Source organism: Schistocerca serialis, chromosome 4, assembly GCF_023864345.2.
Source record: "Schistocerca serialis cubense isolate TAMUIC-IGC-003099 chromosome 4, iqSchSeri2.2, whole genome shotgun sequence".
Taxonomy (NCBI): domain Eukaryota; kingdom Metazoa; phylum Arthropoda; class Insecta; order Orthoptera; family Acrididae; genus Schistocerca; species Schistocerca serialis.
The window spans coordinates 493,906,698-495,060,130 of NC_064641.1; the positions used below are offsets into that span (position 1 = coordinate 493,906,698).

The 1,153,433-nt window shown below is 44.2% G+C and overlaps 2 protein-coding genes and 2 non-coding genes across 5 annotated transcripts; all 4 read right to left on the reverse strand.

The window, feature by feature from the left end:
- Positions 1–167,294: 167,294 nt before the first annotated feature.
- LOC126474571 (tRNA dimethylallyltransferase-like) lies at positions 167,295–794,800 on the reverse strand. Its single transcript, XM_050102048.1, has 5 exons — positions 794,657–794,800; positions 479,110–479,247; positions 292,160–292,313; positions 265,848–266,016; positions 167,295–167,598 (listed from the first exon to the last, which is right to left on the reverse strand). Exons 1-5 carry the CDS (start codon positions 794,798–794,800, stop codon positions 167,295–167,297), a joined length of 909 nt encoding a protein of 302 aa, XP_049958005.1.
- Trnat-ugu (transfer RNA threonine (anticodon UGU)) lies at positions 439,485–439,559 on the reverse strand. The gene has a single exon. It is a non-coding gene; the product is annotated as a tRNA-Thr (tRNA).
- Positions 794,801–817,579: 22,779 nt separating the features above from the next.
- On the reverse strand, positions 817,580–817,654 carry Trnas-cga (transfer RNA serine (anticodon CGA)). The gene has a single exon. It is a non-coding gene; the product is annotated as a tRNA-Ser (tRNA).
- Positions 817,655–1,058,371: 240,717 nt separating this feature from the next.
- LOC126475216 (uncharacterized) lies at positions 1,058,372–1,075,071 on the reverse strand. Of its 2 annotated transcripts, XM_050102876.1 has the most exons (4): positions 1,074,657–1,075,071; positions 1,072,258–1,073,671; positions 1,071,752–1,071,829; positions 1,058,372–1,061,105 (listed from the first exon to the last, which is right to left on the reverse strand). In XM_050102876.1, exons 1-4 carry the CDS (start codon positions 1,074,720–1,074,722, stop codon positions 1,060,402–1,060,404), a joined length of 2,262 nt encoding a protein of 753 aa, XP_049958833.1. In that variant the 5' UTR covers positions 1,074,723–1,075,071; the 3' UTR covers positions 1,058,372–1,060,401. The 2 variants fall into 2 exon arrangements, with proteins under 2 accessions (XP_049958833.1, XP_049958834.1); XM_050102877.1 differs by lacking the exon at positions 1,071,752–1,071,829 and having other exon boundaries at positions 1,058,373–1,061,105.
- Positions 1,075,072–1,153,433: the final 78,362 nt, after the last annotated feature.

Here is a 1,153,433-nt window from a genome sequence, read left to right on the forward strand (position 1 = left end):
AAGTGCTCCTACAGTGGAGGAAGATAAGCCTCATCTTCCGAAGCTCATCAAACACAGAAGGGACACATGGGGCGGCCATCTCCTTAGACATGATGGTATCATCAAAAGTATCATTAAAGGAGCAGTAGAAGGGCAAGACTCAAAAGCAGACCAAGACTAGAATACATTAACCGGGTCATGGAGGATACCAGACGCACCACATATACCGTTCTCATGAGAAGAAGACAGAAATGCATTGCGAGCTGCTGCTAACCAATCTGATGACAGAAGAAGAACAAAATGATTTAAGTAGCGCCACTAAAGTTCTCAGGAGGCATGGATGTTGTCTATTCCATATCCAACTGACGTCTGGAGTGACATCTCGTGGCAATGATGGGAAATGCGCCGCCTCATCTGCCAGACTGCAATGGAATTCAGCGTGAGCTACTGGCACTTGCCAGCTGCCCAACTCCAAGCATCAGTAAGGCGCGACCTACATTTACTATGTCATATTTTCCCATGTTTCCTCTCACGCTCCTTAAACGTTCACTCTGTACCAAAAAGATCCATTTTATCTGCTTAACATCTGATGCGTCCCGCATGACAGGTCACCTAGCTTGTCGGTAGTAGTTCGCATAGGCCTCCCTGTAGCGGAACTTCACAGCGGCCTCGCTCTGGAGTCAGCGTGCAGTGCCTCATGTCACCTTGCCGCTGTAGTCGGACGACCTTGCGCCTATCGCCTGTGCCCAGGCACGCGGGAAAAACGAGCAATTAAATTTTTCCGCGCGAGCCCCGATTTCTCTTATTTTATCGTGATGATCATTTCTCCCTATGTAGTTGGGTGCCAACAGAATGTTTTCGCAATCGGAGGAGAAAACTGGTGATTGAAATTTCATGAGAAGATCCCGTCGCAACTAAATACGCCTTTCTTTTAATGATTGCCACTCCAATTCATGTATCATGTCTGTGACACTATCTCCACTATTTCGCTATAATACAAAACGAGCTGCCCTTCTTTGTACTTTTTCGATGTCATCCGTCAGTCCCACCTTATGCGGATCCCACACCGCTCAGCAGTACTCCAGAATACGGTGGACAAGCGTAGTGTAAGCAGTCTCTTTGGTAAACCTGTTGCACCGTACTGCAGCTGCAGTTTTACCAGTAGTTGGCACCACAGTGCTACAACGAACTGTCACAACAGGTTACTTCAAAGATAGTTCCCAGCCAGACGCCCCATACTGGCTCCAAACCACCGCCATTTGCGACCTCAGGAGTGTCAACCGAGAGCTTATTGGAGGGCAGGGTGGAGGTCCGTTGTGTTTTCTGATGAAAAGTGGCTGTCCCTTGGTGCTAGAGATGACCGTGTGTTGGTAACAACGGTGCTAGTAGAGGGCCTGCAACCAACCTGTCTGCGTTCTAGACACACTGAACCTACAGCTGGAGTTATGGTCTGGGGTGCGATTTCGTGTGACAGCAGGAGCACTCTTGTGGTTATCCCACGCACTCTGACTGCAAATCTGTACGTCAGTCTGGTGATTCGACCTGTTGTGCTGCCATTCACGAACAGCATTCCAAAAAAATGGTTCAAATGGCTCTGAGCACTATGGGACTTAACTTCTGAGGTCATCAGTCCCCTAGAGCTTAGAACTACTTAAACTTAACAAACCAAAGGACATCACACACATCCATGCCCGAGGCAGGATTCGAACCTGCGACCGTAGCGGTCGCGTGGTTCCAGACTAAAGCGCCTAGAACCGCTCGGCCACACCGGCCGGCCAAACGGTGTTAACCGTCCCTGTACTGACCAACCAAATGCAACAGGCATGGAATTCCATCCCACAAACTGACATCCGGCACCTGTAAAAAATCAACGCATCTACGTTTACATGCTTGCATTCGACATTCTGGCGGTTACACCCCTTATTAATGTACCTGCATTTCACATTTCCAATGGCTTATCTCTCAGTTACAGTAACCCGTGATCTTACAATGTTAAGCACTTAAATATAAAAAATAGACAAACGTATTCCTGAAATTTGAATACTCTACATAATTTTTTTTTTTTTTTTTTTTTTTTTTTTTTTTTTTTTTTTTTTTTTTTTTTTTTTTTTTGGTGTTGCGATTTTTTTCCCGTCAGTGTATATGTACACAATATATATAAGAAAGAAGAAGATTATACACTGTGGGTTTCATTCCGTACTTTTTCCACCGATGTATCCATGGATAATCCTTACGTCAGATAATCGGGATCTCACTGTCCTGTAAGGTCACTTCCGGCGCAGTATCGTGTAGCCTGCGCCCGGAAGTGCGTCACCAGTGGCTTAAGTGCGGTCGTTCGGGGCGCCATCTGTGGCGAGCACAGTAGGCGCCGGCTGCGGCCGCGCGCCGCCCACGCGAAGCCTCCGGCGTCAGCGCCCCCGCGGGGGCGGACTTGATATGCGGGGCACGCCGGCTGATCGTCACGAGGAAAATGGGCGCCCGGGCGCGGCGGCAGCGACAGCGGCACTTCCTGATAAAAAGACGGCGCGGCGCCGCCTTCTCAATAGAAGTAATAGACGGTGACGTCAGCGGGTAATCGCGGCCAGCCCGGCTGCTCTCACGGCGGACACGACGCGGCCGGAAGTCGGCGGTCCCACGGAGCCGAGGAGGAGGCCGCGGCGGCACCAAGTGTCGTGGAACTTGGGCTGCGTTCACAGCGGCACCGTCAGCGGTCGCCAGAGGTCGCCCGATAACATCGGCCGACAGCCTGGTCACGGTGCGTCCGGTCTCCTCCGTCGCTTTTTGGCGGGATCAAGGGAGTTAGAATCTATTCCACCACGGAGGTACCAATATACACTACTGGCCATTAAAATTGCTACACCACGAAGATGACGTGCTACAGACGCGAAATTTAACCGACAGGAAGAAGATGCTGTGATACGCAAATGATTAGCTTTTCAGAGCATTCACACAAGGTTGGCGCCGGTGGCGACACCTACAACGTACTGACATCAGGAAAGTTTCCAACCGATTTCTCATACACAAACAGCAGTTCACCGGCGTTACCTGGTGAAACGTTGTTGAGATGCCGCGTGTAAGGAGGAGAAATGCGTACCATCACGTTTCCGACTTTGATAATGGTCGGATTGTAGTCTATCGCGATTGCGGTTTGTCGTGTCGCGATATTGCTGCTTGCATTGGTGGAGATCCAAAGACTGTTAGCAGAATATGGAATCGGTGGGTTCAGGAGGGTAATACCGAACGCCGTGCAGGATCCCAACGGCCTCGTATCACTAGCAGTCGAGATGACAGGCATCTTATCCGCATGGCTGTAACGGATCGTGCAGCCACGTCTCGATCCCTGACTCAACAGGTGGGGACGATGGCAAGACAACAACCATTTGCACGAACAGTTCGACGACGTTTCCAGCAGCATGGACTATCAGCTCGGAGACCATGGCTGCTGTTACCCTTGACGCTGCATCACAGACAGGAGCGCCTGCGATGGTGTACTCAACGACGAACCTGGGTGCACGAATGGCAAAACGTCATTTTTTCGGATGAATCCAGGTTCTGTTTACAGCATCACGAGGGTCGCATCCGCGTTTGGCGACATCGCGGTGAACGCACATTGGAAGCGTGTGTTCGTCACCGCCATACTGGCGTATCACCCGGCGTGATGGTATGGGGTGCCACTGGTTACACGTCTCGGTCACCTCTTGTTCCCATTGACGGCACTTTGAACAGTGGACGTTACATGTCAGATGTGTAACGACCCGTGGCTCTACCCTTCATTCGATCCCTGCGAAACCCTATATTTCGGCAGGGTAATGCACGACCGCATGTTGCAGGTCCTGTACGGACCTTTCTGGATACAGAAAATGCCCGACTGCTGTCCTGGCCAGCACATTCTCCAGATCTCTCACCAATTGAAAACGTCTGGTCAATGGTGGCTGAGCAACTGGCTCGTCACAATACGCCAGTCATTACTCTTGATGAACTGTGGTATCGTGTTGAAGCTGCATGGGCAGCTGTACCTGTACATGCCATCCAAGCTCTGTTTGCCTCAATGCCCAAGCGTATCAAGGCCGTTATTACGGCCAGAGGTGGTTGTTCTGGGTACTGATTTCTCAGGATCTATGCACCCAAATTGCGTGAAAGCGTAATCACATGTCAGTTGTAGTATAATATATTTGTCCAATGAATACCCGTTTATCATCTGCATTTCTTCTTGGTGTAGCAATTTTAATGGCCAGTAGTGTATTTTAACCTCCTTGGGCTGGAAACGATAGGTGCACTGCGGTTTTTGCTGTTAAAAAGACGCCGAGTACACGTGAGTGAGCTGTACCTCTCTCTAAAATTACATGGCGAGTATCGTACACTCTTGCCTTAGCTACTGTAAGAACCAGACAAGTATTACGAATATATATAAGATAAAGGCTCTGCTACATACTCGAGACGATTCGCAGTGACACTGAAAAGCAAGATTACAAACTATTTCCACAACTTCAGATAAATTAGGAACAACAGACACACATCAATTAACCTTCAATGGTTTCATTCGGAATACGTCTGAAAGACAAACATAAATTTTAGAATGCGATATTCTCAAAATATAAAGCAGAGGGAAGTTAAAACACGTACAGTCCCATTTGGCACGTCTATATTTCTGAAACTAATAAACATATACAGTGAGTTTTGTTTTTTGATGAACAGGAAACTCAGAAAGATACCTTTGCATAGGTATGCCCCCTTGAGATGCACGGCATACGTCAATGCGGTATTCAAATTGTTCCCACACTGCAGCGAGCATGTCTTGGGTCACAGCTTACACAGCTGCTGTTATACGATGTCTCAGTTCATTCATTGTTGCTGGTAAAGGAGGCACATAAACAGAGTCTTTTATAAACCCCCTCACGAAATAATCACATACAGGCAGGTCCGGTGGCCCTGGAGGTCAGAAATGTAAGGCTGAATCATTTGGTACAGTGCGACCGATCCGTCGTTCAGTAGTCCTTTGATTTAAAAATTCACCCCTTTCCATACGCCAGTGTGGCGGAGCTCCATCCTGTTGGTAAATCAAGTCGTTCGAATCAGTCCCCAAGTGAGCTGTCTAGCTGAACGGCGAACGGATTTCTGCCGACTCCTTTTGAAAGTATGACGGATGTGTTCGACGTCTGTGTTAAGACACTGGGGGAATGGACGGCCCGGTAACCTGCCTTTACACAAACAACCTGTTTCTAAAAAAAATGGCTCTGAGCACTATGGGACTCAACTGCTGAGGTCATTAGTCCCCTAGAACTTAGAACTAGTTAAACCTAACTAACCTAAGGACATCACACACATCCATGCCCGAGGCAGGATTCGAACCTGCGACCGTAGCGGTCTCGCGGTTCCAGACTGCAGCGCCAGAACCGCGCGGCCACTTCGGCCGGCACAACCTGTTTCTCGGAATTGTTCATTCCATTGTCTAATGCTCTGTGCTGTAGGAGGATCCACACCATATCTACCTAGAACAAAAGTCACGCTGAACAGTTGTTACTGCCCGCACTGCGCAAAACGTAAAACACAAAACGCTTTCTGTTGTCCCGACACCATTTTTATTAGAACTGAAATAGGCGCACTGCTACCTAACGGAAACCATGTAAAACTAGAGAGTTTGCTCTTTCCAACAGTACGTTGTTGACGCACGTATCTCAGCTAACATAATAGTTACGATTTTTTTAATCTGATGATTCTTTTTTAATACAACCTGTACATTTGCAAAGCATCTCAAACAACAGAACTATCACCCACCTAGCACAGAAACATCACGGAGCAGTAATACTAACTCCTAGACAGGTAATGCCCACCTACCGCAACTAAAAAAAGTTCCACTATAGCACGTTCCTCACTTGGAAACATAATTTTGTGAGGTTATAATCGCCGGCCGGTGTGGCTGAGCGGTTCTAGGCGCTTCGGTCGCAGGTTCGATTCCTGCCTCGGGCATGGATGTGCGTAATGTCATTAGATTAGTTAGGTTTAAGTAGTTCTAAGTTCTAGGGGACTGATGACCTCAGATGCTAAGTCCCACAGTGCACAGAGCCTTTTTTTTAGGTTATAATCTACGCCTAAAATTTCCGATAGGCATTTTGCCTCTGTTGCAGATGACATGCTGCGTTAAGTATACAGACAGCTGACTGAAAAGGCTACACAACCACAGAAAATGCATAATGTAATACAATATGAGGTTCAAATAATTGCAAGGCCTTGCTGAAAACTAATTCCTGTGAACTTTTATATGAAAATTCTTAAAGCCTTTTTACTAAAACAATATGTTAATAACGTTCTACATCTCTATTCTCCATATCTACATATCTGTCGCTGTCTGCCTCTAGGGAGTTCTGTATTGTAGCGTGTAATACGGCGCTGTGTAAGGTAACTATGTTGGTGTGTGACAAACAATGTGTTGTATGCGAGCTTCAAGTTCGAAGAGTTCATTCACACATGGAGCACCTTCTCCTTAAGCATGACAATGCCAGACCACACATGAGCGCCGCGACGCCTGCAACAGTCCGACGCCTTGACTTCACTGCCATCGGTCATCCCCCACACAGTCGCGACTTGGCTGCATTCGATTTTCATCTGTTTCCAAAACTTACAGAACACCTTCGTGGACTTCACTTTGATACGGTGAAGCGGTGCAAGCAGACGGTAGTTGTGGCTCCGTCAAATGGTTCAAATGGCTCTGAGCACTATGGGACTTAACATCTGAGGTCATCAGTCCCCTAGAACTTAGCACTACTTAAACCTAACTAACTTAAGGAAATCACACACATCCATGCCCGAGGCAGGATTCGAACCTGCGACCGTAGCGGTCGCGCGGTTCCAGACTGAAGCGCCTAGAACTGCTCGGCCACACCGTGTGGCTCCGTCAAGGAAGTCAACCACTCTACACTGACGGTATCGACAAACTGGTGTCTTGTTAGGAAAAACGAATTCGTCGTCAGCTTGACTATACTGAGAAATAAATATGTAGATATGAAGAATAAAGGTGCACAATGTTAATAACGTTGGTGTTCTTAACAGGTTTTAGAGTTTTCACGTAAAAGCTGCGGAGGAAGTGCTTTTCACCACGCAGTCGGATTATTAAATTTTTAAGTCGTTTCGAAACTTGTGGTTTCCAATAAAGCAGCGATTTCAGACTACAAATTGGGAGACGTATCACTGTTACTGTATTTCTCATCCTCGGAAAATTTCTCACAAGACGTGTTTTGCGTATGGGGACGTCGTCCGAAGTCTGTTCGTTCGGGAGATGAGATCGGTGACACTGAAGCAGCGCCCGTACTGGTGTACCGATTTGAAAAGATCGGCCGTCTTCGGCCGACGTCGGTCGTCGGCGGAGTGTCGCGGCTCTGAGCGACAGTCGTACTGGACTGGGCGTCTTCTGCAAGCGACACTCGTCTGATCAGATCTGGAATGTAACGAAAATGCTTCAATCGAAACCCAGTGCATTTACAGATCATTTGCTTCGTCTGTTCTGTTATACAGTCGTGCCACAAACTTCTCTGAGTTGCTTACTGCTCTTTCACCTTGGCCTCTTCTGTTATTTGTATCAACTGTTCTGTTGCTTTTTTCCTGATACAGATAATCCCAATGCCGGGATGGTTCCTTTCAAAGGGCACGGCCGACTTCCTCCCCCGTCCTTCCCTAAACCGATGAGACCGATGACCTCGCTGTCTGGTCTCCTTCCCCGACCAACCAACCAACCAGATAATCCCAAGTACCTAAAAGCGTCACGTTCATACAATTTTATCATTTTCGTCTCTATATGTTCTAATTTGATTCTCCAGCTGCTAAATATTCAGTTTTCTGCGTGTTAATTGTCAGTCGCCATTCTTCTTACCCTTCCTTTGGCTTTCGCAGTATGCATCTTGCCTAATGTTGTGAACTGGTTGGGCATTTATACGTTGGGGCAAATGCCCAAAATTCATGAATGGCCGGGCATTTATGTATTTCAAGGATTAACTGATAAGCGGCACGTCTAAAAAAATTTTAAACTGATATTTTGTGTTCGAAAAGGTGTCTTGCAATACTCTTTCTGTAGTGGTTGGGTAACGAAGTTGAAAAAGCTGCTTAAGAGTTAGGGAAAAGTTATTAGGGGAAGTGAATTGCACTGCAAACGTAACTATACCTTTCTTGGGGTAGTACATAATAAAAAAGAAAATAAAACTCAAGTTTACAAATAATTCCTGGAATAAAGTACAGTTTATATTAACTAGATAGAATGTAGATAGTATTTCTACTATACTATACTATACTATACTGCTGAAAAAATATTAGAGTACAAAAAGTTTATCCACAATGATTTAGGGATGAGTCACGTGCCGGTTTCGATTAGAGGAGTCCAAGAATCGCAGATTCTTTACGAATCGACTTGTATAGGAATCGAATGATTCCAGCGTCTTCCACATCGACTATTTGTTATTAAATCTTTTTTATGTCAGCGTTCTCATTTTATCTCCACAGCAGTGCAGTCATACGAAAGTAGATAAAGAAAGGAGCAGAAAAGAAATTGGAAATTTGTGGTAAGTTCTATGGGACCAAACCGCTGCGGTCATCGGTACCTAGGCTTACACACTACTTAAACTAACTTACGCTAAGGTCAAAACACAAACACTCATGCCCGAGAGAGGACTCGAAACTTCGACGGGCGGAGTCGCGCGAACCGTGGCAACGCGCCTGAGACAGCACTGCTACCCCGCGCGGCAACAGGAAACTATAGTCTGTCTCAAATGTCACTACATCTGCCTGTAAACCATTTTTCTCCCATCATTAAAAACAGTTTAACACTTAAGAATAAAAACACATGTCAGCTGTTTAATAAACTCAGTAATAATTTTGATATCAATAATCATTCTTCGGTAATATTCAGAGCTTTGACACGGGTTGTAAAGTGTGTTAAATTACAAACCGATAACCTAAGGATAATGTCCATTACACCGGCTATCACTACACAACTATTCGACGCGGTGTGTGTGTGTGTGTGTGTGTGTGTGTGTGTGTGTGTGTGTGTGTGTGTGTGAGAGAGAGAGAGAGAGAGAGAGAGAGAGAGAGGAGAAGCAAAGAAGAAGAGAAGACTAGAGATGGGAAAGATAAAAAGGACATCGTAAATGATAAGCAGCTCGGTACAGAAAGTTGGAACTCTAGTATAAAAGAAATTGCTTCTCTCTTCTTTCCGTTTTTCTTAGTAATATAGGCAATGAACGACATATGTAACATTTACTAACATATGTAACATTTACTAACTTCTAATATCGTGAATATCGTCCCATCCCTTATTTTAATTGGTGAGTTATACATTCTAGCAATAAAATCTTTAAAAAGTACTTTATTTCATAAATGCCCAGGTTTTGGGCAGAACTCCGGGCAAATGATCATTTACAAATGCCCTACCCACTGAACATTTTACCGGCCAACATCACTAATCTTGCCTCACCCATATCTGCAATTACAACTACCTGATGGTCAGTCAAAAGAGGAGTGTACTAAATTCTGTCTCCTGTGGGTATTCCCAGTGTGCTGTAATCTTTTCTCCATTTCTGAAGGGCTTCCTCGAAGCAGATTTTAAGGGTCACGCCATACAGCATTATTCTCTACGTCTCCAACTGTATGAGTACCCAGCATGCCACCGTACGCCGGGCGTTACCTCGTACCACTACAAGTCATTCTCTTCCCTGTACTTCCGAATCACTCTTCTCCTGTCTTCGCCATCCTTACGTGAAATGTACGCTGGCAGCAGTAGAATCGTTCTGCTGTCAGCTCCATGTGCCGCTCCTGTAAACCTTCTTAATAATGCTTCGCGAAAACGTCGTCGTCTTCTGTCCAGGGATTCCCATTTGACTTCACGAAGCACCTCCTCAACATTGCGTACTGATCGAATCTGGCGGTAACAAATCTAGCACCACGCCTCTGAACTGTTTAGTCCCACCTGGTGGGTATCAAAAGCACACGAGCAGTACTCACGTATAGGTCGCACTTGTGTTCTATAGCCGGTCTCCTATATACACCAATTACACATTCCTACAATTCTCCCACTAAAGCGAAGTCGACCATTCGCCTTCCCTGCTGCCTATCTAACGTGCTCATTCCATTCCCTACCGCTTCGTAGCATTACTTCCCGATATCTAATCGACATGACTGTGTCAAGCAGCGCACCGCTAGTACTGTAATCGAACATGACAGGATTGTTTTTCCCGCTCATCTGAATTAAACTACTTTTCTCTAAATTTATTGCAAGCTGCTATTCATTAGACCAAACAGACAGTCCTAGTCATCCCGTATCCTCCTATACTCTCTGCAGCGTCATCAGCCAACAGTTGCAAATTATTACCCAACCTACCCGCAGATCGTTTAAGTACAAAGAGAATAATAGTGGTCCTATCACAGTTCCCTGCGGTACTCCTGAAGATACTGTTGTCGCAGTCGTTTAGATGTTGCAATCTTTTGGAGACTGGAAAAGCTAAGAAACTAAGTTTCGCACATTAACCCCATTATGAGGGCAGTCAAATGAAAATCTAAAACCCGCCCTGGAATGGTTTCATTCAAAAGTAATGTTCACACGCGTTAAGACTTTTATCCCACTGGCTGGGAGACGAGACGACAAGCGCCTATACTGTAGAACGCAGCCGGTCACTGACGGATCCACAACCGCTCCCAATGTTGTACTTCCTCGTCCGACTGAAACCGACGTTAAAGCATGTCTTTCTTCAGGTCGCCAAAGATGTGAAGATCACATGGTGAGAGATCCAGGCTGTACGGAGGATGTTGCAGTGATTCTCTACCAAGTCGCTGAGGCGTAGCGTTTGTGCGATTGGGAGTTTGGGGGCGGGCGTTGTCACGCAACGGGATGATTCCGTCCGACAGCATTCCGACAGCCCGAGGGGAAACGGCAAAGCCAACAGTGGAAAGACCCCACAGTTCCTCCGCCGAAGAAAACCAAAGCTGTCCACACAAGTTTCGGCATGGTTATGATGACCTCCTTCGTCGACTACTGGGGCCGTCAGCTCGTGGAGTTCATCAAGCGTGGAACCACAATCAATTCGCAGCGCTATGAGGAGACTGCAGAAACAGCGACGCGCCGTAAAGTAAACCGCATAGAGTTCTGTCGGACGAAGGCTACTCTTCAGCGATTTGGTTGCGAAACACTGCAACATCCTCCTTAGAGCTCGGATCTTCCACCGTGAGACTTTCACATCTTTGGCGACCTGAAGAAAGACATGAGATGAAGTCGGATTCAGTCAGATGAGGAAGTTCAGTAGTAGGTGCGGTTGTGGATCCGTCAGCGATACAGGAATTGATCGCCTCGTATCCCAATGGGACAAACGTCTTAACGCGTGTGGTGGTCACTACTGAATGCAATCATTACATGTTCCCGTCGTGGCGGGTGTTCGGCTTTCGTTTCACTGCCTTTTCTAATACCTCGTAGCCCAGTATAGATACTTAACACCCTACAGACAGTTGTGAAAATGTGTGATACTGATATTTTAATGTGTTAGAAAATACTTATAATATGTAAAATGAAAGACGTGGGCACATGCAATACGTAACACTATGCTGAATTTTAAAACTATTGGACGATGTTTTACGAGTGTAAGATGATTTTTAAGGTATTTTTCATTCTGATCCGCTTTCTCCGTATCACGTCAGATTCTTGTAGAAAGTATGTCTGAAGTTTCAGCTGAAGCCGCATCTTTTTGTAACTGGGATCCTTTTTTTTGCATTAAAAATAAATTAGTTATTTTTAACCTTGTATAGAATCACTTCACACTTCAGCATTAGAGAAGATAATCGTGTATGTTCACTTAAAAATGCTAATAACTGTTACAAAAATATGTGTACGGCAGTTTAACATTCCTTCGCGCATTTCACCGAATCGTGTCCTTTCCGACATGGTATGAAACTTCTCTCTCGTTGATTGTCTGTTTTCACTGGTGCCATCTCTCTGTAATATAAAACAGTGGTCAGCTATCATTTTAAAAATATTAGCATTCCACCTTCCCTAATATCTCACTACCATCTCCTTTATGTCCTGATGGAATCGTCCATCAAGATTCGCAGTGGAAAAAATCAATATGTTAACGTAGTGAATGAAGCTTCACACTCATGTTACATCCTAATTTCATGAAGCTATGTAAAACTGTTTAACCATCGTTTAATAATTTGGGTGTTTGTGTTGTCTAAAAAGTAGGCCACTATTTCTGTAAACCAGGGCTTAACAACTGGCCGGTTTTGAGCGCGAGTACTCGCGTCTGCTCAGGCACGTGCTCGCGAACAGGTGCAAGGTCGCGGAGTAGGGAGGGAGGGGAGGGAGGGGAAATGCGCGCGCACGTTTGAATGTGATCTCGCGTTCTTAGCAGATTTAACTAGCCATCTGAATGCTTTGAACATTTTACTACAAGGTAAAGATCTGCTAATTACTCATTTCATAGATCGAATACGAGCTTTTAAAATGAAATTGACACTTTGGGTGAGTCAGCTGGAAACAGGAAACCTAGCTCATTTTCCTAAATTATCATCCATGCAAGATGTTCACAAAGACTCTGAACGTTATTCACATAGTTTAGTTGATCAGCGCTTTCAAGATCTGACAGCACTAGACAGTGTGTTTGATCTGTTCTCTCCATATTCAGCGAATATTTAAGAGATTTGTCCTGAGCTGCAGCAAGAAATTATTGACCTGCAATGTGATAGAGAATACAGAGACAAATTTCAGAACAAGAAAAACATTTTGAAATTCTACAGACACTTCCCTCAGGATAGATTTCCTCGTTTGCACAAACTGGCGGCTACAATAATATCAATGTTCGGTTCCACGTATGTTTGTGAACAACTGTTCTCTGCAATGAAATGTAACAAGACGCGCCTGAGAAACGCATTGTCTGATCGAAATTTAAACTGCACGCTGCGCCTAAAATGCACAAGGGCAATTATTCCGAACATAGACGCAATTGTAAAGCGCAAAAAGTACAAGATAACCGAGAATCCCACACTTCAGTGACACCTTTTATTGTGTAACAGTTCACAAATTAATGCGAATGTAGAGGCATACACTAAGCTAATAAAATTATGTGGCATGTGTACATTCTCCTTTATTTGTTTCATTTGTCGCAGTAATAATTCGTGAGTGATATCCCTGCAGGTGGCCGCGGATTTACATTGACTGGCGGCAGCTGTTGTGTGCCCCACGTGACTTTCCCCACTCTCCGCTCTGGTCAGGTAGTGGGGGTAGCGTGCTCGCGCTGCTCCGTGCTCGCGCCTTGCTGCTCACAGCTTGCTCCGCGAGCACGTTTGTTGCGAAGCCCTGCTTTAAACCAAACCCAAGCCGTTTATACCACTGAATTCCTTGTACTTCCAAACAAACTGTCTTTCATTAAATTTCTGATCTGCGGCCCCGCAAGGACCCCTTCTTTCAGTTTCTCATAAGATACTTTGCAAACTTGTTACTAAGTGCAGAAAGCAATAACCATTTTTTGGAAATGTTTCAGCGGGAAATTCCATTAACCAAAGCCTCATGTGAAGAGGAAGTAATGGTACCTTGCTTGGTTTAAAAATTGGTTGATTTATCGTATTCTGCGAAGTACGTTGTAGAGTTTTTCTTTCCGAACGATTAGTTGCCTTCCTATTCTTTTCTTTGACTCGGTTGTCCCACTCACAAATGTAACATGTCATTTTCGTGCAACTGGATTGTTTAAGTAGTAATATGAAAACTGCTTTCAAACATCCACATATTGTTCAAGAATGTTTTTCATAGTTCACGTACTTCAACAAAGCTTTGAGGTCTTCATATTGCATGTACTGAATGGACAACAGGTATTGAGCCAAACAAATTTCCATTACGTGAAAGTATACCTTTCAGGCTATATTTTCAAGAGTTTATAAACAACTCCTATTGACTTGGATCGTAATTGACCTTAAAGAAATTCAATAAACTATCAACATAACAACAAAAAACCATGTGTTCTTCTTCTTTAAACAATTTTTACAATTCCTTTTATCTGTACCTGTATCAACAGAATGAACTCCGTTTAGCGGAACATTTTTGATTTCACTCTTGACCCAAGTAATTCGCCGTCATCTTTTCTCAGATTCAAGTTGCGAGTTAAATCATTTAGTTCGTTTTGACTACACAATTCTGGTGTGCAGAATCTCCTTCCGGCTTGTGATCATCACCATCATATCACTGTATTCACATTCTGAGCTACTCTTTCATCACTAATGTTCAAAAATTGTACGTAGAATTCGAACGGGGACAGATTCATTATGCATAGGGCCAACGAAATATTAGGGTTTTCTTATATCCTCCTTACTTTTTGCGTTGTGACCTTCAACATTAACCACATGAGAACAATATCACATACATAATCTTGGGGCTCTCTCCAAACGATGGGAATTGCGAAACACACTGATTTCCTCTTCCCATTATTTCACTGTCTCAGTTCCTCAACACATGTATGATATACGTTGTGTGGTGCCTAGCTTTTGTCTAGATCACCAAGCAGACATGAAAAATCATGTTGTAATGTGTAATTGGCGCATGAATAGTTCATGTCTTTACTATTACACTACTTACTAATTTGTGCATCGACAGTTCATCTCATTATTATCTATTGCATGCGTCCCACGTTTCTCGTTTTAAATCTTTCAATTCACAATCACACATTTCGACGGTTAGAAATCAGTATGGCGCTAGAATAAATTATTTTATACTTTTTAATCCTATTTCAAAAATGGTATATTGAGAATTCGTTTTTATGTAAGTAATTAATGACCAGTGAGTTTCTACATTCCGCACGCCACTGTACAGAGCATGGCGAAGGGTAAATTCTACGAACATTCACTTTTTTTTAACAAATTTCCTACATTAACATTTCTAGAGTATACTGCTACTTCAGTAAACATGTGTACTGATATACACTTCTTTCGCAAGTTGGAGCTAAGTGTTTCATATATTTTTCATTGTATTATCTCTAAATAAATGAAGAAACCCTGGATATAATTTGCAAATTTTCAGTGAAACAGTGCAACCGAAACCTTCAACCCGCACGCCACTGACAGCATTTGGATTTCAGATTCTATTTCTAACCTTTCAAACAAACACTGGCACGCTACACAGAATTAAGATACCATGACGTGATTCCTGAAGTTCGTTTGATTTGGTGTGAATAAAATTTCTTAATTCGTAGTATCTCATCATTCTAACCGTGTAAGTTATGCATAATTCAGAGGAGATATAAAGGAGACCAAAAATATTTAATTCAATTGGAACGCTAACTATTAATGAATTCTTCCAAATGCAGAATCTGACGATATTCAAACCGGTATCCTATCACCGAAAAAATACATGATCTGCATGTAGCAAAATACGTGTAGTCCCTTCTTACAGTATACAGCAACTTGTGTTGTCAAACGTAGGCAATTTATAGGATGGCAACTGTCTCTCACAGACTTTAGTCTCAGCTTCTTGGAGAGACCTGCAAGTACAATTCTAAAGGAACTATTGTAATATGAAATGTGTGATAACAAGTGATGAGAGTTTCGGAAGAGGCAATAGTTGTATACGTTATTGAATACGAGTAAATCTTCGCTCCTTTTAAGCATGATTATTGACCTCTTACGTTTTTCCACTGATAGAATGAGCCAGAAACCTGGATCCGTTAGCTTAGCGAGCATTAGAGGCGGAATATTTCAGCCAGTATCAGTCTTGTCAGAACAGGAGACCGGTCAAGGCCACTGTTACGGAAAAATACGTAAGACACTGGCTGGAATGTGCTGGCCGCTTTCCGGTAAAAATAGAGGGCTCTTCATTTTGAAGACTGTTATTTAATACAACGAGGTAAAAAAAAAAAAAATCTGCGTCCCCTACGATATCCCTTGCATTGCACAATATACGAATTGGAATGTGGTGCCACGTAGCACGCAAGTGCTTGATCCTTGAAACTAATACCACGAAGATTTAGATTCAAGTTTTTAGATCCAGAAAATTTTCCCATATTCATCTACGGCACACAGACACAGGCATCGGCGTTGGGGACTGACAAATAACTCCTACCTACCTGAGTAACTTTCACTTGGTCCCCGTTTTCATTTTTTTCTGAGAATATTCCAAATCAGTGAAAACTTTTGAAAATACCGTATAAATGAACATTCAAAAATCATAATACTGATAGTATTTCGCGCTCAAAAATTCTCTTCAGTAAATCCAATTAAGTATTCAACAATACCATCTACCGCTTTCACTTTTCCTTCATCCGGTAATCGATTTCCGAAACCATATCGACGCATGCTTCTGGGCATTGGCTATAAAGACCATTCTGACCTGGAACGCATCCCCACAACAGCTGGGTTATGGAACATTCCAGAACATTGTCGGACATCCTGGAACATTCTGAAAATTATGGATCATTTTAGAAAATTCTCTCTGCAATATTATAGAACTTTCTGGCAGTTTGGGCCATTTCAGCACTCGATTCCCACTTGCATCGCCTACTCCCCATAAGAAGTCCACTGCTGCGATGCCACCTTTAAGCAACTGTACCTTCGAACCGAACGCCTGCAGTTCCAAACCCAAAACTACTTCACAGCTGGAGGACTTCCATACCACATTGGCCCCCTTGAGGACTGAGCGAGGTAGCGCAGTGGTTAGTACAACGGACTCGCATTCGGGAGGACGACGGTTCAAAACCGCGTCTGCCTATCCTGATTCAGGTTTTCCGTGATTTTACTGAATCGTTAAAGGCAAATGCCGGGATGGTTGATTTCCTCCTCCATCCCTCCCTAATCCGAGCTAATGACCTCGTTGTCGACGAGACGTTAAACACGAATCTCCTCCTTCCCCCTTGGGGCTGCGGGGCTGGGTTGTACAGGGTGTTACAAAAAGGTACGGCCAAACTTTCAGGAAACATTCCTCACACACAAATAAAGAAAAGATGTTATGTGGACATGTATTCGGAAACGCTTAATTTCCATGTTAGAGCTCATTTTAGTTTCGTAGAGGCGGACCAATTCCATGGCCTCCACGCTCTCCTGACCTCAACTCTCTTGACTTTCATTTATCGGGGCATTTGAAAGCTCTTGTCTACGGAACCCCGGTACCAAATGTAGAGACTCTTCGTGCTCGTATTGTGGACGGCTGTGATACGATACGCCATTCTCCAGGGCTGCATCAGCGCATCAGGGATTCCATGCGACGGAGGGTGAATGCATGTATCCTCGCTAACGGAGGACATTTTGAAGATTTCCTGTAACAAAGTGTTTGAAGTCACGCTGGTAAGTTCTGTTGCTGTGTGTTTCCATTCCATGATTAATGTGATTTGAAGAGAAGTAATAAAATGAGCTCTAACATGGAAAGTAAGCGTTTCCGGACACATGTCCTCATAACATATTTTCTTTCTTTGTGTGTGAGGAATGTTTCCTGAAAGTTTGGCCGTACCTTTTTGTAACACCCTGTAGAGTTGCAGCGGCACGCGCGGACAGATAGCGCTTACAATTTATTATACATACTGCTGATTCACCAGCAAACATTAATCCGCTTTGGAAAACGTGCTACGAAATTAGTGTGGAATGTTCATGACAGTTACCGGTGGCGGGTGCACAGGTACTAAAAATGGTTCAAATGGCTCTGAACACTATGGGACTTAACTTCTGAGGTCATCAGTCCCTTAGAACTTAGAACTACTAAAAACCTAAACTAACCTAAGGACATCACACATACCCAATCCCGAGGCAGGATTCGAGCCTGTAGCGCCTAGAACTGCTTGGCCACCCCGGCCGGCTGCACAGGTATCATCTAGGCCTCTAGGAAACGTTTCGTTAACTTTTCTAGGACCGGTAATATACGCGGAAGGCTTTTTCAACCAATATTTTTATGAGTGTGTTCTCCAAGCTCCTTCCCACGCTATTTATCTCCCCAGCCGAGCTGAAAGCATCTCTCACAGTTGCAATTCATCTTGCCAGACGGTCAGAATCGACGGCACTTTAGCAGAGGGGCACGGCCGTATGCAAAGTACTTTCTTGGTCCCAAACTTTCCTGAATCACATTCCCATTGTTACGACCTTGTGGGACGACCTTGATCGTTGTTTCAAACTTCAACAGTAGGCATCCATGGATACTTGCCTATGTCAACGTAGTTATTCCCAATTCATTTAGCTACGGTCCGCACGATGGACGATGAATTCTACGTATTTTGGTGAAAACGTCAATCGTGTATAGTGTTTTGAAGCAAAAATTAATATTTGAGAGTACTAGTTGTCCATGGTACAAGTTCGATTTTGGACCCTGCCGCCACACTGACTATGCCAAGTAGATCCGATGTGAATACTATCATTTCAGTAGCACTTTCCATACCCTCACCAACGAAATCCAGATGGATACTGGAAATAGGAACGTAAGATACCAGATGTGTTGTCCGATCAACTTACTATTCCGCACTGGTTTTGGGTGCCATCCGGTATTTTATCGATTACGCTGTTCAGGATACTGTGCTCTAAGCAATGCTCTCAGGTTTTCATAAAACTGTAAAATTTTGCACTTCTTTTTTAAATTCACAGCGGCCTACCTTTCTTGAATTTTAGAGATACTGACTTGGAATGCCAGATCATCGTAATACATATATTCCTCTTCGAAACCACCTTCGTTCACTCGGATTGAATACTTAGTCTTTGAGATACGATCTGGTTTATCTAGATTCTAGACGCATCGAACACGTGAAGCCGAAAGTGGTGGGTACACTTCGCGCGAGCGACATCTAGCTGCCAGGAATGAATGAGTTGTCCATGCACAAATTTACATCACTCCGCTTTAAAAAGAGACCACTGTGAATGAGCAGTGATCATTTTTATCTGGGTTAGTATAAAGTTTGAAATTAATTCGTCAGAAAATTTCGATCAATTGGGAGCTAACGCTGTTCCACATTCGGCATCGATTTTAAAGACGTTTTGAAGTCGAAAGCAAAGCCATTAGTCTGTACAAGGGATCTTTGCCATTTAGCGTAATACTATTTCTTTTCGTGCCCGACGGTAATAAGAGCTATGGATGGTAGTTGTGAAAACGGACAATAAACCGTCTTCACTTCCGGAAATGTCTCCGAGACCTGCGATAGCTATAAGTGTAATATTAATAATAATAGTAATAATAATAATAAATATATACAACGTCTTTAATAATAATTTGGTTACATTAGCGCTTAGTGCTTCACGTTAATACATAAAGGGCACTCAAAAACTTTCCACTCGAAAGCTGTACAGTCCAGAATCGGTATGCCAATCAGCCGAAGTCGCCGTGAATATTGAGGCAGTCATTCCACCCGTTTCATAAAACACTGTGTCCTGATGCCTGAAGAAGTCTGTAACTACATGCAGCACATCCTTGTCCGACAAGAATCGTCGACTCTTATAGGCCTTTATTTAAAGGACCGAAGGTGTGGTAATTGCATGGGGAGACATCAGGACTGTAGGCCGGGTACTCGAGTATTTCCCACTTGAGGCTGGCCTCTCAGATCGACCGGCGTCTAGCGTGGAATAGCGACCAGCACGGAAATTAACGCACCATTCCACATCGGTGGTTTCCGACGGACATATGTTTGTCCTTCGGCAGCCAAGAACAGAATAACAGCACTTTGGTCCTGTTTGGACACATTTAGTAGTAACATCGCCATAGTTCACGTTTCCGCATTTACCCCACGCACGTCGGAAACCACGAATGCCACACTAATCCCTCGACATGTCGGTGCTTATGTAACAGCATCTGAGTCGCGCTACGTTGCATACAGGCTGCTGCAACGCCCTCAGATGGCAATTTATTGATCGCCCCGTTACAACTTCTAATAAATCGGAGTTCAATAATTCGAAACGCATTCGACTGAAAATTTGAACTTTAAAAGTGTCAGGTAACTGATTTGAGATCCGTACTAGCAAGAATCTCAACTGATGACGATACTTGTCTTGATCGCCATAAACAGATTATTTCTTTATTTTTCACTTGCCAAGACGCGTTTCGGTGTCACAATCACTGTTTTACATATCTTTTGGCGACTAAGACAAATGTAATCATTAATACCAAACATGGTCACACACCCCATGAAAGACTACAGCGATGAAATATGTGCTTGTCGGTCATTTGGGGATGTAAAACTGAGATCTGATGAGAGATGATGGCGATACCGAAATGCGTCATCAGAAGTGACAAATAATGAGAATTTTCTTCTCTCTTTTTTTTTTTTTTTTTTTTTTTTTTTTTTTTGGCTACCAAGACAAGTGTAATCATTAGTGCCAAACGTGGTTCCAGCCCCATGAAAGACTTCTTGTTCACGGTGATGATGAATCTAAACTTTGACAACGCAATAATTTACACTAGGCTACATCAGACCGAAATGCACACTCAGCATCAGGCATATTCTGTCTCAGGTCTGCAGTTTAAGGTTACTGGAGTGTGTAACTGGGGACTGCTGTTTCGTTCCGTTATTTTGAACTACGCTCGGTAAAGCCAATCTATCTGCTAGATTGACCTTGATAGAGTGTCTGCCTTGCTCATTTTCATGTTGTTCGCCGGCTACACCTGTGGACTGCAGATATTCAGTTATTGTTGGTAGCGCATATTTTCAGTTTGTAATTGGGCGTCTTTACCCTGCCTTTCAGGCCGAAATACCATCCACGTGGGCAAGTACTCAGCCAAGAGACTGGAAAGCATCGTGTGTTAGACATAACTTTTAATTTTCTACTCTCGTGTCCAACTGAAAAGTTTCGAAATTGATACAGATAAAAAATGATCTTTTTCGGTAGAATGTTCTTTTTTTAGGGAGGGCGGAGACGCGACGGATAGCCGGCCGGTGTGGCCGAGCGGTTAAAGGCGCTACAGTCTGGAACCGCACGACCGCTACGGTCGCAGGTTCGAATCCTGCCTCGGGCATGGATGTGTGTGATGTCCTTAGGTTAGTTAGGTCTAAGTAGTTCTAAGTTGTAGGGGACTTATGACCACAGCAGTTGAGTCCCATAGTGCTCAGAGCCATTTGAACGCGACGGATATCATAAACCTCATGACCCCCCGCTCCCCCCCCCCCCCTTCGCCTTGTATCTGCGCATGCTATTCGGCAGGTATCCTTATGACAGTTGCTGCCCATGTTGTCGATTTGCACGACTCTCAGCTGACCGCGTAACGGTGCGGCGCGGGCGCGCCCGTCCCGCATGTGTGGCACAATGATAGTAGGCCAGCACAGCGCGTGCCAACAGTGACGCAGCGTTCCAGCTCCGACCTTTGTTTACGATGCATTCTTTGTTTGCGACGAGGCTCGCTGTGAATCAAGGAGCACTCCCTTAGTGTGAGAACTCACCTGTCACTGCCTGTCGCTTCACCCCTAACAACACTGAGTCACGTTTCCGGCCCTCAGACGTTGCTGTTGCTCAACAACGTGAACAGTTGTAACGGACACTCACACGGATATCTTAATGGCGCATTCTCGTCGTCGTTGGCGTCATCCCATCATCCCCATCACGCATTAGGCACTATTCCCCGCACCAGTCCATCCTTGCGTTCGTCGCCTCACACGACTTGATTCTACCCGATTGCACGTGAGCACTATCTTTGGCGACAACTAGTGCTAGGATATAAAAATGCGAGTAATGTCCTGCATAACGTTGCACCTGATGTATTTAAAAAGCGTTACCTCCTCTGTTATGGCGTTAAAAAGATCTCTGTAGATCACTTTCAAGAAGATCAGCGAATAGGACTTCATTTTTTTTTTTTTTTTTTAATCCATGAATGTCGGTGTTTCCAGCACTATTCAGGAGGAGTCGGACAACATACTACTTTCCCCCACACACATCTCGACTAATCACCACGCGAAAGAACTTCTAGCAATTAGAGCCAATACAGAGGCTTACCGACAATCATTATTCCCACGCACTATTCGCGAGTGAAACTGGATTGGAGGGATCAGATAGCGGTACCAAAAGTACCCTCTGCCGCACACCATTAGATGGCTTGCGGAGTATGATGTACATGTAGAAGAAAAGAAAACCTGAAAGACGTCTTAACGTCATACCTTTCTAGATATACCACCACATCCTGCTCCATTTCCTCGTCGTTTATTCAAAAATGGTTCAAATGGCTCTGAACACTATGGGACTTAACTTCTGAGGTCATCAGTCCCCCAGAACTTAGAACTACTTAAGCCTAACTAACCTACGGACATCACACACATCCATGCCCGAGGCAGGATTCGAACCTGCGACCGTACAGGTCGCGCGGTTTCAGACGGTAGTGCCTAGAAACGACCACGGCGAGAAAATTCGATAAATTAGAACTAATACAGAGGCTTACCGACAATCATTCTTCCCATGTGCCTTTCGCAAGTGGAACAGCGAAGGGAGGATCAGTTGGTGGTACCATAAGTACCCTCCGCCACATGCCATTAGGTGGTTTGCGGAGATGATGTAGATGTAGATTTCTACGCCTTTGTTAGAGAGAATTTCTTCGTCGATAGTTCCTGTTGATGCTAGACGTCCTTTTGACCTGGTTATGTCCCTGAGAGTCAGCAGGGCTTTGGCACTGTGCGGTGTCTATATGCCTTGTGCGTTGCCTACATTCCAGTCATCTGCTCTGTATCAAGGAAGGTAGCCTCAGCAAAACTGAAGTTTCTGATTCGCTTCTAAATTAGTCTTCTCCACACTGTCTTACCTACTGGGGTAGATGGTATGCAGCACACCTGGTTACTAGACCCTACTAGTTCAGCGAAATCTTGCCATCCCAGGGCCAGCGAATCCTGAACAACGAATAGCGTCGCCAGGAAGCTAGTACGAAAATTTTGTCTCTGACATAAGTTGTTCACCATCACGTCATCTATCACCCATAGTCGCTTGAAACATACCGTATTCAGAATCTACAGGTAGCTTTGACACCCGCCCTATGAAATTCACCCTTAAGGATCTCGTTCTTCTGGATGTAATTTTTGCAAACGGTGCTGTAATCCTACTCGATAGTAGTCCATACTTGTACGCTTTTTGTTCAAACGTAGCATCCCTGATGCACCTGGAACTGCGATAAGGTCTAGGCAACTACAGAACAGCCCGCATCTCGTGGTCGTGCGGTAGCGTTCTCGCTTCCCACGCCCGGGTTCCCGGGTTCGATTCCCGGGGGGGTCAGGGATTTTCTCTGCCTCGTGATGGCTGGGTGTTGTGTGCTGTCCTTAGGTTAGTTAGGTTTAAGTAGTTCTAAGTTCTAGGGGACTGATGACCATAGATGTTAAGTCCCATAGTGCTCAGAGCCATTTGAGCCATTTTGAACTACAGAACATCCCTATGGATGGAACTAAATTCCTGGTCTTAATATGGGCTATTCATTACTGGAGCATAGACTCGAGCTGAGAAGCAGTATACTTTCAGTACTTTTGGATGTTGCGGCTCTTTATCTCCAGAGGAACCGTTACGTAAATTCTGCTTTATGCAAGATACCACTGTTTTATTTTTGTTTCACCCATTAATATTTCAGTATGTCACTTGGTGCCTCCAGTGGATTTATAATTACTAATATCTTTTAAAACTCTGAAGATATTTCGTGCAAGTGAGACAACAATTATAATTCTACAAATAATTCAAATACTGTTTATAAGAACTACTTCAAGATCTGTCATCATTTGAAAGTAATTTTCACACTGTCATAAAAGTCATTAATTCACAGTAGGTAGCATTTGTGCTGAAACATCTTGTGATAAAGAAGTCAGTAGTGTCCTGTGCATCTGGTATTTCTGTACTGCTTACGCCGGCCGGTGTGGCCGAGCGGTTCTAGGCGCTTCAGACTGGAACCACGCGACCGCTACGGTCGCAGGTTCGAATCCTGCCTCGGGCATGGATGTTTGTGATGTCCATAGGTTAGTTAAGTTTAAGTATTTCTAAGTTCTAGGGAACTGATGACCTCAGACGTTAAGTCCCATAGTGCTCCGAGCCATTTGAACCATTTGTACTGGTTTCATCAATTTATTCACTACGTAAACTGGCTCACTAATCCCCGATGTCTGGTTAGGAAAATAAGTTGTCGGCAAGACTTAATCTGCCCGAGACGCGAGGACAGCAATATCTGCGACACGATGCGCACAATCTATGCAGCAAGCTGGTCCCAGACACAACAGCAGCTGAGCGTGTGACAAGTTAATGCTCATTCTCGGAGGCGACAATGTGGAGTACGCAGCGCCGTTATTAAACCGGTGTCGTTAGTGTTGCGACACGACTGAGATAAGATAGGGCGGCCTCTGCCTATGAAGCATGTTATCGTCGCGTCGCTGCGAGCAGCCGGAGACTGTCATTAGACGTGGGAAACTGTGTCACGCGTACTTACCGCAAAGTGCCTTCCTCCATTACCGTAAGGCGGCGCGTTGCAAGGTAGAGCTGGACTACACACTGTCAGGTACCACACTGTAGGGGTAATTATGACATAGTAATTACACATAGCACAGGAGGGAACTGTTACACAAGGGTATCATCCGGGTGGAATCGACGGACGTGATGACGTTAACGCAATGGACTCACAAAGGGCGACCTGAGAAGGTATTCCAGATTTCAAAATTAAATATCTTGAAAACTATGATCGATAGATCCGTGTATGCTTATTGGGAACGCTGTACGAATTTTATGCAGAGGTTTCGAAATAGTTCGAAAATCTGCTGACGGATGGTGCTGTAACCGCAATAAACAGTGCGTAAAGAAAGTGTGCCGCAGCTCAGAGCGATCAGTTCCACCACTAAAACGTGAAATGAGGTTAGAGTACAAAAGGGAGAGAGTGAAATCATATACACGAAGCTGACAGAAGTCACGGGATACCTTCTAATACCGTGTCGGACCTCCGTTTGCCCGGAGTAGTGCAGCAACTGGATGTTACATGGACTCAACAACTCGTTGGAAGTCCCTTGCAGAAATGTTGAGCCATGCTGCCTCTATAGCCGTCTGGAACTGCGAAAGGATTGCCGGTGCAGGATTTTGTGTACAAAATGACCTGTGGATTATGTCCCACGAATATTCGACGGGATTCATGTAAGGTGATCTGGATATTCAATTCATTCGCGAACAATTGTGGCCTGGTGGCATGGTGGATTGTCATCGATAATAATTCCGTCGCTGTTTGGGAACATGAATTCCGTAAATGGCTGTAGATGGTTCCCAATGATCATTCCAAACACAGCCCAAACCACTATCGAGCCACCGCCAACTTTTACAGAGCCTTGTTGACTTCTTGAGTCCAAAGCTTCGTTGGGTCTGTTCCACACTCGACCGCTACCACAAGCTCCTATGAGCCCAGTAGAGGCATTGCAGGCGAGATTGTGCTGTTTAAGTAGGCCGGTTTGTCCGCCAGAATTTGGAGTCTAGGCTTATTTTACTACTGTCATTACTTCGATACAACTGAATCTCATTAATCCGGCCTAGTTGGGATCATAGGTCCCACCGATAATCCGAAACAAACTGTTGTTTGTATTTAATATCGCCACCAGCCCTAATAGCAGGCCCGGCCAAACGCTGCACAGTGTGCAGAGGTGCGGAAGTGCTGCACATGTCCGCACGTGTGCGACAGCGAGCGACAGCGACATCTGTTGTTAGACCTGTGTCCTAAATGAAAGGCGGCGGCTCCACTTCCCTGTGGTACAAGCAAGAGCGCAACATACCCAGTCTCGTTTACCCCTGGTGACCGTAACCTTAACAGAGAAGTACTGAGAAATGGCAAGTACTGTGAAAAAGCAAAGGACGGGAGATCTATGTTCTCAGTCGTTTAAAAATGGCTGGGAACTGCAATTCTTTTTTGTAGCCGTTGGTGAAAACTCATAGTGTTTGCTGTGCCGCCGAATAATAGGCGTCCAGCGTAAGTTTTCAATTGAAAGACATTACAATACATATCACAAAGACGAGTGCAATGTACTCAACAGTGAAGAACGGCAAGCAAAATTAAATGTCCTTCAGAAAATGGATGAGACACATCAACTCGATTTTACTGTACGTCAAAGTAACTGATCCTTCTTGAACTCTTAGTTTCTTGTGTTACATTTATGTCTGTTTTACTGTACGCTGTACAATGTACTGTTTTCAATTTTACAGAATAACAACCACACTAAATCTTCACTGCGAGCAAGTTTTAAAATCGCATTAAGAATTGCAAAATCTGGGAAATCCATTTCCGAAGGGGAGTTTGTGAAAGGGTGTCTGATTGATGCTGCAGAACTTGAGTGTCCTACGAACGTTAGCAGATTTCAAGAAATCAGTCTGTCCAAACAAACAGTGACAAGTCGTATCAGTGCTATGGCCGGCGATCTGCACAGACAGCTAATAAATAAGGCTAAATACTTTGTTGCTTTCGCTGTTGCGCTCGATGAAGCAACAGATCTTACTGATACAGCCCAGGTTGTGATATACATACGAGGTGTCGATAACGCACTTTGTGTAACAGAGGAGCGACATCTGTGCGTAGAAACAGGCACTACATGAACGCTGACGGCTGCGGCGTGCACGCTGTGACCCGGAAGTCGCACATGTGCAGGAGCACCGCACGCGTACAGAATTTCTGGCCGGCCCTGCCTAATAGGGTGTACAGGGTGAACATTAATAAAACCGACAAACTGCGGGGACGTATTCCTGGCTGGAAATGGAGGAAGAAAGGTCCTATGATCGTGTGTCCGAAGATGTACCATTGCCACGGTAGATGGCGCTGAAGAATGAAGTTCCTCTGACCACGTGCCGTGTGTTCCTTGTGTGTTGCAGGCTGTGTGATTAACGCAGCGTACTGTAAGCAGCAGAACAGTTCGCCAGTAAATAGGACTGGTGACGGAAATCCTTTAATAGGTATAGTATGGTGCAAAAGCCATTGACAAAATCCTTCACTTAGAGGGGAATCTGGTGCTGATAATCCTTGCGCCCGTTGCAGGCCATGCAGGATACACACAACCGTACTTTGGCTTACACCTTGTTGGCGGGCTACTTGCCTGGAGATTGTACAAGCTTTCGTCCCAATATCCAATAGAACCCGATCATCCAAATCTGGTGAACGCACAGTCTGCCACCTCCCTGCACATTCGTCTATCTGAAAGGAACCATGATCACACAATCACCAAAAAAGAGCTTGAAATGTTGCTTGATGTGGTTGGTGTCTGTGAGGGTACTTGTTTTGGTACGGCTGTGCTGCCTATCGACCGTTCCCATCTGCCTGGCAGTGCAAAAACACCATCTCGTCCAGTTCCCGACATGAATACCGAACCATTCCGCTGCTTACAGCACGCTGCGTGAACCAAACAGCCTGCAACACACAAGGAACACGCGGCAATTTGTCAGAGCACCTCTCATTCGTCGGCGCCATCCACTGTGGCAACGATACATTTCCGGACACATGTTCGAAGGACCTTTTTTTCTCGATTTCCAGTCAGCGATCTGGCCCTGCTGTTTATCAGTTTTATTAAAGTTAACCCAGTATAAAGGCCATGACCAACGTCCTATGCTGAGTGATCACAGAAGCACACAAAGATGCTGCGTACCAGCGGACGATAGTGTTGTCAGCATCTGACAGAGTTCCAAATGGGGCCTCATTGTGGGACTCCTTTCACCAGCTTGTCAAACTGTGCAGTATCTAGATTTGTGGGGCATTCTGATGTGACAGGGGCCCAATGCTGGACTGTACGGAAACTTGAGGCCTGGTATACTAGCCGTCAAGCTTCCACTCAACCACGGCTGACCACCACAAGGGATAATCGCCGCACTGGGCACCAAGCACACCACACCACCATCACATCTGCGCCTGCCGTAACAAAACAAGTAAAGGACACCCTGCGCCATTCCGTTCCACTGGTCGGAGACTAACAGCAGCTGGACCTGGGAATAACCATCTCATGCGTAGGCTATAGCTAACACCAAAACGGAAACGACTGTGTTTGGATTGGAGCCGTGAAGGCATGCACGGACTGCTGATGAATGGCCCTGCATTGCTTTCAGCGATCAGTCGCGTTTCGGCACCACCCCGCACAACCATAATCGGCGAGTACAGTTGCTGTATGGGGAGACGTCGCTATCTTCCAATGTTTTGAGGAGGGACTGCTGTAGCACTGTTGGCGTCATGGTGTGGGGGCCGTCTGGTATGATTTCAGGTCACGGCTCGTGTTGACTGACGGTACTCTGCCGGAACAACGGACATTCTGTGTCCTCGTGTGTTACCTCTCATGCGAAATTATTGTGATGCCATTGTTCAACAGATGCTCGCCCACACATGGCATGTGTCTCTATGAACTATCTGCGTGATGTTGAACAGTTATGGACCAGCTTGACACAGGTGACGATACTATGACCTTGTGACACCGTTCCCAACCGAATCAGCGCATACGTCTGGGCCAGAGGGTGTGCGGTGTGCAGCGTCATACTGAAAAGTAGGTTCATATTACCAAGTTATTTATAAATTTGACTCGCTGTTGTAATTACTGAAAGTGTATCACATACCCTCTGAACCCGTAAAGTTTTATTTAGTTTCCTCTTCCCTTTCTGCATGTTTCACATTTTGTCGTGCAGTGTTTTTATTTTCCGTACACAGGCAAATTAAACATTTTTACGTAAATATTGACGGGCATCGGAAAAAAACGACCAGTGAGTTTTACACGCTCAAATAACCAGTAAGTTTCCTTTGAGCCACCCATGTGCAGCACAATCACGCGGGCATTTCACCAGCATGAATTCAACCGAAGTTGTTTCTGTCTCACGATCCAGATAAATCCTTACTTTGTCACACTACTTCCTTGCTTCTGTATGTGTCATAATGCCTTCAGAGCAAGCGCCAGCTTCGACAACTAATCCATGACAACTATCTTCAGACAAACAGACAGCGTCTACAGAAAAACAGATAATTTCGTCTTGTCTCCGGTTAATCTTCCATTGTGCACGCATTGAAGTTGCACCAGCAAATTAAACGGCAAGATTTCGAATAATTCTCTTACATTCACACTGTCCGGTGCATCTTACTTCTTGCCCACGGGCTCCCATCAAACAGGGCAATACAGTATTGCACAACTCTTATCTTGCTATCTGACACCGTGAGAAGATCCGTGTATGGCCTTTGCCCGAATTTAATTTTAATATACTATCTTTGTGCATTGTTGGCAAACGGCCTTGCCGAACTGTTGACATCAGTGCCTGTCAGATCACCGTAGTTAAGCGCTGTCGGGCTTGGTTAGCACTTGGATGGGTCACCGTTCGGATCTACCGAGCGCTGTTTGTAAACCGGGTACACTCAGTCCTTATGAGGCTCCTGTCACGAAAACTGACAACGGCCAGAGGAGCGATATGCAGACCACATGTCCCTCCATAGCCGCATTCACTGACTCCTATCGGTTAAGGATAACACAGAGGTCGATAGATACTGTTGGAGCTCCCACGGCCTCTTCGGACGGAGTTTTGCGCATTGTTGTCGGCACTTCTAAAAATCCGATCGCAGGAACTGCAGGTCCGGATTTCTGAGGACCGGATAAACGAGATTCTACATTACTATATCGGTAAAACAATCAAGTTACGCTTGAACACCGTTACCGAGCCCCGAAGACAAGGAACAGAAATTCCTTTTTCCCTTTTTCGACCTCTAGAAATTGTCTACTTCACAACTCGAGGATACCACTGCAATGAAAATTAGCTTTTTCACTAAAGTAATCTAAGTCAGGAAAACAAATACTACGTAAACTTTTAGTACCTTTGCATCAGCAACTAAAGGTGGAGTATCGGTGGATGAAGCATTAGGAATCCAACAACAAACCACGTTTTTTCAAGTTATCGGTATGCTATCCGGGGCTTGTATGCAACAAGACTTACTAACCATGTACGAACGTTGGCATTCACGTGCGCAGATCTTCGTAATGCGTAATATAGACTACGAAGAAAGGGTGGTATGTACTGTAGTGGTGGTTCAAAATGGTTCAAATGGCTCTGAGCACTATGGGACTCAACTGCTGAGGTTATTAGTCCCCTAGAACTTAGAACTAGTTAAACCTAACTAACCTAAGGACATCACACACATCCATGCCCGAGGCAGGATTCGAACCTGCGACCGTAGCGGTCTCGCGGTTCCAGACTGCAGTGCCAGAACAGCGCGGCCACTTCGGCCGGCTGTAGTGATGGACGCCGTCTTATTGAGATGCGTCCCTTCCTGATGTGCCGCTCTTGGAATGAGGAAAAGCACGCGCTGGAGTACAAACAACAGATTAAGCCGCCGCGGCGGTTGAAAGAATGTCCCGGTTGTGTAAGCGACTTGGGGCTACCAGCACGGCTGCAGGGCAACCTTCAGACTGCCGAAGATCCTTAAATGCCATAAATAATGACGGCGGATGTCTGTTATGAAAAAAATAAAACAAAATCCCGTTCGTCTTCCTGGAGCTCCGACCGGCAAAAGTCATCCTTGATGGCGGCGAGCGCGTATAACGTAAACTAGTCAGCGCAAGGTGTCTGCCGCTAAGTGGCGTAGCTGCGAACATCCTTCCAACTGCGAACATCCTTCCTTCTAAACGAAAGAGCGTGGACTTCCGTAGCATACGCTGAAACGGGAGCAGAGCAAAGTGAAGTAACGATTAGAGACTGTAAATTAATGCAAATGGTGCGAAGAGCCACTAAATCCTTTAATAAAATTAGAAATCCCACATATCTGTGCTGATAAACACAAGTACACTCACGAAATAAGAGAATATGGAGTGTCACGTGGACATCAGTTTCCAAAATATCACTTGTGGCGGAATATGGCTGATTCCGGCACATAAATTAAAGACGTTGCAGCCCCTAGAAAATGCCATTCCGGTCAAGAGAGAGACGCTAAAAGCGCTATAGATTGGAAAACGTGACAGTCACCTTGTTGTAGGTACTTCAGACAACTTCCACCATACGCGTGAATTAGTCAGATCGAACATTAAAATAATAAAGATAAGGGCGAATTTCATGTCTTCGCAACAGAAAAGTGTATTGGACACAAATTCTTCATCTGCGATTTCGAAAGAGGTTACGTACATTGTGGAGATACATACTGCTCAAAAGAATTAGGGGAACATGACTTTCGGCGTCTGTCGTACTCACTTAAACAATAACTGTGGACTGGGTATGTTTCCAAATTATACCTTTATCTTTCATGAATTAAGTGCACAACAAAACATCACTACATCCTCGATAATTTACATAAAAAGAACTGAAATGTCCGACTGGTTGCAAGATCCCCTCGCTTCTAAACTGATACTGTTATTACTCAGCTTACCCGCGAGTCCGTAGAGGGTGGTATATGTGACGTACAGTATAACTGGTCAGCATTTCCACCCGGAGTTTGCGAGTGTAAGTCGGACCTTCCTTGATCCGCCTTGGTGGGTCGTGTCCTCGGATTTCCTCCTACCTGTGCGCGGGGCTGCTATCGTAAATGTCGTCCCGTGCAGATTCTTCATTGGCGCATTGGATGTCTCTGTCAGTGGAAGCTAATTATCTGAAATTGCTGCCGATCAGCTTTGGGGTATCTATTTACTCGAAATTAACATTCAGAATACCGTAATATCACTTTTATTCCTATTAGATCAATAATGAAACACTCCTGTCACAAACTACTCGTAACCGAGAGCATGGCTACCATCGAACAAGACAGGAAGAGCTCTTAACGCCGACTGCCGACTTTGGCGCGCAGTCCGTATCTCTTGCTAGTTTCGTCACAGTTCGTGGATTTCCGATCAAGTTCGTACTTACTAAGATATGCATTTGTTAATGAGCGGGTGTGAATTTTAACGAGGCAAAATTATGATAAATAGTTTTAAACATCCAGAGTCTCCTCCTAGTATTAATGTTGTCATAAATGACTTTAATTATTAAATATAAATAAACAAAATCGGTGACTTTGGAACCAAGATGGCGGTACTTCCCGTCATGCATATTTCCCAGGCTGACGCTTGTTGCCACTGTTCATCGCCGAGCCCCACCTCACTACACGCGACATATGGTCGCTTCGTCACCTATAAAGCCAGCATGGGAAATGTTCTCCGACTCATGGCCGGCTACGGACTACAGCACTTCCTAACTATCGTGAATACATCAGTAAGAGACAATAATTTATTAAAACTGGTAAAAATATCTTCCTCGCGTAAGAGGCACCTTACATGGTGTCGGAAACAAAGTGGAAACAATCGCTCACCCCCTCGGACTGGTTGATTTACACATATGCCCTCCATGAGAATATATCACCGCCTGACATCTACGTGGCACGCTCCATACGGACGTCACACTGTGGTATGCGTTCCCTATTTTCAATTAGAGCCCTTGAGAATTCTTGGAGAGTCTGTGGTGGAACAGGACGACGACGAACACGTCTGTCAACGTTGTCCCACGTATGCACGATAGAGTTTAGGTCGGGACTCACCGCTGGCCATTCCATTACTGCAATGTCCAGGCGTCACCAGACACCCCTGGTCGCGCCCGCCACATGGGCTCTGGCATTATCGTGCATACTAAGGAATTCAGGGTCACCAGCGATGCAGCACCCACCACGGTCCAACGGGATCTGTTCGACGTTCTGGCTCGCGGTAAGATGATCATGGAGAACACTGACGCCTCCCCACAGAGTAACAGAATCTTGGACGAACCTGTGTATTTCCTAGGTTCCGTTCACCACCTCTTTCGCGTGCTGATAACGCTGTACCACACGAAACTGTGCCATCTCCATCTCCCTCAAAGTAATCACTCAACATCTGACGCTGTTTACACCCTTTATATACACCCTACCAAGCCTGGTAACAACACTAAATACATACACCACTAATACACTGCGGTGGCACTTCTACCTGCCACATTGCAACTCTAAATCAATTACATACCGGGCGATGCTGTCTAAGTGTACGAAGTATATTGACATCCTGCCATGTCTTCAGGGTAATTCACTTTTTTGTCAGGTGGTGTATGCTCCAAAGATTACTGTATGAACGATGCTGCACTGGGAGCACTAGAAGAACATTTACAAAAACAACGTAGAAAACGCCGTAAGTATCATTGATTGCAAATATGTCCACGTCACTCCGCTGTGTCTCAGCATCTAATATGAAGGGGAAAAAACATCAAAATAAATGTAGCTTTGGCCTAACAACACAGTGACCTCGTCTGCATCAATCAGACAAGCGTTTCCCACTACATTCCTCGAAGTCATACTGCCGTAATAAATCCTTATCAACTTGAGTCGTCGGCTGCCTAACAAATTTATGCTCTTGGAGTGTCACGGAGGTCATTCTGAATTAGCCTCTTAACATTCTGCATGTTCACCTCAATATCTGCTGTCAAAGGTTGTCCAAGTCTTTCTTTGTCACGCAAGGCAGACTTCACGGCCTCGACATCATTACACGTATTGGAGCAAGAACGCACAGCGATCACCCGAACACATTCATCACAAACAGCTTGCGTTCCGTGCTGATATTCCTTTGTGGAGGCACCTCCTGCTGTCTAGATTCAATTACAGCACATTCCGTTAATCGCACTGACCTACCATATGCGCACGGTTTCATTCCTGACATCCCACAACATAACCGTTAACTGCTAAGGCTTCCTGCCAACTGGAGCAGCAGAGGAGAGTCTACTGAACAGCGCAGATCCTGCCACAATGCAGTGCTGCCGTCTACTGAGAAATTGCGAAGGTCGAGGCATTACTTTTCATTCAACCATTGCAAATACAAATGTTGTCTCCGAAGCTGCGCAAAGACCTTTAGGAACAAGACAATTATCGCCCTAAGCTAAGTACCCTAACATTCGCCGAGAATACTTTGCCCAGTAGAAATCTTCAATAAAACTAGTTGGTGACCGACATGCTTTCAATTTACTTATAAGAAAACATAAGGGTAAAGCAATATTAGAGGATGGATTTCTTGCAGGTGGTAAGGAAAGACAGGCTTGTGAGGCAATTCTGAACACATTTCCCGAAGACGCTCTTGAGCAGCTAGTTCGTCAACCTATACGTAGTGGAGATATTTTAAACCTTCTAGCTACAGACAAGCCTGACTTTAGCAACAGGGTCAGTATGGGGACGGGGATTAGTCATCATGATATCACAGTAACGCAGGTTATTAAAGTTAATACATGTATCAACAAGGCTCGTGCAGTTTTTCGTGCTAGAAAAGCAGATAAGCAGTTGGTAGCTTCCCACTTAGACAATGAACGGACATCACGTGTTTACGGTATGCTGGACGTAGAGGTATTACGTGCAACGTTTGAGTTTGCTGTAAATCGCGTTCTGGAGAAGTATGTGCCGGGTAGGTGGATTAAAAGCAAACAGAGATTGTTGAACTCTAACATCAAAACAGAACGCGGAAATGTCTACAAGCAAAAGTTAGAAGAAATTAGTGCGTTTATAAACAGATCGATGACCGAAGTATGCAGTAACTTCACTGCATAGCGAAAGCTCTTGCCGAGAAAGTAGTAGTGCGTAAAATCACTAAGCTGGTGGCTTCTGTCCGGTCACTCGTCTGCTACTCTGGTATAGCAATAGAAAACAACAAAAGCGCAGTTGAAGTTTTAAATTTCGTTTTTACGAAATCATTCACGCAAGAGGATCGTCAGACATACCGTAGTTTTGACTACCGCACAGACTCACGTTTTGAGGGGCATAGTAATAGGCGTCCCTGACATCGAGAACCAACTGGAGGAGGTGAAAACAAGTCAGTCGCCAGATCTGGATCGATTCCGAATTTGGCTTTACAGAGAGTATTCTTCGACATTGGTCTCTTATGTAAGTTGCGATTACCGTGCGTCTCTCGCCCAGCGGAAAGTCGCAAGCGACTGAATAAAAATGCAGGTGACTCCTGTATATATGAAGAGTAAAGGAGCGGACCCACAAAATTACAGACCATTATCCCTAAGATAGATTTCTTGCAATATTCTGGAAGACACTCAGAGTTCGTATAAAACGGAATACCTTGAGGCGGAAACGCTTCTGTTCACAAATTAGCACGGCTTCAGAAATCGCTCGTGCGAAACTCAGTTTGTCCTTTTCTCGTACGATATCCTGCGAACCATGGATGAAGATCAACAGGCATATTCGTTATACATAGATTTCCGGCAAGCGTTTCACAAAGTGCCCCTCTAAAGAGTATTAAGGAAAGTCCGAGCTTGCGGATTAAGTTCCCAGATAAGTAGGAAGGTCGAAGACTTCTTAAATAATATATCGCAATACTTTGATTTGGACGACCAGTGTTCATGAGAGACAAGGTTTTGTGGTAGAACCATTCTTGTTCTCTACATATGGACATGGTGAGCAGTAATCTGCGACTGTTTGTTGATGACGCGCTATAGTAAACGGGAACGTAAGATCGTTGGGTGACTGTTGCTGGGTACAGAATGCCTTAGAGGGAATTGCTACACGGAGAGGTGAATGGGAGCATGCTCTAAATGTAGCAGAATGTAAGCTAATGCAGATGAATAGGAAAAACAATCCTTTAATTGCCGAATACAGACAGTATTAGTCATTCGCTACTTTACACAGTCACGTCGATCAAACATCTAGGTGCAACGTTGCAAAGCGATATTAAGTGGAACGAGCACGCAAGAACGCTGGAAGAAAAGGCGAGTGGTCGACTTCGGTTTATTGGGAGAGTTCTAGGAAAGCACAGTTGATCTACAAAGGAGACTGCCTGTATAAAACTTACGCTATCCATTCTTCAGCTATGCTCGAGTTATTGGGCCACCCACCATGCTGGATTAAATGAAGACATCGAAGCAATTACGAGAAGAGCTGCTCGATTTGTTACCGCCAGCTTCCACCGATACTTCGTTAACTCAAACATTAATCTCTGGAGGGACGACGACGTTCTTTTCGAGAAACACTGTTGAGAAAGTTTAGAGAACAGGCACCACCAGGACAAGGTAAGAATAATTAGCGCTAATACGGAGACATGCAGACAATTTTTCCCCCGTTTCATTTGCGTTTGGAACACGAAAGCAAACGATTAGTAGTGGTACAAGATATCCTCGGCCATACACAGTGAGGTGGTTTGCGAATTAAGGACACATGTTGATATAGGGCGTCGTTCGAGAACAGACTAGAACACCTCGGACTAACGCTTGATCGCCAACCAACATGGAAACCCCACCATTCAACAGAAAGTCCACCATAGACTAAAACTAGGCTACTAATTGGCCTAGCAGGAGGACTACACCTGTATAAACCCGGGAAATGTGTTCAGAATTGCCTCACAAGCCTGTCTTTCCTTACCACCTGCAGCCTTTTTTATGCAAATGTAGCATGGATTTCCACTCCTCCAAATTTCTATCAAGCCTTACACTATCCTAGAACGCCACAGCGTGCGTCTAGCCTTTTGGATCAGCTTACTTTCCCTTACACGAATCCTGTATCAGCTTATAAAGTTCTCCACCATTCTCACCTACGGATATTCTTCATTAGCAGCAGACTTGACACTACCGACACTCTAGCCCCCCCCCCTCGCCCCTCTCTGATCGTGGTACTCTGCCGCGCACTTACCACCACATTCCCCTAATACTAAACCTCCGCGTCCTCTAAGTCTTCTCCGCAAAGAAACTTCAGTCACCTGCCCTTACCCGACCGTGAAAGTCGCCCAGGTGTTAGACCCGTCCTACCGTACCAAGTAGAACCCGGACCTCTTCTGCATCTTCAGCACTCCCCTCTATTCACATCCTAAGGCTCGGTTCGGAACCTCATGCCTCATTATCTTCTTAAATTCCTGTCACCAACAGGCACTCACATAAAATCCATATCAGCGATTCTCAACCTGTGGGACGCGCCCTGCAAGGTTCAAATGGTTCAAATGGCTCTGAGCACTATGGGACTCAACTGCTGAGGTCATCAGTCCCCTAGAACTTAGAACTAGTTAAACCTAACTAACCTAAGGACATCACAAACATCCATGCCCGAGCCAGGATTCGAACCTGCGACCGTAGCGGTCTTGCGGTTCCAGACTGCAGCGCCTTTAACCGCACGGCCACTTCGGCCGGCTGCCCTGCAAGGGGCTGTGGAAACACTAAATAGGAGGCGTGAGCTTATTCAGAAGAAAAAAAAAAGAGTGAACTGAAAAACGTATTAATTCGCCGAAAAGAAAACAAAGAAAAATACATTCTGGCAAAATGAGAAATTAAAACTCTGATTTATGCTGATAATAATGCACTTGCAGATAACGGCTGTATCAATAGAGCACCATGCATTTAATTGTTAAGTACTAAATTAATAACAAGGTCAGTAATTATTAATGACTCCCTTCGGTTCAGGTTGAAGAGCAAAGTTTTTCAAAACTTTTCGCGCGCGACCTGTAAGACAGAGAGCAACAGAGGGCTTTCGATTCTGGTTTTGTCAATGTAGCTGGTCGGTGTTGCGAAATAGCGATAAAGTCTTGGTAATTCGTAAAGTTTGTAACTTCGCAGCTTTGCCGTCGAAATACTCAAAAAACTTTATATATGTTATTATCGAACGAGTAAAGAGAGGGGGGGGGGGGGGGGGCGCCACGAAAATTTTTATTGAAACTGGGGACGTGAATACAAAAATACTGAGAAACACTGATCCGTACTATACGATACACAAAAACCTACAAACTCCATAATACTCTTCCACCTGGAAGTCTACAAAAAGCCATCATTTCATTCGCCTCTCAGAAAAAATTTTAAACAATCAGCAAATCAGCGTTTCGCCTTTTAAGGAACGCAACTCGTCATTTATGTTTTATTTTGTGAATTTTTTTAAGTTTTTCAAAACTTTGACTGAAGAGCAGCGAAATATAACACCGGACAGCCCCCCTTCCCCTTCTGCCGCCCGTGTCGCGGAAGGCTCTAAGTATCACTAAAGAAAATAAGTCGTTGGAGACGAAGTTTTGCATCTCAGTGACTTCGAAAAACTGTTTCCAACCACTCTGCTGCAACTTTTCATTGTCACGTCGCACTGTTGCAAACAGCGCCCGCCGCCTTGGCAGAGTCAGTCTCGATTATCAGCATGAGAATGTACAGTAGCCTTATCTCCAGACGTCCCTGAACTACTGCCGAGAGCATTTGGCGTATTTTAATCGAAAGCTAACTCCCATCACTATTGCGTAATCCCACCCGAGAGATAAAAAGGCATGGTACGACAGACTCTAAAACAATACAAACTTATCTGCTACATCTACTCACTCAGCGGAATTTTAATTCACGCAAAGATGTTTTTCCCGAGATAATGCCGGTTAATGGCAACTCTTAATGTGCGATTGTTAACGCTGAGCAAGCTCCTGGGAAGGGGGCGGCGGCGATTCGCGAAATGCGCGCGCCACACGGCCAGGCGCCGCCAGCGGCAGCCAGAATGGGGGCGATCGTTCTGCCCGCTGGCTTCGCACTACTGCCCGGGAAATTGCAGAGCGGCCCGAAAACACGACTGCACGGCGAGCGAGCCAGCGAGCAATTACAAGCGCACGCCCAAAAATGCGGCTAGTATGCGGCGGAAACCGGTTTACTCAGCGCGCCGTCGGATGAAATAGCTGCAGACATTTAAATCGCTTTCCGCGGTGCGGCATTACTCAAGAGAACCGAGAATAAGCCGAAGAGTTTGGTGGAGTAACAGCACAGACGATCCGGAAGCTGTGGCGGGCTTTAAACTACGTCACTGCCTTTTTTTTTTTTTCTTTTTTATTCCTTCGACTTTTCTTTGTCAGGCGGATAAGAAGAGGAAAGACTTTGCGGAAAGAAGGCCAACAGAATAATTTCTTTTAGAGCGATTGATTTTTTTCCTCACTTATACAAAACGTTGTCAGTGTCCATTTACTCAATTAATTAATAACACACCTGCCTGACTTCCATATATCATAATTTTGTTCTACTTAGGAATGACATACTTCATTACGCAGCAAAACCGATCGAAACGTATAAATACAAGGTCTCGTCACATTAACGTGATCACCGCCTAAGTTCGACATCATCTTGCAATAACCATTGACAGACGGCAGTAGGCAGCATTAGGAGGGAAGGGTATGCAAAGAGTTCCAGGTGGGAGGGGGGTCAAACAGTGTGGTCGTCGTAATGCGGAACCGAAACGATTTATATGACATCCAACAGGGAAAGTAGTTGGCTTTCAGAGCGAAGGGTGGAAGCATTTTCGAAAGGACTAAGTTTGTAAAACGTTCGCGTGCCATCGTACTTAAGTTACACCGCTCATGGAAAAATGGTGCAATACAAAAAACTTTCCCCGAGGCAACTACGGTGCACCACAGGTCGTACATGACAGGGGTGAACAACAACTGCGGTGATATGTATGGGGCAGTAGGCTAATGGAGGTGTCACCCCACCCTGCGGGCTGCATACATTCGGCAGCAAACTTGATTGATTTATGACCTTAACCTATTGTTATGCTAACTTAACTTATTGTTATGCTAATTGATTTATAGCCACCTGTGGGTTGATTTATGATCCCCTGGGGATCCCTCCCTACCATACCCTCCTGGCCACCAAACTCCCCCAACCCAAGTGAAAAGCTGTGGAATCACATTGATGAGATTAGATTGGTACTTGTTCCATACATCATGAATACGAAACTTCTTAATAATGTGGAACGTGTCAGGTAAATGCGGAATGTGTCAGGCTGTTCACACCATGGCTCCTCAACCGAGAAACATAGCGCCGCTGGCCACAGCATTGGAGTCGGCATGGCTCGACATACCTGTCGGTACGTTTCAGAACCTCACTAACACTCTTCCTGCACATCTCGCCGTAGTCCACGCTGCAGAAGATGGTTGTTCAGCCTTGTGACAGGTGGTTTCATTAATGTGACTGGACACTGTGAACATATGATGAACATATGGTCTCTATGTACTGAGACCATACGTCCATTATATATACACTCCTGGAAATGGAAAAAAGAACACATTGACACCGGTGTGTCAGACCCACCATACTTGCTCCGGACACTGCGAGAGGGCTGTACAAGCAATGATCACACGCACGGCACAGCGGACACACCAGGAACCGCGGTGTTGGCCGTCGAATGGCGCTAGCTGCGCAGCATTTGTGCACCGCCGCCGTCAGTGTCAGCTAGTTTGCCGTGGCATACGGAGCTCCATCGCAGTCTTTAACACTGGTAGCATGCCGCGACAGCGTGGACGTGAACCGTATGTGCAGTTGACGGACTTTGAGCGAGGGCGTATAGTGGGCATGCGGGAGGCCGGGTGGACGTACCGCCGAATTGCTCAACACGTGGGGCGTGAGGTCTCCACAGTACATCGATGTTGTCGCCAGTGGTCGGCGGAAGGTGCACGTGCCCGTCGACCTGGGACCGGACCGCAGCGACGCACGGATGCACGCCAAGACCGTAGGATCCTACGCAGTGCCGTAGGGGACCGCACCGCCACTTCCCAGCAAATTAGGGACACTGTTGCTCCTGGGGTATCGGCGAGGACCATTCGCAACCGTCTCCATGAAGCTGGGCTACGGTCCCGCACACCGTTAGGCCGTCTTCCGCTTACGCCCCAACATCGTGCAGCCCGCCTCCAGTGGTGTCGCGACAGGCGTGAATGGAGGGACGAATGGAGACGTGTCGTCTTCAGCGATGAGAGTCGCTTCTGCCTTGGTGCCAATGATGGTCGTATGCGTGTTTGGCGCCGTGCAGGTGAGCGCCACAATCAGGACTGCATACGACCGAGGCACACAGGGCCAACATCCGGCATCATGGTGTGGGGAGCGATCTCCTACACTGGCCGTACACCACTGGTGATCGTCGAGGGGACACTGAATAGTGCACGGTACATCCAAACCGTCATCGAACCCATCGTTCTACCATTCCTAGACCGGCAAGGGAACTTGCTGTTCCAACAGGACAATGCACGTCCGCATGTATCCCGTGCCACCCAACGTGCTCTAGAAGGTGTAAGTCAACTACCCTGGCCAGCAAGATCTCCGGATCTGTCCCCCATTGAGCATGTTTGGGACTGGATGAAGCGTCGTCTCACGCGGTCTGCACGTCCAGCACGAACGCTGGTCCAACTGAGGCGCCAGGTGGAAATGGCATGGCAAGCCGTTCCACAGCACTACATCCAGCATCTCTGCGATCGTCTCCATGGGAGAATAGCAGCCTGCATTGCTGCGAAAGGTGGATATACACTGTACTAGTGCCGACATTGTGCATGCTCTGTTGCCTGTGTCTATGTGCCTGTGGTTCTGTCAGTGTGATCATGTGATGTATCTGACCCCAGGAATGTGTCAATAAAGTTTCCCCTTCCTGGGACAATGAATTCACGGTGTTCTTATTTCAATTTCCAGGAGTGTATAAATGAATTTATTTCGTCTGAAACATGGAGTAATTAGCAGCAACTAAATAGTGGATAATTTAACAAGGGAGGCTACTACATCCCTGACACCTCAAAATATCGCAAGTCCCTTTACGGATCTGCTGCAGTGCATACAGGCCAATGTTAAAAAGATACGGCAGGAAAACTAGGTGATGCCCAACACAAGTAAATACAAAGGACAATACTAAGCTTCGATTCAATCTTACATTCCTCTATGGTCCTGCTACTGCAATTCAGCAGCACGTCGATAAGTCGTCATCTCAGTCATTCCAGCATCCTCATCATCTAATCCAAAGTCACATTCACATTGCGACGACATGTAAACGCATGTCTTAAACGACACACTTCCCCTAAATATTTATAATCTGATTATTATCAGAATGTTGTCCAGTTTCAATCATATCACTTAAATTATTTGTAGTTGTCACAAGTAAATGTTAGAGCTATGTGACACGGGAAGGAAAACTTGCTGTGGCAAGATTATTATTTATGTCTTTAACAGTTGCAGTGTTTATTATACAATGTGATGGCGGTACGATGCAGCATCTCCTATGGCCAAATAAAATAAAATAAAACTTATTTACCAGAAAGTTTGAATTACTGTTTTTTGTTGTTTTTTTTTGTTTTGTTTTGTTCATATGACTTTGTCCTCCCTGATAGCGGAGTGGCCAGCGCGGCGGTCTGTCACGTCAATGGGCCCGGGTTTGATTCCCGCTCAGGGACTGGGTGTTGTGTTCTCCTCATTATCATTTCATCATCATCAGTGGAAGGCAACGGGAAACTATCACTGGAGTTACTTCCCTAAAAGCTCATGCGGTGGACCTCTCCGACGAGGCTTTCCCCATGACAAGACCTTACGTAAGGCAGAACACAAAAGATTTTTCATATGACTTTGGGGCATATATTGTGAGTCTCTATAATAGCGTGTGGTATGTTAGAATAGAACATATGACATCATTATCAAATGAACTGCACATATATATACATCTAGCGTTCGTGTACAAAAACACATTCTGAATATTCAATTCAAACCGAAAACTGAGCACAGAGCGATGCTTCAACAAAAGATTTAAACAGTAACAACCATCTGAAGATGAGGATTTCCAAATACGAAACCGGTTACAGTGACATTGGTATAGATGCTCCGTGTCGTACTTGTGGCTGGCTGCTGTCCTTAAGTTACCAGCTTGATAGTAAAAATAAACTACAGCACCGTTTTCTCAATACACGTGTGTCTTTACGAGATAATGGTACGTATTAATACTTTTTAATCGTTCACGACATTCAGCCACTCCTCTTACACTGTTTTAACTTTTTCATATACATATGGGAGAAATAAAAAAAAATAAGCAAAATTTCTGAGGTTATCAGGATATATTTTATGAGTATTTCGGTGTAAGAGTCCCGCGGATACTCTAATCAGCATTTTCACGGAAGGGCAGCTCGATTCATCGTGGGTCACGTAAGACATCATCCCAAAGACACTCAACAAACTCCACAGTGAGACGCAACTGACAAGGCGCCACGTATCACGGACACGCACGTTCGCAGACGTTGACACTTTACAGTTTCTACATAACTGCACAGACAGAAGCTCTTCCTGTGGAGCAAGTGTATGGATGGGCGATAATAACGTTGACGTTTTAAAGGAAGTTCGAAAAGTAAGATTCTTGGAAAATACGCAAATCACCTAAGTTGTTACAAGTGGCCACCGTTACATGATTCATGTAAGTGAATATAGCGTTGCATGTTCTTAAATACATTTTGTTACGTTTGTTGAGGAATCGCAGCAACACAGTGTCCAGTTTCTTTCTGCAATTCTTACGTACCGCAAGGGTGAGTTTTATAACAAGTATTGTTACGGTATGCCACAAAAACAAAGTCATAAGGACCTCTGCGACATCACCTCTACATGAAAACACTGATTCAAGAACGTCAGTGATGGCTGTAATATTCGTACAGTTATCCGGGTGAAAGCATATGTGGTGTAGCTGATATGTAGATCTCTCTCTCTCTCTCTCTCTCTCTCTCTCTCTCTCTCTCTCTCTCTCTCTCTCTCTCTCTCTCCCCGAACAGGCCATGAAAGCCCAAGGGCACCGACCGGCCGCCGTGTCATCCTCAGCCCACAGGCGCCACTGGATGCGGACACGGAGGGGCATGTGGTCAGCCCACCACTCTCCCGGCCTCATGTCAATTTCCGAGACCGGAGCCGCTACTTGTCAATCAAGTAGCTCCTCAGTTTGCCTCACAAGGGCTGAGCGCACCCCACTTGCCTACGGCGTTCGAGAGACCGGATGGTCACCCATCCAAACGCTAGCCCAGCCCGACGGCGCTTAACTTAGGTGATCTGATGCGCACCGGTGTTACCACTGTGGCAAGGCAGTTGGCATATGTAGATATAGTCTTTATAAATTGTCGAATCCTCTGTGCGTAGCGTTCAGTGTACACAGTGCCATGAAAGAATGTAATGGAAATTCGCCTACCTGATACTACGTACCAAACAGCGGGGCTGGGGGGTACTCTTGTAGCTAATTAGGATTTTCCGCTGTCCAAACGCGTGAATTCTGTGCAGTCACATAGCCACCTAAGTGGGAACATGTTTCGTCAAATCTGAAGAACTCACGAAATCTGTAACGATGTACGCTGGCGTGCTGAAAAGTATATGTATCTGATTTTTTTTTTTTTTTAAATTCTGAAAGGCTTTTAGATAAAACTGACTTGACTAACATTCTACGTCTTTATTCTTAATGTCTGCACACTTAATTCTCAACACAGTCATCCTGGCGACGAACCCGTTTCTCCCGACCCATTTCTCCCAACGAAAGACCAGTTGGCTGACACCGTCACTGTGGAATGTTTGACTTTGTTGACGCAGCTACAACTTCACCTCTGCTTGCACCGCTTCATCACTATCAACGTGTAGACACGAAGAATAAAGAAGTTGAATGCTAATAACATGTGTTTTAATGTAAAAAAACTTTAACAGTTTTCACATAAAGAATTCGGAGGCATTACTATTCAGTACGCCCTCGTTTCTTTAAACACTTTTATCTAAACAGACCACACTTGCTAGACAGACGTCGCACAGTGTTCGCAGGATTCAAACAATATGTCCTTTGCACATCGATCAACTTATTCGGTGTCAGCTCTTTCGGCCGACCGTTTTGGCTGCATCTGCCACATTTTCTGTCTTCTGGAACTTTCCTACAGTTACTGTCAGCGCGAACTTGTTTGGCGCAGCCTTGTGTAATTTTTTCTGAAGGCCTTCTGAGCCACGGCGTAACATGCACATACAATATACTGTGTGACAATCAATACTCACTGCTGTAAGATCCAACCCATTTCTTCCTCGATTAAGAATGGACCATACCTGCAACAAAAAAGGAACATTCCGCTGTAAAGTTAGATCACTTTTTGAACACCTGTAATAAAAAGAACGGGTGTTTAGGAAGTGCATACAGGAAACACATAACTGCTACACAAGGGTTAAATGAAATGCAGTAATTGAATACAACACAAAAGTAAATTTCACCCCTGCAATTATGACGGTAAAACTATTTACAACAATGTACCAATTCACCAGCGCCTGCGAATAATTTTTAATTAAGATGAAAACCTCCAGAAATGTTGAAATGATAGTTTTGTTTGGGTCTGAAAGGGGTAACGAATTGTGATGGGACGCGTGTCCCTAACAAACCCATTATCCAACTGGGGAAAGGGGAAAACGGTTTAAAGTGGAATCGGAACCACGTGTCGTCTCTGGCGACTTCTCCAATCGTTGACAAGTGAAGACTAGATTAAAACGCTGGCTGAAAAATCCAAGGGCCGACAGGGATTCGATCACGCGATCTCCTGGCTTCGAGTAACGCGTCTTACGGCCTCTTTTCTCCTTTCTTTTCTTTTTTTGGAAACGGTACGTTTATTGCCAACTCTACAAAAACAGTTCATCGAAAACTGTTGCAACTGACAGTGGAATAACGCTGGCAAATTTAGCGCGAGGTACTTCTGGATGTACAGAACAATGAATCCGTCTGTCGACCATTGTAATTTATTACTCTTTCATTGTCAACTAAATATTTAAATTCTTTCTGCATAGTACTGCAATGTCATTTCATAGCATATCTGCAGTACTTGTCAATTCTGCGACTGCATAATACGAGGCCTGTTCAGAAAGTAAGCTCCGATTGATTGCCAAATTGAAACCACAGTGAACATCAGAAATGTTTTACTTGTAACAATTAGCTACACCTTTCAGCTACTTCTCTATGTAGTCGCCGTTCTGACTTAGACTTTTGTCATAGCGTTGTACCAACTTTTCAATAGCCTCATCATAGAAGGCAGCCGCCAGTGCTTTCCGCCAATTCTCCACGCTGGCCTACACCTCGTTGTCTTTGTCAAAATGTTGTCTTCAAAGACAGCGGTTCATGTGACCAGAGATGAAACTCAGGGGGAGACAATTGCGGACTGTATTGTGGGTAATCTCACATTTCCATTTGAAAACGATGCAGGAGCATCTTCATTGCCCCTGGAGAATGCGGCTGAGAATTGTCTTGAAGACGAAACAGCACGACAGTTATGTAATGTTAGCTGCATAGCTTCAGGCGAAATTTCTCACCAGGCCCTCGTACTTGGCGGCAGACACTATTTTCTAGACATCTTTACGCACTCACTGCGAGCTCAGAAATGAGAAGAGCGACGTGATGCTAACTGGGGTTATACTAGAGACACTACCCAACACATCTGTGCAAAGCTTTATCGGATTTTCATAGTCGTTTCCATTTCGCGACCGATCGGAGCTTACTTTCTGAACGCCCCTCGTAGATACTGAGGATTCTCATCTCTCTCCGATCTCATTCCCATTCTCGCAAAAAGTGAAGGTAATTTGCCCCAGTAAGTCGAGGACGTAGACGGACCGTTCTAATCATGTGCTCACCCACAATGCCTCCCAAATGTTGAACGAAAACCGTTCCTGGTGTCCGTGGACGTGCGTTACGTGAGGATTTCGCCTTGTCAAGTAATGAACGTTTCGAGTGTTGTAAAGGCCATCCCGATGAAAGGTGCACTCCTCAGTAAACAACACAGTGGCGGAGAAGTCGGGATCTCGTTCAACACGTCGCAGAAACCACCGGCAAAACCCTAGCCTGTGTTCATAGCCCACCACAGGATTTAGGTCTTGACAGGGTGGAAACTAAATGGACGCTGGCCGTCAGCATTCCTCAAAACCTCCCAGACTAACGGATGAGTGACCCCCCCTGACGTGTCCAACCGCTCGAGTACTTGTCGTAGGTGCTTCCTCGAAGACCTCGAGAACAGTCTCTTCAAATGCAGCATCCCGTCGTGTTCGAGGTCTTCCAGCGTCACCATGATATCCCGCTAACGAGCCTGTTTCGCCAAGTCGCCGGTGAATCGCTGTAAACGTTTACAGGTGTGGAGGACGTCTTGCTGGGTACCATTCCTCTATAAACAAAAACCATATCAAATTGTTCTTCAGAGACTACTGTGCCGACATGCTTACTCTATGACTAAATCGCAGGTGACGTGTGTGTGCTCCGAAGGGAAGCTTATGTGTGAATGGCTCAGACGTGAGGTAGAGACAAACAGCAAGACCAGTTCGACACGTCCGCGTATCACGTTGGGGCAGTGACGGGGCGACGGACGTTAATATGTGTGAACCGAAAACCACAGCGCTGCCCGTCAACCGACGAACTGCAACAGGGCAACCCCACGGCCAATCGGAGGGTGTGGTGCCAAGTTTCTGTAGTTCAAAAATGGTGTGTTGTCGACTTGCACCACATTAGGAATTTTGGTTCCTACTGGCATCAGCCATTCACGGTTAAAATTTCGTCACACAATTTTTCTCCAACCTATATAGCGCTGCCACCTATCGGAACTTCATGAAGTTATAGGGGCTGAAGCGGGAATATTCCACAATGTCCCACAACAGATTCCGCATTTTTTCAACCGAAACTGGCATTACTTCCTGAGAGCCCCTTCCAAGCCATTACAATTGTCTGTAGCAAAGTAACATTCTGCCACAGTCACAGTCTGATGTCTTTGGGTTTACATGGGTCACATTTACTATTTGAATAATACTCGTAACTTCAGCCCACATTTAATTTATTTTCAAATTTTATACCATAGTAGAGGGCATAAGTGGAGCGTCCATGAAGAAATTTACACTACTGGCCATTAAAATTGCTACACCACGAAGATGACGTGCTACAGACGCGAAATTTAACCGACAGGAAGAAGATGCTGTGACATGCAAATGATTAGCTTTTCAGAGCATTCGCACAAAGATGGCGCCGGTGGCGACACATACAACATGCTGACATGAGGAAAATTTCCAACCGATTTCTCATACACAAACAGCAGTTGACCGGCGTTGCCTGGTGAAACGTTGTTGTGATGCCTCGTGTAAGGAGGAGAAATGCGTAACATAACGTTTCCGACATTGATAAAGGTCGGATTGTAGCCGATCGCGATTGCAGTTTATCGTATCGCGATATTGCTGCTCGCGTTGGTCGGGATCCAATGACTGTTACCAGAATATGGAATCGGTGGGTTCAGAAGAGTAATACGGAACGCCGTGCTGGATCCCAACGGCCTCGTATCACTAGCAGTCGAGATGACAGGCATCTTACCCGCATGGCTGTAACGGATCCTGTAGCCACGTTGCGATCCCTGAGTCAACAGATGGGGACGTTTGCAAGACAACAACCATCAGCAGGAACAGTTCGACGACGTTTGCAGCAGCATGGACTATCAGCTCGGAGACCATGGCTGCGATTACCCTTGACGCTGCATCACAAACAGGAGCGCCTGCGATGGTGTACTCGACGACGAATCTGGGTGCACGAATGGCAAAACGTTATTTTTTCGGATGAATCCAGGTTCTGTTTACAGCATCATGAGGGTCGCATTCGTGTTTGGAGACATCGCGGTGAACGCACATTGGAAGCGTGTATTTGTCATCGCCACACTGGCGTATCACCTGGCGTGATGGTATGGGGTGGCATTGGTTACACGTCTCGGTCACCTCTTGTTCGCATTGACGGCACTTTGAACAGTGGACGTTACATTTCAGATGTGTTACGACCCGTGGCTCTACCCTTCATTCGACCCCTGCGAAACCCTGGCTCGTGACAATACGCCAGTCACTACTCTTGATGAACTGTGGTATCGTGTTGAAGATGGATGGGCAGCTGTACCTGTACACGCCATCCAAGTTCAGTTTGACTCAATGCCCAGGCGTATCAAGGCCGTTATTACGGCCAGAGGTGGTTGTTCTGGGTACTGTTTTCTCAGGATACATTCACTCATATTACGTGAAAATGTAATCACATGTCAGTTGTAGTGTAATATATTTGTCCAATGAACACCCGTTTATCATCTGCATTTCTTCTTGGTGTAGCAATTTTAATGGCCTGTAGTGTATGAACCCTGTTCCCTGCTGAACTCAGACCCTGATCAGTGCTGGAGGCGATATCACGGGGTATTAGTGTGACGTCTCTTGGGGGTTGTATGATTTTTTTGTGTCGTGTTCTTACTTAAAACGGTTTCCGGAATAGTAAAGGAGCCAGTAGTGTTCAGTTGGTGGTGGACTTCTGAGAGCCAACGTAAACTGGCACAGCGCTGCTGGAGATGGTGCGGCAGTTTCCCTGTCGGGCGGTGCGCGCTGTTATCGGCGCGAGTGGCGACAGTGGGTGCACAGTGTGGAAGGTGGCACGCGCGGAGGGGCGGCCGGGAGCGTGGTGACCCGCCGCTGGTGTGTGCCACACCAAGGCCGCCGGCTTATCGGCGAGCCAGTCGCCGGGTCACGCCCCAGTCACTCACTCCGCCAGCACGGACCGGCGCCATATGTAGCGATCACTGCTCAACTGGAACACTCTCCTCAACACTGCCCACTCGGCATCTCGCACCGTAACACGCACTATCTGAGCAATAGTACCCGGACACCTACTAGTGGACATTAATACGTGGTGCGCCCACCTTCACCTTTATCAAGCTTTGAACTCCGCTAGGGACACTTGTAGGCGTGTAGGAATGTCTGTGGAGTAACGCAGACTGCTCTGCCTCAAGAGCGGAAACCTGAGGAGTTGGAGATGTTGGATGCTGAGGTACGGAGCGAAATCGACATTCTAACTCTCCCAGAAGTGTTCCACTGGGTACAGGTCGGGATGCTGGCCAAGCCACTACATTTCAGGAATGTTATCGTCCACAAACCATTGCCTCACAGAGTACACTGTCATGCTGATACACACTGTCGTCATATCCGAACTGTTCTTCTACTATACACAGCGCACATTGCTGTAAATTGTGTTCATATCCTTACGTATTTAGTGTTTTCTTATGTGCAATAAGGGGACCACACCCTAACCACGAAAAACAAACCCCATACCGTGACACCACCACCTCCGTACTAATCTGTAGGCAATACAAGTGAAGGCCGGTAACAGCCTCCAAGGATTTTCCGAACACAAACCCTTCTATCGGATTGGCACAGGGCACATCGTGACTCATCACCCAAAAGTCATCACGCATTGCTTAGCATTAACTACAGAAATGTGTGACTTATGAGGAGCTGCTCAACTATTGTACATCACTCTATTTAACTCCGTACACACAGTCATTGTGATAGCTGGACTGCTCGGAGCACTGTGGAACTCACGACCAATTCCTTCCCCCAATTTCACGTTATTTTTTACAACCACTCTCCGCAATGCTCGATAGTCCCTGTTGGTCAGTACATGAGGTCTGCCTCCTCTTGCTATTGCTGTGGTTGTTCCTTTCCGTACCCACAGCACAATCACACTACCAACAATCGACTTGGGCTTCTTTGGAAGAGTTGAAAAGTCCCTCATGTGATGGATTTGTTAGTCAAGTGACATCAGATGATTAGTCCACGTTCGAAGACACCGAGACCTGTTGATTTATCCATTCGGCTGTTACTGCTTCGCTACTGACAACACAATACCTCCTCCTCCCCCCCCCCCCCCCTCCTTCCATTTATACTGATGTCTCCGCTGCTCGTGACATCTAGTGGTCAATTCTGCGTTACACGGGGGAGACCAGGTACCTTTCAGCAGATAGTACAATGGTAGTATTACGGTTACGTATATGACGCCAGTCTGTCTACCATTAACTGTAAATACTGTACCAACAATATAATCTTCCACCCTCCCTCCCATTTCATTGTATGAAAGATTGCCCCTGTATCAAATGTCTACGTTTACCACTGTAGTTAACACTCGAGAATTACGACGGTAGAGGTAATTTTTCATAGCTTGAAACGTGAGATATTGTGATGTGTAAGGTTTGGCTGTAGCGTCACCATCTGGAGTTTAATCAGCCGTTCTGACATGTTACCGTCTCGACTGAACAAAACAGTAACGAATGGTGGAGCTCTTCTTTGATTGTCATCCACCCCTCCTGCGAATCACAGTTGACAATTGACTGACCAACGTAGCAAAGGAATCTTAGTCTCTGTGTTAGATCCCTCGTGATAAGACCTGGAGGAGAACCTAATGGAATACTGATTGAGGAGATAAAGAAATGACCACGGCAAGATTGGATGCGAAAGATGAAATTTTTATTATGCGGAGAAGTGTGCACAAACCCAGTAATGAGTGACAAATCGCTGCCGATGATGATGAACAATATACTACCACTGTATAACAATGTACCGGCTCCAGTGAATAGCTCTTTATTTACCAAGAGATCCACGACAAATAGGTAGGATATGAAGTATAGCCTTTCTCTAGCTCTCAAACAAGCAACACGATTGGTAACGCGCAGTTGCGGGAATGGAGTTGTCTTCAAATGCCTTCTGAAGAGCGCCTCCTACCACTTATGGTGTTAAGCTTTCATTTAATTCCGACGTTTGATGTACGTTATTCTTATTAAGTGCTTCTCTAAATCCATCACGGTAACCTACACTGTGTGATCAAACGTATCCAGACACTCCCAAAAACATACGTTTCTCCTATTACGTGCATTGTGCTGCCACCTACTGCCAGGTTCTACACATCAGCGACCTCAGTACTCATTAGACATCGTGAGAGAGCAGAATGGGGCGCTCCACGGAACTCAAGGACTTCAAACATGGTCAGGTGATTGGGTGTCACTTGTGTCTTACGTCTCTGCGCTAGAATTCCACACTCCTAAACATCCCTAGGTCTAGTGTTTCCGATGTGATAGTGACGTGGAACCGTGAAGGAACACGTACAGCACCAAAGCGTACAGGCCGGCCTCATCTGTTAACTGACAGAGCTCGCCGACAGTTGAAGGGGGTCGTAATGTGTAACAGGCAGACATCTATACAGACAATCACACAGGAATTCCAAACTGAATCTGCATCCAGCACAAGTACTATGAGAGTTAGGCGGGAGGTCAGAAAACTTGGATTCCGTGGTCGAGCGGCTGCTCATAAGCCACACATCTAACCGGTAAACGCCAAACGACGCCTTGCTTGGTGTAAGGAGCGTAAACTTTGGACGATTGAACAGTGGAAAAACGTTGTGTGGAGTGACGAATCACGATACGCAATGTGGGAGTCCGATAGCAGGGTGTGGGATGGCGAATGCCCGGTGAAGACCATCTGCCAGCGTGTGTAAAATTCGGAGGCGGTGATGTTAAGGCGTGGTCGTGTTTTTCATGGAGGAGGCTTGCAACCCTTGTTGTTTTGCGTGGCACTATTACGGCACAGGCCTACATTAATGTTTTAAGCACCTTCTTGCTTCCCACTGTTGAAGAGGAATTTGGGGATGGCGATTGCATCTCTCAACACTATCGCACACCTGTTCATAAAGCACGGCCTGTGGCGGGGGGAGTGGTTACACGACAATACAAAAGCATCCTTGTAATGGACTGGCCTACACAGAGTCCTAATATGAATCCTATAGAACACCTTTGGGATGTTTTGGAACGTCGATTTCGTGCCAGGCCTCATCGACCGACATCGATGCCTTTCCTCAGTGCAGCACTCCGTGAAGAATGGGCTGCCATTCCCCAAGAAACCTTCCAGCACCTAATTGAACGTATGCCTGCGACAGTGGAATCTGTCATCAAGGCTAAGGGTGGGTCAACACCATGCTAAATTCCAGCATTACTGATGGAGGGCGCTACGAACTTTTAAGTCATTTTCAGCAAGTTGTCCGGATACCTTTGATCACATAGTTTAGCTCATCAAACTAGTTCAATGCGCCTTAGTCAAACTAACCGGTTCAAATCCTACCAATAAAAAAAATTCTTTGCCAGTGCTTAGTCAGCCTGTGGAGGGTGTCGTGTCGTTAACTATGCGTCCTGGATTAATCGCGAAGTGACTCACGAGGTGACGATATGCAACGTTGATGGCAATCTGGCCGTCGCGTCGGCTGGAGTTAATTTAAGCGGCTTTCTTGGAACTGAGGAAGAGAAACAGGCTATGAGTCATCACGTGTAGAATCTGCGGTAATGCACCACAACGACAAGTAGTAAACCAGAGAGCGAGAGGGAGAGGGAGAGATAGTGATACATACATGCGTATAATAAATCCCTTCCCTCAAAAACATTTCTCTCCTTCATACCTTATCTGTGTTACCACAGGTGACCTGTCCATGACCTCATTTATACTAAGATTTCAGTGCACGCGAGGTGCCTATTTGCTTCCACCGCGCTGAGTGGAATGCATAACTTCTAATAACTGTTCACCAACATGCAGTTTTCAGCAGTAGTTGTCCCCTGCGCAAAAAAACAGCACGTAAGTCGTGAATCGTTATCTTGAGGCTGTAAAAAGCTCTTAGCGAGGAAGTGTTATTTTAGAAATAATTAAATTTTTCATTCAGTTTGTTTATACGGGATGCCACTCGCTTTTTATTGGCAGAACACGAGAAACTGCAGAACTGCATTATACATTAGAGTCACAGATAATCTATTCTTCAACAAATTAATGAACTGCGTATTTCCGTAATTACAGCTCTGGCGTTTACAAACTAAACATTGCAAATTAAGTCCTAACTGATACCGCGGCAGAGATTGCCGAACCAGCTACAATCTTGCAGCCGAACCACTTTACCCGTCATTCAAGTTAAGCGCGATCCCTAGACCACCGAAGTGCTTCGTCTGCCTTTTCGTTTAGCACTTGTATATTATTCTGCTTGTTACTAATACTTGTGCAATAAGGAACGATACTACGCTATTGAGAGATGCTTTAATTGGAAATGTAAGTAAATACGTTGATTAGTTTGTCTGACAATAATAACAGAATATTATCATTTTGGCGCGCAGCTTCCGAACGCAGCAGCCAATCGCGGAGGAAGACCACAATTTAGGCGGTCTTTCTCACGATACCCATACCGAATGAACAATCTGTCATCGGTATATCACATCATCTTGCCACTGCTGCCTTCTCAACTACTATAAGACCAGCTTCTTGTAGCCGAATATAATGGCTGTAAAGCCACAAATATTACAAACGACTAAGTAAGAATTATCTCCATCTGAATCACGACGAGGAATCTAAATGGAAATGAATAAAATCTAAAAAGCCCTGTAGGTCTAGCTTCAGATGGAATGAGTGAAACAATCCAATCTTCGCCGGCCGGTGTGGCCGTGCGGTTCTAAGCGCGTCAGTTTGGAAACGCGTGACCGCTACGGTCGCAGGTTCGAATCCTGCCTCGGGCATGGATGTGTGTGATGTGCTTAGGTTAGTTAGGTTTAAGTAGTTCTAAGTTCTAGGGGACTGATGACCTCAGTAGTTAAGTCCCATAGTACTCAGAGTCATTTGAACCAAGCCAATCCAATCTTCAAAACTAATAAGCTACATAAGATGGACAAATAGCCACCCAATATTGAACTCAATTTTTTTTGTCTCAATCATGAAAGAATGAATGACATAGGTAGCACAGGTGGCTGGCGCGCCGAGTTTCATCTCTCCCACGCATGCCTGCAAGGCGTTAAGACGCGCCCTGCAAACACGTGACGCAACTGTTTTTGAGACAGTGACGCATCATTTTTAACGCTCTGGTGCACCTGTCAAGTTTGCGGCCGTGCAGTTTTACGTCTCAAGTGTGTTGTTTACTAATCGCGACAACGGCGCTCAAGATTCACGTGCACATGACAAGCGCGCGATTGCACACACATGCACTTCTTAAATCCCGTCTTGTTTGTATACAAAACAGTCCAGACATAAACAAAACATTTGACGGAAAATTTTTGTGGGTGAACAACAAACAGAGCAGAAATTTGAAACTCAGAACTGACATATCAGCAGGGAGCAAAAAAAACAGGCTTATCATCGACCTCATTTAGCCGCGTAGAATACGCTCTATTAACAATACACTAGCCATGAGCTGTCGGAAGACCATCTCATTGTACAGAAAGGGTGCCCGCGGAGGTGAACCTTGTCGGCAGCGTCTAAGCCAGACGGCTACGTACTGCGCCTGTTTAAGTGCTGGGGAAGAAAGATCAGCCACTCATCTGCGCTTCTCCTGTGACCTCCCCACTGACAGCACAAGGATGGTCTCACATATCTTATTTGACAGATGTAAAGTTACAGCTACAGGAAATAGACTACCAATATAAAAAAATATCAACAGTCACAAGCAGTGGTGCGCCCTTAACTATAACTACACGTACAACTCACCAACTGGAAAACCAAATTTTCAGTTTCATTCTTGAGTAGCGTCACTGAAATGCATAGATAGTGCTCATTGTCACATCCTCGTGCGTAAGAAAAGTCGTGCGAGCTGCTGGAAAAAGAGTACATGTATACGACGTGAAGCTCGGTATGCCCTGGAGTCCAACCAGAGGAGACGACTTAGATGTATGTAATTATGCCTACAGGGACGTCACACGTCAAATACACCACACAATCCGCGATCTTCACCCCGCCCCTCGCGCCATCTCACAAAAAATAAGCACACCTACACTGATCGTCAGAAAGAGAGCTCAACCCAGATGAGTCCGACCCATCCCCTTGAAACTGGGTAAATATGTTGCAGACAGTCAGCTTTGCCAACGAATATTTTTGCAAGGTCTATATCGGTTGAGGGTTATCACTTCTGGAAACTGCGATAAGGACTCAACGACAGCAGCGGATCTTAACCACGCCATATTCGCATGTTCCAAGTATACAGCTGCACAATCAGTCTTGCATAAGAAGCTGGTTGCGAGAGGTTACCCCCTCCCCACCAGTGTTCCTGTTTTAGTCCACCGTTCTGATAAATATAATTCGCTCAGAGACTATTTGAAAGCCACCGGCATCCAAACTTAATTTATGAGTTGCCGGGGTCTTCATTTTCACTTGGCATCCGCCCAGTTCGGAATCGGGTGCGTAATTTTGTGTTTTAATTTGCGTACAGACCTCTATTTGTACATTAAATTATTATTATTGCTCTCTTGTGCATTTTATGTCTACTGGCGCTAATGCACATACGGTTGGTTGTATTGTGTTTGCCATTTTGGTTTGTTTTTTTCACTTTAATTACGTCAATCAAAAATGTTCAGATGTGTGTGAAATCTTATGGGACTTAACTGCTAAGGTCATCAGTCCCTAAGCTTACACACTTCTTAACCTAAATTATCCTAAGGACAAACACACACACACACACACACACACAACCATGCCCGAGGGAGGACTCGAACCTCCGCAGGGGACCAGGCGCACAGTCCACGACTGCAGCGCCTCAGACCGCTCGGCTTACGTCAATCGGTATGCTACATTTCTTATATTCTTATATGATATCTTCTGCAATTTCGTTCTTCCGCTATTGTTGTTTTTATTGTATGATGTATGGTGTCTGCCCTTTCATGTTTTATCTTTTACTTTAAGAGCATATACTTGTTTGTCATAATGTCTTTGTGTAGTGCTGTTTGTAATTCTGCTCCACTGTCTTTGTTATCACTGCCGCTGGCTGTCTGGTGTTTGTCTAACTGCGCTTTTATATTACTTTAAGGGTAATGCAGTATGTAAAGGGGGACAAAAATCTAATAGTCATGGGCGACTGGAATGCAGTTGTAGGGGAAGGAGTAGAAGAAAAGGTTACTGGAGAATATGGGCTTGGGACAAGGAATGAAAGAGGAGAAAGACTAATTGAGTTCTGTAACAAGTTTCAGCTAGTAATAGCGAATACCCTGTTCAAGAATCACAAGAGGAGGAGGTATACTTGGAAAAGGCCGGGAGATACGGGAAGATTTCAATTAGATTACATCATGGTCAGACAGAGATTCCGAAATCAGATACTGGATTGTAAGGCGTACACAGGAGCAGATATAGACTCAGATCACAATATAGTAGTGATGAAGAGTAGGCTGAAGTTCAAGACATTAGTCAGGAAGAATCAATACGCAAAAAAGTGAGATACGGAAGTACTAAGGAATGACGAGATACGTTTGAAGTTCTCTAACGCTATAGATACAGCAATAAGGAATAGTGCAGTAGGCAGTACAGTTGAAGAGGAATGGACATCTCTAAAAAGGGCCATCACAGAAGTTGGGAGGGAAAACATAGGTACAAAGTCGCTGAGGAATGAAATAAACAGGAAGTGCAGGGAAGCTAAGACGAAATGGCTGCAGGAAAAATGATATGATTGTCGGAAGGACAGACTCAGCATACAGGAAAGTCAAAACAACCTTTGGTGACATTAAAAGCAACGGTGGTAACATTAAGAGTGCAAGAGCAGATAGGTGGAAAGAATACACTGAAAGCCTCTATGAGGGTGAAGATTTGTCTGATGTGATAGAAGAAGAAACAGGAGTCGATATAGAAGAGATAGGGGATCCAGTATTAGAATCGGAATTTAAAAGAGCTTTGGAGGACTTACGGTCAAATAAGGCAGAAGGGATAGATAATATTCCATCAGAATTTCTAAAATCATTGGGGGAAGTGGCAACAAAACGACTATTCACGTTGGTGTGTAGAATATATGAGTCTGGCGATATACCATCTGACTTTCGGAAAAGCATCATCCACACAATTCCGAAGACGGCAAGAGCTGACAAGTGCGAGAATTATCGCACAATCAGCTTAACAGCTCATGCATCGAAGCTGCTTACAAGAATAATATGCAGAAGAATGGAAAAGAAAATTTAGAATGCGCTAGGTGACGATCAGTTTGGCTTTAGGATAAGTAAAGGGACGAGAGAGGCAATTCTGACGTTACGGCTAATAATGGAAGCAAGGCTAAAGAAAAATCAAGACACTTTCATAGGATTTGTCGACCTGGAAAAAGCGTTCGACAATATGAAATGGTGCAAGCTGTTCGAGATTCTGAAAAAAGTAGGGGTAAGCTATAGGGAGAGACGGGTCATATACAATATGTACAACAACCAAGAGGATAAATAAGAGTGGACGATCAAGAACGAAGTGCTCGTATTAAGAAGGGTGTAAGACAAGGCTGTAGCCTTTCGCCCCTACTCTTCAATCTGTACATCGAGGAAGCAATGATGGAAATAAAAGAAAGGTTCAGGAGTGGAATTAAAATACACGGTGAAAGGATATCAATGATACGATTCGCTGATGACATTGCTATCCTGAGTGAAAGTGAAGAAGAATTAAATGATCTGCTGAATGGAATGAACAGTCTAATGAGTACACAGTATGGTTTGAGAGTAAATCGGAGAAAGACGAAGGTAATGAGAAGTAGTAGAAATGAGAACAGCGAGAAACTTAACATCAGGATTGATGGTCACGAAGTCAATGAAGTTAAGGAATTCTGCTAACTAGGCAGTAAAATAACCAATGACGGACGGACCAAGGAGGAAATCAAAAGCAGACTCGCTATGGCAAAAAAGGCATTTCTGGCCAAGAGAAGTCTACTAATATCAAATACCGGCCTTAATTTGAGGAAGAAATTTCTGAGGATGTACGTCTTGAGTACAGTATGGTAGTGAAACATGGACTGTGGGAAAACCGGAACAGAAGAGAATCGAAGCATTTGAGATGTGGTGCCATAGACGAATGTTGAAAATTAGGTGGACTGATAAGGTAAGGAATGAGGAGGTTCTACGCAGAATCGGAGAGGAAAGGAATATGTGGAAAACACTGATAAGGAGAAGGGACAGGACGATAGGACATCTGCTAATACATGAGATACTAGAGGGTACTAGAGGGAGCTGTAGAGGGCAAAAACTGTAGAGGAAGACAGAGATTGGAATACGTCAAGCAAATAATTGAGGACGTAGGTTGCAAGTGCTACTCTGAGATGAAGAGGTTAGCACAGGAAAGGAATTCGTGGCGGGCCGCATCAAACCAGTCAGTAGACTGACGAAAAAAAAAAAAAAAAAAAAAACAAAAAAAACCCTTTAAGAGTGCGCTTGTATGCCAAACTCCTAATTTTGTTCTACTCTGCTTTTTTGCAATTATGTTTCTTTGGCAATTTATAACTGTTGTTGGCTGTATGGCCCTTGTAACCCAAAGCCAAAATAAAGAAATTAATCATAAAAAAATTGCACGGTCGGCCGCACTGTCGCGAAGCACGAATGAGTCCGTGATGTCGTGCCCATTGGTTGGTACAAGAGGGGCCACAAACGACCACGACCGCCATTGCGATGAGGTTAGCGCCACTAGAGCATGACCGCAACATGCGCTATACCTGTCTGTTGCATGGTGCTCCCACGCTTCTTCTGCTCTGACATTTGCAATTATTCGTTTTATATAAAATAGTCGTACAAACGACGAAATTTCAAATACAGCTGGTGTATTCGCTATGGCGAGTTTCTACAGTATGACGCTTTAAATCTGTATTTCGTGCATCTAGAACTAGCAGTTTGGAGAAGTACAACTGTGTCCCACACAAAGCAATAAAAAACGGTTAGCTCCGAGTGCGTTACTCTTTTTTTATCATCTATGACTCGCTCCGACTGTTTTCACTCTCACATACAAATGTATGCAATAGATTTCTAGTTGTGTGGTGATGTGTACGAGAGTATTTCAGCTGGTTGTAATAAGTCCCTAATGCAGCCGTTATCAAAATGCGGGGTGCGCCTTCCTGGAGAGGTGAGGGTGGGCAGCTTTGATTGGAATATTTAGTTTCATATTGTGTAAGAAAAAGACTTCCCGTGAACAAACTAACATTGCTAGCGTCTGAGTCTCATTTCAACGAACCAAGTTAGGAAATTCCCCCGCGTTAATTTGCTGTCTTATTTCACAGGAACTGAATAGTAGATCCTGTCTGCAGGAATGCTAAGAAAAATTGAGAGTAATATTTCATCACACAGCCCCGTCACCGATCACCCGCAGTGTTAGCTACTTACCGAACAAATATTGATGACAATAACCCGCTTGAAAATGTGACCGCCACTTCCTTGTAACACTGACTACAAGAATAGCGTGCTAATCACAGCCATTGTCACTGTCCTCTCGATTTCAGCCACGCTTCCGGAGTTCAAAGTAGTGAGTTAGCTAGAAGTTGAATTCTACAGGCCGGCCGGTGTGGCCGTGCGGTTCTAAGCGCTTCAGTTTGGAACCGCGTGACCGCTACGGTCGCAGGTTCGAATCCTGCCTCGGGCATGGATGTGTGTGATGTCCTTAGGTTAGTTAGGTTTAGGTAGTTCTAAGTTCTAGGGGACTGATGACCTCAGAAGTTAAGTCCCATAGTGCTCAGAGCGATTTGAATTCTACACAGTGTTTAGTGGAAGCAGTTAACCGGATTTAAAAGAGAGTGACAGAAGTCCTGCGATTCCCATGAATAAGCGGATGATTCTCAGTGGGCACAAGATAACCCGCGCAAGAGATTCACCGAGTATCTCTTCTCCTTCGAAAGTATGAATTTCTAGTAAGTAAAAAGGTTCGAATTTAATCAAAGCAGATTTTTCTTTCGGATCTTCCTATGTTCCTATCAGCAAAATTACTTCTAAACGCAATACCGAAGCGTGTAAATGTCAAGTTGATTATCTAACATTACGTTATACCAGGATTCATTTAAACAATGTTTTCTTTGTTTGGAGATTTTAATCAACGATAGCCAGAATGCTATAAAAAAGGAAATGTCAGATTCCTCAAAAAATAGGTATCAGGTACTAAGAGATCCGTAGGGTCTGTAGATTAGAGGTACCCAACTTAACTGAAAAATCCAAATCACCACATATTACTGATGAGAAATTTATTCTTCCCACAACCGCCAAAATGTACGAAATCATGCATGGAGAAGGTTTTGGTGGGTGTCTGAAGTCGATACCACTCTCAGGTGATGAAAAATCAGTTGCCACCACGTCTTCATGATAGCCCAAAATTCGATCTGCAACTTGATGTCAGTAGTGATATTTGCAATCTTTTCTAGCCTCATGTTTTTCATGCAACTTGTATGAAACTGAAATGCACGAGGAGTGCCTATTTTGTAAAGCTCTGGAGAGAGGACTTGAGGCGTCGGCATTTTCTTTCAACGGAATTCCTTTCCTGCTGACAACGGACAAACTTTGCTGGTACCGACTGGGCGGCAGCATTTACTGGAACTAAAAAGGGGTTCATGACAGGTGTGTGTGCTCTTTCTCCACCTGTGAAATTCACACAATGCACGATACGCAGTGAGGCATTGGCTTCTAAAGTAGTGCAACCGGAAGTCAAAAAAGTGCTGAACGATGCAGTCAGCTCACAAATTTGGTGAAAGCGCGAGCTGCAAATAGTAGATTGTTCTTTGCGAGGAGATCTGTTGTACTCCTGATTCACTTCTACTTCACACGGACGTACACTGGTTGTGCCGTGGTAGTAAAGTTCTTCGTAACTAATTTCCGTACGAGAACCAAACTTGGTAGCATTAATGTCAAGGACATGGGAAAGAGAAATAATGTAGAATCAATTCAAATGACACACTTTTAATGTACTGCTACGGTACATCATACGACATACCATCACATACCTGTACCATTACTGCTACAAAAGGGGCTCAATATGACGCCCATCAGTGTCTAGAAGAATCTGAAAGCGCAGGATTGCATTCTGCACAGCAGAAAGACGGATATCTGTAGGTATGCTAGCTACCTCTCTTAATATGCTGCGCTTCAGATCAGCAGATGTGTGAATGTTCCCCTGGTACACCCTGTCCTTCAGGCAGCCCCACAACCACAAGTCACAGGTTGTGAGATCAGGATATCGTGCCGGCCAAGCATTTGGAAGCGACTGGCGGATAATTCGATCGTTTCCAAATGTGTTTCGGAGAAGCAGGCGAACTTGAAGAGCCATGTGCGGTGGGGCACCATCCTGCATGAAAACTGTTGAGTTCTATGTGTCTCTGTCCTCTAGGCCGGGTATGACATGCTGGCGAAGCATATCGCAGTAACGCTGGCCAGTCACACTGCACGTCTTCGGTTCTTGGACGCCAATCTATTCAAAAACGAATGGGCGAATGATGGACGTAACCGTGAAGTCAAACCATACGGTATCGCGTTCACCATACTGAGGATCTTCATGCACAGTGACTGGAGGTGAAGATCCCCACACTCGGCAATTTTGTGTGTTCTCTTCGCCCGTCAGAGAAAAATGAGCTTCGTCTGTTCGTAGGATGGACCATGGGCAGCTCTCGTCAATCTCAGTCAAATGGCTCTGAGCACTATGGGACTTAACTTCTGAGGTCATCAGTCCCCTAGAACTTAGAACTACTTAAACCTAACTAACCTAAGGACAACACACGTCCATGCCCGAGGCAGGATTCGAACCTGCGACCGTAGCGGTCGCGCGGGTCCAGACGTTGCGCCTAGAACCACTCGGCCACTCCGGCCGGCGAATATCAGTCCTTGCGAGGAAGTCGAGAGCGGAGTCAACACTCGTTGTGCTTGGTGCAAGGTGCTTTACGATATGGATCTTGTACGGATACCTTTCGAGAATGGTTCGAAGCACCTTCCGTACAGTGGACAACGGGATGTTCAACTGTCATGACAGCACGCGCACTGCCTGACGATCGAGAATTGAGGGCAGCGTTGCCTGCCATAGCAACCTGTGGTGCAACCAGTCGTCGACCTCTTCCAGGAGCGACGCCCAGTTCTCCAGTTGGTTCGAACTTCTTAATCATGCTCTGCGCAGCAGGTGGAGAAAGAGGACTCTTCCGTAATCCTTTCAGCCGGCTATATTCTCAAACTGCAGTTGCAACATTACTGTTGTATTGATAATAGAACTTCGCCAATAATGCCCCGCTCCTTCTGTCCAAGCTCGTGTTGACACGTCAACAAGTGCACTGCAACTGGTCAGGTGTGTGAAACTACGAATCACGATGACTAATCACGGCACCTTGTGGCCATAGTTGTAACGAGACAATGGCGTTGCGACGCATGGAAATCATGCACCCCATACTCTGGAGATTAATGCTACCAAGTTCGCTACTCGTACGGTGATTAGTTTCCGTGTTATAACGTGTAAAGTAGGGAAAGTTTAATTACAACCACCCGGTAGTTTGTAGGTCGATGGGAAGCCTACGCTGTATGACGTTGCCGGAAAGAAAGCATTAAGCTGTCTGCAGTTAACGGCCACAGACGTGGCCGGAATGCAACCAGCACAGGGCTAGCTAGGTACACTAGACTTCAGAGGCCGTCCGCTAGTAGAGAGCTTAATGCTCATGTCGTGCCGGGCATGTCCGTGTAATTACTGACCGCGCTCTAAGCGAACACCCGCAAGGCGAGACGTCTCCGACACAGAGGCTCGTTCCAACAAGCTACCGTTCTAAGCTCATGTTCTCCACTTGCTGACAAGACAGCAAACGGAATGCTCAACACGAAGGAAGAAAGAATGGCGTTTAACGTCTGTTGAAGTCGAGCATATTACAGACGGAGCACCGACTCGGATTACATAAGGATGGCGAAGGCAATCGGTACGTCCTTTTTACAGGAACGACAGAAGCGTTCGCCTTTACCGATTCAGACAAACTACAGTAAACCAAAATCCTGGATAGCCGAGTAAGCAATTGAAGTCCGCCCCTCCCGACTGCGAGATACTATGGCCAACACTGCGACGACTTGTTTTATCTTCAGTTAATATTCTAGTATTTTGTGTGTTTTCACCTTGAAGTGATAAGGACAATATTTTAGTGTTGCAGACTGACTCTGTTCATTTTAAGCGTTATTATGCGTTATGCACGAACATTATACAGTGTGGTCAGAAACAGTCTGAAAAGCTTGTAAGAGAGTTGCACGGTAGGTTGTGCGGCGAAATAACTGTTAAGAGCAATTAGCTGAGCAGTCTTGTGCGCCATCATGTACGCTATGAGAACCACTGATACTAACTGTATCTAGCTGGCCATTTTAATTTGCACTCGCAATTCGGAGAAAGCATATGACAGAGTCCCAAGGGACGAAATATGGAGAAGCATGAGAGAGCAGTGCGTGCCAGAGAAGTATGTGACGTTAGTGAAGGAAATGTACAGAGGAGCAATGACACAGGCGAGAAGTAGTGTGGGCATGACAAAGGAGTTTCCAGTATAAGTAGGGTTACATCAAGGGTCTGCGCTTAGTCCCTACCTCTTTCACCTGATTATGGATGTGCTGGTGAAATATGTGAAGAAGGAAGCACCGTGGAATATGATGTTTGCGGATGATGTGGTTCTTTGTGAGAAGAGCATCGACAGACTTGAGGAAAAGCTGGAGGATTGGAGGAACGCACTAGAAGAAAGAGGGATAAAATTAGCAGGACGAAGTCAGAATATTTAGCACTGAAGGATGTGCAGATGACGTCTTGCAAGATCCAGGATGATGAGCTGAAATCGGTCTGCAAATCTAAATACCTGGGGTCGTACATACAGAGGGATCGAGGACTGGAAAGCGAGATACAACACCGAATAAATTGCGGTTGGAACAACTGGAGGAAAATGAGTGGAGTGTTGTGTGACAATAAGGTGAGCATTGGGTTGAAAGGGAAAGTGTACAAGTCGGTGGTAAGGCCTGCTATGATATACGGGGCAGAGACATGGCCAATCACAGTAGCCCAGGAAAGGAAGATGGAAGTGGCGGAAATGAGGATGCTGAGGTGAATGTGTGGGGTAACAAGGAAGGACAGGATTAGAAATGAATCTCTTAGAGGAGCTGTGAAAGTGGGACCCATGGGGAAAAAGATACAAGAGAGCAGACTAAGGTGGTATGGACACTTACAGAGAAAAGGGGAGGAGTATATTGGAAACACAGTTGAAGATATAAAGATTGAAGGAGCGAGAAGGGGAGGAAGACCGAAGATGAGGTGGAAGGATAAGATATCTGGGGACCTAAGGGAGAAGGAATGGAAGAAGGAAGAGGCAATGGATAGAGAACTATGGAGGAGAAGGATCCAGAAGAGCAACGCCGATCCTACGTGACGTGGGACAAGGCGACGATAAAGAAAGAAAGAAAGAGAGAGAAAGCAATATTAGACACGTGTCGCCGTTCCCGAGTTAATTAACATTGAAGTTAGCCAGGCAGATTCAAGTATACTTCGTTTGGTTTCCTAAACCCAAACAAGAGAGTGATTCAAAAATTGGAACTGGAATGATAATTACGACTGAACCCGAGCCAAAAGCTGAGCAGTCTTGTGCGCCATCATGTACGCTATGAGAACCACTGATATTAGCTGTATCTGGCAGGCCACTTGAATCTGCGCTCGCAGTGGCCTCACAAGATAATTTTAATGTCAATTAACTCCAAAATGGCGCAACTTACCGAATTTTTTTCCATAACAATAATCAACACGGTACTCCAGCGGTGAAGGCACCGCCCTGGCCCTCACCAGCTGCTTCTGCCCTGCAGCAGCGCTTGCAGTCGCTTCTAGAGTACCGAAGAATAACCGGTACTCCAGGAGTGATCGACTAGCATGGCAGAAGCAGCCAGCGAGGGCTAGGGTGATTCCTTCACCGCTGGAGTACCATACCGATTAGTTTTCGTGTTTCACTGTGGCTGGTAATACATACCGATAAAACGAATATCGTATTGGATTAATCTGGGACCATTCTACCAGATGGGCACGTAAAACTCCCATTTAAAATTATTTTGTTGCTAACGGGAAACAAACCGACGCATTCCGCAGAAAAGGCACCTGACGACAGTTAGGAGGGACACCCTATAAGAGCCAAAGAAACTGCTACAGACATGCATCTTCAAATACAGGGATATGTAAACAGGCAGAATACGGCGCTACGGTCGGCAATGCCATATTTAAGAGAACAAGTGTCTGCGGAGTTGTTAGATCTGTTACCGCTGCTACAATGGCAGGTTATCAAGATTTAAGTGAGTTTGATCGTGGTGTTATAGTCCGTGCACGAGCATTGGGACACAGCATCTGCGAGGCAGCGATGAAGCGCGGATTTTCCCGTACGACCATTTCAGAAGTTTACCGTGAAATCAGGAATCCGGCAAATCAACAAATTTCCGACATTGCTGCGGATACAAAAAATCTTGCAACAGCGGGACCAACGACGAGTGAAGAGTATCGTTCAACGTTACAAAAGTGCAACCCTTTCGCAAATTGCTGCAGATTTCAACGCTGGGCCACCAACAAGTGTCAGTGTGCGAACCATTCAACGAAACATCATCGATATGGGCTTTGCAGCCGAAGGCCCACACGCGTAACCTTGGTAACTGCACGACACAAAGCTTTAAGCCTCGCCTGGGCCTGTCAACACCAACAATGGAACGTTGATGATTGGAAACATGTTGCCTGGTCGGACGAGTCTCGTTTCAAATTGTACCATGTGGATGGACGAGTACGGGTATGGAGACAATCTCATGAGTCCATGGTCGCTACATGTCAGCAGCGAATTTTTCAAGCTGGTGGAGGCTCTCTAATGGTGTGGGTCGTGTGCGGCGTGTGCAGTTGGAGTGATATGGGACTTCTTAATATACATCTACATATATAATAGGCAGGAACATCCCGAAAGGCTTGTAAGGGTGTTGCACAGTAGCTTGTACTGAGAAATACACATCAAAAAAAGTTTTGCATCACCCCAGTTCCCAGAACTCCTGAAGATAGACGTTGACTGTGGACATTGTATCACAGAAATAGTCCCTTTGACTGTTCAAGAATGTCACTAAACCCGCCCAAAGATGTAAACAACCATGCATGAGCAGCGCCTATGAGAAGGAAGGGGTTCCACAGTCGATCAGTTCCAGTCATTCCACCAGGAAGGAGGTACACGGCTCGTGCTGTCTGTAGTTCAACCATGCCTAAACGGTCAATACCGTGGTACGATTGGGTCTGCATTGTTACTTTGTGCTAGGAAGGGCTCTCAATAAGGGAAGCGTCCAGGCGTCTCGGAGTGAACCAAAGCAATGTTGTTTGGGCATCGAGGAGATAGAGAGAGACGGAGCTGTCGATGACATGTCTCGCTCAAGCCATCCAAGGGCTACTACTGCAGTGGATGACCGCTACCTACGGATTATGGCTCGGAGGAACCCTGACAGTAACGCCACCATGTTTAATAATGCTTTTCGTACAGCCACAGGACGTCGTGCTACGACTCAAACTATGCGCAATAGGCTGCATGATGCGCAACTTCACTCCCAACATCCATGGCGAGGTCCATCTTTGCAACTACGACACCATGCAGCGCGGTACAGATGGACACAGCAAAATACCGAATGGACCACTCAGGATTGGCCTCACGATCCCTTCAGTGATGAGTGTCGCATATGCCTTCAACCAGACAATCTTCGGAGAATTGTTTGGAGACAACCCCGTCAGGCTGAACACCTTAGACACACTGTCCAGCGAGCGCAGCAAGGTGGAGGTTCCCTGATGTTCTGGGGTGGCATTATGTGGGGCCGACGTACGCCGCTGGTGGTCATCGAAGGCGCCGTAACGGCTGTACGATACGTGGATGCCATCCTTCGAACGATAGTGCAACCATAGTGGCCGCTTATTGGCGAGGCATTCGCCTTCATGGACGACAGTTCGCGCCGATCGTGCACATCTTGCGAATCCTTCAGGATAAAGACATCGCTCGACTAGAGGGGCCAGCATGTTCTCCAGACATGAATCCTATCGAATATGCCTGGGATTGATTCAAAAGGGCTGTTTATGGACGACATGACCTACCCACCTGAGGGATCTACGCCGAATCGCCCTTGAGGAGTGGGACAATCTGGACCAACAGTGCCTTTATGAACTTGTGGATAGTATGCCACGAAGAATATTGGCATGCATCAGTGCAAGAGGACGTGTTACTGGGTATTAGAAGTACCGGTGTGTACAGCAATCTGGACCACCACCTCTGAAGATCTGGGTGCATGATGGTACCACATGCAATGTGTGGTTTCCATGAGCAATAAAAAGGGCGGAAATGATGTTTATGTTGATCTCTATTCCAGTTTTCTGCACAGTTTCGGAAACTCTCGGAACCTAGGTGGTGCAAAACTTTTTTTGATGTGTGTACTTATTACGAAAAAAATCGACACGTTGCGCCGTTTCCGATTTTATTAGCATTGAAGTTAGGCATTGTGGACGTTGCGCGTCCAGATTCAAGCTGCCCGCTACATACAATTAGTTGTTCTCATAGATTAGATGATAGCGCACGAGGTTGCGCAGCCTTACCCTCTGGTTCGATCCCTACTGCCCTCCCAGGTCCAATTTTTGTATCGCTCTCTTATTTGGTTCTAGGGCACCAAACGAAGAACACGTTTGGCGATACCGTCTCTGGCAGGTGTAGATATGATGGGCTTGTGAAGTGTTTGACGCAAAAATGGCTCTGAGCACTATGGGACTCAACTGCTGTGGTCATTAGTCCCCTAGAACTTAGAACTAGTTAAACCTAACTAACCTAAGGACATCACAAACATCCATGCCCGAGGCAGGATTCGAACCTGCGACCGTAGCGGTCTTGCGGTTCCAGACTGCAGCGCCTTTAACCGCACGGCCACTTCGGCCGGCTGTTTGACGCACAGTACGGCGATCCTTCATTGGGGTTGTCAGACGTAGTGGACCGAAACCTGATCGAGTATGCTCAACTGTAAGTCTCCGTTAAGCTCAGGATGGGTCACTGAGTGTCCCACAAATTTGGAAACTGCCTGCCAGTGATTCGTACTCACTTTTTTTGGCAGGCAGTATAGAGGATTTCCCCAAGTCAGATGGTCAGTATTCAGAGATATGGGACGAATGATCATTTGAAGCACACCGGCTAGAGACGTGGGCTCTAAAATGCATACATTTAGAGCTATGAGCACGTGTTCATTTTCGCTACCTGCGAGACACGTCTCTTCTACTGAACAAGCGATCGTTGCTCTTACTGTATACATTTTAGAGCCTGTGTTTAACAGACTTTTATTTTTGGCTCATACTGCCTGCTCCCAAAATATGAAAATCAACGAGCTTGCAGCAGACGAGATTTGTTTCACAGTAGTGAAGACGAGCAAGTGTTCATAGCTCTGAAGACATGCATTTTAGAACCCATGCCCGTAGACTTTTTTGCTTCAAATGATCATTCGTGCCGTATCCCTGAATACTGATCATTCCTCTTGGGAAATTCTGGATACTGTCTGTCTAAAAAAGGTGAGTACACATCACCGGCATGCGATTTCGTAATTTTTGAGACATTCAGATATGACATTGGCCCGATGTTGAACTTTATGGGGTCGTGTGGGCTGGCATACTCGTCGTCGAGATTCCCCGCGACCACGTCTGACAACCATAAAGAAGGATCGCCGTACTCTGCACCAAGCACTTCATAGCACCTTCACATCACCGACCGCCATCCGAGAACAAGTAAGGGACTACCAACAACATTCTATGCCATCCGGCAACACTGGTCGGACACTATCAGCAGTCAGATTGGAAAATTACCGCCCAGGCTACGACGTAAGCTGCTGTTAACAATGCAACACAAACACCTGTGTTTGGAGAGGGGCCTGATCGGGAGTGGACCCACTGACGATTGGGATATTGAAAACCTTGTGCAACGTATGTGGGCCGGCCGCGGTGGTCTCGCAGTTCTAGGCGCTCAGTCCGGAACCGCGCGACTGCTACGGTCGTAGGTTCTAATCCTGCCTCGGGCATGGATGTGTGTGATGTCCTTAGGTTAGTTAGGTTTAAGTAGTTCTAAGTTCTAGGGGACTGATGACCACAGATGTTAAGTCCCATAGTGCTCAGAGCCATTTGAACCATTTTGAACCAACGTATGTGGTTCTTGTAGGATAATTTGAGACTGTTTACCAGCATGATGGGTCGCAAGTGTCCTTTATCAAATTGTTCGTTTCGACTCTCCTTACACCAATGTGGTACGTTGTACATCGTTAGCGTTTACATCGCCTCCGTAGTCTTTCCGGTAGTGCCGCAGCTTTCTGTACCGAAGGTACCTCATCTGAATTTTTCCGAGGTAGTGACGTTTGGTGCGGGGTCCACTAAGCCGATGAGAGGCCAAATGAGGAGCTGCTTGAATAAAGACGCAGGAGAACCAGCACTCATCTCATAGCCATAACGGCTGGAGGTATAGGAGACGTGCTGCTCAAATGACCCACGGTCATGGACTGTTCTTCGTACTGGCTTGTAGGCATCAGTTGGCCTGTCCGAATACGCCTAAAGCGTTCGTATTTTTGGTGAATGCTAAATGTGCTACTGCCGTGAAACGGCATACTTTCATAATGCACAAGTCGCAATAATTCTTTAACCAGCATTGCGTTTCATGTCATTTTATTATAACAAATCGTACAATTAACGACGCATTTTGAGAGATCCTCAGTTTGCTGGTGCTTAGACAGGATTGTATACAGGCTAAAGTGCCAAAGAAACTGGTACAGCCGCCTAATATAACGTAGGGCACCCGCGAGCACGCGGAAGTGCCGCAACACGACGTGGTACGGACTCAGCTAATGTCTGAGATAGTGCTAGAGGGAATTGACACCATGAATACTGCAGTGCTGTCCATAAATCTGTAAGAGTAAGAGGGGGTGGAGATCTCTTCTGAACAGCACGTTGCAAGGCATCCCAGATACGCTCAATAATGTTCATACCTGGGGAGTTGGGTGGCTAGCGGAAGTATTTAAACTCAGAAGAGTGTCCCTGGAGCCACTCTGTAGCAATTCAGGACGTGTGGGGGTGTCGCATTGTCTTGTTGGAATTGATTAAGTCCGTCGGAATGCACAACGGACAAGAGTGGATGTATGTGATCAGACAGGATGATTACGTACGTGTCAGCTATCAGAGTCGTATCTAGACGTATCAGGGGTCCCATATCACTCCAACTGCACGCGGCCCACACCTTTACAGAGCTTCCACCAGCTTGAACAGTCCCGTGCTGACATGCTGGGTCCATGCATTCATGAAGGTGTCTCCATACCCGTACATCTCCATCTGCACGGTACAATTTGAAACGAGACTCGTCCGATCAGGCAACATATTTCCAGTCATCGACAGTACAATGTCGGTGTTGACAGGCCCAGGCGAGGCAAAAGCTTTGTGTTGTGCAGTCATCAAGGGTACACGAGTAGGCCTTCCGCTCCAAAAGCCCATACCGACGATGTTTTGTTGAGTGGTTCGCACGCTGACACTTGTCGATGGCACAGCGTTGAAATTTGAAGCAATTTGCGGAAGGGTTGAACTTGTCTCACGTTGAACGATTCACTTCATTCATCGTTGGTCACGTTCTTCTAGCATCTTTCTCCGGCAGCAGCGACGTCTAAGATGGGTTGTTTTACCAGATTCCTGATATTCACGGTTCTGTCGTGAAATAGTCGTACGGAAAAACCCGCACTCCATCGCTGCCTCGGAGATGCTGTGGCCCATCGCTCGTGCGCCGACACGTTCAAACTCACTTAAATCTTGATAACCTGCCATTGTAGCAGCAGTAACCGATCTAACAACTGCGCCAGACACTTGTTGTCTTATATGGGAGCTGACGACCACAGCGCCGTATTCTGCCTGTTTACATATCCCTGTATTTGAATACGCCTACTTATACCAGGTTTTATGGAGCTTCAGTTTATATGAAACCACCAAATATGGAATTCAACTGAAATCCCAACTCTGTACTGAGGAGAGATGGCGTCAGATGACGTAGGTGGCCTTCTTCCATCTCACTGAGCAACGTTCAAACGCATGTTCAGAATACCTGACATTGTAGATATCTCTGCACGTACGGAAAGACTCCCCAACTTGATTTTTCCACGCTATGAGGTTAGAAGCTCGGCAAGCTCAACTTAGACGTTCGAATGCACGGTCCGACTGAAAGCCTAATTCGTGAGTGAATTTTACGAAGTGTAAAGGCCTACTGTGTTCCACAAGTTCCACAATTATAACAGAAAAATCTTAACCCACAAGGCATGTCGTAAGGTAGCGAAGCCAACGTCCGCCGGAGAACGGATTATCGTGTTCCCTCAGTTCCCGTGGAGCGAGACGCTTCTGCCAGCTGGCGGAAGAGTCATCGCGAGGAGTCCAGCTGGCTCAAGGCGCGGCCGAGCGGAACCCGGCGCGCGGATGAAGAGAGCAACTGCGCCCGCCGTGGGCCCGGCCCTACGACGACGCGATAGCAGCGGCTGAGGTCCACTCTGGGTGGCACCTGCGAGTCTCCGTTGCACAACTGACTGCAAGCGCGGGCGCCGGAATGCACGCTTGCAGCTACTGATAAGAAAAAAAGAGTCAGAAAGTCCCGGTACAGAGTACTTTCAACTCGATACCGATCTTTTTTAGTCGACACTTTTATCCGATACTTTTACTCATATCAGTACTTTATTGTAGATATCGTATCGATACATCCTAGTTACGATTGGTCACATCTTTATTATCAAAACCTACCTAAAATTTTGGCCGTGTAGCTCAGTTCGAACACTTTCAACACTTCTACTCGTGAGCACAAGTTAACAATCTACACTACTGGCCATTACAAATTGCTACACCACGAAGATGACGTGCTACAGACGCGATATTCAACCGACCGGACGAAGATGCTGTGATATGCAAATGATTAGCTTTTCAGAACATTCACACAAGGTTGGCGCTGATATGAGGAAAGTTTCCAACCGATTTCTCATACACAAACAGCAGTTGACCGGCGTTGCCTGGTGAAACGTTGTTGTGATGCCTCGTGTAAGGAGGAGAAATTTGTACCATCACGTTTCAGACTTTGATAAAGGTCGGATTGTAGCCGATCGCAATTGCGGTTTATCGTATCGCGACATTGCTGCTCGCGTTGGTCGAGATCCAATGACTCTAAGCAGAATATGGAATCGGTGGGTTCAGGAGGGTAATACGGAACGCCGTGCTGGATCCCAACGGCATCGTACCACTAGCAGTCGAGATGACAGGCATCTTATCCGCTTGGCTGTAACGGATCGTGCAGCCACGTCTCGATCCCTGAGTCAACAAATGGGGACGTTTGCAAGACAACAACCATCTGCACGAACAGTTTGACGACGTTTTCAGCAGCATCGACTATCACCTCGGAGACCATGGCTGCGGCTACCCTTGACGCTGCATCACAGACAGTGTGATGGTGTACTCAACGACGAACCTGGGTGCACGAATGGCAAAACGTTTTTCTTTCGTATGAATCCAGGTTCTGTTTACAGCATCATGATAGTCGCATCCGTGTTTGGCGACATCGCGGTGAACGCACGTTGGAAGCGTGTATTCGTCATCGCCATACTGGCGTATCATCCGACGTGATGGTATGGGATGCCATTGGTTACGCGTCTCGGTCACCTCTTGTTCGCATTGACGGCACTTTGAACAGTGGACATTGCATTTCAGATGTGTTACGACCCGTGGTTTACCCTTCATTCGATCCCTGCGAAACCCTACATTTCAGCAGCATAATGCACGACTGCATGTTGCAGGTCCTGTACGGGCCTTTCTGGATACAGAAAATGTTCGACTGCTGCCCTGGCCAGCACATTCTCCAGATCACTCACCAATTGAAAACGTCTGGTCACTGGTGGCCGATCAATTGGCTCGTCACAATACGCCAGTCACTACTCTTGATGAAGTGTGGTATCGTGTTGAAGCTGCATGAGCAGTTGTACCTGTACACGCCATCCAAGTTCTGTTTGACTCAATGCGCAGGCGTATCAAGGCCGTTATTACGGCCAGAGGTGGTTGTTCTGGGTACTGATTTCTCAGGATCTAAGCACCCAACTTGCGTGAAGATGTAATAACATGTCAGTTCTAGTATAATTTATTTGTCCAACGAATACCCGTTTATCATCTGCATTTATTCTTGGTGTAGCAATTTTAATGGCCAGCAGTGTAGTAAGCTGTGTGCATGCCAGAAACAGAGTGAATGTTGGAAAACATTTCCGACGCACCGCCAACTTTGGCAGTGTTTCGTTCACATTGCATTTACATGGAATCCTCGTCTTTTCATGAGTCAACTTGCTTGCTTAACAGTTTAGGCGCAAGAATTACTGAATCAGCCGACTGAGCGGCTGAGACGTTACTTGTCGTTTGTCCTCGAAGCCTCCGTGCGTGATGCGAAATCACACTCGCAGTCGCGGCCCAGAACCCACGCCGCCTTGGCGGTGTGCGATGAGCCAGCTAGTGCGCCACCAATTAACAGGAAACGTTTAAAGGAGGCGGACCCACATTAACTTACTACACCGCTGTATTCGTAAAATCAGCCTAAGGGTCCCCAGCCTCGATCTGACCCGCGAGGCAGGGTTAAACCTCACAGCTGAAACGTCAGTAATTAAAACCCCAGTAGGTATATAACTGATTTCTAGAAAGATTCCCAGAGTCGCCCACTGGATTGCAATGATTCGCTGCTGCAGTTCAATACAACGCCTTCAACTGGCCACTCGTAACTGCCGTTGATCACCACTACAACAACAAAACAGGAACACAGTTTATAACACTACTAAACTGTCTTCGTATTTTTCACATTTTTTTCTTTTCACATTTTTTATACTAATTTCGCATGATTAATATGTATTTTGTCATTTTATGGCCAATACTAATATATTGTAGCACAAAATCATTACAAACCATTTAAAAACAATGAAGAAAAGAATGCAGTAGACACGTTGGCAAAGCAACGGGTTTTGTTGTGTGTAATAACGATCTCCGTCCCCCCCCCCCCCCCCCCGAACTATGGACCTCGCCGTTGGTGGGGAGGCTTGCGTGCCTCAGCGATACAGATAGCCGTACCGTAGGTACAACCACAACGGAGGGGTATCTGTTGAGAGGCCAGACAAACGTGTGGTTCCTGAAGAGGGGCAGCAGCCTTTTCAGTAGTTGCAAGGGCAACAGTCTGGTTGATTGACTGATCTGGCCTTGCAACATTAACCAAAACGGCCTTGCTGTGCTGGTACTCCGAATGCCTAAAAACAAGGGGGGAACTACAGCCGTAATTTTTCCTGAGGGCATGCAGCTTTATGGTTAACATGATGATGGCGTCCCCCTGGGTAAAACATTCCGGAGGTAAAATAGTCCCCCGTTCGGATCTCCAGGCGGGGACTACTCAGGAGGACGTTGTTATCAGGAGAAACAAAAATGGCGTTCTACGGATCGGAATGTCAGATCGCTTAATCGAGTAGGTAGGCTAGAAAATTTAAAAACAGAAATGGATAGGTTAAAGTTAGATATAGTGGGAATTAGTGAAGTTCGGTGGCAGAAGGAATAAGACTTCTGGTCAGGTGAATACAGGGTTATAAATACAAAATCAAACAGGGATAACGCAGGAGTAGGTTTAATAACGAATAAAAAATAAGAGTGTGGGTAAGCTACTACGATCAGTATAGTGAACGCATTATCGTAGCCAAGAACAGACGAAGCCCATGCCTACCACAGTAGTACAGGTTTATATGCCAACTAGCTCCGCAGATGACGAAGAGATTGAAAAATGTATGAAGAGATAAAACAAATTATTCAGATAGTGAAGGGAGATGAACATTTAATAGTAATGGGTGACTGGAATTCGATAGTAGGAAAAGGAAGAGAAGCGAACGTAGTAGTAGGTGAATATGGATTGGGGGGAAGAAATGAAAGAGGAAGCCACCTCCTAGAATTTTGCACAGAGCATAACTTAATCATAGCTAACACTTGGTTCAAGAATCATGAAAGAATGTTGTATACATGGAAGAGGCCTGGAGACAATGGAAGGTTTCAGATAGATTATATAAGGGTAAGACAAAGATTTAGGAACCATGTTTTAAATTGTAAGACATTTCCAGGGGCAGATGTGCACTCTGACCACAATCTATTGGTTATGAACTGCAGATTGAAACTGAAGAAACTGCAAAAACGTGGGAATTTAAGAAGATGGGACCTGGATAAACCAGACGTTATGGAGACTTTCAGAGAGAGAATTAGGGAACGATTGACAAGAATTGGGGAAAGAAATACAGTAGAAGGAAAATGGGTATCTCTGAGAGATGAAACAGTGAAGGCAGCAGAGGATCAAGTAGGTAAAAAGACCAGAGCTAATAGAAATCATTGGGTAACAGAAGAGATATTGAATTTAATTAATGAAAGGAGAAAATACAAAAATGCAGTAAATGAAGCAGGCAAGAAGGAATACAAACGTCTCAAAAATGAGGTCGACAGGAAGTACAAAATGGCTAAGCAGGGATGGCTAGAGGACAAATCTCAGGATGTAGAAGCATGTATCACTAGGGGTAAGATACATACCGCCTACAGGAAAATTAAAGAGACCTTTGGAGAAAAGAGAACCACTTGTATGAAAATCAAGAGCTCAGGTGGAAACCCAGTTCTAAGCAAAGAAGGGAATGCAGAAATGTGGAAGGAGTATATAGAGGGTCTATACAAGGGCGATGTACTTGAGGACAATATTATGGAAATGGAAGAGGGTGTAGATGAAGATGAAACGGGAGATAAGATACTGCGTGAAGAGTTTGACAGAACACTGAAAGCCCTAAGTCTAAACAAGGCCACGAGAGTAGACAACATTCCATTAGAACTACAGACAGCCTTGGGAGAGCCGCCCCTGACAAAACTCTACCATCTGGTGACCAAGATGTATGAGATAGGCGAAATACCCTCGGACGTCAACAAGAATATAATAATTCCAATCCCAAAGAAATCAGGTGTTGACAGATGTGAAAATTACAGAACTGTCAGTTTAATAAGTCACGGCTGAAAAATACTAACGCGAATTCTTTACAGACGATTGGAAAAACTGGTAGAAGCCGACCTCGGAGAAGATCAGTTTGGATTCCGTAGAAATGTTGGAACACGTGAGGTAATACTGACCTTACGACTTATCTTAGAAACTAGATTAAGGAAAGGCAAACCTACGTTTCTAGCATTTGTAGACTTAGAGAAAGCTTTTGACAATATTGACTGGAATACTCTCTTTCAAATTCTGAAGGTGGCAGGGGTAAAATACAGGGAGCGAAAGGCTATGAAAAATTCGGAGTAGGTATTAAAATCCATGGAGAAGAAATAAAAACTCTGAGGTTCGCTGATGACATTCTAATTCTGTCAGAGACAGCAAAGGACCTGGAAGAGCAATTGAACGGAATGGATAGTGTCTTGAAAGGAGGATATAAGATGAACATCAACAAAAGCAAAACGAGGATAATGGAATGTAGTCGAGTTAACTCGGGTGATGCTGAGGAATTAGATTAGGGAATGAGACACTTAAAGTAGTAAAGGAGTTTTGCTATTTGGGGAGCAAAATAACTGATGACGGTCGAAGTAGAGAGGATATAAAATGTAGACTGGCAATGGCAAGGAAAGCGTTTCTGACGAAGAGAAATTTGTTAACATCGAGTATAGATTTACGCGTCAGGAAGTCGTTTCTGAAAGTACTTGTATGGAGTGTAGCCATGTGTGGGAGTGAAACATGCGCGATAAATAGTTTAGACAAGAAGAGAATAGAAGCTTTCGAAATTTGGTGCTACAGAAGAATGCAGATGGGTAGATCACATAACTAATGCGGAAGTATTGAGTAGAATTGGCGAGAAGAGAAATTTGTAACACAACTTGACTAGAAGAAGGGATCGGTTGGTAGGACATGTTCTGAGGCATCAAGGGATCACCAATTTAGTTGGGTAGTTGGTTGGTTGTCTGGGGAAGGAGACCAGACAGCGTGGTCATCTGTCTCATCGAATTAGGGAAGGAAGTCGGCCGTGCCCTTTCAGAGGAACCATCCCGGCATTTGCCTGGAGTGATTTAGGGAAATCACCACCAATTTAGTACTGGAGGCCAGTGTGGAGGGTAAAAATCGTAGAGGGATACCAAGATATGATGACACTAAGCTGATTCAGAAGGATGTTGGTTGCAGTAGGTAGTGGGATATGAAGAAGCTTGCACAGAATAGAGTAGCACGGAGAACTGCATGAAACCAGTCTCCGGACTGAAGACCACAACAACAACAAATAACGATCTCTAACCAAAAATGATGTTGGCATGGCACTAACATCGTTGATAGGTGGGAGCGCTCCCATAGAGAGTTGCCAGTTGTTCAGTAAGTGAGAAAGGATATGAGTAACTACGAAGGCGTTCGCAAAACTTGGATTGTAAACTTCATAATGATAAAATGTTAGGCAAGGCAGTATGAAGGTTACGACGAATATTATGGACCACAGTACAATAATCATTTGGGAAGAATTTCAAGAATACTAATGCAAGGAAAGTGTTTGGTGGCCAAATATATTTAATTCTCCTCATAAGAATAAAAAAAAGCCTTTTTGCCTAATAATCGTCGTCAACAAATCCTCACACCATGCTTACAGCAGCTCCACCACAAGACATTAGATTGTGCCATCGAGAAAAATTAGAAATTTAAAAGACTTGTCAGCCAATTAAAATCAGCAAATGAACATTACAGATGTCTTGTTATCATTAAATTGTTAGTGTCAATAATTATCTCAAGTCAGGGTTAACAGTGGGATCCTGCTCCTTTAATTATAATACAAAGTTATAAAATGTTTGTTGCTGAAGGGGTGGCCTTGAGCAGGTTCCGCCGCCTATAACTTCGACGCTATCTAGCGTCGTTGGACGACGTTTCCGGACACGGGTTCCTATCCTCAATTTGCTCCTCAAGACACCTTCTACAACTCCTCGAAGTCAGTCGGTATCATTTTGTAACACCCCGATATATTCACAGTTAATTTCAATTAATGACAGTTACTGAATTCTGGCTTTTCCATTGATCCTTTTCTTTAGTCAGAGTGGAATTTCCTGGCTGACAGGGAAACAGTGATAGGCAGTAAATTCCCCGTTTCTATTCACTGTCGCTACAGACGTGAGCACACGCAAGGAACCGTAACTACCCCAGTGGCTGCAGATGGGACTGATGGAGGACATCGAAGAAGTTCAGAGAAGGTTAGCTCGTTTTGTACTATCGCGAAATAGGGGAGAGAATGCCACGGACGTGATACGTGAACTGGGGTGGCAATCTCTAAAACAAAGCGGTTTTTCGTTGCGGCAGGACCTTCTCGTGAAATTTCAACCACCAATCTGATTGCGAAAACACTCTGTTCGTGCCCACCTACATTAGAAGAAATGATCATCATGATAAAATAAGAGAAATTAGAGATCGCACAGAAAGATTTAAGTGCTCGTTTTTCTCCGAGCGCCTTTCTCGAGGATGGAACGGTACAAAAATAGCTTAAAGGTGAAACTTCCTGGCAGATTAAGAATGTGTGCCGGACCGAGAATCGAACTCGGGACCTTTGCCTTTGCTCTAGAACACTTGCCCGCGAAAGGCAAAGGCTCCGAGTTCGAGTCTCCGCGCGGCACACAGTTTTAATCTGCCAGGAAGTTTCATAACAGCGCACACTCCACTGCAGAGTGAAAATCTAATGCCGCGTGGGATTAGCCGAGCGGTCTCAGGTGCTGCAGTCATGGACTGTGTGGCTGGAGGTTCGAGTCCTCCCTCGGGCATGGGTGTGTGTGTGTGTGTGTGTGTGTGTGTGTGTGTGTGTGTGTGTGTGTGTGTGTGTGGGTGTGTGTTTGTCCTTAGGATAATTTAAGTTAAGTAGTGTGTAAGCTTAGGTACTGATGACCTTCGCAGTTAAGTCCCATAAGATTTCACACACATTTTTTTTTAAATCTCATTCTGGAAACATCCCCCAGGCTGTGGCTAAGCCATGTCTCCGCAATATCCTTTCTTCCAAGAGTGCTAGTTCTGCTAGGTTGGCAGGAGAGCTTCTGTGAAGTTTGGAAAGTAGGAGACGAGGTACTGGCGGAAGTAAAGCTGTGAGGACGGGGCGTGAGTCGTGCTTGGGTAGGTCAGTTGGTAAAGCACTTGCCCGCGAAATGCAAAGATCCCGAGTTCGAGTCTCGGTCCGGCACACAGTTTTAATCTGCCAGGGAGTTTCATATCAGCGCACACTCCACTTCAGAGTGAAAATCTAATTCTGGAAGCTTAAAGGTGGTTCAATGAACCCTCTGCCAGGCACTTCAGGCTGAATTGCGCAGTAATCATAAACATGTCGAGTACTATACTGTATGCGCATAATAAGTAAAGTTTTGTTATTTGGTATACTTCCTGATTCTGCAGTTTCGATAGCCAGCACTGTACAAGAAGAGATGCTCGCGCCGGAAAGCGGACGGGGTGCCACGGTAGGCGGACAGAGGGCATCCACTGTGCGGCGCGAACTGTGCGGGGAGCCGCAACAAGTGCGACCGCGGCGACGGACTCCGGCACGCCCTGGCCACACCGCACCGTGCCACGCCACGCCCAGCCCACATTCCTCCGCGGAGCGGCGCTGCCAACTTTTTTTAATTACGCGCCTTCGTTAACGGGTCCTCGCCGTGCCGACGGCCGACTATCTCCGCCGGAGATGGACAGGCGCACTCCCTGACTCTGTGAGCAATTAAGGAGGCTTTCCGCCCCCCTGCTGCACGCCAGATTGATATCGTGGCCTCCGCGGAATGGCCAAGCTCCTCCGTCCTCTCTCTCTCCCTCTCTGAACTTGAGCACTCCCATTGACTAGCACCACCGCACGGGCGAATCGTGCGAAGGCATGGGAGCGACGCCGTGGAAGACATGCGCGGACAGCCTAGTCTGATAATTGAACACTGAACGGCGCTGCTCGCAGACGTGTGTGTCTGTGTGTGTGTGTGTGAAACGGTGCTTGGCTTTCTCTCCGTAGAAAGCGCGCAGTAATACCGGTATGTGTTTTACTCCGCTCTCGTGTGTGGGTGCGTGTGTGCACGTGTTTTATTGCGCGCGCTGTAAAGCGCTTGAGAGACGTAAGTGCAGTCAAAGCGGCCGCCGTGATTAACGTTCAAACTTTAAGCGGTACGTGCATATATGTGTGTGTGTGTGTGTGTGTGTGCGTGTGTGTTGCAACCTCGATTTCGACGTACTAACGGCACCAATTCTTGATTCAGAGCCGTTCTATTTGTGCCAGCAGTGGATCAGGGATATTTAATACGACCTTAGAAGAGGAGCAGAAACGAGTCGTTCAGCCGCCACTACCTCAGCTGGAAAATAATAAGGGAAGTACACGTCGCGGTCGTCTTGAAGGCACTATTTCAGCATTTAAATCTGATTGTTTAAGTAAACGGAAAAAAAGCTCTGTGATAAGGCTAACAGAAAGACGCAATGCTGAGCTGTAGACGTGTCTTCCTCGGCCACAGGGCGTCAGTTGGATACGGTATGAATGGGCAGGAAGTCAGCACATCGCTCTCAGGGCCTTTGTAGGCTTTGATGGCCCTGGAGCTGCTATTCACAAGGACACCAGACGGCAGTCGGATTTTCCAATTTTTTATATTTATGGTGCGTGAAGTACAGAACTATAATATCAATCCACCAAAGCCGTTCGATGGAACTCTCAAAAATTCTCGAGAAAATCGGCTCCGTCGTTTTCCGAAGATCTTTAACACTCTAAAGAGAGGTAGTCTTTCCGATTGTCCGTGTGGCCCTGTGCTAAAATGCTCGTCTGCCATGAGGGTGTCCGAGCGAAAATTTTAAACAATGGTGCGTGTTTCATGAGCATTTCTGTGAACGCTTAAATACATAAGAATGAGCCAAAAATTGTTTCTAAAATTTAAAGAACCTTTACTAACAATCTGTTATAAAAGATCGGTAATTAGGAATTAATATTTGCAATGAAAACAGCATGCTTGTGTGCGACGTGTAACTAGAAACAGGAATCCGTCCAATTTTCATGAAAATGACAGACATATAAATGAATCTTATATTTAAATTACGTAGCTTTTCGAATTGAAAAGGGGGGGGGGGGGGAGAAATGAAAAAAAAACGACTAAAACGAAACTCGAACCAGCTATTATGTCATAAGTCTTGAGCAGTAATGACTTTACCCTTCACCGAGATGCTAGTAGAAAATGCACCTCTGTTTAAAAATTTGCATTACCTGAGATCGAGCCTGCGATCTCAAAGTGGCAGACGAGCATTCTACCACAGAGCCTCACTGCCTGTGGACAAAATCAACCGCGCTTTAGCTTATTCAAAATGGCTGAAAATTTCAGAGTCGATTATCTCGAGTATTTTTGAGAGTTGCATCGATATCCTTTGCTTACGCACCCTAAATACAAAAAGTTACGAAAATCCGATTTCCATGTCGTCCCCCTGTCAGTTGGACTCGTGAGAGTGAGTGCACCGCAGATCGATTAAATAAACCGTTAAAAAACATAAAACGGTGTGGAACAAGGGCTGAGCCGCGCTGCGCTCCGCTGGGAGGTCGTTCCACACGTTTATGAACCAATAAAAACCCACAACAACAAGATGTGACAATGTGGGTGATCAGTGTCTCATTGGTGTGGCTATCGGAAATCGCACTGCCCTGTGCGGGGTCCTGCTACGTCCGTATTCTGGCCACTGACAAGAAAATTTTGAGTACTTGACTTGTAAATGATTTCAGGTTACTTGACATACCCAGTGACTTGTGCGCCCAGAGTTTGCTAAATTGCGACTGGTTAAATAATCAATAATGTTATAAAACTAAGTGCTTCTACTATTCTTTCTTTAGGACAAAACCCCGAGGTATTTTAGGATATGGATATAGGTTAATGGAGTGTTAAGAGAAGCTAAAAAAGATCAAAGGGAACAAACAGGATGGGAAAAATAAGATGGGTTGATTTGGGGGAGGGGACCAAACAGCGAGGTTATCGGTCCCATCGGGTTAGTGGAGGATGAAGAAGGAAGTCGGCCGTGCCCTTTCAAAGGAACCATCCCGGCATTTGCCAGAAGCGATTTAGGGAAATCACGGGAAACCTAAATCAGGATGGCCGGGCATGGTTTAAACGGTCGTCCTCCCGAGTGTGAGTCCAGCTGGTTGGTTGGTTGATTTGGGGAAGAGGACCAAACAACGAGGACATCGGTCCCATCGGATTAGAGAAGGAAGCCGGCCGTACTTTTCGAGGGACCATCCCGGTATTTGCCTAAAGCGATTTAGGGAAATCACGGGAACCGTCATTCTCCTGCATGCGAGTCCAGTGTGAAATGGCCATCACAGAAAATTCTGGTTACTGTCACATGTCTGCGCACGCGCTTCCCCTACTCGCTCTGTTCTGAGTTCTTCGCTGTCACTGCGCTGGAGTGAGTGAGACGAGGAGACTTGTTTAGTGAGCGGTAGAATGCAGGACAAAATTGTGCTCACGATAAAACAGCGCGTGAACACTGTCGACTGTAACGCGAATCACAATTCGTGGAAAACATGTGGAGGACTGTTTGCCCAACAGTTTATTACTGGAAGTGGTTTGGCGAAACCTTTCTCAAAGTCTCTCTGTTTGATTCACTGAGCATGGCGCTGCATAGACGAAACAGTTGGACGTTCCCAGCATCACCTGCGATGCTCTATAACAAGAGTCAATTCCGCGCAAGCGTTATTCTAAGTATTTTCCGGGCCGGGCAGAAAAAAAAAGCATAGCTATAAGAGAACTAAATTCGGAATGTATGTTTTACTATGAAACAACACAGGAGGAAGAAAATGCAGGTGTGGGTTTAACCCAAACAAAAAAGCTAAAAACAATACTATAGCCACTGAAAAAATTTCGGACACAATAGTATGACTTGCTTTCCAAACAAATAAAAATATATTCCTCGGGAAACAAAATGGTTCAAAAGGCTCTGAGCACTATGGGACTTAACATCTGAGATCATCAGTCCCCTAGAACTTAGAACTACTTAAACCTAACTAACCTAAGGACACCACACACATCCATACCCGATGCAGAATTCGAACCTGCGACCGTAGCGGTCGCGCGGTTCCAGTCTGTAGCGCCTAGAACCACTCGGCCAACCCGGCCGGCCAATATAGAAAATGGACTTGGTGATGACTAAAAGGTATTAAAAAATGAAATTCGTGGTATTTATCAAACAATAAAGATACTTGTTTACGATGAGAAAATCTTAAGCTATTTCCAACCAGTAAGATTAAGAGTAAAGGTAGGAGCAGAGTTAGAAAGAAACACACCCACCATGCCGGAAATCAGAAATGTAAATCACGAGAATTTACTTCAGAATAGGGAGGTATAACGAATTACATGAAGTAACAGGTTTATCATGTCAGTAAATTAAAAGCAGACTATACATATATAGACGAAGGAACAATTACTTCAAAATTTAGTTACGCGAACAGCAAATGTATTTGGTATGGAAAAGGCAAAAGGGAAAGAAAATTTTAAATGGAGAAAAGCAGCTATTAAAGAGAAGCCAGAATTTCGAGTGAATTATAATTGGAACAAGGCAGAAAACGCTGAATTAAGCCCAATCACAAGGCACTGTCTACGAGAGAATATGAGAAAGTCGAAAATTTGATAAGAGACATTATAGAAAACAGTAAGAGGATGAAAAGATAAATAAAAAAATGAATCTTCAGCTTGAAGTAGTTAGACACACCATTTCATGAATTAAAGAGGCAGAAGGAACAGTAACCAATAAAAGCGGGAACATTACACAACCATTTTGAAGATTTCCTTAAATGTTCGCATAGTTCGAGAGACGAAGGACAAACGCATGTAGTTAATATTCAAAAATTATGAAATTCATGGAGTGAAGCCTGAAACGGCGTATAAAGTTAGTCGAGGTTATGAAAAAACGAGAGGCAATTGGAAATTGTCATTTTTTATTACAAAAGATTGAAGATGATGAAGAACCAATACAAAGAAATGCCAAATTTTTATACAATGTTTCGGGAGAAATTCGATTTCCCATAATTGCAACAATGCTGCAATTATTCTACATAACGAGAAATCAAGAAATAAGAAGTAGAGAAGCATCAGAATACTTGTAAAAATTGTCAATAATTTTAATCAGGGGAAGCCATTAGATATGTAGAGAAATTAAAAGAGGATAATGGATCGTTTGCTGGCTAATGAAATGAAGAATTGGAGCAATGAGTATGAAATACCACACTGCCTGTAGGATTCAAATATTGTGACAAAGCTACTGATCGAATTTCAATCAGATGAGTTCCAAAGCACTTGCGAGTCAAGGCACTGATTCGTACATTGAAGGTTATATACAACACTTCAGCTTCTACTAAGTTTCATCAGGATACTGTGAAATTCAGGACTGAAAGATGAGCCACAGAAGCAAATTTAGTATCATCAAAAGTATTCTCTAGAGTCTAGGGGAGTATTCAGGTCCCTGAACTGGGAAAAAAAGGGGTGCCTGTTTACGTAACATATCTGAACCCCGCTTATTGTACTAATGACATTTGAAAGTGAACCCCAAAATAAATCATAATTCAATTGAAGAATAGTGCAGTAATGTAGTATGACTTGATGAGATTTTATTTTTTATTTAGAGGTGTTGAAGACAGTGCCTGGATGGGTTGTTAAAGAAATAAACAGAAGCACAAAAATGGTCTCGAGTGCTTTTGGTAAAATTAATACAGTTTTCAAAACTAAGCTTTCGGTTTTTCTGAAAATCATTGTGTAAAACCTATTGCAATGAAACATGGACATTTAATGCCAAAACTATTAAAAAACGAAGAGAAGCCCGGAGAGCATGATAAAACATCAGGAGAAAGTATTCTAAAACTCGAAAATTTGTGCATGGGGACTGCACACTGAGGTAGGATATCACCCACTTGGACACACATGCACTGATGCCAGGAAAAAAGTTAAACATGGCTACCGAAACTGCTGATGCTGCTGATTGAAGGTTTAAGGAAACCAAACATCTAAGGTCATCAGTCTTCCATTCACTCTGCAGAACAAAATCACTGTACCCCGCCTGTGTCTAAAGTAAATTCTGTGTGTGAACGGGAGAAAGGTTCCTAAATGTTTGTGTAGCTTGTATCAGAGGTGGGATACGGGTACTAGCCCGGCATTCACCTAGTGGGATGTGGGAAACCACTTAAAAACCACATACAGACTGGCTGGCACACTGACCCTCGACGTTAATCCGCCGGGTCAGCGCTTGTCCCCGGACCGGTAGGGTAGCAGGCAGCTCAATACATACGGCCTTTTGGAGTGCTACTGAAACGTTAAGTTTGCACAACCCGGAAACAGAGAGCCTGGTGGGGAGCGAATTGCTAAGCCTTGTTGTGCTATAGTGTATTAAGAGAAAAACGAGAAATGTAACAAGTTTTTTTCGCACTTGACTTCATTTGGGCGAATATGCACTTTAGGCCAAATCACACACTTTAGTTGACTGTGCTATAGTAACTCAATACAAGTGTAGTTTACAAATGCGAAGGGTCTGGCAGAATAAGTAGTAGGATATAGAAAGGACAGAACTTCAAAACAAATTGACAAATTTATTGAAACACACTTTGAAAACGAAGTAAACCATATTCTATTTCATATCACATGCGCTCTTTACTTGTGGTAAAGTGTTTGCCTACCATACAATTGTAGGTATAATTTCTTGATTTCGAATGGTATGAGGATATGTAGCACACACTTGGCTCTTCAGTTATCCTCACAAGAAAAAGCCAATGGCAATTAAATCAGAAGACTTTCAATGTCCTCCCCGATACCTGAGTGGTCAGCGTGACGGATTGCCGTCCTACGGGCCCGGGTTCGATTCCCGGCTGGGTCGGAGATTTTCTCCGCTCAGGGACTGGGTGTTGTGTTGTCTTCATCATCATTTCATCCCCATCCAGCGCAGGTCGCTCAATGTCGAATGTAATAAGACCTGCACCATGAATGCCTCCAAATCTGGAAAGCAATCGATTAAGAAAATGACGCAAGACATTCATGGACTGGCGTGCTTATGAGCTGTTGCACCATCCTGTTGGAGCCATACATCGTTGTTCCAGGTTGGAAGGAGGGAGCAATGCAACATCTGAACACAGCGATCGCTGGTAAGCTTTACTGCTTGGCCACGAAGTTTCTAAAGAAATGTAGACCGATAAAGTAAAACGAAGCCAACCCATAGGTGCGAAACAGCATACTTGTGCCGTTGACACCGAAAGTCATCATGTCGCCTCAACTCGAAATAACGACGAAAGATTCGCTGAATCGTGACGGGTAGCTCGTTATTCTTCAGATATGTGCTGATGACGAATGCTTGATGCTCTGAAGTTCATAGGGGCGTAATGCCACCTCTCCATCCACCCTCAACACAGCGGACGCGTACTTACTCGCGCAGATGCAACAGCGATACCGTACTACGTGACTCAAATCCTACTATTCATTTTGCTGGACCCTGTATAATCACACTCTAACATAATACTTACTCAACACGGTCACACCATCACAGCTGCAGGGATTTCTCATGCAGCCAACGAGGATTACCTCGGTTACGTGGCGGAGCGTACCTGTAATTCTGTTTATCTGCACCACCCTATCTATACATGAAAATGGGCCTCGTGCGGCACAAGTATGCTGTTTCGCACCTGTGGGTTGGCTGCTTAAAGTTACGGGAAGCTCTAGGCGAAGGTTGGTCCGGCAACTTTACCTTGCTCGTTAATTTCTGTACGACCTGCCTTTGTGTGGGAAGTGCAGGTTATCACGAATGAAGGTGTACAGGGAACGCTTTGTCAGTGTTAGGACCAACACACGTCTGGCAACAGAACGGCGGAGACTTGGATGAGCGCAAGGACGCGCCTTCTCCACTCGTTTCGCGGTCCTCTCGGGTTTCTTCGTCGCCCTGGATTTTTCTTCTTTGCAACGATGCAGTAGTCCGGAAGTGTTACATCCGCCGTACAATCGTCCGTTGACACCGGAAGTCATCATGTCGCTTCAACTCGAAATAGCGACGAAAGAGTCGCTGAATCGTGACGGGCAGCTCGTTATTTTTCAGATATGTGCTGATGACGAATGCTCGATGCTCTGAAGTTCATAGGGCCGTAATGCCAACTCTCCATCCATCCTCAACACAGCGGACGCGTACTTACTCGCGCAGATGCAACAGCGATACCGTACTACGTGACTCAAACCCTACTATTCATTTTGCTGGACCCTGTATAATCACACTCTAACATAATACTGACTCAACATGCTCCGCTGTGAAAAGTGTTACCGTCTGACAATTGGAACGATACTAGCGCCCCTAGCGTCGAGAAAGACAGCCCGAGAGGTTAAGTTTAGTTTATAATTATATTTATAATTAATTAAAGAAACATATTAAAATCTTGCGTTCCTTTGTAAATTATTAAGACACATGCATGATGTATTTCAAAACAGCCAAATCTCAGTGATTCACTGACATGAGCTAGAGCACATTCGTGAAAAAATACTTTCAGATATGTGTATAGTTGCAGCTTGCTCCGCTGAAAGCAAGAAAAAATAAAGACGTATTTTATGCATGAGAAGCATAATTTCTGTTGGTGTCTGTTCTTATTATGATAGGCACTTTCCTAGATACACAACAGTTTTGTATGGAGCGCAATACTTCGCACATTCTAGCACTTCGCTCGACTTTCTAATGAAGGAATAATTTTGTATATATAACTGCTTTTGCTTTCAAAGGGAATGTATTGAAGATTCTCGCAGTTTTTGGCTCAGATGTAGCAACAATTGTTGGAGTGGTTTTTTCTGTGTTGAGAAGCAATTTTATTGCTTTTGACTTTATAACGTCTGCCTGATTTCCCTTCAGCTATAGCTATGGTGCTTTATTTGGTACGTTAAATAGTGTAGGTATAACGTGCCTTACAAGTTTCCTATGTTCCACATACGCCGATTTGACTGGAAGTGTAGCGAAGAAAACTTTTCATTGTTGAACATATATAGCTGTCTTTCAGCAAAAGGTCAGGTCTTCTGCTATTCGCAAGCAGTTTCTTGTTCTTAAAATAAAACATAATTCTTCAGTAAATATCTGTACCTTACAAGAGAACCGTGAATAAACTTTCTTGTAATGTAACGTTTCACACCTACCACCGTCCTTAGGAAACCAAAGAAAGACAAGTGTGGAGTCATTTTCAGTAAGTGACGATTTTTGAGGCAGTACATACTCTTCCTTACCGTAAAAACGTCACAAATGAGTATAAACGCTACTATGCTTACGCATCCCATATCGTATTCAGAAACGTAACTTTCCGTCCGCTTGGAGCGCTTCTGTCGCACCGTGTAACAATTATAAGCAGGAGTGTCGTGAATATACACTGAAGCGTCAAAGAAACTGGTATAGGCATACTTATTTAAATATAGAGAATACAGGCAGAATACGGTGCCAACTGAACGGCGAAGTTGTTAGATCGGTTACTGCAGCTACAATGGGAGGTGTTATAGACGATGGGACACTGCTTTTCCGTGGTAGCGATGAAGTGGAGGTTTTCCCGTACGACCATTTCAGAAGTTTTCCGTGAATATCAGCAATCCGGTAAAACATCAAATCTCCGACATCACTGCGCCGGAAAAAGATCGTGCAAGAACGGGACCAATGACGACTGAAGAGAATCGTTCAACACGACCGAAGTGCAACCCCTCCTACAATTGCTGCAGACTTCAGTGGCGGGCCACCAGCAAGTGTCAGCGTGCGAATCATTCAATGAAACAGCGATAGGGACTTCCGGAGCCGAGGGCCCACTCGTGTACCCCTGATGATTGCACGATACAAAGCTTTCGCCTCGCCTGAGCCCGTCAACAACGACATTGGACTCTTGATGACTGTAAACATGATGCCTGGTCGGACGAGTCTCGTTTCAAATTGTATCGCGCGGTGGGCATGTACGGGTATGGAGACAGCCTCATGAATCCATGGACCCTGCATGCCAGCAGGGAACTGTTCAAGATTGAGGAGTATCTGTACTGGTGTGGAGCGTCTGTAGTTGGAGTGATATGGGACCTCTGATACGTCTAGATACGAGTGACAGGTGACACGTAAGTAAGCATCCTGTCTGATCACCTGCACCCATCTCCATTGTGCTTTCCGCCGGACTTGGCCAATTCCAGCAGGACAATGCGACTTCCCACACGTCCAGAATTGCTGGAGAGTGGCTCCAGAAACATTCATATGAGTTTAAAAACCTTCGCTGGTCACTAAACCTCTCCAGACATGAACATTATTGAGCATATCTCGGGTGCCTTTCAACGTGCTGTTCAGAGGAGATCTAGCCTTGCAGGATTAATGGTGTCAGTTCCCTCCGGCACTATCTCAGACCTTAGTCGAGTCCATGCCACGTCTCGTTGCGGCATTTCTGCGCGCTCGCAGGTACCCTACACGATATTAGGCAGGAGTACTAGTTTTTTTGACTCTTCGGTGTAGTTTTTAGCCTATGGTATAGTACTCTACAGAGATAGCCAAATGTGATTAAGTAGTGAAAGTAAGAATTAAGAACCTACGAATTTAATAGGAAAAGATAAAGCCGGCCCGTGTGGCCGTGCGGTTCTAGGCGCTTCAGTCTGGAACCGCGTGACCGCTATGGCCGCAGGTTCGAATCCTGCCTCGGGCATGGGTGTGTGTGATGTCCTTAGGTTAGTTAGGTTTAAGTAGTTCTAAGTTCTAGGGGACTGATGACCACAGATGTTAAGTTCCATAGTGCTCAGAGCCATTTGAACCATTTTTGAAAAGATAAAGGAACACGGTGCAACATAGCGGTAGCTATCAAACTATACGAACGAGCGAGTACCTCCGGCCAATGTGCACGCGAGCCGCCACTGCACCGGCGTCCCTTGTGGGAGCAGTTGAGCCTGGCCAAACTGCATAGCAGGAATGCGCGGCTGTGGGGGCACCGAACCCCGCTGGCCTTGATCGCGTTCTCGGCGTGAACGGTCGAGGACAGGGCCAGGACGAGGCCCGGCGAGGCGCCGGCCCGGCTTAGGAACCAGCAAGTTGGCGGGGGCCGCGGCCCTGCAAGTGTCGACGCCGAAAGCTGCAACGTCTGCTGTGCCGACAACGAGCAGACGTGGTATCTCCTCGGACGGTTTACTTCAGCACGTTTATTATTTATTTTATTTGCCACTTACAAATGACCACCTATTTACTACGACAGGTCGTATTTTCCTACATGAACCTGTACATGTACAGAATGCGAAACTTATTTGATGTTTCTTGGTTGTAACAAGAACAAATAATATTGCAGCTTTAAATACAATAGACTCAGGAGTAATTAAGAAATGAAAATCTTAAAATAATTGGTTTATGGGCAGAAGATAGAAATTTGGGAAGATGGAAAGACGTTATGACAAATGGCTCTGAGCACTATGGGACTTAACTTCTGAGGTCATCAGTCCCCTAGAACTTAGAACTACTTAAACATAACAAACCTAAGGACATCACACACATCCATGCCCGAGGGAGGATTTGAACCTGCGACCATAGTGGTCGCGCGGTTCCAAACTGAAACGCCTAGAACCGCTCAGCCACACCGGCCGGCGATATTGCTGCAGTCTGACTTCTTTTTCTTGTGTTGTCTCTGCTCGTTCGTAGTATCGTCTTTTGTCCGTGAGTCCTTCCTTAGTTTTGTTAATAACGGCGACCACGGTAACTTTGTTTACGTATGTCATCCATCTGTGCGATTGCAGCGATTAGAAGTCTCTGTAGTAGGTCAGTTAACACATGTATTCTGTAATAAATAATTCCTCGGGTGGTGTGCAAGGGGAATTTTTCTATAGTATCTTTTTAGTGTCTACCAGTTTGCCCCGTTCAGCAGCAATCGCGGATCTTGCTGAGTGAATGTGTTTGTACTTGTGTGTGTAGCAGTGTGCACAGTTATTGCATTGTGATCTCTGTGTGTTGCTGTCATCTACTTCCCACTCAGAGATATGTGGTGCAGTTATTCCGTTTGCTTTTTAAATGTCTATGTTACTATGCCTCCGGCATTTCCTGTGTTATTGAGTACAAAAAGGCCGCTCTTATTTATGATGTCCGTTATTATTTGTCCTTTGGCACCTGTCCTTTAGCATACCAGAGTGTTGAGCGTGCGTTAATATCCGCGAGGATGAGTAGTCTTTTGCCACTGGAGAAACCTGCTATTTCCCTATTGAGTTTGCAAAAGGTTCAATGTAATACGAGTACTGTGCATATAATGATGTGACTATCCATAATCTCCATCCCAATGCAATTTCTGCTGTTACGAAGTGTTCAGTATGTAGTCGTGTTATTTTTTTGTGACGTTGATTCGTGTGTTTGTTGCCAAAACTGTTGCTTTGGGGTCCTTTACCCCAGTTACTATCATATATTGTGCTCCAAGACCAGATGAACTTTGACAGTCGTGGACCCATTGGTGACAGTGAGGGTAGCCTTACTTTTTTTAAAGACATATATTTCATTAACAATTAGTGCCTCATGCATGCTACCCTGATAGGCAACTGAATCAGAGACACCTATCTAGGAGTGTATAGCACCCCCTTACGTCCCAATGTTAGGAGCTGCACTTCTTGGCGTGGACTCCACAAGACACCAACAGCGCTGGGGAGCCATCCTGATCCACGAGCGCTCAAATGCCTCCCATAACTCACCAAGAAATGACGGAGCAAGGCAAGCACGTCTCGCTCGATGGCATCCCAATGTGGTCAATGGGATAGCGCCAGCTGACTTGGGAGAGCAAACGAGTACCTTCGTAAGGTGTTCCTCAACTTCTTCTGAAACAATTCGGGATTAATGCAGTGGTGCATTCTTTTTTCTGAAAGGTGTCTGCAAGAAACGACGCGCGAAAGTTCATGAATATACACGATAGGACAGTAGGTTCCTACATAGTTAGGCGATGAGAAATGATGTGGCATATATGTAGGAAGTAATAATTCCAGATCGAAAGAAGGCAGGTAATGATAGATGTGAGTCACGGTTGTGTAATACCAACATGAATTTCTTAAAATAAGTAGAAGATTGATAGAACCTGACTCGAGAATATCATTTGGGGCTGCGAAGAAATGGATAAATATTCAGGACAATACTGGATATCCGGCTTGAAAGAAGGTAACCAAAGTTTACAGAAATCGTAGATTTAGAGAAGGTTTTGGCAATGTTGACTGGAATACTCTATTTGAAATTCTGAAGATGGTGGTTCCTGTTGTGCCACTCCGTCCAAATACTGCTTTGATGCAATCCATCAGTCTTCACCTAAAAATAACTACGACAGTCAACATCCATTTGAGTCTTTCTGCTCGTCTGGTCACCTTCTACAGTTAACTCTAGCTCACTCTCTTCTCAACGATTACTTCTCTTTTATGTCCTCCAACTTGCTATCGCAGGCTGGTTTCTGTACAGCTGTTAAATAACCTTTCGCTCCCTGTGCTTTACCCCTGCCGTAATCAGAATTTCAAATAGTGTAGTGTAGGTAACAATTTCAAAAGGTTTTTGTCAATGTAAAAATGCTATAAACGTAGAATTGCCTTTGCTTCAAGTGTCTTCGATAATAAGTCGTAGGTTCAGTATAGCCGCGCGTTTTCCTACGATTCTCCAGAAACCAAACAGATCTTCCCCGAGATCGGCGTATAAGAGGTTTTCCCATTCTTCTTTGTTAAACTGATTGTTCGGTTGTGTTCACACCAATCAACAACTGCCTTTTTTCGATTACAATAATTATCTTCTTCTCGAAATCTGAAGGTATTTCGCCTGCCCCATATATCTTGAATGCATGGTCGAATAACATGTCGTGGTTGACTCTCCAGTCTCTGCAACTAGAATCTGTCTAATTCTACTCCACGGGCATCGTTTATCTTTAGGTCTTTCAGTCCTACACCAAATTTTTCTCGCAATATTTTATCTCTTATCTGTCCGCCCCGGCAGCTAAATGGTCAGCGTGACGGACTGCCGTCCTAAGGGGCCTGGGTACGATTCCCGACTGGATCGGGGATTTTCTCCGCTCAGGGACTGGGTGCTGTGTTGTCTTCATCATCATTCCATCCCCATCCGGGGTGCAGGTCGTCGAATGTGGCATCGAATGTAAGAATACCTGCACCAATGCGACCGGACCTGCACCATAAGGAGCCTCTCGGCCAATGACGCCAAATGCTCATTTCCATTTCCATTTCCATCTCCCATCTGACCTTCATTTACTTGCTGTTGCGTTTCTATAATACTATCTACGAGTTAATTCACTTGCACAGCCTTTCTGTGCACATCTTAAAATTTTCATCTTCAAAAATCGTTCAAATGGCTCTGAGTACTATGGGACTTAACATCTGAGGTCATCAGTCCCCTAGAACTTAGAACTACTTAAACATAACTAACCTAAGGACATCACACACATCCATGCCCGAGGCAGGATTCGAACCTGCGACCGTAACGGTCGCGAGGTTCCAGACTGTAGCGCGTAGAACCGCTCGGCCACTCCGGCCGGCAATTTTCATCTTCCCCTTGTTTGTTTAGTTCTGGTTTTCCGTGTGAGTTCTTGATATTCAGGGAACTTCCTCTATTTCTCGTGAACGATAAACTGTTGAGAGCAGTAGACATTAGAAGCTCTCGAAATCTCATGTTACAAAAGAATGCTGAAGATCGGATGAGTATATTGGACAACCAATCCGAGCGAAGAGGCACGTCACACTGGACTCGCATTCGGGAGGGCAACGATTCAAATCCGCGCCCGGCCATCCTGATTTACGTTTTCCACGATTTCCCTGAATCACTCCAGACAAATGCCAGAATGGTCGCTTTGAAAGAGCACTGCCGATTTCCTTCCCCATCCACGAAATAATCCGAGCTTGTTCTCCGTCTCTAACGACCTCGTCGACGTCGACAGGACTTTAAACCATAATCTCCTTCCTTCCTCCATACTTCGGATAATCAATGAAAAGGTACTGAATCTAACCGGAAAGAAAACAACATAACTAAATCGAGGCGTCGATTGATAGGACACAACCAGAGGCATCAAATACTCAATTTGGTAATGGAGGAAAGTGAAATGGGGAAGAAGGGTGGTTGGGGGGGGGGGGGGGGAATCTGAAGAGAGAGACCAATCCTTGACTACAGTAAGCAAATCTGAAGCAGATGTATGTCACAATAATTACGCGGAGGTGAAGAGGATTACACAGGATAGCCTACTTTAGAGAGCTGCAACTTACCAATCTTGGGATTGGAGACACAACATTCGGAGACGTCGCCCAACGGCTAAAATGTAGTTCTCCGCGAGAAGCCAATAACGGAGACAAGTCAGCGACAAGAAGCTGTCACGATTCGCGCTTTTCGTTTTCCGCTTCAGATCCTCCGACGAACACTGACACGGTAGCTTCATTTCGATCAGGGTCGGTTTTTTTCCGACAGCCGATGAGATCAGCGCCACGACAGGAGCCTGTTACCCGCTGTCAACGACCTGGAGGACAGGAGCCCGCTGCCGCCGCCGCCGCCGCCACCGCCGCAACCACACGTCGCTCCGGCGTCGCCCCTGAATTATGTTCGTCGCTAACGACAGACGCCGGCGCAACATAAAACCTTGGGCGCTACGTGGACCGCCCCGCTCACCGTAAAGGAAAAATATGCGAGGGGAATGCAGGCTAGTGTGAGTCAACGGCATGTTGGGACTGTCGTCCTGAGAGATAGTGGCTGCCTTTCATGGCGAGACCCCGCACACCGCCGTGCGATATGCAAAGGCCGCACTGTGCTCAAGTCCGAGCAACGGGACCGAGCCGTACGTCAGTGCCGTGGTGTTCACCTTTGCCCATTCCAAACGACAGCATGAGTCACAACAGCGTTATAATTCCTGTAACGACATGGCACGAGCCGTACCTTTAGTAACTACAACTCCATAAGAGGAAGCGACTAGTACCCTTCTACAGCTTTCATTCCTGCACTTCTCTAGTGACATCCGGCACAACTACACTACCGGTGTTTATCACTCATGATAAAAACTAAATACTTTATTTCATTGCATGAACAGATCTAAAAACTAAACAGACCAACAAACTAAACTTTTTTCTCCCTGTCATTCAGTACAATAAAATATGGTTTATATTTCAGCCTCTTCAATGTACCCACCCTATGCCCTCAGAACAGCTACATTAACACTTCGCAGTCCGGATATACACTACTGGTCATTAAAATTGCTACACCAAGAAGAAATGCAGATGATAAATGGGTATTCATTGGACAAATATATCGTCGCGTCGCTGCGAGCAGCCGAAGACGTGGGAAACTGTGTCACGCGTACTTACCGCGAAGTGCCTTCGCTCCATTACCGTAAGGCGGCGCGTTGCAAGGTAGAGATGGACTACACGCTATCAGGTACCACACTGTAGGGGCGATGTATGACATAGTACAATACTGGCCATTCAAATTGCTACACCAAGAAGAAATGCAGACGGGTATTCATTGGACAAATATATATTATACTAGAACTGACATGTGATTACATTTTCACGCAATTTGGATGCATAGATCCTGAGAAATCAGTACCCAGAACAACCATCTCTGGCCGTAATAACGGCCTTGATACGCCTGGGCATTGAGTCAAACAGAGCTGGGATGGCGTGTACAAGTACAGCTGCCCATGCAGCTTCAACAAGATACCACACTTCATCAAGAGTAGTGACTGGCGTATTGGGACGAGCCAGTTGCTCGGCCACCATTGACCAGACGTTTTTAGTTGGTGAGAGATCTGGAGAATGTGCTGGCCAGGGCAGCAGTCGAACAGTTTCTGTATCCAGAAAGGCCCGTACAGGACCTGCCAACATGCGGTCGTGCATTATCCTGCTGAAATGTAGGGTTCCGCAGGGATCTAATCAAGGGTAGATCCACGGGTCGTAACACATCTGAAATGTAATGTCCACTGTTCAAAGTGGCGCCAATGCGAACAAGAGGTGACCGAGACGTGTAACCAATGGCACCCCGTACCATCACGCCGGGTGATACGCCAGTATGGCGATGACGAATACTCGCTTCCAGTGTGCGTTCACCGCGATGTCGCCAAACACGGATGCGACCATCATGATCCTGTAAACAGAATCTGGATTCATCCGAAAAAAAAGACGTTTTGGCATTTGTACACCCAGGTTCATCGTTGAGTACACCATCGCAGGCGCTCCTGTCTGTGATGCAGTGTCAAGGGTAACCGCAGCCACGGTCTCCGAGCTGATAGTCCATGCTGCTGCAAACGTCGTCCAGCTGTTAGTGCAGATGGTTGTTGTCTTGCAAACGTCCCGATCTGTTGACTCAGGGATCGAGAAGTGGCTGCACGATCCGTTACAGCCATGCGGATAAGGTATCTGTCATCTCCACTGCTAGTGATACGAGGTCGTTGGATCCAGCACGGCGTTCCATATTACCCTCCTGAACCCACCGATTCCATATTCTGCTAACAGACATTGGATCTCGACCAACGCGAGCAGCAATGTCGCGATACGATAAACCGCAATCGTGATAGGCTACAATCCGACCTTTATCAAAGTCGGAAACGTGATGGTACGCATTTCTCCGTGATGGTACGCATTTCTCCTCCTTACACGAGGCATCACAACAACGTTTCACCAGGCAACGCCGGTCAACTGCTGTTTGTGTATGGGAAATCGGTTGGAAACTTTCCTCATGTCTGCACGTTGTGGGTGTCGCCACCGGCGCCAACATTTTGTGAATGCTCTGAAAAGCTAATCATTTCCATATCACAGCATCTTCTTCCTGTCGGTTAAATTTCGCGACTGTAGCACGTCATCTTCGTGGTGTAGCAATTTTAATGGCCAGTAGTGTAACATATCCTAGCCTTTTTTGCTGATACTGCAGTCCACACACGTCTGTAGATTATTCCACAGATCTTTAACATTTAGGTGACCCCCATTTTCTGACGCCGTGTCAACTTCGCCGCATAAGGGTTCAGTGGGATTTAAGTCAGGCGACTGACTCGTCCAAATCATATTCTTCAGTGCCCCATATTTCTCTTTTCTATTCAAATACCATCCGCACAATTTAGAAGCACGCTTGGAGTCATTTTTGTTCTGTTGCAGGACAAAACCACAATCACCAAGTCTCTTGCCAGATGGAACTGTACTGTCGATCATTATCCTTCTTTAATGCTCCACTACTTCACTAGATCACAGACTTGGACACCGGCAAAGCATCTGCACGACCGGTTGTCCACAATGCCTCACAGTTGGCGTCACACACTGACTCTTCATACGTTCTCCACAGGAAGTCAACGAACAAACATTCGAGAATGGCTTCCAGATACTTCCAACTTCGATTCGTCCGTGAGTAACAACTTGGACCATCGCTGCACGCTCCAGTTTTTATGTTGCTGTGTCACTGCGATCTTATCTTTTTACCTGGTTTGTGTAATAAAGGTTTTTTCGTCCGCCACGCACCCCTTTCAACCTCGTTCGCGGAGACCGCGTTGTACTGTAAAGACACTGACTGTAGCTGCTTGCATACTACTTACTTTCTCGCCAATTTCAGGTGCAGTACCAGTCCTCTGACCTTTACTCTGCACACATATGAACTGATCTTCCAATGTACACCACTGTACACTGGGCTATGCCAACGTTTGTTGCTACTGTCCTACTAGAATAGTCTTCCTGATGCAGAGTTACAATTACAGCACGTTTTCCAATTCCAGCCTCCTGTTTCCGTCCCATTATGAGGTAATATGGTATGAATCTGATCAGGTATACAGGGTGGTCCATTGATAGTGACTGGGCCAAATATCTAACGAAATAAGCATCAAACGAAAAAACTACAAAGAACGAAACTCGTCTAGCTTGAAGAGGGAAACCAGATGGCGCTATGGTTGGCCCGCTAGATGGCGCTGCCATAGGTCAAACGGATATCAACTGTCTTTTTTTATATAGGAACCCTCATTTTTTACAACATATTCGTGTAGTACGTAAGGAAAGATGGATGTTTTAGTTGGATCACCTTTTTCCCTTTGTGACAGATGTCGCTGTAATAGTCACAAACGTGTTAAGTACGCGGTATCACATAACATTCCACCAGTGCGGACGGTATATTCTTCGTGATACATTGCCCGTGTTAAAATGGACCGTTTACCAATTGCGGAAAAGGTCGATATCGTGTTTATGTATGGTTATTGTGGCCGGACGGAGTGGCCGTGCGGTTCTAGGCGCTGCAGTCTGGAGCCGAGCGACCGCTACGGTCGCAGGTTCGAATCCTGCCTCGGGCATGGATGTGTGTGATGTCCTTAGGTTAGTTAGGTTTAATTAGTTCTAAGTTCTAGGCGACTGATGACCTCTGAATTTAAGTCGCATAGTGCTCAGAGCCATTTGAACCATATGGCTATTGTGATCAATACGCCGAACGGGCGTGTGCTATGTGTGCTACTCGGTATCCTGGACTACATCATCCAAGTGTCCGGACCGTTCGTCGGATAGTTACGTTATTTAAGGAAACAGGAAGTGTTCAGCCACATGTAAACATCAACCACGACCTGCGACATATAGTCCATAAGCTAAGTAACGAGCCGTCGTGTTTCACAGCAGTTACTCATTTCTCTCAGCTCCCTCTCTCGCTCGCCTAAACCCCATAATACCCTTTTAAATATCAAGAGATTCCCATTTTGTAAATGCTTCTCGCTTGACTTGTGCCTAAACCTAGTTTTCGTTCCGCGCCCATGCTGCGAGCGCAGTGGCCAAGTGCGCGTATCAGACCAGTTGCAGGGGCTGGGGTGGGGTGGGAGAAAGCTTCGTCCCCCGCGGGCTGCGACGGCCGCGGGTCTGAAACATGTGTAATGGCGCGCACTGGAAACGTTACGACCCAACGGCAGCGCATCCGCCGACAGCGAAACTGCCGAGCGAGCAACGAGAATGTACCTCATACTGCAGTCTCACAGCCGGCTAGTCTCGACCTGCTCTCGCTGCTTCCGAGGGCGCTGTGCAGTAGTTCAGCCGATTACCGTTTCCGCTCCTTAGTAGGTTCTGTTTGTGGTGGTAGTAACCTTATTACGACGGTCACTCCAAAAGAAATGCACACTATTTTTTTATATCTATTTTTATTCTACATGTTTGAAAGTTTCACAGTGTGTAGATACATCCTTTAGGAACAATATTTTCATTTCTCCACATAATTTCCATCCCTCTCAACTGCCTTACGTAATTTTGGAACCAGCGCCTGTATACCCGCACGGTAAAATTCTGGACCAACCTGTTGGAGCCACTGTTTGGCAGCGTGCACAAGGGAGTCATCATCTTCAAACCCTGTTACACGAAGAGAGTCTTTCAGTTTCCAAAAATGGTTCAAATGGCTCTGAGCACTATGGGACTTAACATCTGTGGTCATCAGTCCCCTAGAACTTAGAACTAATTAAACCTAACTAACCTAAGGACATCACCCACATCCATGCCCGAGGTAGGATTCGAACCTGCGACCGTTGCGGTCACGCGGTTCCACACTGAAGCGCCTAGAACCGCACGGCCACACCGGCCGGCTTTCAGTTTCCCAAAGAGATGATAGTCACATGGAGCCAGGTCAGGACAGTAAGGCGGGTGTCTCAGTGTTGTCCATCCTAGTTATGCGATCGCTTCCATGGTTTTTTGACTGACATATGGCCGTTCATTGTCGTGCAACAGCAAAACATCCTGCTTTTGCCGATGTGGTCGAACACGACTGAGTCGCGCTTGAAGTTTCTTCAGTGTCGTCACATAACCATCAAAATTTATGGTGGATCCGCGTGGCATGATGTCCACAAGCAAGAGTCCTTCGGAATCGACAAACACTGTAGCGATAACGTTTCCAGCAGAAGCTGTTTTTTTTTCTTTTTTTTTCCTTGGGGTGAATCTGCATGATGCCACTCCATTGATTGACTTTTCGTCTCTGCTGGAAAATGATGGAGCCATGTTTATCACCTGTCACAATTCTTCCAAGAAATTCGTCTCCACCATTCTCGTACTGTTCCAAAAGTTCGCTGCATACCGTTTTTCTTGTTTCTTTGTGAGCGACTGTCAACATCCTGGGAACCCACCAGGCTCCGTGCACTTTGGGACTTAACTTCTGACGTCATCAGTCCCCTAGATCTTAGAACTACTTAAACCTAACCAACCTAAGGACATCACACACATCCATGCCCGAGGCAGAATTCGAACCTGCGACCGTAGCGGTCGCGCGGTTCCAGACTGTAGCGCCTAGAACCGCTCGGCCACTACGGCCGGCGAACCCACCTGGCACAAACCTTTTTTAACGCCAACACTTTCACTATTCTGCAAACACTTCCTTCCCCTGTCCCAACGTAGCATGACAATTCGTTCACTGTGATGCGTCTGTCAGCCGTCACCAATTCGTTAACTCTATGCACATTGTCTGGAATGTGTGCAGTACAAGGCCTGCTGCTGCGAGGACAATCCTCAATATTGCCGTGCCCGCTTTCATCTCGTAATCTCCTTGTCCACCGACTAACTATATTGCTATCGAAAGCAGCATTTTTTTCAACCTCTTGTGGATGTTTCCCATTGTCTCGTTTTCACAGCACAGGAATTCTGTGACAGCACGTTGCTTCTGACGAACGTCAAGCGTAACAGCCATCTTGAAGACATGCTGCGACGGCGCCACTCACGGGAAGAGGTTGAACTAAGTTTGAAAACAAGCGGGAAGGATGTATCTACGCACTGTAAAACTTTCACACACGCAGAATGAAAACTGTATTTTTACAAAAGTAGTGTGCATTTCTTTTGGAGTGTCCCTCGTAGTTCTCACCTACCCATCAAAGATTGACAATGCACCCCAATAAACGAATGTGTTGCACTTTTAACGATAATTAAAAATAAAGAGTCAAATGTGTCGTGAAAAGATCTGTCTAAAAGTAAGAAATAAGCCAGACCTGAGAAACGTTTGAGGCGCATTTGAATTACCTCTAAATCGTGTACAGCAAATGAGAGTGTATCATATATATTGAACTTCAAATTCTCAATAGGCACCACATTTGCCGTATATGATTTACAGCATCGTTCATAGGAGCGCCAAATGTTTCTCCAATCCGTTTCATCTCTTACTTCTAAGCAAATAACTTCATAAATATTGACCCGTCGATTTTTTTTATTTTTGTATTTCAAAATTTGTTATTGACAGTTAAATATCACACAAATGTAACCTGAAAAGAAATGGCACCCCAAACTGTCACCCCTGGTTGTCGGGCCGTATGGCAGGAGATAGTCCGGCTGGTATCCCACCGCATTTCGGGGTATCTCTACACGCGTCTTCGGCCTGCGGTTTAATTGAATGGAGTATAATTGCCTTTGGCGTTGAGTCTCGTTTCCAACTCAGCCACGATAACGAGCAAAGACGTGTCTGAGAACGTTCTGGGATCATAACCCGACTGTCGCCCTCCATACGGCCTGTCATAAAGGGGTGATGGCGTAAAAAAAAAGAGTTCAAATGGCTCTGAGCACTATGGGACTTAACAGCAGAGGTCATCAGTCCCCTAGAACTTGTGAAGCTCTTGCTCTTGAATAATGCACCCAGTTTTTCTGAAACACTCATCATTTTTCTGTACATGTACATTACTTCTACCGATTTCGGTCCAATTCGGATAATTCCTTTGTAGTAGATCAACATAAACATTGCTCATGAAAACCACACGTTGCATGTTGTAGCACTATACAGCGAGACCTTCAGAGGTGGTGGTCCAGATTGCTGTACACACTGGTACCTCTAATACCCAGTAGCACGTCCTCTTGCATTGATGCATGCCTGTATTCGTCGTAGCATACTATCCACAAGTTCATCAAGGCACTGTTGGTCCAGATTGTCACACACCTCAACGGCGATTCGGCGTAGATCCCAAAGAGTGGTTGGTGGTTCACGTCGCCCATAAACAGCCCTTTTAAATCTATCCCAGGTATGTTCCATTGGGTTCATATCTGGAGAACATGCTGGCCACTCTAGTGGAGCGATGTCGTTATCCTTAAGGAAGTCATTCACAAGATGTGCACGATGGGGGCGAACGCCTCGGCAATATGCGGCCGCTATGGTTGTACTATCGGTCAGAGGACGGCATTCACGTATCGTACAGCGGTTACGACGCCTTCCGTGACCACCAGCGGCGTACGTCGGCCCCACATAATGCCACCCCAAAACAGCAGGTAACCTCCACCTTGCTGCGCTCGCTGGAAAGTGTGTCTAAGGCGTTCAGCCTTATCGGGTTGTCTCCAAACACTTCTCCGACGACTGTCTGGTTGAAGGCATATGCGACACTCATCGGTGAAGAGAACGTGATGTCAATCCTGAGCGGTGCATTCGACATGTTGTTTGACCCATCTGTACCGCGCTGCATGGTGTCGTAGTTGCTAAGATGGATCTCGCCATGGACGTCGGGAGTGAAGCTGCGCGTCATGCAGCCTATTGCGCACAGTTTGAGCCGTAACACGACGTCCTGTGGCTGCACGGAAAGCATTATTCAACACAATGGCGTTGTTGTCAAGTGTTCCTCCGAGCCATAATCGGTAGGTAGCGGTCATCCACTGCAGTAGTAGCACTTGGGCGGACTGAGCGAGGCATGTCATCGACACTTCCTGTCTCTCTGTATCTCCTCCATGACCGAACACCATCGCTTTGGTTCACTCCTAGACGCCTGGACACTTCCCTTGTTGAGAACCCTTCCTGGCACAAAGAAACATTGCAGACGCGTTCGAACCGCGGTATCGACCGTCTAGGTACGGTTGAATTACGGGCAACACGAGCCATTTATCTCCTTCCTGGTTCAAAAATGGTTCAAATGGCTCTGAGCACTATGGGACTTGACATCTGAGGTCATCAGTCCCCTAGAACTTAGAACTACTTAAACCTAACTAACCTAAGGACATCACACACATCCATGCCCAAGAATTCGAACCTGCGACCGCAGCAGTCGCGCGGTTCCGAACTGAAGCGCCTAGAACCGCTCGGCTACAACGGCCGGCTCTCCTCCCTGATGGAATGACTGGAACTGATAGGCTGTCGGACCCCCTCCGTCTAATAGGCGCTGCTCATGCATGGTTGTTTACATCTTTGGGTGGGTTTGGGTGACATCTCTGAACAGTCAAAGGGACTGTGTCTGTGATACGTCTATCTTCAGGAGTTCTCGGAACCGGGGTGCTACAAAACTTTATTTGATATGTGTATTTACAAAAAATGTGAGTGTAGCCTTCAATTTAGAACGGCACTTCCCCTCCGGCGCTCGGCATTTCCCATACAGCGCTTGCCCGCAACCCTCACCCATCGACAGCGCATCTACCGGCGCGAGCTGTAACTCAGTTTCGAGTTGCCGAGAAATCCATAAACATCCTCATTTACAACCATATTTATTTTGTCAACCCTACGTGCCCCCGCCCCTCCCCCCAGTACACACTTCGCCGGCCGTTGTGGCCGAGCGGTTCTAGGCGCTTCAGTCTGGAACCGCGCTGCTGCTACGATCGCAGGTTCGAGGGGTTGGTTGGGTTGTTTGGGGAAGGAGACCAGACAGCGAAGTCATCGGTCTCATCGGATTAGAGAAGGAAGTCGGCCATGCCCTTCCACAGGAACCATCCCGGCATTTGCCTGGAACGATTTAGGGAAATCACGGGAAACCTAAATCAGGATGGCAGGTTCGAATCCTGCCTCGGGCATGGATGTATGTGGTGTCCTTAGGTTAGTTAGGTTTAAGTAGTTCTAAGTCTAGGGGACTGATGACCTCAGATGTTAAGTTCCAGAGTGCTCAGAGCCATTTGAACCATTTTAGCTTCGGAGCGACATCCTTGTGGGATTGGAGACCGCGAGGGAGTATAAGAAGGCAGTGCGAGGGGGGTGGCGGGAGGGAGAGGTGGCTTCCGCGTGAGGTGCAGGATGCGCAAGCAGCGCCGGTCCCCGCGCTGTCGCGGACGCTCCACAAATAGCTCGAGTCCCGGCGCCCGAGCGCTATTCCGGGGCTCGCATTAACTGTGCACGCAACCGCTCTCCCCCCCTCACGCCAAACTCAGCCGATGCTGGCAGCGTCTCGCCGCGTCATCGCCGTCTGCTACATCCTCGGCACGCGACATAGGCACACACCAGCGCACACGCTCCTCACGAGCCAACCCTCGCCCACCAGCTCGGACAATCAACAACTAGGTGTGCCCCACCTGTCTGCTCACACTTACGGCTACCTGACAGTAGAACATTCATAAGAGCGCCATCTCACTGACCTCTTACTAAATTTAATAGCGCGCGGCCGTGCAGTGTTCAGCGCGCTGCACTCGGAAGGCGTTGTCCAGAGTTTACAATTATCATTTCGAAAAAATCAAATACAGAATCCGACAACGTAACTTCCTGACTTCAAAATGCAATAAAACCCATTTTATGAATCACAAATTTTTGTATATTTTTAATAATGCAGGTACATACCAGAAGTTTTAAAAATCTATCAGGTAGGTGATGCCCCCCATTGCCCAGACACTTAATGAGCCGATTTCTTGCGTTTCTCATGACCTTTACCAGCACAGTAGCGGGTATGTTAGCCTTAAGGTCTTGTGGGTCCTTGAATGGCTGACATAAGCGCAGGATTTAAAAAGACACAAAAACGGGGCCAAATCGGGGATCAGCCTGGGCACGCCAAATCACCTCTTACTGAGTTGAAGTGTTCCGGGTAGGGCTCCATCAAACAGCTGTTGACGTCTTTGAAGTGTGAGCCGCTGCTCCATCCTTTTGGAACCAAATGTCCCAAAAGTCCAATTCATCAGATCATGGAAAAAAAATCCTCAAATATGCTCATATGCTGGTCTGAATTCGCTGTCACTATGACCTCATTTTCTTCATAAAACCAGGGGCCAACAATCCCAAGTGAGGAAACTGCTTACCACACTGTGACTTCAGATGACTGCAGAGGTCTTTGATGCAATTCTCGGTGAGCGGTGTCAGCCAAGCAGCGCATCTTCTGTCTGTTGACGCATCCAATTCAAAAATGGTTCAAATGGCTCTGAGCACTATGGGACTTAACATCTGTGGTCATCAGTCCCCTAGTACTTAGAACCACTTAAACCTAACTAACCTAAGGACACCACGCACATCCATGCCCGAAGCAGGATTCGAATCTGCGACCGTAGCGGTCGCGCGGTTCCAGACTGAAGCGCGTAGAACCGCTCGGCCACACCGGGCGGCTGACGCATCCAGTGAAATGAAAATGGACTCCATCACTGGAAAAAAAATGTATCCTCAGGAAAGATTTCAAGAAGTGTCTCACATGAGTTCATCCGAGAACTGAACTCGGAGTGGCCAGTATGCCCTACGCTCCGCCGATATGGCCACTTGCGATTACTTTGTGGGGTGTTTCTAAACTGTCCAGGAACCCTACAAGACTTGAAGGCCAACATCCGGGTAGAAACAGTCAACATACTCGCTGCTACGCTGGTAAGGGTCATGAGAAACGCAAAAAATCGGCTCATTCTGTTTATGGGCAATCCGATTAAATTAGGAAGTTGCTATACCCTGTATAAATAGTACGAATACTGCTTACGAAATCTACAGCAAATTAATACCGAGGTCAAAATAAGTGTATATTGACGAAATTTCAATACTGAATGTTGTGATTCAGAAATACATTATGATATCAATACTGGTTTGTTTGTACTGTAATTTTAGCGGAAAAAGACCATGTGAGGTGGCTAGTATGTGCAGTCTATGGCAACCGCCGCGTCACCTGTAAACATCGCAAATTCGTTACGAGAGCCGTGTTGCTTCAGGACGGTTCGGACAACAACAACGTACGATCGTAGGCTCCGTACAGTCACTCGAGGGGAGCAGTGAATGAGACAGGTGGACATTGCTGCGAATGTAGCTAAGAATCACGAATCTGGAACAGACAAGGATTCTGACAGAACTGCTTACGGGAGAAAAACAACGGGTGTGCAGGACCGACATCTGAGTTTAACCGCTTGCAGAATCCCTCAACACAATTCCACACGTCTACGGCGGCAGTCACAATCAGCTATACGAGTGCAACTGTCAACACAAAGGATGCGAAATAGGCTGGATGAGCAGGCATTACGTGCCGGAACACCTTTGAAGGCTGCTTCTCTAAATCGGGTTCGGAAAGGGGCTCGTCTCGCATGGACAAAGAACCACTCTTTCTGGATTGGGCAGCAGTGGGACACAACGCTCTCTTCTGACGAGCCCCGTATCAGTCTCCACCCTGACAATGTTGATATTCGTGTGTAGAGGCAACGAGTACTACTTTTACAACTTAACTTTATCGTATACCGCCACCTTTATCAAGGCGGTTCACTCGTGTTTTTGGTCGCAGGACACTCCAGTACATGGGAGGATGACTGATGTGAAGTACCGGGAGGCGTCTTAGTGCGCACTGTGGCTCCGTACGGCGAACATATTAGAGTGGGATTCACGCTGGTAGACGACAATGCACTCTCCCATCATCAGAGTCTTGTGAGCACCTTCGTAGTGGAAAACAGAATCAGTCGGATGGAATGGCCTCCGTAATTTTCCAGATCCCAGCTGCACTGAGAATGCATGGTCCATGGTAAAACGAGCGGTTTGAAACCGTCCAGTCCCACCAGAGACCTTATAGCGATAGCTGTGGAGGAATGGGGCATTCAAAAGCCAATTACGAGGAGGGCCAATTGGTTCATATACAATGCCTTATGCAAGATGACAGTGAGAAGATACTGTATCGTTTTCGGTAGAATCTTTGTAAAATATTGTTCTTGTTTGTATGTTTTCAACAAGTGGAAATGTATTTAACTTCTTTATTTTTGTTTTGTTATGATTGTACCTGGCAGAGCAAAATCAGTTTTGTTTCGTATTATGTGCAATACTGACAAAAAAGCACTACGCAACTTTCATTTTGACCACTATAAATGGAAGGCTACGAAATATCTCGGATGTAACTTTAACGGAGAAACGAGCAGGTTTCGGAAAGCGAAATCATGCACATACGACGTTTAAATAATTTAAAACAGACGAGAATTTCATCTCGGAATTCACTTACCAAGTTTGTATTACGAAAAGCATTTGACAGGATTCACAGAGATAATCTATGGGCAACAATGGGAAATAGAGGAATCCCTAAACATCTGATACAAGCCGCAAAAAAACTTGTATATGAACACCAGAATTAGAACTGACACGGGTAAAGATAACACCTGAAACACAAACAAATCTACGGATTAAAGACAGGCGTAGCTTGTCACCAACATTATGGCTCACTGGATTCATCTTTTCAACAGTTCTCGGATGCTGTAAGAAAAGCGTATAGGAACATTAAAACAAGTCGTAGATGATTCAGCAGTCATGGTAGATTAATACAAGGCAAGCTACTATGTCGTTTGCGTAGCATCGCTAGTTGCAAGTCTAATGTCGATAACTCGAACAATTAATGAGATCTGAAAGGGGTGTGTGTTACATGTCGCAGCTAATACAAATAGTTATAATACTTTTGCCGAGGTTTAACAGCCCTGCAAACAAAACTGCCGATCAAGGAAGTCATTTTCATGCAAGAAACAATTTGTGTCACTTGTTCTCAGAGTGTAGATAACAGCGCACGTGACTGCTGAGACTTTAGCTCGGTCTCGTTCACGATCCTTACTATCGTCCCATGTCCAATTTTCTATCTCTCTCTTGTTAGAGTTTAGGAAACCAAACGAAAAAGAAACATGTCTAGCGACACCACATCTGGCGGCTCGCTTGAGTTAGCGCGAAACGGCCTGATATGCTAACTTCAATGCTAATTAACTCGGAATCGACGAAACGTATGGATTTTTTTACGCTTATTTCTCAGCAAAACCTATTCTTTAGCACCATTACAAGCTTTTCAGACATTTTCTCACTACCCTGCATATGTGTTTTATACAGGGCGTTTCACAGTCCAGGTTACGCATTTCTCGAGGCTGTAGGAAGGACTTAGTAGATAAAGTATTACAAAGAAACCCATGTCCGGAAACGTCATTCAATGACGCTACAGAGCATCAGAGTTGTAGGAGCCTGCGCCTGTAAATGCATGTACGAAGGTTTGGAACTTAAACAGTGGCAACTATTTATTCATAACCGATAGAAAAGAGTCACATGTTTGCACCTGTTACTGTCCTTCAAAGTACTCACCAGCGTCGTGTAGAACCAGTTGTCAGCGATGAGGAAGACGTAGTATACCGTTAGCAGAGACTGTTCTGTTGATGGTGCGAATGGAGGGGTCTGATGTTATGGTGATTCTCGTGTACGACTGTGATGGTGTTACCGTAACGCATTACGTTCCTCTACGGCAGACCGTCAATTCACAGTATTACTGTTCGTTTTTCGAGCATCGTTTGCGACCAGCTTTGCGAAAGAAGCGGCGACACTTTCCGCGCAACCCATCCATCATTTTGCATGACAATGCGCGGGGGCATACAGCGCAAGCTGTGGCTGCTCTGGTCGGTCGATGGGATTGGGAAGTACTGTACCATCCACCATACTCACCGGACTTAAGTCCTTGTGACTTTGATGTGGTTCCGAAGATGAAGGAACCTCTTCGTGACATTCGCTTCAGAACTGTTGCAGAGATTCGACAGGCAGTAGACCGCTCCATTAGCACCATCAACATTTATGCTGTTCATTTTTGGAACTCAACCCACGACCAGCTTAGAAACAGAAGTGAAGACACATTCTGACCATCATTTTGCAGGACAATGCTCAAGCACGTACAGTGCAAGCTGTTACTGATTTGTTCGACTGATGGGGCTGCTAAGTGCTATACCACCTACTGCACTACCCTGACTTAAGCCCTCGTACGTTCAACTCGATTTCTAAACTGAAGGAAACACTTCACGGCATTCGCTCCAGAACTGCTACAAATTCTTCGGTCAACAGACCGCGCCGCTCGAACTGTCAATACAACTGGCAATGCTAAGAGTATCCTACGACTTCCACATCGCTAATAATAATAATAATAATAATAATAATGTCGTGTGGATAGGGCCTCCCGCCGGGTAGACTGTTCGCCTGGTGCAAGATTTTCGATCTGACGCCACTTCGGCGACCTGTGCGTCGATGGGGATGAAATGATTAGGACAACACAACACCCAGTCCCTGAGCGGAGAAAATCTCCGACCCAGCCGGGAATCGAACCCGGGCCCTTCGGATTGACATTCTGTCGCGCTGACTACTCAGCTACCGGGGCATCGCTGGAAACGGGTTATACACAACGCTGGTGACTACTTTGAAGGTCAGTAAAACTTTGAAACACGTATCTATTTTGTACGAGCTGTAAATAAATAGTTGCCACTTTTAAAGTTCTAACTCTCGTATGACCACAGAAGACGTTGACGACAGGCTGTACAGCGCCAGATTTGCACCTGGTGGCCCAAATTGGAACTATTTTTTCCAGCGTAAATTGGTTCCCCATTAACTCATTAGCATATATAGCAAGTATCGCTGCCATACGATAATTACAACCCACAACTGGTCGTGCGCGAGTAGCTGCGCTTTAACTACAACCACCCGATACAACAGACTAGGCGTGCCTCAAATATGTTAATGGTAAGAAATGCAGGGGACGGCAGGTGCAAATTGACATCCAAAAGGAAGTAGGTACGTCGACGGCGTCCTTTAATGAGGGGACGAAAGGAGGCGCGGAGGGCACGGAATGGGAACCAGGTCTGGTGAGCTGGCGGGGCGCCACGGGACTCGGCGGCAGAAGCGACACCTGCACGTGGCGTTACGCAGACCGCCTCTCCGCGAAAAACAAGCGGCACGTGGGGGCGCCATCGATCACGGCGGCGCAGTGCGTGCTGTTTTGCCCTGACGACAAACACCGGGCGACCACCCTGGCGGAGGTGCGCCATATGCCGGCGCAAACACGCCCGTGCCGTGGGTGCTGCTACCTGCCCGTGTGTTTGTCCTGGGACGCAAACTTATGCGGAAGAGGCTTATTCAGTTAAGTCAGCCACGAGGAAAGTATGGTAACTACCGGCGATACGACGGGTCAAAACAAATTTCACTGCTTCCGCAAACTGGAACTGTATTTGGGAAGAGAACAAGAGCCACAGGACCTGTTGAGTGCAATGAACAGTCTAAGGAGAACATACAGTACTCGCCATTAAAATTGCTACACCAGGAAGAAATGCAGATAATAAACGGGTATTCATTACACAAATATATTATATTAGACCTGACATGTGAATACATTTTCACGCAATTTGGGTGCATAGATCCTGAGAAATCAGTACCCAGAACAACCACCTCTGGCCCTAATAACGGCCTTGATACACCAGGGCACTGAGTCAAACAGAGCTGGATGGCGTGCACAGGTACAGCTGCTAATGCAGCTTCAACACGATACCACACTTCATCAAGAGTAGTGACTGACGTATTGTGACGAGCCAGTTGTTCGGCCACCATTGACCTGACGTTTTCAATTGGTGAGAGATCTGGAGAACGTGCTGGCCAGGGCAGCAGTCGAAAATTTTCTGTGTCCAGAAAGGTCCGTACAGGACCTGCAACACGCGGTCGTGAATAATCCTGCTGAAATGTAGGGTTTCGCAGGGATCGAATGAAGGGTAGAGCCATGGGTCGTAAGACATCTGAAATGTAACGTCCACTGTTCAAAGTGCCGTCAATGCGAACAAGAGGTGACCGAGACGTGTAACCAATGCCACCCGATACCATCACGCCGGGTGATATGCCAGTATGGCGATGACGAATACACTCTTCCAATGTGCGTTCACCGCGATGTCGCCAAACACGGATGCGACCATCATGATGCTGTAAACAGAACCTGGATTCATTCGAAAAAATGACGTTTTGCCATTCGTGCACCCAGGTTCGTCGTTGAGTACACCATCGCAGGCGCTCCTGTCTGTGACGCAGCGTCAAAGGTAACCGCAGTCATGGTCTCCGAGCTGATAGTCCATGCTGCTGCAAACGTCGTCGAACTGTTCGTGCAGATCGTTGTTGTCTTGCAAACGTCCCTATCTGTTGACTCAGGGATCGAGACGTGGCTGCACGATCCGTTACAGCCACGCGGATAAAATGCGTGTCATCTCGACTGCTAGTGATACGAGGCCGTTGGGATCCAGCATGGCGTTCCGTATGACCCTCCTGAACCCATTGCTTCCATATTCTGCTTAGAGTCATTGGATCTCGACCAACGCGAGCAGCATTGTCGTGATACGATAAACCGCAATCGCGATAGGCTACAATGCGACCTTTATCAAATTCGGAAACGTGATGGTATGCATTTCTCTCCTTACACGAGACATCACAACAACGTTTCACCAGGCAACGCCGGTCAACTGCTGTTTGTGTATGAGAAATCGGTTGGAAACTTTCCTCACGTCAGCCACCAGCGCCAACCTTGTGTGAATGCTCTGAAGGGCTAATTATTTGCATATCACAGCATCTCCTTCCTGTTCGTTAAATTTCGCGTCTGTAGCACGTGATCTTTGTGGTGTAGCAATTTTAATGGCCAGTAGTGTAGTTTACGTTTTTTTTCGCTTAGTTCAATAATTTTCACCCTATAGTACTGTCTCTGGTTTCGGCCCTCGGGGAATAATGGCCTGCCGTTCATCCACAGATACTCAGACAACTGACTGAAAGTGCCTCCAGCAGAATTCAAGCCGACATAAAGGCGAAGGGTGGACAAACCCCATACTAATGTGCACTAAGAGGTGTCCGAGTACTGTTGATCAGACAGTGTACGTTAATAGGCTACTCGAATGATAATGGGTTGTTAACAAAAAGTGACAAGCAAATATACGGTGATACAAACGATGACGTAGCAAGTAAGACAGCAACAAAACTGAACTCTTCCGCCCTCGTTGCTTCGCGGCATCATCTGTTGCCTGCTCGCAGTTCGAACTGTTCAGCGCCAGCCACCGCACCAGCCACGTGGCACCGCGCAGTTCAGAAGTTCGCCTCGGTGACGGCGCGTGCTCACTTGCCTGCTGTTAGCTACCCCGCTGCTCACCACTGTGGGCAGGTGCCGGGTAGCAGACAGGGAGCGCCCCTAGCGGAGCAGGGCGGCATCCGGCAGCAGCCGCTATCAGGCCGCGAGACAAAACAGCGCCGCTGACAGCTGCCACAATGGCGGTGCCGGGACGCACGCTGTCAAGATACGGCAGTGGGAGGGCGAGGGGGGTGCTGTCAGCGGCGCCAGGGGGGCAAATCGCGCAGGGCGGCCGATCCGCGCAAATTCCCCCTGACGCACGCGCCGCGCCGCCAGCCGCCACTTCCCAAAAACCGCGCGGCCGAAGAAGGCGGTTTGACGGCCCCACCGCCGCGTCCCCGTGGCTACGAACAATGGCTCTCGCCGCTCGAGCATGAAGATTACAGTGGCAAGCGGCGCAGGCGCAGTTTACGTTCCGCGAAAGCGGCAGTAGCAGCGCCAGGGGTGGCCACTCGAGACGACGTAGTAATATCTTCACACATTTTATCAAATCCTTCATTTAATAACCTAAAGCTTGCACCGGAAATATTGCGGAAATAGAAAGTATACATATTCGGTGATTCGAAAGTCCGTTGCAATTTCAAAATGCACTACTTCACGGAATAATGTAGGTAGAGAGGTAAAAATTGACAAACATGTCTGAGATGACGTGAGGCTTTATTGGAACCAAAAACTAGTGCAAGAAATGGCAACAGATGGCGCTGCATAGCAACACTTCAGTGACGCCTCATGAGAATCGTGTGCAAAATGAGCTCTAGTGAAAAAAGGGTGTCAGATGCGCCAGCAGTCGCGGCATGCTGGCTTTACCAGGAAAGACATAGTTAGTGAAGCTTTACTATCAGAATGGAGAATTCGATACTGCAGCTATACAACCCTGTCGCCATAGGAAGGGTGAAGGTCCTGTGACAGGTGTAGCTTTGAAGAAGATGATTACGAAGTTCCAAGCTATGGGTTATTTAGGCGATCGTCCCTGTACTGAACGTACCATCACCGAAACTTTTCTTCTAGATTTCACTGATACCATCTCATGAAGGAATATTGGCCCTTTTTTATGCTTTTGTATACTTGATATATATGTTCAGGGTGTGGTCAAATATGTCAAAATGCCAAAAACACAGTATATTACCGTGCCTAATACGGCATAGAAAACCCACAAGCATGCAAAACAGCTTCCAGTCGTCTTGGAATGGATAAATGTCCTGTATGGTTTTCAAGGCAATGTTATACCATGCTTCCTGCAAAATGGAGGGAAATTCAGGAAGCGATGATGGAGATGGCTAGCCATCATGCACCCTCCTCTCCAAAGCAGACCACAAAGGCTCAATAATATTGATATCAGATGACCGAGGTGGCCCAGGGACATACGAAAATCCATGCTCGTGCTCACGAAACTAGTCTTGGGCAATGCAAGCTGTGTGAACAGGGGCCTCTCTCTTGGAACACTGAACCACCATTGGGGAACAAACACTGTACCATGGGATATACCTGATCAGCCTAAAGACCACATAATCTTTGGCGGTAATGCGACCTTACCGAGTGACCCTGATGCCAATGGAATTCCACGATGGCTGCCCAAATCATCACCGAACACACGCTATGTTTCACTCTCACAAGGGAACCTCCCCATCGCACCCCCCTCATATTTAGTTATAAGTTGCACAGTGGATAGGCCTTGAAAAACTGAACACAGATCAATCGAGAAAACAGGAAGAAGTTGTGTGGAACTATGAAAAAATAAGTAAATATGCAAACTGAGTAGTCCATGCGCAAGATAGGCAACATCAAGGGCAGACTGAACTCAGGAGCGCCGTGGTCCCGTGGTTAGCGTGAGCAGCTGCGGAACGAGAGGTCCTTGGTTTAAGTCTTTCTTCGAGGGAAAAGTTTAATTTTTATTTTCAGCCAATTATCAAAGTTCAGACACTCACACATAATCAACTTCGCTCTCCAAAATTCCAGGACATGTTCAGATTTGCTTGGACATATGCAGGATTTGACGGTCTACACATGGAAAAATTTGAAAACGTTAGAAACATATGTTTTGACAGAGCACAGGGAAAAGTGTGCGACTGTGAAACTGTTGGATTCATTTGTTGCAGTTTATGTGACAAACTCTTATGTTTTCATCTCTTTTTTGGGAGTAATTATCACATCCACAAGAAAACCTAAATTGGGCAACGTAGAAGAATCTTTTTACCCATTCGCCAAGTGTACAAGTTAGGTGGGTCGACAACACATTCCTGTCATGTGACGCACATGCCGTCACCAGTGTCGTGTAGAATATATCAGACGTGTTTTCCTGTGGAGGAATCGGTTGACCTATGACCTTGCGATCAAATGTTTTCGGTTCCCATTGGAGAGGCACGTCCTTTCGTCTACTAATCGCACGGTTTTGCGGTGCGGTCGCAAAACGCAGACACTAAACTTATTACAGTGAACAGAGACGTCAATGAACGAATGGACATATCATAACTTTGCGAAAATAAAGAAATTAAAATGTTCACACGAGGGAGGACTCGAACCAAGAACCTCTCGCTCCGCAGCTGCTCACGCTAACCACGGGACCACAACGCTCCTGAGCTCAGAGTATCCTTGATGTTGCCTATCTTCGCATGGACTACTCAGTTTGTATATTTTGCTTATTTTTTCATAGTTCCACTCAACTTCTTCCTGTTTTCTCGATTGATCTGTGTTCAGTTTTTCAAGGCCTATCCACTGTGCCAACTTATAACTAAATCTGAGGGGGGTGCGATGGGGAGGTTCCCTTGTCAGGACGTAAACTCGGCCAGAAGTTGGAAACAGTGTGAAACAAGACTCATTCGACCAAATGACTTTCTTCCACCGCTCCATAGTCCAGATTTTATGACACCGACACCATGTTTTTCTGTCACCGACATTTGCAACACTGACGAGTGGTTCTGAAAATTTTTTTTATGATGACAGGGTTCGCGAGTGCGACATCCAGTTCTACAGTGACTCTCGCAGCTATCGTTCTCTTAACTTTTCGTCACAGTCCTCTTCACTGAGCGTCCGCTACGAAAACTCAACGAACTCTTCCATGCGCGTTGTGTCTCATCAGATGGAGTTCCTCTGCTTTCCGGCTTGCGATCTTCGATACGGTGCCTCTTGAAACAACAAACACTTCGGCTCCCTTGGTTACGGAAGCACCAACTAGGCGCGCCTACCATTTGCTCAAGTTCGAATTCACTTAGTTCCAACATAATGGACTCACAGCAACACAGACTTCTGTCCTGACTACCGCTGACAGTTGCAAGGTATTGAGGAATTGAGGGACATTGGACAGGTGCCGATCGTGGTCAAATACAATAGAGCAACCTGTGGGCTTGTATAGCATCTGCATTTATGTGCATTTCTTCCGGCGTTTCCATGCTTTTGGTCAACTCCCGTACTGCGAGGCCCTGGAAAATTACATTAAAATCTCTAACCCTCTGAAGCGCGGCACTAGATACCTGACAAATGTGTATCTGGTGTAGGATTTGCATGCTGCCGGTAGCAACTGTGACACGGCACAGTACCCGATCTGAAAGTGAGTGGGAATCTTATTGACTGGAGTAGAATTGTCTTCAGTGATAGGTCCCGGTTTGAACTGTGCCCCCATGCAGTGGGATGCCGATCTGGCTTTCGCCCGCCATACAACTCGACAACCAGCATTGGTGGTCTGGGGTATCATTTCCTTTCAGAGCAGGGCTCCTTTGGCTGTCACCCGCGTCACCATTACGGCGAAGTGGTACGTCGACGATATTCTACACTCCGTTTTGTTGACCTTCACGACAAGCCTCCTGGGCATACATTTCAGCAGGATAATGCCCGCCCGCACACGGCTAGAGCTCTACTGCTTGTCTTCGTGCTTGCCAAACCCTACCTTGGCCAGCAAGATCGCCCCCAACTGAGAACGTTTGGAGCATTATGGACATGGCCGCCCAACGAGCTATGGGTTTTGACGATTTAATGCACGATATCCCTCGGGAGGACATCCAATAACTCTGCCAACCAATGCCAAGCCGAATAACCGCTTGCATAAAGGCCAGTGGTGGACTAACGTTTTATTAACTTGTTCAATTTGTGAAGCTCTTTGTCTTGAATAAATCATCCATTTTTTTCGGCTAATTCCTTCGTGGTGCGTCCTGTAGAGGAGAAACAAAACCTCTGAGGTTTTCCGGCGGCTTTGTAATTCTGACGGCAAAGGACTTCCAAAAACAGTTGAGAAGAATGAAGAGCGTCTTGAAAAGAGGCTACAAGAGGCTTACTGGCTCTTCTCGGAATGTGGATTATTCAAACTGTAACAGTAAGTCTCTCCATGGCCCAGGACGCACATCTTTTTATTTATGTCATTAGAGTTGTCTATCTTGACTTCAAACCCTACCTCATAAGAACCCCAATCAGACGAGCAATGCTGGAGAATAATGCGAAAGATTGAAAAGCACCACTTGTAACAGCAACTTCCTGTAAGTAATAAAAAGTGGAAGACGCTGTTACTTCAGTTACTATTACAGTGCTAGTTGCTTGGGTACACTGCTGGTATCCTACTGTTACAGTTGTAATAAACGCGCGCGAATGTAGAGCACTCGAGGAGCTGGTAAGGAATAAAACGACGACGATAGAAGATGTAGGACGAGCATGAACGTCGACGACAGGCGAGATACGAAGTGGGCGTCCCGGCCTTGGTCTGGGCCGCAAGTCCCGGGAAAGAAATGTGGTGTGCAGGGCAGACGTCTGCTGCGGGGGCGGGGGCGGGCTCGGGGAAGGGAGCCGGCGGCTCTCAGAGAAAGTTACGCGGCAGCTCTTTTTGCGCGACTCGTTTTATTCTACGGCGGAACTGCGGGTTTTCGGTTCGCGACGCACCCAATGGGGCGCCGTCACCGCCGCCGCCAGCGCCGCCTTCGGGTTTTGCGGACGTCTGGCAAAACAGTGAGCAGTGGCAACATTACTGCAAGAAAGTATCAAAACGGTCCGTCACGCGTTGCCTCGCCCATAAAAAACAAAAAAAAGGCAACCGCGTAAAAACACTGGGGCGATATTCCCCGTCTGGAACACCTCTTTTGTTTTTCCGTTACTTCATCACTTTCCCTTTACTACTCGATGTTGGAGTTTCCGTGTGGCAATATACACCACTTCGGTTTGTCTCACAATTTCGCGACCGCTTGTTAAGTACTCATCAATCCAAGAACGTTACTGGTTACATTACAGCCGAAAAGATACTTGGAATAGTAACTACAACAAAGTAACTAAGGGTAACCGTACGGGACTACCCAAGCTAGACAGATCATATTAAACAAAATAGTAGGCTGAGATTGAGACACTCTTAAACCAACTGAAAAATGCTCTAATTGGAGTACAAAATAGGCAAATATATTCGTGTTTTAAAAGATTGACTCAAAAGTGGGGTACCAGCTGCCTCTTTTTACCTTCGTCAGCACATTTTTAAAAAAATTCCAAAAATTTTGGCCTGCGAACGTATCTGCACTATTTTTTTTTTTTAACATGCAATTCACCTCAAACTCCCAGAAGCTTCCCTAACTGTAATATCGTTACATCCACTAGCCCATCGTTGTTAAGTCACACGTGCACATTCTCACTCACTCATCCGTCCCAACTCATCGCCGTTATCTAGCTGTCGCTGTCACTGTCCCTTAAAACACAGACACATTCTTTTTCGTTCTGTCCTGCTACTACTGTCTCCCCTCTCTGTCACTGTCCCCCTCTTGTTCTCTCTTACTGCTACTAATTCCGTCCTTCCCGCTGCTACTCTTGCACTCTCTCTCTCTTTCTCGCTGTCATTGTCATAGACACCCTCTATTATTATCACTGCCTGTTACCAACTTCCACTTTCCCCTTTTCTTTATTTCCTCCCACTGCCTCGGTATCCGTGTCTCTCATCATAAAAAAGCGCGAATATGTTCAAATGCCAAAAATGTTTTGGAAACTTTTTAAATGTGCCTGGGAAGGGTTAGGCAGCTGTTACACCACTTTTCCGTCAGCGTCTTTTAAAACAGGAGCATAAAAATTAAAACTTCACCCGAACAGGCCATTAAGGCCCAACGGTACTGACCGGCCATCCTCAGCCCACGGGCATCACTGGATGCGGATACGGCAGAGCAAATGGTCAGCACACCGCTCTCCCGGCCGTATATCCGTTTACGAGACCGGAGCCGCTACTTCTTAATCAAGTAGAAAACCGGAACGTATTGGCCATTTTTTGTTTCAATAGGAGCGTTCTTCCGCTGGTCCCCTTCTTTTCCCTGCCTCAGCAGGGTATGTCAGTCACACGGAAAGATCTTTATGGATCAGTAAAATCTTGATAGTTTTCTTATGTGAAGTTAAAATAGCGCAAAACGAATTGTATACCTCACCTGAATAAGCGTGCACAAAAATTCTGCATCTCCTACAGTAAAACAACAACATAGTGTTTCCAGAACCCTTGTGATGATAACGGAGACGTTTTACAGCGTATTTCTCCATGTTATGTCACTTTATAAACCACATTTTCGCTAATAATTGGAAACCAATGCTGTACAATCGCAATGAAGCCATAAGATGTTCAATTGTCTCTTTTATTAGAACAAGTTACGCGTTTCGGAATTACACCCATCTTCAGACATCACAAACTTCAACTCCTTCCTAACCAACCAGGCGTAACAGCCTTGACAAATCAAAAAAAGTGTCCAATAACATATGACTATAACTGCGTCACAAGCAGTCTTGAAGCAGAGCTCTGAGCCTGTGCAGAGGGTAGTTACAGTAAGATGATCCTCCTGTCGGATATACAAATTGTCCTTAGCCCAAGGACCATCTAAAACACTTCCGTTCTGTCACCACTAGAATCCGGGGTATGAGCCACGGAAAAATCACATTTTTATGCGCGGCGTTTCGGAACATTCTTAAATAAATGTAACTCACCCACAGAACAAGTGGTTACAAATCGATTTTTCAGTGTTGCTCATCTGTCTAGGTGTCTTACGAAGTCGGATTAACAGAAGAGATATAGGAGATCCAATGAAGAACGGCACGTTTCTTCACGGAACATTTAGAGCGCTATGAAGATGCCCGACGAACTCTCGTGGCAGAGCTACAACAGAGTCGTTCCTATAGCAGAGAGGGTTACAACCGTCGAAATTCCAGCATCGCAAGATACAAGGAGAGTCGGGTAACATACGACTCGAGAAATGGCCTGACTAGGAAATCATAGAAATTTGCGCTCATATAATGATTGCGATGTGGTGGGGGCGGTGTAGTGGTACCATAAGAACCCATCACCACCGTACATGCAGTAGGGTGGCTTGCAGAGCGTAGATGTAGATGATACTTTCCGCGCAGCCTTCAATTGTTCGGATGTGTAGAATGCAGTCCATGGATCCTCATAGATCAGATGAGAAGCTGCTTTAAGAAATAAGGGGATAAACTGTCAGAACAGGAATCTAATGCAATGGCCTGCACCAGGTTAGGCGGCATGGGAGTACGTATTCCGTATTAAGGAACAGTATCAGAAAGATGGAGCAGTGGAGCTGATTCATTCAAAAAGATCCTAAATTATTTTTATTTTCTCTTTTGCGACTGAGTACTTCAATACGACCGCGCTATTCATCGAATCCTTCAAACACATTTAAGCTGGCCTGTGAAACCGTTCTCTAAACATTCATACTTCTTAACATCATCGCCTGGTACCCATTAAGCTACAGAAACGATGGTAACTTTTAATACTTAGTACACTGTTGCCGTCCAGTTTTGTGTCACTTCAAGCGTTTACTCCCTCCACAGAGAATTAGTTTCTAATTCCACGAAACACGTACAAGAAAAGATGAAGCTGGCTGTCCCATTAGTGATCGTACCCATGTATTGTCAGCCATGTTCCTCCATCCTCTGCATTATTTCACTATTATTTTCGAGCGAAGTATCAACGTACGTAAGGCACAGTAAAACAGGCGGTGACTTCCCGAGGAAAAACATTTTCTACAGAGAAATCAACCAACGTCCTACTGGCGCTCTTATTTCTACAGTAGAAACCAAGAAATGTTTACAATCGGATTAAGCTCATTCTTACGTTTCTCTCGACGTGTCAACGTTTAAAATGTGTACCGTAAATGAATGATTGAACAATTGATTTTAATGCAAACCGTTGCTAGAAAGCGGAACCATAAGGGCCATTTCGATTTTCGCCTATTCCGATATAAGACATAGAGAATGATTATACTGAAAAATAATTAGGTTCAATACGAGCTACAGATCGCAAAATATACAGTTACGCCCAAATCGTGTTGCATTCAGATTGTTAAGGTAAACAAGCGTCGGAAACGTGCATCACAAGCGGTGTAACAACAATATTTTTATTCACCAAAGATTTTGTATAGAGCACAGGTGCAAAACTGACAACTCAATGAAAAATTTTAAGGTATCTGCGATTACCATAACTCTCCATATTAGGATGTAAATTTCTCTTCTAGTACTTCCACTAACACATTCTGTGCACAGTGGTATCTATACCTGCATCTATATCTACGTCTACATCCATACTCCGCAACCCATTGTACGGTGCATGGCGTAGAGTAGCCTGTACCAATAGTAACTCGTCATTTCCTTTTCTGTTCTACTCGCAAAAAGAGCGAGCGAAGACAACTATCTACATGCCTCTGGAGGAGCCCTAATTTTCTTATGTTGTCTTCGTGGTCTTTATGCGAAATGTACTTTGGCGACAATAGCTTCCGATACCTGTTCTCTAAATTTTCGCAATGGAGTTTCTCGAAATGAGCTTTCCCTACCGTTCAGGGATTCTTATTTGAGTTCCTGCAGCATCTCCATAATACTTGCATGTCGTTCGAACCTATAGGTAAAAAACCCAGCAGCCCGCCTCTGAATTGCTTCGATGCTTCCAATAACCTGACATATTGGGTATCCCAAACACACGAGCAGTACACTAGAATGGGTCGCACTAGTGCCCCATATGTTGTCTCGTTTACAGAGACTTTTCTAAAATTCTCCCAATAAACCGAAATAGACCATACGCCGTCTCTACTTACAATCCTTACATGCTCGTTCCATTTCAAGTCTCTTTGCAACGGTATGTCTCGATATTTAATCGACGTGACTTTGTCAAGCACACCACACTACTAATACTTCATTTGAACACCGTTGGTTTGTTCTTACTACTGATCTGGAATAACTTACATTTTTCTGCACAGTTTTCTAACATATTTGCGCCGGCGGCTGAGTAATTATGAAGAGCTCTCGTATCAAAGACTCAGTGAATTTGAAATCAACCATCGTACGCTATTTGATGACCAAGGAATCCTCAAAATTGAATATCCTGCAACGAAACGACTATTCCCGGTCAAAAACCGTAAAATACGAATGTATGTATTAGACATTAACGTCTCCTGGCTACTACGAACAGCTTTTACTAATAGAGCATGCATCTGATTTTCCTAACTAAAGATACTGATTCAAATTAAACAAATGTAAGCTTAACAACGAAACAGTTATTTTGATGGGGAGTGACTGAGTTACTATGAAGATGAGAGCGATCTAATGTTACGAAATTTTGCAAATACCACAACAGTCCATGATTACAAATATTTGTTTCTTCATTCAGCTGTTTCAGTTATTACGATCATCTTCAGATTGATATATTTTGACGCAGTTAACACAGTAAGCAAATAAAATGAATAGCTATAAATGGCTTACTATGTTAACTTCATGAAGACAGATGAATCTGAAGATGATCGTAATCATTCAATGTACAGCCATTTATTTGCGATCAGTGTGGTATTTAAAAAATTTCAAAACAGTTTTCTTCTCAGACAATGCACAGGAGACGACATGAAGCTAACAGCATGCACTGCTTAATTCACTGAGGAGCCAAGCCATTGTGACCGCTGCCAACGGCGAGATTTAATGCCAGCTGGTGGCTTTACGGGCGTGCGACGCGCTAAGGAGACGAATAGGACATCACTGAGATACTATATGAGCTGCAAATAGGGAAATACACTGACTTAAGCAATTTCGACAAAGGGCAGATTGTTATGGCCCGGCACCCGGGAACGAATAGCCCACAAATGGTGAAACTGGTCGGCTATTCGGGTAATTCTATCTTGAGCAATGGCGGAAGATGAAGTAAAGCGAAATCTGGAATAGGCGACAAGCTCCGTGCTACATAACGGAACGTGGAGGTCGGAGGTTTGCCCGATCTGTAAATGACGATGTTCTAGAGCAGATGTGGCGATAGAGTTCAGTAATGGTACAGACACAAGTGTTTCGGTCCAAATCGTTCAGCCCACATTCTTAAACATGCTAATCGACAGACTATTTCTCCGTAATTCCATGTTGACGTAACGACACCGTCAGTTAGCGTTACAGTAGGCTCGGGGTCATCAATTTTAGACACTGGACCAAAGGAAATGTGTCGCCTGGTGGGATAGATCACACAAAGTCTATGGTCGTGTCTGGATACGTCATCATCGAGGCGAATGGCTGATCGAAACATGCACCAAGCCACCGGCGGGAGGCCTGTGGGAGCAGTATTATGCTATGGGAGACATTCACCTCGGTTTCCATGGGTCCTGGCGGCAGTCGAAGACACCCTGACAGTTGTGCACTATCACTCTATCTCTTCATGCTTGTAGTCTTCCCCGACGGTGTTGGCATCTTCCAGCAGGATAAGTGTCCGAGTCACAAGGCCAGAAGAATGTGATAGGGAACTCACGTTTATGTTTTGGCCACTAAGTTCACTTGATCTGAAGCCGATGCAACACATCAGGAGGTCCCAACAGTGCGCCCAGAACCACGGCCCGTAATTAACGGGCACCGCGTGACTTGTGCTTCGACATCTTGTGGTACGCACCTCCGTAGACTTACAAAGGTCTTGTCGAATCCAAGTCACGCTCTTTTATTATCATTTATTTAGCAGTGGATATACACATACAATCTGCAGCAATATTTACACAAAAAAGAGCAAATGGAACAAATGGAATGTAAAAGAGCTGAGGTCTCAATTGGTCTTATAGAGTAATGTCATGAGAGTATATCTATTGCGGTGTTGTTGGAGAAGCACTGATATATCCCTCCAGTCTCCAATGAAACATCTCTTCTACATTGTTGTCAGTGATCTGCTGTGAAGCTTCACTGTCACACACTGGGGAGTCTGCAGCCCCATTCGTACATGTAGGTCTTAGTTCGTAATCACATCAGATTCTGTTCAGCTGACACTAGGTTCAAATGGCTCCAAGCACTATAGGACTTAACATCTGAGGTCATCAGTCCCCTAAATTTTTTTTTTTTCATCAGTCTACTGACTGGTTTGATGCGGCCCGCCACGAATTCCTTTCCTGTGCTAACCTCTTCATCTCAGAGTAGCACTTGCAACCTACGTCCTCAATTATTTGCTTGACGTATTCCAATCTCTTTCTTCCTCTACAGTTTTTGCCCTCTACAGCTCCCTCTAGTACCATGGAAGTCATTCCCTCATGTCTTAGCAGATGTCCTATCATCCTGTCCGTTCTCCTTATCAGTGTTTTCCACATATTCCTTTCCTCTCCGATTCTGCGTAGAACCTCCTCATTCCTTACCTTATCAGTCCCCCTAATTTTCAACATTCGTCTATAGCACCACATCTCAAATGCTTCGATTATCTTCTGTTCCGGTTTTCCCACAGTCCATGTTTCACTACCATCCAATGCTGTACTCCAGACGTACATCCTCAGAAATTTCTTCCTCAAATTAAGGCCGGTATTTGATATTAGTAGACTTCTCTTGGCCAGAAATGCCTTTTTTGCCATAGCGAGTCTGCTTTTGATGTCCTCCTTGCTCCGTCCGTCATTGGTTACTTTACTGCCTAGGTAGCAGAATTCCTTAACTTCACTGACTTCGTGACCATCAAACCTGATGTTAAGTTTCTCGCTGTTCTCATTTCTACTACTTCTCATTACCTTCGTCTTTCTCCGATTTACTCTCAAACCATACTGTGTACTCACTAGACTGTGCATTCCGTTCAGCAGATCATTTAATTCTTCTTCACTTTCACTCAGGATAGCAATGTCATCAGCGAATCGTATCATTGATATCCTTTCACCTTGTATTTTAATTCCACTCCTGAACCTTTCTTTTATTTCCATCATTGCTTCCTCGATGTACAGATTGAAGAGTAGGGGCGAAAGGCTACAGCCTTGTCTTACACCCTTCTTAATACGAGCACTTCGTTCTTGATCGTCCACTCTTATTATTCCCTCTTGGTTGTTGTACATATTGTATATGGCCCGTCTCTCCCTATAGCTTATCCCTACTTTTTTCAGAATCTCTAACAGCTTGCACCATTTTATATTGTCGAACGCTTCTTCCAGGTCGACAAATCCTATGAAAGTGTATTGATTTTTCTGTAGCCTTGCTTCCATTATTAGCCGTAACGTCAGAATTGCCTCTCTCGTCCCTTTACTTTTCCTAAAGCCAAACTGATCGTCACCTAGCGCATTCTCAATTTTCTTTTCCATTCTTCTGTATATTATTCTTGTAAGCAGCTTTGATGCATGAGCTGTTAAGCTGATTGTGCGATAACTCTCGCACTTGTCAGCTCTTGCCGTCTTCGGAATTGTGTGGATGATGCTTTTCCGAAAGTCAGATGGTATATCGCCAGACTCATATATTCTACACACCAACGTGAATAGTCGTTTTGTTGCCACTTCCCCCAATGATTTTAGAAATTCTGATGGATTGTTATCTATCCCTTCTGCCTTATTTGACCGCAAGTCCTCCAAAGCTCTTTTAAATTCCGATTCTAATACTGGATCCCCTATCTCTTCTAAATCGACTCCTGTTTCTTCTTCTATCACATCAGACAAATCTTCACCCTCATAGAGGCTTTCAATGTATTCTTTCCACCTACCTGCTCTCTCCTCTGCATTTAACAGTGGAATTCCCGTTGCACTCTTAATGTTACCACCGTTGCTTTTAATGTCACCAAAGGTTGTTTTGACTTTCCTGCATGCTGAGTCTGACCTTCCGACAATGATATCTTTTTCGATGTCTTCACATTTTTCCTGCAGCCATTTCGGCTTAGCTTCCCTGCACTTCCTATTTATTTCATTCCTCAGCGACTTGTATTTCTGTATTCCTGATTTTCCCGGAACATGTTTGTACTTCCTCCTTTCATCAATCAACTGAAGTATTTCTTCTGTTACCCATGGTTTCTTCGCAGCTGCCTTCTTTGTACCTATGTTTTCCTTCCCAACTTCTGTGATGGCCCTTTTTAGAGATGTCCATTCCTCTTCAACTGTACTGCCTACTGCACTATTCCTTATTGCTGTATCTATAGCGTTAGAGAACTTCAAACGTATCTCGTCATTGCTTAGTACTTCCGTATCCCACTTCTTTGCGAATTGATTCTTCCTGACTAATGTCTTGAACTTCAGCCTACTCTTCATCACTACTATATTGTGATCTGAGTCTATATCTGCTCCTGGGTACGCCTTACAATCCAGTATCTGATTTCGGAATCTCTGTCTGACCATGATGTAATCTAATTGAAATCTTCCCGTATCTCCCGGCGTTTTCCAAGTATACCTCCTCCTCTTGTGATTCTTGAACAGGGTATTCGCTATTACTAGCTGAAACTTGTTACAGAACTCAATTAGTCTTTCTCCTCTTTCATTCCTTGTCCCAAGCCCATTTTCTCCTGTAACCTTTTCTTCTACTCCTTCCCCTACAACTGCATTCCAGTCGCCCATGACTATTAGATTTTCGTCCCCCTTTACATAATGCATTACCCTTTCAATATCCTCATACACTTTCTCTATCTGTTCATCTTCAGCTTACGACGTCGGCATGTATACCTGAACTATCGTTGTTGGTGTTGGTCTGCTGTCGATTCTCATTAGAACAACCCGGTCACTGAACTGTTCACAGTAACACACCCTCTGCCCTACCTTCCTATTCATAACGAATCCTACACCTGTTATACCATTATCTGCTGCTGTTGATATTACCCGATACTCATCTGACCACAAATCCTTGTCTTCCCTCCACTTCACTTCACTGACCCCTACTATATCTAGATTGAGCCTTTGCATTTCCCTTTTCAGATTTTCTAGTTTCCCTACCACGTTCAAGCTTCTGACATTCCACGCCCCGACTCGTAGAACGTTATCCTTTCGTAGATTATTCAATCTTTTTCTCATGGTAACCTCCCCCTTAGCAGTCCCCTCCCGGACATCCGAATGGGGGACTATTTCGGAATCTTTTGCCAATGGAGAGATCATCATGACACTTGTTCAATTACAGGCCACATGTCCTGTGGATACACGTTACCTGTCTTTAATGCAGTGGTTTCCATTGCCTTCTGCATCCTCATGTCGTTGATCATTGCTGATTCTTCCGCCTTTAGGGGCAATTTCCCACCCCTAGGACAAGAGAGTGCCTCCGCCCTCTTTGACAAGACCGTTGGCAGAATAAGGCTGACTTCTTATGCCGGAAGTCTTCGGCCGCCAATGCTGATTATTTATCAAAATTTAGGCAGTGGCGGGGATCGAACCCGGGACCGAAGACGTTTTGATTATGAATCAAAGACGGGTTCAAACATCCCCTAGACTTAGAACTACTTAAACCTAACTAACCTAAGGACATCACACAAATCCACGCCCGAGGCAGGATTCGAGCCTGCGATCATAGCAGCAGCGCGGTTCCGGACTGAAGCACCTAGAACCGCCCAGCCACAGCGGCCGGCACTAGTTTCTTCTAGGCAGTTGCAAACCTGACATATGTGAGGGGTCTTCGAGGCCATGACTACGTATGCTCGTGTTGTTTCTCCAAATACCTTGAATATCGAGTGGCGGATTTCACGAGCTGTCCAGAATGGTTTCCTTGACTTGAGACGTATGCTGAGTGGACTGTGCGCAATTTCCTGGATAGGTGGACTACGGGAAAACTAAATTAGCAATCTTTTCCCATTCAGGGGTTAGTGCTTCTTGTCGTCTTGTTGAGGAGCAATGTTACCGAGAGCACACAGCCAAGTTGGAGGAGATGATCTCAAGGTGCCGGCCGTGGTGGCCGGTTCTAGGCGCTACAGCCTGGAACCGCGCGACCGCTACGGTCGCTGGTTTGATTCCTGCCTCGGGCATGGATGTGCGTGATGTCCTTAGGTTAGTTAGGTTTAATTAGTTCTAAGTTCTAGGGGTCTGATGACCTTAGAAGTTAAGTCCCATAGTGCTCAGAGCCATTTGAAGCATTTGAACCATGATCTCAAGGTTCCCGTTATGATCCTCATGCTATCGTTCAAATAAACATCCACCTCGCTAACATCCACACCTTTGTACTATACTGATGCGCAATATCTAGCACAGAATGTACAACAGACGAGGCCGTTGTGCAGAGACTGTCAGCTTGAGGCAGCCAGGAAGTTGCAGTTAGTTTCCAGATAATGTCGTTCCTGGTCTTCAACGTGTCTGCTGTATTGCGTTCATGAGGTGGACTAACATGCTATTAAGCGGGTGGTGATAATGTTTTGGCTCATCGGTGTACGTGAACGCAGCAATCTGAAGATGGGGATATATGTCTGAGGACTTACCGATTAAACAGTGTAGCGACTGTTCGCTCTTAAATTTATCCCAATATATGACAGACATGGAGACTTACATTGAAATTAATGTATAAAATTATTGAGTTGGTCTAGAAGTTGACAGAGTTTTTGTTTTGCATGTTGGTATTCCGGTTGCTAAGGGTTTATTTACCGATTGTCAGTTTTTATTTGTAACTGTTGCTATTTGAGTTTATACATCGTCATTTGGAGATAGTGAGTGGAGCTATGGACGTTAGAAAATGGATTGCAAGTGGAGTAATCGGAACGTTTCCGATTTATTCATCTGTTTGAGTTCAATAGAGGGGTGAAAACAGCAAAAGACAGACAGAAACATTTGTGCTGTGTAAGAGGATGACGCCACTGGACAGAGCACAGCAAGAAAATGGTTTTCTCGTTTAGCGGAAGATCGTTCAGACGTTAGTGACCCTCCAGGTTTACGAAGAGCTTCAGGGTTTGATGAAGATTGTTTTGAAAGGATTAATCCACAATAATCCACGACAGTGTTCAAGAACTGTGTGTGAAATCTTATGGGACTTAACTGCTAAGGTCATCAGTACCTAAGCTTACACACTACTTAACCTAAATTATCCTAAGGACAAACACACACACCCATGCCCGAGGGAAGACTCGAACCTCCGCCGGGACGAGCCGAGTGTTCAAGAACTGGTAACTGTGATGAGCTGTGAGCATTTCACCGTCGTGCGACATTGCCTTGCAATGGGGAAAGTTCAAAAGCCGGGTGTATGGGTGTATGCTGTAAGCCAAAATCCCAGAAATCTGCGGTTGCTATATGTGCATCTCTGTTGGCTCGTCATCAAATGGCTTGTGAAAAAGACTGGCCATTCCTATCATGTATCGTTACTGGTGACGAAAAGCGGTGTCTTTATGCTGACACAGGAAAAGGAAGTAATGGTTGAGCCCAAACAAAGCAGCAACTCCTCATACAAAGACCCGCGCGCTTGCACAAAAGATAATATTATGCATCTGGTGGAATAGAGACGGCGGACTGTACTACGAATTGCTTCCCCGAGGTGTAACCATCACTGCTGCCATTTATTCTCAACAACTCAGTATTCCTGCAGACGCAGTCCAAGAACGACGATAGGAAGACTGCGTGAAGTGTTCCTACACCACAATAACGTCCTTCTGCCTTCTGCTAGACTGACCAAAAAACACTATGCACGAGTTGGGTTGGGAAGTAGATCCGTACCCACCTTATCCAGCCGATCTTGTGCACTCTAAATTTCACCTTTCGCGTTCTCTATCGAATAACCTTCTAGAAACATCCTTTTCGGAGAAAAATGCTCTCCGAACATTGCTCGACGAGTTCTTCGTCTCAAAACCGCATGATTTCTACGTTACCCCAAGGTTGCAGACTGTTCTAAACAGTTAAGAGAATATATTATGTTATCTGTTGTGGCTATTAAACGTTAAGAACTTATGCAGCAACCCAATATGTAGCATCCTGTTTCTAGGACGGGGACAAAAGTCGTAGGATGACTTGACCGGGAGGGATAAGTGGGGAGAGAACGTGGCTGTTTCTATTTCGACGCCCCCTGACAAACACAAAAACACACGCAGAGGCGTGGGCGGACAGAAAGAGCCGGCCAGGAAGTGGGCCAAGGCGGCCGTAGCGGAGCCGAGCGCGTGTGCCGCCGACGCGAGCAGTGTGCCGTGACGTGACGTGACAGGGACAGGGACAGGGACAGGGTTGGTTGGCGTGGGGGGCGGCGAGCGCGACACCGACCTGTTGCTTCCGGAACCTCCGATACCCGCACACGAACAGCTGTTCCGACTTTTTTTATTTTTTATTTTTTTCGCTCAGCTGCGAAAGACGATGCAGTGTAGTTTATCCTAGTCTGTTTTCGCCGTCAGAAGTCAGAGCTGAAACTGGACTAAAGCCAACGAAGAGACAATAGATAGTACCATGTTATTCGTCGTCGCTCGATAAGAATGCATCAGATGTTCTGGGCCACGCGTGGGTAACTGGCGGCCCGCGGGTCGGATGGTTTTAATCCGGCCATCGAAGGAAGTTCGTGGGGGAGAGAGCGAGGTGCTTGCAGTGGACTCTGCCCAGTACGCATTTTCGAATATTACCACCGACGCTCAGCTCGACTTGAGTATGCAGCTCAAGACGCAGACCAGTCAAAGTTTTACTTACTCAGCGCATGTGCAGTCCCATTTCACCAGTCTTGGATTTTAACAACGAAGACAAACGGCTTTCTTGTCGGAGCTCAAACTTAAGGGCCACATACTAACGTGTATGCGGGGAGTCAGGGAAACAGCTCCCTGCCCTCCAAGGCTGCGGCGAGAAATATTATCGCCTCTGGATCAGCGCTGACAACCCATGCGGGTTATTTACCGCTTACTCACTACGTCTGTGGTAAAAAATGATACATCACAAATGTTGGTAGTAGGCGACCATGGTACGAACATTAGGGACTCTTCGCGAAATATGGCTAATGGCTGTAGGGGCCTTAACACGAGTTAGTTACCTGTCGTCGGTTCACGCTGTAGGGGGCTGTAGGAGCCATAACACGGTGAACGAGTGAGTTGCATGTCGTTGGTTCACGCTGTAGGGGTCATAACACGGTGAACGATTTAGTTACCTGTTGTCGGTTCGGGCTGTAGGGGCCAAAACACGATGAACGAGTTAGTTAGTTACCTATGGTCAGTTCACGCTGTAGGGGGCATAACACGGTGAACGAGTTAGTTACCTTTCGTCAGTTCACGCTGTAGGGGCCTGTAGGGGGCATAACACGGTGAACGAGTTAGTCACCTGTCGTCGGTTCACGCGTTAAGTTCTCTGTCAGCTGTTTGATAACTGTGTGCAGATGCTTAGGTGCGTCTTTACTGTGTTGATACACAAAATGTGTGACATGAAGAAGAGAAAAATAGATGCTGAATGTCATAAATTCTAGGAGAAATGGACGGAGGATTTTTCTTTACCGTGTACAAAGACAAATTTGTTTGACTGTTGTGTAATGAATCAGTATCTGCTGTGACAGAATATAATACGAAAAGGTACTTTTCTACGAAACACGTACTCAACAGCAGCTTACAGGGTAATTCCAGACAGATGAAGTTAAAATATTAATTTCCAGTCTTGGCAAGCAACGGCAAATGTTTGCCAAACTGAGAACACAGAGCGGCAGTTCGATTTAAGTCACTTTTATAATAAGTAGAATAACTGCCAAATAGTTAAAGCCTGTTGCCGCTGAAGGTGACTTCGTGCTGCAGATGTACTATGTCCCGATAAAGAGAAAGAGTCCCAGCATATAATTTTATCGAAACGAACAGTTTTTCGACGAATTGGTAGAATGGCTGATGACATTTTAAAAAATGTGTGACTGTGCTGGCAAATTCGAAGAGTTTGAAACCACTTCCGACGAGAGAACTGATTTGTCAAACATAGCTCAGTTAGCAATTGTTGTTCGTGCTGTAGGTCAAAAGTGCACTACAGCGGAAGAATTATTAGCACTACAGCCATTAAAAGGAACCACTACTGGTTAAGACATTTCTGAAGAAGTGAAAAAAAAATCATCGAAACGTTCATTCTGCAGTGGAGTCAACTCGATGGAGTTTTTTCCGGAGTAGCACCTGCGATGGTCGGTTTAGGAAAGGTTTTATTAGCAGATTAAATACAAAATCGCCTCAATTAAATGCTGAGAAAGCCAATTTAACAATTCTTCGTTGTATTATTAACCAACAAAGTTTGTAAGTGGCTCGTAAGCTTAAGTATGTGAAACAGACTCGTGGCTCAGCAAATGTTGACCATACCTGATCAAGGCTGATGCAGCATGTGGTTAAAAACACTCACACGGTGGTATGCAGAAGAATGGAAGGGCAAGATTTGGAGAGGGTCATTTCAAAAAGTGGTTCAAATGGCTCTAAGCACTATGGGACTTAACATCTGAGGTCATCAGTCCCCTAGACTTAGAACTACTTAAACCTAACTAACCTAAGGACATCCCACACATTCATGCACGAGGCAGAATTCGAACCTGTGGCCGTAGCAGCCGCGTGGTTCCGGACGGAAGCGCCTAGAACCGCTCGGTCACAGCGGCAGGCAGAGAGACAGTTGTGTTTTAGGAGAGGCAGAGTCGGCCACTCCAGAAAAAACTGAAGCACTGCGACTACTGACAGAGGTCTCTTTCAGGAAAGAATAAAACTTGCACTTGCAGGATACCATAATGTGGAACTGAATACAATGTTTCCCATTCTTCGCTAGTAAGTATGACGGAAGGGTAATCCATTCTCTTAGTGGCAAATAGCAGGTACTGACAGAACGACACAAGATCAAAATCAGGAAATATGTAAGGCAGCACTGCTCATTGTCGCCACTGATATCTGATTTCCATGGTGAAGAGGCAATAAGGAAAGTGAAGAACTATGTCATTGTACTAGTCTTTGCCCAGCGTGACATTTTGACAGCACCCTTCTCTCGGTCCCTCCTGAGATTTGTTAACTGCCCACGACTCACTATTACAAGCGATGGCTAGCTGAAGTAACTGAATAAAGTACGGACGCCAGATGAATGTTATAGCACGATTTCTCTGGAAGAGTAACAACACACATTAATAGAAATACTACGGATCAGAGGGCATCGGTTCGAACCTACATGCAGGTTTGACAGCAATATTGTGGCCGTAAACCGATTTCAGAGCTGCATAATGTGTGGGGATAGCAACACACACACTGTTACTTGGTGTGTTCACGAGAAGAATTTTTGTACAGGAGAATACTGTTAAATACTGCATATACAGGGTGTCCCAGATGGAATGGTCAATATTCAGCGACATGGCAGGAACGTTCATTTGAAGCAAAAAACTTCATATAGACTTACGGGCTGCTCCAAATGGTTTCCGAGATGGAACACATTTCATGTGTGGGAGAGCCGGGCAAAGTCGCCAGGCTAAGGTATTCCTACTTCTTAAGCTGAGTAACAATTGCCGGAAGTGCCTAGAAACGAGTCATTATAATCTCCAACTACTGAAGTATAATGCAGAACAGTTTAATAGCCTTAGGATCAAATTAAGTACGTCAAGCAAATAAATTTTCACATAGTGGCAAAAGACCACTCTGAGTTTTAAATTCAAAAATAAGGCATTAAAAACAGTACTGATTAAGAAGTATACATCTTTTATTGTGATACAGGATTCGAATTTACGCTTTTCACAAATAAACGTGAGACTATGTTCCTCAGCTCCTGTACGTGAGTCCAGAGGGAGCACCATTGGAACCACTGCTCTCCTTGCCTGTGAGTTAGGCAAGCCGTTTCACCCTCCTCAGGTGATGTTTGCCTGCCTTCAGGTACTAGAGCAGTCGCACGACTTTGTATCGAAATTTCAGACAGGTACATTTGTAATTTGTTCAGCTAAGGTGCTTGGGTAGCACACATGGTGTTGCCGAACTTAGGGGTCTTAGAGCGGCCCTTTGAAATTTTATTCACTCACGTCTTAATGTTACAGCCCCACTCCTCTCCCACCGCGATCACACCATAGGAAGGCGCGAAAAAGAAGGGATGAAATTGCTGAAGTACCCTTTCCTGCCACAGATCACATTCGTATTTCGTCCAATGGTTTTGAACGGTCCCTAGTGGTTTCATCATGAACACAAAAGCAAAAATTTGCTCACGCTGCCCTCCATAGATGTGTTGAAAAGTCGGAGGGAGTCCGCAGTGTCAGAGGTTGTCAAGAACCTCTCCCTGTTGCTCGTCGCTCTGCCAACTGTAGTTTTCCCACCGCGAAATGTGTGGGAACCAACGCCCCACGGAGAGGGATGGTTTCATTGAGGCTCTTTATACCTCCCTTGAGGCCTTTTCGTGCCGACTGTGAGCTGCGGTGTGTTCATAAGATAACAGCGTGACTTCAGCCCTGGGCGTTGTGTTTCTAACTTCCATCGCGGAGGTGTCAAAAGAAAGGGTAAAATTTAGGTAAGAGGGGCTCTGATGACCTTCCCATCATGTGACACTTCCACGGTGGTGTTCGGCACAATTGTAATGTAGTTTGGTGCCGATGTGACATCACTGACTCACCTTACGAGCTGTAAATAAATACTTGCCACTATTATATATATCAATCATCTTGTGTGACATCATCGTGATCCAGGTCATCATGCTGACGATTGAACAAAGAGTGTTTCTCGTGGAACAATGGACACAAATTTACCTCAGCGGCAGAAGCTGCATTTGCAGCAAAGTTCCCAGGGGTGAAGATGCCTATCCGCAGTGCTGTACGGAACCTTATCACCAAGTTTAGAAAGATCGGAAGCGTTCATAATGCTCCAAAATCAGGTAGGCCGTCCACATCCGAAGAGAAGGTGGCGGAGGAGCAAGACCTGATGCTGGAAAGTCCAAAAAGAATCGGTTAGACGACTAGCTCAGCAGGCCCACGTATCCGTGGGTTCCGCTCACAAGTTTCTCTGGAATCACTGTCCATGTACCCCTACAAAATGTCGGTTGTGCATGAAGTGAGACACCGATCGCCCGGCGCGTGTGAACTTTTGTAACTGGTTCCTGTCCTTCCTGCAGGACAATGGTGAGGGGATTCCTGACCAACGTTTTTTTACGGATGAGGCGTGGTTTCACCTCTCCGGTTATGTGAATAGCCAGAATAGTCGTGTGTGGACTACGCAGAATCCACATGAATTTAAGGTGTCCCCACTGCTTTATCAAAAGGTTGGTGTTGCCGTGACTCGTCAACACATGATTTGGCCGATCTTCTTCCAGGACACCATAAATGCATAACGGTACTGCGCCTGCATACCGGAGCCCTTCCTAGGTGAACTCAATGATGAGGCGACTGCACATACAGCCCACAAGGCCATGAACTTTTTAAAGGACACATCCGGTGACCGCATCATCTCTCGAGAAGTTTGGCCTCCGTGTTCACCCGACTTGGCTCCAACGTATTACTTTATATGGAGTACGTTGAAGGGAAAGGCCTATGAAGGCAATCCGCACACCATATATGAACTCCAAGCGGTACTGACACGTCACATTATGAACACCACTCCCGATGTTCTGCGCAGAGTCTTCAAGAAAATGCAGAAACGTGTGCAACTGTATCTTCAAGTTCAAGGGAATCTCCACCAGTATCTCTTTATAAATCTCATGACTTTAATACGGCAGGTTATGAACTGCATAGTTACTTATCTTAGAAGAAAGATTAAGGAAAGGCAAACCTACGTTTCTAGCATTTGTAGACTTAGAGAAAGCTTTTGACAATGTTGATTGGAACACACTCTTTCAAATTCTGAAGGTGGCAGCGAAGGTGGGAGTGAACGGCTATTTACAATTTGTACAGAAACCAGATGGCAGTTACAAGAGTCGAGGGACATGAAAGGGAAGCAGTGGTTGGGAAGGGAATGAGACAGGGCTGTAGCCTATCCCCGATGTTATTCAATCTGTATATTGAGCAAGCAATAAAGGAAACAAAAGAAAAGATCGGAGTAGGTATTAAAATCCATGGAGAAGAAATAAAAACTTTGAGGTTCGTCGATGACATTGTAATTGTGTCAGAGACAGCAAAGGACTTGCAAGAGCAGTTGAACGGAATGGACAGGGTCTTGAAAGGAGGATATAAGATGAACATCAACAAAAGCAAAACGAGGATAATGGAATGTAGTCGAATTAAGTCAGGTGATGCTGAGGGAATTAGATTAGGAAATGAGACACTTAAAGTAGTAAAGGAGTTTTGCTATTTGGGGAGCAAAATAACTGATTATGGTCGAAGTAGAGAGGATATAAAATGTAGACTGGCAATGGCAAGGAAAGTTAACATCGAGTATAGATTTAAATGTCAGGAAGTCGTTTCTGAAAGTATTTGTATGGAGTGTAGCCATGTATGGAAGTGAAACGTGGACGATAAATAGTTTACAAGAAGAGAATAGAAGATTTCGAAATGTGGTGCTACAGAAGAATGCTGAAGATTAGATGGGTAGATCACATAAGTAATGAGGAGGTACTGAATAGAATTGGGGAGAAGAGGAGTTTGTGGCACAACTTGACTAGAAGAAGGGATCGGTTGGTAGGACATGTTCTGAGGCATCGAGGGATCACCAATTTAGTATTGGAGGGCAGCGTGGAGGGTAAAAATCGTAGAGGGAGACCAAGAGATGAATACACTAAGCAGATTCAGAAGGATGTAGGCTGCAGTAGGTACTGGGAGATGAAGAAGCTTGCACAGGATAGAGTAGCATGGAGAGCTGCATCAAACCAGTCTCAGGACTGAAGAGCACAACAACAACAACAACAGTTACTTATTGAACAAACTGTATCCAGTATACATGAGAAAGATAGAGAGAGAGAGAGAGAGAGAGAGATGCCAGTGGCCTGAGTTGGGCAGGCGAGCGCCGCTGCCTGAGAGTCAAACAGTGCAGTACGTTTAGACTGGAGGTGCGTTATCAGGGCCGCCACTCCCCCAGGCCGGCCAGCCGGTCAGCACGTGACACGCCACGTGCCGCGCACACACACCAGAGAGGCGCTCTGCTATCGCAGGTGCCGACAGCGGCGGCACGGAACAGTTGGCAGCGGCGGCACTGCGCTAGCACAGTGGGAATGGGGCCACCGGTGGGCGACGGCGGGAAGCAGCCGCGCCACGCCGCCCACGCTGATAGCGCACGCCGTCTACCTTCCCGGTAATGAGGCCGCCGTTTGGGGGGGGGGGGGCACGCACTTATTACTGGCAAACGTTACTTCACTCTCCACTGCGTCTCTAACGGCCCCGTTGCCGAAGAATAAAGTCGACTTTGTACCCACTCTTGCCAGATTTCGATCCTTAGAGTTACAGGGTGAACACAAAGTAGAAATAACAGAATTTCGCTGGAAGACTGAAACTGTGTGCCAAACGGCGACACGATCCAGTAAACTTGCCTGTCGTGGGAAAAGTGCTTACCTACTCAGTTACCCCGACACGGCCCAAGACCCACCCTCACAGCGTAACTTCTGCTTCAGTATGTCTTTCCAACGTCCCTTGCAGCACTAGCAGCGACGTTTTCTTCCGATGTTGTGTGTGTTATACCTAGTTAAAAATATGCAGTATGATTTCGGGACGACTACAAGAATAGTCACATAGGAGAACCGCAAATCACACAGACAACATTTCAGAGGGTATCCAAAATATCTTCCGAGTATTTTGGTTAAGAGACCCACAGTCAGAGCTGCCTTTTTACAGAGTAAAAGTGTTATTATAATTCATTTGGTTTGTTGCACAGTTACCTACATTTCAACGAAAATTCACTATCTTATCAAAAACAGTAGGATATCTATTGGCAGAGACAGCAAGATTTCGCGAAAATGATCAAGTAAAACATAATGCGAATTTAATCGTTTTTAGCGAAATAATGCGAAATCTGCTATTTCTACGACATATTGCGAAGTTTGTAATTTTCCCACATAAAAATGTTGTACACCTGAGGACGGCAGTTTACCAACACAATTTACTAGCTGATAGTTACTGAATGTTAAAATTCCAATTTGACTTCTAATCTGCTTAAGGTTGATGTTCGAGCATAATCTTGAGATGACAGTTGATCTCCAGCGTAACGAAATTTGTTGTGACGGCGAACATGACATAGAAACTGACAGAAAAAATAACGATTTTCGCAAAAAATTATATCGAATTTGGAGAAACATCGAATTTTTCCATAAATGATCCGTAATTTGGTTGAATATAACACCGAATTTGAAAAAATAAAAGCACTGAAATCGGCAAAAAAACACAGAATGTAATAAATAGTAACACAGAATTTTAGGAATACTAACAGCGAATCTGGCAAAAACATCAAAATGGGCTACAAGACACCAAATTCGTCAAAGAATATCATTGAATTTGGCCAAAACATGGCAAAAAATAGACTGGATTTTCCATAAACGACACCAACTATAGCCAAAAAAAAAGACACTGAATTTGGCAAAAAAATAAATCGGAGCTTGGCAAAAAGTAACACCTAATATGGCCATAAAATGAAACAATTTATTCCTGTCCGTATCAACGAGTGAACATCAATACAGAGTGTGTCAACCCGTCGCCTCTATACCACCTTGAACTCCGCTGAGAACACCTTCAACGAGATGTTTGAATGTCTGGGCAGGAACGGTGCCCATTCTTCTTCTTCAACAGACTAAACAGGACTGTGGCCGAGCGGTTCTAAGCGCTTCAGTCCGGAACCGCGCTGCTGCTACGGTCGCAGGTTCGAATCCTGCCTCGGGCATGGATGTGTGTGATGTCCTTAGGTTAGTTGGGTTTAAGCAGTTCTAACTCTAGGAGACTGATGACCTCAGATGTCAAGTCCCATAATGCTCAAAGCCATTTAGACCAAACAGGAGTGTCTGAAGCGTAGTCGACATTTTAATTCACCCCGTAGGTGTTCCTCTGGGTTCAGGCCGCGACTCGGGGCAGGCCAGTACATTTCAGGACTATTACTCTCCACAAACCATTGCCTCAATGATGCTGCTTTATGACACGGTGCACTACCACGAGCATACAAAGAAACATCGCCTTCGAACTGTTCCTGTAGTGTACGCAGAACGCAATCCCGTAAGATGTGTTCATACCATTCCGCAGTAAGCGTTTTCTGAAGTGTAATAGGGACACCACAATATCAAAAAACACCCTATACGCTAACAACACATCCTCCCTATTTCACTGTAGGCACTAAAAACGATGGCCAGGAACGTTTCCCAAGCATTCGCCAAACCCAGACCTATCTGTCAGATTGTCGTAGGGCATAGCAACAAATGTTCAAATGTGTGTGGAATCTTGTGGGACTTAACTGCTGAGGTTATCAGTCCCTAAGCTTACACACTACGTAACCTAAATTATCCTAAGGACAAACACACACACCCATGCCCGAGGAAGGACTCGAACCTCCGCCGGGACCAGCCGCACAGTCCATGAATGCAGCGCCTGACCGCTCAGCTAATCCCGCGCGGCTAGGGCATAGAGTAATTCATCAATCCAAATCACTCGTTTCCTGCCATCCACAGACCAATGGCGTCGCTTTTTACGGCAACTCACTTGTCGCACAGCATTGACTAACTGCAGGTATGTGTGGCCTATGGTGAGCTCTGTGTTCGATACCTTGTTTACCCAGAGAATCTTTAGCATTATGTGGCAGCACCATATCTCGAAGGCTACTAAACTAGAATTGAGGGACCTGTTTAGGATTAAAGTGTGTAAGCGTTTTATCATAAGCGGCTTTTTAAACTGCAGTATGGCTGTAGCTTTGGAAGGCTTTAGGTCTTTAAATAAGCAGTACCATTGTAGATACCAGTTGTAACAATAAAAGGCCGCAATAGCTCCTAATCCCCAACCAAAGAAGTGTACTAAACCTGTGGAATGTAGGCAAAGCAAGGCAGTGAAGATTGTAGCTTCGTGCAGGTGACAAATAGTATGAGATAACAACAAAGCAATTTACGTATCGTGCACCGACTATAACCAGACTGAAGAAGGAATACTGAATGCAAACACAGTATCGTTAATCATTTATACTGCATCAGTAATTTCCTACTATCGACGGTATGTCGTGCAAATAACATCCGGTAGAGAAAAATTACCATATGGGCGCAGTCAGTAACCTATCTCTCAAGCTTCATTCATACACCCAACTGTTCTTCGTACCTGCAGCACAGCCTTGTTCCTTGGTTGACAGACATCTTGTATTGTAGTTGTTGAGGTCCTCAGTCCAAAGACTGGTTTAATGCAGCTCTCCACGCAACTCTATACTGTGCAAGTCTCTTCATCCCCGATTAATTACTGCAACCTACATTCCTCTGAATTCGCTTACTGTATTCATCTCTTGATCTCCCACAACGATTTTTTTTACCCCCCTCCCCCCAGTTCTAAACTGGTAAACTGGTGATCACTTGATGCCTCAGAATGTGTCCTACCAACCGATCCCTTCTTTTAGTCAGGTTACACCACAAATTTCTCTCCTCCCAAATTCTATTCAGTTCCTCCTCATTGGTTACGTGACCTACACATATAATCTTCAGCATTCTTCTCTAGCACCACATTTCAAAAGCATCTATTCTCTTCTTGTCCAAACTATTTATCGTTCATGTTTCACTTCCATTAGTGGCTACACTCCATACAAATACTTTCAGAAAGGACTTCTTGACATTTAAATCTATATTCGATGTTAACAGATTCCTATTTTCCAGAAATGCTTTTCTTGCCATTTCCAGTGTACATTTTATATCCTCCCTACTGCAGTTATTTTGCTTTCCCAACGGCAAAACTCATTTACTATTTCAAGCGTCTTTAGAACGCATATTTCGGCGCAGGCCATCAACACGCCTGCACCAAACAGTAGTGTCCACTGTCTTTTAGGTGACCCTTGGCATAGAATAAGGACACCGGCGACGGTCGAAGAAACGTTGCACACCAATACGCCGAGATAAGGAGTTCCTCAGTGTCGAGAACAGCCTCGGTTCGCTGCTTTTGTAGATTGCTACGTTACACTTCAGAGTGACACAAATATAAGGCACTATTTCTGAACATCGTCACCAAGTGTCTGTAAACAACGTTGGAACGTTTTAGCAGTCGTTCAATTCCTCGACGATAGAAATCCGCTTCTTGGACACGTTGCCTGTGCCGCAGCAAAACTGTGTATACGGAAACCTGGAGCACGTTGTCTCTTCTGGCAATGAGCACCAGTTGCCCAAAGGTCATGGCGTGGTACAACATGTGTAACTCCCTGTCACAACTCCGTATGTAGTTTACGTCAGGAAACAGAGCCGCTGTAGAATATTTATTGATACATTGTATTCCTCAGAAGAGTGAAACCAAGTTCTGATTAAAACTGTCATAACAAAAGTTTACGCCTCATTTTCGCTTCTCTCATTATCTGCACCAACATGCTGGACAACCGAAAATGAGCCAACCTCCATCAGCTCATTTCGAACTAGATCTGTAAGGGGTTAATCAATCAGTGCTCGCTGCAGCTTTAATAATATGGCGTAAGTGAAGAGCCCCAGAGCTTTGCGTTTCTTGCGCCCATCTGCAAGCAGAAGTAATTGACACACATCGGACCATTATCTTCGTCACTCAACATCACGCTAATTACTGCAGACTGATAAAAACCCAGGTCAAGCACAAGGATAAGCCCCATTTTTAATCAAAACAGCTGCGCTCATCGCGTTCAGAGCTGCGATATCGTCGGAGATCCGGTCGTGAAAGAAGCGCCCACTAACTTGAGACGTTAATATCAGCTGTCGCGTCCACAAATAAAACATATAGGTCGCGACGGCGCCACCAGTGATAACATCTCAATCTCTCCACAGATAACAGCGCAGCATTATTCCCAGAAATTTGTGTAACAGAGTAGCTGTAATTGTTCTGTGGCAATCTTTCATTGTACCGGGTGAGCAAGAATTCCACCGACGGACGTTCAGAGGTGGTAGTGTGGACCACAACAAGAAAAATGTCCAGTAACCATGGGTTCTGAATTGCATACGAGAAATTGTTCACCTTCGATACTATGAAACACAACTCTTGTGCTGCAGACTCTTTGCTTTCCATAATTTGGGATACTATCGAGCAAAACAAGACAAAAATGTCCAGTAAACATGGGCTACGCACACCTTAAGAGCTAAGAGTACTTTCTCAGTAGAAGCTATGTTCTTCAAAGAACCGATAATGAACATGTGCTCGTAGCTGCTAAGGTATGTGCTTTAGACCCCGTGTTTACTGAACACTTATTTTGATCCATACTAACACTTGCCCAACCATGAAAACCGAAAAGCTTTCAGTAGAAGAGGTGTGTCCCACAGTAGCGAAAATGAACAAGTGCTCATAGCCCTTAAGGTATCCATTTTAGAGCCCATCTTTATTACACTTTTTCGTTGTTTTGGTCCATACTGTCAAAAAAATGGTTCAAATGGCTCTGAGCACTATGGGCCTTAACATCTGAGGTCATCAGTCCCCTATAACTTAGAACTACTTAAACCTAACATCACACACATGCATGCCCGAGGCAGGATTCGAACCTGCGATCGTAGTGGTCGCGCGGTTCCAGACTGAAGCGCCTAGAACCGCTCCGCCACACCGGCCGGCTCATACTATCAACTATCAAAGCTTGTCGGTGCAGTTCTGGTTCACCCTGTATACTTTGTCAGCAGCTTCTATAGAGGAACTTTATCTCCAATTCCGGTTTTCGTTAAGCTGAAGGTAGTGAAATCCTTGTGTTGCCAAGATGCTACGTTCATTCAAGTTGTAGAACCTAGTTTCTACATCTCAAATGTCTTCCGATGCGAAAAGATATATGTGATCCCACATCATCCAATCGAGATCACAAGACGCTCGTAAAGTAATGACGGAGTAATTCTCGTAATTAATTACTTACAGAGACGTCAACATTGTTTTTATTAAATTGAACTGTGCTCTATAGTAGCAGTTATCGACGATAAAAATTCAGCACCACAGATTTTTGCAGATATTACAAGAAAGTCACGATCAGCGTAATTCACAAGTGTTCCCCCACCGAATACTTTGTTAGTTCTCAGTTTTCACTTTTCATTGCTCGAAATCTTTAATACCCCACAGTTATCTTCAGATCTTCGAAGAATTGTTTACTGGGTATACTTCGGTCTCTGTTAAGCAGTGTTTCGTCTTCAAAATATTACAGAGAACGACATTAATTTTTAACTTAAATACAATACTTCGTTGGAAGTTTTGAGATTCATAGCCACATAATAATAGAAACTTCTCGCTTACATGTCAGGTAGCTAAATGCAGAAACCGTAAGCAGTTCATTTCGCTACGTAATCGCCAGTTAAATATGCGGTAGTGCAGTTATACTCGTAATAGTGGGAAACGGGGCTACTGCCAAGTCCGGTAATCCTGACTTGCTTGATGATTTCCGCGTCTGTTAATAAAATCTCCGAAAAAATTTAGCAACCAGGCAGCTGTGGGGACTTTATTCTGTCAAGGCGCACTGCGGGCTTTTTCCACCTTGAATCGGTTTCATCCAGTCACAGGTTTACCGATTGCCGTTTGAGTGTTGCATCGGTCAAGAACGGACTTACAGTTTCATTGCTCATCGTTTTTTCAAACGCGAAGGACCGGAATATATGTTTCTCCTTGACAGAATATACTGCAAAATATTGACTGGTCACATTATGTCTTCAAGATATTTTTATTTATTATGTGTCGCTATAGTCTAGTGTAATCCTTTCCATCTGAGGTGGCTACAGCAATTTGTGTGTCGGCTGCCTGAAGTACACAAGTTTCCGAGGGGGTTATTAGTATGTGAGTGGTTCAAATGGCTCTAAGCACTATGGGACTTAACATCTGAGGTCATCAGTCCCCTAGACTTAGAACTACTTAAACCTAACTAACCTAAGGACATCGCACACAGCCATGCCCGAGGGTGATTCGAATCTGCGACCGTAGCAGCAGCGCGGTTCCGCTCGGCCTCAGCGGCAGGCAGTATGTGAGTGTAGTGTGTGATGTTTGTATTGTGGTTGCCAAATTCTCAGAGAGGTGAAGGAAGGGGATATATGAATTACTACTACGGAACAGATCTTTTACAGAATTCTGCCATGTACACTCCTGGAAATGGAAAAAAGAACACATTGACACCGGTGTGTCAGACCCACCATACTTGCTCCGGACACTGCGAGAGGGCTGTACAAGCAATGATCACACGCCCGGCACAGCGGACACACCAGGAACCGCGGTGTTGGCCGTCGAATGGCGCTAGCTGCGCAGCATTTGTGCATCGCCGCCGTCAGTGTCAGCCAGTTTGCCGTGGCATACGGAGCTCCATCGCAGTCTTTAACACTGGTAGCATGCCGCGACAGCGTGGACGTGAACCGTATGTGCAGTTGACGGACTTTGAGCGAGGGCGTATAGTGGGCATGCGGGAGGCCGGGTGGACGTACCGCCGAATTGCTCAACACGTGGGGCGTGAGGTCTCCACAGTACATCGATGTTGTCGCCAGTGGTCGGCGGAAGGTGCACGTGCCCGTCGACCTGGGACCGGACTGCAGCGACGCACGGATGCACGCCAAGACCGTAGGATCCTACGCAGTGCCGTAGGGGACCGCACCGCCACTTCCCAGCAAATTAGGGACACTGTTGCTCCTGGGGTATCGGCGAGGACCATTCACAACCGTCTCCATGAAGGTGGGCTACGGTCCCGCACACCGTTAGGCCGTCTTCCGCTCACGCCCCAACAGCGTGCAGCCCGCCTCCAGTGGTGTCGCGACAGGCGTGAATGGAGGGACGAATGGAGACGTGTCGTCTTCAGCGATGAGAGTCGCTTCTGCCTTGGTGCCAATGATGGTCGTATGCGTGTTTGGCGCCGTGCAGGTGAGCGCCACAATCAGGACTGCATACGACCGAGGCACACAGGGCCAACACCCGGCATCATGGTGTGGGGAGCGATCTCCTACACTCGCTGTACACCACTGGAGATCGTCGAAGGGACACTGAACAGTGCACGGTACATCGAAACCGTCATCGAACCCATCGTTCTACCATTCCTAGACCGGCAAGGGAACTTGCTGTTCCAACAGGACAATGCACGTCCGCATGTATCCCGTGCCACCCAACGTGCTCTAGAAGGTGTAAGTCAACTACCCTGGCCAGCAAGATCTCCGGATCTGTCCCCCATTGAGCATGTTTGGGACTGGATGAAGCGTCGTCTCACGCGGTCTGCACGTCCAGCACGAACGCTGGTCCAACTGAGGCGCCAGGTGGAAATGGCATGGCAAGCCGTTCCACAGGACTACATCCAGCATCTCTACGATCGTCTCCATGGGAGAATAGCAGCCTGCATTGCTGGGAAAGGTGGATATACACTGTACTAGTGCCGACATTGTGCATGCTCTGTTGCCTGTGTCTATGTGCCTGTGGTTCTGTCAGTGTGATCATGTGATGTATCTGACCCCAGGAATGTGTCAATAAAGTTTCCCCTTCCTGGGACAATGAATTCACGGTGTTCTTATTTCAATTTCCAGGAGTGTATATACAGAAGATGACCGAACGCATCGAAAAAATTCCAAACGGGAAGGTTTAAAGCTATTTTCCCCCGGAGGAGCGATAAAATAAACGATGTTTTAAGGTAGATGAATGACCAACTATAACCACTACAAAGTGCTGAAATGTACTAAATTAGGTGCAAGTGAATAAAGTATGCGCAGGAGAAATAGGACGTGCAGTTACAGGACGCCTAAAAGAACACAGACGACATACACGCTTCAAGTACTGTAAGAGGACAGCCGCAGATTAACATTGTGAAAAATGTGGTCGGGATGTAGACCTCCGTAAGGTTCGAGTTTTAACAAAAGCACCAGATCATTATAAACGAAAAGTCGTAGTGCCTGAACAGTTTTAATCGTGATGATGTCAAATTACCGGCGGCATGGCTGCCTGCCCTCCGTGAAATGGGGACACCGTCGACGCTCGCAAACATACATGTCGCCGTTTTGTTTTTGAAACTTGCCTCCGTTCCGTATTTTGCGAGTGTAATAAAGTCTTACGTGGAGCAGACGCATTTAGAATTATTAAAAGCATCCTCAGTGGTCATTGTAACAATTCTTATTTTCCTTACAAATTGGTTTTACGGTACCAAAAACGGTTGCAATTTTCAAAATTACTTGAGTTACTTACGTTTCTTTAGGCTCCTCCATTATTTACGTGGGGTGTTTTACTCACAGGCGGTCGGTTTTTAGAACACTGCACGGCAATGTCAAAGCATGTTTTCTCGTTTGCATGTTTTTATAGATCCACAATTATCCCGTGATCGCTGAATGCGATCGTCTTTTCTTTAGTTTTTGTGGCTGAGACAGCGGCAGTATCTTCTATTCTTCAAGGTGTTTGTGTAGCGCGCTTCAGACTTTTTGCATCAAGGTCTAGGGGCGCTAGTTCACGTCATGGGGAACAGCTTCCTTTAGAGAGAAAATGTTCGCTAAATATTCCTGGCGACACTAGGAGAACTTTTGTATTGATTATGCTCCTGACAATGAGAGGCTATGGGAATTACGCACTCTGCGACATGCAAATGCTTTGTGTGTTGCATATAATCCAGTTTGTATGGAAATGGATAGGCTCAACAAAATTAAAATTTTTGATTTGCTTCTAAAAATCTTTCTCCGCTTGGAGACGTTGATTCTTAAGGTTTTCTTGTTGGAAATTGCTCTATCATTTGACTAGAATACGTATAATGAGCACACCTGGATAGCAGACCCTACTAGTTCGGTGAACTCTCGTCGTCTCGGGGCCGGTGAATGGTAAAGGACGCTGGGAAGCGTCAGCGAACACATTCTCTCTAACAAAAGTTGTTCGCAATGACGAGATCTATCAGGCCTAGAAGTTTGATATAAAGACATTGAAGCATCCTGCATATGCATACAGAAGAATAGCACACGCTGCCACAAAAACTAAACAAAAGACGATCGCATTCAACGCGATCCAAACAACGCACAGGAGGTACACATGGACCTGTAACAACATGTAAACGAGAAAATATTGTACACCAGTGTTGTGCAGTGCGCTAAAAATCAGACGCTTGTATGTCGAAAAAAACTGCTTATGGTGTCGTGAAACCGACTTGCATGGAAAACCACATCTGTTACTGTGACCACCGTAGATGCCTTCTATAAGGTGAATCGCTTTAAAGCATATTAAATAAATGGTATTTTGAGGCAAGCGAAGACCAGACACAATCACTTTACACCAGGGCTTCCCAAAATTTTCCTCTGACGGCACTCGTTGAGAATCCCGGAAATGTGATGGGACACCTTCACTTAGAAGGTTAATAAAATTTTAAGGAATATGAAAAATTTGTTTCACTCAGTGATTGCTGCAATTTTAAATCATAAGTAACACTGAAATCACAATAAAATTTAAAAAATAATTAGTATCGTCAAAATAACGAAAAGAAAACCGCCAGGTTAGCGCCAGTTTCTCGCTTCCCACGGTACACCAATGTTCCAGGGAACACAATCTGGGAAACCCTGTTAAAGACGGCCGAAGTGTACTAAATTAGATGCCCGTGTAACAAACAGTACCCAAGAGAGATAGGTCGTGCAATCAGTGCCCTCTTGAAATAAATTGGACGACACATACGCTTCAAGCAACAAAAGTCAGTCGTAGTTAAAAGGAGTGTAAATGCAAATAAGACTTTATTACAGTCGAAAATAGCGGAATAACTATGAAATTGATCTTATGCCAAAATTAACACAAAAAGGTGTCACACACGTCCTGTCTTGCAATCAGCAGTACAACTACGCCGTTGAAAGATCCCACCAATCACGGCCTCGTCGTTCGATATTTATTTTATTTATTTCTGGGCTTTCACTTTTCACTTGCTGCCTGTGTAACATAGCAGATCTCGTTACGTTTATCATTACAAGTTTTAATTGGTTCTACACGTATTTCGGTTAGCAAAGTGAGGATACTATCCTACTATCGCGATATGTTATACAGTTCACTACATCTTTTTCTCTTCAGGTAATACATTTGTATCTTGGTACATTACAACTGACATAGAAAAACTATTAAAGCCAAAACTATGTCAATCCGATTAAATTCTCGGAGCTCAGAAGTTACTATGTAGACCCACCGCATTAAATTACTACATTTATGTGACCATGCAGCCGAACGCGTGGTATGTGAAAGGCTATACAGACGTTTCTACATATCTCACACACTTTCAGTCTTTAATTGGCTGCCGGCCGCGGTGGTCTAGCGGTTCTAGGCGCGCAGTCCGGAACCGCGCGACTGCTACGGTCGCAGGTTCGAATCCTGCCTCGGGCATGGATGTATGTGATGTCCTTAGGTTAGTTAGGTTTAAGTAGTTCTAAGTTCTAGGGGACTGATGACCACAGATGTTAAGCCCCATAGTGTTCAGAACCATTTGAACCATTTTAATTGGCTGACACGGTATCCTAGATCCCACGTACTTTGTTATACTGTTGCATTAAACTGTGAGGCTATCTGATTAGGATGTGTACATCTGGCACACAGCCACTTCTCTCCTCGCAACCTTCCCAACCCCATTGCCAGTTCGATCCAAACGGCCTCCCCATGTGGCCACTGCCATTCAATAACCAATCATCAACACCTGCGCTGGCCCGGGTGGCTGAGCGGTTCTAGGCGCTACAGTATGGAACCGCGCGACCGCTACGGTCGCAGGTTCGAATCCTGTCTCGGGCATGGATGTGTGTAATGTCCTAGGTTAGTTAGGTTTAACTAGTTCTAGGGGACTGATGACCTCAGAAGTTGAGTCTCAAAGTGCTCAGTGCCATTTGAACCATCAACACCTGCGGTTTACGGTAACAGACGCCGGAAAAACCTGTTCTTAATTTACGGCAAGTTTGACAGAGCGCCACAGAGTGTGCAGCCTGAAAACCGAATTGTCGGATCCGAAGATTCTACAGGAATGATGCAGTACCAGCTCTTATCATCAACAACATCTCAAAAGTCCGTCTAGGTAGCTGCGCGGCCAGCGCGGCAGGATTGTTAATAGAAGGAGTCCGGGTTCGATTCCCGGCCGGGTCGGAGATTTTCTCCGGTCGTAGATAGGCTGTTGTGTCGTCCTTACTCACATATAATCATACCTGAAATTTCACACTTGAGATGGGCTGTATGGTTACGTTCTATAAGCCAGTAAATTAAAAAAAAATTCAAGAAGTTAATAAGCCAGCACCTCCGCCTGCCGCGGTGAAACCTATTTCCGTCTGCAGCACTCCAACCGTTTGCCTTCAAACTCAAAATGCAACCCTATATCTCTCTACAGGTAAGTGCCTGGAATTCTCGTAAACATTAGCATAGAAATGACATCAGAGGATAAGGTAGTTCGCCTGTGAGCGAGAACATGAAAACAAGGCTGTAGCGACACGTACAGCTCGTGCGAGTTTCCCGAGTCGCCGGTTTGGGGCCGGAAAACTGGCCGTGTGCGAGCCAAGCGCGCCCCAACGTGTCGGCTTATCGCACACTACACTTGGCCGCCGTCTGCAAATACGTGACAGAGGCGCGCACCAGACGGCGGCACGTGCGCCAGCCGCGACACGTGCGGAAGGTCGCGCCGACACCGGCGCATGCCGCGAGATGCACCGCGCGAGCGCGCTGCAACGCACTGCGCAAGCGCGGACATGTGGCTGGCTCTCGATCCGGTTGTTCCACGTTCTCTGGCGCCTGGCGCTACTACCAGTGTATTCACTAGGGAAGCGCGCACTCGGCGCGTCTACATCTCCGCTCTGCAAGCCAGCTCACAGTGCGGGGCGTAGGGTACTTTGTGTACCACTGACACTTCCTCCCTTTCCTGTCCCCAGTCGCGAATGCTTAACACTCTGTGCGAACTCATATCTCTCTAATTTTATCTTCCTATTTTTTTTCGCTAGATATACGTACGAGGAATCAATATGCAGGGTTTCCAGAATGAGATTCTCACTCTGCAGCGGAGTGTGCGCTGATATGAAACTTCCCGGCAGATTAAAACTGTGTGCCGGATCGAGACTCGAACTCGGGACCTTTGCCTTTCGCGGGCAAGTGCTCTACCAACTGAGCTACCCAAGCACTACTCACGCCCCGTCCCCACAGCTATACTTCTGCCAGTACCTCGTCTCCTATCTTCCAAACTTTACAGAAGCTCTCCTGCGAATCTTGCAGAACTAACACCCCTGAAAGAAAGGATATTGCGGAGACATGGCTTAGCCACAGCCTGAGGGATGTTTCCAGAATCAGATTTTGACTCTGCAGCGGAGTGTGCGCCGATATGAAACTTCCTGGTAGATTAAAACTGTGTGCCGGACCTAGACTCGAACTCGGGACCTCTCCCTTTCGCGAGCAAGTGCTCTACCAACTGAGCTACCCAAGCACGACTCACGCCCCGTTCCCACAGATTCGCAGGAGAGCTTCTGTAAAGTTTGGAAGGTAGGAGACGAGGTACTGGCAGAAGTAAAGCTGTGGGGACGGCGCGTGAGTCATGCTTGGGTAGCTCAGTTGGTACAGCACTTGCCCGCGAAAGGCAGAGGTCCCAAGTTCGAGTCTCGGTCAGGCACACAGATTTAATCAGCCAGGAAGTTTCATTTTTAACATGCAGGGTGTTTCCATAAGAGTGCGCAAAAAAGGAACAGGACATAGAGAATGCTCCACTGAACAATTTGAGGTACGGAACCTGGGGTCGGAGAAGCCAGTTTAAGGGAGATACGAAAGCAAACTTGTCTACCGTTTTGTCTAGCATTACTGTTTTACAGCTTATTTACAACTAACATGCGTACAAGTTTACACGTACTGTGCTGTTTATTTACAAGTACATTCTGTATTTCCTGCAAGGAAGGGAGGACGAGTCTGGTTACTAGGAAGATACTGACGCACCCTGACAGATATCTATTGTGTGTTTCGGATTACATCACAGGCAGCTACAATTCTGGCAACCAATCCCGTCCCCGTATCCACTGCGGTCTCATACACTAGTGAGTTTAAATATCCCCATAGGAAATAGTCAAGGAGATTCAGGTCAGGTGACCTCGCAGGCCATGGAATAGCACCTTCGCTTCCAATCCAGCGACCACGAAACTAGTGTGGACACACTAGTTACTGCCCGCCATCCATATGGATAACGTGTTGGTCTCATCGCGGACTTCTAGCCACGCACAATTGATTTCATCAAAGTCTACGGGCCTGAAGATGGAGTTGACGCAACGTCGAAACTAGTAGCCAAGTAAATATAAAATCTTAAAAACAGGTGGAGGAGTATTATTTTTAATAAAAAAATATATTTAATATGGCCTGATTAGCTATTTTATCTACAACAGTGCAAAGAAATCCACTTCAGGATGCAATCTTCGCGAAACGACTAATTCTATTATTTTAGCACCTTGCTAATCTCATTCCGAACGAAACTGTTATGAATGATCGTGTAACATGTTAGAAGTACAAAGGAAAGGGAGATTCTGTACTTATTCTTTTTAGAAGAAACGCGCTGAAAGCGTGGCTGAGCACCGCTAAGTGCGTGTCGCAGGATTGTATTATTCAGAACACCTGCCGCGTCTCGTCATTGTGCCACGGTATCTCCTGCGGCTAATGATGCAAGCGGCGGGCTCTCGTCTAGTGTCAGACGTTCGTGTCTACCGCGTCTGCAGATTCGTACAGCGTATCAAAAGGAACTTGCAAACAGAGCAACAGGTAACACACAGTGTTCCACTTCCACTGAGCCAACGCTTTGTTGCGATATTTATATAGATTTGGATCACACTCGCTGATCAGACGACACGTATGTAGTACAGAAACAGCTCATTGTGTCTCTTACGTGTCGTATCTATATGTGAATGTAGGTTTCGGAAGACAATGGACAAAAATCTGGAGGACATGTTGTTTTCGCCGGCCGCTGTGGCCACGCGGTTCTAGGCACTTCAGTCCGGAACCGCGCTGCTGCTACGGTCGCAGGTTGGAATCCTGCCTCGGGCATGGTGTGTGTGATGTCCTTAGGTTAGTTAGGTTTAAGTAGTTCTAAGTCTAGGGGACTGATGACCTCAGATGTTAAGTCCCATAGTGCTTAGAGCCATTTGAACCATATTTTGTTGTTTTCACAATTATGGTCAGTAGGTTCTGAGCTTCTTCGTGACTGTTTTTAGCGCGGGCAAGGTACTGTCAACGGCACTTTAGCTCCCTTAATAGCTTTGATGTGACTACCTCAGTCATGTCAGATTATGGTCGACAGGACTCTTTCATCAGGTTTTTCCTGCCTAAAGAAGTGATTTTGTTTTTTATTTACGCTATTTGATTCGAGACTGCACACATTCTATCCGAGGGTCCCCTCTTTACTGTCACTGAACTGAGGTCTAGATGTTCCGAAACAAGAAAAAAATGAAAATTAAGTGGACTTAATGTGGTCGTATAGGAGGTCAATAATACTTGCCTAGAAATTAGGTCTCTTGTTCTGGTTGCAAAATTGGTAATTTTATCTCTGTTGCAGATTACCTTACTACTCGGTAAGTGCAAATTTGTATGAATTGCTGACGGTATATTAAAAAGTTAATAAATTTGAAGTTCTTTGTTTACTGGAATACAAACTGAAGCAATTGCGCCAGATGGTTGCTGAATTAGTAACAAACAACTCTAGCAAGCACCTGAAAACAGAAGCTGGGTGTTGATGCTACAGCATGTTGTCTGTTTGTCACGTAGGTCTTCTTATTGCACTTCCTTGTTTCTTGCATCCGTGTGGTGAATATTGTGTCAGGGTTGTCTCGCAGCGAGAGAAATCGACCCGTAAACACGATTATAGATCGATTAGTTACTAATCTTTTGTGCCCGCCCGGCTAGCCGTGAGGTCTAACGCACGGCTTTCCGGATTGGGAAGGAGCGCCTGGACCCGGCACGAATCCGCCAGGCGGACTTGTGTCGAGGTCCGGTGAGCCGGCCAGTCTGTGGATGATTTTTAGCCGGTTTTCCATCTATCTCGGTGAATGAGGGGTGGTTCCCCTTACTCCGCCTCAGCTACACTATGTCAGCGATTGCTGCGCGCCGGCCGGAGTAGCCGAGCGGTTCTAGGCGCTTCAGTCTGGAACCGCGCGACCGCTATGGTCGCAGGTTCGAATCCTGCCTCGGGCATCGATGTGTGTGATGTCCTTAGATTAGTTAGGTTTAAGTAATTCTAACTCTAGGGGACTGATGAGCCCCGATGTTAAGTCCCACAGTGCTCAGAGCCATTTGAACCACCCCCTTTTTTTTTTTTTTTTTTTTTTTTTATTGCTGCGCAAACAAGTTCTCCACGTACGCGTACACCACCATTACTCTACCACGCAAACATAGGGGTTACACTCGTCTGGTGAGAGACCCCTGCGGGGGATCCACCGGGGCCCGAACCGCACAATAACCCTGCTGAAAGAGTGGCTCGGTGTGGGGCGGCGGAGGGGTGAAGTGGACTTAGTCGTCATGGGGTTGTAGACCGCTGCGGCTGCGGTGAGGACGGAGCCTCTCCGACGTTTCTAGGCCCCCGGTTAAAATACAATACAATACTAATCTTTTGGTTTCACAGAACACGAAGTAGTATTTCGCATATGACGGCGACTGTGAACAAAGGTTGCCAGACAATAAACCTGAAGCACTTAGAATGAAAGAAAGAAACAAAATGACAAGATTTTAAACAGGGCTGCAGCAGCAACTGTTGAAATTCTTCACGATAATGGATGACAGCCAAAAACAGTTGCAGGATAAAAATTTATTAAAATTCTTGACCAAGGTTTCGGTACATATAAATATACCTCCATCAGAAGTACAAAATCTAAAATTACATCATGCAATGGAGATTAATAAAACAATTGTGCCAAAGGCATCTTAATTATTGACGACGCCTTTGGCACAATTGTTTTATTAATCTCCATTGCATGATGTAATTTTAGATTTTGTACTTCTGATGAAGGTATATTTATATGTACCGAAACCTTGGTCAAGAATTTTAATGAATTTTTATCCTGCTACTGTTTTTGGCTGTCATCCATTATCGTGAAGAAACAAAATGAAACTTCACGGGTTGAGAGGTTATATCACTTCAGTGGTTTCAAAATCGAGTGAAATTAACAACGAGCTTTGGAGTATCAGTTCACTTATTAGGATGACTTTGCACTCCCTCTGGCTTGGACCTACGCACGGATTCGGTTGGGAAGGGTGTCATAAAGCTGTTGTCTCCTCTTCTGAGGCAAGTTGGCCCACAACTATTGTAACTGGTGCTTGATATCCCGAACACTGGCGGTCCTAAGTTCGCGCGGCTCCTCCCGTCGGAGGTTCGACTCCTCCCTCGGCCACGGTTGTGTGTGTTGTTCTTAGCGTAAGTTAGTCTAAGTTAGATTAAGTAGTGGTTAAGCCTAGGGGCCGATGACCTCAGCAGTTTGGTCCCACAGGAACTTACCACCACTGATGGTCCCACACTTGTTCTATCGGGAATGATATGGCGTCTCGCTGGCCACGGGTGTACCTGAACATCAGACAGTTTCTTAGAGACACGTGCCATATGTGGAAGAGCACTGTTCTGTTGTACAACTGCACCAAGATCTGTCGCAGGAGACGTTACACATGTGGACGCAAAATGTCCGAGACATACCTACATCTACATATATATTCTGCTAGCCACCAAGCGGTGTGTGGCGGAGGGCACAATTCGCGCCAAAGTCATATTTCCCCCCCTCTGTTCCACTCGCAGATCGCGCGAGGGAAAAACGACTGTCTGAACGCCTCAGTAAGAGCTCTAATTTCCTTTATTTTGAATGGTGATCACTGCGCGATTTGAAATTTGGTGGTAATAATATATGCTCTACATCCTCGGCGAAGATCGGATTTCGTAATTTATTGAGAGGCCCCTTCCGTTTAGCGCGTCGTCTATCTGCAAGTGTGTCCCACTGCAAACATTCAATGAGATTTGAAACGCTCTCGCAATGGCTAAATGTACCAGTCACGAATCTTGCCGCTTCTCCTTCGGCCTTTTCAGTCTCTTGAATCAGACCCAACTGGTAAGGGTCCCATACAGACGAACAATAATCTAAGACTGGACGAACTAACGTATTGTAAGCAATTTCCTTTGTTGGAGGACTGCATCGCTTCAGGATTCTACCAATAAACCGCAATCGAGGGTTCACCTTGTCCGTTACTTGTGTAATCTGATCATTCCATTCGAGATCATTTCGAACAGTCACACCCAGATACTTGACGGATGTTACCGCTTCCAAAGACTGGGCATTTATTTTGTATTCGTATATCAATGGGGATTTTCGCCTTCTTATACGCAGTAGGTTACACTTACTAATATTGAGAGATAACTGCCACTCATTACACCATGCATTTATTTTCTGCAAATCCTCATTGATTTGTTCACAACTTTCGTGTGATACTACTTTCCTGTAGACTGCAGCATCATGGTCAAACAGTCAAATGCCGCTGTCAATACCATCAACCAGATCGTTTATGAAAAATGCAAAACGCAGCGGACCTATTACGCTGCCTTGGGGCATACCTGAAGTTACGCTTGTTTCTGTTGAAGTCACCCCATTCAGGACGACATACTGCTCTCTGTCTGTTAGAAAAGCGTTGAGCCGTCAGCAGCAAAGACACTGTGTTCAAACCCAAAATATACTAAATATCCCTTTGTTGTTTTGTCATTGCCTGAACAATATTTTGACAAAGTGTACACCACCGTTTCTGACAGACTTCGTACCAGTTCCAGTTATTAGATTTTCTTGTCTCTCAAAACAGTGATTGTGTGCAGTGCTAAAGCATCGCCTGGACAACGACCAACGCAGCGCTGCGTAACGGCGTCAAAAGGCGCTGATCGGCGCGCCAGTGCGAAGAGCGGGAAACCCCGTACCTCCAGGAAGACACAGTTCAGCGCCCCCTGTCAACGCTGATTTAACCAGTTGCCCGTCGTTGGTCGGGCCAGTTCGATAGCACACTTAGAGAGCATCGGTACCCAGCAATAGGAAGACAATACTTGCCTGGCGTTCTACCAGTAGCAATAGTGTGTCAATGTAATTGAATGTAGGAGGCACAGGAAACAATACAAGCCATTACATTACGAGAAGTTATGTTTCGTTTCTTTTAAAAAATAAAGAGTTCCATTAATATAAGCGTGTATGTAAAGATAATTTTGGATTCCTGCCACCGGCCATCGCAATTCTCTCCTTCCTTGTTTGTGACAGCCCACATTAGCCGACATAACGGACTGCATTGGAAAAGTTGTGAATAAAGGAAGGAAACAGCAACTGCTTATACGAGGGGCGACACAAGAAGGCTAAAGTAAAGGCTTTTCACAAAGATAAATTGCGATGGCGGGGCAAGAAAGGCGTTTCCACTTTCCAGTATTTACAGTGACGACCCACAGCAAACTGAGAAAATTGGAAATGAAGCCCGAAGTTATCCTCAAATACAATAACTGTCCAGTACATGACGCTGTGAATGCAGTAACTGAATGCTGGTATTATTTCAGCCGAAACATCCACCGTAGCAGAAAAGAGTTGCCCTGCTCGCTAATTACACACATCTGTGACAAGGCAGCGTTATAATAAAGATGCGGCAACACAATAAGAAATAACAACTAACATTTATTGAGAGCACGTTCCAAAATGGTACTTCAGTGCAGTTTTATGCATGGCATTTGATGTCCTGACCCATACAATGATGTTAGGTTATGTTATGTTAGCAGGGGACCTAGAAACGACGGAGAGTCTCCGTCCCCGCCGCAGCCGCAGTGGTCCGGAACCCCACGACGACTACCGCAGTCCACTTCACCCTTCCGCCGCCCCACACCGAACCCAAGGTTATTGTGCGGTTCGGCCCCCGGTGGACCCGCCAGGGAACGTCTCACGCCAGACGAGTGTAACCCCTATGTTTGCGTGGTAGAGTAATGGTGGTGGACGCGTACGTGAAAAACTCGTTTGTGCAGCAATCGCCGACATAGTGTAGCTTAGGCGGAATAAGGGGAACCAGCATGCATTCGCCGAGGCAGACGGAAAACCGCCTAAAAACCATCCACAGACTGGCCGGCTCACAGGACCTCGACACAAGTCCGCCGGGCGGATTCGTGCCGGGGACCAGGCGCTCCTTCCCTCCCGGACGGACTTAATACAATGATAACTGATTAACTTCGTTTTCTCTTGGTAGTCTATATTATGGCCACTCTAACTAAATGTAAGGTGAGTAAACAGTGACTGCCAATCCGTCTTGAGAGTATTATACTCAGACACTGACCTGAAATGTCCGGTTCCTGACTATCTGAGTCTCTCTGGCGCATAGTGTTTAGGTGCCGAGTGGCATGTCCCGTATGAGAGGAAAAGACAGGCTAGTAACCAGAAGTGTTCATTTGTGATAAATGTGTGTAAAGAGACGGTTACATTTTACAGCGGGTGCAAACGCTAACAATCATTGTCCACGCGTGAGCATCCGGAGCTGCTACGAGTCGCGAAATGAACAAAGATAACAAACTGCTTCTGTTTAAGTGTCAGAGGAGACGGATGTATTATAGATACGCGGAAAAGGGAATCTTGTATTGTTAACGGCAGATGTCTTGTAATTTTCCATTACTGAGATTTTGATGTTAAAATATACATGGAAAGGAGAGTAACTCACTATTGTAAAGGAAAGATTTAAATGTAGACAACTAATAAAATATAACGAAGTTTATTTAAAGGAATAGAAGATACATTAGAGTTTCATTCCAGTGATCACGAAGTACGAAGTTCGTGTACTGGTATGACTCGCATAAACTAAGCAGACATATGTGTATTGGATGATGATGATGATGATGATGATGATGATGATGATGATGGGTTTGTGGGGCGCTCAACTGATCGGTTATCAGCGCCCGTACAAATTCCCAATATTTCCTCAGTCCAATCTCGCCACATGCATGAATGTTCATGAGATGAGGAGGACAACAGAAACACCCAGTCATGTGTATTGGAAACACGGTGGGGATCCTGCAGCTCACACGGTCAAATTCATCTTTGAAAGCAAATTTATAAGAATTATAATAATTGTTCTACACGTAATTCCTTGGCCTCGGAAATCCAAGCTGAGCTTTGTTACTGCACACGAACAGGTACTGTGAGGTTTACGTAAGGACTGATCACAATTTTTGATTTCTAGCTAATTCATAATCCAAGTCAATCAATCAATCAACGATGAATGAGCTCATCCTACACCGACCTGAACAAAATAATAAACCACACTACCGGTGGACGTGCTGAAGGAAGGTTCAAATGACTCTGAGCACTATGGGACCAAGGGGACCACACCGTGGTTCAGGTCGAAAAAAATCGATTTTCGGTTTTCATCATATTTCGATAGATTAAGGTGTTATTTAAGTACTCTGAAAAGAATTTTGCTGGAAAAAAATTTTTTCGACCATTTAAAGAGCATTTTCCTACCACGTGTGTTCATGTGCCACGCCCACTTTTCTGTCACCCACTGTCAACCCACCGACTGTCAACTCTAAGCCATATGGAGATGCCATTATTAGCAAAACAGAATGTGTAGGCCATGTTCAAAAACGTTTGGGAACAAGGCAGAGGAAACTAACTGTTGATATGAGAGGAAAAAAATTAGAAGATGGAAAACTGATGACCGGACAGGGTCGGTTAACTAAAACTGAAACTTGCATGTATACTATAGGCAGGCAATAAGGAGAAATAAAGAAAATCTGGAGGCAATGACGAGAGATGTTCGGGCCATATTCTTCCATAAGTCCTCAACTGGTGATAAGCCATGTCATGGATTGTGTCCATCAGGAGAAAATTCGTGGTGCAAATACAATAGGGCTCAGGCAAATGGAGAATCTTATTTTCAACAGCATTCTCTTCCTGCTGCTGTTATTACAGCAATTAAATCTATTTTCAGAGACTTGACTCATCCTGACTTTCTAAGGAAATGTCTGCATGGGCAGACACAGAACCCAAATGAATGTTTCAACAGCATAACTTGGAACTGTATTTGTAGGCATGCATACAATGAAACCAGGAGTTCATGTTGCTGTTATTAGATTCAATTGAGGTAATATTGGAAAGTGTTGGGTACTGAAAAGCTGTGAATTAATCCTCGTGAAATATGATCACTGGGCTGCAACATTGCGATAAAATGAGGATAGCCGATGCAGACAGGTCTGCATCTAAAATGTCCAAGACAAACATCCAGGAAGATGAAAAAGAACCTGGAAGACCTGCTAGAGGCCAAAGAAGGGCCATCATATGCAGCAGGACAGTTTCAATTAACTGTAAGCAACAAATTTCACAAGTTTTTTCTTTAAAGTCAATTTCCCACAACTAAAATGTTCAGTACATATGCCCCATTATATCAGAAACTATCTTAGATAAATGAATGAAATTTTCAGAGACTGTGCATAACATAAAAAGCCACCTCTGGTACTACAGTAATTAATATTTCCCCATTAGTAAGTTCACAAAAAATATTTTCTGAAGAAAAAACTTAATATTTTTTGTTAATAAATTTCAAAAAGTATTTCTTAAAAACTATGAAATGGATAAAGTAGATTTTAGTACAGCTGACTCCATTAGCATCATGTAACATACAGTAAAAATATTAAGGACCTGCATCAAATAATTTTTTCGGAAATGGATCAAATACTTGCCTAAATTAAATAGGCAGGGTGTGGTCCCCTTAACATCTGAGGTCATCAGTCCCCTAGAACTTAGAACTACTTAAACCTAACTAACCTAAGGACATCACACACATCCATGCCCGAGGCAGGATTCGAGCCTGCGACCGTAGCGGTCGCGCGGTTCCAGACTGAAGCGCCTAGCACCGCTCGGCCACAGCGGCCGGCGCTGAAGGAAGGGGTGCAGAAGCAGGAAGAGGTCCACGTTTGTGAACGTCATGTGGAGCCGGCTGCACGGAGCTGAAAGACGTCAGGCGAGTGAGTGTGCCTGTGTGTTGGCGGCCGCTCGCGATATTGTGTCGTGAAGACCTTGCTTGGTACACGACATCCGCCCCATTAGCTGAACGATCAGCGCGTTGGAATGCGACGCCCGGCGGCCCAAGTTCGATTCCCGTCAGAGGCTGGGTGTTGTGCTGTCCTCATCACCATTTCGTCCCCATTGTCGACGCGCAACTCGCCCGATATGGTGTCGCACTCAATAAGACTTGCCACTTGGTGGCCGAACTTCCCGCCTGGGAACTCCCGGCCACTGACGTCATACGATCATTTCCAGCCGCCTGCTGTGGTCGAGCGGTTCTAGGCGCTTCAGTCCGGAACCACGGGGCTGCTACGGTCGCAAATTTGAATCCTGCCTCCGGCATGAATGTGTGTCATGTCCTTAGGTTGGTTAGGTTTAAGTAGTTCTAAGTCTAGGGGGATTCATAACCTGATATGTTAAGTCCCATTGTGCTTAGAGCGATTTGAACCATTTTTTATCACTTCCATTTTGGTACTCAGCAACGATAAATTATACAGCAACAAGGAAACGAATTCGAAAATATTACATAAAACAATTTCGTCTTCTAATGGATTTTGCAACTCTGAATTCATACTTGTTGAACGAGAAACTCGGTGGCAAATTCTAGAGACAGTTTCAGGTTATCAAATGTTTACTTGAAAAATATGGCGCATTTGTGAATTCTGCCCCTCAGCAAAGAAAAGTGGATCGCACTTGCCAAGTGTTAGCACCGACAAGTTAGTTGGGACCATACTGTCCTTAACATATTTCATCCACACAGAGGAAACAGTCACCGACGGCACACTGCCAAATATGCTGCAGCAAAAACGCCTGTTTATTGTGACGATCACGCTGTTGGACTAGGTGCAGTGGCTCGCTTTGAACTGCACCAATTGAAAAATAATTTCTACAAAAATACTATAGAAAAATGACCATATAAAATTAATCGTCGGTAAAGTAGACTCCAGACTGAGATTCATTGGAAGAATCCTAAGGAAATGCAGTTCGAAAACAAAGGAAGTAGGTTACAGTACACTTGTTCGCCCACTGCTTGAATACCGCTCACCGGTGTGGGATCCGTACCAGATAGGGTTGATAGAAGAGATACAGAGAGCAGCGCGGTTCGTTACAGGATCATTTAGTAATCGCGAAAGCGGTACGGAGATGATAGATAACCTCCAGTGGAAGACTCTGCAGGAGACGGGCTCAGTAGCTCGGTACGGGCTTTTGTTGAAGTTTTGAGAACATACCTTCACCGAGGAGTCAAGCAGTATATTGCCCCCTCCTACGTATATCTCGCGAAGAGACCATGAGAATAAAATCAGAGAGATTAGAGCCCACACAGAGGCATACCGACGATCTTTTTTTCCACGAACAATACGAGACTGGAATAGAAGGGAGAACCGATAGAGGTACTCAAGGTACCCTCCGCCACACACCATCAGGTGGCTTGCGGAGTGTAGATGTACTGCTTATGCGTCGGCTGCTCCCATAACATTCTCCCCGAGACTATCACAATAAATCAAAACAAATCTGCTCATTTTTGTAATACATACTGCTGCTGCCGAAAGCTTCGAACTGTTGGCAAACTACAGTCGGAAGAATCACCTGATTTGAGAAAAGCGCGCCAGAATGTGTCGATTACGCCACGCTACAAGAAAACGCCGCGAGGCACGGAAATAATTACACGGGCGGGAACAGACTGAAGCGCGAGGGGGTGAAAATTCTCACGGCAGCGGCAGGTAATATCAAGGCAATGGCCGCTACGGGGCGCAACAAAAAGCCACGTCATGGGCTGATACAACGACTGCTACGACAACAGCAATTGCAATTATTATTATTATTATTATTACCACAACCTTACTTACTTTCCATGTCCTGGAGAAAAAAATCACACTCTCCTTCTCCCTTTACGGGGGCATTTAAAATAGCTTCCAGAGTACAGGATTCCCAGATATTTTGACATACTAGCAGCCTATAGGAATGCGGGTAAGCTACTACAAACAGCATAGTGAACGCATTATTGTGGCCAAGATAGATACGAAGCCCACACCTACTACAGTAGTACAAGTTTATATGCCAACTAGCTCTGCAGATGACGAAGAAATTGAAGAAATGTATGATGAAATAAAAGAAATTATTCAGATTGTGAAGGGAGACGAAAATTTAATAGTCATGGGTGACTGGAATTCGAGTGTAGGAAAAGGGAGAGAAGGAAACATAGTAGGTGAATATGGATTGGGGCTAAGAAATGAAAGAGGAAGCCGCCTGGTAGAATTTTGCACAGAGCACAACATAATCATAGCTAACACTTGTTTTAAGAATCATGAAAGAAGGTTGTATACATGGAAGAACCCTGGAGATACTACAAGGTATCAGATAGATTATATAATGGTAAGACAGAGATTTAGGAACCAGGTTTTAAATTGTAAGACATTTCCAGGGGCAGATGTGGACTCTGACCACAATCTATTGGTTATGACCTGTAGATTAAAACTGAAGAAACTGCAAAAAGGTGGGAATTTAAGGAGATGGGACCTGGATAAACTGAAAGAACCAGAGGTTGTACAGAGTTTCAGGGAGAGCATAAGGGAACAATTGACAGGAATGGGGGAAAGAAATACAGTAGAAGAAGAATGGGTAGCTTTGAGGGATGAAGTAGCGAAGGCAGCAGAGGATCAAGTAGGTAAAAAGACGAGGGCTAGTAGAAATCCTTGGGTAACAGAAGAAATATCGAATTTAATTGATGAAAGGAGAAAATATAAAAATGCAGTAAATGAAGCAGGCAAAAAGGAATACAAACGTCTCAAAAATGAGATCGACAGGAAGTGCAAACTGGCTAAGCAGGGATGGCTAGAGAACAAATGTAAGGATGTAGAGGCCTATCTCACTAGGGGTAAGATAGATACTGCCTACAGGAAAATTAAAGAGACCTTTGGAGATAAGAGAAAGACTTGTATGAATATCAAGAGATCAGATGGAAACTCAGTTCTAAGCAAAGAACGGAAAGCAGAAAGGTGGAAGGAGTATATAGAGGGTCTATACAAGGGCGATGTACTTGAGGACAATATAATGGAAATGGAAGAGGATGTAGATGAAGATGAAATGGGAGATATGATACTGCGTGAAGAGTTTGACAGAGCACTGAAAGACCTGAGTCGAAACAAGGCCCCCGGAGTAGACAACATTCCATTGGAACTACTGACGGCCTTGGGAGAGCCAGTCCTGACAAAACTCTACCATCTAGTGAGCAAGATGTATGAAACAGGCGAAATACCCTCAGACTTCAAGAAGAATATAATAATTCCAATCCCAAAGACAGCAGGTGTTGACAGATGTGAAAATCACCGAACTATCAGTTTAATAAGTCACAGCTGCAAAATACTAACACGAATTCTTTACAGACGAATGGAAAAACTAGTAGAAGCCAACCTCGGGGAAGATCAGTTTGGATTCCGTAGAAACACTGGAACACGCGAGGCAATACTGACCTTACGACTTATCTTAGAAGAAAGATTAAGGAAAGGCAAACCTACGTTTCTAGCATTTGTAGACTTAGAGAAAGCTTTTGACAATGTTGACTGGAATACTCTCTTTCAAATTCTAAAGGTGGCAGGGGTAAAATACAGGGAGCGAAAGGCTATTTACAATTTGTACAGAAACCAGATGGCAGTTATAGGAGTCGAGGGACATGAAAGGGAAGCAGTCGTTGGGAAGGGAGTAAGACAGGGTTCTAGCCTCTCCCCGATGTTGTTCAATCTGTATATTGAGCAAGCAGTAAAGGAAACAAAAGAAAAATTCGGAGTAGGTATTAAAATTCATGGAGAAGAAATAAAAACTTTGAGGTTCGCCGATGACATTGTAATTCTGTCAGAGACAGCAAAGGACTTGGAAGAGCAGTTGAATGGAATGGACAGTGTCTTGAAAGGAAGATATAAGATGAACATCAACAAAAGCAAAACAAGGATAATGGAAGGTAGTCTAATTAAGTCGGGTGATGCTGAGGGGATTAGATTAGGAAATGAGACAAAGTAGAAAAGGAGTTTTGCTATTTGAGGAGCAAAATAACTGATGATGGTCGAAGTAGAGAGGATATAAAATGTAGACTGGCAAAGGCAAGGAAAGCGTTTCTGAAGAAGAGAAATTTGTTAACATCGAGTATAGATTTAAGTGTCAGGAAGCCATTTCTGAAAGTATTTGTATGGAGTGTAGCCATGTATGGAAGTGAAACATGGACGATAAATAGTTTGGACAAGAAGAGAATAGAAGCTTTCGAAATGTGGTGCTACAGAAGAATGCTGAAGATTAGATGGGTAGATCACATAACTAATGAGGAAGTATTGAATAGGATTGGGGAGAAGAGAAGTTTGTGGCACAACTTGACCAGAAGAAGGGATCGGTTGGTAGGACATGTTCTGAGGCATCAAGGGATCAACAGCAGCCTATTAAGGTGTCTGGGCAGTTCTGCAGCTGAACGCAACGTCCTCATAATATCCCATGAGGCCAAATTACTTCTGCACCTTGGGACTTCTGTCCGAAAACACAGACACCACGCTTTCATATAATTTATTCGCCTCGACGGGCAATGATTCCACAACCTTCAGCGAGGATGCACAATGTCGTTCGACATTCGGCTGGAGTCTAAAATTAGCGAGCATGGAAGGCATGGACGGGGACTGTGGACAGGTGGCAGTAGGCGGAAATGTGTGTCGGACGGAAGCGTGCCGAGATAGTCCGTGCGTTTGCGACAGACACTGTGTCTGAATGGCGTTGTGGTTAACGCAAGTGCCCGGTAAGCAGGAGATCCCGGTTCGAGTCCCGATCCGGCACTTATTATCACTCGTCGGTGGCGATTATGAAAAAAGTCACGATGCAGTTGATATCATCAGTTCCTTTCCTTTCCCTTTCTTTCTCCCCCCTCCACCTTCCACTTACATAACATGTTATTGAACTGTTTAGGCCCCAAGTGCGTTGCTTATTTTATTTCAACCTCCTCTACCGTGCTCCCTTGGCCGTCACAGCTGTATCATCCGCATAGGTAAATCACCTTGATCTGGAAGATATAGATGTTGCAAAGAATCGGCAGCAACACACTGCCTTGAGGTAATCCGTTTTTCTGGGTGTTCCCGCGGTTCTTCTTACCTTGCAGCGTCACACAGTATCTTGTGCTTTAGAGCATACCACTGTTTACGTTTTTCAGGCTGAAATCTCTTTGTTATCTCGTACAGCTTTTTGATAAGATTTTTATGATTCAGCGTGTCCTATGCAGCACTGAGGTCTATAAAAGCTGTACTAGTGATTAGTTTTTTTCTCATATCCATCTTCGATGTGCTTGATAAGGTTACGGACCTGGCTAGTGCATGACTTCCCTGGTCTAAACCTAGCTTGCTCTGAAGTGATTATTTCGTACAAAATTGATGAAATCCTAGTCAATATAATTATCTGTAAGACTTTATAGAGTTGACACAAAAGGAAGATCGTGCGTTGATACTATGGATATTAGGGATCTTTCCCCGGCTAGAGAATACCTACGACGTGTGCTTCTTTCCAGAGGTTAGGTACATAGGCAGATTCAAGGCACTCAAACATTAATTTAACCAACCACTTTACAGCCTCTGGCGCGAAATTATTACTATCGATCACACGTCATTTCAACAGAAAAACATTGAATAATGATGTGAACTTTAACTTTTAACCAGAGAGTAATTATTACAGCGGATTTCTGGGGACGTACGCATCAGTACAGTCTTTTATCCGTATAAGGAATTATTACTGCGTATATCCGCAGATAGCCGTATCAGCGCAGGCCCTGACCGACCGACCGAACGAACGACAAACTTCGCCTGCAGCCTACACATGTCCCGTCGACTTTCCTCAGCGATTCCAACGCTGCCCTGTTCCTACCGATAGTTGCGAATTATTTATAGTTAAGTTGATTGAAGTTATGTTCGACGAGATGCCGCTTAGCTTTAGACAGAAACAAGAGCTGGGATTTGCCTTGGCTGAGTTACATATAACAAGGCCATCGAGAGAAAGCCGTGGGGGAAAAAGTGGGTACTGCACTACTCAAGGAGTTGGAAGCCGATGATTTTCGTAATTATCTAAGCACGGATGCAACATGTTTTTCGGAGCTGCTGAACATCAACAACCATTCTTAACGAAACAGAATACAGTCGTGAGAGAGACTGTGAAAGCTGCGTGGACAGGTTGTTAGCAACATTAAGGTTTCGAGCCACTGGCAGAAGTTAAGAGAACCTCAAATTCAGTACGATTATATCCCCACCTTTATCATCTAAAATGATTCCTGAAACCAGCGGCATCGTGATTTATAGCTGCCAGGTGAAATTGTGCATGAGCGCGTTTCGTCACAGGGTTATTTGGTAAGCGTGATAGCGTTACGGAGATGTTTAACAAACTCAAGTGGCAGACTCTGCAAGAGAGGCGCTCTGCATCGCGGTGTAGCTTGCTGTCCAGGTTTCGAGAGGGTGCGTTTCTGGATGAGGTATCCAATATATTGCTTCCCGCTACTTATACCTCTCGAGGAGATCACGAATGTAAAATTAGAGAGATTCGAGCGCGCACGGGGGCTTTCCGGCAGTCGTTCTTCCCGCGAACGATACACGACTGGAACAGGAAAGGGAGGTAATGAAGTGGCACGGAAAGTGCCCTCCGCCACATACCGTTGGGTGGCTTGCGGAGTATAAATGTAGACGTAGAAAGCAAAATAAATAAAACAAAATAAGTTATGTAAACTTTATTAATCGAGTTATACATCTAGCATATAAGATGCCTCCTGTAGATTTAAGAAAGTCATTTCAAATTAGAAAAGGTGGTGTCGCATATCGTCTAATAAATACAACAACAGATAAATAAGAAATGAAGCATTTGGCACCCGTCACAACCGTAAAAAAGAAAAAGTCAAGCGTTTAGCTCTTCATAACAGAAGGACTCGACATAGGTTGTAATTTTTTAACACGCGTAGCAATGAAGCAGTTACACATCATCAATAAAAAGTCCTCGATTGTCTATATTTCGATTTTTGGGTTCTGTTTCCGATACGTATCAGAAAGCTGTCTGTATTACGGTTTTTATACTAGGGTCGTCCAACAAGTAAGTTTCCTTGTTTTATTTCTCTGGAAAATAAACTGTGTGCGTGACGTAAGAGGCCTGGCGAGTTCGACCGGCATGTGTTGACACCGCTTACACTGGGTTACGAACTGCAGTATCTTGTCAGTGCGCTGCCAGCTAGTATGTACTGTAATTAAATAGTTCAAATAGCTCTGAGCACTATGGGACTTAACATCTGAGCTCATAAGTCCGCTAGAACTTAGAACTACTTAAACCTAACTAACCTAAGGACATCACACACATCCATGCCTGAGGCAGGATTCGAACCTGCGACGTAGCGGTCGCGCGGTTCCAGACTGAAGCGCCTAGAACCGCTCGACCACACCGGCCGGCTGTACTGTAATTACCACAACAAATTCTACATCTACATCTACATTTATACTCCGCAAGCCACCCAACGGTGTGTGGCGGAGGGCACTTTACGTGCCACTGTCATTACCTCCCTTTCCTGTTCCAGTCGCGTATGGTTCGCGGGAAGAACGACTGTCTGAAAGCCTCCGTGCGCGCTCTAATCTCTCTAAATTTACATTCGTGATCTCCTCGGGAGGTATAAGTAGGGGGAAGCAATATATTCGATAAATATTTGCCCGTTTGTGAGCTACGCTCTGTCATTCGGTTTTTCCGCAACAAAACAACTATCCACTGTAGATATCAATCGGGAGTTAAGCTCTTTCTACTGAGAAGGCTGTGTGAGCATTCAAATTGTTGGACATTGGCTCGGAAGATCTTGCTCCAAGTGATTTTCACGTGTTAACTCAATTCAAAGACCTCCTCGGAGGTAAGCACTTCAACACCGATTATGGAAGTCACATCGACATTGACAAGCTGATTACGAGCTCAGTATGCGAGCTAGTACGACACTGGTTTGGAAAAAAAAGAGGGATTCTTTCTTACTGGACGCCCCTCGTATTTCATTTCTGGTAAGTATCGGAAAAAATCCAAACACCGAAACACATACGGTCAACAGACTTATGTTCATAAAATATATATCTTTTACTCTATATGCTACATGAAACCATTATGGATTCGTTAAGAAATGAAACAAGTGCTTCATTTTCTGCTCCACTATTGCTATACTCCTTGCACGACGTGTCCCAGTCTTTTAAATTTCACCAGAAACACACAAGCGGGGAGGCGGCGGCGGTTTAAATGGCAGTCCCCCGGAAGTCACCCCGCAGGAAGCGAGCGCCCCCTGGCAACAGGAGCCGGTCCTTAACCTCGACACGTTTACGTAACGCCGGCGCTGATAGCGCGTGCGTAGCGTGCCACATTGCGTAAGCGGCGCGTACGCACGGCTCGCCGCCAGCTGTGTCCCTGGTGCGGCAGGCGCCGCCTCCGCCTCCGGAGCAGGTGGTTCACGAGGCTGGCTGGCGCCGACGCCGGCGGCGCGACGACTTCCCGTCAACCTGAGGGGCTGACACAACTTTACTGCGCTACTAGGTGCCTAGCTTACAAACTCACCAGACAAAATACTAGTGGAACGCTGGTCGCTTTGGAGTGCTGCAGATAGGCCTATAGGACTGGTACGAGCCGCTCAGCTGACCCTCCATCCCTCATAGCACTGCAGTGGTGTGTTGGTGTCTGTCTGTGGTATGGAATAAGCTCATCGAGGTGGGTGGATGTGCAACCATCAAACATGGTGTAAGGAAAGTGATCGCGCAAAGATCGTAACCGACAAGGACAGGAGACGAGCGATTGTCATTGACACCCCTTGTCAATAACAATTCCCACCAAACTGGACACGAATTGGTTTTGTCAGTGAATGCAGCTATTTTAACCATTGTCCGAGCGAAAATTGATAAGATAACGTTTGTAGTTCCATACCTCTCCAGAATACCTCTCTAGACAGCGGCATCTATGTCTATATCTACCTACACCTACATACATACTCCGCAAGCCACGGTACGATGCGTGGCGGAGGGTACTTGTACCACTAGTAGTCATTTTCTTTCCTGTTCCACTCGCAAACAGAACGAAGAAAAAACTAATGTCTATATGCCTCCGTATAACCTCTAATGTCTCGTATGTTATCTTCGTGGTCCTTACGCGAAATGTGTGTTGGTCGTAGTACAATCGTTCTGCAGTCAACTTTAAATGCTGGGCCTCTAAATTTTCTCAAATGTGTCCTTGGAAAAGAACTCGCCTCCCCTCCGGGACATTTTAGTTCAAAAATGGTTCAAATGGCTCTAAGCAATATGGGACTTAACTCCTGAGGTCATCAGTCCCCTAGACTTAGAACTACTTAAACCTAACTAACCTAAGGACATCACACACATCCATGCCCGAGGCAGCGCGGTTCCAGACTGAAGCCCCTAGAACCGCTCGGCCATAGCGGCCGGCTCCATTTGAGTTCCCGCAGCATCTCCGTAATACTTGCGAATTGTTCGAACCCATCGGAAACAAATCTAGCAGCCAACCTCCGAACTGCTTCGATGCATTCCTTTAATCCTACTTGGTGCGGATCCCAAACACTCGAGCAGTACTGAAGAATGGGTCGCACTACCATCCTACATGAGGCCTCCTTTACAGATGAACCACACTTTCCTAAAATTTCCCCAATAATCCGAACTCGACCATTCGTCATGGGGATTGTTTTCCTACACATCCGCATTAACTTCCATTTTTCTACATTTAAAGCTAGCTGCCGTTCATCACACAAACTAGAAATTTTGTTCAATCATCTTGTATCCTCCTACAGTCGCTAAACCGAAGACAACTTCCCGTATACCAAAGCAACCATAGCATCATCAGCGAACAACCGCAGATTGCTGCCCACCCCGTCCGCCAGTCCGTTTATGTACACAGAGAACAAAAGCGTTCCTTCCACACCTCCCTTTCGCACTCCTGACCCTCGTCTCTGATGGAAACTCGCTGTCGAGGACAACATACTGCGGTATGTTACTTAAGAGGTCTTCAAGCCACTCATACATCCGGTAACCGGTCCCAAGTGCCCGCACCTTCGTTAACAGACTGCAGTGGGGTAACGCGTCAAATGCTTTTCGGAAATCTAGAAATCTGGAATCTGTCGGTTGCCTTTCGTCCATATGTCGCTGTATTCATGTGAGAAAAGAGCAAGCCGAGTTTCGCACAAGCGACGCTTCCTAATACCGTGCTGATTCCTGGACATAAGCTTTCCCGTCTCGAACACTAAAAATGTTCTATAATTCACAGCACACCGATGATAATGATACGGGTCTATAATTTTGCAGGCCCTTTCTCTTATCCTTCTTACATACAGGAGTCACCTGCGTTTTCTTGCAGTCGCTTGGGACTTTGCGCTGGGAGAGAGATTGGCGATAAATGTAAGCTATTAGGTCTACAACTTTGCTTCCGCCGTTTTGCAATAGACGGCAGTAGCGGCAAGTGGGGTTCAGGTGGTTGGTCATAAGTGTAATAAAATAAGCTTGGGCATCTGTAAACATAATGCCATAAAAATATTAGTCGATTTGTGATTGCATCATAAGGTTATTCTCGATTAAGTACGTCTCGCCATTTGCGGGAAGTTTTAATTTTCTGCTTTAACATGAAGAAATCTGCGGCTGTGGCTCTTAAAATGCTGGGTAACACCAATGGTGAGGGAACTATTAGTGGAAGAATGTGCAGAGAATGTTTTCAACGCCTTAAGAACGGTGATTTTGATGTCGAAGACCGGCATGGCGGTGGAAGACAGAACGTTTACGTAGCTACTGAAACAGACGAAGACAGTCACAGGACATCATTATCGAAAGCAAGTGATGCGTTCGAGCCCAGCACTGAAACACAAACGGCCACAATACAGCGATAGACACGTAAAGGTAATTTTACAGCAGGTCACTGCTCGACCCCATGTCGCAAAACCCGTCAAAACATACATGGAAACTTTGAAATGAGTCCTATCCCTCCCACCGTATTCTCCATACGTTGCTCTCTCTGAGTACCACCTTTTTCGATCAGTGGCATACAGTCTGGCTAACCAGCACTTCCGATTATATGAACAAGTGCAAAATTGACTCGATTGATGGCCGGCCGCTGTGGCCGAGCGGTTCTAGGCGCTTCAGTCCGGAACCGCGCTGCTGTTACGGTCGCAGGTTCGAATCCTGCGTCGGGCATGGATGCTTCTAATGTCCTTAGGTTAGTTAGGTTTAAGTAGTTCTAAGTCTAGGGGACTGATGACCTCAGCTGTTAAGTCCCATACTGCTTAGAGCCATTTGAACCATTTCTTTTTGAATCGATTGATGGATCCCCACAAAAGACGCCCAGTTCTTCCGCCACGGGATTCGTATGCTATCCAAAATATGGGAGAACGTAGTGGCCAGCGATGGGCAATACTCGAGGAAAAACGGAGGAAGCAAATTTTTAGACCTAGTAATTACGAAGACAGTGCTGTAGAGTACTCTGTGTAATACAGAAATGGGATTGCTACAGCTGCGCGTTTTCAGTGGGGCAGACAACACAGAAATTGCGAAGATGACTGGAGGCATTTAGTGTGTTTCGACGATTTGCCATTCCGCTCCTTTTTCAAATAGTGCAAAGTGTCCACTGCACTGACTACCCATTATGACGTTTAACCTTCCGTATGTACGGATCGTGTAGTTCACGATGGCGGTGGTTCAGCGATATTTTGGGGGTGTCTTTCGTATTGTGACTTTGGCCCACGCATTCGGGTTACCGTGAACCCGTGAGACATGATATTTGGTTCAACATTCTCGGTGACTGAGTGTTGCCTGTCACCTGCACGTGTTGTTCGAGGTGATGGCTGTCTCAAAAATGTACGGATACCAGTAACTGTGTGGTGGCCCAACACTATTGATGACAAACTGTCACAAACGGTAATCTCTGTAAAATATCCAGGAATAACTATCCAGAGTGACCTTAAATGGAATGACCACATCAAACAAATAGTAGGAAAAGTAGATGCCACACTGAGATTCATAGCAAAAGTCTTAAGGAAATGTAACTCATGCACGATGGAAGTGGCTTCCAAGGCTCTTGTTTGACCGACACTTGAGTATTGCTCACCAATCTGGGATCCTTACCATGTACGACTGATAGAGGAGGTAGAGAAGATTCGATCACGAACGTCACGTTTCGTCACTGCTTCGTCACTGGTTCGTTTAGTCGGCACGAGAGCATTACAGAGTTGCTCAACAAAACTCCAGTGGCAGACATGCAAGTGAGGCAGTGTACAAAACAGGGAGTGTTACTGCTGAAATTTCGAGTGAGCACTTCTTGGGAAGAGTCGGACAACATATTACTTTCTGCCACATACATCTCGCGAAATGACCACGACGAGAAAAATAGAGAAATTAAAGCTAATACAGAGGCTTACTGACAATCACTGTTCCCATGCGCCTTTCGCGAGTGGAACAGGGAACGGCGAGGGCGCGATCAGCTAGTGGTACCAGAAGTACCCTTCGCCACACACCGTTACGTGGCTTGCGGAGAATGGTGCGAGTGTAGAATGTTTGCGTATCGCGTATCTAAGGCGGGAGGTGGGTAACAGCCCAGCATTCACTTACTGGCACGTCGCATACCGCCTAAAAACCACACCGCAGACACAATCGCCCCCTCTGTTTATCGAACGTATAGCTCCAGGACCGGGATGCCTCCTCGAATCCCGGAAGCGGCGTTCTCACGCGCGAGGCTATCCGCGAGGGTCAGTCATTCGATGTTAATGCCACAGAAAATGTCTGGGAGTATTTGGCACAGCTGGTGAAACGTAGCAATCAACATGCCCGCAATTTGGTAGCTGTACGGCGTATAATCATCAAAGAGTGCCTTCGGATGGACTGGCCTCTTCCTCTCCGAATTGAGGCCATTTTGAAAGATAGACGCGGTGTTACAAGCTATTAGCATGATGTATGCTGCTGATGAGTCATTTTTATGTCCGGCCAGCTTATTTCTCACTCAATATACGAAAAGAAAGGAGGTAGCGTTTCCAACGCCCCAACGAAGGAAGGAAGAAAGAAAGAAAAGAAGACTATGGTTGATGATGCCGTTGATGACAATGTCATTAGTGACGGACCCAAAGCTCGAGTTGGGAAAGGAGGGAGAAGAAATTCGGCCTTGCCCTTGCAAACGAACCATTTGGTATTTGCCTTTATTTATTTATTTGTTATTTAGGGAAATTACGGAAAACCTAAAACTGCATGACCGGACGCGAGTTCGAACCGTCACCCATCCGCCAAACTAAGCAGGAGATCCGGGTTTGAATCCTGGTTCGACACAAATTTTCAGGTTTCCCCATTTGTTTAAATCAACGACCATTCGCAGCTAATGTCAGTCATTTCTTTGTGTATCTGGCTACCGGCGTTTTATACGACGGCCCCCATTTCCGAGAAAATCGATGTCAACAGCGGCTAAAGTACGCTGCTAACACGTTGGCAGTACTGATTTGCCAATACTGTAATGTTTTCTTTCAGATGCAAGTCAAAATTTTCACTAAAAAAAATTCAAAATGCTCCCGACTTGTTAAAGACTAATAGAAAAATCGTTTCCAGGGAAATCTTCATTAAATTAGTGCACCTGCTTCCACAGGAATGATCAGATATGCACAGTTCGCATCGAAGTTGATCGAAGAAACAACAATCTTTTTGAATTCAAACGAATTGTGTTTCGTGGTATCACTTCCGAAACATCCGTGTGCCTCCATCGCAGTAGCTTTCATTAAATGTGCGTGGTGATCTACAAATTTGTGTTTCGGTTGCTTCTACGACAAATACCATCTGGAATTCCGTTCAACTACAGCAAGCGATAGCGTGTAAGACGACCCTGGAGTCTATTCTGTAATAAACGGAATACACATTTGAAGAAAGTTTGCTGTAATGACTGATTTATTAATGAAATTACTATCCCGAAAACGACTTATTTTGAATAATTTTGGATGACATATACTATTTAATGATATCCTGTACAATGAAATTTCAAAAAAGATACACAGCTAGGATTTGAACCCCTACCGTCAGCGCGATACCCATGAACATTATCCACCGCGCTACACTCGCTTACCCGAAACTTAATATTATGAAACTTCAACATCGATTTTCTCGGAAACCAGGGGCCGTGATATCAAAAGCCGTTAGCCAGGTATTCAGGACACGTTCCTGTACAACATACCGAAGAGTCATCAAAACCCGTGGTTTAAAAGGCCTGATGGTTCCCTTGTGAAGCATCTGGCTCGGTATCCGTCAATGACAGGGGAGCACAATCTCTGACTGGACAAAGGAAAGAGAATAAGATCGCACGTGTCCTTTACAAACATACCATACCGGTAATCGCCTGATACGATTTAGTAAAATTATGAAAAACATTAATTTGAATGGCCAGAAGGAGATTTGAACCCCGCTCCTATCGGAGGCAAGTCCTGTGCCTCGACCTCTGCACCGTTACAGGCAATTATGTGAGGACAAGCAGAAAATCCCTGCAACTAAAATGGACCTGCGCCGATTTAGATGCTATTTATTTTTGTTACGTTAGTATTCGTTTCTCTGTCATATAATTCAAGTGTGAACTTTACCTGCAGGCAATTTTTTTCCCCCCTCACTGCCCTTTAATCTCCGTAATGCTGTGTGTGTTTCGCACAAATCGCTAAAGTGGAACATCTGACAGACATGCAGTTTTTTATGTGAGATGGTTTCTCGCCAGCGGAAATTATTACAATGTTGGTGGAAGGATACGAAAATTTTACTTGCTCATTTCAACCGTTAAAAAATAAGTGAATCAAACAGGGCTGTAACTCCGTTGCAAATAATCCACGTGAATGTCTTACTAAACTTGTGACTATAGATGAAAACGTCTAGGAAATACTAACACGTCATCAAAAGTGTTTCAAATAGCTGTCACAGGCGTACAACAAAGAGTATAGTGTGTTTTACACGAAGAATCAATTATGAGAAAGCTTTGGTCAGGATAGGTTCTGCATTTAAACATTGCCCATCAAAACCAAATCGAGACTAAATTTACCCTGCAATATTTGCACCTTTTTTTTCTCAGAAGCATCCAACCGGTGTGGTCCGTAAACATGACCTGCACAGGCATAGGCAAAGCCCGCTGAAAATTTTTACTGAGATACATAATGGATTCTTCTTATTGTTTTATCCTTTGAAAGAAACTCAATAACAGTCGCATAGTCCAAAATTGTTCAGGGATTAATGGATAAAAAAGTAGCTTGGGCATATGGTTGCACTGGAACATGAAACGAACTAGGGCGATATAAACACCATCTGATTAAAAGTGCTGGGTCATCAATTAGTGGGCCTTAATATGGAATGTGTCCATCCTTCGCCTTTATGACGACTTGAACTCTGTCAGGGACACTTTCAATGAGTTGTTTGGATGTCTGTGGACAAATGGCAACTCATTCGTCCTCAAGAGGCGAAACCAGACACGGTAGTGATATTGGACGCTCGGGTCTTGGGTGAAACTGACCTTCCAACTTCGAAGATGTTCCCATTGGGTTCAGGTCGGGACTCAGGATTGGCCAGTCCATTTCAAGAATGTTATTGTGCACAAATCATTGCCACACAGAAGCTGCTTCATGATAGGGCGCTCTGTCATGCTCACACAAAGCATCATCGTCTCAGAACTGGTCCTCTACTGTAAGCAGCACACAAAGCTGTAAAACATGTTAACATGCTTCCGTATTTAGTGTTTTCTTAAGCGCAATAAGAGATCCACGAAACTACGATAAACACCCACACACCGCTTCTGTACGTTACTGTTGGCACTACACACAACATATGATGACAGGTAAAGTTGTTCATGCATCCGCCAAATCAAGACCCTTCCATTGGACTGCCAAACGATGCATCGAGATTCGTATCTCCAAATCACTTGTTTGCATTCATCCACTGTCCAGTGACGTCCCTCTTTACACCACCTAAGACCCATTGCAACCCTTCATTTGCAACCCCCTACTCACTATCATTCTACTGGCTGGACTGCTGGTACTACCCTGGAACTCACAAGTGATTCCTTCCGTAGATTTCAAGCGATTTCACCTTGAGCAGTGAACGAAGATCACTTTCGGTCACTACATGATGTGCGCCAGGTGTTGGTTCAGCTGTCGTTGATCCTTCACACAGCCACTTCACAATCACACCACCAACAATCGACTCTGGGCACTTCTGGAAGCGTCTGAAATGTCCATGATGGATTTGATGCTCAGATATCCCGCGACTAGTCCACGTTCGAAGTCACCGAGCTCTCCCAGCCCGACTCATATTGCTTTTACTGCTTTTCTATTGAGAACACAGCACTCCCCGCCTCCTTTACACTGGCGGGTCCGCCTCTCGTGGCATCTGGTGGTCAATTCCGCATTACACAGGGGTGTCTAGATACTTTTCTTCACTCAGTGTAGCTGCTGCCATAAAGGTTCACTGGCAATGAAAAAAGGCTGCTGAGCAGTGAAGGCTCCGTTCGAATACGGCATCCTCTGACTTAACATGTACCCACACAGATACAGTGATGTGTTAGCAGCTGCCTCTTCCATCCCAGAAAGGATGGAAGTTAGTGATTGGAAAAACGACAGGACGGAATCACATAAAATTGAGCTATGTGCGAAGATACCTGCACTTTTTACCTAGGACAAAAAGTTTTTCAATGTCAAACTGTATTTCACCCGTTTGTTATAAAGCCCCCGCTGAACGCTTTTTTCTTGCAGTATACTATAATCTAGGTACGCCTGATAGAGAAACAGTTTCGTTTTAGTCCGACCCTACCTTATCATCCAAGATACATATGCAAACACGGCAAGACTGTGACGAAAATACAGTTGCTTAAGGTGACTAACAGTTTTGTAGCGTAAAAATGCTCCATCAACAGGTCCCACCCAGTAGTAATGCCCGAGAAGGGACGCAACTTCACCATTCATTACATGGAACATTCAATTTCGAGATGTCAGTTTTAACTGGCCATAAGGGGATCACATGCTCTGGTTCACTGTTTCACTTCTATAGGAAGGCATGCAGAACATCCTCAGGTCTTTATCTGTGTTTTCACTGCGACAGTATCTTAATAGACCAATCTACAAAATAATGGCACCTGAAATTTGGTTTACACATTTTTACAACAGTGCAGTGTTATGCAACTGAAATTCGCTTAATACGCTCGAAACCTCAGACTATGTGCCTTTCCCTTTTAAATACGATGACATCTACATCAACAAATTGTATTGTGAAAAAACATGTTCCTTGATAGGGCTAGAGAATTCTATTGGAAAAACCGTTGCACATGTGAGCTTTACATACTAAACCACCAATGCACACCACATCAAGTGCGTCAACACACTACCTCCAACTTACAGTCATCCTCTGGAGATTGGAGTTCTTCTTAGTTTTCGTGTTTGCTAACAAATGCTGGAGAGGTATTCCTCCTAATGAGAAACACCGTGTTATAGTTTTATTGTTAACCCACATGTTTTAGCGCTTCACATGCTGTCGTCAGTTTTTTTTTTTTTTTTTTTTTTTCTTTCTGAAAAAAATATTATTACATGTTAACCTCTTGTGCCAGTTCTGTGAATTTTTCGCACAAAGGTATTTACTTGTACAGAGCAGCAATCATTAGAGGAAAAATATTTTACGGTACACTAGTTTGCGTAAGTTATACAGTTAAGTCTTACATCACTACACTGAGCTACTAAATATTCAGTTATGCTACACTTAAACATTTACGTCTAGGATACTAAATTTGTAAATAATATGGTTTGGTATATGTTCCAATACCTCACATGGCGCTACTAGTCGTGTAATTTGGTAGCTTTATACAGTGTGTAATGGGCATAAGAGCAGATATTTCTGTAGGTGACTGAGGTGGTGTAATGACCAACATTACATCAGTATTCACATCATTTGGACACTAACAATTACAGCTATTACAAGTTATATGTTTTAAATTGGTTAGTACCTCCAAGTACATGTGGCTGGGAGGCAGCTCAAGTGTTGAAGTGGATGCAAGGAGGTGAAGTGGTTAGCCTGTACTGACAGTCATAATCCACTTGGTGGTGCCTTTACGACCGTGCAGAAAACAACTCATAGTAAATTTCGTGACGTGTTGTGAGGAAACAGTTTAATGCAGAGAAGAAACATATTAAGGTATTACATATAGAAATATCTGCATGCGATATATAGCGTTTCTCCATCCGAAATGGACGAAAAACAGAAAACATAGAAAACGTTTCGCAGATGACAAGCTGTAAAACGTGTGGTAGATATAAGACTACCACGATCCAAAACATAGCACTGTGTGAGATGTGTGGACAAATATCTAACCATATTCTGTATTTCCAAAATCAGTATCCTAGATGTAAATCTTTATGCACAGCGTAAGTGAACAACATACAATGGACATACGTGACGTACGATATGTAAGCTAATCTAAAATATTTGATACCTAATAATCGCTCCTTTCGACAGATAGGTTAAATACCTGTGACCCAAAAATTCATGTAGCTTACACAAGACGTTAATACATATTAACAGTTTCTCAAAAAGAAAACAGGAAAGTCTCTGACTGAAGACAGTACATTAAGTGCTGAAAGAATACTACAAAACAGTGTCTTGCAAAAGGTGGAACTCCTCTACAGTTTATCTTCCGATTGTTACTCCGTAATGTAAGTCGAAGTCCTACCATATCCATCCACATTCACATCCTACTCTCTCTCTCTCTCTCTCTCTCTCTCTCTCTCTCTCTCTCTCTCGCACACACACACACACACACACACACACACACACACACACACGCGCGCGCGCGCGCACGCACAAACACAAACGTGAGCTTACAGCTACAAGCGTTAGTTCTTCTCTAGCCTCCTGGATGCAGTAAAACGGGAAGAAGCTTTTTTGGAAGAACCAATGATGACGTAGCGAGAATGTAATTCAATGGGAGAAAAAAAACTTGCGCATTTCGTAGCTGCTAGCACTTTCAGGTGGGTGATTTGTTAGAGTTCATCGGCCTTTGGGCAGCGAGGTCATTACACAGGAGGAGGAGGAGGGAGCACTTACTCGGGTTGGTCATGGCTCCGGAAAGGAACCAGCTTTAAAGAGCCAGCCTCGCATGGCGGGAAGTAATGTAGCACGAAAAAAGGGGTAAAACCCAAGTCAGACTGGGTCGTTTGCCTTTCCAAAAACGTTACTGGGGAAGAACAGCTAGCGATTCCTAACGATAACGAAGGTATCAATGACAGCAAAGAAAGACCAAAGAGTCCGCTTTCAACTAGTTTGTAGCACCTCCGAAATTTCAGTGACAATGAAAAAAAAAATCTCATGTATTCTTGGTATAATTTTATCAATTCTTAATGTTCACCACTACTTTAGTTTGAGATGTTTGAAAGTCAAGAGAGACAGGAGGGGGCACACTGCTGCACTGGTAGTTGCTGCCGACACCATTTTGAGAGCACACTAAAACCGCGTTACTGGCCATATTTTTTGATGAAGGCTAGGATCTTCGTTATGCAAAAGGTGGAACATATTACAGCGTGCATCAAAACATAACGTCCTTAACTTCGGCTGTCAGAGCGTTCTATCAGGGATTCTCGATAGCCATACAATCCTCTTGCCACATTTATCAAACTTTGCTTGTAACCATCATCTGGAGGCACCAAGTGCCATGACCTAGAGACAGGGGATACAATGTGAACCAAAATAGCTTACTAACAGCACAAATATGTCTCTAACAAAATTTCGTTCCGTGGATACTGGCGGAAAGTGGAGTCAAAGAAAAGCACGTGGGGCAGATAAAGATTTTTAAAATAGTAAGGTAGGTAAAGATTTAAAGTCCAATCGACGACGGGTTTATTAGAGACGGACTGCAAGGTTCGAGTCGGCGTCAGATGGGCAAGGAAATCGGCGTTACCCTTCCAATGGAACCTTTCAGCGTTTCCCTCAAAAGCCACCTCGCTCGTACTATTCGTTCAAGGAAGAAGGAAACATTATCATGATGTCGCTCATCTGCTCTCACTCTCTCGTCTCCCCCCCCCCCCCCCCCCAACACACAAATGGTTCAAATGTGGGACTTAACATCTGAGGTCATCAGTCCCCTAGAACTTAGAACTACTTAAACCTAACTAACCTAAGGACATCACACACATCCATGCCCGAGTCAGGCATCGAACCTGCGACCGTAGCAGTCGCGCGGTTCGGGACTGAAGCGCCTAGAAACGCTCGGCCACCACCGCCGGCCCCAAACACACACACAATTTTACCCTCTCTTCCACAATCGTTGTCGTCGTCGTTATCGTTGTCGTCGTCGTCGTAATCGTTGTCAACATCATCGAACAAACGTGTTCGTTAAGATCGAAACCCTTATCTGTCTCTCGCCTTGAGCAATATACGCGCGCAACAAAATTAACCGGTAACTTTTTTGAAATCCAGTAACTGTCTCCCACTGCGACGTACAAGTTTGAAATTTGGCTCAATGGTGCCAAAGAGTGGTGCCCTGCGACATCACTCTCGGGCTCGCCGATTCTTCGGACAGCAAGGTGTCAACGTATGTGAAAAGATTACAACTCCGAGGTCAAAAAAATGTTCAAATGTGTATGAAATCTTATGGGACTTAACAGCGAAGGTCATCTATCCCTAAGCTTACACACTACTTAACCTAAATTATCCTAAGGACAAACACACACACCCATTCCCGACGGAGGACTCGAACCTCCGTCGGGATCAGCCGCACAGTCCATGACTGCACCCCCAAGACCGCTCGGCTAATCCAGTGCGGCTACTCCGTGGTCAGTGTGAGCTGTAAGGTGGCTTAATGATATCACATTGGCACCATATTTCACCACAATTCTGCCCAGCGCCATCGTGGACGTGTCAAACGATGAGAACGTCATCAATACCCCCTTAACCTTATTTCACACCTTGTTTCGACACCTCAGCGATGTAGATCAGAACCGCGACACCCAGCGCCGAAATCACGCGGTGACCGAAGAAAACATTCAGACACACTGTTACTCAGAAGCGACACGAAAAGGTCTCAGCGGGTGACACAGAGGCAGTCAATGAAACCACCCCTTCCTTTGCGGCGTTGATTCGCACACATTCGTGGGAGAAAACAGCAGTTCGAAGCGAGATGAGCAACAAGGCGACATTCTTGACACCTTGAGATTGCTTACACACCCCGGACGATTCAACCCTTCTCTAAGGACATCGTGGGGCTGCAGCCCCACTAAAGTGATCTGACGCATTTGGGGTGTAGTGCGACCGCAGTTTTCGCTCTGGCACACATTGTTTGCAACCCCTTGGGACCGGTCGAAACAGTGTTCATTTGTAACGTGCACAACAAAGGTGTGTGGGTGCCGCTGAGGCTGCTAATTTACGCCTATGTTAACGTTGTGCACAGCCCCACCCCCAGTCAAGCCAGAGGAAGGCGCAAAACGAAAAGACTGAAAAAGCATATGTACCTTTTGCTGCTCGGATGACGTTCAAATGTTCTCGACTGGTTTTGAAAGGCCCCGAGTGGTTCCAACCTGTACACGAGAGCAAAAATCGCTGTCGCGCTGCACTCCAGTGGCATGTTATCAAGATCTATGTGGATGCAGCTCCAGAATATCCTTAGAGAAGATTGAATCGCCCAGGACGTGTGACCAGTATCTAATGTTTCCAAAATGAGAATTTCACTCTGCAGCAGAATGTGCGCTGATATGAAACTTCCTAGCAGATTAAAACTGTGTGCCGGACCGAGACTCGAACTCGGGACCTTTGCCTTTCGCGGGAAAGTGCCCTACTATCTGAGCTACCCAAGCACGACTCTCGACCCTTCCTCACAGCTTCAATTCTGCCAGTACCTCGCCTTCTACTTTCCAAACTTCACAGAAGCTCTTCTGAGAACCTTGAAGAACTAGCACTTCTGGAAGAAAGGATATGCGAACTTGCCCGCGAAAGGCGAAGGTCCCGAGTTCGAGTCTCGGCCCGGCACGTAGTTTTAATCTGCCAGTAAGTTTCATATCAGCGCACACTCCGCTGCAGAGTGAAAATCTCATTCTGGAAACATCCCCCAGGCTATGGCTAATCCGTGTCTCCGCAATATCCTTTCTTCCAGAAGAGCTAGTTCTGCAAGGTTCGGAGAAGAGCTGTGAAATTTGGGAAGTAGGAGACGAGGTACTGGTGGAATTGAAGCTCTGAGGACGGGTCGTGAGTCATGCTTGGATAGCTCAGATGGTAGAGCACTTGCCCCCGAAAGTCAAAGGTCCCGAGTTCGAGTCTCGGTCCGGCACACAGTTTTAATATTCCAGGAAGTTTCAGTATCTAATGTTGTCATGACCTTCGTCCTGTTGCTCATCGCACTGCGAACAATCGTTTTCGAGCGCGAAATGCACGGGAATCAACGCCCCAGGGAAGGAGGTGGTTTCACTAACGTCATTCGTAACACCATCTGAAGCATCTTCGTGCAGATTCTGACCGGCGGTATATCTGGTATGGAGGGACTGTGACGAACGTCCCACCATATGGCACGTCTAAGACGGCGTTGGGCAGAATTGTGGTGAAATTTGGTGCCAATGTGACATCATTAACCCGTCTTACACCTAGCTTTTCCCAGCATCGTCGAGCCTGTGGGTGGGGCTGCAGCGCGCCACACTTTTGCACCATTACAGATGAATATTGTACGCAACTTACACTGAAGAGTCAAAGAAACTGGTACGTCTGCGTAATATCGTGTAGGACCCTCGCGAGCACGACATGGCATGGACTCGACTACTGTCTGAAGTAGTGGCGGAGGGAATTCACACCATGAATCTTGCAGGCCTGTCCATAAATCCGTAAGAGTACGAGGGGGTGGAGATCTCTTATGAACAGCATGCCGCAAGGCATCCCAGATATGCTCAATAATGTTCATGTCTGGGTATTTTGGTGGCCAGCGGAAGTGATTAAACACAGAAGAAATTCTGGATGTGTAGGGTGTCGCATTGTACTGCTGCAGTTGTCCAAGTCCGTCTGAATGCAGAATGGACATGAATGGATGCAGTAATCAGACAGGATGCTTGCGTACGTGTCACCTGTCAGAGTCGTATCTAGACGCACCAGGAGTCCCATATCACTCAAACTGCCCGCGTCCCACACCATTACAGAGCCTCCACCAGCTTGAACGGTCCCTTGCTGACATGGAGGGTCCATGAATTCATAAGGTTGTCCCAATACCCGTACACGTCCATCTGCTCGATAGAATTTGAAACGGGACTCGTCCGACAAGATAACATGTTTCCAGTCATCAACAGTCCAATGTCGGTGTTGAAGGGCCCAAGCGAGCTTTGTTCGTGCTGTCATCAAGGGTACACGTGTGGGCCTTCGGCTCCGAAAGCCCATGTCGATGATGTTTCTTGGAATGTTTCGCTCGTTGACACTTGTTGATGGCTCAGCAATGAAATCTGAAGCAATTTGCGGCACAGTTGCACTTCTGTCAGGTAGAACGATTCCCTTCAGTCATCGCTGGTGCCGTTCTTGCAGTATGTTTTTCCGTCCGCAGCGATTTCGGAGATTTAATGTCTTACCGGATTTCTGATATTCGCGGTACACTCGTAAAATGGTTGTACGGAAATCCCTACTTCAACTCTACCTCGGAGATGCTGTGTCCCATCGTCCCTGCGCCGATTATAATACCACGTTCAAACTCACTCACATCTTGATAACCTGCCACTGTAGCAGCAGTAACCGATCTAACAACTGCGCCAGACATTTGTTGTCTTATATAGGCGTTTCCGACCGCAGCGCCGTATTCTGCCTGTTTACATATCTCTGTATTTGAACACGCGTGCGTGTTCCAGTTTCTTTGTCGCTTCATTGTAGACCCAACATTCACACTTTTGTGTCGCAATGGCAGGCAATTATGTGGTTCCGCATATGTGACCCTTTAATTCTGTTGTACAGTGTAGTAAACTGCGGGGTCTCCAGTTCTCGAGTGTACTATAAAGGATAGAAGACAGGTAGGCAAAGCCGCACAACATGATACAGTTTGATGAGTAAAGTGCGGCCTCTAGGCGGCCAGAGTCCGAACGCCCGGTACAGCCAGAGGGTGGTGACCGGCGCCTAGCGGAGCGCGCCGCAGAAGGACACGTCGCTAATTAGCAAGTCTCGGCGGGCAGCTGGCGCATCTGGCCCGCGGTAATTGGACTTCCTGCAGCGGCAGCGGCCGGATACCTGCCGGATGCACCGCCGCCTCATAGAGCACGCCAGCAGGTGCTCGGCCGCTCCGTCCCGCTCTGGCGAGCTTCTCCGACCGCTCGCTAACCTCCGCTGCGTTACGGATACCCCACACTCGCTCACTGCATTAGCACTGCAGGTGCAACCATCTGCTGATCAACAGATGTAGGCAATTTGTAAAGTAACCTGAAATTCCGTCCACAGGCACCCGGTGCACATATCGATACCGACCGACCGCTGTGTCATACTCCGACAGTGGGTACTTCCCATGGAAATCAACCGTGCTGACCACTCAGCTACGAATGCCCCCTTCAAACAGCCGTGTACCGCAAGTCTCTAGAGGAACGGAAGCTTCCAAATGATTGGAAAAAACACAAGTAGTCCCAATTTTCAAGAAAGGTCGTCGAGCAGATGCCCGGAACTATAGGCCTACATCTCTGATATCGATCTGTTGCAGAATTTTAGAACGTTTTCTGCTGCAGAATTTTAGAACGTTTTTTGCTCGCGAGTCATGTCATTTCTGGAAACCCAGAATCTACTCTGTAGGAATCAACATGGATTCCGGAAACAGCGATCGTGTGAGATCCAACTCGCTTTATTTTTGTTCATGAGACCCAGAAAATATTAGATACATGCTCCCAGGTAGATGCCATTTTCCTTGACTTCTGGAAGGCGTTCGATACAGTTCCGCAATGTCGCCTGATAAAGTAAGAGCCTACGGAATATCTGACCAGCTGTGTGGCTGGATTGAAGAGTTTTTAACAAACAGAACACAGCATGTTGTTCTCAATGGAGAGACGTCTACATACGTTAAAGTAACCTCTGGCGTGCCACAGGGAAGTGTTAGGGGACCATTGCTTTTCACAATATATATAAATGAGCTAGTAGATAGTGTCGGAAGTTCCATGCGGCTTTTCGCGGATGATGCTGTAGTATACAGAGAAGCTGCAGCATTAGAAAATTGCAGTGAAGTGCAGGAAGATCTGCAGCGGATAAGCACTTGGTGCAGGGAGTGGCAACTGACCCTTAACATAGACAAATGTAATGTATTGCGAATACATAGAAAGAAGGATCGTTTATTGTATGATTATATGATAGCGGAACAAACACTGGTAGCAGTTACTTCTGTAAAATATCTGGGAGTATGCGTGCGGAACGATTTGAAGTGAATGATTATATAAAATTAATTGTTGGTAAGCGGGTGCCAGGTTGAGATTCATTGGGAGAGTCCTTAGAAAATGTAGTCCATCAAAAACGGAGGTGGCTTACAAAACACTCGTTCGACCTATACCATACCAGGTCGGGTTGACAGCAGAGATAAAGAAGATCCAATGAAGAGCGGCGCGTTTCGTCACAGGGGTATTTGGTAAGTGTGATAGCGTTATGCAGATGTTTAGCAAACTCAAGTGGCAAGAGAGGCGCTCTGCATCGCGGTGTAGCTTGCTGTCCAGGTTTCGAGAGGGTGCGTTTCTGGATGACGTATCGAATATATTGCTTCCCCCTACTTATACCTCCTGAGGAGATCACGAATGTAAAATTAGAGAGATTCGAGCGCGCACGGAGGCTTTCCGGCAGTCGTTCTTCCCGCGAACCAGGACAGAAACAGGAAAGGGAGGTAATGACAGGGGCACGTAAAGTGCCCTCCGCCGCACACACCGTTGGGTGGCTTGCGGAGTATAAATGTAGATGTAGAATGAGGACAATGTATCTGTACAGGATGACAAATACACGGGGCGATCAAGAAATTTGTTTCAGGGCGTTGCTGCAGCGTATACGCAACGTAGCGCGATTCTGATGCGGGTATAAGAGCACTGACATGTAGGCAAGGGATTAGTGTGGCATTCGTGTCTGCATGAGTTCGGTAAGCGCGGAAACGTGAACTATGCGTCCAAACAGGGCCAAAGTGCTGTTATTATTTTCTTGGCTGCCGAAGGACAAACACCTGTTAACATTTAGCGGAGAATAAGAGATGTGTGTGGGGCAAAATGTCTGCCGAAAATCACCATTGTGGAATGGTGAGGCAAGTTCCGTGCTGGTCGCGATTCGACACAAGACGCCGGTCGATCTTGGAGGCCAGACTCGCAGACTGAAGTGGGAGACACTCGAGCACTCTCCCTATTACCACGCCTTCAGTCGTTTAAAAAAAGGCTTTCAGGGGTCGAAGATTGCTGTCGGACGAGGGTGTGCAGCAGGAAGCGCCCTGCGTCCGTGTCGCGCTGTATGTTTCGAGCAGCCACCCGTCTGGACGACTGCGTAACCGAACACGACAATCATCAACAAGAAACGGACACCACATGACGAGCCGCTTTCTCATTGATCCACGGTCCAATCTCAATGATGCTGTGCCCCCTGAAATCGTAAAAACTGGAAAAGGTGATGATTCTCAGACATTCCTTAGAACATTTATCTCTGCAGCAGAAAAAGAACCTGTTCCTATCGACTCTGCAGAGAACTGTTTACCAATGAGTCACTGTTAAAATCCCTCTGTCATGATTAGAATAAACTATTTACTCAATGCGATCTGCTATCGATACTTGCTGTGGTAATTCGGCCCATTCGTAAAAACCGCAAGCATTGTACCTCTTGACCTACTGACTGTTTACCAGTGTCTCCATTTGGGACGTCCCTGAAAGGCACAATTTCCTGGACGTTTCTAGACCGTAAATCAAGTAAGAAGCAGCAGAAAAGAGAACCTCTACCTACGACAATGCTCGATTATAGCAGATTTTTCAAATCAACTAAGGCAAATTTTTCAAATGGCTCTGAGCACTATGGGAATTAACATCTGAGGTCCATCAGTCCCCTAGACTTAGAACTACTTAAACCTAACTAACCTAAGGACATCACATGCATCCATGCCCGAGGCAGGATTCGAACTTGCGACCGTAGCAGCAGCGCGGTTCCGGACAAAAGCGCCTAGAACCGCTCGGCCACATCGCCCGGCTTCAGCTCAGGGAAATGGGCAGTCGATTGTTGACGTAAACTAGAACTAACATGTCAGGTTATTAGAGAAGCGCGCCAAAGGAAAATGGCGGGTAATATGTAATTTATCCAGTAAGTTATTCATTGTAAATATTTTATATTTGGATGTGTTGTCGAGCGGAGCAAGATACAGCATTCACCTAGCTGCGTTCCGTAAGCAGCGAAGTAATTCCGATTAATTTTGCTTTCTTGGTATCACTCCTTCTTCAAGACTTTTTTTTCTTTTTGGTAATATGTTGGATGAACGTTACGACGCCATTGTGCGACTTATATCTCCCTTGCGTCCAACTATATCTCACAAACAGGAAAGCGTTTTCAAGGTTGTGAAAAGCAGATGATTGCAAACTGGCGAGCTTGTGTCGTTCCTCCTGAATGCGCATTAGATAGCGTTGAGTTTTTATTTTTATTTTCTAACTTGAATTTCAGCTGGCTATAGAAAATAGCGCCTGCTTCGTAAGCAGAGAAGAGACCGATGGGAATGACTGGGGTAACGTTGAGTGGGCTGCAAATGAGAAAAATCCACTGACATAACTGACTGTGACAAACGGCAGACTGTGACGGCCCCGGAACGAGCATTTCGGAAATAGTAAAGCTGGTCGGCTGCTCTCCTGCTATTGTCGTGAGCATCCACGGTAAGTGAAATCGCGAGTAACCGACAAGGTGTCGGATGTCCACGCTTCATCACAGTACGCGGAGATAGGAGGCTTGCCCAGTCTGTAAATATTAGGGTAGACGGCGATCTGTAGCAGACCTGACGGCAGAGCACAATGCTGATGCAGGCACAGGTATTTCAGAGTGCACAGTGTTGAACACTGGGTTCCGCAGCAGACGAGCCCTACACATTAGCTTGTTGACTCAACAACATCATCTTTTACGACAGCAGCCGGCACTGCACAATCGGGACAAGGTCGTGGATCAATGGAAACGCATGAATTACGTTCCTTTTAACGCCATGTCGACGGTCGTGTCCGGATACACCGTCATCTAGGCGAACGGCTTCTCCAAATGCAACAGCGTCACGGACATATGCCACTGCGAGCAGTATTATGATATTCTGTGCCACTTGAATCCCTTGATACTTGCTGTATTTAACGATGGCGGTGTCATCTTCCGTCAGGGTAAAAGTCTGTATCCCCTTTTGGTAGCACTACACTGTCCAGTCACATTAATGTGACCACCTGCCAAAAGCCTGAATAACCACCTTTTGCAGCCGGACCGCTCAAGACGTGCAGAAAGAGTCAGTGAGGTTCTGGAAGGTACCAACCACGGAGCCATCAAGCCGACTCCAGTCCCGTGGCCAGCTGCGCTATGGTTCTCAGTTGAGGATCGTTGGCACGAACAGCCCAATCGCGGTGGTCCCACAGATTATCGTTTGGGTTTAAGTCCGGGAATTTTGGTGGCTAGGGGAGTGAGGTAAACTCATTCTGGTGCTCTTTGAACCACGCTTGTGTGACATGTTGCATTGTCCTGCTGGCAGATGCCATAGTGCCAAGGAAAAATAAATAGCATGCAGCGGTTGAAATGATCCCCTATGATGGATGCATACTTGTGTCGATCCACTGCGCCATGGATGATTAAAATGTTTGGTTTGTGGGGCGCTCAGCTGCGCAGTCATCAGCGCCCGCCCAAAGTCCGAATTTTTTTCACAGTCCAATTTTGTACACAGTCCAATCTGTTCACTGTCACGAATGATGGTAATGATGTAATGTTGAGGACAACACAAACACCCAGTCCCCAGACAAAGAAAATCCTCTACCCGGCCGGGACTCGAACGTGGGACCCCGTGATCCAGAGGCAGCAACGCCAATAGACCACGAGCTGCAGACACTGCACCATTAAGAATGACTAGATCTCCGAGGGAATGCCACCAAATCATTCTCCCTCCTTGTCTGATTTCAGATGTTTCACTCCTTACGCGCCAACGGCCATCTGTCCGACGAAGCATAAAATGTGATTTATCTGAAAAGGATACCAATCACCACTCAATATACGTCCACTGGCGGTATTGCCGTGTAAATTTCAGCCTACGTCGCTGATGAAGAACAGTCAGCATGGGTACCGGGCGCCTACTGAGGAGGCCCATACGCAGCTAAGTTCACTGAACGGTCATTGAGGGAACACGGTTTGTAGCCCCTTGGTTCATCTGGGCGGTGAGCTGCTCAAAAGGTGCTCGTCTACTCGCTCGTACCCATCTCCGTAGCCGTCGTTCACCCCTGTTGTCTATGGCTCGTGGTGCAACACAGCTGCCTTGTTGCCGGTTTTGCATAGCGCCATTTTGCCATGCAGAATATACTTTAACCACGGCGGCACGCGCACTGTTTACAAACTTTGCCGTTTCGAAAATGCTTCCACTCTTAGCCCAAAAGTCAAAGATCACGCCCTTTTGGGCGTCAGATGAATTGCTCCGTTTCCGCATTACGGCAACAATTGTACTGTTCTCCGGGTCCCCCCCCCCCCTCCCCACCCCACACACGGGCACGCTTTTTATACCTTCCACAGCTAGTGCTGTCACCTGCCGTCTGTGAGTGGTTATTGCACGTGGACGTCACACTTCGGCGATGGACACGTTTATGTGACTGCACCGTGTATACTGTAACCACACTCCTATGTTAATATGTGCCTCGGTTGGATTCTCATTAATAGAACTATTGAAGAGACGTATGCTTATTGTGTTTAGCACCCGTCAATGCTATTTCAGCGCTCTTAGCCGGCCGGTGTGGCCGTGCGGTTAAAGGCGCTTCAGTCTGGAACCGCGTGACCGCTACGGTCGCAGGTTCGAATCCTGCGTCGGGCATGGATGTGTGTGATGTCCTTAGGTTAGTTAGGTTTAATTAGTTCTAAGTTCTAGGCGACTGATGACCACAGAAGTTAAGTCGCATAGTGCTCAGAGCCATTTGAACCATTCAGCGCTCTTTATTATCTAATGCGCGTGCTCTGCTTCGACCACGTGAATTTTCTGCTCATAATACAGGTGCTACATCCATTTAAATTCGGAATCTTTTACTGTACCATTTGCCATTTCCGCCCCTTATCCATGATCAGCATCGCCGTCATAAATCTGATTGTTTCACAAAAGAGAACTGCTAAAATAATCCATTTATTCCGATCGAATGTTCAAATGCTTCAAATGGCTCTGAGCACTATGAGACTTAACTTCTAGGGTCATCCGTCCCCTAGAACTTAGAACTACTTAAACCTAACTAACCTAAGGACATATCACACACCAATGCCCGAGGCAGGATTCGAACCTGCGACCGTAGCGGTCGCGCGGTTCCAGACTGTAGCGCCTAGAACCGCTCGGCCACCCCGGCCGGCCCGATCGAATATGATGGCTACAATGCTGACCACTTTTTATCTGTCTGTATGGACCAGGCACGTATCTCCTCTTCGTTTGTCATTTTAGCAAGCCTGGTAACGAGGAAAAAAAAGTGGGACTACGGCCTGAGGCGTCACAAGATCACAACGGAGGAATTCATCTGCAGTCACGCAGAGGAAAATAATGACTTTTGTCCTCATGAATCATCATAAAATGACGAGCAGCTGTCAGTCGAACTTCTACTGCATTTTCATAGACGTACATGACAACCGTCATCTCACTCTAAAGCTACTCACAATAAGAGCCAGCCAGCAAGCTCTCGTGTCCCAAAGAAGACGCCCCGATGACACGACCCCCTTCTACCCTCCCTTATAAAAATTCGAATCGATTAATTACTGCTCCGGACCACTGTCTCAGAAAAGATATGTTCTAGGGTACTCCTTACTCAGTTTACACCATTAATCCAAGTGGCACTGAATATCCAGCAGAACTTTACAGTAGCAGAGTGCAAAGCCCTCAGCTGGAATGATCGTTGCCACCTACTATGCAGAAGTATCTTCTGTAGGGATGTAAGCTTGTGCAGTGTTGCATTATGTTTGCGCTGTTATAGACGAAACAGAAACGAAAGGATGGAAGATGGTAGTCACAGACGAACCCTCGACAATGATGTTACGTTTACCGATTCCACGAGAAATTGCTGAGAGCTTACGGAATTAAATTCAGATCGTTGGCACACACTCCAGTGATCAGAAGTTGTGTCACCGCCTCTCCTCTTACTCCTCTCCCCCCCCCCCCCCTCCCCCCTCGTCCTACTAGGATCCCAAATAAAAGAAAAGCTGGATAAATGGTAGAGATTAAAACTTTCATAATCAGGAATGGAACCGCAAGCTCGCGGCCGGTTGTGGTGGGGCGTGTTAGCGGCGAGTGCTACGGAGATGGGTTAGGGGCGATTACATTGCACTAATTTAGCGGAGCCTTCATACGCAGCAGAAGAGCGGCGGAAAAGGTTATTCGGCCACTGGATTAATTAAACCACATGTGCAGCTAGCTTTAACTGACTCATGGCTTCGAGAGAAGCATCTCAATCGATAAACTAGATATGTCCTGCAAAATGAGTCTCTCAATTTGCAGCAGACTGTGAGCTCTTTTGAAAATTGCTGGTTTATTTGTGACTCCTGGGGTAATTAAATGTTTATTTAAAATAAGGGTCGATAATGACCTTTGCAATCAACGGCCCGTGAATACAGTGTTACACAATTAGGAATGTTCGTATCTTTCGGCGAATATATTAAGTTCTTTGTCAACTGCGAAAACCTACTGCGTAGCCTCCAGTAGTAAGTACTGTGAACTGATTAATTATTGTCTCAGTATCAGAAGACGACTCCTACTTGTTGCTCTTTCTCCTGTGTCTTTACGGGGTCGGCATGGCAATACGAATTTCGCAGTGTTAGTGGTATATGTGGCCGCATGCCCTTTTTGTCGCCCCCCCCCCTCCCCCGACCCTTCAAGTGACGTAATTTGTGTACCCTGACTGTTGTGCACTCCGACTGTCTGTGTTTGGTGCTATCCCACGTGAGAGTATGAGAATGTTTTAGCGGCGGGGCGTGGGTACCAGCCCGGTGTTCACGTAGTCGGATGTGGGAAACCGCCTAAAAACCATTCTAGGTTCGGCAGTACAGCGACCTTCGCCGTTATTCCGCCGGACGGATTAGATGTCGGATCGGCACCTTGATCCTGGAAGCGAAGTGCTAACACGCGTGCCAATCCGGGGTGAGTGAGATAACAGCGCGACTGACGGCGTTAGTATTTCTAATAGCAGAGCACTACAGAATATTTTTGATCACTTTTGCTGTCTTCGTCAAGGTTAGTGCGGCTAGGTGCTTCCAATGGTAGTCCAAGCGAAACAAGACAGATAGCAGAATAGAATAGGAGTAATCGAAATTACTATGTTAATAGATATCAAGGCTGCCTATTATAATAAGGTAATTGCTAAACGACATCCAATATTTAGATCTTTTGATTTTCAGACGTTGTTAAAGACGGAATTTGGCTTTCATGTATCTATGGTAACAATTCAAAATTTCCGCTGAAAAAAAACTTGTGTTGCGGGAATCTCAAATTACAGTGACGTACAGTTCGGAAAAAATGGTTCAAATGGCTCTGAGCACTACGGGACTTAACTTCTGAGGTCATCAGTCCCCTAGAACTTAGAACTACTTAAACCTAACTAACCTAAGGACATCACACACATCCATGCCCGAGGCAGGATTCGAACCTGCGACCGTAGCGGTCGCACGGTTCCAGACTGTAGCGCCTAGAACCGCTCGGCCACACCGGCAGGCAGTTCGGAAAATAAAACATTATTAGTGTTACTGCGTTATTCGCGGAGCTTTAGCACTCATTGCTTCAAACGATTTCAGTAGTTCCATAATGACAAAAACGCATAATTCACGCATGAACGCTAATGTGATAGAGCAGTCTGAAGCTTGACTGCGAGAGACAAACCGATAGCGATAATCCACAGCATGGTTGAATATCACATTCCTTTAACTGTTTTTAATTGTTTGAAGAAAGGAAACGATTGGGTGCGGCAGTGGTAAGACACTGACCTCACATTTCACAGGATAGCGGTTAAAATCTCCATAGAGATTTCGATTTTCAGTGATTTCCCTAAATTTCCTAAGAGAAATGCCGGGATGGTTCCCTTCAAAAGGTTACGGGCGAATGTCTCCCCCATCCTTCCCAACCTCGTCGCCGATGAGACACTCAGGTTTAATCTTCCTTTGCTTTTCTTTCGTTTCAAAAATTAATCGTGACTATCTGTCGCTATTTTAAGTGTTCACGTACGATCGTTTGGATCTAAGAACCAGAGAAAGATTTTCATTTTTCTTTGTATTTGTTATAAAACGCCGGGAGATACACTACCAAGTAAAGCAAAGAACTGAACAAAATCGTGCACATAGCAATACATATTGTTTCACATCTCTTTGTTAATTTCTTCATTGAAAATAGTAGTAACAAAATTCCATCGATGCATTTGACAGGCAAGCTTTTCGACGACAACGTTAGGCTAATTTTAAGATTAACTTTTGCTCTGAACTGCCTGTCTTCCAATCAATTTGAAGCTGCACTCGGTTGGTTTCACATCTCTGCATATGTGCTGGTTACACTGCTTTCAGTTATCCGCAATACACTTGGCAGACGGTCCTCTCACAATTTTTTCCCCCGTTGCTGGTCCGTCCGAAACACACTTAACTATTCCTGTGTGTGTTTCTGTTACGAGTTTTTCTTCGCACATTATTGTTATGTAATATTAAGTCTAGACATTTTCATTTAAGCGTACCTCGTCAAGTACAGATAATTATATAGTTACTGGCTCAGGTAAGCACGCTGTAATTTGCAAGGGATTATGCTGAGTATGAATCAGCTCTCGTATGAATAATGTCCAACGCACTGTATATGTACGTGAGCATACAGGTAAATTCGGGAACTGCAAAGATCCACGGGAGCGAGTTGAAAACTGCTACTCTCCGCTGCAAAGTCACGTAGGTGTCAGGGTCGCCACCAACCCCGGCGGTCTTCCAATGGAAAACAACTGAATGGCGCGTTGTCACCGGTGGGAGCTTCCTTCGAGGGCCTGCCGGTGTTTGAACAAGCTATCTATCGGCTTCCGCCGCGGGCAGACTTGCGTTACGCAAACTCTGACGAAGCACGCGTCGGCAGCGGTCGAAGAGACGCGGCTCTTTCCGTTGCCATGGAGACAAGGAGTGGCGGCGGCAGATAGCTGCCACGCCTGCTGCCACGGAGCGTATCGCTCTCGCCTCCCAAACAACCACAAGATCGTCACATGCTCGTCCGATCTCCTCCCGGAGTTGCTATCGCGACGCAAAACGCAAGTATCATGATGATTCAGAAGTGCTGATACTACATTATCAAAGAATAAAAGAAATATTATTTAACGCTGCCAAGGGTATCGATATATCGATACGAAGTTAAGAGAAAAGGAGACTCGGGAGGGGAACACACACACACACACACACACACACAGGTAGAAATAGAGGAGGGTTAGGCAGAGGAAAAGAAGGGAGAGAGGGGGGAGAGGGTGGGCAAGAAAAAGGGAGCAAAAGAGAGAGAGTGGAGGAAAGAGAGCGGGCGGGGGAGGAGAGAGAGAGGGGGGGTATGGAAGAGGAAGGGGAAGAGAGAGAGAAGGTGGGGAAAGAAGGGGGCGGCGAGCTCAATGCTAGGCTCTATATAGACCCATTCACACCTAGGATTTTTATATCTCATTCATCACTTCTTTCTATTCCGCCAATGTTTGTTAATATGAAAAAAATTCGAGTTCCATCATGGTTGGTACTGTACGTTCAAGTATAGGTTCCTCTGTGGCACACTGGTTCAGTCAGTTGAAAGAGCGGAGTAATGCAACGGCGTACTACTTCAAATAGCAGAAGCCAAATAAAACACTGTGGCGTTCAAACTAATTTTCCGGTTAATGACGTTGCTTCATTAACTGACCATTCCTATCCGAAAGATGGCGCCTAATTCCCGTACTGAAGATAAATCGTCTGTGTGTGATGGTCCTTATCGGCTCTATCTGCGATAGCATTTCATAAATAATCAAGTTGTAAATGCGTCAAACGAAGCAGTAAAATTTTCGACGAAACGCATTATATATAAGAGCGATACCTTTTTGCACTGGCAGGGTAATTACCCCAGCCGCCGGCCGGAGTGGCCGTGCGGTTCTAGGCGCTACAGTCTGGAACCGCGTGACCGCTACGGTCACAGGTTCGAATCCTGCCTCGGGCATGGATGTGTGTGATGTCCTTAGGTTAGTTAGGTTTAAGTAGTGCTAAGTTCTAGGCGACTGATGACCAAAGAAGTTAAGTCCCATAGTGCTCAGAGCCATGTGAGCCATTTGAACCATTTGAACTTGATGGCGAAGTAAACAAATCATCTGTGCAGTGAAGCTACTAAGGCTGAAGAAGACACTTCAAATCACTCTGTAAGTGACATATTCTTTGCACAATGAGACCTTGCTATCAGTTCCCTTCATTTTATCCTTTATCCCAAGGATGTGAGCGCAACTGGGTTACCGGAAGAGACCTTGTTGAGTTTCGAAGGTTGTAGACTAGCTGGTTTGGAAGAGCAGTGCCCCTGGAGGGGCAGACTGTTCCGTCTTGACATCAGTTATTAAAATGAATCGACGTGATTCCTCCAGCTCACTAGCAAAATATAGAAAAATGATGTACACCACAAACAAAGACGAAGAAATACTGAACATTTTCACAAAGGACCACTTCGTTAAAAGAAACAGCATATTCAGTTGTATACAACAAATAGAATAGTACAAATAATTAGCGTAATACGTGAACAACAGATGGTCCAAATATCTGGCTGTACAACTGTTGAAAATATGAACTCTCGAGCTGCCAAGTTCAGCATCTTATGCGCCACAGTTAATAGCTAGTAATCGAAACAAACAAATCAAAATCTTAACATACGTTGCATATCTTCACTCATTAATATCTTATGGCAGAATTGTATGGCGTAATTGATCGCTCAGCAAGAGAGTTTTGACTGAATAAAAGTGTGCAGCGAGAATAATGTTTTGCGTGTACACTCAGACATCTTGTATGTGACACTTGAAAATAACTTTGACGTTCTAACTTCACATGTCGAATATGTATATTCTCTAATGAAATTCGTCTTAGATAATCACTGTAATGTGAAACGAACAAAGTGACAACACTAGAAGAAAAAATTACTATTACTTATTATTAAATTCGTCAGTGCCTCAGAAAAGTGTTCAGTAAGCAATCACTACAATATTCTATTATTTGCCCATTAATATAAATCGTCTGATAAACACACAGTTTTAATCTACCAGCAAGTTTAATGTCAGTCCACACTCCAGCGTAGAGTGAAAATTTGTTCTGTAGGTAGTAAATGAAATATTAAGAGTAAGTTGAAATCGTTTTTTCTGGGCAAATGTTCTTTACACTAATGTTTAATTGAAAGCTGGTTCATCAGAACGGGTAATACAGTAAACAAACATATTTATTTTGTTAATAAATTTGTATTTCACTTTAACAGAGTGGTGACAAAGACTAAAGTGGTCATTTACAATCAATTTAAGCTACTGTGTTATTTACGCGTTTTTATACAACGTGGATCTATAGCCTGTAAAATGACATATTCTACATAATTTTGATAGGTGGGACATCAACTGATGCCCAAGACTGCTGCTGGCGGCGAAAATGTAAGAAAAATTGTGATTTATGAAGACCTCCTGAGGACGCGATAGTCTTCCTGTTTTCAGCGGCGTGTATTGAACGAATTTATTACTAATAACAGGAGAATACGTTAATTTCACACCTTGTCACAGAAATCTCCAGAAAGTACCAATTTTTCATCGTTAATCTATTCGAAGGCCAGCTAATCAAAGTTCGGCTGTTGGTTTCATACTATGCTGCCGGTATGTGGTTTCAGATGAAGGCTCTCATCGCTAAGTCGAATATACATTGTGCGTGAAGCGTCTCATTTTGCAGTAATCACTTCTCATTTGATTTTCGTTCTCTTTAATCGTTCATATTCCAACGTCATTTCTGGAGCTTGTGAGAATGAGAATATCACGTGAAAGCGATATTACTGCCGTCTAAAATATATTACGGATGCTAGTGAGGTGTAGCACCCATGACTTTTTACCGTTGGAAAATATGCCAAGCTTGTCATGTCTGCGTTGAAATTAAGAAAGGCAACCCTTCATTTACGTACAACTAGACACCTTCATACAGTATATATTTCCACACTGCAGGTCGACACGAAGTAATTAGGCAATATTGTGTTCCCACGCACACAAAAATACGCTAAGCGAATCCTCGTAACTAAGAATCACGAATGAAAGAACTGAAATAGAGCACACAGACAAGATAGCTGAAAAACTGGTATCGTTGTCACCGAGTATTCTTCCGAACGTAGCAGTTAAAAGTCAGTAACGACTGAGCTGCCTGTTGTTACAACTGTTCCTGCTACGTGCGAGATGTTTGTCGACAGGAGAAGCTATGCCTGCAGATGCATCTGGTGTTACACGTTCAGTGCATCACCAATCATCTAATGTTGTAATGATCACCACCGAGATAGGTTGAGTTGGCGCCACAGTCCTCTTAGATCATGTGCTGTCGATCAGTAATCACGTGCTCGTAATTCCCTTCAACGGAAGGCTCCGATATCATTATTCCACGAACTGCACGCAAAATCTAGATTACATTGTGAATACCTCCGACTTCTGCGAGTAATCTGCGTAAAGAATGCTTCTTCCACGAACGCAGGTCACCTTATCTCTAAGATAAAGTAGCCATTAAGGGCGGTGGTATACTCCGTAGCGTATTGATTGGGGCATTGCGGAATATGAGAGATGCTCCGGTTAGAAACTATAGAAGAAGGTACAGTAAAGCTTTTATCTCCACAGCAGAATGACTTACTACTCTAAATTAGAGTAGCATTAACGATCTTAATTTCTTGATACTAGCCTACCTCAGACAGATTTTATCAGGAATCTCCAGCACAGGGCAAAGTCCTTAACGCCTGGAAAAAGCACAAGTGACTCGTGTATATAAGATTAAAAGAGCGGACACCCACAATTATATACCAATGTCCGTAACATCGGCTTGTTGAAGAATACACTATGTGATCAAAAATATCCGGACACTCCCAAAAATATACGTTTTTCATATTAGGTGCATTGTGCTGCCACCTACTGGCAGGCACTCCGTATCAGCGACCTCAGTAGTCATTAGACATCGTGAGAGAGCAGAAATGGGGCGCTCCACGGAACTCACGGACTTGCAACGCGGTCAGCTGATTGCGTGTCACTTGTGTCATACTCCTATACTCGAGGTATACACACTCCTAAACATCCCTAGGTCCACTGTTTCCGATGTGATAGTGAAGTGGAAACGTACAGCACAAAAGCGTACAGACCAACATCGTGTGTTGACGACAGAGACTGCCGACAGTTGAAGAGGGTCGTAATGTGTAATAGGCAGACATCTATTCAGACTATCACACAGGAATTCCAAACTGCATCAGTATCCACTGCAAGTACTACGACAGTTAGGCGAGAGGTGAGAAAACTTGGATTTCATAGTCGAGCGGCTGCTCATAAGCCACACAACACGTCGATAAATACCAAACGACGCCTCGCTTGGTGTAAGGAGCGTAAGCATTGGACGACTGAACAGTGGAAGAACGTTGTGTGGAGTGACGATTAACGGCACACAACGTGGCGATCCGATGGCAGGGTGTCGGTACGGTGAATGTCCAGTGAACGTCATCTGCCACCGTGCGTAGTAAAATTCAGAGGCGATGGTGTTATCTTGTCATGATTTTCATGCAGGGGGCTTGCACCCCTTGTTTTGCGAGACACTATCAGAGCATAGGCCTACATTGATGTTTTGACCACCTTCTTGCTTCCCACTGTTGAAGAGCGATTCGGGGATGGCGATTGCATCTTTCAACACGATCAACCACCTGTTCATAATGCACGGCCTGTGGCGGAGTGGTTACACGACAATAACATCCCTGTAATGGACTGGCGTGCACAGAGTCCTGACCTGAATCTTATAGATCACCTTCGGGATGTTTTGGAACGCCGACTTCGTGCCAGGCCTCAACGACCGACATCGATACCTCTCCTCAGTGCCAGCACTCCGTGAAGAATGGGCTGTCATTCCCCATCAAACTTCCAGCACCTGAATGAACATATGCCTGCGAGAGTGGAAGCTGTCATCAAGGCTAAGGGTGGGCCAAAACTATATTGAATTCCAGCATTACCGATGGAGGGCGCCACGAACTTGTAACTCATTTTCAGCCAAGTGCCCGGATACTTTTGATCACATAGTGTGTAAGATGGCAAGAACTATGCCCCTTACATGAAGTCATTAAAGATCACCTAACTCACGTTGAGCGAACAGTAGGGCTGACCAAAATGACTGACAAGGCACAATGCATCTTGTAGAGGTTATGGTATGTACGTATTGGAATAATTAATGTCAGGTGATGGTTTTAAAGTAATTCACACGACACAAAAACTTTGTGGAAATGCATCGATTTACTGGAGGCTAGTTTACCCCAGGGAAGTATTCGAGTTGACCACGGCGTGCGGCTCGGCTGGGGAGCGGCGAAGGGAAGTGACAATAGGCAGCTTAGGGCGGCTCAAACTCTTGAGGAAGCGGTAACGGGGCGCGGCCTCCAGCTGCCTTAAGATGAGTGACAGTGAGGAGGGGGGAGGGGGGGTGGTTGACCCCATGCTGGTGTACCGGGCAGGAGATGGAGAATTTGTATGCCTGTTGATAAATGTTCGTCGTCCCATTTTCAGTGAAACATGCGAAAAAGCTGCACGAAGCTACGGTGGAGCGGTCAACAGAGGTCAAAATAGGCGTGTTCGTGACTATAGCAACTTCACACTGAATTCACGGTCCGCAGAGTCTGAAGTAAATCAGGTGAAGAGCCACAGAATGAAATACGCTGGCCTCCGATGGGAATGTAGGACCAAGGAATTTGAAGTCAGAATTCCAGAAAAATTGGTGTTTGTGCAGACGCTAACCTTGATGGGTGGCCTGGGAGGAGCTAAATAGCAGAAGCTGAGAGGAAGGGAAATTTTGTGGGAATTTCTTCATTTCCCAGAGCAGGCATTGGTCGGCGCTGGGAAGCGATGCATAATTAACGCGATTTGCGCTGCAATTGGCGTAAGTGATTTTGCTGGAGGGGAAACCGAGCCGAGGCGAAGAGCGGACTAGAGGTCTTCCGTTCCCAGCTTGCCTAAAGTGCGGACGTGGCGTTCGGATTCAATAAATTTCCATGAGAAACGAAGCATATGTCCACAAAACACCATGGATTTAGAAAGAATCACTCTTGCGAAACTCAGCTTACCCTTTCCTTACACGTTGTTCTGCGGGCCATGGATGAAGCTGAATACAGAGATTCCACATTTACAGATTTACAGAAAGCGTTTGACAGACTGTTAACGAGGGTACGAGCATATGGAACGGTTTCTCAGATATGTGGTTCGAAGACTTCTTAAGTAATAGAACCCAGTATGTTCCCCCCGACGGCGAGTGTTCATCAGAGAAAACAGTGTCGTCATGAGCGCCGCAGGGGAGTATGATAGAACCACTCTTGTTCTCTATATACACAAACGACCTGACCGACAGATTGAACAGCTATTTGTGGCTGTTTACTCATGATGCTGTGATGTATGGGAAGGTGTCGTCGTCGAGTGACTGTAGGAGGGTAAATGATTAGTTGAACAGGAATTCTATTTGATGTGATTAATAGTACCTTGGTCTAAGTTTTGCGTTATTTCCGTTAGAGACTCAAGCTGAATGTTAGGATCGGCCTTTTAATGTGTAACTGAAAGTTACCTTCGTTCGTTCGTTCGTTCGTTCGTTCTTTCGTTCATTCATTCATTCATTTTCTTCATCTTTCGAGATGTGCAAAGATTTAGGAAAGCACAAAACGTACAAGAAGAGGTTAAAATTGACTGTGTCTCCCTGTCGTTACGTTTTATCAGTCATCCTACCAGTCCGAAGGTGCTTCCAATTTCTCTAGTTTTTGCCTGTCTAAGCTTATTTAAAAAGCTCTTACACCCATCGTATTCAAACTATCTATCACAGCTACCCTAATATTTATTCTGCCGGCATTTCCTTTCCGACTTCTACGTCCTCATTCGCCTAATTAATAGGTGTTTTATGACACTGCACATCCTCCCACAAACCTGTCCGTCTTCCCTCATTTCGTATTCTATCATCTACATTTCAGTATGTTTCTATAGCATCAGATCTGAAATATTCCCCTCTTCCTCTGCTTCTATTCTCGCACAGTTCAACTGAAAAATATTGCCTCAGAAAGATTTCTTTTCCGTCTACCGCATATGCATTGTTACTGCCTTTCCTGTAGCTCTTTTTAACTTTTCAGTACATCGAATTTTGTGCCAAACTGTACAGTACATCCCCCACTCGTTTTTTTCTGAAACCTCACTGTTGTTGTTGTTGATGATGATGTTGTTGTTGTTGTTGTCTTCGGTCTGAAGACTGGTTTGATGCTGCTCACCATGCTGCTCTATTCCCTGCAGGTCTCTTCATCTCCGAATAACTACTGCATCTTACGGCCTTCTCTCAGTTTGCTTGCTTTGTTCATTTCTTGGGCCTCCCCCTACAATCCCCCCCACTTATCTCCAACATTAAATTGGTGTTTCCTTGATGTCTCTTCGGTGTTAACTAATTTCTTGCCATTGCCTGTCCACGTTTTATATCCTCTCTCCTTCGGCGATCATCAGTATGTTGCTGCCCAACTATCAAACATCTACCACCTTAAGTGTGTCGCTTCCTAATCTAATTCCCACAGCATCGCCTGAATTAATTCGACTACATTCCATATCCTTGTTTTGCTTCTGTTGATGCTCACCTTATATCGTCCTGTCAAGACACTGTCCATTTCGTTCCACTATTCTTCTAAGTCCTTTGCAGCCTCTGACAGAATAACAAAGTCATTGGCAAAACTCAAAGTTCTCCCTGACCTTTACTTCCTACCCCAAACCTCTCTTTTGTTGTACTTTTACTGCTTGCTTTCTTCGTGTCATAAAAAAGGGCTAGGTCAGCGACAAACCTTATAACTGGTCTCTGTTACCCTTGCATTTCTGTTTCTGTTTTACTTTTCGTTGATATGAGGAATTGCATCTTCGAACGGGAGGGCTGATCAACTGCAATAGCACATTATAGGCTTTTTAAGGAGCACTTTCTCGATTTTCTAAAACTTGTATTATGTTTGTATGGTATATGTAAATTATTGGGCTGTGTTTATGCTGTGACCTAATCTCTTCGCATTACTTATCTACATATTTACTCCACAAGTTACCTTATGGTGCTTGTTGGAGGGTCTGTCTGATGAGATTAGCAGTTCTCACTATTCCCGAAAGATGATTAGGTATAATGACTTCCAGCAAGCTCGCCTAAGGCGACTAATTTTTCATGTTTTTCGACACGGTTATTTCGAGAAACATGTGTGAGACGAATTAATACACTATTCGATCAAAAGTATCCAGATACCTCTTAGTGTACCGTTCACTTTTATGTCCGGTTGAACTCGGCAGTTGGAAATTTGTTGTAAGGTCTTACGGGACCAAACAGCTGAGGTCATCGGTCACTAAGCTTACACACTATTTAATCTAATTTAGACTAACTTACACTTCGGACGACACACACACCCATGCCCGAGGGAGGACTGGAACCTCCGACGGAGGGGGGAGGGGTGTTTGAACTCTGCCAGGGACTCGTTCAATGTCATAATGTCTGTGGAGGAATGGCAGCCCATCCTTACTCAAGAGCCGAAACCACAGAAGGTATTGATGTTCGACAGTGGGGTCTGGAGCGAAGTCGACATCCCACCCAGAGGCGCTCCATTGGCTTCAGGTCGGGAATGTAGGCAGGCCAGCCCATTTCAGGAATGTCACAAACCACTGCCTCACAAACAGTGCTTCATGACAAGGTGCACTGTCATCCTGATGCAAGCTATGAAAATCTACGAACTGTTCCCCTACTGCACGCGGCACACAACCCTGTAAAAAGTGTTCTTAATCTTGCACATTTAGAGTTTTCTTAAACACAAAAAGCGGACCATATCCTAAGGACGAGAAAGACCTCCATATCGTAACACCACCTCCACATTACTTCATTGTTCGCCGATGATATGATGCCAGGTGACTTGCTCCACGCATTCGCCAAATCCAAAACTTTCATCCGATAGTTACAGGGACACTGTGAGACATCACTCAGAATCATTCGTTTCCAGTCATCCACTGTCCAGTGGCACCGCTCTTTACACCACCTCAAGCGTCGTTTACCACTGAGTGGTTGGTTGGTTGGTTGGTTGGCTGGCTGGTTTGGGGGAGGGGACTAAACAGCGAGGTCATCGGTCCCATTGGGTTTGGAAGGATGGGGAAGGAAGTCGGCCGTGCCCTTTCAAAGGAACCATCCCGTCATTTGTGTCAAGCGATTTAGGGAAACCAGGAAAACCTAAATCAGGACGCGGGTTTGAACCAAATTCCCCCCAATCAGAGTCCAGTGTGCTCACCAGGGCGTCACCTCGCTCGGTCCTTAGCACTGCTGACAAAAGTGACTTGCTTATGAGGAGCTGTTCGACCATTGTACCTCGTCCTTTTTAACTCAATACGTACAGTCATTGTGGTAGCTGGACTTCTGGTACTACTTTGGAACTCACGAGTGATTGTTTCCGCTGATTTCATGCGATTTTTTACAACCACCCTCCACAGTAAGCGAATGTCACTTCCCATCAGTACATCACGTCTGTCTGGTCGTGGTTGAGCTGCGGCTATTGCTTCGCGTACCAACTTCAGTCACATTATCAACAATCGACTTGCGCAGATTTAGAAGGGCTCAAAATGGCTCTGAGCACTATGGGACTTAACATCTACGGTCATCAGTCCCTAGAACTTAGAACTACTTAAACCTAACTAACCTAAGGACATCACACAACACTCAGTCATCACGAGGCAGAGAAAATCCCTGATCCCGCCGGGAATCGAACCCGGGAACCCGGGCGTGGGAAGCGAGAACGCTACCGCACGACCACGAGCTGCGCACATTTAGAAGGGTTGAAATGTCACTGATGGATCTGTTATACAGGTGACATCCAATGACTAGCGCACGTTCGCAGTCAGTGATTTCTCCTGACCAATCAGTTGTGCTGTTATTGCTCCTCTACTGACAATACTCCCCGCCCGCCTCTCTTTATATTGGCGGGTCCGCCTCTCAAAACATCTACTGATCAATTACACATTAGTAGTTGTGACCGGATACTTTCGATCAGTGCACGTTTGCTGACTCTTCTTGGAACGTAGTCTCTTGGGATTTTAACGGCGAACCTCTCCGTGATACTACACCCACAGAAATATGTGTTGAAGTCCCACTGTGCATGTACCACATTGCCCAATGTTGCACAAGGGAAACATACTAGAGCAATCATAGTTGATGACTCTGCAAAAAATTAACGTACCATAGCCCATCTGCTTTCCTTGGCACAACGTGTAGCTCTACGAGACGATCACCTAGTGCTCCTAACCACACATTCAATGAGAAACGTTGCTGGTTTGGTGACTTATTAACAGTACGTGGGTTTACGTCAGATTTGAGCGCAATTAGACAGAGGTTTAATCATAATATTTACATTTCAAATACGTTTATACTGCCTAGGACAACATTTCACGCTGAACTCGGTAGCAGCTTGTAACCACAGATTGGCAATTATCCCATAAACTACTGGTTCGCGGACTAATTTTTACTAGAACTTGTCTTGTTGTATAATTTCACTCGTGTCAGTTTTCTCTTAATTTATCATATACCCAGCGCATATAAACGTCTTCTTGCGCCTCCCGGATAGTCTAATGCGTTTACGTTGCAAATTCGTGTACCAGACGTTGTAACTTTCTACGACCATTTGAGCACACACACCTCGAAGTCGGGCCACTTTATTGCCAATGTCCCAGCTAGTGTCAGCTCGTACAGGTTTTTCTTTTTCAGCCCTGTAGCTCTTTTCTTCAGTTTTCTACCTTTTCTAAAGGTGTTGGTACGACTGAAAGGCAGTTGCACAATGGCAGTGGCTTATGCGTTTCCTCGTAACCTTGGAACGAAGAATAATTATTCTCTCATGGCGACGGGTGTGTACGCAAGAGTGTCTTGATACTGTGATTGCTGGAGAGATAAGTGTTTTGTTTTTCGTGTAACACTAAGTAAATTGAATCGCGTCGTGATCTGCCTTATCAGCGGCGAGGAAAACAGCTGTAGCGTAATCTCCGTTACCTAATTAGATTACATATCTGCGCCCGTCTGGCGCTGGGGAGGCGGCAGATACGGTTCTTTTAGATAGATAGCCTCTAACGGTCTTTGTTTACTAACCATCACTACTTTAGTGTTCTAAAAATGGCATCTCGTGCTGTGGCTTTGCCCATTATCACGAACTTCCTGGTCAATAGTAGGCAACAGTCGCAGCAATTCTTTTGAATCTCAACTCACCAACAAAGGAAAAAAAGGAAAAGAAAGTGACTTCGTGTAGACAACCGTTAGTAACTCTAGAAGAGCTTGACACATTCTGCGGTTACAAATAACTCTATAGGTTGGGCAACCACTACTAAAAGTTGTACGTAATGTAAAGGACAACCAAACAATTTAAAATTAGATGTGGTAAAATAGTCTATATTAAAACTGAAAAAAATACACATCCGCAATAGATATTTATTGTGTTTTCACTGTATGACGACCGGTTTCATACACTGGAGGGGTATCTTCAGGTCATATAAAACTAACACTTCATGGGCCACGAATTGCAAGGTACAAGTGTGTGTGTAAAAATATGTCACTCCTCGGTGTAGCCTTGGATGAAACGGCGGATGATTCGAATCGGATGACCATCCGATCCTTCCATTTCGTAACCATACAAAATTTGACATACAGGTATGATTCTAACTGTGACTCAGTGATATTATAGTCATACGATACTACGTTTTTTTTTCGTTTTGGGAAGTGCGCAGTTCTACATTTCTGGAAATTTAAAGCAAGTTGGCCATATTTCGATGTTTTCTAATTATAGTCTGAGTGTTGTGAAAGAATGCCATTTCTAGGAGACGCCACAGTGAAGATTTATAAAAGGCGCGTTGTTCTTGGTACGATTCGTTATAACCGACTGTCAGTTAATAACATATCGGCGGTTAAAGACTCCAGAAGATCGTAACATGGAAGACATGGTCGCACGCTATACTGTATATGTTCCAGTGATGTATTAGTCAGAGGCCCAGAGTTATTAAGATATATCTAGTTGGTTCACGTTTTGGTATGTCCAATATTTTTTTATTCTCCTTCGCGTTCTGTAAATGGTTCTGGGGCTTAGTTATTAATTCAATAGAAGTACGTCCTGTAACATTTGATGTAAAAGTGCGAGTGCTGCATTTGAGTTTGTTGAATTTTAGTGAACATGTCAGCAAACATGGTGCAACGAATTGCAAGACTGCTTTTACGTCAAGCCCGATTCGGCTGAATTCAGTATTTATTTATTAATCCAAAAAACGTTGTATATTTTTGGACACGTAATTCTGTTATAAATATTGTTTACCCACGCGCGCGCACATGCACACGCACACGCACACGCACACACACACACACACACACACACACACACACACACACACACACACACACACACAATTACATGAAGTACTGACAATGTGACAGTAAAATTGCGGTAAATAATTGTTGTTTTCTTTTATCTACAAGACAGCTTGCAGGTATCGCGCAGGTTCTAAAAATCCCGGTACCGAGCAAAAGCAGTGACCTACCAAGAATGACCCTAGAATTTTACTAAAAAGTGAAAGTGATGAAATAATTTTCATCATGAGTGAAATGCTATTTTAAGTTTGCATCGCATTGATTGTAATGGAACTTCCATAAACTTACATCCGTACCGAATGGACATGGAACCTTTCTTTTTGCCTTAAAAAGTGTTTATGGATGTTCACATTTTTATTTATGTTTAGTACAGACGAAACAAGACGACTAGCATGTGGACAAGGAAATGTGCGTGTTAAAAAGAGCTAACGCAGGAATTTTACACATGTCCATTTTTCATAAAAAAAACTGTGTGACATGCAACTCGACAACAGCCGTTTGAGAGAGCTGCAGTTGCAAGTTAAGGTTGAGGAACACGTGGCGTGTGGTGTACCGGCTCGTTTCTGATTGTGTACCAACCACAATGTCAACGACGACTGTCGTGCCTAACGATAAGAAACACGTCCCGTGTGAAGGCAGCTTAAGAGTGTGTACATTCTGGCGACGCCTGCCAGTTGAACTTCGCGCGAACGACGCAGGCTCCGACGACGGACTAACTGAAATCATATAAAGTTGTTGACCAGCACTGTACCCTCTTGTTTTAGGATAGTTAGTTATGAGCTGTTGATGACCTCGGAAGCCCAAAACAAGTTAACTAAACAAACGAGTCCGGTAGAATATACCCATTTTCGTACTTGTCACTAATAAACGTAGGCTAAAATTGCACATATGCTACCAAGAAGCTAACTCGAACAGAATGACCATCTCTTTGCAACCAATATAGATTCCGAAAACATCGATCGTGTGAAACCCAACTCGCACTTGTCTCACATGACATACTGAAAGCCGGCCGGAGTGGCCGTGCGGTTCTAGGCGCTACAGTTTGGAACCGTGAGACCGCTACGGTCGCAGGTTCGAATCCTGCCTCGGGCATGGATGTGTGTGATGTCCTTAGGTTAGTTAGGTTTAAGTAGTTCTAAGTTCTAGTCGACTGATGACCTCAGCAGTTAAGTCGCATAGTGCTCAGAGCCATTTGAACCAGCCACATACTGAAAGTTTTGGATCAAGGCAGTCACGTAGATACAATATTTCTTGGCTTGCGAAAATCGTTCGACACAGTACCACTTCAACGCTTAATTGCCGGAAGTACTATCAAATGGGGGTATCAAGCGAAATTTGTCACTGGACTGAGGGTTTTTCGACAGAGATAACGCAACATGTTATCTTGGATGGAGAGTCATCGTCAGATGTCTCCGGGTGTGTCCCACGCAAGTGTGTTGAGACCCTTGACGTTCATGTTGTACATTAAAGAACTTGCGGAAAATACTAATAGTAACCTCAAACTTCTTGCAGATGATGCAATTATCTGTAATGAATTACTGGCTGAAAAAAGCGGCATAAATACTCAGTCAGATCTTGACAACAAAATGGTGCAAAGATTTTGCCAACTTGCTTTAAATGTCCAGAAATGTAAAACTGCGCACTTCACAAAACGAAAAAACGTACTAGCCTATAACTATATTGTCACTGAATCACAGTTGGAATGGGCCAACTCATACAAATACCTCGGCGTAACATTTTGTAGGGATATGAAGTGAAATGACCACGTAGGCATAGTCATGGATAAAGTAAGTGGTAGACTTTAGTTATCAGGTGATGCTGATGAAATTAGATTAGGAAATGAGACACTTAAAGTAGTAGGTGAGTTTCGCTATTTGGTGAGCAAAATAACTGATGATGGTCGAAGTAGAGAGGATATAAAATGTAGACTGGCTATGGCAAAGAAAGCGTTTCTCAAGAAGAGAAATTTGTTAACATCGAATACAGATTTAAGTGTCAGGAAGTCTTTTCTGAAAGTATTTGTATGGAGTGTAGCCATGTATGGAAGGTGAAACGTGGACGATTAATAGTTCGGACAAGACGAGAATAGAAGCTTTCGAAATGTGGTGCTACAGAAGAATGCTGAAGATTAGATGGGTAGATCACATAACTAATGAGGAGGTATCGAATAGAGTTGGAGAGAAGAGAAATTTGTGGCACAACTTGACTAGAAGAAGGGATCGGCTGATAGGACACGTTCTGCGGCATCAAGTGATCACCAGTTTAGTACTGGAGGGAAGCGAGGATGGTAAAAATCGTACAGGGAGACCAAGAGATGAATATGCGAAGCAGATTCAGAAGGATGTAGGTTGCAGTAGTTACTCGGAGATGAAGGAGCTTGCACATGATGAAGTAGCATGACGAGCTGCATCAAAGCAGTCTCTGGACTGAAGGCGACAACAACAACAGACTTTAGTTTGTTGGTAAAATACTGAGATAATGGAATCAATCGACAAAGTAGATTCTTTACAAATCACTCATGTGACCTATCGTAGAATATTGCTCAATTGTACGGGACCTGTACCAAATAGTACTAACAGGGGATTTGAACGCATAGTTAGAAGGCAGCACGTATGGCCATATAGCTGAAGAAACTGAAGTAGCAGCCTCTTGAAGATCAACGTAAACTAGCCTGAGAAAGCCTACTTGCAAAATTTCAAGAACCTGAGACGCATTCAGACAACCATTCTTCCCGTGCTCCACACGTGAACGGAAAGGGCAGAAGCCCTGGTAACTGGTACTGTGGGGCGATCCCTCTGCCATGCACTTCACAGTGGTTTGTAGAGTATAGTTGTAGATGAAACATGAATTGAATGTAAGCAGTAACGCACCAGCAATACTGAAAGTTTAATGTAAACATCACAGTTCGCTGTCTGCGGAAGTCTCCCTTCTACTAACAGGATACAGAGCAAAGAGCACGGACAGCTGTTGGGGAATGGTCGCGCACGTACGTCACAGTTCCGTATCGCGTCACGGCATTTTGCCCCGCTAATGTTCCAGGATACCTCCACCTACCCTGGCTACTCACGTCATAATGCCAGGACAATGGTAGGAATAAATAGTGGGCGCGAGTAGCGGGATTGGCGCGCGCTGTGTCGCCCCGGCAACACGGAAGCACCGCCGCCACATGTGGCTTCCCTGTGCACAACAGGTAGCGTACAAAGGACGCACCTGTTCACACAAGCGGCCGCCAGCTCTTGGGAGGCGTATTACGTATTGGCGCTGCTGCTTTTGCGAGACGCGACGCGACGCCCACTATCTACGCGCCGCGCGTCCTTGAACTACTCAGACAGAATAATCCAAGACATGTGGCCAAAGGCTGCCTCCCCCTCCCCCCCCCCTTCCAAATACCGTCGTCAAGCGCGTCTCGCTAATGCGACGCGCGCTGCTGCCATGCCAGTGCCGACAGCCGAATTTTCGGCGATAATGGGTCCATTACGGGCATCTGCCTGATGAGCTATGTAATCACGATCTTTTAGCTAAATTACTTTTTACAGAAGGTACCAGGAGGAGTTGCTTTAACAGAGATTTTATACGACAAGCTGTGAGACATATACTGATTTCACTGAAATGCATCACAACTAAGCAGTGATCTTCATGGTACATTACGTCTATATACATACTCTGCAAGCTACCGTACAGCGCATGGCGGAGGGTACTTGCTACCAATATAGCGCTTTTCTTTCCTTCTTGGTTCGCGTATTGAGCAGGGCAAAATGACTGGCCCACCAATTTTTTCCCAACAGTATATCGCCAGCATTCTGTCTTCTTTGTTCTGAGCACTTCCAATCAAAATCCCTGAAGATTTTTGTAATAAATTCGTATGGGCTATACCACTGATTACGATCCTAGCACCTCACACGTGAATTTCTCCGAAGTTTATTCTTACTTCTACCTCATAAGGACCTCATGCGCTGGAATGATACTCTACAATTGGTCACACATTACAGATGTACCGGTCTTCCCCAGCAAAAAATGAAAAAAAGTGTTGTGCATCTGGTGTGTATCGATTACAATGTACGACATGTGATTATACAGGCGAGACTGGGCAGAATTTTGTAACTACATTAGTCCAAACAACCAAACGTCTTTTGGCCATCATTTGCGAAGTATAAAAAATCGGGGGTATAGATACCGCATGCTCGAAGGCAAAATCACAAAAATCAGCGGGTAGCCGTATGTGCAGCACTGCTTGCTCTTCATCAACTGACTCGTGAACAACACAAAACATTCCTATCCTATATTTTTACGGGTAACGAGAAGTGGTGTCTTCATGCTAACATGCTAAGGTTGGTTGGTTGGTTTGGGGAAGGAGACCAGACAGCGTGGTCATCGGTCTCATCGGATTAGGGAAGGATGGGGAAGGAAGTCGGCCGTGCCCTTTCAGAGGAACCATCCCGGCATTTGCCTGGAGCGATTTAGGGAAATCACGGAAAACCTAAATCAGGATGGCCGGACGCGGGATTGAACCGTCGTCCTTCCGAATGCGAGTCCAGTGTGTAACCACTGCGCCACCTCGCTCGGTAAACATGCTAAGGAAAAGACAGGAATGGTTGAATCCAAACAAAGCAGCAACTCCCCGTATGAAGACCTGCGCGCATCCACAAAATATGATGTTATACATGTGGCAAGACAGCGATGGTGTGCTGTACACGGATTGCTTCCCCGAGGTGCAGCCATCACTGCTGATGTTTACTCTTAACAAGTAAGACGTCTTGCAGACGCAATCCAACAACAACGATCAAGAAGATTGCATGAAGTGATGCTGCTCCACGATACAGCCTGTCCGGATTCTGCTAGACTGACATCACACGCTATAGAAGAATTGTGTTGGGAAGTCATTCCACACCCACCTTGTTCACCTGATTTTGCGCCCTCGGATTTTCATCTTTTCCGCTCACTATCGAGCAACTTTCAAGCAATTTCCTTTCCGGATGAAACTGCGCTCCGAACATGGGTCGACAAGTTCGTCGCCTCAAAACCACGTGATTTTTACAGTCGCCCAATCGAAAAATTACCCCAGCGTTGGCACACTGTTGTAAACAGTGAAGGAGAATACATTATTGACGACGCAGGTCTCTGTTATGCGTATCTGTTGCGTTTATTAAACTTATGGAAAACGCTACGAATTTATGTACCAACGCAATACTACGAGATGACCATCACTAAGCTTGTAATTGGAAGCTATAAGGTATTTCCCTCTGTTATAGGCATTAGCTCACACTTACCCAGATTTAATCAGAGTTCCCAGTCACTGAACTAAGCTAATATTAAGTCCAAGTTGTTCCGCACTTGCTTAATATACTTCCCTACCGATGTCAGTTTCGTTTGTGTGGAGCATTAGCAGTGCAGTGGAACACACTTTGTTCTGTCTGTTAAATATCTGTCGAGCCAATGGCATACTTGCGAACATACTCTGTATGACCGCACTTTGGTTGGTAGTCGACATTCTATCATAATGTCGAAATCCTTTCGGAAATTTAGGACGGAATGTAGCAGTTCATCTGAGTCTACTGTTTGCAAGATGTCGTGTGTTTCACACGAGTCGTTTTTCGTGAATCTGTCTTGATTCTTTGACAGATGCTTGTTTTCCTCCAGGGCCAGAAGCTTGTTTTCCTCCAGGGTCACCACAATGTTTGAACTGAGGATATGCTCTAGGACCCTGCAGCAAACAGACATCATGGTCTATAACTCTGTGCCCCATAATATATAATTTACCCATTTTGCAAACAGGGCTGAGACGGGCTCTTTTTTCAATCACGCGAGGTAATTCACTGCGCAAGAGCTTTGAGGTAAATACGAGCAAGGAATGGAGCTAATTTTGCAGCGTATTCAATATAAAATATGACTGGAATTCCGCCAGGGTCCAGTGTCAAGTTTGTTTTACGTAGTCTTCATTGTTTTAGAACATTGTTGGCGCTAAACATCGATGTCGGTCATTTGTGAGTCTGTGCGGTGGTCAAACATTGATACGGTGTTGTCCTCAGGAGCAACTATGTTTTTAAATGCGAGACTCATTATTTCTTCAGTTTCAGCACCAGCTCAACAAGGGACAGAATCGAAGGTCTAGAGCCTCTCATTATTCTTGCGTACAATCCGCATTTCCTAGGATGTCGCACTGGAATTCCGCTATACGTCACAGTTCGAGTCCAGAATTATTACAGAAGTCTGGCAATCACATTTCAGTCCAACCACCAGTGTAGAGGTAGTACCAAATTTCTAATATACACTGGCGGAAAAAGTCGCAACACCAAGAAGGAGCCGTGCGACATAAACCGAAGTTGGTAGACACGTTACATCATCTGAAAAATGATGTCTATTCAAATTTCGCGCTACTCGCATAAGAATGGTGCTGATAGCGCCACTGTGAGGATACAAATCGGGTCTGCTTTGAAATACACGCTGTAACGGTCGTGAGCGTTACTTACTTTTGAGACTGAAAGTGTGATTTCACGTTTGGCACGAATGCGTTTACGGTGAAATAGACGTCGTTGTCAACACCTCATTGCGTTTGAACGAGGTCGTGTAATAGGGCTACGAGAAGCTGGATTTTCTTCGATATCGTAGAAAGACTTGGCAGGAATGTAGACACTGTACATGACTGCTGGCAGTGGTGGTCACGAGAATGTACGCTCGCAAGGTGACCGGGCTCCGGACAGCCAAGCAGCACTGACGAGAGGAAAGAGCATCGTGTTCGGCGTATGGCTCTCGCGCATCGTACTGCTTCTGCAGGAGCAATCGGAGCAGCAGTTGGCACCTCAGTGACACAAGGAACTGTTACAAAGGACAGCTCAGAGCCAGAAGCCTTGTAGCGTCCATTCCACTGACCCCAACCCACCGCAATTCGTGGTGTCAAGCGAGTGCTCACTGGAGGGAAGGGTGGCAGACTGCTGACTTTTCTGATAAAAGCTGTTTCTGCCTTGGTGCCAGTGATGGCTGTTTATTGGTCAGAATGGGGCCAGTTGAGGACCTGCGATCAACCTTCCTGCGTGCGAGACACACTGGACCTACACCTGGAGTTGTGGTCTAGGGTGTGATATCGTATTACAGTAGGAGCACGCTCATGGTTATCCCACGCACACCACCTTAGTTGGTGATTCGACCTGTTGTGCAGCCATTCACCAACAGCACTCCAGGGAGTGTTTTACACGTTATTTTGCCCTGCTCGGCCACAGACCTGTCTCCAATCGAGCACATTTGGGACATCATCGGACGAAAATACCAGCGTCATCCACAACCAGCATCAAACGTCATTCCGCTGACCGACCAAGAGAAACAGGCATGGAACTCCGTCTCACAACCTCATATCTGGCATCTGTACAAAACAATACATGCACGTTTGCATTCAACATTCTATCGGCAACACCAGTTATTAATGTACCAGCATTTCAAATTTGCAACGGCGTATCTCCCGTTTACCTTAATCTGTGACCTTGCAAAGTTAATCATTTAAATATATAACCTAGACAATTGTATTCCTAAAATTTCCTAACTCTACTTTTTTTGTTATTGCGATTTTTTTCCATCAGTATATGTCTTAGCTGAGTAGCGCTTCAACTACGAACCACCAATACCACAAAGCAAACGGGTCTATAATGTTCGCTGTCAGCTCATAACGATATATTACAATGTCATCTTGACGCAGAAAGTTCTGGTTCTACAACTGAGATTGTATGCATTTATTTCTCATTTAATGCCTTTAGTAAGTTCTCCTTACTCTGTATACAGCCCGACCAGCTTGCTTGCGAAAGGATATGCTGCGGCAGTATACAATATTCCAGACGTAGCCGGTAGGTGTTGTTGATGCCGTTAGCTACGTATGGGGAAATATGATAGCCTACTTGCAGTATACATGTCATATACTACGAGGCTTTATATTCCATACAGCAGTCACCGCAATAGTCGGCGACTGTTTACAATCAGAAGAGACACTTTGCGACAACGCGACCCGATGTTAAGTTACACGCAGTGGCTGGACCCACCTACTCATCGCAGCCAGCGGCAATGGCTGTTCACAATTACGTGAAGCAGGTGTATTACTATTTTACACCAGTGGAGCGAACGCACTGCCAATTTCTTTGTCAATTTAGCTTGGCTTTGTAAAAATTGAACAATATAAGCTCTCAATTCGGATTCACTTAGTACTCGGTCCTGAAAGCAGGTTTTGACGGTGTAGTCGACGTCTATCTTCAAGTGTCTATCTGTTCATGTTTTTTTAACATTTCCATGACGCTCCCCAGTAGGTCAGACAAACACGTGAATATTCATTAGGCCCTTCTTTGCATATATTCAATATCATCTGAGAATCCTGTTCTGTGAAGGGCTAGAGAACAAATGTACGGTATTAGGAGCATACATTACTAGGGGAAAGATCGATATCGCCTGCAGCAAAATTAAAGAGGTCTTTGGAGATAAGACATGTAGCTGTATGAATATCAAGAGCTCAGATGAAAGATCAGTCCTAATCAAAAAACGGAAAGCTGAAACTTGGGATGCAAATAAAGATGGTATATACAAGGGACGATGAACTTGAAGGCATTATCACGCAAATGGAAGAGAACATAGATAAAGATGAGATGGGCGACACGATACTGCGAGAAGTATTTGACAGAGCACTGAAAGACTTAAGTCGTAACCAGGCCCCTGGAGTAGAAGACATTCCCTCTTAACTACTGATATCCTAGGGAGAGCAAGCCATGACAAAATTATTCTATCTCGTGTGCAAGGTGTATGACATAGGTGAACTACCCTCAGACTTCAAGAAATACATAATAATTCAAAACAAAAAGAAGAAAAAAAAGGCAAATGCTGACAGCTGTGAGTATTATCTGACAGGTGTGACTATTACCGAACTACCAGTTTAGTAAGTCATGCCTGAAGAATACCAACAGGAAATCTTTACGCAGGAATGCAAAAACTGCTAGAAGCCGACTTCGGGGAAGATCAATTTGGATTCCGGAGAAATGTTGGAACACGCGAAACAGAACTGACCCTACGATATATCTTAGAAGACGGGTTAAGGAAAGGCAAACCTTGGTACACAGCAGTTCTACATTTGGCGAAAGCTTATAACAGTGTTTACAGGAACGCTCTCTTTTTGAAATACCGAAGGTACGGGAGTAAAACATAGGGTGCGAAAGGCTGTTAACAACTTACACACAAACCAGAGGGCAGTTATAAGAACTGAGGGGCATGAAAGGGAAGCAGTGGTTCAGAAGCTAGAGAGACAGGATTGTAGCCTATCCCCGATGTTATTCAGTCAGTACATTGAGCAAGCAGTAAAGGAAACAAAAGAAAAATTTGGAGTAGGAATTAAAATTCAGGGAGAAGAAATAAAAACACTGAGGCTTGCTGATGACAGTGTAATTCTGTTAGAGACAGCAAAGAATTTCGAATAGCACTCGAGGAGAGATCTTCAAAGGAGGATATGAACAACTAAAACGAAACAAGGGTAACGGAATATAGTCTGATTACGTAAGGTGATGCTGAGGGAATTAGATTAGGAAGCGATCATTTAAAGTAATATAAGAAATTTGCTATTTGGGCAGCAAAATAACGGATGATCATCAAAACAAAGGGGATATAAAATGTAGACTGGCAATGGCTACAAAAGCGTTTCTGATGGAGAGAAATTCGTTAACATCGAATATGGATTTAAATGTCATGAACTCATTTCCTCAAGGTATTTGTATGGAATGTAGCCATGTACAGAAGTGAAACAAGGACGATAGATAATTTAGACAAGTCGAGAATGGAAGCTTTTGAAATGTCGTGCTAGAAAAGATTGGTGAAAGTTAGATGCATATTCACGTAACCAATGTGGAGGAAAGTTTTTTGGAACACTGTTCCAGGAAAAGCACCGATCTATAAATGGTGTAACTTAATTCAATACACACAGTCGTGATCGCATTTAAGTTGTTTATTTCTATTTCTAGCTGACCTTTTTCGGTCTTCTAAGAGATCATCTTCAGATCTGCCATTCCCTGATGACCGTAGGAATCGTTGGCTTGGAGCAGGTCCACCTGTGCAGGCGTGGAGAATTGGGGAGAAAAGAAATTTGTGGCACAACATGACTAGAAGAAGGGATGTCGTGTGACTAGAGCCTCTCGTCGGGTAGACCGTTCGCCGGGTGCAAGTCTTTCCATTTGACGCCACTTCGGCGACTTGCGCGTCGATGGGGATGAAATGATGATGATTAGGACAACTCAACACCCAGTCCCTGAGCGGAGAAAATCTCAGACCCAGCCGGGAATCGAACCCCGGCCGTTAACTTCAAATTGCTCAGAGCACTATGGGACTTAACTTCTGAGGTCATCAGTCCCCTAGAACTTAGAACTACTTAAACCTAACTAACCTAAGGAATCACATACATCGATGCTCGAGGCAGGATTCGAACCTGCGACCGTAGCGGTCGCGCGGTTCCAGACTGTAGCGCCTAGAACTGCTCGGCCATCCCGGCCGGCAGGGCCCTTAGGATTGACATTCTGTCACGCTGACCACTCAGATACGGGGGGCGGACAGAAGAAGGGATTGGTTCACATAACGATCAGAGAGTTTAAAACCGAAAATCACAACTACACCTGCGTATGAACATAAAAGCTGGTGGGAACATACCTGTAATATACAATAAAAATTGGTACGCACTGGTATCAAGCTATAACCACAAGCGTAGAGCGATCACATAAACTGAGGCCGCTGTTTACATGTACCTGTACAGCAGACCTCGGTGTGATAGGGCTTGGAACGCCCTCTATGTGACATGTGTCACGTGAAGACCTAATATTACTGGTTTTGCAAGATATTAACAAAAAATACCTCTTGTGCATTTGTGACTCATGAAGTAATTCAAATTTAAAATGTACGTAATATTAAGTCTTCACGTGACACATATCACATAGAGGCCGTTTCAAGCCCTGTCACACCGAGGTCTGCTGTACAGGTGCATGTAAACAGCGGCCTCAGTTTATGTGATCGCTCTAAGCTTGTGGTTATACCTTGATACCAGTGCCTACCAATTTTAATTGTATATTACAGGTATGTTCCTGCCAACTGTTATGTTCATACGCAGGTGTAGTTGTGATTTTCGGTTTTATACTCTCTGATCGTTATGTGAAAATTTTTAACTTCTAGCACTGTGGATGGTCACCAAGTGACCGAAAATCGATTTTTGCTCACAAGAAAACAACAAAATACGGCCAGTACTGATATTCCTTCCAATTCTATCCACAATCTGGTCGTGGTGCACACAACACGCCATGGTGTCGCCAATCAATAATATTTAGATCCTTCTAAGATGCAGTAATTATTTGGAGGAAGAGGCTCGTACAGAATACAGTAGCATGGAGAGCTTTGCATCAAACCAGTCGTCGGGCTGAAGACCACAATAACAACAATTTCGTTTGGCAAGAACTCAAGACGGTCGAGCTTAGTTCTGTCTAGAAGGCAGCCACGAATCCAGTCACAAAGCCAGTCCGATATTCAGCAAGCTCGCAAATACTGAACTTTACAGAGAGCGGCAACTACTTGCTCGACGACTTGAGCGCTGGCAGTTTACCGCACTGCATCCGGCATTACCGGCGCGGCCAGTGGCAGATAAAGGCCCCGCATCCATCGCACTCTCGCACCAGACCGTGTCTGACGCGGCGGCGCAGCGGGGGCATAACTCACGGCCCGCCGGCCGCACTCTTGCCGCTGCCAGCTTCCACCCGTTGTTCATTCATAAGGAGCAGTCGGCCGGGGCCCCACCGCCGCGCCGGCGAGAAAAACTGTTACGTAAACGGCGAGGGAGCTTCTTGTAGGTGTGCCGCTGTCTTAATAGACAACCACCCCCCCCTCCCCCCCCCCCCCACACACACACACACCACTTCCCCCTCGTATGAGCGTTCTATGGGAAAAAGGGTGACGCGACACGCCGGAAGCGCATCAGGACGCCGTCCGCTGCGTGAGAACAGAGGGGGCCGAGCAGACGCCGCGAGCTGCGGTCACAGTTCTCTTCGAACAGGACCCGACACTGAGATTTTCAAGAGTTTATTTCTGATATAAGCATACCGGAAACATCGCGCTGATGCCGCGTAACAACTCCTCTACCCCTGATAATGGCCCTAATTCTGCGAGGAAGAAAAATGGTTCAAATGGCTCTGAGCACTATGGGACTTAACTTCTGAGGTCATCAGTCCCCTAGACTTAGAACTACTTAAACTTAACTAACCTACGGACGTCACACACATCCATGCCCGAGCCAGGATTCGAACCTGCGACCGTAAAAGCAGTGCGGTTCCAGACTGAAGCGCCTAGAACCGCTCAGCCACAGCAGTCGGCCCTGACTTACACAACGAGCCATGTGCCGCACCATCTACATCCCAGTACCACAGTCCCCCTATGTTAGTATGCATGCATGGCAGACGGAACATTGTATCGGACTTGACACACATTCTTAACAAAATATTCAGAGCCACTACTCGGTGATACAATGGATTACATCTTAAAACCAAACCTTTCGTCCCCATCTGGGAAAGACATTTTCAAGGGGGATCGTAAGCTTCTTTGGGGGTCCGGCATAATAACCTGGAACATTTTAAAAATTGTGACTTTATGGCTCCAAAAGATTACATTTTAGAATTTACAGACACTATCAAACACAGACAATCCTTTAATTTCCTAAATATTGATGGAACAGGCTGTAATTATGCTCTATTATAAATGGAAAGCCAGATAAATTAGTACTTGTCACGAGTATGCGGCATTACAACGTTTTATGACTGTAAACATAGTTCACGTAAGTGGGTAGCTGTCAAATGCAAAGTTCTCACCGACAGCATACCATTGGGTCGGTCCTGAAAACATGCTCGGTTAGCCAAAGTCGTTAAGCTGACCGCTCGCGACAAGCGGGAAATAAGGGTTCGAATCTCATTCCAGCACCAATTTTCACATTTTTCAAATAAATCGTAGAGCTGTCGTGTAACAGTATTCGCCATTTGCCAGTACATTTCATAAGTGAATACGGCTAGCGTTTGTCAACAGTGTCTGTTCCTTTGCACATGCACGAATATCCAAAGAACACTGGATCGAACTTTACAGACACTGCACTAAACTATTCCATATGTAGCTGTATCCACTAACTGATTATTAGAGCCGCAGTACCATCAAATTGCTGGGACGTTGACTGCTACCTTTCGCCTGACATTCAGAAGAGTCCCAGACATTTTCCATGCAATTAAGATCGCGAGATTTAGTGGGTCAGTCGAGACGCGATACGGTCCCTGAGTGTTCGTCAAACCAGGAACTTACGCCTGCGATCCCGTCAACAAGGCTGTTGTCATTTTGCAAGCGGGTAGGCTAAAATGGTTCAAATGGCTCTGAGCACTATGGGACTTAACTGCTGTGGTCATCAGTACCCTAGAACTTAGAACTACTTAAACCTAACTAACCTAAGGACATCACAAACACCCATGCCCGAGGCAGGATTGGAGCCTGCGACCGCAGCGGTCGCGCGGTTCCAGACTGTAGCACCTAGAACCGCTCGGCCACCCCCGCTGGCAAGATGGGAAGGATCACAGCATTCTCATCATGAAGATGAAGTTGAAAGGAGGAGACCTGGTCATCGAAAATACTGAAATAAAATCTGTAGTTTGTCTCCACAGTACACTGAATGATTGTGCCCAAATAATGGTACAAAACACACCCAAAACATTACAGAACGTGTTGGGGGACGTATTTATTTTTGTGTACATCCTGTGTTGACGCTCGAGGTTACTGAATTGAATCTGGGTGGCCGCATATTACATACACGAGGGTTGCTCGAAAATAAGGAACGAGGTTGGTTGGTTGGTTTGGGGAAGGAGACCAGACAGCGTGGTCATCGGTCTCATCGGATTAGGGAAGGAAGTCGGCCGTGCCCTTTCAGAGGAACCATCCCGGCATTTGCCTGGAGCGATTTAGGGAAATCACGGAAAACCTAAATCAGGATGGCCGGACGCGGGATTGAACCGTCGTCCTCCCGAATGCGAGTCCAGTGTCTAACCACTGCGCCACCCCGCTCGGTAAAGGAACGAGGGAACTAACGACTATTTAATGAGACACGAATTAAATTTACTTTGACTTATTCCAGCAAACTGACTGTCAAACACATGGAAATCTATGTCAACATTTATCTTCTTAGAACAAAATCATAGGCAAGCAAAAACAGCAACCTGTGGCAATATTAATCTAATAAAAACCTTGGAATATCTGACACAGGGGGTCCAGAGGAAAGATCCTAATAATAATACAAGTAAATTAATTACGATCATAAAGTGCACAGTTATTGTTGTAATTTTAACTGAAAACAGATAGAAGGGAATACGTCACAACTGTAGTTGGCGTTGAAAGCAACTGCTCACGGCATTCAGAGGAAGAGTAATCGGATTTCTTTAAAATCCCAATACATCGACTCGATCTCACCATAATATTGCAGGTGGTATCTGTAGTGGCTGTGAAATAGATCATTACGATCACTGGTGGAACGAACAACTCCTGTCAGTGGCTAAGTTGCGATTAGCCCTAAAATTTTCTAAGTCCCCACAACATCAGCTCAGGTACCTCGACAGTCACACACGTCTGGCAGCATCTTAAAGGCTGGAGATAAAATCAAAGTCGAATTTCTAATTGAGGGTTAATTGAAAGTATACCTTGCATTGCCGTGTCTTGCGTCTCTCGTTGACTTTTGATTGGCTCCGAGCCCGATCTTCCAAATGCCGCCGATCAGACTGCTCCTTACGAACACTAGTCCCCTTACTCTGTCTGATAACCAATAATTTGTGTCCTAGTATAGAAAAAAGTCGCATCATTCTCTCTCTCTGTCTCACTCTTTGACCAAAGAGGTGCTCCCATCATCGGCATCTTGTCTCTCTTTCTAATTTATTTACGTGAGCAAATGTTGGTAGCTTATACACTGCACAAATATTTGTTCTTTGCAGAGTCAAAACATTCGGCATTGTCTCACGTTTCGAAAGGTCCAAGAATGTGGATGCCGTATCACTCTTCGAGATGTCTTATCTCTAGTTTTCAGAGCTCTCTGGCGGAACGGCCAGTCTTCTACACTACATTTCAGTTACAATGGCACTTTCTCCTATAAAGGGCTATCCCCCTTACTCCATGTCCAGGTCTCAAATATTTCTGAAAGGAGTTCGCCCCGTGGGAGATGCCGTCTGTGTTTCTACAGAATACCTTATACCCTGCAGCTGTGCTCCAGGACACTGGGCCATTGCCCTCCCTCCTGCAGCCTTCCAAGAACTGGTACTAAGGAGTGGCTGGCTTCGCTTCTTCTGGCAATCAACATGTCTTCTCACAGCTTGGTTGCTTTCATCGTTTTCCCACTTCTACGGGGCATGCAAAGTACTAATACAGAGTAACAGAGCAGTAAGGCTGCAGCAGTTATTTATTGACAATCACTAGCAATCTACTACTGTTTATCATTTTCTTCGGTGACAGTGAAGTATTCTAACCAAATACGATTCCCCTCATGAATCTGCATTTGTTAACAAACTGGTTCTGGAAAACCAGCCCCGTAACACACTACATCCATTATGGAATACACCCTGCACACTTTGCGGGTTAGATGCTTCATTTGGTCATCCATTCTCTCAAGGCTTCGCATTATTTGAAAAAAGGCAAAACTGTGACTCGTCGAGCCATACTACATGCCTCCAATTAGCTGCTATACAGTTTCCATGCTGTTTAGCCAACTGAAGAAGTACATCACTGTGAAGGACTGCCTTTCGCAAGGCATGCGACTACAAATGTCCACAGCAAGCAATTCCCTTCCCAAATACTCGCTTGGAAACTGCATTCATTGACAGCAAAAATTCCTGTTCGGGTTTACTGACGAAGGATGGCACTCGTCTTCAGTTCCTGACAGTCAGTTTATTTTTACGGTTACTGTTCTTGCGGCGTGTTAAATGGTTGTGAGTGGTACACCATTCCTTGTACACACATTGGATGCTTCATGATGATACACCAACAAATCGGACAAGTTCATTCACAGTATGGTTACGTGCACGTAGGAAGATGGTATCTCCTCTCTGCCATCCTGTCGTACGTCCATGTCGACTCATCTCAACCCACCCTTGCCACACAACCGACTGGCACATACACATCACATCAGTGTGTGAAGATATTGCTGAATGCGAGAGAGACTTATTTTCCTCTTCCGTTTCTTTTGCTTCGAATTACTCTGTACATGTATCTTGATGGTCTAGAATTTTTTTTCGTTCTTCAATACAAAATATAACTACGTTTTGCCTTATTTACATTGCTACATGGCTCTCTGATGTAAACGGGTCGCCTGTGTAGAACGGCTCACACACTTCGTATTAGGTTTAGGTGCTCCGAGGTGGACGAAGGAACTGTGACAGTGCAAACAAATTAGTCACACACAAATATACACTTTACAGTGCTGCGATACTTAAGTTGTAAAGAAAGTCGTCGGATGTGCTTGCGGAGATATACAAATAAGCAGTGGCTGTCATGGCTTACGTTACTGAATACAATGGCAACAAAACTATGTCTGTTCCGGGCGCCATACCGTTAATCACAGCAGTAAACACTTGTCACTTGTCCCTATGCGAAGGTTATAGGCGACTCCACTTGTAGACTAACTCTCTCAGGCTGACCTCTACGAACTGTAGACATGAACTGTAACCCTGGAACTCTGTACTAGAAATATTGTACGCTAACGCCGAACATGAACCGTCCCATGCTGCCAGTGGCCGCCGCCTATCACATCCCATTTCCGGCGGCACGGAGGTTGGTGATTGGCCGTGCTTGTGGTTGGCGGAGAACTTTAAAGCGCCGCCGAAGACGCCACTCGGACATTGTCTCAGCACGCCACCTTTTCTTGCGTCCATTGGCGAGGATGCGAAAATCTCTTATTAACTGAGTACCAAAGTTTTATACATGTTTGATCTTATTAGTAATGCTTTTACTAAATTCAAGTAGGTGTGGAGACTGTTGCAAGAACTGTCATGCGAGAGTGATATCGATAGCCGCATGCGAACAGGAGTTAGTGAGTAAGCAGTGTGATGGCATGAACCAACCCTAAAATTTCGACGTATATGTATTAAAGAAAATGTTAGACTGTGTGAAAGCTAGGAGCTTCGCGGAGCCTACACGTGAACGGACAGAGATTGTCGTTGCTGGAACCAAATTTAGTTGCATAGTCTAATGTATTTTAAATTTATTGTTTTGTTTGCGACCTAAAGAGCTGTTGCGGGCTTTAAAATATTAAATTTCGCCATCGAGATTTTTAAACTGTTAATGAAGACTGCTACTGCTTATGCCGAAACTGTGAATTCTTGCCAAAAGCGGATAGGTTGTAACTTCGCGATCGGCTAGTTGAAGTGAATGGTACATCATGTTAAAACTGTGTACCGAACATCGGAGTGGTTTGTACAAGAGACGTTACTGTTGCGTACATACGAATTTGGATCTATACAGGAACGATTACGTTCGATCAGCCTGTGACAAAAGGAATGCAACGAAGGATATAATAACTGCCAGGAGAAACTTCACTACGCAAGAGGATGTATTCGCTGCAATTTCACGATAGATAGATCCATTTTAATTGCACCGCCAGCACCAACAAGCCGCTGTCGACGTTCCAAAGCATCGAATACAAACAGATAATTCTCACTATTTCTACCGGTGAGTGAATACTCGAAGCATTTTAAGCAGCTAAAATTGTAATTTCTTTTCTTAATGCGAGAAACGTTTCTAATTCTTGCTTTTTTAAAAAATCATTGTAATTTCAGTGAAGTGTGTCACAATTTGAGTTGACACTTTTCATTTCGGCATTAACTATAGTCACTACTATACACTTCATTTTTATCTTTCGTGTCGTTGTAATTGCTGTTGCATGTGTTTTTACGTATCTTTTGGAGAGGTGTGCTTTTACATGTGAGCAGAGTTTTCATCGAGAACATTTACGTGTTCTTTTGTGGTATATGGTAATTCGATCAAGCTGTGTCGCCCGCCATTAGATTCCGAACACCGGCCAATCACAACATGGCTGCTCGTTCGCCAGTGATGAAAGGCAAGCTACCCGTGGGAACTCTGAATCTGACAGCTGTTAAATTATATGAAATGTGTTTACATTCAGTACAGTATCATATTACCGCATACTCATGACCAAGTGCAAACTTGTATAGCTTGCCATTTACAATCGAGCATAATTACAGTATATTCCATTAATATTTACGAAATTGTTTACTGGATTTTTGTGCTTTGTGTTCAACTGGAGTCTGCAGCTCGTGGTCGTGCGGTAGCGTTCTCGCTTCCCACGCCCGGGTTCCCGGGTTCGATTCCCGGCGGGGTCAGGGATTTTCTCTGCCTCGTGATGACTGGGTGTTGTGTGATGTCCTTAGGTTAGTTAGGTTTAAGTAGTTCTAGGTTCTAGGGGACTGATGACCATAGATGTTAAGTCCCATAGTGCTCAGAGCCATTTGTTCAACTGGAGTTCGTTACCAAACTCTCACATGGTTACTTTCGTTAATTTTGGAAGTCAAACTGTCTCTTTTGAGTTTAAATAATCGAAATTCACGGTCAAAATTACGCAGACTAAATCTTTTAGAACCGTTTGCTTCACAACCGCAGTGAGTGACTGTAGCTGTGGATGGTCACATGACAGCATGGCATCAGGTCTACACTACCCACAGCGCCCCAGAGCAAACGCCGTATATTTTTAAGCGGATGACTAATGTTTTGTTGCCCCACAACAAGCCACAGCAGTCCGCTCACCCCACCGCCGCCACACACCGAACACAGGGTTATTGTGCGCGGTTCGGCCTCCACCACCGGTGCCCCTCCCCCTCCGGGAGCGCCTCACACAAGCCGAGTGTAACCCCAATGTTTGCGTGGTAGAGTAATTATGGAGTACGTACGTGGAGAAAGTGTCTGTGCAGCAATCGCCGACATAGTGTAACTGAGGCGGAATAAGGGGAATCAGCCCACATTGGCCGAGGCAGATGGAAAACCGCCCTAAAAACCATCCACAGACTGGCCATCACACCGGACCTCTCGACGCTAATTCGCCGGGCGGGTTCGTGCAGGGGACCGGCGTGCCTTCCCCCCCGGAAAGCAGTACGTTAGACCACACGGTTAACTGGGCGGGCTCTTTTCAATGAATCTGCCGTGGAAAAGGAAATTTTGTGCTAGACAAACTCAGACCCAGGATTTTCTGCTCTTTGCGAGCAGTTGCCTTAACAATTTGGCTACCTAAACACCTGTGCAGGTCCGACTTTAAGTTTCATGGACTCTTAATTTTTCATCACCTAGCATTCCGGAACATCACAAGCAGAGGTTTTCCTACGAATTACGTGGTGAAAGTGCCGCAAGGAGAACGGAGTCTTGGCGGACGGCGGCTTTCCCGCCCACAAGGACAATTTGTAACTTCAGTCGGATTAGCTACAATGAAATGAATGCATAACTGCAAGGAAATCATTGACGACGCAGCGATAAGAAATGATGGCAGCAACATCTAGTCAGATATGCTGAAGCCAGAACGTAATGAGTATGTCGCGGATGACGAAAATGACAGCGTCGGCCGCGGTCCTTTCCCGACTCGACTCTTTCAGTGCTTTATTCACTTATACGCTATCTGATCACATGCATACGGACATTAGTGGAAATACGGAACGTGTCCCCATTTGCCTTCATGACTGCTTAAATTCTGCTGGGGACACATGCAATGAGGAAGAGGTGTTTGAATGTCTGTGGAGAAATGACGAGCCATTCTTCTTCAACGGTCGTAATCAGAAAAAGCAGTCATGGTAGAGACTGGCGTCTGGAGTGAATCGACACTCCAGCTCAACCCCGGGGTTGCACGGGGAGCGTGCAAGGGATAAGTCCCTGCAGACGCACTATCCTCTGTGCCCGCAGTGGCTCAGATGGATAGAGCGTCTGCCATGTAAGCAGGAGATCCCGGGTTCGAGTCCCGGTCGGGGCACACATTTTAAACATGTCCCCAATGAAGTACATCAACGCCTGTTTGCAGCTAGGGTGTCCATTTAATTATCATTTCATTTCATGTAGGATTCTACAATTTCGGCCTTAAGCCATTTTCAAGTATCTAAAACAGAAGCATTATACATTGGGTACATTAGTGATACTTGTGATTTTGATGTAGGAACATATCACCGTTCTCGCAATCAGGAATCTACAAAATTAACTGTGAAGAATGCCCAAAATTTTTGTTGGACAAACAGGAAAAAAAGTTAGTACACGATTTAAAGAACACACGACAATAACCGACAACAACCCATCTACAACTGCTGCACACCTAAGAGACACCAACCACAGAATATCTAATAAAGGGGATAACTTTAAATATTACATAAGTCACTGAAAGGAAAAAATCACGGATGTCATTGAAGAAGTATAACTTTATATCCATCTAAAATATCAGTCAGTCAGATTTTAAATGAACAAAAGTACCTGCGAAATGGGATATTCCTAGACAACTTTTTACCACTTCTACGACGAAGCATTCCAGAACCATACAATGTAATATCATCACTATACTCATTAGTCACTAATAAATATGACTGTAATGCGAAGCAGCACACAACAATAAAGCATTTTTTATTCGACTCTCATAGTTCTCAGTACTGTTTCATTAGGTTACTGTGATAGATTTTGTATATAAGATCTTTGTACCAACTATACTAAAATGACGTGTTCCCACAGTAAGAGAACAAATATTTAAAAGTTATTTTCAAAAAATTAAATACAGTCATATTTACACCAATGATGAACGCTAATTAAATATAACTGAGAGCAAAAACATATGCAGGTTAATTAACAAATTTCTGTAAAATAATTATACGTTTCCCAGTGTTAAGTACGTTAGAATATGGACCTTATATATGAGAGCTTCGCAACAACTGTTCGAAAGTAACGTCCCCTAAAATAGCGTAAAACACCTCGCATTTATTTTATGAACATAAAATGGAGCCATAGGAGCAACCACATACATGGCATGTATTACTAAAACATGATCCATAAAGTAAGTAATAATGTGCCTAGTATACCTGTACAGATACGACTTGTTCCTACATCAAAATCACTAGTGTCATTAATATATCCAATGTATAATGCTTCCGTTTTAGATACTTGAAAACGGCCTAAACCGAAATTGTACATCTTACACGAAATAAAGGGAATGGCAGCTGAAGGAATCACGAAATCTTTCAAAAAACTTCATGAATGTTAATGCTTACAAATCACTGCCTTACACACGCTGCTTTATGACAGGGTGCATTGTCAAGCGCATACGAAAAGAAACATAGTCTCCGAACGGATCCTTTACTGTATGCAGCAGACAATGCTTTAAAATCTGTTCATATCCTTACAGATATAGAGTTTTCTTAAGCGCAGTAACGGGACCATACCATAACCACGAAACAGACCTCCATACCGTAACACCTCTTCCATCTTAATTGACTGCTAGCACTACACATGATAGCAGGTGCCATTCCACACGCACTCGCCTAACCCACACCCATCCATCGGATTAGTACAGAGAGTAGAGCGATTTATTACTCCAAATTACTTGTTTCCAGTCTATCACTGCCCAATGGCGTCATTCTTCGCACCATCTCCAGGTCGAACTGACTACAGATGTGTGGTTTATGAGGACCACGGTACTCCATTTCTTTTACGTCGCACACTCAGCCACTGAGAACAGCAAGAAACTTATCAGGATTGATGGTCATGATGTAGATGAAGTGAAGGAATTCTTCTACCTAGGCAAAAAAAATCACCAATGACGGACGGAGCAAGGAGGACATCAGAAGCAGACTAGCACTGGCAAAAAGGGCATTCCTGTTCAAGAGAAGTCTCCTAGTGTCATACATACGCGTTAATTTGAAGAAGAAATTTCTTAGAATGTACACATATCAAAAAAAGTTTTGCATCACCTCGGTTCCGAGAGTTCCGGAACCTGTACAGAAAATTGGAATAGAGATCAACATAAATATCATTTCCGTCCTTTTTGTTGCTCATGAAAACCACACATTGCATGTTATACCACCACACAGCGAGACCTTCAGAGGTGATGGTCCAGATTGCTGTACACACCGGTACCTCTAATACGCAGTAGCACATCCTCTTACATTGATGCATGCCTGGATTCGTCGTGGCATACTATCCACAAGTTCATCAAGGCACTGTTGCTCCAGATTGTCCCACTCGTCAACGGCGATTCGGCGTAGATCCCTCAGAGTGGTTGGTGGGTCACGTCGTCTATAAACAGCCCTTTTCAAACTATCCCAGGCAAGTTCGATAGGGTTCGTGTCTGGAGAACATGCTGGCCACTGTAGTTGAGCAATGTCGTTATCCTGAAGGAAGTCATTCACAAGATGTGAACGACGGGGGAGCGAATTGTCGTCCATGAAGCCGAATATGGTACCCATATGGTTGCATTATCGGTCGGGGGATAGCATTCACGTATCGTACAGCCGTTCCGGTGCCTTCCATGACCACCAGCGGCGTACGTCGGCCTCACATAATGCCACCCCAAAACAGCAGGGAACCTCCACCTTGCTGCATTCGCTGGACATTGTGTCTAAGGCGTTCAGCCTGACCGGGTTGCCTCCAAACACGTCTCCGACGACTGTCTGGTTGAAGGCATATGCGACACTCGTCGGTGAAGAGAACGTGATGACAATCCTGAGCGATCCATTCGGCATGTTGTTGGGCCCATCTGTGCCGCGCTTCATGGTGTCGTGGTTGCTAAGATGGACCTCGTCATGGACGTTGGTAGTGAAGTTGCGCATCATGCAGCCTATTACGCACAGTTTGTGTAGTACCACGATGTCCTGTGGCTTCACGAAATCATTATTCAACACGGTGGCGTTGTTGTCAGGGTTCCTCCGAACCATACTAGGTAGGTAGCGGTCATCCACTGCAGTAGTAGCCCTTCAGCGGCCTGAGCGAGGCATGTCATCGACAGTTCCTATCTCTCTGTATCTCCTCCATGTCCGAACAACATCACTTTGGTTAATTCCATGACGCCTGTTGAGAGCCCTTCATGGCACAAAGTAACAATGGGGACGCGATCGAACCGCAGTATTGACCGCCTAGGCATGGTTGAACTACAGACAACACGAGCTGTGTGCGTCTTTCCTTGTGGAATGACTGGAACTGACCTCTGTCGGACCCCCTCCGTCTCATGTTCATGCATGGTTGTTTACATCTTTGCGCGAGTTTAGTGTCATCTCTGAACAGTCAAGTACAATACCCACAGTCATCGTTTATCTTCAAGAGTTCTGGGAACCGGGTTGATGCACAAGTTTTTTTGGTGTGTGTGCGTTTGGAGCACAGCATTGAAATATGTACTGTGGGAAAAGAGGAACACATGAGAATCGAAGGATTTGACGTGTGGTGCCACAGAAGAATGCTGAAAATTAGGTGGGCTGATAAGGTAAGGACTGAAGAGGTTCTGTGCAGAATCGGAGAGGAAGGGAAAACACTGACAAGGAGAAGGGACAGGATGACAGGACATTTGTTAAGAAACCAGGGAATGACTTCCATGTTCGAGAGTACCTGTCTGCCATTACAAGTTATTTGTCCAGTCTTGGTTTAGCTTTGGTTATTCCTTTGCGTTTCTACTTCGCATTCACATCACCAACAGTCACTCAGACAACTTAAGAAGGGTTGAAATTTTCCTGATGGATTTCTTACTCAGGTGACATTCAATGACTGTTCGTTCCACGTTCGAAGTCACTCAGCTCTCCTGACCCACCCATTCAGCTGTTACTGCTTTCCTACTGGCAAGACGATACTCCGCGCCTCCTTTTTTACTGGCAGGTCCGGAATATAGAAATTAAAAGTTTCAAATGGTTCAGATGGCTCTAAGCACTATGGGACGCAACATCTGATGTCATCAGTCCCTTAGACTTAGAACTACTTAAACCTAACCAGCCCAAGGACATCACACACATCCATGCCCGAGGCAGGATTCGAACCTGCGACCGTAGCAGCAGAATGGTTCCGGACTGAAGCGCCTAGAAGCGCTCGGCCACAGTGGCCGGTTTAAAAGTTTCCAGACGTATATCAAAATAACACATTTTCTGCTCCTATGTGTGCTAATGTGTCTCAAATGTTTGACCGTATCTTTTTGTTGCACCCTGTATGTGTCCCAAAGAATGTCACTGACTCGATTATCAACGCATTCCGGCAGTGTACTTCTCCCTTCCAATTCCGGTGCACGGCAGCTCTGGGAGGCAGTACACGTTCGAGACCCACGCGGATACATTAGCTTAGAAATTCTATGGTGGTCTTTCCTAGCATACTTTTTCTTATCCTCACAAAGTGTGCGCATGGTATCCTGTAACAGGTTCAAAATGTTTCTTCCAAAACTTCCATCTGCTTTTAATCTACACCCCCCCCCCCCTCTTTCCTTCCTTCTTCCATCTCTTGTCTACATTAAACAATGCCCAGTCCAAATAATTAATAAGCAAAGTCTTTTATGAAGATCTGTGAGGAGTGAAGATTACAATAAACTTTCAAGTTTACCTTGTCATGTTGATATGGCTCCAGTTTTCTTGTATGGGGGTCTGATTCTTGAAGCTGAAAATCTAATATCAGGTCCTCACGGTTGGTTTGAACTAAATAAATTGGAAGAATGCAGTTGCAGAATTTTTTTAAGCAAATATATTTTCCACTAATTTTCTCACATTTTAGTGTATCATACAATATTTTAATTTTTCACATTAACAAAGCCGAAGTTACGTTGTTTGCACCTATTATACAAAAATACGTCCGATGAAATCAGAGGCAAGCTTACGACTCTCACACTCGGCGGAAATAACAATATTCCAAAGGGTTTACAATTTTTTAACAAATGAATTCCTACTAGTTTTATTTACATTATTAATTTTAATTATTATTTCATAAATGAATCCAGAAATAACCATAGTAAACAGTACAAGATTGAGTAATTAATAACAGAAATTTTAAGTGTGCCAATAATTCATAATTTCAAATGTTTCTACAAAAAATTATTTTAACTGTACATTCAAAACTAGTACTTACCGATTATAGCATCGATACTAAAACATTTTATAAAGTAATTCCTTTTCCTAAATTTTAGCTAGATATATAACATACTGCATATAAAACCACATGAAAGTTTTCAGAAAAACAACTGAGATAATACTGACCTGTCAAAAACTCGAAAAATAAAACTGGTATCGACAACTACTGTTGAGGAAAAATAATGCTAGAGGAGGATGTCCCGTTACATGCTGCCATAGCTCACAGATATAATAAGTGACTACATCAACAAAAGAGTAAAATGTGGACAGACAATTACAACATACGCAACGTAAAAAGGAAACCATAATGACTGTATCCCGTCCTTTCGGCGACAGAAGACAGTTCCACTGCTCCACTTCCTGTTATCTCGAGACGAGGCACCCATATATTAACGCAACTTAACGGCTTAGACATTAGTGTCGCCAAAAAGATAAGCGTGCGACCCGAGCCGCTGCTTCCTGGTCTGCTGCATGACAAAGCAATTTAGTGCGCAGGGTTCCAAATAGCTGCGTGCAGATTTCTACAACGTGCTCACGGTATGTGAACGGAATTTAAGAGCCTCATTTATTTACAGTCTGGAAGTGAATATGTAAACCGAAAAGGTAGTCTATACAGCGCTGCACGTTTCGACCAGTAGTAATGCCTCCGAATTTTTTACTCTGTTGTCAGTCTCATGCACATGACTGAGCTGATTTTCCCGCTTCGCTGACGGAAGCTGCAACAAAGAGGGCTCCAAATTGCTGCGTGTAACATAGCGGTGTGTAACATTAACTATAGCGGTGCGTGAGAAACAGTGTGCTGTAATCGAGTTTCACGAATTCGAAGAGTTCGTCCACATACAGAGCACAGTTCAAATGGTTCAAATGGTTCAAATGGCTCTGAGCACTATGGGACTTAACATCTGTGGTCATCAGTCCCCGAGAACTTAGAACTACTTAAACCTAACTAACGTAAGGACATCACACACATCCATGCCCGAGGCAGGATTCGAACCTGCGACCGTAGCAGTCGTGCGGTTCCGGACTGAGCGCCTGAACCGCTAGACCACCGCGGCCGGCCAGAGCACAGTCTCCATCAGTACGGCAATGCTATGCCACACACGACCAATGCGACTTCTGCAACAATCCGACGCCTTGACTTCACTGTCGTCGATCATCATCCAGTTTTCATCTGTTTCTAAAACTTAAGGAACACCTTCGAGGTCTTCACGTCGATAGTGATGAAGTGGTGCAAGAAGCGAGTCTGTGGCTCCGTCAATAAAGTCAAACATTCTACAGGCATGCATCAATGTAAGAGGATGTGCTACTGCGTATTAGAGGTACCGGTGTGTACAGCAATCTGGACCATCACCTCTGAAGGTGACGATATCAACGAACTGGTCTCTCGTTAGGGTGTATTTGTTCGTCGCCAGGGTGACAGTCGAGACATAAATATTTAGACATGAAGATGAAGAACAAAGATGCAGAATGTTAATGAAGTTGTTTTACTTATAACTCTATAAGAGCTTTCACATAAAAAAATGGGAGGGTTACTTTTCAAGCGCGTCCTCATGCTTCCCAGCACCACTGCGGCAGCAAACCATCAGATGGACAGCTCGTGCAATGTACACACTGTTTAGACTCCTACGAGCGCACGAATCAGTCAGTCATATTTTTTAAAATTCGAAGTTCTTGTAAGGAGAATGTCAATGGCCAAAGTCATGTAATCTGTGTAAGGTACAGTTCATGATCCTGTAATTTTCTGAATATTCATAAATATGTAGTTATTTCTTTAGGTTTTTGGTTACCTTTGGTTACCTTAAAATGTTCAAAGACATGAGTCGAATTATTACATCAGCTCACAAGGTGCTCAACGTGATCCAAAAGACTGCTGCAGAAAATAGGTGGTTTAAATTTTCATACTTGTCTCGAAATTACTTTTGCTTAAATCAGTGCTAGTAAGTTCAACATATGTGGTATGAAATTCTGTACATAAAAAGTACTTCTAAAAGTGTTGTTGAAGTCGTAGCATCGCTATATTCTAGAAATTGTTTTGATCAGTCCATGATTATGTGTTAGTAAACGATGTAGTGTCATTCTTAACAGTAGCAACTTTGCACAAGATATGAGCGAGTGATGCTGTCATTATGTTCTCACTTATTTCGTATGTTAAGAGTTCACGTTTCATTTCTCAATTAAGATTGTTAATACACTCGTATGTATATATATGTTCAAATTTGTGTGAATTTCTAAGCGATCAAACTACTGCTAGGGTCATCGGTCCCTAGACTTACACACTGCTTAAACCACCTTATGCTAAGAACACACACACGCCCAGCCCGAGGGAGGACTCTATCCTCCGGCGGGAGAGGCCGCGCAATCCGTGACATGGCTGGCGCCTCAAACCGCGCGGCCACTCCGCGCGGCGACTGTAAAGATAAATAAGTTATTGACAACTACTCTGAAAATGTTTCTCCGAGTCTGACTGGCAACCGTTTTTATCTGGTTAATGAACTTGGGTTCCAATCCCGTTTGGTGTTTCAGCTTTGTTCTCTCTTTTCCGAACACTGCTACATTTGGAAAAGAAGTAACAGTCTGTTTGCTTTAATCTTTTGGACAAAAACATGTTGACATAATCCGGGAAAAAGGGAAACAATTTTTAATTTGCATTTAGTAAAAGCGGTTTTACAGCACTTCCTTATCTGTTCGTGAATTAAAAAAAAAAAAAAAATGCGATGAGTACCTACCCCGAATATTCACCAGCCTTGCTCCCATGTCACGTTTCTCCGCAAGCACAAATAAAGAAATTCTTAAAGGGTCACTGTTTTGAAGGTATAGGTGGAATTACAAACGCATCGCTGAGAGAGCTACAGTCGATCCCAATTACAGAGTTGCAGAAGTATTTCGGGAATTGGAAAAAGTGCTGAGTTAAGTCTGCAATATCTAATTAGGACTATTTTGAAGAGGATAACATTGGCGTAAACCAGGGGTTCCCAGACTTTTCCTCTGACATACACGTTTGTACTCATATATCATCTGTATCTGTAGCGAATTACGCCCTGCAGTTACGTATTTACACAGCAGAATCTTTATGGCGTCGTACAGTCTGAATAATGTCTCGTGCAAAGATATAATTCTGCGGGTACATTCAGTGGTCTATTTGGATACTGTCTGCGAAGTTTATTGTGAGTACAGTCAGTAGCCGAGAAATAATAAATTTAAAGGTCACTCATGTTGCAGCAGTTTTTGACAAGTTCGTTGTTTGTGATGCCATGTCTCCTGATGCCGGCCACGGTGGCCGTGCGGTTCTGGCGCTGCAGTCCGGAACCGCGGGACTGCTACGGTCGCAGGTTCGAATTCTGCCTCCGGCATGGGTGTGTGTGATGTCCTTAGGTTAGTTAGGTTTAAGTAGTTCTAAGTTCTAGGTGACTTATGACCTAAGATGTTGAGTCCCATAGTGCTCAGAGCCATTTGAACCATTTGTCTCCTGATCTCTTACCCCCACAGTGGCAGCTGTCTGGCAGTAAGGAATATGTGTTTCACGTTTAACTAAAATATGTCCAGTGGTTTAGGAGGAGATGGGGACATACACATATGCAGACCTTCATTTCTATAATATGTATGGATTACTTCAGTAACTAATAACAAAAAAAGTCACAATGAAATTAAAAATTAATTAGTGCTGACAAATTCTCAAAAATGTTATGAATAGTTTTTCACGGAGCACTTATTCACTTCGCGTGGAACACATTTTGGGAAATCCTGGCGTATACGTGTAGTATCCTCGTCGCCCGCCGGATTTGTGTCGAGGTCCGGTGAGCCGGCCAGTCTGTGGATGGTTTTTAGGCGGTTTCCCATCTGCCTCGGCGAATGTGGGCTGGTTCCCTTTATTCCGCCTCAGCTACACTATGTCGGCGATCGCTGCGCAAACAAGTTCTCCACATACGCTTACACCACCATTACTCTACCACGCCAACATAGGGGTTACACTCGTCTGGTGTGAGACGTTCCCTGGGGGGTCCACCGGGGGCCGAACCGCACAATAACCCTGGGTTCGGTGTGGGGCGGCAGAGGGGTGAAGTGGACTGCGATAGTCGTCGTGGGGTTGCGGACCACTGCGGCTGCGGCGGGGACGGAGCCCCTCCGTCGTTTCTAGGTCCCCGGTTAACATAACACCCTCGTCGACACTGTAGAGTCTTATACCGCAGATTGTTATGTGTGGCCGGTATTCCCTTTCTACAATACAAATGCACACGTAGATTAATACGGTTCTTCATTTACATGACATTTCCAATCGCCCTCTAGCAGACAATATCGGTAATCTTGCTTAGTCTCACTGCTGGTGAAGTACAAGTCCCGCTATAGCCACGAATCTGGTCGCTATGAACTGTCGTTACCTGCGATGAACTATACCCGCTTCGCGAGCATACTGACAGACGCCAACTGGATGAGCGAGTAAGTGAGGCCCTCCGGTCACCGACGGCGGCCTAAATACATGCTATCGAGTGGGCGTTGGCGGTCTGTGGCTTGTGGGTGTGTCGCTGGCCCTCTCGTAATAGATGCGCTTGATCCAGCGCCTACTATCGATCTTCGCGCTTCATCTTTGCCGACCGGTGAGCCGGCGACTGTTTACGCCAGCACAATACGAATAAATAAAATTATTTCCAAAAACCAAAATCTCCCGTCATTATGGCCTAGTATGCTTCCGTTGCCAGTGGTTCACCTTACAAAGAGAAGTGGTCGAGGTAAGGCGTCTGGCGCAGGCGCCGAGCTGTGTACCAGGGCAAGAAACGCCTCCCGGCCAAGCAGAGGCGGAGTCCCAGTGACCTTGGCTCGCTGGAGGTCCCAGTGGAGCAGCCGCCTGGCGGTGTCATCGCCCCTCGGCAAGAACGCGCCTGGTCGCGCCGCAAATAAACCCGCGCCCCGGCCCCGACATCGCACAGGAATCCCGCCGCCCGACATCACCTGCCAGCAACGCAGTGCTGCGCGCTCGCGCGCCACAGTTAGGAACCTTCCTTACGTGGGATGACACATCCAAACACTCGCAGTCTTCTTCCGCAAAAAGTTGCCATAAATGGACGCTCCTGCGATCTATATTTTAATGGTCTGCAACTACATCTACCTCTCTCTATATACTGCGCAAGGCATTTTACGATGTGTGTTGGACTTCGTGACTACCGTCACTTTCGTCTCACCATTTCCAACCGCGATTGGTGCGCGAGAAGAACCGCTGTCAGTCGGCCTCCGTATCTACGTATATTAAGTGCCTATCTCCGAACCCGGAACCCGCTCCCAGTGGCAAGTTCCGTATCTGACTGCTTCCAAGTTCAACAAAAAATTGATCTTCGCCTTATCTCGTAGTTATTGACTGTTTCAAAATTTTAAAACGCTGTCACAATCCACTCATTAAGAGGTATAATTCCATGTTAGAAGTTTAACACACTAAGACAAGTATTACTGATAGTTACTGTCTGTCGTAAGGCACAGTAACAGATGGCGCCCATTACCCGTACTTTTCTCGTCGACTATCTGACAATGAGAGCACCTACCGACTTCCAACGAAACTTACACACACTATGAAACCTTTACGAAACTTTCTCTCGCTGATAAACTACACATAACGATGACATTAAAAAGAAATAGCACTTACTACATTTTTGCTGTTCATGTGATTAAACTGCCGCATCAGGCATGACCTTTTACTAACTATAAAAACCCTCAACACTCAATAACCATTTAAAGTATCTTTAAAATTTAAACAATGAAAAAAATCAAGAATGATGAGGTGCTGAGCTCCTTAGCTGTATGATGGTGCTTTATTCGCAACTACCAGGTTTCAAGTTGGTATGAAACGGAGTGCACCCAAAAAATGTTTTTCAAAAGTGTACAAAGCATGGCTGCTGAATGGGCCAGGCAGGATAGCACCCCTTCGGATATATTACACGATTCAGTAGGGACCAGCTGTATACAACCGATGTACGTAGAATTTATAAGCCGGTACAATTCATCACACCATACATTCTTTTATGTTTTACTTATATCGGTTTTATAACGTTGGTGTCCACCGAATCCTGCAATATACCCTACAGGATGTTATTCGGTCTGGCTCATTCAGCAGTCATGCTTTGTACACTCTAAACAAATATCTTCTGCGTGTACTCAATTTTATTATGACAATATAACCATTGGAAGCCTGAAGACCCTATACTGAAATGAGACTGCAGTTGCGAATAAAGCACCTTCGTACACTTATAACACATTTATAATTTTTATGATAATTTAAATGGTTAGTGAGTGCATTTTTACTATTATTCACAATGTCTCTGAGGCCCCCCCCCCCTCCCATGTTGTTTGCACGACGTTTTAATTTGCACTTCTTTACTACCTATTCTCTTCGCAACACAGTTTGCAGACAGTATTCACACCTAACACTGATTGTACCGACAAAGTCATATCATTCTAGGACACACAGTTCTGGAGATAGAGCGTCATAGAGATCTCGGTGTGTCAAAAACTAGCTTCTGCTTAAAATGTCACGCAGTGAAATTTCAACGTCACGCGTGACGTTTTGGCTCCAAATGGCTCTGAGCACTATGGAACTTAACTTCTGAGGTCATCAGTCCCCTAGAACTTAGAACTACTTAAACCTAACTAACCTAAGGGCATCATCACACACATCCATGCCCGAGGCAGGATTCGAACCTGCGACCGTAGCGGTCACGCGGTTCCAGACTGTAGCGCCTAGAACCGCTCAGCCACTCCAGCCGGCGCGTGAGGTTTTAATTTGCTACTTCTTCACTGCTACGCCTAGCTCTATTCACAACATACTTTGCACACAGCATCTACGTGTGCCACTGAATGTACCTGCAAAATAATAACACTGAACGACACATAACTAAGGAGATATGGCGTTATAAAACACTGAGGTACGTGAAAACTTGTTTCCCCTTAAAAGGCAGCGCAAATCACCCAGACTATATTCATCCAGTGTTTCACAACAAAAGCATTTAGCGATTTACATCAAACTGTAAGTATAACGTCAAACCTTTTCTAAACTTTTCTTACTGACATAATTACCATCGAATATGTAACACATTAACTCCTTTATACAGTAACCAGACGTTTCAAGTTGTTTTATACATGGGAATTCGATTTTATAATGAAAGCGGGAGTTTACTGGCGAGCTCTCTGCAGTACGTAGGAGGAAGAAACATGTTACTTTACTCTGTTAGTAATCTGCGATCTCGCAATTTTAATACTAAACCACGTAGTGATATACAACACCTCTCCTGTTGCGCTAAGTTGGATAAGCATCATTGTGACGACGCTTCCGCTCTTACTACACGAATGCGTGACGAAATGCGCTGCTGTTCTTTGGATCTTCTCTGTATCCTTCATCGACCCCCGAAAAGGACGAGTAAACAGAAGTATCCCTCGAAATGGGGTTTATACGCTACCTGCTTCGTGGAAGGACAACACTTCTACATTTACACCTACATGATTAGTCTGCAGTTCACACTTAAGTGTTAGATAGGAGGTTCACAGAACTGCTTTCAGACTATTTCTCTACCATTCCACTCACGAATAACATGTGGGAAAAATGAACAACTAAACGTTTCCGTGCAAGCTCCGATTTCTATTAATTTAACGCGACTGCAGTTTCTCCCTATGCGGTCAGAATGCAGAAAAGTTTTGGCATTCGGAGAATAAGTATGTGATTGCAATTCCGTCAAACGATGTCAGCGCAACGAAAAACACGGTTGTTTCCACGTAAGCTATCCCAAGTCGCTTACCATATCCGTAAGACTCTCTCCCTTATTTCGAGATCATAGAAAACGAGCTCCACTTCTATGAACTTTTTCGACATCTTCCGTCAAGGATGTACTGATCCCATATCACGCAGCAGTACTCCATAAGAGGATGGGCAAGAATAGTGTAGGCGGTCTTTTTCTAGATCTGTTACCGTCTTCTAAGTATTGTGTCAAAAAAACATACATTTTCTACGTGATAGTTCTTCTTAATTGTAAAGCATAGATATATCGTTGAATCGATGGCCTTTCCATTTGTGTGACTTATTTAAATTTCCCTTCCTTTCTTAGGAGGCACTTACTATAGTATTGGTGTTAACAGGTAAAGAGGCTAACCATTAAAATACTTGAGTTTGAATCAAAAGCACCTGAAAGGACCTGTACGTGAAACCTGAACAGTGGAAAAGCCTCAATGTTTAATCAGTTTCGGAGGCTTTTTGGAGATGGCGAAACCAGAGAGTCGTGAAGACCCCACTCTCCACATCCCTCAACCACTCCACTGCGCGTACGAGACTTGGGTCATCAGCCGTAAAACTTGCTAAAACAATCACTTAGTCGTTTTCAATAAGCGGTCATGGACTTCTGATCAGCGTTTTGTTTTCTATTTTGTAGTCAAGTATTCCAGCTTAATCTTTGGCATGTTATCGGTCAGACATGTATTAGATCGTGGGGCTGATAGCTAGCTGGAGAAGCTGTTGGCGGAAGAGACAGATCTGGCGAAGTGAATACATTGTATTTGCTACGGTGGATTTTGTGTGCCTCTTACTGTGGTGTGTGCCTCTTGAAGTAGTGTGTAGCTTGAACTGTTTTCCTGATTTTACAAGCAACCAAATGGAGCGATGGTTCGTTGACTGTTTAGCTGAACGTGTTTACCATTCCACTGCAGTGGGCGAATCTCGGGCTGAGGGAAAGTTGGAGCTTATAGGACCGGGCCTCGAAGACGTCTTTACTGATGGAGCACACGATGTGATTGGAGAAGAGTGGGGAAGGAAATCGGCAGTGCTCCTATCACGTGAACCATCCAGATATTCCAGATCCGAATGGCCGAAAGGATCTTCTAATTTTCAGGGTGCAGTTTAAATTGCTATAATGCTTATACATTTGTTATATGAGATGACTATATTAACCTTACCTGGCAGATCGAAACGAGGCTGTTGACCCTTATTAACGCCGTATAATAAGTGTAACAGTTTCGGAACTTGATCTGTAATCGCCGATGAACGTACTCTGAACTAATTAGTGATGTAACACGCCTAATAATTTGATCCGAAAGCCGCACATTGCTAGGCGGGCATGGAATCCTGCCGCCGAAGCAAGTGTGACTTCGCTCGCCGCCACATCGTGACGACAGACCCTCATATTGTATCAACTCACTTGCAGTAAAGGGGCCGTTACCATAATTCTATATTAACTGTTGAAAAACGCATTAGATGAATTAATGGACATTAGAATCTCTGAGTCCTAGTGCACGACCTATGATCTATTGCACTATAGCGTAACACGATTCTCGTTATTACCGGTTGCGAGAGCGCGCGAAGCGTTGGGCATTCAGCTCGAGTCGTGGAATAGTAGAAGTCACGGGCGTTGCATCACCCCACGGGTCAGAAACAATAAGCATGAAGGACGTCACAAGGTGAGCGTCAGTCTTCTATTTACAGCGCTCGGCAAGTAGCGAGCACTAGCTCACCAAGGCTACCTACCCAAGTTTCGACACCCGGTGTGTCGCGTCTCAAGTGTTTATCGTCTGGGCACACCTAATAGGTCAGACATAGATACGGCAGCACTTGAAAGCCGAAATCGTGTTTTGGGCCGATGGGACCCATATCAGAGGTACAGATAGCGTACTCACTGTTTGTTTAGTTTATGGAAGATAATGTTTTGATTAAATGGAACAGACTCTACACCGCCGAATCTTCCAGGTTCCGCATTCATGTGTATGCTAATGAGCTCAGTGGTATGTGGCAATTTTCAGTCAGACTTGCAGTCAGATATGAGCAAATGAAACATTTTCGAACACTATCTCTCAACGCCTGCGTGGACACACACATGAAGTTTGTGAAATATATTTGTAGTGCGAAAGTTAACATTCCGTCCACATGTAGAGCATGAACATAATCTTCTCCACTAAATTTTTAAGAGTTTTTTATGACAAGAAAACACAGCAGCACCTCCCCGAATGTAGAGAGGGTATCGAAAATAGTGAGCAATTCTTTTGTACTGAAACTCCTGCATGGAGATAAGACTGAACATCCATAGATCCAAAGTTATGAGAGGTCAGTTATGGCTACAGTATCATTTGTGATCGTTTTACACCTGCGTTTTCCAACAGAGAGTGAAAACTTCCATCCTAAATACTGGGCACTACGCTGGATAGGCCCTTAGCTTATAAAGAACAGAAATGCTGGTGAGAACCTGAAAACACGAAATAATACAGTATTATCAGAAAATTTGATGCTGGTTCTTGGGGTGGAGACGCATCCACACTACGAAAGGCAGCGACGTCAACAGTCTTCACCACTGTAGATACTGTGCTTCACTCTGGAAAGGAAGTCACCATACCAACAACGTTGACGTACAACTCCACGAAACCATGCGTATTGTCACCGGTACATTAGGGTCGAACTTCCATACCATGCATCTCCCTCATCAGTAACATAGATCCACCAAAGCTACGACAAAAAAAACGAGTGTTAAAGAATGGGAAAAATGCTATAAACCATGCAAAAAATTTACCGATTTAAGATGTAGTAATGACTTTACCAAATGCACGCTTGAAATCATGGAAGCCAATGTGGAACAGCAGCTATGTAAGGGAACAGAATACATCCAGCCCTACCACACCCACCCACCCACCCACACACACACACACACACACACACACACACACACACACACACACACAACAGATACGTGGAAAAAGGACTGGAAGAACTAATTTAGTAATCACCGTCTCATAGCTGATCCCTCAAAAGCAACGCAAGGGTTCAACTGGTCAAGTAAGTAATTAGGCTATACTAACCACATCCGAAGAGGCCACATAAGATGCAAGGCCATCATTTCTGAATGAGGACTTCTGGGCAACCCAAGTTTGTGACTGTGGAGTACCTGAGCAGACTCGGGACCATATCATAAAAGTGTGCCACATAACAAAATACGGTGAATCAACTGAGGACATTACAGAAGCCACACATCATGCTATGAAGTGGACACAAGATCTGGACACTGATGAGGAATCAACAACTAGTCACACATGCTACATATCTGAATTCTGTGTGTTTTGTGGTACTTACTACGTTCTTTATCTTCTCCTAAACGTGTCGTACAGATGTATTCTTGACTATTATTATATTTAAATTTGCATATGTGCTATTGCCATGTGCCATGCAATAAATAAATCAACTTGCATTTTGAAATTTATCGTTGTTTTAAATGATTGAAGTTGACCAAGTGAAACAGGATGTACGGAGACTGTACGGAGAAATATATAGAAACACGGCGGGAAATGCATGCTTGGGCACAAACGCAGATGATACCCAAGCCTGCATGCAGATTCCGCCGTTGTATCTGACAACGAACGGCAGCTATACAATATCCTCAATACCTAGCAAGTATCAATCATGATCAGAACAGTGTTCTGTGTAGTTGTGAGTGCATTATGTCGGAGCTAAGTGAATTCCAATGTGGGGAAATTGTTGGTGCTCGTATGGTGAGTTCTTTCGTAACATAGGTAGCCAAAGTGTTTGGTGTTTCTAAAGGCACCATATCGAAAACTTATACCGCTAAGTCACAACGAAGACAAAAGTGCGTGTTGAGTTTTCGTGACAGTCAGTCATTGAAGAAGATTGTGTCAAAAACAAGGAACGACAGCTTCAAAGGTCACTGCAGAACTGAAGTCGCACTCGCAAACTCTATCACCAACAAAACGACACTAACAGAGCTCCACGAGTTGGGAATAGCAGCGCGAGTTGGAATTCCAAAACCTCACATCAGTGATGCCAATGCCCGTAACAGGAAAACGTGGTTCCGAAACCATAAAAAGCTGGGCAATGAAAGAAAGTCATTTGGTCGCATGAGTCTTGTTTGTAATTTCTAGACGAGTTTACGTCTGGCATACGCCGTACCTAGCCTACGATGCAGACTGCTTGTTGCCGAAAGGGAAACGTGGTGGGGGTTCCTTGATGACTTGGACAGCAATGCCTGATATTCCATGGGTCCTATGGTTACTTTGTAAGGTCGCAATACTGCCATAGGATACGTGACTGTTTTGACTGATCAGTACCTTTCCGTGGTTCGGTGTTTGTTCCCCAATGACGATGCTGTGTTCGATGAGGCCCGGATCCACGTTCACACAGTTTGCGTGGTACAGGATTGGTTTTGTGAGCATGAATGATGGATCGTCGCATAGCCCCTGTCATCCAGTCAGCAGATCTCAATATTTTTGAACCTTTGTAGTCTATTTCGGAGAGAATGCTACGTGATCGCTATCTACATCCATCGTCGTCACCTGAAGTTGCCACTGTTACGCTGGAAGAATGGCATTAGATTCCCATGAAAACAATACAGGACCTGTACTTATCCAGTCCGACGTCACTGTAAGCAGTTTTGAATGTCAACAATTTTTCCGAGATGTATCAGACACGGTAATGTCTTGTGTTTCCGTGTTCATGGGTTTTTGTGCAACTCATGTTTATACATGTACAGACTATTCCATTATGCGGCTTCACACGCACCGGGTTCCCGTCATCATCTACACGGTAGTGGTGAACGACTGCTTAGGACTGTGCGTAATGGCAGGTAGTTTCACACTGATGAGGGACTTACTGATGCCACGACATCTCTGCAAAACCACTGGCGGTCATAGTCGATCTGGAGTGAATCAGATCGCCGGCGATTTTAATCTACGGCGTCAGGAACCCATTTCTAACAGGACTGTACAGAGGAAAATAAACGCCGCATAGGCTGCACCACACGGCGAGCGACATAATATCCAGCGGTTGCCCTTGACCGTTGGTCACTCTGTGTATTTAGTACGAGGGCAGTTCAATAAGTAATGCAACACATTTTTTTTCTGAAACAGGGGTTGTTTTATTCAGCATTGAAATACACCAGGTTATTCCCCAATCTTTTAGCTACACAACACTATTTTTCAACGTAATCTCCATTCAGTGCTACGGCCTTACGCCACCTTGAAATGAGGGCCTGTATGCCTGCACGGTACCATTCCACTGGTCGATGTCGGAGCCAACGTCGTACTGCATCAATAACTTCTTCATCATCCGCGTAGTGCCTCCCGCGGATTGCGTCCTTCATTGGGCCAAACATGTGGAAATCCGACGGTGCGAGATCGGGGCTGTAGCGTGCATGAGGAAGAACAGTCCACTGAAGTTTTGTGAGCTCCTCTTGGGTGCGAAGACTTGTGTGAGGTCTTGCGTTGTCATGAAGAAGAAGTTCGTTCAGATTTTTGTGCCTACGAACACGCTGAAGTCGTTTCTTCAATTTCTGAAGAGTAGCACAATACACTTCAGAGTTGATCGTTTGACCATGGGGAAGGACATCGAACAGAATAACCCCTTCAGCGTCCCAGAAGACTGTAACCATGACTTTACCGGCTGAGGGTATGGCTTTAGACTTTTTCTTGGTAGGGGAGTGGGTGTGGCGCCACTCCTTTGATTGCCGTTTTGTTTCAGGTTCGAAGTGATGAACCCATGTTTCATCGCCTGTAACAATCTTTGACAAGAAATTGTCACCCTCAGCCACATGACGAGCAAGCAATTCCGCACAGATGGTTCTCCTTTGCACTTTATGGTGTTCGGTTAGACAACGAGAGACCCAGCGGGAACAAACCTTTGAATATCCCAACTGGTGAACAATTGTGACAGCACTACCAACAGAGATGTCAAGTTGAGCACTGAGTTGTTTGATGGTGATCCGTCGATCATCTAGAACGAGTGTGTTCGCACGCTCCGCCATTGCAGGAGTCACAGCTGTGCACGGCCGGCCCGCACGTGGGACATCAGACAGTCTTGCTTGACCTTGCGGCGATGATGACACACGCTTTGCCCAACGACTCACCGTGCTTTTGTCCACTGCCAGATCACCGTAGACATTCTGCAAGCGCCTATGAATATCTGAGATGCCCTGGTTTTCCGCCAAAAGAAACTCGATCACTGCTCGTTGTTTGCAACGCACATCCGTTACAGACGCCATTTTAACAGCTCCTTACAGCGCTGCCACCTGTCGGAAGTCAATGAAACTATACGAGACGAAGCGGGAATGTTTGAAAATATTCCACAAGAAATTTCCGGTTTTTTCAACCAAAATTGGCCGAGAAAAAAATGTGTTGCATTACTTATTGAACTGCCCTCGTATTTACAAGGTTTTGCTAAATTACTGCAGAGGAATGGCCAGCTGCCTTGAAAGATAAGCGTAGAAGGTGAATGATGTTGAAAGGCTGTTATCGCCAGCGAGCAAAAGAGCCTGACCTCGAGGGGAAAGACGGCACTGGCTCGTTCTCAGCGAGCGGCAGGCAAAGAGGAGGGATGGGGGTCGGGAACTGTGGAGGGACTCAACCCTGGCACCCCTCTGACACCTTAATTTAGATTTCCTGCTCGTATCCTAAATCACCAGAGACAAGTTTCTGGATCGTTCTCTTGATAAAACCACGGCCGCTTGTTCCAGCCACGTTTCTCCAATTTGTCTAGTGACACAAGCTGCGACATCGTCGCGAATTAAACAGTTACCCGTATATACAATAAGTTTCTTTAATTTACGTCTATGGTCACAAAATTTTTGTTAACAGATTACCGGTTTCGGTCTATAATGACCATCATCAGATCTGCAGCAATAAATGGGAAAAAAACATAAATACACTCGCAGATTGTCTACAGATTAAAAACAATAAATAGACCACAATGAAAAGTACTACTGACGTACATGCATCTGTGCGCTTTAAGTATGGAGAGGCATACCTGTTTTATAAAAACAAAGTCCTAATGCTCTGCAGCCATAGTGGTATCGTCAAATGTTAAATGCAGCATCAGCACCAGCATCGTAAATTTATATATATATATATATATATATATATATATATATATATATATATATATATATATATATAAAACATCATATGCACGAGTCATGTTGTCAGTAGCACTACTGTTCAAAACAAGCTGCCGTACAGTAGCCACAAGATGTTTGTGTTGTAAGTTCACCAGATGTCGCTAATGTCGGCATACACTAGTTTTCAATAATTAATTGAACAGCGAAATAAAGTGGGATACAATAGTTGACGTTTGTAATGAGCTTATAACGTATAAAAGGCATTATTTTCGCTGTTCAATTAATTGTTGAAAACTAGTGTATGTCGGCATTAGCGACATCTGGTGAACTTACAACACAAACATCTTGTGGCTGCTGTACGGCAGCTTGTTTTGAACAGTAGTGCTACTGACAACATGACTCGTGCATATGATGTTATTTATATATATTTGACGATGCTGGTGCTAATGCTGCATTTAATATTTGACGATACCACTATGGCTAGAGTACATTAGGACTTTGTTTTTATAAAACAGGTATGCCTCTCCATACTTAAAGCGCACAAATCCATATATGTCAGTAGTACTTTTCATTATGGTCTATTTATTGTTTTTAATCTGTAGACAATCTGCGAGTGTACTTATGTTTTTCCCATTTATTGCTGTAGATCTGATGATGGTTATTATAGGCCGAAACCGGTAATCTGTTAACAAAAAAATTGTGACCATAGACGTAAATTAAATAAACTTATTGTCTAGTGACGTCGCTTTATACAGTGCCACTGTATGACATACGCTGTGATAAACGAAATACGTTGCTTCTAATATGACTGCCTCCGTAGCCAAATGGTTAGCGTCGCTACCTTCGCTGCATAATGACCGGGGTATGTTCCCAGTACATCCACCAATTTCTCTGTGGTAGTGAGTGCACCTGGGGAAATTACAGAATCATATCCTGTCGACAGCGCGTTGGTTCGTAATTGGAAAAACAGGCACGCTTGCTGTTTGTCGCGCCATCTACCACAAATGGAAAATAATGGTTTGAGTAAACCGCACGTATTTTTTGGCGTTGAATTCATATATGCAATAAAAATCGGTGGTTCCTATTTGAAAATACAAAGTAGACCCCGCCCAAGCACGAGGAGTGGTTAGGACGCGGCCAACCGTAGCACAGACAGATGTCCCCTTTACTGATATTAACTTTTCACCTAGAACATTTTTTTCGTGCGATGCGCCACTTTCGAGATATTTAATTGTCTAAAGTTAAAAATAAATACCTCGTATTAGGAGATACTTTGTTCCCAAACGTCTCTAAATGTTCTTGACCGATATACATCTGATTTTTAGACAGTCCTTGATTGAACATTCTGATAGACATTATATATATGAGTGTGGTAAAGTAGTTTACTTCATGTATTAGACGATGCACTAATACTCATACAGACGGAAATATGCTATATATTTTTTAAACTACAATGTTGTATTTATAGGTTACCGGCTTTTCATTGCACACTGAATCGTCCCAAACATTGTTATCCTACCCGTTTTCAGTTTAAAACTGTGCATAACACTGTCAATGAAACTACTATTCTCGCAAATCCAGCAGCTACAGAGGTGTCCCTCCACGAACTGATGATGCCAACCGATTAATTTATTATTTATTTATTGGTTTTCGAAACGTGCCCATACAGCCATCTGAATACTGGAAATTTTATACTACATTCTGTTTTGACAATTCAGTGCATACCTCAGATTAAGTCGTACCCTGGTAAGAACTTACAAAGGCTTAACATAGGACAGATTCCGACACAAAACAAGTTTTAAATCCACAATATCCTGAAAGAGTAAGCCACCCCATTTCACAGTCATTTTAGGCGACTTCAACTACCAACCAAGTTTTCATTTGCAATAACAATAAACAACGGTCAAGGGCAGAGGGAGGGAAGATCAAAAGTACCTGGCCACCTGGCTGAAAAAGACTTAGTTCGTGGCATTCTCCATCGGTAATGCTGTAATTCAATATGGTGTTGGCCCACCGTTAGCCATGAAGACAGCTTCCACTCTCGCAAGCATACGTTCAATCAGGAGCTGGAACGTTTCTTGCGGAATGGCAGCCCATTCTTCACAGAGTCCGCCCCCGGTAGCTGAGTGGTCAGCGCGACGGACTGTCAATCCAAAGGGCCCGGGTTCGATTCCAGGCTGGGTCGGCGATTTTCTCCGCTCAGGGACTGGGAGTTGTGTTGTCCTAATCATCATCATTTCATCCGCATCGACGCGCAAGTCGCCGAAGTGGCGTCAAATCGAAAGGCTTGCTCCAGACGAACAGTCTACCTGACGGGAGGCCCTCGTCACAAGACATTTCATTTCATTTCATTTCTTCACAGAGTGCTGCACTGAGGAGAAGAACAGATGTCGGTCGGTGAGGCCTGACACGAAGTCGGCGATCCAAAACATCCCAGAGGTGTTCTGTAGGATTCAGGTCAGGATTGTGTGCAGGCCAGTCCATTACAAGGATGTTATTGTCGTGTAACAACTCCACCACATGCCGCGCATTATGAACAGGTGCTCGATCGTTTTGAAAGATGCAATCGAAATCCCCGAATTGTTCGTCAACAGTGGGAAGCAAGAAGGTGCTTAACAACAATGGATGTAAGCCCCCCCCATGAAAAACACGACCACACAATAACACCACCGCCTCCGAATGGTTCAAATGGCTCTAACCACTATGGGACTTAACATCTGAGGTCATCAGTCCCTTAGACTTAGAACTACTTAAACCTAACTAACCTAAGGACATCACACACATCCATGCCCGAGGCAGGATTTGAACCCGCGATCGTAGCAGCAGCGCGGTTCCGGACTCATGCGCCTAAAACAGCTCGGCCACAGCGGCCGGCGCCTCCGAATTTTACTATTGGCACTACACACGCTGACAGATGACACTCACCGGGCATTCGCCATACCCACACCCTGCCATCGGATCGCCATATTGTGTACCGTGATTCGTCACACCACACAACGTTTTTCCACTGTTCAAACGTCCAATGTTTACGCTCCTTACACCAAGCGAGGCGTCGTTTGGCATTTACCAGCGAGATGTAACGCTTATGAGCATATATTGTGTATCGTGATTCGTCACACCACACAACGTTTTTCCACTGTTCAATCGTCCAATGTTTACGCTCCTTACACCAAGCGAGGCGTCGTTTGGCATTTACCAGCGAGATGTATCGCTTATGAGCACCCGCTCGAACATGAAATCCAAGTTTTCTCACCTCCCGCCTAACCACCATAGTACTTGCAGTGGATCCTATGCAGTTTGGAATTCCTGTGTGATGGTCTGGATAGATATCTGCCTATTACACATTACGACCCTCCTCAACTGTCGGCGGTCTCTGTCAGTCAACAGACGAGGTCGGCCTGTACATTTTTGTGCTGTACGTGTCCCTTCACGTTTCCACTTCACATCGGAAACAGTGGACCTATAGATGTTTAGGAGTGTGGAAATCTCGCGTACAGACGTATGACACAAGTGACACTTAATCACTTGACCACGTTCCAAGTCCGTGAGTTCTGCGGAGCGTCCCATTCCGCTCTCTCACGATGTCTAATTACTACTGAGGTCACTGATATGGAGCACCTGGCAAGAGGTGGCAGCACAATGCACCTAATATGAAAAACGTATTTTTTGGGGGTGTCCGGATATTTTTGATCACATAGTGTAGAACAGGGACATAGAGAGGGCGCAAGGAGGTGATCCACAGAGAGGGGAGCAGGTAGGGGAGGAGGAAGAAGAAGAGGTCGGGAGGAGGAACAGGAAGAGGAGGAGGAGGAGGAGGAGGAGGAGGAGGAGATGGAAAATTAAGGGACGGGGAAGGAGAGATGGGTAGAGAGAGGGGGGGACGTGAAATGAATTACGATGTGTACTGAAAACACGTATTTATTTATCTATTGCGAAACACTTCACAGTTTCACAAAATCACTCCAGCGTCTGCTACTAATACGCCAGCATACAAGCTGTCATACTGATATTAAACATATTAGAAATGTGTGCTTCCTCTTTTCCATTTAACCATAATGAGCCACATCTACGTGTGGCCGAGTACGGCTAGTAACAAAAAAATTGACTTCCATAATAGGCAATTTTGCTTACAATGCTGTACAACCTCGGACAAACTACCACTAACGATTCGTATTAGCTGTGACACTTAACGCAGACACATCTTACACATCATTATTATTGTGATGCTACGCAAAGGAGGGAGTAGTTGCCTGGTCTAATAATTGTACCATTACCTACCTACATGTTAAATCATCTACGACTTGTTTTAATATTCTGGTGCATTTTTCTTACGGTATCCGAGAGCTGTTGAAAAGATGAATCCAGGGAGGCATTGTACAACGTTTCCAGGCAGAGACTGCACTTTCATCTCTGCCGCTGGGTAAATATCAACGAACAAAGCTCTGACGAATGCCGCCGACACTGCTACAGTTAGAAATTGGCTTGTTGAGGTTTTCAGTGACACAATTGTAAATGTGACATGTCATTTCATAGCTCTTGTCAAGCACTCTTACAGGCCGTTAAAGTACCAACGTTCCGTTTTAAGAACATAATTACTTCATTGTCTTGGTAGATAAAAAAGTTACGAGTTTCACTTAGCATGTAACCTCCATACGAGAAAGAAAACAAAACGCAGTCACGTTAGCAAGTTGCAACCGCTGACTGCAATATTACAGTAATAAAGTACCTGCGGAAAAATGCTCCTGTCACGAGCACAAAAAAGCGAATGTGTTCCTCTTTTAAGACTCTGACAGAAATGTGGGGAACACGTCCAAGTGACACAGACAGATGACACTACTTTTAAACGTTGTCACCAAGTCTCTGTAAACAACGGTCGGAACTTTCTACTAATCTTCCAGTTCCTCGACGACAGAAATCTGCTCCTTGGTGACGGAGTCATTCGAGAACTGCTGTGTGAAAATCCTCATCGTCGAAAAATTTGCAACTGCTGCGAATCAGTTCCTCGACTGGATGGACACTGTCGTCTGCATCTTCCTTCCCGATCAGCATCATCCAGCCTGTGCGGCCTTGCTAAACTGTTGGCACCATTTCACTAGAGCTGGACGCAACTTTGCATTTCTACATCTACATCCATACTCCGCAAGCCACCTAACGGTGTGTGGCGGGGGGTACTTTGAGTATCTCTATCGGTTCTCCCTTCTATTCCAGTCTCGTATTGTTCGTGGAAAGAAAGATTGTCGGTATGCCTCTGTGTGGGCTCTAATCTCTCTGATTTTATCCTCATGGTCTCTTCGCGAGATATACGTAGGAGGGAGCAATATATTGCTTGACTCCTCCGTGAAGGTATGTTCTCGAAACTTCAACAAAAGCCCGCACCGAGCTACTGAGCGTCTCTCCTGCAGAATCTTCCACTGGAGTTTATTTACCATCTCCGTAACGCTTTCACAATTACTAAATTATCCTGTATCGAAGCGCGCTGCTCTCCGTTGGATATTCTCTATCTCTTCTATCAACACCATCTGGTACGGATCCCACACCGGTGAGCAGTATTCAAACAGTGGGCGAACACGTGTACTGTAACCCATTGCCTTTGTTTTCCGATTGCATTTCCTTAGGATACTTCCAATGAATCGCAGTCTGGCATCTGCTACACCGACGATTAATTTTATATGGTCATTCTATTTTAAATCATTCCTAATGCCTACTCCCAGATAATTTATGGAATTAACTGCTTCCAGCTGCTGACCTGCTATATTGTTTATTTTATTTATTTATTTATTTATTTATTTATTGTTCCGTGGGACCAAATTAAGGAGAAGTCTCCATGGTCATGGAACGAGTCAATACATGAAATTGTAACACGATATTAGAAACAGATAAAATGAAATATAAAAAAAACATATTCAGGTGACAAGTCGTAAGTTTAAATTAAGAAAATCAACAATGTAACACTGGCATTTGCTTAATTTTTTAGCTCTTCCAGGAGCTCCTCGACAGAATAGAAGGAGTGAGCCATCAGGAAACTCTTCAGTTTAGACTTAAAAGGGTTTGGGCTACTGCTAAGATTTTTGGGTTCTTGTGGTAGCTTATTGAAAATGGATGCAGCAGAATACTGCACTCCTTTCTGCACTAGAGTCAAGGAAGTGCATTCTACATGCAGATTTGATTTCTGCCTAGTATTAACTGAGTGAAAGCTGCTAACTCTTGCGGTCGCAGGTTCGAATCCTGCCTCGGGCATGGATGTGTGTGATGTCCTTAGGTTAGTTAGGTTTAAGTAGTTCTAAGTTCTAGGGGACTGATGACCACAGATGTTAAGTCCCATAGTGCTCAGACCCATTTGAACCATTTTTTGCTAACTCTTGGGAATAGGCTAATACTGCTAACAACAAACGACATTAATGAAAATATATACTGTGAGGGCAATGTCAGAATTCCCAGATTTTTGTATAGGGGTCGACAAGACGTTCTCGAACTTACACCACATATAGCTCGAACAGCCCGTTTTTGAGCCAAAAATACCCTTTTTGAATCAGAATAATTACCACTAAAAATAATACCATACGACATAAGCGTATGAAAATATGCGAAGTAGATTACTTTTCGTGTTGAAGTGTCACTTATTTCAGATACTGTTCTAATGGTAAATAAAGCAGCATTTAGCTTCTGAACAAGATACTGGACATGGGCTTTCCACAACAGCTTACTATCTATCCGAACGCCTAGGAACTTGAACTGTTCCGTCTCGCTTATAAAATGCCTATTCTGTCTGATCAAAATATCGGTTCTTGTTGAACTGTGAGTTAGAAACTGTAAAAACTGAGTCTTACTGTGATTTAGCATCAAATTATTTTCCACAAGCCACGAACTTATTTCATGAACTACATTATTTGTTACTGTTTCAATATTACACACAAGATCCTTCACTATCAAGCTGGTGTCATCAGCAAACAAAAATATTTTTGAATCACCTGTAATACTAGAAGGCATATCATTTATATAAATAAGAAACAGCAGTGGCCCCAGCACCGACCCTTGGGGAACGCCCCACTTAACAGTGCCCCATTGGCACTGAACATCACTACCACTCTCAATATTGCGGAGAATTACTCTCTGCTTTCTGTTCTTAAAGTAAGAGGCGAACCAATTGTAAGCTACTCGCCTTACTCCATAATGGTCCAACTTCTGCAGCAATATTTTGTGGTCAACACAGTCAAAAGCCTTCGTTAAATCAAAGAAAACACCTAGCGTTCGCAACCTTTTATTTAATTCGTCCAAAACCTCACAGAGAAAAGAGAATATAGCATTTTCAGTTGTTAAGCCATTTCTAAAACCAAACTGAACATTTGACAGCAAATTATGTGAATTTAAATGCTCCAGTAACCTTGTATATACAACCTTCTCGATAACTTTAGCAAACACCGATGGCAGAGAAATAGGTCTAAAATTGTCAACATTATCAATGTCTCCCTTTTTATAAAGTGGCTTCACTACCGAGTACTTTAATCGGTCAGGAAACCGACCACTCCTAAAGGAAAAGTTACAGATATGGCTGAGAACTGGGCTAACATACATAGAACAACAATATTCTGCTAGATACCCCGTCATATCCATGAGAGTTCTTGGTCTTTAGTGATTTAATTATTAACTCAATCTCCCTCTTGTCAGTATCATGGAGGAGCATTTCAGGTAACAGTCTCGGAACACTTTTTTCTAAGAGCGCTATATGATTCCCTGTTGGGACTAGGTTTCTATTTAGTTCACCTGCTATATTCAGAGAGTGATTATTAAATACTGTACATATATGCGAATTATCAGTAACACGGACATTCCCACTACCCACTGATTCTATATCCTCGACCTGTCTCTGCAGACCAGCAACTTCCTTTACGACTGACCATATGGTTTTAATTTTATCCTGAGCCTTAGCTATTCTATCTGCATACCACATACTTTTTGCCTTCCTAATAACATTTTTAAGCACCTTACAATACTGTTTGTAATGGGCTGCTGCATTTAGATTTTGACTGTTTCCAACGTTTTGATATAATTGCCACTTTGTTCTACAAGATATTCTTATCCCTCTAGTCAGCCACCAAGGCTGCCTGTTTGTGCTAGTACCCTGTTTTAAACGTTCTAACGGAAAGCAACTTTCAAAGAGCATTAGAAAAGTCTTGAGAAAAGTATTATATTTATCGTCTACTGTATCAGCGCTATAAACATCTTGCCACTGTTGTTCCTTTATAGGGTTTACAAAGGTCTCTACAGCAACTGGATCAGCTTTCCTGAACAGCTGATGACTATATTTAACACGTGTTGCAGTACAAAAATCTTTTAGAGTTAAAATTTGTGCATCATGATCTGAAAGGCCATTCACCTTTTTGCTAACAGAATGCCCTTCTAGTAATGAGGAATGAACAAAACTGTTGTCTATGGTTGTTCTACTGTTCCCTTGCACTCTCGTTGGAAAGAATACGGTTTGCATAAGATTATATGTATTAAGGAGGTCTACCAGCATCCTCTTCCTTGCACAATCACTCATACAATTAATATTGAAGTCACAACATATAACTAACTTTTTGTATTTCCTATAAAGTGAACCAAGAACCTCCTCTAGCTTTAACAAAAATGTTGTGAAATCGGAGTCTGGGGATCTATAAATAACAACAGTTAGAAGTTTAGCTCCGTTAAATTTAACCACACCTGCACAACATTCAAACACCTTTTCAGTGCAGTACTTTGAAACATCAATTGACTCAAATGGGATGCCGTTTTTCACATACATGGCTACTCCCCCACACCGCAAAGAGCTCCTCGAAAAGCTGCCAGCCAACCTGTATCCTGGTAAAGGAAGCCTCTGAATTATCTCCTTATTTAAGAAGTGTTCAGATATACCAATAATTTCAGAGTCAACATCTATAAGCAGTTCACTAACTTTATCTCTAATACCTTGTATATTTTGATGAAATATACTAATTCCCTCATTACTCGGATACCTAAGCTTTGTCAAAAGTGATTCCCTTGTTAGAGAGACTTCCCTTAAGCAGGAATACCTATCAGCTGACTTCAATCTAAAAAAGGTGCAGCTCTAACACCCACTACTGCAGGAATTTTCCCATGAGTGATCTCACCTATAAGCTTTGCCAACCTCCCCTTCCCATACCTGTTGAGGTGCAGGCCATGTCTAGTGAAGCCCGTCCTGCTGATAGACTCCACCGACACCACTGAAATGTGACCCATGCTTTCTGTCATCAGCGCACCCCCAAGTCTCATGTTATTACGCCTGACGGCTGTATAAAGATGAGGCCGATCGTGACGCTGAAACAGTTCCACGAAATGCACATTCGTGTTGCCAGTCTGAGTGGCTATCTTTTCCAGGTCACCATCCATGTTATACTCCCCATCCCTACCAATACTAATACCAGCCTCTCCCACAATCACTACCTGATCCTCTTTAGTAAAATCCTTACATAACCCCCCCCCCCCTATGTTAACAGTCACCTGAGCCAACCCTGCATTAGGCTTCACAATGCTGGTGACCTGGTACTCACTCTCCAGCACTTCCTGCAACTGCTGGCCTACACCTCTGCCATGAGGTTTACCTAACAGCAGAACCTTCTTCTTCCTCTTCGACTTCGCAACTGTTCTAGGCACAGTAACTACTGAGGTCTGCTGCATACTTCCTACATCTACAGCTACTAGAGATTCCTCTCCACTAGACTCTGACAGTTGGTCATATCTATTGTAAACACCAATAGTAAAACTATCTGAAAATCTTCTTCCCCTAGCAGATCTCTTGCCAACAGCCAGCTCCCATTCCCCAACCCCCTTCTCCCTCCTCATCATTGTAGCTAAATGATAAAGCATCTTTCTTTCTATGTATTCGCAGCACATTACACTTGTCTACATTGATATTCAATTGCCATTCCCTGCACCATGCGTCAATTCGTTGCAGATCCTCCTACATTTCAGTACAATTTTCCATAGTTACAACCTCTCGAATACTACAGCATCATCCGCAAAAAGGCTCGGTGAACTTCCGATGTTATCCACAAGGTCGTTTATGTATATCGCGAATAGCAACGGTCCTACGACACTCCCCTGTGGCACACCTGAAATCATTCTTAATTCGGAAGACTTCTCTCCACTGAGAATGACATGCTGCGTTCAGTTATCTATGAACTCTTCAATCCAATCACACAATTGGTCTGATAGTCCATATGCTCTTACTTTGTTCATTAAACGACTGTGGGGAATTGTATCAAACGTCTTGAGGAAGTCAAGAAACACGGTATCTACCTGGGAACCCTCTGAGTCTCGTGGACGAATAGCGCGAGCTGGGTTTCACACGATTGCCTTTTTCGAAACCCATGCTGATTCCTACAGAGTGGATTTCTAGTCTCCAGAAAAGTCATTATACTCGAACATAATACGTGTTCCAAAATTATACAACTGATCGAGGTTAGAGATATAAGTCTATAGTTCTCCACATCTGTTCGACGTCCCTTCTTGAAAACGGGGATGACATGTGCCCTTTTCGAATCCTTTGGAACGCTACGCTTTTCTAGAGACCTACGATACACCGCTGCAAGAAGGAGGGGGGGGGGGGGGGGTACGTTCCTTCGCGTACTCTGTGTAAAATAGAACTGGTATCCCATCAGGTCCAGCGGCCTTTCCTCTTTTGAGTGATTTTGTTTTTCTATCCGTCTGTCATCTTTTTCGATATCTACCATTTTTTCATCTATGCGACAATCTGGAGAAGGAAACACAGTGCAGTCTTCCTCTGTTACACAGCTTTGGAAAAAGACATTTAGTATTTCGGCCTTTAGTCTTTCAGTACCATTTTGTTTTGATCCACCTACCGCTTTGACATCAGACCAAAATTTCTTAGGATTTTCTGCCAAGTCAGTACATAGAACTTTACTTTAGAATTCACTGAACGCCTCTCGCATAGCCCTCTTCACACTACATTTCGCCCATTACCGCCAAAATTTCATGGTGAACCTGTGTACAGCATACACTTTTTTACCCTCAAGAATCTTACTGTCTCGTATACTTCGGCTCTGGAGTAGCCTACGTTTCCTACTGTCGCGCCATTTCACTCGCATTTTGCGATGCACCTTTTAAACCGCATCCTTAATGCAACAGTTGACCGCCTTGCCAAAATGAGTATTACGGAAGGCCAGTTCCGTGCAACGCCGATCCCTTACACGGACGTCACATCGACGATACGAAAGGCTGCTGAGCGCGCATGGAACTGTGAATAGCTTGTCTCTCAGTACTCTAAGGACGGCCACCTGGCGGTCATACAACTGATCATCTCTTCTCTACCATGGTTGGCCTCGGTGCAGTTCCGTAGACATCACGTGACTTCTATCATTCGCATGAGGCTGGGACACAGGTGTTACTCCGCGCACCTATATCGGTTGCAGATTATCACGCCTGGACAGTACAAGAAGGACACAACGTCAGTAGCAGACTTAACCACATCATATTGCCATTTTCCAAGTACACGACTGCACAATAAGACTTGTGTAAGAAATTGATTACGAGAGGTTACACCCCCCCCCCCCCCCCCCCCGGTGCTCCTGTTTTACTCCACCGTTTTGGTGAACATAACTTGCTCACCGACTATTTGAAAGCCACCAGCATCCTAACTTACTTTCTGAGTTGCCAAAGTCTTCATTTTCACATGGCATCCACCCGGTTCCTAATTGTGTACGTAGTTTTGTGTTTTAATTTACAAACGTATCTCTATTTGCATGCAGTTGTCATTACTGCGCTCTTATGCATTTTATGTCAATTTTCTACTGACATTACTGTACATAACGTTGGCTGTATTGTGTTTGTCTTTTTTCCTTTATTTTAAATACGTCTGTCTGTATGCTCCCCTTCTCACATTGTTATATGATGCTATCTACGATTTTGTTCTTCAGCTATTGTTATACTTATTGTATGATGTGCTGTGTTGCATTTTAATGCTTTGTCTTTTACTATAAGAGCATATGCATGTTTGTCATAATGTTGCTGTATAGCGCTATTTGTCATTCTGCTCCAATATCATTGTCATAACTGCCCCCAGCTGTCTGGAGTTTGTCTAATTGCAGTTCGCAGGAGAGCTTCCGTGAAATTTGGAAGGTAGGAGACGAGGTACTGGCGGAATTGAAGCTGTGAGAACGGGGCGTGAGTCGTGCTTGGGTAGCTCAGTTGGTAGAGCACTTGCCCGCGAAAGGCATAGGTCCCAAGTTCGAGTTCCGGTCCGGCACACAGTTTTAGCCTGCCAGGAAATTTCACTTTAAGAGCGTGTTTGTATGCTAACTTCGTAATTTTGTCTATTCTTCTCTTTTGCGATTATGTTTCTTTGCCACTTTATAACCGTCCTTGGCTGTGTGGTCTTGTGTAACCCAAAGCCAAAATAAAGAAATTAAAAAAAATCCGTATCGAAGCAAAACTGTATCTGTAGGAAGCACGTAGCCTGTACTATCTTCTGACAGTGCGCGACTTTTTGTGCGCAATGATTTTAGAGTAGGACGACAACTGTAACTCGTCGATCTCTTCAGCAAAGTCCATCTCGAATATACGGAACATGTTGCATCTTGTGCCGACACCTGATCCAGATTCCAATTAAAGTACGCGTAACCGTCTTCCAGATAGCGAACTTCGTCATCTTTGTTCTCGTCCAATCCTACCCCAATTGAGTGCGCCTGACGTGACGTCAGAATGAGCGTGTGCGCGGGACAATGGTTTCATTAAGGCGCGGGAGAACCGAAGCAGATAACAGCCGACAATGCAAACAGGGCCGCGTTCCCTGGCCGCCAGCCGAGGCTATCGTCTCGCCTTCCGTACAATCTGTGATGCCATTTGGAGCGGAGCTGTCCACCGCCACAGCCGCTACAGTTTCGCTACAAGGACATTGCGCCGAATAATTATTGCCGAATACATATTTTCAAGTGTGTATCTACACGTATTATAAAGTCCCCCCTCGCGTTTTTTGGCCTGTATGTAAAGGTTAATCTCACTTACTACTGTACGCATTCTCATACCTTTTCCACTAAACCTATAATACTGAAGGGTGTATGTGTGAATTATATTGCTACTAAACCATGGTGAAGTTTACTACTCCACTTAGTATTCAAAGGAACTCATAATTTATTGGTTATGCATTAGTTAATTATATTATTATATCGAAACCTGACAAAAAATCCAAAGCGATTCTGGTCGTATGTGAAGTATGTTAGCGGCAAGAAACAATCAATGCATTCTCTGCACGTCAGCAATGGAGATGCCATCGAAGAAAGTGTTGCCAAAGCAGAGTTACTAAACACAGCCTTCCGAAATGCCTTCACAAAAGAAGACGAAGAAAATATTTCCGAATTCGAATCGAGAACAGCTGCCAACATGAGTAACGTAGAAGTAAATATCCTCGGAGTAGTATAGCAACTTAAATCACTTAATAAAAGCAAGTCTTCTGGTGCAGACTGTATACCAATTAGGTTTCTTTCGCAGTATGCTGATGCATTAGCTCCATACTTAACAATCATATACAACCGTTCGCTCGACGAAAGATCCGTACCCAAAATCTGGAAAGTTGCACAGGTCACACCAATATTCAAGAAAGGTAGTAGGAGTAATCCACTAAATTACAGGCCCATAACGTTAACGTCGACATGCAGCAGGATTTCAGAAGATATATTGTGTTCGAACATAATGAATTACCTCGAAGAAAACGATCTATTGACACACAGTCGCCGGCCTTAGAGGCCAAGCGGTTCTAGGCGCTACAGTCTGGAACCTCGCGACCGCTACGGTCGCGGGTTCGAATCCTGCCTCGGGCATGGATGTGTGTTATGTCCTTAGGTTAGTTAGGTTTAAGTAGTTCTAGGTTCTAGGAGACTGATGACCACAGATGTTAAGTCCCATAGTGCTCAGAGCCATTTGACACACAGTCAACATGGGTTTAGGAAACATCGTTCTTGTGAAACACAGCTAGCTCTTTATTCACATGAAGTGCTGAGTGCTATTGACAAGGAATTTCAGACCGATTCCGTATTTCTAGATTTCTGGAAGGCTTTTGACACTGTACCACACAAGCGGCTCGTAGTGAAATTGCGTGCTTATGGAACATCGTCTCAGTTACGTGACTGGATTTGTGATTTCCTGTCAGAGAGGTCACAGTTCGCAGTAATTGACGGAAAGTCACTGAGTAAAACAGAAGTGATTTCTGGCGTTCAAATGGTTCAAATGGCTCTGAGCACTATGGGACTTAACTTCTAAGGTCATCAGCCCCCTAGAACTTAGAACTACTTAAACCTAATTAACCTAAGGACATCACACACATCCATGCCCGAGGCAGGATTCGAACCTGCGACCGTAGCGGTCGCCCGGTTCCAGACTGTAGCGCCTAGAACCGCTCGGCCACCACGGCCAGCGATTTCTGGCGTTCCTTGAGATAGTGTTACAGGCCCTTTGCTGTTCCTTACCTGGGAGACAATCTGAGCAACCGTCTTCGTTTGTTTGCAGATGACGCTATCGTTTATCGACTAATAAAGTCATCAGAAGATCAAAACAAACTGCAAAACACATGAGTGCTAAAAGGAACTCGTTAAACTTCGGTTACACGATAAATCAGTCTAATCTAAAAGCCGTAAATGCAACTAAATACCTAGGTATTACAATTGCGACCAACTTAAATTGGAAGGAACACATAGAAAATGTTGTGGGGAAGGCTAACCAAAGACTGCGTTTTATTGGCAGGACACTTAGAAAATGTAACAGACCTACACTACACTTGTCCGCCCTCATTTAGAACACTGCTGCGCGGTTTGGGATCGTTACCAGATAGGACTGACGGAGTACATCTAAAAAGTTCAAAGAAAGGCAGCACATTTTGTATTATCGCAAAATATGGGAGAGAGTGTCACAGAAATGATGCAGGATTTGGGATGGACATCATTAAAAGAAAGACGTTTCTCGCAGCGACGGAATCTTCTCACGAAATTCCAAACACTAACTTTCTCCTCCGCATGCGGAAATATTTTGTTGACACCGACTTACATAAGGAAGAACTATCACCAAGATAAAATAAGGGAAATCAGAGCATGTACGGAAAGATATAGGTGTTCATTTTTTTTAAATTTTGGTTCAAAAACTTCCGATAGATGGCCGCGCTATATGTAGCCTTAAAAATGGAGTCTGTAACGGACGTGCGTTCCAAGCAGGGAGCTGTCATTGACTTTCTTTTGGCGGAAAACCAGAGCATCGCAGACACTCATAGGCGGTTGGAGAAGGTCTACGGAGACTTGGCTGTGAATAAAAGCACGCTGAGTCACTGGGCGCGCAGACCTGTCCCACCTCCCGCGTACCGACCGGCCACAAGCAGCTGTGAGTCCTGCAGTGCTGGAACGTGCGGACACTCTCATTCGAGGTGATCGACGAATCACAATGAGACACCTCGCTGCACAGCTGGACGTTTCTGTTGATGGTGCGGACACATTCGTTCACCATTTGGGGTACTCAAAGGTGTGTGTTCCCGTTGGGCTCCCCGTCGTTTAACAGAAGACCGTGAAGAGCAACGAAGAACCATTTGTGCAGCATTGCTGGCCCATTATAGGACTGACGGTAATAATTTTTTTGTCGACCATCGTCACAGGCAATGAAACATGGGTTCATCACTTCGAACCGGAAAGAACACGGCAATCCATAGAGTGGCGCCACGCCACCTCACCTCACCTCCAAAGAAAAAGTTGAATACGACAGCCTAAGCCGGTATGATCATGGCGACATCCTTCTGGGACACTGAAGGTATAACTCTGGTTGATGTCTTCCCTAATGCTGCAACGATCAACTCGGAAGTTGACTGTGCTTCCCTCAAGAAACAGAAGAAACGATCGCAGCGTTTTCATCGACACAAAAATGCGAAGAAACTTCTGCTTCTCTATGACAACACAAGGCCTTACAGAAGTTTGCGCACCCGCGAGGAGCTCACAATGTTTCATTCGACTGATCGTCCTCATCCAACCTAGAGCTCGTATCTCGCACCTTCCGATTTTCAGCCACTTGGCCAAACGAAGGATGCACTTCGCGGGAAGCCGTACGCGGATGATGGTAAGGTTGTTGATGCAACCTGATGTTGGTTCCGACGTCGACCAGTAGAGTGGTACCATGCAGGGATGTGGGCCCTCCCAGTGAGGTAGCATGATGCCGTCGCACTGAACGGGGATTATGTTGAAAAACAGGATTCTGAAGCCGAAAGCGTGGGGAATAATTCGGTGTGATTGGAATCCTGAATGAAATCAACCTGATGTAAGCAAAAAATATCATGCATTACTTATTCAATGACCCCAGTAAGTTACATACCAAATTATGTACAAAAGTCCTGTCTTATACCCAAGTGCAATTGTACATTTATGAAGGTTTAGTAATCTAGACCTCTGTCCACGAGGAAGCTTTGTGAACATAATTTATTACGGCTATTTCAGTTAGCTATATAGTTAGCTATATAGTTAGCGCTACCAGTGCAAAGCCGGGGCAGGCCGCAAATATTTTTATATTACGAAGTTTGTGTCCGTCTCATTGCAAATGCTTAAAAGTACCTTAAAGGCAAATGGGTCTCTTTCTTACTAAAACTCTCTAAGGAAAACTGTACAGCATACCAATGTGAGAACTAAAGCTTAAACTCAGGTGTACGAATAGGTCGTAAGACGAATCCTAGTACAAATACTATGACAGCTTCGCTGCGCAGCTACATGCACGCTAATCACAAGCTGGACACTTTGTTTTTTAGTTAACCCGTATGTCATTCATTTTATGCCCTGTCTTCTGTAGATAGATGCTTATTGCCGCAAAAAATGATACACATTTACACGTTTCTAAAAATTAGGCCTAAAATTATTTTAACTGTTGGAAGTTTGTAGTTTCCTAATGAACATGTAGTTACGTCCATAAAAAATTACTCATCAAAAATGATACTTTTTAGTGAGTGTGAATGGAAGCAGTAAAAAAAGAATCGCCATTTGCTTAACGGAGAACTTCCATAGTAACAGTGTGTTACGAACACCCTAACTATAAAGTGCTACAGCATCCAAAGGAGGATTATAAATGCAACTGCTCCAGTAAGCTCATCATCGCTTAGTCAATGATTACGCTCACACTGAGCACAGAAAATTACCCACGCTTAATTCGCTCTTCAGTTATAGCTTGAATAGTAGCGTACACTACTCTTTTCCCCTCCGTCTCGGAGCACGCAGTAATCGACGGAGTTGGTGCAGTCGTTAAGACACTAGACTCGCATGCGCGAGGAAAGGAGTTCAAATCCTATCCCCGCCATCCAGGTTTCTGTTTTCTGTGGTTTCCCTGAATCGATTAAGGTGAATACGGTGGTGATTCGTTTCTTAAAACGGAAAGCCGCTTTCCTCTCCCTAAAATTGTCCAGTCCGAGCATCCGTTGCACCCGTATCCCAAATGAGATCGCCATCGATGAGACGTCACACTCTAATTTACTTTTATATTATTCCCCGGGAAATCGGGCGTAATCTCCTCGTTGCAGGTTGCCCGTCTAACGGCTGCTTTTGACTACTTCATGTAATTACTGACCGAATTTACAAATCTAAAATTAACTAATGATCTACTCATTCACAGGAATGATCTTACGTTAAAGGTTAACACAAAATGACAAATATTGAAGTCAGAAACTGAATACATGTTATGAGACACCGTATTGACGGCGGGCAAATTACATGGACTATTACCTTTTCCAGGACAGCCACAACTTGAACTCAGCACGTTTTGTTGACCGGATTGATTTTTAATTTAAGAAGAGCATTATCAGGAACTCTCTAATTTAGACTTTAAAATACAGTAGTGGGCTAATTACATTGCCCGCTCCGTCAATGTAATCAGCCAACTACTGCACTTTAAAATGCAAATTCCAGAGCTTCCGATGATGCTCTTATTAAATTAAAGTGAGAAACTAGTCAACAAAGCGTACTGAGTGCGACCTGTGGCTGACCTGACAATCTTAATTTCAACAGTCGGTGTTTGCTCTGCAAGTAATACTTGCACTCGCTATACTTGGGGTATAACCATACAGTATTTGGGAATGAGAGCACTTCGGAACTTCCAACAAAATTTACACATAATTTCAAAATTCGAAATTTTTTCTCGTTGATATTCAGCGCCCAACATAAAATGTTGGAAGGAAATTTTGTTATCCGTTACTACAATTGCATTGTTCACGCAGTATTCAGAATCATGTCTGATCATTTCATTTTTTATTTCTTTATTACCAACTACAATGAGGAGCCAAAGAAACTGGTACACGTGCCTAATATCGTGTAAAGCCCCCGAAAGCACGCAGAAGCGTCGCAACAACACGTGGCATGGAATCGACTAATGTCTGAATTACTGCTGGAGGGAATTGACACCATGAATCCTGCAGGACTGTCCATAAATCCGTAAGAGTACGAGGGGGTGAAGATCTCTTCTGAACAGCACGTTACAAGGCATCACAGATATACTCAATAATCGAGAATGAGATTTTCACTCTGTAGCGGAGTGTGCGCTGATATGAAACTTCCTGACAGATTAAAACTGTGTGCCGGACCCAGACTCGAACTCGGGACGAGGTACTGGCAAAATTGAAGCTGTGAGGACGGGTCGCAAGTCGCGCTGGGGTAGCTCAGTTGGCTTATGCTCAATAATGTTCATGTCGGGGGAGTTTGGCGGCCAGCGGAAGTGTTGGAAGTCAAAAGAGTGTTTCTGGAGCCACTCTGTAGCAATTCTGGACGTGTCGAGTGTCGCATTGTCCTGCTGGAAGTCCGTCGAAATCCGCAATGAACATGAATGGATGTAGGTGATCAGACAGGACGCTTACGTACGTGTCACGTGTCAGAGTCGTATCTAGACGGATCAGGGGTCCCATATCACTCCAACAACGCACGCCCCAAACCATAATAGAGCCTCCATCAGCTTGAACATTCCTCTGTTGACATGCAGGGTCCATGGATTCATGAGGTGGTTTCCATACCCGTACACGTCCATCCATTCGATTGAATTGGAAACGAGACTCGTACAACCAGGCAACATGTTTCCAGTCATCAATGTCGGTGTACACGGGCCCAGGCGAGGCGTAAAGCTTTCTGTCGTGCAGTCATCAAGGGTACACGGGGAGCCTTCGGCTCCGAAGGCCCATACTGATGATGTTTCGTTGAATGGCTTGAACGCTGACACTTGTTGATGGCCCAGCATTGAAATCTGCAGCAATTTGCGGAAGGGTTGCATTTCTGTCACTTTGAACGATTCTCTTCAGTCGTCGTTGGTCACATTCTTGCAGAATCTTTTTCCGGCCGCAGCGATGTCGGAGATTTGATGGTTCAAATAGCTCTAAGCACTATGGAACTTAACATCTGAGGTCATCCGTCCCCTAGTGCTTAAACCTAACTAACCTAAGGACATCGCACACATCCATGCCCGAGGCGGGATTCAAACCTGCGACCGTAGCAGCAGCGAGGTTCTCGACTGAAGCGCCTAGAACCACTCGGCCACAACGGCCGGCATTTAATTTTTTACCGGATTCCTCATATTCACGGTACACACGTGAAATGGTCTAACGGGAAAATCCCCACTTGATCGCTACCTTGGAGGTGCTGTGTGTGTCCCATCGTTCGTGCGCCGACCATAGCACCACGTTCAAACTCACTTAAATCTTGATAACCTATCATTGTAGGAGCAGTAACGGATCTAACAACTGCGCCAGACAATTGCTGTTATGGGCGTTGCCGACCGCAGCGCCGTACTGTGCATGTTAGATATCTCCGTATTTGAAAAGGCATGCCTATACCATTTTCTTTGGCGATTCATTATATTTGCAACATTGTATCAATTTACGACATGTGCTTTAGGAGATTTCATGTTTTATCTTGGGGAATTAGATTCTGTAAAGAACAGGGGTGCGGGCTTAACTGGTATACCGTAAAGTATTTCTAGCTGTGACAGCACAACGCAGTAAAGGCATGAAGTTAAGGCAGTGCTGCCTGCAAGTTGCCGCTGCCGGCTAGCAGCTCACCTGATGATGCGGCGGCGGTTGTTGGGGTGGAGGCTGGCCGCCATCTCGGGGTCGACCAGCTGGAGGCGGCGGTGCAGCTCCTCGCTGGACACAGAACGCAGCTCCTCCGGGTCGCCGGCGCCGCGGCTGCGTTTCAGGATGGCCTCGCTCACCGCGTCCTCGCCATCACCTGTCCACACACAAGCCCCTCGCTGTGTACCACCTCACTTGCAAACAAGGCCACAACAGCAACTACAGCCCGGTATACCCAGGGTCAAATGGCAGTGGATCAACGTCAGCAAACAATATCTACATGTGTCCCAAAGAAACACAAACAACGGTTAGTATGTTGTGCAGAAAGCAACACTGAGCGGGTTTCAAATAGGAACCCACATCCAGAAACGCGCGGCTTGGGTTCTGGAGAACTTCGAAGTCTGAGATGTGCGCGCGTTCCACATTACACAAATATACTACTGGCCATTAAAATTGCTACACCACGAAGGTGACGTGCTACAGACGCGAAATTTAACCGACAGGAAGAAGATGCTGTGATATGCAAATGATTAGCTTTTCAGCGCATTCACACAAGGTTGGCGCCGGTGGCGACACCTACAACGTGCTGACATGAGGAAAGTTTCCAAACGATTTCTCATACACAGACGCCAGTTGACCGGGATGGCCTGGTGAAACGTTATTGTCATGCCTCGTGTAAGGAGGAGAAATGCGTACCATCACGTTTCCGATATTGATAAACGTCGGATTGTAGCCTATCGCGATTGCTGTTTATCGTATCGCGACACTGCTGCTCGCGTTGGTCGAGATCCAATGACTGTTAGGAGAATATGGAATCGGTAGGTTCAGGAGCGTAATACGGAACGCCGTGCTGGATCCCAACGGACTCGTATCACTAGCAGTCGAGATGACAGGCATCTTATCCGCATGACTATAACGGATCGAGCAGCCACGTCTCGATCCCGCATGTTGCAGGTCCTGTAAGGGCCTTTCCGGATACAGAAAATGTTCGACTACTCAGCACATTCTCCAGATCTCTCACCAATTGAAAACGTCTGGTCAGTGGTGGCTGAGCAACTGGCTCGTCACTATACGCCAGTCACTACTCTTGATGAACTGTGATATCGTGTTGAAGCTGCATGGGCAGCTGTACCTGTACACGCAATCCAAGCTCTGTTTGACACAATGCCCAGGCGTATCAAGACCGTTATTACGGCCAGAGGTGGTTGTTCTGGGTAATGATTTCTCAGGATCTATGCACCCAAATTGCGTGAAAATGTAATCACATGTCAGTTCTAGGATAATATATGTGTCTAACGAATACCCGTTTATCATGTGAATTTCTTCTTGGTGTAGCAATTTTAATGGCCAGTAGTGTATACACAACATGAGTAGCACGTCTCGCTGGCTACATTACAGACAGGCTTCGAATTGCACACCTCCAACGTCACTGCGAAGCTTACATCGACTATGCTGAGTCTCACGCATATGAGCAAGTACGCGCGGTTGTCTTTGAGGTATTTCAATCGCTTCGTGGGCTCAGCAATAAGGTCCTCCGCTGAAGTGACAGGTGTGCCACACACCATACTCTTCACACTACACAACAGAAAATAGTCGAGAGGTGTCGGATCTAGTGACCTTGCTGGCCATGGAACTGGTCCACCCCTACCAATCCATCGATTGGACATGTGTGGTCCACCCCAACCAATCCATCGATTGGGATACGTGACGAAGTGATTTCGCACTTCGCCATCAAAGTCTGCTGCAGCTCCGTCGTGTTGCAGCCGCATGTCCATCCGAACACTTAGTGGCACTACATCCAATAGGGTAGGTAAAACATCTCTAATAAATGTGAAGTAGTTTGGTCTTGTTGGTCTGTCAAGCACTAGATATGGCCCAGTGTTATGGTCACCGATTATCCCGGTCCAGATCTGAATACCGAACCTGTGTTTACGATTCTGAATCACCTGCGCACGCGGGTCTTCGCCCGCCGAAACATGTATGTCGTGCAAGTTTAGTATGCCGTCCCTAGTAAACGTCAATTCATCTATGAATTGGCACCAAGCTCAGTAACTGTGGCTGGTGTATGCATTGTTGTAAATACCACTGCGCGAACTCTACCCGTAGTGGGTAGTCTCCTTCCCGTAATGTCTAGACTTCCCGTATGGATGGAGCCGGTGCTCATGGACAACACGCCACAGGGCGCTTTTACCCGTGTGCAGTGCCTCTGCCACCTGTAGAGTGCTGATTTCTGGGTCCTCTTCCAACATTGTCAGCACGTTCCCCTCCAACTGTAGTGCCCGAGACAAGCATGGACGACTCCCATCACGTTTCGGCACCTACCAGTGGGCAAACACCAGACTGGCGATAGTATTCAAAATGGTTCAAATGGCTCTGAGCACTATGGAACTTAACATCTACGGTCATCAGTCCCCTAGAACTTAGAACTACTTAAACCTAACTAATCTAAGGACATCACACACATCCATGCCCAAGGCAGGATTCGAACCCGCGACATCAGCAGTCGCGCGGTTCCGGACCCGCGAACGTGCAGCGATGGGTGGTACGTCTGTTTGTCAAACGTTTCGCATTCAGTCTTAGAACAGCTCTCCCAATTCAATACGCATTGTCGTATGCAAACACCAGGTCAGTCATTCCTGCACCTGTGTACTAATACTTGTCGCACTGCTGTCAACAACGTTAGTGCGCTAGCTGACCACAAGGTCTCCAGTAGAAAGCACACAATGGCTGTGTGGAGGAATACAGCGCATGCGCAGCAATGTTCTAGGGCTCAGGTCGTCCGTACGCAGTACACAGATAGCTGAAGTGCTGCATACCTTCCGTTTTCAGTCACCAAAACGAATAGGAACAAACCGTCATAACCGTTCGTTCTCGCATTTTTACACTCTCCATCGCCCAAACAGTGCGTTTCCGGACATGGGTTCCTTCTTGAATACCGATCAGTTTGCCTTCCCGCACACATACTAAGCATCGTCTGAGGTTTTTTTTTATTTATTTTATTTTTTTTAGACGGCCTGCATATCCACAGGATATATCAAACATAATGGTGAAAACAGGCATCACTGAAAGTATACGGCAATAGAAGCAACTAGGTTTTTGCTCATGAGTTCTATCGTGTTTCCATATGTCACATGTATTTCACACGAGTACTACATGTCTCTCCAAAGAGTCCTCAGATGCATTTCCTCTGATGTGTCGACGGATATTTCGAATTTCGTTCCTGCAATGTGTAGGCGGAATCAGTCCAGACAAACACCACTCATCAAATCTTTCATGCGACGCCCAGCATCGACGGACAGTGTAATTTATTTCCCCATTACGAACAAAACGATTTTTAAAGCCATGTTTTACGCGCCTACTTGATAGGCACTCCGTCGTCAGGCCACAAGCGGCCCATCGGTACCATCCGACCGCCGTGTCATCCTCAGGTGAGGATGCGGATAGGAGGGGCGTGTGGTCAGCACACCGCTCTCCCGGTCGTTATGATGGTTTTCTTTGAACGGAGCCGTTACTATTCGGTCGAGTAGCTCCCCAATTGGCATCACGAGGCTGAGTGCAGCCCGAAAAATGGCAACAGTGCATAGTGACCCGGATGGTCAGCCATCCAAGAGCCGGCCACACCCGACAGCGCTTAAATTCGGTGATATGACGGGAACCAGTGTATCCACTGCGGCAAGGCCGTTGCTTGCCTACTTGATAGAGGGGGCCCAAATTAGTCCAGTGCGATATTTGCTTTGTCCGTATGTATTAACAGCGGCAGGAAACACGATAAAGCACTATAAAACTAGCACTCCAGTAGCGAATGAGCAGCACTGCTGCATGGCAGTAGAGGTCAGGGCGGGAGAGGGCGCTGCTGAAGTACTGGTTAGTTTCCGTGTCTTACTGTCCCTCACAACTATAAAACTAATATCGCACAAGACTAATTTTCGCCCACTCTATCGCATGGGCACGTAAAATTCCGCTTTAAAATTAATTTGATTGGACAAAATTACTTTTATTTACGTTGACGGTCAACTGCCAGTCGAACCGCGTGACTGCTACGGTCGCAGGTTCGAATCCTGCCTCGGGCATGGATGTGTGTGATGTCCTTAGGTTAGTTAGGTTTAAGTAGTTCTACGTTCTAGGGGACTGATGACCACAGATGTTAAGTCACATAGTGCTCAGAGCCATTTCAACCAATTGAACTGCCAGTCTTTGCATCATGCATCCATACTGCATGGAACTTCCTGCATTCCGGTACACATTTCTGACGCTACAACTTTTCTGTATACAACAGCATCATCTGCGAATAGTCTCAGTAAGCTTCCGACATCTGTTCTGAAAGGTAACGGCTCTGCAACACTCTTTCAATGCGCTCCCGAAGTTAGTTTACATAAGGTATTTTGCCCCCTTAAGAACGAAGTATTACTGAGATTAGGCTACTAGCAAACTGCTATTCCCCAAGTTCACATACTGCTCACTAAGTAATAGTGCGGAACTGTATCGAATGCCTTCCGGTAGTCAAAGAATACAGCATCAATTTGAGCGGTGTTATCTACGGACTCTGGATCTCATAGATGAACACAGCAAGTTGCATTTCAGTGAGCTTGTGATCATTTGTAGTTGTTCAATAAGCGATCACTCTGTGCATCGTGTCACTTAAATAATGTTGGGACTGGGAAAGCCTCATGCAATTCCTTTATTCATTATTCTTTCTCCTGGTTTATATTACCGACAGTGTTAGAAAATCAAGGCTATCCTATGCAGCTGATAAAGGTGGTTAAACCTCTACACGAAAGGACGAAAAATGTAATAAATTGGCTGTCCTATATCGCCAGTATTTTCTAACGGTAAGTATTATCACCCACAATAGAAAAACAAAATCTTGACATGGGTAACAAAAATTAACAGAAGATAAAATTTTAACACTATTATTCGCAGAAAACAATCCAAGAAACTGAAGACAAAAATCAAGATACTTAAAATACACTGCAACGATCCGCACATCACCTTTATCAGATGTATGTAAAACAAGGTAGAAACATATCCAATGAGAAAACAATGGTAATGGCATACTGCAAAAAAAGAGCCGGTAACGCAAAAAAAGTAATCCTTGAGAACAAAAATTCAGAACAAACGTTCTCGTTCAATAACTCAAGGTGTAAAATTAGTTATGGTAAAGACAGACACACACCGAGGAAAGCTAAAATAGCAAACGTTCTGTGGAACAATCCATAAACACTTTAGAAAATACGAGATAGGAAATAAGATTACATTTTTACGACGTTATGGTAGTCACCACTTTGGTGTATCGATGATAAACCTGTATATCTGCACAGAAAGCAATGACTGGAGTGCAGACCTGTAAAATGAGAGACCTAGAGAAGACTGAAGGATGTACGGAAACAAAACGAAAGACAGGAATTAAAGATAGAAGCCGTCGACACCGTAACACAAATGGCCAGAGGGCGTCGAGAGGATGGGGTGTACCAAGTTCCCCAAGGCAGCCGTGTGCCAAGGTGGGAAAACCGACAAGAAGAGAGAAGGAATGGCTGTAAAGTCTGAAAAAGGACGGAATTAATACAGAGTACTTGCAATAGCGACCGCAGTATGACACTGAAATCCAAATCTGACACACACACACACACACACACACACACACACACACATACACACAGCTTGAACTGAAGAACGTTTATGTGACTATAGCAAGCACGCTGTTCGCGGTTAAACAAGAAAAGCGGCGTAGAAGAAAAAAAAACATATCACTCTGAATTACCAGCCTGTACGAAGAGGTAAAGAATTAATTCATTGCTTCGCCAGTTTCTTGCAAAACCATCCTACTTTTAAATGTTGTATGCATGTGTTCCAAATCTCTCGCTTCACAAAGAACTCACTCATTCATCATTTGATTAACATTAGAACCTTTTTATCACACCACCATAGCGCTCACAAAACACACGCGAGTAACAGGTTATAGCACCGAAAAAAGCTTGCGAAAACAGGCGAACCTGTGCGGTTCACAACGGCGTGAGCGCCCAAGCGGAGAGCCTGCGATCTTTCTTTGACGTTTCGCGGAAGGACCAACAACCTTTGGAACAAGAGCGGGCACGTGCGAACGTGAATGGAACACAAACGGTGCAGATCGATTGCGCTCGAGTAGCGTTTACACTTTAGAGAAGGCTCGCCGGCAATCGTTCCTCTGTATTCGCTTCTTTCCGCTCAAATGCAGCCCAAGCTTAAGGCCTAATGTAATACAAATATCATTTAATTCCGTTTGACCTTGCCACGCATCCTGAACATTACGGACGGCACTACTGGATATTTTATACAGGGTGTTACAAAAAGGTACGGCCAAACTTTCAGGAAACATTCCTCACACAAAGAAAGAAAATATGTGATGTGGACATGTGTCCGGAAACGCTTACTTTCCATGTTAGAGCTCATTTTATTACTTCTCTTCAAATCACATTAATCATGGAATGGAAACACACAGCAACAGAACGTACCAGCGTGACTTCAAACACTTTGTTACAGGAAATGTTCAAAATGTCCTCCGTTAGTGAGGATACATGCATCCACCCTCCGTCACATGGAATCTCTGATGCGCTGATGCAGCCCTGGAGAATGGCGTATTGTATCACAGCCGTCCACAGTACGAGCACGAAGAGTCTCTACATTTGGTACCGGGGTTGCGTAGACAAGAGCTTTCAACTGCCCCCATAAATGAAAGTCAAGAGGGTTGAGGTCAGGGGAGTATGGAGGCCATGGAATTGGTCCGCCTCTGCCAATCCATGGTCACCGAATCTGTTGTTGAGAAGCGTACGAACACTTCGACTGAAATGTGCAGGAGCTCCATCGTGCATGAACCATATGTTGTGTCGTACTTGTAAAGGCACATGTTCTAGCAGCACAAGTAGAGTATCCCGTATGAAATCATGATAACGTGCTCCATTGAGCGTAGGTGGAAGAACGAAACTAAAACGAGCTCTAACATGGAAATTAAGCGTTTCCGGACACATGTCCACATAACATTTTTTCTTTATTTGTGTGTGAGGAATGTTTCCTGAAAGTTTGGCCGTACCTTTTGTAACACCCTGTATATCCGCTGTACAGTGCACGGCGTAGAGTACATCCTACCAATATTAGTGATTTCTTTCCTGTTCCATGCGCGTATCGAGCGAAGGTGAAATGACTGTCTGCATGCCTTTGTACTGTCTCCTCCCTCAAATCTCTCTTACATGAATCGCATGATCTCTACGCGAGATGTGAATACATCTCCGTGGCAGCACAATGGTCGCCAAATCTTGTCCGAATACCATTACCTAAATTTACCCAACAGGGTTTCGCGAGAATTACGAAGTCTTCAATCCATGGATACCCACTGAAGTTCCCTAGAATTTCTCCTGAAATCTTGTAAGGGTTACACAAGGGTTCGACAGAAATATGTAAACACCACAAGAAATGTGACCTTGAACATAGCTGCAGCTGCTAGGCAAGGCTGCAGGTTGTACGCAGACGAAAGTGTGTGTTATGTGATCGTGACAGACGGTCATTGAAGAGGACTCTGACGAAAAGTAATACGACGCCAGATAGAAAAGACGCTGCAGAACTGAATATACCACTCACGAACCCTGTCAACACCAACAGTTCGAATGGAGCTCCATCAGCAGGGAATTTGCAGGGTGTGTTGGAGTTCCAAAATCACTCATTACTGACGCAAAGGCCCTTAACAGGAAAACGTGGTGGCGAAGCCATAAAATTTGGACTATGGAACAATCAAAGAATGTGATTTGATTGGGCGAGTCTTATTTCAAAACTGTTTCCAACTTCTGGCAGAGTTTACGTCCGAAGAGTGAAAGATGGCGCGTACTCGATAAAGATTTGGGCACCCATATCGTGGTATTCTGGTAGAGAACTTGAAGCAAGCACAGACGGTTGCTTTCTATGACGAAGTTATTGGAAAGTTGGAACAATCTACGACAAATGTCTCAGTCAGAGTGGCAATTGTGTAGAAAACTAGTCGGAAGATATAGCTAAATCTTGCAAATAATACATTTTTGATTTCGCTGTGATTTACATTTCGCAACCGATAGGATCTTACTTTCCGAACAGCCGTCGTATTTAGCTGAATTTACAGCATTTAGATTTGTGCGTTTTATCTTGTAACCGAAATCTAGCGGATTTTTTTTTTTAGTACTTATGTGGATGATTTCAAACTTGTCATTACTTAGAGTCAATTGCCAATTTTCGTGTCTTATAGATATCTTGTCTAAAAAATTTTGCAATTCCTTTGGATCATCTGATGACTTCACAAGACGGTAAATGACTGCATCATCTGCAAAAGATCAAAGAGCACTTATGAGATTGTCTCCTACGTCGTTTATGTAGATCAGGCACAGAAGAGGGCCTGTAACACTTTCTTGGGGAACGCCAGATATTGTTCTGTTTTACTCGATAACTTTCCGTCAGCTACTACGAACTGTTACCTTTCTCATAGGAAATAGCACATCCAGTCACACAACTGAGGCGATACTGCATAGGCACGAAATTGGATTAGAAGACGCTTGTGAGGAACGCTGTCGAAAATTTTCTGGAAATCTAAAAATATGCGATCAATTTCACATCCCATACCGACAGCAGTCATTAATTCGTGGGAATAAAACAGCTGGCTGTGTTTCAGAAGAACGTTTATTTTAATAACAGTGTAGTGTACAGTATCGCCGTTGCTATCGACCCTTGTATCGTACAGGCTTTTGTTTGTTTGGTTAGAACAGCTCAGTGTCGGTTAGACCGTCAGTGAGAGAGCACTTCGATTTCCTGCTGCTAATAAGGCGAGTACACCGTTCGCTTGTTACACATTTTTGCGAGCTTCAAACAGGTACAACTTATTTTCAGTTATCTGGGTAGTTACTATTTTATTTTTGTAATTTCTTGCGTGTTTGAGTGCCTACTAGACACAACCGTTTATTTTAATAACAGTGTAGTGTACAGTATCGCCGTTGCTATCGACCCTCGTATCGTACAGGCTTTTGTTTGTTTGGTTAGAACAGCTCAGTGTCGGTTAGACCGTCAGTGAGAGAGCACTTCGATTTCCTGCTGCTAATAAGGCGAGTACACCGTTCGCTTGTAGGGTAACCAGTCATGTGTAGGGACTGTGGTTGTTGTGAGCGGACGCAAGGAGAATTGGCCACTCTTCGGGGGCAGGTGGAGGCTTTGTCTGTTAGGCTCATCGAGCTCGAGGCGCAGGCGTCGGCTCGTAGTGGCGTTGGGGCAACTGTGGTGAGACCTATGCCTACTTCGGTGGCCTTGGAATCGCATGGAACCCCTGATGTCGCTGCGTCTTCCGGCAGTGAGCATCTTACCGGTCAGCCATCACTCCAGGGTGAATGGCGGACAGTGGTGGGCTCGCGCGTGCCTGGCCGAAAGGCGAAGGTGGGATCTGGCCGCGTGGCAGCTGCCTTACCCCTTTCCAACAGGTACGGGGTGCTTCCTAGTGGTGATGACATCGTTTCCGAGCCACCACAGGATGCCTCGCCTGTTGGGCCAGTGGCCGATTCTCCGGCAAGGTCCCGACAGTCACAGAGGGCGGGCCTATTAGTTATAGGGAGCTCCAACGTTAGGCGGGTTATGGAGCCCCTTAGGAAAATAGCGGGTAGGTCGGGGAAGAATGCCAGTGTGCACTCGGTGTGCTTGCCGGGGGGTCTCGTCCGTAATGTGGAGGAGGCCCTTCCGGCAGCTATTGAACGCACTGGGTGTGACCGGCTGCAGATAGTAGCACATGTCGGAACGAATGACGCCTGCCGCTTGGGTTCTGAGGCCATCCTTGGTTCCTTCCGGCGGCTGGCTGATTTGGTGAAGACAACCAGCATCGCACGCGGAGTGCAAGCTGAGCTTAATATCTGCAGCATAGTGCCCAGAGTCGATCGCGGTCCTCTGGTTTGGAGCCGTGTGGAGGGTCTAAACCAGAGGCTCAGACGACTCTGCGACTATAATGGTTGCAAATTCATCGACCTCCGTTATTGGGTGGAGAACTGTAGGGCCCCCCTAGACAGGTCAGGCGTGCACTACACGCCGGAAGCAGCTACTAGGGTAGCAGAGTACGTGTGGCGTGCACACGGGGGTTTTTTAGGTTAGAGGGACCCCCCCTTGGGCGAAACGATAAAATACCTGACGGCTTACCAGAGAGGACATTATCATCGTTGATAAAGAACGTCCGTCCTCAGAGACCAAAAACAGGAAAAGTCAACGTAATATTGGTAAACTGCAGGAGTATCCAGGGCAAGGTTCCTGAATTAGTATCTCTTATTGAAGGAAATAGTGCGCATATAGTATTAGGAACGGAAAGTTGGTTAAAACCGGAAGTGAACAGTAACGAAATCCTAGACACAGAATGGAATATATACCGCAAGGATAGGATAAACGCCAATGGTGGAGGAGTATTTATAGCAGTAAAGAATTCAATAATATCCAGTGAAGTTATTAGCGAATGCGAATGTGAAATAATCTGGGTTAAGTTAAGTATCAAAGGTGGGTCAGATATGATAGTCGGATGCTTCTATAGACCACCTGCATCAGCAACCGTAGTAGTTGAGCGCCTCAGAGAGAACCTGCAGAACGTCGTGAAGAAGTTTCGTGATCATACTATTGTAATAGGGGGAGACTTCAATCTACCAGGTATAGAATGGGATAGTCACACAATCAGAACTGGAGCCAGGGACAGAGACTCTTGTGACATTATCCTGACTGCCTTGTCCGAGAATTACTTCGAGCAGATAGTTAGAGAACCAACTCGTGAAGCTAACGTTTTAGACCTCATAGCAACAAATAGACCGGAACTTTTCGACTCCGTGAATGTAGCAGAGGGTATCAGTGATCATAAGTCAGTGGTTGCATCAATGACTACAAGTGTAATAAGAAATGCCAAGAAAGGAAGGAAAATATATTTGCTTAACAAGAGTGATAGGGCACAAATCGCAGAATATCTGAGTGACCACCATCAAACGTTCATTTCTGAGGAAGAGGATGTGGAACAAAAATGGAAAAAATTCAGAAACATCGTCCAGTACGCCTTAGATAAGTTCGTACCGACTAAGGTCCAAAGCGAGGGGAAAGATCCACCGTGGTATAACAATCATGTACGAAAGGTACTACGGAAACAAAGAAAGCTTCATCATAGGTTTAAGAGTAGTCGAATCATAGCTGATAAGGAAAAGCTGAACGAAGCGAAAAAGAGCGTAAAGAGAGCAATGAGAGAACCATTCAACGAATTCGAACATAAAACATTGGCAAACAATCTAAACAAGAACCCTAAAAAGGTTTGGTCATATGTAAAATTGGTAAGCGGATCTAAATCCCCTATTCAGTCACTCGTTGACCACGATGGCACCGAAACAGAGGACGACCGAAGAAAGGCAGAAATACTGAATTCAGTGTTCCGAAACTGTTTCACTGCGGAAAATCGTAACACGGTCCCTGACTTCAGCCGTCGCACGGACGCCAAAATGGAAAATATTGAAATAAACGATATCGGAATTGAAAAACAACTGCTATCACTTAGTAGCGGAAAAGCATCCGGACCAGACGAGATACCCTTAAGATTCTACAGTGATTATGCTAAAGAACTTGCCCCCTTTCTATCAGCAATTTATCGTAGATCGCTGGAAGAACGTAAAGTACCTAGCGACTGGAAGAAAGCGCAGGTCGTTCCCATTTTCAAGAAGGGTCATAAATCAGATGCGAATAATTATAGGCCTATTTCGCTTACGTCAATCTGTTGTAGAATAATGGAACATGTTTTGTGTTCTCGTATTATGACGTTCTTAGATAATACAAATCTCCTTCATCATAACCAACATGGATTCCGCAAACAGAGATCATGTGAAACTCAGCTCGCCCTATTTGCCCAAGAAATTCACAGTGCCGTAGACACTGGCGAGCAGATTGATGCCGTATTCCTGGACTTCAGGAAGGCATTTGATACGGTTCCGCACTTACGTTTAGTGAAAAAAATACGAGCTTACGGAATATCGGACCAGGTTTGTGATTGGATTCAGGATTTCCTAGAAGAAAGAACACAACATGTCATTCTTAACGGTTCAAAATCTGCAGATGTAGAGGTAATTTCGGGAGTACCGCAGGGAAGCGTGATAGGACCTTTATTGTTTACAATATACATAAATGACTTAGTTGACAACATCGGTAGCTCCGTGAGGCTATTTGCAGATGACACGGTTGTCTACAAGAAAGTAGCAACATCAGAAGACTCGTACGTACTCCAGGAGGACCTGCAGAGGATTAATGCATGGTGCGACAGCTGGCAGCTTTCCCTAAACGTAGATAAATGTAATATAATGCGCATACATAGGGGCAGAAATCCATTCCAGTACGATTATGCCATAGGTGGTAAATCATTGGAAGCGGTAACGACCGTAAAATACTTAGGAGTTACTATCCGGAGCGATCTGAAGTGGAATGATCACATAAAACAAATAGTGGGAAAAGCAGGCGCCAGGTTGAGATTCATAGGAAGAATTCTAAGAAAATGTGACTCATCGACGAAAGAAGTAGCTTACAAAACGCTTGTTCGTCCGATTCTTGAGTATTGCTCATCAGTATGGGACCCTTACCAGGTTGGATTAATAGAAGAGATAGACATGATCCAGCGAAAAGCAGCGCGATTCGTCATGGGGACATTTAGTCAGCGCGAGAGCGTTACGGAGATGCTGAACAAGCTCCAGTGGCGGACACTTCAAGAAAGGCGTTACGCAATACGGAGAGGTTTATTATCGAAATTACGAGAGAGCACATTCCGGGAAGAGATGGGCAACATATTACTACCGCCCACATATATCTCGCGTAATGATCACAACGAAAAGATCCGAGAAATTAGAGCAAATACGGAGACTTACAAGCAGTCGTTCTTCCCACGCACAATTCGTGAATGGAACAGGGAAGGGGGGATCAGATAGTGGTACAATAAGTACCCTCCGCCACACACCGTAAGGTGGCTCGCGGAGTATAGATGTAGATGTAGATGTAGATATATTCTGAATCCGTGCTGAGTATCCGTCAATGAATCGTTTCCTTCGAGGTAGTTCATAATGTTCGAACACAGTTTATGTTCCAGAATCCTACTGCAAACCGACGTTGGTGATGCAATGGGTCTGCAATTCAGAGCATTACTCCTCTTTCTTTTCTTGCGCATTGGCGTGACTTGTGCAACTTTCCAGTCTTTAGGTGCAGATCTTACGAAGAGCGAGCGGATGCATATACAAGGCACATATGAGGTGGTTACGATGTGCTTGGTGCACAATACGCGTATGCTCTGTGATCCCTTGTAGTCATCAGACGTAGTCCACCAGAACCTTGGCTGTCCTCATGTTCCACTGCAGTCCAACATCGCGCTATTGCCACATCCAAATGCCCCGCAAATCTGGATACTGCACCGTTAGACCATCCGGCCAAATGGAGACACAAAGTGACGCCTCTTTCAAACTCTATTAGAAGCTGATAATGCTGTCCCATATTAGTACGCGGCATCTCCGTGTCCTTCACATTGATACTTCACTGTCTGGCGCTGTTGACACCCCGTTCTACAGTCCTGGTAACAACTCTAGCCACGTACAATACTAATGCCTCTGGTGGCCGTTCCACCAGTCACAGAGAACTGTAGCTCTTATCATTTACATACCCGGAGATAGTGTGTATACGTAGGAAGTTTCTCTGACGTCTGACGATGTCTTCTGGGTGCTTCAGGTTTTTTGTCAGGCAGTGTATGTTAGGGCTGTTGTTGAGATGTAGATACATCGATATTTTCTCCAAAGCATATAGATATCTATCGGCAATATTTCTTTTCGCCATTATTTCGATACATCGATATAAAAACGGCAATACGGATATCAAATATTTTCATTTAATATCTTTTCGCAATTTTCCATAAATATTTCTTGTTCTTTAGATGGCTCTAAGCACAATGGGACTTAACATCTGAGGTTATCAGTTCCCTAGAACTAAGAACTACTTAAACCTAACTAACCTAAGGACATTACACACATCCATGCCCGAGGCAGGATTCGAACCTGCGACCGTATCAGCAGCGCAGTTCTGGACTGAAACGCCTAGAACCGCTCGGCCACAGCGGCTGGCCTTGTTCTTTTGAAATTGCAGAAGAACATAATTTTACTTTCATTGTGTGAAGGAGTCTTACTAGGCCTACTTTGTGCTTTCACCACGTCCGGTCTTTCTCGTTGACTGTGTGAAGCAAGTACAGATGGCACAAGGAAGAAGTCCGATTGCACTGGGGGTGGTGATGTGAATGGAATAACAAGATATCCCATATGAAGAAATAGCACACCAGTTGCGTTAAAAAAGAATTTTTGACGCAACCAGTGTGTTATTTCTTCACATCGGCATTCTCCAAAAACAGTAGCTGAAACGGATGAACAAAAATCTAAACGACAATAGCTCCCTACTTAGCAATCATACACAACCGCTTGCTCACCGATAGATCTGTACCTACAGATTGGAAAATTGCGCAGGTCGCACCAGTGTTTAAGAAGGAGTAAACCATCCAACTACAGACCTATATCAAAAATGGCTCTGAGCACTATGCGACTTAACTTCTGAGGTCATCAGTCGCCTAGAACTTAGAACTAATTAAACCTAACTAACCTAAGGACATCACACACATCCATGCCCGAGGCAGGGTTCGGACCTGCGACCGTAGCGGTCGCTCGGCTCCACACTGTAGCGCCTAGACCTATATCATTGACGTCGGTTTGCAGTAGGGTTTAGGAGCATATACTGTATTCAAACATTATGAATCACCACGAAGGGAACGATCTATTGATACGTAATCAGCATGGTTTCAGAAAACATCGTTCTTGTGCAACGCAGCTAGCTCTTTATTCGAATTAATGGCCGCTATGGACAGGGGATCTCAAGTTGATTCCGTATTTCTGGATTTCCGGAAAGCTTTTGACACCGTTCCTCACAAGCGACTTCTAATCAAGCTGCGGGCCTATGGGGTATCGTCTCAGTTGTGCGACTGGATTCGTGATTTCCTGTCAGGAAGGTCGCAGTTTATAGTAATAGACGGCAAATCATCGAGTAAAACTGAAGTGATATCAGGTGTTCCACAGGGAAGCGTCCTGGGGCCTCTGCTGTTCCTGACCTATATAAATGACCTAGGTGACAATCTGAGCAGTTCTCTTAGGTTGTTCGCAGATGATGCTGTAATTTACCGTCTAGTAAGGTCATCCGAAGACCAGTATCAGTTGCAAAGCGATTTAGAAAAGATTTGGCAGGTGGCAGCTGACGCTAAATAACGAAAAGTGTGAGGTGATCCACATGAGTTCCAAAAGAAATCCGTTGGAATTCGATTACTCGATAAATAGTACAATTCTCAAGGCTGTCAATTCAACTAAGTACCTGGGTGTTAAAATTACGAACAACTTCAGTTGGAATGACCACACAGATAAAATTGTGGGGAAGGCGAGCCAAAGGTTGCGTTTCATTGGCAGGACACTTAGAAGATGCAACAAGTCCACTAAAGACACAGCTTACACTACACTCGTTCGTCCTCTGTTAGAATATTGCTGCCCGGTGTGGGATCCTTACCAGGTGGGATTGACGGAGGACATCGAAAGGGTGCAAAAAAGGGCAGCTCGTTTTGTATTATCACTTAATAGGGGAGAGAGTGTGGCAGATATGATACGCGAGTTGGGATGGAAGTCATTGAAGCAAAGACGTTTTTCGTCGCAGCGAGATCTAGTTACCAAAATTCATTCACCAACTTTCTCTTCCGAATGCGAAAATATTTTGTTGAGCCCAACCTACATAGGTAGGAATGATCATCAAAATAAAATAAGAGAAATCAGTGCTCGAACAGAAAGGTTTAGGTGTTCGTTTTTCCCGCGCGCTGTTCGGGAATGGAATGGTAGAGAGATAGTATGATTGTGGTTCGATGAACCCTCTGCCAAGCACTTAAATGTGAATTGCAGAGTAATCATGTAGATGTAGATATAGACAAGATTGTTCTTTGCAGTGCGCGGAGACGTGAGAAGGAAATGCTGAAGCAGCTCGGCGCTACGAACAGAAACTGCAACGTTTAACTTCACCACTCAATTTTGACACTACGACTACTAGTTCGCTAGCGTTTGCAGAAATGAAGCAAAAGCGAAGTCGCCTTGAAGTGTTCCAGACAAATCCTATATGTGACGAAATCGAACGCGGACTCATTGGACACCTTTTACTGCGCCACTTAACAGCATGAACGTGCATCGTTTTCCTTACAGTTCTTGCACTAAGGGGGATAAGCAGGCTGCTAGCTAGTTGATGTAGAGAATATCTATTAATAAATCAATACTTAAATATACAGCTCTAAAACTGGTGGTACGGTAATACACTACTGGCCATTAAAATTGCTACACCAAGAAGAAATGCAGATGATAAACGGGTATTTATTGGACAAATATATTATACTAGAACTGACATGTGATTACATTTTCACGCAATTTGGGTGCATAGATCCTGAGAAATCAGTACCCAGAACAACCACCTCTGGCCATAATAACGGCCTTGATACGCCTGGGCATTGAGTCAAACAGAGCTTGGATGGCGTGTACAGGTACAGCTGCCCAAGCAGCTTCAACACGATACCACAGTTCATCACAAGTAGTGACTGGCGTATTGTGAAGAGCCAGTTGCTCAGCCACCACTGACCAGACGTTTTCAATTAGTGAGAGATCTGGAGTATGTGCTGGCAAGGGCAGCACTCGAACATTTTCTGTATCCAGAAAGGCCTATACAGGACCTGCAACATGGGATCGTGCATTATCCTACTGAAATGTAGGGTTTCGCAGGGATCCAACGAAGGTTAGAGCCACGGGTCGTAACACATTTGAAATGTAACGTCCACTGTTTCAATGTGCGTTCACCGCGATGTCGCCAAACACGGATGCGCCCATCATGATGTTGTACACAGAACCTGGATTCATCCGAAAAAATGACGTTTTGCCATTCGTGCACCCAGGTTCGTCGTCGAGTACACCATCGCAGGTGCTCCTGTCTGTGATGCAGCGTCAAGGGTAACCGCAGCCATGGTCTCCGAACTGATAGTCCATGCTGCTGCTAACGTCGTCGAACTGTTCGTGCAGATGGTTGTTGTCATGCAAACGTCCCCATCTGTTGAGTCAGTGATCGAGACGTGGCTTCACGATCCGTTACAGCCATGCGGATAAGATGCCTGTCATCTCGACTGCTAGTGATGCGAGGCCGTTGGGACCCAGCACGGCGTTCCGTATTACCCTCCTGAACCCACCATCTCCATATTCTGCTAACAGTCATTGGATCTCGACCAATGCGAGCAGCAATGTCCCGATACGATAAACCACAATCGCGATAGGCTACAATCCGACCTTTATCAAAGTCGGAAACGTGATGGTACGCATTTCCCCTCCTTACACGAGGCATCACAACAACGTTTCACCAGGCAACAACGGTCAACTGCTGTTTGTGTACGAGAAATCGGTTGGAAACTTTCCTCACGTCAGCACGTTGTAGGTGACGCCACCGGCGTCAACCCTGTGTGAATGCTCTGAAAAGCTAATCATTTGCATATCACAGCATCTTCTTCCTGTCGGTTTTATTTCGCGTCTGTAGCACGTCATCTTCATGCTGTAGCAATTTTAATGGCCAGTAGTGTATTTTATCTGGCGATCATCGATAATTTTTTTTATATATCGAGGGCGGATAATGACATTTTTTAAAAATATTGGTACACCAGATCCGCGATATTTTTAAAAATACCAACACGCCTAGTGTATGTACAGTACTCGACGTTCAACCCAACAGTCGGAGCGGGGTCAGTACTATTTTGTTCGGGTGAATCAGGGCGCGGTGTCGTGGCGGCGCGCGCCTCGCCGTGAGTAACGAAGCGCGTGACGGTGGTCATTTTTAATGGCTCAGCTGAGTCAGAGTGACGGCGCCTGCTATCTCACAGCCAGCCAGCCAGCCAGCCAGCCAGCCTTATGCGAGCCACGGCCGGTCAGCTGCTTATCACCGGCACCGGCCTTGAGTTCCTCGTACGCACGGCCGCCTCAACTCTCCGTGTCGTGCACACTGGTTCTCGTGCAAGACGTTCATAAACGCGACGTGCTGAATGCAAAGCACGACACGGTTTAAGGCTTTGACAGTTTATCGTTCGTAGTGTTTGAGTTTCCCCCTTTGTGGAAGGCGTAGTGCGACGACGTAGTAACAACGAAAAAATTAACTATTCTGACTGCGATCGCAAGTTGTAACCATAGGGAACACAGAACTGCCACCTCTGGCGACAATAATGGCTCCAACTCGGCTGGGAAGGAAGGAATATTAGCGTTTAACGTCCCGTCGACGACGAGATCATTAAGAACGGAGGACATGCTCAGCTTAGGAAAGCATGCGAAATTTACCGTGCCCCTTCAGGTGAGCCACTCATATTGAGCAATTTAGGGAAACCAGGCAAAACTTAATTCGGAATAGTGAGACAGGGATTCGATCCTCCGCCCTCAGGAATACGAGTTCAGTGTCTTACCAAAGTCTTGGCTCTTGGCAGGACTTGTCGTATCACAATTTCACACTTGTAGTTGCTGTGAAAATATCTGATGGCAGAAACGAAGTCTGATAAGCGACCCTAGCAGACTCGGACTACAATAACTGCCATGCATTCACGTCGCTTGCATGCAAAACAACTTGCAGAAGATGAAAATTGAATCACGGAAACTGCTCTTCGCTATCTACATCTACATCCACACACTGCAAGCCACCTGACGGTGTGTGAGGGAGGGTACTTTGAGTACCTCTATCGGTTCTCCCTTCTATTCCAGTCTCGTATTGTTCGTGAAAAGAAAGATTGTCGGTATGCCTCTGTGTGGGCTCTAATCTCTCTGATTTTATCCTCATGATCTCTTCGCAAGATATACGCAGGAGGGAGCTTGGCTCTTTGGTGAAGGTATGTTCTCGAAACTTCAACAAAAGCCCGTACCGAGCTACTGAGTGTCTCTCTCGCAGAGTCTTCCACTGGAGTTTATCTATCATCTCCGTAACGCTTTCGCGATTACCAAATGATCCTGTAACGAAGCGCGCTGCTCTCCGTTGGATCTTCTTTATCTCTTCTATCAACCCTATCTGGTACGGATCCCACACCGGTGAGCAGTATTCAAGCAGTGGGCGAACAAGTGAACTGCAATCTACTTCCTTTGTTTTTGGATTGCATTTCCTTAGGATTCTTCCAACGAATCTCAGTCTGGCATCTGCTTTACCGACGATTAATTTTATATGGTCACTCCATTTTAATTCACTCCTAATGCCTACTCCCAGATAATTTATGGAATTAACTGCTTCCAGTTGCTGACTTGCTATATTGTAGCTAAATGATAAAGGATCTTTCTTTCTATGTATGCGCAGCACATTACACTTGTCTACATTTAGATTCAATTGCCATTCCCTGCACCATGCGTCAATACGTTGCAGATCCTCCTGCATTTCAGTACAATTTTCCATTGTTACAACCTCTCGATATGCTACAGCATCATCCGCAAAAAGCCTCAGTGAACTTCAGATGTTATCCACAACGTCATTTATATATATTGTGAATAGCAACGGTCCTACGACATTCCCCTGCAGCACATCTGAAATCACTCTTACTTCGGAAGACTTCTCCCCATTGAGAATGACATGCTGCGTTCTGTTATCTAGGAACTCTTCAATCCAATCATACAATTGGTCTGATAGTCCATATGCTCTTACTTTATTCATTAAACGACTGTGGGGAACTGTATCGAACGTCTTGCAGAAGTCAAGAAACACGGTATCTACCTGGGAACCCTTATCTATGGTCCTCTGAGTCTCGTGGAAGAATAGCGCGAGCTAGGTTCCATACGATCGTCTTTTTCGAAACCGATGCTGATTCCTACAGAGTAGATTTCTAGTCTCCAGAAAAGTCATTATGCTCGAACGTCATACGTGTTCCAAAATTCTACAACTGATTGACGTTAGATTCAAATGGTTCAAATGGCTCTGAGCACTATGAGACTTAACATCTGTGGTCATCAGTCCCCTAGAACTTAGAACTACTTAAACCTAACTAACCGAAGGACATCACACACATCCATGTCCGAGGCAGGATTCGAACCTGCGACCGTAGCAGTCGCGCGGTTCCGGACATTTTCTGACATCAGCTGTACGAAGTATCGATGTGCGCCTAGAACCGCTAGACCACCGCGGCCGGCGATTGACGTTAGAGATATAGGTCTATAGTTCTGCACATCTGTTCGACGTCCCTTCTTGAAAACGGGGATGACCTGACCCCTTTTCCAATGTTTTGGAACGCTACGCTCTTCTAGAGACCTACGGTACACCGCTGCAAGAAGGGGGGCAAGTTCCTTCGCGTACTCTGTGTAAAATCAAGCTGGTATCCCATCAGGTCCAGCGGCCTTTCCTCTTTTGAGCGATTTTAATTGCTTTTGTATCCCTCTGTCATCTATTTCGATATCTACCATTTTGTCATCTGTGCCATGTGTTAAGTCTTTTATGTATTTTGCAAGCTTGATCAAATATCCGTTTTCCGAGAGTCAGGTATTTTACAGGAATGACGCCTGACAATAGCCTGTTTCCCCAGCATGACGAAACGAGGTTAACAGTAACTCATTTAGACTTTTAATAAACAGAGATTATGATTTTCTTTTGAACGTCTCTGAAATGGTAAGGAGGAGAACAATGTTCAAGTGGATCTGTTTAAAAATCTTATTCACGCCAGTTAGCGTGGGAGAACGTAGTTTATTACTTCGAAATTTTTCTGACATCAGCTGTACAAAGTATCGATGTGCTTTCATCTATTAGTGACACATGAAAATTTGTGCCGGATCGGGTCTTTAACCGGATTTCCCGTTTATCGCGAGCGTTCGCCGTACTACTTCGGCTATCTGTGCACGCTCCCAGGGACGACCTAAATCTCCCTACGACACACTCTTATTTATTTATATATTTATTTACACGTCAAGTTCCGTAAGATCAAATTGAGGAGCAAATCTCCAAGCTCATGGAACATGTCAGTACATGAAACTACAACATATAAGTAATAACAGATAAAAATAAAACAGCCGTATGCCGCAGTCCACTACATTGTCACTAGCAGGTCTACACTAATAGGTTATAAGGCTGATGTCAAAAAATTCGCAGTTCATCGAATAGATTTCGAATTATTTCGTACATCTGTTGATCGTCAGTAATGTCTTTTCATTCAGACATACAAGTAAACTATTTTATTATGTCCTCCTGCATCACGACTGTGGTATAAGACAGTGCGAAGTTGTGGAATATTAATCTGCTCTTAACATTTTTGAGATTTGGTGTGATTAGAAATCTTCTGAATCAATGAAGTCGACTCGTTTTCTTGTGCACAAAATTATCGAATGTGTTGTCAGCAGTTATAAACCACTGCGTTACCTCGCTCGGTCTAAGCCGGCTGGCCATCGAGTGGAAGTGAGCTTGGATGACAGATACGGGTACGTCAGTGCATGCTGATTCAGCTATACAGCAGAGTACATCAATTGTAGTGGCTGGTGGATGGTGGTGTGCCTGTCTCTTGGTAACCTAAGGGCAACACAGACAACATGCAGTCCTCCGTTACCTTTTTGAACGATAGCGGCACGGATGTTTCAAGCACAGAGCAGTCATCAGCCCTACCTCGTCCGAAATGTAATGACTGCTGTGTAAACTACCTGCTACGCGAATCAGAGGTGTCCTCCCAGTAGGATCCAGTATTATCACGGCAGGCGATGGGTCTGCGCCACAATAACGAGTGCAATTTGTTCTTCTCCTCGGAGTCTCCACGGAAGGATACGTCCTCCGTGACGCTTTACGTCTGGAAAGACGACGTGGTGGAACTTCAGTTTCCAGTGTTGGCACTGGGCGCGCCACTGTCGGTGCACCTAGCTGTTGCCACGTCAAGGGAAGCTACAATAACGGTTACCGTTCTGAAACACCGTGGAGTTTCAGACGTGTCACTGTCTGTGTGCAGATCTACAGCAAATTACCGACTATACTTTGTATACACATAAGCCTACTAGGCTTTCAGGTTTTTCGTCTGGGACGAATTTTCGAAGGAAAGATCCAATACCGCGGTTCTGACCAAGGTTTTCGGGAATCTTTCCTTGGTTGTAACGCAAATGCTGGAATTGGAAATTCCCTCCCATATACTCCCAACTGGGGCTCCCTTCACCGCATTACCACTGCGCCTCATATTTGGCTGAAAAGTTCGTGACCCTAGAATGGGTCATTACTTGAACACTTTTTTTCACTTGCCGCTCGGAGAAAGACCCACCGTCTACTTTCTCATGCTGTGTCGTTTTTTTTAGCGGCCGCGTCTACCCGCCGAGCTTGTGAGGAGCCTAAGCTAGATACCGGCAATCCTTGCGTACCCACGCACTGATTCACGTGTCCTCCACGTGGAGGTGGGTCATTTCTTTTACTTCTATTTTCTTGTTCGTTGAACTACTCTTGTAGTTATTTAAAATAAAATAATTGTTTCGTGAAACGGAAATATACGTAAATTTTTTGATAATTTAGAAAGGGGGGGGGGGCGGAAGATAGGACACACTATAGTGCCGCCATCTTGATGTCTGCAGATAAATATCTCGGCATTTGTCGTTGGCCTCCAGACACCACACTTCACTATGTGTTGGCGGTAGAGTAATTGGTTTAAGCTACGCATGATGTAGGTAGAACTAAGGTTATGTACAGGCCTTAGGTGACAATACACCGTCACTGTTTAAAATACTACCATACACTTGTGTACTATTCTAAACTGACCTTTCGCTAACAATAATGGAACACTACTTAGCCTAATGTATCTTTGCGATATATCTGTTGGCATAGTGTCTGGAGTTCATAATTACCACCTTATGGATTATCTCATTTTGCTGCATATTCACTTGGCCCAGTGCGTAGGTATTCTCTGTAACTGCAAGCCGGCAAGACTCAGCGGAGGAGCGCCTCTGAAGATGTCCAGCGCAGTCCTGGACGAAATGGCAGGAACAGACGAGTTTTTTGGACCACGACCTTACCATCCCGAAAGATTTACCAGCAGCTATGTCCTGCGGACGTCAAAACCTTCATTCTATATTCTCTGTAAGTTGTTTTAGAAATTTCGTCTACTAATTTGTTTAGATGCTTTCACTGAACAACGTACCTAGCTGCTTCGTGTATTTGGCGTTCAGTGGCTAATTTTTGTACCTGTGTTGCGTGTTTTTATGTTTATGTAATTCTCACAGAATGGGATTGTGTGTTCTGTGGTCCCTAATACCCCATATGTGCAATTTTGGGTCTGACTTAAAGTTACGCGATTTGCTTAAAAAACCAATTCCACCTAGAGAATGAAGTTGAATTAAAAAAAGATGATGAAATAAATTGTGGTCCATATTTTTAAATTTTACCCATTACTTTTGTGACCTTTTATGTTTTAGTTATGCCCCCATCTTTGTACATTAAAGTTACTTTTTCATTGTTCTGTTTTTAATGACACTGAATCGTTAAATATGAGCGCTATATGATTCTTTTATCAAAGTAGTAGTAACAGTAATAATAAACTCCGCCACAGGCGGTCCCATGTCCACTCAGATAGGAGGAGATTGGAGTAACACCGCCACATAAAAAATAAAAAAACGGGTAACGGTGAAAATCTCAGTGGCAGTGAAGACGGAAATATAGTTCACTGATACGGTGGCACTAACGAAAGAGGCAGCCCTGCTCTTAGGGTTAACATAAACGATAGAAATTAAAATCAAAACACGTCTGTTCCCGAATCAGGTGATATTTTGTCAGCGTCTATATCCCACGCAAATGCCGGCTGAAAAAAATTAGTAAATAAAAGAAAAGCAAAAAAAAGTTCGGATTCTGTAGTGTCTGCACCATCACGGAACCAATAATTGGGGGAGCTGGAAAACCTTTGTGATCTGAAACTGAAATTTAAGAAGAAATATAAATTTGTAATAATAAATAGCAACTGACTACAAACTTGGGAAACTAAAGGAAATGTTAAACTGTTTGAACAGCAACAACTTCTTGCTAGCAGACATGCTGAAAACCTAATAATGAATGGTGAGAACGATCGAATTTTTTAAGGTAATTCCAGTCAAGAAGAAGGAAGGCACTTGGGCTACGAGAGCAAATGAGTAAATATATTCATTCTGTCCTAAAATAACAGATGAGGTCAGGAAACGACATGTTACACTCTATGAAACATTGACAGAGAATGAAGGAAAACCAATTGACAAGGAATATTCACACATTCTTCGAAAACGGGAAGATGGACAAGAAAACGGATTGACGGACAAGAAGAGAAAGGTGTTAGACGAAATGGACTTCGAAAAAATAATAATATTATTAACAGAGTAATAATAAAAGAAAGTGCCCAAAACGGGTCTCCCCCCCCCCCCCCCCCCCTCCCTCCCGGCTACGGCGGACTCCTGGTTCTTGATTGGCTCCGTATTCTCCTGAACTCTAGTGCAACCCAGATGTAAATAGTGGTTTAGTCTTCTATAATTGTGCACGCTAGCACGGATTGCACAGGTTGCCTTCTTCACTTGTTACTTGTAAGTTCGCTTTTACTTGTTTTAACAATGAAAAAAGTTTTTACATTGTGCTATTTTTTCATTGTTTCTCCTACATATTGGCAGGAAAGTCAACATAAATGTGTTCTTTAATACTAAGGTTTATGGTTGACGTTTATTATAAAATTATTCCACTTAAATTTGGTTAAAAATTTATTGGGCTGATATAATACAGATGACAGTCACGTAAACTGGATCCCTTTCAGTTGCTTAAACCAAACCCTTTACTTTTTTATGTTCAAAATCTGTTTATTAGTATATATTCTTATCCTCTTGAAATTCTATTGCAGATTCCAAGATGGTAATGGGAAAGGTTGATCAAAGAAAGTGGAGTTCTTCTGAAGTTACTAAAGCTATTGGTGAAGTTCAGAAAAAGAAGATGACTGGAAGAAGGCCAATAAACAGTTTAATGTTCCGAAAACAACACGTATGATGCTATCCAAACTGAAGTTCGGTACAACAGAGGAAGCAGAAGAAACAAAATAGACAGACGTACTATTTTGGGTAAAGATCTTGTAGAAGTACTGGTTTAATGTTATACTTATATGGATGTGATGCCTGTTCTTACGAACATGTCCGAATGACCTGCAGCCGTCTAGAACGAAATTAGAATTACATTAATACCTTCATCTGTTGACGGGTGTTGATATATATCAACAAGGACAGGTGAAAATATGTGTGACGACCGGGGCTCGAACCCGAGATCTCCTGCTTACATGGCAGACACTCTATCCATCTTAGCCACCGAGGGCACATAAGATAGCGGGACTGCAGGGACTATCTCGCGCACGCCTCCCGCGAGGCCCACATTCACACGTTATATGTCCACACACTACATTCGTAGTGTCACACCGCAACACACTCATTACTCTTGGAAGACATTCTTACCAAGTCCCGTAAGGGTTCGTCCGGAAGAACAGACACCACTGATGACCTGCAGCCGTCTAGAACATGTCCGAAAGAACAGACACCACATCTTTCTTTGGGTTTACTCGTAATGATTTGTGAAAAAAATAGCCGTCCAGTTGGCAGAGAGAAAGAACAATGAACACCCCTTCAAGGACGCAATCGCTAGTGAAAAGTAGGTAGGTCTTTTCTTAAATGTCACGAAACTAAATTGTCAGAAAGGAAATGCACGGGAATATCCTGCAGCAGAGCTTTTGGATTCAGTAAAGAACGCACCGAGACTTTTTTTTTTTTGTAACCTTCTGGAACACGTTACATTATACCTACTTTGAAACTGGATTATGTTTTATTTTATGTAATACCTTTTTCTAATTTTTTAGTGTTATTAGCTTATTTTTAGAATGTGGCCTATTTTGGCAACTATTTCTCATACTCGAGAAGTGTAAGGTTCTTAAAAGTAATGTTTTTGGTAATTGCTTTTAATGATATTTTCTAAGAGTAGAATGTAAATGAAGCACAACATTATAAAGAAAATATTACACGCTTTTAAAACATAATCTATCAGTATTTTCTTTTTTAATAAGAAAAACAAAATTGGGTCCTGTTTTGGGCACTTTCCTCTAATAATGACAACAGTAATAATAATAATAATAACAATAATAATTAAGTACACGGCGGCATAAGGAGAGACTACTCCCAAACGTTAGCTCTAGACCGCTGCGTTAAACGTGTGAGTGGTCAGAAGGTGAAAGAGAGGCGACTCACTGTCGGAAGCGGCGGCGTCGTCTGCGTGGCGCCTCTTGGTGGCCTCGTCCGGCGAGCCACCGGTGACCAGCACCTTCCAGAGCAGCGACTCTATGTAGTAGTGCGTGCCGCCCACCACCACGGGCAGCTTCTGCCGCGACACCAGGTCGTCGATCTGGAAGGCCTCAGTTAAGGGAAACACTTTGTACGGCGGCACAAACCTGCTAGGCTAGAGCTACTGGGCAGAGCACCACACGGCGAGGGTACTGTAAGGGGCAAGGCAAGAACTGACGGGAAGGGAATTATTTAAGTGATGAAACTAGCATGAGCACATGAGTATAAGAATGAAAATAGTCTGAAAATCAATTCAAAGAGAGTGAAACAACATATAACCAACATTTATGTTTAGCTGTATTACTATACCACCAACACAAGACAAAATCCTAGTAGTAGGCTGCCTATGCAATGGCTTCCAGAGACAGCAAAAATTTTATTTTCAATGTTCCACACAGTTATTGACAAAATTTAAAATGCAGTTATAGTCTGCTAATTAAGAGCTATAATATTAAGTTTGTACGCCCCTGGTAGCTGAGTGGTCAGCGCGACGGAATGTCATACATAACGGCCCGGGTTCGTTTCCCGGCTGGGTCGGAGATTTTCTCCGCTCAGGGACTCGGTGTTGTGTCGTCCTAATTATCATCATCTCATCCCCATGGACACGCAAGTCGCCGACGTGGCGTCAACTCGAAAGACTTGCACCAGGCGAACGATCTACAAGACAGGATGCCCTAGCCACATGGCATTACCATTTCCACATCTTATGTTAAAAGTTTAGCACAATAGGACAGGTATTAAAGCTAACAACTGCGTATCTTGTCTTGAGGCAGCGAAGTATCCGCATTTTATTTACCCAGTATTTGAGAACGAGATAACTTAGCGACTTGCAACAAACTTTACACATAATTTCCAACCTTCATGAATATTTTTCTTGCTGACACCCTCCACAAAATGATGAAAGGAAGAAAGTTTTGTTGTTCATGCAGTAAAACTGCAGCGTCAGGCACGAAGTTCCTTACTACTAATTGTATCCGCAACACGTTTTGAAGACATTATCCACATAACCCACTGAATGTACCTGCAAAATTAAGTCATTGAACGACATATAGTACAGGAAATATGACGTTTTATAGATGGATGTTCGATTATTTAAAGAATCTGGGTTAGGGTTTACTGGTACGGAACAGATCCGTCTTTTTAAACTGAATGATTATTATTATTATGGAAATGCCGTGTGGCTAGGGCCTCCCGTCGGGTAGACCGTTCGCCTGGTGCAAGTCTTTCGAGTTGACGCCACTTCGGCAACTTACGTGTCGATGGGGATGAAATGATGATGATAAGGACAACACAACACCCAGTCCCTGAGCGGAGGATATCTCCGAGCCAGCCGGGAATCGATCCCGGGCCGTTAGGCATGACATTCCGCCGCACTGACCACTCACCTACCAGGGGCGGACATCATCATCATCATCATCAAATATCATCACATTAAATTACCAAACTACTTACAACACCGTACTCCACTCCCACTCTTTAGAGCTCCCATGAGCTCTCGGTGACCCTTAGATCAAGTGAGATCAGTTAGCAACAGTAAACGTTATCCGTACTGGAATGTATAACTGTGACATTACCAAACGGAAACCTATGCTGTGTGTATCTAGCGCCTAAAGAAGAAGCAAAGAAGAGAAAAAATAGAAAAACTGAAGTAAGTGATATTCTGACCATCTAATTGTAAATAAAAGGTGACAATTATTAAACTATATGAAATAAAATCGTCATAACTTCTTAACGGTTGCGTTAGGACGCCAGACTGTATGGTTGGCCGCTGGTCATGATGGGAATTAGTATGCGCATGCGTAAGCGTCTTCTTATTGTTGGCCATTTGGACGTCAAAATGTCACAGTACAGGCGTGCCTGAGCGTACAGCGCTTATGTGGGCCTACTATGCGAGCAGTAACAGCCCATCTGCTGCTCAAAGGAAAATTGCTACCGAGTTCAAGCTGAAGACAACTTGTCCAAGTGTGCTAACAATCAACAATTTTGATTCGCAAGTTTGCGAGAACGGGTAGTGTTCGTGATGACAGTGTTGGCAATGTCGGTCGTCCAAGAAGGGTGAAAACGCCTGAAAACTTGAGAAGACACGCGCTGTGTTTCAAACCAGCCCCAGGAAATCCATCAGATGAGCTGCATAACAGGTGGGATTCAACTTGGCGGAACTGCGACAAATTGTTGTTGAAGACCTGCATCTCTTCCCATACTAAATTCAAACCCATCAGCCACTAAGCCTCAGGGTCATGGAACAGCGGCTGTGTTTCGCTAACACTTCAAAAATGGTTCAAATGGCTCTGAGCACTATGGGACTTAACATCTGAGGTCATCAGTCCCCTAAAACGTAGAACTACTTAAACCTAAATAACCTAAGGACATCACACACATCCATGCCCGAGGTAGGATTCTAACCTGCGACCGTAGCGGTCGCGCGGTTCCAGACTGAAGCGCCTAGAACCGCTCGGCCACAACGGCCGGCTCGCTAACACTAATGACCACAGAACTGACGAACAGGACTTAGTTGTGAATATGGTTTGGTTTAGCGATGAAGCCCACTTTCATTTGGATGGGTTCATCAATAAGCAAAATTGGCGAATCTGAGGAACTGAGAACGCGCATTGCGCGATCGAGAAGTCTCTTCACCCTCAACGGCTGACTGTGTGGTGTGCAATGTCCAGTCACGGAATAATCGGTTCGACATTCCTTGATGGTACAGCGACTACGGAACGGAATGTGATGGTTTGGTAGATGATTTCATCCTCGTTATCCAAGATGCCCCTGATTTCGACAAGTTGCGGTTCATGCAAGACGGCGCTCGACCCCATCGAAGCAGGAGACTGTTTGATGTCCTGGCGGAGCACTTTGGGGACCGCATTCTGACTCTGACATATCCAGAGGCCACTGGCATGAGCTTCGGTTGGCCGCCATATTCTCCGGACACATGCGACTTTTTGTGAGGCCATATTAAAGACAAGGTGTACAGCAATAACTCCAAAACCATTGCTGAGCTGAAAACACACATTCAGGAAGTCATACACAGCATCGATCTTCCGAAACTTCAGCGGCTCATGCAGAATTTCGCTTTGTCTGCGCCACATCATCGCAAATGACGGCAGGCATATGGAACATGTCATAACCTAAATCGGAATATCTGTAGTGACATTTACACATTGAATAAAGTGTATGCACGCCGTAGTTTGTAACTAATTGACGTTTTTTTCATATCGTTCAATAATTGCCACACAGTAGAAAGGTAATTTCAAATTGCTGCCGGGAAACTCCACAGCTCTAACAAAATAAAGTGTGTACGAAAACATGTGTCACACTTTAGAGATTCATTCTTGACTTCAAAACACTACAAGATGTTCATATGAACATGGGTCCAAAAATCCTTCGTTACGAATATATGAAAGCAATTCGCTGCAGTGACTCTTGATTTTGTGAATTAACTCAAATGTACATTTTTACTCATTTTCTTGTTTACAGTTTGTCATGGCATTTGTTTTGTTTTGTCTGATTGCCTTTTGTCCCGTTTTAAACACTTCTATCACAATACATCTCAACGATTTATTCAGTGTCTGGAATGACACACTACATGTACTCTCCAGCAGATGGGAGTGCGGACGCAGCGTGCAGAACGTTACCGTGGGAGGCAGTCATCTTGTGCAACAAACTTTGCACGTACTACTTCACCAAGGATTGCGAGAGACAGGCTCATTTCAGAATAGAGTTCCAGATGTTGGGAGCCCACGCTATGTACGAACGCCTAAGCATGAAGAACGGGTTCTTCGTACGGCGGACGTAACTGCATCAACTAGTACAAGAACAATACGATACGGGAAGACATTTCTCGCATGACGATCTGGAACATTCCGTACGAAACTTTCCTATGTCTGCATGCCCTTCAACAGATGGAGTAATTTAATGAAGCAGGCTTTCAAGCCTAGAGCAAATGTCGGTCAACGCTTATTAGGGCAGTATGCAGCGTTTCTGCAATTCTGTGAAAGTATCTTTTCACTGAAGAGGCTGGTTTCTCACTTGAAGGACTCTTCGATTACGATAACAATCGTCTCCTGGATTATGAAAACTCTCAGGAACTACGACAAGACAGATATCAACAGACGTTCATCTTGAAATTGTGGGGTGGAATAAATCATGACCGTTTATGTGGTCCCTACTTTTTTCCACAATATCTTACTGGGACTGGGACGAACGTTTCTCAGACATCAGTTTCTACATTTACTTTACGATGTGCCTCTAGATGTCATCCAATGCATGGTTTTTTTTATGCACGATGGTGCTCCATCTCGCTTAATACGGGTGGTTCGGCAGTATCTCGATCACCAGTTTGCCGGCCGCTGTGACCGAGCAGTTGTAGGCACTTCAGTCCAGAACCGCGCTGCTGCTACGGTCGCAGGTTCGAATCCTGCCTCGGGCATGGATGTGTGTTATGTCCTTAGGTTAATTAGGTTTAGGTAGTTCTAAGTCTAGGGGACCTCAGATGTTAAGTCCCATAGTGCTAAGAGCCATTTGAACCACTTGATCACCAGTTTCCCAACAGGTGGATCCATTGCATGGCCTGTCCGATTGTCACATTTGAATCCTGTTTTATGACGCGTAGCGAGATAATAGTGTCCATGAAATGCTCGGGATTAGCGCGGAGTGCCACTATGCGTGGCGCCCTCGAAAAGCATAGTGTGTCGTCCTAATCGGCGATCAGGGAGTCTCAAAGTGCGGTGAAGGACAAACACAGAACTATATGAACGCGGGAGCGAGAAGCATCCATAAGACGAAAGCAAGCGAGCTTAGGCCGAGTAAAGAAGAATCCGGTGTACAATTACCATGTAACTGAATTCGGAATCCGCGCGGTCGAACCAGAGAAGCTACTACTCCAGAGGCACTGGCCAATGCAGGGGACGACCACGCCGCTTACGGTGGAGTCGTGGATCACATCGATTCTCGACCAATAGCAGTTACTCGCCCGCCATGCATGATTCTGGTGGGGATACCAGAGATCCAATGGATTCTGTTTCTTTTGCGACATGTAACACGCATAGTGTATTCAACTCCCCTACCCAACGTCGATGTTCGAGGAAGGGTATCCACAATGGATTTGACCATCCAGAAAGTACGCCAACACCGAGCGAGGTGGCGCAGTGGTTAGCACACTGGACTCGCATTCGGAAGGACGACGGTTCAATCCCGCGTCCGGCCATCCTGATTTAGATTTTTCCGTGATTTCCCTAAATCGCACCAGGCAAATGCTGGGATGGTTCCTTTCAAAGGGCACGGCCGACTTCCTTCCCCGTCCTTCCCTAATCCAATGAGACCGATGACCTCGCTGTTTGGTCTCTTCCCCCTAAACAACCCAAGTACGCCAACATAGGAAACGCAGGCTCATGGTGTTGGGTGTTGCCCACTCCTCTCGTATAGGGTGCCTAAGTGATGCTGCGGTCTTAATATGCTGTACAGCAATTCAAGCTCATAACATTAGTAGTTTTATTTCAATAAAGCAGGTTGACAATATTTAACTTGAATGTACACAGGTGTTGCAAGGGATGGGTGACATGCAACATAAATCCGAGTCCTCGCTATACGCAATGTTCAAGCAATGGAATGGATATGGATCTCTACAATCTGATGATATCGTAGCACTCTCTGCTAGGCCGTGCTAATACTGTCAACTAACGTCCGGCCGAGGCTGGCATGAGCGGCGATAATATTCACTTCTTGCAGAGGTCGCTGCTGGCGCGGAGCGTTCCTTGTCAGCGGGCTATGGGCTGACGTTTCCTCACCGCCTTATCTGGTCTTGCGTTCTTCCTCTTCGTTCCGGCGCTTGTGGTTACGCCAGAACACATAGGATGCATGGAAAGAGGAAGAGGTCACTTCGAAATATTTTTATAATTATAAATCTGTTTGACAAACGTATCATTTTGTGCCACCAATAATAAATCCCTCCATACATTCCAAATGAAGGATTTCCGAATCCATGATCGTAGGAATTTTTTGTAATGTTCTGATGTCAAGAAGAAGTACATAAACTTTATGACACTTATAATTTACACTGTTTGGATATCCATAAATATTATAAAGATGAACGTGTGTGTGCGCTATCAAGCAATAATAGCTTTGGGGGTGAGAACCACCTGCGTATCATAGTTCACGAGATCTGACGTCATAAATGTGCATGACGTTTAAATTTATTATTTCTTTGCTACTAACTCTATTCGCAGCACATTTTATAGACAGTATCCACAAATACTGCTGAATGTACATCCACAAATATATCATTGTATGACACAGTTCAAGAGATATGACGTGATAAAGACTGAGATACGTGGAAAAATGCCGCATCATGCCTTATGTTTTAATAGATTTATTCTTTACTACTAAGACACTCTTATAGTCGAGTGAATTTAAGGAAATCCCTGACACCTGACAGCTATTTGACAGCTTTTAACTGCGAAGCGCGAACGGCTGTAGGTAAAAACAACAGCCTTCGGTGCAGCTATAACGAGACGTTTCCATAGAGACGTTTACAAAAAAAATTGGATATTGTACTTATACATCTGCAAATTCTGCATAGTTTCATGCTTTCGAAAATGCTTACAGAAATACATGGAAATGAATTTTTTTCGATATTACACTACAAACACAATTCATTTTTTTCTTTTCGTTTCCAACAGAAAATTGGCAAAATGAATACCCAGGCAATGCCGGGTTTTTCAGCTAGTTAATTAATCAAATTAAAAAATGATCCTATCCAGTACATCTTTGGGGACAGGTATAAACACCTGATTAGATACCAGAAATTCGTCCTGGTCGTGTAATATCCGGACACCGTATCCACAAGTTCTCTTACTGGGAAGACGACAATTACGCGCCATACACGTGTTTGAAATAACAAATAATGGCGACAGATTAAAAAAATAATAATAACAGGCCCCATCAAACTATACTGAACACATGAAAATACGCATGAAGAGGTCTCATCTATTGTAGAACACAATACGGGCAATATTGCAATATAGGTTAAAATTTTAAAGTTGCTTCGGATATTCTCAAATGTATTATGACGTACTTTGTAAACAGTTGTGCATATATATTAAATAGTGTTAACTATTTGGTGACAGTCTTGTAGACACTGTATTAGAGTTGTTAATTGCGACATGTGTTTGAGGTTATTTTACTCTAGAATATAGTAATCTCAGGCAGGAGGAGTTCTTCTTCTTGTGTCAGGAATGCTGTACTATCTTATATCAAGTTGAGTGGTGACAGAAATATAAGAATAAACAAAAGTTTATCTTGTCACTTTGAATTATTTCTTAAATCATTAGAATCTCTTTTACGGATGTGTCAAGTATGACATACGAAGTGTGTTTCACTGTATTATCAACACGTAACAGTAACCACAGTCACCACCATTCGCAACACTGTCAATATCTACAGTCCCGACGAACTGTTACCGACCCGCAAGGGGAGCCTACGACGTTGGGATGCCGGCACGGTAGCTCAGCGTGTACGGTCAGAGAGCTGCTTGGTCTCTATCCTAACAAACTGAGTGAAAGTACAAAAAAACATCAACGGATGTCATGTGACGTCCGCCACGACCAATAACTAACAAATTGCCAAAAAAGAAATTTAAAAAAAAGGTTGACGTTCGAGCTTCTTAAGACGAATGTGTATGAGGCGACAGTTCGACTCCCACTCAAACGTAATGTTTAATTTATATATTTTTTCATCACTGACCATATTATTTAATTTACACAACACTTCAGAGATAATTCAATTAAAAAAACACGTGTATTTGCATGGAGTTTAAGTGAATTCCTTGTTATTCAACTACTTACTATTTTTAATTAAATTTAATTATTAGAACAAACATATTTACAACTGTCGACAAGTAAATGAAGGAACGCTTAGAGTTTTCCTGAAAGTGTATGCCTTTTGTGATTTGCGAAATCCCGTATACATGCAATCTGGTCAGGTATCCAGAACTACTTTGCAACTCAACGTTTCGAGCTGCAGACAGAGCAGGCCCCATTCGGTACTTCACCTGCGTAGCGGTCAGTCGCTGCTAATGTAGCAAGAACGAATAGTGTAGGTGCAAATTTTTTTGACTATCACATAATTTACACTTGTAGTACAAAAATTGAGGTCTGAGTGGGAGTCGACCCGTCGCCTCATACACTTTCATCTTACGAAGCACCAACTCTAACCATTTTTCTTTTTTTTTTTTTTTCATTTTGTTCGGTATTGTTCGTTGCGTTAGTCGGGGCGCACGCTGATCGTTGATTCCTTCACTAAGTTTTTTTTTTATTACAAAGGGCAATCAGCCCTCCACTTGACCACCATAAATCTAATGTCCGGCACCTATGCACAGATACATCAGTCACATAAGAAACGGGTAAAACCTCTCATGCGATTTTCTCGGAACTGCCAAAGTAGTGAACTTTTCTGCTTGGAAATTATGCTGTTCTAATGGCCTACTAATGGCATACAAAGACTGAAATAAATCCTTGATCCGAACGTCGTGGCCTCTCCCTGTCAGTCAGGTGCTCCCAAGCGCCCACCGGTATCTAGAGCAAGGCTGTCAGCTGTGCGTACTACAGCTATTGAAAGGATGTCAAGCGGAGGATTCAAAAGGCGAATAACACGACGGAGGTTATTCCACATGTATTTAAGTACGTTACAATCCAGAGCTTCTTGTAATGCCGTTTCAGCCGCATAGCAATGTCAAAATATAAGTTGAAAATAATCTTGTATGTATGTGTGTGTGTGTGTGTGTGTGTGTGTGTGTGTGTGTGTGTGTGTGTGTGTGTGTGTTTGTGTGTGTGTGTGGACATGGAACAAAAGGGGGGCGGGCGGTTAAGTGTGTCTAGACAGAGATGTCCGAGGGCAGATTCGTCTTCAAATCAATCGGGAGGAGTGTCTTCCACATAGATTAGTAGACCTGGACAGAGCAGGGTGTGGAAACCGGTCGGACAAAGGAAATCTTCCGTCTGCTTTTCATCTAGCCTTCACCTCTTAACGAAGTAAGGAGTAGCCAGAAAAGATAAGTGGTTCGGATTCCGCGTTGAACCGTAAATCGCCTTTCCCAGGTGGATGACTAGGGTAGGTTAGGGATATGCAAGTCGCCGAGATGGCGCCCAATGAAACACTTGCTCCAGGCCACAAAGCCACCCGAAATTATTACAACGTACCTATAGAATACTGCGGAAAAGTTTCCCATACTCTAACGTCCCCCCTTGGACTTGGGAGCAATTCCTTCTTCTCTGGTACACTCAACTGTCTTACGGCAGTCATCGACTGGACATGCTCCACTATGCATTTTCCTCAATGTGCTGCTAACTTCGTCCTTTTTATTAGGTTGGTGCATAAGTTCGAAGAGTTTTTCGATGAGGTTAATAAACACAACAGAAACTTAATCATGACCCTAGCACATAACAGAGACTATCGTCATCAATAATACACTGAAGCGCCAAAAAAAAAAAAAAAAAACTGGTATAAGCATACGTATTCAAATACAGAGATATGTAAACAGGCAGAATACGGCGCTGCGGTCGGCAACGACTATATGACAACAAGTGTATGGCGTTGTTGTTAGATCGCCGGCCGAAGTGGCCGCGCGGTTCTGGCACTGCAGTCTGGAACCGCGAGACCGCTACGGTCGCAGGTTCGAATCCTGCCTCGGGCATGGATGTGTGTGATGTCCTTAGGTTAGTTAGGTTTAACTAGTTCTAAGTTCTAGGGGACTAATGACCTCAGCAGTTGAGTCCCATAGTGCTCAGAGCCATTTGAACCATTTTTGTTGTTAGATCTGTTACTGCTGTTACAATGGCAAGTTATCAATATTTAAGTGGGTTTGAGCGTGGTGTAGTCGGTCCATGAGCGATGCGACACAGTATCTCCGAGGTAGCCATGAAGTGGCGATTTTCCCGTACGACAATTTCACGAGTGTACTGTGAATATCAGGAATCCGGTAAAACGTCGAATCTCCGACATCGCTGCGACCGGAAAAAGATCCTACAAGAATGAGACCAACGACTTCAGTGTTGGGCCATCAACAAGTGTCAATGTGCGAACCATTTAACGAAACATCATCGATATGGGCTTAAGAAGCCGAAGGCCCACTCGTGTAGCTTTGATGACTGCAGGACAAAAACCTTTATGCCTCGCCTGGGCCCGTCAACACCGACATTGGACTTTTAATGACTGGAAACATGATGCGTGGTCGGGCTAGTCTCGTTTCAAATTGTATCGAGCGGATGGACGTGTACTGGTATGGAAATAACCTCATGAATCCCTGGACCCTGCATGTCATCAGGATACTGTTAAAGCTGGTTCGGGCTCTGTAATGGTGTGGGGTGTGTGCAGTTGGAGTGATATGGGACACTTGACATGTTTAGATACTACTCTGACGGGTGACACGTACGGAAGCATCCTGTCTGATTACTTGCATCCGTTCATGTCCATTGCGCATTCCGACGGACTTGGGCAATTCCAGCAGGACGTCCAGAATTGCTACAGAGTGACTTCAGGAACGTGCTTCTGAGTTTAAACGCTACCGCTGGCCACCAAACTCACCAGACATGAACATTATTGAGGATATCTGGGGTGCCTTTCAATGTGCCGTTCAGAAGAGATCTCCACCCCTCGTACTCTTGCGAATTTGCAGACAGCTCTGCAGGATTCATGGAGTCAGTTGCCTTCTACACTACTTCAGACATTAATCAAGTCCATGCTAAGTGGTGCTGCAGCACTTCTGAGAGCTCGCGAGGGCCCAACACGGTATTAGGCAGGTGTAGCAGTTTCTTTGGTTCTTCAGTGTAAGTGCTCCTTCAAAGACAACCGTCTGCAACGCCGGGGTAACTTTTCGATTCTGCGACAGTAGAAACTGAGGCCACGTTCGGAGAGCACTTTCATCCGGAAAGGAAGTTCCTTGTTCGAAAGACAACGGAAAAAGTGAAAATCTGAGGGCGCAGACTCACGCAAAAAGGTGGGTGCGGTATGACTTCCGAAGCCTCTATAGAGTTTTTAGTCAATCTAGCACAATGTTGGCGGGCGTAATCATTGAATAGCATCACTTCAAGCATTTTTCCTGGTCATTGTTCTTGGATTGCATCTGCAAAACGTCTCACCTGTTGACAATAAATGTCAGCAGTGACTGATTACATCTCGGTAAAGAAATTGATAGTACACTACACCGTCGCTGTTTCACCAGATGCATAACGTTATCTTCAGTGGATGCGCGCAGTCTTTGTAAGAGGTGTTGCTGCTTTGTTTGGCCCCAACAATTCCTTTCTTTTCCTTATGTAAACATGAAAGCATCATTCCTCGTCACCAGTAACGATACATTTGTTGTTCACGAGAGAACTGACGACGAGCGAGAAGAGATGCAGGTATGACCACCCTCTGATTTTTATGATTTTGGCTTAAAGCATGCGGTACCCATACACCCGATTTCTGAACCTTCCGCATTACATGCAAATGCCGGACGATGGTGGAACAATCACATTTGCCCATTCTCGAGTACACTGACTTGGATCATTGTGGATTAATGCATTTAAACGATCTTCATCAAACCCCGAACTTATTCCTGAACGTGGAGGCTCTCTAACGTCAAAATGATTCTCCTCAAAAAGAAGAAACCATTTTCTTGCCGTGCTCTGTCCCACGTCATTACCCCCGTACACGGCGGAAATGTCTCCGCTGGTGTCATCTCTCTACTGAAGAATATGTCTGAAATGTTGCGATTTCTCCACTTGACACTCCATCTTCTAGCGTCAACAGCTGCACTTAGTATTTCCAAATGACAACATGTAACCGCATAAGCAACAGTGAACGTCAAATGAAAACTGATAAATAAACCGGAATACCAACATAAAAAACAAAAAAACAAAAAGGCTATGCACCAACCCTAATAATTTCCGACCAGTTCCCCAAGCCGCCCCCCCCCCCCCCTGTCTCTCTCTCTCTCTCTCTCTCTCTCTCTCTCTCCTGTGAGGCTTCCTTTAAGCACTCTTCGTTGCAGGTAATTTCCTCTCAATATTTGTCCCATGCCATGAGATGTTATGCAAGGATGTTGACAATTAGATAGACTGATAGTGTACGAAATGAGTAGGTTCAGCGCAGAATCGACGAAGAAAGGAACGTGTGGAAAACACTGACAAGAAAATGGAACAGGATGATAGGACGCCTGTTGAGTCATCAGGGAGTAACCGCCACGGTGCTACAGGGAGTTGTAGAGGGCAAAAACTGTAGGGAGAGACAAAGATTGGGATCTATCCATGACAACTTAACAGCACCATTGCGTTAATACTATGCTTTAACATGTTACACAGCTTGACATTTGAAGAGCGTTTTTTCGCTCTGTAGCAGTGACTTCAACGAGTTTTCCTTAAGTATTAAGAACAAATTAGATGACCGCATGGCATTGTTGGCTGGGAGATCCCATCTGGGGTTGTTCGGCCGCCCAGTGCAAGTCCTTTTATTTGACGCCACTTCGGCGACTTCTGTGTCGATGATGATCACGACAATACCTAGTCCCCCAGCGGATAAAATCTCCAACCCAGCTGGGAATCGAACCTGGGCCCCCTACATGCAGACTATTAAAAACAATGAGTAACTTACACAAATAACGAAAACTGTGAAACTATGGGCCCTGAAATTTGTAGAATGTTCTGTTCATAATAACAACAGTTGGAGGGAAGGCAGTGAAGTCCAGAAGTTGCCACTGACGATGGTGGTGGTGGTGGTGGTGGTGGTGGTGGTGGTGGCGGTGTTAGTACTAGTAAATGTTGTTTATTCTTGCGCAGAGTCTAGAGTGTTTATGTAAGATGCAGACCTGAATTGATTTCCTACAGGTGGGGACAATCTTTGACAGGTGCCTACATGCGTGCTACCTCAGCACAACTGTAAACAATACAGGAAAACAAACGATATTTCAGAGCAAAAAAAAAAAAGAAAAATGAATTTTATAGACATTCTGGCTTGTTAAAAATAAAAAGGGACAACTAAAAGAAAGACTCAACGATAACCAAACCGTTTTCTTACAACTGTGGATCACGATTCCGTTTTAGAGTATAACGTTACACCAATGTACGCAATACACCTGAGGGTAGGCGTCAGTTTTCTAGACACTGCCATCATTTGGTTAATGGTGTTCTGAAGCATTCAGCACATCCGCGCAACCTTCATTGAAATTGCTTACTATGTTGAAGCCTTGGCCGCCTCCTCCAAATTTTATCCTCTCCCCCTCTTCATTTCCCTCCATTAACTAACTAACTATTTCTTGACGCCTGAAGAGGTGTCCTATCAATCGAATCAAATTGTGTCATAAATTTCTTTTCTCCTCGACTCGATTTATAATCTTTCCATTACTATTCTAATTGGTCCAGCTTGCGTTCTGCACCTTCTACAGCACCACATTTCAGAAGTTCATAATCTCCTGTTGTCTCAACTGTTTATCGCTCACGTTTCATATTCACGTAGGGATCCACTGTAGAAAAATCTTCTTACCATTGTTCGATGTTGACATAGGTTTCTTTTTGGTAAGTGGTTGTTTTCTGTTGCCAGTTGCATATTATATCCCCTTTACTTCGGCATCGTCAGCTACTTTGCAGGCTAAATAGCAAAACTTTTCAACTAGTTTTAGTACTTCTTTAAAAAAATTCTTCCAGCATCACCTGACTCGCACGCACAACACTACATTAGAATGTCTATAATTTTATTGAAGTTCGTCTTGAACCCTTTTTCACGACACTAGCCACTGCATTCAACCAAACAAAATGGCTCAGAGCACTATGGGACTTAACATCTGAGGTCATCAGTCCCCTAGAACCTAGAACAACTTAAACCTAACTAACCTAAGAACATCACACACATCCATACCCGAGGCAGGATTCGAACCTGCGATCGTAGCGCCTAGAACCGCTCGGCCATATCTGCCGGCTTCAACCAATCTTCCTAGACCTTACCGCCTCTGACAGATACACACAAGTTTTATTTCTTCTTCCTTAACTGTAATTCCCTTTCAAATGTCTTCTTGGTTTGCTGTACTTATTACTCTGTATAAAAACTGAATAACGAGAGGGACAGGGTGCAACATTGTCTCTCTCTTACTAACCACTTCAAGTAAAAACTCACGACAAAATTACAGACCAGTAGTATACTTATTACAATTCGTCATTAACACAGTGCTGTGAGAATGGTGTAGAACGTTGATACGAATCTTAGACAGCTTCAGGCCCATCAATAACTATCCAGTCATTATTAATGCAACCGAGTTTAATCAGTGATACCGACTGACGCTAAGGCACGTGTAGATGTAAAGTTGTAGCAAATACGGCTGGTAGAAGGTAGATATAAATGTCCGACCCACCTAGCTTGGTCTTCGCCGATACTTGCGCCCCATGCTTACAAACGCATTGTCTGTGAAACTAAAAGAGACCTTCATGAATGAAACTGCTCTGTCTTCCAAAATATTATTCACATTATGCATGATAGAAACACAGTAGATCTGCTATGGCTTCCTCGTAAAAAATAAAAAGACACTCTTAGAAGTAAACATAGCTGCGATTTCTCAAACGATCGGTGAAGTGGTCAAATAAAAAAAGAACTCAACTAATTACGTTGAAAGCACTTACTCTCTGCTGCTCTCCAAATGTTAAACTCCCAAGCTCGCAGAAATATTTGCCATGCTACTTATTGAAAGAATCAGTGCGGTTCGTAGGTATAGCGAGATAAAACACTAATGGGAGAAGAAAATGGTTCAAATGGCTCTGAGCACCATGGAACTTAACGTCTGAGGTCATCAGTCCGCTAGACTTAGAACTACTTAAACCTAACTAACCTAAGGACATCACACACATCCATGCCCGTGGCAGGATTCGAACCTGCGACCGTAGCAGCAGCGCGGTTCCGGACTGACGTGCCTAGAACAGCTCGGCCACAGCGGCCGGCAATGGGAGAAGAGTAAAATTTTACTCTATGTGCGGTTTCGATCTGCCACTGTAATATTTAAAAAGCAGTTGACTTAGATTGATTATTCTCAGTACGGGTGGGGAAACGTCCAAATCAATGCAGTTCCAAAAGAGCCACACAAAGGATCTGAACAAAGGTGCTCATCACGCCTTTCTGCAAAGTCTTTGTAAATTAACGGACGGCCAAATTCTAAACACATGTAATGTAGCAGATGCAACAGTCCTAGATTTCCGATGGAGATATTTCATCACAGAGTCACAGTGGCCATTCATGGCGTATGTAATCTGTCGACAAGATTAGCTAGCGATGCGTATTTGTATACCGGTGGTAACAGATGCGTTCTGTGGCGGATAAAAAAAATAGCGCTTTTAAAGGAAAGCGAACAAAGGACATATATGAGTAAATAAAGCTTTGGTACCGCTCTGAATACCAAAATTGTGTTATGTTGTCTGGAACGAGAGAGCAGCCGTAGTCTTTCAGTGAAATATTAGTGCCCCACTTAAGTGACATGTTTATGCGTTTTCTTCTGAACTACGCTAGTAGACAAGACCGCATTACCCGTCCTGATAATGTATTTCTTTCACCTGGACGCTACACATAATCACACAATCTTGACAGTACGCTGGACCCAGGCAAATTCTAAAGGTCACGCTGCATGTTCCCGATCTGATTGTGGTATTACACGGAGTGCTAACGAGAATGTTCCACAACTTACCACGGATGCGAACAACACAGACAGTCCAAGGAACAACAGGAGCGGAAAGAACTGACGCAGATAAATGACTAAAGTACAAACAGTCATAGAATGATGAGAATATGACGACATCATCATCATCATCATCATCATCATCATCATCATCCTCTGTGTCACTGTGTCACATTAGACTACAAGGACGAAACGGAGTTACTCTGAAACACACACACACACACACACACACACACACACACACATATATATATATATATATATATATATATATATATATACACACTCACACATACAAGAAAAAATTGCATTCACAGGTTTGCGATGCTCACAATTTACAAAGAATATAAAATGTGAAACTACAGTACCAAATCTCTTGAGTTTTGCAAGTGAGGTTAACTGGTTATAACACCAATGTAGTGTAAGGAAAGGTTGGTTCAAAAAAGGTGAAAAACTGCCAAAAGTTAAAAGGGGAGCCAAGTTCCTTTCGCCCTCTGCCTCTGTTAACAACGAAGGAAAAAGCAGTGGTTTGCAGAATATGTAAACAAGAGGCATAAATACCGTGCGAAATTGCACGCCAACTTTATAAGGAAATATTGCTTTTATTCTATAAACAGCAAAATGTACATACATACTATGGTTGGTTGGTTGTTTGGGGAAGGAGACCAGACAGCGTGGTCATCGGTCTCATCGGATTGGGGAAGGATGAGGAAGGAAGTCGGCCGTGCCCTTTCAGAGGAACCATCCCGGCATTTGCCTGGAGTGAAATCACGGAAAACCTAAATCAGGATGGCCGGATGCGGGATTGAACCGTCGTCCTCCCGAATGCGATACATACTATGTATCCGTATTTCCAGCACGAACAAATAAGATATTTTTAATTATAAAGGCCGGCCGGGGTGGCCGAGCGGTTCTAGGCGCTACAGTCTGGAACCGCGCGACCGCTACGGTCGCAGGTTCGAATCCTGCCTCGGGCATGGTTGTGTGTGATGTCCTCAGGTTAGTTAGGTTTAAGTAGTTCTAAGTTCTAGGGGACTGATGACCTTAGAAGTTAAGTCCCATAGTGCTCACAACCATTTGAACCATTTTAGTTATAAAGCGAAACACGTGAGGTGAAAATGATCTTTACCGGCAGTAAGCTTAACACAGAGAAATAATTGATATCAGGTAATGCACACCATAAACGGCGAGGAAAGTGTATCCCTTCATGGAAGAAAGACAGGTGTTAGGGCTTTAATGGTCTGCATGTCGCCAATATGCCGCCCATCCAGGATGTTGATGGTTGGCAGATTGTATTTTCACGGACCTACAGCAACAACGTTGCTATGGGTACTCACACACAGACCACGAGGAGGTGACTGATGAGAACAGTGGTTGTGTAAATTTTTTGCTCAAGTGTCAATACAGACAATGTGCACCTCGGACCGCATATGTACTGATCTTATTAGTAATTGGTAAGACTCATAAATTAGTATGTTGTGTGCTCCCAATCGATTACCTACAGTAAGGGCGCAATAAGTTGGTCACAGGACCCCAGGTACTGATCGATAAAAATGGATACCATTCGGAATAGTTCGTGTCGACTGCCCTCCGTTTCTGAAAGCTGCCACGCTCAGCGACACCAAAGTTTGGACACTATAATTTCCTGACGAAGAGTAGCTGTGTTGTTTGTTTGAGCGGATAATTAATATATTAGTCAACAGTAGCTGTACTTATATTTAAATGCATTGTGCAAAATGAGACACGATCAAAAGGTTTGCTATATGCTTTAAATGGCATTTTTCTTCCGCTCATTTTGTTGTATTGCAACAGCCTTAACTAACAAATAAATACCGCATGAGAGAATGATTCTCGGTACTTGTCAAAATATACACCAGCGGAGCTGATCAGTTTGAGACTGTGATATTCGATATTTTTGGCTTCATTAAAGAAAGCAAATAGTTAACACGTTCAGCCAGAAGGCAAATACTTGTTTATAAAGAATGATTAATGTATAATAAGATGTCGCATAGCGACGGTGGTATCCTAAATAATGTAATTCGTTGTCTTTGGGCGGCAACATAGAAGAATACGGATCGATATGCGATCGTTCACTATTTTGTTCGCTGGAGAACAAATGAAGCCCTGAGCACTAAACACTTGTACTGTTTTTCTTAAGTAAGACGGACGCAGATTTGTGGGAGTCTGATCTAAATTTTTTACTAAATAAATAAAAACGTGTTCCGTCTAAGTTTGAGTGAAGTGTAAAAAGAAGAACTGTTATATCGTGACGACACACTCGTGACTCAAAGAAGACAATGGCCACATAAAACAGTGCTAAATGGACATGAAACGGACATAAAAATCTACCGCCATTGTAGTACTAAGCATAAAGTACGATATATGTGTTAGTTATAATAAATATTTGTTCTGGAAACATAGAATCATTTAGCAGTGCTCACTCCTATTATCTCCTCAGTACTATTTTCATTTTAATTACGCATTTTGCTAAGATTACATACACCAAGATCAGCAGTCCAATGTGCGTGTTACATTAACAAAAAGAAAACTGTTTTATCGTCTTCTTGCATCAGCTTTAATATTGAATTTCCCTTTTGTGTGATGTTACAGTTGTTTTTGCGCCCTTAAGAACTTCGTCGTCCCTTAGGAAAATGTTTTGTCATAACAATAACTTCAAGACGGGGTATGATCGTATCTACGCTCATGAGATAATTAGAAAGACGATAATGCAATGTCTTAATAAATGGCACGCTAGCTGTGAGTGCTTCAAGCCACGCGAAACTGCAAGTAAATACTATTCACATTTCATAATGCAATATTTTATGACAATGGTCAATCCATGATTCTTACGCCAATTGTGATTGATAAAAGAGTAAGCGAAATCTCAAATTCCAACTTTTCCATTCAATTACAACATCACATTTATTTTGTTACATCACAAGTCGCGCACCCTCGTGTTGTCATTACTGAATGACAAACAGTAAACCATTCCCCCTCTCACGTCCTCTGACACTGCAGTGGCCGCACTACTTACCCCCACCCCCAACCCCCCTGCCACGGAGTTAAGCGGACAACTTCACTCCGCTCACGGCCGAATCAACCACCGTCAGTTAAAATAAAGAACATCTTAAAATATTACAATCTCCGTCATTATTTTTGTTTGTTACTAAGGAGGACAACTACACTCTTAAGAAGCTCTAAACCTCTGTTCACGTTTCTAGATTCTGCTGTTGGTTGCTAGGTGCATATTAAAATAAAATACGGCAACAACCGCAGGGAGCACGAATGCTCAATTCGGGTCGCAGTTTGAGGACTACTGATCTAGAACATCTCCATCTTCTCCGTGGTGGCCGAGCGGTTCTAGGCGCTTCAGTCCGGAAACGCGCGACCGCTACGGTCGCAGGTTCGAATCCTGCCTCGGGCATGGATATGTGATGTCCTTAGGTTAGTTAGCTTTAAGTAGTTCTAAGTCTAGGGGACTGATGACCTCAGATGTTCAGCCCCATAGTGCTCCGAGCCATTTGAACCATCCTCACCTGTTGTTGTTGCTGTTGTGGTCTTCAGTCCAGAGACTCCTTTGATGCAGCTCTCCATGCTACTGTATCCTGTGCAAGCTTCTTCATCTCCCAGTACCTACTGCGACCTACATCCTTCTGAATCTGTTTAGTGTATTCATCTCTTTGTCTCCCTCTACGATTATTATCCTCCACGCTGCCCTCCAATACTAAATTGGTGATCCCTTGATGCCTCTGAATATGCCCCACCAACCGATCCCTTCTCCTAGTCAAGTTGTGCCACAAATTTCTCTTCTCTCCAGTTCTGTTCAATACCTCCTCATTAGTTATGTGATCTACCCATCTAATCTTCAGCATTCTTCTGTAGCACATTTCGAAAGCTTCTATTCTCTTCTTGTCTAAACTATTTATCGTTCACGCTTCACTTCCATACATGGCTACACTCCATACAAATACTTTCAGAAAAGCCTTCCTGACACTTAAATCTATACTCGATGTTAACAAATTTCTCTTCTTCAGAAACGCTTTCCTTCCCATTGCCAGTCTACATTTTATATCCTCTCTACTTCGACCATCATCAGCTATTTTGCTCCCCAAATAGCAAAACTCATTTACTACTTTAAGCTTCTCATTTCCTAATCTAATTCCCGTTGCATCACCCGATTTAATTGGACTACATTCCATTATCCTCGTTCTGCTTTTGTTGATGTTCATCTTACATCCTCCTTTCAAGGGGAGGATATCCTCACCTATTTATTTTATTTTTTTGTTTTACCGTAATCTTTCCGTTGGTTTCGTATTTCTGTTGCTGGTTTTACTGTATAACAACGTCACCAAAGAATCGCTATGGCGGCGTACAGTATATGCTGTTGACAGTTTGGTTTGTGTGCGAATAGCGAGAGACGAAATCTATGTTCAACACGCGATGAAGAGTATTAGGTAACATGTCGGAATATCGTGTAAAGGTAACAAGAGATCTCCCTCCCATGCTAGGAAGGTGTAAGCCATCATCTTCGCCGGGAAAGCCCGAAACAGCGCGTCAGTATATCGTTTCCCTGACTGCTGAGTAGTGTAAGCATTGTGGTATGGAGCGACTGTGGCTCCTTCCACCGCTATGGCCGGCCGAAGTGGCCGTGCGGTTAAAGGCGCTGCAGTCTGGAACCGCAAGACCGCTACGGTCGCAGGTTCGAATCCTGCCTCGGGCATGGATGTTTGTGATGTCCTTAGGTTAGTTCGGTTTAACTAGTTCTAAGTTCTACGGGACTACTGACCTCAGCACTTGAGTCCCATAGTGCTCAGAGCCATTTTTGTACCACCGCTATGTCTTGTGCAGAACAGCTGCCGGCTAAATGCGCCTTTCGCTACGCCCACCGGCGCTGCCGCGCGCCTGCTGCGGTTAGCACAGGTGCGAACGCGGCGCAGAGAAGGCACCACCTCCTTCCGCCAGACGAAGTAGTTCAAGGCCCGCGCTCACTTAACGGCGCCGCCGAAAACACCGCTCGTGCCGCCGTCACGGGATGTATTTACGTCCGCGAGCGCCCCCAGTCACGAGCCAGCTCTAAAAAAGTTAATGCCAACCACCGTGTGTAAACAGGGAACGTGGCGCCGAAACGGGAACACAACACAAACACTTTTGCGCTCCCCAGCCTATCACTCAGGACACAGACCGAGCAACACAGCATTCTAGAATATCAGGCAAACTCTGCGTACATTGAGTAATCGACGGGGTTTTGGCTTCGGTAGCCTTCAAATACCTCCCAAGTGAGTTGTTTTCTCACTTAACACACTAATGTTGTTGCGTTATGGGCTTCAGACCGAAGACTAGTTTGATCCAGCTCTCAACGATAGTCTATCCTGTACAGTCTGCTTCATCTACTTAAAGCTACTTACTGTATTCAAGCTTTCCCCCCCCCCCCTCCGCCCCCCTGCCTCCCTACCCCCAATACTTCCCTACATTACCAAACTGACGTTCACTATTGACTCAAAATAAGTTCTGTCTTCTTCAAATCAAATTGTGTCATAAATTCATTTGCCCCTCAATTTGGTTCAGCACCTCTGCATTAGTTATTCGGTTGTAAGTACGCTGTTTAGGTTTTTATGTTGGTAACGCCACGTAGCGCTCTGTATGAAAATCACTGGCTGTGCTGTGTGCAGTCTGTGGCTGGTTTGCATCGTTGGAATATTTGGTATTGTAGTGTTTGGCAGTTGGATGTGAACAGCGCGTAGCGTTACGCAGTTGGAGGTGAGCCGCCAGCAGTGGTGGATGTGGGGGGAGAGATGGCGGAGTTTTGAGAGCGGATGATCTGGACGTGTGTCCATCAGAGACAGTACATTTTTAAGACTGGATGTCATGAACTGCTATATATATTATGACTTTTGAACACTATTAAGGTAAATACATTGTTTGCTCTCTATCAAAATCTTTCATTTGCTAACTATGCCTATCAGTAGTTAGTGCCTTCAGTAGTTTGAATCTTTTATTCAGCTGGCAGTAGTGGCGCTCGCTGTATTGCAGTAGTTCGAGTAACGAAGATTTTTGTGAGGTAAGCGATTTGTGAAAGGTATAGGTTATTGTTAGTCAGGGCCATTCTTTTGTAGGGATTATTAAAAGTCAGATTGCGTTGCGCTAAAAATATTGTGTGTCAGTTTAAGCACAGTCATGTATAATTTTTCTAAGGGGACGTGTCACGATCTACCCGTCTAAAATTGGGTGTTCTTCTGTAGCACAACATTTCAAAAGCTTCTGTTCTCTTTCTTGGCTGAATTGCATTTCGCCCCCGTTTCACTTACGTACAAGGCTACACTCAAGACAAATACTTTCAGAAAAGACGTACTAACACCTAAGATTTATATTCGATATTAATTTTATTTTTTATTTCTCAAAAATGCTTTTCTCACTATTTCCAGTCGGCATTAAACGTTCTCTCTACTTCGGCCATTGTCATTTATTGTCAAAATAATGAAACCCATCTACTACTATCACTGATACATTTCCTGATCTCAAATATTAAACATAGCTCGACTTAAAATGACCATGTTCCATTACCCTTGCTACTTTTGTTGATATTCATTTTATTAATCTCTTTTTAACGCACTATTCATTCCGTTCAAATGCTCTTCCAAGCCCTTTGCCGCCTCTGACAGAATTATATTATCGGCTGACTTCAATTTTTTTTTCCTGGTCTTTAATTCCCTTTCCAAATTTCTCCTTCAGTTCCTTCATATCTTGTCCATGTGCAGCTTGAATAATACTGGAAAGAGGCATTATCTTACTCCATTCTGATTCCTGCTTCTCTGCCAAGTCTTTCGACTCCTATAATAGCAGACAAGTTTCTGTACAAAATTGTAAGTAATCTTTGACTCCCTGCATTTCATGCTCGCTACCTTTATAAATTCATAGTGTTTATTTCAGTCAACTATGATAAGGGTTTCTGTCAGTCTACAAATGATATAAACGTTAATTTATCTTTCTTTAACCTATGTTCTAGGACAAGTTGTACGTCAACATTGCCTCGCCTGTTCCTGCATTACTCCGGAACTGAAAGTGATCTGCCCCTCGGCTGGTCTCTACTACTTTTTCCATTTTTCTGTAAATAATACGCATCAGTATTTTGCAACCATGACTTATTCAACTTTGTAGTATTCCCATCTATTGCATTTTGGGACAACTCTGTGCATTCATAGAAGATATGCTTAGTCCTCAAAACAGTTTTTTTAACCGTAAGTAGTGTCGTCGTAGAATCTTTCAAACAGTGTTAATCAAGCATTTGAGAATTCTGACTCGGCTAGTCACGTATATATATATCGATTTCTGGCGTGGCTCGGTGCCTCAGTTACCTGTGTGCGAGACTTAACATAGGTTAAGAACCGAAAATGTCGATGAAGAGTTCGGATTCAAACCATTAACACAATCGACCGATGAAATAAGACAGAAAAATCTTATAAAATGAGAGAGAAAATATACTTAAAATGCTGTTTTGGGACTGTGTATAATGTCATTGGGGAAAAGCTTTTTTTAGTGTAACACTGGAATTTTTTTAATGAAGACGAATATAAAACTGTGTGCATGATTCATACAGTTTAGTTAACAGAAGACTAGCCAAATGACTTTCTTCTACAACAAATTTGAATAAATTATTGGCATCATCAAGAGTAATACCAAATGTTTGATGAGGATCGTTTAAACGAGTTAGTCTGCAATGATCTAGGTCAGTGTGTTCGAGAACTAGCAGATGTGATGAACTGTGATCATTCTACCATCGTGTGACATTTGTATGCAATGGAAGGGGTTGAAAATAGGATGTATGGGTACCGCATGCTCTAAGCCACAATCACAAAAATCACCAGATGGCCACATGTACCTCTCTCCTTGCCCGTCATTAACTGCCTCCTGAACAACATCGACCATTCCTATCCTGCATCGTTACTGTTGACGCGAATGGTGTCCTTATGATAACAAAGAAAGGAATGGTTGTGCCCAAACAAAGTAGCAACTCCCCGTGCAAAAATCAGCGAGCATCCACAAAGGATAATGTAATGCATCTGGTGGCACGACTAGGAAGACTGCTGAAGTGATGCTACTCCACGACTGACAAAAAACACTATACATGAGTTTGGTTGGGGAGTCATTCCACACCCACCTTATTCACGTTATCTTGTGCCTCAGATTTTCACCTTTCCCGCTCTCTATCAAACAGCCTTCAAAGCAGTTTCTTTTAGGATAAAAATGCGCTCCGAACATGGCTAAACGAGTTCTCCGCCTCAAACCCACGTGACTTCTACAGTCGCGGAATCGAAAAGTTACCCCAGCGTTGGCAGACTGTTGTAAACTATGAAGGAGAACGTACACTATATGATCAAAAGTATACGGACACCCCCAAAAACATATGTTTTCATATTAGGTGCATTGTGCTAACACCTACTGCCAGATACTCCATATTAGCGACCTCAGTAGCCATTAGACATCGTGAGAGGGCAGAATGGGGCGCTCTGCAGAACTCACGGACTTCGAACGTGGTCAGCTTATTGGGTGTCACTTGCATCATACGTCTGTACGCGATATTTCCCTAAACATCGCTAGGTCCACTGTTCCCGATGGAAACGTTAAGGGACACGTACAGCAAAAAAGCGTACAGGCCGACCTCGTCTGTTGACTGACAACGACCGCCGACAGTTGAGGAGGGTCGTAATGTGTAATAGGCACACATCTATCCAGACCACCACACAAGAATTCCAAACTGCATCAGGATCCACAGCAAGTACTATGACAGTTAGGTGGGAGGTGATAAAATTCGGATGTCATGGCTCATAAGCCACACATTGCGCCGGTAAATGTCAAACGACGCCTTGCTTGGCGTAAGGGGCGTAAATGCTGGACGATTGAACAGTGGAAAAACGTTGTGTGGAGAGATGAATCACGGCACACAATGTGGCGATCCGATGTCAGGGTGTGGGCATGGTGAATGACCGGTGAGCATCATCTGCCAGCATGTGTAGCGCCAACAGTAAAATTCGGAGGTGTTGGTTTTATGGTGTGGTCGTGCTTTTCGTGGAGGGTTGCACCCATTGTTGTTTTGCGTGCCACTATCACAGCACATGCCTACATTGATGTTTTAAGCACCTTCTTGCTTCGCACTGTTGAAGAGCAATTCGGGGATGGTGATTGCATCTTTCAACTCGATCGGAGACCTATTCCTAAGGCACGGTCTGTGGCGGAGTGATTACACGACAGTAACATCCCTGTAACGGACTGGCCTGTACAGAGTCCTGACCTGAATTCTATTGAACACCTTTGGGCTGTTTTGGAACGCCGACTTTGTCCCAGAGCTCACCGATTGACATCGATAGCTTTCTTCAGTGTATCACTCCGAGAAGAATGGGCTGCCGTTCCCCAACAAACCTTCCAGTACTGATTGAACGTATGCCTACAAGAGTGGAAGTTGTCATCAAGGCTATAGGTTGGCCGAACCATATTGAATTCCAACATTACGGATGGAGGGTGCCACGAAATTGTAAGTCGCTTTCAGCCAGGTGTCCGGGTACTTTTGATCATATAGTGTACACCTGAGTTAACAAATCTTAGAAACATTACTAAAGGGAAATATCTAAGCAGCCTTTACATCAAATCTGTTTATACACATTCTGAGATTACCAACTGTTCCGTGTCTTTTCAGGTCCATCTTCAGATAGTGCATGCAAAACTTGCTTATTTATTTTCGTAGAGTGATGCTGGGTACTCATTTGCACCCTCACTGCCACAAGATGAGCCTGAAAAGTTTCGAAAATTATCGTACTTTAGTCAATAAACAAATATTTCATACGCGACTGGGCCCAGTTATCTGCATTTATTAATATTTCAGTGTTGTCATATTGTCAGGAATAGTTTATTTAATTAATTCAGTTGACGTTAGTGCTTATCACTGCAACAACAATCGAAACGGGATCATGCAATATTTGATATCCGAGGATCTCGAGACTAACGTAATAAAGCGTGACCACCAGCCTTCTATGAAACACATCTTCCTCACATCGCCGTTCTATCTGGCCTTCGAGCAAAACTCGCTACTCTCGCCCTTGGCTCTCCACGTGGAGGTACCTCAGCCTTGCCGCTCTCACTACGCTGTACTCCAGTTCCGGCTCGGGGCGATTCGTTTCTGCATTTTACGAGGAGCACGCCGCAAGTTTTTCCGCCGCTCCGTATTGCAACAACCGCGCAACTTCCTCTACGGGGCAACAGGTTGCGCGGAGTTTATTTGCGTTCACTCAGAAACGGGAAAGCGCAATTCTCGTTTTGTCGCGCCGGCTGGAAGGTCAGTGCTGCAGTGCGCTCAGCCCCAGAGCCCGCGGTCTTGTGGCTCCAGGGGCGCGCCACCCTTTCGGCTTGGCGCTGCATTGCCAAGCTCGTGAGTCAGTTCCTTCGCTTGCCTATTCAGCCACCACCTGATACGTACACAAAAGCTTGAGAGCATTTCGCTCCAGACGACTATGTGACAGAGTAATCTGAAGTGCCGACCTATAACATGGCGTAATACAGTGAGGGGGCTAGCACCACATCCGATTCTTTAAAGAAACGAACTGCGAAATATAAAACGTATTCTGCGAAGTACTCTGCCCATCGCCGCTCTACTTCAGTGCTATTCTTGAGGATCTTCCCACGTAAGTCCTTAATAAAGGTTCCTTTTTTATTTTTGTATTACTTTCTTTACTTCTTGTCACTTCTGTCTTGTATTGTGACTGTTACAGTCCTCCTCAACTTCTTCCCTTTTCTTCTTGTAACAATTAAGTTTCCCTAGCCTTAGCATATCGGTTGTTTCTTTTCTTATTCTGATATAACTGTCTTTTAAGTCCCGATTCCTCACATTTTCTAACCACCTCTTCCTAGTCAGCCTTCTCTGTTCAAACTTTTTTCTGGCATATGCATGTCCGAAAAAACACTGCATCGTACTTTTTAATAACACAGACACTGTTATTTCGTATTTATTTGCCACTAACAAGTTCAAAAAATGGTTCAAATGGCTCTGAGCACTATGGGACTCAACTGCTGAGGTCATTAGTCCCCTAGAACTTAGAACTAGTTAAACCTAACTAACCTAAGGACATCACAAACATCCATGCCCGAGGCAGGATTCGAACCCGCGGCCGTAGCGGTCTTGCGGTTCCAGACTGCAGCACCTTTAACCGCACGGCCACTTCGGCCGGCTCACTAACAAGTCCTCGACTCTCAAATATGTCCTTCCTGCAAGGGAATGTATGTAACATACGAGTGCAGGTTGTGACGCATGGATTACGGCATACGGAAGTTTGAGCCTGGCCGTGATTCGTGCACGGATAGCCGAAGTGGTTAAGGGGACCGCTCGAGTAATACCAGAAATCCCGGTCTGACACAAATTTTCATTGTTGTTGTTCGAATGTACACCCGATGGCGGTTCGCAATTGCAAATACATTTCCTGTCAGCTTGAGTCCCACTGAACGCTTATCGCCGTCGTCTTGTAAAGTTTTCGAGTACAATGAACCAACCATTAAGCATCGAAACACCCTCGGGTAAGTCAGCCCGTTAGACACTCCATATGACAGGTAAACAGACAGTCTGATCGCTAAAGTTCTGCGGTATGATGCACAACGTTTCCTTCCAGCCTGCAGTGAATATGTTCACAAGGATGTGGGGTTGTGACTTCAGTGTCGGTCTGGAGCACCAGCCCGCGGTGAGTCTCAGTGTGCTCCGAGACAATGGAAAACGCATAGGACCAACGTCAGTGGTTCCCAACCTGGGGGTAATTACCCTTGAGAGAAAAAATGAATTTTTTTGAGGGGTGAAAACAAAACAGTTTGATTGTGTCTCAGCCACGAGACTACTTTTAAAGGATCATCATCATCATATGTACCATAAGAATTTAATACCGATTACGTGCCAGCCGCTGTGGCCGAGCGGTTCCAGGCGCTTCAGTCTGGAACCGCGCTGCTGCTACGGTCGCAGGTTCGAATCCTGCCTCGGGCATGGATGTGTGTGATGTCCTTAGGTTAGTTAGGTTTAAGTAGTTCTGATAACCTCAGATGTTAAGTCCTATAGTGCTGGAAGCAATTTTTTGAACTGATTACATAAGATAAACCATTTCTTCGTTTTCAAACGCTATTATTAATGTGAAACACGATTTGGTGGAGGCTACAGCTAGTGAAATGAATACATGAACAGCAATCACGTCACATATGCATCCCCTACGCACATACGTTGTGCTTTGTACCGTGCATCTGACAGTCATAATGAGACGCTAACAAGTGCTAAGTGTGTCATGAAAATTTTTTCTCTAAATTGTTGTTAGTTCCTGCAGTACTCTAGGAATTGCTTTCGTTACTCACAGTGAAACATTAAACGAATTAACTGAGAGCACAACACAATAACAAGTACATAATACCTATTATAATGATATACACAGCATTGTTTTTATTATTAGTGGCAGTGTTCACACAGAACGCAATAGCAGCCTGAAGTCTTTCAATTTCTGTCAATTCAGTCGCAAATAAGTCAGCAATCAAGTGATTTACAAACACGAAGTCTAGTGCAACCATCGTAACTTGCTTAATTTTAAATGGTGATGCAGGGTGCGGGAGAAGCAACTACCGCTGGGGACAGGAATGGTGCGCAGAAGAATCATGTTTCGTAAAAAGTGTGTATCCTCACAGCGAACTGTTAGCTTTCTTTCTGAGGAGTTACAGGTACAGACAACTTAAGTGAATGCAGCCTGGTGACGTCGTCAGCAGCCGTCGATATTTTGACAGGCGACCATCCTGTCATTTCCAAGTCAAAGTACGGGCTGTGCTAGTGAACGTAATACCTCCGTTTGCAGAGCAATTCTTCAAAGATAACACACACACACACACACACACACACACACACACACACACACACACACACACACACTAAGCGCCAGTGGCTCTGACCACTATGGGACTTCACATCTGAGGTCATCAATCCCCTAGAACTTAGAACTACTTAAATCTAACTAACCTAAGGACATCACAAACATCCATGCCCGAGGCAGGATTCGAACCTGCGACCATAGCCGTCGCGCGGTTCCACACTGTAGCGCCTAGAACAGCTCGGCCACCCCGGTCGGCGTAAAATTATGTTCTACTACGATTTCAAATGAACAGCTTCAAATACAGGGTGTATCAAAAACATTCATCCGATTTTAAAAAATCATAACTATTATGTTATTTGAGATACGTGCGTGAACAATGTACTGCTGGAAAGAGCAAACTCGCGAGTTTTTCACGGTTCCCGCTAGGTATCAGCAATGTGCGCCCACTTCAGTTCTAGTGAAAATGGTGTCGGGATAACAGAAAGCGTTTTGTGTTCTATGTTTTGCGCAGTGTGGGTCAGTAATAAAAGTTCAGCGTGACTTTCGTACTAGGTATGGTAAATAAATAAATGTCGTGTGCCTAGGGCCTCCCGTCGGGTAAACCGTTCGCCGGGTGCAAGTCTGTCGATTTGATGCCACTTCGGCGACTTGCCCGTCGATGAGGATGAAATGATGATGATTAGGACAACAAAATACCCAGTCCCTGAGCGGAGAAAATCTCCGACTCAGCCGGTAATCGAACCCGAGGCCTTAGGGTTGACATTCTGTCGCGCTGACCACTCAGCTACCAGGGGCGGACACTAGGTATGGTGTGGATCCTCCTACAGCACAGAGCATTAGACGATGGCACGAACAATTCCGAGAAGCAGATCGTTCGTGTAAAGGCAAATCGCCGGGCCGTCCCCGAGAGTCTCACACAGGCGTCGGACGCATCCGCCTTAGTTTCACGAGGAGTCCACAGAAATCCGTTCGCCGTGCAGTTCGACATGCCCTGGATATCTGTCAGGCGTGTGTTGTGTCGACGTTTTACAGATGATATCTTACAAAATTCAGCTGCTGCAAGCTCTTCGTGAAGGTAACAAGCAACAAGTGTGGAGTTCTGTAATTTAGTTCTTGGCAGGACGGAGAATGACGGTTTTCTTCCACGCTTAGTGTTTACTGACGAGGCAGCATTCCATTTAAATGGAACGTTGAAGCGTCATAATGTGAGAATATTGGGCACAGAACAACAACATCAAGTTGTACAACATGAGAGGGACTCTCCAATATTTAATGTGTTTTGTGCAGTTTCAGGGAAAAAGGTTTATGGTCCACTGTTCTTTGCCGAGAACACTGTTACAGGAAGCACATATCTCGATATGATTGAGAACTTTCTTTTCCCTCAGTTGGAGACTGATTCGAATGACTTCATTTACCAACAGGATGGGGCACCGCCGCACTGGCATTTGCAAGTGCGGGAATTTTTAAATCAAAGGATTACTGAACGATGGATCGATCGCACTGGACCAAATTACATTACTGGCCTCCAAGTCACCGGACCTGACTCTATGTGATTATTTCTTGTGGGGATTTATAAAAGACTGTTTATGTGCCTCCGTTACCAACAACAATGAATGAACTGAGCCATCACATAACAGCAGCTGTGGAAGCTGTAACTCATGTCACGCATGCTGCAATGTGGGGACAATTTGACTACCGCATTGACGTATGTAGTGCATCTCAAGAGGGTCACATTGAACACCTATGAAAAGGTACGAAAAAAAACTTTTTGAGTTTCTCGTTGATCAAAAAACAAAATTCATTGTGAAAATTCCTGGCAGATTAAAACTGTGTGATGGACCTTGACTTAAACTCGGGACCTTTGCCTTTCGCGGGCAAGTGCTCTGCCAACTTTATTTTTTTGTCTTCGGTATTGTTCGTTGCGTTCGGTCTTGGTGGACGTCACAAGACATCCGTTCAAGTTGATCATTGATTCCTTCACTCAGTTTTTTTATTACAGACGGCGAGCAGCCCTCTGATCCAACACGCTGAGCTACCGTGCCGGCATCCAACTGAGCTACCCAAGCACGACTCACGATCCGTCCTCACAGCTTTACTTCTGCCAGTACCTCGTCTCTTACCTTCCAAACTTCACAGAAGCTCTCCTGCGAATCTTGCAGAACTAGCACTCCGGTAACAAAGGAGTTCGAGTCTAGGTCGGGCATACAGTTTTAATCTGCCAGGAAGTTTCATATCACACTCCACTGCAGAGTGAAAATCTCATTCTGAAAATCCATTGTGTATGTTTATTAGTTACAGAAATGAAGACGTGCCATTTCGGATTGTTCTTTTTCGTGCACCTTGCATTTAAAGAAAATTGTGACAAAAATACAATATAAAATAAAAATATTGGCCGTCAATATCTCCATTTCGATATGATATATCGGTGCAAAAAATATCGCCAACGTACATGGATATTTTTTGGAAAAAATATCGATACATCGATATTATATCAACAGTGCTACTTACGATCTGCACTGACTGATAAAAAATCAAATAAAAAAAAGATTGTTAGCAGTAAAGTGGTATGTAGCTACCTCATTGACTCATAACTTGATGGTTTAATAGTACACCTATCAAAGCAAATACTTATCTTCCGTCATTTGTGTTGAAAGAAAATTCGTTTTCTAATGTGTCATTACGCACTAATGTTGGTGATGGTGGTGGGGGGTGGGGATAAAAGTAATGTCTGGATGTACTCAGATGTAATGGTCTCAGAAAGGTTGGAAACACTGATCAACACGAAAGCACGTAGCTGGAAGGCCTTCATCCAGCACTGCATTAGATACGGATGATGATGATGATGATGATGATGATGATTATCAGCAAGGGGCAGTAAAGATTAGTATGGCCCTACAGTCAACACTTGTTGTGGTCTTCAGTCCTGAGACTGGTTTGATGCAGACAGCTCTCCATGCTACTCTATCCTGTGCAAGCTTCTTCATCTCCCAGTACCTACTGCAACCTACATCCTTCTGAATCCGCTTAGTGTATTCACGTCATGGTCTCCCTCTACGATTTTTACCCTCCACGCTGCCCTCCAATGCTAAATTTGTGATCCCTTGATGCCTCAGAACATGTCCTACCAATCGGTCCCTTCTTCTTGTCAAGTTGTGCCACAAACTCCTCTTCTCCCCAATTCTATTCAGTACCTCCTCATTAGTTATGTGATCTACGCACCTAATCTTCAGCTTTCTTCTGTAGCACCACATTTCGAAAGCTTATATTCTCTTCTCGTCCATGTTTCACTTCCATACATGGCTACACTCCATACAAATACTTTCAGAAACGACATCCTGACACTTAAATCTATACTCGATGTTAACAAATTTCTCTTCTTCAGAAACGCTTTCTTGCCATTGCCAGTCTACATTTTATATCCTCTCTACTTCGACCATCATCAGTTATTTTGCTCCCCAAATAGGAACACTCATTTACTAACTTTAAGGGTCTCATTTCCTAATCTAATTCCCGCAGCATCACCCGACTTAATTCGACAACACTCCATTATCCTCGTTTTGCTTTTGTTGATGTTCATCTTACATCCTCCTTTCAAGACACTGTCCATTCCATTCAACTGCTCTTCCAAGTCCTTTGCTGTCTCTGACAGAATTAGAATGTCATCGGCGAATCTCGAAGTTTTTATTTCTTCTCCACGGATTTTAATACCTACTCTGAATTTTTCTTTTGTTTCCTTTACTGCTTGCTCAATATACAGATTGAATAACATCGGGGAGAGGCTACAACCCCGACTGGTTAAATCATGAGAATTCCTGAAACTCGATTGCCGCAAACGAACCCTGAGGCGGAATCGCTCGGCAGCCTGCGGCCGGAAGCGCGCGCTGTTCCGCGCACTCCGGCTGCAGCTGAGCAGGGCCGCTCAACAGGTGGCCCGCGGAAGCAGGCCGGCGCGGCTGGGCGCCGCTTGCGCAATCGCCGGCAGCGTCTGGCCCGCGCCGCGCCGCGCTCACAAATAGACGCCCCGGCGTCCTTGCGTGCTCGCGCCGCGGCCAGCCACGTGCATCCCGCCGCCACCGTGCGGCGCGAAACACCGGGCGCTGTGGCCACCCCCACCCCACCCCTTCACCATCTTACGACAACCACGCTCTCTGGAAAATCTCTCACACGATCGGGCTGATCTCTGTCACTAGCTCCCGATTAAAACAGCTACACCGATGGCAGGAAGGCAGAACACCTTTGTACCCCTCTCGGCGTGATGTCATTACCCACACAGGGATTCTGGGACAGGACAACACTGGACTCGCATTCGGGAGTTCAGTCCCGCGTCCGGCCATCCTGATTTAGGTTTTCCGTGATTTCCCTAAAACGCTCCAGGCAAATGCCGGGATGGTTCCTTTGAAAGGGCATGGCCGACTTCCTCCCGCGCCCTTCCCCAATCCGATGACCTCGCTGTCTGGTCTTCCCCAAACAACCCAACCCGAACCCTCGGACAGGACAAGGCTGCCGAGAACGTGATATTTACATAAGGACAGGTAACTAAACAGTTCCCTGAAATACTCAACAATGAATGAAAAGCCCACCTACTCCGAATTTGCTTTGCTGGTGTCTTCAAATACAGCATGCAAAACCCTACAGAGAAGTATGACGTCTATCCGAATTTGAGATTAATCGAGAATCAGGCATATCCTTGAGAGCCAGTGGTGAACTTAGTGTGCCCAACGGATTTACTAATGCCCTGATGTCCTGGACCTAGAAAGGAATCTGAAGATGGGATTGCGACATAATATCATTTCAAGGAGCTGGTTATGATAATGAACTCAAGATTTAAACGACACTATCGGTCATTAACAAAAACATATGAATATTAATGCAGTAAAACATAATTATGATGACAAGAACATTACAAAGGCGTTCACTACGATGCATATTGTATTGTATTGTATTGTATGTTAACCGGGGACCTAGAAACGATGGAGAGGGTCCGTCCCCGCAGCAACCCCAGTGGTCCGCAACCCCACGACGACTACCGCGGTCCACTTCACCCCTCCGCCACCCCACACCGAACCCAGGGCTATTGTGCGGTTCAGTCCTGGTAGAGGAGGTACGTTGAGAACTTGTTTGCGCAGCAATCGCCGACATAGTGTAGCTGAGGCGGAATAAGGGGAAGCAGCCCGCATTCGCCGAGGCAGATGGAAAACCGCCTAAAAACCATCCACAGACTGGCCGGGTCACCGAACCTCGACACAAGTCCGCCGAGCGGATTCGTGCCGGGGACCAGGCGCTCCTTCCCACTCCGGAAAGTCGTGCGTTAGACCGATCGACTAACCGGGCGGGCCACGATACATATTGCTAACGCTCTGAGCTGGCAAAGTTACTGAGAGGCGGAGTTGCATCAGATCTCGAATCAAGACCGACTATCAACATCACAGTGACAGTTTGTCTGAAACTAGCACCGAAGACCCTAAGAACTGAGGAAGTGCTGATAAATGATACAGTGGTGGCTACCTTGTAACTGAATCACAACACTCTCGGTTCTAATACGTCCGAGCTGTAAGCGATGTTTACCGTGACATTCTCTGAACTGTTAACAGATGACAGACTCAGCGCCTCCAAGCCTTGACAGTGCTGCCGCATTGCCGACCCGGGCGGGCGAGAGGTTCTAGGCGCTTCAGACCGGAACAGCGCTGCTGCTACGGTCGCAGGTTTGAATCCTGCCTCGGTCATAGATGTGTGTGATGTCCTTAGGTTAGTTACGTTTAAGTAGTTCCCAGTTCTAGGGGACTGATGACCTCGGATGTTAAGTCTAATAGTGCTTACAAGGGAACCTCCCCATCGCACCCCCATCGCACCTCCCTCAGATTTAGTTATAAGTTGGCACAGTGGATAGGTCTTTAAAAACTAAACACAGATCAATCGAGAAAACAGGAAGAAGTTGTGTGGAACTACGGAAAAAATAAGCAAAATATACAAACTGAGTAGTACAAGAGCAACATAGGCAACATCAAGGATAATGTGAGCTCAGGAGCGCCGTAGTCCCGTGGTTAGCGTGAGCAGCTGCGGAAAGAGAGGTCCTCTGTTCACTGTTCAAGTCTTCCCTCGAGTGAAAAGTTTACTTTCTTTATTTTCTCAAAGTTATGATCTGTCCGTTCGTTCATTACGTCTCTGTTCACTGCAATAAGTTTAGTGTCTGTGTTTTGCGACCGCACCGCAAAACCGTGCGATTAGTAGACGAAAGGACGTGCCTCTCCAATGGGAACCGAAAACATTTGATCGCAAGGTCACAGGTCAACCGATCACCCCACAGGAAAACACGTCTGATATATTCTACACGACACTGGTGACGGCATGTGCGTCACATGACAGGAATATGTTGTCGACCCACCTAATTTTTACACTTGGCGAATGGGTAAAAAGAGTCTTCTACCTAGCCCGATTTAGGTTTTCTTGTGGATGTGATAATTACTACCAAAAAAGCGATGAAAACATAAGAGTTTGTCACATAAACTGAAAATAAAAAATTAAACGTCTCACTCGAGGGAAGACTTGACCCGAGGACTCTCGTTCCGTAGCTGCTCTCGCTAACCACGGGACCACGGCGCTCCTAGAGTCCCATTGTCCTTGATGTTGCCTATCTTCGCATGGACTACTCATTTTGTATATTTTACTAATTTTTTTCATAGTTCCACACAACTTCTTCCTGTTTTCTCGATTGATCTGTGTTCAGTTTTTCAAGGCCTATCCACTGTGCCAACTTACAACTCAATCTGAGGGGGGTGCGATGGGGAGGTTCCCTTGTTAGAACCATTTGCACCAAGAAGGATATGTGCGACGTCAACGAAAGTTGGTAGGCGTGTTTCTACATCTGAAAGGTGATGCCTACTCAACTTTCGCACCAGTCGCATACAGAGTGGCGACAGTAGCGGCACTAAGAGGATGCAAATCAGGTTTCTACTTTAAATATATGTTGTAACGGTCGACAGCGTTAGTTCCTCTGAGATTGGACGTGGTGACTTGATGTTAGTCAAAACTGTCTTTACGGCGGCAAAGGCGCCAGTATCAACACTTCACCGAGTTCGGACGAGGTCGGGTAACAGGGCCACGAGAAGTGGGATGTTCCGTCTGCGATATCACATAAATGTGGCCACTATACATTACTGATGGCAGCGGTGGTCACGAGAATGTACGGTCACAAGAAGATCAAGCTCCGGACGGGCAGTTGGATTAACCGAGAGGAAAGATCATCGTGTTCGGCGTATGGCTCTGGAGCATCGTACTGCAGCTGCAGCAGCAGTCTGAGCAGCATTTGGCACCACAGTGAAACAAAGAACACGGTTACTTTAAGAACACCTCTGACAAGGGGAAGGCCTCAGACACGGCCAACCGATTCGGCTCAGATTTGGTAGGTCGCTTATGTACAACCTAAAACGAAGAAATCTAACATATTTTGGGTCAACGCCCCCGCGTTTTTGAGAAAATCACGCCTAAAGGTTATGGCGAACGATCGACTCAAAGTTGGCGGGATCGATACATAATTGTAAATAGAGCATTTTTCATCATCAGGTATGGGGCCCGAAAACGCAAACTTTTCCAGAAATCGAGGTAAGAAACTTTTACAACTGCTGCGTCTGTACCCACATGGTCAACGCTTTTCGCCGACAGCACCGATAGCGCAACGACCAACGTAGTGGATGTTATTCTTCTGGTTTGTACTTTTTCCACATCTCAATTGATAGGGATAGGAGGGTTAATGAGGTAAGTAAATCAACAAGTAATGATAATAAGGTAGGCAAATAAATTTCTCAAACCTCTTGGGATAGTAAACAACTAAAATGTTCCTCCAGGTCACTTTACAATGGCTCTTCCAGTCACTGTTACGTGTCCTCACTTTTCTTCGAACAGCTAGATGGATGGTACTTGTCATATAAACATCCGAAACAAATATACTCACGGCACCAAGAGCATCTAATGAATGCAGTCTTTCGACAGCTACACTGTTCCTTCCCTATGATACGACGAAGAGGCAACCGGGACAACATAAAAATAACTCTCCCCGCGTGCATTCTATCCCGTGCCTCGCTGTAAACATGCGTCGCACGGTTGGCTATCTGTGATCCCTCGTGAGGAAGTCGCAGCACTTTTACTCGGAGTTGTTTTCATGTCACAAGGCTTAAAAGTTTAATACTTCACTAACTCACGGCGTCTGGGAAATTAGTTTGCCTACCTTATTATTATCATTCCTTATTGATTTACTTACCTTGTTAACCCTCGTATCCCTATCAATTGAGATATGCAAAAATACAAACGAGAAGAATAACATCCGCTAGGTTTCTTCGAGATTCGAACCCGGGTTTTCCGAGTCACAGCCAGTTACCTTGGCCGTTGCTCTAACGGCGCTGTCGGCGACCGGAGTTAACCATGTGGGTACAGACGCGGCAGTTGTAAAAGTTTCTTGCCTCGATTTCTGGAAAAGTATCCGTTTTAGAACCCAATACTTGATGATGAAAAATGCTCCATTTACAATTATCTATCGATCCCGCCAATTTTGAGTCAATCGCTCGTCATAACCTTTAGCGATGATTCTCTCAAAAACGTGGGGGTGTTGACCCAAAATATCTTAGATTCCTTCGTTTGGCCATCAGGCCACTCTGTATCACTAATATTGCCAAATCCAGATCAATTTGCCGACCCCCTGAAGATACCGGACAATGCCACGAAAAAGAAGACAACTACTTCGTAATTGTTTTAAATTCAGTGTACCACAGATTTTCATGATTGAAACACGTAACATGATGTCAAGTAAACTGGTAATGCGATACAGAGTTTATCGTAATTATTAAAGAGTTAAACAGAATGACTGCTGATCTCTACCAAGATTTCTTGCTCAATAGTTCAAAAATGGTTCAAATGGTTCTGAGCACTACGGGACTTAACATCTGAGATCATCAGTCCCCTAGAACTTAGAACTACTTAAACCTAACCAACCTAAGGACATCACACACAACCATGCCCGAGGCAGGATTCGAACCTGCGACCGTAGCAGTCCCGCGGTTCCGGACTGAAGCGCCTAGAACCGCACGGCCACCGCGGCCGGCGCTCAAGAGTTACTCTGAAACTATACTGAAACAACGCCTCCAGTCACTGATATTTGCGTTTTATTGCAGTACACTATGGATTTCAGGTTCTCTAGGAAGGGTCTTTGGTTGTGTCTATGTAGTTACTTTTCTTGCTTTTGAGCGAAGTGATGGTCTAGGATAGTGCGTTCCTGTTACTGTAGAAGACTGTATGTTATATTTGGAAATCGTGCAAAAAGAAGACGAATCAAAATGATAATACCTTAAATATCCCGATATTCGCCAAAAGGACATCTGCCGTGATATTCATCTTGAGGTCCCACTTGATCAGGTTCGCCTCCACTGTTGGTACGGCCGTTCTCGTGCGGTTTAGGATTCTGCAAATCTTTTCTCTCAGGTTCTCGCCGATGAGCGTCTGCTGTAGTGGAGGGTAATTGTTTGGAGGCTTAGTAAGTTCTTTGTTCAGGAATCTCTTGCGGGGTTTCAGTCTTCCACATCCACAAGAAGTTCCAAATAAGGACAGCCGTTCATCGCAGGGGTGCTGAAGCCTCTCAGTGTGTTGGTGACGGGATCTTCAGGAGTTAGGGTCCTTATCCAGCCGCCAAGATGTTTCAACTGAGCTTAAGTTGACATTTTTGTTATGTATGGACATAGTAAGATTATTCTTTCGTGGAGAAGCATATCATTAAACAAAAACAAAATATCCGGGAATGTTCTACTCCACTTATCTGATGAGTTTTGCATCTTTTCTCTGATATCCTCATTGTCATTAGTCTTCCTTCCTCGCAATTTCCAAATTTAATACGAAACTTCATCCACTACAGAGACGCAGATGACGTTTCACAAAGTCATGGCAGTACCACGCTCTACTGTTCTGAAACCTGGATTCCCAGACGAAAGGACACGAGCAGGATCCACGTGGCAGAAACAGCTCCGCAGTGTTAAAGGGTGTTCCACAGTAGAGTCCTTCAGAAGTGAACACATTAGAAATGAATAACAAATTGAACCAATGCACAACAAAATACACTACGCAACAAAATTAAAGGGTCACCTTTTTGAAAACCCATAACTGTCTCTCATTTGAAACTTGGCCCAGGCGGCCGGTGTGGCCGAGGGGTTCTACGCGCTTCAGTCTGGAGCCGCGCGACCGCTCCGGTTGCAGGTTCGAATCCTGCCTCGGGGATGGATGTGTGTGCTGTCCTTGGGTTAGTTAGGTTTAACTAGTTCTAAGTTCTAGGGGACTGATGACCTCAGAAGTTAAGCCCCATAGTGCTCAGAGCCATTTTAAACTTGGCTCGAAGGTGTCAACAATCTTCCTCTGCAATGTTGCAAAACCATGGCCCCTTGCGACATCACACTCGGGCTATGCTTCAAATAGGAAGGTGTCGACAAATGCGAGAAAAAAGGCCACAGTTCAGAGGTCCATGTGAGCTTTAAGGCGGCTTAATGATGTCATCATAATTCTGCACAATGGCACAGTGGATGTATCACACGATGAGAAGGTCGTCATGGTCCCTCCTACAAGCATTTCGCCCTTTCTTTTGAAGTCTCTGCGATGGAGGTAAGAACCACGACTCCTAACGTTGATACCACGTCGATTTCTTAAGGTGGCCGAGGAAAACGTTTCAGACCCACCGCCGTTCATAATCAACAGGAAAAGGCTCCGGAGAGTGGCATAAAGGGCTTCAGTAAAACCACCCCTTTCCCTGGGGCGTTAATTCTCCCACATTTCACCGTCGAAAACGACAGTATGAAGTGCGATCAGCACCAGGAAAATGTTCTTGATATCCTTCATAATAAAGATGTTTGGTTTGTGGGGCGCTCAAATGCTCGCTCATCAACGCCCGTACAAATTCCCAATCCGGACACAGTCCAATCTAGACAGTTTCATGAATGATGGGGACAATACAAACACGCAGTCCCCGAGCAGAGAAAATCCGCAATCCGGCCGCGAATCTAGACAGCCTTTGACACTGCTGACAACCTCGGCCGTTTCAACCCTTCTCTAGGGACATTATGGAGCTGTATCCCCGCTGAACGTCATCGCATCCTTCTGAAGTGCAGTGTGACCGCAAATTTTGCTCTCGTGTACAGGCTGGAACTACGAGGGACCGTCCAAAAGCTGTCAAGGAAATCTGAATGCGATCCGAAGCAGTAAACGAGATTTCTGGTTTTTCAGCCCCCTCGTTTTCCGCTATCCATTGGCGTGAGCAGGCGGGAGTAAAACATTAACATGTGCGTGAATAAAATGGTGAAGAGGGCCCTCTAAGACCCTTCAACTTGGCAACACCTTCGGTGCCACCCACGCACCTTTGTTGAGCACTCTTAAATGTACCTTCAGAAATTTCATCACCTTATCAAACCTGGCGGCTGCTGTAGCACCTGAGTGTCAGGCAACCCCTTCGACATCCATTTGGTGCGGTTTACCTACCTCCAGGCTGCATTGGTGTCTACGTTCCTCACAGGTCCATTGGTAACGCGCTCAACAAAGTTGTGGGGGGTAGCACTGAAATTGGTGCCGAACTGGGAGTCTTACAGGGTCCCTTCGTAATTTTATGCATGTGGATATTGGTGTTGCACTGCCATGTGATCATGCCACAGAAGGGTGGAAAACAGGTGGGCTGAAAGTGTACAGGTATCCGTTATTGCTGCAGATGACATCAGATTTCGTAGAATGGTTTTAAGTGATTTCTTGTGGTGCCAAACTGTACAAGAGAGCAAAAATTGCACTCCAAACGGATGGGGTCACGTTCAGTAGGTATGTAGGCATCATAGAAGGGTTGAAACGTCCGACGATGTCTGCAGTGTCGAAGATTGTCAAGAACATTATCTTGTGGCTCATCGCACTGCGAACTGTCGTTTTCGACCGCGAAATCGGTGACGGTGGGGCTGAAATGTTTTCATCGACCACAGTTTTCTAACTGTGTTATTTCAACGCTGGGTGTGGCGGTTCTGACTTCCATAGTAAAGACGTCGAAAGTAGGGGTGAAATCTGGGTAAGAGAGGCTATGACGACCTTCTCATCGAGCATCACGTCCACAGTGGCGTTTGGCAGAATACGTAGTGCTGAAATTTGGTGCCACTGTGACATCATTAATCCAATCCACCTTGCTGCTCACATGAACTGCCAATCTGTGGCATTTTTTTCTTTTGCATGTGTCGACACTTTACTGTTTCAGCCAGAGGGTGACGCCGCAGGCGACACGCTTTTTCACCATGCAGAGGAAGGCTGTAGGCACCTTTGAGCTAAACTTCAAACTTATGAATAGCAACGGGAGCAAATTACGGGGTTCGAAAAAGTGATCCTTCACCATGTTGCGCAGTGTAGGTGCAAACAGAAATAGATGGTGTGAACTTGTGGATAGAATTCACGAAAATTAACTACCGAAACAATTTTTGACAACAAACCTAGAGGGACAAGACAGGCAGGAAGACCAGAGAAGAGAAAACTAGATCTGGAATAGGCTTAATCACCTGAGGAGGAACACATAGCCTCCTAATAGTAGGAACACACTATGATGTAACACCATCTCGCTCAAGAGCAAGAAAATTAATGTGACTATCTACACACATCTGAAGATGGGTCCACAGGGGCTGAAATGCACAATGTATTGTGACAAAATATACACAACTGGCCATTAAAATTGCTACACCAAGAAGAAATGCAGGTGAGAAACGGGTATTCATTGGGCAAATATATCATACTAGAACTGACATGTGATAACATTTTCACGCAATTAGGGGGGCATAGATCCTGAGATATCAGTACCCAGAACAACCACCTCTGGCCGTAATAACGGCCTTGATACGCCTGGGCATTGAGTCAAACAGAGCTTGGATGGCGTGTACAGGTACAGCTGACCATGAGCTTCAACACGATACCACAGTTCATCAAGAGTAGTGACTGGCGTATTGTGACGAGCCAGTTCCTCGGCCACCATTGACCAGACGGTTTCAATTGGTGAGAGATCTGGAGAATGTGCTGGCCAGGGCAGCAGTCGAACAATTACTGTACCCAAAAAAGCCCGTACAGGGCCTGCAACATGTGGTCGTGCATTATCCTGCTGAAATGTAGGGATTCGCAGGGATCGAATGAAGGGTAGAGCCACGGGTCGTAACACATCTGAAATGTAACGTCCACTGTTCCTTCAATGCGAACAAGAGGTGACCGAGACGGGTGCGTTCACCACGATGTCGTCAAACACGGATGCGACCATCATGATGCTCTAAGCAGAACCTGGATTCATTCGAAAAAATGACGTTTTGCCATTCGTGCACCCAGGTTCGTCGTCGAGTACACCATCGCAGGCGCTCCAGTCTGTGATGCAGCGTCAAGGGTAACCTCAGCCATGGTCTCCGAGCTGATAGTCCATGCTGCTGCAAACGTCGTCGAACTGTTCGTGCAGATGGCTGTTGTCTTGCAAACGTTCCCATCTGTTGACTCAGGGATCGAGATGTGGCTGCACGATCCGTTACAGCCATGCGGATAAGATGCCTGTCATCTCGACTGCTAGTGATACGAGGCCGTTGGGATCCAGCACGGCGTTCCGTATTATCCTCCTGAACCCACCGATTCCATATTCTGCTAACAGTCATTGGATCTCGACCAACGCGAGCAGCAATGTCGCGATACGATAAACCGCAATCGCGATAGGCAACAATCCGGCCTTACGAAAGTCGGAAATGTGATGGTACGCATTTCTCCTCCTTACACGAGGCATCACAACGTTTCACCAGGCAACGCCGGTGAATTGCTGTTTGTGTATGAGAAATCGATTGGAAACTTACCTCGTGTCAGCACGTTGTAGGTGTCGCCACCGGCGCCAACCTTGTGTGAATGCTCTGAAAAGCTAATCATTTGCATATCACAGCATCTTCTTCCTGTCGGTTAAATTTCGCGTCTGTAGCACGTCATCTTCGTGGTGTAGCAATTTTAATGGCCAGTAGTGTAAATAATAGTGACTGAAAGAGTTGTTGCAGTACCCGTCTACCTTCAGAGTACTTAGTATAGTCACATCTGCAGCTGCAAAGCATGGATAATATTATATCAGATAATTACTTTTGGCAATGATTTATCATGTGAGTGCCTCGCACAGTGTACAACGAAAACTGTTAACCATCGCCTCCGGTCTGCACTCTGTAGTAGAGGTTGGCTGTGCAGTAGGCACAAGTCGGTACTTGCCGTGGCCGCTGCAGCCAGCAAGAAGTGGAATGGAGGCAAACTGGTTAGCCGAAAAGGGACAACTGGAAGGAGGGAGAGGGGGCTGTGGGCGGAAATTAGGAAGGCCCCTGGCGATGCGGCACAATCAGCGTGAGTACAGGAGGAAGGCAGGTAGAGAGAGAGAGAGAGAGAGAGAGAGCGGAATTGCCGGCTGGCCATTACCGCGCCGGAGCCGGCACCGGCGTCTGCATCTAATCTGGCTGCTTGCCTTTCGCTGCTTTCCGCTTCTGCATACACGATCCGAAGGCACGGACCACGTTTCTCACCGAAATGAAGAGTCCGGAGCGCACACAGCCTAACTGCTGCCCTCGCCGCCGCCTACGGCGCTCATTTCACGCGTCGTGCAGCCGAGTCCCTTTCAGACAGCTCAACGCAAGCACTTCACCAATATCACAGTTTCCGATGAGCTATCCGCTTCCGCAGTTAGAGGGCAACCGACATCCTCCGTGAAGTGCGGATTTGACAAATACTTAATGAGTTTTAAACGTACAAATGTGTTAGCCACACGTGCTTCATAAGACTCTAACAATGGCTCTTCACATAATCTACGAGTCAAGGGCACAATTTCTCAGACTGGTAAAAAAAAAAAAGGATCGATGTAAATCAGTTTTTATTTTTACCTTTATCTGCTTTACCTGGAGCGATCATTGTAAAAGGTATATCATAATTAATATCGCAAACTGACAGAGGTGAAAGTCTACGATAACAGAAGCAAAAACTTTCCAATAAAAATGGGCCCGCAAAGAAATCTTTTTCAAGACAATAGCCACTTACGAGCCCGCCACAGACTTCAGTATGAAGTATTTTCCTAGGTAGTGCTGAAGTATTTTAAATCCAAACTTCTCAACTTAGTCTCCATCCAATTGGGCTCAAATGTCACTTATGTCTAGGGCAATTGATCGCGAATGTTCTGGGTTTTCACTCTTTGCCGCGGTGTCTTGAAAAGACTCAATTGAAACACTAGATGTCCCGATTTTCAAGTAAGAGAACCAAAGATTTATATTCTACTGGTTAAATGTGTAAATACGTAACAGTATATAACATATAAGCAACGGCCAGCGGCTTACTCTCATATTATGTCTAGTTTATTTGACTGCAGTTGGCAACACTGCTTAACAACTATTATTCACTTGGCTGTATTGTTGAGTAACTTGAGTTCCATAAATTCGTTTACCGTTGCAGTGGCTTTGTCTGTTATTATAATGCGACAGAATTCATTGTTTTGTGATTCCAAATGCGAAACGTAAGTGCAATTTTAGTGACGGGTACAAGGAAAAACGGTCATTCGTAAAAAGAGGCAACACAGATGGGGAACCATCCTGCGAACTTTGTTCCTGTTATTTTACAATTAATCATTGTGAGAACCCTTAGGTAAATCATCATACTAAGACCCAAAAGCACAAAAGAAGGAGGCATCCAATTCAAAACTCACAATTTCTTTGTTAAACCTCTTACAAGAGAAGAAATGCTCATTGTTACCGCTGAACTGACAATAGGTTGGTTGTTTTGGGGAAGGAGACCGGACAGCGAAGCCTTCGGTCTCATTGGATTAGGGAAGGGCGGGAAATTAAGTCGACCGTGCCCCTTGAAAGGAACAATCCCGGCAATTGCCTGGAGCGATTTAGGGAAATCACGGAAAACCTAAATCAGGATGGCCGGACGCGGCATTGAACCGTTGTCCTCCCGAATGCGGTGACAACAGGGTACAGAACAGTATTCATTTAAGTCACTTAACTGCACGACGAAATTGTGTTAACTTTTGTATCCCGATTCTGTAATTGGTTAAAAGCAGAGTGTCGCAAGAACAAAAGCCAAAGTAATAATCAAACATATTCTTTCTCCTCGCTCTGCATCCGTTTGCACTTTGGATTTGAGAAACGGACTAGCGACTGATGCCGGCAATCACAAAGCACTGAAATTATTTTGTACAGTTGTACAGTATTTTGATGTAGGTTAATGGATAAAAACTAAACTAATTAGCATGGATTCTGTACAAAATGAAATATCGGAGACAATATCCAACTAATGCATTTCAACGCTCACAAATATTAGGCTTAACTTAATAAATTGTGAAGTATTTTGCGGCGACAGCTGCAACACCAATTTAGGGAGGTTGAACAGTAAAGGCGAAACAACATACTGGGTCGCTCAAAAACGAAACTTGGGAAGAACTTGGAAGGAGTGGACTGCCCGCCACACATTTTACGTTGACACTGTTTCCGCTGTTGCAGACATTTTATCTGTTAGTATCAAATTAATTGTGATGAAACTCTTCAACTAATTTTCCATCTACACAATCAGAAATCCAAAACTTGTTAATTTTTGTGAATTTGTGGACACTTGCTACACGGAACTCTTTAGTCCCTGCAGTCAAGAGAACCTTATAACTATGGGACGCTCTGAAATCCTTATTCTTGTTAAAGGAAAAACCAACAAAGAACTTGATAGAATTTTTCTGTTTGTTTAAATGAGCCTTACTTTTGTTTTATTCCCAGACAGCTGAGTTTGTTTAGTAACCTACTAAAAAAAACGTAATAACATATCTGTGACAAGTGAAGGTCATTATTGAGAATACAATAATTTCACCACAACGGAAAGAAACCTGTTGTTATTTGGGTATGAAAGCTGCAGAAATTAATAAACGCTGAATATCACTGCTCTGAACTAACTACCAAAAAATTTCACAGTGACGTAACAGAATTTTATGAAACTGCCATTACTTATACTACAAAATGTAATCAACTACCAGGTTTTGAATATTTTGAGTGGATGGCTTTCACTAAATTAGTCTAATGGCAAAACATAGAAAGGACAATGGTTTATTTAAAAGGAAAAGAAGTAAGCATTCGAGAATCAGCAGTGTTCGATCAGAATGTGCATTTGAAGAATTTTATGGCTTCAAAAATTTCAGAGGTTAATTAGAAAAACAATTGGCTGGATTTTTTCAGTAATATAGAGTTCAGCGTTCAGAAGTCAGAATTGATAAAGAAACGCCAATCTCAGTTTTCATTTGTAGAACATAATTCCAATGTTGGAAGAATGTCTCCAATAACAGGAGCTCAATGAACTGAGGAACAGAATCGTTTGCATGTGACAATAATTGAGAGCATAACTTTCAAACCAGCTGTACATAATTTTATAATTATGCAAGTTAACAAACTGATTTTTCTAAAAGCTGTCAAATTATGTATGAAGTGTGACTGGCCCACAAAATAATCTTTGTAAAAATGGTGTATGTAAATAACTTACGATATGTTGTTTGTTGTTGTGGTCTTCAGTCCTGAGACTTGTTTGATGCAGCTCTCCATGCTACCCTATCCTGTGCAAGCTTCTTCATCTCCCAGTACTTACTGCAACCTACATCCTTCTGAACCTGCTTAGTGTATTCATCTCTTGGTCTCCCTATACGATTTTTACCCTCCACGCTGCCCTCCAATGCTAAACTTGTGATCCTTTGATGCCTCAGAACATGCCCTACTAACCGCTCCCTTCTTTTTGTCAAGTAGTGTCACAAACTCCTCTTCTCACAATTTCTATTCAATACTTCATCATTAGTTATGTGATCTACCCATCTACTCTTCAGCATTCTTCTGTAGCACCACATTTCGAAAGCTTCTATTTCTTTCTTGTCTTAACTAATAATCGTCCATGTTTCACTTCCATACATGGCTACACTCCATACAAGTACTTTCAGAAACGACTTCCACGCATTTATATCTATACTCGATGTTTCAGTTATTTTGCTCCCCAAATAGCAAAACACCTTTACTACTTTAAGTGTCTTATTTCCTAATCAAATTCCCTCAGCATCACCCGACTTAATTCTACTACATTCCATTATCCTCGTTTTGCTTTTGTTGATGTTCATCTTATATCTTCCTTGCAAGACACTGTCCATTCCGTTCAACTGCTCTTCCAAGTCCTTTGCTGTCTCTGACAGAATTACAATGTCATCGGCGAACCTCAAAGTTTTTATTTCTTCTCCATGGATTTTAATACCTACTCCGAATTTTTCTTTTGTTTCCTTTACTGCTTGCTCAATATACAGATTGAATAAATAACATCGGGGAGAGGCTACAACCCTGTCTTACTCCCTTCCCAAACACTGCTTCCCTTTCATGCCCCTCGACTCTTATAACTGCCATCTGGTTTCTGTACAAATTGTAAATAGCCTTTCGCTCCCTGTGTTTTACGTTTGCCGCCTTTAGAATTTGAAAGAGAGTATTCCAGTCAACATTGTCAAAAGCTTTCTCTAAGTCTACAAATGCTAGAAACGTAGGTTTGCCTTTCCTTAGTGTTTCTTCTAAGATAAGTCGTAAGGTCAGTATTGCCAGTATTCCAATATTTCTACTAAATCCAAACTGATCTTCCCCGAGGTCGGTTTCTACCAGTTTTTCCATTCGTCTGTAAAGAATTCGCTTTAGTATTTTGCAGCTGTGACTTATTAAACTGATAGTTCGGTAATTTTCACATCTGTCAACACCTGCTTTCTTTGGGATTGGAATAATTATGTTCTTCTTGAAGTCTGAGGGTATTTCGCCTGTCTCATACATCTTGCTCACCAGATGGTAGAGTTCTGTCAGGACTGCCTCTCACAAGGCCGTCAGTAGTTCTAATGGAATGTTGTCTACTCCCGGGGCCTTGTTTCGACTCAGGTCTTTCAGTGCTCTGTCAAACTCTTCACGCAGTAGTCTTCAAGTACATCGCCCTTGTATAGACCTTCTATATACTCCTTCCACCTTTCTGCTTTTCCTTCTTTGCTCAGAACTGGGTTGTCATCTGACCTCTTGATATTCATACAAGTGGCTCTCTTTTCTCCAAAGGTCTCTTTAATTTTCCTGTAGGCAGTATCTATCTTACCCCTAGTGAGATAAGCCTCTACATCCTTACATTTGTCCTCTAGCAATCCCTGCTTAGCCATTTTGCACTTCCTGTCGATCTCATTTTTGAGGCGTTTGTATTCCTTTTTGCCTGCTTCATTTACTGCATTTTTATATTTTCTCCTTTCATCAATTAAATTCAATATTTCTTCTGTTACACAAGGCTTTCTACTAGCCCTTGTCTTTTTACCTACTTGATCCTCTGCTGCCTTCATTACTTCATCCCTCAGAGCTACCTATTCTTCTTCTACTGTACTTCTTTCCCCCATTCCTGTCAATTGTTCCCTTATGCTCTCCCTGAAACTCTGTACAACCTCTGGTTTAGTCAGTTTATCCAGGTCCCATCTCCTTAAATTCCCGCAGTTTTGCAGTTGCTAATACTTGTATAAATATATTTGAAATAAAAAATATACTTACGATATATTTTTTTTATTTCAAATATATTTATACAAGTATTAGGCTCAGTGGTGACGCGTAGGCTAATTTCTCAAGGGGTTTGAACTCCATTCCATTCTCGTCTTATGATTACATTCCTGTGGATTCTATCCTGATCTTAGAACCAATATTTACGGCAACCCTACCCATGTGTCACGGTGAGAGACTGTAGGAAATGCATGACGAGGCAGTCTGCTACATTTTGCTGCTGACGTAAGGTTCACCTAGTAAGTACGTAAAGCCTTCATTAACCCGAAGATTGTTTTGAACATCACATTGCTTTAATAGGTACGTTGGCTTCCTCCGAACTATGAACTAACTTCCCCAACCAGTTGGCATTTTTCACATCAACATACATTGCCATAGGCGAAAGAAGTGGTAACTGACGCACGAAAATCCTCGGATTGAGCGGGAATTTCTAGCCTCGTGCTTTACCACTCAGCCAACGAACTTCAATGAATTAAGACGATACCTTAGACGTCACTATCGTCCAAGAAATATACGTCGAGCAGAGCCTCAAAAATCTCTTTACAAATTTCCTTTGGCCGTCTATAGTATCGCACCAGGTTCTATTAGGCTAGGACGTAACTTCGGATCATTTTTGTTTCGCATGTTGGTATTCCAGTTGCTAGCGGTTTATTTATCGACTGTCTTTTTTTTTTCAAATGGTTCAAAGGGCTCTGAGCACTATGGGACTTACCTTCTGAGGTCATCAGTCCCCTAGAACTTAGAACTAAGTAAACCTACCTAACCTAAGGACATCACACACATCCATGCCCGAGGCAGGATTCGAACCTGCGACCGTAGCGGTCGCGCGGATCCAGACTGTAGCGCCTAGAACCGCTCGGCCACTCCGGCAGCCTTTTAAAGTTCTCTTTGCTATATGAGTTTACACATTGTCATTTTGTCATTTGGTAATAGTGGGTGGAACTGCGGACGCTAAAAAATGAATAAATGGATTGCCAACTGGAGAAATCGCAACATTTGCGACATATTGTTCTGTTTGAGTTCAGTAGAGGGCTGACAGGGCAGCACGGCAAGAAAATGGTTTCCTCGTTTGAAGGAGGTTCGGTCTGACATTGGTGAATAAGAATGTTCAGGAAGTATTTCGGCTTTTGATGAAGATAGTTTAAACGCATTAATACACAATGATCCTAGTCAATGTATTCGAAAACTGGTAAATGTGATGAGCTGTTATCATTCAACCACCGTGCGATATTTGCATGCAATGTGGAAAGTTCAAAAATCGGGTGTATGGGATTGTATGGATACCGCATGCTCTACGCCAAAGTCACAGAGATACGCGGGTGGCCACTGTGCACCTCTGCTTGCTCGTAGTCAATTGGCTCGTGAGCAACACCGTCCATGCTATCCTGTATCGTTACTGGTAACGAGAACGGGGGTCTTTAGGCTAACACAAGGAAAAGAAAGGAACGGTTGAGCTCAAACGAAACAGCAACGCCCAGTACAGTCACACACACATCCACAAAAGATATGCGTGTGGTGGAACAGCGACGGTGTGGTGTACTACGAATTGCTTCTCCGTGGCGTAACTGCCACAGGTGACATTTATTGTCAACAATCGAGACGACTTGCACATGCAATCGAGGAAGAACGACTAGGTACACTGCGTGAAGTGATACTACTCCAGCCCAAAGCCCGCCGTCGATCTCCTAAACTGACAAAAAACACTACGCAGGAGTTGAGTTGGGAAGTCATTCCTAACCCACCTTATTCAACTGATCTAGCGCCCTGAAATTTTCGCCTTATCCGCTCTTTATCGAACAGCTTTCAAGGAACTTCCCTGCCCGACGAAAATGCATTCCTAACGTGGTTCCACGAGTTTTTCGCATCAAAACCACGTGATTTCTAGAGTCGCGGAATCGAAAAGTTACTCCAGCGTTGGCAGACAGTTGTAAATGGTGAAGTACACCACTGGCCATTAAAATTGCTGCACCAAGAAGAAATGCAGATGATAAACGAGTATTCAAAAATGGTTCATATGGCTCTGAGCACTATGCGACTTAACTTCTGAGGTCATCAGTCGTCTAGAACTTAGATCTAATTAAACCTAGCTAACCTAACGACATCACACACATCCATGCCAGAGGCAGGATTCGAACCTGCGACCGTAGCGGTCACACGGTTCCAGACTGAAGCGCCTAGAACCGCACGGCCACAAAGGCCGGCTTTTGGGTGCATAGATCCTGAGAAATCAGTATCAAGAACAACAACCTCTGGCCGTAATAACGGCCTTCATACGCCTGGGCATTGACTCAAACAGAGCTAGGATGGCGTGTACATGTACAGCTGCCCATGCAGCTTCAACACCATACCACAGTTCAAGAGCAGTGACTGGCGTATTGTGACGAGCCAGTTGCTCGGCCACCATTGACCAGACGTTTTCAATTGGTGAGAGATCTGGAGAATGTGCTGGACAGGGCAGCAGTCGAACATTTTCTGTATCCAGAAAGGCCCGTACAGGACCTGCAACATGCGGTCATGCATTATCCTGCTAAAATGTAGGTTTCGCAGGGAACGAATGAAGCGTAGAGCCACGGGTCGTAACACATCTGAAATGTAACGTCCACTGTTCAAAGAGCCTTCAATGCGAACAATAGGTGACCGAGACGTGTAACCAATGGCACCCCATACCTTCACGCGATAACGAATACACGCTTCCAATGTGCGTACACCGCGATGTCGCCAAACACGGATGCGACCATCATGATGCTTTAAATAGAACCTGGATTCCCGAAAAAATGACGTTTTGCCATTCGTGCAGCCAGGTTCGTCGTTGAGTACACCATCGCAGGCTCTCCTGTCTGCGATTCAGCGTCAAGGATAACCGCAGCCACGGTCTCCGAGATGATAGTCCATGCTACTGCAAACGTCGTCGAACTGTTCGTGCAGATGGTTGTTGTCTTGCAAACGTCCCCATCTGTTGGCTCAGGGATCGAGACGTGGCTGCTCGATCCGTTACAGCCATGCGGATAAGATGCCTGTCATCTCGACTGCTAGTGATATGAGGCCGCTGGGATCCAGCACGGCGTTCCGTGTTACCCGCCTGAACCCACCGATTCCATATTCTGCTCACAGTCATTGGATCTCGACCAATGCGAGCAGCAGTGTTGCAATACGATAAACCGAAATCGCGGTAGGCTACAATCCGACCTTTATCAAAGTCGGAAACGTGATGGTACGCATTTCTCCTCCTTACACGAGGCATCACAACAACGTTTCAGCAGGCAACGCCGGTCAACTGCTGTTTATGTATGAGAAATCGTTTGGAAACTTTCCTCATGTCAGCACGTTGTAGGTGTCGCCACCGGCGGCAACCTTGTGTGAATGCTCTGAAAAGCTAACCATTTGCATATCACAGCATATTCTTCCTGTCGGTTAAATTTCGCGTCTGTAGCACGTCATCTTCGTTATGCTGCAATTTTAATGACCAGTAGTGTAAAAAATACTATTGATGACCAAAGTCCCTGATGTGTACGTGTTGCATTGTTATGGAAAAACGGTACGAACGTGGCCACAGATCATGCGCTCTTAACAGCCTGCAAGACAACCTCTGCACAGCTACAGAAGTAAAATCAGTCTAAGTGAGGGTGCCAGCCTCGCTTTGAGCCACAATACAGGCTCTCTAATTACTCGCCGAACGATTCTGGGACGCAAACACTGGACTGCAATAGTACATCTCTAACAGTTCACATCTCATCTCCCAACTGGCTCCCAGCGACCTCCGCCGATAATCTCCAGAAAAACAACAACACCACCACCACCACCAACAACAACAACAACAGCGATAGCAAAACCGAAAACATGATTCTATTAGATTTGAAATCATCTCTATACAACAAAATGCCGGAAACATGTATCACTCTGTGGCCCATAGACTAGTATACGTATTGCGATATATTCGAAATAGTAATCATCATTGTGTTAGATTAACAGTTAGTTGCTGCGTTATGAAAAGAATCTAAATTGACAGTATAGTCATACAAACAATACGACTCTCGAGATAAACATCTTTAAGTATCTGCGAGGCCTTCTAAAAATAATAACTATGACTAATGACAAATGAATGGAAAAATAGGCAGAATCCTTGGTAACCTCATCACAAGTAATACACCAAGCACACCTTGGTTCACCACGAGCTGTTATGGTACCAAGTTTGTAACCATCATAGCACGCAAGCTTCAAACAGCATCTACACTACATTCAAGCTGTGGTGGCACCGCTTTGTGAATGTGGAATCACAGAGGATGTTGTTTGGGTGCGACAGAATACGGGTAGATCTTAACACAGATTCGGCACCTGGTGGCAAGGGAAGTTCTCTCTTCCACCCTCTGTGCTGGCAGTGAGACAAGCCACTACAATTTATACAACGAACTCTTTCTCTTCCTGTTACTTACCTTACATCACGCGATCAGGACCAGAGGACCGCATGCAACTACAAGACTCCTTTTCAACTGGATTCTGTTTCGTGTATTCTATCGCCGGTACACCTATCTGCATCAGGTCCTTACATACTCCATATCTCCAATAGGAAGGTAGGTCAGAGGGTGTGTTACTGTGAACAGTTCAGTGACCGGGTTGTTCTAATCAGAATCGACAGTAGACCAACACTGACAACGATAGTTCAGGTATACATGCCGACGTCGCAAGCTGAAGATGAACAGATAGATAAGGTGTATGAGGATATTGAAAGGGTAATGCAGTATGTAAAGGGGGACGAAAATCTAATAGTCATGGGCGACTGGAATGTAAATGTAGGGGAAGGAGTAGAAGAAAAGGTTACAGGAGAATATGGGCTTGGGACAAGGAATGAAAGAGGAGAAAGACTAATTGAGTTCTGTAACAAGTTTCAGCTAGTAATAGCGAATACCCTGTTCAAGAATCACAAGAGGAGGTGGTATACTTGGAAAAGGCCGGGAGATACGGGAAGATTTCAATTACATTACATCATGGTCAGACAGAGATTCCGAAATCAGATACTGGATTGTAAGGCGTACCCAGGAGCAGATATAGACCCAGATCACAATATAGTAGTGATGAAGAGTAGGCTGAAGTTCAAGACATTAGTCAGGAAGAATCAATACGCAAAGAAGTGGGATACGGAAGTACTAAGGAGTGACGAGATACGTTTGAAGTTCTCTAACGCTATAGATACAGCAATAAGGAATAGCGCAGTAGGTAGTTTAGTTGAAGAGGAATGGACATCTCTAAAAAGGGCCATCACAGAAGTTGGGAAGGAAAACATAAGTACAAAGAAGGTAGCTGCGAAGAAACCCTGGGAAACAGAAGAAATACACACCTGGAAATTGAAATAAGAACACCGTGAATTCATTGTCCCAGGAAGGGGAAACTTTATTGACACATTCCTGGGGTCAGACACATCACATGATCACACTGACAGAACCACAGGCACATAGACACAGGCAACAGAGCATGCACAATGTCGGCACTAGTACAGTGTATATCCACCTTTCGTAGCAATGCAGGCTGCTATTCTCCCATGGAGACGATCGTAGAGATGCTGGATGTAGTCCTGTGGAACGGCTTGCCATGCCATTTCCACCTGGCGCCTCAGTTGGACCAGCGTTCGTGCTGGACGTGCAGACCGCGTGAGACGACGCTTCATCCAGTCCCAAACATGCTCAATGGGGGACAGATCCGGAGATCTTGCTGGCCAGGGTAGTTGACTTACACCTTCTAGAGCACGTTGGGTGGCACGGGATACATGCGGACGTGCATTGTCCTGTTGGAACAGCAAGTTCCCTTGCCGGTCTAGGAATGGTAGAACGATGGGTTCGATGACGGTTTGGATGTACCGTGCACTATTCAGTGTCCCCTCGACGATCACCAGTGGTGTACGGCCAGTGTAGGAGATCGCTCCCCACACCATGATGCCGGGTGTTGGCCCTGTGTGCCTCGGTCGTATGCAGTCCTGATTGTGGCGCTCACCTGCACGGCGCCAAACACGCATACGACCATCATTGGCACCAAGGCAGAAGCGACTCTCATCGCTGAAGACGACACGTCTCCATTCGTCCCTCCATTCACGCCTGTCGCGACACCACTGGAGGCGGGCTGCACGATGTTGGGGCGTGAGCGGAAGACGGCCTAACGGTGTGCGGGACCGTAGCCCAGCTTCATGGAGACGGTTGCGAATGGTCCTCGCCGATACCTCAGGAGCAACAGTGTCCCTAATTTGCTGGGAAGTGGCGGTGCGGTCCCCTACGGCACTGCGTAGGATCCTACGGTCTTGGCGTGCATCCGTGCGTCGCTGCGGTCCGGTCCCAGGTCGACGGGCACGTGCACCTTCCGCCGACCACTGGCGACAACATCGATGTACTGTGGAGACCTCACGCCCCACGTGTTGAGCAATTCGGCGGTACGTCCACCCGGCCTCCCGCATGCCCACTATACGCCCTCGCTCAAAGTCCGTCAACTGCACGTACGGTTCACGTCCACGCTGTCGCGGCATGCTACCAGTGTTAAAGACTGCGATGGAGCTCCGTATGCCACGGCAAACTGGCTGACACTGACGGCGGCGGTGCACAAATGCTGCGTAGCTAGCGCCATTCGACGGCCAACACCGCGGTTCCTGGTGTGTCCGCTGTGCCGTGCGTGTGATCATTGCTTGTACAGCCCTCTCGCAGTGTCCGGAGCAAGTATGGTGGGTCTGACACACCGGTGTCAATGTGTTCTTTTTTCCATTTCCAGGAGTGTACTTCAGTTGATTGATGAAAGGAGGAAGTACAAACATGTTCCGGGAAAATCAGGAATACAGAAATACAAGTCGCTGAGGAATGAAATAAATAAGAAGTGCAGGGAAGCTAAGACGAAATGGCTGCAGGAAAAATGTGAAGACATCGAAAGAGGTATGATTGTCGTAAGGACAGACTCAGCATACAGGAAAGTCAAAACAACCTTTGGTGACATTAAAAGCATTAAAAGCAACGGTGGTAACATTAAGAGTGCAAGAGCAGATAGGTGGAAAGAATACATTGAAAGCCTCTATGAGGGTGAAGATTTGTCTGATGTGATAGAAGAAGAAACAAGAGTCGATTTAGAAGAGATAGGGAATCCAGTATTAGAATCGGAATTTAAAAAAGCTTTGGAGGACTTACGGTCAAATAAGGCAGAAGGGATAGATAACATTCCATCAGAATTTCTAAAATCATTGGGGGGAAGTGGCAACAAAACGACTATTCACGTTGGTGTGTAGAATATATGAGTCTGGCGATATACCATCTGACTTTCGGAAAAGCATCATCCACACAATTGGCTCAAATGGCTCTGAGCACTATGCGACTCAACTGCTGAGGTCATCAGTCGCCTAGAACTTAGAACTAAGTAAACCTAACTAACCTAAGGACAGCACACAACACCCAGCCATCACGAGGCAGAGAAAATCCCTGACCCCGCCGGGAATCGAACCCGGGAACCCGGGCGTGGGAAGCGAGAACGCTACCGCACGACCACGAGATGCGGGCATCCACACAATTCCGAAGACGGCAAGAGCTGACAAGTGCGAGAGTTATCGCACAATCAGCTTAACAGCTCATGCATCGAAGCTGCTTACAAGAATAATATACTGAAGAATGGAAAAGAAAATTGAGAATGCGCTAGGTGACGATCAGTATGGCTTTAGGAAAAGTAAAGGGACGAGAGAGGCAATTCTGACGTTACGGCTAATAATGGAAGCAAGGCTAAAGAAAAATCAAGACACTTTCATAGGATTTGTCGACCTGGAAAAAGCGTTCGACAATATAAAATGGTGCAAGCTGTTCGAGATTCTGAAAAAGTAGGGGTAAGCTATAGGGAGAGACGGGTCATAAACAATATGTACAACAACCAAGAGGGAATAATAAGAGTGGACGATCAAGAACGAAGTGCTCATATTAAGAAGGGTGTAAGACAAGGCCGTAGCCTTTCGCCCCTACTCTTCAATCTGTACATCGAGGAAGCAATGATGGAAATAAAAGAAAGGTTCAGGAGTGGAATTAAAATACAAGGTGAAAGGATATCAATGATACGATTCGCTGATGATATTGCTATCCTGAGTGAAAGTGAGGAAGAATTAAATGATCTGCTGAACGGAATGAACAGTCTAATGAGTACACAGTATGGTTTGAGAGTAAATCGGAGAAAGACGAAGGTAATGAGTTGTAGTAGAAATGAGAACAGCGAGAAACTTAACATCAGGATTGATGGTCACGAAGTCAATGAGGTTAAGGAATTCTGCTACGTAGGCAGTAAAATAACCAATGACGGACGGAGCAAGGAGGACATCAAAAGCAGACTCGCTATGGCAAAAAAGGCATTTCTGGCCAAGAGAAGTCTACTAATATCAAATACCGGCCTTAATTTGAGGAAGACACTTCTGAGGATGTACGTCTGGAGTACAGCATTGTATGGTAGTGAAACATGGACTGTGGGAAAACCGGAACAGAAGAAGAGAATCGAAGCATTTGAGATGTGGTGCTATAGACGAATGTTGAAAATTAGGTGGACTCATAAGGTAAGGAATGAGGAGGTTCTACGCAGAATCGGAGAGGAAAGAAATACGTGGAAAACACTGATAAGGAGAAGGGACAGGATGATAGGACATCTGCTAAGACATGAGGGAATGACTTCCATGGTACTAGAGGGAGCTGTAGAGGGCAAACTGTAGAGGAAGACAGAGATTGGAATACGACAAGCAAATAATTGAGGACGTAGGTTGCAAGTGCTACTCTGAGATGAAGAGGTTAGCACAGGAAAGGAATTCGTGGCGGGCCGCATCAAACCAGTCAGTAGACTGATGACAAAAAAAAAAAAAACTCCAACGTTTTAGTGGTCTTCGTAGTGTTCTTCTTCAATAGAGAGTAAAATCCACAGATTTCACAGGCCCTCGGTGTTTGTCCATCCGAGCGACATGTCCTTCCATACAAGCCATTTGCTTCTCATCAGCCCTGCAATGTTTCGGTATACTGTATATTTTATCCATCTCAAAATTATGCCGGATCCTCCATTCTCCAGTGATTTCATCTTGTATTGGATCACAGAACTTCCTTAAAACTTTTCGTTCGAAAACGAGAAGATTATTCAAGATTTTTTTTCCAGGAAACTCTAAGTTTCGCAACCATACAGCCCTACCGGTTGGGTCAATTTTTTGTACAGCTAGAGTTTGGAATTCCTTGAGAGACTGCGTTATTTTAAAAGCTGACTGGAATATAATCTCGGATTGCGCTTTGGGTCCTCGGTTCGATTTTTATCTCACATGATGCGTCCTCTGTACAGATTATCCCTAGGCATTTAAAATTATGAACCCTTTTGTGTGATAAGGTTCCGACGACCAGAGGCTGGAGTTGTTCCCTTAAATACACGTGAGTCCTGCTCATCTCTGGATACTCGGTGTCCGACCCGTACACAAGGAGACCGATTCTGCTCAGTGCCGCCCACACGCATCAGTTCGTCCTTAGATCTAGACAACAAGATCACATCGTCGGCAAATGCGAGATGTTTGATTTTCTTCCCCTCTATCTCGATCATCTCGACGTTGTTATTGAAAGATTCCCTCTTTGTTTTATCGAGTGGAAGGTTGAACAATACTGGCGACAAAGCATCTCCTTCTCTCAACTCAGTGTTTATGGAGAAGCTCTCGGTGACTTGATTCCCAAGCTTCACTTCGGCTTTTGAATCACTGAGGCAAACTCAAACTACGCTGACAAGTTTCTTGGGTATTCCAAACTCGGTTAGGCCACGGCTTCTCAACGTGTGGTCCGCGGACCCCTTAGGGGTAGGGGTCCGCCGGCCCTTTCTAGGGGTTCCGCGGTCACCCTTCACCAAATCGTGTAAAATAATGAGTAAAACTATTGAATACAAATGTCAAAATCAAATTCATCACTATTTTTTTTCGTGTGAAAAACATGTGTACTTTTACTTCAGGTCGCATTCCCAAGCAGGCTTTGCGGTTCCTAAGTGAGAACGCATACACAGTGCCGGAGAATGCGGCTTCTCTGATCAACTGTTTCGCAACAATACGGGGGTCGTTAGTGCGCCGGCTCATGGCGGTAGATGCGCCGAAACCTTTTACGCATGCGCGGAGCGAGCTTTGTCGCTGGTACGTATGCGGCCCCAGGCATCATTGAATGTTAAACTTGCTTTGTCAGTCGATTTTTGACCTTCAAGTTGTTTTCATTCATCTCTAAACCAAAGGCTATTGATACTTTGGGGAGGGGGGGGGGGGGGGGAATGGGGGGTCATTGGGAACGTGGCATTTGCATTAAGAAGCTTTCAGTTCCCATGGGTTTCACTCTAAAATTTAAAGTTAATGTGCTCTTGACTGACTTGGGGTCCGCCATGGATTTTCGTCTGAAGAAGGGGCCCACCAGCTGAAAAGGTTGGGAAGCCCTGGGTTAGGCAATTCAGCAGGCTCTCCTGGTGTATGTAGCCATCTGCCCTCTTAAATTCTATGAAGAACACATGTAAGTCTTCACTATATTCCTATGTCTTCTCGGTAAGCTGTCGTACCTCATAAATGTTGTTGACAGCAGAAAGGCCCTTTCCGAAACCCTTGACGACCATCACTACTTCTGCAAAAGGCTGGATTCCATTCAGGATACAGTTGGACAAGATCTTATTGCAGACGTTCAGGAGATGCATTCTTCTTAGATCGTGCAGTTCATTTTCTCACCTTTCTTCTGTATATGGCAGATGAAGGCGGTCTTCCAATCTTTTGAGATCTCCTCCAAACTCCTGATCGTCTACATTACTTGGCGAACCATCTGCTGCGGTCTCTCTCCTCCAGCTTGAATGACTTCTGCCCGGATTCCAGCTTCTCTTGACTTTTGTTGTTCATCTTCAGTTGTATTATCTGATTTATTTCCTCCATTGTAGGTGGAGGACAACCTGTATCTACAATGTCAGAAGGTTGAAATTAGAAAACTTCTTTAGGTTTATCACAGTTAAGGAGATCGCTGAAGTATTGTTTCCATCTCTCAGCAATGTTGAACTCATTGCTTATTATGTTTCCATTACTGTTATTGACGAATATTTGGAGTCTCTTGTATCGCTGTAGCTCATTTTTTATTTCAACTTAGGTTGTATAAATCTGAACCTTTGACTTAGGTACTTAGGATTACAAATTGGATGTAATGGCTGTCTCTGGATGAGACCAAAAGGCCAATAATAAAATTAAAGAAATAATGTTTGTTATTGTGGCACATGTTATTCAGTACAGCAAGTTAACTGTCAAACTAATCTACAGAATATTTTTGTTCACACTGCCTTTTTAAGTATAAGAGGTGATGAAAAAATTTCCGTTCGAAGGTCGTACAGTCCAGAAACGGTATGCTAGTCATGCAGAATTGCCATCAACACTGACGCAATCATGCCAGGTTGAAATTACTCGTTTGGTAATGCACCATGTCCGGATGCGTGAATAATTCCGTAACTGCATGCTGCACATCCTCGTCCGAAAGGAATCATCGAAACATCAAGGCCTTTTTTGAGGGACCGAAGGCGTGATAATCGCGTGGGGAGAATGCTCGAGTGTCTCCCACTTGTGCATTAGGAAATGTGCTATATGAGGACATGTGTTATATCATGAAGCCCTAGCACCCCTGACTGCACCATTCCACATCGGTGGTTTTCGTCACACATGCTGCCCCATACACATCCTTCAGTCTCGATAGATGTCGGCTGGTGTATGTCTTTCGGCAACCAACAAAGGAACACCACCACGCATTTCATAATAACGGCACCATAATTCATGTTTCTGCATTTACTGCACGCACGTCGGAAAGATACAAATGCCACACTTATTCGTTGCTTACATGTCCGTGCTTACATACCCGGATCGGAGTCGCGCTATGTTGAATATACTCTGCAGTAACGCCCTCAAACCTTTTTATTGCCCCTTATAAAAGTATTTGGGATACATTCTGTACATGTAACATCTACCTCTTCTATCACAAAAGCATACGTATTTAACTCGAAAAACGTACTGATATCGTTTGAGATTACAAAATGATCTGAGTCAATGGACTCCGATCACGTGTCACTAGTACTTTCATTCATATTTATTCACTGATGTACATGTTACACAAATTGTCAAGTTCGTGTATTCCTTTCTGAGATGGTTTCGATTGTGATATTGTTTTATCAGTCTGCGCTCCTTGTCACAGACACTGCAAAAATAATTTACTCTACCACTGAAAAAAAAGAGATGTTCGAGATAATTCAGTGACTCGTCGTTGTCATCCAAACAGCTGCGATAACAGTGCCAGCTGGCATGTTGGTGGTCCACTCAATCTCCCCAGTTCCCCCTACCATTAGTCGGCTGAATGTCAACTGATGGGTCGGTCTAGAACTGCAGCCAACTGCGACTGCGCAACTCTTGGGCTTCTTGCACTGACCTGCCCATGCGGGCGACTAATAGGGTCATCATGGCCTTGGCAACCAGTGCAGCCACTAACCTCCGCCAGAGAAGATGTAAATGCCTTTTGCCATCCCTTAGAATTAATATACCAAGCTTACTATTTGACAGCAGGTTTATCGAGTGCTGCTAAGCACGACATCCGTAGCCAACAGCCATGATCCTACGTACAAGTCATAGTTCATAAATAGTGTGTGCTTTTCGACAAACGCCTAACGCCAAATACTGGACGTGCTAGGAGAGTGACTACGGTTCCAGTTCAGGCTAAGAAGGTCTAGAAAGATTAACAACTGTTACGCATGCGCGGAATACTGGTTACGCGAGAAATACTACCCCTGTCTTCTCATTCGAACCCTTTCTTCGCCTCTAAACACAATAAACAAAACAAGTAAAACCCTGTAGCACTATCAGCTAACAACACTTATTAAATTCTGAATTCCACATCTATCGACTACAACATTTTTTGAGGGATATTACTATCCTTCCTTTAGACGATGGGGAATAATGTCCTATCATTGCTTAGGGCAGTAGGGAAAGTGGTTCCCTACCTTTCTTAGACCTTTACCCCCGAGTGCAATCGGACATGCAACTAGTACCCCCCCCCCCCCCCCCCCGTTTCCACCACATTATCACCAACTTCAATACCTACCTAACTGTAGAATGAAAGACTTTTCTTAGAACACTTTTATTTTTTAAGGTATGAAAGATGAATGATATTTTGTGTGTGTGTGTGTGTGTGTGTGTGTGTGTGTGTGTGTGAGAGAGAGAGAGAGAGAGAATGTCGATGGAGCTTGTGAATCATCGCAAGTGCTACCCAACTCTTTCTCTGAAAAGAAAGCTAACCACCCACGGTGAGGGTACACACTTATTACAAAACATGCTTTCCCAGCATTACTACAGCGCACTATACTTACTGTTCGTAAATCACTTCATTGCCGCGCTCCTTACTTCTGAACTGGCAGAAATTGGACGACCTCAGGCTGTTAGTGCTTTGTGTCTAACAACTATAATAATAAAACTGCGTACAGCGCTATAGTATACTCTGTTCATAATAAGAATAAAGCTGATGTAAACATTACGCCATGTATTCTTCCGCGTTTGTTTCAATTTCACTGGATTTCGTCTCACGTGGAGCGGAAACCGAGCTGCGACCAGTGCAGTCAAGTACGATCATAAGGATACGTTCTACGCTATTATCACACGCACGTAGACTGAGAGATACAGCGGGACAGCAGCTTTACCGGCGCGTTAAACTCTGACAGCACTGGCAGCCAGCTGGTCCAACTAAGCTGCAATGGTGTGAACAGTTTAAGTTCAGACGTAAAAAGAGACGAGCAAAGAAACAATATAGCTTCGAATGTAATTTAATTTTTAAAAAGAATGAAGTAATATTCGGCAAAACTCCAGCCCTACCGCGCGCTTCGTAGGTGGTTCAAATGGCTCTGAGCACTATGGGACTTAACATCTAAGGTCATCAGTCCCCTAGAACTTAGAACTAAGTAAACCTACCTAACCTAAGGACATCACACACATCCATGCCCGAGGCAGGATTCGAACCTGCGACCGTAGCGGTCGCGCAGTTCCAGACTGAAGCGCCTAGAACCGCTCGGCCACAACGGCCGGCGCGCTTCTTAGGTGACAAGACGGAAATCATAAAATGATCTCGTTCTCACTGCACATAGTATTCTAATTAAAAACAAGATCGATGAAAATTCCTAACTTAAACACAGGGTAATTTTTCTCAGCGAGCTGCAGGAATTTCACCGTACTGTTGAATACTGAGGCCAATTAAGGTATGAATTACAGTCTGTGGTCAGGTAATCTATAGGCTCCTTCCTCATATGAATCCGAGAAATACCTTTCAGTTCTGGAACTACCATCTGCTACGTTGATAACGAGTCGATCAAAAACGGTATCCATGAAGCCGCCTCGGCGCCGCATTTTCTCCTCTTCTTCTGTGACGTGCCGTTCTGTGGTATGAAGCAATGGACACAGTCCAAATAAAGAGTATTTGGTTTTTCATTTTTGCCTTAAAAATTAAATTGTTATGTTTTCTTAATTTAAGCAACCTTTATTGGCAGTCTTTCACAAAATACTGATAGTTAAGAATTTATATTTGAAAAGAAAACAGGAGTTTCGCGTGCAATATGTAACTAGAAACAAGAAGACCTGCATTATTCATAAAAAAAATTATGATGAATTTTACAATTACGAGATGCAAGTATTTCAAACTGAACGAGGAAAAAAAGTGACTCAGACGAGGATTTAACCAATGAACCATGCTCTGCAGATAATATACAATCTACTACGCTACCGATAGCGCTATACATACGTTGTCGGTTAAGGTATTATTTGTATGAAATGATAATTAAATGGACACCCTAGCTACAAATAGGCATTGATGTACTTCATTGAGGACATGCAGAAAATGTGTGCCCCGACCGGGACTCGAACCCGGGATCTCCTGCTTATATGGCAGACGCTCTATCCACCTTTTTTTTAAAAAAAAAAAAAGAATCATATTGTTCGCTTTCGTTCGTTGCATCTGCTCGGGGCGGACGTCGTAAGACATCCGTTTAAGTTCGTTGTTGATCAATTAACTCAGTTTTTTTATTACAGAGGGCTGCTAACCCTCTGACCGAACACTCTGAGCTAATCCATCTGAGCCACCGAGGACACAGAGGATTGTGCGTCTGCAGGGACTTACCCCGTGCACGCTCCCCGTATCTAATACAATGCCTTCGAAAAATTCAAAGCCGATTATCTGCGTAAATTTATGAAAAACATTACGAAAACCTATTTCTCAGCACTTTTTAACCGTGATCGACACGCGTGTTTCACTACGAAACAGCAAACAGCCTTAGCCAGTTTCATACTGCGTATCAACAGCGTGGCAATCGAGCAAAACAGCGCAGATGCTGTTACTGTACACTATTTTTGACATAAAAGCTACATAGCTAAAGTGTCATTAAGAAATACGTCGATTGTTGTTACTATATTTGAATATCTTAAAGTTTCATTTAACGTAACTTAGTAATAATATATTTCATACATATCTAGGACCTTCTTGCAGGAGCGTAACAATACTAGAGAACGTATGCTACAGTCTCTGACCAATCATAGCGTTTGTGTTTGTTTACATCACGTTTATTCTTATGATGAACGGAGTAGAGCCCTTATGTAGTTACTGGTGCGTCGTGCTGTCAATTAATTTATTTCTCTGTTTCTAAGCGAGCAATGAAGCAATTTCTGGACTACTGCAAGTACTATCTACAGCTTGGAGAAGACATTTTCTTGAGATATTTAGCATTTGTTACGTATATGCCTCACTTTTATCATCAGCGATGTACAGGACAAAGAACAACAGGTCCGCAGCTCGTGGTCGTGCGGCAGCGGTCTCGCTTCCCACGCCCGGGTTCCCGGGTTCGATTCCCGGCGGGGTCAGGGATTTTCTCTGCCTCGTGATGACTGGGTGTTGTGTGATGTCCTTAGGTTAGTTAGGTTTAAGTAGTTCTAAGTTCTAGGGGACTGATGACCATAGATGTTAAGTCCTATAGTGCTCAGAGCCATTTGAACCATTTGAACAAAGAACATCATTTGTGTCTAGTGGGTGGACTATGTAACGTTCACACCGTTAATGCTACTCATGGAGAAAAAGTAATTATTGGTAATTTATATAATCAGTATTGGAGTATTACATAATATTAACGATCTTCTGAAAATAATTTAGTTTCGTGACTCCCAGCTTGAGAACCACTGGCTTAGAGTTTCCTCGCGCTCAAAGCTCAGCACATAACAGCGTTACGATTCACCTACCTTACAAGCTGTTTTGAGGTAGGCACTAACGATGTCATCTTTCACTGATACGCTGCTGTCTCATCAGTACGAAGAGAATTCTAGTCACTGTCACTACTACCATTCATTCTCTGCACACACCTGGGCGCTAATGACCGTTGAAGTTGTGCGCCCTAAAACCACAAAAAAAATTCTCTGCGCAGATCAACATTCCTTCTTTGTAACTAAAAAACAATGCTTGAGAGACGAGGACGCGGGCAAGCTTATTCTGATGCTCGTGCCATAGTCCTAGCCGAGGCCTGGTATTAGTCTATATTCCAATCTACTACTCTATTGTTCCGTAACTATGTTTCTGTATGTTTCATTATTCACACCTCTAAACCTTTGCGTCGTTCTGCATGATATCAGCTCCATCGCTCATGCCGCTTTAAGTCCTTCCATCGCTTTCTACAGTCAGTTTGCTGCCATATGAAGTAGACTATGAATACCAGCTGATAACTAGTCTGAGCATTATACAGCACGTAACAAAATTCTCTCCACGAGACTGAGGACGGGTTTCTTACATCAAAGCAAAAAGGGTGCAGTAAATATGTGCTCTAAAATGCATACCTTAGGAGCTATGAGCACTTGTCTCTGCATCTTCGGTAGTGTGAAACACATCTCTTCTACTGTAAGCTCTTTGCTTTCCATGTTTTGGACGAAGTAGTATGGATCAGAGTGAAAAAACAACTCTATTAAAATCGGTTCTAAAATGCATGCCTGAAGAGCTACGAGCATTTGTTCAATAGGAAGAGATGTGTTTCACGGTAGCATAGCTCTTACAATATGTTGATTTTTTTTTTTTATTTTTTTTTTTTTTTTGCTCCTGTTCACTGGACTTTTGTCCTCGCTTTGGTCTATACTACCTCCATTCAAAATATGAAAAGCAAAGATGTTGTAATAGAAGTGTTTCGCAGCACAGAAGAAGTGCTCACAGCTTTCAAGTTACGCATTTCAGAGCCCATGTTTACTAGACTTTTAGCCGGCCGCTGTGGTCTAGCGGTTCTAGGCGCTTCAGTCTGGAACCGCGCGACTGCTACGGTCGCAGGTTGGAATCCTGCCTCGGGCATGGATGTGTGTGATGTCCTTAGGTTAGTTAGGTTTAAGTAGTTCTAAGTTCTAGGGGACTGATGACCTCAGATGTTAAGTCCCATAGTGCTCAGAGCCATTTGAACCATTTTACTAGCCTTTTTTTCTTTTTGGTGTAAGGAACCTGTCCTCAAAATCTGTACCGGTGATTTTGCCACACCCAGGATAATGTGGCGTACCATCCGTTCTTCCCAGTGTTTTACTTTTTTAAGTAGTCAACTTTTCGCTGAAAGCGAGGTCGTTAAGGACGAAGCACTAGTTCAGTTTGAAAAGGACATGGGAAAGCCCTGTAGGAACGGGACAAACCACCCGTAAAATGGAACAACTCCTCCCTAAAAAGAATAGGTAAGGAGGTTACAGCTCAATGTCGCTTCGAAGGGAGGTCGGTGGAGCATAAAGGTTGGGCAGGAGGGGACAGTTATCTAAGGAAACCAGCGGGAACGTAGAGTGGAGACTGGAATTCCACACCTGATGCCATCCAGTGTCCAACATCACGCTCGGCTGCTCCTGACTATAAATGCAGTACAGCATTTGCGAATATGATGAAACTCCAGCTGCATTATTTATTGTTGATAAAACCGAACAGATTCACATTTCCACATATCACCGTTTTGTCTACTTCCTATACTCGCACAGATACTGCGCAGCGAGAGACGTATGATTAAAGTCGCGACCTTGTTTTTAGGCATGAAACACTGTATTGCCAGGCCTGTGTTGGTTCGATGATGCATGCTTGTCTGAAGGACATTGCAGAGTACATCGAACCAACATAGGCACTGCAGCATAGTATAAATGTAGTGTTTGAACACCGTCGTACTGTCCGAGACTCAGGTCATGTCCTCCAAGTCTGCTGTGTACAGAAAACGAGGTCAGAAACTGCACGATAGTTAAAGCTCCACGGACGATCACTGACCGCTCGTCAATATACCTAAGCACTTTCCATACTATGAATGAAGCTCTCCACAATGGAAATACTTATTTAACCACGTACTGCAATTTTCATCTCTTTTTCTTTCATTTCATATGTTCCCAGTCGAAATTAGGTACTGTGTTCTAAATCTTTAGGAATAAAATTTTACTGACGGCAAGAATATGCTAAAGTGAGTATTGTGAAATAGGTAACCAAAGGTCGGTCATAAACATTTCAAGCGGTATGAAGTTTTGAAAGAGTACTGCGCGTGAGGCATGTGTTTCTGAACTATATACGTCTCGTAATAAATAATTACGACATCGTTGTACTATCCTGAGTTACCTGCTGTCTGGACACCAAACGACTACTAATTACGATGCGGAGGGAAAGAAAAGCTGCAGTAAAACAACACGGAATTCAGTCATGGACTTCCAACCTCATGCTTTGATAAAGGGACGGTACGGAAAGCGTCGCGAATGTTGATTACAACGCCTCGCAGAAACCCATCGCTCTAGTGGACACCACCATCGGCGAACCCGATGCGAAAGTGATCGCCCCGGCTGACTTTCACGCCAGTAGATTACTGATAACCGACGCAACGGACATGCAACGCATCGTTCTCGTCGCTCAGCGCCTACCAATACAGTATATTCCCATGTGAACGAGCAGAAAACGACATCATAACTTTCATAACCCACAAGAAGTCATGAAATAGCTAAAATCCCGTGAAGTCAAAAAAAGCAGGACGCCCGGACTTACGTAGTAACTTCCTACAAAGAAATCTACCACCACCAGCAGCAGACTATATGGCAGTGGCCTGCAATCAAGTACTCGGCTCAGCGCTATTCCCGGCACCCTGGAAGCACGCAGAGATCGTCGCAGTTCCGAAGTCAGCAATAATTCGCGATCTCTAATGAGCTACCGCCCAATAATCCTCCTCCCTGCGCTGTCAAAACTGTTTGAGAGGCTGTATCTGAAACATCTCCAGAGGTGGACATGGACGGACTGCTCACAGTCGACCAACTTGGTTTCTGAAGTGGTCACGCCACTACTCAGGAGCTACAGCGTCTAGTAGAAGAAGCTATGCACGCCATGGATCGTCGATGATATTTCGGCGCCAACTTTCTTGATGTTTCACGAGCTTTTGATTTCGTATGGCACAAGTTCATGAGGAAGGTGTCCCTGCGTCACATGTTACGATACTATCAACTTGCTTACAAGCAAGTAGTTTCCGCGTAAGAGCTGCAGACAGCGTTTGAAATGTTGTTCCATTTGCGCAAATGATCCCTAGGCGTCTGTACTCGGCCCGCTGCTGTATATTCTTTACGCGCCGGTACAACTTGCCTTATATGCTGTCAATCGCTGCGTTCACGCACAACATGAACGCCGACACGATCCGTCGATGATGCGGCAAGCAACTGACAATCGCTCCGAGCGGGCAAGGAAATGACCACTCTGACATAACGCCTCTTAAATCCAGATTATCACAGTAACTCAAAAGGTGGCGCCCAAAGACTTACAAAACGCAATGGTGAGGGACGAAACTATCGAATGGTTCCCTGCTTCTGAATGTAGGTACTTATGACTAATGTTGTAGAGTTAATATTGATCTGAAACAAGATCTGAAAGTGTGTGGATAACAGTTCTGTCTAAGAACTAATGGTGTTGATACTGACGGTGACGCACTAGTTGCGTACTTGCGATATGAGGTATATCTAGTGGGAAAGGATATTTAATTGTAATGGATTAAGGGTGCACACAGGACAAAGATGGATGTTATTGTTTCAGAAGATATGTCTTTTGAAGCCAGAGATGCTCATCAGTACTCTGACACAGAGAGGGAAATCTTATGTCATTTAAATGGATTATGTTATAAAAACATTTACCGCTCATTAATTTGATGGCATTTTTCTGTAACTCATTTTATTGTTTCGTGCCATTACGGGTTAAGAACATTTCGTTCAACAACCGCCTGCATTATATTTGCATAGCCAACTGTTAATCAACTGTTGAATGCTTTGAATGTCAGCATTCAACAGTTGATTAACAATTCCCTCTGTAATTTCAGTGCAGCCATCTGATGAACTAAATATTCGAACCGGTAACGGCAAGAAACAGGGAAATATCTTAAAGGAATATGTCATCGCATTAGTGACTCGTAGTTGCTTTTATAACATATCTTACAATACAACCACGGAATCCTTAAAATGTCCTCGTCGGACAAAATAGATTTCGATTGAAGACAAATCTATCTCGTCCGCTTTCCAGTGACAATATCTCCCGAACGAGGATCCACCAAGGTGAACGGCTTAGGGGTGAGATTATCATTGTGTAGTATCCCGCCTTGTATTCGCACGGAGAATTTGTGACACCAATGTTCCCTGTCTTCAGCTTATTCTTTCACTCGGTTTTCTCTCCTTACATCTTTCATGTCATCCAAATGTTAAATTCTTCTTTCTCCAGTAGTTCCTCTGATATCCGTTCGATGACGTCGTGTATGTGCCCCTCTTGTGTATGTATGTGTCCGATTCAGCTGTTCTTCCTCTGACAAATTATATTCAAATTAGTTTCTTTGTCTCCTACTCTTCTCAGTACATTATCGATTGTCATCCGATGTGTCCACTTGATCTTTTCTACACTTCTCCAACACCACGTTTGTCAGGTATTTTTTCTCCTTTTTTCTCATGGTCTACGTCTCTATTGCGTACAGTGCATTGCACCAGATGTAGCACTTCACCAACTTCTTCCTCAATTCCAGGCTCAATTTCCTGCTCAGCAGCGACCTCTTCTTGTTGAAATGCGGTTTTGGTCATGGTGATTCTTACGCGAATTTCATTTGTGCAGTGTGCATCCTTTCTCAGCAAACTTTCAAAGTTTTTTAACTGTATCACATTCTCCAGTTCTCGACTGTCGACCGTTATCGTCAAAGGTTTCTCACGCGTTGATACCCGCATCATATTCCCATACTAGATGTTGATTGTCATGACAAACTCCCTTCCATTTTCTACTAACCGGTTAATCATCTATTGCAGTTGACTTTGATTTCTGGCGAGCAGTACCAGGTCACATTCATACTTGGTAGTGTTGAGGAGTCGCCCTTAGCCGAATTTTCTGCATCCTTTCAAAGCTTCGCTCGCCAGCCATTGTCCATACAGGATGAAGAGATACACCGATAGACAACATAGTCGTCTAACAGGTAGCTGGACCTCTGAACTACATCACTACACACAAGGAACCCCTTGAGCGCGAGATGCCTAGTTCAGTCTTTAGTATGGGTCATCTGAAAGTGTTGTGTTAACAATTCTGATAGCAAAAATATTAGCTGCTAATGACTCACTATGTGCATCAGGAGAGCGACAGAAATTGAGTGTCCATTAGGTGCAGGGATTAACCTTCTATGGGACGTAACTATTACACTTTACAAAATGAACATCGTCGGCAGTTAAGGAAAGTTCCAAACAAATCATTAAATAGTATCACGAAAACCGAATGAAGAATGTCGGTCGACAGTGATCACAGAGGTTCGCACCATCAAGATCGAAGGCGAACTCTTTGGGAGTTACAAACCGTGCAGGACGTTCAGCTAGGTATCCGCTCATACTGAATGCATATAGAATCATATTGTGGTAACTGGGTGATGAGCGCTGATGGAATGTGGTGGCATGCAACTGAATGCGTAACAATCTGTTCGTGGAGCTTATCGTGACAGGCTCTCTTTTAAGGTGTAGCTGCAGATAGAGTGATAATACGCTGATCAGCCATAACGTAATAACCACCGACTTATTGTCGATATATACCCATCCAGGCGATATCAGTGTCACCTTGTGGGAAATGACTGGTAGTCAGACACAAGCACGGTACATGTAGTATCAGTGAGCGTGCTGTCCGTGTGTAGAATGGGGAAGGCGCGCGATCTGTCTGAGTTTGACCGATGGCAAACTGTGATGGCCCGGAGGCTCGCCACGAGCATTGCGGAGACTGTACGACTTGTCGGGTGTTCGATGAGTGCTGTGGTGTCTCCAACAGGTGGCAAAACCAATGACGTCCAGACGACGTGGGGTTGGGCGGCCATCCCTCATTATCGATGTCGGACGTCGTAGTCTGGGCAGACGGGAAAAACAGGGGGCGATGTATGGCGGAACTAACATCGGACTTTAGTGCTGGGCAGATTACAAGAGTGTCTGGACACACCGTGCACCGACACTACTAACGATTGGCCTCCGCAGCCGACGACACACGCACGTGCCTATGTTAACACCACGACTTCGGCAACTACAATTGAAACGGGCATATCACCATCAGCAGAGGACGTTGCAAGGCACCATGAAGGCCGAGGAGTATCGTACACTGGCTGTGGACGACGCAAACCCCTTCATGACGATCATGTTTCCAGACGGCAGTGGCATTAATCAGCGAGATAATGCACCACGTCACAAGGCCAGGATTGTGATGGAACGGTTCGAGCATCCCATTGGCGAGTTCCAATTGATGTGCCGGCTCTCCAACTCGTCAGATCTGAACCCGACCGAACACATCTGGGATGTGACTGGACGTGGCATCAGAGCTCATCGCCAACTCCACGGAATTTACGCGAATTAGGTAACTTGCGTGTGCGTATGTGATGCCAGCTCCCTCCAGCGACTTACGAAGGCCTCACTGAATCCATACCACGACGCATCGCCGCTGTTATCCGTGCTAAAGGTTGATTTACCAGCTGGTAGGTAGGTGGTCATAATTTTGTGGCTGATGAGTGTATTTTTTACAGGCATGGAAAAAACAAATATCCAGAGGCTGAATTCGTCCACTGGTTCCAAGTGGTATGAACTGCAACGTCACACACTTTTCAGGAGGGATAGTTTGTTCTAAAGGAGTACGATTTTTGTATGTAGATCAGCAATGAAGCAAAAGCAAGTTATTTTGACCACCTACTAGGCAAAAGCAGTGCTCACACCATAGTAGTTGTTCTGTCACTCTTGTTTACTGTTACGTAATTATGTTTAGTTCAAAAAAATGTGTGTGAAATCTTATGGGACTTAACTGTTAAGGTCATCAGTCCCTAAGCTTACACACTACTTAACCTAAATTATCCTAAGGACAAACACACACACCCATAGCCGAGGGAGGACTCGAACCTCCGCCGGGACCAGCCGCACAGTCCATGACTGCAGCGCCTGAGACCGCTCGGCTAATCCCGCGCGGCAATTATGTTTAGTACTCGCTCCTTGGACAACGACTGTACTTTATTGCGTTGCACTGGAGAGGGGACTTGTGGCTCCCTGTACAACAGGGTGATGAACTACTTGGCTCGACATCAGTTTCAGTATCACTTTCACTTTTTAAGGATGTATCGTCAACGCTGTACACCTCATGTACATTGTTCACTCAGTCCAGCGTGTACGACACTAAACATTCCAAGGTTGGTTGGTTGTTTGGGGAAGGAGACCAGACAGCGTGGTCATCGGTCTCATCGGTTTAGGGAAGGAAGTCGGCCGTGCCCTTTCAGAGGAACCATCCCGGCATTTGCCTGGAGTGATTTAGGAAAATCACGGAAAACCTAAATCAGGATGGCTGGACGCGGGATTGAACCGTCGTCCTCCCGAATGCGAGTCCAGTGTCTAACCACTGCGCCACCTCGCTCGTTCTAAACATTCCAACTGAGTCATCTTGCAGAAAAGCTAATATCTCATCTGCGACTTCTTTCTCACTCTGCGGGTTTCGTGAGACACTTTATGTTGTATCCTCAGTTGCACTTGGCTTTCCCGTGCGTCTTTACCTTAATGACTCATCATAATTTTCTTAGGAAATTACCCATACCACTTTCCTTATTTCAAAATCCCCCTTTTTGATCTCCTACATCCACCAAAAACAGAAATTTCGCACTTTTAACAGCTGTGCCTTTTAAATAAAGTACGCATTTTACAAAACCGTTCAGCGATTTATACGGCGAAACAAGATGTGCTTGACTCAAGCGGGTGGAAGGCTCAGACAGGAGTGGCGGCGAAATCGGGGATCCAGTGGTGGAGGAGGGTGAGGAGGAAGAAGGGAAACTGGATTGAGAGTCGCTGTGGTTGAGCAGGCGGGGGAAAAAAGAAAGGATGACGTGCTGGGGCGCTCTGTTCTGTCCAAAGGATCGATCGCGCTTTAGATTCAATGGCCACCTCGGCGATGAATAAAAGAGGAACGTATGGTAATCAGGGCCACAATACGCCGCCAGGGCCGGGCTGGGAGGAGCCGGCAGCCAGCCCTCGCGCAGCCCATTAGGCCCTGCGGAGGGACGCGCTAGACAATAACTGCTAATAATTACCATGTCAAGCGCCGGAATTAGTATTCACGACATGCAGGCCGTAGCCAGTCTTGACGTTTTACCCGAACGAGAGCCGGAACCCCACACAAATATTAAGTTCCCAAAAAATCTGGACTAGCACAGTAAAAACACACGAAACAACAACCGTCTCTGCTGTTTGTTCATCGCCTCCCCACCCCGCTTCCTTCTACACAAAACATCAGGCTGTTAAGGAGCTCTATTCGACTACATTTGAGAACAACAGCGCATCTAATCTGCTCCTTGTCATACACATTATAATTATGTATGTAACAACTACAAAGCATGGGATTATTTTGTGAAGCTGTATCTTCACAAATTGAAGGTCTTCCAATCATTTCACAAAAAAAAGCACTCCGTCTTCAGGCCACGAGTGGCCTACCGGGACCACCCGACCGCCGTGTCATCCTCCGTGGAGGATGCGGATAGGAGGGGTGTGGAGTCGGCATACCGCTCTCCCGGTCATTATGATGGTATTCTTGACCGAAGCCGCTACTAATCGGTCGAGTAGCTCCTCAATTGGCATCACGGGGCTGAGTGCACCCCGAAAAATGGCAACAGCGCATGGCGGCCCGGATGGTCACCCATCCAAGTGCCGACCTTCGTCAATGCTTTTTTCTCACGGTGCAAGTTTTGTACCATGTTAACGCCTTTGTTGGTGTTACATTACATTCCTCATACCACCTCACGGCGTGCGATGGAGGGTACTCTGGGTACGTCTGTCACTCCCCAGTTCTAATTGTGAAGGGTCCGCGAAAAGAAAGATTGTTTGTCAGCGCCCAGAGTGTACTCGAATCTCTCTAATGTTATCTTCGTGGTCTTTCCGTAAAGTACACTGAGGTGACAAAAGTCATGGGATACCTTCTACATCGTATCGGACGTCCTTTCTCCCGGCGCAGTGCAGCAATTCGACGTGGAATGGACTCCACAAGACGATGAAAGTCCCCTGCATAAATATTGAGCCATGCTGCCTCTATAACCGTCCATAACAGCGAAAGTGTTTCAGGTGCAGGATTTTGTGCACGAACTGACCTCTCAATTAATTCCCATAAATGTTCGACGGGATTCACGTCGAGCGATCTGGGTCGCCAAATCATTCGCTCCAATTATCCAGAATGTTCTTCAAACCAATCGCGAACAACTGTAGCCCGGTGACATGGCGCACAGTCTTCCTTAACAATTAATCGCTGTTTAGGAATAAATGTTATCCAAGTAATCGAATTTAAGTCAACTACAGTTCGCATATTGCTTTGTTAATAGCTTTGGTCCATGGCTCCGTGGGGTCTGTGCCACTACATTCCGCTCTTATCAACTGAAATCAGGACTCATGTAACCAGGCCACGGTTTTCCAGTCGTCTAAGGTCTAGCCGACATGGCCACGAGCCCAGGAGAGGCGCTGCAGGCGATGCTGTGCTGTTAGCAAAGGCAGTCGCGTCGTTCTACTGCCATAGCCCCTTAACGCTAGGTTTCACAGCACTGCCCTAACGGATATGTTCGTAGTATCTCTCATATTGATCTCTGTGGTTGTTTGACGCAGTGTTGCTTGTCTGTTAGCACTGACAACTCTACGCAAAAGCAGCTGCTCTCGGTCGTTACGTGAAGGCTGTTGGCAAGTGCGAAGTCAGTGGCGAGAGGTAATGTCTGAAGTTTGGTGTTCTCAGCACACTCTTGACACTGTCAGTCTCAGAATATTGAATTCTCTAACGATTTCAGAAACGTTGTGCGGCCGTAATCACGTCGAAAACCTTCCCACACGAATCGGCTGGGGGCACTGCCCCTTTTATCTTCTGTACGCGATACTACAGCCATCTGTACACGTGCATAGCGCTATTCCATGATTTTTGTCACCTCAGTGCAGAAAGTGCAGCACTAACCATACCGTGATGCACAACGACTCTCTTGCATCGTCTGCTTACACAGTGGAATGAGCATCTCCTCGACGCTTTCATGCTTGCTACATGAACCTGTAACAAACGTGCTGCTCTACTTTGGATTCTTCGCTATGTCTCCTAACAATTCGGTCTGTTACGCGTCCCAGAGTGACGGGCAGTGTTCAAGCATCGGTCGAAAGACGTCTTTGTAAACTAACTCTTTCGTGGGTGCACAACAGTTCCTGACGATTCTCCCAATTACTGTCAGGTTGGCATTTGCCTCACCTGCGGTTTGTTTTACGAGATGGATCTACTTCAAATCGCTCCGTACGCATACTCCCAGATATTTAACGGATGTGACTACTTCCTATGATTCTTTTGTAATCGTGTAGTCATACAATAACGGGTCTTTTCTGGCTATTTGTGTGCATTACCTTGCATTTGTTCATACTGTTGAGGGTCAACTGCCGATTCCTTCATTCAGCATCGATTCTGTGAAGGTCATCCTGCTTTTCGCTGCAACTTACAAGCGCTTCGATTTGGTCGAAGATGTCGTTTATCCTCGAATGGCTTTTGGAACTCAAGGAAGAAGGAATCTCTAAGATTTCACCTGTATTTATTGTTTCCTAGCAACTGTGTGTCCACTGGACTCGCATTCGGGAGGACGACGGTTCAATCCCGCGTCCGGCCATCCTGATTTAGGTTTTCCGTGATTTCCCTAGATCACACCAGGCAAATGCCGGGATGGTTCCATTGAAGGGCACGGCCGTCTTCCTTTCCCATCCCTCCCTAATCCGCGCTTGTGCTCCGTCTCTAATGACCTCGTTGTCGACGGGACGTTAAACACCAATATCGTCCTCCTCCTCCAACTGTGTGTCCCGCAAACAGTGGCAGCTCAGGACGGTATTTTGTTTTATTCTGCAGGAAGTGGTCTAAAATTGTGCTGTTGTCATTACGCAATTGGAAAAAAATTAATGTACCTGGCGACGCTGCTGGGCTAATGTAAGGGAATATTTGAGTAACAGACATCCCTGCTCCCGGCAGACCATCGCCCCCCCCCCCCCCCCCAACACACACACAAAACACACAAAATAAGACATTCAAGTGAACACGCGGAGAGGGCGTGATCCGTGGCCGAAGTGCGCTGTCAGCTGAGACGGCAAGTTGTTGATTCAGGCACTCCGTGACGTTCGTTTACCCATACGGCGAGACCTCTGTTCTGCTCTTCCGCCGAGCGTTGCGAAAGTAACCGATATTCTCACATGTTCCCGTGCACTCGGCCGATACTACGCCTGTGTACAGAAAACTGGACCAAACGCACATTCTCTAGAAATATCATGAAACGTCTTACGTTGTCTCTTTTCATCTCAACAAATCCTCTTGAGTTTCGGACGTGTGGGGTGTCGCATTGTCCTGCTGGAACTGCCCAAGTCCGTCAGAATGCACGATGGACATGAATGGATGCAAATGATCAGACAGGATTTTCACGTACGTGTCACCTGTCAGAGTCGTATCTAGACTATCAGGGGTGCCATATCACTCCAACTGCACACGCCGCACAACATTATAGTGCCTCCACCAGCTTGAACAGTCCCCTGTTGACATGCAGGGCAAATGGATTTATGAGGTGTCCATATCCGAACACGTTCATCCGTTGGATACAATTTGAAAAGAGATTCGTCCGACCAGGCAAAATGTTTCCAGTCATCAACAGTCCAAAGCGGGTGTTGACGGGCCCAGACGAGGCGATGAGTGTCGCACAATGATCAAGGGTACACGTGTGAGCTGTCGGCTCAGAAAGCCAATACCAACGATATTTCGTTGAATGGTTTACACCCTGACAATTGTTGATGGCCCAGCACCGAAATCTGCAGCAATTTACGGAAGGCTTGCGCTTCTGTCACGTTGAACAAGTCGCTTCATTCATCGTTGGTCCCATTCTTACAGGATCTTTTTTCGACCGCAGTGGTCTCGGAGAGTTGATGTTTTACCGGATTCCTGATATTCACGGTACATCGTGAAATCCCTACTTGATCGCTACTTCGCAGACGCTGTGTCCCATCGCTTGTGCGCCGACTATAACACGTTCAAACTAACTTAAATCTCCATAACCTGCCATTGTAGCAACAGTAACGGATCTAACAACTGCGCCAGACACTTGTTGTCTTACAAAGGCGTTGCTGACTGCAGCGCTGTATTCTGCATATATATATATGCCCATACCAGTTTCTTTGGCGCTTCAATGTACACTCCTGGAAATTGAAATAAGAACACCGTGAATTCATTGTCCCAGGAAGGGGAAACTTTATTGACACATTCCTGGGGTCAGATACATCACATGATCACACTGACAGAACCACAGGCACATAGACACAGGCAACACAGCATGCACAATGTCGGCACTAGTACAGTGTATATCCACCTTTCACAGCAATGCAGGCTGCTATTCTCCCATGGAGACGATCGTAGAGATGCTGGATGTAGTCCTGTGGAACGGCTTGCCATGCCATTTCCACCTGGCGCCTCAGTTGGACCAGCGTTCGTGATGGACGTGCAGACCGCGTGAGACGACGCTTCATCCAGTCCCAAACATGCTCAATGGGGGACAGATCCGGAGATCTTGCTGGCCAGGGTAGTTGACTTACACCTTCTAGAGCACGTTGGGTGGCACGGGATACATGCGGACGTGCATTGTCCTGTTGGAACAGCAAGTTCCCTTGCCGGTCTAGGAATGGTAGAACGATGGGTTCGATGACGGTTTGGATGTACCGTGCACTATTCAGTGTCCCCTCGACGATCACCAGCGGTGTACGGCCAGTGTAGGAGATCGCTCCCCACACCATGATGCCGGGTGTTGGCCCTGTGTGCCTCGGTCGTATGCAGTCCTGATTGTGGCGCTCACCTGCACGGCGCCAAACACGCATACGACCATCATTGGCACCAAGGCAGAAGCGACTCTCATCGCTGAAGACGACACGTCTCCATTCGTCCCTCAATTCACGCCTGTCGCGACACCACTGGAGGCGGGCTGCACGATGTTGGGGCGTGAGCGGAAGACGGCCTAACGGTGTGCGGGACCGTAGCCCAGCTTCATGGAGACGGTTGCGAATGGTCCTCGTCGATACCCTAGGAGCAAGAGTGTCCCTAATTTGCTGGGAAGTGGCGGTGCGGTCCCCTACGGCACTGCGTAGGATCCTACGGTCTTGGCGTGCATCCGTGCGTCGCTGCGGTCCGGTCCCAGGTCGACGGGCACGTGCACCTTCCGCCGACCACTGGCGACAACATCGATGTACTGTGGAGACCTCACGCCCCACGTGTTGAGCAATTCGGCGGTACGTCCACCCGGCCTCCCGCATGCCCGCTATACGCCCTCGCTCAAAGTCCGTCAACTGCACATACGGTTCACGTCCACGCTGTCGCGGCATGTTACCAGTGTTAAAGACTGCGATGGAGCTCCGTATGCCACGGCAAACTGGCTGACACTGACGGCGGCGGTGCACAAATGCTGCGCAGCTAGCGCCATTCGACGGCCAACACCGCGGTTCCTGGTGTGTCCGCTGTGCCGTGCGTGTGATCATTGCTTGTACAGCCCTCTCGCAGTGTCCGGAGCAAGTATGGTGGGTCTGACACACCGGTGTCAATGTGTTCTTTTTTCCATTTCCAGGACTGTATATTCATTCACACATCCGGCGATGGCGTGTACGTCTACGAAGATACAGTGTCATCCAGCCATGTCTTTGTGTGCTTTACATTTTTTGTGAGGCAATGTACGTTCAAAGGCTTTTTTTTTCCTACCTGGGCTCTTACCTTCTGTGCGTCCCGATAGCTGACTGGTCAGTGCAAAGTTATGCCACGCAAAGGGGTCTGGGTTTGATTCCCAGTTGGGTCGGAGATTTTCTCCGCTGAGGGACTGGGAGTTGTTTTGTCTTCATTATCATCATATCATCCCCCATTGACACGCAAGTGGCGGAAGTGGTGTCAACTCAAAAGACTTGCACCAGGCAATCGGTCTATCTGACGGGAGGCCTCCGCCACACGACATTTCACTTATCTTCGAATTCTTTCGGTATGACTAAAATCGAAGAGGGCCAGGTCGTCATGATCCCTTGGGAGATCGCAACAGACTAGGTGCCTAATTCATAAAATGAAGAAGAAGAAGCGGTGGAGGAATGGATGCAGAAAAATGAGGGAAATGAGGAGCGAGCTGCAGAGGCGGAGGAAAGCACTGAGAAAGGCTAATTTACAAAGAGTTGAAGACAGGAAAAAAAATAAACAGACGAAGGGCGAGGAGCAAGAGTGGAGGACGTGAACTGGCGGACGCAGGAGGAAACCGCCGAGTCGCCTTGGGGACGGCCGTGCCCGTACGTGCCGTTACGTCGCCAGTCGGGCAGCGCGTTACGTCAGCGCCACGTCGGCCGGCGTCGGCGTCAGCGCTGCGTGTCGTGCACATGCGCGGAGCGGCCGACACTTGTCTGCGATAGCGCGCCGCGCCGAGGCGGGGCTGCGGCTCACGAACTCGCCGCGTGTGCCGAGCTGGCAGAAGACGCAACTCCCCGCGGGACGGCCGACACGCTGACACACGTTCCTCACCACCACCTGACACTGCTCGGCCTGGCGTGATTAAACAAAGGCAGCGATGCATCAGGCTTCACCGGCTCCAGACCTGTGTCGGAACACGGCTATCCCACTGATTAATGTTTTCGAAATGTGTGGTAAGGACTACGGGACCAAACTGTTGAGGCCATCGCTCCCCAGGCTTACACACTAATTAATCTAACTTACACTAACGAGAACACGCACACCCATGCCCGATGGAGGACTCGAACCTCCGACGGGAGGAGCCGCGCGAACCGTGACAAGACGCTCCAGAACGCGCGGCTACCACGCGCGGCACTAATTAATGTGACATCATGATGCACGAAACACCGCTCTTCCCACCGTTCTTGAGCCGAAGCCTTTACGAAAATTCTAAAATATCACCGAACGAAAACCAACACGTGACATTTCCTTTTTTACAGCACGTCTACGTAAACGTTCACTTTCAGCATACTATTCAGGAATTACGTAAACTGAAGGTCGAGGGGGCAGAAAGGAAAGGAAACGAAAGGAACTAATGGTATTAACTGCACCGGGACTTTGTGCGGAACCAGTGGCGAGGAATGAAAATGTATCCCGGACCGGGTCTCGAAACCGGCCCGATTACGAAGCAGTTGCTTTAACCACTGCGCCATAAGGACATAGGTTTTATCGCAGATGCATGGCCTACCTCGACACGCCTACCGGGCGAGCCACAATGACACTCAACGCTAGCTATCGGCAGTCTCCGTCCATCTCGTCCATGCTCGCTAATTTTTAGATTCCCTCTTGGAGATCCGCAGTGAAAATTTGGATTCGTTGCCCATCGAGGGAAATCAGTTATATGAATGCTTGGTGTCTTTTCTTTCGGATAGGGCAGAGAGGACAGAGACAGTGCATTTATATACTCGGGAAGTTCTGAACTGCTGTTCTTCTAACAATGACAAATAATAAATTTTAACTACTTTTGAATGCATTATGGGAGCGAACAGTGATCAATGTGTTACAAATATTTACTATCAAAAACAGTCTTGATCACAATTTATTTATTACGGTGACCGGTTTCGACCTTTACTGTGGTCATCTTCAGACCCGTGAGTAAGAACCTCCTCCTGCTGGAGAATCACTACTCAGTGATTCTCCACCAGAAGGAGGATCTTACTCATTGGCCTGAAGATGATCACAGTAGAAGTCGAAACCGGTCACCGTAATAAATAAATTGTGATCAAGACTGTTTTTGATGGTAAATAAATTTTAACACTTTGAACCACAGTGACTTCTGCCTAACATCATCATTTTATTAATTTTTTTTTAAATGCCCGTGCCTTTCGCATGAAACCCCCGATGTTGTTGCAAGAGAGAGACTCCAACCGATACATCGAGGTAGTTCTACGAATGCATTGCAATGCAACAGTCGCTTACAGCGTTCAAAGTCGACGCGGAGGTTTGCTATGTGATCGTAGAAGATGTGTGTGCAAATTATTCTTACGTAATTTACCTGATGTGTGGTTTTTGCACAGTAATCATACTCAGGAGATAATTGACAGTGATAGTAAGTATATCTAAAATTACTGTAAGGTAAATTTGAGTTTGTACTGCAGCTTTTATGAGTGGTTTCGATAGAAAACCACTGGGGCTGTATCTACTTATTTAATTATTTTTGTAATTTGAGGTAAATTTATTCAATTTTAGGTCCATTTTTTGCTTGTTTTAGGCATTATCTGTTCTCGAACATACACGATCTAAACGTCCGTATTTTAGAAGAAGAAATTCCGAGTGAATTGTATTCAGACACATCTGAAGCAGAAAGCGAGGCTGAGGATGCTTCTGTGGATGTTCTTCATAAGGCAAGTACATCAGGAGCTTCAGCACCTTTGCCGGGTCCTGAACCACTCAGTGAAAATGCAGCTGATGACGGCGTTGATGACGACAGTGCACATGAGTCTGCCATGATAAGCGCATATGGTTTGCAACGTACAAGTTAGCAGTTGTGAATCACTTCTCTAAAGAGGTCGGACCAGGGGTTGAAGTAAGCTGTCAATCTTCGGTGGAAGTGTTTTCGAGGTTATTTCTATAGGTATCATCGGAGGCTGATGAATGTATGTCCCAGCAGCTCCAAAGTAAAATGTCTTGTGACTAGGGCCTCCCGTCGTGTAGACCGTTCGCCGGGTGCAAGTCTTTCGATTTGACGCCACTTCGGCGACTTGCGCGTCGATGGGGATGAAATGATGATGATTAGGATAACACAACACCCAGTCTCTGAGCAGAGAAAATCTCCGACCCAGCCGGGAATCGAACCCGGCCAGTTAGGACTGACATTCTGTCGCGCTGACCACTCAGCTACCGGGGGCGGACAGCTCCAAAGCGAACCGACTTCAAAAAACAACGCATTGTTTACTTTTTGACATGTTCTTATTATATTTGTTGCTTACGATTACAATAAAGGATAATTTTTTGAAAAATTTCGAAATTGTACTTTAATATTGTTGCGACCCACAGGGTTAAAAAATACAAACAACAGAACTCAATAGTGCTAGCTAGTGTTGTTACAGTATCTTCTATAATCAGAGACAAATTTCTCTATACTTTTATTGCTCTCACCCTAGTCGACATCTAGTTGAAGATGCAAAGACCTACGGTTATTTCATGCACGACAATGCAAGACCACAAACTGGCAATGCGCGTTATACAGTGGGGTGTAACCAGCTCGTTTATCCGGTCGTGATAACACGCCATCATCGGTTCATCCGCTTTTTTTTCTTTTTAATGTACGATATTTGATACTCTGAAAAGTCGTCGAGCAATTTTGAAACATGACAAAATGTTTCTGAAGGTATCTGTACGGAGTGAAGTCATATATGGAAGTGAGGTATGGACGATAAACAGTTTAACAAGAAGAGAATAGAAGCTTTTGAAATGTGAAATGTAGAAGACTAGACGTGTAGATCCTGTAACTAATAATGAGGTACTGCACAGAATTACGGCGAAAAGATATTTGCAGCACAACTCGACCAAAAGAAGGGATCGGTTCATAGGACACATGCTGAGATATCAAGGGATCACAAATTTAGTAATGGAGGGAAGTGTGTAAGTGTGTGTGGGGGGGGGGGGGGGGACAATAGTAGAGAGAGAACAAGGGATGAATATAGTAAGCAGATTCAGAAGCATATAGGTTGCAGTAATTATTCGGAGATGAAGAGGTTTCCGTAAAGAAAGAACTGAATAAATACAGAGAGCACTAAAGCAATTAAGCTCCCAATCTTCCCGTGGTCCATACGTGTATCGAACAGAAAGAAGCCCTAGAAAGTGGTACGTGCCGGGAAGTAATCACTGCCAAGCACTACTCCACATGGTCTGCAGAGTATTAGATCTAGATGTACGTAAAGAAACAAAGAAAGGATGAGAGAGGGGAGGGAGGCAGGGAGGGTGGGAGAAAGAGAAAGACAGAGAGAGAGAGAGAGAGAGAGAGATTTCACATCTGCATCTCTTCTGACCTCTCATAACTAAGTCGGTCCGACCCTACTTTCAACGCACGCCTCGAACTAACCTCAGGTAACGACATCCGAAGTGCACAGTACCAGTTAGTGCCCCTCAGTCTGTAAGAGTTATGACCGTTCCTTTAAACGATTCGACTGTCGTACAGCAGAAAGTAATGACTAGCGATTTACAAGCGCTTCGCAGCCTCGGGGAACAGCAATGAAGTAGGTCTCGCCGTATTATTAAGTGCCAACTTTAAAAGGCTTCCTCCTCTGATTCACAGCTCTCCCGAGCAGCGAGAAGGGCGGCTTCAACTTTGAGGCAATATTGCCAGCTCTGTGTTGCTAATGAAGTCTTATCTGCAGCGCACTACCGTTTAAGTCTCGCTTCAACTTACGGAGCTTTATTGCCTCGAGCGGCCGCCGTGATTCACGCTGTATCTCGCGCCCCGGCGAGAAGCCGTTTGCGAAACGTTACACAAGGCGCTGGGAGTGAGTGCCAATGTATGTCGTGCGCCTTATCTCTTATCCTGCGACGCTCGGAGAAATTCGATTAGATTTGTTACCGGGAAGAAGTCTGAACGCAGACTTCAATGTCGAGGAAGAAATGGCAGCTGACATCAAATTTTATCACGCTACACACTTAACCGTGTGATCGCTTGATTAACTAAACGTGATATTAGCTGTAAGCGATGACACATAGTGCGTGTGTCTTTCGTATTGCAAAAATCTGCCCGGTCTGTTACTATCGTAGCACCGCAGTGCGGCTTAAAGATCGGACTGCGCCGAAATTACTTACAGACATAAACGTTATTTAATCGAAGAGCCACGGGTGGACTGCCCGTTACAGCGCCCAGAGGGTACAATATTACTTCGTGCAGACATACCGCCACAGTCAGGAACGCTGATGATCTAACCTCTGACGGAGGCGTCGGATTGGTCGGGTCACTGAAATCTCGGGACTGTTGCGGGTCCATCCTCCTCAGACAGGCTGTGTAATAAGCGATTTTTACGATGCTTTTGATAAAAACTAATGAAGCAATCAACATAAGTCTTTTGCACATTATTTATTGACTCTTAGGCAACGTTTGCTGATTTTTTAAAGAAATTCATTCCTCGTTAAGTTCCCCATTCCAGAAGATAAAACTACTCTATCCAAAATGAGAGATGTCCATGGCGAAATCCTTGACTCTACAAACCTTACCTGAAATAAAAACAAAAGTAAATCAGTTTCCTTAATGTATAAGATATTGTGCACTAACAAGGGAACCTCCCCATCGCACCCCCCTCAGATTTAGTTATAAGTTGGCACAGTAGATAGGCCTTGAAAAACTGAAGGCAGATCAATGGAGAAAACAGGAAGAAGTTGTGTGGAACTATGAAAAAAATAAGCAAAATATACAAACTGAGTAGTCCAAGCGCAACATAGGCAACATCAAGGATAATATGAGCTCAGAAGCGCTGTGGTCCCGTGGTTGGCGTGAGCAGCTACGGAACGAGAAGTTGGTTGGTTGGTTGTTTCGGGGAAGGAGACCAGACAGCGAGGTCTTCGGTCTCATCGGATTAGGGAAGGACGGGGAAGGAAGTCGGCCGTGCCCTTTGAAAGGAACCATCCCGGCATTTGCCTGGAGCGATTTAGGGAAATCACGGAAAATCTAAATCAGGATGGCCGGACGCGGGATTGAACCGTCGTCCTCCCGAATGCGAGTCCAGTGTCTAACCACTGCGCCACCTCGCTCGGTGCGGAACGAGAAGTCCTTGGTTCAAGTCTTCCCTCGAGTGAAAAATTTACATTCTTTATTTTTGCAAAGTAATGATCTGTCCGTTCGTTCACTGACGTCTCTGTTCACTGTAATAAGTTTAGTGTCTGTGTTTTGCGACCGCACCGCAAAGCCGTTCGATTAGTAGACGGAAGGACATGCCTCTCCAATGGGAACCGAAAATATTTGATCGCGAGGTCATAGGTCAACCGATTCCTCCACAGGAAAACACGTCTGATATATTCTATACGACACTGGTGACGGCATGTGCGTCACATGACAGGAATATGTTGCCGACCCACCTAATTTGTACACTTGGCGAGTGGGTAAAAAGAGTCTTCTACCTTGCCCGATTTAGGTTTTCTTGTGGATGTGACAATCACTCCCAAAAAAGTGATGAAAACATAAGAGTTTGTCACATAAACTGAAAATAAAAAATCAAACTTTTCACTCGAAGGAAGATTTGAACCAAGGCCCTCTCGTTCCGCAGCCGCTCACGCTGACCATGAGACCACGGCTCTCCCGAGCTCTCATAGTCCTTGACGTTGCCTATCCTCCGCATGGACTACTCAGTTTGTATATTTTGCTTCTTTTTTCATAGTACTACACAACTTCTTCCTGTTTTCTCGATTGATCTGTGTTCAGTTTTTCTAAGCCTATCCACTGTGCCAACTTACAACTAAATCTGAGGGGGGTGCGATGGGGAGGTTCCCTTGTAAGAAACGACAGGTCTTTTTGAAATTTGGAAATATAATAAAATGATGGACGTCTGAAACAAAGATGTAATTTTGTCGTGCGTTTTTAGCTACGTTGTTTGCAATAACTAATGAAGAAATTAAAATAAAAAAGTTAGCCTATTATTCCTTGTGGAGATGACCGAGGGGTTATTGATCCCAATTTCAGAAAGATACGTTTATTAGTGTGCCCGCAATCCATTCTGTCGTCGTCTTGAAATGTGGTGTATCTCATGGACACTCCTGATTTTGGACAGAGCAACTTTTAACTCCTCGGATGGGGGGCTTAATGATCAATGACTTTCTTCAAAAAATCCGAAAATGTTGTCCAAGAACAATAAATAATGTGAGAAAAGATTTACGTTGGCTGCTTTATTAGTTTTGAAAAAATCGTAAAACTTGCTTATTCAGTGGGCGACAGAAGAGAACGGACCAGTAAAAGACTATTTTTTCGGTCTGAGAAACTAATGAACCGGTATTCCGTAGTAGGTATCGTTATTTTTTGCGCTAATGAAGGATGATTGGTGATTTTATTTAGATTAGATACTGCCGTTTGACGGTCATTTTGTGGAATGTGTCTGTAACGTGCCCGGGAATTATACCTATGTCTGCAGGTAGTGTGGTAAAGTGGTGATTTTTTTCTGCAAAATGTTTCGGATTTGGCTTTGATTCAGCTAGGGACTTTTTCAATGTTTGTTTCTGTTTATAGACGTCTGTTTGGCAGATAACGATATGCATTAACGCTATGCGCGAAAATCTAGTCTGCGTTGACTGAACTTTTCCGGATTTATATCAGACGCTAATATCCACAGTTCCGGCCAATTTAAAATACCTGGTATAACTACTGTTTTGTGTACCTTAAGTTGATTATTTACAGATAGTGCATCATTATTCAGCAGTACGTATAACTGGTATGTATTTAGAGACCCATTTTTGCAAATCTTGGTTATACAGTCTTGGAAAGTCGGTCTCCTATCGAAATCCAATTCCAAGTGCTTAATGTTGACTTTCCAAAACAAAACTACATCATTAAACATAAGAACATTTGGACTCATTCTGCTGTGAGTGACATGATTATTTCGCCCCTGTCCCGCATCTATGCGGGGTCAGCGTGGTTAATTTAGGATTTGATATGGTTAGTTTAAGGAGTGGCCGGATGCCCTTCGTGTCGCCATCCCATTACTCCCCAGGAAGGAATACGAGTAGGTGTACCCCAACTGCCTGCGTGTAGTGCTATCTGAAAGTGTGTAGGCATTTTTCTAAATGTTCGCGAATCGTGTAACTGAGGCGGGACTTGGGTACCAGCCCGGTATTCACCTAGTCGCATGGGGGAAACCACATAAAAAAATACTTCCAGGCACATCGGCCCTCGTCCTTAGTCCGCGGGGCCGGCGCACCCGCCCCAATTCCGGTTCAAATGGCTCTGAGCACTATGGGACTTAATTTCTGAGGTCATCAGTCCCCTAGAACTTAGAACTACTTAAACCTAACTAACCTAAGGACATCACACAACACCTAGTCATCGCGAGGCAGAGGAAATCCCTGACCCCACCGGGAATCGAACCCGGGAACCCCCAATTCCGGAAGCGGCGCGCTAACACGCACGGCCACATGGGCTGGTTGAGTCAACGTGATTGCTTGCGTTTTGTTACTATTTACGGGGATCATGCATAAATCGGATCAATCCTTGATCTGATGGAGGTGTTTCTGTAGCTGTTTTGACATCAATAGAAGGTCTCGATTTCGAGTCTCGGTCCGGCACACAGTTTTAATCTGGCAGGAAGTTTCAAGACATTTACTGTTCCTGTAGGGGGCAGTATCATCAGCAAATACTGATCGGCGACCTCCTCGTTGCTTAGGGACGTCGTCTGTGTACACTGTATACAAAACTGGGCCTTCTGACACTGCAGCTTCTGTTTGTCTGAAGTTGCTGTGGGGCGCACGGCCGTCATATGCCCGACCCGCTCCGCTCCATAAGCAGTCGGCGATCGAAGAGGAGATTGAGGCAATGCATCTGAGGACGGTGAGATGTCTGATCGCTGAAATATTGTACCCGTTCGACACTATAAACCGGCAGTATATCCGTGGATTGTTCCGCGTCGTTATCTGCGCGCTCAGCGCGGCGTCTGCCAAGCGAAGGGTCCCGGGTTCGATTCCCGGCCAGTTCGGAGATTTTCTCCGCTCAGGGACTGGGTGCTGTGTTCTCCTTGCGTTCATAACGTCATAACTAACATTACACTATTGAAATGACTGAATAGGCACTGCCCGAAAGCCAATAAATTGGAAAAACAGAGAAATTAAAACGACGGGAGAAACTGAAGAATAACAAATGACATTCAAGCTCGGGCAAGGGCATATGATCTACGTCCTTATGTTGCAGGGTCGTATAGCATTTTATAAGCTCAAACACTATCGAGTTTCTGGAGAAAGACACGCTTCTCTCAAACCATCAGAACAGATTCTGAAGGAAAAAAAGGATCATTCGCGTAAAGCAGCTTTATACCACATCTCACGAACAACACATGCAGTTGAACAGGTAGATTCCGTATTCCTGACACTGTACCCGTCGTCTGCTAATAACAAAGATAAGACCATATTGAGTATCTTCGTAAATATGCGACTGGCTCAAGGTATATTTGACTGACAAAACGCAATACGTTGTATTTGCTGGCGAATGCTCAGCAGAAGCGAAAGTACCAATCTGACTGCTCCAAGGCAGCGTAATCAGGGCTACTGTAAGTGATTCGTTCATTTTCGAGTGATTCGTTCATTTTCGAAGCTGCATATTTTTCCAACTGTTTGAATATGATTGGTGCATGAATGGAACCATGACCTCACAAAGCTTGTATTTTGCACTCTATAAATGTTCTATGACTGAACCTCTGGTCATACGATACACGTCCAATAGGTAGGTAAGTTCGTTCCACAACTGTCAACAGTCGCCGCATCACTATTGATGAGTTTTCTAAGCTGTTCGCGTATTCTTGGCAGTGGGGGGGGGGGGGGGGGGGGGGGTATGTAAACCCAGCGTTTAATGTACTGCCAAAGAAAAAAGACACAAGGCACTGGCCGGGAGACCCGGGAGGCCAAGGGAACAAAGCCACGTCATCTTGAACACTACGCCCAATCCAGCAATGCAGAAATTCGTCATTTAGGTAGCGGCGACCATACATTCTCCAATGACAAGGTGCCACGTCTTGCTGTAAGATGAACGTTTCCGAATCAGCAGTCGGTTGTGGAAACAACAACTGCAACATCTCAAAGTAAGATATACATGGCTCAAATGGCTCTAAGCACTATGGGACTTAACATCTGAGGTCATCAGTGCCCTAGAACGTAGAACTACTTAGACCTAGCTAACCTAAGGACATCACACACATCCATGCCCGATGATGGATTCGAACCTGCGACCGTGGCGGTCGCGCGGTTCCAGACTGTAGCGCCTAGAACCGCTCGGCCACCGCGGCCGGCGGTGAACAGCAAGCTTAGTTGTTAGGCGATCGTAATGAAATGCAGGGAGACTTGGACAGAATTTCCACCAGGTGAAATGAATGGCAGCTCTCTTTATATGAAGATAAAAGCAAGATAATGCCCATGACGAACAGAGAGAACCCGATAATATCCGATTACAAGATTAGTGGTGAATATCTTGAGCACGTCACATCGTGTGTTTAGTGGCAAGGCTAACAAGTGATGCGAAGTGGAAAGGTCACGTTAAATCAGTAATAGTCGAGGCGAATGGAAAACATACGATTTGTTTGAAGATTTCTTAGAAAGTGCAATCTACGTGAATGATGGTAACGCAATCAAGTCTAGAGTATTGTTCACACATTTGGATTCCTGACAAGGTAAGCATGAAAACACAAAGAACAAATTCAGACAGGTTGCAAGGATCGCAACATTTACACAGATTGCAAGGATCGCAACAAGCGCGTATAGCCCAAATGAAAGTGTAACTGAAATGCTCAGGGAACATAAGTGTAAATACCAGGAAAAAAATCCAAATTGCCTCCAGGGACATAGGAATGCTTCTCTTACTATGAGCCGCGCGGGATTAGCCGAGCGGTCAAAGGCGCTGCAGCATGGACTGTGCGGCTGGTCCCGGCGGAGGTTCGAATCTTCCCTCGGGCATGGATTTGTGTATTTGTCCTTAGGATGATTTAAGTTAAGTAGTGCGTAAGCTTAGGGACTGATAACCTTAGCAGTTAAGTCCCATAAGATTTCACACACATGACTGACCAAAATATTACGACCACCTGATTGAGAGTGGGCTGCTTCACCTTTGGGAACCGAAAACAACAGCCATTCTGCATAGTATGGATTCGCCAAGTTTGTAGTATTTTTCCGGACTATGTGACGCCAGTCGCCTACGCACAGGACACGCAATTCCCGTAAATTACGGGCCGGTGAATTATTGGCGCGTAGTACGCTATAGCGTCTCAGGTGTGTTCCATCAGGTGCACATCAGGCAAAATTGGTGCTCAAGTCATGAATATGACATCTTTTCAGGCTCATCAAACCACTGTAGCATGCTTCCGGGCATATGCCACGGCCAGTTGTTCTGCTGGAAAACGTCGTCAGCATGAAGGAATGCAAGTGGTCCGCAGTTATGTTCGCACAGTTCACAGCTGTCACGGTGCATTCGAGTTCCATCACATTTCCATGGATGCTCCAAATGACAGTCTCCCACAGCATAATGTTGCCCTCATCGGCCAGCGTCCATGGCACGTTGCCTCTTCCGAGTAGCCATTCGCCTGGACGATGGAGAATTAGGACATGAACATCGACGTGTTCTAACAAAAAACTCACCAGACCAGCCAAAAATTTTCGATTCATCGACGGTCCAATCTCGACTGCAATCGTGACGCGTGATGTCTTTGGGTCATCATGAGAACACACAGAGGTTGTCTGCCGCGGAGCACTTCGTTTAACAATGTGAGTTGAAAACGGTGTGCTTGGAAACACTTGTTTGTGCCTGCAACAGCAGTGTACTCGGTCGTCAAACCTGCTACTGACCGCTGCCTGTCGTGCTCTTCAGAGCGGCCAAGTCTCCGACCTCCACGTGTTGTGATGAGGAGTGTCTTGTCCACAAACCGCGGTTGCACCGTCTTTTAACCTCTTTCTACAGATGCTTACAGCAGTAGCAAGCAAACAGCCAACTAGTTTCGCCACTTCCAAGATGCTCGTTCCCAGGCGTCAGGATGTAACAATCTGACTTTGTCAAAGTTACTTGTGTCAGTGAATTTTTCCACTTACGCTCTTATCGTCGATAGGATGGTTCCCAAACGTCTCTACTCAGTTAAAATACGGAGTTATTCTAAGTACACCTGGGGTTTCAGAAGACGATTACTAGACAACTACAAGACACAAAAAAATAGATACATATCAGTGGATACAGCATGTCATCAGGTTTCTTAACTCACATAGAAAGTGCACTTGCCAGGCTGCAAACATCAATATGTGTGTGCAGTTCACTGAAATTGCTGCTCCTTATCTGGGAAGGTGCAACGACAGTATCCCGTTTGGTCGTCTGTCCGCTGGGTCGCCTATCTGCATACGCGATTTAATTCGATGCGACAATACGGAGTGGATGATTTGTCTCCCCGTTCTGACACGCCTGCCTCTTAGTGTTGCGCTCCGGTACTACGCCACGTAGCGTATTACGAGTCAAAAGTCTGAAAAACGACAAATCCACTGATATGTGTCATTTTTCTTTGTATCTTGTATGTCTACTGAAACCCCCTGGGAACTCTATGAGTAACCTTACCATTTTGACGGCATTCAGTCTCGCTCTGAACAGTGGCCGTAATGTTTTGTTTAATAATAACATAATGTCGTGTGACGAGGGCCTCCCGTCGGGTAGACCGCGCGCCTGGTGCAAGTCTTTCGATTTGACACCACTTCGGCGACTTGCGCGTCGATGGGGATGAAATGATGATGATTAGGACAACACAACACCCAGAACCTGAGCGGAGAAAATCTCCGACCAAGCCGGGAATCGAACCCGGGCGGGCCCTTAGGATTGAGTCTGTCGCGCTGACCACTCAGCTACCGGCGGGGGTGGGGGGGGGGGGGGGAGCAGGCTTTTGGTTAATCAGCGTGAGCGACTCAAAACGTTTCAAGATACTTTGTGTTGTTGCCCGGTGAAAATGGATAATAATGAAGGCTGCTATGAGTATATGTATAAATATGAAGAAGAGTGTGTTATTCTTTAGAGAAAGACGATAAAAACACAGCGTTCCTCGTCCATTCTAACACAAGCTACCAGGGAACCATCGATGACAGTCATCTCAACCTGGTCAAATGGTTCAACTGGTTCTGAGCACTACGGGACTTAACATCTGAGGTCATCAGTCCCCTAGAACTTAGAACTACTTAAACCTAACTAACCTAAGGACATCACACACACCCATGTCCGAGGCAGGATTCGAACCTGCGACCGTAGCAACAGCACGATTCCGAACTGAAGCGCCTAGAACCGCTCAGCCACAACGACCGGCTCTCAACCTGCGAATTTTTGTGTATCTTAGGACAACTGATCTTTAAACCAATGTCCACATGTTTCGATATATCTAGGCCTTCTGACGATAAACGTATAAATCCGATACTGGTAACCGTGTTTATTCAAGAATGCAAACCGAAAGCAAATTGTGGCTGGTTGCTGCTGTGTACTGTCAGCATTTTGTACTACGTTTCTTACGCCTAAAGCCGAAATCTAGGCGCGTTAGATACTTATATTTACTACCGTCTTTACCTTATACAGAAGTCTCACTGGCGGCAGTAAATCTAAAATCAATCAGTTGTGGCTGAATTAATTTGAGATCTACCGTCCATACTGAGACTTCTCGACGAGACATTAACGACGTTAGTAACTCGGAATATTTAGCGCGCCAGGTCAAGAATTTCGCGCCCCTGCTTTGCTGGCTACCTGGCACGATCCGCTAGGCGTGAAAGCAAGAGTGGGATTTGGGAGGGTGCGGGGGATCGGCATCGGGGCAGGCAAGTGGCGAGTTTCCGGATCGCCGTTCTTCCGCCGAAAGTCTCACTCACGTAAGCTACCCTGCCTGGGCACAACTTGCTCCCGCTACTTCGTAATCCTTGCCCCAGCGTCTTCCAGTTGCCATCGCGCCTCCGGCGTTCCGCTATCGACCTCTCGCACTCGAACTTGGCTTTCATCATGCCGGCCGCCTAGAGTTCGCCTCGCATTCGGGAAGGCACTGGTACAACTTACGCCTGCTGCACCTTCTGGAGAGAAAGAAAAAGAGTCCTCGTCTGCACTACTGTCACCTCTTGTCGGGCGTCACTTAGCCCCCCTACACGTCTGTGTAAGTTCAGCGGCTCTAAAAAGGTCAGATGAGCGGTGAAGAACAGAAGGCAGACTGTCCTTGTGTCCCAGCAACGAGAGAATCATCGGGAGCTCCGTTCTCCAATCAATGTTCCATACTCCAAATAAATGATGTGGCAACCTGCAGTTTAATTTTAATGCCACAGTTCATACGTACTGGGGTCCCTCCGGAGGTGATATAATTGTACACCTCCGATTAAAAAATAACATTTTTTCTGGGAGAGAGGGGGAGGGGGAGAGACAGAGAGAGGGGGAGGGGGCGAGATAGAGAGGGGGGAGGGGGAGAGAGAGAGCAATGGGGGGAAGAGGGGGGATGTAGAGAGATAGGAAAGAAAGTACAATTACATACGAAATACAGTCCAAGATGTCACTTTTTGGCATACTGCTCCTATGTAAAGGCATGAGCTCGAAAGTTGTTTTTAACACCTTAGCGGTATACTACTCATGATCCCAATTGTAGGTCGTAGGCATTCGCCAAGCTCCAATATTTGCACTGACTTACCTAGTAACTTACAGGAAACGCAGAGTTTCAACGCGGAATGATAACAACAATAATATCGAACAAAAATGCTAGAAACAGACTTAAAGTTACATGAAGGACAAAATGCTACGACCAGTCAGCGAGCACTTTCAATGTGCAAGCAAGCAGATCCAACAATTGACTCATTCCGTCCCTTGGACGACTCTGTGCACCAACTGTGCACTAAACTCTGTGTGTTTCTTCCCATAAACGTGTAAGTTGACGACGACGTATAAATCAGAGGACAATCGTAAAACTAAGTATTATTTTTATAATCATTTCTTTGCACTTGTTTATTAAACTGTTTACAAGAAAAACCCCATGGATTAGTACTGCTGTTTCTAAGACAGGGCTACTCCCAGAGATTCCTCGACGACGAACATGGGTGGCAGCAAATCGACCGCGTCCTTTTTCAAAGATACCACCCTGAAAATTGCCTCAAGTGATGCTTCAGAAACCATGGAGAAACAAAAGGAGTGGCGAAAAATAGAAAACTGAATCACTTTACCCCATAATGCGCCAAGTGGCTGGGTGGAAGCAACACAGTTGGATTATACTCGTCCGGAAAAAAGAGTGGGAAACGAAAACAATCTAGAATTAGCTTAAAACGATTCTGGACAATCTAATTCAGACGTTTGCGCCCGGTTATTGACAATTTTGGAAAAAAAAGTCGCAACTCAGTTATCATCCTGTACAAATGTAAGCATTCCCTCGTGACTATCAATCGTTGTTCGGCGTAGGACTTCAGAAGCGTTTCGAATTATTTTAGTTGCGCCACCTAAACCACATTACCTTACTCTGAAAAACATCTCGATAATACCGATAAACTATAATGGAAGCAGTAGCTTTGTGTCCAGATGTCTCTGTTATGCTTTAACAGTGTTCCGTATGAGAGACAACAGTGGATCGTAAAAATTTTAGCCTTTTTCTTAATTATCGGAATGGCGTTCTTTACTTAACACCATTTCATTAGATCTGTTTTCATGTATCAGCGCCTATCGCATGACACCACCTATGCTATTCCAAGACAGATACTTTAGACTGTGATACTTCTACGATTGCAGTGAAGTGTAGCATACACAGCTTTCAAAGCAACAGTCGCACGAAGATTGTACGTGATTGCAGGAGATTTCGACCTCTTTTTATCATATTGAGGAGATCACTGACAGTGAAAGTAAGCATAACTACAGTTATTGTAAATCTGAGTTTGTATTACTGCTTTTACCAGTGGTTTCGAAATGGAACCAATGGAGAAATATACATTTTTGCTATAGATTTATTAAACTTTAGGCCAGGACTATAATTTCTTCTAGACATTTCGAGTTCATTTATGATTCGAAATGTGGGATTATGGCTATGAAAAGTGCGAAATTGCTTTCACATTATTTGATGGGTGGTTGAAAACTGTAGGTCCCACCAGTTCCAAAGTCATACCACCTCCCTAAAACAACTGATCGTTTACTTTTTGCCAATTTCTTCTTGTATTCGTTGCTTACTATCATAATTAACGTTAACTGAATGGAAAATTTTAAAACAATACTCTTTCGTATTGTTGGGACTCAAAGGCTTGAAATTACACATATATAATAGAAGAACGGAGTAATACTTATGTAAATGTAACTATATCTTTATGGATGGAATATTGTATCACATGAATGTCGCCAAAATAATCTGCTTGCACCACTCCATCGTTCACCTTTATTAAAGATGCTAAATAGCAAACATTTCGAATGAATCCAATTATTGTCAAACCACATTCAATAAATTAACATTCAAGCTTATTCATTATTCTGTGGCTCTTGCGGTGCGTATTTAATGCTACGCAATTGTCCCTAACGCTTGTAATACAACGACTCCAAACTATTAATGTAATCTACGCTAAGGATCATACAATATTAGCCTTTCCAAACAGAACAACTGCTCTTCTCAACGTAATTGTGGAGTGACGCTTGATGAATTCAAGGAATCTAATAATACACATGGTTACCAGACGAAAAGCATGGTGTACAGTATTATTTAATAATTTTCATCAATGGCTGTTACCAGAAGGAAAACAATTTCCTATCCTATAAATCTCCCTTCTTATTACTAAACAGTTTCAAATGCGATCCCTTGTACAAACCGTCACGAAGGCCATGCTTTGTTCAGGGTCCACGAACCAAAAAATCTACAACACGGTACGAACCAGACATAAGAGACAGTGGCACAAAAAGAAATGTCCCCTGCAGTGTGGAGAAATGTTACCATTTAAACAATTTATTGTGACTGTGGGCCCGATAGCAACAAAAACAACGGTTTATTAATTAAAAGTGATTTTTCTCTGAATAAAATTGGAAATTTGTGGTAAGAGCCTATGGGACCAAACTGCTGAGGTCATCGGTCCCTAAGCTTAACACTACTTAATCTAACTTAAACTAACTTACGCTAAGGACAACACATACACCCATGGCCGAGTGAGGACACGAACCTCCGACGGGGGGAGCCGCGCGGAACTCTGAAGAGTTAGAGTCAATTATATATTCGAACGTAACAGCTGAGGTTCCAAAACGCGGTAGCGGTGATCTCTAGAGCATTTACATATTACCGCCAGGTAAGTAACTCTTCTTGCAATTAACGTGGTGATGGTGATGATGTCAAATTACTTTCAGATCATCATTGCATCACCTCCGTTTCTAGAGCTCCGGAACCTGTACAGAGAATTAGAATAGAGCACAACATAAACATCACTTCCGCCCTTTTTGTTGCTCATGAATACCACACATTGCATGTTGTACCACCATACAGCGACACCTTCACAGGTTGGTGGTCCAGATTACTGCACACACCGGTACCTCTAATACCCAGTAGCACGTCCTCCTGTATTGATGCATGCCTGTATTCGTCGTGGCACACTATCCACAAGTTCATCAGAACACTGTTGGTCCAGATTGTCCCACTCCTCAACGGCGATTCGGCGTAGATCCCTCAGAGTGGTTGGTGGGTCACGGCGTCCATAAACAACACATTTCAATCTATCCCGGGCATGTTCGATAGCGTTCATGTCTGGAGAACATGCTGGCCACTCTAGCCGCGCGATGTCGTTATCCTGAAGGAAGTCATTCACAAGATGTGCACGATGGGATCGCGAATTGTCGTCCATGAAGACGAATGCCTCGTCAATATGCTGCCGATACGGTTGCACTATCGGTCGGACGATGGCATTCACGTAACGTATAGCCTTTACGGCGCCTTCCACGGCCACCAGTGGCGTACGTCGGCCCCACATAATGCCACCCCAAACCAGCAGACAATCTCCACTTTGGTGCACTCGCTGGACTGTGTGTCTAATGCGTTCAGCCTGAGCGGGTTGCCTCCAAATACGTCTCCGACGATTGTCTGGTTGAAGGCATACGCGACACTCATCGGTGTAGAGAACGTGATGCAATCCTGAGCGGTCCATTCGGCATGTTGTTGGGCTCATCTGTGTCGCGCTGCATGGTGTTGTGGTTGCAAAGATGGAACTCGCCATGGACGTCGGGAGTGAAGTTGCGCACCATGCAGCCTATTGCGCATAGTTTGAGTCGTAACACGACGTTCTGTGGCTGCACGAAAAGCATTATTCAACATGGTGGCGTTGCTGTTAGGTTTGCTCCGACCCTTAATCCGTAGGTAGTAGCCTTCGGCTCCCTGAGCGAGTCATGTCATCTACAGTTCTTGTCTCTCTATCTTCTCAATGTCCGAATAACATCGCTTTGCTTCACTCCGAGACGCCTGGACACTTCCCTTGTTGAAAGCCCTTCCTGGCACAAAGTAACAATGAGGACGCGATCGAACCGCAGTACTGACCGTCTAGGAACGGTTGAACTACAGATAACACGAGCCGCGTACCTCCTTCCAGGTGGAATGACTGGAACTGATCGGCTGTCGGACCCCCTCCGTCTAATACGCGCTGCTCATGCATGGCTGTTTAAGCTTTGGGCGGGTTCAGTGACATCTCTGAACAGTCAAAGGGACTGTGTCTGCGATACAATATCCACAATCAACGTCTGTCTTCAGGAGTTCTGGGACCCGGGGTGATACAAAACTTTTTTTGATGTGTGTAGTTACTCTTCCCGCACGCCACGGGTGGACGCAAAAGCGAGGATCGTTTGTGTGATCGTTTGAAATCCGATTTCAGAATCATCATACTTATTATAGCCGTTTTCATAGTAAACTATAAACGAACAAAATCCTGTTGCAATGTCGTGTGCCAGGAACAAAGTGTCACCTACAGCTTTGAAAGCAACAGTTGGCGCGGAGGTTGTACGTCACAATGCTGCAGTACAAGTACATTCCCAGTAGTCATCTCGAGACTCAGACTGGCGCATTCGTCAAATTACTGTTGCTTTGCATACTTTTTTAAGTAAGAACTTGCACATGTTTAAGCAGACTTAAACTATTTTGATTAAGGTACTCCGTACGAAACCTATGTAAGAACAGACTTGTGCATAATGTAATGTCGCTCGTGCGAAACTCAGCCTGCCCCTTTCTCAAATGGCACAGCGCGAACTGTGGGTAAGGGCAACAGGTACATTCTATATTTCTAGCTTTCCGAAAAACACTTGACACGGTGCGCCATTGCAGGCTGTTAACGAACGTACGAGCATATGGAATAAGTTCACAGATATCTAAGTGGCTCGAAGACTTCTTAATATAGAACTCAGTATGTTCTCCTCAACGGCGAATGTTCATCAGAGACAAGGGTATCATCAGGAATGCCTTAGGGAAGCGTGATAGGACGGCTGTTGTTCTCTATGTACATAAATGATTTGTAGGACAGGGCGGGCAGCAGTCTGTGGTTGTTTGCTGTGATGCCCTGGTGTGCGGTAAGGCGTCGAAGTTGAGTGACTACGGGAAGATACAAGACGACTTAGACAAATTTTCCGATTGATGTGATGAATGGCACCTAGCACTAAATGTGGAAAAAGTAAGTTAATGCAGGTGACTAGGAAGATCGAACCTGTGATGTTCTGATACAGTATTACTACGTCCTGCTTGGGATAGTCAAGTCGTTTAGATACCAGGGCGTAGCGTTGCAAAGCGATATGAGATGGAACGACCATGTGAGAACTGCAGAAGATGGTCGACTTCTGTTTATTGGGAGAATTTTAGGAAAGAGTGGTTCACCTGTAAAGGACCTATTCTTGAGTACTGCTCGAGTGTTTGGCATCCGTACCAGGTCAGACTGAAGGAAGACATCGAAGCAGTTCAGAGGCAGGCTGCTAGATTTGTTGCCGGTAGCTCCGAGCAACTCATAAGCGTTACTTAGATGCTTCGGGAACTCAAATGGGAATCCCTGTAGGGAATTCGACGTACTTTTTGAGAAAAGTTAAGAGAATCGGCATTTGAAGCTGACTGCCGCACGATTCTACTGCCGCCAACATACATTACGCGTAAGGACCACGAAGATGAGATACGAGAATTAGGGCTCATAGGGAGGCATATAGACAGTAGTTTTTCCCTCTCTCTGTTCGCGAGAGGAACAGAAAAGGATACGACTAGTAGTGGTACAGGGTACCCTCCGCCAGGCACCGTATGGTGGCTTGCGGCGTATCTATGTAGATTTAATCCATAAACGTAAGCTTTTTCTGCCATTTTAATTTAACTCAGAGTTTCGTAAGGCGCGATCAAAAAGTTTCGGTTTGAGGGCGTTACTGCTGTGTATTTGCAACGTAGCGCAACTCCGATGCGCATATATGAGCATCGACGTGATGCGAGGAATTAGTGGGGCATTTGTGTCTTTCCGTCGTGCATGCGATAAATGCTGAAACTTGAAGTATGGCAACTCTATTACCAAACGCGCGCAAACAGGACTAACGTGCTGTTCTTCTTTTCTTGGCTGCCCTAGGACAAACACCGGCAGACATCGATTCTGTAAGGGCACAACGGGTTCTTCACGTCTGTTTCAATGCGTATGCACTAATATCGTCCAACCTCCTACGGGAACTTGGGAGTACGGGGGTGCTGGACGAGGGACAGTAAGTTGGAAATTTGAGCCGTTGGGGGACCGTGTCCGCATGATGGAAGTGGTTAGACGTAATCGCTCCTGATAAGCGGTAAATCTAGGTTCGAGTCCCGGTCCGGCATCATAAATTTTTAACTTTCGCCATTGCATTACCACAATGCTCTGTGCAACTGGAGGTCAGGATTTCCCACCCTTCCCTTCCCTTTCTTTTCCATTCTCAATTTCATATAAATGAATGGTGTAAGACCTTGCATTTTCGCCGGTGCGATATAAGCGCACTTATGTTCGTCTTCAATTAGTACACCGTCTAATAAAAATTATCTGGCTGTGTATGGCAAGCTAACATACACCAACAAGCGACAAACGTCGCAAGCCCCTGCATATCAGCATCGCTGACTGGAAATTACCAGCTGCTATTAGAGCCGACCAACAGACCACAGCAGGGAAACCGACGAACTCGCCCACTGACGCACAAACAAATTGCAACATCATCCTACACTGTGCATCCGATATATGACCTATCGGACACAAAAATGATGATAAACCTAACTGGTGCAAGTTGCTGACGCTGATGGAGAGTTCAACATCGGCACCCAGCGGCAAACGCAGAGCAAGAGCACCGCACAACGTCAAAGGTATCGACATGCATGATAGCCACTACTAACAAAGCCTACCCTTGCACGACCTATCGCAGGCAGTAAGACATCCGCTACTGTTCCTACCACATGACCTAACTATCGCAGAGGTTTTTTTCCCTTGGCTCTTGCCTTGGCACTTTCTTTCCTCTGCCCTTGAAACCGCTACCCTTCGTTCGACTTCGACCCAATCTATCTCCAGATGAGCTCGTATCAATGGTTAACCTTAACCAGACGTACGCAAACATCGCAGTAACCACATCCTGCGGCACCTCACTTAGTGAAAACTAACCCTTTTGGGTTGGCCATCATGCCGGTGTGGGCGTTTAGGGGCTCCACCACTACTTAAAAAAAAAAAATAGGCGACATTAACTTAGAGTGCGTTCAAGCCTTCGCCTCATTAAGTCTTGAACTCTGAATGTTTTTGGAGGAATGACAACCCATTCTTTCTCAAGAGCTGAAACCAGAGAAGGCAGTGTTGTTGGACGCTGCCGTCTGGACCGAAGCTGCCATTGTAACTCGCCCCAAATGTGTTCCATTGGGTTGAGGTCGGGACTCTGGGCAGTCCAGTCCATTTCCGTCATGTTATTGTCCACAAACCATTGCCTCACAGATGCTGATCTATAACATGGTGCGTTGTCATACTGACATAATCATCGTCTCCGAACTGTTGCTCTGCTGTAAACTGCAGACAATGCTGAGCCGAAATAAAATTTGCTGTTTTGAAGAGCGCGCCGCAGCGCGTAGTGTAAAGCAGTCGCCTTCCGTTTCTGGCGGTGGCGCGCTGTGGCAATCGCTGCTTTGTTGTCTCCCTCTGGTGGGAAAGGGGAAAAGTTGCCCGTTCACGTACATTTAAGGGGCGGTATGAGCTCGGTAGTCGGTGAGTCAGTCACTCTGAGACAAGTCAGTAGGAGGCAGTTGGTCAGCCAAGTTAGTCTGGGTCTGTCTCTCGTCTGCATTGGTGAGGCGGTTAGTGTCTGTCGGTCGTCCGGAGTGCTAGTATGTGTTAGGCCGCCAGTCTGCTCCAGTTTGCTCAGGCAATGGGCACTGGCGGTTGGATCGATCGGTTGGTCGGTCGAGCACTGAGACACAAGATGACTTGTCCGCCTGCGGTGTCGGCGCATGTGAGGTCGCCACGGGAGTCCAGTGGCCGCGCCGTATAGCGAGGCGTAGTGGCTTCGCGGCCAACACGAGAGCAACAGGAGGCAACTCACGACCATCGGTCTGGCCGGTGCGAGCTGCGACGCCGTGAGACGGGATATCGGCGCGCCTTCCTGCCTCCGTTGAAGCGGCTGGCAGTGGACGATTCGGGAGAGCGTTTTGGGGGTGCTGCGCCAGGTCTTCGCCAGACATCGCAGTCTTTAGAAGTTAAGTGATTTGTCATATGTTGTTTCAGTTACTTGTTAAATTCTACTTGTTTTCTTCGTCAGTCTCTCGTCCCCAGCTTGCTCGTCTGTCTCCCGTCCGCATTTGTTAGGAAGTTAGTTTCTGTCTGTCTGTCGGTCGGTCTGCCATACGTTAATAGGTGCCTCTGTCACGTTTGTCGGATTCGGTGTTAAAGGTAAAGGTCGAATTCCTGAAATATGTTTTTATCTTGCCTATCATCTTGCGAGGCGGTATATGTGTAATGTAGAGCATGTTGTACACTTTATGTAAGTCTGAATTTCATGGGTTTTATTTAAATAGTCATTTTTATAAAGTTGCCACCCTTCCACCGTAAGAGCCCTTTTAAAAACAAATTGCACTTTCGGTGGCAAATAATTTCTTAGAGTGAGTGTGTGTACCATTTCCATCCCTCTTACGGGGCGCATAGTTAATGTGTTTGTGTGAGTTGTTAAAATTTTTAGTTTAAAGTAATCTGGTGTGTTACACATTTGCACCAGTGTAGTTTTTCAGAGGTCGTTGTGAGCGGTCGTGACTACAGCCGTGTTGAAAGGGAGCAGGCAAGCTTCTCAGCCCGAAGGCTCATACCGTAAAAAAAGAAAATTTGTAGTTCTGCCTCTGAATAATTGTAGCTTGATAATTAGAGGGTACTTTCTGATTATAATTTTAAATCCGTTTTTGAAAAGGCTTTTAGGAATAAAATTCACATTTGTTAAAGGTAGTTTTATTTTCCATCAGTTACTTCCTGGCAACTACTTCCACGCTCACCTAGTGTGATTAAATGTGTTAATGTTCTTGGTGAATCGCTAGTAAATCAAGTAAATTCGTTAAGAAAAGATTTTGAAAGTTAAAAAATTCACGGTTCAAATGCCGTACAATGTGTTCACATCCTTCTGCTTTTAGCGTTTTCTTCAGTGCACTGAAGGAACCATACCCTACCCACGAAACACACTTCCACATCGTAACATCGTCTCCTGCTTTCCTCACTACTGACACTACACATGCTGGCAGGTAACGTTTTCCATTTATTTGGCACAACAAAACGCCTCCATTGGATAGCCACAGGGTATAGCGTGATTCATCACTGAAAACCACTCGATTCCAGTCACCCAGTCTCCAGTGGCGTCAGTCTTTACACCTCCTCAGAAGTCACGTAGCGTTGACTACAGGAATGTGTGACATAGAACGAGTTGCTCGACCGCTGTACCTCATTCTCTTTAAACAGCACGCTCACAGTCATTGTCCTAGCTGGACTGCTGGTAGTACTTCAGAACTCAAGACTAATTCCTTCCGAATTTTTCATGCGATTTTTAACAACCAGCCTCCGAAGTCCTCGACGTCCCTGGCAGTCAGTAGATGAGGTCCGCCTGCTGTTGGTTTAGCTGTGGTTGTCACATTTCCATTTCATAATCACACCACCAACAGTCGAACTTGTTTGTTTTGCTTTGTTTTAGGGCGAAAAAACAACTAGAGTCACATCCGCTCATGCCAGAACTGCAGAACACGAAGACAAAGAGAGGAGTTAAAACGATTATAGGTTAATCCCAATTGACAGTAGAGAAGACGGCTAAAAACAGGGACGTGGAGAGAGGTCTGTAAAATACGCCATAGAGAAACGGAGGTCGTGAACTAAAAATTAAATGTCCTTCGGCATATTGGTACGATGGATGAAAAGCAAAACGCGGCCAACAGTCCGGCCGTCGTTCGCTAAAACGGCCGACAACTCAGACAGCAGGGCATTCCGTCAGGAAATGGCGAACCGGTAAAGGTTGAACGCAATGAGCACAGACTGGTGGGGGAGCACCACTTAACAAATGGCGACGGCTAAAAAGACAGTGCCCCATACGCAACTTACACTACTGGCCATTCAAATCGCTACACCACGAAGATGACGTGCTACAGACGCGAAATTTAACCGACAGGAAGAAGATGTTGTGATATGCAAATGATTAGCATTTCAGAGCATTCAAACAAAGTTGGCGCCTGTGGCGACACCTACAACGTGCTGACATGAGGAAAGTTTCCAACCGATTTCTCATACACAAACAGCAGTTGACTGGCATTGTCTGGTGAAACGTTGTTATGATGCCTCGTATAAGGAAGAGAAATGCGTACCATGACGTTTCCGACTTTGATAAAGGTCGGATTGTAGCCTATCGCGATTGCGGTCTATCGTATCGCGATATTACTGCTCGCGTTGGTCGAGATCCAATGACTGTTAGCAGAATATGGAATCGCTGGGTTCGGGAGGGTAATATGGAACGCCGTGCTGGATCCCAACGGCCTCGTATCACTAGCAGTCGAGATGACAGGCATCTTATCCCCATGGCTGTAACGGATCGTGCCGCCACGTCTAGATCCCTGAGTCAACAGATGGGGACGTTTGGAAGACGGCAACCATCTGCACGAACAGTTCGACGACGTTTGCAGCAGCATGGACTATCAGCTCGGAGACCATGGCTGCGGTTACCCCTGACGCTGCATCACAGACAGGAGCGCCTGCGATGGTATACTCAACGACGAACCTGGGTGCAAGAATGGCAGATCGGCATTTTTTCGGATGAATCCAGGTTCTGTTTACAGGATCATGATGGTCGCATCCGTGTTTGGCGACATCGCGGCTAACGCATATTCGAAGCGTGTATTCGTCATCGCCATACTGGCGTACCACCCGGCGTGATGGTATGTGGTGCCATTGGTTAGACGTCTCGGTGACCTCTTGTTCGCACTGACGGCACTATGAACAGTGGACGTTACATTTCAGATGTGTTATGACCCGTGGATCTACCCTTCATTCGATCCCTGTGAAACCCTACATTCCAGCAGGATAATGCATGACCGCATGTTGCAGGTCCTGTACGGACCTTTCTGGATACAGAAAATGTTCGACTGCTGCCCTAGCCAGCACATTCTCCAGATCTCTCACCAATTGAAAACGTCTGGTCAATGGTGGCCGAGTAACTGGCTCGTCACAATACGCCGGTCACTAGTCTTGATGAACTGTGGTATCGTGTTGAAGCTGCATGGGCAGCTGTACCTGTACACGCCATCCAAGTTCTGTTTGATTCAATGCCCAGGCGTATCAAGGCCGTTATTATGGCCAGAGGTGGTTGTTCAGGGTACTGATTTCTCAGGATCTGTGCACCCAAATTGCGTGAAAATGTAATCACATGTCAGTTCTAGTATAATATATTTGTCCAATGAATACCCGTTTGTCATCTGCATTTCTTCTTGGTGTAGCAATTTTAATGGCCAATAGCGTAGCCGAGAGGAGGTCGTCCAAGCCACTGGGAGAGGCTTAATAACCAGGAGCTTATTCCCATGAAGGGAGAACCAGTGGTGACAGGCTCCATGAGTAAAGACGATCGAGAGCACTCGAATTGGGCAGCTTTAAAAGTGTCGCTGAAGGGTTTTTTAATCGATATATCCCCAATGACAAGAGTACGTTCGAAGTCGCCGATCTCTCCCGATGGACCCCCTCTCCAGTTACTACTTCTCTATAGACACCACAACGTACCCCGCCTGTTTTTCTACTCGCGGTTCCGCCTCTCGTGCCATGTATTCGTCTATTCCGCACTACACAGATGTGCTCGGATACTTTCGACCTGATAGTGCGTTTATGATGACTAAGCTGGTCATTATGTAGGTCGGTGACTCTGTCGAGTTGGTGTTTACGTAGTCGAAAAAGCAGTTACTGCCTTTTATCCGGCTTCGTGGGTCAGCTCAAGTATGGAAGTCGTGACCTTGAGAGACGGGGCGGTCGCGCGTCGGAAAGAAAAGGAGGCGGGCTCCCACGGTGGCCGGTCCGGGCGCCAGGAAGGAAATGGGACATTAAAAGGGAACAGGGGAAGGAATCGTGACGGAAATGAGCAATATGACCCCGAGTGGCAGAGACGGCATGCGGGAAGCCGAGGACACGGCGACAAAAGCGAGCTTATGAAACGACGGCCGGGGGAGTGGAACACGAGGCAAAAAAAGCCAGCAGGCAGCAGCCTTTCACGGCAAACAGCCTCTGAATCACCCACACAGCCCGCCGAAACAAAAGCGATGAACCCCGTTCATTGTCTCAGCGCGAGTGAAAACGTCAGCGCGAGGAAACCAGATAACCCGTGCAAGAGGCGCACAACCCCCGCCGTGCCTTTTTTTCCCCTCTGGAATAATTTAGCCTCACAGTTGTTTGACACAGTAACATAGCTAAAGGAAGATAATTGTGTACGCACCAGCGGAAATGTTTAATAGGCTTTCTGGTTCGCTGATTTGCCTAAAACACAAACACTTCACATCAACATCGGTAACACCCAAGGAGGGAACAAAATAAAGAATAAATCATATGAAGCTGCAAGATTTTACGGATGGCATTCTAATTCTGTCAGAGACAGCAAAGGAATTGGAAGATCAGTTGAACGGAATGGACAGTCTTGAAAGGACGACATAAGATGAACATCAACAAAAGCAAAACGTGGATAATGGAATGTAGTCGAATTAAATCAGGTGATGCTGAGTGAATTAGATTACGAAATAAGACACTTAAAGTAGGACATAAGTAGAGAGGATATAAAATGTAGACTGGCTATGCAAAGGAAAGCGTTTCTGAAGAAGAGAAATTTGTTAATATCGAATAAAGAATTAAGTGTCAGTAAGTCCATTCTGAAAGTATTTGGATGGAGTATAGCCATGTATGGCAGTGAAAGATGGACAATAAACAGTTTAGACAAGAGGAGAAATGGCTGGTTCAAATGGCTCTGAGCACTATGCGACTTAACTTCTGTGGTCATCAGTCGCCTAGAACTTAGAACTAATTAAACCTAACTAACCTAAGGACATCACACACATCCATGCCCGAGGCAGGATTCGAACCTGCGACCGTAGCAGTCGCGCGGTTCCGGACTGCGCGCCTAGAACCGCTAGACCACCGCGAGACAAGAGGAGAATAGAAGCTTTCGAAATATGGTGTTAGAGAAGAAAGCTGAATATTAGATGGGCAGATCGCGTAACTAATGAGGAGGTATTGAATAGGACTGGGGAGAAGAGGAATATGAGAAAACATGTGTTGGTAGGACACGTTCTGAGCCATCAAGGGATCGTCAAGTTAGCGCTGGAGGGAAGCGTGAGGGGGTTAAAATCGTAGAGGGAGACCAAGAGATGAACACAGTGCGCCGATTAAGAAGGATGAATGTTGCAGTAGCTTCTCGAAGATGAAGAGGCTTACACAGGCTAGAGTAGCATGGAGAGCTGCATCAAACCAGTCTCTGGACTAAATACCACAACAACAACACCAATAACCAAACATGTCTCATTGTGAAAGCTAGTAACAACAGATTTTGGTGGCAAAAATGTTTATTTTCTTCTAGAAACTTCATGTCCATTTTAAAATTTTACACATTCGAAAGTCATCAAACCTGCAGATGATATGAACGAACAACCAGACAACAAAGTTACAAAAAGGAAATCTTCCTACACCAACTACGGCAAGAGATCGAGATACTAAAATTTCCGATAAATTTTGTCGCTACAAAATTTATTCATGCCTTCGAATGCCATATGGAGCAAAGACACTGAATCAGATGACAAAATTTACAGAATATTTATAACGCAAGTGTTTCAACCAATTTCCAAATTTTACACCTTTACTACAACGTTTAAGTGAAATATATCCCTCTGAGGATGGCCAAAACTTGTGAAATATAGCCGCGAATCATGTCGCAATCATTGAATAGGCTACTGCTTACGATGTTGCGAGTTAAAAGTTTGAGTAGCTTCCGTTAACAGTTTAACAGACCTGTACATAACATCGAACAATATCTGAGGTTACTGAGTAGAGATCCCTTGACTACTTGACATGGAAGCACCCTTCGGACAGCGCCCGTTGCGGAATCGGCAGCCGCGCGCCAATTTCGGAACAACCATCTGCGCAGGAGACTCCCTGGGTGGTGATGACAATACTCGGTGCATACTTGCATGGGAAAGTAGGCCGTATTCGCTCGACGAACATCGCCAAGCAGCGCTATAAAACGTTTTCCAACTTACGATCCTTTTTCGTTTCACAAACTTTTTGAAAATTCTGCGACCAATGTGTTTCGTTCAGACTAAGCAGCTCGCTGAAATCTTAATGAAGTGCTATATGATGGGGTTACTTTGAACCTTTGCAGGTAACTATGGCCCACAACTCGGGAAAAGCTTTGAATTTTTTCCCGCTAAAATTACATCATTAACACGGAGTAAACAGGGCAGTATGATATTACAGTGTGTGAAGAATGAACTAGAAGGCTGTGTTTTCCATGAAGTAATATTGTGTTGGCAGCACGGTACTAAATCCTGATCATATGTATTTTAACGGCTATCAAACTCCAACAACTTTCGCTTAGAGGGTTCACATCAGTTAAGCTAGAAATACGGTGAGCCTAATTTTGCATTCTGTCAGTATTACGTAATAAGGAGAGAGATTATCATATATATGAAATTCAGTTTAGGTAATACACTTAACGCTCCTGTAAATACCTGACCCTTTTTTTTTTTTCAAAATATGGTGTTACTTTAGTCCAGGTCAAAGTAACCCCAAAATGAAGATGAAATGATGACAGAATATTATGGTGATTCTGAAAATTTCTCTGATGTGCAAGATGAAATATGAGTGGTGAACATTGCACGGTCTCACGCAGTTTAGTGAAACCACGAGTAAACACTGTTTAATCTGGTGCTCTGCGGCTAGGTAACCATCTATTGCATTCTCTGCAAGCAGCAGTAGGAACGCTTTTGTAACAACCATCGCACACAAATACCATATTGGCAGTCTCAGAGTTCGTAAACACGTAAGGTACGCACGAACGATATAGTCGGAGTTGACCAACAAATCACAGACGTAGTTAAGTCAAGCCAACTTCACAACTTGAAATTCGAAACAAAAATAATAATCGATAAATAAACCATTGCAAATGGATTTCCAACTCGCGAAAAGGCAATGTATCTCTGTATGGAATGTTTTATTCGAATTAGTCTATACTGTCGTAAACGTAATCTGCGTCCACAGACCCTGGTGGGTCCACCGCTACTGACGGAACGCCATTTCATCCTCCAGTAACGGCATTACTGGAGACGGTATGGAAAGGCACGTGGTCAGAACACCGCTGTCCAGGCCGTCGTCGAACTTGCAGATCTGGCGCCGCTACTAGTGGAACCACGAGGCTGAGTACAGCCCGTTCGTCATTCCCCCAAGAAAAATTCCTGGCACTATCGGGAATCGAACCCGGTTCCTCTGCATGCTACTCGGCCGCACTGACCACTCACCTAGGAAGGCGCACAGTACATACTACCACTGCCACCTAATCTAAAATACAGGGTGATCATGAACTCTGATTTGAAATATTTATTTCTACGTGTTTTTTTATGTATGGTGTCGTTTCTTTCCGACATGCTATTCGAGCAATGAAAAAAACCCAGTGGCGACAAGTGACAATTTGTGACAGATTGGAACTAGGAATTACAATTACAAACAACATAAATTGGAAAGAACACATAGAAAATGTTGTGGGGAAGACGAACCAAAGACTGCGTTTTATTTGCAGAACACTTAGAAGATGCAAAGCTTGTCCGTCCTCGCTTGGAGTACTACTGCGCGGTGTCGGATCCTTACCAGATGGGATAAACGGAGTACATTGAGGAAGTTCAAAGAAGAGCAGCACGCTTTGTATTATCGAGAAGCAAGAATACAGAGTCACGGACATGATACGGGATTTGGGGTGGACATCACTAAAACAAAGGCGTTTCTCGCTGCGCGGGATATTCTCACGAAATTTCAATCACCAACTTCCTCTTGCGAGTGTGAAAATATTTTGTTGCCGCCAATCTATACAGGGTGTTACAAAAAGGTACGGCCGAACTTTCAGGAAGCATTCCTCACACACAAAGAAAGAAAATATGTTATGTGGACATGTGTCCGGAAACGCTTACTTCCCATGTTAGAGCTCATTTTATTACTTCTCTCCAAATCACATTAATCATGGAATGGAAACACACAGCAACAGAACGTACCAGCGTGACTTCAAACACTTTGTTACAGGAAATGTTCAAAATGTCCTCCGTTAGCGAGGATACACGCATCCACCCTCCGTCGCATTCATGATCCTGCAGCCGTATATACATGATGAAAGAGAAATTTCGATATCAGCTCCATTCGGGCGTTGAAATACATCCAGCGGCGACAAGTAAAAACTTTTGCCGGACCGGGAATCGAACACGGATTTCTCGCTTATCGCGAGAGGTCACCTTAACTACTTAGTCTGTCTGAGGACGCTTCCCAACCAACCCAAATTCCCATATTTCTCTTTCATCAACTAAGTGATTTATTGCAAATAACGTAAATCGAAGTTTTTTATAGATATGCTTCTACATGTCTATGCGGCAATTTTGCATACAGTAGCTTAATACATGAAGTTGCTGTAGTTCTACATGTGGTGTCTGAGCATCAGCTATAGGAATTTCAACCATGGGTAGCGTTTCAACAACTTGGTGCACCGCCACAGTAGGGGTTATTTGTTCGTCTGCTCTTGGATGAAATCTTTCCGGGCAGGTGTATCGGCAGAGACACTCCAACATCGTAGCCGTCCAGCTCGCCAGACATAGCCCGAATTGACTTTTTTCGTGGGGTTACGATAACAATTAAGTATTCACTTCATCAGCTCCTAATGTGCAAGATTTTACGGCACGTATACAACTTGCTGTAGAGGTGATGACGGAAGATATGGCAAAGAGAAAGAGAGGAATTGAGTATCGCCTGGAGGTTCTATTGGCAACAAACAGAGCACATGTGGAAGTGTACCCCTGAAAAGCTTCAGGTAAGCTACCGTTTCCAAAATAACCGCATAGTTGTATCTAACATAATTCCATAGAAACAACTTTCTGTAATCAGGAAAAGACTTCATTTTACGCTCAGTCCATATTTACTACTACTCACATAACACTGGAGAGCCAGAGAGAGAGAGAGAGAGAGAGAGGGGGAGAGGGGGAGAGAGGAGAGAGCGAGAGAGAGAGAGAGAGAGGGGGGGGGGCGGCACGTATATGAATGGTAAGTACTCTCATATTCACAGAAAACAGAACACTTTGAAAGACTAGGGATAGGACGTTCATATTCACTGGACATATATATTGCTAGGTTCTGCAGAAATGATTACCATTTCGGCCACCTCGGTTCAACATGTGCCCTGTAGCCTAGAAGGCACAGGGTCTGCCATTTTCCCTGAGAACTTGTTCCATATATGATGGTATCGAGGCGTGAAAGGGGCGAATGTCGTCCTGTTGTATAACCATACACGCTGTATTCAGCTGTTTCCAAAGTTCATCTCTGGTGGTTGGCATTGGATCGCAGCACTGCACCTGCAGTTTCACCACATTCCACACATTTTCGAATGGCGACAGGTAGGGTGACAGGGACAGGGCAAAAGGCAGAAATCCTGTGACACCAAGAAGGCACGTGTTCGTGCAGCAACATGTGGTCGTGCATTATAATGCTGAAAAATGGCGTCTAGGGTGTTTTGCAGAAAGGGCATAGCTAAGGGTCGCAGGATGTCATTCACATAGGTCACGCTGCTCACAAAGTGCTGGACAGGCACCAACTGTGACACCATAAGGTCTTGAGATGGCACTGTATGTCTGGTTTTTACTAGTAGGTGGTATTGCGCCGCGATATTGATGTTGACCTTGAACCCGCAGACCGACTTGGGTCAAATGCTAATCATTTCTGCAGAACATACTAATATACATGTTCTGGGAATATGAATGTCCAATCTCTAGTCGTTCAAGGTGTTCTAGTTTTTCTGAACTTGAGTGTATATCACTTGTGGATGCCCTGTAGGCTATAACGTAAATTGCAGGACACATCTTCATGCTTGTTATCGTTTCAGTCGGCAAGTCAGGCCCGCCTTAAGAACCCCACAGCAGCGCGATGCTTGGTGGGCGAGTTTAGTCGGTGGTGGCGCTATAGTGGCTCGCCCAGAAACGAACACCAGCCCGCGAGGTGAGACCGAGTCCGCTCCCACGCGAGGCGCGGATCGCTGAAGCTCAGCTTTCCGCGGCTGCCCGCCGCGGTGTCGAAGCCGCGACCCGTGGGACCGGGGACAGGTCGGAAATGCGATACCGCCGGCGCTTGCCGCCGCCCTTCCGATGCGACAATGCACTCAGCGGCCCAGAAGCCACCAAGTTTCGGCGCTGCACTCCGGACGTTCACCTCCTTGTCTCCGAAAATCTCGTTGCAGCCGGGCGGAAGGAACAACGCTGCATGCGCAGCGACGCCTTCCCGTAGTACCCTGCTGGGACGACACCGTTTCCCTTCCTCCCGTCCCTGGTATGACGACCCCGTCTTGGCCTTCAACCCGTGCAGTCAGATATCAGGCTACGATTACCCCTCCCGCAATGTTGGGGCTGACAGCCGTCCAGCTGAACGAGACTTCAGCCGTTGGCTTTTGCAATCTGGTTGGAAATTTGGTGCCTGCTTCGGTATCTGCTTCAGTACTGTCAACCTCAAATAGCTCAGTCACTAAATTTCAGGTACTAAGTCCCTGTTTAACTTTTATTTATTTTCGACGGCCTCTGATAATCACCCTATTCATTAGCCAAACATATTACACTAGAACTGACATGTGATTACATTTTCCCACAATTTTGGTGCATAGATCCTGAGAAATCAGTACCCAGAACAACCAACTCGGGCAGTAATAACGGCCTTGATACGCCTGGGCATTGAGTCAAACAAAGCTTGGATCGCGTATACAGGTACCCATGCAGCTTCAACACGATACTGCAGTTCATCAAGAGTAGTGACTGGCGTATTGTGACGAGTCAGTTGTTCGGCCACCATTGACCAGACGTTTTCAATTGGTGAGAGATCTGGAGAATGTGCTGGCCAGGGCAGCTGTAGAACATTTTCTGTATCCAGAAAGGCCCGTACAGGACCTGCAATATGCGGTCGTGCGTTATCCTGCTGAAATGCAGGGTTTCGCAGGGATCGAATGAAGGGTAGAGCCACGGGCCCTATCACATCTGAAATGTAACTAACGTCCACCGTTCAAAGTGCCGTCAATGCGAACAAGAGGTGACCGAGACGTGTAACCAACGGCACCCCATACCATCACGCCGGGTGGTACGCCAGTATGGCGATGACGAATACACACTTCCAATGTCAGTTCCCGAGATCGTAATATTACGTGTGTTGCGGCTAAAAGCATTATATGTCTAATTTATTCTATGGAACATTTACACATGTTCAGGGAATGTTCGACCATACTTCAGCAAACTTTTCGAGGAATCAGGGAGGTCAGCTGATGACATGTTGGTTGATCTCCTCCTCCGAGCCGCATTCCAACAGGGTACTTTCCGCTAAAGCTGTTGAATGAACACCAGTGGATGGTATCTAGAAGGCTTTGGTTGAATGACCCGATCAACCCCACGAGTACCGGTGGTTTCCGCCTCAAATCACCATTTTATTAATTTTATTTTGATCTACCAGTGCTCTTCGCATGAGACCATCGATGCTATTACAAGACACTGTACCATTAGAAGTCTCTGTCTTCTACGAATATAGTGCATTGTAGTAATCACTTACAGCGTTCAAAGCAACCGCCGGCGCGGAAATTCTGCTTCGTGACTGTAGTAGACTGTGAAGTGATTTTTTTTCTATTGATTATACTGAGGAAGTGATTTTTTTTCAATTGGTTATACTGAGTAGATCACTGGCTGTGAAAGTAAATACATGAAGGGCTTATTTCAATAGCGATACAAGTTCATTACCTCCACTTCTCTGTCTATAATGCTTCTGAAATCAATAAGCTAAACAAAGAGAAAGAAAGGTTCATCTCTAGCAAGAAGCCATATGCTTGAATATTTCTGGTGTCTCAACTGCAGATTTTTCAGCGCTCATTTAACTTTAGGACTCTATATCTCAATATGAACAAAAGTGGACTTGTACCACTATTGAAATAAGCCCTTCATATCTAAAGTTATTGTATCGTGGATTTGAGTTTGTTTCGAAAGGAAACCACAGGAGCAGTATGTACTTTTTGAACAAATTCATTAAATTCTAGACCAATTTTTGCTTTGTACTTAAGGCTATAACTTGGTTTAGGCACTATGAATCCGTGGGAGTTTCGAGTTGTGGCATGCTGTTTAGGAAATATGCGAAATATGCGAAATTGCTTAAAAATGTATCACATGAAATGATGGATGATTGACGATTGTGTGGTTTTGGGGTTCCAAAGTGAAAGCACCTGCTTAAAACAACTGACTGTTTATTTTTTGCCAGTTTCTTCTTATATCCGTTGCTTACGATGACGGTAACGTGTAATGATTCGGAATGTTTAAAATTATATGCTTCATCTTATTATTGAGACTTACAGGGTTAAGTCTTCCATGACAGAAACAGGATTTTAGCACTTTCATGAGTAAGTATCCATGACACTCGTAAGCTCTTCACCATAATCGTAACAAGAAGTTCGGAAATGGTGTACGCCCTAATATTAGCAGGGGAGGTACCAGTTGCAGTTCTAACAGATAACTCCCTAGGTAGCATGACACTAGCTTCCCGTCTAATTGCACAATCAAAAGGAATATTGGAGGGCAAAAGTTCATGGGTCGTGCGATGCTGGTCGTCACTCTGAACAGCTGCCGTGCTGTTGGCTGTAAACTGTTTATGTAAAGAAAAGTAAATAGAATTATAAATTGAGACCAGGATGTGAGTACAGCCGTCAGGTTGAAATGGATGTAGACTGATATGTTTATGCAGCGATGAAGAGGCATGCACAGGATAGACTAACATGGACAGGTGCACATGACCAGCCTTCAGCTTGAAGACCACGAGAAGAACAACATGAAAAGTGTCTCCAAGACAAATGTTGCATAGTAGAAATTATCTTTCGGTGCTGAAGCATATGGAACACCCTTCCAGTCCGGTAACACACGAAGGTGACAAGGATAATTCTCTCAATTGGCTGTGGATCCGAGAGCGAGCCACTTCCGTATCTCACCTTTGCACTGTATCAGCTCTTGGAACTGTGATCTTCGACCTGAAGCAAATCAGATGTGACGCAAGATACCCGCTAATGAAACAAAGATAAAGTGGTAATCCAATGAGGCAGTATTACAAGGTCACGTTTAGTGAGTTTTTTCCCAACCGATACGAGGTCTGTTTCTAAAACTTACTGGCGCCGTCAGACATCTTTCACTTACAATATCAGCTTGGACGGCCACGTTCGATTTCTCGGAACCGCGACTCCTCCCGGTTGGAGATAAGTAGTACGTTTAAAGAGCAGACAGTGGACCTCCTCAGGGCAGGGCAATGCACACAAGATAGCACGACCTGTTCTGTTTGCCTCCGAGGCGAACAAACGCTCGCTTTTAGCAAACCGCGAGGCGACAGGCTAGTGTCGTGGCAGACACAGAAAGACATTTGCGTTTTCACAAAACTGCTAATAAATCACACGAATATTTGTTACATCAGAAGGAATGTTCTTTCGCCACTATCAATGCTTGTTAATGCGAAAAATGCCGAACTGCACCTTTGTTCGCCGAACCAAGGTGCAGTTCGAGGTCCACGATAGATTGTAAGCTTCTCTGTTAACTGGCACAGTAAATCGAGTCAAAGGTCGGAGGAAGGCAACTCCAATAGTAAAGAACTGCGCTGTTAATACCAGTCTTTGTGTTGATGACAGCTGTAATTAATGTTGTCATAGATATGTGAATACAGACAAACACTTCTCCTTGCGAACGGCTTCTCACAATAATGGATGCGGACTACCAGAAACACGTCTAATGTGCACCGTGTCACTGAGAACCGATGATGATGATGATGATGATGATGATGATGATGATGATGACGTGTTCAACTCATTAGGCAGCTTCATCACTCCCCTTTCTATAGTCTCCTAGGGTTACCGCCATACTTTTTGTAGCCTTGTATATGAACGATGTGGTCAATCAACTGGTTTCTTTTTCTTATCTTCTGGTTCTCTACCCAGTCACCATTCCTTCACTCCGCTATTTTACAGTTCTGGGCCCGGAATGGGAGAAAGGAGGATTCGATGTGTCGACAAGCAACTGGAAAACCGCTAACACAGAGCATTAGTGGTGGTAAATAAGAGTGACCCAGTTGACTACTACACGAGCTAACGGCGTTGGAAGGGAGAGCCCCTCCGGGGGTCTGATATTGCTTCACTAAGGGAAATTTGTGGCGTTTGTTCTCCATGGTAGAGGTGACCAGCGAAGAAGTCTGTTACCGATGTACTGGCGGCGTCTTATAACGTGTGATACACAATGGGAAGCTGCCACATCTACGAAGTTCCCAAGAGAATTGCATAAATAGCACGATGAGAACTTAAATTGTTTTATTTAACAGGGCACAAAATTCATCTTAGCAAACACACGCGGTAGTCATCGATCGTACGTGGGACATTGATCAGGTTAAATCCTGATATTAAGTTTTTCCATTAATCAAATGGTCCAAATGGCTCCGAGCACTATGGGACTTAACATCTGAGGTCATCATTCCCCTAGAACTTAGAACTACTTAAACCTAACTAACCTAAGGACATCACACACATCCATGCCCGAGGCAGGATTCGAACCTGCGACTGTAGCAGTCACGCGGTTCCAGACTGAAGCGCCTAGAACCACTCTGCCACACCGGCTGGCCTTTCCATTAATCGATAGGTATTCCCCTCCATACCTTCCATCGAGTGAGTTGCCGCAGTGGGTAAGACACGAGCCGAATTCTGCAGGCCCGTGGAGTCCTATCCCCGTGCGGTTTACCTGCACCACTTGCGTCAGAACCGAGCGAGGTGGCGCAGTGGTTAGCACACTGGACTCGCATTCGGGAGGACGACGGTTCAATCCCGTCTCCGGCCATCCTGATTTAGGTTTTCCGTGATTTCCCTAAATCCCTTCAGGCAAATGCCGGGATGGTTCCTTTGAAAGGGCACGGCCGATTTCCTTCCCCATCCTTCCCTCATCCGAGCTTGCGCTCCGTCTCTAATGACCTCGTTGTCGACGGGACGTTAAACACTAATCTCCTCCTCCTCCTTGCGTCAGATGCGGGGATGGCTCCTTTGAAAAAGAAACGGCTGACTTTCAACCCCCATCCTTCCCCAATTCGCGCTTGTAATCTGTCTCTAATGACACAATCGTCGACAGGACGTTAAATGTTCACTTTCCTTCTTCCACAGCTTCCGGCGACGTTCTGGGCGAGACGAAGACAATCACTTTGGTACAGACTTGACACTTGATACCGCAAACCAAGCTGAATCGCAGGTGTGTATTTTCCATATTAATCACAGGCAGACACGCTGTAAACTGAGATTCTTATGAAAAGTCTACACCATACGCCACATACACTCTAAGACAAATATACGACGCACCACGAACGGGTTATGGAAATTGGTCACAAACTGATATTCATACAAGAGTCCACGGAAAATGCAAAATTTTAACCTTTCACGGCCCATGGAAGAACGTTTGACGTTGCACCGCAATTTCACCGAGTAGCTGGCGAGGAGAGTAAACAGGGGACGTGTCGATACCAGGAATACAGTCTTTGCGAATTTCATTCTGGGTACTCAGACAGAACTGTGCCTCGCAGACAGGCGCATGAACAACATACGCAAATGTCAGCACTTGAGAGAGGATGTGTACCTGGGTTCAAAGAAGCCGATTGGAATATTCGGCGAATCGCTCGACATCTGAATAGGAGCCATGCCTCTATTCGACGGTATTGGGGGATGGGTGGACCATGGCCGAACACGACGTCAAGAAGGAAGCAGTCGACATAGAGGACCGCCCAACCGTCAGAGGCATTCATAGCCCCGGATTCATCATTATAATCGATCCGACGTGCAACTGGTGCTTCAGGGCCACAAAGACCATTAGTATGAGGCTCGCGCAAAGGGGGTTGAACTCGCGGCGCCCCTTGCGCCGACTACCATTGACCTTGGTACACCAAAAAGCCCGTTTGCAGTGAGTACTGTCGAGCGCATTCGGCCTCGAGTCTCATTGACTGGAGTAGAATTGTTCTGCGGTAATAAGCCCCGCTTGAACTGACCCCTAATGACCAGAAATACGTGTCTGGAGACTCCCCAGACAGCGGTGGGACACCAACGTAACTGTCGCCATAGGGCCCGACAACCAGGCGTGATGGTCTGGGGTGCGATTTCTCTTCATAGCGGGACCCCTTTCATTGTCAGACGTGGCATCCTTACGTCGACGCTGTTCTAGGCCGCGTTTTGTTGCACTTCATGGCAAGCCATCCTGGGCTTACATTTGAGCAAGATAATACCCGTCCGCACATGGTGAGGGTTTCTACTGCTTGTCCTTGTGCCTGCAAAACCTATTTTGGGTAGGAAGACCACCGGATCTCTCCTTAACTGAAGACGTTTGCAGCATTTTGTGCAGGGCCCTCCAACCAGCTTGTAAATCTGACAGTCTAACGGGTCAGTTTTACAGCATGTGGCAGGACATGCCTCAGGAGGAGACCAAACAACTTTATCATTCAATGCCAAGCCGAATAACTCCCTGCATAAGGACCAGAGGTGGACCCACGCCGGTTCTAGGCGCTTCAGTCCGGAACCGCGCGACTACTACGGTCGCAGGTTCGAATCCTGCCTCGGGCATGGATGTGTGTGTATGTCCTTAGGTTAGTTAGTTTAGTTTAGTTAGTTCTAAGTTCTAGGGGACTGATGACCTCAGTTGTTAAGTCACATAGTGCTCAGAGCTATTTGAACCAATTTTTGGACCCATGCGTTATTGACTTTCGTAATTCGTTAACCTCTTTCTCTTGAATAAATCATCCAATTTTTCTGACGCTGTAATACACTGTTTGTCTGTACATGAAAATGGCATCTACTGATCCGTTCCATTCGGACAATTCCTTTGTAATGTGTCTTTTTTCCGAGAGTGTATTTGCAACTTACATTCTGTCGTACCCTGATTTATTAACAGCACTGCCATAACACGAGGCTGAAAATGGAAGTCGAAAATAACATCCAAAGATACGTAATAAGTAGAACACATGGCTCTCAGCAACGAACTTGAAGAACAGCGGCCTTATCAATCTGTCACTCCAAATTAGAATATGAATGCTTTGTCTGGTACATGTCTGTCCACGCCAGACAGGTACACAATGCAATGAACGAGACACGCAGGCTTATTACTGGATATCTGTGGCCTTCATCGCTTGCCAAATTATATCAACTGGTATGTACTATGCCCCAAAGATTGGTCGTGACGTTGCTGAGAGTGTGTAAAGAACAAACCCAGCCACGCAACCATCCACTACATCATTTGGCACCATGGTTCCCGAGACTGAAATCCACGAAGAGATTATGAAAATCAGAAGCACCTTGCAAGAGACTCATTTAACGCAGTAACAAAATTGTGAAAAAAACAAGGATAAACGATCCCGACTGGCCTCAACCATTTGCGCATCTTCCTCCCGATCACCAAGAGAAATGAACTCGGCTGTCTAGTGCCTGGAATTTGGAAATCTTTTAGGAGTAGTGTCTAAGTCCAGTTCCTCTAAGTTTAACGAACATATATTACAGTAGACGAAACAACAGCAGAAATTTTTATACATGTTATAGACAACAGATTCTTTTAAGCGAACCAGGGACACACAACAAAATAGTTTATTATACGAGGGTTGCACAGAAAGTAATGTACCGCATTTCTTGTCTCAGCCGAAAACAATGCTACGAATGCGAAACACTACGTATGCATTATTTGAAGTCCCCCGAGTGAGTGCGGCAAAGTTCCGTCACTTTCGACAGCGTAGCTACAGGACAGTTTCAAAATGGCGTCTGTAGGTGATATATGTTACAAGCAATTGCCATCATTGAATTTCTCACTGCATAGAAAGAAACTGTGGGGAATATTCACGAACACTTGTGCAAAGTCTATGGAGCATCTGCTGTCGACAGAAGTACAGTTAGTCGCTGGACACGGAGGGTGAGGTCATCAGAAGGCGGTTCGACGGAGCTCCACGATTTGCAGCGGTCGAGGAGACCATCCACGGCTGTCACATCTGACATGTTTCAGCGAGCTGATTTCTCGGATATTCAAAAGTGTGTGCAACATGGGTCCTGCGATGTCTAACGGTGGATCACAAATCGCACAGAAAAAACATTTGTCTTGACTGGTTGCAACGTTTTGAAGCTGAGGGGAAGACCTCCTTGTCCCGGATTGTGACATTTGATGAAACCTGGGTTCACCATTTCCAGCCCGAACAGGTTGACCATTTTCACCCCGAACAAAACGACAGTCGATGGAATGGGGCTGTTCCCACTCCCCACAGAAGAAAAAATTCAAAGCAACTGTTTCCGCCGGTAAGGTCACGATCACCGTGTTCTGGGACTGTAAAGGTGTGATTCTCATTGATGCCGTGCCAAGAGGCGATACCATTATTTTAGAAGCATATGTCAACACATTAACAAAACTCAAGACGCGCTTCCGGCGACGTCAGCGCCACAGCAACCCAGGAGATGTTTTGCTGCAACATGATAAAGCTCGGCCCCACACAAGTGTGAGGACTGCTGAACACATCGCAAAACAGGATTGGACTGTGTTCCCCCATGCACCCTATAGCCCTGTCCTAGCCCCTTCGGACTTCCACGTGTTTGGGCCATTAAAGAATGTCATTTGTGGAAGAAAACCAACCAACATCGACGTGATCATAAACACCAAATCATCCACGAAGTCGTAAGTACGCCTTCTTCAGGTATATCATACACAGAAACTTGAAATTAAGTTTGGATGAAGACAGGATTGAGAAACATCTTTAACAAATTATGAAGATAGGCAGTGCACATGAAGACAGGAATAGTCAGATCAATTTTGAGATGCACAAAAGAATGAAATACTCGGCCAAGGATGATTCAAATGTGTGTGAAATCTGATAGGACTTAACTGCTAAGGTCATCAGTCCCTAAGCTTACACACTACTTAACCTAAATTATCCTAAGGAATAACACACACACCCATGCCCGAGGGAGGACTCGAACCTCCGCCGGGACCAGCCGCATAGTCCATCACTGCAGCGCCTTCGACCGCTCGGCTAATCCCGCGCGGCAAGGATGCTTCAGAATAATTAAAAATATGGGCGTAAACAGTCAGTGGTACACATTACGATATCACTGCCCACAGCTTCCAGAAATCTAACGCCAGCGTAGACTTCGAAACCATAGGTAGCTTGGGAAATAGGATACATAACAGGAGTGGTTGGCTGGTTGGTTGGTTGGTTGGTTTGGGGAAGGAGACCAGACAGCGAGGACATCGGTCTCATCGGATTAGGGAAGGAAGTCGGCCGTGCCCTTTGAAAGAAACCATCCCGGCATTTGCCTGGAGCGGGCAGGATTGGCCGAGAGGTTCTAGGCGCTACAGTCTGGAACCGCGCGACCGCTACGTTCGCAGGTTCGAATCCTGCCTCGGGCATGGATGTGTGTGATGTCCATAGGTTAGTTAGGTTTAAGTAGTTCTAAGTTATAGGGGACTGATGACCTCAGAAGTTAAGTCCCATAGAGCTCAGAGCCATTTGAACATAACAGGGAAAAAACGCGACAAACACGGTGACTCAGGGGTGTGTAAAATGAACCGCAACGATTCTGAAAAATGTTATATAGGACCAACTGGGAGGAATTTTGTGACATTATTTAGAAAGCACTCGTACTATGGGAGCGGTAGCACATTGACGACACACTTAAAAACGGGGCTGCGTAAGTTAGGTGTTGCACAGAGCCCCAAAACGGTATGCCTTAAAATAATGGAGGATCTCGAAATTTTTACCCACAAAATTAGAGATCCACAGACAATTTCGAACGAACAGAGCGAATTCAGTGTTAAGTTTCTCTTCTGTGCATTGCTGGAATGACATGTGCTCACTGTGGCGTGCTCGCCGCGCGTCTGCTGCGCCGGCAGACATCCCGCATACTCCGCAGCAACCGACATGCCACCGGCAGTAAGTTACTGGTTCCTCCGCAAGATGGAGCAGCCTTCCAAACTAATTTAATAACCAGATTCCTTTATTCTTTGTAATCTCTTTCACAAGTCTACACATTTTAGCACATTATTAAACAATTTTATGTGCCGGACATGCGTAATTATAACAGCTGTCATTATGTGCGACTGTACTCATTTAAATTGTGTTTTATAATTCGACTTCGAATGTTTATAATTTAAAGAGTGTCTGTCATTCTATACGTATGACCAGAGGGGGGAAAATTGTGTGGGTGGGTGGGTGGGTGGGTGGGTGCGTGGGTCGGGGGGGGGGGGGGGCAATGTCGCCACCTCTCGGATAACACAGCTTTGAACTTGATAGTTGATACCCAGCTTAGGCATCGCTTTTGTTGATACTGACACTGAACGTTATTTTTCAAGTTCTAATTTTTGGTGAGCGAATTTTTTAACTTCTTAATTTTTCATCTTTCGTTGCTTGAATAAACGTCCCTCGTTCTTACGTTCCCTTAATCTTAATTACAGAGCTGATAATGGCTTTAGCCAATACAACTTTATAAAGACATCAAGTGATCCAGATAGTTGTATTCACAAAACACTGACAGTTATAAATGACTCATCTAAGGGTTTGTTCTCCTTTATTAACGAGCCCAGTCTCCTTAACACTTCGCCATGTCACTCCGTGTTTTGTTGGTGGCCGCTGGCCAACTGAGAGGGCTTCTTAGGCGGCACACTGAGCAGGTAACTAAGTTCCACTGTTTATTGTGAGAGAAATTGTTTCCAAAGCGATTAATATCACCTGTGTCGCCTTGACAACACTTTAATTGGTCAGGCTAAAGTTACGTGGCAAAAATATCAGTTCAAAGAATTAATTACATACGCTTCTACGTCTACACACGTGCTTCGCGACATACCAAATGGTGCATAGCGGAGGGTATCTTATAACAATGCTAGTCATTCCCTTTCCTATTCCAATCGCAAATGGAGCGAAGGAAAAACGACTGTTCGTACAAGCCTTGATTTCTCTTGTTTTGTCTTTGCTGACCTTACGAGATACATATATTGGTGGCACTAGAAATGTTCTGCAGTCTATCGGCATAAATGCCAGTTTTCAAAACTTCCTCGCAGGTGTTGCACGAAAAGAACACCTTCCTCTCTCCAGGGATTTCTACTGGAATTTGTGGAGCATTTCCGTAATAGTTGTGTGTTGATCGAACCTGCCACCCCTATGAAGTGCTTCGATGTCTTCCACTAATCTGAACTGATGAGGATCCCAAACATTCGTGCAGTACTCAAGAACGGGTCGCACAAGTGTTTTTCGCCAAATACTACAGCGTTATCAGCAAACAGTCGCAGACTGCTGGTCACCGTATCCTTCAGATCGTTTAGGTATATACAAGGGCTGTTCAGTAAAGAATGATCATAATTTTTTTTGACAACATACCTTTCCTCATACTCATAATTTCGATGGACCTTCTCAAAGTAGTCTCCCATCAATGCCATGCACTTGTCCCAGCGTTTCTGCCTGTCTTCAAATACATGCTGGAAACAATCCTTCAAAATCGGCTCCGCAGCCTTCACCATTGCTTCTGATGATTGATAATGCCTCCCACTAAGGCGTTCCTTCACGTTAGGGAATAGAAAAAAGTCACATGGGGCTAAATACTGACTATAGCGAGGGTGAAGGATGCACTTCACGTTGATTTTTGCAAGATATTCAGCAACAACATTGGCAATATACGGCCGCGCATTATTGAGGTGCAGCATCCAGCGTGCTTCACGAAAATGTGGTCTTTTGCGCATGATAAGGGCTTGCAATGTTATTAGGACATCCCTGTAGTATTGTCCATTTACTGATGTGAGCGCAGGTACAACATGGTGATAAACCATTCCATGAATATCAAAAAATGAGATGACCATAACTTTCCCAGCGGAAGCAACCACTTTTGCTTTTTTGGGGATTGATGATGAAGGAGATTTACAGACTGAGCTTTGCTGTTTGCTCTCAGGATCAAAACGATGTAGCCAAGTTTCATCAGCAGTGATTACATTTGAAAGAAACTCCACATCTTCTTCTAACATCAACCTTAACTGCATGCAGATCTGCAAGCGAATGTCCTTTTGTTCGGGAATCAACAATCTTGGAACCCATGGCTCACAAACACGTGTCTTGTGTAATTTTTCCGTCGCCAACGTGTGGGTTGCACCAAATGAAATGTTCAGTATTTCAGAAAGTGATCTTAACACTTTGCCGGCCGGCGACACCACAGTGGTGTCGTGCGCGAAATAGCGGTCAATGGCCGGCGACACCACAGTGGTGTAGTCAGCATAGTGTCGCTCAGTAGCCGGCGACACCACAATGGAGTCGTGTGCATAGTATCGCGCAGTGGCCGGTGAGAGCACTTTAGTATCTTTTTCATTCTGTTGGTGTTTTGTTTAGGCAACAATAAGTTACACACGCCAACAAGTTTTTTGTTTTTGTAAGTACTTGTGCACCTTCATCATGGCAGACGAAAGAGACGATACGATTATTTACGATGAATGCGCGGTCGTCTTGTCTGACGTTCCGGACGACTTAGCCGATTGGGAAGAAGACATTGCATATCAAAAAAATGAAAATGAAGAAGAATTCGGCGAACGCCACGGTTGCCAACTAATTCGGATGAATCAGACGAAGAAGAATGACTATGATTTACTGAGGACCAATAATAAATTTGAAGGATCTCCGGGTCCACATATATTTCTCAAAGATACACAGAGGGTCGTGAATATCGTAGAATTATATATTGGGAACGATCTATTTGAACATATTAGCAATGAAACCAACAAGTATTACAGTCAAAATTGCAATAGGAGGAAACTGGATAGAAAAAATGCCAAATTGGTCGACGTTACGGGACCCGAACTTAGAAAATGATTTGGGCTTGCTATCCTTATGGGAATTGTAAAAAAAGCAAGGATCGATGATTACTGGTCAACGAATCAGTTGATCGACACACCGATATTTCGCAAAACGATGTCTCGCAACCGATTCAGACAAATATCATCATTTTTACATTTTTCCGACAACAACAATAAACCGGATAATGCCGACCGGTTTTTCAAAGTGCAATTCGTAACTGATTATTTTTCCAAAAACTTTAAAGAAACGTTTAATCTAAGTCAAAACATCGCAATGGATGAAGTAATGATACCGTGGCGTGGACAGTTTAATTTTAAAGTTTACAATCCGTCGAAAGTTACGAAATATGGCATACGCAGTCGGATGCTGTGTGATTCGAGTACTGGATACATTCAACATATATTCCGGCGCTGGACAACTTTTAGCAAAAACAGTGATGGAACTATTGACATCTTCCTACGGAAAGTGGCATCACCTCAACATGGATAATTAATATAACGGTGTAGAACTTGCAGAGAAGTTACGTGAAAAGAAAATTCGAGTTTGTGGAACGATACGGCAAAACAGGATTTCCGGAAAAATTAAAGCGCGCAAAAGTCGATGTGTTTGCAGCTTGTCATCAACGGAAAGGTGACAAGCGGCCGGCGACAAGCCAAGTAATCCGAATTAGCGCTTCTGGCGCCAAGCGAATCAATAGGTACGAGACGTGCGGAGGGCAAAGTGTTAAGGTAATTCGTCGATCCTCTCTCACAATGACAGCAGCAGTGTTGATCTTTGCTTCCGTACGAGCAGTAACTGGAACATCGGGTCCACCTTCCTTTGAAACTGACTGTCTCCTCTCTTTAAACATTTTAAACCACCTTCGAGCTGTGCTGTAGGGAAGAACAGACTCTGCATAGGCCTCCTGTAACATTGTATAGGCCTCATATGAAGACTCGTTGAGACGAAAGCGGAATTTCAAAGCCGCATATTGTCCCTCGCTTTGTTACCTCCACTGCAGCGGCAGGCGATAACGAACATGTCTGACCTTATCTGCCTCTCACACGCGGGAACCAGGAGTCCCAAGAATGAAACTACCACAGCGTGTTTGTTGCACATTAAGGTAGCAGAATATCATAAGATTAAAAATAGCGCGAGAAATTATGACCATAAAAAATTATGATCATTCTTTATTGAACAGCCCTCACAGATATCAAACAGACGTCGTATCAATACTTCCCTGGGACACTCCTGGCGATACTTTTGTCTCCGACGAACACTCGCCGTTCAGGAGAACGTACTGGTTTTCTTACTTAAAACGACTTCGAGAACTCACAAGTTAAAGAACCTATTCTGTATGTTCCGATCTTCGTTAACAGTCTGCAGAGTGGCATTGTGTCAAACGCATTCCGGAAATCTGCGTGCATGCTTGCCCTAGAACTTCATACACGGTACAGGTTGACAAAAATGTATTAATAACAGAGTGCTAAATGTGTCCGACTATTACCTTATTACTGCTGACAGGTACACGCGTAAAAACGCGTGAAAAGACTGGGTTGTGCTATATTTGCTACACGTTGCGGTACGCAGTTAACAGCAGACCAACGAGGAATTTTTGGCAGTTTGGCACCTGGTGGAGGAGTGTACAGTAAAGTGCTGTGAAAAGCGTTAAAAACGTCGGCCCCAGGCTAACGAGAACGCTAACTCGTTTGGCGCCAGAAGAGGAAATATTTGTCCTTTCCCGTGTCCTAACCAGATCCTACGGAGAGGGTTATCACTATAATAAAACTACCACGATCGATTACACGCTAGCTCAGCTTCACTGCGAGCGACAGTCACGGTTCGACGCTAAACGAATACTTAAAGGTAAAGCCATCAACTTTCCTCCATCAAATTATAGTTCCCTGTAAGACTCGTATCATAATAGGTGCCCACATAATCTCTCTTCCATTCATTTCGTTATTTAGTAGATTTTTTTCGTTCGTTGGCGCGTCCCCGAAGATGGTAAATCTTTACTCGATCGATCCATAGGATCTTCAACAGTCTCCTTAACACTTCACTTCAAAGCCTTTTAACCGTTTCATATTTTCTTCCAAGTAGTTCATATTTCATACGCTTACAAAGCTATGCTCCAAACATGGCTTTTTCATGAATCTGTTCCTGGTCTCAAGGAATGACCGAATCATGAAAGGCTCAAAAACAAAAATCTAAGTACGAACATTAGCTGATATTAGGTGTAAGCCTTATAACTTAGGTAGAGACGTACAGTGCAAGTCGCTTTCGTCAGCCCATTAATGGGTCACACGCACTAGGAAACCGCTCATTTCAAGCTCACTGATTGCGAATTGGAGGTTAAAAGCGACACAGTCACGTATTATGTACAAGCAAGCAACCCAAAACGCCGTATTAGAGGCCCTCAAACGCCAAGCAAGGCAGAGTTTGGCAGCAGAATTCGAGAGTTACAGCTAACAGCAGCAACCCTGTATGAACGAGCCTACAGCAGATCTTATGTAAGTGAACGTCAGACTCAGTTCACTTTGTGCACTAAGGAGGACTTACAAAAGCCTGTCTGTACGTACCTGTGGACTAGATTCACAGGTTTCCATCGTAGATTTGTCTACACGTACCAGTGTCTCTGTGTCACTTTCATTGGTTCAAATGGCTCTGAGCACTATGGGACTTAACATCTGAGGTCATCAGTCCCCTTGAACTTAGAACTACTTAAACCTAACTAACCTAAGGACAGCACACACATCCATGCCCGAGGCAGGATTCGCACCTGCGACCGTAGCGGTCGCGCGGTTCCAGACTGAAGCGCCTAGAACCACTTGGCCACACCGGCTGGCTGTCACTTTCATTGTGAGGAGTACCTGAGCCTAAGGATTCGATTACAACAGAAGAATCTAGCACTTCCATGGCTCGTGGTCTGTAGTACTGTATGTTACTGAGCCGTACCAAAGTTGTAGGCCCGGGTGGCCACATTTTCTAGTAGTCTCAGGAATGTTTTTGTAAACCAGCGTCTATTCTCTTCTGTGTGATCATTTATAACACGTGAAGAACCAATAAAGAGAATACCAGTAAGCCACCTCAAGAGCCTCATTTCACCATCACCACCGTATCTACCTCCTTTTGCCTGACGTCCATGTCCTTCTGTACTACTTCTAACAGAGACCTGAAAAATCATCGCCGTTTCACTCCTGTACACAGCCGCTGGTGAACTAAGAAAAGGATGACCAAAAATCCCGCGTCCCCTTTGATCTGAGTGTAAGCTTTCGTAGCAAGTGCATCGCGACCCACATAGGGCTGCGACATACTTTTAAATATCTGCAACAGTTTTTTTATTATTTTTTTTTAAGAAGCCCCTTCTGCCTTGTGGAGTCCTCGTTTCCGAGATAGCAACATTCGTCTACCTATCTAACTATGTTTAATATGTAGCCGCCACGTACGTCCACCGGCCGCGCACCCTAATTTCTTTATGTTTACGCGCATATTAAAGTCATCAGATAGCACAGGTTCCACTTCATTACGTACTCGACTCAATTCCTGTTCGCTGTAGGCAACCACTGACAAATCACCAGTAAACCGGACAATGCTGTTTTTCTGTGCATTTCGAACGAGTTTTTCTTTCTTTTTCTTACGTCATAGTCTCGCAGAGTTCGCAGGGTCGGCGTGGTTACAACGGATTTGGCAGTGTTAGTGTTAGGAATGGCCGGATGCCCTTCCTGCCGCCACCCCGCACCCCGCAGGACGGAATCAGTGTGCCCCAACTGCCTGCGTCTAGTGTAAATCGTGAAATAGTGCGGACGTGTTTCAAATGTCTGCGACGCGTGTAACTGAGGCGGAACGTGGGGACCAGCCCGGTATTCACCTAGCGGGATGTCGAAAACCGCCTAAAAACCACATCCAGGCTGGCCGGCACACCGGCCCTCTTCGTTAATCCGCCGGGCGGATTCGATCCAGGGCCGGCGCGCCTACCCGAGTCCAGGAAGCAGTGCGTTAGCGCGCTCGGCTACCCTGGCGGGTATACACTTCGAACTAGTACCACATCAAAATAGCACTCTACGTTCATCACTGTCTTTTCAACGCTCAAATTAGATATCAATAGTGACAGTGAACAAACCTGTCTTACAACCCTCCTTGTTATAACCCTTGTACCATTCCCTCGGTTCTGACACCTGCAGCCTGTTTCGTATGAATAGAATGGGCTACCCAATGCATAAGAGTAAAATACATTTCATTGCATTGCACATCACCGGAAGCCGTCTCTGGATATATATTTTTGTGCAATTTATTACCAAAATTTATTGGGATTTAAGAACAGCTCCTGTTTACTTTATTTACATCTACATTAGACTCAGCAAGCCGACTAACCGTGTGTGACGAAGGGTACTTTTGTACCATTAACTGATCGCCCCCTTCCCTGTTCCACCCGCGAATGGCACGTGAGAGAATGATTGTCAATAAGCCTCTGAATTAGCTGTAGCTTCTCGAATCATTTAGCGAGATGTATTTGGGAAGAAATAACATGTAGTCCTGATCTTTCCGGAAGATATTCTCTCGAATAGTGCGCCTCTCCGTGATGTATCGTGCCTTTCTTGTAACGTTTGCCACTGGATTTTGCTGAGCATTTCTGTAAGCTCTCGCGCCGAGTAAACGATCCCGTATCTGCTCTTCGTTGGATCTTCTCTATCCGTTCTATCAGTCCTACCTCGTAAGGAACGCATATCGACCAACAATACTCAAAAATCAGTCGAACAAGCGCCTTATAAGCCACTTCCTTATGGAATAAGTTACATTTCCTTACAATTCTTCTCACGAATCTCATTCCCGCATCTACTTTTCGTACTATTTGTTTTATGTAGTCATTTCACGCAAGGTCCCTCAGGAGAGTTATTCCTAGATGTTTTGTGGTAGATACTATTTCCAGCAGTTTTTCATCAATACTGTAGTAATACAGTGGTGGATTTCTTTTCGTGTGTGTGCCCAATATGTTAGATTTATTTACGTTCAGAGACAACTGCCAAAGCCTGCATCATTCATTAATCCTCTACAGACTAGTCTGCAAATCGATGTCTTCTAGCAGCAGTTACTGTAGGCTTCCACCTCTACCCTTATGGTAGCCGAGTGTTTCAGTTAACATCTGCCAATTTGTAGAGTTTGCTCAATTTCGTAATGGCTGCTTCCATTCTTGTTGTACATCAAGAGATTCAGTACTGCGCGATATTTCAGGACAGCCTGCAAAGTAGGATCCACCTCCACACCTCGGAGGATCAGCGTACCTGGCTGCTATGCGGAGGGGCCGGGTTCGATTATCAGCGCTGCCAAGAACCTTCCTTTCATGGGAAGGAGTGGAGAAGGTTCCACTCAGCCTCGTGATGCCGTCTGAGGAGTTACCAGAGTGAGAAATACTTGAGAAAGCCAACAAGGGCCGGGAAAGCTGTGTACCGAACTCACGACTCCCAAAAAGAATCCACATGACGTCATGGTCTGAGGACGACACGACGGTCGGTCGGTCCCGATTGCCCCGTCTCGTCCGGAACGCAGAAATCTGCTGCAAAGTAGGATAGAGGTGCTGGCAAAAGTGAAGCTGTGAGGGAGGGTCCTGACTCCTGTAAGAGCACTCCCCACGAAAGACAAGGTACAGAGTTTGAGGCACGGTCCGGTACACACTTTTAATCGGCCTGGAAGTATAAAAATAGCATCTCTTCAGAGTGGGAGGCTCATTCTGGAAGCCTGTAGCATATTATGATAAGTCAGCACCCTTTCTGAACCGATATGCTAAGATATCAAAGTGCCCAAGAAAAGGGCTACTTTACTGAAACTGCTGCCGGTATGTAATAAAAATCGCCTCGGCTAGTTGCACTGTATTGAGCCTACGGGGTATAAGAAATAAAAGAATCAATTTTAACTCAGTGTAGAAACGACAGCATTTGTTTACTCTAGGTTGGGAGAAACGAAATAACGACTGTGAAATGATATCGCTATTACATGTAACAGCCGTTTCTCAACACCGATTAAGAGACAAGTACTGTGTGGAGTACCTGTGTTGCATCATAGAGCAGGCTGGGTTTCCAGGAAAACCAGAATCGCTTAACCCGGCAGGGAAAGGTATGATGAGATACTTCAAGCAAAAGTTATAATAAATTCTACTTTTCGAACATGCTGTTTATCTTTGGGTTACCGAGTTCTTATCTTTCTGAGAATGGAGTAGATGTGCTACTGCTTTCTTACGTCAGTACGTTTCTGTTACTGATATGAAACAGTTCCATATCATGAACATGCACAAATATTTCTGCGTACGCAAAAATTGAGGTAGGAATCCGAAATCGAGATACGAATGCCTTTTATAGTGCCACATCAGTAAGTATCACTCGGTACTGCATAGTTAATTTTCACCGCCTGCATCACAGTTAGTGAATAAACAGATGTACGAAAAAGATACGCCAGATCTTTATTTAATGATACAAACGGAGAAATTGTGCAGTTGACATGGTCAGGTACCAAATTTCAGCGTTTCACCTCTCTGTCACCTTTATATTTCAGTGGCCAGTCTGCGATGCTTTCCTAATCATAACATAACGTCTTCTCATTCATAACCAGTTCGCATTCTATTATGCTGTACAGGAACTGCCGGCCGGGGTGGCCGATCGGTTCTAGGCGCTACAGTTTGGAACCACGCGACCGCTACGGTCGCAGATTCGAATCCTGTCTCGGGCATGGATGTGTGTGATGTCCTTAGGTTGGTTAAGTTTAAGTAGTTCTAAATTCTATGGGACTGATCGCCTCAGAAGTTAAGTCCCACAGTGCTGAGAGCCATTTTGTACAGGAAGTAGTTTTCACAACGAATACTGAAACACAAAACCGAGCATAAACCCCATCTTTCCGGTCTTTAAACGATCTTGCATACTTTTTTAGGCGTGTACACACATATGGAACATCTCGACTTTTCAAATGATCATAAAGCCATCAATAACAATATACCACAGGTCCAAATACACTGAACAATTTCGCTGGGATTCTATTTTATACCGCTGATCAAAACTTTGAGGTTTGTCTAAGGCATTGTAACTCAGTCAGAGACGCTAAATGACTTGGAATAGCATTTGAAATGAATGGTCAGTGCCCTGAAATGAGATTATAAGATGCACATCAACAAAAGTAAAGCAATTTATTCGAATTAAATCAGATGATGCTGAGGGAAATACATTAGGAACTGAGACAGTAAAAGTAGCAGACGAATTTTGCCATTTGGGGAACACAAGAACTGAAGATGGCAGAAGTAGAGAGAATATAAAATGTACTTCCAGAATGAGATTTTCATTCTGCAGCGGAGTGCACTGATATGAAACTTCCTGGCAGATTAAAACTGTGTGCCGGACCGAGACTCGAACTCGGGACCTTTGCCTTTCGTGGGGAAGTGCTCTACAGTTTTAATCTGCCAGGGAGTTGCATCTCAGCGCACACTCCGCTGCAGAGTGAAAATCTCATTCTGGAAACATCCCCCCGGCTGTGGCTAAGCCATGTCTCCGCAATATCCTTTCTTCCAGGAGTGCTAGTTTTGCAAGGTTCGCAGAAGAGCTTCTGTGGAGTTTGGAAGGTAGGAAACGAGGTACTGGCAGGAGTAAAGCTGTGAGTCGTGCTTGGGTAGCTCAAACGGTAGAGCACTTTCCCGCGAAAGGCAAAGGTCCCTAGTTCCAGTCTCGGTTCGGCACACAGTTTTAATCTACCAGGAAGTTTCATATAAAATGTAGTTCGGTAAAGGCAAGAAAAGCGTTTCTCAAGGAGAAAAATTTATTAAAATCGAATATAAATTAAGTATCATGAAGTCTTTTCCGAAGCTATTCGTCTGTAATGTATCCTTGAAAGTAAGTGAATGGACGATAAGCAGTTCAGACGTGAAGATAATAGAATCTTTGTAAATGTGGTGCTACAGAACTATGCTGAACATTAGATGCTTAGGTCACGGAACTAATCAGGAGGTACTGAATAGAACTGAGGGGAAAGGAAATTTGTGCCACAACTTGACTAAAAGACGCGACCGGTCAATAGGGCACATTCTGAGACAACGATGAATCTTCATCTTCATCTGCACCTACATACATTCTCCGCAAGCCACCACATGGTGCGTGGACGAGGATACCTTGTACCAGTACTGGTCATTTACTTTCCTGTTCCACTCACAAATAGAGCGAGGGAGAAACGACTGTCTATATGCCTCCGTAAAAGCCCTAATTTCTCTTCTCTTCATAGTATTTGCGCGAAATGTGCGATTGCGGCAGCAGAATTGTTCTGAAATCATCTTCCAATGCCAGTTCTCTAAATTTCCGCAATAGTGCCCCGCGAAAAGAGAGTCGTTCTTCTTCCAGGGGTTCCCATTTGAGTCGACAAAGCATCTCCGTAATATTTGCGTGCTGATCGAACCTACTGGTAATGAATGTAGCACCTCGCTTCTGAACTGCTTCGATGTTGAGATTCTTCAGTTTCTCCCGGCGTATTTCTTGCTCTAACAGTCCACGGGTGTACTGCCGGTCGAAAGTGTCCAACGGGCACAATATTTCGGCGATCAGACATGTTGCCATCGTCAGATGCGCTGACGAACTGAGCTCCGGAGGGGGCGGGCGGCCGTCATAAATCCCTTCCCCCTGCAAGGCGTTCTCTCCGCGGGTATAAAGGAAGAAAACGGACACCGACCTGTATTTGCATGCAGATAGCTGCCACCACCCTTCGCAGAGGAATGGGGTGCTAAAAACACTGGTGCACAGGGCGCGTACCATCTCTGAAGCAGAGTGTCTGCCCCATGAGCTGGAACACCTCAAAACTGTATTCTGGAAAAACGGGTACTCTAAGTGGCATATCAGACGCGCTCTCGACCCCACCTCTACAGTACAGCGTGTGGAGACGAAAGAAGTCACGGTGGAAGAGATAGTCACTGCCAATATACCGTGTACTGGCGCACTATCGGGGAAAATAGGACGAATATTGAGGAAACACCGAGTAGGAACAGTCTTTCGCACACCCAAATAGAACATGAGCATTATTGGGAAGTGTCAAAGACGATCTCGGTTTGTGGAAGGCCGGCATATACCAGATTCCGTGTCAGTGTGGGAAGAGTTATACTGGACAGACAGTGCGCACCTTCGAAGATCATTGCCGGGAACATCAGAGGCACGCTCTAACCCCAACAAGTCGGCGGTCGCAGAGCACTGTATCAACCGAGATTGCGGCTACAACCTCAGCAGGGTATGGGAACCAGCAATGAGTCTAATTAAAAAGACGCTCAGCAAAAGAAACGAACGGGCGACTAGGGTGGACGAGGCAATTACACCGACGCCACCAAAGACGCCGACGCCAGCGTCTCAGCGACCGTTGACGCGCAGGTGCGGACCGCGGAGAGAACGCCTCGCGAAGGGAGGGGATTTAATACGGCAGCCCGCCATCAGGAGCTCAGTTCGTCAGCGCATCTGACGATGGCGACATGTCTGATCGCCGAAATATTGTACCCGCTGGATACTATGGACCGGCGGTCCACCCGTGGACTGTTCGTGCTTCGATGTTATTCTAGTAATAGAGGAAAGTGTGGGGGATAAAAATTGCAGGAGGAGACCAACAGATGGGTTCTGTAAGCAGTTGCAGATGGAAGTGTGTTGCAGTAGTTACTCGAACATGAAGGGGCCTGCACAGAATGGATTTGGTTAGAGGGCTGGATCAAACCAATCTTCAGAATGACTACTGCAAAACATGCAGGCCCCAGGAGTAGATAACATTCCATCAGAACTACTGACAGCCTTGGGAGAGACAGTCCTGACAAAACTCTACCATCTCATGAGCAAATTGTATGAGACAGGCGAAATACCGTCAGACTTCAAGAAGAATATAATAATTCCAATCCCAAAGAAAGCAGGCGTTGACAGATGTGAAAATTACCGAACTATCAGTTTAATAAGTCACAGCTGCAAAATACTAACGCGAATTCTTTACAGACGAATAGAAAAACTGCTAGAAGCCGACCTCGGGGAAGATCAGTGTGGATTCCGTAGAAATATGGGAACACGTGAGGCAATACTGACCCTACGACTTATTTTAGAAGCTAGATTAAGAAAAGGAAAACCTCAATATTTTAAACATGGCTGCAGCAGCAACTGTTAAAATTCTTCTATCCTGCAACTGTTTTTGGCTGTCATCCTTTATTGTGAAAAAAAGGAAAACCTACGTTTCTAGCATTTGTAGACTTAGAGAAAGCTTTTGACAATGTTGACTGGAACACTCTCTTTTCAAATTCTAAAGGTGGCAGGGGTAAAATACAGGGAGCGAAAGGCTATTTACAATTAGTACAGAAACTAGATGGCAATTATAAGAGTTAAGGGGCATGAAAGGGAAGCAGTGGTTGGGAATGGAGTGAGACAGGGTTGTAGCTTCTCCCCGATGTTATTCAATCTGTATACTGAGCTAGCAGTAAAGGAAACAAAAGTAAAATTCGGAGTAGGTATTAAAATCCATGGAGAAGAAATAAAAACTTTGAGGTTCGCCGATGACATTATAATTCTGTCAGAGACAGCAAAGGACTTGGAAGAGCAGTTGAACGGAATGGACAGTGCCTTGAAAGGAGGATATAAGATGAACATCAACTAAAGCAAAACGAGGATAAGGGAATGTAGTCGAATTAAGTCGGGTGATGGCGAGGGAATTAGATTAGGAAATGAGACACTTAAAGTAGTAAAGGAGTTTTGCTATTTGGGGAGCAAAATAACTGATGATGGTCGAAGTAGAGAGGATATAAAATGTAGACTGGCAATGGCAAGGAGAGCGTTTCTGAAGAAAAGAAATTTGTTAACATCGAGTACAGATTTAAGTGTCAGGAGGTCGTTTCTGAAAGTATTTGTATGGAGTGTAGCCATGTATGGAAGTGAAACATGGACGATAAATAATTTGGACAACAAGAGAATAGAAGCTTTCGAAATGTGGTGCTACAGAAGAATGCTGAAGATTAGATGGGTAGATCATATAACTAATGAGGAGGTACTGAATAGGACTGGGGAGAAGTGGATTTTGTGGCACAAGTCGATTAGAAGAAGGGGTCGGTTGGTAGGACATGTTCTGAGGCATCCAGGGATCACCAATTTAGTATTGGAGGGCAGCGTGGAGGGTAAAAATCGTAGAGGGAGACCAAGAGATGAATACACTAAGAAGATTCAAAAGGATGTAGGCTGCGGTACATACTGGGAGATGAAGAAGCTTGCACAGGATAGAGTAGCATGGAGAGCTGCATCAAACCAGTCTCAGGGCTGAAGACCACAACAACAACAACAATTACGTATACAAGAGCAGCCTCTTTTGTGTGGCCCGACAGGTCAGTGTCACGCAATGCATGGTTGGTGCGGACTCGTCATACGAAGTGGAAACGTATAACGAAGTGTCACTATGCCTCGCCGACATCACCCCGGGTGGAATATCGGCATGTGAGTGCGTTCGAACGGAGCAGAATGGTTGGTCTCCTGGAGGTAGGTCTGTCGTTCCGTGACACTGGGGCTCGTACATGACACGCTGCTTGAACACGGAGGCGTTTGTAGAACCAGTGGAGAGAAGAGACTGCGCACAGCGCCGGCAGGGTACTGGACGACACAATGTGACCACAGCGCGAGATGATCGCCGTCTTGTCTGCTGAGCCTTGACGGACGTAACAGCTTCCTCCACAGTGTTGACGCGACGTTGGAGCACTGCTACGGGTCTGGACATGACTGCGTCGACGATTCGACGCCGTCTTCTGCAATCTGGACTGGTGGCACGCATGCCATTGCGTCGGCTTCCAATGACCAGAACCCATTAATACCGCACACTAAAATGGGCACGTGAACGCCGACACTGGTGTTCTGAACAGCAAAATGTAGTGTTTTCGAACGAGTGCCGGTTCAAGGTGATGATGATGTTTGATTTGTGGGGCGTTCAACTGCGCGGTCATCAGCGCCCGTACAAATTTCCAATTTTTACACAGTCCAATCTCGCAGCCTTTCACAAATGATGATGAAATCACGTAGACAGCACAAACACCCAGTCCCCAGGCGGAGAAAATCCCCAATACGGCCGGGAATCGAATCCGGGACCCCGTGATCCAGAGGTGACAACGCTAGCCACTAGACCACGAGCTGCGGACTGCCGGTTCAACTTATCCCACAGTGTTCGACGCCGTCGTGGCGAACGCAATCAGGCAGACTGTATTGTTGAGCGGCATAGCGGACGAATGCCAAGTGTAATGGCTTGGGGCGCCATTCCCTATAACACGTGATCTCGCCTCCTACGCCTTGAGGGCAGTCTGAACAGATACCAAACATTAGGGAGATTTTACAGCCCGACGCACTGCCAAGCTGCAGGCCGCTCCGCATGCCATATTTCGACAGGATAACGCCCAAGTGCATGTGGCGAGGAATATGCAAGCCTTCTTCGAAGAACGACGAGTATCACTGATTTCCTGACCTGCCCATTCGCCTGACACGTCGCCCATCGGACATGTTGGGATGTGGTCGGTCGCCAGCTTGTTCGCTCAGGTCCTCCTGAAGCCACAGCCGATGGTTTGTGGACGCGCCTACAAGCCGCGTGGCAGAGTATTCCCTAGCAGCACATTCAAGCGATCTTTAATTCCATGCCACTACTCCAAAATGAATTTCCACAGTCGTAGTGCATATGCAGATCTATAGTACTAATCATTTGTTTTTCCAAACAGTAGTGCACATGTCGAAGACCGCTGTAAATTTATTAACCAAAATTACAATCATTTTGTTTGCTTTGGACGAACTTTGCATGTTTTCCGTCTGAAGGGTCGACTACAGCAACGAACTTTTTCCAGGCATCACCCTTCCACTTATGAAACAAATGTGCAATTGCATATACCGCGTCACTTCATTTTCGCCTTACAACCTCCATTTCTCACAAAACATAGCTTCGTCAGAGCCCATTTGATCCCGAGAGTCCGTCATTTTCCCCCTATCAGTGCTACAATACAACAGAGAGGCCGTGGACTCAACTTCCGTGCTACGTTGCAGCTTTACATCCCTGCCCGCTTCAGTAAGAAGGGACTAGTCGACGAGTAGGAAGCGACCGCAGGGTCATACTCGTGCAACTACAGCAGGAACGGAGGAAGGCATAGCGAGTGCCTGGGTATGAGGACGTGTTAACGCGACCGCTTCCGGGACGGGGAAGTATGCTGGCCGCGAATCGAATCTGCTCGAGGGATTAACGACAAGGGTTCTGTTTGCCGGCCATCCTGGATGTGGTTCTTCGGCGGTTTTCCATGTCGCACTAGGTGAATAACAGGCTAGTTCCCCTGGCCCAAGTCTGATACAGGTTACGCAAACATTTCACACACTTGTCCCAAGAACTTATATGCTACACTATTTCTGCCCTGGTTGGGGGGCAGGGAATGATCTGGAGACTGATGACCTTAGCTGTTTGGTCTCCTTGAACGCTTTCTCATCAGCAACACTGACGTAAGAACGGCGCCTTGGTTTCTGATGTACGCAACCCTCAATACAGGCCTTGTACTCGCTCCGTTTTTGATCTATCGTCAGCAAGTGACAGGCATCTGAGCCGACCGCCTCTTCGGTAGAGACAGGTGAACTCGGCCAGCGCAAAGGGCGAAAACGCGTCTCCACGCAGGGACGACGGCTCCTTGACCGAGCTGCGCTGGCCGAGTGCGCCTACGGCAGCCGCGGCTCACCCGGCGTCCCGGGCGGCGTATGGCGACCGCACGGGGTGGTCGCCCACGCCGCAGCGCGCAGACTCGCTCCCGCACTCATTCATCGGCCGGCGCCGGAGAAAGCGGCCCCCAGTCCTTATGCAACTCGTCAGGCCGCGCGCAATTAAGCGACTGGCATTTGCCGGCGGCTTCCATTGCTAGCCGGCGTAATGGCGCGCGCTCTAGCCGGCTTATTACACACGTACTGCGCGGCGCCCTGGAACCGGCGCACACGGCCCGCATTCCGGCCGCCGTTTCGCGAAATCTTTACGAGCCTCCGACGCCGCCCAACGGCCTGTAATCGGCAGCCACAGATTTATTATCGCCCCTGCGTGCGCCTGCTGCCGCAATCGCCGATCCCTACTGCGGCCGTATCGCAGCCTCTTACCAGATCTAATGAACAGATAACGGAGGGCAGTGCGTGATAGGACGCGATGAACCGCGTGGAAGTAGGTCATGAAAACAATCGTGCGTCTCAACATAGTCTGGCGGGGTGTCTAGCCAGATTTAAGACTGCAACGCAAATTTCTCATCGCGCAGAATGCTGCGCGCTGTGGCTGATGCCTTGTACACTGCACAGGAGTTCCTCCCACGAATTCTGAACTTTTCTGTGTACCGTCTGATTTATTCCTATACTCTCACAAACTTTTCCTTTATTCGCGTTTCATTAATTATTTTCTTCTGTACATTTTTTAAGCAGCATTCAGTAAACTATCTACTTCTGCATACGTAATCTGCATACTAAGCACACTTCATTAACTATCGTAGTGTAACCATCTATCAAGGCAGTTACATCATGTCTCCCAGCACTCAGTTTGCAGCTAATCATATATATCCACTACATGTGTATGACGTCACATATTTAGTGGGATTATGGAGAGTGTTATTCGTGTGGTTGTAAAGATTGAATTGTGTATTGAAATGGGTTTTCTTTCGTGTCTGTTTCATGTAGAGGGGTAACGCCGTAACGGTTTTAGGCGCTACAGTCTGGAAGCGCGCGACCGCTACGGTCGCAGGTTCGAATTCTTCTGCCTCAGGCATGGATGTGTGTGATGTCCTTAGGTTAGCTAGGTTTAAGTGGTTCTAAGTTCTAGGGGACTGATGACCTCAGACGTTAAGTCCCATAGTGCTCAGAGCCTTTTTTTTTTTTTTTTTTTTTTTTTTTTTTTTTTTTTGGAGTGCTGTAACACGACATTGACGGCATCTTCGGCGTTGCTGCCAAGCAGAAATTTGACCGATGTTATACATCACGCGAAGGGAACCGCGCGGAATAAGATTCTATCGGTGTGTGTTATCCTGATCTGATTTACATAAGAAATCAAGCGCTTGTCTGTAACAAACTTAAAAATGAGTGCTCAATTTTGTAAATAAAAAATGTTATGGTGACTAGCTGGTTCTCGCTTGGATTTCAAGCGACTGAAAACGCTGTTAATGTAAAGCATACTTTGCAATAAAATACATTGGCGGAAGTGGTAAATTATTTATCCATCAAGAATTTTTAAGTGAATGTCTGTGTGGGAGTAATAGATAGAATCTGAATCTGATTTCATCTTGAGAAATTGACTTTTTTATGATCAAGCCTGGTGAAAAATTTTTGACTTGTTAAAGCTGAAGTGGGTCGTCGATCGATACTTACAAGCAAGAGTACAGTTAATATCTCTATCATTAATTTGTAGGACGCCACGGAACTTTTATAGAACTGCTGATACGATAATGATTGTAAATTTTCTCTCTCTCTCTCTACTTCCGAGCCTGTGTTTTTGTAACTGTTTCACTGAAGTAATTCAAATTCGTTGTCGCGTTCCTCAAAGGAACTAAAGTCTTCGGTCCACTTGAATTACTGTACATACCTGATTGAAAGTTTTCGTCAACTGGATATTATGTACGACATTAACTGATGATGTGTGTTGAAATAATAACATGAAAAGGGGTGTGGCGCCGCAGTACCCACATCGGTGTCGTAGGAAGAGTTTAAATGGAGGGAGGGTGGAGGCCCGAGAGAGAGGGCCAGATGCCCACACTTAGATTGTGTGATAAAAAATAACCTCTCACGAATAAAACGTTAAACTGTATCATCCGTTGAGGCATTGTCTCCCAACGCCGTTAGCAGTGTGGCATGAAGGTTGAAAGGCCGCTGCAGAGGGCTAAAATTGGGCAGTCCAACAAGATGTGGACGACAGTAAAGTGGGAACCACAGCGATACTGAGGTGGGTTCTCGCGAAGGAGAAGGTGACCATGAGTTTGCCAAGTATGTCCGATGTGCAGCGGGCAAAGGACAACGGAGTCCCCGCCAGTGGCTCGTATGAATGGCCGCCACACATTCGTGTCTCCTTGATAGTACGGAGTTTATTTGGTGTGCTGAGAGGCCCGCCATTTAGTATCCCAGATCCCGAAAACTTTACGGCATGAGACCGATCGGAGATCAGTCTCCGGCGGGCGGATCTCCAGAATCGGTTTACCGGTAGCCTGTTTAGCCAGCGTGCCATCAAGTTCATTGCCCGGATTCCGACACGTCCTGGGGTCCAAATGAAAAACACTGAACGTTGTGTGTTTCCGAGGGCATAAAGAGACTTCTGGAAAGTCATTACCACATGATGGCGAGGGAAGCACTGGTCGAGAACCTGTAGGCTGCTTAAGGAGTCACTACAGATGACGAAGGAGTCACCTGCACACGAGCGGATATGCTGAAGAGAGCGATAGATGGCTACCAACTTTGCGGTGAAAATACTGCAGCCATCAGGCAAGGAGCGCTGTTCAGTATGTCCAATGTGAGCGTAAGCGAAGCCATTTCTTGTTCCACTCTCAAACAGAGCGAGATAAAAACTACTGTATATACGCTTCCGAACAAGCCCTAATTTCTCTCGTCTTCGTGATCCTCACGCGAAACATACGCAGGCAGCAGTAGAATCGTTCTGCAGTCACTCGCACATGCCGGTTCTCTAAATTTTCTCAGTAGTTTTTCGCGAAAAGAACATCGTATTCTCCCCAGGGTTTCTCATTTGAGTTTTTGGAGCATTTCCCAAATAGTTACATGTTGATTGAAGCAACCGGTAACAAATCTAGCAGCCGGCTTCTGAATTGCTTCGATGTTTTCCTTTACTCCGACCTGGTAAGGGTCCCAAAACTCGATCATTACTCAAGGAAGTGTCGCAGCAGTGTTCCGTACGCTATCTCCTTTATAGATGAACTACCCTTTCCTAAAATACTCACAATAAGCTCAAGTCGACCATTCGCCTTACCTACCGCCGTCCTTATGATCTCACTCCATTTCATATCGCTTTGCCATTCTTAACCCAACGTAAACTGGCACAACGGCTTGCATTTGTCGCCAAGCACCAGGGATGGACACTGGAAGTATGGCGTAACGCGATACGGTCGGGCGAATCACGATGTCAACTGCACCATGCCGACTGGTCGCACTGTGTGTGGCGCAGATCAAATGAATCGATGGATCCCGCCTGCCAAGGCTGCGGTCTCTCTTTTGTAGTCTGGGCTGCATTTTCCTGGTAGGGGATGGGTCCGTTAGGTGTTCTGTAAGGGACTTGAATAGTCTGCGGAATGTTTACCTGCTCGAGGATCACTCCACCCACTTTTCTCCTTCGAACACCCTGACGGTTGCGTGGTGTTTCAAGATGATAACAAGACTCACATCGCTCTCACGTCACCCGGCAATGGTTCCAAGAACAGGCAAGTGAGGTCCAAAGACTGAGACGGCTACCCCGGAGCCCAGTTTCGAACGCCATCGAGCGTACCTGGACGTCATGGAACGCAGGCTCAGTGCCATGGATTCTACATCCACGAACAGACCAGAAATGGCTGCCGCTCTGCAAACGATCTGGTGTCTGCTGCTTCCAGAGGAGTACCAGACTTGGAGACTCACTTCCACGTCGTCTCACTGCAATCTGCACGGGCAGAGGAGACACCAAGCGATATTAGGTGCCTATCCCATGACATTTTCTACGTCAGTGTAAGGTAACACTACTACGTGCTTTATTGCGGACTCATCTTTCATTAGCAGACATATACAGATATGAAAATACATCTTCCTTTCCCTAGCACGATTTAAAATGCCTGTTCAAGGAAGGAAAGCACGAAGAAGACATGGTCGTATGTCGACATACCTTCGTACTCTTACCGACTATCGGCAGGTAAGTGAACGACAAGAGTTGCAATTCGCTGTGACAGGTTGAACGGCCACCAAAGTGAATTGGCGTTTTTCGTGTTTAGAGTTGCTATCAGACCTCGTAGGGCTTATATGGAGCGTGAAAAGAGACAGACGTTGAGTGATCTTTGCGAAGAACACAGGGATGCCACATTTAGACTTGAGGCAGTATTATCAGCACCTGAAAGCCTTTGAAAGTGACCTCATTGTGGGTCTCTATGCGGCCGGCTGGTCGAATCAGACAATATCCACATTTGTGGAGCACCGGATGTGACAGTGGCCCGATGGTGGATTGCATGGGAACGTGAGGGCATGCATACTCGTCAATCAGGTTCTCTCCGACCATCGCAAGGCCGGACTGCCATATTTTGCACCAGGCACATCGTAATCTCTCCACATCTGTGCCTGCCATCCGAGAACAAGTAATGGACACGCATCAGCTTTTTGTGTCTTCCCGCACCAATGGTCGGAGCTAGCAGCAGCCTGACTAGGGAATTACTGTCCCATGAATGTGCTGCCGTTAACACCACGAACGAACGTCTGCAGCTGAAGACGTTCCGTAACATGAAGCATGAACTACTGATGAATGGTGTGGCACATCGTCCAGCTATGAACTGCGATTGTGCACTGCCTTAGATGACCCTCGTCGCCGAGTAAGACACGATCTGGGGAGACGTCCCTTTCTTCCAATGTTTTGGAGAGGCACAGCATCGTGTTACCATTTCTCAACAAGAAAATGGTCCTCTACAGGTGGCACTTGTCTCTAAGAGCCTCTGGTCGGCCAGTTTCTGGCTTCTGTCCCTTATATAACGTTTTAGAGACCAGCTCGGACGTCAACGCTGTCCCAGTGCAAATATCCTGGATATAAAGGACTGGTGGCAATAGTTGCGCACCAGTTTGCCTCAAGAGATGATACCGCGGCTTTACGACATCCTTCCAAACCGAATCACAGCATGCATCCAGGACAGAGGGTATGCACCGTCATAATGATGAATGGGCTCATATTACGAAGTTATCTGTCAATTTGACTCAATTTTGTAATCATTGAGATAACGTCACATACTCTTCCGACCCATGAGGCTTGATCTTTTTTCCTTCTTTCCTTTTGCGTTCTTCTCTTTTTTGGGGGGGTATAATGTCGAGGCAGTTACGATGGGCCAACCAAAGCATATCCAGAATGTGTAAGTAAATCGAGGTGTTATAGCAGAGGATGTGGACGTACGAAGTAGTTTTTGACATTTATAGCTATCGAACTATGACGATGACTTTCTCTTCTTTTAATGGAATTGTATACGTTTACTGTGACAATGAAAAGAGTCTTCGAAGAGGCCTTTAACTACATAGCATGTATGGAAGCTGATCAAACAGTGACACGATAACAGCACAGCAAACAACAAATAAATACAATTATATTTTTGTGATTTATCACAAACTCAGAACTGTAAATAGTAAGATAACTTAATTGTGCTGTCACAAAATACTGCAAGTCTCATAACAAAACATGTATAGTTACACAAGTTTCTTCTGTTTTGCATACCACTGATATTGTCTAATATGAACAGATGAAACATGTTAGGTTAGAAACAAAATAAACATTCAGTTGCAAAAGACGAACAATATTTTTTTTCTTTTCTATATGATAAACATAATTAAAAGCGAAGGCGTTCAAAGAAGCATTCCTCTCTACAACTCCTCTCGCTAGCCACACCCACTTCATTCACATCCTGCACCTCCGTATTTTAATATAATCCAAGCTAATGTCTGCATCATTTAATTACTGCGCTCCTTACTTCTAAACTGGAAGAAAGTGGAAGACTTCAGGTTGACAGTGTTCTGTGCCCAACCATTGCCACTAATAGTAATAATAATACTGCGTGGACCACTACTACCGACAGAAAGTATTTTCATGATCTACTTAAACACAGGTGCTGCCACACAGTTTTACTGTCACTGATGTGCGGTACAAAGTGCGAAGCATGTGTGTAACGGGAGAAATGTGTGAGGAAGATGTTGCTCATACATTCACTTCACAAGCCGTAATATCCGCTGTATTGTGACATGCCTTAATGCTAGTATTTGAAAATCTGTAGTGAGTTGTAAATTTTGTAATCACTATTACAGTCTTACGAAACAATGATAATAGTAATCATCTTTCAAGAATAATTTAGTGGCCGAAACATTATCAAACCCTTTTGTTTTTACTCCTCAGCAAATTTCATTTTAGCCCTCAGGGGGTAATCCGCTGGTTGGGAACCAACGCCTTACAGAATTACACTGCAAAAAAATGGTTCAAATGGCTCTGAGCACTATGGGACTCAACATCTTAGGTCATAAGTTCCCTAGAACGTAGAACTACTTAAACCTAACTAACCTAAGGACATCACACACATCCATGCCCGAGGCAGGATTCGAACCTGCGACCGTAGCAGCCTCGCGGTTCCGGACTGCAGCGCCAGAACCGCACGGCCACCGCGGCCGGCAATTACACTGCACATATCTCGGAGAAATATACAGGGCGTTTCAAAAAGAAAGAGCAGATTTCAAACATTTATTTCTCAAAAACTACAAATGATAGAAACACAATTCCAACGGTCCTTCACTCAATATGAGTACCAAATGTTACACAACAAATATCAAAACTGTACCTCAATATGAGCACCATTTGTTACACGACAAATATCAAACCGGTATCTCATTTCTTGCCACACACGACGCAACTGGTCTTTAGTTACCGAATTCACGGCCGCAACAATTCGATGTCGTACCTCTTGAAGAGTAGCGGGCATAGGTGGGACATAAACACAGTCCTTTATGTACCCCCACAAATAAAAATCGCAGGGAGTAAGGTCTGGTGACCTGGGAGGCCACAGACGATGACATTGATCTTGTGCTCCTGCTCTTCCAATCCACCGTCCTGGAATGGTGTTATTTAGGTACCGTCGTACAGGTTCAGAGAAGTGTGGTGGGGCGCCATCTTGCATGAAGATGAAGTGATTTGAATCTTCCTGAAGTTGAGGAAATAGCCAGTTTTCTAACATGTCCAGGTAAATGGTTCCTGTGATAGTTTTCTCCATGAAAAAGAAATGTCCATAAACTTTGTTTACCGAAATTGCACAAAAGACGTTAACCTTTGGTGAGTCTCTTTCATGTTGAATAACGTCCCTCGGAGTTTCACTCGCCCAAATTCGTACGTTATGCCGATTAACTTTACCAGAAATGTGAAACGTTGATTCATCTGAAAAAATTAATCGTTCGGCAAAATTGTCCTCTTCCATGTTCTGTAGAATTGCAGTTGAAAATTCGAACCTTTTGTTGTGGTCGTCAGGACGCAATGCTTGCAATAACTGCAGTTTGTACGGCTTCATGTGCAGACGCTTACTCAGAACGCGCCATACCGTTGTTTTAGACATGTTTAGTTCGTGACTTGCCCGTGTCGTGGATTTTCTAGGGCTCCTTTCGTAAGCTGCACGGACACGCTCGACATTTTCATCCGATGTGCGTGGACGACCCGTGCTTTTTCGCTTGCAGATGCAACCATCTTCTACGAATCTGTGATGCCACTCATAAATTTGCTTATGACGAGGCGGCTGTTTGTTGAATTGACGGCGGAATGCACGTTGCACACCAACAATGGACTCTAACTTTGCAAATTGCAGCACACAAAATGATCGTTCCTGTGGTGTCGTCGCCATTTTCCTACAAACAAACGCCAGCGCCACTGCGGATTTGCATGGAACTTCTGCGCGGACCATTGAAAAACTTTGAACCTTTCTCTGACAAGAAACGTTTGAATTGTGTTTCTATCATTTGTAGTTTTTGAGAAATAAATGTTTGAAATCTGCTCTTTCTTTTTGAAACGCCCTGTATACTTATATGGATATGGTGTCTGTTCTTAAGGATATGTCCGAAAGAACAGACACCATTGATGACCTGCAGCCGTCTAGAACGAAATTACACTCCTGGAAATGGAAAAAAGAACACATTGACACCGGTGTGTCAGACCCACCATACTTGCTCCGGACACTGCGAGAGGGCTGTACAAGCAATGATCACACGCACGGCACAGCGGACACACCTGGAACCGCGGTGTTGGCCGTCGAATGGCGCTAGCTGCGCAGCATTTGTGCACCGCCGCCGTCAGTGTCAGCCAGTTTGCCGTGGCATACGGAGCTCCATCGCAGTCTTTCACACAGATAGCATGCCGCGACAGCGTGGACGTGAACCGTATGTGCAGTTGACGGACTTTGAGCGAGGGCGTATAGTGGGCATGCGGGAGGCCGGGTGGACGTACCGCCGAATTGCTCAACACGTGGGGCGTGAGGTCTCCACAGTACATCGATGTTGTCGCCAGTGGTCGGCGGAAGGTGCACGTGCCCGTCGACCTGGGACCGGACCGCAGCGACGCACGGATGCACGCCAAGACCGTAGGATCCTACGCAGTGCCGTAGGGGACCGCACCGCCACTTCCCAGCAAATTAGGGACACTGTTGCTCCTGGGGTATCGGCGAGGACCATTCGCAACCGTCTCCATGAAGCTGGGCTACGGTCCCGCACACCGTTAGGCCGTCTTCCGCTCACGCCCCAACATCGTGCAGCCCGCCTCCAGTGGTGTCGCGACAGGCGTGAATGGAGGGACGAATGGAGACGTGTCGTCTTCAGCGATGAGAGTCGCTTCTGCCTTGGTGCCAATGATGGTCGTATGCGTGTTTGGCGCCGTGCAGGTGAGCGCCACAATCACGACTGCATACGACCGAGGCACACAGGGCCAACACCCGGCATCATGGTGTGAGGAGCGATCTCCTACACTGGCCGTACACCACTGGTGATCGTCGAGGGGACACTGAATAGTGCACGGTACATCCAAACCGTCATCGAATCCATCGTTCTACCATTCCTAGACCGGCAAGGGAACTTGCTGTTCCAACAGGACAATGCACGTCCGCATGTATCCCGTGCCACCCAACGTGCTCTAGAAGGTGTAAGTCAACTACCCTGGCCAGCAAGATCTCCGGATCTGTCCCCCATTGAGCATGTTTGGGACTGGATGAAGCGTCGTCTCACGCGGTCTGCACGTCCAGCACGAACGCTGGTCCAACTGCGGCGCCAGGTGGAAATGGCATGGCAAGCCGTTCCACAGGACTACATCCAGCATCTCTACGATCGTCTCCATGGGAGAATAGCAGCCTGCATTGCTGCGAAAGGTGGATATACACTGTACTAGTGCCGACATTGTGCATGCTCTGTTGCCTGTGTCAATGTGCCTGTGGTTCTGTCAGTGTGATCATGTGATGTATCTGACCCCAGGAATGTGTCAATAAAGTTTCCCCTTCCTGGGACAATGAATTCACGGTGTTCTTATTTCAATTTCCAGGAGTGTAGATTTATATATTAATAACTTCAGCTGCTAACGGGCGTTCATATATATCAACGGGGATAGGTGAAAAGTGAAAATGTGTGCCCTGACCGGGACTCGAACCCGGGATCTCCTGCTTACATAGCAGACGCTCTATCCATCTGAGCCATCTAGGGCACAGAGGATAGTGCGACTGCAGGGACTATCTCGAGCACACCTCCCGCGAGACCCACATTCTCACCTTACACGGCCACACACTAAATTCGTAGTGTCCCTACCCAACACACTCATTACTCATGGAAGACATTCTTACCAAGTCCTGTAAGAGTTCGGGCAATATGTGTGCATCCGCACAGAAGAGGAAGGTCATGGCCGGTATTGCCAGAACTATGTACGTATATGGACATGGTGTCTGTTCTTTCGGACATGTGCCCTCGGTGGCTCAGATGGACAGAGCGTCTGCCATGAAAGCAGGAGATCCCGGGCTCGAGTCCCGCTCGGGGCACACATTTTCACCTGTCCCCGTTGATATATATCGACGCCCATCAGCAGCCGAAGGTATTAATATATAATTCTAATTATTTCGGAGAAAGGTCAACGGCCTTGTCGCAGTGGTAACACCCGTTCACGTCAGATCACCGAAGTTAAGCGCTGTTGGGCTCGGCTAGCACCGTCCAGGTCTGTGGTGCGTTATTGGCAAACGGTGTGCACTCAGCCCTTGTCAGGACAATTCAGGAGCTACTTGACTAAGATGCAGCGGCTCATGTCACGAAAAGAGGCAACGGTCGGGAGAAAGGTGTGCTGACGACATGCCCCTCCATATCCGCATCCAGTGACGGCTACCTTCTGAGGATGACACGGCGGTCGGTCGGTACTGTTGATCCTTCCGAGGTCTGTTCGGAGGGAGAGAGGACAGAGTTTATTTAGGAAATAGCCATGGTCCAATGACGAAAGAACGATAAAAAAATGAGCTTGACGGGATTAACAAAAGCGCACTGTTCAACGGTGAGATGACGCACCAGTTTGCACCGCTTGCGGCGTGTCACTTTCCAGTTGATATATTTCAACCCATCATGTTTCGTACTCCTACTGTACACCTCCACCACTTCTCCTCCTCTTCAATAAAATTCTCCTCGCAAAAAATCTGGCTACCACTGAGTCGGAAACAACTGCTCCACAGTGCGTTAGCGATCTCGCGTCCTATCTCTGCACTGAGACAATATTCCAGCAGCAACAGCAGGCACGTCAACAATAACAACAACAAACAGTGGAACAATGCGGTGTGTTGACCCAGTGACCTGTCCTCGCCGGAATATAAATATATACATACATATATGCCGGCGGCTCACAGCGTTCCTGAGATAAGCGCGCCCCCTTTTCCGGGAAGAGGGGCAGAGTTCGGCGGGCGATTGATAGCGCGTTTCGTGGAAGCGACGGCAGCTAATGCCGCGTTATCAGGCGGAAACGTAGCCCTGGCCTGTGGCAGTGTGGCAGGGGGCGAGCGGCGGCAGTGCACGGCGGCGCCAGGTCGTACGTCGTCGTGTATTACAGGGGGTAACGCCCCGGGCCAGCCGCCGCCGCCTGTTGGCGGAACCGCTCGCTTCACGGCTCTCGCCGGCTCAGGTGACGTCTGGAGCAGGGCTGTCCACGACCTGTCTCCTCCCAAGTCTCGCTGGGCTGGGGCCTGTCAAACTGTTAGGCTGGTCGTCCAGGGGGAGCGACTAAGGGCCACTAAGGGAACAGACGAACAGCGCCCATAACAAGCGACTAATCGACGTGGCTATTGGCGACAATGGGAAATTAGCGATCGATCCGCAAGGAATGGTATCAGTGAATGTGATCCAGTGGTTCCCAACCTTTCTGAGACAATTATCCCCCCTCCCCCTCCCGAGTGAAAATTGATTTAGCTTGCCACTCCTCCCTCTTCGCCAAGATTAATATTGGCACATTGGCGCGTAACTAAATTTAGGAATGAAAAAGAATTTCTTTTGAACACATTCACCTTTAAAATTATGTGCAGTCTCACTGATGTGGGCACCTGTCAAAAGCCGGAATAACCACCTTTCGCAGCACGGACGCGCAAGAGAGGTGTCACTGAGGTTCTGGAAGGTACCGACAGGGATGCGGAGCTGGGCAGACTCCAGTGCCGTCGCCAGCTATGCTATCTTTCTCGGTTGACAATACACGGTGCGAATAGCCCGGTCGAGGTTCAGCTATGCTATCTTTCTCGGTTGACAATACACGGTGCGAACAGCCTGGTCGAGGTGGTCCCACATGTTCTCGACTGGGTTTCAATCCAGGGGCTTTGTTGACCAGCCGAGTACGATAAATTTATCCTGCTGCTCTTCGAACCACGCACGTACACTGTGAGTTGTTTGACACGTATTTTCCTGCTGGTAGATTCCCATTGTGCTGAGAAAAATTAAACTGCGTGTAGGAGTGGACATGGTCCCCACCGATAGACGCATACTTGTGTTGATCCACTGTGCCTTCTAGAATGACGAGATCACCCAGCGAATGCCACGAGAACATTCCCCAGACCCTAATGTTCCCTCCTCTGGCCTGCACCCTTCCGACAGTTGTCGCAGGTTGTTTGCCCTCAGATATTTCACGCCCTACACGCCAGAGGCCATCCGTCATCTGAAAACGCCACCTGTCGCCACTCGGTGGACAGTCAGTTACGGTATTCCCGTGCAAATTCCTGCCGTTGTCGCCAATGAACCAGGCGTCTGCTGCAGAGGCCGATATGCAGCAACGTTCGCTGAAGAGTAATTCAGCTGACGCTGTTCCTAGCCCCGTAGTTCATCTGGGCGACTTGCTGCTTAACAGCTGCATATCTTTTGGCCCGTAAACATCTCCACAGCCGTCGTTAACCTCTCATTTACAGCCCGTGGTGCACCACATATGCCTCGGCGCCAGTTCTGGATTGCAATTGGCGACACTTTTCCATCACGGTATACTTTAACCACTGCAGCACGCGAACAGCTTACAAGCTTAGCCACTTCTGAAGTGCTTCCACCCTTGACCCGAATGCCAATGATCATGTCATTTTGGAAGTCAGATAAATCGACCTGTTTTCGCAGTACGACAACGACTGCACTGTTTTACGAGTCCCCTAGACACGTTTTATACAGCCTCCAGTTCTAGTGCTGCCCCTGCCGTCTACGCGACTCCGACGCGGGTATATAAGCACCGACATGTAGGCAACGGATTAGTGTCGCATTCATGATATCCGTCGTGAGTGCGATAAATGAACTGTTAACTATGGCGACGTTGTTACCTAATGCGTCCCAACATGGCCAATTTTCTTGAATGCCGAAAAATAGAGCCGGCCAGTGTGGCCACGTGGTTAAAGGTGCTTCAGTCTGGAACTGCCTCGGGCATGGATGTGTGTGATGTCCTTCGGGTAGTTAAGTTTAAGTAGTTCTAAGTTCTAGGGGACTGGTGACCTCAGATGTTAAGTCCCATAGTGCTCAGAGCCATTTGAACCATTTGACCCGAAAAATAGACACCGGTAGATATCCATCGGAGACTGAAGAACATGTATGAGGCAGCATGTCTTTCGAAAGCCACCGCTGCGGAATGGTGCGCCTAGTTCTGTGCTTGTCGTGATTCGACACAAGACGCCAGTCGATCCGGAAGGTTGGCCTCATTCATTACGGACAACAAAAAGCGGGCGGTTGATGATGCGATTACGGCAGGGGTGCATAATCATTCGTGCTTTAGCAAAAGATGTCGGAATCACTTTCGGTAGGGTGCAACATATTATCCGGCATGAGTGAGGTTATTGTTACGTCTACAGCCAATGGATACCCTGTGAGTTGAATGCCGAACAAAAAGCAAACCGGATTGCTGTTTTACCTGAAGATCTGATTCGTTTCGGTGTTGAAAACAACACGCTTCTTGAGCCATGTGCTGGAGAGGTGACCTTCCCCCTGTTCTTTGATTATTTACCAGGGCCCACTGCTTATTGATTTCAAGGAATCTAATGTCTATATCCCCGGGTAACGGTACTGCGCAACGCTGAGTAAATTATGACAAGCAAATCAGGCAAAACGTCCAGGAACGTTCTGCTTTATTACAACGCACGTCCCCTTATTGCGGCAACTCAAGTGTGAGACACTCGAACACGTGTCTTGTAGTTCTGATCTCTCCCCATGCTTTTATCACGCCTTCGGTCCCTTAAAAAAGGCCTTGAAGAGTCGACGATTATTGTCGGACGAGGGTGTGCAGTAGGCAGTTATGGTCTACCTCACGCAGGACACTGTGCTTTACCAAACGGTTATCTTCACCCTGGTGCGTTGGTGAGATAAGTGTCTCAAGGCTCACGGCGATTCTGCCTGTTTGACATACCGATCCTGGACTGTGCGGCCTTCAAACGGTAACATTGTAATCACCCATTAGGAACCAAAATTGGTATTGCTTACTACTAAGAAGTTTCTTTTATAGACCGAGCGAGGTGACGCAGTGGTTAGACACTGGACTCGCATTCGGGAGGACGACGATTCAATCCCGCGTCCGGCCATCCTGATTTAGGTTTTCCGTGATTTCCCTAAATCGCTCCTGGCAAATGCCGGGATGCTTCCTTTGAAAAGGCACGGCCGACTTCCGTCCCCATCCTTCCCTAATCCGATGAGACGGATGACCTCGCTGTCTGGTCTCCTTCCCCAAAACAACCCAACCCAACTCTTTTATAGAACGATGGAGAAGTTCTCAGTGCATCGCGACTGCTACCTACCACTCCTCACGAAAGAAAGCTGACTGTGCATACTGTGGGTAGACACTTACTACAAAACACGCTTCCTCAGCACCACACCTCTCCCTAGTGACGCTTGCCTCGCCATACCCTGCGCCTCCACTTAAAACCAACCAAGTTAAAATGTGTGCACTACACTTGCACTGTTTGCAAATCACTTTATTGCTGGGCTCCTTACTTCTGAAATGTAATAAACTGGAAGACTTCAGGTTGCCAATGCTTTGTGTCTGACCACGGCCATTAATAATAATCTACTTCTTTTTCTTACCCCTTTGTATCGCATCGGTGCAGGGGCGACATGGTTAATTTAATGGGTTTCCGAATACCCTTCCTGTTGCCAAGCCATTACCCCCTGGGGATGGAACAGGTGAAATCAACTGTCTGCGTATAGTGTTATTCACATGAAAGTGATCGAAAGTTTTCTAAATGTGTGCGAATGGTGTAACTGAGGTGGAAAGTGGGTACTAGGCAGTTAGCCACCTAGTAATATATGGGAACCCGCCCAAAAGCCACATTCAAGCTGGCCAACACGCCGATCCTCGTCGTTAATCCGGCTGGATGATTCCATCTAGGGCCGGCGCACCTCACCATACCAGAAGTAGCTCTTTAACACGCACGGCTATACGTTCGGATACTGCCCATAATAATAATAACAACAACAACAATAATAATAATAATAATAATAATAATAATAATAATAATGTGCATGCCTCACAGCAGTGTAGTACGCATTACAAAGTTACTTTTGTGCTGTGACTTACTTCGTTTATTGTTTCCAAGTGAATAATAAAGCAATTTCTGGACTACCTACAACTCGGAGAAGTCATTTTCATGACACATTTAAGCATATGTGATATACAGGGTGTTACAAAAAGGTTCGGCCAAACTATCAGGAAACATTCCTCACACACAAATAAAGAAAAGATGTTATGTGGACATGTGTCCGGAAACACTTAATTTCCATGTTAGAGCTCATTTTAGTTTCGTCAGTATGTACTGTACTTCCTCGATTCACCGCCATGATTTTCTGTGCTGCTAGAACATGTGCCTTTACAAGTACGACACAACATGTGGTTCATGCACGATGGAGCTCCTGCACATTTCAGTCGAAATGTTCGTACGCTTCTCAACAACAGATTCGGTGACCGATGGATTGGTAGAGGCGGACCAATTCCATGGCCTCCACGCTCTCCTGACCTCAACCCTCTTGACTTTCATATATGGGGGCATTTGAAAGCTCTTGTCTACGCAACCCCGGTACCAAATATAGAGACTCTTCGTGCTCGTATTGTGGACGGCTGTGATACAACACGCCATTCACCAGGGCTGCATCAGCGCATCAGGGATTCCGTGCGACGGAGGGTGGATGCATGTATCCTCGCTAACGGAGGACATTTTGAATATTTCCTGTAACAAAGTGTTTGAAGTCACGCTGGTACGTTCTGTTGCTGTGTGTTTCCGTTCCATGATTAATGTGATTTGAAGAGAAGTAATAAAATGAGCTCTAACATGGAAAGTAAGCGTTTCCGGACACATGTCCACATAACATATTTTCTTTCTTTGTGTGTGAGGAATGTTTCCTGAAAGTTTGGCCGTACCTTCTTGTATCACCCTGTATATGCCTCAGTCTGATTGATTTATTCATTGATTGATTGAGGGAGTTATGGGACTAAACGGCAGGGTCAACAGTTCCGCAAACCAGAGGTACACACGGAAGAGAGAGTCCGCTAAAAGTGCAAGAGGAATCAAACTACAAAAATGAGGAAGTTAAAACACACGCAGGAAAGGTATAGAACAGTAGCCCAAATTTAAAAATTGGGAAAACACAGAGATAGAAGAGCGGTCTTTGCAAGAGGGGGGTGATCATGGGTCCCAGACCGAGAAAACATGTAAGAGGCCTAAACCATAAATCACGCAGCCCCTGGTCCACGAGTAAAGCAGAATTTTATTTCTGACAACTTAAACAGCTTTCATGGAGTAAACTGAGGACCCGTTAACCTATCCGTGAATCGTCTGCTAATATTAAATTTAAGGAATCTGAAAGACTATACTTACTACGACGGGCCAAAAGAAGGGGACATTCCACTAATATATGGAATACCGTCAGTCTGACTCCACAACCACATTGTGGGGGCAGTTTGTTACGCAAGAGGAAACAATGAGTCAGCCTGGTACGAACAAAGCGTAGACGGCAAACCGCAGTAGACTCCCTGATTGTGCGGAGTAGCCCAGGGTGACGAGAGTAGCGTCGGCCGATAGACTGCAGGCTGCTCATTGAAACAGTAAATATTAAAACACTGTTGAGGGTATTTGAGAAACATAGTGGAGGCCCCAGTTGATGGCTAGTAGCTCTGTTGTGAACACACTACATGATCGCGGCAATAAATGGTGTTCTAAGCCAGTAGGAGGCGAGAAAGCGTATCCCGCCTTATCTATCGTCTCAGAACCATCAGTGTAGAAAATGGTGGCACTCTGGAACTCTACAAGGAGGGAACGCACAAGACGCCAGAAAACCACAGGGGCGACAGAGACCTTAAGACCCTGAAACAGGTCAGTCCTAAGCCGTGATCTAGGCACCACCTAAGGGAGGGTGTGGGAAGAAATACACGGGGCGCATTCCAGTGAGTGGAGATGGAGATCATGACAGAGGGAAGTGAGACACATCCCAACTAGCAATCCCACCTGTGGGCGGTTATCAGGTGTCCGCCCCGACAGATGAATGGTCAGCGCGATGGAATGCTATACCAAGGGGCCTGGGTTCGATTCCTGGCTGGGCCGGAGATTTTCTCCACTCAGGGACTGGGTGTTGTGTTGTCTCCATCATCATCATCATCTCATCCCCATCGACACACAAGTCGCCGAAGTGGCGACTTGTACCAGGCGACCAGCCTACCCGACGAGAGGCCCTAGCCACACGAAATTTTATTTCCCTAGTTTGCAAAGAGATCAGGGTACATGGGATGGTCAGGGCGATTGCCTAAGAAACCAGGAGTTGGATCCGTCGTATTTGTAGATGGGGAATCCCCACTTCCGCGCAGAGGCTATCAATGGGACTAGTACGAAAGGCACCAATAGCCAGATGCACAATGGTGAACAGGGTCAAGTATCTTCAGAGTGGAAGGAGCCACTGAGTCATAAACCATAATCTAGTCCGGACAAGATCAGAACACGGTAAAGATGGAGAAGAGCAGCATGGTTTGCATTTGTGTGGGCCAGGAGGCGGAGAGCATTAAGCTTCTGCATGCAGGTAGCCTTCAGGTGGCAAATATGTGGCAGCCACGTCAGCTTTTTATCAAATATAAGACCCAAGAAACGGGATTGTACTACAACAACGAGAAGATGGTAGCCTAAATAATGTTCTGGATCGTGGTGTACTGTGCGTCGACGACAAAAATGCATAACCCAAGTTTTGGAGAGAGAAAACTAGAAGACATGAGAGACGGCCCATGCAGAGGCCCATCGGATGGCGCCTTGGAGCTGGCACCCTGCAGATGTTCTTTGGTGTGACGTCATAAACGAGTGACTGCGTGTGAGATCGCTCTCTAAGTTTTCATATATTTTTACGTTTCAGATACATATTTTAACGGTTTTTGTGATAATTTTTACTATATAAGTGACTTATTAGTGGTTTCTTCATTCACCTCTGCCTTTCTTGTGTTGTGACGTGATATTTGTGTTTCTTATCGAGCAACGTAACCTCTTAGCTGTGTTTACATTCCGCGCTGACCAGTTGCAGCTGTAGCGGCGCATCGAAAGCTAAGTACTGATTAATTGTTTGTGTATAGTGGTTTATTTAGGAACTCTAGTAGTCTTCAGCCGGCGTTTTTTGTGTTTTCTGGTGAAATAATTTCAGAAGAACCTTTTGGGAACTCTTTTCAGCTTCGTTACTGTGTCATCAGACGTTTGATTCTCTTTCTGTATTAGTCTTTTGTTATATTCACCTTTGTTGTTTATTAATACTGTTGATAATAGTACTTACTTCGCTTGTAGAGTAAGTTTGTGATTATTGTAGTCAGGTTTTAACATCTTCTTATTGTAGTAGCGGAACTTAAAATAAGCAAAATTTTACCATGAGTGAGAAGTGTGGGCTTTGCCGTAGGTTCGTGAGTAGTGGATTGCGGTGTGAGCCCTGTTCGAAGTATTTTCACTGGGGGGAATGCAGTGGGGAAGCCAGTGGGCATTTTGGTGAGATCCTCTCCTGGAACTGTAGGTTATGTAGCAAGAGTAAGTTGATAGAGGAGCAGGAGCGTAAGATCTGTGCCCTTCCGGTGCAGTTGAAAAACGCACAGGAGGAGCTAGATAGGATGAGGAGGGAGAAGGGGGTTGGGGAATGGGAGCTGGCTGTTGGCAAGAGATCTGCTAGGAGAAGAAGATTTTCAGATAGTTTTACTATTGGTGTTTACAATAGATATGACCAACTATCAGAGTCTAGTGGAGAGGAATCTCTAGTACCTGTAGATGTAGGAAGTATGCAGCAGACCTCAGTAGTTACGGTGGCTAGGACAGTTGCAAAGTCGAAGAGGAAGAAGAAGGTTCTGCTGTTAGGTAGTTCCAATGGCAGAGGTGTAGGCCAGCAGTTGCAGGAAGTGCTGGGGAGTGAGTACCAGGTCACCAGCATTGTGAAGCCTAATGCAGGGTTGGCTCAGGTGACTGTTAACATAGGGGGGTTATGTAGGGATTTTACTAAAGAGGATCAGGTAGTGATTGTGGGTGGGGCTGGTAGTAGTATTGGTAGGGATGGGGAGTATAACATAGATGTCGACCTGGAAAAGATAGCCACTCAGACTGGCAACACGAATGTGCATCTCGTGGAACTGTTTCAGCGTCACGATCTGCCTCATCTTAATACAGCCGTCAGGCGTAATAACATGAGACTTGGGGGTGCGCTGATGACAGAAAGCATGGGTCACATTTCAGTGGTGTCGGTGGAGTCTATCAGCAGGACGGGTTTCACTAGACATGGCCTGCACCTCAACAGGTATGGGAAGGGGAGGTTGGCAAAGCTTATAGGTGACAGCATAGGTGGGGTTGGTGGGATCACTCATGGGAAAATTCCTGCAGTAGTGGGTGTTAGAGCTGCACCTTTTTTAGATTGAAGTCAGCTGATACGTATTCCTGCTTAAGGAAAGTCTCTCTAACAAAGGAACCACTTTTGAAAAAGCTTAGGTATCCGAGTAATGAGGGAATTAGTATATTTCATCAAAATATACAAGGTATTAGAGATAAAGTTAGTGAATTGCTTATAGATGTTGACTCTGAAATTATTGGTATATCTGAACACTTCTTAAATAAGGAGATAATTCAGAGGCTTCCTTTACCAGGATACAGGTTGGCTGGCAGCTTTTCGAGGAGCTCTTTGCGGTGTGGGGGAGTAGCCATGTATGTGAAAAACGGAATCCCATTTGAGTCAATTGATGTTTCAAAGTACTGCACTGAAAAGGTGTTTGAATGTTGTGCAGGTGTGGTTAAATTTAATGGAGCTAAACTTCTAACTGTTGTTATTTATAGATCCCCAGACTCTGATTTCACAACATTTTTGCTAAAGCTAGAGGAGGTTCTTGGTTCACTTTATAGGAAATACAAAAAGTTAGTTATATGTGGTGACTTCAATATTAATTGTATAAGTGATTGTGCAAGGAAGAGGATGCTGGTAGACCTCTTTAATTCATATAATCTTATGCAAACCGTATTCTTTCCAACGAGAGTGCAAGGGAACAGTAGAACAACCATAGACAACATTTGTGTTCATTCCTCATTACTTGAAGGGCATTCTGTTAGCAAAAAGGTGAATGGCCTTTCAGATCATCATGCACAAATTTTAACTCTAAAAGATTTTTGTGCTGCAACACGTGTTAAATATAGTCATCAGCTGTTCAGGAAATCTGATCCAGTTGCTGTAGAGACCTTTGTAAACCCTATAAAGGAACAACAGTGGCAAGATGTTTATAGCGCTGATACAGTAGACGATAAATATAATGCTTTTCTCAAGACTTTTCTCATGCTCTTTGAAAGTTGCTTTCCGTTAGAACGTTTAAAACAGGGTACTAGCACAAACAGGCAGCCTGGGTGGCTGACTAGAGGGATAAGAATATCTTGTAGAACAAAGTGGCAATTATATCAATACGTTAGAAACAGTCAGAATCTAAATGCAGCAGCCCATTACAAACAGTATTGTAAGGTGCTTAAACCTCCATGATACAGACAAGAGGGAGATTGAGTTAATAATTATACCACTAAAGGCCAAGAACTCTCATGGATATGACGGGGTATCTAGCAGAATACTGAAGTATTGTTCTATGTATGTTAGCCCAGTGCTTAGTCATATCTGTAACTTTTCCTTTAGGAGTGGTCGGTTTCCTGACCGATTAAAGTACTCGGTAGTGAAGCCACTTTATAAAAAGGGAGACAGGGATAATATTGACAATTATAGACCTATTTCTGTGCCATCGGTGTTTGCTAAAGTTATCGAGAAGGTTGTATATACAAGGTTACTGGAGCATTTAAATTCACATAATTTGCTGTCAAATGTTCAGTATGGTTTTAGAAATGGTTTAACAACTGAAAATGCTATATTCTCTTTTCTCTGAGAGGTTTTGGACGGATTAAATAAAAGGTTGCGAACGCTAGGTGTTTTATTTGATTTAACGAAGGCTTTTGACTGTGTTGACCACAAAATATTACTGCAGAAGTTGGACCATTATGGAGTAAGGGGAGTAGCTTACAATTGGTTCGCCTCTTACTTTAAGAACAGAAAGCAGAGAGTAATTCTCCGCAATATTGAGAGTGGTAGTGATGTTCAGTCCCAATGGGGCACTGTTAAGTGGGGCGTTCCCCAAGGGTCGGTGCTGGGGCCGCCGCTGTTTCTTATTTATATAAATGATATGCCTTCTAGTATTACAGGTGATTCAAAACTATTTCTGTTTGCTGATGACACCAGCTTGGTAGTGAAGGATCTTGTGTGTAATATTGAAACAATATCAAATAATGTAGTTCATGAAATAAGTTCATGGCTTGTGGAAAATAATTTGATGCTAAATCACAGTAAGAATCAGTTTTTACACTTTCTAATTCACAGTTCAATAAGAACCGATATTTTGATCAGACAGAATGGGCATATTATAAGCGAGACGGAACAGTTCAACTTCCTAGACGTTCGGATAGATAGTAAGCTGTTGTGGAAAGCCCATTTCCAGGATCTTGTTCAGAAACTAAATGCTGCATTACTTACCATTAGAACAGTATCTGAAATAAGTGACAGTTCAACACGAAAAGTAGTCTACTTCGCATATTTTCATTCGCTTATGTCACATGGTATTATTTATTGGGGTAATTCTTCTGATTCAAAGAGGGTATTTTGGCTCAAAAACGGGCTGTTCGAACTACATTTGGTGTAAGTTCGAGAACCTCCTGTCGACCCCTATTCAATAGTCTGGGAATTCTGACATTGCCATCACAGTATATATTTTCTTTAATGTCGTTTCTTGTTAGCAATATTAGCCTATTCCCAAGAGTTAGCAGCTTTCACTCAGTTAATATTAGGCAGAAATCAAATCTGCATGTGGAATGCACTTCCTTGACTCTAGTGCAGAAAGGAAAGCAGTATTCTGCTGCATCCATTTTCAATAAGCTACCACAAGAGCTCAAAAATCTTAGCAGTAGCCCAAACTCTTTTAAGTCTAAACTGAAGAGTTTCCTCATGGCTCACTCCTTCTATTCCGTTGAGGAGCTCCTGGAAGAGCTAAAAAATTAAGCAAATTCCAGTGTTACATTGTTGATTTTCTTTATTTAAACTTACGACTTGTCGCCTGAATATGTTTTTTATATTTCATTTTATCTGTTTCTACTATCGTGTTATAATTTCATTTATTGACTCGTTCCATGACCATGGAGACTTCTCCTTAATTTGGTCCCACGGAATAATAAATAAATAAATACAAGCATTAAATAAGGTAACAGCGCCGATTGGTATTTTCTGTGACTGTCTAAGCCGTTTGACTGTGTGAATCACAATATTCTCCATCAATTGAAGTTTTATGGGGTTGATGGTATAACCAAGCAATGGATAATATCACGTCTACATTACAGGATATTGTGCTTAGTAAGTCAACCAATATAATTCGACGACGTACTTCTGACCGGGGAGAAATCACGTGTGGGGTTCCCTAAGGCACAGTCTTAGGTCCTCTATTCTTTCTGATGTATGTAAACGATCTTACTGAGAGACTCCACTTCACCAAACTTGTCCTTGATACTCTCCACAAAAAGCAATGGCTTTGTGGCAGTGCATATGTCCCCGTTCATCCTAGCTTTGTGGCAGTGAATGTGTCCCCATCCATTCTAGTACCCTAGCTATTGGGGAAAGTGTTTCATCTCAAGACAGCGAACCTGGTCCTCCTCCTACAGTGTAGCCAGGGAAGGGGAGGTTGTCGGATCATACGAAGCAGCAGTCAATGATCCTCCACCATTTGAAGAGACGGCCATTTGAGAACAGCTGGATTTTTGCAGTTTGATACGCTTTATGCGCCAAGCGTCTGCGCTTATACCATCCACTCTGATCAGGGGCCCTCTCCATGGGCGCCACCTGAAATGACGGCCATTGCCGGGAGTTCCGATGCCCCAGGAATAGAACCAACCACTCCTCGACATACATATGGAGGGAACAGCTCAGGTATCAGCAGTGTGGTCCGTGTGTTGTCAGGGGGCTCAGCCAGACGGGTACATAACATCCCCACCACACGGACTGGCCACACATGCTGATGACCTAGCAGGGTGAAGGGGGATATTGTGGGGAATGAAGAGGCGAAGGAAAGGAGGGAGAGGAATCCACACTGTAGGCGCTAAGGAAGGGGTTTTTCCCCAAGTGGCTCGCACTAAAAACAGAAAATTTAGAAGTGGAGGTCAAACCTCAAGTGGGGACCTGAACACCAAAAAGGATGAAAGAACACGCAGGAGGAACAAACTTGCAAGCAATACATGGAACTAGGTGGATAGCCAGGTCGACATAAATCGAGGAATGAGGTGACAGCGGGGAAGGACCGAGGATAGGGAGGGAAGAGCAGGGCCAAGGAAATGCAGCCAAGGAAGAAAGAATGGGCTGCAACAGCTCGAGGCTCCGTGTGCGCCACGCACGAACTCACGAAAGAACCGTGGGGGGATGCCTCAGTTTAAATGCCATACATGCACGGTACAAAGTAAGTGTGTAGCGGGTGGACTATGTCATAAATTCATTTCAGAAGCTGTAACCTCCACCACACTAGTTGAGTCGGTGTCTAACAGTTGCAGTGGACAGGGCGCGGAAGCTTGGCGGGCCTAATGGACCAACAACGTAACCCGATTACGCCTCACTGTTGTCACAGCTCTGTAGGCGGCACCTGTTTGCATCTGCAGCCGTTAGCGCTTCCCAGGTGAAAGCTGGCAACAGCGCTACGAACTGTCAGAGATCATCTTAACGCCGCTCAACTGTAGAATTTGAAATAAAAAATTAATTATTGGTAACTTGTTGTTGTGGTCTTCAGTCCTGAGACTGGTTTGATGCAGCTCTCCATGCTACTCTATCCTGTGCAAGCTTCTTCATCTCCCAGTACTTACTGCAACCTACATCCTTTTGAATCTTCTTAGTGTATTCATCTCTTGGTCTCCCTCTACGATTTTTACCCTCCACGCTGCCCTCCAATACTAAATTGGTGATCCCTTGATGCTTCAGAACATGTCATACCAACCGATCACTTTTTCTAGTCAAGTTGTGCCATAAATTTCTCTTCTCCCCAATCCTATTCAATACCTCCTCATTAGTTATGTGATCTACCCATCTAATCTTCAGCATTCTTCTGGAGCACCACATTTCGAAAGCTTCTATTCTCTTCTTGTCCAAACTATTTATCGTCCATGTTTCACTTCCATATATGGCTACACTCCATACAAATACTTTCAGAAATGACTTTCTGACACTTAAATCTATATTCGATGTTAACAAATGTCTCTTCTACAGAAACGCTTTCCTTGCCATTGCCAGTCTACATTTTATATCCTCTCTACTTCGACCATCATCAGTTATTTTGCTCCCCAAATAGCAAAACTCCTTTAGTACTTCAAACGTCTCATTTCCTAATCTAATTCCCTCAGCATTACCCGACTTAATTCGACTACATTCCATTATCCTTACGTATTCTATATTACAGTCTAATAAAACAACGACATTTTAAAAATAATTAGCTTTCGTGGCCGAAACACAATTTGAACAGTTCTATTTTTAGACTCCGCTCTTCCCTCTGACAGTAAATGTCAGTTCAGCCCCAGGAGAAAATTATCACTGATGTTATGAACCACAGTCGTTGTCGCTAATACACGAACTGCTACAATCACAATCGTTACGGATGTAGATGTGAAAAAGTCATTAGTTTGCATAAAAGTTTCTTTAATATGAAAGACCGTCAGTATCATTCTCGTGATGTTGAACGAAAACTATCGGTGAACGATGGAGAGACAGTAGCTGTCAGCAACATAACAGTGATAGTCAAAAATTCGTAACTACCTCTCGTATTAATCCCAACACCTTCAGATACACCTGCGGATGTTCGCATCGGCGCAGGCTTTTACCAGCAAAATAGTTATTAGGCCTACTAGGGATATCGGCATCCGTGCAGACCTTTAGTAATGGCCAGATACGTGCTGATAGCTGGTCTACCTACGGCGAGCAAGTACGGACAAGTACTGGGGGGCGCATAAAGTGCAGGAGAATGGCGAGCGCCGAGGTAGCCGGACCGGGGGCGGGTTTTTAGGGCCCCTCTCTGCCGGAGGACGGGCAGCGGCGGGACGCAGGCCCCGCATTAGTTATTTAGGAGCACAAAGTGGCGGCCACTCCGCAAACTTTCGAGGACTCACTTCGCACGCTTTCCGCGCTTTAAATGCTTTTCCCCACGGCCGCGGCGCCCCTCAGCCAGCTAGCGCAGGTCCAGGTCCTCGACGCCGTAACGACCCGGAATTTCTGCTTCACGGGACACGCCGCAGCCGCCGCCGCTGCCGGACGATGCCTTTTGCAATCCACTTTGGGCCGGCGAGGTGGTAGTGTCGAGAAAATGTGTGGCTGCGTCCCGGAATTAGCAACGCTCTCAGGTTATTACTTTCCTTAGTTGCTACATAAGACTGGCGAAGACTTTTAGGAGGATAAAAAGGTAATACACTCATTGAAATGAAAAATTTAGCCATATGCAAGTGCCTTATTCCGACCACTAACGTGAAGACACGAGCTTTAGATGTTCTACTGTGTTCAGATCTCAAGCTGTGGTCGCTACAGACTGCAGAATACATACACACACCAGCGATTCGCATGTCATTCACCCTGCTGTGGTATGTGGCGCACTCTAGTGCACTCCATTGTTCCCCTCACACACTTACTGCTTTGTTAATATGTAGTTATATTATTTGCTAAAAGTTATTTCTCTTTTTGTAACCACATTCCTTTTGACATTTTTATCTTGTATTAAAGTAACAGTCCTGGTTATTTTTATATTTTAATAAACTCACTCAAGTTCTTCACTTGGTGTTTTAACAGGAGCAGAACTCAAATAATGCGATGTTAGTTAGTTACTTAGTTTCACGTTCTATGGATCATTTTTCACGACAGATCGTAATGCGGAGGAACGAGTCATTTTATATTCACATCGCAAATTTATTTGTACATTTACTTACCTTCTGAAAATTTATAAGCTTTTTTTTCAAAAAGAAAAAAAAATATATACAGATCTTGTGAGTTAGTAACCCATGCCCACCACCTTTCCCACATTACAGTAGTTCAAATGGTTAAAATGGCTCTGAGCACTATGGGACTTAACATCGGAGGTCATCAGTCCTCTAGAACTTAGAACTGCTTAAACCTAACTAACCTAAGGACATCACACACATCCATGCTCGAGGCACGATTCGAACCTGCGACCACAGCGGTCGCGCTGTTCCAGACTGAAGCGCCTAGAGCCACTCGGCCACACTGGCCGGCCATTATAGTAGTGGAAATTGTTCAGAAATGTTCAAATGTGGGTGAAATGTTATGGGACTTAATTGCTAAGGTCATCAGTCCCTAAGCTTACACACTACTTAACCTAGATTACCTTAAGGGCAAACACACACACCCATGCCCGAGGGAGGACTCGAACCTCCGCCGGGACCAGCCGCACAGTCCATGACTGCAGCGACCTAGACCGCTCGGCTAAGTGGAAATTGTTGTACAGAATAGAAGGAGTTGTCACGAATAACCTTTCTCAATTTGTTTTCAAATATTACGTTGGTGTCTAACAGACATTTTATGTCATCAGGTCAGTGATCAAAAATTTTTGTTGCATCACCCCTTGTTGTGCTAACGGTAAAATTAATTCCTTCTGGTATTGTAATTACGTACATCATTGTTCCTTTGAACTGAAGTGGATTGTTTACAACAAGCTTCATGAGGGAATAAATATACTGTGAAGGAGTAGTCAGAATGGCCAACTCCTTAAACAGATATCTGCACGATGATTCTCGGTGAGCACTTTCTTGTGCAATGAAGACTTTCCTTCATAAAGACGAGTTACCCCGTAATATTATTTCATACGGCATTACTGAATGAAAATATGCAAAATACGTCAACCTACTGATTTGTCTCATCCCAACATGCAATGATTGTAAGTACAAATGTGGCTGAACTAAGTTTTTTAGGAGTTCAAAAATGTGCTTTTTTCAATTTAAATTCTCGTCAATATGGGCACCTAAGAATTTTGAACTTTCCACGCTAGTTATTATTTCCTCGCCAGGTGGTACACTTGTCATTGATGAGGACGTGCAAAACTGAATATGCTGTGTCTTTCTAAAACTGAAGGTGAGATCATTCGCAGAATACCGGTCAATGATACATTTAAGAATCCTGTTTACCATCTCTTCTGTTTCTTTCTGTACATTTGGACTGATTGCAATACTAACGTCATTTGCAAAACGAACTATTTTTGGTCGTTGTATATTAGATGGAACATCGTTTACATGTAGTAGGAACAATAGTGGACCAAAGACTAAACCTTGGGGATGCCCATATGTGATTTCTTCCGTGTCAGAATTATGTCCCGCGACTATAATGGCTGAATTACTAAGCACAACTCTCCATATTCTTTTGGTTAGATTTAACATTATCCATTACATATGTTTGCTAATTTCACACTTTCTGTTCTACGAAATGCATAACGTGAACTCCGTACACAGTTCCTGGCGGACCTATCAGTATCGACAGACCGCGGTTTCATTCTCTGCCGGTGGCATCACTGGATATGGCATCGAGGCTGTGGTCCCCTTTCGGGACATGGAGCCGCTACTCGCTACTGTTCGGTCAAGCAGCTCTTCAATTGGCATCACGAGACTGAGTGCACCCCTTACATGTCCTTGGACCGAGGAAAAGTCCCTAGCAGTATCGGGTACTGAACACTTGTTCAACCCATGGCAGCCAGAAGTACTAACCACTCAGCCACGGCGGTGGACATAAACGCATACACGTATTCGAAGGTGTACAGTGTACTGTAAGACTGTCTCCTATGCTTGTATTTCAAAACGTATTTTTTTATTCCAACAGTAGTCTTTATTTCATGATCGAAGAATCTTCTTTATACTGTATCACTGTACTGCTCACTGTTGGGAAGGTCACCTGTATACATATCGCACCTTTTACGTAGTTTTATATTGCATTCTAATTACTACTGACGAACTGGACGTTGCAGAATCACTCATTAACAAGTTCATGACGTCATCAATAATGTATGCTTCTTCACTATTTACAGCAGGGTGGCAACGCTGTGGCAACTTTTCGATTCCGCGACCGTAGAAATCATGTTGTTTTGAGGCGAAGAACATGTTCGGAGCGCATATCCATCTCGAAAGGAAGTTCCTTGAGGATTGTTCGACAGAGAGCGGGAAAGGTGAAAACCTGAGGGCGCAAGATCAGTTGAATAAGGTGCGTGCGGAACGACTTCCCAGCCCAACTTGCGTATAGTGTTTTTTTTTTTTTTTCAGTTAGCAGATACGGGAGGGCGTTATCGCGGAGTAGCGTCATTTCGCGCAGTCTTCCTGGTCACTGTTCTTGGACTGCGTCTCCAAGACGACTCAGTTATCGACAATAAACGTCATCATCGGGGAAGCAACTCGTAGAACACCACACCGTCGCTGTTCCACCAGATGCATGACATTAACTTCTGTAGACGCGCGCTGGTCTTTGCGCACGGGGGGCTTGGTGCTCTGTTTGCGCTCAACCATTCCTCTCTTTTCCTAACAGTAGCATAAAGACACCATTTCAAGTCAACCTTAGCGATACAGGATAGGAATAGTCGATATTGTTCACTAGCCAACTGATGACGAGCAACCATATGGCCACCGCTGATTTTTGTGATTTGGGCTTAGAGTATGCGGTATCGATAAACCCCATTTCTGAACCATTGCCACTGCATGCAAATGGCGCACGATGGGAGAATAATGACAGTTCATCACATTTGCCAGTTCTCGAGTTCATTAACATGGATCATTATAGATTAATGCGCTTCGATTATATTCATCAAACCCTAAAGGTCTTCCTCACCGTGGAGAATCAAAAATGGTTCAAATGGCTCTAAGCACTACGGGATTTAACATCTGAGGTCATCAGTCCCCTGCTGTTAGAACTACTTAAACCTAACTAACACAACGACCACACACACATCCATGCCCGAGGCAGGATTCGAACTTGCGATCGTAGCAGCAGCACGGTTCCGGACTGAAGCACCTCGAACCGCTCGGCCACCGCGGCAGGCCGTGGAGAATCACTAATGTCAAAACGATCGTCCTTAACACGAGAAAACCGACTTCTTGAAGTCATCTGTGCAATGGCATAAGCACCATACACGGCGCAAATATTTCTGGCTGCCTCCGCTGCTGTCAGCCTTCTACTGAAATGAAAGAGAAGAATACGTCGGAAATCTTCCTATTTCTCCCCTTACACTGCATTTTCTACTGTCCACAGCTTCATTCATAAAAATGCTACGAACTTATGTACCAACGTAACAGTTATTCAGACCATGTTTTTAATTCATTATGTCTCTTCAGAACATTAAAAGAAAATATCACAATTACTTCTTACCTTTTGCGTCTAATAGCAGCACTACGCGCAACTTTCCACTCCATGGTGTACTGTGACTGTTATACTCATCATCATAAGTTTTCTGCTATATTAGCAGGTCCTTTGCCTCTCCATTTTCTGCCATCCATTGCTTCCTTCATAAGGCTGCTGTATGTTGTACCGTCCATCTCGTCTCCAGTATCTGAAATCTCTTCCTTCTTCGTTTCCTTCTCCCTTCTACAGAACCTTCTAAAACCTTTTTTTCAGACCATATTTTTTCTTAATATATTCTCAATCCAGTTTCTTTTTCTTCTTTTTATTACATCTAGCAACTGTCTTTTCTCTCCCACTATTCTCAGTATATCTTCATTTTTTACTCTGTCCATCCAACTTATTCTTTCCATCCACCGATACGTCCACATCTCAAAAGCCTTCAGCCTTTCTCAGTCTTTCGGAAGAAAGACGTCTGTCTTTCGGAAGAAGTCCATGTTTCAGGGCCATACAGAAAAACACTCCATACAAAACATTTTATGAGTCTTTTCCTCACTTCTCTGTCCAGACTGCTGCAGAAAATTCTGCTTTTCTTATAAAATACCCTCACTTCTCTGTCCTTGTTTTAATTTCTGTGCTGCACTTCCAGTCGGTGTCTATCCTGCTTCCAAAATACTTAAAATTTTGCACCTGTTCTAATATTTCTCCATTCAGCATAATTTTTGTTTCTTTATTTCCCCTTAGTGTAAATACTTTTGTTTTCTTTGTGTTAATTTTCATTCCATAATTTTTAGCTTCAATGGTGTCCACTAAATCCTGCAATTCTTTTTCCCCTATGGCTACAAGAACCATGTCATCAGCAAATCTCGAACACCCTACTCTTCTTCCTCCAATTTCTACTTCTTTATCATCTAATGAGCATTGGTCAATCATATTTTCCAAGTAGAGGCTGAAAAGGGAACGTGATAGACAGTATCCTTATCTTACTCCTTTTTCTAATCCGATACATTTCGTACTTTCTCCTCTCACTTTAACTCAGGCTTTTTGATTCAGATATAATGAGTTTACAAGTCTTCTGGTTTTCCAGTCCACTCTGTTTCCCTCATTATAGTCGCCAGCTTGTCCCAAGCCACACTGTCAAATGCCTTTTCTAGATCGATGAAGCACATATACAGGTATCTTCCTTTTTCGATAAACCTTTCCCCCTAGATTCGTAGGAGCCCTATTGCATCTCTGGTGCCAGTATTCCGTCTGAAGCCAAACTGCTCCTCGCCAAGATTCTCCTTCATTACTTTTTCAAGTCTCTTATTAATTGCTCTTAATATCACTATGGCTGCATGTGAAATGAAGCTGACTGTCCTGTGCTCACTGCATTCTCGGTTCCTTGTTTTTACGGTAATGGAATCATTACTGTTGTCAGAACGTCCTCAGCCCATTCACCACTGTCATATATTTTATTACATAACCTCAATATCTCTCTTATTCCATCTTGGTTCAAGCATTTTAATATTCCTCCCGGTATCGTATCTGTGCCTACTGCTTTGCCATTTTTCAGTGCAGCTATGGCAGACTTTAGTTCTTCCATTATGAGAGACCTGACTTTCTCGTGGCGTATACAACTTTCAAATAACTTTCGGGGATTCAGCCAGGTAACACTTTCAGCGACCGAAGAAATTTCGCCGGGAGAACATCCCGCCAGTTTCATGGCAACTGCAAAGGGCAGGCGACGTACATACAAATTTAAAACCTCGGTTTTAAATTTACATGTACGTCGCCTGTCAGTTGCAGTTGCCTTGAAAATGGCGGGATGTTCTCCCGCCGAAATATCGGCGGTCGCTGAAAGTGTTACCTGGCTGAATACCCGAAAGTTATTTGAAAGTTGTATACGCCACGAGAAACTCAAGTCTCACATTGCTTACCTCTACGGGGAGGAAATGTATCGGTGTTTACGTAAGTTGGATAAATTTCGTAGCTGTCGAGTTAGACTGCAATGTGCTTTGTCGATTTTATTGAGGTGTCGTGATGAAAATCATGTCCCAACATTTGCCAAGGTTCTCCTGCCGCCAATCGCATCAAGCAACGTGCTGGCTTGGCTCTTGTTCGTGAAAGGATTCGTTTTACTCGTCGACGTTTCGATTCTGTTTCCAAAGAATTGTTTCGTTTCATTTAATGATTGCATGGGGATTGTCTGATTTCACTTGGGATTGGTTGGACGGTACCTCATGGACTCAAGCTGACCGGGAGTACAATTCCGTTACTGCCCGGCATTTGGCAAAGTTCGAACATTTTCAACGCCCGGAGTCTGATGTTATATCTCAACGTTCTGTGATAAATCTCACATAGAAATCTTTTGACGACGCAACCTTATCCGTGCTTGGGAAGGGTTTAAATTTTGCACCCACTCGGAAGAGTTTGCCGGTAGATGATTTTATTAGTTCAATTGAACAGGCAGTTTGCAAACTACCTCCTGACGCTGCACAGGAGGTTAGGAGGGAGGCATGCCGTGCTTTGACCAGGGCTCGTCCACCCAAGAGTAATGTAACAGCAGCAGAGAGGGCTGCTTTACACTCTCATATAGTTGTTTTACCTGCGGACAAGGGCAATACCACCGTTGTTTTAAATAAACAGGATTATGTACAAAAGATGCAACGTTTACTTTCCGATCCAGCGTATCGCAGAATCGACGCTGACCCCACAAAAAGTGTTGAGAGAAAGACCAACAGCCTCCTGAAGAAAAGTGTTTTTTCGCAGGACACTGTCAAGAGTCTTAACACCTATAGTGCCGTTCCGCCTAGGTTACATGGCCTTCAGAAGGTTCACAAGGAAAGGGTTCCTTTCCATCCTATAATGAGTAATGTCGGCGCTCCGACATATCGAGTAGCCAAGCATCTTGCTTCTCTGTTGAGTCCACAAGTAGGTCGGTGTGAACATCATATCAGGAACTCAGCTGATTTTTTACGTCGTTTGGAGGGGCTGCGGTTGAATGACTCTGATATTATAGTGGGTTACGATGTGGTCTCTCTCTTCACTCGTGTTCCTCTGTCTGATTCGTTGCGGTTAATTGAGGCTAGGTTTGGTGCTGAATTAACTAATCTCTTTCGGCATGTGTTGAATCCACTTACTTTTTATTCAATGACCAGTGTCACGAGCAGACAGATGGAGTTGCGATGGGTAGTCCGTTGTCTCTTATGATCGCAAATTTGTTTATGGAAGAATTCGAGGAACGCCGGCAGGTGTGGCCGAGCGGTTCTGGGCGCGTCAGTCTGGAACCGCGCGACCCTCGGGCATGGATGTGTGTGATGTCCTTAGGTTAGTTAGGTTTAAGTAGTTCTCAGTTCTAGGGGACTGATGGCCTCAGATGTTAAGTCCCATAGTGCTCAGAGCCATTCGAACTTCGAGGAACGTGCATTGGAATCGGTGCCTTTGAAACCTGCCTTTTTCTTTAGATATGTTGACGATACCTTTGTTGTTTGGCCTCATGGTAGGGAGAATTTGAATGCCTTTCTAGAACACCTGAACTCGATTCACCCGAACATTCGTTTTACGATGGAAGTGGAAGAGGATGGTTGCCTTCCCTTTCTTGACGTGTTAGTTAGGAGAAAGGATGATGGATCATTGGGACATGCAGTCTACAGGAAACGTACTCACACCGACTTGTACTTACACGCTAATAGTTCTCATCATCCGGCTCAGTGTGAAGGGGTACTTCGTATCTGGGTACACAGGGCACATGTTGTTTACGACGCTGAGACTTTGCCAGCTGAGCTGTCCCATCTGGAAGTTACGTTTCGTCAGAATCGTTATAGTGATAGACAGATTGAACGTGCGTTGCGCTATCTACCAACTGTACATCGGGTGATTGATGACAATTCTGAGTCGACACCTAAGTCTACTGCCTTCTTGCCTTACGTAGGAAACACTTCCAATAAGATCGGTCGTATTTTACGGAAATACGATGTGAAATGCGTTTTTCGACCTCCATCTAAAATTAGAGTGCTTTTGAGTTCTGTTAAGGATGATCTTGGTCTGCGTAAGGCGGGTGTATATCGTATTCCTTGCAGCTGCGGCATGGCATATATTGGTCAAACTATCAGGACCGTGGAGGACCTATGTACTGAGCATAAACGGCACACACGATTATAGCAGCCAAGTAGATCTGCTATTGCCGAACACTGCTGGGATACTGGTCACCCCATGTTATATAACACCGAGATATTGGCATGCACGTCCAGCTATTGGGACAGTGTTATTAAGGAGGCAGTTGAGATTAAATTAGCGAGCAACCTCGTTAACAGGGATGGAGGTTTTTGTTTAAACTCTGTTTGGAATCCGGCTCTCTCCCTTGTCAAAAAACATAGGGGCAGAGTCAATGCTATCTCACCTGCGAATTCTTAGTCTCACTATCGATAACTCTGACTTTGGTCATCTTTGGTGGCACTAGTGTTCAGTGTGTGTGTGTGTGTGTTATCTTTCTTGCTTCAGTCCGAGAACTGAGGTTTTAAAATTGCATGTACGTCGTCCGTCCGTTGCAGTTTGCCTTGAAAATGGCGGGGTGTTCTCCGGCGGAAATATCGGCGGTCGCTGAATTCCCGGAAGTTACTTGAAAATTCTTCCATTATGATGGTTGGTCCTTTCTCGTCATCACTTACACTGTTGAGTGATTCAAGTTCCAGAGTTTCTGGTTTGCGACCTGTGTCATACAGCTCTTTTAGATATTCTTCCCAGCTCTGGATGACATGGTCATGCTCTTTGTACACTACCTCTTCGTCTTTCCTCAAAATTTCCACAGCAGCACTTCCTGCTGTGTTTTGATCCCCTGTCATAGTCTTTACGCTGTTGTATAGTAAGTCGTATCTTCCCTTCCTGTCCAGTTCTTACACTGCATCATATTCCTCTTTTAGCCATTTTTTCCTAGCCTGCTCTGTTTCTCTTCGCAGTTCATTATTTAACCTTCAGTACCTCTTTCTCGCATCCTATGTGTTTTTGTTTTTAAATTTTCTTCTCTCCTCCATCTTGAAAATCATTTCTTGTGTGAGCCATGTTTCTTTTTTTTGCGCTTTTCCCTTTTACATATCCTATATTTTGCTGTCCTGCTTTAATGATTCCTTCTTTCAGTATATTCCAGTAGTCGTTGACATTATCAGGTGGCTGTTTGCCTCGTAATGTGTTTAGAAACTCAAGTGACAGTACTTCTGTAATTAATACTTTGTTGGAACTTATCTTCTCTAGATCCCACTTCCTCACCGTGGTCACCTTCTTCAGTTTTTTCATTCTTATTTCTATTTCTGCCGTAAGTAAGTTGTGGTCGCTATTAATATCTGCAACTGGTAATGTGTGCACCTTCTTGATTCCAATCCTGTATCTTTCTTCTACCAGTATAAAATCGATTTGGTTTCTGTATTTATCCCCTGGTGATTTCCAAGAGTAGAGCCTCCTCTTGTGGTTCTCGAACAACGTATTTGTCACTATCAGCTACCTTTCCCTGCAGAAGTCAATTAGCCGTTCACCTCTATCATTTCTCTTTCCACGACCATGTCTGCCTACTATATGTCCCTGTTTCCCTTTTCCCACAATGGCGTTCCAGTCTCCCATAAGTATTTTGCAGCATTTTTTATTTTCGTCCATTATCCTCTCTATTACATTGCATGTTTCCTCTACAACCTGGTCATCATGTTATGAAGTTGGTATATACATCTGGACGATCAGTAAATCTTTTTGTGCTCCTTTCAGCCTTACACCAATATGTCGATCACTTGCATAGTCCTCGTACTCCTCACATTTAGCCAATTCCTTTGTCATAATCATTCCTACTCCATTCATTCATTTTACTTCTCCTCCTGAGTAGTAAAATACATATTCATCTGACTGTAACTCTCCACATCCATTCCATCTTACCTCAGCAATTCCTACGAGGTCCATATGATTCTTTCCCATCTCTCTTTTAAGGTTTTCTAGAGTTCTAGGTAACAATTCAATTCTCGTTTTGATTTTTTGCCTCCTTTCAAGTGTGCAGTTTTCTTCCCCTCATTCTACATATTGGTTGCTATATCACAACTCCATGAAGTGGAAAAATCTTTCAGCACGGTAAGATGGGTCGACATGAAGACCGTCACACAGTAGCAAAAAGGAGCCGTAATGTTTGGACGTGAACGCAATCACGCCATGAGTGAAGTTCCACAATTTGTTTGTGTTTCAAGTCGCATTGTCCAATGAGTCTAAAAGGAATGGTACAGCACTGACAGCCATGAAACAAGACGTAAAAACAATAATCGAAGAAGGTCCTAACCGACAGAAATCGGAAACTTGCATCATGCCTTGTCAATTGTGACAGGTTTCAAATGAAACAGAAATCGATGTTGTGAGTCAATGTAGGTACGTCTTAACCATTTTCCGAGTGAACATTGTGAAGGGAACTACTTGCAATAGGCATTTGTACTTCGATACCTCACAAGAGACCATCGCTCGAAGTGTCACGTAAAGCTGCACATTTTCAACAGACCAAACAAGACAGCAGCTAGATGTTTGGTAACTGGAGAGGGGAATTATGGCACGACGGATTGCAAATCTGCACTTTCCCAATGGTGTAAGTTGTAGAGTGCACCTACGACTTAATGAGGCGTAATTCGGTTCCGTGATGATTTATGATGTTTTTCGTACCACAAAGTTACGCCTGTTTACTCAGGTGAACATGAGCCAGGACGTTTATTTCAGCATTTCAGGTGAGTTCGGTACTTACTGAACTTTCTTTCCTACGTCTTCTTGATGAGTAGGTTGTCAGCAGTCCCGTCTTCCGAAATGATAACAGCGACGGTGACAGGGCAGCAAGTATGCATTGCTCGTTAGAAGAACACCCGTGCATTCGATTTCACCAAACATCCCATTAAATCATCCGATTTCATCCCACAGAAAATGTCTGCAACTATATGGAACTGCGCGTGAAACACAGCAATCAATATCTTCGCAATCTGACAGCTCTGCGGGATCTAATCATCAATTAGTAGCTTCAGCTGTATATAGCACATCTGAAGAAATTTGTGGACTGTTTCTTCGCCGTATCGAGGCCATATTAAGGTTGGAGGCAATGTTACTCGGTATTAGCGTGATGCCACCAGGTTCAAATGGTTTTAATGGCTCTGAACACTATGGGACTTAACATCTGATGTCATCAGTCCCCTAGAACTTAGAACTACTTAAACCTAACTAACCTAAGGACATCACACACGTCCATGCCCGAGGCAGGATTCGAACCTGCGACCGTAGCGGTCACGCGGTTCCAGACTGAAGCGCCTAGAACCGCTCGGCCACTCCGGCCGGCGATGCCACCAGGGACTAACTTATATTTTGTCCGATGTGCTCAAATACCGACAAAAAAAAAATAATGGCAATGTAAGCCACGGCTCCCCACCGACTGTCTGCACGCGCGGGATCCGCCAGTTCTGAAACCTTAGTTATGTCACATCAGTGACAGTGAATGTATGAGTCACGCCCGCGGCCGTGTTCAGATGGTCCAATGGTTAAGGCGATTGCTCGCGACAAGCAGGAAATCCCTATCTCGGTCTGACATTACATTTGAATTATCACTACATATTAATGAACATTAGGTCAAAGGCTAACATGCACCTCTGCGAGATCACTATGTACGTAAAACGCACCTCTTATTCGGCATTCGCAGACACGTTCCACACGTGATTACACTACAGCGACTCACTGGAAGGCAATAACTCACGTGCAGCCGGGACATGCCGTCTCGCCAGCGAGCCGGTGAGTAATGGAGAGGATACAGGATACGCCAGCCGGAAGCTGCGCCTCCGTGTGTAGAATGCGACGATGCTTCCCTCACTTCCTCTACACTCCTCCGGTTGCATCCTCCGTTAACTTTTGCTGCAGCTACACCGTTGCTGGGCAACTGCTACGACTGCCGCAACCACTGTCAGTATGGCCGACACGGAAACGAAACAAGCTTCTCCGATGCGGCCCGTGCTACGAGCGTGAGGTGCCCTGGTATTGAACTCTGAAATCACACTCAGTCGACTGGTTGCAAGAAAAATATCCACTGCCCCGTATATGGCACTAGGCATGTGCGACGATAATCGATATTTACAAAACATATTTGTTGGCAGTATAAACATCGATATAACAATATCGATACTGAAAAAGATATCCGCCCGAACAGGACATGAAGGTCTAACGGTACCGATCGGCCGCCGTGTCATCCTCAGACCACAGGCATCACTGGATGCGGATATGGTGGAGCATGTGGTCATCACAGCGCTTTCCCGGCCGTGTGTCAGTTTACGAGACCGATATCGATATTGAAGGTTTTAAAAAAATCGTTACATCCATATTTAAAAAATGTTCAAAACACTGGGGATTTTAACCGCAACGAGTTTATACATTTACCAAGCAGTAGTACAAATAAAACATAACATTGGTAAATACGGCACGAACAGCTCTGTCGATGGCTATTGAACAAGATCTAGACTGAACTTACATTTACCAAGAAAGGAAAACAACTCAAGACAGCATATTATCCCACGGAATAAAACTGTACAATAAATTATCAAAGGAGATTAGAGAATCAGCTAAGAACTACTTCCTTAAAAATGCAGTTATAAAGTACCTATTAACCCAAACATTTTATACACTGAAGGATTACTTATGTGACAGAGAATAGCAGTTCAGTAACAAATATAACACAAATAATAATAACGATAATAAAATATATAACAATCCACATAATTTCACACTATATTTTTTCCTCTTTTTTTTCCTTTTCTGGAAAGACTTACTCACAGAACTATCTAATGTACGAGGGTCGGTCAAAAAGTAATGCCTCCCATTTTTTTTCTACTTGAAGAAATTAAGTTAAGTGAAAAATTTGAATTTGGCGCCATTCCTCAAACCTTCTTCTGCAATCCACTGCAGTAGTAACTTTCTGTGTCAACAGGTGGCAGCACAGCAGAAGTTTGTAAGATGGCCGACATCGATGTTCGTTTGAGACAGCGTTGTGTGATTGAATTCTTGAATGCAGAAGGTGAAACGCCCATACGCATTCATGAAAGACTGAAGAAGGTGTATGGTGTTGTGACAGTGGATGTCAGCACTGTTAGACGATGGGTTCGTCGTTGTAAGGAAGCTGAAGGGCAAACACCGTTGACTGACGAAAAGCGGAGCGGCAGGCCGGTGAGTGCAGTGACTCCACACAACATTCAGCAAGTTGATGACATCATTCGTGGTGACCGTCGGGTGACTGCAGATGAAGTGTGTCGCATTATTTCTCTTAGTAAAGGCAGTGTGATCACGATTATTAAACAATTGGGGTACTCAAAAGTTTGTGCACGGTGGGTTCCAAGAATGTTAACCGATCAGAATAAAGAGGCAAGGAAAACAATAGCCTCCCAACACTTGCAGCGCTTCCGTTTGGAGGGAGATGAGTTTCTGAAAAAAATTGTGACCGGGGACGAAACATGGGTGCATTTTTTTGAACCCGAATCAAAGAGGCAGTCAATGGAGTGGCGTCACACAAGCTCGCCGAGGAAGAAAAAATTCAAAACTGTGCGATCGGCAGGGAAAGTTATGGCAACAGTTTTCTGGGATACAGAGGGTGTGATTCTGGTTGATTTTTTGGAGCAGGGATGCACAATAAATTCTGTTCAATACGTCACAACCCTCAACAAACTTAAAGCACGTCTTCAGCGAGTTCGCCCAACAAAATCAATGGCAGATGTTCTTCTTTTGCATGACAATGCAAGACCACACACCAGTCGTCACACCTCTGACGAGATTGTCAAAATTGGATGGGAAGTTTTGCCTCATCCCCCATACAGCCCTGACCTGGCAACATCAGACTTCCATCTGTTCGGGCCACTAAAAGAAGCTCATCGTGGGATTCATTTTGAAGATGAGGAGGCCGTCAATACATCTGTGCGTCAATGGCTTAGGAAGCAGAGCTGTGATTTTTACCGTGCTGGGATACATGCCCTTGTTCAAAGATGGACCAAAACTGTAGAGATGGGCGGAGATTACATTGAAAAATGACAAAATGATCCTCAATGTTGTGGTTTTCAACCTATGTAATTGCATTTAAATTTCCTGACAATTAAACGTAGAAAAAAAATAGGAGGCATTACTTTTTGACTGACCCTCGTATAATGCTAACACCTTATACCCTTTCTGAGCTGAACGTCTCACTAGTTACACAGAGATGCTGATTCAGTTTTTCAGGATAGCAAATGGGAACTTGTAGTGCACAAAATGGTCCTGACATCAGTTAACAGAGTGCGTACAGTTATTAAACAATGTGTGTATAGTGTGTGCAGTGACTGGAGTGAAAAATGAATGAACAGAGTAGCATTAGCCTTTTATCGCACTACTTAGTAACTTCTTTGTAAAACAGTATTTAATTCTAGCTGTAAACCGAGTGAGGTAGCAGAGGTTTAAACAGTGGCCTAGTGTTCGGGAGGGTGGAGGCTCCAATCTTCAATCAGTAGTTTTGGTTTTAGTTTTCCGTGATTTCCTTAAATGATTTCAGGCAAATGCTGGGACGGTTCCTTCTACAAGCCCATGGCCGACTGCTTGTCCCATCCTTATCATTAAAGACCTGTAAGATTGTAAATGTATTTATATGTGAATTACAAACAATGGAAAATCCAGGATGGAATGTAACAATACGAGAGAAGGAAAGTTGCTACTCACCATATAGCGGATATGCTGAGCCGCGACAGGCACAACAAAAAGATTCACACAATCATAGCTCTCGGCCATCAAGGCCCTCGTCAGCAGTACACACACACACGCACACACACTACACTGCACTGTAGTTTCAACTCTCTGAGACTGCAGATGTGTGTGCAAGTTGCGCTTGCGTGTGTGTGATGCTGGCGAGGGCCTCGATGGCCGAGAGCTATGATTGTGTGAATCTTTTTGTTGTGCCTGTCGCGGCTCAGCATATCCGCTATATGCTGAGTAGCAACTTTCCTTCTCTCGTATTTTTATGTGTGAATTACTTTACTTTTGTTGTTCCTGAATTGTAATACCAAGGTATGTCTGGCAATCCTTGTAAAGGTGATCTGTGGATAAATAGTTGTACTACTACAACTACTACTACTATTACTACTACTACTATATTTGATGATGGCAAGAAACCTGCCTACATGCTACCACGGTCAGTAACTGTTTCGCCATTTAATCAAATGGTCTTCTGAACATGTTGCATACCAGCATCATTGCAACACTTCTGAAACTTGTTAAGTATGACAATGGGATGAAGCGGACGGAACGCATTGTTTTTGAACGAACTAAGGCAGGAACATAGGCTACTGTTATAGCTAAACGTGGAGTAATACCTTTCAATGTTCACACGGTTCATGTTTTCTTGGTGTCCAATACTGTGGGCAACACATTCATGCATTAACGGAAAACAGTGATACTGAGTTTGCTTTACATTGTGAACATAAGTAGATACTAATTTTCAAGCTCTAACAGAAACGGAACTACCACCGGAGCTCAGTTATTATCTGAAAGTTGATCTTAAACAAGATCCATTAGAAGTGTGGAATCACATAGTTAGTACTAAACTAAACTAAAACTGCACGTAAATACACAGCCCAGTCAGACTCATGCGACCACAGCCTGCATGCGACATCATGGTTCAATAACCACTCACAGAGGGCAGGCGGCAGTGAAGGGTGTAAAAAGCATGTCAGGGGAACGCGGAAAACGCTCAAATCGTTGTCGTGATGCGGCAAGGGACAGATTTATCTGACAATCCATTAAATTTCGAGCATGCAGCCGCGCAAATAAAATTTCCTCCACTGATGTTTCGGCCGCGTATGATCCGGCCATCCTCAGACTGCGCTTGCGGGTCACAGATGCTGGTCGGCTTACACATGCGCCATAGGTGTCGTTAAGACCTTAGTGCGTCGGGCGCACTGTATATCCGATAAAGACAATTTTGCAAGAAGAGCTCACATACCTCAACAGCATTTTTAAATGGAATGGATTTTCTCCGCAACAAATTCGTAGAGCATTCGATGCAAAACCCAAAAAGCAGGTATGTGATGGGGAAGAAGATAGTAATTCCTTTAGATCTAGTGCGTTTATGCCCTCTGTGGGTGCTCTTTCCTCGAAGATAGGCCTTATTCTTGAGAAACACTGTGTTAAGGTGATCTTCCGGCCCCCCACGAAGATTGCAGCTTTACTCGGCTCTGTGAAGGACGATTTACAGCTTCGTAAAACGGGTGTGTATCATATTCCTTGCGGAAATTGTGAGAAGTCGTACATAGGTCAAACAACACGCACCGTTCATGAGAGGTGTGTGCAGCATCGAAGATACACCCGCTTATTACAACCAGACAAGTCAGTTGTGGCAGAACATTGTATTGGTACAGGGCATTCCATGAATTACAGTGATGTGAAGATTATAACATCCACCTCTTCTTTTTGGGAATCTGTCTTCAAGAAAGCTATAGAGATTAGATTAGCTAATAATTTAATAAATAGAGATAATGGTTTTAATTTGGACAAAGCATGGAATCCGGCTCTTGGAGTAATTAAACTGCAGAGAAGTTGTCATGGTGTCATCGCCGCCGTTCATACATCGATAAGCGAATCGAATGTCTGTACGCCTTCGCCACAGGCGGCGCATGTGTAAGCGTATGTATCTGCCGCCGACCAGCATCTGTGACCCGCAAGCGCAGTACCGCCACGGTGGAGCATATAAGACCGCGCTTGGCATCTTATCGTCAGTCTTGTGATTCACTCTGAGGATGGCCGGACGATACGCGGCCGAAATATCAGTGGATTAAATTTTATTTGCGCGGCTGCATGCCCGAAATTTAATGGATTATTCATTACGTTGCGTTGTTGTTGTGGTCTTCAGTCCCGAGACTGGTTTGACGCAGCTCTCCATGCTACCCTATCCTGTGCAAGCTTCTTCATCTCCCAGTACTTACTGCAACCCACATCCTTCTGAATCTGCTTAGTGTATTCATCTCTTGGACTCCCTCTACGATTTTTACCCTCCACGCTGCCCTCCAATGCTAAATTTGTGATCCCTTGATGCCTCAGAACATGTCCTACCAACCGGTCCCTTCTTTTTGTCAAGTTGTGCCACATACTCCTCTTCTCCCCAATTCTATTCAATACTTCATCATCATCTGCAGAGCTAGTTGGCATATAAACTTGTACTACTGAACTAGGTGTGGGCTTCGTGTCTATCTTGGCCACAATAATGCGTTCACTATACTGTTTGTAGTAGCTTGCCCGCACTCCTATATTTTTATTCATTATTAAACCTACTCCTGCATTACCCCTATTTGATTTTGTGTTTATATCCCTGTATTCGGCCGACCAAAAGTCTTGTTCCTCCTGCCACCGAATTTCACTAATTCCCACTATATCTAGCATTAACCAATCCATTTCCCTTTTTAAATTTTCTAATCTACCTGCCCGGTTAAGGGATCTGACATTCCACGTTCCGATCCGTAGAACGCCAGTTTCCTTTTCCTGATAACGACGTCCTCTTGAGTAGTCCCCGCCCGGAGATCCGAATGGGGAACTATTTTACCTCCGGAATATTTTACCCAAGAGGACGCCATCATGATTTATCCATACAGTAAAGCTGCATGCCCTCGGGAAAAATTACGGCCGTAGTTTCCCCTTGCTTTCAGCCGTTCGCAGTACCAGCACAGCAAGGCCGTTTTGGTTAATGTTGCAAGGCCAGGTCAGTCAATCATCCAGACTGTTGCCCATGCAACTACTGAAAAGGCTGCTGCCCCTCTTCAGGAACCACACGTTTGTCTGGCCTCTCAACAGATACCCCTCCGTTGTGGTTGCACCTACGGTACGGCCATCTGTATCGCTGAGGCACGCAAGCCTCCCCACCAACGGCAAGGTCCATCGTTCATGGGTCGCATTAAGTTGAAAATGCACAGATTTATCTGACGTTCACAATGACATGACCATTGGCTTTCGGAGCAAGGGTGGAAGCATTTCCGAAACAGCTAGGTTTGTAAACCGTTCGCGTGCCGTCGTATTTGAAGTAGACCGTGTATGCCAAAATGTCGCTATCCAAAACTGGTGCCAAGGCAACTGTAGTGTTCCACATGTCCTAGATGACAGGTGTGAACGACGGCTGCGGAGATGTGTACAGGCAAACACACATGCAACTGGTGAACATCTCAGTGCCCAGATGACCCAGAGGGCTACCAACAGCGTCTCCTCAACGACCGTTCATCGAACGCTCATCTATACGGGCCTTCGCAGCAGGCGTCACGTTCATGTATCCATGCTGACCGCTATTCATCGCCGACAAAGGCTTGAATCTGCACGCCAAAACCACGACTGGACGTCCACTGAATGGCGACAGGTCGCCTTTTCAGAGAACGCGTTTTATGCCCCATCGGACTGATGGTCATTGCCGTATACGACATGACACGTCTGAAAACAAACACTCTGAGCCCGGGAAGGGGCATTATAGTATTGGGAAATGTTTTCACGGCATTCCATGGGTGATCTTGTCACTCTGAAAGTCACGATGGATTAACACAAGTATGCATCTATCCTTGGGGACCATGTCCATCCCTAATGCAGTTTGCAAGTCTCGGCATGGTGGCATCTACCACCAGGATAATGTATCGTATCACACAGTTCGCGCATGGTTCGTAGAGCACCAGGATGAGTTTGCCGTATCCCCTGGGCACCGAACCCCATCCGAGAATCAGTGGGACCACCTCGATCAGGCCGTTCACGCCAAAGATCCTCAACCGAGAAACCAAGCTCAGCTGGACACCGCACTGGATTCGGCACGGCTCCAGATCCCTCTGGGTACCTTGCAGAACCTCATTGACTCTCTTCCTGCACCGTCTCGCGCCACAGAAGGTGGTTTTTCACACTATCGACAGGTGTCAAATTAATGTGACTGATCCACTTAGCCACATCGTCAGCTTCTCGAAGATTGTTCTCAAAAGTAGGATATGCGCTCTCTCTCACACACACACACTCTCACGAACACAATAAATTGAAGGAGAGACTTCGCTGAAAAAATGTTATGTTTACAGTCTCTAGACACGAAATGGTAGGACATTTACAGTTAATTACTGCTGTATTTATTAATTAATATTTGCTGTGACCCGTGCAGATTTTTGTGGCATTCTATAAATTTATAACATCGACGTCTCCGAGTCTATTATTATTAGCCACTGATTTTTAGATGAGGAGTATGAAATTGAAATCAGCGTCGGTGATCTGACAACACCGACAATCCCTAAACAACACTGCAGGGTAGATATACCTCCACGCAACCAGGCAAAACAAAAGACAATCAAACAGTATTTTGTGTAAGAACTGAAATACTTGCAAAGAAATCACAGCTCGTCTGAAAGAAATGCGGTGATGTTCTATCGTTAGCCTTCCCTTTCGTGAAAAGCAGTTTTATTTTGATTACGCCATTCTGAAGTATTCTGGACAGCAGCGACCAATGTTGCCACAAAGAAAGCGACGCAGAATATTAAGCGTATTCACCGCAACGACATCAGCTTGCTGAGATCAAAACGTTGAACACACGCAGAAATAAATTATCGTGAGACGTACACGAACTTGCATCAAAAGCCATTTCCAGTCAACTGAATAAGACTACCTGTAAGTAAATTATCTGCTGGATTGGCTGTACGCAGATTAGCAAATCGTAAGTAATTACTTTCTTTACAAAAAATCGTGAGGTAAACTGTTCAATAATCTAAAACTAACAAAACTGCATCGTTATATATCCCACTGACGATGCCTTAGGACAGGAGAAGGCGAAACGCGCATGGGATAAATAACAAAACTAGTAGCAGGAAAAGGCAGTTTTATTTACAAAACAAGTATTTTCCTTTCTTTTTGTAAAAACCATTCGTTTCTTAATATTCAGGTTCAGGAGACTAAACAGGGCGGCTCATGATCTGGTTTTGTGAAATTCCGCTACTAATACAGGATAATTTTCCTGTATTAACATTCTAAAGTCTAGATATAGTCATAAAGAGAGTATACAGTTCAATTGAAACGGTTGGAATACTACCTCGACACAAATTAACCAGACTAGAGACTTTTTTTAAGAAACTACCTGGTGTTCTGCTTTAGTGTAAGACTTCTTTGTGAGCTTGAATAGTATTATTCCATTGTACAAAGTTTCACGAAAGAAGATCAAATCACTGGGAATGGGTGATCAGTTTAACATAACCGTATTCTTGCGTTCCGTGAGAGTAAGTCGTTGAAATCTGGCATACAAAATGAGACTCACGAATAACCATATCAAACAACAAACCACCAGGAAACACCATACTAATACCGACCCTGCCTTCAGCTCTAGTATTCCAAGGTCGGTGCCATTTTGGATAAAAATTTTTTGGGTATTGGGCCACGCCACTGTAAACTACTAGGACAAATTACCGACGTTTCGACCGGCTTGATACGATCCTCTTCAGGACAGTGAACAGTCACATGACTATCTGATGCCGTTTCTACACCACGTACAGCGCACCGAAGTTTACAGTGTGCTCTCTTATACGGAGGACTAATATTTTGTCCGGTGCGCTTGTGTTCTGTTAGTACAGGTCGCCTTTAAAGAACGACCTATTTGTTTCCATAAATACATTATTTCTCTCTTTCCTCCGTTCTACGAAATTTATGGAAGTAGTTTCCCATCATTTAGTACTGCATCCTGTCTCATTTCTTGGTATCTAGTTAGAACATTGCCAGGGAGACACTATTTGAATATCATGTACTATAACACTTGCTTCACCTTCCAGTTTAAATCTTTCGTCCTGTAGGTGAGTGTTATCAAGGTTGCAGAGTGTGCACCCGGTTGCGAATTCAGGCTCCTGCCTTAAACAAACCTTGCCGTATCCGATTGAGTTACACAGAGGTCGTGCGCGTGTCGTCAGGCACATAAATTTTAATCTTACAGAAATAATCACAGAATATATCGTATGCAATAGGTTGCACAAATGTTCTTCAAGCTACTGAGGACGGCAAATTTGGACTTTATATATAACGTTATTAATTTTTAGTTTTTTGTTTTATTTACGTCTCTTGCTTTTTATCGCTTAAAAATTCCATCAAGCAATTCCAGACGAACGGTAGCATTCACCTACACAAGCCTTATAACCTCCTTCCATTCCTCACAAAAAATAAATTATTTATCTTAAAAGAACAACACAAAACACACTGATATCGATACAGTTTAATTTTAAAAAAATGGTTCAAATGGCTCTGAGCACTATGGGACACAACTGCTGAGGTTATGAGTCCCCTAGAACTTAGAACTAGTTAAACCTAACTAACCTAAGGACATCACAAACATCCATGCCCGAGGCAGGATTCGAACCTGCGACCGTAGCGGTTTAATTTAAAACTGCGTCCAATAAAACGGTTGTTTTTACTATCTACTGTATGTGTTACATCAATAAATACTGAAGACGTGTCAACAGCCAAATAACAAATGGTAAATATTTTATTCAGAGACAACAAATGAGACATCTCGTGCATTCAAGTAACACAGAAAGATACCCAGCGAAGACGTTCAAAAAATTCCAAGAACGGTGTTAATACTTGAAAGACCTTTTCACAATACAAATGTGCAACTTCGTGAAGGCGGACCTACGAACAAGTACAGACAAATAAATTTTTTAAAAAATGTCAGAATGAACTTTCACTCCTCGGCGGAATGCGCGTTGATTTGAAACGTCCTAGCAGATTAAAACTGTTTGCCGGAGCGGGACTCAATCTCGGGATCTTTGCCTTTCGCGGGCACGTGCTGGTCTGCAAGGTATGCAAGAGAACTTCTGTGCTGTTTGAGGGGTGGGAAAAGTGGTATTCACTGAAACAAAGCTGCGAAGGTTCGCGTCCCGCCCCAGCACACACATTTAATCCGCCTGAAAGTTTAAAGAACATATCATATGGCCATCCACGTAAAACTATGCTTAGCGATCAGTCAGAAATTAATTTGATGCCGAAGCAACATACTGGGCGTTATTTTAAGTTTTACTTTATAGCATATACGAGGGTGAGTCAAATGAAAACCTTAAATATTTTCTTAAATCTTATTTATTGCGCAGAAGTGGTACAAAGCTGTATCACTTTCCAACATAATCTCCCCCGCGCTCAATGCAAGTCCTCCAGCGCTTACAAAGTGCATTAATTCCTTTAGAAAAAAATTCTTTTGGTAGTCCGCGCAACCACTCATGCACCGCGTGGCGTACCTCTTCATCAGAACGGAACTTCTTTCCTCCCATTGCGTCTTTGAGTGGTCCAAACATATGGAAATCACTTGGGGCAAGATCTGGTGAGTATGGTGCATGAGGAAGACACTCAAAATGCAGGTATGTGATTGTTGCAACTGTTGTACGAGCAGTGTGGGGCCTTGCATTGTCATGTTGCAAAAGGACACCTGCTGACAGCAATCCACGTCGCTTTGATTTGATTGCAGGCGGCAGATGATTTTTTAGGAGATCTCTGTATGATGCACTGGTGACAGTGGTCCCTCTAGGCATGTAATGCTCCAAAATGACGCCTTTTTCGCCCAAAAGGGAGCCAGCATAACCTTCCCTGTTGATGGCTCAGTTCGAAACTTCTTTGATTTTGGTGATGAGGAATGGCGCCATTCCTTGCTCGCTCTCTTCGTTTCCGGTTGGTGGAAGAGGTTTCGTCCCCAGTAACGATTCTTGCAAGGAAGCCATCACCTTCTCGTTCAAAGTGCCGAAGAAGTTCTTGACAAGCATCAACACGTCGTTGTCTCATTTCAGGAGTCAGCTGCCATGGCACCCATCTTGCAGACAGTTTGTGAAACTGGAGCACATCATGCACAGTGTGCTGGCTGGCTCTGAGCACTACGGGACTTAACATCTGAGGTCATCAGTCCCTAGAACTTAGAACTAATTAAACCTAAGGACATCACACACATCCATGCTGGAGGCAGGATTCGAACCTGCGACCGTAGCGGTCGCGCGGTTCCAGACTGAAGCGCCTAGAACCGCTCTGCCACACCAGCCGGCTGTGGTGTGCTGACCCATGACTAATCTGTAAACAAGCTGCAATGTCATTCAGTGTCACTCGGCGGTTTTCCTTCACTATGGCTTCAACTGCTGCAATGTTCTGTGGAGTCACAACTCGTTGTGCCTGACCTGGACGAGGAGCATCTTCCACTGAAGTCACACCATTTGCGAACTTCCTACTCCATTCGTAGACTTGCTGCTGTGACAAACATGCATCACCGTACTGAACCTTCATTCGACGATGAATTTCAATAGGTTTCACACCTTGACTACACAAAAACCGAATAACAGAACGCTGTTCTTCCCTAGTGTAAGTCGCAAGTGGGGCGGCCATCTTTATACTGATACTGCGACGGTATGTGTGCATCTGCACTATGCTGCAACCTACAGGCCATTCTGGACGCTGTTTGTAGCACGCTTACCAACTAACAGGATAACGGCGCGAAATTTCGATTTGTTATTCCAAATTTAAGGTTTTCATTTGACTCATCCTCGTATTACTTGGTGTTAGATCCGGGTATATGCGACCCGCTACAGCAAAATCATACGTACAGCATAAAAATGGCAATTGGCTAGAAACGGCAGGACATCGTACTGCGCATAGTGCAAACTTACCTCAGAACGGATAGCCCTGAAAGATAAAGCAAGATAGGAAGATGAATACTGAAAGTAAACAGGCTAGAGTGAAAGAGAACGCATGGAGGACTGTCGTGTCCAAGCACAGTAGGAGGCGGAGGTTAGTGAAAACATTCCCGAGAAGCCTCCGCACACGGGCAAACGCTAACGTCAACTAGAGTCACGAAGTGCACGTCTTGCAGGGAAAACAGACAGCTGGTTAGAATGAAAGGATACGATGGGCAGTGCGGCGTCGCGGAAGTCGACCACGGAGAACCTCTGCGTGGGTTCGAGGAAGTCCAGCAGGTGGTGCGGCACGCCCTGCGCCTCCTCCACCGTCACCTTGTTGGTGATGATGTCCAGCCCTCGGTACACCTGAAACACGTTTCCTTCGTCAGTTCACAGGGACACACAGGGCGCACAGCGCTTTACAATACTATGCTCAGACGCCCGAAAGAACACTGCATCGTATTTCCTAATAATACAGGCACTGCTATTTCGTAATTAATCGCCACTACCAGGCCCCCGACTCGCAACAAAAATGGTCTTCCTGGACGGGAATATACGTAACGTGCGACTGCATGTTGAAACACATGGACGATGACATATGGAAGTTTGAGCCTGGCCGTGATTCGTGCTCAGATGGCAGAAGCGTTTGAGGCGACCACTCGCGTAAAGCGGGAAATACGGGTTCGAGTATGGGTCCAGTGTAGGCCCGACCGGTTGGCCGTGCGGTCTAACGCACGGCTTTCCGGGCGGGAAGGAGTGCCTGGTCCCCGGCACAAATCCGCCCGGCGCATTTGTGTCGAGGTCCGGTGAACCGGCCAGTCTGTGGATGGTTTTTAGGCGGTTTTCCATCTGTCTCGGCGAATGCGGGCTGGTTCCCCTTATTCCGCCTCACTATGTCGGCAACTGCTGCGCAAACAAGTTCTCCACGTTCGCGTACACCACCAGTACTCCACCACGGAAACTTAGGGGTTAAACTCGTCTGGTGTGAGACGTTCCCTGGGGGGTCCACCGGGGGCCGAACCGCACAATAACCCTGGGTTCGGTGTGGGGTAGCGGAGGGGTGAAGTGGACTGCGGTTGTCATCGTGGGGTTGCAGACAACTGCGGCTGCAGCGGGAACGGAGCCTCTCCGTCGTATCTAGGTCCCCGGTTAACATAACATAGATCCAGTGGAAATTGTCATTATCGTCATTCTAATATACAGCCAAAGGCGGCTCATATTCGCAGCTGCGAATACATTTCCTGTAACTATTGTGCTTCTAGCTAAAGTAGACCACATGTGAAATCTGAGCCCAGTTAGCTGGGGATATAATCGAAAGGCATAAATTTCAAATACATACGTTGTAACCAGGACGATATTTCATACTGAAGGCAGTGACGATTGTTGGTCACGTTTTGCATCTGTCTCGCAAACGGCTCGGTTGTGGACCCATGTTTAGTAAAAGGATTATGTATCTAATACCGTATACGTCCAGCCGTGTCATCTTCGGCCACTATGATTCACCCTGTACAAAATGTGACCCGATCCTGAGAAGGTTATGAATTTGAAAGCTACTTGTGTTGAAGTCACTGCTGCGCATATTACACTGATGAAATACACTCCTGGAAATTGAAATAAGAACACCGTGAATTCATTGTCCCAGGAAGGGGAAACTTTATTGACACATTCCTGGGGTCAGATACATCACATGATCACACTGACAGAACCACAGGCACATAGACACAGGCAACAGAGCATGCACAATGTCGGCACTAGTACAGTGTATATCCACCTTTCGCAGCAATGCAGGCTGCTATTCTCCCATGGAGACGATCGTAGAGATGCTGGATGTAGTCCTGTGGAACGGCTTGCCATGCCATTTCCACCTGGCGCCTCAGTTGGACCAGCGTTCGTGCTGGACGTGCAGACCGCGTGAGACGACGCTTCATCCAGTCCCAAACATGCTCAATGGGGGACAGATCCGGAGATCTTGCTGGCCAGGGTAGTTGACTTACACCTTCTAGAGCACGTTGGGTGGCACGGGATACATGCGGACGTGCATTGTCCTGTAGGAACAGCAAGTTCCCTTGCCGCTCTAGGAATGGTAGAACGATGGGTTCGATGACGGTTTGGATGTACCGTGCACTATTCAGTGTCCCCTCGACGATCACCAGTGGTGTACGGCCAGTGTAGGAGATCGCTCCCCACACCATGATGCCGGGTGTTGGCCCTGTGTGCCTCGGTCGTATGCAGTCCTGATTGTGGCGCTCACCTGCACGGCGCCAAACACGCATACGACCATCATTGGCACCAAGGCAGAAGCGACTCTCATCGCTGAAGACGACGCGTCTCCATTCGTCCCTCCATTCACGCCTGTCGCGACACCACTGGAGGCGGGCTGCACGATGTTGGGGCGTGAGCGGAAGACGGCCCAACGGTGTGCGGGACCGTAGCCCAGCTTCATGGAGACGGTTGCGAATGGTCCTCGCCGATACCCCAGGAGCAACAGTGTCCCTAATTTGCTGGGAAGTGGCGGTGCGGTCCCCTACGGCACTGCGTAGGATCCTACGGTCTTGGCGTGCATCCGTGCGTCGCTGCGGTCCGGTCCCAGGTCGACGGGCACGTGCACCTTCCGCCGGCCACTGGCGACAACATCGATGTACTGTGGAGACCTCACGCCCCACGTGTTGAGCAATTCGGTGGTACGTCCACCCGGCCTCCCGCATGCCCACTATACGCCCTCGCTCAATGTCCGTCAACTGCACATACGGTTCACGTCCACGCTGTCGCGGCATGCTACCAGTGTTAAAGACTGCGATAGAGCTCCGTATGCCACGGCAAACTAGCTGACACTGACGGCGGCGGTGCACAAATGTTGCGCAGCTAGCGCCATTCGACGGCCAACACCGCGGTTCCTGGTGTGTACGCTGTGCCGTGCGTGTGATCATTGCTTGTACAGCCCTCTCGCAGTGTCCGGAGCAAGTATGGTGGGTCTGACACACCGGTGTCAATGTGTTCTTTTTTCCATTTCCAGGAGTGTACTATCATACTTGATTTTGAAACCAAAATGTTTGCTTTCTTAAAAATAGTGTGCCGTATATCAGTTGTAATCTGTTGCATAAGGCTGAACTTTCTGAAACAGGAAGTGGCGCACAATGGTACATAATTATACAGGGTGTGTCAAAAATCGTAGAACACTCTGGAATGGGGTACCTGAATATTCCAGTAAGGTATGGGTGAGGTGGTCCATCTCTTACGGTATGCACCGAACAAGGGCGCCACCTTCAAATCGGCCATCATAAACCTACGTCAATTTAAAAAAAATGGAAAACGGGTTGTGTGATATTTCAAATGACATCAGTATTTCCTGACAAGTTCATCCCCGTAAAAATATTGGAAGTAGCAAGTTATGGGTCAAAAGTATCTTGTTGAAAGTAAGAGGGAAAGATGGCATCTTCATTCAGAACTAAGGGAAACACCACGTCTTGCAGCGCTTCTGGATAGCGTTGGGCATTTAGGTTCCGGTCAATGAAAATGGATCCAGTTACAGGAGTACCTCATATTCTACATCAGGACATAATCGTTAAGCTACCAACTATCTTGGAAAGTTCCATTCAGTGTGGATTCTGGTCACTCCAATATCTGTAGTTGTAACGGTTGGCTTCACCACCAAAAAACGATTGCCTCATCACTGTGCAAAAGAGGAATCTTGTTGAACTTACTCTAGGGTCCACGTTCAAAACTGCATACGTCTGTCTGAGATATCCTCCACTAGATGCTGGAGTAGCTGAATCTTGAATGGATGCCACTGATAACCATGAAGAATTCATGACCGATTGGTTCCACGTTCTGCTGACAAACGTCGTGTGCTGTGGTGTGGGTTCTTCGTGAAGGACGCCAAAACCATTGTTGACGTTGTCTTGTCAGTAGCAGTTTTTGGATGGCCAAATGATTCAAATAGCTCTGAGCACTATGGGACTCAACTGCTGTGGTCATCAGTCCCCTAGAACTTAGAACTAATTAAACCTAACTAACCTAAGGACATCACACACATCCATGCCCGAGGCAGGATTCGAACCTGCGACCGTAGCCGTCGCGCGGTTCCGGACTGAGCACCTAGAACCGCTAGACCACCGCGGCCGGCTTGGATGGCCACTCCGTTCCTTGTCGGAATTTGGAAATTAAGCACCTGACAGTGTTGTGTGAAACTGGAAGTCTTTCTGGGTACCGGTTGTTAAAATATGGTTCCACGAACGGCAACTCCGCTCTCAAGGACATCAAAATTACCTCAATCCTCCCCTCCTTGGTCACTGCCTTCAGTTAGCCGTAACAGAAAAAAGTGTTGTAACTTTTGAATTGTAACTGCTACTTCGAATGTGTTTAAAGAAATGACAGATTTCTAGATGGAGCCCACGTTCGACGTATACCGTAAAAGATAGACCACCTCACCCATACCTTACTGGAATATTCATGTTTCCCCCACTGCTGCAGTGTTTTTGACATAACAGAGTGAACTGCGACTTTTGAATCACCTTGTACACTAATGTAAAAGATCTGATCGTATAATTTAGCACGTACAGCACTGACTCCCCTTACAGGAAATTGAGAACCAGATCTAATTTACGCGCCCGATTTACGTCTGCAGATCTGGGAGACCAATCAACCCTTGTGTAAATTTAGGTGGTTTTATACACTCGTATAGACAAATGCCGGACTGGTCTGCCCGTATCACTTCAGGCAAATAACATACACGAAGAGAGAAATATAAACACACACAGAACAAAGTCTGCATAAGTAACAAACAGATGTCCCAGGCAACATTTCGCTCTTTACGTATCTGCCGACCGCTGAAACAGGAAGTCATGTATAGGTGATTGCCTACCACTCGGGCCTTCCCAAGGCAGTACAAACGCAAAGGAACAAGCAGGGGATTTAATTATTTCCATTACGTAGCTCAGCATTCTCTTATAGCGGATGACTGGCATATTTGGCGAGACAAACTTGAAGCAGTATTTTTTCTTCAAGTGCGTGTCAGATGAGAAATCAAGTACATGGATTACTTTATTTGTCGAAACACTTCAATAATGTTACATTTTGTTGTCCTATTTGGGACTCGTTAGGTAACATATTACACTGGATATAAGTGAGCATCGAAAATTTGTGGAGATCTGAACTCGAACTCGAACTTCTGGCGAGCAGTCGCCTTATCCATTAGGGTATCTGAAAGCTCCTCCAGGCCTGACTCACACTTTCATTGCCATTGTCTCGTCCTATTACTTCTAAACACCAGGACCAGAAGTTTCCGCATGTTGTATATAGGAAGTACGTTGGTCTGATTCCAGGTTTCATTAGTATGCCATACTCATGACACTGCAAGTTGATTTCCGAACGGTTCTCACTAACATTTAATAACATCACATTACACTGATTTCATTTCCTTTACCTCCAACCATTACGCGTCAATGAATTGAATATACCTACGTATATCACTTTGGTTCTCAGTACATAGTCAGTCAGCTCTGGAAAACACCAGCTTTGAATTACACGTGGTGTCATTCAGATGATACGGAGGGTTAAAGGTTAACCTTTTAACGCCAACGATAACTACACTGTGTGGCTTCACGTGATATGGAATCCTCCGCGAGGGCCAGTCCAGTTCGTTGTACACAGCAACAACATGTCACGGGATGGTCGCACGACACGAGAAAAGACGCAACGAAATAAAGTACAACCCTGAGTGTGGGCAATAACTGGCTAAGGTAAAAATTGCGTACGTTGTTTGATATCCACATATGGTTCAAATGGCTCTGAGCACTATGGGACTGAACATCTGAGATCATCAGTCCCCTAGAACATAGAACTACTTAAACCTAACTAACCTAAGGACATCACACATATCCATGCCCAAGGCAGGATTCGAACCTGCGACAGTAGCGGTTCCAGACTGAAGCTATCCACATATCGACTCATAAATCATTGTATATTATTACTTCTCAATTAATTTTAAGTAACAACGCGAGTTAACTGTTATAATATGCCCAGACTGAAAAGGAAAGGCCAGCAACGTTAAATAATACAAATTCCTTTTCATATTACGAACTGTTGGTTGTGTTACTATTTTTCTGCGTTGTTACAGGTATTCAGTTTGTTTTTATACTCAAGATGGCCAGTTTATCTTGACCACCACAAACAACTTTTTGTCCACGAACAAAACAAATAAAATTTTCAACCATGTGGGGTATTCATCAGCATGATTGTCTTTACTGTAACTCTGTTCGTTACCGAGATACCAACATCACGATATGTTTTTTAAATAGCACCCTATAAGCACCCTATATCTTTGTTATTCAGTAATCCACTTCCTGCTCTCAAGAGGTGATCAGAAAAATGTATCACAGGTTCAAATGGCTCTGAGCACTATGGGACTTAACTTCTGAGGTCATCAGTCCCCTAGAACATAGAACTACTTAAACCTAAGTAACCTAAGGGCAACAGACACATCCATGCCCAAGGCAGGATTCGAACCCGCGACCGTAGCGGCCGGGCGGTTCCAGACTGCAGTGCCTAGAACCGCTCGGCCACTTCGGCCGGCTGTATCACAGGGTACAAATCTTGTAAAAATGATGTTACTGCGAAAGTAATACAAAACTGACTATGACAACCCTGTACTAACACACATTGTAGGTGCCCGCAGCAACGTAACGCCTCCACTTGCTGGAGGTGACAGTAGACAAATGAAAACACAAGGAAAATGCTCACTGGTTACTCACCCTACCGTTTTCAGTTTAAGGACTGTTTGCGTACAGCGTTCACCAAAGAACAGACGGCAGATAAACTACGGACAGACGTAGTGCCGTTCATATCTTCGGAACGGACGAAGTTACGAGAAAGGCAATCATGTTGGTTAATACTGCATAGCTGTAAGGGTGCTGCGGACGATAATCAAAAGGGTCCTGCTGTGAAATGAAATGGCATCCTCTAGAGTCTAGACCATCAGTCAGTGCTGTCGCGCTGTATGGCACGCAGCAGTCAGGCTGGTACCCCATAGCTGCCCGGTGCGCCTCCAGACAGGGCTTCACTGGTCATCAGAGCTGAATTCGAAGCGGGATTGATCACTGAACTCAATTGTAATGCAGTGACATTCCAGGCCGAAGACGTGTCTGGTGACGTCCCGGTGAGCGGAGATATACCACCTGGATTGGTAGTCCGGGTGACACTCCATCCATAGCAGGACCCCTGTAGTTGTCATTCGCGGCACCATAACAGCACAGCGGTACGTCGAAGATATTCTACGCCACATTCTGTAACGCTTCATGGTAAGCCATACTGAGCTTACTCTTCAGCAAGAGAATGCCTGCTGTAATATCCACGATACTATGTTCTAGCCACAAGATGTTAAAATGAACTAAGTGTACAAACTTCAACAAATATTATCGATGCTACGTATAAAAAAGACTGCATCGTGTAAAAATGACGGCAATTATTTCATTATTTCTGTAATAATTTAATTTCTGTGTGAATTAGAACTATTATCAGAGAACTACACTCATGGACAACGTCTATTATAATCTTTTTTTGTTATCTGTGATAATTGTGGTTCAGTTGTTCTTCCTGTGCTAACCGATGAACTGTTCGGACGTGAGACGTGTGAGGTCTGTAAAGAGAAAACCTGTAACTACATATTGTTAATTATTATTTGAAAAATAGAGTCGCTATTGTCTAGACGTGGATTTGCATTTATTTCCATTGTAATCCAATCTAATTAATGTTTTTAAGTGTTAATTTTCAGCTCCGTAATTAGGAGCGCAGCCGGAGTTTACTAGTAGCTGGTATAAAAAATATGACGATATTTATCATTGAAAATAATTTTAAATGCTAAAGAGTAGAGATAAAAGGCTTAAACAGTTTTATCTAAGTATATTACCTTGATATAAAATAAATCGAGAATAACAATAGACAAATTGACAATCGTCTGCCTGCCACCATCTTAGCAAAAATATCTCCGCGTCAATTTTGAATCGAGAATTGTAACAAACACGAATGTTGTTAGATGTAAATGAATGGAAGTAAGTGTGCACTGGTGGTCTCGAATCTACTTTAAAAGGCAGAATTCAACTGAGACTGAATCCTTAAATACGGTGCTCACAGCACGTTACGTAATATCAATTTCTTATTTGCTGATGTATGACGTCTAATTATTTCGGACGATTTACATGAAATATTTTAATAGCAGACATACGCCAGTGTTGTGCGCGGGTAGTATTTTGTGACTAAATGTTCCCTTTACTAGAGAAAAGTGCTTCCATCTTAAGTTACAGTTGTGTAAAATCTGATAAATGATATTCAATTTAGTGCCACTCACATGGCTTTACAGACAACATTTCTAAACAATGTCGAGTGGAGATTTCTTTAGCACAGTGACAAATATTAGCCGGAATAATCATTTTTGAGATCAAACGAATTGTTACGCTGACAATAGGTAATTGGTTATATATTTTTTTGATCTACCTGAAATATCATTTATCAATAATTAAAGTCACGAAATACCATAAACCGGTTCCGCCACACTGCCCGCACACGGCGAGAGTCACTACTGCTTGTCTGCGTGATAGCCCAATCCTACCTTGTCCAGCAAGGTCGCCGAATCTCTCTTCGATTGAGAACGTTGAGAGCATTTCGGGCAGTGCCCTCCAACCTGCTCAGGATTTTGACAACATAAACCTCCAACTGGACAGAATCTGGCACAATATCCTTCGGGAGGACATCCAATAATTCTATCAATCAACGCCAAGCCGAATAACTACGTGCTTAAGAGCCAACGGTGGACGAACGCGTTATTGTCATGCTCAATTTTTGAAATTCGTTCTCTTCAATAAATCATCCACTTTTTTGAAACTGTAATCCTTTGTTTGTTTGTACATGTACATTACCTCTATCGATTCCCACTCCATTTGGATAATTCCTTCGTTGTGCGCCTTTTTTGTCTTATAGCGTATTTTATAATTTGCTTCCAGAAAAAAGTCATTTGGGACAATCGAGATAAATGGGAGACCCTGCATATATCATCAATCCGTTGGTTATTCTGTTGTAACCATCGTCTTCTTCCTTGCAAGTTCACGTTTGTCTATAGGGTCGGCTCTGTTACACGGGTTTTAGCAATGTTGATGGGGCCACCACTACTCCCCGCTCCCGGACGGAATTTGTGTACCCAATCTGCTGTGTCTAGAGTAAATCTCTTGTTCGTGTGCGACATCGTTTTCTAAATGTTTGCGAAGGATGCATGGCGGCCGCAGTGGCCGAGCGGTTCTAGGCGCTACAGTCCGGAACCGCGCGACCGCTACGGTCGCAGGTTCGAATCCTGCCTCGGGCATGAATGTGTGTGATGTCCGTAGGTTAGTTAGGTTTAAGTAGCTCTACGTTCTAGGGGACTGATGACCTCAGATGTTAAGTCCTATAGTGCTCAGAGCCATTTTAACCATTTGAAGGGTGTATGTGAGGCAGGACGTAGGTACCAGCCCGGTACTTAGCTAGCTGAATGTGAGAAACCGCCTAAAAACGTCATCCAGGCTGGTACCCCACCAAGCCCCGTCGTTGACCCGCGAGGCGTATACATTCCGGGACAGGCTAGCCCCCACGACTGCCGGAAGTGGCGAGTGAACCCGCCCGGCTGTCGGGGCGGGTGATTCTTTTGTATTATTATTATTATTATTATTAAATGACGTTCTAGATGTTGAAGAAAAATTAACAGAAACATTGCAGGAAACGATAAATTCTCTAAAGGTGTGTAACTCAACACACATCGTCAGAAAATTCTTCTGAAGAAACGAATCTAAACTTTGATCGGCCGTGGAACATTTTATAGCTCGACGTTGGTAATATTGAACAGTTTAAAACTGTTGTTTCTTCTGGTATATAGGATACGCTTTCACACATTATGACAGGGGCTACCTTGTAGCTAGGACACGCACTCGTTAGACCCTCATATGACGAGTCTCACCTTAAAACGTAAACTGTAATAGCAGTAACTGGAGAAACCGCAGTACGGATCAAGTACACAGGGACGAGCACACAGGCGTGTGGTGACTTTAGATGAAGATTTTAGTTGTTTATTTATTTATTGCAAATTTACAGGTCTGTTACCTGACATTTCAAAAATATCCTACATATTATAGTTTTCGTTCGTTATCTTTTTGGTAGTTTATGGTTTTGTTTTATGTGCAACATCTGACATGGAATAATACTTTTTTAAAATAACGATAATTTGTGGTCGAGATGTAAATAAAGTTTTGTAGTTTTAAGAAGAATGTAAAAAGATGATAGGCCAGAACTGAAATTTGTTAGCGCCATCACCAATACTGACTGGTGGAGAACGCTTTCTTCGAGCTGTTGACCGGCCGTCACAACAAAATAGTTTCCAGATAAATGGTATTGCCAATCGCTTTCTTGGCTAAGTTGCCAGCACCTTAAACTTCGTGTACTCCAGTATTCGCTATCTTTTACTGTTTTCTGACTTACATGTACAATTTGTCAGTGAATTTTGGCACGTTATGTCTGACTCACAGTTCTAGGTGTCTTATTTGCAGTTACACCTCATCTTCCTGCTCCTCCTGTTCCTCTTCAGTGTCACTGCTGTCGCTATCACTTTAGATGAAGATGCAGCCATCCGGATTCGACTTGCGAGCAGAAGCCTCTTACCGAATCGCGGAGAATGTTGGAGACGGCTGCACGAACAGCGTGCAGCCTGTGTCCCGTGATCCGTGTCGGCGACCTCGTGGTTCAACTACAGGCTACCGCCTCCGTTCGTTAAGGTGAAACTCCTCCGCTGTCGCGATAACCTCGTTCCGACATGTCGCTCCATACGTGATTTTCGAGCGAGCGCACGCGTGTGTGTGTGTGTGTGTGTGTGTGTGTGTGTGTGTGTGTGTGTGTGTGGTCTATTCTGGCATAAAGCCTACTTGACCTATTACAAAGTGCCATTACGTTTCAACACATCTAGCTGTTTACATATCTAGCAATGTTCAAATGTTTCAAATAGCTCTGAGCACTATGGGATTTAACTTCTGAGGTCATCAGTCCGCTAGGACTTCAGCGGTCGCGCGGTTCCAGGCTGTAGCGCCTAGAACCGCTCGGCCACTTCGGCCGGGCGAACGGAGTTCATCACAGGCGCTTTATAATGCTTTTCCTAAGACTTCACATACAGTTTACAACGAGAGCGTCGTAATATCGGTTCTTACTTTGTAACGGCGCGTGACAGGTATAAAGGAGGAATATTTAAGTAATTACCATCATTCGTTAAAATAATGCATGGAAACTACAGAAAATTGATGTCGGAATAAACTAACGTCGATTTTTCCCAATCTACGTCCTTTTATCGACTGATCTATCAGTCACGGTATATTTCTCTTCTGCTTTGTGTGGATGGCTAACGAATGTGGGTTAAGTTTATTGTAATGTTTGTATAGTCACTGAAAGCAAAGTGAGAGCGGAAAACGTCGAATGTTGGTTGACTCAACATGAAGTGTTTTGACTCAACTTATTAAATATTCACTGTCGCTGTTTGCAAGATGCGAAAGCAAGGATGGCGGACAGTGGAGCCGCGAAAGTTTTGAATCTTTTGACACGCATGGCGGATCTTTTCCCCCTCCCGTGTGTGTGTCGTGAAGTACATTCCATATTACATAGACACAATATTCCACAAACAAAATAACGATGTAAAATACAATATTCCCACTCCTACACCTTCGAGGCATACAAATTTCTGAATTAAATTCTTTCTGGTTGCGAGAGAAAAACAAATGTAACCCAGAACATAGTGAATTACAAAAAACCACAGCACGTGAGAGAAAACCACAGCACGTGAAAGAAAGTTATGCGTACACAAAATCTTAAGTTTTTCAAATTTGTGAATACTTTCCGGAGAACTCAAATTTATATATGTACAGACAGTAAAGAACAGTTTCCCCATTATTTAACAGAAATAAAATAAATGAAACCACTGAAGATGACGCACCTTCTGCGAAACATAACTGGCTAACAGAAGAAACAATTTTGTTTGTTCAAGGCGGATCCCATCGAAATTAAATTTATTTGTAGAGAAACATGGACACAAGTGCGTCATCCTGAAGACGAATGCAGGAATTTATAGTTCGCCTAGATTTGCCTGTTCAGCTAAAACCGTTATCTTCAGTTAATTTTTACAGTAACTGCGGTCTTTAGACTAAGAGGAATTACCTGGGAGCAAAATTAATTTCAATGCAGATACTCCAGCACCTTAGTCCCTGATTGGCTGTCGTTTTATGATCTAAATAGGGAATTTACGACTTATGATTACGTGAAATGATTTAATCGATTCGGCGTCTGACGTTATCATCAACTTGTTTCTCTCCTCCCCGTATATTCCGGTCTCTGTCCTCCTCTATTAGTTTTGCCCATTATGTCTTCCTCAAGTCCTAGTATAATGGAAGTTACTCCCTGATACCTTGACACTTGTCATGTTATCTCGCGCCTTCTTCTAGTCCGTGTTTTCCACAGGTTACGTTCCTCGCCAATTAAACTTTTGACTGTAAACACAGAAAACGATGATCAGTTACTTTTTAAAATAGTTGTTCATTTACCATAAAATGGGTTTCGGGCATTTCCTGATTCACATTCAGATGAGGCACGCTGAAGTTATATCTGCATTTCCACAGGATGATACTCGTTAGAGGCTCTGTGCCGGAAGACAGGAAAAACTCCAAAATTTTGCCGTGAATGAGATTATGATGCCAGGCGTGTGGCCGAGCGGTTCTAGGCGCTACAGTCTGGAACCGCGCGACCGCTACGATCGCAGGTTCGAATCCTGCCTCGAGCATGGATGTGTGTGATGTCCTTGGGTTGGTTAGGTTTAAGTAGTTCCAAGTTCTAGGGGATTAATGATCTCAGAAATTAAGTCCCATAGTGCTCAGAGCCATTTGAACCATTTTTGAGATTATGGTAATTAAAATGAATGATTTTATTAGCTGTGGCATTTTTATATATTTATAGTCAGTATGTGATCACGGGTTCTAGAATACCTATAATGGATAAATTTAAGCTTTTGACTCTATTAATACATCATAACAGCCATTGCTTCATATGGTTCAGTTTTCAGTTATCGTAACATCAATAGACTTCATTTCTGTTCGAGACAAGCCGCATTAGACTCGCTATAGCGTATGACACACAACTGGCATGCTGGTCTTCTTGGTCGCAAGAAGACACATCGGGGCAGTCAGATAGATGCAGTATTTATCGATTTACGAGAAACATTTGACTCGGTACCACACCTCCGCTTATTAGCGAAAACACAATCATATGCGGAGTCTGAAGATTTGTGGGGAGGGAGGACACAATAATTGTCTTGGATGTAGACACATCGACAGACGTATAAGTAACTTCGGTCGAGTCCAAGAGAAGCGTGCTTGGATCCTTGCTGTCCATATAGTATATTAATGACCTTGTAGACAATATCAATTGTAACCTCAAACTTTTCGCAGATGATGTAGTTACCTCTAATTAAGAACTGTCTGAAAAAGAAAAAAAAAAGCTGCACAAACATTAAGTCAGAACCTGTAAAAATTTCAAAGTGCTGCTAACATTGGCAACTTGCTTTCAATGTTCAGAACTGTAGAACTGAGCACTCCACAAAAAAAAAGTGGTATCAAAGAGTCAGTCAGAATCACCCATCTCACCCAAATACTTCAGCGTAACAATTTTTACGGATATGCAATGGGAAGATGATACAGATTAAGGCGTGAGGAAAAAGATGTAGCAAACTTCGGTTTATTGACAGAATACTAGGGAAACGCAATCAGACTACTAAAGAGACTGCTTACGTAATACTTGTGCGATCCATTCTAGACTACTGCTCACGTGTATGGGGTCCGTAACAAATAGGACTAATAGGGGATATTGAACGTATACAGGAAAGGGCAGCACGAATTATCACAGGGCTTGTCTGACCCGCTGGAGAGTGTCGCAGAGAGTCTGAAGAAACTCAATTGGCAGACCCTTGAAGATAGACATAAACTGTCCAGAGGAAGCCTGCTTGTGAGTTTCAAGAATCAGCTTTAAATAATGATTCTAGGAATATACTAAAAATACCTACTTATCGCTTCTGTAAGGATCGTAAGGAGAAGAGCAGATTAATTACAGCACTCACAGAGGCATTTTAAGTCATTCGTCCAGCGCTCCTTACATCAATAGAAAGGGAAGAAGACCTAATAACTAGTACTGTCTGACGTACACATCGCGATGGTTTGTACAGAATGGATTACTGTTACTTAAAAATCGATAGTTAACACGTCAGATATTATCGATAGTATTTAAAAGTACTATCAAAGTGCCGGCCGTTGTGGCCGAGGGGTTCTAGGCGCTTCAGTCCGGAACCGCGCGACCGCTACGGTCGCAGGTTCGAATCCTGCCTCGGGCATGGATGTGTTTGTTGTCCTTAGGTTAGTTAGGTTTAAGTTGTTCTAAGTTCTAGCGGACTGATGACCTCGGATGTTAAGTCCCATAGTGCTCAGAGCCATTTGAACCATTTTTGAACTATCGCAGTACTGATTAACTATCGATTGTTTTGAGCAGGTACTTCAATCGAAAAATAGCTTTCTAAGAATTTTTATTGTTTAAAACACAACAATACAAGATACGCAAATTTTGTTTTATAAAAATTACGGTTGACACTATAAAGAAGCACTACAAAGCACACTCGGCAGCAGCGATCTGAAAATGGCGTACATGGCGTACGTCAGAGTAACTGCCGCCCATGCCTGGAACTGCGGTCGTAGCACTGCCGCGGATTAAAATAGAAACGGAACTTACTTTGGGGACAACCCCTGTATTATCAAAAAAATTCTTTTTTTTTCAACGTCTTGCTGTCTGAAAAATTACTTTCGTATATAAAAAAACAATTCTCATAAAATTGGGCCAATATACTACTTGTCGATATTACGTTGATCTTCAGCGTCTTAGAAGCATGGGGAAAACAGGAAGAGCAAGAGGAGGAGGAGGAGGAGGAGGAGGAGGGGGAGGAGGAGGAGAATCACCATTAGCAATAGGGATGCGAGAGGGGAAGTATTTACTGATCTGCCACGCAATGCTGCTACCTTAGGTGTGCATGCTTGCTGAAGAACTGCAGAAGATACGGTATAAACCGCACATGGGTATAACAAGACTGAAACCGGGGTGAAGAGGGTGGCTTCTTCACTCATTATGGTTTTTCTCAGCTGAGCTGACACTCAGTACAAAACAAAAGGGCCATCACTCTACTGCAGTGCTACAGCTGCTACATCGCAGAGATCTGCAGCACTTGTGACATTAGTGCAGTCGACATAAAGCCTGTAGCTCGTAGAAGTTTTGTTGGGTGTTCCGCCTTTCGTCGGGGAAAGCACGCGGAGCGGTATAAAGAGCACAATATGGCATTGGAATGGCAATGAAGTCCCATGCTTCTTGACAGAGCATAGGCGAACGATGCGGGAGACCCGCACCGCCGTACTAGGTAAGGTCCTAATGGCGGTGATTTGCCGTTGCCTTCCTCCGACCGTAATGGGGATGAATGATGATGATGAAGACGGACACAACAACATCCAGTCATCTCGGGACAAGTGAGAATCCCTGACCCCGCCGGGAATCGAATCCGGGACCCCGTGCTCGAGAAGTGAGAACGCTACCGCGAGACCACGAGTACGGACTAATGCGGTATTAATGAAGGATAAGGATAGGTGCGGCGAGAGACAGCAGTGCTGGCACTTTCACCCACCATACTGACGTGTTCCTGTAATATACCCGCGCAGCTCAAAGTTTCCACTTGACAGAACATGAGAACGTTTCGTGCAGTGACGATACAGCAGCTTCCGTTACTCAATAGCTGAGGGTTTTCCATTACCACTGGGAAGTTCCGATTCATTAGTAAGGCCACTTACAACTTGGTACGGTTAGTCTTTTTTGGCAAATATATTCATTAATATTGACGCTGTTTTACAAGCACCGAAAGTTTTAATTCTGTTCCGATTCGCTACCATAACGGAAGCACTTCCGGATAAATCGCCGCAAAAGCGAGTTGGCTGCGCGGGGTAGCCGCACGGTCTCAGGCGCCTTGTCACGTTCCCCCCGCGGCTCTCCCCGTCGTAGGTTCAAGTCCTCCCTGGGGCATGGTTGTGTGTGTTGTCCATAGTGTAAATAAGTTTGAGTTAGATTAAGTACCTCGTAAGCTTAGGGACCGATGACCTCAGCAATTTGGTCCCGTAAGACCTTACGAAAAATTTCCAAAAAGCAAGTTGCTTATATACTCGGAAGACAGCAACACAGTAATTGTCATGCCACCGCCAGTTGGTTGTTCTATGCTGTATTAATATTGGTTCAGACGGTGTTGGGGTTCACGTTCGTTTCTCAGTTGATAGTCTGCTATCGCACAAAGTCTCAAGTGAAAACGATATGCGCGGAAGTAAGGAGGTTTTGAGAAAGCGCATTATGGAGACATTTATGTTAAAATGTGTTGCTTATTTGTAGTAAGTAGTAATGAAGATGAAAACATATTAAGCCTGTCGTGGCGCAATTATTCAATGATTTGTTGCAGTTGACACTGTCTAAACAGAACGTAAGTGACACGACGGCTTCAGATTTCTATCGTGAAGATTGGTGAGGGGAGTGGGAGACAGGAGGGGAGGCGTGAAACTGCCAAGAAATACCTTGCAAGTTACGCCGACTTGACTTACATCTACACGTACCGATCACAAGAATGAAGCGAAACTCAGCATGGTATTGACGAGTTAAAGAAATATTTTTAAAAAAATGTTTGTAACACGTGCATAGATTGTGCGTTGTTATGACCTGCACCTTTTGTCACTTTTAATATGGGTAAAACTAATTTTTCGTCTATTATAAAGTGGCAAGTCAATGGCAGTATGCGTTCATTCGCGTTGTTTTTCCACATGTCCGTTGTAACACTAAAAATATTACATTTTGTTATGGCTTTCTCTAATTTATTTTTTTCTCTCTTCCTATAGTTTTGAGATCAGTAAACATTTAAGTGTGATTTTATCTGGAAATTCGTATCTGCTGTCTAAGGCACAAACAATTTTTTTCGAATGTTGATGGTCGGAAGTTCTGTACGGCTGCAAATCGATAGCAATCATTTGTGCATAAAGAGAACCAAGTTCTTTTTTTACTTTTGAACTGGCATCGTACGACTGATTTCTGTTAAAATACTTTTTTAGAGAGATTCTCGGTTCTTTTGGTTGCACCTCTTGCACTTGATCTAGCTCACAGGTTGATCCCTCACCTTTCACTTCTATTGCTAATTCGTGGTTCCTAGTTTTTCACCGTGCTTTCTTTTTAGTGGTCTCTTAAATCAGTCCTATTCCCTGATCATGTTTATAATCTCTAATGCAGAGGGCACAGTTTACTAACTGATTATTAGTATCCCACACTTCCTTGAAAAAAATCTACACAGGTGATTGATCTTTACGGTTCATTTTCAAAACAATAAGAAGAAACTATTTACGCACCTCTTAGATAAAGAAAGTAAACTTGAAAACGTGAAAGCGCGGAATTTCCAAAGCCAACCGAGACTATCGTTGGCGTGCGAAAAGTACTGATCGCCTCATGTCGGCACCATTCGGAACACTTCTTCGCTACTGTACTCTTTGTCTCACTGCTGCCAACGACAGCGATTCAACAGTTGTGGCACTGTAGTTGCGTGATCAAGAATAATCTTGTTGCGTGGCGTTTAAATAACGAAATGAGTGACGAAATAGCCAATGTTGGCACACTGAGGTCACCTCCTACGATAGCCAGTAGAGCTAGAAGCTTTAGGGGCAGAAGTTTTCCCCGTGACGCTCGAAAAACTATTAATCAGGTTGCAGAATGATGTAAACTCGATAAATGAAAAAAAAAAGAAAAAAGAAAAAAAAGGTGAGCTTATTCATCCGCTGCACACGTTTCAAATAAGAGGTTTCAACATTAACGGGCAAGAACTTAAGAAATACATACAGAATTTGGAGTTCGTCTCACATCCACTGAAACATTCACATTTCGCCCGAATTACTTATGGATATGCACTGCAATGCTGTGTAAGCAGATAGTATGGAAATATAGCTGTAAATTTTAATGATTATGTCCAGACACCATACAAATAAAAAAACTTGACACTCGACGGGTTGTGCTTTTACTATTCTTAATTTTGTGGGACCTGGTGTGTCCTTGAAGGAACAAGCTTCGCTAATCGACCACAACATAAGCAACCAACATATTGATGATATTTGTGCTTCTGCAAAAGCAGAAGTGACGCAGGAGCATTAGGATTACGTCAGTGTTTTGTGTTTTCGAATCACTTTACACATTAACATGTAAAACTGAAAACATGAGGACTCAGAAACGGAAGAGGACAGTAGCAGGTGTGTTTAATTAATAACTCCAATAATTGTATTTATTTTAAAATGCGTTATACAGTACAATCGGAAAAAGTTAACAAATCTTTAAAATGTCATTTTTTCCTCTACTAACTGCGTTGTATTACAATAGCCTCATTTACATTTGTATTCAATGCTACAAGTAAGCAAGCTCACACATTTGAAGATGACAATCTGTATAACGCACGTTCACGAATCCATGTTATTTACGTGTGTAATATTTACCACAAGCATCTGATCGGTACGAGATGCACACGACCATGAGTTGTCATGACTGGAAGACAATCAACAAAATTCCCTCTTTCACGACCCTCCCCCACAGCGACCAGTCCATCGACAATATAGCTTATAAGCCGAGCGATCCAAGGCGCCTTGGCACGCTGCGCGCGGCTCCCCCTGTCGGAGGTTCGAGTCCTCCCTCGGGCATGGATGTGTGTGTTGTCCTTAGTGTAAGTTCGTGTAAGTTAGATCAAGTAGTGTGTAAGCCTAGGGACCGATGACATCAGCAGTTTGGTCCCAAAGGAACTTACCACAAATTTCCATAGCTTATAAACAACTTACACTGGCTAAGGCGCCACCATATTTCTTGTTGATTAAATACCTCCACACAATCTACTTTTCCTCTGCACTCCAAACATTATGGAGGTAATAGGAACAAACAATTTTTCAGGCGCAAATTCAAAAATAATTACATTATAAACGATAGTACTATCGATAGTTAAACAAGACCACCGATGTTTAAGTAACACTAGCATGTAGACGTAGATCGGAAAGGTTTATGTGAGCAGTGACATCATTATACACTACTGGCCATTAAAATTGCTACACCAAGAAGAAATGCAGATGATTAACGGGTATTCATTGGACAAATATATTATACTACAACTGACATCTGATTACATTTTCGCGCAATGTGGGTGCATAGATCCTGAGAAATCAGCACCCAGAACAACCACCTCTGGTCGTAATAACGACCTTGATACGCCTGGGCATTGAGTCAAACAGAGCTTGGATGCCGTGTACAGGTACAGCTGCCCATACAAAATGATACAACAGTTCATCAAGAGTAGTGACTGGCTTATTGTAACGAGTCAGTTGCTTGGCCACCATTGACCAGACGTTTTCAATTTGTGAGAGATCTGAAGAATGTGCTGGCCAGGTCAGCAGTAAAACGTTTTATGTATCCAGAAACGCGCGTGCAGGACCTGCAACATGCGGTCGTGCATTATCCTGCTGAAATGTAGGGTTTCGCAGGGATCGAATATAGGGTAGAGCCACGAGTTGTAACACATCTGAAATGTAACGTCCACTGTTCAAAGTGCCGTCAATGCGAACAAAAGGTGACCGAGACGTGCAACCAATACCATCACGACGGGTGATGACGAATACACGCTTCCAATGTGCGTTCACCGCGATGTCGTAGACACGGATGCGACTATCATGATGCTGTAAACAGAACCTAGATTTATCCGAAAAAATGACGTTTTGCCATTCGTGCATTCAGGTTCGTCGTTGAGTACACCATCGCAGGCGCTCCTGTCTGTGATGCAGCGTCAAGGGTAACCGCAGCCATGGTCTCCGAGCTGATAGTCCATGCTGCTGAAAACGTCATCGAACTGTTCGTGCAGATGGTTGTTGTCTTGCAAACGTCCCCATCTGTTGACTCAGGGATCGAGAGGTGGCTGCACGATCCGTTACAGCTATGCGGATAAGATGCCTGTCACCTCGACTGCTAGTGATACGAGGCCGTTGGATCCAGCACGGCGTTCCGTATTACCCTCCTGAACCCACCGATTCCATATTCTGTTAACAGTCATTGGATCTCGACCAACGCGAGCAGCAATGTCGCGATAAGATAAACTGCAATCGCGATAGGCTACAATCCGACCTTTATCAAAGTCGGAAACGTGATGGTACGCATTTCTCCTCCTTACACGAGGCATCACAACAACGTTTCACCAGGCAGCGCCGGTCAGTTGCTGTCTGTGTATGAGAAATCGGTTGGAAACTTCCCTCCTGTCAGCACGTTGTAGGTGTCGCCACCGGCCGCTACCTTGTGTGAATGCTCTGAAAAGCTTATCACTTGTATATCACAGCAACTCCTTCCTGTCGGCTAAATTTCGCGTCTGTAGCACGTCATCTTCGTGGTGTAGCAATTCTAATGGCCAGTAGTGCACTACAAAATCCATTCCCAGGCGGCTGTAAGGTATAAACTGCGCGAGCAGCGAGTTTACAACGTTACAGAGAAGTGGGCCAGATGTTTTAAGAAGGACGAGCACGGCCGCAGCGTTGCCGGCAGGCCCACATGGTTCGCCAGCCGCCATCCATCAGTGGGGCATGACGTCACTGACCGCTACCTGGCTGCCTCTCACTCACCCAGGCTCCGGCTGCAGGTCGCGCCGCCTTCCAGGAAGCCCACTCAAAGGGGCCGCACATATTTTACACGCGTGTACGCGGACAGTCGAATAAGATTCCAAAGGTCAGCGGCGGTACCTGTCGAGAAAGCCAAACCAGCAGAATAGGCAGAACTCGCGACGTGGAAAGCATCTACGGCATTTCAGATCCAGGCGCGAGTCTTGCGGTTCATTAGCCTCCGTGTTGCCTGGAAGATTCTTGCATAGGGTTGTGAGGCGTCCGCCTTTAGCCGGACGTATCCGGATTTTTACGGTCGTGTCCGGCCACATATACGTAACTCCGGCCCGTGTCGCCTATTTTTTTTTCAGACATTTAAGCGACGAAGCAGAGAAGTCACAACAATGCTATTCTTATGCCGTAAGTCCTCTTCTTTTCTTCGTAGGCCAAACGAGTCTAACACACAGTATCTCAACTCCCTAGGTGCAGAGCGACGTGCCAGTCAGCCGATACCAACCCGCTCCGTCCTATCACGCTGGTGCTTCGAGCGCGAACGAGAGTTAGTCTGCGTTTATAAACGACTAAAATGTTACTGAATATGTTTCCTTTTTCTGTTCCAGAAGAACAGATAATTGTTTATTTTGTCTAATGAAGAATTTTTTGCTCATTTTGACGTAAGGTTGACCTAGAAAAAAGACTGTCACATCAAATGCCAAATTATAAGGCTATTTACTGATTGCTTTTTAAAATAAGCACTTTCAAGGTTGATCTCGCAAAAAAACTGAATGTGACTGATTATTAATAGTTGTAAATACCGTGCTGACTATTTCTGTTTAAAGCAGATAGTCCGTCTTTTAGGGCAGAATGTCCGGCTGAATATAATTCTGAGTCCGGCTTTTCTATTTCTGAACCTGGCAGCACTAGTCATGCAAACTTTAATGGCGAGGTCAACCGTGCGACGCTGGAGGCACAGTCACTCTTCTTCTTCTTCTTCTTCTTCTTCTTCTCCTTCTCCTTAAACCGAGCGAGGTGGCGTAGTGGTAGCACACTGGACTCGCATTCGGGAGGACGACGGTTCAATCCCGTGTCCGTCCATCCAGATTTAGGATTTCCGTGATTTCCCTAAATCGCTCCATGCAAATGCTGGGATGGTTCCTTTGAAAGGGCACGGCCGACTTCCTTCCCTAATCCGATGAGACCGATGACCTCGCTGTTTGGTCTCTTCCCCCAAACAATCCAATCCAATCTCCTTCTCCAAGTGACACGAACCTCCGCAAGCACAGTCTCTTTTTTACTTCATTACAGTCTGCAGCAGCAGTACTCTCATTATGACCAGAATAGAGTCTATACAGAGATAACATGAACACAATTTGTCAGTCGATGTTTTCTTAAAGTATAACTCTGTCCGAGCAGGTCTCGGAAGACCTAACGGTAGTGTCCGACCGCCGTGTCATCCGCAGCCTATAGGCGTCACTGGAGGCAGACAAGGAGCGGCGTGAGGTTAGCACACCGTTCTCCCGGCCATTGTCAGTTTTCGTGACCAGAGCCGCTACTTCTCAATCCGGTATCCCTCAATTTGCCTCACAAAGATTGACTGCACTCCGCTTGCCAACAGCACTCGGCAGACCGAACGATCACCCTTCCAAGCGCTAGCCAAGCCCTACGGCGCTTAACTTCTGTGATCTGACGGGAATCGGTGGTACCACTGCGGCAAGGCCGTTGGCCTTTCTGAATGTATAGCATGGCGCAAAAAAGAACGCATGTATTTGAAACAAAAATTATAGGTTTATTTTGACTACATGTAAAAGGTATTTACACAAATACAACCTTTAAGATTACCAATTTAAGAACTGCAAGTATTTTATAAAGATAACATCGGAAATATGGGGTCTTTCTTGGTGCACGAAAATTAACAGTCTTTCTCTAAAGTTCCGCACAACTTTTGTCAAATTCTCCTGTGAAACAGCAGCAGTTTCTTCACGTCTTCAGATCGTGAGCGATGTTTGGGCAGTTAATTTTGCGTTTCAAATGACCCCACAAGAAAAAGTCACAAACCGACAGATCTGGTGAGCGCGCAGGTCGCTGGAGATTGCCGAAACATGAGATCAAGTGTTGAGGCGACTTCTCTTCTCGAACAGCTGCCGTGGATGCGTTAGCCGTTTGAGCTGTTGCTCCTTCCTGTTGGAAACACATTTCTGCCATGTCGATCCCCAAATCCTCAAGCTGGTGTTGGAAAAAAACAATCCTTGTACCAACTGACCCCACGTTTCAGCAACTGCGGCCGCAGCCTCCATTACGACGACGCTGCATCCTAATGCTGCAATACTAGCAACGGGCTGTATATTACACTGTCGCTCTTCGCCCCTATTATGAAAGGAGAACGAAACGGGAATGACGGAGACGAGAAGCTTTGTTTCGATTTCGGTTTAAGCAAAGAAAAATCACATTCATACTTCGTTTTCTTTCTTTACTGTTTCTGGAGCTTCCAACAGCCTCAAATCTTCTCTGCTTGTGATGATTTCCTTTCTCCAATTAATACTGTTTTCTGCGTCTTGAACTCCTTCCAAGCCTCTTAACTTCTTTCTGAAGCAATTTCCGTTATTTCTTTTTCTTGAATATCCCTTCTTTCCAGGTATTTCTCCATCTCTTTTACCCCAGTTATTGTTCACGTATCTTTCGTTAGATAATCTTAATAGCTGTTGTGTAATTTGTTCCAATCCGTTTACAAAACTGTACAGAGAAGACAATCCTGAATTTTGTTACTAGCTCTTATACTTCAAGGATACTCTGATAAGTTTATTCTTCTCCTCCTGTTTCCTGGACTTATACTCCACATTCATGAGGTCCGTATGTTAACCTAGATTTGCCAATGTTAGTGTCAGAGGGTGGCTCGAAGCCATTCCTCTCTCCTCTCCAGAAATTACCTTTACTTACTTTTGTTCCGTTAAGAGCGACGTGTTGAGTTCGGTATGCAAAGAAGTCTTGAATCCAGTCGCAAATTGCGTCCGATATTCCGAAAGCTCGTACTTATTATTATTATTTTGCTGAACTGCGGTGCAGGATGGTATTCCACACCTTTCTGCAGTCAAGAGGATCAGGGTGTCAACCTAAGCGCCGATATCTACAGCGCTATGGATCTCAAGGTGGACAAGAGCGAGCTGAGTTTCGTAAGATCTCTGTTCACGGAATTCATCCTGATTTTTATACAGGAGATATTCGTTTTCCAAAAATGTCATTAACTCTTCAGCATAAAATATGTTCCTTAATTCTACAACAGATTGACGTCAACAATATAGGACTATAATTGTGTGTAGCCTATCTGTCCTACGACCATTCTTGAAAGCGGGAATGGACTGCAGTTTTTTCCAGTCGCTAGGTATCCTTTGTTGCTCCAGCGAACTGCGACTAATTGCTAGTAGAAGGGAAGCAAGTTCTTTCGCATAATCTTTGTAGAATCTTCCAGGCAACTCATCTGGTCCTGATGCCTTTCCACTACTGAACGATTGTAGTTGCTTTTCTATTCCGAGATCGATAATTTCAATATTGCCATTTCGGTGATTGTACTATGAATGAAAGGAGGGCTCGAGTTTGCACGGTGAAACAATTTCTGAAGACCGAATTCAGTATTTCGCCCTTCTCTCTGTTATCTTCCATTTCGGTGCCTTTATGGTCACTGGGTGAATGAAAGAGGTTATCAAACCGCTAACAGATTTTACGTGACCAACACCTCTTACGGGTTTTTACTCAGATAGGTTCACAAAATTTTACTTTCGAGGTCACTGAACGCTTTTCTCATTGCTCTCCGTACGCTCATTTTCGTTTCGTTCACATTTCGTTTGTCAGGTAGGTTTTGATTTGTCTTCAATCTGTGATAAAGCTCACTATCAGCTTTCTAACACGCCTATTAAGAGTACGGTGGGTCTTTCCCATTCCTTAAGACCTTGCTCGGAACATACTTGTCTAAGACATATTGAACGATGTTTTTGAAGTTTTTCCATTTATGCTCCAAATCTCCGTCCTCAGTACTGAATATTTGTTGCTGATTACTCAGATACTCAGCAATTTCTATTCTGTCACTGTTGCTAAGCAAAAATATTTTCCTACCTTTCGTAACATTCCTTGTAGAGCCCGTAGTCGTAGTTGTCATGACAGCCTCATGATCGCTGACACGTTCCCCTACATTAACTGATTCGGTAACTTAAGGTCTGTTTGTTGCTAGGTGGTCTAACACGTGACCTTCACGAATTGGTTCTGTAATCATCTGTTCGAAGTACTTTTCCGTCAGGACATTCAGAATTATATCTCTGCCACAGAAACGAGAAATACGGAGCGCTCAGATAGCCTGAAAGATGAAGTAAATAAGTAAAGTCGATTCGGACTGTTGCCTGGGAGATCCCAAGGGGCAGATTCAGCCGCTAATCGCCATGCCCAATGGATATGGGAGCTATCTCTTATGTGTATTTGGGGAGTGCAATAGACATGTGCCCATACAGTGGTGTTTCGTAGTGATGGTGCAAAAACGGTAATAGCACTTAAATCCTCTCGAATATCATCAACGGGATCGCTAGGCTTAATATCGCCATCAGACGGACGCATCACCATGAGCAGTGTCACTTGCTCTCGTTTCAGAAGGGGTTTGGAATTTAATCGAAGGCATTGGCGCGAAGTCTGGTGATCAGGAGCCGTACGCTAGCTCCTCTTCGCGACTTGCCGGCCAAATGCCACCAGTGAAATTATCGTCCGGCATCAAGATTCGAACCGGCGTGCGTTAGCGATATCAACTGCGAAAGTGGTTACTGGGTAAGATGACTGTTCGCGTCCGGAACCGCGCGACTGCTACGATCGCAGGTTCGATTCCTGCCTCGGACATGCATGTGTGGGATGTCCTTAGGTTAGTTAGGTTTAAGTAGTTCTAAGTTCTAGGGTACTGATGACCTTATAAGTTAAGTCCCATAGTGCTCTAAGCCATTTGAACCATTTTTTGACTGTTTGCGATAAACACGAGAGCCCACTTCGAACCAAGGACTGGCACAAATTTTCGTTAGTCTCGACATAACCACAATTTACCTTTCCCTCTTGTTCCACTCATACTTCACACCCTCGAAGGAAAAGTTGAACAGACGCAATACGAGGAAACGCTGCTGTACTCAATGCCGTCACCAAGCTATTTTCATAAAACGAATCTTGACCTCGGAAGTAGAAGTACCGAGAACTCGGGATCGTGCGAAATGACGACACGCGTGCGCCGGCCAGGTGACGCAGCGCTCTGACGACAATGCAAATTTAAAAGAAAGCAAAGTGCGAGGTCGCGGTGCCGCGCTGTGCCATTCGAAAGGTCACACACGTGTTGCGCACGGGGCGATAGGTACAGACCGTTATACGGTCGCGCACGTGTTGGATCAACTTCAGTCGGTCTTATTAAGCATAGATGGTTAATTGACCCAAATGGACTACACTGGGCGACAGAGGCGCGAGAGAAATTTACTAACTTCATGGTAAAGGACACGTGCGCTACAATTGCTTACTCCGAACGTGCTCAAACTAGGGCGCAGTTTCACTGTCGGAAATTGTGTCATATTATTAATATGTCCCATGTCTTTTACTAGCACCCTTTTCCTGTCAGATTTACAACCTTCGTTTCGGTCACGAACCCTACTGTTAGTTCGCTGCAGTTGTCCCTTCCTGTCGCTTGAGCCCATTTCCTTTATTTCAGCGTAACTGCTGCGTCCAGTTTCATCGACTAGCAGCTTATACATGTACACTACTGGCCATTAAAATTGCTACACCAAGAAGAAATGCAAATGGTAAACGGGTATTCATTGGAAAAATATATTATACTAGAACTGATAAGTGATTACATTTTCACGCAATTTGGGTACATAGATCCTGAGAAATCAGTACCCAGAACAACCACCTTTGGCCGTAATAATGGCCTTGATACACCTGGGCATTGAGTCAAACAGAGCTTGGATGGCATGTAGAGGTACAGCTGCCCATGCAACTTCAACACGATACCACAGTTCATCAAGAGTAGTGACTGGCGTATTGTGACGAGCCAGTTGCTCGGCCACCATTGACCAGACGTTACAATTGGTGAGAGATTTGGAGAATGTGCTGGACAGGGCAGCATCGAACATTTTCTGTATCCAGAAAGGCCCGTACAGGACCTACAACATGCAGTTGTGCATTATCCTGCTGAAATGTAGGGTTTCGCAGGGATCGAATGAAGGGCAGAGCCACGGGTCGTAACACATTTGAAATGTAACGACCACTGTTCAAAGTGCCGTCAACGCGAACAAGAGGTGACCGAGACGTGTAACCAATGACACCCCATACCATCACGAAGGGTGATACGCCAGTATGGCGATGACGAAAACGCGCTTCCATTGTGCGTTCACCGCGATGTCGCCAACACGGATGCGACCATAATGATGCTGTAAACAGAACCTGGATTCATCCGAAAAAGTGACGTTTTGCCATTCGTGCACCCAGGTTCGTCATAGAGTACACCCCCGCAGGCGCTCTTGTCTGTGATGCAGCGTCAAGGGTAACCGCAGCATGGTCTCCGAACTGATAGGCCATGCTGCTGCAAACGTCATCGAACTGTTCGTGCAGATGGTTGTTGTCTTGCAAACGTCCCCACCTGTTGACTCAGTGATCGAGACGTGGCTGCACGATCCGTTACAGCCATACGGATAAGATGCCTGTCATCTCGACTGCTAGTGATACGGCGCCGTTGGGATCCAGCACGGCGTTCCGTATTACCCTCCTGAACCCACCGATTCCATATTCTGCGAACAATCATTGGATCTCAACCAACGCGAGCAGCAACGTCGCGATACGATAAACCACAATCGCTATAGGCTACAATCTAATGTGATGGTACGCATTTCTCCTCCTTACACGAGGCATCACAACAACGTTTCACCAGTCAACGCCGGTCAACTGCTGTTTGTGTATGAGAAATCGGTTGGAAACTTCCCTCCTGTCAGCACGTTGTAGGTGTCGCCAACCTTGTGTGAATGCTCTGAAAAGCTGATCATTTGCATATCACAGCATCATCTTCTTGTCGGTTAAATTTCGCGTCTGTAGCACGTTATCTTCGTTGTGTGGCAATTTTATTGGCCAGAGTAGTGTATATGTAGACCCCCTACTGCACGCTTTTCTTCCATCGCCCGCTTCAGCTACGCCTCATATGCGAATATGTATTCAACCATCCCATCTCTTATTAAGAGGCCTCACGGAAGGCACCTCTTCATATTTCTTACTTACAAGATTACAAGGCCTATGCCCGGACATTAATATCCTAAAGCAGTACGACGGATCAAAACTGTCTCTGAAGATCAGCGGGTTTCCGAGCGCTGTTCGCTGTTAAGTAAAAAACCTTAGTATGTTATTAACGAATTTGTCTGCAGCTCAGTGCCTAACGTCATCGGACTGTAATCATGAAGTTGCTCGTTCCACCTCGCAAGAAGAATACTTTCGTTTTTTACCTTTTTCAATCTTTATTTATTATCAAATGGAAATACTAAATCATAGTTTTAAATAAAAATAACGTATATTTAGTTTTGATTGCACGTGTATGAAAATAAATTAAAATTTGGTACACACATGAGAAATGTGTTTCTGTTAAATGAAATGAATTATATACACACATCAAAAAAGTTTTACATCACCTCGGTTCCGAGAGTTTTTTTGATGTGCCTACATCGATAACACTGTTCAATCTCCAAGAGTAAAAAACTGTTTGTCTTTCTATTTGATGTTTCTCATTTTTTGTAACAAATTTCGCATTTACATGTGATATTAACTAAAAATAAAAATATGTTATTTTTCTTTACGAATCATGAATCTATACCTGTTAATTAAGTTTACATTTGTTGATAAATGTTAATTTTAAAATGCAAACAATATGATTCGAACCAGTGCCTTCATGATTAAAATATAATTATGCAAATGGCTGAGATACCGACATTTTATTTTTCTTATTTTACAAAGACTTTATTGAACGGAAATACAACGAATTACCAAGTTTTAGAAATGCTGATGCATAGCTTAGCCATTAACAATATATCTTCCAAATTACTGACAGTAAGCAAGGATTTAATAATAATAATAATAATAATAACAACCAGTGAATTTTTTTATAATGAACGTATTTTTTTCTTTTTTCTTGCAGAACATTTTCTCTGTGCTATATTAATATACTGTTATAACTGCTTTTAAAAGTAAATAGCAGAAATTAAACAACAGGAATGGCGCAGTTGCTCCAGGATTTAAGTTTCTTTCGTGAAATAAGAAATTAAGGTGTACTAAAAGAAACAGAACATGTGATGAAATCGATTCGTAGAATTTTTGTTAGTTAAAACCATGTATATAATAAATTTACATTATCGTTTTCTTCTCAGAGACTGAACGAGAAGAAGAAGAAGAAGAAGAAGAAGAAGAAGAAGAAAATTTAGAAGCTCCATCAAACACTGATGTGTGTCTGTTGCACTCTTACCAACAGGTGCAAAGCAGTCTCCATTTTAAGTCTACTTCTTTGTAACTACATTGTGTTACTGACGTGAATACCTACTATTCTTCGTCATTTTCTGTTCCTTAACTTGTCTCGACAAATATAAGCAACTAATTGTGATCTGTCGGCCCATACATATCTTCTAGATAAGTTTAAAGAAAAAATTTTGCAATCACAGGTAGCTGATGAATACGTTTATGCTAGTATCCGTCAGCAAGGCGAGGAAAAAAAATACCGATTGCTCATCAATTCAAGCAAAGGCACTGATGTTTAGCATCTGGGAAAAGTTTCTGATCTGATCGAAATATTTGGTCAACGTTTATGATATTTATGGCAGTTCTGAATTTCTTAGAAACATACAAACCGCTTTAGGAAACTGACGTCCGGACACTGGCCTTCAAATCCTCTAAGTATGAAGAAAATGGGACAGGGCGAAGCAGTCCGTCAGGTACCCTTGTGGCATCCAGTTGCGGCTTGTATTAGGTACTTCATGTCGTGGACTCCCTGCTGGACGTCTTCGTTACCTGCTTATATTTTCCATTTTACTGTCGTAGAGCGTTCGTGAATTGATTAAAGTTGACTGTAACGGTTATCAGTCCTCTACTAGGAGCAGCCTTGAGGAGCTATTCATTGCTACTGACTAAGAAGCGTTACAGCTTAGTGAAAAGGACTGAAGATTCGAAAATCGGTACAGCCAGTAGACAGAATTTACGAGTGCACTGTCAGTTTTTATACAGTCGTCATTACTTACTATACCAATGCATCTAATCTTCAATAGTCTCTTGTTATACCACGTTTGGAATGCTTCTAATCCTTTCATCTCCTTCCTCTCGATTAATCCCTTTTCGCATCCACAGAGATCCGCGCTCCATCATAGTTCCTCATGGGTCTATTTCCGTTCTGTAGGTTTATATTCACCTCAGGGAGTCACACCTAGTGATACGTGGCTGGCGACCACGGGGCCCCGAGCTGAGTCCTGGCATTGCTTCCACTTACTTATGCCAGGCTCCTCACTTTTATCTTTCCTATCTGGCCACCCTCGGCCAGCTCTTGTTCTTTTCCGACCCTGGCGCTATTAGGTTTCGAGGGCTAGGGGTCTTTCATTTTACAACCTATACTTCTCATGCAGCGTCTGACCCGGAGCGGGCGGCTGCAAAAGGCGTCTGTATCCCATGTTAGGGGCGGCCTCCAGAACTGCGGAAGGCAACGGAATACCACCGCAGATTATCTTCCCTGCATAATGCAGTCTCCATTTTATGCACATAAAAAAATGGCTTCCACTCATGTTAAATCAGTGTCCGGAGGTAAAATAGTCCCCCATTCGGATCTCAGGGGGGGAGGGGGGGGGGGACAACTTGAAAGGAGGCAAAAAATCAAAACGAGAATTGGTACCTGGAATGTCAGAACTCTGTTACAAGCAGGAAAACTAGAAAACCTTAAAAGAGAGATGGAAAAGAATCATATGGACCTCGTAGGAGTTGGTGAGGTAAGATGGAATGGACATGGAGAGTTGCAGTCAGGTGAATATGTATTCTACTACTCAGGAGGAGAAGTAAAAGGAATTAATGGAGTAGGAATGATTATGACAAAGGAATTGGCTAAATGTGTGGAATATGTAGACTATGAAAATGACCGGGTTATTGGCGTAAGGCTGAAAGGAGCACAAAAAGATTTACTGATTGTCCAGCTGTATATGCCAACTTCAAAACATGATGACCAAATTGTAGAGGAAACATACAATGTAATAAAGAGAATAATGGACGAAAATAAAAAATGCTGCAAAATAGTAATGGGAGACTGGAACGCCATTGTGGGAGAAGGGAAAGAGGGAAACATAGTAGGCAGTCTTGGAAAGAGAAATGACAGAGGTGAATGGTTAATTGACTTCTGCAGGGAAAGGCAGCTGATAGCGGCAGACACATGGTTCAAGAACCATAAGAGGAGGCTCTACACTTGGAAATCACCAGGGGATAAATACAGAAACCAAATCGATTTTATACTGGTAGAAGAAAGATACAGGAATGGAATCAAGAAGGTGCACACATTACCAGGTGCAGATATTAATAGTGACCACAACTTACTTATGGCAGAAATAGAAATAAGAATGAAAAAACTGAAAAAGGCGACAATGGTGAAGAAGTGGGATCTAGAGAAGATAAGGTTCAACAAAGAACAAATTACAGAAATGCTGTCTCGGGACTTTCTCAACACAGCAAAATATAGGATATGCAAAAGGGAAAAGGTCAAAAAAACCACGGGTCACACAAGAAATGATTTCCAAGATGTAGGAGAGAAGAAAATTGAAAAACAAGAACACTGAAGATGCAAGAAAGATATACCGAAGGTTAAATAACGAACTGCGAAGAGAAACAGAGCAGGCTAGGAAAAAATGGCTAAAAGAGGAATGTGATGAAATTGAAGAACTGGACAGGAAGGGAAGATACGACTTACTATACAACAGAGTAAAGACTATGACATGGGAACAAAACAGAGCAGGAAGTGCTACTATGAAAATTTTGAGTAAAGTCGAAGAGGTAGTGTACAAAGATCGTGACGATGTCCTCCAGAGATGGGAAGAATACATGAATGACACAAATAGCAAACCAGAAACTCTGGAACTTGAATCACACAATAGTGTAAGTGATGAAGAGAAAGGACCGACCATCATAATGGAAGAAGTAAAGTCTGCCATTGCTGCAATGAAAAATGGCAAAGCAGTAGGTACAGATACAATACCGGGAGAAATACTAAAATGCTTGAACCACAATGGAATAAGAGAAATATTGAGGTTATGTAATAAAATATATGACAGTGGTGAATGGCCTGAGGACTTTTTGACAACAGCAATGATTCCATTACCGAAAAACCAAGGAACCAAGAAATGCAGCGAGCACAGGACAATCAGCCTCATTGCACATGCAGCCAAAGTGATGTTAAGAATAATTAATAAAAGACTTGAAAAAGTAATAGAGGAGAATCTCGGCGAGGAGCAGTTTGGCTTTAGACGGAATACGGGCACCAGAGATGCAATAGGGCTCCTACGAATCTTGGGAGAAAGGTTTATTGAAAAAGGAAAAGACCTATATGTGCTTCATCGATTTAGAAAAGGCATTTGACAATGTGGTTTGGGACAAGCTGGCGACTATTATGAGGGAAAAGAGAGTGGACTGGAAAACCAGAAGACTTATAAACTCATTATACCTTAATCAAAAAGTTTCAGTTAAAGTGAGAGGAGAAAGTACAAACTGGATCAGACTAGGGAAAGTAGTAAGACAAGGATGCTGTTTATCACCTACTCTTTTCAACCTGTACTTGGAAAATATGATTGACCAATGCTCATTAGATGACAAAGGAGTAGAAATTGGAGGAAGAAGAGTAGGGTGCTTGAGATTTGCTGATGACATGGTCCTTCTAGCCACAGGGGAAAAAGAATTACAGGATTTGGTGGACACCATTGCAACGAACGGAAAAAAATATGGAATGAAAATTAACACAAATAAAACAAAAGTATTGGCAATAGGAGGAAATAAGGAAATAAAAATTGTGCTAAATGGAGAAACACTAGAACAGGTGCAAAATTTTAAGTATCTTGGAAGCAGGATAGACACCGACTGGAAGTGCACCACAGAAATTAAAACAAGGATAGCAATGGCAAAAGAGGCGTTTTATAAGAAAAGGAGAATCTTCTGCAGCGGTCTGGACAGAGAACTCAGAAGGAGACTCATAAAATGTCTTGTATGGAGTGTTCTTCTATATGGCGCTGAAACATGGACTATGAGGAAAAAAGACAGAGAAAGGCTGGAGGCTTTTGAGATCTGGACATGGCGGAAGATGGAAAGAATAAGTTGGATGGACAGAGTAAAAAATAAAGAGGTACTGAGAAGAGTGGGAGAGAAAAGACAGTTACTAGATGTAATAAAGAGAAGAAAAAGAAATTGGATTGAGCATATATTAAGAAAGAATGATGGACTGATAAAAACAGTTTTAGAAGGTTATGTAGAAGGGAAAAGGAAGCGAGGAAGGAAGAGATTCCAGATACTGGATGACATGATGGACGGTACAACATACAGCAGCCTTAAGAAGGAAGCAATGGATCACAGAAAATGGAGAGGCAAAGGACCTGCTAATATAGCAGATAACGGATGATGATGAGGTTTATATTTTCGGATGTTCAATGTTGTCTCTTTTTATAGAAAGCCCTTTCTCAATTCGCAATCCCTGCTACTTCGTCCTTGTTGCACTTCCTCCTCTATCCACGGTAGTGAAGTTCCTCCACGTCTTATAATGTCTCGTTTCAGTTTTACGTTTAGATATCAAACATATCCATCTGTTGCGCGCAACATTAACTTAATTTTCTTAATCTTTACGTGCATATTATAGCAATGCGCTAGCACACGTCCGAAACCATTAAGCACTCGAACCAAGACGCGTCCGTTTTTGGTGACTACTGTTCCACCAGCATACTACACCATCTTAATTTTCTGTCCGTGACAAACAGCTCCTACATCGTGGCATCACGGCCTGTTCAACGCAAAAATTAAATATCAGTGACTAGGAGTAAGTCTGTCTTACACTTTTCCTAGTTTTCGCTTCTTGTGCCATTCGGTCAGTGCTGATAACTCGATACTTTTTCATATGAAGAGAACGGATTTTACGTTCATTCCTGTTGTTGGTAACATACTACCCAGGAATGGAAAATATCTGACTATCATGCATTCGACTACGTGACCCGGTTACATACTATATTTCTTAAAATGTGATCTCTAAAAAATTAATTTTATGGTCCATAATAACAGTAATAACAATAATAATAGTAATAATAATCCACCTGAAATATTAGTTTCTGATCGGTTCGGAATTGTAGTGACATTTGAGTAGATACTGGAAACGACGATTCAGAAAACGTAGATAGAGGTTGATGTTTTACCAATAATCGTTACTTGCTCTTAATTGTTATTTACTGTCTTTATGACCTAACTACTTACCACAGCACAAGATACATGAATTCAATGAAATCTGAGTCTTTAGATTAAATAGTTAGGTAAATACATTACGAGTAACGGCAACAAATTTCGAATGAAACGAAGGAGATTAAGCGATTAGAGACAGGATGAGACAATGACGATGACGACATCGCCGATGATAATGTGATGATCATCATTATCGTCATCTTAGTCAGTTATCCGATATAGCCTTTTTTTCGTTTGGACTGTCGATCGTGGGTATTGAGTCAGTGAACTACGCTTTCTGTCCCCTCATTCAATTACTCACGTTCTTGACACACAACGTTAGCTCATACTCCGACGTTCTAAGTGAACGACTGATTGCTGAACATAAACACAATGCTGCTGACACTCATCTGCCATTAAGAACTATCGATGGCGAGTCGCCAGCGTAGAAAAAATTCTGCTTTTTATTAATGAAGTTACATTCATCAGGCATTGTACGATCGTTTCGTTCCTCGCCGAGAGAATGGTTGAAAACGGCGATATCAAGGACGATCAGTTCCGGTCTTTTATCAGTTTATGCGATTTCGGTTTCGGCAACACTACAGTATTTTCTTGCCTGTGTGATATGCTGATAAGAAGTGCATCCTTATGAAAGCTTATTTTTAGCACAGATAAACAATTCTCACTGTGGACGAATGGTGCGAGCAAAAACTTTTCAGTTGGACGTTGCAACACAGCATGGCCAGAAGACGGACAAGTGTATCTTATGGCCTTCTTAAGAAGGCTGAATCATTGGCATAGGACGCACGGGATGGCTTCTGCAACTGAAACATCGTAAAGCTGTTCTACTGGTTGTGACGAATAGACGGCTACAACAGCTGAAATTCTGGGAAGAGGTTAAGGCAGAGCTTCACCAGAAGCCGTCTGGCCCCTTCGCTGAGCGGTCAGCCCGTCTGACTGCGATGCAGGGGGCTCGGGTTCGATTCCCGAACGGGAAGAGATTTTTCTCCCCTCAGGGACTGGGTGACGTGTTGTCTTCATGGTCATATCATCATCATCACCACGCAAGTCGACCAATGTGGCGTTAGCTGAAAAGAGCAAAGTTCGGCGGCCGAACTTCCCCAGTTGGGGAGTCCCGGCCATCAATGCCATGCAATCATTTCATTTCATTCCACGAAAAGCTGTCGGAAACAGATTACTGAAAGCTTGATTAAGATATTGAATTGTCTTATGTCGTTCACTGCTAATAGCATAACGGAGACAACAGAGACTTCCACTGTGTAGAGTCAGAGCCAAGTTAGGCACTGAGCGACATTCTGTGGTGTTGCACGATGAGTCACGCTTATGTCTGTGGCAGCCAAGTCGACGCCGATGAGCCTATCGATGACCTCGGAAAAGTTCAAAGGAAGTAGCGATTCTCGAATCTCATATCTCTTTAACTCCAGCAATCACAGTGGGGTCACATATTGGATACAACATTACCAATTTGGTAGTTGCTGAAGGGAGGCTGCATGTCATAGGTGGAAAGAACGGTAAATCATGTTTTTATACCCATGACCAGGATACCAAATGAGAGAGTCCAGCAGTATGGCGTAAGAACCTCACACTGCAGTTCTTACGACAAGCCTCTTGACGTATGTGCGAATTCTTAGGCATCCCGCCAGTCACCAGATTTCTCACTCACACAGTGTGTCTGGGATGCAATGGGAAGACATTTACTTTCACACCAGCCCCGAGGCAGCAATCGTTAAAACTGGCGCAGATGTGTTTCAGGTATAGAAAGAAATTTCTAAAGATAACATTCCGATCCTGTTTCCTTTCGTACCACAAATAATACAATTCATGCCATCGGCGGTCGCACCCCATACCGATGATGATGGTCAGCGGTTACAAACAGAATGAAACTTTAATCATGTAATGCCAATTTCATTAAGATCTGATTGGTGACTCTTGTTGTACCATTGCCCATTTTCATCAGATATGGCAGTCTCTTGTATATCGTGGTGGTACTTGTCTCACAAGGGTACCGTCCGCATTTCCCCTCACCGATCTGATTCAAATTAACAGGGTGTTGAGGGCACGACTACGGTTTCAAAGTATTTCCACAGGAAGAAGCAACTCTCAACCGTTTTCGAGAAATTCAAGTTTGAAAATTTTAAGCGTATGTATAAATTTTGTATGGTCGCTACTGCTCGAGAAGTCCGCAGGCGAGCGTGTTAAGCGGGTTTGTTTCAGGAGCGCGGAGTCTATGGATTGAATATCGCTGCCTGCACTTCTTTCTTTTTCTTCCCGCGTAATTATTACGACTGTGCAGACTGTCATTGTTGAATTATTCCCTTACTATTTTCATATTCTTTAGCATGAAAAAAAGGAGAAGGAAATTCTCGTAATGAGAATGGAAAAAAATGGATACACATAAACGTCCAATCAAATCACTATAGTCATTTTGTTTATATTATCAACTTGCGTGGTAAGCGTAATGCGTAACCTATGGAGATCTTTGCGAATCAGGATAATACTGATCACAGAAACACGGGAAACAATAATTACTGTCAAATAAAGCACTTTTGATGAACGCCGAATCTTTGCTTGTGCGTGGTTTTATCAAAGTGTCTATTGTAAAACAAACATCGCTTAAATTCGTAAGCGGTTCTTGGTCATCACACAATTTCACGGCATACCACGGGTATATAGAGTTACGTGGAAATGAAATAAAAAAAAAAAAAGAGTACCTGAAGCGAGGTTCCATCCATAGACCTCGCGCTTATGAAACTACGCGCTTACTCGCTTGGCTGCGGGATCCTTGGTTACTAGCAACCGTACGCCGTATGTAAGCACGCGTGAAATATTCAAACTCGATTTTCTCGAAAACAATTGCACCTCGCTACGTACGTATGTCGAAGTCCCACTCGTGCCCTACACAGCCTGCCAATACGGATGAAATCGGTGAGAGGAAGTTCGTATGGTTCCCTTGTCAGTAGTGAAGAGCTACACGTACCATAGAAAAGAGCAGTTATTGTCGAAAATGTCCGCCCCGATAGCTGAGTGGTCAGCGTGGCGGATTGCCGTCCTACGGGCTCGGGTTCGATTCCCGGCTGGGTCGGCGAATTTCTCCGCTCAGAGACTGGGCGTTGTGCTGTCTTCATCATCATTTCATCCCCATCCGGCGCGCAGGTCGCCCAATGTGGCGTCGAATGTAATAAGACCTGCACCAAGGCGGCCGGACCTGCACCGCAAGGGGCCTCCCGGCCAATGACGCCAAACGCTCAATTCCATTTCATTGTCGAAAATGGCACCCTCGAAGAACTGTAAATAACAACTGGCAACTCATACCATGTTCATTGATAATAATATGTGTAGTGTCAGCGGAGTGAATGGCGCTACCTCGTTGGCATTACAGGGGGTAAAACCGAACTTGTCAGAACAATTCACGACAACGGCAGCACCGTGGCGGCGAGGAGTGAGCTTTTCCTTTGCGGGGAGGTGACCGCTGAGCACCGGGAAGAATGACGCACGGCGCCGTTCTCGCGAGCCGTTGCATAATGCTGCGGCTGCGACTGCGCCCACATCCAGAGAGAGGGAAGAGAGGAGAGGAGAGGAGAGGAGAGCAGGTGAATCAGCCCTTGGCTGCAGCGCGGAACTCTCTCCAGACCCAGAGAAAGCGCTAAGCGCGAATGCAGTGACGTCGGCCACGCTCACTTCGCATGAGGCCGTCTATTCTTGTCTACTCCTCGCCGCCTGTTTCTGCCTCTGCACTTGGCGGCGCCACTAGCGATTCATTCATTGCAGTTACTTTACCAGGCCCAACTATCATGCAACGTCGCTTACTGTTAGTTGCCAGACACGCGGTAGACGATAAGAATATACACTGAAGAGCCAAAGAAATTGGTACACCTGCCTAACATCATATCGTGTAGGGAACCTGCGCGCACGCAGAAGTGCCGCAACACAACGTGGCATGGACTCTGAAGTACACACTTACATGGATGTGGTGTCTGTTCTTTCAGACATGTCCGAAAGAACAGACACCATATCCGTGTAAGTATATAGTTCTGGCAATACCGGCCATGACCTTCTTCTTCTGTGCTGATGCACACATATTCCCGAACTCTTACGGGACCTCGTAAGAACATCTCCCACGAGTAACGAGTGTGTTGGGGTGGGACACTACGAATGTAGTGTGTGGACATACAAGGGCAGAATGTGGGTCTCGCGGGAGGCGTGCGCGAGATAGTCCCTGCAGTCGCACTATCCTCTGTGCCCTCGGTGGCTCAGATGGATAGAGCGTCTGCCATGTAAGCAGGAGATCCCAGGTTCGAGTCCCGGTCGAGGAAACCATTTTCACCTGTAAGAGTACGAGAGGATGGAAATCTAAACAGCACGTTGCAAGACAACCCAGGTATGTTCCATAATATTCATGTCTGGGGTGTTTGGCGGCCAGCGGAAGTGTTTAAACTCAGAAGAGTGTTCCTGGAGCCACTCTGTAGCAATTCTGGACGTGATGGGTGTCGCATTGTACTGCTGGAATTGCATAAGTCTGTCGGAATGCACAATGGACATGAATGGATGCAGGTGATCAGACGTGTCGCCTGTCAGAGTCGCATCTAGACGTATCGGGGGTCCCATATCACTCTAACCGCAAACGTCCCACACCATTACAGAGCCTCCACCAGTTTGAACAGTCCCTGCCGACATGCAGGGTTCGTGGGTTCATGAGGTTGTCTCTACCCGTACACGTCTATCCGCTCAATACAATTTGAAACGAGACTCGTCCGACCAGGCAACATGTTTTCAGTCATCAACAGTCCAATGTCGGTGTTGACGGGCCCAGGTGAGGCGTAAAGCTTTGTGTCGTGTAGTCATCAAGGGTACACGAGTGGGCTTTCGGATCCGAAAGCCCATATCGATGATGTTTCGTTGAACAGTTCGCAGGGAGATACTTGTTGATGGCCCACCACCGAAATCTGTAGCAATCTGCAAAAGGATTGCACCTCTGTCACGTTGAACGATCCTCTTCAGTCGTCGTTCGTCCCGTTCTTGCAGCATTTTTTTGCGGGCAAGCGATGTCGGAGATTTGATGTTTTACCGGATTTCTGATATTCGCTGTACATTCGCGAAATGGTCATACGGGAAATTCCCCACTTCATCCTTACCTCGGAGATGCTGTGTCCCATCGTTCGTGCGCCGACATAACACCACGTTCAAATTCGCTTAAACCTTGATAACCTGCCACTGTAGCAGCAGTATCCGATCTATCAACTGCACCAGACACTTGTTTTAAGTAGGCGTTGCCGACCACAGTGCCGTATGCTGCCTTTTTACATATATTTGCATTTGAGGAAGCACGGCTATACCAGTTTCTCTGGCGCTTTGGTGTCTAACGGGAGATAAAAATTTTCCGTCTGATGGCGTCGCTGGAGCGTATATGGAACGTAGCGTGACTCCGATACAGGTATACAGGGTGTTACAAAAAGGTACGGCCAAACTTTCAGGAAACATTCCTCACACACAAAGAAAGAAAATATGTTATGTGGACATGTGTCCGGAAACGCTTACTTTCCATGTTAGAGCTCATTTTATTACTTCTCTTCAAATCACATTAATCATGGAATGGAAACATACAGCAACAGAACGTACCAGCGTGACTTCAAACACTTTGTTACAGGAAATGTTCAAAATGTCCTCCGTTAGCGAGGATACATGCATCCACTCTCTGTCGCATGGAATCCCTGATGCGCTGATGCAGCCCTGGAGAATGGCGTATTGTATCACGGCCGTCAACAATACGAGCACGAAGAGTCTCTACATTTGGTACCGGGGTTGAGTAGACAAGAGCTTTCAAATGCCCCCATAAATGAAAGTCAGGAGCGTTGAGGTCAGGAGAGCGTGGAGGCCACGGAATTGGTCCGCCTCTACCAATCCATCGGTCACCGAATCTGTTGTTGAGAAGTGTACGAACACTTCGACTGAAATGTGAAGGAGCTCCATCGTGGGGAATATGACTAACCCGAAATTGACAATACACTGGAGATGACGTAGGTTAGAACTAGTTAGTAGGAATTAGATTAGAAATTTAGATTTAGGAACCTGCAGCGATTTACAACCTGGCCAGCCCAGTGTCAGGGGCACGCCCATCGGGATTAGCTCGATGGGCAAGGCAATACAGTAGGTTTGTACATTGCTGACACACCTGTGACGCTGCAGGAAGTAGAATGTAGGTTTAGCTAAAGACTTAGAGGTTAGAATAAATTGTATAACTGCCCATTCAAACTAACTTATAGCTGTAGCTCACAACTTAATATAAAATAGAATTAGCTGCTAATTGTAACTAACAGTAGCAAGTAAGACCCACTAATCAAATAAGGAGGTGGGTTGGATGTATAATTATTGTTGATGGTAAATAAAGATTTTTTTTTAAAAAAAAAAACCACGTGTTGTGTCGTACTTGTAAAGGCACATGTTCTAGCAGCACAGGTAGAGTATCCCGTATGAAATCATGATTACGTGCTCCATTGAGCGTAGGTGGAAGAACAAACTAAAATGAGCTCTAACATGGAAATTAAGCGTTTCCGGACACATGTCCACATAACATATTTTCTTTATTTGTGTGTGAGGAATGTTTGCTGAAGGTTTGGCCGTACGTTTTTGTAACACCCTGTATACGCACCGACATATAGGCACTGGATCAGTGTGGCATTAGTATCTTTGCGACATGCGTGCAGAAAATGTGGAAATATGAACTTTGGCTCCTTTATTACCGAATGTGTCCAAAACAGGACTAACGTGTTGTTATTCTTTTCTTGGCTCGGTTGACATCCATCGGAGAATGAAGACAGCAAGCCTGTCGAAAACCACAGTTGTGTGTTGGTGCGTGAAGTTCTGTGCTGATGCGTCCCCATATCGCAAATGTAAAAAAAAGGTTGAAATGGCTCTGAGCACTATAGGACTTAACATCTGTGGTCATCAGTCATCAGTCCCCTAGAACTCAGTACTACTTAAACCTAACTAAGCTAAGGACATCACACACATCCATGCCCGAGGCAGGATTCAAACTTGCGACCGTAGCGGTCGCGCGGTTCCAGACTGTAGCGCCTAGAACCGCTCGGCCACAATGTCCGGCAAATGTCAAGACGGAGAAGTTAATCAGCCTCAAGTGGGAGACTCTCGACTACCTGCCCTATAGTGCCGATCTTTCCACATGCTATAATCACGCATTCTGTCCCTTAAAAAAGGCCTCAAATGGTCCACGATTCCTGTCGAACGAGCATGTGCACATGGCAGTTCTTCAGGGAGCACGGACACGGTGTTTCACCAAACGGTTACTTTCAACGTGGTGCGTCAGTGCGATGACTTCCTCAATGCTCATGGCGATTTTGCCCGACTGGCAATCCGGTCCTGGACTGTGCGACCTTCGAACTGGAGCTTTTTGATCGCCCTTTATAATATTTGCCTCCATGAATATTTCACTACTTTGCGCTGTGCGTTATACTGGACGCGAATTTTCTACAGAAAGTAAAGTATCATTGGGTGTATCCTATGGAGTGTACTAGGCCCACTATTCCAAATTCCAAATACAGAAATACAGGGAGTTTATGAATGATTATCGCGGTTTTAACGCTTTATAATATTTATTACATTAAACTTACAGTTATAAATGATATGTCAAATGAAAGAGCAACTCAAACAGTTTTACCAAGAACGTTATAAATGTTCAATGTGAGCACCATTTATCACACGGCACACATCAAGTCCATAGCCGAGTTCTTCCCAAAAGTTGATAAGTGTGTCTTCAGTGTTTGTAGCAACAATTGCTTCAGTCCGGTTTCTTAATTCAGGGAGGTCTGCTGGTAGCGGAGACACGTACACACGATCCTTGATGAAGCCCCATAGGAAAAAATCGCATGGCATTAGGTCGGGTGAACGTGGAGGCCATGCAAAGCAAGCCCTGTCATTGGGCCCCTTGCGCTTGGCTGTAGACTTGATGTGTGCCGTGTGACAAATGGTGCTCACATTTAACATTTATAACGCTCTTGGTAAAACTGTTTGCGTCGCTCTTTAATTTGACATATCATTTATAACTGTACGTTTATTGTAATAAATATTATAAAGCGTTAAAACCCCGATATTCATATACACTCCTGGAAATTGAAATAAGAACACCATGAATTCATTGTCCCAGGAAGGGGAAACTTTATTGACACATTCCTGGGGTCAGATACATCACATGATCACACTGACAGAACCACAGGCACATAGACACAGGCAACAGAGCATGCACAATGTCGGCACTAGTACAGTGTATATCCACCTTTCGCAGCAATGCAGGCTGCTATTCTCCCATGGAGACGATCGTAGAGATGCTGGATGTAGTCCTGTGGAACGGCTTGCCATGCCATTTCCACCTGGCGCCTCAGTTGGACCAGCGTTCGTGCTGGACGTGCAGACCGCGTGAGACGACGCTTCATCCAGTCCCAAACATGCTCAATGGGGGACAGATCCGGAGATCTTGCTGGCCAGGGTAGTTGACTTACACCTTCTAGAGCACGTTGGGTGGCACGGGATACATGCGGACGTACATTGTCCTGTTGGAACAGCAAGTTCCCTTGCCGGTCTAGGAATGGTAGAACGATGGGTTCGATGACGGTTTGGATGTACCGTGCACTATTCAGTGTCCCCTCGACGATCACCAGTGGTGTACGGCCAGTGTAGGAGATCGCTCCCCACACCATGATGCCGGGTGTTGGCCCTGTGTGCCTCGGTCGTATGCAGTCCTGATTGTGGCGCTCACCTGTACGGCGCCAAACACGCATACGACCATCATTGGCACCAAGGCAGAAGCGACTCTCATCGCTGAAGACGACACGTCTCCATTCGTCCCTCCATTCACGCCTGTCGCGACACCACTGGAGGCGGGCTGCACGATGTTGGGGCGTGAGCGGAAGACGGCCTAACGGTGTGCGGGACCGTAGCCCTGCTTCATGGAGACGGTTGCGAATGGTCCTCGCCGATACCCCAGGAGCAACAGTGTCCCTAATTTGCTGGGAAGTGGCGGTGCGGTCCCCTACGGCACTGCGTAGGATCCTACGGTCTTGGCGTGCATCCGTGCGTCGCTGCGGTCCGGTCCCAGGTCGACGGGCACGTGCACCTTCCGCCGACCACTGGCGACAACATCGATGTACTGTGGAGACCTCACGCCCCATGTGTTGAGCAATTCGGCGGTACGTCCACCCGGCCTCCCGCATGCCCACTATACGCCCTCGCTCAAAGTCCGTCAACTGCACATACGGTTCACGTCCACGCTGTCGCGGCATGCTACCAGTGTTAAAGACTGCGATGGAGCTCCGTATGCCACGGCAAACTGGCTGACACTGACGGCGGCGGTGCACAAATGCTGCGCAGCTAGCGCCATTCGACGGCCAACACCGCGGTTCCTGGTGTGTCCGCTGTGCCGTGCGTGTGATCATTGCTTGTACAGCCCTCTCGCAGTGTCCGGAGCAAGTATGGTGGCTCTGACACACCGGTGTCAATGTGTTCTTTTTTCCATTTCCAGGAGTGTATAAACACCCTATATTTCGATCACAACTTGCACTTGGTGCAATGAATGGAAGCTCTCTTTAAATATGTATTAATTGAAGACAACGAAGACAAGACACCCGATTGTATGGAAGTAAGATATTAATGTCGGTTTTTCTTTTTTCTTTTTTTTGTACATCACACTCTAAGACAAAAAAAAAGAATATAGAAAAAAAATCGACGAACCATGTATGAAGTTTCAGAATGTGACAGAAATTGGTAGATTGATCAACATATACAGACCAAAAAATGATAACAATTTCAGAAAAATTGGATGATTCATTCCACAAATTGAGCAAGCCAATAATGCGTTCGTCCTCCTCTGACCCTTATGCAAACAGTTCTTAGCTTGGTATTGATCGATAGAGCTGTTGAATGTCCTCTGGAGGGATATCGTACCAAATTGCCTCCAGTTGACGCACTAGACAGTCAAAATCCCGACCTGTTTGGAGGACACTGTCCATAATGCTCCTGTGTTGGGGAGAGTTCCGGAGATCTCGCCGGCCATCGTAGGACTTGGAAAGCGCGAAGAAAAGCAACAGGAACTATCAACGTGTGCGGTTGGGCATTATCTTTGGGAAATGTTGGCGCAAGATGGCTTTCCATGAAGGGCAACAAAAAAGGGCGTAGAATGTCGTCGAAGTAGCGCAGTCCCGTAAGTGGTTCTGCTACGAAAACACATGGCACCCCAGACCATCATTGGTGATTCTCGCGCCGTATGGCGTGCGACGGCCAGCTTGGTATCCCACCGCTGTCTAGGGCGTCTCCAGACACTTCTTCGCTTGTCATTGGGACTCAAGATGCCATTTCATTTCATAGCTGAACGCCATTGGTTGTCATCCGCGACAGCTTTGCAGCACAGCGGTACCTCGACGATATTCCAGGCCCGTTTTGTTGCCTTACATGGCAAGCCATCTTGGGTCTGCATTTCTGCAAGACAATGACAACCCCCCGCAAACGGCGAGAGTTTCCACTGCTTGTCTTCCTGTTTGGCAAATACTGCCTTGGCCGGCAAGGGCATTACAGACAGCGCCCTACAACCAGCTCGGGATTTTGACGATTTAATGTGCGACTTGGACAGAATTTGGCACAGTATCACACAAGAAGACATCCAACGACTCTATGAATCAATGGGGAGGTGGGAAGAAGACAGTTTTTAATTTATTTATCGCTCGCTAAAATTTTTACGTTTTCGCACCATACTAGTACAGCCATGAAGTATATTGAAATTTTTATGTTTTGTGACCAAGTTACTTATTACCTTTTAAATGAAAATATGTTCAAGATTCTTTCGACTTGTGCCACGTCCACGAAGACCATACCAACTTGTATCTGTGGAAGGTACATTAGCGTTTTTGTTTTTCTTTGTAATTAGCAATGGAGATACTATCGAAGACAGTGCTGCCGAAATGCCTTCACAAAAGAAGACGACGTAAATATTCCAGAATTCGAATCAACAGCAGCTACCAACATGTGTAACGTAGAAGTAGATATTCTCAGAGTAGTGAAGCAACTTAAACTTAATAGAAGCAAGTCTTCTGGTCCCGACTGCATGCCAATTAGGTTCCTTTCAGAGTATGCTGATGCAATAGCTCCATACTTAACAATCATATACAACCGTTCGCTCGACAAAAGATCCGCATCCAAAGAGTGGAAAGTTGCACAGGTCACATCAATATTCGAGAAAGGTAGTATGAGTAATCCACTAAATTACAGGCCCATATCATTAACATCGATATGCAGCAGGATTCTGGAACATGAATTACCTCGAAGAAAACTGTCTATTGACACACAGTCAACACGGATTTAGAAAACATCGTTCTTGTGAAACACAACTAGCTCTTTATTCTCATGAAGTCTTGAATGCTACTGACAAGGGATTTCAGATAGATTCCGTATTTATGGATTTCTGGGAGGCTTTTGACACGGTACCACACAAGCGGCTTGTAGTGAAATTGCGTGCGTATGGAATATCGTCTCAGTTATGTGACTGGATTTGTGATTTCCTGTCAGAGAGGTCACAATTCGTGGTAATTGACGGAAAGTCATCGGGTAAAACAGAAGTGATTTCCGGCGTTCCCCAAGATAGTGTTGTATGCCCTTTTTCTGTTCCTTATCTATATAAAAGATTTGGGAGACAATCTCAGCAGCCGTCTTAGGTTGTTTGCAGATGACACTGTCGTTTATCAACTAGCAAAGTCATCAAAAGATCAAAACTAATTGCAAAACGATTTAGAGAAGATATATGTATGGTGCGGAAATTGTCAATTGACACTAAATAACGAAAAGTGTGAGGATATCCACATGAGTGCTAATAGGGATTCGTTAAACTTCGGCTACATGACAAATCAGTCAAATCTAAAGGCTACAAATTCAACTACATATCTAGGAATTACAATTACGAACAACTTAAATTGGAAGGAACACACAGTAAATGTTGTGGGGAAAGCTAACCAAAGACTGCGCTTTATTGGCAGGACACTTAGAAAACGAAACAAACCTACTAAGGAGACTGCCTACACTACGCCTGCCGTCCTCTTTTAGAATACTGCTGCGCGGTGTGGGATCCTTACCAGATAGGACTGACGAAGTACATCGAAAAAGTTCAAAGAAAGGCAGCACGTTTTGTATTATAGCGAAATATGGGAGAGAGTGTCACAGAAATGATACAGAATTTGGGCTGAACATCATTGACACCGACCTACACAGGGAGGAACGATCACCACGAAAAAATAAGGGAAATCAGACCTCGTACGGAAAGATAATAGGTGTTCGTTCTTTCCACGCGCTATACGAGATTGTAATAGAGAATTGTGAAGGTGGTTTGACGTACCCTCTGCCAGGCACTTAAATGTGATTTGCAGAGTATCCATATAGACGTATACGTAGATTTACTGTGTGTACTTGTTTTTTTTGACATCTTCTACAGCTTGGAGGAACTCCGCATTATGGATCTACTGGAACGAAGAGTAAAATGTAATCATTAAACAGTATGTACCAACGATGTTACTGCAGACAGGACCACAAAGTCAGGTGTGATTCTAAAACTGAAAACATTTGCGTCGTCTACATTGTCAGCATGTTTTCTTTCTAACTTCTAACGGCCATAGAAAACTTCAGGGTTACATTTTCTGTCGTTTCCTTCCTCTTCAATACTCGCCACCTCATGATTGTACAGTAGAGACCTACTAATATTCGTTACAGTGATGTGCGATGTCGTCTCGTATACGCCACGAACCACACTTGGGCAGAGTTTATAGGATGGTGATATGGTTCTATATCAGTTTAAGTTCAGAATATAAATCTTGCATCATACTTGCGGTGTGAAATCCTGCCGTGGAAGACAGGAATAAGTTACGACTTCGCCTATAGTGTAACAAAATAAAAAGAAAAATAAAAACACGTTATGAAGGCACCTGTCGCCGGCATAATCGTGCTAAGGGAAAAGTTTCTCGTGTAGCCGGAATGAAGTGAGAACGAAATGTTCATGAGAACCAGTCGACCTTTGTTACGTATTCACTAGCAGCGTAACCAGCAACAGTGACCTCACCATTAGCACTGCCAAGAAATCCCATTGCCCTTAACGAATTGGAAGGAAAAAAACGACAATTTGTTCTTGTTGCATCAGCAGTAATCAAAGAATATATATGACAGTTGCCACTGCGATCGGAAGAATAATTAATGGTTTACCACGCCTATAACATTTATTTGCATAGATCGCGAGTTTATCAAATAAGACCCGTTTCTATCGCTAGCACAATCTAAACCTGTCGTATCATCTTATAAACTCGTGACCTAGGCAAATAAAGGTTATACTCAAAATTAAGATCGCCTTTCCACATTCTTGATCGTATTTCGCCATATGTTGCTACTATGAGCGTGAGCAAAGTTGGCCATACATTTATTTTCGATAATCGTCAAGTAGTGACATTCATGCAGTGTAAGATCCATTACTGAAAAAATTGGGACACTTTCAATTTCTATTCTGATTTTAGAATAACATACAGCATACCCAAATATGCCATAATCTGCAGATTACATACAGAGAAGATGGCTTTGTATCTCAGACGCTCCAGTAAACTTATGTACCCTCTCCGCATGGCTACAATTAAACTAATCAATAGATCTTAAACGATAGCAGTTGTTTCTTCGACCTTCGTCCTGTCTTTGCAGAATCCGCTAGTTATGACTAACCGTTCATCCATTACTTGGTTACTTTACTTTAATGCTACGTGGCTGGACGCCTTTCTTGTGATTGGAGGTCTTTCCTGTGACTGTAATCTTCAGTTACTTTAAGGGAACAAAGTAATTTAAACTGTCCAAAAGTGGTTCAAATTCATATAACAGCAATCAATACAATTCACAGGTAGCCGCGGACTCAGAGACAGTTTTTTTAAAAAAATGGCTCTGACCACTATAGGACTTAACATCTGACGTCATCAGTCCCCTAGACTTAGAACTACTTAAACCTAACTACCTAAGGACATCACACACATCCATGCCCAAGGCATGATTCGAACCTGCGACCGCAGCAGCAGAGCGGTTCCACACTGAAGCGCCTAGAACCGCTCGGCAGTTTTTCAGAACTGTGAAATCCAAAGAGTAGTCCCTCTGCCCTCCTCAAAAAGATATATTAAAATCGGAAACTGAACGTAAGACTTGCGTACTCCGGCAGTATGTTCAATTGAGCACCCCCCCCCCCCCCCTCCCACCACCGCCACCACCACCACCACCACCACCACGAGCGTCTCTTTCTACACACCAGTTTTATTTACTGTTACTTCTTGGCTCTCAGATACTGCAAAATGCCTGCCACTAGAAGTTTCTTCTTGGCAGATTAAAACTGCGAACCGAACCGCTGCAGAGGGAAAATTCATTCTACGATCACTGTTATTCCAAATCAGTGCAACTAACGTCGGATCTCGTGGTCTAGAGGAAAAGTATGCGCTTGGAAACCGAGAGGTCATGGGATCGAATCCCGGCCGGATCACGGAAATTTTCAGTCGGCCTTTATCTATCCTTCACCTATCAACGATATCGGGTATCGCCAGGAACGGCACGTGTTTCGGATTCCACGTTACACTGCAGGACCCCTTTCCCTGGCTGGCAAACTGGGGCAGGTTAGCGGCAAGCAAGTCACCAATGTGTCGTCCAATGGAAATGATGATGCTGGTATTTGGTTTGTGAGGCGCTCAAATTACGCGGTTATCATCGGCCGTACAAATACCCAATCTTTACACAGTCCAGGCTCGCCACTTTCACGAATGATGATGACAACACAAACACCCTGTCCCGAGGCGGAGAAAACCCCCGACCTAGCCGGGGATCGAACCCGAGACCCCATGATCCAGAAGCAGTAACGCTAGCCACTAGACCACGAGCTATGGACACCAATGGAAAGATTTGAAAGTAGCTATTGGGGCACATTAAATTATTATTATTACTATTGCAATGAATTAGATTTTGGAAATATTGTTCTTCAAACGGCTATTCAAGATTGTTACCTGGTCTAGCGACCCTGCTTTGAGTCTGTGATTGTTTTCCCCAACCAGCGAAGGAAAATGCCGTGATGATTGTTATTCATAGGTCAACAGCATCACCAACCACATTGTCTAACTCTTAATATTACTTTGGAGTATAACTTCTTATAAGCACGCATTGTCATCAAAGTTACTTCCTATTTAATGGTGATCCAGTTAGTGCAGTGATATCTTTCGCTATCGTATGGCAATGTTAAGATGAACCTACGGTCGTATAATCTCTTTCAGACGTACTGAAAGATCGTGGAGAACATCTTTATGCCCATAAGACAGCGGTTCTCAAACTAAGAGTAATTACCTCATGAGGAGTTAAAATGAGATTTTCTGAGATACAAAAACAAAATACCTATAGTTCGACTGTGTTTTTGTCACTAAACTAAATCATGTTCGTAAGATCATTACTATTTTCACGATTTCACTAGTTCAAATACTATCACTAACACATGACACAATGTGGCGGCAGCTCCAGCTATTGAAAATACGTATGAACATCATCTTCCTCATATAGTCCACCCACTACACACATACATTGTACAATGCATCTGTGACAGTGAAATTCAGACATTTACGTCACATATGCTAAAATACCTCACGAAATTGTCTTCTACTAGTTATAGGTAATTCCCACAATGGACCAGAAACTTCTTTATTATTCACTTCGCAACACACAAACGAAATATTTGACAGCACAACACAACATAAACAATGTAGTAATTACCACTACTGGTGTCAGTGGTCAGACACGAAGGATTGGCAGCCTAATGTCTTCAAATTTCTGTCATTTCAGAAGTAAGAAGTCCAGCAATCAAGTGCACACACTTCAGCTTGATTGATTCAAAACGTGTGCAGAGAGTGGGGAAGCAAGGAGAGGATCTGTCATTTCAGAAGTAAGAAGTCCAGCAATCAAGTGCACACATTTCAGCTTGATTGATTCAAAACGTGTGCAGAGAGTGGGGAAGCAAGGAGAGGAGTGGAGCACAGGAAGATGCGTGGACCCTAACTGTGGATAGTTGTTTTTCTTTTCTGAGGAATCGTAGGTAACACTCGCTATGAGATGACAATTGCTCTATCATTTCCTAAATAAATGTTGTTACAAACAAGCGGTACCAATCGTCTCATTGACTCGTTAGCTTGCGGTTTAATAAAACAGCTACAAAAATTAACTATCATTTATCTTCTGCCACTTAAAAAAAAGTTTCAATTTATGCATTAATGTTGATGATGGTGAGAGAATGTGGAGGGTACTAACAAATATCTAATTGCATTCAGGAGTAATGGTCTCTTAAAGATTGGAAACACCACAAAATTTTAGAGTGACAGACTGTATGTTTACAAACAGCTTCGAAAAAAATGTTGCAATTTCAGTGGCACAAGAAACTTGCAACCTATGATGAGAAGTCAGTTCTCTTGGTCATAAAAGTACCAATAAACCCCAAGTCCTTAAAAAAATATATGATACAGCTTGAAATGTCTGATTATAAATAAATTGATGTAAACATTTGACGTTAAGCTTGTAAACGAGAATAAGTTTAGAACCGATTTGAAATGATGTTTAAAGCCGCTAAGTTCTTTCATTATCAAACACTGGGTGAGTCTAGAGTAACTAATTTGCGCTCAATTTCAAGCAAATCTGGTTTTGCGTGGATCTCAGAGTTTATGACGTCATATCTCCTGAACTGTGTGTCGTATTACCATATAATTTTGCAGGTGCATTCAGTATTATGTGTGTACACAGTCCGCAAAATGTGTTGCGAATGGAGTTCGTAATAAAGAAATAATAAATTAAAACGTCATGCCTGATGCGGCAGTTTTATTAAATGAACAGCGAAAACGTAGTAAGCGCTAAGTATTACTCCTTTTTTTGGGGGGGGGGGGGGATGCGGGTGTCCTCGAGAAGCAGTTTCGTAAAGGTGTGAAATTACGTGTAAAGTTTGTTGGAAGTCGCTAGCGTGTTTTGTGTGCTATGAGCTACGCGGTCTGAAGATTATATGTTAATTTCTAACTTTAGTATTTCCTTATTGTGTTAAAACTTTCACGTAAGATTATAGGCCGTAATAAGTACATAATAACAGCATTTTAAATTTTTAAATTCGTTCAGAATTATATGAAATATTGAAAATAAAATTTCTGACCTGGGAGCCGTCAGATAGGCAACCTGTAACGGAAACTTTGTGGCAGTGTTACGTGTTAGTGGTTGGTTGGTTGGTTGGTTTGGGGAAGGAGACCAGACAGCGTGGTCATCGGTCTCATCGGATTAGGGAAGGATTGGGAAGGAAGTCGGCCGTGCCCTTTCAGAGGAACCATCCCGGCATTTGCCTGGAGTGATTTAGGGAAATCACGGAAAACCTAAATCAGGATGCGGGATTGAAACGTCGTCCTCCCGAATGCGAGTCCAGTGTCTAACCACTGCGCCACCCCGCTCGGTACGGGTTAGTGGTTCAGTAATGCACATAGCAACCGTTTGAAAATGTACTACGAGGCACGTTCTGAAAGTGTACTAGATTTTTATATTTTTTTAGAAAATGTATATTTGAAAAAATACATGATATTGTTGATACGATTGATTGTTTTTTGACATAATCGTCATCCCGTTCAACGCATTTGGTGAGCCGTGGCACATGCTTCTTTATGGCCTCCTCGACGAACTCTCCCGCAAGCTCCTTCCCTCGCGGTCACGTTCTCGCTTCCCGAGCACGGGGTCCCGGGTTCGATTCCCGGCGGGATCAGGGATTTTCACATGCCTCTAGATGACTAGGTGTTTGTGTTGTCCTCATCATTTCATCATCATTCATGAAAGAGCCGAGGCTGGACTGAGCAGAGGTTGGGAATCTGTACGGGCGTCGATAACCGCGCAGTTGAGCGCACTACAAACCAAACATCATCATCATCGTCATCCTTCCCTCTCTCCACAACTTCTATCTGCGCCTATTCTTCGGTTGAAAATTTTAATTCCATTCATGTGTGCCTTCAGGGAGGTGGAAAGATCACAATCTGAAGGCAGAAAGTCAGGGGAATACGGGGGACGGTCCAAAACATCCCGACCAAATGAGTCCAAGAGCGCCTTGATGGCTAAGGCTCTGTGAGGAAGGGCGTTGTCATGTAACAAACACACTCTTGTCTTCAACATTCGCCTCCACGTGTTCTGAATACTCCTTTTGACATTTTTAGAGTCTCACAATATCGTTGTGCTCTTATAGTCTCCCTCTGGGGCAGAAATCAAAATCATGCCTTTTCGGCCCGAAACACTGGGATTTTTTTGCCGGAAATTGTGATTTTGATTTTTTTGGCGGATGGGGAATTGGTGTGACGCCACTGTGACGACAGTCTTTTTGTATCAGGCGTGTAATGAGCTACCCACTTTTCATCTCCAGTCCCAATAGAGCCCAGAAAACCCTCACCTTTCTGTTCAAGTCGCTCAAGAAAGTCGCGGGTGCTACTGAGCCCATTTTACTTGCGATGCCCTGTCAGCTGTTTCGGGGCCCATCTAGCGCACAGTTCCCGGTATTCCAGCGTTTTTATGACTGTCTCGTGTTAGAGACCTCTGGAAAGTTACTGAAACATCGTAGAAATTTCATTCGCTGTCAACTTGCGGTCTTCACGAATAGTTTCCTCGATTTTTTGCACCAATTTATCAGTCAAAATGGAAGGTCCCCATTCCTCTGTTCGCCATGAACATTCGTTCTGCCTCCACTATACTGTCTTCACTATTTAAACAAACTCGTTCTGTTCGTAATACACACATTCGTTCTGTTCGTAATACCTTCGCCATTAGCCGTTTTTATTCGCGAAAAGTTTCGGTATCTACATCTACATCCATACTCCGCAAGCCACCAGTCGGTGTGTGGCGGAGGATACTTTGAGTACCTCTATCGGTTCTCCCTTCTATTCCAGTCTCTTATTGTTCGTGGAAAGAAAGGTTGTCGATATGCCTCTGTGTGGGCTCTGATTTTAGCCCCATGGTCTCTTCGCGAGATATACGTAGAAGGGAGCAAACACTGCTTGACTCCTCGGTGAAGGTATATTCTCGAAAATTTAATAAAAGCCCGTACCGAGCGACTGTGAGTCTCTCCTGCAGAGTCTTCCATTGGAGTTTATCTATCATCTCCGTAATGCTTTAGCGATTACTAAATGATCCTGTAACAAAGAGCGCTGCTCTCCGTTGGATCTTCTCTCTCTCTTCTGTCAACCTTATCTGGTGAGCAATATTCAAGCAGTGGGCTAAGAAGTGTAGTGTAACCTACTTCCTTTGTTTTCTGATTGCATTTCCTTAGGATTCTTCCAATGAATCTGTCTGGCATCTGCTTTACCAACGACCAACTTTATATGATCATTCCATCTTAAATCACTCCTAATGCGTACTCCCAGATAATTTATGGAATTAACTGCTTCCAGTTGCTGACCTGCTATATTGTAGCTAAATGATAAGGGATCTTTCCTTCTATGTATTCGCAGCACATTACACTTGTCTACACTGAGATTCAATTGCCATTCCCTGCACCATGCGTCAATTCGTTGCAGATCCTTCTGCATTTCAGTACAATCTTCCACTGTTACAACCTCTCGATATACTACAGCATCATCCGCAAAAAGTCTCAGTGAACTTCCGATGTTATCCACAAGGTCATTTATATATATTGTCAATAGCAGCGGTCCTACGACACTCCCCTGCGGCACACCTGAAATCACTGTTACTTCGGAAGACTTCTCTCCATTGAGAATGACATGCTGCGTTCTGTTATCTAGGAACTCTTTAATTCAATCACACAATTGGTCTGATAGTCCATACGCTCCAACTTTGTTCATTAAACGACTGTGGTGAACTGTATCAAACGCCTTGCGGATGACAAGAAACACGGAATCTACCTGGGAACCCGTGTCTATGGCCCTTTGAGTCTCTTGAACGAATAGTGCGAGCTGGGTTTCACACGATCGTCTTTTTCGAACCCCATGCTGATTCCTACAGAGTAGATTTCTAGTCTCCAGGAAAGTCATTATACTCGAACATAATACGTGTTCCAAAATTCTACAACTGATCGACGTTAAGAGATATAGGTCTATAGTTCTGCACATCTGTTCGATTTCCCTTCTTGAAAACGGGGATGACCTGTGCCCTTTTCCAATCCTTTGGAACCCTACGCTCTTCTAGAGACCTACGGTACACCGCTGCAAGAAGGGGGCAAGTTCCTTCGCGTACTCTGTGTAAAATCGAACTGGCATCCCATCAGGTCCAACGGTCTTTCCTCTTTTGAGCGATTTTAATAGTTTTTCTGTCCCTCTGTCATCTATTTCAATATCTACCATTTTGTCATCTGTGCGACAATCTAGAGAAGGAACTTCCTCTGCAAGACAGCTTTGGAAAAAGACATTTAGTATTTCGGCCTTTAGTCTGTTATCCTCTGTATCAGTACCATTTTGGTCACAGAGTGTCTGGACATTTTGTTTTGATCTACCTACCGCTTTGACATAAGACCAAAATTTCTTAGGATTTTCTGCCAAGTCGGTACATAGAACTTTACTTTCGAATTCACTGAACGCTTCTCGCATAGCCCTCCCTCACACTACATTTTGCTTCGCATAATATTTGTTTGTCTGCAAGGCTTTGGCTATGTTTATGTTTGCTGTGAAGTTCCCTTTGCTTCCGCAGCAGTTTTCTAACTCGGTTGTTGTACCACGGTGTACGTGGTATTCCTTCCGCGAGGAGGACGCGGGTCACACTTGGCGGGATCTGCTACCGACATCTTTCACGCCACTGGCCACTATTGTGTGAGTTTACGTACTACTGCATTCCTGTGATGCTCGCTCTGATCTGAGGATCCCCATGTACCACTCAGTGTGGCCAACAGCCAAAAAACACAAAAAACCACAGCGTTATGGTCACAGCAAACTTGCATTCTGAACCAGTAATGGCAAGTAACAATAAAATAATTTGAATGTCACATCAATGCAGTGGTTGGTAACTATTATAAAAACTGTAACATGAACAAAATTTATTCACGTTTCAAAGGCCTTTTCCGTTTCGAACCACTTTCGTGTCGGCTTCTGATCTGTTCACAGCTTAGGCGCACCAAACGCACCTTTTTCAAAGGGCTACCCTGCGGTGAGAGACAGTTCATTAGTAGCCACTAATGAGGATCGGGAATCTGGTGGGCCCTCCAAGTCCTCGCAACCGCCGGCGACAGCTGCGGAAGAGCGCGCAGACCGGAAGCAGGCTGCAAAGGTGTGTCGCGTCGCCAGACGATTCACGGTGTCGAATGCCGGCGCTGCAGCAACCAGTTACAATAATACGGGAAGGAAGTCTGTTAAACAGCTGTTACGGCGTGAAAGGACATAAAGGATAATTCCCAGAAGCAGGCGCGTCGCGGGGAAACCAGTTCCAGAGCGGCCGCTTTTGTTATTCTAAGCAGGAGCCGCCTACCGAGGGCTATGACGTACGGCCCGGAGCACTGCACGCGCGAGATACGGCCTCTATAAACGTCCCGCTCTGCCGTTTGCCACTTATGCTCAAACAAATACGGCGGCCTGCCGGTGACGCAGGCTCGCGAGCGAACGCTCATATGAAGATATCTCTGTCTCCGTCCCTTTGCCCGCCTTTCGACGAGGCGGCAAAGCGCTACCCAGATGGAAATGGGCAGCGTTTGAATCTTTCGCTGCGGATTACGGACTCAGAGAGAAGGTGAAAAGGTCTTCAACAGCCGACAGTGCTGTGGAAGAGTACTGGAACTTTGGGAACGATTTGCAAATATAAATGGAGAGCATGCACGATGGTTACAAAGGTGTGTTACATATCCATACAGGTAGTAGTATCGGTAAAAACTGGAAGAAAAGTTCCTATAAAGGTAAATCCGGGAACCAATATCTGATATGGGCCAATCTGTCCTCCCTCTCCCAACTGTCTATTACGTAGGAGTAAACACTAATCCTGGACGTCCACTGCTACCGTATTCATCCCACTAACAGGTTGTCCGTAAGGTCGTTAGACAGCCGCCGACCGGTGAAGCTCGTCCACTGCAGCCGAGTAACATCCTACACAACGCCAACGTGAGGCAACGGAACTGAAGACTTGCCTGATGAGACCATTCCCAGTGTCAAAACTCAAAATAAACCCAACTACTTTCAACAGGCGTCTTTCAAAGACTCGACAAGTGATGCGATGTGCGTTTGAAATAATGACTAGTAAATCGAAGTTGCAGCAAACAAGTATTGAAATTGATAACCGTAATAATACTGAAATACTCAAATGTATGTGATGGTTACACAACGACGTCACTGACGAAGACTGTGAGGAATCGGCAGCTGTATTCACTTGCCAGCTGGCACAACTGACAAAAAGGTACGCTTCTGTCGGCGAGAACCATGGTATCAGTGCAGTGTATCCCACACGAGATAAATTTATGGCTTTCTTTTACTCAGCTGAAGTACACGAATGAAACTCTAAACACTATGGGACTGAACATCTGAGGTCATCAGTCCCCTAGACTTAGAACTACTTATACCTAACTAACCTAAGGACATCACACACACATCCATCCCCAAGGCAGCATTCGAACCTGAGACCGTAGCAGCAGCGTGGTTCCGGACTGAAGCGCCAAGAAGGAAAGGAGTGGTTTCAGGTGTTCTTCTCAGTTTAGATTTTAAGGACATATTCCAAAAATTTTTAACCTGTATTATTGATGGAATGCTTGCAGTCGGTTTTTGTTGTACAAACAGAGCAAAGAATTCAATATAAAAATATCACAGAAGAGAATAGAATGAAATGGATCATGTTAACAGACTGACAGAAAACAGATAGCCAAAAAGAGATACTGAATTATCGGTCGGCTGGAAAGAGAGAACTAGGTAGACCTCGAAGAGATGGATGGATTGATGATGGAGACTGGAACAGGATATTACAACACGTAGTTCTTGGAAGGAGGTGGTAGTAGTGGAGGCGATGATGATGATGATTTTTCCGAGGACCATCTTGTTTCCGTCACCACGTCTCACGAAGATGATCTGACAGATGCAGACAAGAAAGAATTGTCGATCGCCTTTAGGTTCTTCTCGATGCTGTTAATAAATATAGTTTCTAGAACTGTTAAACAGTCCTACTGAATGTACACTGTACTCACTGTAATCGGGGACACACAGCACTTCCTAATAGTTTGGTAAAGTGCACGGTCGTATTACTCGTCAACGACGATTCCTGCCATACACTGGTATTGAAGCGATTCCAATGCCTCACCTCCATGATTGCTCGACTATTTACAACTGACCATACATTACACAAGAGAAACGGCTCTTATATGAACATGTATTGGTATCCAAACATATAATTACAAAAACTTTCCTTCAGTTTTGGCAAGTTCTGTTTCCTGTAGGAATATGCGACACGTTTTTTTTATTTAAACACCGTATATTTACTGGGAAACGAATGAACTACATAAATATACTAGTCATACTCCCGCGCGAGAACATTAAGTCCCCAACGGCTGCCATTTGGATACACAAAACGGGTTTGAAATTGTATGTATAAAACCACAACAGCTGTTACCGAGTGAGGTGGCGCAGTGGTTCGCACACTAGACTCGCATTCGGGAGGACGACAGTTCAAACCCACGTCCAGCCATCTTGATTTACGTTTTCCATGATTTCCCTAAATCGCTTCAGGCAAATGCAGAGATGGTCCCTTTGAAAGGGCACAGCCGACTTTCTTCCCCATCCTTCCCTAATCCGATTGGACTGATGATCTCGCTGTTTGGATCTCTCCCCCAAATCAACCAACAACAGTTGTTATACTGTTATATGAACAAAGCCATTTTCGTAACTAAGTCTTTTCCGAAATATTTTCTGATCTTATTACAATGCGGGATTTCAAGGTCGGTGATTACTTCAGTTTACAGTTAAAACTATTCATTGACGTTTCGTGTCCGTCGGAGGTTGCAGTTGCCTGTTTACTTCTGAAGATGTCTCCCGCAGTCGGCCAAACTTCGGGGAAATAGTATATCTGTTACCGGCAAACTGCGAAAGCCGTCATTTTATGGAATATCTAAGCAATATACAGGGAGAGTATGGGATGACGTTACATACTTTCAGTGATGATGGCGAAGGGTAAATGTATCAACTAGAGGGAAGGAATCCTGGGCCGGAAGCAGGCGAGTCGAAAGTTACAAGTGAAAACCGTTCTGATACCTCTCACAACGGACGTCCTCTACCGCATTTCAGTGTTTTGAGAGGAGGCAGTACGGACCAAATCAAGTAAAAAATGTCCAATAAACATGGACTCTATAAAGTGCATACATTAAGAGCTCTGAGCACTTGTTCGTATATCTACTATGAAACACATCTCTTCTCCTCAAATCGGCTACCTAAAGCTGATTTGCTTTTTTATGGAAATTCTGTATCATAGAAATACTCTTTTAAGAAACAATATATGTTTCACTATTTTATAAGCTACAGTCACTGGGTAACTATTTATTACACTTCATTAAAGGAGCTACATTACCAGGAAGGCAGAGCAAAGGATCTTCTTGTTCTTCAGCATCATCATCATCAGTCTTTACACTGTTTGGCATCTGTACACCGGGATCTATTAGAAGCTAACTTCTTCATTTCTGCATAACTAGAGACTACTGAACTACATGGTTTTATCAGTCCACTTAATCTTTAACAGGCATCTTCAGCACTGTACGTCAAAAAATTCAAGAGGTTTCAATTCAATTTTGCTTGTTGGCATGAGTCACAGCCATACGCCTCAAATGTCATTCTTCCACCTATTTCCTCAATTCAGTATTTATGTTGTTTGAACAAACCAATTTTTCTTGTATCCATGAATACTGCTTTATCTTTTCTAATTCTTTGTTTTATGATTTCTTTGCTTCTTCCGTGTTCAGTTATCTCAGTTTCCAAATATATGTATGGTGTTGTTTGTTTCATTTTATTTCCTCTAATTCTGGTGCTTATTTCTTTTGGTTCTGTGGAGCACAAAAGTATTTCTTTTTTGTTTTTGGTTTACTCCCATTCTGTACTCAACACTTAGCACTGAATGCGTAGCTTCTAACATTTTCGCAAGATTTCTTTCGTCTGGAGCTATCAAAGCTATTTCATCCGCAAATCTAAAAGCTCTGTATTCTTTCTCCATTTATTGTGATACCTGCACAGTATTCATTGCACTTACACTCCTGGAAATTGAAATAAGAACACCGTGAATTCATTGTCCCAGGAAGGGGAAACTTTATTGACACATTCCTGGGGTCAGATACATCACATGATCACACTGACAGAACCACAGGCACATAGACACAGGCAACAGAGCATGCACAATGTCGGCACTAGTACAGTGTATATCCACCTTTCGCAGTAATGCAGGCTGCTATTCTCCCATGGAGACGATCGTAGAGATGCTGGGTGTAGTCCTGTGGAACGGCTTGCCATGCCATTTCCACCTGGCGCCTCAGTTGGACCAGCGTTCGTGCTGGACGTGCAGACCGCGTGAGACGACGCTTCATCCAGTCCCAAACATGCTCAATGGGGGACAGATCCGGAGATCTTGCTGGCCAGGGTAGTTGACTTACACCTTCTAGAGCACGTTGGGTGGCACGGGATACATGCGGACGTGCATTGTCCTGTTGGAACAGCAAGTTCCCTTGCCGGTCTAGGAATGGTAGAACGATGGGTTCGATGACGGTTTGGATGTACCGTGCACTATTCAGTGTCCCCTCGACGATCACCACTGGTGTACGGCCAGTGTAGGAGATCGCTCCCCACACCATGATGCCGGGTGTTGGCCCTGTGTGCCTCGGTCGTATGCAGTCCTGATTGTGGCGCTCACCTGCACGGCGCCAAACACGCATACGACCATCATTGGCACCAAGGCAGAAGCGACTCTCATCGCTGAAGACGACACGTCTCCATTCGTCCCTCCATTCACGCCTGTCGCGACACCACTGGAGGCGGGCTGCACGATGTTGGGGCGTGAGCGGAAGACGGCCTAACGGTGTGCGGGACCGTAGCCCAGCTTCATGGAGACGGTTGCGAATGGTCCTCGCCGATACCCCAGGAGCAACAGTGTCCCTAATTTGCTGGGAAGTGGCGGTGCGGTCCCCTACGGCACTGCGTAGGATCCTACGGTCTTGGCGTGCATCCGTGCGTCGCTGCGGTCCGGTCCCAGGTCGACGGGCACGTGCACCTTCCGCCGACCACTGGCGACAACATCGATGTACTGTGGAGACCTCACGCCCCACGTGTTGAGCAACTCGGCGGTACGTCCACCCGGCCTCCCGCATGCCCACTATACGCCCTCGCTCAAAGTCCGTCAACTGCACATACGGTTCACGTCCACGCTGTCGCGGCATGCTACCAGTGTTAAAGACTGCGATGGAGCTCCGTATGCCACGGCAAACTGGCTGACACTGACGGCGGCGGTGCACAAATGCTGCGCAGCTAGCGCCATTCGACGGCCAACACCGCGGTTCCTGGTGTGTCCGCTGTGCCGTGCGTGTGATCGTTGCTTGTACAGCCCTCTCGCAGTGTCCGGAGCAAGTATGGTGGGTCTGACACACCGGTGTCAATGTGTTCTTTTTTCCATTTCCAGGAGTGTATTTAGTGTATGTTCTACGCAGAGGGAGAAGAAAGATTGCATCCTCAGCTAAAGCCTTCAAGAATTTAGTTTCTTTTTGTGCATCTTTTATCTTTACTGAAGTTATTTGTTCTTCAGACAATTGTTTAATTACTCTTAAGTCTCTATATAGCAGTTTAATCATTTTAGTACTTCCAACGTTTGTTTCACTTCACAGCATCGAATACTTTTCCATCTACGAAATCTAAGTACATTCTCTTGCTGGTCATGAAGCTTTCATCAGTTATACAGCGAACGCATAGGATAGTGCTCCCTGTGCCTCTGGGTGCTCAGAAACCAAACGTGTGTTCGAAGGATAAAATGAGGCTTTACGCGAACGATGCTATCGGATACAGAGAAGACACAGTGCTAGAAAACTGTAGCGAAACGCAAGAAGACCTAAATAAGATTGACGCTTGGGGCGTCGAGTCACAACTGACCGTCAGCGTAACCAAGTGTGACGTATTGCGCATAAACAGGTAGAAAGATCCATTATTGTATACTTACGGGATTGAAGAACAATCACTGGAAGCAGTTACAGCCATGAAATATATGGGAGTATGCGCATGTAGCGATTTAAAGCAGAGAGGCCACGAAAAATAACTGCAGGTGACGCAGGCGCTTGACTGAGATTCAGTGGAAGAATCGTAAATTGAGGATCGAAATGTAGTCGACACACAAAGGAGGCGAAGAAGAAAACGCTAGTACAACCAATACTTGAATACTGCTCGTCAGTATGGGATCCTTACCAGACAAAGCGTTGACTGAAGAAATAGAGAAGATCCAAAGAAAAGCAGCGCATTTCGTTGCAGGTTCATTTAACAAGCACTGGAGCGTCACGTAGATGCTCAGCCAACACAAGTGGCAGACAGCATTGTGCTTAATGGCGTGCTTTACCGTTAAAATTCCCAGAGCGTGTCACTGTAGCTGACTGAAGTGCAACTCCGTAACAACTTAGAAGCATATCGGTCAGCCGTGAGACACTACTAGCATAGCAGCTGGACAACGCTGCCGCCGCCCCGCCCCCCCCCCCCCCCCCCGTTTTTTAGAACTGGAGCACTTAGACCTATACTCGATGTTAACAAATTTCTCTTCTTCAGAAACGCTTTCCTTGCCATTGCCAGACTACATTTTATATTGTCTCTACTTCGACCATCATCAGTTATTTTGCTCCCCAAATAACAAAACTCCTTTACTACTTTAAGTGTCTCATTTCCTAATTTAATTTCTTCAGCATCAGGCGACATCGAGAGCTGTATAAAATATTATTCCAAACGGGTATAGATATTTTACCAAATAGTGACGTTTGAAAATTTTGGGCCGGGCAGGAAATCGAACCCGTATTTTCCGCCTACTGCGAGTGTTCAGCTTAACAACTCCGTCTATCCGTGCACGCTTCCAGGCCGACCCAAAAGTCCATGTGACACAGTCCACGTCCATATATCGTAGTCTTACGTCCATCTCCCTTTAAGCTCCGAACACTACTTGATTCCCGCTTAGGAAGAATGACACCACCACAAGGAATCGAGACCATTTTTGTCTTGTCGGGTTATGAATCTTACATACGATTTGACGATCAGCAGTTGTACGAAATTTTATTCCAAATTATTCGCGGCATGCGAATTTATTGTCATTAGCAGCAACGGGAATACGTGTATTACCCAACTGCAACATCTGACAATTTGTGACCGACCGGGACTAGAACTCGTAATAAGCGGGAAATCCAGGTTCTAGTCTGACACAAAGTTTCATGTGATGCAGTTGGGTAATGCATCTCTACCGGCTGCAGCTGATGTCACGAAATTCGCATTCAGCGAACAGTTTGGAATAACAAAAAGTTCTACAGTAACCTCTGCGAAAAGGGTTAGTATGCTAACCGAGGATTCACACGATGCGGGTCTGTGGTGACTCCCCTACTTATGGATGCGATCACCCGCTAATGTGAGTACGATCCCATGGAAGAGGTAGTAGAAGAGTTTGAAGACAGAGGGAGAAAAGTTTACGGCAAGCGCCGAGGGAAAGAAAACCCTGTGCGTCAGCCGGGACGGCTAGTACGGCTGCTGGCGGATTTCTGCCAGTAGCAACAATTCATGGGTGGGTGTTACGAAATAAGAGTAGAGAGGTTTTACCGTTGTAGCTGGACTCCGACACCTCCTGAGCCAGCTGCAGATTCAGCGTACCTGTAACACACAAAAATCGTAGTCTTATGGTCAATTTGATCATAAAATCTGCCGCTTGGTTGTGTAGAGTCGTATTGCGACGGATTATTACGTGCATGCGTGCGATGCACCAATTGCGACGGATTATACGTTGCTGCTGCAATGCAATTTCTTTTATAATTTTTGTTCACCTACCTCTTTGCAGCGGTAGATCTTCGCACTTATTAAACTCCTCACTGCAGCTACTTACGAGATCACAGAAAAGCAGTGTTGAGGAAACTGTAACCTCATAGCTACACGCCGGAGGCCGCTATAAGTAAAATTTGCTGAAAATTGTCTATGTACTTTAAAGAAATGATTCGGAAAGGGGATGTCACTCGTAATTTAAACATGAAGCTCAAATGTAAACCTTCGATAGATCTTTATTGCCGTTAAGCAAGATCATCAGCCCACATTTACGAAAACTACTAAAGTTTCTGTTCACAGTTATCACCATACCTGAAACAGCCAGAACTTTTACCTTCCCAAATTCCCAAACCAATTACTTGTAACACAGTCAATGATCGACCAATTACTTCTGCACACGATATTCAGTGGTTGTCTTTAGTAAAAGTTTATGCTCGCCATAAAAATACTCAGTAAGAATATACTCAGTACCGCCACGCTATATAATTCAAAGTTCATTCGCGATTCTCGTCGGAACGAATTATCACAACACTCTAAAGTTTTCATAAACAGTTTCTGGTCACTACCAGATACCATTTACACTGGACCATAACGCGGAAGTCATCCCAAGACTTCATCTTACACATAATGCGAAACGTCACATCCAGCATAACCGCCTCCAATCAAAGCTAGCTCGCGACTCTCTTCTCACTCTCCCACTACTCCAAACTGTATCTTCTCGCTAGGCAGCCAACCGTCTCGCTTCTCATTGGCTGTCAGCACTTAAACGACCAATGAGAATTCACTCCTAGGGCGCGGCTCGCGCCAAAATGTAGCAAGCACCAACCAATTCTCTAGGCTCATTGATGTCATCAAATTAAGTAACACAAAACTCTCTAATTAAGTAAACAAAACAAAATGAACTATAAGCTTTACCCTACATCTGGAAATTTATTATGTAGTCGCGAATGTTCTGGCTGTCTTATACATAAGCATACATACTTGGACTTCCGACATTCACTAGTAGGGGAACCTCTAGTAGATTCGTTGCCACGTTACAGAGTTGGAACACTTGCCAGTTCCTGTAGAGAATTACATGAATGATTTTTAATAATGCCGAACGTCCCACATACTCTCACGCACGCATTCTCATTCACACGCACCCTAACACACAACACACAATACACAGAATACACAGAATACATAAAATTCTTGAAATTATTATTATAGAAAAGTTACAGAGGTTTTCTGAAACTAAAAACTTTCCAAATTTATATATGAACACTGAAAGTGTTATCAGATCATCGTACATAATCACTGAAGGTGAACTATTACATCACTTTATTTATTTAAATTCTTGACTGTTGGAAAATTACGCTTTTTTTAAATTTTACTAACTTCCAAAATACAACTATTTTTGATCTCAGACTTTGACATATTGTCTGTTTTCACAACAGAAGGATGTACATCAAATACGACGTTCCTCAGGTTATTCCTTTATTAGTTATTAATATTTTTAGTTTCGTAAGTGGCCTGCCAGCGCTACTCCACTGCTTTCACACGCGCAGCTGCAACAGATGGTCGTGACGTCAGTCTGCAGGACACAGCTCGTCCGTTACTGATCGTATAATACTCTACCGGCTTACATTGCAGCCCACATACATTCTGAAGTAAAGCTTTTAATAGACAAATGGGCGATCGCGCACTAGTTGCGACGCCACAGTATGGTATTGGTTTATATTTCGTGCGTTCGTCTACCTTGATCTTGCCGGTTAGTGAGCCGCATGAGTGCAGCTGGCGGTGCCAGTCAGGTTTGTTGTATACAGGGGTTCCCCGATATTGTGTTGTTTATGTGCTATGTTTACGCCTATCAGAGGTGGTGGTGTATCTCCCCTGAGAAGAAGTGGTTTTGGGCGGATATGCGAGTGCCAGCAGCCGGGACAGAGAGGTGGAGAGTGGTGTGTGCGGCTGGCGCCGCGCCGCCCCACTGGCTGCAGCGCGGGTGACTCAGGGCTCCGGACCTGTTCCGCTGCCTAGGCCGTACCCCGCCGCCTTCCCTACATGGCACTGCCGGGCTCCAGACATATATTCGCAGCCTGCGAGCGAGCCGGCGGCGCCACGGGGAACCGCGTCCGCCGTGATTCATAGCGGACGCGCGACCCACCAGCAGTCGCCTGGGACCTTTCGCGGCTCTCCTCTCACGCGAAACGTGGGCGCCATCGGAGACGAAATCTTACGTCTCTCCACTCACCACGTACACCGCGTCTTCCCACAGTTATCACTATCCCGCGTAAACTACAAAATCGACCGTGAGTTTACACTAATAGCATCGATGACGACAGTAAGTGTTACGAGGGCGTGCAGAAAATTAATTTCTTCCAATTTTTTAATGTGAAAATTCTTAAAGCTTCTTAAATAGACTGGAACGCCAAAGAAACTGGTATGGGCATGCGTATTCAAATACAGAAATACGTGAACAGGCAGAATACGGCGCTACGGTCGGCAACATCTATGTAAGACTACAAGTGTCCGGCGCAGTGGTTAGATCAGTTACTGCTGCTACAATGGAAGGTTATGAAGATTTAAGAGAGACTGGACGTGGTGTTATAGCCGGTGCACGAGCAATGGGACGCAGCTCCTCCGAGGTAGCGATGAAGTGCGGATTTTACCATACGACCATTTCACGATTGTATGTACAGTGAATATTAGGAATCGGTAAAACATCAATCGCCGACATCGCTACGGCCGGAAAAAGATCCTGCAAGAACGGGACCAACGACGACTGAAGAGAACTTTTCACCGGGACAGAAGTACAACAATACTGCAAACTGCTGAAGATTTCTATGCTGGGACATAAACAAGTGTCAGCGTGCGAACCATTCAACGAAACATCATCCATACGGGCTTTCGGAGCCCAATGCCCCCTCTTGTACCCTTGATGACTGCACGACAAAGAGCTTTACGCATCGCCTGGACCCGTCAACACCGACATTGGACTGTTGATGACTGGAAACAAGTTGCCTGGTCGGACGAGTGTCGTTTCAAATTGTATCGAGCGGATGGACGTGTACGGGAATGGAGACAACATCATGAATCCATGGACCCTGCATGTCATCAGGGGACTCTTCAAGCTGGTGGAGGCTCTGTAATGGTGTGGGGCGTGTGCATTTGGGGTGATATGGGACTCCTGATACGTCTAGATACGACTCTGACAGGTGACACGTACGTAAGCATCCTGTCCAATCACCTGCAACCATTCATGTCCATTGTGCATTCCGATGGACTTGTGCAATTCCAGCAGGACAATGTGATACCCCACACGACCGGAATTGCTACAGAGTGGCTCCAGGAACACGCTTCTGAGTTTAGACATTTCCGCTGGCCACCAAATTCCAGAGATATGAAAATTACTGAGCATATCTGGGATGCCTTGCAACGCGCGATTCAGACGAGATCTCCACCCCCTCGTGCTTTTACGGATTTATGGACAGCCCTGCAGGATTCAAATCAGATGATTCAAATGGCTATGAGCGCTATGGGACTTAAAATCTGAGGTCATTAGTCACCTAGAACTTACAACTACTTAAACCTAACTAACCTAAAGACATCACACACATCCATGCCCGAGGCAGGATTCGAACCCGCGGCCGTAGCAGTCGCGCGGTTCGGGACTGAAGCGCCTAGAACCGCTCGACCACCACGGCCGGCTGCAGGATTCATGGTGTAATTCCCTCCAGCACTACTTCAGACATTAGTCGAGTCCATGGCACGTCGTCTTGCGGCACTTCTGTTTGCTCGCAGGCTCCTACACGATATTAGGCAGGTGTGCCAGTTTCTTTGGCTCTTCACTGTAAAACAAACATTATTAACATTCTACATCTTTGTTCTTCGTGTTTACATATTTTGTTTTCAACATACCCAACCTAGAGACGAACACATTTCTCCCAATACCAGAGACCAGTTTGCTGTTACTGTCACTATAGAACGTTTGACTTTGGTGACGGAGCCACGTACTCACCTCTGCTCACAACGCTTAATAACTATCGAACTGGAGTCCTCCAAGGTGTTCATTAAGTATTGGAAACAAACGAAAATCGGATGGGGTTATGGCGGGACTGTACGGAGGATAACCGATGAAGTGAGCCCAAGGCGTCGGATTGTTACAACGCTCGTGTATCATCTGGCATTGTCATGAAGAAGGAGAGGGTGCTCCACGTGTGGATTAACTCCATAACAGCACGCTGTTTCTCACGCTCCGACATACTTACGTTACACACCGCCATGTTACAGGCTACAGTTCGGAGCTCTCTAGAGGCAGAGGGCTGCTAATACATACACGTGAAGAATTAAAATATGAAATGTTAATAACGTTTGTTTCATTTACAAAGCCTTAGAGTTTTCACATAAAAAATTTTGGAGACACTACTTTTCAGCACACACCCGTACAAGGAATTATCTTGGCCTGGGTCTCTGAGTAGTCCGTATCATATGTGTGGAGCACATACGGACAACATTCAAAAGCACCGCTCAATGCGTCTTTGACCATAGTGTGACGAGCAAGGGCCATTTTACGAAATGAGTTACAAAGGCAGAGAGACGTCAAAGACTAGATTACATACAAAACCTGAGCGAAGCCAAAGTGGGCGTAAGGAGAGCAATGCGAGAAAGTAAAATTTTGAAAACCGAACCGATTAAAGGTCATACGAAATTGTGGTCTTACGTAAAAGGAGTAACCGGTTCTATATCACCAACTCACTCACTCACTGACCATACTTCGACTAAAACGAACGCTACAAAGAAAATTCTGTCTTCGAAATTATTTCACTATGGAAAATCATAAGACAGTTCCTCCTTTCAATCATCGCACTGCTGTGGTCTGAAGATCTGCAGTTAACCGTGTCATTCTGTCCTGTGCAAGTTTGTTATTCATATCTCCTTCACTACTGCAAACTGCTTACTCTACTCAAGCATTGCAATCCCTCAACAATTTTTGCACCCTCGGCCCTTACTTTCCGCCATTACTAAATTGATAAGTCCTTGATGCCCCAAAATGTATCCTACCTACCAGTCCCTTCTCCAAGTCAAGCTATACCAGAAATTTCTGTTCTCCCCAGTTACAGCCCTTTGCATAAATTACGCGATATATCCATCTAACGTTCTCTGAATTGCATATCGCAACATTTCAGTTCCGCAGAAGGGTAAATTCCACAGAAATATCTTCAGAAAAGAATTCATGACACAATTTTAAAATGTTTCCATTGTTCAAAAATGATTTTTTCGCTACTGCGAGCCTGCATTTTACATCTTCTCTATCTGGCCCATTGTTAGAAACTTTGCTGTCCAGGATATCAAACTCCTTATACTGTACTAGTTTTAGCGTCTCAATTTCTAATGTATTTCCCTCGGCATCGCCTGATGTAATTTGGCTACATGACTTTACCTTTGTTTGACTTTTGCTGATACTCATCTAACAACCTCTATGGAGACAGTATACTTTCACCTTATCTTCCACGCCCTACGATGTCTCTCATAGAATCATAATGCTATCGGCAAAACTTAAAATTATTTATTTCTTCTCCCTAAACTTTAACTCCCATTCCCAATTTCTCCTTAGTTTCCTGTACAGCTTGCTTAATACATAGACTGAAAAAGAGAAAAAAAATGGGGATAGGGTACAGCCATTCCTCACCCCTCTCTTGACTACGGCCTCCGTTTCATCTAACTTCGTTTCTGGTAATTATAGTCTGGATTCTGAACAAATTGTAGGTAACGCTTTCTCTCCCTGTATTTTACTGCTGCTGCTTTCAGAATTCGTAAGAGTGTATTGCACCGTCAAAAACTTTCTCTAAATCTACAAAACTTGTAAAGGCAGGTTTGTCTCTCTCTAACCTATCTTCTAAGACATCGGTAATACGTAGAGTCATATTGCCTCGCGTGTTCGTAAATTTCTCCGGAACCAAAAGTGTTCTTCCCAGAGGTCAGCTTGAACCAGTCTTTCCACACCATCACCATTCCAGCAAAAATTCTGTTAATTGCATCATAAAGACATGTGGGAAAGGACATTGCAAATACTGATTTCTCTTGCCATTTTATGGAGCACCTTTTCTCGACAAACGTTCCATAATCAGTTTGAGAACTACAGTACTGGCCATTAAAATTGCTACACCACGAAGGTGGCGTGATACAGACGCGATATTTAACCGACAGGAAGAAGATGCTGTGATATGCAAATGATTAGCTTTTCCGAGCATTCACACAAGGTTGGCGCCGGTGGCGACGCCTACAACGTGCTGACATGAGGAAAGTTTCCAACTGATTTCTCATACACAAACAGCAATTGACCGGCGTTGCCTGGTGAAACGTTGTTGTGGTGCCTCGTGTAAGGAGGAGAAATGCGCGTACCATCGCGTTTCCGACTTTGATAAAGATCGGATCGTAGCCTATCGCGATTGCGGTTTATCGTATCCCGACATTGCTGCTCGCGTTAGTCGAGATCCAATGACTGTTAGCAGAATATAGAATCGGTGGGTTCAGGAGGGTAATACGGAACGCCGTGCTAGATCCCGACGGCCTCGTATCATTAGCAGTCGAGATGACAGGCATCTTATCCGCATGGCTGTAACGGATCGTTCAGCCACGTCTCGATCCCTGAGTCAACAATTGGGACGTTTGCAACACAAGAACCATCTGCACGAACAGTTCGACGACGTTTGCAGCAGCATGGACTATCAGCTCGGAGACCATGGCTGCGGTTACCCTTGACGCTGCATCACAGACAGGAGCGCCTGCGATGGTGTACTCAACGACGAACCTGAGTGCACGAATGGCAAAACGTCATTTTTCGGATGAATCCAGGTTCTGTTTACAGCATTATGATGGTCGCATCCTTGTTGGCGACATCGCGGTGAACGCACATTGGAAGCGTGTATTCGTCATCGCCATATTGGCATATCACCCGTCGCGATGGTATTGGTTACACGTCTCGGTCACCTCTTGTTCGCATTGACGGCACTTTGAACAGTGGACGTTACATTTCAGATGTGTTACGACCCGTGGCTCTACCCTTCATTCGATCCCAGCGAAACCCTACATTTCAGCAGGATAATGCACAACCACATGTTGCAGGTCCTCTACGGGCCTTTCTGGATACAGAAAATATTCGACTGCTGCCCTCGCCAGCACATTCTCCAGATCTCTCACCAACTGAAAACGTCTGGTCAATGGTGGCCGAGCAACTGACTCGTCACAATACACCAGTCACTAGTCTTGATGAACTGTGGTATCCTGTTGAAGCAACATGGGCAGCTGTTCCTGTATACGCCATCCAAGCTCTGTTTGACTCAATGCCAGGCGTATCAAGGCCGTTATTACGGCCAGAGGTTGTTGTTCTGGGTTCTGATTTCTCATGATCTATGCACCCAAATTGCGTGAAAATGTAATCACATGTCAGTTCTAGTATAATATATTTGTCCAATGAATACACGTTTATCATCTGCATTTCTTCTGGGTGTAGCAATTTTAATGACCGGTAGTGTACGAGGGGCGTTCAGTAAGTAATGTAACACTTTTTTCCCGGAAGTAGATCGGTTTTATTCAGAATTTCTATACTCCACATTATTCCCGACTCGTTTCGCTACAAAATCATCTTTTTCAACACCATCACCGTTCAATGCGACGCCCTTACACCACCTTACTAGGGCCTGTATGGCCGCATGGTTCCACTATACTGGTCGGCGTAGGAACCAGTGACTGACTGCATCAATAAACTCCCCGTCATTAACGTAGTATTCCCGCGGAGTGCAATCTTCATTGGACCAAACAGATGCAATCTCTTTATTGTCTTCTATTACCTGGCGAGGAACCCAGAGAGCACACACTGTAAGTACTCTAACTGGTGAATGAGTGTGTCAGCATTACCAACACAGACGTTCAGCTGAGCAGCGACGTGCTGGACTGTGATCCGCCGATAATCTCAAATGGGTGAGTGCGCACGTTCCAACATTGCAGGAGACACAGTAGAGTGGGGCCAGCTAGCACCGTTCAGATCGGACAGTTTTGCAGGACCTTGTTGTGATGATGTCAATTGCCTCGTCCACCGATTCACCGCGCTTTTGTTCACTGCCAGGTCACAGTCGTCATTCTGGAAGTGGCTATGAATATCTGCGATACTCTGGTTTTCCGTCAATGACGGCTGTCGGCTTGAAGGCACCTCCGCTGCAGACGCCATGAAGGTTGTGTATAGCGCCGGTACCTATCGGAACTTCATGAAACTATAGGGCTGACGCGGGAATACTTCACAATGACGTCCGAATTTTTTCAACCGACGCTGACCGAGACAAAAAAATTATTGGATTACTTACTGAACGCCCCCGTCCACGAAACAGGTAATCGATTTCTTTTTGCAGTACGCGACGTCAAACAAAACACAATGTAACAGCACTCCACAAAGGTGTCTTCCGATAACAAGCTTGCGCGAACTGTTTGGAGCAGTTACAGGGAGCAACGCTCCAACTACGGCATAGAGCGGCGCGTCGTTCCCGTGACCCCGCCTCTGTGCCACTACCTGCAGTTGGCCGCCATTGTGGCGAAAGCTTCTTTCGCGCACCCGTTGTGCATTGTTCCGCTTCCACAAGGGTGCAAGGGGCGCACAAGCAGCAGCAGCAGAACGCTCTCTTTGTCACTCAGAGTATGCCGGCGAACACTCATTAAAAGCTCACGCTGCAAAGCTCTCGCGCTGTTTTAGAAAATTAATACTTTCTGAAGACTCGCGTAAGCTCTCATTTCAACCAGCTGCGTGCACCTCAAATGCATCGCTCAGGCTTCACAAAATGTAAAGAGTAGTTCTGTCTTTATCTCCCGAAACGGCGTCGAGCTGCAGCGAGGGTTTACGCTTACCAGCGGAAAAAATCCTCAACGATGTGATTTATAAAGCGCAGTTACCAAACGCTTTCTGATTCAAATCTTTTGGCGTCCGCGAAATAAAATAACCTTCACAATGGGAAACAGCTCCGGTTACGAAAACATCCATCATGCAAATCTCATCTCCCATGATATACTCAGTGTCACGAAAAGAGGGAATCGAGATGAGTCAGTATTTCAAGACTGTCGAAAAGAAATAATTCAGAAGCCAAGATCGCTTAAATACTGTTTACTGGATAACCGGTTTCAGCACAGTAAAGGTGCCATCATAGATCTGAATGTTGATTAACATTTATAAACCATTTTGATATAACGATACATGAGGCAGACCAGCTCATACAAAATTATTGTCACAAAAATATCAAAAGCCAACTTCTCTCATGGTCATTCTTTTCCATAAAATATTTAAAACCGAAGTCACGAGATAAAACTATTTGGTACATGACCGCTGCTCGACTAACAACGGTAGTGCGGTGCCGGCCGTTGTTAGTCGAGCAGCGGTCATGTACCAAATACACTCCTGGAAATGGAAAAAAGAACACATTGACACCGGTGTGTCAGACCCACCATATTGCTCCGGACACTGCGAGAGGGCTGTACAAGCAATGATCACACGCACGGCACAGCGGACACACCAGGAACCGCGGTGTTGGCCGTCGAATGGCGCTAGCTGCGCAGCATTTGTGCACCGCCGCCGTCAGTGTCAGCCAGTTTGCCGTGGCATACGGAGCTCCATCGCAGTCTTTAACAATGGTAGCATGCCGCGACAGCGTGGACGTGAACCGTATGTGCAGTTGACGGACTTTGAGCGAGGGCGTATAGTGGGCATGCGGGAGGCCGGCTGGACGTACCGCCGAATTGCTCAACACGTGGGGCGTGAGGTCTCCACAGTACATCGATGTTGTCGCCAATGGTCGGCGGAAGGTGCACGTGCCCGTCGACCTGGGACCGGACCGCAGCGACGCACGGATGCACGCCAAGACCGTAGGAGCCTACGCAGTGCCGTAGGGGACCGCACCGCCACTTCCCAGCAAATTAGGGACACTGTTGCTCCTGGGGTATCGGCGAGGACCATTCGCAACCGTCTCCATGAAGCTGGGCAACGGTCCCGCACACCGTTAGGCCGTCTTCCGCTCACGCCCCAACATCGTGCAGCCCGCCTCCAGTGGTGTCGCAACAGGCGTGAATGGAGGGACGAATGGAGACGTGTCGTCTTCAGCGATGAGAGTCGCTTCTGCCTTGGTGCCAATGATGGTCGTATGCGTGTTTGGCGCCGTGCAGGTGAGCGCCACAATCAGGACTGCATACGACCGAGGCACACAGGGCCAACACCCGGCATCATGGTGTGGGGAGCGATCTCCTACACTGGCCGTACACCACTGGTGATCATCGAGGGGACACTGAATAGTGCACGGTACATCCAAACCGTCATCGAACCCATCGTTCTACCATTCCTAGACCGGCAAGGGAACTTGCTGTTCCAACAGGACAATGCACGTCCGCATGTATCCCGTGCCACCCAACGTGCTCTAGAAGGTGTAAGTCAACTACCCTGGCCAGCAAGATCTCCGGATCTGTCCCCCATTGAGCATGTTTGGGACTGGATGAAGCGTCGTCTCACGCGGTCTGCACGTCCAGCACGAACGCTGGTCCAACTGAGGCGCCAGGTGGAAATGGCATGGCAAGCCGTTCCACAGGACTACATCCAGCATCTCTACGATCGTCTCCATGGGAGAATAGCAGCCTGCATTGCTGCGAAAGGTGGATATACACTGTACTAGTGCCGACATTGTGCATGCTCTGTTGCCTGTGTCTATGTGCCTGTGGTTCTGTCAGTGTGGTCATGTGATGTATCTGACCCCAGGAATGTGTCAATAAAGTTTCCCCTTCCTGGGACAATGAATTCACGGTGTTCTTATTTCAATTTCCAGGAGTGTAGTTTTATCTCGTGACTTCGGTTTTACATATTTTATGGAAAAGAATGACCATGAGAGAAGTTGGCTTTTGATTTTTGGTGACAATGACTATATCAGCTGGATGTTAATCTAGATTGAGATCTGATGATGGCACCTTTAGTGTGTTGAAACCGCTATCCAGCAAACAGTATTTAAGTGATCTTGTCTTTTGAATTATTTTTACAACAGACTGATCACCCCACTACGCACAATGTGTGTTGATTCGCTATCACATCGATGGATTTTTCTTTGAAGTGTCTACGCTATATCTAAATCAGGCTTGCAACAGGATCGAAAATATCCTGGGCAGCAGATCGCAGCAGGTTGTCTTGTATGGAGAATCAGCTATTGACTCTACTGTGCGACGGTGGATCGTACATTAATGACTTCGCAGGTAGCATTAGTTGCAGTAATATACAGTTACAGCTCGAAAAAAATATCAGCCAGATGCAAAGATTGGCGATTATCTATTACAGTCATTATGAAGTATATTGTGGGGACTGCAAATGATAATCAGAATATACACTAAGTGATCAAAAGTATCCGGACACACCCAAAAACTGCGTTTTTCATATTAGGTGCATTGTGTTACCACGTACTGCCACGTACTCCGTATTAGAGACCTGAGTAGTCATTAGACATCGCGAGAGAGCAGAATGGACGCTCCGCGGAACTCACGGATTTCGAACATGGTCAGGTGATAGTGTGTCATTTGTGTCATACTTCTGTACGCGAGATTTCCACACTCCAAAATATCCCTCGGTCCACTGTTTCCGATGTGATACCGACGTGCAAACATGAAGGGACACGTGCAACACAAAAGCGTACAGGCCGACCTCGTCTGTTGATTGACAGAGACTGCCTACTGTTGAAGAGGGTCGTAATGTGTAATAGGCAGACATCTATCCAGACCATCACACAGGAATTCCAAACTGCATCAGGATAATACTATGGCAGTTAGGCGGGAGGTGAGAAAATTTGGATTTCGTGGTCGACCGGCTCCTCATAAGCCACACATCACGCCGGTAAATGCCAAATGATGCCTCACTTGGTGTAAGGAGGGTAAACATTAGACGACTGAACAGTGGAGAAACGTTGTGTGGAGTGACAAATCTGGTACACAATGCGGCGATCCGATGGCAGGATGTGGATATGGCGAATGCGCGGCGGTGAACGTCATCTGCCAGCGTGTGTACTGCCAACACTAAAATTGAGAGACAATGCTGTTATGGTGTGGTCGTGTTTTTCATGGAGGGGGCTTACACCCCTTGTTGCTTTGCATGACACTATCACAGCACAGGCCTATATTAATGTTTTAAGCACCTTATTGCTTCTCACTGTTGAAGAGCAATTAGGGATGGCGACAGCATGTTCCAGCACAATCGAGCATCCGTTCATAATGCACGGCCTGTGGCGGAGTGGTTTCATGACAATAACGTCCCTTTAATGGACTGGCCTGCACAGAGTCCTGACATGAATCCTACAGAACACCTTTGGGATGTTTTGGAACGCCGACTTCGTGCCAGGACTCACCGACCGACATCGATACCTCTCCTCAGTGCAGCACTCCGTGAAGAATGGGCTTCCATGCCCCAAGAAACCTTCCAGCACCTGATTAACGTATGCCTGTGAGAGTGGAAGCTATCATCAAGGCTAAGGCTGGGCCAACATTGAATTCCAGCAATACCGATGGAGGGCGCTACGAACTTGTAAGTCATTTTCAGCCAGATGTCCGGATACTTTTGATCACATAGTGTACATACCAGTGTGCTAGACCTATGGACGATAGTAGTTTTCGCATGATATGTCCCTGCCAATTAGCATAGCTAAATGAAACGTGAACCGTACATAGAAAAACCGGGTGGAACAGAAATAACACCTTCATTCAAAGGCAATGACTACACTGCAGTCACCGCGCGATTTATGATGGCCCCGCAGACTTTAATAAGAACAATATATGGTTGTCAGCAGGGTTTGTGATCACCAGGGACGGCAGTGCATGCTATACGACGTGCTCCCACGCTGTCCACAAGGTTGATAATGAGTTCTTGTGGTGAGGGCGTCTATTGCTCTACCAGCGCGGTGACAACTATTGGATACCCGTTGCTGCATATGAGAGTGCTGCAATATGTGACCCTTCCCATCGCACACGTGGTCTATGAGATTTAATTCGAGGGGAAACGAGCAAGCCAGCTAATTTGACGAACATCCTTTAATTCCAAGAGCTGCTCTTCCTACGCTCTTCGATGCGATCGGGCATTGTCATCTCACAAAATGTTAGGGTCGAATTCACCTCTGAAAAGGCGCACTTGGAGAAGATGTCGTAATGACACTGAACGGTGAGTGTGGGATGCGATGGGGTGACATATTGTAGCACGCTGATATGCGTTAGTTGTCAACCGCGCTGCCAGAGCAATGGACCCCCTTACCGCAACAATTCATTGCCAGCCTTGTGATCAGTGTGGCAGTACGTCGCAGAGAATGCACTGCCGTCCGTGGTGAACTCACACCCTATTAAGAAACATGTCTCAAGTCCAGGAAACCACCATCAATCGCGGTGGCTTCAGTCTAATTACTGTCTTCGAATAAAACTGTGATTTCTGTTCGTATCATTGCGTATGTCTTTCAGTTATCGCTGTACTACACTGTAGCAGTTCTTTCTATGAATGGTCCAAGTTTCACCGAGCAATTTTATCTGGCAGTGACACATCAAAAGAAAGTTACGTTCATCCCTATGTTTTGCACACCAGCGTTTATAATTCTGTCTCACTCACTTCATCCATTACTCGTTTCAACAGTAATCTATATTTTTAGGTATTTGACTTATTCACATATACTTACTACATGTGTAACTATTTCCTCATCTTTATCTTACCTCCGAAGTAATTGAAACCTCCTGGTAGATCAAAACTGTTTACCAGACCTGTGATCTTTGCCTCTCGCAGGCAGATGCTTTACTCAATGATCTACCCACGTTTTTTTCCCAAAGAGCGGAGCCCCTCTACGTCCGAACTATATGGTGACCATAACAAAGAATTTTCCTGTCATCTCTGCGTGTGCCAGTAATTAATCGAGTTGTTCAAACGATCCGAGGTCCGTTACGTTGTCCGTACGCCTGGGTAAGATTACTAATACGGACCAATCGGGAGATAGTAGTGGAGAGAAACGTTTGAAGAATGCCAGGGCAGAGAGAAAAACGTGCTATGACGAATGCCGTGGGGAAAGAAACCTCTGCTGCTATCCAAGCACGTGCACCGTTGTCGTCACGGGAAACGTACACGGGAGGTGAAGAACAGCTCCACACTTATCTCTTGATAGTGGTTCTCTAACTTTTGTATTAGGCTTTCGCAGGCGGATAAATACGATATTTGCAGTGCCTGTGCTGTTCAGAAATTCAGAAATACGATGCGCTGTTCCTTCGGACACGTGACTTTCTATTAAAGGAATGTACATAGTGAATGTATGAGTGCACGTTGTAGACACATTTGTCCAATTGGGTGTTTGGGGGCGGGCGTTATGATGCAACAGGATACTTCCTTCCGACAGCATTCCTGGGAGTTTTAACATCATGGAGCTTTGCTGTTTCTGCTAAGTGCCTCCAACGAGCTGCGCATTGATTGTTGTGAATTGTACGAGGAGAGGGCCCCCGCAGTGGAAGGAGGAGGTCATCATGACCATACAGCAACTTGCGTGAACGGCCGTGGATTTCTTTGGCGGAAGAGAAATGGGACGTTTCCATTACTGGCTCCGCCGTTTGCACTCCGACAGTCGGACGGAATCATCGTGTAACATTAGAACGCCCGTCACCACACTGCCAATCGGACGACGGGCATCAAAACAGAGCACAGAATATCATCAACGTACCGCTGTGCTGTATGGGTTCCGTGGATGGCAACCAAAGAGACCCCACAATGAAATGAAATGACACTCCAAACCATCACTCCTGGCTATTGGGCCGTATCGTAGGCGCGGAAGTCAGGTTGGTACTGCACCGCTATCCAGGGCATCTCCAGACATGCTTTCGCTGGCTCAAATGGTTCTGAGCACTATGGGACTTAACATCTGAGGTCATCAGTCCCCTAGACTTAGAACTACTTAAACCTAACTAACCTAAGGACATCACACCCATCAATGCCCGAGGCAGGATTCGAACCTGCAAACGTAGCAGCAGCGCGGTTTCGGACTGAAACGCCTAGAACCGCTAGGCCACAACGGCTGGCGGTTTCGCTGACCATCGGAGTTGAGTTCGAAGCGGGACTCATCACGGAAGACAATTCTATTCCAGTCTATGAAATTCCAGGCTGAAGACGTGTCTGGAGACGCCCCAGACAGCGTTGTGATACCAACCTGCCTGTCACCCACCATACAGCTCGACGATCAGGAATGACGGTCTGGGGTGTCATCTCTTTCCTTAGCAGGACCCCTATGGTTGTCATCCACTGCATGCTTATAGGAGAGCGGTGCGTCGACGATATAATACGCCCGGTGTTGTTGCCCTTCATGGCAAGCTACACTGGGCTTGAAGTTCAGCAATAAAATGCCCGCCCGCACACGGTGAGCGTTTCTACTGCTTGTCCTCGTGCTTGCCAAGACCTACCTTGGCCAGCAAGGTTGACGATTCTCTCCCCAATAGAGAAGGTTTGGAGCATTATGGGCAGGTCAGGATTTTGGCAATCTAACGCGCCAGCTGGGCAGAATTTGCCCTCAGGAGGGCATCCAACAACTCTATTAATCAAATGCGAAACCTTATAATTGCCTGCATAAGGGCCAGAGGCGTAAGAATGACTTATTAACTTGCTCAATTTGTGAACCCCTTTCTCTTGAATATATCATACTAGTTTTCTGAATTTGTGATCATTTATTTGTCTGTACCTGCACGTCATGTCCACTGATTTCCCTCCCATTCGGATAATTCATTCGTAGCGTATCAGTTTTTTTTCTCCTTCTCCTAGAGTGTATTTGGCATTCAGCTGCATCTGTGATATGTCTCTGAAGTCTCTTTAATTGCCACCGAAGAGAACTTCGTCTTCTGTGGTTCCTAATTCCCCAGGTGTGCAATTTGGCGTGTGACTGTGGACTTCGCTTCTGACTAGCCGTTCAGTTGGTGAACTCCGCCGTCATCAGCCACAAGTACCGCCTGTCTGTTCCAGCGGCCCCGGCGTCACCGCCAGAGTGAGCGACGATTAACTGCGTTCTGTCTACGCAGAGTAGGACAGAAAACTGTTCGTGATACCTCATTGCGTTTGAGGCTACCAAGAAAGCATCAGCCCATGCTATTTATTGTTCTTCTTTACTTTGTGCCTTTGTCGCGCATTGGCGCAGGATCGACATGGTTATCAAACGGATGTGGCACGTTTAATTGAAGGGTTGGTTGGATGATTTTCCCGTCGTCGCCCCGTTACTCCTTCCCCCTCCCCCTCTCCGGGACGGAATGTGTCTGCCCAACTGTTTGCGTGTAGTCTGGAAGTGAGTGAAAGTTTTCTAAACGTTTGCGAACCTTGTAGCTGAGGCGGGTACCCGCCTGGCATTCACTTAGTGGGATGTGGGTAACAGCCAGCCTGGCAGCCTGGATCTGGTTTTTAGGCGGACACGCCGACCGTCCTCGTTAATCTTCCGGGCGGGGTCGATCCGAGACCGCCGCACCTCCCCAACCCAAAAGCGATGTTTTCACACGTACGGCTATCCAGACGTGTGCTCACAAATACTGTTAGGAATCCTATACAAGGTACGATATAAAGTAACGAGACCGATTTTCTTTGCAAGATGTGGCAACCCTGCAGGCTTGCGTAGGCACAATATCTTTGACCTCGGTCTATAAGCTGCTGCTAGCCCAAGTGGCACATCGATGCAACTGCTCAGTCGTGAGTTGCGCTGTAATAAGTTAACACGTGTTTGTATCGCTGGTCACGCAAATGGAACCGCATAATATTGCGCAACGGTATGCCATTTCTTTTTGGGTTAAGCTGAGTGTTATCACTGGTGAGGAAAGTTGGTTTTTTTCAGTACGATCCAGAGACAAAACGCCAAAGTTCGCACTGGTGCTCAAAGCGATCACCCAGACCAAAAAAAGCTCGCATGTCAAAGTCAAAAGTGAAATGCATGCTTGTGAGCTGCTTTAGTTCCAAGGGAGTTGTTCATAAAGAGTCGGTGCCTCCTCGACAAACAGTTAACCAATATTACTACAAAGAAATTTTAGAAAGACTTCGTAAAAAGAGTTCTTCGTGTCCGTGCCAACATTGCTGATAATTGGATTCTGCCTCACTGCTCTGTCAGTACAGAAATTTTTAACCTCAAAACAAATTTCAGTACTACCACAGCCACAAGAGTCAAAACGGCGGTCAAACGACACCATTGTCAAACAAAACAAGATGTCCAAAAACTGTGACGAGGCTCTTGGAGGATATTACAGAAGATGAGTTCCAGAAATGTTACCATCAATGGCAGAAGCGCTGGAAATGTGTGTGCAATCAGAAGGGAACTACTTTGAAGAAGGCAACACTAAACTTGACTCAAACGGTAAGCAACATTTTTTTTCACATCAGTCTCATTGAAGACATAGAAGCAATTCAGAGGCGGGCTGCTAGATTTGTTACTGGTAGGTTTCATCATCACGCGAGTGTTACGAAAATGCTTCAGGAACTCGGGTGTGAGTCTCTAGAGGAAAGGATGCGTTCTTTTCGTGAATCGCTACTGAGGAAATTTAGAGAACCAGCATTTGAGGCTGACTGCAGTACAATTTTACTGCCGCCAACTTATATTTCGCGGAAAGACCACAAAGATAAGATAAGAGAGATTAGGGCTCGTACAGAGGCATATAGGCAGTCATTTTTCCCTCGTTCTGTTTGGGAGTGGAACAGGGAGAGAAGATGCTAGTCGAGATACGATGTATCCTCCGCCACGCAACGTATGGCGGATTGCAGAGTATGTATGTAGATGTAGATGTAGACTTTATTGTCGCATCTCGTAGAACCGCAGTTCTCTTAACAAACGTCAGTAAATGAAACATTAAATGAAACAACAAGTTAACTGTTACCAGTCACCGTTTTATTTTTTCCACGACGCGTTTCGAAGGTTTAAACCTCCATCATCGGGTGGATTTACATTAGTTAGTATTACATATGTGTGTATGTTGTGTTACGACATTTGGGGGAACTTGTGGCACTGCCTCCAGTGGTCACAGGTTCCTTTTTTCTTGTCGTAACACTTCACACGGTAAAGCCTAACCTAAAAATGTTCGCATTTAAAGGTAAACGTCAGTAAGGTGAGGAGTCAAATGCTTGTGGTTTCAAGGCTCAACCTCCACACGCAGGCTGACCAAAGAGCTCGACTGCAACTGGGGAAACTCCGGCAGCGCAGTCCTGTCATTTAAACGGCTCCACTTTCTGCCTGCCGGTCGTGGAGCGCGCGTTTCGCAGCCGGCGTGTCACGACCGGGACGCGTAGCTGTCGGCGGCGTTGACACGCCAACACATCTGGGCGGCGAGGAAAGCGGGCGCAGCTTTCACCGGGAGTGTGGGATTCAGGCCCGCGGACCGCCGGCGCGCGCGAAGGCGGTTTGTTTGCGTCGCGGCGCAGCGCGGCGCAGCGTTGTGGGTGGGCGGTCGCGCGGCCGCTGGTGAATGCACCGCCTTGAACTCGGTCCGCAGTCGCCGCCGCCGCCGCCGCATTCCGCCGCCGGGCAGCCGGCCTCGGAGTGCTGTGCGGCGCCGCCACAGCCAGCCCGTGGTCGCTCTGGAGGCCGCCTCACGGCCGTCTCCGGCACTACCGTACCTCACGCGGCGGCTGGTTTACGTCTCGAGGCACTGGCTGACAGACGGGAAAGCGGCTGGGCGCTCGTTAAGGGCAGCAGCTAGTGTCGCTCCCGGCTTAGGCTGCGGTCAGAGTAGGTTCGTTAGGGCAAAGCTATCACAAACGAGTGAAACCGTTTTCAAGCTGTCTCTAATCCGCATGCGCAGCTTCGCGATAGTTTCGACCATCAGAACCTGTGTTTAGTACACTACTGGCCATTAAAATTGCTACACCGCTAAGATGACGTGATACAGACGCGAAATTTAACCGACAGGAAGAAGATGCTGTGATATGCAAACGATTAGCTTTTCAGAGCATTCACACAAGGTTGGCGCCGGTGGCGACGCCTACAACGTGCTGACATGAGGAAAGTTTCCAACCGATTTCTCATACACAAACAGCAATTGACCGGCGTCCCCTGGTGGAACGTTGTTGTGGTGCCTCGTGTAAGGAGGAGAAATGCGCGTACCATCGCGTTTCCGACTTTGATAAAGGTCGGATCGTAGCCTATCGCGATTGCGGTTTATCGTATCCCGTCATTGCTGCTCGCGTTAGTCGAGATCCAATGACTGTTAGCAGAATATGGAATCGGTGGGTTCAGGAGGGTAATACGGAACGCCGTGCTGGATCCCAACGGCCTCGTATCATTAGCAGTCGAGATGACAGGCATCTTATCCGCATGGCTGTAACGGATCGTTCAGCCACGTCTCGTTCCCTGAGTCAACAATTGGGACGTTTGCAAGACAACAGCCATCTGCACGAGCAGTTCGACGACGTTTGCAGCAGCATGGACTATCAGCTCGGAGACCGTGGCTGCGGCTACCCTTGACGCTGCATCACAGACAGGAGCGCCTGCGATGGTGTACTCAACGACGAAGTTGGATGCACGAATGGCAAAACGCATTTTTTCGGATGAATCCAGGTTCTGTTTACAGCATCATGATGTTCGCATCCGTGTTTCGCGACATCGCGGTGAACGCACAATGGAAGCGTGTATTCGTCATCGTCATACTGGCGTCTCACCCGGCGAGATGGTATGGGATGCCATTGGTTACACGTGTCAGTCACCTCTTGTTCGCATTGACGGCACTCTGAACAGGGGACGTTACATTTCAGATGTGTTACGACCCGTGCTTCTACCCTTCATTCGATCCCTGCGAAAACCTTACATTTCAGCAGGATAATGCACGACCGCATGTTGCAGGTTCTGTACGGGCCTTTGTGGATACAGAAAATGTTCGACTGCTGCCCTGCCCAGCACATTCTCCAAATCTCTCACCAACTGAAAACGTCTGGTCAATGGTGGCCGAGCAACTGGCTCGTCAGAATACGCCAGTCACTACTCTTGATGAACTGTGGTATCGTGTTGAAGCTACATGGGCAGCTGTAACTGTTCACGCCATCCCAGCTGTGTTTGACTCAATGCACACGCGTATCAAGGCCGTTATTACGGCCAGAGGTGGTTGTTTTGGGTACTGATTTCTCAGGATCTATGCACCCAAATTGCGTGAAAATGTAATCACATGTCAGGTCTAGTATAATATACTTGTGCAATGAATACCCGTTTATCATCTGCATTTCTTCTTGGTGTAGCAGTTTTAATGGTCAGAAGTGTAGAACGCATACTTCGCGTGTTTCGTTGTATGACCACCTGTAGACACACTTGGGCCCTTCGCTCTCTTCACTTCGATCAACTGTTTCTGATTTAAATAATGAAATAATGCATCCGGTACTTATATTTTTCCTACACTGGCCAGCACAGAACTACGGGCCAGGACCAAGCTCCGTCGTATTCTGCAAAAATCCCCTCAGCGGTATCTTGAGACTGCTCGACAGGGTGCACTGTTGGCGCCACATCCTTCTCCAGGCAGTCTACTGTGGTGTCACCGCCAGACACCACACTTTGCTAGGTGGTAGCCTTTAAATCGGCCGCGATCCGTTAGTATACGTCGGACCCGCGTGTCACCACTGTCAGTAATTGCAGACCGAGCGCCGCCACACGGCAGGTCTAGAGAGACTTACTAGCACTCGCCCCAGTTGTACAGCCGACGTTGCTAGCCATGGTTCACTGACAATCACGCTCTCATTTGCCGAGACGGTAGTTAGCATAGCCTTCAGCTAAGTCATTTGCTACGACCTAGCAATTCGCCATTACCAAGTATATTGAAGTGGAGATTATATCTGTACAAGAGCGATGTTATACAATTATGGATTAAAGTTAAGTATTCCAGAAGCTACGTACTTTTCTTTATAGCATTCATTACGTATCCTGTTTCAGACCTCACGCCAGCCTGCGTGAGTTTAAGCGCGTGCCTTTCGGCTTCCTCTCATTGTGTCTAGGCTGTCTTGTCTAGACACAACATCTACAATCGGTGCTACCGGGCCGTACCAACACCGACTCAAAGGAAGGCCTCGGCGCTTGTTGGTGACGTCACGTCAGCTAGGCACGGCAAACGCCTGGTCTGTTGCAGGCGGAAACGCATGGGCGTGCTTATCACTACAAATCTCTTATTTTTGGACAAAATGTTTGGAATTGTTTTGGATTCTGCAGTTTTATTCAGATGAAAGATTTTCTTACTATCGTAAAGCTACAAATGAAGATCATAGTTCTGTATTATTGAATCTTGTCGAAACAAACGTAGATCAATATGAGAACATGCTTTGCCCCATTGCAAGCTTCGGAAATTTTACATTCAAGTGGTGGTGGTGGTGGTGGTTAGTGTTGCACGTCCCGTCGACAACGAGGTCATTAGAGACGGAGCGCAAGCTCGGCTTAGGGAAGGATTGGGAAGGAAATCGGCCGTGCCCTTTCAAAGGAACCATCTCGGCATTCGCCTGAAACGATTTAGGGAAATCACGGAAAACCTAAATCAGGATGGCCGGAGACGGGATTGAACCGTCGTCCTCCCGAATGCGAGTCCAGTGTGCTAACCACTGCGCCACCTCGCTCGGTTTACATTCAAGTAATTATATTTACTTGATCCATTTTGCTATCGAAACTTACCCCAACCCCCTTAAAATGGACTCGTTTCTTTTATTATTTTCGTTTGACATCGTCACTGGAAATGTGAACTAATTTACATGTGTAAATGTCCAACTGTTGCCAGTCATCAGATTACAGTCGTTTTCAACGACAGTAATTCTAAAGAGGAAACAAAATAGCTTCATACATCGAAAATACTGCTGAGCTTAAACTTTTTTAAACATTGTAAGGAGTCCGTAGGCCCTTACTATAACTTTGCACAGTTCAATAGAGCGAACAATCGACTGTGACGTGTTGCGAGAGCGAGTGTCGAGATGTGCCAGAGTGGTTTGCGGGAATGGTGTGTGTGGAGGCCATTGTTGAAATACGGGGTCTTTTAACCGAGAAGGGTGTCACCATCGCCGTGGTTAGACCCCTAAATAATACATTAATACCGAGAAAGTGATGAAGTATCATTATGAAAGTGATCAGTGACGTTACTAGTGCCGATATTTGGTTTCGCGTCTACCGCGCCGGCCTAACCTTGGGTTGCAGTGTTGGATGCAGTGATGGAATAGCGTGTGACGATAATGGAAAATGAAGGAAGCCTGTGCTGAGATTAGCCGTAATTAGATATGTATGACGAAGGCAGTGGCTGTCTCCTTTTTGTGTTTTGAGAAGAATATAAGTTCATAATTAGTAAAACTGTGTTGGTGTTCCAAATTACCAGACATTCAGTATTATAGTATTGAACAGAACGAACTGGAAAGTAACAACTTCCGTAGCAGTCAATTCCGATTAGCAGCCCCATTAGGTTCACGGTCATGTTAATAATAAATATTGGGCTGCTATTCGATCAGATCAGGTCGGGATACTAAACCTCTATCATATTCTATACTGAATTTGCAACTGAGTTAACCCCTTTTCTAACTACACTCCTGGAAATGGAAAAAAGAACACACTGACACCGGTGTGTCAGACCCACCATACTTGCTCCGGACACTGCGAGAGGCCTGTACAAGCAATGATCACACGCACGGCACAGCGGACACACCAGGAACCGCGGTGTTGGCCGTCGAATGGCGCTAGCTGCGCAGCATTTGTGCACCGCCGCCGTCAGTGTCAGCCAGTTTGCCGTGGCATACGGAGCTCCATCGCAGTCTTTAACACTGGTAGCATGCCGCGACAGCGTGGACGTGAACCGTATGTGCAGTTGACGGACTTTGAGCGAGGGCGTATAGTGGGCATGCGGGAGGCCGGCTGGACGTACCGCCGAATTGCTCAACACGTGGGGCGTGAGGTCTCCACAGTACATCGATGTTGTCGCCAGTGGTCGGCGGAAGGTGCACGTGCCCGTCGACCTGGGACCGGACCGCAGCGACGCACGGATGCACGCCAAGACCGTAGGATCCTACGCAGTGCCGTAGGGGACCGCACCGCCACTTCCCAGCAAATTAGGGACACTGTTGCTCCTGGGGTATCGGCGAGGACCATTCGCAACCGTCTCCATGAAGCTGGGCTACGGTCCCGCACACCGTTAGGCCGTCTTCCGCTCACGCCCCAACATCGTGCAGCCCGCCTCCAGTGGTGTCGCGACAGGCGTGAATGGAGGGACGAATGGAGACGTGTCGTCTTCAGCGATGAGAGTCGCTTCTGCCTTGGTGCCAATGATGGTCGTATGCGTGTTTGGCGCCGTGCAGGTGAGCGCCACAATCAGGACTGCATACGACCGAGGCACACAGGGCCAACACCCGGCATCATGGTGTGGGGAGCGATCTCCTACACTGGCCGTACACCACTGGTTATCGTCGAGGGTACACTGAATAGTGCACGGTACATCCAAACCGTCATCGAGCCCATCGTTCTACCATTCCTAGACCGGCAAGGGAACTTGCTGTTCCAACAGGACAATGCACGTCCGCATGTATCCCGTGCCACCCAACGTGCTCTAGAAGGTGTAAGTCAACTACCCTGGCCAGCAAGATCTCCGGATCTGTCCCCCATTGAGCATGTTTGGGACTGGATGAAGCGTCGTCTCACGCGGTCTGCACGTCCAGCACGAACGCTGGTCCAACTGAGGCGCCAGGTGGAAATGGCATGGCAAGCCGTTCCACAGGACTACATCCAGCATCTCTACGATCGTCTCCATGGGAGAATAGCAGCCTGCATTGCTGCGAAAGGTGGATATACACTGTACTAGTGCCGACATTGTGCATGCTCTGTTGCCTGTGTCTATGTGCCTGTGGTTCTGTCAGTGTGATCATGTGATGTATCTGACCCCAGGAATGTGTCAATAAAGTTTCCCCTTCCTGGGACAATGAATTCACGGTGTTCTTATTTCAATTTCCAGGAGTGTATTTTGATTATATGCGTATGATGGCAAATTTTATAGGCTTGTCTTAATGATTTTGGCAAGACAAATTTTGTTGCAGGTTGACAGTACGTCACAGGTAACTAGTACCAATGTTTTAAACTACAACGCAGAAAATGCCCAAACATTACACATGCTGAAAATTATCTAATTTAAAGAAAAATGATCTGTCGTTTAGTTGCTAGGGAGTGGCTGCGATGTATCCACTGGTATGCACCTTATTTTCACTAATATATGTGTAACAGTACAGTAACTGCCACCGCCCCAATACAGCGAGACAAGTTAATGTGTGCATATCACTTATGGCAGTGAAAATAGTATGTGACCTTCAACTGTCGGCTCTTGTGATCGGATCCTGGTGTGGAAGAGAGATAATTTATTCATCTTCTTTTGATAGCCCAGGCTTTATATACTGAAGAGCCAAAGAAACTGGTACACCTGTCAAATATCGTGTAGGCCCCCACGAGCACGCAGAAGTGCCGCAACACAACGTGGCATGGCCTCGACTAATGTCTGACGTAGTCCTACATGGAATTGACACCATGACTCCTGCAGGACAGTCCATAAATCCGTAAGAATACGAAGGGGTGGAGATTTCTTCTGAACAGCACGACACAGGGCATCCCCGATATGCTCAATAATGTTCATGTTTGGGAAGATCGGTGGCCAGCGGAAGTGCTTAAACTCAGAAGAGTTTTCCTGGAGCAATTCTGGAAGCGTAGGGTGTCGCATTGTCCTGCTGGAGTTACCTAAATCCATTTGAATGCACAATGGACATGAATAGATGCAGGTGATCAGATACGATGATTACGTACGTGTCACCAGTCAGAGTTATATCTAGACGTATCACGGGTCCCGTATCACTCCAACTGCACGCGCCTTACACCATTACAGAGCCTTCACCAGCTTGAACAGGTTCGCCGGTGTGACCCTGCGATTCTAGGCGTTCCAGTCTGGAACCGTGCGACTGCTACAGTCGCAGGTTCGAGTCCTGCCTCGGGCATGGATGTGTGTGATGTCCTTAGGTTAGTTTGGTTTAAGTACTTCTGAGTTCTAGAGGACTGATGACCTCAGATGTTAAGTCCCATACTGCTCAAAGCCATTTGAACATGCAGGTTCCACGGCTTCATGAAGTTATCTCCATACCCGTACACGTCCATCCGTTCGATACAATTTGAAACGAGACGCATCCGACCAGGCAACATGTTTCCAGTCATCAACAGTCCAATGCCAGTATTGACGGACCCAGGCGAGGTGTAAACGTTTGTGTCGTGCAGTCATCAAAGGTACATGAGTGGACCTTCGGCTCCCCGAAAGCCCTTATTGATGATATTTCGTTGAATGGTTCGCACGCTGACAATTGTTGATGGCCGAGCACTGAAATATGCAGCAATTTGCGGAAGGGTTGCACCTGAGTCACGTTGAACGACTCTCTTCAGTCGTCGTCGTTCCCATTGTCGCAGGATCTTTTTCCGGCAGCAACTATGTCTGATATTTGATGTTTTACCAGATTCCTGATATGCACGGTATACTGACACCTTTTCGACAAAATGATTACTTATTTTGACAAAACAGTTGCCTCCTTGAGCCCCTGGTTCTCGATGTGCGCCTTTTGATTCGTGGCTGACACTAGCGCTCAATGTGTTAAAAAGGTTCCCGGACTTGAGAGATTTAATAGTAGGGATGTGATAGCTTATCGTACTACCTCGGAGATGCTGTGTCCCATCGCTTGTGCGCCGACTATAGCACCACGTTCACACTCGCTTAAATCTTGATAATCTGCCATTGTAGCAGCAGTAATCGATCTAACAACTGCGCCAGACACTTGTTGTCTTATATTGGCGTTGCCGACCTCAGCGCCGTATCTTGCCTGTTTACGTTCTGCATTATTACGTATTTGAATACGGATGCCTATACCAGCTTCTTTGGCACTTCAGTGTATATTCGTAAAATTTGCCTGGTAATTCCAGTAACTGAGACCAGAGAGTATAATACTCGCCACGTTCTTTTCAAGACAGGTATAGCTCATTTACATACGTTCGGCATCTTCTTAATAGTCGTTTTGCAGTACTCGCCCCCAAGCACACAGTCATCACGGTATCCGTCACATCCTTGGAGGTTAAAATCTAACCTTCTTCATGCATGGAACAGATTTTAACATAACCTGAGCTAGCCTCCTTGACTCCGCCAAAAACTGACGAAGGAGAACGGACGCACCGTGACCAAGCAGTCGGCCGATGCTATCGGGCGATCTACGGCCACGGCGGCTGAAGACCACTGTCGGTGCCACTGTGAACGCAGCATTAAACGGAAATGACGCCGATGCGTCGTGTACTCCTCTAGAACATTCGACTACTGTCGAGTTTTGAAATCGCATCGAGTTTTACGGGAGTACGGTGTGCGAGTGGATCCTCGGAAATCGCGACATGTTCGAAAAACAAACAGTGTTGGGACTTTAATAGTGACAACTTTTTATTTACAAGTTATACAAAACAAAGTTCATTTCTGGAGCACAGCCTGCAACCAACTTAGAGAAACGAGCGGCGAGACTTTATTGAGGAATCGCCAATCATTTTGAAGGACACTGCTCGAGCGTTACTGATTTCTCCGATCGATGGAGCTGGGAAGTGCTGTGTGATCCCCGGACATAACTCCTTGTGACTTCAACTTGATTCCTGAACTGAAGGAAGCACTTTACGGCGTTTGCTTCATGAGACTCCGGCACATCCGACTCCTCTGAAATTTACATCAACGACGAAACAAATGAACGATAATGACATTTGGCGCATTTGGACCGAAATTTGAAACAAGTGGGTATAAGCGAAAAAATCAATTGGTTTGCACAGAATAGTGGAGACTGTGGCTGTGGGAAAGCAAGACACAAGGAGACAGTGTAAGTGAGAGAGGAGACATTAGCAGTGTGATATACTGTGAATCAATGGCAGAGAAAGGAGAAGACAGTGGCATTGAGAGGGAGATACTCTGTATGAAGGCTTAACTACAAAGAAAGACTGAGTAAACGGATTTAGAACGTTCTATGTTGAAAGCGCGCGACTATTTTCGCATGCCAAAATTTTTGGTGAGGAAGGCGGAATGAGGCAGTTTGTTCCACACTTTTCTGTCAGAGTCTTTTAAGGAAGAGCATATTCGCTCTGACAGCAACATTTTTCCTCTTCATGAGTTTTTTGTGTTACGAGTCAGTACCGAAGGGATTGGGAGGGCAAGCACGATGCGCAAAGAAAGCATAAGACCTGTAAATAAACACTAAGGAGATTTTCGAGTTTCCTAACTAGGTTTTCTGCTTCCGCTACCGTGAGATTGAACGACCTTCACTAAAACTTCCGGGAAGGTTCTGTATCACGTACTTGCGAAATAACTGCTGCTCTCAGGACATCCGCAACTGGCCTGTGAACATTTCCTTACTGGCCTCTACATCCTCGTTCGAGTTCCTTCTACGAGTAGAGATAATACACAACCTAGATAGACAAGGCTACTGCAGTCTGAAAAAGGAAAACCGACATCCTTAGTTCTGCAGTCATGCTGATGTCTTCGATTATAATCCAGTGCTGGCTGCGCATGACGAACGCCAATACTTTTCGCAGTGTACGTTTGGTGCATAGATTGTTCACGAGTAACAGTGGCTACATTCTTGGAATAGTATACTAGGAAACAATCTGGCTGCAATATACAACTGATATTGTCACATTATTCAAAATTATAAAGTTATTCCCCATACATAGAACCTCTTTCAGTAATGTTACTTCAAGTCGTTACTTGGTGCGAAAGCTCAGTCGTCAATAGATGTCACTCCGAGGTCACTGTGATGTCCAGAAACACTCTAGCTCTGAGGTTTAGTAGGTTAGTAGGTGAATCTGAGATCGTCCGCCATGCCGACCTCAAATCTCCCAACAAGAATCAGACACTATACTCGCTGAAGTAAAGTGTTCGGTATGTAGATGGCCAGAGCTGAAATTTCGCTCTGAGCAATATGACTTATTTACTTTTACATCTTCCATTCTTTACTCACGAGAGCAGGGTGGGCAGTTGTAGAACTTTGCTTTTGCTGGCGTACTTTCGGGTGTTCAGCCGAGATGTTGATTCCATTTTATGTAAAACAAAAACTTACAATTTAGTTCTTAGCAACCAAATGTCCCTGTAGGCTGCAAACATTTCTGGGATTCGCTTGACGACCAAGGCAAACCTCTGAAAAATATGATACACACAGGGGGAACTAGAATTATCCTTAATGGACAATATTGCCACAGAGAAAAAGTAAAAAGATTGTGTGTGTGTGTGTGTGTGTGTGTGTGTGTGTGTGTGTGTGTGTGTGTGTACGACAACTAGAGAGAGAGGAAGAGAGAGAGAGAGAGAGAGAGAGAGAGAAACTGCCAGCACGCGATCCACAAATCATTTCTCTCTACTGGCCATAAAAATTGCTACACCAAGAAGAAATGTAGATGATAAACGGGTATTCATTGGACAAATATATTATACTAGAACTGACAAGTGATTACATTTTCACGCAATTTGGGTGCATAGATCCTGAGAAATCAGTACCCAGAACAACCACCTCTGGCTGTAATAACGGCCTTGATACGCCTGGGCATTGAGTCAAACAGAGCTTGGATGGCGTGAACAGTTACAGCTGCCAATGTAGCTTCAACACGATACCACAGTTCATCAAGAGTAGTGACTGGCGTATTGTGACGAGCCAGTTGCTCGGCCACCATTGACCAGACGTTTTCAATTGGTGAGAGATCTGGAGAATGTGCTGTCCAGGGCAGCAGTCGAACATTTTCTGTATCCAGAAAGTCCCGTACAGGACCTGCAACATCCTGCTGAAATGTAGGGTAGAGCCACGGGTCGTAACACATCTGAAATGTAAAGTCCACTGTTGAAAGTGCCGTCAGAGCGAACAAGAGGTGACCGAGACGTATAACCAATGGCACCCCATATCATCACGCCGGGTGATACGCCAGTATGGCGATGACGAATACACGCTTCCAATGTGCGTTCACCGCCGTCACCAAACACGGATGCGACTATCATCATGCTGTAAACAGAACCTGGATTCATCCGAAAAAATGACGTTTCGCCATTCGTACACCCAGGTTCGTCGTTGAGTACACCATCGAAGACTCTCCTGTCTGTGATGCAGCGTCAAGAGTAACCGCAGCCATGGTCTCCGAGCTGATAGTCCATGCTGCTGCAAACGTCATCGAACATTTCGTGCAGATGGTTGTTGTCTTGCATACGTCCCAATTGTTGACTCAGGGATCGAAAGGTGGGTGCACGAGCCGTTACAGCCATGCGGATAACATGCCTGTCATCTCGACTGCTAGTGATACGAGGCCGTTGGGATCCAGCACGGCGTTCCGTATTACCCTCCAGAACCCACCGATTCCATATTCTGCTAACAGTCATTGGATCTCGACCAACGCGTGCAGCAATGTCGCCATACGATAAACCGCAATCGCGATAGGCTACGATCCGACCTTTTTCAAAGTCGGAAACGTGATGGTACGCATTTCTCCTCCTTACACGAGGCATCACAACAACGTTTCACCAGGCAACACTGGTCAAATAGTTCAAATGGCTCTGAGCACTATGGGACTTAACATCTGAGGTCATCAGTCCCCTAGAACTTAGAACTACTCAAACCTAACTAACATAAGGACATCACACACATCCATGCCCCAGGCAGGATTCGAACCTGCGACTGTAGCGGTCACGCGGTTCCAGAATGAAGCGCATAGAACAGCACGGCCACACCGGCCGGGCAACGCCGGTCAACTGCTGTTTGTGTAAGGGAAATCGGTTGGAAACTTTCCTCATGTCAGCACGTTGTAGGTGTCACCATCGGCGCCAGCCTTGTGTCAATGCTCTGAAAAGCTAATCATTTGCATATCACACCAACTTCTTCCTATCGGTCAAATTTCGCGTCTGTAGCACGTCATCTTCGTGGTGTAGCAATGTTAATAGCCAGTAGTGTAGTACGTATTTAATACTGTTTCCACTGACATAAGGTACAGTTGAAGAGGAATGGACATCTCTAAAAAGGGCCATCACAGAAGTTGGGAAGGACAACATAGGTACAAAGAAGGTAGCTGCGAAGAAACCATGGGTAACAGAAGAAATACTTCAGTTGATTGATGAAAGGAGGAAGTACAAGCATGTTCCGGGAAAATCAGGAATACAGAAATACAAGTCGCTGAGGAGTGAAATAAATAGTAAGTGCAAGTAAGCTAAGACGAAATGGCTGCAGGAAAAATGTGAAGACATCGAAAAAGATGTGACTGTCGGAAGGACAGACTCAGCATACAGGAAAGTCAAAACAACCTTTGGTGACATTAAAAGCAACGGTGGTAACATTAAGAGTGCAACGGGAATTCCACTGTTAAATGCAGAGGAGAGAGCAGATAGGCGGAAAGAATACATTGAAAGCCTCTATGAGGGTGAAGATTTGTCTGATGTGATAGAAGAAGAAACAGGAGTCGATTTAGAAGAGATAGGAGATCAAGCATTAGAATCGGAATTTAAAAGAGCTTTGGAGGACTTACGGTCAAATAAGGCAGAAGGGATAGATAACATTCCATCAGAATTTCTAAAATCATTGGGGGGAAGTGGCAACAAAACGACTATTCACGTTGGTGTGTAGAATATATGAGTCTGGCGATATACCATCTGACTTTCGGAAAAGCATCATCCACACAATTCCGAAGACGGCAAGAGCTGACAAGTGCGAGAATTATCGCACAATCAGCTTAACAGCTCATGCATCGAAGCTGCTTACAAGAATAATATACAGAAGAATGGAAAAGAAAATTGAGAATGCGCTAGGTGACGATCAGTTTGGCTTTAGGAAAAGTAAAGGGACGAGAAAGGCAATTCTGACGTTACAGCTAACAATGGAAGCAAGGGTAAAGAAAAATCAAGACACTTTCATAGGATTTGTCGACCTGGAAAAAGCGTTCGACAATATATAATGGTGCAAGCTGTTCGAGATTCTGAAAAAAGTAGGGGTAAGCTATAGGGAAAGACGGGTCATATACAATATGTACAACAACCAAGATGGAATAATAAGAGTGGATGATCAAGAACGAAGTGCTCGTATTAAGAAGGGTGTAAGACAAGGCTTTAGCCTTTCGCCCCTACTCTTCAATCTGTACATCGAGGAAGTAATGATGGAAATAAAAGAAAGGTTCAGGAGTGGAATTAAAATACAAGGTGAAAGGTTATCAATGATACGATTCGCTGATGACATTGCTTTACTGAGAGAAAGTGAAGAAGAATTAAATGATCTGCTGAACGGAATGAACAGTCTAATGAGTACACAGTATGGTTTGAGAGTAAATCGGAGAAATACGAAGGTAATGAGAAGTAGTAGAAATGAGAACAGCGAGAAACTTAACATCAGGATTGATGGTCACGAAGTCAATGAAGTTAAGGAATTCTGCTACTTAGGCAGTAAAATAACCAATGACGGACGGAGCAAGGAGTACATCAAAAGCAGACTCGCTATGGCAAAAAAGGCATTTCTGGCCAAGAGAAGTCTACTAATATCACATACCGGCCTTAATTTGAGGAAGACATTTCTGAGGATGTACGTCTTGAGTACAGCATTGGATGGTAGTGAAACATGGACTGTGGGAAAACCGGAACAGAAGAGAATCGAAGCATTTGAGATGTGGTGCCATAGACGAATGTTGAAAATTAGGTGGACTGATAAGGTAAGGAATGAGGCGATTCTACGCAGAATCGGAGAGGAAAGAAATATGTGGAAAACACTGATAAGGAGAAGGGACAGGAGGATAGGACATCTGCTAAGACATGAGGGAATGACTTCCATGGCACTAGAGGGAGCTGTAGAGGGCAAAAACTGTAGAGGAAAACAGAGATTGGAATACGTCAAGCAAATAATTGAGGACGTAGGTTGCAAGTGCTGCTCTGAGATGAAGAGGTTAGCACAGGAAAGGAATTCGTGGCGGGCCGCATCAAACCAGTCAGTAGACTGAAGGAAAAGAGAGGGGAAAAAAAAAAAAAAAAGGTATCTTGGCACTTTAATGATTGTGCAGCGAAGTTTTAACGGAACAGATCTTTATTGGAAGGACCTAAAACCATGACCCTCATGCAGTGATCGTGTTAATTGTATGGACACCTACAATTTTTATTTTCTCAGTTGAGATACTTTAACTCTGGTTGTGTAAAATAACCACCTGAGCAGCAAAGTCGTCTGGCTTTAATCCTTTGTCTTGAGAAAACTACCCGTCTTAAAATGGAAGCGGGATTAGGGATTAACAACCCTTCGAGGACAAGATACGGAACACAGGCTGACATTGAGAAGGGTACGGGAGGAAATCGGCCGTGTCGTTTTCGAAGGATCAAGGCCAGATATTTGTCTTACGCTATTCAGGGAAACCACAGAAAATCTAAATATGGGTGGCCGGACGGGTATTTCATACCAAGTTCTTTCGTGCACCGGGGTATTCCCACTGCGACACTTAGTTCGGTCGAGTTTTACGTACGTTAGAGTTGCATTTTCTGGCACTGTCATGCGCATCATTACTAGGTGGTAGCTGATACTGACGAAGTTCCACGTATTTGTGTTATCGTCCTCAGACATAAAGTCTCAATTCTACTGCTGCAAGGAATGAGGCTGAAAGAACTGATAAAAGCGACAAGGCTCCCAGAACGAGTTGCTTCGGAAAAGTTTCGAACAGACTGTCTCCGAATACCATACAACGTGATCCACTTCGGAGATACGCCTAAACCGATACTTTACGAAAAGCTACTTCGTGGTGCAGCGTTTCGCGGAAGTACACCCATTTCACGAGAGTGTCTCATCTACATGAACGAACAGAAACTCATTTTTCAACGATATATCTTTTACATGGCTGTACAAAAATGGTTCAAATGGCTCTGAGCACTATGGGACTCAACTGCTGTGGTCGTAAGTCCCCTAGAACTTAGAACTACTTAAACCTAACTAACCTAAGGACATCACACACATCCATGCCCGAAGCAGGATTCGAACCTGCGACCGTAGCGGTCGTGCGGTTCCAGACTGTAGCGCCTTTGACCGCTCGGCCACTCCGGCCGGCATGGCTGTACATAAAACTTCAGTGTAGTTTTTGCAGTTACTGTTCACAGTTTTCAATTACGTCTTGTAACAGTTCAATGTGCGGTAGTCAACCTTGTCCCGCACTTAATGCGAGCAAGTTTGGAGTTACTGCTGTTACATGGCGTCGCGGTTCATCCTAAGTTGTTACAAGGGTAGGCACAGAAACTGGTCCCGTTATTAACCCCACAAAAACTTAATAATAAGCAACATCGGACACTGTGAGATTGTGCGAAACCGCCAGGACAGACGAGCGCCTTAATGCTCTACTTTCGGGATACAGGGAGGCGAGCCAGTCCCGGATCGAATCCGCCTGACGTTTTGACGACAAGGCTGGTAAGCCGGCCAACATGTATGTGGCTTTTAGGCGTTTTCCCACATCCAACTAGGCGCATACTGGGCTGTCACCTACGTCCCGCCTTCCACACCTGAACACGAGATTCACTATACGCACAGTCAGATGGAGTTCACAAATTCCGTCCCGGAGGGAATGGTGGCGTCAGGAAGAGCACCCGGCCCCGAACTGTCACTAACACTACCCCATCCTATACAGGGTGGTCCATTAATCGTGACTGGACCAAATATCTTATGCAATAAGCGTCAAACGAAAAAACTACAAAGAACGAAACTTGTCTAGCTTGAAGGGGGGAACCAGATGGCGCTATAGTTGGCCCGCTAGGTGGCGCTGCCGTAAGTCAAACCGATATCAACTGCGTTTTTTAAAATACGAACACCCATTTTTATTACATATCCGTGTAGTACGTAAAGAAATATGAATGTTTTAGTTGGACCACTTTTTTTTGCTTAGTGATAGATGGCATTGCAATAGTCACAAACGTGGATGCTAAAGTCGGCAATGCTTTCAGAATAAAGTGCTTCGGAGAAGTTTCAATCACATTAATTTGTACTACTGTATAATTTCGTTCATTTCAAACACATGCTCAATTTGACACTTTACGAAAAATCTGTTTTGTGATACATTATGTATCATTAATGTCTGGACATACATGCGTATTTATTTCTCTCAGTATCAGTTGAAATTATAGGTGTGTGGTAAATAGGTATCAAAGATCTGAACTAATATTTGTTTTTCCTCTCTAGAAGCAATATAGTTATTTCCCTTGGTACATTTATTTGCTTACTATTTATGTGTTGCTTTTCCTGTTATTTACTTTTTCCGCACTTGCGCGTTGTTCAACCACTTATCTTTCCTGAACTTGCCATCCCCATTTCACAGCACGTCTACGATTCTACAGAAATGGCAGCAGCTATTTGCCAGAAAGTCGAAGAATAGCATTCTGCACCTCCACGGCAACCTTTACGTATTTTACACGTCGATGCAAGTGTGTGTAAATTTTCCCTAATACGAGACCCATAGAGGCCAGCGTACTACATTTTCCACACTACGTGGATAGGATCCAGGTGCGTAATTTGTTCGATAATACTGAAAATAAACAAAACTTAATACTATCACATTTGCTGGCAATATTCATATACCGAGTAACAAAAACTAGCTGCACCACAGTTATTAATAACGTAATATTGTTGAATCCGCCCTCGTCCTGGTCCTGAATCCCCATTGTGGAAGAAACTTTCATTACCGGGACTTAAGATCCCCAAAGTTCTCACAGAGGCTGCATGAAGCGTAACGGAAAGAACGGCCGGGAGGTTCTTGCAATATCTGAACCATAAAATGTCCGTAATAGGGGAGAAACGAAATGCAGGTGAGATGGCATCCATTAATTTGCAGATAATGCTCGCGGGAAACGTTCGTACTCGGCAGTGAACAGATCCTCAGCAGCGAACACGCATGTGCGCCAGCTGGACCGCGCTGGCTCGAAGCAAACACAAAGGACTATTAAGCGTTTTGGTGGCTTTCTCCGAAGGCGGCGCGAGCTGAAAGAAAGCCGGTTCAGCAACGTATTAACGACTACGACCCACAACAGAGCGTTCTTAAAAGGTGCACGACAGGGCGGTCGGGTGCGGGGGAGTGAGATCATCATCTCGACAAAACGAACAGCTCCGCCTGCTCGAAACGAGATCACACACGAGCGCAGCAGCGTGGCGTGCGCGGGAGAAGGGGTAGAACGGGGGGGGGGGGGGGGGGTGGAGTGTTCGGTGGGAAGGAGAGACTGTAGTTCCGGGGGCGGCAAGCCGTTCGCCAGTCAGCACAACTCTGATCGGCATTGGCTGATACAAATCTCTTCCACGCGGGCAGACAACACTCGAATAACAATAACACCACGAGCATCAACAACAAAAAGATGTGGTGGTGGCAGCGTGACGCCGAAAAGAAAGCGATGTATGGAGGCGAGGAGGAGGAGAGAACGAGGAAAGAAAGAGAGAGAGAAAAAAAAAGGTGAGGCGAATGGGGACGGCGAACTCTCAGATGCCGAGAACACCAGCCGCCAGCCACAGATAAACAGCGAGGCCAATGAGCTCAGAGGAGTGGGCGCAACTTGCAGCGTCGGATTCGGCGGACCGGTCGTCGACACAGATGACGTCAGGTAGTCCGGCAGCTAATTATTCAGACATATGAATACATTGCCATTTGGCCATTCGAATCAAACTACCTAGTCAGCTAAGTCTTTGACAACCGTCGGTCTGGCGTAAGGGCCAACACGAATGCGGTTTACACGACTTCTCAAGATCAGCGTCGTAGTACCTGTCTTCACATTCTCGTTTCCTTTTTTAATACTTGGCAAGTAGACGTGCGGTTTCGAATATCCGAGGGTAATTTGCGTATATCCGAAATAATTATTACTTTGCGGTTAAAAGCCAACGTACAGTGTAAGTACTCCAGTTTTCGTTTATTTGCGTTACACGTCAGCCATAATTTTTTTCGAGTCTTCAGTATTCTGACAGGTTTTATGCGACCCGCCACAAATTCCTCTCCTGTGCCAACCTCTTCATCTCAGAGTAGCACTTGCAGCCTACGTCCTCAATTATTTGCTGGATGCATTGCAGTCTCTGTCTTCCTCTACAGATTTTGCCCACTGCAGCTCCCACTAATACCACGCAGATTATTTCCTGATGTCTTGACATATGTCCCATCATTCCGCCCCTTTTTCTTGTCAGTGTTTTCCGTATGTTCCTTTCCTCACCGATTCTATGGAGAACCTCCTCATTCCTTATCAGTCCACCTAATTTTCAACATTCTTCTGCAGAAACGCTTCGAACCTCTTCTGTTCCCATTTTCCCACTGACCATAATTCACTACCATACAGTGTTGTGCTCCGAACGTACATTCCCAGAAATTTCTTCCTCAAATTAAGGCCTATGTTTGATACCAAAAGACTTCACTCGACCAGGAATGCCCTCTTTGCCAGCATTAGTCAGACTTTTACGTCCTCCTTGCTTCGTTCGTCATGGTTTATGTTGCTTTCAACGTGGCAGAATTCCTCAACTTCGTCTATTTCGCGATGCTACTCTTCAATGTTAGGTTTCTCGCTACTTTCAGTTCCGCTGCTTTTCAATACTTTCGTCTTTCTTCAATTTACTTTCAATCCATATTCTATACTTGTTACATTGTTCACTGCATTCAACAGACCCTGTAGCTCTCCTTCACTTTCAACGAAGATAGCAATGTCCTCAGCGAATCATATCATTAATGTCCTTTCACAATGAATTTTAATCGCGCCTATGAACCTTTCTTTTGTTTCTATCATTGCTTCTTCCCTGTACACACTGAACAGTAGGGGCGAATTTCTGCATCCTTGTCTTACACCTCTTTTAATCCGAGCACTACGTCCTTGGTTCTGGACGTACGTACATTACCTGCCTTTCCCTATATCTTACTCCTATCTTTCTCAGAATTTTGGAAACTTTGCCTCATTTTACATTTTTGAACGTTTTTTTCTTTTATTAAAAGTTAAAGCCACTATTATTATCCATTAGGGGCGGAGTGAGGTCGGCAATGCAGATCCGTATTCAGGGCAAGCGGGTTTCAAATCATGATCCGTACAGCAAGGCTCACGTTTTGATTTGTTTCTCCAGCTCATGTGAGGTTAATACCGCGATCACTGGTTCGAAGAGGCCACGAGTTTCATATCCCACACTTCTCCAACTGAGCAGATGCATTATTTCTAATGAACATACAATCAACAAGAGTTAACCTTCTAACAATAGGGAAAGGGAGAGGTGGCGTACAGGGGAGGGGGGAGAGGACAATAGGTCTTGTGAAGTATATGACTTTTCCATTTGTCTTCTCTATAGTCCTCCCGGCATACCGGTACTTCAAATGGTTCAAATGGCTCTGAGCACTATGGGACTCAACATCTTAGGTCATAAGTCCCCTAGAACTTAGAACTACTTAAACCTAACTAACCAAAGGACATCACACACACCCATGCCCGAGGCAGGATTCGAACCTGCGACCGTAGCAGCCTCGCGGTTCCGGACTGCAGCGCCAGAACCGCACGGCCACCGCGGCCGGCTCATACCGGTACTGCGGAATCGATCGAATGTACAGAGATGAAATGCAATTTGCTTCCACAGGTTACTTTTATCACATAATCAAAGTGTTAACCCTGTGGAGCGCATTGCCCAGCACAGCAATTAACGGTCACTACACTGGCGTTTTCAGTCAGTCCTGAGGCTGCATAAGCACGTAGGCCACAACGCACTAGGGAGTACCCACTGCCATGAACTGCGTACATCTGCAGCCTCAGCACTGACTGAAAACGCCAAAGAAGTGACATACAACAGCTGTACACTGCAGTGGACACGGCACATCAGAAAGTTAACGCAGGCTGATACTGACAGTGGTACGGTAGTTAATATACAGGGCCTGTGTTTTGTCTTGAAACAAGTAAACATCCAGAAAACGATGAATCATATGAAAAAAAAAGTTCCAGGTGAAAAGTTAATGTTAATAAAGAGCACATCTGTCTGCACTAAAACTGGCTACCTCTCAAGCAGAGCAAGATAGAAGAATAAAAAGAAGTGTTACTACTATGGTAAAGGATGGTATTGTATTGTATTAAACCAGGGACCTAAAAAAGGCTTCGTCCCGCCGTAGCCCTCAGTGGTTCACAACCGCACAACAGACCATAGCAATCCACCAACCCACCGCCGCGCCACAGAGAACCCACGGTTATTATGCGGTTCGGCCTCCAGTGCCCCCCCCCCCCCCCCCCTCCCGCCGGGAACATCTCATAACAGAGGAGGGTAACCCAAAATGTTTAAAATGTTTGCGTGGTGGAGTCATTATGGTGTCCACATCGTGGAAACGATGCTTGCGCAATCACCGACACAGTGTAACTAAGGCGGAATAAGGGAAACCAACCCGCATTCCTCGAGGTAGAGGGAAAACCGCCTTAAAAACAATCCACAGGCTGGTCGGCACACCGGACCTCGACACTAATCCGCCGGGCGCATTCGTGCCGGGGACCGGCACGCCTTCCCGCTCGGGAAGCAGAAGGATGGTAGGTATGACCAAAACGTAATTTAGAAGAACTATTTAAACAGGCACAAAAAGGAAATGCAATTGCCACCAACATGAGTATGCACATACTCGAGAATTGCCGATGAAAAGTTGGAATTCGTAGGTAAACGTCAAGCTGTCCTGAGGCAGCCAGGGACCTTAGTTTCTTTTCCTTTTATTTCAAACAGTTTCGGTTAGTTACATTTTCAACTTTGTTTTGTTTCTTAATATAAATATTAGCACAAATGAAAACAGCCATTTTAACTTGTGTGTGAATTCCTAAGGGACCAAACTGCTTAGGTCATCGGTCCCTAGACGTACACACTACTTAAACTAACTTATGCTAAGAACAACACACACAACCATGCCCGAGGAAGGACTCGAACCTCAGGCGGGAGGGGCCGCGCAGTCCGTGACATGACGCCATTTTAACTATGCACTACGCCGGCACTTGTAGCAGAAAGGGTACTAATGCACTATGCACTACGTGAATCAAACTTGAGGTGGCTTGCTACAAAATGGCAGATCTACCGTGTCTGTAAGTTATCTCAAGAAATTTCTGTATCATTCCAAAGCTGTAAAGTCCTTTTTGACTCACCCTGCATAAACAGTGTGTAATGAAAATGTACGGCACAAATTGCATGACACATTCCTCTCACATAGACGAATAAAGTATATGAACATAGGTCTGGAAACGCTATGTATCCATGTTGCAGTTCATTCTCTCCAACTCATTACTCATGTGAAACACACAAGAACAGAACGTTAGAATCATGGTGAACATGCACTCGGTCACGTCGTGCACCGTCAGCGTTTTGTTTTACATGTACCTGTTGCCATGTGATGTACGTCATTGCTTGTTTGCAGTAAGATCAACTGTCCCAGCGATCAGTACGTCCGTTGCAAGCACACCGGTTACAACGTAGAGTTAATCACAGACTTAGCTCGTGCAATGGCAGTGTACACAAATGGAAAGATGGGAGTTGCCCGTTGGATGTAAGGATTAGCTGATGGTAATGGCGCTCGCGCTCAGAGTTTGTACCGGGAGAGATTTCCAAGTGCCCCAACAGGAAAACGTCTGAAACTATTGATCGTCATCCTAGGGAACAAGGGGCATTTACGCCTGATACTCGCGGCCGGAAGAGGCCCAGAAGGACGAGTTACCGCAACGGGAGCAGACAGCTCTTCGTGCAGTTGACGATGAACCCAATGTCAGTACAAGACAGGTAGCTGCAATACTGAATGTAGACTACGTGACTGACTGGTGAGTGTTGCACGAGGATCGGCTGTATCCTTACCATTTGCAGGCACTACCAGCCGCTGATTTTCATGGACGTGTACTCTTCTGCGAATGGTTTATTCAACAAAGTGTCAACCTTAATTTAAATGCAACAGTGTTGTTCACAGACGACGCGTCGTTTCAACCACATCAGATGGTAAATTTTCACAGTCGGCATTTATAGGCAGATGTCAATCCACACGTAACTGATGAAGCAAGTCATGAGCAGAGACTTTCTGTCAGTGTTTGGGCCGGAACTGTTTGTTGGTGACTGTTTGTTGGTGACTGTTTGGTAGGGCTGACTTCCTTCCACCCAGGATCAATGGACAAACTTACCATAAGTTCGCCGAAAATGTTATACCCGATCTGTTAGCAGATGTGTCTTTAGCTGTGCGACAAAACATCTACTTCACGCACGATGGATTTTTTTTTTTTTTTTTTTTTTTGGATCTGAGCACTATGGGACTTAACATCTATGGTCATCAGTCCCCTAGAACTTAGAACTACTTAAACCTAACTAACCTAAGGACAGCACACAACACCCAGCCATCACGAGGCAGAGAAAATCCCTGACCCCGCCGGGAATCGAACCCGGGAACCCGGGCGTGGGAAGCGAGAACGCTACCGCACGACCACGAGATGCGGGCACGCACGATGGGGCACCTTATTTTAGTGTTAATATCCGTCGGCTTCTAAATAACAGATTCGGTGGCAGACGGATAGGTAGAGATGAACCAATTGACCGGTCTTCACGCTCTCCGGACCTAAAGCCACTGGACGTTTTATTTGTGGGGGCACTTGAAAGTTCTTATGTATGGAATCCAAGTACAAGATGATCAGAGTCTCTGTGCCCGTAATGTGAAAGGCTACGAAACCGTACGCAATACTCCAGTATACATGAACGCATTCGAGATTCACTACGACGGCGGATTGATGCAAGAGTCAATGCCCACGGAGGGCATACTGAACATCTGTGAGAAGGAGTTGCGAGCGGTAAGCTGGTGCGATATGTTCGTATTTTTTACCCATGATTAATGACTTGGAGAAAACGAGTTGTAACACGGAAACAGGGCGTATCTACATCTACATTTATACTCCGCAAGCCACCCAACGGTGTGTGGTGGAGGGTACTTTACGTGCCACTGTCGCTGCCTCCCTTTCCTGTTCCAGTCACGTATGGTTCGCGGGAAGAACTACTGCCGGAAAGCCTCCGTGCGCGCTCGAATCTCTCTAATTTTCTATTCGTGATTTACTCGGGAGGTATAAGTAGGGGGAAGCAATATATTCGATACCTCATCCAGAAACGCACCCTCTCGAAACCTGGACAACAAGCTACACCGCGATGCAGAGCGCCTCTCTTGCAGAGTCTGCCAATTGAGTTTGCTAAACATCTCCGTAACGAGAATGAAATTTTCACTCTGCAGCGGAGTGTGCGCTGGTATGAAACTTCCTGGAAGATTAAAACTGTGTGCCGGACCGAGATTCAAACTCGGGACCTTTGCCTTTCGCGGGCAAGTGCTCTACCAAGTTTTAATCTGCCACATCAGTGTCTGTGGTATCCATGCCAATTTTTGTTGCGGTCATTTTCGGTCTGCAAAAACTTCATATGGATTAGAATTTTCATAAGAATAGGAACTTCCAGTACGAAGGTCATCCCTCAAGCTCCAGCTAGAAATCAGAAACGTTATCTGGGATAGCCCACTTACGACAGAGCGACCGGAAGACTGTCGGCGACAGTCGACACGGCTTGAGGACAGAGACTCACGCCGGCGTCTAAGCGCAACTCATTAAGACAAACAAACACTGTCCGGAGCGGCCGGCGCGCGCGCACATGCCTGGTGGGCGGACACCGGCCCTGGACGTTCATTACGGCCGCCCCGGTAACGACGCAGGTCCGGCGCGGCGCGGCGCGCGTGCCTCGGGCCAGATCCCCCGGCAGATAGCGCCAATGAATGGCGGCCGGGCAGTCACCTCGGCCGGCATTCCAAGCCGCTGCCCGCCGCATCACCAGACGGGCCGCCGCAGCCTTTAAGCGCTGATTAATTCCACGGCCGGACGGAGACGGTGCTGGGAGTTCCGTCTTCAAACGCCGCCAGCAGTGTGCACGAACGTTCCGTGCACATACCCTGCTGACCGTCAAGACTGCATTACCATGAGCGATACCAAATAACGAAATTTTACCTCTTGTCGTGTAGACCACGGAGAACACGTTATTAAATTTGTAGGTGATTTGCTGGTGTACGGATTGCGAAATTCAGTATACAGAGCTGCCAACTCTGTAGTAGTTATGGTTGTAACCCAACTAGGCACTGAATCGAACTGGGCTTGGATATCAGATACGGGTACATCAACCTATAGCCGGCCGATGTGGCCGAGCGGTTCTAGGCGGGTCAGTCTGGAACCGAGCGACCGCTACAGGCGCAGGTTCCCATCCTCCCTCGGGCATGGATGTGTGTGATGTCCTTAGGTTAGTTAGGTTTAAGTAGTTCTAAGTTCTAGGGGACTGATGACCTCAGATGTTAAGTCCCATAGTGCTCAGAGCCATTTGAACATCAACCTATGCTGTCTCAGCTCTACGACACTGATCATCCCTGTCATGTCAGGCTCTCGGCAACCATGACCAGAGGTTCTCAATGGCTCAGGGACGTAGAGAACGTGATGGCCAGGATAACAGTGTAACACACTCATATAGAGGTAGGTCAGTACGGGCAACATGGGGCCTTGCGTTATATTGCTGAAAGATAACGTCCCGGACACCTGTGTACCTACTGAGTTCGTGCGTAAGTAAGTTTAATAAACACTACAGATACATGTAACAGATGATAATTAATTGAAACCCTCAGCTGCCGACAGGTGTTGTTGACATACTCTGATGGGGACAGCTGAAAACGTGTGCTCCGACCGGGATTCGAACCCGGGATCTCCTGGTTACATGGCAGACGCTCTATCCATCTGAGCCACCGAGGACACAGATGAATAGCGCGACTGCAGGGGCTTACCCCTTGCACGCTTCCCGTGAGACCCACATTCCCAACTGTCCACAATCTACATACGTAATGTTCCTAATAGATACTTTGCCCATCCACTCGTTACTTGCGCCCACTTAAGCTGACGAGAGAAGCTGCACGGTCATCAGTGGTATCTGTTCTTTCGAGAACAGTTACTATCTTCATATATAGTTAAATGGCTACCCGGCCATTGACCTTCGTCTGTGCGACTGCGCACAGGTTGCCAGAACTCTTACGGGAATCGTAACTAAAGTGGACGCGAGTAACGAGTGGATGGGCAAAGTATCTATTAGGAACATTACGTATGTAGAGTGTGGACAGTTGGGAATGCGGGTCTCACGGGAAGCGTGCAAGGGATAAGTCTCTGCAGTCGCGCTAGTCATTGTGTCCTCGGTGGCTCACATGGATTGAGCGTCTGCCATATAAGTAGGAGATCCCGGGTTCGAGTCCCGGTCGGGGCACACATTTTCAGCTGTCCCAATCAAGGTATGTCAACAACAGCTGTCGGCAGCGGAGGGCTTCAATTAATCATCATTTATTCTAGAGAAGCTGCACGGTTATCAATGGTATCTGTTCTTTCGGAAACAGTTACTATCTTCATACATTAACAGTGATCTCAGTCGTCAATAATATATTCTCCTTCATTATTTACAACAGTCTGCCAACACTCGGGTAATTTTCCAATTCCGCGACTGCAGAAGTCACGTGGTTTTGAGGCGTTCGGCAGAGGGCGAAAGAGGTGAAAATCTGAGGGCGCAAGATCAGATGAATAAGGTGGGTGCGGAATGCCTTCCCAACCCAACTCCTATTGTCAGTCCAGCCGAAAGCGGGTGGGCGTTATCGTGGAGTAGTATCACTTTACGCATCGTCGTTCTTGGATTGCGCCCACAAGACGTCTCAGTTGTTGACAACACATGCCAGCAGTGACGGTTACACCTCGGGGAAGCAATTCGCAGTGCACCATACAGTCGCTTTCCCACCAAATGCATAACGTTATCTTTAGTGGATGCGCGCTTGTCTTTGTACGGCTCAACCATTCCTTTCTTTTAAAGACACCATTTCTCGACACCAGTAACGATACAGGTTCAAATTGCTCTAAGCACTATGGGACTTAACATCTGAGGTCATCAGTCCCCTAGAACTTTAGAACTACTTAAACCTAACTACCCTAAGGACATCACACATATCCATGCCCGAGGCAGGATTCGAACCTGCGACCGTAGCGATCGCGCGGTTCCAGACTGAAGCGCCTAGAACCGCTAGGCCACAGCGGCCGGCTAACGATGCAGGATATACGAAATCTACTAATTCCCGTGAAAGCCACATGATGCAAATGTGACTATACCTGAAGTAGGAAGGTCAGGCCATGTAACAGCCTAGTTGGCCATCCAATTTAGGCGGTTCTGGCTATTCGGACGCCATTCGAATGTTGATAGACCGTGTATTTTTACGAACGAATGTCAAATTTGTTATACAGAAGAGTCTCGATTATCCGATCTTCGGTTATCCGACCTCCTGTGTTATCCGGCCCTTTCACCGCGCCGGGCGTGCGCCAGCCGACGACAGGTCAGCGAGTAACGTGTTGTTTGCTGATACTCAGTTCATTGTCGCCGTCTGCTACTCCTCACTCCTCAGTGCTAACTTAGATCTGCAGTGGAGTGGACGTGTTGCACTTTGTTTATTGTAAAAATTTGTGGTGATGGCTTCAAAACGGAAAAAGGTTGTCGTTATAATGGAAGAAAAACGTAAAGCTTTAAAAAGAATAGACAATGGTGAAACTTTATTAAAAGTGACGCAAGATTATAACGTCGGGAAAACAACAGCTGGAGACTGCAAAAGAAACCGCAAATATAACTGCAAAATCCTTGAAAATTTTTCTACAGGAAAACCAAGAAAATTCTCCAGATGATGAAAATCTACAGCAGCAGACCGACCCAGGAAATACTACCTTGCTTTCATTGTTACGAAAAGTTCCGGAATGTGATGACGCCACGGAAGATGACGTAAATGATGGGTTGTCCAAGACGAAGAATTTGAAGTGTCAGATGAAGAAATAGTCAACACGGTAAACGAAAAAGAAGAAGAAGAAGAAGAAGAAGAAGAAGCGGATGGAGTGGAGGAAATTGCGCCCCAGATTTCTCACAACGAAGGACACAAGGCCTTAGAAACTGCTTTAAAATACGTACAGCAACTGAAGGAAACATCGTCTACCGAGGTTTTACTTCTTAAGAGACTACGCGATTTAGCGGCAAAAAAACGGCAAACAAAAGTCAGTTACTAACTTCTTCACACAGTAAATATCTACTCAGTCTAATTTGACTTGTATTGCATTAAATGTTTAACTCATTTGGCCTACTTTAGTTTAATTTTTGTGGTTTTTTGTATTATTTTCCGTGTTATCCGACCTTCCCGCTTATCTGAACTTGCTGCGGCTGGTTTAGGTCGGCTAATCGAGACTCTACTGTATGTAGATATCCGAGGATACAATTAAATCATTGCGAAACCGGTTGTGTATCATACTGTAATTAAGGAAGTTCAAACAACTAACGCGGCTACAGGAAAAGTTTTTGAAGATTTTAATAGCTTTTGAAAACATTTTAAACACTTTGTCTAAAGCTTCATGTCCAAATTATCGGAGGTGATCGGTTGTGTTACCATCCATCCCCCCCCCCCCCCCCCTCACTGCCATGCCATGGTACTGGGCCCCTATAACGACGAATGCAGTCTGGCGACGTCCCGCTTCCTTGGAGCTTCCACACACAAATACGACCATCTTAACGTTGTACGCAGAACCGAGGTTCGACTGGAAAGACGACATGACGCCATTGCCATCGTTGTCGTTGTTCGCACCACTGTTAGTTTGCTTCCCACTGACGTCACAGCATGGGAAATCGCAATAATGCTCTGCGTGCTGACCATCCGCTAACGTCGTTGCACTGTCCGTCTGCATTTACCTCGCTGCAAAACAGTCAGTCTCCTCACTCAAGGTTCGTGACATGGCTGCATGGCTCCCCAAAACAGAGCCAACAATATGTTGGTCATCTCCGCCGCTAGCCGCTAGCGGCCGCAAGGAACACGACATAGAGTTCAGTATGGCCCTCCTGAACATATCGATTGCATATTCGCATTACAATTGCGGAATCCCGACCAGCTCTAGCAGCAGTATCGTGAACGATAAAGTGCAGTCTGGATAGTCTAGGATCCTATCCCTGTCCAATACCGACATGAGTAAAAAAAGGCTCTGAGCACTATGGGACTTAACTTCTGAGGTCATCAGCCCCCTAGAACTTAGAACTACTTAAATCTAACTAACCTAAGGACATCACACACATCCATGCCCGAGGCAGGATTCGAACCTGCGACCGTAGCGGTCACGCGGTTCCAGACTGTACCGCCTAGAACCGCTCGGCCACAGCGACCGGCGTGAGCAAGTCATTCTTCCTCCTTACACGAGGTATAACACGCATTTTTTTTTTTTTTTTTTTTTTTTACAAGGAACCAACATTCAAACATGCGATTACTCAATGAGAAATACACTGAATGTAGGTACATAATAAAATGAAACACCTGCAGTCGAGGGATTTCCTCTGCCTCGTGATGACTGGGTTTTGTCTGCTGTCCTTAGGTTAGTTAGATTTAAGTAGTTCTAAGTTCTAGGGGACTGATGACCATAGATGTTAAGTCCCATAGTGCTCAGAGCCAGAGCCCTGCAGTCGACGTTTACATGTTGTTTTACTATATTGCAACCAGATTCGGTGACTTAATACACCATCTTCAGGCCTTAGCAGACACTGAGTGGATGAACTCCTATCGTATACACGATCCCATCAGTGGCCACCATCTATGAACTGGCTTCCGTGGAATACTGCAACAGCGATGACGTACCTGCAACTATCAACTAACAGTTAACAGTTGATGGCTGCAGATCAACGCGATCGACTGCTGATAGATCAAGTGTCAGCGTGCGAACCATTTAACGAAACATCATCGATATGGGCTTTCGGAGTCGAAGGACCACTCGTGTACCCTTCATAACTGCACGACACAAAGCTTTACGGCTCGCCTGAGCCCGTCAACACCGACATTGGTCTGCTGATGACTGGAAACATGTTGCCTGGTCGGAGAAGTCTCCTTTCAAATTGCATCGAGCGGATGGACGTGTACGGATACGAAGACAACCTCATGAATCCATGGAACCTGCATGTCAGCAGGGGATTGTTCAAGCTGGTGGAAGCTCTGTAATTGCGTGAGGCGTGTGCAGTTGGAGTGATATGGGACCCTGATATGTCTAGATACGACAAGTGACACGTATGTAAGCATCCTGTCCAATCAACTGCATGCATTCGTGTCCATTGTACATTCCGACGGACTAGGACAATTCTAGCAGGACAATGCGACACCCCGCACATCCAGATTGCTACAGAGTGGCTCCAGGAACACTCTTCTGAGTTTAAACACTTCCGCTGCCCACCAAACTCCCTCGACATCAACATTATTGAGGATATTAGGAATCCCTTGCGACGTGCTGATCAGAAGAGATCTCCACCCCCTCGTACTCTCACGGATTTATGGAAGGCCTGCAGGATTCATTGTGTCAGTTTCCTCGATCACTACTTCAGACATAAGCCGAGTCCATGATACGTCATGTTGCGGCACTTCTGGGTGCTCGCGGGGGCCCTGTATGATATTAGGCAAGTGTACCAGTTTCTTTGGCTCTTCAGTGTAGAAATATCTGTACAAATGACGACTGAATTTTGTTCTGAAATATATACCCTTCAGCTGCTCAAAAAAATAGCTACGAGCAAAATACTATAGAGAAAGTACACAAATTCTATGCCTTTACTGCTCTACATATCTTAAGTATGGATTTAACGACCAAACAGTTACAGTATTAAAGCGGCGGAAACGAGACTTCTCTGACCTTTGCCAGGATAGAATTTAGACTATCATAAACGTCCAAGGAATAGAAAAGCAAATGAAATCACTCAACAGAGGAAAGTCCACTGAACCTGGCGGGATACCAGTTCGATTCTACACAGAGTACGCGAAAGAACTTGCCCCCTTCTAACAGCCGTGTACCGCAAGTCTCTAGAGGAACGGAAGCTTCCAAATGATTGGAAAAGAGCACAGGTAGTTCCAGTTTTCAAGAAGGGTCGTCGAGCAGATGGGCAAAACTATAGGCCTATATCTCTGACATCGATCTGTTGTAGAATTTTAGAACATGTTTTTTGCTCGCGTATCATGTCATTTCTGGAAACCCAGAATCTACTCTGCAGGAATCAACATGGATTCCGGAAACAGCGATCGTGTGAGACCCAACTCGCTTTATTTGTTCATGAGACCCAGAAAATATTAGATACAGGCTCCCAGGTAGATGCCATTTTCCTTGACTTCCGGAAGGCGTTCGATACAGTTCCGCACTGTCGCCTGATAAACAAAGTGAGAGCCTACGGAATATCAGACCAGCTGTGTGGCTGGATTGAAGAGGTTTTAGCAAACAGAACAGAGCATGTTGTTCTCAATGGAAAGACGTTTACAGACATTAAAGTAACCTCTGGCGTGCCACAGGGGGGTGTTATGGGACCATTGCTTTTCACAATATATATAAATGACCTAGTAGATAGTGTCGGAAGTTCCATGCGGCTTTTCGCGGATGCCGCTGTAGTATACAGAGAAGTTGCAGCATTAGAAAATTGCAGCGAAATGCAGGAAGATCTGCAGCGGATAGGCACTTGGTGCAGGGAGCGGCAACTAACCCTTAACATAGACAAATGTAATGTATTGCGAAAACTTAGAAAGAAGGATCCTTTGTTGTATGATTATATGATAGCGGAACAAACACTGGTAGCAGTTACTTCCGTAAAATATCTGGGAGTATGCGTACGGAACGATTTGAAGTGGAAGAATGATCATACAAAATTAATTGTTGGTAAGGCGGGTGCCAGGTTGAGATTCATTGGGAGAGTCCTTATAAAATGTAGTCCATGAACAAAGGAGGTGGCTTACAAAACACTCGTTCGACCTACACTTGAGTATTGCTCATCGATGTGGGATCCGTACCAGATCGGGTTGACAGAGGGGATAGAGAAGATCCAAAGAAGAGCGGCGCGTTTCACCACAGGGTTATGTGGTAAGCGTGATAGCGTTACGGAGATGTTTAGCAAACTCAAGTGGCAGAGTCTGCAAGAGAGGCGCTCCGCATCGCGGTGTAGCTTGCTGTCCAGGTTTCGAGAGGGTGCGTTTCTGGATGAGGAATATTTTGCTTCCCCCTACTTATACCTCCCGAGTAGATCACGAATGTAAAATTAGAGAGATTCGAGCGGGCACGGAGGCTTTCTGGCAGTCGTTCTTCCCGCGAACCTTACGCGACTGGAACAGGAAAGGGAGGCAATGACAGTGGCACGTAAAGTGCCCTCCGCCATGCACCGTTTTGTGGCTTGCGGAGTATAAATGTAGATGTAGAAGAGGAACAGAGATAAGAGAAGAGCTCCGTGTTTCATGACCGGTAGAAATGATCCAACTCTATAGTAAGGAATGGCATGTCCATCTACTGTGTGGATCAGATTTGTAACAGCTGCGGAAATGCATTGCGAGGCTCTGCGAGTGCCCCCAGGTACGCCTCGTAGCTGGTAGGCTCTAGTAAAGGCGAGCGCCCGCCGGAAGTGTAATGAACGCAGAGCTCGACGAGGCGTCAGCAGCGGGGCGGCCATGTGACGCCCCCGCTCGCGAATACGCCGACGCGGTGTTTACGGCGCAGTGCAAACTGCAAGACGCTGCACGGCAGCGGGGGCGCGTGCTCGCGGGCGAGGTGCGTGTGCGTGTGCGTATGCGGTGGAAGCAGCCAGGGGCAGCGCGGATCTCGCCAGCCGTCACCCGCGGCGCGACGGCTCTCGGCCTGGGAGACGCTGGTTCAGATGTTGGGGACTGAAGTACTTTCACCACAGGAATTTGGCCCGCGAGGGAGAGAGCGGTTCCACATCTAGCGGTGTTCGTCACTTTTCTGCTGAAATACCAGACCTCACCGCCTGGTCTTCAGGCCAAAGGAGACTCTGCTTGCTGGCTGTAATCCATCCGTACCATAGGAACTTCATGATTGGTTTTATCGGATTCGATGTCGACGTGACAGATTGTACCATTGTCCCGAAGTTGCAGGTGATATTCGTGTGATTATCGATTCTGATTAACAACAGCATTGTTTAAAACTGAGAGAACTGTAAATTAGTTGTGACAGAAGTGAAAAAGAATTAACGATTAGAAGATACAACCAAGTGTTTCATAAATGGTTAGTTATATTCCATAAACAGTCACTTTTCATCCTTTTAATCTGTTTCTTAAGGCGTCAACAACACCCCAACTCCAAAAATAGTAACTCATTTCAACCCGACGAAGGAGAAACATACTGCGTTACAGTGGGACAGAATATTTGGAATTTTGTTTTTATTTTCCAAGAAAAATGATTCTCACGCAATGGAACACGTTTTCATTTCTTGTACTTATCGAGTAAGCTTTTCCTTAAAATTCATCTTCACGATATTTCTTAACTATACAGTTACTATAATGATTGTCACTATTGCAGCTCGTTGAAATATTATATGAGAAGTGTTGGATATTGCTTTTTCATATTTTTTTCTATAGTTTCAGAGCTGCAGCAAGGTCCAGAAGCGTCTGCAGTATGAACTGTCCATGATTCTGCCTTTACTCCTTTGTTGCAGGATCGTGCGAATCGTCAGTACGACTAACAAGAGACTTAATCACTGATCGAGCCCAATTCTTCGAACTGAACTCTCTCTCTTTTTTAGTTTTTAATTCTTTTTCTACCATTTACATTTGACCTGCCACCTAGTGACTAATACAGGCTCTGTTTTCACAATATTAAATTGTACATGCGCAACAAATGAAGGTTATTTGGTTTCTTAGTATTTTAATCTAGCTGCAGCTTGAAAATACTTGCCGGCCTGAGTGGCCGTGCGGTTCTAGGCGCTACAGTCTGGAACCGAGCAACCGCTACGGTCGCAGGTGCGAATCCTGCCTCGGGCATGGATGTGTATGATGTCCTTAGGTTTAATTAGTTCTAAGTTCTAGGCGACTGATGACCTCAGAAGTTAAGTCGCATAGTTCTCAGAGCCATTTGAACCATTTTTGAAAATACTTGTAAACTAATTACAAAATGGAAATGCTTACAGCCAGTAATTTATCTGCTAAGAAGACAGGGAAGATATTACATTTATAAAACGCTAGCAACGATCCTTTCCAAGAGGAAGTACCTCAAGGATACATTTAATTTCTCGCTCCTGGACAGCCATCGTCCGATATACGGGAGCGACGATGTGAGCAGTGCTTGGCAGTCACTCGTCCTCAGATGCCGTTATCCTACAGCTAGGATAGGCTCTATTTTTCACTACACGGCAGCAAGTGCTGTCCTCTATTTCACCATTTTTCTTAGAATCTAATACTGCTGTCTCATGTACACTGGTTTACGTGTCACTCCAGGACCATCACGTCACGTTTGAATACAGTATGATCCTATTTATAGTTTTCCTAATCTAGGTTAGTTACACCTCTACCCTGTGTGTATACATGACATGATCCTATTCTTAGTTTTACTAATCTACGTTGGTTACACCATGGCGTTCAATGCCAAGAGGTATAGGATTCACATGCGTTAGTGGTTAGCATTTCTAGTGTCTCACCTACTCCTTACGCTATGTTCATTCGCCTTTGCTTGTGCCGCTGTCTTTTCACCTGCTACCGTTACTACAGTCGTCTGTCTCGCTAGTATTGCCTGTGGAGTCATTCGTCGCCAGTGCTCTTTGATGCCTTCACTGCGTCGCTGGAGTAATCTTCATGTAGTGAGTGCTCCAGACGTTCTACCTGCAACGTCGTTCACGTCGGTCCACAACGCCTGGTCTACCAGTGACGGTCATACGTCACAGTGTGGGTGTGCTAGTCCGGCTGCAATCCCTCTCCCTCCACAATCACTGTCAGCCTCTTGAGCGTTGTCTACACTGTAACAGCTTCATTGAGATACTCTACTTTGTGCCGCGGGAGAAAATGTGGAATTCCATTACGCCTTCAGAAAGGGGACAGACCTGAGGCGATTTATAAGCAGCAGCATTCCTCGATAGGTAGGGCGTAATTCGGAAGACAGTAACGTCCGTTGATCGTTCGGGGTAAACGCGTGGTGACGTTGTTGCTATTACCTCATGTTTTGATCTTTGCAGTTTGAAGTTCAAATTTATAACCTTTAGATTTGGTGGACCTCCGTTTCAAAACATTAAACAGCAGCTGAATTTTAACTACTAATACCTGTTCAGAGTATTATTCATTTACTCAATTCCATGGGCCACCTAAACCACACAGACTAAATGCTCTCGGCATAATGCTGCAGTGGTGCTCCAATGGGGAAGCCTGGGCGCCTCATACTTGAGCAAGCGCAGCAGCTCGCTCAGGCTTCCTCAGTAGGGAGGCAGCTGCTCAGGTACTGACAAGTTGATGACATATTTCAGGTATCCCAACGTGTCTAATAAATTGTGTGCTTCTGGGTATTCAGCCGAAGTCTTGTTTCCATTTCAATCGCAATATTTGGATGACCGATCCGACCGTCTCCTTCAGGTGCCACGAGTTTTGCTGTTACGTGTACTCGCCGCTTGGACTCCAACCAGACTGAACTGTTATTTGTCTCTCGCCGCTGTTTATAGCTGTGTTCGACCCACGACGGTGAGTCTTAATGCACGCTGCTAGAGTCAGGTGTGACGTTATTATGACGTGTACATATTGTATCGAAGGCGGTAGAAACCGTGTATCGATTTTTGTGATCGTTCGAGACTCTAAACTGCGGCAACCATTCTTGCAGACCAATTAAAGGAGCAGCTTATTATATCCTCAGTTGATATATTCACTGTAGTTTTGGATGCTACTGATGGATTAATTTTTTTTTTTTTTTTTTTTTTTTTTTTTTTTTTTTTTTTTTTTTTTTTACAATATCATCCTGCAAACTTCTGAGAAAAAAAATGATGTAATGACTACGAGATCTTAATACATAGAATGTCGGACTCCAAGGTTTCTTTAAACTGATACCTCCGTCTCTGTTTATTGAGTTTCCCGACACCTTTATTTCGACAGCCTACTTAATTATGCCGTCACGGAAACTTGGCGTTTGCATTACGACACTGGTCTTATCGCATGTCGTTTTATTGTTATATTAGAGGCAGTGCTCGCCGACAGCTGATTTGCTTAGTTGTTTTAGTCAGCAGTGTTGGATCTCTCCTCGACTGTTCTAATAGCCTGCCTCTCGTAAGACACGCCATAGTCACATGGAATGATGTGCACACCGGCAGTATCGAACAGTATAAAGTCTTCTCAAAATTAATAAATAAAACGTTGAAAAATGTTCAGAAATTGTATACAGGTTGTCTCAGAACGAATTGTCAGTATAGAGGAATATAAGAGGACGATCATCAAAAGAAAAAAAAGTCTAGTGAACAAGGACTGCCGGCCGCTGTGGCCGAGCGGTTGTAGGCGCTTCAGTCCGGAACCACGCTGCTTCTACGATCGCAGGTTCGAATCCTGCTTCGAGCATGGATGTGTGTGATGTCCTTAGGTTAGTTAGGTTTAAGTAGTTTTAAGTCTAGGGGACTGATGACCCCCGATGTTAAGTCCCTCCGTGCTTAGAGTCATTTGAACCATTTGAACAAGGACTCTGCAATTAATACATCAGAGCTATGAGCACGTGTTCCGTAGAAGAGACGTGTTTCACAGCAGCGTACATAAGGAAGTGCCCATAGTCCTCAATGTATGCATTTTGCGGCCCTGTTTAGTAGACTTCTTTTCTTTGAATGATCACTTCTCTCGTATCCACGAATACTGACAATACCTCCTGAGATACCCTATATACAGTTTCTCAATACAAGTCTAACTGAAGCTTCCGCTGAACATGCACAAGAAAAAAGCTGTACAGCTGAGAGTGCGCTAAGATCCACTGACAACGCTTCCAGATTTGACAAAACAGCGCGTCGCAGGCGTGCTGTCGTTCCTCTCGGAGTGGCCACCCGAACTGGCCTGGCCCAGCTGCGGTCCGATCTGCAACACGGCCAGCAATAAACTATGCATTGGGACAATGAAGAAGGCTCCTGTGAAAGTAGTATTAGATCCTATTGTGAGCTGAAAATTACACGATTGGGTCTCTAAAGCGAGCACTGTATGTTAGTAGTTGTCTGCCCATTGCTTTAACTTTGTTGTATATTACACTTCCGAATCACATTAATGTAAATGGACATGCCGTGTGGCTAGGGCCTCCCGTCGGGTAGGTCGTTCACCTGGTGCAAGTCTTTCGAGTTGACGCCACGTCGGCGACTTGCGTGTAGATGGGGATGAAATGATGATGATAAGGACATCACAACACCCAGTCCCTGACCGGAGAAAATCTACAACCCCGCCGGGAATAGAACCCGGACCGTTACGATGACATTCCGTCGCGCAGACCACTCAGCTGCCAGGGGCGGACATCACATTAATATGACCAACTGTCAAAAGCGCGAATAAATACCTTTTGCAGCGCGCACCGCTGCGAAACGTGCTGGAAGGAGATAGTGAGGTTCTGAAGGCACCTACGGGTATGTGGAGCCATGCCGACTACAGTACCGCGGACAGCTGCGCTAGATTTCTTGACTGAGGATCCATAGCCCGGACAGCCCGATCAAGGTGATCCTACAGATTCACCTCTGGGTTTAAGTCTGGAGAGTACAACGTGAGCTGTGTGACAGCACTGTCCTGCTCGTGAACACCATCGTTCCGATAAAAAAAAAAACTGCGTGAAGGGGTGCATATGGTGGCCAAGGTAAGATGCCTGCTTGTGTTGATCCACGTCCCTTCCAGAATAACGATACCACCCAGAGAGTGCCACGAAAATATTCCCGGAACGGTAACACTCCCTCCTCCGGCCTGGGTTCGATTGTTGCAGGGCGGTACACGCCAACGGCCATCGGTCCGATGGAGCATAGAATGTGATTCGTGAGAAAAGGCCACCAGCCGTCATTCAGTGGACGTCCAGTCACGCTATTGGCGTGCAAATTCCAGCCTTCGTCGCCGATGAACAGAAATCAGAGACGTGTCAAGCGGCAGTCCATACGTAGCTGAACCGTCGTTGAGAAGACCCCGTCGGTAGTCCGTCCCTTGGTCCATCTGGTTGGTCAGTTGATCAGCAGTTGCACGTCTATTGGCTTACACTCATCTCTGCAGCCGTCGTTCACCCTTGTCATCTGTTACCCACGGTGCACCACAGTTGCCTCGATGCCGGTGCCGGTTTTGGATACGGCCATGTTGCCATTCACGACATACTTTAACCACAGCGGCACGTGCACAGTTTACAAACTCAGCTCTTTATGAAATGCTTCCACCCTTGGGTCAAAAGGCAATGATCATGCCCTTTTGGACATCAGATAAATAGCACCGTTTCCGCATTACAGAACCACTCCTCTGTCTTCCGCTTCACCCCGACAACTGTCAACGTTACCACCTGCCGTCTGCGAGTGGTTATTGCACGCTGACGCTGAACATAGGTGGTGGTCACATTAATAGGACTGGACCATGTACATTGTTTTTGCACCGAAATACGCAAATGGCGCCATTATACACTCCTGGAAATTGAAATAAGAACACCGTGAATTCATTGTCCCAGGAAGGGGAAACTTTATTGACACATTCCTGGGGTCAGATACATCACATGATCACACTGACAGAACCACAGGCACATAGACACAGGCAACAGAGCATGCGCAATGTCGGCACTAGTACAGTGTATATCCACCTTTCGCAGCAATGCAGGCTGCTATTCTCCCATGGAGACGATCGTAGAGATGCTGGATGTAGTCCTGTGGAACGGCTTGCCATGCCATTTCCACCTGGCGCCTCAGTTGGACCAGCGTTCGTGCTGGACGTGCAGACCGCGTGAGACGACGCTTCATCCAGTCCCAAACATGCTCAATGGGGGACAGATCCGGAGATCTTGCTGGCCAGGGTAGTTGACTTACACCTTCTAGAGCACGTTGGGTGGCACGGGATACATGCGGACGTGCATTGTCCTGTTGGAACAGCAAGTTCCCTTGCCGGTCTAGGAATGGTAGAACGATGGGTTCGATGACGGTTTGGATGTACCGTGCACTATTCAGTGTCCCCTCGACGATCACCAGTGGGGTACGGCCAGTGTAGGAGATCGCTCCCCACACCATGATGCCGGGTGTTGGCCCTGTGTGCCTCGGACGTACGCAGTCCTGATTGTGGCGCTCACCTGCACGGCGCCAAACACGCATACGACCATCATTGGCACCAAGGCAGAAGCGACTCTCATCGCTGAAGACGACACGTCTCCATTCGTCCCTCCATTCACGCCTGTCGCGACACCACTGGAGGCGGGCTGCACGATGTTGGGGCGTGAGCGGAAGACGGCCTAACGGTGTGCGGGACCGCAGCCCAGCTTCATGGAGACGGTTGCGAATGGTCCTCGCCGATACCCCAGGAGCAACAGTGTCCCTAATTTGCTGGGAAGTGGCGGTGCGGTCCCCTACGGCACTGCGTAGGATCCTACGGTCTTGGCGTGCATCCGTGCGTCGCTGCGGTCCGGTCCCAGGTCGACGGGCACGTGCACCTTCCGCCGACTACTGGCGACAACATCGATGTACTGTGGAGACCTCACGCCCCACGTGTTGAGCAATTCGGCGGTACGTCCACCCGGCCTCCCGCATGCCCACTATACGCCCTCGCTCAAAGTCCGTCAACTGCACATACGGTTCACGTCCACGCTGTCGCGGCATGCTACCAGTGTTAAAGACTGCGATGGAGCTCCGTATGCCACGGCAAACTGGCTGACACTGAAGGCGGCGGTGCACAAATGCTGCGCAGCTAGCGCCATTCGACGGCCAACACCGCGGTTCCTGGTGTGTCCGCTGTGCCGTGCGTGTGATCATTGCTTGTACAGCCTTCTCGCAGTGTCCGGAGCAAGTATGGTGGGTCTGACACACCGGTGTCAATGTGTTCTTTTTTCCATTTCCAGGAGTGTATGTAAGGACTTGGAGAAGTTACACAAATGCTATCTGTTTTCAGTTAACATCACGACTATCACGGGGCGCTTCGCAATTGCACTTAAATAGTTTGCGCGATTATCAGTATCTTTATATCGACCCCTGTGTCAGATAAGCATAGGACTTATTACATTTAAGCGCCAAAGAAACTGGTATAGGCACGCGTATTCAAATATACAGATATATAAACAGGCAGAATGCGGCGCTTCGGTCGGCAAAGCCTATATAAGCCTGGCGCAGTTGTTAGATCGGTTATTGCTGCTACAATGGCAAGGTTGTCAAGATCTGAGTGAGTTTGAACGTGGTGTTACAGTCGGCGCACGAGCGATGGGACACAGCATCTCCGACGTGGTGATGAAGTGCGGCTTTTCCCGTACGACCATTTCACGAGTGAACCGTGAATATCAGGATACAGTAAAATATCAAATCTCCGACTTCGCTGCGGCCAATAAAAGATCCTGCAAGAACGGGACCAACGATGACTGAAGACGATACAGATGTGCAACCCTTCTGCAAAATGCTGCACATTTCAATGTTTGACCATCAACAACTATCAGAGTGCGAAACCGTCCAGCGAAACAGCATCGACATTGGCTTTCGGAGCCGAAGGCCAACCAGCGTACCCTTGATGACTGCACGATACAAAGCTTTACGCCTCGCCTGGGACTGTCAACATCGACATTGCTGACGACTGGAAACATGTTGCCTGGTCAGACGAGTCTCGTTTCAAACTGTATCGAGCGGCTGGACGTGTACCGGTATGGAGACAACCTCATGAACCCATGGACCCTGGATGTCAGCAGGGAATTGTTCAAGCTGGTGGAGGTCTTGTAATGGTGTGGGGGCGTGTGCAGTTGGAGTGATATGGGATTCCTGATACGTCTAGATACGACTCTGACAGGTGGCACGCACGTAAGCTTGCTGTCTGATCACCTGCCTCCATTCATGCCCATGGTGCATTCCGACGGAGTTTTGTAATTCCAACTGGACATTGCGACACCCCACACGTCCAGAATTGCTACAGAGTGGCTCCAGGAACACTCTTCTGAGTTTAAACACTTCCGCTGGCCACCAAATTCCCAGGACAAGAACATTATTGAGCATATCTGGGGTGTCGTGCAACGTGCTGCTGAGAAGTCCTACTTCAGACATTAGTAGAGTCCATGCCAAACCGTGTTGCGGCACTTCTGCGTGCTCGCGGGGGCCTTACACGATATGATGCAGGTTTACAAGTTTCTTTGGCTCTTCGGTGTATATTAATATTGACACGGTTTGTAATTTTTTTGTGTATTTTTTTATCGGAATAAATCCAAGTAATTGTGATTCGTGCCTCATTTAGTAGCCTTAAGTTTCCTCATTTATTATTCTGGAGGGTACCCTAATTTTTGCAACGCCTGCCATGCTTACAATTCATTTATAAACCCGTGCCACCTTGCAGTATGATTTCAATCGGACCTGCAGTCGGAGGCAGGGTTCCGTTACATTCGCAGTACCTACTGGCTCAAGTCCCCGACTATGGTCGCAACCCACCCTGCTCAACACGGCGCTGCTGAGGATGGCCCGGAAGCCGGCCGTCACTACAGCTGCGCGCCGTAGTTTTACGGCAGAAATAAAAGAACGCGATGCGCCGCCGCCGGCTGCCTCATCAACTTGCAGATCATTTGGAGCTGCATTCCCGCGTCGCCGCCAAACTCGTTTCCGTGCTAATGCGGCGCCGTTATAGCGGCGTCGCGACGCGGGCCTCGCCAGGCCGGGGCGCGGCCGTCTTACGCAACCCGTGCCGACGCGACGCCGGCGCCGCCGCTGCCGCAGCCTCGCCCCCTCCCAGAACTATTTTCCGCGACCGTTCCGCGAATCGCGTGCCGCAGCCGGCTTGCACAAACAGCGGTTATCTGCGGACGACACCGGCCTCTTGTACTCGGGCGGTGCCGTCGTCTCAGCTGTCCCGGCCTGCCTCAAAGAAATCTGCATTACGTCAGCGGATAATCTCACACTACAACTCTGCCACAGGAAATTGTTATTTTCTATTACTCGGTACTCTGTCACGTTTACACAACAATTATAGAACACTACAACAAGAGTTTTACGAAGCCTGAATTGAAAAATGTGAGTAGGGAAAAAGAAAAAAACTCAAGGTTTCAAAAATAGCGTAAGCTCTATTGATGCGTTTCATCTCTTTGATGCATCTTCAGAAATCGTATAGGAACTGTGATTTCTGAAGGTGCCTCAAAAAGGCGAAACGCGTCAATAAAGATTACGATATTTTTTCAAAAAAGGCTCAAATGGCTCTGAGCACTACGGGACTTAACATCTGAGGTCATCAGTGCCCTAGAACTTAGAACTACTCAAACCTAACTAACCTAAGGACATCACACACATCCATGCCCGAGGCAGGATTCGAACCTGCGACCGTAGCGGTCGCGAGGTTCCTGACTGTAGCGCCTAGAACCGTTCGGTCACTCCGGCCGGCGATATTTTTTCAACCTAAACTGTTTCTTTCTACTGAAAATATACGACGGGTGCTGCACCATGTCCATAGAGTGGGAGAACTTTTTTAACACATTCACTTCTAAGCACTATCGTACACTTCACATTACAGCAGTTGTACAGTTGACAGTAAATGTTCGAATATTTTTCTCTGCCTCGTGATGACTGGGTGTTGTGTGATTTCCTTAGATTAGTTAGGTTTAAGTAGTTCTAAGTTCTAGGGGACTAATGACCATAGATGTTAAGTCCCATAGTGCTCAGAGCCATTTGAAACATTTTTCTTCGAATATCCCACAGCCAACTTCAATGCATTTGTGCATTCTAGGAAGAATATGGTATGTGTTGCTTGTCTGAACGTCTCTCTACAATGAAGTCAGCAGTGTCCATGAAGCGACCGAACAGTTCATGTCGAGTATTCACCTTCCATTTATACACCTCCGACTCCGTCCAATCCCATATACAAAAATCCAATAGCGTAAGGTCTGGCGATATCGCTGGCCAGATAGCCGAGCGGTCTATGGCGCTGCAGTCATGGACTGTGCGGCTGGTCCCGGCGGAGGTTCGAGTCGTCCCTCGGGCATGGGTGTGTGTGTGTGTTTGTCCTTAGGATAATTTAGGTTAAGTAGTGTGTAAGCTTAGGGACTGATGACCTTAGCAGTTAAGTCCCATAAGATTTCACACACATTTGAACATCAGCCGGTACGGTAGCTCAGCGTGTTCGGTCAGAGGGCTGCGTGCTCTCTGTAATAAAAAAACTGAGTGAAGGAATCAACGATCAAGTTGAACGAATGTCTTTTGACGTCGGCACAGACCAAACGCAACGAACTGTATCGGAAAAGAAGTTGCTGTCTCTGGAGCACGGGGTCCCGGGTTCGAGTTCCGACGGGTTTGGGGATTTTCTCTGCCCGGGGACTGGGTGTTTTTGTTGTTCATCATCATCGTCATCATCATCATCCGCCCCCCTCACAGTGGCTACATTGGATTGCGTAAAAAATTGGACTGTGTAAAAATTGGGTCTTTGTATGGGCGCTGATGACTGCGCAGTTGAGCGCCCCACAAACCAAACAACATCATCATCATCATCGCTGGCCAGTTAATTGTGCTACCGCAGCCAATCTGGCGATTAGGTTAAGTGCGGTTGAGACTTTCTCTGAGATGCCTGGTAGAATGCCATGTGTCTCACGTTATACTGGAAGTACATTGCACTCCGCGTGGCCATAGATACGTTCTCAAGGTGTTCAACAAATGAATTTTCAAAAAAAAAAAAATTCATATAATTCAGATACATACATCTCCGTAACAGCACGGCGGCTCCTTGACGTTTGTTCAAATGGTTCAAATGGCTCTGAGCACTATGGGACTTAACATCTATGGTCATCAGTCCCCTAGAACTTAGAACTACTTAAACCTAACTAACCTAAGGACATCACACGACACCCAGTCATCACGATTGACGTTTGTTTTAGTGCGGATACACAAATATCATCCGTACTCCTACGGGAATCAATAATTTACGAGTAGGGGGTAAATGGACCAGGGAATGTACATACCTGTGCTGGCACACCTGTAACCTTGCAGTAGTGTAGTTCAGTTGAATAACTTGTAGTTCCCGATAAGCAAGTAACGTAGTAGGCTTGCCCATTAGAATTAAGAAACACTACTATGTATTATGCTGCATGTCACATTGCAGTAAATTGTAGGACCCACTAATTACTTAGGTGGTGGGTTTTGATGCATATGAACATTGATATCATTAAAGAACTTTTTAAAAAATGGACGAGGGACGCTGCATTGCAGGTTTTGATAAGTTGGAAATTTTAGTCGATCTGAAATCGTGTCCGGATGGCGGAAGCGGTTAAGGAAACCGCTCATGAGAAAAGGTAAAATCCGGGTTGTGGTACCGGTCCGATAAAAATTTTCAACTTTCGCCACTGGATTACCACGATGCCCCGTGCGAGGGCTGGAAGCCACGAGCTTCCCTACACATCCTTGCCTTCCTTTCCCCATCATCACTAGTGATGTCCGATCTGTCCGATAAAACAGACACTACTCATATACAAATTAATGTAACTACGTTGGATATGACGAAACGTTGATACTGGTTTAGAATGAGTAAGACACTACTGCACCAGTATGACTGCCTAAAACAGACTTACAAAACTTACTTTTTTGCGTCGTTTGGTGCCTCAATGACCAAGTTTCCGACTACGAATCCGAAGATTACGGACGTAATTCTCCGTTCGTTCTACAGATTTTTTCTGTCATTTGTCAATTTTTCACCTCTAGCAATGATTTTTTAAGGAAAATTATCAAGCTACACTCTGCACCAGAGTTCACGTTTACATTTAACAGGGGGTGGACAAAAATGTGGAAACACCGAAAACACACACACATCATCATGCCTAATTATATTCAGAACACCTTCCAATGGGTTCGTAATGGATAAATACGGTTACTTTATGGTGTTCAAGGAAATCTCACACCAATCATTCTGCAGAATACTGTCAATGTCGGGTCACGACAATGGAGGTAGATAGCGATCACGCACCTTCCCCTCCAAAGTAGACCACAAAGGCTCAAAAATATTTAGATCTGGTGACTCTGGTGGCCAGGGAATATGTGACGATTCATCCCTGTGCTAACAAAACAAGTTGGGGGGCAACCATTGTACCATGGGGTGGACCTGCTCAACTGTTCCTGCGAAAATAATTTCACAACAGTGAAAAAGGGCTGTAATACGCAATCATCAAACGTACAACAAAAGGCACTAGGTAATGGAACAACTTCACAGGGGGAGGTCTAACATTTGGGTCACCGATTTTGATCGTTTTGCAAGGAGGCTCTACACTGAAGAGCCAAAGAGTACGTCTGCTTAATATCGTGCAGGGTCCCCGCGAGCACGCAGAAGTCCAGCAAAACGACGTGGCATGGACTCGACTGATGTCTGAAGTAGTGCTGGAGGGAATTTGCACCATGAATCCTGCAGGGCTGTCCATAAACCCTGTTTGGAACTGTAGCTGAAGACGCAAGTGGAGAAATCGGTTTTGACGAGAGGCGTGCTAGGATAGTCCGTGCAGTTGTGATGACCACAGTGTCCGGATGGCTTATCTGCCTAGTAAGCAGTAGACCCGGGTTCGTAACCCGCTCCGGCACAGATTGTCTATATTCCCCATTCTTTTAAATCAGTACCTATTCACAACTAACGTCATTTAATTTTTTTGTGTCTTGCTCGAAAAATAATATTCTTTATCACATTTCCACTTCATAAACACATACAAAAAACAAAAACAAACGATTCCACTGCAAATACTACAGTTATTTCTCACTGTCATCCCCTGTAAACATTTACGAACAGACTAGCCTCCTCGTAACTGGACACACACTGAATGCGATTAAGCATACTCTTTACCGAACTGCCCGGATAAACCTGCGTTATATTGTACCATTCTCCACAGCGCCCTCAATGATGCCCTGTAAGGTCTCTGATGGGACAGGACGATCCTACACCGCTCGTTTTAGCATGATCTGTACATTCTCAATGTAGCTGAGATCTTGAGAATATGGAGGCCACTTCATCCGACTGCCTGCCCCGCTAGAAATGTGTTCACGAGATTGTGACGACTAGAGCGTGCATTGTCGTCCATCAGCGTGAACTCCTCTCCAATATGTTCACCAAATGGAGCCAGAATGCGTGCAAGGGTGTCGTTCCGATACCTCACACCAGACATCCTCGCATGTGTTGACACACACAGGATATCCTGCGGGCATAAATGATTCCACCATAAAACGTGACTGAACCGTCTCGATATAAGTGCCAGTCTATGACACAGTTAGGGTGTCAAAATTGTCCTTGTTGCCTCCACACACAAATATCAGTATTGTCAGAGTGAAGACTGACACGTGTTGTGTCCCACCGCTGGTTGGTCCACAGAGAGTAATTTCGCAGTCATGTGACACGAGCCCCTCTCCGTCGTATTGTTTGTGTTGATTCCTGCACTCCTTTGTCTGTTTGGAACTGTAGCTGAAGACGCAAAGCACTGCGCTGAGGGCTTCTGCTTACTGTTATACTCAACTATCGGTACTGAACACCCGTTGTTTTTCCCCCTGTAGCCACTCCTATGACTATTTTCAGCTAATCCTGTAGCTAGAAACTTGCTCAAGATTCTAGAGACATCAATTTGGCTGACAGCAATACTCGCTGTGACGTCCACCTGTTTCATTCCCTGATCCATTAGAGTGACTATAAGGAGTCTCTGATCGTATGATGTTGTTGTTGTTCGAACCATCCTGGAGCAACACAACTCTCGTAACAACATACTGAACAAGACCGCGCGGAATGGCCGCGCGGTTAGAGGCGCCAAGTCAGGAATTGCGCGGTCCCTCCCGCCGGAGGTTCGAGTCCCCCCTCCAGCATAGGTTGTGTGTGTGTTGTTCTTAGCATAAGTTAGTTTAAGTCGTGTTTAAGTCCAGGGACCGATGACCTCGGGAGTTTGGTCCCTTAAGAATTCACACGCATATGAAACTTTTTTGAACACTGAACAAGAACTGCAATGTTTACAGGTGATACGGTTGCCATAAACTGCACATACAGCCCCCTCACAGTAGAAACATCAACTGTTTCAGTTACAAATACATTACAAACAAACTAATGTATTGATATTTTATTCTGACCACTGTATGTTCCTTTTTCAGTGTTACTTGGGGCTAAAATAGAGCTACTTGCTTTTACTTATTTGTTTTGGATCTCTTCTATGACTCATTCTGTTTAAAATAAATGTTTCAGCCTCATAAAGATACTCTGCTTTGACGGCTGTGTTGCCGTGACACAGTTTTGTGTATTTTGAGATGTATTTTCTGTTGCAGATGCCTTTTGTAAGTCCCTGCTCTGTATATACATTATCATTATTATTATCACCTGTGATAATGAACTGACAAGGCTAGTGACAGTAGAAAGAGGAAAAACGTCCACAGTTAAGATTATCGACGGGGTCTCAGCTGCTGTCTCTGCACAACAGTGCCATTGTCGCCTCGAGAGCGTCCTATGAGTAATCGAACAGAGCAGCGGGCGCAGAGAGTGACGCATCGAATGCACGAAAATATTGGCTGCTATTATCAGCATGTTCACGCAATCTACCCTGATACGCTGTGTTTACCTGGCCATATGACGCAGTTACCCTACAGCGTGGATGCATCACCACTGTTTCTGATGCACCGATCGTACGAATCAATTTGCAAATTGTCTCTCTCTCTCTCTCTCTCTCACACACACACACACACACACACACACACACACACACACACACACACATTAGGAACTGCGCCAGCAGTTGCGGGTGTTCTCATTTACGTACATAAATTAGAAGATCTGTTACGCCATTTTATTTGTACCGATTTAGTTCCCGGTTAATTTAAATCGCAGATTGTGCATAGAGAGGTGGATCTTCTCGAAACATATGAAAAAGAAAAACAAGAGAAAAAGACGTAAACAAAGAGAATTTCCTGTAATATGTGTGGTGCACATCACGGAAAAGTGAAGCCAGGAAACTGTACGAGGCTGTCCGTGACAGAAGTTCTACGCGCCAGTTACGCAACTGGGTGTCGAAGGAAAGCAGATTTACTGTGCGAACTACAGCACGTTGCATAACGCTGCCCCGGAGAAGCACATGAGGAAGTAGGCTGCGCTGCCGCCATATGCTGACCATAAAGGTCTAATTTTCGTGTTGCTGACTCCGTCATCATATTCAGAACTGTTCTCTTTCGACAATATGAGGTGTACCACAAAATATGACAGACAGATAGATACATAGTCCGAGAGACGTAGTTGTAGTACTTGTACGTAACTAAACTGAGTCCTGAAGGCCATTCGCTTTTGACCAGCTGCCGAGTCATTCTCTGTCACTAGGGTTATGGGGTGCCATATTAAGGGACATGCCTTTAGCACACTGGTCTGCACCTTCTACCTTATGGCCGCTACTTTTCAATCATGTAACTTGTCCATTGGCCTACGAGGCTGAGTGCACTGCATTTCACCCCTTGCACCAACGAAAAATGTACTGCTAAGAAGCAAACATCAGTACTGCCCATGAAAGTCGGACACAATGCCTCACACTTTTCTTCTCTTTCGGCCTTTAGCGAAAAAATATCGTGGTTCATCTACCTACATGTCCCATTCACCTCCAATTTGTTCTAATTTTGGTCATAAGGGCAAGGAACGTACCACCACTTGGATGCAAAATAGGGCGCACCCTAGAAAGGCTTGCTTGTGTCAGCAGCAAATCCTACTACGGCTAGCAAACGAGTTAGAAAGAAGAAGACAAATAAATCGAATCTTCTCAAGGTTCGTGAAGATATCAGTTATTAAAAAAATTGTTCAAATGGCTATGGGACTTAACTTCTGAAGTAATCACTCCGCTAGACTTAGAACTACTTAAACCTAATTAACCTAAGAACAGCACAAACATTCATACCCGAGGCAGGATTCGAACCTGCGACCGTAGCAGCAGCGCGGTTCCGGATTGACGCGCCCAGAACCGCTCGGCCACAATGGCCGGCTAAATCAATTATTATTGTGAGACGATTTAGTAATAATAAAATTTTAATAACCGACAGGTGCAAGGAATACGAATGCAGTATCCTACGGCAAGAGACTTAAACGAAAGCTTCGAGGTGCCTACCCAAAATATATGACATGTAGGTCATTCTAGAGGGACCACACGAGCTCTACTGCAGATTATCTTCGTCAGGCCTGGTCTCAATATTTTATCGGCTACAGTGCCACAGAGTGACAACATAGCGATGCTAATGGTGAGGACAATTAAGCACAAGGGGTGATCAAAATGTTTCCGTGCGATATACAGTTTCCTCTCCTCCGTATTGTCGATCCTTCATGGCCTTTGTAAGTAACCGAAGGCATGATAATTGCATGGGTAGAGATCAGAACTACAGGGCGCGGGCTCGAGGGTCCCCCACTTAAGTTGGCGTAACTTCTGGATTACAAAATTTGCGATATGGAGGCGTGCGTTACCACGAATCATCACAGAAATTCGCACAGCATTCCACAATGGTGGTTTTCGACACACATGCCGTCGCATACACATTCTTCATTCTCTGATGGATGTGTACCGGTGTTTGTCCTTCGGAAACCAAGAAAGAATAATAGTACGCTGGTCCTGTTTGAACGCAATTGGTTATAACGATGTCATAGTTCACATATGCGCATTTATCACACTTGCGTCGGAAACATGCAAATGCCGCACTAATCTCTTGCCTACATCTCGGTGTTTACACACCATCATTACAGTCGTGCTACGTTGCATACAGGCTACAGCAGTGTCCTCGAACCCCTTAGACGACAGCATCAAAAAAATGGTTCAAATGGCTCTGAGCACTATGCGACTCAACTTCTGAGGTCATCAGTCGCCTAGAACTTAGAACTAATTAAACCTAACTAACCTAAGGACATCACACACATCCATGCCCGAGGCAGGATTCGAACCTGCGACCGTAGCGGTCACGCGGTTCCAGACTGAAGCGCCTTTAACCGCACGGCCACACCGGCCGGCACGACAGCATCTCCATGTGCAAGTCACTAGAGAAGACTATATCTTAAGATTGCCCACTACTGATATTTTAGAACCCGTGACTGTTAACTGAACGTAAATAGATAAAACTGCAACCAGCCACTCTGTTTAATAGTCATTTATTATTCTATGAACTGGTATTCCAACCTTTCCAGGTTCATCTTCAGATGGTTTTCTGGAAGTTACATCACTATTTCTAGCATAGTGCTGGCTGCTGGCTTTGAGACAAGAAGATGGAACACGCTTGAATGTATTGTCATGAGTATGGTTTATCTGTCGATATGGAAGCAAAATTTTAGTTTTGTACTTACTGCAACAATACAGACAGCTTTTCTCCGTTACTACCCATGTGACTGTTTCCATTTTGATGGCCAGTTGGTACATAGCTATACACACACACACACACACACACACACACACACACACACACACACACACACACACACACACGAGAGAGAGAGAGAGAGAGAGAGAGAGAGAGAGAGAGAGAGAGAGAGAGAGAGAGAGAGAGATTGTGTAGAAGTGTGCGAAGTGATGTACCAACAGACCCCCCCAACTCTCTCTGTCTCTTCATCTCTTTCACCCCTCTCTTTGTCTATTTCCTCCACCCCATCTCTCTGACCAAACCTTCCTCCCACATCCCTCTGACCACATCTACCTCTCCAGTTCCTTCCCATCTCCACCTCCCCCCATTCCCTTTCCACCTGCCCACCACCCCTCTGCACCTTTCACCTCTCTTATTTATCTCTCCCTCCTTTGCTCCCTCTGTCCATTTCCTCTTCTCCTTGCTCTGTCAGCAACCTCCTCTATCCATCTCAAACTGTCCCCAGGCATGCTCATCACCCTGTTCACCCTCTGCGATACAGTTCAATGAAGCAGACTGATACTACTCCCCCAACATATTGTCATGCACAGCAGGTTACAAATCAGGGCCTTGAAAACCATTTATTTGCGCTTGACTTAAAGACCGACATACAAAGCAGGCCGATGAAGCTGGCCTGTACTACTCAAACACAATAGGCTTGTCCTACAGCGCAGCCTACATATTGGGGCCTGGAAAGCTGTCCCTTGCCCCTGACATGTAGGCTGACCTGCAGAGCTTGTTGCTTTGGCAGGACGATTCTTTTCCAACACAACGTGCCCATCATGCATGGCAGCCTAAATGCCAGGTGCTGGAAGAAACACGATTTTGAGCTTATCTCCTGTCATAGGGCTTGCTGTTTCTATGCCAAATTTGGTCGAAATCTATCCAGGGACTTGGGAGGAGATCCCGGATATCCATATATACATACAATCTGCCACATACATGTAACAGATTTTAAGCTAGTATTACGGAAACAGTTGGTCGAAGTAACGTATGAGCCATGGGCAATTAAATAATCCCAGATGGAGACGACCTTGGATCGGATGGGGGAGTAAAACAGTAAACTGTCTTCATAGTGAATTCGTCTACAGTCAAAGGTGCATCCCTCATGATTTTCTTACTTGACAACCAGATATTCGGCGCGTTGGACGGACCGTTGCAGCCCAGGGCACCCCGTCGTGAGGCTCGCGTGGTCGGGGGTCACAGCGGGCCAGTGGCCAGGTGCCGGACCTGTGCCGAATAAGTCGCGACCACCGGGAACGCTAAACGCTCTTCCGCCGTTTACCACGCGCTGCGAAAATTGGTCGATTAGCGCCGCCTGCACTGCCGAACGGCGCTGGCAAATAGCGCGTCCGATTGACCGGAGGTGCCGATGCGGTTCAGGGAAGCTAGAGGAACGGGCGGGCGTATCACGTCCGCGAGCACAGGCCGCTATACTGATTGTACGTGCATGCCGATCGAAACCACGCGGAAGCATTTGCTGGTAGCGGTCGTGAACGCAGTGGGCGCAGCTGCAACGGTACTGCCGAACTTACAACAAGGGAACATTGCCAAGTGTCAATTAAAGATCTTGACGAAACTTGGCGCGTGTGCAGAGGGGCAAAATAATGCAATACATGATTTTTTTGCTCGTGCCTAATTACTCTTTTAAGGGGTAAAACATATCCTGAAAGGTAAATTGGCATATTAGGTTTGGCGGGAACATCCTCGAAACGATGATACATAAAAAAATTCTCATATATAAGCTGGTATGTAATTAACGTTCTTGAAAACTATATAATCGGATTTTGTAATATTTTGAAATTTTGCAAAATGCCCAAACATCATTAGTTACTTTTCAAAAACGAAAACTTTTGTTACTACATAAATTGAAGAAGCTTTCAAGCTAAAAACACCCATGTGTAATAAAGCTGGTTTCCAAAAATAGCGTTTTTGGAAAATAAGCTGTACAGAAGACACTGTGAGTATTTTCAGCACATCTGACTAAAATATCTGAAGATTCATCATTAGTCTAGTTATTTACTATACTTACATTTGTTTTCTGCTTTACATTATTTGCATTTTACATTCTCTTTTTTGTTTTTAGTTTACTGTTTCACATATGTGTATTTTGTTAATTTAAAATAATAAGTAACTCATTATCATGATACAAATAATTGCAATAACAATAATCTGTAAATGAACGCTTAACATACAACTTTTGCCTCACACCATGCACATAAAATGAAGAAATTTGTTCTCATAATAGAAACGACAGACAATACAATAGAAAACAAAATACGGCAGAATTTCGCATTGTCACAGGTGATCCTCTAAATACCCCGATTTGTATCAGGCAGATTTCAGTACATTGGTAAGCTGTGGTGATAACAGTTTATTATGTACTTGTGACTGCAGCTTAATTATATTGTTTCTAAAGTGGAGATTGACATCAAAATGACTCAACAGAATTAGATCTGAAATTCTTCTCACAACCTTCTTCCAACATCAAAAACCATATACGTGCCACGTCTGTACCTGTGCAATAGATTCCTTTGGGAGCAACAGATGAACAAGTTTCTTATGATTGTTAATAGTTTCTTTAAAACTAATGGTGCGTTTGGGCCAAGAATTCAAGAAGCGCTTTTTGAACCTTCGTATGTGCCTGTGAGAGCATTGAAATCAGGTAAATAAACGTCCGGTCTGGTCAAGAGATATTTGAAAGATGTTTTCTTTCTTAGTAACAGAGAAAAATCTGCATTACTGTTTGATTTTTAGGGCTGACAGTGTGAAATAACCATATGGAGCATCATACCTGAGGACAAGGAACTTTACCATCTGATGATTCCAAAGGGCTTGAGGGCACAGGTGAGATGTATATGGCTTTCGATGCTGGAACAACATTGTGAGAATATTTTCGTATCTAGTTCTGTTGAATGATTCTGATGTCCATCTCCACAAACAGCATAATTAAGCTGCAGTCGCCAGCACGTAATCAACTGTATTCGCTATAGCATACAAATGTACTGAAATATGCCATATATATCAGGATATTAGAGGATCGCCCGTGACAATTTGAAATTCTGCTGAATTTTGTTTTATATTGTGGTCTCTGTCATGTACCTTATGTGGAGAAATTTCGTTCATTTTATATAAATCGTGTAAGACAATTTTATGTTTTAAGCATTTAGTTACAGATTATCATTTTTGTAATGTTTTCGTATCATAATAATGAGTTACTTATAACTTTGAAACAACAAAATACACGTGTATGAAATTGTAAATTAATAACGAAGAATTTACAACGTAAAATTACAGTCTAAAACATAAAACAAATTTAAGTAAAATAAATGACTAGGCTAATAAGGAACGTTTGGATATTTTAATTAGGTATGTTGAAATTACTCTGACAGCATATTCTGTGCAGTTTACTTTCCAAAAACAGTATTTCAGAAACAATTTTATCACACATGGATGTTTCTAGCTCGAAAGTCTCTTTGTTTTATGTGGTAACAAAAGTTTTCAGTTTTCAAAATTTTGTAATTGTGGTGAGGTATTTGGCAATATTTCTAAAAATTACAAAATTCGATTATACAGTTTTCATGAAGGTTAATAATAATATATATATATATATATATATATATATATATATATATATATATATATATATACAGGGTGGCCCATTGATAGTGACCGGGCCAAATATCTCACGAAATAAGCATCAAATGAAAAAACTACAAAGAACGAAACTCGTCTAGCTTGAAGAGGGAAACCAGATGGCGCTATGGTTGGCCCGCTAGATGGCGCTGCCACAGGTCAAACGGATATCAACTGCGTTTTTTTTTTAAAAATAGGAAACCCCATTTTTGTTACATATTCGTGTAGTACATAAAGAAATATGAATGTTTTAGTTGGACCACTTTTTCGCTCACCACCTTCTTCAACTGTTCACCTCCAATTCTTAAACCGCTAGTTGGTCTCTCTTTCTTTATAGTTGTAACGAGGACCTCATATTTGTTTACATTATATTTCATTCCACTGTCTCAAAGTTTCTTCCCAAGACCATCACAAGGTCTGAAAACCTGCTCTTCCCGTCTCAGGTTTTTGTTGACTCATGTTCGGATTTTGCTTTCCAGGATCTTTTCTCATACCTTGGCACGGTGTGGTATCTGTGTGACTCCTCTCTAGTGCTCACAATCCTCCCTACTCCAATTCTTGAAAATAAGGATAATTAGTGCCTTCTTCCAATCTTTTGGAGTCGTCTCATTCCACACCTTACTCATCACCGACTGCCAACCTCCCCTATTGCCTTCACGATTGCGACACTTACTTAGTCGATACCTGGTGGCTTTCATCTATTCCTGTGTCATTTCCATCTCTCTTCATGTAAGGTCCTCCTCTCCCCCCCCCCCCCCCCCCCCCGGCCCCTCCCGCAGAGGTTACTTCTACCTCCTTGCAGTGACGTATCTCATCAAAAAAGATAAAAAGGTACATTAATCTGACAAACGGTTACAGTACACGATGAAAATACATACCGACTTGGGGGAAGGGGACGGGGGTGTTAGGGCGATGTTCGAAATCTCTCACTTTCTTGTAAAAACCTGAGAGAAAATTCATAAAATAAGACAAAAAGTTCAATCATTTGCAGGAGTAACGTTGTGGAAAGATGGAAAAACATTTGAACACGTCTATTTACAATTAGAAACCTTACAACTGTAGTACAGCCACGTTTCTCAACTTGAAAGATTTTGAGAAGATAGCCAGTCCTAAACCTGAGTAAAATGTACTAGGGATTTTTCTTAGGTGGGAGGATAGGATCGGGGTGCATTCACCTCCTGATACCAACTGAGGAGCTACCTGACTGAGGAGTAACGGGCCCAAGGTCAAAAAAAACGACAACGGCCACGAGAGCGATATGCGACTGGATTCGTCATTTACTGTCAGGAAGGTCGCAGTTCGTAGTAATAGACGGCAAATCATCGAGTAAAATTGAAGTGATATCAGGTGTTCCCCAGGGAAACGTCCTGGGACCTCTGCTGTTCCTTATCTATATAAATGACCTGGGTGACAATCTGAGCAGTTCTCTTAGGTTGTTCGCAGATGATGCTGTAATTTACCGTCTAGTAAGGTCATCCGAAGACCAGTATCAGTTGCAAAGCGATTTAGAAAAATTTGCTGTATGGTGTGACAGGTGGCAGTTGACGCTAAATAACGAAAAGTGTGAGGTGATCCACATGAGTTCCAAAAGAAATCCGTCGGAATCGATTACTCGATAAATAGTACAATTCTCAAGGCTGTCAATTCAACTAAGTACTGAGTGTTAAAATTACGAACAACTTCAGTCGGAAAGATCACATAGATAATATTGTGGGGAAGGCGAGCCAAAGGTTGCGTTTCATTGGCAGGACACTTCGAAGATGCAACAAGTCCACTAAAGAGACAGCTTACACTACACTCGTTCGTCCTCTGTTAGAATATTGCTGCCCGGTGTGGGATCCTTACCAGGTGGGATTGACGGAGGACATCGAAAGGGTGCAAAAAAGGGCAGCTCGTTTTGTATTATCACACAATAGGGGAGAGAGTGTGGCAGATATGATACGCGAGCTGGGATGGAAGTCATTAAAGCAAAGACGTTTTTCGTCGCGGCGAGATCTATTTACGAAATTTCAGTTACCAACTTTCTCTTCCGAATGCGAAAATATTTTGTTGAGTCCAACCTACATAGGTAGGAATGATCATCAAAATAAAATAAGAGAAATCAGAGCTCGAACAGAAACGTTTGGGTGTTCGTTTCTCCCGCGCGCTGTTCGGGAATGGAATGGTGCAGAGATAGTATGATTGTGGTTCGATGAACCCTCTGCCAAGCACTTAAATGTGAATTGCAGAGTAATCACGCAGATGTAGATGTAGATGCTGAGCCCACGGCCATCCATACCGCATCAAATGGCGCCACTTGCTTAGGCTGACAAGGTGGTTCGTATTACTAAAACGGTCAGAGAATTCACGACTTATATATTGGTGGTGGCAAACACTAAGGTGACGTAACGGCTCGCAAAGACCACGGCGCAAAGCCCACTGTGTCGATGCGTCGGCTCGCCATCTTGGCCGGTTATACCTGGGAAGGCTCGTGGCACGTGATCTCGCGTTCCCAGTGCAGCGCAACGCGCAGATTTGGGGCGCCGCCGCAGATAAGGCGTTCCGCGTTACCTTGCAGCTCCCGCCCCCACCACGGCCGCCAATGTTTCAATACAGACGGTAAAAATAGCTCGGATCGCCTGGCCTAGCCGGTCCTGCGTGCCACTTTGAGCTAAACGGTAACGGGTGGAGAGCATGAAAGCTACTTTTACGACGCTTTCGGCGGAACAATAATAATAAAAACGAGCAGCCACATTCGACTTTCTTCCGGTTGATGCCTTCCGCAGTGGTAAATTGCAGGAAAGAATGCGCCTTCTAAGCTATACAACAGTTTGTTGCGAGGTGAATGCCATAAAACGGCCACAGACTTGGGAACTTTAACGAAACCTCCCACAACTACGTAATTCGGTAATGTCATGAATTACAATGGCTGAGCAAGTAACTGAAAAAATCTTCTGGGTAATGTTTCTTATCTTATGCTTCCCCCCCCCCCTTCCCACGCCTTTTCTATTCCACTCGCAAAGGGTTTGCGAGAAAAACGACTACCGGTAAGCCTCCCTTGGGGACGAATTTCTCTAATTTCACCTTCATGGTATTTCTGCGAGACATACGTAAGAGGAAGCAATATATTGGTTGACTTCTAGGAACATATGCTCTCACAACTTGAACAGTATACCAAACCGTGATGTAGAATGCCTCTCCTGTAGCGTCTGCCACTGGAGCTGCTTGATCATCTTCGTGATGCTTTCCTGCTTACTGGCTCTGAGCACTACGGGACTTAACATCTGAGGTCATCAGTCCCCTAGAACTTAGAACTACTTGAACCTAAGTAACCTAAGGACATCACACACATCCATGCCCGAGGCAGGATTCGAACCTGCGACCGTAGCGGTCGCGTGGTTCCAGACTGAAGCGCCTAGAACCGCTCGGACACAACGGCCGGCTCCTGCTTACTAAATGAACCTGTAACGAAACGCGCTGATCTTCTTCGAATCTTCTCTGTCAATCCTGTCTTGTACGGATATCATACTGACGAGTAATATCAAAATATTGGTAGAACGAGCGTTTTGTAAGGTACCTGAGGATTCTTCCAACGAACCTCAGTTTGGCTTATGCCTTTGCTGCGATTAGTTTTTATGTGGTCATTCCACTTTAAATCGCTTCGTATGCATACTCTTAGATTTTAATGGAAGTAACTGCTTCCGAAGATTCTTCTGCATTATAATTAAGGGGTCTTCTGTCTATATACAGGGTGTCTCACCTAACTCTGCCACCTCACGTACCTCTGGAACAACAATAGATATTCAAAAATGGCTGTCACCAGCATGAACGTACGGCAGGGGCTTAGGAAACCAAATACTATGCGAAACTTTAAAACGTAAACAAGTACTACACTCCTGGAAATTGAAATAAGAACACCGTGAATTTATTGTCCCAGGAAGGGGAAACTTTATTGACACATTCCTGGGGTCAGATACATCACATGATCACACTGACAGAACCACAGGCACATAGACACAGGCAACAGAGCATGCAAAATGTCGGCACTAGTACAGTGTATATCCACCTTTCGCAGCAATGGAGACGATCGTAGAGATGCTGGATGTAGTCCTGTGGAACGGCTTGCCATGCCATTTCCACCTGGCGCCTCAGTTGGACCAGCGTTCGTGCTGGACGTGCAGACCGCGTGAGACGACGCTTCATCCAGTCCCAAACATGCTCAATGGGGGACAGATCCGGAGATCTTGCTGGCCAGGGTAGTTGACTTACACCTTCTAGAGCACGTTGGGTGGCACGGGATACATGCGGACGTGCATTGTCCTGTTGGAACAGCAAGTTCCCTTGCCGGTCTAGGAATGGTAGAACGATGGGTTCGATGACGGTTTGGATGTACCGTGCACTATTCAGTGTCCCCTCGACGATCACCAGTGGTGTACGGCCAGTGTAGGAGATCGCTCCCCACACCGTGATGCCGGGTGTTGGCCCTGTGTGCCTCGGTCGTATGCAGTCCTGATTGTGGCGCTCACCTGCACGGCGCCAAACACGCATACGACCATCATTGGCACCAAGGCAGAAGCGACTCTCATCGCTGAAGACGACACGTCTCCATTCGTCCCTCCATTCACGCCTGTCGCGACACCACTGGAGGCGGGCTGCACGATGTTGGGGCGTGAGCGGAAGACGGCCTAACGGTGTGCGGGACCGTAGCCCAGCTTCATGGAGACGGTTGCGAATGGTCCTCGCCGATACCCCAGGAGCAACAGTGTCCCTAATTTGCTGGGAAGTGGCGGTGCGGTCCCCTACGGCACTGCGTAGGATCCTACGCTCTTGGCGTGCATCCGTGCGTCGCTGCGGTCCGGTCCCAGGTGCACCTTCCGCCGACCACTGGCGACAACATCGATGTACTGTGGAGACCTCACGCCCCACGTGTTGAGCAATTCGGCGTTACGTCCACCCGGCCTCCCGCATGCCCACTATACGCCCTCGCTCAAAGTCCGTCAACTGCACATACGGTTCACGTCCACGCTGTCGCGGCATGCTACCAGTGTTAAAGACTGCGATGGAGCTCCGTATGCCACGGCAAACTGGCTGACACTGACGGCGGCGGTGCACAAATGCTGCGCAGCTAGCGCCATTCGACGGCCAACACCGCGGTTCCTGGTGTGTCCGCTGTGCCGTGCGTGTGATCATTGCTTGTACAGCCCTCTCGCAGTGTCCGGAGCAAGTATGGTGGGTCTGACACACCGGTGTCAATGTGTTCTTTTTTCCATTTCCAGGAGTGTATTTTCAACACAGTTTATTTTTAAATGGACACCCCTATTATTATATTATATTATGCAATCAATAGTGTGAAAAATCACAAAAAATTATGGCGTTGGTTGCATCGCAATACATCGATTACTTCCCGAGAAATCGCGAAGCGAAGTCGACGCTTGAAATAAATGAAGCGCACAGCTATCGCACGTCCTGAGACTCAAGCGTGCACCTCACCCTGCCGATAACCGTGATGTGGTTGACGTGCTACGTCAGTGGAGTATTAATGTACGTATGGTGTGGTATTGTATGACAACACATAATTGGCCCATATTTCATTGATGGCACTCCTACATGGGGATAGTTTAGCCCCTTCTTGAGCTGTACCTTACTCGAAGCGGTCCACCTCTTATAATGTGTCAAATAATGCAGTATATGGATGTCCTGCGCATAACGTGTATTGTTGCGAAATGACATCTAGAGGTACAATTAGTGGCAACGCACTTGGCTTCACGTTTCTAAACCTCGTAAGTTCTGAAATATGTGGATTTTAATGGATAGAAACGGCCTCACAGCTTCTGACGTAATGCATCGCATGTAGTACTGTGCTCAGAGAGGGTTGCCTGCACCGGCGCCTGTATCCCGCCGTAAACATACCAGCGTCACCACGGCACGCTCCACCTTCAGTGCACAAGTGTCTCCTAATCTGGTCTGTTGAAATGCTCTCACATTGTAACGTAATTCACATACGTTGCCCCATTAAAACCTGTTTTCTTGTGGCTTGTTACATTAGCCGTCATCTAGTCGATATGCCGGCCTTCAGTAATGAAGAAAAGCCAGATATTATTTTAATTTATAGCGAATGTCACAGAAATGCAACCGCAGCTGTGACACTGTATGCTGAACGCTACCCAGATCGGCTGTTTCCGTCACGACGAACCAGTGGCAACATCTGCAACACACTCACGGAAACAGGAAGCTGGGTTCCCTCAAAACGTCGACGTACAACGCCGGCGACTGGCAGTGGAAACGAAATTGCTGTTCCGGCTGCTGTAGCGCACAATCCTCAGGTGGGTGTACGAGAAATTGCACGAGGCGTAGGAATAAGCCACAGTAGTATGTGCAGAATCTTGAATCGGAATCGGTTTCATCCCTTCCAAGTCTCACTGCACCAAGAACTGTACGGGAATGACTGAGTCCCGCATTGCATTCTGTCGTTTTGCACTTCACCATTTGCAAGGTAATCCAGTATTCCTAAGTAATACGTTGTTTACGGACGAGGCTTTATTTACAAATCATGGTCATGTGAATCTGCGGGACATGCACTACTGGTCCGTGCAAAGTATCCACTGGATTCGCCAAGTTGCTCATCAGCGACAGTGGAGTGTCAGTCTTTAGTGCGGTATCATTGCTAACTGTATTGTAGGTCCCTATTTTTACCATAGAACATTGAATGGACAGCGATATGCATCATTTCTTCAACACACACTAGCGCTCCTCACGGAGGATCCACGATTGGAAACTCGTCTATCAATGTGGTTCCAACATGATGGATGTCTCGCACACAAAGCAAAAGTTGCAAGAGGCGTTCTAGATGCGACATTTCCAAAAAGGTGAATGGGGTGGGGAGGTACTGCGTGATGGCCAACACCGTCCCCCGACTTCACACCACTAGACTTATTTCTCTGGGGCGCAGTGAGAGACAGAGTGTATCAAGACCCCCCAAGACAATAGAGGATATGCAACATCGTATTACTGCGGTGTGTGCGGCAATATCTGTAGAAACTCTACAGTCTCACTTCGCTCTCCACTTCCTCGCATGGATTGATGTTGACGAGGGCTGGCCCTGGACCATTCTATGGACAGACGAAGCTCATTTTTGTCTGATGGGTGACGTGAACACAGAGGATTTCCGAATGTGGGCCTCTTCACCTCCAGTCACTGTGCATGAAGTTTCTCTGTATGGTAAACGCGTCACCGTATGGTGTGTGGCTTCACGGCTGCGTTCATCATTGGCCCATTCTTTTTTGAACAGGTTGGCGCTCAATGTCCAAAGCCGTGCAGTGTGACTGGCCAGCGTTACCGCTATATGCTTCGCTAGCAAGTCATACCCACCCTACAGAACAGAGACGCAATGAACTCAACAGTTTTCATGCAAGGTGGGGCCCCAACGCACATCGCTCGTGAAATTCACCTGCTTCTCCCAAACACATTTAAAAGATCTAATTATCATCCGACCGTTTCCAAATGCTTGGTCAGCTCGATCACCTGATCTCACGCCCTGTGATTTCTGGTTGGGGAGCCACCTGAACGACAGGGTTTACCAGAGAAACATTCACACATGTGCTGATCTGAAGCGCAGCATACCTACGGACACGCTTCGTTCTACTGTGCAGAATGCAGTCATGCTCTTTCAGACTCTTCCGGATACTGATGGGCGCCATTTTGAGCCCCTTTTGTATCAGCAGTGGTACCGGTAGTAATGTTATGATGTACCCTAGCAGCACATTTAAATTGTTCCTATTGAACTGATTCTGCATTGTTTCTCTTCTCCATGTCCTTGACATTAAAGCCACGAAGTTTGGTCCACGTACGATAAGTAATTTCCGTGTTTAACGTGTTAAATTGGGAAAGTTTAATTATAACCACCCAGTACACATGAAATATTAGATCACTTAATTATAAATGGTACAAGATGGGATACTTAACTTTGGAACAATCTTCGCCATGGCACGTCATGTGTCTTTGTTACAGTCACTGAAGACTCAACGTATCACTTGATAAAAAACAAGATAACAGTATTTTCTCTAAAAGTTCAATTGACAATAAACTTTGATACATGGTTCTGTTTAATACACTCGAGGGCGTGTCTACGTCAACGTCTCTCATTTGTCGTTGCGTCTGACAGCACCTATGCTTGCTTGTGATTCTGTTGCTAACAACCTTGCTTTGGTTCCTCGTTCTTTGGACGACACCACACACTGCATAATTTTTTGCTTTCCAAGTTTCATTATAATGAGGACGTAAAACCGAAATAAGATCATCGAAGAAGCACAGTGAAGTTCCTCGGTGTTTTGCCTGAGCTGTAAACCCACGTTTAAAACCCCAGCGTCGCTACCGCCGTACGCTAGGGAGTGAGGCGCCAAACAAGCCGCAGGTATTCGTGCAGCGCACGCTACAGTTAGCACGGTAACATGGTGGCTGTCCTTGGAGCTCATTTCGTAACAAGCCAATTTGGAGCCCGTACGCTTTTTACTATCTAATTAGGCACTTTTTCAGATGAGGGGAACATTAGTTTAAATAAAGCTCCCGACGAAGCGAACGCGGTTTAAATGCCTACTGTCATGCCGGGTTGGCAGGAACAAAAGATAGCGGCCAGTGTTTCGTACTCAGTTACGTCGCTTAATTGCAGTTCTAAATAAAGTGTCTAATGTAGGAAATTAGCAGCTTCCATGGCGGTCGACGACGCTTAGTTGTATCAACGGAGCTCCTGTCTCCCATGTGACACAGATAGATGTCACCTCATGAGTACAAATAAATGACATACAGGGTGTTTCAAAAAGATTCTTCCGATCCAACACGACTACATTTTCTGCGTGTTTGAAGACAAAAACTTGGGATCAATTTTTACTTACATATAAAAAGTAGAAGATTATCTTGGCGACAGTTGTAAGTTGCCGGTTCATGTAGCTGCCGGTAGGGGGGTCTGATGCAGTTAGCTGGCTTATTTTCCACAACTGCGAAAAGTGCCGAAGACATTTCTAAATACGGGGAGGCACCTGCTTGTAGGAACATTTCTTAGTAATGAACTGCTTCCACGCTAGATCGTCCGTATACGGCGTGCGGATCACATTTTTTTTGTGAAACCCAGCGGTGCGGGGGCAGGAGGTTGGTTGTTTGAATAACACTCAGCTTACGTGCCTCCCTCTCCCACAACTTTGGCTACCTGCGACACCGCAAACAGTCTGTGCAGTAACTTTAGATATGCTCGTAAAAGTACCGGCCGAGTTTGAAAGTCGTCTGGATGACAAATTGCCTGCTGGCTTCTGTTTCGCGTTCTTCGGCCGACGCTTGTGCAATGGTTTCTCTGACGTTTCGCCGGCACAAGTGACTAATATTGGCAAAGCTCCACCCTTCATTGCTAGTGGTCAACTGAGGTAGAGAGCTCGCGACAGCAAATAATATGTACCTGGTGCGCCAACGTCCAAGGGCTTTTCCGTTGTCATGACCGCTGCGATTCTGCCTTTACTACTTGTAACGGTCATTCGCTGCAGCACGGGGATCCAGTGTCCGTTCACAGTGAGGCTTTCTCTTTCTTGATGACGCTTTTGTTATGTTGGTGTAATTCTGTAGCTTTTCTGAACAAGCCAGTGCGATAGCTCTTCTCTACAACAAGAACTTCCGTGTCGGCGAATTTTACCATGTCGTCGGCCTCTGTCACGGCCGATTTCTCCACCTGCAATGCCGCTTATGTTTGGCGATCCTAGTGTTGATTGGCCGTCCAGTCATTCCAACAGTCTTTTCCAAATGTACAGGGTGTGCGGTATATTCCCAACATTGCAATAGGGTATCTTTTTTCCTTTGCCGATCTGAGACACTCTTTGATCTTCTTTGTCGGTTTGTTGACAGGTCTTCGCGAGGTTTTTGCAGAACGTAAGTGCGATTCTGTGCGTCACTCTGGGAAAGCCGAACCCGAAAATTTTTTTCCGATGTGTCACGTCGCCGAGTGTTCGTTCCTATGATACTTCTTACTTAATTGGTGGAGTATCCACTGCTCCCCAGAAAGCTCTCTAGGTGTTGCATCTCGCTTCTGACATGCTGCGGATCACACATTCGTCTTGCTCGCGTTACGAGATATTAATCTTCATCTTCCTCTTTTTCTGGTTCGGGTGTTGATTTGACGGTTTGTGCAGCCATCGGCCTGTGTGAAATCGGTTTTCGATACACGCTTTGTCCCAGGTTGTCACCATGCCTCGTGAGCACCACATCCAGAAAAGGTAGCTGTTGGCCCTTCAGTGATAGATATTATGTTGGCTTAGAGACTGTTCAGGTGTTTTAGGAAGTCACCGAGCTGTTCCTCACCACCGCTCCACGCTACGAAGGTATCGCACACTGCTGTACAACAGTGTGCAATTCATGCTTTTACCAGTGGGGGGGATGTCTTATGGGGCTAGTATGATTATATATGTTACTAGCTTCGACCGTGGCGTTACCCATGGTTAAACAGTTATTTATAAATAGATGTTAATGCCGAAACTCACTATTCACGCGTATGCACTATCAGAAAAGCCATCCCTTGTTGTATCTTTAAAAGTACATTATAGGTAAAGCTTATTTACAAAATCATCTACATACAGGTATACGAGGGGAATTCAAAAAGTAAACGCACATTTATGAAAAGCTGTACTTATTCTGATGACAGAAAACTGAAACATGCGTTTTTTTTCTACGTAACCTCCCTGGACTTCAATGCAGTTTTCCCGACGTTTTACAAGTTTTTTTTATTTCATCAGAAAATACGATTATCGGTTGCATCTGTAACCAATTTTGCACCGCAGCAATGACGTCTTCATCACTTTCAAATCTTCTTCCCTGTAGTGCGTCCGTCAAGGGTCCAAACATGTGAAAATCGCTTGGAGCCAGGTCTGGACTGTTTGGTGGATGTTCCAGCACATCGAATCTCAACTCATTTATTGCGCCGGCTGTCCGTTTGGCAGAATGTGGGTGAGCGTTATCTTGCTGCAGGATGACACCTCTTCACAGTTTTCCACGACGTTTGGATCTGATTGCAGGTTTTAGTTTCGTACGCAACACATCACATCCACCATACAATACAGACCTGGCTGTAAAGCCTCGTTTACGCTGGGGCGACGTCTTGCAACATTGTGGCATGCTATGGAAATGTGGCGTACGTTGTCCTGCCATTTACTTCTAAATGTTTTGAAATGCTTAACTACTACATAACACTTTTTCAAAATTAATAAGCAAACATATTAATAGTATTAATAGTAAACTTGCAGTGTTCGGCTCCACAAATTTAAATTATATGTAAAGTCTTACTCCAGTACGTGGGAAATAAACATCCCAGGTTGGGATGCATAAACTAAAACCAGAGGAGGGGATGGTCTGATGCAGAGGGGGGGGGAAACCCCCCATCCCCCCCTGCAAATCGCACACTGCTGTACAACACCTTAGGTTTACAAGGCGCCAAGTTCAGGGCCTGTGCTTCGAAATATTCCATGATAGCGTCGAGAGCACTGGATTCAGTGGACTACCCATGGTGACGCCTTCCAGCTGTTCGTGGAAGTTGCCATTCCACGTGAAATAGCTCGTAGTGAGACATGCATGAAAGAGCTTGCTGATGTCTTGCGTGAAAATGGAACCGATATACTCTAGAGAATCACTGAGTGGCACTTTGGTAAATAAAGGAAGAAATCACCACGGAAAAGGCCTTTGCCGTTGGCAGGCCAGGTGCATATAATATTCGGCCTCGAGCTCGACTCCAATCTGCCATCAGCAATAGAGGCTGAAGTTGTGACAGTACCAGCCACTCGTGCTGGCGAAACTGGAGAAAAGTTATCACAAAAACGTCGGCGAAACAACCCGAGACAGAAGCATACACGCAAATTGTCAACAAGTGGCCACGAGAGGCTTATCAGCTTTGTATCGTCCGGATCTTCATTGCGCGTCAGGTGCAGAGCGTACTGAACATTTGTCAAATTTACATTAAAATTATCATTCTATATGTAATTGTGAGAAATTAGCCATGGTTGGATGTGCGTGCATGTAAAAGACATATCCTTGTAAAATCGGATGGTTTTTTTTTTAAATTAAAAGTTTTGTAATAGCATACGAAAATTAAAATTTACCTCAAGTTTCTGTCTTCATTGGTGTAGCCGACGTACACTGAGGTGACAAGTCATGGAACAGCGATATGAACGTATACAGATGGCAGTAGTGTCACGAACACAAAGTATAAAAGCGTAGTGCATTGGTGGAGCTGTCACCTGTATCCAAGTTATTCATGTGAAAAGGTTTCAGACGTGATTATAGCCGTACAATGGGAATTAACAGACTTTGAACGCGGAATTGTAGCTCGAGCTAGACGCATGCGGCATTCCGTATCGGAAATCGTTAGGGAATCCGATATTCCGAGATCCACAATGTCAAGACTGTGCCACGAATACCAAACTTCAGGCATTACCTCTCACCAGGGGCAACGCAGTGGCCGACGGCCTTCACTTAACGACCGTGAGCAGCGGCGTTTGCATGGAGATGTCAGTGCTAAAATACTAGCAACACTGCGTGAAACAACCGCAAAAAGTCAGTGTGGGGCGTACGACGAACATATCCGTTAGGACAGTGCAGCGAAACATGGTATCAATAGGCTTTGGTAGCAGACGACCGACGCGAGTGCCTTTCGTAACAGCACAATATCGCCTGCAGCGCCTCTCTTGGGCTCGCGACCAGATTTCTAGATGTGCTGGTCACAAGGGACGGCGAAAACCTGGGACACAGCGTGTATCGAAAACCGACACACACGGACCGATACCTGCACAAACTATCACACCACCTGCAGAGCCAGAAAAGAGGCATAATTAGTACGCTCGTAATGAGAGCAGGACGAATATGTGAGCCGCAGCACATCAAAGGAGGAATGCAACACCTGGAAAGTGTTCTGAGGAGCAAATTATATCGGAATTGCAACAGAGCCAAACACTCGGCGAAGTAAGGAATCAGAAAAAGAAATGTCGGGTACGGCCTTTCTGCCTTACATTCCCAGAGTGGCGGACAGAATCAGCCGTATATTGCGCAAACACGGCGTAAAGACGGTTTTCAAACCGACAAGGAAGACCAAAGAGTGTCTTAGATCGGCGAAGGAGGGACCCACTTGCAATGTCGGGAATAGCCGGCCGGTGTGGCCGTGCGGTTCCGGGCGCTTCAGTCTGGAACCGCGTGACCGCTACGGTCGCAGGTTCGAATCCTGCCTCGGGAATGGATGTGTGTGATGTCCTTAGGTTAATTACGTTTAAGTAGTTCTAAGTTCTAGGGGACTGATGACCACAGATGTTAAGTCCCATAGTCCTCAGAGACATTTGAACCATTTTTGAAGGTCGGGAATATACAGTATACCATGCACATGCGGAAAAGTTTAAGTCGGAATGACTGGACGATCAATTAACACCAGGATCGAAGAGCATAAGCGACATTGCAGGTTGGGGCAGGTGGAGAAATCGGCCGTGGCAGAGCACGCACTGAATGAGACCGACCACGTAATAAAATTCTCCGACACGGGAGTTCTGGCTGTAGAGAAGCACTATCACACGCGCTTGTTCAGAGAAGCTGTAGAAATACAAAAACACGCGAACAGTTTGAACAAGAAAGAGGAAAGCCTTAAGTTAAACGGATCCTGGCTTCCCGTACTGCAGCGAACGACCGCCGCAGGCAGCAAGAGGAGAACCACACCGGAAATGACCGCGGAGAAGCCCTCGGACGTTGGCGCGCCAGGTACATATAGTCTGCGGCCGCGAACTCGGCTCCAGTTCACCGCCGGCAATGGAGGGTGAAGTTTTGACAATGCCAGCCACTCGTGCTGGCGAAACGTCAGAAAAATCATTAGATGAACGTCGGCCGAAGAACCCGAGACAGAAGCCAATAGGGAGTTTGTTAACTGAGAATTATTGTGAAGGTGGTTCGATGAACCATTTGCAGGCGATTCGCAGAGTAGCCACGTAGACGAAGATGAAGATGTAGGGTACATGAGGCGCTACCCGAGAGGTAGCTGCGTGTCGGGAGACACCTGCTCCCCGCGGCAAGAGCCGAAGACGTAACGCACCGTGTGCCTAACAGAGCGGCGCACCGAGCGGAACGTACGACAGCGGAGCGGTACTCGCCGCATCCTGTCCGTGCATCACACGCCGTGCAGCGCCGAGGTCCGCCTCTTCCGGCTGCTCGGGCGGCCGGCACGCGCCGTGTTCATCCGAGTGAGCAGCGGGCAGCGGCCGTGCCCGACGACACGCTGCCAGGGCAGACACCGAGTACGTGCGCTATTTCCAATAACACGTGCCTCGCAGCAGCCAACCGCACAACGAGCAGGCCTCGCTGCACGAGGCGACCAGCAGCAGACACACAACCACAATTCCTCCCATCACTTGTGCGCTGGACGACAGGCCCAGCTGCTTCCGATCCTCTTTAGGGATGGACAAAAATATCCGCATATCGAAGTATCTGTACATACTCCGATATTTAAATTGTCGACTTGCCGATTACTCTACAGGCCTGATTCAAAAACATTTACAAACTATCATGGAACACATGTTGTTGTTGTTGTTGTTGTCGTCGTTGTTGTTGTGGTCTTCACTCCTGAGACTGGTTTGATGCAGCTCTCTATGCTACTCTATCCTGTGCAAGCTTCTTCATCTCCCAGTACCTACTGCAACCTACATCCTTATGAATCAGTTTAGTGTATTCATCTCTTGGTCTCCCTCGGCGATTTTTACCCTCCACGCTGCCCTCCAATACTAAATTGGTGATCCCTTGATGCCTCAGAATATGCCCTACCAACCGATCCCTTCTTCTAGTGAAGTTGTGCCACAAATTTATCCTCTCTCCAATTCTCTTCAATTCAATACCTCCTCATTAGTTATGTGATCTACCCATCTAATGTTCAGCATTCTTCTGCAGCGCCACATTTCGAAAGGTTCTATTCTCTACATCTACATCTACATCGATACTCCGCAAGCCACCCAACGGTGTGTGGCGGAGGGCACTTAACGTGCCACTGTCATTACCTCCTTTTCCTGTTCCAGTCGCGTATGGTTCGCGGGAAGAACGACTGTCTGAAAGCCTCCGTGCGCGCTCTAATCTCTCTAATTTTACATTCGTGATCTCCTCGGGAAGTATAAGTAGGGGGAAGCAATATATTCGATACCTCATCCAGAAACGCACCCTCTCGAAACCTGGCGAGCAAGCTACACCGCGATGCAGAGCGCCTCTCTTGCAGAGTCTGCCACTTGAGTTTATTAAACATCTCCGTAACGCTATCACGGTTACCAAATAACCCAGTGACGAGACGCGCCGCTCTTCTTTGGATCTTCTCTATCTCCTCCGTCAACCCGACCTGGTACGGATCCCACACTGATGAGCAATACTCAAGTATAGGTCGAACGAGTGTTTTGTAAGCCACCTCCTTTGTTGATGGACTACATTTTCTAAGCACTCTCCCAATGAATCTCAACCTGGTACCCGCCTTACCAACAATTAGTTTTATATGATCATTCCACTTCAAATCGTTCCGTACGCATACTCCCAGATATTTTACAGAAGTAACTGCTACCAGTGTTTGTTCCGCTATCATATAATCATACAATAAGGGATCCTTCTTTCTATGTATTCGCAATACATTACATTTGTCTATGTTAAGGGTCAGTTGACACTCCCTGCACCAAGTGCCTATCCGCTGCAGATCTTCCTGTATTTCGCTACAATTTTCTAATGCAGCAACTTCTCTGTATACTACAGCATCATCCGCGAAAAGCCGCATGGAACTTCCGACACTATCTACTAAGTCATTTATATATATTGTGAAAAGCAATGGTCCCATAACACTCCTCTTCTTGTCCAAACTATTTATCGTCCATGTTTCACTTCCATACATGGCTACACTCCATACATATACTTTCAGAAACGACTTCCTAACATTTAAATCTACACTCGATGTTAACAAATCTCTCTTCTTCAGAAACGCTTTCCTTGCCATTGTCAGTCTACATTTTATATCCTCTCTACTTCGACCATCATCAGTTATTTTGCTCCCCAAATAGCAACACTCATTTACTACTTTAAGTGTCTCATTTCGTAATCTAATTCCCTCAGCATCACCCGACTTAATTCGACAACATTCCATTATTCTCGTTTTGCTTTTGTTGATATTCATCTTATATCCTCCTTTCAAGACCACGCCCATTCCGTTCAGCTGCTCTTCCAGGTCCTTTGCTGTCTCCGACAGAATTACAATGTCATCGCCGAACCTCAAAGTTTTTATTTCTTCTCCATGGATTATAATTCCCACTCCGAATTTTTCTTTTGTTTCCTTTACTGCTTTCTCAATATACAGATTGAATAACATCAGGGAGAGGTTACAAGCCTGTCTGACTCCCTTCCCAACCACTGCTTCCCTTCCATGTCCCTCGACTCTTATAATTGCCATCTGGTTTCTGTACAAATTGCAAATAGCCTTTCGTATAAGGGTCAGTAACCACACACAAACATGGAGTTGTCGCAACTCTACGAGACGGCGCTACCGTCACCAGACCCGATGCTCCACAGCGAGTGCCTTCACCGAAGAGGCTGCGTCCTCACTCGAGGGTGTCATGAATCTTCACAATATGCATACATGGGCGGATGTGAACCCACACGCTACACGTACTCCATACCATACAACGCAAATTTACAATCAACGGGTGGGCTGGCATCGCCGTAGGCTTTCAATTGGGTCGTACATTCTCCCGGACCGACTTGATGGTCCCACGTACCTTGTAGTCCTGCGAGAGGTTCTGCCGGACATGCCGTATGATGTTCCCATGTCTATTCGTCGCCACATCCGATTTCAGCACGACGGAGCCCCTGCGCATTTCAGAAGACAGGTCAGGGCACGTCTCCAGGCAACCTTTCGCGGCCGCTGGATTGGTCGGGGTGTGATAGTCTCATGGCTACCACGATCGTCCAATCTTTCCCTATCGATTTTTTCCACTGGGGGTATCTGGAGGGCTTTGTATATGAAATGTCAGTTACATCGCCGGAGGGCTTAGTGGGCAGGATTGTTGCAGCAGCAGGATGTCGTCCAGATACACTAGGTATCTTTGAGAGGGTGCGCCGTTCAATTCAGAGTCGACGTAAGGCGTGTCTCGATGCATCTGGACGCAACTTTGAGCATCTCCTGTTGTGCGCGTCCATTTGTAGCATATGTTTAAATAACTTCGACGCCATTTAGTAGCCCCGGATGGTCTTCGCGTCCCACGATTCCTATGTGAATACTGATACTTGATATATGCACCATGTGCCATGTCCACTTGTAAACGTTTCGTTTTGAACACTCTATACATTGAATATTTAATATAGAAAGCGATGTTTATTATTGTCACTGTTTCTTGACTCATATGCACTATAGTTCTCATCGGCAGATTCCTTGGCCGTCCCAGCTATTACTAATCTTTGAAATCTCACAGTAAATGTCCTACAATGGGCTTGATTTAATTTCATATTCAGTACTACAAAACAGCATTGGATTTCGACATGAATGTGTCTGTACTGCATATTCATGAAAACTTGTTACTTCAACGTGTAACTTCTAAAATCGCAAATGACAGGTACGAGGTACAAAATGCACACGAATGGTGACAGCACTGTTTGAGAATGGTGGAACTTACCACTCCCTACTCCCAACTACGACGCTGAATGTGTGCTCCCCTTGCCCCCTGAGTGGCTGGATCAAGAAAGACAGATTCTGATAAGCCTTCAATTTGGTCACGACATGAAAAACTGTTGGCCCGTATCTCAGACACGCAAGAAACTCGAAGCTCGCATTCTACCCCCAACGAGCTAAAACAATACCTCGATCAACCACATTGAGATCCCCTGCTATGCGCGCAGGACAGGACAGTTTAATTTGTGGAAAGGGGCGAAAATGAGTGGCTGTCAGTTGCACTTGAACATACTATTTTATTCAATTGACAAACACTACAAGAGTAAAGAAAACCTTAAAAACAGAGCAAGCCTAACATTAATTTTAGAACTTAATTCCTGGTTAAACGCGCCATTCAATCTCACGCCTCAAGTGCAAAACAACTTTAATTTAAAATCGGCTAGAAGCCATACACAAACAAACAAGGATAAATAAGAAAAGGCAGAACATCAAACGGCGCTTAGAAGTTTCCAAGGGTCGGCCTGGAATTCAGACACTAACGCTCGCTTAGGTGAGACAGGCAGTCGGCCCAATAATTCTCAGTCCGACGACAACCGAACCGACCGACAGTCAACGGACCCACCGACATCATAACTTCCGCTCCACCCGACCAGCACACAACAGGGAGTTCAATAGAACAACGCAGAAGGTATCGGCACCCACAACGAATTACACATCCACCTGTCAAACTACACGCCGTGCTGGACAGCCATAACACGATGAAGAAAATACACTGCCTGACTTTACATCAACGGCCAGGGCAGGTAACCGGAACGTTAACGGCCACAAGGCAGAAGATTCCACTAGTGCACTTCAACTCAAAAATAATCAAGTTAAGTTAAACTCCACAGGAGGGCGGCTAGAATTTCGCCAACTTGAAAACACACGTTTTTACTCGCGGGAATGTCCAAACAGCCCGAAACGAAATTCAAACGAAACAATGTGAACAGTTGGGGATCGCTGAGTCACGGACCTCGCAGCAATGGGAACAGTCCCTCACACTCCGACCGCGCGTGGACGCCGCCAGCAGCCCCGGTCAGACACGCGCCACGGAGACTTCTCGCTGCTCCACACCAACCAACCAACGGCCCGCACACGGCACAGCCAGAGACTATAAGCACGAGGCCAAAGATAGTATAAGGGTGGGAATATCGATACATGCTGCTGCTGCGACTCGCGGAGAGAGAGGATAACAGCATAATCGCGATAACCGCGGCAGACTAATCACAGAATAGCAACTAAGGTTTAACGCAAAGCATAACACGAGCCAGCCACGGCTCACACATTTAGGAGGGAATTGTGATCCTGTAAAATTCTGGACTTGACAGTCGTCACTTCATACCTGTTTTGTCGGACGTTGTTCAGAAACACTTAATATGCCAATTATCTACTGTTTCGTCCAAAAGAGTGACTTTTCTAAAGAATGTCGTTGTGCCAGATAACAGCAGCAGGCTGACAGGAGAATATGTTAAAAAAAGGTATCTATTAATGTATATCGCTGATGATTATTGGTTTCATTAATCATTTTTTTTAAATGTGTGATTTCATAGCTCCACTGTGTGTCTCATTTATTTAACCTGATCTGATTAGCGCGCCATCAGGCGGTCCGTTACCTCGGATCACGGTTTCATAAATACATTTTTATTGATTACCGTTGGAAATAATAAACTATTTGTTGTTAATCATTTATGTGGATTTTGCCATATTTTTAAAATTACCGCAAATATTAAAAGTATCGACCGATATCGTTCGTAAGTATCGATATTTTCAAAAATTTGCCCATCCCTAAACTTTTTGTTGTCACAACTGCTTTCCTTATTGTTCATTAGCATTCTATATAAAAAGTCAGACACTGAACAGCATACTGAAATCCAACATCCGCGCCTAAGTAGGCATTCGAACGTCTCCGACCTTCGCTTCCAAAGGCAGCAACCTTAGCACGAAATCACGGCCGTTAACTCCTTATTAAATGGAGGTCACGAGGTCACGAGGCCACGACAATCGGATTACGGATTTACTTCAGCTTACAGCATTTTTTCGTAGGCCATTAGGGCAAAATCATGTGCAAGTAGTAAGCCGTTCTAGTTAGAAAATTCCGAGAAAAAACAAGAGAAATTTTAAATACCGAGTATGGAGCGGTGCGTTGCGACTGCGAACAGGAGATGGCGGCGGTCAAGTGGTTAGCGTTCAAGCTCTGTAACCGGGTGATCGCTAGATCAAGTTCCGCTGATTTATTTTGTGTTTTAAATAAAATATTTGTTTCAACACTGGTCATATTTCACATACATGTCGTTTGAAAGGTAATATAACGAAAAAACATCTGTATTTCCCTAACTTTATAGATACTCTGTGGCTGATTTTTCGAAAAATTCGTACGTGATGTATTTATTCTTGCTATAATAGCACGGTCTCCCGTTCACGCGAGTTATCTGCCGAAAGAGGCCTACCTCTGCAAATCGAAGCGTCCAGGTGCAAAGCAGTTCTGTGCACCTTACCCGGATGCGATATACGGGATTTCGCAAATCACGACGGGCATACATTTTCAGGAAAACTTTATGCGTTTGGTTGTTTACTTGTCGATAGTCAAAAATACAATGCTTGTTGTAATAATTAAAATTAGTAAACAGCTAAATAACAAGGAAATTCAATAAAAGTTCATGCAAATACAATTTTTCGACAATATTATCTTTCAAATGTGATCTGTATGAAGTAATATGACCACTGTTAAACAAATCTAATTAAGAAAAGATGGCTGGCAGTATGGCCGAGCGGTTCTAGGCGCTTCAGTCTGGAACTGCGCGACCGTTACGGTCGCAGGTTCCAATCCTGCCTCCGGCAGCTGAACAGAAACTGCGGAAAGTTCAAATCGGTCAATCGAACTGAGTGCCTGCTAATTGCCCGACAAGTTGCTCATAGGTTTGTACAGGAAAATCTTTAAACGTTTTTGTCAGACTACTTCCTTATTCGTTTCCTCGGTGCCCCCTACAAGAGCAGCACTTCTCCGTGCAATCGTCACTCTCAAGAGCATGACAGGTCGACAGAGGGCGGCGACTTAGGCCAGAGAATTTCCGCCCACCACCCGCCTCACCACTGACCCTCATATGTTTTCGACTTTGATAACAATGGTCACGATTTCTCCCGACTCCGGCTCTATACTCCCCTATACCGTCGTTTCCGAAGGTTGGAAACCGTAGCTATCATCACAAGCTCGGTCTTTAACGCCTCTCCAGCATCAACACGAACAACAACGTCGAATACACTCCTAGCTCTACCACTACAGTCGCCACACATTTAAACGACATCAACGTTTTCATTAAATGGTGTTGAAATTCCACCGTAAGTGACAATGTAACTCCGATGATCGGGCTATTCAAGCTTGCGTTTTTTAGGACTAGAAAAATATTCACCATATCTCTTAGGGTGAGCAGTATCTTACCTTTTTCTTTCAATAAATCTTTCCTATTCTGTGCACCACATTTTCAACCAGCTCATCGTGCTGAATACTTACTAAAAAAGAATTAAACAAGCACTCTAAAATAAAATTACTCACCGCCGACGAGAAATAGCCCACATGTCATGTAACATCACCGCAAGCATTGACAGTCGTCTCAGATTTGTGAGGACAAAAGTTCACATATTTCTTCAGCTGTAACCACTGAGTAATAATTACACTAGTGCACTGTCTGTAAAGTTCGATGCAATTTTCCTTCAGATATGCATGCAAAGAAACAGAAACTGCTGATGATTGATAGCGGTATTAAATCACGAAATGTATTCGCAGATTGCGAATTCGGAACCACCACAGCTATACAATTTAGTGGAAGCAAATGAAAATTTGTGGTGGACAAGAACATGAATTCAGATTGTCCGCATTACGCGATGGTCGCCATAAACGTTAGGCTATCCGAGCACGCTTCACGGACCGACCCAAAATGCCCGCCTAAGGGGAAATTCCGGGTTCGAGTTACGCCTCGGCACAAATTTCCACCTTGTATCACTTCAACTCCTGTGGAACGTTACTTGAAACGTGTTTGGTTAAAAACAAACTAAAAATTCAATTGCAAAAGATAGCTTTGTTCTTACCTACACGAAAGCATAACTGAAGTAGCAACTAAAGAAGAATGGCTAAAAAAATTAGAAAAAGTGTGGTTTACTAAGTCGAAATATTTTGTCAGGTCTAAAAATATATACCTGCAACGTTGATCCTCTGATCCAGCACACAGCATAAGTCAAGGAAGAATTGTGTGGCAGCAATTATCGTGATTAGGTCTGTTTGCAGTGTGTAAAGAAGGCACTGAGCTGGAAGTCGATGATAGTTTCCAATATCTAATTAAACGTGGAGAACAGCACTCATTTTTGGAACAGTTCGATACATGTTTTCTCAAATGCTGCTTGTCGGGAAGTTAAGAAGTTTTGAGGCTCATTTTCAGCACATCTTACTGGATATGCCACCCCATTCACTAAAACATTTTTTTTTTCTTTAGCATTGATATTACCAATTTCCTGCTTACTCACTTCCATAAATTCCAACACGGTACGGTGCGTGAGGAGACAAGGGGTCTACACTTGTGCATTTCTAATCTGAATTCGTTTGACAATAGGACAAGTTAAATATTACTTATAGTATTTAGATTTTTTCGGCAATGTTTGTATCATGTCTAAAGCTTAATGGTTCCGCGTTCATCTTCTGACCTTTACGGTAACTGTCAATTAGCTGCCAGGATTATTTACTTGTTTTATGGTTCATATGGCTCTGAGCACTATGGGACTTAACATCTGAGGTCATCAGTCCCCTAGAACTTAGAACTACTTAAACCTAGCTAACCTAAGGACATCACACACATCCATGCCCGAGGCAGCATTCGAACCTGCGACCGTAGCGGTCGCGCGGTTCCAGACTGAAGCGCCTAGAACCGCTCGGTCACCAAGGTCGGCACTTGTTTTATCACACTGCTCTATTGGTCTGCTGTTAAGTCTGCGACCACGGTTTTATTTGGCTCTATTTTTCTTTCCGTATCTCCTCAGTGGTAGCTTTATTAAACGATGGAGGGTTGTGTATACTATGGGTGAGCAACTAACAGGCCGCGGGCCTCATCCAGCCCGCGATTAATTTCAATGCGATGCGTTGAAGAAATTGTCGGGGGGGGGGGGGGGGGGGGGAGGGAGGGAGAGAGGGGGAGGGGAGGGAGAGAGAGAGAGAGAGAGAGGGGGGGGGGGGGTGGCAGTGGGCGAGGGGGAAGCGCTCGCATTGTATCTATTTAGTGTTACAGAAACAAGCCAGCAGCATGCGATCAGTCATCGTAATTAATTTTGGACAAATATTCTGAAAAATGCTTTCTAATAGTGTTTGTGGATACTAACATACTGCATTTCAAAACTCGAATGAGCTGCCTGTAGCCAAAGTACTCGGGATTGCGTATGGATTGGAACTGTCTTTCTCACTGTTTTTTTTTTCCTATTCTGTCTCGTGTTAACATTAGTAAATAATTCTTGTGGGTTGTGGACGCATTAGAACGCTGGAATAGTTGAAACTAAAGGTAATTCATAACGAATTAGCTGTAAACAGTTGCTTTCATACGGACTTATTTTTCCCTGATGACAATTCAAGACGCCTGGCATCCCATCTTCAGATGTTTACATTCATTCACGCGTCGTGAGCCTTACATTTTCTCTTCTTTATTTTTTGGCCTACTTTTCCGAAATAAGGAGTATAGAGATCAAACAGGTTAATTACCGCTTTTTGCAACTTATTAAATGTTCAAATGTGTGTGAATTCCTAAGGGACCAAACTGCTTAGCTCATCGGTTCCTAGACTTACACACTAATTAAACTAACTTATGGTAAGAACAACACATACACCCATGCCCGAGAGAGGACTCGAACCCCCGGCGGGAGGAGCCGCGCAGTCCGTGACATGGCGCCTCTAACCGGACGGCCACTCCGCGCGGCGCATTTCGCTTTATTCCAAAGCATCTTCAGTGGTCAGGTTTTGTTGTTCTTTATTTAGTTGTTCTTGTTCTTCCACATGTATGTTTTTCGTATTCACCACACAGCACATTCGCAGTAGTAAATGTTCATATTTCTGTGTAGAGAAGAACTACTGCCCTATCGCCATCTCGCGCGTTTTGTTTTGCTATTCAAGGTGCTGTGCGCTGATAACCCGAAATATACACGTGGAAGAACAAGAAGAGCGACATAAACAACAACAACAACAACAACAAAAAACCTGACCACCGAAGATGCTTTGGAATAAAGCGGAACGCGTCTAGTCTTAGAAAGACTTTCATCACAGTTGCAAAAGGTGGTAACTGACCTATATAACTTTTATACCTGTTACTGCGGAAAAAACACGGCGAAAAATAAAGAACACAACATGTAGGGTTCATGACATGTACATAAATGTAAACGTCTGAAGATGGAGTGAACATAAACTGAACGTACTCGCCGGCGTGTGTGGCCGTGCGGCACTTCAGTCTGAAACCGCGTGACCGCTGCGGTCGCAGGTTCGAGTCCTGCCTCGGGCATGGATGTGTATGATGTCATTAGGTTAATTAGGTTTAAGTAGTTCTGAGTTCTAGGGGACTGATAACCACAGACGTTAAGTCCCATAGTGCTCGGAGCCATTTTTTTGAACGTACTCTGAAAAACGCATGTTTTAGGAATAATTTGTTGGCGCGGTATGTGGGGAAACAGGTCCTATTCGTACCAATGCTTTACCTCATAAACGGTAACATCACGGACGGCACGATTTTGAGTTTATACGCTTGAAGCGTTGCTGTTGCGTCACGTGATGTGGCGGTCCGTGAACTTATGGAAATATGTGAATCGCACCCGCCTTTTACCAAAGGTTGCCCACGCCTTTTTGTATACTCTGCCTGAGCCTAATTAGGCTTCGCTGGAGTTTCGATCTACAATTACTTCCATTTTGAAGGTGTTTTACTACTGCCAGAAGGACTCGGTACTTGGCGGTCTGTGCAGTTCACCTGGCCAAAATATGTCCCCGCTTTGCCTGAGATGCTGCCGGCGTCGACCCCCGGCGGGCCCGGTACCGCTAGCTGGGTGCTGCCTTTTTTGCTCGCGCCGCAGGGTCAGTGGCGAGCCATTCATTTTTGACGCCCACGCAAAAAGCGGCCGGGCAGCCGCATTCCACCTGCCGCCTCCGGCCCCTCACACCCTGTAACAACATCTCTACCACTCCAGGCCGCCCCCCCCCCCCCTCCCGGACGCCTTCCAAACCGCCATCAGTCTGACCGCCGGCGAACAAGCTGTCAAAAGTTCCGGTTTGGCCGCGGCGAGGCAACTTCTGTTAAGTATGCACCATTACGATGGCAAAAAGAAAGGAGGTGGGGGGGGGGGGAGGGGGAGGGGGGGGGGGACGTCGCTCACGAGCACCCAGCGACCGCCACTTAGGGACCTGTTCGGCGGCTGTTTTACTGCGGCGCGGCGGCAAAAAAGAACCGCTGCAATTACAGGCCACCGGCAGCAGGGGGACGGGGAGGGGGCGTCGGCTCTTTAAGGAATTTGCGGCAGCAGTTATGGCGCGGAACGCGCGCTCACGACCGTGAAATCCGCTGCACCCACATCGTGCCCGCGCGATTATGCAGATTCCCATCCCTTCGCACCCCCCTATCAACAACTACCCGTCTGATCGATGTAGTCGAGCTCCGAGCACATTCCCCCCACCCCCTCACCCACTCTCGCTGGATCACTACCCTGCTGACTCGCGGCGAAAAAACGGGTACGTTAACATCTGCGAAAAAGGCTTCACAATTTCCGAACTACCTCAATAAAAATTAAATGCGCACGTAAAAGCAAGCAGTTTTCAGTCTATACTGTGACACAATTTTCAGTTAGCGCTCATCTCTACTGCAACGAAATTTTTACAGCTGTCGGACAGTACACAGCTAGGTATTAAATGTTACCATGCGAAGAGCAAATGGAAGCTTTCAGCAAACTAGCCACAATAACAAAACCACTTTATCATATCCACTTAAGCTACAGACCATTAGGAAATGAGGAAAAAAGTCTCTCTCTCTCTCTCTCTCTCTCTCTCTCTCTCTCTCTCTCTGCTCACACACACACACACACACACACACACACACACACACACACAGAGAGAGAGAGAGAGAGAGAGAGAGAGAGAGAGAGAGGGGGGGCGACAGGGGATGGAGGGAGGGAGAGAGAAACTCACTATACAATTCGTAGAGACCTCTACATGGTGTTAGGCATAGATGACGTGAATTTGTACATTAACTGCAGTGTCTGTATACGTAAGTTCAATGTTCCTGCTGACGATCGATAAACGTATTACATCAAGCAATGTATTTGGGAGGTTGCGAATACGATACCATAACAACTATACGATTTACTGCAAACATATGAAAATTTTTGCCGGACTGACACTCTCACCCGAATTTCCTGCCTGTAACGAGCGGTCGCCTTAAGCACATTCGGCTTCCACAATGGACCCAAATCTCCGTAAATCCCAGTTTCTCCTTCCCTCACTGCTCGCAGAATTATGTCAGTTTTGCACACCGTGAGCCTTCTTTATTTTTCTGATCAGGTTGCATTGACTTTGGCATTGAATACGTTAGTACAGTGTCAGCAAGGAACAGACTCTGCTAACGATCAATAAAGTATTTAACCAAGAGATGTATTCGCAAACTGCGAATACGGAACCACGACACCTACACAGGAAAGGTAGCATACTAAATTACTACAATACGCACGTGTGGGCACATGGAAATCCTAGACCAGTCGTGGAATAGACATCATGATCGGTTCAGTACCTGTCCGGGAGCGAATTGTCGGCGGCACACTCACGGAGCCATGCATTTCTCCAAACAGGTTAAAAGGAGCTGTGTCACCGATTCCTGCGCGCTCAATTAGCAGCGCTTATTAGAGGACGTTACCACTCCAGAGAGACAACTACTGCAGTCTATGCACGAAGGGGCATCATCTCATCTTCTACGGATCGGCCCCAGTGTCTCACTGCAATATTTGAACGACTATGGACTGCACGAGGAGGACCGGTAGCACTGCCTTCCCGTTCGCCAGACTTGAATCCGTTTGCTGCGCGGGACTAGCCGAGCGGTCTAAGGTGGTGCAGACATGGACTGTGCGGCTGGTCCCGGCGGAGGTTCGAGTCCTCCCTCGGGCACAGGTGTGTGTCTTTGTCCTTAGGATAATTTAAGTTAAGTAGTGTGTAAGCTTAGGTACTGATGACCTTAGCAGTTAAGTCTCATAAGATTTCACACACATTTGAACATTTTTTGAATCCGTTTGATTTCTGGCTATGGCAACGTTTAAAGACATTGGTGCATGCTAGGGTGTCCATTCGTCCCGTTTTTCCCGGGACAGTCCCGTTTTTCACCAAAATTTCCCGCTGTCCCGGAAGTTTTTTTGGGGACGCTCAAATGTCCCGTTTTTTTATGATTCCGCTTGGCTAGAGTATTTTACGCTAGGGAGCGTGTGATGACTTTCAGCGTACCCCAAACACGTACCGAACTGTCAATAATCGCAAGTAATTTTAAACGCACTATAGGTTACGTATAACAACGAAGATTCTTCTCTTCTAAATCGATCCACTGAATCCGTCGTTTCGGTCCAGAGATATTCTACACCACTGATACTTGCTCTCTGGCTTTCGTCATCACACTGTTAATGTTTTGCACAGAACACAGTGAATAATATAGTAGGTGTTGGCTGTCCAGCACATGTGGTGCACAATTCCTTACAAACTGGCTCAGATTGCCTACCCATCGACTGCCAATTAATTGTAAACAAAATCTACCAGCATTTCCACATATATACAGTAAGGGTTGAATCTCTGAAGTCATTCTGTAAGTTTACTGAAACTGAAGACAAAACTGTACTTGGGCACAGCAAGACAAGGTGGCTATCTCTGCTACCAAAGAATTGTAGAGATATTTCCTGCTTTGAAATCATATTTCATTTCCCTTGATAAGTGTCCTGTTATCCTTAAACAATTCTTTGATAACCCTGTGTCTATTTTTCTTCTACATTTTCTTGTTAGCCAGCCAAAACCTTTCTCCACAACAATTAAATGTATTGCGAAACAAGAAATCACAATAGTGGAAGTTTATCAAGAAATAAACAAATTATTGGGCAAATTACAATGTAGAAAATCTGAAAGATTTCTCACATCCTTTGTACATGAGACTCTAAGAAAGCTGGAAGAAGAGGGTGAAATTACTGTAGAACAATTTCATATTTATGCTGACATCTTCTATGATTCTTGAACTGAGTATATTAAAGAATGGTGTTTACCATTTCTCACACCTGTTAAGGCATTTGATTGGGTTAATACTGAAAAGGAGTATTGTACCAAATTTTCCTGTTGATGAAGACGAATTGTTCGATGAATTTTCATGTGCACAGAACTTCATAAAAAGTGAAGAAGGAGACAAAGAAAGTGTTAGTGCAACGTGGTGTAAAATATTTGCTTATTTCAAAAGTAAAAACATTAACATGAAAAACATGATTCATTTGGTGGAGTTTTGTCTGGCAATTCCTGGGTCAAATGCTGCTGATACGTGTGTTTTCGTTAGTGAACTCTTTGTGGTCAGAAGAAAAAAATAGAATGAAAGTTGAAACAGTGAGGGCCTTACTCATTGTCAAAACACACTTTAATGGTGTATCGTGTACTGACTTTTATGATACAATTTCAAACGTAAGTGCACTTATTGATAAAGTACATAAAAGTGAAAAGTACGGTGATAGTGTGGCAGAATAACTGTAAAGTGCAGGTTGTAAAGGTAAACTTGTATGTGTATTAAATTTAGACAATACAATATTTTTGTCCCGTTTTTCTTTCTTAATTGTCCCAGGTTTTTCTCTAATTTATGTTAAATGTCCCCTTTTTCAATGAAAATGAAATGGACACCCTAGTGGTTGCCCAAACCATCGATAATGTTCAGACGTTACAGGAGCACGTGACGTAGGCATGTGACACAATCATAATGCAGCCAGGTGTATCTGAAAGAATACGGAATCCACTGCGAAGCAGGGCTGAAGGGATGTGCCTGGAAGCGTTGCGACCACACGCAGCGCGGCCTGTAGTGTCTACTTCTACGTAACAGACAGAAGGGAATGAGAGGACAATCTGGCCCACATCTCAAGACACCATTATAGGAACTTTTCTTCACGTTTTCACGAATAGTACCTCCTGCAGGGATATGTGACACTTTTTTAGAATACCCTTTACATAGTCGGTGATTAAGAAGTACTTTGGGGACAGTTTCCTCACACAGAAACAAGATTAAAATATCTAATGAACGGACGTCTGAAAATCCTTCGTTTTCGAGCTATTAGTGAGAGTATACCTTCAACGACTTTTCACGTACAGCCTATTTGAGTTGATCAGAATCCACCTCCTACAGTTCAGGCTTGACTTCAGCAACAGGGTGATATTAACTTGTGGGTTAGACTGTAGGTGACTGTGTGGTAGCCGGCCGAAGTGGCCGTGCGGTTAAAGGCGCTGCAGTCTGGAACCGCAAGACCGCGACGGTCGCAGGTTCGAATCCTGCCTCGGGCATGGATGTTTGTGATGTCCTTAGGTTAGTTAGGTTTAACTAGTTCTAAGTTCTAGGGGACTAATGACCTCAGAAGTTGAGTCCCATAGTGCTCAGAGCCATTTGAACCATTTTTGACTGTGTGATAGGTCCATTTTTCCTCTCAGCACGTCTTAGAGATACTGTCTAAAGGGACTTTATCCAGAACTCTCTCCAAGACTTACTAGAAGCTGTGCCCCAGCAAATAAGAAGAAACATGTGGTTTATGCATGATGGGGGTCCAGCACATTTTAGTGTCGTTGTTAAAGATTTAGCTACTATCTACAAAGACCATATCCATAGCCTGCAACTTCTGCCAACCTCATCCCTTTGGATTTGTATCTCTGAGAGCACTGTATATATTTGGTCTATGTGGGAGATGAACGAGATACAGAAACTCTCGAGGTAGATGTCATGGAAGCCAGCGAAACTATTCCACATCGTCGCTGAGTATTTGGATGAATCTGACAGTCCATCATTCCACGGGGACGAATGCGCGATTTCGTGGAAAGACGATGGGGCCTTCGAACGTTTAATACGAGTTTCCGAGTTGATGACAATCAAGCTGCGTATATACAGCGAACCAGAACTGCAGCGAAAAACTTTCACAGGTCTGTCAGGGGTACCTTCTGAGTTTTGGGTATGGGGCCATGGTGTCCGAGAGCTCATTATATAATAACAATTTTGTTAAGAAGTGTTCGGTTTGTTGCTGCAAGCACACTTGTTTCTGTGAAAACACCTTCCAACGGTCAAGATCCGTGCAATATGCAACGACAAAACATACACCACACAACACGCAGTAGCCCAACAATACTCAGACGAAACTCTGTAGCCGGTCGGGCGGTTCTAGGAGCTACAGTCTGGAAGCGCGCGACCGCTACGGTCGCAGGTTCGAATCCTGCCTCGGGCATGGCTGTGTGTGGTGTCCTTAGGTTAGTTAGGTTTAAGTAGTTCTAAGTTCTAGGGGACTTATGACCACAGAAGTTAAGTCCCGTAGTGCTCAGAGCCATTTGAACCATTTCTGAAACTCTATACTGTGGTGTGGTTGCCGTCGCTGAAAGAGGAGCTCGGTGTAGCGTAGTTGCGTCGCTCTTGCATGACATTCAGGGAGCCCACACATGAGGTTCATACGGCCAATTCTTCACCAGAAAACCTATCCATACCGATATGAATCACTTCGACGCACAACTAACAATGCTGCAAAAACAAACAAGGGACATAAGCGAGGAGTACTGAATGCAGTCTTCAGGGCAAAGAGTAAAGTGGGCATTACTGTTGCCAGAGTGAGCACGCTGGCGGTCACGCTGTAGGGAGCCAACGACAATGAATTCAGGTCACGGCTGCCAGTGACTGAGGGAACTTCACAGACATCCTGCGTCCTCACGCGACGATACAATTTTTCAACAGCACAATGATCATCCACAAACGGCCCGGGTCTCTATGAACCGTCTGTCGAGGTACTCCTCCGAATGGCAATCTCCTCATATCTGTTCCCTACAGCACGTGTGTGGGACAAACTGGGTGTCAACTCCGTCCCATTGCCAGTACCAAGAATATCAAGGACCAGTTACAATAATCATGGTCCAGCTCGCCTCAGGAGGGGATACAACGGCTGTGAAACACCGTTGCTAACAGAATCAGTGCATGAATCCAGCCTAAAGGGTCCCAACGTCATAATTATAGGCGGGTTCATACTGCCACGTTCTTTGTAAATTAACACTATTTTGTAAAGAATGAAATAACATCAGAAACCCTTTAGACCAGAGAAGTTGCATTTCACTTCCTCGTTTCCTTCTGGTGCCACACTTTTCTGTCATGCAATATACAGGGTGTTCAAAAAGAATCACTCGATTTGGCACGTCTATATTTCTGAAACTAATAAACATGTACAATGAATTTTGTTTTCTGATGAACGGGAAACTCAAAAAACTTTTTTTCATATTTTTTCATATGTATTCAATAAGCCCCTCTTCAGACGCACGGAATATGTCAACGCGGTATTCAGATTGTTCCCACATTGAAGAGAGCATGTCTCAGTTCAGTCATTGTTGTTGGTAATGGAGGCACATAAACAGAGTCTTTTATAAATCCCCACACGAAATAATCACACTCAGTCAGGTCCGTGACCTTGGAGGCCAAGTAACGTAAAGCTTAGTCATTTGGTCCAGTGCGACCGATTCATCGTTCAGTAATCCTTTCATTTAAAAATTCCCGCACTTCCAGATCCCAGTGTGACAGCGCCCCATCCTGCTGGTAAATGAAGTCGTTGAAATCAGTCTCCAAGTGTGGGAAAAGAAAGGTCTCAAGAATATCGAGATATGTGCTTCCTGTAACAGAGTTCTCGGAACAGAAAAATGGACCATACACCTTTTCCCGTGAAACTGTACAAAACACATTAAATTTTGGAGAGTCCCTCTCATGTTATACAACTTCATGTGGTTGTTCCCTACACCACATTCTCACATTATAACGGTTCACGTGTCCATTTACGAGGGCCACTCCAAATGAAATCTACACTACTTTTGTAAAAATACAGTTTTCATTCTGCATGTGTGAAAGTTTTACAGTGTGTAGATATACCCTTCCCGCTTATTTTCAAACTTAGATCAACCTGTTCCCGTGAGTGGCGCCGTCACAGCATGTCTTCAAGATGGCTGCTACACTTGACGTTCGTGGGAAGCAACGTGTTGTCATAGAATTACTATGCTGTGAAAACGAGACAGTGGGAAACATCGACAAGAGGTTGAAAAAAGCGTGTGGATGTGCTGTTGTCGATCGCAGTACAGTTAGTCGGTGGGCTAACAGGTTTCGTAATAAAAGCGGGCACGGCAATATTGAGGATTGTCCTCGCAGCGGCAGACAAATTGCAGAGAGTTAACGAATTGGTGACCGCTGACAGACGCATCACAGTGAATGAATTGTCACGCTGCGTTGGGATATGGGAAAGAAGTGTTTGCAGAATACTGACAGTGTTTGCGTTAAAAAAGGTTTGTGCCAGGTGGGTTCCCAGGATGTTGACAGTGGCTCACAAAGAAACAAGAAAAACGGTATGCAGTGAACTTTTGGAACAGTACGAGAATGGTGGAGATTAATTTCTTGGAAGAATTGTGACAGGCGATGAAACATGGCTCCATCATTTTTCACCAGAGACGAAGAGGCAATCAATGGAGTGGCATCACGCACATTCACACAAGGAAAAAAAATCAAAACCATACCTTATGCTGGAAAAGTTATGGCTACGGTGTTTTCCGATTCCGAAGGACTCTTGCTTGTGGACATCATGCCAAGTAGAACCACTATAAATTCTGATGCATATGTGATGACACTGAAATAACTTCAATCTCGACTGAGTCGTGTTCGACCACATCGGCAAAAGCAGGATGTTGTGCTGTTGCACGACAATGCACGGCCACATGTCAGTCAAAAAACCATGGAAGCGATCACAAAACTCGGATGGACAACACCGAAACACCCGCCTTACAGAGCTGACCTGGCTACATGTGACGTATCATCTGCTTTGGAAACTGAAAGACTCTCATCGTGGAAAAAGATTTGAAGATGATGACTCCCTTGTGCACGCTGCCAAACAGTGGCTCCAACAGGTTGGTCCAGAATTTTACCGTGCGGGTATACAGGCGCTGGTTCCAAGATGGCGTAAGGCAGTTGAGAGGGATGGAAATTATGTGGAGAAATGAAAATATTGTTCCTAAAGGATGTATCTACACACTGTAAAACTTTCAAACATGTAGAATAAAAGATGGATTTTTAAAAAAATAGTGTGCATTTCTTTTGGAGTGACCCTCGTAAGTGGAATGTTGCCTCATCATCCATCTTCCCAAGCACGAAATTACAGAACTCCACACGTGTTTGTCACATTCACGAAGAGCGTGCAGTAACTGAATTTTGTGTGGTCTCATGTGTAAACGTCGGCGCAATACACGCCACACGGACATCGGGGGCATGTTGAGATACCGCGATGCACGGTGAACGGATTTCTGCGGACTCCTTGTGAAACTAAGACGGATGCGTTCGACGTCTGTGAGAGACATTCGGGGACGGCCCGGCGATTTGCCTTTACACAAACAACCTGTTTCTGGGAAGTGTTCATGCCATCGTCTAATGCTCTATGCTGTAGGAGGATCCACACCATACCTAATATGAAAGTCATGGTGAACAGTTATTACTGGCCGGCACTGTGTAAAACTTAGGACAAAAAACGCTTTCTGTTGTCTCGACACCATTTTTACTAGAACTGGACACACGCTGCTGCTATCTAACGGGACCCATGTGAACTCTTTCCAACAGCACGTTGTTCACGCACATTTCTCAAATAACATAATAGTTATGACCTTTTTTTTTTTTTTTGCCGGCCGCGGTGGTCTCGCGGCTCTAGGCGCGCAGTCCGGAACCGCGCGGCTGCTACGGTCGCAGGTTCGAATCCTGCCTCGGGCATGGATGTGTGTGATGTCCTTAGGTTAGTTAGGTTTAAGTAGTTCTAAGTTCTAGGGGACTGATGACCTCAGCAGTTAAGTCCCATAGTGCTCAGAGCCATTTGAACCATTTTTTTTTTAATCGGATGATTCTTTTTGATACACCTCAGTTTTACGTGATTCTAAGTTCAGTCGCAACATACGTAATGGAACTAGATTCGAGAAAACTTCCCCACTAGCTCTTGTTGATTTTGCACTAATGTGTCTGTGATAGTGGGGGGGGGGGGGCGGGGGGAGGGGGGGCGCGTTTGGAGTGAGTGTAGTGGCGGGGGGAGGGGGGGGCTGACGGCAGTTTTACCAGAGCAGCGGGTGGCCAGCTCAGCTGCTGTAGCCGAAGGAGCTGAGCTGCGGGCGGCGTCAGGTGACTGGACGTACCGCGAACTCAGGTTCAATGCCACTCACATCCTCTGGCCAGCTTGCAGACGCATGCGGGCACCAAGCACGTGCGCCGCCGTCAAGGCCTGCACGCTCAACCGAAAGTCGCAGAGCCTCGCACATCCGAGTGGACTGCTCTTTGTTGTGTTCCCGACTTCGTCGTCGGAGCACAACACAGTCAATAGCGGCAGACATTAGAGAAATCTGGACAGGAATGGTAAACGCGGTAAAACGACGCCCTCTGGACTAAATTATTCTATTTATAAAGGAAACAGATTCCTTGAACAAGTCTGCTATTACGGTGGACTTTTTCGCATAAATTAATCTAGATATCTGGATTCAGTTACGTTTACTGCATTACATTACAGTAATACTTTTTCCATACATCACGAATACAACATTTCTCAATGATGTGGAACTTGTCAGTTTAACATGTTTTCTTTACGCAATAATTTTTTTGCAGTTACTACTTCATATCTAAAAATCCATCTGCTGAGTAGGAGGAGTTGTCATTCAGAAATTCTTTTAACTTGTTTTTAAATGTTGGTTCGCTATCTGACAGACTTTTAATGCTGTTTGGCAAACAACCACAGATTCTTGTGGCACCATAATTCACCCCTTTCTGTGACAGTCAGATTTAACTCCAGAGCGCTCGAGAGCGCAGTGAGACAAAATGGCGACAGGAGCCGAGAAAGCGTATGTCGTGCTTGAAATGCACTCACATCAGTCAGTCATAACAGTGCAACGACACTTCAGGACGAAGTTCAACAAAGATCCACCAACTGCTAACTCCATTCGGCGATGGTATGCGCAGTTTAAAGCTTCTGGATGCCTCTGTAAGGGGAAATCAATGGGTCGGCCTGCAGTGAGCGAAGAAACGGTTGAACGCGTGCGGGCAAGTTTCACGCGTAGCCCTACTGTTGCAACTACGCACTTTGCTATTATTTTTGAATTGGGGTTTTGTGTTAGCAGAGGAGCCAACACCGTGTTACGAGTGGAGGCCGAAATGCACGCGTTTTAGCTCAAGCAGGCTAGCGTGAGGAGGGAAGAACTATACTGACGTGGGGTCTGGAACATGACAAGGAATGAGAATTCAGAAAGCGGACGTAATTAGTTTGATACTTAGCTTTAATCCATTAATGATGAACGTCGCTCTTGACGGTACATAATTCACAATATTATCTGTTCAGAATGCATTCTTGAAGATAGTCATTACAGTAACTGAATATGGCGCCTTGCTAGGTCGTAGCAAATGACGTAGCTGAAGGCTATGCTAAACTGTCGTCTCTGCAAATGAGAGCGTACAGGGTTGTTACAAATGATTGAAGCGATTTCACAGCTCTACAATAACTTCATTATCTGAGATATTTTCACAATGCTTTGCACACACATACAAAAATTCAAAAAGTTCTTTTAGCCATTCCAAAATGTTCGATATGTGTTCCTTTAGTGATTCGGCAGACATCAAGCCGATAATCAAGTTCCTCCCACACTCGGCGCAGCATGTCCCCATCAATGAGTTCGAAAGCATCGTCGATGCGAGCTTGCAGTTCTGGCACGTTGCTTGGTAGAGGATGTTTAAACACTGAATCTTTCACATAACCCCACAGAAAGAAATCGCATGGGGTTAAGTCGGGAGAGCGTGGAGGCCATGACATGAATTGCTGATCATGATCTCCACCACGATCGATCCATCGGTTTTCCAATCTTCTGTTTAAGAAATGCCGAACATCATGATGGAAGTGCGGTGGAGCACCATCCTGTTGAAAGATGAAGTCGGCGCTGTCGGTCTCCAGTTGTGGCATGAGCCAATTTTCCAGCATGTCCAGATACACGTGTCCTGTAACGTTTTTTTCGCAGAAGAAAAAGGGGCCGTAAACTTTAAACCGTGAGATTGCACAAAACACGTTAACTTTTGGTGAATTGCGAATTTGCTGCACGAATGCCTGAGGATTCTCTACCGCCCAGATTCGCACATTGTGTCTGTTCACTTCACCATTAAGAAAAAATGTTGCTTCATCGCTGAAAACAAGTTTCGCACTGAACGCATCCTCTTCCATGAGCTGTTGCAACCGCGCCGAAAATTCAAAGCGTTTGACTTTGTCATCGGGTGTCAGGGCTTGTAGCAATTGTAAACGGTAAGGCTTCTGCTTTAGCCTTTTCCGTAAGATTTTCCAAACCGTCGGCTGTGGTACGTTTAGCTCCCTGCTTGCTTTATTCGTCGACTTTCGCGGGCTACGCGTGAAACTTGCCCGCACGCGTTCAACCGTTTCTTCGCTCACTGCAGGCCGACCCATTGATTTCCCCTTACAGAGGCATCCAGAAGCTTTAAACTGCGCATACCATCGCCGAATGGAGTTAGCAGTTGGTGGATCTTTGTTGAACTTCGTCCTGAAGTGTCGTTGCACTGTTATGACTGACTGATGTGAGTGCATTTCAAGCACGACATACGCTTTCTCGGCTCCTGTCGCCATTTTGTCTCACTGCGCTCTCGAGCGCTCTGGAGGCAGAAACCTGAAGTGCGGCGTCAGCCGAACAAAACTTTATGAGTTTTTCTGCGTATCTGTAGTGTGTCGTGACCATATGTCAATGAATGGAGCTACAGTGAATTTATGAAATCGCTTCAATCATTTGTAATAGCCCTGTATGTAAACAGTGAACCATCGCTAGCAAAGTCGTCTGTACAACTGGGGCGAGTGCTAGGGAGTCTCTCTAGACTAGACCTGCCGTGTGGCGGCGCTCGGTCTGCAATCACTGATAGTGGCGACACGCGGGTCCGACGTATTCTAACGGACCGCGGCCGATTTAAAGGCTACCACCTAGCAAGTGTGGTGTCTGGCGGTGACACCACATGGGGTAGGTTATTAATAACAAATAGCTGAATGTATATATTGCGAAGGTACTGCGAAATAAATGTCTGCAAGATGATCTTGGGTAGGCTCCAGCTATTATTCTGATTACACGCTTTTGTGCAATGAATACTTTTCCCCTTATGATGAATTACCCCAAAATATGATGCCATATGAAAGCAGTGAATGAAAACAGGCACAGTAGGCCAATTTATATACGTTTCTCACCATACTTTGCAATAACCCTAACAGCATAAGTAGCTGAACCTAACAGTTTCAGCACATCATCAACATGTTTCTTCCAGTTCCATTTCTCGTCAATGCACACACTCAGAAATTTCGAATATTCTGCCTTAGCAACACACCTATGTTCAAAAACTATGCTTATCAATGGCGTTTTGTCATTTACTAAACAGAATTGTATATACTGTCTTCTCAAAATTTAGTGAGAGTCCATTTGCAAAGAACCACTTAATAATTTTCTGAAAGACATTATTTACAATTTTCTCGGCTAATTCTTGTTTGCTGGATGCGATTACTATACTTCTATCATCAACAAAGAGAACTAGCTTTGCGTCTTCATGAATACAGAGTGGCAAGTCATTAATACATATTAAGAAGAATAAGGGACCCAAGACTGAACCCTGTGGGATACTATTCTTGATACCTCTGTATTCAAATGACTCTGCTAATTTTTGCAGACTATCTGTACTGTTAATTTCAAACTTCTGCATTCTTCCAGTTAAATACAAAGTAAACCATTTGTGCATTGCCCCATTCATACCACAATACTTAAGCTTACCTAGACGAATTACAAAATTCACACAGTCAATAGCCTTTGAGAGATCACAAAATAAACCAATGTGTGATGTTCGCTTATTCAGAGCATTTAATATTTGATTAGTGAAAGCATATGTAGCATTTTTGGTTGAAAAGCCTTTCTGAAAACCAAACTAACATTTTGATAGTACTTATTTTTTACAAATATGTGAAGCTACTCTTGAATACACTACTTTTTCAAAAATTTTGGATAAAGCTGTCAGAAGTGAGTGTGGGTGATAAATGTTAGTAACAGACTTATCACCTTTTTTGCAATGGTTTAACAATAGCATACTTCACTGTATCTGGAAAAATGCCCTGAGCTACCACAGATGTGGCTGAGAATCCTACTTGTCTGTTGGAAAGAAGCTTTTAGTACTCAGTTGGAAAGGCCATTAATTCCATGTCCACTTTTACTTTTGAGTGAATTTATGATTTTCCTGATTTCAGCAGGAGAGATTGGTTGAATTTCAGTTTTAGCAAATTTCATAGGTATTGCCTCTTCTATATACACTCTTGCTTTTTCCAGTGAACAGCTGGATCCTATTTTCTTTACATGTAAAAAATTATTATTAAAATTTTTGTACTTCTGACTTTTTGTTAACAAACTCTTAATTGGGTCTGTGCTCTCAGTTGCCATGTTTTCCTTTCCTGCATTGCAAAATGTTTTACTTTTACTATCAGAGTTACTAATCTCAGACATAACACACATACTTCTGGACTTTTTAATGACTTTTCTTGATACAGGGTGAAGTAGTTTTTATAATGTCTGACTATTTCCGGATCACTACTACTCCTAGCTAGAAGATACATTTCCCTTTTCTGTTTGCAAGATATTTTTGTCCCTTTAGCAACCGATGGCTTTTTAGATGGTTTCTTACAATTATGTCTCACGGTTTTCTTAAAGAAACTGATTATACTCACAAAGGTATCATGAAATAAGTTAAATTTTAAATGAGCATCAAGTTCCCTGCACACCTCATTCCGGTCTAACTGTTGCAAGCTTTCCCAAAAACTTACATGGTTAAACGAATGCACTATTTTGGAGGACAGTTTTGCATTAATGTTTGGAGCTGTGTCGTATAGTGTAACTAGCTGTGCATCATGATCAGAGAAGCCATTCTGAACAGGAAAAGTTATTATTCGATTAAATTTATCTTGTTCTATAAGAACATTACCTGTCGGTGTGCTGCTTTCCTGTACTACCCACGTATGAAAATCAATAACTGACGTCAAATTGGAAGAACCAAGTAATAATGCAAGATCACGCTTCCTACCGGACTCATTCAGAAAATCTACAATGAAATCCCCACGAACAATAATTTTCTTTCCTCTGACTGCCAGACAGCACAACAAAGAATCAAAGTTTTTCACAAACAGCTGAAAATTTCCCAATGGGGACCTGCACACAGCTACTATTATATAAGTACCATTGTTTAATTGAAGCTCAAATGCACATGCTTCTACATGTTGCAGTACACAAAATTTGGTAGTTTCTAAATTTTTCACACTTTGATAAATTTTAACATAGACTATGTGATCAAAGGTATCCGGACACCCACAAAAACATATTTTTTTCATATTAGGTGTATTGTGCCGCCACCTACTGACAGGTTCTCCATGTCAGCGACCTCAGTGGTCATTAGACATCGTGAGAGAGCAGAATGGGCACGCCGCGGAACTCACGAACTTCGAACATGGTCAGGTGATCAGGTGACACTTGCGTCATATGTCTGTACACGAGATTTCCATACTCCTAAACATACCTAGGTCCACTGTTTCCGATGTGGAAACGTGAAGGGACATGTGCATCACAAAAGTGCACAGGCTGACTTCGTCTGTTGACTGCCAGAGACCGCCGACAGTTGAAGAGCGTAGTAATTTGTAACAGGGAGACATCTATCCAGACCATCACACAACAATTCCAAATTGCATCACCATCCACTGCAAGTACTATGACAGTTAGGCGGGAGGTGAGAAAACTTGGATTTCGTGGTCGAGAGGCTGCTCGTTAGTCTCACATCACTCCAGTAAATGCTAAACGACACCTCGCTTGGTGTAAGAGGCGTAAATATTGGACGATTGAACAGTGGAAGAACGTTGTGTGGAGTGACGAATCACAGTACACAATGTGGCGATCCGATGGCAGGGTGTTGGTACGGCGAATGCCCGGTGAACGTCGTCCGCCAGCGTTTGTAGTGCCGACAGTAAAATTTGGGGGCGGTGGTGTTTTGGTGTGGTCGTGTTTACCATGGAGGGGGCTTGCACCCCTTGTTTCTTTGCGTGGAACTGTAACATCACAGGCCTACATTGATGTTTTATGCATCTTCTTGCTTCCCACTGTTGAAGAGCAATTCGGGGATGGCGACTGCATCTTTGAACACGATCGAACACCTGTTCATAATGCACGGCCTGTGGCGGAGTGGTTACACGGCAGTAACACCTCTGTCATGGACTGGCCTGCACAGAGTCCTGACCTGAATCCTATAGAACGCTTTTGGGATATTTTGGAACGCCGACTTCGTGCTAGGCCTAACCGACATGGATACCTCTCTTCAGTGCAGCACTCCGTGAAGAATGGGCTGCCATACCCCAAGAAACCTTCCAGAACATGATTGAACGTATGACTACGAGAGTGGAAGGTGTTATCAAGGCTAAGGGTCTGCCAACACCATACTGAATTCCAGCATTACCGATGGAGGAAGCCAGGTGTCCGGATACTTTTGATCACATAGTGTACATGGCAACTCCTCCTCTTTCCATAGTGTATCTATTTGCATGTGCTGAAAGTTTATGTCCACCTACATTTACATTTTCCATGTCTGTTACTGTGAGATGTTCAGATAGGCATAGTACATCTATTCCATCATCAGTTTCTAAATCTTCTAACCAACAAGAAGCTCATCTGTGTTGTTCCGACATAATATGCTAACGTTATTTTTCATTGTGCTTTTATGAGACTCTTGTGGCATACTAACAGTTTTCACTGTACTGCACGGAAACTACTTGCGGCAAAGTCTGGTTTTCTCACTGGCACGAATTCGAAGTTCACCGACCTTTATCGTCTGCCTCGACAAACACTTATCCTATGCTCCTGTGAAAAGTGTGTCTACTCAAACCGCAACTCCTTAACAAGGGAAATTTCGCTGCTACAGGCTTGTTCGAACTGGTAGAAACGTAAACTTGGTTAATGCTTTCATAAACAACGTTAATGCAATGATACTCTAGCAGATAATTACTGTGACTGTGCTGAAAGGGTTGATAACCACGGCGTTTTCGTATACTGTTTTGTTTTATCTCTGCTGCCAGTCCGCCTGTTCACGGCACTATCGGAGGTTTTAAACATTTTTTCGCAAGACCCTCTTCAGTATACCGACGATGTACACTCACTGCGCTTGACACACTTACTGAACTTTGGGGTACACACACACACACACACACACACACACACACACACACACACACACACACACACACACACAATATATATATATCTCGTAACCGAACTCCAACCCTCCCGAGTAAATCCAGGATTTGTTTGTTTCAATTACTTCATGGTAACGGTCCTTACGAGATCAAACGCCATGATGCAAAAATGTCGCCTGCTGGGTGAGGTAGTGGTTCGTTTCTCTTTTCCTCGCAGTGAAAAATATTGAAACCTCACCAACAAACAACACTCCAAGACATATGACGATAATTTTTAATACTTAAATTGCTTAGTTTCATATCTTTATTGTACTTATTTCGTGTTAATTACACTACAAAACAATAAACGTGAGATTACCGTTTTATAGCTGCAGCATGAAGTTTACGTAAAAAACTGGTATTACCTGAGAATTTGCTTTTAACATACTTTTATACAGCATCAGAACTTTTGCGTACCGCGAAACGCCTCTAAAGATTTATGTTTTGTGCTGCTTATGACCGCCACATTGCATCCGAGCAATTTTTAAACCTTGGAGCAGACTGCTAAAAGTGTAATCAATCACGGATAACTGGAATTCCGACCATGTGAAACTTTCGGACTTCATTCCCTCTCAATCAAAGGCACGTCTATGTTATTCTGTAACATTTGTTCCATTTAAACGAACATGTAGGATTCTGCGGCCGGAATCAGAATCATAAAAACGATTCTGAGAGTAGTTTCGCAGCGTTTTGTAAAACACTTAACTAACTGCCATCTCGGTCATTTTTTTGTTCGCGCTAGGGACTTCTACATATTGCATTTCTACTGGTATCGTAAGAACACCGACGTCAATATTCGAAGCAGCTGAGGTCCCTAACAAAATCTTAGTAGCTTATGTGATTCCTATTATGACCAGTCAGTACATGTAGAAGAATTACAATTAAAAATATAGATCAAATTTGTCAAGTTAGATGAAAACTTCATCTGCTAGGGACATGCAGCGTACCAGGGCGCTCAATCTACCGTAGATTTGCTAGATGGAGTACATCACGTATGACCGAATTCTGGAGTATCCTCTTCGACAAGCTTTTTGTTTTCTAGCAGCAGTCTTATTAATGGATCTGCATCTTTTCCGTATCTCACTACGTAAGTACATATTTTTGTTAGTTTTTACCTTTGTATAGATTACGGTTCATTAACTTCACGCTAATTTTACAAACGGACATACGCGTGCCGCTGTCCCGATTGTGCCTCAGTAATGTCGAATGTGTACTATTAATATCAAAAGTTGCAGCACATATTAATATTATGTGATCCTAACCTTTTCCGAATGCTCAAAAACGAACTTAGCAATGTCTGAGGTTCCAGTGGTTAACGCCTCAGTCGTGATGTTCAACAGTATCCACAGTATGAACTTTGATCTTCACCTATCTGGAATGCTACTCTTTAAAGGCACAAAAGAAACCACTTGGATTCAATGCAGTGGCACACGCGCAGAGAGACTTCCGTAGCAGCCACTGACAGTCCTACAAAAAACAAATCTTAGACAAGTAATGTTGATTTATTTTCAGTCGGTGTCACTGAGCTACTATGGTTTTACTACGAGGAGCGTTCAGTAAGTAATGAAACATTTTTTTCTCGTCCAATTTCGGTTGGAAAAAATGTGGAATTTGTTGTGAGACACCGTGGAATATTCTCAATTTGCCCTTTTAGTGTCATAAAGTTCTGACAGTTGGCAGTCTTCAAACTGGTGTCTGTAACAGAGGTGCGTTCCGAGCAGAGAGCTGTCACTGAATTACACTGTGGAAAATACTGTAAACAGACCCAAGTTTTTTTTATATGATTTTATTGTACCGTTGTTGATTCGAGCCTAAGCCCATCGTCAAACTGAAGCGTTGACTTATCTCCAAGTTTTACATTTGTGTCATCATGAGAATCTTTGCGTTACATATTATGGGACAGAAAGCTGAGCTTTTCATCAAGAGACAAACGTAAAACTTGGAAAGAAATCAACGCTACCGTTACACTCATGACACACTCTCCCCTGCGTCGCGATAGCAGAAAACAGCTTCCCTTCTTTGAACTTTTTCAACGTCCACCGTCAATGCTACCTGGTGCGGATCCCACACTGGGCAGCAGTACTCCAGAAGAGGACGGATAACCGTAGTTTGGCAGTTTCTTCCGTAGACTGTTGCATTTTCTAGATTTTCTGCCAACAAATCACAGTCTTTGTTTTAGTTTCCCCACGACACTATGTCATCGTGCCAAATTAAGGTGTTCGTAATTGTAATACTTAGTTAAATTCACAGCCTTTAGAGTAGTGTTACTTTTCGTGTAACCGAAATTAGAGAATTGCTTTTAGTACTTGTGTGGATGACCTCACACCTTTCACTATTTAGAGTCAATTGTCCCTTTCCGTACCATACAGGTATTTTGTCTAAATCATTTCGGAAATTTGTTTTTATCTTCTGATGACCCTGTTAGACGGTAAGTGGCAGCACCATCCGGAAACAATCTACGCGCATCAGTCTGGAACCGCGCGACCGCTGCGGTCGCAGGTTCGGATCCTGCCTCGGGCATGGATGTGTGTGTTGTCCTTAGGTTAGTTAGTTTTAAGTTCTAGGGGACTGATGACCTATAACAATATTGTCGTGTGGCTAGGGCCTTCCGTCGGGTAGACCGTTCGCCGGGTGCAAGTCTTTCGATTTGACGCCACTTCGGCGACTTGCGCGTTGATGGGGATGAAATGTTATGATTACGACAACACAACACCCAGTCCCTGAGCAGAGAAAATCTCCGACCCAGCCGGGAATCGAACCCGGGCCCTTAGGATTGACATTCTGTCGCGCTGACCACTTTTTTTTTTTCATTTTGTTCGTTATTGATCGTTGCAAACGTTTGGTCGTTGCGGACTTCGCAAGACATTCTGTTCAAGTTCGGTGGTTGATCCTTCCACACCGTTTTTTATTACAGAGGCCAACCGGCTCTCTGACCGAACACACTGAGCTACCGTGCCGGCTCCACTCAGCTACCGGGGGCGGACATTGATGACCTCAGAAGTTAAGTCCCATAGCGCTCAGAGCCATTTGAAAACAAACTAACATATTCTCTTACGATTTCAAGTCGGCCGGTCATACCATTTGTGGTAAGGCGATGCTGTTTCATTTGCTACGCACACTGAATATTTGCTAGATCATCAATGTATATTTGATTTACACCTATCGACTGCTCGTCGGCAGTGCAATTTTCGCAGAGAGCAGATTCAGCGCCGTACGTGAAAGAGAAGCGGCGAGGAGTGGAATGCGACGGAAGGCGCGGCTGTACTCGGCAGAGCGAGCAGATAAATCCGCTGCTCGGGCATTAATGCAGCGCCACGCGCCGCCGCCGCAAAGCCAGCCCGCCGCACGGTTGGTAATTGAAACGAGTACCGCACTGAATACACGCCACGCGCCGCCGTAGCGAGGAACAACCCTCCTCTTGCCTACTCACTGCACTGATCAGCCAGAACATTATGACCTCCTACTTAATAGCATGTCTGTCAGTGTTTGGAACGAAATACATAAATGATTCTGCGTCTCCGGGACCCAACAGTTTCTTGCTAGGTTTTTTGGCTCTGAGCACTATGGAACTTAACATCTGAGGTCATCAGGCCCCTAGAACAACTTGAACCTAACTAACCTAATGACATCACAAACATCCATGCCCGAGGCAGGATTCGAACCTGCGACCGTAGCGGTCGCGCAGTTCCTGACTGAAGCGCCTAGAACCGCTCGACCACACCGGCCGGCTTGCTAAGTTTGTGGAGGTATGTGGCATTAGATGTCCATGCAGAGATCATGTAATTCGCGCATGTAACGGGGCGCGGATATGCGTACGCGGTGACGGCGTCCAAAAGCGACCCACATGGGTTCTGTAGGATTTACATCAGCTGAATTTGGTCGCCAAAACATCAACGTGAGTTCACCATAAAGCTCCTCAAACAACTGTAGCGCGGTTCTAGATACCATACACGAACAATTATACTGCAGAAAGATGACATCGCCGTTGCAGAAGACATCAAGCATGAAGGGATGCAAGTGGTCTGCAGTTATCAGCGTGTCTTCGATTACTACCCCAAGTCCCTTGTGAGCGCAGGACAATGTCTCCCATAGCAGATTACTGTTCTCACCAGTCTTCCACCGTGGCACCATTCGTCTTGTAAGGTGGCTATGTATCATCTGATAGGTTGTACATCGTATACAGGGTGTTACAAAAAGGTACGGCCAAACTTTCAGGAAACATTCCTCACACACAAAGAAAGAAAATATGAGGACGTGTGTCCGGAAACGCTTACTTTCCATGTTAGAGCTCATTTTATTACTTCTCTTCAAATCACATTAATCATGGAATGGAAACACACAGCAACAGAACGTACCAGCGAGACTTCAAACACTTTGTTACAGCAAATGTTCAAAATGTCCTCCGTTAGCGAGGATACATGCATCCACCCTCCGTCGCATGGAATCCCTGATGCGCTGATGCATCCCTGGAGAACGGCGTATTGTATCACAGCCGTCCATAATATGAGCACGAAGAGTCTCTACATTTGGTACCGGGGTTGCGTAGACAAGAGCTTTCAAATGGCCCCATAAATGAAAGTCAAGAGGGTTGAGGTCAGGAGAGCGTGGAGGCCATGGAATTGGTCCGCCTCTACCAATCCATCTGTCACCGAATCTGTCGTTGAGAAGCGTATGAACACTTCGACTGAAATGTGCAGGAGCTCCATCGTGCACGAACCACATGTTGTGTCGTACTTGTAAAGGCACATGTTCTAGCAGCACAGGTAGAGTATCCCGTATGAAATCATGATAACGTGCTCCACTGAGCGTAGGTGGAAGAACATGGGGCCCAATCAAGACATCACCAACAATGCCTGCCCAAACGTTCACAGAAAATCTGTGTTGATGACGTGATTGCACAATTGCAATCATCCCACACATGTTGATTGTGAAAATTTACAATTTGATCACGTTGGAATGAAGCCTCATCCGTAAAGAGAACATTTGCACTGAAATGAGGATTGACACATTGTTGGATGAACCATTCGCAGAAGTGTACCCGTGGAGGCCAATCAGCTGCTGATAGTGCTTGCACACGCTGTACATGATACGGAAAGAACTGGTTCTCCCGTAGCACTCTCCATACAGTGACGTGGTCAACGTTACCTTGTACAGCAGCAACTTCTCTGACGCTGACATTAGGGTTATAGTCAACTGCACGAAGAATTGCCTCGTCCATTGCAGGTGTCCTCGTCGTTCTATGTCTTCCCCAGTCGCGAGTCATAGGCTGGAATGTTCCGTTCTCCCTAAGACGCCGACCAATTGCTTCGAACGTCTTCCTGTCGGGACACCTTCGTTCTGGAAATCTGTCTCGATACAAACGTACCGCACCACGGCTATAGCCCCGTGCTAATCCATACATCAAATGGGCATCTGCCGACTCCGCATTTGTAAACATTGCACTGACTGCAAAACCACGTTCGTGATGAACACTAACCTGTTAATGCTACGTACTGATGTGCTTGATGCTAGTACTGTAGAGCAATGAGTCGCATGTCAACACAAGCACCGAAGTCAACATTACCTTCCTTCAATTGGGCCAACTGGCGGTGAATCGAGGAAGCAATTGGGCCAACTGGCGGTGAATCGAGGAAGTACAGAACATACTGACGAAACTAAAATGAGCTCTAACATGGAATTTAAGCGTTTCCGGACACATGTCCACATAACATCTTTTCTTTATTTGTGTGTGAGGAATGTTTCCTGAAAGTTTGGCCGTACGTTTTTGTAACACCCTGTATATGAATATTTAAAGGAGACTGACATTGTCACGTACGCCTTGTAAATAACTGTTAACACTTATTGCATGAAAGGTGACGGGAGTGTCTTTATTAGCAGAACGGCTTAATGAATGATTGCCTATACTAGCAGAGGTTGGAACGCCAGTGGAGATGAAACGGCAGACAGAACTCAAGCTCTGGGTGGAAAGCCCGCAGATGTGTTGGTCCTGTTTAAGAACAGGTAGTAGCTAGACGGGTGTCGTGGTACCGTACCTGAGCTCTGGAGCACAATAGGGTGACGGCCTGCCGCTATTGTAGCAGGACGAGAAGGATAACCGGGAACTCTGCAAATCTTGGACGCAGGTGAGAGGAACGAAGAAGCGGCACTTTGGAAACCACGCAGGCTGGGTTACTTCCGAGGATTTTTACTCAGAAGCGTACCATTGTATGAGTATAGGTTTTTCCTCACAAACTTTCCGCGCTGGACGACAAAAGACGAAAATATGGTTGGTGGGCGTTCGGAAGAATCTGTGGAGAGTGAGAATATTCCGTGGTTTCGGGAATATGATTCGTTTTCGGAATTACGAGGCTGGAGAGCCGAGCCTTGCTGGGTGGCCAGCGGTGGAGGGACGAGGTATTCCGTAGTGAGCGCACGTGTGTGACGGTCGCTCGATATCAGCTTTGTTGGTGCAGACGGACTTGCTGTCTTAGCTCTCAGGACAGTTTATAGCTACAACAGTTACGCACTGTACTGTTGCGAACCTATGCGATTCTGGAGTTCACCTCCGGGATGGAAGTCGTCGTTGAGTACGCAGTGTTCAGTAATTGAGAGCACTACTTCTGCTTATACTTACGTTGAGACGCTATCTGAACTGCGTCCTTGTAGCTGCGAGTTCGCGTTTCTCGTCTGTAGAACATGGAAAGGAGATGACAGTATTAGAGTATATTAGTCAGAGAACCGCCTTCTGCCGTCCTAGTGTTTGAAAGAGTTTATTTGTGGCTGGAGTTCTTCCATCGTCGCAGACGATTACGAGAACCATCACTTCGATGCACCGGACGCAGTACATACGGTTATATCGATACTAGATTGCGCAGTCATAATAAGGGGAAGAGTTGGGCAATTGATTAATAATTTTAGCTAGGAAATATAAACAATTGGACTTACAGGGTTGATTTTAATCTATAATAAAAATATATTGAACAACAACGTTTATCATTTAGTAGTATTAGTTGCCTTCATAATACATTTATGTTTAGATTGTAAATTACATATTAAAAGAGAAGGAAGAGATCATAAGATCTGCTTCAGGTGGTAGTCAGACAGGGCCAAATCATCATTGTAGCGTTTGTTATTTTCCGTTGCGCACATTCATTTTACAAAATGGCTCTGAGCACTATGGGACTTAACATCTATGGTCATCAGTCCCCTAGAACTACTTAAACCTAACTAACCTAAGGACATCACACAACACCCAGTCATCACGAGGCAGAGAAAATCCCTGACCCCGCCGGGAATCGAACCCGGGAACCCGGGCGTGGGAAGCGAGAACGTTACCGCACGACCACGAGCTGCGGACTTTCATTTTACACCCGCCTGGAGCAGCATCTTGGGACCTCGATGACGGCATTTGTGGAGACGACCATCGACCTAGTGTAGCAAAAATGTAATTCCCACGAAGATCCGACATGTTGCCATAGATGGACAGTCGAATCCCGATGGTCCCGTGACCAGTGCACTCTTAACTGACGATGTCGTTTGGTCAACACGTGAACAAGTACGCGTGGTCTGCTGCACAGCTGCATATTTAGCAATGTACGCTGGTGTGTGCACCATCATTGTGGCAGAGATATTACAGGTCACCATTTATCCTCCGAACCCCATGTTCTGTGAAGAGTCGCGGACGTCCAATCATTTAGTGCCTAGAAGGAGTTTCACTCTCCTCCTACCTCTTTCTGTAGATAATCAAGATAATAGCACGTAAACATTCGATCACCTTCGCAGTTTTCGAGATACTCGTTCACAGGCTCTGCTTAATAATAATACACCCTTCGTTAAAGTCGCTTATCTCAATGGATTTCCTGTTTGCAGCCCATATATTCCCCCTGGTGTCTGCTTTGCTTATATACTTTTGCTACTGCGTTACGTGCCCGCAACACCACCAAGTGGCACCCATTGTCGCAGTGCGCAGTGGTCATAGCGTTTTGGCCGATTACTGTATATTACGACCGCCAGCTAATTGTGCGCAGCAAACAAGAAAGGACCGCGAACAGATGCCGTAGTGTCGCTACATTGTTGGGGCTGCCTGTAAGTACACATTAATGTGACTACCTCGCGGAAGCTTGCAAAACCACCTTTTGCAGCGAGAGATGTGCAGGAAGAGAGTCAGTGACGTTCTGGAATGTACTGACAGGGGTGTGGAGCCATGTCGGCTCCAGAGCCGTGTCCAGCTGCATTAAGTTTCTCCAGTGAGCATCCATGGCGCGAACCGCCCGATCCCGGTGGTCCCGCAGATTCTGGATAAGGCTTAAATCCGGGGGGTTTGGCGGCCAAAAGAGCACCGTAAACTCATCCTGGTGCACTTCGAAACACGCACGTACACTGCGAGCTGTGTGATACGTAGCATTGTCCTGCTAGTATGTGGCACCGTGCTGAGGAAGAACAAACTGCATGAACGGGTGTACATGTTCCCCAAGGATACGTGCATATTTATGTTGACCCATTGCGCCTTCCAGAATGACAAGATCACCCAGAGAATGTCACGAAAACATTCCCCAGCCATAACGCTCCCTCCTCCGGTCAGGACCTTTCGCTTTCAGATGTTTCATGCCTTAAATGCCAACGGTCAACTGTGAGATGGAGCATAAAACGTGATTCATCTGAAAATCAGTGGACATACAGTTGCGGAAATAACGGTCGTAGAGGAGAGACTGTTGGTAGCCCTTTGATTCATCTGGGCAGTCAATTGCTGAACAGTAGCACGTCTTTCCACGCCACCGGTTTTGTTTCAAAATGGTTCAAATGGATCTAAGCACTATGGGACTTCACATCTGACGTCATCAGTTCCCTGGACTTAGAACTACTTAAACCTAACTAACAGCCGGCCGGAGTGGCCGTGCGGTTCTAGGCGCTACAGTCTGGAGCCGAGCGACCGCTACGGTCGCAGGTTCGAATCCTGCCTCGGGCATGGATGTGTGTGATGTCCTTAGGTTAGTTAGATTCAATTAGTTCTAAGCTCTAGGCGACTGATGACCTCAGAAGTTAAGTCGCATAGTGCTCAGAGCCATTTGAACCTAACGAACCTAAGGACATCACACCCATACATGCCCGAGGCAGGATTCGAACCTGCGACCGAAACAGCAGCGCGGTCCCGGGCTTAAGCGCCTAGAACCGCTTGGTCACAACGGCCCGCGCTGATTTTGGATAGTGCCATTTTGCCAAGCACGGTCGTAACAGTCGCGCGGTTCCGGACTGCGCGCCTAGAACCGCTAGACCACCGCGGCCGGCCCTCTTCGTCACAGGAAGGTTAGGCAGAGGGAGTTAGTTTACACTCATGAGCCAAAAAGCCTGTCCTTCGGATGTGCACGGAGGTAAATGGCACTAGACGTGTACGGAGAGATCACGCAATGCTCATAAATTTACGGGCCGCTGGTTTGTAGGCTGGCGCCCGATATGGTCCCACGTGTGTTCCACCGGGTTCAGGTCAGGCGAATTTGGTGGGCAAAGCATCAGTGTGAATTCATTATAACGCTCATCAAATAAGAGTAGTGCGGATCTGGGATTGTGACATGGACAGTTATACTGCTGGAACGTGTCACTGCCGTCGGGAAGGCAAGTATGACCCTATGTACGTGGTCAGCAAAAATGTTCTCGTAGCCTACAGCTGTCATGGTGTCTTTGATTACTACGATAGGTCCAATGGAAGCCCTAAACGTCACCCCCGTGGCACACAGAACACTGCATCCACTGGCCTGTTTCCGAGGCGTGGTGCCTACTTCGAGAAGCCGTTCGCTTGAATTGCGGCGTATCCGTACACGACCACCGGCGTTATGCAACTGATCCATGGTCCAGTCTTCATGATCCCCTGCCCATTGCAATCGTAACTGCCGATTCGTTGGGTCAACATTGGAACACGAAGGGGTTCGTGTGCTGCGTAGACCCATGTTCAGTAATGTGCGCTCACTGGTGCGGTCCGAAACACTTGTCCCTGTACCAACATTGTATTCTGACGTCACATCTGCCACAGTAACCAACTAACCTGTTTTACAGATAGGGGGCAAGTCTCCCAGCTCAACGTACTGTGATGAGGTGTGGACGTACAACACTACTTCGTCTACCCGTGGTTTCTCTGTCCTTCAACTACTTTCGGTAGATGCTCACGACAGCAACAAGTTAACAGCCGACCATTTTCGCCGTTTCCACGTGCCGGGCCATAAACAACCTGTTCCTTCATGCTGTATTTCGTATACACTATATGTCAGTCCCCTCCTGAGAGAGCGAAATATGAGAACAAAGAAATGAATCTCTGAAATTCACGTTTTGCCCCTACTGGAACACGCGAGGTGCCGCAAAGGGTATTTTCAGAGTTTTGCTTAAGCTTTTGTTTGCGCTCATACTATCTCAGAATGGACTCTTTTTTCCTTTCGCCAGACTAAATTTTTCAGCTTTTGTTCTTGCCTGGTATATCGAGTTGTGCTGTTCCTTCTTCGTTCAGATCTTCTTTTACTCCAACAATCTATTTTATTGTTTCAATTTTACCTTTACTGCAACTTTAGTAGCATCCCATACCTGTGTGGTTAATATACTGGGTATTTCAGAATTACGCCGACAAAGTTCGAGTGGATGTCAGAAGCTGTGAGGTGCTGGGGCTAGCAGTGTATTTAACACTAAATTCTTCTCGAATCTTCATATGGAAAATATGCTCTAAGCCCCCGCTTTTCTAACTCCGACTTTTGCTGTTGCACATGGATTAAGAAGAAACGCTAACTGACTGTAATCGACCCTGCAAGTGGAGTAGAAAAGAGTTTGGCACCTGCAATAATTTAATTGGATAGAAATTAATTAGATAAAGGAAAGTTTCATTAACGTAGTGAGAAATGAAAGGGTTGCTCTACCGATTGACTGAATGAAAGTTCTGTCCAAATTAACAATTTAATTTATTATGACTAAACTCAAAATAATAAACAAAACACATGAAACATTTACAATACGTCAAATTGGATACTCAAATAAATGCTGTGAAGGTGAAGTTGTCCATAAACTAGATTGTGACATTTATAACCAAGTGGTTTGTGGAGCCAATTCCTTGCAACTCAAATCTTAAGAGAAACACCCAGCTAATCCAACATTAATTGCTGCTACAGTAGTGATAACTCAGACAATGAACACCCAAGACAGAACAAAGAAAAGACGAACAGGCGTGCTCTGCTGAGCTCTGACTGTCACCTAGCAAAATTCCCTGATTTACCGGTGCTGCAGACGTACATTACCAAACTGTCTTCTTAACTGCAAGTACACGATCTCGCATACCGGAGGCGATAGCTGGTTGCTTCGACGTCCTGCCGTGGTGATGATAATGTCGGGAGTATAGTCCGAAACAAATTCTCCTGGTCTGGTTGTTCCAGACTGAAGACTTCCTAGCAACACAAATACGCCTCTGAGGAAGACGAAGAAGGCTCGCTACACAATCACTGACAGTACAGTGAGTGATTTTAACAAGAAAAGTCACACAGTACAGTCAACTTTAGCCAAATGTGCTCAAGACGGACAACATAGGCCGCTTGTACACAGAACGCTCAATTGCCAACTGTACTCGGAAAGTTACGTTGAAGTCGAAACTTTAGCAACTTCGTCAAACAGTTACAATTAAATAAAAGTATATTAGACAGCCAACGGAAGGCAGGTTGTCCAGAGCAGCGAGAGCTCAGTCTTGTAACCTACTCCGACCGAAAGGTGAGAGCCGACTCTACTCAAGAGCACCCGTACAAGCCAAACACAGAGCATTCCCGCCCCCAGGACAGTGGCCGTGGTTAAACGTTCCAATCAGCAACTCGAAAACCGGCGGAAAATTCCACTCTATTGCCCAAGCGCTACTATTCCACCAATGGAGATACTTGGCGCCAATTTCTGCGCCGATTTTGCTACGTCACGGAGCTATCCCCTGAGCAAACCAATCACAGTTACGATTTTGCAGAAAACGCGGAAGTTTTCCCGCCAAGACAGCCTGGGAACACAAGTCATTCCCACGTCTCGCTGGAAAGTGTTTTCACTAAGTTTCTGCGAAGTAACGGAATCTCTAGCCCAGCCGTTCCGTCAGGCTCTGTGGGGGTGTCGCCCCCGCTCTTATGACAATGTCGGCGTCCGGAAAGCATGCACTCGACTCCCTCACAACCGTCGGCTTAACCCTTTCAAGATCAACAGAATCCGCCTGTCACCGGACCACCCGAGTGACAAAAGACGCTGCGTGGGAAGTCTGCGTGTGAAGGAATAGCAACTTTTCACCGCATGCAATTAGAGAGGAAAATCGAATTACACAGAGTAAGATAGAAATATGAGAGGGGGCTCATGCCACCTCTCAAAGTGTCTTGATGAACAAAATAAGAGCAGGAACCCGTGAAACGAACGAGTCAAAAGTTGTTAGCGAAAATCGTTCTGATACATCTGACAATGTAATACATGTACCGGAACTCTTGTTGCTAACATCGTATGGCAGACAACTTTCTGATGATATGTCTAATAAACATAGGTTCTAAAATGTATACTTTAAGAGCTATGAGAACTTGTTCAATAGTGGATATGTATTTCATGATAGCGAAGACGAAGAAGTGTTATTAGCTCCTTACATAAGCGTTTTAGAGCCCATGCTTACTGGACTTTTTCTCTTTTTTTAGTCCACACTACCATCTCTGCAAGTTGCCTACCAAACAACAACATGTATTCCACTGTCAAATGTATCACAACTATATCCGCTTGTAACTTTCGACTCTTAAATTTCCGGAATAGGGTCCCTTAAACTGAGACATCTATTCTTCTTCATGATCCCTGAAACTCTGTAACATCACTGAATCACCCTGCATATACAGTACATACATATACAGGCGCCGTCGCGTTTACCTTCGACGCTCTGTAGTGTCGTTGGACGACATTCCTGGACACTTGTTCCTATACTCATTTTGTTCCTCAAGAAACCTTCTGCTTCACCTCGAAGTCTGTGGCGTAATTCTGAAACACCCTGTATATAAACCGTCGTCGTCCCCCAATCAAGAAATTCAGCAGATAGATAAAATTAAAGAAATAGTTTTACATCATCAGAAAATATACACTCCTGGAAATGGAAAAAAGAACACATTGACACCGGTGTGTCAGACCCACCATACTTGCTCCGGACACTGCGAGAGGGCTGTACAAGCAATGATCACACGCACGGCACAGCGGACACACCAGGAACCGCGGTGTTGGCCGTCGAATGGCGCTAGCTGCGCAGCATTTGTGCACCGCCGCCGTCAGTTTCAGCCAGTTTGCCGTGGCATACGGAGCTCCATCGCAGTCTTTAACACTGGTAGCATGCCGCGACAGCGTGGACGTGAACCGTATGTGCAGTTGACGGACTTTGAGCGAGGGCGTATAGTGGGCATGCGGGAGGCCGGATGGACGTACCGCCGAATTGCTCAACACGTGGGGCGTGAGGTCTCCACAGTACATCGATGTTGTCGCCAGTGGTCGGCGGAAGGTGCAGGTGCCCGTCGACCTGGGACCGGACCGCAGCGACGCACGGATGCACGCCAAGACCGTAGGATCTTACGCAGTGCCGTAGGGGACCGCACCGCCACTTCCCAGCAAATTAGGGACACTGTCGCTCCTGGGGTATCGGCGAGGACCATTCGCAACCGTCTCCATGAAGCTGGGCTACGGTCCCGCACACCGTTAGGCCGTCTTCCGCTCACGCCCCAACATCGTGCAGCCCGCCTCCAGTGGTGTCGCGACAGGCGTGAATGGAGGGACGAATGGAGACGTGTCGTCTTCAGCGATGAGAGTCGCTTCTGCCTTGGTGCCAATGATGGTCGTATGCGTGTTTGGCGCCGTGCAGGTGAGCGCCACAATCAGGACTGCATACGACCGAGGCACACAGGGCCAACACCCGGCATCATGGTGTGGGGAGCGATCTCCTACACTGGCCGTACACCACTGGTGATCGTCGAGGGGACACTGAATAGTGCACGGTACATCCAAACCGTCATCGAACCCATCGTTCTACCATTCCTAGGCCGGCAAGGGAACTTGCTGCTCCAACAGGACAATGCACGTCCGCATGTATCCCGTGCCACCGAATGTGCTCTAGAAGGTGTAAGTCAACTACCCTGGCCAGCAAGATCTCCGGATCTGTCCCCCATTGAGCATGTTTGGGACTGGATGAAGCGTCGTCTCACGCGGTCTGCACGTCCAGCACGAACGCTGGTCCAACTGAGGCGTCAGGTGGAAATGGCATGGCAAGCCGTTCCACAGGACTACATCCAGCATCTCTACGATCGTCTCCATGGGAGAATAGCAGCCTGCATTGTTGCGAAAGGTGGATATACACTGTACTAGTGCCGACATTGTGCATGCTCTGTTGCCTGTGTCTATGTGCCTGTGGTTCTGTCAGTGTGATCATGTGATGTATCTAACCCCAGGAATGTGTCAATAAAGTTTCCCCTTCCTGGGACAATGAATTCACGGTGTTCTTATTTCAATTTCCAGGAGTGTAGTATAACTGTTGAATTACAAGTAGCTAATTAAAAGAATCATGTTCTAATATTAGTGGAGTCATCAAGATTTAAAAGAAATAAGCCACCCATCAGTAGCAAATTAGTTGGAGCACCAGTGTCATATAATAGGTATTCCAAGAGCTTGGGTGTTACCCTGTCTTCATCAAGATGGGGAATCAAAATTAGGTGTTATGTGAGAGTCGTACATTGAATAGACGATAAAACAGTCTAGGACCTATGATATTGTAATACCGAAAATTTTAATCGTTTTGTAGCTGCATGACAAAACAGTAATCCTCTGTTTTGCATACGAGGACTAATTTGCTGGAAGTTGATCACTGATTTGATCAGATACAAGTTGGAGTTGAAAATTATAAAATCTTCCGCTCTAGTGCCCCCTATCACTGAATTCATTCCCGACGGCAACTGAAATAAGTTTCAAATGATAACTCATTCTTCACGCATTGAAACGTCTGTATCCGAAGCACAGAACAGTGTGTTAACAAAAGAAGAACGGTGTACTCAAAATCCTCTTGTCGCACACACTCAAGTCAATCCTCGCGTGCAGCTTTAGACTCAGGATTTGCTTGATGCTCTCTGGTTACGACCTATCTGAACCCTTTTATTAACGATGTTCTCCTTTGCGAGTAATGGTACTGAGAAACAGCGTAGTACAGAAATCTGTTTCTTCCATCAACAACTCGGAAGAAACGCGATCGCGTGTCCGTCGGTACTTCGAAATGTAATTATGTGTTCTGAGGTTTCGGGCAGGCGGTGTCTGGCAAAATCGCGTTTTCTTCTAGACCAGCTTTATCTCGCGTAGCTAACCCCTCGTGGGCGGCAATAACGCCGAAGTTTCTGTCTACGGCCCTTCGTTCAATCCGAGACGGGGAATGTTTAGTGCTTTGGGAATTTATTCGACCAATACTCTTTACAGCTTAAGTAACGCGACTGTGAAATGAACTAAACAAAAAGAAACGCTAATCTCAGAACCGTCAGTTGGACAACACAGGTAAACAAACAATTTTTAATAACGAATTCACACGAGAATTATCAACGTTATTCCTGACGCACTCCTACGACTAGCAAGAACTTTCTTTTCACTTACAGCGGGATTAAAGTAGCAAATTCTCTCTTAGACGGACACGTTAAACGCGTTTAGTACTCTGTGGAATGTATGAATGTAGTGCCGACCTCTCTAGCTGTTATGCAACTAGCTAATGCCAAGGTATTATTCACTATGATAAAAGATCTTGCTACGGCGTATGAAACACGTGTTTGGGACCGTAATTTAATCTCTGACATAAATATATTTCACCGAAAGTGGTGCAAAAAATATCCTTTAACTATTACTATCACTATCCATCTGGTCCTTGGACTGTTCCGAGGATTAGTATTTCTTTTCCCTAATGTCCTTCGCTGTGCAATGCTATTCTCGGAAACTGTATGAAATCTGAGAATAAATTCTGTATGAACAGCGGACTTTCACTTATCGTTCGGAGTACACACAACAAAAACGGTTAAAAGTGCGCTGTACTGGCAGAATTCTGGGGAAAGGTTCGCTGCTAACGGTTATATGGATCACACTGCTCAAAAAAATGGCTCTGAGCACTATGGGACTTAACATCTATGGTCATCAGTCGCCTAGAACTTAGAACTACTTAAACCTAACTAACCTAAGGACAGCACACAACACCCAGTCATCACGAGGCAGAGAAAATCCCTGACCCCGCCGGGAATCGAACCCGGGAACCCGGGCGTGGGATGCGAGAACGTTACCGCACGACCACGAGCTGCGGACGATCACACTGCTCTTCTTTTCACAAGCTAGAGGAGTTCTAATCAAATATATCGCTCCATAAAATCCACTGTAGCCAATATAACTCTGTATATACAGAAAGTTAGAAATTTTAATCATTGGGTAAAAATTGTCGTTTTTAACTTATTTTCATTAGATATTTTCAATTGTTCGTGAAATACTAGCAAATTAATTGACGTTGCCCGGTCATTTCTATACACTAACCTCGTATTACACAGCAAAAAGATTAAAATCTGACTACAAGATGAAAACAAACAAGTTATTTATATAATTTTGAAAGTGTATACAAAATGTTACGTAAAATAAAATCCCTTGTATTATAAATTCAACAGAAATAATTTTCTCTGGAGGTGCAAACATAAATGAATTCTTTATTGAATCCACACCTGAGCAAAAACAGAGAGTTGCTGATGGAGGACATTTGGGACGATCTCAGTTCCACCAAGTACTTTGTAGACTGCTGTTCAAACAAATACATAATTATGTACGTCAACTACTAAACCTCTACATAAAATATAAGGCGCGATCAAAAAGTTTCCGTTCGGGGGCCGTTGAGTCCACTATTCTACCAACGGTGGTTTTTGGCAGACATGCCACCTCATATACTTACTTCATTCTCCGATGAACGTCTACCGGTGTTTGTCCTTTGACAGCCAAGAAAATAATAACATCACGTTCGTTGTGTTTGAAGCATTTGTTAACAACGGCTTCATGGTTCACGTTTCCGCATTTATTGCACGCACGTCAGAAAGACACTAATGCCACAAGAATTCCTTGCCTCCATGTCGGTGGTCATATACCTGCATCAGAGTCGCGCTACCTTGCAATATACTACAGGAACGCACAAACGGAAACTTTGGTGGCCCCTTAGTATATTTATGGTATTAAATATATCTGAAGACACCGAAATATCTGGAAAACTACAGATCGGATCTAAACAAGTTTTAGTTGAAAAATGTTCATCCTGGAGGAGAACATCTAATGATACCAAGCTCGACCGTCCACGTCACCCCATGTGTCGGGGGCGGGAAGGCAACTTTGAAATTTTAAATGGGAATCCCCATTTTTATTGTAGAATCGGATTCTAAGGTAAAAAAATACACAGGCTTTGTCTGGAACATTTTTTTCGTCCCGCGACAGATGGCACTGTAGTCGGAAAAATCAAAATGGGCTAGAAAATCGTGTTTCAAAATGCTATCCAATGACACTTGAATTAATTCCCTACTTCCACGGTGCGAGGGTGAGAGAGGTAATTATTACACAACTTTTGATGGGAAACCCCAATCTCAACGTTAAAGAAAATGGGACTAATCGACGGGTCATCGTGTCCGTGTAGCGGACTACCACATCATAAGATGCAGTGCACTCTCATTAAAAGCTACGAAATAATTGCCTCTCCTAACATCGTACCGTAGTGGTGGGGGGTTAATTCAACTGTCTTTGGATAGCATTTTGAAACATGCTGCTTTATAACAATTTTGATTTTCCGATTACAGAGCGTCATGTGTTGCGAAACGGAAGAATGTATTCCAGACAAAAGGTGGGTAATTTTTTCAAATTCTGAAAAAAAGTAAAATAAAAAAATAAAAGAGGGGCGGGGAGGGTCCCATTCAAGATTTCAAAGTTGCCTCTCCACCCCCTCACACAGGTGGGCGGTCGAGTTTGGTGCCAGCGGATGTGTTCCTCCGAGGCGAACATCTTTTAACTATGAATTGTTCGATCCGACGTGCAACATTGTCTCCAGATAAATCCAACTTTTATATAAAAGAACAAACGCTAAACACAAAGAAAACTGAAAAATTGGTGGTTATCCACTTGAGAGAAGTCGCACAAATATATAATTACATATTTCTTGTTTATTTGGAGGTACATGTCTGCAGTCGTGGTACCAATGAAATCTATGTGCTACAGTACCGTAACACGCCGCCAGAGAAGCTACAAGGTAATATTGCAGCGTATCTCTACTTTATTTATGGACTGTGCCATTTTGTTTTGGTTTCTCTGGCGGCGTGCTGCGGTATTTGGTACGGAAACTTCAATGTGTAACACTTCTGCCGGCATTTATCAGCAAACTACCAAAAACTGGTTACCTAAGGTCATTCGTTCGCACTGATACTTAAGAGCACACGACTTCCGTTTTTAAGTCAGTTTTTTTCCCCTTTCAGCTACTCTTACTATAAACTGAATATGCACGCCGTTAGCTGCAGCTACGTGTGACAGACAACCTGTACGCTGACTCTCGTATTCTGAACTGTTGCCGCCAGCAGTAAGAGAACCAATGTTGCACACTTTCCAGCCACGTGATACACGGCAATGCTACGCTGCAGACGGCAGCCAGTGGAGTGTGTTTACTGCGCGGCCGGCGACAAGTGGCTCACTTAGCGGGCGGTACGGCGAGGCGCAGGTGCGCCGACCATTGTGTACACAGGGGCGCAGGTGGGGCGGAACGGCCGGTGCGACTGTGACGCAACGAGGCGGTCGCGGATCCTGTTAGTATGCTCCTTCCGCGGACCCCCGGCAGCCTTCAACCAGACCACTGGCCCTGCAGACCTTGGTTCGGTCAATGGCTGCAGCGGCGGCGGCCACCGCTCGCGCGCTCTGTATAAATACTCGGAGGCGCTGCCGCCGGCAGCTGGTGCCCGTCACGCGAGAACCCCGCGAGGCCTCCAGCGTCATTTGAGGACAAAGCTGCAGGATATCGTCTACTATGTCCAGAAACGTTCCACACCGCCGCCCAATTATGTTTTAGAGAGGACTAGACAGCAAGGGCATGCCTTGGCGATTGTCCAGTTTGCCGGCCGCGGTGGACGAGCGGTTCTAGGCGCTACAGTCTGGATCCGCGCGACCGCTACGGTTGCAGGTTCGAATCCTGCCTCGGGCATGGATGTGTGTGATGTCCTTAGGTTAGTTAGGTTTAAGTGGTTCTAAAGTTCTAGGGGACTGATGAACCCAGAAGTTAAATTCCATAGTGCTCGGAGGCATTTGAACCATTTTGATTGTCCAGTTTCATTACTTCTGTCGAAAAGGAAACTCGAAATAATCTCTCACCATGTTACAAGGAAACGTATTTTAAGGAGGGGGAAAAAAAAAAGACACATGCAAGATATCGGTCCCAGAAATTGATTCGATGCGAAAATTTTGCCCATCATTCTGATAGTAAGCACTTATGACCTTCTGAAAGTACAGCTTTTAAACTTTCGGGCGGATCCACTGTCACTCGCTCGGCCCCACTGCAGCTGCCCAATGCCCGAGCGCGCAATACTGTACAGTGGGATGAGTAAGAAGTTCGTGAAATTTTGTTTTCACACTGGTAACAAGCTTTGTCCACTGTGTCAAACTGTGTGGTTTACAATCTGTAGCTGGTGGCAAAGAACTCTCTGTTTTGAACATTTTCGCACTGAGGTGACAAAATCGTGAAATACCTCCTACTGTCGTTTCGCATTTCCGTTTGTCCGGCGCAGTGCAGCAGCGCCACGCGGCTTGGACTCAACAAGTCACTAGTAGTACCCCAGCAGAAACACTGAGCTATGCTGCCTCCACAGCTGTCCATAATTTCGGAAGTGTTGCAGGTGCAGAGTTTTGTGCACGAACTGACCTCTCGATTACGTTCCACAAAAGCTGGAAGGGATTCATGTCGGGCGACCTGGTCGACCAAATCATTCGCTCGAACTATTCTTCAAATCAATAGCGGAGAATTGCAGTCCAGCGACGTTTGATGACATGAAGTCCATGAATGGCTGCAAATGGTCTCCAGATAGCCGAACAACCATTTGCAGTCAATGATCAGTTCAGTTGGACCAGCGGACTCACTCCATGCCATGTAAACACAGCCCACATCATTAAGGGGTCCCCACCAGCTTTCACAGTGCCTTGTTCAAAATTGTGTCCGTGAATTCGTTGTGCCTGCGCCACACATGAACCCTACCATCAGCTTTTATCGCCTGAAATCGGGACTCATTTCACCAGCCTACCGTCTTCTAGTCGTCTAGAGTCCAACGGACATGGTCCCCAGCCCAGGAGAGGCGCTGCAGGCGATGTCGTGCTGTTAGCAAAGGGACTCGCGTCGGTCATCTGCTGCCATAGCCCATTAAAGCCAAATTTCGCCATACTGTCCAAACGGATACGATCGTCGTACGTTCCACATCGATTTTTGCGGTATTTCACGCAGTGTCGCTTGTCTGTCAGCGCTGACAACTGCACACAAACGCCGCGGTTCTCAGTCGTTAAGTGAAGGCCGTCGGTCATCGTGTATCCTGAAACTTGTTATTCTCGGCACATACTCTTGATACAGCTCCGCTAATGCACCATACTTTTATACCTTCCGTATGCGATGCTACCGCCACCTGTAAATGTGCATTACTTTTTCAGCTCAGTGTATGTTACGACTGACAAATGCACTGTAAATGAATGTGTCGTGAGACAAGTAGTGCAGCGCTATTTAATTATTAATATCGATGTTGTGGTTTTTTTTATTATTTCAACGTTGATTCTGTTAAACTGAAGTACATTTCCAAGGGATGCGCTATTTTTCAACGTGAACGGCTAGATTAATTTTTAAATCAGAAATCATTAACTTCTGTTCATGATTAATATTCAGGTCCTCAGCTTTTTTGTGAGGAGGAGATGATTAGTGTTTAAAGTCCTGTCGACACTGAGGTCATGAGAGACGGAGCACAAGCTCGGATTACCGTAGGATGGGAAGGAAATCGGGAGTGCCCTTTCAAAGGAATCATCCTGGCATTTGGCTGAAGCTATTTGAGGAAAAATCACGGAAAACCTATATCAGGATGACCAGACGCGAGTCTGAACCGTCGTCTTCCAGAATGAGCGTCCAATGTGCTAACCACTGCACCACCTCGTTCGGTTGTGATTTCGAGACGTATATGTAGCTGCGTAGTATCAATACGCGAATAGTGTTAAAGTGATATTGGAAGACTATGTGCGTGAGGTTCTCATATTACGTACTCACGTTAATATTTTTCGCCTAGCATAGCATGATTGTTCTCCAACACTATGTCAAAAGACGCTAGAGAGTATGTCCACCTCTTCTCTCGTCTCCAAGCCCGTGGATAGGAGGGCGCTGGATGGCACTCCGCTGTACAGAACTTTGCAGTCGGGCATTCGGCGGCTGTAGCGGGGCGGAGCGGGTGACTAACAGCCGGTGCACGCTAAAGTTTAAAAACTGCACTTGAGGCGGTCGTAACCGCGTACTATCAGAATTACGACCCAAATGTTTGCACGGAATCGATTGCAGAGAGCGATATTTTACAAGCGCACTTTTTTAAGCTTAAAATATAAGGTCGAGATGGTGATGTTTCCTTGTTAGACCATTGATACGTGACAGTAGATGTCCCTCTCGCTTTCGTGTCAAGACTCAAGATCTTAGTCATGTGACGGAGGGCAATTACCCGACTCTGTCATTACGCACCTTGCCAACTGTAGCCGATAGATACCACTATACACATTTATATCTGAAATCAAACACTGATTTTAACATCAGAACAACTTGTATTAACACTGCATATGTAGTGATACAGCTAACATTATTCCTCCCAAATTATAAAAAAAAACATAAACAAAACAATCAATGATCGTACGGCAATAACAGGCCGTGACCCTGCCTGCCGTTGTTCAACCGCTTGGTGCAAGTCTTTCCGTTTAACGTCTTTTCGGCGATATGTGCGTCTTTGTGATGATATGATTAGGTCAACAAGTAACACCCAGCCCCCGAGTGAAGAAAATCTCCGATCGGACCGGAAATCGAATCCGGGACCCTACGAAGCTAACCACGAGCAGCAGAGTCTGACATTCCCAACATTACTGGGATGGTTATCGTTCATACACGTGGCCAAGTATAAAGTTAACAATGAGTTCGAAACATTGCATTGATGGTTCTTTATTTTTACTAGCGACAGAATTACAGTTTTTCAGTGAATTCCTATATTTGATGGACTGACTAAGTTCGCAGCTTCCACGGAACAGAATACGCACTATCAGTTTAGTAGGAAGCATTTAGTTTTTTAACTATTTATCAGTAATATGTGTTAAATATTTTATTGTGCTTTTATGAGAAATGACATCCGTTTTTATCAATAATGTCCTAGAGATACCGAAACAATATCAAGATGATAAGCGGCGTGTGTTAGAAAAGACTGATCGTAGAGCAAAATTTTGTTATGAGTTCGATATTAGCATTCTGCCGTCTCAGAATCCTGGTCATTAATTGTGGTTTTTATTTCTCGAGACCAATAAATTATTACGAGATCGATATGGGCCGTGACTATCCGCGGCTCTATTAACCGCATCCGCCAGAGCGCGCTATCGATGTGCTGCATCCAGTTTCCTGGCTTCGCGTACCGCCAAGAAATGTAAAGCACATGTGCGGAGCCGGCAGGTTGGCGAGTGTGACAAGGAAGTGAACATGACCACTCAGCGAGGGACGAGCATCCGGCCACAGCTCAGTAAACACTAAACGCGGAAGTGGCGTTACTGTCAGAAGGCAACTGGAAATAACACTAGTAGTATCGCTGAAGTCCGTCAGCACACGATCCAGCTCTCCACGGCGTCAGTAGTAGTTTGTGGTCTGTTTCTGTAGCTGGGCTGTCTGAAAACATCACGATAAATGTCTTACTGAAACTTGTAACTGGTCTACACTTCCACAATTTCTGGATTACAGTTGAATCTCCGTTTGCGTAACGTCAGCTGTTTAAAGTCAGCTCAACTGAAGTGATCCCGATCTATAAATTGCTGCGGGTGGCGTGTTAGAACTCTGCTTAAAGGGATAGAGCGTGTCTGACCCCTTAGTGTCTTGTCCGTAGGCAAGAGCTGTTGTTATTTAGTCACTTTCAGACAGAGTACCTTGCCTTGGCCAATGGTGCAAATTCCAGAATAACACTATTTTTAATAAGAAAGTAGCCTTGTCCCCGCTGTTTCGCTCGCATACCTCACATGCATTGCATCCACCTCCTCCACCCCTCTCCCACCCCCCGTCTGTCCACCTCCGCCACCCGCTCTAAAATGGATCAAATGGCTCGAAGCACTATGGGACTTAACATCTGAGGTCATCATTCCCCTAGAACTTAGAACTACTTAAACCTAACTAACCTAAGAACATCACACACATCCATGCCCGAGGCAGGATTCGAACCTGCGACTGTAGCAGTCACGCGGTTCCAGACTGAAGCGCCTAGAACCGCTCGGTCACAGCGACCGGCGCCACCCCCCTCTGTCTGCCTTCTCCTCCTTCCCCTCTTTCTCTGCCCATCTCCTCACAATAAGTGTCACTTCTGCCACATCGGGTTAAAATTGATCTAGGTGTTTAGGAGGAGTTTTGGGACATTGGGAGATTATATTTGGGACCGTTGTATCGAACGGACGGGTAAATTTACCCTTTAAAAATAATTTTATTTGTAACGAGAAAAACTGATTCTTGCCGTCGAAACTGGGCGTCACGTGTAAAATGTGATGAGCAGTATCTGTTTGGGCTGGCACCATCAACACATTCAGAAAACGAAATTGGAGTTATTTTCCGGAACACCAGAGAAAATGAATCTGGCGATTCTTAAGAAACACGCCCCATATATTTTCTTGTGCTTTAAAGACAGAATTTTTAAACAACAAATCTAATGGTTCTGTAGTGCCCGGCGGAGAAAAAGAAAATCCTAGGCACCAACTAAAGAAATGCACTGAAACCAAAATAATGAAAAGTGAAGCTGAAGTTCTTTCTCTAGATGTCCGCCCCGATAGCTGAGTGGTCAGCGTGACGGACTGCCGTCCTAAGGGGCACGGGTTCGATTCCGGGCTGGATAGGGGATTTTCTCTGCTCAGGGACTGGGTGTTGTGTTGTCTTCTTCACCATTTCATCCCCTCCCGGCCAATGACGCCAAACGCTCATTTCCTTTTTTTTTTCCCTCTCTCTAGATGTTGGGGACGGTGAATTAGTTCATACGGCTACCTGGACATAAAAACGTGTACAGATTATCTAGTTGTGTACTCCCAGAACTATCAAAACGTAACAAGTAGAAAAAAACTGTTTCTCAACATTGTTAATATCCGCAGCCGTTTCTCTTTAGTTGCTACTTCACCAGTGCTTTATCATACACACTATAAATTCCGTCTTTTGGAACTGAATTTGAATGTATCAAACATGTTTCCCCTAGTCACGCTAGGCGTCTTCATTGATCTATTAGACAAAAAGAAAATTATTTAACTATACATATTTTTATAGGAGATCTGTAACGATTCTTGGAAGCTCATTAAAATCTTAGTATTTCTTTTTACAACTATATGGTTGTGTTTTTTCCATCACTTGCATTCGTTTGATGTCGTATTCATGCATCCATTTGTTGTTCTCTTTCTTCAAATGTGTGTGAAATCTTATGGGACTTAACTGCTTGGGTCATCAGTCCCTAAGCTTACACAGTACTTAACCTAAATCATCCTAAGGATAAACACACACACACCCATGCCCCAGGGAGGACTCGAACCTCCGCCGGGACCAGCCGCACAGTCCATGACTGCAGCGCCTGAGACCGCTCGGCTAATCCCGCGCGGCTGTTCTGTTTGTACTGAATGCACGTAGTTCAGGTTTCTTCCAACTGATGTGTCACATTTATACATTGCTCTGCACATAACCTGTACTGTAGCAACATGCATATGTTCCTGCTCACACGCTTCACACCTGGCACGAATGTGGAAACCATATTTGGTACACACAAATAAATTCAGATGCAAAAGACGGCATTTTTCTTACCTGTCTGATTAAGCGTAATTATTTCCTTACTTCCACGTGACACACAAAATAGAATTAGTTCGACGTACAAGCTGGAAGGACTATGAAATCTGTACTTTATTAACAGTGTAATAACGCCAGCTTTTATAATTTTAACGTCTGGTACCGCTTTGTACTTGAGACATCTTTGCTTCACACAGTATTTCAGTTTTAAGACGCAAGTGTCTGTAAACGCGTTCTCTACTTTTTGAAGTGTCTTTTCCACTGTTTCGTCATTTAGTTGGACGCAGGAGTCTACGCGATACGACTGACTGAAGCTTTCATTCCCATCTTCCCTGGAGCATCACGATCCACGTCAACGTGTCCCTGCTGAACTTCCGAGTACGGCACATTTCTTGAAACTGTAGACACGGCACAAATAACAGGCTGCACTAAGACTCAGCGGAAGGCACAGATTTAGTGCCGTTTCTACTGATTCAGAGGTCTCAAAACGTACCAAACAATGGAGTTGAAATCACCACCTGCCATACTGATTTGGATTTTCCGTGATTTACCTCACTCGCTTAAGACAAATACCTTAATCGTTCCTTTGAAAGGAGACGGCCGATTTCCTTACCCGTCTTTCCTAAATCCGAGCATGGGCTCCGTGTCTTTCGACCTCTTGACGACTGGACGACACACACACACACACACACACACACACACACACACACACACACACACACACACACACACACAGTAGAACTAACCATAATGAGTAGAGCGCTTTCATCTGTTGAACAAGTTCAGAAACATAACTTACTAGGGAAATCCGTGGAACGTATCTTCGCAAAGAGATATAGCACTCACTTGTGTGAAATAATTATGACATAGACAGAAATCAAAAATAGCTTATTGCATGGAGAAAAACTTTCACGTAACTTCTAAAACAATTTAAAAATTTCTTAAGACAAGCCAATATTGCATGTTTTCCGTATACGTGAGTAATAGTAGCGGAAAACTAGACTTTTTTTTAGGTGAGGAGTTCAATAAGTAATGCAACGCACTTTTTCTGAAAACAGGTTGATTTTATTCAGGATTCCTATGCAACATATTATTCCCCCACTCTTTTTGCTACCATATTTGTCAATATAATCTCCGTTCTATGCGACGTTTTTACGCCACCTCACCTCACTGGGACGGGTGCAGGCCCGCACGTCACCACTCTCCTGGTCGACGAGGAATCCGGCGTCTTGCTGCATCAATAACCTTTCCTTCATCCACGCACTGCTTCCCGCGGAGTGCAGCCTTCATTGCATCAAGCATATGGACGTTGGCAGACGTGGAATCGGGGCTGTAGGGTGGATGAGGAAGAACAATCCCATGAAGTTTTGTAAGCTCCTCTCTGATGAGCAGATTTATGTGAGGCCTTGCGTTGTCATGAAGGAGAAGTTAATATTCCATTTTTGTGGCGACGAACATGCTGAAGCCGTTTCTTCCATTTTCTGATGGTAGTAGTACACACCTGAGAGTTGATCGTTGCACCATGACCCTCATGACATCGAACAGAATAACCCCTTCAGATCCCCAGAAGTCAGTCGCCATGACTTGAACCGACTGAGGATGAGGCTCTGAACAGAGCAGAGGTGGTGTGGCGCCACTCCATGGAATGAAGTTTAGTTTCTGGTTCGAAGTGATGAACCTGTGTTTCATCGGCAGTGACGACGATCGACAAATAGTTGTCAAGGTCAGCCTCGTAACTCGGCAGCAATTCTGCACAGATGTTCCTTCAGTGTTGTTTTAGTCTTCAGTTAGCCGACGAGAGACGCAGTGGTCACACAACTGAGAACCCCAACTGGCGGACGAGTGTGTCAGCACTATCAACAAACACACCAATTTGTGCAGCGAGATACTTGATTGTGATTCGTCGATCACCTCCAGTGAGAGTGTCCGCACGTTTCAACACTGCACGAGTCACAGCTGTGTGCGGCTGGCCGGCACACGGGAGGTCTGACAGTTTTGCACGACCTTGTTGCGATGCGACACACGCCTCGCCCAACGAGTTATGGTGCTTTTGTTCCCTGCCAGGTCTCCGTAGACATACTGCACGCCCCTATGAATATCTGCGATGCTCTGGTTTTCCGCCAAAGAAGATCAGTGACAGCCCTCTGCTTGGAATGCACCTCGCCGGCCGGGGTGGCCGAGCGGTTCTAGGCGCTACAGTCTGGAACCGCGCGACAGCTACGATCGCAGGGGACTGAAGCGCCAAGGACCGCTCGGCCACAGCGGCCGGCAGGAACACATCTGGCAAATCTTTCCATTAGCCACAATGTAAACTAAAAATTCTTGTACGCCTTAAACCAGCTTTATGTAACTATTCGCTAGCAAGGGTAGCACACATTTCCCTAGAAATACTGGTACTCAAATCACGAAAACCGGTTTTGTAGTTAACTCAAAGCAACCGACGGTACCACTTTCCCCCTAACATTACACTAAGAGCTCACTTTCTTTTTTCCTGCTTCCTCTTACTATCCTAACGCACTTTCAAGTGTGACTGCTGATCATCACCACCACCATATCCTCATCGTGTATACAGAACAATTACGGAACTTCCTCATGCGCACGAGGCAACTTAAACTTGGGTTGTTTATGTCCAAGTTCTTTCCTCGTTCTTGTTACTGGCTGTACTGCCTTACAGTGGACGTCTAAGGATACTAGTCTGAAATTCCTTATTTTATTACTGTGGTGACTATTTAAAATATGAGAAATTCTTTATATTAACAATTTAAGTTACGAATGTCAAATTCAAATAAAAGCATCTCCACAAACACGAGAAAATGCCGTCTTTCTATTTGAAGGAGAAAAATTACTTTCATAGAATTACAAACTAACAATGATCCAAATATGAACGCATACGATAAGTGAATACAACTCAAATTTTGTGAACAAGAAACAATCCTTTAACCACAAGAAAAATTCCTTTTGTGAAGAGAAACGGTTAGTCACCGTGAATTCTTACTGAACTGCATGAAGTGGAAGCCAGGATTAGGATTTTTATTTGCAAATTTCAGATGAAAAACAAGGGGGGAAAGGCTGCTAAAATACGGTAAAAAAGGAAGAAAAAGCTGCTGATTTATTCAACAAATTCTCTTTCTCCTAATGTATTGCTTTACAGACATCTTAATCACATTATCACTCGACAAAAGAAGGAAAAAAACATGGAGCCGTTGTACTTCAAGACATTAACCATCTCTCCATTTAATTTTAAAATTATGTCAGTTCCTGTTAGGAGATAGAATGTCTTTGCAGATGCTAAAGCTTCTTTCAACATCTACAGAAACCAGTGGGGCAAACTTTGTATTCACTCGGAATGGCAACTGTGCAGATGTGAGAACTTCCACTGTGTCCGGATTCTTCTGAAGACTAGACTCAAGTCTGTCTTTGGCAAACCCGTCTAAGTGCTCCCACTCGGAAGTAATAATATCACTTTTTTTTCTTTTCCAGACTTTGTTCTTCTAATCCTTTAGTAGCTGCAATCAGGTACTTGTAACTTGGGAGACGAAACTGTTCTGTCTGCAAATTATCTATTTCCTCCGGTAACAGAAGTTGCTGTGCTTTGGAAACTGCGCCTGAGTCGGCTGGATACAAAGCAAGCAGAAACTCCTTTATCTTGTCCAAATTCCCATACAACACAGCAACACACTCAATCCAAGATACCCAGCGAGTAATGACGGGGGAATATGGAAGGGATAGGCCTGTAACTTCTGCAGGTAACAAGACTGGGGGCTTACAGTAGAATCTTCTTCAAGGTAGACAGAAATTTATTTGCGATGTTGTATTTGTTCCTTATGGATTCGCAAATACTGTGAAGGGCATGGACCATGTATCTCACCAGGTCACAGTTTTTTCAAAAACACCATCACTGATTGTATTGCTGGAATGGCATAGGCGCTTTGCAGACGATACGTTTTTAAAAACATCAGCTTAATTTTCATCCCTGCTGAGGGAGAAACTAAAATGTTCAAAACAGTCTGTTCCACTGAGTATATGGTTTCATCCAAAATGATTCCCACATAGCAGTCACACACTTTCTCACGTATTCTTTGTACGGTTTCTTGGTAAACACGCACCATTGTTTTTTCATTAAGTACTCCCAGCGGGTTTTGATATCTTCGTGTATATTTGAAAAAATCCCTTGAAGTCTGGATGGTTCGTCTTATTGGTTGGAATGCCTGCTTGTGTACATGCTGCACACAAACCAGTGTCGAATTCCTTTAAATTTTGGCTTTTTGAAGATCTCTGTTCAAACGGATTTCGTAATAGAGGCTGCCGTGATGTGCTTGCAGAATCTCGTGTCTTCATGCTTACAGCTAGAAATGTGTTGTTTGATGTGATTCCGCCCGTGTCTTTCATCTAACAAAATTCCTGAATCACAAGTAGTTCATCGCGTTAACAGTTTAGTCAGTTTCTATACAACCTTGTTTGAATTTCTGAGCCAGAACAAAAAATCGGACACTGGACACCTCATCTACAGCACTGTAAGAGTGTAGTAACAAACTTACTTTAACGAAAGGCTTCTGATTCTGGTGAAATCAGAAGGATAGAATGAAATACGATCATAGTCATTTGCATCGATGCTGACTATTTTTAGCGGCAAAGTGAGAGAAAGAGGTTTTGTCGTACACACAATTATCTTCCGTTGTTGCACGTATGCTTTCAAGTCCCACGTTTAATGAAAGAGGTAGCCTTACTATTCGCATACTCACTGCAAGCTGAAGAGACGTTAACCGAAACTTAAGCATTTTATACTGATTCGAAACCATATGCAAATAGAATTAAACTCGCCAATCATTTCTATGTGCTCAAAAAGATCACTGAAAAGCTACAGAAAAGATACAGGTCCCAAAAATGGCGAAAAAGGGCATAAAAATGTTTCTTTTCGCAACTAGAGGTAAAATTTCGTGCTGTGGTATCTTAATTTACCCGATGAAAAAAGTGACACCTAAAATTCCTAACCCTGGTGATAATGTTTAATATAGTAGTAGCGCTGTAATCGGCTAGGATGGACGACATCAGCTTGGATTAGATTGGTTGACATACACCTCAAGAAGAAGAAGCTTTAAACCCAAAAATCGCTGTAAAAGTGATAAATTTCAAGAACATATTTGCACTGACTCACGTAAGTCTTTTTTATTGGCTTTTGGAACGTGCCCATACTTCTCAGTTGCGTAATGTCAGTTGGGACGATACGAACATAAAGACAAAATAACACTCGGTCTCCGAACAGCGAAAGCCTCCGAACCGGCCGGGAATAGAACCCGGGTCCCTTCGGTTAGCAGCCTACCGTGCTGACCGCGCAGCTACCGAGTCGGATATTTACGTAGGTATTCCAGCTGAGCGTCCCGACACGTGGGCGAATGTTAGAGCTAAACGTGACTAGAATAAAAACAGCTTCCACGTTACTCACAACCGGCAGATAGCGTGAAGGCTGTGTTCCTACGAAAGCTCAATGTTCCTTTGATTTTTCTGGTTTTTGTACTTGAGAGATGCCTGATGTTGCTCCTCCAAAGTTTCGTCGAAAATTTTTCGTTTTTCTAACACCTCATATGGTAGCAGTTTTCTATGGAATTTTGTTATCGTTCGCACTTCTACAAACCAGCCGGCCGCTACCTCTCGCACAATCAAGATTTAATCAAGTTCCACTTTTAAAACCTGTCTTTTCTTTATCTTTAAAGTATTTGTTATAATCTGTTTACTAGGGATCGGATATTTAACTCCTGGAAGCAAATTTATAGCTGACGTGCGTGAATTACGTGAGGCTCGAAAGCGGCAACGTCAGAGCACACAGCGATCTATTGTTTTAAGCCCCTGAAATTTTCGATTTACTGCATACGAAGGATGTTGCTGGAAGCTGCACACAGACTATGAGTTTCTTCTCTCTCCAAGTCAGCTGACACGGACGTGCTGTGACCAATCACTACGAACAGAACTGCAGCGTAGAAATGGGGAACGCAGAAAGTGCCAAAATTGGATATTTTCTCCTTTTTATGTAAACACATGAATATGCAATGGCTAATAGCTTGAGATAGGTTGAAAGCATCAGAGAAGACTCTCTGTACTTCGAAATGTCTCCACTGGATGTAGCAGCGTGTAAATTCTTTTTCTTCGTGCCAAGAAGAGCGATGAACGTGCTGAGGTAGTCTCACCGCGGTAACAAACGTTAACAACACGTATCTCGCTCGCTTTCTTACAAGCAATGAATAACAACAAATTTTCCTTCATTTCAGTTATTTTCGATGTGAATCTTTCGTATACAGTGCATTTTGGTTGAAATGAAAGGCAAGACTGGAAACATAAACTTAGCTAAGAATTCAAGGAAAGTTATATGTAACAGAGAAAGGGAGGTCTGTGGTTCAGAAAGAATGATCACAGCGTTCTTTAAGTTGCAGTCATTAGAATTTAACTGGATGTTGTGCAGTATAATGAAATAAAACCAAATGACGTGTAATTCTGGGGTTCTAACTGCTTGATAATCCCATCCAAGGAAATATTTCTCGCCTTCCATTGACCAACAAATTAAGTGCTGAAAAATGACGTATTAGCCGTGGTCAAATTTCCTGAAATTAAATACAGGGAATCGTACTTCTCGTTCTGTCATTGACGTCAGTATTGTTTTCTTTGTTAGTGTTTACAAGCAGGTGAGTTAGTACTGTGCACATTCAGTGTTCCTTTGGATGTGATGTATGACACATATTTACCTATATCTTCATATTTTTTAAAAAAATTCTGAACTTATTACACTTCTGTAACACTTTTTCTGTCAGGTGTTAAAATCAATGTGAAACAATAATAATTTGCATTCCTTCGCATAAAATTATGTGTAATGTTAATCTGTCTTGGGTTTCTTCTAGTTTTCTTACACTCTGGCATTTGGCACTTTAATCGTTTCCCATTTCCAGTCTGCAATTAGTGACACATTCATGAAGAAAAATTCGACTAAAAGAAACTATGCTAAATTCGGTCGTCGGTAAGTTACTTTCTTACGCTTATGAATAAAATGACGTTTCAAGATACAATGAATAAACTCACCTTACACTTTCATCATGGTATGGCAGCCTGTTATTTGTTTTTCTGCATGGTTATTCTCCGGCACAGCCACATAATATAGCCATCTAGTGCTCTTGTTTCATTGGCCTTCTTAGATACACACGATACAACAATTACCAAACAACATTTGCGCTATATGTAACATGTCCAGCAGTTAAATTCTACTTTAATTGGAAACTGGAGTATAAGAAACGTCGATAATGTTCATGTCGGATCTAGAATGCAGAAAACTGAGGAGTAGGACTGGAACATGCCGAAGATAACATCATAATTGCAGGACAGGCTCATGTAGAGCAAGGAAGTCACGGTGTAGTTCTCAAATAAACCATTCCAGCATTCGCCTTAGGACATCCGTACGGCTGCAAGCGTTCCTCTCTAATTTCAGTTCGGTTTATTCCTCACTGAGCCATGTTGTTCGAAAAGAACAAACAAACGGTTCGGGAGAGGGAGGGGGGGAGGAGGAGAAAGAAGAAGAGAGATTGTGATACTAACTTTACTATGCACACAGTACGTCAAAAAAGTTCGCATAGCTTTAGAGCCGGATAGGCGTTCAGCTCTTTAAATATTTTATCATCATGGCAAGTAACTTCACGATAAGTACGGTTCTTCGATTTCTTGGCTGTACTCATTGTTTCAAAATATGAAAACCGTTGCGCAACAAAAAATACCAAAAACCAATAAAAAATACATAAAACAGAGAAGCTGAAAGATAATCGCTAGGCATGGAATAATTTGTTGTTCTTCTTGCCATGATGCTGCCCAGTTAGAACTGAAAAGAAATACAGTAGCATGGAAAGCCCTTTTAAAACAGTTTGAACAAAGCTTTTTAATTTCGATGTACAACAATCAAGTGAAGTGAAAGTTGTTCTAGATGCGACAACTGTTGCTTTCTGAAGAACTGTCCAACTAAGTGCATTTCTAGGTCTATCGATTGAACGTTGATGTAAAACATAAAAAAATGGCTCTGAGCACTATGCGACTTAACTTCTGAGGTCATCAGTCGCCTAAAACTTAGAACTAATTAAACCTAACTAACCTAAGGACGTCACACACATCCATGCCTGAGGCGGGATTCGAACCTGCGACCGTAGCGGTCGCTCGGCTCCAGACTGTAGCGCCTAGAACCGCACGGCCAATCCGGCCGGCTGTAAAACTTCGCAAGGTATGAAACTCCAGGCATAAATTACTAATGTACCGTCTTAAAAATGGTTCAAATGGCTCTGAGCACTATGGGACTCAACTGCTGAGGTCATTAGTCCCCTAGAACTTAGAACTAGTTAAACCTAACTAACCTAAGGACATCACAAACATCCATGCCCGAGGCAGGACTCGAACCTGCGACCGCAGCGGCCTTGCGGTTCCAGACTGCAGCGCCTTTAACCGCACGGCCACTTCGGCCGGCGTACCGTCTTAAATTAACACATATTGCACTAGGAAAAAAAATACTTAACGTATCAGTAACGGCAAGGTAACTGAACAGTTTTCTTGTATGCAGTATCATTCAAACATCAAACATTGTAACTCTATTTTTGGTGCAGTATAACTTAAGAAACCTAATTATTTTACTTACACTTCCAAGATAAGCCAATTAATCCTTGTAATATTCCTCGCACGTCTCACTGTACATTTCCATACAGCAACTTATTTCCCCTTGTGTGATTTCCCTTTATTTTTATTTTACTGAAGTTTGGTATACATACCATCCAGTCAGAAACAGATCACGCACCTAGTACATCTTATGATTACACCAGTTTTATGTGAGCAATAACGAGCACATAGAAGCTGTCAACAAACCATAACACATCATCAAAGAAATCATGACACACTATTAGTGGTGTACTGCTTGCAGTCACGTCGATTAATCATGTAGGCGTCACGTTGAAAAGCGATGTGAAATGGAACGAGTACGTAAGGTTGGTTATAGGGAAGGCGACTGGTAGACTTCGGTTCGTTGGGAGAATTCTAGTTCAGCTAAAAAGGAGACTGCGTACAGAACACTTGTACGAGAAATTCTAACACTGGTGCGTTTGGGATCCCCGCCACTTTGAATTGATGGAAGATATCAAAGCAATTCAAAATTTGCTGCTAGATCTGTTACCGACAAGTTAGAGCAATAGATGGGTATTACGAAAATACTACACGAACTCAAATGGGAATTTCTAGAGGGGAAAAAAGAGTTTCTTTTCGCGAAACACTAATGAGAAACTTTAGAGAAGAATTTGTAGCAGACAGCGAAACGATACGACTGTCATGAACATACATCTTTCTAAAGACAGAAAAGACAAGATAAAAGAAGTTAGGGCTCGTAAGAAAGCATATAGACAGTTTCAAATGATAGAGCGCAGCAATCAATCGTCCTTTTCTTTACTGTTTTATTAGGCAAATCTTTTCGGCTAATGCCTAGCCATTATCAGTGCACTACTTCATGGTATCAACGCAGGTCCCAGTACGTCAGTCCCCTGTTCGGGTTTGTCACAGTTCGTTCAAGACAGTGACATTTCTCTGTATGTATGTACAAACGTCTGAAGATGAACAGAACATGTTCGAAACGCCTTGTATTACGTTAAATTGAACATAAAATAAAAATTGACTGGTAGCAGAAATCAGAAATAAATAATTCTGTAAGTATCTACGATGCTCTGGTTTCCCTAATGACAACTCCCTCCTTGGAACGCACCTCCGTTACGGACGCCATTTTGAAGGCTACGTATAGCTCAGTCACTATCGAAGTTCGTGAAATTATGGGGGCTGAAGTGGGACTATTCCACGATGTCCCACAGCAAATTTCGCATTTTTTCAACGGAAACGGGCTGAGAAAATAATGTGATGCATTACTTATTGAACGCCCCGCGTAACAACTGAGGAGCCGGCCGCGGTGGTCTAGCGGTTCAGGCGCTCAGTCCGGAACCGCGTGACTGCTACGGTCGCAGGTTCGAATCCTGCCTCGGGCATGGACGTGTGTGATGTCCTTAGGTTAGTTAGGTTTAAGTAGTTCTAAGTCCTAGGGGACTGATGACCACAGATGTTAAGTCCCATAGTGCTCAGAGCCATTTGAACCATTTGAACAACTGAGGAAGTTACGTTGCCTTCTGCCGACTTCAAGGAAAAACAAAATGTTTTTCTGAATAGCGTAGAAGACTGACGAGTGTTATTTTATGTTGTTACGAAAGAGCATGAAAAGAAGGAAAGGAGGAAACGGTGAAATCCAGTGTTGGCACGTGGGCCCTCTACCGAAGGTGATCAACTTAACTGTCTCATGCATCAGACGTTATCATTTGCATGGGCCACTGAAGTGAGTTTTGGAACAAAACTTAGGAAAACAATGGAAAATCTGATAACCGGGAACAGTACGCCTTTACATGTCCAGTCACTAATTATTTATTTTTGGTCTTTCTAGGCAAGTGTTGCAGTTTGTGTGTGTGTGTGTGGGGGGGGGGGGGGGGTGTAGTGTCAGGGGACAATAGGCAGATATCTCGTATCTTGGCTAGTTAGGCATAGTGTTTAATGAAAGAGATTTAGTTAAGTGTAATTGAAGTTAAATTGCATTTTCGCCCGTGGAAAAGGTGTACTATTTGTGTAACTTTGTACTAAGTGAGCCAACTATGTATTTTTCCCCCTTTTACGATTACCTGAAGGGAACGGGTGGAGTGGTTAAGGCTTTTACATTAGTGCTGTACATTTCCCAGCGTTCGAATCTTGGTAACCTTCAGAATGCAGTTAGATTACAATAGACTATTTTGTTTCATTTGAGGTGGAGTAGTGGGCATTTTACACCTATCTCGCGTACTTAAGCGAGATTTGAGCTACTTACTAAAACGGTTTGAAGAGCGTAGCGGTATGAGAATGAGTATGGGCTCACCATGAACCTTTCTCTGATAACCTGCAATGCAACACGTCGCGCAAATTGTTCGCAGTACAGCACTTCGGCAGGAATGTCGAGGCCTTAATCTTCACGTGATGATACGGTATACGGAAACAAAGTTTAGGTTCAAATGGCTCTGAGCACTACGGGACTTAACATCTGACGTCATCAGTCCCCCAGAACTTAGAACTACTTAAACCTAACTAACCTAAGGACATCACACACATCCATGCCCGAGGCAGGATTCGTAGCTGCGACCGTAGCGGTCGCGCGGTTCCAGACTGAAGCGCCAAGAATCGCTCGGCTACAACGGCCGGCAACAACGTTTTAACCCATACCATAAAACAGTTGTTGAAGTTGTTTGGATCTTCTTCCAGGTTTCAACAAAAACACTATGTACTCCCAACTGGCATAACCGATGATACGTTCGTTTCTGTGGAACATTCGCGGTCCAGTGTAACGTATTGGTTTCTGTCAGTCGAATACTCCTCGAGCCCATCGCAAATTTACGAAGATACTCCACATGATCGGTATGATCGTAGCTTGGTTAACACACGACGATTTGATTCTGTGTCTGACGTCTTTCTGATATGTAAGATGTAATCTCTCTCTTCACCTGCATATGTTGTTTGGGAAGGGCGTACACAAACCGGCCAAACAGTGTGTCTATTAGAGTCATTTTTCCTGCATCTGTGGTTAACCTCTGAGCTTAGAATGTGGTCTGCGATCCTGCAACAGATGAACGATTATCTTTCTGTACATGCGATATTTTTCCCACTGTGTTACCTGGAGTAGTCTGCGTTCTTTTTCAGTCACACAGAACTATTCGCAGCGCAAAGGATTCTCGATAAATATGAGCTAGGAATCGAGCTAATTCCGCGGCGTATTGGATTTAAAACCGAACCTGAAATTGGTTAGGGACTGGTCTCTTGTTTGTTTTAATTAAAACAAATTTTAATTTCATCCGTTACAAACGATGCTTTTAAAGAGCCTACAGCTATATCGATAATGATTTAAATAGTACTATACCAGTTACGTTTTCTTCATGCCCAGGACAATACGTTTCAGAAATTCACTCCCATTTTCAAATGGTCTGGGAGTTTACATTAAGTAATACGTTGTAACGCGGCGCGCGAGCGCATAATTGTCATTTTATGGTTTTTTTGCAATCGGAAAAAATAAATCACGGCATTATTATAAGCTAATGTTAGGAAATAGAATTTTTTAAATCTACTTACACGTATTGTGCCTTCTTCACTACGTAGAAATTCAGATGTATGCTAGCTATTATACACAGTTCGCTTTACGTAAAAATGGCAGGGTACAAAGATATTGCGGCAGTATTACAGCCCAAAAGAGATTGAATAAAGTCATAGATGTTCAATTTCAGTGGATTACATTTGTATTTAAACAACAGTGACCATTCTAAAGAACAATTATTCTTTGTACTTTTTTACAATTGTCTTGCAAATACTGAGAAGTATGAGCAGCTGAATGTACAGTGTAGTTGTAATTAAACCACTTGAACCAATGTAAACGAAAACTAATTACCGAATGGGTATCAAACCTTACAGCACTGATGTTCAGACTGTGCGCTGCGGGATATGCGTTGTTAATAGCGTTAATGTTATGACTTGCCGTTAGGCGCCGATACTAGTAGGGAACTTTAACCTCAAGGAAGGAGGACATGCAGCGTAAACGGCATCAATTAAAACTGTTTTGATGCACAATGGAGCTCCACCTCACACTGCTCGTGATGTCACTCTGTTACTCCATAGCACATTTGGAGAAAAGCGAATCATTGGCCAAATGTTCTAAACAGTCTGGCCATGAAGGTCACCAGATTTGAACCCGTGTGATATCTGGCTATGAGGTTACGTGACAGACAAAGTTTATAAACGGGACACTAACATTTGTTGGAGGATGAAGATGACCACGGCGCGGGAGATAATCAAAATCCCACCTGAGATGTTTCGCGCAGCACCAGAGCACTTTATAGTGCGGTTCCAGGCTGTTGTGATGCAGATGTTCATCACTGTGTGCAACGATTGTAACGTGGAATGTAAACGTGGTTCTCAGTTAACACATGTTACCCTACAATGTGGAAATTAATTTTTTTTCAATGGTTTCTTCATTATTTCTCTACCGCTTGTCCTCACGAATGTTTCCACGAAGTTCCACTGTCCTATGATCGCTCGTTTTTCATGAGGTCCCTCTCAGGTAGCGGAAGCTCAATCAAAACCAGCCCTATAACTTATTTATGGATTTACTGCAGTGATTATATTCTGGAGAAACATTTAGAAAAAATTGATCGATTCACTCTATGCCTTGTCACTGAAGCTTTTTCTCCTGACTGTGTGTCGCGCTAAGATTTTTAACTCTTCCATTAAAACAACTGCATGTGATTTCTGGAAGTGATTAAAGCATCGTAAGACGTTCTATGTTTGTCAATGGAATGGGCATGTAGTGTTTTCTGTCTATAGTGTTATGGCTAATTTTGTGAACTGATTCTGCGTGTAACAGTTTGTGTGTTCAGTGTGTCGAGTGTGAAAACTCGTTTTTCAATCTGGGGTTGCTAATATCGATGCCTGTCTCTTGTGAGTATAGGCGGAGGCCGAGCATTGGTATGGCATTATCTTTTTGCGTAAATACATTTTCAAAAGCGGAATTAAATATCTGCTTTCTGTTTGTTGTCTTCAGTCTCGACACCAGATGGACCCACGGGAAGTTCCTTTGTTTCAAAATAAATGTTTGTAGTGCAAAGCCAACTGAGGTCATAAGCACCCAAATAACATAAAAAAGGGCAATTTTCTATGTAATCTCTCTGTGGCTCGAAGTTCGGTAACACACAGAACCTCAAGGGCCTTAGAAGATAAAACTAGAAGGACTAAGGAACGCTAATTACAAAGCAAAAAAGCAATATACATAGACCAGAGGTGAAATGAACAATTACGACGACCCAGCCTTTTAAGACGTTGTTCGGTAAGAGTTTCTAAGACAGCCGATATCCACGACAGAAAATTTGATTTCGTTCGCTACGTTTCTACGGCAAGTGAAGGGTGCAACACGTATAACAGGTTCTGTGTCTGCTAAAATTTCGGACAGATAAGGTGACAAACATATTAAAACATAATGGGGTTAATAAACACAGTGTATTAGGAAGTGGGACATCGTCAGTAGTGCGTTGCAGCGAGCGCAAGGTGTTGCTTCGTTGCCGCTTAACGCATAACGTTGGGTGAGAAAATATAAGATACATTGCCTAGCTAAAATTATCTCCTCGTGGCAAGTTATGGAAGTGAGGAAATCGCTCACGACAGACTCAATTAATAATCTGGACCCGTCAATTCGAGTGTTGGCGCAATACGTTTTGCGATGTACAATGAGAACTATCGACATGGAATGTCAAGTTGAACTTGTATTTCTGAGTTTTGACACCTTTCCTCACAAGCAGCTTCTAATCCAATTTCGTGCCCTCTGAGTGCCGTCTCAGTTGAGCGACTGGATTCGTGACTTCCTGTCAGAAAGGCCACAATTCTCAGCAATCGACGGGATGTCATCCAGTGAAACAGAAGGAAATGTTTTAGGCCCTTTCCTGTTCTTCATCTACATAAAAAAATTTAAGTGACAAATTGGGTAGCTCTCTTAGGATTGTCAGTAGATGATGTCTAATGAAGTCGTCAGAAGATAAAAACCAATTACAAAATGATGAGACATTATAATGGTGTAGAAAGCCGCAGCAGACCTATAACAATAAATAGTGAGAAGTCTGCCGAATGAGTACTATAAACATTCCTTCAAATTTCAGTTTCATGATAAATTTTGGTTGCCCAATAAAAACAAACAAGCTTAAAGGCTGTTGGTTTAACTAGGTACATAGAGGTCACAATAAAAAACAATTTAAACTACAGCCATCTCGTGGATAATGGTGCGCGGAAGCCGAACCAAAGGCTGTATGTTATTAAGAGAACATTTTTATTGTTAAATGGTTAATCCAGAACATAGTCTCGATTACAGGTTGCCTGTCTGTCGGCTTCCAGGAGGAACGAACGTTTTATTTTCCATAGTTCTTACAACTATTTACCTAATTTAAAAATTTGAAATGGTGTCATTATATCTTCGTTAAGAGCTATAACGTGATGTTAAAGGCTTGTCACAATAACTCAAGTATTAAAGTTGGAAGCTGCGTATGTGACTTGAGGCAAGTTTAACTCTCGTCGCACGAATTATCGATTCTATATTTATCCAGTATTTGGGAATAAAAGCACACAGCGACTTGAGGCAAACTCCACACACACATAGTTTCAGATCTGTAATAACGAAACAACATTTGTCGCTTGCTACGTTTTCGCTGTTCATGTAGTGAAACTATAGCATGAGACATGAGGTTTTAATTTTTCCTTTTTTTTTTTTTTTTTTTTTTTTTACTGCTGTCTGCATTCGCAACGCATTTTGCAATTTTGCAGACAGTATTCACACATACCACTGCATATATCTGCAAAATTACGCGACAATAGGGAGATACGACGTTTTATACACGGGAGTTCGATTCCTTAATGAATCGGGATTGGGATTTTAGTAGTTCAGAAGACGCAACAAGTCAACTACGGAGACTGACTACGCTTGGCCGCCCTCTTCTGCAGTATTTTAATCACCATCTTTCTCTTCCGAATGCGAAAATATTTTGTTGACACCCACCTACGTAGAGAGAAACGATCATCATAATAAAATAAGAGAAATCAGAGCTTGAACGGAAAGATGTAGGTGTTCCTCTTTCCCACGCGCCATTCGAGGGTGGAACGATAGAGAAGTAGCATGAAAACGCCAGAATGAGATTTTCACTCTGCAGCGGAGTGTGCGCTGATATGAAACAGTTTCAGTTTCAGTATGAAAATGGTTCGATGAACCCTCTGCCAGGAACTTAAGTGTGAATTGCAGAGCAACCATGTATAAGTAGATTGCTTTGCGGTATGTTATGATCCGTATCACGCAAGGCTGTTCGAGGGCAAAGAAAAACTTCAAGAAACGGGCAACTCGTTTTGTATTATCGCCAAAGAGGAAACAAGTGTCACGGCATGGTAAGTGAGGTAGGGTGGTAATCATTAAAACAAAGATGTTTCTAGTTGCGGCTGGATCTTCTCATGAAAATTTTAATCACCAGCTTTCTCCTCCGAATGCCAAAATATTTTGTTTGATTCCACCTACGTACGGTGAAATTATCATCGCAATAAAAATAAGAGAAATCGAGAGCTCGCCCAGAGCGATTTAGTCCCTCTAACACACACTTATTTAAAAATTGCCGAGTGATCATGTAGATGTAGCCGGGCAAGGCTAAAAACCAGTAACTGCAACGAGGGATTAAAGAGACGGGCGGGGCGGCGTCCTGCGACGCAGCCGCAGTGCTCGCGGTCGAGGACGCCAAATACGCGCACACGCGTGTCGAGCGTCCTTATTGCGGCTCGCGGCCACTCAGTACGAGGCGCACGTCGCCGTGCCCGCAGATCGGTCGTTCGCTCCCCGGGGAAAGTACTGTGCTGCGCTGCGGCCGCCGCCAAGGTCACGCCGCAGGCCAGCGCCCCACGCCGCAGCCGCCACTCCGCGTCACTCTGCCCACGCCTCCTGCGCATCGCTACACCTCTTACGGCCACAGTGTGACGAAACCCACGACCAGACACCGCTTAGACGCCACATTCTGCACTGAATACTGTTGTTTATCGCCAACTGCGGATGCTCGATGATAATCGATACTGATGCTGAGAGTATATTACACTGACGTCTCAATATCGATACGGAAGTCTTTGAAACATAGTAATATCGATGTTCTACATCTACATCCATACTACGCAAGCCACCTGACGGTGTGTGGCGGGGGGTACTTTGAGTACCTCTATCGGTTCTCCCTTCTATTCCAGTCTCGTATTGTTCCTGGAAAGAAAGATTGTCGGTATGCCTCTGTGTGGGCTCTAATCTCACTGATTTTATCCTCACGGTCTCTTCGCGAGATATACGTAGGAGGGAGCAATATACTGCTTGACTCCTCGGTGAAAGTATGTTCTCGAAACTTCAACAAAAGCCTGTACCGAGCTACTGAGCGTCTCTCCTGCAGAGTCTTCCACCGGAGTTTATCTATTATCTCCGTAACGCTTTCGCGATTACTAAATGATCCTGTAACGAAGCGCGCTGCTCTCCGTTGGATCTTCTCTATCTCTTCTATCAGCCCTATCTGGTACCGATCCCACACTGCTGAGCAGTATTCAAGCAGTGGGCGAACATGCGTACTGTAACCTACTTCCTTTGTTTTCGGATTGCATTTCCTTAGTATTCTTCCAATGAATCTCAGTCTGGCATCTGCTTTACCGACGATCAATTTTATATGATCATTCAATTTTAAATCACCCCTAATGCGTACTCCCAGATAATTTATGGAATTAACTGCTTGCAGCTGCTGAACTGCTATATTGTAGCTAAATGATAAGGGATCTTTCCTTCTATGTATTCGCAGCACATTACACTTGTGTACATTGAGGTTCAATTGCCATTCCCTGCACCATGCGTCAATTCGCTGCAGATCATCCTGCATGTCAGTACAATTTTCCATTGTTGCAACCTCTCGATATACCACAGCATCATCCGCAAAAAGCCTCAGTGAACTTCCGGTATCATCCACCAGGTCATCTATGTATATTATGAATAGCAACGGTCCCACGACACTCCCCTGCGGCACACCTGGAATCACTCTTACTTTGGAAGACTTCTCTCCATTGAGAATGACATGCTGCGTTCTGTTATCTAGGAACTCTTCAATCCAATCACACAATTGGTCTGATAGTCCATATGCCCTTACTTTCTTCATTAAACGACTGTGGGGAACTGTATCGAACGCCTTGCGGAAGTCAAGAAACACGACATCTACTTGTGAACCCGTGTCATGGCCCACTGAGTCTCGTGGACGAATAGCGCGAGCTGGGTTTCACACGACCGTCCTTTTCGAAACCCATGCTGATCCCTACAGAGAAGATTTCTAGTCTCCAGAAAAGTCATACTCGAACACAATACGTGTTCCAAAATTCTACAACTGATCGACGTTAGATATGGTCTATAGTTCTGCACATCTGTTCGGCGTCCCTTCTTGAAAACGGGGCTTACCTGTGCCCTTTTCCAATCCTTTGGAACACTACGCTCTTCTAGAGACCTACGGTACACAGCTGCAAGAAGGGGGGCAAGTTCCTTCGCGTACTCTGTGTAAAATCGAACTGGTATCCCATCAGGTCCAGCGGCCTTTCCTCTTTTGAGTGATTTTAATTGTTTTTCTATCCCTCTGTCGTCTATTTCGATATCTACTATTTTGTCATCTGTGCGACAGCTTTGGAAAAAGACATTTAGTATTTCGGCCTTTAGTCTGTCATCCTCTGTATCAGTACCATTTTGGTCACAGAGTGTCTGCACATTTTGTTTTGATCCACCTACCGCTTTGACATAAGACCAAAATTTCTTACGATTTTCTGCCAAGGCAGTACATAGAACTTTACTTTCCAATTCATTGAACGCCTCTCGCATAGCCCTCCTCACACTACATTTCGCTTCGCGTAATTTTTGTTTGTCTGCAAGGCTTTGGCTATGTTTATGTTTGCTGTGAAGTTTCCTTTGCTTCCGCAGCAGTTTTCTAACTAGGTTTTTGTACCACGGTGGCTCTTTTCCATCTCTTACGATCTTGCTTGGCACATACTCATCTAACACATATTGTACGATGGTTTTAACTTTGTCCACTGATCCTCAACACTATCTGTACTTGAGACAAAACTTTTGTGTTGAGCCATCGAGTACTCTGAAATCTGCTTTTTGTCACTTATGCTAAACAGAAAAATCTTCCTACCTTTTTTAATATTTCTATTTACGGCTTAAACTACACATCGATCAACATGTTGGCAGACTCGTTTTACCGCTATCAATTACACTGGTGTCCAAAATTAAAGGAACCAAAGTAAGTTTAGCAAGGTTTCGTTTATTTTAACACAAAACAGTATAAACAGGTCATAGAAAAGTAGAACCAATGTAAAGAATACAGAACGCAAACAACTGCAACGCGCATAATGGCAGACAAAAATGTTGTTCGTTATTCCGACAACTGTTTAACGTGCTCAGTATGGGGTGTGACCACCTCTGGCAGCAATACACGCCTGACAACGACAGGGCATGCTGCGGATGATGTCATCGGTCTTATGTTGAGGCTCTAACGCCCATTCTTCCTGCAGAGCTGTTCGCAGTCTTGGAGAGTGGTTGGTGGATTCTGACGTGATGCAAGCCTTCTCCCTAGTCCATCCCAGACATGTTCTATGGAATGCAAATCGTGAGATCGGGCAGGCCACGCCATGTGTGCAATATCTTCCGTTTCAGCCATCCGTGCTTTGCAGTCCATCAATACAACGTCTGAGTCCACAGTACGTGACAACAACCGCAAATGAGGTCCCAAGATCTCGTCACGATGCCTGACAGCAGTTAAACCTTACCGATTTACCCGTACAATTTCATCGAGAGTGATTCGAGTGGTAAACATAATCCCTGCTCACACCCCGTCTTCTCTAGCGAGGAGAGTCACTAATGTTAAAACGAAAAATTTCCTTGCCGTCCTCGTGGAATAGCATCATCCTCACACGCGACGGAATTGTTACTGCCTCCCTCTAGATGCGAACCATCAACAATCACTCTTCAGAATAAATCGGGTCTCATCTGTGAAAATAACATGGGCACAGTGTTCCAGCGTGCAGGTGGCATGTTGGTGACTCCACTCTAAACGTTCCCTTCTGTGAAGACGCGTCAGAGGTAGACACACAGCATCTCTCCCACAATAAAGCCTTCTGCGCACCGTTTGCATCGATACATTGCGTCCAGTGGATGCAGCTGGCTCACATGCCTGTTGCCGTGTAACGGTCCTCTCTCCACGTGGTCGGCCCTGCCCTGGTCTTCCGGATACAGCTTCGGTTTCTATAAAACGTCGCCACATTCGAGAAACTAAAGAACGATTCACATTAAGAAATCGGGCCAAATCAGTTTGCGACTGTCTTGTTTCCTTTCTTTCTATGGCCCTCCACCACAGAGTGTCTGCTACGCGCCTTCTCTGTGCCATAATACACCTTCTGTGACCGTGTAACAGCGATTGTGGATGTGGGGTTACCCGGCAAACATTGTCTAGTTTCATAGGTGCCCTGACGTCATCGTTGGCATTACTGTCCATTGACTGGAACCCCATCTTCCGTGCAGAACACGATCGTACGGACACCTGGTTTATAGTTTGTATGATTATATCGTGAATTAGACACGGGATGGGGAAATAGCGGTTTGTTGCTTTAATTTTGGACACCAATGTATTTTTTCGTCATTTAAATGAAGCTTTCCGAAGCGTGTCACATAATGACACTAATGCAACACATGTGTGACTTGTCAAATGTGGCCATAGGAGAGGAGTGGGGGCAATACTTTTAAACGAACTATAGTAGGGACACTGGCTGTTCTTATAACTCAGTATGGACTAACGGCTTTCTTTGTTCATTTAGTTTATGCCTTCGTGCTGAAAAGTATCGCAAGCAACACGGAAATATGGATGATGATTGGTTTTGGGACGCTCAACTACGTGGTCATCAGCGCCCGTACTAAGTCCCAATTTTTTCACAGTCCAATTTTTGTCACAGTCCATTCTAGCCACTGTCACGAATGATGAGGATGATGATGATGAGATGATGAGAACAACACAAACACCCACTCCCCGGGCAGAGAAAAATCCCCAACCCGGCCGGGAATCGAACGCGTGAATATGGAGAAATCAAATATGAAGTATTGAATCAACAGTATAAAATAGCACTAGAAAGAATAATCTGCACACCATCACACGCTCAGTCACTGAAACATCACTGCAAAAAATAGCACTTAAATATTTGAGCTGCACAGCTATATCGTCGTTCTGAAAGACAGTTCCCAAAAGTAGGATACGCAATAGAGTGCAGGGTAACTTCTCTCAAAAATGTTATTCTGACAGTCTATAGATGAAAAGTTGTGGGATATATTACTGTATATAGTATTAGACGTATTTGTTTCTAGCATTTTACGTCATTCTATGAATTCATCATTTAAAATCTATGTTTTGAAGTCGACTAATCAGCCATCGTTGTTTAGACGTTGACGATGAAATGGAAATCAGCCTAAATGATTGTCCTAAAGCGTTATCGCCCACACAGTTCTGCTCTTAGCCAAATACTGTGGCTAGTCTAGTAATCAGTCGAAAGACAGCTTTGATGATACTCTACACGCTAGTGTATCTTGTATGTACAAATCTGCTTAACAACTGCAACCTACATCCATTTCAATCCATTTACTGTATGCAAGTAGCGGAGTAACTCTACAATTTTTGGTCCCACACTTCTCTCTCTCGCATTCACTTCAATACATCTTCGTTAGTTACTCATCTACCGACGTAGTCGTCAGCATTGTTTTGTAACCCAACATGTCAAAAGGTTTCCTTGCATTTAAGGATACACTTCACACAAATGCTTTCACAAGAGACTATATACTACTTAAAACCCATAAAACATGTTAAAATTCAACAATGGAAAATCTATGTTAATATATATTCTCTTTTTTAAAAACACTTCTCTTGCTACTGTTAGGCAACATTTTATAGTCTAACTAGCTTAGCGCCCGCATTTCCCTCGCGTTGATTTTATGCTCTGCACAACTTTTCTATTTAATCGATTTTTTTGTTGTTATGCCCATTCATCATGTGTAAATCAACACCATGCAAACAGTGTAACACCAAAGTCCATTTTTTGCAGTTCAAGTTTCAAAATTGTCTTAATAGTAACATTTTTAAAAAACTTTTCATCCCCTACTTTATCCTCTTAGGGCTGAAATTTCGAAAACTCAACGATGCTTACATTATAAGACCAACACTCTCTCCAAATTTCAAGTTTCTATCCTTGGCGTTTTGGGCTCAGCGGTGATGAGTCAGTCAGTCAGGTCATATCCTTTTATACAGGGAGATTACGTCTGCCATCATCAGTTACTCTGCTGCCGAATTTAAAAAAATCTCGCCCACTAGTTTCAGTGTCTCACTATCTAATCTAATGCCCCCAGTATCACCGAAGTTAATTCGGGTGTAATACTATTGTTTCACTTTTGTTGATTTGTTATATCGTCGTTCCGAGACACTAACCGTTCCGTTAAACTGATTTTCCACGTCCTTCGCCGTCTCGAACACAATTACTATGTCATCGGCAAAGCTCAACGGTTTTATTTCGTCTCTATGAACTGTGAACACCGTTTCTACATTTCCTCCTGGTTTCCTTTATTGCTTGCTTGATCTACAGATTTAATATCATAAGGCAGTGCTGCCATTCTGTCTCCCATCTCAATTAATAGCTCCCTTTCACGTTCTCCGACGCTTAGAACTGCAGTCTGCTCCCTGTACAAGTTACATATATCTTTTCGTGCCCTATAGTTTCCTCCATTACCTTTATAATGCAGAGTGTATTCCAGTCAACACTGAAAGTTCTTTTTTAATCCATAAATGCTATAAATGAGGGAACGCTACTCTATAACGAATAAATGCAATCCACATCCATCTTTTTCTATATCAGTGAGCTGCAAAAAAAGGTAAGAAGTTGCTACAGTGAACGATGTATCATAATTGTGAACAAATTAAACTGTAATTATGTATTTTTAAAAGAGCAATCCCTATTTTCGTAAAACTGTGTCTTCATGAGCACCGTACAGATACGAACCAAGTTTAGAACTTCAGGCTGCCAGACGATTCTTAAAGGTGGTGGTTTCTGACCCGAAAATCGAAGGTCATGGTTTCCAGCCCACATTGGGGCATATGAATAGGTTTCAAATGTGCCGTTGCTGTGTGTCAGTGAGCGCTATTACTAGACAGACTTAAAATAACTTATTTCAAAATAACCTAACCATTGATGCAAATGTATGAATATTCAGAAAAATGTTTCAGTGAGCTTTTATTGAATGACTGAAAGGGCGAAGTTTCCAAGAACGGGGAAACACTTCATAAAGCAGCACATTCTAGGCTTTCGGGAAGCTACATGCCGATACACTCAGTACTGCTCATGGCAGAAATGCTACAAAAAAGCAATGTTTACTCCGTTTTATTAGTTTTCGTTTAGTGATGTCTCTTGACGCCAGTGTCACAAGCTTGGAGCGTTCCTAGAGCGTGCTCGGATAGAGGAACTGCTAGCGTAGCGCACCGCCGGGAAAACTGAGAGAAAGGGGTTGAAACCAGGTACAAACCACAGTTTTAATTCCTCACAAGTGAAAATATTTATCATTAAAATTGCTTCCCTTTAATTGGTCATATGGTGCGCGTATATAATTTTAGATTACGTTCATGTGTTATCCACCTCCAATAATAGACCCGTTGCCAGTTGATACGACTGGTGTCTAACCAAGAAGAAAGCAAGTCATGTACATACTAAATTTCGTGAAAATTCTACAACTGGTTCACAGTCAGGCTCACACGCCCAATATCTCAAAAAGCGATGATCGGGGTGCCTTGCTCTACTGCATTTGTTCCCAGATAGTGTATCTATGTGTGTACTAAGTTTCGTTGACATTGTTCCATGTGATTCAGAGTTATGCTATACGATATGTACAAAAAACGCTGTTAGAGTAGTACATACGTACCTGTTAGGGACGATTGTGGGGTCACGGTAGAAGACAGGAACAGGTGACACGTAAAAAAATTGAAAACGCCCAGTATCATGTCGGATCTATAACTTACCATATTCCTAGGCTCACTGGTGATACACCCGTACACATTTCAACATGGGAGTGAGAGTCATGATGAGAAAGGAGTCACATGTACATCTAATACAAACTGGGATGAATAGGTAACCGTGATTTGATGGAATGACTTCTAGGTGAATTTCTTCCCCTTTACCTTAGGGGGCGTCCCTTATTACGTGAACTCAAAATTGGGGGGGGGGGGGGAGGAGGAGGAGGAGGGGGGGGGGGAGGAGGAGGGGGGGGGAGGAGGAGGGGGGGGAGGAGGAGGAGGGCGGGAGCGGGTATGGAGAGTTAATTGTGTGGCAAAATCTCGCCAAATCTCATTTACAACAGATTACATTTTGTTTTATGAAATTAAACTGTCTAAACTTAACTGAATGCTTTACATGACTGCGTGCCAGGGATTTGAAACAAGTCCAGCAGAAATCTCAGATTACATTCGGGGAGTTCGTCGCGTGGGTCACTCATTGAGTCAGTTGTGATATTCTACAACGCCGACGCTACTGTGTTCAACATGAATTTGTATTAAAAACTTTTACAATGCATACGTTAAGCGGCATGCAGACAAGTCTAAGGGAACGTGCCACCAAGAAGGTAACCGTCTGCAGAAGGAAGCTATCCTAAGTTAAGCAACAAGACTTCTCTTAGTGATCCCATAAGTCAAGAGACTGAAAAGCTACGTAAGCACACAGCTGTCTTTCATCTGCAAAGTAAAGGCTCCATGCTGGACCTTGGGGAACCCGATGGAAAATCACTCGCACGATTCCTGCTTCGGCAGTCTCTCACGGTATATCCGAAAGGGCAGGCTATTCCCAAATGCTGTAAGATTACTACTGCACTTATCTTCTGATGAATGATCATGGAGTATAAATCACAGATGGTGCAAGACTTGCAACATCTACTTTTGCTTCGTGTACGAAGCAGCAGAAAAACAGGTCGGCGCTGCATTCAACCCCTTGAGCACTTACGGTCAGGATTCGACTAACGCATGTTGTCACTCGTCGGGCTGAGAAGCTGCAATGCACCGTGGACCAGTGACCAGAGTGACTGCACGAGGAGGACGTCGATAAATCTAATGACTAGACTTCCTGTACTACCAATCGCACGTATGGCATTAAAATAACAGGAAGCACATGAACGCCCTTGGAACGAGTGAAGAATTAGGGAAGGTGGTGTCGCAGTCTGTTTTGTATTTGGTTATTAGCGAAAATTATTTGCAAAAAATAAGATATATATGGAGTCATTTGGCAGTTTTCAAGCCAATTAATTTAATTAAACTCAACACAATGCCGATTAAACGTAGTTCTTTTCACCTCTCATTTCACAGAATTTTTTTTATGATTATTATATTGGTGATTAAGTTTGTAGCGTGTCTCCATATGTTTTATTAAACAACAGATACACACAACAGAGATTTCAGTTATCAATAATACATTAACCTTCACTATTTGCAACAGTCTGCCAGAACTGGGATAGCTTTCCGATTCTGTGACTTCTAAATCGCGTGGTTTTGAGGCAAAGAACTCTAGAGCCACGTTCGGAGCGCATTTTTATCGGGAAAGGAAGTTCCTTCCACATGGCCAAGATCAGTTAAATAAAGTGAAAGAGGCCTATCTTCCCAACCGAACTCTCCAGTGTTTGTCAGTCTACCAGACTGCGGGCGGACGTTTTCGCGGAGTAGCTTAACTTCACGCAGTCTTCGTGATTCTTGGTCTTGGATTACGTCTGCATGACGTCTCAGCTATTGACAATAGATGTCAGCAGTGACAGGTACACCTTGGGGAAGCAATTCTTAGTACACCACACCGCGCTATTCTACCTGGCGGTGGTGGTGGTGGTGGTGGTGGTGGTGGTGGTGATGGTAAGATCCGGTGGAACCAAACTGCTGAGGTCATCGGACTTAGGCTTACACACTACTTAATCTAACTTAAACTAATTTACGCTAAGGACGGCGGGGGGAACCGCGTGAACCGTAGCAAGGCGCCACAGACCGCCCCGCCACCCCGCGCCCAGATGCCTAATATTATCTTTTGTGGATGCGCGCACGTTTCTCTAACGGCAGTTGCTAATTTGTATGGGCTCAACCAATCCTTTCTTTTACTTACGTTAGTATAAAGACACCATCTCTCGTCGGCAGTAACGATAAAGGACAGAAATAGTGGGTGCTGTTAACCAGCCAATTGATGACGAGAAAGCACAGATGCACATACGGTCAGTCGCTGATTTTTGTTATTTTGGCTTAGAACTTCCGCTACCAAGACACGCGATTTTTTAACATTCCCCGTTGAATGCAAATGTCATACAATGTTGGAATGATTACAGTGCATCACATTTGCCAGTTATAGAGTACATTGACGTGGATAATTGTGGATTAATACGTTTAAACGACCTTCATCAAATGCCATGGCCTTCCCGAGCGTGGAGCGTCACCAATGTTAAAACGAACCTCCTTAAAAAAAAAAAAAAAAAAAATTCTTGCCGTCCTCGTGGAGTCGCATCATCCTACCCTACACGCGACGGAAATATTTCTGGCTGCCTCCGCTGCTTTCTCCCACTACTCAACATAAACAGAAGGGTACATCGGAAATGTTGCTATTTCTCCACTTGGTACTCCATCTCCAAAAGACAAAATTACGATACTCAAACTCAAATACCTACAGTGAACTACAAATAAAAAATGAGAATCGATATATAAAAAACCCATACGAAATACCCTCAGACTTCAAGAAGAATATAATAATTCCAACCCCAAAGAAAGCAGGTGTTGACAGATGTAAAAATTACCGAACTATCAGTTTAATAAGTCACGGCTGCAAAATACTAACGCGAATTCTTTACAGACGTATGGAAAAACTGGTAGAAGCCGACCTCGGGGAAGATCAGTTTGGATTCCGTAGAAATGTTGGAACACGCGAGGCAATACTGCCCCTACGACTTATCTCAGAATAAAGGTTAAGGAAAGGCAAACCTACGTTTCTAGCATTTGTAGACTTAGAGAAAGCTTTTGACAATCTGGACTGGAATCCTCTCTTTCAAATTCTGAAGGTGGCAGGGGTAAAATACAGGGAGCGAAAGGCTATTTACAATTTGTACAGAAAGCAGGTGGCAGTTATAAGAGTCGAGGGACATGAAAGGGAAGCAGTGGTTGGGAAGGGAGTAAGACAGGGTTGTAGCCCCTCCCCGATGTTATTCAATCTGTATATTGAGCAAGCAGTAAAAGAAACAAAAGAAAAATTCGGAGTAGAAATTAAAATCCATGGAGAAGAAGTAAAAACTTTGAGGTTCGCCGATGACATTGTAATTCTGTCAGAGACGGCAAAGGACTTGGAAGAGCAGTTGAACGGAATGGAAAGTGTCTTGAAAGGAGGATATAAGATGAACATCAACAAAAGCAAAACGAGGATAATGGATGTAGTCGAATTAAGTCGGGTGATGCTGAGGGAATTAGATTAGGAAATGAGACACTTAAAGTAGTAAAGGAGTTTTGCTATTTGGGGAGCAAAATAACTGATGATGGTCGAAGTAAAGAGGATATAAAATGTAGACTGGCAAAGGCAAGGAAAGCGTTTCTGAAGAAGAGAAATTTGTTAACATCGAGCATAGATTTAAGTGTCAGGAAGTTGTTTCTGAAGGTATTTGTATGGAAGTGAAACATGGACGATAAATAGTTCGGACAAGAAGATAATAGCTTTCGAAATGTGGTGGTACAGAAGAATGTTGAAGATTAGATGGGTAGATCACATAACTAATGAGGAGGTATTGAATAGAATTGGGGAGAAGAGGAGTTTGTGGCACAACTTGACAAGAAGAAGGGATCGGTTGGTAGGACATGTTCTGAGGCATCGAGGGATCACCAATTTAGTATTGGAGGGCAGCGTGGAGGGTAAAAATCGTAGAGGGAGACTAAGAGATGAATACACTAAGCAGATTCAGAGGGATGTAGGCTGCAGTAGGTACTGAGAGATAAAGAAGCTTGCACAGGATAGAGTAGCGCGGAGAGCTGCATCAAACCAGTCTCAGGACTGAAGACCACAACAACAACAACAACAACAACGAACATGCAAGCAAAAGCGCTACGAACTTAAGCACCAACATAATGCAGGACGTGTTTAGATGTTTTTAGTGGTATGAAGCAAAAACATGAACCTGTAACGTAAATTTATCGGGAGGGGCGGGTCCAACCACATCACCAAATCTTACCAAGAGGGAAGGGAGTTCTAAACAAAAAACGCATGTAATGAATGTACACACCCTTATTTTATAAACATTTTACCGGAAGCCAGAGCTACAGCTAATTTCTCTGACGAGTTGGTGCAGTTCATTTGGAAGGCCCGGTTCCGGCCCGCGGCAGACGCTCATCTTTGTGGCAAAGTTCCCACGGGCCTACAGACGTCAGGAGGCGAGGCGTCAATAGGCTGCATTAGCTGTGGTGGCGGGAGCCGGCACGGCGAGGTGATCCGGCAGCGACGGAGCTGCGGGCGGCCGTGAATGGGAGGAGCGGGCCGGCTGGTTAGCGGCGGAATGCGCAGGTTCAGTGACCAGCGCAGCGCCGAGCACCTGCGATCGGCGGGCCCGTCCTACTGCCGTCCTCGTCATTACTGGCGTCAGCTTTAAAAGCGGACGCTCGCAGCCGAAAAGCTCGCTAGTCCGTGTCGCCGGACTTTTCCAGCCATAAAAACTTACACTTCGCCCGCTAACTGCGTCATGTAAAGTAATTCCAGCGAAAAGGCTGCGCATGTGTAGATGGCAAAAAACAACGGGAAAATTCAATGGGGTAACTCTCGCGACAAATGTGTCTGATGGCTACTACGGGTAAGTGATCCCACGCGGAGCTGACGCAAGGGTAAATTACTGAACCCTGCTCATGTGCAGATGCAGTGTTCGATTATGAGGGGGGTGGGCGAGAACGATCATTATTAGAAGTTCCCCCCCCCCCCCCTCCCCCCCACCCCCACACTCCAGAAAATATAAATTGTCACCCGCACTCTTAATATGCCATATATGCCTAGTATTTTAACTATAACGACAGAATGTATAAAACGTTTTACATAATAATTAGTTTATACTAATGTTTAGCATATCGTTTTAGCACGTATTCCGAGAAAATGCAGTTCAGAGACATACATGATACTAAAAGGACTTGACCAAAAACTTGAGAAGTACCCGTTTCATGTAATGATTTAAGAACTTCAATAGAAAAAAGCTTTTCTTAACTTTCATTATTTCATACAGGGTATTCTGAAACTTCCGTTACAGACTTAAAGGATTTGTAGACGGGAGTGAGTAGATAATAAAACAAGGTTCAAATGGCTCTGAGCAGTATGGGACTTAACATCTGAGGTCATCAGTCCCCTAGAACTTAGAACTACTTAAACCTAACTAACCTAAGGACATCACACACATCCATGCCGAGGCAGGATTCGAACCTGCGACCGTAGCGGTCGCGCGGTTTTAGACTGAAGCGCCTAGAACCGCTCGGCCACAGCGGCCGGCTGAGCAGATAGTATCTGAACTGGAACCCATGTCAAGAAACGTAACGTTTCCGTGCCACATCCTTTGAAAACATGTTATTAACCTGGCCATTTTTTTTTACAACTAATTAGGCGTGACCCAGTACATCACTTATTAATAGCCAAAGAAATTGGTCTTGTACTCGACGGGATCTCTCCAACGTGACGCAGTACTGCCTCTTCCATTTTGGGTGTTCGACTTCTACTTTGAGCACCATAGTCACGCCTGCTGCCGGTGAAGGTACCCTTTCTCTAATCCGTTGCGCAATTGTGGCGAAAAGGATATGCGTTGGAGTTGGATGTTGTAGAGAACTATCTTGATAAAGGCAACGAGAAACTGTTTAATTACGGTGAGCGCCGCCATTCAGAAAGATTATGTCGTTGTATTGCTGCAGACGTGTACTCAACAATGCTGCTCTAACACTCACAGACACGTGAATGAGACTACAACCAGGTCAGAGGTAGCACAGACGTAAAATGACATCAGACGTTAAATGACTTCAGCCGATCCGACGTAACCACCCCGCACCATGTACCCTGTTGCATACCTCCCTAGCAAAATGCTTTCAAACGGCTACAGCACGGAAACGGTACGTTTCCGGATGTGGGTTCCCATTCAAAAAACTACATACTCACTCCCCTCTACAAGTCCTATAAGTTTGTAACGGGAACTTCCGAAATAGAAACTAAGCGTACACGCACAATTATCAGTATTTCACTTACCATTACAAGTGTGAAAACAGATCTGCAGATGTAAGCAACAAGGAAACCAATCGACGTTGGGAAGAAATTGAAATGTATCCTGTTTCAAGTGTAATTTGTAATTTTCTAGAATTTCTTACCTTTTTTGGGACTCTTGCCTTTTGCCCCACTCCAGTCACCTAAAGTTGGCAGAAAAGTTTGGAAATTGAAATATGCAAAAATGTAAGTGGTTTTATTAAAATGTTTTTCCCTCACGTTAGAAACGTCCCCCCCCCCCCCCCCCCGATGGATATACACCAGCACAGAAAGTGCTTTCTGATACGGTGACTGATTCCCTTTATAAAACTTCTAGTGTTCTCTTACTTGCTCAGTACATATTTTCCTGGCACAAGAAAAATAATCATCGCAATTGATGACAGGCAACGAGTTTTGTGTTCTATTGCAGGACCCATGGGTATTACACATTAGTTTTTACTGCAGTGCAACCTATCACTTTTGATTCAAGTAGACCATTGTTATAATCAAACTATCACTAGCTGAGGGTGGCCCCGCTGAGAAATGTGCGTTCGCAAGAACAATGAAAGTTTGTGGGAAGATTTGTAAGGACTTGTGGAAGACAAATAATGAATAAATCATTGAAAGAAACACATTTTAATTTCCACATGACGGAATAATGTTTCTTATAATGCATGCTATGTTTACATCCCCGGTTACAAACATTTCTCGATTCGACGATCACCTGCATCGACTACAATTTCCCACAGCATCAGTCAGAGATACCACTTCACAATTGTCCACAGTACTTTACGAACGGTGGGACGATAAAGTGTTCATCTGTCATACACAGCACGTGCACTGCTTGAAGCACGCACACTGTGTGCTGCATTCTCAGCCATGCCGACAGTGAGTTCCTCAACAATTTGTGGCGCAACTGACCGTCGACCTCTACCAAGGGTAATTCCCGAATCGTCAGTTAATTCTAATTTGCAAATCATGTTCTTCAAACACAGTGCGGAAAGAAGACCTATCCTTAATCCTTTGACGCGTCAGTAATCATGAAGAGCAGCAGCACTATTACTGTCGCTTTGATAAAACAGCTTTACGAGTAAAGCTCTGCTCACTTTGTCCAGACGCAACCTGACTAACTGTATTGAACACTGATGCTTTTGTTACAGCCCAGCGTCGCCCACCCAGTACTGGCGCCGAACGGCAAGTCGCGACCCTAACACTACTAACAACGCAATCCTGCAGAGCACAGTCTGAACATCATTCCTATAAAGCACGGTATCCATATCGTAAATAGTTTCCCGACTACTAGGGCTCAAGCGGTGAAAGTTTAATTATAACCACCCCGTACATTAATGCAATATGTACGGCATTTATTTCTCTTGTGCCCCTGAAGGATCCGCAGACAAATGTTCATCTACAGTTAGATTCCACGTTCCTCCTAAAGTTATTTTTAATTATTCTTTTCTAACCATGATTTCCAAATGTAGAAGTGCATACTGAACAACGAAAGATAAGGTTTTGTCGTGATTGTAATCCCGATTCCACGTTAAATTTCTCCCCTGAAGCTTGCTGGATTAGTGCGTTCTTATACTGACATGCGTAGTTACGCTTGGTATTCCGATGAACCTTCGGATCGAAAGCTTTACTAACTACATTTAGTTCTGTGGAGATTTCTCAAAGTGGTAGGAGCCCCACGTTGCCTCCCAGAACGTAACCAGTTTTCCTAGGGAGGTCCTGCCGACTTGTTGCGATATGCGCATGTATACTTAAAACAGTGCTGGCAGATGGCAGAGGGAACCGCCGTCGATGAGCTGCGGAATTTGCGTCCAACATGGCTCACTGAAGGGTAGACTACGGAATAAGACGTGTCGACTGGCTTGTCACTAACAATAAGGATTTTAGTTCAATGTGTACGGGGTGAAGGGTATAGACTACAAACGAGAGCCACAAATACAAGAAATTATACTTGGCGTCCTACGCTTCGGTATAGCCCTTGTCCACAGATTCTGCGATAATGTTTAGTCACTTGCCCACTTTGCAATGCAAACTGCCCATTGATGATGCACAGACTAATACAAATATACGAGAAATGGGAACTTCTGTTTTCGTTTAACCAAGGGCAATACCTACGCACCGTCTAATAAAACAGACAGACGAAGTTCTATCACTTGCATGCTTCACCACCGTAAGCCCGCTTTTACAACGAGAATTTTCGTTATCTGAAGTAGCCCTAACAGTGCGAACAGGAACTCATACCCTGGCCCCTCTGTGTCACGTTAGGGTTAGCCATCCGAGTACGCTTCGCTAACCGACAATAAACTTCAAATGACCCGTGGATCCTCTTCATTATCTCTGGATAATGGTTTGGGATCAGCACATCCGAGAAAATAGCACAACGCTGATAGTGAAATAACCTCGTCAGCTGTTACAATCTGCAGGTATTTGGGGTTGAATTCCTGTTAATTATTCTGTTATAAATTGTCACTAATGGTCAATACAGTGTGTATTCCGCCAAGAGTAAGAAAAATTTCATGCCCAGAGCTACGTTCTATCACACTTACCTGCACGTCTCTCCTTTACACCTTGGATGCATCTCTGCAGAGTCCAGGGCTATACAGCAATTTACGATTATTCTTAACTAGCATCGACAATCATCCAAAATACTGTTTCCATTCATTTTGGACGCTTCTACGTTGTGATGGCAGTGGAAAAGGATAAAGGAGCATTGGAAAAGTAACCATCATTGGCAATTATTTATTTATTGCTAGAGAAATTTACATGTTGTAAAATTTACGGTACAGTATCAATCTATGAGTGAGTTACAAACGGACAGCGGTGTCATTTGTACATCTGTACTATCACTTGAACAAGATATACAAATTTTTTAACTGATAAACATATTATATGTTGAATATTGGGCGAATTCGACTTTCTGTGTGCTTGTATATGTATTACTGATACGAACACGAGCTCGGAGTGACGTACGTCAGAGCTACCCAAGAAATATGGTAGCTCAGTAGCGCGAAGACCATGTCCATTCCTTTTTAGAGGTTACTAAACTGTACGGTGGCGATAGAGCACTGAAATGACTTTGTAAAAGTTGACAGCGACGACTACCTAATTATGAACTTGGGTTGCTTCGGCACTGTATAGCATACAGGAAATGAATGAATACCTGGGATCCGCGAAAAGTTGTGACCTGGGCTTTGGTTAACGCATCTTTATTATGTGAGCTTCTGCCTCATCTGAATACCCGAAAGTTTCCGATGACACTTGGAGCATGAGAAGAAGGCATACTTCCAGAGCATAAACCAATGAATCAGAGGTAAACATTACTTTTAACAGGAAAGGCCACGTAGACACTGCAAAATAAAATCGAAGTTAATCACCACTCTGGGAATCCCCAAGTGCTGCAAAATTTTCGCCTGTCTAAATCCAATCTCCCTATTTTATGGAAATCAATATCAAAGCCTGCATACAACATAAGTATTTAGATACTGGAGTTACGAAGTTTTTGGGCAAACTATCAAAGTCTATCTTGAGTAAAATGTTGTGAGTAACCGATGAATGAAACGAGTACGTGACGCTTATGAGAAAACTACTAACCTAAGGGAGACGGTGAGGAAAATTTCTCTCTCACTGTTACAAATATTACTACTTTTCATGTCATTAGTCTCTTGTTCATACTGAATATAGTTTCTGAGTACACGTACAAAGGTCAATACACACAAATTCAAACTGGAAGGTAAATATATTTACGGTCACCAGTAAAAATTCAGTCACTTACGTTCTAACAGCGTTTAGTGCCCGCCAAAGTCTTTGTAATTCACTTCAACGTGAATTCGTCAAGGTTGTAAAGAATTCACCTGTATCTACCATTCTCACGGCAAAGATTTGTGTAAGTCGCTCTGATTATACATTTGCCTCCCCGCTGCTTCAGGTCAACCTAAAGGTTTTCCATAGAATACATATCTGGAGAATATCTAAGCACGCCAGATTTGTGACTGCTTCTCAAATCTCCTTAAATCTGCATTGTTTTACTTTTTTGAGTGCGACGAGTTCTATCCTGGAGGACATACCTGCTTCTAGTGTCGCTGCTGGTGCAGCAGCAGCAGTATTCAATAGGAAATTGCATAACCTGGCATAACTCGAAGGACTCGTTCCAACAAAACTGAAACAACCGTGGTATATCAGAGAGATTACTTCAAATCGCAACGTTCCTTACGCGCAGAAGGGTTAGTGTATCAATTTCAGATAGGAGTCAATTAAAGAGTCAAAATTTATAACACAAAATGAGATACTTTCGAATTTAGATCTGATCTGCTGACGTTGATAAAAACTAGGCAATGCACCTTTAAGGGAACTTCTGACGTCCAACTGTTGGTTGCGTTTTGCCTAAGTTCCAGTGTTACCAATCATGCACATAAAATCAACACAATATAAACAAAAGTACAAAGGTACTCCTATTCTGTGAACAGTGTTATTCCACAACACTTTTGGCTTCGTGATTTTTCTGCACTGTTGTTCGTGGACTAGGTATTCTCTATTTCAAACTGATACAAGTGCCCATCATCATCCACAAAAGTTTGATGATGGCGATTATGGATGTTGGGCGCTCAACATCATGGTCATCAGTATGCCAGCCTCGTGGGGCGGGAGACGACGACGACGACGACGATGACGACAACGATTGTCTCAACATGCAGAGCAATCTATAATGCCTTCAAGTCCGCCTCCCCTTCCCAGCACTTTAAGTATGAACCCCAGCAGTTCAAAAATTTCAAAATCCGTGCAACATTGTTGTCAGTATCGGTGAGGATGGTGGGCAGATCTCCAGCCAAACCGAGTGCTGCCCGGATGTCAATATACAAGACATGTAGCCAAAACGTGCTGCATCGAAAGTCGAACATCACAAACTTCACGGAGTGGTGGATCCTCCTGCTGAAGGAGGAACCCATGTGTAAATGGGCTATGTCCTATGAGGCCTCCTGACATCGGTGCAGTTGGCATGAAGTCAACTATGCACGTGTGGTCTATTTGAGCGTCCGCAGTTTGTTTTCCGCCACCTCCAACCATTCTGTTTGCCGCTGACGCATGATTCGCCTGTCAGATAATAAGATGATGGCTTGCAAAGGGACGGCACATCGACGTACGACACCGTCTCGATATGCTTCTTTGGCTGCCCTGTCAGCTATGTCGTTTCCCTCTATCCCTATCTCAATGTGTCCAGGTACCCAGCAGGAGGCCATCTCCTTGCCACGATGTTGGAGCTGCTTTAAGGAATCATGGATGAACTGAATCAACTGGTCTACTGTGTACATTAGGGGGACTACTAGTTGCGTGCTGAGCAAGTCAAGACAGACGAGAAACCTTGTACACTGTGATGCCCTGAGTCCATTTCAGTGCTGCAATAATGCCATATAACGCCGTATAATTATTTTTAAATTCTTCAGAAGACGAACATTAAAAACCTACATGGGAAAAAGCCGAACAACGGAGAGAATTCTGTAACTGGGATCCGTAAGTATGGATGGGATCCCTGGGATATTTAAAAATTAAGAAAACATAGTTGTAGAAACATGATCTAGTGTGCAAGCTGTCTTATTCTGCGTCAAGCTTAAAATCAATTTTCGGCTCTGAAGACGCCAAGGCGGCAATTTGTTCAACCCCTGGCTGTGTGTTCGGAGGTCTGATATATCCAGATCCTTGAGACAGTCAGTAGTATGTATACTGAATGGCTTGGATCCACCGCACTAAATGCCAAGAATGGGGCAACCCTGTATGAACGTTTGAGTCATCGTCACAGATATATACACTCCATTTCGCAAGCTGCAGTACGGTGATGGTGAGCCAATATTAACGATTTCCTATCCCAACCTCAATGAACCATAGACCATGCCGTTGGTGAGAAGGGTTCCGTGCCTCAGCGATACAGATAGCCGTACCGCAGGTGCAACCGCAATGGAGGAGTATCTGTCGGGAGGCCACACAAAATGTGGTTCCTGAAGAGGAAGCAACAGTCTGGATGACTGATCTGGCCTTGTAACATCAACCAAAACGACCTTACCGTGCTCGTTGTAATTCGTGGAATGTTCAAATGTGTGTGAAATCTCATGGGACTGAACTGCTAAGGTCATCAGACCCTAAGCTTACACACTACTTAACCTAAATTATCCTAAGGACAAACACAAACACCCATGCCCGAGGGAGGACTCGAACCTCCGCCGGGACCAGCCGCACAGTCCATGACTGCAGCGCCTTAGACCGCTGGCCTAATCCCGCGCGGCGGAGGAGCGTGGAATGTCAGATCCCTTAATCGGGCACGTATACTAGAAAATTTAGAATGGGAAATCAATAGGTTGAAGTTAGATATAATGGGAATTGGTGAAGTTCGGTGATGGGGAGACCAGGACTTCTGGTCAGATGAATACAGGGGTGTAAATACAAAATCAAGTAGGGGTGACGCAGGAATAAGTTTAATAATGAATAAGGAAAAACGAACGCGGATAAGCTACTACGAACGATTTAGTGAATGCATTAACGTAGCCAAGAGAGACACAAAACCAACACCCACCACGATAGTACAAGTTTATATGTTAACTAGTTTTGCAGATGAAGAGATCGAGGAAATGTATGATCGCATAAATCAAATTATTCAGGTTGTCAAGGGAGACGAAATTTACTTCTGGAATTCGATAGCAGAAAAAGAAAGAAGGAAAAGTTGTGGGTTAGCATGAACTGGGAGAAGGAATGAAAGAGGAGGCCGCAGTGGTAGAATTTTGCACAGAGGATAATTTAAACAGCGCTCAACACTTGGTTTAAGAATCATAAAGAAGGTTGTGTATGTGGAAGAGACCAGGAGACACCGGAAGGTTTCAGATGGATTATACGATTGTGAGATAATAGATATAATTTCAGAACTAGATTTTAAACTGCTAGACATTTCCAGGTACAGATGTGATCTCTGAACACAATTTAAAGGTTATGAACTGTAGATTAAAAGTAAAGAAATTGCAAAAAGGTACAAAATTAAGGAGATGGGACTTACGTAGGTTGAAAAAAATCACGGGTTGCTGAGTGTTTCCGAGGGAGCATTAGGCAACGATTGACTAGAACAGTCGAAAGGAATACAGTAGAAGAGGAATGGGTAGCTTTAAGAGATGAAATAATGACGATACAAGAGGTTCAAATAGGTAAAAAGATAAAGCCTAGCAGAAGTCCTTGGATGGCACAGGAGATATTGGATTTAACTAACGGAAAGAGAAAATATAGAAACGCAGCAAATGAGATAAGTTAAATGCAATATAAGCGTCTACAAAACGGGACTGGCAGGAAGCGCAAAATGGCTAAGCAATAATGGCTGAAGGACTGATGTAAGGACTTTAAGCAAGTATCACTAGGGGAATGATAAGATATCGCCTACAGGAAAGTTAAAGACCACTTTTGAGAAAAGAGAAGCAGCTGTACGAATATCGAGAATTCAGATGGAAAATCAGTCCTATCAAAGACGGGAAAGCTGAAAGATGAAGGAGTATTCAGACGGTCCCTACAAGAGACATGAACTTGAACGCAATATTGTAGAACTGGAAAAGGACGCAGATGAAGATGAAATGGGAGACATGATATTGCGAGACGAATCTGACAGAGCACTGAAAGACCTAAGTCGAAACAAGGCCCCTGGAGTACACGACATTCATTCAGCCATGACAAAACACTATCTACTGTGCAAGCTGTGTGAGACAGGCAGAATACCCTCAGACTTCAGGAAAGAATGTAATTATTCCAATTCCAAAGAAAGCAGGTGCTGATGGGTGTAAGTACCAGTTTAGTAAGTCATGCTTGCAAACACGAATTCTTTACAGAGGAAAGGAAAAACTGATACAAGCCGACCTTGGGATCTACGTTTCTACCATTTGTAGACTCGGAGAAAGCTTTTGACAATGTTGACTGGACTACTCTCTTTCAAATTCTGAAGGTGGCAGGGGTAAAATACAGGGAGCGAAAGGCTATTTACAATTTGTACAGAAAGCAGGTGGCAGTTATAAGAGTCGAGGGACATGAAAGGGAAGCAGTGGTTGGGAAGGGAGTAAGACAGGGTTGTAGCCTCTCCCCGATGCTATTCAATCTGTATATTGAGCAAGCAGCAAAGGAAACAAAAAAGAAAAGTTCGGAGTAGGTATTAAAATCCTTGGAGAAGAAATAAAAACTGTGTGGTTCGCTGATGACATTGTAATTCTGTCAGAGACAGCAAAGGACTTGGAAGAGCAGTTGAATGGAATGGACAGTGTCTTGAAAGGAGGATATAAGATGAACATCAACAAAAGCAAAACGAGGATAATGGAAAGTAGTCGAATTAAGTCGGGTGATGCTGAGGTAATTAGATTAGGCAATGAGACACTTAAAGCAGTAAGTGAATTTTGCTATTTGGGGAGCAAAGTAACTGATGATGGTCGAAGTAGAGAGGATATAAAATGTAGACTGGTAATGGCAAGGAAGGCATTTCTGAGGAAGAGAAATTTGTTAACATCGAGTACAGATTTAAGTGTCAGGAAGTCGTTTCTGAAAGTATTTGTATGGAGTGTAGCCTTGTATGGAAGTGAAACATGGACGATAAATAGTTTAGACAAGAAGAGAATAGAAGCTTTCGAAATGTGGTGCTACAGAAGAATGCTGAAGATTAGATGGGTAGATCCCTTAACTAATGAGGAGGTACTGGATAGAACTGGGGAGAAGAGGAGTTTGTGGCACAACTTGACTAGAAGAAGGGATCGGTTGATAGGACATGTTCTGAGGCATCAAAGGATCACCAATTTAGTACTGGAGGGCAGCGTGGAGGGTAAAAATCGTAGAGGGAGACCAAGAGATGAATACACGAAGAAGATTCTGAAGGATGTAGGCTGCAGTAGGTACTGGGAGATGAAGAAGCTTGCACAGGATAGAGTAGCACGGAGAGCTGCATCAAACCAGTCTCAGGACTGAAGACAACAACAACAACAACAACAACAACAACAACAACCACAACCACCCTGCAATGACTAGGATTGTGTTTCTGTAGATAAGCAATTTGTTAACATCGAAAATAGATGTGTTAGGAAGTCTTTTCTGAAAGTATTTGGATGGATTGTAGCCGTCTATGGAAGTGAAATACGGGGGATGAATAGTTTAGACAAGAAGAGAATGAAAGTTTTTAAAATGCGGTGCTACGTTAAAATGCTGAAGATTAGGAGGGTAGGTCACGTAACTACAAAAGAGAAAGGAAATTTGTGGCACAACCTGACTAGAAGAAGGGATCGGTTGAGAGGACACTGGAAAGAAGTGTGGGGTGTAAGAACTGTAGAGGAAGACCAAAAGATGAACACTGTAAGCAGATTCAGAACGATGTAAGTTGCAGTAGTTATTCGGAGATGAAGGGGCTTGCACAGGATAGAGTAGCATGGAGAGCTGCATCAAAACAGCCTTCGGACTGAAGACCACAAGAACAACAACAACAACAACAACAACAATGACCTTCTATTCCATTCGTGCATGGAGCCAAGGGGAATGACTTTATGCCTTTGTGCGAGCTGTAATCTCTCATAGTGACAGACTTCCTCAAATACCAATTATTGTGTTAATCAACGCAACATGATTTGGCTTTCTTCCAAAGATACCCTCGAAAGTTACCTGAACACTTCGGTATAGGCTCCACCATCCCGTTGCGACCGCAAAAGCGCGTCTCTGTATAGCACCTAGTACGTAATTCTTGTCATAAGCACCACAGGATATACTAGTTAGACATTTCTCACCTTTAACTTGTTACAACTTTACTATTGCACCATCTCGCCCGGTTACTCTAAGGAATAGCATATGATCCAGTAGGAAGTACGGCCTGCTTTTGCTCCAGTCGCCTGAAGGTTGTACCATCGATTACTGAGCACAGAATGCTTGATGCAGATAGTAAGTAGGTGAGGTGGCCAGGCAAGTGTATAGATCACAGCATGAGGGGCATCTGCAGACGACTCATTAACGTGTGTGCTATACTGCATGTAATTAAAGAACATAGAGTTTCCAAAGTGGAAGCATACGTGTTTTTATTTAGCATGGAGTAGGAACCCTGTATTACCTACCAAATATCGGTAAAAGATGTGTTTCTGGAAGCACTAGTTGCTTTGCGTGTGGGTACACAGATAACGTAAGTGCAGATAGAGAGGACTGAGGTCTTTACAGTTTGTGTGTGCCATTATGCGGAACACGTTGCTTAGTACTGTAAAATAATGTACAGCACGTAATCATAAGTAACTTCCAGTCCTCCCGTTCGTCGGTCAACTGAACTTACTTGGCTACTTGGTCGCCTGTCCCCCAGCGTCCACGTGAAATGGAATGTGGATACTAGCTGAAGAAGAATAAAAGGTGATGTCCAAGAATACTTTACCAACGCTCGAGATGGGATTTTGCGACCTAGAAAAGAGTTTACAACTACTCTGGCCTGAACTTCAGTAACTTAGTTATGTTGCCAATAGATGCATGGAGCTCCGGCCGTTCTACCAAACCATTTACTTTCTATGCCACTTTCCACATCTTGTTTATCAAATTGGTTGATGTAAACAGAGGAACGTGCAGTCAGTCGTTAGTTACGAAGCAACGATTTACAAAAACTTTTAAGCCAGGAACGAGAAGTACATGAACAATCTTCATTAAAAGTAAGGCATTTTTGTTAAAATCACCTGAAATAATTTTGCTCTCGGCGGAATACTCACTGGGACAAACATGCGATAATAGTTAAAACTGTGTTGTGTAACAAGAACGACTTGTTGAACTGATTTTCTGCAACAGCACCCTTCTCGAGTGTCTGGCGAATAACCAAAGGGTTTCTCGTTTGGCCCTTGCATATGGTGAAGAGGCAATTACATGATACTGAATACAATCTTGACTCGTAAACAATGTTTTCGTTTTTGTTCGGGTTATCAGACAACTAAAATAAGTAACAGTTTGCAAATGCTACTGGTTCAATACAAAACAACTTTATTTCTCTACGGTAGAAGAAAAAATCCAGTCGTAACGGTGAAATTTAAAACGTGTACTAGCTTTATCTATTGGGAAACAAAATGCATAATCACGAAAACATTAAAAACAATGTCCGTTCAAGCCTTGTCTAAAATTAAACGGTGGCTTTCTCCTCGGAATACAGCTCTACAGGAAATTTTAAAAAAATTCAACTTTAGATACACAGGATGAGGCAGCGAAATGGCAGTATTTGAAGACAGGCTGGTTGCCGCGGTAGGGGGAGGGGATTCCACCTTGGGTGTGAAGAAAAGTGGAAGATTTTTTCGCCATGGAGCGTTGGTCAAATGAGCAACTGAGTATGTTGTAAAGGCTTATTACAAGAACTTGGATAGTTTTGTTGGAGCTCAAACCGCTTTCTGTTGAGAGTGTAATTTACCCCCACAGGTTCCCATGCTATTTTCAAATGCTACCAACTTTTAGCTGGGACAGTTCGAAGCCAACGGTGCCACTACAAATGAAAAGTATGACAGTGTAAAACAAACCGAAACCAAGAGAATATTCACCAGTCCAGTCTCTGCCTGAACTCTCTACCGATGACCCAGACGAACAAACACACTTGCAGCAGGATGGTGCAACAAGCCATACTGCTGCAGTGTCAATGGATTTGGTCAGATTCGAATTTCCAGGTTCCCTCATCAACAGAAATGGCGATATTTCGTGATCTCCGTGTTCATCACATTTACCGCCTCCAAACTTTTTTCTTTGGGGCTACCTCAACGCCAGAGTTTTCCACGAAAACCATCCAATAGAAAAATGTGATTTGAAAGAGTGAATTCGTTGTAGATGCTACGCAACATCATGGGCGGATTCAACCTCGAAGTCCGATAATTTGTGAGAAAACAAGGACGCCATCTAAATGGTATCACATTCCAAAATGATAATTTTTAACGTTAACTTTTATTTTCCACTCATGTACATTAACTTCATACAAAAGTAGGTTTAAATGGCCACTCTGTGCAATTTTTTAAATCTTCCATTTAACAGTCTCGCCCTGCATCAGAAAAAACTGAAGTAAAAATAGGAAATCCCATCTCCTTGAAAATTATTTTTCTTTTTATCCATCAGCGCAAAAAGTTTACCATCATACTGTAGCTTAGAGTAAGGGTGAAAGTTTTATCCAACGTTTCCGAAGCGCTGGTTACTGGTACATACTCCTACACGGTCCAGTGACATTAATGTGACCAGCTGTCAACAGCCCCAATACCCACCTTTATCAATGCGGACCGCTGCGATACGTGCAGGAAAAAAGTCAGGGAGGTTCTGGAAGGTACCGAAAGTATGTGGAGCCATGCCCAACTCTAGTGCCGCAGCCAGCTGCACTAGGTTCCTCGGCTGAGGATACTTGGCGCGAACAACCCGATCGAGGTGGCCCTACAGATTATCGACTCGGCTTAAACGCGGCAGTCTGGTGGCCAAAGGAGTACGTTAAACTCATCCTGGCGCTCTTCGAAATACGCACGTACGCTGCCAGCTGTGTGACACGTTGCATTGCCCTGCGGGTAGATGCCATCATGCCGAGGAAAATCGAACTGTACGTAGTGGTGGACATGGTACCCAGGGATAGATGCATAATTATGTTGATCCTCTGCATCTCCCAGAATGACGAAGTCATCCAGCGACTGCAACGGAAAGATTCTCCAGACAGCAACACTACCTCCTTCGATCTGGACCCTTCCGACGTTTGTTGTAGTGTGTGTGGTTTCAGACATATCACGCCGCACACGCCAACGGCCATCTGTCCGATCAAGCATAAAACGTGAACCATCTGAACACTCCACTTAAGCGCACGTCCAGCTGCAGTATTGGCGTGAATATTCCAGCCTTCGTCGCCGATGAACAGCAATCAGAATGCGTGCATGAATTTGGTGCCTGCTGCAGAAGCCCATATGCAGCAACGTTCGCTGCACAATGTTGAGGATACACTGTTGGTAGTTCCTTGGTTCATCTGGAGGGTCAGTTGCTCAACAGTTGCACGTCTATTCGCCAGTATACGACTACCGCCGTTGACCCCTGTCACCTACGGTCCGTGGTGCACCACAGCAGCCACAGTGCCGGTTTTTTTGATACCGTCATTTTGCCACGCACAATATGCTTTAGCCACGGCGGTATGCGAACAATCTACAAACTTAGTCGTTTCGGAAATGCTTCCATCCTTGACCCTAGAGCCAATGATCATGCTGTTTTCGACGTCAGATGTATCGCTTCGTTTCCGCATTACGACAACGACCACACTGCTGCCCGCGTCCCCAGCACGCTTAATATACCCTCCACTGCTAGTGCTGGCATCTGCCGTCTGAGTGGTTATTGCACGTTGACGTCAAACACAGGTGGTTGTCATATTAATGTGACTGCACCCTGTGCAAAGAGTATTCAAAATTCAAAAGGAAAGGCACGAAACGTCGCAACAACCAAACTATAATCCGTTCATCATAAGAATAAACCGATGTAAACATTGCGCTATGTACGAGGAGCGTTTGAAAAGTCTGTTCAAAGTCCGAGAGATGGAACCACCGGCGCGTATCGAGGTCATGTTTAGTTAGCAGTATCTTTGGAAAGAACGCACACCAAATTTCAGCCATATTGGTCTACTTCTTTGTGTAGGGCATTCGTGTGGATCAAGGAAGTCGAGTGATTGTCAAAAAATGGACGAAAAAGAATTTCGCGTGGTGTTTAAACATTACTTTATGAAAGGCAAAACTCCTCAGGAGACTAAAGAGAAGCTTGATAAACATTACGGTGACTCTGCACCTTCGATTAGAACAGTTTACAAGTGGTTTCAAAATTTTCGGGGTGGCCATATGGACACAAGTGATGTTGAACGTTCTGGACACCCTGAGGAGGTTACGACTCCAGAAATTATTGATAAAATCCATGATATGGTGGTTGACAGAAGACGTAAGGTGCATGAGACTGCTAGTGCTGTGGGCATCTCGAATGAACGGTTACATAATATTTTACATAACCATTTGGACATGAGAAAGCTATCCGCAAGATGGGTTCCGGTTGATCACGCTTGACCAAAAACGGAATCGTGTGAAGTGTTGCAAGGATGGTTTGCAGCTGTTCAGGAAGAATCCGTAGGACTTTAAGCGTCGTTTCGTCACTGTGGAAGAAACATGGATACATTACTATACTCCTGAGACCAAACAGCAATCTAAACAACGCGTTACCAAGGGAGAATCTGCACCAAAAAAGGCGAAGACCATTCCTTTCGGCCGAAAAGTTTATGGCGACTGTCTTTTGGGATTCGCAAGGGATAATCCTCATCGACTATCTGGAAAAGGGTAAAACTATTACAGGTGCATATTATTCATCCTTATTGGACCGTTTGAAAACCGAGATGCAAGAAAAACGCCGGTGATTTGACTGCAAAAAAAAGTTCTTTTCCATCGCGACAATGCACCAACACACACCTCAGCAGTTGTGGTCGCAAAATATTTGGAAATATGATTCCAGCTCGTTTCACATCCCCCCTATTCTCCAGACTTGGCTCCCTCGGACTACTACTTGGTCCCCAATTTAAGTAAATGGCTGGCAGGACAAAGATTTTATTCAAACGAGATGATTGCATTAACTAAAAGCTATTTTGTGGACTTGGACAATTCCTATTACTCGGAAGGGATCAACATATTAGAACAGCGTTGGACGAAGTGTGTAACTCTAAAAGGAGACTATGTCGAAAAATAAAGAAGGTTTACCCCAAACACGTAAGTCTATTTTTGCACGGGCCTTTCAAACGCCCCTCGTATTCTTCCGCGTTTGCTGGAACCTCATTGGATTTCTGTTTCACGTGGGCTGCCTCGAGTACTGACAAGTACGATAACAAGGGTACGTTTTGTGCTGTGCATTACGAGTACATCGACTTAGAGATAATACGGGACAAAAGCTTTACCGGCGCATTTAACTTTGACAGCACTGGCCTGTCAGCTGGTACAGCAAACATGCAGTGATGCGGCCAGCTGCAGTTCACACGTAACAAGGGATGGGCACTGGAGCAATACAGTTTCGAATGTCATTTAATTTTTAAGCAGAAGGAATCATACACTGCAAATCTCCCACAATCCGCTCCTTAGACGGCTAGACGAACACTGCAAAACATTATCGTTTTTAGCTAACCTAATATTGCAATTAAAAACAAGAATAATGAAAATTCCTCTCTTAACCACAGGGTAATTTTTCTGTATAAGCTGTTTGCAACGTGAGAGAGTATTGAAGGATTTCACAGTATAGTTAAATATTGAAGCCATTGAAGGTATTAATTACAGTCACTCGTCTGGTAATCTCTTAGCTCTTTCCATATCCGAATCCGAGAAATACATTTCAGTTCTGGAAGTGTCACCTGCTACGTTGATAACGAACCTATCAACAGGATCCACGAAGCCAACCAGGCGCAGGATTTACTCTTCTTTTAAGATGAGCCGTTCTATATCTCACCATTGTTCGGTAGTGTCGTGCGGAAAAGCTGGGTTGGTGCGTTAGTTCCAGTACGTCTGGCAGCTTAACAGTCTTGCTATTTCTCGGGCCAAATTACATAAATGGGCTCCATACCAGTTCTGTTGGGTTCATATTGTAATGGTACCGTGGACAATGTAAAAATGCAGCATTTTTATGATGTGCTCGATGCCGTGAAAATGATTGTTTTTCATGTTTATACGATACTTACCTACCTCTGTGGTATAGAACGATGGACATAGTCCAAATAAAGAGGATTTGGTTTTTCATTTTAGCCTTAAACATTAAATTGTTACGTTTCCTTAATTTAAATGACACTTATGAACACTCTTTCAAGAACATCGATAGTTAGGAGTTTGTATCTGAAATGGCAACACGAATTTCGCGTCCACTATGTAATTAGAAACAAGAAGACGTGCATTATTCATGAAAAATGATGAGTTTTATAATTACGAGATGTAGGTATTTCAAATTGAGCGAGAGAAAAAAAAAAGATATTGGGCGGACTGGAACCAACGCACGAATAATAGCATTTGGTTTACATTCAATTACGCCACCGACTATGCTACACGTTCTATGCGTGTTTGCATATCAACTGCATTATATACAACGCTGGTATCTTCAAAACCGATTATCTCTGTAAATTTGTGAAAAACATTAAGAACAGCCTATATCTCTGCACTTTTTAACCGTGTTCCACGCGCGTGTTTCACTACGGAACTGAAAGCAGCCTCAGTCATTTTCATACTGCGCATTAACAGCGCGGCATCACAGCACAACGCTGCAGAGGCTGTGACTACACGATTTTTGAAACGAAAACTACGTAGCTAAAGCGTGATTAAGAAAAACGTTGATGGCTGTACATACATTTTAATATCTTAAAGTTTCATTTAACATAACTTAGTAATAAGATATGTAATACATAGGACATATTTCCAAGAGCGTAACACCACCAGTATAAGTTTGCTACGGCTTCCTACCAACCATCGCGTTTGTGTTTGTTTACATCAGGTTTATTCTTATGATATACTGATTATAGTTGAAATCTGCATTTGCCGCTTTGTCGTCACTTCCCCAAGAAAGTTCAAACTTATTTCTCTGCAGGCAAGTTGTTGCTCACCGTCTTTCTCGACGTCCTATACTCATCGAATTCCTTGAGGACGGAAAAACCATTACAGTGACGTGTACTGTGACACACTCCGCAGACTGCCCAAAGTCCATCAAGAGCAAACGGCCTGGGCTGCTTATGGAGGGAGTGGTTCTGCTCCACAATAATGCGCGTCTACACGTTTACAAGCCACACGAAGTGTAATGGCCGAGTTCACGTAGGGCCAGCTTGAGCATCCGCCCAACAGCCCGGACTTCCGTGTGTTTCGTCCGCTAAAAACGAACTCAAAGGGAAGGGGCTTCACCTCGGGTGACTAACTGAAGGACACAGTGGAAGACTGGATCCGTCACAGGTGCAAGGAATCCTTCGGCTCGTGAAATATTGGGTGGTTGTGCTCAGGCCTCTGGTGATTACTTTTGAGTAAAAACTTCCATTACACCCACAGTGCTGCTTCGTAACTTTTTCTTTTGAACATTCTTCACATCCATCAACGAGCATGAAATAACTCTAGCCGCTGATAATGCACCAGCAAACGTAGATATCTATGGTCGTCTCACATTAAGCACATAAAAACTGACACGATATACATTGTACAAGGTCAGTGGTAGTCAGCCTGGACCCCTCAAGCCCACCAGTGGGCATTTCAGCTTTCATGGTGGGCGTTACCTGGAGGGATATTAAAAACATTTTAGTTAGATTTTCATAAAACTGACAAATATTTGATAATTATTATTATGTTTTAATTTGTTGTAACTTTGCTTTAGAAATCTTACAAAGTTACGTTAACTTCCCTACTTTGTACATCACCATAACTGTGACACTGGTGGACGCTTAGAAAAATTTGCTGCTAACAGAGATACAAAAGTAGGCGTTGAGTCGAAAAGGTTGACTATCCCTGTACTAGCGAAGTTGGACGGAGAAAAATTTCTGTCTCGCCACCATACAGTGACTTGGAAGTGTAGTTGGAACTACAGAGCAATTTTAGTATTTGTGGGCTGTGAGGCATAAACTGCTGGCAAAAAAGTGTGTTTTAAACGAAATGAACTGGCTGGTATTAAACAACGGCAGAAAATTGGGAAGAAGTCGAGTCGAGCACAGCATTCAATGCAACTAAAACAAGAAATAAGGCGTTGAATATGATGTTACGAATAAAGCAGATTGATAATATAAGAAATGAAGAGTTGTTTTTGAAAACAGTAGGCCAGGGAGACGAATGCAGATATTGCTTATAAGGTGAAGGGGTATCTTTTGTGTCAAATGTTATCTTGAAGTAGCATTTTAACATAGGAGAGAGCAACTGAAATTATTGGGGGAGGGGAACAAAGGAGAATAGAAGTAAGTTTGAGGATTTTGAGTCTAACATTAGAACAGGATTAAGCCAAATAGAGGGTAACAGCACACTAATGTAACGACTATAAAACAGATACGTACGTTCGCTTATTTTGGTTATCTTCTGTCTCTCAGTAACTTGATAGATAGTTGATGCAATTTGTTGATGTTTTATTCTGTCATTTAGAGTTAAGTATCCCCTTACTCGAAGCGACTGCCATAGAGGAAACACGCGAGGTCCGCATGGGAAATGACAGTGACTAAGTCCCGAGCCTTGCATGAAAAACAATATCTCTGGCTGGGCGATCGCTAACAGCCAATGCGGCGCGGAACTGAAGGGGGTCACGCTATCGCCGTAGTCACGTCACAGCGAAAAATCAAGTTGCGGTATCTTCTATGGACAGGAAACACTAGCAGAGCAGCATGCACCCTTCTCGTGATAAAATCGTCTAGCGCCAAACAGCTGTTCTACTTCGCTGCAGCCATAAGTACTGCAATAACTTCATAAGAGGCACTTTAACATGAGCCAGTAGCATGAAGTTGCCTCCACAGAGTTGCTAGTCTGTGTGACAACACAAGATACTCGCTCGTCTGTATGACAACACAGATGCTCCGAAGACCACCAACTGAAGGTCGACAATGTTTACGTAGTTAAGTACCATCTTTCTTACATCCCGGAAACGATCGGATGAGCACGTCTGACTTACCGACTACAGGAGTTTCCGTAAATTACATCATCATGAATTCCTGGAAATTCATAAAAAAAATCAGTCTGGATTATTACGCCATGAAGTAATACGAAACATACAGTTGAACCTGACTGCTGAAACCTGATATGGGAAAACACGAACAGAAAATTACAAATTAATGAACATCATGAGTTTAAAAAGTTTCGAGACTAGATTAATAAAGAACAGAAAAGATATTGATTTTAAGGCTTCGGGTGTTCTAATGTCCCCCCCCCCCCCCCTCCCTCCACGCTGGAGTACAAGGCACGGAATGTTCATACAACTATCTGCAACTGTCAGAGAAAGTCCTCTTTTTGGGATGATCAACTCTCTCGTCACAATGGCTTGAACGGTAGTTACGTCGTCAAAGGGTTGACCCTTCGCATGAATTTCTGTACTTTGTCACATTGTGGCATGTTCGTACCCGTGACGATATTTCCTAGAAAGAAATTGTCCCCATTTTGCATCGCAATCATATCGCTGTAGGCATACAAGCGTCGTTCTTGTTGAGGAGGTATGTCTTGCACAATTCACAGATAACGCTCCACTAAGATTTGTACAACAATGTTGACACGCTACGGTCATACGTCCACTACTGAACAGTACCTGCTCACAAGTGACTCGTCTAATGCATATCTGTTGTTGACAATTATTAGTTGAAGATGCAGTGTAGAAACTTTTTGTCGGGCGGCGTATATTTCCGCCTCTCCATTTTAATCTTTACTCAAGAGAATTGACAGAAACTACTGAATATTTTTAAGTTTGTGCCAAAGCAGAATATATCGTGGGATATAAATAGGAGTGAAACAGACACCATTATTTTAAACGAAAAACCGTAGTTATCTGCTGTCACTACTGACAAACACCGGAAGTTCGGGAATTAAATATAGTCTGAAAGTTAATTTTCCGAACACACCATATACAGTCTTAGCTTGTCAGTATCACAATGGACTATCGAAATAGCTGAATCATCAATTAGCTGAGAGTAAGAGATCGTTAAACTACCTGGGATACACGATTTCAGAAATTTTTAGAAATTTTCAGAAATCCACAGCTGAATTGGCAAGCTTCAACAGCATGAAAATCTCAGAAGCATCAAATTTAAAATCCTGTAGCTGGGCAACATTATTAAATGGCGGAGGTACTTGGACGTTGAAGTCAAACACATTTTAAAACAAAAAATTTGAAATTAAATACTGAGGTGAATAAGTCTATCGTCATAAACCAACAGGGGAAAGAAAGTTTACGGCAAGTGAGCCGCAAATGACATTTACACTTTTTCAAGCAAAAAATTACCACCTTCTGGTGATCTTGCAGAGAGAGCTGTACACAAACATGTCAGACGAAGGAGATCAGCCCTGGTTGACATAAAATGAGACTGATTCGAAGTATATGCGCTCACCAAGTATTCATCTAGTGACTACCAGGATTCAGAGGGTCGATGTGGAAACAGAAGATGGTCTAGATGCGCTGCTTCCCAACTTGGTTGGCGCGCCCCAAACGAGGGTGGGGGGGGGGGGGGGGGGGAGGAGAGGTAGGCATTGAATGATTTATAGGGAAGCCGCGAAAAGGTCAGAAGAAAGCAGAAACATGTAATCAGACAAGTCAAGAATTTTACATTTTCATTCCAGAGACTGCACTGAACGTGGTGATTAGTAATGTTAATGAAGTAAGTCAAGTACTGTGAATACTCGTTTTTAGGAGACCTCAATGCTCAACATCAATCTTTAATTTTTCACAGAAAAGTCCGGTGGCTCTATAAGAGCAATATAGTAAGCAGGTTGTATGAACTGAAATCAAAAGTGGAACCATTTCTTTTGAGTAAAGGTAAAGGTAAAGGTAAAGCTGAGCGTCACTCTTCATGGATGAGAAGCATTATATTTTATCTAGTTTATCTTGCAGACTTCTTTGAAAGCCTGAAAAATGTGAATTTGAATCTACAAGAAACACCACAATAATGGATATAAATGATGCCCAAAGGGCCTTCTTAGATGTGAAGCGTCCCCTAGATGCTCCCATTACTAACTTTTCGTCATTTCATCGGATCAGTAAACTTCTAGATACGCAGCATTGCGACGTCGATGAGTGGAGAGTTTTCATCAATGAACACCTTCAAGAAAAGTTACGTTCTAACTTCATTTTCCTCCAGAATGAGATTTTCACTCTGCAGCGGAGTGTGATATGAAACTACCTGGCACATTAAAACTGTTTTAATCTGTCAGGAAGTTTCATATCAGCGCACACTCCACTGCAGAGTGAAAATCTCATTCTGGAAAGCCGGCCGGAGTGGCCGAGCGGTTAAAGGCGCTACAGTCTGGAACCGCACGACCGCTACGGTCGCAGGTTCGAATCCTGCCTCGGGCATGGATGTGTGTGATGTCCGTAGGTTAGTTAGGTTTAAGTAGTTATAAGTTCTAGGGGACTTATGACCACAGCAGTTGAGTCCGATAGAGCTCAGAGCCATTTGAACCATCATTCTGGAAACATCCCCCAGGCTGTGGCTAAGCCATGTCTCCGCAGTATCCTTTCTTTCAGGAGAGCTAGTTCTGCAAGGTTCGCAGAAGAGCTTCTGTACTGTTTGGAAGGTAGGAGACGAGATACTGGCAGAAGTAAAGCTGTGAGGACCGGGCGTGAGTCGTGCTTGGGTAGCTCAGATGGTAGAGCACTTGCCCGCGAAAGGCAAAGGTCCCGAGTTCGAGTCTCAGTCGGGCACACAGTTTTAATCTGCCAGGAAGTTTCATTTTCCTCATTTGTTCTCAGAAGACTGACTGTGTACATTAGCAAGATCATCCTTCACAACAGCATGCACTTCTGATCAAATACACGAGGATGCAACTGAATATTGGATTGTGATTTGAGGGCTAAAGATAAGTTTATTTCAACAAATGGGGTTCGAAGAACTTTGGGCCTGTTTCCTTTCTATTTACCCAGGAGTGGCAAAGAAAGCCTCAGACGGCCTCTTACATTACTCGTATAAATACCCATGTAACGCCGGATTCTCGACACTAGCCATCATGAAAACAAAACCCACCAGTCGCCTGAACGTAAAGAGTGACCTTAGATGTACTTTAACCTAACATTCAGGAGCTGCTTACTGAAAAACAGTTTCAACCGCCTCATCAATGTTTCGAATTTTTCTTGTGACTTTCATCACATAAAAAAATGTTAGGTGTGAAAATTACAGTTCAAGTGAAAACACAAGTGTGGATTGCAGGTCATTTTCAAATGAAGCTTTTCGAAAGGAGCATGAGATACTCTGGCAACGCAAAGAGCGGCACCAGGTAGAAAAGGTTGCGAACAACTGGCCTAGAGTTTCAAATTCGCAAGCTATCTTACTGATAGCACGCAGTATATGTAAGACAGGGAGATTCTGCTTTTGAGCTACTATTAACGTGGACAGCACAGACGTAACCAGAGACGGGCAACATCAGTTTGAAGAAAACCACAACATATAATGAATACTGATTAGTAGTAAGTTTATCCAGATCCACATGTGAAATTTCAAAATTACATGGACTTCCGACGTGAAAATGGTTCTCCCCCCTTAATTGCCTCCTTCCCACTCACCAGCTTACGTCATGGTTAAGCTCCTGATAGATACGGTGTTCTATTCATCTGGCAGCTAAGATAGGTACTTTTCGGACTTACGTCCATTTCCTTGAAGTACAGGCTGTAAGTCACAATCTAGAAGTCGACAACGTTTGGACTACGAAGACACGCCACGAAACATTAGTCAGGCAGTAATCCAGTTTGGAATAACTCGTCCATTGCGGTGCCTACTTTTAATCTACTGATGCTTCTACCAAGAGGAATAGAATAGTAACTCTTAACATAATATACATGATGTTCAAATTCCCAGATGCTGTGAGCACAAATCATGAAAACTAACGTGACCTCTTCGTTACTTGTTATCAAGGAGGTCTTATCTGACCTTCGAAAACAGATACTTAACGGTTCACACACAGATGTACATCGAATTGCCCATTCCCTCCACATCGATAAGCCATTGGTAACTTATGAAATAATTATCATTAAACTCGAGGTATGGATTGAGAAACGCCATCAGCCACAATTTTTCGTGTTTTATTCAGTACACTATGCCTTTCGGACCCTGTGGGTTCATCTTAAGGTGTAATTCGTCTTATTACATGCATTATCTGTTCTCTTGAATGAGATGAAATGCATATTCCTGTCACGAAAATGTTTGATGTTGGGTTATGAATGTCGTAAGTCAAACGCGGAAAATATGTGCGAAACAGTGGAAAAGATGCGTAGTGTAAACTTACCAAATAATCCAAGAAAAGCGTTTTTAACGTTTTAGCAACTTATGCTGTTAGAAACTTATGCTGTAACTAAAACGTTAAAAACGCTTTTCTTGGATTATTTGGTAAGTTTACACTACGCATCTTTTCCACCGTTTCGCACATATTTTCCGCATTTGACTTACGACATTCATAAACATAAAACCTTTCCGTGACAGGAATATGCATTTCATCTCATTCAAGAGAACAGACAAGGCATATATTAAGACGAATTACACCTGAAGACGGACGCACAGGGTCCGAAATGCATCGTGTACTGAATAAAAAACGAAAAATTGTCACTGAAAACGTTTTTTAATTCACGTCTCGAGTGTATTGAGTACAGTCACGTTTGAAGCTGCAACATACGGATAAAATTAAATTATCATTAAAACAAGAAGTGTTTTATAGTTACTTATGATTACAAGGCGTTTTAGTCCAACGTTTTCACTACATATGGAAGAACCAATGGAAACGTTACAGGAACCGTCGATCAGCTTCGGACCTGAAATGAGAAGAAAAATTAGTTTTAGGAGTACAAAGCGGGAAACAATGTCCAAACTGTAAAGATAGATTTAATCTATCGCCACGCACTACAAGACGGAAACCTAATGTTCCGGCAGTTTTAAATGTTTCAACAAGAATTGCTATAAAACCTAAGAAGCAGTCCCGTTCGACAATTGTGTAATTCCAGCAATACTTTAAAAAGTGTTATCATTAACACACTCAAACGAAATCCTTAAGTTTATTGTACCAAGAGAATTAATATAAAATTAGAAGCATCAAACAAAAACAGTGAAACTCAGTAAGTTCTCATCTCCTTAACGGAGCAACATTCAAATGTGGCCATCTAAGAATTTGATCTCGGATTACTTTGTTCCAAATTGTAATACATTACATAAGTGAGCTGACAGGTATACTTAAAGGATATAAAGTAGCTTCCTGAAACAGTACGATGCAAAACGAACAATAATAATAGTGAAAAAATCGCATTTGAAGATTAGTAGCTCAATGTGTAGCGTATAAAAGTTCTGTATTTGTGAGGTCCTTTGTTCGATTCCCAATTTTAGCGACTGTATGACTTATTTATAAATTCAACACGTATCAAACTGAAGTGTTTGTCAACAAATATTAAGTCATTACTTTTCAATCAAATTAAATGCGAGTATTCAAAACAAACTAATTTTTTAATAAAAGGCGAAACACAAATACACAATATTTTTCTTTATTTGGTGTTTGGTGAATAACTTTTTATTTCATAAAATTGAATCGATGTTTGTTAACTGGTAATTTCGTTTGATATACCGCGTAATCAAAAAGTCAGTATAAATTTGATAACTGAATAAATCACGGAATAATGTAAATAGAGAGGTACAAATTGACATACATGCTTGGAATGACATGGGGTTTTATTAGAACCAAAAAAAAGGAACGTTCAAAAAATGTCCGCTTCATCTGATCAGAATAGCAATAATTAGTATAACAAAGTAAGACAACGCAAAGATGATGTTCTTTACAGGAAAAGCTCAGTATCTCCACAATCATTCCTCAACAATAGCTGTAGTCGAGGAATAATGTTGTGAACAGCACTGTAAAGCATGTCCGGAGTTATGGTGACGCATTGGCGTCGGATGTTGTCTTTCAGCATCCCTTGAGATGTCGGTCGATCACGATACACTTGCGACTACAGGTAATCCCAAAGCCAATAATCGCACGGACTGAGGTCTGGGGACCTGGAAGGGCAAGCATGACGAAAGTGGCGGCTGAGCACACGATCATCACCAAACGACGCGCTCAAGAGATCTTTCACGCGTCTAGCAATCCTTATCTTTTTTTTTTTTGTTCTAATAAAACCCCATGTCACTCCAAGCATGTGTGTCAATTTTTACCTCTCTATCTACATTATTCCGTGGTTTATTAAGTTTTCAAATTTATACTGACTTTTCGATCACCCGATATATATATATATATATATATATATATATATATATATATATATATATATATATATATATATATATATATATATATATATATATGATGATAATGCTTAATGGTGACAAACTGCAGGAAATCATCCCTGAGAGGATAAGAAGCAAAGAAAGTCATACGACATATGGCTGGATGTGCGTCCCAAGGAAGTACACCCACTTCAAGTTGGGGATAAATGACTGTTGACAGTGTAGGTTTCAATGACTGAAAGCACACATGAGAACGCCCTAGACAAGTGGCAATGCCCAGTCTGTAACACTGCTTTAGGTCCACACACAGGCGGGTAGTGAGCCGGAACACCGTCATGTAAGGGCCACACTACCCTTCGCAGCACCAAATGCATGTCTCCCTGCAGGTGAGGCACAGTTACCAGCAGAATGTGCAGATATGCCTCGCCTGTGAGGCGCTGTGGAAGGGGAGAACGTCACAGGAGGCTGTCGCCAGTAATCCCCGCCCGCACACTGAGGCTCATCCGGTGCTTACATTTCGTTTCTACCATACCACGCGAATTCTCCGTAGCCAACAGGTGGGTGTTGTAAGGATCGACGATACCGCTCTCCGTAAAGCTATCTGTGAAAAGAACCGATGACAGAAATCCCAGCACTTATGTGGCCTGTGCGACGAACCAGCGACGTAACCATCACCGCGGTATCAAGTCCGCAGGTAACGTTCCACACACTAGTACAGCTTACACCCTTGCTGGCGGGGAACGCGGATGGTACTGATATCGGGATCACTGTCAGAAGGTCTTTAATCTACACCTGCAAGTGGTGTACCTCCGTCGGAATGCATTTTGGGCAAATGTCCGTATGACCTCTTCTCCTACGTATCCCAGGGATCGTTCCTGCTGTTTATCCCCGATTTAAAAATTCACCCTGCAGAATTTAAATAAAAAAATATAAATTGTTACTAATGAGAATCGAAACCAAGGGCTTCACACACATAAGACTTATAAACTACGCGTTCACATAGTATATTATGCTGCATAAATGCTATATGAAATACGCCTGCCATTTTGTCGAACTGTAATAACAATTAAGTCTCGACACAATTCTTTATTAACATTATAGAACTTCGTGCGCTACGGCGTTCCGCCAGCTTCGAAGGCTCTAAAGACAAAATGTAGCGAACACGAGAAAGAGAGCATGACATACAAAACACAATGTATTTGTTATATTCTATTTAAAGACATGCTCCGTTCTTCATGTACGCTACACTTTATTTCTAGATTCTTTGAAAATGGAGGAACGCAATAACGTGTAAGGTGCCGGCCGCGGTGGTCTAGCGGCTCTAGGCGCGCAGTCCGGAACAGCGCGACTGCTACGGTCGCAGGTTCGAATCCTGCCTCGGGCATGGATGTGTGTGATGTCTTTAGGTTAGTTAGGTTTAAGTAGTCCTAAGTTCTAGGGGACTGATGACCACAGTAGTTAAGTCCCATAGTGCTCAGAGCCACGTGTAAGGTATTGTGATGTTAATAAAGACTTGTGGTCAAAACTGAAGAGTGATTACAAAGCTATCCATTCAGTTACCCGTGATTCATTTAATATGATTGATATCTTTGTACTTATTAGCGCCACGACGTCATCTGATCCTAATGGTGACTTTTTTAAGTTGCTTTTGAGTACTGCGTCGTACTGTTTTAGGAAATTCTGTAAAAACGAAGAAACTCGAAGAGGGCTATTACGGAAGGTCTCACTGTTTGACCAATTTGTAATCTGGTTTCTCATATTAATTTCACCAAAGATCGTGCGCAAGTTTCTCGCTCCATCGCCGCACGGATCATTAGATGTAAAAGCAACGTTATGCCTCAGTGCAAAGACGGAGCGACGAACAGCCGTGTTTCCAGGGCAAGCCTTCAGACTGATCCACGAGACTGCTTTAAATGATCGGTAATTACAATTCGATACAGAAATACGAAATCCGTTTCATTTTGTAATATCCTCCACAGTAATCAGCGCCATTGCCGAAACCAGTGGGGATTTTAGAAGAGATTATGGCGGGTGGCAGGTGTAAAATACAGGGAGCGAAAGGCTATTTACAATTTGTACAGAAACCGGATGCCAGTTATAAGAGTCCTGGGGGCATGAAAGGGAAGCAGTGATTGAGAAGGGAGTGAGCCAGGATTGTAGCTTGTTGCCAATGTTATTCACTCAGTATACTGAGCAAGCAGTAAAGGAAACAAAAGAAAAATCAGGAGTAGGAATTGAAATCCGCGTAGAAGAAACAAAAACACTGAGGTTTGCCAACGACATTGTAATTCTGACAGACAGCAAAGGACCTGGAAGAGCAGCTGAACGGAATGGACAGTGTCTTGAAAGGAGGATATCAGATGAACATCAACAAACGCAAAACGAGGATAATGGAACGTAGTCTAGTTAAAACAGGTGATGCTGAGGGAATTAGATGAGGACATGAGACAAAGTAGTAGATGGGTTTTGCTATTTGGGGACCAAAGTAAGTGATGATGGTCGAAGTAGAGAGGATATAAAATGTAGACTGGCAATGGCAAGGAAAGCGTTTCTGAAGAAGAGAAATTTGTTAACATCGAGTATAGATTTAAGTGTCAGGAAGTCATCTCTGAAAGTATTTGTATGAAGTGTAGCCATGTGTGAATGTGAAACGTGGACGATAAACAGAGAAGAGAAGCTTTCGAAATGTGGTGCTACAGAAAAACACTGAAGATTAGATGGGTAGATTATGTAACTGATGAGGGTTTTCTGAAGAGAATTGGGGAGAAGAGAAATTTGTGGCACAACTTGACTAGAAGAAGGTATCGGTTGGTAGGACACGTTCTCAGGCATCAAGGGATCACCAGTTTAGTATTGGAGGGAAGCGTGCCAGGTAAAAATCGTACAGGGAGACCAAGAGATAAATACGCTAAGCAGATTCAGAAGAAGATAGGTTGCAGTAGTTATTCGAAGATGAAGAGGCTTGGAGAGGATATAGTAGCAAGAAGAGCTGCATCAAACCAGTCTCTGGACTGAAGACAACACCAACAACAACATGGTGAAAAAAATCAGCCTTTCGAAAGCGTTCCCCCAGAACGTGTAGAACCTCCTTCCGAATGCCCTGTCACATTTAAAGTTGTGATGAAGTATATATCACGTGTCGCGCTGTCTAGGGCGCCTTCTCTGGGTTTGTGTGTGTGTGTGTGTGTGTGTGTGTGTGTGTGTGTGTGTGTGTGTGTGTTCCTTAGCGTATGTTACTTTAAGTTAGACTAAGCAGTGTGTAAGCTTAGGGACCGATGACCTCAGCAGTTTGGTCCCATTCCACAAAAGTCGCCGCTTACAGAATATTTCCGAAAAGAAGGTGCGAATTTTGTAATGAATTAGAGGCTTCGCGTTAAATGGTTCAAATGGCTCTGAGCACTATGGGACTCAACTGCTGTGGTCATAAGTCCCCTAGAACTTATAACTACTTAAACCTAACTAACCTAAGGACATCACAAACATCCATGCCCGAGGCAGGATTCGAACCTGCGACTGTAGCGGTCTTGCGGTTCCAGACTGTAGCGCCTTTAACCGCACGGCCACTTCGGCCGGCGGCTTCGCGTTACTCAACCAACTTCAGTGAGTGGCTACAACGGCATAGTGTTGCAATACACACTGAAGCGCCAAAGAAATCGGAAGAGACATGCACAGTCAAATACAGACATATGTAAACAAGCAGAATACAGCGCTGCAGTCGGCAACGCCTATGTAAGCCAACAACTGTCTGGCACAGCTGTTACGTCTATCGCTGCTGCTACAAGGGCAGGGTATCAGGATTTAAATAAGTTTGAACTTGGTGTTACAGTCAGCGTACGAGCGGAGGGACACGGCATCTTCGAGGAAGCGATGAAGTAGGGGACCATTCCACGAGTGTACCGTGAATATCAGGAATCCAGTAAAACATCAAACCTCCGACATCGCTGCGGCCGCAAAAAGATCCTGCAAGAACAGGACCAACGAGGACTCAAGAGAATCGTTCAACGTGACAGAACTGCAACCCTTCCGGAAATTGCTGGAGATTTCAATGATACACCTTCAACAAGTGTCAGCGTGTGAAAAAAAAATTCAACGAAACACCATCGATATGGGATTTCGGAGCCGAAGGCTCACTCGTGGACCCTTGATGACTACACGACACAAAGCTTTACGCCTCGCCTGGGCCCGGCAACACCGACATTGGACTGTTGATGACTGGAAACATGTTGCCTGGTCGGAGGAGCCTACTTTCAAATTGTATCGAGCGGATGGACGTATAAGGGTGTGGAGACAACCTCATGAACTCATGGACCCCGCATGTCAACAGGACTGTTCAAGCTGGTGGGGCTCTGTAATGGTGTGGGGCGTGTGTAGTCGGAGTTATATGGGACCCTGATACCTCTAGATATGACTGTGACATGTGACACGTACGTAAGCAATCTGTCTGATCATCTGCATACATTCATGTCCATTATGCATTCCGACGGACTTGGGCAATTCAAACAGGACAATGCGACACCCCACCATGTCCAGAATTGCTACAGAGTGGATCCAGGAACACTCTTCTGAGTTTAAAGACTTCCGCTGGCCACCAAACTCCCCAGACCTGAACATTATCAAGCTTATCTGGGATGCCTTGCAACGTGCCGTTCCGAAGAGATCTCCACCACCTCGTAATTTTACGGATTTATGGACAGACCTGCAGGACTCATGCTGTCAATTCCCTCCAGCACTACTTCAGACAGTCGAGTTCATGCCACGTCGTGTTGCGGCACTTCTGCGTGCTGGCGGGGGCCCTACACGGCATTAGGCAGGTGTACTGGCTCTTCAGTGTATTTTCGGGACCAATCTGCAGATACTGTATATACAAATGCAGTATGGTGAAGGTGAACAAAGGCAGGGAAACATGACGAAAATGGATGTTTGTACATGTTTGACCACGAACGGCACCTGTGCAATGTCCTCAACACGTTGCAAGTGGCAGTCGTCAGAAAATCGTTCTGGGTAGTTGTGAGTGCGTTATGTCTGAGCACAGTACATTCGAACGTAGATAAATCGTTAATGCAGCTGCGAAATTCATCACAGAACGGAGAACTGAATGTCGCGCTGAAGAACCCTGTCAGCAACAAAACAACACAAAGAGAGCTCCATAGGCAGGGAATTGCAGGGCAAGCTAGAATTCCAAAACCACTCAGCGGTGATGCAAATGCCCGTAACAGCAAAATGTGTTGCCACAGCCATAAAGCCTCGACTATGGAGCAATCGAAGAACGTCATTTGGTCGGAAGAGTCTTGTTTCACACTCTTCCAACTTCTGGCAAATTTGCGTCCTAAGAGTGAAACATGGCGGGGGTTTGATGATGACTTGGTTAGCCATATCGCGGTACATGTTGTGCAAGGTCGCATTACTGACAAGGATTGTTTGACTATTTTGGCTGATCAAGTCCATCCCATGATAGTATGTTTGTTCCCAAATGGTGTTACTGTGTTCCAAGACGACACGGCCCTTGGTCACAGAGTTCTCATTATCCAGGTCTGGTTTTATGAGCACGAGGATGAACGGTCGAATCTCTCCTGTTAATAGCTCTCAGTATTAGGAGCACTGTCGTCTACTTTGGAAAGAAGGGTGCATGATTTCTATCCACCTCCACAATCGTTCCTGAAACTGCTGCACTTTGCCTAAAGAATGAGAAGATTCCCTTGAAACCGATACAGAACCTGCATTCCGAGAAGACTGGAAGCTGTTTTGAGTGCCACTATTTTCCTAACGGGTGGTTATAACTGAAGTGCAGATATTCACGGAGATCCAATGTGGGCTGTGATTGTTGTATGGCAGCGAAATTTGGTAGATATGCTAATGCGTTAATGGGGAGCCGATTTACGCTACCAGGTGCACATCTGACACTGTACACTGTATGGAGGTATGCTATCCACGCTCTCATTTGACAAGCCACAACGTGAGTGAACACTATGGCTATCGAGAAGAGTGACCGTGCGCTGTTAGTGAAACTATTACGTGAACAGCAGGAATTACAGAGCTGCGTTGTGAGAGTATCGCGGACTGGAAGGTCTGAGGAGAGGCCTGATGTCATTAAATGGTTCAAAGATAATGATAATGAAATTTGAATACACGTGTGAGCTTGGTGTGGGGCCTGGAAGGAGTCCTATCCCGGTGGATGTCACTGACGAGGTTGCTGTTGCTGTAACTGAGCATACAGCACGTGCTCTGGGCTGTGCTAGTGCTCATGCAGTATCACGAGAAGTGTCCATCCCGTGGTCAATAGTACGGGAAGTTTTGCTAGACAGCAATACTTGCGCCACTGTTAGGCATGTGATGGACTGGTAACCTCGTACAAGATCCAGACGGTGTAGCAATAGAAACCTCACGGTCTGCAGCAACGTTTTAAATTTGCTCTTCGGTGTCTGGCATTGATCAACGTTAATGGTGGCCGGGCAATATTCTATCGGGGTGACGAGGCGCATTTTACAATACAGGGTCAGTGAATACACTGCCGAAAAAAGCGGTACTGGTATATCACGTGTTGTGCACGAACAGCAATTGCACTTGCCGTAATGTGATTCGCGTGGTGTGCATCACGGTCCATTCTTCTTTGAAGAGAGTACACCTAGAGGGTCTGTCAGGTGTACCGCGACGTCTGCACATTATGTAGACCTTCTTGTACAGCATGTCATTCCTGCTTTGTAACCACAGTTTCCCTGCAACGTAGGGCAACATCTCATATCGCTCGTCCAGTGAAAGATCAGCTTAATGCAACCTTCCACGAACTTATCTTTAGAGGTTTTCCAGATGCATTCTCTGCCTCGTGATGACTGGGTGTTGTGTGATGTCCTTAGGTTAGTTAGATTTAAGTAGTTCTAAGTTCTAGGGGACTGGTGACCATAGATGTTAAGTCCCACAGTGCTCAGAGCCGTTTTTCCAGATGCATGGCCCGCAAAATTATCTGATCTGAATCCATGTTACTTTTGGCTCGGGGGATATCTAAAAGAACGCGATTACCAGAGACATATTCGTTCTCTACCTGATCTGAAAGCCAATACACAGGAACACGTTGCTCACAAACCACGGGAATTGTTGCGAGCAACTGCTGGTCACGTCCTTTCAAGAATGCAGCATGTCAGACTTCTCCGGTGCTCATACTCAACAAACTGTGCAAGCGGCGGTTAACAATAAAATCAACGTAATGCCTTTCTCACTTGTTTGAACTTTTCTGCCCACGTCGCGTACCTAATCCATTCCACCTGGAAAAACGTCGTTGCATTGATGACGCCAGATTTGCAACTGGTGGCCAAAACTGGAACTCATTTTTTTCTAGAGTAAATGGTTTCCACATTAACGCATTAGAATACCTACCAAGTTTCGCTGACATACGGTAATGACAGCCCACAATGGACCTCTGTGAGGAGCTGCACTTTAATTACGAATACCCGGTACATGGTGTTAAGTATGATAATGTGTTTATTTAGGTGTTTCCACAGTTTTGCCCAACCCCTGCGGGTAATAGTTACAGCAATAAAATTATGGCGAGCAGAACAAATAAATAAGCACTGAGGAATTTCTTTTCCCACGCAACGTCAGTGACTGAAAAATTTGGAAAGTTGTGGTAAGTTCCTATAGGACCAAACTGCTGTGTTCATCGGTCCCTAGGCTTACACACTACTTTATCTAACTTAAACTAACTTACGGTAAGGACAACACACACACCCATGCCCGAGGGAGCACTCGAACCTCCGACGAGGGGAGCCGCGCGAACCGTGTCAAGGCGCCAAAGACCGCACGGCTACCACGCGGCCGCCCGTGATTGGAAAAGGAAGATGGTCTTATGATCTTTTACCACATGCCTTCCATCGTGCCTGACAGGATTGCTTGGAACTGCACATGTAGTTGTAAAGGAAGCAATGGATTGTGTTCAGGGCAAATAACGGAACGGCTATCAGAACACGCAAACACGTCGTCTCTCAAGAAACGAATTTTTTTTTCCCCTATGTGTGGAATAACGCCGCCACGCATACAAACATCCTTCCCTTCTATTCGTCGTCGTCGATTTTGTTAATGCATTTCTTTAAAAGAAGTAAACCCGCCACTCTCGATTCTACAAAGTATCCAACTCCCATGCATAAAGCAGCTTCAAATGTCTAATTACCTTACAAATGTGTTACAATGTTAAATATCTGACGTTAAGCATGTCAGCGAGAAAAAGTTTAAAAAATGTCTGAAATTATTTGTAAAGTTTTTTGGAAGTCGTAATGTGCCATCATTACCAAATACTGGATGAGTATACTCATGCAGTGAGTACCCTGCTTGAAGACACAAGGACATTTTCTAAATGTATTAGTTGTCTTACTGTGTTAAATCTTTAACGAAGGATTATACCTCTTAATGGATAGATTATGATAGCATTTGAAATTTTTTACGTCGGTCAACAACATTGAACATCGCAGTTTGGTTACCACTGAAAGACGTTAAGACAGGTAACCTACAACTCGGGAAGTGTACCGCGATAGCCGTTTAGTAATGTAGGCAACCATCGCTATTGTTACTTTCCCAATTGCAAACTTTCAGTGACTCTGCATAATATGAGAATCAAAGCCATCTCCAACCCAAATGAACGTTATGACACCACCGTGCTTTACTGGAAACAATCCCGTTGCAAATGTTACGCCCTTACTTTCCCATTCAGTTACAGACCCACGCTGCAACGTGGCGTCCAAATCACGTAGCGTCTCGCCATTTCTCAGAAATTTGGATAACCGTCAGAGGTGAAATAAGCGATGACAGAAAAATATTGAAGGCCGGCGTGGAATTCAACCCCACGCCTCATTCACTTAGCGGCCGAGGCGTGCGCAAACGGCGTTTTTATCACCGACGGAGGAGTTCCTTAGCTTGATTTGTCTTGCATCTCACACCAGCTTTCCCAAGCACTGATCCTACTTTCACTTCCACGAATTTCTTTCTCGCATAATGGTATTATTTCATACTGCATGGACGTGCCTCCCTGTATGCGCTTCAGGCAACCACAGGATAAATCAGTCCCTCGTCGGAGTGAAACTATCCCTAAACGTATTCTATCTATGGACATTAGGTATTATATAATTAGATAGACATTGTTAGTAATTAGTTTTCCTTTTTCTATACATATTTGACTGAAGAGTCAACGTAATCACACTTCGAAATTGTACGACCTCGTTTTCTGGCATAACGCGCTATTTATCGCTTGACTTCTATTACAACTTTTTCAATCAGCAGCATTGCATATGAATAATGGGTGATGTTAATACAAGTATATAATGATAATGAATGTGTATTAAACGGAAAAGGATAACGGAGTAGTGTTTGTAATTACCATTGCTCGGCGGATGAAGTACCATAGTACAAATGTTTCCGGTTAGTTCCCAGGTCAATAGTAGGATTTTTCTCTCTTGTCACCTCTGTCAGTGTTTGTTGATGCAAAAAATTCCGCATTGCAGTCTGTATGTTTTGGTGTCCACATGAAACTGTAGCTCCTGCCGATGGCTGCGTTAACAGTTCAATGGTCCGACTGTTGTCTAATAAAGCAATATGGTGCTCAAATCAAGCTTCGGGGTTGTTTTAGTACTGCTTTTTGGTTTACAATACAGGCAATATTCTAATCAAATGATTATTGACAGAGCATGTCCTTTACAGTCAGTCAGGAGCAGACTGTTTTACGTGTCTAGCGCGTTGTTCTTGGACTTTAAGATTATAAAACATTCCATGGACCAACAACGCATCGGAACACCCAACGGTTTGTTTAACGTGAAGCGATGACACATTCCACCATTGAACATCCAATGACTGAGCTGAACAGAGACATCGGTATCTAACTATATTGGGCAACATTGGCAACAATAGTTCAGGTGATCTTAAGTATGCAGTTAACAAATTTCAATGCCGTATAATCATGATGTACTAGTCAAAGAGGGAGAAGCAATTTATTTAAATTTATTAATAATTTATTATATCTGCTGAAGCAAAAGTAGCCCATTCAAAGAATTAAACCCGTAAGGGAACTTCGGCAAATACTGTTCTATAATTAATTAACGCTGTGTAATTAATAAAGCACGTCTTCCCTATTTCTGTACTAACTTTTAACCTGGAGAGAAAATATTTTTGTTTGTTGGAAAGGATAACGAGGAGCAAGAACATGTATTGCCCAGTTACGTCAATGAAGGAGAATGACGATCAATTCGAGGTTGCTCTGCTTTAGCACACTTCTTTCTTTTAAATGGTTTATTCTACAGTTCCCATTTTCCGTGACTTTTGAAAAATATCTGTGAGGTACAAGTCTCCAAGGAATTAAGCATTTAGGACCTTTCTGAAAAGTGGCACAATGAACTCCTACTAGAAGCACCCCAATTTGTAATTTTGACGGGTACGGACGTGTGGACAAAGGCTTTCGGACCTGTCCACAAGTACTGTTGTTCGCTTTCCTTACTGGTTTATGGAATTCTGCACACCATTTGTCGATGAGGAAAGAAACTCTATTGCTCAAGTGGCGTAGTTTGTGTTGACCACATTTCAGTTGCTTCATAATGGCTTTCCTAAGACGTTATTTGCGTGATGCGAACCTGAAGATCCTCGTAACGTTTGTGAAATAGATGAATTATAAAATGATACTGCAGACGCTATTGATGATGAAGAATTTTCAGGTACGTCAAACAATTGTGTGCCATTACCCACAGCTAAGAGCAAGGAGGCTTTCGTGTCAGAGGGAAAGGAAAAACTCAGGTTAAAGGAAATCCATTGGAAGTAGCGAAACAGCTAATGGACTATTACGCCTACACAAGCTGCTACCTGAAGACGGCCACGACAGGACATCTTGAAGATATCTCCGGCATCTATGCGAACCGGATTGTCAGGAAAGTTATATATTGTAGAGCATTGAGGTTACTAGATAATCACAGCAACCTTCAAAGCAAAGTAGTGTACAGAAAACAGAGCACGTCAAGACTGCGTAATGATGATTGTATCACTGGTCTCAATGCCGTAGAAGCCAATGTATCGCTTATGCATTTACGGGACGTATATGGAGCAAAAAAACTATCCGTTGAAACTGACATGATCGAATATAAGGGAACAGAACTTTCCCTGAACACAATGAGCACCAGGGAATTCACTGAAATTTTGCAGTTTATGTAATATGATGAAAAGATCACAGATTCCCAAACACTACGGGCAGATCACTTTACACCTACTGTCTCAATGTGGAATTCTTTCACTGGCAATTCCTTGCGGGGTTATATTCTAAGTAAAAATAGCATTGTGGATGTGCAACTGTTTCCGTGCAAGGCTAGATGCTGTTTCATTCAATACATGAGCAATAAACTAGACTAATGAAATATTACATGTGAAATTTTTTCACAACCAGGAGGTTTGTAAAAAGTTTGAAACGTAGGACTACAAGTATTGTACGCAAATTGAAGAAATCTGTAATGGAAATCCCACTATCAGTAAAATCTACTATAGCACCTTTGCACAAACTAAACTTTGTTAGTCAGGTGACATGACTACCGTGGTTATCAGGGAAAAAATTACAAAAAGAGCTTCTTTGGAGTTCAATACATGACATCGTTATTATCAATGAATGTCACCCTAAAAAGCTACCAGGATCAGTGCAGTACTACAATAACACTAAGTACAGTTCTGACGTCATCGACCGAATAGCTCTACTTTGACTGTGAAGTATGGATGTCGCAAATGTTTCTAGCATTTTTTAAAAATGTATTGACTTGGCAACTACTCATGAACAGGTACTCCAAAGGATAAAAAAGTAACATGTGAAAAGTAATCAGCTGTGAATTTGCATACAAGTTGTCAGAACAGTTGCCTTCTGCATACCCGTATAAGGCCACAACGGTACAAAACACATTAATACTTTACTGTAACAACAACATTCGCGAGACTTGTCACAACTGGAGGATATAGAGAGAAGAATAGGAGCAAGCATTTATGTATGTGCAGTACAAAGTGCAGTAAGTATGCTTGTTGACCATGTTTAGGCAACGATGAATAACCTTGTGTTATGTCTCACCACGGAGCAGGTGGTTTTGAATGAGCGAAATCAGGGTTATAAATGTTTTTTCAGTATATATTGTACTGTTCAAAATTTTAAGTTAAAACAAATGTTCATGTTAAGGGACGTTATCAATTTCGTATTTTGCTTTCATAAAACATATTTGGGTTAATTATTAAGTGTGAAATGTTCACTGTACCATGAAAATCTTCAAAAGAAAGTAAAAGTATTGTTCTGGTAAACCGCATAAACAATATGAAACGAATTGGTATATATCCGGACTTGCTTACTATTTAGAAGGCAAAACTGCACCCGTCAAAATGACAGGTTGGTCCTCCTACGTGGACACTAATCCCCGCTCCTAATGTTATATTTCCAAGCTCGAGAGACCTATATTATGGAAATTTGATTCTTTTCAGTGATCGACAAGACAAATCACGCAGTTACGTTTTGTTAAGTCCCTAATAGTCTGCACTCACTGCCTCCTCCCCCATTCCCCCCTCACCATCCCCATCGGGGAACGTCTCGTGCCGCAACTGAGATGCGTAGATGAATGATTTTTCACAGCCTAAGCTTGGAAGACAAAGTGGTGGTGTAAGGTTCCTATTCACCAGACTGGGCAGCGTGTGTTACATTTAATTCCAAATTTCACCGCAATGTCTGATGGACTGTGAGGGTACGTGACACTGCCGTTGATCCGCCCCTCTCGGCGACCACTTTGGTGTTACTCGAGATGAATAGGCTATGCGCCGGCATTGGGTTCCCTTCTCCCTTCAATCATAATCACAAACGTTATACCATGCTATACACTCAATGGATTAATTTAAGACGCAGATCTCACAAATCGCGAGGAAAGGGGCCATTGTGCGCGCAGTAAGAGAACTCTTTCCGACTGGTCCACAGAACAACAACACAGTGAGACTATTTCCTTCCAGTACTGCGTACTAAATGTACACACTATACCAGTTTCACACACTGCTGCACAGCACACAGACTAGGAATTGTCAACATATAAAATGATCAAACCCCCGGAATAGTAGTACCTTTCGCAATCTGCCAAAAATGAGAATTAAAACACAGTCTCCATCAGCTCTTTAGATGCTAGTAAAAGCACTCTAGACCCCAAAACCGTAACATCTTTACAACTTACGACTGTACGACAACAATATCGGAATTGTGAGTCCGCCTTGATGCAAAACACCTTGCTATTTGTTTACTTATTTATTCCCCAAACTAGTTTCGGCGACAAATATCAGCATCATCAGTGGGTTCCTTAAATCAAACACGCAGAAAATTAACATAGGTATACAAACAGACTATACCGACAACTACCAATAGAAAAAAATTACTACATACAAAAGGCTATAGTGGAAGGGAAAAATGTAATAAACGAAAACACAACACTTTGTAACAACTCACTCTTTACCGCTCTGAGAGAACTGACCAAGGTCAAACGTCACAGAACAGAAAGCACACACACGGAAAAGAATCACTTCCCCATCACGCGCGCGCGCACACACACACACACACACACACACACACACACACACACACACACGACGACTTCTGTTCCTTATTTCTAACTCCCGCTACAGTTTTCATAGCCTTCTCGCAACATGCGATACATCTCTCGTGACACGCGCCAACAGCAAGATGGCATAATGTTCTTGATCATAAACAAAGTGCGAAAGCTTTTTTTTTTGTGTACAGTATCAGGTACATGCCGTCCAATGAACGTGAGTACACAAATAACTACGTAACAGCCTAGTACATACCAAAAGCGTATTATACAGCACTACAGCAACCCCAAGCGGGTAACGCTGACATACTAAGTTCACCTTTAGGTATTTGTTTACTAACAGCCGCTAACACAGTTGCAGATGACATGATGTGCGCTGAGAAAAAAACGGCAACAGAAAAAAGCACACAAAGTATGCCGCAAACAGCGACAATAACTCCTAAAAACATACCATAACATACAATAAATAAGGTAGTATGAAAGTAGCCATAAAAAACTATATTTCAAAAAACGAACAGTAAAAATGTAGTAATGTATAACTGTGTTTGTAATAACTATGCTATTTTCTGCACGTTTTAGATCTGAAGAACCCACTGATGGTGATATTTGTCACCAAAAGTAGTTTGGGGAATAAATAAGTAAACAAATAACAAGGTGTTTTGCGTCAAGGTGGGCTCACAATTCCGATGTTGTTTTTCTATGCAAACACGGACCAAATGGAAGAGTTCCAAGATAAAGTTATTATTACGACAGTAAGTCTGTTGTTATTACCCAAGGGTTCGTGTGTAATGATCGCTGAAACTTGCAGAAGTAGAATTGCCGGCCGCGGTGGTCTAGCGGTTCTAGGCGCTCAGTCCGGAGCCGCGCGACTGCTACGGTCGCAGGTTCGAATCCTGCCTTGGGCATGGATGTGTGTGATGTCCTAAGGTTAGTTAGGTTTAAGTAGTTCTAAGTTCTAGGGGACTGATGACCACAGATGTTAAGTCCCATAGTGCTTAGAGCCATTTGAACCATTTTTAGAAGTAGAATTCTTAGCAGCAAACGTAGCTTCCTTCAACTGAGAAGCATCTACATAATTTTCCACTTTTTATACAATGGGGCTGAAAGCTGTGCATGATGAACATGCACCATGCGACGTTGATCTAGTTTAAAGTATTCGGAAATGGCTAAAAAAAAATCCTGTAACCAGTGACAGAAAAAATAGAGAAAATTTATGAAAAACTATCGTTTTGATGTTATGAATTATCTTCTATCACAATCACTTTTTAATTTCCTGTGGCCGTGCGGTTAAAGGCGCTGCAGTCTGGAACCGCAAGACCGCTACGGTTGCAGGTTGGAATCCTGCCTCGGGCATGGATATTTGTGATGTCCTTAGGTTAGTTGGGTTTAACTAGTTCTAAGTTCTAGGGGACTAATGACCTCAGCAGTTGAGTCCCATAGTGCTCAGAGCCATTTGAACCATTTAATTTCCTGAAATTCTGTTTAGTATTTTTCTTCCTGTCCTATCGATCCTGAAATGCAACTTAGGGGCCCATAAGGTATCTTAACACTGTTTATTACCACTACTACATAGTACTTTGTTGCATCTAGATGGAAGTCTGTATAACCTATGTGACCAGAGATCTGGTACCGAACTGGCACTGATTAGCCAAACAAAGTCTGCCTTGGGGCTGTAATTTTTCTCCTGAGAAAGTTAATCTAGACGTGTCTTAACACTACGGACAGTAGTGTAAATATTACATCGAATGGTATTACCTGTATCACACAGTATCTGACTGATGTGATGATTTTTTTTATTTTTTTTTTTTTGGTCTAGGCAATAAAGTACTCTGGACTGAGATTAGGGGGAGTGCGAGTATTTCATTATTTTTGTGGAAGGGAGAGGGGCGGAAGAAACGTAGGGTGATATCTTACTGACTAAACTTCGAAACTATTTTAGAATTATGCTTGTTAATCACCAAACATAGCTATACTAACCACTTTATTGCAGGTACATACCACCACCATCCATGAGCTTGACAGGGTGTCTAGTTGGTACTATACTTGCACATTTTTACCGTAACATGCAAGTAACACATACACGTGAATGCTTCTCATATTCGCATTTTAGTAGTTTCTGACATTAGTTAGCAACAGAAAAATGAGCACGTTAATTAAAAATACATCGCTAGCCGACAGTTTTAGAACCCAAAAACATCTGGTACTTTCAGTAGCACAGAGAACTACGGCGAAAGGCAAAGAGAACTTTGAGCTCTTATTAAAAATGGTTCTCGATAACCTTGTTGCTAGTTAGTATTCTTAGATGTTCTTGCATTCTTCAAAGTGATGTTGACTGGATACGTTCGTCAATGTGGCGGGTCTAAAAGCTAAATCCGTTTGCGTAGAGAATATTACATGACATATGAAATAAAATGAAGCTATTTATAAGCCATAATCATCCTTACATATGGACTGTCCAGACACACATTAATATAAGCACCTGTCGAAAGCCTGAATAACCACCTTTTACAGCGCGAGACGTGTAGGAAGAGTGTCAGTGATGCTCTGGAAGCTAGCGATACCGATATGGAAGGAACCCTGCCTAATCCACTGCTACGGCCAGCTGCGCTAGCTTTCTCACTTGAGGAACCATGAGGCAAACAGTCCGAACGAGGTGGTCCCACATAGTCTCGACTGGGTCTCAGTCCGGGATGGCGAGAGGAGTACTGTAAACTCAAGCTGGCGTTCTTCGAACCACCCACGAACAATGGCATCGCGCCTAGGAAAATCGTGCACGTAGCGGTATACATGGTCCCCAAGGATAGACGCATTCTTAAGTTGATCCATTATGCACTTCAGAATGTCGAGATCACACAGGGAATGCTACGAAAACTTTCCCCCCACCATAACACTCCCTCCTGGTTGTTTTCAGACGTTTCGCATCGAAAGCGCGAACGGCCATCTGTTTGACGGAGCATAAAATGTGAGTCATTTGAAAAGGCTACCTGCCACCATCCAGTGAACGTTCAGTTGCGGTAGTGGCGTGCAAATTCCAGCCTTCGCCGCCGATTAACAGCAGTCATCATGGGTGCATGAACCACACGTCTGCTGCAGAGGTCCATACGCAGCAACGTTCGCTGAACGGTCGTTGCGTTGAGCAGACATTGTTTGTTGCCTCTTGGTTCATCTGGTAGGTCAGTTGCTCAACCTCTATTCGCCCGTGCACAGCTACGCAGCCGTCGTTCACCCCTGTTATCTATGGTCCGTGGTCCACCACACGACATCCTGCAAAACATTACTAAATGCCTTCCCTGAAAACTACCTACAGCAAAAAGTTCGGAACCCCATTCATGGTAGCAATACTTTAAATCTAATGCCAAAAAAACAGACCTGGCGTCTTTGACAATGTCCATATCGAAACTGGTCTCGGTGACCATGACGCTTCTGTGGCAACAATGATAACCAAAGTACAAAAGAAAATAAAAACAAGTAGAAAGATGTATGTGATCAGTAAACTCGATAAAAAAAGTAGTAGTGTGATATCTCAATGAGAAACTTGAAGCTTTCAGCACATGACAGAAGAATGTAGAGGAGCCAAGGATCAAGTTTAAAAGAATAATTGACACTGCAATGGATAGACATGCGCCCCACAGAAAAGTTCACAATGGGAGGGACCCTATATAGTATACAGTCACTGTAAAGACACTTCTAAAGAAACAGAGATTATCTATTAATAGGTGTAAAACAAAGTACAGAGCTACAGACACAGAGATGCTGAATGGAATGCGTTTGGGTTTCAAGAGAGCAATTAGTGTAGCCTTCAATGAATACTGTAGTAGAATACTGTCAAATGATATTTCACGAAACCTTCAGAAATTCTCGTCGTACGAAAAGGCTGTTAGTGGCAACACAGTTATCGTCCTATCATCTGCGAAAGAGACAGGAACTGAAAGAGTAGCAAAGCAAAGGCTGAAATGCTTTTAAATGTTCCTTTACAAAGTACACCCAGGAGAACTGCTCCAATTTAATCTTGTTCCAATGAAAATACGAGTGAAGTAAGTATTAGTGTCAGTGGAGTTGAGAAACAGCTCCAGAGCCCGATGGAATCCTTATCAGATTCTATACTGAATTAACTATATTCTATAGTAGATCCTGGAACAAAAAATCGTGCCCAGCACATGGAAGGAAGCACAGGTCACACCTGTTTACAAGAAGGGAAGTAGAAGTGATCCACAAAACCAGCGTCCAATACCCTTGATATCCATTCTTAGAACAAAATCTGAGCTCAAACATAATGAAGTAGGCCCTACCTCTAACAGGAGACGACCTCCATACCAATTCGCATGTATTCCGAAAACATCTTTCACTTGTGAAACCCAACCCCCACTTTTCTCATATGACGTACTGAAAGCTTGGGACCAAGGCAGTCAGGTAGATGCTGTATTTCTTGATTTCCGAAAATCGTTTTACTCAGTATCGCATCTACGCTGATTGTCAAAAGTACTATCATACGGGATATCAAGCGAAATCTGTGACTGGATTAAGAATTTTTGGTATGAAGGTTGCAGCATGTTACCTTGGATGGAACGTCATGAACAGACGAAGTAACTTCGTTCGCACTCCAGGGAAATGTGTTCGGACCTTTTCTGTTCATGTTGTACATTAATTCCCTTGTGGACAATATTAATAGTAACCTCAGACTTTCTGGAGATGACACAGTTATCAATAGTATAGCAATGTCTGAATGAAGATGCATAAATAGTCAATCAGGTCCTGAACAGATTTAAAAGTTGTGCAATATTCGCCAACTTGCTTTAGTTGTTGAGAAATGTAAAATTGTGCACTCCCAAAACGAAAAAAAAAAACCATAGTATCCCATGACAATAATATCAATGAGTCACGCGTGGAATCGTCCAACTCTCACAAATACGTAAGTAAAGCAGGTCGTACGTAGACTGCAGTTTATTTGTAAAATACTGGGAAAATTTATTCACTCTACAAAGGACATAGCTTAAAAATCACTCATGCGACCCATTCTGGAATTTTGCTGAAGTGTTTGAGATCCAAACCAAATGTGACTAACAGAGGATAATGCAAATATACAACAGAGAGGGGCAGCACTAATGGTCACAGGTTTGTTCGACCCGTGGTAGTGGGTCACAGAGATGCTGAAGAAACTGGACTGACACACTCCTCAAGACGGACGTAAACTTTCTCGAGAAAGCCTACTTTCAAGGTTTCAAGTAGGGCTGTTGATAAGAATCCACACATCGATACTTTGTTACGGAAGATATCGGTATATATGGGCGATATTTTTTTCCTTATATCGATACCAAAACGGCAGTATCGAGTGCCGATATTTTTATTTCTTATCATATTTTTTCGCAGTTTTCGGTAAATATTTGAAATTGTTCTTTTGAAATTTTAGTAGACATAATTTTACTTTCACTGAAAGAATCTTACTACCTTTTGAGCTTTCATCACGTGCAGTCTCTCTCTCTGTAACTGTGTGATGCTGGCATAGGTGGCACAAAGAAGTTGTGCGATTGCACTGAGGGTTGGCGGTGCGAATGAAATGACAATACATCCGATGTCAAGAAATAGCACACCAGTGGCGTTAAAGTGTGCTAGTTCTTTACGTCGGCTTTCTTGAAAAACATCTACCGAAGAAGATGAATAAAAATCTATTTGATAAGATTGGTCTTTGCTGTGGACGGAGAAGTGTGAGGGAGAAACGCTGGCGCTCGGCGCTACTAGCAGAAACTGCAACGTTTAACTTCACCATGCAATTTTGACAGTACAACTCCTAGGTACCTGGCATCTACATGAAGCGTTGCGGACAAATCCGATATATGACGAAACCGAATGACGCACCCATCATCGCCGGCCGCGGTGGTCGTGCGGTTCTAGGCGCTCCAGTCCGGAGCCGCGCTGCTGCTACGGTCGCAGGTTCGATCCTGCCTCGGACATGGATGTGTGTGATGTCCTTAGGTTAGTTAGGTTTAATTAGTTCTAAGTTCTAGGGGACTGATGACCACAGCAGTTGAGTCCCATAGTGCTCAGAGCCATTTGAACCATTTTTGACGGACCCATCGTTCACCTTTTATTATGGTTGTTACCATAATGGTTGTTGCGTTTACCATTCTTAGCACACTGGTTACCGCCAAGCTTGAAAGTGCATCGTTTTCCTTTCAATTCTTATTCTAAGGGGGATAAGCAGGCTGCTAGCTTGTTTATGTACAGGATATTTAATAATAAACCAATACTTTAATATACTCTTACAGCTCTAAAACCGACAGTATATTTAAATCGTGCACCTGATATTATGACCGGCCGGTACGTCAATATATTGACGCTTTTTTCGATGAATCGAGGGCCTTTAGCGACAGTTTTTTTAAAATATCAAGATATCGGATACCCGGTACTTTTAAACATACCAAGTCATTTCAAGAACCGGCTTTAAATCATGATTCTAGAAATATACTACGATCCCCTACTTATCGCTGACATGGGGATTTTGAGGACAAGATTAGATTAACACGCACAGGCATTTTAATATTATTTAATATTATTTCATCCCTCTCTCTCTCTGCCATGCACTTAACAGTGCCTCGGCGCTGCTTGTGGATAGCGCCATTTTGCCATCCACGGTATACTTAACCCACGGCGATATGCGAACGGTTTAGAAACCTAGCCGTTTCGAAAATGCATCCGCCCATGACCCGAAAGCCAACGACAATGCCCGTTTGGACGTCAGATACATCGTTCCGTTTCGACATTACGACTGCATTTTTTTTCGCGTCTCGCCCGACACGCTTTACATGCCCTCTACTGACTGTTCTGCCACCTGCTGTCTGTAAGAAGTTACTGTACGTTGACGTCAAACAGAGGCTGCCGTCGCAATGTGTATCGATAGTATAAAGCGAAAATTACTGCAAACTCGCCTAATTTGATGAAGCAGTATCTATTGGGTGCTATTTATAAAATAATACACCTGTGTAACCTTTCAGTATGAGAACGATACAAATTTACTATTTCTGAGGTGCAAGAACAAGATAGCACTGCCACATACAAATTAATCTTCAAGCTGACGAAAGCTCTACTTTAGTAAGTGACAATCTATGGAACACCGAGTGGCCGGCCGCGGTGGTCTCGCGGTTCTAGGCGCGCAGTCAGGAACCATGCGACTGCTACGGTCGCAGGTTCGAATCCTGCCTCGGGCATGGATGTGTGTGATGTCCTTAGGTTAGTTAGGTTTAAGTAGTTCTAAGTTCTAGGGGACTGATGACCACAGCAGTTGAGTCCCATAGTGCTCAGAGCCATTTGAACCATTTTTTTGAACACCGAGTGACACAGTTAAGGATGCCTGCAGCGTTTAACACGTAACAATGAAGCGGTCGAGTTGAATTATAAAGAGCCTCAATAACGATTAGTGTCTCTTCTGTATTTACGGTTGAATGGTTTCCTGATGATTTAAAACCTTGAAATAACAAATTTTCATTCACAAATACTGATTGCATATTTTTTTTATCACTCTGGCGTGTACATTAATGCTGCCAATCAACGCCTGCTACTTTCCTGTTCTAGAAACATCACAATCCGCAGTTAACGCAAGAAAAAACATCGGTCAGTATCGCATTCAACAGCCAAGTTGGGTCACCAGTTCACGAAATGGACTGGGCTCTTACATGGCATGAAGTGTGCGAATTCCTCAACGTGGTGTCTCTACAGGAATGTGCCGACGCAGGCAGCGTTACTTCAGCTGGTCTCATCTGACATTTACCGCTTCGCAAGGGATACTTCGAGAAAGTCCGAGGATTTTGCCGGCATAGCACCAGCTCTACAATTTGTTGAATAAAAACAAGGATGTTGCCAACACAGATCCTGTTCAGGGCCAGTAATCGGAAATCCGCAACTCGTGGTCTTGCGGTAGCGTTCTCGCTTCCCATGCATGGGGTCTCGGGTTCGATTCCCGGCGGGATCAGGGATTTTCCCTGCCTGATGATTGGATGGTGTTGTGTCGTCTTCATCATCATCATCATTATTCATCCCCACTACGGTCGGAGGCATTGCCTAGTCGGCGGTGTGGGTCTCCTGTTTCGTCCCCTACGTTCCCCTGAATATGGGACATCACCATCAATCGAAAGTACATTAATGTGTGGTGAGAGCGCAATATATTTTTAATAAATTAAGCTAATTCCTTAATTGCCAGCTTGACGTGAAAAATAGGTTCATGAAGCCAAATCGTGTGCGGCGCGTGGGACACTTGCAAAACGAAGAAATTTAAGATGTCTCATATAGGAAAATCCACATATTGGAAATCTACGTATAATGTAGAAAACAAGTACATTTAGACGAATAGGCTCTGCATTTGCGGTAAACAGCTGACACATTCTAAGTGCTCAATAACAAAATATGACGGATTTTAAACAACCCTTTTTGGGCCACTCGGCTTCTGTGTGCCCAGAGATTATTATTTCTTTCCTTTCTCAGACATTATGTCTGGTTAAAAATGGAAAGTGACGCGGACCTTGATCAGGCGGTGACTTCCTTTTAACTGTACGGTATATGTTATATTGCATTTAGGAACTTTCGGGTAATTGAACATGTATCAATAATTACAGATTTTTGTAGTTGTATATATACGTTTGGATGTAGCTGTATTGCGTTGATGTACTGGTGGATATTGTGTGGTATGACTCCTGTAGTTCATAGTATAATTGGTATGATGTCAACTTTATCCTGATGCCACATGTCCTTGACTTCCTTAGCCACTTGGATGTATTTTTCAATTTTTTCTCCTGTTTTCTTCTGTATATTTGTTGTATTGGGTATGGATATTTCAATTAGTTGTGTTAATTTCTTCTTTTTATTAGTGAGTATGATGTAAGGTTTGTTATGTGGTGTTGTTTTATCTGTTATAATGGTTCTGTTCCAGTATAATTTGTATTCATCATTCTCCAGTACATTTTGTGGTGCATACTTGTATGTGGGAACGTGTGGTTTTATTAGTTTATGTTGTATGGCAAGTTGTTGATGTATTAGTTTTGCTACATTGTCATGTCTGCTGGGGTATTCTGTATTTGCTAGTAATGTGATTTGCTTGTGATGTGATCTACCGTTCCTATTTGTTGTTTGCAAAGTCTGCATTTATCTGTTGTGGTATTCGGATCTTTAATAATATGCTTGCTGTAATATCTGGTGTTTATTGTTTGATCCTGTATTGCAATCATGAATCCTTCCGTCTCACTGTATATATTGCCTTTTCTTAGCCATGTGTTGGATGCGTCTTGATCGATGTGTGGCTGTGTTAGATGATACGGGTGCTTGCCATGTAGTGTTTTCTTTTTCCAATTTACTTTCTTCGTATCTGTTGATGTTATGTGATCTAAAGGGTTGTAGAAGTGGTCATGAAATTGCAATGGTGTAGCCGATGTATTTATATGAGTGATTGCTTTGTGTATTTTGCTAGTTTCTGCTCGTTCTAGAAAGAATTTTCTTAAATTGTCTACCTGTCCATAATGTAGGTTTTTTATGTCGATAAATCCCCTTCCTCCTTCCTTTCTGCTTAATGTGAATCTTTCTGTTGCTGAATGTATGTGATGTATTCTATATTTGTGGCATTGTGATCGTGTAAGTGTATTGAGTGCTTCTAGGTCTGTGTTACTCCATTTCACTACTCCAAATGAGTAGGTCAATATTGGTATAGCATAAGTATTTATAGCTTTTGTCTTGTTTCTTGCTGTCAATTCTGTTTTCAGTATTTTTGTTAGTCTTTGTCTATATTTTTCTTTTAGTTCTTCTTTAACATTTTTATATTATCTATTCCTATTTCTTGCCTGTATCCTAGATATTTATAGGCATCTGTTTTTTCCATCGCCTCTATGCAGTCGCTGTGGTTATCCAATACGTAATCTTCCTGTTTAGTGTGTTTTCCCTTGACTATGCTATTTTTCTTACATTTGTCTGTTCCAAAAGCCACATTTATATCATTGCTGAATACTTCTGTTATCTTTAGTAATTGCTTGAGTTGTTGATTTGTTGCTGCCAGTAGTTTTAGATCATCCATGTATAGCAAATGTGTGATTTTGTATTGGTATGTTCCAGTAATATTGTATCCGTAATTTGTATTATTTAGCATGTTGGATAGTGGGTTCAGAGCAAGACAGAACCAGAAAGGACTTAATGAGCCTCCTTGGTATATTCCACGCTTAATCTGTATTGGCTGTGATGTGATATTATTTGAATTTGTTTGAATATTAAGTGTGGATTTCCAATTTTTCATTACTATGTTTAGGAACTGTATCAATTCAGGATCTACTTTGTATATTTCCAATATTTGTAGTAACCATGAGTGGGGTACACTATCAAAAGCTTTTCGGTAATCAATGTATGCGTAGTGTAGCGACCTTTGTTTAGTTTTAGCTTAATATGTCACCTCTGCATCTATTATCAGTTGCTCTTTACATCCTAGTGTTCCTTTTTGTTCTTCATTTATAATTTTGTTCTGTGTTGTATGTGTCATTAATTTCTGTGTAACGACTGAAGTTAGTATTTTGTATATTGTTGGTAGGCATGTTATGGGGCGATATTTAGCTGAGTTTGCTGTGTCTGCTTGATCTTTAGGTTTCAGATAAGTTATTCCATGTGTAAGTGTATCAGCGAATGTGTATGGGTCTGCAATGTAACAGTTAAATAATTTAGTTAGATGTGAATGTGTTGAGGTGAACTTCTTTAGCCAGAAATTTTCTATTTTATCTTTTCCAGGGGCTTTCCAATTGTGCTACAATTAATTGCTCGGGTGACTTCATGTTGCAAAATTATCACTTCAGGCATTTGTGGTATCATCTTGTATGTGTCAGTTTCTGCTTGTATCCACCGTGCATGTCTTATGTTTTACCGGGTTTGACCATATGTTGCTCCAGAAGTGTTCCACGTCTGTTATGTTTGGTGGGTTGTCTATTTTAATCTGTGTGTTATCTATTGTCTGATAAAATTTCTTTGGTTTGTGTTGAATGTTTGGTTTTGTTTCCTTCTATTTTCACTTTTTTTGTATCTTCTAAGTAGTTTGGACAATACTTGTAATTTCTGCTTCTTTTCATCTAACTGCTCTATCGCATCTTGTTGTGAGATTTTACCTAACCTTTTTCGTTTTTTTTCTGACATTTCATTTCTTATAAATTGTGTTAGCTGTTCGATGTCTTTTCTCAGTTTTTCTATTCTGATCTGTAGCCTGTGTTGCCATGCTGGTTTTGTGGGTTTCTTGTGTGTGTTGGTTGGTTCTGATCTCTGCCTAGTGTGTATATTAAGTGTAGTGAGTGCTCCTATATAAACCAGTAGTTGTAACTCTTCCATAGTTGTGTTTTCATTTATTTTGTTGTGTATGATTGTGTTGATAGTTTTTATTGTTGTTTCGACTTGTGGGTTATTTGGCGGTCCATGCAAGAATGGTCTAATGTCTGTATTTGTGTCTTTGCATTCTATATATGTCAGCTGAAATTTCTCTTCTATATCTAACATGTGTTACTTCGAGTTCTATTTGTGCTTGTTCTGGTGGCTGTCTTAAGATTTCGTTTTCCTCTGATTGTTTAATTGATGCGTGTTGTTCTTTGTTTGTTTACTCTGGGATGTTTGAGTCCATTACTGTATTTTCTTCTTCTTCTGATTGCACATTATTTTGTTCCAGTATTTGTTGTACTTGTTGTTTGATGTTTTCTAATTCTGACTGGGGTATCCTGTTATTTTTTATTATTACACGGATCTGATCAGCTAGTGGTTGTTCTGTTAAAAATTTTAATTCTGAGTATCTGATAATAAATTTTGTGTATACTTGTGATCTGTATCCAGTTGTGTTGGTTCCTAGGTTTGTTGCTTGGTAATAACAGAACATGAGGTGTCGATTAACTTCATCTGACCATCTCATCCTCTGTCTTTGTTTTCCTTCTAGGATGGTTGCAGGAAGCACATCCTGCAAAACACCTCTATTTGGATTTAAATCATTTTCCAGTTGGCTAGCAGCGTCGTTACCACTGTGGGCGGGCATAGGGTTCAAGCGTCGTCCCCGACCATGACGGCGCTTGTCCGAGGCTTCTTTAGTTCTGTCCTGAACCGGCTAATCACACCAAAAGGGGAGTTAGCCCTATTAGCGGTTTGTTCTTTTCGTCGCCTTTTACGACTGGCAGAACATACCGGAGGCCTATTCTTTTCCCGGGCCTCCACGGGAATTATTATTATTATTATTATTATTCAGTATGGAGAATAACTGCAAAATTCTATATAATTTAAAAATGTTCAGTTGTGTTGCTTTGCAGCATCTCTCAACGCGTAATGTGAGTACCATCAAGTAACGTGCTCTACTATTTATAATTACCAGACAAGACACAGTAAAAATACCAGCTGGACGTTTTACTACTCAGAGACACATTATTAAATGATATCTTTATCTGTGGGCCTTCCATGACTAATGTTTCTATTAAGCTACATAGTACTAACAAGCGATATCGAAAAGCAATATCTTTTCTTCATTCCGATAGGTTGGCTTAAACATGAAGCTGTAGTAAGACACACGTATCAGCAAGGCAAGACAATTAACATCGACTGCGAAATACGATTTCGTTTGTTGATTAGTACAGTAGGGTCATTTTGAACATTAAATGAAAGGAAACGATTTCCTGAACTAGGACTATGAACCAACATAAAATTCGAAAAAGTCGGGAGCCTAAGCCAACTAAAACATGATTTGGAAGTGATATAGACTTGACAGTGGCGTGAAATACCACTGAAAGTAGCAACTCACTAAATGGTTCAGTTCCATCTGAGAATCTTCACTAGTGCACGGCGGCGAAAACTAAAAGATAACGAGCGCAAAATTTAACTAGGAAACTTAGTGCTTAAAGAGCGAGGTTCAAAACTGAAGGAAGAAAGAGGCTAAATTGGACTTTAACGTTCCGTCGACGACGTCGTTAGAGACAGAGCGAAGGCACGGATGGTGAGAAAATGAAAAACTATCATTTTCTTTTCAAAGGCAGCATCCCAACAACTGCCTTAAGCGATACAGGGAAACTATAGACAGTCTGAATCTGGATGGCGGAACGGAGATTTGAAGAGTCGTTCTCACGAATTAGAGTCGGCTCACACTGCACCACCTCGGCAGGATTCAGAACTTGACAGTAGTAACCATGCTACTGAAATTTATCAGAAACTACAAAGAAGAATGGAAATATCCACACTAGTGCGAAAACTAAGATCTAAAAGTGAATGTAACTTACTGTTCAGCTACTCTATCAAAAAGATGGTTTTCCACGGATGTTACAGAACCATGAAGGGGTGGGAGGGGAGGAGGGGGAGGAGGAGGAGGAGGAGGAGGAGGAGGAGGAGAGAGAGAGAGAGAGAGAGAGAGAGAGAGAGAGAGAGAGGGGGGGGGGAGGGGGGTCATGCTAAATAGTCAACGAAGAAAAATTAGGGGAAAAATTCGTGTAGTCTGTAATGACACATTCCTATGCAGAGACATACAATATCTTAAAAGCTGCGCCAAAGATAAATTGAGAGGCATGTATATTATAATCTTTGTAAAGTTCACATTGGATTCTCTTTTGTTTGATACTCCAAGGAGCTAAGGGACACTTTCGATTGTTGCCTTGTGGAGGATGGACGTGATTTTTGGACTGTGCGGAAAGGCAGCCATATGGTTGGTAATTATGGTTTGTGCGACGAGCACAGCAAGTCTTATTGTGTTGTGAATAAAAAAATAGTGAAAAGTATCGAAGTGTTACGAAAATTATTTATAGCGACGTAGCATAGTATTCCTTGGTTTCCACCGTCTTCGTGAAGTGAACCGATGCCGACTCATGATGGTACACACGGTCAACAAAGAGAAGAACATCGATGGCGACTAATGAATTAATATTGTGGCAGAAGGACTAATTCTACGTCTAAGGTGAGAACTCTGATTAAATCAACAATGACGTGGAATTTAAAATGTAAAATGTTTTTTATTTATATCGCCACAAGTCGCAAATTTTTGTACAGTGGCATGGGAGAGAGTAATAAAAAACGTACGAAAAATGCTGACCGGTGAGGTGCGAGCTTGGGGTGGAGGGCTGTTAAAAGGACCCTTTTTATATTTTTCTTGCAGAAACGCTGTTGCTTCCACCGGAAACATCCCGCTACAAAATTAAATTTCCTACAAGAAGGGTTCTATTCATTTTTTCTCCAGGACTACTACTTTTCATGTTGCACGGAATGGAAAAATCGCAGATCATTAAAATTAGTGCTTTAATGGTACAAAATTAATGTAAGTTGTATAACATGAGTTAAGAACAAATATTAAAGTTATATACCACACGTATGTACAGTAGAACCGTATTAAGGGATAAATAATGTTCTGATGATGTAATGGGGTGGAATGCCGAGGATAGAAATTACAAGCATGAGGGAAGTTCCGTCGACGGACTGTGTTCATGCACCTTCCCATTCCCTCTACCGCACTACGTCACAAAATGTAACAAGGTGTTTCACAAAATTATACCGACTCTTCCGCAGCTCGCCTTATAAATCATTGATGATGCAGAATGCAGATATGGCCAGGGGTGTTTATTTTCCACAAAGGAGGAGGAGGATATTAGTGTTTAACGTCCCGTCGACAACGTGATCATTAGAGACGGAGCGCAAGCTCGGGTGAGGGAAGGACGGGGAAGGAAATCGGCCGTACCCTTTCCAAGGAACCATCCCGGCATTTGCCTGAAGCGATTTAGGGAAATCACGGAAAACCTAAATCAGGATGTCCGGAGACGGGATTGAACCGTCGTCCTCCCGAATGCGAGTCCAGTGTGCTAACCACTGCGCCACCTCGCTCGGTCACAAAGCATAAGCTCTACGTAGAATACAGGTATGAATTACTAGCAATATTAAGGCAAAAAGGCGCGTATGTGAAGAGTCATATAAATCTCGGGAGGGAAATTGATTCTATCGTCCTGTATGGCAGCTGTAGCATTATTTCGGCGTAGGCAACTATCCCACCACGTATGCAGCTCGCTTTTCACTTTACAGGCCGACTATACCTTCCCATCATTTCCTGTCAAGTTCTCTAATGACAGCTACAGCTTTCGAAACTTTTTACATAAGACCTTATTTAACAACTGCGAATAAATAATCAAACTAAAAATAAGTCCTCTATATAACCATGAGCTCTGTGAAATTTTGTCTGCTTGTATTTAGGAGACAGGAATGGTAGGGGGTAATAGTCTATCTGTAAACTGAAAAGCGAGATGCACTTGTGATGTGGAACGTTACCTTTCCCGGTTCAAATGACTCTGAGCACTATGGGACTCAACATCCGAGGTCATCAGTCCCCTAGAACTTAGAACTACTTAAACCTAACTAACCTAAATAAATCACACACATACATGCCCGAGACAGGATTCGAACCTGCGACAGTAACAGTCGCGCGGTTCCAAACTGAAGCGCCAAGAACCGCTCGGCCTTTCCCGGAAGAACACTAAAACTGCCGTATAGGACGTTTAATAATGTATTTTACTCGGAGCAGTGTAGAACAGCAAGCAGAAATTTACACAGATTCTGTCGAGATGCGTTTCTTGCGTTAGTATTACTAGTAATTCATATCTCTATTCTACGCAGTGTTAACGCACTTTGAGAAAAGTGAACACCCCCGGCCCATGTCTGCACACTGTCGCCAGTGGTTCATTAAGGCGCGTACAAGCTGTCATAACGGAGGCAAACGAGCGGCAGTCAATGTATTCGGCCGAACGTTGGTCGCCAACGCATTGGCGTTCAGCCTGTCATCCACACCAAACCAAGGGGTTAGAACCTAGTGATTCAACCTTGTGGAATCACAGTTGGGTCTGATAACTTGTCGAGGTTGCTCCATTCTGTTATTGTTATAAAATAGCGTTTTAATTACAATTTCACAGACCTATATTACGAGGGAAGAAGACGATTTAGCGGTCGTCGCATGTGCAGCAAGAAGTTGAACGAACGACCCCGGTGAGCGAATGACTTTCAAGAAGTAGGGAGCAGTGTGGTAGGACAAAATTAATGTCTGCCTTAAAGCTGAATTGGAATATGGGATATTTCAAAATTTTTTGCGAATCAGAGCTACAGATTTCGAATTTTTAGTGAATTGTGTAGGTCTTAAAATTACCAAAGGTGATACCTCTTTTAGAAGAGCTGTACCTGCAATAAAAAGACATCCATACAGATTCAATTTTCTTCTTCATGTCGTGCACTATCATTCTCTAAAGGGTATCCTATTTCCCTCCAAACGCCGAATCTTTCCCATTTGTTTTTACAATCGCCGTTCGTAGAATCCCACAAATATTCACGTTCACGATAAAATTATCAGGTTTAATGCTTTATTTTTAGACAAGATACACACACACTCGTTCAACATACGCGGCAAATCGTTGGTCTAGTGTGTACCCGCTTTTAAGGCAAGCTGCGCGGAAGGGTCGGTAGAACTTTGTGAAATACCCTGTAGTTGCATTTTGTGACGTAGTACGATGGAGAGCATTGGGATATGTCCGATCGCTCTTTAGCTTCAGACCCATGAAGGAGGGAAGTGCACGAGTACAATCCAGTGACCAACTTTCTCTCACGCTTCTAACCTCCAGCCCCGCCTTTTCCAACCTATTACACCCCCAGAACACAATTTATCCCATAATACGGTTCTACTGTACTTAAATGTGGTTCACACCTTTAATATTTCTTCTTAACACATTTCATATAACATTAAACTATTTTCTACCATTAAAATATTAATTTAATACGTGTGAATAGAAGGTGGAGGGAGCAGAAAGGAAAGGGGATTACCGATGGTAGCTGCATCGGGACATTAAGCAGAATCAGCGGCGACGAGTGGAAATGTGTATCGGACCGGTATTCGAACCAGGGCTCTCCTGCTTAACAGGCAGGTGAGTTAACCACTGCGCTATCCGCGACACTTATCCCCAACTGCGCGGAGTATCTCGGCACGCCTTACGGCCAAACCACGTTCCTACCGAGCGCCAACTATCCTCAGTCCCTGTCACTTTCCTCCATGCTCGCTACTCATAGCCCTGTAGGAGCTCGGACGTGTTTGTGCATCCGCACTGAAGGTGGTGTATCAATTGCCCATCTAGGCGAATCAATGAAACGAACGCGCTGTGTCCTTTCGGACATGTCTGGAAGAACAGACACCACGTATTCATATAACTATTTTAATAATCTACTATTTTTTCATCCTCTACAACGTGTAAAATGTGTTCTAAACAAAAAATGAATAGGATTTTTTGTAGTAAATTTAGTTTTGTACTGGGAAACCGCTAGACGTTAGGGTTCTCGAGATATGCAAGAAAAACCTAAGAAAGTGACCCCCGCTCAAGGCCCATCGATCAGGATTTTTATTATGTTGTTCATGATACTCCCCCAACCACTGCACAAAAATTTGCGAATAAATGATTTCCTCCCTCCCCCCCCCCCTCAGATAACGGGGCAGAAAGTAGTTTGTAACGAATGGTGAGAAGATTATGAGCTATGAAGTCTACAAGCCGTTAAACCGGGGCGGCGAATGTTTTAACACTTAAATCAGGATACTTTATCCAATCACTAAGGTTTTGCAAGTGACTGAGTTTTCGTGCATAGACAAACATACACGAGATACACACCAAAATAAACGCCAACAACAGAGGAGCACTATTAGCGACCGAAGACTACTTTGTCCTGCTCAGCATAGCATTCAATTACTAACAGAAAATCGAAGCACATGCATGTGGAGAAAACTAGGATCTGACAGCGGGTTTCAGTATCAGTCTTAAGCGATTGGCTCTGAGAAGTGTGAATTTTCCTTCCATTAACACAATATTCCCTGATTAAACTAATTAAAAGGTTTTAAACGAAAGTCTGCTCGACCGTCCAGCAACGTTCGCTACACAGAAAAACGCAGTTCACGTTCTGAGAGACAGAACTGGGATGCCCACTGCACCTGACTGCACATCCGTTGCACTTTTGGGATTGGGTTAGCACACATATCTAAAAATCGTGGAAGTCATGAACAGGAAGCTCAGCAACTGAAATTTGTAAACTCAGTAGGGCAAAATATATATTTAACATTTTAACTGGTGATTTTACGTGAAACAACGGATTTGATCGAAACAATATGCAGAAGTCACGCGTCTGTATCTTCCCATGTGGGCCCAAAAGGTACTGCCGTGCACTCATACTGACAAGGGAACCTCCCCATCGCACCCCCCTCAGATTTAGTTATAAGTTGGCACAGTGGATATGTTTGAAAAACTAAACACAGATCAATCGAAAAAACAGGAAGAAGTTGTGTGGAACTATGAAAAAATAAGCAAAATATACAAACTGAGTAGTCCATGTGCAAGATAGGCAACATCAAGGATAGTATAAGCTCAGGAGCGCCGTGGTCCTGTGGTTAGCGTGAGCAGCTGCGGAATGAGAGGTACTTGGTTCAAGTCTTCCCTCGGGTGAAAAGTTTACTTTCTTTATTTTCGCAAAGTTATGATCCGTCCGTTCGTTCATTGACGTCTCTGTTCACTGTAATAAGTTTAGTGTCTGTGTTTTGCGACCGCACCGCAAAACCTTGCGATTAGTAGACGAAAGGACGTGCCTCTCCAATGGGAACCGAAAACATTTTATCGCAAGGTCATAGGTCAACCGATTCCTCCACAGGAAAACACGTCTGACATTTTGTATACGACACTGGTGACAGCATGTGCGTCACATGACAGGAATATGTTGTCGACCCACCTAATTTGTACACTTGGCGAATGGGTAAAAAGAGTCTTCTACCTTGCCCGATTTAGGTTTTCTTGTGGATGTGATAATCACTCCCAAAAAAGTGATGAAAACATAAGCGTTTGTCACATAAACTGAGAATAAAAAGTTAAACTTTTCGCCCGGGGGAACGCTTGAACCAAGAACCTCTCGTTCCGCAGTTGCTTGCGCTAACCACGGGACCACGGTACTCCTGAGTTTACTCTTTCCTTGTTGTTGCCTATCTTGCGCATGGACTACTCAGGTTGTATATTTTGCTTATTTTTTCATAGTTCCACAAAACTTCTTCCAGTTTTCTCGATTGATCTGTGTTCAGTTTTTCAAGGCCTATCCACTGTGCCAACTTATGACTAAATCTGAGGGGGGTGCGATGGGGAGGTTCCCTTCTGAGTCAGATTTCCGACGGATTGCTGCGGGCGCATGCCCGATATACTTCTCCAGTGCAAATTTTGCTTTATCTATAATAGCCTACAAGGGACGATGAACTGTACAGATATTTAACCCTTAACTGTCCAGTGTAGGTTGAACATTGGGGATGCTGTTTCCTTGTTGCCTATGCAAACGTAGCCATGTCACAGACTGTAGTACGATAGAATCTTAGTTCATAAAATACTTCAAATGAATTCATGACAAGTAGCCAAATGCGTATCTGCGTGGAGTATCGTTCCTCACAACATGTTCTCTCATACGGCAAGTAAAAGAAGCACGGCTACAATCCGTACACTTAAGTTACCATTCAAAGCCCAACATATTCCCTAAGAGATTCTCATCTCCCTCTTGAAAGCAAAACAATTCATCTATGGACACCATCAAAAGCATTGAACTACCTACGCCTAGCTACGAATAGATTCCTGAGCGGAGCACTAACCACGCGGTTTGAAATAATGTACCTTGGCATACAACTGAGTACACTGAGAAAATAAATGTCAACATTAATTCACCATAAAAGAAAGAACATGAATCACTTCGATGAATCTGAATCATCGCATATCGCAGTGATATTGATGATCGAATTTTGAGCTCATGAGAGCTTTGTCTTTAATGCTAGTGTTATCGTGAGAGGAGTATGGTTATAACCGACATATCAGGAAACATTTTTCATACACTCTCGTAAAGGCAAAGAAACTGACAAGATGGGAGAGTGGAGAATAAAATTGCGAAGCGAAGAGTACAAACTGGGCTGAAGAAGGAACGAGAAGAATATGAGAGGTTATGGAGAACAAAAATTGAATGATAAAGCTTTGCGTGATACAGTGAGGTCCAAACGCACCTAATCTATACTGTTATATAAAGACAAGTTGTAGTTTAACGTTGTTACCAAAAATCTCGAAAAGTTCTTGACCGACTTACTTCAAATTTTTACTTCGGACAGACATGGGCTTCACACACACACACACACACACACACACACACACACACACACACACACACACACACATATATATATATATATATATATATATATATATATATATATATATATATATATGTCTCAAAAAATTCGTGACCAATTTTCTTAAAATTTCTGAACGATACTCTAATAAATTTTTGGACGGACAAAGGCTATATCTTTTAAATACAACACATAGATACATATATACTAGCAGGGTACCCAGCTTCGCTAAGGCAGTTGATATGAGACTGTGTGGTAGGTGGTATAAAAGTATAAAGAGGTAAAAAATTTTATTGAAAACATATTGTAACTATTTACAATACTTGTTTATAAACAACACTTTCCGTTTTGTTACCCGCGGTACACATCCACAAACTTTTCAAATTTCCAATTCGAGAGCAAGGTACGTATACTGAACTGTGATAGAAGCAAGAGTCTGTGGCTGATGGCGCAGTATTTTACAGTTTTGTCCTTGCGCTTTGTAAATTGTAAAATCGTAGGCTAATTTGATTGGAAATCGCAGTTTTTTAAACTGGAATGGCAGTTCAGTAGAGATCAATGGTATTCTGGGGATAAATAGTGTATGTCCTTTGTACTTTCCAGTCATAAATTCGGGTTCGATTATGTTATTCGATAGCTGTTCGAACCTCATCCTTGTTCTGTTACACAGTATTGATAAGTTAAAAGTTCTTTTAGTGTTGCCGTAAGCGACACCGAAGGAAATCATTAGGAAGCAGGTGTTGTACGCTTTTATATTATGAAGAAAATTTTTTGATTCTGGAGTTTCCCTGGTCAAATAATGCAAAAATTCCTGCCTAGGTGCTTCCCGTGCTACTAACAGAGTTTTTCCATTCATGCAACAGAATTCTGGTGTTTCCCTACTGAATTTTTTCGCGCTGCGAAACAGACAGATGATACCCATTTTTCCAATTACGACGTGCGTATGTGGTTACATTCTTTCGTCGGGTCGTAGAGGAATGTTTCATTTCTTAGGTAGTACTGTTTACTTGTCCTCGTCCGCGCATCTCCTAGGGCGATATTTTCATGGCTGGCTAGAGATCGTAGTCTTTTACTATTAGATGTCACAATTCTTGATTCTTCAATCCGTTCTTTTCGTTGTTCTTCGGTTTCTCTGCTTCTCACGGTGCTAATTCTCATTCGTTGGGAACTTCAACGTGCTTCGCGCTCTTCGTCTATTTCGCTTTTTCTCTGTTCTTTTTATTTCCGCCGTTTTGCTTAGGAACTGGCCAGATCTCCTACTCTTTTACATTTGGGCGTTGGTTAAAATATAAATGAAATCAACTTTTTATTAACAAGTACACTAATTACACTAAGTATACTTCACACACTTTATTTTCGAATTATTTTCAGTCACTGACTTCTCACACTTCACTGTTTTTTTTATTCACTCATTGCATCACTTTTTCGATTCCTCCCTTCATCATTGATAAGAAACTGACGTTAGAACCTACGACGGAGGTTGCTTTATAAAACCCTGCCAATAGGTAGCTTCAGCAGTGGCGAATTTCTCGTGGTCCACAATGTTCCATAACATTCCATATTATTCCTAGAATGTTCCACAATGATCTGTGATGTAATGGGATGTTCACGAACATTCTGAAATCTTCCCAAATGCTCCAGACAGTTTCCGAAAATTCAGAACATCCCGGATAATTGTGGAACATTCTAGAACATTCTGGAATGTTCTAGAAATTTCTAGAGGGCGAAACTTCCCAGCCCTTATAGCTTCAAAAGCACGCCCTTCAGTTAACAACGCGAACCTTCTTCACGGATGGGGGATAGAGGGCTACCACTCCATAGAACTCAGTTGATCGTACCGGGACTCGTTTTTTGGCGGCACGCATATTGTACACTTATTTTTATAATACGAAATAATGAATACTGATTAGAGACAAACGTTGTTACAAAAAATTTCGAAAGTTCTTGAATTAGTCCGAATTTTACTTGATACACTAATACACTTTCGGAAGGACAAAGACTATATTTCTTTAATATACGTGGTACATAAATGCATATACAATACACAAAGTGGAAACGTTGTGGGCAAAAAACTCAAATAGTTCTTGACTGATATACTTCTAAATTTCTACATGATACTCAAAAATATAGGCTCAGACGGTCATAGGCTACATAATTTTGAATATTTATGGTACGTGGAACAGACCTGGAGACACCGGAAGGTTTCAGATTGATTATATAACGGCAAGACAGAGATCTCGAAAACAGATTTTAAATCTTAAGATTTTCAAGGGCAGATGTGGACTCTGACAACCATAGATTAAAACTGAAGAAATTGCAAAACGGTAGTAAATTATAGAGACGGGACCTTGACAAGCTGAAAGAACTAAAGCTTGATGAGAGTTTCAGTGGGAGCATTGGGCAACAGTTGACCAGAACTGAGGAAAGGAATACAGCAGAAGCCGTATGAGTAGTTTTAAGAGATGAAACAGTGACGACAGCAGAGAATCAAACAGGTACAAAAACCAATGTTTAGTGAGAAATCCTTGGCTAACACAAGAGATACTGAATTTAACTGAGGAAAGGAGAAAATAACAAATGCAGCGAACGAAGAAGGCAAAAGAGAATACAAACTCCTAAAAAATGAAATTGATAGGAAGTCCAAAATGGCTGAGGAGGATAGACCAGAGGACAAATGTAAAGATTTAGAAACATATTATGATAGGCAAAAAACTTCGACATTCCATTTTGCCTTTACAGAAGAACCGAAACAGTTTCTTAAAATATATGAAGTTATACAGATAAAGTTGCTACATGTATAACTATAAAGGATTAGTCTAGTTGTTGACAGGTTAGAGACATCCATGCACTTTCAAATCTCTCCTCGATAATGGAATTATTGGGATTACGGGGTTTCCACAGACTGAGGTTTTCATTGCCTATCATCGATATTTCACTACGGGAAAAATGGATACTGACTACAGCAACATTAACGACAATTTTGGAGAAAAGAGAAGCAACTATATGAATATTAAGACGTCCAATGGAAAATCAGTACCACGCAAAGAAGTGAATGCTAAAAGGTGGAAGGAGTATATACTCGTATAACGGGTCTATATACGGGAAATGAACTTTAAGGCAATATTAAGGTTAGGCATACCCACGTTTTTAGAAGTTGATGAGAGTGGAGATCTGATACTGTGAGAAGAATTTTACTGAGCACTGAAAGAAGTCAAAGCAAGGTCGCCCCTGGAGTAGACGACATTCCGTCAGACTACTAACAGCTTTGGGAGAACATGTATTAGACACGCGAAATACCCTCAGACTTCAAGAAGAATATAATAATTCCAATTCCAAAGAAAGCAGGTACTGAAAGGAGTGAATATTACCGCACTATCGGTTTAACACGTCATGGTTGCAAAATACTAACATGAATTCTTTACAAAAAATGGTTCCAATGGCTCTGAGCACTATGGGACTTCACTTCTGAGGTCATCAGTCCCCTTGAACTTAGAACTACTTAAACCTAACTAACCTAAGGACATCACACACATCCATGCCCGAGGCAGGATTCGAAGCTGCGACCGTAACGGTCGCGTGGTTCCAAACTGTAGTGCCTAGAACCGCTCGGACAGAATTCTTTAAGAAGAATGGGAAAACAACTGGTGAATCCGTCCTCGGGGAAGATCAATATGAATTTTGGAGAAATGCCGGAACACGCTAAGCGGTACTGACACTACGACTTCTCTTAGCAGAGAGGATAAGGTTAGGCAAACCTACGTTTCTAGGTTTTGCACACTTAGAGAACGATCTTGACAAAGTTGACTGGAATACTCTCCTTGAAATTCTGAAGGTAGCAGGGGTAAAGTACAGGGAGCTAAAGGCTATTTACAACTTGTATACAAACCAGATGGCAGTTATAAGAGTCGAGCGGCATGAACGAGAAATAGTGGTTGAGAAGGGTGTTAGACAGGATTGCAACCCACCCCCGATGTTATTCAATCTGCACAATGAGCATGCAGTAAAGGAAACCAGAGAAATATTAGAGAAGAAATTAAAGTTCAAGGAAAAGTAGCTTTGTGGTTTGCCGATGACATTATAATTCTGTCAGACAGTAAAGGACTTGGAACAGTAGTTGGACGGGTTCTTCAAAGAAGAATATAAGATGAACATCTACAAAAGAAAAACAAGGATAAAGGAATGTAGTCGAATTAGGTTACGAAACGAGACAAAATAGAAGACGAGTTTAGTTATCTGGGCAGCAAAATATTGATGATGGCCGAAGCAGAGAGGATATGCCTATGCTGTAGTAGAGAGATTATGAAATGTAGACAGGCAATGACAATAAGCGTTTCTGAAGAAGAGAAAATTGTTAACATCGAATATAGAGTAGCGTGTTAGGAAGTCTCTTCTGAAGGTATTTGTCCGGATTGTAGCCCTTTATGGAAGTGAAACATGAACGATAAACAGTTTAGACGAGAAAAGAGTAACAGTTTTGAAATGTAGTGTTACAGAAGAACGCTGAAGATTAATTGGGTAGATCATGTAACTAATGAGGAAGTGCTGAACAGAATCGGGGAGAAAAGAACTTTGTGGTACAACCTGAATAGAAGAAAAGATCTGTTGACGGACACATTTTGAGACATGAATTTAGTATTGAGACATGAATTTAGTATTAGAGAGAAGTGTGGAGGCAAAAATTGTAGAGGGAGACCAAAAGATGAATACAGCTGTAGATTCAGAAGCCTGTAGATTGCAGTAGTTATTCGGATATGATGAGGCTTACACAGAATAGAGTAGCATGGAGAGTTGCGTCAAACCGGTCCTCGGACTGACGACGACGACGACGACGACGACAAAATAATCCCCCATCAATCTCATATTTTTTGATCCAACTATGCCTTTCCAAATGGTAAGTAAACAATTCCCAATAAAAACAGTCTTCGCTACAACCATTAATGAGCCGCAAGGCCAAACGCTTCAGAGGGCAGGATTGTATTTAGTAGAACTTGTTTCTTTGGATTCTTTACGAGTTCGCACATTCAATGACACTGATATATGCGCCGAAGTCACATACAGCTAAAAAGTGAACGATGATCACACTATAATTGCTAAAAATTTTTCAAAAAAGTATTAGAAAAATAAAAGTAATTCAACGAAGACAATGCCTGCTTTTTGTATGTTTTATAATCTACCTTATTGCCTATAACGATATGGATTTTTTACATTGAGAGTAATATTTGCTACTACTATTCAAAATATAAACCTTTTATTAATAGTAAGTTTAAGTTATTTCTGCATTACTCTATTATCTATATGTGATAGATCAGGTTGAGTGCGAATTATTCACAAATTCCGAATCGATACCACACACACACACACACACACACACACACACACACACACACACAGAGGGAGGGAGGGAGGGAGGGAGGGAGGGAGGGAGGGAGGGAGGGAGGGAGGGAGAGAGCACAGAACTTGCTAACTTAGTGCCAACCGAACTCCTAAAACCGTGAGCGCAAATTTAAATTTGACGACACGAAACCTTGGGGTTCATCGATATTCCGATGATCGATGCACTACTGTATTACGTTATTCGTTGCTCTGTTTAAGGGTGTTCGGATGCAGAAGTGGGACAGGTGGACGTTCCCTCCTCACTAACTGCTCTGTGACCACCACAACCCCTTTTTAAAAATTGCTTCCTTTGAGGAAACATGCCGTAAGGTCCATGAAGTGAGACAACCAGGTAACCTTCTCATCAAATATGAAGCCAATAAATACTACAAAATCTATGAACTTTAAAACTTCGCCCCCCACACGGAATCCATGGTAACCACAATTTACAAGACAAATGTTAAGAAACCACTTAAGCCTACAGATAGTTTAGCCAAAAATTTAGGGGTGTATCTACCTTGGGACTACGTCCCCCAGTTGTCTGTTGTAATCAACGATATCGTTTTGGAAAAAACGAAAAATCCAAACACGTAGAAGGAACACTGAGGTAAGTACTTCTCCACAGACTAGTGCTTTGCCGAGAGCTGCAATCGCAATTATCGAACACTTAATAGTCAAATGATAGGTGGTTTCAAACGAGACAGACGATACTGTCGGGTCGGCTCCGATCTGCTCCCTTTTCGATGAGGTTTGTGTGGACATAAGAGCACAATAAGCATCATTATTGAATAATAAAGTTTACTGATATGTTATATGACAAATCCTTTTCGTAGAAGTGATATACGACCATTAAAACTTAGTACCTTTCAAAACCAAATCAAAAACACACACAAAGTGAATTAAGATTCTGGTCTTTTTTGATAGCGCAAAATAAAGAAACAATCTGACATTATTCAACGAATAGAAGTAAGTATAATTTCCATGTTTCTCCAATACAATGATCAGTCACTCCTAATGAACAATGCTTTTTTATGCTTACCACATGCGCATAAATTGCATTTGACGAAAACCATATCCCTTTCTGCAATTGGAACGATCATGCAAATTACATCTTTCTTTTCGTTTACAGATCATGACTAGCCGTGACAGTGAATCGTTCCCGCACCTCCTCTTCTTTTTCAAAGACTAGGGCAACTGGCAAACGAAGAGCTCTCGCAATACGTAGGTTGTGCATTCTTTCTTCCATCAAGGGTTTGACCAAAGCCAAAACGACAGCTTTTAGGAAAGTGCACCGTGCGCATATGGGGAAGGAATCTTGATTCGAATTATATTTGAATAAAACGAAACTGTTCCCAGCTACGATGTCTAAGATTTCAAAGAAGTATCTCAGTGGCTACCTTCTGGGTTCCGTTTGGTAGTCTTGTTGTTGTAAAGAGTGTCCAACACATCTACTCAACCTTTTGTTAGGCTGTAGAACTCAGTAATCTCTCAGTTACTTGACTCACTGCTTACTGCTCCTTTTACAGTTTCAGTCAACCAAAATTTTGTCGCCTTGATAGACGAACTTTACACTTCTGGCTGGGTAGGCTGAAATAATGAATAATGGCATCTCAAGCCTTTATTTTTATGTAGTGTACTGACTAAAATAAGTTTTCTCTCAGACAATTTCTCTACCATCTCATATGAAGAGAACCAGTCATCATCTGTTACATTTCGACAGCTACCTGTCACTGATTCCGGGAGTCTAAGAACATACTGAGTCGGTATGGACAATGCACCCTTATTTTTTGTTTGTTCTTTTACAACGTACGGGATTCCTGAAATAAAACAGAACGTTCTAGCGTCACACACTGAAACTATTTTTAACCAATACTTATCACATTTGGATGGTGCAAACAGTTTGAAGAGACACCAACCACAGAAACAGTAATGCTTCATCCACCGCCAAGTACTTTGTGGGGCCATAATACCGCAAAAAATGGCTTAGAAAAGCATCCAACATTTCCCTAACAGCTAGCCTTTCTCAACACCAATGTCCTTTTATCATAAAATCTCAAATTTTGTAGAAGGCACGTAAATCTTTTCTGAGACATAGTAGGTGGTCCATAAATCAGGGAAAACGTATCTTTGCATACACAAGAATCTTTGAAGGCACCACTCACGAACAAGAGACAAAAGCCGTTATCTCAGACACATCCATCGAATGTAAAATTGGGTAGATGGGGTCACTGTACCTGAGCTCTGTGTGCTCTATTTCGTTATCAGTATGACGAACGATGTTTTCGTCTTTCGTTAAACGTGTAAATATTTCTTTTTCGTCTGTAATCCCTCGTGCCGTGCAATTAGCTCCAGACAGCTGACTAATCATATCTGAAGATGACGTTCGCGAATATGTTGAGCGTAAAGACTCGTCAGCCCCGACTGTTTGTTCGTCCATCTCTAACTCAAAATCTCTATCGTCTGTTACCTTCTGCATCACTCCTGTAACTACACCCTCATCACAGTCGAAAACATGACCCGACAACCAGGATGATAGTCTGGGGGGTGCCATTTCACTTCATAGCGGGAGCCCTTTGGTTGTCATCCGCGGCGCCCCTACGGCACAGCAGTGTGTCGACTACATTCTATAGCCCGCTTTGTTGCCCTTCATGGCAAGCAGTCCTGGGCTTACACTTCAGCAAGATAATGCCTTCCTGCACACATAGAGTTTCTACTGCTTTTCTTCGTATTGTCAAACCCTACCTTGGCCAACAAGGCGGTCAGGTCTCTCCCCAACTGAGAAGGTTTGATTGGAAACAAGTACTGCAGTGGTCGTTTCGAACACTTGATGGAATAATGGGTTTTGAAAGAAGTGTTTATGACCACAATCTATTGTGATTTCCTATTTGTTGTTGTTGTGGTGGTTGTGGTGGTGGCGGCGGCGGTGGCGGTGGTGGTGGTGGTGGTGTTGTTGTAATTATCCAATGTAAGTTCTTATCTTGTTATTAAACCCATGACTCAAAGTTACTGTTTAACAATCTTTGTATCTTAATTTCCTGTTTCACAAATCCAATCAAATTCTGACGTGTACCTGGGTTTCAAGGCTGTTAGAAACAAACGTCGAACTTCTGGCATAGTTAACTAGTGAATCACTTAGATGCGGTGTGTCTGTCCAACACTATGTAGCCATGTGTGATGAGTAAGAGTTACAAGTTAAACTTTTCCCCACTATTTTGCGTTTGTAAGTAGACTCGCAGTTGCATGGAGCTAGAGCGACCCATCAGCCTGACGCGAGTTCCGTAAACACGAACTTCCGCATAAGACAGCAATCGCTTTCATGTTCGTAACAGATAAATCTTTAGTTATAAATGCTGTGATATCTCCGAAACTATTTGTTGGATTTTGAAGAGTGAAATGCCTTTAAATTCGTATCTTCAGAATTAAGATTCTAGCAGCTGAAATTAGTGTTCTACGTATTTCAGAAAGTGAAGCTAATATCGAAATCTGTACGTCGTTCAGTGTGGACTTTTTCCGAATTTAGGTGAAAACAGAAGTGCGATATCGTAAACGGCTAAGGAAATGACTGAAATGACAAATTTATTACTGTAGTATGTTATGTACCGTCTCGTCTCAGACATTTCCCGCCCTTAATCACAAGACTTTGGTATTTTCATGCGAAAGAGACTTGTCACTGGCATATGTAGTACGGAATTTACAAAAAAGAAGAAACAAATCGATATAGCCGGAGTCTTCCGCTCACATTTCTGATGGTAACTGGGGACTTAACGAAGCAGACAGCTTGTTAAATCTAAGAACATGGTCGGCACGTGAACACAGCTTGGTACGTCGTAACGAAATACAGGGCTCACCTGATTGCATAAAAAAAGTAAACGCTCGAAATGCGACCAACTGGTACCTTAGATAGGAAGTGCACCTCGAAAGTTAACGAACATTCTTTATTTTTCAAACGCACATGCGACGTACCCAGCATGCATTATATCATGAAGTTATATAATAAACTTAGTAAATAGCCGGTAACGGTAACAGCTATATTTCTCTCTTCCAGTTTCTTTACTGGAACGTGAAATGTTGGTGTTGCATGCTCGTGACACACACTTCTCTGACAGAGCGTCCAGTGTTGGAACACTTTTACTTCTACTGTCTGCAGACTTCACTATTTCTGAAAGTCTAAAATTGTATCCACTTATTACATTCTGCAAATCACTGTGAAATGCATGGCAGAGAGTAATTCTCATTGTACTAGTTATTGATGCTTCTTCCCTTGCCATTGGCGTATGGAACATGTAACACGCTCAAAAAAAAAAAAAAAAAAAAAAAAAAAAAAAAAAAAAGATCCATCACGAAGGAATTATCCGAATGCGAAGGAAATCAGTAGAAATCACGCGCATGTACAGACAAGAAACTGTTACAATTTCATATAAAAAAAAAGGGTTGATTTATTCAAGAGTGTTTCACAAATTGAGCAAGTCAACAACACGTCGGTTCACCTCTTCTCCTTATGCAAGCAGTTATTCGGCGTGCCATTGATTGATAGAGTTGTTGGATGTTCTGGTGGCATATCATGCCAAATTCTAATTGGTGCGTTAGGTCCTCAAAATCCCCGAGCAAGTTGGGGGCGGGAGCTGCGATGTTTTAAATCCTCTCGGGTTGTTGGAACGTGCGCACGGATTTCGTCTGAGTTTACCGCAGAGGAAAAGGCCCAGGGACGTGAAATCAGAACATCCAACTCAACTGACAACGCCTTCGCGTTCTATTCAGCGACCAGGAAAGGCTGGATAAACGCTTTTCTGCCACAAGCGTCTAGTGATCCGTGCACCCATCGTGCTGGTACCACATTTATGTATTTCAAGTGGCATTTCCTCTAGGGAGGTCGACAGCATTTAGGTAAAGCTCAATCATGTAGTCTCCAATAATCGCGCGTCAAATATCCGCACTCAACCTGCCTCAGCCAGTGCTGTTTCTCAGCGACACAATAACGCATATTTCTTTACATTCAGCTTTTCATGCTTTGTAGAGGGAGCTACATCGGTAGAGACAATTCTTTGAAGAAAGAATCTCCTGTCCTGATTTCGCGTCAGAACCGAGCAACAGAATTCCGTGTGTCGTCTGCAATCTCGCCGGTTAATCTGCTGCTGAAGTGTTGTAATAAGACAGCAGTTGTTTGCGCTCAAGTGGCTGCCGTGCTCCTTGCCCTCTGCGTAGAGGTCCAGTGCCCTTACAATAACAATTTTTTTGCAAATTAACATGAACTGAAATTCTCGTTGGACACCGTCTGTCATGCTATCCTTGTGTGTACAGCGCAACTGTTCTCCCCGCGTTCTTTCTGTATTCTCCTTAAAGAAGTGGCTAACTAACACATCTAATTCCCTCTCTCTCTCTCTCTCTCTCCCCCCCTCCCTCCCAAACCAATCACCACTCAGCGTTCGTGAACGACAGAGGCAGAATGAAAGTCATTTCCTCTGTGCCCCTTTTATACCGATATTGCGGCGGCGCAACATCCGTTACCGGATGTCGTATTTGCGTATCAAAATTACTAGTTTCCGCGCAAGACAGCTATCGGAGTCTGGTACAAACCAAATACTAAGTTCTAAATATTTTAATGCAATAAAATAAATAATACAAATAATCGAATTTTTAAGAATGGAGAGCCGTTCCAAACGTCTTTTTTCGAAGTATGGCCGTCACGAAAGAAGACATTTCAAGGTCACACCTGCTCTGCTGTCAGCCGGCGCTTAACATCCAAACCTCCAGATGTTAGCCACTCATATCGACACCAAACGTTGTGTGTCGGTTAGGTATCAACCAAAACACCGATTTAGTCTGTCCTGTGTACTGTCGTCCACAAGAACATGCGTAAACGGCAATTAAAAGTAACGCCAGAAGTACGGAGTATATGCAAACCATATCTGTGAGTTCTAAACATGGAGATTTGTGGTACGTGAGTTGGTAGAGCGTCAAATTGTTTAGCCAAAGGTCCCGAGTTCGAAACCCACTGATTGTATTTTTGTTTAACATATTACGTGTGAAATTATAATATGGGCGAATATTTTATGTCATGTAAAAGGACGTTTCACAGTTTGTAGCAATGTTCTTTTGGCAGTCTGCCTTTGTTTAGTTAGTTGAAAGTAGCAAACCTACAGTTTTATTTCTTTTTTTTTTTTTTTTTTTTTGTTCAGACAGATGTGTTATTTATACAAATGTATGCTACAGGTTTTGCAACTTTCAACTAACGAAGCGAAAGCAGACTGCAAAAAGAACACTGCTACAAACTCCGAAACGCCCTTTTACATGGCAGCAAAATGTTCTCCCATACATCAATTTCACGCGTAATACGTTTAAAAAAAAATCACAATCAGTGGGTTTCGAACTCAGGTCCTCTAGCACAACAATCAGACGTTCTAACAACTCACCTACCAACACATCTCTACGTTTACAGCTCACAGATATAATTTGCCTATACTCCGTACTTCTGGTGTTACTTTTAATTACCATTTACGCATCTCCTTGTGGACGACGGCACATAGCACAAACTAAATCGGAGTTTTGGTTGATACTCCATCGACAGACAACGTTTGGTACTGATCTGAATGTCTGACATCTGGAGGTTTGGGTGTTAGCGCTGTGGCTCGCCCGCCTCATAGCTTTGTTGCATCATGTCCACTGTTAACATTACAGGTCTGCGTCAGCTGAATTTTGTGTTACCCTGTGATATCGTGTGTTCACGTGTCGTTTCAGCCTTCCGTGGAACGGTGCTCTGACGTGTGTTTGGCAGTGAGCGTGATGGAGGAGGATGAAGAGCCTACGTGTCGTGCTACTCTGGCTGCTGTGCTTAAAGGACGAAAACACATTCGGAAACAACAAATTGTCGTATCGAATGTACTGAAGATTTTTTACTGATCTAGCCAATAGTGAAGAAGCCAGGAACAATACAAATTTTGCACAAGTTAATAAAATAACACCGAAACTGTGTGATATTTTCGAATCGACGTATTCCATACTAACTGTGCCGTAACATCGATATAATCTCTGCATGTGAGCACGTATTTTAATTCTCCAAGAAAGGGATATAAATGAAAACGAAAATTACAGGATTTGACATTCTGAGAAAAAGTGAGCGCGTAGAGCTGTACTTCGATACTACGACAGAGGAGAGTATCCCACAGCTAGGAAACTACGGAGTGATCTCCGTGAAAAAATTACTCTCACACAGAGAGCTCCGTTCTGTGTCTTCTCCGCTCACTTGGTTTTTGATTCAGAAACCGTAACGATGGACAAAGAATTTTTATTGGAATACAGAGACATTGCTGCAGCAAGAAGAAAGTTTCGTGTAAAATACATTTACTTAGTGCTGAGGAAAATAGTCCCCTAGTACACTTCGATAGAACTTGGGTTTCACAAAACTACACGCAAAAATATATTTTGCTCGACTTCAACGGAAATATTGGTCCGAAATACCTATAGAATAGCATATATCGGGGATTTGGGTGATGGGTGCAGTGTCGAAGAGTCAGTAAGAGTGGCAAATTTTCGGAAGCTATAGAATACTCTCGGTGGTATTAAGGAGAGACGACGGTGCTAAATTCCTGGCACTAGCATACAAGTACTCGCGAGCTGTGGGACGGTGAGATGACCTTGAGGTCATCCATCTGAAAAAGAGAAGTTAATAGCGATGTCTCTGCAATTAGTACGGGGAGTTTACAGAGGACTTCCTCACACTTGATCTGAAATATGATTAGAATTACGTTTTCTTAAACGGTCACAGAAATATTCGAGGTTAGCAGCCTAGCCGTATAGTATTTTACGTCAATACGGGATTCTGAAATTTATGTATTTCTAAAGGGCGAGATCAAATGTCAGGTAAGTTCCTAATTTTATCCAGACATTAAGATATAAGTTTTGTAGTCCCCACTTATTCGCTGAAATTTTTACATCTGACAGTCAAGTAGCTCTACCTCTACTCCCACAGAGCTTTACCTAACAAAGACGAAGACGAATTCCGTAGTTTTCCGCGATATAGTGCAGTAAAATTTAAGCCGCAATTGCCTTGTGTTACCATATTACTGGTTTTTACCGTGGTTGTTGAGACCCTTCCCTGTCCGCCACTCAGTTTTGGCATTTTTTTGTAAAACCATCAGTTTTTTTGCGCACGTTATATATTTGTCATTTCTAAAAGTGGATGACACAATACTGTGATATGTTTGTATTTCAGTGATTAACTTTAGAAAAAGAACCATAGTGGCAAGCAGCGAAAAAAACTTTTTTTTTAGAGGTGTTGTTCAAATGGCTCTGAGCACTATGGGACTCAACTGCTGTGGTCATCAGTCCCCTAGAACTTAGAACTAGTTAAACCTAACTAACCTAAGGACATCACACACATCCATGCCCGAGGCAGGATTCGAACCTGCGACCGTAGCAGCAGCGCGGCTCCGGACTGGAGCGCCTAGAACCGCACGGCCACCGCGGCCGGCAGAGGTGTTGTTACTGATGACTTTAACACAAGAATGGAAGAACTAGCTCAAGCCGAGATTGGGAAAGATCATTTGGGATTCTGGAGAAATATAGGAACACGCGAGGCAATACGGACCGAACGACTTCATTTAGAAGATAGGTAAAGGAAAGGCAAGCCCACGATTACAACACTCGCGCACTTAGAAAAAAGCTTTCGATAATGTTGCCTGGAATACTCTCTTCGGGCAATTCTGAAGGTAGCAGGGGAAGAATACAGGGAGCGTAAGGCTATTTACAACTGATCAAGCAGTAAAGGAAACCAAAGAAAAATTGGGAGTAGGAATTAAAGGTCAGGGAGAAGAAACGAAAGTTTGAGGTTTGCCGGTGACATTATAATTCTGTCAAATACAGCAAAGGTCTTGGAAGAGCAGTTGAACAGAATGGACAGTGACTTGAAAGGAGTGTATGATGAGCATCATCAAAAGCAAAACAAAGATAATTGGAATGTAGCCGAATTAAATCAGATGATGGTGAGGGAATTAGATTAGGAAACGAGGCACCTAAAGTAGTAGATGGCTCAAATGGCTCTGAGCATTACGGGACATAACTTGTGAGGTCGTCAGTCCCCTATAACTTAGAACTACTTAAACCTAACTAACCTAAGGACAACACACACATACGTGCCCGAGCAGGATTCGAACCTGCGACCGTCGCGGTCGCGCGGTTCCAGACTCTAGCGCCTAGAACCTCTCGGCCACCCCGGCTGGCCAAGGTAGTAGATGAGTTTTATTATTTGGGCAGCAAAATAATTCATGATGGTCCAAGTAGAGAGAATATAAAATGTAAGCTGGCAATGGCAAGAGAAGCGTTTGCGAGGAAGGAAAATTTATACATGCGTTACGAAGACACTTGTGCAGATTGTGTAGCTTTATATGGAAGTGAAACATGGACGATAACAGGTTTAGACAAGAAGAGAACAGACGCTTTCGAAATGTGGTGCTACAGAAGAATGCTGAAGATTAGATGGGTAGATCGCGTAACTAACGAGGCGGTACTGAACAGAATCGGGGAGACTGGAAGTTTGTGGCCAACATACTAAAAGACGGGATTGGTTGATAGGACACATTCTGGTATATCAAGGGATCATCAATTTAGTATTGAACCGGAGTAAGTGTGTGTGTGTGTGTGTGTGTGTGTGTGTGTGTGTGTGTGTGTGTGTGTGTGTGGAGGGGGGGGGGGGGGGAGAATTGTAGAGGGAGACGAAGATACGAATACAGCAAGCAAATTCAGAAGTAGTTGTAGTTATTCGGAGACGAACAGGCTTGCACAGAATACAATAGCATGCTGAGCTCCATCAAATCAGTCTTCGAACTGCAGACAAGAACATACTACAGCCCGATCACAGTATTATAGCACTTTGCCTCCCTGGTCGTTACCCGAAACAGGTGGTGACGTTAAAATAAGCAAGTACAGTGTTGACTGAAGAAAACGCATCGCACTCTGAATGATTTCAAAGAAGTTGAGCAGATCCTGTCAAGCGGTTCAACGTGTCCTGAAATATCACGATAAGCCGACCGTAGAGACCTCACTCCCAGGTGCAATAACATTGTGGTCGACTACTACCTAGTACAGAACGAAACATGCGACTTTCGCGGGGAAAAAGGTGCCTCAATGGTACCAATAAATGTGTAGAAGGGATGATTGCACTGAATTGTTGAAAGCGGCACAGTACTATAACGCAGCAGTATGGAGAATATTTTGTGTTAAATGTACGGAGGATGGATTGGCGGGATAAACTCAGTGCTAAAAATGTAAAGTAGTTGTTGACTGTACTGTACAACATGAGGAATGTATTCTATGTTCATTACTACGGCAGTATCATCTGTAAAAACGATTTTCAGTAACAGATAAAACGAAATGAAAATTATGTGAAGTAGGTCATTATCTGAACCCCCAGTTTTTTAACTTTAAAATATGGCACATTCATTCGATGTTCACACGAACATAATCTCGAGCAGATAGCTGAAACCGTTGGCGATCACGGTGGATACGCACGTTTAAGGGGGGTAGGACGACAACCGGGCCGACTTGGAGCAGCAGAGGCATCTCAGGACATCATAATTTCCAGTGTCTACACTTTCACAAATAAATTCATAAAACTTTGTCAGCACATCAGGTAGGATTCAGGATTCACACTCATTGCAGTGGAAGTTCGAAAACATAAAAATTTTTTACGTGCGAAATTTCATCATTTTTTCACTTACTAATGGCTGCATTTATTGCTATAGGTACACTTTTCTTCGTAAGTTAGAGAGATTCTGCGATGAATTTTGCACAGCATACATACCATACCCACAGGTGTATGATACTCTAGAATTTACTTAATTTATGAAAAAAACGAATGAACTGTTATATTTTAAACTTCATGTTTACAAAAAACACAAATTTTATAATTAATTACCTCAATTTTTACCACAGTTTTTAATAGATGTGGAAAATTCTAGAGTTTCATACACATTTACGTATGGTTTGTATGCTGTGCAAAATTCATCGAAGAATCTCTCTTAGTTATTAAGAAATGTGTACCTATAGCAACAAATGCTGCCATTAGCAAGTGAAAAAATGATGAAATTTCACACGTAAATAAAATTACTTCGTTATGTTTTAGAACTTCCACTGTTATGAGTGTAAATTCTGAATCCTTCCTGGTCGTGCTGACAAAGTTTTATGAATTTACTTGTAAAAGTATAGACAACGGAAATTAAAACGTCCTGTGATGCCTCTCCTGCTCCAAGTTGGCCCGTTTGACGTCCTACCCCCCTTAACATGATTGCAGCTAAGTATGAACTGAATAGCAGCATGAATTCACTCTTTACACACTTCGCTGTTATATAGGTAGTTCGCCGTTACATAGGCAGCGGATTGGAAGTCTTTCACAATCGCAGTGACGTATAGTCCTATCTGAGGGATTTAGTGACCCTGCCTACGCGAGCTCTTTGTTTGTCCTACCTCCTTATGCAGGATGAGAAATGACCTTACCACCGATCCTAACCACTTCTATCTAGTCCTCCATATTGTCCTATATACCTCTAACCCAGAGGAAAAGGCAATGGGAAACCATCCCAGTGTTTTGCTCCCAAGAAAACCCATCACGGCTTTTCCTTCTGTTGACAGCCCGGATATATACCATAAAGTCATCCAGTCAAATCTCCGGAGGGGTTGAGGGAGAAGGGGTAGGGGGAGACTAGCCGCAAACAAAACTATAAACATCCAAAGAAATACACACAAGATTGCGACTTGGAATGTACATGGATTACGCCAAATTGTAGAGTTACAGACTGTGGAAATAGAATACCAGCGAACTAAAATCAGGATATTAGCATTGTCAGACTCACTGTAAAGGGACTGGGCACTTCAAAACAGCTAACGGCAATACAGTATATTTTTCTGGTAAATCAGATAACTCCATCAATGGTGTTGCCTAGTTAGTACACAACGGATGGAATGCTGCAGTGATTGAGTACAAGCCTGTCAGTGACCGAGTAATACTAGAGTAATTCAACACTACACATTGCAAGCTAAATATAAACAGGTTTAAACATCAACTGCAACAGTTGATGAATAGTTAGAAGAATTTTATGAGTCTCTTTCCAAGACCTTCCCCATGAACCATGGACCTTGCCGATGGTGGGGAGGCTTGCGTGCCTCAGGGATACAGATGGCCGTATCGTAGGTGCAACCACAACGGAGGGGTATCAGTTGAGAGGCCAGACAAACGTGTGGTTCCTGAAGAGGGGCAGCAGCATTTTCAGTAGTTGCAGGGGCAACAGTCTGGATGATTGACTAACCTGGCCTTGCAACATTAAGCAAAACGGCCTTGCTGTGCTGATACTGCGAACGGCTGAAAGCAAGGGGAAACTACGGCCGTAATTTTTCCCGAGGGCATGCAGCTTTACTGTATGGATAAATGATGATGGCGCCCTCTTGGGTAAAATATTCCGGAGGTAAAATAGTTCCCCATTCGGATCTCCGGGCGGGGACTACTCAAGAGGACGTCGTTATCAGGAGAAAGAAAACGGGCGTTCTACGCATCGGAGCGTGGAATGTCAGATCCCTTAACCGAGCAGGTAGATTAAAAAATTTAAAAAGGGAAATGGATAGGTTAAAGTTAGATATAGTGGGAATTAGTGAAGTTCGGTGGCAGGAGGAACAAGACTTTTGGTCAGGTGAAGACAGGGTTATAAATACAAAATCAAATAGGGGTAATGCAGGAGTAGGTTTAATAATGAATAAACAAATAGGAGTGCAGGTAAGCTACTACAAACAACATAGTGAACGCATTATTGTGGCCAAGATAGACACGAAGCCCACACCTACTACAGTAGTACAAGTTTATATGCCAACTAGCTCTGCAGATAAAGAAATTGAAGAAATGTATGATGAGATAAAAGAGATTATTCAGGTAGTGAAGGGAGACGAAAATTTAATAGTCATGGGTGACTGGAACTCGAGAGCAGGAAAAGGGAGAGAAGGAAACATAGGAGGTGAATATGGATTGGGGCTAAGAAATGAAAGAGGAAGCTGTCTGGTAGAGTTTTGCACAGAGCATAACTTAATCATAGCTAACACTTGGTTCAAGAATCATGAAAGAAGGTTGTATACCTGGAAGAATCCTGGGGATACTAGAAGGTATCAGATAGATTATATAATGGTGAGACAGAGATTTAGGAACCAGGTTTTAAATTGTGAGACATTTCCAGGGGCAGATGTGGACTCTGACCACAATCTACTGGTTATGAACTGCAGATTAAAACTGAAGAAACTGCAAAAAGTTGGGAATTTAAGGAGATGGGACCTGGATAAACAGAAAGAACCAAAGGTTGTACAGAGTTTCAGGGAGAGCATAAGGGAACAATTGACAGGAATGGGGGAAAGAAATACAGTATAAGAAGAATGGGTAGCTCTGAGGGATGAAGTAATGAAGGCAGTAGAGGACCTAGTACGTAAAAAGACGAGGGCTTGGGTAACAGAAGAAATATTGAACTTAATTGACGAAAAGGGAAAATATAAAAAAGCAGTAAATGAAGCAGGCAAAAAGGAATACAGACGTCTCAAAAATGAGATCAACGGGAAGCGCAAAATGGCTAAGCAGGAATGGCTAGAGGACAAATGTAAGGATGTAGAGGCTTGTCTCACTAGGGGTAAGATAGATACTGCCTACAGGAAAATTAAAGAGACCTTTGGAGAGAAGAGAACCACTTGTATGAATATCAAGAGCTCAGATGGCAACCCAGTTCTAAGCAAAGAAGGGAAGGCAGAAAGGTGGAAGGAGTATATAGAGGCTTTATACAAGGGCGATGTACTTGAGGACAATATTATGGAAATGGAAGAGGATGTAGATGAAGATGAAATGGGAGATAAGATACTGCGTGAAGAGTTGGACAGAGCACTGAAAGACCTGAGTCGAAACAAGGCCCCGGGAGTAGACAACATTCCATTAGAACTACTGATGGCCATCTGGTGAGCAAGATGTATGAGACAGGCGAAATACCCTCAGACTTCAAGAAGAATATAATAATTCCAATCCCAAAGAAAGCAGGAGATAACAGATGTGAAAATTACCGAACTATCAGTTTAATAAGTCATAGCTGCAAAATACTAACGCGAATTCTTTACAGACGAATGGAAAAACTAGTAGAAGCCGACCTCGGGGAAGATCAGTTTGGATTCCGTAGAAATATTGGAACACGTGAGGCAATACTGACCTTACGACTTATCTTAGAAGAAAGATTAAGGAAAGGCAAGCCTACGTTTCTAGCAGTTGTAGACTTAGAGAAAGCTGTTGACAATGTTGACTGGAACACTCTCTTTCAAATTCTAAAGGTGGCAGGGGTAAAATACAGGGAGCGAAAGGCTATTTACAATTTGTACAGAAACCATATGGCAGTTATAAGAGTCGAGGGGCATCGAAGGGAAGCAGTGGTTGGGAAGGGAGTAAGACAGGGTTGTAGTCCCTCCCCGATGTTATTCAATCTGTATATTGAGCAAGCAGTAAAGGAAACAAGAGAAAAATTCGGAGTAGGTATTAAAATGCATGGAGAAGAAATAAAAACTTTGAGGTTCGCCGATGACATTGTAATTCTATCAGAGACAGCAAAGGACTTGGAAGAGCAGTTGAACGGAATGGACAGTGTCTTGAAAGGAGGATATAAGATGAACATCAACAAAAGCAAAACGAGGATAATGGAATGTAGTCGAATTAAGTCTGGTGATGTTGATGGAATTAGATTAAGAAATGACACACTTAAAGTAGTAAAGGAGTTTTACTATTTGGGGAGCAAAATAACTGATGATGGTCGAAGTAGAGAAGATATAAAATGTAGCCTGGCAATGGCAAGGAAAGCGTTTCTGAAGAAGAGAAATTTGTTAACATGGAGTATAGATTTAAGTGTCAGGAAGTCGTTTCTGAAAGTATTTGTATGGAGTGTAGCCATGTATGGAAGTGAAACATGGACGATAACTAGTTTGGACAGGAAGAGAATAGAAGCTTTCGAAATATGGTGCTACAGAAGAATGCTGAAGATTAGATGGGTAGATCACATAACTAATGATGAAGTATTGAATAGAATTGGAGAGAAGAGGATTATGTGGCACAACATGACAAAAAGAAGGGACCGGTTAGTAGGACATGTTCTGAGGTATCAAGGGATCACAAATTTTAGCATTGGAGGGCAGCGTGGAGGGTAAAAATCATAGAGGGAGACCAAGAGATGAATACACTAAGCAGATTCAGAAGGATATGGGTTGCGTTAAGTACTGGGAGATGAAGAAGCTTGCACAGGATAGAGTAGCATGGAGAGCTGCATCAAACCAGTCTCCGGACTTAAGACCACAACAACTTTCCAAGAGCCTGCAGTCAATCCCAAAAAATGAAATTACCATAGTGCAAGGAGATTTTAATTCTCTGATAGCGAAGTGGGGCTCGTCAAATGAAGTACTTGGCTGTCATGGTTTAGGCAAAAGAAATGATCGTGGACATAGACTGATTAGTTCTGTGAGGAAAGTAAGTTTGTTGTAAGCAACACCTGCTTCCAATATCACTCACGGAGACTTTACACCAGGACCTCACTGGGTGGAATATATTGTATTCAGATAGACTATTCATCGATCGGCTTAATGTGAACATCGTCAGTTAAAAACAATGAAGCTTTTTCTGATGCCGATTGTGGTTCTAAGCATGAGTTTCTATGTCTGAGCTGACCATGAAACTTCTAAATGTAAAGGGGCATCTCCAAAAGCAAGAAGATTAGAGCAAAAGGCTGGAATTAAAATTTTTATGACTCGATTCCAAGAGACACTTTCGACCGATAACATGAAATCTGCAGAGAAATGGTATTTGCCGAAGGAGAAATTAGTTAAAACAGCTAAGAAAGTAGTCAAAGATAGCAGAAACACTGGCTTACTAACAAAACCATGCAAATCAATGAGGGCGGAAAGTATTGAAAATGAGAGGATTACAGGGAACTCAAAAGTACCGTATGTTATCAGCGTTAATAAAGAGAAATTGTCGAAAGGACAAAAACAATTACATCACTGAAACATGTGAGAGACTGAGACTAGGTGCATGTTCAATGAAGTAAAGAACATGGGTTATCAAGACGAAGATTGCACACCTCTAACCAACATAGAATTAGCTGCTGAGCGGCGGAGAACAATCTGCAACAAATTGAATATGAATAAAAATGGAAAGCTTGCTCATGCAAACAATCCACCAGAGAAGGAACATAATATATTAAAAGAAGAAGTCCGAAGCCCCTGCACCTGGCCTGATTACTGAGGAAATGATCAAAGCATCTGGAGATCTCTGTTTGAAAATCATGTATGAAGTATGTAACAGAATATGAAATAAAGGAACACGGATAAAAGACTGGACCATGTCGGCAATGATTCCGTCCCGTAAGAAAGGGAACGCACAGCGTTGCGAAAACTGCAGGACACTTCATTAACTTCACATGCCAGCAAGATTCTTCTAATTGTCTTAGATGGAAGCCTGAGAACCTACTTGGATAAAAATACGACCAGAGCAAGCTGAGTTTGTGTATAATAAAGGAACAAGAGAGCAGATTCTAAATGTCAGAGAGCTAACTGAAAAATGTAGGGAATTCAATAATCCATTTGTTCTTTGTTTCTTGGACTATATCAAGGCTATCGATTGTATTCGATTGAAAGAACTGAGGAACGTACTAGCAAGAATGAGCGTTCCTAACCATTTTATTGCCCTTATCAGATATCTCTACGCTGGTAGTGCGGCTATAATCAGATTAGATGAAACTATTTCAAGCCCTTTTAAAAGATGTAAAGGACTTAAACTCGGTTCTATTTAACTTATGTGGAGAATATGTTACAAGAGAGAGTCTTCATGGTTGGACTGGTGGGATCTGTATTGGAGGGCGAAGAATCAATAACTTAAGATTTGCTGATGACCCCACACTGTGCGATGAGTCAGAAGTGTAAACGAAGGATGGCTCTGAGCACTATGGGACTCAACTGCTGTGGTCATAAGTCCCCTAGAACTTAGAACTACTTAAACCTAACTAACCTAAGGACAGCACACAACACCCAGCCATCACGAGGTAGAGAAAATCCCTGACCCCGCCGGGAATCGAACCCGGGAACCCGGGCGTGGGAAGCGAGAACGCTACCGCACGACCACGAGATGCGGGCTAAACGAAGGAACTAATGGATAGAATTAGGTGAGAAAGGGGGAAACTTGGACTGTCTGTCAATAATACAAACCTCATGATAACTGACACAGACGGTGGTCATTACCAGCGACTTGATACACACTTCTAATCACACTGAAAGCCATAATGGAGGTCAAAATGCGCGCACACCGTCTTGTGAACAGCTAAAAAGTTATATTTCGTGCGACAACCCATCTTACCCGAACATGGCGCATCTTTAAATCGATTTGGGACGAGATCGGAGTAGTTCAGATACGGGCAGTTACATTTGTGGCAACAATGGCAGCAATACAGTGTCACACTGATGCATATTGATCTCTTAGTGAAAACACAGACAGCAACGTTTTCGAGACTTCCCTTCTCATTGTCTCCTAAACCATAGACGAAATAATGGTTCCGGTGAGCAATAGCTGGATAGGAAATCGGTCGGTGATCTCGCCGAAGTAATCCTGATATCCAGCAGATGTGATCTAGAGCACAATACAAGACCTAAACGCTAGTTGTTCGAAAATTTGACCAAGCTTGGCCCGACGAAAATACAAAACAGTTGATGTTTATCGAATACAGCCTCGGCTAACATTCTGAGACAGTGGGATAATTGTGATCTTATCCGTGAGGATTACAGACGATTCGACAGATCGGCGCAAACAGCCTAACTTGAACCATTGCATGCTTGTTCATTGGTACGGCAACAAAACCGTTTATAAAGTTTAAGCCGCAATTCAAACATATTATCGATGTCTTTCAGAAATAACGGCAACCAGTCGCCTTTTGTGATGGTACAATTCTAATTTGTCCATGAACGGTTTAAAGAAAAATAAAACTGCCATTAAAAAATGCGACTGGTTGCAGTCATGTCTGAAAACCTTTTTTCATCAGCTGATGTGGTCCACGTTTACAATGGATAAAAGTTTCATACATTATCGATGCTGAACGTACATTTTATCCCTTGATCGTTTGCTTAAAACGTTTTACAACCGCTTAATAGCCATTGTAAGTAATACATGTTACTGCACCGCCTCTCTGAAATCTACATAAATGTACAGCAGATGGCAACGTACAACAAATTTTAACGTCGCTTGCTTTGTGCAATGTCAAATAATACATCGTGGTGCCAGTAACGTCTCTGACTTGTTTCTGAGACTACACAAAATCTCACCCATCACATGAGGCACAATAAGACTTACTTATTCTGGCTACGCACTGCCGGCTATTTCCAGTCTGACAATAGTACTCAGTGCCTTAAGATTAATTGCTGTCAACTAGCATCTACAATACATCAACAACGCAGCAGGTATTTATAATCTCTACCAGTCTCGAAGCCGACAGTGTTACATACCATTTGAGTCAGTCAACAAATGCTTAATAAGCGGAATTTACCTAAGCCCCTGGATGGAAAATCCTGGCTAAATGAAACAAACCCTTAAGTCTCGTTTCCCCATAGCGATGACAAGAAAATTATACGATGTTCCACTGTGTAATTTTGTTATGTTGAAATGGAGACCACACACACGCTGATAATTTTTACTTCGTTACAGCAGTGTACACATGAAAAAACTTTATACTCCACTAAACGGAAAAATTTACTATACGACCTACAGCTTGAAACAGCTACTTTATGTGTGTAAATATGAAGTCACAAACAGCTGCACAGGGGTCTGTGACATCGTGAATAAATAAATGTCACGATATGGGAGCTTCATAGGACACTGGGAAACCATGGCTCGCCTACACAAGACATCGCTGACAAAACTTCTGGGTAATACGGTTTGTATGGGATCAGCGCACAGTGAACTTAAAGATGATAAAGCACAAATTTAATGACTAGGTCAAGGATTCCCAGCAAACTCCCATTCCCACCAAATACAGTCCACGATTAGATAGTTGTGAATAGCCACTCGGAACGTTCCGTTGCAATATTAAGTAACCTCTGCCAAGTGTTACATGTCGGTTTGCATAACAAAGATGAAAATATGAAATGCACAGATGCCATGGGCACCGTGCGTACTTGTGTGTGCGATTTAACAACGGAAGGGTTAATTCAGTGGACATTCACCTAGAACGCCATCTAGAAATCACAACACATCACCTTGTCAGGCGCTGCAAATAAGTTTGTTGCACGATATCATCACTATGAACGTCAAAAATTAGCCTAAATCATAGTGGAGCATTACTTAACCTGACCATTTCTTCCTCACCAAACTTCGAACATTAATTATTATATTAATATAATGAACGAACTTATGTTATTTCCGTGAGTTGCATGGTGAGTAGAGAAATGATATTAACCAAACAAATTTCTTTGATGTCAAGCTATAGTAGTTCAAATGTTGAATAACTACAAACAACGATGATCAGCGCACGTCCAAATTCCCAACCTTTGCTCAGTCCAATCTCGCCACTTACATGAATGATGACGAAATGATGAGGACAACACAAACACCCAGTAATCTCGAGGCAGGTGATACAAACAACGAAGTTGCAGTGATTCAGCATGTAGCACGAAGAATAAATAAATATGTAACTACATAATTCTGCGAGTTTATAATGGAGCGGCAATACAGTCACAGTACGAGCAAGAACTATAGTGCTCTGAGTGGACAAAATACTACATCGTGCGCAGGAAATCGCTGATAACAAACCTGAAAATGCCTGCCAATCAAGAGAATAGCGTAGAGGACACTTTAACAACAGCAATGCACTCTATGTTGAGAAACATATTCCATCAGGAGGAGAATGAATAGAGCTGGGGAGGGGGAGCAAATAGGGGATGAGTGATTAAGAAATGTGACGAATGTGTAGCACTGAAAAAGATGTGTAATTAACAGTAAAAAACAGCGGGCAGTGACTCAGCAGTAATTGAAATCATTCGATGATACAGGGCCACAGGCACAGTGCAGTCACCAGATTTTCTGCAACCATCACCTTCAATCAAAATCACTGGATCATTGGCAACTAGTCGGGTTTAAAATATCACAAATGATCAAACAAGATGCAAGAATCGATTACTCTGCTATGGCGAAATAAACAAATGCTGCCCCCAACAAAACTAAGACTACAGAGCAAAAATGAAACAAGGTCAAACTACGAAACTACGGTACCAGTAATTCACCTCGCGTAACAACTACCTCATTTTATCTGATTTCTCGTGGCCAATAAAGTAATAAGTTAAGAACTTAAAAACAAAATCCGAACACGATCCTACAACTGTTTCTTCTAGAAATTTCAATAGATGTATATAGACTCCACAAATGCTGGTACCTTAATAGATTTTGGACATAAAATCTACAAATGCTGGTACGTTAGGTGACATGATACAGATATTTCTCCTGTGAAATTACAAATATGAAAAGAAAGTAGACAATTACTGTAGTTTTCTTGTAGGCGTGCTAAATAACGACAATAACTCTGTACACCCCCTTCGTGAGTCTTACAATGACTTTCATTTAAAGCAACATTACTGTAATAAAGATTACGAAGAACTTTGAAAGCTTCTTGCGCATAGATGGACATGGATCACGTCGCCATAATGAAACCGCCTAAAAACTTTTACTTCTAATATGAACATTCCCTGCAAGGACTCGTTAAGAAAGGAACCTTCCGAGTGATTATCAGAACGCGCTGCGTGTAGTAAGTACAATTCATTACGTCAAATCTAACTACTAATGGTTGGTGCACTACACCAGTTTAGCCGGACCAAAGAAATACAGAAATTCATTAATTCTGTACGAAATGAGTGCTTTGGCACCAATCACATCCTAGTAAAATGCAATAACATCCATTCACAACTGTTTTAACTCTTTTTCCTGTGAGTAATAAACTAATGAAGGCAGGAAGTGCGTTAACACACACTAGAAAAATGCAACGCCATAACAAAAGAACCACGTTAAATTTCTCGGTCATTGACTGTTTAACGATAAATACGTTTCAGTGTACAATACACAAGCTTAAAACTGTACAGAAATTCTAATTTTTCTAGCTGTATGAGCAACTTGAAACAAAGCACATCGCCTCGTGGTCGAGGACGGGCAGATTCAAACTGCTGTATCTCCCGAAATAACATCTTACCTGCATTGAATCGGCGCTTATAACCTCTCCCCCGAATTTCTTCGCAATGTCGATGGCTAATTTCGATTTTCCAGCTCCTGTGGCACCCATAACAACAACAACAGGCACACGAAATATCATTTCACTAACACCACAATCCGCCATGTTCGATTCACTACTGGTATGAGAAATATGGCGCGCAGTGCCTGAGAAGTATGAGAAATTTCGAGGTCGGAGCGGGAAACAGCTGACTTGCGCGGCTCACCAGCGATCGCGGGCTACGAGCGCATCTGAGCGGGCGTTACCATTCAAAGAATGGAAAGATAGGCTGTCACACGATGCAGTTTAAGCAATATTTTGCGCAACGACACAGTATTTCAACAATTTATCAAGTATACATTGGCGAAGGTCTCGAAAATAGGAATTCTGTCTTTTCAGTAGTAGCGATCGCCGAATTAAACTACGATTTATTTATTTCCCATTTGTGTAGAGGTTCCATAAGCGAACCCAAAGCGGTAGGAGTGGGATGGTATCAAAAACGAGAGAGTAAAGGAAAGTGGTGACAGATGTAGAGAGCGGGTCAGCTTCAACTGTTGGTAAAAAAGCAAGTTGTTCCAGCTAAACGGCATGTATAACTGCTGAGTTACGGCTTAATAATACACCTACCGTAATGTTCTAATTTTAAAATCATTTGACAAAGGCTACCCGTCATTATCCGACTGTGTTGTCCATCGGTCGAACAGTGTTACAAAAATTTTTCGTATTTTACGCATAAATTTTCCATTCACTTGTTACTAATTTGTGCATACAATAAATATCGTCAGAGTCTAAAATGCGAAATTTTGGATAGATTACTTTTTTTTTTTTTTTGCCTCTCATTTCTGATCATCAGGCTGTATTTCCCGACGAAAGTATTATTGGTTATTACCGATATTTGCAAGATAGTTAGCCGATCAAATCAGTGACGTGTCTTCTCCGTTTACAGTTCACTATCATCAAAGACCGAGTAAGATAATACTATTCCCAGTGCTGTGACCCTACCTATGCACTGTAGTCGATGTTTAGACCCCAACGCCTCAAAATAAACTGAAGGCGTCAGGGTCCTCTTGTACACACGATTGGTAACTCCTGAGGTATATTCTGGTGCAACATTAAGCACCTGTTTCGAAAAGTTCAGTCGGCGTTGGCTACCATTCCGAAGCAGTCTGTGCACCCTGCTGGTATAACATCATTCACGTGCTGTCTCCACTGCGTAGTTGACAGCGTAGAATAATGAATCTTGAATGTTTACTTAGGTTCGGGTACGAATCGACCCATCTGAGCAGCACCCTCCGTGAGGTCGCTTTTGCGGTGTCTAGCCTGAGGAATCATTTATCACTAGAAGCAAACCACCTGTATCACAGAAGCGGGAGGTCTGTTAAAAAAATTCCCGAACTTTGTCCACAACATTTTTCTACGAGTACCTTTTACTTATTGTGTATGATCAGCTTCGAAATACTCTTCTCCACAATTCATACACCGCTCTTAACGCCGTTTCCACTTTCGGAAGCGGTCTTTGTACGCCTCTTGCTGGATCGCGCTAAGGCGCTGTCTGCGAATACTCTTGTACGTCGTCTATCGTAACAAATCTTCGTCCTTTCAACAGGGTTTCCAACTCTGGAAATTAAAAATATCCGTAGGAGCCAGGTCTGAAGAGTACGGAGGATGAGGCAGCCTTTAGTGATTTCATATTTTGTATAACAGTCACGCACTAACAGGGGCGAATGTACAGGTGTGTTATCGTGATGCAGGAGCTATCGCCACATTTCAGGCCGTTTCCTTTTGTCCCTTGTGACACGAATTCAAGATGAACTAAGCCTTCAAAGTCAAAGAAAACTATCTTTTTTGTCTTAGAGAACTTTTCTAGATCCATTGTGAACCATGGTCTCAACATCATAACCGTAGACCCACGTCTCATCACCAGTTATGATTCTCTTAAGAAACATCTCGTTCTCCTTTGTGCAATCAAAAAGCTCTTCACAGACTGCGAAGCGAAGGTCTTTTTGGTCTTGATTCATGAGCCGTGGGATGAACTTGGCAGCAACATGATGCATTCCAAGATGCTGAGTCAGGATTTGATGACATTATCCAACTGAAATGTTACATTCTTCTGCAATCTCTCGGACAGTCAGTCTTCGATTGGCACCCAGAATTTAGTTGTCGTTCCTGACATGAGCGTCGTCGGTAGACGAGGAAGGGCGTCCTGAACGATGATCATGTTTAACTTCCGTCTGGCCATTTTTAAACCGTGTGAACCATTCGTAACACCAAGTATGGCTTAAGCCTTCATCACTGTAGACTTCCTGCATCATTTGGTGTGTCTCTGTAAAGGTTTTCTTGGGTTTCACCTAAAATTTAATGCAGATGCGTTACTCCTCAATTGTGCCACCTCGAAATTCGCGAACTGTGCGACGCCACGTTCTACTCAGTACAACGCTGAACAATAACTATTACATACGTACAACAATAAATCTTCCGACAGTTACACATTAAACACAGGCGTGTGCAGGTATGCCAATCGCATTCCGCTCCAGCACACCATTGGCGCGAAATTACGAATGTTCCGGAATTTTTTGAACAGACCTCGTACATTCGCCGATCATTGAATAATATTTTCACTTGGTGGCGTTACTTACGCTGTTGCTTTATCTATCAGTTTAGTTACCAAAACATTGTGATACAAGACGGCACTTGCCACAACATGTCATGTATTATGCTTGCCCCTCTTACATCGTGGGTAATGTCTCTACTTTTGTTTTTCTTATATACTTCGTAAAACAGTAGAAAAACTTGGCAATCTTCTATTTTTCCTCTGTCCTGCTATACACTAGTGATGTGGTACTTTCGTAAAACAGTAGAAAAACTTGGCAGTCTTCTATTTTTCCTCTGGCCTGTTATACACTAGTGATGTGGTACTCTTATACGAATCAGCATGCGTAGAAATGGCTGTTTACATAGCATACGACACATTTCTTAACAAATTTTAAAAAACTTTTGGATCGTGTTCGGATATTTTTGGTCGATAGTCTCTTCTTCGTAAATCCAACAAGGAAAGAATTAAGATTAAATTTAACGTCTCGTCAATGGCGTTACTAGGGTAAACCTCAACTTTAACCTCCCACAAGCCCAACCCCCCTCCCCCGCAATCATCCAGCCACCATCCCCGTCAGCTGTCGATCACACATTCCCTGTTTCTTTTTATTTAAATCTCACCCCGCTCTCTCCCCACCCCAACTTCGCTATTTTTTTATATCAGAAAGCATCAACAAGTGGAATATCCCAAGCAGGTGTAATTTTGAGTCTTTAACACTTTAGTTATCTTCATGCGGCAAGACGTCACATTACTTCTAAATCCAAACTACCAGAACTTAAGAAATTATTACAAAAATACAATGAGCCTATGCTTAAATAATTAGGAATAATTAATTGTTATTGTTTGGAAGCTGCAAACTGCCAGTTAATTTTTTGTTCTTTGATAACAGGAAACATTATACATGGCACAATTCAGATTTTAAAATCAATCTGTTAAACGTTTTAACACAAATAACACACAGTGAAAACAAAGTATTACACAAAAGCATTGCTCTCCGGTACATTATAATTGCGTCTTCTTCAACATAAAAACTTGTGAGACCTCGTTGCCTTTCATTTAGCCGGCCGGAGTGGCCGTGCGGTTCTGGGCGCTGCAGTCTGGAGCCGAGCGACCGCTACGGTCGCAGGTTCGAATCCTGCCTCGGGCATGGATGTGTGTGATGTCCTTAAGTTAGTTAGGTTTAAGTCGTTCTAAGTTCTAGGCGACTGATGACCTCAGAAGTTAAGTCGCACAGTGCTCAGAGCCATTTGAACCAACCTTTCATTTATTTTCCTACACTATAAAGGAACAAAAACTGAAACTGTAATCAAACGGAAACACGTTTTTTTTTTTTTTGTAAAATTGCAAATCGATAAAAATAGACTTTTTATTGTACATGAAAAGCTCTTCAGAACACTGTTTTCATTTTAAAAAATGGATAAGTTAAATGATGTAACTAACACTATCTGTACATTTTTTGCAGCGAATTATATTAGTTCTAACAACAACAAAATAACACAGCCAGCCACAAATGATTTTAAAATCTTTTTATTTTAGAACCATAACCAGTTTCTGGCATTCATGTCGATCTTCAGATGGCTAATATTTAAGGTTAAGTAAATGTTGTCAGCAGATGTATGTCGTCAGCTCCAGCACTGCACAAGAATATTTAAATATTTAATGTCACTTTAGTGTTGCTTCGATGGTAAAAGCATCTTGTTAGGCCTGCATTTATTTAGATATAAGGTGATACAGTGGTATACACTTACATTGGTTGTACTGGACGGTTCTTCGTCTTGCCACGGTCCCTAAACTCTTAGAGGGCAATGTACAAGTTGTAGCAGCAGCCAACAGTACACATGTTTAAAACAAATCCCCGTGGCAGACAAAAGATATTTCGAAATAGTCATCACATCAGTTTGGGCTTCACAGATATGCTTCACGCCTGATACTTTTATTTACAAAGCAAAGCGCATACAGTAAGCAAAGATGTTATTGTTTCTTATTGCGCAAAGATCTAAACTAAGCAAAGAGAATACATTGTAGATGCAACAGGTAGGAAAGAGATAAAACTTTTACTCGAAGAGTAAACTTATTGAACTTATTATTTGATGAATCTAGAGTAAATATTTATAGAATTTTTTTTTTAAATCGACTGGTAGCAGAATTTCACTGATGCATTATAACCATTACATTGTACACTATAATTTATAAATGCACACTCATATCTGTCCTATGTACAGTGATGTCGATGATCGTTTTTTAATAACTTTAACAATTTTTCTATTCACAGATGACCGACTTAAAGTTTGGATACGAAGTATGAGTTTAAGTTTGTGAGTTGTTCTTCTTCCATCTCAAACTTCTTTGACCACCTTCTTCCCCTTTTATTTGGTCCTTCCTCATTTATTTCGCTCCCACGGAAACGGCCAGGGCACGCCTCCCGGCTACCATACCTTACAGCTATAACTTATAACAGTTCCGTCGACGTCGAGATCATTAGAGATAGAGTACAAGTTCGGGTTCGAAGAAGAAGGCTAAAGCAGTCTGCCGTCTCCTTTCAAAAGAACCATTCCAGCATTTGCTTTAAGTGATGCGCCAAGCATTCAACATCTACCACCTTCATTCCTCAGAAAAAGATCTGGTCGAGAAACCAAGAAAATTCTGGTCTTTCATAAAATCGCTAAGCTGGTCGAAGGCTTCCATTCAGACATTCGTTGACTGGTCTCTTGTGGCAGTAGAAGACAGCAAAAAGAAAGACGAAGTTTTAAATTTCGCGTTTAAGTAATCGTTCGCGCAGGAGAATCGTAGAGACATACCGCCGTTTGACCGTCGAACGGAGTCCCGCATGGACGTCGTAGTAATAAGCATCCCTGGCATAGAGAAACAGCTGAAAGAGTTGAAAATAAATAAGTGGCCCGGTTCGAATGGAATCCCAAATCTGTTTTACAAAGAGTAGTCTGCGGTATTGGCTCATTGCTTAGCTTGCCTTTATAGCACATCTCTCGTCCAACACCAAGTCCCAAACGAAGGTGAGTCCTGTATATAAGGAGGGTATAAGAACGGACCCGCAAAATTACAGACCAGTATCCTTGACATCGGTTTGCTGCAGAATTCTTGAACATATTCTCAATTCACGTATAATAAATTTCTTTGAGACTGTAAAGCTTCTGTCCTCGAATCAGCACGGTTTTAGAAAAAACCGTTCGTGCGAATTTCTGGCTGCCCTTTCCTCACATGTATACTACGACCTACGGATGAAGGGCAACAGCCAGAGTGCATATTTCTAGATTTCCGAAAAGTGTTTGACACAGTGCTTTGCTGCAGATTGTTAAAGGAGGAGCCGGCCGAAGTGGCCGTGCGGTTAAAGGCGCTGCAGTCTGGAACCGCAAGACCGCTACGGTCGCAGGTTCGAATCCTGCCTCGGGCATGGATGTTTGTGATGTCCTTAGGTTAGTTAGGTTTAACTAGTTCTAAGTTCTAGGGGACTAATGACCTTAGCAGTTGAGTCCCATAGTGCTCAGAGCCATTTGAACCATTTGTTAAAGGAGGTACAAGCATACGGAATAGGTTCCTAGGTATCTGAGTGGCTCGAAGACTTCTTAAGTAAGAGAACCCAGTAAGTTGTCCTCGAAGACGTGTGTTCGAGACGAGGGTGTCTCCGGAGTGCCCCAGAGAAGTGTGATAGGGCCGCTGTTATTTTCTATACACTGAAGTGGAGGACACAATATGACTTAGACAAATTTTCTAGCTGGTGTGAAGAGCTCTAAATGTAGGAAAATGTAAGTTAATGCAGATTAGTAGGAAAAACAAACACGCGATATTCGGATACAGCATTAGTAGCGCCCCGGTTAACACTGTCATGTCGTTTAAATACATGGGCGTAACGTTGCAAAGCGATATGAAATGGAATGAGCATGTGAGGTTGTAGTAAGGAAGTGGAATGGTCGACTTCAGTTTATTGAATTTTAGGAAAGTGTAGTTCATCTGTAAAAGAGACAGCATATAGGACGCTAGTGCGCTCTATTCTTGATTACTGTTCGAGTGTATGGGATACGCATCAGGTCGGATTAAAGGAAGACATCAAAGTAATTGAGAGTCGGGTTACTAGATTTGTTAAGGGTAGGTTCGAAAGACACGTAGGTATTACAGAGATGCTTCGGGAACTCAAATGGGAATCCCTGGAGGGAAGGCAACGTTCTTTTCGAGAACGCTATTGAGAAAATATAGAGAACCGGCGTTTGAAGCTCACTGCAGAACAATTCTACCGTCGGCAACATGCAAAAAAAATGGTTTAAATGGCACTGAGCACTATGGGACTTAACTACTGTGGTCATCAGTCCCCTAGAACTTAGAACTACTTAAACCTAACTAACCTAAGGACATCACACACATCCATGCCCGAGGCAGGATTCGAACCTGCGACCGTAGCGGTCACGCGGTCCCAGACTGTAGCGCCTATAACCGCACGGCTACTCCGGCCGGCCGACAACATGCATTTCGCTTAAGGACCACGAGGGTTGGGTCCGAGAAATTAGTGCTCGTACGGAGGCATGTAGATATTCACATTTCGCTTGCTCTAATGGTGAGTGGAAGAGGAAAGGAAATGTCTAGAAATGGTATGGGGCACCCTCCGTCATGCACCGTATGGTGACTCGATGAGTACGTATCTAGACGCAGATATAGACGTGATTTAGGGGAACTATGGAACGCCGGCACTTGTATGGCCGGACTAGGATTTCAAGCGCCGTCCTCTCCAACGCGATTTCTGCGCCTTACCACTACGCCAGCGCCACATTTCTCGGTGTGAGACCAAGAGACAGCTCGCCAACGCTGGTTGACAATGCCAGTCCAGGAACGTTAAACATCCGCGTGATAATGGTCTTGTGCCGCAGAGGAGATACAGTGTGCGTCAGAGCAATCGAAATAACAAGAGCTGTTGTGAAAGCGAAAGTCTAGAGGCGCGGTGGACGAAGACAAATAACTACCGCGCGTCCGGGTAGACGTGTTCCGGCGATGTGCTCAGAACCTACGTAGTAGAAAGGTAAAAGTTGTGTTAAGGGCACCAGCAGTATTGAAAGAGCTGCAGTTAATAATTTGGTGTAAGTGCACAGGAACGAGGAAGTGGAAGCAGAGGAAGAAGGAGAACACAGTTATTGGCCAAGTACGTTGTAACTACTAACAAGCGACAGCTGTGACACTGCACATTACGCGTCTAAAGGTTCATTTACACGGACCGTATTTTACAGTAATGTGTGACCACAACAGTGTTGTAGTCAACATTGCTACACTGTTGTTGCAATACACAGCAGTACTGCCAGTATGAGCTGGCGATATTGCTAATGTAGCACTCTGGAGCAGGAAGTTGCTGAGTATATCTGAGATGGTACCAGCGTTATCCACCACAGCTGGAAAACATTTCGTATGACTGGAATATACCTGTATCTGTACTTTCCTATAAATGCTTCCCTCTCACTGTCAGCCTTGCTTTCTCTTTCCCACGCCGACAGTGCTGCAGTGCCACATAAATAATACATAAAACAATATTATTTCACTTCAATTCGAAACTTGACAAGTGTAAAGGCACGCGTTTTATTTGTTGTCTACAAGAATGCAGGAGCAATAACAAGAGAACTATGGATTTCATAAATCTGATTCGTACATCTACCTCAGAAGATAGGTTAAGGAAAGGCAAACCTACGTTTGTAGCTTTTGCAGATTTGGAGAAAGCTTTTGGCAATGTCGGCTGGAAAACACTCTCTGAAAATATTAAAGTAGCAGAGGTAACACACAAGCAGCCAAATGCTGTACACAACTAGTACAGAAACCAAACGGCATTTATGAGTTGAGGGGCATGAAACGGAAGCAGTGCTTGAGAAAGGAATGAAACAGGGTTACAGCTTATACCCTATGTTATTTGCTCTGTACATTGGTCAAGCAGTAAAGGAAGTCACAGAAAAATTCGGAGAAAGAATTATAATTCAGAGATGAGTAACAAAATCTTTGAGGTTTGCCGATGACATTGTAATTACGTCAGAGACAGCAAAGGACTTGGAAGAGCAGTTGAATGGAGTGGACAGTGTCTTGAAGGGGGAATATAAGATGAACATTAACAAAAGCAAAACAAAGGATGAAATCAGGCGTTGCTGAGGGAATTAGATTAGGAAACGAACACTAAAAGTAGCAGATGAGTTTTGCTATTTTGGGCAGCAAAATAGGTGATGAAGCAGAAAGGATATAAAATGCAGACTGGTAGTGGCAAGGAAAGCGTTTCAAAAAAAAAAAAAAAAATTCTTTAACATCGAATATAGATTTAAGTTAAGCAACTCTTTTCTGACGATGCTTCTCTGGAGTGTTGCCTTTTATGGAAGTGGAACATGGAAAATAAACAGTTTTAAACTTCCTCTTAGGAAAATAAGAATGACTGCACTGGTAAACTTCTACATTATTTCATACAAAAACAACCGAGTAAAACTGAACGTATTCAGACATTTCTCTCTTTACTTATTCTGATCATCACTAAACTGACACACAATATTTTTAGCGCAACGCAATCTGACTTTCAGTAATCCCTACAAAAGAATAGCCCTGACTAACAATAACCTATACCTTTCATGAATCACTTACCTCACAAAAATCTTCGTTACTCGAACTACTGCAGTACAGCTGCCAGCTAAATAAAAGATTCTGACTACTGAAGGCACTAACAACTGATAGGCACAGTTTGCAAATGAAAGATTTTGATAGAGAACAAACAATGTATTTACCTAAAAAGTGTTCGAAAGTCATAATATATATATCAGTTCATGACATCCAGTTCTGCAAAATTCCTTTTTCTGACGGACTCACGTCCAGATCGTCCGCTCATAGTAACCTCTCAAAACTCTGGCATCTTTCTCCCCACATCCACCACTACTGGCCGCTCAGCTCCAACTGCCCAACGCTATGCGCTGTTCACATCTAACTGCCCAACACTACACTGGCGAATATTCCAACAATGAGTCCAAGAGGGAGTACTAACGAGGAGTGGAAACAAATCAAAGAAGGCATACACAAAGCAGCAGAAGAATTTATTGGGAAAGCCAAACCTGTAAACAGGAAAGAGTGGATAACACCTGAAATAATTTGTCTAATGGAAGAAAGAAGACTATACAAAAATGCCTCTGACGAGCAAAGCGAAAACAAATATAGAAAGCTTAGAAACCAAATAAACAGAGAATCTAGGAAAGCAAAAGAAAATTACCTCAACAGCATTTGTAAAGAGGTGGAGGAAAACATGGTTAAAGGAAAAACTGACTTGGCCTACAGAACAATAAAACAAAACTTTGCTAAACGGAAAGTAAAATCTTCAGGAACTATAAAGAACAAAGAGGGCAAGGTACTATTTGGATATGACACGCTGAAGAGATGGCAAGAATACATTGAAGAGCTATATCAAGGAGACCCTCTAACAGATAATATGATAGAATTAAGCGAAGAAGTAGAGAAAGAAGAACTAGGGGACACAATTCTGAAAGATGAATTTGAAAAAGCACTAAAAGAACTACCAGATAAGAAAGCGGCAGGTGTTGATGATATACCTTCTGAACTAATTAAGAAATCAGGAGACAAAATGAAAGCTACATTACTGCAACTCATACAGAAAATATACAAAACAGGTGAAGTTCCTGAAGACTATCAGAAATGCATCATATTCCCCATACCTAAGAAAGCATCTACTATGGACTGTGAAAACCATCGAACACTCAGTCTTCTTTCACACGCATCAAAAATTCTAATAAGAATAATTTTGAAAAGAGTTGAAAACCAATTGAATAGCACTCTAAGTGAAGACCAATTCGGTTTTAGAAGCGGTGTAGGGACGAGGGAAGCAATCTTATCTTTAAGACTAATAATTGAGAAACAAATTTCCAAAAACAAACAAGTATTTATAGCCTTCGTAGACCTCGAAAAGGCATTTGACAATGTTGTATGGCCAGAAATGTTTAGAATTCTGAAGAAGGCTGGTCTGAAATATAATGATAGAAGGATAATCTTTAAAATATACCAAAATGAAACAGCCTTAGTTAAGAAGGAAAACAAAGAAGAAACAGCAAGAATAAGGAAAGGAGTGAGACAGGGATGCCCACTATCTCCAGTAATTTTCAACGCATATATCCAAGAAGCAATAGACAAAATAAGAGAGAATATTGAAGTAGGAATAAAACTTAACGGAATGAAAATAGATATGTTGCGATATGCAGATGATATCGCCATAATTACAGAAAGGAAAGAAGATTTAGAAGCCGCACTCAATGAAATGGAAAACACCTTAAAAGAACAGTATGGAATGAAAATAAATAAGAAAAAGACTAAAGTGATGGTGAGTGGCGCCCTGAACTACAATGAACCCATACGAATAACAATAAAGGGAGAGAAACTAGGGCAGGTTACAGAATTTAACTACTTAGGTAGCAAAATAACAGCAGATGGAAGGAGCAAAAGTGACATTAAAAACAGAATACAACTTGCCAAAATAGCATTCAATGGAAAAAGAAACTTACTGACGAGTAGAAATGTTAGTTTAGACGTAAGAAAGAGAGTCATGAAAACCTATGTGTGGAGTACAGCCCTTTACGGATGTGAAACTTGGACTAGTGGAAAAGAAGAAAAGAGAAGATTAGAGGCATTCGAAATGTGGTGCTACCGGAGAATGGAAAAAATCAGCTGGCGAGACAAGGCTACAAACGAAGATGTCCTCAGAAGAGTGAAAGAAAACAGATCTCTTTGGCGAAATATACAGAAAAGAAGAATAACCTTCATAGGTCACATTTTACGGCATAACAACTTCATTAAGAGAATATTAGAAGGAATCATTGAAGGAAGAACTCGCCGAGGACGACCTAGATTAAGCTACATTCAACAAGTAATAAATGACATCGGGTGCCAGACCTATGCAGATATGAAGAAGAAAGTTGACAAAAGAACGGAATGGCGTGCTGCTGCCAACCAACCTGTGGGTTGATAACCGAAGAAGAGAAGAGTCCAAGCAGCCGCAGACTCCACACAGCGCAGTCAGCGATTTTCGTACAGAGCGCTATGTGGCGTTACCAACATAAAAACCAAAATAGCATAAGTTTGCACAAGAAGAATACAGAAGCATTTGAAATGTGGTGCTACAGAAGAATGCTGAAGATTGGATGGGTAGATCACTTACCCAATAAGGATGTACTGAAAGGAAATTTGATTAAAAGAATTGATCGATTGATAGGATACATTCTGAGTCATCAAGGGATCACCAGTTTGGTAGTGGAGGGAAGTGTATGTGTGTATGGAGGAGGGGACGGGAGGGGGAACGAGGAATTGTAGAGGGAGACCAAAAGACGAATACAGTGAGTAGGTTCAGAAGGATATAAGTTGCAGTAGTTATTCGGAGATGAACACGCTTGCAAAGGATAGAGTAACGTGGAGGGCTGCGTCAAACCAGTCTTTGGACCCGAGACAACAACACCAACATCTACGGCCAGAGGAATCTGGAAAAGGACATTTTCGTATTACCACCGTAGTAGAAAAATATCTCCAATTGTGAGCCATAACTGAACAACGTCATTATGGAATGTTCATCTACTTGATCTTTACTCTTTGCGAAATGAGCACGCAGGGACCAGAGCCACTGATTAATAAAAATACGCTATATCTTCTTGATTTTTGAGTCAGTGTGTGTTGTGATTTGATAGTTAATGAACCGTTCTGTCCTATTATTTTGGACGATGGCGTGCTGGAAAATTTCATATTTCCACCAGAAATTCGTCAGAATTTGCTAGAAGATTTTGATTTGGTTAGGCGGTTATTTACGTGGGCTCGGTACCATAGAGCTCCTCCTTCTTGGAGGAATGTAAGGATTCGTCTCTCCAGTATAATTTTTGCTAGCCGACCGGCTGGTCGTACTTGTCTCGTTCCCCGCACACCTAATTTTCCAGGTTTCAGCCCTTGTAGAACGTAGTTAAAGAAGTTTGGGAAAAAGCTATGTTTCCAGAGAGAATATTAATATAAGCAACCAAATTGTTGCATGTGCTATGATGACCTTTGCCATGCCAAAGCTACATCGTAATGGTCGTTCAAGAACCACATGACATCTACAGCGAGTTGAAGGACTTTGGAAAAATAAGATGGAAATGTCGCAAATACTTTTTTTACAGACTATTTTGTGTTATTTATGTAAACTAACTAAGGAACTCTAAAACAGGTCTATTGGGAGTGTGTTATTTGCATTTCTGCAATCTGTACATACCTTGGATGTCTCAAACGCTAAGCGACAATTTTGAATTGCTTATTATTCGCGCACAGCCTTTTGTCAGAGTAGCTGTGTTGTTGGAATATTTGCTGGTTTTGTCATCGCTGCTTGGCAATGGGGAGAGCAGGAGTTCTACCGTTAGAAGAGTAGTGAGACAGACGCTGAGCAAAGGACTCGTGGTAATGTAAACGTAAAGTTAAGTTCGTCAGTGTGTAAGTAAAATGATTTGTGTTTGAATATTGTGAAACAGAGGAGAAAGATTCGATTAGTGATTTAGAATGAAATGAGACTATAATAGCATATGAAGAGGAATGAAGGTAATATTTTTTATTTAGTTGCACTGCAGTCACGCGTAGTTTGGAGCCATTGTTGAATGTGACATCCATATCAAGGAAGTTTAGATTTTCATTAAAAATTGAGTAATCTTCACTGTAAGGTATTTATCGTGTTTATTAATTATTTGTCTAACATTTGTGCAAGTAAGAATTTGATATGAGTGTTGGCCCTTGTGAGTGTTAATGAGTGTTGTAACATGAATTTCATACAAGTTATAATACATCCCATAATTTAAAAACAGTTTGTTAAAGAAATATTTGACCTAAAAGGGTTCTCCACATCCTCGATCCAATTCATTTTTGTTTAAAGAGTGGTTCACTCAACAACGTGTGTAAAACGGTTCACTTGTATGCAGTATTGCACTAAGCTCTCAGCAACTGTAGCTAGGAATTTGCAGCTGGAGCTCAGAGAGCAGCAAGTACAGCGTTTACAAGCAATTACATAACGAGGTAAGATATTTTCATTCCAGAACCAGGGTGCCACGAATACTGTCAACGCACAGGGACCATTTCATGAACAGCATTATTAGGTAGATCATTAACACATAGGGACCACTGTTTAATTAAAGAGATTAATAATAAAGTTCAGGATTTATCAGTTTGCACATCTTTTAGAAAGATTATAAGACACGGCCAAATTCATGTTGTATTCTCACAGGCAGATACATTTAGTTTCTCTCGCAGCTGGAAACGCACAAAGTCACGCAAAACTAATCAACGGCATAGTTACAACCAGCAACCCAAGCCAGTCGAGTTCAAAATGAAACGAAAATAATTAAAGGAAACTTTCGATTTTTAAAGGAAACTTTCAACTCCACGAACCTTCTCTGCGTGGGGTGACTTGGCCTCACCGATACAGCTAGCTGTGCGGTAGGTGCAACCACATCGGAGGGACATCTGCAGAGAGGTCATATTCAATATGGTTCCTGAAGTTGAACAGCAGCCTTTTCTGCAAAGACAACGTGACTGAATAATCTAGCCTTTTAATTTTTGCCAACCTGACCTTACTACGCTGGAACTGTGACACGGCTTAAAGCACAACGAGACTGCGAACGTTATATTTCCCCAACACACGCAGCGCTACCGCATGCGTTGATGAAAATGGCACTGTCTCGGATATTCGGAGACAAATTTTTAGTACAGAATAAAGCTCAGATTGCTGCTATACTACTCTAATGATGTTTTTATTGTGATGGAGCCATTTCGGCTAGATTGCCATTATCAGACCACCTGCGAAAGTTACATAGTATTTTTTATTTTATTATAATGTTGGTCAATTGTATTTTTGGATTTACAAATTTGGTTCTTGCGTCCATACATCATCAGTGGTTGTTCTCACTCTGTATTGCATTACGAATTGGAGTAGATTTGGGACACTCAAACTATAAACTGTTTCATGGTTTGCTCCAGCTGGTACTCGTCCTTTCCTGTAATTTTTATAATTTGACATTTTCTCGTAGTTTTGACAGATTGATAGTTGTGACAGTTGGTGGTGGTGGTGGTGGTTAGTGTTTAACGTCCCGTCGACAACGAGGTCATTAGAGACGGAGCGCAAGCTCGGGTTAGTGAAGGATTGGGAAGGAAATCGGCCGTGCCCTTTCAAAGGAACCATCCCGGCATTTGCCTGAAACGATTTAGGGAAATCACGGAAAACCTAAATCAGGATGGCCGGAGACGGGATTGAACCGTCGTCCTCCCGAATGCGAGTCCAGTGTGCTAACCACTGCGCCACCTCGCTCGGTGTGTGACAGTTGGTCAAAGATGCTATATTGTTTGTCAAAGCTGACGAAAAAGAAGTAAATTTACAACATTTATAAGAAAAGACGATTAACAACAGGAGCAATTCATAAACCAGTTTATAACATAAGAGTGCTGAATCTACAGGGCGTTGTAATACAATACAGAGTGACAGCGACCTCTGATGATATATGAACGTAAGTACCAACTTCTTGTACTCGAAAATACGATTAACCAACATCATAATAAAATCAAAAGTAATAATAACTTCTGCAGATGGTCTGAACATGGAAATCTAGAAGAAATGGATCCATCACAATAGAAACATCATGAAACTACTACAGCAGCAATCTGGATTTTATTACGTAATGCCTCTAAGAGACATCTTCAGCGCTGCGGGCCCATTGGATCGTAAATTTTTAAGTGACAGGAAAGCTTTTCTGAAATCATTTGTTTTGAGTGTAGTGTTGTACTGATATGAAACATAAATGACAAGCGGTGCAGACAAGAAGAAAATGGTCTAGAAGTTTTTGAAAATTGCTGTTACAGAAGAATGCTGCAGACGGAGTGGGTAGGTTGGAGAACTAATAAGGGGGAGAACCGGGGAGAGAAGATATTTATGGCACAGCTTGTCTAAAATAAGGATTAGTTTGATGGCACACGTCCTGAAACGTCAAGGAATACTTAATTTTATAATGGATGGAAGTGTCAGGAGTAAAAAGTTGTAGACGAAGACAAATGCTTGAATTTAGTAAAAATTTTAAAATGAACATCGGTTGCAGTAGTTATGCAGAGATGCAGGGAGCTGTACAGGGTAGTGTAGCGTGGTGAGATGCATCAAAGCAGTCTTTAGACAGAAAACTGCAACAACAACTATAAAATAATCTGTTGATCTGTACCAGTTACACTTGAACGACAAATGCTTCCTGAACGGTACTTCCTAACAGTTAAATTTCTACAATCATTCAAAATTGACACATATTTTAGTTAAATTATTCTTATTAATAATAAATTGGTTGCTAATAGTCACTTGATGACAGCTCAATGTTATATGACTAGTTTCAAAGTTTGTCTTCATCTCCCAGTATAATTCATGTAACACATTACAAGTAATGATAGAACACTGAAAGTTAGGAACAAACATCAACTTTTAGCACAACACTGTTGTGGATCACTGTATGCTCTGTACACCTCTGAATTTTCGCACACTGATGTGCAGTTGTATTTTAGATAATCTTTATTATTACCGTTATTATGCGGTCAGCACGGATGATCAAACAAAAAATGGTGAGAGATGGTTCAAATGGCTCTGAGCACTATGGGACTTAACTACTGAGGTCATCAGTCCCCTAGAACTTAGAACTACTTAAACCTAACTAACCTAAGGACATCACACACATCCATGCCCGAGGCAGGATTCGAACCTGCGACCGTAGCGGTCACGCGGTTCCAAACTGACGCGCTTAGAACCGCACGGCCACACCGGCCGGCTATGGTGAGAGAGTACACAGAAAAGGTCTCAGTGGAACTACGCTCAATTATTTGCCCAGATTCACAATTATTTTGTAAATTGTTATGTTTTCTGATGAGAGGGTAGACGTGGTACCAGCGGGAAATAAATGTTTCATCTTGCTTTGTAACTGCGTGACATCTAAAGCACAGAAATAGTGCAACTTACTGGTAAAGTGGACACCACACCATTATATAATAACTTCTGCGGTGCTAACTTGGACTTGAGATCGGCTCCCCATACTGTTCCAATAGATGTAGCCATTTAAGAAGCGGAGAGGAGTCAATTCTAGCATCGAACCAACAGGCCCGGAGTGAGATAGACGCCTGCTGAATTCTCGATACTTTAACCAAAAACGGAACAATCTGTATATGTCCTTACTAATGTGGACAAATGTTAGCTTTGTTGTTTAACAGGGGAGCCCTCATACGCCCTGTCGTAAATAAAATGCCTAACAAAAAAGTTAAGCACCTGTAAGGGGAGGAGTAAACGAAATGAAGCTTCATGAATTGAGAGAGTATGTAATATTGTTTCGTTGATTACAAGCTCGAGACAAACTTACAAAGAACTTGGCAGTATGAGCTCACTTATTAGCATGACACTGCTTCCTCTCTGGCCTGAATGCATGCATGGATTCGGTTGGGAAGGGCGTCGCAAAGCCGTTGTATCCTTTCCTGAGGCAAGCTGGACCACGACTGTTGTAACTGGTCCATCATATCTGGATGCTGGAGCGGGATGGTGTCGACGCCTCTGCTGGTCCCACTCATCTTTTATCAGAGACAGATCTGGGGTAGTTCTGGCCGCACGAGCACTTCAACAGCACGCCAAAAGTTCATAGAGACTCGAGCCGTGTGTGGATGAGCATTATCCTGTTGCATTAGAGGTAACACATGAGGATGCAACATATTCGTGATGTACCGTTTTGCCAATCGCTTCCCACATCGTGAAGCCACCAGTAACATCGTTGGACCTCTCCGAAACGTTGGAAGAATCCGACCCATCTCCAGGTCGCCATCATACTATCCGACGATGTTCATCCGGGGCAGTGTATAACTGCAGTTCATCGCTGAATACAATGCGACGCCATTCATGAACAGACCATGCTTCTCAATCACGACACCACTCCAAACACAGCTGCTTACGTTGTGGTGTCAACGGGAGCCAAAAGCATGAGACGGTAAGTCCCTAGTTCGGTTGCTGCTAGTATCTGAACAGTGGTGCGAAATGACACAGAATTTTGTAGAGTCCGTTACTGATTCTCGAATGGCAGGCACAGATGTGAAAGAGTTACGATGTTCTTGGGGTACAATACGGCGATCCTCCCATTTGGTTGTCAGATGTGGTCGACGGGAAACTTGACGACAAGTGTGCGTGCCCTCATTTTCCCATTCAGTCCAACACTACTGTGACATACGGATGCCCCACAGATTTGGATACTTGCATGATTTGGCCAACTGGCCAAATGAACAGCCACACTGGGGTCCCCTTCGAACTCTATCAGGCGCTGATACCTCTGTCTCACCCGGGAAGAGCAGACGGTATCTTCTCGTCCTTCTACAACTACATCTACAGCTACATCTACATCCATACTGTGCAAACCTCCGTGAAGTGTGTGGCAGAGGGTACGTCCCATTGTGCCAGTTATTAGGTTTCTTCCCCCTTCTTTCACGTATGGAGCACGGGAAGAATGACTGTTTGAATGCCTTTGTGTGTGATGCAGTTTATTCTAATCTTGTCCTCGTGATCCCTATGTGAACAATAGTAGGGGGTTGCGGGATAGTAGCAGAACCATCATTTAAAGCCGGTTCTTGAAACTTTTTAGTAGACTTTCTCGCGATAGTTTATGCCAATCTTCAAGATTCTGCTAATTCAGATTCTTCAGCATCACTGTAACAGTCTTCCATGGGTCAAACAAATCTGCAACCATTCGTGCTGCGCTTCTCTGTGTACGTTCGTTATCACCTACTAGTCCTATCTGGTATGGGCCCTACACACTTGAGCAATACTTTAGAGTGCTTTGTAAGCAGTCTCTCCTTCATAATGATTACACTTCCCCAGTATTCTACCAATACACCGAAGCCTGGCACCCGATTTACCCACAACTGAGCCTATGTGATCATTCCATTTCACATCCCTACAAACTGCTACACCCAGATGTTTGTATGAGCTGGCCGATTCCAGCTGTGGCTCATTGATATTACAGTCATAGAATACTACATTTTTTCGTTTTATGAAGTGCACAGTTTTACATTTTTTAAAGTAAGTTGACAATTTTTCAACCACTTTTAAAATCTTATTAAGATCTGACTGAATATTTATGCAGCCTCTTTCAGATAGTTCTTAGTTATAGATAACTGCATTACCTGCAACAATCTGAGGTTACTATTAATATTGTCCACAAGGTCATTAATAAACAACTTGAACAGCTTGGGGCACACCTGAAGCTACTTCTGCATCTGATGATGACACTCCGTCCAAGGTAACATGTTATAGCCTAGTTCCCCCCCCCCCCCCCACCCCACCCCCCAAAAAAAAAAAAAAAATTCTCTGTCGAATCCAAATTTTACTGGATATCACATAATCGAACTTTTGACCATAAGCGTAGGTGTGGCACTGAGTCAAACACTTTTCTGAAATCAAGGAACACCACATCTACCTGGCTGCTTTGATCGAAAGCTTTCAGTATGTCGTGAGAAAAATAAGAGGTGAGTTTCACATGATCAATGTTTTCGGAATCTACGGTGATTGGCATGGAAGGGAACAATGAGTTCAAAATACATAATTATGTTTGAGCCCAGAATATGTTCTAATATTTCATAACAGATCAGTGTCAAAGATATTGGACGGTAGTTTTGTGGATCACTTCTACTAACATTCTTGTAGACAGATGTTACCTGTGATTTCTTCCAACGGACAGGGCACGGTTTTTTTGTTCGAGGGGTCTACGACTGATTATAGTTAGAAAAGGGGTTAACTCAGTTGCAAATTCAGTATAGAATATGATAGAGGTTCCATCGGGCCTTGGAGATTTCTTCAATTTTAATGATTTCAGCTGTTTCTCAACACCACTGACACTAACATTGATTCCACTTATATTTTCAGTGGTACGAGGATTAAGTTGGGGCGATTTTCCTAGGTTTTTCTTTGTAAAAGAACTTTTGAAATCCGAGTTAAGGATTTCAGCATTTGCTTTGCTACCCTCAATTTCAGTTCCCGTCGCATTCGCTACGGACTGGACACTAACTTTGGTGCCACTAACAGCTTTTACATACGACGACAATTTCTTTGGGTTTTTGAAAGATCATTTCACGATATTCTGCTCAGCATTTGACGCTGTTCATACTCCTTATATACCCTACGAGGTCTGATAACAAAACCAAACACGAATTCCATCAATGCTTAGGTGGTCGTTCAACACGTCACAGAGAATTGCAACTGTAACCATTTACATAAGCGACCATGCCAGCTGGGTCCTTCACTTTTTTCGTCAGAGAGTAGAAATAGGAGACAACTGTTCTATAAACTGGTAAATTTGAAAAGCAAGAAACGAAACAGGCTTTGAATTGTGCTAAAAACGATCCAGTAGCAATTGCATTATCTATAGACAGGCACTTGCTGCAAAAAAAGTTTCCCCCCTTTTATAAGAATGCCATTTATGGGGTCATCAAAATTACTAACTTCTTATAATCACAGCCAATAAACAATAGTTTTTCAAAATGATGTGTGAAGACAAGTGAAGTCTGCATGTGTCTCTTCTTTCACCTACTGATGTCAGATACTTATCTGGAGGAAAGATAGTAACCTTTATTTTTGAATTGAGGGAAGAGGTCTCCGCTTTCTTCTTAGAACACAATTTCGAGTAGAAAGTCATGAAATGTGTTCGCGGTTGCGAATGTAAACCACCTCCGATCGTATATAGAAAGATCGATAACTGATAAAAGCTGACTGATTCAAATTGTTATATATGCCATATTTTTACGAGGAGCAGTGAACTTAATTATCCCTTCAAAACACCAAGTAAAGGTATTTATTGTTCACAAGAAAGTTCTTGCTTTCAAGAAAAGAACAGAATTTTGGACAATTTGCCTGCACTCCTATGTCTTTGATTCCATCCAAACAATAAAAGGGATTTTAAAAGGGGAAGATGTTGAAACAGGAGACACATTCGTTGAAAACGTTGTTCAACCCCTGAACGGTTTGTATGAAGCTTTTAATTAGCATTTTACGAATGAACACCAGATTAAATATCAGAGTGAAAAGTCGATTAAAACCTTATTTATTGTCGATGCCTGATCTTCGACGATGTAGGGAGAAGACTACGAAACTTTAATCAACTGATATCTGATACATCGTTGAAAGAAAATAAATTAAATTAATGCCAATAGTGGGATTCTCGGGCATTTTAAGAGACGAATATTTTAAGTTGTCGGAAAAAGGCCGTGTTGGTACTTTTACTATTTTCAAATGGTTCAAATGGCTCGGAGTATTATGGGACTTAACTTCTAACGTCATCAGTTCCCTAGAACTTAGAACTATTTAAACCTAATTAGCATAAGGACATCACACACATCTATGCCCGAGGCAGGACTCGAACCTGCGCCCGTAGCGGTCGTGTGGTTCCAGACTGTAGCGCCTAGAACCGATGATGTAATTTGAGGATTACGGGAATTATTTTCAATTGTGAACATTTTTCCCCTAAATGCTGGCGCAGAAGCATTGCACGTTTTGAATGTCTTGTTTTGAATCAACTATTAAGTATTTCTCGGAGAAATTTTTGAGGTCATTACATGCAGATTTATTCAGTACAATTATAACAGAAAAACTTCGTAATTACAAAAAGACGCATTGTTCTTTGCTTTGTTTGACTGCGAAATGTGCGTTAGTGGTGTGACTTTTAGTTAATAAATAATATAGGCGTTTCCCATTTATTCTATGATATGTGCGACGAATTCGTGTCAGATATTAGTCAAGATCTACTTCTAAACAGCGACTCAACGTTACAAGCGAAATCAACATTCGACGTGTCTCGGGCATGAGTAACAGGATCACTGCTACTTGCAGTACAAGTGCAGATAAATGACTCAGATGCTAACGACGGTAACTGAGACTGTACGCTGAATATGCTGTCATTTAGATGGCGGTGATGTTTCATGAGATCTGTAGTGATAAGACGACTTGTGGAGACTGCGAATGGCGGTTCCCTTTAAATAAAAGACAATCCAAAAAAATGTAGACAAGCTGACGAAAGTGGCAAAATTATTTTCAGTGGCCTGTTACTAACAAATGTCTATGCTCAGTGACATTTTTTATAATGCGGAGTGGGATCGTAATGGACAACAACGTACTCAAATAACGGATCAGAGGTCGGATTGTGGGTAGGTGTGAATTGTCTACAAATAAAGTAGTTTACGCAGAAGACCATGGCGAGAACCCTTACCGAGTATTACCTGTCTGTCTGGGATTTGTGCAACGATAGACTTCCTGCTGAAGCTGAAGGATTTCAAAACAGAACTCGCTGGTATGTGAATGATTTATTTCGTTCATTTCTGAGATGCTCAGTAAATGTCGATGATATATTCTACCAACAAACCACAATGATGCACAGAAAAGGCTGCTTTTAAAATTTCAAGGGTCTGTTTTCAGTTTCACCACTTCAGGCACTCGAGGCCAGAGTATCACTGATACGACAAGCGAGTTGGGATGGCATTCATTAAAACAAAGGCGCTTCTCATGTAATTTTAGTCACCAAATTTTTTATCTGAATCCGAAAATATTTTATTTTGGTCAGCCTATATAAGGAGATAAGATTATCGGAAGAAAATAAGAGAAATCAGAGGTCCCACAGGGAGATTTTAAGTGCTCGCTTTTCTCACGCGCTGTTAGACACTGGAATGGCAGAGAAAAATGATAGAGAAATAGTCTGAAGGTGTTTCAAAGATCTCTTGCCAGGCACTTAACAGTAGATGTAAATGTAGGTCAATGAAGATTTTCCATGAAATAAATGTAAGAACAGCGACGTTTAAGAACAAAATAAAGGTTTGTATTGTAGACTGAGTTAATGCCCCAAGTGACAATGTTGTCGACGACACGCTAGTCGTAGGAAAAAGAGTTGTGTAGCAATACAATAAACATGAAAAATACATTTAAAAATGAAACTTCCTGGCAGATTAAAACTGTGTGCCCGACCGAGACTCGAACTCGGGACCTTTGCCTTTCGCGGGCAAGTGCTCTACCAACTGAGCTACCGAAGCACGACTCACGCCCGGTACCCACAGCTTTACTTCTGCCAGTACCTCGTCTCCTACCTTCCAAACTTTACAGAAGCTCTCCTGCGAACCTTGCAGAACTAGCACTCCTGAAAGAAAGGATATTGCGGAAACATGGCTTAGCCACAGCCTGGGGGATGTTTCCAGAATGAGATTTTCACTCTGCAGCGGAGTGTGCGCTGATATGAAACTTCCTGGCAGATTAAAACTGTGTGCCCGACCGAGACTCGAACTCGGGACCTTTGCCTTTCGCGGGCAAATGCTCTACCAACTGAGCTACCGAAGCACGACTCACGCCCGGTACCCAATGCTTTACTTCTGCCAGTACCTCGTCTCCTACCTTCCAAACTTTACAGAAGCTCTCCTGCGAACCTTGCAGAACTAGCACTCCTGAAAACCTCATTCTGGAAACATCCCCCAGGCTGTGGCTAAGCCATGTCTCCGCTATATCCTTTCTTTCAGGAGTGCTAGTTCTGCAAGGTTCGCAGGAGAGCTTCTGTAAAGTTTGGAAGGTAGGAGACGAGGTACTGGCAGAAGTAAAGCTGTGGGTACCGGGCGTGAGTCGTGCTTCGGTAGCTCAGTTGGTAGAGCACTTGCCCGCGAAAGGCAAAGGTCCCGAGTTCGAGTCTCGGTCGGGCACACAGTTTTAATCTGCCAGGAAGTTTCATATCAGCGCACACTCCGCTGCAGAGTGAAAATCTCATTCTGGAAGCATTTAAAAATGATGGTCATCCACTGTTACGGGATTTTATCATTCTTTTCTTGCAACGGAGTACCGCAGGGTACGAGGGGCTCTCTGCCGGTCACGTTCCTCCAGCCACTTCTCGCCTCTGCGTAATTCTGGTGTTAGCGCTAACAGAGGGCGCTGATTATGCGGAGCACTATGTTTCCTTTCATTGTGTCTTCTTTAGCTATTTGTTTTATAATTTTTAATATTATTTTGTGCACTATCAAAGGTGTTCCTTGCTTATGTCATTATCTAGAATATTGGCACTTGAGCATATGTCAACTACTGTCTCTTAACTCTTTCCCTTTTTAACAATCTGACTTTTGTCGTGTTCTATTTCATCGCTTTTTATTACTGTAATGCTTTTTATACGTTATACGTTCATTACAGACTTCTACTATTGTATTCCTCTTTATTTTACGCTGTTCAGTTAATCATTGAAAACTAGTGTATGCCTACATTAACGACATCTGGTGAACTTACAACACAAACATCTTGTGGCTACTGTACGGTAGCTTGTTTTAAACAGTAGTGCTACTGACAACATGACTCGTGAATATGATCCTATTTCTATATATTTGACGATGCTGGTGCTGATTTTGCATTTAACATTTGACGATGCCACTTGGCTGCAGTACATTAGGACTTCGTTTTTATAAAATAGGTATGCCTCTTCATACTTAAAGCGCGCAAATGTGTATATATGTCAGTAGCACTTTTCATTATGGTCTTTTTATTGCTTTTAAGCTGTAGACAATCTGCAAGTGTATTTAAGTCTTTTCCCATTATTTGCTGCAGATCTCATGAGGGTCATTATAAGACCGAAACCGGTAACAAAAAGTTTGTGACCGTAGACGTAAATTGAAGGGAACATTTAAAAGAGTTTCATAATTCTGAATGTTATGAAAACTGACTTAATGCCGACGATGACCAATAGCGCAGTAAAAAAGGAATAATATCGTAGTGTGTGAACACTGGGGAAGTGGAGGGACAGGAACGGAACCGATTCGAAGGACAAAATACAGGCGTGCGCTGTCAACTTGCTACCCGTCTCTAATGATTCAGTCACCTCCGAAATAAAAGTTGTAACTCTATGACGTTTAAACATTTACAGTTTTTAAAGTTGCGAATCAGGAATGAAAGCTGGTGGTGACAGGATGAAAATACACAATAAAGTTTTTCTATTCAGAATACAGCAGTAGAATTCCCCTTCATTATTATACAGTTGAAAAACTATTGCCATACATGTAATGACAGAAAATCATACCTTAATTTAACGACAGAACATTTCGTTCAGATTATAATGTTTTAAAGAAATTATCTTAAATTTGCCTCGCAAAAAAATTCAAGCCCCAGAAGACATGTTCGGCTGTCAAAGTAACTTCGAACGCGTACGCACCACTGGCGAGTATGTAGATGATTACAGCCGCAATTCCGTTGACAGGTAGACTGGCCACCAGAGAACATCAGTCTTGTTTAGGTTTAGTGTTGTTGCTAGGATGTATACGGGGTGTGAACAGCGTCAGGTGTTGAGTGATTACTGTGAAGGACACGGAGATACCGCGTACCAGCACGTGACAAGAGTAAAGGTGCTTCATTGTGTCCATTTGGCCGGTTTATCGAATCGTGCAATATCCAGATTTGTGGGATGTGGTACTGACCTGCTTGGGAACGTGAGGGCAGGTATAATTTTTACATGGGATGCCATTATGATGTGTTTATTTAAGTAACACCATAAAATGAATTTCTTCACACTGATTATAAGCTAACTATTAGCGGTTCGAGAGCACGGTCCATCGTATGACTAGATCGAAAGGCAACTTATCGACGACTGCCGGCTATGGTGCACAGTCTGCAACTTGAGCGTACCATTAGTGTATTTCTTATTAGATCGTACATCTTCGCTTATGCCATAGTTATTCATTTAATATTATTATCAGCGTTTCCTGGCATTATACGAGGGTAATCCCAAAGTAAGATCTCCTATTTTTTTTTTTTGTAATTTCATAGACCTGTTTATTTATACAATGGTTTACATCAGTTTACAGCTTGAACATTTAGCTATTTTTCGACGTGATCAGCACTTCAGTCGATACATTTTTGTAGATGCTGTGGCAGTTTTTGTATGCCCATGTCGTACCAGTTCGCCGCCATGCTGTTCAGAAAATTATGAACCTCTTCTTTCACCTCGCCGTCGGAGCTGAATCGATTTCCGGCCAAATGTTCTTTTTACCTAGGGAACAGGTGATAGCCACTGGGCGCCAAGTCAGGACTATAGGGTGGGTGATTATGTTCCACTGAAACTGTTCGAGGAGAGCAACGGTTTGCCGAGCGATACGTGGGCGAGCGTTGTCATGGAGAATGTGTACGCCCTTGCTCCGGTTTTGAATTGCCCGTTTGAGTTTTTTCAGAGTCTCACAGTACCTGTCAGCGTTAATTGTAGTCCCAGTAGGCATAAAGTCGACCAACAATACCCCTTTCCGATCTCAAAAACGGTTGTCATAACTTTACCGGCAGACTGTGTTTGTTTGAATTTCCGCGGCTTTGGCGAAGAAGGATGCCGCCACTGGCGTGATTGTTGCTTGGTCTCAGGTGTACAGTGGTATGCCTAGGTTTCGTCACCCGTGACAATTGAGTCCAGAAAGTCGTCTTGTTCAGCTGCAAGGCGGTGAAGAAATGTGCGGGAAGCATCAACTCGTTACCGCATGTGGTCCTCAGTCAGCATGCGTGGCACCCATCTAGCACACACCTTCCGGTAGTTCAATCTTTCCGTGAAAATTCTGTGAGCGGTGCTTCGGGAACCTCTGGAACCAACGTGCAGAGATCATCCAGGGTGATCCGCCGATCTTCACGCATGCTTTGCTTAACCTTCAACACTGTCTCCTCAGAAACTGACGGTCTCCCGCTCCTTTGTTCGTCGCGAATTTCTGTGTGACCAGCTGCAAACTCGCTACACCACTTACGAACATTTTTGACATTAATGCACGACTCACCATACACTCCCGTCAATTGGCGATGGATTTCAATCGGCGCAGTGCCCTTTGCGTTCAAAAACGGAATAACACGGCGGTAACATCCAGTGTCAGCTCCAATCTCAACGGTTGCCAAGCCAAGACTGAGCGTCTCAGCGCGGCGTGCGTATGTTTACACACAGCGTGTGAAGCATTCTTCACAACAGTGTGACCAACTGCCTCACAAACAGAGTTCTGTACTTATAAAAAAAAGTAGGAGACCTTACTTTTGGGATTACCCTCGTAAATAGCTGAAAGATAGTATTTATGATCAGCAGACTCCTAATGTTTGAATGGCAAAAGGCAACTTTTGTTATTACATATTTGCTAACGACAGTTACTTGCTTGGCGCCAGAATACATGTATTTTCCTTATGTATCTCTTTGCTGACGTCACGAGCGATTTCTGCATCGGCACCTAATCCCACTGGCTCTGAAAGCGCCAGACAGTCAACCGCCTCTGCTAGCCAGCGTGGGAACCTACAGCTCGGTCCTTAATCAGTGCGTACTGCAGCGCTGATACATTCACTTTGTGTATATGAAATAGCAAAACCGGAAATAAAGTAAAACGCACTGCTATCAGCAAATATGGGGTACCTTACAATGTGGTCAAAGAACGTTCTGCGTGGTGTTGAGGTACCCCTGCGATTAACAGGATCTCCAGATCTGTCCCCGATAGACAGGACCAGCTCTGACGCCATCATCATTCCGGTGCCAGTATCCTGGATATCATGGATCAGTTACAACAGTTGTGGATCAGGTTGCCGCAGGAGAGGACACAACGGCTTTATGACACCAGTCCAAATCAAATAAGGGTGTGCATCAATGTCAAAGGGTCCGCCCACACCCTAGGCAATATGGAGAGTTGTAAGCGTACTCTATACAGGGCAGAGAAGGGTTGCGCTCATGACTTATTGGAGCAGTTGGAGATTTACAAAGCGAAAAAGCATGAGCTCCCTAGGGTCCTCAATGGACAAAGCGATTTTGCGCCCAACGCCTACATTGCTTTGTTTGATAACGTACTACGATTACGAAATAATACGTTGCGTATTTATACCTAGCCTTACTTCCATACATTAGTCGCATTAATCATGTAACTGATTATGTCCTACCTGCTCACTGAATGTATAACCAGACTATATAATTTTATTTATTGACTGTTAATATGTTGTTTAAAAGTTTCCTGTGGGAGGTATATCACGTTGTACGTAAAGCCCTCTAGTGGTTAAGTTCTTAAGATCGGTGCACGCCGAAATAACATCCTGGCGGCCGACCCAACAGAGGGAGCTGATCATTGATCTGTCCTTTTTTCAGCTGTCATATAGACATTTTATCTTTCATAGGCAATTAATAGGTTGCTACAGGCAATATAATACCTATGTTAATTGTTGACCGTAAATTCACCATAAAAAAGATCGGTCCTATTCTATTCATATATTTCCTTTTAATAATTTTATATTGGTAACTGTATTCGTCTTTTAATGTATCACAATTTATTTTCTATGATAGTTATCAATTTTAAAAATCTGCTACATGTATTTTACATAATGTGTTTTTATCACATTATGTTTTTTGCGTAAATGATGACTACATCTAAGCTGACAGTAGCGACATCTAGGGATGATGTAGGCAAAAAGATTTCTGGTAGCTACTGTACTTCAGTAGCCAGTTGCAGTAATGACTGCGTGGACGATGCGGCCTATTCTACACCTTATTTTAGATCTATATGCGTTATATATTTTGACGCTGCCATTATAGCCTTATCACTTTAGGACATGGTGTAAAAAAGGTACGTTTTACCGTATTTTCAGTACATCTCCCTAGTTGTATGATAGTATATTGTGATACGTATTCCTGTATTATGTTGAAAGACACACCGCTCACTAGGTGTATATATTTGTGTATTATAGATCCTGAGGATGGTCATTACGGACTGCAACCAGTCAACGTCTAAAGAATTGATATTGTGATCAAAGACTGGAATAAAAAACATTATACTGATAATGGGGCTCATACTGCCAAGTTCTTAGTACATTTGACTCCATATTGTCGTCGCGGAAATAACATCACACAGTCTCTCACCTCCCGCGCCCGATTTCGATTCCCGGCGGGGTCAGGGATTTTCTCGGCCTCGTGATGCCTGGGTGTTGTGTGATGTCCTTAGGTTCGTTAGGTTTAAGTAGTTCTAAGTTCTAGGGGACTGATGACCATAGATGTTAAGTCCCATAGTGCTCAGAGCCATTTGAACCATTTTATTCTCTCACCGAGTAAAGTTTAATTTCGTATTCTACGCCCTTTCTGGATGCTTCATTTTTTTGTCGGGCAGTGTACACTGACAGAATTTGATACCATGATTTACTCATCGAATACCGTTTCTCCAGTGAGTATTAGTTAATTAACAACAATTCGTAAAAAAGACTACAGAAAATAAGTCACATAGGAATGAAATTAACCAGAAGTACAGGGAAGCCACAGTGGTATGGATGCACGAAGGACGTGAAGGAATCGGAAAGAAATAGTAGTCGGAATAACCGGTTCAGCGTATAGAAAAGTCAAAATGAAGTTCGATGAAAGTAAAAGAGGGGGCGTTAACATCAACATTGCAAAAGGAATTCCAATGTTAAACGGAGAAGAGAAAGCGGGTATGTGGTGGCCTCTGTGAGGTTGTGGAACTGTCTGCTGACGTGACAGAACAAGAAATGGTTGTCGATACAGAAGACATAGGGAATCCAGTATTACGGTCAGAGTCTTAAAAAGCCTTGGAAAACTTCCGATCAAACAAGGCAGAAGGCGTGGATAGCTTTCGCACCATCAGTTTAAAAGCGCACGCATCAAAGTTGTTGACTAGAATAATATGAAGGAGAATAGAAAAGGAAACTGAAGATCTATTAGATGAATGTAAGTGTCTCTCGAAGAAAGGCAAAGACATCAAAGAGGCAGTCCTGACATTGTGCTTGATAATAGAGGCGGAGGGTAAGAAAATCTAAAGGCAAACTGTAGGTCCCATTATCCCGAAGGGATTGCTGGGGTAGGTCAACGACATCCAACCCGACGAAGTGGCGTCCAATTGGAAGACCGGCGCCACGCTTTTGAGCCATTCGAAATTATTATTGTTATTAATATTATTATTATTATTATTATTATTATTATTATTATTATCTTTCACAAAGAGTTTTTCTTATAGGGTAGTAGCAACTGCACAAGTCAAAATTTTGCTCACTCCTAGAATCTATTTACACTACCAGCCACTAAAATTACTACACCAAGAAGAAATGCAGATGATAAACAAGTATTCATTGGACAAATATATTATACTAGAACTGACATGTGATGACATTTTCACGCAATTTGGGTGCATAGATCCTGAGGAATCAGTACCTAGAACAACCACCTCTGGCCTAACGGCCTTGATACTCCTGGCATTGAGTCAAACAGAGCTTGGATGGCATGTACAGGTACAGCTGCCCATGCAGCTTCAACACGATACCACAGTTCATCAAGAGTAGTGACTGGCGTATTGTGACAAGCCAGTTGCTCGGCCACCATTGACCAGACGTATTCAGTTGGTGAGAGTTCTGGAGAACGTGCTGGCCAGGACAGCAGTCGAACATTTTCTGTATCCAGAAAGGCCCGTAGAGGACCTGCAACATGCGGTCGTGCATTATCCTGCTGAAATGTAGGGTGTCGCAGGGATCGAATAAAGGGTAGAGCCACGGGTCGTAACACATCTGAAATGTAATGTCCACTGTTCAAAGTGCCGTCGATGCGAACAAGAGGTGACCGAGACGTGTAACCAATCGTACCCCACACCATCACGCCAGGTGATACGCCAGTATGGCGATGGCGAATACACGCTTCCAATGTGCGTTCACCGCGATGTCACCAGACACGGATGCGACCATCGTGATGCTGTAAACAGAACCTGGATTCATCCGAAAAAAAGACGTTTTGCCATTCGTGCACCCAGGTTCATCGTTGAGTACACCATTGCAGGCGCTCCTGTCTGTGATGCAGCGTCAAGGGTAACCGCAGCCATGTCTCCGAACCGATAGTCCATGCTGCTGCAAACGTCGTCGAACTGTTTGTGCAGATGGTTGTTGTCTTGCAAACGTCCCCATCTGTTGACTCAGGGATCGAGACATGGCTGCACGATCCGTTACAGCCATGCGGATAAGATGCCTGTCATCTCGACTGCTAGTGATACGAGGCCGTTGGGATCCAGCACGGCGTTCCTGAACCCACCGATTCCATATTCTGCTAACAGTCATTGGATCTCGACCAACGCGAGTAGCAATGTCGCGATACGATAAACCGCAATCGCGATAGGCTACAATCCGACCTTTATCAAAGTCGGAAACGTTATTTTACGCATTTCTCCTCCTTACACGAGACATCACAACAACGTTTCACCAGGCAACGCCGGTCAACTGATGTTTGTGTATGAGAAATCGGTTGGAAACTTTCCTCTTGTCAGCACGTTGTAGGTGTCGTCACCGGCGCCAACCTTGTGTGAATGCTCTGAAAAGCTAATCATTTGCATATCACAGCATCTTCTTCCTGCCGGTAAAATTTCGTGTCTGTAGCACGTCATCTTCGTGGTGTAGCTATTTTAATGGCCAGTTGTGTACTATTCACGGTTTCCTGGTTGTGGGATCGGTCGGGCAGCGCTGGAACTGTTCACTGCATCTAAGTAAGTGTTTCTGCACAAGGTGATTCTTGTCATTTTTTTTCGGTAGTGTCACGTGACCGTCCGGAGCTCAGTCTCCTTGCGACCGTACATTCTGGTGACTGTAGCTACCAGCAATCAAGCACAGTGGCTACTTTCTTTCCAAGACTTCGTGCAGTGTCGCAGAAGGAAGATCCAACTTCTCGTAGCCCTGTTACACGGCCTAGTTCAAACTCATTAAGGTGCTGTTTGCTGATAATGGCATGTTTGTTGCTTTAAACGCATTCTTCACTAACATCAACTCACTACGTTCAATATCAAAGGAAGCTATGGCTTGCGACCGTTACAGTGCGTATTTAAAGCAAACCTGATTTGCATCGTCATTGTAGCGCTACAAGCGCTACTCCTATGCAACTGGCGCAAAACTGTAATTGACATCAACTTTCAGATGTAGAAATACGTCTTCCAACTTTCGTTTATGTCGCACAACTTCTTGGTGTTTCTATTTTTTGCCATCTATACGGGGTTCGCTTAGACTGTGTGGACTGAAGAGTTTTTTGTTTTGTTTTTACTTAACCGAATTTTTATGTTGTTCACAGACTGAAACACCTTCTAAGATTTTCAAGCTAATGAAGACCATGTAGGCGTGGTGTACTCCGAATGTACTTCTGACCAAAAAGCTGTTCTGCTAACTGGAGTCCAAAGTTTTTGTTAATCATGGCTTTTGGGTTCTTGTGGAGGTATTTCCATAGCAACTTTCATCCCCTAACAAATATTTCTTTGTATCTAATCCATAAGCGAAATACCAATTTTCATAAATTTAGCTTTAAAATTTGTTTGATGTAACGAAATATTTTCTTAAAAATTTTCATCCCCTACTGCACTCCCTTAGGGGTTGAATTTCCAGAAACACTGAAACACTTTTTTTTTATTTCTAACAGAGAAGCCAATTTTAAATTTTCGTTTATTTAGCTTTAGAAATGCTTTCATAATAAAGTATTTTCATAGAAAATCTTATCCCCTATTTAACCCCACCAGGGATTCAGTTTCGAAAGACACTGAAATATGTTTTTTTATCTTCGTAACCGAGAAGTCATATACCAATGCTCAGAGATGTAGCTTTAAAAATACTTCAGTAGTTCTTTTATAATGATATATTTTCAAAAACAGCTTTCACCCACTATTTCACCCCCACAGGGTTAAATTTCCAAAAATGCTGAAACACTTATTTCTTTATTTATGATCCAGAAACCAGATATCAAGTTTCGCAGGTCTAGCTTCAAAATTGCGTTAATAGCGATATTTTTTTTAAAAAAATACCCGTCATCCCTTAGGGATGGAATTTCGAAAAATCTCTTCTAAAACGACGCCTGCAGTATAAGATCCACACCTCTTCCAGATTTCAAGTTTATGTCCCTACCATTTTGGCTGCATAATGATCAGTCAGTGAGTCAGTGAGAACATTGCCTTTTAAGTATAGAGATATAAACAACTTATGAAACCACACATACACAACACAAACAAAAGGACTAAGATAAACACACAGCGACTGTTGACAACTCTACACATATTCAATAGACAGTGAAAAGTGCAAGTGAAGTGTTGAAATAAATGTGGTCGAAAAAACGTCGAAAATCGTCCATCTTGTGTAAAGAGACCAGGTAAATAGATCTTCAGGACGTCACAAATGGTTTGCCAACATTAGAAGTCAGAAGTAACACCAAACGACAATTTAACCTCACGAAACTTGTGCAGTAAAAGTGGTTTCTAACCTGAAAAACAAGACAATAACCAGAGAAAGTGTAACACAGTAATATACTACATATATATTTTACAGGGTCACTGAAGATGCCTCATAAATAAAAGAAGAGAAACGCGTATGCCAAAAAACAAATAGGAAATGAATTATTAAGCTTGCTATAACATGTGGTTCGATTAGTTTAGAAACAGATTCCGTTCCTAAGCAAAATAAAAACGAGTGTTGCACCACGATGGTTGCACTGGAACGCCAAAAACAGCCGCAAATGACGGTGAATGCAGGAGATACTGCAGAAATAGTGTAGTGTCGTCCTGTAAAGAATGTGGCATCCCGTTACCCTTTCCCGACCTTACAGCGGACGGCCCTAATGAGTAGACGATGAGTCAGCCTGTTATGGGTGAGTAAATCCAATTGAAGGCGTTATCGACCTGACGAGTGGCTTGAAAATCATAGCGCTTTTCTAGAAACGGCCATGTTTGGTTTGGTATGTTCTTACCAGCCTACACACCCAAATACGGGAGGACGCGCATTTCAGTCTGGCAATCCAACCGCGAATATCGTATTTTACACACTCATAAAGTATTGGTAGACATGAAATTCATGCTGTTCGGGACATTCCAGAAGCTCTTCAGTCCGGAATCACATTGCCTGGAGTGAAATTGTCTTGAGTGATGAGTACCGCTTGGAATTCAGCCCTGATGATTAGTGTGGACGTGTCGGGGGACACTCCGCAGCGCTGAAATGCCAACCTGACTGGCGTCCGACATACGGCCCGATAGCCAGGTGTGATGGTCTGGCGTACGTACCATTTCATTCCATAGTAGAACCCCTTTGGCTGTCATCCGCAGCACCGTTTTGTTGCCCTCCATTGCAAGCCATCCTGGGGTTACATTTGAGCAAGATAACGCCAGCCCCCACATGGCGAGAGTTTCTAGAGCTCGCCTTCGTGCTTGTCAAGCCCTGTCTCGGCCAAGAAGGTCGTCGGATCTCTCCCCAACTGACAACGTTTGGAGCATTAAGGACAGGACTCTCCAACCTTCTCGGGATTATAACGACCTAACGCGCCAGTTGGACAAAATCTGGCACGATATCCTTCTTGTGCAAATACAACAACCCTGTCAATCAATACAAAGCTGAATAAGAAAGCTGGCCAGAGGTGGACCAACGTGTTACTTACATGCTCAATTTGTGAAACTCTTTCTCAATCATTTGTTCGTTTGTCGTCTATACAGGCACACAGCATCTATCGATTTCCGTGCCATTCGAATAGTTTCTTGGTAGGGCGTTTTTCTTTTCTTTTTTTAGACTGTCGCATGTTCCTAGATTCATGACTTAATATTGTAGTTCAATATCTCCTGTTAGTCCTGTTTGGTATGTTGTCCCACACACCTGAGCAAAAGTCTAGGATTGTTCCCAGCGTGCTTAGTAAGCAATCTCGTAGACTGACTGCACTATACCTTTCAACCATCAACAACCAAAGTCTATCACCTGCTTTCCGTACGACTGAGCCTATGTGATCATTTCATTTCACACTCCCACAAATTGTTACACCCAGGTATTTGTATGAATTGACTGACTCCATTTAAGAATCATTGGTTTTGTAGTTAGTATTCTACAACAGGCTATATATTCTTTTTAGAATTACTTTTCTACATTCACTCTAGTTTAATAATAACTACTCTATGGTTAAAAATTAAGAAACATATTATTATTACTACTGCTTATACTACCTCAAGCACCATTTTTAATATCCTACTACTGTTACAGATGAGTATGTCTACCTCCACATCATTATCCCTACCTCTTCGATGATGAACGATCACAGAAAATTGTGTATTCCAGTGGTTCCCAACCTGGGGGAAATTACTGCTTGAGGGGTAAAATGTAATTTTATGAGGAGTAAAAACGAAATGGTTCGACTGTGATTCACTCAGAAAATAAAATAACCTTTCTAGAGATCATTACTATTATCATTATATTGTACAACTGATTACGTAAGTTACCAACAATTATGCTTTTATTTGACACAAGCATTAACGCATGGCAGTGTGGGGGGTTGCAGTTTGTGAAACGAATGGATGAACATCTTCTTCCTCACATAGTCCATGCTTTGTGCTTAGTATCTCTGGTATCACGTATTGATATCACCCTATGGGCGTCAAAGTTGGCCACAGAATTACAAGTTTCCGTGAGACGCCGATAGCGGTCGTGCGGGATCCGGTGGACCCAATGATGCACGCCCGCCGAGCCACGCCTCCAGTGACTCTGGACTACGGGCGTCCTCTGCTGCCACAATGTAGGCCGGCCGGCAGGCAGCACCCATAGGACCCACTCCCACTCGCAGCCACTTCGACACGTGACGCTATCTAAACGCTGCCTGGTTGCGGCTCCAACATCGCCGTTTATGCTTCATTTCGGAGAGCCTCATTGTTAATTACACTGAGAGCTGAATTATGTGTCTTGCTGCATTATTTGTAATGAGTCTTCGTATGCTTGGAGAAATAAAGATTACGTAAATCTTCTGTTTACCATATTAACTTGTTTGTTTTCATTTCTTCTCCTGTCCAGCTTTCCTACGACGACATTCTGCAGCCCACCTCTCCTTACCACTGTGTACCAAGTAGTACACAACAGTACAACGGATCTATGACTGTAAAATTCAGGCATGTACATCATATAATGTACCCCATAAGAATATCTTCTCCAAGTTGTAGGTAGTCCATGCAATGTGTCAAAAATTGTTTCATTATTCACTTCGCGACAAAAATAAACGAACTAATTGACAGCACAACACAGTATTAACTACGCAAAGGCTACTACTTTATTGTAGAGCCTACACAGTATTATTATTATAATTATTATTAGCGGCAATTGTCGTAGACAGGAATGGCTGTCGGAAGACTTCCAATTTCTGGCAGTACTTAGCAAGGAGTCCAAAAGTGAGGATATGTACAAACTAATGTAGTGTACACAGTTTAATTTGATTGATTTTAAATGGGAGTGCAAGATGTGGGCGAAGCAGTGGTCGCTAGGGAGAGGAGTGGTGAAGATGATGATGTTTGATTTGTGGGGCGCTCAACTGCGCGGTTATCAGCGCCCGTACAAATTGCCAACCTTTGCTCAGTCCAGTCTCGCCACTTACATGAATGATGATGAAATAATGAGGACAACACAAACACCCTGTCATCTCGAGGCAGGTGAAAATTCCTGACAACGCCGGGAATCGTACCCGGGACCCCGTGCTCGAGAAGCCAGAACGCGACCGCGGAGTGGTGAGGAGGAAGCTTGTTTTAATTACAAGTGCCTAACACCATTGTGGATAGCTTTCTTTTCCGTATAGGAACTGTAGCTAGCGCTCGAAATGCATTGGGAATTGCTTCAGCATTTTACAAAAAGGGTTGTTGGAAATAAACAGTACCGATTCTCTCATTAAGTCATTAGTTCGCGGTTCAGCGAGACACCTACAAAAAGTAAATACGATGATGATTTAGTTTTCGCAATTTTGAAAATGAACGTGTTCACTTTAAATAACTGTTCATTCTAAAGTTAAGTTAGGTGCTAATGTTGAAGACGTGGGAATGGTGGAGTGGTTACTAGTTAATATCCTACCGCTTTCAGAGGTAATGATCTCAGAAATGTTGGTAATCACTGGTCTATCCATACCGTATTAAGCTTAAATAGCCTTTAAATCAACATTCCTCGAAGTTATTCAGTGGCACCACGTCCGTAGTTGCACCGAGGGTTCAAGAGCACTGCAGAGGATGTTGCGAAATAATCTGTATTCTTTGTCCACTTTTCTGTGCATATAGCAGACTCTGTTTACAAACTTTTCTCCTGTGATTTCTAGTTGCATGGGACATTCCACGGGTCCTAGAGCGTGTTGGCAGATTTGACGTGGACTGTCGCAGAATTGCGACCAACGTCACCAAGGCCTCTCAGTTTCCAATGCTAAGCGGTGCAGCTATTCCAGTTATACAGGGTGAGCGGGCTGGTTCAAATGATAATCCGTGCAACAGCGACTTTGATCTTGAATTGTAAACGTTATTTCCTAAGTCGTTAAGTCGCAGACATGTGAAAAATACCAATTACGTAACACTAACTTTGCTTTTATGAACGTGTCAGTTATATTTTGAAAGTTACCTATTTCAGATCATAAAAGACGGGATATTACATTTTATTATGCACGATGTGATTTAAAAACTAGCATATTTATGAAATCCGATCTATATTAGCATAGAAACGTGGACACATGTGCATCAGAAGTGAGTAACTTTTCGAGATTCACGACTGTATAGTAAATCACTTTCACGAATCAAGCACCGAATGTAGTCTCTCACCTTTTTTTCGTTATAATGTCCTTGATGGGTATATTATATCTTGCTGGAAGCGTTCTCCTTGCCCCCATATTCACTTTGAACTTATTTAGACGAGCGTCAAGACTATCGACTTTGGAAGACGTCGTGCATCACATTATGCCGAAGTTCTTCACTACAGCCATGACCAGCTACTTATATTGTACTTTCCGATCTTGTGACTGCTCAAAAAGCCCTGAACTACTGCTGTGGAGCAGTTCCAAGCAACTTTCTCCTTCTCACTGAGTATCTCTGGAAATTCCTTGCATTGCATGAACTTTTTTTTATCTGTGGTCTCACAAAGGCACTAACTTTGACCTTTGCTACAGACCCTTTGCGGAAAAAGCCTGGGAGGTATTTGAAGGCTGCCGAATCCTTTACCATATCCCAACAAAAATGGTTCAAATGGCTCTAAGCACTATGGGACTTAACATCTGAGGTCATCAGTCCCTTGGACTTTGAACTACTTAAACCTAACTAACCTAAGGACATCACACACATCCATGCCCGAGGCAGGATTCGAACCTGCGACCGTAGCCGCAGAGCGGTTCCGGACTGAAGCGCCTACAACCGCTCGGTCACATCGGCCGGCATATCTCTAACAAACGGCTTCATTTTACCCTACTTCAAGTGTAACGGAGGTGTTAGCACTTTTAGTTGGGTGTATCAATAGCTACCACTTGACATTATTCTTTCCCACATAGAATTCATTTCTTTTTGGCCAGTGTCGCCTCTTATAGTGAACCTCAGTACCTCTGCTACCCAAAAGACAAAAAAAGCAAGAAAATGTAGTAAAACCACTTTGGAGACCCATCAGAGATCCCACCGTTTGAAAATCTCCAATTACATCCTATCGATATCCGTCATACTTAATGCTTGTGTGGTTGGAAAGTTGTGGTAAGTTCCTGTGGGAACGAACTGCTGAGGCCATCGGTCCCTAGGCTTACACACTACTTAATCTAAAACTAACTTACGCTAAGGACAACAAACACACCCAGGTGATTACTCGAATTTCTGACAAGGGCAGCCGCGCGAACCGTAGCAAGGCGCCCCAAGACCACGCGGCTACCCCGCGCGGCCACGCTTGTGTAATCGTCTTCGAGATGAACTGAATGAGCCAGAGGAAGAGAGGGATATTTATTCCCTTTATGAAGTAAAACAGCTTTGTGGCCTTTTGAGGAACCGTCTACGAATTGGTACCACTCGCTTGGACTGAAATCTATTCCGATAGCGTCAAACAGACCAATCACATTATGACAGAAGCATATATCATTCGGACGAGGAAAAAAACTAGTAAAAACTTTGTAATTCTTTCTCAGTTCTGGCACTTGCACACTATGATCTAACAAATTACATTACTTCAGAACCATTTTGGTTGGTGTAACCGCGATCTCTGCTCGAGTCATTAAGGCCTTCCTTTTAGGATTGTTCGGTTCTCTCTCCTCAGCTGAAATATCTGAATCTGAAACTTCGCATCACTGTGTGAACTCTCTTCTGAATATCATTAATCCCCTGCACTCTGAAAGCATTCCAAAGTACTTTTTGTAGGCCTCACACATCTTACGTGGTGATCGAACATAGTACTTTTTTGCTCTTGTCTTAATAAAACGACCACATGCCCAGTAAAATTTATCCGCTGGATACTTGTAGCTTCTTGATGCCATCTTTTAAGATTGTCATTAATTCTATCTGATAACTGGAGATAAATGGAACTAGAGAGTGTAAGGTCACATTACATCACTGAACCATCAGAAATACAATGAAAATGGGAAAAAAATTCAAAACTACTAAGTGGCAGCCTCCAGGTAACGAAAGCAAACTGTATGGGGAATAATGGTTATTTTTCATACTCTTTAGAGGCAGGCAGTTAGGAAATAAGCATTAAAACATAAAGTCAAGCAAAAAGTTAAAATTTGTTATATAGTGTGATTTGGCTAACAAGCCTTTGTGAACATTACAGTAGTAACGTTGTCTAGGATCTGCCATATTGTCTTCGTGGCAAGGAATATTCTGAACATTCCGTGTTTCGTTCTGAGATAGTTGATATTTCCCTCCACTAGCCACATGCGCACTCAGAGAGCATTAGTGCTAGTGTAGTATGGGGAGCCTATCCTCCACAGATAAATTCCTATGTGATCTGGTGCAAATACGCGGTACTGATGTACGGACCATGGCTCACCAGAAAGAAGAGTCAGACCTCTTGAGTATTCCAGTTCCGGAAACTGAGCCTGTGGTTGTTGTCTGGAAAGAAGTAAGTTCGTCTTCCTTTTTCAGTGTCATCCCAGCGTTCCTGCCAGAGGAAGATGATCCGATTTCTTCCTAGGTGTCGGTCTGCGGCCTGATCCTCCACAGTATTTTGAATTTGGTGTCAGTCATTCCTCTTCAACTCGTGCAAAGTTGCCATCTTTGTATTTATAGGTAATGTGTATATATCTCAATTACCTCTCGAAGTTCTTCCATATCTGATAAGAAACTGACGAAACTGTCGAGTACATCTCGTTATCCTCTCTTTATATTCACTATGCACAATTCGAAGATGTGTTAAGCAAATTTCATCATAACTTGAGCTGTTGTTGTAAGCCTATTCATCCATGCATAACTACTACAACCTAAATCCATTTAATCTTGCTTATCGTAGTAAAACCTTGGCCTCTGTCTGCCACACTTTCTTCCATAATCAAATCGACGATTCTTTAGTGCCTCAGGATGCGTGCTATCGACCCATCCCTTCTTCTAGTCAAGTTGTACCATAACGCTCTCACCACCTTCATTTTACTTGGTACCTGTTCATTAGTTACTCGATCTGCCCATCTAACTTCAGCATACCTCTCTAACATCACATTTCGAAAGCGTCTGCTATCTTCTTGTCCGAACTCCTTAAGGTCCACATTAAACACCCGTACAAAGCTGCACTCCAACGGATACCTTTAGAGAACATTTCGTAACACTAAAATTTATATTCAGCATTGGTAAATTTATCTTTTTCAGGAACGCTTTTCTTGTTATTGTCAGTCTGCGTTTTATGTCCTCTCTACTTCGGCCATCATCAGTTATTTTTCTGCACAAACAGTAAACCACAGTCCCCAGTCTAATTCTGTTAACATCGCCTGATTTAGTTCAACTAAATTCCATTATATCTTGTTTTATTTTTGTTGATGTTTTATCTTATAATCTCTTTCCACGACATTATTCATTCCATTAAATTGTTCTTTCAGGTCCTTTACGTCTCTAATAAAACTCATAGGCAAACTTCGAAGTGCAAGGTGTCCATAAATTATCTTTACAGTTCCAGACTTTAATACCTTCAAATATCTAGACATTAGCAAATGGTTTTCAGCATGTGATAAGACAGCTTACAAAGTGTTTTTTTCCTCATTCATACGCATCAATGTGTGAATCCTTAGTGGTACGGAAGTGTCTAGTCAGAATTCCATCTCTCTCCACGTACGATTCAAGATCTCCACGGTGACATGTTCGAATGCATTGCGACTGCGCGCGTCCGAGTCCTGTACGCCTCTAACCTTGGTTAGGTACACCAGATCCTTCACAAAACCCCACAGGAAGACGTTTCGTTGCCCTTGGGTAACGGACGTCGCCTATATGGAACAGGCCTCGCACTTCGCTTTTTCCCGTGGCGTCCACATTTCATCAAGTTTTCAGGTTCCATTTTGCGTCCAAATTGCGTCACCTGGAAGGTAAAAAGAACTTTATGAGTCATCGTATCACATGTTGAAAACTATTTGTTAATGTCTAGTATATTTTTAAAGTTATTAAAGCCTTAATTGTAAACATAATTTACGGACAGCCTGTATTTAGGCTATTTATTCTCCCCGAACTGTAATTCTCTTTAAAAATTATTCTTTACTTTCGTTTACTGTTTACTCCACATAAACACACATCAAAAAATTTTTGCATCGCCTCGGTTCGAAGAGTTCCGGAACCTATAAAGAAAATTGGAATAGAGATAAACATAAACATCATTTCCGCCCCTTTTGTTGCTCATGAAAACCACATACTGCATGTTGTACCACCATAGAGCGAGACCTTCAGAGGCGGTGGTCCAGACTGCTGGACACACCGGTACCTCTAATAACCAGTAGCACGTCCTCTTGCGTTGATGCATGCCAGTATTCGTTGTGGCATACTATCCACAAGTTCATCAAGGCACTGTTGGTCCGGATTGCCCCAGTCCTCAAGGGCGATTCGGCGTAGATCCCTCACTGTGGTTGGTGGGTCACGTCGTCCATAAATAGCCCTTTTCAATCCATACCAGGCATGTTCAATAGGGCTCATGCCTGGAGAACATGCTGGTCACTCTAGTCGAGCGATGTCGTTATCCTGAAGGAAGTCATTCACAAGATGTGCACGATGGAAGCGCGAATTGTCGTTCATGAAGACGAATTCCACGCCAATATGCTGCCGATATGGTTGCACTATCGGTCGGAGAATGGCATTCTCGTATCGTACAGTTGTTACGGCGCTTTCCATGACCACCAGCGGCGTACATCGGACCCGCATAATACCACCCCAAAACAGCAGGGAACCTCCACCTTGCTGCACTCGCTGGACAGTGTGTCTAAGGCGTTCAGCCTCACCGAGTTGCCTCCAGACACGTCTCAGAGGATTGTCTGGTTGAAAGCATATGCGACACTAACCGGTGAAGAGAACGCGATGCCAGTCCTGAGCAGTCCATTCGGCAAGTTGTTGGGCCCTTCTGTACCGCACTGCATGGTGTCTTGCTTGCAAAGATGGACCTTACTATGGACGTCGGGAGTGAAGTTGCGCATCGTGCAACCTAATGCCCACAGTTTGAGTCGTAACACGACGTCCTGTGGCTGCACGAAAAGCATTATTCAACGTCGTGGCGTTGCTGTCAGGGTTCCTCCGAGCCATAATCCGTAGGTAGCGGTCATCCACTCCAGTAGTAGCCCTTGGGCGGTCTGAGCGAGTCGTGTCATCATCGGTTCCTGTCTCTCTCTGTATCTCCTAAATGTCCGAACAACATCGCTTTGGTTCACCCCGAGACGCCTGGACACTTATCTTGCTGAGATCCCTTCCTGGAAAAAAGTAACAATGCGGACGCGATCGAACTATGGTACTGACCGTCTAGGCATGGTTGAACTACAGACAACACGAGCCGTGTTCCTCCTTCCTGGTGGAATGGCTGTAACTGATCGCATATCGGACCCCCTCCGTCTAATAGGCGCTGCTCACATCTCTGTTTACATCTCTCGGCGGGTTTAGTGACATCTCCGAACAGTCAAAGGGACTGTGTCTATGATACAATATTCACAGTCAACGCTTATCTACAGTTGTTCTGGGAACCGTGGTGATGCAAAACTTTTTTTTGATGTGTGCAGATTGATGAAGTGCTGGGATATGCTGAATTCCTGTCGCCCTCACTTCTCGATTACGGCTTCCCTTTCATATCCGTCACCACTTTTAACTGCATTTTGGTTTCTGTACATGTTGTGCATAACCTTTCACTTTCTGTATTACTACCTGCAGACTTGCAAAGGGTATATTTCAGTCAACATTGTCAAAAGCCTTCTCCAAATCTATAAATACTGTAAATGTAGATTTGCCTTTTCGTCAGCCTATCTTCTAAGATACGTCTTTGGGTCAGTATTTCCCGAGATCGAGTTCCTACCTGCTTTTTACCTTTCTATAAATAACCGCCGCGCGGGATTAGCCGAGCGGTCTTAGACGCTGCAGTCCTGGACTGTGCGGCTGGTCCCGGCGGAGGTTCGAGTCCTCCCTCGGGCATGGGTGTGCGTGTTTGTCCTTAGGATAATTTAGGTTAAGTAGTGTGTAAGCTTAGGGGCTGATGACCTTAGCAGTTAAGTCCCATAAGATTTCACACACATTTGAACATAAATAACTCGTGTTAGTATTTTGCCATCATGAGGTATTAAACTGTCGGCACCTTCTCGAGGTATTCGTACAGAAATAACAACAGGCCCCGTTCAGTTATTCGTACCTGTAAATTTGTTTTTTACGCTGCTGAAAATGGGTGCCCTGGCCAATAGCAGCTTACTTGATGGCTACTAAAGGGAAAAGTGAGAGATCGAGGTATGCCTTCGGAAGTTGGGAGGTAAGTAGTTTTATGTCGACGAGTGTGGATTGGCATCGTGGAGGAGGTAGAGGGAGTCACGGAGATGGCGTGGGGGGAAGCAACTGGCTCCTCGCCGCAGCCGGCAGAGGGCGCAGCCGGTAGAGGCCGCACTGTCTCCGCCAGACGAGGAGCCTAATTAGAATGTCATTCGGTCTGGCGGTGCTCACCTGCAGGCGGCCGTCGAGTTCCCAGCCCCCTCCACAGCCTGCTTTCCTCTCGAGGACGCACTCGCCGGTTTCCCCGAGGGAATTCGTCTGTGTCGGACTCTTAAGATTTCTAGAATAGAATAATCACAATAAAGGATGGCAGCCAAAAACAGTTGCAGGATAGAATTTTTTTTTTTTTATTAAAATTCTTGACCAAGGTTTCGGTACATATAAATATACCTTCATCAGAAGTAAACTTCTAAAATTACATCATGCACTGGAGAATAATGAAACAATTATGCCAAAAGGCGTCGTCAGTAATTAAAATATCATCTCCATTTGTACAACATGTGTAATGGGCACAGGATCAAAGCGAACAGTTTAACCATGTTACTTCGCCTATGAACTGTTGAGACACGAGTGTGCCCATTACACATGTTGTACAAATGGAGATGATATTTTAATTACTGACGACGCCTTTTGGCATAATTGTTTCATTATTCTCCAGTGCATGATGTAATTTTAGAAGTTTACTTCTGATGAAGGTATATTTATATGTACCGAAACCTTGGTCAAGAATTTTAATAAAAAAAAAAAATTCTATCCTGCAACTGTTTTTGGCTGCCATCCTTTATTGTGAAGAATTTTAACAGTTGCTGCTGCAGCCATGTTTAAAATCTTGAAATAGAATAATCACGTACAGCACGTCTCAGAAGGTACGCTACATGTTCTGTTTGTTATAGCACCCAAACTAATTAAGATATTGACACCATGTTGGGCTTATGTGGCACACAAACATCACAAAGTATTGTTTGCGTGTGTTCCAAGTTGTCTGAGTGAAGCATACACCGAGGTGACAAAAGTCATGGGACACCTCCTAATATAGTGTCGGACCTCCTTTTGTCCAGCGTAGTGTAGCAACTCGACGTAGCATGGCCTCAACAAGTCGTTCGAAATCCGCTGCACAAATACTGAACCATCGTGCGTCTATAGCTATCCATTATTGTGACAGTTGAAACTTCCCCTTTGAACAATTATACAAGACTGTGCTTAAACTGACATACAATATTTTTAGCGCAACGCAATCTGACTTTCAATAATCCCTACAAAAGAATGGCCCTGACTAACATTAACCTATACGTTTCACAAATCACTTACCTCACAAAAATCTTCATTACTGGAACTACTGCAATACAGCGAGCGCCACTACTGCCAGCTAAATAAGAGATTCAAACTACTGAAGGCACTAACTACTGATAGGGATAGTTAGCAAATGAAAGATATTAATAGAGAACAAACGATGTATTTACCTTGATATCATCATATATAAATATAGCAGTTCATGACAAATTACAAAACTCCGCCATCTCTCTCCCCACATCCACCACTGCTGGCGGCTCACCTCCAACTGCACAACGCTACGCGCTGTTCACAGCCAGCTGCCTAACACTACAATGGCAGACAACAATGCAAACTAGACACAGACTGCGCACAGCACAGCCAGTGATTTTCATACAGAGGTGGCGTTACCAATAAAAAAAACCTAAACAGCCTACTTACACAGTGTTGCCGGTGCAGGAGTTTGTTCACGAACTGACCTCTCGATTATGTCCCATAAATGTTCGATGGGACTCATGTTGGACGATCTGGGTGACCACATCATTTTTTCGAAGTGTCCAGTATGTTCTTCAAACCACTCGCGGACAATTGTGGCATGGGTCACTGTCATACACAAAAACTGCATCGTTGTTTGGGAACATGAAGTTGACGGATGATTCGAAATGGTTTCCAAGTAGCCGAACATAACCATTTCCAGTCAGTGAATGGTTGAGTTGAACCAGGAGACCCGGTTCATTCCATACAAACACAGCCCATACCATTACGTAGCTACCATCAACTTGCACAGTGCCTTGTTGACATGTTGGGTCCATGGCTTCGTGGGATCTGCGCCACACTCGAACTCTACCATCAATTCTTACTGACTGGAATCGAGACTAATCCGACCAGGCTACGATTTTCCAGTCGTCTAGGATCCAACCGATATGGTCGCGCGCCCAGGAGAGGCACTGCAGGTGATGCGCTGTTCGCAATCGCGTCGGTCGCCTGCTGCCGTATCCCATTAACGCCAGATTTCACCGCACTGTACTAATAGATACATTCGTTGTATGTCCCACACTGATTCCTGCAGCTGTTTCACTAAGTGTTACTTATCTATACTACTGGCCATTAAAACTGTTACATCAAGAAGAAATATAGATGATAAACAAGTATTCATTGGACAAATATATTATACTAGAAATGACATGTGATTACATTTCCACGCAATTTGGGTGCATAGATCCTGAGAAATCAGTACCTAGAACAACCACCTCTGGCCGTAATAACGGCCTTGATACGCCTAGGTATTGAGTCAAACAGAGCTTGGATGGCGTGTACAGGTACAGCTGCCCATGCAGCTTCAACACGATAACATAGTTCATCATGAGTAGTGACTGGCGTATTGTGACGAGCCAGTTGCTCGGCCACCATTGACCAGACGTTTTCAATTGGTGAGAGATCAGGAGAAGGTGCTGACCAGGGCAGCAGTCGAACATTTCCTGTATCCAGAAAGGCCCGTACAGGACGTGCAACATGCGGTCGTGCATTATCCTGCTGAAATGTAGGGTTTCGCAGGTATCGAATGAAGGGTAGAGCCACGGGTCGTAACACATCTGAGATGTAACGTCCACTGTTCAAAGCGCCGTCAGTGCGAATAAGAGGTGACCGAGACGTGTAACCAATGGCACGCCATACCATCACGCCAGGTGATACGCCAGTATGGCGATGAGGAATACACGCTTCCAATGTACGTTCACCGCGATGACGCCAAACACGGATGCGACCATCATGATGCTGTAAACAGAACCTGGATTCATCTGAAAAAATGACGTTTTGCCATTCGTGCACCCAGGTTCGTCGTTGAATACACCATCGCAGGCGCTCCTGTCTGTGATGCAGCGTCAAGGGTAACCGCAGCCATGTCTCCGAGCTGATAGTCCATGCTGCTGCGAACGACGTCGAACTGTTCGTGCAGATGGTTGTCGTCTTGTAAACGTCGCCACCTGTTGACTCAGGGACCGAGACGTGGCTGCGCGATCCGTTACAGCCATGTGGATAAGATGCCTGTCATTTCGACTGCTAGTGATATGAGGCCGTTGGGATCCAGCACGGCGTTCCGTATTACCCTCTTGAACCCACCGATTCCATATTCTTCTAACAGTCACTGGATCTCGACCAACGCGAGCAGCAATGTCGCGATACGATAAACCGCAATCGCGTTTTATCTAAGTCGGAAACGTGATTTTACGCATTTCCCCTCCTTACACGAGGCATCAAAACAACGTTTTACCAGGCAACGCCGATCAACTGCTGTTTGTGCATGAGAAACTTTCCTCATGTCAGCACGTTGTAGGTGTCGCCACCGGCGCCAACCTGTGTGAATGCTCTGAAAAGCTAATCATTTGCATATCACAGCATCTTCTTCCTGTCGGTTAAATTTCGCGTCTGTAGCACGTCATCTTCATGGTGTAGCAACTTTAATGGCCAGTAGCGTATTAGCACCGACAACACTACGCAAAAGTCTCTGCTTTCGGTCGTGAATTGAAGGCCGTGAACCACTATTTGGTCATAGGCTATGTCTGAAATCTGGTATTATCGTCACACTCTTGTCACTATGGATCTCGGAATATTGAAATCCCCAACGATTTTTGAAATGGAATGTCCCTTGCGTCTAGCTCCAACTACCATTTCGCGTTCAGAGCATGTTAATTGCCATCTTGCGGTCATAACCACGTCGGAAATCTTTTCACATGCATCACCTACGTGTAAATGATAACTCCGCCAATGAATTGCCCATTTATACATAGTGAACGCGATATTACCGCCCTCTGTATATGTTCATATCGCTATCCCATGACTTTCATCCCAGTATAACGACAGCGTTCAAGAAAAGGCTCAGTGTGTGCATCGATTTATTCAGACCAAATAGAAAACGCAGGTTAGATCGAACTTTCAAACATGGTATAGGAAGCCCTCACCCCTCCCCTCCACAGCTCCCCCTCTCCCCACCGCTCCCGGACATCGATATGCCGGCGGTACAGGAATTTTATGCAGACATGGAGCGTTGATGTGAAGCATCATACTAGACGACAACAAGTGACGCCGACACAGAACTGGGGTGGTTGTCTTTTCAGCGTTTACCATAGAAGTCTTTTCCTGGGCCTTATCGGAAGCAGCAAAAGCTTAGGGCGACTGTGCACTGGGTCCTTTGGACTGTGCACAGGGTCCTTTGGAAACGTTTAAAGATGGATCCATACTGTCTGCAACTGTCGCACTCATTGAAATCTAACAACAAGCCACAACGTATGCAAATCGCTGTGAACGTTTTTCTCCTTTTAGAGGAGGATGACAATATTCCACACAACCTACAATTTCCCAGAGCAACATTCCACATGTGTTAAGGTAAACGAACACAATGTTCGTATCTGGGCAGAACCATCTCACATGCTGTGACGGAAAAGTACACAACAGCACGAAAGTTAAAGTGTCGTGTTCTTTGATGGTTGATCGCACTGTGCGACCATTTTTTTCCCCTCAGAAAACAGTTATTTCTAAACAGTTCCCTTGATATGCTGGAGCCGTTTGTGTTACCGCAACTGACTGACTGACAAGATACAATCATTTTCCAGTAAGGTCTTAGTCTGTGCCAGATGTTCTATACGAGGTGTTTCGAGATCGCTAGACTGGTAGGGTTGGTCTAATTTGACATTACACCGATAGGGTATGTCAAGGACAGAGTCTACCAAAAGACTGTCAGCACATCACTGATTTAAGCAACCGAATCATTGCTGCCACTGACACAGTTGATGCGAATTTGTTGATTAATGTGCGGATAGAGCTTCAAGAAAGCCTAGATACAGTGCGTGCCAGCAAAGGCGGACCACGTTGAAATTGATTGAGTGACAGAAAAATACTGTGAGATAGTGTGTCACCCAAGCCAACCACTGTACTTTAACACAGCAATCAATTTTATTTAACTCGATATTCAAAAGTCAAAGTCCTTTTCACATCAGGAAATGACCTTTGAGGGTGTGAATTCCTAAGGGACCAAAGTGCTGAGATCATCGTTCCCTAGACTTACACACTACTTAAACTAACTTAACGCTAAGGACAACTCTCACAACCATGCCCGAGGGAGGACTCGAACCTGGGAGGGGGGGGGGTGCACGATTAGTGACATGGCACCTCTAACAGCGCGGCCACTCCGCTCGGCGGGAACTAAGACCATACGTACCTATAGAGAACTATCTGTGCCGCGTTAAAGTTTGCAAACAACTTCTCAGTCTGTCTGCCTCGGTAGCTGCTTTGTCAGCGCTGTGGACTGTCAAGCGAAGTGCGAAGTTCGATTCTCGGCTGGGTCGGAGATTTTTGTCCGCTCTGGGAGAAGGTGTTGTGTTGCCCTTACGTTCGTATTGCCATCGTTGACATTCCACTAACGAGACGGCTCAATGGGAAAACTAACTTAAAAAAAAAAACCATCTAATTCATGTGATGGAGGACAAAGAATCGAGTTTATATCATTATTCATAAGGCAAAGCGAAGTCAATATTTGCGCTTTCTCTCATTCATAATTGAAATCAAACATTAGTTTCAACAACTGAAAGAAATTTCCTTTATTAGTACGACGATTATCGTTTTTACATTTGGCCAAGAACGGATAAAAAGCAGTTTGAAACATTTTTCGACAGTGTAAAATGGTGCAAGATGTTCGAAATTCTGAAAAAAGTAGAGGGTAAGCTAGAGGGTAACAGGGATCACATATAATATGTACAACAACCAAGAGGGAACAATGATATTAGAGGTCCCAGAACGAAGTGCTCGGATTAAAAAGAGTGTAAGACAGGGGTGTAATCTTTCGCGCCTACTGTTCAATGTATACATCGAAGAAGCAAATACGGAAATAAAAGGAAGATTCAACAGTGGAATTAAAATTCATGGTGAAAACATATCAATGATAAGATTCGATGATCAAATTGCTATGCTCAGTGAAAGTGAAGAAGAATTACACGACCTGTTGAATGGAATGAACAGTCTAATGAGTACAAAATATGGATTGACAGTAAATCGAATAAAGACGACAGTAATGAGAACTAGCAGAAATGAGAACAGCGAGAAACTTTAACATCAGAATTGGTGATCACGAAGTAGACGAAGGTAAGGAATTCTGCTGCCTTGACTGAAAAATAAACCATGATAGACGAAGCAAGGAGGACAAGAAAAACAGACTAACATTGGCAAAAGTGACATATCTGGCTAAGAGGGTATACTAGTATGAAACACAGGCGTCAATTTGAGGAAGAAATTTCTGAGAATGTCCGTTTGACCGAGCGAGGTGGCGCAGTGGTTAGCACACTGGACTCGCATTCGGGAGGACGACGGTTCAATCCCGCGTTCGGTCATCCTGATTTAGGTTTTCCGTGATTTCCCTAAACCGCTCCAGGCAAATGCCGGGATGGTTCCTTTGAAAGGGCACGTCCTTCCCTAATCCGATGAGACCGATGACCTCTCAGTTTGGTCTCTTCTCCCAAACAACCCACCCCAACCCAATGTACGCTTGGAGCACAGCATTATAAGGTAGTGAAATATGACTGTGAGAAAAATGGAACGGAGGAGAAGCATCCTAGATGTGGTGCTACAGAAGAATGTTAAAAATTAGGTAAGGAAGATAAGGAATGAGGGGGTTCTCCTCAGATCGGGTAGGAAAGGGTAATTTTGATAAAACCGACAATAATTTGGATAAAACTGACAAGAAGGAATAGGATGATATATCTTCTAAGACGCCAGGGAACAACTTCCGTGGTACTGGAGGGGGCTGTAAACGGTAAAAACTATAGAAGAAGACAGAGATTGGAACACAACCAGCAAGTAATTGGGGACGTAGGTTGCAAGTGGTACTGTGAGGTGAGAAGGCTCGCGCAGGAGAGGAATCCGTGACTGGCCGCATCAAACCAGTCAAAAAACTGATCACAAAAAAAGTGTTGACAGTTTTCGTTCGTTTTACAAGTGACACAATTGCACTTGTTCGGTGAATTCTTGTATTTGTTGCGTTGTTAATGATTTATTTCACAGCTTCCCAAGCAGTAGAAAATATCATATTGGAAGGAAGCATTTACTATTCTGACGATTCCCCAACAATACGAGTGAAAAATTTTATTATGTTTTTATTAGAAATCACATCAGTTCTGTCCATAATGTCTGGTTTGTACACAAAATAAGCATGTATCTGCTGTGATTTTTACTTAATCCAGTACAAATGCCGAAACAATATCGAGATAAAAGCAACATATTAGAAAACATTGGTTATTGAGAAAACTCTTTTAGTGAGTTAGATATTAACGTTCTGTCGTCTCAGAATCTTCGTCATTCATCAAGTTTAGGATGTCTTCGTCTTTCATCAAGTTTAGGATGTCAGGACTTATATAATTTTACGAGACAGAGATATAGGGTGTTTCATAATATTCTCAATTCAGTTTCAAGGCGTTTAGGGGTTCTAGACGGGACTTAGTAGATAAGGTTTTGATATGGCACCCATGTCAGGAAACGTACCGTTTGGATGTAAAGTAAGTTTGAAGACTGAATCATTTCCAGTTCTCCCGCTTCACGGTACACACATTACGGAGACAATAAGCTCTGACCTGTGTGTTCAGCAGGAGCCCACGGCGTGCCCCATGTTCCGAGGACTCGTCGTCGGGTTCTCTTTTACCTGACGAATGAATGCAATGTGTCACACAGCTATCAGCGTTGTTGGAAGAGTACCAGATGATTTTATCGTACTCCCATGACCAAAAAACTCCGCGCATTTAAACCTAACCGAGAAACTGTGGGACCACCTCGATCGGGCTGTTCGCGCCGTGGATTCTAATCCGAGAATCCTAGCGTAGCAATGGAGTAAGGATGGCTCCACATCGCAGTCGGTACCTTCCATAACTTCACTGACTCCCTTCCTGCACGTCTCGCAGCAGTCTGCACTCCAGAAAGGATGCTCGTTCAGGCTTTTGCCATGTGGCCACATTAATGTGACTGGACAGTGTATGACTGCTTTTGCAGTTCTTAAACTGTAATGGCTCAAATGGTTCTGAGAACTATGGGACTTAACATCTGTGGTCATCAGTCCCTTAGAACTTAGAAGTACTTAAACCTAACTGACCTAAGGACATCACACACATCCATGCCCGAGGCAGGATTCGAACCTGCAACCGTAGCAGTCGCGCGGCTCCGGACTGAAGCGCCTAGGACCGCTCGGCCACAAACTGTAATGCCGAGGCACGTCGAGTGTCCTTGTAAAAGTAATCTGCGGGTGAGTAAATGTACTACTGATACTACTACTAGCACTACTATTGCTGCTGCAACTGCAAGAGAGAGGTCGAAAAACTCGATGTGTGGTATCAGCGAATCCACCGGCGGTCAGTAAAAGGTGTCACGAGCTTCATCTGGGACTGGCCGCTGACGTCAAGCCGGAGATAAAATCCGGCCGCTGGGCGACTGAATGGCATCCGAAAGCTTTCCGTGGTAAAGCCTCTACCTCGATTACTCCGCACTTTCGAGACCCGGCTGTGTACTGGATTTCAAGTGGGCTACGTTCTGAGTAGCTGTTCCGTTATTATTTACGGTTTGCTTGAGTCAGTACTATCTTCATTATTGTCTTGCAGTGCTCTGCAATTGATCGATTATTGGAGTTAGGTCATGAGTCAACTTTTTTACAATAAAGCGTTATATGCTGGAACTGGGTGATTGAAGGGTAGCCAGATTAACACATTTAAGAAAGGCAGTAGTCAACCATCAAATGACGTCACTATTGGAGTTCGAAATCTTCACTACATATAGAAAAATAATGGGTCATTTTCTCGTGCCTTTTTTGCAATGTCTATATGGAAGTGTGTTTAATTGAAAACAAAAGACGTTGGTGTCCTGTTGCTGTTTCACGTGTATTTTCTTTTTTTGTGTTCGACAAACTGTAACAATCGGTTAATATTTCATTGCAGAGGGCCAAAAATGTTTTACATTAAAATTAACGGTATTTCTGAAAAGGAAAATAATGTCTGTGGGCTGATGTTTGACTACATGCGACATTTGCGGTTACCAAATAATCCTGTTCAGGATATCTTTTACCTGAGACGGCTTTAATCAGTGTTTTTACCATACATAAGTTGAAAAGTAAGCTCTCACGCATTTTCGGGTACCATAACGGCGAAGCCAAGAAAGGTGGAAATGAAGATTGCTCATTTCTATAGCATTATATGCAGCAACATGTTCCGAAAGATGAGAATGATCTTCACCTGCTCCCCTGCCGCTCAGAAAAAGAATAACACAATGATTCACTTTTGTTTAAAACTTGTATCAAGTGGGAGATTTAAAAAGATAAACATTACTTCTCTATACACAGGTATAATTCTCTCCCAAATGATAGAGACAGGACTATGAACAAGTTGGCGAGCCACCATGACAGGACCTATAAAATTGAAGAGTATGCCATAATTACCGAAAAGAGATCAAGTAAAGTTTCAATGGAAGCTGTTGACAGTGTTGCTATATTAGCATTTAAAAATTGGTAGCCTCTCTGTTTTAAAAACTCTTGCTTCTCTGCATCAAGCATGGGAAAATTTCTTAAGGAACAAAAAACTTCTTTTCCTCATACTAAATAGAAGATTTATGAGTATGATATATCCTGAGCAAGTGTAAACAGAGCAGTCCACTGATGACGATGTCACAGAGATATTTCAGCTCCTTTACAGCTTCACTAAGCATCCCGCACTGCCCAGTGAGTCAGCATATCCTAAAAATGTGTGTCGGTCAATATTAAAAAAATACCAGATGTACTGGACATGAAAAGATGTATTCCACCTGCGTATATGGCACTTTATGAGCAACTCCAAGAATGGCCAGTAGCAGAGGAAATAAACAATGATGTCGACAATGAAGGAGATTAATTTGTTTTATTGTGTTTTGCTCCACCATTGTTATAAGAGGCGCAGTTTGCAGCCCAAAATGTCAGTCAGATAGTAATAGTCTCATTTGAGTTTGCAATTCACCATATTTACTGATTTTGTAGTAAAATCAGCACGTTACTCCGAGTAGAGCTTTCATTTATTGTAACCAGTAGTTGTTCATTGCAAAAAAGGTCGTGAATGAGCAATTTCTGGAATTTACTTTCATGATAAAGAATGAATTATAAAACCAAAAATCACAATGCTACACGATCCTTGCAGATTAAATAACCACTGGCCTCGAAGTAGCAATAAATACAGAGATGTTTTAGCTGCAGGAAATTTTTGCCTTCTGTAAATTTTGCTTCTGTGACTCAGGACCATTTTGAAGTGACCGATTCGATTAATGACGACTTGGCATCGAATGGAATTGTGAGCTATTAAATGGTTACAGCCTGTGCATGTTTTCTATGTACTAGAGAGTGTTTTACACAATAAACGTGTCACCGTGCAGAACGTCTAAGCTGCCGCCCTGGTTTAATACAAGTACGTCGGTTACGGCGAGGGGGGGGGGGGGGGGGGCGCTTCAACAGGTGGCGTGGAGGCGGGCAGTGCAAAGTGAGTGGTGTAACTTGCCTCTACAAAAGTGAATAGCAGGCAGAATTAATGTAATGAATGAAAGTCGTCTTTTTCACTTGGCACTGGAAGTTATTCTGGGAACACCAGTGTAGTTAATGTTACACCTCCCTTTCTCCCCAACATTCGCAGCAAAGAATACTGTTTGTTCACATTTTCACCTCGCTGAACTCAACGTGAGGTTGAGGACTGCTTTGTCCGTTAGAAAACCTCTGCAGGAAGTGGAGTAAGAAGAGCTGTAGCAGAGTGGGAGAGAATGCAGTCTGCTTTGTTCGTGATGTTGATTTCGCCTTGCATTTCGTGTGCGATTGTTTTTACCTCTAGTTGCACGACTGTCCCCCGCGAGACACTAACAACAAAAAGCTTGCACGGAAAAGTTAACGGCAACTGTTACCCAGCATGTAGGTCAGCTTCCGCTTCGTTGTCCGTTTCATGGAAGCTCGTACTGTTACCTTTCACAAAGATTTCAGGCGAATTAGTAGTTGGAAAAGCCCCTAGAATTCTTTCCTGAATGATCGCGACCAAACGAGAAAAAAAATTGTATTCAGGTGACAGCAGTCAGCCTCTTGAACAGAAATAAGGTATAGCTGAAAGACGTGGATAGCATTTGCAAGAAATTTCGAAAGGATGGAATTCAGACACAGCAAATCGACAGCACCAGAAAGGTGAATACAGGCAATATCATTTCAGAGGAACAATGCTCAAAGCTACAAATTTTGCTTGTTCAAGAATGATGAGAGTTATGTAAAATGCCCTGTAACGCGTTTTGAAGGGTCGCGCAGTCGGAAATGGAGTACATAATGAAACACAGGCACTGATGGGCATCGGTGGCGACTATCCCTCCCGTACACTAAGCGTTACAACTCTTGCTGTGGATTTCAAAGACGCTGAATACTGTTACAAGAAAATGTAAATGTGACAATTCTCTCCGAAGAATTCGTTCACTATTCCGTTTCTAATTTAATTATAGCGATTATCTGCAAAGATAAATAAACAAAGGACAGTGTAAGTTAACACTGCTGATAAGTTGTAACTGTAACGTTTGCCAACAGAATTCGGCACTTACGAATTATAGTTTCCTCATCCCCCATTTCCCATCCCTAATCCCCCAAAGAAATGTTTTAGACAACAGACGTTGGAATTAGTGCATTTGATTGGAAAAAAGGTTTTAAAGATGCTGTTTTCTTCGAATACTGTTGCTTCACAGAAAGTACCTTAATGGTCCTTAAAAACAAAACTCTGAATCTTATCGTAAATTCTAGCAAAGTAATGAGTAATGTTTGAATTCCTCCTTCATTATACCGAAAACGCATTTACAAATACATTCTAAGTTATTATCAGGCTTTTTTCTATAATACCATATGTTTCGTGAAATTTAAATATCTAGCTTTTGTGCGTGTTATTGTACATTGCTCAGAATCCATAGACACGCCTTTACACCTATTTACCTACGTTTTTAGAAACAAGAGAGTAAGAATTGAATACTCCATGTACTGGAAAAATACCTTAATATAACAGCAACTATCTCCCAAGCAAAGAAAAAACCTGATCTGACAGTTAGTGGGGAATCTATTCTGGCATTTGTCATAATAATAAAAGTTAAACAAATTGAGATTCTCAAGGAACAACTAAAGACAATACAGAGAAGGAATGTACTCCTAGAGAAAATAGTTGCGGATATAGAGTTAAAAGACTGTAATACATCCAGTTATTATAAAATAAAACGTACGGCTGTCCCTAAAGGTGTCAAGTTTATTTTGGCACAACGTTTCATACTAAACAGATCTGATGTTTATTGGGAAACAGAAAACTTGTTATGTGGAATATAGAAGGTATTATAAAATCACTTACATTAACGGCGCTTACTGTAAAAACATAAATATATTTGAGAGGAGGGAAGTATCCTTTACCTCGCTATCTGACGTTCCAAACCTAGATGAAGAAATTTAATTGGTGTGTTAGTTAGGGTTGAAAGCCTCCAACCCTTTTCTTTGACCTGAACCGAGTACATGAAATACATGACTTCCTCAAAATACCCTGAAAATGAGCACCTTTTACACAAAATTTTGACCCAACAATAATTACTAACTCTATCTGACCACGGTTTAGCTGAAATATTCAAGGGCAGGAGATGCTTTCATGACACAATGGGGAAGAAATGAGATCATGAACGAATATGTAAGTGAATCTAAGAACACGATTAAAACTGAAAGTGTCCCAACATGATTTAGAAGTGTAAATGTTGCCTCCCTTTCCCGTGCTATGAGGGTGTACAACGTCGCACTAAATGCTAACATCTTTCCACGAATAACAAGAAGTATATCAGTCACATCGAAAATAATGTGGAGTATCACGAAGATTCAAAGTCACACAACGTTAACTTTCCTTACACTCTGTAAATGCAAGGAAAAAATTCAGTTTTTTTCTCATTATGAATACAAGAGCATGTGTGATCAGTTCAGAAATCGTACAGCCTTCATCAATGACTGGCAGAGAAAAATAAATAAACAACGAATTAGTGAAGTTGCGTATTATTAATAGGCAATTCATTTGCCTTATGATGAACCATACGTACAAGTCGATGATATACGAAAATCAGAACAATATAAAAATCCATAACACTAAAATTCTTCAAGCAATGTTGAATCAGTAGGAATATAACGAAACGCCAGCCTTACAGAAGGACAAGAGAAATACTGATACTGTGCCACAAGCATGAAAGTAGATCTATACCTTTGAACAACGGAAGTTATGTCTGGACGCGACTGAAGTTACATTTAAAGACCTGAAAGGGTTGCACACAACACATTACGCCAAGGTGCACCAGCATTGCTACGATCTCGCCATTGCAGTCACAGTTTGAAGCATGAGAAGAACCATCGCAACGTAACATCAACGCAGTACATGCATCTATAACACAGCTCCGACCAGCGCTGAGAAGTAGGGAACAGCAAGTCATCTATAGAAAGGCGGAAACAGAAGTAGAACTCCTTTGTCTCACACTGAACGGGGCACGTTATCCTACAGCTCTGCCGTGAAGGCCTCCCATTGGTCAGCTCACTTTAACTCCAAAGTATCTCCTATGACAGCCAGAGACTGTACTATGCTCAGAAATCGATAACCCGCGTACAGAACGTCTTTGCATATTGTTCAGCGACTCAGGACCCATGTAAAATTTATAACTTGAAAAGCGAATATTTAGTAAGTTGCTTTCAGGGTTAGAGTTTAGTGTTTAAAAGCATTAAGATGGCATTGTATTCTGACCTTTAATGAAATGCATAATAGTGGTCAAATAAGTTACAGTTCAGCTGTTAGTACAACACTGGTTAGTTGGTTACTGACATGTTCCAGAGGTAATTTTTAGGATTCTTTTACCAAAATGAGTTGCGGCGAGTCAGTTTACAAGATATGTGCAAATGATTAGTGTTAACATTAGTGAACACATTATTTTATAGTCCTATTGATGCAATTACACTTAAAAACAAGGATTTTTTAAAACAGGCTACCAGTTTTTAAACAGAAATTCGTCCATGGAATGGAAGCAATTGTCCAGAACAAATGACTTTATGTTAGATTTAAAACTTATTTTGCTACTGTCAGAAAGTTTATGTTATTAGGCAAATTTTTGTTGCTGTATGTTGAAATCCATTCTGAGCCCCTGACAACTTTAACAATAAAGATAATTTTTTCCTCTTGTTGTTCGTGTGGGCATTACAGTTCTTCTTAAAATGTGATGGGTTATTTCTGATGAACTTAAGTATCGAATTAATGGATTGCTATGGTGCAATTCAAATGTCTAACTGCTAGAAGATGAACCTACATCAGGACTGCAGAAGAACACCACATATTCTTTTTACTGGTCACTTTTGTGCAATCAATACTTTCTTTCTAAGCGGCGAGTTGTCCCAGAAAATTACTCCATAAATTTACTAGACTAGCTCTTACACGAAGATCAAAAAGTTACTGAACTTAACTGTTTGAAAAACTCAGTAATATGCTTCTTCCAGTTCAAGTTTTCATTAATATGTACTCACAAAAATTTGGAGCATTCTACCCTGTTTACTGACTCCTGCTCATGAGCAAAATCAATTGTTGGTGTGACTGTGCTTGTTGTATAGAATTGATCATAGTGTGTCTTCTCAAAATTTAGAGATAGTCCATTTTCAGAGAACCACTTTATAGTGCTTTGAAAAACGTAATTCACCATCTCTTCTGTAGCTTACTCTCGAACAGGATTTATTGTAATGGTAGCATCATCTGGAAGTAGTACCAATTCTGCTTTTTGAATGGCAAGTGGAAGTATGTTAAGTATGATTCAGATTAGCTGTACGTAAATCGATGAAGTCCTTAAAAGTTGAGTTTTTCTAAGAGTGTAACATGATCCACACAAGCAAATGCCTTAGAAATAGTACAAAAAACACCAGCTGATAATATTTTATTATTTAAGGCTTGTAATATTTGATGAGTGAATGTGTAAATAGCATTGTCAGTCAGGCAGTCTTTCTGGAAACCAGACTGTGATATGCTAAGCACATTATTTCTACTGAAATGTGAGATTACTCTTGAGTACATTACTCTTTCGAATATTGTGGATAAAGATGTCACTAAGGAAATAGGCCGTTAATTGTTTAAGACTTTCCTGTCACTTGTCTTTTGAAGAGACTTGACAATTGCATATTTTAATCCGTCTGGAAAAATTCCCTGTGCCAGAGATACGTTACGCGTATCACTAAGGATCTATATGAAAATGGCTTTCAGGTTATTTTTTACACAGATGCGTCCGGTATATAGCACGTTTCCATAATGTTCATCTGATTTTACGAAAGTACATCATCTGCATGTAAGAAGATAGAAACTAAGGGTGAATTTCCAGTTACGCCTAAAAATTAAAAGTTTAGCTTCGTGCTAGTCGCGAATTACCGGTTCATGTGGTTGCCAGTAAGGAGCTTTCAGATGCAGCTGGGTCGGTCGTTCGCTTAGAGGAATCACAGGAATATGTTGGTGATCTGGCATCTGTTGCGATAACAAACTAAAATTCCCGTTTCCAACGAGACTGGGCATCATCGCCCTTGTACCGGCACGTAAGAGCACCTCTTAACAATGAGCTTCCTTCACCATATGGAGGCCGTTAGGGACGAACAGATCTCGCGTTGCTCCATTTGGTCACCAAGGTCGCCTGATCTCACAGAAGTTAATTTTTTTTTTTGGTTGGGGGGGGGGGGGGTTGAAATATTACATCCATGTGCCTCACCTTCTGAAAGCTTTGGATGAATAGCTGTATCGCATAGCAACGGCAGTGAATACTTCAACGCCAGAAATGCTCTCAAAAAGATGCACGTTTACTCCACAGTAAAGTGATTTAAAAATCTTGCAAACGTCTCACCTTGAGAATGACTGTAAGGTTGTCTGTTGAAATGTCTGTACTAAAAAAACTAAACTCCTCCCGAACAGGCCATGCAGGCCCAGCGGTACCGACAGGCCGCCGTGTCATCCTCAGCCACGGGATGCGGATATGGAGGGGCTCGTGGTCAGCACACCGCTCTCCCGGCGGTATGTCAGTTTCCGAGACCGGGATATGTCTGTAAACGAATTAATAAAATCTCGGACCCACGTCCGAAAGATGATGGAATATCGTCTGGATGTTTGTCCGTGCGTCCAGTGGGGGGCACACTGAACATTTGAGAAAGGTAAAGTAAAAGTTTGATTCCAAACATAATTGTAAAAAGTATCCCAAAGTTATTGTGGATGGTTATTACGAAAATAAAAGTTTTGTAGGGCTATGCATAAGTTAAAATTTATCTCTAATTCTTACCTTCATTCATGTAGAACAGGGGCGGCCAAGAATTTGAAGACTTTTCACGCATGCATGGCTGTGTTTCCGGGCTGCACATTTCCCCACCAACGCACCACACTGTCTGAGCGTGAGGAAGGGGAAGAAGAAGGGGGGAAATTGCGAGCGCGCTCCATTCAGGTGGCACTGCAGTCGCACTGCATACGACTTGGTTTGACATTTCTCAACAACACAGATCACAAACAAAACAAATTTCCAGTATTATTTAGTTGTTTTTGCTGCTCTAAAGACATGATACAATTTTTATCTTGTACAGATTGTAGGCATATGGACAGATGCAGATAACTGCGCAATTTGAGCACTTAGGTTGCCACATAATCAGACTAATTTAGTTTCATAACAAGAAAAAAATTTTCACACACGCATGTTGATCGAAATATCTTATCACTTTTGCAGCCTCATTATGGAGACGCTGAACTCAAAATAAGAAAAACAATGTAGACCTCCTGGACAATTTTAACATAAAATAATTTGTGTTTAAATGGGAGTTGTACTGGAGATCAACCAGTTACATCTGCACATGCATAAGGGCACTTTCAACTGAAATGGCAAACGGTCTCGAAACCAGATGTAAAATTTCCAGTGTCCTCAAAATGTTTAGAAAACTATCCTTGTAATTCCCTCAAGGCACAATGAGTTCTTCGTAACTTGCATTTCTTTTAACGCAAGTGCCATTAGGCAAATACATGATGTTTTTTGTCAGGATTTGCCCCTTCCACAATTTGATTTTCTTTTTAAATACATTCCCATCTTTTCATAAATAAATTGTTTCTTACTTTGCAGTGTCTTACTGTGAGCAGTGTGATGTCAGCTCCACATAAAATATGAAGTTTACAGTCCATTCCGGATGTTCTAATTTTCGTACCTGCACTCCTGTTTCCTTCATAAAATCGAAAAATTGTTCACGCATGCTCCCTGACTTAACCAGTGTACTTTGAAGTTATATATAAAGCCTCCATATTCTTCGTTCAGTTCTATCGATAACGGTTGCAACCGACAGTATAATGTTGCGTGCGGTTTCAGAAAATCTACTGTCGCACAACTAGTACCATCACGTATTCAACGCTTGCATAATCAACACAAAGTGATTCTTGATCCACAGAGTAACGAACCCTGCACAAATCATTATAATGTTTAGCTCTTTCATGTCAACTAAATCTTTAAATTCGTTCTGCATGGTGCTATACAGTCGTTCCATAGCAAATTTGGGGTACCAGTCGATTATGCGACTGGATGATAAATACTGAGAATTCTCATCCTTCTGTTCTGTCATTCCTAATCATTTTTAAAGGCTTGTGATGATAGACCACTAGACTGCCTCGTTTTGTGCAGACAACCACTGGAGCCATCACCTTTCTTTATACCACGAAGAAATAGCGAAGGGTAATCAACATTGACACCACAATTCCGTCGAACTGAAGAATGTCGTGACGACCGAAATACAGCGCACCGCAGTGCTAAATGAAATGTGGCTATGTACCGAGTACTTCCGACAGGGAGCGACCAAAGCCGAGACGGCCGAGTCTTAACCCGCGCATGTGCAGAAGACCATAATCGCGTGCCGACCCTGATGTACGAGATGTAACCTTGTGCAACCGGAAGACTGTTTTCATAATACCCTGTGTCGCCGTGAAAGGTGAACTGTTGTGCACAGCATCGAACTAACTAGGAGAAGAGGGAATGTGCCCTGTTGCTGCAACTCGAGGCTTTTAAATGGAGAAAGTGTGTAAGCAACCGATATTAACAGTCAGTCCAAAAAGTTTCGAGGACGGATTAATAAAAACAAAATAGAGAAACGTTAATATGGTGGCTTTAATTGAACCATGTAAATTAGTAGAATGTTGCGTCACCAGAGCCTTGACCCATCATGTGAATTTTCTGAACTTAGTCGTATTGATAACACCAAATCTCCTCATTCACGATGATTTTTTTCCCAGCAAAGAACGGCCCGCGTTTTCCACTTGAATCAAGTACCGGAAGGCGTCCAAGCGTCGTCGATTTTGTTCTGAAGTTAAGGAGTGCGGAGGCTCTTCGCACACACATTCAGCTACTTCAAAACATTCTGGTGAATGTCCTTAACACTTAATTTGGAAATGTTGCTCCACTGCGATTTGTGACACAACAACGTTGACAAAGCACGGCCGCACGTCCACTACTGAACGCTGCCTGCTTTAACTGACTGGTCGAATGCAAACGTGCCATTTACCGTAGTTAGGTCAAGCTGCCACCGTAGTTACTACAGTGACTTCGCTTAAACGCCAGGAATAAAATCAGTCTCTGAATGTTTAGGACCGACGACGTTGTACAATTATGCTATTTCTTTGCCTTGTGTTCGGGCGTAACGACAAGCGCCGGCACGACGATGAAGAACGGAAGAGTTGAGAGGGCTGACTAGGACAACACCAACACAGGAGCGGCACCTACCCGAAGGGAATATAAGCGCCGCTCAGCCTAGCCGAGGGCTATCTTCCCGGACATAGGGACTGTATCCTTCCACCATCCTTCACACCTAGAATCCCTTGATCCGCCTCATCCTTTGTTATGCCAGGATTGCTTGGATTTCCGCCCCTCCCAGGTTCTATAACGCCCTCCAAATCCTCGAGCGCCATGTATCCGCCTTCTGTCCCCCAAGCATATCCTCTATGACGTCATCCCCTTCCCCCACCTTCTCCTTTTATTTGAACACATCCGCACCCTATACATTGCCCGCCGACTCGATATCCCCCACCCCCAGGTGTCCCTCTTCCTCTCCACCCCCAGCCCGTTTACTGTTGTGTCCCACTCTCTCTCCATCTCCACACCCTCCACCTCCTTACCCAATGCAACTTCCAGCACCTACCCCTCCCAGATAATGAACTTCGCCTTCCTACCAACTTTAACCCCAACTTCCTCCTGCCTCCTCCTTAGGGCTCCCTCTCCTCCCCCTTCCTTCTCCTGAACGGTTTTTCCCCTCCTACACCCTCTCCCTCTCCCATGCTTCCCTTCAGTGTCTCTGCACTCTTTCCTGCCTTGTCTTTCTCTTCATCTCCCACCCCGCCCATCTCCTTCCTCTTGGGGTGCCCCCTGCCCCCTTTTTCCTCTTCCTCCCGCGTTCCCGTCCCGCTACCCTCTTTTTCCCTCCTCTCCAACTTCCGGTCCCTCTGCAGGTCACTACTAGTGGTTGTTTAATTCTTTGTGAGTGTTTCGTTGTTTCCAGTGGTTTTGTTTTTTAAGTGTCTCGCTCTGTGTGAATTTTATACTGTGGCCAACTTTTACCTTGTGTTTGACTCCAGTGTTTTTAAGTATGCAACGAATTGCCAGCTGTCTTCTTTTAACATTATATCGACTTTCTAATTGTCCCCCAATGTCCCCATATTAGTGTACATTTTAAATCCCATCATCTCCATTTACTATATTTTTATGTCCCCCTTTTACCCCCATTTTTTATGTAAGAGTTCCCCTTGTATTTTTGTAAAAGACATTTGGCTGAAGAGTGGTTGACTGTGCCGTGCCGGCCGGGGTGACCGAGCGGTTCTAGGCCCTACAGTCTGGAACTGCGCGACCGCTACGGTCGCAGGTTCGAATCCTGCCTTGGGCATGGAAGTGTGTGATGTCCTTAGGTTAGTTAGGTTTAAGTAGTTCTAAGTTCTAGGGGACTGATGACCTTAGAAGTTAAGTCCCACAGTGCTCAGAGCCATTTGAACCATTTTGAACTGTGCCGCTGCCAGCCCTCCCCTGCACATAATGGGGCTGGGGAATGAAATTACGATAAAGGAAAAAAAAATAGCTGCGGGCAGTGAAAGAAGAGCCGTCACATAAATGCCACAGCAGTGACTTACGAACTGTTTTGTTTTGCTTGCATTGAAACTGTATATACCGAAGGACATTGATTATTTGCATGTCGCCATTTGCTTGCGACACAGTTTCGTGATTACGCAGAGTTAAATGATTTTCTTGAATTGTTGTCTAGCGATCCGAGAAAACAATTTCCTTGTTGTTGTTGTTGTGGTCTTCAGTCCTGAGACTGGTTTGATGCAGCTCTCCATGCTACTCTATCCTGTGCAAGCTTTTTCATCTCCCAGTACCTACTGCAACCTACATCCTTCTGAATCTGCTTAGTGTATTCATCTCTTGGTCTCCCTCTACGATTTTTACCCTCCACGCTGCCCTCCAATACTAAATTGGTGATCCCTTGATGCCTCAGAACATGTCCTACCAACCGATCTCTTCTTCTGGTCAAGTTGTGCCACAAACTTCTCTTCTCCCCAATCCTATTCAATACTTCCTCATTAGTTATGTGATCTACCCATCTAATCTTCAGCATTCTTCTGTAGCACCACATTTCGAAAGCTTCTATTCTCTTCTTGTCCAAACTATTTATCGTCCATGTTTCACTTCCATACATGGCTACACTCCATACGAATACTTTCAGAAATGACTTCCTGACACTTAAATCAATACTGGATGTTAACAAATTTCTCTTCTTCAGAAACGCTTTCCTTGCCATTGCCAGCCTACATTTTATATCCTCTCTACTTCGACCATCATCAGTTATTTTGCTCCCCAAATAGCAAAACTCCTTTACTACTTTAAGTGCCTCATTTCCTAATCTAATTCCCTCAGCATCACCCGACTTAATTAGACTACATTCCATTATCCTTGTTTTGCTTTTGTTGATGTTCATCTTATATCCTCCTTTCAAGACACTGTCCATTCCATTCAACTGCTCTTCCAAAGCCTTTGCTGTATCTGACAGAATTACAATGTCATCGGCGAACCTCAAAGTTTTTATTTCTTCTCCATGAATTTTAATACCTACTCCGAATTTTTCTTTTGTTTCCTTTACTGCTTGCTCAATATACAGATTGAACAACATCGGGGAGAGGCTACAACCCTGTCTTACTCCCTTCCCAACCACTGCTTCCCTTTCATGTCCCTCGACTCTTATAACTGCCATTTGGTTTCTGTACAAATTGTAAATAGCCTTTCGCTCCCTGTATTTTACCCCTGCCACCTTTAGAATTTGAAAGAGAGTATTCCAGTCAACATTGTCAAAAGCTTTCTCCAAGTCTACAAATGCTAGAAACGTAGGTTTGCCTTTCCTTAATCTTTCTTCTAAGATAAGTCGTAAGGTCAGTATTGCCTCACGTGTTCCAGTGTTTCTACGGAATCCAAACTGATCTTCCCCGAGGTTGGCTTCTACTAGTTTTTCCATTCGTCTGTAAAGAATTCGTGTTAGTATTTTGCAGCTGTGACTTATTAAGCTGATAGTTCGGTAATTTTCACATCTGTCAACACCTGCTTTCTTTGGGATTGGAATTATTATATTCTTCTTGAAGTCTGAGGGTATTTCGCCTGTTTCATACATCTTGCTCACCAGATGGTAGAGTTTTGTCAGGACTGGCTCTCCCACGGCCGTCAGTAGTTCCAATGGAATATTGTCTACTCCGGGGGCCTTGTTTCGACTCAGGTCTTTCATTGCTCTGTCAAACTCTTCACGCAGTATCGTATCTCCCATTTCATCTTCATCTACATCCTCTTCCATTTCCATAATATTGTCCTCAAGTACATCGCCCTTGTATAGACCCTCTATATACTCCTTCCACCTTTCTGCTTTCCCTTCTTTGCTTAGAACTGGGTTTCCGTCTGAGCTCTTGATATTCATACAAGTCGTTCTCTTATCTCCAAAGGTCTCTCTAATTTTCCTGTAGGCGGTATCTATCTTACCCCTAGTGAGATAGGCCTCTACATCCTTACATTTGTCCTCTAGCCATCCCTGCTTAGCCATTTTGCACTTCCTGTCGATCTCATTTTTGAGACGTTTGTATTCCTTTTTGCCTGTTTCACTTACTGCATTTTTATATTTTCTCCTTTCATCAATTAAATTCAATATTTCCTAGGCACTCTATATTAGACGAGTTGGCAGGATACTACACCTTGTTCCCACTTTCCATTTTCCAATAAAACAATAATAAAAGAAATTGTTTAAAAAAAGAGCTAAAAGGCCTGATAGTTATGATCGGAATGTGAAGCGTACCCTTTACCAGGGGACCCATGCGAAACTTTCGGACTTTTGTAATTTTAAATAATGCCCGTATTTGGAACAAGTGTAGCTGTTGCGATAAGGGTAGTTTTGGGAATGCCGACTTTCTCTCTGAGCATGTCTCTGAGCTGCAGCAACCATTTTGGAGCGACGCTTCTCACTGACAGCTTCTAATGTTCTTCTTCTTGGCGACGTAAACTTGTCACTTACTGATTATGACAATAGTAGACCTTCTCCTTGAAATACGTAGAAATAAACTACTATCAACCAACAAGCTACTTCGACTATATTACACATCCAAATATAATATATCACGTCCCTTTACATACTTCAACATATTCTCATGACACTTATTGTATTACATTTTTTCTTTGATAGTTGCATTATATAAATTATGTTCTCCTCAACTAGGCAGAAACAAATTATATATAACCATTTTAACAACTGTTGGGCACTCAGTTCTCTGTAACCTTTGAGAATTTTTTACATATTATACTTTATATTATTTAAAAAAGCATTGACAACTGTATACCTATAAGACTGTAATAATAAAAAGTCTTTGCTGTTACATTTAGAAGCATCCGACCCTTCTTACATTTCAAGGTTGCTGGTTACTCTGTACTGTTAATGAAATAAATAAATAAATAATAGTATTTACGCCTCCGTGTTGTTGACAAAAGTTAATAGTTAATGAGCAAATACAAATACAAAATAAAAGAAGTAAAAAATGTAATTTACTGCTCAATAATATTTAACCGTCATCAGTTGCTTGTGATTTCTAACTTTCGCCCGTAATATTTTCGCTTACGTGGTAAGTGTAATGTTGTTGTTGTTGTTGTTGTTGTGGTCTTCAGTCCTGAGACTGGTTTGATGCAGCTCTCCATGCTACTCTATCCTGTGCAAGCTTCTTCATCTCCCAGTACCTACTGCAATCTACATCCTTCTGAATCTGCTTAGTGTATTCATCTCTTGGTCTCCCTCTACGATTTTTACCCTCCACGCTGCCCTCCAATACTAAATTGGTGATCCCTTGATGCCTCAGAACATACCCTCAGACTTCAAGAAGAATATAATAATTCCAATCCCAAAGAAAGCAGGTGTTGACAGATGTGAAAATTACCGAACTATCAGTTTAATAAGTCACAGCTGCAAAATACTAACACGAATTCTTTACAGACGAATGGAAAACCTAGTAGAAGCCAACCTAGCGGAAGATCAGTTTGGATTCCGTAGAAACACTGGAACACGAGAGGCAATACTGACCTTACGACTTATCTTAGAAGAAAGATTAAGGAAAGGCAAACCTACGTTTCTAGCATTTGTAGACTTAGAGAAAGCTTTTGACAATGTTGAGTGGAACACTCTCTTTCAAATTCTAAAGGTGGCAGGGGTAAAATACAGGGAGCGAAAGGCTATTTACAATTTGTACAGAAACCAGATGGCAGTTATAAGAGTCGAGGGGCATGAAAGGGAAGCAGTGGTTGGGAAGGGAGTAAGACAGGGTTGTAGCCTCTCCCCGATGTTGTTCAATCTGTATATTAAGCAAGCAGTAAAGGAAACAAAAGAAAAATTCGGAGTAGGTATTAAAATCCATGGAGAAGAAATAAAAACTTTGAGGTTCGCTGATGACATTGTAATTCTGTCAGAGACAGCAAAAGAATTGGAAGAGCAGTTGAATGGAGTGGACAGTGTCTTGAACGGAGGATATAAGATGAACATCAACAAAAGCAAAACGAAGATAATGGAATGTAGTCGAATTAAGTCGGGTGATGCTGAGGGAATTAGATTAGGAAATGAGACACTTAAAGTAGTAAAGGAGTTTTGCTATTGGGGGAGCAAAATAACTGATGATGGTCGAAGTAGAGAGGATATAAAATGTAGACTGGCAATGGCAAGGAAAGCTTTTCTGAAGAAGAAAAATTTGTTAACATCGAGTATAGATTTAAGTGTCAGGAAGTCATTTCTGAAAGCATTTGTATGGAGTGTAGCCATGTATGGAAGTGAAACATGGACGATAAATAGTTTGGACAAGAAGAGAATAGAAGCATTCGAAATGTGGTGCTACAGAAGAATGCTGAAGATTAGATGGGTAGACCACATAACTAATGAGGAAGTATTGAATAGGATTGGGGAGAAGAGAAGTTTGTGGCACAACTTGACCAGAAGACGGGATCGGTAAGTGTAATAGGGAATACGAATGTAAAATACAAATAAGTAAATTAATGTGAAATGTATAGCTTAGAAACCAGTGTTCGCTTCTTATCTAGTATGTCACTAGGCAACAATAAGTCTAATCGTATGTTGGGATTGTAGTTTCTCTATAAAATTAATAATTATTATACCCCTAATAAAGCCTTAAAGCAAATGAAATGGTATGTCTAATTAGAGCAAATGAAAAGGGAGTCTCTTATTCGTGATTGATAAGTTAGCTTCGTAAAATATAGATATGAAGTTGGGCATCAATGATGCCCTTCTGTCCGTGATAGAAGTGCCTCAAACGTTAAATTTTTCCACTAATAGTGAGTTTTAGCATGAAATCAGAATGCACGTCAAAAGCCAGTTAAAAACCTTTCTAAAGATACCTCATAGATCCCTGTACGATTAGTATGTATTGAGAAAAATGGATGCTGACTTGAGAAATAATACGCTGAAGAGCCAAAGAAACAGGTACACCTGCCTAATACCGTGTATGGCCTCTGCGAGCACAAGAAGTGCCGCAACACGTATTGGAATGGACTCCAATAATGCCTAAAGTAGTGCTGGAGGGAACAGACCATGAATCCTGCAGGGCTGTCCATAAATCCGAAAGAGTATGAGGGGGTACACATCTCTTCTGAAAGCACGTTGCAAGGCATCACACATATGCTCAATAATGCTCATATCTGGGGAGTTTGGTGGCCAGCGGAAGTGTTTAAACTCAGAAGAGTGTTCCTGCAGCCACTTTGCAGCAATTCTGGACGCGTGGGTTGTCGCATGGTCCTGCTGGAATTGCCCAAGTCCGTCGGAATGCACAATGGACATGAATGGATGCAGGTGATCAGGCAGGATGCTTACGTACGCATCACATGTCAGAGTCGTATCTAGACGAATGAGGGGCTCCCATATCACTCCAACTGCACACGCCCCGCACCATTACAGAGCCTCCACCAACTTGAATAGTACCCTGTCGACATGCAGGGTCCATGGATTCATGAGGTTGTCTCCTTACCCGTACACGCCCATCCGCTCAATACAATTTGAAACGAGACGCGTCCGACCAGGTAACATGTTTACAGTCATCAGCAGTCCAAGGTCGGTGTTGACGGACCCAGGAGAGGCTTAAAGCTTTGTGTCGGGCAGTCACCAAGGGTACACGAGTGGGCCTTCGGCTCCGAAAGCCCATGTCGATGATGCTTCGTTGAATGGTTCGCACGCTGACAGTTATTGATGGCCCAGTTTTGAAATCTGCAGCAATTTGCGAAGGGTTGCACTTCTGTAACGCTGAACGATTCTCTTCAGTCGTCGTTGGTCCCGTTCTGGCAGGATCTTTTTCCGGACGCAGATATATTGGAGTTTTCATGTTTTACGGGATACCTTATATTCACGGTACACTCGTGAAATGGCCGTACAGGAAAATCCCCACTTCATCGCTACCTCGGAGATGCTGTGTCCCATCGCTCGTGCGCAGTCTATAACACCAATTTCAGGCTCACTTAAATCTTGATAAGCTGCCATTGTATCAGCAGTAACGATCTAACAACTGTGCCAGACACTTGTTGTCTTACGTAGGCGTTGCCGACCGCAGCGCCGTATTCTGCCTGTTTAACGACCTCTGTATTTGAATACACATGCCTATACTAGTTTATTTGGCGCTTCAGTGTAGTATGATACTGTACTGCTAAATGCAAAAGAGAAATCCACTCCTCGGAACTACTACTCTCTTTCCGATGACGTCACAATGCGCTGGCCAGTGGCATCGCATTAGCCACGTATCGTCTACCTCTTAAATTTCTACGTATCTTGCCACGTCACTCACCAATTCACTACTTCTCATTAAGCGCTCCAGTTAGATGCAAGAGACGTCGCTCAGTGTAGACCCGGAACCGGTGCTCGTCTGCTCAGTTCCGCAGGCGCGGCGAGAGGCCGCTGTGTCTTAGGATCACAATTTAGAACTCTGCGCTGCTCAGAAAGGGGCTAAGACCTCCGTCTCGGTTACAGAAGCTGGCGAGAGGAGCAGTCGAGCACAAAGTGGAATAGGAAAAACTGCCGTGGCAATGAGCGAGCTCCAAGGTTTCGGCGAAGGTTGCCGGTGGTCAACGTACCGCGGCCAAGGGAAAGTCCTCAAGGCTCGTGCGGCCAAGGTACCAACCTGCAGCGGGCGGCAGCTGCGCGAGTTTCGGCGCTGCACGAAACGGGAGGCGGCGCCACAGGAAGCGAAGCAGGCAACGGCAAGATGATGGCAACAGTGACAGAGGGGACCGTCCCGCTTCCAGAAGAGCACCTCGCACTTTGTTATTAACAGTATGTCGAAAATGCTGGAGTGAGTTTATCTTCTGTAACTGTATAACTGCTCGCGACGTGTACGCCCGTCGCGAACATTCGCGAGCTCTGTACACTTCACTTATCCGGATTACGCGGAACGGTAGATCATCCCGATCATCGAAAATTCAAAGAAACCAGAACTTCGGAAAAAAATTAGAATGACATGGGTTGGATGCCATAAGCACACTAGTTAAACTTATTTTCAGATTTACACACAAATTGCGTTGATCAGCCATAAGTTTATGACCACCTACCTAATAGCCGTTATGTCCACCTTTGGCACGGATGACAGCGGCGACCTGTCGTGGTATGGAAGCAATGAAGCCTTGGTAGGTCGCTGGAGGGAACTTGCGCCACATCTGCACACAAAAGTCACCTCCCGTAAATTCCGGAGAGAGGGGCGATGAGCTCTTATGCCACGTTCAATCACATCCCACATGTGTTCGACAGGGTTCACATCTGGAGAGTTGGGGGGAGGGGGGGGGGCGCAGCACATCAATTGAAACTCACCGCTGTGTTCCTCGAACCATTCCATCACACTTCTAGCCTTGTGACGTGGCGCATTTATTCACTGCCGTCGGGAAGCATGATCGTCATGAAGGTGTCTGCAACCAGCGTACGATACTCCTTGACCGTCATGGTGCCTTGCACTAGCTCCACTGGACACATGGATGCCCACGTGAATGTTCCCCAGAGCATAATGGAGCTACTGCCAAGCTGCTCTATCCGTCAGTACAGCTGTCAAGCAGCAGTTCCCCTGGAAGACGACAGATTCGCGCCCTCCGTTGGCATGATGAAGGGGCTATGGCGATGCATCAAACCACTCAACACTCTGCCATTGCGCCAACGTCCAGTGCCGATGGTCACGTTCCCATTTCAGCTGGGGCCGTCGGTTATGGACACCCATCGTCAGGAGGGTTCCGTGCACTGTGGGTCCAGACACACTTGTTCTCTGCCCAGCATTAAAGTCTAATGCTAGTTCCGCCACAGTTCGTCGCCTGTCCTGTCTTACCAGTCTCCCAAGCCAACGACATCTGACATCTGTAGTGAGGGGTGACCGCTCAGCCCCACGAACTCTGGACTTGGTTTCACCTTGGTTTCAGCACGTGTTCAAGACACTCACCACAGCACTCCTCGAACAGGCGACAAGTCGTGCAGTTTCCAAAACGCTCGTGCCGAGCCTGTGAGCCATCACAATCTGTCGTTGGTCAAACTCAGATAGATCGCGCGCCTTACCCATACTACACACGGACAGCATGCTCACTGATACTACATGCACCATGCATGTGTCTGACTAGCGGTCATTCCTCGCCAACTGAAGCTGCTGTCGCCTGGACGGGTTTATATCGATAGTAGGTCGGTTGTCGTAAGTTTCTGGCTGATCAGTGTATAAGAACTTTGCTTGTGTGGCCATCATCCGCAGCCAGCACAACAAGCACCGTAATTAGAATAGACAATAAAAAGCACCTTCTAGCCCTGAAAGAAAATTAACTCATACAAAAAACCAAAGCAGAAAAGAAACCTATGTTGAATGATCAAGAATACATAACAAACAACTCACTGTTTACATTAACAGATAAAACACTACAATAACAATCCAACAGATGACTATTATTATGCTAATGCCACTCAACACCATTCGCCTCACTCGTTCATGAACTACTCCATAAAACATTTAAACCAAAACTCATGTCAGCTGACCACCAAAACTTTCAACCATTCTCTGACAGCTATTCACAATCGACTTTCTACAACTATACAAATACACAGACATATACATAAGGAGAACAGGAATGAACAGACGTTACTTTTCAGCTTGTACTCCGTTAGGTTGACAACATGTACATAAACAAACCAAATAGGAAGATACATAGATTACGACTCAAAATCGCCGTTTTTCGGTGACTTATGTACAGACTGAGACAGAAGAATAACAGTGCTCTACAGCAGTCAGTGCAAAGAACATGAAAATGTGAAGAAAAACGTTCGTAACGTGAAAACGTGCTTTGTATCTTAAATGAAGTTATAGAGCGACCTTTAGCAAGTGACCAGATGAAATGCAGATACTAGCCTAAAACTCGAATAACTATAGTAAACATTTATTTACGTAAAAATGAGGTGAGCTGTTTTATAATCTACAAATAGCGGTTGTTAGACGAAAACTGCATCAGTCTAGATTCCACTGAAGACGCCTAAAGTAAAACACAGAACGCGTCTAGAACAAATAAAATACTGTACTCTGCAGCAACAAAAAGGCGTTTTTTATTTGCAAAAGGAACACAAATTATACTTTATTTTCACACTATTTTTGACGAGTTATTCAAAAGACACAGCGAGTTTGATACATTGAAATAATCCGTATTTTTCTTTTGAGTTAGATCCATCTGTCTACGTAAAACCCGATCATGCATGTTTTTCACCACCATTAGTTCGGCCGAAGTTGTTTTCTCCTAGCGTTCAAAATACACCATTATGTCGTCCAGATGCGTGTTTGCCTCAGTATGCACTATAAAGTCTTCGTACTCAGCGCCAATTTCGTCAAATGATCCATAATCACACCGAGAAGTGTGAAGCAAGGCTCTTCAATTTCGTTTGCGTTATTCTTAAAATCCAGCACTCTTGAAGCTCCAACTCCAAATTCGCCAACAATTTTACTCAACAATTCTCCTTTATCCATTATATGCAGTGGGCCTAGCTTGTTGCTCGTGTGCGCTACCAAACTTCTTTGTCCTTTATGATAAAATGTTCAAATGTGTGTCAAATCTTATGGGACTTAACTGCTAAGGTCATTAGTCCCTAAGCTTACACACTACTTAACCTATATTATCCTAAGGACAAACACACACACCCATGCCCGAGGGAGGACTCGAACCTCCGCCGGGACCAGCCGCACAGTCCATGACTGCAGCGCCTGAGACCGGGCGGCCCTTTATCGTATTTTACGGTCGTAACAAACGGGGCAATACGGTAAAGTACAACTCAGTGTTGACTTTTCAACTGAGACTGTGCCATACTCCATGCATACATGTCAACACACAGAATTGCAGATTCTGGGGAACGGAAAATCCTCTGAGACATCAACCGGTACCGCTTCATTCTGCAAAAGTAACTGTATGGTGCGGGTTGACGGCTTCGTTTATCGTAGGGCCATATTTTTTCTAGGAGATGGGTCCTGAGGGTTCCGTTACCAGGACCGGCACTGGTGAACACTGTGAGAGTCCTTTGCATACCAACATCATTCCAACATTTCAGCGGCGTGAATGTGTGGGTAGCATAATTTTTATTGCAAGATGGAGCACTACCACGCATTGCACAGCCAGTGAAGCAGCAGCTGCAAAGGCATTTCGGAAGTGCTAGAATTATCAGCCGTCATCCCCCTACAGCCTCGCCGTCCAAATCCCTTGATATTAACCCGTGTGATTCTTGGCTGTGGTCTTATCTGGAAGAAGTTGCGTTCTGTGCTCCAGCAACGGACGCAGTTGAATTCAAGGCACGTATTGCGCAACATATTCTGAACGTGACTCGCGAGACACTCCGATTTGTTGTGAAACATGCTGTTTCTGGATTTCAACATGAGGCAGAAGAAGGTGGACAGCATATGTCCTGCGCCAATCTCACGACAATTAGAAACAGATGTCATTTTGCTTTTTATGTGGCTTTAGGCCTCGGGCAATTAAAAACCGATTCCAGTGTTGCTTGTTATGCGGTTTTCGGCCTCTGGACAGTTAAAAACCAATTATTCCAATCCGATGTGGTACGACCTGCCGTGGTAGATGGACTTATCTAACAAACAGTGCCACTATTGTTGAATGCCAAACTTGTGGAGTCATGCACATTGCACAGTACGGTTGGTTTAACGTGCAACTCACACCACAGGCGATTTATTCCGATTCATTTGTCGTTTATAGTCTAATCCATTTAAATTACGACGCTTACAGCGTCATCTAGTAGGAAAATTTTCGTTAATTTTTTTTTGTTTCCATAACTTTACCCCTTAGTTGATAATTCTGTTTAAATTTGACGCTATTCTGACCAGCGGTTCTTCATTTACAGCATTTTGAAACTGGAACTTGAATTATAATCACCCTGTATTAGAAATTGTGGAGTGTTGTATTATGGTTGAATGAACTCCTCGGAGAAACCCAGTTTTTCGTCGTTAGCATTGAGGATAGCTTCAACTGGGGTTGTAGCTTCTTGCGAGACAGAGTGTGAAACGGACAAGCGATTTGTTGATACAACAATATAATATGTATCAAATACAAATGCCTGACTGAGACTGTTTTAGGCGTAACAAAGGATAAGTTTTAGAGAGACTGAGATTGTTGGTAGTTCATTTCAACATGACATCATCGTCTGTTTATCTTGTGTGAATTTTGTGCATCTAATACATAAGCCAGTTGCTTGTAATAAGTAGTCAATAGATACACAAATTATTGCTGTGTTTTACAGAAAGCTACCCTATTGTTTTCTTAACCCGTAACTGGTACACCTATAAATTGTAACACATAAGGTACATCTGGGTCCTCGGGACCCACCCAAGTTTTGAGTATATTTTGGTAAAAAAAACACATTTAAATGAAATTTAAATATGAAACTTTTATTAATGTTTTGTTACTAATGTTTTAAAACCACATTCCTCATTTATGGTCATACCTTAAAGATGTTACAAAAAAGGACAATAAACTGCATAAAATACGAAATGTGAAAAATATACTTTTGGAAAGTCCTGCACATCAGTTACAAATAGTAAGATAGACAACTGAAACTTCACGTTTAAACACAAAATGTACTATGCTTCACAACAGTAAGCCAGAAGAAAAGTTCAAAATCAATATAAAAATTTCTGCAGGCACAACTTTTGGATAAATTTTAGTACATTTCTCAGCTAAATGACTATGTGATCTTTGAAAATAGCAGAAATTATGACAAAATATTAGGTTTCAATTATACAGCATCTTCACCAGTCCATTTCAGTTATTTCATTCATCCAGACTACCGAAACAGTTTGGACATAAAGCAGTGGAACATTCCAAACATAATGGTGTTCGACATCTGGCACACGCCCGGGATGCTTTCCTGTCTTTTTTAGATGGGCACACTGAGCATCTTTTCCTCTTCGATTTAGTAGCACCAGCTTCACTGTGAACCTGGGATGTTCCTGATGCCTTGGAGGGGGTCATGCCTAGAATATCACAAATGGAATTTCGGATATCTTTTCTCAAAAATGGAGAATCCAATCTTCTTTTCATACAATCACTTATGAGTTGTGTACCTAGTTCAATGAGGAATTCTCTGCGTGTCACATCATCAGTATCTTCTTTCCCATGGTACAAAACAAAAGCATTTACACCTGCTATATCTAGCATAGTGTAGAAGACTGCCATAGGCCACCGCCTTGTTCTTCTAGAAGTCGTGTAATTATGCGTCTTTTCGTCAAGTGCGTCAACTCCACCTTTTGTTTTATTGTAGTCATGGATTATTTCAGGCTTATTTTCCACCATACATTCTCCATGGTGCATTGTCGATATCAGGTTGACAACCTTGTTCTTTTTGGGGACGTGTGAAAGTATTGTTACAGAACCAGAGTATCCGTAGATTGAAGAAGACACATTTCTGCCCTTTGCTGTTGAAAAGCTTGGTGGTAGCTCAGCCTTGTTCTTTCTCATGGTGCCAATATAAGTCAAATTACAGTTCGACAACTCATTGACCAACTCCACACTTGAGAACCAGTTGTCCCCTGTCACATTTCTGTTACTTCCCTTGATTGGTTCAACCAACCGCATGACAACAGCTGTTGGTAAGAGGACACGGCGCGGGATGGCTACAGCTGATTTTCCCGAATATATCTCTGCATTCAAACAGTAGTGCATTTTGGCATCAGCTAGAATAAATATTTTTATACCGTATTTCCGTGGCTTGGATGGAATGTACATCCTAAATGGACATCTACCACGGAATCCTACAAGCATTTCGTCAACAGTGACGTACTCTCCGACTGAATAGTTTTCTTGACAAGCTTCTATCAATGAATTGAAGAGCCAAGAGATGTGGTACAGTTTATCTGTGAGTTTCCTTGCGTCACGGGTTGCTGCATCATCAAAACGAAGGCAACGTAATAAAAACAGCAAACGTTTCAAGGGCATAGTTGCCCTAAAAATTGGTCTACCAGTGCCGTTTGTAGCATATAAACCATTCAGATCTTCGTTGTTTGACTTGAAGGCTCCCCACAAATAACAAAGACCTATGACAGCTTTTATTTCAGTACTGTCTGTTAGATTTGAAAAAGAATTCTTTTTTGACTCAGGTGGCAATGACATAATCTTTTCATTGGTTCTGAGTACTACCTCTGCAATCATTTCTTTGCTGAAAAGTAGTTCCCAAAATGCTAGAGGGGTCTTTTCTGTTACCTGTCTAGCTGCATTACGTATGCCAGGAAAGTGAATTGGAGCAATGATGTTGGTTTGAGAGGTTCTTCCACGTATGCTGGGTGTTGTTGACCACTTGAATCTGTTTCTTCCATAGATATAATTAGTTCCAGATTGTTCGTTGTTACTGTCTCCATCATCACTTTCATCACTTCCAGTTTCATGTTCACTAATTTCATAGTCACTGTCGCTTCCACTTATGTCTTCAATATCACTGTCCAATGGTTCGTTCAGATTATCTGTAGTATCTTCCTCGCTCATTTTTCTGAAGCACTACACCGTAAATCCAAGATACCGGAAATAATGCCACGAAAAGAAAACTTTCACTAACGGTACACCTGGGTCCACGGGACCCGATCACCTTTATAGAAACAAAACTAACAAAGAAACGCCTGCAACAATGTTGTGGGCTGGTAGCCAGTTGATTGTTAGGAGAGTACAGGGAGAGGGAAGTCAGTGCTACCACACACATCACGGAGCTGGAAAAAAGAAATTTCGCTCGGGTCCCTGGGACCCAGGTGTACCAGTTACGGGTTAAACTAATCGAAGAAGATTGTTTGCGGTACTGTTTAGAGTCCTGTTGGCAGCGGTATCATTAGGAGAGAACACTAATACAAGGGTTGAATGAAAAGTAATGCCTCCACCTTCGTTAATTGGGTTTGGATGGGAATATTTTAATAAATCAAACGCAGAAATAATCCTTATAATGTGATCTTCAATTACCGATATTCACTTTTCCACACAATCACCAGCCAATTGGATACGTTTCTGCCAACGATGAACAAGTTTTCTGAGGCCGTCACGAAGGAAGTCGACACTATGTTTCCCCAACCACAGTCTCACATTTCTCTCAACGTCTTCATCACAAGCATAATGATGTTCCCGCAGATCGTCATTCATTGTCGGGAACAGAAGGAAGTCAGACGGTGCTAAATCTATCTGGTCTGTATGGAGGATGCCGTACGGTGGTGAGATTCAGTCTCTGAAGTTCTGCTGTGGTGGCACGTGAAGTGTGTGGTTTGGCACTGTCATGCTACAGGAAAACATTTCCCTTTTCCTTTCCGACCCTTGTCAGACGTCGTTTCAGCGTTCGCAGCGTTGTGATGTAACGCTCTCACTTTATTGTTGTTCCACGATCAAGGAAATCAACATCGATAATCCATTTACATCCCAGAACACGGTGGCCATGATTTTTCCAGCTGAGGGCTGCGTCTTGAATTTCTCTTTCTGGGGCGAGTCTTTGTGTCTTATACCGTAGACCGACGTTTCGTCACCGGGTCGTAATGGTGTACCCACGTTTCGTCTCCTGTCACAATTGAATTGAGAAAGGTGTCACCTCCATTCTTGTAACGCGAGTGGAGTTCCTGGCAAATTTCAAGTCTGTGCGCTTTCCTTTCAGGAGTCAGCATCCGGGGTATCCATCGTGCTCAGATCTTCTGACAGCCAAGCAAAGTAGCAATGTGACCCACACGTTCTTGTGAAATGCCGGTTGTGCTTGCAATTTCTCTCTGAGTGATACGACGATCGTCCTGAATCAATTTTCAACATTTTTCTTGTGAAACTTGGTGGTTGCTGTCACAGGACCTCCAGCTCTTTGTTTGTCACGCAGGTCAGATGTTCCCGCCTCAAAATTTTTAAACTTACTCGCCCAACGATCCATAGTACTCACAACAACACAATCACCACAAACTGCTTTCATTCTCTGATGAATCTCCTGGGGGGTGGCACCTTCTGCTGACAAGAATTCATTGCCTGCACGCTGCTCAAATCGCATTGATAGACCGTCTGTGCAGGGTTAGATACTTTACACTGAAACAACACAAACGTTCAGTGCTAAGGCTTCCCGCCAACTGGAGCTGTATAGAAGAGGCTACGTAACAAACCAGTACCTGCCGCATACCAATGATGCAAGCTGTTGAAGAGTTACGAAGGTAGAGGCTTTACTTTTCAGTCAACCCTCGTACATTGTTGACAAGGAAGGAGTTTAAGGAGAAGAGCAAAGATAGTACTCATGCCTGGAAATATTTCACTCATGGAAACGAGTCATGCTTAGAGGAGGTTTAACGGACTCCAGTGGTCATGGGAAGCAAATGCATCTCACACAGTTCGAGAAGGAGTCCAGCCGTGTTCAGAAACAAATATCTTTGTGTCCCGTAATTGTGAAAGGTCAAAGCCAGGAAGAAATAACGGAAAATCAGGAGTGTGGGCGGAGCCCGCTACTCCGCCTGTTCCAGGAACCTTGAATAAGTTGTGGATAACATTCTCCGAGGCAGTGCCTTTCCTTTGCATAGTGTAGAATTCTGCAAAATTGTTGTCCAGACGTCCTTCTTTGTTAGATGCCTACAGTTGCGACTGCCCCTACTAGATAGGCACACATGGCGGCTTCAACTGAAGTTTTAAACAAGTTGGCTGCAACAATAAGTGACGCAAGGTGAAAGTTTTGACTTTCTATTCAATCGATGTAATTTGCGAAAATTTAAACCGCGTTTTACAATTCAACGAAACTCCTCAAAAATTCATGATGGATTTTCTGGCTGCGTGAGGCAATGTAGATCGATGAAAACGCAGCGTAGCATCCTGCAAGCAGAAATCATATTTGCTTTTCATATTATCGTGTTTGTACGACGGCCCCTTTGGAGTAATATATATTATGTGTATTTTAGATACCTGTTTTAATTATGGACTTTCGATTAAGACGCCTATGTTGGAGGCTCGCTCGAGATGACCTCTCCACAGATCGTTCCATTTAAAGTATTTTGTGTTGCTTTATTGCTCCACCGCCCTGAATTACATGGTTTTTGTATACACGTTTTTTAAGTTGATGTTTCGTTGATACGTATGGGGTTATCTCGGATATGAGTTCCATGGAAAGAACAGTTCTGTACTATCACTGACGGCAACGCGTAAATATGCCTTACTGTGTAGTTTGTAGTTAATGAGAACGATGAATGCTCTTAATTACAACTAGGCGAGACTATTTTTGAAAAAAAACGAAGAGTTAGTAAATAATGAGTTCAGAATGAGACTTGAAAAAAAATCTTAATGTTGTCCTAGATTGAGCTCATATCATTCTATGAAGGAAGTTCCGGTATAAGCATTTCCTCGTTGCAGAATTACTAAATTTTCTGGAATTTGTTGCAGAAAATTAGTTGTTATTAAAACTGATGCAATAATGACAACTTCCCATACATTAACGCGTAAACTTGTATTCTAAGGACGCGGGGTTCTGTGTAGTTCCACACTAGATGAAAGTGATGGAATAAAATATTTATTACCCAAATCTCCTTTGTCATTTACTTGACGTAAAATACTTCAACTCATATTCTTTGTACAGAAAGCATTGGTAGAACAGACGATTGAATCGCCTAAAGCAAGAATTAACTGTAGCTTTGCACCGTCTCGTGTAAAAATTGATGAAACACCATATAAAAATTTGTAAAAACACATCGTATTGTTGCACGGACTATGAAGCGACATTTTTTTCAGCAACGGACTTTGAAACAACATAGGGAGCTTTTTGTGTTTAAGGCAATATAAAAAATTGTTTATTTCAAAAATATATTAATTTATACCCTTGTTTATATAACTGCTGAAACTACTGTACGCCATAACGATGTACTAAGAGTTCTCATTTATCCAGTCTAAAACAAATACGTTATCTAACAAGTAAGACGCGCAAGACCCTCGAAATTTCCATGGAAGTCTTTGTGGTACGTCCATATCTCCCCCGTTACAATTGACAAGAGTACTTTCGGTTGGGTTAGGCCCGCTCTTACTGATAAAGTTAACTGATGAATTAAGATTTGCTTCAGCAGTATGACTAAGAGGCCAGCAAAATCCTTGGAGCGGGAGTTCCGTTCGTTGTCAGAGTGTTTCCCATGCGGGTGCCGTACTGGCCCTGAGCGGCCGACCGGCTTGCGAAATCAAGGAAGGCAGCGTAACGGTTAAGTGCTGGGATCGCAAGCGAGAGCGACGTGATCCGAATCTCAGGGTAGTCATCCTTATTTAAGTTCTTCGCCGTTTCCTACAGCCACTCTCCAGCAGAAAGTCTGATTGGCGCGTTGCGCAAGATTAGCCAAAACTATTCTCCAGACATTCCACGCAGAAGTTGATAATTTTATTGAAGGGTTCTCTTTATAGGTAAACACAAATTAAGCATCTGAACTAAAAGATATTAACGGATGTGCCTACCAGGAATCGGTTAATGCACCATTTAGACATACACCATCAAACGGTGCTACAATTTATGATAAGAGTGTTATGTGCCATTGGTCCGCGTATGCGTCATCCCGACACAGGAGTGGATCAGGCGTGCAATTTTGTGGTGGGACGTCACCATTTGTTTCTGTCTCTCCTCCCTCCCAAAACTGATTATGAACACTAAACACACGAGACGTGCGTAACGTCCTGCAGCACTTACTGTTTTACAGACTGGTTTCCCGCCGTTAAGCCATCCTGATGTACAAAGATAAGTGTGTGTGGCTGAGAATTTTTTGTGGAATCAGGGATTTCAGAGTGGGGCTGCTGTGGAACGTCTCATTTGGTTTCCAAAGATGACGCTGTTAATGTTTAATACAGGACTAAAACGAGAGGGGTTATTACAGCAAAAATTCGATGCAATAATATTTAGGTTAGATAAAATATGCGACACTTTAAATAATGAGCTACATGAAAATTTGCAGCGACTGTTCTCAGAGGAAAAACAAGTAGAATAATGTATAGTAAAATTTGGAGTCATGTTGTAATGGAGTGACTGAAAAAGAAAATCTTGTACTAAAAAAGTCCGCTATTACAGATAGGAAGAATATAACAAATGAGAGTAAACAGGTCAACGAAACCACTGTAATTATACAAGGAAAAATTTTAACAAGGCAAGTCAAACTATAGCAACTGAAATAAAGAAAAAGATGGGCATTTCAATGGGAGAGGTACTTTATAAAGCTGTCTGCATGGGATTATTAACAATATCTGCCATTAGAAGTGGCGCATAGGGGAACTGAGTCTGATCATTCAGTACTAAGCTTGGGCAAGTGAACGTATGTTTATTAATTTCCATTATATAAAGGTGGTTCATCTTCCTTCCTTTGAAGATGTTGCATGTTGTTTCATGTTGCATCCTGTAACTGTGGCCTTGTTTAAGCAGAAGCTCTGCAGAAGTAGAGTCTCCATTTCTAAATGTCCAACCTTTATGGTCTTTCTTCAAGCAGGTGGATACTGCCCAGCCATACACACCTAGCTAGAATTTGCCACCATTGTAAATGATTCTGTATATTCCATTCTTTTCCAAAACTGAAGTGTAGAATTTACCACTGGGCAAAAAGTGACCAGTACCCTATAATATTACACCGGCGTCGTGTAATACCAGGAACCGACAGACCAATCAATTAATGCAATAATAATTTGTTTATATCAGTCTTGTACTTTGTCCATCGCTATAGCATAACATCCAAGAATTCGCAACTCAGAGAAACGTAGCATTTGAAATGCATTCTTTCGAAAATATGAGAAAAACATGTGTCATGCAGTTAGTTTAAGAACAATAATAGTATCAAACGATCACAACTTTGGCAACGTAATAATTTACGCGATATAAAATCGAAGAGTGCACTCACCATTATCAGTATTTCACTTCGCACTACCACTGTGCCCGGCCGGTGTGGCCGAGCGGTTCTAGGCGCTTCAGTCAGGAACCGCGTGACCTCTACGGTCGCAAGTTCGAATCCTGCCTCGGGCATGGATGTGTGTGATGTCCTTAGGTTAGTTAGGTTTAAGTAGTTCTAAGTTCTAGGGGACTGATGACTTCAGATGTTAAGTCCCACAGTGCTCAGAGCCATTTGAACCATTTGAACTACGACTGTGAGTGCAATGAACACTGTGGTTACGTGAGCCTTTCAGTCCTTTCCGCCTACTTTCGACAAGTCAGTAGTTTTGTGTATGTTCATTTTTCTTAGTGAAGAGTCTTTCCATTTCTGTCCTCGCTTACTAAGTTTCCTATTCTTTGTCCGTTTTACGAGAGGGCTTCAGAAAGTAAGTTACACATGCCGTCCCACGCTAAGACCATTGTGGAGCAAAGGTAGCCGATTGTCATAACAGAGGACATTTCCCAATTTCTTGCAGGCATAGATCTGCTGAAGTACGGATAACCAACACCTCACAGTATTGGCGTGAAATGTTAAAACCTAATGTGCCCCTCAATGCTCTCCGCCAATAATACTGCAAATAAGAACAGCGACTGAGAGAATTCTTTAGTCTTCAGAACAAGTTTCCTTTTTTTTTCTTTTACGGTCGTTGAATACCACTAGACAAAGTAGGAGAGTGGGGAATGTATGAAGCATTTCTTCGTCGTACCAAATTTACTTGCTTCAGATCGTTTGTCTAAGAATACAAAAACATCCATTACAGAGTTCAGAGCGCGCTACTTGTACGATTTGAGCACCAGATACAGAGAAAACATAAAAAGACGAGAGCATAATCGTTTGGTGTGAGGGACGACACAAGAATGTTAAAAAAGCATAGCATAAATTAAATTCTCAATGAAACGCGATCGAGAATACTGGTATACAAATAAGTATCTCGAAAGAGTCTTCAAATAGAAGGAACGAGCTAGTAGTGTAACTCACCGCGTTGGGAAGATGCACGACAACAGTTTGAAATGTTAATTCGGTATATAAAAATGGCTCTGTATATGTGATATAATTAAAATCGTTGCCCTCCAAAACAATGATCGTGGAATTTGTTATCTATGAAATTTAAGAAGAATCACAGTCAGCCCAGTTTGTTATATAAAAATGCAAGAGAAATGGTTTAACAATCGTTGACAGTGATAATCCTTGGTAAGACTGGACAAGGGATCTAGTATATGATTCAAACGAACATCTATCTGGATAAAACAATTGTATTCGCATAAATCGTTCCGCGATTGCCGAAGGGTTAGTGTTTCGAGACAAAGAGCCTCAGAAAAGTCTGCGTTTGCACCTGCATCCAGAGTTGAAACCACGTTGAATCTTTAACTACAAACAAGTCTTCAGAATGATGATTGAAATTAACGAATCTCAGTAAAAATGAATTGACTTTCTCTACAGGTCGCCTCGCTGTTGCAACTAGATCTCAGTGTATCAATCTTAAGGAGGCGGCTGAAGTGGGCACCAGATCAGTCATTAGCTCTGTGCCATTAACTTGCATCTGCGTCCAAGTTCAAGTCTACAGGAAAAATGCCGAAGTGCAGTCTGCCACAGAAGATGCCTGTTGTTCAGAATCGCCCAAGGTGGCTACGGGCCTGTACAGACGCTCGAGATGGCAACTGGCTGAAAAAAATGTTTGTGCGTAGCTAAAGTTCCAACAAGTAACACTCAGGACTCGGCATTTTTCTGGCGTCAAATAGCTTTGACTGGCTGAAACACAAATATTTCGAGCGCCGGCCGATAAGAAATTCTTAGAAGATGCTGGTTTCATTCCATTACTCTCATTTCAGATGTTTAACCATGAACAAAATTCCTAACACTTGGCACAACAAAACTGTGTCCTGCTGTCTCCATCCCTCTACGTTCATTTGTCACCCAGTAGTGGTGGACCTCTGTAAGCACAGCCGTGTCCCTCGCGCCCACTTCTAGATTGTTTAGGTTTCTCAATAACAGCTTTTTTTACGCTTTGTTAAACATTTTGTCCTGAGCTCGATGGCGGTGACCCACAGTCTTTAAAGGTATGCTAAACTCTGTTGTTGCCTATTTCATTCTCAGATGTTATCATTTGCAGTCTGCGTATTTCGACGAATTTTGAATCCCTACTGTATTGTCCTAAACAGCGTTCCTCAGGGACGCTGCAAAAAAATGGTACGCACACCACGCACCACATACAGCTAATTAAAAACAAACTCCATTGTCCAGACATAACCTGGAGGTGCCCTGTGTGCGGCACAAAGGGCGACCTGCCTCAAAGCACGGTACGGCATGACTGCCTGCTGTTCTCCCTTGCCAGTGTCAAGCTGCCTTCCCCAAATACTGCAGAATCCATGAAAATTGCTCCCAGATTTCCAGAAATCTGTGAAACCTGCGCCCAATGTCTCCTCCCTTTGTGTCACAGCTTACCTTCGTCCGGACCGTCGTAATCGCTCTAAACTACCTGCTCCCCAGACACGGCCGAGTTTCACCCCGACAGAGTTCGTCTGCCACCGTAGCCAACTGTCTGAACATATAGCCTTCGTACCGGTCTCGCTGTCGTAGAGCTGACATCGTACGACTTGTGTATTTCTGTCACAACAGTTAAGATATGGAGGTTTGAACGACCATTCGCGGTAAGCCAAGTTGCCACTATGAAGGTTATTCTTACATAGTGAAGAGAACGAAAGAAGACGGGATTGTGACGTGGCGCTGTTCAAGACAGAAAGCAAAATGCTAGCGAGGAATGCTTAAAACCAAGGAGTCGACGGTGCTTTCTTCACTAGAGCATCTATGTGGAACTCCTAATGTCGCTCGTTTGGAAGTACGGAAGACTTTGAACCAGGCGGTGAAAAGGGCACAAGAGGAGGAGACTTCTTTTTCCAAAGTATATTCAGAAGAGCTGGGTTGCCTGTACAATCGACGGTATGATTTTCTCACTGAAATGCCAAAGCAGCAAGCAACGAAGCGAACTTTATACTAGAAGAGGACAAAACCACAGGGTTCAAATGGCTCTGAGCACTATGGGACTCAACTGCTATGGTCATCAGTCCCCTAGAACTTAGAACTACTTAAACCTAACTAACCTAAGGACATCACACACATCCATACCCGAGGCAGGATTCGAACCTGCGACCGTAGAAAAGCACAGGGAAATGAGGGAGATCCGCAGACAAGAGAAGAAACTGACATCAAAGCGGAGTTACTACCTATGAATGAAGTCAGCAGTTTCTGTTAAACGACGAGAAATTAGGAGAAGGAGAATATTTTTTAGTGGAAAAGCAGGGAGAGAAGCTCTAAGAAGTAAAAAATAATTTTTATGGGTGGTATATTTAAAGTGCTGTAGTAAACAGTATTCACAAACGTACACCATTATCGCCGACACTGGGTGTACAAATAATGACACAAACATATATCCAGTTGAAAGGCATCATGTTTAAGCCAGTGACTGTTAAACTTTTTATTTCCACTAATTCAATTTCGGCCTTAGGCCATTATCAAGTGCAGATGTTTTAGCTTTAAGCCATGTCTACTTTACAGCGTTGCGAATGTGTATAACAGCAAATCACAACGACATATAAATGTGTGAGCTTTTATAAAGTACACATGGCTTAAATCCAAAACATCTGCACTTGATAATGGCCTAATGACGAAATTGCAATGGTGGAAATAAAAAGTTTAACAGTCACTGGCGTAAACATGATGTCTTTCAAGAAATTTTACATGACTGTGAATCCCAGTTATGAAAAGTTAATTTATATATCCAGTTGCCTTTGCATTATTGTCAAATAAAATAAAAGAGACATACATCTTCTTCTCCGAAATTTTGTGGAAAATATTACAGAATGAGAACCTGCAAACGTGACCATAGATTTCGAATCAGCAGTGATTTCTGCGACTGAAACTGTACTATCGACAGTCGAAGTTCATGGATGTCATTTGTACGTGAAAAAGTCTCTCTGGAGAAAAGTGCAAGATGTAGGACTTTCTTGTGAATACACAGAAAATGAAGAAGTGAGACACCGAATTCGCATCTGTGCTGCACTGGCGTTTCTACGGCCTGAAGATGTATGCGATGGCTAGCTCGAGATACATTCACAGGCACCGGATATCCCCCGACTTCCTGATTTTTTTGACTGCTTTGTAGACAGATGGCTGGAATATGAAGAAAACTGTATCAACCTTTGGAGTTGCTACGAACGGCGCCATCGAACGACCAAGGCCGTACAAGGCTGGCTCCACAAAATTAATAACGTGCTCGCTAAACCAAATCCTGAAATCAGTGACGTAATTTGGTATATGAAAAGAGAGGCAGAAGGTCCAGCGTGAGCGTTAATGAGGGCAGAACTGAGTATGGAAGGTAGACGAAAAAAAAAAAACAGTCTACATGAAACAGGATGAAATATTGGAAGAAAAATGGTAACAATGTACGAAGAGGATGGCGAGATCAGGGCTTGCTTGAAAGATATCCCCTACCTACAAAAATTTGACTAAATATATCAGAAAATGTATAGAGACAGAAAAATATGAAAATGTAGATAGCAATTCTTAAATTAAAAAAATCAGTTTAACTAATTATTAAGGAAGTAGAACAAGTAATCGAAGACATACTTCGTGGCAAGGAACTAGCACGTAGCTTAGAACTTCTTCCTTCTTTGTCAGCTGCAAATTTTGAATCTGATTCATTAGTATCGGTTTCTTTAGCTAGCTCATTTTTCATTGACTAACTGCTAAATTAGTCAGTCGTACTTGACTCATAGTGAACCTAAGATAATTATTAATTAATTCGATTTTTGAAAAAAGAATTCTCTTAAATAACGCTATCGAAACACGCAAAGTTAAGAAAAATCTTTGCGCCAAAATAAAGTTGGGAACAGTTTCGGGAAAAAAGTTCTCAGTCTTGAAATTTGTGCAAGGATACCGCCTTCAGGTATTTCACGATAAATGTCAGCACATTGTTGTACAATTGTGGAAAGTTTCGTTTCTGAAGTTTTAACCAAATGACTAGGATCTGAAACAGCATCTCATATATGTTCCAAGGTTTTGTAACGTGTAACATTTTCTTATAAAAAGCTGTCGATGCACTCTTAACATTGACCTTCTCAGATCGCAGCGTTCTGTGTAGTATGGCTTGACCTCTGAAACCTCTAGGTACCATCCCTCTGCTCTTCTACCTGCCGGGCAGCGGGGTTGATTCGACCCTTTATGGGCGCAAATTTCAGTGGGCGCAGATTTTCATTACACCATTCTGTTAGGGCAGTTCCCCCCTGCCGGTTTATGAGCCACGGCATATCCTCTCGCTCATAGCTAAGAGCAAATTGTTTTCATAGAGGCTTTTTGTTTACGTGAACATGCAGTTCAGTATAGGAAATAGTATGCTACTTTTGCTAAACACTGAGAATCTCTGTTACTGGTACATATTTCATTTATCGGTAGGGATTAATTAATCTCGCTTTGTTTTCAGGTTTTACATCAATTACGAGACAGTTTGGGGAAAATAGTAGTAGCTTCGACTGGCTAACATCGATGTAGAGTAACAGTATACGAAAGAACTTCAAAAAGTAATTTACACACGTCGTTTCACGCTAACACCATAGCGCAAGAGACCGAGCGAGGTGGCGCAGTGGTTAGCACACTGGACTCGCATTCGGGAGGACGACGGTTCAGTCCCGCGTCCGACAATTCTGATTTAGATTTTCCGTTATTTCTCAAGATCACTTCAGGCAAATTCCGGGATGGTTCCTTTGAAAGGCCGATTTCCTTCCACACCCTTCCCTAATACGAGCTTGCGCTCCGTCTGCAATGACCTCGTTGTCGACGGGACGTTAAACACTAATCTTCTCCTCTTCCATAGCGCAAGAGTGGCGCATTGCCAGAAGAGAGTACATGTTCTGAGTTTCCTGCGTGACAGTTCTGTAGCAGTACGAATAACAGCTGTACCACAGCGTGTGAGTGAAATGACGGGAGTACTGGAAACGTACCACGAAGTTGAAACACGTGGCACAGTATGATTCTTGATGCCAAAACGTCTTAATTTCACACAGAGTCATTATGGAATCCTGGTGGTGTATGGACCAAATGCAGTGTCGTGTCCAACCGTAGTGAAATGATGCTAACAATTTGACCAAGTCCGTACAGACGTGGGTGATGCTCATAGGGAAGGAACGCCATCGACATCGACCACAGACGACAATCTCCAGGCGGTTGAGGAACTGATTCGCAGCAATCGCTGACTTTTCTAAGATGAGGACGTCCACACAACGATTCTCGAGTGGCTACGTGATCAAGAAGCGGTTTCGCTGATATGGTGTACAAAAATGCATAAACAATCTAAGTTTAGTACCGAATTTAAATAGTTTTTTACTAGTGGTTGACGAACCACACACAGTGTCTAGAAGGGGAGGCAATATACAGGATTGGCTGGACAAAAAATACTGTTGAGAACGAGCTAAATTCCTCACGTTTCATGGGATAGAAATGCAGGATTCTTATTGACACTTACGCTGAGAAGATATTTGCTTCATCTCAACTGGGCATTTGGGAGCTTAGGCACCGTTGCTACCGCGCGCTAGCGATTAACTCCCACAAACCGCAACTTCAGTATTCGCCAAGCGGGACCTGGGAACCACCCCAGGATTCCACCCAACCCTTGAACAACACCTTCTCGCTGCATCTTCACTGTAGACACGGGATGTTCCGGAATCCGCAGCTTTGCGTGAGAACTTTTCAGCCACGACCCAACAGCCAGTATGGTCCAGACAACACAGTGGTTGGAAACTTCTGCTTCTGACACACTAAAAATTTATTCCAGTTTACCTACATCACCCCTGGCTGTTTCTAATTTCTTGTCAAACTTCTGTTGTGTTCTGCTGTCTGCTTGTTGTATTCAATTGCTCTAAATACAAAAACACATTAATGTTTGGTGATTTATACCTTTTCTTTATAATACATTGGTTCCCCACTATCGTTGCGCATTTTTCCATTGTTCTGTTGGTTCTATTGGTGACAAAAAGGAAGGGTCAAGTGTTTTGGATAGTCCTTGGGCTAGGGACCATTTGTATACCGCCCAACAGAAGGATAGTCTTACTCTAACTATCGTACAGAACAGGGTCAAATTTGCATATTAGCCGGCCGGTGTGGCCGAGCGGTTCTAGGCGCTTCAGCCGGGAACCGCGCGACCGCTACGGTCGTAGGTTCGAATCTTGCCTCTGGCAAGTTAGTTAGGTTTAAGTAGTTCTAGTTCGAGGGAACTGATAACCTCAGATGGTAAGTCCCATAGTGCTCAGAGCCATTTGAACCATTTGAATATTACACACTTCCTACAGATTGCGCAAACGGATTAAATCGATTGGTTCTTTTTGAATTACATGTGGTCTATTGTGTGCCTTAAGGTGTTTATGGAAACATCAATTAGTTCGTGGGCGTTCCTGAGAAAACCCGAGAAACGTTGTTTCTAGGAATCAAAGCCGAGCCGCCAATTCCAAGACGGTTATGCACAACAAGTGGCTAAAATTTTTTCAATATATTCCTAAGATCCAGATCTCGACAACGTAGAAAATTTTCTTGATACCTTAATCCTTTAACGAGATACAGAGGTTCAAATTTACCGTGCTTGTATACCCTGTAGTATGAGGCGAAATCTAAATAATAAATAACCACAACAAAGTGCTCAAATTTTAACTGTATATTCTATAAGAATTTATCTAGAAGATCCAGCCAGCTTCGGGTTTTCATCGGCTGTCAAGAAACACCCCAAAAAACGGTTTTTGGTACCAAAACCGAGCCGTGGATTCCAATGCGGTTACGCACAGCAAATGGCTGTAAATTTTACGATATATTCCTAAGGTGCCGATCTCGAACAACCTTGAAAATTTTTTGGCGTCTTTATCAGTTTCCGAGATACAGAGGTTCAAAGTTATCCCACTTGTGTACGTAAAATACGCACGTAAAATACGGCATGAGGCGAAAACGTACTTTATAACAATGGAGAAGTATTCTGTAAAGTGTCTCTATTATCATCAGAAGGGTTTTGGGAACGCTATGTTATAGTGCTGAAGTACATGCAAAAATTTTTTTTCACCTAAAATCCGGTCCTAGTTTTGCGTTATTTCACATAAGTATCAAAATTTTACCGATCCCAGTTCTTTTCTTATGAGTGGCATGCCCTGCTGTAGCGACGAAAAAAGAGAACCAGCGGAAAAATTCTGCTATCAGACCACGAAAAACTGTAATATACTCCTATTTTAAAAGATTCTGATTGAGAAGTGGGGAACCAGCTGCATCCCCCTACTTTCCTCGGAACCTTAAAATTTTTAACAAAAAAATTGCCATGCGAACATATTCGCTTTTTTATGCAGAGAGAGAGAAGGAGACAGTGACAATGCGAAAGAGACAGATGCGTAATAAATAGTGGAAGATGGTAGGCAGTGATTGTGGTATAGAGAGTGAAGTAGACAGCGGAAGTGTGAGAGAAAGAGACTGACACAATGTTACTAGAACATAGTTGACAGTGACAAAACAGTGCTAGGACAAGAGTGAAGGAGACAGTGCCGGTGGTAGTGGAATAAAGGGAAGGAAAAAGTGGAAGAGGTCGAGAGCCAATGATAATGAGAAATAGTCTGTGACAATGACGATGAGGAGAGGAGACAGCAGCAGTGGGAAAGAAGGAATGAGACAGTAGCAGGAAGCGAGAGCAGATAGTAGTAGTGGAACAGTACGAAGGAAACTTTGGCTGTGAGGCAGGAAGTAGTTGCAGTTAGAGAGTAACGAAAAATAATGACAATGAGTCGGGCTGAATGAGGGGTGAGAATGGACAAGTAGGAACTCTTTGTTGAACATTTTACCTTACCAATAGAAAAACGTTACTGCTTCATACTGAATCTAAAGCATTTCAAAAGTAGCGTACAATCACGTAACGCTAGTTGATATAGTCCGTGAAATGACTCGTTAAAAGAGGGCCAGAGATGCTAATTGCGAAAACCAAGACTGCTGACCGAGTGAGGTTACTCTATGTTTACACAGTTACTGCAGTGAAACTTAACCGTCCCGACGGCCTTGGTCTTCACATTTTTCGCTTGTTTCGGCGAAAACCGACACTGCAAACATCGCACGCGTTACATCACTTTACTATTCTTCTCGAGGACACCGAAAACGAATTAAATCTTTTTGAAAATCGCAGCAGTATCTTGGTAGATACAAGGTTCTTGCTCCTTTGGATACTATTACTTTCTGAACAATTTATTTTTGATATCTTGGATCGCTTATGAAATATCAAGTATGTCTCGCTACGCAAGCCAATCTATACGCTCAAACGAACAATCTGTGAGGTTAAAATTGCGTGGAGATCATTGTGAGTGGAACTTCCCTCAGCTTCAGGCGATCGTGAGCAGGTAGCAGAAGTAGTTGGTTAAGTAAAACGTCAATGCGAATCCGCAAGATACTTTTTAAGCTTATACATTATGGATATTACAGAACACGTGACTATTAATTGAACATAAAAAAACAGATAACTGTGATAAGTCATTTACGAAACATTTTTTCATTTCGATAAACTTCTTACCGAGCCTTTTGAGGCTCATCTTTTTTTAGGGCACACAGAAATTATACATTAATTTTTATAGTGTGACGCTGTGTACTGACTTGTGAGAGTATGGGACGTTTTGTTCTTAAGAGGGCGTGCTGAAAAGTAATTATAGCGAATTTTTTTAGGTGAAAGCTCATAAAGCTTTTTAAATAAAACAAAAGTTATTAACGTTCTAAATCTTTATTCCTCATGTCTACATATCTGCAGCCCTCTGCCGCTAAAAGAATCCGTGTAACATGGCGGTGTTAACGTAACTGTGTCGGTGAATGAGGAACAGTGTGAGGTAATCAAGTTTCGAATTCGAAGAGTTCGTCCACACATGGAGCAACATCTACCTCAGTATGACAATGCCAGACAACACACGAGAGCTGCGACATTTACAACAATCCGCGGCCTTGGGTTCACAGCGATCGATCATCCACTACACAGTACCGACTTGGCCCAGTCCGATTTTCGTCTGTTTCCTGAACTGAAAGAACATCTTCGAGGACTTCACTTTGACAGTGATGAAGCGGTGCGAGCAGAAGTGAGGTTGTGGTTGCGCCAACAAAGTCAAACATTCCACAGTGACGGTATCAACTAACTGGTCTCTCGTTGGGAGAAATGTGTTCGTCCCAAGGGTGACTATGTTGAGAAGTAAATGTGTAGATACAAGGATAAAGATGTAGAATCTTAATAACGTTTGTTTTATTTAAAAAGCTTTAAGAGTTTTCACATATAAAAATTCGGAGGCATGGCGTTTCAACATGCCCTGACAATATACACATGGCAGCATCCATTTTCTTCGCCTAGTGGCCACAAATTAATAATTATTCACTATAAACGCGCAAAGTCACCGTAAATCAGTCACAATACAGCCTCATAGAGCACATGCTGGATGCTGGCCGACTTATGGTGACACAATCATGGCTCCGCTGGATTCCAGCTCGTGTCGATAGACGCGCACACGATTTTCTCAACAAACAATGAAAATTCATATGTGATTTCTGAATGAAAAACCCGCTGCGTAATCTTTCTTTATATAGTATATGATTCAAAAGTATCCGGACACGCCTGTATAATGCGGAACTGACCACCAGAAGTGTTGAGCGACAGACTCACCAGTATAAAAGGAGACGGGGCGTGTTGTGTTATCAGTAGCAGAATGGGTCGATCGGGGACTCGTCACTGGATGCCACCTGATTAACGAATCCATCAGGGACTTTTCAAACATTCTAAGAAGATATGTGAAGTGGGAACGCGAAGGATCAACAACAGCTAAACCAATACCAGACAGACCTCAAGACATCGACAAAGTTCAAAGAAGGGCAGCTCATTTTACACTATCACGAAATTGGAGGGAGAGTATCACGGACACGATACACGAGCAGGGGTGGCAATCATGAAAACAAAGCCATTTTTAGTCACAATGAGATATTTTCACGAAATTTCATTCCTCGATTTTCTCCTCTGAAAGCGAAAATATGTTATTGTTGCTGACCTACATAGGTAGAAATGATCATCGTAATAAAATAAGAGAAATCAGAGCTCGTACAGATATTTGAGTGTTCATTCTTCCCATGCGCTGTTGGAGAGTTGAACGTTAGAGAAATAGTCTGCAAGTGGTTAGAAGAACCCTCTGCTAGCCGCTTAAGTGTGAATTGCAGAGTTGTGAAGTACTCTTAGATGCATATGTTCTGACTAGTGGGGAGAGCCAAGCACTGCGGAGGATGGTAGTATAAAATCGCACCAAATCAGCGGAAGGATTATTACCCGTGAATTCCAGAGTGCTACCAGTGGTCCAGCTTGCACAGTGAGTGTACGTAGGGAATTAAAAAGAATGGAGTACAATGGTCTAATGGCTCCTCATATGAGACACATTTTTGTAGTCGATGGTGAGCGATTGACTGGACAGTGGAGGCCAGGAAACGAGTGATTTGGAGGGATGAATCAAATTTTGTCCTGTGGCAATACGATGGAAGTGTTTGAGTTTGGCAGGTATGTGGAGAACATTACCTGCCATTATACCATTATAGTGAAGTGCGGAGCAGGTGATGTTACGGTATGGGGATGTTTATCGTCATTAGGGCGTGCGCTCGTACTGTGCTTAAGAAAATGCTTAATGCAAAAAGGTATTAACTCATTTTACAGCATTTTGTACTGCTTACAATAGAGGAATAGTTCGAAGACAGTAATGGTATGAGCATCACAATGCGACCAATCATAGAGCAGCATACCAAAGGCTGTGGTTTGTGGAGAGCAGCGTTCCAGAAACGGACTCGCCTGCCCAGAGTCCCTACCTGAAACGAATCGAGCACCTTTAGGACGAGTTGGAAAGTCAACTTCACTCTAGAACCCAGCGTCCAACGTAACTACCTTCTATGGTTCCGGCTCTTGAAGGACAATGCTCGTCTGTTTCTCCACAGACATTCAGACAACTCATTGAAAGTATCCCCAACAGAGTTCAAGCTCTTATGAAGGCGAAAGTGAACACACTCCGTTTTAATGCTCACTAATACGTGCCCGGATACTTCTGATGGGACAGTGTATACAGAATGTAGGGGGTGTTATTCCTGTCATTTTTGTGTGGTTGTGATGAGATGCTAATCATCCGCATATCCAAGCATGTAGTACACTTGATGCCAGTTTGCCATTTCATGCACGCCACCTTCATGGTGTTGCAGTTTTAATGTCCATCAGAGTATATTTATTCTACTGGTCACCGGAGTACACATCGCTTTACACTTCCCCCTGGGCTCTAAGTAGTATTTGGAATATTATGACAATATATCGACAGACGGATGGTGGACTGTGACGTCGTAGCGGTGCTGAAGTGTGTGCTCTGCGTGTAACAGCTCGAACTTGGGCCATAAAGTAGCAGAATTAAATAATGCATTAAGTGGGTTGATGGATCCACAAAGAACAAATAGCGAGTAAGCTTTGCTATAAAACTCTTCAGGAGCCACGTCGTGCAGCAGAGTCGTAAAACATTTCCTCCACCGTCCGTGATCGGTTTTCTGGTATTTCCTGTGTGAAAGCGAGCTTATGAACTTTACAGACGGAGTGTGTAAATATAAGGGCGAGAAGAGATCTCGCTTTAGAAGGGACTGATTTTATGAAAGCTGTCACTCCAAGTCTGGAGTGCGACTCCCAGCAGTGTTCCAGCGACAAAAAGCGTGTCAACACGATTGTTCCGCGGCTGCCGCCGCCTCGTTGTGAGAATTCCCCGTTTCCCCGTCCGTCGATCTGCTTCACTGCGCTCGCTGAATGTGTAGTGTTTGTAGAAAAATACGCCATGACGAGACGGAACGTGGAAATATTTAGACGCAAAGCCTCAATCGTCGAAGCGTACTTTCTTTAGTTCGCAAATGAAAGGAGTTCATACGCTTCCGAGGCGGATGCGAGCTAACCAGGTTCTTTGTCTAATGTACGGAAGCGGCTCCCCAGGAGGGCTATCGTGTTATTTGTTGAGGGCTCTTAAAAGAGTGATTTTCGATTCATTGTCAAATTTTAAGGATTTTGCTGTGTATTTAACCCTCCGCGAGGGACCGAAAAAGTTGGTGCAGTAGATGGCACTGGATTTGTTTTCTGAAGAAACGGGCTTCAGATCCTGGACAAGCCATGATGGTTTCCCTGAATACTTCAGTCGAACGCCCAGCTGATTCCTTCGGTAGTTGGACCACTAATTTCCCCCATGTCCTTGTACAACTTAGCTAGTGTCCAAACTCAATGGTAATTCGTATTGTCATCAGTCATCTGAATGGATTTACGCTGCCCACCATGATTTTCTCTCCTTTGCATGTCTTCATCTCATAGTAGCACTTGTATCCAGCATGCTCAGTTGATTGTTGTGTTCAGTGTGTATCGTAATTAATGGTAATGGCTCTGAGCACTACGGGACTTAACATTTGTGGTCATGAGTCCCCCAGAACTTAGAACTACTTAAACCTAACTAACCTAAGGACATCACACACATCCACGCACGAGGCAGGATTCGAACCTGCGACCGTAGCAGTCGCGCGGTTCCGGACTGAGCGCCTAGAACCGCGAGACCACCGCGGCCGGCGATTAATGGTAAAAACTGGTACAAATGAAAATGCACTGAAGCGCCAAAGATACTGGTATAGCCATGCCTTTTCAAATACAGATGTAGATAAACAGGCCGAATACGACACTGCGATCGACAGGTCGACAACGCCTATATAAGACAACGCCTGTATAAGACAACAAGTGTCTGGTGCAGTTGTTAGATCGGTTACTGCTGCTACATCGGTAGGTTATCAAGATTTAAGTGAGTTTGAACGTGGTGTTATAGCCGGCGCAAGAACAATGGGGCAGAGCATCTCAGAGGTAGCGATGAAGTGGGGATTTTCCCGTACAACAATTTCACGAGTGTGCCGTGAATATCAGGAATACGGTAAAACATCAAATTTCCGACATCGCTGCGGCTGGAAAAAGACGCTGCGACAACGGGACCAATGACGGCTGAAGAGAATCTATCAACGTGACAGATGTGCAATCCTTCCGGAAACTGTTGCAGATTTCAGTGTTGGACCGTCAACAAGTGTCAGCGTGCGAACCATTCAACGAAACATCATCGATATGGGCTTTCAGAGCCGAAAGCCCACTCGTGTACCCTTGATGACTGCACGACACAAAGCTTTACGCCTCGCCTGAGCCCGTCAACACCGATATTGGACTGTTGATGTCTGGAAACATGTTGCCTGATCGGACGAGTCTCGTTTGAAATTGTATCGAGTGGATGGTCGTGTACAGGTAGGGAGACGACCTCATGAATCCATGGACCTTACATGTCAGCAGGGGACTGTTCAAGCTGGTGCAGCTCTGTAATGATTATGTGGGGCGTGCAGTTGGAGTGATATGGGACCCCTGATACGTCTAGATACGACTCCGACAGGTGACACGTACGTTAACATCCTGTCTGATCGCCTGCATCCATTCATGTCCACTGTGCATTCCGACGGACTTGGGCAATGCCAACAGGACAATGCGATATCCCACACGTCCAGAATTGCTGCAGGAACACTCCTCTGAGTTTAATCTCTTCTGCTGGCCACCAAGCTCCTCAGACACGGGGCATATCTTGGATGCGTTATTGAGCATATCTGGGATGCGTTGCAACATGCTGTTCAGAAGAGATGCGCACCCCGTCGCACCTTACGGATTTATGGAAAGCCCTACTTCACACATTAGTCGACTCCCTGCCACATTGTGCTGCGACACTCAACGTTACTTTATCGCATTTAATACGGGTATTTTCTGTCTGTATTTTAAGCGAATGCCGTAGGACCTTATTTGAGATGTTCTTTCTTGAATAAACATTATTCAACATAATTCTCTGTCTCTTAGATCAATTGCAGATGTTGAGAATAGAACCTTGTTATTAAATTATACATTTTTTTAAATTTCTGTGTTTTTTATTAACTCGTAAGACTAGGCAGTGCATAGACTATGTGACTGCAGGGTCACAGCTACAGTTTATTATTTGCAGTGAATTAGGTGCAGGGCATAAAAGCAGACGTGTGAGGCTAGATCCTATGTCTACATCGAGCTATTCTTTTTTAGACAGAGTCGTGCATAGTCCAATTACCTAAAGTAAGAGTAAACGCAGTTTAAGACGCAACCGTGTAAGTAGGCTGTTTAGGTTTTTATGTTGGTAACGCCATGTAGCGTTCTGTATGAAAATCACTGACTGTGCTGTCTGTGGCTGGTTTGCATTGTTGGAATTTTTTCTATTGTAGTGTTGGGCTGTTGGATGTGAACAGCGCGTAGCTTTGCGCAGTTGGAGGTGAGCCGCCAGCAGTGGTGGATGTGGGGAGAGAGATGGCAGAATTTTGAGAGCGGACAATCTGGACGTGTTTCCATCAGAAAGAGTAAATTTGTAATACTGTATATCATGAACTGATATATATATGATGACTTTTGAATATTATTAAGGTAAATACATTGTTTGTTCTCTATCAAAATCTTTCATTTGCTAACTATGCCTATTAGTAGTTAGTGCCTTCAGTAGTTAGAATCTTTTATTTAGGTGGCAGTATTGGCGCTCACTGTATTGCAGTCGTTCGAGTAACGAAGATTTTTGTGAGGTAAGTGATTCATGAAAGGTTTAGGTTATTTATTGTTAGTCAGGGCCATTCTTTTGTAGGGATTATTGAAAGTCAGTTTGCGTTGCGCTAAAAATATTGTGTGTCAGTTTAATGTTGATCAGAATAAGTAAAGAGCGAAATGTCTGAGTACGTTCAGTTCTGCTCAGCTGTTTGAAAATCAAATAACGCAGAGGTTTTCCAGCACAATCATTTACAATTTTTCTAAGGGGACGTTTCAACTGGTTTGCACGTATGACATGGTATTTAGAAAAGAAACTACACTAGCAATAACCGTTAGGTATCGTCGCAATGTGTTCCACGGAACATCTCACTAATATAAAAGAACACTATGTACTATGTTCAGGAATCATCAGTCTTTCAGAACAACATCCGATGACTTTCCTTTTTCCTCCTCTAACTTTAATCCATACAAAGAACAGAATATTTATTGTTCGTCATTTGAAATGGTAGCTTGTGATTAATTCAGTATCCGAGAACAGACGTGATAAGGCTCGTAGCAACAAACATGAAAAAGATGGTAGCTCATCAGCAGTATTAACGCAATAACGTAAAATAATAAATGAAGTGACTTGAACTGAACGAAATAATTAAGAGAATATGTATTAATGAACTGACTGAGACACTGAGTGGCTGTCGGAGAGGCAAACGTGTAGGAAAAATGATTTCGAATAGTTAGATTCCTTCTACAAAATCCAGCTCTCAGTCGGAGCTGGCCACGGCATGCGCTGAATTTTTGGTGTCGAAGGCATCCAACTACAACAGGATACCAGCGTGGCAGAACGTTGTCACCCTATCGAGTAACGTTTTAAGTTTTTGTACCCGAATGAAGACCTAGAGAAGTATCAAACATCTCGTCCATGATACATGAAAATTGCACCCAGTGAAATTTGCACCCAACTAGAAATCTGTGAAATTTGCACCAGTATTCCTGGAAACTACTTGCTCACTACTGCCGGCCGGTGTGGCCGTGCGGTTCTAGGCGCTACAGTCTGGAACCGCGTGACCGGTACGGTCACAGGTTCGAATCCTGCATCGGGCATGGATGTGTGTGATGTCCTTAGGTTAGTTAGGTTTAAGTAGTTCTAAGTTCTAGGGGACTGATGACCGCAGATGTTAAGTCCCATAGTGCTCAGGGCCATTTTTTTGCTCACTACGTCACAGCCTCCCTGCGACACGAGCCGTGGTCTACAAGACACGTCCTCTATAAGGCGAGAACCTCAAAACCAACGTCCAGTAACCTTCAGATCCATTTGTTACAGAATCTCAGAACATATTTTGTATCTCGAACAGAATGATCCTAATTTTCTCGCACGACATCCTGAAAGCCATGGATCAAGGCAGTCAGGAAGATGCAGTATTTCTTAATTACGGGAAACCTTGTTAGTGGGTACCACATCCACGCTTACTATCGAAAGTACCATCGTTCGGAGCATCAAGAATCGTTTTGTGACTGGATTCAGGATTTCTTGGAGGAAGGACGCAGCACGTTATCTGGGATGGAGAGTCAAAGACATATGTAAAAGTAACTTAGAGTGTACCTCGAGGAAGTGTGTTGGGACTCGTGTTGTTAATGTTTATATTAATGAACTTGCAGACAATATGTTAGCAACCTCAAACTTTTTACAGATGATGTAGTTATCTACTTATAATGAGATACTATCTGAAAAAGTTGAACACACATTCAGTCTCATCTTGATAAGGTTTGAAAATGGGTGAAAAGAATAGCTACTTGTTTCAAATGTTCAGAAATGTAAAATAGTGCACTTCACAAAACGTAAACAACGTATGACGACTATGTAAAAGAGTTACAGTCGAAATCGATCTACTCATACAAATGCCTGAGCTAGACAAATCGTAGGGATATTAAATAGAAGAATCTCGTAGGCTCAGTCGTAGGTAAAGCAGACGGCAGACGTCGGTTCATTGATAGAATACTAAGGAAACGCTGCCCGTTGACAAAGGAGATTGCTTGCAAAACACCTGTGTGACCCATACCAGCGTGTGGGACCCCTATTAAGTAGGGCTAACAGCTCTTGATGGTCACAGCTTTGTTTGATGGTTGGATCATCGGTCCCATCGGCATTTTTAAATATTATTATGAAAGACTTGCATTTCTCTCAGAATAGCACATTTTACGGAAACTGTCTATGTTATATGTTCAAGGTGCTTTTTCTCACCTTAATTCATCATCTAATCATACCCTTAGAAATTTTATACAACTTATTTGTGTAAATTTACAGCGCTCTAGTTGTAGCATTGTATTGGTTCTGATTTTTGGACTTATGTATCTCAAGCCTATCCAAACTCTTTTTTCCTCATTATCCTCCACACAGCTGTCTCCAAATCATCTTCGTGCTTCTTCTCTTCTCACTGAGATCTTCTGCTGTAAATCAGATTCGTTGTGATAATTAATAATAAAAGGGTTGGTACCATCTATCGCCGATTTTATTCCGTCGGTACGCTTGGCAAGCGAAAAAGGAAAAGAAGGAGAAATCGTGAAAGGGAACTGAAGCTCAGGGAGAAGAAATTACAATTGTGAGATTTTCTGGTGACAGTCTAATTCTGTCAGAGAGAATGGTTCAAATGGCTCTGAGCACTATGGGACTTAACATCTGAGGTCATCAGTCCCCTAGAACTTAGACTGACGCGCCTAGAGCCGCTCGGCCACATCGGCCGGTGGTCTCAGAGAGAACAAAGGACCCGGAAGAACAGTTAAATGAGTTGGATACCATCTCGAAAAGATGTTGTAAGATGAACATTAACAAAAATAAAACAAGATTAACGAGATTTAGTCGAACTAAATCAGGCTATGCTGAGGGAATTGGATTAGTAAATGCGTTTTTCTATTTTCGCAGCAAAATTACTAATGGTAGCCGAAATGGAGAGGATATAAAATGCAGACTGGCTGTAGGAAGACAAGCATTTATGAAGAAGAGAAATTATAACGTTAGGAAGTGTTCCCGGAAGGTAGTTGTGTGGACTGTAGCCTCGTACAGAAGTGAAACGTGGACAATGAAGCAATCCAGACAAGAAGTAAAAAGCAGTTTTTGAAATTTTGTGTTACAAAAGAATATTGGAGATTCGGTGTGTAGATCGAGTAACTAATGCGAAATTACTGAAGGATAGCGGGCAAAAGAGAAACTGATGCCACAAACTAACGAAAAGAAGGTGTCAGTTGATAGGACTCATCCTAAAGTATCAAGGTGTCGTCATTTTGATAACTGAGGATAGTGTGGGCTGTAGCTACTATAGAGGGAGACCAAGGCTTGAATATAGCAAGCAGTTTCAACTGTAGGTAGGCTTCAGCTGTGTGGAGATGAAGACCCTTGCACAGGACAAACCAGCGTATGGAGCTGTATGAGGACAGTCTTCGGACTGAAGAGCACAACACCAATAACAACAAATTATCAGCAAACAACAATTGCATCCCTCTTAAGAGTGGTAAAGTAAACCATTTACAAAAATCGAGAATAGCGGATGGCTTAACATGGCTCGAAATACTTCCTGACTAATTGAAAACAAATTTTCTTGGCGTATTTCTGTCATCTGTTAGCTGCAAAAAAAAAAAAAAAAGACATTTCTGTATAGCATTTTAGAAGTTGTATGAAGACGTCGAAAACGGCTGTTTCAGCAGATTTATTTTTGCTGAAAGATTTTTGGCATTAACTAGTATTTAGTTTTGTATTTTAAAGTTGTATAATCTTTTACGCATGACTCTTTCAATTATGTTGTAAAAGGTAGTTAATAAAGGCACTGTTGTTTAGTTTTCTGTTGACTGTTGTAGGTTTATTGAAAATATTGCTGTACTAAATGAAACATTTATAATATCGGTTAGCTGAGGGCGTACATTCCTTGATTTGTTTTATTTACGTCACCACCAGGATAAGAGGACTTTTTTTATTTTTAGTTATTGGGTTAGTTACTCCTGTTATAGACACTGGAGACAGAAACAAGTCATTTTAATTTTGGGCAACTTTCATATCATTATTTGGATTACACTGATTTCTTGATTAAACTTTGTGCTGTATTCGTATGTTGTCATTGTGGTTTTAATACCGAAGGTTGGTTTGGTGCAATTCTTCATGCTGCCCCTCTACAATTCCCCCTCCCCCTACTCTACACACACACAGACACACACACACACACACACACACACACACACACACACACACACACACACACTTTGCTTCTTTACCAAATCGCCATTACATGATGCCTCAGGGTATCCCATGAACTAATCCCTTGTTTTAGTCAGTTTGCACCAAAAATTAATTTTGTTCCCAGTTAGATAGAGTACCTCATTACTTATGTGATGTAGGGGACCTACCCATGTACTCTTTAGCGTTCTTCTGTAACGCCATATTTCAAAGGGTTCTATTGGCTTCTTCTCTATACTGTTCATCGTTCATCTTTCAGTTCCATTCATTGCTAGACGCCAGACAAATAAGTTATGATCTTGTACTGTTCAGTGAATATTTAAGAGATATTCGTCAGCCTGTTGAGTACTGCGAACCATTATTTATTGTGAAGTTTGTAAGTTCTATGCCACAAGACACCAAATGAGATCCACATACTACATTAACTCTAAGAGGGTTGATATGACGACAAGAAGGTCTTGTACGATAAATTTCACTGTTGCAGCCATTCTACATACTTTTTGTTTCTGGCTTCAAGCAAGAGCAATGGCCCTGGGAAACAGAAGTGCAAGGCATGCTAAAAGTAATGCCACCCAATTTTTTATTCTGTTCTCAGTATCCTTGGAGGTATTACATGTCATGCATATTTATTTGGTCGGCTTTCCCTCTTCGCTGACGGAATTTGCAATCCTCTTCGGCTAGAGGGCTCAGAATTGTAGTGCGTAACAGCGTGGTCTGCAACGTAACGGTGTCGGTGCGTGAGAAACAACGTGCTGTAACCGAGTTTCTAACCGCAATTCTCCAACTGAAATCCATGGAACAGTGCTGATGACTGTTTCGGCATCAGTAATGTGCGACGTTGGGTAGTCCGTGCTTGTAATGAAGGAAACGGTGGTGTTCACCTCAACATATGCGAGAGAACTTGGAGTGGGCCACCGCGTGCGGCAACAGACAAGGCTCATCGTACTCAGGACGATGAACACATCAGCGAAAAATCGAGCCACCCACTTCACACAGGTTCCTGTACGGCTGTTTTACAGTGATCACCTGTAGACGCTCTCGTGAAATGCCACACTTATCTGAGAGCTGCGGGTTTATCCGACGATTTTCTCTGACGAGTTCATCAACTCGATTCCGATGAGTCTCGTCGGTAGCTGTACCTGATCGTCCACTCTGAGTTCTCTCACTTCCATTGAGGTTACCACCACCGTTTCCTTAATTACGAGCACGAACAACCCTACGCCGCACATTACTGATGTCGATACAGTTACGACCGTACACAGATTCCATTCCTCTATGGGTTTCTGTTGGAGGAACGTTTTCTGCTGTTCGAAACTCGACTACTATACGTCTTTTCCCACGCACCGACGTAGTTACGTTACTCACCGCCATGTCACACCCTACAATTCGGAGCCGTTAAGCGGAAGAGGGCTGCGACTTGCGTTGGCGAAGTGGGGAAGTTGATCGAGTAATATGCATCACACGTCAGTACCTCAACTGATACTAAGAACAGAATAAAAAAATCTGAGGCATTACTTTTCAGTACGCCCTCGCGTTTACAGGCTCTAGAACCCAGCAGAGTTCGGGCAGGCAGGAAGCTGGAGGCGTTGCCCGTGACGTTTAAACATTTGATGAGGCGAGGCTACGTGGGATCGGCCGCCACCCACCGCGAGGGGGTGGCGGTTGAGGCGCCCCGACGTGTGGGGCGGGAGGGAGGTGGTCTCATTACGCAGCTTGACCCTGAACGCCGGCGGCCTTTGCTAACCCAAACGATGCCAGTCAGCCGCCACATTAATGGCCCGAGGTATTTTTATGGGCCATAAACACAGTTCATTGGCCATAGTTATCGGACCAATAGCTCCCAGCAGATGCGAACGGACCACGGCTACACCGATCGAACGCTACCGTACCAACAACCATAACAGAAATGGTCACGTACTCCATTCGTTCTGAACGAGACTCTGAGGCAGGTGCCGTAGTACACAGCGTGACGTTAAATGACCCCATCAAGCGTTTCGTTACGTGAAAAAATAACCGGATCTGTGTCTGTATGCCATTAAAAATACACTGTCTGACAAAAAAAGTGGTGCGCCCAGAAGACATACTCGACTGTCTACGTAAATTTGTAGACGAACACACCATCGGCGAGTATGTAAATGATTAGAGTGAAAGATAGAACAGCCACAAGAGTGCGTTAGTGTTGTTCGTGTTTAGTGTTGCTACCAGGCATGCCACATCTACATCTACATCTACATGAACAATCTGTAAGCCACCTGACGGTGTATGGCGACTTGTACTTCCTATACCACTAACTGATCTCCCATTCCCTGTTCCCTCTGTGAATGGCGCGTAGCAAGAATAACTGTCGGCAAACGTTGGGTTGTTAGGGGAAGGAGACCAGACAGCGAGGTCATCGGTCTATTCGAATTAGGGAAGGACGGGGAAGGAAGCCGGCCGTTCCCTTTGAAAGGAACCATCCCGGCATTTGCCTGGAGCGATTTAGGGAAATCACGGAAAACCTAAATCAGGATGGCCGGACGCGGCATTGAACCGGCGTCCTCCCGAATGCGAGTCTGTCGCTAAACCTCTGTGTTAATTCTAATTCTCGGATTTTCTTGACGTGGTCATTTCACGAGATGTATGTGGAAGTAATACGTTGTCCAACCCTCCCCAGGGAATACTCTTGCCGACTGCGGTGGCCACGCGGTTCTAGGCGCTGCAGTCCGGAACCGCGCGACTGCTACGGTCGCAGGTTCGAATCCTGCCTCGGGCATGGGTGTGTGTGATGCCCTTAGGTTAGTTAGGTTTAAGTAGTTCTAAGTTCTAGGGGACTGATGACCTCAGATGTTAAGTCCCATAGTGCTCAGAACCATTTGAACCATTTTGAAATACTCTCTCGATATTTCAACCGGAAACCAATCCGTGAGGCACAACGCCACTCTTGTACTGTCTGCCACCGGAGCTTGTGGAGCACCTCTGAAACGATCTCGCGCCCACTAAATAATCCAGTAACTAAGCGCGCCGCTCTCCGTTGGATCTTCTCTGTCTCTTCTTTTAATCCTACCGCGTAAGAGTGTCAGTGTGACGAACAGTACTCGAGAACCGCTCGAACAAGTACGTTGTAAGCCACTTTCTTCGTGGATGAGTTACATTTCTTTAAGATTCTTCCTATGAATCTCAGCCTGGTGTCTGCTTTTCCTACTATTTGTTTCCTGTGGTCATTGCGCTTAAAGTCGCCCCGTATAGTTACTCCTTGATTTTTACGGTAGATACTGTTTCCAGCAATTCTTCATCAATAGTGTAGCTGTACAGTAGTGGATTTCTTTTCTTGTGTATGTACAATATGTTACATTTTTCATTAAGTTCAGGATCAACTATCATTCCCTGCATCATTCATCAATCCTCTGCAGGTCTTCCTGCAAATCGTTACAGTTTTCTGGCATTGCAACCTTCTTGAAGACAAGTACACCATCTGCGAATAGCCTTACAGAGCTTCCGACATTTTGTATTGGATTACTCTTATATATCGTCCTATCGCAATTCAATGGAGCAGGAAGTCTTAAATTCAGTCGCAAATGTGGTCAAGCACTCAGCAAGCTCGAATTTTTCTCACTAAGCGTCAGTGTGGGACAGTGTCAGATGTCTTCCTGAAGTCAAGGAGCGCCGATGTCTACAGCATCGTAGACCTCTTGGAACTGAGTTTCGTAAGGTCTCTGTTTGCGGACTTCATGTTGACTTTTATAGAAGAGATTTTCGTTCTCCAAAAACTTCATAGTACATGAGAATGAGCATAAAAACAGCGGGTTCTAGACGCCCTTGAAGTTGAATATCAGGCCACATTGATAAGATAAGGACTTCCGGTGCAGCAGGTTAGATAATGAGGCAATTGGGGGAGCTCACCCCACTCCCCTGCCACCGGAGAATCACCATCCCACCTAAGCACTTGAGACAATTACGCAAGTTATAATCAAACTCACACCCTACCCCTCTCCCCGCGCAGAATCATCATCATGCCCATATATCCCCCCGAGATTCAACCCCCCCCCCTCCTTACTCATCCTTCATATCTAGAGCAGTGTGAAAGGCCTTTTCATTCAACGTCTGTGCACCATAGGGAGAGGTTCAGGGTTTGTGGTCAGGATGTTGGGTATTTATTATAAATAATAGTAATAATAGTAAATGAATTATGTTATTGATGCTTTATTTATATTTGTGTCAGATCTGAGTGTAATTTATACTGGTGACTAGTTTCGAACTTAGCATTCATTTGCAAACCAGACCAACCGAAACACTTCTGTATGAAGAAACAGGTAATAAAAATAACATTGACATGATTTTAAAAAAAAAATGTTCAAATGTGTGTTAAATCTTATGGGACTTAACAGCTAAGGTCATCAGTCCTTAAGGTTACACACTACTTAACATAAATTACTCTAAGGACAAACACACACACCCATGCTCCAGGGAGGACGCGAACCTCCGCCGGGACCACATTGACATGATGCAGTGTGCACACAGTTCTTAGTAGCGGAAATTTTTCATTTTAACATATCTGCACAAAAAGTGTGGATCAACGCAAAATACCACCAAAATACATGGATAACGTCCGCACAATACAGAGTTATACAACAGTTACAGAGTGGTGTTATTACAAATCTCATACGCCCAATAGATGACATTGCACTGAGTGCACGTACAATAAACAAGTTTACGAGAAGTGAACAGGTGTTGCTAGTTAACTGGCCTGTATCCATATGCATCGTTTGCGGCCAGTAGCGTGTCACAGCCACAATGTAATATATTCATAGGTGCTGCCACGAAACAGTACATGATAGTGCTAATTTAATTGCTAAGTAAAAGGAATAATCTCTGTCTCTTCTCACAGATTTCATTACTGTGCTGGCGTACGCCTACGCCAGCACACCGGTCGGCACTAGGAAACACTGTATAGCCGGCGCTGAACTAGGCGCGCCTATGACAGGGGAAGACCAGACACGGCCCCAGCCTACGCACCGATAAAGCCCCCTGCGCAGCGGGCATATGGGCCGCCGCCGCCGACCCAACTGACTCAATCTCACCATCTCAGTACCTCAGTACGTCGCATTGGGACTCGGTTCACATTGCACCTCAAAACGTCGCAATGCGCTCTAGTCTTCCACAGTCTTCGCACCTTAGCTAGCTTTGAGAAACATTAGTCATTGTACACTACTAGCCATTATAATTGCTACACCGCGGAGATGACGTGTTACAGACGCGAAATTTAACCGACAGGAAGAAGATGCTGTGATATGCAAATGATTAGCTTTTCAGAGCATTCATACAAGGTTGGCGCCGGTGACGACACCTACAACGTGCTGAGACGAGGAAAGTTTCCAACCGATTTCTCATACACAAACAGCAGTAGACCGGCGTTACCTGGTGAAACGTTGTTGTGATGCCTCGTGTAAGGAGGAGAAATGCCTACCATCACGTTTCCGACTTTGATAAAGGTCGGATTGTAGCCTATCGCGATTGCGGTTTATCGTATCGCGACATTGCTATTCGCGTTGGTCGAGATCCAATGACTGTTAGCAGAATATGGAATCGATGGGTTCAGGAGGGTCATACGGAACGCCATGGTGGATCCCAACGGCCTCGTATCACTAGCAGTCGAGATGACAGGCATTTTATCCGCGTGGCTGTAACGGATCGTGCAGCCACGTCTCGATCCCTGAGTCAACAGATAGGGACGTTTGCAAGACAACAACCATCTGCACGAACAGTCCGACGACGTTTCCAGCAGCATGGCCTATCAGCTCGGAGACCACGCTGCGGTTACCCTTGAAGCTGCATCACAGACAGGAGCGCCTGCGAGGGTGTGCTCAATGACGAACCTGGGTGCACGAATGGCAAAACGTCACTTTTTCGAATGAATCCAGGTTCTGTTTACAGCATCATGATGGTCACATCCGTGTTCGGCGACATCGCGGTGAACGCACATTATCAACGTGTATTCGTCATCGCCGTACTGGCGTATAAACCGGCGTGGTGGTATGGGGTGCCATTGGTTACACGCCTCAGTCACCTATTGTTCACATTGACGGCACTTTGAACAGTTGACGTTACATTTCAGATGTGTTACGACCCGTGGCTCTACCCTTCATTCGATCCCTGCGAAACCCTACATTTCAGCAGGATAATGCACGACCGCATGTTGCAGGTCCTGTACGGGCCTTCCTGGATACAGAAAATGTTCGACTGCTGCCCTTGCCAGCACATTCTCCAGATCTCTCACCAATTGAAAACGTCTGATCAATGGTGGCCGAGCAACTGGCTCGTCACAATACACCAGTCACTACTCTTGATGAACTGTGGTATCGTGTTGAAGCTGCATGGGCAGCTGTACCTGTACACTCCATCCAAGCTCTGAGTCAATGCCCAGGCGTATCAAGGCCGTTACTACGGTCAGAGGTGTTTGTTCTGGGTACTGATTTCTCAGGATATGCACCTAAATTGCGTGAAAATAAGATCACATGTCAGTTCTAGTATAATATATTTGTCCAATGAATACCCGTTTATCATCTGCATTTCTTCTTGGTGTAGCAATTTTAATGGCCAGTAGTGTACAGAAATGTGTCACATCATCACGTGTGACGGCAGCGCGCAGAACCTCTAAAGTTTTCTGCACTACAACACACAATGTATTATATATACGGGGCTATCAAAAAATTTCCCTTCGTAGGCCACACTAACCCCCTGACTATATGTCGGTGCTTATATACCCACATCGGAGTCACGCTGGGTTGCTCTGCAGCAACGCACTCAAACGAAAATTTTTTGATTGTTCCTTATCCAAGACACCATGTGAGAGTATAAATTGAAATTTTAAACATTAAACTATAATGCCATGCACACTCCAGGATCTAAATCTACATCCACATGGTTACTCTGCAATTCACACTCAAGTGCCTGGCAGAGGGTTCATCGAACCATTTTGATACTACTTCTCTACCATTCCACTCTCGAGTACCGCGTGGAAAAAAGGAACACCTAAATCTTTCCGTTCGAGATCTGATTTCTCTTATTTTATTATGATTATCATTTCTCCCTACGTAGGTGGTCGTCAACAAAATATTGTCGCATTCGGAAGAGAAAGTTGGTGACTGAAATTTCGTAAATAGATCTCGCAGCATAAGAAAACCGCCTTCGTTTCATTGACTGCCACCCCCAACTCCCGTATCATATCAGTGACGTTCTCTCCCCTAAAGCGTGATAACACGAAACGAGCTGCCCTTCTTTGCATCCCCTCGATGTCCTCCGTCAATCCTAACTGGTAAGGATTCCTTACTGTGCAGCAGTATTCCAGCAGAGGACGGACAAGTAGTAGGCTGTCTCTTTAGTGGGTTTGTCGCATCTTTTAAGTGTTCTGCCAACAAAGCGCAGTCTTTGTTTCATCTTCCCCACCATATTATCTATGTGGTCTTTCCAATTTAAGTTGCTCGTAATTGTAATTCCTAGGTATTTAGTCGAATTGACAGCCCTTAGATTTGTGCTATTTATCATATACCCAAAAATTTATCGGATTTCTTTTACTACCCATGTGGATGACCACGCACTTTTCTTTGTTTAGTGCCAATTGCCACTTTTCGCACCACACAGAAATTCTCTCTAGATCATTTTGTAATTGGAATTGATCGTCTGACGATTTTTCTAGACGGTAAATTACAGCGTCATCTGCAAACAATCTAAGAGGGCTGCTCAGATTATCACATAGATCATTTATGTAAATCAGGAACGGCAGAGGCCTGTGGCACTACCTTGCGGAACGCCAGTTACCAATTCTGTTCTACTCGATGATTTACCGTCTATCACTACGAACTGTGACCTCTCTGAGAGGACACAACTGAGGCGATACTCCATATGTACGCCATTTGATTAATAGTCGCTTGTGAGGAGCGGTATCAAAAAGCCTTCTCGAAATCTAGGAATATGGAATCGATCTGAGATCCCTTGTCGACAGTATTCATTATTTCATGGGGATAATGAGCTCGCTGTGTCGCACAAGAACGATATTTTCTGAATCCGTGTTGGTTATGTATGAATAAGTCATTTTCTTCGCGGTGAGTCATAATGTTCGAGTACAGTACATGCTCCAAAATCCTACTGCAAATTGAGGTTAGTGATATGAGTCTGCAATTCAATGTGTTACTCCTATTTCCTTTCTTGAATATTGATGTGACCTGTACTACTTTCCAGTCTTTAGGAACAGACCTTTCGTGAAGTGGGCGGTTGTATATGATTGTTAAGAAAGGCGCTATTGTGTCTGCATACTCTGAAAGGAACCTGATTGGTATACCATCTGGACCGGAAGACTTGCCTTTCTTAAGTTATCTGAGTTGTTTCGCAACACCTAAGATATCTACTTTTATGTCAAATGGTTCAAATGGCTCTAAGCACTACGGGACTTAACATCTGAGGTCATCAGTCTCCTAGACTTAGAACTACTTAAACCTAACTAACCTAAGGACATGGCACACATCCATGCCCAAGGCAGGATTCGAACCTGCGACCGTAGCAACAGCGCGGTTCCGGACTGAAGCGCCTAGAACCGCTCGGCCACAGAGGCCGGCTACTTTTGTGTCACTCATGCTAACAGCTGATCTGGTTTCGAATTCTGGAATATTTACTTCGACTACTTTCTTGAAGGAATTACGGAAAACTGTATTTAGTAACTCCGCTTTAGTGACACCATCATCGGATAGCCCAAACAATATAGTAATAATTGTATCGTGTTACGCCAGTAGCTGTTAATCTTGCCATTCTAAAGACATTAGATTGCCACCTTCTCTTAGAAAATATTAAATGAGATTATGCATATTCGGTTAATTACATAATACACTACTGGCCATTAAAATTGCTACACCAAGAAGAAATGCAGATGATAAACAGGTATTCATTGGACACATATATTATACTAGAACTGAGATGTGATTACATTTTCATGCAATTTGGGTGCATAGATCCTGAGAAATCAGAACCCAAAACAAACACCTCTGGCAGTAATAACGGCCTTGATACGCCTGGGCATTGACTCAGAGCTTGGATGGCGTGTACAGGTACAGCTGCCCATGCAGCTCCAACACGATACCACAGTTCATCAAAAACAGTGACTGGCGTATTGTGACGAGTCAGTTGCTCGGCCACCACTGACCAGACGTTTTCAGTTGGTGAGAGATCTGTAGAATGTGCTGGCAAGGGCAGCAGTAGAACATTTTCTGTATCCAGAAAGGCCCGTACAAGACCTGCAACATGCGGTCGTGCATTATCCTGCTGAAATGTAGGGTTTCGCAGAGATCGAATGAAGGGTAGAGCCACGGGTCGTAACACATCTGAAATGTAACGTCAACTGTTCAAAGTGCCGTCAATGTGAACAATAGGTGACTGAGGCGTGTAACCAATGGCACCCCATACCACCACGCCGGTTTATACGCCAGTACGGCGATGACGAATACACGTTGATAATGTGCGTTCACCGCGATGTCGCCGAACACGGATGTGACCATCATGATGCTGTAAACAGAACCGGGATTCATTCGAAAAAGTGACGTTTTGCCATTCGTGCACCCAGGTTCGTCATTGAGTACACCCTCGCAGGCGCTCCTGTCTGTGATGCAGCGTCAAGGGTAACCGCAGCGTGGTCTCCGAGCTGATAGGCCATGCTGCTGGAAACGTCGTCGGACTGTTCGTGCAAATGGTTGTTGTCTTGCAAACGTCCCCATCTGTTGACTCAGGGATCGAGACGTGGCTGCACGATCCGTAACAGCCATGCGGATAAGATGCCTGTCATCTCGACTGCTAGTGATACGAGGCCGTTGGGATCCAGCACGGCGTTCCGTATTACCCTCTTGAACCCACCGATTTTATATTCTGGTAACAGTCATTGGATCTCGACCAACGAGAGCAGCAACGTCGCGATATGATAAACCGCAGTCGCGATAGGCTACAATCCGTCCTTTATCAAAGTCGGAAACGTGATAGTAGGCATTTCTCCTCCTTACACTAGGCATCACAACAACGTTTCACCAGGCAACGCCGGTCTACTGCTGTTTGTGTATGAGAAATCGGTTGGAAACTTTCCTCGTCTCAGCACGTTGTAGGTGTCGCCACTGGCGCCAACGTTGTGTGAATGCTCTGAAAAGCTAATCATTTGCATATCACAGCATCTCCTTCCTGTCGGTTAAATTTCGCGTCTGTAGCACGTCATCTTCGTGGTGTAGCAATGTTAATGGCCAGTAGTGTAAAAATTAATCATAACAATAGATATACATATCACAGCGATGAGCTGTTGCTGTGTATGGCGCAGCGTCTTGTTGTAAGGGGTGATCGAAAAGTTCCCATTCGAAGGCCGTACAGTGCAGAATTGGTACGACACTCAAATAAAATCGCCGTGAGCATCGAGGCAATCATCCCAACGGCGCAGCAGACTGAAGATACACGTTTGCTAAAACATCGTGTCCAGCTGCTGAAGTCCTCGTCCGATAGGAATCATCGACCCTTAAGGGCCCTTTTTAAGGGACCGAAGAAGAGAGATCGGGACTCGTGCGTGTCCCACTTGAGTTAGCGTCACATCTGCGTTACGACATTTGCCGCGTGGGGACGTACTTCATCCTGAAGCTGCAGCACACCTGGTCGCACATCGGTGGTTTCCGACAGACGCGCTGCCCCATACACATTCTTCATTCTCCCATGGATGTCTTCCGTGTTTGTTCTTCGGCAGCCAAGAAAAGAATAACACCACGTTGGACAACAATACAACTGTAACAAACTACAAAACTAAACAACATTACTAGCAGAGATACAACAAAATGACACTGGTAATCTGTACCGCAGCGAGAAGCTCACAGATGATCTCCATGTTGGTTCATTAGCGGGCTATTATTTGTTACATTTATGGCGAAGAAAATTTTATCATTGACGGTTCCGTCTAACCAGTCGGCCCTGGTTGCCGTCATTGTAGTGTCTTTTATCTTTATGTACTTTTTTTTTTTTGTTGAAGCATAAAATATAACAGACACCTTCACAACCAGTTGTCTCAAGAGCCATATCACCTCTACTTTATGGGGTTACTCGACAACCAAATTTTTAATAGAGAATACTTTACGAGTACTGAATGGTTCAAATGGCTCTGAGCAGTATGGGACTTAACATCTGAGGTCATCAGTCCCCTAGAACTTAGAACTACTTAAACCTAACTAAGCTAAGGACATGACACACATCCATTCCCGAGGCAGGATTCGAACCTGCAACCATAACGGTCGCGCGGTTCCAGACTGAAGCGCCTAGAACCGCTCGGCCACACATACCGGCTTTACGAGTACTAATACGTACCTAATTTTAAACATTAAAAATAAAAGAAACAAAGGGGTCATGCTTGTCCATTAACCTGGCAGTCGTATGCGATGCCGCACCAAACTGCTCAGTGTTAACCGTCATACAGATAAACCAGGCCTCTTAATCTTATTTTTATAGTCTCCCATCCGTTCAATATACCCATTTTCACTGCTTTAGGGACCACACGTATAACCTTAATCGCACCTTCAGTACTATTAGCTCTGTGCTTCGTAATACCCAAATGATGTCCAAAAGCGGCCCTATTTTTTGGGTTGATGTGTTCTTTAAACCTAAAAATTTCGTCCTGTCTGGCAGATATATAACCTCCACATTGTAATTTGTATACGCCAGACGCTTTGTATTTTCCACGTATTCTTATTTCCTTCTGCCTTAACTACCCTATGTGTCAGTCTATATCTGAAGTGCCCTGCGGACCGAAACGCTATTTTGTACTGTTTGGGAAAGGTATATGGTACGTTTTCAGTAATAGGACCACGATACTTCAATGTAATGTACTTTTGTCTGTACGCTGACTCCTGCTTCGTTTATACACTCCTGGAAATTGAAATAAGAACACCGTGAATTCATTGTCCCAGGAAGGGGAAACTTTATTGACACATTCCTGGGGTCAGATACATCACATGATCACACTGACAGAACCACAGGCACATAGACACAGGCAACAGAGCATGCACAATGTCGGCACTAGTACAGTGTATATCCACCTTTCGCAGCAATGCAGGCTGCTATTCTCCCATGGAGACGATCGTAGAGATGCTGGATGTAGTCCTGTGGAACGGCTTGCCATGCCATTTCCACCTGGCGCCTCAGTTGGACCAGCGTTCGTGCTGGACGTGCAGACCGCGTGAGACGACGCTTCATCCAGTCCCAAACATGCTCAATGGGGGACAGATCCGGAGATCTTGCTGGCCAGGGTAGTTGACTTACACCTTCTAGAGCACGTTGGGTAGCACGGGATACATGCGGACGTGCATTGTCCTGTTGGAACAGCAAGTTCCCTTGCCGGTCTAGGAATGGTAGAACGATGGGTTCGATGACGGTTTGGATGTACCGTGCACTATTCAGTGTCCCCTCGACGATCACCAGTGGTGTACGGCCAGTGTAGGAGATCGCTCCCCACACCATGATGCCGGGTGTTGGCCCTGTGTGCCTCGGTCGTATGCAGTCCTGATTGTGGCGCTCACCTGCACGGCGCCAAACACGCATACGACCATCATTGGCACCAAGGCAGAAGCGACTCTCATCGCTGAAGACGACACGTCTCCATTCGTCCCTCCATTCACGCCTGTCGCGACACCACTGGAGGCGGGCTGCACGATGTTGGGGCGTGAGCGTTAGACGGCCTAACGGTGTGCGGGACCGTAGCCCAGCTTCATGGAGACTGTTGCGAATGGTCCTCGCCGATACCCCAGGAGCAACAGTGTCCCTAATTTGCTGGGAAGTGGCGGTGCGGTCCCCTACGGCACTGCGTAGGATCCTACGGTCTTGGCGTGCATCCGTGCGTCGCTGCGGTCCGGTCCCAGGTCGACGGGCACGTGCACCTTCCGCCGACCACTGGCGACAACATCGATGTACTGTGGAGACCGCATGCCCCACGTGTTGAGCAATTCGGCGGTACGTCTACCCGGCCTCCCGCATGCCCACTATACGCCCTCGCTCAAAGTCCGTCAACTGCACATACGGTTCACGTCCACGCTGTCGTGGCATGCTACCAGTGTTAAAGACTGCGATGGAGCTCCGTATGCCACGACAAACTGGCTGACACTGACGGCGGCGGTGCACAAATGCTGCGCAGCTAGCGCCATTCGACGGCCAACACCGCGGTTCCTGGTGTGTCCGCTGTGCCGTGCGTGTGATCATTGCTTGTACAGCCCTCTCGCAGTGTCCGGAGCAAGTATGGTGGGTCTGACACAACGGTGTCAATGTGTTCTTTTTTCCATTTCCGGGAGTGTATTTTCTGAAAACCTGAGTGACCAAATAAGGTTTGAAGCCATTAGCTACATCTACATCTACATGGATACTCTGAAAATCACACTTAACTGCCTGCATAGGGTTCATCGAGGCACTTCACAATAATTCCCTATTACTTCAATCTCTAACAGTGCGCGGAAAAAACGAACATCGATAACTTCCCGTTCGAGCTCTGATTTCCCTTATTTTATTATGATCACCATTTCTCCCTATGTAGGTCGGGGTCAACAAAATATTTTCGCAGTCAGCGGAGAAAATTGGTGCTTGAAATTTCGTGAGAAGATCCCGCCTCAACGAAAAACGGCTTTCTTTTAATGATGTCCACCCCAAATCCTGTATCATGACCGTGACACTCTCTACCCTATTTCGGGATAATACAAAACGTTCTGCTCTTCTTTGAACTTTCTCACTGTACTCCGTTAATCGTTAATCCTATCTGGTAAGGATACCAGACCCCACAGCAGTACTCCAAAACAGGACGTACAAGCCTAGTGTAGGCAGTCTCTTCATTAGATCTGTGACATTTTCTGATGGTTCTGCGAATAAAACGCAGTATTTGGTTAGCTTGAAGCCTAGAAAGGATGGACGATAGACGGTGGACAAAGAAAGTCTGCCTGCAAGTGGATCTAGGAGGAGATGGTGTCGAGAGGTGTGGGGCGCGATGGCTGCCAGAGGATTACAAGAAGACTGGCGTGACCGGAAGCTGTGGAAAAGGGGTAACGAGAAGCGGCGCCAGCCGTAGAATACTCGCAAGATGATGATCATGATGATGAAATAAGTAAAATCATATACGAAAAGTACACTGAACGCAACATACTTGAGTTCCAGAATGTGGTGAGGGGCGTTGCGTGCTAGACGTTCTATTGGGGAGACGTAATTAATTATCTCGCATTATCTTACAGTGATGCATAGCACTGTCTCTCATATTTGAGCAGTCATGTACGCATTGAGTCAATGTCCAAATGGAGCAAAATGACAAAGATAAATAATAAAGATATTTGCTACTGAAACTCACAACATTTCAAAATTTAAAGAAATCCATCATGCTAGTAGTTTGCATAAGTGGAGGAATAAGTAGTGTGTTCTCATCTTCAAGGAGATCACCGGAAACAAAAATTAGTATTTGTGCCCCAGCTTTTTCTCGGGTAAAATCGAATTTGCAGAGCTAAACTCACGCTAGTCGTGACAGCACATACGAATCCGCCGAGAATTGGTGGGAGAGACACACACTCGATATCACAGAGAGAATGTCGCGTTTTTCGTGACTGCTGGAGGTAATCTCCATAGTGCAGGGGTGAGCAACAATTCGGCTCGCAAGCCGTGCCTTGGCACGAGTGATAGAGTGCTCTGTCTTCCCGACCCGTTTTCCTCAGTGCCTGTCTGAGCATGAGGATGGGGAAGAGAGGAAAATTGCGAACGTGCAGCAGTTCAGTTGCAAATTTGGAAATTTGTGGTAAAATCCTATGGGACCAGACCGCTTAGGTCATCAGTCCCTAAGCTTCCACACTACTTAATCAACTTCAACTAACTTACGTTAAGGTCAACACACACATTCATGCCCGTGGGAGGACATGAACCTCCGACGGGGAGAGCCGCGCGGCCCGTGACAAGGCGCCAGGACCGCGCGGCTACCCCGCGCAACTGTAACTTTACACAAATGAGTTACATAAGATTTCTAAGGGTATGATTAGATGATGAATTAAAGTGGGAAAAAGCACCTTGAACATATACATATACCGTTTCCGTAAAATGTGCTATTCTGAGAGTAATGCAACTCTTTCATGATAATGAAACAAGGGGCCTTAGACCATGCGGCTTTTCAATTGCAATGCAGTCGCACTACATACGGCTTGGTTTTATATAACATGTTTCTCAAGAACTTAGATCAAACAGAAAACAAGGGTTTAGCATTAGTTACTTAATTCTGACACGCTGAAGACATAATACAATTTTTATCTGGTACAAATTTTCGATGTGTGGTAGACACAGACAATTTCACGAATTTTCGCATTCAGGTTGTCACATAATCATGACTTGTTTGGTTTCATAAGCGAGAAAACGACTTTCACACTTATATGTCGGTCGTATTATCGTAGAACTTTCGATTGGCAGTGTCCTCAAAACGTTTAGGACACTATCCTCGTAATTCTTTCAACGCCACAATGAATTACTCAAACCTCGCTGTTTCTTTAACGCCAGCGAGCTTAGGCAACTGGACTGTGTCAGATTACGTCCCTTCCACAATGCGATTTTCTTTTTAAATGCATCCCCAGCAAATCGGAAAGAAGTTGTTTCTCACCTTGCAGTTTATTACTATAGGCACTGTGCAGTCAAGTCCACTTAAAATGCGAGGTCAGCAGTCAATTCGGACTGTTCTAATTTTGGATCCTGCGCTCCTTTTTCCTTCATAAATTCAGCAACAGCGCGTTTTAAATCGAAAAATCGTGCCTGGCCTGCCCCTTGAATTACCCAACGTACTTTGCAGTAATTTATAGTCTCCACACTCCTCGTTCAGTTGCATCGGAAACTATTGCAACTGACAGTAGAATAATGCGTACGACGTCAGAAATTTTGCTGTTCGTACCACCAATTTCTTCACGTGCTCCATGTCTCCAAATTTTTGCCCGAAGTGCTTCTTGATGTACAAAACAATGAAACCCATCTATCGATCGTTCTAATTTTTTGCTCTTTCATTGTCAAAACAATCAAATTATTTCTGCATAATACTGTAATGCCGTTTCATAGTAAATTTGCAGTACTTGTCGCTTAAGCGACTGCATTCATTTTTAAAGGCTTGTGACGACAGATCGCTAGATTGTCTCTTCTTGTGCAAACAGCCACTGAAACTGTGAACGTCCTACATACCACGAACAAATAGCGAAGTGTAAACAGCGCTGACACACGATTCTGCCAAACTGAAGATAGTTGTGCCCACCAAAACCGCAGTGCTATTTGAAGTGTGGCGCTGTTCTACATCTACGAGTACATTGATACTCCGCAAGCCACCCAACGGTGTGTGACGGAGGGCACTTTACGTGCCACTGTCATTACCTCCCTTTCCTGTTCCAGTAGCGTATGGTTCGCGGGAAGAACTACTGCCGGAAAGCCTCCGTGCGCGCTCGAATCTCTCTAATTTTACATTCGTGATCTCCTCGGGAGGTATAAGAAGGGGGAAGCAATATATTCGATACCTCATCCAGAAATGCACCCTCTCGAACCCTGGACAGCAAGCTCCACCGCGATGCAGAGCTCCTCTCTTGCAGAGTCTGCCACTTGAGTTTGCTAAACATCTCCGTAACGCTATCACGCTTACCAAATAACCCTGTGACGAAACGCGCCGCTCTTCTTTGAATCTTCTCTATCTGCTCTGTCCACCCGACCTGGTTTGTATCCCATACTGATGAGCAATATTCAAGTATAGGTCGAACGAGTGTTTTGTAAGCCACCTCCTTTGTTGATGGACTACATTTTCTAAAGACTGGCACCCGCCTTACCAACAATTAATTTCATATAATCGTTCCACTTAAAATCGTTCCGTACGCATACTCCCAGATATTTTACAGAAGTAACTGCTACCAGTGTTTGTTCTGCTATCATATAATCATACGATAATGGGTCCTTCTTTCTATGTATTCGCAATACATTACTTTTGTCTATGTTAAGAGTCAGCTGCCACTCCCAGCACCAAGTGCCTATCCGCTGCAGATCTTCCTGCATTTTGCTGCAAATTTTTAATGCTGCAACTTCTCTGTATACTACAGCATCATCCGTGAAAAGCCACGTGGAACTTCCGACACTATCTACTAGGTTATTTATATATACAGTGTGAGTCACCTAACGTTACCGCTGGATATATTTCGTAAACCACATCAATTACTGACGAATCGATTCCACAGACCGAACGCCGGCCGCGGTGGTCTAGCGGTTCTAGGCGCTCAGTTCGGAACCGCGCGACTGCTACGGTCGCAGGTTCGAATCCTGCCTCGGGCATGGATGTGTGTGATGTCCTTAGGTTAGTTAGGTTTAAGTAGTTCTAAGTTCTAGGGGACCACAGATCTTAAGTCCCATAGTGCTCAGAGCCATTTGAACCATTTGAACCACAGACCGAACGTGAGGAGAGGAGCTAGTGTAATTGGTCAATACAAACCATACAAAAATGCACGGAAGTATGTTTTTACAACACAAACCTACGTTTTTTTAAATGGAACCATGTTAGTTTTGTTAGCACATCTGAACATATAAACAAATACGTAATCAGTGCCGTTTGTTGCATTGTAAAATGTTAATTACACCCGGAGATATTGTAACCTAAAGTTGACGCTTGAGTACCACTCCTCCGCTGTTCGATGGTGTGTATCGGAGAGCACCGAATTACGTAGGGATCCAAAGGGAACGGTGATGGACCTTAGGTACAGAAGAGACTGCCACAGCACATTACGTCCACATGCTAACACCTTTTTATTGGTCTTTTTCACTGACGCACATGTACATTACCATGAGGGGTGAGGTACACGTACACACGTGGTTTCCGTTTTCAATTACGGAGTGGAATAGAGTGTGTCCCGACATGTCAGGCCAATAGATGTTCAATGTGGTGGCCATCATTTGCTGCACACAATTGCAATCTCTGGCGTAATGAATGTCGTACACGCCGCAGTACATCTGGTGTAATGTCGCCGCAGGCTGGCACAATACGTTGTTTCATCTCCTCTGGGGTTGTAGGCACATCACGGTACACATTCTCCTTTAATGTACCCCACAGAAAGAAGTCCAGAGGTGTAAGATCAGGAGAACGGGCTGGCCAATTTATGCGTCCTCCACGTCCTATGAAACGCCCGTGGAACATCCTGTCAAGGGTCAGCCTAGTGTTGATTGCGGAATGTGCAGGTGCACCATCATGCTGATACCACATACGTCGACGAGTTTCCAGTGGGACATTTTCGAGCATCGTTGGCAGATCATTCTGTAGAAACGCGATGAATGTTGCAGCTGTTTGGGCCCCTGCAATGAAGTGAGGACCAATGAGGTGGTCGCCAATGATTCCGCACCATACATTTACAGTCCACGGTCGCTGTCGCTCTACCTGTTTGAGCCAGCGAGGATTGTCCACGGACCAGTAATGCATGTTCCGTAGATTCACTGCCCCGTGGTTTGTGAAACCCGCTTCATAGGTAAACAGGTAGAACTGCAACGCATGCCCATTGGCAAAATTGCACTCGATGATTAAAGTCATCACCATGTAATTGCTGATGTAGCGACACATGAAACGGGTGAATGCGGTGACGATGCAGTATGCGCATGACAGTACTTTGACTCAGTCCACCGGCTCTCGCAATGTCCCGTATACTTATGTGTGGGTTCATGGCAACAGCAGCTAACACACCAACTGCACCCGCGTCTCCTGTGACGGGCCTGTTACGGACCAGTTTGCGTGCTACGACCATACCTGTTGAATACAGTTGGCGGTAGATGTTTTGCAATGTGCGGCACGTTGGATGCTCTCTGTCCGGGTACCATTCTGCATACACCCTGCAGGCTTCAGCTGCATTTCGTCGACACTCGCCATAGATGAGTATCATCTCCGCCTTTTCAGAGTTCGAATACACCATGGTCACAGTTCCTACAACACTACACTATCACAGACGTCTGGTAACACGGTGTACTACAGTTGGTCTGCGTGCGGAGACGAATGCAGAATAACAATAGCAGCAAGCGCTACATGCGGACACGGCGACAGCTAGACCAAACCACAACAGTGCACTACAGCCATACTCGTAAACACGGTCGTCATCGTAAACATGTCCCTGCAGATGCTGCTCGCCGACCGTGGCCCGTGTTTGTTACAACACGCAACTGAACGTTGGAGGTTTCAAGCGTCAACTTTAGGTTACAATATCTCCGGATGTAATTAACATTTTACAATGCAACAAACGGCACTGATTACGTATTTGTTCATATGTTCGGATGTGCTAACAAAACTAACGGGGTTCCATTTAAAAAACCGTAGGTTTGTGTTAAAAAACATACTTCCGTGCATTTTTTTACAGTTTGTATTAACCAGTTACACTAGCCCCTCTCCTCACGTTCGGTCTGTGGAATCGATTCGTCAGTATTTTATGTGGTTTACGAAATATTGAAAAGCAATGGTCCCCTGTGGCACGCCAGAGGCTACTTTAACGTCTGTAGACGTCTTTCCATTGAGAACAACATGCTGTGTTCTGTTTGCTAAAAACTCTTCAATCCAGCCACACAGCTGGTCTGATATTCCGTAGGCTCTCACTTTGTTTATCAGGCGACAGTGCGGAACTGTATCGAACGCCTTCCGAAAGTCAAGGAAAATGACATCTACCTGGGAGCCTATATCTAATATTTTCTGGGTCTCATGAACAAATAAATCGAGTTGGGTCTCACACGATCGCTGTTTCCGGAATCCATGTTGATTCCTACAGAGTAGATTCTGGGTTTCCAGAAACGACATGATACGCGAGCAAAAAAACATGTTCTAAAATTCTACAACAGATCGACGTCAGAGATATAGGTCTATAGTTTTGCGCATCTGCTCGACGACCCTTCTTGAAGACTGGGACTACCTGTGCTCTTTTCCAATCATTTGGAAGCTTCCGTTCCTCTAGAGACTTGCGGTACACGGTTGTTAGAAGGGGGGCAAGTTCTTTCGCGTACTCTGTGTAGAATCGAATTCGTATCCCGTCAGGTCCAGTGGACTTTCCTCTGTTGAGTGATTTCAGTTGCTTTTCTATTCCTTGGACACTTATTTCGATGTCAGCCATTTTTTCGTTTGTGCGAGGATTTAGAGAAGGAATTGCAGTGCGGTCTTCCTCTGTGAAACATCTTTGGAAAAAGGTGTTTAGTATTTCAGCTTTACGCGTGTCATCCTCTGTTTCAATGCCATCATCATCCCGGAGTGTCTGGATATGCTGTTTTGAGCCACTTACTGATTTAACGTAAGACCAGAACTTCCTAGGATTTTCTGTCAAGTCGGTACATAGAATTTTACTTTAGAATTCACTGAACGCTTCACGCATAGCCCTCCTCACGCTAACTTTGACATAGTTTATCTTCTGCTTGTCTGAGAGGTTTTGGCTGCGTTTAAATTTGCAGTGAAGCTCTCTTTGCTTTTGCAGTAGTTTCCTTTGTTGTTGTACCACGATGGGTTTTTCCCGTCTCTTACAGTTTTACTCGGCACGTACCCGTCTAAAACGCCTTTTACGATTGCCTTGAACTTTTTCCATAAACACTCAACATTGTCAGTGTCGGAACAGAAATTTTCGTTTTGATCAGTTAGGTAGTCTGAAATCGGCCTCCTATTACTCTTGCTAAACAGATAAACCTTCCTCCCTTTTTTTATATTCCTATTAACTTCCATATTCAGGAATGCTGCAACGGCCTTATGATCACTGATTCCCTGTTCTGTACGTACAGAGCCGAAAAGTTCGGGTCTGTTTGTCATCAATAGGTCCGAGATGTTATCTCAACGAATCCGTTCTCTGCTTAATTGCTCGAGGTAATTTTCGGATAGTGCACTCAGTATAGTGCACTGGGTACTTCCGAGAAGCATCGCGCAAAATCTAGACATACCAGACCGTGGCCCGCACGTGGCCCTCGCACTCTGTACGCGTGAAATTTGGTGCACGGTAGCCGGCCCTATCTTGGTGGTTGCAAGGGAAAGTGTCCAGCTCTCGGGGAATGCTGAGGCAACGACGTGAAGAGGATGTGCAGAGCAGGAGGCCGCATAGAGACGTACCCGCAGCTAGGGGCTGTGTGAGTCGTCCGCGGTTGTTCATTAGCCGCGCGCACCGTTCTGCCTCAGCGCAACGCGACGACAACGGGCCGCGCTGCCCGGCCCACGTGTTCACGGCGCACTTTCATTACGGCGGCTGGCTCCCCAGCGCCGCCGCCCACGCACGCACCTGCTGCCCGGCGACGTCACGCCCCCGCTGCTCAGCGGAAGCGCAGCAACGCCCACCGGCCAGGGGACTGCCATCTCGCACCCAATTTGCGAAGGCGTCCGAGCCATTCAGTACAGTCGGCTGGGGCACACTTAATGACTCAGATTGGTCAATCAATCGTGAAACAGGCTCTGCTATAGACGTCGCGTTTTATAGCTGTTCCCGTATCGTATTACACTGAGGAGACAAAAACCATCGAATACGTACTACTACCGTTCAAATGGTTCAAATGGCTCTGAGCACTATCGGACTTAACTTCTGAGGTCATCAGTCCCTAGAACTTAGAACTACGTAAACCTAACCTAAGGACATCACACACATCCATGCCCGAGGCAGGATTCGAACCTGCCACCGCAGCGGTCACGCGGTTCCAGACTGTAGCGCCCAGAACCGCTCGGCCTACTACTTACGTGTCGGACGTCCTTTTTCCCGGTTTACTGAAGCAATTCGACGCGGCATGTACTCCGCTGGAAGTCCCCTGCAGAAGTATTGAGAAATGCTGACTCTTAAGCCGTCCATAAAGGCGAAAATGTTGTCAGTGCAGGATCTTCTGCACCAATTGACCTCTCTGGTATGTACCATCAATGTTCAATGGCATTCATGTCAGGCGATATGGGTGGCAAAAACATTAGCTCGAACTGTCCAGAATGTTCTTTAAAGCTATAGCGAGCAATTGCCCGGTGACACGACGCATTGTCATCTATAACAATCCGATCGTTGTTTGGTAACATGCAATTCATGAATGGCTGCAAATGGTCTTCATGTAGACGAAAATACCCGGGCGGTGTGGCCGAGCGGTTCTAGGCGCTTCAGTCTGGAACCACGCGACCACTACGGTCGCAGGTTCGAATCCTGCCTCGGGCATGGATGTGTGTGATGTCCTTAGGTTAGTTAGGTTTAAGTAGTTCTAAGTCTAGGGGACTGATGACCTCAGAAGTTAAGTCCCATAGTGCTTAGAGCCATTTGAATCATTAGAGGAAAATAACCATTTCCAGTCAATGATCGGTTCAGTTGGACCGAAGGACCCAATCTGTTCAATGTAAACACAGCCCACACCATTATGGAGCCACCACCAGCTTGCACACTGCCTTGTTTTCATTCGGGAGGACGACGGTTCAATCCCGTCTCCGGCCATCCTGATTTAGGTTTTCCGTGATTTCCCTAAATCGTTTCAGGCAAATGCCGGGATGGTTCCTTTGAAAGGGCACGGCCGATTTCCTTCCCAATCCTTCCCTAACCCGAGCTTGCGCTCCGTCTCTAATGACCTCGTTGTCGACGGGACGTTAAACACTAACCACCACCACAGTGCCTTGTTGACAACTTGCATCCATGGCTTCGTGGAGCCTGCGCCACACGCGAACCTTACCATCAACTGTTACAACTAAAATCGGAGCTCGCCTAGCAGACCAAAGTTTTCAAGTCGTCTTGGATCCAACCGATATGGTCGAGAGTCCAGGAGAGGCGCTGCATACGATGTCGTGCTGTTGGCAAAGGCAGTAGCGTCGGTCGTGTGCGGCCGTAACCAACACCGACTCAAAGGAAGGCCCCGGCGCTTGTTGGTGACGTCACGTCAGGTACGCACGGCGAACGCCAGGTCTGTTGCAGGCAGAAACGCTTGGGCGTGCTTATCACTATAAATCTCTTATTTTTGGACAAACTGTTTGGTATTGTTTTGGTTTCTGCAGTTTTATTTAGATGAAAGATTTTCTTACTATCGTAAAGCTACAAATGAAGATCATAGTTCTGTATTAATGAATCCTGTCGAAACAAACGTAGATCAATATGAGAAGACGCTTTGCCCCATTGCACGCTTCAGAAATTTTACGTTCAAGTAACTATATTTACTTGATCCATTTTGCTATCGAAACTTACCCCAACCCCCTTACAATGAACTTGTTTCTTTTATTTATTTATTTATTTTCGTTTGACATCGTCACTGGAAATGTGAACTAATTTACATGTGTAAATGTTCAACTGTTGCCAGTCATTAGATTACAGTCGTTTTCAACGAAAGGAATTCTAAACAGGAAACAAAATAGCTTCATACATCGAAAATACTGCTTAGCTTAAACTTTTTTAAACATGCACATTAGAAAAGATAAATATTCCCGTCTTGCAGCTGAAAGGAGAAACTTTATAAGTTAAAAAATTTTATTTGATAAAACACGTATCTCTCTTTTGCCTCTTCTTCTGTCTCCCATCCCCTCTCCCAACGTGTACAATCGCAAGATATTTCATTAACATTCAGTGCTCCTCACCCCATAGTCAACCACGATACCTAAAGAAGAGCACCAATATGTTCACAGTTTCTTGTAAAAGCAACCCAGTACAAACGTAACTTCCTCAGATTTACAAATAAGGTAAAGAAGCACGAATTCTGTTGCTGCTGGACCATTAAGTTGTTTTTGGACGTCAATCCTTAAAACAGGTGGAAATTTAAGTCCAGGAGTACACTATTTGTTAAGAAGTGTAATGAATTGCACAATTAATTGATTGCAGAAATCTCCCAGAACAATGAGTGTTGGTCAATTACCGCCAATAGTTTCACATTTTCCTGTGTCAGAGAGAGAGACACCACCATTATGAGTATGCCTGCAACAGACCTGGCGTTCGCCGTGCCTACCTGACGTGACGTCACCAACAAGCGCCGAGGCCTTCCTTTGACTCGGTGTTGCCGTAACCCATTGACGCCGAATTTCGCCGCGCTGTCCTAATGAATACGTTCGTCCTAAGTCCCACATTTATTTCTGCGGTTATTTCACGCACTGTTGCTTGTCTGACGCGGGATTAGCCGAGCGGTCTGGGACACTGCAGTCATGGACTGTGCGGCTGGTCCCGGCGGAGGTTCGAGTCCACCCTCGGGCATGGGTATGTGTGTTTGTCCTTAGGGTAATTTAGGTTAAGTAGTGTGTAAGCTTAGGGACTGATGACCTTAGCAGTTAAGTCCCATAAGATTTCACACACATTTGAACATTTTTTTGTTGCTTATCTGTTGGCACTGACAACTTCACGCAAAGGCCGCTGCTCTCGGTCGTTAAGTGAGAGCCGTCGGCCACTGCCTAGTCCGTGGTGAAAGGTAACGTCTGAAATTTGGTATCCTTGGTACACTCTTGACACTGTGAATCTCTTGATATTCCCTAACGATATCCGGAATGGAATGTCCCGTGCATCTTGTTCCAACTACCATTTAGCGTTCAGAGTCTGTTAATTCCCGTCGTTGGTCATAATCACGTCGGAATCATTTTCAGTTGTATCACCTCAGTACAGATGACAGCTCCGCCAATACACTGCCCTTTTTCGCCTCGTGTACGTGATGCTATTGCCGTCTGTATACGTACTGAAACGTCCCCTTAGAAAAATTATACATGACTGTGTTTAAACGGACACACAATATTTTTTAGCGCAACGCAATCTGACTTTCAAAAATCTCTACAAAAGAATGGCCCTGACTAACATTAACCTATACCTTTCACAAATCACTTACCTCACAAAATCTTCGTTACTCGAACTACTGCAATACAGCGAGCGCCACTACTGCCAGCTAAATAAAAGATTCAAACTACGGAAGGCACTAAGTACTGATAGGCATAGTTAGCAAATGAAAGATTCTAATAGAGAACAAGCAATGTATTTACCTTAATAGTGTTGAAAAATCATAATATACATAGCAGTTCATGACATCCAGTCTTACAAATTTCAAAACTCCGCCATTTCTCTCCCCACATCCACCATTGCTGGCGGCTCACCTCCAACTGCGCAACACTACGCGCTGTTCACATCCAGCTGCCCAACACTACAATGGCAGACAACAATGAAAACTAGCCACAGACTGCACACACCACAGCCAGTGATTTTTCATACAGAGCGCTATGTGGTGCTACCAATAAAGAACCTAAACAGCCTACTTACATAGCCCCCATGCTCTCCACAAAAAATTTTACAAATTGTTTTGGGCACTGGCCAATACAGATTTGAAAAATTTTTTCATAATTACAATAAGAAAGAAATCAAATGCACACACTTATTGATACAATGTTGGTCAAAAGCTAAAATTTTCTCACAGTCCATAAAGACAGTCCTGATCATTCATCGCAGTAAAATTGCAGTGTTTTTTTTTTTTTTTTTTTTTTTTTTTGTTTTCTCAAAGACTGAGCAGTAAAAGAGAATGCACACGGAAGTAGTGGATTTCCATGCAGTCTTGAAGAAGTAGTGTTGTCCTTCCAACGGAAAGACAGTGCTGACTCTTGACATGCAGACAGGTAATGGGCCACAACAGAGGAAACCCACTGCAGAATCAGTCGAAGTTTTGAAGAATATTGGTAGGTAGGTCATCACAGAACAGAACACTGTAGTCTTGTTAGAGATTACGGTATTGGTGGGCCACCAGAGGTGCAGACCCACTACAGTCCTTGTAGAAAACAGCACACAGCACAGCCAGTGATTTTTCATACAGAGCGCTACGTGGCGTTACCAATATAAAACCTAAACAGCCTACTTACAGTACATATACCTATCTCATGACTTTTGTCACCAAGAGTACAACGTGTACATTACGCCATAAATTGAATAATTTATTGACATAGTTTGTGTTTAGAGACATAAAGAAAAGAAAACGTGTTATGTTCCCTGCTTCACCCTCTTAGAGGTCAATTTTTTATTTTTTCAGTTTTTACAGTATCCTGTGTTCTTCCTCGAGGTTCTATGTCTCTCCATACCAAACATAAATTTTTTACATAGAACGTACCAACCAACAAAAACCTGTTGACTAATATGATATAGAACGTACCAACCAAGAAAAGCCTTTTGACAAATATGATATAAGTCAAAAGTTTCAAAAATCAAACAGCAAAGCGCTATTTCAGAGGGTAAATATTTTTCGCTACTTCGCCGTAAGTTCTTCGACTCAATAAATATCTTGTACTATACACTTTCTAAAATAGCCGATGATCTTCCTCATGGCTCAAGTCCTGAATTGCCTGTGAAATGTAGTGGCGCATATGGATTCATGAAGCCATAAACAACACTGTCCACAAGGCCGATGACCGTAGCAGTCTGGTTCCCTTTAACCCCCACAAACCAACCAACACTGTCCACCATCTGCTCCGTTATACGACTTCATGATGACTGCTGGAATAACTCATTCGCACATGCCAGCTATCGGGAACGTCAGAAACAACTAGCGTCAGGCGGGAGTACAACTTTAAGATATACTGCATTCAGTGCTGTATCAAACATGTCTGTAAGTTACTTCTGTTACTTTTGTATAACTAATTTATGGAAGTACAACATAAAACTGTCGTTACCCTTCGAACAACTCCATTGCTTATGAGAAATGTCACAGACAAGGATAAATCTAGTCAGACAATTCTTTTTCCGTTCAGCAGATGCTTCGTACATCATACTTCTCAAAAGACTCCACATGAAACCAACTGGTTAAAACTGCAGAAAGCAACGTCTTGATAACACAAACACACACACACATCTGTTTATTAAAATTCATGATAGTGTCCGACTTTGCAGCCGTCATCAGAGCTAAAACTAAAAAATAGGACAAAAGACTCACCAAATTTATAAAATAAGAGCGTGGACATATTAAATGTACGAAAAAAGGGTACAAGTAACCCAACGAGTACAGCGGCGACGTGTTGGAGCGTAGTCAATATATAAAAGAATAAGAGTAGGGAGTGTGTATCTAAAGACAAAATACCCCTCCTTACATGATCTATATACTGGTAGTGTTTACCTATTCTACTGTATTAGAAACTCTCTACACTACAAAACAAGCTATTGCTTCGTATGTACAATGATCCATAGGTTTCCATATTCTGCCGACAAAGGTATCCCACAAGACATTTACCTTCCTAAGTTTCAGCGCAGTTATTTCCGACCGAGGTTCCTCATCTCAAATTTCTGAGTTTGCCCTTCTCAATCACATCTTGCAGTTTATGTACTCATGCATCGGTCCATTCCTGTTTCCTTTTTTAACCTATCCCACGGTAAATTTCAATGCCATATAGGAAAAGTTTAATGTTAGTGAAATTATATTTGCTATCCGTATTGGGTTAATAGGTGTGTTTCAGCTTAACATGTTATCTCTTCGAGAGGTTTCATGATCTTTGTGTTTGCCGGCCGAAGTGGCCATGCGGTTAAAGGCGCTGCAGTCTGGAACCGCAAGACCGCTACGGTCGCAGGTTCGAATCCTGCCTCGGGCATGGATGTTTGTGATGTCCTTAGGTTAGTTAAGTTTAACTAGTTCTAAGTTATAGGGGACTAATGACCTCAGCAGTTGAGTCCCATAGTGCTCAGAGCCACTTGAACCATTTGATCTTTGTGTTTAAATTGACGAACTTACTAAGGCGTCTAGATGCCAAGAGATCGTGGGCATCAGATACGGCAGCAAGTGTATGTGGGACTGTATGTTATTCCATTACGTAACATCCTGCATGACGACGAAGAACTGCTGAATTTAACAGGTTCTTGCTTTTCACTAAAAGGCACGTGCCATATTCTTCGAGAGAATGGTGAGGCAACAGGCTATAAGTTAAGATTTGCTTAATGGATACAACTGCACGAGGTAAGATGCAGGTGTTACCCCAAATATTAGTTACGCAGGTGTATCCATACTCGCAACTACCCAGCGATTCGAAAGCAGACGATTGCTACAGACGTTCAATTACAGACCGCACAACCTTGTTTCCGAAATACGTTGCGAAACTTAACCTTCATTCCAAGCATACCAAGGAAGGCGCGTAGCCAGCCTCGAATGAAAAATGGGTCCACTCTGAAATAGTTGCAAGCGAAATCTGAACAAAGAGGAAAGGGCTAGTGGAAAAGTAGAGTTTGTTTCACGATAGAGGGAGAGAGAGTCAAGGTCCTTTCAGTGGTTGATATTGCGTGATACTTCCGCCAACTAAATAACTAGTGATGAGATATTATGTTGTCTATAATAATCAGCATAGGTACCGCATACACAGCATACATTGAATGTGAATAGGAACACTTACGATACTCAAGTGAAACTATACTATTGTCAGATTTTATTTGTTCTGTCACAATAAGGTACACGCTCTTTCTTTAATCCTTTGAGCCACGAATTATTTTATTGTTTAAATTTGAGTGAAAGAATATTTTTCTCATAGAATTGCACTAGGAAAAAGGGAATATAACATTCGTTTCTAATTTTAATGTGCCATGAGGGCATGAACTAGTGGTTTCAGTGTGAAAGCACTGTAGCGATACCAACTTCAGTAGACCTGTACGTAAACCTACCACCTCTTTATTTATGACAAATGAACAGTTTTAATTACAACAGCCATGTGTTAAACAGAACTGTTGTTGTTGTTGTGGTCTTCAGTCCTGAGACTGGTTTGATGCAGCTCTCCATGCTACCCTATCCTGTGCAAGCTTCTTCATCTCCCAGTACATACTGCAACCTACATCCTTCTGAATCTGCTTAGTGTATTCATCTCTTGGTCTTCCTCTACGATTTTTACTCTCCACGCTGCCCTCCAATACTAAATTGGTGATCCCCTGATGCCTCAGAACATGTCCTGCCAACCGATCCCTTCTTCTAGTCAAGTTGTGCCATAAACTTCTCTTCTCCCCAATCCTATTCAATACCTCCTCATTAGTTATGTGATCTACCCATCTAATCTTCAACATTCTCCTGTAGCACCACATTTCAAAAGCTTCTATTCTCTTCTTGTCCAAACTATTATTGCAATATAAACAGAACTGAGAATAAAGTCACAAAAGCAGAATCCATAACATTAATTTTGTGATAATCTTTCTTTTGAGACACGTAAAAAGCGCTTTCAGTTCTTCACGTTTAATCCTTACAAGCGAGAGAGCTAATTTTGATAGAGCTAAAAGTGCCCTCTCCTCTTCGTGATACGCAATCCTACTTTGCACGTGGAACATATTTTTGTGTTCAGTTGGCTATGTTGCCTTCAACATATCTGCCATATCAAGGAATCCCATGTTATGGACTTTGATAATATTTGACAGTTAATTATAGCTATGCTTGGTGCTTTTATATATTGACTACGTGGAGAAAACATAACAATAATTAAAAAAAAAACATAATATATCTAAGAGTACTACACAATAAGATCACCGATTTATGAAGTTAATTCGGTAACGCGTTCTGTTTTCGAAGATTCACAGCACACGTCACCTCAAATTCGAAAGCGATTATCGGCAAGGTGGTTTCGATTGAAAACACAAATAATAACGTAAGCATTCCTTGTAAAACTATATATGTACTTATCATTATCTAATATTTAGAAACTGTCACTATTGGTGATTATATGATATAGAAAAGCACAGAAGACGAAAACACGATTGTTGCAAAAAAATCAATGAATTGGAACACCGTCAATTGTTCCTAGACTTGTTTCAAGTAGCGCTGCATCAGCCTAGAGCACGTAGTTCCTGTTTTGCCGCACGATGGCTGCACGGATCAGTGGTGTCACGGTGCATCCAGTGAGAAACCACTATTGCATAAAGCACAAAGTGAAAATATTACAGTGGTTTCTGTACGAAAACACCTAGGCTGAATGGGTTAAAGCTTCTTGAGACCGACTGCTATCAACTGAATATATCTAAAAATGTTGAGGATATCACTGAATTTGCTTTTCGTACGACAGATACGTAAAATGGACGTCAGAATGAGATAGGAGGAAGTCCTACGTTCGTTATCCTTTAAAATGCCATGGCAAAATTAAGCGGCGTAAGAAAAGATAATGAGACTCCGTAACTTCTTCCGGTGTATATTTATCAGTAACATTTATTTTAGACAAGTGTAATGTGCTGCGAATACATAGAAAGAAAGATCCTTTATCATTTAGCTACAATACAGCAGGTCAGCAACTGGAATCAGTTAATTCCATAAATTGTCTGGGAGTAGGCATTAGGAGTGATTTAAAATGCAATGACCATAGAAAATTAATCGTCGATAAAGCAGATGCCAGAATGAGATTCATTGGAAGAATCCTAAGGAAATGCAGTCCGAAAACAAAGGAAGTAGGTTACAGTACACTTGTTCGCCCACTGCTTGAATACTGCTCACCGGTGTGAAACCCGTACCAGATGGGGTTGATAGAAGAGGAAAGAAGATCCAACGGAGAGCAGTGCGTTTCGTTACGGGATCATTTAGTAATCGTGAAAGCGTTACGGAGATGATAGATAGACTCCAGTGGAAGACTCTGCAAGAGGGACGCTCAGTAGCTCGGTGGGCTTTTGTTGAAGTTTCGAGAAAATACCTTCACCGAGGAGTCAAGCAGTATATTGCTCCCTCCTACGTATATCTCACGAAGAGACCTATAGAGGTACTCAAGGTACCCTCCGCCACACACCGTCAGGTGGCTTGCGGAGTATGGATGTAGATGTAGATCAGTAAGGTGAAATATATTCGTTTCGTTTGTTAGAAATGACATTTGCTGCTGCAGGTCACGATTTCCTTTTGTTCATTTTCGGCTTGGCAGCAGAAAATGTTATTTTACAAAAAACGGGAACATTTTGTTTATAGTTGCAGGCTCCGAACAAACATTTAAATGGATAAAATGAAATTCTTAGTACAATTAGAAGTTGTCTTCCCTTCAGCGTAGAACGTACTGCCACATTGCGTTACTGTGCATTTGATGCAGGTGCGTCTACAGTGTACGCCAGCTACGACAGGGCATCCAGGTATACACTGGCGTACAAAACTAAATGACAAGAGTAACTTTCCCACGATGTGTCACTGCCAAGTAACATATCTCGATGGAACTTGGACCATACACAGAAAGAAGTGCTACGCTATAGCATAGGAGGTAACGGAAAGAAATACGCAATGAAACGAATAGAAATGGCCCTTTCATTCGAAAACATCAATTACATTGAAGCCACCGCGACTCATGGTGGTCCACTCGACACTACAGAACGCGGGACATGGTTTTCAAGACTTTGCCGTCCGGCGACACTACAGTGGTGTCGTGCGCGAAATAGCGGTCAACGGCTGGCGATACCACAGTGGTGCCATCTGCATAGTTTCGCCCAGCGGCTAGCGACACCACAGTGGTTTCGTGAGCATAATATCGCGCAGTGGCCGGCGACAGCACGTTAGTATCTTTTGCATTCTGTTGGTGTTTTGATTAGGCAACAATAAGTTACACACGCCAACAAGTTTTTTGTTTTTATAAATACTTGTGCTCTTTCATCATGGCGGACGAAAGAGGCAATGGGATTATTTACGATGAATGTGCGGACGTCTTGTCCGACGTTCCGGACGACTTGGCCAATTGGGAAGAAGACATTGGATATCAAAAAAATGAACGTGAAGCGGAATCGTAGGAAGATAGTGAAATATGTTCAAGAAGAATTCGGCGAACGCTACGGTTGCCAACTGATTCGGCTGAATCAGACGAAGAAGACAGGGCACAGTGGTCAGACTATGATTTTCCGAGGACCAATAATAAGTTTGAAGGATCTCCGGGTCCAAACATATTTCCCAAAGATACACTCCTGGAAATAGAAAAAAGAACACATTGACACCGGTGTGTCAGACCTACCATACTTGCTCCGGACACTGCGAGAGGGCTGTACAAGCAATGATCACACGCACGGCACAGCGGACACACCAGGAACCGCGGTGTTGGCCGTCGAATAGCGCTAGCTGCGCAGCATTTGTGCACCGCCGCCGTCAGTGTCAGCCAGTTTGCCGTGGCATACGGAGCTCCAGCGCAGTCTTTAACACTGGTAGCATGCCGCGACAGCGTGGACGTGAACCGTATGTGCAGTTGACGGACTTTGAGCGAGGGTGTATAGTGGGCATGCGGGAGGCCGGGTGGACGTACCGCCGAATTGCTCAATACGTGGGGCGTGAGGTCTCCACAGTACATCGATGTTGTCGCCAGTGGTCGGCGGAAGGTGCACGTGCCCGTCGACCTGGGGCCGGACCGCAGCGTCGCACGGATGCACGCCAAGACCGTAGCATCCTACGCAGTGCCGTAGGGGACCGCACCGCCACTTCCCAGCAAATTAGGGACACTGTTGCTCCTGGGGTATCGGCGAGGACCATTCGCAACCGTCTCCATGAAGCTGGGCTACGGTCCCGCACACCGTTAGGCCGTCTAACGCTCACGCCCCAACATCGTGCAGCCCGCCTCCAGTGGTGTCGCGACAGGCGTGAATGGAGGGACGAATGGAGACGTGTCGTCTTCAGCGATGAGAGTCGCTTCTGCCTTGGTGCCAATGATGGTCGTATGCGTGTTTGGCGCCGTGCAGGTGAGCGCCACAATCAGGACTGCATACGACCGAGGCACACAGGGCCAACACCCGGCATCATGGTGTGGGGAGCGATCTCCTACACTGGCCGTACACCACTGGTGATCGTCGAGGGGACACTGAATAGTGCACGGTACATCCAAACCGTCATCGAACCCATCGTTCTACCATTCCTAGACCGGCAAGGGAACTTGCTGTTCCAACAGGACAATGCACGTCCGCATGTATCCAGTGCCACCCAACGTGCTCTAGAAGGTGTAAGTCAACTACCCTGGCCAGCAAGATCTCCGGATCTGTCCCCCATTGAGCATGTTTGGGACTGGATGAAGCGTCGTCTCACGCGGTCTGCACGTCCAGCACGAACGCTGGTCCAACTGAGGCGCCAGGTGGAAATGGCATGGCAAGCCGTTCCACAGGACTACATCCAGCATCTCTACGATCGTCTCCATGGGAGAATAGCAGCCTGCATTGCTGCGAAAGGTGGATATACACTGTACTAGTGCCGACATTGTGCATGCTCTGTTGCCTGTGTCTATGTGCCTGTGGTTCTGTCAGTGTGATCATGTGATGTATCTGACCCCAGGAATGTGTCAATAAAGTTTCCCCTTCCTGGGACAATGAATTCACGGTGTTCTTATTTCAATTTCCAGGAGTGTACATAGGGCGTCGAGGATATCGTACAGTTATATAATTGGAATGATCTATTTGAATATATGAGCAACGAAACCAAAAAATACTAGAGTCAGAATTGCAATAGAAGGAAACTGGATTTAAAAAAATACCAAATTTGTCGACGTTACGGGACCCGAACGTAGAAAATGGTTTGGGCTTGTTATGCTTGTGGGAACTGTAATAAAAGCAAGGATCAATGATTATTGGTCAACGAATCCGTTGATAGACACTTGATATTTCGCAAAACGATGTCCCGCAACCAATTCAGAAAAATATTATCATTTTTACATTTTTCCGACAGCAACAATAAACTGGATAATGCCGACCGGCTTGTCAAAGTACAATTCGTAATTGATTATTTTTCCAAAAAGTTTAAAGATACGTTTAATCTAAGTCAAAACATCTCAGTGGATGAAGGAATGATACCGTGGCGTGGACGGCTAAAGTTTAAAGTTTACAATCCGTCGAAAATTATGAAATACGGCATACTCATTCGGATGCTGTGTGATTCGAGTACGGGATGCATTTCCTCATTCAAGATATATTCCGGCGCTGGACAACTTTTAGCAAAAACACCTTCTTTTGGAAAGTGGCATCACCTGTGCATGGGTAATTATTATAACAGTGTAGAACTTGCAGAGAAGTTACTCGAAAAGAAAATTCTTGTGGAATGATACGGCAAAATAGAGGACTTCCGGAAAATTGAAGTCAATGTGTTTAAAGCTTGCTACCAACGGAAAGGTGACAAGCGGCCGGCGACAAGACAAGTAATCCGACTTAGCGCTGCCGGCGCCAAGCGAGTAAATTTGTACGAGACGGGCGGACGGCAAAGTGTTAATAGAGGGTGTGATCACCACGGACGGCAAGGCAGGCTTTGCAACATTCTCCCATGTTGGTAAAGAGTTCGTCTGGAAGCGCGTTCAGTTCTTCCAGCAGTGCGGGTGACAACAGCGTGATGGTCTTTGGTGCTTGTGTACGTGCTGTAACACGACTCCCCGACGCATCCCACACGTTCTCGATGGGAGTTATGTCGTGGAAAATGGACCACCAGTCCATTTACCGAATATCCTCTTGTTTGCGAGAGTTCGTCCATCTGCGCAGTTCGATATACTCGAGCGTTGTCATTCATAGAAATGAAGTCAGAGCCGAAAGCACTCCTGGACAGACGTACAGGAACAAGGAGTATAGTGTCACCATATCTTTGTCCGGTGAGTGTACCGTGTTCAAAGATTTGGGGTCAGTGCGCCCATGAGGCATTATGTCTCTCAACACCATAAAACTTGGACAACCAAAACGATCGTGTTCTACATCTACATCTACAAGGCAGAGGGTTCATCGAACCACCTTCACAATTCTGTATTATTCCAGTCTCGTACAGCGCGCGGAAAGAACGAACATCCATATCTTTCCGTACGAGCTCTGATTTCCCTTATTTTATCGTGATGATCGTTTCTCCCTATGTATGTCGGTGTCAAAAAAATATTTTTGCATCCAGAGAAGAAAGATGGGGATTGGAATTTCGTGAGAAGACTATGTCGCAACGAGAAACGCTCTTTGTTTTTTTATGTCCAGCCCAAATCCTGTACCATTTGTGCGACACTCTCTCCCATATTTCGCTATAACACAAAACGTGCTGCCCTTCTTTGAACTTTTTCGATGTACTCCGTCAATCCTATTCGCTAAGGAGCCCACATCTCGCAGCAGTATTCTAAAAGAGGACGGACAAGCGTATTATAGTAGATCTGTTACATTTTCTAAGTGTCTTGCCAATAAAACGCAGTCTTTGGTTAGCCTTCATTCTAATTTAAGTTGTTCGTAATTGTAATACCTAGGTATTTAGTTGAATTTACGGATTTTAGATTAGACTGATTTATCATGTAACCGAAGTTTAACGAGTACCTTTTAGCACTCATGCGGATCACCTCACACTTTTCGTTATTTAGGGTCAACTGCCAATTTTCGCACCATTCAGATATTTTTTCTAAATCGTTTTGCAGTTTGTTTCGATCTTCTGATGACTTTATTAGTCAATAAACAACAGCGTCATCTGCAAACAACCGAAGACGGCTGCTCAGATTGTCTCCCAAATCGTTTATATAGATAAGGAACAGCAAAGGGCCTACAACACTACCTTGGGTAAATAACTACTATTTTGTGAGCTTGAATGCATGTCTCCCCATTCTTCTTCGTTTATCAGCATAACTAGTATTTCGTCGACTTCAGTGCCTGTTTCCTCATTATTCTCCATTTATAAACATCGTAATCGAGGTCGTACTTAGCCAGCGTCAGTAATTTCGCCAGTATTTTCAGAGAAACTGATTAGAGTCTCGTTGGTTTAGTGTTTACACGTACAAGTCGCAAGGCAGAAAAATTTGCGAGGTATCACGCAGCTGGGGTTGGCTATAAACATGATGGTGGACCTTCCTGGGGACAGGTAGAGAGGGAACCACACCTGTTCAAGGCGTTCACTAGTTTCTTGGGGGCACGCTGGACGAAAAGTATAGCCGATCAGATCTATTATAGGCTGTCAGACTACATCTTCTTAAGGTGTCTTAAGGTGTTTTATAAATGCTTTAACGGGATTTTCTTTTTCGTCATACGCGTCAGAATGTATTTTGCTTATCATTTTGATATGGATTGCTGATTTAAATATTCAGTTTCACAACACTTTCTTGTGTGATGGACAATGAGGCCGCACATCACTTAGCTATGCCCAGAGTAAGTGGTTTTATAGCGTTTCTTTGTTTCCTGAAAGTGCTGTTTTCATATATCTCGCCGATATAGCTGCTCAATTAGGTGATGCCTTCTTTGTGCACTGAACCATGTCGTTGTAGGTCAGTTATTTATGCTACAGGCCGCTCAAACGCATTTATAGTGTTTCTTAATATCACTATTACTATACTGATTGCTGATTTAATTGATCAATTTGTGTTATTTCTTTGTGTCGTGAACTATGTGGAGTGCCGAGACAGCTAGGGGCTATGTACATGGAATGAATACTTCCACATCGATTCTTTTTCCTCTCTGAATGCAACAAGATGGACGTCGTTGGCCATTCTAGTCCAAATTATGAAGTTAATTGATTAATTTCTATGTGTTTGCTCATTCTGAAAATCCACGCTGATTTTACCCCGTTAAAGCCCATTAGTCCACGAAGTAATTTCAAATTCAAATTCACCGCTGGGCTATCTCGTTTTATGGTTGGATCATCGCAGCTACTATCTACGCAATAAGCCTTTTGTTTATTATGTTTTATTACCCCCGGCATTACTACAACAAGCCATTTTTCCGATGAATGTCGTGTATTTTTGAACAGTGAGTTTGCTCTTACTACTAGTAAAATGTGTTCTCCCCACTGATTTAGAATTAATGGTACCACTCTTTACATGAGTGTCTTGTTATCTGAATTTTTGTTTCCTGTTTCGTGTTTCCATTATCAAGGTATCGGATGTTAGATTCCCGTAGAGTAAATATCATTGCGCCCTCCATTGTTTTACTCGTTACCTAATTCCTACCGCATCATCTCGAAAATCAATGCTGCTCACTGATTCTGTTAAGTGGCACTTCTGAAACCAAGCGTAACAGAATCAGTGATCAGCATTGATTTTCGGGATGGTACGGCAGGAATCAGGTAACGAGTTTAATATTGGAAGCCGCTGTAACATTTATCGAACGTAAATCTAACATCTCACACATTGACAGTAGAAAAACGAGACAAGAAACACAAATTCATAAAGCAAGACATTCATGTACAGAGTCACATCATTAATTCTAAATCACTACTGTGACAACACCTTATAAATTACTAGTAGTAAAAGCAAACCGATGCTCCAGTCGCCCAAGAAACGGTTGAGGTACAAGTCTTCTTACTATATGATCAAGTTGCACGCATGTAATGCCGTTGAAGTCCTTTTCGAAGACTTTTTTCAATACCACAGAAAAAGTATATAGAGTCATTAAAAAAAGTGGGTGTCATAATGTGGTAGCTATAAACGTTTAAATTACTTCTGTAAGTCAGAAAATTATCCACAGTCTGCTATAACGTAGCGAACCCCGCACTTCGATGTATTTACTCACTTTTGGTACACTTTGGAATATGCGAACACAGGAGCCATTCTGATCAGTTTACAAATTTTCTTTCTTGCTCTGTTGCACTACATTAAAATTTCTTCTCGCAAAAAAAGGTTTTCAAACGAGCACTTTTGGCATTAATGCAAGCATGCAGCTGTCTTGTTGAATACTGCACTCTTTCTTAGCGAAGCAGTTCGAAATGTACACCCAGTAGTGGATAGCTCACGCGGGACTTCCAGGATACCTGCACGGTCACGGTCTCGAAGCTTAGATAAGTTAGACTGCTGTTATTTCTACGGTGAGGGGGAGGGGGGGGTTACAAACACGTTCCTCACTCAAAACTCACTCTCCAGAGTAAAATAGTTTCTCGTCGTATAAGAGATGGCTCACAAGGACTGCGGCGGAAGTCCTCAGTCGTCCATCCAGGTTTGCTTTTCCCGTTGTTGTTTCCAGGTCAGTCCTACAAGATGCCGGATTGGTTTCCTTGAATAGACCACTACAGATTCCGTTACATGTCTTTGATAACTGCGATGGTACAATAAACAAAAATATAGGAAGTATCTCTTAAAATGATCATAAATAGATATAATGTGTGTCTATATGATAATGAATAAATAGCAGTCATAAATCAGGTATCTCTGGATATGCGAGCAGCTTAATAACTAGACGTTAAACAGAATTGCTGAGCAGTCCAATGTAGGATATCTGTCTGTAAACAAGCGACGTGGTGGCAGGAATAAGCGTTATACAAAGGAAGCTCCTGTGAGAAGTTTGTAATCCTCAGAAATATAGCTACACTCTATAGACATAAACGGATAATAAACAGTGTGCACAAGAACCAAGAGGAAATAAAAAAATAGAAAAGCATGAAAAAGTTCTCGCATTAAGAAAGGACATAAGGCAGGGGGATGAAAGGAGATCAATGATAAGATTCGCGGATGACTTTGAGGAAGAATTACCGGCTCTGTTGAATGGAATGAGAAGTCTACTGAAAGGCGAACATGGTTTGAGTGTGAACCAAAGAAAGACGAAACGTCGAGGAATGGTAAAGATGAGATTAACGGAAAGCTTTGAAACAAATTTTTGTTCAAGACAGTTGTGTTAATCGATTGTTTAATTAATATCCCACGAAAGAGAATGGTACCAACGACAAAAAATAAAAAAATAAAAACATTCTTGCTGCGTCCCTGGAAAGGTCCAACCCGTACACCACGGTACAATGCCACAGTCATCGGTACTCTCACACTTCTCAGGACCAAACAATACATGCACCCACCACAAGCATATTCGTTAAAAAGATGTACTTTGGATAAGACACTAATACATTTCAAAAGGAGGATACTAAGATGCACGAACGAAGAAATCGTTTTCAGTTACAGGATTTGACCTGTAGCCATCACCACCCCAACCACAAAATCAACTGAGGTCTTTGGGCAAAATTTTAGTCAGCCCCTAAAAGAGTATACAGGTAGCTTTACAGCGCTGCAGATAGCATAGAGCTGGTATCATGTGACGATGCACTGCTGACGTAAGTGGTGGCAGCGAAGCAGTGTGCATGTGCCAGTCGGTAAGACGGGTCGACGTGTAGACTTGTCAGAATGACAGAAAGGAGCTATCATATATTCCACATTTTTTCGGGATTGCATCTAGGATATTATTAAATCATGTACCGATATTCTCTCATGGCGAGTTGCTTGCGAGAATTTGAAGCGCTTTATACTGTGGAGTAAACGGAGATGTATCGAAGATAACACGGTTGGTAATAAGAGCGTCAGTCATAGATAAACTTTAGGACTCTAAGTAAAACAAAGCGATGGCAGAGTCAGAGATTCCACAGTGCCTATGAAGTATTTGATTTATTATTATTATTATGGATAGCACATGTTCGAATGCAAGGCAGTGAGGATGCAAAACGGTATTTGTTTTGAAAGCGCAGGCATGAAATGAGGGATTTGTTGAGCTGGAAACCCTCATCTCGGTTGAGGAGCTTCCACAGCTTCCTTGACCAATGAATCCCAGTACACTGAGGCTGTGGCCAGTATCTTAACTTCCCCGTAATCCATGGAATGATCAGTGGAATTACTATGTTTATCCGTTGTTCTGGAAGTATGTCGATTTCAAATTCATAATTTGGCCCCATGACCGGGACAAACTGATCTAGTTAGTCGAACATCTAAACTCCATTCACGTAAATATTGAATCTGCAACGAGGCGGGAAATTTATGACTGTCTACCGTTTGACGACATATTAGTTCGACGAAAGGAAGATGGGTTTTTGGGACACTGCGTACTGATTTATACTTGCAGGCCTCTAGCTCCCATCATCCTTCGCAAACTATGACTGTGGTCAAAATTTTAGTACATAGGGCTCGTGTAGTGTCCGACGCCGACAGCCTACAGAGTGAAATCGATGTACAGAACATCAAACAAACAGACCTCTGTAAGCGAAAACGCCAGACCAACCAAAAGAAGTGTAAGGATAAAGAGATGTAAAGTCGACAGCCTCTCTACCGAAATACTTCTTGAAAAACTACAAAAATAATGAAGAAGAATAAAATGGATGTGATCTTCCTTCCACCGGCCATGACAGCAGTTCTTCTGGGGCGTGTGAAGGATGGTTTACCTTTACGAAAGACGCGTAAATACGAAATTCCTTGTGAGTTTGATAAAAGGCAGATAGGACAAACAATACTTAATACACAAGAACGTTGCATTGAACACCAGCGATACACTCGCCTAGACCAACGTCTTTCCAGTGGATGAACATTGGATTTCCACTGGCCATTCCATGGATTACGAGAAAGTTAAGATATTGGCCCCAGCCTTATCCTGCTGGGACTCAGTGGTCAAGGAAGCTGTGGAAATACAATTAGCACACAACCAGCTCGACCGAGGCGAGGGTTTCCAGCTCGAAAAAACATGGAGACCCCTCATTTCATGTCTGCGCTCTTACAGGAAATATTGTTTCAGGTTTTCACTGCCTGGCATTCGAACAATGCCATCCATAATAGTCAACCAAATACGTCCCAAGCACAGTGGATTCGCTGATTCTACCCTCGCTTTGTTTTACTCTTACAATCGTACGGTTTATCTATGACTGACGCTCTAACAGTGTTATCTTTGACGCAAGCGCGTTTACTCCACAGTGCAAAGGCTTTGAAAATCTCGCAAGCAACTCACCTTGAGAATGGCGGAAAGGTTTTCAACCGAAATATAGGTACTAAAGTTAATACGAGTAATATGCCGGGTGCACTCCCGAAAAATTGTAAAATATTTGATCCGCCGGGAAAAATTCAAGCAACACAGCAACTATATCACCTTTGGCTGCGCCAATGTTCACACAGTGACAAAGCTGCTATATGAGGCGTTTAACCCGCAGTATGTAAAGAGCCTAGTTGGGACTAGAGGTAGTTGTCTTCTCTTTCTGGAGTGATCTTTGTATCTTGACTTAGGGCCACTAAATCAGGATATCACATACGTGAAACAGTATGTTTATTTCAAACGTCTCGGCGACCAATTATTGCCTTTTCTTCCGTATCTTCGTAATGACTGGGTTGTGGGTAACAGTTATGTTCTCAGGGCTACACGTATAAGTTCCAAGGTTGGACAAATACCGAGGAACTATAGAAACTCGATTGGCGAGCTGGATCACACTGCCTTAATCCCACAGACTGTCTACAACAGCGAATGAAACGTAACAGTTAATTTACACGCACCGTAGTAGCTCTACGTAATCAGTCGCCAATGAATGACTTCAGCTGGATACAACATAGCTGTAGAAACCTGTGGACTCTTCCTCGAAGATATTATGGAGGCTAGAGACGGTGCTACATTGTATTAGCGTGACATCCCCTGGTGGTGACTAACCTTGTCTGGTGTCCGAATTTCCTCTTCAGTGTTCCTCCACTGAAGATAAGGAGTTCATAGTGTAGGCAACATGCGATCGATTGTAGCTGTTTTGGAAAGAGCATGGGAAATAGGGTGTGTGATATGCATTGCTTCAACAGTTTATATCTCCATTTTGTTTTCTGATGAGGACCACCTACATTTTTAACAGTCGCGGTACATGAGTGCGGCCACCGTGTAACGAACTTAGCGCGTCATAACTTAGTACTGGTGTTGAGTCTGAGCCATCCTTTTACTGATCGCATGCACACAGGAAACACTGAACGAATTCTGAGCACGTCGTAATCCAGAGGATTATCTCATTATCTCAAGCTATAGTGAATGCGGATAGGTATTAGATGACGGTGTCACGACCACCAAGTATCTCCTTGTGTCTCAAGGAAAAATGGGTGGTCTAATTTTCCAATACTCCAGCGATATGGAAACGGGCTCAGAAGCAGCGTTACCATTTGCACTACTCCGCAGTCACAAACCTTCTAGCGGAAATAAAATCTCGACATGGAGGGCAGATCGAGCAGTTCGTATTTCGTTGCTGAACCCGTAATTACGTCGACTCTTGAACACAGTTATTACCTCTTTACCTGGAGTTTAACTGCGATTTTGGAATTCTACTAGAATGTTTGTTGTAGTGTAAGACAATTCTGATATACTTTCATCCGTGCTGATGCGGGTTCGCGCCACATTCAGTCGTTATGTTCGCTGTCTATTGTGTTTCTGCCCATCGATTGAGCCAAGGCTGTGTATAAACTATTTCCCCGCAATAAACTTTCTTCCAGAAGTGCTATTACCGCATGGTACGAGGGCGTGCTGAAAATCAATGCCTCCGAATCTTTTTATTCTGTTTTCAGTATCGACTGACACATTACATGTCACGCATATTACTCGGTCGACTTTTCCACTGCCGCTAGAGAACTCCGAATTGTGGCATGTGATATGGCAGTGTGTAACTTAACTATTGTGCGTGAGAAACAACGTGCTGTAATCGAGTTTCGAATTCGAAGAGTTCGCCCACACAGGGAGCTACTTCTGCTTCAGCGCGATAATGCCAGACCACACACGAGCGCTGCGTCATCTGCAGTAATCCGACGGCTTGGGTTCAGTGTCACCGATCATCTTCCATTCAGTCCAGACTTGGCCCCCTCCGATTTTTATCTGTTTCCAGAAGTTAAAGAAAACCTTCGAGGACTTCACGTTGATAGTAATGAAGCGGTGCAAGAAGAGGTGAGGTTGCGGCTCCGTCAACAAAGTCAAAAATTTTACAGTGGTGATGTCAACGAACTGGTCTCTCGTTGCCAGAGTGATTATGTTGAGAAATAAATATGTAAACTTGAAGAATAGTATGAATATTCCGTCATTCACAACGAAACCCAGACTCAAAGCCACCAAGTTTACAGGAGATTAAAGAGATAATTCAGTCACTGAAAAATAACAAAGCACCAGGAGAAGACCAAATCATCGCAGAATTATAGAATAATGCAGGAGAAAGTCTTATTGCAAAACTCAAAGAAATTATAGATGAAGTCTGGAAAACTGAAAAAATTCCCACAGATTGGAAGACAGCAATCATACATCATCAGTACAAAAAAGGAAATAAAACAGACCCCCAGCAACTATCATAGAATCTCTTTATTGTCAATACCATACAAATTTTGTCTAAAGCCCTACTAAACCGAGCAGAACCTCAGCTGGATTCAAAATTAGGCGAATACCTAGGTGGATTCAAGAGAGGTCGATCATGCGTAGAACAAATCCTTTGCTTGAAAAACTCGATGAAATATTTGCATAGAACTTCAAACAAAAGTAATGTCATCACGTTTGTCGACTTTAAAAAAGCATATGACAGTATAGACCGAGAATCCCTTTTTGAAGCGTTAGCAGAATTTGGACTAGATCAAAAGACAACAAACATCATAAAATAAACACTCACGGAGACCAAATCCAAAGTAAAATTTCTGGGAGAACTGAGCACAGAATTTGAAATAGACTCAGGAGTACGACAAGATGATGGACTGCCCCAGTGCTCTTGCAAAAGTTGTTCGATAATGGAGAAAAGCAGGTGCACCAGCACACAGACTGGGACCAAAACGTAAGGGCATAGAATTAGACTGTTTAGCATTTGCTGACGACATGGCACTGATCGCCCAAGACATTACCGATGCATAGAAACAGCTAGAATTATTACAAGAGCAGGAAGCAAAAATAGGATTAGAAATTTCATATGAAAAAACAAAACGTATGACTGACATCAAAGATGCACCTTCTGACCTCAAAATTGGTAATAACTACATCCCTCGAGTAAAAGAGTTTAAATATTTATGTGAATGGATTGCAGAAAATTGTAATGAAAAGAAATCCGTCAGATCAAGAGTCCAGAAAATGGAGACGGCGTTTCTGTTAGCAAAAAACGTTTACAACAAAAAAAGTCTCTCGTGGAACTGCAAAATACGACACTACACAACGGTAATTAAACCCAAAGCTCTCTACGCATCTGAGACATTAAATCTTCAACACAGAACACTAAAAGAGGAATTAGAAGTGAAAGAACGTAAAATAATGAGGAAAATTCTAGGACCAAAAACTAAAGATGGTGTGCATTATCCAAAACCCAATGCAGAAATATATAAAAATATCTCCAAATGCGCATGAGAAGAATTCAGTTCATGGGGCATTTAGAAAGAATGGACCCAAACAGATTAACGCACAAAATCCATACATTTTTAAAGAACAAAACTACATGACCGTACTGGCACAAACAGAAGGAAAAAGACCTGAGAGAATTAGGGACTCCAAATCTACATGACAGAAACGAAATCAAAAAAATGACAAACACACGGGGTTTTGAGGAAGAAGACAGAAAAACGAACCGACATACGTGGTCTACGCAACGAAAGCTAGAGCATTCGTTGCGTATGAAGGAGTACTGGGCGAAAAGGAAGGCCAACAATGAAGAAGAAGTATGTAGAATGATAATAACGTTTGTCTTATTTAAGAAGTTTTAAGAGTTTTCACATAAAAAATCGGAGACATTGCTCTTCAGCACACTGTCATACGTAAGGAAGCTTCTCTGAAGTTTGGGAACGTAGGAAAGACGAATTGGAGAACGTAAATTTGCGCGGGCGGGCCGGGTGGCCGAGCGGTTCTAGGCGCTACAATCTGGAACCGCGGTACCGCTACGGTCGCAGGTTCGAATTCTGCCTCGGGCATGGATGTGTATGATGTCCTTAGGTTAGTTAGGTTTAAGTAGTTATAAGTTACAGGGGACTGATGACCTCAGATGTTAAGTCCCATAGTGCTCAGAGCCATTTGAACCATTTTTGTGCGGGCGGCTCGTGTATCGTGCGTAGAGAGTTCAGTCGGAAAGCTCATTGCCCGCGAAAGGTGAAGTTCCGTGTGTGGCTCCTGGTTCGGCATCGGGTTTTAATATGCCACCAAGTTTTATTCGACAAGATTCCAAGATCTTCTCTGTCTACGAATCAGGTAGATGTCAATATGAAGTGGGAAGATAAAAAGCTATCACATTGTTGTATGCACAAAAGTTTTCAAGTCATGCAGCAATTATGCGAGTAGTACTTAACCTAGAGTGGATTTCCAGTGCGCTGATTTGAAACTCCCTGGCAGATTAAAATACTGCGCCTGACCGCCACTCGAACGTGGGTCCTGCGCCTTCGTGTGCAAGTGCTCTTCTGACGAAGCTATCCAATTACGAAGTTTGGAAGGTAGGAGAAGAGATACTGGCAGAAATAAAGCTCTGATGGGGGCTCGTGAGTCGCGCTTGGGTAGCTCTTTCGGTACAGCAGTTGACGCGAAAGGCGAAGGTCCCAGGTTCTTGTGCCCGTCTGGCACACAGTTATAATCCACCATGAATTTCAATGCACTTAATGATTGGACAGCAACAACTGACCATCGGAGGAACAGGAGATCTCTGAAGCCGTCCGGCAAAGTAGCTGTGGAAACGGCAACCATGTAGAGCAAACTTGTTGGGCAATATCCTACCCAGTCCCCAAAGTCTTTGTACAGGGTGACAATTATTGGACTATATGAATAAAATCGTCATAACTTCAGAACTATTTGCATTAGGATGTTCAAACTGCACGGTTGGCCGCGGGGGATGACGGGAAATAGTATGCGCACTATGGTTTGGTTCAGCGACGAAGCCCACTTTCATTTGGATGCGTTCGTCAATAAGCAAAACTGGCGTATTTGGGGCACTGAGAATCCGCATTTCGGGATCGAGAAGTCTCTTCATCCTCAACGGGTGACTGTGCGGTGCGCAGTGTCCAATCACGGAATAATCGGTGCGTTATTCCTTGATGGCACGGTGACTAACGAACGGTAAGTGGAAGTTTTGGAAGATGATTTCATCCCCATTATCCAAAGTGACCCTGATTTTGACAAGATGTGGTTCATGCAAGACGGAGCTCGACCCCGTCGAATCAGGAATGTTTAATGTCCTGGAGAAGTTTTTTGGGGACCGCATTCTGGCTCTGGGGTACCCAGAGGCCACTGGCATGGGCCTCGATTGGCCGCCATATTATCCTGATCTATGCGACTCCCTTTTGTGGGGCTATATTAAAAACAAGGTGTACGGCAATAACTCCAAAACCATTGATGAGCTGAAAACAGTCATTCAGGTCATCGATGTTTCGATATTTCAGCGGGTCGTGCAGAATTTCGCTATTCGTTTGCGCCCCACTATCGCCAATGACGGCAGGCATATCGAACATGTCATGACCTAAATCCGAACATCTGTAGTGACCCTTACATGTTGAATAAATTGTGCGCACGAAGTAGTCTGTAACCAATTTATGTTTTTTTTTTTTCATATATTTCAGTAATTGTCACCCCGTCTATCTAGCACAGTGTTTCAGTGTCCCTCTCCTTACAATCATCTATTCATCGGATGGAGTGCGTTCATTTATATCCCAATGGTTATATGACGCGGCTCTTTACTTCAAGGCACCGCATAATTGTGTCAGAATGCAAGGAGGAAGATACGTAAGATCCAGCAGCTTGATGACCGTAGCCCTGACCGCAGCTTCTCCGCCGGAAGACGCTGCAGACGGCTGAGAGGTTCCGAGGCTGCCCGGAGGTTGCGGTTCCGTCTGTTTCGCAAAAGGATGCGAACGAGGCCAGTCTTATCGGCCACTCCCGAGAAACAAACATCACTCTCTGTTTGCGAAGCAACGGGCGGCAAAGTCTTGCGGAGAGAGTCCAAGGGCCACAGTGGCCTTAGTCAGTGCATGGCTCTACAAACTGCAGAAAAACAATTTCACGATGCAAAAAAACGTTCATCTACAATATTTTTCATCCAAAGGGAGGTGAATCTCTTAACTAGTGGCCAGACTTCACATTAAATTGTAAAAGCTTTGCGTAGTGCCTCATGGAGCGACTGCAGCTAATGCTGTTCGTAACGGTTCGATTGCTGGAAGCGGACATGAACTTCGGCGATCCTCTTCGTGCTCTTCGAATGAAGAAGACGATCTGCCTATATTGGATTTCATTCTCAGCTTTCATTCTCGTTCCATCTTTTATTTATTTGTTTTTATTTAGAGAACAAGACAGTATGTTACAAATAAAGGAAGCTCACTGAACGACGCTGATACGTTGGTGTATCAAGAAGGACTGTCAAAAGTTTCTGTAAGGCATAGTGTACGACTCGAAGTCAAGTAACACTCCATAAGAACAGCAGTCGCAAAAATATCCTAACTTTTTTTTTTTTTTTTTTTTGAGTTATCAGGCTTCTGACTGGTTTGATGGGGCCCGCCATGAATTTCTCTCCTGTGCCAACCTTTTTATCTCAGGGTAGCAATTGCAACCTTCGTCCTCAATTATTTGCTGGATGTATTTAAATCTCTGTCTTCTCCAACAGTTTTTACGCTCTATAGCTCCCTGGTGTCTAATGTCTTAACATATGTCCCATCATCCTCTCCTTTTTTCCTGTCAACGTTTACCACACATTACTTTTCTCGTAGACTCCGCGGAAAATCTCCTTATTCCTTGTCTTCCCAGTCCATATAATTTTTAATATTCGTCTGTGCACCACATCTCAAATGATTCGATTCTTTTCTTCCGGTTTCCCTACAGTCCACGTTGCACTACAATAAAATGCTGTGCTCCAAACGTACATACTCAGAAATTTCTTCCTTTCTTTAAGGCCTATGTCTGATACTAGCAGACTTCTCTTGGCAAGGAATGCCCTTTTTGCCAGTGCTACTCTGGTTTTTATGTCCTCCTTGCTCCGCCCATCATGGGTTATTTTCCTGGCTAGGTAGCAGAAGTCCTTAACTTCATCTACTTCGTGACACCCAGTTCTGACGTTATATCTCTGTTTTCTTTCTGTTGCTTCTCATTACTTTCGTCTTACATCGATTTCCTCTGTATCCATATTTTGTTGATTAGATGGAGCTTTCCAGTCGACCGATACTGCAATTCTTCTTTACCTACACTGAGGACAGCAGTATTATCAGCAAATCTTACCACTGACATCTCTGCATCTTGAATTTTAATCACACTTTTGAATCTTTCTTTTATTTCCGTCGATGTTTCTTCACTGTGTAGACTGAACAGCAGGGGCGAAAGACTATGTCCCTGTCTCACATCCTTTTTTTACCCGAGTACTTCGTTTTGAGTCTTGCAGCCTTATTGTTCCCTCAATTGGCACATATTGTATTTTACCCGAATTTCGCTACAACTTACCGCTGTTTTTCTGAGAATTTTGATCATCTTACACCACTTTACATTGTCGAATACTTTTTCCAGGTCGACAAATCCTATGAACGTAAATTCGTAAAACTGTAACCAGCCACTTTTTTGAAATAGTTATTTACTCCATGAATCAAATTTTGAACCTTTTCATGCTCATCTCCAGATGGTGTACTTAGCTATTTCAAAGAGTAATACTGGGTGCTGGATCTGTGACAAGAAGACGGAACATGCTTCACTCCATCGCCATGAGTATTGTTTCTTTACTGATTAGGACCCAAAATTTACTTTTATAATTACTGCGACAATATGGGCGACTTTTGTTGTTAGTATCCGTCTGCCTGCTTCCATTGTGATGGACAATAGGTACCACATCACTCGCTTTTATAGAATATGTTTGCATATACACTGTAATAACGAAACTTTGCCAGCATCCGGCATGTGCTACACAACTGTAATTTGTTACAAAGATCTTCACACAGAAATATAACATAGGCCTATTTTGCTCAGAGATATTATTTGTTTTTGTTTGCATGTATTAAAGTTGATGTAAGGGCAAATTCTTCAATCAAACCAGGGGTCAACACAGATGCTTCAAATGAACTGGTGTCTCATATACAAGTATAACATACTCAGTTTATAGGCAAATACTTTAATCAAGAGTGGTATTAACATGAGTACCCAGGAATAAAATAATACAGAGTTATAGTATTTGCAATGAACTGCAGATCTTTGTATAACAGTGAACTTTACATATAAAAAACAAGGGAAAAAACTTCAAATGAAGTGCTAGCTTACTTCCGTTCTTACATTAACATGATCTGGAGTGTTAGTGAAGGAAGATACTGTTTTCTTCAGCTAGAGGTTATATGTATAAAAGTTATGGTATTTGTAATGAACTGCAGCTGTTTGTATGACCAGGAAATTTATATTTAAAAACAAGAATAGAACTTCAAATGAAATACTGACTTATTTCTATTCTTACATTAACATGAGTATGGGGGCAAGGTCAGCACGAGCACAGTTTGTTAGTGTGGGTTGCCAACATTCAGGGACAAGCATACATTCTGGGCGAAACCTATTGTTCTCCTTTGATTGACAGGTCCTTAACCTATTGTTCTGCTAAGATGATTATGACCCCTTGGAGATAATCCTTTCTTTTGATTGACAGGTCCTTAACCCATTGTTCCCCACCCATCCCCCTCCCCCTTCTCCTATCCCTCCCCCTCCTCCCCCAAATCCCTCTGAGCACTCCACTCACCAAAACAAGAAGACTTTTGATATCAATGTGATTGACTAATTAATTAAATCAATCAATTAATTAATCCCACCCCCTGGAAAAAAACCAGCCCTCCCCCTCCCCTTCCACACCTGTAAATTGACTCAGCTGACTAGCCATTTGGAGGGAAATCTATTGCACTGTATGGAATATCATTTAAAAAATTTAGACAATGTGTGGAATATTGTTTATTTGTAAATTTATGGGATACAAGACTGTGTACAAAAACACATTATTTACTTATTTATTTTTAAATTATTTGGTGGGATATCGATTGCAGTGTATGGAATATTGTTTAAACAATTTAGATAATATAGTTAATTTATTTATTTAAGGAATTTGGTGGGAAGTCGATTGCAGTGTATGGAAAACTGTTTAAACAATTTAGACAATGTGTGGAATATTGTTTATTTATACAATTTACAGGATACAAGGTGAGATATCGGTTATTTGAACAAATACGATGATTTTTCATTCCGATCGCGTAAGGAAACACGTATTTACAGTGTCACAGACCGCTTTAACATATCTGAAAGACTTTCTCGCGTCTCGACACATGCACAGGCTGCCTGGTGCCGGGACGCACCGGAGTGATTTTGGAAACACCAGCGGGCTCGCCGCACCACTGTCGGCTATCGGCTGCCGTCTCCAGTGGTCCGTATGCGTGAACCAACCTGTCGGATACCAGCGCACACGAGAAAGGCCTACCTCCAAAAGCAAATACCTGATTGGGAATCGATCCTGAAATACTACTGAAGTTAATAAATAACCAATTTCTGGTCACATGATCGTGATGTAGGGAATATAAGGCGGACTTGGTACCTATTTCACACACAAGTAAATTGAGATGTCACGAAACTGGAAGTAGCCTGACTCGAAGAAAATTTTAAAAAATGAGATTGTTGCTTACAAAAAGAGAGAGAGAGAGAGAGCTGTAGTTTGCTTTGCAGATGACACAACGTCCCATTTCGAGTGGTTTTAAAGTATGTGAATCAAATATTTTAAACACTATATTAACGATTTAATTAATATTTCCTGTGACACATCTTGTGAAGCAACGTCTGTGACATCTTCATGATGTGATATTCCGCACTAAATTTAATAACTCCTGAAGCAGTTCGTGATATGCACCACAAGAAAGTGTGTCAGGAAGGCTGGGGCACTTTAGAGCCCATGACGGAATGAGATATCCCATGCTAGTTCATATGTCATCTTCAAAGCAAACTATAGCTCTCTCTCTCTACTCTAAATGTCAAAGCTCTCCACTCTTAAAATTAATCAGTACTTTTGTTCATAATATCTCTAGCTGAAGTAAACAGAATCTGCCTTTATTAACATTCCACATGACGTCAATACGGCCTTTCTAGTGCCTTTACCTTTCCTAAATCGAAACTAATCGTCGTCTAACAATTCCTCAGTTTTCTTTTCCAAATATACAGAGACCAGGAACGAGTGTCACATCTTGTCAGTGACAGTCCATTTCATTAGAGACAGAAATGGTCCGGCGAGACGCAATGTTGTCTCTCTGCAATGACGCGCAGTGAGGTGTTTAACCCGCAGTGTCGTGGGGTTTGGTTCAGGCCGTGGGTAGTTGTTTCTCTTCCCCCCCCCCCCCCCTCTCTCTCTCTCTCTCTCTCTCTCTCTCTCTCTCTCTCTCTCTCTCTCTCTCTCCTCTCTCTCTCTCTCTTTTACCACGACAGTGACTCGGGTTGTCATGAACATGAACCAGAATGGTTTTTTCCACATTATCTCTGACCAAGTGTTGCTATTTTTATGCGTCTTCGCTATGAGTATTCTACGGATACTCCCGTCTTCTAAGAAGGCAACAGTCGAGTTCGCATTGCAGCTGGATACATAGGTTTCCCCTGTGGTGAACAGACAGGTACGGTACTCTGATATACCTCGAACTGGCCGCTCATTCTCCGGATCTTAATTCGATAGAAAATGTCTCGTAGCGATTGGGGCAGCGGATGAAGCGTGGCAGTGAACATTCCTGTAATCATCGATGAATAGTTTCAGCTGGACAGGCATACCCTAAGAAGCTTGTGGACTCTCTTCCGCGCAGAATAGAGGCATCGAGGCTAGAGGCGGTGTTACGCGGCAGTAGCGTGATGCCAAATTTTTGCCCCTGGCGTGTGTACTTAAAATGTGATACTACTGATTGCTAAGAAACATGCGAGAGGAGAAGAGAGTAAGAGTAATGACTCGTTTTTCTTGTGGTCTGCAGTCCGAAAATTGGCTTGATGCAGCTTTCCATACTACTCTATCCTGTGCAGTCCTCTTCATCTCCGAATACCTACTGCAGCCCCACATCCTCTTGAATCTCCTAATTACATTCATCTCTTGGTCTCCCTCTACAATTTTTACCTCTCACACTTCCGTCCAATAATAGATTGGTGATCCCTTTATGTCTCAGAATGTGTCCTATCAGCCGATCCCTTCTTTTAGTCAAGTTGTGCCATAGATTTCTTCTCTCCATAATTCTATTCAGTTTCTCTTCATTAGTTACACGATCTACCCCTCTAATCCTCAGCATTCTTCTATAGCAGCACGTTTGAAAAGCTTCTATTCTCTTCTTGTCTGAGCTGTTTATCGTCCACGTTTCACCTGCAGTACAAGGCTACACTTCAAACATCTCGAAAACACTTCCTTGCATTTAAATCTATATTCTATGTTAAAAAATTTCTCTTTACGTGTCACATTACGTTTTACTGTACTACCCGCTCTTGATTCACAACATCTTTTTTTAATTTTAAAGTCTGTAGTACACTGCAGGTCACTACGCTAAACTACACCCTTGTACTATCAGTTACGATCGAAATCGTTGTTTTATCAAAACCTTGGCGCGTTGAAGCGCCGTCCAAGAATGACGGGGAGAGAGCGTTGTCATGCGACCTGTCTTATCCTTCCCACTTTCGTGATGATAGAATTTTGGGGGTAAGAAAAGGGTGATCTTCAAGCACTCTGCAAGTCTTCGCTGACCATCCGCAAGGCTCGCATGCCCGGCGCTTGCTGGAGAATGTTCGTAGTTTCTGCCTCGAAAGACCGTTCTTGAAGTTTTCTAAGCAGGGTCTCGCGTGAAATACGGCGGTTTTCTCCGACTGTCTGTCAGTTAAGCTTTCTCAATACATCGTTTTTCCTTTATCGCTAGTCAAACAAGTCTGTAGCTATTTGCGCTGTCCTTTATATTTGTTTGACGTATCCTGTTAGTGCGCTCTCACATGGGTGCCATACACTTGATTAGAATTCAGTTATGAGAAATACAAGGGTTCTGTATGCAAACTCTTATATAGAGAACCCGCAGTTTCACAGTATCTTACCACAAGGGTAGTAGTCTACCATTTGCGTTACCCACAACTGAGCCTGTGCTGTGTATCACATCATACCTCTGCACATTATTATTCCAAAATATTTCTGTGATACGATTGACTCACAAATCCCATATTCTGTATTAAGAGCTAATTATCTATCTTCGCACCAGGCTGAAATTTTGTCGATATCAGACTGGATATTACTGAAGTTTTTTTTACAGGCAGAATTTCCTCACAGATAACTGCATCGCCTGTGAAAAGCCTGAGATTACGAGCAATGCTATCCGCTCAGTCATTAATGTATAATATGAAGAGCAAAGGTCGCAGGGCACACCAGACACCACTCCAGCGTCTGAGGCGGCTCTGCATTCAGAGTAACGTATTGCATCCCGCCCATCAGATTTTCGATCGAGTTGCATATCTGGTTAGATATCCAGCAGGATACGTCGACGTGCTATTGGACAACAAATCCAATTACGTACACTGTCTTTGTTATTTTCTTTTATGTGTTTTCAAGCTGATTGTCGTGAGCAATCTGTTATCAACTTCCGAAACAATTTACGGAGGATACTGTCAACGCCATCTTCAACTAACGCCGCAACTTCGCCAAACAGTTATAGTGTGACAGTAACGAAACATCTTACGAAAACAGCTTTGTAAGCAGCACATATATAACTGACAGAAGGCGGATGCGCAAGCACTTGAAACTACAGCATCGATTCAATAAATAACCGGAAAAGTTGTATAAAAATACAAAACTCTGAAAAAGTTTGGCTTCTTTGTTATTTTCTGGCGGTGTCCTGCAAAAACTGTCACATGTGGCTGGCATGCCAGCCTTGCGAACGGGGTGCTGGGAATCACTGAAACAAGATAACGGCACCCTAACAGGTTTTCACGAACATGGAGCGACGGATTGTCATTAGATTTCTGCTAGTTGAGGGTTGAAACCAATCGAAATTTACCGTTGGAAGGCAGTGTAATATGGTGAAAGTTGTCTGAGTCGAACATAATTATACGACTGGGTAGATACGTTCAAATGGGGTATCACAAGTGTTGAGGATTCGCCACGTACAGCACCTGTGCTATGCAGTCATGGAGAAGAATATTAAGAGAGTTGATGCGGGATAGCAGGTGTAAACGGTGAGTGATATTGTAGCAACGATGAACATTATTGTAGGATCAGCCAGCCGTATTGTTCATGACGTACTGGTGTTCAAAAAAGTGTGTGCGAGGTGGGTTTCAAAACATTTGACATCGGAAATGAAAGGCTGAAATGGTTGAAATGGCTCTGAGCACTATGGGACTTAACATCTGTGGTCATCAGTCCCCTAGAAGTTAGAACTACTTAAACCTAACTAACCTAAGGACATCACGCACATCCATGCCCGAAGCAGGATTCGAACCTGCGACCGTAGCGGTCACGCGGTTCCAGACTGTAGCGCCTAAAACCGCACGGCCACTCCGGCCGGCTGAAATGAAAGGAAGCCGCGTGCAAGTGTGCAGGGAGACCTGACGTTCGTGTGCTTGCCGCACACCGTCGTATTCCCCGGACCTGGTTATTACATTTTACGCACTGAAAGAAGCTCTTAGTGGCTCAAGGATCGCTGATGATGAAAAGACCAGGCGGCAGTGCGTAACTGGTTAGACACGCAGTGCACGTGGAATTGCGAAGCTTGTCCAGCGCTGGCATAAGTACACAGAACTTGAGAGGGATTAAGTTGAAAAGTAAACAAACTTTGTAAAAAATGGCTCTGAGCACTATGGGACTCAACTGCTGAGGTCATTAGTCCCCTAGAACTTAGAACTAGTTAAACCTAACTAACCTAAGGACATCACAAACATCCATGCCCGAGGCAGGATTCCAACCTGCGACCGTAGCGGTCTTGCGGTTCCAGACTGCAGCGCCTTTAACCGCACGGCCACTTCGGCCGGCAAACAAACTTTGTATTCCATTCTGGTAAGTGATTCTTCAAAAAAATTTCAGTTTTTTATTGAATGACCATTTTACTTACAGTTTTAAATAAATAAACTAAAAAATAGTTAGAAACACTTTCTAAAAACAAGACACAAATAATAGTATGGGTTTCCGTGTCAGTAAGTAATATAGATACGACTTGTTGGATAGGAACAACAACAAAATCCCACATAAATGCATAATTATAGTGAACCGCTCAACAATAGTTAAATTAAATTATCCCATGGACGCTAACTGCGCAGTAGGTTCCATTTTGTATTCAGTAAGTACAGCCTCGATGGGACCTCGAGGCTATAAAAAAGAAAGAAATAAATAAATAAAAGAAGATAAAAGAAAAAAAGATTCGCGGTTTTTCTTGGGGACAATCGAGAAAGAGTCCCGTAGGAAAAAGAAATAAGCGTGCAGGTATTCGCACTTTCACAAAGTGAACCACGTTTCTGCGGCCGGAGCGTGACGACCTAATGACAGGGAAGCTGACGGAGTCCTCTTCAATCCGCAGACGACACGATAAGTGGCCGAGGGTGGTACTTTCTCGCCCTCGGCGGTGGAAGCAGTTCCAGGGTAGACTATCTAGATGATGTAGCGGGAAGGGAGGAGGGGAGAAACGGGGTGGAAGGCAGGGGGAGACCGCAGCTTTTTAGGAGGAAAGGTTTCGTGAAAGAAGGTGTGCCTAAAAATGTTACGCACTGTGGGTCGGTAGCCGACCATTCAGAAGACGCAGCGTGGTCTACCGTGCAAAACAGACGCTCAGCAATCCAGCTTACTCAATGGACTGTAGTGAATTACGGTTAGTACTGATTTTGGTTAAGAAACTCTGTAAAGCAAAGACAGGACGTTAAAGGGACGTAAGTTTTTGATGTTGTGGAGTATATTCTCTTTAACGCAGTAGTACAATCTCAGCTGTTTCCCACGATTGAGGGAAAGGTTCACTGTAAAGATAGCTAGTCAACATTTGAAATAAGTGTTTTATGGTTTCCTCGCCCCTTATCATAAAAATATACTGCTATCTAAAACTAAAGCAGCAAATTGAAATTTTGCAAGATTGCGTTTATTTTGCCACAAAATAGTATAATGAGGTGATAATGAAGTAGAGACAACATAAAGAACACAGAACGTAAACAGCCGCGACATGCATAACGGTAGACAAATATGTTCTTCGTTTTTTCCCTCTTAACGGATTTACACACACATCCTCACAACTGGTTAATGTCCACAATATGGGCTGTGACCACCTCTGACAGGTATACAGACCTGACAAACGACAGGGCATGCTGTGAATGATGCGATCAACTCATGTTGAGGCAATAATGCCCATTCTCCCTGCAGCGCTGCTTGCGAGTCTTAGAGAGTGGTTGGTGGATAGTGACGTGATGCAACCTGTGTCCCTAGTGCGTTCCAGACCTGCTCTATGGCATTCAAATCGGGAGAGCGAGCAGGCCACGCGATGCGTCAATATCTTCCGTTTCCAACAAACCGTCAACCACGCGTGCTCTATGAGGTCGAGCATTATCACCCAGCAATACGAAGTCTGGACCCACAGCACCTCGCAACAGCCACACATGAGGTCCCAAGATCTCGTCGCGATAGCTGACAGCAGTTAAACCTTGCCGATTTAACTGTACAGTTTCATGAAGAGTTGTTCCAGTGGTCAACATAATCCCTGCCCACACCATTAGGGATCATCCTCGATATCACTCTCTTTCCACAATGGTTGGATCGTGAAATCGTGTTCCACGTTTCCTCCCGATGCGAATCCGTCGAGAATCACTGTCCAAACCAAAGCGGGACTAAACTGTGAAAAGAACATTGGCCCACTGTTCAACTGTCCAGGTGGCACGATGACGGATCTACGCTAGACATTCCCTTCTACGAAACCGCGTCAGAGGCACGCTTGCAGCAGGCTACCGACTATAAAGGCCTCTCTGCCGAAGCCTTCTGTACAGCGTTTGCCCCGCTGCAACACATCCAGTGAATGTTGTGAGGGCAGACGCAAGTTGTCGTGCAATACTAAGGCGGTACCGTCGTGCCCTTACAGCCAAATAACGGTACTCTCGTTCTGATGTTATACGTAGTCGACCCAGCTCTGGTCTTCGGGATACAGCTTCGATCTCTATAAACTGTCGCAACATCCGAAAAACAATATAACGATTCACATTGAGCCATCGGGCCACTTCAGTTTGTGACTGTCCCGCTTCCATTCTTCCCATATCCCTCCACCGCAGAGATCCTGGTAGGCTTCTTCTCTGTGCCATACTGCATCGTCTGTGACTATGTACACAGCGATTGTGGATGTGTGACTAGCCGGCAAACACTATCACATTTGATAGATGCCCTGACATCGTAGTTGCCATGGTTGTCTGTTGACCAGGATGCAACCTTCCGCGCAGGACACGATCGTACGCTCATCTGTTGATAGTTTGTACGATTATATCGTGAATTAGACATAGGATGAGGAAATAGTGGTTTGTTGCTTTAATTTTGGACACCAATGTACACTGATAAGGCCGAACCACCTTCTTAATAACATTTTGTCCCTCTGGGATCCAGTGCAGCACCGGTTTGACAAGGTTTTGGCAGATTACAGGAGCAGGTGGTACCAGACGTCTATGCCCAGGAGACGCAGCTTCCATTGATTACGGGTCAGTGGTTTGTAGGTGTGGAACTGGCACTCGATAATGTCTCACATGTGTTCCATATGATATTTGCACAGGAGAGCTGCTTCAGACTAGTCGTTGGCTTGATGACTGCAACAACAACAACTTAATGGCGAAAATAATTGCGAAGTGTGACAGCCCACAGCGAAAAGAGGTGAACAGTAACTTAAAACATGTTGGGCAAAGAGAGGTACAGGTGACAGCTAAAATTGTGGAGCCGATATCTTAAAAAACCATAGAGCAATACAGAAATATTAGAGTGGCTGAGGAAGGTCTGATAACACACTACTAGCCATTAAAATTGCTACACCAAGAAGAAATGCAGATGATAAACGGGTATTCTTTGGACAAATATATTATACTAGAACTGACATGTGATTCCGTTTTCACGCTTCCAATGTGCGTTCACCGCGACGTCGCCAAACACGGATACGACCATCATGATGCTGTAAACAGAACCTGGATTGATCCGAAAAAATGACGTTTTGCCATTCGTGCACCCAGGTTCGTCGTTGAGTACACCATCGCAGGCGCTCCTGTCTGTGATGCAGCGTCAAGGGTAACCGCAGCCATGGTCTCCGAGCTGATAGTCCATGCTGCTGCAAACGCCGTCGAACTGTTCGTGCAGATGGTTGTTGTCTTGCAAACGTCCCCATCTGTTGACTCAGGGATCGAGACGTGGCTGCACGATCCGTTACAGCCATGCGGATAAGATGCCTGTCATCTCGATTGCTAGTGATACGAGGCCGTTGGGATCCAGCACGGCGTTCCGTATTACCATCCTGAACCCACCGATTCCATATTCTGCTAACAGTCATTGGATCTCGACCAAGGCGAGCAGCAATGTCGCGATACGATAAACCGCAATCGCGATAGGCTACAATCCGACCTTTATCAAAATCCCAAAAGGTGGTGGTACGCATTTCTCCTCCTTACACGAGGCATCACAACAACGTTTCACCAGGTAACGCCGGCCAACTGCTGTTTGTGTATGAGAAATCGGTTGGAAACTTTCCTCATGTAAGCACGTTGTAGGTGTCGCCACCGGCGCCAACGTTGTGCGAATGCTCTGAAAAGCTAATCATTTGCATATCATAGCGTCTTCTTCCTGTCGGTTAAATTTCGCGTCTGTGGTGCAGAAATTTTAATGGCCAGTAGTGTATGAAAACTCTTTAGATGCAATTTCTGTTTCTCTTAATTATTAAGTTTGATAACAGTTTTAAGTTAAATGTAACACAAATAAAAATAAGGGTGACAGGACGAGTGTATGATTACTTCTTTCACCTATTGTCTATATGGAATTCCGTAACCATCAGAGACGTCTGGTGGGATCAATCCTTCATCCGCTTTCACGTGATAAAAAAATTACCTCAAACTATCTTTAAGCAGGTCTTATTCTCTGCAGTCGCTCTTATCACTTATCCGTTGTTTTTCTTAGCATTAATCTTTCATATGTTTACTCATAGTTGACAGAGTTCAAACCCTTTGTCCCTGTCTGCAGTATCCTCGACATTGCCGTGTCATTAATTTTTGTTTATGATTGTCGTTCTTTATAAATTTTATCTTCTCAAGTGATATCCTGTGTCGTGTTTTGCCTTATTAGCAGGGCTGTTGCACATGTTATGTATTCATTACTAAGTAACGAATATTTCAAGTTAGTGCCTAAAACAATTCGTGACTCGCACGTTTTCTTCTCCGCAAGCAGTTTCTTGTCCGAGTGGGGCCCAGTCTCTGGTCTTCGGACTCGAGTGGCTGTTTGTCGACCGTATTTTGCCGTGCCTTGCCATCGCAGATGTCGGCCGCCTTACAGAAGAATTCGCAAGTCTGCCTGTAGTGGCCCATATGAGGCAGTGCCGCGACGTTTCAATTCGGAATTACTTTCATGCAACAGCAAGTTCAAGTCTTGCAACTTCAACTGCTAACATCAACGCCAGCACGACCATTGTGACTGCCCACCAGTAGGTAGAGGAGAAACATCCTTCAAAATGATGGAGCACAGAAACCAATCGTCCTTTCCTTTCAGGCTTTATTAACACAAATCTAGATTTCGGATAGTAACTAGCCACTATCAATGCAGTATTTCAAACGTTTAATGCATGTCCTAGTACATCAATCCCCTGTTGTTTGGGTTCCTGTCACAGTTCATTCGAGACTACTATTCCTAATGGAAGGTAACTTGTTGGAGAAATATCTGTTCAGGATAGACCAACACACTCAGACAGGACATTCACGAGCATAGCTATTCCCACGACTTGCTAGCTTAGCGAAGAAGTATTTGTGCAATTGCTACTTCAGTAATGACGTTAAGTAACGAGTAACGAATACTTTGTAAATTGTGTGTTACTTATAATACGTAGCGACGAGACTCCGTTGCGATTAAAAATACCTCTTTAAATTTCGCCGTCGACCGTGTACAGGTAAGTGCACTCACTACGTTTTTATATTTACTATTGGTTTATTACTTTACAGGTTCTTGTTTTATCAGCGGAAGTAGAGTGCGAACTTATGAAGACTGCTTGGTATAAATGTACATGTAATTATTCGTAATACACTTGCTGATATCTGTGTTGCCTAGGACAACCAACGATGTTATATTGCTACAGCGCATTTCTTTTATTACTCTGGATACGATTAGTTATTTGAAATTAATTCAAACAGTTCTTTAAGATGGTTCCCATTACAGTCAGTTTCTAGATAATTAAGTATCATATTTTTCAGTGATAGACAACTTGTAGCTCCTTTCCTTTAAAAAATATTAGAGTTATTATTTTAATGCCGCGCGGGATTAGCCGAGCGGTCTCAGGCGCTGCAGTCATGGACTGTGCGGCTGGTCCCGGCGGAGGTTCGAGTCCTCCCTCGGGCATGGGTGTGTGCGTTTGTCCTTAGAATAATTTAGGTTAAGTAGTGTGTGAGCTTAGGGACTGATGACCTTAGCAGTTAAGTCCCATAAGATTTCACATATATTTGAACATTATTATTTTAATGTTCTGGCACTTGACTTACCGTTATAATTATTAACATAACCTGTCGCAAATTCACTCAGTCGTCGTATTTAAAGACCAGAGATAAATGTACTGTTGCAGTTTTGCGTCGTACGTGGTTTCCTTTGGTAGGTTCAGAAATAGCAAAGATATTTAGTGTCCTTCCACTACATAAATTGCAAAATAATTTTCATTTCAATATTTTCAAAATTAGTTACCACGTAAACATATCTTTATTTGTGACACTTCAAATATATTTACTGCATTTCGCCATATGTATTTCATTGACAAGTAATAAGATTTAAGTTGCTCAAGAAACAGGCCTACGTGAAAGCAGTCGTGGTTGAAAAAGAATTGGACGCAGAATTAACATTGAAATTTACAGTTTCATTAGCATAAACAGTCGCCGCAGAAGACGATAGCTAGCATCGTGTCTCTTCTTGTGGTAGACGGCCATCTATCTGATCAAGATTCTATCCACTGACGTGAAACTCATACGTGGCGCAGAGAACAGCCGTCAGCTCGCCCACGAAAAAAAAAACGCTCTATAGTTTTTGAATTAAATTTTTAATACTATAAATCCATTAACATTCATATATTACACAGCATATCTTATCGTATACAGATGGTAAACGATAACTGTTTACAACGATCTAACACTAGGCTTTGCAACTAGGAAACGCGTAGTATCGACTGGACTCGTATTCGGGAGGATAACGGTTCAAACTTGCGTCCGGTCATCCTGATTTAGGTATTCCGTGATTTCCCTAAATCGCTTCAGGCAAATGCTGGAATGATTCCTTTGAAAGGGCACGGCCGACTTCCTTTCCCTTCCTTCCCTAATCTGATGAGACCGATGACCTCGCAGTTTGGTTCAAATGGTTCAAATGGCTCTGAGCACTATGGGACTTAACATCTATGGTCATCAGTCCCCTAGAACTTAGAACTACTTAAACCTAACTAACCTAAGGACAGCACACAACACCCAGTCATCACGAGGCAGAGAAAATCCCTGACCCCGCCGGGAATCGAACCCCGCAGTTTGGTCCCCTCCCTCGAATCAACCAACCAACCTGCATAAGATTACATCATTTCTGTACGCTGACGAACAGCAGTCGCCCAGTGGTTACAAAGCCTCGTGCAAAATCCTATATACTGGCAGCATTCCTGACAACTTAGCAAAAATGTTAGAGTCTCGCAACTACAGACCTGCATTTTATAATACCAGTAGCACATCAAAACCTTTATTCAACAGTAAACTGCAACCCTTGGCACAGAATGGTATATATAACATCACTTGTAAATACTGTGAAGAAGTGTGCATTGGTCAGTCAGGCAGAGCTGTGGCAATTGAGCTGCATGGACATGAGAGAAGTTGGAGATTCAGGAAGAAAGATTCTACCTTTGCTGATCGTCTTTCAGCAGAAAAGCATTCATATGATGTAGGTTCAAATGACTCTGAGCACTATGGGACTTAGCTTCTAAGGTCATCAGTCCCTTAGAACTTAGAACCGCTTAAACCTAACTAACCTAAGGACATAACACACATCCATTCCCGAGGCAGGATTCGAACCTGCGACCGTAGCGGTCGCGTGGTTCCAGACTGCAGCGCCTAGAACCGCTCGGTCACCCCGGCCGGCTATGATGTAGGATGAGAAGCTTTACATTCTTTTTAAAAATCAGAAAGATGAAGCTATTCTAATTCCTGGAAATCAACAAAGATGACACAGGACGACAGCCTAGTATTAAATGATCAGACTGTTTCCGTTTTCTCCTTTATTAAATTAAGTTTTCGTTGCAAATACTAGCCTCAGACCGTAAATTCATCTTATTTCCATTCAGTTGTTAAATGTATCTCCACATAAATGTTTTCTTTACCCCCTTTTTAGTTAACGTAATTATTTGTACGTGGCAAAAAATATAAACAAATCCGCCACAGTTGTAAAATACTTTATTGTATTTGTATACCTTTGCAACCGTGGCAGATTTGCAGTACAATGGTGCGGATTTGTTTACCGTGAACACGTTGCAGAACACTTGTGGATGTACCACAGATAAAAATTCCTAAACTCTCTGCCATTTTTATCTGCTCTATAAATAATATCTGTGGTATTTTCTGTATTTGTGTTATTCAGTTGTCTCCCGTAGATGGCCTGAGAAGCCGAAAGCCGGTTCGTGACCAAATAAATATAAAAAGTTTTTCCAGTTGCCTACATTCATATTCAACACTTTACAACTCAAACCACCAACACCCCCCCTCCCCCACTACATACTCACACGCACTCTACTGAAAAAAATCCATATACACAGTCTTCACCTCACTGTCTCTCATACACACACTCACACAGACACAAACACACACACGCACACACACATACACCATGAATAGGCATTAGTTTTCAACTTATACCTTGTTATGTTGGCAACATGTAGGTAAACAAACCAAACATGAAGAAACACTTAATGAACTCACAATTATTACGTTTTTAAAAGCACAGTGTTCGAACAGATAACTATAACTGGTGGCAAAAGAATAGAAGTGCGCCACAAAGAAGAAAGAGAAACATGGTGAACAGTGTGAAAGGAAAGGTTCAGAATACAAAATTGTGCTTATGTTTTGGAAATGAAGTGGTAGTGCGACCTCGAGACCAGATGAGAGGAAACGCAGATGCCAACAAACCGTAAGTAATTACTTATTTACATAAAAAACGCGACATGAACTGTTTGATAATGTAAAAATAATGAAACTGTATCGTTCTAGATGCCGTTGAAGATGCCTTAAAGTAAGAAAAAGACGAAACGCATCTGGGAAAAATAAGTTGCAATAAGAAAAGACAGTTTTATTTACAAAACAAGTAAATAAATATAATTTTGTACAACACTAGAAAGTGCTGTCCTTTTTAATATTAAAGGAACAATGTGCACGACGCGTTAATAAAGGCAAAAATTTTTGGATGTGGGGTCCGCCAGCTATGCAAAACATCGTTTTTCTCAGTACCCAAATATGTTTCGGCATCACTGTGCCATCATCAATGGGTTTTCGTTTTTTTATTTATTCTGCAATGTGAACATTTTGTTAAATGATTATAAAATTACGTACATTTTTACTTCAAACAACAGATCATTTCTTTATGTAAATACCTTTACATTTGGTGTGCATCAACTTTCTGGATCACTTTTGTGTTAATTATTACAGGTATCTTGTCATCTGCAACCAAACGATATTGATGAGAAAGCTTTTTTGCTGGGAGTTAACCTATCTTCTAGAACGTAATTTAGTTTTTCGATATGTTTTCGCGCCTATTTTCGTATTTACTTAAGTTTTCGTAAGTAATAAATGTGAAATTCTGAATATGGGGTGAATATAAAATGAATGTAACTCAGTAATACATGTTTTGAGATTAATTTGTTGGGTGGCATTTGGGGAAGGGATGCCACTCATATCGGTGCGTTTTCCCACGGACATTGTCACTGACGCCGTAATTTTGACTTTATGCACAAAAGTGATCTGCTGCCGCGTCACGTGAGGTGGTGGCCCGCGAACTTAAGTAAGTATGCGAATAAGCCTGCAGGTTACCAAAGGTTGCCATGCCTGCTGTATGTGGTGAAAACGGAGTGATTCCGCAGTGGCAGAGTCCAAATTCTGTATCAGAACGTTTGCAATGGGTATTTGCTTCAACAGTACTAAATCAATAAGGTACAAAATTCAGCTGTGCGTATTAGCAAATGAATGGACGCGGGCACCCGGCACTTGCCGGTGGTCCGTGAGGAGAGCGCTGCGCGGCTGGTCACCCCTGGGCGCCCTAAGGCTCGGGCAATAGTGGATCACCCACGGGCGCGCTTTCCCTTTTTTTTTTATTCCTCTCGCCGCTCTTCGCCTTTGGAATGCAGTAAATATTTTGTGCCACAGGCGTGCCGACGCTTTTTGTCGCGAGAAGCATCCTTCACGCCCTCATCTCGTAAGCCGAGGGCTCGCCCGGGCCACTTAGCAAAATAGTGCCGTAAAGTCATAAAGCGGGGGGCGCGTGCGCGACCTGCCGCCGCCTAACTGCTCCATTCGCGCCGACTTTTACGCGCGCCTCCCGCTGTCAGGCAGAAGGAAAACACAGTATTTCAAGACGAGCCGGCTGTACAGTTATGTGCTGAAAAGCGGCGTTCGGCCGTGAAATTCTGCTTCCTCGAGTGGCGACCAGCTCTGAAAAGCGAGAAGGCAACTGCTGAGAATTACGGCTCCGCCTGCGGTTTAAAAGATCTCGTTTGTAACGCCCTGTTCGCAGCCAAGTCCTCCGCCAAGACTAGCCATCATCTCTCCGTGGGATGGACGTTTCACTGCGCTCGTTTGTCCAGAGGTGAGTATTTGACTCGCCCTGCAGTCAGACGCCATTATCTCATTTTTCACTTGCAATTTACTGAAAATTATCACGAAAAGCATGAAAAAACTAAAAAAAATGATGATGATGAAGTCTCATACTCCTTCACACACCGTAGGGGAACGATGCGGGAGACCCGCACCACCGTACTAGGCAAGGTCCTAGTGGAGGTGGTTTGCCATTGCCTTCCTCCGACCGTAATGGGCATGAATGATGATGATGATGAACACAATACAACAACACCCAGTCATCTCGAAGCAGGTGAAAATCCCTGACCCCGCCGGGAATCGAACCCGGGAGCCCCGTGCTCGGGAAGCGAGAACGCTACCGCGAGACCACGAGCTGCGGGTATGATATCAGATATGGAAGTGCAGTTTCAGAAGATAATGTATTTATAGCTCAATGTTTCAGACTCAACTCATACATTCAATATGATGAAAATGTACAAGTCTTGAGAATTACACTAAAACCCCTTTTTTATGTTCATTTTCCCTGGTCTGAACAGAAGTCCTATTCTCTCAATACAAAAAAATAGATGAAGGGTATATGCGCTGTTCTTAATTTTTAGTTTCTCGTAGAAGAGGTTTGAAAGGTTAATACAGAGTGAACATTAATCAAACCGACAAACCGCAGGGACGTATTCCTGAGTGGAAATGGAGGAAAACAGATCCTACGAACTGCACCATTGCCACGAATGACAGTTCCAGACGAGACGTTGTTGTGTACGCTCAAGCAGATGAAAACGGTCGAAAGGCAGCACAGCTCTACCAAAACAAGTACCCTCCCAGACACCAAACACATCATACAACATTTCAAGCCCTTGTTGGGCGTTTGTGTGATCATGTGTTCTTTCAGGCAGACGAATGTGCAGGGAGGTGGTGTATTGTGCGTATACCTGAAGCTGGTCCCAGCGGAGGTTCGAGTCCTCCCTCGGGCATGGGTGTGTGTCTTTGTCCTTAGGATAATTTAGGTTAAGTAGTGTGTAAGCTTAGGGACTGATGATCTTAGCAGTTAAGTCCCATAAAGATTTCACACACATTTTGTGCATATACCAGATCTGGAGGACCGGGTTCTACAGGATATTGAGACGAACCCAAGACAAGCTCTAGGCAAGCTGCCCGCCGATGTGGTGTCCGTCAGTGTACGATTTCATGCATCCTACGTGACAACCGCTACTATCCCTCTATCCCTGTCACCTGCAATCCAATGGAGACCACTTTGAACACCTATTGTAACATGGATGCGATGGAGCTCTGTACTGTGTTCCGAGACGATTTGTTGTCATTGCACGCACACCATCCACTTACGGACTCATGCTCATAGGACTCTTTTCTTCCATTTACAGCCAATATTCTGTCCCTGCAGTTTGTCGGTTTTATTAATGTTCACTCTGAATGTTTGGATAGCTGAACACATTCTTTGGGTACCACGGGTTGTATTAGGAGTATACGTCAGAGGCAGTGTTGCCAAGTCATCTTTTATACGGCTGACGCTGGCTTCTTTTTAATACCATTTAGTAGGTAAATGATTGATTTAGCTGGTATCCGGGAGTTTGGCTTTTGTTGTAATCATTTGCCTTTTTTCTGACTTTCTTTTTCTTGACTAGAGGAAAGGATTAAAAGACATGTTGATTACACAAAAATTATTTATATCGAACTAAGACTTCAAACACGACTTTAATATCCCCTGAAAATCTATTATTAGACTGAATTAAAAAGCAAAAAACCAAACTAAAGTTTCGTTGATGTACGTGACGGACTCGTCGGAATACACATGAACAAAAACGTAACTAGGAAATATAAACAGTTAAGAGAGTGACAGGAAACGCTGCCGCAACGTGGCTGACGCCGCCAAAGTATCGCAACTGCACAATAATGAAGGAAGATGTTCTAAGCAAGGCAGACTTTTATTTGTGCAGGATGAATAAGACGTCGTACGCTTCACAGTTGCAATAAATGATGTGCCAGTGACTTAAATGAGGAAAGGACCAATGAACTTCTACTGAGTGCAGCTGTTCACTAAGGTGTCAACAGTCAATGGAATGCACAGATGATTTGGATGAAGCAATACTAAGTATAGGTTTCATGGATACAAATTAACGTTTAAATAAGCATGTATAGTGACACATATCATCCGCTTTGCGCTTTTAAGAGTGCAGGTCTGTTGCTTCCGTATTATGAAATGCAAATAATGTTATACTTTCACAATTAATTCTTTGTATTAATGTTATATCCAGCACATTACAAACTGAGAAAAAAATAATAATTCATCCTAGTCTTTCACACAGTACAAAACTGCTCATAATGCACCTTATTTCATTAAATCCTTTTTTCTGGACTGTTAATGTGGACACATTCAACTTACTTCATTTTGGAGAGTTGGCAACACTGGAGAGAGAATCTACTGGGAGAGACAATGTCGAACAGTCGATGAGTGAGAAGCTTTGATGGCAGAGGTGCTGAATAGAGAATGAATTGTATTTAAGATGCTCCCTGGTGTAGCTGAGGATAGAGGACGATTTTGAGATGATTTCATACGGCGACGGCACCTTTGGAAAATGGTACCATAAACAGAGTTCTTATTTGCTGTCGGCCCTAACCGCGAAGTACTGTAGTTTAATGATTGCATTCCGAGAACAAATTCTGCATTTGATATCCAGGACAAATTAGGATTCATGAGTCAACATTTTAATTAGTATTTGTCACGCTCCTCTTTCAGTTAAAAGTTTTTCACAAGAAAAACAAAAAGTAAATTCTGTAATTTTAAATGTTGTTTGTCTGAACCAGTTTTCGTTTTTCACAATAAGGCCAAAGGAAGAATATAGCCTTCAAGTTGTTGTGCTATTAGAGCATGGTACTACCATATCGATTTAAAGCAATGATCTCGTTCGTTTGCAAACATTTCAGTAAGTTTATCCTCACAGTTTGAATGCAAATCGTAACATTACTCCACTGTCACGCCTTGCATTATTGCGAGAACAGCTAGCTGCATTTTCCGAAAAATAGAAAAAAAATCTCATTTGGCAAAGCACCGTAAAGTAAATGATAAGGCAACTAGGGGCGCAGTGGTTTCTTTCAGATACGTGCAGTTCAACAATCCATATTAAGCAGGCAGAACAAAGCTGAGTTGTTATTGCGCAGGTAAGAATCAGTCGTAGGGCCTAAACGAACTTTGTGAGACGAAGTTCGGAAATAGTATTCATTTACAAATCTTTTACATAATTCAGCAGGTGCATTTTAAAACACTGCACAGTTTCAACAGGCGACGGTTAGCCATTGTGTTGCGGTTGCTGTGGAAGTCATTCTGTCTACTGTTTTTAGCCTTGTATTCAGTTTCATTTACAGGCAATCAAGAGTCTGTTTAGAGTAATTGGCGCCACACACATCAAAAGTAATGTACAGAGTTAATATTTACATTCAAATGAAGTGTAGCAAAGGCTATTCCGTGTCAGTATATATGGGCGACACTGTTATCAGAATTCAGATCACTTACTTTCACATTGCTAGTAATACATTGAAACCGTGTATTCTTGTAGAAACTTAAAAAATAAAAGACCATACTACAGCTAAAATGTACATGCTGTACAGAAAAGGTAATATGAAGCTTTCCTAAGCAATATATTTTGTCACACACAGTTCACAAGTACAAGTTAAAACACACACTAGCTACACACTCGCAAGTTCTAGAAGGGTAGAATATATCTGGAAGTCAGGTGCGTTCTAATTATTACTTATGTGCATTACATTACTTCACTTGTGCTCCAGGGATCTCTGGGATGCGGGAATAAGTCAAGAATGTCTATTTTGTGTCAGTGCAACATAAAAAATGGCTGAACATTATATTATATTATTCTATTGCAGTCCTAACGCTAATTATCAAATAACCTAAAATATTAATTTTAAGAGTTTCTGTGAATATTTCCTACAGTGCAGTAGAAGAAGTTGCCGTTGCCCAACTAAAAGTACTTTAATTCAGTCTTGCCTAAAAGACATTCAATATGCTCTTGCAGATTGTTGAACATATGCATATCCATGTATCTTGCTCCGTTCGTTACTAACGTTAAGCTCTTGAAGTCTATGAAGAGATTGCTAATAGTCCTGGAGTTTTAGTTGTGCTGTGCATTATTGTTTCTAAGAAAACTGAAGTATTGGTAGCTAAGAAGGACATAAATCAGTGTGTAATTGTGAAGCCATTGCCAAAACCAACTTTTTGCTCTCTAAAGAATTTTCAAATCTAACACCAAATATCCCTACAAAGGCAATATTTTATGAAAATCTATCACTGTACTGCCCTATCGCTGTACGTTGGGGAGCGTCCCTCACCTTCCTCACCTCTCCACCCCTCCCCCCTCTCCTCCGGCAAAAAGACATTTGTTACCGAATGGAAACACGCAGAATCAACTAATTTCTTCACCTTTAAATTACATAAGCTGTAATCATGATTGTTGAAAATGTAACTGAACTAATTCAGTGGTATGACTTTTCCAATTAATGTTGCGATGTATCTGTAATTATAAAAATTTAGCACTTTCTTCTTGTTGTATTTCATTATTTTCGTGGACTATTTGTAAGTCAATAGAGTTCAGTGAGGATGTAATGAATTGTTTGCACTTAGTCTTGTTAATATTCATTGCCTTGAATAATCTGTTGATGTTTTCAAATATTTCGTTACAGTTGACATTGTTCACAGTATCTTGTCAAATGCACATGATTTCAGTTTGGTTTTAAAATATTCATTATCTCATATGGTTCAAATGGCTCTGAGCACTATGGGACTTAACATCTGAGGTCATCAGTCCCCTAGAACTTAGAACTACTTAAACCTAACTAACCTAAGGACATCACACACATCCAAGCCCGAGGCAGGATTCGAACCTGTGACCGTAGCGGTCGCGAGGTTCCAGACTGAAGCGCCTAGGACCGCTCGACCACACCGGCCGGCCATTCATTATATGCCAGCACATTTCATTCACAAGCGAGGTGGTCAAATATTTTATCCCTGCATACTTCGTCCTTTCTGTTCAAGACTAAAGTTAGGTAGCTGTATTTATGAATGCTACGATTATTTTCAAATTCCAAACAAACTTCATAAGAGAGTAAATGTATTTTGGTACCGTTGTTAGCACGCTTGATTTTTTAAACAGTTGCCAATATTAAGTTCGAGGATGGACATAAGATATTACCTATATAGCATCTCTCTCTGTAATGAATTTTGTGTGTCTTTGATGTCCCAGAAAATTATTCCATATGACACCAGTGTATGCTACTCGAGGGTTTCGGAGTGAGAGGGAACGTGTGTTAAGTCAATTAAGTGGCACAGCCAAAGTGTGGAGTGAACAGACGACAAAATGCCATGGCATGGACGTGTCGGGAAAAGGGCCAGAGTCTATTGGAAGCAAGAGTATCATGAGTTTTTTAAATGAGTTTATTAAATGCACTAAGTGTAAGTAACACTCTGCACTACTATAAGAGAACGGTGCAAAGTTTACAAACGTCACAGGCCGGTCGGAAACGGTCATGCCGATATTGACAGCCCAGCCAACAACCTCTTCCACGCATCGTCGAGACAAGGGAGCTACGTTGGAGCGCCAAAGAAATTGGTATTGGCATGGGTATTCAAATACAGAGAAATGTAAACAGGCAGATAACGGCGCTGCTCTCTGCAAGGTCTATATAAGAAAACAAGTGTGTGGCGCAGTTGGGAGAGCGGTTACTGCTGCTACAATGGCAGATTATCAAGATTTAAGTGAGTTCGAACGTAGCGTTATAGTCGGCGCACCAGTGATGGGACACAGCATCTCCGAGGTAGCGATGAAGTGGGGATTTTCCCGTACGACCATTTCACGAGTGTACCGTGAAATCTGGAACCCGGTAAAACATCAAATCTCCGACATCGCTGCGGACGGAAAAAGATGCTGCGAGAACGGGACCAATGACGGCAGAAGAGAATCGTTCAGCGTAAGATCAGTATGCCCTTCCGCAAATTGCTGCGGATTTCAGTGCTGGGTCATCAACAAGTGTCAGCGTGGGAACCATTCAACGAAACATCATCGACATCGGCTTTCGGTGCCGAAAGCCCACTCGTGTAACCTTGATGACTGCACGAAGCTTTACATCTCGCCTGGGCCCGTCGACACCGACATTGACTGTTGATGACTGGAAACATGTTGCCTCGTCGGACGAGTCTCGTTTCTAATTTTATCAAGCGGATGAACGTGTACGGGTATGGAGACAACCTCACGAATCCAGGGAGCCCGCATATCAGCAGGGGACTATCCAAGCTGGTAGAGGCTCTGTAACGGTGTGGGGCGTGTGAAGTTGGAGTGATATGGGACCCCTGATACGTCTAGATACGACTCTGACGGGGAAACGTACGTAAGCATCCGATCTGATCACCTGCATCCATTCAAGTCCATTGTGAATTCCGACGGACTTGGACACTTCCAGCAGGACAATGCGACACCCCAGACGTCCAGAATTGCTACAGAGTGGCTCTTCTGAGTTTAAACACTTCCACTTGGCCACCAAACTCCCCAGACATGACCATTAGTGAGCATATCTGCGATGCCTTGCAACGTGCTGTTCAGCAGAGATCTCCGCGGCCTCGTATCGTTGAGGATTTATGGACAGCCCTGCAGCATTCATGGCGTCAATGCCCTCAAACACTGCTTTAGACATTAGTGAAGTCCGTGCCACGTCGTACTGGGGCACTTCCGCGTGTTCGCGAGGGCCCTGCACGATATTAGGCAGGTGTACCAGTTTCTTTGGCTCTTCAGTGCCATTGAATAATGGCATGCCGCCTGTTCTTTGCTGTTGAAGAATGCAAGCGCACAAATTCCGTGAGAAACAGCGTCCATCATTATTGATGTTTGAACGACGGCGTGAGCATCAGGTTCTGCAGCGGCCAAAACTACTTTACCTAGTACAAGAGCGAGGGAATGTTCATAGCCGCCTAAGCTCCCTCAGTTGATGCAAAATAGGTTCAAGAAACCGACATTTCAACATTTGCTGATAGTCATCGATGGCAAAGACGGCAGTCGGAAGCACTAGCAGTGGAGGGTATGTAAAGAATGGGAAGGGGGGGTAGGGATGCTGGAAACAGTGCAGTGTCATTGTAAGGCGGAAACGCAGAGATTTTTCTGACGTTTAAAGGGGCATCATCATTGGCTTTCGGCCCAGGGGTGGAAGAACTTCCGAAACGGCTACATTCGTAAACTGACTGCGTGCCAACATGTTTAAAATATATTGTGCATGGCAAAATGTCGCTACCCAAAATCGCCGGAGTTGGCATGGATTCACATCCCTCTCAGTACCTTCCAGAAACTCGTTGTCTCTCTTCCTGCACGTCTCGCAGCGGTAAGCGCTGTAAGAGGTAGTTTTCACAGGCGGTCACATTAATGTGACTTGGCAGTGTATTATTAGCCATCCTCCTAGGCATCATACATGGTAAATGAAGTTGCCCGATTTGTTGGTACATCAGTGCGGACTGTCCAAAGCGTTTACCAGAGTGGTGTATCACTTGCAGCCACATAACACGGGGCAGCGGTAGAACTATATTCAGAACCCGGATATTGTATAAAAATGGATGTAAAATCCTACAAAACGGTGTTCTTTTTACATTTCTGGGATCGCAGATTACGTATCCGATGTCGGAATTAGAAACTTCAAAATGGAGGATCCAGTTTGGTAGATCAAAAATGATAAATTGAGCGGATTCAAGTAAAACGTCGGGTATAAAGCATTTTGAGTCCGCTGATAACGAATTAGAAGTCGAAAATGCCGCACTGAGATATTTTATTCGATATTTTACATTTTTAAATCGAAATCGAATCCACACTCGTCGTTGCGTCATTATCGCTTTAAGAGTACTCGCTCGAAGGTTTCCACTGCAAAAGTAGACCTTTTACTTCAGGCAGCATCCGTTTATCTTCTTCGATTGTCATTTTCTGGATGAATGGATCCGAAGGTGCCAGAGCCGATGGAATACGTCACGCATTGTTTTCTCACGGGAACCTTTGTGCGTAAAACCTCGATAATGCGGGATCCCCTTATTCCGTGCTTCCTGTACATCTTCAGATAACCGACCGTTCGGGAAGGGAACATCTTCGTTTATGACACACCCGTACATCAAAATTATGTGGAGTGATGTCGGCATCGGGCATTATTGCAGAGTATTGTGCATTGTAGCACAACATCTGCCTACCGTGTGGCATTGCCGCACAGTAAATGACTTTCCGCTAAAAAACACGCAAGTATGAGAACGAAAATACATTTCAACTCGTTAACTATACTATTAAGGTTGTAGGAGAGCCATTTACAAAAGTGGAGCCACACAGAGTAAATTTTGAAGCGAATGATTTAGACAATATCGATAGTATTTTAGTTTTAAGTCGATGTACGTCATTACACAGGTGAAATGTCAAGAATACACCTTCTGGAGTGTTACCAATCTTATTTTATCCTGACAACTGGACAGGATCGCTGTCATTCATTAAACACAAAACACAAACAGAATCTGAAAAATGTGTTGTCCGATTCACTGTTTACCGGCAACTGTCACGACACGTGTCATGTCGACTTGAGAGTGAAATGCCACAGTAGCAATGGACAAGTATGCGTTAATGTAATCTACATCAAATTTCACACGACTAAAGTCGAACCGGACACCTCTTTCCATTTCAGTTCTGTCCAGGTCTTGAAGCAAGCTGGTCCAAACAGCGGCTTAAGAACTGGTCGTAAAAATCGACACGGACTGCAGACGAGGTCACGCCTTGTCAGTGACGGTTTCAAACTCGACAGGAATTGCTGATGTCAATGAATACAGGTCCATCTCAACCAGTTTTGAGAGAGCATTGTGAAGGGGACTGCATGCGATGGACGTTTGGAATCAGGTACTCGCAGAAAGCCGTTGCTTACAACGGCACATAAACCTGTACGTCTTCAGTGGGCCAGACATCACAGAAACTAGACAGTAGCTGACTGGGTGTGGTCCTGCGAGTGGCATTTTCCCTCTTTTCAAAGGATTCAGCGCGTTGAGTGCACCGATGGCGCAATGAAACATTTAAACCGCAGTGTTTGGAGCGTTTATTTCAGGCCATAGGCGGTTCTGTGGTGCTCCGCTTGCGCACCATGACATCGGCTCACTCATTCAGATCACCGTGAACACGAGACAAAATTAACGGTTAACTTCTGGGCGTTCATCCAAGTTGTTTCCATTTTCTGCACAATATTTCGACGACCGACCCAGCCATCTTCTTCAGATGCTGCGAGATTTGCTGATATGTGTGCTATTGAGAAGTCGACCTTTTTTTGGTGAAGCTTATCCAACTTGTGTTCGTTGCGGAACATCTCCTCTCTGTAGAGTGAAGTGTTATGATCTCTCGGGTTTTCAAATGGTTCAAATGGCTTTGAGCACTATGGGACTCAACTGCTGAGGTCATTAGTCCCCTAGAACTTAGAACTAGTTAAACCTAACTAACCTAAGGACATCACAAACATCCATGCCCGAGGCAGGATTCGAACCTGCGACCGTAGCGGTCCTGCGGTTCCAGACTGCAGTGCCTTTAACCGCACGGCCACTTCGGCCGGCCTCTCTCGGGTTTTCCCAGCATTACTGATTAATAGTGAGCTTCGTAGAAATATTGCGCAGCAAATGGAAACAACTAGACTAAACACCCGGAAGCTCACTATTATTCAATCACGCCGAGGAAACCAGAGAGATTATGAACCAAGATGTTTGTATCAATATTCTCCGCGACCAAGTGCTGCCCGTACTTCTGCATGCTCATGATAAGTATGCTGTATACCCTTCAGAGAATATACATTATTCTAACGGATAACATATTGTTTTATACAATATTGGGGTCCCCGGCTTAGCTCTGATTTCATTGTTTACTTGTCCTCGCCCGCGCTTTTCGTAGGGTGATATTTTCATGGCTGACTTGAGTTCGCAGTCTTTTATTACAAGACTGTGTCACAATTCTTGATTCTTCAATCAGTTCATTTCGTTGTTCTTCGGTTTCTCTGCTTCTCACTGTGTGCTCATTCTCGTTCTCGTGCATCAAGCTCTTCCTCTGTTTCGTTTTTTCGTTGTTCTTTGTGTTTTCGCCGTTCTGCTTCAGAGCTGGCAAGATCTCCTAATCTTTTACTTTTGGGCATTGTATAAAATATAAATCAAATCAACTTTGTATTAACAAGTACACTAAGTAAACTTTACACACATTATTGTCGATTTAAATTCAGTCACTGTATCACTTCATGCTAACATTTGAAAGGAAAGTCCTCAGGAAAATATTTGGACCAGTCAGAGATCAGACTACTGGAGAATGGAGAAGACGCCATAACACTGAATTAGAAGAGCTGTACAAGGAGCCTAACATCTTGGGAGTGATGAGAAGCAAAAGACTGCAATGGGCTGGACATGTTGTTAGAATGGAGGCAACAAGATGGCCCAAAATCACAATGGACTGGATTCCGTCAGGCAGCAGACCAGTGGGAAGACCTAGAAAGAGGTGGATCGATGGAGTGAGAGAAGACCTGTTGCAGCTGGGAGTCACGGAAAGCTGGGGACAGATAGCAGAAGACAGAGACGGATGGAGAGCTCTAACTGTGGTGGCGCGCGATCCTCTGGGCCTGATCGCGTGATGATGATGATCACTTCGACTACTCACACTTCACTGTTTCTTTTCATTAACTCATTGCACTACTTTTTCGGTTCCTCCCTTCGTCACTGATAAGAAACTGACGTTAAAACCCACGACAGGTCTTGCTTTATATACACCAACCACCAGTGGCGAGTTCCAGAACATACCCAAAAGGCTTGGAATAATGGTGTACAGTGTTCCAGAACGTTCCACAACATCCGAGAGTGTTCTGGATTGTTCCACAATGATCTTTGACGTTCCGGGATGTTCCCGGACATTCTGGAATCTTCCCAAATGTTCCAGACTATTCCCGAACAATCCAAAACATCTCGGACCATTGTGGAACATGCAGGAACATTCAGGGATGTTGTGGAATGTTCTCGAATACTCTTGAATGTTCTAGAAATTTCTAAAGGGCAAAACTTCCCAGCCCTTACATCTTCAAAACCACGGCCTTCAGATAAAACCGGGGACCTTCCTCACGGATGGGATATAGAGGGCTACCACACCACGTAACTCCCTTGATGGTTAAAGTCCCACCAATCTTTAAGGCCTCTCCGACCTAAACTGAATACTTTACACGTGTGCATGCCTGAGATTCTGGCCTTTGTTGTATTTCAGTCAGAGAGTTCTCTGCCGCACCGCCACCGCTCGAAATCACTGTGTGTCATTCAGTAAGTCAGTTGTGATATTCTGTAACGCATATATAGTCGTTGTTATTGCGTTCAACATGAATTTGCATCAAAGCTTTTACAATGGTTATGTTCAGCGGCTTGTCGACAAGTAAAAACACACGTGCAAGTAAGAAGTTAGTAGTTTGTGGAAGGAAGTTAAGCTAAAGTTCAAAGAACTTCAAATTTCACCGACGTGTACTGTGTTAGTAATCATATAAATCAAGAGTCTGAAAAGCTACGTAATCATACGGTTGGAAGGAATGTACAATGTTGTCTTTCATCTGGAAAGTAATAAAACTTCAATTACATTTAATGGATATAATGTAGCAATAAGAGGTCATTTTTTACGGATCCCTCGTAACGGTTAATAATTTCGTGGAGCCTTGTTGCTCGTCTGTCTATGTCTGTCTGTCCGTCTGAATACTGCTCAGTGTTGGCATGTTTAAAGTAAAGTGTTTTTAATCACGTGTTAAAAACACTGTTTAAGGAACTTTGTAAATAAAGCAAGGTTTTATTAGTCTTTTAATCGCTATTTAAACCAAATAAGCAAATTTAATTTTTACCCTACTATGGGACAAACCTCTTGTGAGGGGAAGAGGAGGGAGTGGGTCTCACTACATTTTACCAAATATCACCAAGGGTGGGGGGGGGGGGGGGGAGAGATGGAGGGAAGGACCAAATTTTAAAGAAAACACCTCACATAACTGGTTCCTAATTCTATGGCTACAGCTATGGCAACAGTAATGATAACATTAATTCAGTGTAGATTTCATAAAATCAAGTTATATTTACAGTGTGATGTATTGTATGGTTGATTGATAAAAGCTGACACCACAGGCTAGTGGAATAAACCCGTATTTGAAATAAAGCATTTACATTCTACTTCTAATACGTATTTGCCCACTACTGTCTCCTAGTCGATATCAGTAAGTCTACACTCGATGTCAGTTAGCATTATATGTAGACTCAGTCTGGTGGCTGGCCGTTACAGTTGCCGAGTGTTGACCACCCAAATTCAAACATTTTTTCTTGCCGTGACACTCGCTTCATTGGCCTTTCATCAATAAATGGTGCCATCTGGCGTTTCAGCCAGTTATTGACAGCATTCTTGATCTCATCGCCGGTCGTGAAATGCTGAATAGCTTGAACTCCGGGAGGAAATAAAAGTCACTTCGTGCCAAGTCTGGACTATAAGATGTTGAGAAATCGCCCAGTCAAAACATCTGAGTTTTTCCTTCGTTTGATTCACAGCATTTGATCACGCGTTATCGTGAAGGAGAATGATTTCTTCGGTAATCATCCCGAGCTGTTTGTTTTGTCTTGTATTTAGGCTTCCGCGCAGCGCTATCCCGGCAGTCTATCATCCTGGACGAGCAGTTCGGGTTTCGAGAAAAAGATGCCACATCCCACCAGCTCCTGCGGGTGGTAAAACCGGCGATGAGGGCACTGGAAACAAGGGAATACCTTGGGGCAGTGTTCCTCGACGTCTCCCGAGCGTTTGACTCGGCGCGACGGTCTCGAGTTCACACTTTTTGAACAAGGGATACCGACGTCCCACATGACGCTACTGTGGTAGTACCTGTCTGAGCGAACCTTCCACGTGAGGGCCGTCAACGATACGTCCACAGACCGGCAGATACGTGCAGCAGTGCCGCAGGGGTCGGTACTCGGCCCCTCGCTGTACTCCCTGTCCACTGCCGACGCCCCGAAAGTGGCAGCAGTTGAACTGGCGCTGTACGCGGATGACACGGCCCTGTTCACTCGCAGCATGAAAGCCCAAGTGCTGAGAAACCGTCTCAACGCGGGTGCGACACCTTGGGCTCATGGGCAACAACGCCACGAAGAGCCAGGCAGTTGTCTTTACCCGAAGACTTCTGCCGCCAGGGATTACGCCAGTCGAAATCTTGGGAGAACCTATCCCATAGAGTGGGACGGCGAAATACCTAGGGGTCACCCTAAACCGCAGGCTCGCCTGGAAGCATCACATCCGCGATGTGAAAGGGAGAGGAATAGGACGCTTTCGCGCCCTGTATCCGCTGCTAAACCCGCAGTCGTCATTGCCACCGCAACCCGGCATCACGCTTTACCTAACATTGGTTCGCCCACTGTTAGAGTATGCGGCCGTGGTCTGGGGGAAAGCCGCAGATGCTCACATTGTGACTCTGCAGCAGATACAGAACCGCGCCCTGAAGACTGCCGTGCATCTTCCGAGGCGATTCTCGACGCGCCAACTCCACGAGGACACCAGGATCCTGCCTCTCCGAGACAGGATTCGCGCCATCGCCAAGAAGTTCTACGACAAAGCGGGAAACCCCCGCAACCGGCTCATCCGAGGACTGGACCAACAACCTCACCACAGGCCAACCACGCGTTGGCCTGACCTGCTGAGGGATTAAGTTTTACTAATTCCCCATCAGAGGGTGTCGTTCTCCATTTCAGGCTCCACCAGCAAGGACAAATCAACAAGAATAGTAATACATATTATCTCCCCCCTAGGAACCGCAGGAATGACAAATTTTTGTCCAAACTGCACCATCTCGAGCCAAGGATAGGCTCGTCTTTTCAGCGTCAGCGTACCCCGGCAGTCTGGTACTCGCCGTAGTTCGCGTGTACATCTCGGCCACACTGCGTTCCAGTTCTACATCTACATCTACATTTATACACCGCAAGCCACCCAACGGTGTGTGGCGGAGGGCACTTTACGTGCCATTGTCATTACCTTCCTTTCTTGTTCCAGTCGCGTATGGTTCGCGGGAAGAACTACTGCCGGAAAGCCTCCGTTCGCGTTCGAATCTCTCTAATTTTACATTCGTGATCTCCTCGGGAGGTATAAGTAGGGGGAAGGAATATATACGATACCTCATCCAGAAACGCACCCTCTCGAAACCTGGACAGCAAGCTACAACGCAATGCCGAGCGCCTCTCTTGCAGAGTCTGCCACTTGAGTTTGCTAAACATCTCCGTAACACTATCACGCTTATCAAATAACCCGGTGACGAAACGCGCCGCTCTTCTTTGGATCTTCTCTATCTCCTCTGTCAACCGGACCTGGTACGGATCCCACACTGATGAGCAATACTCAAGTACAGGTCGAACGAGTGTTATGTAAGCCACCTCCTTTGTTGATGGACTACGTTTTCTAAGGACTCTCCCAACGAATCTCAACCTGGCACCCGCCTTACCAACAATTAATTTTATATGACCATTCCACTTCAACTTCCGTGTGTTGAGATGTATACTGTCGTTTTTTGGAGTGTTCCTCCGTAGTAGTTGTCTCGCCGCTTTTATCACCTCAGTTCTTGCTTGCTTGGCTCGTGTTGTGTCCTGGTCGGTCGTAGTGTCTGTCGTCCCCTACTTGTTCGTCTGTCCTGTCTGTTTCGTTGTTATCGATACCTCCAGCGGCCCCCCGTCTGGCGGCTTCGTGTCTCCATTCTGTGCCGTGCACCGCTCGCCTGTCGCTCGCAGCTATAACAATCAGAGTCTCACAGTAAACGTGTGCTATCATAATATTCTCATGCATTACTGACATGACATGTGTTGTCAAAATTCCTTTGCAATTCAAAAAACTTTAACCACCATTTTGCGTTTAGAGAGTCTCTGCTTGAATTTTTTTGGCTTATTGGGAGAATGAAAATGCATCCACTGTCTGGCATGTTCCTCAGTTTCACAATTAACGTACTGCACCAACATATAATGTCCAGTCACAGTCCTGTTCGGATCTTTCCCCGCTCTTTCTTGCAGAATGACGAGATCACCCAGGGAATGCCACAAAAACGCTCCCCCAGATCATAATGGTCCCTTCTGGCAGCAATGAAGCAATCTCAAGGCCGAATCTATTCTTTCAGTTTCGTGAAAATCAGTTAGACATTCTGATACCCACGTAGCGCACAACTTAATGTAGTTTAACGTCTCTGAGACAGTGTTAAAGATGGCTGTCCTTCGAATCCGAGTCAGGTCTTCAGAAAGTTTGGAAATTTTGAACCGATGTATTGCAAGCACCATTTCATCAATACGTTGCACTAGTTCATCAGTCTCATCTGAATATCCTCCTGGACCACTGTCAACGAATAGTCTTGAATTTTCTGCATCATTCCCTCACGACATCATCCCCAGTTTCACCACCCCATATACAATACACAATCGAGGCCATTGACTTCTGCTTGCAAAAAGCGAATGACAAAACGTACACTATCTAGCCACATTAATGTGGCCACCTGTCAAAAGCCTGAATAACCACCTTTTTCAGCGCGGACTGCTGCGAGATGTGGAGGAAGGGAGTCATTGGGGTTCTAGATGGTAACGACCTGCGTTAGGTTCCTCGGTTGACGATCCATAGCGCTTACAGCCCGATCGATGTGGTCCCACGGGTCCTCGATTGAGTTTAAATCCGGGGAGCATAGTGTCCAAGGAAGTATGGTAAATTCATCCGTGTGCTCTTCGATCCACGCATGTATACTGTGAGCTGTGTGACAGGTTGTGTTGTCCAGCTGGTAGATGCCGTCGTGCCGAAGAACAGCAAACTGCATGTAGGGGTGGACATGGTCCCCAAAGATAGATGCATCTTTCCATTGATGCATTGTGCCTTCCATGATGACGAGATCACCCATGGAACGCCGTGAAAACATTTCCCAGACAGTAATGGTTCCTTCTCATACCTGAACCCTTCCGAATATTGTTTCAGGGTGCTTGCTTTCCGACGTTTCACGTCGACGGAGCATAAAAAGTTTTTCCTCGGAAAACGCCACCTGTCCTCACGCAGAGGACTTCCAGTTGCTGTACTGTATTTCAAATTCTAGTCTTTGTGACCAATGAACAGCAGTTGCAAGCCGTCGCCTGCTTTACTCATAAATATATCTCTGAGTGATGCTAAATGTTACGGTTTTTACATAAAAAGAAGTATTATCTTTTCAGTTATCTTCAAATCGTGTGGTACATCCTTAACTTTTTATTTATGAAATTAGTGAGGTAACTCACGGCACTTTTGTTGCTCATGTTTACGGTTACTTTCAGAACTCAAACTAATAATAAAATTAACTAATTTAATAAAATTTTAACCTTGAATTGCTGGTGTACCCATGTATTGCCACAAAAAAGAATAAAAACGGTGAATAGTTGGGGGAGCATGAATGAAAACAGGGCCGTATTTAAGTTAACAAAGTTTACAAGTGTTTATTCAACCTTTTATAATTTCAACGAGCTCATAAATCTTAACAAAGAAAATGGCAATCGCAAATCAGGAAAGGAATGGTGCTTGATCGGCAAAGCGTTTATTGGGGTGTAAACTACACAAATTCTGAATTAATCCATTTTACAACGCAATCTGACTTTGTTTACATGAATCTACTGTGAGGGTAATTCTATTCAAATGGAGCCAACTACGACCAGGTACACCACAGCTATGGTTCACCGGAGAACAGGGAGCTGTGAATATCATTTAACAATCCTGCACCGGTGCACCAGTACTTTACCCTTCCAACTTGATTCAGGCGACTGCAGAAACGGCACACAATGGGTAAAGAGCGGCGCCCTGCGACAGCTGTAATGTTCTGACGCGTCCAAGAAAATTTGCAAACTACGCGGACTGGCTTTCTGATTATTAGAATGCAGGCAACTTCCCTACCAGAGCTCTGAAATGCTGGCAGATTTCAGTGTGAGGTACACCCGTTCGCTGGTCTCACCAACCGAATTTCACTGACAGGCACGACGGTGCATGCTGGAATGGTCAAACGTCAGACAGCCGACTCAGGACGAATAAGTTCACCCTCGCGACACACGATATGTTCAAGATGATACGTAGTTCCACTTTGGGTACAGTTGGAAACTGCCACTGGGTCTTAATTCACCACAATTCTCACCCACTACGGAAAGACCTGAAGTTCTCCACCAGGAGAGGACCAAAAGATGAAGAAGCAAAGAATCACAATCACTTTCCACCAAGTCTCGGGACAGGAGCTGAAAAGGAAAACCGCATCCACGTTGTACAAACCAATCGAACTATCCTCTTCTCACAGAATCTTCCCTTGATTGTTCTGGGCCTAATAGCCAATCCATACACAGTGCCGGGGTTCCCACGCTGGGGGAACAAGCCTCTGCTTTGTATAACCTGAGGGTAGCCATCAGCGACTCAAAATCTCTCTTGTCCGAAAAAGAAGATTTTAGACTAGGGAGGCGTCGTTCTCACGGTAAGCATGGCCATGTTTTGGCAAAAAACGTCTACCTAGACGTCACCACATTCCCTCATTTACGAAGAGATGTAGTCTTTCCGGGCCAACCATTACCAATTTCTGAAAAAAGGCTGTTAGGTTTCGCAGACAGCCGTGCCTGTGAAATATATGTTGTTTTTATTCGCTCTCTAAAAGAACCTGGCGACTTCCTACTGTCAGGGCAGTTGCAGTCTTGCCTCCACTAAACACGTGCACCAGCCGTTCCGTCCATATCGTCCTAGTTTCTAACATGAGAATGCTTGGACTTTTGTGACCATCCCAACATTGAACTAAAGCCCAGATAACAGCAGTCTCTCTTAAATGACTTCCTCCACTCAGTTTACACCAAATGGCCACCTTCGCAATGGTCTGAAGTCCAGTCCAGATAAAATGTTTTGGGAACTGACGCCGTCCTGCTCTGAACCTACGTGGTAAGAAGTGGGTGCTATGGCCTGAACTCCCTCTACAGGTACAATCCACTGAGCGCTGCTTCCCAGAATCACTCACACACAGGATTTATGGCCCACAATCCATTTTTCTCCCTGTTGTCTCTCACCTCCACTACAGACCCTGTAACCTCCCCCTCACTTATCGACCTTAATGACAGTGAAAAATGAAACCGCGTGTACCTAATGGGAATTTTGGAAAAGCAATCGTCACCGAAGTTCACCTGTCGGTAAAGAGGGAGGAAAGGGTTACATCTAAATGAAAGGAAAAATGCAAGTGAAACTGGTGGAAATTAATTTTGACATAGGGATAAAGTTAATAAAGAAAGTAAATGTGCGGCCGTTACGTTAACAATCAACTAGCGGTAATTAGATATTTGAGATTTGGGGGAAATTACGGTCGCCAGTCCTATGGACAATTACTATAATAACTGAAAAAGAAAGGTTATTACACATATAATTAGCACTAGAAGCGTGGCAACTGAAGGTTGACACGTGTAGTGTGAAAACTGAAAGTTTGTCAGGAGTAATAAATTTCGCTACACTTAATTTAGCAAAAGAATTAATGAAACCGGAAAATCGAAAGTTAATTTAGTGACTGAAGTTAATAGTGAGCTTTCTTTCTGAAGCACGTCGAAATACAGTTAGTCTTGGACTACCTCAACAATCATTTCAAAAGCTACTTGAATCTATGCAATTTAGAAATAAGAGAATTAACTTTGAACTTGAATTAAATGATTCTGAACAATTAACAATAGTAAAATTTAGTACGTACCAAGCTGAGCTGCAGTCACAGGTAACTAAAATACGGTAACAAAACTCGCACTCTTAATTCGTGCTTGTGCAATCTAAATATTGTAGCCAGCTGAACTTTGAAATTAAAGCAGTGAAATCGAATGATGCTGGCGTTTGAATTTCAACGACCCTCGGGCTCATTTCGGAAAAGGAAGGGACCCTGCTTGGCAATGCAATTGGGACAATGAGCAACAAAGGTTCATGCTAAGTTGCTGTAATTTTGCGAGGCAAATGGAACAATTTGAAAAGCTGAGGTCTGCCATACAGTTCTGAAACTTTACGTGCTTTTAGTCTTCCTTGTTGGTTGATTGAAGGTTTGAAGCCTTCGATCGAGGAGGTGGCGACAGTCACTCATTGTCGGCCGTCGCTGTTGCAGAAGCTGGATGTTGGCGCGCCTTCTTCTCGACACGGTCACCAGGCGAAACGGGCTCTTGATGTGCGCCAGCTAATGCTTCCCGTCCGCGACACCATGTCAGAAACTATCATCGCGAGTCGAGCGCAATTACATGCTGCCAAACCCCGAAAGCGCGGCAACTCGCGGGAGCGTCACACAACACACCTGCTCCACTCGCTACTCCAGCCCGACTCTCCCTGCTCTGCCCGCGCTCCACGCGGCAGAGTTAACACTACCAAAGATCCTACACACTTTGATTCTTCACACGACCCATCGATGTAATCGTTCGATAGTAGTTTTCCCTAGGCAAGACCCAGCGTAAAAATACAAATAATATTTACGAAACAAACCAATTATACATCGACATAAGTGCATAAATATATATATATCCAAACAGTAAAGCAATTACAATATATAAAGAGACAGAAATGTCATATCTTGAGGTAAAAAAACAAGGAAAAAAATAATAGTACAATAGATGGAAATAGGAGGACATGCATTTCCGGCGTTACACGTGCCCCACATTGTCTGAGGATGTTCGTGTAACGTAAACAGACTCAGAAAATGTCCCAAAAAAGAAACAGCGGAAATGCATATGCTCAAAACATCAACAAAATTTAGCATTCGTCTAATTAACCATAAATCAATTTTTAGACCATAATAACTGAGTGGAGACACTCCTAATCTTATTCCACTCTGTCATCTTGCACAAAATAAAACAGGTTGACAACATATTAAAATTCATAGAAGATATAGAAAATGGTTTAGCTATTCCAAAATCGTCAAAATTCCTAACAGTATCAAGAAATGGAATACTATTTACAAAATTAATCAGATTACATGGTCATAGAAAACAGGTATATCAAAATACTCAAATTAATAATTATTTACATAGAATACGTATTTTATATAAACTTTTCATAATTTATACTCTCATCATGAGTGTGCACTTAACGCTAAACAAGAAAATAATATACAGCAGATCGACAAAAACATAAATATTGACAACAGAATTCTTTCATATCAGCTGTCAGGGAAGAAAAACAACTCCGCCTTCCGTACTCGCAAGTACAAAGAATGCCGACAGCGGCACAAGAGCCGACAGCGGCACCGCCCCGCCAGTATTGTTGCGCCCGCCTGTGCGGCACGCTTGATCTCTCTCGCCCTTGTAACGGCATTTCCAGAACGTCCGTTTCACTGAATTCTTTCGGAAAAACTCATTCCCGAGTAATCTCAAGGAGTCCATAAACACTATCACAGTGGATAACTCAACACTGTCCATCATCACACATGTACAAGCCTGAAACTTAAAACAGCGTCTAAGTACATCGGCAATGACTAGTAAAACACATATTCATGGGATCTCACAGCTAGTTACAAAATCATATTTACATTGCTTAATCTACTGTGACTCAGCTGAAAACTTAAACTAGCAGCTTGGATTTTTAAATTGATTAATATTCAGTAACTCTTAAATCATTTAATCAACATAAATTACTTATTAATTACAACTTCTTTAATGACCTCTAGGTCAGGCAAAAGCATCGCCACATGGCACATCCTTAAATCTTACACTCTATATCTACATACTGCACAAATTACCCTATCTGTGGTACTAATCAATCCTTGGTTGGTACAATTTCAGGTCTACAATGTTTCGTATACCTAATAGCTTTCCAGAGCTTGGATACTCTAAGCAATAAGCATTTGTGTGAGGTATACCAATGACTTTATATGGTCCTTTATAAACAAACTTAAATTTAGAGATTTCATTGTCTATCTCGCTCGATTTCTCATGAGCTTTTACTAGTACTAAGTCTCCGATTGCAAACTTAGCAAAACGCGCTTTAGCGTCATGACGACGTATGCGAGCATCAGCTTTTAGCTTCATTACTTCTCGCAAACGATCTTTTTTCACACCAATACTAATGTCAATCCGTGGAGGGAATTTGATTATCTCTTCCACTAAACTTTTACTTCTGTCATCCAACAGGATTTGCTCTGGAGAAAATCCCGTCGATTCATGTCTCAAGGTGTTCATAATTCTCTCAAATACTGCTACGTATTTGCCCCAAGCCCTATGGTTGTGATGGCAGTAGGTACGGGAAAGTCGGCCTCGTCTTTGTTCGTGTGTTACGTTTGACACACCTTCTACAATACTTTCCAATTCACTTTCTACATTATTGTCAATGCCGAGATTCCTCACATTACAGTAGTTCAAATTCATACCTACGTCAATAGCATCCGGCCAATTAACAATGTGTATAGGCTGGTATTGCCTATGCACACCGTCTCCTGTCTCGTCAAAACTAACTACTATTGTTTTATCTTGTGACGTACATGTCAAAGTTTTGCTTTCGCAATTAATCACTGCACGGTACTTTAATAGCCAATCTAACCCGATAATTACTTCCGTAGTTAAGTCTGGCACGACGACAAACTCTTGTTCAAATCGTGCCCCACATATCTCGAAGTTGACAAAAATCTGTTTTGTGACCGGTTTACTGGCCTTCCCAGTAGCACCGATAATTTTCACTCCTGTTACTGGCATAACTACGATGCCAGGTCTGTTTTTCAGTAACTCAAATATTTTCCCAGATACAGCACTCATTTCTGCACCGGTGTCAATCAACACGTTTAGTTGTAGGTCGTGCATATTAACAGACACTACTATCTGTCTACACTTGTCCTCGACTGTTTTTTTATTTTCCCGCAGTAAATCCTCGTCTATATCCAGGTCATTCCAGAAAAAACCATCCGGCTTTGATCCTAAATCCGGTTTATCTGGCGGCTTTTTCAGCCTCTGTTCACATACAGTTTTAATTTCAACACGTCTGTCCTGAGGCTTAGTCTGTAGCTTCGCCTCCAATACCGAAACCTTTTCCTGTAACTCGTCAACTAGTGAGTGCTGCTTTGCTATCACTTCACTAATTGTCACCTTCGTTGATTCCTCTTTGGTCAGATTGGTCTCATCTGCCAATCTACCTGGAAGAATGTGCCCAGTAGCATCTGAAATTACTTCCTCTGGATCTGCGCAACCCACACTGCTACCGTCTGACCGTATAACGTCAGCTCTAACCTCATACACGCTGTAATCTAAGTGCTTTTCTACCAATCGTGTCCGGCTATCCCTAAAATTTTCGTAATCTTTCTCCTTAATACTCTCGCAATGTTTAAACTGGATGTTCGCGTCGGATGGGTCGGCTACTTCTACCACTACAACTTTCGGTAAAGCCTGCCGGTTAGGGCCAGAACTTTCCGTTACTACTTCAACATTCAACTCCTGCGGGACGAAACACGACGCATCTTGCTCGTGCTCCCCGTTAACATCAACTATTTCTAGTAAAGTCTGCCGGTTAGGGCCAGAACTTTCTATCACTTCACAATCACTATCTTCCTGCGGGACGAGACGCGGCAAATCCTGCCCGCGCTCCCCATAACCACTTCTCCCGTACAGGCCCCTATAATCTCTTAGTTCGTCGTATAAGCGACCGAACTGCCTTAACCAGACCTCATCCCTCTCTGCATCCCCTCGCTCGATGACGGACGTTTTATCCGACATCTGATCTTCTTTCAACACTTGCGAATCATTCTTAAACTCAATCTCCAGTTCCACTGTGGGTGTTACAGCTGCCACTTTATAATCGATTTCCGGAACACTGCTTAAATTGTTCTCACTGACAGTGAATGTATTTTCTACTGCCGTGTCTACAGCTGATCTACTACTTGTGGGCGCACTCCTTTCTCCTAATACTGGCACACTCTCCCGCCGTTGATTATTCCATACGGAATTTCCATAACGACGACACCTCGGTTTTCTACTGTTATTGGGCCGCCAAAATTTCTCCACGCCCGGTCGGCCCCTCACCGGCGCGGCTAATGGTTTCCCTGTCTCGTCCCAGCAGATACGCTCCCCGGATGCTGCTGAGGCGGCTGATCACACCCTCTGGCGTTATTACTATTCTGTGAAGCCCGTATCACGTTAGTGTGATACTGGTTTCCGTCATTCCTGTTATTATTTGCAATGTACCGATTGTTATTACGGTCCGAACCATTATTGTTATTGCTGCCATGGTTGCGGTATGCATTATTCCCATGGTTATCGTTGTTGTGGTAGCTGTGGTACCCGTTGTTGTTACCACGGCCTCTACCACTGTCGCGATTATTGCGCCAATTGTCCTCGTCCTCCACTCTTTCCAGGAAATCATTTATTGTCCTGTAATTGCTTCCTACGTAGCGTTTTGTATCATCTGGAAGCTTTTTGTAGAGTTCCCAGACTATTTCGGATTCCGTTCGGCGATCACGCAAATATTCCAACTTGCGGATCCAGCCCTCACAAAACTCCTTCATCGAGCCGCGCGAATTCGCATCGAAAGGCCTCGATACGACAAATTCGCGCCAGGCACTTTGCTGTTTTTGCTCTGATCAGTATTCAGCCAGAAACAAATTTTTAAACTCGTCAAAAGTCAGGTTCGTAATGTTGAGGTTTAAGCCCCAACGCTTGGCATCACCAGCCAACACATCAATAACCGCATTAATTTTTCTCTCATTAGTCCATGATCTGGGTAAAACTCTTTCACAATTTTTAATGAAATCCGTCGGGTGTATACCGCCTTTTTTCAAGGGGTCGAACCGCTCCTCTTTCGTCAACAACTCCGAACTATGTGCACAGATTGGCACATAGCTCTGTTTTTCGTCAAGTTTCCTTTCTAATTCCGACACCCTCGTAATCACTTGGCAAGTGGTTGTCGCAAGCGTTTCCACTTCCCTCTTTTTCTCTTCGCAGGTATTAGCCTGCTTCGTCACTTTGGTATCTACTTCGGATACTAAAGCCTTTAAAGTTTCCACCTTCTGATGATCCTCTTTTCTCACTAATTGAATTTGTTCCGTCACCTTATTCTCGATGATCGGAGCAACTGCGTCTCCTACACTTTTCTCGATTCTGCTAATTTCGGAATCAAAACGAGTATTTATGCTCGCAATTTCCGCCTGAACGCCTAGCATTTCCTGTTTAAGATTACCGATTTCGGTATTAATTACAACAATATCTTCTTTGATTTTATCAACTTTTGTGTTAACAACTCCAACATTGTTGATAACAACGTTAATAGCTTTGTTCTGATTGTCTAGCATCCGTTCAAATTTTTCAGACTGAGCTTCTTGCTTGGCAGCCTGATCTTCTTGCTTGGCCGATTGACTCTTGATTTCGTTAATCAAAACATTCAATAAATCAGTTAAATTCCCGGAAACTACCGGTTTTACTTCCGCAGCGGCTTCCTCTTTAATTGTCCCCCCGTACTCTTCATCAAGGGATTCAGATTCGATTTTCACTTCCGATTCCGAAACAATTTCTAAAGTTTGGAATTCCATTTCTGCCCTTTGTTGCGTTTCGGCGGTCGCGTCTTTCACGCTAGCCGCCTGCCCCTGAACAATGGGTACCGCGGTGCGCGTTTCCCACAGTTCGACCGATTGTTCCGTATCCAAGTCTACCAAATTTTGGTAATTGTTGCCTTCACTCATTTTAATAATTTTCAATATAAATGCCAAATCTCAAATATAATTAGGATTACTCCCACTACTTATTCTCACTGACGTAACGGCCTGTACGTAACCAGTACTTCGTTACGAGATTTGCAACATACAAAATTCGTGTCCAGAACAACCTCAAATCCGAAGATTGTCCTGTCACCAGGTCGCCACGTGTAACCTCCCCCTCACTTATCGACCTTAATGACAGTGAAAAATGAAACCGCGTGTACCTAATGGGAATTTTGGAAAAGCAATCGTCACCGAAGTTCACCTGTCGGTAAAGAGGGAGGAAAGGGTTACATCTAAATGAAAGGAAAAATGCAAGTGAAACTGGTGGAAATTAATTTTGACATAGGGATAAAGTTAATAAAGAAAGTAAATGTGCGGCCGTTACGTTAACAATCAACTAGCGGTAATTAGATATTTGAGATTTGGGGGAAATTACGGTCGCCAGTCCTATGGACAATTACTATAATAACTGAAAAAGAAAGGTTATTACACATATAATTAGCACTAGAAGCGTGGCAACTGAAGGTTGACACGTGTAGTGTGAAAACTGAAAGTTTGTCAGGAGTAATAAATTTCGCTACACTTAATTTAGCAAAAGAATTAATGAAACCGGAAAATCGAAAGTTAATTTAGTGACTGAAGTTAATAGTGAGCTTTCTTTCTGAAGCACGTCGAAATACAGTTAGTCTTGGACTACCTCAACAATCATTTCAAAAGCTACTTGAATCTATGCAATTTAGAAATAAGAGAATTAACTTTGAACTTGAATTAAATGATTCTGAACAATTAACAATAGTAAAATTTAGTACGTACCAAGCTGAGCTGCAGTCACAGGTAACTAAAATACGGTAACAAAACTCGCACTCTTAATTCGTGCTTGTGCAATCTAAATATTGTAGCCAGCTGAACTTTGAAATTAAAGCAGTGAAATCGAATGATGCTGGCGTTTGAATTTCAACGACCCTCGGGCTCATTTCGGAAAAGGAAGGGACCCTGCTTGGCAATGCAATTGGGACAATGAGCAACAAAGGTTCATGCTAAGTTGCTGTAATTTTGCGAGGCAAATGGAACAATTTGAAAAGCTGAGGTCTGCCATACAGTTCTGAAACTTTACGTGCTTTTAGTCTTCCTTGTTGGTTGATTGAAGGTTTGAAGCCGTCGATCGAGGAGGTGGCGACAGTCACTCATTGTCGGCCGTCGCTGTTGCAGAAGCTGGATGTTGGCGCGCCTTCTTCTCGACACGGTCACCAGGCGAAACGGGCTCTTGATGTGCGCCAGCTAATGCTTCCCGTCCGCGACACCATGTCAGAAACTATCATCGCGAGTCGAGCGCAATTACATGCTGCCAAACCCCGAAAGCGCGGCAACTCGCGGGAGCGTCACACAACACACCTGCTCCACTCGCTACTCCAGCCCGACTCTCCCTGCTCTGCCCGCGCTCCACGCGGCAGAGTTAACACTACCAAAGATCCTACACACTTTGATTCTTCACACGACCCATCGATGTAATCGTTCGATAGCAGTTTTCCCTAGGCAAGACCCAGCGTAAAAATACAAATAATATTTACGAAACAAACCAATTATACATCGACATAAGTGCATAAATATATATATATATCCAAACAGTAAAGCAATTACAATATATAAAGAGACAGAAATGTCATATCTTGAGGTAACAAAACAAGGAAAAAAATAATAGTACAATAGATGGAAATAGGAGGATATGCATTTCCGGCGTTACAACCCTCAGGTACAAGTTCTCTACAGGATACTCATGTAATTATATGAACTTTCTGCCCACAATTTCCTCATGTAAAGAGCAATGAACCACATATACCAAATGTACATTCATGCTCATAAATTAAGGATAATTGCAGAATGTGGTGCCACATAACGTGGCACTAAACAAAACTGGCGCTAACAACATAGGCACATAGGTAACAAGCACGACACAGATCTGTACGTCCATGGTATTGGTAATAAATTGAGAAAACCGTCCCGAAACACATGTGCTATAAAACGCCACTGTTTCCTGCGCATGTACCCCGACATCAGTATGGGATATGATCACCATGCAAACGTACACAGGCCGCACAACGGGTTGGCATACTCTGGATCAGGTGGTCGAGCAGATGCTGGGGTATAGCCCCCATTATTGCACCAGTGCCTGTCGGAGCTGCTGAAGTGTCCTACGGGTTTGAAGACGTGCAGCGATACGTCGACCGAGAGCATCCCAGACGTGCTCGGTGGGGTTTAGGTCTGGAGAACAGGCGGGGCACTCCATTTGCCTGACATCTTCTGTTTCAAGGCACTCCTCCACGATGGCAGCTCGATGGGGCCGTGCGTTATCATCCATCAGAAGGAAGGTGTGACCCACTGCACCCCTTATAAGGTGGAAATACTGGTGCAAAATGACGTCCCGATACACGTCCCTGTCAAAGACATGCAGGGATGTACATGCACCAATCATAATCCCACCCCACACCATCCAACCATGACCTCCATACAGGTCCCTTTCAAGGACATTAAGAGGTTGGTATCTGGTTCCTGGTTCACGCCAGATGAAAACCCGGCGAGAATCACTGTTCAAACTATACCTGGACTCGAAATGATTCAAATGGCTCTGAGCACTATGAGACTTAACATCTGATATCATCAGTCCCCTAGAACGTAGAACTACTTAAACCTAACTAACCTAAGGACATCACACACATCCATGCCCTAGGCAGGATTCGAACCTGTGACCGTAGCGGTCGCGCGGTTCCAGACTGAAGCGCCTACAACCGCTCTGCCACTCTGGCCGGCTTTACCTGGACTCGTCCGTGAACATAAACTGGGACCACTGTTCCAATGTCCATGTACTGTATTCTTGACCAGGCTTTACGGGCTCTCCTGTGACCAGAGGTCAGTGGAAAGCACCTTGCAGGTCTCCGCTCGAATAAACCATCTCAGTTCAGTCGTCTGTAGACTGTGTGTCTGGAGACAACTGTTCCAGTGGCTGCGGTATGGTCCCGAGCAAGGCTACCTGCAGAACTCCGTGGCCGTTTGCTGGCACTGATGGTGAGATATAGGTCTTCTTGTGGTGTTGTACACTGTGAGCGACCCATACTGTAGCGCCTGGACACGTTTTCTGTCTGCTGGAATCGTTGCCATAATCTTGAGATCACACTTTGTGGCACACGGAGGGCCCGTGCTACGACCTGCTGTGTTTGACCAGCCTCCAGCCGCCCTAGTATTCTACCCCTCACAACGTCATCAATATGTGTTCTTTGAGCCATTTTCAACACACAGTCACCATTAGCACATCTGGAAACGTCTGCACACTTACTCGATGCAGCGTACTCTGACATGCACCAACACACCTCTGCATATGCGGACTGCTGCCAGCGCCACCGTGCGACGACCGCAGGTCAAATGCAGCGCATGGTCATACCCCGAGGTGATTTAAACCCGCAAACCGCCCACCAGAGCGTTGTTTCACCATGTATCAGCATTATCCGTAATTTATGAGCATGAGTGTAGTATTGGGAAACACCGAGATCATGACCTAAAATATGAATAGTAATCTGACTGACAGTGTTGTTGAAGTGAGAGAGTGACGTGCCACCTCTCACAGTCAGCATCTGTACATGAATCAGGCGCATGCTGTGCAGACGTACAAGCAGCAACGTTCGCTGCACTGTCATTTAGGAGGCACTGTTGGTAGCCCCTTGGTTTAGCTCAACAGTCAGTTGCTCAACAGTTGCATGTCTACTCGCCTATACAAATCCAACAGCCGTTGATCTGTGGTGAACCACAGTTGCCTCGGCGCCAGTTTTGGTAACAGCCGTTTTGCTATACACGGTATACTTTAACCACGGCGGCAGGTGAACAATTTACAAACTTAGTCGTTTTGGAAACTGGAAGTGTTTCCGCCCTTGGCCAGAAAGCCAATGATCATGCCCTTTTGGACGACAGATAAACCTCTTCTTTTCCGGATTGCGACAATAACTGCACTGTTTCCATATCCCTATCACCCCGTGATATGCTACCTCCTACCGTCTGTGAGTGATTACTGCACGCTGACGTCGAACATATGTGGGTCACATCAATGTGACTGGGCCGTTTAGAATGACAGAACGGGAAAGCGCAATGACTTCGAACTTGGACTATGTAACAAATCCATCAGGGACATTTCAACCCTTCTAAAGCTGCCCAGGTCGACTCCTGGTTATGTGAGTGTGAAAGGGAAACGCGAAGGAATAGCTGCAGCTAAACAGAGGCCAAACTAACTGCATGCACTGGTGGCAGGGACTATCGAACGTTGTGGAAAGTGGTTGTAGAAGGTGGCATGATTCAGCGCAAGGAATCACTCACGAGTTCCAAAACGGTACCAGCTGTGCAGAAAGCACAATGGCTCTACGTAGTGTAAGGTGCCTCTTACGTGAGGAAGACATTTTTACCAGTTTTAATAAATTATTGTCTCTTATTGATGTATTCGCGATAGCTAGGAAGACCTGTAGTCCGTAGCCGGCCATGAATCGGAGAGCATTTCCCACGCTGGCTGGCCAGGTGACGAAGCGACCATATGTCGCGCGTAGTGGGGTGGGACTCGGCGATGGACCGTAGCAACAAACATTAGCCTGGGAAATATACATGACGGGAAGCACCGTCATCTTGGCGCCAAATTCAACGATTTTGTTTATTTATATTTAATAATTAAAGTCATTTATGACAACATGAATACTAGGAGGAGCCTCTGGATGTTTAAAACTATTTATCATTATTTTGTCTCGTTAAAAATTACACCCGCTCATTAACAAATGCACATCATAGTAAGTACGAACTTGATCGGAAATCCACGAACTGTGACGAAACTAGTAAGAGATACGGACTGCGCGCCAAAGTCGGCAGTCTGCGTTAAGAGCTCATCCTGTCTTGTTCGATGGTAACCATGCTCTCGGTTACGAGTAGTTTGTGACATGAGTGTTTCATTATCGATCTAATAGAAATAAAAGTGATATTACGGCATTCTGAAGGTTAATTTCGAGTAAATAGATACCCCAAAGCTGATCAGCAGCAATTTCAGATAATTAGCTTCCACCGACAGAGACATCCAATGCGCCTATGAAGAATCTGCAGGGGACGACATTTACGAGAGCTGCACCGCGCACAGGTAGGAGGAAATCCGACGACACGACCCACCAAGGCGGATCAAGGAAGGTCCGACTTACACTGGCAAATTGTGGGTGGAAATGCTGACCAGTCATACTGTACGTCACATATACCACCCTCTACGGACACGCGGCTAAGCTAAGTAATAACAGTATCAGTTTAGAAGCGAGGGGATCCTGCAGTAGGGAGTTAAATAAATTGGGATACAATGGTCGAAAAGTCCTCATACGCCACATGTTTCTTCAACACTTGAGGTGGTATAAAAACCAACGCCACTGGACAGTAGATGACTGGAAACGAAGGTTTCGGAGTGATGAATGACGCTATACGCTGTGGCACTCCAATGGAAGGGTTTGTGTTTGGTGAATGCCTGGAAATCGTTATCTACCATCATGTGCAATGCCAACAGTGAAGTACACAGGAGGTCGACGATATGTGGGCATTTTCCATGGTCAGTGTCCCCTTATTGCGCTTAAGGAAGCGATAAATGCGGAAGGATATGAACATATTTTACAGTATCGTCTGCTGCGTACAGTGGTATAACAGCTCGAAGACTATGATTGTATCAGCATGACAGCGCAACTTGTCATATAGCAGCACCTCCGGGGCGATGCCATTTCTGAAATGGCCTTGCCTTCCCAGACTACCGACCGGAACGCAATGGAACACTAGTGGGACCAGTTAGAACATCGACTTCGTTCAAGACTGCAATGTCCAACGTTATTAGGTTCTGTTTTTTCGGCTCTTGAGGAGGAACGGGCTGCCATTCTTCCACAGGTATTGAGACACCTTAGCACCAGCAGAGTTCGAGCCGTGGGCCGGATACTTTCCATCATAAAGTGTACCTGGGAACGAAAATTTTCCTTATTTGTAAGGGCGCCTTGGAGGTTAATTCATGAATAGTCCTCGCATTTTTTTTTTAGGTTTGTGCATAAGGTCGTAGCGTTTTTGTTTTGCATGTTGGTATCCAGGTCGTTAAGGATATATCAGTCCACAGCTCGTGGTCTTGCGGTAGCGTTCTCGCTTCCCGCACACGGGGTCCCGGGTTCGATTCCCGGCGGGATCAGGGATTTTCCCTGCCTCGAGATGTCTGGGTGTTGTTGTCTTGTCTTCAGCATCACCATTCTTCCCCATTACGTTCGGAGGAAGGCAATGACACCTCCGCTACGACCTTGCCTAGTCGGCGGTGCGGGTCTGCCGCATCGTTCTCTAAGCTCCTCGGAGTATGGGACCTCATCATTATCAAGGGTATATTTATCGATTGTCATTTTTTATTTGTAATAGACTGCTACTATTTGAGTTTACATGTTGCCATTTTGTCATTTGGAGATAGTGACTGGAGCTGCGGGCGCTAAAAAATGGAAAGCCAAGTGGATAAATCTGAACATTTCCCGCATATTCTTCTGTTTGAGTTCAATAGAAAGGTGGCAGCAGCGAAGGCAGCCACAAACATTTGCGCCATGTATGGGGATAATGCCATTGGACAGAGCCTTCACGACAGTGGTTTTTTCGTTTTAAGGAAGATCGTTTTGACATCAGTGACTCTCCACGTTCAGGAAGGCATCGGCGAATTGATGAAGATCATTTAAACGCATTAATCCACAATGATCCACATCAGTGTACTTGAGAACTTGCAAATATGATGAACTTTAGTCATTTCATGATCATGTGAAATTTGCATTCAATGGGGAAGGTTCAAATATCGGGTGTATGGGTACCACATGCTCTAAACCAAAACTACAAAAATCAGCGCGTGGCCATTGTGTATTTCTGCTTCGATTGGCTCGTGAACAACATCGATCATTCCTATCCTGTACCGTTACTGGTGACGAGAAATGGTGTCTTTACGCTAAAATGAGGAAAAGAAAGGAATGGTCGAGCCCAAACAAAGCAGAAACTCCTCGTACAAAGACCTACGGGCATTCTCAACAGATGATGTTCTGTACCTTGTGGAACGGCGACGGTGTGGCGAACTACGAATTCCTACCGCGATGTGTAATTATCAACAACTGAGACGTCTTACAGACGCAATTCAAGAACAATGACCAGGAAGACTGTGTGAAGTGATGCTACTCCACGATAAGTCCCGCCCGCATACTACTACACTGATAAGAAACTAGGCAGGAGTTGTGTTGTGAGGTCATTCCACACCCACTTTATTCATCTGATCTTGCGCCCTCAGATTTTCACCTTTACTGCTCTCTATCGAACAACCTCTTTTTTTTTTTTAAAAAAAGGTCTTTGTTCAAATCATTACATTACACATATTAACCCACTATCTGAATACATTAGTGGGTCCTAATTTCACACACAAATGTGCAGCTATTTATTCTACACTACAGGTAAATCTTAAATTATGATCTTACCGCTATGGGGTTCCTAATTCTACTTTATCTAGGAAAACGTATGCTACCTGCAGCGTTACAGGTGCGCCAGTGCTCTATAAACCTGATGGATGTTGGCCTGGCCCACCGAGCTAATCCCAGCGGGCATGCCCCTGACACTGGGTTCGCCAGTAACTGGGTATCGCTGCAGTCTATCCTAAAAGCCTTATCCTATCTTCTACGTCTAACCTATTTTACATCTAGTGTCATAATTGGTGCCTGGTCCTGTCCGGTTATTGCACACCCTCCCCCCTAGTCCAGAGCAAGGCGGATTCCAGCCATGAAGCGGCTGGCCAAGTCCCAGCCCGGCGGAACAGGAAAGGTGCACGGAGTCTGAGTTGGTGTGATTTTTACTGGTTTTTAATGGTTGTCCCTCAGAAAATTCTTAAGGACTTTTCGTCTGTCAATTTGTTCAAGACATTGAAGGTGTTGTCATGCCTCAGCAGATGGTACATGTCGTTATTCGGAAGTTGTTGTCGTAGTTCGTTTGCTACGTCATCGAAGAGGTGGCACTCATACAATACATGTTCTGGCGTGCCTTGCACAGCACCACAGTCATACGCGAGTGTAGCCTGCTTCCCAAACCGACATAGATATGTCGGGTAGGGTCCATGTCCAGTAAGAAAGTGCAGCATTCCTCTCGTAGGCATGAAGTACGTCAGCTTTACTCGTTCCTCTATGTCCGGTAACAGCTCATAGGTTCTGCGCCCCGTATCCTCGTTATTCCACTGTTCCTGCCATAGTTCGATCCCTCTCTTTTTAACTGCATTTTTATCCCCAGCGTAAACCCCCAGTATCTCCCTTATCTTATCCCTTTTCTCCTTCTTCGCCCAGTACCAAGCGGCATGCTCACGGATTTTAATGTCCAGTGGACAGATCCCCATTAGCACACGAAGCGCCCCTCCAGGTATTGCTGAACGTAGGAGCATTTTACGCTGCACTCTTCTTACGGCCATAGCAGGCAAGACCCTCGTTAGTCTGCGTGCCCAGACCCCCGATCCGTATCCTACTATTGATCTTAAAATACTATTGTGGTACAGTTTGATTAAATTGGGTGGAAGATGAATGCGTTTGTGGCCTATTCCAATGAGGTTGTTTCGCAATACTAAGGATCTTTGAGATACGGTATCAATATGTGATGCGAAGTTCCACCTCTCATCGATGACTACACCTAGATATCGGGCCTCGCGGCGCCGAAGAACTGGTGAGCCATTGATTCTCACTGTGGGATTTCTGACAAGTTGGCCTTTGAGTAAGAGATATGTTGATTTATTGGGTGCGATCGTCATTTTCATCTTGTGGCACCATGTTGTAAGTATGGTTATGGCTTTTTCCACTTTAGGCTCTAAGTCTTCGCGGCTGCGGCCGCCGACCAGCAGGAGGAGGTCGTCTGCGTGTGCTATGACCTCTATCACATCGTCACTGCTCTTCAGATCTTCCAGTAGCGGCTCCATGTTGATGTCCCAAAAGAGAGGTCCTAGGACAGAGCCCTGAGGACATCCTTTAGTTACTGTCTTACTAACTTTGCCGCTAGGGGCCGATAGCCAGACCTCCCTGTCTGCACAATAGCTCCTCAGACAGCCATATAGCATCCCTGGACAGTTCTTCTCCCGCAAGCAGGAGAAGAGTGAGGGCCACCACAGGTTGTCAAAGGCGCCACTGATATCCACCATGACGCCGACGACATACTTGTGCGGGGCAGAGTCGCAGACCTCGGCAGCCACGGCGATAGCGTCAGGCGCAGACCGCCCCGACCGAAAGCCGAATTGTCTGTCACTCATCCCGCACAGTATACGGTGTGCTGTCAGTCTGTTTGCTAGCAGCCCCTCAAAAAGTTTGCCCAGTAGGTCCAATAGACCTTCAAGAAACTTCCTTTCCGGATGCAAATGTACTACTAACATGGCTCAACGAGGTCTTCACTTCAAAACAACGTGCTTTCTACAGTCGCGGAATCTTAAAGTTACCCCAATGTCGGCAGACTGTTGTAAATAGTAGAGGGGAATATATTATTGATGACAGAAGTCTCTGTTTTGAGTACATGTTGCGTCTATTAAACTTACTGGAAAACGCTACCAACTTACGCACCAACCTAATGTTTTATTTTGCAGCAGGTGGTGACAAATTGCACAGTCGTCAATTGGTAACGAGTGTGAAAGATCCGCGATGACGCAGAGTGCGGGAGGTCGTAACGCACGTGGGAGATGAATGGGCGGCGCCGCAGCGGCGTGGTGCGGTGCATCGGCCGCGCTCGTAATCCGCCGGGCGGACGTGGAGCATTTAAATGGGCTGCGTGACGCGGCCGGCGTGCGGAGCTGAATGGAGTGCGCGGCCGTAGGCGGGGCGCGGGGGCGGGGGCGGGGGCGCGACCACGTGGGTCCGCGCGCCGCCTGTTATAGACCGGCGCTGCTCAGCTGGAGGCGTCGCGTCGCCCGGCAACCGCCGCTTCCTGTTTTGCTTTCTTTCTGGACGCGGCCCCCGCACAGCAGCGCCTGGCGTCGAGCGCGGTTTACGACGCCGCGGAACAATTGCTCGGGCACCTAACGGCCTCGAGCTGGCGGCCGCGCGCCTGTAACGTAACTGACACAATTGGCCGTGCTCTCGCGCACAGACGGACACACCCGAGAACTGTAATTATGAATGACACCCTTGTTGTTGGGGGTCACAATAGACCTGCTGCTGACGGCGACGACGTAGGAGAGGAGAAATGTAGCAGTCAGTGGCTTTTACTTACAAGAAGAAAGGAGGAACTGACAGAATGTGACCTCAGGGAAAATCAATTTGTTTTTCTGTGAAATACAACGGTGGCAATGCTGACCCTATTATTTATCTTAGAATACGGAATGAAGAAAGGCAATCCAAAACTATATTTATACTATATGGGTAGGCTGGCTGCCAAGTGGTGTAAGTTACGAAAATTGACTATCATTACAAGACAACCAGATCTTTATATCGGACAAGTGGCTTGGGTCCTAGCTCAGTAGTTCAAAATTACTGAACGAAACTGCTTAGTGCCTTGCCGATAAAGTTGGGTGTGGTCAAAATCCTCATGTCACACAGGTTTGCTACCACCGCCTGATAAAGAATAAGTCTGTGATGTATGAAATGCGACATTCCGATTTTCTGGCAAAGACGAAGAGTTTGTCATGAAGGAAAGAAAAAAGAGAGTAACTGGAGATTAAAACAACTTCCTGAAAACACATCATACCAAGTACACTGAAGCACTTGGAACATCTGTTTTTTTTTTAAATAAATAAACCCTGAATGACAAATTCCACGAACCTGATTTGAGAAAAGGCCTGGGTGCCTGTCAATGGGCTCTGCCCAGCGCCAATTTCAAACAGCTTACCATTATGGAAGACTCGTCACAACAGCAAATAAAAAAAAAATATGGCAGACGTGCCGAACTTTATACCTCCTTATTTCTGTCTAGGTTTACTAAGTGCTCATGCCAACGCTTCAAACAGCAACCAAAAATTTGTTAAAACCACAAAAACATTAAAATAATGACAGTTTAAGAATTTTTTTTCGATTTTGCTTTTTTTAGAATCTCTTGACAATAAATTACACTTCCATTTTTTGAATAGGTTGCATACTTTTATTAAAGTTCATTCCCCTTCCCAAATCATTTTTTAAGATAATGATGATGAAAGTTTTAATATTAAGGTAGTTAAAACAACAATAAATATATACAATGTGATAGAAAGTTAACATTTACAAGACATTGCCCGGCATTAATTTACTGAAGAAGTGTATTATTATGAGTTGGAAACTTTAAATTTGCTCTTGTGAGAAAGTTGAGTTTTGGGTATACACCACTTGACTGCCAACCCACTCACTTGTACATTTAGAGACAGCTTTTAATAACATTGACTAAATACACTCTTTCAAATTCTGGATGTAACAGAGATGAAACACAGGGAACGACAGGTTATCTAAAACTAGTTCAAAAACCACACTATGGTTTTAAAAGTAAGAGAAAACGAAAGGGAAGAAGTGTTTGAGAGGGAAATAGAACAATGGTATAGCTTATTCACTGTGTACAATGAGCAAGCTGTGAAGAAGGCAAGGAACTTAAAGCTCAGTGAGAGGAAATTAAAACTTTGAGGTGTTTCCGATGACGCTGCAATTCTGTCAAAAATGTCAAAATACATGGAAAAGCAGTTAAACGGAAAGAACAATGTCTTAAAAAGAGCTTATAAGATAATGATGAACGTAGTCGAATTAATTAAGGCTATTGTGATGGAATTAATAAAGAATCCTATGAACTTTGTTATTTGGGCAACAAAACAACTGACAATAGCAGAAGCAGAGCGGATGTAAAATGTACACTGACAACAACAACAAAATCTTTTCTGAAGAAGAGACATTTCTTAAAACCTAATACATAAAAATGAACATTTGATTGTACATTTTCTGTGCATTCCTCTATCATCCATCCAATTATGATGAAACCGATGAGTTGTTCTCACATCTGAGAAGGTTTCTGTGGGGACAGAAACAACCTACTACCCACATGGGACGGGGGTGAAAAGGGGGTTACATGGAAGGTTAACACAGGAACAACAGGAGAAATTTGAACCAAACGTGATACATGAACGACTGATTATTTGAATGAAAATATTGTAGGGGTAATACATCTCAGCCGCCCCTTGGCATGGGAAGAGGGTGAGAAGACGTGACGTGTAAAAATGCTTGGAAACGACCAACATTAGTTTCAAATCCACAGTTTTCGGAATGGATATATTTACTGGCGACAGTCACGACGATGTTTCACTCCTAGATTTAAGGTTTGCAAAGACAGTTGCGTATCAGCATATCTCGGTAACGCCTGAACGAATTTCTACCAGAACAGGCAGACGTAACAGTTACTGTGTGGAAAAATAACTGTTACGCTAAAACACACCTAGTACCCCTACGGCCGAAGGTTTGGAGCGAAATGGCTGTGACGTGGAAGCATAACTCAGGAACGCCTGAAGCCTTTTCAGCCAAATCTGACATATAAAAGACTCATCATTTGCATAATAATATTGTGGGAGTAAGATAGTCCCGTTATTGCTATAAAAAGGGGTGACATCTGGAAACGTCCGAAAATGACCTGTTGGTATTTCTTCCCTGTAATTAGTTGTCCTGATGCACACTTTAAAAGTATGAAGCGTTATCTGCCTTTCGTTTGCGTTTTTCATTTTATCAACCACATCGCGTTCCGGGGTCAGGGCAAGCCACGTACATTTGACGTCAGCTATAGAGTCTCGTAGTGTAAAGCAGCGGGGAAAGGACAATTACCAACGATAGTCCTATTTCTCGAAACGGCAGTCAGTTACTGGCAAATGTACAAATTTCCTCAGAATTCAGATTAAACTGTAGGGCGAAATTCGCTGGGGATAGGGATGGAATGTGTGTACAAATATGTGTGAAATATCTTAAATATATATGTACAGGTGGACCATTTTAATTCTACAGTAGGGAACAACTCGGGATAGAGATGAGATACAGCAAAATGTTTTAGATAAAAATTGTTGGTAGCAAAGAGGATCCCGCATTGATACTAATGGCCGTGACCTTGAACGTGATTTTCAAGGCGATTTGGAGGTTAAAGTGATTTTTTAAAAGGGGAACCCTAATATTTTATTTAAGATTTGAAAAGACCGACAAATTCTGCATATAAAACGATTCATTATTCAAGGTCATGGCGAGTTTCTATGAAGGTCAAATAAACAAAAATGTTTATAGTAGCAGCAGGGATTAACTCGGATTAGAGGAGGGATACAGTAAAATGCAGTGTTAGTTACAAATTGGAAGGGGCATAAAGAGTCACATATCCTGTCAATTCTTGGTATTCCCCTCCCAATATGCATCTAGCATTGTATTTCACTGTATCCCTCTTCTATTCCGAGTTAATCCCTACTATAACTAAAAATATATTTGCTTATTTGATCTTCATTAACCTTGCCGAGTCCTTGAATAATGTATCATTTTATACGTAAAATTTACCGCTTCTTTCAAAACTTTAATCAAATATTATGGTTCCCATTTCAAAAACTCACTTTAAACTCCAAATCCTCTTCAATGCCGTTTTCAAGGTCACGGCAATGCACGGCCGTCTGCGCCACCTGCATGCTTCATCTAAAACATTTTGTTGTATCTCGCCTCTATCCCGAATTATTCCTCATTATGGATTAAAATGGTCCACACTGTATATGTGACACATGCGAAGCCGGCAGGCACAAAGATGGTCGAGTGTAAATTAAAGGCTAGGAAATCTTCTCTGAAGTTGTTAGTCCGGAGTGTAGCATCATACAGAAGTGAGACGTGCACGATAAACGGTACAGACATGAAGAGAAGAGAAGCTATTGAAATGTGTGCTGAGGAAGAATGCTGTAGATTAGGTGCATGGATAAGATAACCGATGATGAGGTACTGAGCCGAGCCCTGGAGAAAACGAATTTGTACCACAACTTGACTAAAAAGGATAGATTGGTGTGGCACACCCTGAGGCAGCAAGAAATCGTCAGTTTGGTAATGAAGTGTAGTGTGAAGGGTGTAAATTGTAGAGGGACCCCAAGGCTCCAGTACAGTAAGCAGTTTGTATTGGATGTTTGCTGCTGTTGCTATTCGAAAATGAAAAGACATGCGTAGGACAATCTAGCGTGGAGAGCTGTGTCAACCAGTCTTCGGACGGAGCAGCAGAGCAACGACACATAAGAATACAGACAATACTGTTTTTTTGGAATATTGCAGTCCTCGATCAAACATCCCGATACCATATCAGAAGTAAACCATAGGCAATAGGATCGACGCCATCCAAATCGTGAATACGATGTGTACGATTTTTCGTTTCTATGATGTAGTTTCTATGACATTGCCGATTCAGACACGTGCTCGAGCCTTCACACACAATTACATTTACAGCATTGCAGTTACATTATTCACGTCGTAGACGCAGATGCATATCGCCTGCTCAGTGTCTTTACTTGAATGATTTGCTACTCATCTTATCTGGTGTTTTACTCCGAAATGCTTCTCATATTCTGCCATTCTGTATCAAATGAATTGGTATGACTTCTCTCCATCGCTCTTTCATTAGAGAACCCTGATATTTGTTTGCAGAATAACACTACATCAGTTCCCATATTCAACGGGAAATAATTTCGATACTATAAAGGATGGAAGGATCAATGATGAGCGTTTATGTTTCGTCGACGAAAAGGCAATGAGAAACAGAGCAGAAGCGCAGATAGGAGAAATATTGGGGAAGACAACCGGCAGTGTTCTTTTCAAAGGAACCATACAGCATGGATGGTTTTTAAGGTTATTTTCATCTGCCTCTGCGAATGCGAGCTAGTTCCTCTTATTCCGCCTCAGTTACACTATGTCGCCGATTGCTGCCCAAACACTATCTCTACGTACACGTACACCATAATTACTGTACTACGCAAACATTGGGGTTACACTCGTCTCGTGTGAGACAATCCCGGGGGGGGGGGGGGGGGGGGGGGGAGCGAACCGCCCAATAATTCTGTATGGGGCGGCGGTGGGGTGAGCGGACTGCTGTATCCTGTTGTGGGGTTGTGAACCACTGAGGGTTACGGCGGGGACGAAGCCTCTCCGTCGTTTCTAGGTCTCCAGTTCCATACAATGCAATACAAAATAAAGGTGGAAAGAGTATTATGGTGCAACTTGACTAAAAGAAGGCGTCAGTTGATACAACGAATCTAGAGGGTGAAGAAATTGACTGTTTGGTGATGGAGGAAAGTGCGAGAGTAAAATTTGTAGGAGGTGAAAAATGCCTGAATACAACACGGAGATTCGATTCGATGTGATCTGCAGTATTTATGGAGAGGTGAAGAGACTTGTTCACGACAGACTAGCGTGGAGAGCTGCACCAAAGCAGTCTTCAGACTGAAGACCATTGTGATGTAACTTGTTAGTCACATGACACTAAGCGACCATAAAGATAGTCATTGCTGCCGTATTATATGATATTTTCTGGATGAAGGAACAGGACTTGTGAAGTCTGGAGTATTCAGTTAATTTAATTCCTTGTGCTGGAATGTGGCGATAAAGGCCAATTTAGATCAGCTTAGGATCTTGGGTGGCTAAGGGGGGGGGGGGGGGGATTTCCGGGGTGTTTCCCAAAATTCGCCCAAGGGCACTAGTGCCACTTGAGACGGTTCGCTGAAGTAACAGTGTTCCGAGGTCTGGGTACCGTAAGCATCTTATCAGAGCTGTGCAAAATACAATTGGTCTCTGGAGGCTACCCAGAAAAGCCCTCGGCCTTTCCTACAAGCATAAGCAGAGAAAGAGCCACCGCCATATTATCCTACACAGCATGGGAACGAGACGAAGTTTCAGCCAATAAAGGTGAAAGACCATGCAGTACCAACTTCTGGTCAGTTAACGGAGATATAACAAACGCTTTTGGAGAAAATTCTGTGGGCTTCCCTGCAGCTTTGAAAGTGAGGAGAAATTCTCGGCTGTCGCGGTGACAAAACTTTGGATTCATCTCCTCGACAGGTAGCGTAGAGCAGCGGCGTAGAGCGTAAGAGAGGACAGTCAGACACTCAGACAGAGTCGGATTCGAGGACGTGGTGTTCACTGTTTGAGAGAACCTCAGCAAGGAGATCGCGAGGTGTCCAGCCCAGCCTGGCGCTTCCTTCTCTGTTCTTTTTGAGTAAGCGCTGCGGTTAGCATCTCCACTGCGTCTCTTCTGAGCAACGTACAATTTGCGTGTTTATTTCACGACGCGAGTTTCCTTTTTATAGTGGATTTCTTTTACTGGGATAGTGAGTCTAACTTCTCCAGTATTACTGCATGTGCGTGCTACTCAGACATTGAAAGATCGTTGACTTGTTGAGCAGCAGACTTCCACAAAACATGCAGGTCCCTTCATCATTTATTCACTGCATTCGATATAGACAGGAATTTTACCTCATGACTGGAAAATTTCTTCATGTTTGTAGTTCCATGCCCAGTAATTTCATCACCCATGAGAGGGTGAAGTCTCACTATAGTTTTCATTGGTCGGTGAATCACATTATTTTTTAATCAAAAAATTAAAGGTTAACTTTACGAATATAATCGTTTTCTCTGTCCTACAACCATTTGATGAGGCAACCCTATACTCAGAATGATATCATCATACGACTATATTGCCTGAATTGCACATGCAGTGCCGACATTCCGGTGTAAAACAGGTGCTGTTATCTGGAACATTTTTATATTAACCAGGAAATATAACTGTTTCATTCCTTTTGTTTATGAATTTTTGGGGTTTTATGTACTGGTTGCTTACTATTACAAAAGTCGTTCTGTGGTGTCGTAATCCTACAAGATATCGAATAGCTGGTAGAATTAATTGTATTTTGAGTTTGCAAGTGTGGCAGGCAACTTGCACTCTCTGCTGCCGAACACCAGAATGCTCAAACGAATATCGAAACACTACACACACAACTATCATAACATTACACCGCCGCAACAAAAACAACAACAGTAAGTAGGCCAACTAACTGTGTCCGACTCCTGAGAATTGTCCCGGACTGCGTCGTCTTGTAGCGGCATATGGTCATTTCCTCCAAGGTGTATTTTTCACTGTACAAGCCGGGAGACTAGTCCCCAATTACAGATTAAACCAGTTGACTGAACCACAATGCCAGAGTGAATTTCTGCAGTCCCGTCAAGACATCCTACTTTTCAGTCATGCAAGTCCGTCACTAGCTACCAAACGACGTCTGTAGCAATCATCCACCTGTCATTAACACCACCTTCATTTGTGCAATTTTTGTTATAAATAATAGAAATCTGACTGCGAGTACATGCTTTTAGTAGAATGCACGAGTTTAGCCTATCATATACAGGATGTCATCTGTTCGATTAAGTACTAAAGTTCATGACCCCGTTAGCTAATTGTTTGTTACGGTTCATGGCTGAAAATCCCCCCAATCACCCAATATAAATAATATTTGAATATTTCGTGAATAAAACTGGATAGATCGTCAGATACCAAAAAACTTGGAAATTGCAAAATAGGGTTCAGTGTCAGTATTGACATAATCACAGGTATACACTATGTGATCAAAAGTATCCGGACACCCCCAAAAAATACGTTTTTCATATTAGGTACTTTCTGCTGCCACCTACTGCCAAGTACTCCATATCAACGACCTCAGTAGTCATTAGACATCGTGAGAGAGCAGAATAGGAGGCCCCGCGGAACTCACGGACTTTGAACGTGGTCAGGTGATTGGGTGTCACTTGTGTCATACGTCTGCAGGCGAGATTTACACACTCCTAAACATCCCTTTGTCCACTGTTTCCGATATGACAGTGAAGTGGAAACGTGAAGGGACACGTACAGCACGAAAGTGTACAGACCGACATCGTCTGTTGACTGACAGAGACCGCCGACAGTTGAAGAGGGTCGTAATGTGTAACAGGCAGACGTCTATCCAGACCATCACAAAGGAAATCCAAACTGCGTCAGGATCCACTGCAATTACTATGACATTTAGGCGGGAGTGAGAAAACTTGGATTTCATGGTCGAGCGGCTGCTCATACGCCACATATCACGCCGGTAAATGCCAAACGACGCCTCTCTTGGTGTAAGGAGCGTAAACAATTGACGATTGAACAGTGGAAAAACGTTGTGTGGAATGACGAATCACGGTACACAATGTGGCGATCCGATGACAGGGCGTGGGTATAGCGAATGCCCGGTGAACGTCATCTGCCAGCGTGTGTAGTGCCAACAGTAAAATTCGAAGCCGATGGTGTTATGATGTGGTCGTGTTTTTCATGGAGGGGGCTTGCACCCCTTGTTGTTTTGGTGGCACTATCACAGCAGAGGCCTACATTGATGTTTTAAGCACCTTCTTGCTTCCCACTGTTGAAGATCAATTCAGGGATGGTGATTGCATCTTTCAACACGATCGAGCTGCTGTTCATAATGGAGGGCTTGTAGTGGAGTGGTTACACGACAATAACATCCCTTCAATTGACTGGCCTGCACAGAGTCCTGACCTGAAACCTACAGAACTCCTTTGGGCTGTTTTGGAACTCCGACTTCGTGCCAGACGACACCGATCGACATCGATACCTCACCTCAGTGCAGCAATCCGTGGAAAATGGGCTGCCATTTCCCAAGAAACCTTCCAGCACCTGACTGAACGTATGCCTACGAGAGTGGAAGCTGTCATTAAGGCCAAGGGTGGGACAACAACATACTGAATCCCAGCGTTACCGATGGAGGGCGCCAGGAACTTGTAAGTCATTTTCAGCCAGGTGCCCAGATGCTATTGATCACATAGTGTACGTTTTTAAAGATGACACTGGACACCGTTTTGCACATATTACGTTTTTTGTTACCTGATGATAGGAGTAGACGAAACGGTGTGATAAATAAAAAAAAATTACGAAGGGATCTGGACGGTTTTAGCACACTGGACACGCATCCCCGTCCGGCCATCCAGATTTACGCTTTCCGTGATTTCCCTGATTCGCTTAAGGCAAATGTTGGGATGGTTCCTTTGAAAAGGGCACGTCCGATTTCGTTCCCTCTTCTTCTCTAATCCGCACCTGTGGTACGTGCCTATTGCTCTAGTTGTTGGTGACGTGTCAAACACTAAACTTCCTTCTTTCTTCTTTAGAGTTTAGACATCTTCATTAACGAAGCATACAATAAGAAAAAAAAACCTAAATGGACGAAAATCATAGATGTGAAGTAGGCGTAAAGACAAACAAACGATTGAAACTTTCCTGGGAGATTAAAACTGTGTGCCGGACCGAGACTCGAACTCGGGACCTTTGCTTTTCGAGGGCAAAATGATCATAATTCCAGGAAAATTGAATGATTTGTTCAAGAGAAAGAACTTCAAAAATTGAACAAGTCAGTAACGCGTTCGTCCACATCTGGCCCTTGTGCAAGCAGTTATTCGGCATAGAGTTGTTAGATGTCCTCCTAAGGGATATCGTGCCAAATTCTGTACAAAATGGCTCTGAGCACCATGGGACTTAACTTCTGAGGTCATCAGTCCCCTAGAACTTAGAACTACTTAATCCTAACTAACCTAAGGACATCACACACATCCATGCCCGAGGCATGATTCGAACCTGCGACCGTAGCGGTCGTGCGGTTCCAGACTGTGGCGCCTAGAACCGCTCGGCCACCACGGCCGGCCAAATTCTGTACAACTGGCGCGTTAGATCATCAATATCCCGAAGTAGATGGAGGGCCCTGCCCATAATGCTCCAAAATTTTTCATTTGGAGAGAGATTCGGCGGCCTTGTTTGGAATGGTAAGGTTCGACAAGCATGAGAAAATCAGTAGAAACTTTCACTGTGTGCGGGCGGGCATTATCTTGATGAAACCTAAACCCAGGATGACTTGACGTGAACGGCAACAAAAGGGGGCGTAGAACATTATCGACGTACCGCTGTGCTGTGAGGGTGCCGCGGAAGCAAACCAAATTGGTTCTGCTATGAAATGTAGAGGCACCTCAGACCATCGCTGCTGGTTGTCAGGTGGTATGACGGGCGACATTTAGCTCCAGATGCGCCTTCGGAGCCTGGAATCACATTGACTGGAGCATAATTGTCTTCAGTGATGAGCCCCGCTTCGAACTGAGCCCCAGTGACCAGCGTAGACATGTCTGGAGACTTCCCGGGCAGCGGTGAGATGCCAACCTGACAGTAGTCCTCCATACAGCCCGACAAACAGGAGTGATGGTCTGGGGTGCCACTCCATTCTGTTGCAGGACCCCTTCGGTTGTCATCTGCGTAACAATTACATGACAGCTGTACATCGACCGTATCGTACGCTCTGTTTTGTTGCCCTTCATGGCAAGCCATCTGGGGCTTATGTTTCATCATGGTGCGAGTTTATACTGGTTGTTTTCGTGCTTACCAAACCCTACCTTGCTATCAAGGACGTTCGATCACTCCCACTCTCCAATGACATTTGGTGCATTATGGGCAGGGACCTCCAACCAGCTCGGTATTTTCACGATCTGACGAGCCAATTGCACAAAATCTGGCACGAAATCCCTCGTGAGGACATCCAACTACTCTACTGATCAATGCCAAGCCGAATAATTGCTTGAATAAGCGCCAGAGCTTTTTATCTTGAACAAATAATCCGACTTTTCTGAAATTGTAATCATTCGTATTCCTGTACATGTACGTCACATCTACCGATTTCCGTCCCATTCGTATAATTCCTTCGTTGTGGGTTTTACTTTTTTTTCTCAGAGTGTGTTCACAATGATCACGGGCTCGTATTAGAAGCTTATTTCTTTTGTTAAAAAATAATATTGGAATCATTATCAAAAAAGGGGTACCGTGTTGATCTTGACGTTCCATATGCGGACTATCACAGGCAAAGGGAACATTCCTGGGCGAAAAATTCTATTAATGTGAAACATTGGCCATAATTTGAGGAAGGAGTTTCTGAGAAAGAACGTTTGTAACATATGATTTTAGGGAAACGACCCACAGCCTGTATAAAAACTCGAAAAGAAGAGAATCGAAGCTTTTCGGGTGAGGTGCTATAGAAGGATGCCGAATATTAGATGGACTGATGAAATAAGAAATGACGAGGTTCTCTGCAGAAACGGCGAAGGTTAACTCTTTCACTTCTTCTTGTCATGTGTAAAGTCGTGATGAAATAACTTCCATTGTATTTGAAATAGTTGTAGAACTTTAAAGCTGTAGGGGAAAAAGATACTGCAATGTATTCAGCAAATATTTGAGGACATTGAGTGAGGGGTGAAGAGGTTGCCATAGGCGAGTGATCCGTGGCAGGCCGAATAAAACCAGTCAGAAAATAGATGACCCAAAAGAAAAAAAGGGATTGGTAAATGGAAAAGAAATGGGAGGAAAAGACAGTGTTATCAGAAGAGCCCTCCGCCTCATACTGTAAGGAGGCTTGCCGCGTATAAATGTAGACATAGATCCTCGTTACATGTTCTTCTGCTTGACCTGATTTACTTTTTTCCTGTGGTTTCCCTAATACGATTAAGGCGGATGTCGGTCTGGTGCTTCGAACACTCTTCAGCTGAAATGGTACTCAGCACTGAATGTCGGCGAGTTTTTTAACTCTCATCTTGCTTCCTTCGATGGTCTCGAAACCGAAAGGCAAGAAATTGACAACGTTTTTCCGTCTAAACCAAAAGACATTTTGGAGGGATTTGCCATACACCGGTGCGCGTCCTAATGGGATGGTCAGCACAGCTTGCTGTCATACGAAGGACTCCAGTTCGATTCCCGGTACTGCCAGGAATTTTTCCTTAGCAGGAGGACTTGTACGTGGTACAACCAGCCTCGTGATGCCGATTGACGAAATACTTGAGCAGGTAGTACCAGCTCCACGACACGAGACTTAAAAATGGCAGGAGAGTGGAGCCTTGACTCCACGCCCCTCCATACCACATCCAGCGACACCACCAGGATGACACGGCGGTCGGTCGGTGCCGATGGGCCCGCCAGGACCTGTGGACGGATCCTACGTATTTACCATACAGAATTACATTCATGAAATAAAACGGATGGTCAGTCAAACAGACCACAAGAAACTAGCCTTCCACTCCTCGTTACTGCCACTGTCAGTCATGAATGGACCTTGACATTTTAGCAGTTATTTTACTTTTTCCTACGGCAAACGAGTCTATTTAGAGGATAAATTAAGAACCGTTATGACAATTACATCACCGAAGATTTAGTTTTCTTACACTCAATCACATTAGACTACATCAAACTGCATTCCTCAGCAGTTGGTACACGTACGTGTCCGTAAGGTATCGCTGCAAATCAGACCGTTTCAGCGTTTCTGTAGGCGTGTCTGCGTAGGCAGCCTGCGCGTATCTCTTTGCAGAAGGCAGATGTCCGGGCCGCCCCATGTACGGCACACAGTTTTAATCTTTCACGTAGCTCCGTTCCGGCGGGCATTCAGCTACGGGCCGAGAGGTTTCTTTCTGCAACCCCTGGTGGAGTATTTGCTTTCCTCACTTTACCTATTGTGTATGGAGGCTGAATACCTAAAACGGCATCGTTTGTGCTTTCAGTGAAATTAAATATTGGTAGCCGGCCGGTGTGGCCGTGCGGTACTAGGCGCTTCAGTCTGGAATCGCGTAACCGCTACGGTCGCAGGTTCGAATCCTGCCTCGGGCACGGATGTGTGTGATGTCCTTAGGTTAGTTAGGTTTAAGTAGTTCTAATTTCTAGGAGACTGATGACCTCAGATGTTAGGTCCCATAGTGCTCAGAGCCATTTGAACCATTTGAACCAAATATTGGTATCAGGAAGTGATTCATTCTCTTATTATGCTGACCGTGTTCTAAATGGAACTATTAATACATGTCTTATCCAAATATTTTCTCGATGACATTGCAACCGCAGAATTCGCTGGAAATATCGTGGAAAATACACGAACCTAATTAGTCAAAAATTGACATGTTGTCTATTTTTTGAGAAAGTTAGCAAATGATTAGTTGTGTAGTACGTTCTATTGTCTATCTAGGTTGCATACAAGGACACTAAAATGTGTTACTCTACACCGCACGACAAAAATAAATAAATAAATAAAGCGTTCAGAAGGGGAGGAAACTAAATGAAACTTCACATATTGAGAGGGTATGTGACGTTATTTCACTTATTACAAAATCGAGCCAGATTTACGTAGAATTTGGCTGTACGAGCTCACTTATCAGTATGATGTAACAACCAGTCCGGCCTGATGCACTCTCTTATCGGGTTGAGAATCGTGTCATAAAGGCGTTGTATCCTTCCTGGGGTAAGATGGTCTACAAATCGAGTCTTGTAGATCATAATTCTGTTAAATTAATTATAAAATTTCAGAATCTCTTAGAAAACATAAAAAATATGCAGAAACCCAGCCGCGAACCTACTATTTTTTCCCACACAAGTAACAACTCTATCAACTACGCTCCAGTTCGAACACGACAAAAGCGTCTATATAATGTGGTATACAATATACAGGATATCCCAGGAGTAATGATCGATATTCGCGGGTATGACACAAACGCTAATTTGAACCAAAAAACTTCAAACGGGCATACGCCCTATTCCAGATGGTTCCGAGCTAGAATACATTTAAGATACATTTTTTTGGCCTAGTGGTGTGTGGTGTCACCGCCAGACACCACACTTGCTAGGTGGTAGCGTTTAAATCGGCCGCGGTCCGTTAGTATACGTCGGACCCCGTGTCGCCACTATCAGTGATTGCAGACCGAGCGCCGCCACACGGCAGGTCTAGAGAGTCTTCCTAGCACTCGCCCCAGTTGTACAGCCGACTTTGCTAGCGATGGTTCACTGACAAATTACGCTCTCATTTGCCGAGACGATAGTTAGCAAAGCCTTCAGCTACGTCATTTGCTACGACCTAGCAAACCGCCATTACCAGTTACTACTGATGCTGTAAAACATGTACCGTCAAGAGCGATATTCACCATTTACGGATTAAAGTTAAGTATTCCAACAGCTACGTCCTTTTTTGCTAAAGTCTAACTTCCTTGTCCTGTTCCAGACCTCACGCCAGCCTGCGTGAGCTAAAACGCGTGCCTTTCGGCTTCCTCTAATAGTGGGTTGATTCTCTTGCCAATCCACAACATGGTGCGCAAGTATATACCTTACTCACCCAATCTCTTTGACGTTTCATACTAACCCAACGTACCTTGTTGCTTTCAACTTCTATGCTCGGGTTGTCTTTCGGTAATTAAACTGGACCGCTGAATGCGCAGCTGTCCATGGTGTGTCATGAGTGAAGCAGTGCGAGGGATTAAGAATGTCTAAAAGAGAAGCATCACTTAGCTGTGTTTGTCCACAGGCTGGCAAAAATGCCTTACATTTACACCAATGAATTACATGCAGAAATGTCGTATTTTTACGGCTTCTGCTATGGTCGTGCTGCTGCTGCCGCGTCGGTGTTTTCAGACACGTCGAATTCCAGCGTTTACAGCACATTGCGTGAAACCGATATTCCTCCAAGTCCTCATCATTCCTTCTGGACGTATAGTTCAACATCCTGTGCAGCAACAGCAACACATAGTTGAAAAGATGCGTTCCGACGTAACATCAAGCACCGGCACTCGGCTGTGAGACGACGTCAGCCCACAGAACGCTGACTAGGACGACACCACGACAGCAGCGGCACCTAAACGAAGAGAATATAAGCGCAGCTCCACGTAGCCTCGGCCGCAGTAGAGGGGCCGCACTAGAAGAGGAGACATGAGATAAACGCTTTCACCGTGACTTGTGAAGATTATTACACTCCTGGAAATGGAAAAAAGAACACATTGACACCGGTGTGTCAGACCCACCATACTTGCTCCGGACACTGCGAGAGGGCTGTACAAGCAATGATCACACGCACGGCACAGCGGACACACCAGGAACCGCGGTGTTGGCCGTCGAATGGCGCTAGCTGCGTAGCATTTGTGCACCGCCGCCGTCAGTGTCAGCCAGTTTGCCGTGGCATACGGAGCTCCATCGCAGTCTTTAACACTGGTAGCATGCCGCGACAGCGTGGACGTGAACCGTATGTGCAGTTGACGGACTTTAAGCGAGGGCGTATAGTGGGCATGCGGGAGGCCGGGTGGACGTACCGCCCAATTGCTCAACACGTGGGGCGTGAGGTCTCCACAGTACATCGATGTTGTCGCCAGTGGTCGGCGGAAGGTGCACGTGCCCGTCGACCTGGGACCGGACCGCAGCGACGCACGGATGCACGCCAAGACCGTAGGATCCTACGCAGTGCCGTAGGGGACCGCACCGCCACTTCTCAGCAAATTAGGGACACTGTTGCTCCTGGGGTGTCGGCGAGGACCATTCGCAACCGTCTCCATGAAGCTGGGCTACGGTCCCGCACACCGTTAGGCCGTCTTCCGCTCACGCCTCAACATCGTGCAGCCCGCCTCCAGTGGTGTCGCGACAGGCGTGAATGGAGGGACGAATGGAGACGTGTCGTCTTCAGCGATGAGAGTCGCTTCTGCCTTGGTGCCAATGATGGTCGTATGCGTGTTTGGCGCCGTGCAGGTGAGCGCCACAATCAGGACTGCATACGACCGAGGCACACAGGGCCAACACCCGGCATCATGGTGTGGGGAGCGATCTTCTACACTGGCCGTACACCACTGGTGATCGTCGAGGGGACACTGAATAGTGCACGGTACATCCAAACCGTCATCGAACCCATCGTTCTACCATTCCTAGACCGGCAAGGGAACTTGCTGTTCCAACAGGACAATGCACGTCCGCATGTATGCCGTGCCACCCAACGTGCTCTAGAAGGTGTAAGTCAACTACCCTGGCCAGCAAGATCTCCGGATCTGTCCCCCATTGAGCATGTTTGGGACTGGATGAAGCGTCGTCTCACGCGGTCTGCACGTCCAGCACGAACGCTGGTCCAACTGAGGCGCCAGGTGGAAATGGCATGGCAAGCCGCTCCACAGGACTACATCCAGCATCTCTACGATCGTCTCCATGGGAGAATAGCAGCCTGCATTGCTGCGAAAGGTGGATATACACTGTACTAGTGCCGACATTGTGCATGCTCTGTTGCCTGTGTCTATGTGCCTGTGGTTCTGTCAGTGTGATCATGTGATGTATCTGACCCCAGGAATGTGTCAATAAAGTTTCCCCTTCCTGGGACAATGAATTCACGGTGTTCTTATTTCAATTTCCAGGAGTGTATTTGCTTGCATGGAAATTGTATACATCGAAGGACGTTGATTATTTGTATGACGCCAATTGCTTGCGACCCGTCTTTGTAAGAAGGCAAAGTTAAGTATTGCCACTTTAATTTACTGTAATAAACTCTATTAACATGATTTAATTGAATGTTATCTAGCTATCCGAGGAAACAGCTTTCTGTGCACCCTATATTAGACGAGTAGGCAGGATCCCACATGACGCAACGTAGACCTACTGCCAGCACGCGGCGACTTCCTGCACTTGTCAGTTTCCCATCAATGGCGAATGTTACGGTCGGATAACTTGTACCCACTTCACATGCAGTTTGCTCACCACTTCACGTTGACGAAAATACCACACGACTTGTGTGTATTTGTCTACAGATAAACCTGACAATATATTGAATAATACAGAAAATAAATAATAGTGCACATTAAATGCGTCCTGTCTCGGAAACCATTCAGAACTGAGCATATGTCTATATGAAGTTTTTTGCTTCATACTGTCGTTCCTGCCGTACCCCTGAACATTAACCATTCCTCCTGGGACACCCTGTAAAAGATATCTAAAGTAAAATTAAAATTGTAGAACAGCCACAACTCGCTTGTAACTTTTTCTTAATTTGACGTGTTTCACTCGACCAACGCGAGCACTTCCATGACCGTGGCAGTATAGTGTGTCACACCACCATAGAATAAGATAAATTCACGGATTCAACTTACAAAAAAAAATGGCTCTGGCCACTATGGGACTTAACATCTGTGGTCATCAGTCCCCTAGAACTTAGAACTACTTAAACCTAACTAATCTAAAGACATCACACACATCCATGCCCGAGGCAGGATTCGAACCTGCGACCGTAGCGGTCACGCGGTTCCAGACTGAAGCGACTAGAACCGCACGGCCACACCGGCCGGCCGATTCAACTTACAACGCTATACATTGCGTAGCCCAGGGCCACACGTTACATAACACTGTGTATAGCGTCGCCGTCATAAGTAAAATTGAGTAAGCTGGTTGTGTACGCCGGTCAAGCACATTCTAGGATTAAACAGCAAGACACATTTCATTTTGGTCAAGTCAAAGGTCCATTGATGTTGTCTTTGGTTGAAACTACCTCAAAAAGCTCAATGTAAGATAATGTAATATAAGAAACACTAATTTCATTAAACAATGGTAAATATCCGTCGCTTTTTCATGCGTTCAACATACAAGTCTAAAAATCATACCGGATTACTGAAGTAATTTTAAGAAGACATAGTAAAATTACAAATTAAAATTATGATTGCCACTTTTACGAGCGTTAAGACACATGTGTCATGTATGTAACGGTTTATTAATACTATTGGAACTGGCCTACGCTAACATAAACATACCATTCAGACATGGTGGCATGATTCCTCATACGTCTACAACTGTTAAGAGTGCGATATATGGAGAGAAAATTATTTACAACATATATGTTTATTCACAACATATGTATCTCGTTATTATTTGCGTATATTTATGAAGGTAACAAATTTCAAATTGCATGGAACTTTCATATTTAAACCAGACGGCAGTTAGGAAGACTATTCATGTTAGATCTGCTGGTGTCATAAGGATGGTACAGAGAACCAGATTTACGGGAGTAAACACATTTCTAAGATTCACAATTGGTTACAAGTACTTTTTAAATTAACGTAAAAAGGAAATTAAAATTGCCGTTTTTCAGACGTCAACTTAGGTATGTCATGTTTGTAAATGCTCATTAAAATCAGTAAAAACCACCTATAACTAAATGTGAATGAGTGCAGACGTCGAACATAGCAACTTTATTCGTTTAAAGATTGCAGTTTATTCAAATGGAAAAACGTAAGAAATGTCAAATTACGGTACATGAAGTTTTCGCATTTAAGCGAGATGGCAAACAGACCATTCATGTTGGCAGTGACAACATCACGAAGGATGTAGTGAAACGCCGCTTTCACGTTCTAGAGGACACATCTAAAATTAACCACTATCGTAACGCGACGTAGTAAAAAACAAATTAAATTTGTAATTGCCGTTTTAACCGGCGTTAAGATGGCAAGCACAAAAAACGGTCGTGTTGGCACTCACAAAGTCGCGATCGTCATACTGTACAATTATAATTATTGTAATGTGATGACGGTTACACACACTGGTATAGTTTGCTCCCATTATAGCTCAGTGTGGAACAACGATTATTATCGTCAAATACTCAGCTTGTAAACATGAATGGCATGCAACATGTCGGACAGTTAGTCTACTATTTTCAAGTGAACTGCAAGCGTCAAGAACGCGCATGGGGCAAAGAGAGTAATGAGCCTCATATTTCCACTCTATATAATTTAAAAGCAATAACGCTTGGGAATAGTTACACAACTTAAACAGAGGCTTGCATACGACCTTTGTTTAATCATGTGACGTGATGATGCAGTGAGGAGCCACCAGTTACTGTGAAAGGCATAATGTAGTGTAAGTCGTTCACGTATCTTCTAACGCTACTTACATACATGCTTCCGCTTTCTGGGCATACAAACATTTCAGATAACGATCCTACATATCGTTCCTGTTTGAGAATAAATTTTATTGTAACAAACAGTACCAAAACGATACGTTTTCGAGAGATCCTCAATGTGCTATTGCTATGAAACAGCTTATATTTATAGTACGTCCATTACAATATAAAGAACACCAAATACGGAGTTCAAATCTACATAACTTAATCCAGTATCGCGTCTCCTAAGTTCTGCTTAGGATCAGCATAATTACAATGATCAAAGAATGACTTTTAATAATCGGAGCCGGCCGGTGTGTGGCCGAGCAGTTCTAGGTGCTTCAGTCTGGAACTGCGCGATCGCTGCGGTCGCAGGTTCGAATCCTGCCTCGGGCATGGATGTGTGTGATGTCCGTAGGTTAGTTAGGTTTAAGCAGTTCTAAGTCTAGGGGACTGATGACCTCAAATGTTAAGTCCAATAGCACTCAGAGCCATTTGAACCACTTAGTAATCGGAAGTTTTGTCCGCCTATGCAGTTGAGTGGTCAGCGTGGCCGACTGAGTTGCAGGGCACTCAGGCTTGATTCCGGGTACTGCCAGGAATTTTTCCCTGATGGGATGGGATGACTCGGCCTCGTGATGGCAATTGAGGAGCTATTTCACCTAATAGCAGTGGCTGCCAGATCACGAAAACTGACAACAACCAAGAGGACGGTGTCTTGACCCCATCCACCAAATACCACGACCGATGATGCCATTGGTGAAGGATGACACGGTGGTCCGTCGGTACCGGTGAGCAAGTCAGGCCCTATGGACGAAGTTAACAGTTACAGTGGTCATTACAGTGAAGCTAGTACGGCTGTATGCCTTTTACAGCCCGCAACCTTAGCCTGTACAGATCCGTACATGCTCGTGCAATTTCATTAGAAATATTGCTAGTTCTAGCTATTGTGAAATTTTTTTAATATTACTGAAAACGTTCATATAAATCTGTCACTTGACGGCAATCTGGGAGCCAGAGGCAATCGAAGACAAACAGAGGAAAAGACTACATTTACATTTACATTTATACTCCGCAAGCCACCCAACGGTGTGTGGCGGAGGGCACTTTACGTGCCACTGTCATTACCTCCCTTTCCTGTTCCAGTCGCGTATGGTTCGCGGGAAGAACGACTGTCTGAAAGCCTCCGTGCGCGCTCTAAACTCTCTAATTTTACATTCGTGATCTCCTCGGGAGGTATAAGTAGGGGGAAGCAATATATTCGATACCTCATCCAGAAACGCACCCTCTCGAAACCTGGCGAGCAAGCTACACCGCGATGCAGAGCGCCTCTCTTGCAGAGTCTGCCACTTGAGTTTATTAAACATCTCCGTAACGCTATCACGGTTACCAAATAACCCTGTGACGAAACGCGCCGCTCTTCTTTGGATCTTCTCTATCTCCTCCGTCAGACCGATCTGGTACGGATCCCACACTGATGAGCAATACTACCAGGACGAATTATGCGAAACAATGGTCGCTTCGCGAGTGGTGGGCAAGCCTCGCAGCTTAAATGGGCAGCGTAGGGAATGTGGGGAGCGTTGCCAGGCGGCGTGGGGCAGCGCGCACGGCTAAAATTAAGAGGGCGCGGCTGCGGTTTCCACGATCGACGGACAGCGGCCTCGACTTTTCACGTCTCACATCTCACCGGGAGGTGGGTGGCCCGTTTAGCGACTGGGACTGCAACGGCAGCTCCGAGAGGCGTCTGGAAACAGGTGGGTGCAAGAAGTGCACAGGGCGCAAGCTGCGTGCTGGAATTGCTTTTGCTTCGTAAGGCGTCCGATCGCGGGATGCGAAAGCGTTGGACGAGGAGCTGGTCGAGTTTAGTGACGTCACAGCGTGGAATTTCACATTCCACTACAGTGCAAAGCATGAAAGGAAGAATCTACCAAGTCCGATTTTTGCCTCGTGGAGAAGAGCGTGATCAGCGAGATGCAACCTCGGTTTTACGGCACAAGCACTCAAGATCGAACTTTGAGCTAAGTTCACCGGACAAGTACGAGGAGCGTTCAATAAGTAACGCAACACTCATTTTTCTGAAAGCAGGTTGGTTTTATTCAGGATTCCAGCGCACCATATTGTTCCCCACTGTTGTGGCTACAAACCACTATTTTTCAATGTAATCTCCATTCCATTCACTATGACGGCCTTACGCCATCTTACTGGGAAGGCGTGTATGCCCACATGGTACCACTCTACTGGTCGACATCGGAGCCAAAGTCTTGCTGCATCAATAACCTCCCCATCATCTACGTACTGCTTCCCGCTGAGTGCATTCTTCATTGGGTCAAGTAGGTAAAAGTCGGAAGGTGCGAAATACAGGCTGTAGAGTGGATGAAGAAGAACACACATTTGAGTACCCCATCTGGTATGTCTGCACTGCCAACAGAAATGTCTAGTTGAGCGGCGAAGTGTTCCACTCTTATCCGCCCATCACCCCAAATGAGAGTGTCCGCACGTTCCAACATTGCAGGAGTCACAGCTGTGTGCGTACAGCCGACGCGCAGGAGATCGGACAGGTTTGCGCGACCTTGCTGCGATGATGACAGACGCCTCGTCCAACGACTCACCGTGCTTTTGTTAACTGCCATGTCCCCGTATACATTCTGCAAGTGGCTACGATAATCTGCAATGCTCTGGCTTTCCGATGAAAGAAGCTTGGAACGCACCTCTTTACTGATGCCATTTTGAAGGCTACGTATGGTGCCGCCACCAACGGAAACTTTATGCAACACTAGGACATGAAGCGGGAATATTTCACGATTTCCCATAGCAATTTCTGCATTTTTTCAAGCGAAATTGGCCGAGAAAAAATTGCTTTGGATTATTTATTGAACGCCCCTTGTATTAGCCACCTGCTTAAAAAGCTCACTGCTGACTTTGGAGCGTTGCAGGTGGTGTAGAACTGATACCAAAGCGGTCATGGTGAGGCTCCATCGGTACTGTACGGCACCGGAGTGAAATGGCGTGTATACGCCAGTTGCTTATATGGAACAACGCTGTAAAGTGAAAGTGCAGACGTGGCAAGAAAGCAGAAAGGAGCTATCACTTCTGTACTTGCCCATGACAACACCGTGAATGAAATTACGCAGTTTGCTGGTACTTCAACTCGGGTATCCTGTGTGTTGTTGTTGGTTTTTTTTGGGGGGGGAAGGAGACCAGACACGAGGTTCCTGTTCGCTCGCAGCCCTACTGCATTCCCGCGAGAAGTTGGACATTACTGTGCATCTGCACTGAAACATCGATATGCATGTCCGAAAGAACAGATACGATATCCGTATCACAGGACATCTGAAATTATTTGGAACAGCGGGTGATACCTAGCAGTTCTCGCAGTTCGGTAGCTCTATCCACGGTATATAATCAACAACGAATATCTTCCTTTCCGTCTCAGAGAGTAGTATTTGAAACCTACGTTCTCATTAAATTGCTGTATGTATACAGATCCCTCTGCAGCTTCCTCCAGTGCCCAGAAATGTATTCTCTAATGTCTTAAGAGATGTCTTGTCATCTTGTCCCATCGTCTTGTGCATGTTTTTCATATATTCCTTACCTCGGCGATTCTGCGGAGAACCTCCTCATTTCAGCTGGATGTTGTTGTTGTTGAGCTCTTCAGTCCTGAGACTGGTTTGATGCAGCTCTCCATGGTACTCTATCCTGTGCAAGCTGCTTCATCTCCCAGTACTTACTACAACCTACATCCTTCTGAATCTGTTTAGTGTATTCATCTCTTGGTCTCCCTCTACGACTTTTACCCTCCACGCTGCCCTCCAATACTAAATTGGTGATCCCTTGATGCCTCAGAACATGTCCTACCAATCAATCCCTTCTTCTAGTCAAGTTGTGCCATAAACTCCACTTCTCCCCAATTCTATTCAATACCTCCTCATTAGTTATGTGATCTACCCATCTAATTTTCAGCATTCTTCTGTAGCACCACATTTCGAAAGCTACTATTCTCTTCTTGTCTAAACTATTGATCGTCCATGTTTCACTTCCATACATGGCTACACTCCATACAAATACTTTCAGAAACGACTTCCTGACACTTAAATCTGTACTCGATGTTAACAAATTTCTCTTCTTCAGAAACGCTTTCCTTGCCATTTCCAGTCTACATTTTATATCCTCTCTACTTCGACCATCATCAGTTATTTTACTCCCCAAATAGCAAAACTCCTTTACTACTTTAAGTGTCTCTTTTCCTGATCTAATTCCCTCAGCATCAGTCGAGTTAACTCGACTACATTCCATAATCCTCGTTTTGCTTTTGTTGATGTTCATCTTTTATCCTCCTTTCAAGACACTGTCCATTCCGTTCAACTGCTCTTCCAAGTCCTTTGCTGTCTCTGACAGAATTACAATGTCATCGGCGAACCTTAATGTTTTTATTTCTTTTCCATGGATTTTAATATCTACTCCGAATTTTTCTTTTGTTTCCTTTACCGCTTGTTCAATATACAGATTTAATAACATCGGGGAGAGGCTACAACCCCGTCTCACTCCCTTCCCAACCACTGCTTCCCTTTCATGCCCCTCGACTCTTATAGCTGCCATCTGGTTTCTGTACAAATTGTAAATAGCCTTTCGCTCCCTGTATTTCACCCCTGCCAGCTGTATATGGCATACTGAAAGATATTTTTGGACTCTCTTCCTTGCCGAACTGAGGCCATAATCAAGTATAGAGACGGTATTAGCGTGATATCTCAAGGGTTGATGAATTGTTTTGTCCAGAATTCTGTTGTTTTGCTGCCACCGTGTGGGCATATCGACTCTGCACAGCAGCTAATACCAGGGGGGTAAGTGGCGGACAGAGGAGTGTGCTCCTGCGGCTATGGGAGGCTTTGGGTATCATGTCGGTGGAGGCACCAGTCGAAGTGCTCGGGATACCTCATACCATAGTTATTAAGAATCGCGCGGCAGCATATTGGCTGCAAACGGGCAAATCAGACACAGTCAGAGTTCTATTAGGGGAGGAGATGAGCTCAAAACCTGGAGAGTGAATATGTGGCATAGGGAGTGGGAGAACTGTGAAAAGGACCGTCATAAAGGAGCGACTGAGCATGAAACATGTTAATCTCAGCCAGGGCATGGTTCATTTCTTAATGCGCCATGGGTTTTACCCCACTCACTTGCTGCCTGTAAATCCTGGTCAGGAGGCTGCTTGTGTCTGTTGGAAGAGAGGTACGCCAGAACACACACTCTTGTTCTGTGACTGTCGGTCGCAGGTAAGTCGACTAGCCCACTCACAAGACGACATACACAGTCAATTGGAGATCAGACCTTGTGGACCGATCTCAAGGACAGCACGGACAGAATGTCTAGAGCGCTGCATAAAGAGTACTTGCAGCGTAGAGAGTACATACAGGTAGCAGCGAGCACAGGCGGCTGTAGCAGTGGTAACAGGTCAGACGACAGCGACACAAGCGAAGACAGGCAAACATAGAATAAGGACTGAACGTATAGTCACCGGAGTGTCACGAAAATAAATGTTCATATGTTCATATCACACTGATACTACATTGTAACAGAAATGTAGGAATAGAGTACAGAACAGGCTGCATGTAAGGAACCTAACGTAGATGTAGCATCACGCCATCTGGGGGCGAGAGGCTCAAAGTATTGGTGAAGTCAAAAAAAAAGAGGGAAATTATCGTATGGCGTCAGTGGCCGGGAGTTCCCAGGCGGGAAGTTCGACCGCCAAGTGCAGGTGTTATTGAGTGCGACGCCACAATGGGCAACATGCGCGTCGACAATGGGGATGAAATGACGATGAGGTCAGCACAACACCCAGTCCCTGAGGGGAGAAAATCTCCCACCCCAGCTGGGAATCGAACCCGGGCCCCCGTGCGTGGCAGTCCAAAGTGATTGCTGAGGTACTGGGGCGTAGTACATGGGGAGGGGGCTGCCCGGGACAGAGAGAGAGGTTCAGTGTCTTTCCGAGGCACTCCCGACTGAACAGCATCGGTGGTGGCGTTCTGTAATCCTAAACTCTTTTCAAGCTTTCTAATTTTCAGCCTTCTTAATGCATTAACTGTTAATTTTAATTTCTACTGCTTCCTAATTTACTAATTAGCTTTAAGGGGACCTGGACGAAAATTGAAATTTTCGAAAAAACTTTTTTATCACCATCTCAAAGACAATTTTATCCCGTTTCAAAAAATGTATTTTTTATCTACTTTTAGTTATTGATTTGTTCTTAAACGCTCTTGGACCAAATGTCTGCAACCAGCCACGCTCATGCGACAGGCAAGGAATACCACCATAAACATTTCTTGCGCGCCAGTCATGGAAATAATAAAGCCAATATACAGGGCCCTTGCTGATACAAAATTGTTTAGCAAATGTCTGCATAGCCGTACACAAAACCCTAATGAGAGTTTCGGCAGCTGCGTGTGGCAACGAGTACCAAAAACAGTGTTTGTTGGATGGACAGTGCTCAAAATGGGTGTGATGGATGCTGTCATATGTTTCAATGATGGTGTAATCAGCAGGACAAAAGTAATGGGCAAATCAGGCATCGAGCCAGGAAATAATACGACAGCTGCTCTGACTGCCATAGATCGTCAGCGACTAGCTGAAAGGGATGTGGAAGCCACCACTAAGGAGTCAAGAGTAAGAAAAAGGCTCCTGAAGAAGTCTGCAGAGGATAAAGAAGCAGCTGGCCAGCAAGATTATGTCGCTGGAATGTTCTGAAAGAGGCATACGGTGAGTCAAAAACACTGTGAACATTCTTTTCTCAATTTCTCGAAACTACATTTTCAGGTACATGTAACTCCACGATGGTTTTATCGATGTTCACCAAATTTCTCTCAAGTGAAGACTGGGATAGTATCTTTGTATTATGCCTAATACATCGCAGAAATGATCTATGTTTGTCATTCTGAATATAATGTTAGCGGTATTTTTAGACAATGTGGTATAATAAGGGTTTTTCTAGTTTCTCAGATATACTCCAAGCTACAAAACGAGAGGCATAATGCGTTCCTATGAATGTTGACACCAGCCTGCCACAGTTTGAATGCTATTAGACTGATGACGGACCAGAAAATGGTACCAGATTGGGAACGTATATTATAAAAACATCTATTAGGCCAAATAATGTAATTCTGAAACTATAACAGATATTTCAATAAATTTCCCTTTACAGCTTCAGTTAATGCCATTCATTGCTGGTAAAAAAACCACAACTTCCTCCGCATTGTAGATCAAGAGTAATGTGCACTGAGAGCGAGGTATAAAAATGCAGCCCGTTGACGTCCAGGTCCCCTTAAGTTTACAAGAATTAAAAGCTGCAAAATTGTTAAATTTTGCTAAAATAAGAAATCAAATATGCTTCGTATCCTGTATATGTACAACTTAATATTGGAAAAATATGACCTATTTTAATAACTAGGTCGCAGAACATTTGTAAATGCCTGCAAATAAAATGATGAAAATAAACTGTTTTTATCTGTATTGCTTATTAAGATTACGTGCAGATGTTGCGACCATCAAAAGATCTGTCCACCAACGTGTGTTTGGGCATCCAAGAAAAACATTGACCACCTCCTCGTAGTGTCACATACGAATTAAATTAACTTGTCACAAGTAACATGCGTTTCGTCAGTTGAGAGATTTGAAAGCAATAATGAAAGTACATTTCATTTAGAAAATAATTTCTACTGCTTTAGTCAATTTTTCGTAATATTTAACTAGCCTAGCGTGTTTCGGGAACATGCTGCCATCATCAATGCATTCCAGTTACATGTACATTATATCAATCTGGAATGTGATTAGGTTCATACGCTGCGTGTACCAGTGACGTCATGTATCGAAATATATTCCTGAACAGAAACATACACACATTTTTAGTGTGCTCATTAAGTGATTTGCATGTTTGGATCATTTCATTAGTGCACCCATTTACATTTTTGATGGAAATATAATAGTCTGGCACCTAGAGCACCGTGACGAACATATAACAGCTTAACACCTTCACGTACAGACGTTTACATCATTCCAAAGAGTCTTAACTGCTGCCATAAACTAATTTCAGTTTCAAAAGTAGGCCGTATAAATGTGCGATACGGTGCCTCTTGAAACATCAAACACTTCGGCTGCCTCGGTTATGGGACACACGAGACGAGCACCAATAATCTTCCCGTCTTCGAATTCAATTATCCCTGACATTATGCGCTCACAGCTACACAGGACACTGATCGGACCGCGACTGCCACTTGCCCCAACGAATGGAGGGTGTGCACAGGTGCCGTTCGTGCTCAAACACCACAGTCCAACCTGCAGGCTTGGCTAGCGTCTTCATTATGTTGGAGCATGCATTCCTAGAGGTGTTTCCATATTTTCGGACAAACCCTGTACGCACCACTATAATTTTGGAAACTGATTAGAGCGAATCGAGAAAAAGTGAAAGTTATAGAAAGTGAAATAAATTTAAATGGAAATGAATTGAAGAAAATAGTGAATAGTGTGTTAAGTGGAATTTTGTTGTGTTAAGCAACATTAACATTTAACGCGTTGTCGAAATGTAAAAGAGACGGAGATCTTGCCAGTTGTGAATTCAAAAGAAGGAAACAGAAAGAGTGACAACGAAATGAAACAGATGAAGAGCGAGAAGTCCATTTAGCTTCACAGTGGAAGGAAATGAATGGCCTGAGAGTAAACCTAACATATCAACAACGAGATTAAATTAGAGAAAGGGACCGAATGAGGTACTCAGCGAGCAACTTAGAGAAACTGCTGAGGAAACAGTATTACAAAATACTCGAGAACATCGTAAGAATGAATATTCAAAAACCTTGAAAATGTTAGTAATTCATAGTCAAAAGTACTTTCGAATGCAGCCGGCCGAAGTGGCCGTGCGGTTAAAGGCGCTGCAGTCTGGAACCGCAAGACCGCTACGGTCGCAGGTTCGAATCCTGCCTCGGGCATGGATGTTTGTGATGTCCTTAGGTTAGTTAGGTTTAACTAGTTCTAAGTTCTAGGGGACTAATGACCTCAGCAGTTGAGTCCCATAGTGCTCAGAGCCATTTGAACCATTTGAACCATACTTTCGAATGCTCAAAATAAATCCACTTCAGAATCAAAACACTTTCTACAAAATATGAGAGGTTCTTGTTAGATACTTAAGTGGATTTATTTTGAGCATTCGAAAGTACTTTTGACTATGAATTACTAACATTTTAAAGGTTTTTGAATATTCATTCTTACGATGTTCTCGAGTATTCTAGAGTGGCCTGGAATGTTCAGAGAAAGCAAATGACAAGAAGGACCAAGCCGAAGCATGTCTTTTTCAGTTAGCAGTCATAATATAATGTACTATATTGTTATGTTCAGTTATTCATGAAAAAACTCGACGCATTATTAAACTTTATAACTTCTAAACATAATGAGGTACCAATAAGTGGAAAATTGAATTTAACTGTTTACATTCAAAAGCGGTTCGTAGGTTCCTTGATAATACGCTAACTCTCTATCACAAAAGTTCACAAGAGTTACGGGAATCAGAAGTGCTGATACTGACAACAATTACAATTCTATAGGCACATGGCGATTTCAGAGCCATTGTGTAAATACTTGGGGTTAAACTTCGGTACTAATAAATTGAAAAGGAACTGGGACTTCCAAGTGTATTTGAGGAACATAGATTGGAAACAGACAAATAATTCATCTGGCGTTCATGAGAAGTACAATGTATTCTTAACATAGTCATAGACTGAAACTTCCTGACAGATTAAAACTGTGTGCCCGACCGAGACTCGAACTCAAACTGTTGTCCTGAAACAACTAACTTACGTAAGCAGATTAAATGCTCCTGAACCACGAGCTACAGACCATATCGGAATACCATGTGAAGTACGTATCAACGACATCGACGGCGACAGGCGTAAATAACAATCCGAACTGTATTGTGATATTGTAAGCGAAATCATGAGAATATAAAAACGTATGTATTTCCAATAAAAATAAATCCATCCACCAAGCAAATAAGAACTATTTGGCACATAGTAGAACGCGAGACAGCGGTCAGCAATTTAAAAGAAAAAAAGAGGGGGGGAAGGAAAACAATTCTTTAAGCCTAAATAATGAACTGATCAAATATAGCCCTAAAATTGTACTCATTTTTAATATATTTTCAAGATAAGTAAGAGATATTTAAGTCTGGACACTTCCTTAGTAGGTAGCCTACAGTTCCCCAAGAAAACCTTTCCAAAACAAATTTGATAAATTAAATTTCAAGATCCATATTTTTATTTTCTACGAATAATATTGTCGATATGTGGAGATCAACTGTCACTACTGCTAAACGTGGCGTACCCATCCGTTCGTTTGGCAGACTTTCGCAACACGGTGGAGGTCTAAATACGGGCTAAAATTATTTGGTAAATTGCTCTTTAAGGAAGAATCAAAACTAACGAGCGACTGCAAGCGATATGGCTGGTGAGACCGCTAGCGATTTATCTGTCGCGTGCGGCGCCCAGTACCGTCTACTGTAGTGAAAATATGCTTTTATATAGCCGTAGCAAGCGTTACACAACGGATCGTACTGTACATTCTCTTATAATTTGCTGTTAGTTGCCAGTTTTCTGGGGTCGAGCGTTACCAACATTCCTTCCAGCTGTCCATTCGCGCTGGAGAGGGTGCTTTGTGTCCGCTAATGATGTCCGCTCCGCAGCACTATGCGGCTGTGTTTGCTCGCCTGCCCCTAGCTGGTACCTGGCCGGTTTATCAGAAACGCATTAGGAAGGACCAAAGTACGCAGCGGCGGGAATTCCACCCCCTCACCCTGCAGCCCTTCTTTGTGTCGTTCCTTCTTCCGCAGCAGCGTCGCGGCGATCGTCTGCTACTGCAGCTTTTGTCGGTGAAATTCTTTCAATAATCAAACCGTGTTAGTGTGAGAATTACAAAAACTATTTCACAAATTATGAACCGTGTGGTTCAAATCCTGAGAACGTCGAATAGTATAAGTCGAGATGTGTTCAAAAACTACGGATGTTTTGCAGCAAGTGGGAAAACGGTTCAACGGTGACCAAAAAAGGACAATACGTTCCACTTTAAAAGATTCTAACAGAAAAGTGGGAAATCAGCTGCCTTCCGCCTTCCTACCAAACATTTTGGCATGTAAACATATTCGTGCTCTTTTAACATAGAACACTGTAAATCCTTGTATCCAGTCTCTCTTTGTATTAAAGCCTTCATACCCAGCATCTCTGTCTCAGAAAAATGCGACCTCCCCTATACCTACTCGTTAACGTTCGTCGGTCTAGGGTGGGGGAGAGGGGTGAGACGCCCCCTCCCTCCCAAAGGCAGGGGTTTGGTCTCTACTGATCTGTATTTTTCATTTCCACTGTCTCCTCTATCTTTTGCCCCCATTGCTTCCATCTCCACTCATCTCTGTTTTTCTTTTACTGCTATTGTCTCTCACTGACAATCAATATCTCCTTTCTCTTTGGCTCCCACTGCTATATTCTTCATCCATCTCTCTTTCTCTTTTATTACCACTGTCACTTCCTCACAGTTACTGTCTCCTCTGTCTTCCACCGTCACTGTTTGTCGTCTACTCTCTTTCAGCAAAAAAAAGTGCGAATACGTCCGCATGCCCATAGTTCTGCTGAGGAAGGCGGAATGAGGATTGAAGCATGTGGTTCCCCACTAGTCTGTTCAAAATGTTGAAATGTTTGTGAAATCTTATGGGACTTAACTGCTAAGGTCATCAGTCCCTAAGCTTACACACTTCTTAACCTAAATTATCCTAAAGACAAACACACACACACCCATGCCCGAGGGAGGACTCGAACCTCCGTCGGGACCGGCCGCACAGTCCATGACTGCAGCGCCTAAGACCGCTCGGCTAATCCCGCGCGGCCCCCACTTTTTTGTCAGAGTGTTTTAAAGAGGAACATATTCGCCTTTTTTGTGCTCTGACAGGAGCATTTTTTCACAGGTGCCCTTACTTTCGCTGCTACAGCCGGGTTTACTGCTTATGTAAAACGAGCTGTACAGCACAGTAAAGTTTTGACAGTTTATTTATATATTTCGACACAGAACAACGAATAAGTACTTTTTCTGGATACTTTGCCCATAGATCGCAATCATGCATGTGAGTCTTAAAAGAGTAAAAATGTCATTAGACACATTTTACCGAATTTGAAGTTTTTCCAGTTTTACGTAATTTTTGAAAAAATCATTTTAAATTCTTTTCGGGCATGTTAAGACCATTTTTTCATTGCAGTATCACTTTGGACATATTTCTACAGACGAGGAGTACTCGTTATACAGAGGCAGCGCGTCATAAAGTTTCTATTGGTGACAAAATGCTAAAAACGTAGTGTGGTGACCACACATCCCTTGAGATGTCTTAGAACCATTGTCATGCGTTCACTGCATCAGTTTAGACTACATTTGCGCCTCAGGCATGACATCATGTGCATATTTTACGAGGATAAGTGTGGTAACTTTTTATAACCTCTGTATCTCAGTAACAGATAATGACATAGAAAAAAGTTCCGAAGTTCCCTGAGATTATCATCTTAGGAAAATACAGCAAAAATTTCGACGATATGCAATGAGCAGAAATTATAGAAGTGACCATCCTCTCAATTAGTAGTTATCGTACCCAAAAATCATTCGGGGTTTTCTCAGAAACTTCCCATGAGCAAATGGTGCTTTCATAAGACGCCTATGGTCCACCCTAGACCACATGTAATGCAAACGAACCAACGTATAGGTTCAATTCTCCTGAACTAGAGGAAGTATTTGATATTTAAAATGGTTCAAATGGCTCTGAACACTATGGGACTTAACATCTATGGTCATCAGTCCCCTATAACTTAGAACTACTTAAACCTAACTAACCTAAGGACATCACACAACACCCAGTCATCACGAGGCAGAGAAAATCCCTGACCCCGCCGGGAATCGAACCCGGGAACACGGGCGTGGGAAGCGAGAACGCTACCGCACGACCACGAGCTGCGAACTTAATATTTAAATTTCGACTCTGTATCGTAGTATAGCTACAAGATGCCCGTTCATCCGATAGACCCAGAAATGATCGCTAGGCTGAGGGCTGTGCAAAACTGTAACAATAAAACCCGACACACGCCCCTTGAAAAATCACATTTGGAGCTCGTCGTTTTGGACCATTCTGGCACGGTGCACTGTTGAGCACGGAGCGATTTCGTGTGCTGTATTACTCAGATCCCTCTAATGTTTTCTTTTCTGTGTTGATAAATAAAACTGAAAAGTGTCTGTGCAGTGTTAGCCATATCGGATATTTACCTCGTTGCCGGCTGTCATTAAGTTTACACTTGTTTCGGTAGTATGGACGAAAATCTGTTTTGTGTAGAAACGTATCAGAGAATTGGTGTCTGCAGGTCGTGACGTAGTGGTTTGCGTCCATCACTCTCGATCAGTTGGAAGATTTCCTTCACTCGGGGACGGGGTATGTATGTGTGTGTGAGTGTGTGTGTATGTGTGTGTGTGTGTGTGTGTGTGTGTGTGTGTGTGTGTGGCCGCGGAGTGGCCGCGAGGTTTGAGGCATCATGGCACGGATTGTGCGGCCCATCCCGCCGGAGGTTCGAGTCCTCCCTCGGGCAGGGGTGTGTGTGTTGTTCTTAGCATAAGTTAGTTTAAGTAGTGTGTACGTCTAGGGACCAATGACCTCAGCAGTTTGGTCCCTTAGGAACTCACACACATTTGAACATTTTTTGAACACACGTCGCAGAAGTGCATCAAGCTAGAGATTTGTACCAAGCTGTCGATGGAACGCAAACGGAGTCTGCCGACCAGTAGTGCCACACGATCACTTCAGAGAATTTGTACCAAACTTTTATATCAGAATGGAATAAAGAGCAACAAAGATGTAGAAATTATAAATATTGTCCCTGATGAGTCTGCTACGACTAAAACAAGGCATTACGGGTGGTGTAAACGTTGCGAAGAAGATGTTGAATATGGCGGGCGCCCTGGATGCTCTAGCACACTATCTACCGACGAAAACGTGGGAAAAGCGAAAGCCATGATTATGAAGAATCGCCGAATCACAATCAGAGAAGTCTCTGATGGTATTGGAAAATTAACTGACTCGTATCATCAGTTTTTTCGGATGTTTTGGGCATGAAACGTGTGGCAGTATAAGTTATTCCAAAACTGTCGAATTTCGGACAAAAACAGGGGCGAATGCAGGTTTCTCGGAAGTCAGATGAAATCAAGAATGATGCAAAACAACTGAAACTTATGTTAATTGGCGATGAAACATAAATTAACAGATGTGAGGACGAAACTAACCCTGAGTGAAAGCATTCTGGACCGTCAAGACACAAAAAAGCTCGACAGCTGTTGCCAGACGTGAAGGTATGCTCACTGCAATCTTTGATTTTAACGGCGTATTGCGCCACGAGTGCTTACCGCAAGGTCGGACAATCAAGAAAGACTACTATTTGAAATACTCCCCGGATCTGCTGCCGGATCCTAAAATGAACTTGATTCAATATTTCGGCTATCCAATTGTCCGCCATCTTCAGGAGACCGCTGCTGCTGAAAACTGATACCAAGGCGAGACTTTCAAGATCTATTATGCCGTGAAAGCCTACGAAGTCACAAGAATGCTACTAACAAGTGCAACTCCCTTTGGGTGAATAAATAAAAAAAAAACCGCCGGATTTGTGGCGAAACAGTTCATGGCTTTTGCAACACGTTCACGCACCTGCCCACAGTAAGTGGCTTGTTCGTGAGTTTTTGGCCAAAACCAATACTGTAATGATGCCCCAGCCTCTATATTCGCCAGACATCTCTCCCAAAAAAAAAAAAGGTAAATTAAACACGCATAGCCAAGACAGCTATAAGCAGTTAGACATCTAAAAGCAGTTCCACAGATAGAATTCCGGAAGTACTTCGGGAAATGGAAAAACCGCAGGAATAAATGTGTAATGTATCACGGAGGCTACTTCGAAGGGAATAAATTCGATGAAACGATAAAAAAAATCTTTCAAAAAAATTTCCGCTGTTTTCTAAACACACTTCACATATTGCAGGTATGAACACAATCGCTAAGCAGTGGCTAGCACACTGGACTCGCATTCGGGAGGACGACGGTTCAATCCCGCGTCCGGCCATCCTGATTTAGGTTTTCCGTGATTTCCCTAAATCGCTCCAGGCAAATGCCGGGATGGTTCCTTTGAAAGGGCACGGCCGACTTCCTTCCCCGTCCTTCCCTAATCCGATGAGACCGATGACCTCGCTGTCTGGTCTTCCCCAAACAACCCAATCCAACCCCACAATAGCTAAGCAGCAGTATGAAATGGGACGAGCACATAAAATCAGAGCCGTCCGCTGTGGCCGAGCGGTTCTAGGCTCTTCACTCCGGAACCGCGCTGCTGCTACGGTCGCAGGTTCGAATCCTGCCTCGAGCATGGATGTGTGTGATGTCCTTAGGTTAGTTAGGTTTAAGTAGTTCTAAGTCTAGGGGACTGATGACCTCAGATGTTAAGTCCCACAGTGCTTAGAGCCATTTTATCCATAAAATCAAATTAAGGGAAGAGAGTGGATGATTTGGTTTTGATGGGATGATACTGCGAACATGCATTTCACCTGTATAGGATATCGCGTACAACACACTAAAGCGACCCGTCCTCGAACATTGTTCCACTGTTTGAGTCCTCGTCAAATAAACATGACAGACATCTAAGGAATCGTTACAGGTCGGCTGAGCCCATGCGAAAGAGCAACAGAAATGGACCCTAAACTTGCATGGGAATCAGTGGAGGAAAGAGTTCCCGAGAAACCGTGTTCGGTAAATTTAGAGAACTTGTATTCGTAGAATTGTGTGCGACCATTATCCTGCCACATCGTACGCGAGTGTTCATCGGAGACGACAGTATCGTCAGCTCCACCAATTTAGGTTTAAAAAATGCGGAATTTGTTGTGGGGCGTAGTGGAATATTCCTGCTTCAGCCTGTATGGTTTCCTCAAGTCCCGACAGGTGGCGGCGCTATACGCACCCATCAAAATGGTGTCTGTACCGAACGTGCGTTCCAAGCAGAGAGCTGTCGTTGAGTTTCTTTTGACGTAAAACCAGAGTATCGCAGATACTCATAGGCGCATGGAGACTGTCTGCGGAGAGCTGGCAATGAACTGAAGTAAGGTGAGGCGTTGGAACTGGTACCTGTCATCATCGCTCCAACCTGTCTGATCTCCCGAGTGCCGGCCGGTCGCACACAGCTGTGACTCCTGCAGTGTTGGACTTCATTGTGTTCGTCGCCACAAAACTGCAAAACGAACTTCTCCTTCCCATGACAACGCAAGGTCTGCTGACCGGAGAGGAACTCACAAAACTTGTTTGGACTTTTCTTCCTCATCCACTCTAGAGCACGGATCTCGCATCTTCCGACTTCCACCTGTTTGACCCAACGAAGAATGCAGTCCACGGGAAGCAGTACGTGAATGATGGGGAGATTATTTGTGCAGTAAGACGCCGACCAGTAGACTGGCACCATGAACTCATTCAGGCCCTCCCACTAACGTGGCGTAAGATCTGAGGTTGGGAATTGCGAGGATCGCATGGTGTTGAACACACACTCCTACGTTACGTAAAAGAGGCAATTCTCCTGCGGTGGCCGGGAATCGAACGCGGATCAACCGCTTGGGAAGCAACCGTGCTGACCGTTACACCACCGTCGCATTCAACAGAGATTATGTTGAAAGGTAGGGTTCTTTAGTCCAAAGAGTTGAGAATTATCTGGCGTATTGGGATGCTGGATAAAAACAGCCTGCTTTCAGCAAAAAAATGAGTTGCATTATTTACTGGAAGCCCCTCGCACATAAATGATCTGACGGGCAGGGTGAGCAGGAATCAGCAGCTGTTTGCTGACGACGTCGTGCTGAGCGGGTAGTTGTCGTCTTTGATCACTGTAGGAGCATAAAAGATGACTTCGAAAACATTTGCCGGCCGTAGTGGCCGAGCGGTTCTAGGCGCTACAGTCTGGAACCGCTACGGTCGCAGGTTCGAGTCCTGTCTCGGGCATGGATGTGTGTGAAGTCCTTAGGTTAGTTAGGTTTAAGTAGTTCTAAGTTTTAGGGGACTGATGACCTCAGATGTTAAGTCCCATAGTGCTCAGAGCCATTTTTTTCCGTAATGTTCGAATACAGCATTAATAGTATGGTGCTTGACACAGTCATATCGATTAAATATCTACGCGTACCGTTGCACAGAAGTGACAAAACGAAAAAATGAAAATGCCAAGCCATTTACGAACAGTACGGAAGAAAACTTGGAAAGGGTGAGACCGAGTTTGGAAATATTAGAATAACGGGTTACCAGCGCAGATGCAACAGTGCAAACGTTAGAGAAAGAAGCTGAAAAAGTGAAAAAGCGAGGACTAAAAACGAATGAATCACACAGAATGTTTTAGATAAAATAGACGAGCGGAGAAAATGGAAAGAAATCACTCTTCAGAAGAAAGACAACGACAATATAGAACGCTGAACAACGAAATGAGGAGGACTACTGGCAAAGCAAGATCAGATAGGATGATAAAGCAATGTGAGAAAACAGAACAGTCAGAAAAGTAAGAGAAAATGGTGAAATTTACAGAGCTTCAAAGCGTATAACAATGAAAAAACCGTGAAAAATTAGCAAGCAAAGAACGCTAAGCAAACGGGACAAGGTAACAATGAATACTGGAGGAAAGAAGATCTATGAGTATATCAGTGTTTCCCAACCTGGGTTTAATTACCCCCTGAAGGGTAAAATGAAATTTTCTGAGGGGTAAAAACAAAAATGGTTTGTTTGTGTTTATTAAGAAATCATTGGAACGATCTGTCGTTTTACAACTATCAAAAAATAACACTAAATTTCTATATAAAACAAATACGTGATCTGCGTTAACAATGTAGTACGTTCTAAGATCATTTATGGACGTCACTCCATCTAGAGCACCCAACCTTTCTTAAACCATTACCCTCGAGAGCAGTCGGATATTTTCTAGTACTCGCACCCTCCAACCACCCTCCTTACCATCACCAACTTTAGCGTCTTTAGAAAGAACAGTTTTATTTTTAAAGTTTTGAAATATGAATGATATTTACTTTTTTGAGTGTTTTATCAAGCTATGGACTATGTGAATAACCTGTAATCTCCAGCGCTTAGTGTCACGCATTAATGTTAGTAATTGAGAAAAGCAATTATTGAGAAAAAGTAATTATCGATAACTCATGAAACCAATATTATCGTTTAAAAATAATTACTTTTTCCTCAATAACTGCTTTTCTCAATTACTAACATTAATGAGTGACACTAAGCGCAGGAGATTACAGGTTATTCACATTGTCCATTCACTACATATATGATGTAAGCTTTCTACCATACGTCGATGGCGGGAAAAGTTAGACATACACGTAACAAACAGTAAATATTCGATCAAAATGTGTTCTTCAGTTTGTAGATAGTTCCTGCAGTAGACCAGAAATTGCATCATTACTCACTTCGAAACAGATAAATGAACATTTTGCAGCATGAAACAACAGTAACTACTTCAGGTTACTGTAGCACTCTACACATTATTGTTATTATCATATTGGTCAGACAAAAAACGTTAACGGTCTGAAGTCATGCAGTTTCTGTCAGTGCAGAAGTAAGAAGACCAGCCAAGTCATTTACAAACTGTAAGTATAGGTCATACACTTTAAATTCGTCAATTTTAAATTGGGATGCACAGTGCTGGTAAAGCAGTTCCGCTAGGGAGGGGACCAGTGCAGGGGAAAAATGTTTATAACAAGTATCCACGCTGACTTTGGATAAACAGCTTTCTGACCTGAAAAGGAGTTGAAGGTAGCACTCGCGATACAGCTGGAATTGTTTCAACATTCATTCCAAACCACACACACACACAAACACACACACACACACACACACACACACACACACACACACAAAAATAAGAGCGCGCACAAGCTGCCAGAGCACAGCACATGGAAAAGAAATGTGCCATTCAAGACTTATACACGTGAAAGTAGATTTTTGACTATGATAGCAATGAACATAAAAATAAGGAAGTGAATGTATCTGGCGCGTGATTTATGACGTACAGTGATTGAGAACAACCCACATACAAAAAAGATTGTCAAACATAAGCAGTGCCAATTGTCTCATTGAATCACTAGTTCGTAGCTTGATAAAACACTCACAAAAACTAAATATCATTCATCTTCCACAACTTTAAAAATAAAATTGTTCATTATAAAGATGCTAAAGTTGATGATGGTAAGGAGGGTGGTTGGAGGGGCAGGTACTAGAAAATATCTGATTGCACTCGGGGGTAAGGGTTTAAGAAAGGTTGGGAGCCACTGATCTAGATGACGTCCATAAATCATCTTAGAACGTACCACGTTGTTAACATAGATCATGTATTTGCTTTTTATAGAAATTTAGTGTTATTTTTTGTTAGTTGTAAAACGACAGATCGTTCCAATGGTGCTTTATGGTTCAAATGACTCTGAGCACTATGGGACTTAACATCTTAGGTCCCCTAGAACTTAGAACTACTTAAACCTACCGAACCTAAGGACATCACACACATCCATGCCCGAGGCAGGATTCGAACCTGCGACCGTAGCAGTCCCGCGGTTCCTGACTGCAGCGCCTAGAACGGCACGGCCACCGCGGCCGGCTAATGGTGCTTTATGTTTACAAGTAAATTATACTTGTAGTCAGAGATATTGTGTGTTATGAAGATGCGCGATCTTAATGTTGTTTATTTCTTTTGTTTATTACTGACATAATAGGAAAAAAGGGCCCAACACAACACGATAAACAAAAAACAATAGACATAATTAAGATCGCTCATATACATAATGCACAATATTCCTGACAAAAGACTTCTCTGACTACCTAAGTTACAATTTACTTGTAAACATAAAGGATCACTGGAACGATCTGTCATTTTAAAACTGTCAAAAAATAAAGCGAAATCTCAGTAGAAAGTACATACAGGACCTATGTTAACAAAGTAGAACATAGAAGAACTTACGTTCTAAGATGATTTATGGACGTCACTCCATCTAGACGTAAGTATAAAATAAGATAAAATCTCGTAATACTATTACATTGACATGGGAAGTATCTGTAATAGAACTCTCAAAAAAATGTACAAATTTGCAATCTTATTTTTCTATAGAAAGTAAATATGTGACCTATGTTAACAACATATTACATAAAAGGAATTACGTTCAAAGATGTTTTATGGTCGTCACTCCATCTAGACATAAGTATAAGGCAAAATGACATAGTACTATTACATAAACGTAATAAAATGTAATGTCGATAGCAACACTTGATAATAGCACATATGCCGAAAAAAGCTTGTCGTGAACCTACGTAATCAACAAGAAATAAACGATTTGGAGCTAATTGTGTGAAAGTATAAAGAAGATTTGCTGACTTGTTTCTGTATGCACTCGGAAAACTATCGCTACCGCTTATTAAGGTGGTAGGTATTCTGTTTCACCGATAGCGAACAAAATGTTGTCTAAACAGCCTCAATGCATCTACATTCTGATGAAAATCAACATTTAATGTTCTGCGCACATCCTAAAGAGAATGTTACAGGGAGACGCGGCAGAAAGACGCAGTTGGGCTGGCTTGTCAGCAGATTCACATCACTCTAACAAACGTGTATCACTCGATTCCCCTGCTACCATTTATCCAGAGTCCAGCTGTACTCGTTCAGGGAATTCATTTCCCTGCGTTTGACAAGCCACCAGCAAGGACGCTTGTGTATTACCTCAAACAACTGCCCCAGTATGTACTCCATGAATATAGTATTTTAGTCGTTCAATTTCTGTTGTACTTCGTCCACATTTTCGTCTCATCTTACATCATCACCTGTAACGGTGATGAGCTTCTCGATTTTCTCCATTATTTCACCCATTGCAGTGACGAATAAAATTTGCAAAATGGCACTGCATCGCTGTACGCTCTGCTTAATCTCAACTCACTCTGAAATAGCTTCATCCAGCCGAAGACAACTCTGGCTGTGTTCACATAGCATTTATACTTTATTAACTAGTGATATTGATGTGCTCTCAAGGCGTTCCTACAGATTATATCTACGTTCACAATCATCTACAAAAAATGAAGACGATATTTCCTCCTTTTTTCCAGTAATTCTCCGTCATCACTTTTACAGAAAACATCAGATTTTTCTTCTAAAACTATACTGGCGTCGTTGGAGCTGCGAACAGAAAGCAGTATTATCAGTAAATACAAACTGACAGAAGGATTCACGTATTAATGAGAGCACAGCTATCAAGTAGTTCATATGCACAACAGCTGCGTTTCCACATTTATAAGAGTGCAGCTGTTCATCCAAGACTATTTCCGTCTCTGACAAAATTACAGTGTCATCGGTAAATTTTGAAGTTCGCGGATGACATTCTAGCCTAATTCTGCCACAGATGGCAGAAGACTTGGAACTGCAAAGTGGCTCAAATGGCTCTGAGCACTATGGGACTTAATTTCTGAGGTCATCAGTCCCCTAGAACTTAGAACTACTTAAACCTAACTAACCTAAGGACATGACACACATCCATGCCCACGGCAGGATTCGAACCTGCGACCGTGGCGGTCGCGCGGTTCCACACTGTAGCGCCTAGAACCTCTCGACTTGGAACTGCAGTTGAACGGAATGGATAGTGTGTAGGAATGATGTTTAAAGAAGAACACCAACAAAAGTAAAAAGAAGGTAACTGAATGTAGTCGAATCAGAAAAGACTATGGTCAGGAAATGATGATGCTTGGAAAGGAGAAACTAAAAGCTGTAGATGAGTATAGCTACTTAGGCAGAAAGACAACTGATGATGGCTAAAGCAGAAAGGATATACTCGTAAAATACATACTGGCAATAGCAAGCTATGCATTTCTACAAAGAGAAATTTGTTAACAACAAATAGGCATTCAAATTTTTTCTGAAGTTATTTCTGTAGAGCAGCGTTTCTTTACCTGTGGGTCGCGAGCGCTGGGGGGTCGCAAAGCCTCGCTCAGGAGGTCGCGGTCGCAGGAGAAAGCAGTTGCAGCATAGTTGGTATGTTTCATGACGATCATCTGCTATCGTATAAATATTACACGGAAGTGACAAGGTTTTGTGAAAGCACCCTTGCAAATTCGCTCAAGTTCAGATCTGGTACTTATTTATAATAATGAATACGAATTTAATTTAAACCTGTTGAAGAGTTCAAATAAGCAAACACTTGCAGCAGGGAGAAGCAACACGATGTCTATCGATCTCTTCCCACTACGCCCCCACTGGCCCCTTCTCACCCCATCGCCTTTACCGCGGCAAAGAATATAATTATATCTCTGCCCGCAGAGCACTGTGACGTCTTTTCACATTGCACTTGATTTCTCGATCAGTGTAGTATCAGTAGAAAGAAAATTAAGAACGTTGCCTTTGAAGTCGCTGACATACTTTTACTATGGTTCTGGGGGCGCCAGAATAGTTTTACTTGGAAAGGGGTCGCGTATTAAAAAAGGTTGAAAAACACTACTCTAGAGTGTAGCATTGTATGCAACTGAAACGATGATGCTGAACAGCTCGGACAAGAAGGTAACAGAAACTTTTGAAAAGTGGTGCTAAAGGAGAAATCTGAAGAATAAATGCATAGATCGGATAACTAATGAATAATTACTGACTAATTGGTGAGAAAATGATGGAACAACTTAATTAAAAGTGTATCCGTTGACAGGACGCATCTTGAGACGTCAACGAATCGCCATTCTGTAATGGAGTGCGATGTGGGTACTAGAATTGTAAAGGGGCACAGTACGCATGTTCAAATGGATGTACAGGTTGGTTATAAATAAACTTTCGCTACTAGAGAAGGCCCATACAAAAACAGAGAAACTTTGTGGAAGCATTTGTAAGGCCACGTGGAAGTGAAATAACGAATAAACTAGCGAAAAAACACATATTAATTTTCACACGAGAGGGTGAAATTTGCTAATTGCGTAACATATTTACGTACCAGGTCACAAACCTGCTCATGTGATGACCATCTGCGTCCACGCCAGCCCGTAACCGCACTGGAGATATCATTTCACAATTGGTCGCAGCACTCTTCGAGCGGTGGACCAGGGAATCTTCAGCTGTCGTGACACAGCTCGTACCCTGCTTGAAGATCGCACATTGCGTCCAGCATAATCAGCCAAGATAACAATTTGTGACGCAGTTGGCCGTCAGCCTCTCCCAGCAACAATTCCCAAATCACCAGTTAATTTGGACTTCCAAATCGTGTTTTTAAACTTCGGTGTGGAAAGAGGACCTCTCTGTACCCCTTTAATGCGTCGATACTCGGGAAGAGTTCAAATGGCTCTGAGCACTATGGGACTTAACAACTGAGGTCATCAGTCCCCTAGAACTTAGAACTACTTAAACCTAACCAACCTAAGGACATCACACACATCCATGTCCGAGGCAGGATTAGAACCTGCGAGCGTAGCAATCGCGCGGTTCCGGACTGAAGCGCCGAGAACCACTCGACCACAGCGGCCGACTCGGGAAGAGTAGCAGCGCTACTGTTGTTATTTCGATAAAGCACCTTTTGAGCAAAGTACTGCTCACCTTGTCCAGACCCTTGTTAACTGTCTATAACTGATGCTTGTGTTTCAACCCTACGTCTCCCTACCAGTACCAGCGTCTAAAGGCAAATTGTGACACTAACGATATTAACAACTCAAATCCTGCAGCGCACAGTTCCATCAGCATTCCTATACACTTCGATACCCATAAGGTAAATAGTTTTCCGTCCAAACTGGGCCAAGCAGCGAAAGTTTAACTATAACCACTATGTAGATTGCAGTAGTTATGCAAATGTTATGCTTCCACGGGATAGATTAGGGTAGCGAGCTGCATCAAATCAGTTTTCGCACCGAATAACACAACAACAAATCAACAAGAGTTGCATGACACAAATGCTAACTACCGAAGTAGTGTACACCACTGACCGGTGAACTAAAACGTGGTGAACTGAGAAATTATTTGCAGCAGAAAATACCGGGTGGTTATAATTAAAGTGCAGCTCCTCACGGGGGGGGGGGGGGAGGGGGGGGGGGGGGGAGGGCAGTGCAGACTGTAACTATCTTTGACAGCGAAACTAGGTGGATATGCTAATGTGCGTATGCGGAACCCATTTACGCTGAAAAAAAAAATAGTTCCAATTTTTGTCACCAGGCGCAAATCTGGCGCTGTACAGCGTCTCGTCGACGTCTCCGGCACTCATACTGAACAAACTGTATAAGCGGCAGTTCATAATGTCAACATTGTGCTTTTCTCACTTGTTTGACCTTTTCTACCCACGTCCCATTGCTAACCCGTTGCACACGGAAACATTTCTGTAAACCATACTTGCATTCACGATTTTTTTTTCCAACTTAAATCGTTCCGTATTAACGCTATCAAGTTTCGCCGCCATACGATAATTACGGCTATTAGAACATCATGTGTACGTTCGTTCACGCTTCGGGCTATGAGTTACTATGTACATCACAGTTGGACGGCTCGATGCAGCCCAACTTAAAGGCCCACTAGCGTGCCTCGCTGCACTTGAGACAGCACAATGCTGCACTCCCAATGTTGCGCACAGCTTTTGCATAGAAACGGCTTCCGTTCTGCGTAATAGCCTCGCTACCACGGCAGAATATCGCTTCTTTATATGCATTTCGTTTTCTTGCAGCGCTGATAATGCTGCGGTGGTAATATGTTATACGTGTATTTGGCAGAAACCGGAGTCGGATCGCGATCGAAGCGTGTAAATGCATTTTTTTAAGAGTTCCGCAAATCACGAAAGGTAAAAGGCAGCGTCGTTTCACAAGTAAGTCTAGGGTTCACTTCGTAAAGCACTGCGACACTTGGTAAGGCGCTCCTCGTTCCGGCAGACCACTGTTTGCTGGGAATCGAAATGCGAGACCTCCCGACAGGGCGAGGTAAACGCCCGGAACACTAGGTAAGCGAGCCCTATCCGTGCTATCGTCCAGAGTAATGGTGATCAAGGACGTCATGTGCAGCAACAAGGAATTAAGGGAAATAGCAGAAGACGGTAGAGGTTCGAAAAAATCAAAAGAAAATGGAATCTTAGATAAAACAAGGTAGCTGTTAAAGAGAAGACGAGAGTCTCAATGAAGTCGTAACAGAAACATGATATAATTCGTTGATCGGAACAAAACTATTCGGAAATGTCTTCAGGAGGATTATAGGATGAAAGGTATGCAATCAAACATTGCTTATAAAATTCAAAAGACGAACTACAAAAAGAGATAATCAATAATAGTCTAGAAAATAATGGAATATAACGTACATGAAGGCATTCGAGTTGCGAAGAAAGTAATGGCGCCTGCTATTCACTGTAAATAATTGCATCTGAATGGAAACACAATACACGAGAACTTATAAAATTATTTGCATTGGCTAATGTAAATACGTAATCCATCCTAAGGTTGGTTTGAAGACCACAGTGCTGTACTTATGAAGTTGTAACACGTTTCCAGTCACATGTGCTCACACTGAAGCATCAAGGCATACAAAAATACAGAAAAATGATTTACGTTACTGAATGTTTACATGCCATCTGCTTCGCATGTATGTTGTGATGTATTCATCGAATCTAAAGGGCTAACCTTCTGTAAGGATAACATATACATCATTGCATTCAGATATTATGTATGAGTACAATTCCCTATATACGCTAAAGAACCAAAGAAACTGGTATACCTGCCTAATATCGTGTAGGGCAGCTGCGAACACGCAGACGTGTCGCAACACGACGTGGCATGTATTCGACTGGCATCTGAAGTAGTTCAAAATGGTTCAAATGGCTCTGAGCACTATGGGACTCAACTGCTGTGGTCATAAGTCCCCTAGAACTTAGAACTACTTAAACCTAACTAACCTAAGGACAGCACACAACACCCAGCCATCACGAGGCAGAGAAAATCCCTGACCCCGCCGGGAATCGAACCCGGGAACCCGGGCGTGGGAAGCGAGAACGCTACCGCACGACCACGAGATGCGGGCATCTGAAGTAGTGCTGGAGGGAATTAACACCACGAATCCTGCAGGGCCGTCGATAAATCCGTAAGAGTGCGAGGGGATGGAGATGTCTTCTGAAAAGCACGTTGCAAGGCATCCCAGATATGCTCAATAATGTTCTCGTCTAGGGAGTTTGGTAGCCAGCGGAAGTGATTAAGCTCAGAACAATGTTCCTGGAGCCACTGTATAACAATTTTGAACATGTGGGATGTCGTATTGCCCTGTTGCAAATGCCCCAGTCCGTCGGAATGCACAATGGACATGAATGCATGCAGGTGACCACACACGATGCTTACGTATGTGTCAACTGTCAGAATCGTATATAGACGTATCAGGGGTCCCGTATCACTGCAAATGCACACGCCCCACACCAATATAGAGCCTCCACCAGCTTGAACAGTCTCCTGCTGATATGCAGGGTCCACTGAATCACGAGGTTGTCTCCATACCCGAACACGTCCATCCGCGCGATACAATTTGAAACGAGTCTCGTCCGACCAGGCAACATGTTTCCAGTCATCGACAGTCGTGTCGGTGTTGACGGATCGAGGGGAGGCGTAAAGCTATGTGTCGTGCACTCATCAAAGGTACACGAATGGGCCGTTGGTTCCGAAAGCCCATATCGATGATGTTTCGTTGAATGGTTCGCATTTGTTGATGGCTCAGCGTTGAAATCTACAGCAATTTGCACAGGGGTTGCACTTTTGTCACGTTCAACGATTCTCTTCAGTCGTCGTTGGTCCACTTCTTGCAGGATCCTTTTCCGGCAGCAGCAATGTCGGAGTTTGATGTTTTACGAGTTTCCTGATATTATCTGTGCACTCGTGAAATGGCCACACGGGTAAATCCCCGGTTCATCGCTACCTCGGAGTTGGTGTGTCCCATCGCTCGTGCACCGACTATAACACGACGTTCAAACTCACTTAAAACTTGGTAACCTGGCGTTGTAGCAGCAGTAACCGATCTTACAACTGCGCCAGACACTTGTTGTCTAATACAGGGTAGAGAAAAATTGAAACTTCCTGGCAGATTAAACCTGTGTGCCGGACCGAGACTCGAACTCGGGACCTTTGCCTTTCGCGGGCAAGTGCTCTACCAACTGAGCTCCCCAAGCACGACTCACGCCCCGTCCTCACAGCTTTACTTCCGCCAGTACCTCGTCTCTAGGCTGTGGCTACGCCATGTCTCCCAATATCCTTTCTTTCAGGAGTGCTAGTCCTGCAAGGTGGTAGTGCACCAGCGTTCCACTCTGAGGGCCTGTGGGCAAATCCGCCAAGGTCCCGACACACCCATTGTAGTTCTATGATAAGACGTACCAGGAATGAAACCGTCAACAACTGTCAATTCGCATACCGAAAGTCTTTTACAAATTATTAACAACTGGAGACCCTCTGTCGCGACACAAGCTTCGTAACGTTGAATGGTGTTTTGCCAACCCTTTTTCAAAGATTCATGGGGTTGCCCTGATGTGATTGGCAGCATGTTGAATGCGATCCATTAATTCATCTTCGTTTCTAGGTGGTTCGCTAGACTAGAACCATGAAGATTCCCCACAGGAAAAAGTCCGGTGGCGCGAGGTCTGGTGATCGCGGGAGCCATGTCCTACGAGCACCTCTGCCAAACACCCGGCCGTCGAAGAGTTCATGTAAACATCCTCGCACAGCACGACTGTTCTGTGCGGGCGCCCCATTATGCTGCAGCCACATGCGTAGGCATATCTCCAGGGGAACATCCTCCAGCAAGCCAGGTATTTCTTGCAAAAGAAGTGAAGGTAATTTGCCCCGGTAAGTCGAGGAGGTAGGCGAACTGGCACAGTCAGATAGTCACTCACAATGCCTGCCCAAATGTTGAGCGAAAATCGTTCCTGGTGTCCGTGGACGTACGTGACGTGAGGATTTCTCCATGCCCAGTAATGAACATTTCGAGTGTTGTAAAGGCCGTCTCGATGGAAGGTGCACTTGTCGGTAAATAACACAATTGCGGGGAAGTCAGAATCTCTTGCAGCACGTCGCGGAAAACACCGAAAAAACCCTAGCGTGTGTTCATAGTCCGCCAAAGGATTTAGGTCTTGGACGGGGTGAAAACTAAATGAATGCTGGCCGTCATCCCTCAAAGCCTCCTAGACTAACCGATGAGTGGCCCCCATGTCGTGTCCAACCGCTCGAGTACTTGTCGTAGGTGCTTCCTCGAAGACCTCGAGAACAGTCTCTTCAAATGTAGCATCCCGTCATGTTCGAGTTCTTCCAGCATCACCATGATATCCCGCTAACGAGCCTGTTTCGCCAAGTCGCCGGTGAATTGTTGTAAACGTTTGCGGGTGTGGGTGGTGTCTTGCTGGGCACCATTCCTCATACAACTGTCGAGCTTCATGCGCATTACCGTCGGCTAGCCCATAAACAAAAATCATATCTCCTTTTTCTTCAAACGAATACGGTGCCGCCACGCTTACTGTATGACCAAATCGCAGGTGGCGTGTGTGTGCACCGAAGCGAAGCTTACGTGTAAATGCCTCTGAGGTGAGGCGGAGCCAAACAGCAAGACCTATTCCACACGTGTGCGTATCACATTGGGGCAGTGACGGGACAAGGGACGTTTGTATCTGTGAACCGAGACCCATAGCGCTGCCTCACCCGACAAACGGCAAGAGGGCAATCCCACGGCCAATCGGTGTGCGTGGCGCCAAGTTTCCGTAGTTTAAAAATGGTGCGTTTTCGACCTACACAGCATTAGTGATTTTGGTTCCTACTGGCATCAGCTATCCAGGTTTAAAATTTCGTGACACAATTTTTCTCCACTCTGTATAGGCGTTGCCGACCTCAGCGCCGTATTCTACCTGTTTAAATATCTCTTTATTTCAGTACGCATGCCTATACCTATTTCTTTGGCACTTCAGTGTATTAGAACGCATTCGCGGAAAACCAATACCGCCAACGTGGAAAATGATTAGAAGTAGTCGAACTCAGGGTGAAAGTTAAATTTTCTATCATTGCAGGAGTTTTAGTGTGATCCAACTCAATAGTGTAAGTCCACAAAAGAATTACAGTACTTTAAATTTGTAGTGCAGTCCTGATCGTTCCATAGTGGTGATAGAAAAAGTGCCTCAACTCTTCAATTTTTCAAGCTGTCTGTATAAGAAATCCATTCCGTTATCACAGTGTCCAGTGGTTTTATAGTCTACAGCCTTCAGTCGCTGGCTTCCGAAGTGAAATCTTGCGTTAAAGCATCTGTGGAGGGGCAGTACACTGTCGAGAATGTCGTTTTCCAATCTCTTGACACACAACTGAAAACCACCATCTCGACTGACTTAGTAACTAAGCAGGTCTGATTAATTTGGTGGTCAACGGCCTTGCCGCAGTGGTAACACGGGTTCCCATCAGATCACCGAAGTTAAGCGCTGTCGGGCTTGGTGACCATCCGGTCTGCCGAGCGCTGTTGGCAATAGGGGTGCACTCAGCTCTTCTGAGGCAAACTGAGGATCTACTTGATGGAGAAATAGCGGCTCCGGTCTCGTAAACTGACATACCAGCGGGAGTGCGGTGTGCTGGCCACATGCCCCTCCATATCCGCATCCAGTGACGCCTATGGGCTAAGGAAGACACGACGGTCGGTCGGTACCGTTGGGCCTTCATGGCCTGTTCGGGCGGAGTTTAGCTTAGATTAATTTGGTACAAATTGAAAAATAAATTACAGATTGCGAACATAGCCCACAAAATTTAAAAATGGGACCATTCTGTCAAATAATTCTACTTTCGCTGAATCACCTCCTCCTGTCAGAAATAGTATTTCTTGTCACTGAAAAAGCACCTTCAACTCACACACATTACATTTAAAAGTTCTTGTCCTTTATCATGTAATCTATTGCGTGCTGTAAATAATCAAGTACTTGCAAGATCTCTCGAGATCTATCAGACTGATCACAACATCCTGTTGTTTCCCATATGTAAACCACAACAGACGATTACCTACTAAAGTAACTACTCTAATTACTTTAAATAAGGCAGTCTTGGTTGTAAATTGTTTTTATCTATTTATTGGCAGTTACGCGTTTCGCCCTTGTGGGGCATCTTCAGATTAACGGAAGGTGAATTGGCAGTCACGCGTTTCGCCCTTGTGGGGCATCTTCAGATTAACGGAAGGTCAGAACATCCGCCCTTTAATACCAGCATATTGCGTTAAGACAAAAAAGTAAGTAAAATTGTCCTATCGTCATAAGGCGAATAAAAGCATAAATGACCTGTGAAGCTACGTAAGTTCGAAGCCGTTGGAATCCCGCCACAGCTAATTTTAGGAAATGGAGATTACCTCGCTGAAATACGCATCTAGGTTCGGCTCCGGGATAAATTAACACGTCTCCTTAGAACAGGTCTTCCGCGAGGAGCAATCCTCAGTTCCGTTCTCTTTGTTACTGTAATTACATTGATAACGAATTCATGTCTTTTTATAACGAATGAATAATAGTTACATTTCATCTATTATAAGATGAAGTTCAAATGGCTCTGAGCACTACGGGACTTAACATCTGAGGTCATCAGTCCCCTAGAACTTAGAACTACTTAAACCTAAGTAACCTAAGGACATCACACACATCGATGTCCGTGGCAGGATTCTAACCTGCGACCGTATCGGTAGCGTGGTTCCAGACTGAAGTGCCTAGAACCTCTCGGCCACAGCGGCCGGCTAAGATGATGTATTTAACCACAATGATCCTTATGATATATTTATGTTAACAGACACTATGCAGCTAAGCCTGTTAGTTCTCGGTATACGACACTTTTTGTTGCAGCGAACGAGCTATCTGCGCACAGCTCTGTGCTGAACTGGGAATGGAACACAAGACGGGGCAATGCGTTTCTACCACTTTGGACGCAGGAACCGGGGCGCGCCCATAACGTGTGCCAAAAACATGTGCAACTCCTGTGCAGTGTCCAAGTTTCATGGTAGCCTGCGGTGACTGCGAAATTTCAGCTTCGATAAGTCGACTCACGACTTATAGGAACCATCTGATTCACTCCGTTAGTGTGAATAAATAACACCTTTCAGTGCCACCTGGTATGTTAAATTTGCACCACCACTCGCAATAAAGATTTAATGATTTTTATGTCGGAAACAAGAGAACTAGGAGGCGAACTGCCGTTAGCACATTTACGACTTGATCATATTTTTATGTCCATTCCGTATGATAGGTACCTCCTTACTTACTTGGAGTAGACAAAAATACGAAATCAATACAAGAAATGGATGCTTGAACATTAATGCAGATGGTAGCCAAGTCTGCAGGTTGCACTGTTGTATTTGACGAAAAACGGCGTTTGTGCAATATCCTCAATACACTGCAACTGTAAGTCTTGATCAGAACAGCGTTCTGTGAAGTTGTGAGTGCATCATGTCGGAGCTCCATGCATTCGAATCTGGGCTAATTGTTGTGCTCGTATGGGGGGCTGCTTCCACAAACAAAGTAGGCGATGTCTTTGCAGTTTCAAGAGGCACCGTATCGAAGATTTATACCATACACAGGGAAAGAGGAAGAACACCATCTGCTAAGTCACAACGGTGACGAAAGTGAGTGTTCGTGGTAGTGACGAAAACTAATAGGACGACACCTGCAAAAGTCACTGCAGAACTAAATGTTCTGTCAGCACCAAAACAAGACGAAGGGAGCTCCAGAAGCAGGAAACTGCAGCACGAGCTGAAATTCCAAAAGAATTCATCAGTGATGCGAATGCCCATAACAGGAAAACGGGGGGCCAAAGCCACAGAACATGGACTATGGACCAATAAAAGAATGCCATTTCCTAGGATAAATTCTTGTTTCACACTGTTCCATCTTCTGGCCGAGTTTACGTCCTAAGAGTGTGAAACCTGAGGCCGGGGGTTCTGTTTGATGATTTGGGCAGCTATTTTCTGGTATTCCATGGGCTTGGTAGGTACTCTGCAAAGTTGCATTAATGCCAATGATTATATGACTATTTTTGCTGATGAGTTCTATCCCACGGTACAATGTTTGTTCCCCAATGGTGCTGCTCTATTTCCCAGAAGACACGACCCCTGTTCACACAGCTCTCATAGTCCGAAACTGGTTTTGATTTCCCCTGCCCACCATGGTCAGCAAACGTGAATATTGTTGAGCCTTTCTGGCCTACTTTGGAGAGGGGGGCGCGTGATCGCTATCGACATCTATCATCGCTAACTGGACTTGCCGCTTTTTTCCAGCAAGCAAGGTACGAGATTACCCTGAAAACCACACAGGACTTGTATTTATCCATTCCGAGAGGGCTGGAAGCTGTTTTGAATGCGAACGGTTTCCATGCACCGTATTAGTAATGGTAATATTTTGTGCTTCTGGTGTTTTCATAGTTTTCTTCACTGATGTTATAAAAAAAAGGTGTCCCATTCGCTACTTCACCTTCGTAGGGACTGTTTTTTATGCAGCCTCAGTTCTTCGTCAACGATGCCACCTCCACACTAAATGCCATCAAAATCGGTTCAGCGGCTTAATCGTGGAAAGGTAACAGACAACCACAATTTCATATTAATAATATTCGTATGGGTTTCTGAAACTCCTTGTGGTGAAAACGTAAATGCGATACAAATACGCTTCCTAGTGCGATCTCCACCAACATCTGACATGAGTAATTGCGGCCCGAACCGCATATTGATGTATCAAATTCCGTTCCACTTAGGTGGACTTAACTGTCAGCAATAATGTGCACTTTATATGTGATGGAGACTCCTTTCCTTCCGAATGTGAAACTAATCACAGCGGAGCAGTGAAGTCCCCAACACACTCGTAACAAACAATTTGTATGATAGTCTTCCCAAAAATGTTCGAAGGAAACAAGGAGAAAGTCTACAGTCGTGCCGGCGTTACCGTCACTGAAGACGGAACACAATTCCTGGCTGGAAAGACGTAAGGTGGGAATTCGGGAATCACCTTTTCATAATATTACCGTCCATTCGCGTTAAGTGATTTAGGGAAATAAAAGCAACGGCAAATCTGCGTAGTCGGATGGGGATTTGAAGCCTCATACGGAATCAAGGAAGATCACGGGTCTTACGTCCCGTCTATGAGGACATTAAGGGACGGATCACATGCTGGTATTGAGGAAGAATGGACGAGGAAATCGGCCGAGTCTCTTTTCCACCGCCTTAACCGAATTAGAGAAACTACGGCAAATCTAAATCCAAATGGCATGACAGAAAGTTTGATCGCCGTTCTCCCAAATTCGAAAAGAAGTTATTAAACCATGCGCCACCTTTCTGGGTAAATAATAATCTCCATGGCGATATGAAACCGAGACTGGCATGCCAAGTGACGCTGTATTCAGTTAAAGCATTGGACAGACCCTGTCCTAGGCGACGTAGCTTAAGTGGTTGACAATAGCACTTAGTGACGCCACTGTAACTATACTTTATTTACTTGTTGATTTATTTATCCTACAACCATTACCAGACCACTAGGACTTCTCTCAAATGTAACCAGACATTCTTCATACGCAGGGGAGAGGGTGGGGGGGGGGGCGTGGAAGGGTTGCAAAAACCATGAAGTGGTTATAGGCCTAACTGTGAATAACTATTTTATTTTTAATTAGTTTCCATTGATATCACACAGACTTTAAGACCAATGATGGAAGATTGTCTACACTTCTGCGTAATGCCTGAAACAAAACAGAGGAGATAAAAATAAATAAAAAGGTTATTGAGTTACAGCCCCTTCTTTACTTTTGGCCCACACCGTATTTCATTGGGGGACAACACATTTTGAGCTCTCGTATTTAGAATGGAATGCAATAATTGTAAATAGTTGTCATGTAAATAGCAGAGATTGTAGCAGACGTAGCAGAAAAAAATAGTTTATATAACTTTGTGAAAGCTGGATAATGAAGATAAATCATCATACACTGACAGCATTGGGTATGACATAGGAATGGACGGAGAGAAAGAACGTGATAGAAACAAGGGTAAGGAAGGGAGGGAGGGATAAAGAGCCGCGAATGACTGAGAAATGGAAGGAGAGAGACCCATAAATGAGGAAAGACGTGGAAATTTGCTTCTCCGTTTGACAGAGACGAACCATGGTTAGTATTTGTTAAAGAAATGTCTGATAAGCCAACAACAGTTAAAACGCTCTGTAGTATTTGTTTGTGATCAAAATGCTGAAAAACGGAGCGGCAGTAATGCGCTGACACACAACACCAGTGGTGCATTTTAAGAAACGAATGATGTTAAATTCAGTTAACAGCAGTCCGTCCACTTAGTTTAGTTAATCACATGTTTCATGGATTAATTATATAACTGCTCGCTTTAATGTAGACTAGTGTATGTCAGTAGGTGCACAAATATTATACATTTTTCAACACTAATATACCTCTGTACATAACTGGACTTTTACTTTAATGTTAATTCGCAATAAAATTTAATAAATATGGCCCAACCACACATGGCCATTACTTTCCTATTCAGAAATTCGTCTGTAGGGTATATAATGTCAAGCAGAAACAATTTTCTTTTTTAACCTGTTTTTAATTATCTAACAACACCTTTAATTCACAAGAAAGGTTGTCAAATATTTTCATGCTTCTGTACTCTGATTCTTCCCGAACGAGAGTGGGGTTAATATGTGGACAGTGATGGTCCTTTTTGATCCTATAGCTATATTATGAACTCTTCTATCATTTTCAAATTGTTAACTGTTCTTTACAACAAATTTCATAGGGTAGTTAAATTACTATTAGTGCGTTGGTAGCCTACCTAGCCTAGTTTTTAAATCTTCTGCACTGATATTCCAGTACACAAACCGTTTTATCTTTTTCTTGTAAACTCTCGCCTCTCGACAGTAAGGAACTAATAATCCTGGGCTCAAACATTGAAGAAATATTGTGGAGACTTGATATGGAATGCAACATTATTTACTTTCATGTAATTCTAATGTATGATGCTGTTTTAGTTTGTTAGAGCACCACGTTTCTGTTTCTGAAGTTACAGTTTTCAGCTCAGGCGACAAAAGTTAACTCCTGGAAATTTAATATCGTCAGTGAACTGTCTGCAGGGTTTCATTGGTAGTCACAATCACACCTCTGTTCTACGTTACCTTCTCCTGGTAACACGATTTCTGATTATTTTGTTGGGACGTACGAAGATTAAGAAGTGGAGCTGAAGGTATACAAATCTGTGCATTGTTTCATAATAGCATTTAAAACACAGGACGAATTAATGAGCAAACGATATGATGAAATTACGTAGCCGGCAGTATGTCTAGGACGCAGTGTGTTCGTTATTCGACACTTCGAATAAACAAATTGCGTGTATGTTACGAATGGTCTCCGTCCGCTGTAAAGATGTTATATACCATGTAGTCTAAATACCCGTCAGTATGATGGTAACACAGCATAGATAAAATCAAGTAGCTTTTCTATACTTACTCTTCGACGCTGCCGGGCCATGCACGCAATCAGATCCAGTTTACAGTACTCACAAGCATCTAGTGGATTATCCTTCCTTCAACACATTCTGTGCAGCAATGGCACGAAAAATTATATAAGTGATGTTTTTCTTATGAAGACACGTCCGACTTCCACGTCACCCTGCGAATGGTTAGGGATTCATTTTTATGCAACAAAATAAAGTATAAACAGTAAAGGATTCTATAATTACCTTTTTAGTGATGTCAGAGTACCTACAGCTTTCAGCCAACGTACTCCCTGCTTAAGAGTTTATGAAGCTGATCCAAGGAATGTTCAGTAACAGAATATGCAGCAAGGAAACAGAGTAGACGTCAAGTAAAAAAAACGGACAACATATCTCGGTGGCCTGTCTCAACATATAGGGTAATGCAGGAGGAATGTCACATGATTTTGTGAGGTGATTCTACATGTGAAAACAAACCGAAAAAGTCCTATGAACATATGTCCGATTTTCGATCGTTACATAACTGGAGCGGGCTGAAGACTATACACAAGACTGAACGGATACGAAGGCAGTGTAAATATTACTTACCGAAATGCTACGTAGGCGCTGTGGTGGACAGAGTAATGGTGGGGCAGATGACTGGTCCTATAAGAGGTGCGACGGTTCTCCAACAGTTGGCGGCACTGTGAAGTCGCACTGAGGCAACAGCTGCAAGAGTACCCAATGCGCAATCGTAGCTTGGATCAGTGAGAAGTCTTGAGGCCTTGAGTGCGTCGTTCTTGAGTATTAATTGAGCAAGTCCATTGTGTCATGGAATGCCAACATGCCACATACATTCACCCAAGCATAATGTGCAGACATGTTGTTTTCGTACGGGTATGCCGGCCGTTGTGGCCGAGCGGTTCTAGGCGCTTCAGTCCGGAACCGCGCTGCTGCTACGTCGCAGGTTCGGATCCTGCCTCGGGCATGGATGTGTGTGCCGTCCTTAGGTTAGTAAGGTTTAAGTAGTTCTAAGTCTAGGAGACTGATGACCTCAGATGTTAAGTCCCATAGTGCTCAGAGCCATTTTTGTACGGGTACTATAATGGCAGTGCCCCTGCGGCTGTAACAGAATACCAGAGACGTTGACCTGATCGATGAACCCCCTGTTTTTCAAACTGTATGTGAATCCAGAACACGTAACGTCAGAACGTGAGGCTGTCCAGTTGGTTGAAGAAAGGGACGACATTATTGCAATGGTACAACAGAGTCCCATCACCAGTACATGGCACATTAGCTGTCAGCTCGATATTCCCCAAACGTGAGAGTGGCGTACGTTACATTCCGACGGCTTGTACCCAATCCATGTGCAGGCCTTGCAACATCTGCAACCAGGTGACTCAATACGAAGACACCAATTTTGTGAATGACTGGCTGCACACAGAGACGTCGTGCAATAAATTTTATTTACAGATGAGGCTACATTTACAAGCAATGGTATCATGAACACCCACAATTCTCGTACATGGGCGTTAGAGAACCCACATGACAGTAGGCAAACAAGACTCCAAGATAAGTCCTCGTAGACATCTTGTGAGGTATGACTGATGGCCTGGTGATAGGGCCTGTGTGCCTGCCAAATCGCATGACAGCCACAGCATACGAACGCTTCCTGATGGAACACCTACATACACTTTTGGAAGACGTAACATTAGAGCAACAACCGCAAATGTACCTGCAACATGGTGGATCATCGATTCACTGTACCAGACAGGTATCCAAGCATCTGAACAAAACGTTTTCAAAACTGTGGATTCACCATGGAGGACCCATCAACTGACCTGCCAGATCATCGGACTAACCCCATTTATGGGGTTAGTTAAAGCGCGATGTGTACACTACCACACGTGGATACACGTGAAGAACTTGTCGCTCATACCACCGAACGCTGCTACCCGCTTTGAAGCCCACCGACATACTGTTCGATGTGCAACACACTAGAAACGCGTTGACAAGTGCACCTGTGACGGGTGGGGGCTTTTTGATCACCTCTTATAGGATCGATCAGTTATCTGTCCCACTGGTATTCTGTCCACAACAGCATTTCTGTAAGCAGTAGTCACACTTGCCTTCATAATAATTAATGGGTGTGTGTAGTCTTCAACGTGATCAAGTTCCATAACGATCAAAAATCGGACGTATCTTCATAACACTCTTTCGGTTTTTAACTGTATGAAGTTAACGTGTGGTGGCAAACAAGAATGAGGCACCGCGTAGATTCAGACAACAGTCAGGTTGACTTTTCCCATTTCATCGCGACTCTGAGAGACAATTTCGTAAGCCACCACCACCAGCCCAGCAAATATGCTGAACGCTTCAAAGCTCGCCAGACGTCCGACGTTGCACGGACCATAATAACCACTCGGCTGTCTATTTTAACAATAATATAAAAAGTTAAGTTTCCTTTACCGACAGTTGAGAAACTGTTCGATGTACGTGTTTTTCCCATCGTGAACTCTGTGGTCAGATGAAAAAAAATAATACCAAGAATGGAAGTTGGAACAATGAAGACCTTGCTCATTGTCAACTCATACTTTGACAGGATATCATGTGCCCACTACAACGCAAAGTGTTTAAAGAAAAGAAAATCCAATTCTTTGTGGAATACATAAAAATGAAAAGTGATGTTGACGCTGCAGTAGAATAACTGTAAACGGTCATTTCTGATCATCTGAGTGCATGGTGCATAGGTAAACCATATCCATTAAATTTTATTATAACAATTTGTGCTTCATATTTTTCCTTGATATTCTCAGGTTTTCTTCTAAACTTTTTAAATACCACGTTTTTTTAATACAAATGAAATGAACACACTATGTAAGTACAAGAACTGGAAAATGGTCTGACACCACTTATTACTACACAGGCATATCTCTAAAGTCAACAAGTGGTGTGGGTCCTAGAGCAACAGTTCAGAGTGCCGAGTCACTAAACTGGGTAAAATGGCTAATCACCTTGGAAATTACACGCTGTACGTCCAAGTGCTTATGACGGTCAGGTATGCTACCACATGATGACATTGATTACTTGTGTGCTGTGTTCTGTTGCGTGCGAAAAATTCGTATTTGGTTCATACTGGAAAAAAAAAAACTAAAATAGTGTGACCCGAGTGTTACAAGCTAAAAATACAAATTTGACTCAGTTCCTCAGTCAGAAACTTAGAGAATACTACGGATATCAACAGGGTATCGCAAAAAGTTGTGAAACAGACGGGAATCATTCAAGATCCAGTCAGGTAAACTCATGCTGCCCAAAATGTTTCGCAACTGAAACTGCGCCTGCTACAAAGCGTGTTTGCAGTTGAAATGGTTCAACAATGGATTTACGCAGGGTGCAAAAAAACCATTTTACTGAAAGTGTAGAGTAGAAGGACAGCAAAAATCGAAGGAATTTGAATACGGGAACTAAAGATCGCAGTTGGATATTAACGATAGGGTAGACCGGGGCCAAAAGTAACATTTTGCATTTTTTTATTACCTCCCTACAAACTTTTGAAACAAAAGCCACTAATGTGTGTGTTCTCTGAAGCTTTCCTAACCCAAATGAATTTAGTTTCCACAAAATTACATATATTTGGTACTTGTAAAACTAATTTCAAGGCATCAGTGTTCTTGTTACTTTTGTCCCCGGTAAAGGTAGGTTAGAAAGTGACATAATAAGTTAAGCTACATTTTATTACCACTTCCCTTTGGGACGACTGTGGCGGAAAGGCTTGACACATACAAGGCAGTAGCTATCATTGTCTTCCTATGATGATTCTTCAGGTTTTCTCTGCTTTCGCACTCTTGGCCGGCTGCTTTCTAAGTTTAGCTCCTTTTCCGCTTATTTCACCTGGGGATGGACCTATAGCCCTTCTTCTATAGCCAGTTTCTCTGGAGTGTCGGTCAAAATTGCTACTGGATCAGGATTAGATGTGCTCCCAGCTTCAGATGGGTCACTAGAAATCGCTAATGATTCTGCTAGGGACATAGTTTGCTTTCCATAATTGGAAGCTTGTGCTGGGCGATCAGTGACAGAAGATCGTGCAAATTCGATTTAGCTGAACGCATTCCTATTCAATGGTACTATGCCCGTGCAGTGAAACTCTGCTGCAATGTTTTTGGGAGTTACAGAAAGTGGAAGTGCTTCCCTTACAATTGAGGGGATGTCATAAATTGAAACAGTCTTTCCCGGGTGATTCTTGATCCAGTTGTCAGCAAAAGCATTCACCATCTTTTTAAATGGACCATAAACTGAACGGTCTAGAGGCTACATCCTGTGTGCACAGTGCGGTGGGAATGACAGCATAACAATCACCTTGCTTTTGCAAGAATTCAGGCTTCTAACGGATATACGAGATTCGTGATCGTCGAGAAGCAGTAAACACTTGTGCTCAGAGTTGCTTTAGCGCATTTTACGAAATGGCGGAAGAATAACAATAATTCTTCCTCTCGCATCCAGCCACTCATTTCCTGCTTCAACGCAACCAATAGGACCCTCTCGAATAAAATGGTCATGATACCTCAAGCGAGGTAGGGCCGTCTCGAATAAAATGGTCATGATACCTCAAGCGAGGGAATACAAAGAGAGGTGGTGTACTGTTTCCCTGAGCGTTGATGGCAATAGCAACAGTGACAAGAGTGCCTCTTTCAGCGACGTGATAGCTCCTACCTGCTTTATTCCATTTTAGCAACAATCCTGTTTGGTTTCTGAACAGTGGTGACACCTGTCTCGTCCATATTCCAGATGTCCATAACGCTAGCCAGGTTGTTGAAAAAGACATTCACATTTGTTGGATTAAAGCTCGTTGCTCGAGCAAGACTTAGACGACCGAATAGACAACTGGGGATTAATTTTCATGAATGCTGAAAACCAGTCTGGACCAGCAGTTTGATTGTCCACCCAAGTTGATGGAATTGGTATATTGTTTGTCATCGCCAGTTCGTGAGCTAATTTACGGATATCTTTAGGGCAAAGTCTGTAAAATATCTCCGACCCTTTAATCACGTACTCAGTTATAATTTTTGGTTGTTCACCAGAGAATACTCGGTTTATACTTCTACATCCAACACGAGGTTTTGGTGTGCTGTCATTCATACTTTGTCTTTTTTTTTAATGTACCGATGCAATATCACATGACATACATTGTGTTTCTTTGTTGCTGCTCTAGTACTTATAATTTGCAACATCATCTACCGCAGTTTGATATACAGTAGTAGGAGTTAGTCCTCCTGCAGTCGTCCTAACCCGTGTTCGTGGCATAATTCCCTGTAACGAAATAACTAAGTAAATAACAAGCCTGTTCAGTAATAACGAGTTTGTTCAGCAAGACACTGCTACTCCTAACAGTATCATACCTAATTTACTGTGCGCTAAGGAAAAAAAAAGAAAAAAACAGGGGACCTGCAGCTAATAATACTTTTTCAGTAACGGGGACGAAATAAACAGTTACTTTCGTCCCCGACCACGCTTTTCTGTTTAATTGGTATTTTAGACACAATCTATACAAGTAATGAAAAAGTTGATAATGATGGCATAAAACTGAAAGTTTCACATAGTTGAATCATTACAGTAGCCTTACGCTTACAGCGTAATGCCACTTTACCACAAAACTAAGAAAATTGAGAAAACTTACGTGAGACACTGAAAAGACGGTTTTACTGCGCCACACTCAACACTCTCCAATACTGGACAACAATTGGTAGGTAGTTGGGAAACATGAAGGGAATACATTGTTTGAATCACGTCATTTTCGGAGCTGCATGGGAAGGTAGGAGAGGGATGTTACTTTCACACTCTGCTACTTTTGTTCCCGGTCTCCCCTGCTATGCCAGCGTGAAGATAGTGGTCGGTTTGAAAATTTGCTACGACATACTTACGTTAATTGTGACGAGTCTGTATATACAAGTATACTCTTTTTCATTTACTTTGACCTTTTTATGACTTGATTGTTTTTCATTTTTAAAGAAATGCTGTGTGGAACATCAGCTAAGTACAATACACTTTTTCATGTTCGAATACTGACAGCTGACTATCCCAAATATTTCGTTTTACATATACTTTTTCTGTGAATTACATTTCATTTTGAGTGAAGATAGATTTCAATTACTTTCCTGTAGCGCCGAAAATATTCAAATGTGACCCCTGTTCCTATACTGAAACTCCTTTGTGTTTGCCCAATTTTTCAGTCATTTTTTACACCTTGTAAACATAAACTTTGTCACAATATACAAGTTATTGTGTTGCTGTAATTTGTTCAAGATATATGATTGTCAATTTATAGGAAGCTGTATCCATTAAATTAGTTTTCCTTAAAAACTTGGCAACCTGCCAAAATACTGAAAGAACAAGTGATTTGAGTAGAACTATTGTCTATTAAGTTTCAGGCAATGTTGAGCCACAGCCATCCATGAAGCATTGTCACATTGTTACTTGCACTACCTGCACCTGCAGCATAACAAGACTGCGCTGCAGTAACCTTACCACTGCGATGTTCATATTCACCTGGTGAAGGCATCATACAGGCTATATGGGCTGCTAATATTTTGTAATCCGATTACACTCAGAAATTGCTGAAACAATATACAGTGTACAGTAATACAGTCAACTAATTCTCTATCAACCTAACCCTTTGGCCATGGGATCGCATTCCTGATTCTAGAATGGTGTTCTAGATGCACTGCCACTTCCCTGAAGGTCAAGTGTGAGAATGTTATTTGAAACTTCCATTCACCATATCCACAGTTCTCTACCATACAAGATATTTATGACTTTTTGAATGAGCCTTCCTGGTAAATGTGTACTAGTCTTCATTATGTACAGCTGAATGTTAGATCAGAATTATACCTCTTACCTTCTTTCTTGATGTCAGCTATAAACTGAATACTTTGCACAAAATTTGTGACTGTGGAAGTCAGGATGTTTGTTGTAAAATGTGTGAAGCAATCCTGTTAAATTCTTGTAATTTGTGCAGTGAATCAAATAAATGTCAACCACATGTAAGCTTTTCCTTAATATTGAAATTCAGTCAAGGGGCTCTTCATGAAATTCAGCCAGCTACTCTTGCAAGAATGACCCTAAATTGGTTTTGGTATTTTTGTATTTGGTAACTTCCTACTATAGATGTTTTTTATTAATGTATTCAACAAAATGTTCTAACACATTGACTGATGCACAATTTAATTAAAGGACTAATTAACCATAATTGCAAATGTGATGCCTGCAGCTACTACTTATCCAATTTGCCTTGCAGATAGATAGCAGGTGGTTTCAATTGTATTTAATATCTAACGTGTGTAATAATTTTTGTCAGCCATTTTCAAAGTGATGAAAACGAGCTACTGTCTAATACACTAACCTCCTCCTACTCTGTTAAGTTCCATCAATATTTTTCTTTGCGTTGAACTCAAAGTTTTGTACACAATAAGACAAGATTAAATTGCCACAGCAACATTTGATGTTACTAGTTCAAATAAATGAATTATGCATAGCTCAACATCAATTCTAGCTACATGTCTTGTGACAGCACGGAATATCAGACTTCCTTCAAATATTTTGATTCTGTAAATAGCACTGATTTGATTAATTTTGTGAGTTTATCTTTCCATGGATTTATCAATGTTATGCAACAAAAGTTTAGGAGAAGGTTCAAATTAATTAAAAGTGTGTTACCGATTTGATAGTTTGTGTGATTTAGAAAGAATACCACCAGTCAAATGTTTTTGTGATTAATATATTAAACACAAAGGAACTACAACCAAGCTTTAAGACAAATACTTTTAAGGAATAAATTCATCTAATAAAAAAGTATTTAAGTACAAATGTAAGAACATTAAGTACTATTTGAAAGTATGATACATAATGCACCTCTAATCATTTACAAAGTGACCACAATTACAAAAAATTTATAATAAATCCAATTTTGTTAATTTCCATGTACTGACAACTAAGCAGAAACAGTTAGCTCAATCAGAAATCAATGTTAGATATAATTTAAGTTCTCATATCAAGTTGATTTTTAGGAGAAAAATGAAACTTCTCATGTCACAGGAGATAACTTATTGCCACATCATAATCCCAAACTCATTAAACGTGCAGATACAAATTACATCTTTAAAAACACTCATTGACTCTGCCACTGGTACAAAATACAAATAAAATTAAGGCACGCACGGATAATCCTTAACTACAGCTCTAACTTCTTCCTGTAAACTACAATAAAAATACTGAACAACATATGAATTTGTATCAAATATTACTTGACGTCAGGATTAACTAATGGCATCTCAAGCTTTGATGCTTACTCTCTGAAGCATTGACAATAAATTTGGAAAATTCCTACCTGGTGGATGTTGTAGCACCTATGTACTTCCTAACAAATACATAAAAGGATTTTCTGATCTGCACTTTAAGATTCAAACTATAGGGAAGAGTTGTGTTTCCAATTTGTGCATTCAAAAGAGAAAAAAAAATCAAAATCTATCTACTTCACAAACATAACAAGTCTGTGTTTTATATTTACTTTAAAAATCTTCTTTTATAAACAAAATATAAAAATCTTATCAGACATAGCAAGACACTATAATCATATGCCAAATATGAAAAATTTTAATGGTAACACGTACAATAAGCAGTAAGTTTACCCAATCAGTACAGTATACAACTAGCTGTCTAAACTGCTTACAAAATTCCGGAAGTGCTACAAAATTACAAAAAACTTTATCAACAAGAACAAAATAACAGGGGTGAAAGCCCTAGCAACTGCACACATCACACAGTAACAATCTTTTAATATGAATATCAGGTACAACCCTACCTTGACATGTACTAGTTTATTTAACATATATCAATCTACAAAAAATTACAATATGTGTAGAATACAAAGCATATCCTCTAAAGAGCTAAAATTAATTGCATTGATAAACAGAAAAGAACTAAAGCCGAAGAGAAGCTTTTAGTCTTTCTTACAACCCAAACATTAAACAGTCTCAAAGGCACTCAATGAATGCTAGGTTTGTACAAAGGAAACTACAGCTATACACTACTCCTATGAGAAATGGAAACTGAGCAAAAAGGCTTTGGCTTTTAGCATGTTACAGGCTAATTAGTGTTCTCCAGTAGTACGAAGAAGGAAAAGGGCACTGATTTTATGTTAAACAGTCATCTGAACACGATCACTTCTGCTAAGCTTTGTGCACTCACAAAGTGTTTATGGCCATGAGGTAAGTTACACGAGTGAGGATAAACACTCTAAACTAGGAATCAAAAAAGGAAATTAAGAAGTTCTCATCCATCCTCACTACAGAACACAGTTAATCAGCCCACAGAACCCGATACCTCTCTCTCGCAATTATATGTACACACATTTATAATCAATTTACATTGTATTTTACACTGAACTAACGTAAATGCCAAACGGTATCCGATCTTACACTACGCATTCCCACCTCATGTGGGAAACTATGAAGCAGCAAGAGTCCTTTCGGAGTAAGCATGCAGAACAAGGTCCGTGTGCTATTTCGGCACGAAGTTTTAATCGAAGCCAACCCTAGTGTCGCATAAAAAAAATAACTGCTATCTGACAAGGAATTTTTTAATATTCCGAGCGAATGCAATATTACCGAGTGGCCACAATCCACAAAAATCTAGCAGTCTCGGGACCTGCGCGTCGGTCCTAACACAAGCGTGCAGCGTCAGTGACTCCGAAGCCGGTAGCACCGATTCGTGTCGAGTGCTACAAATCAGATACCCCACAGCTGAAAGTCTGTACTGAAGTTATTAAAATTAGTGTCCCCCACAGGCCGCCGCGGCAAGATTAAAACCCGCCGTACTCCCGGAAGTCTTCGTCCACTTCTACAGGCTCGGGTTTTATCTCTTCGACGGTGAAGTAATCGTTGCCGAAGCAGCTGCCCTGCTCGTCCCGCATCCTGATGACGGCCAGCTCGGTCCGCAGCGACGACAGCTTCCGCTGCAGGCCGGTCTGCTGGGAGCGCAGAGAGCGCAGCTCCACCTCCTGGCTGTCGACGGTCGCCGTCACCTCGTGGCAGAACTTGGCCGCCTCGCGCAGGATGACCACCTTGGCGGCGCGCTTGTTGTTCTCGGTGGCGGGCACGACGGTGCGCAGGCGCTCCACCAGGTTGCGCAGGTCTATGCGGCGTTGGCGCTCCATGCTGTTGTGCATGGAGCGCTTCTCGCACGGGTCGGGCTCCTCGTCCGCGTTGGCCCTCCGGCGGCCCCTGCCGGCGCCGAACGCCTTCCCCTTGCCCTTGCCGCGGCCCAGCACCAGCGGCGCCGTCGCGTTGCGCGCGCGCTTCACGGAGCTGCTGCTCCTGCCGGTCGGCGGCGCCGCCTGCCGCTTCCTGGAGGCCGTGGGCGAGTCCGCCGCGTCGTGGCGGCTCTGGCGGTGGATAGCCGTGGCCACCTTCATCTGGATCTGGCGCCGGTCGCGCGCGCTCGGGTTGTTGGGAAGTCGCGCGGTCCCCTTGTCGCCGCCCACCGACACCACGTCGATCTCCTCCTCTGTAAAAAACAAGGCGTACGCCGCTATCAACTGAATCCAAGGTCGTCACACTGCCGACACATTTTCAAGTCAACCACTTGCGTAGGTACACACTTAAGTTTTGTTTTTAGACAACTAAGTCAGCGGCCAGACGGAAAATGTTAGCGAACTCAAGGACGCTGACCGACAAGTTTCAGAACTACGAGCCATAGTTCAGCACTTTGTGAACAAAGAGAATCAGTAGTGTACACTACATTGCTGGAGAAACGTCTGAGAATGGGCCGAAGAATTCCAAATAAATACGAGAGTTACTCTCTGCAAATACGTACCGTACGCACTGTCTACTAATTCTAATTGGTCACAAGACCGTGCATAATGATGCAAACTTTGAACGCTAATGCACAAGGGTAGATACATCAATTTTAGGTAAGGAATGCTGGTGCAGAAACGACTTAGTCGAAAGTTGTAAGTGAAAATCGTTCTGACCCTCTGGCACTAGACCTCTTCTACTGCAAGCTCTTTGCTTTCCGTGTTGTGGGACGAGGAAGTATAGACGACAATCAGAAACAATTGTCCAGTGAAGTCGTGCTCTTAGGCGCATATTTTGCGAGCTATGAGCACCTGCTCAGTAGAAGGTATGTGTTTCACAGTGACAAAGTTGCAGATTGCTTTTACGATACACACTTTAAGAGCCCATTTTCATTCGGCAATTTTCCTCTTATTGTGGTTCACACTGCCAACTCTCAAAATGTGGAAAGCAAAGACCTTGCAATAATAAGATGTCCACTGTCAGAGGTAACGATTATCGCTTATATCTTGGGGACCCTTACCTGCAATGATACATTTACTCTTCGTCATGTCTGGAAATAAGCAATACACTATTCTCTGCTAGGTAAAGCAGGCTGCAATTAGCACTGAATATCGGTCAGTGCCTTTGGATTTCAGTGGATTCTGATGATACCAGCCACCTCGTTCTTGTCCCATTAGGTAAAGGGATGAAGTTGAGATCTTTTCCTGATTGGACATCCAACATATCCGCTCACTTGTTCCTGATTTATAACTTTTCTTTTCAAATAAAAATATAGCCTTCCACTATAGTGGATACTTCACGCTAGCCACTTTGCTCCACTCCAAACTTAAAAGTTATACGTTATCCTCATATTACTACCCTTCCTTGGGGATGTACGATGATGCCATGATATAACCACAAGAATCAACCTGTGCTAACCACATCGAAAAAAATGCAAAAATATCGAAATGGATTCAGAACAAATAATAAATTATGCCGCGGCAAGAGATGCGATACACTCATCCCACTACACTTGGTATCAAGGTTGAATTCTGCTGAAGGTCCCGTAGCAAATGTGTACATTCGTCCCGTCCAACTTTAAACATTGCCCTTGCCACAGATAAGCGTCATGAGAAATCGTCGGCAAAGCAACATTTTTTTTAAGTATTTGACAGACTACTGGAGTGCTTCCACGATGACGTGGTGCTGGATCATGTAAGAGTTTTGACAAAGACCTGTGACAAATTTCGAAACGGAGAAATACTGGAAAATGAATAACCATTGTAAAAAAAATTTCGCTGCGAGTAGTCAGGTGCCGTCGCATAATTTCCATCGAAACCGAAGTGAATATTCCTGCAGCTGCCGCCAAGGTAACACAGCAAAGTGGGGCGTAACCGGGCTAGATGCGTTGCTCCTGGTGAGTTATGCATGCTCTCGACCGCTGTAGACCCTGCTGTAACGATTATTAGAGCCCGAACACGCAGCCTCATCCCGTGCAGCCATAGTAGACTTGAAGGCCCGCGCTCTTCCGGAGAGGGAGGGAGAGGGAGAGAGAGAGAGAGAGAGAGAGAGAGAGAGAGAGAGAGAGCGGCAGCGGGGCGTGGCCGGCGGCGACTGCGGCAGTGTCGGCTGCTGCTCCAGACGGATCGATACGGCCGCTGCCCGCCGTCTGGCACACATTCCGGCCGCTGCGACACCACACCGCCTCGCCACTGCTCCCTCTGCTTCAAGGGCAGCACCCTAAGTCAGACCGACACCCCCGAATCGTCGCCTATACTAAACAAATCCCTTCCTTTCCAATTCGGCAAGCCTTGCAATGTGCAGTAGCTTCGTTTAGAGGCTACTGCATGAAAATGGCGCTGAACAAGGTCGGACCTTTTAATTCGGGTTACCACCTTCAGATCAGGACACCCCTCAGGCTTGAGAACGACTGCTGCGACAGGTAAACTACAAGCCGTGAAACTTTAATCGCTCGATATTTGATTACGCCATTCCAACTGTTTGGACAAGCATTAACCCCGCCAACTCCCTACCAGTTTCAGACTTCGAGGAAGTTGTGAATGCAATATTTCCTTTCTTCGTAAGTAAGTCATGATAGACATTGTAAGTTCTGCGCTACAGAATCGAATCACACCACAGGCGGAGCTATTTTATGGCTTTTAAACTACGTGGAACGATACTGTGACGCAAAGATTTCAGTGTGAACTTGACAACGAAACGTACAAACAAAAACAATACGTAAAATCCGCTTTTCTATTCTTGCGCCGTTGTTTACTACCCTGCTACGAGCCAAATACGATGAACCGTAAGAAGACACAGTATAATACACAAAAGCTACAGAGTTAAGTATCAACCCAGACGCTGAGACAAGGGTCAAAATCGGGACCAAGAACGGGCGTGCGCGCGCGGCTTTAAAGACGCCGTCAAATTTCTGCGAACTGGCCGCACCGCGCACCATTGCTACGCAGCCGGCGGAGGGGCCGGATTAAAGGGGATGTTCCTCCTGGCGGAGTGCGGGGGCGGCGCCGGCCGCAGCCTCAGACAGGGCCACCCCTGCCACGCCCAGCTGCCGCCACGCCCCGAGAGCCGATACACTCGCAGCCCGCGCGTACGCACCAGACGGCGGACCACGCCGGCGATTAGCACGGGGCTATAGTGGAATAACCACTTACGTAGGTTTAAGAATAACTCACCCGTCGTGCACCTAATTATTACAAATCGAGCTTAATGGACAGAATGCGCAAGGCGAAACAGCGAATGGTACAAGAAGGTAGTGCGAGCATTTTTTAAGCGACTAGCTACTGCGACAATTAGGTGAAGGTTAAGTATTCTGGGCGGTTGCTTAATCCTCAGCCAGGACAAGCAGATTAGCGAAAAAACCTAGGATTGGTGTGCTACACCTACAGCCAGCAGGCCTTCGAACTAAAAGACACTGGGCACTTGACAGAATCTCTGAACGGGCATTATCTCGTGGATTATTTAGCAACTTTTGTTATACAGGGGGGGGGTGTCTCCTGAGCGTCGCCGGCCGCATTTTTTTCTGGTTTTTCAGGAGATATTTGCAATTTCGGTTGTGCATCGTGAAGCTAGAGTCAGCCCAAAACAATGCTGATGACGTCATTCATAAGCGGCGCTCAATATCAACGGTAGACTGTTTCGGTTCCCGTGACAGGTAAAATGGATTTAAAAACCGAATTTCAAACCCATTTGACAGAGCGGTACGAAATTGGTCTACTGCGAATTTGTTTTGTCGTTACGTATTAACATGGACAGTAAAACGCTAAAACGCCAGCACTCCACCAGCGGCAGCTCTGGCCTAGCCTGACTGGTACCACCAAGCACGCAGCCCCGCCGATTCGCTGCTCGACTGATGTGTTATACGGTCCCGTTTCCTACGTACGATGAAACAAATATCGTATTTTACTAATTTGGGAACGCTCTATCAAATGGGGACGTGAAATTCCGATTTAAAAATTTTGCTTGTAATAGGAAACAAATCGATACTTTAAGTTGGCACTAGCCGTCGCATGAAGTGTGTGACGGGCAGTAATTGTTTGGGCTGACTGCAGCTACAGGATCCTCAAACGAAACTGCAAATATCTGCCGAAACACCACAAAAGAGACTGAACGACTCTTAGAGACATCCGGTACATATAATAGTTCCAACACCAGCTGGAGCACTGGTTGAGCCCAAAGGTTGTCTCCTCTGACAGCGATTTCTGTCGTCCAGCCTTCTATCTTGGGATTTATCGTTGTGGGTATTAGGCCGTGCTCTAAGGCATATTTCAGTTTTGCACATCACTGTCGCTAAACGACTCACACATTCCTCACTATTGATGCCTCTAGCACTACAAGGTGTAAAAGGGCAGTGCATTGGAGGAGAGGTCAAAAATGATTCAAATGGCTCTGAGCACTATTGGGCTTAATATCTGAGGTCATCAGTCCCCTAGAACTTAGAACTACTTAAACCTAACTAAATTAAGGACATCACACACATCCATGCCCGAGGCAGGAATCGAACCTGCGACCGTATCAGTCGCGCGGTTCCGGACTGAAGCGCCTAGAACCGCTCGGCCACCGTGGCTGGCCTCTAGCACTAGAAGGAGGAACTTCTCACACGCTTTAGACTACATACACAACGGAAAATCACTAAGATGGAAGGCTGGACCGCAGAAATCGAGGAGGCCAAGTACCTGCGACCACACCCAGCGCTCCAGCCGCTGACTAGACTAATCTCCGCGTCACGCAGGCGGGACTGCCAACGGAGGTCGCTTGTCGCGCGCTTTCGTTCCGTAATCATGTTGCTCAAGCCGTCAAAAGTTTTCCGCTGACCCGAACAACTTTTTCGGGGGACCGGCACTACCAGTAGCGGAGAAACAGGGCCTGTGTGTGTGTGTGTGTGTGTGTGTGTGTGTGTGTGTGTGTGGTCAAGGAAACCCCAATGCCGTGTCAAGGAAGATGAAGCAAGCTGAAAAACTAACGAGAGCAGCCGTTCACCTGATATGGCAATCCTTTCCCGACTCGCACGATGTGGTACCTACATTTACGTAAGCAGAAGACTGTCTTACGTAGTAATAGATTTTCGATAAAGGTGCAACCACTGAGAATCAGTGAACGGATTTGACAGTTACGCCCACATAAGAAATGCAGGGTGCGTTATCTACTATATTAAGCCGGAATGTATACGGACCAAGACTGTATAGAACATGTTATGAAATACATCGAATAAAGCACTTTCATCTCGTAACACAGTATCTGTCCGATGAGCAGCATGAAGGGAAATTGCTAGAAGATGCCCACGACGCTAGAATTCGTGACACAGATGACTATTTGGCAGTAGCTATTGTCAACATACACTGAGGTGAGTCAAGGGATAGCGATATGGACAATCATTCAGATGGTGGCAATATCGCTCAGACAAGGGATGAAGGGACAGTACATTGACGCAGTTGTCATCTGTACTCAGGTGATTCATGTGGAAAGGTTTCCGACATGATTATGGCCGCGCGACGAGAATTAATAGACTTTCAACGCGGAATCGTAAGAGCTAGGCGCATAGTACATTCTATTTCGGAAATGGGTATGGAATTGAATGTTCCGAGATCCAAAGTGTGAAGAATGTGCCGAGAATACAAAATCACATTGGCAAAGCAGTGGCCGACGGCCTTCACTTAACGACTGAGAGCAGCGACGTTTGCGTCCAAGTTGTCACACTAATAGACAAGAAAGACTGCATGAAATAAACGCAGAAATCAGTGTTGGAAGTACGCCGAACGTATCCATTAGGACAGTGTGGCGAAATTTGGTGTTAATGGGCTATCGGAGAGAACGACCGACGCGCGTTCCTTTGCTAACAGCATGACATCGCCTGGGCTCACGACTATACGGGCTCGTCCCTTGAATGGAAAACCGTCAGATTAATCCCGACTTCACTTACGAAGTGTTGATGGCAGACTCAGGAATCGGCGCAAACACCAGAAAGTCATGGACTCAGATTGTCAGCAAGGCACTGTGCAAGCTGGTGGTGGATCCATAATGGTGTGGGCTGTGTTTACATGGAATGGACTGCGCCCTCTGGATGTCTGGCCACTTTTAAGACCATTTGCATCCATAAACTGACGCAATGTTCCCACACAATGATGGAATTTTTATAGATTACATTGCGCCAAGTCTTTGGGCCAAAACTGTTCGCGATTGGTTTGAACATTCTGAACAATTCGAGTGAATTATTTGGCTATCCATATGGCCCGAGATGAATCCAATCTATCATTTAGGAGACACTCGAGAGGTTAGTTCCCGCACACAATCCTCCATACGGACGGCTACAGAAGCTGCATGGCTCAATATTTCTCAGAGGACTTCCACCGACTTGAGTCCACGCGACGTCGAGTTGCTGCAATAAAAGAAGGTCCAAAAAGACAGCAGTAGGCATCCAATGACTTGTCACAGTGTAAAACGGACTGAACGAATTGCTTTCAACTCAATAGTACGGGCCTTACTTTTACCTATCCGGCAGCAATATGAAGGAAAAAGCCTGGAAGATGGCCACGACCCTCAAATTCGTGTCATAGCTCACTAATTCGCTGTCACTTTATGTCAACATAGCGTCACAGAATGTGAAATTATCCCAGATTCAGTTTCTTCCGTGAAGCAATAGCAGGAAGCACGATTCCGAACAAATGAACTAGGCTTGGCAGTCAAGTTACACCAACAATTACAATGAAAGGTGTGCAAGTCACATAATCAGCACACATCGTGGCAGCCTCGTTGACCTTGACCCGAATAGTAACTACCAATGCCTGTGGTCGCTACGGAGAGAGAGAGAGGGAGAGAGAGAGAGAGAGAGAGAGAGAACCATGTGACTGGAATGCACCATGCACCTTCACTACGTATTCTGCGTGTTGGCTATCAACCCACTGTGCGATCCTGAGGGAACGTAGTTTGGAGCCGGAATGGTCACGGAGTTTACTGTGAGGCGGGCTGACGGAAGAGGCAGGTGCGCCTCGCGACTCTGCAGGGGTCGGCGACCCCGTGCTCGCCGGCGCAAGGTCGCGGCCACTACGCCAGTAGCCGCGACGCCGCCGCCGCTAAAATCGATGCCCGCCGGCGAGACACCCCCTTCCCCTCCAACCACCGAAATCCACTGTGCGACTACGTCTGCGCACGCTTCAGCCACACCACGCAATCCCGTGCCGGCCCGCCGCCTACCAACTGACACGTGCACAGGCGAGCTATACGGAAATGCACCAAGCAATCCCTACACAGACACACACACACACACACACACACACACACACACACACCGACGGCAGTGTAACAACGTCAAAATTTAGTACTGCATTATGTTATACACAGCCGTATCGGTAGATTTTATTATGAAGGAAGATCGACTTCGGTCTAGGATTTGACCATCACCTGGGCGACAGAAACCTGTTACGTCCATTTAACATGATACACGTTGTGACAAACGTCTATGAGGTTGAATAGGCATACAAGGTCACGTATAAGCAGCTACTACCAAGTGACAGAACAATGTACACCTGATAACTGTTATTCCAATTACACAGATTACACGGTTTTTGGGCCCGATGATGGTCTAATCTTAGGCCAAAATCAATCGTCTCTCATAAAATGTATCGATACAGCTGTATATAGCATAACACAGTTCGCAACATCCATGAAAGCTATACATCACCACCTGCATATACTATTTGTAGTATCAGAGTTATTTGACGCATCTTTCGAGCCAGCCGTCGTGGCAGAGCGGTTCTAGGCGCTTCAGTCCGGAACCGCGCTGCTGCTACGGTCGCAGGTTCGACTCCTGTCTCGGGCATGGATGTGTATGATGTCCTTAGGTTGGTTAGATTTAAGCAGCTCTAAGTCTAGGGGACTGATGACCTCAGATGTTAAGTGCCATAGTGCTTAGAGCCATTTAAACCATTTTTTGATCTTTCGAAAAACTGCAACTGAGATATGGTGAAAGTAACCGTGCAGAAAGAATGGAGGCACTTGCTCCCCCTCGATCTGGAGTATAGTTTTTACTCTTATATTGAGTGGATATAGTAATATTTAGATCACTTAAAATTGTTAGCCTGTGACATGTCTGATTTTAACAACTCGTTTATATGGCTATTTTGGGGTCTCGCCAGCTTCCTTCTCGAAAAATTTGTGCGGACTCCCATGCTAGTACAACGTCAAGATTTTTTTATAAAAGTTCTTATCCAGTGTTATATAGGCCAATGGTAGCTGACTAAACAACTATGACCAGCTGCACAGCCAATTCGTGAATTTTGATCCAACCTGTCCTGCAATGTCAATATTAAAGTATCTTTAAGTATTAACTGCCACATAATTTACTACACTGAAACAAACTGACTGGTGCTATGAAGCTTACAAACAAATCCAGAGCCAAACATCCTTGCACAATGACTTCTGTGCTATACCCCGTTTACTGCAAATTCCCTGCCGTCATTATATTGACCACTGTCTGTTAGCTATTCCAAGAGGCAACTATGAATATCTTCCGCCTCTAGTCTAAAATGCGTGAAAGATGATGAAAACACTCGTTTGCAGGGTTCACAACGAACAGCAATGTGCCAAGGCCTAAGAGCTCCAAGCAGTCAAAAATGCGTTAAAAATAGTCAGGCGTAACATGAGTAGAACTTCGGAAAATAGAAGTCATGTAAGAGTTTTGTGGGATTTCCATCCTTCAAGATAGGATCTTTTACAGTGCGTAATACAGGACGAAATTCCATGGCTAAAATACCTAAACGTAATTATTGGAAAGAAAAATCATGCACGAACTATGTACGTAGCAGATGCCCATAACATTGAAATTACTATTACGTTGGAGAAATACGAAGAAAGGAGACAAAATGAGAACTGAGAGCTCCAATCTAAACTACAACCACTGTGCGTTTTAACAACAATTTGTAGACGTACCCACTCAAAGAAGTCAAGCAATTTAATCTTATCTTTTTACGCCACAACAATGTAACGTAAGTGACATACCCACCAACAACAGTAACGACGGGCACATCTGAAACTCACGTGTTACTCTAGCATAGTGTCTGACCAGATTCAAGCACTGACCGTCTTGCCTGGAATTCTTCTATGCCCAGTAAGACCCGTATTACACTGTCATCGAATTTTTACAGATCTTGTTCTAAGTTCCAGCTTTGAGAAAAAATGTAAAGCACTCTAGCAGAAATTCAGATATCTTAGAAGTGCTATTTTACAGAAGATTTTGATAGATTTCAGCGTCATGCAGGCCTAATACTAATAAATGCAGTAATTTCATCCGCCGACTGTTTACCGCCTTTCGGAATATGATACATCAACACAATCTCAAATGGCATTACATTATTACTGTGTCTACATATCGACGCCAAAGTAACATTACCAAACGTAAAAATATAACCTAGTCGTCTGAAAAAAAAAAAAAATCATGTATTTGGATCCTGGAGGTTTAATCTAGACATACAGAAAAATTTCCAGAAATTACTGCAACCAGTCGCCTACTGTAGTTCAATGTATTTATCTTTTATTTACCATGGCTGGTTTCCAACCGCCTGGTGACTGATCATCAGATGGAACATATTGCATGTATGGAGCGTTGCGGTGGCCGTGTAACTGTGGTAAGATGTGCTGCACTGCTTCGTTTTTCCATCTTGTCACAGCCACACAAGCCCTCAGCTATGTTCCATACATGCAATAAATATGTATCATCTAATGATAAATCGCTAGCCAATAAGGAACTGGCAATGGTAAGTAAAAACTGAGAAGAAAATGAAGGATTACAAAAGGCGAATCGTTGCAATAATTTGTGAAAACCTTTATTCACTGCAATAGCAATGTTTCATACAAAAAGATTACTCTACTACGAAATGGCAAGGGTGAGCAGTAAACTAAAGCCGCTGACATGCTACGTAACTCTGGTGAGACCTGTCCGATAAGTGAGAAACAATTTTCGTGCGTGCGTGTAGGCTAAGTGACCCATTGGCCTAGAGCCGTGACGTCAGCGCCAATCAGTGCGGTCAGCCGGGCGACATGACGCGAGCAGCCGCCAGCGTCAACACGAATGAATGAGAGGCCGGCCGGCCGGCGACCCACCCACATGGACACGTGCCCCGCCGTGGGGCGTCCTAAACATTCGCAACGTATCACGCCCAGTCACAACAGGCTGCACGTACTGCTTACTAGCATAATGCACACCAGCTACCCCTGTAACGTAACTAAGCATTGCACCTGCTACTAACTGGAACCAGAAAGAACAATTGAATCGCTAACAGAGTAAGAATGAGCAATAACCACGTTCTTTCAGACGCATCGTGCATGCCACAATCGAAGCCAGCAGAGTTTAAGCTTTAAAGAGGCGGAACCGGTTTCTGAATTTAAACCCCCAAACCGGCGAGTCGTAGCGGCATCCGCGCAGCAGCGATGGAACGCGAGCAGACGCCCGCGAAGGGGAAGGGGAGCTGACCCGCGGGAGGAGAAGGGTAGCCACCGTGGTGGGGAGGCCCCACCATGACGCGGCCCCGAAACCAGCATAAGCTATGACCGATCTCCCGCGCAATTTTCCCGCGCTTTTTCTCAGGGTCGTAAAACTTTCGGCCCTGAACTCGGAGCCTGACGCTCAGCGGAACAATGAAAACTTACGCCCACCCCTCTTTAAATAACGATGGATGCCTTAAGTCATTGAATATGGCAAGATTTAATATCTGAGTAAATAGATCACGCCAAGAATTCACTAATTCGGCAGTCTAAAAGTGGGCGTAAACACAACAGAGTTCTGGAACGAGTAAAATTAATCAACTCACCAGAGCTAACAAGCAACGACAGTTCTAGAACGAGTAAAAAAAAAAAAATTCAACTCACCAGAATCCGAACTCGCGTAGCCTGAGGTTCGGTTATACAAATCGTTATCCCACTCATCTTCCGATTGTAATGGACGTCCTAATTCAATGAATGCAACAAGACACTAGTAAGTGAATGAATAAATTGAACGCGGTAAAAAATCACGAATATGACAAACGCCACTGTGGGCGTAAACATGAGGGAGCTGGAGGAATGTTCGGTACGAGTCGTCGGCTTTGACCAGTGACACAAAAAAACATGCGACGAACGACGTCAACAGTATCGCGGCTGACGATGTTATTCTAAAGTCTAACCTATACATCTGTCACCACAACCATGTTTTTAGTATCACATTCACTGATTTCGCAAACTCACGACCAAACAATTACGCACGAAGGAGTGACTAACAGCAGACACTGACATTACGTCACTGGACACAGACGACAACTCTTACCGAACACTTCTCTTGCCCCAACATCAGAGCTAATAAGCAATGACAGCTGAATTAGTAAAGAAAGTCAACTCACCAGAATCCGAAGGAGTCTGCACGCCGAGGCCGTCTATCCGCACGTTGCTCTTGCTGAGATGGTAACTGTGATCACTAATGTAGGGCAAAACTGTCCGTGCAGGTCTCTCCTCCCTAATCACAGATTCCGGCGGAGATCTCAAGCTCTGATGTTCGTAATCTTCTTCCTCTTCCTCCTCCTCCTCTTCGTCATCATCATCATCGTCTTCATCGCCAATTGTAGACTTCGGACTGCCACTGGAATCGCTCGGCGTCAGGTACACTGTCGACGAAGACGGGTCGCACATAGATGAGGTGAATATCGTGTCTATAGTATTGTGCCGGAAGACAGGCGCTTCGTCTTCGGACTCTGTTATAGACTGAGGCGTCTCCGGACGGCTCGATGTAAGGGGCTCGCCCTCCGGACCTGTGAATCGACTTGCCTTGATCTCAACTGACGTCTCCGCAGGTGGAACCGGATCGCAGGTCGTCGTCGCCGGAGCCTTCTGTTTGACAACAGCATGCGTTGCTGCGGCACCTGCAGCCGCCTGGACCTTCGTTCTCGCGGTGGGCAGCAACAGGCTTCGAGAGCTGGTCTTGACGACGTGCTGCTGTTGTTGCTTGGTGTTGAGGAGGCTGCGCATCGGCCGAGACTTCATGGCGGACGCGGCCGGCACAGTGGTGGATCGGTTGGCCAGCAGCAGGCTGTTGTCAGGGGTGACAGCCACGGCGGCGTCGGCGACGCCGGGCCGCGTAGGAGGAGTGTCCTCTCCCATCAGCTTCCGCCGCAGCTGCGCCGGGGTCGGCATCGGCAACGGAAGGTAAGCCAAGTCGCATTGCGGCAGACTCCACATAATATCGCGCTCTTCTTTGACGCCCTTCCGCTTCGACGACTTCTCTGCCGCGGGCTCGTAGTACGCCAGTTCGGCGTCCCAATCTATATGAGGGATGCCCTTCTGAAACTTCTTGGCGTATTCCTTCAAGTCCACCAGTGTACTCTCATCCCTCGCTACGTCCGTGGGGAACTCAAACTTCTTCCAAATGTTTTCGCCCGGGTGGCAGGCCGCCTTGTCTGCGTACTTTATGGAACATAACGAGAACGGAGACAAGAAGGCCGGATTCAAGAGCGGATCGACGTGCTTGCGAGGCGTCGTGGGCTGGGATAACGCGCCGTCAGCCGTCTCGGCCGGCTGAGCTTCCGACTCGACATCCGCGCACGGAGCCGCCGCTATCTCTTCGGCCACGAAATCCATCACGTCCTCCTCGATCAGGCCGCAGCCGCCATCCAGCAGTGTCACTCCCTCCTCCAACGCCTGCTCGAAAGATTCGCCTCCCAGTGCTGCGAGCAGGTCTTCACTATCATCGTTCGCCCAGTCGGCGGAACAGTCGTCAATCAGAGCCATCAGATCCACCGGCAGGGTCTCCATTCCCGCATCCTGCAAGAGATGGGCAACCAAATAAAAACTAGTAAACTAGCGCGTCCGCATCAACTCACGCACACATACACACTTCAAAGAATGAAAACATGTGCAAGTTCATGACTCAAGTAATGAGAGAAACTGAGTTGACAACAGTGTTTATCGACTGCAGCGTCAATACTGTCTATTAGCTACAATATAGTGAACATACGCATTCCTAAATGAGTGTTACTGCTTAACACACGCGCTATTGCATTGTGATATCGGAAGGTAATTGTGATTATGAATGCCGTCGACATTTAAAAGTTACATTTAAGAGTTAACATTGTTAGAACTCAAGCATATTTAAAACAGACGCCGGTGACAAGCATATTACGAAACTATGGTTAAGAATTGTTGATTTGACTGCCCAAATGGAAAGAGCAAGTCCGGAGACTGACACTATATATCGAACGCATTAGGAATGTTTAACATGTTTGCGGAGCCCACTATTATTAAGGGATCACGCAGAGAACACTACTATATACACAACACTGACGTATCCGTGATATGAAACTGATCAACAATAACATCCACATGTCACATGGAGCAGCATCGTTACTATACAGAGCATTCCCTATGACTCTTCTACAGGTGTTCTGAAGTCAGATCCAGCACGAACTACATCCTAAACGAACAAACACCCGAGCAAGAGGAGTGAAACTCTCGAATCATCTCGCAGAATTATCAACCTGCAAACTCGGAAAGCGAGACAGGTAACAGCCCAAGTGTCGGACACAGCACGAATCCGATCACGTTCCGTGAATGGTAACGCATAATCTCCACAGTACAGCCGCGGGCAATGCATATATTTGTGAGAAGACGGCAGAGGGAAGACGCGACAGCATTCAGCCGGCCTGCGCGGGTTTGCCACGTCAAACGCGGCCCGCCTGCCCGCGACGCCGGCCGGCAAGCGGAGCGCGTTCGGCGTCCACACAACAGGTAGCAGCGCAGGCGCGCATACCTTGCCGACAGCGTCCTGCTCGTCCAGCGCGGGCACGTAGCTCATAGGCATATCCAAGGTGTTCATCTCGGCAGCGTCGTCGTAGCACACTATCGACAATCACAAACGAGTCACTCGCCGCGAACAGTCACTGAAGAAACAGTCTCCGGTGACCACAGAACACTAGCTTTCAGTCTCAAGTCTCAGCACTGTAACACTCGAAGACACGAACTTTTCCGACGGCTGGTCGATACGCGAAGCATAACACAGCAAAATCTGAAACTAGCCAATTCGTTGCCAGCGATCGATGTAGTAAAATGCATCTCACGACGAACAGCGGCCGTACGACAGTTCTCTTGCGCCAGCAAATCCCCGCACACGGAACCCGAAATAGAACTGCGTCCCAGCGTACGATGGAAACACTATCTCCGTCCAAGCGCCGGCACGACTGAGCCGTAGTAGTGTCTGCGCCGGAGAGAAGTTCACGGCCCCCACCACCACGCGCGCTCTCCCGCCAAATCCCCACCACCCGGCGCGCTCTGCCATTGGCTGGCGCGCCGTATCCTTCCGCGGCGCCGGGCACGGCGCTCGCTCCCGTGCTAGGACTGAAAATTTTCTTCATGCAAGCACTGCGATGGCGAAAAAAGGCTTCTACATACGCACTACGCGCCGGTAAATGATTTCATTACTCGCAATGACTTTGTCGAACATTACTTCCACTCGTGCAGGCGTGCTTTACCGGCGAACTATATTTCGCCTTACGCGCTCTGTTACAGACCGCTTGCTGGCTGTGGAGGGGAGTGGCGAGGGGGAGGTAGAAGAGGAGAAGGGCTGGCCAATTTCCTCTACACGTGGGGCCACGCTTGACGCTTGGTCCATAACGCTGCAGACGGTCAATTACAGGAGCCCTTTTAAATACGGAATTAAATGTAAGTTCTATATTGAGCACCGAAACATCTTTGAGCCTGCTATTAATCGCACAAACTCACGAAGCAGAACAATCATCTTGACTCAAACGCTTCGCGTTGGGGGGAGACGGGGGTGGTTTGGAACCGAAAATCCGATTCTGGAAAATCGGCCTTCTCTCCAGCGTCTATGATTGCGTGGCGCCTGTAACGGCCAGCCACGCAGAGTGGACCAGACAACCTGTTAACTAGTGTCAGTTGCAGCGGTTTTTGCCCCCCCGTCTGCAGGTTCTGCCATTGTTGCTCCGGAGTTGGGGAGACCGCGGAGGGGGCTGTACTGCCACGAAACTACCTGTTCCCGGCCGGTGGTGAATAAGTAATAGCGTCTGCTTGAATGTGCCGCGGACTTATACCTATTTTTTTTTATAGCGATATGAAGATATTCTACAGCTTGGCAATATTTAATAATAATTCGCACTATATACAGAACTGTAATAATGGAAATCCATTTTCGTTCATGTATTTCCAACCAGTTACATAGCAGTATTATCACTCCATTTCTAAGAGCTTGTTATGCATGCAATTGCTACTGTGTTGAATGATATGGGTCATGGTTTATTACGGACCGCAAACTCTGCTATCGCAGAGTCAGTTACCTGCTATTTATTTTTTACGTGAGCCTGATGTAAAAAAAAAAACCGGCTGACATTGGTAGTGCAACGCCTTTGGTTCGTAAATATGAAGTGCCATTGTCTCTCCACGTATATATCGCAGTTTCGTTGTGAGATATGAGGAACAGCGTATGTGAAGACCTGTCTATACACACCGCTCCTTAAATTCTCTGCTTTAGACAGACAGACTTAACAGTTAAATAGATATCCTGTCATGCATTAGCTTTGAACTGTTTATTTAAAGGATTACTATGACCAGTTTTGCGTTTGAAAAATCCGACCACAGAACGGCGATGAGAAGCTCATTAATCGTGACTCCGTGTGTTCGTTCTCTAATTCGTCACCCTGCGTAAATCAATTTATTCGGAAAAGAAGCAGCCAAAAGCATCAAACTCGGTAAGTTAAGTCACTTCACGAATTAAATACTACAGAAGCAGCTTACACCCACGCAGCTGTAAAGCGTTTCTCGAGCGCTATAAACGCAGTTGTATAGTAATTTTAATAAAAGCCACAATTTTCAACTATGTATCACCACCCATCTAGAAACCATCACATGCTGCTAGTTAAAGAATATGACAATTAATAACACGAAGTGAAATAAAAACACAAAATTTTCGTACCATAACAATAAAGCGAAGAACCAAATACACGTAAATACTTTGTGCGCAACTTTAAATACTGCGTAAACGCGCGATCTTAATTTACGTCATCGTCGTTCAGGAAAGTATTAAAATTAAGCTATTCATAACCTGGCATATTTACAAGTGCTGGCAGTACCCCTTTCGTTACATTTACTCAGTTCTACGGAGATTATATTCACCTCATTAATTGTCTTCGAAGCGACGTTTCGACAGGACAGTAACTTCACTCACGAGGCCGAGTTTTAAAATAGAATGCGGATTTTTTTTATTGTTATTTACGAAACTGTTACACGCCGGTTGTGAGGTAATTTAGGTTTCAACTTCGATGTCATAGTTTCTAATTTTACAAAATAATACATAATTATCGAATTTCATATAGATCGAAAACAACGCTGTCTCTAGGGAGGGAGGGGGGGCAGAGAGAGAGAGAGAGAGAGAGAGAGAGAGAGAGAGAGAGAGAGAGAGAGAGACGGGGGGAAGGAGGGGGGCAAAATAGTTGAAAACACATTTTTAGTAGATTCACTGTTTCGGTGGGATGATTACAATTTGTAGCGGTCTTTGGAGGTATGATTAAAAGTTTTAATTGATTCCGTGTCGAACTTAGATTGACTGAAATCTTGCATAGCAGCGCAACGAAATCATGCAAAATGAAGCGGTGTGTGTCCTTCAGCTTACTAGTGAAGGGAAAGAACACACTAGTAACCCAAACGTAGATGACCAGTTGAAACTCCCACCTCCCCCATCTGAAGTCGCCTCGCTCAACGTAAACGTAAAGTTAATTTTATTTCTAAATTAAAGACAGCTGTATATAGGGAATATAGACAGTTGTAGACAGGGAGTATAATAATTAATGTAGATTTTCCGACGAAGTTTCACACAAACTAAACTCTCCTTCGGACTGAAACGTATTCTCCTCGTGCAATCCCACAAATGTACAGTGAATGAAGTATGTTCAATTTTCATCACAGCGTGCGCGTCTATTAACGTATGAAATGTGCCTTTACTTGAAATACAATAGTGTTTCATACGTCCAGTGAAATAAAAACTTCCCGAAAAAAAAAATTAGATCTGTAATCCGTATGTTCGTGTTAAGAAAGCCACAAACAATGCTGCCGAGCCAACCCTTTTGTCTGGACCCCGGCATTGTCATGCACGTGACAAGCCAGTGATCTCTCATGCGAGACAGACAATGGTATAGTTCATCTCAACAATGCCTAACTCTCATTTACTACGACAAGGCAAATACTATTAATTTTCAGTGTCTTTCATAAGACCACTTCATTTTCATTCCTGCAACATTACACGATCCCAAGGGAGAAATAAAAACTTGCGGAAATGTTTCTGTCACAGTCCTATCGATTTTATTATCTCGTCGCAGCCATCCTGCCGTTTCGGAACCCTACACTCCCGACAGTAAATAGAACGACTCCTTTCTTTAGCTGATTCAACGGTGACCTTAAAAGATACAGTTTTGAAATTGATTAATTGAAACTATCGGTATTTACGTTAGCGGAATCAATGAAGTCAAATAAACTATTAGTAGTTTACGGTGTTATGAGCATTGCGTTTTGCCAAAAACAGAGGCAATTTAAAGAATTTTTTTTGTCAACTCACCTGCCAAATAAATAAGTAAAATTTCCGCTGCAAGTTTAGTGCGTACCTCTCGCAACGACGTTACGTATACTTCTAAAATATTAAGCGCATAAAATAAACCATACTATTTCTGGAGTCGTGCGCTTATTTACTTGTTGGTCTAAGTGCGCCGCTAATCACGAAGGCTACAAATTAAGGAAAGAATATTACATGCACATTTTATGGTATCCAGAGAGCAGTCTGCAACTTTCAAAATTGTAAATAAATTTGCTGTGCTCGGAATGAAGTCTTAAGATGTATTAGTTCGGGAGGGTACCATCAGTTTTAAGCAGAACGCTAAGACAATGCGTTCGAAGTGTCCGAGCCCACTTCATACGATCGATCGGAATTAAAAAGTTAACCTTACAGTGCGAGCTCAGACATGACTCCTAACTTCTACAAGAGACACTAAACGCGCTACTCACTTCCTCTGAAGTAACTTATGTTGTCATTTCGTCTAAATATAAATATGTTGTGGAGTTCATTCAGCCCAATAATTATCATGTAGAAGATCATAGAAGGCGTATTACTTTGCCTATTTACGCTTTTACAGTCGGAAAATTACCAGAGTTTTCGGGCAAGCCCTAGAATAGTATAACGGATCTTCTCAGAGGATATCGGCACTGCGAAATGTGTATTTGGCATGGATGAGTGTCATCTGGTACATACGCTCAGGAAGTTTGTCTTGTGTGCAATGATTCATATGGGTAAATATGTTGGTGAGATCTGCTCAACATTCTCTTGTCGAACTTATATTCCGATGACGCCAACTCAAATACACTTCAAGTTCAAAAACTGGTACGCAGCAACGCATTTCTCCCACATGTATCTTCCCCGAAACGTCACGACCCGTTCACTACTACTTACTGGATGTTAAGACTCCGATGATTCACCGCTTAACGGTCCCGTTTAATTCTTCCGACTGCTCGGTGTAGCACGGGATCCGTAGGACGCTGTGCGAATACAGGGTTATTACAAATGACTGAAGCGATTCCACCCACAGCTCTACAATTACTTTATTATTTGAGATATTTTCACAATGCTTTGCACAGACATACAAAAACTCAAAAAGTTTTTTTAGGCATTCACAAATGTTCGATATGTGCCCCTTTAGTGATTCGGCAAACATCAAGCCGATAATCAAGTTCCTCCCACACACGGCGCAGCATGTCCCCATCAATGAGTTCGAAAGCATCGTTGATGCGAATCGCAGTTCTGGCACGTTTCTTGGTAGAGGAGGTTTAAACACTGAATCTTTCACATAACCCCACAGAAAAAAATCGCATGAGGTTAAGTCGGGAGAGCGTGGAGGCCATGACATGAATTGCTGATCATGATCTCCACCACGACCGATCCATCGGTTTTCCAATCTCCTGTTTAAGAAATGCCGAACATCATGATGGAAGTGCGGTGGAGCACCATCCTGTTGAAAGATGAAGTCGGCGCTGTCAGTCTCCAGTTGTGGCATGAGCCAATTTTCCAGCATATCCAGATACACGTGTCCTGTAACGTTTTTTTCGCAGGAGAAAAAGGGGCCGTAAACTTTAAACCGTGAGACTGCACAAAATACGTTAACTTTTGGTGAATTGAGAATTTGCTGCACGAATGCGTCAGGATTCTCTACCGCCCAGATTCGCACACTGTGGCTGTTCACTTCACCATTAAGAAAAAAATGTTGCTTCATCACTGAAAACAAGTTTCGCACTGAACGCATCCTCTTCCATGAGCTGTTGCAACCGCGCCGAAAATTCAAAGCGTTTGACTTTGTCATCGGGTGTCAGGGCTTGTAGCAATTGTAAACGGTAAGGCTTCTGCTTTAGCCTTTTCCGTAAGATTTTCCAAACTGTCGGCTGTGGTACGTTTAGCTCCCTGCTTGCTTTATTCGTCGACTTCCGCGGGCTACGCGTGAAACTTGCCCGCACGCGTTCAACCGTTTCTTCGCTCACTGCAGGCCGACCCGTTGATTTCCCCTTACAGAGGCATCCAGAAGCTTTAAACCGCATATACCATCGCCGAATGGAGTTAGCAGTTGGTGGATCTTTGTTGAACTTCGTCCTGAAGTGTCGTTGCACTGTTATGACTGACTGTTGTGAGTGCATTTCTAGCACGACATACGCTTTCTCTGCTCCTGTCGCCATTTTGTCTCACTGGCGGCAGAAACCTGAAGCGCGGCTTCAGCCGAACAAATTTATGAGTTTTTCTACGTATCTGTAGTGTGTCGTGACCATATGTCAATGAATGGAGCTACAGTGAATTTATGAAATCGCTTCAATCATTTGTAATAGCCCTGTATAGCGGTATTCCAGAGTGGATAGTAACCCCCGATATCGTGTTTTGTGCATCACTCCATTACGCTAGTATTAACTTCTGCTGAGAACGCTGATAACATGGCCGCTGAGCGTCGTAAATTCACAAGCAGACTCCCGCGGTCCTTTTCACTTTTGAATATTGTGACAAATACACCGGTGTGCAAAACTGAAGAACGAATGAAACTTTCACTGGCAAGTAACTTAGTTCGAAACTTGGGCGATACATATTTAAAAAAAAAAAAAAAACATTGTAGTACAGAAGGTAACTCAAACAAATAGGCAATTAGACGAACAGGAATGTTACATATGGAAAGACAGTAATTACCCTAACCTCCCCAGGATTCAAGATGGTTCTCTAGACATTACAAAAAGCGGTACATGGTTCTTAATGGGGTGTGTGATCACCAGTGACGGCAATGTATGTTTTGTAACGCGCTGCTACGCTGCGGTTACGTTCTTGTGTCCGTTCCTCCACTTGAGCTGTTGATACATGGTAGGTGGTCGCTGGTGGGGGCGGAAGTGTTTCAATGTGTCTCCACAGCGCACCCCAGAAGTACTGCATGGTAATTAAGCCGGAGGAACGGGCAGACGAGTCTATTCGCCGAATATCCACTCGTTCCAATAGCTGCTCTACTACGCTGTTCTATACAGGTGGTTCGAGTGGCACCGAGCACTATGGGACTTAACATCTGAGGTCGTCAGTCCACCAGAGTTACAACTACTTAAACCTAACTAACCTAAGGACATCACACACATCCATGCCAAGCAGGATTCGAACCTGCGACGTAGCAGTCGCGCGGTTCCAGACTGAAACGCCTAGAACCGCTCGGCCACATCGGCCGGCGTTCTATGCAGTCGCGCATTGTCTTCCATAGAAATGAAGTTAGGGACGAACGAACCCGTACGCATGGGGAAGAAGAACGGTGTCAGAATAATGTTTAACGGTCAGTGTACCGTGTTCAAAGATGTGATATCAGTACGCCCATGCAACATTACGCCTCCCCACATCGAACCACCTGCACCACGACCATGTTAGGCAATGCCGGACGTACCGTGATATGGCGAGAGGTGGCAACATGTAATGACCCTAGCGACATTATCGAACTTCATGGTTTTTGGCGACGCATAATGTTGTGTGGACGTACTGGTCTTCAGATCTGGGAACACGGGACACAACCCCTTACCAGCCTTGTTGCCAACATGGAAGCACATTACAGGGCTCGCGTTGCCGTCCGTGGTAATCACACGACCTATTAAGAACCATGTCCCACCTTTTGTAATGTCCAGGGGATCATCATCAATCGTGGAAATGTCAATGTAATTATTGTCTTTGAATAGGTGGTTCATTTCTGTTCGTCTCATTGCGTAGTTCGTTGTGTGTATCGTCCAAGTGTCGGGATACGTTACATGAAACGCGTTGCGGAAGTTACTTTCGTCCTTCAGTTACGCACACCAGTGTATAACAGTAGGGTGTACAAATCTGTGGTTGCAGGAGGACGCAGTGTTTTCAGGTAAATCTTAATTCTATTTAATACATTCTGGGAAATTTACACAGTTAAATGATTTTAGATGACTGAGTTGCGGCTCGCGTGAGCCTCACAAAATTGTCCATGAAATGAGAATTCCCGTAATTATCATTATTTTTTTCACAGTTTTCGTAACATGCTACAAGACTCTTATCGCCTGCGTGTTACATCAGGTGGCATAAAGAAATTGTACAACGAGTTATTAAGCACTTAACAGCTAATAATGGACAACACAAGCTGGCAACAAACGTAAGGTCCTTTAGATTGCTATGGTGGTGATAGGGTGGGTTGGAGGAAGGGGTGGAGGACTACTAGCAATCGAGGGTGAACATTTGACAATGCCAAACACTCGTGCTGGCGAAACGTCAGCCGATGAACCGCGAAAGGAAGCCAACACGCAATTTGCAGCCAATGGGACTCTCTCTCTCTCTCTCTCTCTCTCTCTCTCTCTCTCTCTCTCTCTCTCTCTCTCTCTCTGTCTGTGTGTGTGTGTGTGTGTGTGTGTGTGTGTGTGTGTGTGTGTGTGTGTGTGTGTGCGCGCGCGCGTGCGTGTGTCACATTACTTACTTCCGCCACAATTTGAGGGCAAGTTCTGCATTAATTACAACTATTTTCTGCACAAATTAGTATTGACGGTAAATGCAAAATCATCAAAAATTTTGAGTATAGGTATAGGAATGAAAAGACATACAAATAATTGTACGGTAACACACAGACAGACTCACATACGTCAACAGAAGACGCCGACTAACATTCTATGGACATACACTCGTGCTTAGAATGAATCATCGACACTCAAAGAGAATTTGTGACGTATTTAACAGCTTAATCAGTTGGATTCGAGGAAAACAAGACCTAAAATTAAGCATGAATCGCTAGTGAAATGGAAAATGAAAGAGAATTTTAGAAACAAATTATAAACATGAAATTTGAGGTTGAAGAAAAGAAGAAAACAGGGAAAATACTGTCAAAGCAAAGATGACAAGAACACAGTCAAAGCCGCGCGGTCTAATTCGTCTTGTCATGGTCCGCGCGGCTCCCCGCCGTCGGAGGTTCGAGTCCTCCCTCGGGCGTGTGTGTGTGTGTGTGTGTGTGTGTGTGTGTGTGTGTGTGTGTGTGTGTGTTGTCATTACCACAAATTTCCTAACACAGTTAAAGCATGCAGAGATTTTGGGAGGAGAAAAAGAAAAATTATACTAGAAGAAATTCAATAATAAAGTAGCATTCAAGATAAACACTGTCTTAAGAGGAAAAATTACTACTACTAATACTAAAAACGCATCATTGCAAACAGCTTCATCATTTCATCCCCATCGACGCGCAGGTCGCCGAAGTGGCGTCAAATCGAAAGACCTGCACCAGGCGAACGGTCTACCCGACGGGAGGCCCTAGCCACACGACATTCCCATTCCCATCGAGACTTCATTTCTCCGAAGTACCGGGAGTTATTCCTTAACGTAATAATGAAGTATTTAAAACGCACTTTTCTTGTGGTGAAACCAAGTACTACCTTTAATAAGATCGATGCCTGTGTTTCTCAGAATACAGTTAAATCAATGCGTGGTTTGATACTCGAAAGAGCTGCTCGTCGCACATCGCAGAAATATACTATATTGCAGCGCGCTGAAAATCGCGAGTGTATTCATCAACGCATTGCTATAAATTTATGTTTGTTCTGCAGAAAGTTCCTCAAATACAACAATACGTTTTATCTAAATATAATTAAATTATTACGAAGGTAACTCTTTCTCGTTCGCGTACCCAGCGCTTGAAGATTAGGTAATAAAAAGTTTCTTCAGTGGGCACCCGATCTGAATTAAATAGATGTTTCCGAAAGGTGTTTTTCAACTGCGGAATTCAACGGATGACCAGCGTCCAAAGCTGAATAAAAGGACTGGCAAATTTGAGGGCGCAGATCATTAACGTTCTTCTCCTACAACTTTGACCACACTGTTGCAAATTTTGCTTCGGTGTATAGTTTCATGCGTAACAACGGTTCCACACGATTATGGACAACAAGTATACGTCCGATTTTTCACATTACATATGACGCTAATTTGAATACGTGCACGGGGCACACACAGAAATGGGGCCTGTGCAGCAGGATTAGCAAAATTTCATGTGTGTTTCATCTTTCTGATCAAATGACTGTCCATATACTAACTCATTTTCTCGGGCGTGTTACCATGTGATTTCTAAGACCATGAGAATCTGATTCTAGGAGGTGTTTATCAGGCTGTTGATTGCCCTTGGGCCTAGGTACAAGTAAAGCAGAGCGGAATACTCTTCCCGCATATATTTTCCATAGACCCCACTCAGTACTCGAAAGTAGTCTTCTTAAAAATGGCATCACATACTTTACGTCATCGCCATTTAAATATGGATAAATGTTAAAAACAGCGCGTAAACGTGGGGATCGTAAACGTTGCAGATAACCATTATGTACATATCCACCTACAGGGGAAAGAGTGGATCAATATGAAGTGGGACGGGTAATATCAGTTGCAGTGACTGAACACTAGAAGAATACTGGTTGTTGGCCGAGTGCGAAACGAAAGTGCATCCCGAAACACAAACCCTTACAAGAATTCTTGCAACTAGCCCTTGAATACACCCTTGTGCTCTTTTTGATTCCCACGACACCGATCTGAGGAAACACAATGGACGAATTCAGTGGCAAACTCATAATGTTACCGTGTCGCTCGACACTAATGCGTTTGGAATATGTTCGCTAAACTGTAACAGGAATTTGAAAATCAGAAAAAAAAACCTACGGACAATAGGTTGCTGTGTAAAAGTAGAGCGGTAGCATCAGAAGTTTCAATGACTATAACAAATCTAATGAACGACTGTTAATGCATCGATGGGGTTGAAATCAATGACGACATGACACGAACTGATATCAGTGCAAACCGGTTAGATACGCTGAACCTGCAGAGTAATGAATATTTAGCAACAACGCAAAATTTGTGCCTGACTGGAAATCAACTGTTTCCTGCCAATCGCAACCACCTGCAACAGCCATTAGGCTTTCTGAACACGCCATCTACTTTCACCCATGATTTCCGAACGCATGTATCAGTCGTTCTTCCAACTGAAGTTCGATTAAGACCTGAAAGCTTGCCCAGATAACGCACACGTAAGGCCGACTGCTGGTGATGAGCAGAAAACATGTGTCCGAGTAACGATCTGACACTCAGTTTCAATCATCACTGCAGATCTACAAATGTGAATACTGCAGTGCCAACGTAAGAGAGATAAGGACGCTACCGTTCTGCTTATCCACGTTTTCCTATCGAAGAGTTGACAAATAATCGCTAGAAACACACACACACACACACACACACACACACACACACACACACACACACACACACCACGTACGGCAGTTAGGGGAAAAAGTAGACAAATGTAGTAGGAGATGGAACTTGCACGTAAGTAGACTGCAACAGTAAACTTCGCTAATTTTTTCACTCAGTGGCCACACTAGGCCCGAAACGGAAAACAACAGAGACAATGCCGAAATACTGAATTCGGACTTCCGAACCTGTTTCACGGCGAAAGATCGTAACACGGTCCCTCCTCTCAATCGTAGTACGAACGTCGAAATGGCAGATATTGAGATAGCCGATCGCGGAGCATAAAAATAACTACAATCGTTTAGTTGTGGAAAGAGTCAGGACCAAGTGAGATATCTGTAAGGTTCTACATGAATTATGCGAAAGAATTTGCTCCCCTTCAAGCAGTAATTTATCGCAGATCGCTTGAGCAACGAAAGGTACCTAGCGACTGGAAGAAAGCGCAGTTCATTCCCGTTTTTATGAAGTGCCGTACGGCAATTGCACACGATTATAGGCCTATATTACTGACGTTAATCTATTTTGCAACTATCGAACATATTTTATACTAAAAAATTATGACTTTTTGGAGAATGAAAATCTCTATAAAAGTGATACTCAGCTCGCCCGTTCCTCCGCAAGATCCACAGCACCGTGGACAACGGCGCTCAGGTTGATGCAGTGTTCCTTGACTTCAAGGAAACATTCGACACCGTTCCGTATAGCCGTTTACGAGATTTTATAGAGAGAGAGGGGGGAGGGGGGAGGCAATAGAGCTTATCAAGTATCGGAGCAGTTTTGCGACTGGATTCAAGACTTCCTTGCAGATAGAACTCAACACATCATTCTTAATGGAACAAAATCGATGGATATAAAGGTAATTTCCGGACTACTTGGTGTTTATAAAATATATATACATGATCTAGTAGAAACGTCGGATGCACTTTAAGGCTGTTCGCAAACGATGCAGTTATCTATAGCAAAGTAGCAACGCTAGAAGAATGCAGAACGACCTCCAGAGAATTAATAATGGGACTCGTGACAAACCGCTGGAAGCAGTATCCATCGTAAAATATCTAGGAGTAACAATCCAGGGTGACCTAATGTGGAATGACTTAAATGGTAGGGAAAAGCTGATGCCAGACTTTGATTCATAGGAAGAGTCTGAAGGAAATGTAACTCATCCACGGAGAAAGTGGCTTATAAGACGCTTGTTCACCTATCTAGGATCTTTACCAGGTAGGACTGATAGAGGAGATCCAACAAAGAGCGGCGCGTTTCGTCACGGGATAGTTTAGCCGGCGCTAGAGTGTCACGGAGATGCTCAACAAACTTCACTGGCTAACGTTACCGTCGAGAGATTTCCTGGAAGAGTCGGACAACACACTATATCCCCCCAAAAACGTCTTGCGTAATGACCACGAAGAGAAAATGTATTGATCCTCGTCTCAGGAAAACTCAGCCTCTAGGATCTAATTAATTAATTAATGTGGATGGGTGAGTGGAGAGGATGGGGAACAATGGCTCACTGCCAATAATAACGTAACATTTTAGCTTGAGCGACATCGAAATAAAGAAACATCATTTAGATTCGGGGCTGTTGACGCCACACAGCGTCTTACAGCCCAATGTCGCGCTGAAAATTCTCTGGGGAGACGCCACACGGCCTGGTAATTGGAACACGAAGGATCCATTGGAATTTGCAGGCTGACTCTGCAGGAGTGCACCGTTGCTTGCAGAACGGGATTTGGGGAACTTGTCCTCTGATGAGTGAACGATGCGGGTGCACCAGTTGATTGCAACAGCGGTGTACGGGACGGGAGCCTACAGGAATTCCAGGCCTTTCTTCTACACGCGGCTGGAGCGTTTATAGCACTAACGGTACTCCCGACCATTACTGCCGGAGCCCTCCCCTCTGAAGATTCTGAGACAGCTCGCTCACTGCACAACTCGACATATGCTTCACGCTTTCTTGTTAAGCAAAACCGCAGCAGCTACTTAATAATCCTTTATTAGTACAACCAGATCCGGGACACCAAGTTGCATCATCAGGCACACCTGAACGGAAAAAGCAGTCTGGGGACATAACTTCATTTATTCATTTTTGACAAGCGGTCCACTTAATTAATCTGTATGTTCAATTATGTTTAAATATATAATATACGAACTGTTCAAAAACCAACAAGAGACTAGGATACGCAATAAGCAGGATACTAACATTCAAATCATACAGCGAAACACAGATCACTGCACACTCCCCGTAACTCACGTAGTAAAACGCGGTTAAACGAACGGAACTTACAAAAAAAGTGACGGAATCAGGAATGCCAATCCGCTAAATTTAACGGATTTTACACACCGTCAGCGGATGAAATTTTGGATTTAGCGGTCAACGGATTTTTAACTGGTTTGTGGATTTTTCCGTTTAATTCAGTCGTTCCAATATATCTTTTAGAAATTATATTTAGCGTGAAAATTTCTAAACTGTCTACAATATGGTTGCAGCTAACTCTTAATCATCAGATTTCTATAGAGTGTTTCCCCTGCCTCAACAGAACAGAACAATCCTTTCCAGTCTTAGTTCTTTGCTTTCAGCACTGCAGTTACCGTGGACCGAAGTCGGTACAGTGTATAGTGTGGATTTGTTAATGTTATTGTGCAGTTAATCACATTGTAATCAGTGATTTTCTTTACTTTTTTATTAGTTGTCTAATCAAAATGTCTAAGCAAAAGGACAAAAAATACATCCAAAAGTTTAGAAAAAAGTGGCTTAGCAACAAACAATTGAAAGATTTGCGACTTGAGATCCCCGCCGATGCTTCTAGTGCGCGATGTCGATTTTGCCAGTGCAATTTAAATTCGCGTCTGTCAGATTTATTGACTTATTCAAAAAGCGTAAGGCGTGTAAAAGCTGCGGCACCCTTTTCTTCACTGAGGCAGTTGAAACTAGATGCACATGTAGGTAGGCAGTCCAACGAAGTTTCTGTTGCGGAAGCAGTACTATGTTTATTTGTGGCTAACCATACCACAATAAGATCTGTGTATAACCTCTGCAGCCTTTCAAAAAGGTGTTTTATAGGTGCTGACATGTCTCTCAGATGCGTTTGCATAGAAGCAAGTGTAGTGGTGCAATTAAAAACATTCTTTACCCACATTTCAAGGCCAGTCTGAAAGAAGACATACGAGACGGATACTTCAGTGTACTTTTGGTTGAATCTACAGACATTAGAGCCACTAAATTGCTAGCTGTGTGTGTGATATACTTTTCTCAGGCCCAAGGTCGCATTGTTTCCACATTCTTGGGAATGGTAGAGTTAGGGGAAGGCAACGCAGTGGCAGGAACCAATAATTTGAAATCTTTGCTTAATGAGTATGGCTTGAACATTCATTTAATGTGCGGTTTGGGTACCGTCAATGCAGCAGTTATGGGAGGCATCAATAATTGTGTATATCAAAATTAGAAAAGAGTAGTTTCTCATCATCTCTTAATTACTTGTGTCTGACATTCCGTGCAGCTGGGTGTATCTTCTGCCGCAGCTGAAACTTTGCCCCGGAATGTGAAATTTTTGTTGTCAGAGACGTATTCTTGGTTTTCCAAGTCTTCATCTCGTCATATTGCTTATAGAAAGTTATTCAGTGCAATAAATCACAGAGCTAATCCATTGAAAATAGTTCAGAAGTGCAATGCAAGTTGGATGTCTATTTTAGAGCCTGTTTCTCGTGCTTGGTCTCAGTGGCTTGAACTAAAAACCCACTTTGAGATAGCTGCGCTTCATGATTAGTGCTGTACTGCCCAAGACCTCCATAACATGTACAGCGACGAAGTAAACAAAATTTATCTTACTTTTCTGAAACCTTATTTGGAGGAATGTCAGCTGGTAAGTAAGGAACTTCAGTCAAATTCTGCATACCAATCACAGCTTCTGAACGATGTTGTTTTACTAATCAGAGGGTTCGTAAGAAGAATAATTGCACGTGGGTATAGTGGCGATCTTTTAACAGCAGATGTTCGCAAATGTAAGTCGCCAAAAATATACTGAGGTTATGAAGTCGAGGTCTTACTGCAGGATATGACTACTTCCAACAAAATTTCATCTGAGGTTGAGAATGCCATAAGGAAAAGATGCGAACATTTTCTTGTTTCCCTTGCTTCTGAGCTGCAACGCCGCTTGCCCCAAAATGTAAAACTGTTGCAAAAAGTATCCTCAATTGCTCCAAGAGAATGCTTGAGGGTGATAAAAGAAACAATAGTATCGCTGGCTAAGGAAATGGGCTTCTGAGACGGTACAGTAACAAAAATTGATTTTCAGTGGTCCAAGATCACTACTGTCCAATGGAAATAAATCAACAATACTGCGGCGTTCTGAAATTAAATTAGGTTATACAGAGATGCCAGCGGCTTAAATCCTTTCAGAACTCTCAGATCTAGCTATTATGCTTTTGGTTTCACCATTGTCCAACGCGGAAGTGGAAAGGGCCTGCAGCCAACTAAAAACTTCTCTCCGAAACAGGCTAGCGCCATAATTACAATAAGAGCTGATCTTAATCTTGTCGTTAAGTGCTGTCACGATTACGAGCTCCCAGAGTATCTTCTCCAAGAAATCGGCACCATGAGAGCATAAATCCCAGGGATATCTTCACTCGGTTCCATTGCTTCAGCAACGGACCCGCAAGACAACCTACTGCAGGATGAGAAGGAAAATTAAATAATGTGGCTTGAACTACATTAATGTGCTGAGTAGTAGTAGTGGTAATGGTAGTATGCCATGACGATGACAAAAATATTTCTTTATAAGTTATCAGTGCAATGAAGTTTCGTTTTTAGGTGGGTAAATAACAATAATAAGCATTTAGCGGAATTTTAACTTCAGTTTCCCGGTATACATTTTTCTGTGTTGGCAACGGTGGACGGAATGAGGGAGACGGCCATGGTTAATGCCTTCAGTTCTAAAAAGAAACATGGAAAATAATAAAAATATACGAACTATATCAAGAACTCGATAAAACTCCTAGATGTCTGTTATATCAAGCTCACCTGGAGGAAAATAACCATATTATCGTGTAGCGTCACGGAATGAACAGTACTATAAAAGCACTAAAATTGTATGAACTGTGGTGCGATACAGGAGCCAGTAATGGAAATAGCGCGAACGGAAGATAAAACCTGTGGCAGGGAAACCAAACTAAATAGAACAAACACGGGGCGATGCCAGCTGAATACTGAGCCACGAACTAGAGTCAAGTTCACAGCGAAGCACACCCGGAAATAAACGGCGCGGCTAGGTGAAACACGGACTCGCCCTTACATTCAGAGTTATATTAAGCACGTATATGAAAAACGGTAAGTAAAAAATTATTTATTACGATACAGACGGCAAAAATTTGCAAACACACTGCAGTGACGTAGTTCCGTTTGGCTGTTTAATGCATTTTATGAGTGGCTATTCCTATCAATTTCTTCATGTATATTTGAAGTATGACCTGTATTTTGGCGATGCAAAACTGGTAATTGGGTGCCCGTGTTTACGGAGGTGTATACTCAGCGCTGATTTCGAATTTATCGTATTTAATAAGTGCTCACGAAGCCTGATCTCAAAATTCCTACCTGTTTGACCACTGTATTTCATGGAGCAATTATCGCACCTATATACTCCAGTAGTTGAATATTTGGGATTTGTGTCATTCTGCGACATTATTAAGAATGAAGAAAGCTGATTTTATACTTTTTCTTTTCAATGTGGAACCAATCTTCTATCACAGTTTCTGCTCATGAGTATCTTAGTTCAGCATCAGTAGAAAGTAATTATATGCCTTATTTGTGTGGCAATAGCGTCCCTCGTTGCCGTATACTTACGAAAGAAATCCTAACGCCATCTATGCAACTACTAATCTGCGTAGTTGCGAATATGGACTTTAAATACCTCAGTTAAGAGTAATTTCTCCACCACGTGGAGAATGGTAAGATGGTAGCGTTTCACTGGGGGATTATCAGGTGGAAACTCTGCAGCCACTCCGTGTTATAGGAAGCAAACGATGGTGGGATAATCCTCGATTAATTCAGTCAGCGTGCTATGGCCAGACTGACAGGAGTCGGTCCCCACGAAGCGCCCAATGTGACTTATAACGTCGTTTTTCTGAGCTGGAAAATAGTTCAGCTCTCTCATAACCCGATATAACTTTCCGATTCTAATAACTGTACGCCGCTGACACGAACTTTTAAACGGCATAGAAGACGGGAGTGCCGTCAGCACTCTGATTCACTGTCTCCCTTCGTTTTCAGCAGCCATCAAAAGAAACAATGAGTGCAACCTCCATTTTATGCTTTTCGTATCCAGATTTATATGAATCAGATCCCATGAATCGCACAGAGTGAGGTAAAAAAATAATTTTTTTATAAAGTGCAGTGCAACATAATCACGAAGTGCGATGGAATGACAGTTCATTTTGCGGATCAGAGATACTCTACACCTTGGTCTATTTGGGTATGTCAGCAGGAAGACCCGTTGTTTATCATAACCTAAATTTTCACGCAGTGGGAGCTGGTTCCGATGTACTTTCGGCTACTACAAAAAATTGCTTTTAATTATCCATCTGCTTCCATTCCGATATAGTTACTGGTATTTACTTTCTTTCTGTAATTCAAGTTTTCGTATTTGGTGTCTCTTTTGGAAATTACCTTCAGCATTAATGATATTAAGTCAGAACTACGGCTTATTTACACTGACATAAATGGTTTTTATGGGTAATAGCTTCAGCCCCTCAAAGCCAGATATGAGGACACTGCCCACTTACTTTATGACACTTCCTTTGAAAAGCGCCGGCCGATGTGGCCGAGCGGTTCTAGGCGCTACAGTCTGTAACCGCGCTGCTGCTACGGTCGCAGGTTCGAATCCTGCCTCGGGCATGGATGCGTGTGATGTCCTTCAGTTAGTTAGGTTTAAGTAGTTCTAAGTCTAGGGGACTGATGACCTCAGATGTTAAATCCCATAGTGCTCAGAGCCATTTGAACCATTTTTTTGAAAAGCATTCTAAAGCAATTCATCTGTCACAGTCAATGTACAGGGTCGACATATCTCGATACTGTTTTACGCAATACCCTGCCGAGTGTTCTACGAATGTATCAAATCCAATCTTTAATGGATGAATCAACCCCATTTCCTTTAGTTTTAATTTTCATATTTTTTGCGATTTTCGTTTTTATATGCTTTTAAGTCTTCGATCTCCATGTTAACCCAGTTCAGTAAGCGTATAATAAACACGATTTTCATGCAAACACAACTGGCAATCTTTACAATTTACCGAATTCAACCTTGACCCAATGAGTCGTACGAAAACTGGCCGTCTGTGTCACTGCAAAATATACCAAATGTCATTGGATTCACAAGACACTTCGTAATTCTTACAGTGTCTGGTTGTCGCCGTTACGAAAGACGACACAAGGAGCCCTAAAAAAAGTTAATCGCCTGAGCTGACGATGGACAGTTCTGGATAGATTTCAGTGAGACAGGCCAGTTGCCAGCAGAATGACGGAGAATGGTTCTCTTCTAATGTGCGTAATAATAGCAACACTTACTCAATGCACCGCATTAGAGAGCAATATGATTTTATATGTTTAATGAACGAACCTCACTCAAAGATTTTGTTTGTTATTTATATTTTCAGATCTATCCATTGTGATCTGAAGTTCTGGATCTGAACCTTGAGCAAATTAACGACCACAAGGTAAGTATATGAACCAGAGTTCCGGATTTGAGAACCTACTGTCTGATTTCGCTTATTACGCCAACATAATAAATACAGCTAGGTGTCAGAAATAATCCTAGAATTGTCTGGATCTTCATCTGCTGACCCCAGAACCACCGCCGAATTGGTTGCACCGATATATGTCGAACTGAAGCTGTTAAAAGACATCGTTATACTTTCACATACCATGCTGTATGGAAACTGATTTGGAAATGGGTATTTAGGAGCCAAAGCCAGTCATATACCTGTTTATTGTGCTTACGACTCATCGCCATGGGCAAGAAGTCTTAGAGGGGTATGTGCGACCAAGTTGGCACTAACGATTATACTTTTGCCTTGGTCGCCAACTTTTCGTGACGCATATCGGGTTACTCCACTATCAGATCACAGTCTTACAACCCCCGTGCCCGACAAGGCGTTTAGGTAACCTATAGAAAATAAACACGAAGTCTTAAGGCTCCTAACGACTGTAACCACGTCCGCGAAATGAGAAACATTTATGGAAAAAATAAAAAATTGGAGAAATTACGGAGGCCGTCTGATGCAGATAGTATGTAGACTATTAAGATTAATAAGGAAAGGAGAGCTAGGATGAAGCATCAAACCCTTTGAAAACCAAATTATTCTCCTCCATACCCCCTCATTTTTTTCTCGTCAGAAAAAGGAACAAAAAGGCCATAGTAAGTCTGAGCGAACACAGACATCCGCCGTTATATTGTCTTTCGGGTTAAACGTTGAAGGATAGTGTCAGTAATTGATTTTCGTCTAGAATAATTATTATTTTTGTTTGAATCCAGTAATATTACCAAATTGGAAAGGAATGCCACTATATCAGCATCAAGACGCAATGTCGTGGGAAGTATTGACGCGTTGCTGATACCTGTAAGGGCTAAAGATAGCACTTCCCGCTTTTGCGCACTATTAAATGTGCATACTGTTTCCTCTGGAACAGCAGTTCCTCTTGTTTTAATCAGCCCTTTTTCGTATACACTAACAGAGGCTACTATACGATTAGAGTGAGTTGAAACAAAGCTACCCCAAGGCTCTTCTAGAATACTCCATCTGTTGGAATCTCGGCTTCGTGGTCTGACTCTAATTTAAATCACACACGACACCATTTTCGGTACAAAACCAGTTAATCTAGCCAATGGTTCGATGTACACTGTCTAATCACATTGATCTGACCGCCCGTCAAAAACCTTGAATAATCACATAAAATGGACCGCTGTGAGACATTCGGGAAGAGAGTCAATAAGGATCCGCAAGGTACAGACAGGGATGAGGGAGCCATTCTGGATCCAAAGCCACTGTCAGGTGTGCTAGGTATCTCGGTTAAGGGTCCATGGCGCGAACAGTCCCATCGAAGTGGTCCCACAGATAACGCGTCCTCCTCCGGCCTGGATTCTTTCAACGACCATTGCGGGGTATTTGCTTTCAGCTCGAAGGAGCGTAAAACATGATTCATCTGAGAAAGCTACCTGTCGCCACTCATTCACTCAGTTGCACTAATGGCGTGCAAATTTCAGCCGCCGTCACTGGTGTAGAGCAGTCAGCAAGGGTGCATAATGAGCCGTCTGCTGTGGAGGCCCAGAAGCAGCAAAGTTGGCTGAACAGTCGTTCAGGAGACACTATTGGTAGCCTCTTTGTTTATCTCGACAGTCAATTACTGAACCTTTGCAAGACTATCCGCCCGTATACATCTCTGCAGCTGCCTCGGCGCCGATTTTGGATAGCTCCATTTTGCCATGCACGGTATACTTTAACCACGGAGGCAAGCGACCATTTTACAAACTTAGCCGTTTTGAAAATGCTTCGAGCCTTGGCGCGAAAACCAATGACCATGGCTTTTGAAAGTCAGATAAATTGTTCCGTTTCCGCATCACAACAACTGCACTGTTTTCAGAGTCCTCCCGACACGATTTATACACACTACACTGCTAGTTCTGGCATCTGCGAGTGGTTATTGCATGCTAACGCCGAACATGTGGTCATATTAATGTGACTGGACCGTGTATATTTACGATTACTCTTTGCAACGCTTATTACACTGAGAAGTGGAGGGCATTAATATGATTCAACACTGTAGTAAACTAACCGTTTCATAGGTCAGTTATGTAACTTCTGACAATACGAAATATGGGACAGCTTTCAACAGGACTTCATATGAGTACTCAATATTGCGGGAATGTGGCACACAATATCTCACAAATTTCGTTTAATTAATTGGAATGAAGTTGTAATCAGCAGAAAGAATCCGGGATATGACATGCTACGTTTTATTTAAATTTGATCATGGTTGACCTTTACGTCTTTAACCGATGGACTGTAAAATACGAAATTTAGGCAGAAGCAATTCTGTCGCCAGGGCTGTGGTGCACCGGAATTTTAATATCCACGAAAGCGGATAAGAGACTCGCGTATACAGCAAGGCTCTTGCGAATACCGCTTGTCTTATTAGCACAGACCTCTCGTTGTAGTCATAACGTGTCACTGTGAGCCCAATACAAATGTATTATGCAAAAATACTCCGAGTCGCAAGAGCAGTAGCTGAGTCATCGTATTTCATTTATAGTTCAATGCTGAATGTTTAAAACCACCAGCAGAAGATTTTCGGAAATGAACGTAGATGGAAACTAGGCAGAATTTTAAAAAGGGAAGGGTGAACATCTGTTCTGGAGGTTAAGTTTCTTGTGGATTACCAGCTTCGTTTGTTAATGCGCTACAGTTATGTCTACTTTGTTAGACTAACTTTCATTGGCAGTAAAGTTTTTGCAAACAGCAGGCCTTGATGGGCAAGGAACAACGGAATAAATGGTCGGCACAGCGTTCTCCAAACGCGATCCCCACCACGCCACCCACCCATCCGTCCCAAATACCAAAGCGGCCACTTATGTTTGTCACCTCATCCCGACGCACCTTCCCTCCAAAGCCGTCTGAAGGAATCTGGGAATCCCAAATCCCCTCCTTGTAAAGCTGGCATTGAGGTAAAGAGTGTCCCTAGCCCCAGGTAGCTGGAAAAGGAACGGACATGTTTACATGTCGATTGTTCTGTGGACTGGCGGCTCAGTCCCCACGAATTCAGAGATCCATATTGTAGCAGAAAATATCCCATCTTTACACCCTGCAAGACATATAAAACATTGTATTATAGGTTCGCAGTTACAGAGAAAAGTGCGTAACATATTATACCGTTTTTTGTGGGTTTTTAATTAATTATAGTACACAAAATTGTTGAAGTTTTCTTGGCCCCTTGTTGACCTACTGCTTGCTGACTTCTGCGTGAGAATCTTCGGGTCACGTGTGTTTAGTGATTTTTCTGTTGCTTCGCCAGCACGAGTGGCTGGCATTGTATAAGTTTCCCTTCGAGTGCGGAACGGAGTCAAGCCCGAGGCTAGCAAACTTCTGAAGATCTGTCCTGTCATTACAGCTGTTGTCTCCCCCTCATTACCAACAAATATCGTTCGCTACAGCACGGGAATCCAGTTTTCACTTACTTTAAGGCATTGTTCTTAAAACTGTTGTCATATTTGTGAATTTCTGTGTTTCCCTGAATAAACGGACGTGCTAGCTCTTCTAGGCGAGAACCTATGATAGGGAATTTTAATATCTAGTGCAGGGCCTATTTGTCCATCTGTTCCAAATGTTAAGGGCACCACAGTAGTACAAGTTTACATGCCAACAAGCATGTAGATGACGAAGAGATTGAAAGAATGTGTAATGAGATAAAAAAATTATTCACACATTTAAGGAGAAGATAACTGGAGTGTGGTAGGGGACTAGAATTAGATAATAGGAAAAACAAGGAGAAGAAAAGTAAGAGAACATGGACTGAGGGAAAGAAAAGAAAGAGGAAACCACCTGGTAGAATATTACACAGAGTGCAATTACCGCTGATATTTGGTTTAAGAATTCTTTAAGAAGGCTGTACATGTGGAAGAGGTCTGGGGACACTGCAAGGTTCACATGGACTATATAATGACAGCACATATGTTTAGAAACCTGATTTTAAGCTGGGAAAAATTTCTGGGAGAAGATGTGGGCTCTCTTAATTAATTGGTTATGAACTGCAGATTAAACTGAGGAAATTTTAAATTTAAACAGGTAGGAAATTCTGTAGATGGTACCAGGGTAAACTGAAGGAAAGAGACGTTATCGGAAGTTTCAGGAAGAGCATTGGGCAATGATTGACGAACAGTGAGAAGAAAAACTGTACAAAATGAAAGACAGCCGTTTAGCACATAAGTAAAAATATAATGATTGGTGGAAATCCATGGATAACATAAAATACATATAAAAATGCAACAAATCAAGCAAGCGAAAGGAAATACAGATTTCTAAAAAATGATACAGAGGATATGCGAAGTGGCTAAGCTGAAATGCCTAGTGAACAAAAATGTAAGTCGGGGGAGAAAAGGAGTGACAGAGAAAAGAGGGAAAGATAGCGGCTGCCTGTAGGAATATTTTAGACAACTGTAAGGGGAAAAGTATGAACATCAAGAACTCAGATGGCAAGCCAGTATCAAGTGAAGAAGAGAAAGTGGGAAGGTCTACACAATATATAGTGTGTGTACATACGGGAAACAAATTTGAGGACAATATTATAGAAAGACAAGAGGAAGTAGATGAAAAAATTGACTTAACACTGACAGACCTATGCCGAAGCAAGGCCCTGGAGTACCCTCTCAGAACTCCTGAGACCCTTGGGAGAGGCAGCCGTGACAAAAATATTTCATCTGGACACACGATAATGAGATAAGCAAAATACGAGTATACTCAGAACTGAGCGAGAAAGTAATAATTTCAACTCAAAAGGAGGTATGTGCTGATAGAAGAGAATATTACTGAACCATATGTTTGGTAAGTCATGGTTGAAAATACTGACACGAATTATTTACGGAACAACGGGAAAACTGGTTGGAGACGACATCGGGAAAAATCTGTTTGGCTTCAGGAGAAATGAAACACGAGAGGAAATGCTGATTCTACCACTTTTCCTAGAAAGCCTACTCTTATAGCATTTGTAGACCTCGAGGAAGCTTTTTACAGTGTTGACTGGACTTCACTCTTTAATGTTATTCAGTAGGTACATAGAGCAAGCTGGTAAGTACAACGAAGATAAATTTGAAAAGGGAACTGAAGTTCAGGGGCAAGAAATAAAAAGTAAAAAAATCTGAGGTTTGTTGATCACACTGTAATCCTGCCGGAGACGGCAAAAGACCTTGAAAAGCAGCTTAACGAAATGGCTAATGTCTTGACAGGATATAAGATGAACATCAAAGAAAGCAGAACAGGAGTAACTGAAAGTAGTTGAATTAAATCGGGCGATCCTAAGGACATTAGACTATGAAATGAGACGACGATAGTAGTGAACGACATAGGCTACTTGCGCAGCAAAGTAGCAAAATAACTAATGAAAGCCGAAGTAGAGAGGATTATAAATTGCAGAATGGTAATGTCAAGAAAAACATTTATGAAAAAGGTAGATTTGTTCACATCTCATGAAAATACCAGTTTTACCAAGTCTCCTCTGAAAGTGTCGGAGTGTAGAACTGGGTGGAAGCGAAAAACGGACGGTAAGCAGTTTGAGAGTGACAAAAAAGAAACACACATACACGCACAAACATTAATTTACGGACGCCCTGACGGTCCCTCACAGATGGATTCTAATCAAATTGCATGCCTGTTTAGTAGCGTCTCATTTGTGCGGATGGATTCGTGATTCCGTGTCAGAAAGGTCACGAGGTAATAGAGTAAAACAGAAGTGACAACTGACGTTCCCGAAGGAAGTGCTGTAGACCCTCCGTTGTTTCTAATCTATATAAACGATTTGGGAGACAATTCCAACAGTCCTCTTCAGTTGTATGCGTTTACCTTATAGTAAAGTCATCAGAAGCTCATTATGAATTACAAAATGATTTGGACAAGGTATAAAGAGATTTCCTACACTGCGCTCATCCGTCGTCTGCTGGAATATTGTTGCACGGTATGGTGTCCTTAACATCGAAAAAATTTGAAGAAGGTCAACTCGTTTTGTAATCGAAAAATAGGGTGGAGAGTGTCACAGGTATGATGCGCAATCTAAGGTAGTAATCATTAAAACAAATGTGTTTTTCATTGGGGAACATCTTGTCAACGTTTCAGTCACCAACTTTCTCCTCCGAATGCGAAAATGGTTTTCTGATTCTCACCTACATGGGAAGAAATGACCATGGTAATGAAGTAACAGTAATCAGAACTCGCACGAAATGTTTTGGATGTTCATTTTCCGCGTGCTAATCCAGAGACGAACGGTTGAGCAATAGTCAAAATGGTTCTTTGAGCCCTCTGCCAAGCACTTAGGTGTGAATTGCCGAGTACTCGTGCAGATTAATATACAGGGTGAGTCACCTAACATTACCACTGGATATATTTCGTAAACCACATCAAATACTGACGAATCGATTCCACAGACCGAACGTGAGGAGAGGGGCTAGTGTAATTGGTTAATACAAACCATACAAAAATGCACGGAAGTATGTTTTTAACACAAACGTACGTTTTTAAATGGAACCACGTTAGTTTTGTTAGCACATCTAAACATATAAACAAATACGTAGTCAGTGCCGTTTGTTGCTTTGTAAAATGTTAACTACATCCGGAGAGATTGTAACCTAAAGTTGACGCTTGAGTACCACTCCGCTGTTCGATCGTGTGTATCGGAGAGCACCGAATTACGTAGGGATCCAAAGGGAACGGTGATGGACCTTAGGCACAGAAGGGACTGGAACAGCACATTACGTCCACATGCTAACTCCTTTTTATTGGTCTTTTTCACTGACGCACATGTACATTACCATGAGGGGTGAGGTACACGTACACACGTGGTTTCCGTTTTCAATTACAGAGTGGAATTGTGTGTGTCCCGACATGTCAGGCCAATAGATGTTCAATGTGGTGGCCATCATTTGCTGCACACAATTGCAATCTCTGGCGTAATGAATGTCGTACACGCCGCAGTACATCTGGTGTAATGTCGCCGCAGGCTGCCACAATACGTTGTTTCATACCCTCTGGGTTTGTAGGCACATCACGGTACACGTTCTCCTTTAACGTACCCCACAGAAAGTCCAGAGGTGTAAGATCAGGAGAACGGGCTGGCCAATTTATGCGTCCTCCACGTCCTATGAAACGCCCGTCGAACATCCTGTCAAGGGTCAGCCTAGTGTTGATTGCGGAATGTGCAGGTGCACCATCATGCTGATACCACATACGTCGACGCGTTTCCAGTGGGACATTTTCGAGCATCGTTGGCAGATCATTCTGTAGAAACGCGATGAATGTTGCAGCTGTTTGGGCCCCTGCAATGAAGTGAGGACCAATGAGGTGGTCGCCAATGATTCCGCACCATACATTTACAGTCCACGGTCGCTGTCGCTCTACCTGTCTGAGCCAGCGAGGATTGTCCACGGACCAGTAATGCATGTTCCGTAGATTCACTGCCCCGTGGTTTGTGAAACCCGCTTCATAGGCAAACAGGTAGAACTGCAACGCATTCTCTGTTAATGCCCATTGGCAAAATTGCACTCGATGATTAAAGTCATCACCATGTAATTGCTGATGTACCGACACATGAAACGGGTGAAAGCGGTGACGATGCAGTTGCATGTTGTAACAAACACGGGCCACGGTCGGAGGTTTCAAGCGTCAACTTTAGGTTACAATATCTCCGGATGTAATTAACATTTTACAATGCAACAAACGGCACTGATTACGTATTTGTTTATATGTTCAGATGTGCTAACAAAACTAACGTGGTTCGATTTAAAAAAAACGTAGGTTTGTGTTAAAAAACATATTTCCGTGCATTTTTGTATGGTTTGTATTAACCAATTACACTAGCCCCTCTCCTCACGTTCGGTCTGTGTAATCGATTCGTCAGTATTTGATGTGGTTTACGAAATATATCCAGCGGTAACGTTAGGTGACTCACCCTGTATACTTCATTTGCAAGTGAGGAGAGGCGTGCAGGCTATGGTCGTTTACTGATGCTCCTATGTGGTGCTATCACTAAGTACTCATAATTTTACGTTACTGCCTGTTCACTGAATTCATCCCCATTGAGCTAATGGCTCATTTATGTACATGTAAATCATTTCAAACAGTAACTTATTTAATCGCAGACATGAACTTGATATATGAAGGTGATATGTTAGTGTGTAAGGAAAAAACAGGAAACAGCGTTTTCGATTATGTCTTTGTGGTACACACTAACGATAATTACAAATATGGTACTGCAGTTTGTTTTTAAGGTATTGTACTGTATGTTCACCAGGGGCCTAGAAACGACGGAAGGGCTCCGTCCCCGCCGCAGCTGCAGTGGTCCACAACCCCACGACGACTACCTCAGTCCACTTCACCCCTCCGCCGCTCCACACCAAACCACTCTTTCAGGGTTATTGTGCGGTTCGGCCCCTGACCCAGACGAGCGTAACCCCTATGTTTGCGTGGTAGAGTAATTATGGAGTACGTGTACGTGGAGAACTTGTTTGCACAGCAATCGCCGACGTAGTGTAGCTGAGGCGGAATAAGGGGAACCAGTCCGCATTCGCCGAAGCAGATGGAAAACCGCCAAAAACCGTCTACAGACTGGCCGCCTCGCCGGATCTCGACACAAGTCCGCCAGGCGGATTCGTGCCGGTGACCAGGCGCTCCTTCCCAATCCGGGAAAGCGGTTTAGCGCGGCTAAAGTTGCGAAATAATGGTTCTCTTGGTATGTCTCACAAGATATCACCGCTTAAGTTCTACGTCAGCTTGCAATAGCCAATCGCAAACGGCCGCAGTACCAGTAAAGGGTATACAGTGTGGTCTATTGATAGTGACTGGGCCAAATATCTCACGAAATAAGCGTCGAACGAAAAAACTACAAAGAACGAAACTCGTCTAGCTTGAAGGGGGAAACGAAATGGCGCTATGGTTGGCCCGCTAGATGGCGCTGCCATCGGTCAAACGGATATCAACTGCGTTGTTTTTTTTTTAATAGAAACCCTCATTTTTTCATTACATATTCGTGTAGTACGTAAAGAAATATGAATGTTTTAGTTGGACCATTTTTTTCGCTTTGTGTTAGATGGCGCTGTAATAGTCACAAACGTGTAAGTACGTGATATCATATAACATTCCGCCAATGCGGACGGTATTTGCTTCGTGATACATTACCCGTGTTAAAATGGACCGTTTACCAATTGCGGAAAAGGTCGAAATCGTGTTGATGTATGGCTATTTTGATCAAAATGCCCAACGGGCGTGTGCTATGTATGCTGCTCGGTATCCTGGACGCCATCATCCAAGTGTCCGGATCGTTCGCCGGATAGTTACTTTATTTAAGGAAACAGGGAGTGTTCAGCCACATGTGAAACGTCAACCACGATCTGCAACAAACGATGATGCCCAAGCAGGTGTTTTAGCTGCTGTCGCGGCTAATCCGCCCATCTGTAGCAGACAAATTGCGAGAGAATCGGGACTCTCAAAAAAGTCGGTGTTGAGAATGCTACATCAACATCGATTGCACCCGTACCATATTTCTATGCACCAGGAATTGCATGGCGACGACTTTGAACATCGTGTACAGTTCTGCCACTAGGCACAAGACAAATTACGGGACGATGACAGATGTTTTGCACGCGTTGTATTTAGCGACGAAGCGTCATTCACCAACAGCGGTAACGTAAACCGGCATAATATGCACTATTGGGCAACGTAAAATCCACGATGGCTGCGACAAGTGGAACATCAGCGACCTTGGTGGGTTAATGTATGGTGCGGCATTATGGGAGGAAGGATAATTGGCCCCCATTTTATCGATGGCAATCTAAATGGTGCAATGTATGCTGATTTCCTACGTAATGTTCTACCGATGTTACTACAAGATGTTTCACTGCATGACAGAATGGCGATGTACTTCCAACATTATGGATGTCCGGCACATAGCTCGCGTGCGGTTGAAGTGGTACTGAATAGCATATTTCATAACAGGTGGATTGGTCGTCGAAGCGCCATACCATGACCCGCACGTTCACCGGATCCGACGTCCCCGAATTTCTTTCTGTGGGCAAAGTTGAAGGATATTTGCTATCGTGATCCACCGACAACGCCTGACAACATGCGTCAGCGCATTGTCAATGCTTGTGCGATCATTACGGAAGGTGAACTACATGCTGTTGAGAGGAATGTCGCTACACGTATCGCCAAATGCATTGAGGCTGACGGACATCATTTTGAGCATTTATTGCATTAATGTGGTATTTACAGGTAATCACGCTGTAACAGCACGCGTTCTCAGAAATGATAAGTTCACAAAGGTACATTCATCACATTGGAACAACGGAAATAAAATGTTAGAACGTACCTACGATCTGTATTTTAATTTAAAAAACCTACCTGTTACCAACTGTTCGCCTAAAATTGTGAGCCATATGTTTGTGACTATAACAGCGTCATCTATAAAAAAGCGGCCCAACTAAAACATTCTCATTTCTTTACGTACTACATGAATATGTAATAAAAATGGGGGTTGCTATTTTAAAAAAAACGCAATTGATATCCCTATGGCAGCACCATCTAGCGGGCCATCTGGTTTCCCCCTTAGGGCCAGACGAGTTTCGTTATTTGTAGTTTTTTCGTTTGACGCTTATTTCGCGAGATATTTGGCCCGGTCACTATCAACTGACCACCCTGTATAAGGAAGGTCGGAGTCGGTGGTGGGGTGGTGGTGGCGGAGGGGATGAGATGCGGAAACGGAGTAATTTATCTGAAGTCCAAAACGGCATGATCATTGGTTCTTGGGCCAAGGGCCGAAGCATTTCTGAAGCCGCTAAACCATTTCTGAAATAGCTAAGTTTCTAAATTATTCGCGTGCCCCCGAGGTTCAAGTACATCATGGATGGCAAAATGGCGGTATCCAAACCCAGCACCGAAGCAACTGTGGTGCACCACGGGCCATGACGTGTACGAACGACGGCTACGGAGATGAATTTACGGGCGAATAGTCATGCAACTGTTGAGAAACAGACCGACCAGATTAACGCTAGGCCTAGCAACGGTGTTTCCACATCGAACGTTGCTGTGTATGGATGTCCGCGGCAGGCACCTTGTTCATGCACCCACGCTGACAGCTGCTCACCGGCTACGAAGGCTGGAATTTGCAGGCCGGACGTGCACAGAGTGGCGACAATTGGCCTTTCCAGATGAATCATGTTTTACGCTCCATCGGACATACGGCTGTTTGAGTGTACTGGCCAGCTATAATCGTCGGACGGAGGGAGCGTTATTGTCTGTGGAGTATTCCGTGAGTTCCCTAGGTATCTGGTCATTCTGAAAGTTACAATAGCTGAACACAAGCATGCCCCTGTCCATAGGGACCATGACCAAACCTATATGCAATCCCCCCCCCCTCGACACGACGGCGCTTTCAGCAGAACAATGCAACGTGTCACACAGCTCGCAGTGTAGGTGCACTTTTCGAAGAGCACCAGCATGAGTTTACCGTACTCCCCTGGTCATCAAACTTCCCGGACTTAAACCACTTCGATTAAGTTGTCCGCACCAAGGATTCTCAACCGAGAAACTTAGCTCAACTGGCCACAGCACTGAAGTCGGCATTAATCCAGGTACCTGTCGGTCCGTTCCAGAACTTCACTGACATTCTTCCTGCACGTCTCACAACTGTCCACACTGCACAGCGTGGTTATTGAGGCTTTTGACAAATGGTCACAATAATGTGACTGAACAGTGCAGATTGTAGGAGAGTGTCAGTGTTTTTGACTACCGTAACGTTTCTTTGATATTGGTGAACTATTTGACAAGATAAGAAACGCAGAAAGTGAATACTTCGTAAGACTGCGTTGTTTCAGTCGCCTGCATAAGTAATAGCTTGATGCATTCTTGTATCTTCTCGCTCTCTCTCTTACACACACACACACACACACACACACACACACACACACACACACAAAAGAGAGAGAGAGAGAGAGAGAGAGAGAGAGAGAGAGAGAGAGAGAGAGAGAGAGAGTCGTTACTCCGTCGTTCAAGTAACACGTTTGAGCAGTTCGGCTTGCTGAGCTCGTTGAAATTTGAAATTACTAATTTCGACTTTATAGCATCCAATGACGTTTAAGGGAGGTGAAACATTACACACAGCAAACTCTCTTGAACTACTGCCTAGCAAAAATTACCGTGCAAATACTGCGAGTGAAAGCCTGTGTTGCGTAACTGGAGGACAGGAAACGGGACCCGCGGGATACAATTATGATTCTACACACAGTGTGCGAAAGAACTTGCTTATCTTGTAGTATCTGCGTCCGTAGTCACCTAGGGAACGAATTGTTCCTAGGAATTAAAAAAAATAAATCGTATCAGTCTCACTGTAAAGAAAGGTTATCGAAAAGACGCTCGAAATTACAGGGACAGACACTGACGATGGTTTGTGCTAGAATTATGCAACGCTTATTGTCTTCGCGTAATATCATATTAACGGAGACCGGTAATCTCCTCTTTCGGGATCAACATAGTTCCCGGAAACAAAAGACCGATCGTCTGTTAGTCCTTTAAGACACGGAAAGCAGTAGATTCCGCTTCCGTGTTTGATGCCCAGTTTCTTGACTTACGGAATTCGTTCGACGCAGTTCCACACTGCCGCCTAATCAAGAAAATACGAGCATACGGATTATCTGACCAGCTGTGTTACTGGACTAAAGAGTTTCGGCAAACAGAACACAGAAAACCGCCTGATAATCAAATGTAAAAAATTCGAAGCCGGTAACGGTACTTTTTGAAACTAATTTGTGATTGGTTGCTGTTCACTATCAACAATTTATTTTATACAATAGCCAGGTCTCCAGCCATGTTTATATGAGAAAACTGCGACACAGCGTATGATTCCCATCGGAGAGAAGTCTTGACAGGTACAAGTTCAAATGGTTCTGAGCACTATGGGACTCAACTGCTGAGGTCATTAGTCCCTGAGAACTTAGAACTAGTTAAACCTAACTAACCTAAGGACATCACACACATCCATGCCCGAGGCAGGATTCGAACCTGCGACCGTAGCGGTCTCGCGGTTCCAGAATGCAGCGCCAGAACCGCGCGGCCACTTCGGCCGGCCAGGTACAAGTAACTTCCGGCTTACCCCAAGGGTGCGTTCAGGATAATTGCTTATCACGATAAACGGAGTATTGCACCTAACTCTGCGATGTCCTGTATTTCCGAAATGAAACAAAATGTGAAAAAATGCAACTGGTCAAGGATGCATCTACTATGTACGCGCAATAGGTAGGAATGCACAGTTCATAAAAGTAAAGAAAGATCTCTTTCTACACCTTATCTCTGTTTAAGTGGCGCACGTACGTTTTTTCTACCGAAATAAAAGCTAGGGGTGTACTAAAGAGGTGGCGGACTTGGTTGCACTATTCTGAACCTTGTGTAATACTTGGAGGCTTCAAACGGTGGCAACGACGCCACAGTTTTTGCCATAATGTCTGCACTATCCTGAAACCTGCTTTACTCAAACCGTTGTCAGTACGCACGTTCTGCCTACACTGAACAGATCTTTCGTTTGTTTGAAGCAGGCTTCGGGACAGTGCGCGCAACAGACATTATGGCAGAAACTGTGAGCCCGTTGCCATCATTTGAAGTCTTAGTATTTCAGAAGGTATAACGTTTAGAACACCGCAACCAAGCCTGCCACTAATTGCATCTCTAGTTTTCATTTCGGTAGAACACATACATGTGCCATTTAAATAAACGTAAGTTTGTGATTAAATGGATCCTGCATTCCTAACCATTGTGTGAACTCGTTGTATAGCAGGTCCATCCCCTGCCAATTGCATTTCTCACATTTTGTTTCATTTCGGAAATATATGAGGTTGCAGAGTTAGTGGGACATACCGTACCCTACGTACGACCTAGTGGGTAATAGAAAAGTTTCAAGAGCATTTTAGTCCTGGTCTCTTATTTTCTGAGTGGAAAGTTCTTACCGGTGGTCAATGCACTGTTGTCGAACAAAAAAGACTAAAATACTAATTCAAAGAATTGTAGTGGTTCATAAAAATATTATGACCACGTAGTATGCATATCCTACATCAAGAATCTCTTAAGATTTTGTTATCCTAGTACTAACGTATTTCCTGGTACACTTTGATGGATTTAATTTATAAACTGAGAACTTTTACATACATAAATGTATGAACGTACGACATCGTTATTTTCTTATTGCATCTGAAAATAAGACCAAAGTAGATTTCATAGCTCTCCTATTTTTGTCCGGAATTGAAAAAAAAAAAAAAACGCTCCATTTTCTTCCTTTTGAGTTCTCTCTTGTGAATATGAAAAATACTCAACACTTGGGAGCACACAGGAACGAGAACAAGTGCCGCAGAGAAAGCAGATGGTGTGAAGTACACGCTGCAAACAGGCACACCACGTTTAGTAACAATGCTAGGCAACGGGAACCTCGTAATTCCATCAATCTGTGAAAACTCGTAATTCCAATAACCAGTAACTTCGTAATCAAAGAGAGATTTAAAAGTGCATGGGTTTTTCTAATTGTCAATAACTAGATTTCTACTACACAGCTACTCATGTAGCAACTTTCTGAATCACTTAACTATTTTTTAAAAGAACAGTTTTTTCTTCATCTGCAAAATTTAACAAAATGGAGTCAACTAGGTTTTCATTGCCTACCATCGATTACCTGGATGTAGCGTAAGTTCCTGGACCTTACATCCTTGGTAGAGTCTACATCAGCTGACACGGAGAATTACTGTACTTCGTTCATTATAAAAATAAACCTGACGTACAGAAAGGCGATGATTGATTAGCAACCGTAGCTCTCGTACACTAGTGCTGTTCCGCTCTTGGAAGTAGGTCCAACCTATGTATTAGATATTTTGTTAATATGCCACTGTAAATGAAAGTTGAAAACATTTTGATGTATTAACAGCCATCGACGTTGTTATTAATCATACTTTAGCTAGTAATTTTTATTTCAAAAATCGTATACAGACTCTGTAAAAAGCTACTTGTGCTCTGATTGTCTCGCTGTTAATACATACTCTGGAAATGGAGGACACTGCTTCCTGCTTCGTAGTGGAACGCGAGCGGAACGCCGTTAATGGCGAGAAACAGTGTTCTCCATGTTTTCCACAAGATTACAGAGAAAAATCAGCTTTGATATTTTTCGAGAACTATTATGTAATAAATAAATGGCTGTGTTCTATTTACATGCGGGGCGCAATCGGTACAGTCTTAAAACGATAAGGTTACTATGTGCCTGCCGTTCGAATCCCAACGTACGTATAATTTTCGGTTCGTATACCTAAATCATTTAAATATGAAATTCGTCAAATGTCTGTTAATTAACTCATACTTAACCATGGTATTAAAAAAAATGCACGTCTCCTAGTTTCTAATTACATATCGCACGCAAAATTCTAATTGTCATTGCAAATATATATTCGGAATTTTATAGAAGACTTAAAGATTGCTGAAGTTAAGAAAACATTACACAAGTTTTTCGGGGAAAAATTAAAAATCACTCTTTATGCGAATGTGCTCACTGTTTAGTAGGACAGCTTTGGTCTCACACGAGCTTTAGTCAGAACCTCGTAGAAACATGGAAAACAATTTTCACACTGTAGAGATGTCACATTTTTACACTTGTCACCCTCCCACTGCAATCTGAACCCAATAGAATTGATATTTAGCCAAACTGAGGTTTTTGTCGCGAGAAATAACAAGACATTTAAACTGCCAAACGTATTGGAACTAATGCACGAAGCTTTGTGATACGTCACTGCCGATCGATGGCGAATTGTAGAAAAGCCCGTCATAGAAGTGGAGGAGGAAATGTGGATTTTTTTTTTTGGTGGGCTGGGATTCTGTTGCTGATCGACTCCTTATCAGCGTAGCAGTATTGAAATTAACTCTTTAAACAGCATGGCTTCCGCTCCACGCGGAACGAAATCCAGGCAACGCGGAAGAATAAACGGCGTAATGTTTACGTGTGGTTTATTCTTATGATCAACGGAGTATAACAACAGTTCCTCCTGTGGACCTTTCGCGATTGCAACAGGAGTGGGCGAAAACGACGGTGGTGCATAAATTACTCTCCGTCACACATCGTAAGGGGACTCGCCGTGTACAGATGTAGGATATCGGAACACTGTCTTTGAACTTGAGCGTTACAATTCAGTAGTTTGCGTAAAATAGGAAAGAGATAAAAGCTACGTCGGAGTCACTGGAAAACTCTGCACACTTCCTACACCTCCACATTCGCGTGCTGACCTCGACAGGTCCCGTGCGGTGGGCAAAATAGGAAATCTGTGGGTCAGTGGGCACCTCCGAGCGTTCGCCGCCAAAGCGGTGGGCGTGGGCGCGGTAACGAACAGCTTTTCAAGCGAGGCAGCCCCATTTGTGACTCTGGCGGGCGGGGGCAGGCAGAGGCGGGCGTCGCGACGAGACAAAAGACGGAGGCGTTGCGAAACGGCGCAGCGCGCCCGGCGTGGCCTTGGCGCTTTGGCCGCCCCTGGGCCGGCCCGGGCGCCGCTCTTTGTCTAGATTTTCCCGCCAAAAGCGCGGGCCCCGAGACGCCAGGGACGCCGCCAGCTCGTGTTTCGGCCCTGGCGACGGGCGGCACACTTTTTCCGAGCGGACCCGTCATGGTAATTAGATATCGGTTTACGACACGCCGCCCTCGGAGCGCCCCGGCCGCGGGCCACTAGTAAGGCACCTGCAAGTCGCTCCCGCTTGTTTGTTTACCGATACGGGCCGTGGGGCGCGTCGGCAAGTAGGCGTGGACTCCTCTTCCCGCTGCAGATGGCGACGCACGTAACCTGTTTCTTCTTCCTCCTAGAGGTCACTACGCTTGGACTGCTTGTAGCGTCTTGTTTATGTAGTTCAGCTAAATAAACAAAAGTGGTCGACAGTCACGTGACGTGTACGGTATAAAAGATCTGACAGGTAAGGTCAGCAGCAATCAAGGACTGGTGAGGAGTGTTGTGTGCCGGAAGTGTTGTCTTTGAGTGGCTGTACGACGATACAGGATAACCTGGATACAATTTATAGTTAATGTGATGTACGACAGCTTGCTCTAAATGTGGGATAATGTTAAATTAACGAAGATGATTAGGAAAATAAGCCTTGTAACGTTCCTATACAGTATCAGTGTTGACTGCTTGACACCGTCACGCGGATTAATTATCTAAAAATAACGTTGCGAAACATGGAATCAGCAAGTTACGGGACGTCGTGTGCCATACACCTACAGTGTTAAAACTGCAGTATTGATGACCCAATCTCAGAAACTTTGATACGTGGAGACCTGAAATTTTTACTAAGTATTGTATAACTTCTTTTCCGATTACTGGACCAGACTGCTATGTTACGTCTAATTTTTTCTTTAAAAATTATTTTTCCCAGAAAGTAAAAACGCTTACAAGTAGGCGTATTTTGATTATGTAGTAGGTGTGGTGTACAGTGAGATAACAGAGTAATATATGCAGGGTGTTAAGAAAGACTCGAATACTCGGAGATGTGGTAGTACTGTAAAGAGAAGTCCAGTAAACGTAGATCCGGAAATGAATACTTCCTGCGATAAATGTTTACAGGTGGTGTTTAACGTGGCGTCCATTCATGACAGTTCACCCGTCTGCCCTCCGGCGGAAGTAATGACGAACCCCTTGAAGTACTCGTACATCCGGTTGTTGTAGCTGCAGGCTCGCATTGGAGACCGAACCCTGTAGTGTCGGCACATCTTTGATTGGAGTGGCGTAGGCCAATTCCTTCAAAGTGTACCCATAACGAAAAATCCTTGGGATTGAGGTCTTGAGAACGAGCAGGCCAAGGTGTGGGACCCTCCTAACCAATTCGGCGCTCCTGAAGTGTCAGCATCAGATGTTCGCGCACATTGTGACTACAGTGTGTTGGTGCGCCATCGCGCATGAACCACATTTGTACTCGTTGCTGCGGTGCCACACCCTCCAGCAACGTAGGCAATACATTAATGATAAAGTCCAGATAATGCGCCCCAGTTAACCTTTGTGGTAGCACGTATGTCCCTATTAATCTATCACCAAGTACCCCTGCCGCTGCGTTCATTGGGAATCGGTGCAGATGCACTCTTTCCTGAATTGCTTCGGGGTTTGCATCTGCCCATACATGCTGGTTATGGAAATTCACTACACCCAGCTCTTGTGAATCCTGCCTCATCGATAAATGAAATCTTAGATGTGAATAGTGGATCTGCGGCACACTTCTGCAACAGACATTGACAGAAACGCCGTCTGCCATTATGATCCTGTGCCCTTAGGGCCTGAACGTGCTGTAAACGATAATGGTACAGCAACTGTTTATGAAGTACCCCCACCCCACCCCGAAATAAGAGAGTGAGACAAGCCATCTTCTGCTGGTGCTAATCGTCGCACACTGGTCCCAGGGGTCTCTTCCACCGAACGTAGCACACCCACCTCCACGTCAGGCGTGCGGACTCTGCGGGGCCTTCCGACCCTCAGACATTGGAAAAGTCTGCCGAACAGCTGATCAGAGGGCACTCTGAGTTGTGAATATTTTTCGGCGTGGAGGGCACGGGCTCTCTGGCTAAATTCATTTGCTAAACCATAGCAGCGTATCATCTGTCGTGTAGTAGGCTTCCATTGCTAACAGGAAGTGGAAGACTACACCATTTGTACTACAGACAGCGCAGTAACAGTAAACACATAAGCAAATCCGCGTTGGGAGGAAGGTAAAACGACATGATAGGTTGACAGTACTGCACAGTTAAGGCACACAAACACAACGAACACTAACGTAGCCTACAACACGGCTCGAATCACACATCTGAATGTAGACCACCTAATGGCAGGCAGAGAACTGCACGTAAGACATAATACCCTGCCGACACATCTGACGGAGCGTCAATGCAACGACTGTTTTAATACCTGCAACCAAGCGTCGCGCAGCCCTTGCTATGAACATGTTTTTACCTCGGGAAATATGTGTTCCCGGACCCATGTTTATTGGACTTTTTTGTGTCTGAGTGAGTACTACCACCTCTCAAAGTATTCGACGCTTTGAGGCCCATACTCAGCGTTGTCTATATCCTGTTCTTGTTCATCCTAGAAGCTTACACGCTTCGTTCTTTTCCTGGCTCTTGCTTCTTCTGCTGTACACAAGACTTTCATGATTCTAAATAGATCTATTCGCTGGAAGGCTTGGAGCGTGTTGGCTTCTAGAGTCCTATTATGGTTTCTGTAGTACCCTAATTCTTCTTTTGATACAGTGATTAAGTGTTATCACAGCATCACCAACACCCAGATAGAGTGTTTTCATTCATGCGAACACACATTTTGGTATGTGGGTCCAGTGACGTTATCAAAGGACTCATTCGGGTCTAACTCTCTCTATATACTGGTTTAATATCTTCCGTTATTCAGATGGTATGCTGTTTTTGTGCCTAAATTGTTCCTGCTGTTTGAGCTTTCCAGTACTTGCACCGGGTATCAGCACCAAGTGGACAAACATAATTACTGTATAGGGGTATCACATGGGTTGCGTCTTATTGTTACTCCATAATATTGCAGAAATTCATCAATGACTTTATCTGTAAGTCCTCCTTTGCTATTTAGAGTGAACTGTCTTTACGACCTAACATTTACAAAGCATTATATACATGTTGAATACCACCATTTCTGTTTATACAGTGCATCCAACCTCTTAACTTTAAATCTAGGAATAAATAGCTGAAAATCACAGCCGTCTAGATTGAATACTTAGAGAGAGAGAGTGAGAGAGAGAGAGAGAGAGAGAGAGAGAGAGAGAGAGAGAGAGAGAGAGAGAGAGAGAGAGAGTGTGAGTGTTAAGTAGGTCGATGCAGAACGATTGGATTTTATTGTGTTTGCAGCACTGACTTTGGAATCACAGTAAATAAACTCCCAATGCTAATTATATGGCACAAATAAGACATCAAATTGTTCAGGAGAGATCAAATATTATTAAGAGATAGTAATTCGGAATGTCACTTTTAGACATTTCACCATACCACCATACTTATTCCCCTTACTGCCGTTTGCAGTGAAGGTGAATGGTCGACTACTGTTTATTGGGAAAATTATAGGAAGGATTATTATGGAAGTTCTCCGTGAACTCAAATGTGAATCCCCGGAAAGAAGAAAGCTTTCTTTTGGCGAAACACTATGAACAACACAGTTTGGAGAACTCGTATTAGCAACATACTGCAGAACGAGCCTACAGCCGCCAATATACATTTCACTTACGGACAATGAAGACATGTTAAGAGAAATCAGTGCTCGTACGGAAGCATAACACAATCGTTTTCTACATGATCCATTTGAAAATGCAACGTGCGAAGGAAAGACTAACAATGGTAGAAGGTACCTTCCGCCACGCATCATACGGTGGTTTGCGTATGATGTGTGCAGGAGATCTAGGTAGCTCTACTTCGTAGTGATATCTCTGCCTCAATGAAGAGCAGTTTGATGCAATACTGAATAAACAAGGCAACGACAAGCAGCTGAGTAAATATAAAACTATTCCGATTCCATGAACAGCTTTCACAGGAGACTGCAACTGAGGATCCTTTTCAAACCTCTACTGCGATTCTGTTTAAAAGGTCTACAGGGCTATTTACCCAATTAGAAGTACACCACATTAGAATTCAGTGTATGATTCCGTGAATACTGAGACTCAAAGACTAGAAACATTACTAACCCTCACCACTGAGAACATTCCCTTCGGCGAAATCAGAGATTGGGCTCGTGTCGCCGCTGACATTGGGGAACGACAGAAATCGAAATCGACCGTGGCACTTTAAAATGAACCATCACGCTACTGATCTTGAACAAATTAAGGAAGATGGCGAGACGGAATTTGAAACCCGGTCCTCGCGAATGCTAGTCCAATTCTTGGGTTTCCGCGCGCAACCACTTCCATTGGCGATAAATGGAGTACAACTACCAATTTTGTATATGAGAAGGGGTGCGCGTTGCGTGGAAGTTGGCATAGAATTGCCGCAGACAGATCCAGGGTTTGGATCTGGGAGGAACGTTCACAGATCGTTACCGCTTTAGCATATCTGATTCAAGAAATATAAAAGTAACACACTATTCTTTTAAAGTGGAGGGTCTTTTACTTTCTGTCTTGCCATGCTCAACTTCCTGTCGTCTGCTGATTCTGCCTCTGTATCAGGAACTATGGCCAATTTGTTCTTGGCTGTAAGAACGATCAACCTGTGAATTGGAGCCTTTACCTGGCGTTTTCTGGAGCCGTTCACGTTCTAAGAACACACACTTTTTTCAGCTAAGTATGCTTCCTGTGTTAAGCGTACATGGCAATTTTTGACACTTGGTTTCCATACCACTTTATTCCCCAAAACAGGAATGAAGGAAGGATGTGTACCGGGCCTTAAATTATTTTTCAGTATTTGCTGGACCTACACCTCGTTGAAGGCAAACTACTTTTTGGAAATGAAATACGGTACAGATGGTGGAATTTTCAGTCTTAGCAGACTAAGGGCTATGACCAAGTTAATTAGAACCTACTCCACTGAACTCCAGTACGCAGATGGTAATGTTTTTTTGGTTAGCCTAAGAGAGCACTTAAAGCAATTTTGAGTGTATTAAATGAAGCATACACGAGCATCGGCCTACACGTTAACATCAGGCAACGGCCTAGATATTAACATCACACAAACTCAAATTTTCATTCAATTTTCACCAAATACCAACTATACAGATCCACCCACAACACTCATGGGTGAAATCCTGCAGAGTGGTGAGCACTTTTGTTACCTTGACAGTTATCTTTCGACTAACGGAAATATTGACGCTGAAATCCATTATCGCGTAAGATGTGCTGACGCAGCTTTAGACCATCTACAGGACATGGTCTTCGACAACCGGGACCTGAGAACTCTAGGCTGTTTGCCTACCCGGCCATCATTTATACCAACTCCCACTTACGGCTGCGAGGCACTGATCACCTACAGAAGCCATCAAACTCCTAGACGAATATCAACATCTCATGCTTCGAACAACAATGCCGGGAAAGAACACACAAACGCAAGAAAGAACACGCAAACGCAAGAAAGAACACGCAAACGTCATGATAATCGGCAGCGATCCGTGAACAGGTTCAAAAATGGCTCTGAGCACTATGGGACTTAACATCTGAGGTCATCAGTGCCCTAGAACTTAGAACTACTTAAACCTAACTAATCTAAGGACATCACACACATTTATGCCAAAAGGCAGGATTCGAACCTGCGACCGTAGCGGTCGAGCGGTTCAGACTGAAGCGCCTAGAATCGCTCGGCCACACCGGCCGGCTCCGTGAACAGGGCATGCCCTCACTTTAGTACATGGCGTGGTTCCAGAACTGGTCTCATCACGCACTCTCAAATTCATAAATGACAACGATCCTCGTAGAAGCCAAAAATACTCGTTATCGAGTCCAAGTCATAGGATAATCTGAAGATTCCCAGTAAGTTAGCTGAGAAATTTCCAAAAGATATATGTAAAAATTAAACGCTTTTTAGCAAACTGTTCTGTGGATTAGGAGCTGCAACATTTCTATAAAGTTTTAGTTGCCGCAAAGCACCTCTTCAACCACAAACACACCCAATCCCCCTCCCCCGCAAAAAATTGTAAGTCCCGATTTTTGAAAATTTGTGAAAAACTTAAAATGAGAAATCACTTTTTAGAAAACACTATTCTTAAATTAGGGTTTTTGAAACGTAAGTTCTTACAATCAAAACAACAGAACCACAAGATTTAATATAAACAACATGTGCTACAATGTCTGTTCCCGTAGCAGTGTCACTTTGCTTCCTAGCTGTTCTCGATACATATCGGAAAAAGTCGGCAGTCTTCGTGAATATGACGTCATGTTTTCAACTACTGCCGGTCGCAACGTTCAGTCTGCATTGTAGCTGCTCGGTGAACCTGTGATCAGTGTTAATAAATAAAGCATTTAGAGATGAATGACAATGAAGATATTCCTGGCCAATCGGGATCACGTAAAATTCCGACTTCCCTAAGAGTTAGGGGAAACAAAACACAATGTGACACGAGACACGGAGCTTTAAATGTCATTTGTCTTCTGGTCACTGAGTTGTATTACAACTGGATTGGTTTAAGTTCATATTCATTTGTACAAATAAGCAACACGTTTTCGTATGAAGAGCCCTATAAAACGTATTCAAGAAACGTTAATTCCGTCTGCCACCCGTACCGCAGCAGCTGGTAGATTCGTGGCAACTCAGTTGGTAGCATTCTAAAACAAAAAGAGAAACTTTTCCCCCTCTCTCCCCTCCCCACCCCGTGGCTGCCATGAGATGCGTTGTCTCCTTGCCACTCCATTTGACACTGCTATTGGGACAAACTGCACGTAATATTCTTCAGTCAGTCAAATTTCATCGTTCATAACTTCCATAATAATGAGTGAAAAGGAAGTCAAGTTTTTCCTACACAGATAATAAATAAATAAGCTTCTAAATGTAAATGCTACCCAATTGAATAAAAAGGCTGGCTTTTTTTACACTTGTTATAATTTGACCCCTACAAAGCTACATTTTCTCGTTATGGGCCCCAAAATTATTTAGTTACACAGATTTGCTATGAAAACAACTGCACAAGAGGGAAAATCAACAGGTTCGCATAATGTGAAAGTGGAAGAGGATTGATGGTGAAAATGCTATGTAAATACATAATGGCTGATTGGCAATATGTGTGTATCCCAGTTCGAAAATTAAATACGCAGTTTCTATTTTACTACCCAAAGAGAAGAGCCAACTGTTCAATAATCATGAGACGATGTGTGAAGTAACGCGACTATTATGTGTTAGCCTCGCGACAGATTCGGCCATCATTATCTGCAGCGCGAGGGAAGACGTTATGTGGCTCTGAGTCTGGGTGAAAGCTGCAGCTCTCCCACTGTCACGTTCACTGGTGCTGGCGCAGCGGCAAATTATGGTTACGTTGCTATTTAATACACGTGTACTATTTTGAACTCTAGTGCAGACTTGTTCCAGTGGATAAAAAAATTCGAGGAGTGGTTACCGAACGCCGTTACAGCGTCAGACCAATACTCGTACATGTTGCATTTGATGAAGCATATACAAAGCATTGGTCTAAGCCTTAACATACAGAAGAGGCAGATGCTATATCGATCTGCACCCAACTCTATCGCCTAAGAATCGCAAGCCAAGGCGAAGTCCTGCAAAACACTGATCAATTGCCACACCTTGTCACCCATCTTTCAGCAAATATTGATGCTGAAATATGCCATTACAGCTTTTGGTCGTCTTCTTGTAAGAATCTTTGATAACCATACCATCAGCATTAAGACCAAGCTCTGTCTATACCAGGCTGCTGTTATGCCATGTATTACATACGGATGCGAAGCAAAAACTACTTGCCGAAGGCACATACGATGTCTGGGAAAATACTAACAGCACCGTCTGATAGGAGCCGAAGGATGAAATGGCAAGATCGGAGCACTAGCATCAGTGTTATAGACTAAGCAAACTCCACTAGCAGTAAAGGCATGATCATCAACGCAACTCCGTTCGACCGGCCGCAATGTTCGTATGCCTGAAATCCTGACTACCAAAACAAATTATCAATTCCCAGCCAAAAGATGATAGAAGGAAACCGCAGAAACGATACAAAGGTTTACTAACAGGCAACATGGAAAGGTGTCAGACAAACTGATAACTGAGAAACCACCGCACTTAACCGCCCAATATGACGTCGCAATGTTTTGCAAGGTATTCAGCGCTTCGAGCAACCGAGGAGGAAAAACTGACAAACGCAATGCTAGGAAACAAAAGATCGCTCCTGAAGATAAGCAACGCTACGTAGCCGTTCCCCACCAGCACAAGCGTGTATCAACAAAGTGGAAAGATCTGCAACTCGTGGATTGCCCTCTACAGTAACTTAACATAACATAGAAACTGAATTTCGAAGAAGACAGACATACTGGTCAGAGAGCAACAGCCCATCACTGTTTTATATCTCCAGTACCGACTTGTTCCAGTGAATTAAAAAACAACAACAACTGCGGCGAGGTGCCGCAACGCTGTTACAGCACGTTCTGATCGGAATGAAGCCATGGTTGGAGGGCGTGACTCTCGCGGAGCGTCAGTCCCTTGGATCGGCGGCTGGGAGTTGGTTCACACGACGCTGAGAACAGCCCGTCTGGCCCTGGCGCTCGCCGGCACGCCTCTTCCTGTGTCGTGTCGTGTCCCACCTCGCCGGCTTCCAATCTGTCCCCGTGCGTCCCGACAACGCCATTAACGCGGCCGCCGCAGCCTCCTCCGAAGCAGCCCATTAATATTTTGAGAGCGGCTGTGACGGCAGTGCCGGCTACAGGGAATGCCCTTCCCGGAATCTCAGCCTGCGACATCACAACCGGCATCTCGAGTTCGTTCAACTCCACATGGCATCAGACCGGTCGCCCAACCATCCGAAGCCCTATCCGTGGCAGTTTCCCCATTCGGAGGCGCGGTAACACAGCCACGATCATTACTGTTTTTTACTTGTTTTAAATCAAGTACTGAGTTAGTCCGTCGTAATCTTCGCTGGTGTTTTCGTAATTCACAGTAAGAAATGCTAATGGAGGAATCTGTAATTGCTGTTACCCACGCAGCACTTTGATTTAATTGCTGGCACTTAACACAATGCTGGACCTCCAGTTACATTCAGTAAGTGTGCTGTACTTGCATCGGTGCAGGACTGAGCTTTCTAGAATCATTCCTGCACACGGTTCGACACACAGCTGTGTCTCACTGATAACATACAACTCACACAACCAGAAGAACAGACTCGAGACAGAACCGACCCGTACTAAGAACATCCCCTCACCGATTTGATTCATTTTGACATGTGTAGGACAAAACTAGGACGTTAACATACGTAAACAGGAAGACGGAACTCTCACCCGTTTTAGAGAAAACCTAATTTGAAAACTATAGGCGTGCTTATGCGGTATCCTTCCTACGGCGGCTAGTGTTCACAGCTTCCGCAGCCGAGCGAGTAGGCGCTTAGTTCCGTAAATGCGAGATCCCAGGATCGGTTCTCGCTGCCGGTTGTTTTCTTTAATCATTCCCACGAAATTCTAGCGACGGATTTATTTTGACCGTGCAAAGTACCAATATTTAAGGATTCATTTACCGTTTTCCAAATCTTTAACACGGAAAAGGAGAAATTTTTTAAACAGTTTTTGATGTTGCTGAGCAACAGTCATACAATAGTTTTTAAATGAACACACCGCCATTTGACTGTATTATTGTTTATTTGATTACGACGCAGGTTTCGGCCTTTTATGCCATTTTCAAGTGGTTGACTTTATGTCATTAACATATATTGCGGGATACCAAGCTCAAAATTGGCCATAAATTAAGAAAAATACATTGGAAACGAAAAATGGATCACGAGGACTCAAAATCAAATCAGCGTAGTCGTTTCATTTATATTACTGTATCTAAATTTGTGGCAAGTATAATCTCTAACGTATGCAGCACTGCACGAACCAGTATGATACTGATCGTAGAAACATGGAAAGCAGTAACTATCGCGACATCCAGAAGATGTAATGAACGTCGAATTTTTTCTTCATGCAAAACAAACTAAGTTTACATTTATAAACGGTTCTCGGTCGCCACACAATTTCGCAGCGTACCACGCATCACGCATATCTAAGCACAGCACCGAATATTGGTGCAAGTAGTTCACAAAAAACCTGAACAACATCCGAAATTTAGTCGGTGAGGATCGGGTTCACCCGGTGTAAGGACAATACACATTGTAATGCTGTCTGTGTATGTCAACTGTGACAAATATAAACCTCAAAACAGGGTAGATCCGTGCTACAGAACAAGGACAGATGCTTGACCACCATAGCCACCAATAGACGTGCATGCAGGACACATACGATGTGGACTTGATGAAGATGCTGACAGCTAATGAACTAGTAACAATGTAATCCATAGTTCTAGTAATTACAGCGTTAACGTAAAAAAGTATTGATTAGTGTATTTGATGCCTAAAACGTTGACTAAAAAAATTTCGGGATAGGGAGCGCGGGACCCGAGACACCAAGATCGATCGCCAGACACGACCCCAAGAGATATTTTCTTCTGGGAATATATGAAGGAAAGTGTGTTCGTCTCCACGTTAACTCGTGACATAGAAGTAGTAGCGAATAATAATAATAATAATAACAGTTTTGATATCAGTCATTCTTTTTGAAACACCCTGTATTTTGATGACAGGTCCAACACCAGTGGGTCATTTGCTAGGGGCGTCCTTATTCGTATCTTTATTCCGTTGCGCGACAGTTTTTCCGTACCGCAGCTGAGTCTACTAGGGCCTTTATTTTTCTCCGATTGTCCGTCGTGAGTGTGGATCATTGCCACGGCCAAAAAGGTATGTCGGAACTTCAGTTGACGTCTCTCATGGTATACACATGCAATCTATGCCACACTTATTACACTACTGGCCATTAAAATTGCTACACCAAGAAGAAATGCAAATGATAAACGGGTATTCATTGGACAAATATATTATGCTAGAACTGGCATGTGATTAGATTTTCACGCAATTTGGGTGTATAGATCCTGAGAAATCAATGCCCAGAACAACCAACTCTTGCCGTAATAACGGCCTTGATACGCCTGGGCATTGAGTCAAACAACAGAGCTTGGATGGCGTTTACAGATACAGCTCCCCATGCAGCTTCAACACGAAACCACAATTCATCAAGAGTAGTGATTGGCGTATTGTGACGAGGCAGATGATCGGCCACCACTGACCGGACGTTTTCAGTTGGTGAGAGATCTGGAGAATGTGCTGGCCAGGGCAGCAGTCGAACATTTTCTGTATCCAGAAAGGCCCGTACAGGATATGCAACATGCGGTCGTGCATTATCCTGCTGAAATGTAGGGTTTCGCAGAGATCGAATGAAGGGTAGAGCCACGGGTCGTAACACATCTGAAATGTAACGTACACTGTTCAAAGTGCCGTCAATGCGAACAAGGGGTGACCGAGACGTGTAACCAATGGCACCCCATACCATCAGCCGGGTGATACGCCAGTATGGCGATGACGAATACGCGCTTCCAGTGGGCGTTCACCGCGATGTCACCAAACACGGATGCGAACATCATGATGCTGTAAACAGAACCTGGATTCATCCGAAAAAAATGACGTTTTGCCATTCGTGCACCCAGGTTCGTCGTCGAGTACACCATCGGAGGCACTCCTCTCTGTGATGCAGCGTCAAGGGTAACCGCAGACATGGTCTCCGAGCTGATAGTCCATGCTGCTGCAAACGTCATCGAACTGTTCGTGCAGATGGTTGTCTTCTTGCAAACGTCCCCACCCTGCTGACTCAGGGATCGAGACGTGGCTGCACGATCCGTTACAGCCATGCGGATAAGTTGCCTGTCATCTCGACAGCTAGTGATACGAGGCCGTTGGGATCCAGCACGGCGATCCGTATTACCCTCCTGACCCCACCAATTCCATATTCTGCTAACGGTCATTGGATTTCGATCAACGCGAGCAGTAATGTCGCGATACGATAAACCGCAATCGCGATAGGCTACAATCCGACCTTTATCAAAGTCGGAAACGTGTTGGTACGCATTTCTCCTCCTTACACGAGGCATCACAACAACGTTTCACCAGGCAACGCCGGTCAACTGCTATTTGTGTGAGAAATCGGTTGGAAACTTTCCTCATGTCAGCACGTTGTAGGTGTCGCCACCGGCGCCAACCTTGTGTGAATGCTCTGAAAAGCTAATCATTTGCATATCATAGCATGTTCTTCCTGTCGGTTAAATTTCGCGTCTGTGGCACGTCATCTTCGTGGTGTAGCAATTTTAATGGCCAGTAGTCTAGTTATGGCTCAGTCTGAAAGTTATTTCCTTTACAACAAATTTCTAGTCCCGCCTATTTCTAACAGCAATATGATATCGTTTAAAGCGAGGTGTTGGGCTTACGGTATCCGCCTGCAAGAGTAGGTACGCGTGTCATGTATCTTGTTCGAGTGAAAGGGCGTGCGGTGCGTGCCAGCGTCAGAAACGACGCCAGCTCATTGAGGTGGACCGCAACGTAGTCTGGCCGGTGTGTGGGCACTTTGTGGCCGCCATTGAGGCGAGGGCCGTGGCCGGCGGCGCTCAGTCTTACAGCTGTAATTAGGGCCCATCCCAGTCCAGCAGGTAGGTAGGTATGCACTATGAAGGCTTCACACCGCGCCGTCCGTGAGAGACCAAATAAACACTGAATGGTTCAAACCAGTCTGCCGTGACACTGTCTGGCACAGTGGTTTTTAGATGTTGCATTTGTTTGCGAGGGGCTGGCCAGCGCGTGGGGTAGAAATTTCATTCTAGCGGAGGTCATAGACTCTTAATTGCCACCCTGAAAATTAAGGTTACGAACGTTATACAAGACTTGTACAGTAAACCAGTCTGTGGTTAGTCTAAGAACTTCGAAATGGAAGCAGCACAGTCTAAATTAACAGTCGCGACACTCACTGCTGTAAAAGTTGATACCGTTTGACACCTGGAGCGACATTTGTTTTGCGTCCCTTTCCTAGGAGATTTACGAAATATTGGAATTATTTTTTGCCCCCAGGAGTTTGTGTAGCAAACAAGATTTAGATGTTTCTAAAAATGATTCTAAAATAAGCGCAAGTAGGGGTAAAAATCATGAATCCAATGGCAAGCTACAACAAATTCCTGAACAAACACTTTTGATGTAAAGAACTGCAGCTTCCTGCGTTGATATCAAAAGAATATAAACACACAGATTCACACGTAAGAAGCAAAGACAGGTATATCTACGTGCAAAAGGAATAGACGCGCCACTTGTCATTCCGTAGGCCTACTGTATTTTAGTCATAGTCGCCTGTTGTCACATTATATTATTCGAAGTGGGACAAGCAACTGTCAAATAGTGGGAGAAATGTGCTGTGCGTGTAAACCCCAAGTCCTTAGAGCCAATAACACTGTCAGAGTTGCTGTCATGTTAAATTTACCATTAGAGTCATATCATCCAATGACATATTGACTAGTTTTTAGAATCGGAGAAGTGCTGTACCTTCTACCTCAAAAGGTTGACTATATTGTCACTTATCCCACATTTTATTTGTATGTCTTCCACATCACTCTGTTATGTAAGCATTGATGCAAGCATAAAACATTCTCACAAAAACCTGTGTGCCTGAATGCTGTAATATAATAAATTTAGAGCAAACGGCTTATTTTCGTCTTTCCATCTAGCAGCACTTTTCTCCTTCAATGGCATTCTAATATGGCTTAACAATGGCATCTTTTTTTAAATATCGGGATCCTATATTCTTCAAAATTCGTTTGTCCTTCACTTCATCCTTCTGATACAGTCTGTTGCTGTCTGTACTTAAAATGACAGGCACGTCCATTGTCTCGTAATAGTTTTGCAAGAAGTCCAGCGATCTGCACATTCTGACACTTCATACGCTTTTGCAAGACACAAAAAACTACGCTTAATCTTACCCCTCCATCGTCAAAGCGGATCTGTGTTGGTGATTCAGATGAATCGGGCACTGATATACGGAGAATTGAACTAGCTGCTTCTGTGCCATACAACTGGTTTACAACTTGAGACGCATTATCGAACCTTTGTGGCAGGCTCCTCTTCATAGTCAGTTCAAGTACCTGCATTCCACAGGAGTTTATTACTGTCTGCATTCATGAACTGGTTTGGTTCGATGTATAGTGAACAAAACATTGTTATAAACGTAAACCTGGTCTTTTTTGTAAGATCTTCTCTTCTGCTGTTCACTAGCCATATTCTGCTCCTAAAACGAAACATTAATCGTTAATACACGTACAGTTTGTAAGCGAACCCAGACGATACAGTTTAGTAACATGATGGTATTTACCTCTCAGGGTCCTTAGGAAACCTAAAAAAAGACATATATCTTCTCCTTCTTGTCATTTATTGCGCTGCAGACGCTCCCGTTTGTAAGAACAATTGTAGAAACCGAAATAAACAGCTACCTTTCGCTTTCACAATCAAGCCGGAGTCAACAGTTTTACTTACTGGCCGCTCGGCGCGCTGCTGGCGCAGTGGGCAACGAAATCGAGGCGACCTGTCGCGATTGTTATGTCGGACTGTGGAAGCAGTAACTTAAAAGAGATCGTCCTCACGAAACGATAATCCGACGGTGCAACTGGCCGCCGTCTTCATCTGAGACTGCAGGTGTGCAATCTTACCTGAAGAAGACGGCGGCCAGTTGCACCGTCGGAATATCGTTTCGTGAGGACGATGAAATCCGGCTGCATACCCGTGAGGAGCATCTTTAAGCATTACGCCGGAAAAATCTACGTAATCATATTCCCTATGTTGCTGATCCGCACACTCAACACGCAATGAAAGCGAGTTTTGGGAAAGGAATTAAGGTTCAGGGAGAAGAAATAAAAACGGAGTTCTTGATGACATGGTAATTCTGCCAGAGACGTCAAAGGTCTTGGAAGACCAGCCGAGAGAAAAGGATGGCTTGAAGAGAGGTTATATGTCGAAGTAAAACATAACTTAGATTAATGTAATCGAATTCAGTCAAGCGATGCTGAAGGAAATTAGACAGTAAGACATTAGGAGTAGCAAATGAATTGTGCTACTTGGGCAGCAAAGTAGCCGATAATGACCTGAGAAGATACAAAAACACTCGACATGCAAGAAGGGTATTTCGCAAAATGAGAATTTAATCAGGATATAAACATAAATACTATCGTAGGATACTCCGCTTTATCAATCGGTTGCAATATTTGTTTTGGCTCCCTTAGCGGCGTGCTGCAGTATTGTGGCGCGATTAGTTCAATTTGTACCGGTGTTACGGAGATGTAACTCCAAACAGAAGTTGTGTAAGTTTCTCTTTGTCGTTCGTGCAGGCCGCGTTTCCTTTGCCCTGCCGTCACAACGGTAAGACAATGGCACCTGATACATTCCACATAATAATTTATACCGTGCCGCGACTAATTATGTTAGCAGTGACAATTTTTATCGCCTATCAGGCCCATTTAAAAACTTTTTGCGTTCTCTCACTAGGAAACATTTTTCTTTTTAGCTGCAGCAAATTTTAAGACACGGCTCTGTAACCGCAAGTATCACCTATCAGTAATTTGTCATAAATGAATGGAGCACGTCTTCGTTACCTTTCGCTTGTCATAATATTGACAATATTCACTGACTAGTAAACTTTGACTAGGAGCAATGGGTATGCTTATGATATATTAACGTTGAGAGTATATTTCAGACGTTTATTTATTAATTTTAACATCAACAAAATATGGTCACACAGTAATTTGCATTTCACCATGTTGGTTGCACCTGATAACGCGGCTTTAGGCTGCGAAATCGGTTGTGTTTTATGTTTTAATAAACAACCATTATTACCAGCTGTTAGCGGAATGCTTCCTAACATCATATATTTAACCATCTTGTAATGTAAATAAAGCGTGTCAGGGGGACACAAAAGACAGCGCAGCCGTTGTCGTAACTCAGGAACAGAGCGTATTAACTGACGTCCGTAAGGGTATGATCATTGGCTGTCGAGCCGAAGTTGAAAGCATTTCCGAAACGGCGGAGTTTGTAAACTTTTCGCGTGCCCCCGTGTTTAAAGCATAACGTGCATGGCAAAATGGCGCTATTCAAAACCGATGCCAAAGCAACTGTGGTGCGCCACGGGGCAGCGGTGAATGAAGGCTGCGAAAACGTGTACGGGAGAATAGACATGCACCTGTTGAGCAACTGACCGCCTAGATAACTGGTTTCCAACCTTTTATAGACCATTACCCCCTGAGTGCAATCAGGCATTAGCTAGTACCCTCCCCCCTGCCCCTGTATCAGCAATTTTAGCACCTAAATGAATTGTTGAATGAAAGACTTTTCTTGGAACAATTCTATTTTTAAAATGATGAAAAACGTGAAAGATGGCTCTAAGCACTATGGGACTTACCATCTGAAGTCATCAGTCCCCTAGACTTAGAACTACTTTAACCTAACTAACCTAAGGACAAAAAATGGTTCAAATGGCTCTGAGCACTATGGGACTCAACTGCTGAGGTCATTAGTCCCCTAGAACTTAGAACTAGTTAAACCTAACTAACCTAAGGACATCACAAACATCCATGCCCGAGGCAGGATTCGAACCTGCGACCGTAGCGGTCTTGCGGTTCCAGACTGCTGCGCCTTTAACCGCACGGCCACTTCGGCCGGCGCCTAAGGACATCACACACATCCATGCCCTAGGCAGGATTCGAATCTGCGACCGTAGCAGCAGCAGCAGCGCGGTTCCGGACTGGAGCGCCTAGAACCGCTTGGCCACACCGGCCGGCTATGAAAGACGAATGATAACTACTTGTCAAATAAGAAAGCTAACTGCCCACAGTGAGGGTAGACAAGGGCTACGACACATACAGGGTTATTACAAATGACTGAAGCGATTTCACAGCTCTACAATAACTTTATTATTTCAGATATTTTCACAATGCTTTGCACACACATACAAAAACTCAAAAAGTTTTTTTAGGCATTCACAAATGTTCGATATGTGCACCTTTAGTGATTCGGCAAACATCAAGCCGATAATCAAGTTCCTCCCACACACGGCGCAGCATGTCCCCATCAATGAGTTCGAAAGCATCGTTGATGCGAGCTCGCAGTTCTGGCACGTTTCTTGGTAGAGGAGGTTTAAACACTGAATCTTTCACATAACCCCACAGAAAGAAATCGCATGGGGTTAAGTCGGGAGAGCGTGGAGGCCATGACATGAATTGCTGATCATGATCTCCACCACGACCCGATCCATCGGTTTTCCAATCTCCTGTTTAAGAAATGCCAAACATCATGATGGAAGTGTGGTGGAGCACCATCCTGTTGAAAGATGGAGTCGGCGCTGTCGGTCTCCAGTTGTGGCATGAGCCAATTTTCCAGCATGTCCAGATAGACGTGTCCAGTAACGTTTTTTTCGCAGAAGAAAAAGCGGCCGTAAATTTTAAAGCGTGAGATTGCACAAAACACGTTAACTTTTGGTGAATTACGAATTTGCTGCACGAATGCGTGAGGATTCTCAACCGCCCAAATTCGCACATTGTGTCTGTTCACTTCACCATTAAGAAAAAAATGTTGCTTCATCACTGACAACAAATTTCGCACTGAACGCATCCTCTTCCATGGGCTGTTGCAACCGCGCCGAAAATTCAAAGCGTTTGACTTTGTCATCGGGTGTCAGGGCTTGTAGCAATTGTAAACGGTAAGGCTTCTGCTTTAGCCTTTTCCGTAAGATTTTCCAAACCGTCGGCTGTGGTACGTTTAGCTCCCTGCTTGCTTTATTCGTCGACTTCCGCGGGCTACGCGTGAAACTTGCCCACACGCGTGCAACCGTTTCTTCGCTCACAGCAGGCCGACCCGTTGATTTCCCCTTACAGAGGCATCCAGAAGCTTTAAACCGCGTATACCATCGCCGAATGGAGTTAGCAGTTGGTGGATCTTTGTTGAACTTCGTCCTGAAGTGTCGTTGCACTGTTATGACTGACTGATGTGAGTGCATTTCAAGCACGACATACGCTTTCTCGGCTCCTGTCGCCATTTTGTCTCACTGGCGGCAGAAACCTGAAGTGCGGCTTCAGCCGAACAAAACTTTATGAGTTTTTCTACGTATCTGTAGTGTGTCGTGACCATATGTCAATGAATGGAGCTACAGTGAATTTATGAAATCGCTTCAATCATTTGTAATAGCCCTGTACTTCCCCCGCTGAATTACTCCTCTCCATTGCGGCATTTACTTGACCTCCACACTGCAACCCCATTTAAAATCAAATTCCCATGTGTGCACTATACTTACAGTTTCTGAAGCACTTGATTGTTGGAATCCTTACTTCTGAACTGGCACAAATTGGACGACTTTAGACTGATTATTATTATTATGTGTATAGCTTTATGTAGTTACTGCTGTATTGTGCTGTCAATTAATTCATTTACCTGTTTCGATGTGAGTAATGATGCAATTTCTGGACTGCAGTACTATTTACAACTTGGAGAAGACATTTTCTTGAGATATTTAGCATTCGTTATGTATGTGTCTCATTTTCATCATCAGAAATGTACGGGACAAAGCACAACATGTACACTCCTGGAAATGGAAAAAAGAACACATTGACACCGGTGTGTCAGACCCACCATACTTGCTCCAGACACTGCGAGAGGGCTGTACAAGCAATGATCACACGCACGGCACAGCGGACACACCAGGAACCGCGGTGTTGGCCGTCGAATGGCGCTAGCTGCGCAGCATTTGTGCACCGCCGCCGTCAGTGTCAGCCAGTTTGCCGTGGCATACGGAGCTCCATCGCAGTCTTTAACACTGGTAGCATGGCGCGACAGCGTGGACGTGAACCGTATATGCAGTTGACGGACTTTGAGCGAGGGCGTATAGTGGGCATGCGGGAGACCGGGTGGACGTACCGCCGAATTGCACAACACGTGGGGCGTGAGGTCTCCACAGTACATCGATGTTGTCGCCAGTGGTCGGCGGAAGGTGCACGTGCCCGTCGACCTGGGACCGGACCGTAGCGACGCACAGATGCACGCCAAGACCGTAGGATCCTACGCAGTGCCGTAGGGGACCCCACCGCCACTTCCCAGCAAATTAGGGACACTGTTGCTCCTGGGGTATCGGCGAGGACCATTCGCAACCGTCTCCATGAAGCATGGCTACGGTCCCGCACACCGTTAGGCCGTCTTCCGCTCACGCCCCAACATCGTGCAGCCCGCCTCCAGTGGTGTCGCGACAGGCGTGAATGGAGGGACGAATGGAGACGTGTCGTCTTCAGCGATGAGAGTCGCTTCTGCCTTGGTGCCAACGATGGTCGTATGCGTGTTTGGCGCCGTGCAGGTGAGCGCCACAATCAGGACTGCATACGACCGAGGCACACAGGGCCAACACCCGGCATCATGGTGTGGGGAGCGATCTCCTACACTTGCCGTACACCACTGGTGATCGTCGAGGGGACACTGAATAGTGCACGGTACATCCAAACCGTCATCGAACCCATCGTTCTACCATTCCTAGACCGGCAAGGGAACTTGCTGTTCCAACAGGACAATGCACGTCCGCATGTATCCCGTGCCGCCCAACGTGCTCTAGAAGGCGTACGTCAACTACCCTGGCCAGCAAGATCTCCGGATCTGTCCCCCATTGAGCATGTTTGGGACTGGATGAAGCGTCGTCTCACGCGGTCTGCACGTCCAGGACGAACGCTGGTCCAACTGAGGCGCCAGGTGGACATGGCATGGCAAGCCGTTCCACAGGACTACATCCAGCATCTCTACGATCGTCTCCATGGGAGAATAGCAGCCCGCATTGCTGCGAAAGGTGGATATACACTGTACTAGTGCCGACATTGTGCATGCTCTGTTGCCTGTGTCTATGTGCCTGTGGTTCTGTCAGTGTGATCATGTGATGTATCTGACCCCAGGAATGTGTCAATAAAGTTTCCCCTTCCTGGGACAATGAATTCACGGTGTTCTTATTTCAATTTCCATGTTTTATGTTCCATCGAACAGTAAGCAAACACCCAGCAACAATGTTTTGAAGGGTTCAGGAAGTAGGAGGAAGCGTTGTAGTCTGGGGAATTTTTTCACGGCATTCGTAATTCACGAAGGCACAAAAGATTAACGCGAGTATGCACCTATACTTGGGGCCCACGCCTACCCCCACATGCAGTGTGGTTTTCCCCGGCACGATCGCAGCTACCAGCAGGAGAATGCAAGGTGTCACACATTTCACAGAGTATGTAGGTGTTTCAAAGATCACCAGGATGAGTTTACCGTACTCCGCTGCCTACTGAACTCCCAGGATATAACCCAATCGAGAATATGTGGAAACATCTCGATCGGGCTGTTCTTGCGTGGATCCTCAATCGAGAAACCTAGCGCAGCTGGCCACATTGCACTGTAGTTGGCTTGGCAACACATCCTGTCAGTACCTCCCAGAACCTCACAGACTTACTTCCTGCGCGTCTCGCAGCGATTCGCGTTGCAGGAGGTGGTTATTGAGGTTGTTGACCGGTGGCCACAATGTGACTGCATACAGTATACGACTACCGCTCGTGAGGCCCTGCAGCTGAGGGTGCCCTAATCTTGTTCTGCAGCCTACACGGAGGTAGTAGGTGCAGCACCTCTGCATCTCCACCTGCTCTCCCCAAGCTACGTTGTAGTATGTGCCGGAGGGTACTTATCATATACCCATCTTGTCAGTTCAGTTCTCCGAGGGTGCGTGGGAAGAATTAGTATCAATAAAGCAGCGTACAATCTCCAATTCTTTTTTTTCCCCCCCTAGACGAATGTGGAAGGAAATATTACGTACTCCGATTATTCTCATCGGAATTTCAGCCATGATGCGTAATGCCTCTTTCGCAGCGTTTGCGAAAAAGTTTCTGGTCTTTACCCAGGTTCCAGCTAGAGTAATCTAGCCTTCTTCAGAAGCCGCGCTGCCACAGCTAGGTCCAACACAATGTCCGCGGCTAACCGACCGATTTCCATGAAGTGGGGCCGGGGCTGTTCCTCAGCTAAGTAACGTAACTTGACTTGGTACCACGGTATTTAAGCTTTTTACGTCTTACCGTGCCTTATTCTGGCAAATATTAGTTCATTTTTATGCTTCTGAAGAAGGCTAGATTACTCTAGCTGAAACCTGGGTAAAGACCAGCAACTTTTCGCAGCTGAGACGGATCTTTGACGTACTAATTTATCACAGTTGCTGACAGGGCTGCAACATGTTAAAAATTCTTAAAAAAAGGAAGCTGTGACGCCCTCTAGCTTACTAAGCGATTCCATGACAAAACCTCTCTCCCTCACTTTCTTATTAATCTTACCTGGTGAGGGTAGATGATTGCAAGCAAAACTAACAACCGGTCAAAACACAGTTCAGTAGCCACGTGTTGCGTGGAAGAATTACATTTCTGTAAGATTCAGCCCTAGCATATGTTTTTCCTGCTATTAGTTTTATTTAGTAATTGCACTTCATGCTTACCGGCCGTTTACTCCCCGCTATTTTACAGTTCTTAGTGCTCGTTTTTTGATTTATTGCCAACAGTGTAATCGAACAGTAATAAATCTCTATCGATTTATGTGCAGCATGTTACATTTACCTACATTCAGGATCAAGTGCAGGACCCTGCATTAATCATCGAGTCTCCACAGGTCCTCCTGTATTTCGCTTCATTCTTCTGGTGTTGCAGAATTCCTACAGACAACAGGGTCATCAGCGAATAGCCTTTGGTAGATTCCCAATTTACTGACTAGATATTGCACGTATACAGCGTATTCCACGTCAGTGTTCGTATATATGACACAAACGATTATTCGAAGCAAAAAATGTCAGGTAGACATGAGCTCTAAAATGGGTATCTGAAGAGCTTACGAGCACTTGCTGAACAGAAAAATGTTTCACAGTAGCGAAGATGATCAAGTGCTCATAGCTCCTAAGTTACGCGTTTTGGAGCCCATATTTAATAGACATCTTTCTCCAAATTATCGCTCTTGTCGTTCCCCTGAATACTGACCATCCCTCTTGGGTCACTCCGTATACTGTAAACAGAAACAGCCTTGCAATTTTCCTTAAGGTAATCTTGAAATTATCTCGATACCTGTCGACTGGGTTTTGTTAAGAACAACATTTTAGTTGTATAAACCAGGGACCCCTGAATCCTTTCACATATCTGCTCCAACACTAGGTAAGCTCGCATTTTGTTCTCTACATAGTGAAGAACAGTATCGAATACCTGCCAGAAGTCAAAGACGAGTAAAAAAACCGACACAAAACATGATTGTGTTCTCAATATTAGTACCTAACTCACATGCACATACCATCTTCGAAGTAGTCACCAGTAGCACGTAACTATCGTGCTGCGTCACTCACCAGTAGAGTCATACTACGCTTACATGGGTTCCATAATCCTGTTTTAAGTAAACCGATTTCCTAGTACTCTATCTGATTGCTCAGGTGAACCCTACAATGTCAGTTCTGGAAATAAAGAAATCGGTTGGTGGAGTTCACCTTCCTCTGTCGGTATCCACTCCATTTAAAGGCTCCAACTATCGTTATCAGTTTGCTACTGTCCAATATTTTAGTTGGTGTGTACGAAGTGGTTTTATGGAAAAGAGGCAACGGCACTGCCAGGACGGTACTGACTTCCTGTTCTAATAGCAGGGAAGGAACTTTTATCTGTATTAGCCAAAGAGACTCGCACATGCTGATATTCTTGCCAGATTAGTAAAATCCAGCTTGGCAACAAATCTGAACGACGTGTAGCTGCTAGACCAACTCTGAAAGGCAGAAGCTCACGCACACAACTAACAGCTGGCGGCTAAACATATGCTAATGCCGTGTACAGCAATAGAAACAGGTCTTTTTCATTCTAAAGTTTTCTAGCCATTCCAAGTTTCCAAAATGTTTGAGTTGAACCATATATATTTAACGGTTGCACACAACACTGAAACTAGTAAAAGGAAGCGACTTAAGACAGTAAGCTCCGACGGGATACTATTGAGGGAGGGAGAAGTCTGCATAAAGGAGCCACACTAGATTGCACTCAAAATGAAACTAAATGATGGTATGGCATTTATTGGACGTGATATCACCTTCGGGATTCGGCCGCCGTATTGCAAGTCGTTTTAGTTTGACGCCACTTCGGCGACTTGAGTGTCAATGATGATGAAAATTATGATCAAGGACACACTACACCCAGTCCCCTGCCGGGAATCGAACCCGGGGCCCCCTTGCTAACCCTACCGCTGCAATACGGAGGCGGACCGAGGATTCCGGGATAACATCGTTTATCTCCACAGTGAACCCGTAAGGGGATTTGAACCGCAGTTTTTTCCTTTCCTTCCGCATGACAACAACTGCCCCGCCTTTATCGGTGCATTTCTCGGTATTGTCCGAAAAGATGATTTACGGACTTCCTGCTTTCCACTTATATTTCAAGTTATGTTTGATTCATGTGGTATGATGGCGTCGTCGATTAGGGTATTTGTGGCTACATAACGTTTACATAGATTTAATTCGATAGTAACCGCCATCTGAGCGAAGGTAAGCAATGGAATAAAGCAATGGAATACTGGACTAAGAATTCCAGGAGAACATTGTACCGTAACTAATACGAAATTTAGAAGAATAGACGAGTTCACGAAGGGTGGAACCTTGAGCAATGAAAAACTGAAAACATTAAAAACAAAACAGTAAAATTAGAAAATGCATCTTGTAAATAAATAACAAAACCTAACTTATTCAATTTATATACCGACTTCTAGAAAAGTGAAGATACTTCTCACATCTTCGTAAACAAAGAAGATAACGGATGTCATTCTGTTACGAAGGAGATCTTGACCGTACCAGAGTGAAGGCAGTCAATAGATATACCGTCTCACGATCGCATAATGTGAGTTGCACTTGATAATCAAGCACGCCTGCAATATAGACGAACAGAGGTAGCCTCCTTGTCAAAATCTAGGGCTTCAGAGCCTAATAAATAGCTCATTTAAGAGGACAGCCAAATATCTGCTGACTAGAGTACATTTCAACACTTGCCAGAGTAATGTGTGGAAATCGTAAATCATGCCGACCGGACGGGATCTGAACTTTGTCTCTCCCGAGTAAGACGCCAGTGTCACAAATATTGTACCTGCAATGGAATGTCCAACTGACAAAAATCTGTTAGCATTTTTATAATCCCGAAACTGGTCATGATTATTAACATTACAACACACGCGTGATGGATATGTGGGCTTAGTACCTACGGCAGGACGAACTAGACAGTGACCATGTCCTCAAAAAGTAACGAATACTCTACAAAAGTTATCAGTTGTGTTGTAACTATGTTATTCTTTAATCACGTGGTCTGCAATGGTAGAATCTCCTAAGTTTCCAACTTTTACGGTGTTCCTTCAAGCTGATGCATAATGCCCTGCTAGAGTGACCTATATAGAATTGGCTACAATTACAATCTATTTTATATATTTACAAGGTGCAACATGAAGAATTGCATCACATGCAGGAAGAAAGGAAGACGGACTACCTTGAAATAATGGAAATTGATAAACGTATGTCCAGATGCCCAAACTTAGTACTGAATGATTAGACACAGTTCACTTACCACTCATAATCCCATCCACATCATGTTGCACATTACCCTTCTTACTCGCATCGCCATTTTTTCCTTTATTTCTGTTTTTATAATTTCTTTTGTCCTGTTATAAAATATTACCTTTTATGATCACAGCTGTTTCACTTACGTGCTTAACCTCACCAGTGTATCTTGTTTGTAATTTAGGACCTGTTAAGATCCCTTGGAACATGTAACTAAAGTTAAGTGTTCAATTTATTTTCTTCTGAGAACTGCTGTAATTTGTCATTTAGTTCATTAATTAATGTGTGACATTTTATCTTCGTTAAATAATTCCACATCGCCCGTTAACTGAAATAAGCCCTCTCGTTTTATTCCTAAATCTAACAACTTTCATATCTGGAAACAGAGATACCCTTTAGAGGCACCAGTTTAAAATCTTTGATCCCACAAAAATTTCACTGCGCCACATATTTATCTTTGTACTTGACGATCGCATAACAGTCGAAAACCGGTTTGTGAAATAAATAATAAATATTGTTGAATATTACGCCTGTGTCGTGTATGTTTTCATTCATAATAGTTTCATGTGCTCAATGGCTTTAATTTTTAGCATTTATGTTGCTCTAAAGTCTAAGGCTGGTATTTTCATTTGTATAATTGTGTGCTATAGGTCGTTATGGAGTCTGTCTCTTGTCTTGTTACTTCATTTGCGGTCAGTACGCAAAAAGAACCACTGCTTGCACATTTACCCGATCCCGTCCCTGACCTACGCCATCAGCCAAAACGAAGTTATTTGAAGGTCTTTTGCTCTTCCTTCATGAGGGCGAACTACTTCCATATAATTTATGGGAGCTATGCGAGTGTGCTAAAAAAAACAAGGAAACAAAAAGGAAATGTTGGCTGCTTACTGAGTTTGAGAATTCGTTCTACGAACGTTAGTATCTGCAGCGGACGCAGCAGCAAATGATAGACTCACTCCTGTACTTTATCGCGGACTACGCTGTGCAAACAGACCACTGATTCGATGGCAAACAGATGAATCACGCCTCTGCTTGCGGTTTGCAGGATTCGATAGCTTTCCAGTTTCTGCTGTGTACGCCCGATTACGAAACAGACGATAACCGCTTAGGAGTAAACGAGGAAACAAAGCATGGGTGAGAGAGGAGGAACGATGTTTGCTTTTCAATGGAGACGCAGACATCAATCAATCGATAAAATACCAAGTTCCGTTGCAGTTCCCCTTCTCCGTAATGATCCACAGGAGTTAAGTCTGAAGAGTTTGGTGAATTGCCCCAGAAAATAAAGGAAACATGAGTTAAGAAAAAGCACCTTTATTGGCCTTCAAAGTAATCGGCTTTAGTTCCAATACGCTTCTGACATCGGTTGTAAAGCTTCTTGTGAAAGCGGTCGAAGCCGATGTGGTCACGTGTTGGATGTGCACAGCGTCTGCGAATGCTCGTGAACAATAGTGCTTACACTGTCTTTCCTGATCTTCAACACTCTCGTTCTCACTCTCATAGACAGCCGCCCATCACCGCCAAGTAACCGTCGCACACGTCCGATGTTGTCTGGGATTGTGCGTCTTGACCCGATCGAGGTTCGTCCTTGACATCGTCCTTTCCATCTACAAAGCGTTTAAACCAGTGAAACACATACTTTTTACTCTCTGTTTCAACACTGTTCACCTGCACGAACATTCCCTCAGTCTTCGCCGCAGTTTTCCTTAATTTGAAGCAAAAGTTCACGTTAACGCGTTACTCCATTTTGCAATGACAAGAGTGCGACGGATGTTTGAGGATGATCAGCGGCTGCCTTTGAGAATGAGAGCAGAAGAACTGAAGATGAACAAAGGAAAGGTAAGACTAGTTTTCACAAACATTCGCAGACGCTGCGGGAATCCGACAGTGCGTCACCGCAGCGTACGAGCGATTTCACAAGAAGCGTTTGCCGACAGATTCCAAAACAAAAGCAGTTGGTGAAACCGACGAAGCATAGTTTAAATTAGGTTGTCTCTAATTTCAGAAAGTTTTGGAGAAGGCAGAAAGGATTATTAGATTTTAAAGTATTCTCGATGTTAAGGTAATGCTAACGAAACAGTAACTGGAGAAGAACATACGCGAAGATTATTCAGCGAAACCACTAAAAAGTTGGGGTAGGGAGACGGAATGGGGTGAGTGGGGAGCGGAAGGGGTGGGGAGAAGGACGAGGAGGAGGTAGTTGTTCTTTATTCATCTCGAAAGCAATTTCGTTGTTTTTCCACGTTACCTGCTAGTTCGGTTGCTGATTAATATCCATCGGGCGAGAGGCTGTATCCTAACTATATCAATATACGACAAAGCGTCCTAGTCTGGTCTTTTTATTTTCTTTTTATTAATGTATTTTGAGAACACTCGAAACTCTAGTTTGGTTGCCTAATACTGGTCTTACTTAACCTGCAATATATTAGGATACTGCCACAGTGTAAGCAGACTGCGATCTGGCACTGTGACAATAAGAGCTGAAGAGTTTATTTGTAGTAGGCTACATATTTAATAAAAATGGAAATATTTCGTTTTTCTTCTCAGCACACTTTTCCCTCGCTGATACATCAGTCGCAATAGTGCAGTGCCTCAACGACACTGGATGCATGCACTACCATCACGGCAGCCGTTAGTCAGCATAACAGTCCAAGATGTATGCAGCAACGTAGCTGTCGTCTGTGACATGTACAGGGTGAACCACAAATCCATCGGCAGAATCCCACAGGTGGTAGTATGGACCAAAATAATAAAATAGTCCGGTAGACGTGGGCATCAAAACGCTTAAGAGCTATCAGCACTTGCACTTGGTCATCTTCGCTACTTTGAATTACGTCTTTCCTACTGAGTAGGTACTTATAGCTCTTAAGTACGGATTTTAGAACTCATGTTTACTGGACTTTCTCAGTTCTTTTGGTCCATTCTATCACCTCTGGAAGTTCGTCAGTGGAGTTCTTGTCCATCCTGTACTCTAGAGTTTTTCGCTAACACTAAGCGAACTTCTGTCACGACATACATGCCGTATTCTCCATATTTGCATCCAACGTTGCCCGCAATGTCTACAGTCCAGGGCCGTATTCCAGCACGAGGATGGAGGTGATCGCGTGTAACAAAAATTATATGAACAGTCTTACATTTCTGAGTGAAATGCTCCGATTACACGCGAAATAATACAGAATTTAGTAAACTAGGAGCAGGATCAAAACCAAACTCTTATAATGGAGAATGGTGGATACAACGTTTGCCAAATGCAAAGTACTGCAGATGAATATGACTTAACCTGTCGACGACATATTAAAACTAGAAGCTAGGTACAATTAAAAAAAGAAATAAGAGAATAATATTAGCTTTCACTTAATGTACGACAATGAATGTTGACTTTTAATGTAAATTTTTTGTGCGCCTTAAACGGAAAGTGATCATTATTCACTACTAAGTGTGCCCTACTGAAGGGAGACGTGGACTTCAACGTAAAAACTATCTAAAACTGAATGTTTTACAACGAGTAATGACAGGAAGCGCGGTGAAAATAACGAGAAGGGAAGGAAGAGGCGTAAGTGGGTAACAGAAGAAAGGAATATTGCGAATTGTATGTAATGACATTGAAATGGAGATCATAGGCTATTTTTCTATTTCGAGTGGCTGTCAGTTCACTCAGTCTATTTGTGCTTCCCAAAAGTTAATGTGGCGTGCTCTGGTCTTCGGTTTGTAAATGTTACAGTTAGGGGAAAAATATGCACGTATTAAGTTTATTTTGGGGGTGTGACTGGGCATTAGGATAGAAAGAGGTAAGCATTCGGAAGTATGAGGTATCAATTGTGTGTTTAGCTGCAGAGTGTGGAGGCCATTAAACCAAGCGCGACCACTAAGAAGTAATTGAAATATTTATACTTCAAACGGTTCTTATTTTGAATTTTGATTTGTAACGTAATTAGCTTTTCACCTTCTCAAGGATTAGTCCTCCTGTGGTCTTTTAGTTTCGCAGTATCGGCATAGAAGCGTCGAAGGCATTTCTATGTAACTTCAATTTTTGGATTTCCTAATGAAACACATCTTCTCGAACCTTTAGCAGTTTTAAGATTGACCGTACTAATATGCTAATGAAATCGCCAACCATATACGAAGATATAAGACACTACTCTGTCCAGCACGAATACGTGTCTTTGGGAAGGCCTCCTAAAATGTTAAAACAGATGAACGCTACCCGCCGTAGGTCCCCGTTAGAAAATAGCTTCCAATCATGAGAGAAGGAACCCAGTAGTTTCAAAAGGTAGCTTTGTAAATGCGTTTTAATGTAGTTTGGAGATTTGCCGATCAGACAGCTAATGGTCACTGCTCGTAACGGTGGGTTACATTGTTCTCTTGGGCTGTTTCTGTGGACCAGACGGAAATTCCCGCATACCGTAGCAGAGCGGTTGAAAGGGTAACCTTTCACCGTTACAGACCACACACTAAGGGCAGTAAGCCGTTTGTTTGTCAGATGAAGGGTCCGCCGGCTTGTAGCCTGATGAGGTTGCTGTATACCTACAGACGGGGCCTTCTAGATAACGGAAAGCTTTTGAAGAGCGCCACAGCAGTGGTTGCTTTGTTCACAGTTTACTTCCATATGCACTAATATGGAATAACAACACTGGATATCGTAAGTAACAGCATTCGATAATTTAACATCACGATATTTGTGCTACAAACGTTGTTTCTAATCTGACAAACAAGAGAAAAACATGACAAAATGTAACATAAACGAAACGAGAATGGCAAAAAGCAAGCTGCCTTTCATTTCGTTGCATAGACAGATCACACCTTCATGAAGATCTTACATATCCAATACAGTACATAGAAGTTCTTTTCTTGTACCATTACCATTAATGGATCCAAATCATCTAATCAACCACCCGATTACCCGTGTTTTGTAAGGAATATAATAGGAGCGTTTATTTAATGACCACTTCTGACATCGTTCATGGAAGAGGACTGTACTCCACTCCTTGCTTCTAATCGCACGGAAGACTTAAAAGCGGCTGTATACTCGTGAAGATAAGGGTTTGCGTGGTAAAGTAGCAATTTATCTTTCGATAAAATCAAGGCCACTGGAACTGATGGCATAATTAGTACATTCTACGTCAGTCACGTGGTATCTCTTATTAATCGTTAAACTTCGAAACTGCAACAGTAATGACATTTTGCTGAAGGATTAGAATCAAGTTTGTGCTTGCGTATTATGGCTGACCAGATCCTATGTAGGAAGAAGCGTGCATGCCGGAAGCTATGAACATGGGGAAAAAAGGTCAGGAGAGATGAAGAGATATGAGATTAACAGATCTGACGATGTTGCCGTATTTTTTGATTTGCAGAAATATTTTGATACAAGCTACGAAGGATGGAATGTGTTCGACGTGGCGTGATTTCCGCAGTAATTCGAGAAGCCTCCTGGCATTCGCTTGAACTGGTTCGGAAAGACGACGAAAACAATCACGAATGGCGGACGAGGATTCGCAGAATTATGTCATTGACTTAGCACACAATTTTGGTAGGCTCTCTACGGTCGTTCGCTGACGGCACTGTTACAGATACAGGTGGTGTCACCAGGAAATTGAGAGGCATACAGGAAGACGAAAACATTGTCTGCGCCTCGTACAACGCATTTTAATCTCAAATGCCAAATATTTCGATGTTTCTATACGCAACGAAATATGATGGAACCCCCACACAAATCAAGTTGTAGGGCAAGGAGATGCAAGGCTAAGATTCTGAGCAACAGCTATTGAATATTCGCCTAGGCTTTTTTCCTCATTACCCCTCAATCAGTCACCCTCTTTCTTTTCCCCCCATCTTCATTGTGTTTTCTCTATCTCATTCCACTTTCCCACATTCTACTGCTGCTGGAGCTCATAGTTTAAATTTACCTGCCTCAAACTGATTTTTATTGTTCTGCTTCCATGAACGAATACTTTTTTTTGCTGCATTACGTATGTCATAGCGATTTTTGACCACCGGATTCTCTGTTAGATGAAATATATAGCGTGAATGTAGTTATTAACTTAATGTACATATGTAGACAGTCTTCCGTCTAATATACAACAAGGCGAACTGTTCGTTTTTCAGATCACACTAGTATTGTGATCAATCGAAACATACGTTCAGAAACAGAAGTAGAAAGTATCGTTGACTTGTGTTCTGCCATTAGTCCTTTCTTCAATTTTAAAAAGAGGCAATATATTCAGTTCCGCACATTTACGAGTACTAAACCAACTTCAAAATTCTTAGATATGCATACTGATGAGGATTTGAGTTGACAAAAGCACAGTCTCGAACTCTTAAAACAACTTACTTCAGCTACATTTCCACCTTGAATCATTGCAAACCTTGGGGAGAAAGAAATCAGTTAAGCTGACGTATATTGCAAATTTTCGTTGAATAATATCATATGAAATAATGTTCCGCGGTAACTCATTATTAAAAAAGAAAGTCCCCATTGATCAAAAATGTGCTGTATGAATAATATGCGGTGCTCATCCATCATCATCTTATAGATATCTGTTTGAGGACTTGGGCATTCTGACTAATACTTCAATGCAAATTTATTCCCTCACGAAAATTGTTGTAAATAAATCACTGCAGGTCAAAAGGAACACTGATGTACATAATTACAATACCAAAAGCAAAAATTACATTCATTATTTCATATCAAGGTAGTCTTTAGCACAAAAATGGGTAAACAATGCAGCAATTAAAATATTTAACAACTTACTCAGTGAAACATATCTCTGACACACAACAAAGTGAAATTTGAAAACAAACCGAAAAGGTTTATCCTTGACAACTCCTATTCCGCAGAAGAATTTCTGCTCTCGCAGCGCGTAAAAGATGGTGGGTTGGAATTAACTACTCACATCTGTATATAAAAAAATGACTAACCTGACAGCTCCAATCTTATCATGATCAATAAAATTAGTAAATAAAAAATAATAGAAACGCGCGTATCAGTCTATATATCCGAAGGGCCCAGGCTCTATCCCTATTTGATTGTAGGATCATTTCCGTTCCTTATCGCCTGTTTTCATCGTTGACAACGACCAGCACATATGAAAAATGCCATTCTGCAGTGATTCGAAGTCCACGTTGAACTGCACGTCTCCTTCAAACTTGCTGAAAGAGAGCTAGGTCAGGTAACGCGAACAGTACACCATCTCCAAATCGAAAGCAATGTGGTATTCAGTGCTACACTCCGGAGATGACAGCTGAAAGTGTTATTGTCTTATGAAGGTTCTCATTTAAATGAGTATTACTTCTAGGTTTGCGATCCTTACAAAACAATTCAAACAAGGAGATAATGGAGGTTCAAAGTTGAGGCGTGCGATTCATCGCGGGTTTGCTTAAGCAGATAGTGTGCGTCACAGATCTACTCAACAAACTGCTCTCAGCGCTAAGTTCACACGATTCTGTTTAAATGAACACGATTATCTGTGTCAGTTATTTTATACCACGGCGCGTTTTGAGGATTTGCACCCTCATCTACATATATATATCAACTGATTACATTAGGCTTTTTTTCTTGGAGGTTGGCAGTTGTCTTTGATTTTGCTATATATACACATTGTGTGTCACTAGTTATGACAGGGTGGCACAGGAGCTATACATTACGAACAACTACAACAACAACATTAATTAAAAAGAAACTTACAGTATGTGCCAGCAGAAACGAGCAGTGAGGGAGTGTCGTTATAAACAAACGTTTGTTTCACGGGCTAGCACACAAACACAAAGCTAGAACTGGCAACAGACAGCTGGCTACATCCTGAAAAAAAAGTTCTTAAGTAATCACTGACACACGTGAATATGAGAATATAAGCCCTCGAAATGCGTCAAGCAAGAAAGTTAAGGTGATCGACCAAGAAAACGGTTTTGTCTTTTATATGGTAAACAGTTGCAGTTTACTAACAACAGTCCAACACGTACGACTTAAGGTTAGGTTTCCGTTGTAAGAGCTGTACACAAATCGTGTTGCACGATCGTAATGGCTAAATGAGTTTTCTGACCACCTTCGCTGATGACATTAGACATTCTGCTGCTGGAAGAATGGTGCTATACGAGAACAAATCACAATAATTACGTTACTGGCTGCATTATCGTCTGCAGTAACCACGACTGTAAACAGCTGAGCGATGTAACGGATAACAGCTTACAGCTCTTCTGTGAACAACTATTAGGCAGCTCTTAATCACTTTATTATTGTTAACATGATGTAAAATTCGCACATGAAATTTCCCGCGCAAAGGCAAAAAACAAACATATCGTTCAATGACCATGAGTGTAAAATTGGGGACTTTCAAATCAGACAGATGTACAAACCATCGTACTTCGCACATATTTACACAAATTGGATAGGAAAGTATTAACTGATGATTATGGTACTCCACTTGTAATCCACCAAAAAGTCTTCGTCTGTGCTCGAGGAAGTAATACAGAAGCCGCCATAAAAGCTACGAAATTACCCACAAGTTACTAAGAATAGATTCTGGCTAGCAGTGGACGAATAAGAGTCATTACGATAACTAAAGGAAATAATTCGTTAAATAAATCTACGATCATTTTGCATTTTTGTGAATAAAGCCGTCTAGACTGCATAATTTATTTTCATTTGGTACTGCGTTTCGACTACTGTCCTCATCCTGTCAAAACTTAGGGTTTGTGGCAACTGATGCTAACCTTGTTTCTACGTGATTGGCTGTCTAATGGCAGATGGCAGCAACCTAAACGTCGCAAATAATGAAAAAGGCCCACAGGAACTCTGCAATTCGGTAAAGATCGACTAGTCCACCAGTCGACTAAACTCAATTCCAATATTTTCCTTTGGAAAGAAGAGCGCGTACCCATATTTGAATAACGACAGATGTGCATGAGGGTTTTTGTTCTGGTTTTGACTCACCGAACATTTAGATTTTGTGGAGTAACTTTATACGAACAAAAACAGACTTAGTTCGGCTGAATACTGTCGGCTCTGGTGTTGTAACAAAAAATGACAAGAGCATCACAGAAAGACAAATATTCACCAGAACAAAACTGTGTCAGGGATATGGTTCAAATGGCTCTGAGCACTATGGGACTCAACTGCTGTGGTCATAAGTCCCCTAGAACTTAGAACTACTTAAACCTAACTAACCTAAGGACAGCACACAACACCCAGCCATCACGAGGCAGAGAAAATCCCTGACCCCGCCGGGAATCGAACCCGGGAACCCGGGCGTGGGAAGCGAGAACGCTACCGCACGACCACGAGATGCGGGCTGTGTGTCAGGGATACCTTCTAAGTATTTTGGTATTAGCGACTCACGTTCTCTCGGCTCTAGTTGCAGAGTAATGACGTTATTATCATTTATTCGATTTCTTAGCGGAATCACGCTTGTTTATGTGAGAATAAAATTGCAACGGTGAAGAGACCCGTAATATGCAATAATCAAATGTACAACACAGGGTAATGCAACAACCCTCTCAGATGAAACACGTACTTTGGCTACAGAGTGTTCAATCTATTCTGTCAGTATACAATACACCACGTAACAAATGTAGCACTGTTTACCTTACAAGTAATATTCGAATTAACCACCACGATCACCACCTTAGACGCTGAATTCCAGAAGTTTTGGCGTACTACTACTGCGTCTGCATTAATCCTAGCAACAGTGTCCTTACGAGTATCGACCGAAATCTCGTAAACTAGGCTCCACATGTCCACGAAAGTAATACATAGTCCGTTCGTGTCATGTCTGGTGACTGAGTTGGACGTGGAACTGGACCACAACGACCAGTCCATCGTCGTTCAAACTGTACTTCAATGTGATTCCTACCAAGAATGCGAAGTATACCAGCGTGCCGTCAGGATGTAATCAAATAGTACACTCATGCTTATAAATTTAGGATAATTGCAGAATGTGGTGCCAAGCAACTTGTCACTACACAAAACTGACGCTAATAGCATAGGCACTTAGAGAACACACACGATACAGATCTGTCAAGTCCACGGTATTGCTGATAAGTTGAGAAAACCGTCCCGAAACACATGTGCTACAAAACGCCACTGTTTCCTGAGGATGTGCCCCGACATCTATATGGGATATGATCACCATGCACACGTACACAGGTCGCACAACGGGTTGGCATACTCGGGATCAGGTGGTCGAGCAGCGGCTGGGGTATAGCCTCCCATTCCTGCACCAGTGCCTGTCGGAGCTCCTGAAGTGTCGTTGGGGTTTGAAGACGTGCAGCGATACGTCGACCGAGAGTATCCCAGACGTGCTCGATGGGGTTTAGGTCTGGAGAACAGGCAGGCCACTCCATTCGCCTGATATCTTCTGCTTGAAGGTACTCCTGCATGATGGCAGCTCGGTGGGACCGCGCGTTATCATCCATCAGGAGGAAGATGGGACCCACTGTACCCCTGAAAAGGCGGACATACTGGCGCAAAATGACGTCCCGATACACCTGACCTGTTACAGTTCCTCTACCAAAGACATGCAGGGGTGTACGTGCACCTATCCTAGTCCCACCCCACACCACCAAACCACGACCTCCACACAGGTCCCTTTCAAGGACTTTAAGGGGTTGGTATCTGGCTCCTGGTTCACGACAGATGAAAACCCGGCGAGAATCAATGTTCAGACTATACCTGAACTCGTCCATGAAAACATAACCTGGGACCACTGTTCCAATGACCACGTACTGTGTTCTTGACACCAGGCTTTACGGGCTCTCCTGTGACCAGGGGTCAGTGGAATGCACCTTGCAGGTCTCCGGACGAATAAATCATTTCTGTTCAGTCGTCTGTAGACTGTGTGTCTGGAGACAACTGTTCCAGTGGCTGTGGTAAGGTCCCGAGCAAGGCTACCTGCAGTACTCCTTGGCCGTCTGCGGGCACTGATGGTGAGATATCGGTCTTCTTGTGGTGTTGTACACTGTGGACGTGCCGTATTGTAGCGCCTGGAGACGTTTCCTGTCTGCTGCAATCGTTACCATACTCTTTGAGATCACACTTTGTGGCACACGGAGAACCCGTGCTACGACCTGCTGTGTTTGACCAGCCTCCAGTCGCCCTAGTATTCTACCCCTCATAACGTCATCAATATGTGTTCTTTGATCCATTTTCAACACAAGTCACCATTAGCACGTCTGAAAACGACTGCACATTTACTCGCTACACCACAAGCTGACATGCTCCAACACACCTCTGCGTACGTGGACTGCTGCCACCGCCACCGTGCGACGACCGCAGGTCAAATGCAGCGCATGGTCATACCCCGAGGTGATTTAAACCCGCAAACCGCCCACCAGAGAGTTGTTTCACAATGTATCAGCATTATCCTTACTTTATGAGCATGAGTGTAGTAAGCTGACGTAGCCTCAGCGGCTCATCTTCTTGAATCTGTGGGGATGGATGTTGAGGGAATGTATAGCACTATTTTCAGGTAATTGGAGTAGGAGGCCAAACGAAGTGCGACAACTTTTATTGACACGCCAGATATCATCAGTTCCGTATAGCAAAATATCCCTTATAAAAAAATATCTCTAAACAACCTGTGAAAGTTTGTAGACGGAGTTATGGTTCAAACTGTATATTTCGTTTTCTATAAAGGCAGTTTCGTTATCACTATGTAACTTGGTGTATCTGAGAGATAATATACTTTTTTTAATTTTTTCAATAAAAACGTAAAATCACTCTTTAGCTTGACGTTGTTAACTCCCACAAGATGACTTACAAGACTGCTACAGATCTTTCCCCACTTGTGGAGTTCGTGTGTTGAGTAGGTATCAATTGCCAAGTTCATGCGTGCCGATCACAAGATTAAGCGATCTAGATGGCCTCATTCACAAGAAAAGTAAATCATTACCAGCCCATTCCCGTGGAGAAAGCTTGGAGGTTATTCTTCTTCCCCCTCTCTAGCCAGGAATAATCCTCCGCAGTCTAATAGAACGATTTTTGGAGTTGTGGAATATTCTCCTGGGAATTGATCAGTACAAGCCAGGCGCGGTGTAGCAGGAAGTGTTCGTTAAGCCGTCGCGAGCCAAGGGTGCGGCCTGCACCCCCGGCCGCAACACAAAACAGAAACAGCCGGATGTTTGGCCCTCAGATAAGTCGGTGGGCGGGCCGCCTGATCCGAAGCCACCGGAAGTGCCCTCTCTGTTTCCGGCCTGCAGCTGCGAGGGCGCCACTCGCTATTGTGACAGCCTGGGCTGCGCCCACCCACGCCTCTGCTGAAGAGATACTCTTCTGGAGACCAACACATCTAAATAACGAAAACGATGGTGTGTGTGTGTGTGTGTGTTTGCGCGCGCGCGCGTGCACGCGCACTGCGAAGGAATCCCTGATTAACTATCGCGAGAAGTAAGATCGATAGTCGAGTGCAACGAAAGGTATGTTTATTGCGAAAGCTCTAATAATTTTACGCAAAAGTTTCGAAATAGTTTGAAATGCTGCTAACAGACGTTACTCCTAAGCTGTGCAGCTCTTACATTATCAGCGTGCGTAACTAATCTCGTCTTCTGCAAGCAGTATTTGCAAAAACTTAACGGTCTTTTGCGAACGTCCACCACTCGCAGTTCGAACGTGGAACAAACGAACAATGAAATTTGCCATCACGTCATGTAGTGTCTCACTAAAAATGTACTCGTATGTCACACAGACCGTCAATTCAGATTCAAGCTCGTGGTGGGATGGTGTTGGTAGACAGTGTGTCTTTCGGCGTGCCCCACAAAAAGTAGTAGCGAATATGGGGGCCAATCTGCCCCTGCGCCAATAAATGTGCAGTAATCTAAAGCAATAATTATACGGGGGCCAATCTGTCCCTGCGCCAATAAATGTGCAGTAATCTAAAGCAATAATTATACACGAAGTGCTCACCAAAAAGGCGAACTACCTGTTCGATGTGATGTGGTCTGGCTCCATGTTACGTGAACCACTCGGTCCCTGGTCGATCCTACAACGTTAGGTATGTGGCGAGATGGTTTTCAAAATCGCAAAGTAATGTTCAGTAGCGATCGTTTCTCGCATTAAATAAGAGCTAATAATGCCGCCTCTGCTGCATACCGCAGCACATACAGTAACTTCGCGAGAATTCAGCGGTTTCACTTCACACAAATGACGATTGTCGGAGCCACATAATCGCCAGTTTTGTTTATTCACTACTCCATTCGGATGGGTGAGTGTTTTATCTGTGAACCAGATACAGACAACATCAAATTCTTTATTATCAGTCACTATCAGAATTTGGTTCGCAAAATTGGCCCTCAGTCGCATAGCTCTCGCAATTGTGGCCTGTTAGCTTTGGATTTTGAATGGAAACATGTGCCTGCTCTATCTCAGTATTTTCTGCGTGCTGAAACGCTTCAAACTAGTCTCTGCTGCAATTCTTCGGACGGATTTCCTTGGCTTTTGCCGAATCCTTCTAGAAACCACGGCGACATTTTTAGAATTAACTTAAGTTTGCTTGGGGCCAACATTCCCCGCTAGATCATTAGCCACAATGCCTGTCCGTTGGGATCTGACGAGGAGCTTGGGAATGGTTTTTGCATAGAGTCTTTTTGGAACATTAAAACGTGTTTTAAAACTGCGCCTTGTTGCCTTTCAACTTCTACCTTCGGTACTCTAACTTCGTTTCACATTTCTGAGGTGGAACTGATGGGTCTGAGCTGCGCCTCTTTGTAAGCACTATATATTGCTATTAAAGCGCCATTTGTTTGCTTTTCGAACTATTTGGAACTTCTGTGCAAAATTCTTACAGTTTTCACAATAAACATAGCGTTTGCTGCACTCGTTTTTAATTATTAACTGAAGAACTTCTTTGCTGGACACATATATAATCACGGTGACGAAAGAAGTTCTAGAGAAGGTCCTCAGCATAATGAAAAGGATTTTTCCAAGCAGAATGGTTTGAGAATAAACAAGACAAAAACTTATGTGAGGGTGTGCGCTACTGAAGTAGAATATGAACCTTGAATTAGAACTGGGAATGAGGAGCTGAAAGTAATAGAGGAATTTGTGTGTTCCGTAAACGGTATCAGAAAGTATGGCAGACGATGGAGAGAAATTTTAAGCAGGCCAAAATTGCATTTAATTTGAAAAAGAACTTACTCACCAGCAAAAACATCAGTATGGAAATTAGGAAACGGATCACGAAAGCATTTGTTTGGAGCGTGGGTGCGAAACTTAGAGAATAGGAACCACGAGAGAAGACGGCTAGAAGCTCTGTAGATTTGGTTCTGATGACCGACCAGCTGAAGAGACAGTTGCCAATGAATAGGCGGTGAGAAGAAAGCAAGAAACCAGATCTCTGTGCAGGCACATATTGAGAACAGAAAAAAATTCGTACGGCCTATTTTAAGATACAACATCATTTGAACAACAGCCCAAGGAGCTATTGAGGGAAGGAATCGACGGGGACGACTAACGATGTCATGCATGCAGCAGATTATGAATGAGTTGGGATGCATTACATATGCGGGATTGACGAGCAAGGCACGCAGGAGAGGGGAATGGCGTACTGCTGCAAACTAACCTCAGGGTTGAACAATGGAGAGAGACGATATTCGGAAAGTGGGGTTCCCACACACGAGACCTGTTTTTCCTTTTACAACTGAAATGACTTGTCTGATACTTTGCAAATGATCTACACATGAAAAAATACTAAGCAGCCTTAAATGAAAATTGGACGAAATCTATTAGCAAAGATGTGCAGTGTTTGTCGCTTTTAGTTGCTAAGGATGGTCGACGGTTCTGGTTAACTGTCAAGCCTGGGACTGCAACAGTTGCCGGCCAGAGTGGCCGAGCGGTTCTAGGCGCTACAGTCTGGAACCCCGCGACCGCGTGTGTGATGTCCTTAGGTTAGTTAGGTTTAAGTAGTTCTAAGTTCTAGGGGACTGATGACCTCAGCAGTTAAGTCCCATAGTGCTCAGAGCCATTTTGACTGCAACGGTTGCGCTCCCCGCGGATATACAGGGTGAGTCCGGAGGAAAGATACATGCTTTGAGGGATGATACTAGTGGTGGTTCCGAGCAAAAAAAACTCATGATGAACATATGCCCTTTTCTTAACCGTTTCCGGGAAAACCAATGAAAACAACTAGGAACGGGAAACGTGTAACGTCGTCCTTACTAACCGTGTCAATACGCAGTGCACTTGCGCATGGTGCAGTTATTTACAAGTTTCAGTCCGACAGTGTTTGTCGTAGGGCACGGTACTGTAGTGTTGTGCAGTGAAAATGCCACGGATCTGCACACATGCAGAGTATCCTGATATGGTGTTTGCCTATTAGGAACCAGAGCTGCTGTGCGAGAATACCAACAACTACTTCCGAACCGCAGAGTGCCAAATGGCAGGGTGTTAAGCGGGGTGTTTCAAGGATTGCGTGAGGGTTGTACGCTTCCCAGCGTAAAAGTTCTCTCTGAACGTCCCGTACAAAGAAACTCTTACTGAAGCTGAGAACATTCAAGTAGTGGAACGCAACCCTACTACTAGCTCTAGAAGAATTGCTGCCCAACTTGGCATTCCGCAAACACGAGCGATACGCCGAGTACACAAGCACGGTCTCTATCCCTTTCATCGGCAGAGTTTAGAGCATCTGCGTGGAGGAGATGCTGCTACCCTGCAAGAATTCTATCAATGGCTCACTGCCAATGAGCGATTAATTCCACGTATTCTGTTCACTGATGAGTCAACATTTACCCGCAACGGAATCAACCACACGCGCAACTCTCATGTATGGGCAAATGAAAATAAGCACGCTACTGTGGAAAACTACGTTTCTCAGTCAACGTGTGGTGCGTTATTATTGATGACCAACTCATCGGTCCAATTGTTTTAGATAACCATCTTACTGGGACACGGTATCTTGAGTTTCTTCAAAACGCGTTACCAGAATACGTGGAGGACATCCCTTCGGCAACACGAGCTCGTATGTACTTTCAGCATGACTGAGCTCCTACACATTCCGTACGGCCAGTGACACAGTATCTCAACACAACGTATCCTGGCCGTTGGATCGGTCGCCGTGGAGTCATTGCTTGGTCGCCGAGGTCACCCGATCTTACCCCACTGGATTACTGTTTGTGGGGTTGGTTGAAGAGCGACATCTACAAGCGCAGAGTGGACACAAGAGAGGAACTTCTCGCTCGTATTTTACAGGCTTGTGCCCAGGTAAAGAAATGCAAAACTGAGCTCCGATCGGAGACACAACCCCTGTCTACAAGAGCAGCAACATGCATTGAAGCTGACGGTGGACTGAACATCATCTGTGAGGGAACGTACACAATTAAACCATAACATAACAGTATCTTTTTCGTTCCTAGATGTTTTCGTTGGTTTACCCGGTGACGGTTAAGAAAAGGACATATTAGAAGTTTTTTGTTCAGAATCACCAGTAGTATCATCCGTCAAAGCATGTACCTTTCCTCCTGACTCACGCTGTATGCGGTACTGTTGTAGGTGGCGAAGGCAAATCGGAGGATGAACCATCTATTTTATAGGTATCCGAAGAAACTGCTGAGTAAAAATGTATTTAAAACTAGGTTTTTCTGATGTATGCAACTGGTACCACATACGCTTCTCTCAACTATAAAATGTGTCTTCGAGAAAGGAGACGCTCTATTTATGAGTTGTTTTTCTCCCGACTCCAAAGGCTTTGTGTGAGGTACGACGGATCGAAGTTCCTTTAATTTTTGCAGCTCTTAAAATATTTAGAGTTGAATCGTTCTCAAATGTAAGAGATTTTTACAATGAACGAGTTCACACGCTACTAACTTACGAAAAAGTCACCAGTTACATGAAAAACAGTTGCACGCATCATTACCAATTACTTTCGAAACCAAAACCATTTATTTCCGTTAGCAAAAAGCTAATTTCATACCTGCAGATCAGTGCTTTAAGGTAACGAAAACACCCTGCTCGTTAGTTTATAGACAGTTGAAACTATTCGTCAAAGTGGAAACAAATTATTTTCTTTGGCATATTTACAATTGTGTGAGGTCAAAGAGATGCATTACGCTTTATACGGGATGAGATTCGAATAGGTGACACTGTCCCGATAATACGCAAGGCTACAGTTGGCATTTCCTTCGCTACCCGTTCAAATGGTTCAAGTCGGAAACAGCAATTGATAGAGGGCAACTTCCACATCCGTAAAAAGGGCTACTTAACCCGCGCTATTAATTACTGCTGCGTTATTTACGAATTCGTCCACATTTAACTTTCATAAATTACAATTTTAAATTAGTTATTTCGAAAAAAAGCAATGGCATTTTCTTCTCGATCATCAAAAGATCGTAAATGCGCGCAAGTGTTCTCCAGAAGTAAGCGAAGTCTCATTTTCAAGTGAAAATTATCCAGCGGAACAACACTTCACTTCTTGTTAGTTCACGCCGGAACATTAAGCATGAACTTTATGAAAACGCCCCAAATCCGGAAATTTATTCGATAATTACGTATCTCTGGTATAGTCCAGAAAAATATTAGTTTTTCTGACGTTAAAATGGCTATCAAGTTGTTCACCTAGATTATTTAACGCCCCCACACACTCCTACACCGCCACAACATTATGACACAAGGAATGCTTATTTTATCGCAGAATTATTGTTGTGGACAAGAATGTTTGGCTATGGGATCATCTCACATGCCCCCATCTGCAATACCTAACATAACATTCATCTACTAACAAAATAATAATATATTTTGTTACTGTTGTCATCTGAAAGTGGTTTCCTCATTATTTTGTCCATTACAAAAATGGTTATGTGGAGGTAAAACAGATTTAACCCTGAATACAAAAACTGAGTTTTTATGAAGTTCAATGTAAGAATGCAGCGATATGTACGTTGATCTCTATATGTAAAACTCGATGAAAGACTAAGGTTTTAAAATGACAGAACGTTATTATCTAACACACTATAGGAATTCGCTACAATATTTTCTAATATATTACGTCCATTGTTTTCATATCTGTACCGGGTTAAGCAAAAGTCATAAAATATAAACACTTATTATTGGAAAAGACGGACATCATGGAAATAAACACATTGCATTTCTTATAAGAACGTAATAAAACACTTCGTACATGTTGTTGAGGAATCGTCTGAAAACTAATGCTGCCTGCCAAACCGATGGTTCGTCTTCTACTCCCGTGGAAGTGGTGAATGAAGACTGACAGTGTGACAGAAACAGGTATTCACCAAAAAACTGTAATTCTGTCGTTTGTGAAAAGAACTGTCAATACTTCTCAAATGGCCATGTGTAATAACTGTAACGATCACTTTTATATAAGGAATTTCGGTAAAATTAGGTTAACTGCACTAGTATATGACATATAATAGCAATACGAGAAGTCATTGCATTGTTAAAATCTGTGCTTGATTTCGGGTATAAATGAGAAAAAGTCAGCCCCACAAAGCGCATAATGACAGTGACTCTGCTTGCTGCAACGAGTTTAGCTTCCCGCCCAGAGTCACGTGACTTAGATGTTGCTTTAAAACGTCAACACAGCAGAGACTGGTCTGTTATGTATGGTCTATGGTATCACGTGTTGAGGTTTTAATATCTATGCACATTTCTCATTCTGTAACCTAGGACCTCTGTGCTAACTAATAAGTGGTCTGTGTCTGTTTTTCGTATAAGCAAGAACTAAACATGAAACTGCGTAAGAGATTACCTTGTGAAGATACTGCACGAATGGTCGGTAAGTAAAATTTATCTTATATTTAAGAGTACCTACATAACAACGATTAATATAAGCACGCTTGCGTCAATGTGTCAAAACT

What these genes read in the sequence shown, in the direction of transcription:
- LOC126474571 (XM_050102048.1), bottom strand. Translation starts at nt 794,800, where the DNA reads ATGGCGGATTGTGGTGTTAGTGAAATGATATTTCGTGTGCCTGTTGTT. An exon ending in GCGACGCCGCACTGCCCATC is followed by an intron (nt 292,314 to 479,109) that starts GTATCCTTTCAT and finishes GAGGCCTTCCAG; the next exon opens with ATCGACGACCTGGTGTCGCG. An exon ending in CGACGCCGCCGCTTCCGACA is followed by an intron (nt 266,017 to 292,159) that starts GTGAGTCGCCTC and finishes GTGTGTGGACAG; the next exon opens with GTGATGGCGAGGACGCGGTG.
- LOC126475216 (XM_050102876.1), bottom strand. Translation starts at nt 1,074,722, where the DNA reads ATGAACACCTTGGATATGCCTATGAGCTACGTGCCCGCGCTGGACGAG. An exon ending in AGCAGGACGCTGTCGGCAAG is followed by an intron (nt 1,073,672 to 1,074,656) that starts GTATGCGCGCCT and finishes CATCTCTTGCAG; the next exon opens with GATGCGGGAATGGAGACCCT. An exon ending in GCAGACTCCTTCGGATTCTG is followed by an intron (nt 1,071,830 to 1,072,257) that starts GTGAGTTGACTT and finishes TCATTGAATTAG; the next exon opens with GACGTCCATTACAATCGGAA.